Source organism: Puma concolor, chromosome D1, assembly GCF_028749965.1.
Source record: "Puma concolor isolate L17-30 chromosome D1, mPumCon1.1.hap2, whole genome shotgun sequence".
Lineage (NCBI taxonomy): Eukaryota > Metazoa > Chordata > Mammalia > Carnivora > Felidae > Puma > Puma concolor.
Window position 1 is genome coordinate 101,676,152 of NC_141676.1, and position 1,146,715 is coordinate 102,822,866.

At 46.7% G+C, this 1,146,715-nt stretch overlaps 15 protein-coding genes, 5 long non-coding RNA genes, 2 other non-coding genes and 4 pseudogenes across 53 annotated transcripts; 11 read left to right on the forward strand and 15 right to left on the reverse strand.

The window, feature by feature from the left end:
• Positions 1-3,268: 3,268 nt before the first annotated feature.
• Positions 3,269-69,090, reverse strand: CEP164 (centrosomal protein 164). Of its 9 annotated transcripts, none has more exons than XM_086679022.1 (34): positions 68,979-69,090; positions 63,524-63,636; positions 58,852-58,963; positions 49,662-49,866; positions 45,793-47,436; positions 42,778-42,933; positions 42,234-42,368; positions 41,534-41,611; positions 32,254-32,658; positions 31,201-31,281; positions 28,990-29,082; positions 24,172-24,257; positions 23,069-23,236; positions 22,091-22,204; positions 20,430-20,567; positions 17,616-17,816; positions 14,125-14,256; positions 13,827-14,043; positions 12,746-12,823; positions 12,380-12,511; positions 11,928-12,050; positions 10,811-10,954; positions 10,281-10,364; positions 10,067-10,135; positions 9,551-9,726; positions 9,041-9,167; positions 8,706-8,773; positions 8,046-8,253; positions 7,083-7,190; positions 6,388-6,502; positions 5,568-5,909; positions 4,674-4,740; positions 3,725-3,847; positions 3,269-3,565 (listed from the first exon to the last, which is right to left on the reverse strand). In XM_086679022.1, the coding sequence occupies exons 2-34, from the start codon at positions 63,603-63,605 to the stop codon at positions 3,469-3,471; spliced, it is 6,108 nt and encodes a 2,035-aa protein (XP_086535148.1). In that variant the 5' UTR covers positions 63,606-63,636; positions 68,979-69,090; the 3' UTR covers positions 3,269-3,468. The 9 variants fall into 9 exon arrangements, with proteins under 9 accessions (XP_086535148.1, XP_086535150.1, XP_086535151.1 ...); XM_086679024.1 differs by lacking the exon at positions 68,979-69,090 and adding an exon at positions 67,314-68,777 and having other exon boundaries at positions 42,234-42,359; positions 63,524-63,633; XM_086679025.1 differs by lacking the exon at positions 68,979-69,090 and adding an exon at positions 67,314-68,777 and having other exon boundaries at positions 8,706-8,737; positions 63,524-63,633.
• Positions 69,091-74,192: 5,102 nt separating this feature from the next.
• On the reverse strand, positions 74,193-74,920 carry LOC112865857 (small nuclear ribonucleoprotein-associated protein N pseudogene; annotated as a pseudogene).
• Positions 74,921-75,126: 206 nt separating this feature from the next.
• On the reverse strand, positions 75,127-75,352 carry LOC112865858 (SNRPN upstream reading frame protein pseudogene; annotated as a pseudogene).
• Positions 75,353-76,395: 1,043 nt separating this feature from the next.
• BACE1 (beta-secretase 1) lies at positions 76,396-98,442 on the forward strand. The gene is made up of 9 exons (XM_025927902.2): positions 76,396-77,166; positions 90,298-90,386; positions 91,883-92,099; positions 92,594-92,731; positions 93,451-93,585; positions 94,554-94,655; positions 95,017-95,166; positions 95,417-95,588; positions 96,258-98,442. The coding sequence occupies exons 1-9, from the start codon at positions 76,906-76,908 to the stop codon at positions 96,497-96,499; spliced, it is 1,506 nt and encodes a 501-aa protein (XP_025783687.1). The 5' UTR covers positions 76,396-76,905; the 3' UTR covers positions 96,500-98,442.
• A 1,941-nt stretch (positions 98,443-100,383) lies between these two features.
• RNF214 (ring finger protein 214) lies at positions 100,384-148,619 on the reverse strand. 4 transcript variants are annotated; one of them, XM_086679033.1, is made up of 15 exons: positions 148,064-148,619; positions 146,396-146,520; positions 143,684-144,194; positions 142,930-142,989; positions 137,393-137,533; positions 134,659-134,798; positions 105,092-105,188; positions 104,464-104,552; positions 103,777-103,867; positions 103,478-103,576; positions 102,882-103,258; positions 102,620-102,752; positions 102,301-102,405; positions 101,917-102,012; positions 100,384-101,017 (listed from the first exon to the last, which is right to left on the reverse strand). In XM_086679033.1, the coding sequence occupies exons 1-15, from the start codon at positions 148,448-148,450 to the stop codon at positions 100,952-100,954; spliced, it is 2,517 nt and encodes an 838-aa protein (XP_086535159.1). In that variant the 5' UTR covers positions 148,451-148,619; the 3' UTR covers positions 100,384-100,951. The 4 variants fall into 4 exon arrangements, with proteins under 4 accessions (XP_086535159.1, XP_086535160.1, XP_086535161.1 ...); XM_086679034.1 differs by having other exon boundaries at positions 148,112-148,617; XM_086679035.1 differs by having other exon boundaries at positions 144,149-144,194; positions 148,064-148,612.
• Positions 148,459-174,102, forward strand: PCSK7 (proprotein convertase subtilisin/kexin type 7). Of its 2 annotated transcripts, none has more exons than XM_086679036.1 (17): positions 148,459-148,821; positions 150,327-150,446; positions 150,911-151,375; positions 152,290-152,424; positions 153,026-153,191; positions 154,360-154,450; positions 155,387-155,441; positions 155,915-156,053; positions 156,947-157,047; positions 159,617-159,784; positions 160,561-160,668; positions 161,091-161,193; positions 170,351-170,507; positions 171,048-171,142; positions 171,967-172,060; positions 172,286-172,403; positions 172,677-174,102. In XM_086679036.1, exons 3-17 carry the CDS (start codon positions 150,923-150,925, stop codon positions 173,058-173,060), a joined length of 2,367 nt encoding a protein of 788 aa, XP_086535162.1. In that variant the 5' UTR covers positions 148,459-148,821; positions 150,327-150,446; positions 150,911-150,922; the 3' UTR covers positions 173,061-174,102. The 2 variants fall into 2 exon arrangements, with proteins under 2 accessions (XP_086535162.1, XP_086535163.1); XM_086679037.1 differs by having other exon boundaries at positions 172,695-174,102.
• A 272-nt stretch (positions 174,103-174,374) lies between these two features.
• TAGLN (transgelin) lies at positions 174,375-179,760 on the reverse strand. The gene is made up of 5 exons (XM_086679039.1): positions 179,605-179,760; positions 175,967-176,158; positions 175,694-175,871; positions 175,298-175,400; positions 174,375-174,959 (listed from the first exon to the last, which is right to left on the reverse strand). Exons 2-5 carry the CDS (start codon positions 176,144-176,146, stop codon positions 174,815-174,817), a joined length of 606 nt encoding a protein of 201 aa, XP_086535165.1. The 5' UTR covers positions 176,147-176,158; positions 179,605-179,760; the 3' UTR covers positions 174,375-174,814.
• Positions 179,761-181,773: 2,013 nt separating this feature from the next.
• SIDT2 (SID1 transmembrane family member 2) lies at positions 181,774-198,003 on the reverse strand. 4 transcript variants are annotated; one of them, XM_086679030.1, is made up of 28 exons: positions 197,255-198,003; positions 195,449-195,570; positions 194,985-195,149; positions 194,841-194,886; positions 194,331-194,432; positions 194,139-194,222; positions 193,335-193,434; positions 193,102-193,167; positions 192,014-192,107; positions 191,626-191,678; positions 191,262-191,273; positions 190,814-190,885; positions 190,591-190,662; positions 190,338-190,400; positions 189,393-189,511; positions 188,779-188,852; positions 188,606-188,672; positions 187,937-188,010; positions 187,695-187,818; positions 187,366-187,483; positions 186,752-186,888; positions 186,396-186,504; positions 186,057-186,133; positions 185,826-185,872; positions 185,447-185,552; positions 184,668-184,778; positions 183,291-183,404; positions 181,774-183,207 (listed from the first exon to the last, which is right to left on the reverse strand). In XM_086679030.1, the coding sequence occupies exons 1-28, from the start codon at positions 197,435-197,437 to the stop codon at positions 183,145-183,147; spliced, it is 2,574 nt and encodes an 857-aa protein (XP_086535156.1). In that variant the 5' UTR covers positions 197,438-198,003; the 3' UTR covers positions 181,774-183,144. The 4 variants fall into 4 exon arrangements, with proteins under 4 accessions (XP_086535156.1, XP_086535157.1, XP_086535158.1 ...); XM_086679031.1 differs by lacking the exon at positions 191,262-191,273 and having other exon boundaries at positions 197,255-198,002; XM_086679032.1 differs by lacking the exon at positions 190,338-190,400 and having other exon boundaries at positions 197,255-198,001.
• Positions 188,183-192,649, forward strand: LOC147576945 (uncharacterized). The gene is made up of 4 exons (XR_015241329.1): positions 188,183-190,169; positions 190,498-191,066; positions 191,233-191,349; positions 192,418-192,649. It is a non-coding gene; the product is annotated as an uncharacterized LOC147576945 (long non-coding RNA).
• A 7,522-nt stretch (positions 198,004-205,525) lies between the features above and the next one.
• On the reverse strand, positions 205,526-232,822 carry PAFAH1B2 (platelet activating factor acetylhydrolase 1b catalytic subunit 2). Of its 2 annotated transcripts, XM_025927884.2 has the most exons (6): positions 232,668-232,822; positions 225,932-226,019; positions 215,203-215,292; positions 214,221-214,337; positions 212,600-212,722; positions 205,526-208,889 (listed from the first exon to the last, which is right to left on the reverse strand). In XM_025927884.2, exons 2-6 carry the CDS (start codon positions 226,010-226,012, stop codon positions 208,611-208,613), a joined length of 690 nt encoding a protein of 229 aa, XP_025783669.1. In that variant the 5' UTR covers positions 226,013-226,019; positions 232,668-232,822; the 3' UTR covers positions 205,526-208,610. The 2 variants fall into 2 exon arrangements, with proteins under 2 accessions (XP_025783669.1, XP_025783670.1); XM_025927885.2 differs by lacking the exon at positions 232,668-232,822 and having other exon boundaries at positions 225,922-225,960.
• Positions 232,823-269,023: 36,201 nt separating this feature from the next.
• LOC112866264 (U4 spliceosomal RNA) lies at positions 269,024-269,184 on the reverse strand (annotated as a pseudogene).
• Positions 269,185-276,344: 7,160 nt separating this feature from the next.
• On the forward strand, positions 276,345-526,493 carry SIK3 (SIK family kinase 3). Of its 8 annotated transcripts, none has more exons than XM_086679042.1 (25): positions 276,345-276,654; positions 401,610-401,726; positions 405,547-405,610; positions 445,737-445,898; positions 472,276-472,400; positions 472,953-473,076; positions 490,924-491,042; positions 491,591-491,701; positions 491,942-492,085; positions 492,521-492,598; positions 493,038-493,147; positions 494,464-494,617; positions 494,881-495,036; positions 498,397-498,467; positions 500,729-500,872; positions 504,624-504,774; positions 505,521-505,646; positions 505,895-505,980; positions 506,479-506,588; positions 507,553-507,892; positions 508,488-509,383; positions 518,801-518,964; positions 519,820-519,952; positions 520,831-521,001; positions 526,407-526,493. In XM_086679042.1, the coding sequence occupies exons 1-24, from the start codon at positions 276,382-276,384 to the stop codon at positions 520,986-520,988; spliced, it is 4,116 nt and encodes a 1,371-aa protein (XP_086535168.1). In that variant the 5' UTR covers positions 276,345-276,381; the 3' UTR covers positions 520,989-521,001; positions 526,407-526,493. The 8 variants fall into 8 exon arrangements, with proteins under 8 accessions (XP_086535168.1, XP_086535166.1, XP_086535167.1 ...); XM_086679040.1 differs by lacking the exon at positions 526,407-526,493 and adding an exon at positions 521,734-523,862; XM_086679041.1 differs by lacking the exon at positions 526,407-526,493 and adding an exon at positions 522,131-523,862.
• LOC112866196 (U6 spliceosomal RNA) lies at positions 309,031-309,135 on the reverse strand. The gene has a single exon (XR_003224059.1). It is a non-coding gene; the product is annotated as a U6 spliceosomal RNA (small nuclear RNA).
• LOC112866192 (U6 spliceosomal RNA) lies at positions 448,153-448,261 on the reverse strand. Its single transcript, XR_003224056.1, has one exon. It is a non-coding gene; the product is annotated as a U6 spliceosomal RNA (small nuclear RNA).
• Positions 523,793-525,631, reverse strand: LOC147576946 (uncharacterized). Its single transcript, XR_015241330.1, has 2 exons — positions 525,211-525,631; positions 523,793-524,829 (listed from the first exon to the last, which is right to left on the reverse strand). It is a non-coding gene; the product is annotated as an uncharacterized LOC147576946 (long non-coding RNA).
• Positions 526,494-528,767: 2,274 nt separating the features above from the next.
• Positions 528,768-530,792, forward strand: APOA1 (apolipoprotein A1). Its single transcript, XM_025929031.2, has 4 exons — positions 528,768-528,852; positions 529,038-529,100; positions 529,296-529,449; positions 530,107-530,792. Exons 2-4 carry the CDS (start codon positions 529,058-529,060, stop codon positions 530,708-530,710), a joined length of 801 nt encoding a protein of 266 aa, XP_025784816.1. The 5' UTR covers positions 528,768-528,852; positions 529,038-529,057; the 3' UTR covers positions 530,711-530,792.
• Positions 530,793-531,426: 634 nt separating this feature from the next.
• APOA4 (apolipoprotein A4) lies at positions 531,427-543,548 on the forward strand. Of its 2 annotated transcripts, XM_086679049.1 has the most exons (4): positions 531,427-531,581; positions 541,065-541,147; positions 541,513-541,639; positions 542,419-543,548. In XM_086679049.1, exons 2-4 carry the CDS (start codon positions 541,099-541,101, stop codon positions 543,389-543,391), a joined length of 1,149 nt encoding a protein of 382 aa, XP_086535175.1. In that variant the 5' UTR covers positions 531,427-531,581; positions 541,065-541,098; the 3' UTR covers positions 543,392-543,548. The 2 variants fall into 2 exon arrangements, with proteins under 2 accessions (XP_086535175.1, XP_025784833.1); XM_025929048.2 differs by lacking the exon at positions 531,427-531,581 and having other exon boundaries at positions 540,978-541,147.
• Positions 533,177-535,653, reverse strand: APOC3 (apolipoprotein C3). 4 transcript variants are annotated; one of them, XM_025929109.2, is made up of 4 exons: positions 535,563-535,653; positions 534,882-534,948; positions 534,592-534,715; positions 533,177-533,466 (listed from the first exon to the last, which is right to left on the reverse strand). In XM_025929109.2, the coding sequence occupies exons 2-4, from the start codon at positions 534,934-534,936 to the stop codon at positions 533,343-533,345; spliced, it is 303 nt and encodes a 100-aa protein (XP_025784894.1). In that variant the 5' UTR covers positions 534,937-534,948; positions 535,563-535,653; the 3' UTR covers positions 533,177-533,342. The 4 variants fall into 4 exon arrangements, with proteins under 4 accessions (XP_025784894.1, XP_086535177.1, XP_086535176.1 ...); XM_086679051.1 differs by having other exon boundaries at positions 534,882-534,943; positions 535,563-535,634; XM_086679050.1 differs by lacking the exon at positions 535,563-535,653 and adding an exon at positions 535,171-535,300.
• Positions 543,549-547,600: 4,052 nt separating the features above from the next.
• On the forward strand, positions 547,601-548,628 carry LOC147576947 (uncharacterized). The gene is made up of 2 exons (XR_015240587.1): positions 547,601-547,860; positions 548,397-548,628. It is a non-coding gene; the product is annotated as an uncharacterized LOC147576947 (long non-coding RNA).
• Positions 548,629-558,464: 9,836 nt separating this feature from the next.
• Positions 558,465-566,466, forward strand: APOA5 (apolipoprotein A5). Of its 3 annotated transcripts, none has more exons than XM_086679057.1 (5): positions 563,119-563,167; positions 563,694-563,745; positions 563,859-563,970; positions 564,499-565,760; positions 566,006-566,466. In XM_086679057.1, the coding sequence occupies exons 2-4, from the start codon at positions 563,697-563,699 to the stop codon at positions 565,448-565,450; spliced, it is 1,113 nt and encodes a 370-aa protein (XP_086535183.1). In that variant the 5' UTR covers positions 563,119-563,167; positions 563,694-563,696; the 3' UTR covers positions 565,451-565,760; positions 566,006-566,466. The 3 variants fall into 3 exon arrangements, with proteins under 3 accessions (XP_086535185.1, XP_086535183.1, XP_086535184.1); XM_086679058.1 differs by lacking the exon at positions 563,119-563,167 and adding an exon at positions 563,197-563,351; XM_086679059.1 differs by lacking the exons at positions 563,119-563,167; positions 563,694-563,745 and adding an exon at positions 558,465-558,574.
• Positions 566,467-567,725: 1,259 nt separating this feature from the next.
• On the forward strand, positions 567,726-576,316 carry ZPR1 (ZPR1 zinc finger). 2 transcript variants are annotated; one of them, XM_086679054.1, is made up of 14 exons: positions 567,727-567,945; positions 568,122-568,283; positions 568,674-568,764; positions 569,142-569,212; positions 569,914-570,000; positions 570,144-570,266; positions 570,876-570,923; positions 571,088-571,154; positions 571,570-571,640; positions 572,381-572,470; positions 572,970-573,080; positions 573,724-573,810; positions 574,920-574,978; positions 575,713-576,316. In XM_086679054.1, exons 1-14 carry the CDS (start codon positions 567,775-567,777, stop codon positions 575,852-575,854), a joined length of 1,380 nt encoding a protein of 459 aa, XP_086535180.1. In that variant the 5' UTR covers positions 567,727-567,774; the 3' UTR covers positions 575,855-576,316. The 2 variants fall into 2 exon arrangements, with proteins under 2 accessions (XP_086535182.1, XP_086535180.1); XM_086679056.1 differs by lacking the exon at positions 572,970-573,080 and having other exon boundaries at positions 567,726-567,945.
• A 1,727-nt stretch (positions 576,317-578,043) lies between these two features.
• BUD13 (BUD13 spliceosome associated protein) lies at positions 578,044-852,957 on the forward strand. 2 transcript variants are annotated; one of them, XR_015241331.1, is made up of 12 exons: positions 578,044-578,226; positions 580,580-580,673; positions 584,704-584,788; positions 587,485-588,396; positions 590,069-590,373; positions 591,928-592,033; positions 592,363-592,501; positions 592,815-592,999; positions 593,241-593,322; positions 637,525-637,595; positions 732,136-732,213; positions 852,815-852,957. XR_015241331.1 is itself a non-coding variant. In XM_086679053.1 (10 exons), the coding sequence occupies exons 1-10, from the start codon at positions 578,084-578,086 to the stop codon at positions 604,147-604,149; spliced, it is 2,145 nt and encodes a 714-aa protein (XP_086535179.1). In that variant the 5' UTR covers positions 578,045-578,083; the 3' UTR covers positions 604,150-604,453. The 2 variants fall into 2 exon arrangements, 1 of the variants encoding a protein (XP_086535179.1); XM_086679053.1 differs by lacking the exons at positions 637,525-637,595; positions 732,136-732,213; positions 852,815-852,957 and adding an exon at positions 604,056-604,453 and having other exon boundaries at positions 578,045-578,226.
• On the reverse strand, positions 594,103-601,726 carry LOC147576949 (uncharacterized). Its single transcript, XR_015241332.1, has 3 exons — positions 601,203-601,726; positions 594,988-595,067; positions 594,103-594,372 (listed from the first exon to the last, which is right to left on the reverse strand). It is a non-coding gene; the product is annotated as an uncharacterized LOC147576949 (long non-coding RNA).
• LOC147576950 (uncharacterized) lies at positions 609,666-617,915 on the reverse strand. The gene is given in 12 exon segments (XM_086679309.1): positions 609,666-610,392; positions 610,530-610,686; positions 611,011-611,199; positions 611,530-611,677; positions 613,161-613,374; positions 613,964-614,174; positions 614,531-614,587; positions 614,589-614,665; positions 615,970-616,031; positions 616,291-616,340; positions 616,342-616,368; positions 617,802-617,915. Coding segments are annotated over 12 exon segments (1,410 nt in total). The 3' UTR covers positions 609,666-610,288.
• Positions 851,963-852,318, reverse strand: LOC112865862 (small ribosomal subunit protein uS9 pseudogene; annotated as a pseudogene).
• A 95,136-nt stretch (positions 852,958-948,093) lies between the features above and the next one.
• Positions 948,094-1,110,544, forward strand: LOC147576951 (uncharacterized). Its single transcript, XR_015240588.1, has 5 exons — positions 948,094-948,319; positions 1,098,248-1,098,355; positions 1,100,316-1,100,483; positions 1,101,366-1,101,485; positions 1,110,443-1,110,544. It is a non-coding gene; the product is annotated as an uncharacterized LOC147576951 (long non-coding RNA).
• Positions 1,110,545-1,146,715: the final 36,171 nt, after the last annotated feature.

Below are 1,146,715 nucleotides of genomic sequence, written 5' to 3' on the forward strand. Positions count from 1 at the left end.
CAGATTCCCTTGCAATCCCCTTGGGGTGAAACCACGGTAGGGGCTCCCACAAAGCGACCCACGATGCTGGCAGTGGTGCTGGATGTCTACTCTGAACTCTTGTCCCTCAGGAGGAACCGCAGGCTTAAGGGGACCTCTCTGTGGGGCTCTACTGGCCCGGGGAAAGGCAAGGCCAAGTCAGCACAGAGCTGCTTCTCTCACTCTTCCAATGCAATCTGCGGATAGGTACTACTATTCATCCCATTCTACAGACGTGACAATTGAGGCACAGAGAGGACAACACGGGAACCCTTATCTGACTCACGTCCCGTCTGCTTTTGATCGTGACAGTGGAACTCCTCACACTGTCCCTCTGCTTCCTACCTCCCAAGAGCAGGCATCCCTCTCCTCCATCACGGCAGACAGTTTGTGTAACATTTCTGCTAGAGATGGCAAATTCAGTGGAGGAGGTAGGAGATGCAAGGGGAAAGGAGGAACAAAGGGACTTTCCGATTCTTCGGACACTGGTGATAGCAGGACTCCATTTGTTAATCACCACTTCCCCAGGACCTCCCCGCCAAAAAAAGCTGGTGGTGGGACTGGAAACCCACATCAGTCCCCTTCCCCACCAGAGCCTACCTTGGGCCACTGGGGGCTTTCCAGCCTCCCTCTGGATGAGAGCAGCTCCCCCACCCGAGGAGGTCACCCTGCTGCTTCCCTAAAATGTGGGTTTAGGCTTTGAGCTTTTAACCAGGGGAGACACAGGCCTAGAAAGGACTTTTTCAGGTCGCATGGCTTGCAGGTGTCAGAGCCCAGGGCGAACCCAGGGGTCCTGAGGCCAGGGTTCTTTCTCCACTCCAGGGGCTGCCATTCTGTGTGAAGTCTCCTCACAGCAGGAGGGCTACCCTTCCCAACGCTGCTCCCTTAAGAAAACAGTCCATGAACATCTCACAAAAGAGCTTTAGGAGAGTGTCTGATCCCAGGTTAGGAATGACCTTTACCCCACCAGTTAAAGGAAGAAAACCAAAACACTGTCCCTTCTTTTCTTGTATTTGCATACAATGTCCAGAAGGAACTTCCAAGGACAAGACTGGCCCAAGGGTGGACTGACATTCACCTCTTTTGAATACTGAGCCACGTGAACTTAGAGCCTATTCAAAATACAGATCCCTTTAAAAACACTCTTTCCTGAAGCCCCAGGCTGGGAGTCAGGACTCAGGTTCTGGTCCCGCCTCTCCCACACACTGACTGTAACTTTGGGTAACTCACACATAGTCATCTACAAGGTTCCATTTAGTTATAAAGGTCTATCGTTTGAGACTCCTCAGCTAGATTCTCTAAGGGGAGAGATGGGACAGTTTTGGAGTCTTCTCAAAAAGTCCTTTTGTAATCCTTGGCCCGGGGGCATTTGCCCCACCCAGCTAGACGCCACTCCCTCCCTGGGACTCAGGTCTTCAGACCAAGCGGACCAGGACTGTTGTGTGAGTCAGGAGGACAGAAGGTGCTGATTTAAGGGAGCAGATTGAACACACCTCAGCTTTTGGAGACGTGTCTATCTAGGTTCAAATCCTGACCTTGAGCGGTAGTCATTTAAACTCTGAGCCCAAAGTTCCTCATCTATAAAATAATATCAACTTCGTGGGTTAAGAGGGTTGCATGAGATAATATTTGAAAAGCACCTGCACATAGAAGGTAGTTAACAAATGTTACCATCTTTTCTCGGTCCCTTCATCAGAGCAGCAAGAACACTGGGACACAGAGGAGGCTGTTTTGTCTTTCGGTTGGTTTTCTTATGCAAATCCATGAAACACAGACTTCTCAATTGGTTCTCCTAGCAATTTTGTTGCTACACACCCAAAACTATGTAGGCTGCTCACACCACTGGAGCAGAAAACAAAACCCACCCGACTTTGCCAGCTTAGGACTTCAGGAGGCTTAGTTTTCATTTGTCTGCATGGAGAAAACAATGCCAAGTGGCCTCTGGGAAATGGCACAATGAGTCTCCAGCTGGGAGGGGGCAGAGTAGGGAGAGATGGAGAACGTCAGCACTTCCTGAGGCTTCCCAATGCAGCAGGACTGGGAGCTCGGGGCGTGAGGGCTCTCTGCCATTTCATGGAGGACCTTGGGCTCCTCCAGGTCTCTGAGCCTTTGGTTAAACCATTACACCCACATTACAGGTTTGCCGTGATTAGATTAGACACCTCGGAAGTGGTCTGTGAATGTTAATTTTTCCTTCCTTCATTCTTTAAGAGCAAGGAGGCAAAGGCCTTCAAAGAGGAGACATTCACACAACTGCCTTGTAGCAAATGGGCCTGCAGAGATTTAATTGACGTAGAAAATACAGGCTTGTCACCAGAGTTGGTTATAACACGTGAGCTAGCCCCGAAGCACACAGAATGAGCTAAACAACAAAACAGACTTTTTCCCCCATGGCAGACTGATGCCTACAAAGCACGTGGGAGGAGTAAACAGTTTCTTAGTCCCTGACAAATGCACGGAGGGCTGGCAGAAATTTGGTGTCTATATAGGAGAGAGGCAAGGGCTACCCCATAGCTTTCGAGACAAACAGGGGGGCATTTTATTTAACAGTGGGACAGATGTCAGAGTACATCCCCTCTGTTGGGAAGCGGGGTCTGCAGGGAGCTCAGAATCCTCACTGCCAATGCCAGGTGCAGCCTCCCAGCTCCGAGGAAGGGTGGCGGGGGTAGAAACAAGAAGAGAAAACCAAGATGAGGACCAGAAGCCATCCCAGACTTTTTGTATGGCTTGATGGCTTCTTGAAAGTTGTGTGCTTGCGACCCTGAGACTCTAGCAGGGAGGGCTCTGGGGAGGAGCCGGAGGGAAGGGAGCCCTCCTGAGGACAGTCAGTCCCAGGAGAGAGAGGATGAGCAGCAGAGCTTCCAGGGGCTGGGGGTGGAGGAGGGACAGCTTCCAGCAACCTCTGCCAGGGCTCTGGGCCCGATCCTGAGATAGTCGAAAGGAGAGACCAAGTGCTCAAGAAAGGAGACATTTAAAAAAAGAGAGAGGTCTGATCTCTATGACGCTGAGGTATTAGAGCCTGGTCCAAAGGTACAGACATGCGGGGGGTGGGGAAGCTTTGTTCTGGTAAATTAAGGACCATACACACAGAACCACGGGGGTCCCAGCACTGAGTGCCCTGCGGGTCCAAGGGATCAACTCCGCTCCCAAGGGAGGCCCTTGGCCTTGGAAGGCAACTCCTTTAATCCCTCCTCCTCCCCTGGAGGGGCCCTTGGGGCCGATGACCCCCCCACCAGTGTTCCTCGTCCACACTTTGCAGCCTGAGAGACATGGTCTCAGGGGGGCAGCTCACAGTTTCGGGCCCCACCATCCTTTCCATCCAGCCCCGGCCCCCGTGGCTCCTCTGAGTGGGGAAGCTGGCAAACGGGGGAGGACGATGCTTTCTCAGAAGGAAGAAAGCACAGGCAGCTCCTCAGGCACTTGGTCTGGGTGCAGGAGAGGCTCAGGGCCTCAGTAGTGATACACCTTCAGCCTATTGTTCTCATCCAGGCCCAGCTGCAGGAAGTCAGAAGAGGCTGGCAGCCTGGGCCCTGAAGAGAAGAGACGTCTGGCGGCGAGGTGAAGGAAAACTCCGCGGTCAGTTAAGTGCGTCCAGCGAAGGGCCAGAGGCCAAACGGGGCCATCCTTGGACCCCCGGGGCCCAGCTCAGCCATCCTAGCAGCTACAGCAGGAACGGAGCAAGGCTCAGGGACCAGTCAAAGGATACGACTTGGGGTCATTCTTGTAACGCTGTAGCCACTTTCGGTTAGCCTCGATCAGGCCCTGGACGTCGGTGCTGCCCACCTCGGACACCTGGGGATGGGCCCGCTGCAGGAGCCGCAGCTGCTCGCTGGGAAGGAGGAGCACAGCGTGGGGAGGGGAGGAAGGGGCTGTGTGGAACAGCCCACAGGCCAGCACTTCTCCCTCCTCCCCTCTACACGCCAGCCTCTGCCTGCTTTAGCAGCTCAAAGCTTCCTCTGCTGGGGAGAATGCCCCTCGGGGAGGGCGAGCATCAGGTCCCCAGAGAGGCGGTGGTGAGCCCCTCCTCTGGTGAACACTCCCGACGTCAGCCTGGTCCCGGTCACTCTCAGCAGCCAAAGCTTTCCCCTCTCTTGACTCAAATACCCACCCAGCCTCAGCTCCCAAGCGGGCCAAAGGGTAAATGACAGTGCTTAGGGTTGGGGGCCTGTGGGGTGGGGACGCAGAGGACAACTTGGCAAGGCAGAAGATGAATGGGAAGTTAACAACAGGTTTAAATAATTGCCCATCTGTCCTTCCCACTGGGTGCCCCTCTTGTGCCAGATGTTGCTCAGCAGGGCTGAGGGAAGAAAGGAGCCCATGAAGCAGACAACGAGCTTGATGGCAAAGACAAAAGCCACACTCAAGGGCAGGAGGGGCCTGGGGAAGGAGCAGGGTCCCAACAGGGGCTGATTTCTCCCTGCAGAGATGCTACCAGGCAGCTTCTTCACAGAGCCAAGCCAGGTGAGGACAGCTGCCACGGGACCCCAGTGTTTTGGCCTTTTCTCTCAGCGTGGAGAGGCACCTCAGACCCGGGCAACTGCATGACTTGGAGGCCCGTCCAGGCTCGCTCTCCATGACCAGAGTTCTCCCCTGGCCGGAGGCACAGCAAAGCAGCAGGGCTGTGTGGTTCACCCTGAGCCCAGAGGGACGCTTACCTGGCCGACACATAACCCAGCCTGTTCTCCAGGGGGGCAGGGCCAGTGCTGAGGAACGGTACTCCAGCTGCAAAAGTGGGGGCAAATCGTTCAGAAACGGGCACTGGAAAGCAGCCCCAGCAGGCTGCCTCCCGGCTCATCGGCACCTCCTGCCTCGCACAAACACACCAAAACAGGGCCAGTTTCAGTGGTTGCAGGGGAGAGACAGATGATAGGAATTGTCCTATTATTTCTAAAACTTAATCTGCTTTTCCCATTCTTCAGCAGGACTGAGAGACCAGGTGAGCACTGCCCGCCCCCCCCCACCCCGGCCCAGAAGCACTGGGAAGCTGGATGGCCAAGCGGTAAGGAGCAGAATCTTGAAGTCGGAGAAACATGGGGTCAAGACCCAGTGTGTTACTTACTCCCCAGGTACCCTGAAGCATCTCCCTTAACCTGAGTTAGGACTCCTGCCGGCCCATCATACAGTGTACAAGATGGCATCTAGTGAGGAGGAGGAGGAGCTCTGAGGGTCTGCTGAGCTCTGGATCCCATCAGAAAGGCTCCAATCAGAGGCGCCTGGGTGGCTCGGTCAGTTAAGCGTCTGACTTCAGCTCTGGTCATGATCTCTCAGTTTGTGAGCTCGAGCCTTGCATCAGGCTCTGTGCTGACAGCTCAAAGACTAGAGCCTGCCTCGGATTCTGTGTCTTCCTCTTTCTCTCTGCCCCTCCCCCACTCACCTGTGTGTGTGTCTCTCGAAAATCAACATTAAAAAAAAATTTTTAAAAGGCTCCAGTAAATCATCATGACCCGCAGAGCCTGTGGCCGCAAGGTGACCCACGGCCGTAATCAACAGACCATGCCAAAGCTGGGGGTGGCAAGGGGCAGGCAGAGGAGGAAGGGAGGGAGGCTTACCTGGAAAATATTTGCGCCACTTCTCCACCAGGAAGTCATCCACTGTTTGAGCCGCAGAGGAGGAGAGCCTGGGGCCCAGCCCCGGGTCCCAGGCCCACTGGGTGGATGAGGGTGTAGCCAGCGGCGAGGGTGAGAGCCGGGAGGGGCAGGCAGGAATGGAGGTGCTCCCAGCGGCCCGGGGCGGGACGTGCGCTGGCGTGGAAGTGAAGAGAGGCAGTGGCGGCTGCGGGTTGAGGCTGCCCAGCATGCTGAGGACACCATTCAGCTGGCTGCTGATGCGCTGCAGCGAGCTGCTCAAGTAGTAGATCTTGTTGGGGAAGGTGGCACTTGTGGTCAGGTTGACTGAAAGGCAGGGACTCGACCTCAGCGCCCAGAACGGCCCCTCCTCACCCCGTACGCCCCGTCTGCCAGACCACAGCCCCTCGGCTCATGGGGAACAAGGGGGACAGCAGGGCTTCCGTGGTCCAGAAGGTGCAGAGCGGAAGCTGGCCAGGGGAAAAAGCCTTCCAGGGTGTGGGCAAGGAAGGAACAGGAGACGGTCCTCTGCCCCTTTGCAGACCAGAGCAGCAGAGAGAACCCCTCCCAGAAGGTGGCACTGGAAGGTCTCTGCACAGTCAGGGGGCCCCTGATTCTTTCTGCCCTGGGTGCTGGCAAACCCCGACGGGGTCCCTCCTCCTGACCAACCCTGAGTACCTGCCCCAGACCCTGGCTCCCAGAGGCCTGCGCACACCGAGCTGAAGGAGGGAGGCTGCCCCTCAGGCCCCCAAGCCCCTCCCTCTCCATGGATACTGTGGTCCCCCTCTGGGCTGCCACCACTCACGGTGAGGCAGAGGGCAGGATTCAGAACTTGCGCTGCTCATGTCTTCAGTGTCGCTGAGATCAAAAGTCACCACCTTCTTGGGGGGGGCGCCTCTCAGAATGTCCTCATCTGGGACCTGAGAGATACAAGCAATAGTTAGTGCTGACCCCTGCCCTGTGCGTTCTGCCCACCGCTCTTGCGCTGTGTTGAGGTTTGGGGGCTCTCTGGGACCCCAGGTTCTGGCACAGGCTGTCTTGCATCACAGGGGGAGGGAGGTGGAGGCTAAAAGGTTACAACGGCCTGAAACACAGGCAGCTGGGACCACAGCCCCTTCTCCCTGGCAAACTCCCCCTACAGGGTCTGTTCACCCAGGCTTCCCTCCTGCCTCACCCACACCTCTGGCATCCGGGGGAAAGTCGACCAGGCCACTAAGTACGTCCATTCCTTACACGAGGGGCACACTTTTCCTCAGGAACCATGGCGGGGGAGGGCAGGGGAGGGGCCAGTCCCTCTCTCAAGAACCTGCAGCAAGAGGCTCTGGGTCTGCTCGGGACCCCCCCCCCCCACCCCAGCACAGATCTGTTCAACAAATGCAAAGTCGAAGCCGCTGCCCTTTTCACCAGCTCGGGAGCCCCAAAGGCCCAGCACCCCGCAGCAAGAGACCAAAGAACCCAACCACATCCCAGGAACGGCAGGAGGCGGCCATGGGGCAGCACCTCTTCCAGAAGAGAGGACTCCAGCTGATTCAGCTTCTCCTCTTTCTTCTTCAGCAGGTCGTGGCCCTTCCGCATGGCCGACTTCATCTCATCCAGGTGCCGGGTCTCCTGCAGGCAGAGAGAAGGGGGAGGACGCAAATGGGGCTACGCGCGGATGCGGGAGGCCCACCTACAAATTCACCTGAGAAATACTAGTTTTCATGAGGTCGTGAGAATGAAACGAGACAGTGCGTGTTACGTGCTTAGTGCTGTGCCTGCACCTGACACACTCTCAAGGGGTCCCTGCCATGCTCCAACTCCCCTATCAGCACTGAGCAGAGCAAGGACAGGGCCGGGGGCTGCATGCAGACGCCCCAGGAAGCCTGCCCCTCGCCAGCTCTGAGCACCCACACAACGCTAAGGGAGCTTCTGCCAAGACCCCTCTTGATGGCCCAGAGATCTGTGATCCTAACACAGAGTAACAATGAAGTTTCTCTCTTTTCATTGGAAAGTAGGGCATCAGAGAAGCAGTTCAGTCTTCTGCCCAGGGTGCTCCAAAGACTCACTTAGGAACCGAGTCTTTAATGTGATGGAATGGACAAGCAAAGCACTGGCTGTGAAGTTTTAAAAACCTGACTTGTACTTCTCATCTAGAAAATGAGAGTAACCACTACTTTGCGCATCATCTACGGTCACATGAAGAGCAAATGGCCACTGGAGAAAGCATTCTGCACGTGCATATCGACATGCAAACGTAAGGTGCTTCCATCGTCGTGGAGATAGACAACCTGCATCACCTGCCCCATCTCCCTAAAAGACTCATCCGGTGACCCCAGGGCCTGCGTGGCCACTGTTGTGGAATCCCCAGAATCCACCAAATCCACCAAAGGTGGATGTTGCCCCGCGTCCCCCAGCACCCCCGCCAGCCCCTCCCCACCGCCCCCCCCCCCCCAGGACTGGCAGGGTCCCCTCGAAGCTCCTGACCTCCTCCAAGTCCTTGCGCACGTCTTCCAGGGCCTTGGTGCCCGGTGGATCTTGGGTGGCTTCCTGAGCACCGGCCAGCTCCTGGCGCCAGTGCTGCTGGGCGGCTTTCAGAGCCGTCTGCCGCCTCCGCATGGAGCGCGTCTGCCGCACCAGGAACTCCTTGGCACTGCGGAGGGCTAGCCCCTCGGCAGAGAGGTAGTGTCGGACGCTGTGGGAGGCCAGGGCAGAGGGGTTGGAGAGGGAAGCGAACGCTCCGAGAACCCCCTGCTGTGGGTCACTAGACGACTTCCCCAGCAGAGGCTCGAGGGGAGCACAGACTATGCCGGGCTGGGCAGTGAGTGGATGCCGCCATTAGATACCTACAGTGTGCAGCATGCTGCAGAGTCGTCCTGCCCTGTCTCTGAAAGGGAGGGGGCCAGGGGCCTCCAAACAGATGGCCAGACACTCCCATCAGCCTGACCCTCAACCAGAAAGCAGCGGATGCCAGCAGGCGGTATCAATGGCCCCAAGGGCACCTTCTGGGCTGGCCAAAGGGATTCCCTTGGTCCCTGGACCCAAGCCCCACCGGTGACCACAGCCACCTCATTTCAGTTAGCCCCAGATCTGTGAAGGCACCCCTTCAGCAAATGCTGGACCCAAACTAAGGCTATCAGGACTCACCTGTCCAAGGATAAGTCGGTCTCCTCCTTGCTCTGGGGGAGAGAAGAGGATACCTCTTTGGTCTGGTTCTAAGGACACACAGTAGAAAAGACCCACTGAATATTAGACACACTGCCAGCTCAAGGGACCCCCGAGCCCCTCCCAAGGGCCCGAACACAGAAATGGCTCCGTCAGCTGCTTCGCACTGCCCGCTTACAGTTACCATCGGACCGACGGGGATGGGGGACTAGGAACAACAAGGCCCGGAGACCGAGGATGCATATAGAGCGGAGCCAGACCCCCTCCTGGAGCCCCGGCCTGGCCACCCTGTCCCTTGCAAGGCACAGAGAACTCACTGTCCCAAGGGATTTCCTCAGGTCCTCAATGTGGAGATCTGGCTCAACACGTGAGGAGGCATTGCTCTCCTTAGCTGCCAGCTCATTCAACACCTCCTGCTTCCTCTGAGTTTCAGCCTCCAGGTCACTGTGATGGGAAAGGGGATTGGGGGTGGGGGAGAGGCAGGCTCCCATGATGGAACAGGATAGGTGGCACACTGTCAGGACTGCTAGTGTGGGCGTCAAGCCCCCATCTCAGGGAGACAGCAGAACCGTCTCCATCCCTTCACTTCCATCAAAGGCCCGGAGGCAGGGCTGGGCCATGACCAGTAGACCAGGGACCGCCACCCACCACCCCCCCCCCCAACAACAGCTGTTCACAGCCTCTGAGCCCCCACTCCCTACAAAATGCAGCAAAAGCCCCTCTGCCAGGCTCCACCCCTGCCACTCAACTGAGCAGACAGGGCCCAGGAGCATCAGAGGGCAGGCAAGAGGCAGCAGGAGTGGCCAAGTGCAGGGTGCCCACCCCACCTGACTTGTTTCTGCAGCTTCCGCCTCTGGGTCTGCAGCACATCCACCTGGGACTCTAGCTCCAACTTGTGGGCCCGAAGCTCATCAAGAATTCTTCGGAGCTGTTGGTTTGTCTCCAACAGATGGGTGTGCTCCTTCTTTGCCTCCTCCAGGTGATGATGGTTGGCTGTGGCTTCCTGGGGGCAGAAGAAAAGCTAGAAGCACCTAGAGCCACGTGGGGCAAAGGCAGGGAGCAAGAGGACAGGGAAACTCGAGGAGCACAGCGGGGAGAGGGTGGTCGCTGTGCCCACTGTCAGGAGCCGTGCAGGCTCCATCCACCCTCCACAGCCCCACCCCTGGGGTCCGCTCAGGACCCCACACGGCCGGGCTATCTGCGGGATGCTGCCACCATAGTTGGGGACCCTAATGACCTGGACAGATCAGGTGAGCACAAGGTGGGATGTGGGGCAAGAGGGAGAGAAGGGAAGGGAGAAGGAATGGGGGAGAGAGGAGGGAGGACAAGACAGGTGGACACACCTCGCTCTCCAGCGCCACCTGCCTCTGCACTTCAAGGAGCTGCTGCCTCTCCACTCGGGCAGTCTCCTCCTGTGGGGGAGGGAAGGACATGGGACCCTTGGCCATCCCCAGGCCCCAGGTCTAAGGGGCAGGAGGACCCATGCTCTCCTATGGGAGCTATGACTCCACGGTCAAGGGCACCTGGAGATCCTGTCCTCAACTCCCGCTCTCTCACCTGGATGTCCAGCTGAGCCAATCGGGCCTTGACATCTTTGGTTCTGGTTTCCAGTTCCACCTCTAAATTTTGGAGTTTCCTTTCCTGCACAGAAATAGGTGGAGTGAAAGATGTAAGTGTAGAAAGAGTGCAAGGCATTAGCTGGGGGTGCAGGAGGGAGTCCCAGAGCCAGATTCCACAGCACGCCCTCCAAGCTGGGCTCGGGCCTCCTCCCATTTGCCCTTGCAGGCTCCCGGGAAAGCGCCACACCTTGTTTCTTCCTACGGGGGGCAAGGAGAGGCAAAGGTGCCAACCCCAAACCCCCAGGGGGGGCTGACCTCCTCTAACCCTGGGGATGGGCCCTGGCCTGGAAGACGAAGGCACTAACATGCCCTGGCTTGGGGATCGCCATGAGACCCCCACTCCAGAAGCTGTCAAGGCTCAGATCCGCTGCTGCCACAGATGCCTGCCTCCAGCACTCCTCCTCCTGCACAGAGGTATCAGAGTGGGTTCACCCTCCCCAGTCCCCAGTGGCAGCCCAGAGCCCCTACCTGCTCCCGGTGCCGCCGCCGTAAGTCCTCCAGCTGCCTATCCTGCGTCTGCCTCACGGCCTCTAGTTCACGCTCGTGCGACCTTCGAAGGCGCTCCAGCTCACAGGTCAGGTGTCCCAGGAGTTCAGCCCGCTGCTTCCTCTCCTGCCCAGAAAGTGAGGCTGTGGGCGGGGAAACTGCAGCGTCCCCCCCCCACCCCCACAGCCTCGGGTCAGCAAGGTCAGGGACCCCATCAGCTCCCTGGGGTTGGCTCTTCAAGGAGAACACTGCTCTCGTCCCCCAGAAAGCCCGCACCACTCTCTGCCGCGGATGCCATTAGGAGGACCCCCGCCCCATCCGCGGAGTCTGCCTCTCCTGCTGTCCCTCCATGTGCAGCTTCCTTCCTTAAGGGAAGAGAGGCCACTGCTCTTGAGCAAGTTCAGAATTGGTCTGGGGAGGGAATCAACTACATTTTATCACAGGCTGGTCATTCCTCTGTGGAAAAGACTGTACAGAAGAGCTGGGATATGAGTTCCGGTCAGTGGGGTAGTGGCCTAAAAGTCCTGGGGCAGAGGCCCTGTGGCCCCTGCTCACCCCTAGTGTGAGCAAGCCGAGCTGGCTGGGTCCACTCTCTCACCCAAGGGCAAAGGCTGAGGATGGGCAGAGATCGAAGTATTATTTGGCTCTTGCTAGACTACTTCTTAGTGTCCCGGGATTGCAATTAACCCTGATGGCCTGGTGTCGTCAGGGTAGCAAAAGTTGAAGGCTCTGGAGTCAGACAGCTGGGCTTGAATCTTAGCTCCTTGACTTATTGGCCTGGAACACTTGGGAAAGATGCTTACACTTCTGTCTCCTCGGTTCTAAACTGGAGGTCACAATAGTCCCCACCTCCTTGGGGGTGCTGGGGGTGCTAAATGAGTCTGCACACATCAAGGGGCTGAGACCAGCGGCGGCAGGGGTAGGAGTTCCGAATCTGTGAGCCGCTACCCCTCCGGGAGGGGATGCAGCCTGCCCGCTGCGGGGCGAACAGGCAGGACGGGGCCGCGATGCCACCTCTGCAGGGCGCAAGCCGCCGGCTGCCGAGGACGCGCGGTGCGTGTGAGTGCGTGCGCCGCGCATGCGCGCCGGGGAAATTCACCTCGGCTTCGTACTGCTCTCTGGCCTCAGCCAGCACCTGCTGGTGCTCCTCCTTCATCCTGTCCATCTTCCTCTCGTGTTCCCTCTCCACCTGCTGGCGCTTCTCTCGCAGGAGGTCGCTGAGCTGTGGGGCAGGCAGCAGGGATGCAACTCGCAGGCCCGAGGGTGGGCCGGCACGTGGTATACACAAACACAACCTCCGCGCACGCATGACACATGACGTGCACACGCCCCGCCCCCGCGCCCCTTCCCCACTCGTGTACGGGGGGGGGGGTGGGGGGTGGGGGGTGCGGGGGTGGGGAAGTGCCCAGCCTCCAGGGAACTGAGGCACAGAGGTAGAACCAGACGTTCTAGCCCCAGCCGAGCCATCCAAGGCAAAGCAGGGCCCCTGGGGCCGGGATGGAGTGCCCGTGACAGGGATACACGAAGTCGAAGGAGCAGACCAGCATTTACCTCTTGCTCGTACTGGAACACTTGGTGAGCCTTCAGATGAGCCCTCTGCTCTGCCCGACCAAGGCTCTCCTGCAGCTGGGCCTCCTCCCTCTGCTGGGCCTCCTCCATCTTCTTCTGGAGGCTGGAGACAACCTGAGGAGGTCCCAGCCCAGGGGACATGACACTCAGCACTGCAGAGCGACTTCAGGGACTCGCTTGCCAGGGGCCCAGCAGCCAGCCCCACTGGGGTGGGGGGGGTTTCAGGCGGAGGGAGACTCCCACCCTAGCGACAGGCACGGGGTGGAGTTCGCAAAGGGGCCCTGAGGCTCACGCTCAGGGACCAGGATGGCCACTCCACCTTGCAGGCCAAGGCCAGCTGCCTCTCACCTCTCTGTGCTTGGCCGCCAGCGAGGAAGAGAGCCGCTCCAGCTCAGCTCGGTGCTCACTCTCCAGTGCTGCCACTGCCTGAGGAGCAACAAGGGGCCTGTGAGGGACGCAGGGTGGGGAAGGCGGACCAGGCACTGACCCCGGAGGGAGGAAGGAATAGCCAGGAGAACCGTGCCTGACTCCCGTCAAGCCAAAGAGCCAAGGGGAACCACAGGCACAGCTTTGCTGCCCCAAAATAACACAGTCCCTAAAGTCTGCGACTAGCAAATGAACAGGAACATGAAGGCCAGAGTGGAGGGGCATTTCGGTAAGCCTCGGGTCACTGCTTCCATCCCCCAGCCCCTGGGCTAGGCCACAGGTACACAGGTGACACTTGTGCCTGTGAACAAGGGCCCAAGGCGGTGAGGGCTGGAGGTCCAGCACTAGCTGCCTGAGCACCCAGAGGACAGTACAGTGACATCCTCCCCCACCTTGTGTGGCTGCTCCTGGTCTAAGAGCTGAAGCTCACCGTCGCCCAAAGAAAGAAGGTCGACGTGGCCTGGCTGTGCCCTACTTCCGCCTCTCATCTAGAGACGGACCCTCAGGAGACAGAGGATTGGAGGCCCAGGGAGTAAGGGCAAAGGAGAAAATCCTCCTCTACATGTGCCAACCTCGCGAAGGAGAGACCAAAGTTCATCACAGCTGCCCCTCGGGGACAGGGCCCCTTTGTCTCAGAACCTCTGGTCTGGCCCGGGTTCTTTCGGTCATGAAATCTGCCCAAATCCAGGGGCCATTTCCCCTCAAGCTTCTTCACTGTGACTGACAGCGCCCGGCTACTGCTGGCCCCAGATGGAGCCCTGGATACCTGCTCTTTCCCCTCCTGCACCAGGCAGACCCGGGCTAGCACCTGCCCCGAGACGGCCGGGTCCACACGGGGCAGTGGGCCCGGACAGCCCACCTGCCGTCTACCACCTCCCGTGCCGGGTGTGTGGACACCTCCTCTGTGCCCGGTCCCCCACCCCACACGCCCAGCCCGGCGCCCAGCCCCTTCCCAGGCAGCGCCAGGGGCACGTCAGACGGGAGCCCCACGCCGCTGGCTCACTTCTTTCCTCTCGCCCTCCAGCTGTTCCCTGAGCTGCTGCAGAGCCCTCTCCTTCTCGGCCTTCAGGGAAGCCCGCTCTCTCTCCTCCGAGGCCTCCATCTCTTCCTTGAGCTGCTCCAGCATCTGTCTGTTCCTCTGCTCCAAGCTGGCCCTCTCGGCCTTCTGGAGAGACTCCGACTCTTCTCTCAGCCTCTGCAGGGAAGCCTCCTGCTCGGCCCTGTGCAGACAGACGGAATGGGCCAGGCCCGGGCACTCGGGGGGCACCGCGTGGGGCAGGAGGCTCACGGCGCACCCTCACCTGATCTGGCTCTCATCTGCTTCCACATGGGACTGCACCTGGGCCAGGAGCTGGGACAGCCGCCGGCTTTCCTCCTCTCTCATCCGAGTCTCCTCTTCTTCGGTGGCTTTCCGCAGCTGCGCCTTCAGGGAACTGGGAAGGAAAAGAAAGGCAAGTTTGTTGGAGGAACCGCTCTTCTAGTCATCAGCCCTGACTCCCGGCCTCCACAAGCCTGCAGGTTGCCTGCGAAGTTTCCTAAATCTGGGTCCTGCTGCCTCCCTGTAATACATCCCATATAAAGAGGGGGGCGTGAACTCTATCCACTCTTTGCTGCAGCAAGCAGAGGGACAGGCTGCTTGATCCCAGGACAGGATTTCTGCCAGAGGTTTCCCCTTGCCTGTAAATGCACCTCGGCGCAGCATTCGCTCCAGGACAGACGCAGTCTGACCCCAGCCCCGGGGTGGGTCACATCCCCTCACTGCCCCCGATCCACTGTTGCAGCCACATCAGAGGAGACACCGCCTCTCAACTCCACCACGATCCTCCTCGCCTCCGGGCCTTTGTTCATGTGGGCGCCTCTCCCCAGAATCCCCTCTTCTACCTGACAAACCCATAGTTGCCACTCAACGCCCGGCTCCCTCCTCTCCGAGAAGCCTTTGCAAGTTCATCGACTAGCCTTTCTGTTCCCATCGCCCTGTATATGAAAGACCTTCCTTATCCCACGCATCACAATTCATCTTTTGTAGGTCTGCTTTCCTGACAAGTCTGGGAGCTGTTCCAGGCAGAATCAGGTCTTCCACTTGGTTATATCCGAGGTGTTGAACAACAGTAGCTAACATGAAGCAGGTGCTCCGTACATGTCTGTCAAATTTGAACAGCATCGCCCAGCCCCAAACTCAGAAGCAAGTGCTGATGACCCATGAGGGATGCCTTATTTACAGCCAAACGACAGTAAGCATTTCATCCCAGGCAGACATCCCCCTGCCCACGCAGCCCCTACGTGACCAGGGGCTGTGTGCTGTGCACTCAGGGAATTCAAGCCTAAGAGAAATACGATTCAGAAGACAATTTCTTAGAAAAGCTTCCTAGTGGATTCCAAAGGTCATCTTCAATTTCAAGTTATCTACACCACTGCTCTCTTCCATCCTGATAGAAAATTTGAGTTAAATAAAAATCCTCCCTTCTAGATCCCCCCAGAAACCCTTTCTCTCTGTCCCATGGCTCCATTTCACACGTAGCACCACAGAATGTTAGAGCCGGAAGGGTCTTGGCAGGTGAAGGCCTTCATTTTATAACTGTCTCTCTTCATCTCACAACTAAATTCAATCTCTTCATTTTATGACTAAAGAAACTAAGGGTCAGACTGCCTGTCTTCCTGCCTGCCTTCTGATTCAAGAACTATTTGCTACAAGGTCAGCTATGGCTTCCAGAAATTTATACCAACTGAAGTTTCCCAGCAGAGGCGGCCCCACCCCTCAGAAAGGCTCATGCGTGAGCAGAAACCGGGTTCTCGCAATCAACTATTTCATAGTGAGTCTGACAAGGCGCTGCCTACAGAAAAATCACTTCGTGGAGGCCATGGCCATCACTGATTTCAACTGAAAATCAAGAGCTGCCATTTACTGAGCAACTACTGTGTTTCGGGCCCTGAGTCAGATACTTTTGGCACGTGGAGTCTTCACCACGACCTGAGAGGGCTCTCGGATGCCCCTCTGGAGCTGGGGGTTTGGTGAGGGACGGAAAGCACAGTCAGCCAGGCCCAGGGTGGCCAGGAAGAGAGGAGAAGCTTAGACGGCTGGCAGGGAAACACAGCCAGGATTTCATCCAAGGCTCTGCCTGTCAACATCAGCTAAGTCTTACCCTGTTTGGGCAGGCTCCTGCCCGAATTTTCATTTGGCTGGAAGAGGAGGATGCTGCCTGGCAGGGGACACAGAAGGGGTGATAGAAGGATGGAACCTGGGTCAGCAGGTCCTGTGTTGGGCTAATGAGAGGGTTGTCCCCAACCCCTGGGTGGCTGGGGGTTGGTTTTCTATTAGTTTCTCTGAGCATAAGCATTTTCTACACTCTTTGCTATGTATGCTATAAAAGTAAGTCTACCACTTTGGGATGTTCTGTCCAAGAGGAAAAGATTTAGCCTTCAGTTACATGGTTGAGTAAGTGCAGAGTCTGTTAACACCTTTTTGTCGTACCTGTCCCCTCCTGGGCCTATGGCAGATTGCTGATCACCTTGTCGGTGGCCCTTCTCCCATGCTCCCTTCCTAAAGGGGCCCTGATTTTATTCCATCAGGTAAAGAGGCCCAGCTGAAGGAGGACATTTCCCAGTTTCCTTTGCAGCCAGAAGTAACCAATGAGATGTGAGTGGAAATTATTGAGTAAAATTTCCAGGAAAACTCCTTACAAGAATAAGCAGAAGTTATTAGGTGAAGTTTCTAAGAAAGAGCCTTAAAAGGGACCGAATGAGCTAGAAGTTACCAGTTTTGTACTCTATCCCTATTCTCCCTGCTGGCAGCACAGACACGATGACTGGGGATTCAGCAGGACAAAGAGGCCCTGAGAGTAACCAGCACTCAAGTGCAGAGAGATTAAAGGACCACCAGGGACCTGGTGACTCTGAAGCCGCTGTGCCAGCCCTGGACAGCCTTTTCTTATGAAAGTAACCTCCAGCTTATTTATGAAGTATACACACAATCTCATCCACACAGGCCCGGCCCAGCCTTCAGTGTCTTGCTTGTTGAGGTCCTCCCAGCCAACACCACAAAGAGTAGGAACCCAAATGAAACTTCTGGATCCTGGGAAATAGCACCTCACACCATATTATGTGGTCCCTACCAATCTCGCTGGGTCCCAACAGGGCCCTGACTACCAAGAAAGAGGGCAATGACTACCAAGAATGGGCCCCAGGGACAAAGTGCCTGGGTTCTTCTGGCTCTGCTGCATTTTTTTAATTTATTTTCTTATTTACGTGAGAGAGACAGCATGAACAGGGGAGAGGGGCAGAGGGAGAGAAACAATCTTAAGCAGGCTCCACGTTCAGCATGGAGCTCGACATGAGGCTCAACCCCACGACGCTGGGATCGTGACCTGAGCAGAAATCAAGGGTCGGATGCTCAACTGACTGAGCTGCCCAGGCGCCCCCGGCTCTGCTTATTAACTTCAATACCTTGGACATGTTAAATAACCATTCTGTGCCTCAGTTTCTTCATCTGTCTGGTAGATCCTTTAACATGATAGGGTTGCTAGCAACACCTCATGGGACCCACTCTCAGGACGAAACCAATTAGCAGCTATGAGGCACGTGGACCCGTGTAATCTCTCAAAAACTGTCAGCTGGTCCCGCTGTTATCACGCCTCCCAACTCCCTCCCAAAGAGAGGAACCAGGAAGCCCATTCCTCCACAGAGGCCACCGAGGAGGAGTGTTGGTGGGGCCATGAGTGTCCGGGGTGGGAGGAGGGCTTCCCTTCCTCCCCATGTCACCTCGAGACCCAGGCAGCTTGCAGGGGAGGGACAGGACCTGAGAGACTTCTCTTTCTGCTGGTGAAGCTGGAGGACCTCCTCTTCCTCCTCCTGCCACAGCTTCTCCCGGAGCTGCTGAATCTTCTCTCGTTTCGATTCCAGAAGCCGCCTCTGGTCTTGCTCCAGGTCGTGGGCCACGGCCTCCTCCACGGCCCTCAGGGAAGCCTGCTTTGGGGGAGTTGCAGGCTCCGCAGCTCGCCTGCCAAGGGAGGAACAACACTCACTAGCTTTACTATCCCACCTTTTACACACACACAGAACAGCACACACGCAATCCTAATGGGGGGAGGGCCCAGGGTCAGGAATCACATATGCAAATCAGCTCACGCAAGGGGCAGGCAGGAAGGCTACCCCCTCAAGGATCCAGGCAGTATTTGTTCACAGGGCAAGCCTCACTGTGGCGGTCCAGGAAGAAGGGCGGCCCATACTGGGCTCTCAGTGGACCTGGTAGGTTGTAGCCCGAAGTACAAACCTGAAGATGTGGCTCAAGAGCTGACAGCGATAGGGAAAGACTGAAGCTCTGTCCCCAGTGGGTTCTTCCCCAGGACGGTTCACGGCCGTTTCCGTCTCCCCACTAGGGCTCTGCCTGCTCCTTGAGGCTCACGCCAGCACCTTGGGACACCCCCAGGGGCTACTCTCTGCCTCCCAAACTGAACACAGGCCAATGCTCATGAGCCAGCAGGAGAAGCCGCAGCATGTCTCCGAGCCCTGAGACCCCCAACAGTCCATGGAGGTCCAGGAACAGGAAATCTCCTCCCACGCTGCCTCAACAGCCAGGCAGGAGACTGCTCCCTAAGCCAAAGAGTGTAGCAAGAGTGCACCAAGAATGCCACGCTCCCATCTCCTTGATGACGCCACGTTTGCATCTGCTTGGAGTTAACTCAATATTTGGAAACGGGTAACAGAAATTCAGAGCCGACGTGGATGCACAAGGTGGGTGGTGAGATGAGGAATAAAGGTTAAAAAGATGTCTGTGTGAAGGTTGCTATATTGCTTGTATTCTGGTTCTTGAAGGAAATGCCCAGAGAAACCCAAGAACATTCAAGGCCATGAAAGCATCAGGGGCTAAAAGTACTGCACACCCCAGAGCAGCTTCGTCCTAAAGGCCAGTGCGAGTTTGCAGCCCCCGCTCCCTCAACCTGACTGGTCTCGCCTCACAACCACCACCCCCCACCCGCCCCGATGGTGCACGGGCGGCAGGCCAGGCACGCTGGCCCCATCAGCCTCAGCAGCGTGTGGACACGGTCCACTGGGGAGCAGTGGGGCAGGGGCTGCAGAGGGGAACCGGCCCCCGACTGGGGACGCGGGACCCCCTTTCCCCTCGCTGCGGCAGATGGAAGGCAGCAGGCGGGATCAGATTAGAACGGCAGAAGAAAACGCGGGCTTTGGAATTCCATCTCAGCCCCTCGAGACCAGAGAGAGAAGGAAGACATAAAAGGCTACTGACGTCTCTGAAATACCAAAAAGCTCTTTCCTCCCCCCTTTCCTAAAATCATAACTCAGCCTGGAAATGGCCTTGAGCCGTGCCTTCGACTGTCTTCTCTCAACGCCGCCCCGGCCCCCCTTCTAGTTCCGGGCTCTCCTCCAGACCCCCTGACATAGCCCAACCGATGCAGATGTGAGAGATGTGGCCGCCACCTCCTCTGAGAGTCCTGCTCTCGGAAAGGATCTCCCCCCGCCAGCTCTCCGCCTCATCAACCCTCCAACTCATTTCCAGCCTTGGCTGAAAACATCTTTTCTCCCTGAGACGGTACCTTTTAATGTCTCTCTCCCCTGTGGGCTGCGGAGCTATGTGGAGCCCCAGGGATAGATGCTGTGGAAAGATGCGGCCTCAGACGGCGTGGCAGCACGTGCCCGGGCCACACGCCCCGGCGAGCACGCCTGCACACCTGGCACGCGGGCCTCTTCTGCGTGTCCCCATTTTAAAGCTCTACGATCCCAAACGCCCAGCTTAGGTCCAAGGCAGTCAACGATGCCCTGAATGATTGAGGAGACAACTGGGAAGATGAAGCCTCCAGAGGAAGAGGCAGGTCTGATTTCTAGGCCGCTCCTCGGGTGTCAGCATCAGTGAGACCCAGTTTCCGACAGTCGGTGGCCAAGAGGGAGGCTCTGTGCGGGCATAATCACCTCAGGCCGGCCACCAAGTCATTGCGAGACAAGAAAGAGAAGAAGCAAGGAGGGCAGGCAGTGGGGAGGAGGGAGGCTGTGGCACCCAGGACATTCGGAAATGGCTGTGCCACCACTACAACCGCGAAGAGATCCTGTCCCCTCTCGTGCTCGACCCAGGGGTTTTCATTCATTCACCCCCCCGGGCCCCCTTTCTACAAGCACCTCAGGAAAGACGCCGGGATCACCAAGGGGAGGCAATCCCTGTGTCCCAGACCCAGGCCTTCTGGCCTCACAGCGCTTGCTGGCCAGCCCTCTGCCCCTAACTCCTCCTGAGTGGCTTGACAACATCTGTGAAAGGTGACGGATTCTATGAATCATGGTTTTTTATTTGGTGTTATTTTATGATGATGATGTTTTGACATCTTTAAAAGTTTGCTGGCAGAGAGACTGGCCCTCCAAGGATTAGCCAACTCTATGTGAAAGAACATGTCTTTCATGTATATGAAAATATATATATGTATATGAAATATGTATATGAAAGAACATGTCTTTCATATGCAAACCAACCAATCCCCCAGGGAGGCTAGACCACAAGCATCTCCTTACATAACTCACACCAGGCAACTGGAGGGCCACCCCCATAGCCCAAAGCCCACCAAAATCATTCATACTGTCAAATCCTACACTCACTCAAGGTACTTACCCTGCCTCGCCTATTCCTTCCCAGGGAAACCCCAACAAAGGCTCTAGGCTGTGCTCTCCCTTCTCGCCTCTTCTGCCTCCTGACACACCCTGGTCATCCCCCAGGTGGCCTGGCATGGTGTGGCAGGCCCTCTTCTCTCTGGAAGCGTAAGTAATAAATTCTTCCTTAATGGCACCGGCCTGTTGTTGTCACTCAGTCACCTCCATAAATCAGAACCCCGCAGGTACAAACAAATGAAACACAGACACAGGGCCACTCCTCACAAAACACAGACACGTAGCTGTGAACATGAATGACAAGGACGTTATGGGGCCTGAAAAGACCCTGCAAAGGAACAGAAGATACTTCCTAAGGGTTCTGTGTAAACTGTGTGGTCAAGGAATGTCTCTCTGAGACCCAGAAGGGGCGGCCTTGTTGGTTTGGGAGGAGAAACACAAAGCAAGGGGACTCATCAGCAAGACAGGGGGGAGGAGCCTCACTGCCCAGCTTCCCTCCCAGAGGCGCCAGGAAGACGCCTTCTGACCTCTGCCCAGAGGGTCCTGTCTCTGAACCACACTCGCCTCCTGTCCTCGTAGAAAACGCCCTGACCTGCTGTGCACAGCCCCCAAGGAGACTTGGGAAAGCCAGGTCATTCCTCAGGGTCAGAGCTGTCACCACCTGAAAAGTGGGGCTGTCCCTTCCCTACAGCACTCTGCAGTGCTGTGGTGAGGACAAAAGTCATGAGCTCACGTGCACTGCCAGCTCTCGGCGGCACTGCCTGTGAGTAACCAGTGCGTGAACCCGTCTCTAGTCAACGGCCCGAGTCCCGAGAGCTCATGATCCTTTTGTACCGCTCGGTTCACAGATGGGAAAATTTGCATAACCCTGGCTCCTCTCTGTCCCTGTAGAGAAAAGGAGCCGTGGCTGCACTCTGAGTCGGAAGTCTAGGGCTCCAGGGACCAGAGCCTCGTCCTAGTTATGCAACCGACCGGCAACGTGACATTGGGCAGATCCCTTCACGTGAGCCTCAGTCTCCTCATCTGTAAAAGGGGTGGGAGGGGAAAGGGAAATGGGAGGAGGAGAGCTCACTGATCTCCAAGTCTTAGAAGTGCTGGTGAGCTTTGAACCCAGGCCCAAAACACATATACCGGATACTGCATAACTCCGTCTACGTCCCGTTGGAGAACGGGAAAAACGAATCTACAGGACAGAAGCCAGAAGAGCGGTGTCCTGGGGTGGCGGATTGAGAGGAAAGGGGCGTGAGGAAATTTCCTGAAGGGACGGGAATGTTCCACATCTGATCTGCGTGTAAATGTGCATTGACTTGTACAGTTCAGATTTATGTGCTTTCATGTATGTAAACACCTCAATAAAATGTTTTTAAGAAAGCGAAAAATAGTGCGAGGTGGAGGGGAAAACAGGAAAAACTGCTACGCCGGGAGGTGCCCCCGCCCCTCCACCTCCATACCTCAGGCCCTGACCAGGAGCCCCGGGGACCTGGCCAACCCCACACTCAGATCGGTGACCACGGCTGCACACGATGAGGGGCACACGCAATCTTCCCCCGCCGCTCCCCCTGGGCAGGGGCCACAGCATCCCCTCCCAACCACCCAGGAGTGGTGGGCACTCACACCACACAGACACAAAGGAGGACGGGGACAGACACGAACACCGGCCCTTACACCTCTGGAGAGGCTGGTGCGGCAGGGCTGGCCGCCCCCTCCTCAGGCTCCTCGGCCCCGGAGCGCTGCTCCCTGCCCCTCGCGGGGGCGGCAGGTGGGCTTGGGGTCTCTTCCCTTGAGAGCATTGAGGAAGCAACGGTGTTAAAAGCAGTAGGAAGGCGAGAGGCCCCCAGTGCACCCATCTGGGGTCAGAGAGCTGTGATGAGGACAAGGGAAGTAGCCCCAGCTGAGTTTCCTGATCTCAGGCCTCACTCTCCCCCACCTGCCTCTTCCCAGGCCGTTTACACTGAAGACCAGAGGCCCGTCCACGTGGGCCGTGCACGGTTACGGCTCCGAAGGAGCCGCTCTGCACACAGCGGGGTAGGCAGCGGATGCTGTTGACTGAACATCGCTCTGCTTGGCTTCTCTCAGTGACTCATCCCAGCTGGATGTGCTCTAAAACCAGCTCTGACACCAGCATCTTCCTCTCACCGGGGGAACAGAAGATCTGGCCGATGTACGCCAGGCTCTGGGCCAGGCTGGGGCACGAAGGCCCTCTTGGCTGGCCTCAGGGAAGCCTAGGACTCTGCACCTCCCTCCCCCAGGGGCCCAGCATACAACGGGGCCCTACTTGGGTTTGCTGAAGGACCGCCGGGAGGGGTGAGGAGCACTGGCAGGTGGGGACTGGGCGTAGGCACAGCACAGCTCAGGTGGGGGACAGTCTCTGACCCAGGCCCCCGGCAGGAAGACAGCTGGATCAGAAGAGATGCTTCCTGGTTCAGGAGTTTCCAGGCTCCCCTAACTGGAGGGGGCACCCCAATTTTAGCTGTAGACTGAGGACTAGGAAGAAGCACATTTCCTCATTTTCCAGCTCACGGGGGACACTAAGTGGAAACCTGAGGTTGCTGCTTAGGCTGCAAACCGTCCCCGGCTTCTCACTTCCCCAGGCACCCCCGCACACACAACTACACACCTGGAAGACTTCCAGGTCCCCCTTACCTCCTCAGGGAACCGGCAGGGATGGAGCTGCCTGCAGAGTCCTCCCCGGGCTCCTCTGCCCGCTTCTGCTCAGGCTGCCCCTCAGAGGCCTCCGGAGGCCCTTCTTCGGTGGCCTGGCTCTGAAGGGGACTCTGGAGCCGCCTCCCAGGCACAAGTGGGGGAGAGGACCTGGTCAGAGCAGCCAGAGCAGCAGAGTCAGGCCCTACCATTTGGAGAGCAGGGAGAGAACTGGCGAGTGTGGTACGTGGACCTGGGTCCACTCCTCCTTCCAGGCAGGGCTCCGGTCCTGGCCCTACATCCATGGAGAGCCACGGAGGGCAAGGCAGCCAGAGAAGCAAGAGGGGGAGACTCCCCACTGAGCTCTCCCTTTGCCTGGACTAGACTCAGCCCTCCCGGGTCCCTGCACTGCATCCGCTTGGCCCAGGGGCGAGAGCTGGGCCCCCTCATGGGTGCATCCGCTCCCAGCGTTCACCATCACTGAGGCCAGGCAGGGATGCAAGAGCCGAGCGGAAAGTAGGGAGAAAAAGAGGAACCAGACTCGAATGGTCAGACTGCAGAAAATGCACAAAGGCAAGAAGGAATGCGGACAGCTCTTCAAGGTCCAAGAAGCAGGAGCACTGCCCCGCCTCCTCTTCCAGGGTAGCAGCCCTTCCCTCTCTCATTTCAGGCTCCAGCCTCAGAAGCGGGAAACCTTGGTCTCTCCCTCCTAGTCTCTCCGCTCTCCCTCCTAGTCTGTCTGTCACTCTCTGTCTCCAAATCACCTGTAGCTGTAGTACTGACCCTCTAGAAAGTTCCTCCAGCCCTGGCCCATGACCAGGCACACACACAGCTTAACCCATTCCAGTGAAGAGCACAGAGCCTTGGCCCACAGCGGTGTACAAAGTCCCACCACATGCACCCACACTCCTGTCTCGGTGCAGAGTCAGAGGGCATGCTCACGTACACACGCGTGCACACACGCACAGACTTTGCGAGGCCATCCAGTCCGCTCACCGTCTGCCCGCAGGCAGGAGCACAATGAGCCACGCACACCAAACCCAGGGGTTCTGCCCCGGTCCACACCATCCCAACAGCCCCTGAGGGCGGCCTCCCACGTACCGTACCTCTCCGAGCCTTTGCACCGCTTGCTCTGTGGCTCATCTTGGCTGGACTGGCTGCCCTCCTTGTCTTCTCTTCCCAACCTCTGGGCCTGTGGGCAAGCAGCAGTGGCAAGTGCCTACTGAAGAGGTCTGCATATGGGTCCCTCAACCGTCCAACCAACTCTCGGGCCTAGGAGGACATACTGAGAGGTGGCTCTTGAGTGGATGAGGACCACTCGGGACACAGAAGAGGAGGCCCATCTACTTAGCTCTGGCTAAGCCCCCAGGCTCGCAGCTGCTTCCAGGGCCGGCCTTGCTGGCCTAGGGACGATGAGCCAGATGCCACAGTCACTGCGTGCAGAGCCAGAAGCTAAAGGCGAACACGTACAAGAAAGAAAACCCTTCCTCCCGTCACTGGAAGCCTTCACTGACAGTTGCCAAGAGAAGGCCGAGACATCCGTGAACACCCCGAATCCACGGAGGCCTGGACCTCCAGTATCGGTGATGTACAGGGACGGCAAAGTCAAGCGGGCAGAAGTGGGGCAGCGGCCAAGCACATTAACAAGGAAGGACCCTGGAGAGATGGGGACGTGCTGAAACGAGACAGAAAGAGCACCATTTGGGCATCCGAAGGGAGGAAGACAGGGTGCTCCTCTGCCCCATTCTGGGCTCCCCGAAGCACCCAGGTCCCATCAATAGACGATGATGCCCCCTTCACAGTCAGGGACTGATTACTCCACCCATCCAAAAAATAAAACCCAAAATCTCATTTTAAAGCTGGGAATCTGGGCCAATTTAGCAAGTGGGTGAAAAAGAGGGCTGTTCTTTGTAAGTTCAATCATTTTCCGCGAGGGGGGGGCCCCAGGGGGCTAACAGTGTAGTCGGCCTGGACTCAAGCTCTTGTTTTTCCACTTCACTTATCCAGTGGCACCTTTGAAGTAAGTCCAGTTTATCAAATGTCCACTGCATCTCGATAAAGCTGCCCAAGGAGTGCTGGGGGGGGGCTCCATCGGTTCCCAGCTGGGGAGTCTATCTCCTCCACTCTAAAATGGGTCACCCAGTCGGTCGAGCATCCGTCCCTTGATTTCAACTCAGGTCATGATCTCATGCTGTGTGGGATCGAGCACTACACCGGGCTCTGTGCTGACAGAGCAGAGCCTGCCTGGGATTCTCTCTTCCCACCTCTCTCTGCTGCTCCCCTGCTCATGCTCTCTCTCTCCCTCTCCAAATACATAAACAAACATTTTTAAAAAGCAAATACATAAAACGGGACAGTAAAGCTCAGCTCACGGGGCTCGAGGTGACGATTAAATTCGATCATGTACATAAAGCCTGACTCGTGGCCCAGGGAAGGCGTGCCACAAATGCCAGCGCCTGTGTCCCCGCTCCACCCCTCTCCCCAGCCTAAGGCATAAAACCTCAGCTCTGCCGGTGCCCGTCTCCATTCGAGGGCCCGTACCCCTTCTGTCACGATGACAGGCGCCCTGTCGGTTCCGGGACGTGAGGGTTAACGGGAGAGGCAGGGCAGGAGACAACTCACTCTGTCTTCCCCAGTGGGGTTCCGGCCGGGCTGGCGCACTGCCGTGTCCCCAGCCCCGTGCACACGGCCTCCCACGCCTCTCCGCTGGCAGCCGGAGCCCCAGCAGCTGTGGCCGACTCTACCATCTGGATGGGCGAGGAAGGGCAGGGCCTGAGCTAGGAGCCAGCTCCCCCAAATTACATTAAAAATAGAGATGCTGCCTGTGAGTACCTGCCGGTGCCTGCAGCACGAGGCTGCCTGCCAGCACTGCCACTTTGCATCACGTCAGCCTGGCCAGAGCCTGCAGATAATGGCCCCGCCCCGCCCGTCCCTTCCAGCCTTCTTCCCCCACGGATCACACCGAGCTCGGCAGACGGCTCCCTCTGTCACTTGCAAGGAAAAAAAAAAAAAAATCACACAGGACACTCTACGGGACATGGACCCCAATGGGACATGGACAGCAAAGTGGGGTGATCGTGATAAAAATGGGGGGCTTGAGCCGTGGGTCGGAAAGAATGAGCTACCAAGTCTGTCTGCTTCCTACTTGTTTCATCTCTATTGCTGCCGGAAACACACGAGCCCCTCTGCCGGACAGAAGGGGCCACCTTGGGAAAGCGCCCGGACAGAGGGCCTTGGAGTAGAGCAGCAGTTGATCCCCAGACCCTTTTGCCCCAGAAAAGAACTCTTCAGAAAGGGGACACGGCCAGCACACCCGACACCTCTGGCCCAACTGTGCTCAAGACACCGCTTGCCCACCCTTAACTCGGCTCCAGGGTTTTGTGTTCATGACCTGGTCCCCAGCTAAATAAATCCCGGTACATTCAGAAAGCACACTGCTACACGACTAGTAAGGAGAGTGAGGGAGATCTGAAATTACTGAGAAATAAGTCAAGGGCCTATTCCCTAGCTGCTCTCTAAGTTAAAGAGCACATCGCCAAGCACTTTTTGTGACACAGTCCCAATGTCTGTGGGGAGGGAAAAGATAAACAGAAAACAGACACAGACTTACATGTACACTGAAACCTTTCTGGAAAGGCACACGAAAGTGTTCATAGAAACCGTTAATAGTCCCCACCTGTGGCAGTAAGCCTGCAGGAAGTGGAAGGCTTTGACCTTCTGGATTATTTGAAACAACTTCATGGTCACTTTTGTAATTTAGTATAAAACTCATGTTCCTAATTCATTATAATCATTATCTTGACTACGGTGATGGTTTGAAAGGCACACACATATGGTAAAACTTATCCAGTGGCACATGTGAAGTAAGTCCAGTTTATCATATGTCCACGGCATCTGGATAAAGCTGCGTCAGGGGCGCCTGGGGGGCTCAATCGGTTAAGCATCCAACTTCAACTGAGGTCATGATCTCGCAGTTCGTGAGTTTCAAGCCCTGCATTGGGCTCTGGGTTGACAGCTTGGAGCCTGGAGCCTGCTTCGGATTCTGTGTCTCCCTCTCTCTCTGTCCCTCCCCCACTCATGCTCTTTCTGTCTCAAAAACAAATAAACATTAAAAAAATTATAGGGGCACCTGGGTGGGTCAGTCAGTTAAGCATCTGACTTCAACTCAGGCCATGATCTCGCAGTTCATGAGTTCAAGCCCTGCGTCGGGCTCTGTGCTGACAGCTCAGAGCCTGGGGCCTGCTTCGGATCCTGTGTCTCCCTCTCTCTCTGCCCCTCCCCTTTTCATGCTCTGTCTGTCTCTCTCTCAAACATAAATAAACATTAAAAAAAAAAGCTGCATAAAAATTTTTATGAACTTTTCATGAAATTTTTAGAACTTCAGTTCAGTTCTAAGCCGCTGCCTTGGCCCTGGCCGGAGGAGCCGAAGACAAAGGGGACCACACCTGTGGTGCTGTCAGAGCCACAAAGGGCTGCCCCTGTCTCCTCAGCTCTACCTCCTGGCTCAACCCTCTGCATGGCCTGAAGACAGGAGACAGCTGGAGTAACTAAGGCCCACGAGGGGCTCTGTGTGGTCAGCCCACCTGAGTGCCTGGCGCTGCTCGGTGCCCCAACACCCTGGTCATGAGGTCCAGCTTAGGACTTCCTGTGCCGGGGCTGTCGGCCTCAGAGAGTGCCTCGTGAGAACCGGATCCAGGCCAGGCCCTGCTACTCCTACATGCCAACCGGCATATCCCAAAAAAGGGCTGCTGGCCTCATTGGGTCTTAGGCAGGACCTAGAAATCTTTCTTTTTTAAAGCCTCCAAGGATTCGGATATTGGCTAGAGTTTGGAGCCAGAGCTATGCAAATCCATCCTGCCCACCGACTTTCCCACTTACCTACTGCCAAAAGGGCCTACCAACTCCCTGCTCCCAACCCTTCCTCACTAATCCCGCCCTGTGTGTGCCTTTACACCCTTCGTCCAGTGCTACAAACAGGTGTGACCAAGGTCCGGCCTCGATCTGCTGGCTGGGCAGTAGCACGGCAAGGCTTACCAGCCAGAGCTGAGAGGAGCACGTGACCTCAAGTGCCACTGGCCTAAAAGCTCTACCCCGACTCAGCACTTAGTCCTCCAAGGGCTCCCAGACCTGATTCACATCGGACACCTTGTTTGTTCCACCCGGCAAACTTCCATTCACCCAAGCCAAATGCTCCCTTCAACCTACAGACACCATGTGCCAAAATCTTCTCTTAAACAAGCCCACGGAGGGGGAAAAAAAATGACTTTCTTGTCTTCAAGCTCCTTAAGGACAGGACGTGTGTCTGAGTCATCTATCTATTCCTACCCTTCTGTGGGGCAGACATTTCCCACGCCCACACAGAGCTTATATCCAGGAGGGAGACAGACCCAAGACCTGTCAACCAAAAGGAGCAGCACTAAGGGTAGCAAAAGGACAGAACAATTCACCCTGCCTGGAGGAGGTGGTGTCAGAGGTGGGCCTCCAAGACCAAGAAGGGGCTCGGAACAAAAGGGGAAACCAAACGGCAGGCAGGGCAGTGAAGGAGGTGGATCGTGTGCCCCGGGAACGGCGAGTGCTCGGTGGGCACGGCCGGTGTGTGGCGGGTGCTCTGAGGATGAGGCTGCAAGAGGCTGAGTGGGCCAGGTTGGCAAGTGCCTTGAAACACACAGTCTACACAGAGCTTTGCACATGAGCAAATGGGTCAACCTTTGACCAATTGGTCAAATTGGTCGTTGCTAAATAAACGAATGAACAGATAAATGTCTGTTGCAGGCGGCAGGGAGGATGACTCAATTCAGAGCAGCAAAGAGCAGAAACGATTGGGAGGCCTTCACAGACACAGCCCGGGCCATGCCTTACTGAGTTAGAAGCAAGGGGACTCCCAGAAACACAGCCCGGGACAAGCAGGGCTCAGCTCGGGTTACCCAGCATCCAGAGAGACTCCCCTCCCGGCGGACTGGGGAAAGCACGTCAACATCCATCAGGTGCTCTGAGATCCGGCTGCGAAAACCGAAGTCCTAGAGGGAGTGGAGGGGGAGGTCAGTGCTGCCCCTGTCACGGTCGGCATCGTCCATGTCACGGCCTCTCCTCCACCCCCCACCTTCCAGAAAGGGGCCCACTACGGGTCAGGCACCGCGCTAAAGGTTTTCACATCTACCGATTATTCTCATCTTCAAAATCACACTGTGACTAATCTGGAAAGACATGTGATACAGCAAGTATGGTAAAATGTTCACTGAAGACCCTAGGTGGTGAGTGTGTGTGTATTCACTCTAAAATCCTTTTACTTTTTCTGTATATTTGAAATTTTCCAGGGCACCTAGGTGGCTCAGTGGGTTAAGCGTCCAACTTCAGCTCAGGTCATGATCTCACAGTTCGTGGGTTTGAGCCCCGGGTTGGCCTCTGGGCTGACAGCTCAGAGCCTGGAACCTGCTTCGGATTCTGTGTCTCCCTCTCTCTCTCTGCTCCTCCCCCACCCACACAGTCTCTGTCTCTCAAATATTTAAAAAAAACTTTTTTTTTTTCCATAATAAAACCATGGAGGGAAAAATAACCGTGAGACTGACACCCTTATCTCCATCTCACAGATAAGGAAGCAGGTTTAGGGGACGTGTAATTCACCCAAGCCCAAGTAGCTGATAAACAACGGGGCTGGTTGGTGGTCAGATGTGCCCTGGGCTGACTCCAAAGTCCAAGCTCTTTGCCAATCATGTCACTTTCCAGTCGTCTCTCCCTCCTGGTGCCCAACCAGGGCACCAGTTGGGCACCAGGAGAGAGCCAACCAGGGTACCAGGAGAGAGGTCAAAGTGCCCACAAGACCTGTGGGCAGCACTGAAACGAGGCATGATGGCCGTTCTCAGCTTTCTCTTTCCCTTCCCCCACTGCCCTTCTGGACAATGGGGCTTAATTAGCAGTGCTCTGTCCACAGGCTTCTCTTTGGGACAGGCGGCAAGTACCCACACAGGTGCCAGCTCCCCGTCACCCTTTGGCTGCCACAGGACCCTGATCCTGCCCCCTCCAAGCCCAAGAGCCCTGCTGAACCCAGTGAAGGATTGCTACCTGACAGCACGCTAATAGGGACAGTTCTGTCATCAGCCCTGATACATGGCAGGATGCCCAGCCGAGGTCTGGTCCTGCTGTCCATGGCTTCCTCCACCCACTCCCATAGAGGAGAAAAACATTCATGGGCACATTTGTCCACACAGTGACTCCCTCAGAAGGGATGGAGCCCTGGCTTCCAAGAATCCTGAGACGTGCCTGTTCTTCACGATGGTTTTTGCCAACAACGACTTTCTGCCTTCCCTTCCTAGCTTAGGGGCTTTCTTTTTTGGTGACATTTTCCTTTCGGTTCGAGTTCTACTCCACTTAATGCAGCTGCCATCTGCCTCCTAAGCCCGTGGCTCAGCGAGGGGCTAGAGCACGCAGCCCCCTAATTCCTCTGCACCCCTCCTATCATTACCGCTCATCCCTGACCCTCTCCCGCTAATCCCTTCCCTTTGATCCGCCTCCTCCAAACAGATGGAGCACACTTTCCAGAGGTGATGCGCTGCCAAAAAGCACCCTCGACTACTCCCTGTAGGTACAGACCTGGCAGAGGGGGCCAGGATACAGCAGGCTGCGTGGAAGGCCCGGGACAAAGCAACCACGCCCGGTGACATTCCAGGACGACGTCTTCTCTTTGGAACAGTAATTGCAGCAGCCCTCCTAGCCTGAGGACCGGGCCGTGCCACTGCTCAGTGGTCCCACAAATACAAATACACACCCACACACACAACCAGTCTCTAACCTCCTAGATTCATGCAATGTCTCTGCTACAGCCCAGAGGCTCTAGATCACCTATCTCCCAGACAATTCCCACTGCAGAAACAAGAAACAGTAATAACAGCTTATAGTTATTTGATGTTTATAGGCTAACGTTTTACATTCTTTGCCTCACCTTCTTCTCATAGCAAACCTGTGAAGTAGGTAGCGTTTACTCTTAGCTAATGGGCTGAGAGACCAGAGTTAGACAAGATCCAGGTTTGAGTCCTGACTTCCCATCTACAAGCTGTGTGATGCCAGGCAAAACAAACCGCAGGGGCTCACAAAGCCACGGGCTTTACCCCACGCTGCTGCCCCACCCCCCTCAGACTCACCAGTTCCAGGAAGGACTTAGGGTCAGAGGCCGCGGAGTCTGACAGCTGCAGCTCCTTCACCTGCTCGCTGATCTCCAACTCCTGGGGAAACAGACCCATAGAGATGTCACCCAGAGCGGAGCAGAGAGGGCTGGGATCACTTCCCAGGGAATTCCGTTCAGGCCAAGGTGCCAACGCAGCTCGAGACCTAACCAAAACCCACCTCTTCCAGAAAACCTGAAAGGGGGCTGTGGACCCTCCCCTTCTTTCTGGACACACGCAGCAGTGCCCACCCCACTCAGGCTGAACAGCCCAGCCCAGCTATGTAGGGACAGCTACTCTCTGACTCGGGTCAACAAGGGTTTACACCTGGAAGGAAAGCCAAGTGAAGTGGAGAGGAGACGGTTGGAAAGCGGGCAGCAGGGAGGCTTCTTGCTGTCCTAGAAAACAGAACGGGACTGTCTTCTCCAAGAAGTAGCTTAACACCCTTTAAATGAACCCCCTCCCCATTTGGCTGGAAGAGGAGCAGGACTAAGGGTCGGACGACCGAAGATGCCTCAGGCACCGGGAACTACTTCCGTGTCACTGCCTGGTCTTGCCAAAGCAAGACCGCCGGGCCATCAACGACAGGAGCCTCTGGTAGCCCGACTGACCGATCCTGGGGCAAAATGCTCCCAATGGTTGCCACCCTCACCCATATCCTCCCCTCTCTACTGAAACACAGACAGCAGCGACCCTTGACTGGTGTCGAGAAGTACAAGGAGGAGGCAGAAAGAGCAAGTAGGTAGAACAGAAGAACACAAACGTCCCGGGAGGGTGCCAACGGAAAGGCCAATTTCTACCCTGAATTTCTAACGCCAGCAGGTTTGGAGTTTCATTCAGGATCTGGCTGCCTGCTGGGTCTGGGCAAATCTGTCACAATGAAGGGTTCTAGCCACGTTGACAGCCCGCTGCAGGGACTGCAAATGAAGCTCCCCATCTCAGTAATGAAGATGTGGGGATGGGGATCTGCACGGGGCTTAAGAGAGCAGCTCAGGGAAGGAGGGGCAACTTCCCAGGGGACAGGGGCTTTACCTCGCTGGCGTCCGATCTGCTCTCTTTCTGGACAGAGGCTTCCTCCTTGGGCTCCTCCTTCCGCCTCCTTCCTCCTTCGGCGCCTCCTTCCACCTCTCCCTTCCCGGAACCCTCCTCTCCTACATCCGCTGGGGCCTCTGGGGCTTCCTTTTTGTTGGCTTTGGCAGGCTGACTGCCCCCAGGGTCCACCCCACTCCTGGGTATTCCTGAATCACTCTTCTCGTCCTTTTCTTTCTCCAGGAGCCACGCACTCGCCCCTCTTCCCTGCTGCCCTGTGCCATCGGCACTGCTCAGACTGCTGTCTGCATCCTGGCTGAAGAGCTTGCCGGGAGTGGGGGGCCCGGCAGCCTCTGAATCCAGAGAAGCATCCTTCTTCTCCTCTGGCTGGCTTGTTCTTGGAGACTCCTGGGTGGCAGCAGACCATGTCAGACAAGGAGGCATCAGAATTAATCAAATGATTTCAGAGACTTGCAACAAGATGGAACTGTCATTCCTTGACCCGTACGGGCCAGCGCTCCCGTTATCAAACACCCTAACAGCTATTTAAAACAGAGATTCCCTGTTCCACTCCAGATCTACTGAATCTAAAAGTCTATGGTGATTTGCATACACCCAACCGGACCCGACGACTGACAGGCTCAGAAACCAGTGCACTGAACTCCATCACCAGCTATTATGTTCTCAAGGAAGAAATGCCTCGTCCCAGCCCCATTAGCCAAATCATAAGACTGCAGACTCAGAAGTCAATATTTATTTTTTAAAAAGTCAATATGTATTTATGGTGATGATGATGGAAAATCACATGGGAGAAAAAAAGTACCAAAGTGTACAATTCCGATGTGTTCATTTTTAAAAAGCAGCAGGGAAAAAAAACAGACCTTCCTCAATAGCAATGAGGGTGGCTCTCTTCCTAAAGCCTCCCCTGTACAAGCAAGTCTGGGGCACTGTCAACTGCACTCTCTGAGAAGCAGAAAGAAGCCAAGGTAAGATTTACCGGGGGAAGTGGCTATGAAGGATAAAGGGGTCGGGAGACCTTCAGAACACAGGTCTGACCTATGACGGGGAGAGTAGGACACGGGCCGGAATAGGCGTGGCCTCAGGAAGGGCCCAGTTCTGAGAAAGTCTTGGCCTGTGCAGCAGTCCCACATCTGGCAGAAAAGGTCCTGCTCTGGGGTCTGTTGCTCTCCATCAACAAGCATGGCCTTGGCATGAGCCAGGGTGGATCAAAGTGCTGTAGCTGGAGGCTGTCATTGCTGTGGTGCCCTTAGCAGGGTCTCTCAAAAGGAGCACCCTCTCCAGCTGCCACACCCTGTTTCTCACACGCAAACCTCACTTTAAAGACTAGGAAAAACCAGGACGCCTGGGTAACTCAGTCGGTTAAGCAACTGATTCAGCTCAGGTCATGATCTCACGGTTCGTGAGTTCGAGCCCCACATTGGGCTCTGTGCTGACAGCTCGGAGCCCGGAGCCTGCTTCGGATTCTGTGTCTCCCTTTCCCTCTGCTCCTCCCGTGCTCGCACTCTGCGTCTCGCTCTCTCTCAGAAATAAACAAACGTTAAAAAAAATATTTTTTCGGAAGACTAGAAAAAACCTTTCAAGCCAGCCAACATAGAAAAAGCAAATCCTTCCTTGAAATACAGAAAAGCCTTCCTCCCAGAAAACATCACTGGAATGCCAGGGTGAGTAACTTCTGAGCAGGGATTTTTGAGACTTCCCGTTTCCTCAACCTGGAAACTCAAACAAGGGACCTGACGACTAGAATTCAGTGGTCCCCGGAGAAGCCCTAAGCGCAGCATTCAGATGCTGTCTGTCTGTCAAAGCATCTACTGAACACAAAGACACAACCATCCGCCGGCAGGTCTAGCAGCCTAAGGACAAGTCAACCCAAACTTTCCAAGGATGACTGAGAGGCAGGAAAGCAGGGCGGTTCAGAGCTCAGCTTTGGAGACGGACTACTTAGGTTCAAATCCTGGCCCCACACTTACAGTGACCTTAGACAAATGATTTAACTTCCCTGTGCCTCAGTTTCTTCCTCTAAAATATGGAGACGCAAGAGGGCCTATCTCACTGGGTTTGGGGAATGTTAATTGAGTTAACACTAAGTGAGCTCAAGAACTGAGAACGGTGCCTGGAAGACTCTCGGTGTTCCATAAATGTTAAGTAATGTTTTACTGTGAGATGCACACAGTCATTCACACAGTGCTCCCAGACACTGCCCGGGGACCCACACATTAACAAGACATAGATCCTGCCCTCAAGGAATTCAGCTGAGAATGGAGAAAAGGGCAATGTCCCAGAGAGCCCTGGTTTTGAGCCTCTGCTGCCCAAAGCGAGGGACCGGGGACACAGTGGTGATACTGTCATCAGCCCCAGGCCCGTCCCAGGGAGAAAAGCAGAAGGTGAAAGGGAGGAGGGGGCGGCTTCCCTCAGGCCTGGGCAGGGCACCCTCTGGTGCTGCCCGTCCTCCCGACATCCGTAGCCTCGCCAAGGTCTCCGGGCTAAGAGAAAGGGCCAAGAGGAACAGCTCCCCTTCAAGAGAAACGCGTGCAGAGCGGGGCCAGGTCTCCCCCTCCCGATACCGCAACTGCGGCCGACACTCAGCAGGAGTTCGGTGCCCAGTCTGAGGGGCCTCCACGGACTCCCAGCAGGTGGGAGTTCCTGAGGATGAGAGAGGGGTGTCTGGCCAGCCACACTCTACCACAAGCAAGCAGAGCCAATCCACCCTGGCCGCGGTCATCTCGTGAAGAAAAAAAGGCAACAGGCCTCGGATTAGGGGACAAAGGAGGGTCAGACCACAGCAGCACCCGTGGCCTTCGGGATAAAGTCCGCATCTCCCCACATGGCCCACGGCTCTTCGCCCAGCCCCTGCCCGCTTCTCACAGGGCACAGGCAGCCACACCCTGCAGGCGTCCTCTCCTCCTATGGATAAACACTGTGCCACTTTCCTCTTTGCCATGCACCTTTTTTTTTTTTAAGTTGGTTACTTCACTTCATTTAGCAAACGGTCAACCCTCTGAGCCCCACCAAGTTGCTTCCCCTGCCTCCCTCGAGGGCCTGCCGCGGGAAGAAGCTCAAAGGGCAATCAGGACGGCCCCAATCAGCCTCCTCTTCCACCAACACCCTCTGCACAGCACAGGACAAGGTCACTGCTTGCATCCTCGGCACCCACCCCAATGTGGCTGGGGGGCCCCCCAGTGTTCAAGAGCCACCTGCCAGGGCCCAGCTCCAGGAAGACCCCTCCCTGCTCCTGAGATGCCATGCACATTCCACACACACACACACGCGCGCGCGCGCGCGCGATCTACCCTAACAAACTCCCTCTGGTCCTCACGGTATCACATCTTCCAGGAAGCCCTCCTTGATCCCTGGGGCAGCTGTCCTGAGATGAGCCTTTCCGTCCTGTCACAACATCTACCGTATCGTCACTGCTGACTTCCTATGGGTTTCCCTCACCAGATCAGCTCCGTGCTATCCTCAGGGCCTAGTATCTGGCACGTAATAAGTGCGCAGTGAATACCTGTTGACCGGATTTTTCAAAATGGGGGTGTCATGCAGATACAGGAGTTCCTACTCTGTAAAAGTCAGATGTACAATTTATTTTACAAGGTTACGCAGGGATTAGACTCTATTTAATACAGTGCTTATTAAACGGAAAATAGCTAAACAATGTTAACTATGAATATTCAAGATGATGGAAAAACAAGTAGCCTATCCAAAATCCGAGGACACCTGGCACAGACGGAGACTCCCATTTGTATACATGAGAGAATGTAGTCAGGCCGCAAGGCTGTGACGTCCAGTCTATGCCCTTCTCAAGCTCAAATTCTTCAAAAGACTTTCCCATCAAGGGGTATATGCTATCCTGTCTACCTAAACAGTAAGATACCGTTTTAGGGTTGCCTGGGTGGCTCAGTTGGTTAAGCATCCGACTTTGTGTTCAGGTCATGATCTCATGGTTTGTGGGTTTAAGCCCCACATTGGGCTTTGTGATGACAGCTCGGAGCCCGGAGCCTGCTTGGGATTCTGTGTCTTACTCTCTCTCTGCCCCTCCCCTGCTCACACACTGTCTGTCTGTCTCTCTCTCAAAAGTAAATAAACATTTAAAAACTTAAAAGATTTTTTTAAAGTTTATTTTTATGTATTTTTTAATGTTTATTTTTGAGAGAGAGAGACAGAAAGACAGAGTACGAGTGGGGGGAAGGGCAGAGAGAGAGGGAGATACAAAATCTGAATGAGGCTCCAGGCTCCAAGATGCCAGCAGAGTCCGACACAGGTCTTGAACCCACAGACCGAGAGATCATGACCTGAGCCAAAGTCAGATGCTTAACCAACTGAGCCACCCAGGGGTCCCTAACGTTTATTTATTTATTTTTGAGAGAGAGAGAGCACATGCACACACGCACATATGGGGGAGGGGGTGTGGGGGGAGGGGCAGAGAGAGAGGCAGAGAGAGAGAAAATTCCAAGCAGGCTCCACACTGCCAGTGCAGAGGCCCTGAATATTAAGATATTAAAACCTGGCTAATACTAAAATAAAGGAGCTCGCATCCCCTGAGCCCGTGTCAACCAAGTGCAGCAATTCAACAGTCAGAGGTAACGTCCAAGGGAGACTGGACACTGGTTGCAGATTACACGCAGTGCATGACAGAGTGCTGGGAAAATCCACCTGACTCCAGACCCCTCACCCTTCACAGCCCTGCTCGTCGCCACCCCGTGGGCCGAGACCTGCCCAGGACGCACATTCCAGGCCCCGGCGTACTGCCTCCCACATCGGGGTTCTGTGGGGTACACAGACCAGGGCGAGTGCTGCCCCCTCAGCATCGCTTTGCTCTGAGCTGATCTGTGCTCTGCCTCCTCCTGTCACAGCCCCAGGCCCCTGAGTATCTCAAGGCAAATATCTGCTGCCTTTTCAAAAACAACCTTGTCATCTGCATGAGGAAGGCAGTGCCAGAGATTTCATGAATATTTAACATACCCCCCAAAAGGCAGGGGCTACTATAATCCACATGGCTTGGGAGGGAGAGAGTGGGGGCCGGGGGAGCTGAACCTCCTAAGCCAACCATCAGTTAGGTTATTTGCCACGTCTCATTCCCACCCAGCTGGTCTCAAGTCTTCGCATTGTCCCCCACCCCATGTTGTTAGCACTTCCCAATCACACTGACATCATCCTGTTATTTCTAAGCCCAGCTCCCTCCCTCTCCTTTGATCCAATGATGGGTTCTTACCAGCCCCACGAGGCCACACGCTGCCTGCTCACCCACCCCTCTGCCTCCCCTCCTCACTCTCACCCATTCTCAGAGTCTGTTCCATGAACCTATCCCCTTTGATTCTGTAATAGACTAGAAATGGGTTTACACTGAAAGCAGGAGAGGAGGGGGAAGGAGAGAGAGAGAGAAGCAGACATTCTCGCCATCCTACTGCCCTCTCATGGAATCACGAGCAAAGTGACTGTTGATGGCACAGAGACAGGGGAGCACAAAGCTTGGCAGGACACTTCCACCCAGGGCTGTCTGGGGTGCTGCCCAAGAGCGGGAAGAAAGGGGCAGCTCAGAGGATCCAGGGTCTATAAACTGGGACAAACGCCATTTTCAAAGGGTGTGGTCCAAACAGAGGCAGCTTTGTCTCTCCTGAAACCCCTGTTCATCCTCAGCCCTGCCCTTCTTTCTCTGCCTGGAAAAGCCCTACCTCCTCCCAGGGTTAGACCACAGGAACCCAACACTCCATGTGACAAAAGAAGGAAATCTGCTGAGATGCTAGAGACACTTCCCCTGCTGAGTTGTCTATTTCTATTAAAGAGGTCATAAAAAATATGTTTAAAGGCTCCCACTCCCCCCAAAGGAGCATATAATCATCAGAAGGAAGCTTTTGGAAATCCAGGACATGTCAAAGATCCCCTTTTTGTTGACATTTAGGAAGCAAAAATCAGCCCAAAGTCTAAGTGCACCATGACGGATCCACAGTGGGATCTTCAATCCACCCGCTGACAGCAGGAGTATCCACTCTGGTCAGGACCTGGGACAGCCAAGGGAAGAAAAAAGCACCATACAACCTGAAGGGATCCCCTCCTTGTTCTGACAGGGCTCACTCTCATTCATTAACCTATTCATTCTCTCAACCACTCAGCAAAACATACCCACATGCTTCCTAGGTTCCAAGCAGTGGGCCAGAGCCGGCCATGTACACATGAATAGGGCAGAGTCTCTACTCCCAATGTGCTCAGTCTCCTGGAGACTTTCTTCTACTTCCTCCAAAAGCCAGTAGGTCCCCCTGATGCCCCTCTTCAGTTCATGGTCATCCTTCTAGGCTCCACACGTGAGCTACTGCTCACATCAGCAGTGTAAGGTCTTAGTGGCAGGCAAGAGGAAACAAAGTTGTCATTTCAGGGAATCAAACACACCGAGAAGGCTTTGGATGCAGTGCAAACAGACCAGGCCCCACTCACAGGGAACAGTTTCAAAGTAAACACAGATCAGGTTGATGATAAAGATGGGGGGTGGGCAGGAGGGAAGTGTCACATTTCACAGAAAGTGTTAAAGTCACCATCAAAACCTATCTGAGGGGCACTTGGGTGGTTCAGTCAGTTGAGCAACTGACTTCGGCTCAGGTCATGATCTAACAGCTGGGGTTTGAGCCCCACATCAGGCTTTGTGCTGACAGCCTGCTTTGGATCCTTTGTGTGTGTCTCTCTCTCTCTCTCTCTCTCTCTCTCTCTCTCAAAAATAAATCAAAAAAAATTTTTTAGGGGTGCCTGGGTAGCTCGGTTGCTTAAGCGTCCGACTTTGGCTCAGATCATGATCTCATGGTTTGTGAGTTCGAGCCCTGTGTCAGGCTCTGTGCTGACGGCTCGGAGCCTGGAGCCTGCTTTGGATTCTGTGTCTCCCTCTCTCTCTGCCCCTGTCCACTTGCACTCTGTCTCTGTTTCTCAAAAATAAACATTAAAAAAAAAATTTTTTTTTAAAAACCTATCTGTGCATAGCCAAAAATCTGGACAGTTTCTGGGGGTAATAGAGGACCAATAAAAACAGGGTCTGCCCAATGGCTAGAGCTGGACCACCCGGGGAAGGCCTCCCTACAACCCAGGGCCTGTCAGCCAGCATCTGCAATCTCCGCCCACCAAGACATTAACTCTGGTTCTTGAGGTGAGCTGAAGATCAAGAAGCAAGAGTCAGAAACAATAAGAGTTATGATAAAGGATGATGAGGACATAGTAAGAGATAATAAGAAAACAAACTTAAATCTATGATACAGGCACTGCTGCTTTACCGGTCAGCTTTGGGATCATTCTAGCAAAATGTGAGTGGTCAGTGTCTTAAAAGTGTTTCAAGTATGTCAAAGAGTTTTTGGTTTTTTTTTTTGTTTTTTGGGTTTTTTTTTTAACGTTTATTTATTTTTGAGACAGAGGGAGACAGAGTGCGAGTGGGGGAGGGGCAGAGAGAGAGGGAGACACAGAATCTGAAACAGGCTCCAGGCTCTGAGCTGTCTGCACAGAGCCCAACGTGGGGCTCGAACTCACGGACCGTGAGATCGTGACCTGAGCCGAAGTCGGATGCTTAACTGACTGAGCTACCCAGCCACCCGTTTTTACTTTTTTTTTTTTTTTTTAATTAAAGTTCATTTCTGAGAGAGAGAGACAGAGCACGAGCAGGGGAGGGGCAGAGACAGAGGAAGACACAGAATCCGAAGCAGGCTCCAGGCCCTGAGCACAGAGCCTGACACAGGGCTCCAACCCATGAACTGTGAGATCATGACCTGAGTCGAAGTTGGACGCTTACCCGAATGAGCCACCCAGGCACCCCTGTCAAAGAGTTTTATATGTTAGACTTGTGAACAGCGTAATTCAGCCTGCTATCAGTATTTAAAAGTTTGGGGAAATCTGAGCTGTTGACTTGATCATTTACTGGCTGTGTGAATGCCTAGGGAATATGGGGAGAAATCCTAACTGTTTAAAAACTAATAAATATTAGTTATTAGACAAAGGGTATCCAGTAGGGAATGTTCCTTTTCAAGTAGAAAAACACAATGGGGGGTTGTAAGTATTACAACACCATGCTGAGTTTTGGGTTTTGTTTGTTTTAAAGAACATTCTGGTGGCAACAGAGGACAGACCAGGGGACAGAGATCAGAAGCGACAGGACTACTGTGGGGAGAGTCTGGAAGCTATTCCCGTCCACAGTCTGCATTTCCCAGGCCCCGCGCCTTTGCTCAAGCTGTTCACTTGCCTAAAATATCCCTTACACCCCCATGTCTAAAACCTACCTACTCTTCAAGAGCCAGGTTAAATGTCATCTATTCAAGTTTTTCCTGATCTCCAGACAAGTAACTTCTTCCCCCGCAGAGCTCCCCCCAAGCAGGCACCTGCACCCAAGCCCTTTGCACATACTGCCCTGCTTTACAGTTGCCTGGGACAGTCATTTACTCAACTCTGAGCACTCACTAAACACCAAGTACCAAGTGTTCTTTCTCTCTCCAGCTGCAAACTCCGCGAGGCCAGCCCAAACCCATCTTACCGACACCTGTATCTCCACCGGGCCCAGTACAGTGGCCGACATTCAACCACTGTCAAGACTCTGGACGAAACGCCTCTGTTACAAAACCTCTGCTGGCCCCCAGTGCCTGGGTAACCCCATTCAAACTCCCCAGGTGGCGTTCAGGTCCCCCGTGACCCAGCCCAAGCTACCTCCATGGGCCACCTCTTACGTGCGCTCTGTACGCCAGCCGAAAGAGACGCCTTCACCTTCCCCAAACTCACCCTGCACCCTCCGCCTGTGCAGTGTCCTGCGTGTGGGCTTCTCCCTCCCCACTCACCTCTGCCTGGCCAGCCTTGTGCGTCGTCCTCCCCCCGGCACACCTCACAGGTCAGTTTCCCAACAGAGCCTTTTCCTGGTTGATCCATGTGCCTTGGAGACCCTCAAGTCCCCTCTCACCTTCCTTACAGCCTCACTGCACGCTATTCTGTTTTCCAATAATTTAAGTCTCTCTTCTGTGAGGCTGTAAACCCTTAGAGGGCAGTAATTACATCTAACTTAGGCCTGCGTGACCTACGGCGCCCAGCAAAGTGCCTCATGCGGAAACATTCAACCAGTGGTGGTTACCTGACAAACGAGTGAACAGATTAATTCCTTTCCCCCTTTGTGCTTCCCCAAACCCCAGAAATCCCATCCAGACAGCTTTGGGGCAAGATGGTTCTCCTTCTAAATCCACATCCCACAAGGAGAAAGGCTTAAGAAGGAAGGAGGAGCATACCAGGCTGAGGCATTGTCTACAGGGCTTCAGGCTCTTACCTCATCCTCAAAATCACCCCCCAGCGCCCCAATGTCCAGGTGCAGGTTCTTAAGAAGCTCACTTGAGCTGCGGACACTCTGAAAACAAACACAATTACAGGGGGTAAGTCAAGGAAGCTGGTCAGCCCAGGATGCAGGCCAAGAAGCTCCTTGTTTGTTGCTTTCTGGGTCAGACCTAGGAGGTACATAGTTTGGGCAAGAAATGAAGCTGTGGGCTAGAAAACCACTTGACTTATTTTTAAAGCAGCAGAGGTCAGCCAAAAGGTGGAAACAACCCAAGCGTCTATCAACAGATGAATGGATTAACAAAATGTGGCACATTCAGACAACGAATTACCCAGCCATATGTGCTACATGACGATCCCTGAAAACATGCTATGTAAAAGACGGGCAGACATAAAGTGGCAAATATTGTATGATTCCACTTAAATGAGATACCCAGAATAGGCAAATTAAAGACAAAACATAGACGAGAGGAGACCGGACGCTGAGGAGTTACGGTTCAATGCGTAGAGAGTTGCAGTTCGGGATTTTGAGCGAGTCCTGGAGATGGAGAGTGGTGATGTATCACCCTGAATTGCACGCTTAAAAGCGATCACAATGGTAACTTTCATGTTATATATATTTGACCACAATAAAAAAAAAAACTTTTCTAAACAGGACAAAGGGTTCCCAGGCCAGGAAGAGGATTCATCATTACCTGGTTGTCACTCTCTGCCTCATCCTCCTCGTTGGTCTCCTCCCCTAAAGCCAAGAGGCTGAGGGCTTTCTTGTCCTCATGGATGGAGCCCAAGAGACCCTTTGTGTAAGCAGAAGTCTTGAGACCCTGTGGAGGCTCCAAAGCAGAGAAGAAAAGTCAAGGGACACACCAGAAAGACCTGCAGAATGCCTGCCCGACTCTCTTTCGGTTTGGTTGTCTCCCAGCACGAGTCTGCCACGGCCAGGAAGCCGACCCCGGCAAACCCAGCTCACACAGATCCCTCCTTTTTCCAACTCCTACCACCCCGGCTACCAGGATGGGAAAGTTAGCACTGCAGTCCCCATGGCGTGGGCCTGTCCTCTGCAGCCCAGAGTCCACGTTCAGCATCACACAAGTGTGATTTGCCCTCCCAACTTGATTATGAACCTTGAGGGCTCAGCCCATGCCCTCTCTTTATCATCCGTGGGCCACAGATCCTAGCATGACACACGAAGGCCCCACAGGAACTAAATACACTGAACACACACACAAAAAAACCATTTACCAGCGTGAGTTCTCCAAGCTGACCAGATTCCGCTGAGCTCCCCAGGCTCACGCTTTGTGATCCACGAAGAGCAGAGGCCGGGGCATCCACAAGGCCTCTTAAGGGAGCCAGGCCCCCAAGAGGGACGTGGACTGGGGCTAATGAGGAGCCCGGGGCCTGGGCAACACAAAAAATCTTGTTACAAACCCAAGAAACCATGTGGCCCTCGGAGTGTCAGAAGCAGATATAAAAATAAAACATCTAAATCCTGCCCGCTCGAATTTAAACCACCTCCGTTCAGAGGCTGCTAATGAAACACAACATCCAGAAATTACCATTGTGCCAACTGTGTGAGAAATCACAGGCTGGCTTGCTGATTCCCCTAACTTTGCTGCTAGTGCACAGCTAACGGTCGTCTCACATCTGGCAGATGCCGCGGAGGGTTCTGCTCCCCTTTCAGAAGCCACGTAGGAAGTGGGGGGGCAGAGGGAGGGCAGAGACAAAAGCCTCATCTACCAGAGGGAGAAGTCTCAATAGATGAAGTTTAAAACTGATGAACCAAGCAAAAGCAGTCGAAGCGTATTATTTACAAATATGGAAGTACGCACGAGAAGAGAGCAGTTGTCTCTGGGGAGGGGTATGTGCGCCCAGAGAACTGCTGGGTTTCGTTACCCACCTTTTGGTACTACTTGACTTTGTTTGATATGGGCATGTATTACTTTGATTAAAATAAACAGCAACTATGAAAAAAATACATTAATGGCAAAAGAAGAACTTTCTTGCCCTGCTCCACTGATGAGGAAGGTGGCTAAAAGGAGCCTGGCCCCCAGTTTCCCTGTTCTCATGCTGGCCAAACGAAGGCTTCGGGCTAACGAGGACAGGGAAAGAAACCAGGCTGGGAGTCAGAACTGGCAAGGCCTCAGCGCACTCACAGACTCCTGAATTCTCAATTTACTCATCTGCAAGATGGAGATGATGAGTGCCTTGCCGCTTAAAAAGCAAGGTGTGCTGGGAAGTTCAAAAGGGCTCATGAATGTGAGGAGCACATGTGAGGGGGCCGGGGCTACACCGATGTTGTGAAAGGGCTGTTATTAGAGGGACTCACATAGGACTCACGCAGCTGGAGCCCGGGCTTAGGAGAAGGGGCAAGGAGAGCATTCTGGGGACAACTTACAAAGACCTCTTTAAAATTCATTACTCAAACTTAAGACGCATCAAACAACACGAAACCATTCCTCTCTAACCCCAAGGAGACCAAGGTGAGAAAGGGGAGGCCAGAAGAGGTCAGGCTGAGGAAGCACAAGTGGCCCACCGTCTCTCATCCACAGCGTCGGCTCAAAGAGCCAGACCACCGGGCAGGGTCTCAGCGGGGCCCCTTTCTGTGTGGGAAGGGGATCGGACACTCCTCCGAAAGGGGGGTGAAGTCCCGAACCTTTGAACACCCGAACCATTGCCCAACCACCTGGCCTGCTGCAGAGTACTTCCGTTAGGCAGAGAAGGAACGCATAACGCTCAGGCTGGCCCACATAAGCCAGCATCAGGTACCGGGCTAAGCCCCTTCTGCGCCACCTCTCATTCTGCTCTCACAACAACCCGAGGTCACAGTCCCCACAAATGGAGATTGGGGAGATGGAGAGCCCTGCCCAAAGTCACAGGGCCAGCAAGGGGGGCGCAGATATGGGACTGAGCCCAGGGCTGTCTCTAAGCTGCTATTTTACGCCACCGTCTGGCTGTGGCAGGGAAGAGCCCAGAAAGGCTTCTCTAAGGTAAACTGGGGGCAAACTGGGCCCGCTCGTCCTGACTTCAGCCCTCCCAACCAGCCCCAGCAGATCAGCAACCAAAGTTCCTCCCACACTGTATTTATGGAAAAGTACAGACTCCCACCATGGCTAATTTGCTAACGTGCTGGGGGCTGGAGGGAGGGAGACAGGCATGCTGAGGGCTTTGTTCTCCCAGGCCTTTACCAAATCAGTGGTTAGCAGGGAAATTACACATTCCTGGCTCCTAGCTGATCATCTTCTATAGCTGGCCATTAACTCTGACTATGGGCTGTACGTGGCGTTGTCCTTCGGAGCGGATAAACTTGCTGCCGTTGGGCTAATTAAAACTTTCAGGATCATCTGCAGCTTATCCGATATTTATAGTGCTACAGTAGTTATTAAAGCTAACAGAGAACCAGGGCACGCCAGCAATTAGAAACCAGAGGGAACAACTGGGTAAAGCCACAGCTGGGCAACAGCAAAAGAATAGCTGGGGAAATTCAGAGCGACCCCTGTGGTCTCTGATCCAACTTGACTTCTTCTGAATGAAGAATATGGTGTGACTCTTTAAAGGGACAAAGGGGTCGGGATGATAGGGACAGCACCGTCCTTTGGCAAATCCCAGCAGCGGAGGAAGTGACGGTACCAACGAGGTCTGTACAAGCCTGACACAGGTTGTTCACATGGCTTCTGGGAGCCCTGGGAAGCCAGGAGCAACAGCAGCTCGCGGGATGGTACGGAGATGCTGGGTTTCAGCCCCTCATGACTGGATTCACACTCCAGTTCCGTGGGATTCCCACAAGGGACTAAATTCAGAGCTTAGGGGTGCGGTGTCCACTTGGGAAGCCTCTGTCCATAATCACCCGAAGAGAAAGTCTTCCCAAATCCTGGGAAGGTACGTAGATCCTGCGTGAGTGCCAAGATCAGGGCCACCTTACCCTCAAAACTGATCATCTGCAAAGCCTATGACCCATCTGTGAAATACAGTTAGCTCCAGGGAAGGGAAGTCTAGATACCCCGAGCCGCTGTCTCGCAGGTGATGGGTACAAGAAACATGAAATACACGTCACCCCACAAGATGGCCAGCCTGGGTAGTTCAGGGATCAGTAGTTACGAGGGGAGAGCAAATAACAGGAAAGCAGGCCTGATGGCCGGGTCAACCCAACCTGCTGCCTCCCTGCCAAGTTCACCGAGTTCAAGTCCAACGTCAACTCGACGGGCTCCCTCCCTGCCAAGTTCACTGAGGCCCACGGGCCATGCTTGCTAAGAAGCCTACCTGGTTGAGAAGCTGCGTCGTGCCTGACTCTGCAGCAAGCCCTCTGTTGGAACTCAGCTCGACTAGCCCCTGCCTGAGGGGGCTGCTGCTTGGCTGGAAACCGGCTTGCTGACGGGCCTCCTGCCCAGCAGGGGCAAGAGCCGCCTCCAGAGGACACGCCAGCACCTCCGGGCCACAAGTCAGAAAACTCGCGTCCCTCTCCATGGTTCTGATGGCCTCGTGCTCACCCTCACTAGATATCGTGGAAGACTCAGCTGCCATGCAACAGACCCTGCTGGCAATGTCTTTACGTGGCATCTCCTGCGTGCTCTCGGGCAGCCCCAGGCCCTCCAGCTGCCTGGAGATCTTGACCATATGCAGGATGTGCTGGTAGAACCTCTGATCCTCAAAGTAGTCTTCGCTCTCAGAACACTCATCAGTAGACCCCTGCATGGGGGACACCTGGAACGCTAGAAAGGGGCTGGAGTGCTGATCTCTCAGGCCGGGACCCGCCTGACCCATGCCCCGCCCAGATCCCTGAGAGCTCTGCAGGTCCCAAAGGAGGTTATGCACCTCACCCAGGATCTGAGAGCCAAGGTGAGAAGCCAGGCTGCTGCTCTCCAAGTCAGGCTCAGACCCACTAGGCTTCCTGTCTTCTTCGAGGGGGTCTGTTGACCCTGGGGGTTGTCTCTTCTCACTGGTAGGGTACCCTCCAGGGGAACTCCCTGAAGGGGCACTCTGGGCCGGCTCTAATGCCAGCCGATCAGGTGGCAATAGGAAGAGTTCCCGAGGTGGATCTTTAGCTGAGGCCCCTGGAGCCTCAGGGTCACTGGGTTCTGTCTCCTTGCAGCTGCCGGGGGTATCCTTGTCGACAAGCTTGGACACCTGTCCCATCCACAGTCCTGGGGGCTCTTTTCTCCTCCTCCCCCTGTCCCTACTCCCACCTTCTCCAGAGACTCCCTGCCAGCTCAGGCCTTCAGCTGGGCCATGATCTAACAAGAGCAGCGGGCTCTTCCTGGTAGGCAGCATGTGGTCAGAGGAACAGGGGGACCCGGAGGGCTCCTCCTCAGGGGATGGTGAGCGAACGGGGCTCTGGCTCTTGTCCCCACCGGGGCCAGTGGAGCCCCGTTTGGCCATGTGGCCCAAACCTCTGATGGTTTCAGAAAGCTCTGAGTGGACAGAGGCCTGGCACCTGCTCTCCAGCACATCCTGCCCATTCTGGAGGGGCCGGGTATTCTCAGGGCCCAGAGCACTGGGCTTCTGCTGTCTGGTCCTCAGTTCCAGATCTTCTATTTCAGGGTCTGAAAACCCCAGGTAGATTTTCTCTGTCGGCTTCTGGGGTTTCCCCAGACCCTGCTGATCACCCAATTCTGTTCTGCACTGGGCTCGGGCCCTGCCTAAGATTTTCTCCACGCCGGCAAAGATGTGGTGGGTTCGGGAAGCTTGGCCCTTGGAGAGTGGCTGAAGCTTGCTGGGCAGGGTGCCCATGAGAGGCGAGGGGATGTCACCCAGCATGCATGGGCTCTTCCCTTTCTTAAAGGAGCCCTCGCTTCTAGCCTGCATCTCTTGGTCTAGGTCCAGATCAGCAAGGCCAGGTGCTGGGAGAGGGGATGGGCCGCAGAGAAAGGAAGGAGGCGGCAGAAGTCCCTGCTCAGGCTGTGTCTCCTAGATGGGTATATAAACATGCAAGAAAAACTGAGACAGAGCACTTCTGACTTACACTTGCTACCTCAGCCCTCGGCAAGCCCTTAGCAGAAACCCACCCTCTAATTAAAGTAAAACACAAACCAGGAGGGGGAAAAGAAGCCAGAAACCCCCTCTGACTTCTTTGTTTTCTGGGCCCTAGTTTCCTTATCTATAAAGGGGAGGCTGGACCAGATCAGTGGCTTACAAACCTTGCTTCATGGAAACTGCAGGTTCGTTGCACATGGTGCCCTGGAGGCCACAAGAGTGTACATGTCACGGGGAACGGGCATCACTAAGACCTACACCCCCAGGTTCAGCTGGGGTAGCTCCACTTCTGGACATGCTGGACCTCCATAGAGGAATGATTGGAAGACAGGGCTTCACTACTAACAACTGTCAGAATCACCAACCAGATTATCTCTAAAGGATCATCAAGCTCTCAGTTCTGTGACTGGTTAAGTTTATAAAACCCACCAGCCTTACCAAGGACTACCAGAAATTGTCTAAGAAGGGAAAGAAGAAGGGAAACAGCCAAAGAGGGGAGCCCTGGGGATTCCGTCAAGGTCTTCTGGCAAAGACACGAACTGGCACTGCTTAAGAGAGGTCCACAAAGACAGAAAACCTTGAGTCTAGAAGAAACTCTGAACGATAAACCTCACCCTGCAAACACTCACAGTAGGCTCCAGCTGGCCTGTGCACGCATACCTCCGGAGAGCCCAAGCCACCTGTGCCCAGGTCACCCACCTGGCTCAGGCCTGCCCTCTGGACAAACCCAGGTCTGAGGCACTGTCCTGAGCCTGAGAGCCAGACTGGCAGCCCAGGACTTCCCAATCGTCCTCAGCTCCACAGAAGGAATCCTTTTTAACAGGGAGTTCCACGCGCTCAGTCACACACCCAGAACTCTGTCACCTGACCCTCCACCCCGGAACCCTTGCTTGGTCCCCTCTCTCACCGTTACTCATGCCAGAGCCTGCCCAGACACTAGGTAGTCCTGGGTTAGTGAAAAGCCCGTTATCCACCTTCTGCCTTTGAAACACATAACATCAGAAAATTCAACCGATTTGGAAATGACTTGTTCTCTTTATCTGGAGGGACGGGCTTGTTATCTTATTTCTTGGAATCATGAGTAGTGATAGGTGGGGGAGGGCAGGGGAGGGAAGAGTATCTGTGGAGCTTGGAAGTGTTGAAAAAGATTAATTCATCACCAACCATCCGATGCCAGACTTGACACCCTGAGAAGGAAGGAAGAAAGGGAGATGGAAATCTTCACTGAAACACAGGCACTGGTGGGAAACAGACTGCAGACAGAGAGCAAATCAACTGGACAAGTGAGAGGGTTGAAAAGATATTCTCATGCCCCCCACCTGGCTGGTCTGAGCTCCTACGTGCCTCCCTCTCCTCAACATGCCCCACCTGCGCCCCACCTTGGTGAAGGATCCCCTGCACCGGCAGAGCACTCTGGGAGAGCCTGGCCCTCACATCAGCATGGCTCCAAGTCTTAGCTTCTCTACCTATAAACCCAGGGCAATAACTCTGCTTCTTAAGTTCAGACATACTGGAAGGACAAATAAAAATAAGGGGAAAGAGCACTTTCAACTCAGAGTGAAAAAGCTACCTGAGACCAAGATGCTCACGCTGCAATCAGATTGCAGTTACGCACCCCTACCAAAGGACGATGGCAAAAAAGAACAATCCACAAAAGTGGATAAAGCCCAAAGCTTTTGTTTTTCGACTTTGAAGGCACTGGCTTTCTGACAACTGAATTATGGCTACACCTGACATCTATGAATTTGCACCACACTTGGAAGGCCTGGCTCTGAAAGAAGAAAGACACTCCACTCATCTAGGTTCTCTGTCAATTGCCCCCCTGTCCCCCACTCTCCAGAGGGGTAGACGGTATCCCTTCTCAGACTGCTGCAAAGCAACATCCTCAGGGAAGTGCGCTTTCTCGATAATCCTCCTACATAATATGTGCTTCCCAGGGGGAGGGGGGAGGAGAAAAGAATTTTCCAGAGACAATAAGAACTTCCAGAAGCTAAAGGAAAATCTGCCAGAAGACAGGCATAACTGAGATGATGTAGTATCAAGCAATCAATGTGTTATTGGTGTTGTTCTGAACTTCCCAGCTGTAAACACCTAGGGGTTCCCAATATCCCCTGAGGTTTCAGCCCCGGCTCTCTGGGGGCTGGCATCCATGGACTCACCAGCAGACTTTTGGAGGTCTCTTTATCCTTCTTGTCTTTCTTTTCCTTCTTCTTTTTCTTGTCTTTCTTGTTAACGGCTCCTGGAGCTGACAGCTTCCTCCGCTCTTGGATCACCAAGTTCCGATAGTGCTCGTCACAGGGATGGTCCCACGTGGACTGCCCATTGGCAAAGTTGAAATAGTAAATATCACCTGTGATGTCCTGGCTGTAGAGAGTGGAGGTCAGAAGTGAGTCCCTGCTCAGGTCCAAAGCTACTTAGGAAAAAAAGGAAGAGAATAAAAGTGGCCAGGAGACAGAAAAGAAGGAAGAACTGGGTGAGAGGGACAGAAGGAGAGAGAAGACACGGGGGACGCAGGAGAGGATTAACACAGAAGGAAAGGGTACCTTCTGGCTAATATAGGAGTTAACTTAGATAGGAACAAAGGACTGGGATAGCTAAGGACTTCTCTAGAAGAAAATGTACAATCATTGGGGTTCCTAGGAATAAACTTGGTTTGAGATGGATAAGTACAGATGCTATGGGATCTTAAAGATAAATTCTAGGATTGACCTTCCTTAATATTTTCATAAATGGTCCAAGGAAGAAAGAGGCATTGTGATAGCTCTGGTCTTACACAAGACTCCGATCTCCTAAGAAATAACGATCCAAGCCAGTGGAGATCAACAAAAGAAACTAATGTAAAGGTGCATTTCATGAACCTGTCTTTCAACATGGACAAGTCCAAAATAAGCCATGCATTCCAGCCACCATTATCAAAAATTCATTGGGACAGCTACAGAAAACAAACAAACAAAATTCACCATAGCAATACAAAAAAACACGATACCCAGGAATAAATCCAACGTGTACAAAATCTTTATAAAGCTTCACTGAAAAGTCAGGAAAAAGAAAAAAAGAAAAAGCTGTTGGAGAGACAGCCCATGTTCCTCAATAGAAAGACTCAAGTCTGGCAGCACCTGGTTGGCTCAGTCAGTGGAACATGCAACTCTTGATCTTGGGGTCGTGAGTTCAAGCTCAATCTCAATTCTAATAAAAGAGAAAACATGCAGAAGTAAGCAGGAAAAATATTAGGGATGAAAGACAGAAAGATAATAAATGACAGATAAGTGCATGAGAAGATGCCCAGTATCACTAAACATCAGGGAAAGTGAAATTTACAACCACAGGGAGATATCACTTCCCACCCACTAGCACGGCTATTACCAAACAAGCAGAAATAACAAGTGCTGGGGAGGATGTGGGGAAATTGGACATCTCAAGCACTGTCGGTGGGGATGGAAAAGGGTGTGGCCGCTGTGAGAAACACTAGTTTCCTAAAAATTAAAAACAGAGAGACCATACAGCACAGCAATTCCACCGCTGGATATATACCAAAAAGGAAAGCAGGGATTCAAGCAGATTATTTGTCCACCCATGTTCACAGCAGCATTACTCATAAAAGTCAAAGGGTGCAAACAGCCCAAATGTCCATTGACAAATTAATGAATAAACAAAAGGTAGTACATACATACACTAGAACTGTATTCAGTCTTGGCAACGAATGAACTACTGACACCTGCTACAACATGAATGAAACTCGCAGACATTATATCAAGTAAAATAAGCCACACACAAAAGGCTGAATATCATGGGCCCACTGATTTGACCTTGAATAGGTTAATTAACAGAGATGGAAAGTAGATTCGATGTTACCAGGAGCTGGGGGGGACGGGCAGAATGGAGACAGACTTTCTGTTTGGGAAGATGAAAAAGTTCTGGAAATGGGTGGTGGTGATGCTTGCACAACACTGTGAATTTACTTCACGCCACTGAGCTGTATATCTAAAACTGGCTGAAACGGTACATTTTACATTATGTATGTTTCACCTGGGAAAAAAAAGTACAAAAAAATGTATAATTTCAGTGTGAAAAAAGAAAGCGCAAAGAAAATTAAAAGACAGGAGGTGGGGAGAAAATAGTAGAAACAGTAGTATAAGATTAATACACAGAAAAATCTGGCACAAGAACAGACACTCAGATCAATGGAACAGAATAGAGAACCCGGAAAGGGACCCACAAATGTATGACCAACTAATCTTTGACAAAGCAGGAAAGAATATCCAATGTAATAAAGACAGCCTCTTCAGCAAGTGGTGCTGGGAAAACTGGACAGCGACATGCAGAGAAATGAACCCGGACCACTTTCTTACACCACACACAAAAATAAACTGAAAATGGATGAAAGACCTCAATGTAAGACAGAAAGCCATCAAAATCCTCGAGGAGAAAGCAGGCAAAAATCTCTTGGATCCCGGCCGCAGCAACTTCTTACTCAACACGTCTCCAGAGGCAAGGGAAACAAAAGCAAAAATGTACTGGGACCTCACCAAGATAAAAAGCTTCTGCACAGCAAGGAAACAATCAGCAAAACTAAAAGACAACTGATGGAATGGGAGAAGATATTTGCAAATGACATATCAGATAAAGAGCTAGTATCCAAAATCTATAAAGAACTTATCAAACTCAACACCCAAAAAAAAACAATCCAGGGAAGAAATGGGCAAAAGACATGAATAGACACTTCTCCAAAGAAGACATCCAGATGCCAACCGACACAGGAAAAAATGCTCCACATCACTCATCCTCAGGGAAATACAAATCAAACCCACAATGAGATACCACCTCACACCCGTCAGAATGGCTAACATGAACAACTCAGGCAACAACAGATGTTGGCGAGGATGCAGAGAAAGAGGATCTCTTTTGCTGCTGGTGGGACTGCAAGCTGGTGCAGCCACTCTGGAAAACAGTATGGAGGTTCCTCAAAAAATTAAAAAAATAGAACTATCCTACGAACCAGCAATTGCACTACTAGGTATTTATCCAAGGGATACAGGTGTGCTGTTTCGAAGGGACACATGCACCCCCATGTTTATAGCAGCACCATCAACAATAGCCAAAGTATGGAAAGTATGGAAATAGCCAAATGTCCATCGATGGATGAATGGATAAAGAAGATGTGGTACATATATACAATGGAGTATTACTTGGCAATCAAAAAGAACGAAATCTTGCCATTTGCAATTACGTGGATGGAACTAGAGGGTATTATGCTAAGCGAAATTAGAGAAAGACAAATATCATGTGACTTCACTCATATGAGGACTTTAAAACACAGAATAGATGAACATAAGGGACGGGAAGCAAAAATAATATAAATACAAAACATAAGAGACTCTTAAATATGGAGAACAGAGGGTTACTGAAGGGGTTGTGGGAGGGGGGATGGGCTAAATGGGTAAGGGGCATTAAGGAATCTACCCCTGAAATCATTGTTGCACCATATGCTAACTAACTTGGATGTAAATTAAAAAAAAATGCTTTGGGGCACCTGGGTGGCTCAGTCGGTTTAGAATCCGACTTCGGCTCAGGTCATGATCTCGCAGTTCGTGAGTTTGAGCCCTGCGTCGGGCTCTGTGTGACAGCTCAGAGCCTGGAGCCTGCTTCAGATTCTGTGTTCCCCGCCCCACCCACCCCGCCGTCCCACCCCTGCTTGTGCTCTGTCTCTGTCTTTCAAAAACAAATAAACATTAAAAAAAAATTTTTTTAATGCTTAAATGAAAATAAAACCCACAGAAAAATCACTTTTACCTTCTCAACAAAAATAATAATAAGCAACCCAACAGACAAAACGGCAAAGAATATAAATAAGCAAATGGCCAACAGATGGCCAGCTCAACTCTATGAATGATTTGAGAAATGCAAATTTAAATGATCAGGCATAATTTCCTGTCCTTGGATCAACAATTTTTTTGTACTCATCATTTTGGAGGAATCGACAATTTTTTAATTGATAATTTTTTTTAAAAAGGCTTCAAACCCAACGCAGGGCTTGAACTCACAACCTTGAGATCAAGACCTAAGTTGAGATCGAGTCAGATGCCTAACCAAATGAGCCATCCAGGCACCCCTAATTGATAATATTATTAAATGAACAAACATATGTACCATTATTGGAGGAATTATTAAACTATAAAGGAAGGTAATGTATGATTAACAATATTTAAATTCTGTACATCTTTTAACACACCACTGCAAATCCTAGAAATTTTTTCTAAAGACACACATACAGGGATGCCTGGGTAGCTTAGTCAGTTGAGCATCAGATTTTTTTTTTAATATAACTTATCGTCAAGTTGGCTAACATACAATGTATACAGTGTGCTCTTGGTTTTGGGGGTAGATTCCCGTGATGCATCACTTACATACAACACCCAGTGCTCACCCCAACAAGTGCCCTCCTCAATGCCCATCACCCATTTCCCCCTCTTCCCCAGAGCCCCCCATCAACCCTCAGTTTGTTCCCTGTATTTAAGAGTCTCTTACGTCTTGCCTCCCTGTTTGCAACTATTTTCCCCTTCCCTTCCCCCATGGTCTTCTGTTAAGTTTCTCAAGTTCCACATATGAGTGAAAACATGATATCTGTCTTTCTCTGACTGACTTATTTCACTCAGCATAATACCCTCCAGTTCCATCCACATGAGCATCAGATTCTTGATTTTGGATCATGTCATGATCTCACGGTTCATGGGTTTGAGACCCACATCAGGCTCTGCTGACAGCGTGTAGCCTGCTGGGATTCTCTCCCCCTCTTTCTCTGCCCCTCCCTCTCTCTCTCTCTCAAAATAAATAAATAAACATTAAAAAATAAATAAAGACACACATACGAAACCTCAGGCAACATGTTTACCCAAACTGAAGAAGACATCTGACTTCTCCTCACCTAGTGCCAAATTCTCAGATGCCAGAAACAGAAAGAAAATGTGAAATCTGAATAACAAGGATGTGAACTGATAGGTCAAGGCTGGTGTCTGACCTGGACAGAGACCCTCAAAAGCTGTTTGTTTATTTATTTATTTATTTATTTATTTATTTATTTATTTATTTATTTGTTTGTTTTGCTTTGTTTTGAGAGAGAGACAGACAGAAACAGAGAGACAGAGAGAATCTTAAGCAGGCTCCACACTCAGCACAGAGCCTGACATGGGGCTCGATCCCATGAACCTGGGATCATGACCTGAGCTGAAATCAAGAGTCCAATACTCAACCGACTGAGCCACCCAGGCTCCCCAAAACCCGAGTTTTAATGCCGGTTGAAAGGCACAAAATACGGCCTTAGACCTTCATGAATTGGGAAACCAGGGGCAAGACCCTTGCGTATCACTGGGCCCTTAAGGCTGCTGGCTCCATGAATAGAAGAACCTAGCAGGCAAAGAAGCAATCCAGGTCTAGGCAGGCGAAATCAACTTTCACAAAAAATTAAAACTCCAAGATACATGTAGACATAGAATCCAAACTGTGGTAAGGAAATCCCAAGTCAGAAAATTAATGTAAAAATTTAGTACTAAACCCACTGAAAAATCCGTGGCACAAGCTATCATAAAGTCACTCAACAACCCAGGAATGAGACACAGAAAATAACTCTACAGAAGATAGATTCACAAAACTCACGATAAATAATTAAACCCCATGGGGAGACAGTTCACCGCGAAAGGAAATCAGTGCCAGTAAAGAGAAACATTGGCACGCAAGGAAATCTGGCATAGTACAATAATCAAAAGAAGACTAAAATTAACTACATCTAAAATTACTGTAGGGACAAAAAGAGTAGAATCCATAATGAAAGAACAGAACTCTAAAAAAAAGAAAAGAAAAGAAAACAGACATATTGAAAAGAGCAGAACTTGTAGGAATCGGTAGAATCATTAAATTAGGGACGGAAAGGGGGAAACAAAAATAAATCCAAACGTGGCACAGCAGTGAAATTACAAAACACCAAAGATGAAAACAAAATAATAAAAACATCCAGTTTGGGGAGGGGGGAGAGGGGGGAATTTTACTACCCACAAAGAAATAACTGATGAGACCAAGAAAACATGTCTTTTTAGCAAAACCAGAAGTCAGAAGATAAGGGTGCATAATATTGTCCAAGGGCTGTTCGTACTCAACATACAATTCTGTACTCAACTAAACTGTTATTCAGAGTTAGACCAGACAAAAGGGACCGGGACACAGAAGACATAAACACATCTATATATGAAAACACATTGATATAAAGGACATTTACAGAACCCTATATCCAAAAATGAGACACTACATTCTTATCGAGCATCCCTAGAACATTTACATAAACAGGATCACTTACTGAGCCAGAAACGAGGTCTCAACTTGTAACACAAAATAGAATGAATAAATAAAATTGGAAATCAGGAATAATAAAATGCCCAAACTCTATCTACCTCATCCCCTTCAAACTATTTTTTTAGAACAAAGATACTTAACACAATTTTACAAAATCAAATCCGATAGTATATAATCATGACCAAGTGGACTTTATCCAAGGAATGTAAGGTCAGATTACCATTTGAAAATCAATCAATACAACTGACCCTAGTAAGACCGAAATAGAAAAAAAAATCACATGATCCTATTAATAGGTACAGAAAAACATTTGGCAAAATCCAATATCCTTTCTGATTTAGACCCTCAGCAAGCCAGGAATAGAAGGGAACTTCCTCATCCTGACAAAAGGCATTTACAAAAACCTACAGCTCCCATCATACTCAATTCCTTAAGATGAGGAGAAAAGCAAAAATGTCCACTGTCACCACTTCTATTGTTAGAGGGTCTAGTCAGTGCAGTAAGGAAAGACATAAAAATAAAAGGTATTCAGATTGGAAAGGAAGAAGTAAAAATGTCTTTTTCACAGAAGATGTGATCATGCATGTAGGAAATCCTATGGAATCTACAAAATTATTAGAACTGACGGAAATGAGTTTAGCAAGGTTGCCAGCTATGAGATCAATATACAAAAACGAATTTTATTTCTATACAAAAGCAACAAGCAATAGGAAATTTTTACATATACGATTTAAAAGAGACCACTTAGTAAATCTAACAAAATATGGGTAATGCACGTACCCTAAAAACTACAAAACGTTTCTTAGAGGAAAAAACCACCCAAAAAACCACCCAAATAAATGGAGACAGACCCTTGCTCAGGGGTTGGAAGACTCCATAAAGTTCTAGAGGTCAATTCTTCCTAAAGTGATTTCTAGATTTGGTGCAATTCCGATCAAAATCTCCACAGGATTTTTTTTTTTTGTAGAAAATGACAAGCTGATTCTAAAATTCATATGGAAGCGCAGAGGACCTACAATACTACTTTGCGAATGGACAACAAAGTGGGAGGATTTACCCTACGTGATTTCAACGTCTATAATAAAGCTACAGTTATCAAGACAATATGTGCAGTATTGGTATTAAGACAGACAAACAGATCAATGGAAGAGAGCAGAGAATCCAGAAATAACCCGTCCATAGACCTAATAGTCAATTTGGAAAAGAAGTGCTGACCACCCCTAGCAGGGACATGAAGGTGGTAGGTGTGACCCTGGCACATGGCTGGCTCAATAACCAATGACAGTTTCCCACCTTCCACTCACCATTTTATTTTTTACAAACACTGAAGCCATTTATTTATTGAGTATGTGTACATTAAGAGGTTACTATACTGATTCTATTTCTCATGTGTTTTTTTTTTTAATAAGAACTTCATTTTTTAATGTTTAATTTTCGAGAGAGAGAGAGAGAGAGAGAGAGAGAGAGAGAGACAGAGCGTGAGTGGGGGAGGGGCAGAGAGGGAAGGAGACACAGAATCTGAAACAGGCTCCAGGCTCTGAGCACAGAGCCCAAGGCGGGGCTTGAACTCATGAACCGTGAGATCATGACCTGAGCCGAAGTCGGACGCTTAACAGACTGGGCCACCCAGGCGCCCCTCTCATGTGGTTTCTAATGAGAAAATGTATCCAAAAGCAAACAGCACACATATATACAAACTTAAAAACGAAGGCAAAGAAGATAGAGATGATTAGATAAGGCAAATGTGGGCATCGGGGTGGACAGGAGAAACAGAACAGAAACCGCTATCCTACAAACTTATCCTACAAACACAACCACGAGTGCTCAGCACCTGGAAGAGTGTAGAGCGCGGACGGATTACAAGAGGTGTCACGAAACTGGAGGAGATCCAAGGAAAACGCTGCTACAGAGATCAGGAGAGCGGGGAGCCCGCCATGTGAGAAGCTGAAAGGATAACTTACGATTCTTCAGCACAGACGAGTGAGGCCACACTTGCGGTCATTTTGAAGCATGGCCAACGCATTAAATGGCGTGGGTAAGAACGGAATATTATACCTTGCGTGCAAAACTGTACAACAGCAGCAAAAGGGAGGACTCTGGAGACCGTGGGGACTAACTGGGGACTTCGCGCCAGAGCGGGAAGTAAACTTCTGGCACTCACTTTAGGGAGCCGAGCTGGAGCCAGCGTGCACAACAGCGAACACGCACCCCCGCCCCCGAGGGTGGGAGAGGATGCCGAGACCCCGTCAGCCTCCTCCCCATCAGCCTCTGTTTCACTGAGACAACCCCAGCCAGTCCGCTCCGTACGTGCAGAGAGCTCAAAGCGACACTGCACAGGTGACCGAATCCACAGACGGGAACCTATTCATGAGCACGGGACTCAAATTCAGGATGGGTTGCCAAGAGGGACGAAACCCTCTGCCAGTCTATGTAGCCTCACCACAAACCTCTTTAGCACCAGCATCCATTTTGGACCCACTGAGGGGTTTCAATATCGTCACTCTCGGTATCAGTCGGCAAAGGGCAACAGTGACACTTCCCCACCAGGCCCAAAGCAGATGCTGGTGCTGCAAGACCTGACACGAGGCAGCAGCTCCCAGGACCCTGGATATTGGTGCTGAACCCCTCACAGGGACCGTCAAGTTGGCCTGGGCTCAGGCCCAAAGAGTCAGGCAGCACAGCAGAGGAATGGCCCATAGCTGTCCCCAACTCTGCGCAGGACAAATCAGGGTGCCTGGGTGGCTCAGTTGGTTAAGGATCCGACTTTGGCTCAGGTCATGATCTCACGGGTCCTGAGTTCGAGCCCCACATCGGGCTCTGTGCTGACAGCTCGGAGCCTGGAGCCTGCTTCGGATTCTGTGTCTCCCTCTCTCTCTGCCCCTCCCCTGCTTGGGCTCTGTATCTCCCTCTCAAAAATAAACATTAAAAAAAATTTTTTTTAAATAACAAAGGTGGCAAATTAAAGCTGACTTCCAGTGCCAGGCGCGGGCTACATCCATGCTGACTTACCAGGGCTTCCACTCCACAGGCAGTGGGGCCACAATGCCCTCCCGGGCCAGCCACATCAGTTCCGGCTCCTTGACGGGATCAATACCAATCTCTCTGGCAAATTCAAGAATTTCTGCAGGAAGAGGCGGGATGATGAGAAAGTAACAAAGTGGGGGATGTGGATGGAAAAGAGAAAAAGAATCACAGTCAACCTTGTGAAATAATAAGAAATACAAGTGTCGGTCTCCGCCCCCAGTTCCTGTTACTATTTGGTCTTTGACCCGAGGTGCTGACACAGAGCTCCTAAAACCCTCGGAATTTCCTGAGTAACAGAAGCCTCTTTTCTTCCAATCAGGTGACTCTGGGTGGGCTCCTGGATGGGGGCTGGTCACCAGAAAACCCGAGCCGTGATTAGAAGCTTGGAACTTGCAGTTTCACCCCGATTCTCTGGAGAGGGGAGAGGGGCTGGAAAAGTGAGTTGACGATCGATCATGACTTGGTGAAAAAGGCTCTATAAAAATCCCTAGACTACAGGGCTCAGAGAGCTTCTGGGATGGTGAATACATCCACGTGACCTCACCCTACGTATGTCTTCATCTGGCTCTTCAGCTCTATCCCTTATCGTATCCTTTACTGTATGATAAACTGCTCAACTTAAGTGTTTCCCTGAGTTCTGGGACCTGTCCTAGCAAATTATCAAACCCAAGGAGGGGGACAGGGACTCTGGTGTATAGATCGTTGGTCAGAAGTACCAGGGACAACCTGGGACTTGCAACTGATGTCTGAAGTTGGGGACAGTCTTCAGACTATGACCAAGCCCCTAACCTGTGGGATCTGATGCTCTGTCCAGGAACTGAAGTGGAATTGTAGGACACACAGCTAGTGTCAGAAACACACACACACACACACACACACACACACACACCTGGTGCCAGCATTTTGAGTGTGAGAATAAAGGAAAAACAGGTTTTTTTCCTAGACAACTTTTTTTCTCCTTCACCTTTACTTTCCAAGTTTCCTTAAGTGAGCAGGTGTTATGTCTCTAAATATAAATAATAAACATAAATAATTCTGTCTTCTTAAATTACAAACGACACACCCGAATCCAGGCATGCTATTGCCGTACTCCAAGAATGTAATGCGAAGTGGAGTATGACAAAGGCAAAACAATAGGACCAAGACGTCCGTGTGGCAGGGGCCTCAGGAAGACCCCCCAAGGCCGCAGCCAGAAGCATCCTGAATGAGGGCAGCCTTACCGGGACACAAGCTCCAAAACCCTGGTGCAAAAGTGCCCGTCACTCAGTCAACAAGCATGGACTGAACAACCAGAGAAGACTAAGCCCCTCGGGGACCTTACCAACACATGAACAGAGTACAAACCGAGGGATATGTGCTTTTAATGGAGATGTGCACTGTGCGCCCCGGGAGCAGAGGGAAAGCGCCCGAGGCGAGGGGAGAGCTGAGCTGAGAAAGTGAGATGATACTCGATCAGCCTTGTTCTCCACTCTCTGAAGACTCTTACTCCATGAAGGGATTTGTTTCTTTTCCACTTCTGTGACATCCTATGGACTCTAATACTCTCTGGGAACCAAGCATAGAAAGCTCTTTCGCCAGAGATCTGGAGGAACAGGGGAGAGATACATACTGAGCTAAGAGCGACCTCCCCTACAGGGGAAAAGGCAGATGAGCTAACTGCTGGAATAGGTCACCAGAGCCACCAGGAATAATGAAATAAATACCCCAGGGACATCAATGCTCCAGCTGATAATACCCCTGGCCAGAAAGGCAAAACCAGTATGGGTTCTCTCAATAGAGAATGTGGAGGCTGGCATACCTGGGGACTAGAAAAGAAAAAGCACTTTTTCAAAGGACCAGCTGAAATTTGGCTAGCCAGAGACTTATTCACTGATTTCACAAATAGTTCTTGAGTGCTTCCTATGTGCCGTGAGTAAGAGAAATGGTCTCTTCTAGTAGAACAACCAGTAAAGAAGTAAACAGGGCACCTGTAAACGGTTAAGCGTCTGACTCTTGATTTTGGCTCAGGTCATGATCTCAAGGTGGTGAGATCAAGCCCTGCATCAGGCTCTGTGCTGGGCATGGAGCCTGCTTGAGATTCCCTCTCTCCCTCTCCCCCATACTCTCTTGCTCGCTCTCTCTCAAAAAAAAAAAAAAAAAAAAAAAAAAAAAAAGAACAGATAAATATACAAAAAATGATAGCTTCTGATAAAGGCAATAAAGGAAGTAAATGACATATGAGAGAGAGAACCTCAAGGTGAAGGGGGCACTCGTTTAGAAAGGGTCAAGGGAAAACTCTCAGAACGGAACACAACTGAAACCTGTAGGAGACAAGGGATCTGGCCATGCAGAGCACTGAGGAAAGAGCACTGAGGCAGAAAAGCAGGTGCAAAGGGCCTGTGGCAAGCAGCAGCTTGGCCCATCTGGGGACTGTCAGAAACGCCATGGGACTGGCAGCGAGGAAGGGAGAGTGGCACCACGTGAACCTGGCCAGGTGACAGGGCAGAGTCACGCAGAGCCCTGCACACCCCATTAAGAGTGTTATGCTGAGTATAACGAATACTACTAAAAGCAGAGTCCTGATGTGATCTGCTTTACGCTGTAAGAACAACACTCCGGTGCGAGATGGAGCACCCCTGCGAAGGGCAAGGGTGTACACAGGGAGGCTAATAGGAAGCTACTGACAGTCTCAGGAGAGAGATGGTGGCTTGAGCTTAGACCGTCTAACCCTGAACTGAGCAGAAGAGAGTTTTTCTAAACATCCTTAGATCATTAGGTCCCCATTCACAAGAGAAAACAAAAAAAAATACTTAAGAAATACACTGAGGAAGAAATGTGTAAAAACCTGCGTGAAGAAAACTTTAAGTCACTCCTGAAAAACACAAACAAAACACAAATGGGAAGGAATACCATGTTCTTGGGCAGGGGGAGACTTCATAAAGATGCCAATCCTCCCTAGGTTCTTTCATAAACTGAACACAATTTTCTCCAAAATGCCAACCGTTCTCCCACACAGAGCCCTCCCCAGAACCAGACAAGGTGATTCGCAAGTTCCCAGGGAGGTAAGACAAGATAAGCACGAAAACTTGGGTAGGAGGTGTGGGGAAAGCCACGAGGGCATATCAGCCCTCCTGAAAAAGAGAATTTATTACCGAGCCTCAGTAATTAAGAGTATGGTGCTGGCGTGTGAACGGACAGTCCTATGGGAGATAAGTAGGCAAAATACACACGCTGGCACCTACTCAGTGGGGGAAAGATGGCCGAACCGTGCATGGTGTGGGGACAAACCCAGAGGAAAACATGAGAGAAGTATTTATCCGTGCAGTAGCGAAGGAAGGCTTTTCTGACTATGATACAACATTCCGAGGTCATGTGAGAATGGACTGATACATTTAATGTAAAAATGTTGAATTTTCATACAGCAAACAAATAAAAATCCTATGCTTTATGCAAAGTGCGGGGGCTCTGGGAGTGCAAGATTCCTTCCCTCTCTCTAACAGGCCTGCAAACCTCCTGAATTATGTGCCCAGGTCCCTGACACATGACAATTTCAGAGGAATCTTCACCCCTCAACACAGCACAGAGCTTCAAAGTGCAGGCCCTTTTGTCAGGATACCTAGGTGTGGGTCCCAGCTGTGCCACTCAGTACACCTGTGACTGGAGGAAAATGATTTAACCTTTCTGTGCCTCAGTTTCCTCATCTGTAGAACGGGAATGATAATAGTACCTAACTCATGGAGTCGCTGTGAGGGTTGAAAAGGAAATACAGGTGAAGTTCTTAGCACAGAGACTGGCACGTAGGAGCACTCAATAAATTCCGTTATTATTGTTAATAAAGTTATTGTTGTTGTTTAAAAAAAACACTGCTTTAGGTATTTTTTCTTAAGAAACTGGGTTACCCCTGGCCTCAGGACACAATGTATTTCATGGTATCTTCTAACATATTTTCGTGTATATTTTTTAAAGACGGACCTTTTTTTAAGATTTTATTTCTGAGTCATCTCTATACCTAACATGGAGCTCGAACTCACAACCCTGAGATCAAGAGTCACACGCTCCACCAACTGAGCCAGCCTGAAGCCGCTATATTTTCATTTAAAGTTAATCATCGGGGTGCCTGGGTGGCTCAGTCAGTTAAGCATCTGTCTCTTGATTTCAGCTCAGGTCACAATCTCACAGTTCGTGGGATTAAGCCCCATGTCCGGCTCTGCACTGACAGTGAGGAGCCTGCTTGGAATTCTCTCTCTCCCTCTCTCTGTCCCTCCCGCATGCACACACACGCGCTCTCTCTTTCTCTCTCTCAACATAGATAAACATTTAAAAATAATCACTGATCTAACCCAAGGCCAGCAAGCTTTCTCCGTAAAGGGCCGGACAGTAAATATTTTAGGCTTTGTGGGTGATACGGTTTCTCTCACAACTACTCAGCACTGCCCTTGTACCACGAAAGCGGCCACAGACAATACATAAGCAAATAAGCATGGCTATTTTCCAATCAAACCTTATTTACAAGAAGGCAACAGGCCAGGGGAGGCCCATGAGTTAGTTTCCCAACCCCTGATCCAACCAAATATACCAAACAGCCCTGTACATGTACCAGATTCGTATCAGAACAAAATTAAATCAGAGACCATTCCTGCCCTCAAAGAACTATTATAGTACACCCCAGGCCTCTTACCTTGCTCACTGGGGATGTAGGTCTCATCATAATCCTCCTCCAGAACCAGCTGGTCTCCTATGCGGATGGGTCTCCCGGCCATGACTGGTATGGGCTCGAACACCTACGTCCTGGAGACCCCCATCCAAAGAGACAATCAATGACCCACCTTAAAAGGAGAAAAACTGGAGCCCGGTCCTGGAGCCCCTGGGTCAGACCAGACCCTGCAAGCCAACTTAGCAAATCTTCCAGACTCCAGGGACAGCGCAGGGTGGAACAATGGCTCAGAACTCAGGCCTCACAGACTCTGCGCCTCGTAAAGTTCCCTGAGACGCATCTCCCAAACGCTTGCTGAGTACTCAGCGTGTCACAAAAGAGCTGGAAACCCAGGTCTCTCTCTCAAGAGTGTGACCTCATATCCCGCCCCCCACCCCCTAACTCACAGTATAGGACCCCCAGCAAGAAAACCCTAGGGACACCAAAAGGGCGGCACACCCTCATCCCCCCTGATGGCAACGTATCCCAGTGCAGCCACACTACCTTCAACACACATCCCTATTTACACCCAATGATGCCCTCAAGGAGCTTACAGTCTAGGGGAAGTAGCACACACAACTTCAACAGCAGAAGGCAGAAGGGGAAAAATAACCATCCTGCTCCAGAAGTACTAAGAGAGAAGGAATATATTCCCGCTGAAGGGGGAAGGAAGGCTTTGTACGGAGCTGGGTACCAAAGGCAGACAAGAGTCACGTTGGTGGAGAGAGCGAAGCTGGCAGAGGGGATGTCGGGTGCAGACAAGGTGCTCTGGAGTACGGGATACAGAACGCGGGGCAGGGGCTGGCGTGGAAAGCTAGGTCACGGAGAGCCTTGTAGACCGTGTGAAAGAGTCTCCACTCTCCCCTGCGGCAAAGGGGAGCCACTGAGGGCTTTGGTGAGAGAAAGTGGCACACGGCGGCCTTTTTTCAGGATGTGAACTCTGGCAGGGACGGATGTCAGGACTGGAGAAGTAAGACTGGTGTCACGAAAACCACGGAGGCAGCTGCCATCCAGGTGAAAGACGATGAGGGCTTAAACTAGGGCAGAAGCAGAGAGAATGGAGAAGGGGCAGATGCTGTGATGGCAGGGTTAATAGGAGCGGGATGGGATGCAGGGTGGAAAAGAGTCCAACTTGAGTCCAAGGTTTCTAGCTCCGGGGATGGGACAGCGTCGAATTCAAATTCTTCAACTGACAAGCTCATGCCGTTCCCTGCTCCTCCCTCCCAGGTCACAACTCTCCCGTTCTGGCACCTCCCACACTGAGGCTCCCAGTGACGCAGAGGCAGGTCCCCCTGTAAAGTGGCTGCTGGAGTGCGTCCCCCACCTGAGAAGGCATCACCTCGCTGGTATGACTGACGGGAGTCTAGAGAAACAAGCCTGACCTCTTCAGAAGCTGTCACTGTTCCACCTGGAACAGCAAGCGAAATACAGCCCTCTTACAGCAGGGGAAGTGAACAGAAAGACCCTGTCATCAAAAAAGGAGGTTGGGGGGGGAGGGTGCCTGGGTGGCTCAGTTGGGTTGGCGGCCGACTTCCACTCAGGTCATGATCTCGCGGTCCCTGAGTTCGAGCTCCGTGTTGGGCTCTGTGCTGACAGCTCAGAGCCTGGAGCCTGCTTCGGATTCTGTCTCCCTCTCTCTCTGCCCCTCCCCTGCTCAGGCTCTGTCTATCTCTCAAAAAAATAAATAAACGTTGAAAAAAAAATTTTGTTAAAGGAAGTTGGGATGTGTCCTGTAATGAGTGCTCAGGAAATGGCCAGGTCTGGTGGCTCTGAATCTGTTCCAAGATTGCTGTTTCCTGATAAACAGCAAAGGATATATGAGGGATCGTTCCTGGGGCCCTCTCTGTACCCTGAGAGTTGACAGATGGGCCAGGAAGGTATCTTGCCTTACGACTCACAAGGAACGGCTCCCTCTGTCAGTCCAACGGAGCCAAGGGAGTGAGGCTATGCCCCCTCTCATTCCCACCATGACACCTCCAAGCAGCAACTTCATGCCTTAAGAAGAAAGGCTAATGGAAGAAGCATTCTCCTCTACGGTGCGTAAACCCAAGTGGGGATCTGTGCCCTACCCTAAAAACCCCTAACACCCTAGGAGCCCATAATGTTTCCTCCACACACACAGAGATAAGCAGGGCCACAGACTCTTAAAAAGCAGAGCAGAGAAGCACCAGGAACCAGGGCAGCTGATGTGGCTTAATGAGCCACAGGAATCTTGAATTCTCTAAGTTAGGGAGGAGAGGGAAGGAGAAAGGGAAAGAATCCCTGGGGAAGGAGGAATCCCTAGCGGCCTGAACACCGGGGCTAGCCGATGTTCAGTCCAACAGGCTGCGACCTGTCACAAGGCACTGTAGCAACCATCTCGGAGCATTCGTGAAATGTTTCACATCCCTAGATACACCCCATCTCCGGAAAGCATCGGGCAGGTGAAATCTCTCTGTGGCAGGATGCCCACTTAGCTATATCGAAATGTCAGGAAGAATCTGGAAAACCCAGAATCATGGGTCACTCGAATTTCACACAAATCTTCCACCGAAAAAGATCTTCTGTGGGTAAGGACAGGACCAAAAGGGCAGGAACCACAGGAAGGAGGAGGTGGTGGGAAGAGAAATCATTTGCATTTAGTGGCTACTAGAGATCATTTATTCATTCGAGAAATGTTTATTGAGCACCTAAGTTTACCTTTTTTCAAATGTTCATTTATTTTGAGAGAGGCTCGTGCTGACAGCAGCGAGCCTGATGTTGGGCTTGAACTCACGAACCACAAGATCACGACCTGAGCCGAAGTCTGACACTCAACCAACTGAGCCACCCAGATGCCTCTAAGTGTACCTTTGGCTGGGCACTAGGGATGCAATGAAGAGTAAAAACACCTGCACACTAGCAGAGCACACATACATGCACATTTGCACAATTAGGGTTCCCTGTATAATTACTGCTTCCAGTCTGCCTCAACAGTTATAAAGAAAGTATAAAGGAAAGAAAAGATTTCCTGGAGATGGCACTGGGGAGAAGGTGGAAGACACTGTAAGTGATTAGGTAGTGGGAACTGAGCATAGGTTTGGGAACATTACTGGCTTTGAATCCCAGCTCTGCCACTTACCGGCTGGGCAAGGCACCTCAGTTTTCTCACCTGTAAAACGGAGAGAATGATGTCTACCGCCATTGACAGGAGAATTAAATTATCCAGTATATGTAAAATACTTAAAACACAGTATAATCTCAATAAATGTGAGTTGCTGTTGTTATTACTATTTACATACATGAAAGGCTTATTCTACATTGTTCCAGAGGACAGATCTAATACCAGGGAACATAAATGAAAGCCATTCGGACATTCAATGACCACTTACTGAACACCTACCATGGGCTGGCACTGTGCTATTAGGGGCTACAGACGTGATTACACAAGGTCCTGAACTCCAGCTGACCCTAGCTGAGAAGCCGAACATGATTATATAATGTGTTAAGCACATTAAGGGAAGTAACAGGGAATACAACGGGAAACTAAGGTAAGGATTGCAAATGTTACTTTGGAAGATCAGGGAAAGCATCACAGAGTCCAGGACCAACGAGATGGCTCTTAAAGAATAAGCAGGAGCTCACCAAGACGAGGGAATAAGGGAATATAAGGCAGAAGAAACAGCCTGGACAAAGGCAAAGAGGCAGGAAAGAATATGGTGGGTGCAGAGAATTCATTTTGCAACAAAAGCTTAGATTCACTGAACACTTCCTACGTTCCAAGAACTGTACTAATACACCACATACATCATCTCACCTCCTCCTCTCAAATAGGTAGAAATTGTTTTCCCAGGGGCGCCTCGGTGGCTCAGTCAGTTAAGCGTCCGACTCGTTTCGGCTCAGGTCGTGATCCGCGGTGTCTGAGTTCAAGCCCCTCATCGGGCTCCGTGCTGGCAGGTCAGAGCCTGCTTGAGATTCTCTCCCTCTCTCAAAATGAACTTTTTTTAAAAAAAAGTTTAAAAATAAAAAAAGGAAATTATTTTCCCCATTTTCAAATAAGGAAAGTGAAGCTCTGCAAGGTTAAATAAAAAAGAACTTGGCAAGTTTCCAAAGGTTAAAGGCACAGCAGAACATGCATGCGCCCGCGTCTGTGGGACCCCAAAGCGTGAGCTCTTAACCACTCGGACGTGACCAGAACACAAGGGGCAAAGGGAGGAGCGGCAGGAGAGAGATCTACAGTGGAAGGCAAGCAGCACAGTCTAAAGGGCTGGGAAGGACTGAGGTTGTATCCTGCACATGGTGAGAAGCCATCACAGGACTTCACAAAGGAGACTGGCATGGTCAGATCTGCAGTTTAGAAAGATACTCTGACCGCTGCATAGGAACTACTTTGAGGAGGGCAAGAATAGAAGCGGAGGGAACAGTTAGGGAGCTTTCCTGAAAGCACAGGCAAGAAATTATGAACGAAGCCAGCGGCTGTGAGAATGGAAAGGAAGGACCAGACGCTCAGGGTATTAGGAGGCGGAATTAGAGGACCTGAAGTCTGCAGCAAGTGAAGGGCAGGGAGGAGGGAAATCAGGGCACTTCCGCCGGTCTGATTATCTGCACTCTTCCATGCCTTGCCCAACAGCCCCACCTAGCATGCTCCCTAGAATATAGGAAATGCCCATCAAATGTCTGCTGCCTATAGCAGCTGAATGAATTCCAGGTGCAGACCTGGCTGAGTGAACAGGGGAGTCCTTCACTGACACAGGAATACAAGGAGGAGGCACAGATCAGGGGCGCCAGGACGGTGGGGGAGGCATGTAGGTGGAGATGGTCAGTAGGCAGGCCTGAGCTCAGGAAAGAGATCTGGACTTGAGCCCACTCTAGTTAAATGAACGTCTGGGCGAAATCACCCAGAGATGGGCTACGGTGAGTAGAAAGGGGAGAGGCCTGCACAGACAGCTCAGTTAGGAGACCCAGGAGCGAGGAGTCGTGGAAGCCAAGTGAGGGCTGCGGTTCCAAGTGGAGGAGGTAGATTTTTCAATCAATGCAAGGAAAGGAAAAAACAAAACCCCAAAACTTCCTGACTTCCCCAGCTGACCCAAAGACGTCAGAAGGTCGGGCTAGCCCTGGATTCGGACACCGGGGAAGCCTCCCCAGAAGAGAGATATCCGAGCGGGCTTCGGAGGCCGGGCCTCACACTCCAACCACAGACAGGACAAGTAAAGGGGCGCCCCGGCCAGCTGACAGGCGTAGCCCGGCGCCCGCTGTCACTTGCGCTCGCCCCTCGCCCGCACCCCAGCCCAGCCCGGCGTCCCCTCCGCCACTCGGGGAGATTCTGGATGGATGCACTCTAGTCCGGCCGCTCCTTCTTCACTTCTCCCTCCAGTTCCCGCCCACACTCGTGCTCATCCCGCTCGCGGGCACACGAGTGTGCCCCAACTCTCCGGCTTCCCTCTTTCCCCTGCCCCCTCCCTCGAGGAGGTCCTCACCTGCCCCCCCCCGCCCCGGGAGGCACTGGACGACCGCTCCCGGGTCCGCGCAGCTTCCGCAGTACCACCCCGGCTCCCCGCTTCCAGGGACGCCGGGGTGTTGCTCTGCAGCAGCCAACAACCACTTCCGGAAAGAGTACCAACCTAGCAACTAAGAGTCCCGCCTCTACACAGAGCCAATAGGTCGCTGAACAAGGGCTGTGACACTGGATTGGTTAGAGTTCCCGTTGGGTAACGGAGGAGTGCAGCACGTTTCCCGTTGCACGATGGGAGATGTAGTCCAAGATAGTTGATAGAGGGGCCACAAGGGGTCATAAGAGAGCTCTGAATTTGGTTATGAGGGGAATTTCTTCCTGGGCAGGAAAGGGGCATTCACAGTATTAATAGTAAGGTGAATTAACTAAGGCAATCTATCCCTCATCATTTTTTAACATAGGCTCCACGCCCACGTGGGGCTTGAACTCCCCACCCTGAGATCAAGAGTCGGATGGTACACCCACCGAGCCAGCCAGGCACCCTGCCACCTTGTCATCACTTTTTTTTTTTTTTTTTTTTTTTTGAGAGAGAGAGCAAAAGGGGGAGGGGCAGAGAGAGGGGAACAGAGGATCAGAAGCAGGCTCTGCACCGCTCAGCAGTGAGCAGTGGGGCTCAAATTCATGAACCGTGAGATCATGACCTGAGCTAAAGTCAATGCTCAACTGACTGAGCCACCCAGGTGCTCCCCCCACAACCCGTCATCATTTTTTAAGTAGTGTGATTAATGGCAGGTGAATAATACATTGATCATCAGTAACCCATTAAGGCTTTAATAAACAAAAGAAACGTGAATGTAAGGGGAGAGGAGACCACCCCACCCCCACCCCTTGCAAAAGAACTGGCTTTCCCGTGCTATGATTAAATAGCGCCTGACCAGGACTTAAGAACCCTGGTTTCCGTTGTTTGTCTTTTCAACCAGAGCACAGGGCTCAGTTTGCAACATCGGTGAGGATAACATCTGTCATACCTGTTTCAAAGAGTCTGTTTAAGAAGAAACAAGTGATGCAATGTAGAGCCGTTCTACAAGCTCTGTCTGGCAGAAAGGTTGCTACTAATATAATTCCAAAGAGCTTCATTTTGCTTACGTGGAAGGCAAATCTTCTTTTCTCTCAAGTGTCCTCAACCTCAGGGCCATTTTACATCCTTGCGGAACTGGGGGACTGAAAAGTGAACTTAGGGGTTGAAGACATTGAGTCCCCTGAAGCAGCTGCTGACTGGTTCTGTTGTAGAGGTGGATCTGGCTCCTACCATCTCCCAAAACGAGTACCAGTGCCCCCGATCGCAGAATGCAAAACTCAGATTGTTGTCTCTGTAGATCCAAACCAGATAGCCAGAATGTATTCCTCTTGTTTAAGTCCGGCTCTTTCTGCAGCAGCTCTGCCTGTACTTCCTTTATTCTGCCTGCAGACGACCCAACCGTGCTCCCCCTTCCTCCTCACACTCCTTAAAAGTCTCACTGAGGGGTCAGGGGGACAGACTGGGATGGGACTCCAAGGGTTCACAAGCTCATCCTCCACAGACCTCATACAAAACAATATTCAAAAAACTATTGGCAGACTTGGTCTCTGTGTCCAAGAACTTGTAATCAATCTGGTTGACTTCGATTGCCGTCAAAATTCTTAACTTTCATTCCTTAGCATGAATCCCTTTCTGTCTCGTGGGGAGAGCTAATAAAATCAGGGTCACCAAGGGACTAATGGGATTACCCCGCACAGATAAACAATTTGCATTTTATCAGGTTTCCCTGTTGGTTTGTTCTTCAAAGTGCAAACCAATTTATAAAATACCCTTAGGCAAACATAATTAAGAAAACAAATCTTTGGGGGGAAATAACAAAAATGACACACCAATTGATATGCCAGTAATATACCCAGTGAATAAGGAAGAGAGATTGAGAAGTTCATACGCATATGTTATCTTCTGCACTCAAAGATGTGGGAGGAATAAAGCTAAATTGGCCCCAAATTTATGCCATACCCCCAAGTCAGAAATTTCAGTTAGAACTTTTTCTTCTCTTTTCATACTGTTTACTTGTAATATACAGAAAATCACCCACATAATAAGAAGTAACAACATCTGTTAATCCTACCATTTTTTAAGTATATAAAGATGTGAAATGTTCCCTCTACTCTTTGAATCCACCATATTTTTTTAAAAATGTTTATTTATTTATTTTGAGAGAGAGAGAAAGCATGAGCGGGGGAGAGAGAGAGAGAATCTCAAGCAGGTTTCAAGCTATAAGCACAGAGCCCAACATGGGGCTCCATCTCAAGAAACTGCAAGGTCATGACCCTAGCAGAAACCAAGAGTCAGACATTTAACCAACTGAGCCACCCAGGAGCCCCTTAATCCACCATATTTAAAATTGCAAACTTCCCTTCTTTCTCCCTTCTCTGCTTTACCTTCCCCCATAGTATATATCACCATCTGTAATACTGTATATTTTATTTCTTTACCATCATTCTCCCTGTATAGAATGTAAAGTGCATGAGGACAGGGATTTTGTCCATTTTAGCATTGCTGTATCCACAGTGCCTAAAACAGTGCTTAACATGTAGTAAGTTCTCAATACACATTTGCTGAATGAATAAATAAGCTGAATGAAGGAGGGAATTTCACACTTTGGAGGAAACCACTGTTGACATTTGGGTTCCTACCTTCCAGACTTTTTAATGTTTATGCAGATGTAATTGTATATGCATACATATATATGCACATGTGCATACTTTTTAATTTTTGCATAAATGAGATCATAATGTATATGTTATTCTACAATGTGCTTTTTTCACTTAACATCTTTCAAGGTGAGTTCATAATGAGTTACTTCATTCTTTATAAAGGTTCAGTAGGAGTCCATTAAATGAGTGTCTCCTTCCCCTACTGATAATCGTTTATTTTTGTTTCCAAAGTGTTTGTGTTGGACACATGCTGAAATACAGTTACATTTGTTGGATAGGATCCTAGAAGTGACATTGCCCAAAGAGTTTACATTTTTTACATTTTAATAGAAATTGCCAAATTTCTCTCTAAAATAGAATAATTTTAATCCAACCAACACTTTCACCAACACCAAATATTTCCAATGTGAGGCAAAAAAAAAAAAAAAAAAAAAAAAGGTGATGGTATCTAAATATTGCTGTGACTGCATTCTTTCACTGTTAATGAAGTTGAACTTTTTTCCACGTGTTCACCGGCCATTGAATTTCTTCTCTTAGTTATCTATTCACATTCTTTGTTCATTTTTCTACTAGGTTGACTGGGGGATTTATTGACTTGTAGAAACTCTTTGTGTATTATAGACATTAAGCCTTTGTTTCTTTATTATGTGACAAATGTTGTTTCCTAGTCTGTAACTTATGTTTTAACTTTATAAATGTTATTTTTAATTTTGTAAATGGTGTAGTGATAACACTAATAGCTAGGCTTTATTAAGCATATACAATATACCAGATGCCATTCTAAGTGCTTTATGTGAATTATCTCATTGAAATCTCACACTATAGGGGTGCCTGGGTGGCTCAGCCGGTTGAGCGGCCGACTTTGGCTCAGGTCATGATCTCACGGTCCGTGAGTTCAAGCCCCGCGTCGGGCTCTGTGCTGACCGCTCGGAGCCTGGAGCCTGTTTCGGATTCTGTGTCTCCCTCTCTCTGACCCTCCCCCGTTCACGCTCTGTCTCTCTCTGTCTCAAAAATAAATAAAAATGTTTAAAAAAAAAATTTAAAAAAATAAATAAATAAATCTCACACTGTAAGGGCCCTTGGCTGGCTCAGTCAGCAGAGCAAGTGACTCTTGATTCCAGGGTTGTGAGTTCAAGCCCCATGTTAGGTATGGAGAATACTTAAAAATAAAATATTTTATTACCTTTTAATGTTTATTCATTTTAAGAGAGAGACGGACAGAGTACAAGTGGGGAGGGGCAGAGAGAGGGAGACACAGAATCCAAAGCAGGCTCCAGGCTCTGAGCTGTCCGCACCGTGAGATCATGACTTGAGCCAAAGTCAAACGCTCAACCAACTGAGCCACCCAGGGGCCCTTAAAAATAAAATATCTTAAAATAAATAAATAAATAAATCTTACATCACAAGGAATATACTACTGCTATCCCCATTTTACAAATGAGAAAACTGACGACTAGAAAGGATAAGTAACTAACCTGGAGTCTCCCAGTTTCTAAGCGGAAGAACCACACTTGAAATACCACAAGTCTGACTCTGTAGAAGATTTAAAACTTTAAGCAGTCAAGGGTCGCCTGGGCGGTTCAGTCAGCGAAGCATCTGACTTCAGCTCGAGCCATGATCTCGTGGTTCGTGAGTTCAAGCCCCACGTTGGGCTCTGTACTGACAGTGCAGAGCCTGGCCCCTGCTTCAGGTTCTGTGTCTCCCTCTCCCTCTTCCCCTCTACTACTAGTTCTCATTGTCTCCCTCTCTCTCTCTTTCAAAAATAAACACGAAAAAAACAAATTTAAGTAGCCAAGCCTGCCCATTAAAATAAAACAAAACTGAGTTTTGTTACACCTTTGCTAACATAAAATTATTAAATACTCCTCTATTTTTTTCTGTAGTTTTATTTTTCATGTTAAGCCATTTGATCTATCTGAAGTTTATTTTTACATGAGATAGAGATTTAGTTTTCTTTCCTTCTAAATGGATAGCCAATTGTCCCCCAAACAGTTATTGAATAACAGATCTATCTCCTTTTGAGATGAATGTCATCTTTATCATATACAGAATTCCCACACATGCATTGATCTCCTGATTTTTAAATGATTTTTATTTACTTATTTTTTAATAGTTGTTTATTTTTGATAGTGGGGGAGGGGGAGGGAGAGGGGGCAGAGGATCTGAAGCAGGCTCGGCGCTGACAGCAGTGAGTCTGAGGTGGGTTCGAATTCACAAACAGGGAGATCGTGGTTTGAGCTGAAGTCAAACACTCAACCTAACCGACTGAGGCATTCAGATGCCCCTAAATTGACTTTTCTTTTCAAACATGCGTCCAATGACCCTGTTGGTTAGGATTCCCTGTTCATATCATATAATCTGCAAACAAACATTCCTTTGCTTTCCTATATGTTTTTAAATTGCTCTGTGATTTTATTAACCAATATTAATGCAGCAACAAGGGAACGAAAGCTCCCAAAACACTGTACACTGTTTCACAAGACGAACTGCAGGGAGAAAAGTGACTTAAGAAGGGTCAACGGCATCCCAGGATCTTGGCGGATACATTCCTCGGGGGGGGGGTGCACCTCTAATTTCTGGTAGAGGGGGGTCTCCTTCCTGGACAAGGCATGCCTGTTGGCAACCTTCAAGCGGGGGAGAGACCCAACCGGTGGGCCCACAGGTGGCGTCACACCAGGAGGAGGAGCCTCAATACGTGGAGGGGGTGGTGTTCAGCCCACACGCGTGGGTGGGATCCCTCATCTTGGTGGGCATGGAGTTGAGGCTCCAGCAATGCTGGCAGCAGCAGCAACTGTAGAAGCTGCCACAGCGCCTCTTCCCTGTGGGGCCATTTCCTGTTGGGATGGCCCCCAACCCCTCAGACAGCACCTGCTAATCCAGCAGGAGCCCCGGGGAATTGGAACACCAGCTGGCACTCTTCTGCCCGCTGCCCTGCCAGCCCCAGGGCCTCCTGCAAGTCCAGCAAGTGGTACCCGAGCAGGGCCAGTATCTTCGGGTCTTTCCCCAGTCATGGAAACCAAGTTCTCCCCCTGGAGCAAAACTGGACCCCAAACCCGCTTGTCTTCATGGTCTGGCTGCCTCACATTCCTTGGCTTGATCTTCCCGAATTCATCACAATCACAGAGGATCAAGTTCATATGCTCGTCAAAAGCCTTACAGGTGCCAGTGAGGATTTGGCCACCTTGCAGGATACGTCTCGTTCCGTAGTCAATGTGCTGCAGCATCTTGCTGCTCTTCCCCTCAGTCGTGGCTGCTGTTCCACCAAATCCAATGTCTGTGGTAGCGTTTCAGGATCCTTAAGACCTAAAGGAAGGCTACGGATCAAGGTGTGATGCAGGTCCTCTTACAAACAACGCAAGCTTGGGGCGGAAGCTTCAAACAGTAGATGGAGCCTGGCTTTTCACTTGGAAATCAGCTCCCTGGATTTTCCAGCACTGGTTTAACCACCTCTTGGTGTCTCGGCTAAGAATGCCAGTCTCGGTTCCCCCTGGAAAACCATCACAGGGACTTGCTGCTGCTGAGATCGCCTTGGACACAGCTGACTCTTGGTTGCTCAGTAAGGCTGTCCTTCTACGTTCGACTTGGACTTCCAAGTCGGGTACCTGCTGTTCTGCAGTCCATCCCAGGTGTAAGCTGTCCCTGGCACACTCGATCAAACAGACCATCAGGCGTCTCCGGGGACTGCTGCACCCTGCCTGCTTTCTAATATTTACAGAATGTGTTTCATTTTCTCATCTTATTCAATTAGCTAGGCTGATCTAAAACTATGTGGGAGAAGAATAGTGATAGGGACCTTCCCTTTGCTACACCTGCCTTTGACGCGGATAGTTTCAGCCCGTCCCTCTCATGTTTTCTACGATTTTCTGTCATCGTGTTTAAGAAGTTCCACCTTCGCTTTTATCAGAACTACTGAATTTTAACAACAGCTTTCCACACTTGTTAAATAATATGTTGATGTAATCACATAGCTTTTCTCCATGAAGCTATCAGGGCTATGAAGATTTTTGTTTTCGGCTCTGACCAGTCAGTATACAGACACCCCTTGGAGCGGTAACACTTGGAAGCTGACAGTGGCCATTTACCCTGAGTCTGACTGACAGCACAGAAATGAGGAGGATCTTGGGGATTCACAGCCTCTGGGGTGGAGGTGAGGGCAGGTAGAGTATGAAAGGCACAACAAGATTCAGGTGAGAGAAGACCACAGACTGCAGGCTCCAGTGGGGACAAAGTGCCCCTGGGCTTTCCCCTTTGGACCTTGTTTATGCAGCTGGCTGCCTAGAATATCCGTCTGCCCCCCTTCCTCTTTCTCCCGCAATATCTGCCTGTGGAAATCCCACCCGTTCTTTACAGTGCGAATCAAACTCCACCTCCTCCCACTGAGTCACCCAGATCCCCCAGAGGTACCCCCCAAATCCCTATTCATTAATGCCACATCAGTTTGTATGGTGCACGTGCATTTTATTTCTCTGTGTAGCCCCAGTGCCTGGAAGAACGTCTGGCATGCAGTGGGCGCTCAATAAATTCAGAATGAAGGACTGACGGACTGCGAAGTCTGCCGCCGCTCTCGCTCTCTCGAGATGGCCCGGCCCGCCTTGCCAGGGTCCTGCAGGGTGGACTCCATCTCGGCAGAGGGCATCCCAGACCCCTCACCAACCCCGGAAGCTGGGCTGCCAGCCATGGGAAGACTACACTTCCCAGCGGTCCCAGGGAAGAATGAAAACCCTTTGGCTTTGACAGCCGCCGCCACAAGTCTTTCCGCCTCCCCGGGCTGCCTGGGAGCTGAGAGCCGGATTATGGTGGCCTGAGCAGCACACGCAGCTGCGGGCGCCCCCGGAGCCCCCTGAGCCTTGCCCCGCCGCCCACCCAGGGGGAGGACCGAGAAGCCAGGGGCCGCCGACCTGCCATGCCCGCCCCTCCCCGCCTCCCGCCGAGCCTGAGCCGTCCTCTCCCAGACCTCTGCTGAGGCTGGGCGCCGCTGGCCAGATGTAGCCGGCTTCGGATCCGTCTCCTCCTCTCTCCGTCTGCGGATTTCTCCTGCCCGATCCCCCCACACACGGCACCGGGGGGGCCGGCCGAGGGGCCTGCAGGCTCTGGAGCCCCGATGCCTCGCAGCTCACTCTCCTGAGCAGCCACCACCAGCACCCAGAGTTGGGGGCAGGCAACAGAGCCGGACGTGGTCCCAGGGTGAGCCCAGAGGGCCCCAAAGGCCAGGCCCACCATGGCCCAAACACTGCCCTGGCTCCTGCTGTGGATGAGCTCGGGAATGCTGCCTGCCCACTGCACCCAGCCTGGCATCCGGCTGCCCCTGCGAAGCGGGCTAGGGGGGGCCCCCCTGGGGCTGCGGCTGCCCCGGGAGACCGACGAGGAACAAGAGGAGCCGGGCCGGAGGGGCAGCTTTGTGGAGATGGTGGACAACCTGAGGGGCAAGTCCGGTCAGGGCTACTACGTGGAGATGACCGTGGGCAGCCCCCCACAGACGGTAAGGTCTCCAGGCCAGCCCTCCCCTCCTCCCTGCAGGAGCAGAGGGGAGAGAGGGGGGTGCAGCATGCCGGCCCCGCTAAAATGGGCCGGATGGTGTGGGCAGGAGGGACCTCCCCCCAGATATTCCCTCTGGGATCCTATTGGCAGCAGTCACCCCGAAGTTCCCCTTTCCCACCTCCCTTCCCCTCACAGGCTTCCCCGGGCTCCCTCATCTGACTGTCTTCCCCTCGCCCCCAATCCCACATGCACACCCCTCAGTAAGGATTTGGGGCAAGAGAAAGACTCGGGGGCGGGGAGGGGGGGCTGGCCCGGGGAAGGGTCCAGGCAATAGGGACGCTGTGAACAGGTGTCAGCCCTGCCAAGCCTGAGTCTCCCCACCCCAGCACTCTGGATCTTGGTCACCCAACCCTCTCCCCTCCTCTGGTATTCTGGGAACCTGGGGTTCTGATCATGATTCCCAGCACCTTGAGGACCCAAGAACCCTGACACGAGCTGAATAAACCCCTTGCTCCCAAAGTCTGGGCAGCCACAGGGACAGCAAAGCGGGGTTTCCCAGCTCCTCCTGACTGCCACTCCAGCTCAGAAACCCCAGACAGACTCTGGCTTCCCCGGGCCCTCCCTCCCCTTCCCCCTGTGCTTCCTGCACTCCGGTCCCTCCTCCTCCCCCTAAAGCCACGCGGGCGCGCGCGCAGCACAGGCCAGAGGGGACTGAACCGAGCCAGGGGAAAGGACAAACCTCAGCCCTGGAGCCAGAGCCCCCTTCTAAGAATGACACTCCTTCCACAAGCTGATAGGCGCGGGAGGAGGGGTGAAGGCAGCCTGGTGGCGGTGGAGAAAACACTGCCAGCTCTCCCCATCCTTCCAGTCCTTTCGCGGCACCTCCAAGGTGGCTGGGGGAGGTTGCACCCTCTGTGCCTGTGTGGGTGGGGTGTCGTGGCTGCTGCCCTCTGTGCACATTTGCCTCCTCCGGGGGTGGGCCTGGGCACGGGTGGCGGGATGGTTCTGCATGTGCTGGTGTGTGTCACCTTGAATCCGAGCCTGCACATTTCTGTGAGGCAACCCCCCCCCCCCCCCCCCCCCCGCCACAGATCTGTGGGATCCGTTGTCGGGAGGCCTGTCCTTGGGAGGGTCCGTGAAGGTGGGAGTGTGTTTAGAGGGAACAGCCACACTTCTCTTGAACTTCTCAGACAGCTCTTACACTGGATCTGGGAGAGACGCAAACCTCTGCCCCCCAGTTACCTGATGGAAGCAATTCTTCCTAGGTCCCTGCCACCCAGGCCTACCTCCTACCTCCCCAGCTCATCCAAGGCTCCGGTCTCCCCTACGGACCCCTTCTCTTTCCGGTGCATGATAACTTCCCCAGAAACAGTCTCAAATCCGTGTGAGGATAGGCCCCTAGCAGCCTGGGCAGGTACTCTCAGGTAGCAGGGGGGGTGTAGAGACCTGCAACCCACTCCCTGATCTGCTACTGATACGCTGTGCAAGCCCTGTTACAGCCTGGGGCTTGGACACACGACGGAGGGGGCTTTGGATCCACCAGACAGACCAGGAATTCCAGCTGTACAGCCTGCAGCCTTTCCTTTTCTCAGCTGTGTGTCCTGGGGCAAATTAAGCAACCTCTCTGAGGCTATTACCTTGTTCTTCAAAACAGGTGAAAGGAGATCCCCTTTGCAAGGGTTAAATGGGACCTTGTAGGGGAAATCACCCTGGACAATGCACGCAGACCCAGGTGACCTCCAGTAAATAGAAGTCACTTTCTGCTAACTTCTCTGGCCACATCTCTCTCTTCTGTGCCATGCAAGGAAGCACAAGAACTTGGGAGCTCTGGGCCACCATATTTTACACACATAGGACTGAGGGACCAGTTACTGTACTTCCCCGGCCCCCTGAGATAGTGTGTACATCCCCCAGTCCAGAAATTGGCAGAGAGTAATTGCCCGACGAATGTCAGTTCCTTCCCGCTCCTTCCTAGAAAGGGAAGGTGGGCCTACAGTTGAACACCGGCCCAAGGAACCATTGCCGGAGAGCCCACAGTTAGAGAGACTCTGGGTTGCCCTATGGCTGTGAACACGAGCCAATGCCAGCCGGTCTGTGCTCTGTGGTGACTTTGATTCCCTCCCCGGCAGTTTCGAGAAGGAGGCCCTTTCCCCTCGCCTGGTGGGGCTGTTGTGAGCAGATGAGAATGTGGTTGGCGGGGTGCTCTGAACAAGGAGAAGTGGGACTTGGGGAGCACTTTCCGTATGCCAGGTGATTAGGTGGGGGGTTGAGAGCTGATCCTCAGGGAGACAGGGGATAGGTTTGCTGCCCACGAGGAGTATAGAGCGTAAAAGCGTAAGTGCCAGTACAAGGTAATTCAAAGCAGCACTGACACCTTTGCCACCAGAGCCTATTACAAACATAACTTCTCGGGTCCCACCCCAGACTTACTGAGTTGGAATTTCAGGGGCCCTGGCTCAAGCTCGAGAAGCACTGATCCGCAGCAGTTCGAAGAGTGAGTGCTTTAGGTGTTCAGGAGGTAAAATCAAGGAAAGCCTCCTGGAGGAGGTGTGCTGTGAGCATGGTCTTGAAGGATGGCTAGGAGAGGGGAAGCTGTTCCCGGTGGGGAAATGGTACCTGTCCCACACAACTGTAACTGCACTTAACTTGAATGTCCACTTCTTCCCATCCTTAGCCTGGGTCCCTGAGACCAGAAGAAGCCGCAACGAATGAGAAAATGAGACGTGTGTCTGGGCTCATGCATGTTTGTTCAGGAGGCAGTGAGAAAGCCAGTCTGGTTAATGCTACAGGTTTGGGTAAACAGGATAGAGCCGAATTGCCAAAAGCCTTCAACATGAAGCTATAAGGTTCAGACTTCAGTCTGCAGATATAGGGGGAAGCTTGAGTTTATTTGTACAGGGGAATGACATAGAAAAAGCAATCTTTTAGGAAGAGACATCTGAATTTTAGGAAGAATAGAACTGAGAGGTACAAGGGCAGGAGGCTCTGTCACAACAGTCTGGGTGTGAGGCACTGTGGCAAGGGCAGCATGTGGCCATGATAAGGTGGAAAGGGAAGAGAAGACCAGGATGCAGGGACATTCCAGGACAGCCGGACAGGACTTGGTGACACTGGCATGAAGGGTGAGGAAGAAGACATCAGGGGTGATTTCAGGATTCTGATCTGGGAGGATACGAGACCATTTGAGGGACCAGGAAGGTGGGCAGGAGGGGCTGGTTTATTCAGTAATGGTGGACAAATGTACACTTGTCTTTATGGTTGTAGTTTATGTAAAGTTTTCAAATATATTCTGTATAGGTTATTTTCTTCTTGACAGTCCTTCCGGCAATATATAAAAATGGTCCTATCACTCACAGGTTCCAGCAAAAGAAATGGGGACTGAAAATTTAAACAATTGGCCAGAAGACAGGCCAGTAAGCTGAGACCCTCTCTCACCTGGATCTTTCTACTCTGCCATACCACCTGGCCGGGTATCCTGGGGGAGAAGAGAGGGCTTAGCACAACCATTTCTTTTCATTCTGCCGGGACACCCTCTCCTGTCTCCCTCGTTACACTTATAAGAACATATTATGGCGTTTTTGTGTTTGTTTCCCTCTTAGAACATCAAGCTCTTGAGGACAAGGTCTTCTGGAAAAAAAAAATTTTTTTTGCAATGTCTTATTTCTCTTATCTAATATCTATGATAGTGCCAGATTCAGAACACGCACCTAAAAAACATTGAGTGAGTGAATAAAGTGTAGGACAGACTAATAGAACTCTTGATGGGTGCTTATAAGTGCAGAACAGGAGCCTGTGGAGAAAGAAGCCCATTCATCCTTTTCGCTTAAGTGAAAGGATATCATCTCATTACAATGGGATGAGCATCAGTGTCCAAGCCCAGGATAATACTTGTGAGGACTGAGATCTGGTGGTAGTCAGTGCAGTTTAACAAATGTTTCTTGAGCACCTACTGTGAGCAGAAGAGAAAAATAATGTCATGGTCTTAGCCCTTGGAGAACTTGCAATCCAGTGTGAGACACAGACATATAAACAGCTAAACAGCATACGAGACTGAACGCATTTGGTACAAAGAGAAGAACAGGGAGGCATAGAAGGTGCAAAGGAAGAAGCGGCTACTACTGACAGGGTGTTGGGAAAGGCTTGCTGGAAAAGGGAGCATTTGAGTATGGCCTAGAAAGATGAGAAAGCTTTGCTATTTGGAGATGGGGTGGCGGGGGGTGGGTGGGGGGGACGCTTCATGGAGAGAGGCGATGAGCTGGGCCGAGAAGCTGAAAGTTGTATGGCAGGGGTGCTGTGAGGCTGAGTGGAGGTTGGGTGGTGCTTTGCAGGCAGTCGGGAGTCCTTCTGAGTATATGAGAAGGGGAGTGGTCCAGTGTGGTGTGGGTTCTAGGAAAACAGCTCCAGTGTGGAGCATAGCGGGATAGTCTAGAGCCTGAGGCAAGGCCCTCAGTCAGACACGAGGGCCTGAAAGACGCCGGTGGCAGCAAGGATAGAAAGAAGTCCTGAGAGATCCAGCATGCACGTGTCAGTTCAAGCAGGTGTTCTCTGCTCCCGGGGAGGGAGAGGGAAGAGACGAGATTCCCTTCCCTGTGACCTCTCTGTGGCATCAGGGAACACAGCAAAAGGAGCAAACTTTAAAGCACAATATAGTTCATCAAAATTCCACGTTTATGATCCTGCTTTAATTGCAAGGGAGAAGTACTAGCATGTCCATTTGGGGGGTGAGGAAACTAAGGCTCAGACAGACTAAGTGGTTTGTCCAAAGAGACTCCGCTAAGGAAAACAGAGCCAAGTTTCAAATCCAGGTCTTTGGACTCCAAGTCCAAATCCTGGGTTCTTTCCAGTGTTCTCCAGTCTAAGACGTGTGGTTGCCTCCGAGATGCCGGTAGACCATTCTTATTGATGAATCTAGCAACCAGCTGAGCATGGGGATCTGGAAACCGGGTGAGGGGTTATGACCGGACGGGTAGACTCAGGAGTCACCTGCAGAGAGGTGGTCTGGAAGCCAAGTTAGCAAACTTGTTCTTTGAGACAACGGAGGGAAAAGGGGGGAGGGAAACGACTAGGACAAGACTATTGAACGTAGACTGGGGCTCGAGGGAGCAATAGAAATAGAGATCAGAGAAGTAGAAAACTATGAGGGTTCAGGGTCTCAGAAACCAAGAAGGGTCAAATGGTTTTCCACCTCCCCTCCCTAAAATGGTTTTCAAACTGTGATTTGTGAGATTCTATAAAGGGACTCAAGGATGAAGGAGAAGGTTAGGAGAAAGGTAAGAGGTAAAGACTTTGGAACTTTCACCCCTCCCATCACCAAACCCTCCCCCCTTCTCCCTGCTCCTAAATGAGCTTTTCTTGGTTTTATACAGTGGAATTCCAGAACAATCCTTCCCTTCCTCCTTCCTCCATCTTCCTTCCTTCCTTCCTTCCTTCCTTCCTTCCTTCCTTTCTTCCTTCCTTCCTTCCAGTACTAAAAAGGTTGAAAAACATTGGTCTCAAAGAACCACCATCCAAATTAGACAAGGCAAGATTAGACAAGATCCTACTTCTAAGTTTCCACCCAGTCCCTGAGACCACAACTGGCTTCAGGTTGCATAAGAGGGCTTTGCTAGGACCCTCACACTCATTTCACACACTTCTCCTCCTCTGCCTCCCCAGGTCAGGAAAGAAAGAGTTTAGCTGCAGGTGGGGGGTAGGGGAAAGACTGTCAGGAACCCTTCTTGGGTGCCTCCAAAAAAGATCTAAGCAGAAAATTCTGGTTGCAAATCCAGGAAGAGAAACATGTCTCAGGGAAGCTCCCCTACCAGACAACTATCTTCTCTGCTGGGAACATGTCTCTTGGGGGCCTGGGCAGTGGAGAATTCTAGGCGGGAGCCAGACCATTTTCCTGGTCCTAGAACTGCCCTGAGCCGCCTCTGGCAGGATGGGCCCAGAGGGCTGGGAAACATTCACTGATGCCCTTCTGCCACATCCTCAGGTGCTGCAGCCAGCGGTTCCTGAGAGGGCGGAGGTGCTCCCTCTAGGGGAATGGTGAATCAGTAGTCTTAAGGGCTGACATGGGGGAGCTAGGACTCCTTGGTCTTTTTCCCCACAGACTCTGACAAAGCCACGGAGCTCCCTGCCCCTGCCACCCCAGCCTGTCCTCTTTCACCAGGTCTCCTGGACTGTACCAACCTGTGGCTACTCTCTCTACTGCCCGCTGTAACCCCCGTGTCCAGACCGCATTGGCCTCTCGGGGCTGGTGAACCCCACCAATTCTTTCCCAGTGCCTGTGGAGCTCTTGCCAAATAGCTCAAGGCGTGAACCACAGCATCTCCCAATGGCTCAAACAAACAAGCCTGTACTGAGCATGACCCAGGTGCCCTGGAGCAAAGTGGGCTTATGCCAGAGATCAGCTGTATTTTCAACTGAGGACAGACCAAGAGAAGATGAAAGCAACTGTCACCTGTGGGCAGGCCATGATTAGACGGTAGGAAGGACTTACTGTCTGCCAATGAAAAGCAGGTAGCCAATAGCTGCTATGATCCCTCCCAGACCAGCGGGTTTCCAGGTGGGTTCTGTGGATGCTGGAGGTGTTCAAGAGCTGCTTCAAGAGCCACCACAGGAGGTGAGAGGGACAAAGGAAGTAAACCTCTCCCTCCCAAAGAACAATTCTTATTTTTTTTTATTTGGCATATTGAGATCCTGCATAAAGTTGGAAAAGAGTTCCGCTGCTTAAAAAAAAAAAAAAAAAAAAAAAGTTTGAAAAACCATTGTCTTAGATCTGTTCTTTAAGAACAGACATGTACATTTTTTGACCGTTCACATCCATCATCTCGCTGAATAGGAAGCCTTGATAAATATTAGTTGAGTTGGGTTTGACCCTGGGGGAAATGGAACATCCTGTCTAAAGGGAGAAAGGTGCACTAGATAAGGTTTGGGGTGACCCAGCCATCTTTGGATTCCTTTAAAAAAAAAAACAAAAAACAAAAAAACAGCCCAAGGTAGGGTAAGTGGTACCAGGCAGGCTGCTTGCTCCCAGGTATCGATTATCAGCTTTAGCCTGGAGAGAGAAATGGAAAGCAAGGGTATGTCTAGGGAAAGAATTTCCAGTGGATCAGCTGATTTGGTCAAGGCAGAGGGAACCTGGACAGGATCCAATCGCTGGACTCGGTTGGGGGCAGGAACTGTGCGCTCTGTTGGCCCTCGGCCACTGCCAGCTGCTGACGTTAGGCTCCTCTTGTCCTTCCTTGCCCCCTTTTCTCAGCCTTGGGCAAGCTCGGGTCTGGGAATGTCCCCTCAGGAAAGCAGACGAAGCTGACTCAAAGGTCTAGGACCGAGTCCTGAAGTCACTACCATTGCTCTAAGAACCTGGGTAGATAATCTAGTCAATTTCATGGATATAGTGGGCATCCACTGTCACTGTCACCATACATGGTACCAGGCTGAAATCACCCCTGCAAGGACCCCGGGGCTGAGAATTAATAGCAAGAGTCTGTAGGGTCACAGAGAACTACAGGAAATGAGGCAATTACTGTCATTGTGGAAAAAAGTCATTATGGAGCACCTGCTGAGAGCTAGGGAAGAATATGATAATAAGGATACAGAAGTGGTCCCCACCCTTGTGCAGAGCTCATAGTGGGAGGCAGACATGAGATAAGATGAGTGATATACAAGTAAGCACCGGTGTTACTGAGGACCTGCAAGAGAAGGAGCCTTACCTTGGCTGAGGGCATCACGGCAAGACCTTTGGGAGAAAGGATATTTACACTGTGCCTTGAAAGACAGACAGAAGTTAGACAAAACATGGAGAGAATGTTCTAGGCCTAGGAAACAGGATATGCGAAAGTGCAGAGGTCATCATGCATCTGAGATCATGATGCGTTTGAGAAGCATGGTGGCGGGGGGGGGGGGGGGCAGGTGACAAGAAATGTTCATCGGGGTTGACCTATGGTTGGTGAGATGCCCCCGAGGACGGGGTTTTCGGGATTTAATTCAGATAGTGGATCTGTTATCTGATGTGGTGTAACAAACTACTCCAAAACATGGTGGCTGAAAACAAGAGCCATTTTGTTTTTCAGGATTCCATGGGTTCGCTAGTGGCTCTTCTCCAGGTTTTACCTGGACTCACGTGGCTGCGTTCAGCAGGTGGGTCAGCGGGGGGCCGGACAAAGCTGGGCCTGCTGGACCCCCCTCTCCATGAAGTCTTTCATCTTCAAGGAGACAAGACGGAGCTTCTCCACATACAATATCAGGGAGGCATTCCAAGAGGCCGGTGCACATTCCCCAGTGCACAGGCCCTTATCGAGCCTCTGCTTTCCCCCCTTACTGATGCTCCACTGGTTACAGCAATCCCATGGCCAAGCCTCGAGTCGATGTCGGAGGGGATCACACAAAGACATGGGTACAGGAAAGCGTGATTGATCAGTGTAGCAATGTACCATCTACTTCCTCTCCAAATGAAAGACGGGAAGGTCAAGAAATGAAACACCAGACGTGGAGTTGGTCAGAACCAACGGGTTGTTGTCTAGCTTTGTGGCTTATTGTGTTAGATGGGTCAAATTGCCCACTCACTCCAGGTGCCCGTTTCCTTCTCTGTAAAATGGGAGAAAGCCTTCCAATCCCAGCTTTTGCTAAAAGGCTTATTAGACAAGAGTAGAGGCCCACACACACAAGGAAAGAGACTTCCTCTTTGATAGGAGGAATTCGAGTTAAAGCCCCCTCCTAGGGCCCCGGGATAGACTACCAGACCAGGTTGTAGATCTTAGTAACCAGAGACCTTTCAGAGTTGGCCTTTCAGAATCTCTCTAGGCTGATGGACAGATGACCTCCGAAGGCTCTTTTCATCCAGAAGAATCTAAGCTATCCCTGTCTGCTGAGGGCTGGGGCCAAGACAGGTGAGATTTGGAGAACAAAGAATTCACCGGCTTTACCCAGAACTCACCAACCCACCGGCTCCTCCGTATCTATCTCATCACCCAAGATCTTTTGCTGAAAACTCCTCTTGGGGAGCCGGGCCTGCAGAGTGAAATGGGCAGGTGTGCCTCTCCCTGTGGGGCTTGTTAGCACTTCCATGAAGCTGCCTTCCCTCAGAGGCCCCGGTGATGGGGTGGGGGAGCATTTGTTTGTTAAGTGATTGGCAGTGACCTAGCCCTGACCCCAGGCTGTGATCTCCTGGGAATCTAAAACATAATAGCTACAGAGACTCCTGGGTCAGCCTGTCCCAAGGGTTGGGGAAGGAGATGGCTCCAGGACCCCAGGCTACTACCACTTGTGTCCCAAGTCAAACCTGGGGGCCGGTGAGAGGAAGACGGGTCTGAGCTCAAGCTACACCTACAAACACCCACAGCTGGGGAGCCACTGAGGGCTCTCTCCTTCATCCAAAAAACAGGACAGAGGAGCTCTTTCCCCTTTTCTTTCCTTTAACGTTAACTCAAGAACTACTTATTGCCAGGTACCGTGATACCCATTAGGGACACGATGGGGATTTTTTGAAAAACTAGATACAAGGGAGGTGAGATTCAATGTGACGTGACAGAGTGACACGTTCTAGGGAGGCATTTTAATAAGAGACAATGACCTGGTCTTTCCCCGCGAGGAGGTAGTCCCTTTGAGCTCGGACTGCGGGATGACAGATGACTAGACAGACTTGCCAGCAAGAAGGAAGATGTCTGGGCACAGTGAAGGACCTTCGCGTCTGTCTTCGAGGGGAGGACCATGGCTGGTTGGAGGACCTCCAATGAGCTAGCGGGCCAGGGGCTGGGAAGTACAGGACAAACGAGGCTGGCTGTGCAGGCAGGGCCGGACAAGGAAGGGCCCTGCAGGAAATGTGAAAGCTTACATTTTTAATTTTCATAGCAGAGGGAATCGATTGACATGGGAGGGCCACATAGTCAAATCTGCACTTGGAAAAGACCACCCTAGCCATAGTGCAGAGACAGGTTGGAGAGGTCCAGGGCAAATGTGCCAAAACCAGTTGAGAAGCTATTGTGATATTCCAGAATGAGGTGATGAAAGCTTGGCCCAAGGGTGGCAAGGGAGGTGGCGAGAAATGAGTAAATTCCAGAGACTTTTGAGAAGGTTAATTGGACAGGACTCGATGCATCGGATGGAGATGTGAAGAAGAGGAAGGTGTTAGGATGTCCCCCCCCCAGTTGCTGACTTAGGGAGAGAACAGATGGATGGTGACGCCATCCACTGACACGGGGAAGGCTGAGGAGAGACAAACGGGTGGGACCGTGGAAGGTCAGTTTTAGACATCCTGAACTCGAGGTGACTTTGAGGACGTTGCTTATGTGCTTCTGGAGCTCAAAGGGGAGGAAAGGGCTTCAGGCTATCAGCTCGGGGGCAGAGGTGATACTTGGAGCTGTGGCCACAGGGGAGATGGCAGAGGGAGGGTAGGGCCTGAGAGGAAGAGGGCCGGAGCCCGAGCCTTGAGAAGTGAGCCTGCCGAGCGGACCAGAGGAGATGTGGTCAGAGATGGGGAGGACAGTCACGGGATGGGGTGGCAGGGAAGAGTGTGTCTAGGAGGGAGAAGCAAGTCCTCACAGTCAGATGGGAACGGATGTGAAACACGTCTTTTGTATTTGAAACCTTTGCCGGCTGTAGTAAGGGCTGTTCTGTAGTGGAGGGAGGGGCAGAGGAGGACCCGTTTTAGGATGGGTTGAGGAACGAGTGGGAGGTGAAGAAAGAAGACAGCTTGGCTGCAAACTTGGGTTGTGAGGGAGGGGATGGTGGCTGGAGGTGGATGTGAGATTGAGGAAGGTTTTTTTTTTTTTTTTAATGGAGAGACTCCAGCAGTTGTAAATGCCAATGGGAAGAACTCAGACTGGGGTTGGGGCGGTTGTACGAGGGCGAACGTACCTGAGGGAGAGGCAGGGAGCCGGGCAGGGGCAGCCGAGGGGAAGGACAGGTGGGCGCAGCGGCGGGCAGGTGGCGGTGGCTGGCTGTGGGGGCCAGGGAGGTCTCATCTGCCGGCCCCGGCCTCTGTTCCCGGGCAGTAAGAGGCTAGGCCTCGCTCTGGAGGTGTGACCGCTGGAAACCCCTTCGCTCCAACCCGCCTCTTCCAGGCTGCCCTTACCTGCCCTGTTGCGTCCCGGGTGGTGGCTTTGCTGCCTGAAGCGCCTGCCCCATGAGAGCCCTCCACAGGGAGCAGGAAAGAGAGAGAGCCTGCTCTGGGGCTCGAGTGAGAAATGTTGGGAGGGCGGGACCAAGAACCGCTTCTCTCAGAAGCCAGGAGCACTTGGCAAAGAGCAGATAGTTGGACGTTTGCTCAGGAGGGAATCTCGGCCATTTATGCTGGTTTCCCATTTTTTGTGGCGGATGGAGAGCAGGTGGCGGACGGGGCTGTGGTGGCCCGAATTCCTAGTGTGGGAGTGGGTGGGGGTCATCGGGCTCTGGGCTTGACCCCCTTTGAGGTGGAAGGGAGGGGCCTTCCTCAGATGGGGAGATAAGGCTGGGCCCAGAAGGACAAGAGTGACTGGGCCTCCTGGTTAGGGAGGGAGAGGTTCTCAGGAGGGGAGAGTAGAGGGGGAAGCCTGGACCAGCTGGGACCTCAGGAAGAAAAGCCCAGGTGGCCGTTTTCCTAGAGCCAGCCAGGCACACATTCCAGGGAGCCCTGTCTTGCACAGCTATGGGGACCCTTCTTTGGGGCCCAGTGATAATAGGGATCCCTAAGAATGAGGCCAACCCTAGTGCCTGGGAGCAGAGTCCTGGCGGGTGGGGGAGGGGCTCCAGGGAGTAGGTGGGAGAAGCCTTTTTAATCATTAACCTGGTTGACTGAAATCGGAACTGCTGTGCCTCCAGCTCTATTGATTCTGAAAGCACAGCATCTGGAGGCCGTGGCGGCTGCCCGGAGACCCTGGAGAGGGCCGGGGGAGAGGTGGGGGAGGAAGGGCAGGGGTGGGAAATGGGAACCAGGGGGGAGAAGGGGCTGGGAAGGAGGGCGGAGGCAGGGTCAGAGGGCGTTGGGGGGTGGGGGGGGACAGACAGCCCTAGAGAAGGGTCTTTGGGGACACGGGGAGGCCAGGAGGCCTAAGCAGGTGCTGGGGAGGTGCAGTCAGCGGAGCCACAAGGACCACTGAGAGCAGGAAGGAGCCAGAGGATCTGGCAGAGGAGGACTCTGAAGCCTAGAGGAGCACGGGGACTTGCCCAAGGTGACAAGGTCAGAGCCTGCACCACAACTGAGGTCAGCTGACTTCACCGCACTGAGGAGAGAGGACACGGGAATGACAGAGCCCTGAGGTCAGGGGAGAAGAGGAGATGGGCATGAAAAGTCAGCAAAAGAGGGTCAGTTCTTGGGGAACCGTGCTTCTGAGGACAGAGGCGTGGCCTCTCTTTGCCTGTGAGGATACAGTTAAGATATTCAAGATGTGGCTCTGGACTGACTGAGGGACGGATCAGGCCGCCAAAGGAGAAAGGAGGGTTGAGAATAGTAGAAACACTAGAAGGAGCTGCACACCAAGAAGACACCTGTCTGTATTCATTTAGCCAAAACCCAGGGCCCTGACAAGATGGGTTTTTACCGGGACGTCGGCGTGGGCTCCTGGCTCCCTACTATTTCTGATAGCAGGACTCCTAGCCCTGTGTCACCTCGGAGACAGAAGGGGAGCCCTTCTTGGGGAGCCACATTCTGGCAGGCAGGGTCAGAAACATGTGGGCACCAACACGCCGTCCTGGTCCCCGCAGCTTCCCTCGCCCGTGCCAGCTCCTAGAATAGCATTTCTGGGCTGCACGGGGATGTGAGCCCAGCCGGCCTGCTGGGTGATCTGCTCCCTAGGAGGACTGGAAAAGGAGGGAAGGGGCAAGCTCTGCAGACACGACCAGATAGGAACACGAAGTGGGTAAGGGCAGTCTGACAGTAGAGACCAAGAGGAATGAAAACCAGAGATAATGTGGCTCTGGCAACACAGAAAATGTTAGGATGCCGCGGAGGAGGCAGGAGCAGACACGAGGCCATGCCGAGAATGGCACAGGAGGCCATATTCCGTCTGTGGTCATGGTGGTAGCAGGGGCCAGGCTGTTCTGTCCCCCATGGTAGAAGTTTCACCGGGACCTGCCAAAGGGAGAGTCTATTGCCGGTGGGGTGAAGGACAAAGGAGGTGGCGAGCCCAGAGCCTCGTGTGGATGACATCTTTCTCTCCCCTTTCTCTGACAGCTCAACATCCTGGTGGACACGGGCAGCAGTAACTTTGCAGTGGGGGCTTCCCCCCACCCTTTCCTGCACCGCTACTACCAGAGGCAGCTGTGAGTCCTGGGGAGAGCTAGAGAGAGCCCTTCCCAACGATCCAGGGCCCAGAAGGGTCAGGGGAGGGCTTTGGGGAGAAAGATGAGCTCCTCGGAACCTTTCCAAGAGAGAGGAGTGGAGAGGGGGGATGTGAGGGGGTTTACTCTGGGAAAAGGGAGGTCGAGGGACCACCAAGAAGTGCTTCAGTACAGAGACAAAGGCAGCCTCCTTGGGGAGGGAAGCAGGAAGCAGAGGAGCCCCCCAGTTCCCAACCCAAGAGTCTTCTTCTCTCTGCCTGAATTGGGAGACGTGGAGACGTCATCCCAGCCTGCCCAACCCCGGTCCCTTCAGTGGCTCTCAGGTTTCTGGCAACACCGACTCACTCAGTCCAGGCTGAGCAGGCTGCAGTGACAGCTCCCTTCACTGTGCTCCCCCCTGGGGGCTACTCCTGGTGGTACTGCACGGTTCAAGGGAGGGAAGGAAGAACCTTCCATAAGCCCCACTGCCCAGACCCATATCAGGGACTGAAAGCCATAATAATGTCTCCCTGCACCGTCCAGAGTTCCAGCGGCTGGACGTAGCTAGCTGGTGGCAGGGAGGGTCGATGTGGGTTTTTAAGGTGAGAGGCAGAGAAGGATGATGTGGGAGCCTCCTTAGCACAAAAGCAAGAAGCGGCGAGAGGCCGTCTAATGTCTGAGGCATCTCTGTGTGTGTAAATCTGTAAGCAGAGCCTTTAATCCTATTCTCGGACTTCTAGGCAGATGCCAAAGCCACCTTTGGCATCTTCTGCCTTCTTAGGCTCCTTCACCTTTAACCTCCCTGTCTGAAGACAGCAGTCAGTGACAGGGCGTGGTCAGGATCCACAAAAGGGAATTCATTCCCGCTCCTTGTCCCAGTCCCATCACTGCCCTCCAGCACGTACACAAGGCTGGGGTAGTGGCGTGATGAAACACAGGGGGAGGTGTCACGTGCTCATGAACACGTTCCACACAAGTGGTGTGTAATACTCACTTACCTGCTCTGCTGAGGGCTGTGCCGATTCTTTCTTTGGAAGAACTTGCCGGAGAGGTTCCACATTCACCCCGCCTGGCACGTTCTCTACCACTCAGATGGTACCACCGGGTCCCAAGGCCGCAAGAGTCAAAGGCTCCTTTTCTCTGGGAGCTTGATGGAGCTGGGGGCTGGGGGAAGAGATGCCCACTAGCTGTCCCTCAGCAGCACCGGGCACAATGCACAAAGCCTAGGCTTGTTCCTCACAGGGCCTGAGCTCAAGATCTAGGGGTATGAGCTATGGAGACAGGAGAGTGAGCCCCAGTCATAGCTCCCGTCATCTGTTTGCAAGGTTACTTTCCATTCTGATCTGGGTGATTGATCTGGGATGGTCTGCTGAGCAGTCTGAAAGTACCTTATGTACGATGCCTTGGACGTAAGGGGAGGCATCTGGGAGTAGGGGAGATGCTGGATCCCTATGCCACTTGTGGTCATGCCTCCACAGATCTCTGCCTCCTTTCCACAGGTCCAGCACGTACCGGGACCTCCGGAAGGGTGTGTATGTGCCCTACACCCAGGGCAAGTGGGAGGGAGAGCTGGGCACCGACCTGGTGAGCATCCCCCACGGCCCCAACGTCACTGTGCGTGCCAACATCGCTGCCATCACTGAATCAGACAAGTTCTTCATCAATGGCTCCAACTGGGAGGGCATCCTGGGGCTGGCCTATGCTGAAATTGCCAGGGTGAGAGGAACAAAGCCTACCCCTGGGTACTGTGTCTGTGTGTCACTCCCTGCATGCCACAGAGGGACGGGTTTGGAGAGCAGAGGAAAGGACGGAGGGAGGGAAACAAATCAGCTGGAAGGATTACTTAACACAGGGATGGGGTGGCCATCTGAATCTTGTCCCTGTAGAGGGCAGAACTATAGCGAGGGATACTGTGACAGGTCCAAGAGTAGGCTCTGGTTTCTACCGACTCCCAAGATCTTAGGAATAAGACAGCGCCCCGCCCCATAAATCTGAAACGGGTTAAGCACGTGGGGATCAAAGATTCTGTAGATCTCTCCTGTTTGTACTGCCAGTGTCTCTTGCTAACCCTCTCTCTGCCAAATCTCAGTACTTCAAGACAGTCTTTCCCAAGGAACATCCCCCAAGTTTTTGCTTTGGCCTTCCAGTTTAGGAAGCTGGCCTCTTTCCATTAGGGCCTCTGTGTGAGGATTCACTCCTTGTCTCCACAGCCCGATGACTCCCTGGAGCCGTTCTTTGACTCCCTGGTAAAGCAGACCCACGTTCCCAACCTCTTCTCCCTGCAGCTCTGTGGTGCCGGCTTTCCCCTCAACCAGTCAGAAGTGCTGGCCTCAGTTGGAGGGAGCATGGTGAGTAGATCCTCGGAGAGGGGCAGTCTGGCACTGGGCAGAGGGGTGGGCACCGCCTGCCTCCCCTCCCTCTAAGGCTCCACCACACTCTTGGGCTCCACTACTCAGAACCAAGAGAAGCCTCTTTGTATTCCCCACCTCCGTTTTTCTTTTTCCATCCTTTTCTTCCTTGCGTTAGTCCAGAAATGATTCCAGGTGCCTATGGTAAACTTGGAAAGGATGAGATGGTTAGGGAACTTGAAAGGAAATGAAAATGAGACCTCTCAAATTAAGTTTATTTAGTCTGATGATCAGAAGGCAGAGATGTGAGGAGTCTAAAAGTCTATTAATTAGGACAACTGGTGAATGGTTCTCCATCTCCAACAAGCAGAGAAAATAAAACTTGTAAGAGAAGCAAATAATCATTCATTTAACATTTATTGTGCCAGTTTAGGTTTAAATAACTTTATATTGAGGGCTGCGAGATTCTGAAACAAATAATTTAAAGTCCTGTAACATCTTCCCCTGACACATTCTTAACACATTTAAGAAACTACAAATCACTTTGGGACATGAATTGATGAGAAGCAGGAAGGTGAGAAAGGTGGCCTGTAAAGGGCCTTGCCACCACCCCCCCCCCCCCCCCCCCCCAGGGAATCTCTGCTCCCGTTGCTTTGTCTCTGGGTAACTCCCTGTCCCTCTGTGCCGGGACACGAGTACCTGCCTCCTTGTCTCCCTAGATCATTGGGGGCATCGACCACTCACTGTACACGGGCAGCCTCTGGTACACACCCATCCGGCGGGAGTGGTACTACGAGGTGATCATTGTGCGGGTGGAGATCAACGGGCAGGATCTGAAGATGGACTGCAAGGAGGTAACGACACCAGGGGGACCAGGGAGAGGTAAGGGGGAGGCAACATAGCATGAGGTCAGACCCTGAGTTAGGAGGTTGGGAGGACGGAGCAGGGGTACAGGGGACCTGCAGAAAGGGTTGGGGGCCGAGCCTACAACCGTCGCGAGCTTAACGGTAACACGACAGGACCTGAAGTTTGGGGCTAGGGACTGGCAGGGCACTTTCACAGGGACCATGTGGATTATGGTCTAAGAAGGGAAAGAGCATGTCTGGACTCTAGTCACCGCCTTGCTTGATGGCCTTGGGCAAGTTGTAGGTGAGGCAGCTTCATATGATGTAAGTGGAAGAGTCCAGCTTTGGAGTTGGAAAAACCTGGGTCTCTAGCTTTGCCTTTTACGAGCCATGTGCCCTCAGGCAAGTTACTATTTTGCGTTTCAGTCCCCTCATCTGCAAAACAGAGGGAAAAACAGCTTTGCAAAGACTGGTGAAGACAGAGAAAAATGGATAAATTGTTTCTCCCAGGGCCCGGCACATAGCAGTACTCAGTAAATAACAGCTAAACCATTTGGGTCTTCCTTATCTAGATCCTTAATGATGTTAAATTAGAGCAGATATAAAAGTACTACGAAAAGTTAAAAGCACTATACAAGACATTTTTATTTTCAAGATCTGGAGAACGTCTGCCCCACCCAAGATAACAAGAGTTAGTATTTACTGGATACTTCCTATGTGCCGGGCACAATTCTAAGCGCTTCAAATGTGTTAATTTAATCCTTAAAATAACTCTTTGAGGTAGGTACTATTATTATCCTCATTTTAAAGATGAGGAAACTGAGGCACAGAGGCTAAACAACTCGCCTACGGATCTACTCCTAAGAAGTACGAAGCCAGGCTGTCCCCCCAGCAGTCAGATTCACCCTTCCAATTCTGTCCAGGGCCTGGCATCAAGAAAGGCTTTTGACTCTTCCAACCCTCTCTCCCCGTCCTAGTACAACTACGACAAGAGCATCGTGGACAGTGGCACCACCAACCTTCGTTTGCCCAAGAAGGTGTTTGAAGCCGCCGTTAAATCCATCAAGGCAGCCTCCTCGGTCAGTGGGACTAAGGGCAGGGGTACGAGAGATGACGTGGTGTCAGAGGAAGTCCGTGGAGGTCACAGGTCTCAACAAGAGCCAAGTCGTCTACCTTTAGATCCTTGTACTTAAATGCCTTCAAAGCGAGTCTCTTTCCCGGGTCTCGGTTGGCTCATCACACGGTCCCCCTGGTGCAAAGCGTTGGCTTCGCCCTCCCTCCGTCTTCCCCTGATTCTTGGGTTTCAGCATGCCTTCCCCCAGCTCGGGTATTCCACAGAAAAGCAAATCTAGGGCCCGGGAAGTGTCACGTGAAAGCGGGAGAAGCGAGGTGCTGGAAGAAGGCAGTTTCCCCATCACTATCCCTTTCTCGCCCACATAGACGGAGAAGTTTCCGGACGGGTTTTGGCTGGGGGAACAGCTGGTGTGCTGGCAAGCAGGCACCACCCCTTGGAACATTTTCCCAGTCATCTCCCTCTACCTAATGGGTGAGGTCACCAATCAGTCCTTCCGCATCACCATCCTTCCACAGGTATGTCCCCCAGCCCAGGAAGTGGTCACGGTACAGCCGGGGAGATAGGGACCAGGCATGGCCTCTCGCAAGTGGAAGAACAAGTAGAGGAGCGTCCCATGGAAGAGGGCTCTTGCAGAAACGGAGCACGCAGAGCTCAGGGATGGCAGAGGGAGGAGCAGCCTGAGGGCACAGATACCTGGAAGGCAGAGGCTGGGAGAGGGCTGGAGTGAGGAAGACAGCCTCTCCCTCTTTGCTTGCTTGTCCCCAGCAATACCTGCGGCCAGTGGAAGACGTGGCCACGTCCCAAGATGACTGCTACAAGTTCGCCATCTCACAGTCCTCCACGGGCACGGTTATGGGAGCTGTGATCATGGAGGGCTTCTACGTGGTCTTTGATCGGGCCCGGAAACGAATTGGCTTTGCTGTCAGTGCTTGTCACGGTAAGAGCCAGGCAGGAGGGTGGGGTCAGTCTGTCCGTGTTCTCGCTGTCCAGCAGTTAGGATACCTGGGCCCCTGTCAGCCTGGGAGGTAGTAACAGTTGCCTCAAGGCAGAGCCAACACGTTGGGCAAAAGCTAGCGTGCTTGTGCTTTTTCTGTGCTGCCCGGCACAGTGAGCCCTGCTTGGGTCGGTGACCTCTGCTGCAGACCGCAACAGCAAGGGCTGCCTCGGGCCCTTGGGAAGCTCTCGCTCCAAGGGCAGCAGGCTGAGCCTACAGTGACCTGGTCAGCTGCTACATGATGAGCTTGAATGCCGGCTACTTGAGGATCGGTGGCCAGGTCTTTCAAGTGGGTATCGGCCAAAGAGGTGAGTCTACCAGGTATACGTGGGGCTGGCCTTTTGGTCAACTCACAAGACTGACTTTTAGGTGCCATTCCTACCGCATGCTTATACAGGAAAGGGCTGTTGCTCCCACTGGCCTGGGGGGAGGAGAGGCGTGCCTCTCCCTAGCAAGGGCTTTCGGTCTTGCCCCTAAATACCTCCAGGCAAGGAGATGCTAGCGCCTTCTCAGGGGCTAATTTCAAGGCCTGTCGGGAAGTTCTTTTTGTTGTATAAGCTAAACTGCTCTGTGACGACGAGAGCCGCCCACTGACGTGTGCCCTTTCTCCAGTGCATGATGAGTTCAGGACAGCAGCAGTGGAAGGCCCTTTCGTCACCCCAGACATGGAAGACTGTGGCTACAACATCCCACAGACAGATGAATCAACCCTCATGACCATAGCCTACGTCATGGCTGCCATCTGCGCCCTCTTCATGCTGCCACTGTGCCTCATGGTGTGCCAGTGGCGCTGCCTCCGCTGCCTGCGCCATCAACATGATGACTTTGCGGACGACATCTCCCTGTTGAAGTGAGGAGGCCCACGGGCGGAAGACAAGAGATTCCCCTGGACCACATCTGGTGGTTCACTTTGGTCACAAGCAGGAGACGCAGATGGCACCGGTGGCCAGAACACCTCAAGACCCTCCCCTGCCCACCAAATGCCTCTGCCTTGACAGAGGAGGGAAAGCTGGCAAGGTGGGTTACAGGGATTGCACCTGCAGGAAACAGGAGAGGGAAGAAAGCAGTACTCTGGTGGCGGGATCATTCTCGGTCACCTCGAGCCCGAGTTGGGAAATTCTGCTGCTTGACACTTCAGCCTTGAACCTCTGCCCACCATTCCTCTGGATTCTCCAACCCAAAGTATTCTTCTTTTCTTAGTTCCAGAAGTAGTGGCATCACAGCCGAGTCGCCCCAGTGTGTGTCTGTCTGCGGTGCCCTGGCAGAGAAAGGGCCACTCTTGCTTCCCTGCTGGCCAAAGTCAGTAGGAACGGATGCACAGTCTGCTATTTGCTTTAGTGATAGGGACTGTATAAACGAGCCTCACATTGGTACAAAGATTGCCTCTTGAATTAAACAAAAATGTAATTAGACTGAGTATTTGTACAAACGGGGGCGGGTGGAAGAGGAGACGAGGGGAGCGCAAAAGACAGGGAGCAGCTGGGATCAGAGCTAGAAAAGGCAGAACCACGGCCGCTCGCCAGTCCCAGCTTCAGACTGCATCTCCAAGACAGAAGGCCATCTTGCAAGATGGGTGTTGCTACCCAACGTTTTCCTTTCTGTGGTTGTAGCCTGACCAGAAGCGAGTTGGGAAGAAGGGCTCACCTAGCCGAAAAGCTCTTTTTAACGCTCTGAAATGAAAAGTGCCCACTAAGAAGTCCCATCTAACAAATGAATTTCTACCTTATTCATTCCACTCGTCTCTACCTGAACCCTCTACTCCACATGTGACGGGTACCACTCACCTTTCCCAGCCCCCCTCAGGCCCAGGTGCCCTACAAGACAGCAATTGGAACACAGCAAACATAGCAGGGCCGGGCTTCGTCTTCCCCCTCCATGTTCGCTCCCTCCCCAGACCCCTACCCCTCTGGAGCTCTGCAACTGAGGTGCCGAGAGGGATGGGCAGGAGACCTCTCTTCACCCTTGAAAGCAGAACCCTCGAGATTCATTCAACAGGTACAGGGTGGACGCCCTACGCCTCTGCCTGGACTTCTTCCGTTCAGCTGTAAAGTAGTAGTAAGAGCTCCACGTGATACAGAGCAGTTTCGTTGCCTTGTCTCCCTCTCTGGTGTCCCCTCCGTGAACCTGGCTGAGGCGGCCGACAGTGGCACTAGCATTATATACCTGGTGTCACAAACACAGAGCTGTCTGGCTCTAGCATTACTGCCTTCAGTAACAAGGCTGCTGGGAAAAGGCTGGCAGCCTCCAGGCTTCCTCACTTCCTTCACCCCCGGAGCCGCTCCCGGAGGCCATCCTCCGCCCCTATCCTCCTCTCTATGCCCCCACTCCTAATAATAGCACTTGGGGACCCAGGCTGGTTCTTGGGCTAGGTAGTGGGGACCGAGTTCATTTCCTATCAGTTCTAACACAGTCGACTATGATACCAGTGTTAATGGGAAGACCTGAGTTCCCCTGGTTCACCCACTGGGTCCTACTGCTGTCTTGTCGACACACTGCTTCCAGGTGTGGGACCCGCCGAGTGTGGAATTACCTGATGAGGGAAAGGGAAACACAAGGAGGGCCTCTGGAGATCCTGGCCTCGGCCAGCTGCCCACAAGCCATAAACCAATAAAACAAGAATACTGAATCACAGTTCTTTATCTGGGTTCTCTTCATTCCCCTTGCACTTGGTGCTGCTTTGGCTGACTGGGAACACCCCCTCACCACAAAGACGGTCAGGAAGACTGGAGACTGTCCGTTTCCAGCTCGGAACTTACTGTGTAAATAAACTTCCAGAACTGCTACCGTGTAATGAAAATGCCACATTCTGTTTTGTAATTTCTTCCCATGTTGGGGAAAACTGGCCTTTTCCCAGCTCTTTCCAGGGCATAAAACTCAACCCCTCCATTACGAGGTCCCAATGTCCTATTTTTTTTTAACTTGTACTTACTTTTCTTTTTATAGCTACTTCCTTTCTACCCTGAAACTATTAACTCTAAATGTGGGGAAAAAAAAATCTTGACAACAGCTTCTTGCTTGTAAAAAATATGTATTATATAGCTCTATTTTTAAAGTCAACTCCTGAAAAGCGACTGTCCCAGCTCTACTCACTGTATTCGAGGCCTTTCCCGTTGGTCTGCATGGCCTCTATCCCTGCAGGCCAGTGGGCAGAGGGAAAAGGGAGAACGAGGATGACCAAAACTTAAATGTTGCTTTCTGATTGATTCTGAACAAGACAGAGAAAAGAGCAACAATGAGGCCCCAACTCCCACACACAGCTCCCCAAAACATTTGTCATCCTGCTATAGTTGGCTTTCAAGGGGCTTTTACTAGGAAGCAGGTAAGCCCCCACCCCTGCCCCCACCACTTCCTCCTTTCTTCTCGCTATATTCCTTTGGCTTCAAAGATTTGTGGAAAAGAGAATAGCTTTTATACTCATTTCTAATTTCTAGATTTTTAGGGGATACTGAAAAATATTGCTGGTGGACTAAAGGGCACTGCAACGTTGATGAGAGAGAAAATTTTTGATTACAAGATAAAAAATGAATCGCCCAAATGAAAATAACAAAGGAACTGGTCTTCCATTTTGCCACACTTCTGTTGGTGAAAGCTACCAACCTGCAGACATGAACGTTTCATTAACCAAAGAAAGTGGGTCACCTGACCTCTACAGAGGGGAGTACTTGGGCCATTTCAATCACCCTACAAGATGCCAGGAGGTCCTGGGAAGTCCAGCTCCTTAAAATGATGACAGTCAACAAGCCTGAGCAAGTAAGGCAAGAGAAGAGAAGGTCTACGGCCAAGAGACTGCTAGGCAGGAACGAAGGACAAAGAAGGAAAAGAACAAAACAGAGGGGAGAGAATTTAACTGGAGCTGAAAGGAAAAGTCTTTGCTACCTTGATGGTGTTACTAGTGCCAGTAAGCATGTCCAGGTCCCAGAATGGGAAAAATTTAGCTGTTGATAATATAATGATGTCCTTCCCCTGCAGTTAATTTCTTTTAGTTAACACTTAGTTTTTTCTCGTTCAGTTCCGAAAGAGAAGGAAGCTGAAGCCATTTCCTATAGGAGTAAAGATAAAAGGATAGGAAAAGATTCAAAGCTCTAATAGATTCACAGCTTTCACAGGCATATGAACCTAAAAACCAGACGTGCTCAATAAGCAAAGGTGGAAAAATGATCTAGTTCTAGATAGCTATCTATAGAAAAATGACTTCTAAACTTGAAATCCAACCTCCTTTCATATCACTCTGGCCTCCATTTTTCCCAGGACAGGAAACGTGTCCCCCATAACTCTCTTGCTTCAGAAATTAAAATCCAGCATCCCAAGATCATTCTGCAAGCAATTTTGCACAGACATCTCCTCACCCCAGTGCCTGCCTGGAGCTCACCCAAGGTCACCAAACAACTTGGTTGTTAACCAACTGCCTTAACCTTCAGGGGGGAGGGGGGCTGGCTGACTAGAGACCAGAAGTGAAGGGGAAGAGATGAGGGCTTCACAAGGTTGCTCTGTCAGCTTGATCAGAAGCCAAGGCAGTGGCAGCAAGGGATGGCTTGGCCCAGGAAAGACCTGTGGGCTGTGCTAGTTTCTAAAGAGATGACTATCCAGGAAGTCAGATGGACAGAAGTTCACGGGGGGCAGGGGTGAAATGGGACCCACTTATGTTGTTATTCTTGGACTGTGAATTTTGCTGATGTAAAACAGAATATTCTGTAAACCTAATGTCTATGTGCAAATAATGAGCGTTAACACAGTAAAATAGTCAATGAAAATTCAAACTATTAGGGTTACATTTTTTTTTCCTCAATCAGTCTCATTTTATCCATTTGGAGTAGAGTGGCTAGAACAACACTGAGGCTTCCGGAGGCTTTCAGTAAGCAAGGCATCTGGTCGGACAGCGGGTGAGCACCAGGGTTCAAATCTGCATACATGAGCCTTAAGAAAATTAACTAGAGGCTGAGCCAAATCAAAGCAGGATGGCCTTAGAGCAACAGCAGCTTCCTAGATGGTTTTTATAATGTACTTGAAAACAGCCCTAGGCAAGAATATTATAATTTCAAGGGCAAACTAAACATCACCTTACCTACAATCTGCATCCCCCAAAGGAATTGCAAGGTGGGGGGGGGGGGGCAACCATTTCTGCATAATATACATACTTTCATTTACGAACATTTGAATACAGACTTTCTATACACACATTACCTATATAATAAAAATGTACATGGCATGAGTATAGGTCACTGTATAAATATAGAGTTTTAGAAATCTTGAACCCGCGCTTCCTGTTCACATCAGTTTCTCCTCTTCTTCCTCCCCAGTCAGGTCCGTCATTTAAGAGTTGGACAAAAGGGACAAGTGTCATTTGTGTTGGTCTGGGCCCAGAATTTGATACACTGGAAAGGAAGAAAGACATATCTCAGGTTTATCTGGAAAGACGGAGGGAAGGAGGGGAGAGAGCACCACTGAGGTCCACTAGGTCTAAGGAACGCATACTAAGTCAGAAGAGCTCTTACTGTGGGGGACCAGATGGGCTATTTCATTGGCTCTTACTCCCCCAAAGAATCTTCAGAGTAGGGGAAACTGTACTTTTTACAGGGAACATTAACAATCAGCTAAGAATAGTGTAAAGCTGCTTTTTGTTGAATACTTGGTGTGGCCTTCTCCTCTCATGATCCATTCAGGTGGAGATGTGCTCCAATCTCCAAATACCCACTACCCTCAAATCTTATTCAGGATTTTCCCTTACTAAGAATTTAGATATAAATCCAGTTCCTACCTCTTGGAAATCAAAGTGAACAAAACAAAATAGTAAAGAAGCAATCATCCCTGCTGCTAAGAGGCTTAACTCTGCCTGGTAACATACTACGAGATAGGAATAACCTGTCAGTTTGCGAAGATAATCTCTAATAGGCAGGTCTCCAAGCTATTTTGTTAATGGATTTCCTAATCTCATATTCAGGTTCCCTATTCCCTTCTTCTCATCTAAGCAAAGTCTCCTGACAATGCTATATTTGAAACAGTGCTTAGAAATGTATGTCTTATTGTCGGCGTTCCAAGACAGTAAGTAATCTGTGTTCTAGGATGAACTGCTTATCCAGTCCCCTAAAGCGAATAGGGTAACAGGAAGCTGGGAGATCCTAGCTGCCAGTATTCTGAATCCTGCTGATCATTTAAGCCACAATTTACTGAAAACCTCATGCTGAGATATTAATGATGACCATCAACACAGCAACACGTTCATGAAAAATTCAGAAAAGGAACAGTAGAAACGAAGAAGGTCTATAGCACCCACCTCCTTGTGCAGCACATGGGAACACGCCATTGGATGCAGCTCATTGGGCTGGACAAGTTTCTGGCACATGAGACACAGCTTACAGGCGGCTGGAGCCTGCAGAACAGAGGAGGGACGGCCAAAGAGTGAGGAACCTCTGGGTCTCCTTGCCTTTTATGCCCATGATTCCGTTCTACTATTTCGATGTCGCAAAAAGATTTCACACCAAAAGAAGGAAAAGTTCAAAGACAGATTGTTGCCAGAGTACTTGCATTTTCTCAGCAGGGGCTGCCAATGACCCAGCTACTGAGATTATGGTTTTTTCCCGCACTCCACCTGTGAACCTGTTCCCTCCTCACCCCCGAGCTCCTCCACATCCCGGTTTTCAAAGAAAAAGAGCCTTACATGTGAAGACCTTCCAGGATACGAAACTTGGGCAGAAGGCAAGAACATTGGGGTACTGATTTGGGTCAATGGAGCAGGGAACAAGGCCCGGATCCGACCAAGTGGCTGTGGGCAGAAACATCGTCAGAGTAAGGAGAGGGAGTCTGAGCAACCCAGCAGGTAACAAAAAGAAATCATTTATTTCCCAGTCCAACAAAGGAAGAAACCAGAGTAGATAATCCTGGCTGCAGTGCTGTCGGCCACCCCCAATTTCCCTGAAATCTGTCCTTTCCCTAACATCTCAGCAGGTCTGAGTTCTCCCCCAAGTAGCCCTTCTTACCTGAGTACTGGCTGCCACCCGCTCATGTTCTGCCAGTCGTGCAGCTACCAACTGGATCAGTTCCTCCATGGTCAGGCCTGCCATGGTGGTCCGTGCTGTCTTGATTTGCTGAAGGATGTTGGTCATCTGGGCCCTAAGAAACCAAATGTCGAGGGAGAGAAATTCTATGCTATACTCGTGGGAAATATCCATGAAACCTCTCCTATTTTAACCCACAGACATTTCTCTTACAAATTTTTAATCAGTCCTGAAAGACACTTACTTATTGCATTGTGGGAAGCGAGTCAGTAGCTTCTCCAGGATCTTCTCCAGTTTGTCTACTGGTTGGGGCCGGGGAGTTTCAGTAGAAGCCTTAACACCGCCCAAGCCTGGGGGAGGTGGGATGGAGGCAGCAGGGGGCATGTGTGGACCGTGGGGGCCAACGAGGGAACCCAAGCCAGGGCTATTTCTCCCATGGGAGCCAGGAAGGGGCGGGGAAGGCTGGCTGGGCTGGGAGAGGGCAGGGTTTAGGATTGGGAAAGACAAGGAGCGGGGATCTGCGCTGGGCATAACCATGGGCACTGTGACCTGCCCAATGGAGAAGGGCATCCGAGGAGCCAGAGAAGGATTGGGTTGAAACACCTGAAGCATAAAGTCTGTCTGTAGAGCGGCAGAGGTAGAGGACGAGAGAGAAAAGAAGAAAATAAAAGTTTAGGAAACTGGAGATGTCAGTGAGCAATTCTTATGCCAAATAATACCGATAATAACAACAACGTTATGATACCAGTAATGAAACCAATTTCCTCATAAAAGGAACAAGTGAAGGCTGGCTGTGCTGGCAGCACAGAAAGGTAGCCTCCCCCACGCTGGCCCTCTCACCTCTGATGGGGGTGGGGGCAAAGTAGGAGTCGGGATTTGAGGAAGGCTGCTCAGCTTGGCTCCGTTCCTCACCAACTGGATATGACTATTAAACTGGTCCTGGAAAAGAGAGAAAGGAAAGGATTATCCTTTCTGCTGACTCGAGTAGGCTCTAGAGAGAGAACACCAACCAGTATCAGAAGAGCAAAGGCAAGGGCAGAGCCGACCCTAAGTGACAACGTACAAGGTCCGTCCCTATCACCAGGGTATCAGCACAGACTGAACTCCCTCGCTCAACCATCACCCATTACAACACTTACCCGAACATTCTTTTTCATCATCCGAACTCCATTCAGCCTTGTCTCCCACTCCTGTTTGGAACGAACGGTCTCTAGTGTTGGGGGGGTTGACCTTTCAAGAAACCAACAGGAATTTACAGAATTGAAGAAAGCCCTGCTCCCGACTCTCTGAGATAGCAGGACAGTGTCAGGCTAACAGGCCTGGCGAGGTCAGACCAGGTGCAGGAGGCGGCCAGGGCCCTAAGTCATCTGCTTCATTCTAAGCATTTTTTAAGCCAATTATTAAAGAAAGAGGACCCACCACAGAGGGTTTTTGGTCTGCCTGGAAATGCCACAAGGGCCCTCCAGATTCCACGGCAGAAAGAGAAATGACTGCGCGAGAAACAAGTCTCCAAAGATATCCGTTATGCTTTGACACCATAAAGAAATACTGTTTATCCAACCGGAACCAATACAATAAAAAATACAAAGCTATAAAATACGGTAAGAGAAATCACTGAACAATGACTAGTGTGCAGACAAGGATGGCCTTGAAATTCCTGCGAAGACAGACCAAATGCCAGATGAGCTGGCCTAGGGTTTGAAAAACCTAACAAAACAACTCCCCCTCCACCCCCCTACCCCGCCCCTGCGCCCCGCTCAACATACACACACATACACAAAACACAAAACTGCAGGACCTTGACTCTAGAATGGGAAGGTACTTACTTGAGGTAAGTGAGGTGCAGTTCTGCTTCTTTTTCTGCTTCTTCTAGTTTCAATACCAGCAACTCTTTCCGACTCTCTAGTGATAAGATCTGAGGAAACCACACACATACACACACAGATACTTTGTTAATTTTATAGACCTGAAGCTAAACACGAAGTTAAAACAAATGCTTAGGGGCGCCTGGGTGGCTCAGTCGGTTGAGCATCCGACTCGGCTCAGGTCATGATCTCAGTTTGTGAGTTCGAGCCCTACATCAGGCTCTGTGCTGACCGCTTGCTCAGAGCCTGGAGGCTGCTTCAGATTCTGTGTCTCCTTTTCTCTCTGCCCCTCCCCCACTCATGCTTTGTCTCACTCTGTTTCTCAAAAATAAATAAATGTAAAAAAAAATTTTTTTTTTAAGAAACCAAATGCTTACATAGTGGCTATATGGTAGAACACTTGTATGGCTTAGTGGTAGAATACTACACTATGCTATATATAATAGTACAACACCATATGACACTAAAATATACTATATTATATATATAGTATACTATGTTATATAAGGTACTATAGTGTACTCTAAGACAACAGGTTCTATTATCTGGAAGCTTCATATCAAGGCTTTCCACACAGAACTCTTCTCACCTCTGCTTTCCAGGCCCGTTCTGTCTCTTCCATAATGTTCCGATTTATTTCGCCATCCTGATTCTTGAGTCTATCTAGTTCCATTTCCCACACTTCTCTGTAAGGTAAGAAACCAAGAACAAGAGTAAGGAGAGAAAGACAAGATTGCTAAGGGACATCAAGGCAAAAGTAAACCTGAAATTGATCTAGCAGGTATGTTACAGGAAGTCTTACTGTAAGTATTAATATAGATCTAGGAGCAGAATGTTTAAAGTGGTCTGTAACTGCATAAAGGCCCCATATTTGAAAACACAAATGTTCATGTCTCCATTTGCTAAAAAAAAAACATTACCAAGAGCAGGAAAAAGTGCCCGAGGACAAAACCCAATGAACGCAGAATGCTCTATGTTCGAGGAGGGCTCGGAACCATATCGCATTCCTCTTCTTTCTCAACTTGTCTTTTAGTACGCGTATGAAGAATGCAGGACCAAACACGGGTCCCGCTTAATACCCACTTCTAATGCAGCAAGCACTGAATCACTTCTAGGCATACAGATACCGGCTTACCGATTATCCTATTTTCTTAGCCATAGTAAACATTCTTCAGAAGGAAAAAATGCTCTCTTCACATCTCAGGGTTTCATATTTCCATCAGTTTCCTCCCTTCTTACATCGCCCTCCCAGCCCCATCCCTAGAATGTAATATACCCACTCAGGGTCAGGTGACCAACTGCCCCGTGTGCCTGTTCTGAGGGGTTTTGCAGAATGTGGAGGGTCAAGCACCCTACTCAGGACCACAGGAACAGAGCCAGCAGGAGGAGCTCCTTACATGACACTGGACTATAGTTAAGTTTTGTGGCTGAAAGGCAAAGGAGTATCCAGATCAGTGGGAAAGAATATGGGAATGTTGAAATTTTTTCACTGTATTTTTAGAAGTTGAGAAGAAGAAGAAGAAAAGGTCAGGAAGAGTTACATCTTAAGAAAAATGTTCACACTTTTCTTCAGTAAAATAAATAATTTTAGTCCTCTTCTGTTTTTTTGGTAGCTTCACACATAGGAAAGGGAGTGATCCACTTACCAAGTTTTTGAGGTGCCTTCTCCTTACATCTGACCCTTCACAGAGCCCTGCTCCCCATTTCACAGACAAAGGGTGGGTGTGTATGTGTGTGACACATACAACCATTCACTGATTCACAAACAGTAGTCTGTCCCTCTACTGACAAGGTCAGATAGATAGAAATGACCAGGTAGGGATTTTCTTCTTAATCTCTATGTGTCGTCCTTCCCAAACTAACATCCTGCCAAAAGAGGAATTCTCTACTACTTCTTTAGACAGAAGTTCATAGGCAGTTGTGTTTTCCTGCTACAACACATACTCCTCAAGTAAAATACACAAGAGGAGTCAGAATTCTCTAACCGTAAGAACACGTGAACTATGCCACGGGGTCAATCAATGATCCATTTAGCTTTTCTGGTCACTCCCTGACAATGGGATAACATGTAGAAAAACATGACAGCTGCCTTCTGTGATTGATGGTATTCTTGAAGATTACAGATGGTCACTGAGTGTCTCTTTCATTAAACACATTTATCAAACACAGGTACACATTTATATAAGAAAAATCCTTCTACCAAGTCCATGCAGACATTCCACAGATTCACACACAAAAATCTTCTGTGGGGCAATGGCCACATCTACCTCACCAGGATCCAACAAGACAAAAGGAACTGCTAACCATCACCACAAAAATGGTCAAAGAATTTTTAAACAGTCAAAAGTGCTCAACTTCATCAAATGGTAACTAGCCTCTAACATATGCAGCAGATCTGTAATCCACCCTAGAAAAAGAATCCGTTCCCCATAGTAGATGGTCATAAAAATCCTTGGTACAAGAGAAACCAGTGAGTCTATTTTAACTTTTCTAATTCCTGGTCTAATTTCTTTCTAGTCCCATACTTCTGTTATTTTGCATAGCTAGTTCAGGGAATCAATGGTTCAAATAAGTAAATAGCAGACTGTGTAAGTCTGACTTGTAGTTCCCAATTTTTGCATACTTTTTAAAATTAACTTTATTTTTGATCATGCAAATAATACAAATTATAAAAACTTTAGAAAATATAAAAGAGTCTCATATAGAGGCTCCAACTCCTTTAGTTATTGGTTGTATGACCCTAGACAAGTAACTTAATTGTCCTAGGATTCAGTTTCGTCATCTGAAAAATGAGTAATACCTACATCATGGGACTGATGGGAGAATTTACTGAGAAAACACACATGAAGAATTTAATATGCTACCCAGCACACGTGAAGTATCCAAAAAATGTTATTTTTTTTTTTTAAGTTCATTCATTTATTTGAGAGAAACAAAGACAGGACGAGTAGGGAAGGGGCACAGAGAGGGAGACAGAAAACCCCAAGCAGGCTTTGCTGCCAGCAGAGCCTGATGCAGGGCTCGAACCCATGAAACTGTGAGATCATGGCCCGAGTCAAATCCAAGAATCGGACACTTAACCAACTGAGCCACCCAGGCACCCCCCAAAACAAATGTTATTTTTAAAGTTTTTTTTGGGGGGACGGTACCTGGGTGGCTCAGTCGGTTGAGCATCCGACTTTGGCTCAGGTCATGATCTCGCGCTTTGTGGGTTCGAGCCCCACGTCAGGCTCTGTGCTGACAGCTCAGAGCCTGGAGCCTGCTTTGGATTCTGTGTCTCCCTCCTGCTTGTGCTCTGTCTCTCTCTCTCTCCAAGAATAAATAAACATTAAAAAAAGTTTTTTTAATAAAGTTTTCTTTAAGTTTATTTATTTAATCTCTACTGTGGGGCTCAAACTCATGACCCCAAGATCAAGAGCTGCATGCTCTTCTGACTGAGCCAGCCAGGCACCCCTAAAGTATTTTTTTAATTCAATTTCTCACAATTACAATACTCACAAAAAAATCATTATTATACTTCTCTCCAGTCTTTTAAATATTTGTATATTTATGTATACATATGTAACATATAAATCCATTATGTGTACTTTCAAACAGAAACTGTGACCTTTGTCTTACTTTTTTAACCTATAGTATTTTTACATATCATTAAGTATTCTTCAAAAATGTGAATTTTTATTTTTTTTAATTTTTTTTTTTAACATTTATTTATTTTTGAGACAGAGAGAGACAGAGCATGAATGGGGGAGGGTCAGAGAGAGGGAGACACAGAATCTGAAACAGGCTCCAGGCTCTGAGCTGTCAGCACAGAGCCCGACGCAGGGCTTGAACTCACGGACCACGAGATCATGACCTGAACTGAAGTCGGCCGCTTAACCGACTGAGCCACCCAGGCGCCCCTGAATTTTTATTTTTATTAAAAAAATTTTTTTAGGGCGCCTGGGTGGCGCAGTCGGTTAAGCGTCCGACTTCAGCCAGGTCACGATCTCGCGGTCCGTGAGTTCGAGCCCCGTGTCAGGCTCTGGGCTGATGGCTCGGAGCCTGGAGCCTGTTTCCAATTCTGTGTCTCCCTCTCTCTCTGCCCCTCCCCCGTTCATGCTGTGTCTCTCTCTGTCCCAAAAATAAATAAAACGTTGAAAAAAAAAATTTAAAAAAAAAAAAAAAAAAAATTTTTTTAGTGTTTATTTATTTTTGAGAGAGAGAGACAGAGTGTGAGCGGGGGCAGGGTCAGAGAAAGAGGGAGACATAGAATCCAAAGCAGGCTCCAGGCTCTGAGCTGTCAGCACAGAGCCTGACGCGGGGCTTGAACCCACAGACTGTGAGATCATGACCTGAGCTGAAGTAGGACACTTAACTGACTGAGCCACCCAGGCGCCCCCAAAATGTGAATTTTTAAATAACTATCCACTGTACATACATACCATTATCTATTTAGGTATTAAGTTATTTTCAATTTGACAATTATAAATACTATTGTAAGCATCTGTGCATGTATACTAACAAAGGTTAATGATAAAAATAATGTACCTAGATTGAAGAGGAAGCTACTCAGAGTAGTTAAAAGCATGGCCTCTGGAGCCAAAAACTAAGCTCTGAGTTCAAATCCAGGCCCTATTACTATCTATGCGACCCTCTGGCAAGTTACTTACCCTAACAAAATGGGGATATCGAGAGTCTACCTCTCACAGAGCTGTTATGTATATTATGAGTTAACATATGTAAAACACATAGAACAGTCTCTGGCATATAGGAAGAACTTAATGTTAGTTATCTCATTTGGATGGTAGAACGTCCTCCTTCAGAGAAACGAAAATATATGCATATGAATTTTCCACCACAAGGCGTGGTGGAATTCAGTGATTTTAATGGAGAGAAACAGATGATAAGTGTCTTGTGAAATCCTCTCAACAGTCAGACACAGAGCTAAAAATTAAGATGGGTCCTCAGCCCAAATGTCTTCCTTTCAGAATATATTATACTCGAGGCAAGGCAAAAGGAAACAAAACAAAAACTGTTGAATGAAGGGGTTGGCTCTCCTGAAGTGGGGGTAGAGGTTATAAAATCTAAAATCTTTTACTCCGAAATGGACACTAACACTAACCAATATAGAATGGATGAGATCAGACATAAGCAGCAATATTTACCCCAGGCTTCAATTGCGAATGTACTGTTTATGAGACTAGAATTCTTCCTTGATTCAACAAAATTCAAGAAATCTACTGAGCAGCACAGTGTGCTAGGCACCATGCTAAACCCTGGGAATATAAAGATGCCCAGTTCCTGCCCCAAGAAACTCGCAATCCAAGAGTCTGCCAGGTGAACAAAAGGAGCAAAGAAATTCTGGCCAGAACAAACAGTATGTGCAAAGGCCAAAGAGTAAGAGAGCATTCAGCTGAGAAGTGGTCCAGAAAGTTGCAGGCAGTGGATGCAGGAGTCTAACGTTCAGGGGTGTAGTCTGGGCAAGGGGTACAGATCAAGGTCACGACCATAAAGACAGTAGCGGAAGCCCTAGATATAGAAGAAATAATCTAGAACAGCAGTTTGCAAAACATAGTCCCCAGTCCCCAAAACCTTTGAGGGCCTGGTCTATGAAGCAAAAACGAATTTCAGAGTAACACTAAAATTACTTGCCTTTGTCAGTCTCATCCCCTCATGAGTCTACAATGGATTTTCCTGACCTAGGCTACACAACACATGACAGTATCATCACTGATGGCTAATGGAATATATGCTTCTGTATTCTTATGTTTTCTAACATGTCTTAAAATAGTAGGTTGAAGGCATAATTTAAGCTCTCAATTTTTTTTCCCTTCTCAGTACTTCTGTTGTGCTTTTATAGCTATCTCTATACTTGCTATAATCTTTATAATCTCATTATTGTCCAATAAATAATCACTGTAAAATTTCCAAGTTCTCCAGGCATCTAGGTAGAAACAAGAACTTATCATTTTGTTTACAATAATTTCTTTTAATTTTTAAATTTTTTTTTTTCCAACGTTTATTTATTTTTGGGACAGAGAGAGACAGAGCATGAACGGGGGAGGGGCAGAGAGAGAGGGAGACACAGAATCGGAAACAGGCTCCAGGCTCTGAGCCATCAGCCCAGAGCCTGACGCGGGGCTCGAACTCACGCACTGCGAGATCGTGACCTGGCTGAAGTCGGACGCTCAACCGACTGCGCCACCCAGGCGCCCTAATTTTTAAAAAATTTCTCATTAAATGAAAAAAATTTTTCTTAATGTTTATTTTTGAGAGAGAGAGAGAGCATGTATGCGACTGGGAGAGGGGCAGAGAGAGCGAGGGAAACACAGAATCTGAAGCAGACTCCAGGCTCTGAGCTGTCAGCACAGAGCCAATGCAGGTCTCGAACCCACAAACCACGAGATCGTGACCTGAGCTGAAGTCAGACGCTTAACTGACTCAGCCACCCAGATGTCCTGAAAATGTTCTCATTTTTAAGTTCTATCTAAAATGTATTACTTTACAATTTAACTTTTTCTAAAATAAATGGAAATTTATCTGTACTTTCCTCTTACATTGAAAAATGAATCACTGGCTCAAAAAAGGGAGACGAGAAGACTCATTTTCTCAACCCATAGCTGCAATGTATACATCTCACAGATCCTAAAAAGGATGCAGTGACCTACAGTTTTCTGACTCATGGAAAGAATCTACTCCAAAGAAATTGGGCAAAATTATAAATAAGAAACCAAAGTACGACAAAAGCCATCTTTCCCTTGACTTTATAGACGCTCACAATTTACTTTACTGTATCTTAAGCCACAGAACATTTTCTAATTATATTGTGCCAGTTAAGTTATAGTGACATTTTGAGATCATTCAGACTTTAAAGAAAAAGGAACTATTTTAAAAGCAGATGTGATGAAGTCTTTAAAATTCATAAAAATCTCATTAAAGGCTTTCAAACCAGAAATGAAAAAGCCACCGAAGCATCTAAGCCAGGGAAACTACTGTACTGCATTAACCAGAGAAGCACAGCCTTGTCCAGCTGACATTGCTACATGCCTGCTGGATGAAAAGTCAGCAAAATAAACGATGGCAATGTCACTTTTTGATGATACAGTAACTCATCAAATTAAAGATTCTGCTGCAAATTTGAGACTTAGTTAAGATCTCATCTGAAGAATTGTAATTTTGCTTTACAAACCGACAAATCTACAGACGCAATTAGACTTGCTATTTTTTTATTCGTCTAGTACGGGCCAACTAAGCATCAAAGATAATGTTGTATGTGAATTCTTGGCAACAAACATAAGTTATGCTCCCATAATCTAAGCTGAATGACTTTTTATTTTCATGGTTTAAGCTTTACTTAACGATGTTGTGATGAAGCCATAGAGTGTGATAATTTTATTAAATCTCAACCTCTAAAAATAAACATTTCTAAAATACTGTTTGATAAAATGCTACAGACCAAAGTATATGGCTGTCTCATGGAAAAGCACTCGTGAGACCATTTGACTTGTGAGTTGAACTAGCCTCTTTTTTCATGAAATACCATTTTTACTTATAAGAACCACTGAGAGACAAACCATGGTTATTTGAACTTGAGTGTCTGGCAGACATGTCCTTGAAAATGAGTGGCGTACTCCTGCTATTTCAAAGGAAACAACTGACAATATTTATCACCGACAACCAATTTTGAGCTTTCGGGCAAAAATTAGTACTTTGGAAAATGTGTACCAGCCACTGGGAGCTTGCGAGATTCCCACTAGGTAAAGACTATTGTGACGAAATCGATGGTGACATCAACAAATGAGGTTCTTCATATGCTATACGGTAAACTGTGCCAACACTTAGAAGGTCTGAATAATTCTAAACCAATAGTTTCCAAATTATCAACGCACTGTGCTACCAAATCAACTATGGAACCCAGTCAGAACCTCAGAGCTGGCATAAAAATTATTCGAAGCTGAAGACATCTGAGGTTCAAGAGATGCAGAAAAAAAAAACCTTCTGGGAGCTTCCCTTATCTTCCTAAAAGCAGCAACTTCTGGGAAATAAGGATGTCATAAATTCTTCTTCAGAGCAGACTTACTCCCAGGAGAGAGAACATGAATAAAAACTACCCTAAATCCCTTCTCCAAGAGAGTTTTATGGCCCTGAAGAAGAAAGAAACCACTCATACCTACAGACAAATATTATCACGAACTTTTGTTATCATAAGCTTAAGTTTGTTTTCCTGAAAAGCCACTTATCTTTCCAAAAAGTCCCATAAATGTCTTTTCTCCCCACCCTCCTAAGAAGTCCCTTGTTTTCCCGTAAGTACCTCTCTCCCTGTCCCCCTCACCTATTAAGATGGTAGATAAGCCCGAACTCTAACCACCCTTTTCAGCTACTCATCACTGAGCTCTTCCACATGTGTATGCATGTTGTACTTATGGGTTGTTTTCTTACTCCTGTTAATCTCTGTCAATTAAATGGGCCTCAGACATTAAACCCAACAGGGTAGAAGGAAGGGTTTGTCCTCCCCTACACAACACAGTTAAAATTCCATTCAAAGTGCAACTTAAGCCAACAGATTCAACTAACCTTTAAGATACCAGTCAAGTTTTGGGGTACTATCAAAAATATCCACAATTATCTTTAAAAAAGGCTATTAAAACACCCTTCCCTTTTCCAACTATCTGTGTATCACCAGATTTTCTTCACATATTTCAATCAAAACAACATACTGCAGGGGCGCCTGGAGAACTCTGTCAGTTAAGGTCGGACTCTGGATCTGGGCTCAGGTCATGATCTCACAGTTTGTGAGATCGAGCCCTGAGACAGGCTCCATGCTGACAATGTGGAGCCTGCTTGCAATTCTCTCTCTCTCTGCCCTTCCCCCCACTCAAAATAAATAACAACTAAACTTAAAAAAAAAAAAAAACCACAACGTACTGCAAAAGATTAAATGTAGAAGTAGATAGGAGAATTAAGCTTCTTCCACTAAAGAGACTTACAAGAATGTAAACAACTGTAATTCTTCTAATTAAATGTACTTTTGCTTTGGGTTAAGATTTCTTCGGACACAAAATGCATGAGCCACGAAAGAAAAAACCTAGTAAACTGGAAAACTGGATTTCATCAAAACTTAAATTTCTGCATTTCAAGAGACACTGTTATAAAATGCAAAGGCAAATCACAGAATAGGAGAAAATATCTGCAAAACACACATCTGATAATGAACTAGCATCTAATGGGGCACCTGGGTGGCTCTGTTGGTTAAACATCTGACTTCAGTCCAGGTCATGGTCTCACAGAAGAGATTCACCAGTCACAGCTAAATAAATTTAACAGAGACCACAGCTGCTGCACATCAAACAAGGGTATGATGTTTAAGTCTAGCTAAGGAAATAGCTCAATAAGACAAATGTTTTTGTTTTTTTTTTTAAATCAAGACTTTTTGGGGAATGCAAGCTGGTGCAGCCACTCTGGAAAACAGTATGGAGGTTCCTCAAAAAACTAACAACAGAACTGCCCTACGACCCAGCAATTGCACTACTAGGCATTTATCCAAGGGATACAGGTGTGTTGTTTCAAAGGGACACATGCACCCCCATGTTTATAGCAGCACCATCAACAATAGCCAAAATATGGAAAGAGCCCAAATGTCCATCGATGGATGAGTGGATAAAGAAGATGTGGTGTGTACACACACACACACACACACACACACACACACACACACACACACACAATGGAGTATTACTCGGCAATCAAAAAGAATGAAATCTTTCCATTTGCGACGACGTGGATGGAACTGGAGGGTATTACACTAATTAGTCAGAGAAAGACAAAAATCATATGACTTCACTTATATGAGGACTTGAAGAGACAAAACAGATGAACATGAGGGAAGGGAAACAAAAATAATATAAAAACAGGGAGGGGGACAAAACAGAAGAGACTCATAAATATAGAGAACAAACTGAGGGTTACGGGAGGGGTTGTGGGAGAGGGATGGGTTAAATGGGTAAAGGGCATTAAGGAATCTACTTCTGAAATCACTGTTGCACTATATGCTAACTACTTTGGATGTAAATTTAAAAAAAATAAAAAATGAAACAAGTTAAAAAAATAATAATGACTTAAAAATGGAAAAAAAAAATCAAGACTTTTTGGAGAAATATATCAAAATCCAGAGTCTCTACAATATACTATTCACAATACTCAGGATTTAACCATAAATTACCAACATACAAAGAAACAGGAAATATGATCCACAGTCAAGAGCAGGAGTTGGTAAACTATGGCCTGTGGGTCAAATTCAGGCTGCCAGCTATTTTTATAAACCAAGTTTTGGGGGGTAACATAGTCATGCTCATTTTATTTACATATTGTCCATGGCTGCTTTCATGCTACAACAACAGAGTTGAGTAGATGCAACAGAGACTATATGGTCTGCACACCCTGAACACGATATGGCAATCAATCTCTTCCCTCTACCCTGACCCACTGACAATAACTGATCTACTTTCTCTCACTATTGGTTTGTCATTCCTAGAAGTTCATGTAAATAGAATCATAAAGTGTGTAACTTTTATGCTGGTTTTTTATTTAGGACAATTTTTCTGATTCCAACTCCTGGTTGACAAAAAAGAAAACTCAATGAACAGAAACTTCAGGGTCACCAAGATGCTGTAATTAGCAGGCAAGAATTTTATTTTACTTCATTTTTTAAAGTTATTTTATTTATATTATGAGAGACACAGAGAGCAAGTCAGGGAGGGGCAGAGAGAAAGACAGAATACCAATTAGGCTCTGCACTGACAGTGCAGTGGACATGGAGCTTGAACCCATGAACCATGAGATCAGAACCTGAGCTGAAATCAAGAGTCGGACGCGTAACCAACTGAGCCACCCAGGTGCCCCAGCAGGCAAGAGTTTCAAAGCATCTACTTTAACCATGAAAAAGGACATAAAAAATATGCTCTCAAGGAGTGAACAAATAAGAATTTTCAGCAGAGAAACAGAAACTATAAAAAAGAGATAAACTGAAATGACAGAACTCTGAAAAATACAATACTGGAAATATGAAATTCACTGCCTGGGCTTAACAACAGAATGGAAATGATACAAGAAAGAATAAATGAACTTAAAGATATATCAATATGAGGAACAGAGTGAAAAAGATTGGAAAGAAAAGAACAGAGCCTCCATGAGCGGTAGGACATATGTTTAACATATGTGAAAGCAGAGTCCCAGAAAGAAAGGAGGGAATGGGACAGAAAAAATATATACAAATTATATCAGAAAATTTCACAGAATTTGGTAAAAGACATAACTTTACAGATTAAGAAGCTCAAAAAAAACCCTAAACAGGAAAAATATGAAGAAAATTACACCCGGGCAGATCAAAGTCACACTGCTGAAAACCAAAGAGAAAAACTTGAAAGAAGCTATAGAAAAAAATGAGACAATACACCGAAGGAAACAACACTTGAACAGTCACTGACTTCTCACCAGAAAGAAGGGCAGCCAGTTTATATTAGAACTGCACAGACAAAATTGTATAACATTCACACAGTAGGGGCACCTGGGTGGCTCAGTCGGTTAAGCGTCTGACTTCAGCTCAGGTCATGATCTCACGGTCCATGAGTCCGAGCCCCACATCAGGCTTTGTGCTGACAGCTCAGAGCCTGGAGCCTGCTTCAGATTCTGTGTCTCCCTTTCTCTCTGTCCCTCCCCTGTTCACACTCTATCTCTCTCACTGTCAAAAATGAATAAATACTTAAAAAAATTGTTTTTAATATTCACACAATGGACCACAACTCAACATTAAAAAGGAATATCTATTAAAGAGTCAATAATTAATAACCTTCCAAAACAAAAAGCACCAGGCCCAAAGGGATCACTGGTAAATACTAGCAAACATTTAAGAAAAACCATACAGGGGCGCCTGGCTGGCTTGGTCGGTGGAGCATGCAACTCTTGATCTCAGGGTTGTGAGTTTAGCCTATGGTGAGTGTAGAGTTTACTGAAGAGAAAACAAAACGGAACGGAACGGAACGGAACGGAAAGGAAAGGAAAGGAAAGGAAAGGAAAGGAAAGGAAAGGAAAGGAAAGGAAAGGAAAGGAAAAAACCTGTACTAATTCCCTATAATCTCCTTGAAAAGACAGAAAAGAGAGAATACTTCCCAGCTCGTTCTATGAGGCCAATATTATCCTAATACCAAAATCACACAAAGACAGGAGAAGGAAAGAAAACTACATGGGGCACCTGGGTGGCTCAGTCGGTGGAGCATCTGACTTCGGTTCAGGTCATGCTCTGATAGTTCGTGAGTCTGAGCCCGCATCAGGGTTGCTGCTGTCAGCGGCAGAGCCCACTTCAGATCCTCTGTCTCCCTCTCTCTCTCTGCCCCTCCCCCACTTGCGCTCTCTCTCAAAAATAAAGAAACATTAAAAAAACTTTTTGTAGAAAAACTTTTCTACAAAAGAAAAACTTTTTCTACAAAAACTTTTTGTAGAAAACTACAAACCAGTATCTCTCATGAACATAAGATGCAAAAATCCTCAACAAAATTATAGCAGATCAGATCTAAACAAATATAAAAAGAATTTACACCATGACCTAGTGGAATTTATCCTGTGTATACAAAACTAGTTCAACATTCAAAAGCCGGTTAATGTAATCCATCACATCAAAAGACTAAAAAAGAAAAATTACAGATCCTATCAAAAAAAAGCATTTGACAAAATCCAACATTCATGAAAAAACCTCTCAGTAGGGGCGCCTGGGTGGCTCAGTTGGTTAAGCGTCTGACTACAGCTTGGGTCATGATCCCACATCTCATGAGTTCAAGCCCCACGTCAGGCTTTGTGCTCACAGTTCAGAACCTGGAGCCTGCTTCGGATTCTGCATCTCCCTCTCTCTCTGATCTTCCCCAACTTGCACTCTGTTTCTCTCTCTCAAAAATAAATATTTAAAAAATACATATTAAAAAAACTCTCAGTAAACTAGAAATAGAGGGGAACTTTCTCAACTTGATAGACTACCTACAAAAAACCTATAGCTAACATCATACTTAATGGTAAGAAATTTGAAGCTTTCCCACTAAGATCAGGATGTCCTTCTTACCACTCATCAATATCATACTGGAAGAATGCAATAAGGAAAGAAAAGGAAATCAAAGGTATACAGATTGGAAAGGAAAACAAAAATATCTTTCTTTGCAGATGACATGAATACCTATGGAGAATATTGGAAAGAAGCAATAAAAAAACCCTCCTTGAATGAATAAGAGTTTAAGTAAGGTTGAAGGATACAAGGCCAATTACTTTCCTATATACCAACAATGAGTAAGTAGAATTTTAAATTAAAAACAGAATACCATTTCATTAGCACCCCTCAAAATGACATACTTAGGTGTAAATCCAACAAAATATATATAAGATCTGTATGAGGAAAACTATAAAACTCTGATGAATGAAATGGAAAATGAACTGAACAAATGGAGAGCTATTCCACGTTCATAAATAGGAAGACTCAACATTGTCAAGATGTCCGTTCTTCTCAACCTGATCTATAAATCCAATACAATCTCAATCCAAATCCCAGCAATTTATTTTATGGATGTCAACAAACTGATTCTAAAGTTTATATGGAAGGCAAAAGACTCAGATTAGCCATCACAGTACTGAAAGAAAAGAACAAAGTTGGAGGACTGATGATACTGTACTTATAAAGCTACAGTAAACAAAACAGTGTGGTTGTGGCAAAAGAACAAACAGATCAATAAAACAGAATAAAGAGCCTATTTCAGACCCTCATAAATATAGCCAACTAGTCTTTAACAAAGGAGTGAAGGCAATAAAATAAAGCAAAGAGATTCTTCAACAAATAGTGCTAGAACAACTCGATATGCATGTGCAAAAAAAAAGAATCTAAACACAGACCTTACACTTTTAACAGAAATTAACTCAAAATAGATCAGAGACCTACATGTAAAATACAAAACTATAAAACTTCTAGACGATAACATGAAAGAAACTCTAGCTGAACTTAGGTATGGTGATGCCTTTTTAGATACAAAACAGACATAATTCATGAAAGAAATAACTGATAAAGTGACTTCATTAAAATTGAAAACTTCTATTCTGTAAAGGATAGTATCAAAAGGATTAGAAGACAAACCACAGACTGGGAGAATATGCACATCTGATTAAGGACTGTTGAACACACAAAGGACTCTTAAAACTCAACAACAACCAACAACCTGATTTTAAAAAATCAGCCCAAGTCCTCAACTGACACCTCACCGAAGAAGACACACAGGGGAAATAAGCATATGAAAAGGTGCTTCACATCAGTTGTCATCAGAAAAACGCAAATTAAAACAGCAATGAGCTATCAACACAGACCTATTAGAATGGTCCAAACTGACAGCACCAAATGCTGACAAGGACGTGAGCTAACCCTCACACACTGCTGATGGGAATGCAAAATGGTGCAGTCACTTGGGAAGACAGTTTGGCGGTATCTTACAAAACTAATCATTCTCTTCCTATATGATCCAACAACTGCACTCCCTGATATTTACAGAAAGAAGTTGAAAACTTAGGTCTACATAAAAACCACACATGGATGTTTATAGCAGCATGATTATGTTTACTCATAACTGCCAAAAACTGGAAGCAATCAACATGGCCATCAGAAGATGAATGGATCAAAAAGCTGTGGAACATCCTGACAATGGAATAGTACTCAGCACCAAAAAGAAAAGAGCTATCAATCAAGTCATGAAAGATATGGAGGAACCTCAAATACATAACACTAAGTGAAATAAGCCAATCTTAACTACATACTGTATGATTCCAACTATATAACATTCTGGAAAAGGCAAAATTATGGAGACAGTAAAAAGATCAGTGGTTGTTGGTGGGGGAGGTGTGAGAAAAGAGATGACTAAATAGAGCAAGAGGATTTTTAGGGCAGTGAAAAATACTCTGTGCGATATTATAATGATGGATATATGTCATTATACATTTGTCTAAACCCACTGAATGTGCAACACCAAGAATGTACAACACCAAGAGTGAACCCTCAAGTGAACTATGGAATTTGGATAGGTTCACCCTTGGTAAAAAAAAAAAAAAAAAAAAAAAAAAAATGTCCCATTCTGGTGAAGGATGTTGATAATGGGAGGCTATGCATGTGTGGGGGCAGGGGGCACATGGAAAATCTCCATCCTTCCCTCTCAATTTTGTTGTAAACCTAAAACTGCTTTCAAAAAGAAAATCTTAAAAAAAAAAAAAAGGAATAAACTATTGACATACTTCACATCCATGACAATATCATGGATAAATCCTTAAAATATGCTGAGTGAAAGAAGTTAGATACAAATCTCTAGAAAAAATAAGTGTAATCTACAGTGACAGAAGGCAGATCAGTGTTTACCTGGGAACTGAGGGGAAGTAAGGACAGTCATTGAGAAGGAACACAGAACATTTTAGGGTAATGGGTATGTGCTATACTTTGATCATGTTAGTGTTTACATGTGTGATTAATTTGTAAAAATTCATCTATGTGCAATTTAAAGTGCCTTTTATTAACGTATATTATATCTAAAATATTTTAATTACTTAAAAATCTAAGGGACAAAAATTCTAAGTTTCTACAATTAAGACTCTGAAAATTTTTCAAATACCTTATCCGAGAAAAATACAAGTCTTTCTAATACAACATAAGTAGCAGGTATGTAGTTTTTCTTTATAATGAATACTGCCAGTGAATAATGTAACAGATGTGTATTTGGGAAAGGAAAGGCCAAATTAAAATCAAACTCTAAAGAATACTCAAGAATTAATATTCGATTTACATAGTAAAAGAGTAGACCTAAATTCAACCATATCAATAATTACATTAAATATAAACGGACTAAAGCCTTTATTTAAAAGGCAGCTTGTCAGAAGAGATCAAAAAGAAAGATTCAATTATATGCTGTCTACAGGACATTTAAAAATGTAGATAAGCTAAAGATGAATGATGGAAAAATATACACCATATAAAACATAAACATGAGACTGTAGTATTTATATCACATAAAGTAAACTTTAACATAAAGAATATGACAAAGAGAAACATTTCATAATGATAACATGGCCAATTTGTCAAGAATATATAATAACCATAAATGTATATGTATCTAACAATATAGCCTCAAAGGATAAGAAAACTTCACAGAATTAAAAGGAAAAAGAGGGAAGTCTATAACCATAAACATTTTAACTTTACTCCCTCAGCAATCAATGTAACTAAATTTTTAAAAATCAAAATAATATAGATCAATGTTCTTCAGTAAGTATAGACACAAATATCCCTAAAAAATAATAGCAAGTCAAATCCAGCAATATATAAAAACAAAAATGTATCTTGTCCAAGTGAATTTATGCCAAGGATGATGACTGGTTTAACACTTGAAAAAAAAAAATCAATGTAATTCACCTTATTAACAGAATAAAGGGGAAAAACTATTTGATAATTTTAATAGATGCAGAAAAACTATTTGACAAAACTAAGCATCCAACCATGTTAAGAACTCTCAGAAAATCAGAAACAGAAGAGAACTTCCCCACTATGATAAAGAGCATCCACAAAAAAGCTATAGCTATCATCAAGCTTAATGGTAAAATAGTAAACATTTCCTCCTAAGAGCAGGAACTACTCTACTCTACCACTTCTATTCAACACTATACTGGAGGTCCTAGCCAGTGCTATAATGTTTACCAGAAATAAAAGGCTTAAGATTTCAAAGGAAGAAATAAAACTGTATGTTCACAGAAGCTATAATTGTTTACATAGAAAATCTTAAAGAATCTACAAAACTACTAAGACATTCATGTGTAAATTTAGCAAAGTAGGAGGTACAAGATTAATATATAAAATAAATTGTATTTTTACAAACTAGCAAGAAATGGTTGGAACCTTTTTTGAAAATTTACTTCTGGGGTGCCTGGGAAGCTCAGTAGGTTAAACATCCAACTCTTGTTCTCAGTTCAGGTTTTTTGTTTTTTTTTTTAAATTTTTTTTTCAACGTTTTTATTTATTTTTGGGACAGAGAGAGACAGAGCATGAACGGGGGAGGGGCAGAGAGAGAGGGAGACACAGAATCGGAAACAGGCTCCAGGCTCTGAGCCATCAGCCCAGAGCCCGACGCGGGGCTCGAACTCACGGACCGCGAGATCGTGACCTGGCTGAAGTCGGACGCTTAACCGACTGCGCCACCCAGGCGCCCCTCAGTTCAGGTTTTGATCTCAGGGTCGTGAATTCAAACTCCACATTGGGACTACTTAAAAAAAATTAAATAAATAAATAAAAATTTAAAAATTTAATTCTACTTGAATAGTATCAAAGAATATGAAATAGAAAAAATTTCTTTTGAAATCTAAAAAAAGATGTGTAAGACCTGTACACTGGAAATTACAAAATGTTGGTAACACAAAGACCTAAATAACCAACAGACACATTTTTATGGATTGGAAGGCTCAATATTATTAGGATGTCAATTTTCCCCAAATTGATGTACAGATTCAAGGCAACTGTGTCTCACCAGTTTTGTTTTTGCTTTTGTAGACACTGGCAAGCTGTTTCTCAAACATATATGGTAGTGTAAAGGACCCAAAGGTAGTGCAAAGGTTCAAGGCAACCTTAAAAAAAAAAACAGAACACCTTATATTCTCTGACCACAACTTACTATAAAGCCATACTAATCACAACAGTATGATATGGCATAAAGATAGACAAATATACCAATGCAATAGAATAGGACTCACAGGGGTGCCTGGGTGGCTCGGTCAGTTAAGCGTCTAATTCTTGATTTCGGCTCAGGTCACGATCTCAGGTTCGTGGGTTCGAGCCCCACAACGGGCTCTGCGATGACACTGCGGAGCCTGCTTGGGATTCTCTCTTTCCCTCTGCCCCTCCCCAAGTCATGTTCGCTCTTTCTCCCTCTCAAAATAAATAAACATTTTTAAAAAATAGTACTCAGAAATAGGCCTACTATTTATACAAATGACTCATATTGTCATTTGGTTTTTGGCAAAGGTGTAAAGTAACCCAATGGAGAGAAAGGAAAGTCTTTCCAACACATAGTGCTAGAAGAACTGAATAGGTACATAGGAAAAAATGAACCTCAACCCCTACTTCTCACCATGCAGAAAAATTACCTTGAGATGCATCATAAAGATGAAAGCTATTAGCACCACGCTCTCACCAACTGAACTAACCAACCTAGATGGATCATAAAGATAAAAGCTAAAATGATAAAGCTTCCATAAGAAAACAGAGAACATCTTTGCTACTTCAGGGTAGGTAAAGGTTTCTTAGGACAAAGAATGCAAAAACTATAAAAGAGAACTTGATAAATTAGACATCCTTAAAATTAAAACTTCTGTTCATCAAAAGATACAATTAAAAAATGAACAGCTAAGTCAGAGAGTGGAAGAAAATTTCAGAGAATATATAACTGACAAAGGGCATTATATTTGGAATATGCAAAGAACTTCTAAAAACTCGACCAAAAAAAAAGGGAGGGGGGCAAAAATCTGAGTGGACAGTTCACAAAAACAAATATATGCATGATCAATAAGCAGGTGGAAAAAGTGATATCACTAATAATGAGGGAAATGCAGAATAAAACCACAATGAAATACAACCACCTGAGTGGCAAGGATATGAAGCAACCAGAATTCTCATACCTTGTAGGCAGAGTGTAAAATCGTATATCCACTTGGGAAATTTATCTGTCAGTTTCTTATAAAACTAAACATATACCTAGCCTACTACCTGATGATTCTACCCCTAGAAATTTACCTAAGAGAAATAAAAGCATATGTTCACACAAAGACTTGTATTTGACTGTTCACAGCAGCTTTATTCATAATAATCAAAATCTGGAAATCATTACATGCCCCTCAAAGGAGAACGGACAAACAGTGGTATATTAACAAAAGGAATATTACTGGACAATAAAGGGACATGAATGAATGTCAGAAAACATTATGCTGAATGAAAGAAGTCCTACACGAAAGAGTACACATTCTATGATTTCATTTATGTGACACTCTAGAACCTGCTAAATTAATTTCTGATTAAAAAAATCAGAAATCAGCAGTTGCTTTTGGAAGAAGGGACAAGAAATGACTGGGAAAGTATTCCCTATCAAAATAACACTACCATTCTTCACAGAGCTAGAACAAACAATCCTAAAATTCGTATGGAACCAGAAAAGACCCCGAATAGCCAAAGCAATCTTGAAAAAGAAAACCAAAGCTGGAGGCATCACAATTCCAGACTTTGAGCTGTATTATAAACAAACCTGTAATAATCATCAGAACAGAATGGAACTAGGACAATAACAGACACATAGATCAATGGAACAGAATAGAGAACCCAGAAAGGGACCCACAAATGTATGACCAACTAATCTTTGACAAAGCAAGAAAGAATATCCAATGGAATAAAGACAGTCTCTTCAGCAAGTGGTGCTGGGAAAACTGAACAGCGACATGCAGAGAAATGAACCTGGACCACTTTCTTACACCATACACAAAAATAAACTGAAAATGGATGAAAGACCTCAATGTAAGACAGAAAGCCATCAAAATCCTCGAGGAGAAAGCAGGCAAAAACCTCTTGGATCCTGGCCGCAGCAACTTCTTACTCAACACGTCTCCAGAGGCAAGGGAAACAAAAGCAAAAACATATTGGGACCTCGTCAAAATAAAAAACTTCTGCATAGCAAAGGAAACAATCAGCAAAACTAAAAGGCAACCAACAGAATAGGAGAAGATATTTGTAAACGACATATCAGATAAAGAGATAGTATACAAAATCTGAAAAGAACTTATCACACTCAACACCCAAAAAAACAAATAATCCAGTGAAGAAATGGACAAAAGACTCAAATAGACACTTCACCAAAGAAGACATCCAGATGGCCAACCGACAGGAAAAAATGCTCCACATCACTCATCATCAGGGAAATACAAATCGAAACCACAATGAGATACCACCTCACACCTGTCAGAATGGCTAACATGAACAACTCAGGCAACAACAGATGTTGGCGAGGATGCAGAGAAAGAGGATCTCTTTTGTACTGCTGGTGGGAACGCAAGCGAGAGTGGTGCAGCCACTCTCGAAAACAGTATGGAGGTTCCTGAAAAAATTAAAAAAACAGAACTACCCCATGACTCAACAATTGCACTACTAGGCATTTATCCACGGGATACAGGTGTGCTGTTTTGAAGGGACATATGCACCCCTATGTTTGTAGCAGCACTATCCACAATAGCCGAAGTATGGAAAGAGCCCAAATGTCCATCGATGAATGAATGGATAAAGAAGATGTGGTACACACATACACACACACACACACACACACACACACACACACACACACACACACAATGGAGTATACTCAGCAATCAAAAAGAATGAAATCTTGCCATTTGCAACTACATGGATGGAACTGGAGGGTATTATGCTAAGCGAAATTAGTCAGAGACAGACAAATATCATATGACTTCACTCATATGAGGACTTTAAGAGACAAAACAGATGAACATAAGAGAAGGGAAACAAAAATAATATAAAAACAGGGAGGGGACAAAACATAAAAGATGCTTAAATATGGAGAACAGGGTTGGGGGGGGATGGGCTAAATGGGTAAGGGACATTAAGGTATCTACTCCTGAAATCATTGTTGCACTATATGTTAACTAATTTGGATATAGATTTAAAAAAATAAAATTAAAAAAAAAGAAATACAAAATCTGTAAAATTGAAAATTAAAAAAAAAATGGATGAAAGAACTAAATGTAAGACAGAAGGCATCAAAATCCTAGAGGAGAAGACAGGCAGCCAATCTCTTTGACCTCAACTGCAGCAATTTTTTATTAGACATGTCTCAGGAGGCAAGGGAAACAAAAGCAAAAATGAACTATTGGGACCTCACGAAGATAAAGAGCTTCTACACAGCGAAGGAAACAATCAGCAAAACTAAAAGGCAACTGACAGAATGGGAGAAGATATTTCCAAATGACATATCAGATAAAGGGTTTGTACCCAAAAACTATAAAGAACTTACCACACTCAACACCCAAAAAACAAATAATCCAATGAAGAAATGGGAAAAAGACATGAAGAGACACTTTTCCAAAGAAGACATCTAGACGGCTAACAGACACATGAAAATATGCACAACATCACTCATCATCAGGGAAATACAAATCAAAACCACAATCAGATACCACCTCACGCCTGTCAGAATGGCTAAAATTAACAACTCAGGAAACAACAGATGTTGACAAGGACACGGAGAAAGAGGATCTCTTTGGCACTACTGGTGGGAAGGCAAACTGGTGCAGCCAATCTGGAAAACAGTATGGAGATTCCTCAAAAAATTAAAAATAGAACTACCTTGTGACCCAGCAACTTCACTACTAGGTATTTATCTAAAGGACACAAAAATGCTGATTCGAAAGGGTACATGCACCCCAATGTTTATAGCAGCACTATCGACAAAAGCCAAATTTTGGAAAGAGCCCAAATGTCCATCAACTGACAAACGGATAAAGATGTGGTGCATATATACAATGAAATATTACTCAGCAATCAAAAATAATGAAATCTTGCCATTTGCCACAATGTGGATGGAACTACAGTGCATTATATTATGCTAAGTGAAATAAGTCAGTCAGAGAAAGACAAATATCCTAAGAGTTCAGTCATACATGGAATTTAGAAAAACAACAGATAAACATAGGAGAAGGGAAGGAAAAATAAGAAAAACCAGAGAGAGAGACAAACCATAAGAGACTCTTAAATACAGAGAACAAACTGAGGGGTTGTTGGAGAGATAGATATTGGTTGGGGGTTCGGCCAAATGGGAGATGGGCACTAAGGAGGGCACTTGTTGGGATGCACACTGGGTGTTGTACGTCTAAATTCCATTCCTGAAATCATTATTGCACTATATGTTAACTAACTTGGATTTACATTAAAAACGATAAAGAAAAGAAATGCCTGGGAAAGTGTATGAGGGAACCATTTGGCCTAATGGTAGCATTCGCTATACTTGATGGGGTCTGAATACACAGGCGCATACATGTGTCACAACTCATGGAACGGTGCACTTAAGACTTACGTATTTAACTGCATATACATATTATTACCAAAAAAATAAAAAACACAAATAATAACATTTACCTCTAATTAATGATATATATGTTCACGGATTTAAAGGTGAAGTTACTGATGACTACAAATTGCCCTGATATGCATCGAAAAAAAAAAGAGGACTGATGAATGGATAGAGGGATGGAAAGATATTGCTAAAACCTATTTAGCAGAATGTTAATTGTTGAATCTAGGTGGTGAGTGTTAATGTACAATACTCCCAGCTTCTCCTAGTGTTTAAAAATTTTTCATAATAAAATATTGGGGTAAAAATAAATCCAATCATTTAATTCTTCTGCCTAAAAACTTTCCCGCCGGTTACACTCAGTAATTACCAATGGCCTTTATTCAGACCTGGTTCTTACTTACTTGTCTGAAATTTCTGACATTGTTAGGCACTTCTCCCTTTGAAACCCTAAACTATTATAAGCTGTTTCCCTTCCTTTCTGCCTTCGCTTCCTCTTTATGCTCCCAAACTGCAGGTGTACCTCAGGGTTCAGAGGTAAGCCCTACTCTATACTTTTTCCCATGAAAAACTCAATTCTAGTATCGTAACTATCACCTCTACACAGTCAACTCTTCGAGTCTAGTGTCCCACTTCCAAAGGCCAACTTAGTATTTTAACTTGTATGTCTCATATCACCAAATTACTTCTTTACCCTCAAAACATAGAACTTGAATTCCATTTCCCAATTACTACCACGTAGCACATAACTACTAACCAGGGTCAATACACGGAAGTTAGTTTTGACACCTTCCCCAGTCTTAATCTCTAAAATAATCCAGCATCAATTCCTCCTGAATCCATTTCTTCTCTTTCATTCCACCATCACTACTACTCTTATAAGGATCCTTGGAAACTCAGTTTATTGTAAGGGCTTCTCCTGGTTGATGTCCCAGCCTCTGTCTCTCTCCAAAATTCTTCCTGCATGTTTCTAAAACATCTCTAATTATGTATCTATCTGCATAACTTCTATGATTCCCCATATTTAAAAGATACTAATCTATGCTAAGCAGAAAAAATTAAATAAGACGTGTTACTTGCTGTAGTAGCAGATTTCCAGATATGGACCCTTCCCAATGTACCAGGCCTCCTGGTGTCCGTGCTCTTCACAGTCCCCTCCAATGCTAAATCTGAGCTGGCCCTGTGACTCATTTTAACCAAAAGAATACCACAGAAGTAGCACTACACCAGTTCCAAGGCTATGGCTTAGGAAAGCCGAGAAATTTCCACTTTTGCACTCTTGGGAGCTCTGAGCCACCAAGTAGAAAATCTGCCCCTGTGTTGGAAAGACCACCTAGAGAGGAAAAAGCCCTGAGATAATATGGAGAGAGAGAGTCAGAAAAGGCCTAGACCTCTTGGAGTCCCAGGTGAGCCCAGCCTTCCAGGTGTCCCTGCCAAGGTGTCAGAAATATTAATGACACCATCATGGATGTTCAAGACCCAGTCACCATCTGACCACAGCTACAGGAATGGCTCTAAAGGAGACTAGCAGAACCGTCCATCTGAGACTCAGTCAACCCAAAGAGTTGTGAGAGGAATAGAAATTACTATTGTTGTAAGATACTAAGTTTTACAATTGCTTTTTTACACAGCAGTAGATAAATCAAAACACTTACCCTCAAGAAGCTAACTATATGATGGAGGAGGCATTCACGTTAACAAAAAGACCATCAGAGATATGGGTTAAGACAGAGGTACACACAGCGTGCTAGTGAGTACAGAGGAGGGTCATCTAAATTAAATGTTCACAATGTGTGAAGGGGAGGATGTGGGAAAGCTTTCTAGAGCAAATAATACAGGCTGAGTTTTAAGTGAGTTCATGTTGTAGTATGTATAAACCAGCATGGCTGTTGGGGTGCCTGGGTGCCTCAGTTGGTTAAGCGTCAGACTTTGGTTTAGGTCATGGTCTCACAGTTTGTGAGTTTGAGCACCACATAGGGCTTGCTGATGTCAGCTCAGAGTCCACTCCAGATCCTCTGTTTCCCTTTCTCTGCCCCTCCCCCGCTCGTGCTCTCTCTCAAAAATAAAGAAACATTAAAAAGCAGAAGAAGAAGAAGAAGAAGAAGAAGAAGAAGAAGAAGAAGAAGAAGAAGAAGGAGGAGGAGGAGGAGAGGAGAGGAGAGGAGGAGGAGGAGGAGGAGGAGGAAGAAGAAGAATGTACAGAACTTGGTCAAAGTCTATGAGACAAGAATTTAGGATGAGTCTCAGTGTTTCAGCTTAGGTGTGGTTGGAGGGGCACAGTGCTGCCACGTATGGAGAAATGGTAGAAGCGAGAGTGAACTGAATTCACATCCAGGTAGAAACGTTCAACTCAGATACTGGGACAGGAGGAAGGGATGGATGTGTGTGCCAATAGCTGGGAAACTGAAGGAAGTTTCACTTGATGGCCTCTATTTCTTCAGTGAAATAAAAAGCGAGATCATCTGCTAAGACGAAGGAGAGAAATGGGGGAGAGAGAAAGTTCAGAATGGGAGGTAAAAGTTTGGGACAGCTCTCAGAGGAAGAGGGAGCCCTGAAGATCCAGGTGGTGTTAGAAGTCATACATTTATTCAGACCCAAAACACTCCGTCATATGACTGTCTCCAGCAGCTCTCAGCAGCCCAGGGGTAAGATGACAGGCCAGGTGGCGGACCTGACCCAGGACTGGAGGACTACAGAAAAATGCAGGGGAAGAGAACGGAGAGGAACACTAAGGGAGTAATTCAAGCAGTGGACCACACGTCTAGGCTGGGTATGGAAAGACATGCATCCAGGGAGCTGAAAGACTGGTGGCAAAGGAGCGAGGTCACCAAAAGAGAAAGGGGACCTGAAGTGGTCCAAGTGTAGACTTACTGGGAACAAGTCGACTGCCGGGAGGACTGAAGGCTGTGGTTAAATACAGGATGTTGTGACAGCCTGGCTCACAGTTGCACACCCAAGAAACACTCACCAGATTGACTGATTACTAGGCAAGCTACCAGGGCTTCCATGCGTACCTGTTAAATAAACTACCATTTGGTGAGAGAATTCCAAAATGAATCTTCATGCACCCTATTAATTTCAATTTAGCACAGACTCTTGTGACATATCTAAAGAAATGCTTCCAACACTAAGTACCTTGATCTACTACTTACCTATCACTCTATCATGTGAATTCATTAGGCAAGCTCAGAACATCTTTTAAAAAAGAAGAATCGGGCTTAATATTGCAGCTTTCCTGCTATTTGTCCCAAGATACTTCTACGAGTTGATTGATGAAGCCCTTTAAAGCACAAGCTCACCATCTTTAATGGAGGAAGGGCTCTACTTGCTGCCATTCCCCATGAGTCACAGTTAAAGGCAGGAATCTTAAAAAGAAGTTCTGCCCTGGAACAACATGCACACTGAGCCCTCACCTTCCCCAAGCCAGCAATAATCTTGGAGGATATAAGCAGAGAATTAGGAAGTGTCCCACGAAAGCAAGACAACGTCCGTGACAAAGCAACCAAGTATCCAGGAGAAAAAAATCAAATAAACTGATTATCCGGTACTCTCTCTCAAAATAAATAAACTTTAAAAAATAAATAAATAAAATACATAGTGACTACCTCAAAAAGTACAAAGCACTTAGCAGATTTCTATTAAATTCACCTTCACATAACATCAGTGAAAAATTCTTTTTTTCATTTTTTTTTTAATATTTATTTATTTTTGAGAGAGAGAGAATATAAGCAGGGAAGGGACAGAGAGAGAGACACAGAATGTGAAGCAGACTCCAGACTCTGAGCTGTCAGCACAGAACCCAAGGCGGGGCTCGAACCCACAAACTGTGAGATCATGACCTGAGCCGAAGTCAGATGTTCAACCAACTGAGCCACCCAGGGGCCCCTAAAATTCTTTTTTGAAAAAATTATTTATTTTGAAAGAGAGAGAGAGAGAGAGAGAGAGAACAGGGGAGGGGTAGAGAAAGAGGGGAGAGAGAATCCCAATCAGGCTCCGCAGTGTCAGAGTGGAGCCAGACACGGGGCTTGAACTCATGAACCATGAGTTCATGACCTGAGCTGAAACCAAGAGTCAGATGCTGAACTGACTGAGCCACCCAGGCGCCCCAATGTGAAATTCTCTTAATTTGCTATCCAGTGATTCAACAAATACTTGTCAAATAATTACCAGTTATATAGCAATGAACTGAGTACTGGAAAAGAATATGAGAATGAATTTTTTTTAATTACCTATACACAGAGAGAATCTAGTATTTATCCTCAAGAGGCTTACAATGTAAGTGAGCAGCTGAGACATACACAGGTGGGAAAAAAATGTAGGGTGCAATATAAAAATAAGCACTAAATGGTCAGAATGCTGTATAGATGTTCTGAGGAGGGAGAAATCAGAAATTAGTTCAGGAAGAAGTGGATAAGGAAGATGTCACAAAGTAGGCAGAATTAAGTTGAAACTTGTAAGATAAAATGGCTAAGACACCTTACAAAAGAACCCCATTACTTCCCCCATTTTCAGAGCCAGAAATATGGGAATTACACCAGCTCCTCCCTGTCACCTCCCAGTGCTCCTGACAAATGCGTTCCCTTCTCTCCTCCCCGCTGGCGCCAGAATGACACAGGCTCTGACAGAGACATCTCCTAAGTGGCCCTGCAAGCTACTCCACCTGCTTTCCACCTGCCAAAGTCATTTATCTAAAATGCAAAGCTCATCCTTTGATACCTCTCCTCCCTTAAAATTTTTCAATATCTCTATCAGGGAAAAACCCAAACTCCTGAACACAACATAGGAATCTTTCGTGACCAGCTTCCCACTACTTCACTGGCCTCATTCCGCCCCAGCTAACAGCTCAGTGTGGCTCTCTCATCTGTAGGCCTCCTGCCTGCAAGGTCTTTGCCCTATTCTTTGCCCCATTAATTCCTCCTGGTATCTACCCCCACCCTATAACTCTACCTTTGAACATTTCAATCCAAAAGAAAAATCAAGAGAATAGTATAATAAACACGTGCCCTTCATCTAGCTTCATCAGTTGTTACCCTTACTTGCCACATTCGTTTTGTCTCTCTCGGAACCATCTGAAAGTTACAGACATCCTTACACCTAGCCCCTAAAACTCCAGCAAGTATCTCTTAAAAAACAAGAACAATCTTCTACATAAACATTCAACAGCATAACCCACAGTATCCCAAATATTTAATATCAACACACTATCTAATATGTAATCCAGGGGCGCCTGGGTGGCGCAGTCGGTTAAGCGTCCGACTTCAGCCAGGTCACGATCTCGCGGTCTGTGAGTTCGAGCCCCGCGTCAGGCTCTGGGCTGATGGCTCAGAGCCTGGAGCCTGTTTCCCTCCGATTCTGTGTCTCCCTCTCTCTCTGACCCTCCCCCGTTCATGCTCTGTCTCTCTCTGTCCCAAAAATAAATAAAGGTTGAAAAAAAAAATTTTAATATGTAATCCATATTCAAATTTTCCCATTTATTCCAAAACGTCTTTTACAGTTTATTTGTTTAATCCAGGATCAAACCAAGGATCATCCATTGCATTTGGTGTTCACGTTCCCCTTTATCTTTCGGGATTTATTTCTGGAATCGCTTTCTCCGGGAAGCCCTCTTTGCCTCCTCCTACCCAGTCCGGACCTCACACCACCACTATATGGTATCATTATACTATCATTTCCCTTATTAAACAATAAGCTCCTTGAGGACTTTTTTTTTTTTTAACGTTTTTTAATTTTTGAGAGAGAGAGCGCAAGCAGGGGAGGAGCAGAGAGAGAGGGAGACACAGAATCCGAAGCAGACTCCAGGCTCTGAGCTGTTAGCACAAAGCTCAATGCAGGGCTTGAACTCACTGACCGTGAGATCATGACCTGAGCGGAAGTTGACGGCTTAACGGACTGAGCCACCCAGGTGCCCCCCTTGAGGACTTTTTATTCTCTAGGCCCATATTGTCTGGCTCACAGAAGACACTCCATAAACACTGACTGACTGAACGAAAGAGCTACAAACAGGAAATATGACTGTTATGGACTGAAATGTGTCCCAAAATTCCTGTGTTGAAACTCTAACCAGCAGTGTGACTGTATTTGGAGAGAAGGCCTTTAAGGAAGTAACTGAAGTTAAATGAGGGCATAAGGATGGGGATCTAATCCGGGAGGACTGGTGTCCTTATAGGAAGAGGAAAGAAAGCAGGAGTGTGCACACCCAGAGGAGAAAGGCCACGTGAGGACAGAGCAAGCCAAGACGGCAGCTTCACCAGAAACCAACCCTGCTGGCATCTTAACCTTGGACTTCCAGCCTCTGGAACTGTGAGACGATACACTTCTGTGTTGCTGTTGTTGTTGCTCTTGTTTTTATTGCTCATCCTGATTCTAATTATTATCCTTTCTTTTTCTTTTTCTTTTTCTTTTATTTTTACATTTCTGTTAAGTCACCCAGTCTGTGGTACTCTGTTACGGCAGCCTGAGCAGACTAGCACAATGAGCAAAAGCTCTGTGCCCACAGTTACTATGGATGACGGGATGCGAAACAAAACCTCTATCACTGCCTGAACAAAGATACACACAGAAGACTTCTTCCTCCTGCTTCTGGAAAAGTGAACCCCACACGCCACAAAACAAATGACAGAAAGCACCATTCTGACATTCACAACACACGTAAAAACACCCAAATGGATCTTCAAGAGCACAAGCAGCAAACTGTTAGTATCAACCACTCCGGGGCTATCCAATCAGAAGGTAAAGAAAGCGGTCAGAAATATGTTAAGAGCGTAGAGTACACAGCAAAAGGAAATCTTTCACAGAGCCTAGAATATAATTACAGACTCCCCTTCCTAGCTTTTGCTAAGACGTCTGCTGCTGAGTTGCTCGCATCACATGTGTTTCACCTCCTCCCCCTTGCAGACCGTGAAGACGATGACAAAGGCCATGCTGTCAACAGGTAGTGGCAGCGGTTTGGATCACTAACAACACCAGGTATGGCGTTATGGTCCCAGCACACTCTTCATAACTGCTGGCACATGGATCAGCACGGACAACCGACCCAACTTGTAACCATCCATCATTCGAGTGTCAACAAAACAGACTGATCCTTAGGCTCTTTCCCAAATGTGCTTTTTCATGTTGACCTTTCACGGTTACCATCTTTCATGCTTGGAAAAATGATTCAACCGATGAGCTTGCTACTTTTCACTCACCAGCAAGCCAAGATTTTAGTGACAAATAAAAGCGCATTTTACAATTTAAATAAAATCATCAGTGTTCGCAGTTATTTTTATTTCAACATTAAGAAAGTTGGAAAACTGAAAATCCGACCAAATTCTACACCTACTTTGTTCTTACTACAATGCCCAGAAGAGAACATAGATCCACTAAATAATTCTCTCCAAACAGCTTACTTACGATGTTACTGTTTGAAATCTGTTTTAGTGAATAACATAATGAGAGTACTTCCATACCCTGAACTTCTGAAGAACCAGGTTCAAAACAAGCGAAGTGGTTGTTAGATGCATTTCAAAATCTTGATCATACTTAGGACCCAACAAGCAGCTGCTATTATTTTAAGGTATTATTGAATCTGAAATTTTTTTTTTTATTGAATCTAAAACAAGGTGCTGAAAACGCTGAAGTCATTACAGGATTTTATTTGTGCACTTGTTTTTCAAATAAGAATTAGACCGGGGCGCCTGGGTGGCGCAGTCAGTTAAGCGTCCGACTTCAGCCAGGTCATGATCTCGCGGTCCGTGAGTTCGAGCCCCGCGTCGGGCTCTGGGCTGATGGCTCAGAGCCTGGAGCCTGTTTCCGATTCTGTGTCTCCCTCTCTCTCTGCCCCTCCCCCGTTCATGCTCTGTCTCTCTCTGTCCCAAAAATAAATAAACGTTGAAAAAAAAATTTTTTTAAAAAACAAATAAGAATTAGACCAAAAGAAAAGGAAATAGGAACATAAACACAACTGGCTACTTATGCACAAATATATACATACGTGCAGGGTTCTACTCTAAACAGCATCATTTACCTTCTGCCCTTCTCACAGAGCTTCTCAATTTCAGCTTTCAGATCCTGCTCCTTCTGCAAAAACTCCTTCTTTTCTTTCTCTATCTTCTTTTTTGTTTCTTCTCGCTTTATTGTTACATCCTGGATAGCCTTCAATATCTCCTGAGTCCCCCATAATTACAGCCACACACAAATAAAGAAGGAAACAAATCAGTTCTTTTGGTCTGAAGGTTATTCTTAACTAACACAAATTAACACATTGACTTTAGTAAATTCAACTTGAACTGAAGGAATCTGGTTCATGAGTGGCTCAGAAAGCCAGTATTTAGATGTAAGAAAGTTACAATAAAGTAGATTTCAACTCAGTAGGACAAAGAATTTCTAACAATCCCTACTGTTCAAAAATGGAATTTACTGCCTTCTGAGGGAATAACCTCTCCATTACTCGTGTTTGGGTAAAGGCTGAATGAACACCTGAAAAGAATGCCTGTACATGTACACATACATACATACATACATGTATGTATACATTTGTAGTAAGAAATCAAATAATAAAAAAGTGATAGGTCACTCCCTGTCCACCCCAATTCCACCCATAAGCAACATGATGTTGGAGCAGGCTTTCACATCTCTCTCTGTTCTTACACAAACACATGTATACTTAAATATGTATTTCTTTGCTTTTGTGTTTTTTCCAAATGAGAGGATTTTATACATGTTATTTGCCATCCTTTTTTCCACTTGATGTAAACACAATGTCAATATAGATTTAACTTAAAAATAGCTGCATAAGACATAATATGTATATATCCAATTTATCCAACCATCTAAGAGTCCATTAAGTTGATTCCAGTTTTTTTGGTAACTACACACCATACTGCAATAAATACTCTATGTCTACGTTTTCATATAAAAACGTTTATTTCTGTAGAACAGACTTAATAATACGATCGCTAGGTCAAAGAACATTTAAGTTTTAACTGATAATTTTTTTTAATTAAAAAAAAATTTTTTAATGTTTATTTTTAAGAGAGAGAAACAGAGTGTGAAAACGGAAAGGCAGAGAGAGAGGGAGACACAGAATCCAAGCAGGCTCCAGGCTCAGACCTGTCAGCACAGAGCCCGACACGGGGCTCGAACCCACAAGCTACTGAGATCATGACCTGAGCTAAGTCGGGTGCCGAACCGACTGAGCCATCTAGGTGCCCCCTAACTGATGATTCTTAACAACTTTTCCAAAAAGGCTGTAACAATGCATACATCTACAAATGTCTGAAAAGAGTTCATTTTTCCTCACCCTGACAATTTATTTCATTTTTACCAATCTCTTGAGGGGAGAGAGAGGAATGGTATCTAATAATTTTAGGGAGCATTTTCCTAACTCCCATCCTTTACTGTTTTTAATGTCTGCTTCCTCCAACTCAAAGAAGCATTCAATGCAGAGACTATGTTTTCTTTACCATTAAATCTGCAGAGCTCAGATCAGGAACTCAGAAAATGCTGAGTGAATGAATGAATGAATGAATGAATACCAGTGAGGTTGGGCTTCTTTTCATATGTTTATTATCCACTTGCTTTTTCTCTTCTGTGAATTGCCATTTATAATTGCTGTAGGCAAAATAATAGCCCACCCCCCCCCCCCAAAATATGTCCACATGGTCATCTAATCAAATCTAACCTAATCCCTGGGACCTGCAAATATGCTACCTTCCATGGGAACAGACACTATGCAGGTGTGACTAAGGTAAAGACCTGGATATGGGGAGATAATCCTGGGTCATCTGGATACAGCCAACCTAATCATGCAGGTCTTTAAAAGTGGAAAACCCTTCCCAGGTGTGATCAGATGAATATGTGACTAGGGAAGAATGGTCAGAGATGGAAATCTGCTGACTTGGAGGATGGAGAATGGCGCCACAAGTCAAGGAACGCAAGCAGCCTCTAGAAGCTAGAAATGCAGAGAGAGGTACTCTCCCCAAGTCCCCAGAAAGGGATACAACCCTGCCAATACTTGGATTTTAGCCCAGTGACACCCAGGTTGGACTTCTGGCCTATAGTACTGTGAGGTAATAAATGTGGGTCATGTTCAGCTGCCAAATTCACGGTAATTTGTCACAGGAGCAATAGGAAGCTATACAATAACCTTTCCTGATTTTTCTCTAGATTATCTGACTTTTACCATGAATGTGTAAGAGTCTCAGAACACAGATATGGATATTAAACTGTTCATCAGGTGTGCCACAAACATTTTCCCAGTCTGACATTGATCTTCTGACTGGTTTTTGTATCATGTGCCCTATCAAAAGTTTTAAATTACATATAATACAGTTGGTTCATTTTCTTATGGCTTCTGGGTTTTCTGCCTGGCTTAAAATGACCTCTTGCAACTTGAGGTTTCATAAATATGCTCCTAAACTTTCTTCTAATTTATATTTTTTCCAGTTTTCACACATAGAGTTTTAATCTACCTAGAATTGTATGTTTTAATGTAACATAAGAGTCTAATCACGTGGTTTTCCAGGTAAACAGTCAACTGTGTCATCAAAATATGTTAAGTAAATAACTTTTTTCTCTGAACTAAAATACTAGTGGGAGCTTGAACAAGATGCCTTCAGAAATTCTTTTGATCCCTAAAATTCTAAGACAACCGTTAAAAGATAAATACTGCCCTTCTATTTCTATTAATTCAGAAACAAAATTAAAGTTTGATTAGGAAGTATAGCTTTACTTACTGACAATTTTAATAAACAGAATACCTGGTGATTCTTCATTTCTTCTTCCCTCCTTTGCTGAAGTTGTTTTAACTGCACTTGGAGCTGATTCTCCACTTGCCTCTGCTTGTCCAGGACCTCCTGGTAACGTTCCTTCAACAGGGTTCTCTCCGTCATCATTTTGTCCTATTTGTAACAAGAGAAGGAAAGTGTAATTCCCTGATCTAACTGCAAAAAAACATTCACCAGATGCCCGTTCAAGGCATTGTGCAGAGCCCTAGGATGTGCAATCCAATATTCTAACTGCTGGCTGGCCACGTGTGGCTTTATAAATTAAAATCATTTAAGATAAGAGAATTTAAAAATACGGCCCCTCAGTAACCTAGCCACCCACATTCCAAGTACTGGGTAGCCACAAATAACAAAAGGCTACCATACTAGATGGCACAAGATACAAGACATTTCCATCATTACAGGACATTCTATCGCACAACACTTCGCTAAGGCAGGGTCTGGCAATGTATGGCCTGTGGGCCAAATGCAGCCACTGTCTGCTTTTATAAATAAGTTTTATAGGAACTACCCACATGGCTTACAAGTTGCTTTTATACTACAATGAATGGAATGGTTACAACAGAACCCATAGAGCCCCCAAAACTAAGACATTTACCATCAGACATTTTACAGAAAAGTTTGGCAATCGCTGCTCTAGGGAATAAGAGGAAGCAGGCATTTTATCAGAGCAAGAAGAAATGAATGGGCAAAGACCAAAAAACAGATCACCTACTCAAGAATGCATCCAGAAAATAGGATTCCTTACTGGTCACTAGTGCTAAAAATGGACAGATCCACTAAAGGGGTCTGAGGAACACGGTATTCAGATTGGGCCAATCAATAAACTCTCACGTAATGGAGTAGAAGTTAAGGCTTCTGAGAACTGCAGTGTTCTGCCTCCCCACACCCATAAATCAAGAAAAGTGATGGTGACCTTTCAAAGGGACACTAAAACTTAAAAGACGGTCAATTTAAAACAGATTTGGTGTAAGGCAGCCCATGTAAAATTTAAACTAAGAGGATTCAACTGAACTTGTTCATTAAAACATAACTCTTTTTGGGCACTGGGTAGCTCAATCAGTTAAGCATCTGACTTCAGCTCAGGGCATGATCTTGTGGAGGTTCATGGGTTGAGCCCTGCATCAGGCTCTCTGCCGTCAGCACAGAGTCTGCTACAGATCCTCTGCCCGCCCCCACCCCACCCCTTCCCCACTTGCGCACGCACTCTCTCTCTCTCCTTCTGTCTCTCAAAAATAAACCTTACGGGGCGCCTGGGTGGCTCAGTCGGTTAAGCATCCACTTCATCTCAGGTCATGATCTCACGGCTCGTGAGTTTGAGCCCCACGTCGGGCTCTGTGCTGACAGCTCAGAGCCTGGACCCTGCTTCGGATTCTGTGTCTCCCTCTCTCTCTGCCCTTCCCCCATTCACACTCTGTCTCTCTGTGTCTCTCAAAAACAAATGTTAAAAAAAATTTTTTTTAAATAAAATAAATGGTAAAAAAATTAAAAAGAAAAAGATAATTATTTTCAAAGAAAAGACAGGTTTTAGAAGTGAATGAAGGAGGGGCGTCTGGGTGGCTCAGTCGGTTAAGCGCCTGACTTCGGCTCAGGTCATGATCTCATGGTTTGTGAGTTCGAGCCCCACGCCAGGCTCTGTGCTGACAGCTCAGGGCCTGGAGCCTGCTTCAGATTCTGTGTGTGTGTGTGTGTGTGTGTGTGTGTCTCTCTCTCTCTCTCTCTCTCTCTCTCTCTGCCCCTCCCCCACTTGCACTCTGTCTCTCCCCCAAAAATAAATAAAACATTTTAAAAAATTTAAAAAAAAAGAAGGGAATGAAGGAAAACGTATCACATTGTGATAATAAAAAATAAGCCCTCAAGATGGAACTTTAGCTTTGTGATGAGCTAGTCCTTAGTCCAGGTGCTGAAACATGACTAAGGCTCCTCAGATGACGCCTCACTGTCACACAGTTACAGGGATTCTGAACCGGAGGTCTATGGCTGGGCCTCAGGGATCTCTGAACTCCCTGAAGTTGGGGTGGGGGAGGGAGATACATTTTTCTGAGATGAGAATTAATGTCTTCAAAATATTTTGGGGGCACCTGGGTGGCTCCGTTCGTTAAGCATCTGACTTTGGCTCAGGTCATAATGTTTGTGAGTTCAAGCTCCATACTGGGTGAGCCCAAGCCCCATCTCAGGTGAGCCCCGATCCTCTCTTTCTCTCTCTGCCCCTAGTGGGACTCTCTCTCTGCCCCTCACTCACCTGCACCCTCTCTCTCAAAAACAAATAAACAAAAAAAACCAACTACATTCTGGAAGAGGACTTTAACCCAAGAAAAGTTAAAGAAAGGTTAAGGACCAATATGCAACTGGTAGATAAGAGGAATCTTTTCTTTTTTAACCACAGCTCTTTCCCTTTATTTCTTTGTGGTACCTTCTCTGTCCACAATGCATATTTAGAACAACTCAGGATGGCAAAAAACCCCACCAGTTTCATGGCAAGAAGGCTGAAGGTACATACTATTTATGCACCCAGAGAGCTGAAAGGTACATAGTAAACTACTCGATCCGAATCATCTTTGTAAGAGGCCAAAGTTACTTTGCTTCATCGGTGGCTAATTGGTTCCAAGGATCAGAAGTTACAATTCCAAGTGCAGGCAGTGGGACATTACCATAAATGCACAAAAAGGGAAACAAAACAGGAGCCAAGTTTCTTGTATTGCCACCAAGGTTAACACCTGCCTAGCTCCACTGTCTTTTAAAAATAGTTTTATATTAATTTCAACATGCATTAAAAATGTAACTAACACAACATCACTATTACTTAAGACGCAACCAGGTAAAAAGAGAGATCACATTTAAAGTCAATTCCGAGAACATCATTAAGGAAAGCAGAATAATGGGGCGCCTGGGTGGCTCAGTCGGTTGAGCATACGACTTGCACTCAGGTCACGATCTCACAGTTGGCAAGTTCGAGTCCTGCCATCGGGCTGGGCTGTCTTCTGTCAGCACAGAGCCCATTTGGGATCCTGTCTCCCTCTCTCTCTGCCCCTCCCCTGCTCGTACTCTCTTTCTCTCTCTTTTTCAAAAATAATATGAAAGAACTTTTTTTTTGCAATAAAAAGATAAACAGGATAAAAACACAGGTAGCCATGACAAATATCACAACGGTTTACACCAGTGACTGAGGCTGGGAAACGTGAGGGGGTGGAGGGAGGTCCTCGACAGCACTTGCACTGGCCGCTCCGTAGACAACACAGAATGAACAGATGCACCTCCGCTTCTACCCCTTTCCAGCTCCCCACACTTTGATCTCCTGATTTGTTTAATGTTTACCAATAGAAGAGTCTCCTGCTGTGACCTCTCTCTTTCCAGGAAGACACTATCTGTATGAGGCCATTTGCAGGCATATTTTTCCATGGTTATTGTTGTTATCATGTAGATGGTTTGCATTTGCTTTAATTCATTCAGTATTATATCAGAACTATTTTCCGCGTTGCATATAGTTCATTTTCAAGGGTTGGTTGTTTCCATTAAAAACAAAAACAAAAAAAAATGAATACCATTGGCTACACAGCTCTTGCCTTCTACTGAACTTTTAGTTATTTGGGGAGAATAAATTCAAATAAGTGGGATAAATGGGTCAAAGCATATAAATTTTTCATCATTCCTTAATTGTGAACAACCACTAAGCTTGAGGCTTTTTGGCCCAGAGAAAATAATGGTCGCCTTTTTTCTTTTCTTTTCTTTTAACGTATTTATTTAAATTCAAGTTAGTTAACATACAGTGCAGTACTGGCTTCAGGAGTAGAACCCAGTGATTCATCACTTACATAAAATACCCAGCGTTCATCCCAACAAGTGCCCTCCTTAATGCCTAGCTCCACTGCCTTTTTAAAAGCACATGGGCCACACCACCACCCGAAAGAACACAGCCATGCAAAATGTAACTCCCAGCCTCTTATGGCCCAATGGCTTCATGGTTTCTGCTCCTGCTTCAGACTGATGCTAAAGCTTCTGTATAACTTAGCTGGTCCCTTGGATTGCTATAGACATCGGAACTGTTGTATAGTGGGGACAAAATAAATACTCTGGATGAAAGTGCTTAGAATAAGTGCTCAAGAAACGGCGAACTCTACCCGCTTTCCCTGGAGCCTCTCTTCTAGCTCAGTTTTCCCCCAGGACGCCTCCATCAGCTTGCTCATCTGTAGGGTCTCCTTACCCGCCTCTTATGAATAATGCCTAAGTTGCTACTCTCTATCTGAAAACTCTACTCGCTTCATCTGGTTAATGTGCTCCCATAACTTCCTTCCTTCCATCTGCCCTTCAGTTTCTTCAGCTTGACTAAATATCCACTTTCTTATCTAGTTGGTTGCTGCAAGCACTTTTCCTCTTTCTTCCCCACTCAGCTAACACGTATCACCCTAAGACCTCTTCCCATGCTAGGGCGCCTTTCCCAGCCTCACCCTTCCTCTTGAAAAATGCATATTTTGATATCCGTACACTTGTACGGAAGGGAAGTTTTTGCCACAAAATGCCAGGGATAGTTCAAAGAGACCATTTTCCCAACGATTCACGGGCAGCTCTTGAGGTTTTAAAAAACCAATTACCAGGAATAAAAAGGGAAGATATGACTCAATAATACACCAGAAAAAGACCTGACAGATGTTTTATGGAAAGCTCAAAAGGTGAGGAGACTGCCACAGGTAAGCTTAAGAAATCGCGTCTGGCACGAAAGAGAACGAGAATCCCACTGTGCTGTGAATTACTTCTTCTGTATTTGGATTATTGCATTTAGCTCTTAGGGATCACATTTTCAAAGCATTTATAAGATGGAACATGTCCCTGTGGAAAAGTAAGCAGGGTGACGGAAGGGCTAGAAAATGTATCCCACGAAGAAAAGAAGAACGTTAAAAATGTCTGGAGATGGTTTTTTCTGGAAAGATTCAGACTTGAGAGGGGAGGGGAAGAGGCATAAAAAACACTTCAAGTATACATAGAGCAAACGAGCAAAGGGGAGTTTGGATTTACTCTACAGAGCTCAAGAGAACACTCTAACAAGCAGTGTTAGAGGGTCTGTCCTCACCTCAGAACAGACCCTGACAATCAGAGGAGCGCTGGGGCTGGTTCGGTCACTTAAACGTCTGACCCTCCATTTCAGCTCAGGTCATGATTTCACGGTTTGTGAGATCAAGCCCCGCATCAGGCTCTGTGCTGACAGCGCAGAGACAGCTTGAGATCCCCTCTCTCCCTCTTTCTCTGCCCCTCCCCTGCTCGCTCGCTCGCTCTCTCTCTCAAAATAAATAAATAAACAACAACAAAACAGAGCTATTTCTCAAATACGATAATACAATCAGCTGCTTTATGAGTAATGTATCCCATCTCTGAAAATGATCAAATAGAAGTTAGCTAACCATCCATCAGGGATTTTAAAAGGAGATTCCTGTACCATTTCTAACTGAGATGATAGGACTCCAGATAGTCTGAGTTAATGGTCTCATATATTTACAGTGACTGTTTTAAGTACTTACCAGATTCTTTTCAATATCTTGATCTGTGTTCACCTCTGAATCGGCTGTCTTAAAGTCAGTCTATAAAGAAAGAAAGAATCACATTCAGAAATACTCAGAGACATTTTAAAAGGCAGAATTACTCTTTAGTAATTTTACCTAGAAATCTGCCACAAGTAACTAAGAAGCTAATCTTTTTTGCTTTCCCCTTATCGGCTTCCTAACGAGAAAACCGCAGGTCTGGCAAGGAGACATTGGCCTCTATACTGCATTGAACATCCATCCCACAGAATAACCTGAACAAAACCCAAGAACTGACAGACAGCCTCGAGTGTGACATAAGAATTTTGCCCCCTAAACTTATTGTGCCCATCCTTCCTCCTACAACAAAGACAGCAATCACTAGGAGGCAGGATGCAATGTTCTTAAGATGGAGGTCAGAGAATTCACGAGGATTCCTCCTGTAAGGACAAAGATGGGAAATATGAACGCTAATGACCTACTGTGATCAATTAATCAGCGGAAGAGATTATATGTAGGTCACAAAGTTCCTAGTTGCCATGATTAGATACTGGCTCCTGGCTTTATTATTTATTGAACACCGGAAGGATGTCCTCACAGGGCACTGTGTGAAAATCGTACGATAGCTGCCGATAAAAAAACGAGACGGAATAGTTCTCCGCCACCTATGAAGAAATGTCTCTTACCCTCGATAAATATGTAAACAAATAAAGAGCCCAAATTCCATTTTAGTAATAGAAACTTGATACTTGACCTGTACAGCAATGTTTTGAGAAAGCTTCAGGGAAGCGCTATCCTGATCATCATCCTGATCCACTCTGACTCCTTCAACCCCATTTGCTGGAGGCACTACAGGTCGGAAATCCAAGCCTGTGTCCCTGCTACCTTCCTTTAGGATGGAGGCTTGTGGGGATCTGTCTTCAGAACAACTCCCGGAGGCAAGCTGCTTTGTATGGCACCCTGCCTTAAGAGACCGAGTGACAGGATGGAGGCTCTCCCGGAGGCACGTGTCCCCCTCCTCTCCTGCTGTGTTGGCCACGTCCTTCAAATCAGACTGAGACCCACCGCCAGAAAGACAAAGGGCTGTGGCTAGCAAGTTTTCTCCTAAAACCGCCCGGTGCGCTGCTGAAGTGTCACCTGCTGATGAACCAGGATTCTGCTCTGGGTGTTCCAAATGGACATTTCTGTTATTCTCCTTGGTTATCGTTTGGCTACTTACACTCGACAGAGGTGAGTTCTTGTGCTTCTGTGCAGGGTCTTTGGGGCTATCAAAGACATAAGACAAAAAGTTTCTCTCTTCACCCAACCTTAAGGAGGATTAAATACATAATACCTTTAACATAACGACGAGAAGAACAAAGCTAGGCTACACAAGCCCCCCAAAATCATCAGAAAGAAATGGAACTTAGTCTTTGTCCAGCAATTTTCATCCTGGTTAGATAGGTGGTTAAGAACCTGGGCTGTGGAGACAGACCTTTACCGTCCAGTGATAGTCAATAAACACACATAAATGACTCTGAAGATCCAAAAATTTGAGATCCCATTTGAATAACTTCAGGGAACGTCGATAAAACAGCCTAATGCTCGTCATTATTTCATTCAGTTACATGTACAAACTTAGTTACACGTGATGTTCTAATAAATAAAATACTAACTTAATATTCCACTCTCACATGTCCCAAAAACAATTTTCAAATTCCTTATATAGATCTTTGACTAGAACCACTTCTTAGGTTCTTCGAGAATTTTCCAGAACATAGCGTCTTCACTTCAAGTTGTCTGGGGCAGAGACAATTTTGAATCCCATACTGAAGCTGTCAGTAGAAATTTTACCCCAGACAAGTACACACGCATACAACACTGGGATAGTTGTTTTATTGTTTGTCGTGGCCATTTAATGCATTGCTTTTTGAAGAGATCTTTAAAACGGATTTATGATGACATCTCACATTCAGAACAGTAAGTCTCTCACCAAGGAATGATGACATCTATGCTAAATTTCCTTGCCCCTTCTTTTTTAAAAAACTGATTCTGTCAACTGACGCCTGTAAGTACCCCAAGCCAGCATCGACTGAGGCTTTAGGTCACAGTGCCTTCCTTTCTCAATAGGTACAGGCTGTTCAAAATAAAACTGAGAGATCTTGGGATATGAAAACCTTTATAAACACTTCTGGCTGATTCCTTCCTGAGAGTTACCTGAGGGAGTGGAGGAGGGGGGAAGACACTTAGTTATTAATTTGGGCATATAGTCCAGTATATCTTGGGTGTAAATCCTGACTCTGCTATTTACTGGTTGTTTGACTCTGGGCAAGTTACTTCAATTCATTTGTAAACCAGAAATCTTACCCTCCTAATAGGATTATTGTGAGGATGGCAGGCAATCATGCGTGTGAAAGTATTGAGTACAGAGCCTGGCACAGTAAATATTCAATAAACCTCAGCTGCTAGTATTACTCCTAGTAGTATGTGGCTGATTCTACTTATAAAATGAAGGTCCAAGTTTACAGTTAGGCTTACTTAGCAGTTGCCCCCACTACCCCTTCGCTAACAAATCTCTCTTCACGTAAACCAGTATTTATTAAGTACTATGGAGTCAGACGGGCCTGGGTTCAAACCCTGACTCCTTGTTGGCGACCCTGGGCAAGTTACCTCTCTGTGTCTCAGTTTCCTCACCTGTAAGTGGGAATAATAATATCAGCACCTCCTGCTGGGAGGATTAACTGTGTTAATACATATAAAACTGTTAGTACAGTATTATCCATTGTATTAGGTCCTAGGTATGCTTAAAAAATTAGAGTTGAGGTGAAATATACAATTTAGTACAACACCGTGCGTAACTATGCGTTAAGCGCTCTAAGATGCTAGGTTGCAATCATAGCTCCAGCCCTCAAGAGTTTAGATGGAAGGCAGAATATCTACGCACAGCAGTAAGCCACACTGACAAAGCAATCTATTTATCTGTAGATGATATACGTATACGTCTATTTGTGCGTGTATGGATATATACGTGCCTTATGTATGTATACGTGTACATATCTATATCTCTATGTAAGACAGAAAACATATACAAATATACTGGTATGATACATGATAACATGATAATATATACAACTATAACAAAACATATAGGTATAAGAGGTAGATATACACATAGGTATGATATATATCACACACACATAATTAAATGAACATAAAGTCCACGTAAAGTAGGGTGGTGAAAAATTTGCATTTTCGGAAAAGTCTGATCCCCTGTATTCTAACCTATCTGCTCAACAAATATTCAGCATGCCTGCCGAGGGCCACCAGGTGCTGTGTTAGGTACCCTAAATACACATATGGATGTGCTTAATCTAGTGCAGGGCCACTGGAGCCAAAAAGAGGAAAGCCCAGCTCTGCTTCTCTAAGAAGCCATCTCAGAAGCCCTTCTCCCAAATGCAACCTTCCCAGTCAGGTATGCACACATTACCTTAGACCGTCTGGGAGACCTTCGTCTGATTTGGAAGCACATAAACTAGAAGAGGATTCTGGAGGATTGGGGGCGTTGGACACCACACCAGCTACCTCAGACGCCGCCGCCATCATGCTCTGTACCTTCAGAAACAAATTACAGGCTACAAGTTTCCAAACTGTTAAAACAAGTGTATCTCCCCCCCCCAACCCCCCACCCCCTGCAGAACATCCATACAACAGAGTCCCAGGAAAAGAAACACAAAGAAAAAGTTGGGTCCCAGAAGAAAATAAGGCTTCAGAGTTTTCTGTAGCAGGGTTTTAAAAGATCCTTTTGGCCACAATAGGCCCCCGTGGACATCAATCCTCGGCAATCACCACATTTATATAAACAGGAGTCTGTACAAAGCTTTTTCACTTTTGGCAGAAATACGGTGATTTAAAAACAGCCTAGTCTGTGAGAATTTTCCAAATGGTCCACATGCCTACCTTAACATATTATTTACAAAGAACGTACTTGGGGGCCTAACAATCGATAACATCTTCCACTTTTTAAGTCATTAAAAGCATTCTTCATTAATTTAAGTGAAGTTTTTTGGAGGTGTTGAGTGTGCGAGGAAAAACAGCAATACTGTATCGGGCAATCGGAGCGGCTTTTACTGTCAGCGTGCTCCCCACAGATGGGAAATGTTTCAGAACCACTCACTGAGAAAAATACAGACTCTTGAAAGTTACTACAAGGGTACAAAAAAGTACAAGAATCTTGGTTAGTCTACCCAGGAAAAGAGAAGCTGGAAAACAGGGTAATCCAAGTCAGAGAACCAGGACTGATGCCCTTTTTGGATCAAAAGGTCATCCTTTGTGAGGCAGGACAAACTCGTGGCCCTCTAGAGTGAAGACAAAGGTGGCGGGGGCGGGGTAGGAGAATGTAAGGGGGGCGGCTAGGGGGTGTAACATAGGGTTAGTTTAAATTCCTGTTTTTATCTTAATAGCATCACAGGTATCCCCCCCCCCCCCCCCCGCGGCACTTTCAAGCGCGCACAGGGCAAGTATGGAGACTGGGCTTTATCAACACTTGAGTCACAGGCCAGGAACCCTGTGTGCCTCAGTTTCCCCCATTATACAAAGCTCCTAGGCGAGAACGGGCCCAAATCGCCATTACTGCACCCTCGGGTGCAAACAGCCTGCCCCAACAGAGCCCGGGGTCGCGGGTCCTCGGTGCCCGGTAAACGAGAGCGCAGGGCACGGGTCCTCCGGGCAACTCCGCGGCCGGAGCCCAAGCGGGAGCGGGGCAGGTACCGCGCGCTGCAAGCTGCAGCGCGGGGTGGGAAGTCGAACGTGTCAAGGGAATCCTGCGGCGGCCGCCAGTGAGACGGCAACGCCGGGAGCCAGGGGGGCTCGGGGGAGGACGGGGCACGGCCGCGAAGGGGACAATGGGGGAAGCGGCGCCGGGCGACCACGGCCGCTTCAACCGGAGACCGCTAAGCCCACTGCTTCCTGGAGCCGGAGACCCCCCGCACCTCTGGCTCGGGCCCCCCACCGCGAGCCCAGCGCCGGCCCCCTCCTAAGGCCGGGACCCCGGGCCCCGTCCGCTCGGCCCCCTCCACGCCCCCCGCCTCGACCCCCCGCCCCTGCCCGGGCCCCCGGCGTCGCAGCCCCCCTCCCCGCCTGCCCGTCCCGCACACACCTCCCGCGCCGCGCCCCCGGGAGGCAAGGGGGGAGGGACGGGACGCACCTGAGCGGGCGGAGCGGGGGGAGGGGGCGGCCGAGCCTCGGGGGGAGGGGTCGAGCGCCGGCCCGCGCGCGGCACCTCCCACTTCCGGCGGCGCGAGCGGAGCGGGCGAGGCCCGGCCCGGAGAGGAGCGGCTGCGGCGGCACCGCGCCGCCCCCGACGGCGCCCCCTAGCGGCCAGCGCTGGCGCCGTGCGAGCGCCGCGGACTCCGCGGAAGCCCCCTAAGGTACAAGTGGACTCTCCCGGGGCGCGGGGAGGAAGAGTGAGGCGACCGCGAGAAGGAAGGAGACCCAGCGGAGGGAAGAGCCCCTCTGGAAAGGTCCCAGAGAGAGTCGGGGCCATGGCGATCAGAGAGAGAAGAGGAACGAGGTGTTTGTAAAGGTCAAAACCGAGATTCCCTTTCCAGAGGACGCCATGAAGGGCAAGACGGTCCCTCCGGGCAGTGCCCCTGTGGAGGACGCCCCGACAGCTCGGGGCGGTGGGGCCAGGCGAGCTGAGCCCACCGCGCCCACACGCTCCTCTCCTGGCGGAGGATGCCCGGAGCGGCCGGCCCCCTAGCGCCGGTTGCTCCGGGCCGCTCGGCCGGGCCGGGGCCTCGCCGCTGATTGGCTGCACCGCCGGGCGGAAGTGATGCTACTGTCACTGGCTCCCCGGGCTCCCGGGAAGCCGCGAGTTTCCGCAGGCGGGCGGCGGCAGCAGCTGCGGCCGAGCCGGTGAGTTGGGCACTCGGTGGGGGCGGGGCCTGGCAAGTCCGGGCGGCCCAGAGCTGGGAGGGCGCCGCCCGCGTCCGAGGACGAGGGGGCTGCACCGAGGGCGTCCTCAGTCCCTGCTTGGGACAGCGCCGGGAGACGGGGCGGTAGGGTCCCGATTCCAGGGTAGTACGGGTCCCTCTGAGGAGGGGGACACATTGCACGGGGCAGAGGGAAGTCAGTGAAACTGACCGTAGACGCAGCCTGATTTCTAGGAAGCGGGTGTAGAGGCACGAGGAGGAGGACAGCCTCTTGGGACAGACTCTTTCCTGGACTCTGGGCTGCCCGTGTTCTTTCTTTTCACCCTTGGCACCCAAGAGCTGTAAAGATGCACAAAGCAGTTGGGTGAGGTTGTGCTCTGCTTTCAGGGGGGTATTTAAGGTTCCTTTCCCAGAAACCTGGGGTGGAAGTAGGAGATGGTACTGCTCTGCCAGAAAGAAGGAGGAAGTGGTGGCCAGGTTTCTCTTCTCTTCCGGAAATCAATGGGATCTAGGAGACTGAAGGGGCCTACCTAAGTGGGGCATAATCTGGCTATCTGGCAAGACTTTGTTTTACTTAGTCATGTGTAGGAAAGGCATCTGATTATGTTGGGACAGTGGAGGCTGCCGCAGGGCTAGGAGGAATGGAATGTGGAATGCAGGTTTTTGGAGGGAAAAGTTCGGTGGCGTTAAGTTCCCTTCTTCCTTTCCAAAGAGACTTCAGTAAAATACCTATTTTCCTGTAATGTTTTGAGTTGGATCCATTTGGGTATGTGTGTGGGTACTAAGCCCTGCCTCGGGGTGACACGAGTACAGAGCAGATGATTCTGAAGGAGCCCAGTCACCCGTGGGCATGCACATGTTCTGCTGCCCACCCACCTGTGCCTGTCCCCACAGTTGCCCACCAGTTCTAAATTCGGCCCTTCTGAAATCAAACCATGGGTGCCAGCCCCGGGTTTGGTGTTCAGCCCTCACTTCCAAGCCAACCTGCCGAGCTAGTCCGTAAGGGTATAGCCCCTTAGTGCTACTTTCCAATCATTTCTTCCTGCCCGGTTGCCCGGTTGCCCACTTGCTTTTTTCGCTCACACTGTCCAGTTTTCCCCATCTCCACTGCTTCCTGCCTACTCTTACTTCCCCTGGCCTCTGTCAGAGATACAGAAATCAGGAAGTTAGCCACCACCTAGACTACTAGGAAGCAGTACTCCCTGCTTCTCGATGAGGGTGTTTTGGCAATAGTTCAAGCCCTCTTCTAGGCCTCTGGGGGCCAAAGAAAAGAGGGTGGCATGATGGTTAGGACAAGAAGTAGGGTTTCTGGGTTCTGTACTGACTTGGCCAGTTCTTTGCCAGTCTGCAGCCAACTTGAGATCCCTGAAAATGATACTCGATCATTGGCCAGTTCCCTTGGTCACAGGTCCTGGAGTTCATGGCTAGCCTCTGCTTGCTCCCCTGGGTTTGGGAGGACACCGTTTCTTCTTTTCTTGGGGCCCACAGGTCTGCAGTCTGTGCTCAGAGCCAGCACCACTCAGTGAAAGTGATGCCTTTTCTCCATTTGCACAAAATGAGTGTGAGGTGGTCAGCCAGACCAGGAGCTCACCCTCACATAGAGTCCAGGTAGGATTGGGGCACCATTGTGGGGAGTCGGCCCTGAGGACAACCGGATGAGATGTCAGCTGGGGGAAGATTTATGTCCCCTCTAAAGGGAGGAAGGTCTCTTCTAAGAGCAGTCATGATCCTGCCAGTAACCTATGGGAACGATATGACTTCTAAGCCCTTTTCACAGCAACAGGGGCAAAGAGCAGTGCGTTGCCCGTTAGCAATTGGACATTCGATTTGATTATCTGGTGAGATGGCGATTGGCCCATCATGCCGTGGAGGTATCCCCTGGGGTTGGCACTGGCCCACCCCCCCCCCCCCAGGGCTTATCCCTGTTGCTCAGGAATAAGTGTGAATAAAACAAGAGGATCAAGTATTTAAAAAAGGAGTGGATTGGGGATTTCTAGGTGTAATACATTGATGGCTTGGCCTGCCTGCAGATTCCTGCAGGTGTCTCTGATGTCCTTTCTGTTTGTTTGCAGCCTTCTGCTCTGATGCCGAAGGGGAGGCAGAAAGTGCCACACTTGGATGCCCCCCCGGGCCTGCCCATCTGCCTCTGGCTGGAGTTAGCCGGGCTCTTCTTCCTGGTTCCCTGGGTCATGGGCCTGGCAGGGGCCGATGGGCCTAGAGCCCAGGGTCTGGGGGGGCTAAGCTGGGCCGTGCATCTGGACAGCCTGGGAGGGGAGGAAGAGACCCTGGAGCAGCAGGCAGACGCCTTGGCCCAGGCGGCGGGACTGCTGAATGCTGGGCGCGTCGGGGAGCTCCGCGGCTACTACCTCTTCGTCCAGCCAGCTGGGCAGCAGCAGGCGGAGGCCGCCCGGCAGCAGGCGGAAACCGTGTTATCCGGGCACGAAGCTGTGCGCTGGCACTCGGAGCAGAGGCTGCTCAAGCGGGCCAAGCGCAGTGTCCACTTCAATGACCCCAAGTACCCACAGCAGTGGCACCTGGTGAGTCCAGCCCTGCCGTTTTCGGCTTTCCGGTGGATATGTTCTGGGTGTTCCGTTCGTTAGTGGGCTTTTGACTGTGTTACTCTTCGGTTGCCCCCCATCCTTTGCCTGAGGAGACACAGCTGTGGGCTTCGCCTTCCCTGCACTCACTTCTGGGGAGCCAGTGGGCTGCAGAGGTGAGGGTGTGGGTTCTGGGACCAGGCTGCCTGGAGTCTAATCCAGCTCCGCCACTCACCTACACACGCCTTTGAGCAAGCTGCTTAAACCGCTCTCTGCCTCAGTTTCCCCCTCTGTAAAGTGGACACTCTAACAGTACCTACCTTGTGGAGTTATGGTTAGGATAAGTGAATTAATATATGTGTGTCAGACACATGACAAGTACTTCGTAGCATGTTATGTAATGTTAATAAAATGGTATATATATGTATATATATTTTTTAAGTTTAATTATTTAGAGAGAGTGTGAGCGGGGGAGGGACAGAGAGAGAGAGGGAGAGAGAGAATCCCAAGCGCTGTCAGCGCAGAGCCCGACATGGGGCCCAAACTCGCGGACAGTGAGATCGTGACCTGAGCTGGCATCAAGAGTCGGACGCCGAAGCGACTGAGTTGTGCAGGCGCCCAGGAAAATACATATTGTATGGCATAATAATTGTATCGTCCAACCCTTAACCTTGCCACATTTCACTTCTACCACCCGTGAATGACGCCAGGCTTTCCCAGGGAGCTAGGCTGTGGCAAAGCCCTCCCTTGTCCATCTATCCTCACTAGACCTATCGGTCTACAACCTCTGTCTGGCTCTTTGAGGGTGGCCAAGCGTGAAAAGGGGCTGCTAGCCTGCTTGTCTGTGAGCTATGCTGTGTGTCACTGGCCTCCCAAGGCTCTGAGAATAGCTCCTGACCCTGTGTCTCCTACAGAATAACCGGCGGAGCCCCGGCAGGGACATCAACGTGACAGGTGTGTGGGAACGCAATGTAACCGGGCGAGGGGTCACTGTGGTGGTCGTGGATGACGGAGTGGAGCACACCATCCAGGACATCGCACCCAACTATGTGAGTGGCCCTGGGACAACCCCTCCGACCCCCGTGTCTTACCTCCTTCTTGATGTTGCCTTCGTCTGGTTCCCTTTCTTCCAGGTCACTGGGCCACACAAAAGGGCCCGGGAGATGGGACAGCTGAGCTTCCCCTTGCCCCCAGCCGGCATTCCAGTCTGGCAATTAAGACACAGGGACAGGACTCTGGGTGGCACTTCCTGGTTCCGCTTGCTGCTCCCTGCCCTGGGGAGTAAGGAGCGGTCCCTGTTGGCAACTTCCCTCTCCACACGAGTTCTGAGCACCTTCCTCTCTAGCCTGGTCTTCAGGTAGCCCTAGATCTCTTTTACCTGGGTTTCCCAAGCCGTGAAGCAGTCTCCCAGACCCATTTCCACCACGGATGAGAAGGAAGTTCCCTGAGCCCTGTGGCACTTTCAGTCTTGCCCCGCGTGTCCTATCTCATGCCTATAGCCTGGGTGGTTTGCAGAGAGAGACAGACAGGCTTGTTGTGCTGGCCCGGAGCCCCAAAGTCCCAGTTTCCCCAGGTCTCCTCTCTCCTTGAGTTCCAGGGCCTGACCCCTGAAAGCCTGTGAATGACCATGTCGCCCCTGCCATGTTTCAGAGCCCCGAGGGCAGCTATGATCTCAACTCCAACGACCCTGACCCTATGCCACACCCAGACGTGGAGAACGGCAATCACCACGGCACGAGGTGTGCGGGCGAGATCGCCGCAGTGCCCAACAACAGCTTCTGTGCCGTGGGAGTGGCGTATGGGAGCCGCATAGCAGGTACCTGCCACTCCAGCCTCAGGGGCCTCTCCCGCGGGACCGTCTTCATCCCCTGCCCGCCCCTCCCCCAGATTCTGAACCACGTTGGTCCCACTGTTGACACACATAGCGTAGGGCAAAGGGAAGCTTATGATATGTGTCTGTGGGACACATGAGTTCATTGGGTTTTGTCAGTGCCGTGGTGTCTCAGACATGCTGTTAGCCACAAACCCTTTCATCTACAACAGATAAAAGTGAGAGTGGTCTCAATGTGGGATGGAGACTTCGAGCCCCAGCCACTCTATGGCCTGCCCCCTTTTCCTGTTTGTGGTTATGTCCCATCAAATGACCCGACTCACTGTAATGGTAACTCCTTTTCCTTATCTGGGTTATATTTCTATCTTCATAATTTCCCAAGTACGCTTTTACCTGCCCTTCCTCCTTGACCCTTAATGTCTGTGGAGGCTCCTCTGCTATCGCCCAGCTCTCCAACTGTCATCCCTTCTGATGGTCGCTGTCTGCTCTCCCTCCTTTCAAGAGAGCGGAGCAGCACTGGCCCCCACTGGGGATCGTTCTAAGGCTCCTCCTCTCAGCCTTTGTCCATCAGAGCAGAACGCAAAGGGTGTACACGGGGAAGCCCTCCCCATGACTCCTCCTCGTAAATGCTTGGAAACTACACACTGAATAGAGTGACTGTTTTCCTCTTACACGCCAGCAGAGGTCAGCAACTCTCTCCCTAAATGAGGCGACAGAGCGAGCCAGAAACTTCAGGGACCAAGTCCCTTCTGAAAGCTCCATTTTCCTTACATGGTCGCCGGGATGTGACCCACCCCATTTGAGAGGGTGAAATTAGGCATCCACGGAGTAGTAATGGTAGTGAGTACCTTTTCTTGAACACCTTCTATGTGTCAAGCATCGCACTGCCGTTTTACATGATTAAGAACGCAAGTAAGGGAACTTAGCTACCTACATTCTGGCCCAGGCTCTTCCTGCCAGACCCCATGATCCTTAAAATCTAAGATGTAGCATTATGTTAAAAACCACCATGGTCCATATACATGGTATAAAAATTCAGAGATGCAGGAGCGCTCAGAGGGAAAAGTAAGTCTCCACGTGTGGCTCCCACCATGCTGCTCCCCGTCTAGGGGGCCAACAAGACTGAGGAGCTGATGTGGCCTTCGCTGCCTAGGTATCCGGGTGCTGGATGGACCCCTCACAGACAGCATGGAGGCTGTGGCGTTCAACAAACACTATCAGATCAACGACATCTACAGCTGCAGGTAAGCCAGGAACACGGTGAGGGCGCGAGGCTTCAGCACCTGGCACGGATCCTCCAACAAAAGAACAGCAAGATGGGCTAGCTCGGCCAGGTCGCAGCCAGGGGCCTCTTACTGGGTTTGACCCAGAAGTCCATCACTCAGATTTCTCCAGATCCCTGGCCACTGGGTCCTTCCTCAGTCCTAAGCCCCGTGTCTCCCCAGGAATCCGGTTGCCATATGAGGAGTGCTGCAGTCTGGCCCATGTTCATTATGTTTAATAAGCTCATGAGGCCTCCTCTCCAACCACAGCCGAGCCAAATGCCTGGCATCAGCCCCGCTGCCCTACGCACGTAAATGCACGTCCAGCTTCAGGTTATGGTTATGGTTGCGGAGGGGGCAGGGGCTGAGTTCCCGCCTAAGGGGGAACTGAAGTTGGGCTGCCCTCATGGCAATGACAGCACCTGTTCCCCCTCCCAGTACCTCCCTTAAATGTATGACATCATCCTCAGCGTACATTTCTCTTAGAGAAGGAATCGAGAACTCCTCAGACCCAAGAACCCACACAGATTGAGTACTTCCTTTGTGGGTGCTCTCCCGTCAAGCCTGGTATTAGAGCTCTACGTCAGGAGATGGGTGGCCCCCGTCCCCCACTACTAATATGTGTTGTGTCCTGCTCCTGAGGACCTGAGAAAGGATTTTCAGGGGCAGGTTAAAGCAGTCCTAAACTGAGAAAGTTTCCAAGGGAAAAAAGAGACTTATTGCATACTTCTGTTTTCCACCTTGGAGTGAGGGCTGAATCCTTGAACCCTGTGTCCTGTGATCATGGCAGTCCTGGCCTGGAGCACTTGGGAGGAGATGAAGAGGCCAGGCCGGGGGGGGGGTGGGTGGGGTCAGTTAAGACCTGGGTGGGCAGCCGTGGTGTGGCTCTGGCTCTCCCCTCTGGGTATTTCTCAACAGCTGGGGACCAGATGATGATGGGAAGACAGTGGATGGCCCCCATCAGCTTGGAAAGGTAAGTGAAGTGCATGAAGATAGACCTAGGACACCCTCTCTACTCAGGTCCTAGAACTACTACGGGTCGCCCCCTTTCCCACCCCACTCCCGTGTGTGGTGCCAGACTCACATCACCCAGCCCTCCCACCTCCTTTTGGGAGAACACTCCTAACCTGGAGGTGGGGGTGCTTGGGGGACCCTGGTTCTTAGAGAAGTGGAACAGGGCTTTGAGTTGTTTCCCTGTGATTTGGGGCTCAGCGCCCCACTTCCGGCCCCGCCCTATCTGACAAACAGTGTATATCCTTCAGACCGTCGTTCAGCTAACGTCTTCCTCCCCTTCTCGTAACCCTCTTTAAATCTCCTTCTCCCATGCCCCAGTGCCTTTGGGCTTTTTTCGCATTTCTTTCTAGGAGGGGAGGAAGCAATTGGTATGGAGGGTAGAGGTCTTCCTAGGAGTTCCTCAGCTGATCCCAGCATGGTTTTACTCCTCAGGCTGCCTTGCAACATGGGGTGATTGCTGGCCGCCGGGGCTTTGGGAGCATCTTTGTGGTAGCCAGCGGGAACGGTGGCCAGCACAACGACAACTGCAACTATGATGGCTATGCCAACTCTATCTACACCGTCACCATAGGTAGCGGCCTGGTGGTTATGCGTGCATGTGTGTGAGTGCGTGTGTGTGTGTGTGTCGCTCGGTGGGGAGGGGACTCCATTTCAGTGTGTGTGGGACTCCGTGGTGAGGAGATTGTGCATTTTGGCGTGTGTATCAGTCAGTGGTGAGGGAATTGTGTATTTTTTGGGGCGTGTGCCTCAGTGGTGAGGGGGTTGTGTGTTTTGGAATGTGCGTATCCCTCAGTGGTGAGCGGGTTGTGTGTTTTGGGGCGCCCTGGCTTCTGTGTGTCTGTCTAACTGTCCAAGTACAATCTTCTCTTCAGGCTCACATAGTTAGGAGGGACTATCCCTATTCTCACAGGACCTCAGGACGTCCTTAGTAGACACCATACTCCGGGACGCTTTCAGCCCATCATCTGGTTAGGCCTCTGCTCCAGCCTCTCTTCCCATGAGCCACTTGCCTCCTGCTTGAAGCCTTCCCTGACCCCCTCTAGTCTGGATTAAATGCCTCGTACCTGTGCTTCCCACCATAGCATCTGCTGTCCCGTTGTATTTATTTACTTACCTGACTTCTTCCCTGACTTCAGGCTCCTTGAGATCAAGACTGTGACTTTTCCCTTGTGGCCCCAGTGCCCCTCACAGCATGTGACCTGCAGTAGATAATTAATAAGCATTGAGGAAAATGAGTGTGTGAACGGATGAGTCCGTATAGAGGTGGCACTCCCCCCGTTTTACCCCGGAACCTATGGAAAGAAGGGTCTTAGGGCACAGAATACCCTCTGCCGCTTGAGGTTGCCTCTTCAGATGACGAGCGTGGGCACTCTGAGGCACTTGGGCCACTGAGATCATTTCTGAAACTCAGGACAGCCTCCCAGATGATAACTCAGCTCCCGCTCCCCCTCCTCTCTTCCCCAGGTGCCGTGGACGAGGAGGGCCGGATGCCTTTCTACGCGGAAGAGTGTGCCTCCATGCTGGCGGTCACCTTCAGTGGTGGGGACAAGATGCTCCGGAGCATCGTGAGTGCCTCCTGGGCCCGCGCTCCCCACCCCCGTCCCACGACACTTCCCTCGGGCAGCACAGCCAGGTCTCCTCGTGTCCCTGCTTCCCTGCCCTGTCCCTTACGTTCCTCCTCTTAGCAGATACAGATCTCAGAGGGCATGCCACTGTCGGAAAAATCAGAGCCGAAGACTCTAAACAGATCTGTAAATGGCCTTTATCTTTAAAAGTTTAACTTACGAATATATATTTTGTTATAGGAACGACTAAGCATCACACTGATTAAAGAACTCATGTGCGGTGTCTTCCTTTGGTAGAATTTGGGCTTTGGCTAATTTCTCTGGGCTTAGGAAAAAACCCTTCGTTCCATTACTCTTCAGCCCTTGTGTAAATACTGTGAGTTCTGGTCACATTCCTCATCAGGAGTAAAGCTAGCAGTTGTCTTGACGGGATGAGCAGGAAAACGAGGCCGGGCAACGTCTCAGTCAGCCCAAGAAACAGTTCTTTCCTTAGAGCTAGGATTGGAGCCGTATCACACAAGAGATTGGAGCCGGGCAGTGGAGATTCTCAGGCTATGGGAAGCTTTTAAAGAATTCAGAGTCTGATGCCTGCTTCCCACTGGCTTAGCTCCATCCCAGCAGGTTGGGGTCAGCTCTCTGGATTGTGACCCTACAGCTCTCTGCCTGTCCCCGCTGCCCAGAATAGAGCCGTATGGGGATGGGGAAGAGCTGGGCTGGAGCCCGGGGGTATCACATTTCTCCAGCGGCCCAGGTACAGAGGTCTCTCTGGGGCCACTGGGAATTGGGCTGCTTTGTCTTCCTGCTGGGTCAGGTTCGTTTTCCAAAACTGAAATTTTGTTTTGCCAGTAAGTGACTTCTGGTCAACACATGGTTCCAAGGCCCTGTGCCAGGGGACCTCAGCTTCCCACCCCCGCCCAGGGAGGAAGGTGGAGGGAATGGGTTGAAATGAAAACCTAAGAGATCCTTTGCCCAGCAGGCAGGGGTCTGGGTTCAGAGGGCACTCCGGCCAGGCCAGGCTGGGAGAGGAGGAAGAGGAAGAGGGAACCCTGGTGGAACTCTGGGGAACCCGTTCCCAAGGAGGCGTCACCAGCATGGGTGCCATTCTTGCTTTGCTGCTCTGGCCGTTCCCTAACTTAGCTCCACTTCTTACCCCCACCCCCACCTTCCATCCGAACTGTGATTTGTCCAGAGGTGAAAAGAGAGTTTGCTTATCCAAGTTCCCAGCTTTTGGATGTCCTTCCTTGGAAACCCCGCGTTGCCAGTTTCTGTTCAGTGACCAGCTCAGAGGAGCGGTCTTCCTGAGGACAGAGCACGGGGCATGCACTGCCCACCCTATGGCTGGCCGGGGTGCGTCCCTGGACTTTCCTATGGCTTCCCAGGGCTCCCGCCAACCTAGGCCCGTTCACAGCGCTCCCAGCTACAACGAGACTGTCCCGGTGACGCCTTTTCCTTAACAGGGAAAAAAAATCAGTCTGCTCCCTGGCACAGACCAGCCTTCCCCATCTCATTGAGACCACAGCTTGGAGGGTTTTTTCCTTTTTCTCCTGGGAGCGCACAGTGTCTGAGTGAAAATCACATCTCTTGGCAGCTGCTGTAGCAGCTGGGAGGGAAGCAGTGAGTACAATGGAGAAAGGGTAGCTCTTGGCAGAAGTTACCTCCCTGGTGTCTGACCCAGAGAGAAGCCTGGAAGAAAAAAAACTCTCAAGTCTTAACATCAGCACCATGTGCCACATCCAAAGTGCCACATAGTGGAGCAGGTTTAGGCAAACCCGTTGTGGTTCCAGGGTTGATAGGAGCATGAAAAGAACTGGATGCCATCTCTCCCCGCCAGGCAACTCTCCTTCCCGTCCCCCACTGTCACCTCCCCCTGAGAACCACAGGTAGAGTGGGGGGGGGGGGGACTCATGGGAACCATACTGAGGCACCAGGCCCAGAGCAGCAGGGCGGGCAGGCAGTGTAGACACTAAGCCCTTGCTGAGCTCACAGGGTGGGCGAGGGCACAGTTCCCTCTCCCTGGGAACACATTCCCTTTGTTCGCACTGATGTCACTCCAACCCCTATCGCCGGGCTGCCAAGTTGGATTTCCTTGAATGGTGCCGTCACTGCTGTCCCAGCTCCAGCTGGGGCCCAGGAGCCTGCCCGCCCCCCCCCCCATCCCCCCGGGCCACTTCCTCTGTCTAGCTTGGTTGAGGGGGTTGGAGGGCCAGGCTGGGGAATTCGGGACACAGTTATTAGAGGAGCAGGAATCAGGAAACCGTCCGCTGCACATAAGGCCTCTCCCACACCTCCGGCTCCTCTCTGCCCACAGCCGGACCCTCCCGAGTAGCCCTGTAAACTGCCTTCTTTTCTCAGCTCTCCAGAGCTTGTCCCGCGGGGCCTAGGGTGATGAGGGATTTTCCTTTATCCTGACCCGCTAGTGGGCCTCCCTCTGGTCAAAGACTCAGCTCTCACAAAGCCAGGGCCGACCTGAGAGCCTTCCTCCGAGGCCCCGTCCCCTACCCCTCTCTCCACAGCACCTATGAACTCCGTGTCTAACCCAGTCCCCCCCACCCCCCAATCCACTTCCCAGGTGACCACTGACTGGGACCTTCAGAAGGGCACAGGCTGCACCGAGGGCCACACAGGGACCTCGGCCGCAGCCCCTCTGGCAGCAGGCATGATAGCCCTGATGCTACAGGTACGGCCCTGTCTCACCTGGCGTGACGTCCAGCACATCGTTGTCTTCACAGCCACCCAGGTGAGACCCTAGCAGCCGGAGCCATGGCCCGGCCCAGCCTTCCCCAGGGTTCTGCTTCCAAGGACTTGCAGGGATCAGGAGGCTTCAGACTCTAAATGTCCCACAAGTGAGGTGCCCGGTGCTTTTCAGAGTTGCCTGTGTCTAGAACAGGCGTGGGGACCCCATCAAGATCCTAGGCCTCAACTCATCCGTACCTATTCTGCCTGTGCTGTTTCACCTGCACAGGAGCACTCTGGCTGTGCTCCCTTATTCCAGGGCCGGTGACTCCTGGCTCCCTCTAGAAGCAAGCTATGGAGGTGGTGACATCATGGGGCTCTGACCTTTTGTCCCAGCCTTCCTTGGGGAATCCATTCCTAGTAGCCCTGGTGGGAGAGTCTGGACCGGGTCAGCCAGCAGGGCGAGCAAGGAAACCAGAATTAGGTTGTTGACATTATAGTTGACCCTTGAACAGCATGGGTCTGAATGTGTGGATCCACAGTAAATGTATTTTCTCCTCCTTGTGGTTTTCTTGATAACATTTTCTCTTCTCCGGCTGACTTTACTGTACGAATACAATACATAATACATATATGAAATGTGCTAACCAACTGTTTGTGTTGTTGGTAAAGCATCCAGTCAATAGTAGGCTCTTAGGACTTAAGTTTTAGGGAGTCAAAAGTTATATGTGGATTTTCGACTTTGGGGGGCAGGGGGCAGTACCCCAACCCTTGAATTGCCCAAGGGTCAGCTGCACTTTGGAAGTCCCAGAGACTAACCAGGATCTCTGTTTCTCTCAGTATGAGGATCGCCGTGCAGATTGGGTCACCAACGAGGCAGGCTTCAGCCACAGCCACCAGCATGGATTCGGCCTGCTCAATGCTTGGAGACTCGTTAATGCAGCCAAGGTGAATGGGTGTTGGCAGGGCAGGGACCCCTGCATGGAGCGACCGAGGGAGGGGGCTAAACGCCTAAAACATTGCCTGGCGCATCGTGGGTACTCAGTGTTCTTTGTTTCATCTATCCTAGATGACCCATTTTTCAAATGAAGAGGCAGGCTCAACATTGTCATTGAGGCTTCCAAACTATTGGTAGAGAGTATAGCTGGGGGCTCTCAGGGTGCTGTGGTTCTCATCTTCCACCCTGGACACAGCCATGGCCTCTGGTTCCATAGGGAGCACTCCCAGGGGTCAGCAGGAGCCTTGGGAGTGAAAGAAGGTGATGAGGAGAGGGAAAATAAGAGCGGGGCCCTAAGGATCAAGTTGATGTGTGTGTGCGTGCGTGTGTGGTCGGTCTTGTTCATTCACCACCACCCCCTTTCCTTTAATAGATCTGGACCTCGGTCCCTTACTTAGCTTCCTATGTCAGCCCTGTGTTAAAAGAGAACAAGGCTATCCCGCTGGCCCCCCGCACACTGGAGGTCCTATGGAATGGTAAGTAGTCAGCAGAAAGGGGGTTAATCTGGGGATTGAGGTTTGGGGCGGGGTAACGGGGGAAGTCAAACTCCTCATCCCTGCCCGATTCTAGCCCCTTCCTTTAGGAGCTGAGCTGCAGCCAGACCTGTGGCGTTTTCTTTGACCATTTTAGGACATGTTGCTGCTTCTGACTTGGCTGGCCCCCTGGCTGCTTAAATAAGACCTTTCTCCTGAGTCACTCGTAGTGGAGACGAACTGCTGAGCAACCGGTCAGAATAGCTGGGGGAGGGGCGCCGCTGGGACTTGGGCAGACAAGGCAGGAGTTGGAAGATGCTCCTTTGACTTGCATGCCAGGAACTTGCCAGGCAGTTCTCTTCAGCCCAGTGGCCTTTGGATGAAGTAGATGAGTTTCTTCCTTTGATTATCCAGCTTGTCTAATACACAGATAGTTGGATGGGGTGTGTCGGGAGTGGGATGGGAGGACGCAGATGTCACCCTGGGGTGCAGCCACCCGTCCCTCACACCTGGGGTCAGTGGGATTTTCTGAGGGTCTGCAAATCGGAGATGTGGTTTGTGAGGAGCACCGAGGTTGACCCCGTGCCCAGAGACGAGGGAAGCCGGATGGGGGTGCTTGTGCATCTGCGGGGAAGATTGCCCTGAGGCCCCATGTGAGCACTGGCGGGGGGGGGGGGGGGGGGGGGCGGTCCCTTGAAGAATTTTGACAGGCAGGGTTATTTGCTGTTTTTGTGTGAAGACTGAAGCATGCCACGCTCTGTGTGCAAATTAGAACTCCGTCCTCACTTCTTCCGGTTTGATCCTAGAAAGTGATCAGACCAGAGTAATAGCAAGAGGAAGAGTAGCCAAAGAAGGGACAGGCAGGGGCGGCCTCTTGGGGCGGAGGTTTCCCTGACAGGGGTTCCGCCGTCTCTCTCCCTAACCACGTCCAGCACTCGCCCAGCTTCCCTCTACGTGGAAGAAGATCCACGGGCCCCGTTCATTGTGTTTTCCGTAAAAGGAATGCTATCTTGGAAAGGGCATCAGCCAAGGCAGAGAAGTGCAGGAACATTCCTGGGAATGAAGGGCCCCGGGCTCTGCCCTCATGAGTCTTGGAGATAGTGTGCCTTTTGTACCTCCCCCCACGGCTCCCTCTCCCAAGCCCCTTGTCCTTTAAGTGACAAAGTAACCCATAACCGCACCTGTCCCATAGAAGTTGACTTAGAAGAGGGTTGGGGCCTTTCCAGTCTCGTCATCCTCTGCTTCCTCCTGTCTGACCGGGGGACATCGCCCCAGCCTGTGTGGCAAACCTCCCTACGTACAGAGGTGCATGGCCACCGCTTGTCTGTCACTGGGCAACACAAAAAGAAGGACAACTTGTCCTGGGCTGGGGACAGTGGGACTCGAATGGTGGGAAGAGGATGAAGCAAAGGGAGGCACAGACCCAGAGTTTTGCTAGTGTTGAGGGCAGCAGGCAGGACTGCTGTGAACTTCTGCAGTCAGAAAAGGTGTCTTCCCCTCTGTCGTGACTCCATTTGCCCCCCGAGCAGACAGGACAGAAAGTGCAAGCTTGTGGGGATGCTTGGAGGTTGAAGGGACTCTAATTAACAAAAGATCAGGGCAACTCAGTCCTAGACAGTCTAGAGACCTGCTCCCATAGCCAACCTGTAGTCTTTTCCCCCCAAGACCTGGGATAGTCGGTGTCTGAGGGCTCAAAATGGACCTTTTATAAGGTGGAGGGAGCTGAACATTGCTGAGATGGGAGAAGAGGCAAAATACCACGAAGACTCTAGAACCTTCCACAATGATAGAAATGTTCTCTATCTGTGCTGCTCAATTCAGTGGCCACTGGCCATTTGAGGCTATTCAACACTTAAATGTGGCTTGTGTGAGGAGCTGAGTTTTAATTTTATTATATTTAAATTTAATCACAAGTGGCTAGTGGCTGTCATATTGGGCAGCACGAGAGCGAGACAGAGGTTATGGACGAAAAGGGATTGGAGGCCCTTCGTTCCTTTACATCTGACTCTGGGTCTGAAATCTCCACCAGAGGGTGGGAGGGACAGTGGCGTTTGGGAGGAGTGTCTAAAACACAAGAGACTCTGTATTTACAGAAATTTCCTGAAACCCCTTGCGCTTATCTTACCCTATTTACAGTCTGAGTATAACGGGCTCACCTCTGCCTACAGGATGAGTCCTGTTCCTTCCCTGCTCCACACCTTACCTGTCCGACCCAGTCTTTCCCTCTCCACCAACTCTTCCTTTTGCCTTCAAGTGTCCTCCGTTCACCTATTAGGAAACAAAACAAAGTCCCTGCTGTCCTTTAATCTGTAACCCTTTCAAGTGAATTAACTAAAGCCATGGCTCACTTTTATCACCTGCGCTCTCTGCCACTGAAGACTCGGTTCCTTGCTCACAGCGCCCCTTTCCCGGCCAGGCCCAGGGGGCTGGTTCCGACTTCATCCTTCTCCACCGGCCTGCTGCTCTGACCCTACGAATGGGGCCCTGGCAGCAGCCTCCCTCCTGTCCAGCTTCCGGGACCTCCTCTGCTCCAGAGCCCTCTTCCAGCTTCTCTGCCCGAGGTCCTCGTGTCCTTTGTTCGCTCTGTCACTACTCCCAGACCATGAGTGCCTCTTTAGACTCATCCCACAGTTCTCTCTCCTCCCTCTGGTTTCTCGAACTGTGCAGCAGTTTTCGTGACTTTGACTACCAGCTCTCCACAAACGATTCCTGGATCGAAATCTTTTATTGTGATCCCTTACCAGGGGGAGGACAGAGATCGTCATGGCTTCCGCAAGGCTGTGAACAAAGAAAGCCCTCTGGCCACAGGGAGAGGCATGAAAAAGACCCCAACTTACCAAAGGCCAAACAATAATAATAATATGATCATCATCAACTATGACTTGAATGCTTTTTATGTGCCAGGCACTATTCTAAGTATCCACTCATTTAAGGTATTAGCTGCCTTAATTCTAGTGTCCACACACGCACGGCCACCTATGTCTCTAACACACCAGTAAGAAAGGCAGGTAGCATGCCACCGTGTATACATCTGAATGCAGACGGGCCCTCATGGGGCTCTTTCTGGATTCCATTCTGTTCCATGATGTTCTCGAACGTGTCATTTACTCTCTGTAAGCCCTTTCTCTGCCGTGTTAATGCTCTCCTCCAACTATGCTGCCAGTATTTCCCTTCATCTTCCTATCCCAGGTCACATGTGCTGTTGGGTATTTGCCAGCACGCTGCATTTCACGTACACAAAATTTAACATTTCATTGTCACCCTCAAAAGCCAGCTTGCTTTCCAGGTTTCCTCTGTTTCTGTCAGAGCCATTGCCGTTCCCTAGGCTCCCACACGTGAAGCTGTGGCATGGTCAGCCCGGCCGTACCCCTTGCTTCTGCCCCGGTCTTCCCCTGTCCATTCCACTGCAGTGTACCGTTTCGCTTATTTCTGGGACATGTCTCTTAATTGATTCACTCTTTCATTCTGCGAACGCGAGACCCACCTCATTCCAGGCACTGTATTAAGTTCTGAGGATTCAGAGTTAGACAGGATTCCTGCCCTCTGGAGCTCACAGTCTGGTAGGGGGAAGGTGCCCCGTCTGCAGTGGAGATGACACAGGTGTCCAGGGAAGACAGGAGGGCTCTCAGAGAAGCCAGGACTGGCCTTTCAGCAGGTAGCTGGCCAGGGGAAGAGGGGAGGAGAAGGACATCCGGGCAGCAGGGGCAACAGGTGCAGAGGCAACAGAGCTTCAGGGGGCCACGAGCCATGTGTGGCTGGAGCAGGGGTCTGGGGGCAGGACCAGCTAGAACTCCATGTGCCACGGTAAGGAGTTTGGACTTGACCTTGAAATCTGTGTGAGGAGCCTTCAAGATAAGCTCTCACCAACTGATGGTAGGGAAGGGTGAAGGAGAGCAGTCTCTTTAAAAAAAATTTTTTTAATGTTTATTTTTGAGAAAGAGAGAGAGAGAGAGAGAGAGAGAGCGAGCAGGGGTTGGGGGGGGGGGCAGAGATAGAGGGACACACAGAATCTGAAACAGGCTCCAGGCTCCAACCTGTCAGCACAGAACCCAATGCGGGGCTTGAACCCATGAGTGGTGAGATCATGACCTGAGATGAGGTTGGATGCTTAACCGGCTAAGGCACCCAGGCGCCCCGCAGTCTCTTATCTTTTAGAGATACATACACAGTCTCTCCTGATGAAATTACTTGGTGCCTAGGGATGCCATCAAAAGACTCTGGGAAGAGGAAGAAGTGAGGATCATTGGTGAAACAAGATTGGCCATATATTGATAATTATGGGAGTTAGGTGTTGAGGACATCTGTTCTATTTTTTTAGGTATGCTTGGAATTTTCCATAAAGTGTATGTGTGTGTGTGTATATATATATATACACACACACACATATGTATATAAATGTACATATAAATGTTTATATGTACATTTATACACTTATATAAATCAGTATTGCATATTTATTAATATATAAAAAGATTTCTTAGTCATTTAGCTTGAGCAACATCTAGATAGTGATGCCATCAAATGAGATTAAGAACCCAGGTGGGAAAACAGATCTGGGCAAGGACTACAGAGTATGAAGATTGAGGCTGAGAATTTGACTCTGCTGTGTTTCAGGCTTTTGGGCAACATCTAGAGGTTATATCCAGAAAGCGGTTGAAGAAATAAGTTCAAAGGTCTAGACTGATGGCAATGGTTTGGGAGTCACCAGCGTAGGAATGGAAGAAAAGGTCTGGGGAAGAATGCATCACCGGGGTTGGCGGGCAGACAAAGGATAAAAGAGGACCCGGGACATTAAAGGAGTGAACAGAGGAAATATGCCTCTGAAGAAAAATGAGGAGAGAGGAGATGGGCTTGAGGGGTAGGAGGAAATCCAGAGGACAGCATCACGAGATTTCATGGCAGTTTCGGTGAGAGGGCAAGTACACAAGGGCAGAAGGGCGTCCCTGGGTTTGCCACCCAGGCCATTGGTGACCTTGAGTATTGTTTCAGTGTAGTCACAGGGGCAAAGCTGGATTGCACTTTGTTAAGTAATTAATGAGGACAGGAGAAGACTTCTGGTTAAAGATGGCAAATTGAACATGTTCTTTTATTTCTGCTTTTCTTCCCAAACGTCACCAAAATGAGAATAAAGGAGTAAAAATGGTATAAGCCTAAAGACAAAGAGAATGGGAGAGACCAGCAAATGAGAGATCTCATCACAGTTTTGGAAGCTGGAAAATGAATGGAGAAGTGAGCAGGGCTGAGAAAATTGCATAGCAAATACCTACAAGGGTGATACTAAGAAACAAGCCCCTTCGTGCCACAGAATCCCAAAAGGCTCAGGACTTAGAGGCCCCATGTGCTCCGGGAGATGCACGGAGACGCACAGACTTGAGGTATGAGGCAAAAAATAGGGATCAGTGGAAAGGTAGACTCCTGGGCACCTTCTCCTGTTCTTGGCAGCCAGGTGATTCCCCATCCTTATCCTGGCAGGAGTTGGGAGGTTTGTTCTCCAGAGACAGAGAGTGTACTGGGAGAGATCCCAAGGCCCTGGAGCCAGGTGACTGGAAGGCTTCTCTCTGGAACAATGGAAGGACCCCTCATCAAAAGACTCGGAGATACTCATATGGAGGGCTCCTCCACGAACTGGTCAGGTCCCAGGCCATCTAATTTTAGGGAAGCCTGCCGTACAAAGCTCCACTCATGCTTAGAGCTTCCAACTGGCTTTTGAAGCTAATAAGGATCACTGGCCATTTGAAAAAGGAAACCTCCAAATCCTGAGGACAGCTATTTTCAAGGCCGAAAGTCAGCCTAATTATCATGCGGGAGGGTGGGATATGGATACTTTCAGGCATGCAAGTCTTATTCATGCTTTCATGTGTCAGAAACTGCTGGACGATACAGTGCCTCCACAAGGAAGGAAACACCAAGAGAGAAAAGGGTGGGGAAGAGAGAAAGGGAGTACAGACAGACAGGAAGCAGAAACCCCAAGGGAGAAGGAAAGGAAGGTCCCAACCCAACGGCAGTGCAGCAGATAGGAGCGGGAGACAAGAAGGCAGAGGGTGAGTCTCCCAGGGACAGTGGCACTGAGGGAGCTTCAAATCTATTCATTTGAAGAAATAGTATTCAGAGAGCTCGTGTGGTTCTTCTGTGCAGCTGGGGAAGAGTCAGTGATGGGGACATGAATTTAAGTAAAGCAAAAGGAGGGCGATTATTAACTCCAGAGGGGAAGTCAGCAAGTTGTTCAGAAAATGAAATATGATCATTATGTACCACTTGGCTAAATTCCATTTAGAGAAGATGGAGGGGAGGGCAAGGTAGGGAGAAGATGTGGGCGTGGTATTAAATCTTTATCTGCTGTAATCAAAAGTTGATAAATAATGCCAAAAATTGATAAACCATGAAATAGTCATACGTAGTTATTATTTGGAAACATGAAGGTAGATCCCAGAAGAAAACAATCAAAAGCAAGAAAAAGTGTTTGCTCCTGGGGAGTGGCTCACGAAGGTGGTGAGGGATGGGGTGGGAAATTGTTCTTTTACGTACTGAGCCCTTCTGGGCCAATTTGCTTTTAAAACCACTTATGCTATCTTGACAGGAAAAAATGTTAAGAATGAATGAGGGGGTAAGAAGTAGAGAGAGCGAATGTAGACATCTTTTCCAAGAAGTTCAACAGTAAAGAAAAATAATATCCGCTACTTACGTGGTCCTAATACTTGGTGCTTGTTCTAAGTACTGTATATATATGAACTATTATAATCCTCCTAGCAACACTATGAAGCAGGTACTGTTACTATCCACCTTTTACACATAAGGAAACAAATTTGATTCTCACAACTAGGACAGGGCTGAGCTGGGATTTGCACCCAGGCTGGATGGCTCCAGAGCCCCTGTTCTTTTTTTTTTTTTTTTTTTAATTTTTTTTTCAATGTTTATTTATTTTTGAGAGACAGAGGGAGACACAGAATCCAAAGCAGCCTCCAGGCTTTGAGCTGTCAGCACAGAGCCCGACACGGGGCTCGAACCCACAGACCGTGAGATCATGACCTAGGCGGAAGTCGGACACCCAACCGACTGGGCCACCCGGATGCCCCAACAGAGCCCCTGTTCTTAACACTGGTGGGTAGAAGGAAGCGAAGAGTTGAGAAAGGGTTTATTTGTTTTTGTTTTTCATCTGCAGTAGGAAAGACATAAGCAAGAAGATGGATAAGGGGGCTGGTCCCTCGTTAAACCCTTGCCAGCCAGTAGCTGTGAAGGGAAAAGAAAGCAGAGGGGTTTGAGAGCGTAAACAAGAGAGTGTTGGGGAGCTGAGCTGTGGGATCTGAGCCATTAGGAAAGGGCAGCTGGATGGATCACAAGGAAGCGAAGGAAGGGGTCAGGAAAGGAGTGAGGGAAGTGGAGGGACAGGATGGCTTCGTTTCCAGAAGAGGGAGGACATTGGCTTTGAAGACTTGCCAGATGGACTTGAAGACCACGTGCACGTGCACACGCGTGCCCAAAGGGAGCTCGAGATGGGTATTCACCCACGTGTTACTAACGCTTGCCGGGGCCTCTTTCTTTTCAGTTTTGTTCAACTACATTTCTGATATGTCTTTGATTAATCTGATGAAACCCGCCATGAGAGTTTCAGGAGCCAGGCCGTCCCAGATAATGAGCAGGCCCAGGGTGTGGTCATGGAAGTGGGATGGAAAGGAAGTTTGGAGCTAAGGAGAGAAAGCAGGTGAAGTCACGACGGGGCGGGGCGGGGGGGGGGGGCAGTCCTGGGAGCCCTTGTGGATGAGGGTCCAGCGCCTCCCAGAACACAGTGGGAGGGGGCCGCGTAGGCGGCCAGTGGGCACAGGTCCCGGGAAGACAGGAAGCGGTGCCACAGACTCCAGCCTTTCCTTTCCTCCTCGTCCTTCAATCCTCGCCGTCCACACTCTCAGTGTGAAGTGCAAGTGCTGGGCTCTGCCTTGCCTGTTGGAATGAATAAGTGAAGGAAGAAGTGCTTTAGAGAGATTTTTTTTCTCATTGCCACCTGATTTTTTAACATTCCCCAACTGAATCTTCTACTTCAGTCATTTGTGATTCTCTTAAACTTTGTTTCAAAATAACTGTAGATTCACTGCGTCGCGAAGACATATTCAGGGGGATTTCACGCACCTTCTTCCCCGTGTTAATATCTGAAATAATCACAGTATAGTATCAAGACCAAGACAATGGCATTGCTACAGTCTCTAAAGCATATTCAGATTTTGCCAGTCAGATGTGCACTCGTGTGTGTGTGTGTGTGTGTGTGTGTGTGTGTGTGTGTGTGTGTGTCTCAGGGTAGGGAGGAGGCTCTGTGCGTTTGTACCACATATGTGGCCTTGTGTGTCCACCACCACAATCAAGATCCAGAACCCGACATCCTCGCAGGACTTTCTCATCACCCCTTTGTGGTTGTCCCCTCAGCCCTATTGTGAGCGCCCAGCAGCCACTAATCTGGCGTCTGTCTCCACACTTAACGTGATTCATGACTATCACACAAAGCAAATCGTGCACCATGCATTCTTTTAATAGTGAATTTTTTTCATTCAGCATAATTTCATCGAAGTGTACTTATTTCAGTAGTTGTTTTTAGAGATTTGTATCGCCTTCGGTAAGAGACCTGCCCACCTCCACCTCTACCTCTGTGCCATTTCCCCTCCTGGATGGCACGGCTACCTACCAAAACCCTCTAGCAGTCTGTATTCATCTCCTTCTTCGGCGGGTCTCCCTGCCGTGCGCCTGAACCCACCTGACTCCTCTCTGTTCTAGCATCAGTTATGTATTCCTCACACCGTATCATTCTCCACTTTCAGGTAGAAGGTAGAGGTCACGTCCAACTTCCCTTTCTATCCCCAGCGTCTAGTACGTGCCTGAAACGTAGGAGGGACTCACGAAGTTACTTTTTGGCTGAATGAATGACGTTGCTGTTTGATTCTTACCCTGTGTCTTGAGTATGTTTTCACCCCAGTGAGAGTCTAAACTAGATTGTAAATCCCTTGATAGCAGCCTCCGCGTTCCGTTTACTCGTGTATGCTATAGGTCCTGGTTAGGACTGCCTTAGGTGTTTGTACGTGGCCTCGATGAGTATGTGCCTTTGTGTGTGCGGGGATGGACGGAGGGCGTAAGTGCTTATGGGGCTGGTTTCCCAGCTGCCCAGCCTGACTTCCCACAGTCAGCAGGATGGACCTGGAGATGTCGGGGCTGAGGACCCTAGAGCACGTGGCCGTGACCGTCTCCATCAGTCATCCACGACGCGGCAGCTTGGAACTCAAACTGTTTTGCCCCAGTGGCATGATGTCCCTCATCGGCGCCCCCCGCAGCATGGACTCGTACGTACACCTGTCTGTCCCTTCTGAGCTCTTTTTGCAACAAGGGTCTTTGCGGGGAAGAGATACGGGAAAAGTGGACTCTGGCACCGGCCTGAGCTATCATGGCACCGGCTGACTGTGGCAGCTGGAAGCCATTTCTGACCTGCTTTGTACAAGTCACTTACAATGTGCTAAGCGCCGCACTTGACAGATATTTTCTCTAATCCTTTGTAAGCTGCCTTTACAAATGCGGAAACAAGTCACAGAGTAGGAAGTGCCTGAAGAAGTAACGGGAAGCCTAGATCTGTGGAGCTCCCGCAGCCTGTGGTCTTGCCACCTTTACTTTTCCCATGAGGACACATCGATGCGAGTCCTCTGTCCCATTCCCAGGGGACGGAGGCAGCACTGGAGGACCCCTCAGGGCACGCTCCCTAGTGACTGTAGCTCAGGCAACAACTGCTACATTTTCATGGCTGCTCCAGGGAGGAAATCACGTCTGTGGGCCGAGGGTCAGTTCCCTGCCCCGCGCCTACCAGGTTTTCCACTCTGTTTTTCCCCCAGAGATCCCAATGGCTTCAATGACTGGACCTTCTCCACTGTGCGATGCTGGGGGGAGAGAGCGAAGGGGACTTACAGACTTGTTATCAGGGATGTGGGTAAGCCTGCCTGCCCTTCCATCTGGTCCCTCTGGAGCTCAGAGTCCCCGCAGAAACCGTCCCACGGGGAATACGTAGGGTCGCCATTGGACCAACAGGGTAGATGCCAAGAAGTACGCCCCATCTAGAATATGGGCACCGAAATCTGAACTTGTTCGTTGGTACTCCCTCTCATATTCCTTGGAGAAGTGACTGATCCATTTTTCCTCAGGATAGCAACAAAAATTCCTTGTTGAAACCACATTTCAAGTCCTTTCACATATAACCGTCCTTCGGCCAGCCCTGGTAGGCAGGTAAGGGCAGGACTAATTTTCACCGTTTTTTGGTTTTGTTTTTTGTTGTTTTGGTTTTTTGGTTTTTTCTTTTTTTTTTTTTTTTTTGAAAAACCGAGGTACACCCAGAGGTCTGATGTGGCCGGTGCAAGGTCATACAGTATTCCAGCGAGGAGACTGGAAACTGAGCCCAGCTCTCCCGGCTTCCAGTCAAGCTAGGTATTCCCTAGACCAGTGGTTTTCAAACTTTCCTTTAATTTAGTAGAAGGACATTTTATTTCCTCCCCCAAGCAAAATCCCAGCTGAAACCTGAAAATATGAAAGAGCTAAAGGCCAAGCCTCCTTGCTTCGGAGTCCCACCTCCCAGCCTCCCCGTGTCCATCCCTGAGGGCACCCGTGAGGCGCATCTGCAGAAGCCCCCAGCCAGTGGGACACGCACAGCCTCAGCTGACCGTGGGGTCAAGCCCCCAGGTTGGGGGGGCGGGCAGGGCCTCTGCTGCTCACACGGCCAGCACAGGGGCAGGGCTCACGGTGCTTCTCTTGCCCCTCTAGGAGACGAGACGCCCCAGGCCGGCACCCTCCAACAGTGGCAGCTGACCCTGTATGGCTCTGTGTGGAGTCCAGTAGACATCAGGGACAGACAGCGGTAGGTGCCAGACTCATGTGCCAGAGGGACGGCAACTCCGGGGGCTGGGAGAGGCCACTGAGGGCCCCCTCCTCCCTGGGAACCCACACTACACCACCACCACCACCCCCCCCTTGCTGCCCTGGGACTTCCCTCTCCTCGGCGATAAGGTGGGAGGACGGGTGAGGGCAGGAGGCAGAGGAACCAAGTTCCAGAGCGGGTTCTCATCCGTTGTCTTCTCCACAGACTGTTAGAAAGTGCCATGAGTGGAAAATACCTGCATGATGGCTTCACTCTGCCCTGTCCTCCTGGGCTGAAAATCCCTGAGGAAGATGGTTACACCATCACCCCTAACACCCTCAAGGTACGAGGGCCGAGCCTCCAGCTCCAGGTGGGCAGGAGGGGGCTGGGGGGGGGGGGCGGTCGGTCCTTGCTGGGGTGCTCCAAGTGACCTGAGAAGTGAGGGGTGGGGAAGACCTGGGTCCCCACTCTACTAGCCAGCTCGAAGAGGGCACTGTTCAGTGGGGTCAAGTGCTTTGAGGTGGGGCAGCAGTCCCTGGGAGGTGAGAGACTTTCTGAGCTCATCGTTCTGGGCTGAGGAAAGCCACAGGGCTTTGGGAAACCATCCGTAACTCAGGTGCTTGACCTTTCCCAGACTCTGGTGCTGGTAGGCAGTTTTACCATCTTCTGGACCGTTTACTACATGCTGGAAATATACCTGAGCCAGAGGAATGTGGCCTCCCACCGCGTTTGTAGGAGCGGACCCTGCCACTGGCCCCAACGAAGCCAAAAAGCCAGGGAGGAGGGGACAGAACTGGAATCAGTGCCACTCTGCAACAGCAAAGATCCAGATGGAGTGGAGACAGAAAGTGAGCGCCCTGCCACCACCTCTGGTCCCCTTGTCCCGGACCTGTTGGATCAAGGGGACTGGGGCCTGTCCCAGGACAGGAGGGCCCTGGACCACCCTCATCATCAGCTACCCCCAGACCTGTTGCAGGGGAAAGAGGAGCAGATTTGCTGACCCAGGGCCCAGCAGACTCAACATGGGCCAGGCTCTTCCTTCCCCGAGCCAGGGAAGCTGGGAAAGCTGCTCCGAAGTCCCAGGAACTCTGGGGAGAAGGCGGCCCTGATGCTAACATGGGGAATCCACAGGCCTCAAGAGCTCCCTGTGACTACATTCAGGGAGGGCGAGGGACTTCTCAAGGTGCAGTGACAGAGGAATGGTGCCAGAGGACATTGTGGCCATAGCCTCCAGATCTTCCTCCTCCTGAAAGCTTTTGGTGAGAAGGTCTTGGACAAAGGCTCGGCCCCTCCCATTTGTCAGGCCTGCTTCCTCATTTCTCCTGGGCAGGCCGGTGATGTGGGTCACAGGGACCCTCACCCATGTGGTAGGGCGGTGCCCACCAGGCCAGAAGAGCCTCTCAGTGGAAACATCACTGGGGTCACTTAGGAAGAGGGCTCAGGGTGAAGGCTGGGAAGAGCCCCTGCATATATGCCTGTCCTTTTGATGACCCAGGACCTAGAAACCACAGTCCCCTCCTCTCCCTTCCTCACCTTCCTGCCTACGCCTGGAACTTAGGACATACAGGTATGGCAGTCAGCCCTCAGCCCAGCCACACTCGCCCTGAAAGCAGCTGCCTCCATTAGCCCTGATCAGAAGCCAACCTTGAACATACCCCTGACTCCTTCACCACCCCCCCCCACCCTCCGTCCTGAGGGATCGGTACGATGCTCCTGGCACGGCTCCCCATGGCCCGCGCTGCCTCACTACGGTAGTCTGCAGCAGGACTATGACGGGGCTCGGCCACTGCCACTCCAGCCCTGCGACCGCCCTGTCTTCCTCTGCAAAGTGCTCAGGGAAATGGCCTTACCCGCTGGAGGCCCGCCGTCTGCCTGACAGGCTGTGAGTCCTCCCACCATTACTGGCCTCCTCCCCTCTTCTGAGCTAGTTTGGTTGATCTAAATTTTTTTTAACGCTTAAGATTTGGGTTTGTCTTTTCACAGCAACATTTGGTTGAATGTTTTTCTGCACAGCTTTTCCAAAATAAAAACCTTCCACGCAACTCTGCCCTCCCCAGCTCCTTTCATCTGCCTCCCAGAGCTAATGCAAGTTGCCAGGTTGCTCTCCTTGGCCTTTGGTTCCCGGTCCCCGAGATCCACTCTGCTCCTCCGCGTGGCCCTCTGAAGGAAACTGGCCCCCCTTGAGGTCCTAGAATTTGAGAGGTCCTTCGGAGCTGGCCTTCAGGAACCCACATAAATGTTGCCTGCCTCTTCCCTGCTCATGTTTCCTAGAATCAGAAGTGACCAGGGCAAATCAAACTCTGCCAGCCAGGCCTGAGAAAAGATTGATGTATATATTTGTTTCCTTTCTGAATTTCAACCCCCAAAATATTCCAGAAAAAAAATAAATGGAGGGAGGTTGGGCAGGATTACCTTCAATAGGCGTCTGTTGCCAAGGAGGCTAGTGGACTTGCCCCCCGCCCAGGCTACCCCCAGCCCACGTCCCCCCTGCCCGGCCCAGGATGGGGTGAGACGGTGGGAGACGGCGGGGGAGCTGGGAGGAGGGTCAGGGGAGTGGTGCTTGGGGATAAGAAATTGGGCTGAGGCTGAGGGGTGGGGGAGAGCTGCCCAAGTGCGGTCACCTTTGCTCAGTGACGGAGCCTCGAAGCTTGGCCGGGGCTGAGGAACTACACGGGTGCGGGTGAGGCGGGCTAGGCAGGATGGCTGCAGCCGACGAGCCGGGGAAGGACAGGGCTGGGGGCTGGCCCTCTCCCTCTAACTGATGATCTGCCGAGGTCGTCCGTAGCCTGTCATGCCGGCCTGGGAGGCCCCCCTGTTGCTGCCCATCTGTAGGCCAATGACATGTTTTCCCTCCTGCAGTTGGCTCTCTGTGAACTCCCTCTTATGCTCCTGGGCTTTCCTGGAAGAGGGGAAACCAGGATAAAGACTCATCAGGACTGCACATTTCATCCCCCCTCCCCCCCTCCCGTGCTCTGTTTCCTCTGTCGCTTCCTAGACCGGTCCCATGTTCCCCCCCCCCCATCTCACTTCTTTGTTTCCTTAACCTGGCTCACCCCGTGGACCAGGGAGGATGGCAAGTACCAGGGACCCATTTCCTACCCAGCCTAGACCTTCACTTTGGACCTTCCAGCTATCTGCTTCCCCTCCCCGCTGGGCCTGACAGTCAGCCCAGGCCACCTCCCATCTCCCTGCAAAGACACAGGTTCGGAGCACAAGGAACCCCGGGTGGCCGCGTACTTCATAAACCAGTTGGGATCTCCACGGTAGTGCCCGTCATTCTTGGTCACTGCCAAGCTGCCCAGAGCCATCAGGGTTCTCTGCACCGCTGCCAGGTCTTTGCCTGTGAGAAGAAAGGAGGGATGGGGGTGAACTTCAGGGCCATGTACACGGGACTCCAGGGCAGGGCCTGCCCCACCTCTCAGAAAAATGGCCAACCCAGGGGCAAAAGTTGTCCCAGGATCAAAGGAGGCTCCAGGAGATCCTACGATGCCCTCGAGAGCCTGGCTGGTACCCTTCCGGCACATCCTGTTCCTACTATGCAGACCTGTTGTGTGGCATGTTTTGATCATCCTTCGTCCCCTCTGCCTCAGCTTCCTGTCCTGCACCCACCTTCTCCACCCCTTTTCTCTGTACCTTCGAAGAGGTCAACAGTCTGAAACATGTCAGTCTTGGTGACCCCATAGTCCTCAGCCGCCTTCAGGAACTGAGCCACCTGCTCCATTTGCTTGAAGACCATGGATGGAGGGTTCTCGGGCACCTTCACCGGCTTGGAGCCGTCAGGATACAGGCTGTTCACCAGCTTGCTCAGAATCTGCCAGGCACAGAACGCAGCTCGGCACTCAGCTCGGGGCGCCTGCCTCACAACTCCAGCAGAGCCCCAGCCCCCCTTCCCAGGGGACCACTCACCACGCCGTTCTTCAGCCAGACCTGGAAGCCCAGGCGCCCACGGTCCGGGCGCCCCACGTCTGCGCCACACTGCACTATGATCCACTCCACCAGCCGCTCCTCCAGCTCCTCGTCATACTTCTTCTCAATTTTGGATTGCACTTCGCGGCTCATGCCATAGGAAGGACCCTTGTTGGCCATGTTGAGGGAGAGCTAAAGCAGCACAGGCCAGAGAAGGGAGAAGGTCAGAGGATCGGAGAACAACTCTGCTTTCACTCGTGCTAGGCGGGCCTTCCGGTTTCTAGGAGGACGGGGGGGGGGGGGGGGGGGGGGGGGGAGGGGGGGGCGGTGTGTGGGGGATGCCATCCATCCTAGATGTTTACCTCCCCGTTCCCTCATTTTGTTTTCACGGCACTTCCCGTCTGGGCCAGGCTCATCCCCTCAGTCCGGGGAGCCTCTGAACTTGGAGGCCAGAGAAACGGGAGACCAGATCTTTGGAAGTCTAGAGCAAGGGTCAGTAAACTTCTTTTTGTAAGCAACCAGACAGTAAGTATTTTAGGCTTTGCAGGACATGAGGTTTCTGCCATTGTAGCAGGAAAGCAGCCTGAGACGATACATGAACAAGTAAGCAGGCTTTGATCCAATAAAACTTTATTTACACAAACAGCAGGCTGCATTTAGCCTATGAGCTGTAGTTTGACAATGGCTGGACTAGAGCTTTCTCTCTTTGCCAAGATTGACCGGAGGCACTGGAGACACCTTCCAGAAGAGGCCACACGACCCTTCCAAAATAAAGCAGCGGGTTTCTTTGTCCAGCTAGGCGTGAGGTGGTCCTGCCCTACTTCTCCCTCTGCTTTATCCCCCCAGCCCCAAAGCTGGAGCTCCAAAACTCCAGCTCTTTGCCAGGTCAGCTCAGCCTCTGGCCCACAGCTGCTGAAGAGGCTCAAACTTATCCACCCCTGGAAAGGTCTAGGAAGCCAGCAAAACCCAAGAGGTTTTGGTCAAAAAGCTGTACTTCCTCAGGTGAGCCGAGAGAGAGAGAGAGAGAGAGAGAGAGAGAGAGAGAGAACACTTATAGACCCATAGACTTTCCCTCGTGCCCTCAGGCTCCCACCACTGTAGTAGCTGAGTAACCCAGGAGCCAGAGCCCTCCAAGGGTATCCCAGAGCCAAGAATCTGCCAGCGAGAGCGTGGGGAGCCCCTCTCCGTGCACAGCAGCAGCAGCTGTTGCCCTGAAGGTCTGGGGCTGGCACTGCTCTGGAGAGCCCCGAGATGTAGGGGGAAGGCTATAGCAGCAGGGCGGGCGAGGTAGGCCTCTGGGCAGATGTGGCTGGTCAAGAGGAACCTGACCTGGCCCCAGCTATCACCCAGAGCTCCTCGGAAGAGCCCTCCGAGAGAGGTGCCAGATGAAGCCAGACCCATCACCTGGCCTCAGAGAGGTCAGAGGTTGGGAGGGAGAGAATGGTCTGAGGATGGGGGTAGTCATTGTGCTCCCCCGACTCCCTTTCTTGCCAATATCAGACCGTCTCTCCTGTACCACCGTGGGGAGCTTGTCACGGTCTCGGGTCAGCTGCCCAACCCTTCCTTCGCCCATAGCTGACAACTTTCCTGCATTCAAGTTCCCCATCTGTGCACCGAGGATGATGTCATCTCCCTCAGAGAGCTGTGCCTTCTCCCAGGCACTGTCTGTGACTCCCTCCCAGAGTCGCCTCCTGGTGGTGACCTGGGAGAGCCAGCCCCTGACCCAGGGACAAACACTGTTTCTTCCCACTCTGGCCTCCACTCCTTTTCCATTCATCCCCTGAGAGGACAACAAAGTTTGAGAGAAAGAACACGGCAGATGAACTCATTTGATTCCAGCCACTGGGCAACTCACTTCTCTCCGGTTTGAAAAGCCCGAGGGCTGGGCCACCTCTGAGCACCGGCACCCTCACCTGGCCAGTGATGCCAGAGAATCCAAAAGCAGAGTCTCTGTTTCCCTACAGACAGCCCAACGCCTCCCTTCCCCACCCCTGCTTCCCAACCGCCCAAAGGCGAAGACGAGGGGTCCAAACCCACGCGTCAGCTGGGTCCAAGTGCCCTCAGCCCATCCGTCATCCTGGGCCCCGCTCAGCCTTCACCCCACCAGCCCAGGCAGGCAGCGCACACCCCACCTTCCCCGCCCTGCCCTCCTCGTCCTCCCCACCCACCTACCCTCCCAGACCCTGCGCCAGCAGGTGAGGAGCAGGACGGAAGCGGAGTGCCGTCACCCCCAGCTTGCAGTCTAAGAGATTCGGAGCAGATAGTTAAGGTATCGAGGCTCACAGTGAGAAGTACACAAAGCTGCAGCCCCTAGATCTAGAGACAATATTTGATTTTTATCAGAACAGGGAAGGGGATGAAATGCACCCCACCCATCCCAACCCCACCCTCTGCCTCCGCATGAGGAGTCCGGAAGTGGAGAATTCCAAGAAATCTCATTAAGTCCTCTGACCAAGACCTCCCCAGTCCCACCTTGGAGCTGTAGGAAGAGGAGAGGGAAACGGTTGCCAGGCAGCCCACCCAGAGGCCTTTCTAGACAAAGCCTCCTGGAGCAGGCCAGGCCGGCCAGCTGGACTCCGCTTTGACCCTCTGGCCCCGTGGCTCCTGTCAGCTTCCCCTCCCCTGAGAGAAAGAACAAGGGCCAGCTGCAAAGGGGTGGCATGCACCTGTTACCGGCAGGAACCAGGGGTCTCTCCAGGACCACCGGGCCCCTGGCTCTTCAAAATAGAACACAGCCAATAAGAGCAGGCACACGTGGATCTCTGAGAAGGCAAGAGGGACGGCTCCTCTAAATTCTGGAAGCAGAGAAGAGCAGCCCTATTCACTGCTGCCCTTTGGAGAGCAACCATTGAGGGTACCAGCTAGACCCTTCGGGAAAGGCCCAGGGTCCCAGGCCCGCCCAGCCCTGTGTGAGCCATCCAGGACAACACTGCAAAGCCCCTGGGGGTGCCCAGCCCTCACCCCTCTGCCTGCCGTGCAGTCATCTCCCATTTCAGAGGATGGAAGGAGCCATGTGTCTAGAAAACGCAGCTCTCGCAGGTCCCTGCACCGGGCCACCCTGGCTGTTCCAGGGTACAGGAGTCTGGTGGTCCTTTCCACTGCCTCAGTGGCTCCCAGGGCTTCTGTGCTGCTCAGACCCGAGTGCCCGCCAGCAGGACACTGCTCTCCAGCACTGCTGTGCTCGCACACCTCCTCACCTCCTTGGATGTCCTCTTACATGGACGACAGACAGAGCCTTGGGTCTAACCCAATACCTTGAGCCCATCACACACTCTGTCGGTATGACCATGGCCAAAAACGTGGGGAGCCTCCCTGTCACCTCAGACCTCAGGTCTCCACCATCAGTCCCTCTGACCGGCCAAGCCATCTTGAGATCAGCCTGGGGCTGCCTGGTCCAAGGACTCCAAGTACGAGATTCCAGCAATCTCACCCCCCCCCCCCCCCACACACACACCACCCCCCCACCCTCATCGAGCTAAGGCCACCTCCCCATCTGGAGATGAGGAATGCACGAGGAGAGGACGTGCTTCCCCCCCATGGGGTTGCAGGCCAGGGCCCGTGAGAGCCCCTCTGCAATATCCCCGTGGTCCCTAAGCCCTAGCCCACCTCCCCTCCAACCCGGGGATGCCTGCACTTACAGGAGTTCCTCGAGACTCGCAGGCGGGAATGAGCTCTCCGTGTCTGAACTTGGACAGACAGGATGGGGCGCCGGCTGGGTGGGGGGTTTAAAGGGCCGCTGCCGCGGTGATGTCAGCCTCCCCCGCTGGCTCACCCCTGGGCCCCCTCCCTGCCAGAGGAACCCGTCCCGTTCCCCACCCCCCGCCCCCCCAGTGACTCCACACAGACTCCATATTTGGGGAAAGACACCAAGTTGGAGCAGTCTGCCGGGGGCTGCCCGGGACATTCTCTGCGTGCTTTGGAGATGGAGCCGGCGGGGCGGAGCCGCGCTGCCGGCTGGGAAGCAGCCGGGAAAAGCCTTTTATGGACAGGACCACGAAGCCCTGCCCTGCTGTCTGGCCCTAGGGCTGCTCCTTCTGCACTGCTCCCTGCCCCCGTGTGTGACTTGACGGGAGGGGGCAATTCAAGAGGGTCTGGCCAGGGAGAGGGGGAAAGAGCTGGGGGACAGATCCCTGAGGTCCGTGGTAGAGTAACCCACCACCCTGTCCTCCTGAGGGTTCGGCTCTAGGAACTTCCTTTACTGAGGACCTGCCGCAAATGCTCTCATTTAATCTCCACGGCTACCTGGTGGGATAATCACTAACCTCGCGTTACACGTGAAGAAACAGGCTCAGGGTGCATGTCACCCGAGGCCACGTGGGAGGCCATGAGTGGCAGAAGCCGGACGTCCCCAGAGGCCCCCGTGTGGGAGCTGAGAGTCTGTCGGGTGTAACCACCCTGCTCAGGTTGGGCGCTTCCAGTTGGGGTGGGTCTTGAGTTAGATGCTTTAGCTGGGGCGGAATCTGAGGGCTGGGCAGCAGCTCAGTGGACCCTGGCCCTCATCCAGGGCGTCTCTAAGGCCTGGCAGGGCTGAGACACCAAGGCTGGGTTGGAGGCTCAGAGGCCGCTCTCCTCCCTCCCTCCCTTTGGAACAGTCTGTGCCTCCCCTAAAGAACAGACTGGGCTCCATCCCTCCAGGAAGGAGACTCACTCCTATGTGGCTTGCACCCGGGCCTCAGGGGTCTGGCGAAGGGGCAGGAGGCGAGACTTGCTGCGGGGTCTCTGGGCTGCCAGCTGTGGCACCACCCCACCCCTTTTCCCAGGACGGCTTGGCAGGGAGGGGCTGACACTCCCCACCACACACTGGACACCGGCACACCCGGCACCTCCGGGAGGGGTCAGCCAGGCCTGGCCTTGGTGGGAGGCCCGCCCACCACAGCCTGCCTCCCCTGGCCAGAGCCCAGTGGCACAGAGCTAGGGTGCCCTCCAGTGGCGTTTGCTGGGAAGGGCAGGGAGAGGGGCGGGGAATCAGCTAGAGGGCGGCAGTCCTCTGGTGAGTTGTGAATTCACCAGCTTTCTGCCACCGCCCCGATCTTGCTATCCTAGGCCCGCTGGAACCTAAATCAACTTTCTAGGGTCATTTCAAATGCCCGCTTCTGGGAGCCTGCCTGCCGCCCACGCGCAGTAACCCACCATATACCAGCAGCTTGTGTTCCCCCAAGAACCTTCCCGGCCTCCGCCTGCATTCTCTATTCAAGTCGTGTCAGGGGCGGTGCCTGGGTGGCTCAGTGGGTTAAGCATCCAATTCCTGATTTGGGCTCAGTCATGACCTCACGGTTTGTGGGTTGGAGCCTGCTTCAGGTTCTGTCTCCCTCTCTCTCTGCCCCTCCCCCACTTTCTCTCTCGCTCACCAAAAAAAAAAAAAAAAAAAAAAGAGTCATGTCAGGAAGTACTGCCTGCACACACAGCCTGCCCAGCCGGGAGAGGCTAGGGTCAGAAGTGAAACCGGCCCGACTTGGGCGGGGCAGGGGGGGCAGGTGGGCCAGAAGCTGCTGCCATTTGCCAGGTAAGGGGTGGGGGTCGCAGAGGAGAGATGGTGCTGCTAAGGCTTATTCACCACACTCTCCTCTCCGCTCAGCACAGTACCCGGAACGGCCCCTGGTAAGTGTTTCCTGGATTGATGCTATTGCTCAAAGGACAGGAATAACCTTGGGGACCGAGGACGCGAGGACACGTGGGGGAGACAAAGGGGAATCTCTTGTTGAGAGAGAAAGGTAGACCAGGAGAACCGGAAAATGTAGGACTGCTGCCCCGCCCTTCATTCTCAACATCTCCACCCAGAAAGGAGGAGCAAACAGGGGCCCAAGAGCTGCGTCCGGTTGTTTCTTTAATTGAATGCAGACCCATTCATAGAAAACAGAAATGCAACCATAGCATGGCAACAGACATTAAACGGAGTTCTGAAAACGGATCCAGATCCACCTCCTCTCCCCAGCCCAAGGGAGAGCTGTAAAAACAAGTTGGGCAGAATAAGACACACTCCCATCCCCAAGGCAGAGGCCTGACCTGCCCTCCCCCAGTCTTGGCATCTGGAATGGACCGGGTAGGGGAAGGGGTTCGAAGGACAGAGCAGCCAGGGGGCCCAGAGCTGGGGCGGCTCAGTGTAAACTTCAAGGTTTCATACATGTATATGTGTGTGACTAACACAAAACTTGGCCAAAGACAGGACGGAAACACCGAAGCCAGCCCCAGGTCCTAGAGTGAGGCTGGACTGGGGACATTGAGAGGAAGATCATGTCCCTTCCTGAGCCCCCTTCTAAGATAGGCACTGGGGCTCCCGCGGCTATGAGGAGACAAGAGGAGCTAGGCACCTTGTGTCCCACTCCTCTGCCCCTGGACACTCTTGGGCAGTGTCAATGGCACTGAAAGGCCCCCAGTGGGGGCTTGGCAGGACAGAGGGCCTGGAAAGAAAAAGAAGGAAAGGGGTGAACTGATCTTTCCCTCTGATCCTGGTGCCAACATCAGTCCGGGGGCTGACGACATAGGCAGGTGACCTCTGAATTCAGTCCCTCAGCTCAAAGGCGACTCTCACACATGAGCTGACCCTTATTACTACAGAACCGGCTCCAAGCACAGGTCAAAGGGAGGAGGCGGCACTGCCTGAAGCCCCTCTTAGGCCATAGCACCAAAAGCGTGGCACCAGCTGGCCAGCCTCCAAAATCCTACAGCCCATTCATCCTGGCTGGAATGGGCAGTGATGGCAGTCAGGTATGGCCCCAAAGCGCTATGGGGCCCTGGTGCAGGACAGAGAATCAGGCCCAACCGGGCCCTGGACTGGAACTCAGGGAGAAGAAAGGGCTCGCAGTCATAGGCTCGTGGGGAGGGGAGGGACGGGCAGAACGCAAGGCATGAACTGGGCAGGGCAACACTTTCCTCCTTCCTCCTGCAGAGGAACAGACGGAGAGCCAACGGACAGGGCCCCTGAGAGGCCCTCAACACTGAGAAGCAGCAACTAGTGGCCAACATCTGGGGTCTTGCGGGAGGAGGCCTCCTTCTCAGCAGAGGGCAGCCGCCAGGCCCACCGCTGTGACTGTCCCGGGCCAAGCTTGGGCCTCGCTGTCCCGCCACTACCCACACTGGGCTGCAGGGCGGGGATGCACGCCCCCAGAGCTGCCGGGGCTCTGGGCAGGGAGACAGAGGAGCTCAGGGCCCCCTGAGCAAAGCGAGGGGCCTGGCTCCCACTAGAAGACATAGATCTTGTCCCGCTGCACGGTGTCCAGGTCATCGTCCAGTGTCAGCAACACCTGGGGGGTGGACACTGAGTCAAGCACAGGCAAGGGGCCGGCCTCGGCCTCTCCCCATGCTTGGGCAGAAGAGTCTCACGTACCAGGAACGACCCGAACATGGCAATGGAGGAGAGGAAGTGCCAGATGTCGTGGTCGTCAAAGAAGTCCAGAAGGATGCAGTCTCGGTTGTGTTCCCGAGACTCTGCGGGGGTTTTCTGGGGAGGAACAGGGAGAGCCGCCTGCGGACGCTGCCCACCAAGGCTGGGGCCAGACCTGCTGCCGGCTCCCTCGGGCTGCCCTGCTCCCGGCTCCAGGCAGGAGAGCACCCTCCTCTGACTCGCCCTTGCCTCGTCTCCCACACCTAAGAACTGGCTGTTACACGCTTCTCCCCGAGGACGCTGGCTTCTGTCCTTCCCTTTCCTTTCACTTTTACCCTCAGATTCTTCTGCCCTTTATGTAAGAGAGCACAGGGCTGAGATCACCTGGAGACACTAGAAGGCTTCAAAAGCCTCCTAACTTGGTTCCCTGCCTCGGACTCTGCCCCCTGCTCTAATCAGTGACTCCAGGATCACTTTTTCTCCAAAGTATTATTGGTTGGTCACACAGCCCTGCTCGAGGACAACAGGAGCTATGACCTGTGGGCCATGACCTAAGGCACTCGTGGTCCTCCATGCTCACCCATAACCCTATCCAGCAAACCCTGCCCGGACATTACTGTGTCTGGGGACTGTCTGTGCCCCACGCTGAGGCCACCGAGAAGACCAGAACTGCCTTGCCCTCAGGAGCTCAGTCTTTCACTCAGCTCCCAAATTAGTGCATTCACGACTCCAAATCTGCCTCGTCTAGTTCTGCCTCTGTAACGTTACTCAGGTCACAGCATCTGTGGGCCACAGGGTGCTTTCTCATCACCCAAGGCCTATAAGGCCACGAGCACAGTCTGCCTCCTCCAGGAAGCTTTCCTGGATCTCCTCTGTCCTCTGCCCTCGTGTCCATTCCTCCTTCCTGTCTTGCCCATACCTTCACCTCCTATATCATATTGCAAAGAGCAGTCCAGGAATTGTTCATCTCTCTCTCTCTCTCTCTCTCTCTCTCTCTCTCACTAGATTTTAAGTACTTCAAAGGAAGAGACCGTGCTAGACTTAGTTCTGATCACAGAATTGAAGCCTGATTCATGGCGGGTGCCTGTGAGGCAAAAGGGAGAACCTGGCATTTCTGGCTTCAAACCCCAGATGTCCCACTCACTGGCTGTGTGACCTTGGGCAGGTCACTTGGCCTCTCTGAACCTCAGCTGCCTCATGAGTAAAATGGGGATACCTCCATGCTGGTGTACTGAAAGTTGGGAAGATTAAATGAGAAAGCAGCTGTGACAGAGTTCAGCAGGTGCTCACAAATGGTGTTTGAAAAGAGAACTGGCCATTTGTTGGCTCACAACAAGCCTGTGGGCGACTCCCCACCTTCTCCGCAGGATGACTACTCACCTGCCAGGTGCTGAGTCCCTGGAAGAAGAAGAAGAGGGCAAAGCCCCACACCACCGAGGTGCAGACAATGCAGAGGAGGGGGATGAGCTTGATCCGTTCCCCGCTGCGGAGCTGGGGGACAGGGGGGTGGGGGGGAGAGCAGCCTGAGGGCCAGGCCCCGGCCCGGCCCGTTCGCCAGCCTGCCCTTGATGCCACTTCCCAGCGCACAGGATGGATCCTTTAGGGAGCCATCGCGGATTCACACCATCACCTGACACAGCTATACAGCTCAGTACGCCCCATACCAGCAGCCCGGCATCCTCACCCCTGACACTCACCCTGGCCAGGCCTCCGTATGTCCAGAGCCCTGCGCTGGCAGGGTGGACCGGCCAGGGGGCTCTCCTTGCGCTGGATGGCACAAGGGTCCCCGGGAAGCACCTGGCCCTCGGAGGCCCCAGCCTGTGCGGACATAGTGAGCCCCACCCCCACCCCCTCTGCCCTGTGGGGGGGGGCGAGGGGGAGGGCGAGGGGGGGGCGGAGGGAGGCTCTGCCCAACTACAGCCTGCGGTGCTACCGGTTTCATGTGCCCTTCTTAGAACATGGAAGGGGCTCAGTAAATGGGTCTTTGGACACAGCTGGAGTACATGCAAGAGACCCGAGCCTTTCCCCTCCCCAAACTGGCGAAGACTGGAACGAAAAATGCCCGATCCCTCTCAGTGCTACTCGGAGACGGGCTGCGCCCATCTCCCTCCTACAAAAGCAGGGCAGCCGGCAGAGGAGGCCGAGCCATCCGCACTCACCTTCATGATGATGTAAAAGGCAAAGTAGAGGAGCAGGTTGCAGATGCCAATGGCCAACAAGTAGGAGGCGAAGTCATTGGGGCGCATGATGAGCCCATAGGCAGCTCTGGCAAGGGAGGAAGAGCCGGTGAAGCAGGGGAGGTCCAAGAGCGAGGAAAGGGCTCTCCCTCACTCCTACCCCACGTTTTATTATGATGTGAGGCTGGGTTCAGAGGCCCGCAGAAATTCTAGAACCCCACGTGCCGACAGCGGTCTCCTCAGCCCCCATTTCTCATGCCCAAAGTGTAGAATTTGTCCGTGGCCCCCAAGGCAGCCAGTGGCTGGCCACGTCCCCAGTCGTCCGCCCAGCCAGGCTACCACGGACAATGGCCAGACTCACAGTGACCAGTTGATAATGTTGCCCATAACCAGCAGCACCATGCGGTCCTGGAGGGAAGCAGAGACACGGGGACTGAGAGAGGGGAAGAGAGACAGGGAGAAAAGTGGAAGAAGGCCCAAGTCAGCCGGTCCCCCCCCTCCCCCGGGCTCTAGGTTGCACCCAGGTCCCCCCACCTCCCGCCAGAGGGAAGAGAGTAGATGGAGGAGGAGGGCTGGGGGGCCGGGCCGGTACCACGTAGAGAGGCCCGCTGCACTGGCGGATGCAATCTGTGTAGAGCACGTGGAGGATGCGGCGGCAGATGCCCGAGTCTGCAAGAAGGGAAAGTGCTCGAGGGCTCCCCTCTTTCCTGGTCACCCTGGCCCGTGCCGTGTGAGAGGACCCCGGGCCTTCAGAGGGCACAGCCACGCCAACCCTCATCAAATTCCTCACTCAGTGATTCTTCCAGGGCCGCCAGCAAGAGGGCAGAACCCAAAGTGTGCTGTGAATCCAGGTCCCTGAGGCCACCAACCCCTCATTCCACGGGGCCCAGCTGGCCCCCTCTCACGCGCTCCGCCCCGGGCAGGCCCTCACCCAGCTTCCAGCGGCCCATGTAATAGAGCTGTGTGCTGAGGAGCAGGGTGGCGATGATGTGAATGACCGAGAAGACAATCCAGAACGCTGTGTTCCCTTTGCCGAAGACCTGGGGTGGGGGGCGGCGGGCACGGCGGGCAGGGCTGAGGAGGCGCTGAGGAGGCCGCTCCCGCAGCCCACCCTTCCTCCCGGGGAGCAGCGCTCGCTGCCAGGCCAGATGCGGCTCTCCGAGGAGCCCAGGGAAGGCACCTCAGGGAAGCAGCAGGGATCTCTCCTGCGGGAGGTGGAGAGGGTGTGTGTGCGCGCACACGTGTGTACGTTCCCTACGGGACGAGCACAGCGGGTCAGGGCCTCACCACGCCCAGCACGGAGAAGAAGATGACGATGGCCAAGCAGGCATAGGCGCTGTAGGCACTGGCGTTGATGTCCGGGTGTCGCTTCTGGTAGAGCTTCAGCATGCACAGCCCGGCAATCATGTACATGAACGACGTGTCTGCGTTGGGGGATGTGAATGTGAGCTCAAACACACGCACTCAGCACAGACCTCCCAGCCCAGACAGTCGGGGTGGCAAAGAGAGCCCCTCCACCTCATCGGGGCCGCAGAGCGAGCTGGCGGTGGGCGGACTCCAGTCCCTTAACTGTCCCTCTGACATCACACTACCACCCCACCGGCTGCCACCCAGTCTGACTCCCCCTGACAACAAGGACAACTTAGTCTGAGCGCCCTGAGATCAGGGACCACATCTTAATTATGTTCATTTTCTCCGTTTTATACACGCCTTTCTGTAGAAAACAATCAACACATGAAGGAAATAGCACCCAGCTGCCTCTCTTCCGTAAGCGAGAATGTGTGTGCACACAGGCAGCCCAGCTCTGGAGTGCCTTGCAGAGCTGGGTCTGGGGGATCCCTGTGGGGGATGTGGGGATGCCGGAGGACGGTTCAGCCAGGGAAGAGGGAGGCCCCACTCACCGAACTGGAAGTTGGTATAGTTGGGGCAGACGTGATAGCAGGCACTAAGCAGCCCCTCCATCATCAGGGCTGTGCCCATGGCATAGAACAGGCCAAAGTGTTTCGGGATCCCACATTCCTATTGGGGAGAAGGAAGGAAAAGAGAAGGTGAGGTGGGAGGAGAGGTGGGAGGGAGGGAGGCAGGCAGGCAGGGACCCAGACAGGGAGAGCGGGAGAGAGGAATGGAGTGGGATGTGGGCTGGGCAGGGCAGGCAGGGCAGGGCAGGGCTGGGCCGTGCCTGCTAGAAAGGGTCTGAAGCCGAGCCCTCAGTGGGCAGATGCTCTCTCACCAGGGCATAGAGGTCATTCCGCAGCAGGGCCCGGTTGTGGTTGATCTCCCGCTGCAGGATGATGAGTAGGAATAAGAGCCCCAGCAGGATGTACCCCAGGTTGCTCAGGATGTTGTTGAAGGCGCTGGAAGGGGCGACACAGGGTGCGTTGCTTTGGCCCCGTCTTCCGGCCTCCTCCCTACCTGGGACGTGCATTGGCAGAGCCCCTGCCCCCACCCTGGCTGGCTCAAGACCATCCCCACCTGAGGTTGCCCAGCGGGTGGGCACAGAGGAAGTTGTAGTAGCAGATGTCCTGATTCCCTGTGACATTCACCACCTGCAGCAGGGCATGGGAGCACCGAGGGGCCGCTAAAGCACCTGACTCAGCCCAGAGCCCAGGTGAGAGGGAGCCAGGCCTGAGCCCATGCCACACCACCCGGCCCCATTCGAAGGGACAGGGAAGTGCCACACAACCAGCACGTGTGCATCCGGAGACCAGGCCAGCCCTCTTTCGCACGGTCGCTGTCCCTCCTCAGCAGGTGGGGCTAAAAATCATGGGGCGTGACCATGACACAATTTCTTGCCCCATAGTACAGAGAAAAGGGAAGGGAAACCGAGACTTACAAAGTCTCATGACTCTTGTTGCATTAACCCTGCAACAAGCTGGGGAAGTTGCCATCATTGAGATCATGCTGCCCCATTTTGCAGATGAAGAAACTGATGCTCTGGGAGCTTAAGTGACTTGCTCAAGATCACCCAGCTGGTGAGGCAGAGTTAGGATCTGGAACCTGAGTCCCGTGACCTGACTCGCTCCAGTGGCCCAGGCTGGGACACTCTGCACTTCAGGCCACGTCCCAGACTGTGGCGAGGGCGAGCACGCGGCCCCATGAGGGCATGCCGCCCGGGCCCAGGGAGTCAGCCCTGCCGCTCACCGTCTGGTAGGTGATCACCAGCTGCACCACGGGAAGCGCGTAGAAGACAGCGATGGTGGCGATGTTCCTGAGGAGTGAGACGAGGGGCGGCAGTGAGGAGGCAGGCCAGGCCCCGAGACACCGCCACACCACCCTGCCAATAACAGGAAGGCCTGGCCGTGCCGCCCACTCACCAGAAGTAGATCTGGTACTTTTTCCGAAGGACGCGTTTATCCTTGCGTGCCAGGTCGGCCACATAGAGGTATTGCTGGGGAGAAGCTGGAGTGAGACCCGGGAGAAGTCCCCCGTGCCCAGGGGAGAGAGGGGGACAGGAGGAGCCCCCTCACACAGGCAGCAGTTCTGCCGGGCGGGGGCTCCAGGCCATCCTGTTGCTGCTGGCAGATCAGCCCGGAAGCGCTGGGGGTGGAGTCGGTTTCCCCTGAATCTATCCTGCCCCAGCTGAGCTCCTTCCCTTTGTTTCTCTCAGATGTCACCCCAGAGAGGGATGCCTGGGTGGCTCAGTCAGTTAAACGTCCAACTTTGGCTTAGGTCATGATCTCGCAGCTTGTGGGTTCGAGCCCCTGTGCTGACAGCTCGGAGCCTGGAGCCTGCTTCGGATTCTGTGTCTCCCTTTCTCTCTGCCCCTCCCCTGCTCGCCCTCTGTCTGTCTCTCAAAACAACAACAACAACAACAACAACAACAACACGTTAAGATGTCACCCCAGAGGGAGATGTGCTAGGGCCCGAACACAGAATCTCCTTTCCTTGGGAAACCCATGACCCAGGGCCAGGCCGCATAGCACCAGACCTTGGTGCGAATGACATTCTTGTCTGAATCAATGTCGGTCAATGTGTCATAGTCGTCCTCCTCCACGGAGCTCATGGAGTCCAGGCGTGGCCGAGCGCCCACAGGGTCAAGGGATCGATCTGGGGTGGGCAGGAGGGAAGAGTTACCTGGGAGGCACAGAACCCAAGGTCTGTCCCCACCCACCTGGGGCAATTGTCACAATTACTAGGCAATGGGAAGAGGCAGATTGTGGACTGAGAGCAGGCATGGAGGTGGGCTCAGGCCCTGGGAGGAGGGACAGGGTACTCCTAAGTCCTTGAGGGAAACAAGGGTGGGCCACCCTCGAACGGGCCACCAGACAGGTACCGCTCCACCCTTGCTCCCCTCACCGAACTAGGACTTCGAGGCCAGGACACTGAGCAGATCCTGGGTCCCGGACAGAAGCAGCAGGACTGAATTCAGCAGAAGTCATGCTGATTAGGTGCCCAGCCATGTGGGTTCTGAGAGGACACTGCCTTGGCCCCCGCTGGAAAAAGACCCAGTGGGTTCTGGGGTGCAGGCAAGGGTGACAGGCTGCTTCTAGGAAGAGCACTTGCTCCTTCATCCTGACCTTTTCTCGTGCCTTCAGAAGCTTCCTCCTGTGACCTTGCCTGACCAAAGCCCCCGGAGGCCAGGACACGACACCCCTGCCCGTGAGCCCTACCCCGGCAGGCCAGGGAGTGAGGTGCTGGCAAACATGAGAGCGAACCAGAACATCTGGCCTGGGGGTAGCTGGGGTGCCAGCCCACCAGCATCGAGGTCAGTGCCCACTTATCTCAAAAGGCACAAAAGCGGGCAATTATTGGCATTAGATGGGGAGGCCATGCACAAAAGCGTCTCTCCGGCCCTGGAGCCTACCGGCCCGGTCAACTGCCCCGGCAGGAGCTGATTGGCAGAGCAGCGCCCCCCCCCCGCCCCCACATCTACCCATGGCAATGCACAGCTGCCGCATCTGGCCAAAGGGGAGGCGCCGCTTGAACCACTCGTGCCCTTCAAAGGAAAGGGAAAGTTACCAGGAAGTAGGGCCAAGGGAGAAAGAACGAGCAAGGAAAGGGGCAGGAAGACAGCAGCCCTTCCCCGGTTCCAGCGCCCGGCAGAAGAGGCACCCGCCCTTCACCACGTCTCACGCCGCCAGCTCCGGCCCCACGCTTCGCGGCTCTGCCCGGCAGGGCTCACTCACCCTGGTAGCTGTAGGAGAGGTCTCCAGTGCCTGAGCTGTCGACCAGCCCGTCGGTGGATCCGGAACTGTTCTCTGCGGGGAACAGTGAGCGGTGAGGCAGGTGGGAGGAGATGGGGAGGCGGGGGTCGGAAGGGGCCGGCTGCCACTGTGCCACGTTGGAGGTGGAAGCCTAAGGAGGCCTGGCTGTGAGTGGGTGAGCACAGCCTTTGGTGTGGACACGTACCAAAGGAACCGTAGTTATAACCTTCATACGGGGAGCTGCCGGGGAAGGCATCGGCCAGGACCCGGGGGTTACCTGCAAAGAGAGGTCAAGGGCCCCCTTAGCTCTGGAAACAGCCCGAAGCCAAAAGCCAAGAGAGAGAAGGAAGAATCCAGAGAAGAGAGACACAGAGAGGCCACGGTGGCAGCAGAGAGAACGCATCTATCCTGGCAAACACAGCTCACTGCCGCCACTAACAGCTGCCCCAGCCTCCCAGGTGTGTTCCAGTAGAAACACTCGCCATCATCCGTCCTCGCTAAGGACAGAGAAAGGTCTAGGAATCGATGCATCTACATTAGCAGCTAGGACAGCGAGCCTCGGCCTGCCCAGGGCCCACCCAGACACCCCTGCGTGTCCCTTCCCTCCCCCGCTCTGGATTTCAGCTCCTCTGCCCACGGCACCTGGCGCTTACCAAGGAGAGAAGCTGAGAGAGAAGGTCCCAAACAGGAGGGAGGACAGACAGAGAGGGCGAAATGGAAGAAAAGGAGAGAGAATGAAAGGTTAGTAACCCCCCAGACTGTGAGCTACATCATCTGAGGCAGACAGCATAGCTCTAGGCCCAGAGGAAGAACCAAGGGGCAGCCATGAAGACAGCCATGTTAGGGTCACAGGTAGGGCACAATAGCCCAGCCCCACTTCCATCTGCAGAGTGTTCTTTCTCAGTCTGGACATCCAGAAGCCCCCAGCCAGCCCTTCCTCCTCCAGCCCCCGAAGGGAACCGTCCACCAAAACACAAAGCAAACTCGGCCCTCCCTGCCCAGGCCCTCTGGAGGTACCGCTTTCTGGGCAGGCTCGGTCCATGGCCACCAGAAGCGTCTTCTTCCTCTGCCTGTAGGGACAGAATCCAGAGGCAAACCAGAGGGATGGGGCGAGGATCCCTCCTTTGCTGAGCTGGCCTGCCTTCCACCCTCTCCACCCCATAACCCTGTCCTCCATCTGTGATCTGAAGGTTCCTCCCAGGCTGGGAAACAATGTGGGGTTTCCCTGCTTGGGAGGAAGGTTGAGGGGAGGGGTTGGTTTCCAGAGCAGAGGCCTCGTGAACCACGAACCCTCAAAGGGGCCTGCCTTCCTATGCCCCGCAATGGCGTGGGGCACTATCCTGGGTTGGCTCGCATCCTGCTCAACCCACCCCAGAACAGGGGGGCACCCAGCAGCCCGCTTTACCTCCAGTTCTCCCAGCAGGCCAGGAGGATGGTCAGCAGGTAGAAGGAGAGAAATATGCCCAGGCAAAAGAGCATACCACCAACATAGGCCTCGGCTGTGGGGAGGGAGGCAGGAGGGTGAGCACACCGAAGCCTTCCGACGCTGCCCGCCATGGCACACAAGGGCCCGGCCCAAGCTCTCCCCGCATCTCCCCTCAAATGTAGTGACCCAGAGGGGTGAGCAGTAGGCAGCTTCCCAAACATGCCAAGCTCTGACACGATTCCTGCCTTTGCTCATGTTGCTCTTCCTCAAGAACTCTACCCTGTCTTCAAACACTTTCCTTCCAAATACAGCTCGAGGACTATGTCCTCTGGGAAGGCTTCTCTGCCTTGTGTTCCCTGTGACCTGTCCTTTGCCCATCACAGGCCATCGGCACCCTGCACAGCAACAGATTCCTGTCCGCCAAACAGGAGCTCCCTGAGGACTGTAGCCAGAACGCAGCACCGGGCACATAGAAGGTGCTAGATAAATATTTGCTGAATAAAGAATCTGTAAAGAAGAGACAGTTTCTTTCCCCTCCCATCACAATCCCTTATTTTTATCTTATACTTATTTTATCTTATATTTATACTTACAAAAATCTATATTTTTATCTCATACTTATATTTTATCTTATATCTTTATACTCAGATATAGCCCAGTTTACAAAGGGCTCCATTCGATCACTCAGTAAATACTTAGTGAGTCTGACTAAGGGGCCTGGTACTTTCCTGCTAATTTTGTGCTAAACCTCACAACTTGGTGAGACTACAGGACAGATCTTATTACCTATTAGAGAGACAGAGAGACTGAGGCTCAGTGAGATTACAGGGCTCATAAGGGGCGGAGAGAGAACCAGAACTCAGTACTTCAAAAGTCAGCCACAGACTCTCAGTAGCACATCACACCAGGACCCCCACCTCCTGACCCTCCCCTTGTGAAGACTGCCAAGAATTCTCCGTCCTCCTACCCCATCAGTCCGCTGAGTAGGTGAGCATCACCCTTCCCATTCAGAGAACACTTCCTCCCCCAGGTCTGAGAGGAAGAGCCACTCAGCCACCCACACTCACACGTGATTGCTCGAGATACCACCACTGACAGGGTTTTTTGGCGGTGACCTTGATCAACCGGTTCATCTGGAAGCAAAATGTCAAACAAGTGGCTGCGTGGAGCTTGGTTAAAGTTTGTGGGCCCAAACCCCACATCTCATCAGCTCCACCAACCAGCCACAGAGGTTCTTCTACCTCCCAGGGAGTGACCCTGCCCTCCCCACCCTGAGCCAGGCCCAGGACACAAAAGGTACCTTCTACAAAGGGGTAGAAAGGCAAGGAACCCCCACAGGCCTGGTCTTCAGTCTTCACCACGACCACCACGTAAAAGCTATTGCTGGGGAAGTCTTTGCGCTGCAGGATGATGATGACGATGTGATGATGATGTTTTATCATCATCATCATCAAAATAATCAGTCATCAAAATCAATACATATGTGTGTATGTACACAAATGTTTTTGCTTGGCCCTCACAAAGACCCCTATGAGGTAAGGACTATCATCATCCCTGCTGAACAGGGATCACACTGCCTGTACGTGGTAGAGCCGAGGTTATCTGGCTTCAGAGCCCAAAACCATGACCCTCCACTATAGCCAGGTGAGCAAATATGTGTATGACCCACCATCATGGAACCCGCGGGTGCCCTTTTGCGGTCTGGGCATCAGCCGGAGAAAAGGTGGAGGGGTCCCGCTGCCTCCTACAGTTGCAAGGCTGGATGTTGTGAGGTAAACACATGTCTTCACTCTCCCTTCACCCAGCATAGGTTTTTAGCCTTTGCCAAGAGCAACACTCAGCATCAGCCAGGAGGACCCTTTTTCCTCTCTTAGCTATCATTACCGTGAATGAAGCAGATAGGACAGCCAGAATGGATACTCTGCTCTTTCCTGCCCCCAAAGGTGATCAGGATTATGAATCAACATTCACACATATGAGAGGGCCCCAAACCTCAGGGACTGGCAGGCCAAGACTAGGGTAGAAATGGGACAGGGATGAAGGAGCAAGGGTTTGGTAAGCTCATCACCTGGCCAACGTTCCACAGGGCCCATCCATTTCCTACCTGCACAGTGATGGCTGCCTTCTTGGTCATAGTCTGGTACATGCCGATGAAAGCTACGTTGTTGTCCAGGTCGTAGACAGGGCACTACGTGGGGAGGGAGGGAGAGGCAAATGGGCAGGGACCTGGGCCCCGGGCCCCCTCTTTATCAGCTCTGCTACCTGCTGGCAGAGAGTAAAAGGGCAGACAGCTTACCAGGACATCCTGGATGGAGATGACTGAGCAGGGGAAGGCCTTGTTGGAGGTCACCTTGACAATCACCGAGTCCACTCCCTCTGGGAACTCGTACTTGAAGTACTGAGGGCATAGGAAGGGCAGGGAGAGCCCCATCTCATGAGGATGCTCTCTCTGGCCCTCTAGAAGGGAGAAGTGTGAATCTTCTCAGAGTTGGGTGGTAAAGGCTCTCTGGGGAGAAAGGCCCTGCCCACAAGCAGCCCTATATTCTTGCATCACTCCCCTCAACCTCAGCTGGGCACTCGGGATAGCACCCCAAGAGGCAAGTAGGCAACGTGGCAGCCAGATCCCATGCCTCTGCACTTCCCCGGCTGCCTGTCCCTTACCGCCTGAGGACCAGAGCTCCCGTTTCCAGACAGTGCCGCCACGGTGTGTACAGCCAACAGGAGACTCTCGGCAGAGCCTGCCGACCGCTCCCCCTCCCACGTGCCCAAGTCTCCTCCTGAGGGCTGGTCGACAGGGAGATCTTACCTGGGGCTGGGCTGCTGTGGTATTGAAGCTAAACTGCTCCCCGGTCCTGGAAAGAGAAGAATCCCCCCACCCCCCTGCCACGGTCACTCCCAGAGCTCGGGAAGGAGGTCAGTCCCGTGGTCCCCTTGCATCTCCCCTGCAGACCTGAGCACGAAGTCGTCCATTCGGCTGACCCGGAGCTGGTATGTGGTGTTGACTGGTGACAGGGTGGAGACATCCACGTAGAAGAACTGGACCTCAGACTCATTCTTGGTGGGGGGCTGACACAACGTTCGCTCCACCTTTTGGTAGAGGTACTTTCGCTGATACCTACAGCCCAAAGCAGAAAGTCAGGATGCTATTACTGCCCCAGCCAGCAAACCTCTCCAAGAGAGCAAGGCCCCAGTTCCTCCACTCTGGTTTCCAACTTCTCCCTACTCCTACCCCAACCAGGCTGGCAAGCTCCAGGCTGGCTGGCTTGGCCACTGACCAGCCCCTGGCTGGGAATGGGGAGGAGAAACAGAGGAACTCCTGGGTGGTCTGAGGCCCTGGACAAGGCCCTGGGTGAGGCTTTGGGCCTGGCCTGGCCTAGGCCTACCCCCCCTCCCTGATCCCCGGGTCCTACTCACAGCCCTCGCAGGATTAGGGGCACCTGGAAGGACACCACAGCCTCCTTCTGGCGGACCACAAACAGCAAAGGAGCCCCCTTCTGCTTGTTCAGGACATTCACAGACACACGCACGCCTTCCGTCTGCAGAATGACATGGAAACACCCCTCAGTCAAGCCCATGATGTCTCCATGGCTCCAGAGACTGTGAGCCCTGCCCTACGTCATGCCAACTGCTTTGCTCTTTCCCTATCCTGGTCAGGCTGGGGAGCTACAGCTATGCCCTTTCTTCTCCCAGAGCAGCCCCAGGCTCCAGGAGGGATTGTCACTGAGTTAGAGGACAGGGTCTTAGAAGAGGCCTGGTCCTGGATGGCAGGGATGTGCAGGGACAACAGGAATCACGAAACTTCAGGGCCTCACTTCCCAACAGGAAACTCAATGGAGACCTCGGGCACCCCCAGGATACCCCATACCTATCCATGTTCGTGGGATACACATGCCTGCACACACGTGTGCATGCGCACACAGGGACACAGGAGAGCAAGAAGTGCTCCTCAATTTTCTTCTGTGTGAGCCAGGAAGCTCCCATTCAACAACTAATCTGGAGGCCGGAGCCAGTGGGGAGGTGGGGAAACAGACTGTTGAAAAGCTAAGAGAGCCAAGCTCTATCCCTAGCTCTGACCAAAGGCTAGAGCGGTGGAGAAGTCACTTCACACCTCCGAGACTCAATTTCCCCCTCTGTAAAACGGAGACATTCTTGCTCTTGGCACATGGAGGAAAGTACCTAGAACAGTGGGAGCTTAAAGAAAAACAATAAAACTAAATAAATCCTGGCAACGCTTGTCCCTGGGCTGCTGAGACCCAAGCCCTAGGGCAGCATTTCCCAGAGGGGTAGAGATCACAACTCTCAGGATGACCCCAGAAAGAAAGGACTCTAAGCAGGAGGAGATCAAACTTCAGAGAAACAGGCACTGAAGGCAGATCCTGGCCTGCCACAGAAAGCAAATCCCTCCCTATTCTGAGAAATAGCCAGACTCCCACTCTCAGTTCTACTGCTTCTAGTAAACCCAATCATGGGAGAGAGCTGGACAGGAGACCATAGAGCCAGGCTGCAAGAATTCTCCAAATCTCAGCCCTGCCCCCGGGGTCTAGACTTCCCAGATCTAGCTACAACCATATTTAACTCATAGCTGGGGAAAAAATGAAACAGAAAGTCAGAGTGAGGTAGATTCCCTACTAGAGACAAACTCCCTCTCTCCTCCCATCCAACTTGGAGTTGACCTTATCTCCACCACCTTCAATTTACAAGGCCATCTGGCTTTCTAAGGCAGAAAGAGGGCTGAGAGGGTCCCAGCTTTACAGCAGCCTGAGAAGTCCCACATTTGTCTTCCTGGGGAATCTCAGCTATAACTTGCCTGAGCAGAGCCTTTCAGAAGGCCTGTCTCATCTCCTTAGGGTTTCCTGGGCCAAGCCCAGTAGTTAGCCTGCTTCCCCCTGCACCCAGCCCAGCCCTGAATGGGCTGTCCCATTCTGGGTGTTGGGTAGGGTACAGGCCAGTACTGCTCAGACCACAGCTGGTGGAAAGGGGGGGCGGGGAGTCAACGAGAAGATGGGAAGAAGACAACTTTAGAAACTGTCCAGTGGGAGCTTCAGAGAGACTGGTGGCAAAGCAAGGAGGACTGGTCCAGAGAGTCCAGTGCCTTTCTGGGAAAAGGAAACCCAGTGGGGCGGCACGCTCATGGGCCTCCTTAAAGAGCATGGACTGACTCTCAGAGCCCTGGTCTGCTCAACCACTCACCACCAGCCCCCAGCCCAGCCCGGCCCTCACCCGGTTTCGGGTCACAGTGTGGTTGAAGGTATAGATGTTGACCAGCTCGCTGTTGACCTCGTCCACGTAGGTGCGCTCAAACTCGGCATCTTTCTGCGAGACGTTCTTGGGCCCCAGAACCCACAGATGGCTCTCGACCGAGGCCACCAAGAACGCCAAGAAGGGCAAGCCCAGAACGAACATGGCCCCGGCAAGGCGGCGGTGGCGGCGGCAGCGGTGGTGGCGGGGGCGGCGACAGGCGACAGGACACCTCCGGGACGGGTTGCGGCTCCGGCCGCAGCTTCCAGCATCGCACCAGGACCAGAACTTTAACCCCGGCCTGAGATTAGGAAACGTCCCCTCCCCAGAGCCGCAGAGACGCTCCCAGGGGGCCCGACAGGGAGGGGCGGCGGGAGAGGGGGTGGGGGTGTGGGGTACGGGTCAGCTCGCGTGGGGCTGAGCGCGGCCCGGAGACCTTGCGGCGGCCAGCCAGGGCCGCGAGAGCCAGGGGGCGGCTGGTTGCTGGGAGCTTGGAGACGCCGGGAAAGGGGAGGGAGGAAGGGAGGGAATCCGGCGGCGGGGGCAGCCGGGAAGGGAGGAGTGTCTGAGGGTGAGGAGCGTGACAGGCGGCAGCGACCGGACGCCGGGAGGCGCGGCGAGTTTTCTGGGGCGCGGGCCCTTTAAGGGCGGGCGGCCTTGGCGGCCCCGGTGCTCGCAACTCGGGAGAGTGTGCGGCGCCGCGAGGCGGTAAACAGCAGGGTAGCCGGCCCGCTTGCTGACGTCAGGGGAAACTGACACAGATTTAAAGGGCCGAGTCCCGGATTGGGCCTTAAAGGCGCCGCAGCTCTCCAGCTGGAAGGCGCCACCAACTCCTCCTCTTTCGTAATCCTGCCCGTCTGTGAAAGATCACTTTGGTTGGAATGTACGGATGTTTCCGTGAAGGATCTCCGAGTGTTGGATTCTTGTTGACAAAGTCTTCTTTGTGCTCAAACCTAAGGATCCACCTCCACCCTCACTGCCTTTACTACCAACATGCTCCATCCCTGGGCCATTTTTTTCTTCTGGGGAGTTAAGAAAGGAAGACCTCAAAGAATTAGGAGACCAGACGGGCGCCTTCCCGGTGAGGGACGGCTGAGGCAGAACTACCGAAGTACCCCTGTGTACTCTCACCTTGCATTGCAGCGTCTGGGAAGCTTGCAAGGCTGTTTCTCCTCTTCTCTGCAGAGGCGGCTAAAAAGCTAATTGAAAGATAGTGACTTTCAGTATAAACTGATGAAAACTTCTCTACAAAATATTTTGGCACTGCGTTTCAAGTTTAAAGAGCTTTATACTCTTTGACAGAGTAATTCCACTTCTGGGACTCTATCCTAAGGAAATAAAAAATGCAGATTAAAAATTTGTAGGCAGTAATGCTTATCATTGTGATACTTGTAATATCAAGCATAAAGGAGACAGCCTAAATGTCCATAAGGAGGGGGTGGTTAAAGAAAGGTACTATTATCATAAAGCCATCTAAAATGATGCTTAAGACTTTAAGGAACATGTAGGCAGAGAATTCACAATATGACACTATATCAACAGTCTGGTTTCCAAATGCGTTAGACATGCGTAGAAAAGCACTGAAAAAATCTTTGAATTACAGATGTTTTTAAAAATAGCATGTACCATTTTCCTCTAATTCCGAAAGTACAGAAAAGTACCAAAAAGAAAAGAAAAATCACTGGGCTGTGGTTTCAAAATGTTTTTCTACCTTTTAAAATTTGATAAATTTTCTGTGATGTACATAAATTCCTTTTATAAGACAGATATGTTTAAAGGAAAAGAAATGTAGCATGGCTGCCTGTGAAATTATCAGATTTCCGCCACGAAGCTGGCTGGGCCAGTGGCTTGTGAGAATTCTCTTGCTCAAGAGATTCCAACAAACTCAGCTCCTGCCTCTGCTTTACTCTCTGGGCTTTGTTCCAATAGGGACTATTTTATCTCATGACCAATTATAGATAGTTCTTCATTCTTGCAACAAATATTTAATGAGCACCTACTATGTGTAGGCACTACTCTATACTAGGTAAATGGTCTGTGAGAGAATCAGACCTGGCCCCTGCACAAGCATTCATATATGAGGAAGAAGAAGAAAGGAGCAAAGCCGCAGGGGGTGGAGAACCCTAACAAGTCAGACCAGGGGGAACCTCAGCAGTCTCCTGGACCAACCGCTCATTTTACAGTTAGGTAGAGTGAAATCCAGAAAAGGGCAGCTCATGAGTAGTTTACTGAACTCCACATGGCTTGACCACCCGAATGGGAAGATCCTCAGGATAACAAGAAGAATTTCCATTATAAGCCTGTGCAGTCAGCAGCCCAGTTTGGACAGTCGATACAGGATATCCATGTTCCAAGTGAACTTCACTTTCTCTCTCATGGTGACCCCCTCTTTATCTTGCCAGTCAGTCTGGAACTCTAAGAAATTCTCCCACTCTGAGCTTGAGCTCCCCACTTAGCCTGATGTAATCTAGCATCTCAGGAACTATCCTTGGTGCCTTGAGAACCACAAGTTTACGATGATAGAGTCCCAGCTACAGGGCTAGTTGGTTCTGTGGCTGCATTGAATAAGCCCCAACTGGGGGCATTCCAACTCTGCCTCATAGGCTCTGGGGTAAAATGTGATCCTAGGACTGTTTATAATGCATATCCGGACACTACCTACAGTTATTGAATTGCAGTCTCTGGAGGTGCAGCCCAGGAATCTGGATTTTTTTAAGTTTATTTTTGAGGGAGACAGAGACAGAATGTGAGCAGGGGAAGGGCAGACACAGAAGGAGACACAGAATCCAAAGCAGGCTCCAGGCTCTGAGCTGTCATCAACACAGAGCCTGATGGGGGGCTCAAAACCATGAACTGTGAGATCATGACCTGAACTGAAGTCGGACACTTAACCGACTGAGCCACCCAGGCACTCCAGGAATCTGCATTTTAACAAGCACTCCAGAAGCTTGATAGGCACAATAAATTTTGAGAACCACTGTTCTGGGGCCAGACACCTAGGACTACTGGTATTTCTGTTTGCTCCCTCTCTCCTAGCAGTATCTTAGGAGAAATCTATTCAAATAAACCCAGAAGGGACCCTTCCCTCTTGCAAGGTCTCATGGATTTAACCTTTGAATCCTCAGTATCCGGAATGTTCAAACAGCGTAGGAGGGCAGCAGCCCCAGACTTCCTCAGGTCTGCAGAACTTTCCTCAGTCCTTCTGGCCCACCCCCCAGGGAGGGAACAACACAACCCAGTTATGAATAGGTCCTTTCTGAGGTCTGGCAGCCCTGAGAGGAGAGAGGGCCTTTTTGTTGGCTACAGCAGTTAGTGTAAAAGAAGGGCAGTGCTGGGTCTCAAAGCCAGACTTGTGAGAGCCAAGCAAATGTCAAGGTCTCAGGGCAGCCCCCTTGGCCTTCTGCACGGGGCCAGCTACTGCACTGTCTGCCATGTTATATAAAAAGCCCAACCCCAGCCCTGGCAATGAGAGCAGGGTGGGGTCACAAGGCTCAGATGACTTCCTTCTATTTCCCTGTGGGCCATCCTTCCGAGCCTGAGTGCAGAAAAGGCCTATGGAATAGGACCATTAACCAGCTGACAAGGCTCCCAGCTTTCCATAGGTCCAGTTCCATTTTAAGTGACAGGATTTTTGAGGTTTGGAACAAGAGGACAGGAAGGAAGCTTCAGCTGGTCAGGTGTATTGTTAAAATGCCCTTAAGATGGCACCAAGAGCAGGCACATTAGAAGCACATTAGACGGATTAGGTGAATCCAATCAAATACTTTAGGAACCTGGTGTTGGGGAGGGGTGGGTAGAGAGTGGCCGTGCCTGTGGGTGGGTGGCAGAATCAAGACAGACTTCAGAACTAAGTTACTTTAACCCAGAAAAAAAAAAAAAAAAGCTACAAAGCCAAGCCCTCTGAAGGAAATGGACTTGAAGTTCCCTGTTTTCATCATGACCATAAAAGGGTCTCAGTGTATCTGTGCGGAGCTCGAATAGACTTGTCCAGGACATACGTAGCCCCAGCAGCAAGAGCAATGTACAGCACTCCTTTCTTGCAAGTTCTCTCCTTTCTCAGGGCTGCCCTTGTGTCTGGTTATCCCTCCAAGGACTGTGAAAACGAGATGCATTGAAGATTAGGAGTTGGAGTATTTACTCTGTCATTCTGGGGCTAAGGTCCCAGAGCTGTCACATGGCTTCTTGGTACTATGGAAAAAGCAAGGAATTTGAGGTCAGCAAGTTCTGTTTAAGCCCCTGCATTGTGCATCTTAGGCAATGAGGAGTCGTGTCTTAGCTCTATTTATCTCCTCAATGCAGCACAGCAGAGCTGGGCTGTATTCATCATCTTGAACTACTGTCTAAAGAGTAGAAGGGGAGTCGAGGGAGAGTGATTTTGACTGAGTGGGCAAACTTTCTGCCATAGATAGATCAGCCACTTTCCATTTCCTGGGCTTTCACCATTCAGACTGGGAAATGTGAACAATAATACACGCAGGCCTTGCTTCTTGTTCCCTGTGGCCATGTGATAGAATCCACATTGGAGCTTTCCAGGAAATGAAGCTGGTCTTCAGTCAGGCTGCTGAAAACAAGGAGATAAAAAATTGATTAATTCAAATCTGTCTCCAAAGATCACTGATAAAAATGAGCCAGCCATCCTCCTATCTGAAGCAAGCTTGGGTCTCCAGCTACGAAATCAAAAGATGCAACTCAAGAACCTTTCCTCCTCTCTGGCTGTTATCTAATGATAACATGTGCAGCTACTCAGTCCTTATTCCATGTTGCTCTCAATAATAGAAAGGGTCCCCTCGCTTTACACTCTGGCTCACATACAGGCCAGCGCCCACAGCTTCTTGTGTTACCTCATGGGCCTCAGAGCCTTCACAAAGGCAGTTCTCTCATTCACAATACCTTTGTTCCCCTGAACCAGTCTAGCTTTTTCTTCGATAGCTTCACTTTTCCTATAAAAACTACCTTAATAATTCCATTTGGTTTCAATGAAATAATTCTAGAAAACGTTTCAAAAACTTTTCTAATAAGTATGTGTGGCATCTTTTTTTTTTTTTTTTCAAGTTTATTTACTTCTTTGAGAGAGAGGGAGCATCAGCAGGAGAGGGGAAGACAGAGGGAGAAAGGATCCCAAGCAGGCTCCACGCGGTCAGCGCAGAGCCTGACACAGGGCTCAAACCCACAAACCAGGAGATCATGACCTGAGCCAAAACCAAGAGGCAGAGGCCCAACCCAGGTGTCCTGGTTTTTGTTAAGTGAATTTTGTTTGCCCTTATTTATCCCGAGCAAGAATAACATGCATTGTTTCTCACAAGCAGCAGCACGGTACCATTGAAAGAACAGGAAGTGAGGTCAAAAGATTTGTATTCCAATTTCAATATTCACAGTTACCACCTAGATGACTGTGAACAAATCACTCAATCTCCTATTCATTCATTCTTTCATTTATTCAATGCCCAGTTTGTACTAGTCACTAAGCTAGGTGCTGGGAACACGGATACTTTTCATAATCTAACAGTGTAGGCAATGAGGTAAGCATTTAATACAGAGTAAGTGCAATGATAAAAGATTTACACAAGGTATTATGGGAACTCAGAGAGACCTAGTACAATGCAAACCAGAGCTGGCAATCAGGGAAATCAGAAAACAACCCAGGAGGTGTCCCTGAGGGGGTTCTTAAAAGATGAGTAGGAGCTAGCCCAGCAAAGGCATAGGAACAAATTCCAGACAAGGAGTCTCAACTTGAAGCAAAGTCATAGACTCAAAGTTCAATGCTATTGGCATGAAGGTTCAAAGTAAGGGGTGGGAGGATATGGACTGAAGAGGGTCAGGTCATGGGTAGCATTGGATACTAGATTTCATGGCTTGGACGATCAGCAGTTACTGACGAACATGCTGCAGTACTGATGTGTCACGAAGGTCAAAGCTTGATCAGAATGTAAAATGTTTTTTGAGATCATAAAATAGCACAAAATCAGGCCAGAGTGGAAGACAGACTGTATGTTTATCAAAACATTGAGGATCTTTGCTTCATGGCAGTGTAAAAATATGCAGCTAAGATTTCACCCCTGCTGTGGCGGGAGAAAAGTAGACGGACTCTTCTTGCTGGTTTTGGCCAGTGTTTCCCCAAGTGCCTGCTGGTAAAGGAACCTTCCCTTCTACTCACTGCCGTCTCTTCCACTTGTCCTGGGCCACTGAAGAGGTTCACACAGAAGCCTCAGGACCTAGGCTGCCTTTACTGCTGCTCTGTGATCTAAGGGGAACCAGTGAGCAGCTGATAAAGGCAAAGACGGGTGGGGGCGGGGAGGACGGTCAAAGAGAGGAACTTGGTGTGATTAGATATGGGAGCAAAGGCAACTAGAAAAAAATATCTCCGTTAGTGTTCCATATTCTCTTCTCTTACAGGGGTAAACCATTTTAATCCAAGAGCATCACCGTGATTAAGAGTGATCAAATAAATGATACAGAAACCATAGCAGCTTTGTACTGGCATATCAATTTGCCGTAATTACTGCTGGTGTGGTCTGTGGCCAGTCATCAGGTTAGCCCCTGATGAGCTGGTGGCATAACTGACCTTTGCTCTAGTCTCATAGCTATAAAGAGGTCGTCCTTGGATCAGGCTTCTTTAGCCTGGGGAGGCAAAGGTGCTACATGAGAGTTGTGTCTACACTCCAGGCTCCTGTTGTGAATTCTGTGGTCACATCGTGTCCTAGTGAGATTCATGCCACTCATCTGGTTCAGCTGAGGTGTGCAGCATACAACCAGACCAACCCACTTGCAGAAACAAACATTCCAGACTCCTGGGTAAGCGTGGACTGCAAAGGAGGCAGTGGTGCTTCCGGCAGGTCTGGTATGAATGAACCCTCGTTCAATGTTTTCATCTACAATTGTGGTCCCCACCCCCACTCCTCAGCATATGGAAGCTAGTAACTTCCTCTTTCAGTTACCCTCTGCCATTTGTACTTACTTTCCTGTTTCCTTTAGATCTTAAATTTCATTTACCTGAGTGTCTTCCTATCAGTCTGAACTTACATGTCTTAATAAGCCAGGCAATCTTCAAATCCCTTCATGTGTACTACCAAAAACTCTTGCTCTATAAACACTATTTCATTCTACTGCTGGTTTTAAGGTGGAAAGCAAGATGGCCAGGTAATGCACTTTAGTTTTAATGTTTATTCATTTATTTTTGAGAGTGTGTGTGACTGGGGTGGGGGAAGGAAAGAGACACAAAATCCAAAGCAGGCTCTACGCTCTGAGCTGTCAGCACAGAGCCCGATGTGGGGCTCAAACTCACAAACCACGAGATCACGACCTGAGCCCAAGTTGGACGCTTAACCAACTGAGCTACCCAGGTGCCCTGGTAATTAACTTTAAATAAATTCTAGTAATTGTGTGACCATGTGGAAGATGGAACTGAAGAGGATTATACTGGCTGCGGGAAAGACTGAAGGAAGCTGCTGTCACTTAATTGCCAGGACCTTCAACTGGAAGGCAACTAGGGATGTATCTGTCATGAACCCAGTGAATCAGAATCTATAGCTCAAAAGATACCCCAGACTGAATGAGTAATGGCAAAGGCAAGGACTCTGAAATCAGATAAAGCTGGATTCAAATCCCAGCTCAACCAATGAAATTACAGGACTCCTCAAATGGATATCATACATACCTCCCTGGGCCTCTCCATCAACAGTAAAATGGGTTGGATACACCCTACGTATTAGATGTAGGATATAAATATTATCCTGAGGACCTTCTCCCTAGATGGCACAGGAGCTCAGAATGGTCCAATTAACCTGAAGCACTCAAGTTCATGCTGGGGGCAGTAGTGGAAAGAGATATTCTAAAGTGTAAACAAGAAAACTGAGGATTATTAGTATGAGGAATAGAGAGACAGTGGAAATTAGAAGTTTAATGTGAATAAATTCTAAAGATTGAAATTAGGAGAAAAGACCAAAAGGTCAGTGTAACGGTGTAAGAATCAATTCTTTTTTAACTGCCAGATACTCATAACCAATCGGAGACACTTCCTTTGACAATTTTCCCATGTATCTACTTAGAATTCCTCCTATCTGCTCAGCCCACCTTACCCTCCCTCAGCCCCGAGATGTGATGATGGTCAGCTCAGTACATTCAGTTCCCCAGAAAAGCAGCAGATGATCTAAGTATCCAATGTGCTTGTGATAAGGTAGGGGGAAAAAGGGATGCCTTTTTTCCCCTCCATTGGAATCCAAACTTTGATAAAGGAGACAGAAAGACATGAGCAAGTTTGAGTGAAATGTTTACATTTATATTGAAATATGCACTAAAACAGAATGAGTTCTACTAGTCAATGAAACTTCGCCAAAGCAGAGTCACAAACTTCTGTTGGGGAGGCCCAGTCAGCTAGCAGCAGTGATCCCCAAGCAGGAACACCAAGGAGAAGCGGGAGACCCACTCCAAAAAGCCTCCTTTCCAGAGACCCCAACTCACTTCTCCCACATGCACCCACACGGATTTCGGAGCGTGGACATGCTCCTCATTTTCATATATTTTTAGTTTCTTCTTCACTGCAATAAATATAAAATTGGCAATGCTCATACACCACAGCACAGACAGTATTTCAGGCTTTTAGCATACAACTGTAAACAGTGACTAGGTTAAAAAAAAGTTTAAAAAAAAAAGTTGTGTTTTGTTTTGTTTTGAACCAACAAGAGACAGAATTATTAAGAGCAGGGCATGAGCTACTCAAGATTTGTTGTGTCGGATTAAGGTTTTTCACAGAAGATTCAGGTTTAGACAGATGCCCCCAACAGTCCAAAAAGACCCAAAGTGGGAGCTACACCACTGCCCATGGCAGCCCAGAAGACGTAGGCAGCAAAACAACATGCCTCAGGTCAGTGTTGGCAGTACATCCTCCACCTGCCACATTCACAATGTGACCGCAGAATCTACAATGCCATCACCGGCTGCCGGCTAGGATATCGGGAATGGGCGGGCAAAGGAATTAAAATTTGCTGGGGGGAGGATCAGAACACCTCTGCTAGCTGTCTGGAAAGCTGGCCCCTTAATCACAATGACAACTAAGACATTTCACTTGGACAGTGCATTAAGTTTACATATACATGAAAAGTGAGCAAGAAATCCAAAGGGTAAGCATTAAGTTCTGTCATTGTAGCAAACAGGGATGTCAAAGAAAAACAGATGAACACTTCCTGCCTAAAGCAGTGCAAAGAAAGCTGGCAAGAAATGAAAGTGGACTCAGTATCTGCACATTAGCAACGGGGCAGACTTTTATTTAAAAGGCTAGTGGTTCAAATACTATTGCTCGAATAGCTCTGGTAGGTATAAAATGTAGTAACACCCGAGGTTTACACACATAAGCAAAGGAGCTGAAGACCAGCTCACAAAGGGATATTTGATTCTTAGTCAAGAGGGAAACTAAAAGCGCATGCTGCAGGAATCACCTAAGGGATTTGTTTGGACGACACTCCCGCCCTCTGACAAACGGAAAAAGACCTGAAGAAATGGTCTTTTTACAGACAAACTTCTGGCTTTATTAAATCTCCTCCTTAGAACAATGCCTAACAATGCCTACCTAAGAAAGAACCTGTCCTGAAAAACTCAAGAATCCGGGCTACTCAAAACAGAAGAGGGAACTTTAATGTGGGAAACGAGTCTAGTAAACATCACATGTACTTTCTGTCATTAGTGAAGACATGATACATTCAGAAATGTATTAAAAAAAAAAAAAAAAGACTAAAAATAAGACGGAAAAAATATTCCTAGAAAGAGGCTTCACAAGAAAACATCAGCCCAAGTTCTCTATCCTTCTCAATCACAAGTGGCTCCATGCTCAAATCGGCAACCCCCTCCAACTCACAAAAGCATTTGCCTTGCAAGCAGATCGAGCTTCAGCCTTAGTCACTGAACTTGAACGTTAAGCAGAATCTGTGCAGAGCACGTGTTAAAAGGTTACTCCAGTACCCACCTGGTCCAGTTTAAAGTATTTGTTTGTAGATCCAGTTTGTACATATTCCATAGGTATACCAAACAATAAACCATGTATCATCCCATTATTTTTTAAATGGCAGTTATTGTAGCTCAAGCAAACCAACAGGATTATAAAGAGCTCTCTTGGAAGAAATTTTCAGGTGAAAATACTCTAAGGAGAAAACCTGAAAGTTAAACAAACCTAGTTCTTTTTCACTAAAATGGTGGGATCAAGGCAGAAATGTCTGTTCTGAAAAGCAGCTCCGTTTGTTTGCCCATAAGGAAAGGCCAAATTTTTCTGGACTGATTATAATTTAAAAACTAAGCCAATAAAAAAATAAAATATACATCTTAAGATACTATAAAACTTGAAATAATGTCAAGGCTTATGGAATGGAAAACAGAGTTCTGATTTTTTTTTTCCAAAAAAGGAAACTGTAACATATTTTACAGGAAAAAAACAAACAAACAAACAGAACTCTGCACATGGATAGCATGACACAGACTCTATGCACAGAACACCTCACAAGGACGAGTTGCACATCAGTAACATCATGAGAGTGACTGACTGGGGACTTACACTTCCAGCAACAGAGCTCCTAGGTCGAAAATGTGTTAAAAGCTTGTAATGTCAACAAGGGCTCCCCCCTCCAAAAAAAAAAGAGGGGATGAGGGGAAATAGGGAGGAAAGGCTGCATGCATGGGTCTATTATAGACATGATATTCAGCAGCATAAAAATAATACCCTCCGCAGAGTCCCCCAAATGGGGCAAAACCTATCTTCCACTGCTAAACACGGGAAAGATTAACAGAGTGGAACAAATTCACTTGTAACCATAGCATCTCCCATATTTGAGTGACAAACACGTTCAATCTGATGCTGTAAGTTAAAAAAAAATGTGGCAAAAACATATGAGTAAAACAAACTAAAAACAAAAGGCTAAATTATGAACCTCAAAAACTGGAAAAAACATCTGTTTTAAAGCCAAGTAGGTGTGATCCTGATCATTAGTATATATGACATAATCCATAGAAAGAAAGGCCAAGAAAAAAATCTTCATTTTGTTCAGTACTTAGGCTTGATGTTGTCCTAGGAAAAACAGTGATAACTGAATGAAAATGTCACACATACAACTAAAAAGTCCCCTTCTGGTTTCAAACGAATTTAAACAACAATCTTCCTTGGCTAATTTTTCTCCTGTGTCAAACAAACCTTCTATGTACAGGACCAGTTTAAATCCCTCCTCCCTTCAAACACTAGATATGAACATCCAGGAACATTCTACAATGCAAAGTGCCTTAAGAAAGAGAAGGATTCTGTAGTGCCAGTGATATAACTGATCTGAGGAAGCTGGGTGCTATTAACACTGATGGGAGCCAGTCAGGCAATGGTGGTTTGTTTCTCCTCAGGTGTTTCCTCCAATAACTGCATGATCAGTTCATGCAGGGGTTTGCAGATCTTTGCGTAGCCCCCTCCCGTGAGATGCAGAAAATCAAACATGTCGTGGCAGGAGATGGCACCGTCCGAGTGCACGAAGCCCCCATCTGTATCCAGGAGCTGAACATTGGCAAGCTTCGGCAGGGAAACCTTGAGGAGTTGGTTCACCTTGGCATTCTTTTGCCTCAAAGGGTTGGGCTTCTCACCTCGAGGTAACAAACCCTGGGGCAAAGCAGAGAAGAACAGAAGATGAGAAGAGTCACTGGTTTTTCCCTTCTTATTTATCTGTGATTTCAGTTACTCCTAGAAGAACTGTTCCATTTGGCACCTTTTGACACTCTGAGTTCTCAAACACTGGACTAGACTGGTTCTGGTGGAAGTTCTCTGACCATTCCGTCTCAGTTTTTTCACAAGTTCCTCTTCCTCCTCCTGTCCCTTAACTGTTGGTAGTCTTCAGGTCAGGGTCTTGTCCTTGGCCCACTACGAACACTCTAGCTCAAAACCGAACTTAAGCATTCCTGAGGCACTCCCAACTTGACATGTCCGAAGGCAATTCATCATCGTCTCCCCACAATATGCTCCTACTACATCCTCTGTATCAACTGTCATTCTAACATCCCTGAGTCTCTCATTCCACATACCTTCCCTATTTATCATTAAATTACTTAGCTTTTGCCTTCTCAATATTTTCAATTTTTTTTTTCTCCATTCTGATTATACATGCTGCTATGGCTAGGAAAGTTACCACTATTCACTCAGTTAACGTAAAGTCTCCTGACTGGTCTTCCCTTCAATTCATTTTCCCTACAGTCATCAGAATAATCTAGCTCAAATACACATGTATTTATTAACGTTACATGGAACCCATACTACTGTACATGAGAAACAGAGATGGGACAAATGTGGTCTTAAAAAATCAAAGCCACTTCATGTTTGCTAGAATAAAACAGATGTTTTCTAAATTCAGTTTTAACTTATGTGAATCATCTAACTTTTAGATAAATCACATGTCTGTCCTCCCATGGTCCATGAAAGTCTAAGCTTATACCGCAAGAGCAAGGTTTTATCATCACAAACTAAGAATGTCCTTTTATAGAAATTGATCCTATTATAAAATTATTGTCAGACAACCTTTTATTGGTTTATAGCTAATGATACCACACAGCAAGTTTTTGTTATTTAGGCAAAAAATTTTCCACCCATTTCTCCTAAGAGGTATTATTTCACAAAAATAGATTTTCTGTGGGTATTCTACTAAAGGAAAAAAAAAAAAACCCGCTTCATGCTAAAGTAAGTACTTGTTCATGTCTGCTTTAATTTTTTTCACCAAATGTTGGCGCCGTGGTTACCAATTTACTGTGACTATACAGTTCCCTTGTTAAGCGCCTCAAAAATTTCACAGATGAAGTCAAGCCTAAACCCTAGTTTACAGAACTGTTAAAGTACAAGGCTTTGCGTCTGACAGTTAACAAAAAAAGAACTACCCTCAATGCTCACAATGAGCCAAATCTGGCTGAGATATGAGCAACCAAGAAGGAAGGCCAGTGAACAGCAAATACATACTTTGTTCTGTCATTCGAAGAATATCATGGCAGTCAAAGCCGTAAGAAATGATTAAACCTTAAGAACAGGGACCATACCTATTGGGATTTTCAAGCCAGGATGAGAAAAGCAGCTTATGTATTTGCATAGCATTTTCCTTAATATGAGAGTATCAGAGGTATGCCACGTGATTTTTTTCCCCCTGTAATAATTAATAATTGCTACAATACTGGGGCACCTAGGCGGCTCAGTTGGTTAAGTGTCTGACTCTTGATTCTGGCTCAGGTCACAATCTCACGATTCAGGAGTTTGAGGCCCAAGTCGGGCTCTGCGCTGACAGTGTGGAGCCTGCTTGGGATTCTTTCTCTTTCTTTTTCTCTCTTTCAAAATAAATAAATAAAAATTAAAAAAAATTTTTTTTTAACTGCCAAAACATTATGTTAGAAGAAACAAAAAAGAAAAATATGCTCCCAATCTCTTCACCATGTGACAACTATAGCAGATCATGGAACAACAAGTTTGAAGTGCACGAGTCCACTTATTCACAAATTTTTTCTGATAGAGTATAGTACTGGAAATGTATTTTCTCTTAGGGTTTTCTTAGTAACATTTTCTTTTCACTAGCTTTCTTGTAAGCATACAGTATGTAATACACATAACATATGAATACGTGTTAAATGACTGCTTATCAGCAAGGCTTCTGATCAACAGACTGTTAGTAGTTAAGTTTTGAAGGAATCCAAAGTTACATGCGGATTTTGAACCGTATGGGGGTCAATGCTCCTAGCCCCCATGTTGTTCAAGGGTAAACCGTATTTTAAGTAACTCTAAATATAATGCACATATGGTTTAGCATTTGGAATTTTCACTTAAATACATCATAAATCCAATCTCCACACAGTTCTCTCAACTGTCACAGGATTAGTGCTATTACATTCAATGGCTTACTCAATTATGGGCCCATTCAGTTATTCAGAGTATGGCCAATGTTTTAGTGTTGTAGACAACACCAGCGTACATCCAATTTAAAAGTCTGGCTGCAACAAAGACTTTTTATTTATGGAGAATTCATTCAGCAACACTCACGCAACTAATACATCTTGAGCAACTATTATGTAGCAGCCCGTGTACTTCAGAGGTGGACTCTTTAACCACAATGCAATCCTTTCTGGACTAGAGCAAGGATATAAAAAAGAATGTGATAAAAAAATAAAATAAGACATGGCTCCCCAGCACCAGGAAGATAAAATCTACACTCTTATCTAGCCATACAAATCACTACATGACCTGGCTGTGGCCTCTTTCCTCTCACCAACCCAGCCTTAAACTTTAATCGAAGACAGCCCAAAATTTTTGAAGCACCCTCCTTCACTCACCCAACAAACACACACCTAGGTATATATGCCTTCCATCCTTTTTCCCCCGACCTGTAATGCCTTTTCTTTCCTTTCCCCATTTGTCTGGAGACGAATGAATTCTTTAAAACTAAAGTCAGATTTCAGCTTTTGTGTCTAGAATACATCTGTTCTCCCCTTAGCATACAGTGTACCAATTCTCTCTTCATATTGCTACGTCCATCTACCACTAGACCAGACTGACAGCTCCCTGACAGGAACAAGGTCTTATTTATTTTTGTAGGCTCAAGACCCAGAACAGTGCCTTGTACATAGTGATCTTCACGTTTGTTGGATAAATATCTTAACATCATCTCATTAAAAAACTGAATACCTATCAGATTCCATAAAAACATACATTTTTAGTTTTGCTATTTTTTTTTTTTATTTATATATGAAATTTATTGTCAAAGTTTTGCTATTTTTAGTGTTGCTAAGAGTATCTACAGGTAAACTTTTGCACTGAAATAGACAGCTGTTTATCTCTGAGACCACGAAGATTTAATGCTTTTAATCTCCACAAAGTGTAGCACTTTCTGATAGGGTAAGACTATAAAGTACCCATCTTCTTGCTAACAGAATCGCTGATGTTTTAGAGACGTCAGAGATTTTAATAAATACACCACATTTAACATATAAAGGAATGGAACAACACACCTAAACTAATCCAAACCCAAGTCTAACAAAAACAGATTTAGGACTAGGACTAGTTTCATATGCAATTTTAAACACTATCAGAATGTTGCTACCTGAGGCAACAAAGACGATTTCCACATCTAAACGAGGATGAGCAGGTAAGAGATGACCCCCACAGCTGGTCTGGGAAATGATGAAACTGGTAAGACAATGGGACATATCAAAGAAGAGCCCCCTCAGGACTATCATAAACTGCTTCCACCTAAACAATCTCTATTTCACGAGTGATCATATATCTAAAAACATTCCTCACCTGACTTAATGACATCAAAGACTCTACCCACCAAAGAGACTACATACCAATACAATGATCTTGGCCTGTGGCTGCCTTGTGTTGATAAGTTGTACAATGGCCTCGATTCCACCTGCTACTTCTTCTGCGGTATTTTCATGGTTGTTTGTTCCTACCCACACAACGATGACCTATAATTAAGGGGGAAAAAAGGGGGGAGGAGGGCAGGGATAAATAGCCAGGAATAAAGGAATGTTTAGATAAAAACCTAATATTTTGATAAAAATATTTATCAATATGTAGATAAAAATCTTATTTCAAAAATCAAAGGAAGGAAAGATGAACTTGTCAAATGGTAGTGGAGAACTTCAACTGAGCAGCCACCCTCAAATACTGATTTAAGGCCTCATATATCTCAGGATAAATTCCAAGCAGATCAATTCTGAAGCAGTACAACTGTACTAAGAAGAAATGAGAGAATTCTTTCATCATTGTGGAGTTGAGAGCTAACCTCTTAAAATCCAGAAACTATACAAAAAAAGATAACAAATTCAACTGTATAAAAACTCTGCATGTCTTAAAAAAATACTAAAATAAAGTGAAATCTAAGAAAGTCAGGGGAAAATATCTGTAACTCCTACCATACTAGAAGTATCCTCCAGAAAAAAAAAACAAAAGTACCTAAGGGAGTGTAACTGGTAGTAGAAGTAAATACACAGTTGTACTCAAGGAAAAAGAGTTGCTGGGCTGGAAGCTGGATGCAGTTTCAAGTTTTTCCTCTTTATTTAAAAAAAAAAAAAAGCTCAGGTCATGATCTCATCGTTCATGGGTTCAAGCTCCAGGTCGGGCTCTGTGCTGACACTTCAGAGCCTGGAGCCTGGAGCTTGCTTCAGATTCTGTGTCTCCCTCTCTCTCTAACCCACCCCTGCTTGTGCTCTGTCCTCTCTCTCTTTCTCAAAAATAAATATTAAAAAAAACAAAAATTTACAAAGTGGCTATCACCTAGAGACATATATTTTACTATATGACCCAACGTAACTTTCCACCCTGTCACAAAAGACAGGAACATGGAGGAGTTTTTCTATTAGAAAGGCAAAAAGTAAAATATTTTCAACAAAGGCAACTGTCCTCAGTTTTGAGTATTTTTTCTTTGTTTAGGACTGAAAAAAATTATATGCAGTGTGCCAACTCAGGACATTTATAATGTGTTAAGTTACTGGGAACATGTTTATGGTGAACATTTGTTCACATGTGCTTCAGATTTTCTTCAGAAAAACTTGGGAGGCCTCGATTACACATGTAATGTATTTACATGGATAAACCAGATCCAAAATTCCTTCCTGAAGTGAATGGTGGCACTGCGGCCTTGGCCCCCTTCTGGGAAGTCTCCCACACACACTGCTTTCAGGTCTACAGGAAAGCATTAAATCCCTTCCTACTGCTGAAAAAGGGCATTATTAACAATTACCAATATAACCTAAGCAAGCAACGCCCCAATTTCTTAGTAGGCATTTGGCACATTCTTAAACAATGACAATATTATTTATCTAAATGGGCACAAAGCAAAGACAATAGCAAAATAATGCTTTAAAAAAAAAGTAATTTGTTTTTACTAGCAGTTTCAATTTAACTCATCTTGGGAAAAGACCCAAGATTAAAAGATAGTCTAAAAATTAAGTTTCACTTCACCTTAGGTTTAATGTTCTCCAGTTCTCCATTCTTGAGTCTCCACAAAACATGTCTGGTTGTATCTCCCCCAATTCCAAAATTCAGTGCATGAAGTGGGGAAAAAAGCTCTCGCCATATCTAAAAAGAGAAAAACTGGCTTTATTTCAACTGAGTGGGAAATAAAATCCCTCAACTACAATGTGTCGCGAGGTACCTAAAAGAACAATTTCCCTCTTGTGTGTTCAAATGTTATGTGTTCAAACTTGTGTTCGCAGGGCACCGCATCACTCACTTCTCGGGCAGCCTGCCACCTTGGCCAGAGAACTGAGTCCCAGTGCCACCCGGTGCCCTTTAGGAGGTACCAGCATTATGACCAAGGTGCCAGCTCAGTTAGCTCTCCCTTCCCTTTACTCAAGTATCTAAAGGAACAGGGTGAAGTAGAAATACGGGAGGAAGAAATTTAGAGTGCTGGAGCCAGAAGGAAATTAAGCTATCTTTTCCTTTCAACTGCCCTTGGAAGAGTGAAAACCTTAAAAAAAAAGATGTGGAACAGCTCCCCACAAAAACACAACAAAATAAGGAAATGGTAAAACAAAAATCTTAACAACTGAGAATCACAACCAGGACAAATATAAATAAAAAAATAAATAAAAAATAAATAAAATAAAATAATAAAATAAAATAAAATAAAATAAAATAATAAAATAAAATAAAATAAAATAAAATAAAATAAAATAAAATAAAATAAAATAAAATAGAGAAGGTTCTCGGAAGCCAAGGCAAAAACGAGAGCGGAGTTACAAACAATGCTAAATTTTGTCTCCTCACGCTTGGTGGCACAAAGAATCCCATTATGTAGGACTGACCTCCCTCATACTCCGAATTGGAGCTTTTCTAAACTGTCACGAAGAAGCCTTTCAGGTTCGGCTCAGAATGAAAGTTTGCTAGCAATGAACAGATTTACCTTCGTAGCCAAGATGCACCCTTGCCACGTCGGCCTTACCTCGTACTGCTGCATTAACTGCACCATGGAGTCCCCCACAAACAGCACATCAGGTTCCTTGTCTTTACAGTCCAGGACAAATCTGTTGTGCTGGTTCAACAAAGAGAGAAATTAGAAACTGGCATCTTCTCTGTGAGATGTCTTTGCCTAGACAAAACAGTTGTCCATCAAGTTACTGTGTTGTTAAACATTCTATTTAGCCTGTCTGTGATTAACTAACTACTGGAACTTTCTTCCCACCCTTACCACACTGATTATTCTAATATGCTCAAGAAAACTGCAATTCTACTCAAGCCAGACTAAAAAAAATACATTTAACATGTTGTTTATAAGTTTATCTTTTCCTCAAACTTAAAATTAAAAAAAAAAAATATTTAAAGAGAGATGACAGACAGATACAGCATGAACAGGGGAGGGGCAGAGAGAGAGGGAGACACAGAATCCAAAGCAGGCTCCAGTCCCTGAGCTGACAGCACAGAGCCTGACACGGGGCTTGAACTCAAGAACCATGCGCCAAAGTGGGACACTTAACCGACTGAGCCACCCTGGCGCCCCGCCTCAAACTTTTTAAGACAGTTTCAAATATACAGAAAAGCCACAGTACAATAAACACCTGTACATCCTCCACCTCTATTTGACAATAACATTTTTACTTTATCTGTTTGTTTGCTGAACCATCTGAAGGTAAGCTGCAAATGCTGTGATTCTTCACCTTTAAACATTTCAGCACGAGTAAGGAAAGTCTCCTATAAATCCACAAAAGTATTATCACCTCTAAGCAAATGAACAATAATCCCGTAACATCTAATATTCAGTCCATACTCAATCCTTCCAATTGTTCCAAGACTTGGATAAAGTATTACATCTCTTTTATTGAACTAGGACCCAATCAAGAATCATGTGTTTTATTGGGATTTTTTTTTAAGGGGGGTGGGGAGAGAATGTTAAACAGCCTCCACACTCAACACAAGAGCCTGACACAGGGCTCAGCCCCACAACCATGAGCTCATGACCTGAGCCGAAATCGACAGTTAGATCTTAACCGACTGAGCCACCTAGAAGACCCTATTTGCATGTTTGTAATGTGCCCTTTGAAAATGTCTGTTAACCTCCAAATATGAGACAATGGCAAAGTGGGACTCAAGCCTTTCTCAGTCTGATCCAAGCCTGTAAGTAGTGGTGACTGTGGACCTAGTCTACTTCTCTCTGTTGCCAAGGCACAAGACACTTTTATTTATTTATTTTTAATTAAAAAAAAATTTTTTTTAACGTTTATTTTTGAGAGACAGAGCGTGAGCAGGAGAGGGACAGAGAGAGAGGGAGACACAGAATCCAAAGCGGGTTCCAGGATGTGAGCTATCAGCACAGAGCCCGACAGGGGACTCGAATCCATGAACTGTGAAATTGTGACCTGAGTTAAGGTCAGATGCTTAACCGACTAAGCCACCCAGGTGCCCCTGACAAGACACTTTTAAAATGGATTTTACTCATTGATGCTAAAGGACATAGTCTAAGTTTCTATATTCATCCCCAAAACAAATTTACATGATGCTTTAGGCAACAGAAAGGTCTGAATGCTGCCCCTTTTTTTTCAAGCTCTACGTTCAACATGCTTCCCTTAGTAATTAAGGTACAGTTATGTTGAAGTATTTCTGCTAATATCAGAACAGACAACAATGCAGTGAATCAGAGATACTCATCTGCTCTGGGTGAAAATACAAAAATACTTCTGGAAATAATTTTAACAATTTATTAAAGAGTTGCTCCTTAGGTTGATAGGATTTGAGACCGATTTTCCTTTTTTTGCATCCACGTCTTTGTACACAATTTTGGGGGGGCACCCAGGGGCTCAGTTGGTTTAGCGTCTGACTTCAGGTCATGATCTCGAGGTTCACAAGTTTGAGCCCTACATGGTGCTCTCTGCTGTCAGCACGGAGCCCACTTGGGGTCCTCTGTTCCCCTGTCTCTCTGCCCCTCCCCCGCTTGTGTGCACTCTCATTCTCTCAAAAATAAACATTTTAAAAAATTAAAAAAGCTTTTTAAATTACTGTTGTTTCAATATTTTTTAGTTAAAAAAAAATTTTTTTTAAATGTTTGAGACAGAGAGACAGAGCATGAGCAGGGGAGGGGCAGAGATGGAGACCCAGAATCTGAAGCAGGCTCCAGGCTCTGAGCTGTCAGCACAGAGCCCGACGTGGAGATCAAACCCACGACTATGACATCACAACCTAGCTGAAATCGGACGCTTAACCAACTGAGCCAACCAGGCACCCCTCAGCAAGTCGTTTTAAACTGAAGGGATAAGATGGGCAAGAATAAAACTTCAGCTGGTGAGCAGGTACACTTCCACAACACATCACCTCTCTACTGAGGTACTACAGTACTAACTACCTCTCAATACCAATAAAATAGTTCATGCTTCTAGAAGGTCATGGAATTTAAGCTCTGTTGTTCTAAAGGTTCCGGTACTCTATATTTTCTTTTTAAGTATAAAAGTAGCTACAGTAAGTTTGGAAAAATAGAAAGATCAAAACACTTCGAATTCTATCATCTTAACCCATAACTATTACTGTTTCGGGGTATTTTATTCTTGCTACTAAGAAAAATTATTTTATTTATTTTTTAAAATAGGCTCCACACCCAATATGGGGCTCGAACCCACGACTCCAGGATCAAGAGTCACACGCCCCACTGACTGAGCCAGCTAGGCACCCCTCTTCTTGCCATTTTCCACGTGCCTCTAACACCTCTTTTTTTTTTTTAAGTTTTGTATGTATTATGTATACCTCCTTCTGGCACAATAGCTTTGGAGACAGAACAGGATATGTTCAAATTCTACTTGTCTACTTTCTAGCCCAAAAAGCAATATAACCTGACACTTGTTTTCCACATATGCTCATCTGCTGGTAACTTTTTTTTTTTTTTAATTAAAAAATAAAAAAGCCTCCATGCTCAATATGGGCCTCAAACTCATGACCCTGAGATCAAGAGTCTCACGTTTTACTGACTGAACCAGCCAGGCATCCCACACCTGTTGTAGAGGTATGGAGAGGAAAGTTTTAGGGAAGAGAGCCAGCTTTTGGCTGACACCCAGTAGGTACTCCATCAACAGTGGCCACTGTAACTGCAGTTAACACTGCACTAGAAGCATTTTTCTATGTAGCTATGTGAGTTTCATAACCATAATTTTTAACAGCCACATAACATCCTACTGAACAAATCCACTGACACACCCATTTTTTAAAGTTTTCCTACTGATAGACTTGCCAGTAGTGTCCTATTTCCTGTGATGAGGAAATTTACACATACTCAATTTTGTACATGTTGGGAATTCCTAGGTGAAAGGAGATGAGCACGTTTGTGGATCCCAGATATATTTCCAGGTTGTTAACAAAAAGGGCTGTATCTGTACTGACTCTAGCACTTCATCAGAACTAATTTTATCATCTTGCACCAACATTGGATATTAGTATTTCTCCCTCCCTCTCCCTCCTTTCTCTTCTCATTATTTTAATCTGTACTTTTTGGGAACAAAAAGTGAAACACTTCCTGTCATGTATTGAGATACTTATCTAGTGGTACTTTGAGGATATTTTTGCTGATAATATAAGAAAAAATATCAATGTTTCTTCTGCATTACTTACTACAAATATTTTCCTCAGTCTGCTCCTGAGCCTTTTTCTGGTTAACATGTTTTGATACAATTTGTATTAAATTTGTCTACAGTCAAGTCTTTCAGTATCACCCTTAAATAAATCTTATTATGAAAAATATCAAACATCCACAAAAGCTGAGAAAATAATATAACAAGCCTCCATGTATTCATCACCAGCTACAGCAATCATCACATGGCCACTATTATTTCAGTCATCCCCTAAACTACTGACTCCTACCCTCAGATTATTTTAAGCAAACTCAGTATACAGCATTCTATATTTATTCTATTTATATTTAGTATACCATTTATATTACTAGTATAAATATTTCATTACATAACCCTTTTTTTTAAAGTTTATTCAAGTCATCTCTACACCCAGCATGGGGCTCGAACTCACGATCCCAAGATCAAGAGTCGCATACTCTTCCAACTGAGCCCGCCAGGACCCCCTAGTGTCACTATGCAACTCTTAAAAAAGTTTTTTTGGGGGGGGTGATGCCTGGATTGCTCTGCCAGAAGCCTGCTTAAGATTCTTCCTCCCTCTGCCTCTCTCCCGCTCATGCATGCACACTCTCTCTCAAATAAAATGGAACAAAAAAAAAAAAGTTTTTTGAGAGAGCGTGTACACAAGCAGGGAGGGGAGGGCAATGAGGAGGGAGGATTTAAGCAGGATCCACTCTCAGTGCAGGGCTTGATCTGTTGAACCATGAGATCATGACCTGAGCCAAAATCAAAGAGTCAGACACTCAACCAACAAAGCCACTAAGGTGCCCCCGAGTTTTAAAAAATAACCTCAATACCAATACTACTCTCCCAAATTAACAGCAGTGTCTTTAATATCAACAAATAACCAGTGTTCAAATTCAAGTCATAAAAAAATTTTAGTTTTTTTAAAAGTCAGGATCCAACTTGTCTCTTAAATCTTTTAATCTACAGGTTTCCCACTCCCCCTGCTACTACCTCCCAAATTTACTTTTATTTTTTAACTTTTTTAATGTTTGTTTATTTTTGAGACAGGGAGGGGGGGAACAGGGAGAGAGGAAGGGGGAGAGAGAGAGAGAGAGACAGACAGACAGACAGAGAGACAGACACAGAATCTCAAGCAGGCTCCAGGCTCCAAGCTGTCAGCACAGAGCCTGATGCAGGGCTTGAACTCATGAACTGTGACATCATGACCTGAGCCAAAGTCGGATGCTTAACCAACTCAGCCGCCCAGGCGCCCAAATTTATTTTTTAAATATTTTAAGAAATATGATCATTTGATCTATAACATCTCCCATAGTCTGGATTTTATTGACTGTATTCCTGGGAACATGTTCATCTGTTCCAGGTATTTCCTGATATGTGGTACACTAGTTTGGCAATACCTCACAGGAAGTACTGGGTATCACATCAATACTTGTTTTAATCATGATTTTTTTTTTTTTTTAGAAAGAGTGTGAAAGCACGTGCAGGCAGGGGAGGTGGCAGGGGGAGGTGGGGAGAGAATGAGAAAAAGAGGATCTTAAGCAGGTTCCACACTCAGTGCAGAGCCCAGCATGTAGCTCAATCTCACGACCCTTAGATCATGACCTGGGCCAAAATCAAGAGTCAGACACTTAACCAACTGAGCCACCCAGGTGCCCCTTGTTTTTTTTTTTTCTTTTAATGTTTTGCTTTGAAACAATTTTAGATCTACAGAAGAGTTGCAAAGATAGTACAATATCCACTCAGCTTCTTCCAATGTTAACATCTTACCTAAGTATGGTACACTGGTCAGAACTAAGAGATTAACATTGGTAAATGGTATCAGCCAGAATAGTTTTACTCAGGGGCACCTGGCTGTCTCAGTCAGTAGAGTACCTGACTCTCCATCTCGGGGTTATGAGTTTGAGCCCTGCACTGGGTATAGAGATTACCTAAAAAAAAAAAAGTTTACTCAGATTTCACCAATTTTTCCACTAATGTCCTTTTTCTGTTCCCAGGACCAATTCAGGATATCACATGGCATTTACTATATAGGTCTTCTTGGTGTCTTCCAAGATGGGACACCTTCTGGTCTTCCCATGTATTTCATGTCCTTGGCCTGTTTAGTATCAGGTGTTTTATAGAATGTCCCTCAATCAAGGTCTGATATTTTCTCATGAATAGAAGGCGATGGGTTATTCTGGAAGACTACCACAGAGGTGATGAGCCCTTGTATCGTATCAGAAGGGAGTACACAATATCAACACGACTTATTAACTGGTGATGTTAACATTAATCATTTGGTTAAGGTGGTGGTTGCCAGATTTCTCCACTATACATTTATTATTTTTCCTTTCCATACTGTATTTGTGAGAAACAAGACATTAATCCGGCTCTTCAATGAGGAAATTGAGCTCTACCTTCTGGAGGGAGGGGATATCAAAAAATATGCAGTCAAATGTTAAAAACACCAAAGTAATTTCCAGGGAGATACTTCTGAAGCTAGGCAAATACACTGTTTCCCCTGGAAGTTGTACCTACTAGTATTCATTGATGGACCTTCCCTGTAGTAATTACTACTGCGGTTGTAATGAGATATATCTTTTCCCTTTCTCCTTCCCTCTTTATTTATAAAACATTTTATTTAAAAAAATTTAAGTTTATTTATTTATTTGAGAGAGACACAGAGCACAAGCACAGGAGGGGCAGAGAGAGAGGGAGAGAGAGAATCCCAAGCAGGCTCTGCACTGCCAGCACAAAGCCTGACATAGGGCTCGAACTCAGAAACCATGAGATCATGACCTCAGCTGAAACCAAGAGTCGGACACTTAACCGACTGAGCCACCAAGGCGCCCCTAAAAGATTTTATTTTTAAGTAACCTCTATACTCAACTTGGGGCTCAAACTCTTCAACAGTCACATGCTCTATTGGATGAGCCAGCCAGGAGCCCCCACGTTTATGAACTCAAGTTATTTTCTAAGGAAGATGTGTCCCTTATTTCCTATTTATCTAATCACTTATTTATGGCAAAATGGACTCATACGTATTTTATCCTTGAGTTACAAACCAATAACACTATGTTGCTCAAGTTGTCCAACTTTGCACTGAACGCTCTTTCAGGTGGCCTCAAGTGGTCAAAGTGACTATATCATTAAAACAGACCAGTATAGGGCGCCTGGATGGCTCAGTCGGCTAAGCGTCCGACTTTGGCTCAGGTCATGATCTAGAGGTTCGTGGGTTTGAGCCCTGTGTCGGACTCTGTGCTCAGAGCCTGAAGCCTGCTTTGGATTGTGTGTCTTCCTCTCTCTCTGCCTCTACCCCACTCACACTGTCTCTCTCTCAAAAATAAATAAACATTAAAAAAATTTAAAAAACAAACAAAACAGACCAGTATCACAGGTCTTCCATGAGACATGCTGAGGACATGTCACTGCAGTGATATTCTTGCCACACATCTTTTTCCCCCCCTCCTTTTCTGAATACTTGCTTTCTTGCACTACAAGACACTCCTGGTTCATCTTTCATTTTCTTTGCTCTGGCTGTAGAAGCAATCATTTCTCCAAGGAGCTCTGGCTCCTTTCATTGGAGAATTAGAAACCAAGATCTGGGTGTGTGTCTGTGTGTGTATATTACATACATATATATTTCTTTAAGTCTATTTATTTTGAGAGAGAGAGAGAGAGAGAGAGAGAGAGAGAGAGAGAGAGAGAGAAAAGGAAGGAGGGAGAGAGGGAGACAGGGAGAGGGAAAGAATCCCAAGCAGGCTCTGAGCTGTCAGCACACAGCCCGACACAGGGCTTGATCCTACAAACCATGAGATCATGACCTGAACCAAAACTCAGAGTCAGACACTTAAACCGACTGAGCCACCCAGGCACCCCTGGGGATATATTTTAATATTTAGTAAAGTCATCCTTCTATACTATGTAAGCTTTTTTTAAAGTTTATTAGTTTGAGACAGTGTCCCTAGTTACTACCTTTAATAAAGTTATAAATAACCTAAAAATACCTGAATGGTATTTTCATATATAGCAATGAAATACTACTTAAAGAAAGGAAAAACTACAGCTCCACTTTTAACATGCATGATATACTGTAGAAAAATACATTAAAAAACATAAAAAGCTTAAAAATATGCAAAAATTCTATACACATATAATTAGAAATTTTATATATACACCATGTAAACGCATGAAAAAACCCCACCAAATTTAGGATACTGGTTTGGGGATGGGAGGTGGGAAAAAGATAAAAAAATGATCACTGAGGGGTATACAAAGAACATCAACTCTATTAGCAATATTTTATTTTTTTAGGGTGACTGATAAACACACAGCCGGTCATAATACTGTTTTTAAATTTTTTTTTTTTCTTTTTCAACGTTTTTATTTATTTTTGGGACAGAGAGAGACAGAGCATGAACGGGGGAGGGGCAGAGAGAGAGGGAGACACAGAATCGGAAACAGGCTCCAGGCTCCGAGCCATCAGCCCAGAGCCTGACGCGGGGCTCGAACTCACGGACCGCGAGATCGTGACCTGGCTGAAGTCGGACGCTTAACCGACTGCGCCACCCAGGCGCCCCCATAATACTGTTTTTAAAGACACAAACGAACTAGAAAAATTAAGAAAGAATAACCAAGCAATTGATCTATGTAAGAACAGTTGAAAAATACTAACTACCAATCAAAATAAACTGGTTGACAGACTGATTTTTATGTCTAGGAAGACAAAAACATAAGAATACTATATAATAATCAAGAGTGTAAAAAGAATCATTAAATACTAAAATGTAAAACTTTGGGTACTTGAAATCATAATAGAACTTGTTATTTCAAAGAGGAAATATGGCTGCAAACCAGTAAGTGAAGATTAAATCTAGTTAAGGCTAAGTGGTGACAGTCTATTAGAAGTTAAGAATATGAAGATACAGTGCTAAAAAACAATGAAGGAGCACCTGGGTGGCTCAGTTGGTTGAGTGTCTGACTTTGGCTCAGGTCGTGACCTCAGGTTCGTGGGCCTGAGCCCCATGTGGGGCTTTGCACTCGTAGTGTCTGTCTCCTTCTCTCTGACACTCCCCTGCTCACATGCTTGCACACACACACTCTCTCTCAAAAATAAATAAACATTAAAAAACAATGGAAAACATCAAGAAGACTCAGGAGTCAGCCTGATAGGATTCCCACTTGCTTTACCTGGGACAATGTGAGCTTCAAAACTGCACTGAAAAGAAGACCCAAGAGTCCATTCCATAATACATTCGGTTTAGGCCAACAATCTTAACCAACCAAGTGATCAAAGTCAGCATCACCAATGAAACAAACGAACGTCATGTACCTTCCATGTGATGCACCAAGGACACCACTTCACTGATAACCCTGCCAAAGATGCAAAACCTGAATCTTAATTATGAGGAAAATGACAAATCCAAATTGAGGGATGCTCCACAAAATAAATGGCTGATGTTCCAAACTGTCAATGTCATGAAAAACGCAGGCTGAGAAATATTTCAGATTAAAGGAGAATAGAGAGGACAACTGAATACAATGTGTGATCCCAGACTGAGAAGAAAACCGACATAGAAACAGTGAGACAAATGGAGAAATGTGAATATGGTGTAATACCAATATCACATTTCCTGACTTTAATAACTATATGTAGTTACGTAAGAAAATGTCCTTATTCTTAGAAAATACACTGAAATATTTAGGGGAGAACAGGCACGAAGACTGCAACATCTTCCCACACGGTTCAGAAGACACCGTACGTTGGTGTATACACATACAAATACAAATACAGACAGAACAGTTAGGCAGATGTGGCAAAATGATAACTGGCAGGTCCGGATGAAGGATATAAGAAATTCTTTCTAAAATTTTTGTGGTATTTGTATAATTTTGAAATTAGTTCAAAATAAAAAAAAAGCTTAAAAGAAAAGAATGCTGTGGAGACACCACTATCTTTCAAAATCAACAGAAAGCAGTTACTATGCTTTCAAAATACTCCTCTGTACCAACATCAGACTGGTGATTACATAGGACATTAGCATCAAATCAGATATTCGTTTAAAATAAGAATCCTTGGGGCACCCAGCGCTTTCAAAATACTCCTCCGTTCCAACATCAGACTGGTGACTACGTATGACATTAGCATAACATCAGATTTTCGTTTAAAATAATAATTCTTGGGGCACCTGGGTAGCTCAGTAGGTTAAGCATCCAACGTCAGCTTAGGTCATGATCTCACGGTTCCTGGATTCAAGCCCCACGTCGGGCTCTGTGCTGACAGATCAGAGCCTGGAACCTGCTTCATACTCTGTATCCCTCTCTCTCTGTGCCTCCCCCGTTCGCACACTGTCTCTCTCAAAAATAAATAAACATTAAAAAATTTTTTTAAATAATAATTCTTGAACACCTGGATGGCTCAGTCAGTTAAGCATCTGACTTAGACTCAGGTCATGATTTCACAGTTCATGGGTTTGAGCTCACCGTCAGTGCAAAGCTCGCTTTGGATCCTCTGCCCTCTTCTTTCTCTGCCCCTTCTCAACTTGTGCTCACACATGCGTGCGCACACACTCGCTTGCTCCCTCCCTCCCTCAGGTCATGATCTCATGGCTAGTGAGTTCAAGCCCCACAAAGGGCTCTGTGCTGGCAGCTTGGAGCCTGGAGCCTGCTTTGGATTCTGTGTCTCCCTCTTTCTCTGTTCTTTTCCCGCTCATGCTCTGACTCTCTCTCAAAAATAAACATTTTTTTAAAAAATTAAAAATAAATAAATAAACATTAAAAAAATTTTTTTACATAATAATTCTCGGGGCGCCTGGGTGACTCAGTCAGTTAAGTGTCTGACTTCAGCTCCGGTCATGATCTCATGGTTCAAGAGTTCTAACCCAACATCTGGCTCTGTGCTGACAGCTCAGAGCCTGGAGCCTGCTTCACATTCTGTGTCGCCCTCTTCTATTCCCCTCCTCCCACTTGAACTCTGTCTCTCTCTCAAAATTAAATAAATCTTTAAAAATTTTTAAATAATTCTTACTGACCATAAAAAATGCCCCTTTGCTGCTTTGGTCAAAAGACTTGGAAAAACTGAAAAGACTCATCTTGGGTGAATACATACGCACTTCCTTTTACCTGAGACATCCATCTGTCATCTCCTTGGATATCTTCTGCTGCATGTGGAATAGCTGCTGGGTTTGAGTCTCCTTGGCTCATTCTACACCTGAGGGGGAAAATGTCTGTGTCATGTTTCATTCATTAACAGGAGTGTTTATTTGTTACCACTTAAATATTACATGTCAGGTTTGAAATAATAATTTAAGTCTCACTGTGGTTTTGCCGAAAACAACTGGAGATTATTTTCAGCAGAGAGGAATTCAAGGACACGACTGCTTAAGTCCCATAAATATCTAGCATCATTAAACTTCTAGACAGGTTTGAATATCATTGAGGAACAGTGCATTAAGTGCATTACATAGAAAAAAATCTGCTGCAAGTATACACTTTACATCTACATTAATTTTTCATGATTACATGTTAATGTAAGTACCAAATGACACAAGGAATTAGACACTTAAGAGTTCAATGAAACCTGCATTAGAACCTTTTAGGCTGCTCAAGTTAGACACCTGAGAATTACTACAGCCATGATTAGAATCCACTACTAAACATCACAGGTAACTACTACAGATGGTGACAAAACTAGTCATAGGATTTGGTAGTGGTTTTTGACAATGTTTACAAGGTTTTTTATGTTTGTCAGGTCTCCACTAGGAAAATGTTATTAATGACTAACCCAAATACGGCATCTGATAGTGGAAAAGAAGCAATGAGTGAAATTTAGGAAAACTAGAAGTGCTAATCTTTCTAGAAAGACAAAAACACCCGACTGTTTTCAATCAACTCTAAAGTATACATACTAGAGACATCAGGCTCCAGAAATCACTTGGCGCATGCAAAGGATGTGAAAGAAAAAACTGGGGTTTTGTAGCTTACAGAAAAGGGGGCCATTCTCTTTTTCTTTCCCTTGCCATCATCAAATACAGCTAAGCTTTCTCTGAAAGAAGATGGAGATATATTCATTCAGTAAGTACTTACTCAGTAAACACACATGCTGGATTGCCAAAGCAGCAATTTTTGAGAATTAGAAAGTAACAAACCTCTAAACATAAAAACATACCTTCATTCATGAAAAATACATTACAGAAGCAAACCAATTTTTTAGCACTATGCAAATAAATTAGCTCCACTCTAAATAACACTAGGTCTAAAAAAATTAGGCTCAGGGTTAAGCCCATATCTAATTGAAAATGTAAAATACCATCCACACCCTGTGTACAGATGTTCCTCAACTTACAATGGGATTATAACTGGATAAATCCATTGTAAGTTGAAAATATCCTAAGTCACAAATGCATTTGATACACCTAACCTACCAAGTACCACAACCTAGCATACCTGAAAGGTGCTCAAAACACTTACACTGGCCTACAGTTGGGCAATATCATGTAACACAAAACCTATTTTACAACAGAGTGCTGAATATCTCATGTAACTTATTGAATACTATACTGAATGTGACGAACAGAATGGCTGCATAGGTACAGAATGGTTGTTAGTGTATGGGATGTTGACCCTCGGGGTCATGGGGCTGACTGGGAGCTTTGGATCACTGCCACTGCCCAGTCACTGCCCAGCAGCATAAGAGGATCTTACTTACTGCATATCGCTAGCACGGGGAAAGATCAAACTTCAAAACTGGAAGTACAGTTCTACTGAATGCATACCGCATTCACACCATTGTAAAGTCAAAAATCCTAAATAGAGTCATTATTGTATCAGGGACCATCTGTATGTACTTCTTTACTAAAATTTGCAACTATCAGAAAACAGCTATCTATGAAAAATTATATATGCCATGTTTTATATATACCACCTCCAACCCTTGCAAAATGAGATTTATGAGTAGGTAATTTAGGTAATTTGTGCAGGGAGCAAATGAAATTAGGTTTGCTTGACCCCAATAATGTCACATCTGGCCCACTAATCACAAACCAGTTCATGCTGACTCCCTAAAGAGGGCCTTATATCTATCTAACGATTTCACCCAAAAAACAGAATACTTGGAGCTAAAAACATCAATGTAAAATACAAGAATTAGATAGAACTGCCAGATGAATTTGTAAAGCTCCAGTCAGATTATGGTATCTGTTTGAGGTTTCATTGTCCAAGATAAAGTATGGAAAAATTAAAAGATGCACAAAAGAAAAAGAAAAAATGACTAAGGGGGTTAAAACAAATAGTCACATAGAAACATTTAATGGGGGCGGGTTGCTTTTGTTTTTAAGCTAATAAAACATTCTATACCTTCTATACAAAAGTGTTTTTGGGTCTAAATTCAAGTCTAGATTGAACTTTGGCTACACAGGTTAAAATCTGACATGGTGCTTAACAGTAGTTTTAATTTTAAAAATACCTTTCCTGGGGTGCCTGCTTAAGTGTCCGACTTCGGCTCAGGTCATGATCTCACAGTTCGTGAGTTTGAGCCCCGCATCGGGCTCTGTGCTGACAGCACAGAGCCTGGAGCCCACTTTGAGTTCTGTCTCTCCCTCTCTCTCTGCCCCTCCCCCGGCCCTGCTCACACTCTCTCTCTCTCAAAAATAAATAAACATTAAAAAAATTTTTTTTAAAAACAACAACAAACTTTTCTCCCCTGCTGATCAAACAGCTCTACTGGCCTTTAGACAGATAAGGTGCAATCAAGTTTTTGCATCTTATGGATTTCAAAATTACATATATAATGTAAAGTACCACAACAAACAGCTTCATTTTCCACTAATCCAAAAAAACTATTTCCTAAGTTTTTAAATAGATCTTTAAAAACCCAACTATTTCATTAGTTTGTGCTCATTTACTTTCCCACCTGGAGAGACACTTAATATGTTAGGTATTTTGTGAGACAAAAGTTAACAGACACAGAATTAACTGAGAGACCACTACTAAAACGGAGAAAAATAATCTGTCCTACTTTCACTATATGATTATATAACTGAAACTATTGTTCCTGGGATTGCTTAAAGAACAAGGGTGACAAGCTGCTAATACAGGGTGACCACTTAAAAGACAAAATGAAGGCACTTCAACTTCATTTCAGTTCTTGGGATACCATGTTCAGATCTTGAAAAGCTTCACGAATTTTGACAAACTGGCGGGTGTCTAGAGGAAAGGCGCCAAGACGGTGAGAAATTTAAAAGCGTGTCATATTAGAAATAGTTGAAAGGAATAGCTATGTTTATAACGTGTAGAAAAACTCAATCGGGAAGAGGAAAGCACAGGACACACATAACTATCAAAGTATTTGAAGATTCCGAGGAGGTATTAAGCTTAATTTGTATGTCCCCAAATAGGAACACAGGGCCAGTGGATAGACTGTACAGTTAGACAAATTTCTAAAAAATATGATACAAAATGACATGGCCTGCCTCTAAGTAGACTCCTCCAATAAAGATTCAAAGAGAGGCAAGCTGAGCACCTAACAAAAAAAGCATAAAGTGAATTAAAGCATATGAGTAAAGATTGGTCCAGATTCATGGGGCCCAAACATTTTTAATATTTTAGAATCTTTTTGAAATGTGCCCTGACATATGTACATTTATAAATTAAACGTGAGTGGTTAATCTGTATATGAAATATTAATAGTCTATTTTCCCCCTTTCTACATAAAAAAATAAATGTAAAAAGAAGTTCTAAATTGTTTCCTGTATTCCAATGGATCATCTTCTGCAATCCTCAGGAGTGCACGTACTCTACATTCAAGACCAATGGTTTATTTAAGATATAAAACCTTTCGGTGACTCAGTCGATTGAGCAACCGACTTTGGCTCAGGGCATGATTTCACGGTTTTTGAGTTCAAGCCCCGTGTCGGGCTCTGTACTGACAGCTCAGGGCCTGATGCCTGCTTCAGATTCTGTGTCTCCCTCTCTCTCTGCCCCTCTCCCTCTCATGCTCTTTCTCTGTCTCAGAAATAAAAAAACATTAAAAAAATTTTTTAAATGTTACAAAATCTTTCTAGATTTGATTTAATTTACTAACATGGATTTTCAGAATTCCTCCAACAGGTAAACAACTGATGATGAAGAACTTACTATTTGCAACTCACTGTGCTAGGAGCTTTGTTATTTAAATAAAACTGAAGCTCAGTGAGATTTCAGGAACCTGCTCCACGGCAGGGAGAGCTGGGATTGGAACTCAGGGTGACGTACCTCCAAAGCCTATTTATTATTCTTGAGCAAAGGACTTTTGGCTCTATATAGAAAAGATATGATAAATTCTCATTTACTAATTCAACTCACTTATATACCCTATTACTACTACCCAAATTTAGTGGCATCCTGATACTGTAAGCAAAATACTTTCATCTTGGTCCTCAATTTCTTCTTGGGCAAAATGAAGAAACAGAGACAGAAACTGAAGGGGGTAAAATGTCACTTATCTGAGGCTACCAGGCAGGCAGACCTGAGAGAAGACTGCAAAATATTCCCAATTAGCAGTCTTTTTTTCCCCCCTTTAACTATGAATACAAGGTCATCCTTCCTACTCTACAAGGGCAAAGTATCTGAGCAAAAAAATTGTTTCTTTGTGCTTTCACTCGGATTTTGAATTGTTTTGCAAAATCAAATTCTCACAGTGCAGAGTAGCTTTCCGTTTTATTGATGCCTATGGCTTAATAACCTCTTTAAAGAGCAGGTGAAGAAAAACTGAGCCAAAACCCCATGCAATCTCCTTTTTAAGAACCAGGTTGGAAATGTATAATCTAGGGGACTATGCATTTAGAAGATTTAAATAATTTGGGAGTCTGATAAAATAAGGTGTTGTTTTCTTTATAAGAGAAATGAAGAATGAATCAGGAACTATTCAGAACAGCCTATGGTAGGACACAAAAATTGAATGATTTTCGGTTTCCTGCCTCAGGTAGAGCAATACTGTAACACAGCAGTATTCAGAATGGGACGCTGTACTCAGTAACCCAACAAAAAAAGTACCAACAGGGAGGGGGATCTGACTCCCATCTCACCTTCCTGATTAATAATAATCCCACTGGGGGGAATTATAAGTCACTAACTTCTAATCAGAAACAGCAGGTTCAGTTAGAAAAACAAAGCAGAATGGAGATAATGATCCCAAGAATGAAAGTTTTGTTAATTCAGACTCTATTCTGAATCTCTGATAGTCCATTAAAATGAGCTCTTTGGAAAAATGAAGAGTAAGCACAGCATTTCCGTTTTCTCTTCTTTCTACCTTAACTTGGACTATGACAGTGAACAGAATTTCCAGGTACAATACTTCTACCGGTACGTAGTGTAGCACGTTTAATCAGAAAGCAGTTCCAACAACAAAGAAATATAAATTCTCTAGCTGAGCTGGATCTTTAGTTTAACCAAGAAAGACAGGGAGGAGAAAAGTTGCACTAAGAATTAAAAGATTTAGAATGTTTCCACTCTGACCTCAGACTCTTCATTTTGTTTCAGAGGGAATTAGCAGGGTTATTCTGAAAGGGAAGGAAAGCCTCATCCGGAATACCCTGCCTCAGTGGGCAGGTGGGTGGGTCCCAGGGTTCCAGCACATCCATAATTTATTATCAAATGCCCGCCCAAGCCAACAAATTAAAGCACAATGATTTCCTCCTCCTCCCCTGCTCCCCCACAAGGAGGCAACCTTTCCATCAGAACAATGTGCCCAGGACAAGCTAAAGACAAGCGTTTGGGAGGCCAAGGCATATGCAAATGCTCAGGAGAGACAATCCTCTGGACTTCCTCTTCCTCCACACCTTTATCTCCCCCAATTTAAAGCTGTGCAAAATGAAATCCTAGAGCGGGTGCAGATGGTCCTCCCTTTCTCTGCGGACACGCTCTTAAAAAGAGACCAAAGCTTCAAGTGTTGCTTTTCTTAAGGTTTGTACATAAATCAAGAAAGGCAACGCTGGCCTGAGAGCCACCGAAAACAGAACAGTGAGTCACCGTGCAACGGGTACATCACAAACCTGGCCAGAGGTCCTGGTCGGGTAAATGGACACGGATGGACCAAGTAAAAAGCACCTGAGAAAATCTGTCCACTGGCATTTTAAGCAGCTGGTTGACCTTGGGCTGGGCCTCCTCTCTAAAACGAGGTGGGCTACATAGCCTTTGGAGTCCTGACAGCCTGCGGGTTTCTGAATACATTGGAGACAACCGAGAAGTTTGAAAAGAGTTGAAATTTTTCAACAAAAGGGAGAGGAAAAAGTGCTCGGTCAACATGCAACCGAGTAACGGGTCTGGGCCCGCGTTAAAGGCCTCTCCGACAGGAGGAAAGGGAAGGGAGGGTCTGAGGTTCGAACGCGGGGATGGAGGGAAGAGGCCAACAGCTGAGGCCTGAGGCAGCAGAGTTGCTACAAATGGGGCTTGCGGCGGTTCCCCTCCGGCCCCAGAGAACTGAGGTGCCGGGAGGCCTGCGCCAGGCAGGGGGTGGGCCAGGGAGGGGCGGCCGCCCCGCCACCTTGTCCCCCCGCCCCATCCCGGGAAAGGCGGGTGGAGACGGCGGCCAGCGGCCTAGCCGAGTCGGCACATTTGGGGGTGGGGTGAGGGCGGGAGGCCCTCAGGGGGGCGGCGAGCGGTCCGAGGGTAGCGCGGGCGAGTAGGGTAGCCACGCCGAGCCGGAGAGAAGGCGCGCGCGCGCGCGAGGCCCCCCGAGGGGCGGCGGGGGAGGTAGTGGCGCGGGGGGGAGGGGCCCAGAGTGGGGGAGGGGAGGTCGCGAGCCTCTCACAATAACACATCGCCGGCCCTTCCGACCCCCGCCTCTAGGCCACCGGTTCCCCGCGACCCTGGCTGCACTCACTCAGGCAGAGGGTCCGTGCGGGCCCCAAGCGGCTGCGGCGTCGGCGGGTGGCGCGTCTGTCGCTCGCTCAGTCCCGGCGGCCCCGCTCCGGCGCGTCCCTCCTCGGGCCCCAGCACCAGCAGCAGCGCCCCCACTTCCGGTTCCCCTGCCACTCAAGCAAATGGATTCCGGAAGTCCCGCCTCAGCCTGCGCGGGCCCGGCGTGGCTCCCTGGTCCTCGCTTTCACTCCCTGCGGGCGTTCGCTGCTGGCGCCCAGGTGTCCTGCCACACCCCGCGAGGTTCCCCGCAGTGTTTTCCGTCCTGCCGTCTTTTTGCTCGTAGTCTGCACGAGGTGGGCCTGTATCTTTCGTCCAGCTGCATCCCTCCATCCTGCGTTAACGTAGCCTCGGAGTGGAGATGGCATTCGGGACAATGTGGCGTGACCTCACACTGACGCCATTCCTTTCCCACCCTGCCAGCCTGGCTTCTTTCTCCACCCCGTGGAATAAACCAGATTGTTGCAAGTGACAGGGAAATAGGGCCCCAAGGTTAATGAGAGAGTCTGCTACATTATGAGTGGAATTTCTATTTCTGTGCTGAATGTACGGATCTGGGGCGACGGCCTCTTAAGGTGATACCATAGGGGGATGGCGAGTTACAGCCTTTAGCTAAACAATCCCTCCAGTTTGGGGAAGACACACATATACAAAGTCAACACTGAAAAGAATATATGCTAAATGCTATATAAATGCGGGATCTGTAAGAGTAGAGAGGGCGAAAGGTGTACGCAGGCTTATGGCAGGGAAGTGTTTGGTAGAGGAGAGCCCTGAGCTGGCCCTTTAAGGATGGAGAGGCTCCATTCAGACCTATGCCAGGTAGTAGGTAGAGCCTTGCAGCGCTCTGAAAAGATAGGGGCGGGGTGGGTAATTTTGCTAGACAAAATTGGGGGCCTGAAGTCTCAAGATAAATCAAGTTGTTTTTCAGATCACAGTGGTTTCAAATGGTTTCAGTGGTTTCAAATGATAGTAAAAATATCAGGCATGTATAATACAAAATAATTTTGTACTTGTACAGAAGGATTCTTACATTGCTAATTTATCTTTCTTGCGGATGTTCACGTACTGTATGGCACACCAGTAGGTATTCAGTAAACGTTTGTTGTTTTAAATGTTTTATTGAAAAGAATTCATGTTTGGAGAACTCACGAGGCAGCCCAGAAATATATTTATAACAGAAGAGAAACAGCTTGAATTTTTCCCCAGGGATAAATCCATAGAATCTGACATTTCCCCAGTTGTAACACTCAACACACTTGAATGTAATTACTACTGTGATACTCTGTCTTCACCTGTAGTGTAAGCTCTGAGGGTGCAGGGACTGTGTTCTGTGGATTCCCAGCACCTGGCATAGTGCCTTATCCATATCAGACTTTAAATACTGCTGAATGAGGAATGAATGATCAAGGATTGAATTTGAGCCCGTGTGGAACCCATGGCCTATCTTTCTACTTTTTTGTTTTCAACTTTTTAATTAAGAAACATAAACAAGGGAGGTGTACCCCTAGGAAATACCAGACCTAGTTTAAACTAGCTTCTGCAAATATTTAAATACCTTTATGGCTCAGGCAGTTTTTAGTCTTGATAAAAATCTCACTGTCATTGGAACCCTGAAATCTATGAAGAGTTTGTCTCTTGCATTTGTCTGTGTTAGCTTTCTAAATAAATAATTTTCTTTTCTTTTTTTTTTTTTTTAACATTTGTTTATTTTTGAGAGACAGAAACAGAGCACAAGCCAGGGAGGGGCAGAGAGAGAGGAAGGCACAGAATCCAAAGCAGGCTCCAGGCTCTGAGCTGTCAGCACAGCCCAAGGCAGGGCTCCAACCCACTAACCATGAAATCATGACCTGAGCTGAAGTAGGACAGTCAACCGACTGAGCCACCCAGGTGCCCCTCTAAATAAATCATTTTCAAAAATAGACGGGGGTATAGTAGAAAGGACCATGAACTAGGCTTCATGCTACTTCTTGCTCCTGGCTACTGCTATTTTACTTCTTTAAGCCTTTGTTTCTTAGTCCGTAAGATAAAAAATATGGAGTAGATGATTGCTAAGTTCCTTTCTAGCTCTAAATTTCCATCCTCCTCCCAGTTACGTGGAGGAACATAATTCTGGTGACATACACATCCTATCTCACTCCTCCTCACTTCCCACAAACAACCTCCCCTTCCCCCGGGGTCCCATTCAGAATCTGTGTTTTCCACACTGTCCCAGTTGGTGACAGGTAAAAACAACTTTTCTGACTATGAGACAAACTGACTGAAAACCATGAGGAGAGCTTGCACTTCGAGTTGTTTTTCCATTGATGATTTTGGGTTTTATGAATCCATCCAGATTGTTTTTTTTTTTTTTTTTTTTTAGAGAGAGACAGAGAGTACACAAATGTGGGAGAGGAGCAGAGGGAGAGGGAGAGAGAATCCCATGCAGGCTCCATGCAAAGCTCAGAGCCAGACACAGAGCTCAATCTCATGACTGTGCTTTCTGGACCTGAGCTGAAATCGAGTGGAACGCTCAACCCACTGAGCTACCCAGGCTCCCCCATTCAGATTCTTTGGTTTCCCTCGTGATTAAATGCCACCCTAAAGGGAGAAAATCTATAAATCCTGACAAAATGTCTGTGGACTGACTGGAGTCCTCAAGTGGGCAAAACTAAAAGTGATCTAACATAAACCTAGGACTTCAAGACTGGGAAGTGTTAAGATACTACCCAAGTGGCCTGGAATTTAGGAGACTGCTTGGCATTTCAGCACTTACAGTAATGAAACTGGGAGGTTTCAGAGGACCTGGCATTTCAGACGTAGAAAGAGGACAGAAAAGCCATGCGGACTGAATGGACACGTGGTATGAATTCAGGGAATTTCTGTGGATTTACCCCAGATTAGATGGTTTATAAAAGAGTTTCAAAGTGTTGTTTATTGTTGACAACATTAAGAAATGTTTTGACAGAAGAAAACAAGTTCACTTACATCCTCACAAATAAACACAATCTCATTTGCCTCGATAACCATGTATTTAATAAATATTTCATAATTTTAAAATCTCTGAGGTCAAGCCAAATGTTGTTAGAAATACAGTACAGAACATATAATATTATAACATTTCTGTTTCCACCACCGACAATTGTTTGTCATAGGCTTATTTTTGTAAACGATGTGTGTATGTATGTATGTTTTAATATCGTTACAAACTCATGGATTGAAACACATTTGATGTGCAATTCCATTGCAATTATTAAGCTTATTGGTAACTAGATTTGTCCAGTCTTTAGGAGGTAGGATCCTATTCAAGTTGCCCGAGTCATTTTGACATGACCAAATGTTGATTTGCTTCCTGTCACTTTAGTTTTTGCCTTTTCTACAGGTTCATAGAAGTAGAATCATACAGTAGGCACTGGTTTGTTTCTGGCTTCTTCTGTTTAACATGATATTTTTGAGATTCATCCATGTTGCTCTGTGTATCAGTAGTTCATTCCTTTTTATTGCCAAATGGTATTTCATTGCGTGGATATTCCACAATTTGTTTATCTAGTTAATTGCTAAGGAACATTTGGTTTCTATTTTTGCTAACTATGAATAAAACTAATATGAAAGTACATATAGAAGTCTTTGTATGGATATGTGTTTTCACTTTTTTTGGGGTAAACATCTAGGAGCGGAATTACTAGTTATATGGCAAACGCATGTTTCCCATTTTAATAAACTGCCCAACTGCTTTGCAGGGTGGTTTACCAGAGTGCCTGGTTGGCTGAGCTGGTGGAGCATGTGACCCTTGACTCCTGGGGTTGTGAGTTTGAGCCCTATGTTGGGTATAGAAATTAGCAATAAATAAACTTAAAAAAAAGTGGTTTATCATTTTATACCCCCACAAACACTGTAAGAGAGTTCCAGTTGCTGTACATCCTTGACAATACACGGTATGGTCAAATTTTTTTTTTTCCCAACATTTATTTATTTTTGGGACAGAGAGAGAGCATGAACGGGGGAGGGGCAGAGAGAGAGGGAGGCACAGAATCAGAAACAGGCTCCAGGCTCTGAGCCATCAGCCCAGAGCCCGACGCGGGGCTCGAACTCACGGACCGCAAGATCGTGACCTGGCTGAAGTCGGACGCTTAACCGACTGCGCCACCTAGGCGCCCCTGGTCAAATTTTTTTAATGTTCATTTATTTTTGAGAGCATGCCTGCACAGGCAAGCGGGGGAGGGGCAGAGAGGGAGACAGAAGCAGGCTCTGTGCGGAGAGCAGACAGCCTCATATGGGACTCAGGGGCTCAAACTCCCAAATTCCCAGATCATGACCTGAGCTGAAGTCGGACACTTAACTGACTGAGCTACCCAAGTGCGCCGGTATTGTCGATCTTTTTGTTTGTTTGTTTGATTGTTTGTTTGTTTTTTGTCTCCCAGGCTTGGCCTCAGTATCTTCTGGAGGATGGAGAATCCTGGCCTCCAGAGAGGGAGACACAGAATCAGAAACAAGCTCCAGGATCTGAGTTGTCAGCACAGAGCCCGACGTGGGGCTCGAACTCACTGACGGCGAAATCATGACCTGAGCTGAAGTCAGACCCTTAACCGACTGAGCCACCCAGGCGCCCCTATTGTCGATCTTTTTAATGTTAGCCATCCTGGTGAGTATGTTATGATATCTCATTGTGATTTTAATTTGTGTTTCCCTATTAACTATATTAAACATCTTTTCATATTCTTTTTGGCCATTTATATTTTTTCTTTTGCACAGTGTTCATTCAACTCTTTTGCTCATTAAAAAAAATTAAGATGTCTTATTACTGAGCTGTACGAGTTCTTTTATGTTCTGAATACTGGTTCTTTGTCAAACATATCTATTTCAAACATTTTTCTCCCAATCTGGGGCTTGAGTTTTCTTTTCCATTATTATTGTTTATGTTAATTTCAGTATAGTTAACAGGCAGTGTTGTATTAGTTTCAGGTGTGCAATACGGTGATTCAACAATTCTGTACATTTCTCAGTGCTCATCAAGGTAAGTGTAGAGTTTTCATTTTTTTTTAACTTATTTATTTATTTATTCATTCATTCATTTATTTCTGAGAGAGAGGGAGAGTGCAGGAGAAACAGAAGAAGAGGGAGTGAGAGAGAATCCAAAACAGACTCTATTCTGTCAGCCCAGAGCCTGAGATGTGGGGCTCAAACTCACAAACTGTGAGATCATGACCTGAGCCGAAGTCTGATACTTAACTGGCTGAGCTACCCAGGTGCCCCTAGAGTTTTCATTTTTTTAATAGTATATTTCAAAGAACAAAGGTTTTTAACTTTAATAAAATACAATTTATCTTTTTTTTATTTACGGTTTCTGCTTTTTGTGTTTTATTTAAGAAATCTTTGCCTACCATTGGATACAATGAATTTTTTCTGTTTTCTTCTAGAAATTTTATAACTTTTACATTTCAGATAGTAACCCTTTTAAGGGTAATTTTTGGGGGTCCCTGGGTAGCTTTTGGTTGGGCATTGAGCTCTGTGCTGACAGCTCTGAGCCTGGAGCCTGCTTCTGATTCTGTCTCCATCTCTCTCTGCCCCTCCCCTGTTCACAGTCTCTCTCTCGAATATAAACATTAAAAAAAAAATAGAAGTAATTTTTGTGTGTGGTATGAAGTGAAGGACAAAACTGTTTTGCATATGGATGTGCCATTGTTCCAGCCCTATTTGTTGAAAAGACTTTTCTCCAATGAATTGTCTTGGCCCCTTGTTGAAAGACAATTGACTATATATGTGTGGGTCAGTTTCAAACTGTATATTCTGTTCCATTGATCTCTGTATCTACTGTTACACCAATACCAAACTGTCTTAATTACTGTAACTATATGGTAACTCCTGAAATCAATAGTGTTCAGTCCTCCAACTATCTTCTTTTTCAAAATTGTTTTGACTGTTCTAGGTCTTTTGCATATCCATATGTATATACACGTATATATGTGTGTGTGTGTGTGTGTGTGTGTGTGTGTATATATATATATATATATATTTTTTTTTTTTTTTAAGTAGGCTCCATGCCCAACACAGGGCTCAAACTCACAACCTTGATATCAAGACCCCAGCTGAGATCATGAGTAGGACACTTGACAGACTGAACTACCCAGGTACCCAGGGGTCCATATACATTTTAGAATGAGATCATTGATTTCTACAAAAGGTCTTTTGAAATTCTGATGGAGATGAATTGAATCTGTACATCAGTTTGGGGAGAATTCATTCCTTGACAACAATGGGCCTTATGATTGATGAATTTCTTTTTAAAGTTTATTTATTTATTTTGAGACAAAGAAAAAGAGTATGAGTCGGGGAGGAGCAGAGGGAGAGAGAGAGAGAGAGAGAGAGAGAGAGAGAAAGAGAATCCCAAGCAGGCTCCGCACTGTCAGCGCAGAGCCTGATGCGGGGCTCAAATTCACGAACTGTGAGATCATGACCTGAGCCAAAGTCAGATGCTTAACCAACTGAACCACCCAGGTGTCCCGATGAATTTTTTTTTTTAATTTTATTTTTAAGTAGTCTCTACACCCAACATGGGTCTTGAACTCACAACCCTGAGATCAAGAGTTGCATGCTCCACCGACAGAGTCAGCCAGGTGCCCCTGATTGATGAATATTGTTTACTTTGCCATTATTTTAGATCTTCTTAAATTTCTCTCAGCAATAATTTGTAGCTTGTATGGTGCAGGTTCACATAGTTGATAATTTTACCCTTAAATATATAAAATATATCCTTGGCATTCCTGAGAAAATTTTCTTGGTCTTTGAGAACTCTCCATTTTTGAGAACCCCATAATAGCATATAATTTTCTGATGAAGTGTTCTTGAAGGTTTTTTCTAAGTTCTTATTTATTTATTTATTTATTTTGAGAGAGGGAAAAGAAGAGCATGAGCAAGGGATGGGCAGAGAGAGAAGGGGGGGGAGAGAGAGAAAGAGAGAGAGAGAGAGAGAGAGAGAGAGAGAGACCCAAGCAGAGTCCTGACATGAGCCAAAACCAAGAGTCAGATGCTCAACCTACTGAGCCACCCAAGTGCCCCTCTTGAAGATTTTAAGCAATCACCTAATCTCTGTAGTGACTATGACAATATACTTAAGGAGGTGTAAGGGATCCCAATGCCAGGCTGAAATGCACACCGTATCAAGGCATCTGGACCCAGATTTCCGGCTAGGTGTTTTGTTTCATTGCTCACCAACCTTGAAGATAGCTCCATTCAAATATCCACCTTAGTAAAATTACAAATCCTTATATCATGGATTTTCCACCTCTCTCCCAAGATAAAAGCCCAAATTCTGAATGCCAAGAGAACATGGATATTTCTACTGTAGTGTGCATCTCCCTCTTTCAACCCTTTGTTTACAAGCCTCTTTCCTTAATTCAATACGAGTTCTAGGGCAGGAGCCTTGTCGCATTTCTCCTTGTAACCCCAGTGCCAGGAAGTGCCTGGCAGAATAAATATTTTTTGGTAAATGATGAATGAATAGAGCCAAGGTGGATTTTCAGGCCTCAAGAAAAGAGAGCATAAAAGCTGAGGGGAGCAAATGCAGGAATCAGTCAGGAATAGGACTCAGCAAGAGGAATCCTAAAAGACAGGCAATGCAGTGGGAAGTTGAAACTCAGGAGTTAAGCTGGCATAACCCAGCTTAATTCTGGAGGACAGTTTCTTGCATCTTCTCATATGCTTTAAAAGCTGGATACTCTTATGGGTGCCTGAGTGGCTCAGTTGGTTGAGTGTCCGACTCTTGATTTTGACTCAGGTCATGATCCCAGGATCGTGGGATTGGGCTCCAGGTTGAGTGTGGAGCCTGCTTAAGATTCACTCTCTGTCTCAATCTCTCTCTTTCTCCCCCTCTGCCCCTCTCCCCCACTCACTCTCTCTCTCTCCCTCTCTCAAAAAAAAAAATTTTTTTTTAAAGCGGGATACTTTTGTTTGTTTTTGAGAGAGCATGCAAGTGAATGAAGGCCAGAGAGAGAGAGAGAGAAAGAGAAAGAGAGAAAAGAGAGGCTCATTCAAAGCGGAGCTCATGTTTTTCCCAAAGCGAAGCTTGAGCTCACCCCATGTGGAACTCCAACTCAGGAACCGTGCGATGATGAGTCGAGCCTAAGTCAGATGCTTAACGACTGAGCCCCTCAAGTGCCCCAAAAGCTGGATACTCTTTCTTTGTTTTGGTTTTTTGTTTTAATTTATTTATTGTTTAATTTACATCCAAGTTAGCATATAGTGCAACAATGATTTCAGGAGTAGATTCCTTAATGCCCCTTACCCGTTTAACCCATCTCCCCTGCCACAATCCCTCCAGCAACCCTCTGTTTGTTCTCCATATTTAAGAGTCTTTGATGTTTTGTCCCTCTCCCTGGTTTTATATTATTTTTGCTTCTCTTCTGTTGTGTTCATCTGTTTTGTATCTTAAATTCCTCATTATGAGTGAAGTCATATGATATCTGTCTTTCTCTGACTAATTTCACTTAGCATAATACCCTTTAGTTCCACCCACGTAGTTGCAAATGGCAAGATTTCATTCTTTTTGATTGCCGAGTAATACTCCATTGTATATATATACCATGTCTTCTTTATCCATTCTTCCATCAATGGACATTTGGGCTCTTTTCATCCTTTGGCTATTGTTGATAGTGCTGCTATAAACATGGGGGTGCGTGTGTCCCTTTGAAACAGCACACCTGTATCCCTTGGATAAATACCTAGTAGTGCAATTGCTGGGTCATAGGGTAGTTCTATTTTTAATTTTTTCAGGAACCTCCATACTGTCTTCCAGATTGGCTGTACCAGTTCGCATTCACAGCATCAGTGCAGAAGGGTTCTCTTTTGCCTCATCCTCGCCAACATCTGTTGTTGTCTGAGTTGTTAATGTTAGCCATTCTGACAGGTGTTAGGTGGTATCTCATTGTGGTTTTGATTTGTATTTCCCTGATGATGAGTGATGTTGAGCATTTTTTTCCTGTGTCCGTTGGCCATCTAGATGTCTTCTTTGGAGAAATGTCTATTCATGCCTTTTGCCCATTTCTTCACTGGATTATTTGGTTTTTGGGTGTTGAGTTTGATAAGTTCTTTATAGATTTTGAATACTAATCCTTTATCTGATATGTCGTTTCCAAATACCTTCTTCCATTCTGTTGTTTGCCTTTTAGTTTTGCTGACTGTTTCCTTTGCTGTGCCGAAGCTTTCTTTTTGATGAGGTCCCAATAGTTCATTTTTGCTGTTGTTTCCCTTGCCTCTGGAAATGTTTTGAGTAAGAAGTTGCTGCTGCCAAGGTCAAAGAGGTTTTTGACTGCTTTCTCCTCAAGGATTTTGATGGCTTCCTGTCTTACATTGAGGTCTTTTATCCATTTTGAGTTTATTTTTGTGTATGGTGTAAGAAAGTGGTCCAGGTTCATTTCTCTGCATGTTGCTGTCCAGTTTTCCCAGCACCATTTGCTGAAGAGACTGTCTTTATTCCATTGGATGTTCTTTCCTGCTTTGTCAAAGATTAGTTTGCCATATGTTTGTGGGTCCATATCTGGGCTCTCTATTCTATTCCATTGACCTGAGGGTCTGTTTTTGTGCCAGTACCATACTGTTTTCATGGTTACAGCTTTGTAATATATTTTAAAGTCCAGGATTCTGATGCCTCCAGCTTTGGTTTTCTTTTTCAGGATTGCTTTGGCTATTCGGGGTTGTTTCAGGTTCCATACAAATTTTAGGATTGTTTGTTCTAGCTCTGTGAAGAATGCTTGAATTGTTTTGATAGGAATTGCCAAAAGCTGGATACTCTTAAAGGCAATGTCCAAGTAACTGACATTAAATTTCTTTTCATTTCAGGTTATATATTTATTGAATTCTTACTATGTGCCAGGCACTCTACTAAACCATGGGGAGAAAAGATGAGTAAGGTAATATCCCTTCTCTGAAGGAACTCACAGTTTAGTCATAGATACAGATATGAGGATAAGTGATTCTAATATAATACGCAATAGTAGAGGAGAGCATTGAATACTCTGAGAAATGAAAAGGAGGAGTATTTGCCCAACCTGGAGGTGAAGTAGTTAAAAAAAAAAAAAAGAGAGACTTCTAGGAGAAAGTGAGGCCTGAACTGAATCTTTTTTTTTTTTTTAAGAGTAGTGTTAGTTTTACAGCAAAATTGAGATGGGGGAAACTACAGAGATTTCCCATGTACCTCCTGCTCCTACACATGCATAGCTTCCCCCATTACCAACACCCCCCACCAGAATGCTACATTTGTGACAATTGATGAAGCTACACTGACACATCATCATCACTCAAAGTCCATAGTTTACATTAGGGTTCACTGATGGGGTTGAACATTGACAAATGTGTAGTATGTATCTATCATTACAGTATCGTAGAGTATTTTCACTGCCCTCAAAATCCTCCGTGCTCCTCCTATTCATCCTTCCCTCCATCCCCAAACCCTGGCAACCACTGATTTTTTTACTGCCTCCATAGTTATGCATTTTCCAAATGTCATATCGTTGGGATCATACAGTATGTAGCCTTCCCAGATTAGCTTCTTTCACTTAGTTTTGTGCATCTAAGTTTTCTCCAAGTTTTCATGGCTTAATAGCTCATTTCTTTTTAGTGCTGAATAACATTCCATTGTCCGGGTGGACCACGGTTTTTTTTATCCATTCACATACCAAAGGACATCTTGGTTGCTTGCAGGTTTTGGCAATGATGAATAAAGCTGCTATAAACATCCATGTGCAGGTCTGCATGTGCACATAAGTTTTCAACTCATTTGGGTAAATATTAAAGAATGCAATGTATCCTGAGGTTTTGTGAAACAAAACCAAGTGTATGAACGCCCAAAACAAAAAAGACAACAAAAAACCCATCAAAGTGTCTTCCAACATGGCTGTACCATTTTGTGTTTCCACGAGCAACGGATGAGAGTTTCTGTTGTCCACATCCTTGCCAGCATGTGGCATTTGGCGATGTCTATGTTCTGGATTTTTATTCTAATAGGTGTGTGGTAAAAGGTCATTGTTTTCATTTGCATTTCTCTGATGGCATATGACGGACCATTTTTCATATGCCTGTTTGCCTTCTGTTTCATGCCTCTGGTGTTGTACCTAATAAGTCATCGACATGCTCAAAGTCATCTGGGTTTGTTTCATATGTTACCTTCTAGCTTTATAGCTTTGCATTTTTCTTTTTCTTTCTTTTTTTATTTATTTTGAGACAGAGAGAGTGAACAAGCAGGGGAAGGACAAAGAGAGAGGGAGAGAGAGAATCCCAGTAAGACTCTGCACTGTCAACGCAGAGCCCGATGCAGGACTTGATCTCACAAATCAAGAAATTATGACCTGAGCCAAAATCAAGAGCTGGATGCTTAACTGACTGAGCCACCCAGGCACTCCTAGCTTTGCATTTTTCTTTACCTCTGATTTTCTATAGTTTGAAATTAATATGCCTAGATGTAGTTTTTTTGGCATTTATCCTGCTTGCTGCTTTCCGAGTTTTTTGGATTTGTGGTTTGATGTCTGACACTAATTTGGAGAAATTCTCAGTCATTATTGTTTTAAACGTTTCTTCTGTTCCTTTGTCTTTCTTCTCCTTGTGATACATTATGCATGTATTACACCTTTTGTAGTTGTCCCACAGACCTGGGGTATCCTGTTTTATTTTTTGTTTTCATTCTTTGTCCTCTTGCATTTTGGTTTTGGAGGTTATCAGTCAAAAAATCCTCAAGCTCAGAGAGTCTTTCCTTCGTTGTGTTCAGTCTATTAATAAGCCCATTGAAAGTAGTCTTCATTTTTGTTAAAGTGTTTTTGATCTCTAGTATTTCTTTTTGATTCTTTCTTAGGATTTCCATCTCTCTGCTTACATTACCTGTCCGTTCTAGCACGGTGTTTACTTTATCCATTTGAGCCCTCAGCCTATGCTTGGGCTGTCTCTTGAAATTGTTTTTTGCCTTTCAGTATGCTTTGTGTCTTCTTGATAGCTGAACATGATGCGCTGAATAAAAGGACTAGTGTCAGTAGGGCTTTAGTTATGTGATGGTAAGGCGTGGGGGAGGGAAGAAGGAAGCATTCTCCATCTGAACTGAATATTAAAGAATGAAAAGGAGTTACCAAGTGTGAAGCAGGCCAGGTAAAGGGGAGAGGTAGGGAGTGTGCTACAATTAAAGGCTCGAGCAGAGAAGGCAGCAGGAGAAAAATCTCCCTTGCTTAAGATGTCTTAAGACTGGAATATTTTTGTAATGACCTCACAGTAGCTGACTCCGTCGCCAGATTGGGATCATGCCCAAATCAGCCTTACTTTCTTCACGTTGTCTACCCCAGAGCATGAGTTCTCTACACAAGTGTTGTAAAACTAATCAGTAATCATATCCCAATGACATGGGACCTCTCTGCTATCAGAGAGAATCACTCTGGACAAGCATCAGTTGGGCCCGAGTCACCTAAGACCAGCCTCACTCTTACACTAAAGCTGAAAGGAGGCAGGTCAGTTACCCAACACCAGGCCACATAGTGGTGGAACTGGAATTCAGAGCCAGTTCTGTCTTAATTCAAAACCCATGTTATTTGAACTTCAAACTACCAAAGCGGAAGAGGCATGACCTCTGTGTGGGATGAGAAAAGCCTTTCAAAAGTACTGAGGGGGGGGGGGGCGGGGAAGAGTGCCATCAAACTAAGCAGAGGTTTGAAAAGAAGAAGGAAAGTGGGTTACTCAGGTAGGTAACCAGAAGCCTCTGTAGGTTCTCAAGTGGAAGCAATAACACCATCATTATCAGGGAACTTTAGAGTTGGAGGGAATCTCAGCTTAGAAGTAATGTAGAAATCTATTTACAGCCTGCTTACAGATACTCAGATTCTGATTTAAGTGACCACTCGACTGGGAGCTCACTTCTCAGGCAGCACGATCCATTATTGGCCAGCCCTGGTTACCGATTGCGCTTTAGTGAGCACACTTTGTTATTTCTTCAACCAAGAGAACAAAACAGCTGAGGGACCAAGGTCAGAGCTTTGTATTTCACTCCTGGAGATCTTCTAGGTTAACAGGAAGCCAAGAATCCATACCTTTTCATCCACTCCTTTCAGAGATGCTTAGTGAATGCTCCCATATGTGCCCAGTCACTTTCTAGGGCCTTGGGCTACAAGGATCCCTGCCGTTTTGGAGCTTACGTTCTAGTCGGGAGACTTAATAAACGTTAAGCATCATCAGCATCAAAACTAAATCAAGTTCCGCAGAAATACAAGAGAGCTATAAAGTGGTAGGTGGTGCTGGGAGAAGTGGGCTGGTGGAGCTGGTAGAGTTCCATTTGTTCAGGCAAAGCACCATTTGAGAAGGCAACATTGAGAGAAGACGGGAAGGAAGTGAGTTATCTGAACTGATTTCTGGTGGAAGAACGTTTAGGGCAGAAGGAATAGCAGCTGACAAGGCCTTGAGGAAGGGTGCAGGTCTGCATATCTGATGAGTGGCAAGGAGGCTGGGGTGTCTGGAGTAGGAGGGGTATGGGAGGCATGGTTGGAAACAGGAACAGGAAGTGATGGATCCAGAACACATGAAGGCTCTTGTAGACCAAGAGCAGGACTTTGAGACTGAGGACGTTGGGGAGCCATCGTACGGTTTGGAGGAGAAGCATGAGCCTAGTTTAATTTAATTTATTATTTATTTATTTTTAAATTTCCATCCAAGTTAGTTAGCATATAGTGCGATAATGATTTCAGGAATAGATTCCAATGATTCATCCCCTATGTGTAGTGTAACACCCAGTGCTCATCCCAACAAGTGTCTTCCTTAATGCCCTTTACCCATTTAGCCCACACCCCCACCCATATCCTCTCCAGCAACCCTCAGTTTGTTCTCTGTATTTAAGAGTCTCTTATGTTTTGTCCCCCTTGTTTTTATATTATTTTTGCTTTCCTTCCCTTATGTTCATCTGTTTTGTATCTTAAATTCCTCCTATGAGTGAAGTCATATGTTTGTCTTTTTCTGACTAATTTCACCTAACATAATACCCTTTAGTTCCATCCACATAGTTGCAAGTGGCAAGATTTCATTCTTTCTGATTGCCGAGTAATACCCCATTGTGTATGTGTATGTGTATGTGTGTGTGTATGTATGTATATATATATATATATATATATATATATATATATATATATATACCACATCTTCTTTATCCATCCATCCATCGATGGACATTTGAGCTCTTTCCATACTTTGAGCCTACTTTAATTTTATTTTTTATTAAAAAAATTTTTTTTTTTTCAACGTTTTTATTTATTTTTGGGACAGAGAGAGACAGAGCATGAACGCGGGAGGGGCAGAGAGAGAGGGAGACACAGAATCGGAAACAGGCTCCAGGCTCTGAGCCATCAGCCCAGAACCCGACGCGGGGCTCGAACTCACGGACCGCGAGATCGTGACCTGGCTGAAGTCGGACGCTTAACCGACTGCGCCACCCAGGCGCCCCTAGCCTACTTTAATTTTAAAAGGATTCCTCAGGGAGCACCTGAGTGGCTCAGTTGGTTAGGCATCTGACTTTAGCTCAGGTCATGATGTCCTGGTTCATGAGTTTGAGCCCCATGTCAGGCTCTGTGCTGACAGCTCAGAGCCTGGAGCCTGCTTCGGATTCTCTGTCTCCCTTTCACCCCCCCTCTCTCAAATAAAGAAACATTAAAAAATTTTTTTTTAATTAAAATAAATAAGTAAATAAATAACTGAAAGGATTCTTCAAGCTTCTGGGCTGAGAGGTGACTGTGTGGGAGAGCAAGGGTGGGAACAGAGAGACCAGTCAGGGGGAGGGGAAGGTTATTGCTGAGGCCCAGGTGAGAGACGAGGAGGCTCAGACCAGGCTGGTGGCAATTTGAGGTTGTTTGTAGTTTGTTGCAATCTGCATCTCCCTGCATCAGCCCGAGCCAACACATCCAGAACGCGTTTTTGCATGTGGAACTTTGCCCACCACCGGTCACTCTCTCCTCGGGTTTATTTCCTCTCCCCAGACTCTGGAGGTGAACATGGTCAACCTGACTTTCCTTCCCTGTCACTTCCCAAGACAAGCCACAAGATCTTTCCACTGTATAGATGTCACTGCAAAACCGCTACCAGAAAACTGACAGGTAACAAAAACTAACATGGATGAAGAGGTTACAGAGATTAATTTCGTAGTTTGTGTATTAGCAGTGCCTGGTCTATAGTTTCTGACTGCCTCTATGATGGTTTGGGGAACTTCAAAGCCTTCTGCCTTTGCTTTTATTCTTTTTTTAAAAATTTTAAAAAATATTATTTATTTATTCTTGGGATGCCTGGGTGGCTCAGTGAGTTAAGTGTCCAACTTCAGCTCAGGTTATGATTTCATGTTTCACGAGTTCAAACTCCACGTCTGGCTCTGTGCTGATAGCTCAGAGGCTACAGCCTGTCAGATTGTGTCTCCCTCTCTCTGCCTCTCCCTCTCCCTCTCTCTCTCTCTCTCCCTTGCTCAAAAATAAATAAACATTTAAAAAATTATTTATTTGTTCTTGAGAGAGAGATAGAGCAGAGAGGGAGAGAGAGAATCCCAAGCAGGCTCCGCTCTGTCTGCGAGGACCCTGATGCGGGGCTTGAACCCACGAACCGTGAGATCATGATCTTAGCTGAAATCAAGAGTTGGATGCTTAACCAACTGATCCACCCAGGTGCCCCCATGTCTTTGCTTTTATTCTTGAAGAATGGGTCTCCCTAACATTGACTGTGACCTCTGCCTCCTATAGTATTTATCCTTTTGGGTGTGGCTTTTTCACTCAGCATAATATTTTTGAGGTTCATTTATGTTGTAGCAAGTGTCAGAATTTCCTTCATTTCAAGGCTGAGTAATGTTCTATTGTATGTATATACCACGCCACCCTCCTTATTTTGTCTGTCCATTAATGAATGAATTTGTTGTTTCCATCTTTTGACTATTGTGAATAATGCTGCTAGGAATGTACAAATATCCATTCAAGTTCCTGTTTTCAATTCTTTTGAATATATACCCAGAAGTGGAATTGATCACATGGCAATTCTTTAATTTGGGGGAAACTACCACAGTGTTTTCCAAAATGGCTTCATCATTTTACGTTCCCACCTGCAATGCACGAGGGTTCCAATTTCTCAGCATCTTTGCCAACACGGAGAGACCCAGGGAGACAAAGAATCCGAAGCAGGCTCCAGGCTCTGAGCTGTCAGCACAGAGCCTGACATGGGGTTCGAACTTACAGACTGGCGAGATCATGACTTGAGCCGATGTCGGATGCCTAACCAACTGAGCCACTGAGGCACCCCTCTTTTGATAATCATTCTAGTGAATGTGAAATGGTATCTCATAGAGGATGGCAGGCACAGTGAAACAGGAGGATGGAGTGACCGTTCACATACTGAATGCTAAACGCACAGACCTCCTACCCCTTTTTCCCACTTGGTTCCCTTTATTGTCCATGCAGGCAACTGAAAGAGATTTCTCTGGGGAATCTTGTTCCCAGCAAGTGACCAATGCAGGTCACCCCTGTTGTGAGGCCCAAAGCCAACAAGCTCCACGGATGTGCTCAGAGATTTCAACAGCTCTTTAGTCCCCCACTCTTTTTTTTTTTTTTTAAGGTTTATTTATTTTGAGAGAGAGAGAGAGAAAGAGCATGAGCAGGGGAGGGGAAGAGAGAGGGAGAGAGAATCCCAAGCTGGCTCTGTGCTGTTAGCCCAGAGCCCAGTACGGGGCTTGATCCCATGAACTGTGAGATCATGACCTGAGCCAAAACCAAGAGTCAGATGCTTAACCGAGTGAGCCACCCAGGCACCCTTAGTTCCCCCCTCTTAACCAAGAGCAGAGCAGACAGCCAATATTATCAGATATTTGAGAAAAGCCTCGAATCCTGAAGGCAGAGAACAAAACAAGAAAACATCTTTTCATGGGAAAAATGTGAATTTCGTGATACCTGAAAAATAATATCATGAAGGGAAGAAGAGAATATATAAGTTAAAGACAATCAAGTACTGGGTGTCCTCACTGCTACTAGTGAGTGTCACTGCCTGGAAGCCTCTCAAAGGACAGAGCTAGGAAATAAACCTATCTATACTAACGTGTATACACACATAGGATAATTATCTCTCCATGTTCTATCAGTATCTGTATTAAGCTAAACATAAGTTCACATGGATATTTCCTGCTGTAACCCGGCACCATATGGTACACTTTCTTAGTGTTTATTGAGATTTCACAGTGCCGGGTTCTATTCTTTCTTATTTTTTTTAAAGTTTATTTATTTATTTGGGAGGGGGGCAAAGAGAGAGGGAGAGAGAGAATCCCAAGCAAGCCCCACCCTGGCAGCGCAGAGCCCAATGCAGGACTCAAATGCATGAACTGTGAGATCATGACCTGAGCTGAAATCAAGAGTCAGATACTTAAGTGATTGAGCCACCCAGGCGCTCCCGTATGGTATGTTCTAGTTTGCTCTCCTTTCTTCTCTGTAGCCGCACACCAGCAGTGAGAAAACTGGCTCCCACCCTCTGCTAGCCACACACTTACCTGCTCGTTCCCAGTATGCTTATAGAGCAGTTTTAGAATTTAGAGTAGTGCAAAGCTTATGTCTAGTTCCTTTCGTCTTTAGTCTTATGGTCTAGAGTCCTGAAAGTGGCTTCAGTCATCACCTCTTTTTCCACACCCCGTTCAGTGAAGTTATGTCACTTATAATGCAGTTAGAGTCTTTTGTCACAGCCTGCATGTCATCCCAGGATCTTCCATCCAACTAGTTAATTTTTCTTTTAATTTGCATACATTAAGATGCACTGTTTGTGTTATAAAGTCCTTTTGGTTTTGACAAGTGGATAGTGTCGTGAGCGATATGTTTCTTCACACGTAAACAGTGTGAGAAAATGTAAGATGAGAGAGGACAAGGAAAGAAGACAAGGAAGAAGCAAATAGATGTAAATTTTTGGCAAAGTTCCACTTTCTAAGTTAGGCAGTAAGTTCACTTATGTAAATAATAAATAAACAAATAAATAATAGATAAGACCCTACATGGACCAATGTTAGTAGTACATACGTACCAAGGATTGTGAGTTACTCTTATGGTCAAATTGTATGGACTTTCTGTCTCTATTAGGGTGGAAAAGGGGCCATCTGGCTACCACAGAATTTTTTTTTAATGTTTTATTTTTTAGAGAAAGAGACAGAGCAGGAGCAGGAGAGGGGCAGAGAGAGAGGGAGACACAAAATCCGAAGCAGGCTCCAGGCTCTTAGCTGTCAGCACAGAGCCTGACGTGGGCCTCTCGAACCATGAGATCGTGACTTGATCCGAAGTCGGACGTTTCAACTACTGAGCCACCCAGGCATCCCCCCCCCTTTTTTTTATGCTATTTGAATTCATTGGAGAAAGGTAGTTTATTTAACAAATGGTGCTGGAACAATGGACTCCCCATCTCAAGAGAGAAGCCTTATTACCTCACGTATGCAAAAAATTCATTGAAAGTGATGAACAACTTCAGTGTGAACAACAATAAAAATCATACGCTTGGATCTTAGTCGAAAGGCCAAGAAGTGGGCACCTGGGTGGCTCAGTCATGATCCGACTTTGGCTCAGGTCATGGTCTCATGGTTCATGGGTTCGAGCCCCATGTCAGGTGCTGACAGCTCAGAGCCTGGAGCCTGCTTCAGATTCTGTGTCTCCCTCTCTCTCTGCCCCTCCCCTGCTCATGCTGTCTCTCTCAAAAATAAATAAACATTAAAAATTTTTTTTAAAAAAAGGCCAACAAGTGATCGCAACAATAATAATTATAGAAGAAAATGTAGGCACCTATATATTTATTTAAAAATGTTTTTGTGTGAAAAGATTTCATAAACAAAGCCAACAGGCTATTAATATGTTGAGAAAAGTTTTCACAATGCAAAGGGCATATAGGGACTAAGAACTATAAAATGTAAAGAGCTTTAAAAGTTTGTAACAAAAAGACGAACATGGGGCGCCTGGGTGGCGCAGTCAGTTAAGCGTCCGACTTCAGCTCAGGTCACGATCTCGCGGTCCCTGAGTTCGAGCCCCGCGTCGGGCTCTGGGCTGATGGCTCAGAGCCTGGAGCCTGCTTCCGATTCTGTGTCTCCCTCTCTCTCTGCCCCTCCCCCGTTCATGCTCTGTCTCTCTCTGTCTCAAAAATAAATAAACGTTAAAAAAAATTAAAAAAAAAAAACAAAAAAACCCAAAAAGACGAACAACACATAGAAAGTGGACAGAAGGTATGAATGGACGATTCACAGAAGAAGAAATACAACTGACAAGAAAGCATATGAACAGACGCTCATCTTCCCAGCAGTCAAAAAAACACAGATCAAAGTACAATGCTATCATTTACGCCTATGAAATGGGCAAGAATTAAAAAGAATAATCATGCCTACTGCTGACAGTGACGTGGAAAAGAAGGACTCTCATGCTGGTGGAAATATGAACCTTGTTGACCTTTTGGAAGGCAATCTAGGAACATCTGTTAAAATTCAAAATGCACATACCCTTCACCCAGGCAATCCCACTGCTGGGAATCTATCTCATAATAATAAAGGGTAACAATTATGGAGTACATATTTTGTGCCAGGCTTTGTTCCACGCACAATAAGATATTATCTCATTTAATCCTTGCAGTGACCCTGTGAGGTAAGAACTATTATTATCCTTATTTTATAGCAAGTAATGAGAAACCCCTGGCACAGAGAGATCAAGTGATTACAGATCACAGAGAATAAGTGAGGAACTGGATTTCAAATCTAGGCCGTCTGAATCCAGGGTTTGTACTCCTAACCACCAACTGAACCCTCTTTTCTTTTTTGTGTTGTATTTTTATTTCAATTTTAGAAGCCTCCTTTCATAATAGAAATAAAAGACCAGTGTGTGAGACTAAAGCAGCAGGACATGCACTGCAACAGTGTTGGCAATGGCACAAGCCAGATGCCAGGAGAATGACCAGCCACAGGAAATGTTTGAATAAACCATGGACCATTCATGCTATGAAATATTATACAACTATGAAAAGCAATGTGTAAGATCCATACCAGTTGATTTGGAGGGATTTCCACAATGCACTAAGAAAAGCAAGGTAGAAAGAAACATGCATAATCTAATCAAGTTTTTTTTTAAGGCAAAAACAAACCCCTTTAGCAATATGAAAACAAACAACCCAATTAAAAAAATGGGCAGGGGGCGCCTGGGTGGCTCAGTCGATTAAGCATCCAGCTCTTGACTTCGGCTCAGGTCATGGTCTCACGGTTCATGAGCTTGAGCCCCGCATTGGGCTCTGTGCAGATAGCACGGAGCCTGCTTGGGATTCTGTCTCCCTCTCTTCTCTGCCCCTTTCTGTGCACTCTTTCTCTCTCTCTCAAAATATATTTAAAAAAAAAAAAAAAACAAACTTAAAAAAAATGGGCAGGCACCTCTCCAAAGAAAATATACAGATGGCAGATATGCATATGAAAACATGGTCCACATTGTACGTCCTTAGGAAATTGCAAGTTCAAACAGCGAGCTACCAGCACACGCCTATTAGAGTGGTCAAAATCCCAAATACAGACAATGCCAAATGCTGTCAAGGACGCCCAGCAACAGGAACTCCCACTCATTGCTGGTAGAAATGCAAAACCGTACAGCCACTTTGGAAGACAGTTTGGTGGGTTCTTACAAAATGAAACATACTGTTAAAAATCAAAACCGGAGCGCCTGGGTGGCTCAGTTGGTTAAGTGTCCGACTCTTGGTTTTGGCTCAGGTCATGATCTCCTGGTTGGTGGGATCGAGCCCCACATCGGCTCTGTGCTGACTGTGTGGGACCTGCTTGGGATTCTCTCTCTCCTTCTCTGCCCCGCTTCCACTCTTGCGTGCTATCTCTCAAAATAAATGAACTAACATTAAAAAAAAAAAAACAGTGGATACAGGTCATTAAACATTTGTTCAAACTCATAGAATGTACATCATCAAGGGGGAACTCAGGATGCCTGGGCGGCTCAGTCAGTAAGTGTCTGACTTCAGCTCAGGTCATGATCTCACGGTTCATGAGTTCGAGCCCCACATCATGCTCTGCTGTCAGTGCAAAGCCCACTGCAGATCCTCTGTCCCTTTCTCTCTGCCCCTCCCCTGCTCATGCGCGCTCTTTCTCTCTCTCAAAAATAAATAAACATTAAAAAAAAAGAGTGAGGGGCGCCTGGGTGGCGCAGTCGGTTAAGCGTCTGACTTCAGCCAGGTCACGATCTCGCGGTCTGTGAGTTCGAGCCCCGCGTCAGGCTCTGGGCTGATGGCTCAGAGCCTGGAGCCTGTTTCCGAATCTGTGTCTCCCTCTCTCTCTGCCCCTCCCCCGTTCATGCTCTGTCTCTCTCTGTCCCAAAAATAAATAAACGTTGAAAAAAAAATTTAAAAAAAAAAAAAAAAAAAAAAAAAAAAAGAGTGAACCCTAATATAAGCTATGGACCATACATACATGGGCTTTAGTTAATAGTGCATCAATATAGGTTCATCAATTGCAACAAATGTACAGTAATGCAAGATGTTAATAATAGGGGGAACGTAGGGGTGAGAGTCGTATGGGTTATATGGGAACTGTGTACTTTCTGATCAATTTTTCTGTAAACCTGACTGCTCCAAAATATAAAGTCTATTAATTTAAAAACAAATCCCCTGATATGTGTCTTTCTGTGTGTTTATGTATGATAGCATTGTGCATTTTCTCTTTTTAAAGTTTATTTATTTATTTTGAGAGAGAGAGTGCGTGCGAGAGAGTACAAGTGGGGGAAGGGCGAGAGAGAAGGGGACAGAGGAACCTTAGCAGTCGCTGTGCTGAGAGTAGAGAGAGCCTGATGTGGGGCTTGAACTCATGAACCATGAAATCTTGACCTGAGCTGAGTTCAGATGCTTAACAGGTGCTCCACATTGTGCATTTTCTTAGAAAGCTAGGACAATGTGCCCTGGTTTGGGTGATGGGTGATGGTGGGGACAGGAGGAGCGTGGAAACAGACTGAGCAAATGCACAAACATAACATTCAGGATCCTGAGTCAAGAAAACATCCCAGCTAAACAGGGTGAAAACAAGGCCAGAATGGTCATGCAGACAAGCTGGCACTGTATCCAAACTGGTTCATAAACCACACTGGTTAAGGGTTATCAGCAGTTTCTAAACTTGTAAATGATATGGAGTTTGCACTAAAAACAAAGCAACAACCACCCAAACAAAAGGATGGCCATTAAGAAATGCCCTGTTTGGGGCACCTGGCTGTCTCAGTGGGTTAGGCATCCAACTTCGACTTAGGTCATGATCTCATAGTTCGTGAGTTTGAACCCTGCACCTGGCTCTGCACTGACAACCCAGAGCCTGCTTGGGATTCTTTCTGCCTCTCTCTCTATTCCTCCCCACTCGCTATCTCTCTCTCTTTCGAAATAAATAAGCTTAAGAAAAAAATGCCCTGTTCTGATCTCCCCTATGTGTCCGTGCCCTGCCCATATTTCAAGACCCAGTTGAAATTCTGGTTTCCACAAAGCTCTGATTCTATCAGCTGAAAGAAAACTGTCTCCTTCCTTTGAGCTTTCATAATACTTCACCCCTATCTTCTGTGGGTATCTTATATTGTACATATCTGTACATATGTCTACTATATGGTGCACACTCTGACCAAAATTAGCCTCCTTAAAGGCATATTTAATAAGGATGTATTGAGAATGAACTGACATCATGAAATGAGAGATACATTTTGCCACAGGGTTAACTTGAACAAAATTGCTTTCTTTTTTTTATTATTTTTTATTTTTTTAAAATTTACATCCAAGTTAGTTAGCATATAGTGCAATAATGATTTCAGGAGTAGATTCCAGTGATTCATCCCCCAGGTATAACACCCAGTGCTCATCCCAGCAAGTGTCTTCCTTAATGCCCCTTACTTTCTAAGCCCATCCCACTTAGCCCATCCCCCCACCTACAACCCCTCCAGTAACCCTCAGTGTGTTCTCTATATTTAAGAGCCTCTTATGTTTTGTCCCCCTCCTTGTTTTTATATTATTTTTGCTTCCCTTCCCTTATGTTCATCTGTTTTGTATCTTAAAGTCCATATATGAGTGAAGTCATATGGTATTTGTCTTTCTCTGGCTAATTTTGTTTAGCATAATACACTCTAGTTCCATCCATCTTGTTGCAAATGACAAGCTTTCATTCTTTTTGACTGCCAAGTAATGCTCCATTGTATCTGTATACCACATCTTCTTTATCCCTTCATCCATAGATGGACATTTGGGTTCTTTCCATACTTTGGCTATTGTCAATAGGGCTGCTATAAACATGGGGGTGCCTGTGTCCCTTCGAAACAGCACGCTTGTATCCCGTGGATAAATACCTGGTAGTGCAATTGCTGGGTCGTAGGGTAGTTCTATTTTTAGTTTTTTCAGGAACCTCCATACTGTTTTCCGGAGTGGCTGCACCAGTTTGCATTCACAGCATCAGTGCAAAAGGGTTCTCTTTTGCCTCATCCTCGCCAACATCTGTTGTTGTCTGAGTTGTTAATGTTAGCCATTCTGACAGGTGTGAGGTGGTATCTCGTTGTGGTTTTGATTTGTATTTCCCTGATGATGAGTGATGTTAGCATTTTTTCATGTGCCAGTTGGCCATCTGGATGTCTTCTTTGGAGAAGTGTCTATTCATGTCTTTTGCCCATTTCTTCACTGGATTATTTGGTTTTTGGGTGTTGAGTTTGGTAAGTTCTCTATAGATTTTGGATGCTAACCCTTTATCTGATATGTCATTTGCAAATATCTTCTCCCATTCTGTTGGTTGCCTTTTAGTTTTGCTGATTGTTTCCTTGGCTGTGCAGAAGCTTTTAATAAATTTTTTAAATGTTTATTTATTTTGAGAGAGTGACAGAGTGTGAGTGGGGGAGGGGCAGAGAGAGGGAGGCACAGAATCCAAAGCAGGCTCATGAGCTGTGAGATCATGACCTGAGCCAAAGTCAAACGAGAAGCTTTTTATCTTGATGAGGTCCCAATAGTTCCTTTCTGCTTTTGTTTCCCTTGCCTCTGGAGACATGTTGAGTAAGAAGTTGCTGTGGCCAAGGTCCAAGAGGTTTTTGCCTGCTTTCTCCTCTAGGATTTTGATGGCTTCCTGTCTTATATTTATCACTTTCATCCATTTTGAGTTTATTTTTGTATGTGGTGTAAGAAAGCGATTCAGGTTCAATCTTTTGCATGTTGCTGTTCAGTTTTCTCAACATCATTTGCTGAAGAGACTGTCTTTATTCCATTGGATATTTTTTCCTGCTTTGTCAAAGATTAGTTGGCCGTAAGTTTGTGGGTCCATTTCTGGTTTCTCTATTTGGTTCCATTGATCTGAGTGTCTGTTTTTGTGCCAGTACCATACTGTCTTGATGATTACAGCTTTTTAACACATCTTGAAGTCTGGGAGTGTGATGCCTCCAGCTTTGGTTTTCTTTTTCATGATTGGCTATTTGGGGTCTTTTCTGGTTCCATACGAATTTTAGGATTGTTCGTTCTAGCTCTATGAAGAATGCTGGTGTTATTTTGATAGGGATTGCATTGAATATGTAGATTGCTTTGGGTAGTATTGACATTTTAACAATATCTGTTTTTCCTATCCAGGAGCATGGAATCTTTTTCCATTTTTGTGTGTGTCTTCTTCAATTTCTTTCATAAGCTTTCTATAGTTTTCAGTGTATAGATTTTTCACCTCTGGTTATATTTATTCCTAGGTATTTTATGGGTTTTGGTGCAATTGTAATGGGGTCAATTCCTTGATTTCTCTTTTTGTTGCTTCATTGTTGGTGTATAGGAATGCAACAGATTTCTGTGCATTGATTTTATATCTTGCCACTTTGCTGAATTTGTGGATTGGTTCTTGCAGTTTTTTTGGTGGAATCTTTTGGGTTTTCCATATAGAGTATCATGTCCTATGTGAAGAGTGGAAGTTTAACTTTCTCCTGCCTATTTGGATGCCTTTTATTTTGCTGTGTTGTCTGATTGTTGAAGCTAAGACTTCCAGTACTATGTTGAATAACACTGGTGATAGTGGACATCCCTGTCATGTTCCTGACCTTAGGGGGAAAGCCCTCAGTTTTTCTCCATTGAGGATGATATTAGCGGTGGGTCTTTCATATGTGGCTTTTATGAGCTTGAGGTATGCTCCTGCTATCCCTACTTCCTTGAGGGTTTTTATCAAGAAAGGATGCTGTATTTGTCAAATGCTTTCTCTGCATCTATTGAGAGGATCATATGGTTCTTGTCCTTTCTTTTATTGATGTGATGAATCATGTTAATTGTTTTGTGGATATTGAATCAGCCCTGCATCCCAGGTATAAATCCCACTTGGTCGTGGTGAATAATTCTTTTAATGTATTGTTGGATCCAGTTGGCTAATATCTTGTGGAGAATTTTTGCATCCATGTTCATCAGGGAAATTGGCCTAGTTCTCCTTTTTAGCGGGGGCTTTGTCTGGTTTTGGAATCAAGGTAATGCTGGCTTCATAGAATGAGTTTGGAAGTTGGACAAAATTGGTTTCAACATATTAAAAGCTAGTTCAAAGTAAGTTCTTATAAGTAATTTGTAATTTTTTCTTCCTCCTGGCTTAAAGACTTCTGGTCTCCTCTGCCTATCTCTTCTTCCTGGTTCTCCTGCTTCACTTCCTCTCTGCCCCTGCTATGCCTGTCCTATCCATTCTGGGCTAGGAAGTGACTTCTTTTATCAGGGTCCTTGTTATGACTGAGTAGTTCAGCTCCCCATCTGTAGCTGCCCAACACTCCTTTTAAATACCCAATTGCTAGCCACCTTCTATCGGAAGAGCTTGGCACACATTGACATTTTTTCATGAAACACCTATTTTCCAGGGAATGGGTTCTCCTTCCATTTGTCTGACCCTGCAGCTTTGTGTTCTTATCTCTTATCTGAGCCCTTTCTGTTCTGGCCAGGTGCCTCATGGAGATGAGCAGAATAAGAGTCTTTACCTGTGGTAGGAGGAGTAAGTCCTTGATTAGAGTCTGGTTGTGCTCCATTTCCTAGATACTTGTGTGAGAGCAGTCAGCGTAACTTTGACTTGGCAGGTTCTGAACTCCCTGGGGGCAGGAGCTAGTTCTCATTTATCTTGGTGTTTCCTGCAACAGCCTGCATGGTAGCACAGTGCCATCCGCATGGTGGGTTAATTTAGCAACAATTTATTAAGTGCCCATGAGCCAGGCATCTTACCTGATGCTAGGGATATTAAACAAATAACAGTTTCTGCCTTCATAGAAACTACTTGTCTTCTGTTGGAGGTTGGGATCCATGGAAAAACAATGGCAGAGGGTTGATAATTGAGTTGGGTGATAGGCAAATAGAGGATCACTGTATTATGTTCTCTTCATATTTTCGTGTTTGATATTTTTCATGATAAAAAGCCTAAAAAGGTATAGAATGGGGGGAAATGTCCTGGGCCGAATGGGACTCTGATAATTTTTTTTTTTCTTAAATATGGATGGGGTGCCTGGGTGGCTCAGTTGGTTGAACGTTGGACTCAATATCAGCTCAGGCTTGATCTCACAGTTCTTGAGTTCAAGCCCCAAACTGGGCTCCACGCTGATAGTGTGGAGCCTGCTTGGAATTCTCTCTCTCCCTCTCTCTCTCTCTCTCTCTCTCTCTCTCTCTGCCTCTCCCCTGCTCCTGCTCTCTCAAAAATAAATACACTTTGATAAAACAATGGATAAAGCAATCAACCCATATTATGGACTGAATGTATCTCCCCAGTATTCATATGTTGAAGCCCTAAGCCCCAAAAGTGGTAGTATTTGGAAATTGGGCCTTTGGGAGGTAATTAGGTTTAGATGAGGTCATGAGGATGGGGACCACGATTGGATTAGTGTACAGCCTCTAGAAGCCTGTAATTGACTTTATAGGCTTAGAAGAGGATTGGTACCTGGAGCCCAGATGGGACTCTATTTTTCTCTTCTTCACCATTTCTAGAATCTCTAGTCCAGAGTGTAGCTTTACCAGGACAAGAGGAAGGATGCACTGGTAAAATCCTGCCAAGAGGTGCTTGTTCTAGAGATATTCAAGACTTGCCCCAATCTCAAAAGTGGTGGATGAGGGTGGCATCTTGGGATGGGGAAGGAGTTTATCAGTGAAAGGATCAGGGTCCAAGGAGGAAATCAAATCTTCAGGTTTCTTTGTTTTATGAATATCTTAGCTTTCTCTCAATCATTTCATCAAGTCCAGTGAAGGCTCAAAAGTTTTAGTTGAATAAGTTCCTTGCGAACTCTTGACAGTGTTAGAAAATAAAGCTGCTCTTGCCTTTGCCACAACCCAGACTTAATGAATTAGAATTTACTGGGGCAAATTCCCCAGGTGATTATTATAGACACTAAAGATTAAGAACCACTGATATACACCCTTTTCTCTGGTTACATTTAGGCAGCAATCTTAAAAACCTAGAAACTTTTATTTTCATTATGTTTTATTTGATTTGCTTGTCACTTACCTAGATTGCTAGTTATTGTCTCTCTCCCCAAATGTAAGACTGAAATCCTTTCCACCTTGGGAAATCCTAAAGGAAATCCAGCTTCTACTTCAGTGAGGAGTCATTTTTAAAATGAATTCAGAATTAGGAATAGTCAATTTTTCTCGCTACCATCATAACTTCATCCCCAATGTATTAAGGATGCAAAGAGAGCACCTGTCTCTTGTTTTCAGGGAAGATAGAATGTTGCCTATGGCAACCACCAGACCACTTGAGATTTACTGCCAGAGGTTCCCTAAGCAACCCTGGCAACCATCTTTGCAGGGACTTTTCAGGGGGCAAGGGCTATAGATAATCTCGATCTATTGCCTCCCCAGCTACCACCCATTTCTGACTTTTCTTGGGAGGCGTTAAGATTCAGAAAACCTATTCACCAGGGAAAGAGCTAAGGATTCTCTGGCTCCTTTGGGTCCCTGGGGGCAAAGAGAGGCTTTTTTTTTTTTTTTTTTTTTTTTTTTTTTTTTTGGAAAAAGCAGAGACAGCAGCTGCTCTGAGTGAGTATAGGCAAATGGCAAGAATTACCTCCTAGGGAGACTGACTTCCCAGCTCTTAGTCTGGCACAGTGGCATTAAAAAGTCTCTTTTCAAACTCACAGTGGCATTTTGGGGTGTTGCAGAATCAATAGTTGAATGTTTGCTCTCTGACTTATGGAGTAAGAGGCACCTTTCAATCTGTTTTTTAAAAAAAATTTTTTTAAGGTTTATTTATTTTTGAAGGAGAGAGAGAGACAGAGTGTGAGTGGGGGAGGGGCAGAGAGAGAGAGAGAGAGAGAGAGAGAGAGAGAGAGACACAGAATCTGAAGCAGGTTCCAGGCTCTGAGCTGTCAGCACAGAGCCTGACGGCGGGGCTCGAACTCACAAACTGTGAGATCATGATCTGAGCCGAAGTCGGATGCTCAACCCACTGAGCCACCCAGGTGCCCCTCAATCTGTTTTTTAAAAGATTTAATTTTTTAAAGCAATTTCTACACCCAATGTGGGGCTCAAACTCACAACTCCAAGGTCAAGAGTCGCATGCATTACCATCAGAGCCAGCCAGGTGCTCCACCTTTCAATATTTAAACATGCATGGTGAGCAACTTCAAGGTCCAGTGGACACTTCCTCTGGGATGTCAGTGATTCCAGTCTACTAACTTTTTAGTTATCTGAAATGACTCTGTATTACGTGAATCTTCACTGGCTTTTTAGGGCTTACCCGCTAACATAGGGGTCCCAGTTCTCTGCAAATCCCCCTCCCTCAATGTTCCTGACAGATCCATTGACTATCTAAATTGTCTCTCCTTTTTTAATTTTTTAAAGTTTATTTATTTATTTTAAGAGAAAGAGCACAAGCTGGGGAAGGCAGACAGAGAGGAAGAGAGAGAATCCCAAGTAGGTTCCACGCTGCCAGCATGGAGCCCAGTGTGGGGCTCGAAGTCACAAACTGCAAGATCATGACCTGAGCTGAAATCAAGAGTTGGATGCTTAACGACTGAGCCACCCAGGCACTCCTAAAAACTTTTTTCTTAATGTTTTACTTTTTGAGAGACAGAGAGTGAGCAGGGGAGGGACAGAGAGAGAAGGAGACAGAATCCAAAGAGCAGGCTCCAGCCTCCAAGCTGTCAGCACGGAGCCCGATGCAGGGCTCAAACCCAGGAACCGTGAGATCACGACTTGAGCCGAAGTTGGACGCTTAACTGACTGAGCCACCCAGGCATCCCCTAAATCCTTCATTTCCAAAATATCCACAGTGCTCTGGCAAGAGTTGCTACTGCTCTGAACTGATCCATTAACACTGCCTCCCACTATGCTGCCTGGCACGGCAGTTTCTGCTAGGGATTGTCACTGCTGTGTTGGAAACAATGCACACTGCTGTCTGCGCTGGAAATTGATGCCTCTGCAGGCTGGCACTGCCATGACTCTGCTCTTTCTCCTGGGTGACCTGGGTCTTTCCCATGGGGTTCCTCCTGGGTATCAAAGGAGCACCTACTGATTGGTAGCAGAGTAGGGAGTAATTTCTCTCTCTGTATTATACACTTGGTGGGGGGGGGGGAGGGGGTGGAATGTCTCAGAACAAGTTGTTTGAGCTCCAAGGTATTATAGAGCTAGGAAAATCCTTCTTTAAATGTCTGTATAAGACTTGTCTCCCCGGACGCCTGGGTGGCTCAGTCGGTTGAGCGTCTGACTTCGGCTCAGGTCATGCATGGTCTCACAGCTCGTGAGTTCGAGCCCTGTGTCGGGCTCTGTGCTGACAGCTCAGAGCCTGGACCCTGCTTTGGATTCTGTGTCTCCCTCTCTCTCTGCCCTTAACCCACTCGCATTCTGTTTCTGTCTCTCTCAAAAATAAATAAATGTCAAAAAAAATTAAAAAAAAAAAAAAGACTTGTCTTTCCTTTGAGGCCTGGATCTTCAGCTAAGGAGCTGTGGTAGGGTGTTTAACAAGATCAGACTTCATTCTGATGAACAAGGCACTGACTCTTGGTGAACCTATCATGCCTGGCTCTCTATTCCCCTAGGAGGAGGTCTCTCAAATGAAGGTTTCTTGCAAATGAACTCCCTTAATGCCACCCTACCAGCTAGCCAGGCACACCCAGCCATATCTGAGCCATTGGCAATGGGCAAGATGAGATCCCTGACCAACCTTGTGTGGCCGTGTGCTAGCCTAAAGGCTTTTCATGTTTGCAAGCCTTATTTAATCTCATAGGATCTCATAGGAACTTGAGATCAGGGACTATGATTTCCACTTCTCTTGTGTTTGTAACATTAGCCTGGCCCCAGAACAACTAACAGGAAGCAAAACAAATGTACATGACCCTTTATAATTTACAAAGTACTTTTGTAAACATTATCTCCTTTATTTTTTTATTTATTAAAAAAAATGTTAATGTTTATTTTTGAGGGGGAGAGAGAAGAGAGAGAGACAGACAGAGCACAAGCAGGGGAGGAGCGGAGAGAGGGGGAGACACAGAGTCCGAAGCAGGCTCCAGGCTCTGAGCTGTCAGTACAGAGCTCAATGCGGGACTCAAAGGCACGAACCGTGAACCGTGAGATCATGACCTGAGCTGAAGCCGGATGCTTAATCGACTGAGCTACCCATGTGCCCCAACATTATCTCCTTTAGTTTTTACAGCAAGCCTGTAGTTAGGTTATTACTATCCTCATTTTGCAGACGAGATATCCCAAACTGACCAAGGTCACCAAGATACTCAGTGGCAGAGCCGAGCCTTGAACTATTAACTGCCTCGAGCAGAGGTCTCTGTTCCTCCACTGGAGCACATCGGGGAGCAGCTACAGAGCTTACACCTCAATCTATCTGCAACCTTCCCTCCATTTTAACCCCTCCTTATCCCCCAAACCTCAGCAGGAGGCGTGAAAGAGGACTGAGGACAAACCATTTGTATCCCATCCTTTTTCTTTCCTTTTTCAACTTGCCCTCCTATATTTGGGATCCTCCTTGAACCTCTGAGGCCTTGTTATGGACTGAATATGTCCCCCCAAAATTCAGATGTCCAAGTCCCAACCCCCATTGTGATGGTATTTGGAGGTGGGGGCTTTGGGAAGTAATTCGGTTCAGATGAGGTCATGAGAGGGAGCCCCCAGGATGGGATCAGTGCCCTTAGAAAGAGAAAGATAGACTAGAGCTCTGATACTCTCTTTCTGAGAGGTGAGGACACCACAGGATGGCAACTGTCTGCAAGCCAGGAAGAACCCTTCTTCCTGGAACCAAATCAGAAACCTTGATTTCACACTTCTCAGCCTCCAGAGCTGCAAGAAGTAAATTCCCGTTGTTTAAGCCACTCAGTGCATGTATTTTGTTAGGGCAGCCTGAGCTAATACGAACGTCATTGCCTAGTCTTTCTGTCTTTGTTTTTCGTTTCTTTAAAAAAGTTTTTAAAAATGTTTTATTTATTTGAGAAAGACAGAGAGAGACAGAAAGAAACAGAGCATGAACAAGGGAGGGGTAGAGAGAGAAGGAGACATGGAATCCAAAGCAGCCTCCATGCTCCAAGCTGTGTGCACGGAGCCCGATGTAGGGCTCGAACTCACACAGCCTCGAGATCGTGACCTGAGCCAAAGTTGGACGCTAAACCGTCTGAGCCACCCAGGTGCCCCATATTCTTTCCGTCTTTGACTTCCAATTCTCTGGTCTGTCATAATCGTGGAAAGCAGAGTATTCTTTGCTGCTGCTTTGATCTTTTTGTTTCTTGGCTTTTCTTCACTTATTCCTGGGAAGAGAGAATATGAAGGCATGAGTGCTGGCTTCATAAGGAAAGAATCAGAAAATGTAGCTTCAGATTCCAAATCTGCTACTACCTGTGTGAACTCAGACAAGTCCATTAATATCTTCAGTGCTCAGACAGGTGGCTTCATCTCTCTGAGGCTCAATTTTCTTATCTGTACCATGAGAAGATTGAAAAATAAGATCCAGGATTCTTTCTGGTATAGAACGTTCTGATTTTAGTCTATTTGAATTAACATCCTAGGTTCTTCCTCTGTTGCTTTCAGTCCCTTGACAACCTAGCCTTCTTTTTTTCATCAACCCACCAATTCAGACATTCAGTCTGTCCCTCTTTCTAAGTCCTGATCACATATTTAATGTTATCAGATGCAATGCTAGGCACCCTCAAATACACCCAAGCTATTTCCCTGGGAAAGGGATTTTTTTGCCACAGAATCAGCTATAGCATAGTATGGTCTATATAAGCTGTTAATTTTCTAAGACCAGCTTATTCAAGACAAGGAATGTGTTTCAGTGAATCTAGTTCACGTACACAATGAGGAGGTGTTTGGGGCTTGTTGGTTTATATAACTTAAGGTCAAGTGGTCTGGTTTGTTTTATTTTGTTCTAGATCATTCCTTTATCCCACTGCTTTTGGTGCTCTTTGTTCAGTCATGCTGTGCTGTCTTCTATGGAAACCCCACCAATCTCTTTCCATTATTTTTCTAGCTTGGCTTGGCTCTACTAGGGGTGAGGAAGTTAAGCAAAATAATGTCACTGTAGTTCTTTCCCCAACTCATACTTCAAATCCCATTCTGGAGGAGATGTAATTCATCATCTCCCCTTAGATCTGTTAGATACTCTGAACAGCTGATCTCATAGCTGCAACACTGATGCCGTGAAACAGCAGCTTTAGCCTCTGCATATTCAACTCTTTTCCAAGTCAACAGTGTTGGTTTGCAAATTGGCTCCCTTACATGGAGGGCAAGGAGAGACCAGAGAAAGAGGCAGACCACTCCAGATCGATAAACAAGGAGACTTATTTATGAGGTTTGTCTTGGGAGGCCACGAGATGAGGAGATATCCACACTCACCGGCCAGAATTGTAAAAGTTCATAAAGAAGTCTTAGCTGGGTTCAGTAGCACGTACCATCCAGATGGCCTCAACAAAACCTTACCCTCTCAAGGCTATGTCCTTGGAACAGCTCCCACCGTGGAACAGTGGGACAGCAGGCAGAGCATACGTGCCAAGGACAGGGGAAGGGATGAGGAGCCTCTGATTGCCAGGGTCCAGCTTGAGTGCCAACCGGTGGTCATGTCCATTTGATTAACTCCTCCAACAAACAGAGTACTAAGTAAACACTGAAAATAATTCTGCCCCTGAGACGACCTCCAGAATGAGACTATAAATGACAGCCCTTGAGGTCTATCAACAAGGGATAGACAGGAAATAAGCAGACATTGCTACTGCCACAGAGCCAGCTGAGCTTTTTATAACTATGAGGGATTCTTCAGGAACCCCAGGGCAAGGTTGCTGCCTTTCCCAGGAATCAGTGGGATTGGCTCTATGGTCTATTTAAGTCACTGCATACAAAGCGGAGTTTGTTTCTTGTTCAGTGAAACTGATGAACGTAAATGGGGAGAATTTTATTCTTTCCTCCTGTGAAAGGCTCCCTTCCAGAGATGTTTCTCATACACTCTCCCTTCCCTGTAGTATGTATTCTCTATAGAAAGAAAACTGATTTTGATCCTGGATTCTAGTCAAAAGTAGTGCAGACGTTAACCCTTCCCACTGTCTTCCCTGAAAGTGTTTCTTGTTACAAAGACCTTTAGTGCTTGGATGAAACACCTGATAATATGGTTTTTGCCCCTTTGTTATGGAACCCCTTCAACTGAGTCTCCATTGGTAGAGAATTTCTTCCTAATGAATTTTTCTTTAATTACAAAAAACCTAACACCTTTATTGAGATACAGTTTTCATAGCATAAAAAGCAACCCGTTTAAAGTGTACAACGCAATGATTTTGGTATATTCCCACACTTGTGCGATCATCACTACAATCTAAATTTCAAATATGTTCATCATCCTAAAGGGAAATGCTTTATCCATTAGTAATGACACCTCATTCTTTCCTACTGCCCAACCCTGCCAGCCTTAAGCAACCATGAGTTTCCTTTCCATTTCTATGGATTTGCTCATTCTGGACATTTCATATATATGGAATCCTACGATTTGTGACTTTCGTGTCTGGCTTCTTTCACTAAGCATACTATTTTGAAGAATCCTAAGCAGGCTCCAGGCTCTGAGCTGTCAACACAGAGCCCAACGCGGGGCTCGAACTCGTGAACTGCGAGATCATGACCTGAGCCGAAGGCGGACGCTCAACCGACTGAGCCACCCAGGTTCTCCAATACTTCATTTGTTTTTATTGCTGCATAATAATCCACTGTATGGGTGTCACATCTTATTTATCCACTTATCAGTTGAATCACATTTGGGTTGTTTTTGCTTTTTCGGCTATTATGAATAATGTGTCTGAACATTCATGTACAAATTTTTGTATGGACATGTTTTCAATTCTCTTGGATATACCTTGGAGTGGAATTGCCAGGTCATATGGTAACTTTATGTTTGATTTTTTGAGAAGCTGCTAAACCATTTTTCCAAAGTGACTATACCATTTTACACTTTTTTAAATTAGTTTATTATTATTATTTTTTAAATGTGTATTTATTTTCGAGAGACAGAGACACAGACCGCAAGCAGGGGAGGGGCAGAGAGAGAGGGAGACACAGAATCCGAAGCGGGCTCCAGGCTCCGAGCTGTCCGCACAGAGCCCGACGCAGGGCTCGAACCCACGAGCCTTGAGGTCATGACCTGAACCAAAGTTGGACGCTTAACTGACTGAGCCACGCAGGCACCCCACCATTTTAATTTCTACCAGCAATCTATGGAGTTTCCAATTCCTCCACATGCTCACCAACTCTTGTCACTGGCTGTCTTTTTTATTTTTGCCATCCTAGTCGGTGTGAAGCAGTATGTCACTGTGGTTTTGATTTGCATTTCCTTAATGACTAATGGTGTTGAGGATATTTTCATGAGTTAACTGGCCATTTGTACACCTTCTTTGATGAAATATCTGTTCAGATCCTTTGCCTTCCTATAACTGGAGTGTCCATTTGTTACAAATTGGATACAGATCCTTATCACATACATGATTTTTACTTTCTTGATGGTACCATTTGCAGCATAAAACTATTTATTATTTATACTCTTAATTTTGATGTGGTCCCATTTATTTATTATTAATTTGATCTGTTGTGCTTTTGGTATTGTAGCTACAAAACCATTGCCCAACCCAAAGTCATGAAGATTTGCTCATGTATTTTCTTCTGAGTTTTATAGTTTTAGCTTAAAAATTTTTGTTTTAATGTTTTTATTTATTTTTGAGACAGAGAGCATGAGCAGGGGAGGGGCAGAGAGAGAGGGAGACACAGGATCTGAAGCAGGCTCCGGGCTCTGAGTTGTCAGCACAGAGCCTGATGCGGGGCTCGAACTCACGGACCGTGAGATCATGACCTGAGCTGAAGTTGGATGCCCAACCGACTGAGCCACCCAGGCGCCCTGTTCTAGCTTTTACATACAGGCCTATAGTCCATTTTGATTTAATTTTTTTTTTTTAACGTTTATTTATTTTTGAGACAGAGACAGAGCATGAACGGGGGAGGGGCAGAGAGAGAGGGAGACACAGAATCGGAAGCAGGCTCCAGGCTCTGGGCCATCAGCCCAGAGCCCGACGCGGGGCTCGAACTCATGAACCGCAAGATCGTGACCTGAGCCGAAGTCGGACGCTCAACCGACTGAGCCACCCAGGCGCCCCTGATTTAATTTTTGTGTACGGTGTGAGGTAGGAGCCCAGCTTTATTCTTTTGCATGTGGATATCCCGTGTCCTAGTACCATTTGTTGAAAAGACTATTATTTCCCCCATTGAATTGGTGTGAAGGAAATCACAATTTAATGAGAAGACATTCATTTATTTAAGAAATATTTGCTATGTCCCAGGCACAATGTTAAGTGTTGGATGTGGGGTAATGAATTAAACAGATATGGCTCCTGCCTATTTGGGGATTACAATCTAATTAGACAGAGAGCCATAAATGTAATATAACATAAGTTAGACTGTTAAACATGCTACAATGGATTTATAATCATCATAATAATTTTAACAATCATTTCTAGAGCACCAATTATGTGCCAGGCACTATCGTTAGTAGTTTATTTCTTTATTTTTAATATTTCTTTATTTTTGGGAGAGCATAAGCGGGGGAGGGACAGCGAGAGGGGGACCAAGGATCTAAAGCAGGTTCTGCATGACAGGCTGATAGCAAACCCTGAGATCATGACCTGACAAAGTCAGAGGCTCAACCGACTGAGCCACCCAGGTGCCCCGTTAGTACTTTATATGTAGTAATTTCTTCAACTTCCAGACACTCCTATGAAATAGGTGTTATTATTATCCCTGTTTTACAGTTGAAGAACTGAGGCCCAGAGACGCTCATTAATTTTTTAAAGACCACCCAGCTAGTAAGTTGTGAAGTCATTGTTTGAACCCAGTCCATCTGGCTCCGAAGCCTGTGCCCTGAATAGACAAAATGCTCGGGAGACCCAGACAAAAACTGTGACTGGTTTTTACAAGGACTGTGAAGATGCAGAGCTGAGCTGTGCTTAAATTAAAGGGAGTAGTAGAATTTCAATTAGCAATAATCGCGCCTCGGATAAACCTCATTGGCTACGATACTGCCACTGCGCAAAGCTAGAATTTCAAATAACAGTTGTGTGAGCTTCAAGAGTATTCCAAACACGGGGATAAATAAGCAGGAGCAGAGGTTAAGGAGAAAATGAAGAATGTGTTTTGATGGTAAGGGAGCCTGTAGTGGTTCTGGGTGGGGAAGAATAGAGTGGGAAAATACTTGACATTTCAAAAGCTGAAAAAGAGGTTGGGACCAGGTTGTAAAGGCATCCGAGGATGCTGCTCTGAGAGTCTGAACTTTACCAATGAATCCATAAATATTTGATGCTTGGAAGTCACAGGAAAAAAAAAATCTCTAGAGAAATCAAAGCTCCTATTAGAGCTTGTGTGAAATGGAAGGGGAGAGTATTTGACACCTGCTTTGGTTTCCACAATCAGCTTTTATCGGAATGCGAATGCGGCTCAACTTGGAGTTTGGAGTTGGGGCTAGGACTCTCAGAGCTCAAACCCTAATACCTCATCATATCCTGCGCCAATTTTTACCTTATTTTTGAACTCAGTGTAATAATCTTCATTAAGAGTAAAAAGAAATTAGGGCATTTAAACTTTATTTGGAAAAATAGACTTAAAAGTCACACATGGGTATTTGGAGTTTCTAAAAAGTAGATTATTGCAGAAAATAAAAACAATGGCATGAATATAATTCGTAATGTTTTACATTTATGATTTTAAATGAATTTTTAAAATTTAAATGTTTTTATTTAGTTTTGAGAGAGAGAGAGACAGAGAGACAGAGAGACAGAGCGCCAGCAGGGGAGGGACAGAGAGGGAGACACAGAACCCCAAGCAGGCTCCAGGCCCTGAGCTGTCAGCACAGAGCCCGATGCGGGGCTCAAATACACGAACTGTGAGATCATGACCTGAGCCGAAGTTGGACGCTAAACTGTCGGAGCCACCCAGGCACCCTGGGAATGCACACAATTTCTTAAGCAGATTGTTGCATAGCAGCGATAGAAATATTTTAGTATTTTCCTTACACATCTACTTTAAATACATTTTAGAAGAAAAAAACCACTGGTATTATTATTATCTTTTTTAACAGACCACAGACACTGCTGTACTGTAAAGTTCAGAAAGACAACAAGCTTTGGAGATCGAAAGCCTGGATTTGCTTCTCAGAGTCGCTGCTTCCTGGCTGTGTGAGTCAGTCATCAGACGGGTCAAATAACCTGACCATCTGTAAGTGGGGGGAATAACTACTTTATGAGGTTATGAGAGCAGGAGGGATTTTACTGGACATCTATGTTTGTATCATGAACCCAAATCCATCCAACTTCCAAAGACTGAGAGATATGTGTTTAGTAAACCAAACTAAAACAGTTACAAGTATCGTTTTCCCCCTCTGACTCTGAAGTGAATGCATTTTCACAGCCCTAATCGTATTCTCCATCATTCCTCATCTTTTCAAGGTGACTTGAGTGATACGTCCTTGTTTACATGCTTTTAGAGGAAGGAAATTAATCCTTGAGTGTGTACTGTGTGCCAGACTTTAATATAAGCCCCTGTACGTCTTTATAACAGCCAATTCTCCTCACAAGCCCATGAGGTAGGAGTGATTTTCCAGAAAAAGAAACCGAGGCTCAGAGAGGGCCTCGTAAATGGAAAAGCCCACTACAAAGTCTAGGCCTAACTGTCAAACCCTTGTTCTTTTTGCTTGTGCGCCGGGCTGCCCTTTAAATGTGTTAAAAGGAGGAAATTACTTTTTTTGATAAAAGTAAGTGGCAATTAATTTCATCCTTAATAATTCTTTTTAAAATGCTGCGAGAACTCTGGGGATAAACGGAGACATCCTTGGGTGGCACAAAGCCATGGCCACAGACTGTTACCTAAGTCAAAAGTATGGCTGTAACTTCAGCTCAACCGTGCTTTCTGTTTAGCCATACAGACATCCAGCTTCCTGGAGCCGGCTTCCATTTAGATTCCAGCTTTCTGGCTCCTGATGTGGGTTTGTGGTTTCCAACTGCCTGGAGTTTAAACAGAAATGGAGAACAAACAGAGGGTTGCTGGAGGGGTTGTGGGAAGGGGGATGGGCTAAACGGGTAAGTGGAATTAAGGAATCTACTCCTGAAATCACTGTTGCACTATGTGCTAACTAACTTGGATGTAAATTTAAAAATAAATAAATAAATTATTAAAAAAAATAATAAACAGAAAGGACTAGAGGGGCCTTGACAGAATGGAAAAAGGAGGGCAGCGAGGCATCCTGCAGTTTAGAACTTTGACCAGCAGGTGTCTCTGCAGACAAGGGAGAGGGCTCCTTTTCGCCTCAGAGGGGCGAGATGGATCTTCTAGTTTAACTGAGCAAAATTGTGGTGGAAATGAGGCAAACAAAGGTAGGTCGGCTACGTACAGAAGTCAATCCCAACTGCATAAATTTGTCTTAGCCAACAGCTGGAGAGGCTGGTAGCAAATCTAAGCAAACCCCAATCTTAAGGTAAGAAAGCCGCTGTAAAGGCAGAGTCCCTATACTGTCTTCCGAACGTACAAGGCTGTTTGAAGGTGAGCACTTAAAACTCAGAGGCAATTCCCAAGGCAGGTGAGGCAGGGAAGATGGCTGTTTCGTCAGGAGAGATGTGAAGATGAAGGAAAGAGGGGAAAGATGGTTCTGGAGTTTCAGAGCCAGTGAAATAAAGAGCTTCTGTTAGAGGTACACCTTTGGAGTGCACCTTGATTTTCTGTGAAATATTGTGAATTCTCAGAATTTTAGGTACACTTATATATAAGAGAAAGTAAAGGACCCAAACATACCAAAATTTTAATTAATATTTGTTCAGTACCACTGTTTTCATTTAGGAGAAAGAAGCCAAGAAAAAAACTTTAATTGGTATAAATATTAAGGAGTTGATCACAGGGTAACTAAGTGTACCTTTCCTTAAGGAGCAGAACCTTTTGTGAAAAAAAGTTGTTCTGAGTGGATTTTCTTCTGTAGCAAATGTATTTTTCCATATAAAACCAAAGGTGTATCTACCCATGGAAAACACTGATCCTAAAAGATAATAGATACAGTCACATCTAAGAGTGCAGAAAATCTTAAAAAAAAAAAAAAAATCATCCTAAAGATCTTTTGGATGATCTAAAGGGTAATTAATCTAAAAATGCTTAAACCATATCCTAGAACATATGGAAAGTAATAAGGATAATGTTTTTAAGTTTTGGGTCGTGGCTTGAATGGCCCTGTTAAGAAGAAAACTGTGAGCAAGCTGAACAGAAAATCCTTGACTGAAAGCTTATTCACCTTTTCTTAAGCCCCCTCCCCAAGATGTTTTATAGGAGGAGACTATGTACTTACTTTGGCTGCCTACACCTGTTTCTAGACACCCAGGGGGAGCATTTGGACACGACTAGGTTGACCTGGGATAGGAAGGGGAAAGGCAACGGGCTCCTGGCGAGGTGGTAACGCAGAACACACAGTCCTTGTGAAGAGAAGGCGCACATTCAGCTCATCCCAAGAACCAGGGCACGCTGAGTGTTTGGACAATGTGATCAAACAGTGCCCTGATTTCTACGTGAGGGCGGAATTTATAACTGGCTGATAATTCCCTCGTTTGGGAATATGGGACATGTAAATACGATATTGCCTTTGGCATACAAATTTTTTTTTAAGTTACTTACAATGAATTTTATGAACTTTTAAAGTTTATTTATTTTGGGGAGAGAGAGCGAGCAAGCACACAAGCAGGGAAGGGGCAGAGAGAGAGGGGGGACACAGAATCCGAAGCAGGCTCCAGGCTCTGAGTTGTCAGCACAGAGCCCGACGCGGGGCCTGAACTCAGGGACTGCAAGGTCATGACCTGAGCCGAAGTCGGATGCTTAACTGACTGAGCCACCCAGGCATTCCAACGTATGAAATTTCTGAATAATGCCTCTGTGTCAACTGAATGTTCATTTAATGTTGGCTTTTTTTTTTTTTTTTTTTTTTTGCCAGAACAGTAATAAGTTGGGCCAACATAAAGTGAGGGTTGGACTGTCTTCAAGGCCCCGATGGCTCTGAGAATCTGTGGAGCTATGTTGTGAGGCTATAGTTTTCTTTCAGGTTGCTGGTAAACTGCCCTGCAGACTGGCTAAGAGAGCCTTTAAAATCGTAAAAGAATTAATGTATTACCTCCTACTGCTTATATCACTTGCTGGTCAGACCTTAGCTCAGAACTTTCACATCATTTCTAGAAGTGTCTAAGGGCCTCTCGTATCCATCAGGAACGCCTTGGTTTGCCCTTTGCAAATTCTAGAAACAAGACACAATGACATTAAGGTAGGAAATGTCTCATTTTCATCTCTTCATCTATCTTTGCTTTTCTAGAAAAGAGTGACTGACTGGGAGCTGGGTGGGGGCTAGGTCTCGTCCTCCTAGCTGGACTGCAGGGGGCTCTGAGAACTCAGCCCCCAGGCCACTCCTCTGAGTTGACAGCAGGGTAGGAACACACCTACCTACCTGTTTTCTAAAGTCAGCAGAAGCACGTAATAAATAGTAAGGCTCTTTGTGGGGCTACTTACAAGTGAAGCAATCCTGGAGACTTCAGTCAGTTTGGTAGTGTGCTGTTTGTTGATGTACTTTGGTGCCAGCTCTCTCGTGCTCTCAAGAACTCAAGTCCTCTTCCCTGGGTCTCTGCTGAGCTCAGTCACCTTGGGTTTCTGGAGAAACCATTTTTCTTACCAGCTCCTACCTTGACAGGGCTTGTAATCCAGTCGGGGAAGAACTCAGGTTCCAAAGGTACACTGCCTGGGTGTGAATTCTAGTTCTACCACTTTCTCGTTCTGTGGCCATGGCCAATTCCCTTAATCTCGCAGTGCCTCACTTCCCCTATTTGCAAAATGGGGATAGTAATATCTGTCTCATAAGGTTGTTTTGGGTTAGGTGAGTTCACTTACGTAAACTGCTTAGCATAGCGTCTGACAAATTGTTATTATTGACTGTGATTTTCTCCCCAAACCTACCTCAGTCTTAGTACTCAACAAATCCTTATTAAATGCATATGTCTAAACAGTTTTCCTTGTTTCTGATGATTTTTGTTGTTCACTGCCCTCCCCAACTTTCCATGTCCTTCTCACCAAAGAGGGTTCTTCAGGGAGCTTTCTAGCCGGGCTTTGTCCAAGTCTCAACAGGACACACACCATCTACTGGCTTCCATCCATATAGGCAGGGAGCATAAAAGATCTAACACACAGCATACACATTATGGTCATTATTAGGGACAAGCACAATCTGCCTTTTTCTCTTCGGAAATTATACCCGTGCTCCACTTGCTAGTTTTTCCTCAGAGGCTTCTGGTTTTTGACACCCTCCAGAGATCACCAGAAGTTGTGGTGCTTGATATTACAATGATGTCTGTGAGTGGAGAAGAGGCTGTAAGGACACTAGTGAGCATGGTTTCGGTGCTGCTCCTGCAGCCTCCAGAATAAGAGCTCCTTTTCCCCTTGCCTTACCAGCTTGCTAAGGTTTCTGTTGCAACCCCCCCTCCCCAGAGAGATGGTGAAACTTCGACTCTGGGACCCAGCACTGAAGTTAATGTATAGCCCCTTATGGAGGCTGGTGAGTGAGGTCCTGAAGAGATAAGAGAGGCTGGCCACACTCCATCATTTATCTGCAATTGAATGAGCTCAACCCAGGAAAGGGCTTAACTAGGGCAAGAAACTGAGGACCATTCCATCCTTATCCTTATGTGCTAATCAAGGAACCAATTACTGTTAATGGTGTTGGCAATTTGGAACCAGGGAACTGGTGCAAGACCATTGTGGGATGACCTCTCTGTCCCATCCCATCCCAGCCATTACTCACGATCAGACGGGGAACCATAGTGCTAGTAAACATCTACTGGTCAGAGAGAGCAAATATGTGCTCTCCTTCTCACACATTCAGGGTGCCCTGGGTGTCTGTGTTCAATACTGTACATGCAGTGACCTGATGACACAGTTCTGCCACATAGAGAGACACAGAGGTGGCTAGATCAGGACCGCACTGAAGGAACACATTTAACTTTGGAGTGTTCAGTCTTGTCTCTTCCTCCCCTCCCCGCCCCCCCCCCCCCCCCAAGCCTGCCAAAGACCGTCTTGTTTTCCATGGCCCAGAAGCCTATCCCTCCCATCCCCACCTAAAGCAGTTAAGTTAATCTACTTAATAAAAGCACTGGGACCAAGAAGGAAGGGAAACCTGGGAGCGAGTGAGGTGCCTTGGAGGATGTGGAACGCCAGATAACAGAGGGAGGAAGAAAAAAGAATATGAGATTTATTGCCGGAATTATAAATTTGATCACCTTTAATGTCCTTGGAGAGTCACTGGAAGGATGGAATTTTTATTTTACTATTTACTTATTTATTTTGCCTAACAGACGGTTTTGTCTTTACCCATGACGTGGCTCACTGGCCAACGTGCGCCTCTGCTCCATCAGGGTTATACAAGTGACAGAAATAGGACGCAGGCATCGGGACAGTCATCGAGCTATAGAATTGTTCAGAGACGGGGTGGGAGGAAGGAAAATGACGTAGCTTCTCTGGCCCTCACCCACTCAGTGACTGGAATGCATGTTTGGGCTGGTTTCTCCACCCTTGAACACTCAAATCCTCGTTTCCCCATTCCCCTCTACTGGGTGACAATTAGACGAGGTGGGTTTCGTTGGCAGAAGGAATTTTACTGAAGAATTCCCCTGCCTCGCTCCCAGCTTGGTTACAGTTTCTTCAGTGCTGTAGCTATTCCTGCCTTTGTGGCCTCCAGGGCTAAAGTGGGACAAGGCCGGTATTTTTGGTGATGAGGAAATATTTTGTTTTAAGGGACGCTGGGTGACTGCTGAACTGGGACAAAGGTCAGAGCAGGGGTCAGGTTAGCCGTTCCAGGGGCGACCGGGGGCTGGCCTCGGGCCCGGGCTCCCGAGCGCTGCGGCGGCGGCTAGGAACCGGCGGGCGCGCTCGCGGTGCCCACTGGCTCATCCCCGGAGGGGGGCACCCGGGAGCCGGCGCCAGAGGAGCGGGGCCCACGCGGGAAGGTCGAGCTCGCCGGTGAGGTCACGGTTGCCATGGCTGCGGGCAGTGACGCGCGTCGGCACGTGACGCGCGGTTGCCATGGCGCCGGGCCCCGGCGGCGCGGGCGCCCCGCCTCCCTGAGTGACGTCCGCCAGGCCCCCCCTCTTTTTCCCGCCCCCCTGCCCCCTCTCCCCCCGCCCCCCCTCCCCGCCGGCTCCCCGCGGGCCCGGGAGGTTTCACTGCACAACAAGATGGCGGCGGCGGCGGCGAGCGGAGCTGGCGGGGCTGCCGGGGCCGCAGCGGGGGGAGCCGGGCCGGCGGGCCGCCTGCTGCCTCCACCCGCCCCGGGGCCCCCGGCCGCCCCAGCTGCCGTGCCCCCGGCGGCTGGCCCGCCGCGTCCCCCAGCCCCGGCCTCCCGCGGGCCGGTGCCTGCCCGCATCGGCTACTACGAGATCGACCGCACCATCGGCAAGGGCAACTTCGCTGTGGTCAAGCGGGCCACGCACCTCGTCACCAAGGCCAAGGTAGTGGCGCGGCGGGAGCGGGCGGCTGCGGGGCTGCGCGGCCCGGGACCGTGGGTCCGAGAGTGGCGGGGGCAGGAGCGACCCCGCGACAGGGAGGCTCAGGGGTCGGCGCGGCGAGCGGGGCTCGGGGTGGTGGTGGGGAGCGTTGGGGATCGGGGAGACGGACGCGGAGGGGAGTGAGGAGGGGGGGAGCCGACAGAGGGAAACTCCGCGGCCGAGGGGGTCGTGGGGCGGGGGGGAGACTTGAGCGCGGAGACCCTGGGGACCGAGAAGCCGGGGATGGGGAGGGGGTGCCCAGGGCTTTGCGGAGGGTAGTGGAAGGGGCGATTGGAAGGAAGAGGTTTGGAACTCTCACGGAGCCAGAGACTGTGAGCTGAGACGACTCTGGAAGCAGCAATTAGGAAATCCTAAGGGAATGAGGGCGGGGGGGGGGGGGGGGGATAGGAAATGTGGACAGGAGGATGGGGGGAAGACGGGGGTAAACTGGCAGCCGGGGGAGTTAGGAGGGGAACAAGGACATGGACTAGGGGTGTGTGGTGGGTGCAGGGTGCTGGGAGATACGAGGGACCTGAGACCTTATGACAGATGCCAATCGGCGTTTGATCGTCTGAGACTGATGGGTTGGTAGCAATGGGAGCCCGAGGACAGACCACATTATCCGAGGAGGCGATGAAGAAAATGGGGAAATAAGGAGGAAAAAAAATTACTTTGCTTTTCCGCAGGAAGGGGCTCAGGGAACAGAGGCCTAGGGCGCCCCAGGTTCATGGTTGGCACTAGGTAATCAGGGGTTAAACAATTTGGGAGAACGGGGTTGCTGGTTATTTTTAGTTGCTGGAGGGTCTGGAATCATGGGCTTTATAGAGCCCAGGGTGGGCTCTCAGTGGTGGGGGGGAAAGCCTGGTGGGCGACTGAGGAGGTGTATGAGAAACCCAGACCCTGGCGGATTCCACTGGGCCCTTTGGTTCTCAAGGGATTTGTGGAGCTGTAGTAATGAAATTGGCCAAGGTCAATTAGGAAGCCATACAAGTATACATACACAGTTTTACATAGAAGATTTTTTTTTTTTTTTTTTTTTTTTGAGGAAACGGGTAGCACTTTCTTTCCTGTAGCTTTCTTCATTGGAAATACTGGAATCGAAGTCATCAGGAGAAATCTTTGGGTTTTGATAGGACCCACAAAGCCTATTTGTACTCCAGATTGCTTTCTTTGCTCAACCTCTCACTTGAATGAATACTTTCAGTGTAGTCATTCATTATATTTAAAACTGCACTTTGTGTTTCCCCTCAACCCGGGCTAATGAAGAACCCTTACAGCTGCTGCTGCTTCCTACCAAAGCCACATCAATTCCTCACCTTCTCAGCCTAGCCCCTGCTTATCGTCACCTACGTGGTTGTTGCTTTTATGGCAATTGCTTGTTTTTAGAAGCCAGTAGCTCATCTAGGCCTTCTCTCCTGCTCACTTACACCCTGAAGTTCCTTTTTCCCTCCTTTCTGTCAAAGCCTGCAGGGGGCCTTTTTTTTTTTTTTTTAAACCAGGGTGGCAGGGTAGGTGGCTGTGGAAAATTGATTGGTCAGTTTCACTTCCTCTGGGGGGCCCCCTTCAGCTTTTTTGTCAGTTTTTATCAGAGGGCCTCAAGTCTGCAGGTCTGGGCTGAATGAGGTACCAAAGTCCAGGGTTCTCTGATGTCCCTGTCAGACCCTGAGGGGGACTAGACTCAGCCAAGCTTGGGTGCATCTCTGTCCAGCCCCCTCTCCCCGCCAGGTGCTTACAGTTCTGTTGACTGTTGGCTAAGCCAAAGTTGTGTTTATAAACAGCCCTAGTCGTTCCAGAGCTTTGTTCCTTGTTTCAGGATTTCCTTTTTTGATTTCATTTTTCTCCCTTTCCCCTCTCTTCTCAGTAATCACATTGAGGTCCTGTGATTATTTTGCTCTGACCTCTAGGGGATGGACTCCATGAATTTAATTGGTTGCCTGGTTTATGGTATCTGTGATTTAAAGAATTTTGTGTCCTCCAGCCCTTGGATACACCAAAATATTGATAAAATAGCCTGCGACAGACAGGGTTGTATGTTTTTGTAAACGTAATTGCAAACAGTTGATTCTTGGCTTTATGTATAAAAGAGACGTTTCTGTCTTCAGTAGTCAGCAAAGCCAGTGGCTAATTATGGCTGATCTGCTCGCTTTCTAATTTTCCTGTGTGTGTGTGTTTCTTGGTTTTTCTCTGAGGCCTTGGTATCCTTTAGGACTGCAGCATCTTAAACATTAGCTTGTTTATAAATGGGTGTCACTGTTTATGTTGGTTTTCATCTTTGATCATTTGTGGTATGCAGTTATGTAATTCGTATGTATGGAAATATTCGAAATCCTGAATGAGGCTGAATTGGCTTGGACAATGAGTTGCATGTGTGAGGGGACCACACCAGCACTCATTTGTGTTTCTGTAGCAGTGTGCAATTTCCTAGTTACAGTTACAAGCGCCCTATCTTTTGCTGCTTAAATTACTCTGACGAAGTGAGTGAAGCTTAATTCACAAGGAGTTGTCATGTGCTCTGGGTGAGCGATGAGCATATTTTGGCCTGCTCCATGGTTATCTGAATCCACTTTGGAAGGGATTCTTAAATGCTGACAGCTTAGATGTGCCTAACAGCTGTTGACATACAGTGCGATGGCCTAGTAAGGCCATGATTTGGTTATATAATGGCGAGGAAGGTGCCTAGGTACTGGTAAATGCAGGAGCTGCTGTTTCAGTAACTCAGAGAAACAGATTTTTCTCTCCCCGTGCACTGCAGCGTTTATCTTACTCCTGCAGTAAGGTCACTTGGGGCCCAAGAGAGCTATTTTTTTTTTTTTCATGTCTTTCTAGAATCTATAATTTTCTTCTTTCATCTTTTAGAGGTGCATGATTTTTTTTTTTTAATTCTTTCTCCTTTTCCCCCTGTAGGCCACTGGATGGTCTGGGTTTTACATAAAACCATCTTGAACAATTAGACTCTGGTAATTCAGAAGGTATCTGTGTTGGTTGAAGGAGGGTAGGTCATACATGCTTTCTGAACTTCAGGGAAGTATTTATGATCTATGTTTTCTTCCACACACTGCCCATTCCAAGGACTAAGAGGCTAAAAAGTAAACTTCATTTATTGACTAAGCTGCCCTCCGCGCAACAATAAGTGGTAAAGCTGGCTCTTTCCCAGGTTCTCTTAACTCTCAAACCTCCTGGAGTAGGACCCCGGGCTGAATAAAATCAGTAGAGAAAAGGAGATGTTTTCCTGTTATGTTGTGGGTGACTTACGCAGCCCAGCAGTGGTGAGCTCAGACCGAGTTACTGTTAGCACTGCGGTGCTTGGGGCATCACTGCGGTGCAGTTACCAGGAGAGAACGTTCATCTGTGACATACTTTGGTCAGCAGCTCACCCTGGCTGTCTTTGTCCTATCTTCTTTTTTGTTTTCTTTTGGAGAAAGAAAATTTTTTTTTTTCTTTTGTTGAAGGCTTGGTCTGAGATTCTCTGGCTCTCTTCTTTTGGTAGGACACCGTAAAGTATTAAAGACATTAAAAAAAGATTCTCTGCTTCCAATTTGCTTATAGGCTGTTCCCGGTGCCTGATTATACCTTCACTCGTTGGATGAGTGGGGACAAAGAGTAGATCTGTGTTGTGTTTTAAAAATGTACACGTGACTATAAAAGTCATTGGTCAAATACTTATAAAATGTCCTTTCAGCAAATGTGTATCACTTGCTTGTTACTGGTTTGTAGTTAAGAGGTTGGGCTTTGGATAAGGCTGCCTGGGCTTGAATCCTCTTCTCCTTAGCATGATCTTGGGTAAATTGGTTAACCTCTCTGTGCTTGGATTTGCTCACCTGTAAAAATGAGATGATGGTAGTACGTGCCTCACAGGTTGGGGTTAAATTAGATAATATATGGGATGTGGAGATTAAATAAGATAATATATGGGATGCTATTGGAATATGCCTGGCATGCAGTAGGGATACGGGAACTATCATCGGCAGCTGTGGTAACAGATGCGTGGGGCATAGCCCCTCTTCTTCTGCCTTTTGCCCATTTGGAACAGTTCATGAATGCACATGCCGTTCGTGCAGGTAGATGCCACCTTCATGATACGCTTTCAGGGCAAAACAGGTTGCTGTTATTTCAGATGCCACTTTGTGATACTGGGGTTGAGCTCCTGTGTACTGTGGGCTAATTTCATGAGATTGACATTTTAAAACACGATTTTCCATTAGTTTCCATTTTTTTAAACTAATCTCTATGCCCACTGTGGGGCTTGAACTCACAACCCCGAGATCAAGAGTCGCACACTCCGCTGACTTGAGCCAGCCAGGCGCCCCTAAACTTTTTTTCTTTTAAAGCAATTGTGAGACTTGTCTGCCGAAAACTGACACTGGCTTTTGCTTTGGGCCGCCCTGGATTTTCAGTGTGTTTGTGTAACGACTCCTAGTTACATTGGTGATGGAACAGAGTTTCTTTGAGTATACTTTCCTCTCAGAGATTCACTTAAATTTGGTGGAGGATATGAAGAAGTGGTCCTGCAAGCTGAAGGATGCATTCGCATTTGGGTACAGAGGGTGCTACTTAGAAGACCAAGGTCAGGATTCTTCACTTTAGATATTACACAGAGAAAACATTTTGCCCCATGACCCCATTCCAAATGCTGAGCAGCCGTGACACATCTGTGTGCTGTGTGGTTTAGTGCAAACTCATTTCCATGAAAAGAGCAACTCAGAGTGGGAAGTGGTATTATTTTCGCTTCTAAGGAGGAGTGTGATGAAGCAGGGTAGATGATGCTCACGCTCATTAGATGGCCAAAAGCAAGACTCATTGGTAAATAGAAAAGAGAATCGTATCAAGAAGGAAATGAAAGCAAGGTTGCATTAGATGCCTTTGAGGAGGACAGTTCCATCTTTAGATAATCTAAAGATGACTATTGAAAGATGACTGACTTCATTTTGACGCAGTTGTGATGGGGTTACTGACTTTGCTGAAATCTTGTGAAGAGCTAAGATTGATTTGGACTGGTTTCTCCAGAGTCAAAATACCAGTGTTCCACTTTCAACATCAAAGCTGTTTATTTTAACATTCTGACTTTGGTGCCAGCTCCCTAGAAAGTCATAGATCTGGCTCAAGCCAGAGGTGCCCAGACTAGTTATTTCTGTGCCAGAAGTGCTGTTTTCATTTTCCAAGCATCAATCTGGCGAATGTTTTCTAGTTCACGGCATAAGAGAGAACAAAATGGATGCTTTGAAGAGAAAAAGAAATGCTCTCTGCTCACCAGAACCTCTATAATTCTAAAAAACGTCAAAAACATCTTTGCACAGGGATGGAGCCTTTGCCTTATCCATCCATTCACTTGACACATAATTGCTGAATCCGAATGTGGGGTCAGGTTCTATCCTAGGCTCTTGAGTACACCAATAACAAGAAAGAGAAAAAGCCCCTTGCCTTCTTGAAGCTTACTTTCTAATGCAAGGAAACAGACAAGAAAGATGGAAACACACAACTTCATACAGTGATGAATACAGTGAGGAATTGTGCTGCCTCAGGTGGAGTTCTCAAGGAAGGCCTTTCCAAGGTGATGATATTTGAGCTGACCAACCTGAATGATGAGAAAAAGCCAGCCTAGGAAGGTTTAGGAGACAGAATTTTCAGTGCAGAAGGAATGGCAAGGGCAACAGTCTTAGGATGGAAATGAACTTGGTTTATCCAAAGATTAGACCCAAGGTCGTGGTGACGAGAGCCTAGTGAACAAGGAGGAGGGTGGCTGTTTTATGGAATTGGATATGAAATGGGATTGGCATCAGAGGATATCAGAGTAGAGCTCTGGTATCATCTGATTAATGATTTTAAAAATCCATGCTGGTTATTTTATGGTTAAGGGTAAAAATGCTTTTTCTAATGCATTTCTTCAGATGGGGGCAGCGTTCAGTTTTAACAGCTTACATTCTTTCACACCTATAAGAGAATGACATACATTTTGCATATAAACTAAACATGATCAGCCAATAATACTTGCTGATTTGGGGGGGGGGGTGGCACACATACAAAATCTTAGACATGTTTCAACTCTTTCTTTTCCAGAGTCTAGAAAGGTGGACAGCATGAAATTTAGAATCTTAGGCTTTTAGGGACTATTAACTAGTTCAGACCAATTATCTATTAGAATCTTGTCTTTCTGTGGTATCTTCTATCCCCCCACCGCACCATTTGCCCAGAATCTGACAGCTAGTTAATGGTGGAGTTGGAATTAGAATCCAGGCATCCCTATTCCTAGTTAACTCTACTCTGATTCACCCAATCATAGAAAACATTGTCTTTGCCCTCTTGATCTTTTATTAAGGGAATAAGATGTACCTACTGACTAAAGTCTAAGACATTTATCATTTCTAGTACAAAAATGAGATACCATGATAAGAGGAAAAATTTCCAAGTAGGGAGGAAGGGTAAGTATACCAACACTGTATTTCACCTGTCCTTTGGCATTATTTCACTCTGTGACTTCTGCCATGCACCAGTAGTCCTCCATGGGACCATTGCTTTGCCTTTGAATCCTACTGAGATACCACTTGGTGCCCCCTTGACTTGACTGAGGCATCAAAAAAGCCTTTCAGAAAAACCAAACCAAAACAAAACCCCCCCCAAAAACCCTTTCCAAATACTAAGGAAGTAAAAAAGGAAAGCAGTGAACACAGAAAAGGCAATGACCATAAACACAGTCTGCCTTATATAGTTTTCTTTCACCACTATATCTAGCTTACTCCGAGGGAATATGAGTAATTATACTTCTGCTCTGTTGGTCTGGGCTGGTCTGGTCTGGTCTGTTTTTGAAAGTACCTTTCTGAGATGGACTCCTTCCTTACCAGATCATTACCAATTTCTAGGGCATGGTGCCATCTTTTAACTCAGTAAGAGAACTGGTCACCAAGATACATACCCTTGATGACACAGGTGAGGGCCAAGAGAACCAGTTATCTAGGGCTTCTCTTACGTGGTTCTACTCTCTGGTCCACATGCTATGCCTGTTCCCTAGGTGAATCACCTCAAGCATCAAATGAGTCCCTGACCCCTCTAATAGTGAGTACCTTGGTCCCTTTTGGCATAGAACAGTTATCCTGTCTCAGACCGATGACATCCAGAGAATGAAAATGATATACATCCTCATGCACTTTTGTCCTAATGTAATAAATAAATGTTAAATAACTGACCCAGGCAATGTCTTTGAGAAGCCTCAGCAGTCTTGGATGAATTAGCTTGAAAGGGCTTGTTTTGGATATGTTCAGAATAAAATTCCTTCAGCTACTACCAAACTGTTGGATGAGCTATGGTGAAATTACGTTTAGGAATATACTTCTGTTTATGAGGTGTGTGATCCATTGAAGACAAGAAGTTTCTGGCTGCTACATATTTCATGTGAGAATTTGGTTTGTCAGAAAGGTAGGAATCAGATTATGAATACTCAGCTTCATTTCCTAGAAACTGAAAAGGAGTGAGAAATATACCCATTGCCTGTTTAAGCTTGTCCGTGTGGGCTGTGCTCACTCACTTGGATACTTTTGGTTCTTATCTTAAACTATATTTAGGTTCTGATTAGAAAGTTCTGAGAAATTTTCAAATTTCTGCTTAGTTTCAGGTCTAGTATTTCAGCTTTATTTGCCAGCAGTGTGCCTAACTTATTGCTCCCTACAGAAGAATTGGATGTGAAAATTGAGGTTAGCTAATCACATTTCTTTTTTTTTTTTAGTTTATTTACTTTGAGAGAGAGCTGGACTGAGCTGGGGAGGGGCAGAGAGAGAGAGAGAGAGAGAGAGAGAGAGAGAGGGAGAGAGAGAAAATCCCATGCAGGGTTCAAACTCATGGACCTCGAGATCATGACCTGGGCCGAAATTAAGAGTTGGATGCTTAACTTACTGAGCCACCCAGGTGCCCCAGCTAATCACATTTGTTGAGACTGAATTTTTTGGGGAACAAATTTTTCCTTCCATCCATCCATCCTGCGAACTTTTGAAAAATTAATTGTCAAAAACCAGGAATGGATGATACATGGCACAAAATTCGAAAAGTACAAATTTATATATGATGAAGTTAAGTCTGCCTGCCACCCCAGTACTCAGCCACACAGTTTTTTAGTATTGTTTCAGAAATCTTCATTAAGCACTTCTCTGTATCAGTCCAAATGCTGGATGCTGTTTGTGACATGCTCGAAATTTCTAAAAATAAATTTACTTAAAAAAAAAAAAGAAAATATCTAACTTTTAATGCATGTTAGGAGGCACAGTGTGATCATGTAAGCTCACAAGGGAAGGGATTTTAATCTGTTTGTTGCTATATTCTCAGTGTCTGCTGCAATGCCCGTAAATACTCATGTAGTGAATGGGTATCAGGATTAAAAAAATGGAAGCTGAGTTTGTTTTATACTCATAACACTTTTTAGAGTACATCTTAGAATTTTACTACTGACATTTTCCATCTCCAGTTAAGATGTTAAAGGAAAGTAATTGTCTATTTTGTTGTTTTTTTTTTTTCTTCACAAATATCTGAGTGAGGAGATTTCACAAGCTTTGTGGGCAAGTAATTATTTTTGGCATATCTCAAACTTTCATTATTAGTATATCTAAAATCAATCCTGCAATTTAAGTTCCAGTCCTTTCCTTTAAAGGGAACGTTCTTTTATATGCAGGCTCCCAATGGGTTATTTCCTTGAGAAGGCTCCATGGTGGTACATTCAGTGCAGTATAGTCAGCCAGGGCCTTGTTTTCTCTCTTCTGCCTCAGAGCAGACTCACCACACTGTCTTGGGCTGTTAGCACTTTCTGACATAACTTTCAAGTATTTGTTGTTCTTTTTTTTTTTTTTTTTTTTATCCTAAGTGATCTGATTGAAAAACAAAACAAAACTTTTCTGTCACTGGCTTTTAACTTGAATGGGTTAACTTTTAACGGCCCTTTCCTTTCATGGACTAATTCAACTAGTATTTGTTGTGTCACCTGTATGCAAAAAGTAGCAGCTCCCGGTACTGGAAGACAAGAGGATAAATTCTATTCCGGTCAGGGTAGACTGTAGGTGAAGTTAAAGGAGCAATTCAATGCTTACAGCCCAAACCTGATAGGGGAGGAAGAGGTGTCAAGCATAGATTCTCTTACTGCAGCCCAATTGCTTATTATTATTACTGGGCTTTCTTCTATCACTTGGCCCTGTTCCCCCCCTCCCCCCCCCCCCCCGATTATAAAAGTAATTGTATCCATGGAAGACATTTGGGGGGGAAAACTCAGGAAATTATAAAGAAGCAAAGGGAAAAAGATCACCCTAATCCTGTCACCTAGAGGCAGTAGTCATTAATATTTTAAGATATGTAATTGGGATCATATTGCTGTACTATTTTATTCCTTTTCTCATCATTAGAAACTGTAAACATCAATTTTAATGCGTGTATACTTCTCCATTATCAGACTACTGTCATTTTTTGAAATTTTTTCATAATTGAAGGTCCTTCCCAGTTTTTCGCTACCAAATTTGCTGTGATGCCCATTTTTGCCCACGAGTCTGATGCATTTCACATTTTTTGCTCAGGATACATTGTTGGAAGTGAAATGTCTGAGTCAGAGGGTACACATGTTTTCAAGACGCTTGATACCTGTGTTGCCACATTGCTTTCTCGAAAGGTTGTGCCAGGCTTAGTCTCCCCAGCATGTATGAGGAGGCCTTCTTTCTTTATCTTGTTTTTAATGTTTATTTACTTATTATGAGAGAGAGAGAGTGCAAGTGGGGGAGGGACAGAGAGAGGGAGAGACAGAATTCCAAGCAGGCTCTGCACTGGTGTGGAGCCCACCGTGGGGCCCAGTCCCACAAACTGTGAGATCGTGACCTGAGCCGAAATCAAGAGTCGGACGCTTAACCGACTGAGCCACCCAGGGGCCTCTGTAATTTTAGTATTTTAATTTAAGATATATATAGACATTCACTAATCTTTTTAAAAGTGTTTATTCTGGAAAATTTCAAACATAAACAAAAGTCGAGAGACTAGTATAATGAACCCCCGTGGACTCATCACCCAGCTTATGCTGTTACCACATCATGGCCAATCTTTCATCTGTACCCCTTCCCAATTCTTTCTAGTTTATTTTGAAACAAATTATAGAATCCTATAATTTTATCTGTAAATATTGGCATGTATCTGTAAATGAGGATTCTTTTTCAAAAAAAATAACCTCAAGACCACTATCCTACCTAAAACAACAGTAATTCCTTAGTGTCATTAAATATCAAGTTAGTGTTAAGATTTCCCTGGTTGTCACATATACATATTTTTTTTTCCTTTTTTTTAACTAGTTATTTGTTTGAATCAGGGTCTCCATGAGGTCCATACATTGTAATTGATGTCCCTTAAGTTTTTGTTTTTGTTTTTAATTTGTTTGTTTTACTCTATAGGTTTCCTCTCCTTCTCTTTCTCTTCGCAATTTAAGAAACGCATTCACTAGCTAATCTTTTGATGTAGGGCCAAGGCCTTTCTTGGTGTATTGATGTCTTGATTGGAGTTCCTTCATCTTGTTTGCATTAAACATACCCAGAGTTTATCATCTTTGATTTCCAGTTTGTTTTGCTTTTTTAAAGCAGAGCATGAATTTAAAGGCATTTGTGAAGCAGTATGAGCAGAGGATCCCTCTTGAGTTTTATGATTCCCTCCCCCCGCCAGTCTTTTACATCTGTTTCATCTACATCTAATTTGACTTTACCAAGTCTCTTTAAGCATTCAACTTAGTTTTCATAGAAACATGCCTTTCTTTCCTCCCTGATTTCACATGACTAGTAACAAGAGCACCTGGTATAAATAGGTTTGGGGGAAGACACAACTCTTAGTAAGCATGCATCTCCATGGGTGGAAGCAGAAAGATGGAGAGGTAGAGTGGCTATTCATTGGGGCCAGTTTGCATGCTGGGGTACCAGTGGCTTCCCAGAGTGAAGGGGAAGCATTGGTTACTGGGGCAGGTTGGTTGAGTGGAGGTGGGTTAAGAGAGCTTCTGCACTAACATAAAATTATAAATAAGGGGAGGTTGTTAGCAATTTGGGGACAAGACATTTTATAGAATCTTTTATTCAAAGCGTATACTTCAGGGTGGTATTTTTGTCCACTTCTGTTAGAGTTTGCGTGAACTGAATTGAATTTGATCATGGGCCAGCGATGTTAAAATTTTGGTGAGGAAACAGCCAGACTCCCTAGTTTAAAAGGTTTATCTGTGTTCACTGCCAGTGTAGTGTTCCATGGAACAAGTTGACATTTTCATGTAGTAAGTTGTTTTCTGTTCCTGGCAAAAGAAATCTTGGTTCATATGCCACAAGAAACAGAATTGTTTTTATTGTGAAAGGCAGGAGCAGAGATGTGTGTTTCTTATTTGGATTAGATGGGCACCTGCAGGATTTCTTCTTTCTTTCTGCTTCCTGCCTCCTGTTGTCCTTCCTTCTGTCAAAATGTTCATTAGAATGTTGCATAAAGCAGCGTTCGGACAACAGATGAGTTTTTTTTAGTAGCTCATTTTTCCAAATCCTCAAAATAATGTTTTTAGTGATTGCATGTTCTTGGCTTACTTTGCATTTCTACATCAACAGTGATATTGTTATTCTAGTCAAATGGGACAGTTGTATTCCGGCAATGATCTCTGTGTGTAAGTCAGCTGCAGAGACACCACGTTCATATATTAGACCTAAATATTTTATCTGTATAGAGTAGTTCTGGTACATAATCGAATTTGAGCGTGGTTCTTTCGGATCTCCTTAAAGGGTTTTACATCCCTTGAGAATAAAGTAACTAGTTTGAAGCGTGTCGCTCGTTGGCCCCTTGGACACATGCAGAAGGGTGGCCAGTGATTTCAGCCTGCTGCCTCTTCTGATCTCATTTTTCTTCTTCCTTTTCAGTCAGCAGCTGCATCCAGTGCCCTGATCTAATTGAGCTCTTAGTAAAAGGGGTACTGTTATACTGAGTCACAACGTCTTATATCAAGGGCGGGGGGGGGGGTTAGATGTTTTCTTTTTTAGGTCAGGACTCCATCTTGGAGTTACATTAAATTTTAAGACCATATTTCAGTTGTGTTACCTAAATTTCTCTTCCTTTTCTTATGCTAGTACTTGTGTTTTCTGCTTTTTCAGCTCTTTGGGGAACCTTATTGGCCCATCAAAATTGCCTGAGGCAGTCTTTAGCAATGAATTGAGCATTAGTGTGGAAGTCCAGGCACATGTTGGCAGATTTAATTTTTAATAGCTAGCAATTTTCTTTGGCCAAATCACTTAACCTCATGGAGCTTCCAGTTTTGTTTTGTTTTGTTTTTTTGTATATATATATATTTTAAGAGCTTTACTGAGATATAATTCACATGCTATACAATTCACTCAATTCAGTGTTTTTAGTATACTCACAGAGTTGTGCAGCCATCAGCACAATTTTAGAACGTTTTCATTCCCCTTAAAAAAAATGGCATATACCAGTTAGCAGTCATTACCTGTTTCCTCAGCCCTAAGCAACCACTAATCAGTTTTCTAGATTTGTCTCTTCTGGACATTTCATAGAAATAGAATCATACAAAATATGGCCTTTTGTGTCTGGCTTCTTTCACTTAGCATAGTGTCTTCAAGGTTCATATATGTGCTAGCAGAGATGAATGTCAGAATTCAGAATTTCATTACTTTTTATGGCCAAATAATATTTTTCTGCATGGCTAGACTGCTCTTGGTTTATCCGTTCGTGAACTGATGGGCATTTGCATTGTTTCTACTCTTTGCCTGTTGTGAGCAATGCTGTTATGAACACTCACATACAAGTTTTCGTGTGGACAAATGTTTTTATTTCTCTGGGGTGTATATACTCAAGAGTGAAATTGCCCGATCATGTAGCTCCATCTGCAACTTTTTGAGGAATTGCCAAACTGTTTTCCAAAATGGCTGTTCCCATTTTACATTCCCACCAGCAATCAGTGAGGGTTGCAGTTTTTCTACATCCTCACCAGAACTTTTAATCCGGCCATCCTAGTGGATATGAAGTGGTATTTCATTGTGGTTTTGATTTGCATTTTCCTAATGACTGTTGGTGTTGAGCATCTTTTCATGCACTGATTGCCGATTTGTAGATCTTTGGAGAAGTGTCTATTTAGATTTTTGCCTGTATTTTTGTTGGGTTATTTGTCTTTTTGTTGTTGAGTTGTAAGAATTCTTTACGTATTCCGGATACAAGTTCTTTATCAGATGATTTGCAAATATTTTCTCCCGTTTTTTGGGTTGTCTTTTCACTTCCTTGATGGTTTTGTTAGTAGCACAAAAGTTTTTAATTTTGATGCGCTTGTTTCTTTCTTTTTTAATTTTTAAAAATGTTTTTATTTATTTTTGAGAGACAGAGAGAGAGTGAGCATGGGGGAGGGGCAGAGAGAGATGGAGACATGGAATCCAAAGCAGGGTCCAAGCTCTGAGCTGTCAGCGCAGAGTCTGACACGTGGCTCGAACTCATGAACCATGAGATCATGGCCTGAGCTGAAATCGGACACTGAACTGACTGAGCCACCCAGGCGCCCCTGATGCACTCGTTTCTTTATTTGTAAGGTTATTCTAACTCTGAAATTATATGCTCTGTTGTGAATATTTTCTTCTATTTTTTCTCATTCTCTTCCTTTCTCCTACTTTCAAATAGTTCTCCCTTTTCCAGGACATTTTGTAGCCTCAAAGACTGTTTAAAAACATCCGTGTATCTATCTGATACATGTGTCTTATGAAATAAGCAAACTTTACAAGTATATGACATAGGAAGTAGTAGTTCCCTTTCTTCAGAGAAAATAGAGAGAGAGAGAGAGAGGGAGAGCAAGCAGTGGAGAGGGGCAGAGGGACAGAGGGGGAAAGAGAGAATCTTAAACAGGCTCCATGCCTACCTAGCGTGGAGCCTGATGTGGAGCTCGATCCCAAGACCCTGGGATCATGACCTGAGCTGGAATCAAGAGTCAGATGCTCAACTGACTGGACCACCCAGGAGCCCCATTGTTAACATTTTATAACCAGATTTTCCTATTCACGTGTTAACATTTTATGTTTTCTTTTTTATTAAAAAGGGATCATACCACACATCCAGTTTGTTACTTATTTTTTAATTTGAATAATATATCTCTGATATTCTCCCATGTTAGTACATTTTGCTCTAGTTTCAGTCTTTTTAATGGCTGCCGAGTATTCCATTTTATGGATACACTACAATTTATTTGTTATACCCTATTGATAGATTTAATGTTGTTCCCAGCTTTTATTATTTTTTATTACAAATTATAACTGTTAGCCTCTCTGCACATGTATATTTGCACACTTATGCTAGTATTTCTATTTCATTTATTGCTTTGCATTATTTAATACTCAAAAGACTCAGACTTAATTTTTAAAAATAAAAATGTTAAATGCATTTTTATCGGGTCCAGCTTAGAGTAGAGGTCCCAAAAGTTATGTTTTCTTTTCCATTCTGATACATACGGTGCTAGGATCTCCTTTTGAAACTAGGTTCTTCATTCTCGCAGTAATTTAATACAGTAATTCACTAGAAGAGGGATGCCTGCTTCGAAGTATGAATGCTTCAGGTTTTAAACGTTGCCAAACTGCCCTCCAAGAAAGGCCAAGCTAATTCACTGCACTCAAGAGTGTACCACAGTGCTCTCTCTGTTCTCTTTAACACTGGCAACCAGCCACCTTTTTAGAGAGCCAATCTGACAGGTAAAAAAATATTATTTTAGTTTATACTTATTTATTAGCAAATTATTTAATTTGCTGCTTGGCCATTTGTATTTTCTTATTGGAATTGTTTGTGTCCTTTGTCTACTTTTCTTTTCTTTGTTAAATGTTTATTTATTTTTGAGAGAGAGAGGGAGACTGAGAATCTGAAGCAGCCCAAGGCTTAAGCCTGAGGTGGGGCTTGAACTCATGATCCCTCAAACTCACAATCTGTGAGATCATGACCTGAACTGAAGTTGGATGCTTCACTGACTGAGCCACCTAGTTGCCCCTTTTGCCTACTTTTCTATTGGGCTTTATGGCCTTTCCTCAGTATTGTGCAATAGCTTTTTGAATATTAGGGAAATTAGTTATCTCTTAAAATTTTACAGATTATGTTTTTGGGTTTGTCTTTTGGATTTATGTGTGTAGTCAGGTTTTCCTGTTTTTTTGCTTTATGGCTTCTCATACAGTTTCCGTTCTCATTCTAATGAAAAAAAATTTTTTACCCATTTTTTCATCGAGTACTTTGATGGCTTTATTTTATTTATTTATTTATTTTTTTAATTTTAATTTTAATTTTTTTTTCAATATATGAAATTTATTGTCAAATTGGTTTCCATACAACACCCAGTGCTCATCCCAAAAGGTGCCCTCCTCAATACCCATCACCCACCCTCCCCTCCCTCCCACCCCCCATCAACCCTCAGTTTGTTCTCAGGATGGCTTTATTTTTAAATTTAGATCTTTGCTTAACATGGAATGTATTTTGGTGTGAACCGAATGAGAAGGGATCAGGGAATTTGCTGGAGTTGTGATTTTACATTTATTTTTGTGGTTATTAATAGCTTTCTTCTCTTGCTGGACTGTAAGCTCCTTGAGGGCAATGATTGTATAGTTTTTTTTCTCCTCCCTTGTTCTTATTTTCAGTGTTGAGCACAGTGCCTGCCTCATGCCAGGCCTTCCATTTACTGAATGAATGAACCTTTTTCTCCAGATACCTAGCTTATTGTCTCATCACAGTTTCTTGAGTAATTATTTCTTTCCTGATGTCTTTCCTTTATCTATAAAATCTCCACATGCTGGTTATGTTTCTAAGCTCTTTTATTTTTTTATTTCTTATTTTTAAGTTCTTTACTTATTTATAGAGAGAGTGTGCATGTGTGGGGGCAGGGCAGAGAGAGAAGGAGAGAGAGAACACCAAGCAGGCTCCGTACTGTCAGCGTGGACCCCGACACGGGGTCCCATGAACCGTGAGAATCATGATCTGAGCTGAAATCAAGAATCAGATCCCCAACCAGCTGAGCCACCCAGGCACCCCTTTAAGCCTCTTTTAAGTCTTTACTTGCTTTGATACCGGGTAGCTTTAATTATTATAGCTTTATACGACTTAAAGCGTATTTGGAAGGTCAGGCTCAAATATTCTTAAATATACCAGTTTGGGAAGCACCATAATCTCCGTTGCTAGCCCTTAGAAAACATTCACTTAAATTACTGATTTAAATGTTCCATCGCTTCCAAGAGGCAGCCTGCAAAGTAGAATTGGTTTGGGGGTGTTACTTATTGGAGTTTTTCTAGGATATGACATCTTTAGCTCTGACTTGACATCCTAAGTGCTTTTTAGAAACTCATTTTATAATCTTGGGTATCTCTAAAAAAAAAAATAACATTTTTCTCACAATCTTTTAATGCAGAATATACAGGGAGAGGGTAGGTGGCAGAAAAGGCATCAAGAAATTGCGTTGGCACCCAGCTGACAGCAAAGCAGATAGTGGAAAAATTATTACTTACAAGTGGTGTACAGAATTCAGTTCAGTGACCTTGGTTTTCTCACCTCGTGCACGACGCATGTCTTTCCTGTGGCATGCAATATTAGATCAATTCATTGCATATGACTTGGGTGAAGTTCAGGTAACACTGCTCACGAGCCACTTTCTGTTTCTTTGGTGACTCTCCTTTTTTCTGTAAAACATTAGAAATTCTTACAGTCTGAAATAGAATATTCTCTTGGGATTTTCTGTCCCGTCGTCCTTATGCAGGAACCAACATGAGGGTCTTCTGAGTATTACAGAAGTTTAACGTCTGGGGAGTGGAGCTAATGGAACAGAGCGTACCTATTGCAAAAGAATCCTTGCTTACTTTTCTGTTGGAACATTATTCTAGAGCGCTTTGACGAAACTCTTGATTCTAAATAATTGCTAATTTACAAGTGTATTTTAGGCGATTACCCATATTCTTTGAAAAATAGAATAGTGGTTTTGTTACGCTTAGACTTTTCCTTAATAAGCCTAACCATGGATTCTAGAAGTATTAAAGCAGAAAAATAAAGTAGGTTTGTTTGGGACCCTTAGTCTCCACCCTAGAATTAAACACCACTGAAAATAACCCTGGAATGAAGGGTTTTTGTGTGGCAGGACTAGTTGACTTACACAATTCTTCCTTTTGCAAGTTTCTGTTGGTGGAAAATGGGCTTACTCTTCTTTTAGTTGTATTCCTGACTTTTCTCAATGCCAGTCTTAACTGCGAGATTTTTAGGCAGTTAACTGTTCCAGCACACCAGTGAGCAGCTTGTTAGTAGATGTTATCTCAGGTTGATTAGGTACTCTTGAGATTTACTGTGCTTGCAAAACACCTGTCTGTGTTTGAGCTTTGCTAGGTTGTTGGCTTTTGTGTTTGACTGAAGATTTGCTCCAAAGAAAGCAAATAGCTGTTGGAAAAAGCGAGAAGGGAAAAGGAGTCAGCAATTTTCTATATGCTTTCATTGAAGAGATTTCCCAGTGAGAAAGCTCTTGTAGGCTTGACCTTTTTGCGCTGAAGTAACCCGGCATTTCATTATGTATTCCGTTGAGGTTTTGGAGCTCTGTGCCAGAAAGTGCAAACCAAGGTTGGATGTGAAAGGAATATTCAGAGGGTGAAGCTCATAGTCAACAAAGTGCTATTTCATAGGCCAGGTCCAAAAATAACCTGCTTGCCATAGGAGAGCAGCACGGAGGTAGTGCTTTTGCTGTTCTGAGCAGTGTTTTAGGTCCAGTTATGTCATCCCAGCACCATTCAAGTCAGGTTTAAGGCCATACCATTTAAGACTTAGGTTTGGGAGAATGTTGTCGGTCACTCTTACCCCATGGAAGAGTTATTTTGCAAGGTTTAGAAGGAGTGCTTTTCTGCCACGTTGGAAGATATTAACATGATTTACTCTTCTCTAAATAGGGGGATGGTCTACATCATAGCCTTCTAATCGTTGAGACTCAGATTAATGGTTTGCATGGATCCTGTGGTCGATCTGGAGTAAGTAAGAGACAGAATTTAGTCTTTGGTTCAGAAAAGCGGGCATCGGAATGGATCCCTGACCAACCCTGAAGGTTAGGAAATGTTACGGTCCAGAGGTCCCTTCTGGGGGCTTGCAGTAGGACTCTAAAGACAGTAAGTTTTTGGAATTTATAAATAATTTTGAGTGTGGAAATGCACAGCACACAGACTTAAGCAGGTCAGGAAGTTTGATGAGAAGGAATAAATGAACTCTAGTCACTTGATGGAATGAGACTGTGGAAGAGAACAGTCTGTTAGGTGGTGGTAATTGTGAAGTTGAGGCTGACCCCGGAAATGAGTTGTCAGGTGCGCTGTCACCCTCATTAATGGTTCATATTATTGCTCAGGTTTATAGTTGTGTGAAGAGAGGACTTTCCAACCCCATCCGGGGCACTAGAGGTTCAAAAATTTAAAAGCTACAGAAGAGTGAAATACAGAGAAAAGTTTCCTGCCCACACATACCCTATAACCATCCAGACCCCTTTCCCATAGGCAGTTGGTGTTATCAGTGTCTTACGCATCCTGAGATATTTTATGTGTATACAAGTAAATGTGTATCTCTATTTACTGTACCCCTCTTTAAAAACAAATTGTAGTGAATTCTACACACTAGCCTGTGTCTTTTTTCACTATTGTATCTTGAGCGTTGTTACACGTAACTATATGAGGAGCTTTCTAATTAAAAAGAAATGCTTTACGGTATTCCCGTGAAAGAATGTATCTTTTTTTTTTTTTTTTTTTTTAAGTTGGTCTCCTTGTGGATGACTGTTTTTGTTTTTTTTTTTAATCTTGCTAATGTAAATAATACTTGAGGGGTGCCTGGGTGGCTCAATTGGTTAAGCATCCAACTCTTGATTTCAGCTCAGGTGGTGATCCTAGGATTGTGGGACCGAGCCCTGCATTGGGCTCCATGGTAAATGTAAAGCCTGCTTGAGATTCATTCTTCCTCTTCCTCTCCCTCCCCTCCCCCTGCCCCTCCCCTCCCCCTCTCCCTCTTCCTTTTCTTCTCCCTCTCCCCCATTCATTTGCTCCTTGTCTCTCTCTCTCTCTCTCTCTCTTCCTCAAAACAACCCCCCAAAATTAGTGGTTTTAAAGAAATATGTTAGGGTTTTATATTCAAAAGTAAATGTTTTAAGTCATAGTAGAAACTTGTTATAGTTATAATAATATCTCAGATCTGTATAACGTGTTTACAGATGTCATATTTGAGTCTTAACGCAATTCTGTGAGGTAAGGCCACGATTTTATCCACGAGGAAGGGGCGCCTGGGTGGCTCAGTCGGTTGGGTGGCCGATTTCGGCTCAGGTCATGATCTCCCGGTCCATGAGTTCGAGCCCTGCATCGGGCTCTGTGCCGACAGCTCAGAGCCTGGAGCCTGTTTCGGATTCTGTGTCTCCCTCTCTCTGACCCTCCCCCGTTCATGCTCTGTCTCTCTCTGTCTCAAAAATAAATAAACGTTTAAAAAAAAAAAAAAATTATCCATGAGGAAGTAGATATCCCTTCCGAACAGTTTTGAGCGGCAGAGGTAGCGGTAGAAGAACCAAGGTCTTCGAACTCCCATTGGTACCTTGTCACTTTACCCAAAATGGGGATGTTCCCGTGGGGATGTAGGGAAGTGGTGGCAAGAGAATAATACGAAATAAACCTGGATGAGGCAAGCTTGAGAGAGAGAGAGAGAGAGATGGAGAGAGGAAGAGAGAGAGATGGAGATGTATCTGTCATTCTAAAATCAGGATCCTGTTTGCCAGGGCAGAGAGGAGCTGGGTCCGCCTCTGACAGAGACATAAAGGCGTTTAGGCACTGGCAGAACATCACGGGTTGACTGCCATCTTGGAGTGTGTTAGGAAGGTCAGCCGAAGTATGGTGGTTCTTGAGAAACTGGAGGCTTTCGGAGTTCCCTAGGATAGACTGGGGAAAAAACATTGTTCAGTATCTGTTAAGGGAGTGCATTTGGGGTAGGTCATAAAACAGAAATAGGTGATAATGAAAACAGAAGATTTTCTCCAGACCTTAGAGTCAGGGAGGGGATGATAGTGTGCTAATGGCAAGGAGATGGCTGTAAATGTTAGTCGTTTTTGGCCTCAAGACTGAGTACTGGGAGAGGGCCTTCTTCCAGAGATTAGATGAAAATACAGGAGGGCAGCTTAAGTCAGCCCACAACTGGACTAGAGAGAGTGAGAATCATGGAGGACAAAATCAGCATGATATATGTTATTATTGTATAGTTAATAGTATTTGGAAATGTGAGCGTAGGCCTGGGTATCAGCCTCCCGTCATAATTTCCATGTGCTAAGTACTTTCCGTGTTCTTCATGCTTCATGTCATACAGGCTGACTTCTCAACAACTTTGCAAAGTGTCTGTTGTTACACCTAGTTGAGGAAACTGAGGTACAGTTAGGCAACTTGTCCACGGTCACATATCTTTTCTGTGGTAGAGCTAAAATTTCTAAGTAGGTCAGTAGGACTCCAAGACTTTTGTTCTTTCTGCCATACCAGGTGGCACTAGGCACCAAAACTGAACAATGGAATTCTAAATAACCAGAATTCTATCACTGTCATTGTAACTGTTAATATGTAACCAGACACCTTGGCTGTTACAGATGATTTAGGCTGAAAGAGTAGAAGGAATGCCAAGGAAAAATGACCATTGGAGAGGCTAAGAACTGGCCAGACTCACTCTGAACAAGCATATAATTTAAATTGAAGTCATGCTCTTGCCGTGCATTACGTAGCTTTAAAATTCTCCAGTGTCCCCTCCCCCATTACATTGCTCTTTCTGAAGTCCTTCTCTACAGAGATGATATAGCTGCCACTGGAGACCATAGCTGGTGGTAGCCAGGACCTAGAACTTCTTGGGGTGAAAAGTCTAGGGAATCCATATACAATAATGTAATTATGAATTCTCCTATTGCGAAGTTTGAGAGAGTAAGAGTCTTCTTGACTTGACGGATTTTGAATGCTTATAAACTTTGGACTCAACTAGATTTTATTCCCCTCAAACCTTTAACATTATCCTGCAGAATATTGGAGAATACTTTCGATTTACTTGCGGCCACCATTGTAGGGGAGTGTTGGTTAATATGGGAGGTCGACAGTTTGGTGAAATAATCACCTGGAAGCTATGCTTCAGCATCAGTCACTGGCTTTTCTGCTAGGTCACCCCCCCCCCCCCCCGAGTCTTTTGCCTTAATCGTGGTGCATCTCAGGCCTTTTTGATTGCACAACTATCAAAGAAACTGACCTTAGTGATAACCCAGGCACATTTTCAGATAGTAAAAATATTTGGGGAGAGAAATCATTCATCTGCATTAGCTAGTGGTATTAGTTCTCTGGAGAAGTGTTAGTACATTTTCCAGATTATGTCCTAGAACATCACCAAGATTAGTGATCATCTTAAGGAAAATGGCCATTTGTACTGCTAGTGTTCTTAAAAAGCGGAAGCACGACAGAATGTGCTTTCTGGATATGTTCATTTTAGTATTTAATATGGGATCAGTTTTATATCTCTCTTGACTGACTTTTAAAACCATGGGTGATTTGGGTTCATTCCACCTGTTTTACTTAATTTCTCACCATCCTGTGATTCTTCCCTGTTTCATGAAATCGCCACGTTTAATCTTTCATTTAAAAAAATATTTTTTTCTGGAATGCCTATTCTTTGTTTCCTCCCTTCTTTCCTTTCTTCTATTTGTTCTTCTAATCATCTACCAGTATTTGAGTGGCTCCTGTGTTCCGGACACTGTAGCAGGCTTTGGGATGGAGTTGTGGACACGAGGAAGACATGGTCTCTGTCCACATGAGCTTACAGTCTGTCCTGGTGTTACACCTGCCCTGCCTTCTGGGTTGTTGTTTCTTCTTCTTCTTCTGCTGCTGCTGCTGCTGCTTCTTCTTCTTCTTCTTCTTCCTTAAAAAAAACCCTTGTTTTTTAAAAATGTTTGTTCATTTTTGAGAGAGAGAGAGAGAGCATTAGTGGGGGAGTGGCAGAGAGAGAGGGAGACACAGAGTCTGAAGCAGGCTCCATCCAGGCTCCAAGCTGTTGGCACAGAGCCCGACGTGGGGCTCGAACCCATGAACCGTGAGATCATGACCTGAGCAGAAATCAAGAGTCAGACGCTTAACCAATGGAATCACCCAGGCGCCCCTCTTCTGAGCTTTCTGTAACCCTCTTGGACGTCTTTAGCCCTTGCTGACCCGACTCTTCTGTGAGCTACACTACTTTAAATCTGATTCATGCAGTGGAGTGCTTAGTGACATCTCATACTGTGGGCTAATTGCTGAAGTGTGTTAGTCTCGTCTTACCAGCTAGAGTGTAAGTTCCTTAAAGGCAGAGCCTGTCACGTTCTTTTTTGTCGTCTACAATGCTGAGCCCAAGTCAGCAGGTGATAAAAGTGTTTTGATTCCCCCTGCCCTGCTGAATGTCCAAGTTATATTAGAGGTCATTGTGAAGATTATGCTTTAAAAAAAATTTTTTTTTTTAATTCTTCCCAGTTGTTTGCCTAAATTTGCTGTTTATCTTAATCGTGCTGCAAATGAATGAAGATGGCTCCACTGATTCACTGTGTGCATTTATATTGTTTACCAGTAGAGAGTTTGTATTTGAGCTGATTATTGCACACCTTCTTGTCTGGCTCCCCTTGTGCTTAATGAGGGATGAAATTCATGGCTAAGGAATGGAGCTAACCTATTGTTGATCTCTTAGCACTGTGCCTGTGATCTGTTAGGCTTAAATGTCCTACCAACTATTAACTCACTTAAAATGGGAAGCTGACCATGTAGTAACTTAAAATTTAAAATTGAGCTCCTCCAAAAGTTTAATAGGAATGGAAAGTAATCTTTTAATGGGGGCCTACAAAACTTACATTTATATGATATTAGAGCTCAAAACTTCCTGAGTAGTAAGTGAAATATGGCAACGTAACTGTGAAGGAAGGTGGCTGGACCACTGAATTAGAAGCTTTTTTCTGAATGTGTCAAAAGCGCTGAGGTAATGGCACTTCAGTGCTGGGAATGAGAAGGAATATTTTCTTATAGAGCGGGAGAGCAGAGGGTACTGGGAAAGGGAAATGCTCGTCTACCTACACCTAAAAATGAAGAAGATGAGTGTATTAAATTGGAGGACCATGGAGCTGGAGAAAAGGAAACACTTTTACTCTTGAAGTAATCGTGGTTCCTGACTTGAACAAACCGCTGATAAAAGAATCACGTGACAGTAGGGAGATTTGAACACTGACCAGATATTTGATGTCAAGGAATTAGGATCTTTTCAGGTGAGATGAGGATTATCGTGGTTTTATCGTGGTTCTCCCCATGGGTGCAAGCTCAGGGAATTCCTAAACTTATTCCCCACACTCCCCTTTTAGAAATATATGTGGAAGTACAAAAGGATGAGATAATAATATAATATCTGGGGTCTGCTGGGGAGAGGAAGAAGTGGTCAGGAGTCTAGATTCCAGTGGCTTTTTATTTATAATTGTTGTGGCTAGCTGATGGGTCCAGCAGGATCATTATCCTGTTTCTCTCTACTTAAGAGTTTCCATAATAAAAACAAAGAAAAAAGAACTCCACAAAAAACCAAAACACCTAGCAATTTAGAGGTAGAAGCATCAGACACAGCCCTCTGCCTTCTTCCAGCTGGACTCCCCAGATTCCTGCCAGTGCTGCCTGAATGGGGTGCAGTGCAGATTTCTGCCGTCTCACATGTGAGCCCGTCTGTAATGCAGCACCACTGAGAGAGTGGCAAGTGTGGCGTGTTACGACAGAAGCCATTCTGTCCATGAGGCTCATCGCTTTTTATAGGGGAAGGTACATATAAGGCTCCAAAAGCAAAATCTAATTAGAGAATAGGAAAATGTGGAGTAAAATCGAATGCTGTATTTTATAGTGCTGAGTGGGCACTGGAAATTCAGAGAATGGAAACGTACACTGGATTAAGGAGAAGCACATTTTTTTTTAAAGGACAAGCAAAGTTTGTATTAGGCCAGTGGACTTTGGGATCACCTTTAAACAAAGTACAAGAGTTGGATTGCCTCCAGGAGTATGGAGGCAGCATGTCCAAGGAAGGAACATACTATGTTCGGGGAGAGTAGATGAATTTGGATTGGTATATTTAATTAATTAATTAATTAATTTGAAAAATATTTATTTCTTTAAGCAATGTCTACTCCCAGTGTGGGGTTTGAACTCATAACCTTGAGATCAAGAGTCACATGCTCTTGTGACTGAGCCAGCCAGGTGTCCCTTATTTTATTTTATTTTGTTTTGTTTTGTTTTGTTTTGTTTTATTTTGTTTTATTATTTATTTATCTTTTTAAGTTTATTTATTTATTTTTGAGATAGAGAGAGAGAGAGAGAGAGAGTACAAGCTGGGGAGAGACAGAGAGAGAGGGAGACAAAGAATCCGAAACGGGCTCCAGGCTCTGAGCTGTCAGCACAGGGCCCGATGTGGGGCTTGAACCCACAAACCACGAGATCACGACCAGAGCTGAAGTCAGATGCTTAACCGACTGAGCACCCAGGCACCGTTATTTTTATTTTTTAAATAAATTTCTACACCCAATGTGGGGCTCGAACTTACAACCCCAAGGTCAAGAGTCACATGTTCTACTGACTGAGGCAGCCAGGCACCCCTGGATTGGTATATTTTAGATAAATGGGATGGGGTGGGTTCATAAAGGACATGATTTTTTAGCTGAGGCGTTTGGACTTGGTCTTATAGGCTATTTGGAGCCATTTGTGGGCTGGGGAGCCATTTTTAACTCTTAAGGTTAAAATTATTTATTATTATTTGATTTGATGATAATGTAGTGTATTCTAAGCCACATGCTTTTGCACAGAGAGTATAACTTGACTGTATAATTTAAAAATTCTTTTTCACAAAAGTTCTCTATTTTTGTAGTGCCCCAAAGGGCCATTCAGGGACCAGAATTAATATTTTTATTTTTAAAAAGGGAGGGACATTGAGGCTCTCAGAGTTAGTGACCTTCATAAAGTGTGAGTGAGTCAATAACAGATTTGGGTTCAGATATGGTATATTGGGTTCTGAGCTCCTTCTGTGTGCTTTACTTGTATTAAAGTAATTGTTTTCCATATGACTAAAGCCAGTCATGTTAGAAATGTTTTAATTTGAGATGTGTGGTACATATAGGTAATGTTGACTTTAGGCATTTCCTGCCTTTTCTTAACTACCTTCTTCCTGGGAATTTATATATTTTTTGGCTCTTTATTTTTTTATGTGGCTCAGCCAGTTTTTTCCAGCAGATCAAGACCCAGCACTTCATTTATCCCGTCCTGCCAGTTTGTCAGGTGGTAGTTTGATGGCCATTGATAAATCTGCTCTGTGTAATGTTCTGCTCTGAACTCATGCTTCTAATTGCTTCTACTGTATAGCCTGCTTCCCCTCCACCCTGTAGTTTATAAAATGGGATAATAATCCCAGCCTTTTTTGAGATTCTTTGTAAGAGTATCAGAGATTTGAAACTAATCTACCAGAAGGTACTATAAACATCTTAAGAAACAGTGTATTTCATGGATTTTCCCCCCGAAATAATGTTTTAATATTTGTAATCAACTTGGTTAAGACATAATTTGCATACAAGGGAATTAACCATTTTAAGTATTCAATTTGCCTTTTGGCCAGCCATGTAATGCCCACACCATCAGCATGTAGAAGTTCTCCGTTATCCCCAAAAGTTCTTTTAGTGCCCTTTGCATTCATTCCCGCCTCCTCTAACCCCAGAAAACCCCTAATTTGCTGTCAGCATAGGTTGTCTTTGCCTATTGTGGAATTTCATGTAAGTGACTTTAACCAGGACATATCAGCATCCTGTGTTTAAGATTCATTCACTGCACATATCAGATAAAGGGTTAGTATCCAAAATATATAAAGAATTTATCAAACTCAACACCCAAAAACCAAATAATCCAGTGAAGAAATGGGCAAAAGACATGAATAGACACTTCGCCAAAGAAGACATCCAGATGGCCAACCGACACATGAAAAAATGCTCCACATCACTCATCATCAGGGAAATACAAATCAAAACCACAATGAGATATCACCTTACACCTGTCAGAATGGCTAACATTAACAACTCAAGCAACAACAGATGTTGGTGAGGATGTGGAGAGAGAGGATCTCTTTTGCACTGCTGGTGGGAATGCAAGCTGGTGCAGCCACTCTGGAAAACTATCTGGAGGTTCCTCAAAAAACTAAAAATAGAACTACCTTATGACCCAGCAATTGCACTACTAGGCATTTATCCAAGGGATATAGGTGTGCTGTTTCGAAGGGACACATGCACCCCCATGTTTATAGGAGCACTATCAACAATAGCCAAAGGATGGAAAGAGCCCAAATGTCCATCGATGGAGGAATGGATAAAGATGATGTGGTATATATATATACAATGGAGTATTACTCAGCAATCAAAAAGGGTGAAATCTTGCCATATGCAACTACGTGGATGGAACTGGAGGGTATTATGCTAAGGGAAATTAGAGAAAGATAAAAATCCTATGACTTCACTCACATGAGGACTTTAAGAGACAAAACAGATGAACATAAGGGAAGGGAAACAAAAATAATATAAAACCAGGGAGGGGGACAAAACAGAAGAGACTCATAAATATGGAGAACAAACTGAGGGTTGCTGAAGGGAGTGGGGAGGGGGGATGGGCTAAATGGGTAAGGGGCACTAAGGAGTCTACTCCTGAAATCATTGTTTCACTATATGCTAACTAATTTCGATGTAAATTAAAAAAGAAAAAAAGATTCATTCACTGTTGTCCGTACATCTGTATGGTAGTTTGTTACTTTTCATTGCTGAGTGGTGTATCTGAGTAGTGTTACATTGTGTGGGCATAAGAGGATTAGGTTATGTATTTTTCTGTTGATGAACACGTGAATTGTTTCTAGTTTTTGGCCATTATGAATAAAGCTGCTGGAAACTTGATGTGGAACTTTGGGTAGACTTAGGTTTTCATTTCTCTTGGGTAAACACCTTGGAGCAGGACCACTGGGTCATATAACCATGTTATATGACCATAACCATATGATAGGTGTGTGTTTAGCATTTTAAGAAACTGCCAAATTATCTTCCAAAGTGGCTGTATAATGTTACGTTCTGTCTGGCAGTATCTGAGGGTTCTAGTTGTTCCATATCCTCACCAGTGCTAGGATGAGAAAATGTTAGCCATTCTCATAGGTGTATATGCTGTCTTGTGCTTTAAATTTACATTTTCCCAATGACTAAGGATACTGACATCTTTTCATGTGCTTGTCAGCTGTGTATCTTTGGTGAAGTGCTTGTTCAAATCTTTTGGTTTTTTTAAGCTTACTTATTTTTTGAGAGAGAGAGAGAGAGAGAGCAAGCAGGGGAAGGGCAGAGGGAGAGGGACAGAGAGAATCCTAAGTAGGCTCCATGCTGCCAGTACAGAGCCTGACATGGGACTTGAACCCAGGAACCACGAGAGCATGACCTGAGCCAAAATTAAGAGTCGGGCACTTAACTGACTGAGCCACACAGGTGCCCCACTAGTTCAAATCTTTTGCCTGTTTTTAAAAATTGGGTTGTTTGGGGGCGCCTGGGTGGTGCAGTCGGTTAAGCGTCCGACTTCAGCCAGGTCACGATCTCATGGTCCGTGAGTTCGAGCCCCACGTCAGGCTCTGGGCTGATGGCTCAGAGCCTGGAGCCTGTTTTCCGATTCTGTGTCTCCCTCTCTCTCTGCCCCTCCCCCGTTCATGCTCTGTCTCTGTCTGTCCCATAAATAAATAAAAAAAAAGTTGAAGAAAAAAAAATTTAAAAAAAAAATTGGGTTGTTTGTTTTTTTAATGTTGAGTTTTGAGACTTCTTTATTCTGGACACACATCATTTATCAGATACATGCTTTGCAAAGATTTGCTTCCATTCTGTGGCTTATCTTTCCATCCCCTCAACAGTGTCTTGTATTTATTTCTGAAATGCTTTATTTATTTTTGAGAGTGAGAGAGTGTGAGTAGGGGAGGGGCAGAGAGAGGGGGACAGAGGGTCCAAAGTGGGCTCTATGCCGACAGCCACAAGCCCAGCGTGGGCTTCGAAGTCAACTGACTGAGCCACCCAGGCACCCCAACAGTGTCTTTTAAAAGCGAGAGTTTTTATTTTGAATTCCAGTTGATCCATTTGTTCTTTTATGAATTGTGTTTTTGGAATTTAGTCCTTATCCTATCTTTTCATTTTTTAAAGTAATAAAGTCATTTGTCAGAGCAAGGCAAGAAGTCAAACCATATTTCATTTTTATGTCGGGTAAGAATCACTAGAGACAAATTATTTTCTGTGGGATCGATTTTTCAATTTTCTCTAGAACAAGATTTCTAGCAATTAAAAGTCAAATGCAGTTCAGATGCGTTACTTCATAATAGTTTGAGTGCTTCCAAGGAACTCAGTTTGTAAGCTGTTTAGTTACTAATTACCCATCCTTTTCTGTGGAAAGAACTTAAGTTCTATTTTAAGGTGACCTTTTTTTCTGAAGGGGCTGTTGTTGGTAGAAGATGTGGGTTGTAGCTAATGATCATAAAGTTCGTTGTGAGAACTTCCTCAATCATATTGTTAATCCTAATTTGTGGCAGTGTTTATCAGTAAAAAGAAATGTAAGCTATTGTTAAATTCTGAACTACTACTGAGGGTAAAGTGCCTTGTAGCTAAATTTCTTCAAGAGTGAAGAAAAGGGAGTTAAGATCAGGACACAATAAATAGTATGCTGTTTCCATTTAAAATACTTCAAGAGATAATTACAAAGGTATTGGGGTCTATGATTTTTGGTCTCTCTCTGATGATAATGAAGTGTGTTATAGATTGGATAAAGCAAGCCCTCGGAGCTGTTTAAAAAATGTTTTTGGTAGTTACTGACAAATTACAAGAGGAAGGTTGCATCTCAGCGCAGAGGTGATTTCAACATTAAAAATAATAAAGGACTTTGACCTTAGTTTTGAGTCTGCTTTCTCTTGACCTGTTTCTCTACGAATTAAAAAAATTTTTTTTAACGTTTATTTATGTTTGAGACAGAGTATGAGCAGGGGAGGGGCAGAGAGAGAGGGAGACAGAATCCGAAGCAGGCTTCAGGCTCCGAGCTGTCAGCACAGAGCCTGACGCGGGACGCAAACTCAGTAGCCACGAGACCAAGACCTGAGCCAACGTCAGAAGCTCAACCGGCTGAGCCACCCAGGCGCCCCTCTTTCCATGAATTCTTAACGCTGCACTCTTATCGCACACTTTTCCTGGACCTTCGTGTTACCATGCTCACTGGCAAAGTTATCAGTGCACCTGAAGAGGTGTTTTTGTTTTTGTTTTGGCTGAATACAAGACACTGAGTGTGCAATTTCTGACATTACTGACAAGGCCTTTCTCTTAAAAGGTGAGGAATCTTAAGAACCTTAAGAATTTAAGATCTGGGTATGCTGTCCTCCTGAATATTTCTTTCTTGCTTGCTTTTTTTTTTTTTTAACTTTATTTATTTTGAGAGAGGAAGAGAGAGAGGGAGAGAAAATGGGGCAGAGAGAGACAGAGAATCCCAAGCAGGCTCTGTGCTGTCAGCACAGAGCCCAAATGTGGGGCTCGAACTCACAAACCGTGAGATCACGACCTGAGCCGAAACCAAGAGTCAGACGCTTAACTGACTGAGCCACCCAGGTGCCTCCTGGTCATTTCTCTTTACTCACATCTTTATTAGTAAATCAGGCCAGAGGGATCGTTTACCTTTTGAAAAAAAGAAACTAGATGCCGCAGTTTGTTCTGGTTGCAAGTATCTGGACAGCTGAATTTCGATTGAGCAGCGATGCTGCCCTGAGTGGGTGCTCTAGAAACTGAGAGACCTTGCCTGCTACCTGTGTGGTGGGAGATAATGAATCTCTTCTTGCCTTTGTGGGGAATGCCACCCCTCACTCGCTTATGGTTTCATTGTAGTTACATTCAGATCTTCTGAGATACGGCTACTGATGGTTTTAGCTTAAACATGTTTGAGTGACAGTTTTAGGGAAAGGGGAGTGTGTTCTGTTCCAAGGACGGGCAGTTTTACTCTATGACTTTAATAAATTCATGTCCAATGATGTGAAGAATAGTACTGGGGAGACTCACATATAATACATTTTGTTAAGTATAAGTAGTAAAAACAAACAAAAAAACCCCAAAACCCTCTGAGTCGTGGTTCATTATAGCAGCTGAAAATTTTAAATACGTTGTAAGAAACCAGTGAAGCTAGTTTCTGATTCATCCAGAGTGAAATAATTTAATATTCTAACTTTAGCAAAGGCAACTAAAAAGCAAACTTGAACCACTTTATGTGCTTTCGATATGTAGGAATGTTTTTTTCATCTTTTCTCATATGTTTTACTTCTTAGTCATTTACTTCCAGTAGTTTCAAATTGGTTGAGGGAATTAAGGTGGTAACCGAGTCCCTACAGTACAAGATTTTCCTGCTGTGTACGTGAACCACTTTTTCTGGAAAAACCCTTCCACTGGCCGTCTTCTCAAGGGCATTTACTTCTCTACCCTTAGTGATTTGAGGGCTGAAGCCTGTGTTTAGTCAGAGATGACAAATGGCTCAATTTTTTTTTTTTCCTGAATTCTGAAATGATTCAGAATTGAAACTGAAGTGAATATGGAGTTACTTGCAGTTACCCTTAAACAGTTGCTGTCTGTTACTATTAGGCGTATTTTGGACATGTGGTTTCCATTTCGATATTCTGTGTTACGTTGCTAAATTTCTTGCCTGGTTTAGACACTTTGCTTTTGAAATTAGGTTGGACGTAGCTTTGAACAGAGGGCCACTGGAAATTGAACATTGTGGTCCATTTGGGGAGGAGAAGTTGGCATAGTTTTACCTCAAGGATTCTTAGGAAACTTTTGATAACAAAAATATATTTTCCAAATGTTACAAGCTTAGGGAGTTAAGTACTTATTGAGAAAACCAGGAAGCTTGTGATTCCTATGAAAATATTGGCCTTTTAAGCTAAGACTATCACTCACTACTTTTTCCTTTCATAATTGAACGAAGGTAAGTTTAAAAAAGAGCAGGTTCTTTGTTTGGAATGCAGTTTACAGCAATTTATTTATTTATAAAAATTTTTAATGTTTATTTTTGAGAGAGAGAGAGAGCACAAGTGGGGAGGGGCGGAGAGAGAGGGAGACACAGAATCCGAAGCAGGCTCCAGGCTCTGAGCTGTCAGCACAGAGCCCGACACGGGGCTCGAACCCACGAACTGTGAGTTCATGACCTGAGCTGAAGTCAGACACTTAACTACTGAGCCACCCAGGCACCCCAGTTTATAGCAATTTATAAAGAAAAAAGCAAAGTGCTTTTTCCATTCCTGATTTTACACTCTAGAGATAAGCACTAGTATCAGTTTAGCATATGTTTTGTATCTTTGGCTGTGCACATGCAAATATTTATAGGTAGATTTTAGGGGTTTATTTTATTTTTAAAGCATATTGATTGACTGACTGATCGATTGATTGATTGAATGAGAGAGAGTGCACAAGAGAGGGGCAGAGGGAAAGAGAGAGTCCCAGGCAGGCTCCACACTCAGCACAGAGCCCAACATGAAGCTCGATTCCACAACCCTGGGATCATGACCTGAGCCGAAATCGAGAGTGGGCACTCAACAGACTGAGCCACAGGCGCCCCTTTAGGGATTTATTTTATTTTGTGCTATTGCAGCTTTTGTAATTTAGTCTTTTTACGTATGAGTCTATAAAATCTATTTTATTTCCCCACCTCCACTTTTCTGTTAGCTTTTTCTTTTTAATGTTTATTTTTTGAGGGGGTGGGGAGGGTAAGAGAGCATGGGAGAGAGGCAATCCCAAGCAGGCTCTGCGTTGTCAATGTGGGGCTCGATCCTGTGAATCGTGAGATCATGGCCTGAGCCAAAATCAGGAGTCAGACAGATGGTTAACGGATCGAGCCACACCAACGCCCCTCTCTTAGTTTTTTTGGAAGATTATTATTTATTTTCTTCTTCATGCGTCAGACCTTTGAAAAGTCATAAGGTGGAGCACGTGGGTGGCTCAGTTGTTTGAGCATCCAGCGCTCGATTTCGGCTCAGATCATGATTCCAGGGTCATGGGATCGAGCTCTGAGTAGGGCTCTTGCTGAGCTTGGAGCCTGCTGAAGATTTTCTCTCCCTCTCTCTCCCTTTGCCCCTCACCACTCACTCTCTCTCTCTCAAAACACAAAAAGAAAAAGAAAAAAGTCCTATAAGGTTATTAATGCTTTGCTCAGTATTTTCTTTCATAGCATTTGTATTAACTTTTAACTTTTGTGCTTTTTCTTGTTATTTAAAAGATTTTATTTATTATTACATGTCTTTATAAAAAATGCAGATTGCTTCATGAATTTGTGTGTCCCCCGCATGCAGGGGCCGTGCTCATCCTCTGAATTGTTTCAGTTTTGGTATATGTGCTGCTGAGGTGAGCACTAAAAGGTTTTGTTTTTTTTTTTTTAAACTGTAGTTTCAGTATGACTTCTGGGTTTTATAGTATCCTCAGGAGAGGTATACTTAGGAGTTTTATGGTATCCTATTTGAACATTAAAAATACTCTAGGGGCGCCTGGGTGGCTCAGTCAGTTAAGAGTCTGCTTTCAGCTCAGGTCATGATCTCATGGTTTGTGAGTTTGAGCCCCGTATCGGGCTGTCTGCTCCCAGCGTAGAGCCTGCCTTAGGCCCTCTGTCCCCCTCTCTCTGCTCCTCCCCCACTTGCACTCTCTCTCTGTCTCTCTCAAAATAGATAAACTTAAAAAATATATTCCATATTTTCTCTTAGTGCTTTGTAAATTTATTTTTAATATTTAGGTTTTTAATCCACTTGGAATATATTTTCAGTATAATGTGAGATAAGGATCTGGATTTTCAAAAAAAATATTGGTAGCCAGTTGTCCTAATAATTTGTTACTTATATACTTACTTGAAACTCTCTTGTTAACATATACCCTTTCTTATTTATTTAATTTATTTAAAAAGATTTTATTTGCAAGTAATCGCTATACCAGACATGGGGCTTGAACTCACATCCCTGAGATCAAGAGTCACATGCTCCACTGACTGAGCTAACCAGGCACCTCTCAACATATATTCTTGATAAAGAGTACTTATCTGTGTATGTGTACTGCATGTTTTAATTACTGTGACTTTAGAGAATGTTTCAAAATTTTCTTTTACAGTTGATTCTCCCTCTCTTCTTAAAGGTAGACTAATCATAATCATCAGCGAATAATAATTTGAACTCTCCCAATGTTTATGCTCTTTTTTTAGTGACAACGTTGAAGAATAGTTATGATGATAATAATACCACCTAATATAGTGCTTCTCAATTTTATATGCATAGAAGTTACCTGAGGGATCTTATTAAAATGCATATTTAAGCAATTGCGCTACTAGGTGTTTACCGAAGAATACCAATTCAAAGGGATACATGCACCCTGATGTTTATTGTAGCATTATCTACAATAGTCAAATTATGCAAACAGCCCAAGTGTCCATTGACTGATAAATGGATAAAGAAGATGTGGCACACACACATGCACAGATGGTCTCTCACACACACACACACACACACACACACAAACACACACACAAAATGGAATATTACTCGGGCATAAAAAAAGAACGACATCTTACCATTTGCAATGACATGGATGGAGCTAGAGAGTATGATGCTAAGTGAAATAAGTCAGAGAAAGACAACTACCATACGATTTCACTCATGTGGAATTTAAGAAGCAAAACAAACAAACAAAGGGGAAAAAGAAAGAGGGAGGGTGGCAAAGCAAGAAACAGACTCTTAACTATAGAGAACAAATTGCTGGTTACCGGAAGGGAGGTGGGTGGGCAGGATGGGTGAAATAGTGATGGGGATTAAGGAGTGTGCTGTCATGATGCGTCCTGGGTCTTGTCTGCAATTGTTGGATCACTATGGTGTATGCCTGAAATGAATATTACACTGTATGTTGACTGGAACTTCAATAAAAACTGAAAAAAAAGATGTCAAAAAATGCAGACTTGGTAGTTCTGTCCTTTTTATCACTGGATATTATCCTATTATCTGGATGTACCCTAGTTTATCCATTTACCTACTGGAGGACATCTTGGTTGCTTCCAAGTTTTGGCAAATGTAAATAAAGCTACTCTGAACATTCACGTGTGGGTTTTCCTGTAGACCTAGGTTTTCAACTCATTCGGGTAAATATAAAGAGTGTGATTATTGGATCATATGGTAAGAGTAGATGCTTAGTTGTGTAAGAAACCACCAAAGTGGTTTTCCAAAGTGGTTGCACGGTTTTGCATTCTCACCAGCGATGAATGAGAGTTCCTGTTGCCATGTGTCCTTGCCAGTGTTCGGTGTTTTCATTGTTTTGGATTTTTGCCGTGCTAATAGGGATATACCCATATTTCATTTTTTTAATTTGCAGTTCCCCAGTGACAGAAGAGGTGGGCATCTTTTCATATGCTCATTTGCTATTTGTGTGTATCTTCTTTGGTGAGGTTCAGATCTTTTGCCCATTTTTTAATTGCCTTCTGTTGTTTGTTTTTTTGTTGTTGCATTTTAAGAGTTCTTAGTGTATTGTGGATACCTGTCCTTAAGTCAGATGGATGTTTCGTAGATTTTCTCCCAGGTTTTGGGTTGTGTATGTCTTTAGTTTTTTCCATTATTGATGCTTGCCCTTGAGTTGTGACACATAATCATCAAGTTGAGAAAGTTTCCTTCCCTTTTTGTCTTTCTGAGAGCTTTTTTTCAGGAATGGTTTTCGGGGAATCTTTGAAAATTTTCTGGCTAAATGAATAGATGAAGCTTTGTTATTAGCAAGGAATCCCTATTTTATTGTGGATACTTAAAAACACATTCCTTATGGTATTGTAGTTAAGAACGTAACTGAATATTTAATTCCTAATCTTTGTAAGTAGTTTACTTTTACTCCTTCCATGGTCTCTTGTCTCTTTAATGTTTATGTTGATTGCTTGTCCAACATTCTAATCTCGTTCTGGCTTGATCTTTGTGGCTATCTGTTCCTCTGCTTGTCTGTAGCAATCTATTCCTGCAGCAGGTCAGACTTCCACCTCTGAAATCACATATTTGGAAATTTTGCTCTCTGGACACAATTTCCTGTCTTTTTAGTTCTGCCGTTTGCTAAACTCAATTCTCTGATTTCACTGAGGCCTCCAGCCCCTTAAATCCTGCCGGTCTCCAAATTCGTGACATTCTTCCTGGCATCCCTTTTGTTCACGTGGACACAGTTGGTCACTTTCAGTGAGTCAGAAGTATCCTCAGTCCTGCACCTTTGTTCTTCTCTCCCATCTGCCACGCACATCTCCAGCTGTGGATTAACAATACTGCCCGTTTTTGGGTTCCTGCTTTAGGGCCTGAAGAAATGATTGAATCGTGTTTATTTGTGCTATTGCTAATTCATGACTTCTACCCTCATCTGTGTTTGTGATTCTCTTTAGTAGTCTTCTTGTCTGTAGTTGATTTCTTTTCTCTTTCACCAGAATTACTGTTCTTTCTAAATCTTTACCCATTTTTGGTAAGCTCATGTTTACGTCCCTCTATCACAGATGACTCCATAGTCCAGTAAAGTGATCTTAAAAGAAAAAAGAAAAGAGAAGAAAAGAAAAACCAACAAATTTCTTTTATAATACCTTCTGTTATTCAGATAAAGATAAAATTCCTAAGTTTAACATGCCCTTTCTGGTTGTCCAGCCTCTCACCTCTCTCTCTCCTTTCTCCTCTCTGAGCCCCAGCTCCCAGCTTCATTGGCCTTTTGTCAAATTCTTCACGTGCCAGACTCCTTCTTAGCATAGGGTCTTTGTGTATGTTTTTCCCTGTGCCAGAGAGTTTTTCTCTTGTGCTGTTTCACTCCTATTCATCTTTGGAAATTCATTTATATGTTGCTTCCTCAAGGAAGCTTTTCCTGACCTTCCATTTGCCTGAAGATAGGCATAGACTCCCCCTGAAATAATAGTGGTGAGACTAACCACAATGATAATAGCAAACACATGATGTTTATTGTGTGCCGGGAACTGTTTTAGGCACTTTATATATACAGACTTTTTTTTTAAGTCTTCATAGCAACCCTATGGGTTAGATGGGTAAATAAACAGGACCTATAATTGTCCCCATTTTATAGGTGAGGAAACTGAAGTGCAGAGCGTTACATCACTTGTCCAAAGTCACGTGACTGTTTGGCAGTGGAGCTGGGATTTGCACGTGGGCAGTCAGGCCTCGGAGCCCGTGTTCTAAACTGTGCTGTACTGTAATGATTATTATGATTGTGTCATTTTGATTAATGTCCACCTTTCTCAGTGGCCTCTCAGTTCCTGAGTTCAGAGACTGCCCCTGTCTGGTTAAATTTTGATTTTCCAGTGCCTAGAACAGAGCCCGGCAGTGAGCAGTCTGTGACAGAACGAATCCCCCTGACTTTCTGCTGACTTGAGTAAATAGAGGCTTTGGTGCGAGCATCTTCAGTTTTCGTCCCTTCTCCTTCCACGCACCAAACCCCCTGGATCGAAAGAATAGGTGCTCCCACTTATTTCAAAATTGAATCCCGCCACCTGTTTACTTCCTGTGTCCTGAAAGTAATATTTGCACTTTGTAATTAAGAACGATCGTAAATATCCATAAAGTGTGCTGCCTTTTTTCCCTCTCGCACCTTTCTCACTTTCCAGAGGTGGTGAAATGATTATCTTTTCTTGAACATGCACAAACTGTATGGTCACTTAAAATACACAAAAGGGAGTGCATGTAATATGCACATTAGTCTATGTTTGTTTTTCTATTAAAAATTAACTTGCAGTATCGAACCGTAGTTTTGCAAGCAGTCACCATTGAGGGCAACCAGGGAGAGGGTACGTGGGATCTCTCTGTATTCCTTTTTATGCTTGCAGGCGACTCTCCAATGATCTGAAAATAAAAGAAGAAAATTTAGGAAACTAGAGAGACCTTTCTACATCAGCATATTTATCTCTTTCTTCCAAACGACCACATTCGACAGGTCACAGGTATGCAGATGTGCACCTTTTGGCCACCGACGGACCGTTACTTCATTTTTTCCTTTTACCAGCACTGCTGTAGGGGAACACTTGCATTCGTAGCTTCATCCTCGCTCGGGTGGATATTATATGCACAGCCAAGTTTTAGAAAAGGAGAAGAGAAGGGATCCGAAGACGTGCGCACGTGACAGTTGGCAGGCTGTTCCCCGAACCAGTTTACCCTTTCAGCTGCGGTTAGGATACGGAGCCTGTTCTCTGTGCGCTCACCTGTAGTGTCCTGATCCTGTCCCTCCGCTTCTTCTGTGGGACTTGAACAAAATTGATTAGTCCTTTTCCATTTGATATCCCCCCTTCTCTCTCGGCTCTCTCCTGTCTGCCCATCCTCTGGCAAGTCCTTCACATCAATAAGACTTTTCTTAGCAACGGAGTGCTTGATTTGGATTTACTTCTCCTTGTGACACCCTCAGACATAGCTCCTGTGGTTGTCCCCATTTCACAGGTAAGGACACTGAGACACAGAGAAGCTAAGGGACCTGCCCAAGGTCACCCGGAGAGTGAGGGCTGGATAGTGATGCGGTCAGTCTGACTGCAGAGTCTTCGGTGCTAACCACCACCCCCTGAGAAGGAGTCAGGAAACTACTGCCAGCTGCTCAAGCCTGTCCTGCGGCCCGTTTTCTGTGTAACTCAGCTAACACGCTTATTATGTTTTTAAAACGTAGTTAAAAAAAAAAAAAAAAGAAAAAAGAAAATATGGGACAGTGTGTGACCCACAGGCCTAGAGAAAAAGTCGACTGATCTTATTACCATTAAATGAGATCGTTCTTGTAAAAGTATTTAGCATAGCGCTGCTATGTAATAATAGCTTAAGAAATATTAGAGGCATTATTACTTTTATTATCAGAACCTCTCTTTTACCACTAAGCTTCTACGTCATCTCTTTTTCCTCTGTGCCTACTGCAAGCTTAGGGCCGGCCCAGAGCTTTCCCGTAACTGCTCTGGGAAGGGTTTTCAGTGCCTTGTCACTAATTCTATAACCCAACTTAAACTCGACTTCTGAGTTCTGTGTCTCATTTGACACTAACTACTCTATTCCCTTACAGATTTCCTATTTGTTTTTGAAACAGGAATATTTTCTGTGTTTGCTTTTTCTTCACTGGTGTACTGCTATTAAAAAAAAAAAAAAAGTTTTTTTATTCGCGGGCATGAGCTGGGGGTGGGGAGGGGGCGGAGAGGGAGAGAATCCCAAGCAGGCTCCCCACTGTCGTCACAGAGCGGGGCGCGGGGCTCGAACTCACCAACTGTGAGATCATGACCTGAGCCGGAGTCGAGAGTTGAACACTTAACCAACCCAGGCGCCCCTGGCAAACTATTACTTCTTAAACCCCTTTCCTACTCTGCTCCTCTGCCTGGTTTGTAAGGGATTGTATTCTGAATTCAGTCCTTGGCACACCCTCCCTACCTGGCTTCTGCCCCACTTCTCTGCCCTCTTCTGAATCACAAAGACCTGCATTTGAGTGTGAGTTCATTATCTTCTGTCTGAGCAACCTGCATGGTTTATTTCCTTTCTTGGTTTCTTTTTCTGTAAGAACAAGAGTAGTGGGACCCACTTTAGGATTATGTGGATTAGATGAAACCATGTATGTAAAACATCCAACAGTGTCTCATTTACAGCAAGGGCTTAATAAATAATAGCAATAGGAGTAATGACAGTAGTGTAGTCGTGTTGCCATTGTAACTCTACCTCTAGCCCTCCCCCTTTCCTCAAGTCCACATATTTGGTGGCCTGCTAGAGGTCCACCATTGGATACTTCTCCAGATGCTTTAAACTCTGAGTGCAAATCTTTGTCTGGCTTCAGTACTTAGTGACTGTGGCCTCAAATAAATCACTTACTTTTTTCCAGTCTCAGTTTCTCCATTTTTGAAAGAACGTACCTTATTCACATTGAATGAGCTCGTTCTTGTACAAATGTTTAGCAAAGCGCTGGTACATGATAATAGCTTAAGAAGTGTTAGGGAGATTCACCTGGCTGGCTAACTTGGTAGAGCAGGAGACTCTTGATCTTGGGGTCACGAGTTCGAGCCCCACTTCGGGGCTGGAGTTTACTTGAAAAACAAACAAACAAACCAAAAAGAAATACTAGAGCCATTATTACTGTTATTATCCATGTTATTATTCTTCCTCTTAAAATTCAGTCTTCCTTTCGCTCAGAACGAGAGCCTCTGCTTTGCCTTCTCTTCTTGATCCTCCACACAGTTAGTCACCAAGTACTGTTGAGTCCACTTCAGAGGCATCTGCTCACATTCATCCACTCCTTATCGTTTCTTGACAGAGTTATTGTGTAACCTCCTAATTGGTCTCCTGGCCTCTGGGCCACCTTCCACCTTTCATCCAGATTTATCTTTATCGAACGCAGATCTGCTCACACCACTCAGTGGTAAAGGCCTGAGACAGGCTCCTCTTACCTGAGATAGAAAGCCTGCAAGGCCCATAACACCTCAGTCTTCTACGGTCTCATCACTTGATCCTGGAAGCCAGGCGTCCTCCAGGAGAAGATTATGCTTCTGACTCTTCTTTGACTGCACCATATACTCTAGAATCTTATGCCTGACCCCTCCTGTTATGGCTCCTCCTTCATTCTTGGTGCTCAGAGTGCTGTCTCCCCAGCCACTTCCTGCAAATAAACAACCCTCTCCCCCAAACGCCTTGTCCGTCTGGTGGATGCTTGGTTGCCCTTCAGTGGTGGGTCTCAAAGATGCCATCTACTGTCTTCTGCTCTCTCTTGTCTGAACTGCCCTTCCAGGCAACAGTAATTAGTCCTTCATCAGGAAGCAGTATAGTGGGGTGGGTAGTTTGATCCTTGAGTTACAGGAGCCAGACTGGCTTGGTTAATAATGTGGCTGCAGAGAACTGAGATGCAGTTGTTCAGCCTATCTGTGCTTCAGTTTTCCAATCTGTAAAAAATGGATAATATTAGTCTTGTTGTGAGGATAGTGAATTAATATAGGAAAAATGTTCTGAATAGGGCCTGTACATACTAAGTACTTCATAAATATTGGCTGTTGTTTTATTATCATCATCACCAAAGCGTCGCTTCCATGCCTCTGTAATGGCATTAACTGCTCTGTATTACATTGACTTTTTTATGTATGTTTCCCAGTAGACTGTTGCTTCTTTGAAGGCAGGACTGTTGCAATCATCTGGGTCATCAGTATCCAGTCCGCAGCGGGCCCTCAGTAAACACTCAATCAGGTGTGCTGTTTGCTCAGCCGATAATAAAACCCTGGATCCTCCTGGATTTCAGCAGTCAGTACCTCACATCTCTGGAAGTGATTGCTCTCTGAAACTATGGCATTAGAGACACAAAACTGTTAGTATAGGACCTCACTGGGCTCTTCAACCAGAAATTTACTATTACAGCGAAGCTTCCCACTGAAAGTGGGCAGAATGCAGCTGATAGCGTGCTGTCATTGGAGGAAGTTTCTCCCCAAGTAGAAGAGGGCCTCTAATGTCATTTGCTTAAAGGGACACAGTCCAAGGTTAGAAAGTCCACTTGCTATCAGACCTGATTTGTTTTGTTTTGTTTTGTTTTGTTTTGTTTTGTTTTGTTTTGTTTTGTGTTTTTGGTTATGGGTAGAGCTGTTTCTTTATTCTTACAAACCTGCTGAAGAATGAAATGTTAAGGGGCGCCTGGGTGGCGCAGTCGGTTAAGCGTCCGACTTCAGCCAGGTCACGATCTCGCGGTCCGTGAGTTCGAGCCCCGCATCAGGCTCTGGGCTGATGGCTCGGAGCCTGGAGCCTGTTTCCGATTCTGTGTCTCCCTCTCTCTCTGCCCCTCCCCCGTTCATGCTCTGTCTCTCTCTGTCCCAAAAATAAATAAAAAACGTTGAAAAAAAAAAAAAATTTAAAAAAAAAAAAAAAAAAAGAATGAAATGTTAAAACTTTTCCCTTTTAGTGATTCAGAGAAAGATTTTTTTATTGTAAGCATGATCTAAATGAATGCCAGATATGGAATCTTTTATTAAATTTTTTCTTAAATGTTTACTTATTTTTGAGAGAGAGAGAGAGAGAGACAGACAGAGTGTGAGTGAGGAAGGGGCAGAGAGAGAAGGAGACACCGAATCCAAAGCAGGCTCCATGCTGTCAGCACAGAGCCCAACATGGGGCTCGAACTCGTGAACCATGAGATCATGACCTGAGTTGAAGTCGGATGCTTAACCGACTGAGCCACCCACGTGCCCAGGTCTTCTTCTTTTTTTTTTTTTTTTTAATGTTCATTATTTTGAGAAAGAGTGCTTGTGAGAGCATCTGAGGGGGCGGAGAGAGAGGGAGACAGAGGATCTGAAGTGGGCTCTGCCCTGACAGCAGAGAGCCCAGTGGGGGCTTGAACTCCCAAACTGTGAGATCATGATCTGAGCTGAAGTCAGACGTTTAACCGACTGAGCCGCCCAGGTGCCCCCACAGATGAATCTTTATGGACAAGTCCAGAGCATCAAGTCATTAAGCTCCATATGGTCTGGTTCCACTGCCAACCCCTAGCACCTTGCCATGCCTGGGCTTTTGTAACGGTAACTGATCTTTCTGCCTTTGGGCTCTTCCCTCCAGTCTGTCCTCTCCACTGCTGCCATATTAATCTGGCAAAAGCCCTACTTTTATTTTTCTCATGCATTATGAAAAATCCTCCAAGAGTCCCTCGTTGTATACCCGGTAACTTCCAAACTGTAGTTTGACATCCAGGATGCTCTATGGTCTGACTCCTGTTACCTTTTCTACCTTCTCTTACACTGTGCCCTAGAATGCACTTTGTGGCTTATCTGGGCTAGTGGTGATTCCTGTAATACGAATTGCGTTTTCTTTTCTTACCCCGTTTGGAGTAGTTTCCATTGTGTTCCATTCCCTTCCATGTTCCTTTTGAAATCTTGCCTCTCTTTTCAGATCTGTATTTTAAAAACTTTTTATTTTTAAATAATTACAGACTCACGGGAAATTGTGGAACAGTACATGGTGTTCTGTGTTCCTTTCCCTCAGCTTACCCCAGTGATGATATCTTGTGTAATTGTACTATAAGAAACATTTTAAAATTCCATTTTGAGTAATATTTTCAGTGGTAAGGAAAAAAAAACCGTGTTTGTTCGTTCCTTTTTTTTTTTTTTTTTTTTTAAGGCTGGATTGGATTTGTGGAAGTGGTCAGGAATCATTTGGACTCAGGTCTGTAAAACAAATTAGGTGGGTGATCAAGCTGAGTAGTATGGTGTCTGATCCTTAAAAGGAAAAGGGTATGGCCATATGGTGTCAGAAGACCGATTTTATCTGCCTTTATGAACTGGCCTTGGAAGTAATTTCAAAAGAGACACTTCCAAAAGTAGAATGGGTATATAATCGTAGTATTCACTTATGGGATGTGAACATTCTAGTGTGTTGGTTAAGTTTCAGTATTTTATAACCATGCCATTTGTATTCTCTTTTAATGCTCATGTTCTTCCTAGAGATCATGTTTTATAAAACAGGCTAGTTGTTGAAACACACATTGGAATGTGAAATAAAGAAGTTTATTTTCCTCATATGCTCATTTTTTAAAGGAAGGCAGAAGGTTTGTAAAGGAAGATATTTTGGAAAATATATCCAGTTTCCAAACTGGAACTCTCATACGCTGCTGGTCAGAATATAAAATGGCCACTTTGGAAAAACAGTTTGGCTGTTCCTCACGAAGTCAAACACAGAGTCACCATATGACCCAGCTATTCTACTCCTAGGTATATGCCCAAGAAATCAAAAACATACGTTCACACAGAAACATGTATACAAATGTTCATAGTGGCGTTATTCATAACAGTCAAAAAGTGGAAACAACCTCAATGCCCATCAGCCAATGAACAGATAAACAAAATGTGGTATTTTTGTACAGTGGAATATATTTCAGCCATTAAAAGGAGTGAAGTACTGATAATGCAGCAATGCGGATGAACCTTGAAAACAGCATGCTAAATGAAAGAAGCCAGACACAAAGGGCCACACGTTGTATGATTCCATTTAGGTGAAATGTGTGGAATTGACACACTGGCACACCGTAGGGACAGAAAGTGGATTCGTGGTTGCCAGGGGCTACAGGGAATTGAGAGGGGAGGGGAGGGAGGAGGGTGACTGCTAACGGGTATAGCATTTCTTTTTGGGGTGATGAAAATATTCTGTAATTAGACAGTGGTGGCGATGCGCAGTCTTCTGAATATACTAAGAACCATTCAACTGTACGTTTTCAAAGGGTAAATTTTATAGTATGTGAATTACATTTCAAAAACGTTTATTCTCCAGTTGCCAGTATCGGGTTGTGGTTTGAGGTGGTACCTGTTTGCCTGGTGTGGTAGAACGTGTATTTGAGGTTTCCTATGTTTTGAGCTCCAAGTGAGGCAAGAGATTTTCGGGGAAAGGGCATAACTCTGCTAGACTTAGGACTGGTAACTGCTCAGTGCCCTATAACCCTAGTGGGCAGAGTAAAGGTAGAAGCAGATCAGATAAGGAAGGAATAAACTTCTCTTCAATTCCATGCAAATTTGTTAACACACAGAGAACTCAAGAAGTATTTTAAACAAAGCAGGTTCTGACCTGTTAAGTATGATTGGCTGAAGTTCTTGCCATTCCGTCTTGGATGTGAACCTCCCGGATCTTTTTTCATAGATACTGGGAGAGAGAAGTCTTGTCTCATTAATGAATTAAAAGGAAAATTTCAATAGGCTTTTTTTTACCTGTGGAATTAAAGGTATTTTTGTTAATTTTTATTTTTTTAGTTTTTAAATTTTTATGTTATTTTTAATTTTTTTACATTTATTTATTGTTGATATAGAGAGACAGAGCACAGGTGGGGGAGGGGCAGAGAGAGGAGACACCGAATCCAAAGCAGGCTCCAGGCTCCGAGCTGTCAGCACAGAGCCTGACATGGGACTCGAAGTCACAAACCGCGAGATCATGACCCGAGCCGAAGTCGGACCTTAACTGACTGAGCTACTCAGGTGCCCCTGTTTTTGTTAATTTTTAAAAGGTAAATTCAATCTGGTTTTTCATCTAGGTGTCAAATATGTTTTTCACCATTGCCATACTTATTTTTGCCATGTTTGCATAAAAAACCTTTTGGTTTTTTCTCAAATTAATCTGTATGTGGTGTAAAAGTCATGATATATATATATAGAAATGGGTACCAAGATTAGATGGTAGCTGTCCTGAACCATTATTCTTTGGCAGACTGAGCTATATGTACGTTTTAAAAATAAATCATACTGCCATATCTGAATAAGACTTTAATCTTACTTAAATAAAGGTATGACAGATGGGGAAAAAGTAATACAATTTGTCTAATGGTAGGTAACATCCATTGAGTCTTACTATCTGCCAGGCATTGTTGTCAGTGTCTTGCATTCATTATCTCACCTAATCCTCTGGGCCAACTTAATCATTTGACTTAAAAAAAAGAAAAAAAAAAAAAGAAAATCAGTACAACATAGATGTTCTTAGTGGCTGACATTTTTTCATTTTTTTTTCCTCCCACTCCCTGACTATTTTTTCTTAAACTATTTTTTTTAATTTTTTAATATGAAATTTATTGTCAAATTGGTTTCCATACAACACCCAGTGCTCCTCCCAACAGGTGCCCTCCTCAATGCCCATCACCCACTTTCCCCTCCCTCCCACCCCCATCTGCCCTCAGTTTATTCTCAGTTTTTAAAAGTCTCTTATGCTTTGACTCTCTCCCTTTCTAACTTTTTTTTCCCCCTTCCCCTCCCCCATGGTCTTCTGTTAAGTTTCTCAGGGTCCACATAAGAGTGAAAACATATGGTATCTGTCTTTCTCTGTATGACTTATTTCACTTAGCATCACACTCTCCAGTTCCATCCACGTTGCTACAAAAGGCCAGATTTTGTTCTTTCTCATTGCCAAGTAGTATTCCATTGTGTATATAAACCGCAATTTCTTTATCCATTCATCAATTGATGGACATTAAGGCTCTTTCCATAATTTGGCTATTGTTGAAAGTGCTGCTATAAACGTTGGGGTACAAGTGCCCCTATGCATCAGCACTCCTGTATTCCTTGGGTAAATTCCTAGCAGTGCTATTTCTGGGTCATAGGGTAGGTCTATTTTTAATTTTTTGAGGAACCTCCACACTGTTTTCCAGAGCGGCTGCCCCAGTTTGCATTCCCACCAACAGTGCAAGAGGGTTCCCGTTTCTCCACATCCCCTCCAGCATCTATAGTCTCCTGATTTGTTCATTTTAGCCACTCTGACTGGCATGAGGTGGTATCTCAGTGTGGTTTTGATTTGTATTTCCCTGATGAGGAGTGATATTGAGCATCTTTTCATGTGCCTGTTGGCCATCTGGATATCTTCTTTGGAGAAGTGTCTATTCATGTTTTCTGCCCATTTCTTCACTGGGTTATTTGTTTTTCGGGTGTGGAGTTTGGTGAGCTCTTTATAGATTTTGGATACTAGCCCTTTGTCTGATATGTCATTTGCAAATATCTTTTCCCATTCTGTTGGTTGCCTTTTAGTTTTGTTGATTGTTTCCTTTGTAGTGCAGAAGCTTTTTATCTTCATGTGGTCCCAGTAGTTCATTTTTGCTTTTCATTCCCTTGCCTTTGGAGATGTGTCAAGTAAGAAATTGCTGCGGCTGAGGTCAGAGAGGTTTTTTCCTGCTTTCTCCTCTAGGGTTTTGATGGTTTCCTGTCTCACATTCAGGTCCTTTATCCATTTTGAGTTTATGTTTGTGAATGGTGTAAGAAAGTGGTCTAGTTTCATTCTTCTGCATGTTGCTGTCCAGTTCTCCCAGCACCATTTGTTAAAGAGACTGTTTTTTTCCCACTGGATATTCTTCCCTGCTTTGTCAAAGATTAGTTTGCCATACTTTTGTGGGTCCAATTCTGGAGTCTCTTTTCTGTTCCCTTGGTCTATTTCTTAAACTATTTTGATGCAACAAACATGTACTGAGTTCCAATAAATGAACCCAGCAGTGTGCTTTAGAGCCCTGGTCTTCAAACTGCAGCGCATGTCAAGAGGTATCAAGGCTGGATCGTTTTAAGAGAATCAATTTTCTGGTTCTTAACATACACTTATGCTCTTTCCTGAAATTGATCTGTCTGAAGTCAACACTCACATCATCTTCCTTCTTTCCTACCCTCCCTTTAGTTGTGGCCCTTCTTCCAGTTGACAAGAGAAAAAGCCCTAGTTTTCTTTCATCTTGAATCTCACCATTGTATGTTTCTCTGAGGTATAAAATCCTCCAGGGTTCCCACAAAGGGATCGTGAGAACACTGGCGTGAAGCGCGAAGCTTCCTTCTATCAAGGTGTAGACCTTCTTTCCTATGTCTTGTTAAGACCTGCGACTCCAAAAAGGGGAGTTACTTTTTATATTTTTATGTCTACTTACCAGAATTTGTAGCATAGTTGCATTGTTTTCATCAGTTGTGTACTACTAATAACACTGACAGAATGTCAACCTAAAGGAAATACGTTAAGTAAATAAAAAATAATTAATTTGCGTATTTTTGTTACAGGATTCCTAAGTATGATAAAAGAAATTATGTTAAAAATATTGTGGAAGAAAAATAGAAATATAATTCAAGGAGAAAAAAGTAATATAACGTTTCACATAAGAAAGGAAGATGCTGGCAGACTCTATCATACCCTAGCGCAGAGCCTGACGTGGGGCTCAATCTCACAACCATGAGATCATGGCCTGAGCTGAAATCGAGAGTCGGATGCTTAACTGACTGAGCCACCCAGGTGCCCCAATTTCATTGGATGCATTTAGTGACATAATTGTTTTATTTTTTAGATCTCAGTTTTCAGATTGGCATATATTAATCTATAAGGGAAAGTGCAGCCTCTGTAATGATTTGAAGTTTTAATGAAAAATTTTATGTACCAACTTAAACAATATTCAGGGAAGTGCTCCTCCTGCCCCCCAGTTTGGTTTTAGGGAGTGTTTGAGCAAAACTTTTTGAAGAATAGTACTTCATAGGATATAGAGATCCAGAAGAAACCATTTCTGCCGTCAAGTGGCATCGTAGTTGAACGATGGAGTGGGGACATATATACATAATTTGGCTTAAATAAAGCCTCTATTGGGTCATATTTTGCTGCTTATTTAACATGGGCATTGTGCCTCAGTATTGCATCATGCTTATTAAAATGACCTTTGAATAGTGATTTAGCTCATATGTGCTCTGTTTCTACATAGGCTATTGTGTAGAACAGAGAGGAATTGTTTCTTTTAAAAGACAGAGGGATAGGAGAAGTGCCTGCTGCACTTACCACTGATGAATAGTAGGGCTTTCTGTTGTTGAGTTCCTGTGGTCGTGAAGAAGAACATGAGACTGGGAACCAGGAGACCCTAGTTGTTGTCCTGACTCTACCACAGGCCGTGTGACCTTGCCCAAATCACTCAACATATTTGAACTCTAGTTTCCTCGTATAAAAAGCATTTAAACCAGATAAGCTATAGCTCCAAAATTTAGAAACCGTCAGTTGATTTTATATATTTTGACACAGTGCGTTAGTTTTACGAGTGATAGCCGTAGCAAACTTCAAGAAAGAGCTGGCAAAATAACGTAGCCGATGGCTTGCTCGTTGTAAGTAATGCTGTGAAGAAGAATAGGGAGTTTCTATCTGAGGTGTGAAGACAGCCTGTCGGATAGCCCATCAGAAGCGTAGTGGTCTCACCACTGGCCTTCCTATTTACCATTTTAAACGGGGAGAATTTTCCTGCCTTTTTGGGAATGAGAACACATTCGACACAGGATTAGTCACCGAGAATCCCAGTTTTAGCTTCATGCCAGTGCCTTTAGTGAAAGTCACATTTTTGTACTGTTCTAGCAGAATGTGAAACTGGATTATAGATTATAGACAGCTCCAGGCTTCGCTCTTTATAGGTCAGAGGCGTAAACCAATACAGCAATTACTGTTCTGTCTTGTCATGGATGGGGGCCTCCTAGGTTCTTTGTGGAGCTAAAGTGAGCTTCTCTGGAACAGTTCCACTCGAATGGCTTTCCTGGGGGCTTATGAGGCTTACATTCTGAAACTGATACTCTTGTAGTACAAGAATAACTACAAACCGATGTGGAATTAGGAGGCCATGGAGGGGAGATGCCATATGTAGCTTTCATTCTCGAAAGTCCCTTGGCTGGTGAACAGAGATTTTTCCCGTCAGTAAGCAGATATTTGGTTATATATTGACAGATCCTCTCTAAACAACGTTTAGAATAGAAGACTCTGTTTCTGTTTTGTGCCTTTGGAGGCTAAGAAGAATATTGAAGTGTGCCGAATTAGCCGGTTGGACAGATACAAATATTATCTGTTGAAGTCCTGTCTGTAGTCTTAAATCTGTTTGTTCTTGAACATGATCTCCATTGCTTGCATCCAGGAGAGATAACTGAATCAGTGCTTAGTGACTGATTTGCAGGTGTTGTTATCCTTTATTTATTATCCTCAATATTAGATAGTTTGACTGGTTTGCCTTGTTTAGGTGGAGATTTAGATTGGACCCTAAACTGTTTTAACTTTTATTTTTTTTGGGGGGGGGCAGTACAAAATGTGGGGTGAAGAGGCAGGTCTGTCCTTAAAGTGACCAGGCCTGTGCCTTTTGATGCTGAATTGGGAAACCCTGTTTCCTGGTAGAGTTTATTGTGTTTGTAGCATCACATCTCTAAGTCAGCAGTTTACTTTTTGTCTAGTAGTATGTCTTGGCTTGTCTGAATGAGTCATAATTAAACCATAGTCACTGGGACTCATAATCTTGTCTAAACAGGAATTATAGTACAGAGATACTATGCCTTGCCTTGTGTAGAATGAGGGTATTACAGATCTGCTATGATCACTGAGATAGGTTTTTATAAATATTAAACTCCTTTGGAAGAACTTAATAGGTTTCTTTATCACCTACCAAAACAACAACAACAACAACAACAACAACAACAAAGAGTAGAAAGTGAAAATGAACAGAAAAGTACGTAAAAATAATAGTTACTATAATTGAATTCTGAAAGTCTCTTTCACCTCCTTGAGTTTTTGTATTGTGTAAAAATGAAATGATTGTTTTGGTTTCCTTGAAAAGATTCAAGGAATCAAACAGTTTTAAAATCAGTTTTGGCATTCCTTTTTTCATTGACAAAAACATTGTCAGGAGTGACAGCTCAGGGCCTGTGGCTCATGATCCACATCCATGATTGGTATTGCTAAGGTTTGCCGTGGTCATTCGACAGAAGTATTTTATTGAGCGAGAGTGGCACTGGGACAGTAGCCTTAAAGCCAATAAACCTGAATTAGGAACTAAATGCAAAGGATACAAATGTGAATAAACATCATTTATATACTGTGTTGCGTTCCACGAAGGATTTGAAGTGGCTGACAGGAAGTTAATGTAATAATATTGTAAATTATAACTAAAGTTCAAAACCAGGGAAAAGTAGAAATTAGATTTGGAGGCCAGGATGTGGTCAGATAAGAAGCCATGGGCCCCGTGGCTGAGCAGGTCAGCTGAATGTCCGTCCTCGTGGTGCCATGGTGCAGAGGCTGACCATGCCATGTTCCAGCCATGGTGAGGCACGGTTGATACATTGAGCAGGATTATGAAGAGTGCAGGAGTTTTTTGGGAACTCCCACGAAAATGTCACCTAGAGTTGGTTTTGTGAGTGGTAGTACTTTTGTTGGGTAGTGTAATATGAGTTGAGTATCACTTGGATTTCAGTATTATTTTTAAATTTTATTTAAATCTCGCTGTGTTGTGTGTGTGGGGGGGGTGGTGGATGGAGACAATCTAGGTATCTGGCTGAGGAGCAGAGGACTGAGGTTTCACTTTATATGGTAATAGCTTTTGTTGACATGATAAACACAGATTTAATGTTGAGGTGGAAAAAGTGGAAGCGAATGGACGTTTGAAAATTGTTCTATTTCCCTTCTTTCTGTTTTTCTTTTAGTTACTAAGTGTTCTCTTTCCTTAGTTTCTAGACTGGTTTCGCGGCATCTTGGTGGGACGAGAGCAGGGTGTAATTTTTGCTGAGTCAAAATTGTGTTTCTCCAATTGCGCAGGCTAGGGAAACTCTGATCAAGTACGTAATTTGTAATTTGAATATAGAGGGTGTTTTGGGGACTCTTGTGGGCATATCGTGGTTTTAAAAGGGAAAAATACACTGTTCTAAGGGGCTATATAACCACCACTTTATGACAGTAGCTTTAGATTTTATTGGTTCAACAAATAGCATTGTTGCACAATACGTCATCTTCCAGTGTGGTAGCTAATGAGATACAAAACTGCATAATTACACCAACAGTTATTTTCCTTATAGAGTTTGGCGGCTACTAACTAAACAATTTTTTTTACTTATCTTAATTAGCTTCGTTATATGCCATCACGGGAGGAGTCTTCTATTTTCCTTCATGTTGTTGCGCTCCACATTTTTAGTTGAACAGAGAAAGATATTAATTATTTTAAAAGAGGGCTTACTCTTACAGTGTTTTAGTCCACTGGTTGTCCTTAATTAGGATGGTTACTCATATTTAGATGAAATCCAACTCAGAAAGAAATCACGATGAAATACTGACAATATTCAGGTAGCCCGTATGGAAGAAAGCCTTTTAGAAATGTAAAATATTTCAAGGCCGTTTTAAAGTTTATTCTCATTGTTTTTATTCTTCCTTCCATGCGGTAACTGTACGAAGGTTCCTGGTTGTGGGACTGATATTTTGGTGGCGGTCTGTGTTGTGTCTCAAGAGCTTTTGATGCGGGTTCTGACTGAAAAACCAGACACATGTAGATGTGCAACAGGGACACCACTCCAGCCTTCTGTGTTTCTTTTTTAACTCGTAAGTTAACGAACCATCTGTCTTTCTTTTTTAACTCCTAAATTGTGTTTGCTAGTGTATTTCACATTTCAGCCAATAGAATCTAAAGAACGCAAACGGGAGCATCCAGAACCTGTCTGGAAATAGGTTTTACTTTCAGGAGATTAGAAGACACTGTTCAGAGTGCGGTGTATTAGTGGGGAGGAGCGCTTCGGTGGCTGGTGGTATCTACCCTGTGTGTCGTCCCTCGTGTCACTTACTAGCAGTAGAGCATGTTTTCTGGTCATCTTGAAAGTCCACAGGTGCAAGAGAGTGATTTGAGCATGGAGCTGGGAAAATAGAGAGGACAGAGGCACCCGGGATGAAAGTGGGCCCATCAAGAGAAAAGCACATATGGATGGAAGAATAGAGAATGAATGGTACATTAGAAAAAGATTGAGGGGGCGCCTGGGTGGCTCAGTCGGTTGGGCGTCCGACTTTGGCTCAGGTCATGATCTCACGGTCCGTGGGTTCGAGCCCCGCGTCGGGCTCTGTGCTGACAGCTCGGGGCCTGGAGCCTGCTTCGGATTCTGTGTCTCCCTCTCTCTCTGCCCCTCTCCCGCTCAAGCTCTGTCTCTTTCTCTCTCAAAAATAAATAAACATTAAAAAAAAAAAAGAAAAAGATTGAAAAGACTTGAAAAAAAGAGTGAGAATAAACAGGCTCTACCTCTTGTCTTTTTTGGATTAGGAAAGGAAAATACATTTGTAATTCCTAGGCCATTTGGGGCAAGGGAATTAAATGTTAATTCAAGCTGTATTGTGGTCAGAGTACAGTCTTAAAATTTTTGTTATTCTCAAGGTAGAAAACAAAGTATGATATTCACTCTTGACACTCCTCAATTGGGTGTTTTATTTTTGGGTTTTTTTTTTTTTTTCATTTTGCCACTTTGGATAAAACAAAATAAGGGAGACTTCCAGAGTAGCATGGGTTCTTGGAAAAGCCTTTCTGAAAAATGATCATAGGGCTATAAGGTATCTCCTCTCTCTTATGTGAGATCACACCCATCTTTTCAGATATTTTAGGATCAAAGTTTCCCAGAATGAGTTCTCTAGAACACTAGTGCCCTTTAATGTTTAAATATATGTTGTAGGAGGAAAGGGACACATTAAGTAAGTTTGGGAACTGACAGGATTCCAAAACAAAAAACAAAATGGTAAACACAATTAGTTTCTGTAGATGTCTGTACAACATCTGAGCTCTAAAATACAAGTGTGCCTTGTGAATCCCTGACAAAGTCAGTGGGGGTGGAGCATGTAGCTTTTCTGATTTAGTTGCCCACCATATGGTTTGAGAAAAACTGGTATATCTGAGTTACCTGTAAACCTGGCTTTCTGTAAGAATTCTGATTTGCTTTGCTGTTTTTTTTTCCCTTACTTTACTTTTCTTCCCCACGCCCTCCCAAATGGGGGGATTCTCTGCTTTCTCATTTCTATATGTATATTTCATTTGGGGAAACTGTTAATACTAGTTTACAGTTATCTAGCCGTGTAATAAATTCTAGCTGACTAAGGCCAGTTAGCGAGGGCTCAGGTGGGTGGTGGGAGTGCTAGAGATGAGCGTGTGGAGAGATGCAGGATGTTGTGTGTGGTCACAGAGGTTCCTTGCTGTGCTGGAAACCGCCGACTTCCTTGTTGAGGGAATGATGGGGGGTCCAAGCCTTGGAGACCTGATAGGTCTCTGAAGGCCTGGAGAGGAGTTTCAGCTTCCTCCCGTATTAGTAGTCTGGGCAAGTTTCTTAACTGTTCCACATCACTGTTTTCCCTTCCATAAAACAGTAATAGCTACTTCATTGGTACCTTTCGGAGGATTAAGTCAGGTAATCACACGAGGCACTTAGCATAGTCCCTAGTACATAGTAAGTGCTTAACAAACGTTACTAATGTAAGCTTAGTAGTCCAACATGCAGTTTATTCTCTATTTCATGGCAGGTATGTGAGCACTAGACTAGGAGCTCAAAGCACTAGGTTCCAACATTCTTCTTATTCAGTCCATTCGCTTTCTATAGGTGATGTTGGCTGTGTTACTCAGCTTGTGGCTGTAGTCACTGATCAGAGATTTGTAGTGTTTTTTTTTTTTTTTAAATGTTTATTTTTGAGGAGAGAGAGAGTGTGTGCGTGTGTGCGTGTGTGCATGAGCGGGGGAGGTGTAGGAAGAGAGGGAGACAGAGATTCCGAAGCAGACTCTAGACTGTCAGCGCAGACCCCACACAGGGATCAAACTCACAACCTGAGCTGAAATCCCATGCTTAACCGACCGAGCCTCCCAGGCGTCCCTTTTGCCTCTTTTGATAAATGAAAAAATCTCATGCTTTAATGCCTTTTGTAGTATTTTGAAATAATTACAAAATTGCTTTCTTTTTTTAAATGAAAATATAATCTTAAAAAAAAATTTTTTTTTAACGTTTATTTATTTTTGAAAGAGAAAGAGCATGAGTGGGGGAAGGGGCAGAGAGAGAGGGAGACAGAATCCGAAGCAGGCTCCAGGCTCCGAGCTGTCAGCACAGAGCCTGGCATGGAGGTTGAACTCACGGACCGCGAGATCATGACCTGAGCCGAAGTCAGATGCTTAACCGACTGAGCCACCCAGGCGCCCTGAAAATATTATCTTTAAATACAAAGCGATCTGAATAAAACTGTTACCTGAGGAGAAGAGAAAACATCTGTGTTTATGATAGGCCCTACGAATTGTGGTGTGTGTCCCACAAATATGCACCACAAACATCGTCTCTTAATAGCTGGGCTGTCATGAACCAAGTTTGTTCTGGGTGTTTTCTCTTTCTTGAGCTTTACTTGTGGTGCTGGAATATGAAGACAGTGGGCGTCTATTTATTTATCAAATAAGGTTTGTTACTTACGCTTTTTCCTTTGAACTGTACCCTCAAGAAGCGGATTCCGACCTTCCTGTGCCGAGATCCCTGTAGTCTTGGTGGAGAGAGCTAAGGTGATTCTGATCTGGGAGGACCCCCAGATGGATGCGGTGAATGTGTGATTTCCAAGAATTTCAGCCTTGATTCATCTATAGGAAAGACGTACGAGATTATTAGCAAAGGTAAAAGGAGTGGGGAGTCATTGCAGATAAGTAATTTTGTAGTAATTTATTCTAGACTGGAGCCAGGGGTGTGTTGATTTGGGTATAAATTACTAAAGTTGGTGTTCTGTGAAGTTTTCTTTGAGTGCTGCTTTGTTTGGTCACGCAGGTTCAGACGAGGCTGAGAAAACAGGAAGATTGTGTTTGGGAGAGGAGAAAGTTGTCTTCGGGCCAGGACAGGTCAATAATCTTATAAGAAGCATCCCCAGACAGGATGTTTCTGCTTTTAAAAATACTGTCTGATATGTAAATTCACACATCTGGTACAGAGTATTCTGGCCAAAGTTTCTGTTTTCTTTTGATTCAGAAATAAGACCAAATAGACCTCTACCTCCGAACACATAACAAAAAGGAGAAATCGCGAAACTTTTCAGACCTTCTGAAGTGATAGGATTTCGGGATCCGTTCAGCATTTGAAAAGCCATGAGAGAACAGAGGAAAGGTGTTTGGCATAGGAATTGACTTGTTTCTTGGCAAGGCGGCCGGGCGGTATTTGAATTCCTGGCTCTGTGGTGGTTCTGTTGTTTTCTGTGCCTGTGTTTTTTGTGTTTTGTTTTGTTTTGTTTTGTTCTTTCTTCTTCTTGATTGTCATCTCTTTTACAGTTTCTGCCTTGGATGATGTCTCCTTATCTAGGACAATTACCCTGGTGACACAGGAGGCGAATTCAAAGCAAGCAGTTGTTTTGTTTAACCAGAACTTGGATTTACAGCTGGTCCTAAGCTGAGCCATTGACGTTTTGTTTTACCCAGGTTAGGTCTTGATGCCTGCTTGCTTGCTTGCTTGTTTGGGAGTGACAGGAACCTTCTTGTTCGTATTAGCAGCTTAATGCTGATAAAAGGGGTCAGATGCATGTCGTCCTTCCAATGTCACCTCCTTCAACAGATTCAGGGCTGAGCGGACAGGACCATAGGTGTGGGGCCAGAGTGCCCTTCCTTACCCCTCTACCATGCATCCCTAACAGCTCAGCTTCCCTCAGCTGCTTCCCAGCCTCAGGGAAGCTTTCTCAGTTTATTCTGGCCCAGGTGATCATTCCCTCCATTGAACTCAGCCTGATTGTTTCTGAGTCTCGTGGTGGGTAATCTTGTGCTTTGTGGTGTCTCTTGTTAATTGACTTATATTGTCAATGTGAAGCTGCTTGAGAATCAAGGCTGTTGTTAATTTATCATTCCTTATACATTTGACATTGACTACAGATTTTTAATCCCTCCCCCCCCACCCCCCCCACCCCGATTTACCTTGGAAAGTTTTCTTCTCAAATGGCAAGAGGACCCTTTAGAACTTGTCACAAAAACAGTCTTCACAGGCCGTGCTGTGTTTGTCTGTGGCCTTCCTAACAGACACAGCCAAGATTTCGGGTAAAGAGCGGGCACCACGGTCTTCCTAGATTAATACAACTTTGAGTAGTTTTTTTGCAGAGAAAAGAACAGTATCCTTTTAATTTTCACTACCAAATATTTTAAAGATAGAAGCAGATGATGCACAATACTTAGTTATTGGGGGCAGGTAAACAGGCTTAAATTTAAAACTAAGATCTTGCATGACTAGTAAATACTGTATAAAACACGTTCTAATTTTGCCACAGCCACTCTGTAACTTTACAGATTAGTGACTTGATTGACACGGTGCTCACAATTTTCCTTTACGGGATTTCTTTCTTCATGAATCAGGGGCTTCAAATTTAAAAGGAATTTACATATTTTTATGTAATATCCCAATTTTCATCAGAGTTATTTTATGGTTTTCATGGCCCTGTGGGAAGCCCTAATTATATAGTATATATATAATATTTATAATATATAAATATAATGAGTATATAAATATATATAAATATATGAACATATATATATAATATAATATATTTTACACAGTGATGGGGCTTGGTGGCCTTTAACAATAATTCTGAAGGAACTAGTGATACCTTATTACAAGTTACCTGTGATGGAATAATGACAATAATAATGTCAGTTTGAGGGGAAAAAGTCTAAAATTCTACTTCGAAGGAGCTGCTCTGAGCTATTGAGAGGACAGATTTAGAATTTTTTTTTTCCCCTCTAACACATTGTGGGTTATTTCCTAAAATATTTCCCATGATGATTACTATGTTAGGTCTTAAGGCATCTTTCTTCAGGAGTTCTGATTCTTCTACATGTATGTATAGTTGGCATGCTGGCCTTTCTTTAAGTAGAGTCAGAGTGGGCATCCAAAGCTTTGTATGAGTCTGTTAAATAACAAAAATTCAATGAAGTAAATTTTTAAAATCAATTTGGCTTGATTGGACGATTCACAAATCAAGTAGCACCCTGTCTAGCAAGTAGAAAGAAGCTCCAAGGAGCTGAACAAATCCTGCTATACATAGAAAAGTCCTTGTAAACTGTAACAATTTCTTGAAACATCTTGCCTTTACACAACAGCGGTAATAAAGGCATCTAACATTTTTGGGCACTTAAGCACTAGACTCTTGATAAGATAAGAGCTTTTGTGTTATTTACACAACAACCCAGTAATGTAGGTAAGTTACTTTGATCTCTGTTTCACAAATGAAAGAATTGAGGCATAGTGAATTAAGATAAAACAATTTATAGATCGTAGGTGGCAGAGGCGGGCTCAGATTTGGTGCTGTTAACCGCTGTGCTGTATCTGTATTGCTCTGAAAACATGTCAGCGAATCTGATCTAGAAGTTTAAAAAAATTTTTTTTTCAACGTTTTTAATTTATTTTTGGGACAGAGAGAGACAGAGCATGAACGGGGGAGGGGCAGAGAGAGAGGGAGACACAGAATCGGAAACAGGCTCCAGGCTCCGAGCCATCAGCCCAGAGCCTGACGCGGGGCTCGAACTCATGGACCGCGAGATCGTGACCTGGCTGAAGTCAGACACTTAACTGACTGCGCCACCCAGGCGCCCCTGATCTAGAAGTTTTAAAATGGTGTTGCAGGAAATTCTAGTTCACAAATAGAATCACTAAATATTGCTTGATTCACACGCGTTCAATTTGTAGTGATTGTTGAGTAACTTTCTCAGCTAATTTAAATCTTCATTGTGTGTTTGAAAATATTATCAGTGTCATTAAAAAAATCCCCATTGCCTGTCTTTGTCTTTTATTCAAAAAATTTTTAAAACAGATAAACACATTTTGTTTTATATGTACAGTTGAAATTTTGTTTTAATTTTATCATTGACATCATTTCAGTCGTATGGTGTGCTAGCGTTACAACCTTGCATTGCAAAATTGTTCAGAATATTGGCGGGATTCAGCAGCTGGTGCAGCTGTGTTACAGTTGAGAGATACTAAAGGAGTTTCTTGGGAACCAAAAGTAAAAAAAAAGTCAAGTTTTTGTTGTTGTTTTATTTGTTTTTTTTTTTTAAATTTTTTTTTTTCAACGTTTATTTATTTTTGGGACAGAGAGAGACAGAGCATGAACGGGGGAGGGGCAGAGAGAGAGGGAGACACAGAATCGGAAACAGGCTCCAGGCTCTGAGCCATCAGCCCAGAGCCTGACGCGGGGCTCGAACTCACGGACCGCGAGATCGTGACCTGGCTGAAGTCGGACGCTTAACCAACTGTGCCACCCAGGCGCCCCTGTTGTTGTTTTATTTGAACTGTTTATAATGGAACTTGCCTTTAGAGAGTCAACACATTTAACAAATGACAGAGCAGATTCTGGGACTTACATAATTACAAATAACTCTGTGAAGTCTGAAATTTAAATACCGTGCCTTAATCAGAGTGATAATTTGGATCATGCTGGCCTCTTCTTAACAGCTTGTGCTTGTCTGTGGAGCATGTCGTGCTTACTTAAACTACATTTGGGTAATAGCTATTCTAAAAGCTCTACTTCTACGGTTTCTCCTACCCTTTTTTTATTACCACCCATACAGGTCTCATTGTGTTTTGGCCCACTTATTTGAGGGCATACCAAAAATCAATCTAAATATTACTCAATTTTTTCCATCCTAGTGTACATGGTGTTTGTTAAATAAACTTGCCTTATCTTGCATGAACATATCATTAAAAATATTTTGTGATTTCCAGCCTTCGTGCCTTTGCCTTGTTGAAGTTTAAAGGTTTCACATAATTTTAGCCTTTGAATTGTTCTCTGGTCTCTGTTTTCAAATAATGGTTCTAATTTTACTTAAGCAGTAGTGTGTTCATCCAGTAGACTTGTTCACAATGTACTAGAATAGGATTTAATAGAAGCCTTTCCTCCAGGGTATACACTAGTCCTGAATGTTCTGTGTAATAACATACCTTGAACAATGCTATGTTATTTTTATTGTCAGATTTAAATTTTGTTTGAACACTTTTCCCTGGTCCCCCTTAACATTTTACTTTCTTTTTATGCTTCCCAGTTTGTTATTTTTCCCCAAAAGCTCATGTAACTTGACAGGGATCATAAATCTATTTTTGTGAGATTTAACTTCATTAAACACATCTGAGAGTTGAGATATATTTGTTTCTCTCTATAAAAGGTGACCTCCAGTGATGAAATGGCTGTTACTTTATTTATATGTGATTCTTTCATTTCACATACTATTGTCAGTGCGTTTACTATCGGTTGAGGAGTTGGTTGGCGTTGGTTTCTAATACTAATTGTTAATTGCCTTGAGTCTGACCAGTCTTGTTATATCCATTTTAATATACTTTTGCCTAAGTCTCAGAATTTTAATCCTATTTTGCTATGGTTCACGGAGGGTAATCATTTTACCTTACAGACTTGTAAGGTATTGAAGAACTATTAAAAGCTTATGAGAATGCCATCATAAATATAAAAGTAGGGCAAGAAGGACCCAGATCTTCATATTACAGGCTCACTAACTTTGTGACAGTCATGCTGGGTCACCTGTACGTGTGCTGAGGCAGTTGCCTGACACTGATGGGGTGCAGCATGTGTGTGTGCTTTTGCCATTTTTTTTTTTTTTTTTGTGAATGGGATATATCTAGTCCTGAGTAAGAAGAAGAAACGCTAGTGTCCAGCTATAGTCTTCCTAATCAAGGACGCATTTTAAAGAATTTCACGCACAGCAGATGGACAGGGAAGGCTTATTTTGAGTCCTGCACAAAAGTACATTCTCCTAGTGGGTGTAACTGCCTGGAACTTGTCTCCATTTTATGAAAACTGGCATGTAACTCACATCCATGTGCATTGGTGTTATTGAAGCCTTAAAAAATAGTTACAGTTTATTTAAAAAGATGACAGTAACACAAGTGTTTGCAAATGCCCTGATGCTTTTTGGACATTAGTTTGAAAACCAGCATCTTCAGATAACTAGTTGCGAGCCCACTCGTGTAAATTCAGGAGGATAAATTCAGGATGTCTAAATTCAGGGAGGATGGAGTCCTCGCTAATGAGGCAGAATCTCTGCCCTGAGTTGGCTTGATTTACAGTGTATTTGTCTTGAGAGAAGTTGCACTATCATTATCAGCCAGAGCGTGGATTTTGGCAACACAGGTTTGTTAATTAATTAAGAATAACTAAAAAGTTGGGTGCCTCGGTGGCTCAGTCGGTTAAGTGTCTGACTTCGGCTCAGGTCATGATCTCAAGGTCTGTGAGTTTGAGCCCTGAGTCGGGCTCTGTGCTGACAGCTCAGCGCCTGGAGCCTGTTTCATATTCTGTGTCTCCCTCTCTCTGCCCATCCCCTGCTTGTACTCTGTCTCTCTCTCCCTCACAATAAATAAACATTAAAAAAAAAAAAAAAGAATAACTAGAAAGAGGGGCGACTGGGTGGCTCAGTTGGTTGAGCTTGAGTGTCCGACTTTGACTCAGGTCATGATCTTGCAGTTCGTGGCTTCAAGCGCTGCATTGGGCTCTCTGTTGTCAGTGTAGAGCCCACTTCGGGTCCTCTGTCTCCCTCTGTCTCGATGCCCCTCCCCTGTTGTGCTGTCTCTCTCTCATAATATTGGAATTTTATCTTCTGCAGAAATAAAAATATTCATCAGGTATAATAAAAGATTGTTTTATGAGTAAATGAAATCTCAATTAGATATTTATTGGTATGTGAAGATGGAATATTTAATCATTAAGAGGCCTTCACTAGGCTTTGAAATATCAACATTTTATATTATGGTAAGATATTCTCTATTGGGAAGAGTACTGATAAATGAGTCTTAATGATATACCCTGTTGTTTAAAAAAAATGTTTGTGGATTATAGCTCCAAACTGGAAACAGCCAGCAGATAAATAATTGGTGGTATAGGCATACAGTGAAATACTATTCAAATAAAAAAGGATGAACTTGAAATGAATCTCAAAAACATCATGTTGAAAAAAAGCCAGACGCAAAAGGATATATGCTATATGATTCCATTTATATGAATAATAGAACAGGTGAAACTAAGTGATGGTGATGGAAATCAGAACAATGCTTTTTTTCTGGGTAGAAGGATGGAATTGACTAGAAATGAGTAGGAGGGAACTTCCTGGTGGAAGTGACCTGTACCTGGACTAGAGTGATAGTTAACATGAGTACACACATTTGCCAAAATTCATTAAATGGTACCCTGATATGTATGTTTTATTATATATGTTATTTATCGAGGTATACACTTTACACTATACTACATTTTATACTAGTAATAGAAATGACTAATAATTATTGATCTCTTGTGTACCAGACAACAAACCAATGAAGTAGGTTTTATTAGTGGCATTTACATATAAGGAGATTGGGTCTTAGCGAATATAAGTAACTTGTACAAGGACACAGAGCCACATATCTCTATTAAGCCAGTGAGCTTAATAGTGACCCTTTGCTGGGTCTATGTATTTAACGTGTTCAGTATTTTCTTGTCTTCTTAAATAGAACATATGAGTATAATTCAAATTTATTGTAAGGCTTAGGGTCATTATGATGAACAGTATTTTTGTTCTGAAATGTATAGGATTCTTTCCCATGAATTTAATGAACTAAATGTTTTGTTGATTCTTTTCTAATACTTAATGCCTCTTCCCTTACTGCTACTCTACGAATTTTTTCTCCCATGGTTCCCCTTTCCAATTTTTTCCCTTTTTAATATGCTGTGGCTGGAAATGAAACTTACTAGTGATTTTTATGTAAAATAAGATTGTAGTAAGGACCCAAGGGGCCCTTCTCTTCAATGTCATGCTCGAACCTTTTGATTGATTTATGTTGGCTGCTCAAGAGCCATGAGGCCCATCCCCCCGTCCGTCTTTCCCCCTTTTAATTTACCTTCTGGTTTTTGGTTGTGTTTTAGTTAGATAATGAAATTAGAGACGTAAATAGCATTTTTTTTTTTTTTTGTGATGACTAACAACTAGTACTTACACAGTAGGCCCATTGTTTATTTATTTATTTATTTATTTATTTATTTATTTATTTATTTTTGCCCATTGTTTATTTAGCAAATTAGTGTAGGTCAACTGGTTTTAGGCTTAAAAGAAATCAAACTAGAAGTAAATGCTTACCAAATATTGATGCTGAGCTGGGAACTTGCAACTTCCATTCTGCTTGAGATGACAGTTTTTTTTTTTTTTAAATTTATTTATCTATTTTTATTTTAATTCCAGTGTAGTTAACATACAGTGTTATATTAGTTTCAAGTGTATGAGGTGACCTTTGGGTATAGTGACATAGAGGATGGGTGCTTTTTATATAAGGAAACATTTCTAAGTTAGTAGCTTGAAAATAAAATCTTTGAAAAATGTTTTAATTTGTGGTTTAGCCTGACTTACGGAATAAATAATGGCTCTACAGAGTTTTGCAAGGAAGACCTGACTGTGTGTGTACTATATCTATATCTTTACTGAGCGGAGGCCACTCTGCTCATTTTGAACTTTACCCACCTGACTTTTTGGTAGCCATGGGAGAGAGACTATTTTAAATGTTCAGACTATTAATAGAATCTTAGTCAATGGAAAGATTCTAGAAGGACTCTACAAAAACCAGACAAGTAATTTTTATTATTTTTTATTATTTTATTATTTATATATTAGATGTTATAATTTGAAATCCCTCCTTTCATTTAGTCTTCTCCTACCTCATGTGAAAAAAAGAAGCCCATTTTTATTATTTGGATGAGGTATTTGAAAAGTGGGGAAAAAACTGTTTTTGGTTGTAAATATTCATCATACTTAAATGTTGACGTAGTCTATTCTAATTCGTACTCAAGGGATTGAAACTTCTGGCCTTTCCTTTTTTAAAAACCTGGTGGCACCTGGGTGGCTCAGTCGGTTAAGTGTCGGACTTTGGCTCAGGTCATGATCTCACGGTTTGTGGGTTTGAGCCCTGTATCGGGCTCTGTGCTGACAGCTCAGAGCCTGGAGCCTGCTTCGGAGTCTGTGTCTCCCTCTCTCTCTGCCCCTCCCCAGCTTGTGCTCTGTCTCTCTGTTTCTCAAAAATAAATAAACATTTAAAAAAAAGTTAAAAAAACAAACAAACTGTGTAATGATTCCATAAAATAATGACTTAAATTAATAGTTTTATTTGTTACTTGCTGTGCTCAAGGCACAGTACTGAGGAGTATAAACAATGTGTGGCATAGTCTCTGTCATTACTGTATTCAGTAACCTAATTGCCCAGGTTAAACTGGGTTACCAGTTTAAAACAAAGTTATTGTCTTATCTTTATGACCAAGTTATTCTGGTAGGAAATGACTGATAGGAAATATCATGGCTGAATTAACATTGTTAGAGAGTCGTGTAGATAGCTTACCATAGAGCAAACTGCTTAATAAGACAGTATATGTTTTGCTTTGTGAGGTTTTGCCATGTGAGAAAGTGACAGTGAGAAACAGGTAATTGCTTTTCCGTTTGTGATACATAATCTTAGAAGGTCTCAACCGTTTTGAGCATAACTTCCCCAACTTGGTAAAGAGCATCTACAAAAACTCTACAGCTAACATTACGTTTAATGTTGAAAAACTGAATACTTTACTTTTTTTTTAATTTTTAAACGTTCTTTTATTTATTTATTTACTTTAATGTTTTTTTTTTTTTTTTTTAATTTATTTTTGAGACAGGGAGAGACAGAGCATGAACAGGGGAGGGTCAGAAAGAGGGAGACACAGAATCTGAACCAGGCTCCAGGCTCTGAACTGTCAGCACAGAGCCCGACATGGGGCTCAAACTCACGGACCGAGAGATCATGACCTGAGCCGAAGTCGGACGCTCAACCGACTGAGCCACCCAGGCGCCCCAAATGTTCTTTTATTTTTGAGAGAGAGTGCATGTGGGGGGAAGGGCAGAGAGGGAGGGAGACACAGAATCCTAAGCAGCCTCCAGACTCTGAGCTGTCAGCACAGAGCCTGACGTGGGGCTCGAACCCACAAACCATGAGATCATGACCTGAGCTGAAGTTGGATATTTAACTGATTGAGCCAACCAGGTGCTTCCTGAATGCTTTACTTTTAAGTTTGGGAATAAAGTGAACATAGTGCTGGAAGTTCTAGCTAGTGCAATAAGGCAAGAAAAAAAAAGGCATATAGATCAGAAAGGAAGAAACAAAATTTCCCCTTTTACAGATGAGATAATTGTCAATATAGGAAGGAATCTACAGATAAACTCTTAGAAGTAATAATGTGTGTTAGAGAGGTTGCAGAATATAGGATGAACATACAAAAATTAAATATATTTCGGTATACTAACAACACATGGAAATAAATGCAAGTATCATTTACAATCACTGAAATAAAAAGTGATGTTTAAGTGTATATCTAAGAAAACATGTGTAGGACTTATGCTGAAAACTACAAAATGTTGACAGAAGAAGTCAAGGTTAAAATCAGTGGAGAGACATATTGTGCTTATGGATTGGAAGACTCAGCATAGTAAAAAAAGTCAGTTCATCTTAAATTGAAATACAAGTTTAGTGCAAATCCTATAAAAATTCCAGCAGGATTTTTTTTTTTTTTACACACAGACAAGTTATAAAATATATGTGGAAATAAAAAGTACCTAGAATAACTAAATATAAGAAAAGTCGGAGGACTCATTCTCCCTGACTTCAAGAATTATATAGCTATGGTAATTAAGATTGTGTGATATTGGTGTAGGAATAGACACATAGATCAATGGAACAGAATAGAGAACCCAGAATAACAGAATAGAGACCTACACAGATATCCCCAGTGGGTTTTTTCTTTTTGTGTGTGTGTTACAATTCATAAACCATAAAATTTACCCTGTAGGTTCAGTGGTGTTTAGTATATTCACACAGTCGTTCACCACTGTCTTAATTCCAAAACATTTTCTCTCACCTAAAACAGAAATGCCATACTCATTACCCATTGTTCAGTTGATGTTTGACCGAGGTGTAAAAGCCACTCAGTAGAGGAAGAGTAGCCTTTTCAGTAATCGTGCTGGAGCAGTTGGACGTCCATAGGCAAAAAAATTAACTTTGACCTCAACTTCACATATTATACAAAAATTAACTCAGAATGGATCACAGCCTTACATGCAAAACATCAAACTATAAAACTTTTAGAAAAAAATAAAAAAAATTTTGGAATCTAGAGCTAGGCAAAGAATTTTCAGACTTATCACCAACTACATGATCCATAAAAGGAAAAAATGATAAATTGGATTTCATAAAAACAAAAAACTTTTGCTCTGCCAAAGATTATATTAAAAGGATGAAAGACCAACTACAGACTGGGAGAAGATATTCAACAAATACTAGTGTCTAGAATATATAAAGAACTCAGTAGTAAAAAAACAAATCACATAGTTAGAAGATCGCAAAAGACATGAAGACACATTTCACCAGATGCCACATACGTATGTGAAGGGATGTTCAAGGTCATTAGCCGTTAGAAATTACAAATTAAAACAACAATGAGATATCTCAAAATAAAAAGTCTAATTAAAAAAAAAAAAAAAGGGAAAAGACACCTGTCTGGCTCAGGTTGTAGAGCATATGACTCTTGATCTCAGGGTTGAAAGTTCAAGCCCCACTTTGGGTGTGGAACCTACTAATAAATAAGTAGATAAATAGTAAATATTAAAAAAGGAAAAAATAAGCCACGAACATGATTAAGTTTGGTAAATGCAAATGAGGCTAAAGAAGAAAACAAGAACAAGTAATTTCACTACCTGTATAAACTTCCACCAACATTCTCTTGTGTCTTATACTTTTTTTTTTTTTACTCTATGCATTTTTATTTTACACAGTTAACTGAACATGTGTGGTTGTATCCCCCTCTTTTCAGTAAGCACTACCATGAGTATTTTTCCATATCACTTAATATTATCCACGAGTATAATTATTAGATGGTTTATCATATTCATTGTATGGATGTACTATAATTTATTCAACCACTCCTCTTTTATACATTGAAAGTATTTCCATCTTGTTGCTATTGCAAATCATACTGTGATGAACATTTTTGAATATAAACCACAGTCAGGATTTCTGATTGCTTTCTGAGAATAGATTCTTCGATGTGGATTACTGTCATTGGGTGTGGGCATCTTAGAAGCCTTTGGAAACTACACATTGCCAAAATGCCAGATTGTTTACAGAAATACCATTTCAGTTTATGTCCTTTTATACTCCTCTCTTAAAAAAAAAAAAAAAGTATTTTTTTATTGTGCTAACCCCCTGCTCTTGAATTTCTTTTAGGTTTCCACACTTTATCTTGGCTTTCCTCCAACAACTCCATTCTCTTCTCAGCTTTCTGACATTGTTTGTCTCTGTCCCTTAAAAATTTGGCTTCCCTAAGCTTCTGTTCTCAATCTCTTCGCCCTCTATAGTTTTCTTGGGCTAACTAGAACCAGGCCCATGTCTTTCCCTACAGCTTACACCCTGATGACTTACACCGCATGTCCCTTCTGAGTTTCAGGGCTCAGTTTCTAACTGCACAGTGGATTTCTTTCCCTGATGCCACAGTGTATTATCACAAACGTACCTCAGTGTCTAAAACTGAAGTCATTATTTATCTCAGCCAAACACCTTTTACATCTTCACCTTGTAGCAGAAGCCAGAGGTCTGAGAGTTGTCCTAGATGACTCCTTAAACCTTGTTTGCCACTTAGTGTCCGTCACTGAGTTTTAAGGTTCTGCTTCCAAAAGAACTCCCCCATTTGTTGCCTCCCCTCCGTGCTTTTTCTCACTGCCTGAACTTAGGCGCTCATTTTTCTTATCCTGCTTCAGTAGATCTTAACTGATAGGCCTATTTTGGGCCTTGTATCTGCCGGTTACATCCTTCATACTAAAACGAGTTTGATCTTTTTAAACCTAAATTTCAGCATGTTACCACCTTAACTGTCTTCTGTCTTCTGTAGAACAAAGCCCATATTCCTTCGCATGGCATGAGTGAGCCTGGTCTTGATTGCCAAGGCCCCTGCCTGTTTTCCAGCTTTATCTCTCACCATGCCTGATATGGCTCCCTGTCATGCCTAGCTAGTTTCCTCAGTATATTACATATATATATATATATATATATATATATATATATATATATATATATATATAAATTTTTTTTCCTGGCCTTTATGCCTTTGCCTATCTTGTTTTTTCTTCCTGACATGTTTCCTTCCTGTCCTGTCCACTTGCTAGATTTTTTTTTTTTCATGTTCCAAGATTCAGATAATACTATACCTCCTATGGGAAGCTTTCTTGCCTTCCACAGGAAGAGTTAAGGGCTTCCTCATCTTTGTTCCTGTTGTGCCACATACCCATTTCTGTTTGCCACTTCCTACATTGTTGTTGTTGTTGTTGTTGTTGTTGTTAATCTGCTCTTGGACGTTCTACTGGATTGCAGTATACCCTCTCTACTACTTAAAGCAGGAGTTGTGTGCTTTTTTGTTTCCTCAACATGAGAGAACAGTGACCGACATATAGTAGGTGTTTAATAGATACTTTTTGAGTAGATAAAGGAAGGAAGGAAGGAATGAAAGGTTCCATGAATGAAGTGTTTCATGCTGACGGATGCCCAAAAGTTTTAGGTTGAAGGAAAATTACAGAATTTGAGGTCCTAGGGATTTTGAGTTCTCCCATCATCCTGGAGTATCCGTAATCTCAGGCCAACCATTTCCTTTCTCTGAGCTTCGGTTCTTTTGCAAACTGGAGGCAGTAGCAGTAGTAATAGTAATAATAATAGTTACAATAATACAAATGCTTTTTAAACAGTAAATACACTAAATTTTAGGTAATATTGTTATCAGTAATAAAAAGTATCCTGTATGTTCCGCCTGGCACACGGGTAATGTACTGTCTTCATTGAAGTGAGTGAACAACTACAACTTTGGGTAGACATACCCCCAGTTACAAGATCAGTTGGCCTGGGTTTGCTATAATTTGGTTGCCTGATAGAAAACAATCTTGACTAAAAGTAGTCTGTGATGCTTTTGGTCTATGATGTGAAATTTCCAGGTTGATGAAGTGTGTAGCTGTGAACAGAGTTCCACGCTACTTTCTAATGTGGTTTGACTTTTCTAACTGTTGTTAGTGACAAACTTGTGTACCATTAGTCTGCCCTGTTTTCCGTGTTTTCTATACAGAGATGTATAGTTAGTGCAGTGATGAGTAATATGTTTTCAAGAAAAGCTATCCTGTAACCTTTAAGTCTAGATGGGTAGATTGAGCATTTAAAGCTGGAGCTTTTTCACTGCTTCTGCATGACTGTATGTTCTTACCAAATGAATCACTTTATGAATATGCATGAGCTTATAAATGCTGCTTTTTAAAAGAAGTTTTTGTGTTCTGAAATAAAATTGGTAGTATTTTCCAAGTTTTCTGTGAGAAGGTTTCCATTAGTCTTAGAAATTCTTTGAAAAAAAAAAAATGTGTGTGTGTCTGTATTTCCCCTTCCCTACTCATGCTACATTTTGTGATATCTCTGGCATTTTTTCCTCCATTCTTTTTTCCATCAAGTTTCTTTTCTTTTTTCTTTCTTTTTTTTTTTTTTTTAACATTTATTCATTTTTGAGAGACAGAGAGAGACAGAGCACAAGCAGGGGAGGGACAGAGAGAGAGGGAGACACAGAATCCAAAGCAGCCTCCAGGCTCTGAGCTGTCAGCACAGAGCCCGATGTGGGGCTTGAACTCAGTAACTGTGAGATCACAACCTGAGTCGGAGTTGGACGCTCAACCCACTGAGCCACCCAGGTGCCCCTCCATCAAGTTTCTTAATTTCACTGTTTCCTCCTTATCCTTTAGGCAGGTGAAATGGTAACAAGTCATTTTAGACTTTTGAGTTTGGGAGATCTGGTAGACACTGGAGCACCCTCTCTTTATTGTCCTTTCTTTATTGTCCACGTGGGGCTTGTGGCAGAGATAAGCCCATTCAGGTTTTCACTGATGTATGACTTGTAGGTTAGAGCACATCATCAGAGTGTATTTACATTTGACCTGGAAGTTCAACCCAGTATTGCTTTGGGAAAGTTTTTTTTTTTTTTAAGTTTATTTTAGAGAGAGAGCAAGTGAGCATGTGAGAGTGTACTGTACGCGTGTGAGCAGGTGAGGGGCAGAGAGAGAGGGAGAGAGAGAATCCCAAGTAGGCTCTATGATGTCAGCACAGACCTGATGTGGGGCTTGATCCCACGAACCATGAGATCATGACCTGAGCCAAAATCAAGAGTTAGACACTTCACTGACTGAGCCACTCAGGCGCCCTGGGAAATTTTTGATTGTCAAAAATCACCATTGGCAGGGGCACCCGGGTGGCTCATTTGGTTGAGCCAACTTTGGCTCAGGTCATAATCTCACAGTTTGTGAGGTTGAGCCCCGGTTGGGCTTGCTATCAACCTGCTTTTGGATTCTCTGTCTCCACTGTGTCTCTGCCCTTATGCTTGCGCTTTCTTTCTCAAACATAAATAAACATAAAAAAAAATCAGCGTTGGGTTGTGATCATTGTGTACACCCTCAAGTTACTACTCAGCCACGTTATGGGCTTTTCTCTTAACTTCAGTCCGTAACAGCAGACTGCAGCTCAAAAAAGTCACAATGGTTTCATTCGTGCCTTAACAGGTATTCACAGTGTATCTTCTTGTAGAATGCCAACATATCCTTTATCTACAGTTCCCTCTTTTGGCTTGCATCGATTGAAAATTCCTTGCATTTACTTTTAGTTCATGTAATGTTACAGATTTTGTTTCTTTTGCATGACACCATTTTGTTTTCCTTGATAAAAAGTTATTATAAAATCCAGATTTGAGGAGTCGATAGGAAGGGCTTAGCACTGATGAACACAAGTGTTGTGTGAAATAGTGGAAACAGCCTTGGAGGGGCAGTCAGGAAACTCGAGTTCCAGGTCTGGCTGTGCACTGAACTCACCCTTAGTCATCTTGGCTAATAATAACTGAACAATAAAAATAATAGCACCTTATGCAGTGCCCTGCGTCTGCAAAGCACTTTTATAGAAAGTATGTTGGGCAGAGAGATGATTATTCCCATTTTATGATGAGGATACTAAACCTCAAAGAGTAAGAGATTTTCTCAAGGTCACATACCAGGCAAGGGCTAGAACCACGATTGACTTTATTCCACTGTGTCCTTTTCAGTTACTCCATGCTGCCTCTCATTTTGCTTTTAATTGAGAAGTGAGGGGTTGGAGCGCATCAGTGATTTTCAAGTCACTTTCACCCAGAGCCCTAGCATTCTGCAGGCTAGCTTCCTGGTTTGCTTGTGAATAAGGAGAGAAACATAGGGAAAGAGGTTTAAAGTGGGCACCAGCGTGACATGTTGGGGTACAGTGGTGGTTGTGCATTTCCAAATGACCTGCAGGTCTTTTTCAGTCTCTTTTATTATTGATGGATGGTTTTATGTCCTTTCAGTGTGAGGGGGGCAAAAGGAGGTGGAAAGGCATCTGGTGTTAACTTTTCTTTTTAATTTTATTTTTAAGTAATCTCTAAACCAAACATGGGGCTTGAACTGACTGAGCCATCCAGGTACCCCATAAACTTTTTTTTTTTTTTTAATTTTTTTTTCAACGTTTATTTATTTTTTGGGACAGAGAGAGACAGAGCATGAATGGGGGAGGGGCAGAGAGAGAGGGAGACACAGAATCAGAAACAGGCTCCAGGCTCTGAGCCATCAGCCCAGAGCCTGACGCGGGGCTCGAACTCACGGACCGCGAGATCGTGACCTGGCTGAAGTCGGACGCTTAACCGACTGCGCCACCCAGGCGCCCCAAAACTTTTTTTTTTTTTAAAGGGTGAAGGGATTTCACAGTTCTGAACAAAAGTTTGAAAATGACTACATTAGATGATTTTGAAGGCCATGTTTTAGCCTAGGAGTCTGAAAAATATTGCATCCTTAGTTAGGTAGCATTACCAGATGGGCCCACGACGACTTTACAGACATTGCAAACTTACATCAGTTTCATGTTGTGGGGCACTGTTGAAGCCCTGTTTATCCTCCAAAGATAGGCAATTATGATCAAGCCTCTGTCTTTAGGGAAGAGGCAAAATGTCTGAAATGAGTATGGGTAATTATGTACAAACAAAGAGCCAGATTTGGTAATGCGTTTTTTAAAAGACTGATAGTGAGAATCAATGACTTTGGAGTTGCACTGGGGTTGTTTTAAAAAATGAACATGTTGGGGCAACTGGATGACTCAGTTAAGTGTCCGACTATGGCTCCGGTCATGATCTCGCGGTTCCTGGGTTCGAGCCCCGCGTCGGGCTCTGTGCTGACAGCTCAGAGCCTAGGGCGGGCTTCCGATTCTGTGTCCCCCTCTCTCTCTGCCCCTCCTCTGCTTGTGCTCTCTCTCTCTCTCTCTCACTCTGTCAAAAATGAATAGACGTTAAAAAATTAAAAATAAAAAAAGAACATGTCTGTTAACTTGGGTGTCGTGTGTTTTCTACAGCCTGTGAATGGTTAAACCTGGCATTTCTATCAAGAAGGAGCTACCGCTGTTTTCTTTATTTGCTTCAGGAGTAAAGGTGTTTTTATTAACCCTTGAAACAGATAACCACTTCCATATTCATTTCTGTGTTTGAACAAAATAGACCTGGCCTTTTGGCTAAAATATTCTTTTAGCTCCTTAGCGATGAAAGTGGTAATTTCCATTTGTAATACTGATTATTTACATTTGTACCCTTTTGCATTCCTCACCTGTCCTCTACAGTCCAATAAGGATTGCACTGACAGGTATGACAGACTAATTTGGGCCCTGGAGTTATTAATGAAATTTCAATTCATTTCTTCTCAGTCTGCCTCAGAGGAGAGGTCTATGAAATATCCATGACTTTTTTGATGATACCTTTGACATAAGGGTGGTTTTTGTTACTTTGGCTGATGTATGAAGCAACTCTAGTTGATGTGTTTCTGAGCTTATAGGCACATGCAAATGTCTCCACTGCCCTGAGACCCTCTTCTTTCTACTTACGCGAGGCTGTGAAAGCCCATGGCTTTTTGATTCTTTAAGAATTAATTAGTGCACGGAAGTTGGAAATACAGGCTGAAGGAAAAGAGAGCAAGTTTTTTTCCAGCTGGGATTTTTGTCTTACTGTGGAGTGATGTGGGGCTTCCTCTTTGGTGATTCCTTACTCAGTCAAGCATTTGGCTATTATTAAATAATTACCTTTGCTTATATTTTTTTATGTGAAATTTGCCTGCTGGGAAATGCACAGATCTCAAATGTATATGGTTTAATGAGGTTTGATAAATCCTATAACTCACGCCTGAATCAAGATAGAGAAAATTTCTATCACCCATGCTGTTCTCTTATGTTTTCTTTATAGATGATCCCCAGACACATTCACTTGTGTGATAAAAGGATTCTGACATGCCCCAGTAGGAAACCATCACACCTTTTGTTCTATAGCAACTGGTAGTCTAAGTAATGAAAGGAAAACTTACTCAAGACGAATTTATTTTCTTTTCGTATTGGCAGAAGGTGCTCAAAAGCTACTTCCTTAACTAATTAACAGACTTTTTGAGAATAATTGACAAAGACCGTGATAAGCAGAGCAGCTCTGCTACCTTTGGTATAGAATGTATGTCTTAAAACATAGTCTTATATGTGTGAAACTGAGAGCAGCTTTCTCTAGTCAAGTGGTAAACAGAGACCTCAAGCAGCTTTTTTGAGTAGTACGTAAACCAAAGCAAAGGCAGAGGGGGCCAGGACCTGACTTTTTTTTTTTTTTTTTTTTTTTGGTATCCCCAGGATACATTCTCCCTGTTTGTAAAACATTAATTACCTCAAGGCTGCCATGGGCATCGGTTATTATCTGGAAAGTTCTGGGTAAAGAGTGAGGTTGTGTCCATGTTGTCTTACCAAAGACAGCGAACAAATTTGTACACGGCGATTGCCCTCTGATAAGCACCACAGCCTCCCATCCCAACTTCTGATTCCATTTTCCTTTTGCACAAACAATTCTGGTGGTTTAGTGTTTAGTTTTCCACTGCACACGCAGCCTGCTTGCCCTTGTGTGGAAACTGTCCCAATGACCGTGGATGACCCAGGCTCCTCTCAAGGGTGTGTGCTCATGGGAACTGGCCAAGTTGGCTGTTACACTTACTTTTTCTGAACCAACAAATATATAGTTTCATCTGGCTCATGTAGTCAGACCTCTGGTCTGGGAGGTGGTTGTTTCTTTTTGTGTATTTGTTGGTTTTGTTTTAGGTAGTAGTAATTGATGTGGTAGAGGTGGAGCTTCTGGGGGGGGCGCGGGGGGAGGGTAGCACTTTGAACTCCCTTCCCTTTCCAGTAGACGTAATATAGCCTCTTACGGCTCCGTCGTATCAGTGAGTACTTATTTTAGATCCTTTTCTTTTACTAAGGAAAATACAGGGGCAGAAAAGGATTTTGTTTTGTGGCCCTGATGTCAATTAACAGTGATTTCTGGAGATACCTCTTTTTCTGATATTGAACATAGTGTTTATTAGTGTTATTTGTCTACATTTTTAATTTTTTAAAAATAATATCTACATCCAATGTGGGGCTGGAACTCAACCCCAAGATCAAGGTCACATGCTCTACTGACTGAGGCAAACAAGTACCCCAGTTATCTGTGTACATTTTGGAAAAATGACTTCAGTTTCATGCAAAGGAAGGAAATGTATCAGCTCTCCATTCTGCTAAGCCTAAAGTTCTATTAGCAGATTAGGTGTCTGGGGCTGGTGATATATGTCTCTGGAGAGCAAGGTCATAGCAAAATGATACAAATGAATGAGTACTGAGGAGTGGAAATGTGATATGAAATTCCTTCAGGCTTCCTAATCCACCCCCACTTTGTTTCGGGGGAGGGGTGGAATTTATGTCACTGTGCCTCATATAAGGCCACCAGTCTTTAGTGTCCCTATTCCTGAAATTGTGTGGGGCATTATGAGGCTTCCGTTTAATTGGTTCAACATTTGTCCCTTAGAAAACTCTATGCCACTTAGATTCAGAGTAGCAAATTTCCCTTTATTCTTTGAAGAGATTATTAAAGGAACAAAACATTCTTTAAAATGTTGTTCCAATGATTTGTTTTTAAAATTTTTGTTTTAACCTACTCTCTTTGTTGAGTCATGTTTATGTGGGACCTAAGTGTTACTTTGTGACCCTTAATGCTTATTTATTATTCACAGTTGCTTAAAGATTTTGGATTTGTCCAGACCTACAATGTAAATTTAGTCCATGTCAGTCATTTTTATAGTTTTAAGAAAAGTTGATAGACAATTTACCTATAATTTCCCCATTAAATTAGCTTCTTTCTTCCCTCCATTTGATCACCTGTTGTCAGATTCCTGATATAATCTCCATTTTGAACCTCAGTGACTAAAGCACCAGATTCTTTATTTGGAAAAATGTCACTTCTAGTCTCTATCATTATTGTTTAGACACCTTTGTCACTGTGGGATTTGCTGTTCACTTGCCCGAGGTCAAAGATTATTGCTTATAGTGAAACAAAACAGAATTCAAGATAATTTGACCTTACAGGGGCTGAAGTCTACATATTTCAATCTATTAAGGAAGGATTGACTCTTAAATTTAAATGTTGGGAGGGAAGGAAGAGAGGAGGAACTTTTAGTTTCTAATGAACTTTGTTAATTGTGAATGAGTCCTAACTGTTTACTGGGGACTTAGTTTTGAATTCACTTTGTGATCATCTGCTAGTAAAATTGACCCTTACTCAGTCTGACCTTCACTAGGTCAGTTCTACAATTTGGGCATCACTGGTTTTTGTTCTGTTTTGTTTCTCTTTTTTTTAATTAAAAAAATTTTTTTTTAAGTTTGCTTATTTATTTTGAAAGAGACAGAGACAGTGAGAGCAGTGGCGGGGTAGAGAGAGAAAGAGAGAGAGCGAATCTCTGCCAGCGCAGAGCCCGACTCGGGGCTGGAACACGCGAAACTGTGAGGTCATGACCTGAGCGGAAACTGAGTCAGATGCTTAATCGACTGAGCCACCCAGGTACCCCCATTTCTCTCTGTTTTAATAGACTTTATTTTTTAGAGCAGTATTTATTAGAGCAGTATTTCACAGCAAAATTGAGCAGAAGGGACTACAGAGATTTCCCCAAAACCTCCTATCCCCACTCATGCACAGCCTCCCCCATTATCAACATCTACCACCAGAGTGGGACAGTTTTTACAACTGAGGAACCTACATTGACACATCATTATCACCAAAAATCTGTGGTTTACTTTAGGGATCATTCTTGGTGTTGTACCTTCTATGGATTTGGGTAAATGTATAATGGCAAGTATTCACCATTGTAGATAGTATCAGACAGTAGTTTCATTCACCTGACAGTTCTCTGAGATCAGCCTATTCGTTGCTCTGTTCCCCAACCCCCTAGCAACTGTTGATGATTTTACTGTTCCCCAACCCCCTAGCAACTGTTGATGATTTTACTGTTTTCATTGTTTTACCATTTCCAGAACGACATGTAGTTAGAATCTTACACAGCATAGCCTTTTCAGACTGGCTTCTTTCACTTAGCGCTATGCCCTTAAGTTTCTTCCGTGTCTTTTCATGGATCGATAGCGCATTTCTTTGTAGTGTTGAATACTATTCCATTGTCCGGATGGACCACGGTTTATTTGTCTATCCACCCACTGACATTTTGGTTGATTTCAAGTTTTGGCAATTATTAATAAAGCTGCTGTAAACATCGATGTGCAGATTTTTGTGTGGACCTAAGTTTTCAATAGTTGAGTAAGTACCAAAAAGCACAATTGCTACATCATATAAGAGAATGTTTAGTTTTGTAAGAAACCGAACTGTGTTCCAGAGTGGCTGTGTGGTTCTGCCTTCCCACCAGCAGTGAATGAGAGTTCCCGTTGTTTCACATCCTTGCCAGCAGTCGGTGTGGTCAGTGTTCTGGATTTTTGGTGCCTGATAGGTGTGTTGTGGCATTTCATTGTTGCTTTAATTTGCGTGTCCCTGATGACACGTAGAGCATCTTTTCACGTGCTTATTGCCGTCTATAGATCTTCTTTGGTAAGGTGTCTGTTATGGTGTTTGGCCTATTTTTAAATTGGGTGTTTTTTTCTTACTGTTGATTTTTTAAAGAGTTCTTTGTATAGTTTGGATAACAGTCTTTTTATCAGCTGTGCCTTTGTGAATATTTTCGCCCTGTCTGTGGCTTGTCTTCTCATTCTCTTGAGGCTTCGTATTTTTTTCATTTGTAACATTAGGACTTGTATTATGATGTTTAGTATCCATTCCATTTTGGAAATTCTGTGACCTACCCATTTCCTTTACGATGCTACAATAATTCAGCCTTTTACATATTCAGAATTGCTGTTCTTTGATATGGTCATAGCGTTTCTCCTTATGGCCTTCACGGCAACATTTTCCTACTTGCAAAGGATTGGAGTTGATTGAAGGGGCAGGGTGCTCTTTCCTTCCTGTTTTTCCATTTATGTTACACCTAAAGCTCCTTCTAAAGATGATTATGATCATTTCCTACCATCGAAGACAATACGATTTAGGACTAGGTCAGTGGTAGTTAATGAGTAGTGTGCCCTTTTGGAACCGTCCTTTGGTCAGAGTTAGCAAATGCTGTTGTATCAGCTGCAGGTTTTCCCCTAAGGCACTTTTCAGTTTTCATATTCTCTTGAATTCCATCCTTTCTCCTCTTGCCCTCTCAGATTGTATGCCAATTTAGGGGCGTCATCTCCTCCTAGACCCAAAGTGAAAGTCAAAGTATGAAGTATTTGTATTTTCATGTTCCGTGGTATTTACTCTCTATGTTTGATTTACCTAAAATAATATGGCGCAGTAGTTTAATAATACCGTACATTTGGTGCTTTACCATGCACGATGTGCTTTTACAACCATTGTTTTATTTGAACCTCATGATAAGCTGTATAGATAGATGGTATTTTCTTAGTTTGACGGATGAGAGAACAGAGATTTGGAGAGATTAAGTAGTTTGCTCAAGGCCAAGTCACTAACATTGAAACAAACCCACGTTGCCTGCTTCCAAGAACAGTGTGCTTTCATATACAGGACACGAGAGACACTACTATCTCCTTTCGCTGTAAAAGAGCTAGTCAACCAGTTTATTTTTTTACTAGGTTATGACATACTCAGTCAGGAAACAAACAACTTTTGCTTCATATGTGACTGCTTCATACTCACAAGTACTTTGTCCCAAAATAGATCACATCAATTCAGTAGTGTCTTGCCTTTAAAAACCAAAACCAAAACAAAACAAAAGAACAAAAAAACCCCACTTATGCTATGTTTTCTTGAGTGATAACTACATACTGCGCCTGTGCTTAGCATTTTAAAAACGTACTTTGTTAAGAACTTATCAGACTCAACACCCAAAAACCAAATAATCCAGTGAAGAAATGGGCAAAAGACATGAATAGACACTTCTCCAAAGAAGACATCCAGATGGCCAACCGACACATGAAAAAATGCTCCACATCACTCATCATCAGGGAAATACAAATCAAAACCACAATGAGATATCACCCCACACCTGTCAGAATGTCTCACATTAACAACTCAGGCAACAACAGATGTTGGCGAGGATGCGGAGAAAGAGGATTTCTTTTGCACTGCTGGTGGGAATGCAAGCTGGTGCAGCCACTCTGGAAAACAGTATGGAGGTTCCTCAAAAAAATAAAAATAGAACTACCCTACCATCCAGCAATTGCACTACTAGGCATTTATCCAAAGGATACAGGTGTGCTGTTTCAAAGGGACACATGCACCCCCATGTTTATAGCAGCACTATCAACAAGAGCCAAAGTATAGAAAGAGCCCACATGTCCATCGATGGAGGAATGGATAAAGAAGATGTGGAGTGTGTGTGTGTGTGTGTGTGTGTGTGTGTGTGTGTGTGTGTATTGGAGTATTACTCGGCAATCAAAAAGAATGAAATCTTGCCATTTGCAACTACGTGGATGGAACTGGAGGGTATTATGCTAAGGGAAATTAGTCAGAGAAAGACAAAAATCCTATGACTTCACTCACATGAGGACTTTAAGAGACAAAACAGATGAATATAAGGGAAGGGAAACAAAAATAATATAAAACCAGGGAGGGGGACAAAACAGAAGAGACTCATAAATATGGAGAACAAACTGAGGGTTACGGGAGGGGTTGTGGGAGGAGGGATGGGGTAAATGGGTAAAGGGCACTAAGGAATCTACTCCTGAAATCGTTGCACTATATGCTAACTAATTTGGATATAAACTTTAAAAAATTAAAAATAAAATTAAAAAAAAAACCGTTTTTTGGGGGAAAAGAATAGACATAATGAAAAGCACATAATAAAATAATACACAGCTTAATGAATTGTCATAATATAAATACTCAAGTGCATAACATGCAGATCAAGAAATAAAACAATATTTCCAGCACACCCAGAAGCCAAGTTCTTGTGTACTGCCTCAAGTCAACATATTAACTTAAAAAATTTTTTTTTAGTGTTTATTTCTTTTTGAGGGTGAGAGAGATAGAGCTTAAGCAGGGGAGGGGCAGAGAGAGAGAGGGAGATACAGAATCCAAAGCAGGCTCCAGTCTCTGAGCTGTCAGCACAGAACCCGATGCGGGGGCTCGAACTCATGGACTATGAGATCATGACCTGAGCCGAAGTCAGGCACTTAACCAACTGAGCCACCCAGGCTTCCCCAACATGTTAACTTTTTGATACTCATTTCTTTGCTTTTCTTTATGGTTTTTCCTCCTAAATATGCAACTTTAAACAATATAGTTTGTCTAGTGTTTGGCCTTATGTAATTGGAATTACACAATATGTATACTTTTTTCACCCAGTTTTGGGTTTTGTCCTATTGTTATGTATAGCTACATAGTATTTTCATTGATATATAGTATTCCATTGCATGAATATACCACAATGTATTCATTCTACTATTAGTGGACATTTGAGGTTGTTTACAGTGGATAGCTATTATGCATTTGCCTGTATGAACACTCCTATATTTGTATTCTGGTACGTATCAGCGATAGTTTCTTTTGGGTATATACCCTCAGAAATGGAATTATTAGTAGGTTGTGGGATTTGTTCATTTTCAATTTTACTAAATACTGCCCAGCAGTATCCCTGAGGTAGTGGTAACAGCTTATATTCTCACCAACAGTGTAGGAATGTTCTCATTGCTCCCCTGTCTTTAACACTTGTTATTGTCAAACTTTAACATTTTTGGCCAGTGTAGTAGGAGTGTAGCAGTATGTCATTGCGTTTTAGTTTGCATTTCCCTAGTTAATAATGGGAACTTGGGGTGCCTGGGTGGCTCAGTTGATTAAGTGTCTGACTCTTGATTTCAGCTCAGGTCTTAATCTCAGCTCATGAATTCAAGCCCCGCGTCGGGCTCTGCGCTGGGCACGAAGCCTACTTTAAAAAAAAAAAAAAAAAATGGGAACACTTCTAAATGAGTTTATGGGCCATCTGTGATGCCCGGGTCTCTTGCAGATTTTTCGATTGTGTTGTCTTTTTTTTACTGACTTGTGATAGTTCTTTAGTATTTTGGATATGAGCCCTTCTTTTTTTGTGCTTGTTACAGAGGTTTTTTTGTGACTTGCCGTTTCACTCTTGATGGTGTCTTTTGACACTATTTTGATAAACAAGTTCTTAATTTTAATGTAATGACATTTTATAGCATTTTTCAGTATGATTAGTGCTTTCTGTGTCTTGTTTATGACATAAAATCATGACGATAGCCTCTGATATTATCTTCTAAAATTTTTATTGCTTTCCCTTTAAAACATTTTACATTTAGATTTCTTAAGAGCAGAAATTAATTAGGTCACTTACTATTAGTTGATTAAGTGTAATTAGTGAATGAGTATTTACTGTAACTTCAGCTGTGTTGAAGAGCCAGTGGAAAGTATAAAGAGATTAAGGCATGGCCCTTGCCCTAAAATAGTCTGCCTTCTACCTGTGTAGGTGAGGCCCTTAGCAATCGGCATTATATGTAACAACATTTGACTGAGAATCTAGAGACTTCTATTCCGTTCCAGAAGCCTGGCTGTGACATTACCTTTGTGACTTTAGATAAACTCTTTTCCCTCTTGAGGTCTAAACTTTAACTTACCTGTAAAGTAAGGGGCGTGGCCTAAGTCAGTGGTTCCTGATTTTGGTTCTTCAGATTTTGCTAAAGGTCTGGTGAAAAATAGCAAATGGAAGCTTTATTTTTAAAGGTGAGAGAAATTATGCAGTTTTAGCCATGACGAGGCTGCACAGGTTAACCAAAATACCAAGTGTCTTTGTGGGTTTTTTTGTTTGTTTGTCTGTTTGTTTGTGTTTTTTGCTTCTTCAAGTATCTTCTTTGTTTTTAACTGGCGTCGGATATGTTTCTGTTTGAGAATTGCATTGAACTGAAAGAAGCTCTGATCGACAACAAAAGTCTTTATTTTTTTTTAAATAATGTTTATTGGTAATTATAGTTTAGTAGATAGTTTTTATTTTTTTGTTTATTTATTTATTTTTGAGAGAGAGAGAGCATGAGCACCGGGGGGGGGGGGGGCAGAGAGAAGAGGGGCCAGAGGATCCGAAGCACACTCCAACAGCAGAGAGCCGGATTTCACAAACCGTGAGATTATGCCCTGAGCTGAAGTCAGATGCCCAACCAACTGAGCCACTCAGGCGCCCCTGTAGGCAGTTTTCAAAATGTGGCCTTCAGCTGTCAACCAAGAGGCCAAAGAGCAGGGGTAGGGGGGAGGTGTTAATAACTAATGAAAAGTGTCCTTAGCGTTGAAAAAGTTGGGTACCTACTAGTCTATAATGACTTTTAAGGACCTTTCTAATTCCAAAATACTATGAATCAGTGAAAAGATGTTATTTACAGCTTTGCATCATGAGGTGTCCAGTTAATCTGGACAGCCACCATAACAGAGTGTGTGAAGAGGGACAGAGAACCTGTGGCTGACTGGGATAGTCAGGGGAGGAGGGCTTCCCGGACGAGCTACGATTGAGCCGTGTGATTCTTTTATAAGTAGGGAGAGGCATGGAGAGGGAACTCTAGACGGAGCGATGAAAGACGGGACAGTACAAGTCATTGCTGGGCACAGAGAATGAATCAGTTTTGCATTGAAAGGTGATGAAAAGGTAGTTTGAGGTTAGGGCACCGAAGGCCTTCAAACATAAGGCTAAGCACAGACAGCTTTGGAACAATTAACCATTACAAGTATGATTGTGGCAGGAGGATTCTATTCTGGCTTTTCTAGAACTGGAGGCTTGTGGATATAGGCCAATGACTTTAGGATGTCCTCCATGCTTTAGTATATGGTGCTGGCTGGCCCTGAACAACATTAAAAAAACATTTTTTTAAGTAGCTGAGAGGTAACCAGGTAGCGTGGCATTATATTGACAGCTGAACTACAAAGCAGGAAAGCTTATTTTATGGTAGCTGTCCATCTGTATCTTTCTGAATTTATGTGTAGAATGAATCCCCGGTAAATCCCAAGATGCTTCTCTCTATGCTAAAAAGTGGCTCATAAATGGTGTTGAATTCTTTGTAAAACTCACCAATCTCAACAGAATTTCTGGTTCTGGAAAAGAAGGATCTTCTCTGTTTATTTTCTGTAGAAAACAACCACTTAGGAATAGTCCACTCTCTATTATGTGTAACAATAGAAAGACATTCTTCTCTGGATGGTATAAAACAATGACTCATCCCAAGCCATCTCTTGGAATTAAGAATGTAATCATAATACACCCATAAATGCCCAGGTATACATGCTTAGGCAGTCCCATTCTGCCTTCCTTTTTATTACTCCCTCTTACCCCATTGTGGTTTAGCCTGACTAACCTATTTGCAGCACATTAACATTCTTAGTACAAAACTTTTGCAGCCTCTGTTTGAGAGGAAAAAAAAGAGGTGTGGAGATGTCAGATTTCATCTCTGACACTGTTTCTTAAACTATATTAGAGATGTATTTTTTAAAAAAATAGTAACCATTTTCGGTTGACTCGTCTAACGTAATTTAATGAAGGGAGGTTATCTGCCTTGGGCTTCTTCCATAGAAACAGCATTTAAACACTTAAAGGAAAAATTAAAGAGCGCAGTGGCCTTGGGGACAGCGAGTGGGAGCATGGACAGCATAGGATTTAATAAGCTGACAGAGGAGAGAGGAATCCCACGCTAAGTGGAGACAGCCCTGGTGATGTCATAGGCAAGGACTGGGAAGAGGGGGGTGTAGGCGGAGGAAAGAGAAAAGTAATAGGTCTTGCATACCTCACCCTCAATATCCCTGGGAACATGACAGGCAAGCCCTCTTGTCTCGGGTTTATCAGCTCTCTCCTCGTAGGGGTTCCTCTCACACAGCTTTTATCCCAGGACTGGAAAAATTAGGCCATATGGGCTTCAGAGGTAAAGTTTTGTGGGATTGGTCAATGCTGATCTGGAAGTTGAGCAGCAAACGAAAATGGTACCGTATCAACATTAAAACAAAATCGCTGAAGTAAGTGTTCTTGATGAGTAATTGAACACCCGGTTGGATGAAGATTTAGATCCAAAGAGAAAATATTTAGGATGATGAGCAAATTATTGTTATCTTGAAAAGTTTTAATGTTTATTTTTGAGAGAGAGAGAGAGAGCATGAGTTAGGGAGGGGCAGAGAGAGAGGGAGACAGAGAATCCAAAGAGGGCTCTGTCAGAACAGAGTCCGATGTGGGGCTCGAACTCACAAACCATGAGATTATGACCTGTGCTGAAGTCGGACGCTCAACTGACTGAGCCACCCAGGTGCTCCAGGAGTAAATTATTAAGTGGGAATTTCTAAAAGATTTTGGTACAGATGTTAGAGCATGCTAAAAAGTATACTTAGATTGACAGCCTGTAGAGCAACTGGGACTATTATCGTAATTATGAAATGGTACATTTTAAATAATAAATCTCGTCTTTGTACACCATAGGTTCTTAAAAATACCAGTTGATATCTTTGTCTTCCTACCTTTATTCCGTCTAATTTTGGAATAATTTATTTCTGGGTTGCTTTCTGTGGTCTTGGTAGAATTGTAGATTTTACAACATGTTTCAGGAAAGTAATTTCAACAAATGTAAGATTATCTGCAATTTAGTTTTCTGATTCAGCAGCCATAACTATTTGCCAGATTTTTGTTGTTGTTTGTTTATTTAACCCTTACCAACAAGATTTTGAGTAATTCTGGAATTTGAGATTAACATATTTGTAGTAAAGAAACCAGTGTCACTTTCTGCAGGAAGAGTGTTTTTTTTTTTTTTAATGTATGTAAATATACATATGTGTATTTAACTGAAAACAAGGTTTTTTGACTTCTCTCCATAGAGAACTTGAGTTGATTTTTTTATAGTTTTGCCTTTCTTTCCTTCCTCCTTTGTTTCTGTATTAGCAGATTTAGAGTTTGCAAGGATCTAATAGAAAAAGCAAAGAATTTGGAGTCAGAAAGTACGAGGCTCAGGATTCTGGCCTGATGGTAGCTGGGCAAGTTACTTAGCCTTTCTGAGCCTCAGAATCCTCACCTGTAAAATAGGATAGTATCACTCATCTCTTGGGGGTTTTTGTATGGATTAAACCAGGGGGAGAAAAGTGCTTAGCAATAAAGGTTAGTTTGTTTCCCTTTCGCAGTCTTTTAAGCTTAAGGGTCCAATTTTCCACTTGTTTTAGAATAAATTAGAATTTTATGGTTATATTTCCATATTTTTCTTCAAAGTCAGGCTTTTTTATGTGCCTTCCTCCCAATTTTTAAAGCTGGGTTTTCTGTCTGCCACTCTGTTTCTTTCTAACTTAGGTTTTCTGTAAGGTATGTATTAGTTATTGAAGTATCTTTGAAAGAAAAATGGTGTGCACTTTTTAGTGGGGACCATTGAACAACTTAACAAAATGGTTAACTCACATTCTAAACTCTTAGAGTGTGCCTAATGTCAAATTTCTTAAAAAAAAGTTCTCTAAATCTATTTATTGTGATAAACCATATTGTGATATGTGATTATCATTATTGTGATACACCATAACATAATTGTGAGACGTGGTGGGGGGTGCTGTAAAGATACAACTTTGTTTAGGATCCTTACCACACAAGAGCCTGTGATTGAATGTACATTGGCATGGGCACCAATGGACATTCCCCCCCCCCCCCCCCCATATTCAGTATAGATCTGTTGGTTTGAATTGATGAGGAACAGGAGAAGGATTTTGGTGATGAGAAAGCAAATGGGCTTCTATTAAAATCTAAGGTTTTTTTTTTTTTAATGTTTGTTTATTTTTGAGAGAGAGTGTGAGCAGAGAAGGGGCAGAGAGAGGGAGAACAGAATCAAAAGCAGGCTGCAGGCTCTGAGCTGTCAGCATAGAGCCCGACGCAGGTCTCCAATTTATGAACCATGAGATCATGACCTGAGCCGAAGTCGGACCTTAACCGACTGAGCCACCCAGACACCCCTAAATTCTCAGGTTTATCATAGATACTTAATTCACCAAATTATTATTTTTCATCCCTTTGCTTTCAGTAGGAAGCTATTGCTGTGATAGAGCATGGGCCAGAGGGAAATACTATGGCATTGATGGCATTCTAGTGAATTGTGGATGAGCTCAAATTCTAGAGTTAGACTGAGCTCAAATTCTAGATCCATCATTTACTAGCTGTGTGACTTTGGGTGAGTTATTTAACCTCTGTCTACCTAAATTTCCTTATCTGTAAAAGGAGGCTAATAAATTGCACCCACCTTTGGGGTTGTTAAGAGGATTAAAGGAGATAATGCACTTAAGTGCTTAATAGAGTGCTTGGCACATAAGCTTTCAGTAAGTGTTAGCTATTAGTATTTTTTTATTTGTTCCCAGTGCTTCATCCTTTGTCTTATATTCTGGATATTATATAGTAAAAAAGGAGAGGAAGTCATTGTACAATCTTCTGAAAACTGATCTCAGCGATGTAGTAGGAAAGATGTTGGATTGCGATCTAAGAGTTTTGGGTTCCATTCCTGGCTTTAATGGTAACTGGTTGCGTGAGACTTGGGCAACTCTTTGAGTTTCTTTACCAGTGAAATTGTGATAGCTATCCTGTATGTTTCTAACGTGCCTTCCAACGCCCAAGCCTTAGGACATTAAGTTTAATTAGAAGTCTTTGGTTTGGGACCTCTTCATTATCTCATAGCCTGCGACCTTGTTTCCCTTCTCATTGTTCAGTAGGAATTGGACCAGAGTTGGTGGAAGGTGGGATGAGGAGAGGAGCTAAGAGTTTCACTGGTTGGAATGTTATTGCCAGGCGGGAAGAAGTGCTCTTGTGACTTTTAAGATTAGAAGGAAACAATTGAGTCAGGTCTTAATTAATAGTATTATTCTGTCATTTCCACCTTCCACCATTTTATTATTATATTTTGTCAGAATTGATTAGCAAAATGCATTTACCCAGGGGTTGTCAGGGTTCCTGTTTGTAAGGTCCAAACAACATTGCTAGTTACTTCAATCAACGAATGCCCCTAAGGGTAGATTCATCGAGTTTACCTGTCAAAGCTTAATTAAGGACAAGCTCCAGGTTGAGTTCAGGCTACTCAAATTCAGGGTTACATTCTGTCCATTTTGCTTCTAATCAGTGGGTGGTAGGATGTCATTTGGAGAGGATTTTGAATATTTGCAATTTCTGAGGTAGCATTTTGCTGCTTAATAAGTACCTTAGTGTGATTTCTTACTTCGTTTGGTTTTCTTTCTCCACAATTTCTCCAGATGCCCAGATGAAGGCAATAGCACCTGGATAATCAGAGCATATCCTTTGGAGCATTTGTTGCTAACGTGTAGGTTTTGAGCAATGCTTGGCAACTGAAATGGGAATCTTGTATTCGTCTTTTATAGATGAGTCTGTTAATAAGTAGGTTGCTCTGCCTTTCAATTCTCAGCTTGAGTTGTTTCTTTTTTGTATGTGGAATTCGTAACCCTCTTTGATGTCGACCTTCTGTAAAGCAAACAATAGCTGCAGGAGCAAAATCCAAGTAACAGTAATAATTGTGTTCATAATGTGCTCACCGTGTACCTGGCATTGTGTTGAATATACTATTTTATGAAATCCCAAGAACAACCCTGTGAGCTAGGTACTTCTGTCGTCTCTATATTACGTGAAGGAAATTGTGATTGAAGATGTTAAACAAATTGTGCAAAGTGCAGGACTGGTAGTCAGTCGTGGAGCTTGATCTCCAAGCCAGATCTGCCTGAGCCAAGGCTTTCTTTTATGTTGTCCTTCACTAAAGACTCACTGAACAGAAATGAATGAGTGCTGGGCACATGCCACACGGTTAATTCTATATAAATCTGGTCAGATTCTGAATAGTGTCGACCTGGTAGAGTCAATGTGAATTTCTCATCATAACAAGAGGCTTGGTGTGGCAAAAATCAATATCCTAAGAAAGGAGATGTTAATGTGCTGTGCAGACTGCCCTTTTTGGGGGGAGGGTTGTTGTTGTTGGTTATTGCTCTAGCAACTACCACAAAGGCAGCATTTACTTGACAAGCCACGTATACTTAAGGCAGAACACTGACTGCTTTTCATGCTGGCAGATCTGTACTTTACCAGCACTGGCTACCTGTGAGGAATGTGAGCAAGTTGGATTTTAGGACAGGAAAAACACAACTTCCACCTCATTTCACAGTAGGGTTCATTTAGGGATACAGACTTTTGGTGGCAGCAACTGTTACCTTCTGCTTGTTATTTCTGATACTTGCAGAATGCTTACCTGGTGGATATTGTCAGGTGACAGGCCTTCCTCCTACATGTTCTTCATGACAGAACTGCTAGTGACAAGCGTTTTATTATATTAGAATTCTACTTAATGCCGCTTTAGCTTAGAGTGTATTTATTGCGAAGTCAAGATCGTGACACGTTCTTTTTTCCTCTTGTTCTTCCTGAGTCTGGTGTTCTTTCCCTCAGTAATGGACTAAGATGCAAGCGTGTTGTGGAGAAGGGGAATTTCTTGCCCAGATGGACCCCAGTGAAAGTAACTTACGTAACTAGACTCCGCTTCTGTTTGGGAAAATGATCTAAGATGTGCGCGGTACTTTTTTCTTTGGAGACGAATACTTTATCCTAATATTTGGCCACTTACGATCAGTCTGTAGCAGAATCAGGAAGTGTTCTATATGTTACCATGAAGTTCAAACCATAGCCTTTGAACACTGGGAAAGGGAATTGAGGGTAGATGCAAAGACGGGTTTGGAAAAGGCATGGTAAGTTCAGGAAAGTGTAAATGGTTTCATCCGGCCAAAGCACAGTAGCAGTGTGAGGAAGTGGTAGGAGGTGAGAAAGGATAGGTTGTGGGGACCAGACAACAGAGGAGCTTTGTATTTTATGCTAAGGAGTTTGGATTTTTTCCGGTAGATAGTGGGGAAACTTATAATACCTTTTTTATTTTTTATTTTTTGAGAGAGAGAGAAAAAGAGGGTTTAAGTGAGCAAGGGGCAGAGAGAGAGAGAATCCCATGAGGGGCAGAGAGAGAGAGAGAGAGAGAAAGTGGGGCTTCTGAAGCAGGGCCTGTGCTCACCCGATGTGGGGCCCGTGCTCACCTGGAGTGGGGCTCGTGCTTATCCAATGCTTACCCATGCGGGACTCAAACTCCCGAATTGTGAGATCATGACCTGAGCTGAAGTCAGTTGCTTAATGACTGAGTCACCCAGGTGCCCTCTCATACCTTTTAAGAAGGGGACACATGGAATCAAGTTTGCATTTATGGATTCGTGTGGCAATATGGAGTGTGGATTGAAGGTAGAGAGACTGTTTGTTCGTCAGGAGAAACACTCATTATTAGGAGACTCTTCTAGTATTCAAGCAGGAAATAATGACCTGAATTAGGAAACTGTTCTAGGCAGGCAGAAAAGGGTGCCCTTTATTCATTCAGTGTTTGAGAAATGTTTATTAAGTTCCTGTTCTATGTCTGACACAGGATTAGTTATATATTGGGTTAACAAGGTGAACAAGGTACAGTTACTACCTCCAGGGAACTTATCATCTGGTGGGAGATTGGACAAGCAACAAAAACTGCAGTTACAAAGGCCAAGTGCTGCACGAGGGCATTTATGACAGCATGTAGACCCTAACCCAGTTCTGCGGGGTGGGAAGGCCTTTTTAGGAGACAGCCAAGTGAAGTTGTACAGCTTCCCACTTAGGGGTGGGGTTAGGGGTGTTGGAAAGAGCTGAGCTGCTTCACTTGAGGAAATAATATCTGAAAATGGCTAGAGCAGATGAGAGAAAAACCCTGGTCCTTTTAGGGCCCTGCACGTCAGTTAGTGTGGCAGGATTGTGTAGAGCAGGGAAGTGTGGAGACAAATGAGGCCAGGGGAATTAAACGGTCACCTGGCAACCCCCATGAAAAGAGTTTGTCTAAAAACACATGAACTGTTTTAAGCCAGAGAGTGTCATGACCAAATTAGACCTTTAACAAATATCCTTCTGGCTGCTGTGGGGAGGATGGGAAGGGAGGGGGAGGAATAGGGTCAATAATAAAAGAGGTACCAGAGAGGTAGGGGAGGGTTTGTTGGGAGCAGAAGGAAGAGTTGAAAGAAGGGAGTGGTCAGTTCTGGAAAATATTGCTGGGAAGTCATTAAGATGGAGACTGGGAAGTATCTATCAGTAGGTCAGTTGGTGACCTTAGTGGGACGAGTTTCACTAGAGTCATAGGGTGGGAGGCCAATACTAGGGGATTGAGGAGTGTTAGGTAAATAGGTAACACTAGTGATTAAAGACTACTTGTCATAGAAACTTGGTCGTGATAAGATAAGGAGCAATTTCAAGAAAAGGGAAGGAGAAGGGGTCAAGTGATGGAAGGTTCTAATGACGTTAAAGAGTGTTTGTTGATGTGGTTCTATAAGGCAATGAGAACAATGACAATAGACTAATCTATTGGGGGGGGTGGGGATTAACATTATCTTGAATCCTTGTTAGTTGTTTCTTATAATTTTGCAGGACAAGTATTATGAATGTTGGAAATTGGAAAAAAATCTGTCTAGCTGATGCAGATATAGTACTTTAGGATTTCAAGACTGGACTAGCTATGGATTATGACTAATCTAGGAGAGGAGACAAAGGTCCTTGGCAGTAACATCTCAATAATGGGAGGTTGGCTAGAAGGATGGTTGTAACTAGGATGGAGAAGACTGAGCCAGTGCCAAATTATTCTCGTACTTTGAAAGGTGGGCTGGAGATGAATTAGAACATTGACTTAGAGAGTCATATGGTTGAGTGGCATGAACTTCTGAGGAGAGGAAGTTTTCCCCACTCACAGAAGGTGGGAGAACTTTGGGGAGAGAGATCAATGATCCCAGATTCTAGTTCCATGTATGAGGAGAATTTGCCAAGAAATCTGGTAGACTTTTTTAGCTGAGCTTATTTGCCGAGGGATCAGTGAGTACTGTTGTATGAATAGGTTCAGTCTGATTTTCTGTGGAGAAGATTACTGTCAGTTTTCTTCATATGAATGCATTTGGAAAACTGCTGCTAAGCAACCTGTTGTCTTTTTGAATGTTACTATAATCTGGTGTCAACGACTAATGATCTCATTGGGCCAGTTTTCTCCCCTCCAGCTATGCTGGCATAAGTAAGTACATTAATAGTCTTTAAGAAATGCATTCATCACAAACCAGGTAATCACTCTGGAGCTGGCCTTGGCAGTGTCTGAATGAGTTGGACAAGTTAGAGAAAATGTTGAGCCCAAAAGCTACTTAAGTCTTTTAGGTTTGTTCGGGCAAAGTAACAACGAATGAATCAGCTGTAATTTAATGGGGTCTGATATTACTTTTTAAGATAGATCACTTTAATATGATGCTTTGTCATTAATGTTTTAGTAATCTGACAGCATTAAAGAGAGTTGATAGTCCCTGTTTCATTATTTCTTGGCTCCATGACAGAACTATGCATTAAAATGCACTTAAGATTTTAAAAGGGATGTCTAGGAAAGTAGTTAACAAACAAACCAATCCCAAGTGGGTTGATCTGACTTATAAATTCCAAACAATGTGTAGCTAATTGCAGATAGACTTTATTCCTCCAGGTGTTGTATCAGGTCTCCTGTGTATACCTTTTGTATCAGAGCCCAAGTAGCGGAGATGTTTTCTTGCCAACATTAGCTTTGAGGAAGTAGTTTCCAGGACAGGAGTATCAGGATAGTTTTATTTTATGGTGTATTTCTCTTTTTTTTTATAAGCCTGCTAAAATTCAGAGGTTGAGCAAGAGGCTTTTGAGCTAAAAATGAGCTGATAGAAATTTTTAGCAGCAATGAAAAAAACATACAATTATCCAATGTACATATCTAATATTAGATATACCTTATGTGTGTGTGTGTGTGTGTGTGTGTGTGTATATATATATATATATATACATATATATATATATATATATACACCACCCAGTGTCAGTTATGTAATGTCAATTATGATGTAATTCTTTTTTACTTGCCCAAACGGTGAGGTTTTATTTGGAAAAAAAAAACAAACCCATACTCAGTGTTGCTGTGGGGTGAGGGACTAGGTAGGTACAATTTGAGGAGTATCTTAAAAAGTGTATATTTGTTGGGGTGCCTGCGTGGCTCAGTCAGTTGAGCGTCTGACTTCGGCTCGGGTCATGATCCCGCAGTTCATGAGTTCGAGCCCCGCGTCAGGCTCTGTACTGATAGCTCAGAGCCTGGAGCCTGCTTCTGCTTCTGTGTCTCCCTCTCTCTCTCTCAAAAACAAATAAAAAAAAAAATTAAGAAAAAAAAGACAGTGTATATTCGTTGACTTAGCAGTTTTGGTTTTAGGAGTTTGTCTTGTAGAAATAAGCATAGGTCACAAGAATGTAGCCATAAGAATATTTACCACGACATTGTTGAGATTAATTGCATATGATCTGAGGATAACAATGAAAATGATTGTTTATTTTACTCATTTTGTACTCTTAGCATGGTCAATTGATGGGATTATTTTGGAAAGACTTTAAAGCCAAGTATAGAGAGATGATTTTTATTTATTTTCAACTTTTTATTTTTATTTTTTATTTTTGGGACAGAGAGAGACAGAGCATGAACGGGGGAGGGGCAGAGAGAGGGAGACACAGAATCGGAAACAGGCTCCAGGTTCTGAGCCATCAGCCCAGAGCCTGACGCGGGGCTCGAACTCACGGACCGCGAGATCGTGACCTGGCTGAAGTCGGACGCTTAACCGACTGCGCCACCCAGGCACCCTGAGATGATTTTTATTTAAAGTCACATTGCTAGATTGTGGAAAACTGAAGCATTTTACTGAATTGCTTCTTCAGATGAAGAATATTTTTCAATTAAAGGTCTTCTTACAGATCCGCCCCCCTCCTGTGTCTCACAAGATTATACTCCTACTGGTATCATAAGCACACAAATATGCTGAACTTAAAGCTGATGTGAAGCCAGCGTTCATCTGGATCGACTAGACAGCAGTTAGCATCATGAGTTGTTTGTCATTGCTGATCTACCCTGAGCTTAGAGGAATCACAGATTTTAAAGAATTTTAAAGGAATTGAAGTTACAGCTTTGGAGAAGTCATAGACATTTAAGTTTCCAAACTGTAACTAGAGTGCAAACATCTGTCTCTGGCTTAATTATCACACACTTGCCCTGTTGTTAACAGCTTGGGGTAAAGAAGTGAAGAACCTACAGGTAAACCATATCTGCCAATAAAAACATAAAAATGCTTTACACTTGGGCGCACCTGGGTGGCTCAGTCGGTGAAGTGTTCAACTTCAGCTCAGGTCATGATCTTGTGGTTCATGACTTTGAGCCCTGTATCGGGCTCTGTGCTGACAGCTCGGAGCCTGGAGCCTGCTTTGGATTCTGTGTCTCCCTCTCTCTCTCCCCCTCCCCTGCTTGTGCTCTGTCTCTCTCTCTTAAAAAAATAAATAAACATTTTAAAAGTTAAAAAAAAAAATGCTTTACACTTGGGACTTAAACCAGTTATTCCGGAACTGTTCTAATATTTTAAATTCTATGGCCAAACTCTAGGCATGTTTGGTTCCCCTATATTTGTAAAAATGTATTTTGTTCGTAAGTCTTTTGAACTAAAAGCCAAGAAATATCATGGCTTGCATAAACCTGGAGTCTGGTTTGAAATGTGCCTTTATTTCATATACCTTTGTTCTTGGGGGTTGCATACCTATAGTTGTCAATTTTCTCTTCGATTTGTTCAAAATGGATCACTTAGTAAAATTAGTTCTCTAGCTATACGCTTTTAGTGTAATTAAAAACAAGTTCTTTGGACTGGTTTGGGATTATGGCTAACTTTTCATTTTTTGTATGGCTGATAATTTATACTTTTACTGTATTAAGTGAAAAGCTCATGTAACTACACACTTAAAAATCGTGATTCTGTGAAAAACTTAAGTGATCTCGGAGGTGTGGGAAGAGTGCAAAGCACTAGATGAGATGAGACCTTTCTGTGCCAGGTGGGGGCTTCCCGAGGCATATGGTGCTCAGGTTTGGTGAGGAAATGGTGAAAGCCACAGCCTTGTCCTGCCGGTTCTCCATTTCGTTTCTTTACCTGTGAGATCACGGTCAAAGTCCCTGGCTATCATGGTGGGAATTGAGATTTTAAACATTTATTTCTGTTTACATCCCAAATCCACCTTATAAAGAGGAAGGAGAATTACAAGTATTTTTTGAACTACAGTTGTCAGTCTGTTACTTACTTTCCTTTCTTTGAGCCCCTGAGCATTAATGGAAGTGCCACTATCTCAACTTACTCTATGTTTTCTAGGCATTTCTAAAACTGGTAAAAAGGGAAACACTAATAATTAACTTCAGAGGCTAGTAGAACCATGAAAATAATTGGGTTGTTAAATGGATCCAAGAGACCTTTATTAAGCACCTACTATGTGCTTGATATGTTGCTCTAGGCATTGGTTGTTACCAAGATCGTGAAAGACCTGGGAGGGAGTAAAGAGATACACGAAGTACTAAAGGATGTAGATGAAGAGATGATCAAACCTGTTCATGTGTTTTCTAGAAGAACTTCTTACACACTTTTTTTTTTTTTGAGCAACAGTATTCAATTTTGTCATTTAAAAAAGGAATCAACCTTCTTTGTCAACAATAGCCCTGTTGTGCTTTTTTGAGTCCCAGCCTTCCCTGATTGTCCTGATTGGCTGAGATCTGTTGTTCCTCCAAATTCATAGTATTCTGTTTTCTATACACTGTACATTCGTCGCTCTCTGGAAAAATGTTAAAGATCCCATTGTTCTCATTTTAGTACACTAACAACTTTTTAAAATCTTGTATTCCTAATCTCATTTTCTCTTTTTCTTTCTTCATTTTATATTTAACCAGTGTGTATTTATGTAAGTATACGTATCTAAACATTTCCTGAATCAATGTGAAATACAAATATATTAACAGTAAATGCTGCATTTGCCTTTTTAGTGGTGTATGTCTTACACCTTTTATTAAAAATGCAAGCCACCATGGAATGAGTCTTTGTTTAAGTAAAATACCGAACAAAATGCCTTGCATATATAGTATAGGGTGCATAGATGTAGATTTACATTTAGTGCCTTGTATGTTTGTTGAATGAATAATTGATACCCATGTGAGATACTCTGCTCCTTGGGGTCTTTTGTTTGTCCACGTCTCATTTGCCTCTGTAGCAGACTGCCTGCCCTGTTAGATCCAGATGAATTGGCTGAGTAAATAAGCAGTATTTTGCTCAGCACATCTCTGTTCATGTGCATGGATTTATGTCCATCCTCAGACTAGTTGCTATGGAGTCAACTGCCTGGCAAAACAAAGGAAGACTGGCAGTGAAAGCATCTCAAGATGGGTAATCTAATAATAATGGCCAGCGGTTCCTCTGAATCTTGTTTCCTCCAGTTGTTAACTTCAGAGAGATGTAAAATTGCTTGTGTTAGAATAGACACGGGTGTTGTTTTTTGACAATGGAATAAAGTGGAAAGGTCCTGATATTGTTGTGGATGAATGTGATACTGGTCAGAAAACACGAGCCTGCCCATGTGAAGTCTGCATGATCCCGTTAACAACTTAAGAATGGTAGACAGCTACCTGTTGTTTATTTATTTATTTTTTTTGTATCGAGGATAGAGAAATGCCATATTTTTCATTCTGTTGGATCTGCCCCTCCTCGTGTGACTGAATTTGGGCAAGTTTATGTGTTGATATTTTTCTGGTCATAAAATTATGGCTACATTTAAGAGAATATTATTTACAGCCTCCTGACATAGTCAAAGCTATAATATGGAATGAAAGATTTATCATTCATTGTGTTTATTGAATAAAATTTTGTTCCTTGTTTTTAGTTGTACAAACAAGTGAGTGGAGAGCTTATTACAGTGCACAGCATTTTGCTGGAAACCGTGGATGATGTTTAGGGAAGATCTTTAGGAGACGAGTACTTTGTGGAGTTTGAACTAACAGACACGATTAGACAGCAGTGTACGTTATCCTCTGCAGCTAGGTTCTTGAGAGGATTAGGGGCAGTCACCAGGGGATCAAAATATCGGCAGCTTCTCAAAGAATCCGGACTGTTTTCTGGAAGTGTGGATAACAGTCGCACAGGCAGAAGGTAGGGGTGAGAGGAGCCTGGAAAGCGGGCCTTTTAAAAAGAGTGTACTTGCTGCAGAGGCAGATACAAAAGAGGTGTGTGAAGGTAAGTGATAAGCAGTAGCAGGACAAAAAGTGATTCTCCGGGGGCAGATGTGTATGGAAGTTGTGTGGGGACGGGTTTTAGAGGATCGTGAAAGCCGGACCCATAGTCTGAGTTTGGTATGAGCAAACACAGGTTCTTGATGTACTACGGAAGGAAGTGTTTTAGGGAATTGAGGCTGGCGGTGATATCACAGGAGGATAGTATATATATAACAGTGGTCAAGATGAAGAGATTAATTAGGTAATGTCAAAGGGATTTTATGGTCATTTATTGAATCCTGAACAAGCACTGTTTGTCCTAAGTCGTTTAATCGTGATTTCGTTTAAACCTCACAACTACCCTGTGAATTAAGTATATTATTGTCTTCACCTTAACAGATGAGGAAGCTGAAGCGCACAGCAAGGGCAAGCAGCCTTCTTGAAGTCACACAGCTCAGAAAGAGTAGAGCAATCAGTCTGGCTTTGGAAGCTGAGGTCTTACCCTGTGTTCTGTTTCCCAGAGGAAATAAAACTAGCATTCTTTCCTTCTATGTGATTTTTTTTCTGTATTAATTCCCCCTCTCCTTAACTACAACATGGTTTATTGGCCTTCCAACAAAGGTTTGGCTTTGGGATTTCAAGTAGTTTTGCTCATTTTGAACTCTTCAAAATCAGTGACTACTGGTTACTTATAAATGATACTTTGTAATTTCACTTTTCCCCTCTAAACTGAGACAAATCAAAACAACTTTAGACTGGACTTTAAGGTTGGAGGGCCAGAGGTTAGCTAATGTCATAAGTGTTTCCAGTTTGCTGAGTTTACCTAGGTGATATTGTAAACAGTAATGGTTTTTGTATTTATATCTGTTTAAAAATACAATTTACAACTATTAAAAATTTTTTTAAATGTTTATTTTTGAGACAGAGTGTGAGTAGGGGAGGGGCAGAGAGAGGAGACAGAATCCAAAGCAGGCTCCAGACTCTGAGCTGTCAGCACAGAGCCCAATGTGGGGCTTGACCCCACGAACCATGAGATCATAACCTGAGGCTCAGTCAGATGCTTAACCAACTGAGCCACCCAGGCGCCCTACACCTACTTAAATGCTATAGCTGACAGGAGCTCTTTTTTAAAAATAGCGTGTGCGCGCGCACACACACACACACACACACACACAATTTTGGGTTTCAGCAGGTCACAAGATTCATCACAGATTCCTATTTCATCCGTGGCCGCTCTGATATAGACGTACTGCGCAATTTAGAAAAGGCAGATGCTTGGCTGTTGGTATGCTCTGGGATCCCTATGTCATTTGTGACCATTGGTCTCTTTGCTGCGGGTCTTTTAGGACAAGGGATTAACCTCCTACAAAGGCATTTCAGAGATTTTCCAACTAATGATTTTTCCTCTTAGACTTTACTGTTTGGTTTCTTTGGCAACCAGACCTCCCTCAGCATCCTACGGCCCCTCTTCCTCTCCACTGCTTCTCCCGTTACTTGAGGGTGTTTTTCCCTTGCTCCTTTAGCACTGTACTAGAAGAATATGCATGTTTTCTTAAATCTCTGTTTCTCTTTGCTTCTGAGAATAATTAGAAGGATAGAGAAAGGAATCCCTTTTAGAAGCTAAATAACTTGTATTTTTGGGTTTTAGGGTTCCAGCCATAAAAAGCTAAGTTTATTCTGTTACTGCATTTTCCTTCCTCCCTCCCTCCCTTCCTTCCTTCCTTCCTTCCTTCCCTTCCCTTCCCTTCCCTTCCCTTCCCTTCCCTTCCCTTCCCTTCCCTGCCTCCCTCCTTCCTTCCCTCCCTCCCTCCCTCTTTTTGTTAAACAGTAATAAAGAAAATATTTTCCAATTAAACCAAACATTTTACAATCAGAATATTTTAGGATGTAGGGTGTAGAGAGAAAAACAATCTGAAAATGACATGTAGTTTGATTATATAGAGTTATGCTGTGATTTGTCTATTTTAAAAATCAACTGTGGGGGTGCCTGGGTGGCTCAGTCAGTTAAGCATCTGCCTTCAGCTCAGGTCATGATCTCACGGTTTGTGGGTTCGAGCCCCACATCGGGCTCTGTGCTGACAGCTCCCTCTCTCTCTGTGTCTCCCTCTCTCCCTGCCCCTCCCCTACTCATGCTCTGTGTCTCTCTGTCTCTCAATAATAAATAAATGTTAAAAAAAATTTTTTTTTTAAATAAAAATCAGTCGTGTCTATGGAAAGCACTTTTGTTACTTTGGGGTTCAGGGGAGGAAATAAAAATCTATCCCATTGTTCGTTCACATTTGGTCCTTAAATGATACTTTAAAATTTTTTTTAAGTTTATTTATTTGGGAGAGACAGAGATAGCGTGAGCAGGGGAGGGGCAGAGAGAGAGGGAGAGAGTGAGAATCCTAAGCAGGCTCTGCACTGTCAGCACAGAGCCCAATGTGGGGCTTGAATGCACAAACCGTGAGATCATGACCTGAGCCATAATCAAGAGTCAGATGCTCAACCGCCTGAGCCGCCCAGGCGCCCCTTAAGTGAATGTTTTGAATCCCAATTCCTTGACCCTGTTTGTAGGAGCTTCACTCTTCTGGGCAGAGGCGGCCGTTTCTACTACCTAGAGCACAGTGACAAGCCCTCCTTCTTTAAGTGTAAATGAGGCCATTTGTACAGTACCATTGTACAATATATATTGGGTACCACATGGTTGATCCTCACTAGAGTCTTAGTAACCATGTCATTTACTTTGACATTTGGAAATACTCCCTTTGGCATACACTCACTGTATTTATTTTTTTTAACATGCCGTGGCGTGAATATGGTGTAGAGAAGGAGTGGGTAAGGGAACAGAAAGAGGAAAGATTGCTGCACACGTCTTCCCCTACAGGTACACAAATATATGGGGTTTCAGTATGTGTGTCCCCATATTTGAAAAGATAAGATGACTCCCTTTTCGGGATCTGTAATAAGTTTGATGATGTATGTATGAGTGTAATGTATATGTCTGTAGATATGTTTGCTGTAAGGTAGGAATGAATGAAAAGCCTGTTAATCGAAGCAAGAAGAAGGAGGAATTAATTCTGGCTGGAGAAGTCAGGGAGAGCTACATTGAAGAAATTGACCACAGACCTGGCCTTGAGGAGAGTGAATGAGAATTACTAGTTGCCACAGTGGTTAGCATCAAAAAGTGTGGATGAGGGGCGCCTGGGTGGCGCAGTCGGTTAAGCGTCCGACTTCAGCCAGGTCACGATCTCGCGGTCCGTGAGTTCGAGCCCCGCGTCAGGCTCTGGGCTGATGGCTCAGAGCCTGGAGCCTGTTTCCGATTCTGTGTCTCCCTCTCTCTCTGCCCCTCCCCCGTTCATGCTCTGTCTCTCTCTATCCCAAAAATAAATAAACGTTGAAAAAAAATTAAAAAAAAAAAAAGTGTGGATGGGGTGAAGGGGACTGTCACTGGGAATATGGGAAGATAACAGGTGAGAGGTAGGGTTGGAGCCAGATTGTGAAATACTCTTTGTCTTTATCATTTAAGACAATGGACAAGCACCAAAATATGTTTTTGGTTTGGTCTTTTAGATCACTAGATTTGTGTTTTGAGAGTACCTCTAAGTATAACATTATCTGGAGTCTGTGGCTAGAACTGCACAGTAAATAATGAATTTGTAACTTAGCTATTGCAGTAATCAGATGATACCTGGTTTTTCCCTTCCCTCAGTCTTTAGAAAAGTGTTCTGTATAATGAGGCAGTTTCGTATAGTGGTTAAGAGGTGGTATCTGACATTGAACTCCCAGTCTCCCATTTACTAGCTATCTTCTTAACTTTGGATAAGCCTTAAGCTTGGTTTAATTCATCTGTGAAACAGGCATAATAATGCCTACCCCAAAGAATTGCTCTAAGATTGGATTGAATGAGATCATGTATGTAAAGCCCAGCACTTAACACAGAAAACATACCTAATAAATAGTAGCGATTATTATTTTGTGGCACTGCTTTCATTATAGAAGAAATATTTTGGAATTTGAGGGATTAATGGTTTGGGGGAGTGGGAGGAGGAGACCTTTGGTAAGTAGATTAATTAGGAAGTAGACTAATTATTGTTTTATCCCAACAGTGCTTTTAGGTGACAGGGGAATTCAAGGTAGAAGAGGAGGTTTGGCCAGAGAAGAGAAAATGTAATCATTTTAATTATGGATGGGCTGACTGTCGGGTAATGGAGTATATGAGGGTGATGTCCAGGAGGTGATGGTCAGAAATATTTGAGCCTGCAGGCACAGATGTGGAAGTAATCACTGTCTGCTGGGAGGTACCTGGGTCAGGAAAGAGTGATCGAGTGAGTAGCAGTAAAGAAAACCGATGGTTAGACTTGGGAGCCTGACAGAGATTGTCCCTATTTGACTCTAGGGGTATAGTGCACTAGTCTTTCGTCTTACATTCTTGAAAAAACTAGGGACCAAGAGAAATTAATGATTTCTTTTTCTTAATGTACTGCCAATAAAATAATATCTACCATTATACTGAGGCTTTAGACTATATATTTAAATGGCCTGTGCGTTCAGATTTGCTGCTTTACTCATTCGTGTGTACAGGATGGACCCAGCTTTGGTTAGCCTTCCGACCGTTGGGCCTCCCTCACGACATCGTCTCCCCTTCTCCCTCAAAGTGGGGGAAAAGTTACTTCTTTGAACTGGGGAAGCTGTCTGATGTTGGCAGGTGTCCTCCTTCCCAAATCTAGACACTTGGCCTCTGTAGTCGCTTTTTATTCGGGAAAGTTCCCACCTCTGAAGTGAGGACTTCGTGTAGCTTTGCTGGAAATGGGCTAGTCGTGATCACTATGGGGATTGGTATGGGGAGGTACCATGTTCCGTTGCTTCCAAGAAGCTGGCACAGTTAATGCGTTCAGTCACAGCCTTCTCTTTACGTGACCGCAACATTAAAAGACGCATTGTCTTACTGCCTTCTCACGGGATGTCTGCTGTTTCTAGTTAATTTTGTTTTTTTTTTCTGAGTGAGAAGTCTTTTGCCATTGTCTTCAAACTGAAATTTAAATTTCAGCAGCTTTTGATCTGATACAATAAAATATTAAGAGACTCAGAAATTATTCTATTAGAACTTAACTCCTGAAACCAGCACTATGTATGTTAGCTAACTTGAATTTAAATAAATTCAAGTTAAAAAAAAAAAAGTTTGAAATGTTTATTTCCCAGTTGATAATAGGATTTAAACCTTAACCCCGAGGTGTGTTTTTAGTTACCTTTTTGAATTAAATTGTCAGACACTCTCTTGCTTGGGTTGAAGATTTATGGCTGTTAATTGTCCTGCCTTATCCAACTTCATGTACCAAAATCTAGCGATGGGGTTATAATTGGAAGTCCACATTAATAGGAAGTTAACAATTCCACAGGGTCAAGTCTAATTTTTCATTTTAAATTACTCCATCCTTTCTTTACTTCTGGGGTACTAACTGAAAATAACTTGGGTTGCCTTTAGTTTTAATTTATAACTTTTTTAGGGCCTCACAGGGCTGACCTTGTTCTTGATTTTTAGGGACTTAGGATAGTTTGTATTCGTGTTGAACTAGCAACATCCTGCCTGTTTTCAAGAAGCATAGTGGATGAATACTGAGGTGCAAGTTTGTGCAGACTTTAAATAAGTGTATGGTGAGCTATAAAGTTACAGTGTTAAATTAGCTTCTGGCCTGCCTACTTTGTTTCCAGAGTTCACTTTGCATTTTAAGAGCCCTTCCTGATTTTAAAAGCAGATACAAAGAATTGCATGGAAATACAGATAGATCATCATCTGAGGGACTTTTGAAGTTGGAAAAATAGTGAATGTAGCAAAAGCGAGGGTGCTGTTGGCTGGGCATTATGGACTAGAAACCTGCATTTAAAGTTTAAACCGTTTGGGTAAGACGACACATTTTCCCTGGTTTATACTCAGATTTTTCCCTCCTTCTCCCCTTACCACTGTCACTCACAACACAGAAAAATATTATTTACTGTGGTCTTATTTGGAAGAGAGACTAGAGTGTGGATTATTTAGGGGCAAAGAGGGAGCATCGAGGTCTTTTCAATATGAGGCATTTGTCTATGGACATAGCACAGGGCTTAGGTCCTTCACAAACGTTTTATAGTTTTCTCTGTAAAGTTCTCACATATTTTTGGAATGTTTTTTCCAAGGCTTCTGATAGTCTGTGGCTATTGTGAATGTGTTCTTTGAAAAATTATCATCATCATCATCATCATCATCATCGCATCTTCTTACAAATCGATGTTAGTGTGTTAAAAAGTTACTGCATTTTCATATGCTGGGATCTCATCATTTATTTCATACTTAGGTTTTATTTATCCCCTCAATACTTCATTTTCATCATCTGTCCATCCAAGGGGTTGGGTTAGAAAGATATTTCCAAGGATCTTTCTGGCGTCAACATTACGTGCATCTGTGATGAGCTAACATCCTTTACGTACTTTATGAGGTGAGTGGGAGTTGTACCAGCCAAACTGCAGATACGTTCTGTGAATGCAGCCAAACTTAGCTTTGTTCATATATGTTTGCATGTGTTTAACACTCTTTGTATAATGACTCTTAAACATATTGAGGCAAAGAGTAAATACTTAGCATTTTAAAAACAAACCTCAGAAGTACAGTTTCTTTTCTGCTTAAAATGGTTTACTGTTCTCACCCCGCACTTTTGTTTGTTGCTGTGTTAGTTGTACTGCATATATTTTTTCTCCTAAAAATACGTGATCTTTAAACCATAGTTTTTATAAACATTTGCATCTCAAGTCAGATTTTTTCCTAGAACATGGATTTCATTTGGTGGGTTTCATTAGAACAGGTTATGTTAAGAGCGCTTTCTCGTACATGTTTATTCTCTTCCATACCTCTGTTCCAAGGATCCTGTGTGCAGACGTCAGAAGATTCCATCGGGAGGGTGGGTGGTGTTCTTGAAGAACTATTTATTTATTTATTTATTTATTTATTTATTTCAACGTTTATTTATTTTTGGGACAGAGAGAGACAGAGCATGAACGGGGGAGGGGCAGAGAGAGAGGGAGACACAGAATCGGAAACAGGCTCCAGGCTCTGAGCCATCAGCCCAGAGCCTGACGCGGGGCTCGAACTCACGGACCGCGAGATCGTGACCTGGCTGAAGTCGGACGCTTAACCGACTGCGCCACCCAGGCGCCCCTTGAAGAACTATTTTTAATATAATATTTATTTCTGCTGGGTGGAGGGAAGCAGAAGCTGTGCTTGTCATCTCTGAGAGTATTCAATCCTGACCCCAAGTGTAAGTCAGCAACAGGCCATTTTTTTATACCTTTCAGAAAGACATAGGCTGTATAAGTTTCTGTCTAGATGGTAGCCAGGAACTTGAACAAATTGAAATGGCTAACTAAATTTAAGTCATGGTTTGAGGAGGGTTCCCCAAAATGAATTCAGGGCAAAGGTTGCTGAGGTCGTAGTGAGGTGGTACTGACTAGTACCAATATGCATGTAGGTACATATGTATGTTTATATTTAAATTGTGCTAAAATTAGCATGTAACATAAAACTTACTATCTTTACCATTTTTAAATATACAGTTAAGAATAGTGTGAAGTACACTTACATTGTTGTGCAACCAGTCTCGAAAACTCTTTTCATCTTGCAAAACTGAAACTCTATACCCATTAAATTAAATTGGACTAAATTAAATTAAAAAATAATTTTTCATTTTGTATACTTTTTTAAAAAAAGTAACCTCTCCGTGCAGTGTGGGACTTGAACTCACGATCCCAAGATCAAGAGTCACGTACTCTACCAACTGAGCCAGCCAGCCAAGTGCCCGTCTATATCCATTTCTAGAACTCTGTATTTTCCCCATCCCCCTGCCCTTGGCTACATTCTGTTTCTATGAGTTTGAACTGGTAGTTATTTTTTGGAGAACTCGTCCTCCTTTATGCCAGCTAAATGGATTTTGAGGGTAAAGAGTAGAGTAATCTAGTAAAATCAGTAGCCATTCTCCATAATCACATGAATGTTGGTAGTTGGCAGCCCTGAAATTAGAGCATCAGTAAGGCTTCTGCAACACAGAGTTTAGAAATTGCTACCACTTTTGTTTGTTTGAGGAGGAGGAAGAGGAGGAGCATAGCTGGTGACTCTTTTGGGTACTTGTTACTTGCCTGAGGTTGGAGGAGAGACCTACTTCTTCTGGGATGAAACAAACAGGACAAGTTTGGGTGCATGCAGATGCATAGAGACATAAAAGAAATCGAAGGAATTTTTCATGTGCCTTTTCCATGTCAAGTATAAGATCCCATCATCTGTTGAAAGTTAGGGGTCTACAGTTGGTTAGAAGACTGTTAGGAAGTGACAAAGTTGGGGTTCCTAGGCAAGGGAGTAGAGACCTGGTCGAGGATAAGTAGAGTGATTGTAATTGTAACAACAACAACAACAACAAGAATAGCCAATACCTACTAGTTTCCTGTTCTGGGCCAGCTCTCGTTCCAGGTGGTTCTGTGCTTTAGCCTTTGTAGCAGCTTTATACAAGCAGTTGTTCTACAGGTAAGAAAGTAAGTGGTGAGAGTTAGGATTCCAATGGCATTTGCTTGCCCCAAGCCCAGGCTCATTTCTCTCTCTGCACTGTTAATGACATTGGGAGTGTCTGTGTGGCGTTGAGAGCCAGAAGTTTAGGGTGGAACTTAAAAGGTTGTTCTTCAGAGAAATCGGGAGAAGGGCGGACTGAAAAAAATGGATCTGTCCAAAATAGAACAAACATATTGATGCCTTTTTCAAGGCACCGAATGATCGGTGCCCATGATGGGCCACTTCACTGTCCGGAGTGAGCTGCCACACTCTTTTTCACTTTGTAGAGAAGAACTTGAATTTATCTGTGGATCCGGTTATGTGACTTCACAGAAATACCTGAAATTGCAGACTCATTTTCTCTTTAAAGCCCGTATGTCTGAAATACGGAGTTGAAGTTACTGCTAGTAAATGCTTTCATTTCTGTCTAGGGGGAAATGAGGGCCTTTTCATTTGTAATTGTTACAATTATTGAACAGGAGTTAGTTGTACTCCTCTTTTCTATTAAGAGACTGTGTTGCAAAGTATAAAACACAGTATGCTGGGTTTTTTTTAAACAGTAGTATCCCTTTATGCATGTTCATTATTACTCTAAATAAGTTGTCAAATTTATAAAAAGAAAACCCCCATTTTTCTTAGAATCATGAATTTAAGCTTAAGTTTCTTGTTTGTTTTTTATGTGACATATGTGCAGGTAATTCCAAACAGCGAAAAGAACAAATGGAGGCCAGAAGAGTCTGTGGTCCAGGAGGCCAAAATGAATTAAGTCATAACTGAGCTTCTGTACCCACTTTACTGTCCACATGGACAGGCAGGCTCTTACTAATTTATGAGGGTAAACTCATCTGGTAAGATCAATTAATTTCTAGGCTATAGCAAATTTATATGAATATACCCTTAGTACTCACATGGGAAAATTCGTTACTGTTATGATTAGATTTACATTGTCTAAACCTGGGGAATGTAATTTCACATGCGCCCCCCCCCCCCGCCCCCGCCCCCGCCATTGCATATGTCAATTTACTTGCAATTCAGACTGAGGATTTACCCCCTTCCAGGTTTAACCCTTTTAAACATAGTAATACCTCCTAGGCTTGATGTATTCTGTGTACTATCTACCCTGGTAAGAAGACTCTTTGATTTTGACGTTAGGAGAAAAGCTAGCAAGAAGGTATGAGATGAAATGTAACATAGACGGATTCTGTCAACTTGGTAAACACACTGCTCTACAATAGGGGTTTGTTGCAGACTTTTTTCATAAGTAGAAAACTCTTCCAAAAGGCATTTTTGAAGTTTTGCTGTGAAGAAAGATTGCTAGTGAATGAAAAGAACCTTTTGTAGACCCCTCTATCTGAGAGCTTGGTAACTGGCACTTTTGGATTCTGTACACAGAGATCCATGGCTGGGAGAATATCTCAGGGTAAAGCTATCTGAGTTTTGAATCCAAAGCCATTAATTTCTTCAATTATGAGAAGAAACCACAGATTGCGTAATGGCCTTGGTATTTTGTTGGTATGGAGAGGGTGATCGCAGAGGGCTTGTAAGCCTGTGTTGGGATGTGTGTGACACGTGCCTTTTTTCTGATTTTTAAATTTCACCAGTCTTCGACACATTTTTGAAACTGTGGATATCCTAAGTTAGCAAATCCAAATCAGTGCACAAAGCAACCATTTTTGCCAGTGCCAAATGCATACTTTGCGGAGTTTTCTAATCTGGGCTCCAGAGTTTATACATAGCAAATTCTCACATCTGCCAAGTTCTGTTATGACCCAGAGGGGAGGAGAGCAACGTGGGACGAAGAATCTGGAAACGCATACTGCCCATAGGGGAAATGGCATTTTGGAATTTGTTTCCATGTGGATTTTCTCCTCCTAGACCACTGTGATGCTTAGCAGGCTGAGCTGGAAAGTTCATGTTGCACAAGATGAAGAACAATAACTGGTCTGTTCGGTGGCTTGCTGTTAAGTCTCCTGCCAGTGCCGACTAATAGTTGTGATAGCCATTTCTTCCCTGGGATGTAAGAGTTTGGCTGTCATCTTCTGGGGAATATGGTAATTTGTTGCCATTGCTTTCAGCATGGTGGAGAGATCTAACATTTAAAGGCTCTTATCCCAGTGGCTTACAGCTTTTCCCCCTCCCCCCCCCCCCCCCCCCCCCCATAAACTGCTGCTGCTTCTTTTGAGCCTTGACTGTAACTTAAAAAATATAGTAAGGGCATCTGTTTCATAAAATGCACATGAATATTAAATCTGCTTGCATATGAATATTAAATCTAATTGATTCATTTTCATTTTGCCAAAGAGAACTTGAATTTATCTCTTACAAGACATTGGCCTCATCTTTTTTTTTTTAACCTTAAGACATTGACACTAGAAATTGTTTGTTTGTTTTCTTTGCTTTTCTTTTAAATCAGTAAAATGTCCTTTTTCTTGGGTTATGGTGCAGTTTTAAATCATGTTTAAAATATGCATAGGGGCACAGACCCCAATAGGGTTTAAAAGACATGAAAAATCTGGGATAGAAGTTAGTATGTCTAATAAATTTAAGGTCCATCAGATGGCTTTATAGGAAGTGTATTAATACTTTCCAAAGCGTTTCCATTCAAGTGCTAGATTTTACATAGCTGCCTTTTAAAAATATAAATGTATTCCTGAAATTATTTATCAATTAAAACAATTTTTTTAATGTTTATTTTTGAGAGAGAGACGGAGGCAGAGAGACAGAACATGAGCAGGGGAGGGGCACAGAGAAGGAGACCCAGAATCCAAAGCAGGCTTCAGGCTCCAGGCTTCAAGGCGTCAGCACAGAGCCCAACGTGGGGCTTGAACCCACAAACTGTGAGATCATGACCTGAGCTGAAGTCGGATACTTAACCTACTGAGCCACCCAGGTGCCCCATTTATCAATTTTTAATAAGTAAAATAACTTAAAATGAGTGATGAGTAATTTCTTTTGCAGTAATACAATAGATTAGATGTACAGAGAAGCCCCTTCTGGTCAGAACATTTTAATTTTTTTTTTTTAACATTTTTTCATTTTTGAGACAGAGAGAGACAGAGCATGAACGGGGGAAGGTCAGAGAGAGAGGGAGACACAGAATCCGAAACAGGCTCCAGGCTTTGAGCTGTCAGCACAGAGCCCGACGCGGGGCTCGAACTCACTGACCGCGAGATCATGACCTGAGCCGAAGTCGGACGCCCAACCGACTGAGCCACCCAGGCGCCCCTGGTCAGAACATTTTAAAAAGAAGCTGGGGAAAGGAAAAAATATGTGAACACATATATATGTAAAATGCTGGAGCTTGTGTACAACAAAACAATAGAATGTCTCAAAAGGGCTAAAAAGCATGATTTCATAAGGTAAAGTAAGACCTGAAGATGGTGTTTATGCTGAGGGTTTCTTACAGGATTAGAGTAAAAGAGACGAGAAGAGAAAAAGAATAGTGTCCAAGCAGAGTAGTGGGAGGTCATACTGGAGACTGCCTGTCGAAAAATGGGACCTCAGAAAGGTGACGTCCTCAGTGGATAAAAGGTGCTCTGCACGCAGAGACTTGCTTTCTAATGTCTTGGATCTGGAGGGCGGGGGGAGAGAGTCTTTAATGAAACTGCCTAAACAGAAGCTCACACTCACGTGGATTCGCAGCCAGATTTCATACTATCCATGAGGCTTGAAAATCCCATAAAGTGATAACTGAGTTGAAAGTACTCCCAGTTGCTGGGTCACCTGGGCGGCTCAGTCGGTTAAGCATCCGACTCTCCATTTCTGCTCAGGTCGTTATCTCGCGGTTTCGTGAGTTCAAGCCCCACATCGTGCTGTGCACTGATGGTGCAGAGCCTGCTTGGGATTCTCTGTCTCTCTGTCTCTCTGCCCTTCCCCTACTCACGCTATCTCTGTCTCTTTCAAAATAAATAAATAAATAAACACAATAAAAAACTAAAAAGGAAAATACTTGCAGCTGGTTATGATTCCCAAGTGTCTGAGAGAATAAAATTCAGATCCAACATGGGAGCACCCAAATATATAAAATAATAATAAAGATAAAGGAACTAATTGATAACAATACAGTAATAGTAGGGTACTTTAACACCCCACTTACATCAATGGGCAGATCATCTATGCAGAAAATTAACAAGGAAACAATGGCTTTAAATGATACACTGGACCAGATGAACTTAACAGATATATTCAGAACATTCCATCCTAAAACGGCAGAATACACAAGTGCACATGGAACATTTCCAGAATAGAATACATATTAGGTCACAAATACAAAAAGATTGAAATCGTACCATGCATCGTTTCTGAACGTAACAAACACTGTGAAGCTAGAAGTCAACCACAAGAAAAAATTTGGAAAGACCACAAACGCAAACACTGGAGGCTAAAAATGTGCTATGAAACAATGAGTAGGTCAACCAGGAAATCGAAGAAGAGATGAAAAAATATATGTGGGAAAAAAATGAAAATGAAAACACAATGGTCCAAAACCTTCAGGATGCAGGAAAAGTGGTCCTAAGAGGGAAGTATATAGCAGTAGAGGCCTACCTTGAGAAGCAAGAAAAATCTCAACTAAACAACCTAACCTTACACCTGAAGGAGCTGGAAAGAGAACAACCAGTGAAACCTAGAGCCAGGAGAAAGAAGGAAATAATAAAGATGAGAGCAGAAATAAATTACCTAGAAACTAAAAAAACAGTAGAACAGATCTTGGTAGAAACACATTTTATAGAGTGGCCTCAACAAAGTTTTATAAATAAAAAGGCAAGAAGTGTGAGCTTGCACAAGAAAACAAGCAACTATGAGTTAGATTATTGTTTCCAAAGAGGCCTCAACAATATTTCCTGACCAATGTCATGTGCTGTTCTAGAACCTTGCTATTCTACCATCAAGAACTAGTCTGCTCCTTTCCATTAAACCTGGGCAGGCTTTTGTGACTGCTTTTTTTTTTTTTTCTCCAGAAGAATCTGACAGAGCTGATATTATGTGATTTCTGAGGGTAAGCCATAAAAATGCCACACATTTGTTCCTTATTCTCTTGGGATATACATTTTAGGAACACATCCGCATGCTGTGAAGAAGCCCATGCAGTCCACGGGGAAACCCATATGAACAGGAACTAAGGAACTAAGGCCTCGGGCCCATGACCCCGGCTCAGCTCCCATCTGACAGCCAGCATTAACTTGCCAGCCTTATAAGTAAACGTGTTGAAAGTGGATTCCCAGCCTCTGTCACGCTGCTTTAGGTGATGCCACATAGAGCAGGGACAAGTTGTCCTTTCTGAGCCCTGGACAGATTGCAAATTTGTGAGCAAAAGAAATGATTATTGTTTTGATCCCCTGAGCTCTGGGATGGTTTGTTGCACAGTGACAGGTAAAACTAGAACATCAGTAGTAACCATCAGTCTCACAGACTGTAGACTTTTGAAGAAATAAAAGAGGGAATTAAAAATATGATATCATGAAGAGACTCAAAATTGATGAGAAAGATACGAAAGAAGAGCTCAGTCTCAGTAGAACTTCTTAAAAATGAAAAACACAATGGAAAGATGATACAGTTTGGGTAAATTTGAAAAGTGAACTGGAAGATAGATAGATCTGAAGATTTCCAGAACTGTATGAAGAGAGGAGCTGGGGCACATGACGTTTAGTGACAGAAGGATGAGAAGATACCACATATGTCTGACTAAGTGGTTCTCAAACGTTTTGATCTTAGGACCTTGTCCATTCATAAAAGTTATTGAGAACCCCAGCTTGCTTTTGTGTATGTACGTACACTTATAATTTGTTCACGTTTCTGTATATACATTATGGTTCAATAAAAAACTTACTTTAAAAAAAAGACAACATAGGGGCACCTGGGTGGCTCAGTCGGTTGAGCGTCTGACTTTGGCTCAGGTCATGATCTCACGGCTCGTGGGTTCAGGCCCTGCGTCGGGCTCTGTGCTGATAGCTCAGAGGCCTGGAGCCTGTTTCCGATTCTGTGTCTCCCTCTCTCTCTGCTCCTCCCCCACTCATTCTCTGTCTTTCTCTGTCTCTCAAAAATAAATAAAATGTAAAAAAACAAAAAAAAGGACAACATGAAGAGTAAAAAAGTAAGGCACAGACTGAGAGAAGATGTACTGATAAGGTTATTCAGAATATATAATATAATATAATATAATATAATATAATATAATATAATATAATATAAGTAATGTATATATACAGAATATAATATATATAACATGTTATAATTGTAGCATATATATGATATAATATATAAAATATATATACAGAATATAATAGAATATATTCTGTTATTCAGAATATAAAAGAACTCCTCAAATTAAAAAGAATAAGATAGGGAAGAAAAGGAAATAGGAAAGTCCTGAATAAGTTGATTTCACTGGAGCAGGAACAAATGGTCTATGAATGTATGAAAAGATCCTCCATTCTCTTAGTAATCAAGGAAATGCAAATTAAAACAGCAAGGAACTCTTTGCCTCCTTATGCTCCATCAGACTGGGAAAAATTAAAAAATAGTAGTTGTTGCAGATGATAGAAAGCAGTGGGAACACTTAACACTGTTGGATACAACCATTTTGGAAAACAATTTGGCTTTACTTAGTGATTCCTAAGCATACACCCTAATGAAACTCTTACACTCATGGCCCAGGAGACACGTATAAGAATATTTAAAGTACTGTTCATAATAACTAAAAATACAAACAACTCAAATGTCTAGCATCTGTAAAGCAATACATAAAGTTGGTGTATTCATAAAAGGATGACTGTTTAGCACAAAGTGAATTAGATACCTCTTCCTGCATTTCTCGGAGCAATTTTCTAAATATAATCAGTTTTATAAATTTAATCGGGATCAAAAAAGGTAGTAAAAAATAAGAAGTATCATTCTATATACATAAAGTTTAAAAACAGACATATCTAAGTAAATAGTATGTTCAGTGATACGTATATGGTGAAATCGTAAAGAAAAGCAAAAGAATGATAGCATAAGTTTTAAGACAGTGGTTATTCTGGGGTAGGGATGGAAATGGAAAAGCACATAAAACACCAAGGTTTGTATATGACCCATCTTGCGGTTAAAATTTCTATGAGTGTGTTGTTGAAAGGAACCCCGCGGTGATTCTTTTTCTAAGGGAGGAATTTTGGTAATGCAAACACTAGTTCTTAATTTCTTTGTAGGTGTTCTTGATTATAAAAGCCTCCAATAAATACATTTTGATTTTTTTTTTTCACAGTTGATGCCAACCTTGCTAAGTAGGGAGTGTGCCCAGGAAGAAGATGAAACTGGGAGGATTTATCCACAAGTTCAAGTTTAGTTGTTGTCTTAGAATGAGAAACTAGGCCTCGTTTCCTACCTGTCTGAAAATCGGCTTACCATTATTAAAAACGAGAGACTACTTCCCAGTTTATTATTATTATTACGATTATTATTATTATTATTATTATTAGCAGCACCAGCAGCAGCAGAGGTACTCTTTTGCCTCTACCCCTAGCTTGAGTCTGCTGTTTGTTAAAAATCTCCATGCATTGACATCTCTTCCTTTTTCTAAAGGAATGTGAAACCCAGTAATTACACACAGACCTGACCTAGTTTGGAGGAACCAGAGGACAAAGAAACCCTAGTTTTCTTCGTCCTTTTTTTGGTTAAAAAGCAGAGATTTGGGGAGGTGAGGGCCAGAACATTTTCTATCTATGCTTTGAAGAGTCTGACACATTTTGTCCCTGCTCCATATATTAGAAGTTTCCCCTTGTGTACATTGTTTATAGACTCACGGACTTGATGGTGTTGAGTTCTTTGCATGTCCGCTGACCTGGAGATGTTCGGCCATTTCCCAAGGAGACAGTGGCTGAAAGAATCTATTGATTTGTTTTTATTTTTGATTTTCTTATTTTATAGATTTGATTTTGTAAGCACTTCATCGGTCCCTTTTTGTTTGTTTGCTTTTGTTTTTGTGTTTTATAAAGAAGTAGTTGGCATCTAAACATACACGCTTGTGTGAACGAATGAATGAATTGAAATAATAGCTTGGACTAGGCACCCCATTTAAGCATCACTGTGGTTGCCTAGTGACTGTTACTCCACTTCTTACTTTATTTGTTATTTTGCTAAGTTGGTAGGCGATCTTTATCCCAACTTTTAATATTTGCTTTCTCAATTGATTTTTTCAGTAATAAAATCTGAGTTCCCCTTAAGCCATAGGCAAAAATGTTTTTGGTTTGGTTCTTTAACATTTGCTAAATTACAACTGGGTTCTGGTCCTCCTAGGTCCTATATCGGGTGCTTGATACTTTATTAAGCCCATTGTTTTGTTTCCTAAGTAAGGTAAATGTGAATATCTGGAACATCAAGAACTAGGAGGCAAGACAGTGTGCACAAGGATAGACATACAGATCATTGGAGTAGATTCGATAGTCTAGAAATAACCCTTGTATTTATGGTCATTGGACTTTTGACCTAGAGTGCCAGGACAGTTAAATGGAGAAAGAATAGTTTTTTCAAGAAACGGTTCTGGGACACTGGATATCCACTTGCGAAGTGATACTACCTTTGCAGGTGACAAAAGTAGGCATGCTTACTTTTTCCAGTGAAGAATTTACCTGTGTTTTTATGGAAAGGGTTTGCCAGGATTCCTGTAAGTAGGGCCAGAGCTTTTGTCATGAAAGAGCTTTAGTTCTCTTTTTATGCTTGAATTCTTTTTGAAGCTCCTAGATTTCTATACCATAAATTATGGAAGAGATTTCCTTGGCCTAGAATTTCTTAGAGATGAGAGTTATGTACATCATAAAGGACCGTGGTGTATTAGTTTTCCTTTGTTGTGTAACAACTTACCCAAAACTTAACAGCTTAAGAGAGCACACATCGATTATCCCCTGGTTTCTGTGGATCAGGAGGCCCGGCACAGCTCAGCCTAGTCCTCCACTCAGGGTCTCATAAAGTTGCAATCAAGTTACTGGGTAGATTGTGTTCTCATCTGGAAGCTCAAATAGGAAAGAACTCCCTTCTGAGATTGTTCAGGCTCTTGGTAGAACTGATTTCCTTGTGACTTTATGAGTGACTTTTTGCTGGCTGTTGGCTGGAGGCCACTGTCAGGTTCTAAGGATGTTGCCTATAGTTCTTTGAGATCACCCGCAGTTGCTTTTCCTATGGTCTTCTCAAACATGGCCACTTACTTCAAGACCTCCAACTCGAGTTGGATGTGAGGGAAGAGATGACACAAAGGTGTGAATCTGTGTATCATTGTATATGTGGAATCAGTGGAGTTTGGCCACCCTAGGGTCCCTTTGCTACATATTATATGACTTCTGTAGAGAATATTTAATTTTGAGTCTTACCCAGTGAGTCACAGATGACAGTCACAGATACCTTCTAAACAAATACCAGTTTGTCATGGTAGAGCTGGTTGTAGTGAAGAGAATAAACCTTAGAGTAACTGGCATTATGTTAAGTGGAGGAAAGTTGAGGTGTTCATGAAGCATACCCACAGAAGTTGAAGAAAGCAGTCGGAGAAGAGGTGAGGTACTGGAATAGATTTTCTCTGTTACAACTTTTGCTGACTTCTTTTTTAAAAAAATTATTCATTCATTCATTCATTCATTCATTCATTTATTTATTTAGAGAGTATGCAAACAGGGGAGGGGGCAGAGAGCAAGGGCGAGAGGGGGGCGGGGGGAAAGAATCCCAAGCAGGCTACTTGGTGTCAGCACAGAGCCCATCGTGGGACTTGGTCTCACAGACCATGAGATCATGACCTGAGCCGACATCAAGAGTCAGATGCTTAACCATCTGAGCCATGTAGGCGCCCCTAAACCTGACTTCTGATGTTGTCTGTCATTAATTCCTTTATGAGCCAGTTTTCCTTGTTTATTTTCAAGAATAAAATAAACAAAATCTAGTTTTCAGAGGCAGGAAAACATAGTAGTTAAGGGCTTGGGTCTAAAGCTCCACTGCTTGGGTTCAAATCCCACCTCCACTGTCTAGTATTGTATTATCTGGGCAAATGACTTCACTGGTGTGTGCATTAGTGTTTTATGGGAATAATCGTAGTACTTCATAGGGTTGTTGTGAGGAAGAAGAGCTAATGCCTGTAATTATTCATTTTTTTCCAGTGCAATGATGGTTCCATGGTTATATTTTTTAAAAGAGTGTGAATCCTTTTAGAGATACATACTGAAATATTTCCAAATGAAATATGGTGATGAGGTCTTGGGTGAGACTGGTGGAGGTAGAGAGCAGACAGAATTGGCGATGAGTTAAGAATTATTGAAGCTGATTGAAGCTAATTACGTTACTCTGTCTACTTTTATGAACATTTGATGTTTTCCATAATAAAAAGTAAAAAGAAAGGAACAATACCATGGCACACATTAAGTGCTCAATATATGTTGTCTATTCTTATTATGTTTATGTTTAATATATTGGAATTGTCTAAAACACAAAGAAAAATGTAAAACAAACTAAACTGGACACTTTAGTTTTTTAATTTCTAAGACTTTTGCTATAGATGGAAACTTTATCAAATTTGGATAGCATGTCCAAGATCTTAGACTTGGATTTTTGTTTTTGCTATTTGCTTCTTCCTAGTTAAGTTGTATTTTACGGTTTACTTAGTTTGACCTAATTGTGGCTGGTATCACACTTCATTTATAAAGTCTACTGTGGTTTCTGTAAGTGGGATTGAAATTAATACCAGTATTATTGATTATTTAGTGTAATTAGTACCAATGGTAGGAGACATTGACTTCACCATTAGTGAAAATATTAGTAGCAAATGCCAGGGTTTTCCTCGGCAAACAGTGGTGTAACGCTTTTTGTTTAGTGTAATGGCTGCTTAATTTAAGTGAGAAAGGTAATACTCTTTAAGGACTAATTCGCTGAGGTTATCTTAGCTGTAGTAAATGAAGCTTTTTTAATATGGTCTTACATCATAAATTATAAAAGTGGCTTGAAATATTTTTATTTTTTAATAAAGAATTAAAAAAAATTTTAGAATTTACATCCAAGTTAGTTAGGATATAGTGCAACAATGATTTCAGGAGTAGATTCCTTAGTGCCCCTTACCCATTTAGCCCATCCCCCCTCCCACAACCCCTCCAGTAACCCTCTGTTTGTTCTCCATATTTAAGAGTCTCTTATGTTTTGGCTCCCTCCCTGTTTTTATATTATTTTTGCTTCCTTTCCAATAAAGGAGAATTTTTTAAAAAATTATTTATTTTGAGAAAGAGCAAGCAGGGAGGGGCAGAGAGAGAGTGGAAGAGAGAGAATCTCAAGAAGGCTCTGCACTGACAGTGCAGAGCCCAACTCAGGGCTTGATCCCATGAACTGTGAGATCATGACCTGAGCCGAAATCAGAGTCAGACAGTTCACCAACTGAGCCACCCAGGGGCCCCTTGAATATTTTAATCATTCAAGGTTGAGAGTTATCTAACTAGTGATTCTGATTTATTTTATATGAATGAAACTTAGAACTTAAAAAAATTTTTTTGAAAGAAGTGAATTTGAAAGAAGAAGAAATGTTGGAGTTCTAATTAGGAACTGGCACAGCGAGAGCCTTTGTGTTGATAGCTCTGCTTTCACGTGCATGCAGGCACACACTTATGTAATTGACAAGTATGTCGAGGACTACAGAGTTGGTGACTTGCCCGAGGTTTGCCACAAACATTTTTAGTGACAGAGTTGGGAATTGAACTCTACATCCCAGCTCTCCATCCAACGCTCTTTGGCCATCCCATCTCCAGATTGTTGTCTAGAACCCAAGGGTTCTAAAAAGTTTTGTCTGTTTCTGAACCTTTTACCCAAAGTTAACCACAGTAGTTGTTTTCTTTTTTCTTTCTTTCTTACGTATTAGGGTTTCTTTTCTAATAGCAAGATTTTGTTCAAAGGGGAAAAGATTCTGCTACTGTGTATTTTAGTTTTGATGTCTTTCCTGCCCTGAGCTCTTTATTCTGTACCATCTTCTACTCAGAAAAGTACATTTGATTTATTGGCGGGGTTTTGTTGGACTTTGTTTCAAAGAATGCCATTGTGTCCTCCATAGAAATCTGTGACCCAAAGACCTCTGGAAAATTCAAAAGGACTTTTAAACATGGAGGGATAATTATTTTTAGTCTGAAATTATTATCAATGAACGTTTTATTTCTTTCCAGTTCTCTACATTCTCCCTTTGTTTTCTCATCTCCTAAATCTCAGCCCTTGTGATTTTCTGGATGGTGTTTCTCATGAGCTATTGTTTTTAAAGAAGATATTTATGCACATATATCTATTTTAAATGAAACTATTTCTGATGTCTGGAGGTTTTTTTGGGTCTCTTTGATAGTAAGTTAGGGTCATATCAATTTGCTTAAAAATAGTCTTGTCAAGACCAAAAGAGGGCCCAAAAGATAGTGTAATGGGTTGGGCTTTGCTTAAATTGTGGATACTTTTAATGATTAAATAAGCCCCTCACTGTTATTAACTGTACTCAGTGTTTGAGTCAATTAGTACACAATTACGATTACTTAAAATCCTTGATGATACTTTAGAAACTTGTCAGAATTCTAGACTTGTACCATAATGTCAGATTAGGACTGTCATAGAAGGTCAGAATTGAGGATGCATGTCGTCCTGCTAAGGGAAAGGATAAGCAATCTTATTATATGTCAAGTCTGTTATTTCCGGTACATGCTTCATGTAGTTGTGTTTTTACATTTAATGCGGATATAAAGATATTAACATATATGGGATATATATATATAATAACAATACATATGATAATGCATTACATTTTAATAGAACATTTTTTCCTATTTTTCTCTGGCAGTGTTAGCAGTAGCCTTCTTCCTACCTTTACATGTCAGAAATTTGAGAATTAATTAATGTTTACCATTAGGCTTTCCAGAGGAGTGATTTAAGTTACTTTACTGTTCAGCACATGACATACAAACATTAATTTTGGAAATGTAAGATCTATCGGTTTGAACATGTGATGACCATTAAATGCAAGGAGCTCGTTGAAGCCAGAAGCAGTGCGGAACGCCATCACACGAAATATTCCCATTTTGATGGAATCCCAGGGGGGCATTTTTCTGCCAGCACTAAGGGCGAGCTGTGAAGGAGGCCCGTCAGAAGGTACTTGGTGCCGTGTTCCTAACGAGCACCAGGAAGCTGGCTCTTGAATTCTGGGCTGCTGCAGGGAGGAGAGCGCGGCGTCATCAGTATTCAGGTTAGGAAGCGTGGTTGGACACAGGTGTACATCGTGACAGCTAGCTCACAGTACTGGCACGCAAGGACGCAGGACCAGTAAGTTTCAGAATCGGAGGATAAGCTAGATGCTGTCTGGTGATGGAGATGGCTTCCCGTGTCCCCTTCGTCTCCATTACCAAATAATCAGGCGTAAGAGATGAGGAATTTCGGGTAGTTTTCCGGCTGTTATTGTGTTCCCTTGGTTCGCTCAACCTTTTGCTACCACAGGCTATCTTACTAGGCCTTGGAGGCATATTAATATAGTTTAAAACAACTTAAAATATGAACTGTTGCTGACTTTGTTCACCAGGAACAACACCACCATTGTAAGGTTAGCAGGATGTTCAGTGTAATAAATCTCCATTGGGGAAGTTTAAGAAAGTTACGCCGTGCCAGTTGAATTCAACTTTCTTTCCAGCTGGTGCTTTAAAAAGCTCTGAGTGTTCTAGGTGCTACATCTAAATGTGCTTAACAGTACACAGGCTCCTTGACAAATGCCGTTCTTGGGAAGAGCACAATCCTTCTATGAGTGTGTGTTATTTTTACCTATGAGCTGGCACTCCAGGAAAGAGTGGCGTGTACTTCATTAAGAAGATGCATCTTGAAATTCATTCAGCTTTCTGCCTCCTTCTAACCTCACAGTTGAGGTCATTGCCAAGTTTCACCCACATGTCTCATCTTTCTTCTCTGGGACTAAAATTCCATCCTTCATAGCTTCATTCTCCACCATAGCTTTACGTTTTCCCTTGGACTACCCGCTGTTCCTTGTTTGTCTTTTATTTTAGGACATTCCTGTAACAATTCATATTTTTTCATAATACCATTTTCTTAGATCTTGTTCTTTGGTGGCCACTTTAAATCATCGGAAGTTGCTTATTAAACCACTGAGCTCTTACCCTTTTCTTCTTCATCTCTTGAATGCTTTTTTGCTCAATCCTTCTATGTTCAGAGCATCTTCTCTTTGCCCTGCATTCTTCAGCCCCACTCCCTCTTTCCCCTCCTGCCCTTTCTCATCCTTGTAAAATAGCTCCCTAACCTTGGAATGAAGCCATCAATCCCATTCTGAATCTCTCTTTTAAACTTCGAAGCCATGGTCAACTGAAAATAGATACCCGAACATGGACACGGCACTGATATTTGTAAAGAATTCTTCATTGCTGTGATCAGCTTCTCCTCTTCTCCACTCCTTTTTTCTTTGAATATCTTTTTATTCAGTTCATTTAAATGGGAAACTTAAAGACCAGAAGTTGATTTAATGCTCTAGAAAGCATACAAAACGTTGGCACTGTGTAAACGTTGAAATGACAACAGTGATGGTAATGCCAGTGTGGCCGAGAGAGTTGCCATTACATTAGAGATAGTCTGAGGGCTTCTGCCCTCCAAGAGGGTAAATGTTAACCAGATGGGAATTATTGCAACTGAGAAATCATTTTCTTTTTGTCTGAAAAATTTCCCTTCTACTCCTTGAATTCCAAGTAATCACCAGAAAATTTCCATTGATCAATTATGCACAATATAGCCATGTTCCACCTTAGGAATTTTTCCAAGAAGAATGCGTGTTTCATGGTAGATTTTCTCGCTTTGCTAAGCTCGCAATTCTCTATCCTCCAGACATTGTAAATGCACAAACGATTTCATTGTCACCATTTAGTACAGCCCAAACTGAGAAGTAGAGAAAAATAAGTCACCTAAAGACCTGTTAGATACTGCGAACTATTTCCTCAGGGGTTCATTGAAAGCTGATTTACCCTCACTTTTGGTGGTCATGTGGCGGCCTCCTGTGTGGAGTTGGCTGGGATCCTAGCATCTCAGTGATTCTTTAGGCTTCACAGCTTTGTATTTTTCCAGAAACAGTTGTGATTGGTATGTAAAATGGATAGAATAATCAGTTCCTCCCAAATATATGTCTTTGCTTTGCCCCTTTGAACTTGATTTGACTATTTGTTACAAAATAAAATATGTAGTCCTTCTTGATTGGTTCCGGGTCAGAGGTCAGGATTTCCCAAGAATATGGCCAGCCTGCATCCTGACAACTGCCACATGGCACATCATTAATCATGGCCAGTTAGTGCCTGGCAGGTTTAGCTTTATAGTCCAGCTTGTATATCTTGTGATGGTTTGGAGTTTCATTAAACCTGTTTCCTGATGACAGTTCTATTTTCCAGTATCTTAAAAGAAAGAAGTTTGTGTGTGTATGTTTAAATCAAGGCTGATTGCAAAAGGCATTCACATTCCTTTTCTGGAAGCTGTTCGTAACTGGGAATGCATCAAGTCCTACAGAAAACAATTTGAGTGACTATATTTTCACCTTTCCCAAAGATATACGATTTAAGATAATAGTAAAGAAGTTAATTGATCACATACAATGATGCCTCATGGCAGTTGTTCTCAAAGTTTGATCCAGAGACCCCCAAAAAAGAGTCTCCAGAATTGTTCCAGTGAGTCTCAGAGGTCAAAATTGTTTTCCTAAATATTTAAACATTATTCTCATTTTTCACCCTCCTTCTCTCACAGTTATACAGTGGTGATTTCAAGAGATTATACATGATAGATGAGGTAATTACTCTGATGGCTGGTCAAATGTGTGCTGTGTGTTCTAGTGTTCTAAAATTTTCTGTTTTCATTTCTGATTTTAACCAATTTCTAAGTAAATCTTGATAGATATTACTTATGTAAACAAAACTTCTTTGAAGGTCTCAAAAATTTTTATTTAAAAATTTTTTAATGTTTATTTTTGAGAGAGAGAGAGAGACAGAGTGTGAGCAGGGGAGGGGCAGAGAAAGAGAGAGAGGGATACACAAAATCTGTAGCAGGCTCCAGGCTCCAAGCTGTCAGCACAGAGCCCGATGCAGGGCTTGAACTCCCAGACCATGAGATCATGACCTGAACCGAAGTTGGAACCTTAACCGATTGAGCCACCCAGGCATGCTTGGTCTCAATAATTTTTAAGAGAAGGAGTCCTGAGACCCAAAGTTTTGTGAACTGCTAGCTTAATAGTGGAAAACGTAATTCTCTCTCAGAACCCTGCTGAGAGTAGCCTCCAGCCGGCTGCACCAGGGCGCTGCCTTAAGCCAGACAGTTGTTCAATAAACAGTTTTTAATGGAATTAAATTGAGTTCTTGGAATGTAACTTTTCAGACCTGATTTAAGATTCTCTCCCAAGGCAGCGTTTGAGCATTGAGTGCATTGCACCCTGCCAAGTTTCTTCGAGATCAGTAACTGGCAATCCTCAACATTGAGTCAAGTATTTCAGAAGTCATTGTCATGTAATACCTGCTTTAACTGGCATCTTACTGGCATCGTCTAACATGTGGGCCACATATATGATTTTAAATTTCCTAGCAGTCATATTTAAAAAAGTAAAAAGAAACAGGTGAAACTCATTTTTTTTTCCAGCTTCAATGAGGTATAATTGACAAAATTGTAAGATAGCTAAAGTGTACAATGTGTTGTTTTGATATGCTTGTACATTGTGTAGGATCCCCACCCCCCACCTCCCCATTGAGTTAATTAACATGTTCATCCTCACATATTTGCTATTTCTTTTCTGTTGGTTGTTTTTTTGTTTGTTTTTGGTGAGAACATTTAAGTTCTAGCCTCTTGGCAAATTTCAATAATACAATAGTGTTATCAGCTATAATCACCATGTTTTATATTAGATCCTCAGACCTTATTCATCTTTTAAATGAAAGTTTGTATCCTTTTACCAACTTGTCCATATTTCTTCCACCATCCCCCAAGCCCCTGGCACCCACTTTTCTACTTTCTATTTCTGTGAGTTTGAATTTTTCTTTTTCTTTCTTTTTTTTTTTTTAGATTCCACATATAGGTAATACCACGTGTATTGTGGTATTGTGGTTGTCTTTGTGTCTGTCTTATTTCACTTGGCATACTGCCCTCCAGGTTCATCCGTGCTGTTCCAAATGACAGGCTTTCCTTCTTTTTTAAGGCTGGATAATATTTCATTGTATATATGTATGCTGCATTTTCTTTATCCATTCATCTGTTGACAGACACTTAGATTGTTTCCATACCTTGGCTATTGTGAATAATTCTGCTTATGAATACGGAAGTACAGATATTTTTTGAGATCATGATTTCACTTCCTTTGAGTATACACCCAGAAGTGGGATTGCTGGGTCATACAGTAGTTCTGTTTGCAATTTAAGGAACCTCCATATTGTTTTCCATAGTGATTGCACCAATTTATATTCCCACCAGTAGTGCACAAGGCTTCCCTTTTCTCCACACCCTCACCAGCATCTTTGGTAATAGACACCCTAACAGGCATGAGGTGGTATCTCATTGTGGTTTTTTCATTTGCAGTTTCCTGATAAATTATAATGTTTTGGCCATTTGTATGTTTTCTTTGGGAAAATGCCTACTTAGGTCCTTTGTCCATCTTTGAATTGGGTTATTTGTGTTTTTTCTGTTGAGTTTTGTCAGTTCCTAGTTTATTTTGGTTAGTAACTTCTTATCAGATATGTTGTGGTCTGAAAATATTTTCTCCCATTCTATAGGTTTCAGTGAAATTAGTTTTAATAATATATTTTATTTAGCCTGGTATATCTAAAATGTTATTTCTTCATGTAAGCAATATAAATTTATCAATGAGATCATTTATATTCTCATTTTAATATTCAGGCTTTGAGATCTGTATATATTTGACATTCATAGCACATCAATTTGCACTGGACACATTAGTAAGAACTAAAAGGAGCAAATAGCTATTCCTCTCCCCCCCCCCCCACCCCGCTTCTAGAATGAATAATGAACTGTGACTTTAAATTTGGCATGATCTGAGTTTAATTTTTTGTCATACCACATGCCAATGAAAAAAGGAGAGTTTGTTGAATGGAAATCTCTTGGGTAGAGACTCCCAGCAAGCTGTATCTGTTCAGCAACATATTTGATACAGTGCCATGTTTAATTAATATTAGTGTCAGTTCATAAAATCCTGCTCCTTGTAAGAGAAAAGAATTCTATATAGAACAAGAAACTTTAAGAAATCTATGGTCCTTGGTAGTGTGTTGGAAGTTTCCTTTTTTCACTTGTTACGCTTTTTATATGTAAGTACAGGGATGTGATTCATAGATTTTTCAGCACCAAGATTTTTTTTTTTAATGTTTATTTTATTTTTTTGAGAGAGAGAGACAGAACATGAGCAGGGGAGGGCAGAGAGAGAGGGAGACACAGAATCCGAAGCAGGCTCCAAGGTCTGAGCTGTCAGCACAGAGCCCGATGCGGGGCCCAAACTCATGAAACGCGAGATCATGACCTGAGCCGAAGTCGGCCGCTCAACCGACTGAGCCACGCAGGTGCCCCATAGCACCAAAATTTAAACACATTCTTTGAGAGTTTATCTTCTGTTTACCTAGCAGTTAACCTTTTGTTGTGGATGCATTTCATTTTTTAAGCAACTGGGGCGGAGTAGGGGAATGCGTGGGTGACTCAATCAGTTGAGCATCCGACTTCAGCTCAGGTCGTGATCTCACGGTTCATGAGTTCGAGCTCCGCGTCAGGCTTTCTGCTGTCAGTGCAGAGCCTGCTTTGGGTCCTCTGTCTCCCTCTCCCTCTGCCCCTACCCCACTCACACGCTCTCTCTGTCTCTCTCTCTCAAATAGAAATTGAAAAAAAAAAATTCAAGCAAGTGGGATGTAGTTTAAAACGTTTATTATGTAGTCACCAGTAATCTGTAGCCATGAAAATTCATGATCATTGATCTCTTCAGGTATTCTTAAAATAATCATACCTGCTTGCCAGCTCCTTGCTCTCTGACTTGGTAGCTTCTCTGTTTCATCGGTATTTTTCCATTTTCTCAAATCTCCACTTTTCAGTTTGCAGCTAAAATTGGAGCCAAGTAACATGTGTGTCCTCCTCTCTGGTGTTAGTACTTAGTGTGGAGGGCGGGGAGCCCGGCCTGCCATGAAGAAGCAGAGCTTGTTGTCCCCGGCCCAGCCCTCAGGATCAGGTCTTGCTGTGGGTTCCATCTTATGGCTTGGTGTGACTTTCCCAAATGGAATGCATTTCCCCCCCTAGCTACATTCCTTCCATGTTCTTCCCACATCAGCTGGAAGTAACCAGTTGGTTCTGGATGCTGCCCACAAATTCTTAGCTCTTTTGCTTCTTGGTCCCCTCAACTTGCCCCTCGATTTAAGGGACTGATGTTTTTGAGATCCAGGATTATGTTGTTGAGTAAAGCAAATCTCATTTTTTCCGAGGAATGCCTGAAGTTTAAGGCTTGATTCCGGAAAACAAATCACGACAGCAGTACCTATAATTAATGTGTATTGCGTGTTTACCACATGCCAGGCATTGTACTAAGCAGGTTGCATCCATTAGCTTAGTACATCCCCGGCAACCCTTAAAGCAGGTTCAATAGTTGCCCACAGTTTTTAGGTAAGGGAACATAGAAAAATTAAATAGTTTGCTCCAAGTTATACATTAAAGGGCAGCTCCAAGATTTCGAACCCAGGAGCTTGACACCAGAGTCCTTCCTCTTGACACTGTATTCAGCTGGTAGGCAAAGCTTTGCCTGTGTCTTGTTGAATCTTGAGTCTCATTGAAGAGTAGACGGGAATTTGATGCTTTAACGTATTAAAACCTCTCTGCTTCCGCCTTCTAAGAACAGATTATACTTAATGCAATTTTCCCTGAAAAGACAGGGATACATTTCAGTACGTAGGACCATATTCCCTTTATGTGAAGTCAGATTGCTTGTTATGAAATGTGAAACTACATCCATGCTATACCGTTATCTTTATTAAATTAAAAATATTTATTAGGTGCACAGAATATAAGATCTTAAAGCCAGTTTGTTCTCATAGGTGATTAGGTTTGGTTTTCTCTTTCCCTTGATGAAAATCTTACTGCCTCAGAGAGCAAATGAAAATCAGAATGAGTTCACGTGAATTAGGAGGCCCTACTATATGACTCCCCCAATTACAGTGTGACTCAGTATTCTCTTGGGTGTGAAGAAGTACAAAAATATGGTTAAATGCATTAGAAGCCCTCATTAACTGTCTTCATCCTCGCCCCCCATTACTTTTTCAGTGCCATCCATTGGTAGGCATAGGCAGGTTAGGGGATTTGAGGCCCAGTCCTTGGACAGTTGGTGATCAGCAAAACTAGTATTGCTTCCCAACTTTTTGTGTGTTGTGGCATACGCAGAAAATGATCATATTTTCTCTGGGGTAGACAGATGAGGTTTCTTGAGGCCGGAGGTGATCACTGCCCCGACCCATGGCCTTGGGTACACTTGTAATCCATTTCTAGCATACCAGTTGGAAAGCTCTGCCACGGCATATGGCTGCAAGTTTATAAGCATGTCACGTATATGAAAGTAATCTGTAAAGTATAATGTGCTATTTTATTAATAATTAATTAAGACTGAGATATTTGTTATATAAAAAGACATTGTAAACTGTGATTTTTTTTTCCCCCAGTTGTTTTGGGAGCCGTTCTTAGAGAAGCAGGTGCAAATGCCAGACTAATTGCTGGAGTTAAGGTCCTGTGTGTGATATATGGCACAGTAATGAGGAGAAGTAGAAACGCTAACAGTCCAGGGTGATAGGCAGTCAGATGTTCTACCACTGAGCTATCCCCGCTAATCTGGGGTGATTTGGTGCAAGGCTTCTTATAGGAGATCAGACAGCCGGTGAGATTTGTTAACGGTTTTACTATTTCTCCTGTAAGATTTCCTACCCTCTTTTCTGCCTGTCCCACTTCTTTCTTTTCTCAAGTTCTGCTTTGTTGGTAAAGTCTTTCTGTAGGTCAGCTTCTCCCGCAGGTGAAGGTCACACTCGATCCTCTGTTCCACCGTCATAACTTGTACGTAGCTTTGCCGATTGTGTTTCCAACGTTGTATTGTTGTCTGTTTCACACATGTCTTTCCCCAACTAGATTGTGAGTCCCTTGAAGTTAAGGCTGCATCTGATTTAATTATTGTAGGCTGAGCTACATCCAGCTCACTTTATTACTTTCCATCATTAGGCAGGGCTTAAATGTTCTTTGAATTGAGCTGAAATTTGTCTCCCTGGGCCTTTCTCCCATTAGTCTTCATTCTAACATCTGAAACAACTGCAGAGTTACTTTTATGTTAGTCATTCTTACATTTGAATCATCTCTCATGTATGGTTCTTTATCGTCTTTATTGCTCTGGACTGAACATTTTTATTGTTGAAATTTTGCTTCTCTGGTTTTTCTTCTCTTTTTCTTACTAGTAAACTTCCTTTCCCTCTCTCAGTGTGGGGAATCACAGAATTTTAGTATTGAAAGGAGCTAGAATTTACCTTGTCGTGGTCCTTCATCAAACTAATATTCTTTGCTTACTTGCTGATTGACTGAGATGGAGGTACAGATATTTTGGGGCAACACAATATTTTGAGTATTTAATTCACTAGGAATAATGACGAAGTTTAGATACAATGGAGTATAAACGTTCTTCATCTTTCATTCTGTTTTAAAATGTACCTGCTGCTGGATGTCTTAAGAATGATGAGCAAAATAGGTGTTTGATGCTGAAGGAGTGTATCTGCGGTACAGAAAGAGCTTCAGATTTTTATAGCATTACCGTTAAGAATTTGACTCTAAAGTCAACCTACCTGGGCTTTAATCCTGGATCTACCACATGCCAGTTTACATTACTTAATCTTGAGTAAATTACTTAATCTGCGTATGTCTCAGTTTCCGTATTTGTAAGATAAGGTTAATAATAACGTAGGGTATTGTGAGGTTTAAATGATTTAGTGCTCGGAAAGCACGAAAAGCAATGCTTGGCGCCCAGCAGATGTTCAGTGTGTAGTGACCTCTGCCTGTTCCACCCCCAGGACTGTGGAGTTACGCACGCATCTGGTGAGATGTGGGATGCATCCGTGTAATTTCTGGTCCAGTCTTACCGACTTATCATGTACTTGTGATATAAGCCTCTTATCTTAATAAGAGGCCCAACATCTCATGGCCTGCATCAAAGCATGATTTTCCCAGAATGAGACCACATCTGTGGAGCACTGAAGTATTTTGTTTGCCATAAGGTTTTACTGTAGGAGTGGTTTAAGAAATGGCAGAAACACCCATTAGCTTTTGGAGTCTGTTCCTTTGAAACCAACTTGCTAGGAATACATTTCCTGACTTTTTAAAAAGTAAATTCATTTTCTTCATTGACAGTCTGTAAACACAATAGTGGCAACTTATATTTTGTGGAATATAATGTGTTCAAGTGGATTTAATTTTCCTTAGTAAACTGCTTTTAATAATGCATCAGAGTAAATTTTTTCCTCTGTTCTCAGGTTGCTATCAAGATCATAGACAAGACCCAGCTGGATGAAGAAAACTTGAAGAAGATTTTCCGGGAAGTTCAAATTATGAAAATGCTTTGCCACCCCCACATCATCAGGCTCTACCAGGTAGGTTCCCTAGTGGGGTAGCGTATGGCAGCGAAGAATCCAGGATGGTCATTTTATGTGTATAGGTGCCTTTGAGGAAAGGGTGTCTGGGTGAACATCTCCAGCTTTTCTTGGTTTCTGTGTTCACATGTTTATCCTCCTGTTTTCCCCACCCTTTTATCTCCACATTTAGCACTCATGTTTTACCTGGCTCTTTACTAGTAAGCTCTACCTTACCCATGTAGGCCTTTCACATTTGTTCTTTAAAGCTTGGGGACCATTCTTTGTGAGAATTACACAAAAAGATTATTCAGAAGATGACAAGAACTTATTTATGTAGGTCCAAATCCTAAAACAGAATGGGAAAGCCAGAAGGAACGGAGAATTCTTAGGGATGAAAAGCTAGAGGTGAATATAACATTATCTTTTTCTAACATCACTTAAATGCTCATTTCTCTGATCCTGGTATGACGTATGATGGAAAAGGATATTTTAACTATGGCCCCTTTGGTCAGTCAGAACCCACCTCTTTTCTAGTAGGGTCCTAGATTACGTTTTCTGAGGTAGCATTTGATTATTTTGGTAACCGTGAGATTGATTTTGTGTAATGGAAGAGATTTCCCTTCTAGTTCTCTTACCTTCCCGAGAAGCATGCATATTTCATGCCACCCTCAACAATTCCCTTGCTTTACTGCAAAAGCAATAAGTCTAATGGCTGGAATTTCAAGCCAGATAGGAAGAGAGGACCTTGCCTTAGCAGGCTGGTGGAAGAGATATTTTGGGAGAGGTGGGGCTTTGGGGTGCTTCTCAAGTTGCAGTGTGTTGGCAGTCACAAGCTCTGCCTCTGCATGAGGCCAGCCCTGCTTGCTGCTTTCTACCAGAACAGCCATCACCTAGTTGTTCAGGAAGTGGCCACCCACTCGGTTCATTTGCTGTTGTTACTCTGCAGTAAAGGTTACTGGCCCAGACATGGCACCATGTGTAAGGGTGGAGGCACAATGGGCAGGCTTTCAGAGTCTATTAACTTTATGGAAAGGAAAGCATGTTGTGATGTTAGTGTGTGTGGTTAAGGCTACAGCTTTAGGGCTCTTTTCTGGCATCAGCTGTTCACATAATGAAATGAATTAGATCAGCAGGAGCAGACTTGTTGAAATTTATCAGACCAAATTCTGTTGAGCCACACCTACGTTGTGCCCCAGAAGCAAACTTGTGAAAGCTTCTTGGTGTTGCCTGAAGACTTAACGTCTGCAAACTTGGAGGTGTCTAACCTCTGTTTCCTTCCTATCCTGATCAACTGAGTAAACTTCTTGACCTCACTTTTTAAAATAAATCATCTTTAAATAATTGAAGGGTTATTAGGCCAACTTTCCTCAAGAGGTTAACTTGGAGGTATTAACCTTACAACTGAATTCTCCAAGTTTATCTTTCTTACCCAAGATTTCATTAGCTTATAAGAAGTCTCAGTTTCAGGCATGGCTTTGAACAATGCCCTCTTTTAAGCTTTAATTTTGCTCTCTGGCAGCTAGTATTGTTAATAGGGGATTCTGAGCTGCCAGGGTGAATGGCTGTCAAATTGTCTTTATAAATAGCATCAAGGTAGTTTTCAGGTCATTTGCCAAATCGTCAATTTGTAGAGGAAGCCAAATATAGGTAACTGTATAGGAAAGTTTTTGAACTACTGAAAAATATAAGAGTAAAAGAACATTTGCAGTCAATAAAAGACCTGGGGGTACAAAGGAGATATACGATTTTTTTTTTTAATGTTTATTTATTTTTGAGACAGAGAGAGACAGAGCATGAATGGGGGAGGGGCAGAGAGAGAGGGAGACACAGAATTGGAAGCAGGCTCCAGGCTCTGAGCCATCAGACCAGAGCCCGACACGGGGCTCGAACTCACGGACTGTGAGATCGTGACCTGAGCTGAAGTCGGACACTTAGCCCACTGAGCCACCCAGGCGCCCCAGGAAATATGCGATTTTTTAAAATTTTCTTTTTTTTTTTACTCAACACCTGCATATATGTAGAGCATTGACGTTTTGTTGTGTTAATCAACATACAGGAAGATCTTGGAAGCAATGCATGTAACAAACAGTGAGCTAATACCACCAGTATATGGTTTTTAAAAATTAAAGAGAAAAAAAGTACAATACAGTTACTAAATTGAAAAAGTAACGTGCACTCATGTGACAGATTACCATGAAACCATACCAAAGAAGAGAAGAGATTTACTATTATAACACATAATGCTGTTACATGATATTGATGTGTAAAGATATCAAAGGTCAAGTAACTGGGAAATAATTGAGCAAAATAATTACCAATGAATTATGGTGAAAGTCTAAAGCTGTATTGCCCGGTATGATAGCCACTGGCCACACATGGCTATTGAGTATCAAAATGTAGCTACAGCAAATGAGGAACTGAAATGATAATGTTTTGGACTACTGGGATAAATAAAATACTAAGTTTTAAAAATACTTTTTAAAAACTTATTAATATGGCTGTTAGAAAAGTTAAAAATTATATATGTGGCCTACATTGTATTCTGTTGATTAGCATTGCTCTAGAATGATACGGAATAAATGACTTATGGACAGTGTTTCCTTTGGGGGAATAGGATGAGGGGGCTGGGAAGAGGAAAATCTTTGGCCTTTTGTTCATATACCGGCATTTAAAAAATTTATCATGAGCATATATACTCATACGTTACCTTAAAAAATATTTAGTGATAAAGGTAAAAAAGGAAGAAAGGACTGCCAACACAATAAAACTAAATAAAAAAGGCAAAATAGGGACCAAAACAAAATGTAGATGAGTAATTTATATTGCAGTGTTGAATATTTACATGATTCTTCCCAATTTTGAAGAAATGGATGGCAGGGAAGAAAGTTGTCCTGTCCCTTAAAAAAAACATATCCATATGTGATTTCTATGCAGTTCTTAAGTGATTCCCACCATTTTCCCTAGGCTTTTTTGTTTTGATTGGGTCTTGGGGGAAACATTTTTGAACTTGGAAGTGATCAGTGTCGAATGTGAATTTTCTGGTTTTTGGCAGCTTCTTTGCTTCTCAGTTTTGTGGAGCTTATGAGATTGCAGAGGTCTCATGAAACAACAAAACGTCCGTCTCAAGTAGTAAATCCTTCCTACGTTTAAGAACGTGAAGGGGGGGCACCTGGGTGGCTCAGTCGGTTAAGCGTCCGACTTCGGCTCAGGTCATGATCTTGCGGTCTGTGAGTTCAAGCCCCGCGTCGGGCTCTGTGCTGACTGCTCAGAGCCTGGAGCCTGTTTCAGATTCTGTGTCTCCCTCTCTCTCTGACCCTCCCCCGTTCATGCTCTGTCTCTCTCTGTCTCAAAAATAAATAAACGTTAAAAAAAAATTAAAAAAAAAAATAAGAACGTGAAGGGATCCCTATTTCCCCCCTTTCTTCTTTTTATTTATTTATTTATTTTTTTTTCATTTTTTTTTTCAACGTTTATTTATTTTTGGGACAGAGAGAGACAGAGCATGAACAGGGGAGGGGCAGAGAGAGAGGGAGACACAGAATCGGAAACAGGCTCCAGGCTCTGAGCCATCAGCCCAGAGCCCGACGCAGGGCTCGAACTCACGGACCGCGAGATCGTGACCTGGCTGAAGTCGGACGCTTAACCGACTGCGCCACCCAGGCGCCCCCTTCTTTATAGCATTTATGTGTGTCTCCCCTCCAGTGTTTTAAGTTTCCTGTAAGCAGTAATGGTTATTAATATTTCAGACAACAAAAGAGGATTCCTTAGTTTCTCTTCCTGTCAGTTTATCAGCCTGTCATTTGTGTCACTATCTGTTGCTTTCCTGCCTTTGTACCAGGTTATGGAGACAGAACGGATGATTTATCTGGTGACAGAATATGCTAGTGGAGGGGAAATATTTGGTAAGTACCTCTATTGCATTCTTTAAAAAGCTATTGAGCACACTATTGCAAACCTAAAATAGCCATTCAATGCCTTTGTCACTTGAGTGGCTGTCACTTGATGCTGTCCTTTTCAATCAAGAATTTTCATTTATTTTGGTTTACCTGTTTAAGTCCCTTCACCCTCTTTGTTTCCGCAGCAGAGGTGTTCTGTTTATTTCCATCAGGTGGTAACAGTTGGGATTAAAGATCTGCAAAAACAAACCTCCCTACTGAACATACAGCAGGTGCCTGCAGCCGAGGGTCTTTGCTATTGCTACATCTGCCTGGGGTCACCGTGTGTGGCAGAACCCCTGCAGTGGATGGGCCTCTGTTTTGTGTGAAGGCGCCCCTTGGAGCCAACAGTCTCATTCTAATGCTTTCTTTAAATTTTGTTTACATATTACATGTAACTGTATTCCTTACTGCGTGTTCCCAGCTCCCTTGACGATTCTTATAGTTTGGGAGGTTCTGTCTGCAGTAACTTTTTTTTTTTTCTTAAACACTTAGCACAACATCAGAATTAAACAGTGGGATTTGTTGCCAGGAAATCAGACTTTTTGAGGTGGTAAAAACGGGCCAAAAAAAAAAATTTTTTTTTTTTTTTTTTTGGTAACAGTGATAAATGGAGCCAAGTAGAGGTAAAGGCTAAACTTTTCACATTTAGATTCACATGTCTTGTTATTTTTAATTTGTTTGTTTGGTAAGTAACTACAGAGAAATGTTTCTTCTTTAGGTTCATGTAGATTATTTATTTTTTGGATTATGTTTTAGTTTACATTGTGGTCCAATTTTTTTTTTTAAGTTTTTAAGTGTATCTAAAAGTATGAGATAACTTTGAAAGTAGAATCTTCTTTTTTTTTTTTTTAATGTTTATTTTCGAGAGAGAGACAGCACGCAGGCAAGTGGGGGAGGGGCAGAGAGAGAGGGAGACAAAGAATCTGAAGCAGCTCCAGGCTCTGAACTGTCAGCACAGAGCCCGATGCTTCAATGACTGAGCCACCCAGGGGCCCCTAAAGTAGAATCTTTTTATTAGTGACTGGTCATTTGTGACTGTATGGATTTTGCGTCTGTGTGTGTTAAAAGCTTTCCTTGAAATCTTACAATTTGGGCCTAAAAGTCTTCAGAGTGTTTTTTCAAGGCTGTATTTTCATTTCCTAATAATATTTTTAATTGACTTTGTGTATGTGCTTGTGTACAATAGTAGTCTTGGGAGAAAAGAGGCCTTGTCATCTTAATATTTATAATAATCAAAGACTCCAATCCATTGCATATCAGATCTACCTTGCTCTTCAGAAAAACAGTTTTTAAAAGTACAGAAAAGATAATAATGCCCTGGTTAGAGATTCTATGTGGAAATGTAGCTTAAGGCATGAACAAACAGAATAGTACTTCTCTTGGTATTATTATAAAAGACCTACATGAGAAAGAAAATGATGCATTACCTAAATAAATCATTGTGACTGCACAGGGATATGACTACTGCATGAGCTCAGGTTTTTAAAAGGATGGAAAGGCTCATAAAAGATGAAAAGATGGGCATGATCAAGAACATGAACTTTGGAGGCAGTTCGACCTGGTTTTGAGTCAGCTACTTGCCCCCTATTTGCTGTTTTGATTGGAGCAAGTTATCAAATGCTTCTGGGACTCAGTTTCATGGTCTGTAAAAGTGAGGTCTTTAATATCTGCCTCACAGTTGTGAAGATTAAACGATATCACACAAATAGATCCCTAGCACTTTGCTTCCTTCACTTCCATGTTAAAGAGCAACTGGGCAGTTGACATCTGTCATGACAGGATGAGGATCTCCGCTGACCCGCTTCCCAGTGAAACGTGGAAAGTGCTGAAAACCCCCAAAACCATGGTTCTAAGTGTGAACAGCAAATGAAGACATTTATTCAAGAGCATCTATGAAAATTTGGTAAGAAATGAGGCTGTGGTTTTTAAACCATTACTGCTCCCTCCTTGTCAACTCAGTGAGGGGGAGATTCCAGTTCAGACTACAGGACCCTCCAACTCTAACCTAGACTAATGGCTCCTAGAGGAACAGGACATCAGCATTCTCTTCCAGTCCCCAGCTGCCTGTTACCACTAAGTCTTGGGTGAATGTAGTTTAGGAGCAGGGACTCCCTTCTTCTGCCTAGCCTCTAGTTGTAGAGTTTGGTCGCAGCACACAGAGAATATTGGAGCCCAGACTGTTCTTGCCTCAGATTGTAAGTTGGTAGTTCCATCGCACGAGAGAAAAACTGAGAGGACCCCAGACTGTGCCCCTCTCCTTCCAGTGAGCTCTCTGCTCCTATAGTGGGAGTGCCACTCGGAGGGAACTTTGCCTTTGTACCCCACAGCTGACTTCAGACCCCTGGCTCAGAGATTTGCCTAAAGAGAGGCACAGACCTTAAGACATAGCTCCTAATTTGTTCACAAAGGAACTGACTTCATTTGCAGCAGAGTATGAGGAAGTTCAAGGCTAAAAGCATTCATAAGAACAGTGGAGGTTGTGGTAAAGGCATTTGAGAGGAGATTCAAGGTACAAGCTACCCCATAGGAGATCCAGGGAATAAAACGTCGAACGAGCCTTCCAGAGGTCAGAACAAAAGTCAGACACTGATCTCAGAAACTATTCCTTCAAAGGAATCAGAATTTGATTGTTTAAAGACCAATTTATTCCCCAGGGCATTGTTGAAAACAATAGAGCAACCAGCCAGCAATTATTGGAGTTTAACAGCTGGGTGTGGTTAAGGAAAGACAGGAAGAGAGCACCCCCCCAACCATGGTGATCCCGTGAGCTGAGGGTAACTGTGGATATACCAAATCTGTGCTTCCCTGTGGAACAACAACAGAAGCTGAACACTATGGGAGAATAAACTTCACTGACACAGTCCATTAGTCACGAAACAAATAAACAAGCAGATAACAGTAACATGTGCTGGAAGGGGAGAAGTGTACCAGTACCCAGAGGTGCTATGATACATTATCTGAAATGTGTAGTTTCCAACAACAAAAAAATATGAACCATGCAAAGAAACAGGAAAGTATGACCCATGCACTGGAAAAAAAGCAAGCCAAGAAACTGTCGGAGACACCAGACAGTTTCTTTAAGGTAGCCGTTATAGACATGTTCACAGAAATAAAGGAACTCACGATTGAAGTGGTAAAGGAAGATATGGTGACAATGTCACATCAAATTAGAGTTTCAATAAAGAAATAGAAGTCATGTTTTAAAAAATGAACCAAATGGAAATCATGGAATAGGAAGGTAAAATGACTGAAAGAAAGAATTTATTAGAGAGGCTTAACTGTAGATTTGAACTGGCAGAAGACGAAGCAAATGTGTAGTGTAGATAGATTGATGGAGAATATGTAATTTCAAGAAGAGGGAGAAAAACGAGGAACAGAACTTAAGAGAAACGTGGGCACTATGAAGTGCAACTACATAAGCCTAATGGGAGTACCAGAAGGTTGAGAGAGAAAGGAAAAGAAAAAATATGAGAGGAAATGATGGCTGTGAACTTCACAAATTATAGAAAAATAATAACCTAAATATGCAGAAAGCTAAACAAAATCCAAGTAGTATTTTTAAAAATATTTTTATTTATTTTTGAGAGAGAGCACAAGGGGGGAGGGGCAGAGAGATTGGGAGACACAGAATCAGAAGCAGGCTCTAGGCTCTGAGCTGTCAGCACAGAGTCCAACGCGGGGCTCGAACTCATGAACTGCGAGATCATGACCTGAGCCTTAGTCGGGTGTGTAACCGACTGAGCCACCCAGGTGCCCCAAAATCCAAGTAGTATTAAACACAGAGATCTTGAAACAGTTACATAGTGAAAGAATAGTGAAAGTCAAAGACAAGGAGGAAATACTGAAAGCAATGAGAGATAAATGACATGTCACTTATAGGGAACCCCATTAGGTTAGCGATGACTTTTTAGCGCAAACAATGCAGGGCAGAAGGCAATAGGATAACATTTTCAAAGTGCTCAAAGGAAAAAAAAAAACAAACAAACTATGAACCATAATCTTACAGACACCCAGTAGAGGTGTCTTTCAAAAACGAAGGCAAAATAAATACATTCCCCGATAATCAAAACCTGGGATATGGGGTGCCTGGGTGGCTCAATTGGTTGAACATCCAGCTTGGGCTCAGGTCATAATCTTAGGGTTCATAGGTTCGAACCCCGCCTGTGTCAGGCTCTGTGCTGTCAGTACAGAGCCTGCTTCAGGTTTCTCTCTCCCCCTCCCCAATTTGCGTGCATGTGTTCTCTCTCCCTCTGTCTCTGTCTCTCTCTTCCTCTCTCTCTCTCAAAAGTAAAAAACTGGGAGAATTCCCAGATAATCAAAAACTGAGGGCTCCACTTTACAAGAAATACTAAAGGAAGTTCTTCAGGGTAGAAGCAGGTAACCCCATATGGTAGTTTGAGTCTACATAAAAAAATAAAAAGCACCAGTAAAGGTAATTATGTAATTGTAAAAGACAGGAGATGCATACTTTTCTCCTTTCTTCTCTTAACATATTTAAAAAGCAGTTTTATGAAATAACGTATATAAAAAAATGCATTCCCTATAATGCAATATATATATAATATATTTGCCAGTAACAGCCCAAAGGAGGTGTGTGATAAAAACTACACTGGGCTAAGGAACTCACTACAGACGGTAAAGAAAAATTATAACAATGTATTGTTGGATCTGTACCATTAATTGATGTCATGTTTATTGAACAATTATTACAAAAGGGAGTAAAAGGAATACGGCTATAAAGAAGTAATAGTTCCATATAGTCACTGCAAAATTAAGATAATATAAGCTAGAAGCCATTTGGATAAGATGAAATATATAGGGTAAGCACTAGAGCATTCACTAAAAAAATGTTTTTTAAATGATAAAAAATTATTAAAGAAATTGAAACACTTCATTAGAAAATATTCACCAAATGGGGTGCCTGGGTGGCTCAGTCGGCTTAGCTTTTGACTTCAACTTAGATCATGATCTTGCAGGTCGTGAGTTTGAGCCCCGCATGGGGCTCTTGGCTGACAGCGCAGATCCTGGAGCCTGCTTCAGATTCATATTCTCTCTCTCTCTCTCTCTCTCTCTCTCTCTCTCTCTCTCTCTCTTCCCCTCCCCTGCTTATACTCTGTCTCTCTCTGTGTCTCAAAAATAAACGTTAAAAAATTAAAAAATGTTAAAATTAAAGAAAGAAAATATTCATTAAACGCAAAAGAAAGCAGTAATTGAGGAATAGAACAACAAAAATTACATGAAATACAAAGAAAATAAAAAATAAAACGGCAGGCATAAATCTGACTAGGGTTGACCCTTGAGGGTGAGGGACTGTGGACCCCCTTCCTCACCCCCACATGCAGTCGAAAATACACGTTTAACTTTTGATTTCTGAAAACTTAACTACTAATAGCCTACTGTTGACTTTACTGATAACCTAAACAGTTGAATACATACTTTGTATGATTGTATGTATCATATACTGTATTACTATATTATTACAATAAAGTCAGCTAAAGAAAATTTTACTAAAATTGTAAGAAAAAATACATTTACAGTACTGTATTGTATTCATTAAAAAAAAAAATTCACCTATAAGTAGATCTATGCAGTTCAAACCCATGTTTTTCAAGGTCAACTATGCATTGGTAATTACATTAAGAGTAATGGATTGAATAATCCAATGGAGAAGCAGTGATTGTTAATAAATAAATAAAGAGAGTTAAAAACATATGATCTGAGGCACCTGGGTGGCTTAGTTGGTTAAGCATTTGACTCTTGGTTTCAACTCTGGTCATGATCTCAATTTCATGAGTTTGAGCCCCGTGTTGGGCTCTGTGCTGGCAATGAGGAGCCTGCGTGGGCTTTCCCTCATTCTGCCCCTCCCCCACTCACGCTGTCTCTGTCTCTCTCAAAATAAATAAATAAACTTAAAAAAAAAAACACATGATCCAACTGCGTGCTATTTACAGGAGACATACTTTAGATTAAAGAATACAAATAGAGTGGAAGTAAAAGGATGGAAAAAGACATATTATGCAAACAGCAACAACAAGAATGCTGGTTATGTTGATATAGACAAATTAGACTTGAAAACAAAAAAGACTTTATCTTTGCTTACTAGAGGTAAAGAGGAACATTCTATACTAATAGAAGGATCAACACATGAGGAAAACATAATGAGTTATAAACATCATATGTCCGATAAGGCTACCAAAATACAGGGAACAAAATCCGACAGAAATGACAAGAGAAATAGACAATGAGGGTAGTTGGAGGTTTCAATACTCTGTTAGCTAGAGCTAGCACATCTTTAGAACAGGCCACCTAACAACAACAGGACGCATTCTTCACAGGTGAACACAGAACGTTCTCAAGGATTGGTCATATGCTTAGCCATAAAACAAACCTGAGTGAATTTAAAGAGTTAGCAATAATACGGTGTGTGTTTTCCAACAACAGTGGAATGAAACTAGAAATGAAGAGTGGGAAAACATTTGTGGATATCACAAATATGTGAAAATTAATATAATTTGAAGTAAACAGAGTCAATGAAATCAAAAGCGAATTCAGAAAAAAATACTGTGGAGATGAATGAAAATGAAGATACAAGATAGTAAAGCCTATGGGATGCAGCTAAAGCAGTGCTTAGAGGATGCTTATAGCTGTAAAATGCCTGTAATAGCAAAGATTTAAATCAGTAACTTAGTCTTCTACCTTAAGATATTGCAAAAGGAAGAACATACCAAGCCTAAACCAAGCTGAAGGAAGGAGACAATAAGTATTACAGCAGAAATTAATTAAATAGGGAAAATTCCTAGAAAGCCCCAAACTACTGAAACTGATTCAAGAAAAAATAGACAATATGAATAGATACATCAAGTAAAGAGATTGAAGCAGTAATCAAAAAACTACATGTAAAGAAAAGTCCAGGACCAGATGGCATCACTGGTGAATTCTACCAGGCATTTAAAGAAGAATTAGTAGCAATTCTTTACAAACTTTCCTAGAAGAAAAGAATAGGAATGGACACTTCCCAACACATTCTGTGAGGTCAGTCTGTATTACCCTGATACCAATACCAGACAAAGACATCACAAGAAGACTACCGGGCAATATCTCTTATGACTATGGATGCAAAAATCCTCAACAAAATAGTTAACATATAAAAGGAATTACACACTATGACCAAGTGGAACTTATCCCAGGAATGCAAGGTTGGTTAACCGTAAAAAATCCATTAATGTAATGCATCCTATCAAGAAAGAAAAAACAAACATGGCACAATCATATATGATGCAGAAAAAGCACTCGACAGAATCCAACATCTTTTCATGATAAAAACACTATCCTCAACAAATTAGAAATAGAAGGGAACTAACTTTTTGTTTTTTCATGTTATTTTTTCATGTTTATTTATTTTGAGAGAGAGCACATGTATGAGCAGGGAACGGGCAGGGAGAGAGAGAATCCCAAGCAGGCTCTGTGCTACCAGCACAGAGCCCGGTGTGGGGCTCAGTCCCATGAACTGTGAGATCATAACCAGAGCTAAGATCAAGATTCAGATGTTCAACCAACTGAGCCACCCAGCCGCCCCTCCCCCCCCCCCAAGGGAACTTTCCTAATTTGTTAAGAGATCTACAAAACCCATAGCTAACATTATACTTAATGGTGAACAACTAGATGTTTTCCCCCGGCAGTCAAGAATAACACAAAGATTTCATCTCTCTCCACTTCTGTTTAAACATTGTGCTGGAGATTCTAGTCACAGCAATTAGATACGAAAGACCTATAAAAGGCATCTAGATTGGAAAGGAAGAAATAAAGCTAATTCTACTCACAGATGACATGATCTTGTATATAGAAGGTCCTAAAAAAATCCACTGAAAAACTATCAGAACTATATAAAAGTTCAGCACGGTTGCAGGATATAAGAGCAGTATATCAATCGTATTTCTGTATTCTTACAATGAGTGATCTGAAAATGAAGAAATAAAACCATTCAGTTTACAGTAGCATCAATAAGAATAAAGTACTTAGGAATAAATTTAACAAAAGAGATGCAAATATTATAGTCTAAAAAGTACAAAACAGTGTTGAAGGAAACTTAAGAAGATCTTAATGATTGGAAAAACATCCCACATTCATGGATTTTTAACATCGTTAAGATGGCAGCAGCGCTCAGACTGATGTGTAGGTTAAGTACAATCGCCATCAGAATCGGAGCTGGCATTTTTGTAGAGATTGACGAGCAGATTATAAAATTTGTGTGGAATTATAAGGGACCCAGAATAGTCAAAGCAGTCTTGAAAAAGACCCAAGTAGATCAGAATTATGCAGCCACAAGTCGAGAAAAGCTGACAGCCACCCGAAGCTAGAAGAGGCATAGAAAAGATTCTCCCCTAAAGCCTCTAGATGGAGTGAAGCCCTGGTGATACCTCAGGTTTGGACTTCTTGCTTCCAAAACTGTGAGTGAATAAATTATAATTCTTCAGTGTTATCTACCTGTGGTAATTTGTTTCAGCACCCTGGGAAACTCATCCTGAAGACCGGATTTGGGCATAATTTCACAATATCTCCTCATAAAATACCAGTCATCTATAAAGGAGAAAATCAATTACTAGGTGTAGTTGGTGATTAATATTAGCATCATGTGTGATGAAGGTATTAAAGAAGTAATGCGAGAACTGCCCCTTCTGATTCTTGCTGGAACCAAGTAAGGGGAATAAGGTGTTTCAGAAATGCTGTAGCCCGTTCAGAAGATTTCAAGATGAGAGAAAGCATGGCATATTTCATACTCTTTAAGTTGTTGAGTATGGTTTAAATATAGGCCGTATCTGAGAAAATGCCCGGAAATGAGGCTGGTAAGATAGGAAAGGCTCAATAAATAATGAAGGGCTTTGAATGACATTTCTGACTTGGCCAGTTTCCCTATCGCACCTTCTCATTGCACTGTATCCTTTCTTAGTAGTACTTATATCACTTGTGGTTTTACATTTATTTTTGTAATTATTTAATGGTTTTTCTCTCTCTACCAGACACCGAACTCCAGAAAATCAGGAGTCCTGTCTGTTTTTGCTCACCATTGTATCTATCCCCATGTCTCTTCTTGCTCTCCAGTTCTTACTGATGGACTCAAATATTTACTGAGGGAAATGATCAATCATTGTTTATTGAATGAATGAGTAAATGAGTGAATGGACCAAGAGTGTAAAACAGTTGAACTTTACCTCGAATTATTGCCATGTGAGGAAGAATTGGGATGGTAGTGCCAGTTAGGAAGGTATACATTAATATCTGAGAATGATGAGGGATTGAAGTAAGATAGTGACTTCATGTCTTTTATTTTAATCTTGAAATACAGGTATTTTTATCATCATTTCACAAAGAAACTGAGATTCAAGGAGGCTAAATAATTTGGCTAAGGTGTAACTAATTGCTAATACAGCTGAGATTTAACCCAAGGACTATCTGACTCCAGAGTACATGTTTTTCCCCATTTACCAGGCTGAAGAATCTGTTCTTCCATATAAAAAGACTTCAATTAAGTATTCTGGGAAGAATCTTTTATTACAAATACAAACCAAATTTCTGTTTTGAAAATTTGGGTCATGGACATAGCAGCAATAAATATGAAGTATTTTTTTACTCTCTTGTTATTAAATCCCCATTGAAAGAGAGGGTGAGACAGGTTTTTTTTTTTTTTTTTTTTTTTTGATGAGTATTATTATTGAGATTTAGACTCAGGCAGTGGCTCATTTACAGAGCTAGTATTTATAAAGTAGCAGTCTCTCCTCTCCTTCCTTGCATAATAACAACTCCATCTGCCCTTTTTAAGGCATTTGTTTTATCATTGTTAATATAAAAAAAAGTGGCCAGTATTCTAAATTTTACATTAATTAAACATATCAGGGGTTTACTAAATCTTTTGAAAATGACATTGTTAAAGGAGAAAATGAGTGAGAGTGTATTAAGATGTTTAGATTTCTTACTGTGCTAGTGTGTGAATGGTAGTGTCATTTAGTAAGAGGATACAAGAATGAAAAATAGATTGGATGAACTGTGCTACTTCAGACATGGAGTTTGAGGCACCAGTCAGTGGAAGTTGTGCATCAAGTCATTGGATACCACAGTCTGGAAATCAGGGATAAGATGGAGCCTAGGATATCGGTTCGTTACCAGAGAGATAGTAGTTGTCCACTGATGTGGAATCATGCAGAAAAGAATAGGTTTAAAGGGCGCCTGGGTGGCTCAGTTGGTTAAGTATCTGACTTCGGCTCGGGTCATGTCATGGTCTCACAGCTCGTGAGTTTGAGTCCCATGTCGGACCCTGTGCTGACAGCTTAGAGCCTGGAGCCTGCTTCAGATTCTGTGTCTCCCTGTCTCTCTGCCCCTCCCCTGCTTGCTCGTGGGTGCACATGCGCGCGCACACTCTCTCCTCTCTCTCTCTCTCTCTCTCTCTCTCTCTCTAACATTTAAACGTTAAAAAAAAAAAATAGGTTTAAGGATAAGACCCTTAGTACCATCAGTATTTAAGTTGAAGGTAAGGCCATGAAGTACATGAAAAAATTGCTGTTGATGAAATAAGATTGAGGTATTATAAAAGACAAGGGGAATAGGAATTTCAAAAAGGAGCATTACTGAATGGTGTAAAAGGTAAATTATGATAAGGACTGAGAGATAGCCTCTGGCTTTGTGATAGACATGTTCTCAGTGCTCTCTTTTTTTTTAATTAATAATTTATTTATTTTTAATTTATATCCAAGTTAGTTAGCATATGGTGCAAAAATGATTTCTGGAGTAGATTCCTTAATGCCCCTTACCCATTTAGCCGATCTCCCCTCCCACAAACCCTCCAGCAACCCTGTTTGTTCTCTATATTTAAGAGTCTCTTATGTTTTGTCCCCCTTCCTGTTTTTATGTTATTTTTGCTTCCCTTCCCTTATGTTCATTTGGTTTGTATTTTAAAGTCCTCATATGAATGAAGTCATATATTTGTCTTTCTCCAACTAATTTTGCTTTGCATAATACCCTCTAGTTCCATGCAGGTACTTGCAAATAGCAAGATTTCATTCTTGATTGTTGAGTAATACTCTGTTGTGTATATATATACCATATCTTTTTTATCCATTCATCTGTTGATGGACATTTGGGCTCTTTCCATACTTTGACTATTGTCGATAGTGCTGCTATAAACATTGGGGTGCATGTCCCCCTTCGAAACAGCATACCTGTATCCCTTGGATAAATACCTACTAGTGCAATTGCTGGTTCGTAGGGTAGTTCTATTTTTAATTTTTTGAGGAACCTCCATACTGTTTTCCAGAGAGGCTGCACCAGCTTGCATTCTCAACAGCAGTGCAAAAGAGCTCCTCTTTCTCTGTATCCTTGCAAACATGTGTTGTTGCCTGAGTTGTTGATGTTAGTCATTCTGACAGGTGTGAGGTGGTATCTCAGTGTGGGTTTGATTTGTATTTCCCTGATGATGAGTGATGTGGAGAATTTTTTCCTGTGTCGGTTGGCCATCTGGATGTCTTCTTTGGAGAAGTGTCTATTCATGTCTTTTGCCCATTTCTTCCCTGGATTATTTCTTCACTGGATTATTCTCTTTTGGGTATTGAGTTTGATAAGTTCTCTCTAGACTTTGGATACTAACCCTTTATGTGATATGTCGTTTGCGAAGTCTTCTCCCATTCCGTCAGTTGCCTTTTTGTTTTGCTGATTGTTTCCTTTGCTGTGCAGAAGGTTTGTTTTTTGATGAAGTCCCAGTAATTCACTTTTGCTTTGGTTTCCCCTCCGTGCTCTTAAAGAGAGCTGTTGCACTAGTGAAGTAAGAATAGAAATCAAAATGTTATGGGCTGCAGTGTGAGTGCATAGTGAGGAAGGGGAAACTGAGAGTTTTTAAGAATGTTTTCTAAAGTTGATCATGTAACCTATTAATAACACCATTTAAATTGTGTACTGTAACTTATTCAAATATATGTATGTAAACATAAATGTCATATAATACATTAACTGTAACCTAAAGTATATACAGATTAGACATTGAAAATGATGAGATAAATAGAAATCACAGGACTTCAGGCAATGACAGAGTGAAAACGTTGGCAAATATTCCATCTAAGGAACAAATACAAAAGTGGCAGGATTGTCAAAAATAATTGTTAAGGCTCGGGGCTCCTGGGTGGCTCAGTCGGTAAGCGTCCGACTTCGCCTCAGGTCGTGATCTCGCCGGTTCGTGAGTTTGATCCCCACGTCGGGCTCTGTGCTGACAGCTCACAGCCTGAAGCCTGCTTCGGATTCTGTGTCTCCCTCTCTCTCTGCTCCTCCCCCACTCACACTCTGTCTCTCTCTCAAAAATAAATAAACATTAAAAAAAGTTAAAAAAATTGTTAGGGCTCTGAAAATGAATCAGTGGCAAACATTACATTGAGAAGCTTTAATTCATGAAAATCTTTTGAATTTGTGATGAGAATAGTGGGTGTCTTTGGCTTTGTTGCCTGAGCCCCTATATCCTTTCTCTTCCCTCCCCAGCTGGTCTGGCCTTAAAACGAGCAGCTTTGTTCTGATTTGATTTGGAAAAGAAGACAAAAACAAAAAATCAAAACCCACTCATGCCCAGTCGTGTTGTCAGTAAAAACAGGAAGTGTGGGACTTGCTAGCTAGCAGTTGTGATCTTTCTGGGGGCAGGCCACAGAATGGTCAACTAACCAGAAATTAAGTTGGGAGATCTTGTTAATGAGAGAGCCACAACGGGATAAGATAAATTCTTCATTCACATCTGGCTTACTGGGGGACTGGCATCTTCTGGGAAGTCCTGAGAAAGCCCAGCAAAGAGTAAAAGCTGAGGCTGATGTTGAAGCTTTCTGAACTTTCAAATGCACTGCTGAACTCAACAGTAGGTTTGTGGTGGAAGGTGGTTTGATCACTAATCAGTGTAGACATAGGGATGACGTCAAGGAAGCCATGCTAAAGAATAGAAATAAGGGAGGGAGGGTGCCTGGGTGTCTCAGTTGGTTAAGTGTGCAACTCTTGATTTCGGCTCAGGTCATGAGTTCATGGTTTGTGAGATAGGGCCCCATGTCGGGCTCCATGCTGACAGTGCAGAACCTACTTGGGATTCTCTCACTCCCTTTTTCTCTCAAAATAAAGAAATAAACATTTAAAAAATAAACACGAGATATATATATTTTTTAATTTAGCAGGAGGAATCAATGGCTACGTACCACAGGGAGACAGATTCTCAAATTACTTCCAACAAGGTTACTAAAAAAATAAAAACGAGTAAAACAAAAGCAGCAACAAAAACAACAGTCCTCAAGAGGAAGAATCATAATCCAGAATTGGCTAAACGTATTAACTATAATATACAGTTATTAGAAAACACTGTAGATGTTGACCTGGGTGGCTTAGTCTGTTAAGTGTCCGATTTCGGCTCAGGTCACAATCTTAGAGTTCATGGATTTGAACCCCGCATCGGGCTCTGTGCTGACAGCTCAGAGCCTGGAGCCTGCTTCAGATTCTTTGTCCCACTCTCTCTTTGCCCCTCCCGTGGTCACACTCTGTCTCTCTCTCTCAAAAATAAATAAACATAAAAAAAAACAACCCACTGTAGATGTTAAAGAAAGAAACGTCAAACATGTGATCTGTACTCAGGAAGAAAAGTAGCCAGTAGAAAATTTCTCCAAGTAGGTCTAGATGTTATTTTTAGCAAAAACTTAATTATTATAAATTTGTTCAGACAATTAAAAGAAACCATGTCTAAATGGAAAATATGATGACAATGACTCAACAAATAGGAAATCTCAGTAAGGAAACAGAAACTATAAAAACGAACAATATGAAAATCCTAGAGTTGTAAGTGTAGTAACTGAAATGAAAATGCACTAGATATGTTTTGTAGCGGATTTGAAGTGGGAGAAGAACCAGCAAAATTGAAATACCAATAGAAAAAAAATCTAGTCTGAAGAACAGAGAGAAAAATCATTGAAGAGAAATAATCAGAGCCTCGGAGACTGGTGGGACAAGATTAAGTATACGAACATATTTGTAATGGGAATTCCGGAAAGAGATGAGAAAGAAAAAGGGACAGGAAAAAATACTTGAAGAAGTGATGACCAAGAACTTCCAAAACGTATAATAAAACATTAATTTACAGTTTGAAGAAGCTCAGTGAATCTCAGGTGGGATAAACCCAAAAGGCATCCACGTCTAGACACATATTGTCAATTTGCTGAAAGACAGAGAATCTTGAAGGCAGCAAGAGAAAAATGACTCATCACATACAGGGAAGCAACATGATTTACAGCTGAGTTCTTACCAGAAAAAAAAAAAAGAGGCTAAAGGCAATGGATTGACATATTTAAAAGGCTGAAATAAAAAAACCCCAAAACCTATGAACCATAAATGCTATATCTAGCAAAACTGTCCTTCAGAATGTAGGCAAAATAAACACATTCCCAAGTAACCAGGGCCTGAGAGACCTGCTGTACAAGGCATTCTAAGGAAGTGCTCAAGTTGAAAGGAAATGACACCAAATGGCAACTTATATCCATAGGAGGAACTAAAGAAAATCAGAAGAGATGAATATATAGGAAATAAAAGATTACATAAATATATTCTTTCCCCGTTTCTTCTCCTAATTCTTTAAAAGACAGAAAAGGGCTTAAAGAAGTATTTGTAACACTTTATTTCTGGATTTTGAAGATATATTGCTGTAATACAAGTACCTAAAGGAAGGTTGAGGAAATGGAGCCATCTTGGAATAAAGTTGCTATATTTTACCAGAATCAAGTCAGTATTAGTTGGAAGTAGATGCATAGTTATAATCCCTAGAGCAACCACTAAGATAATATCAGCACCCTAACTTTGAAGGACAGTGGTATAAATGACTCTTGAGAGAGTTGACTATGATGGGAAGTAAAGAGAGAGCATTGGTGACTAAAAGGGCCATTGGTTGAATATGTGTTGTCTTTTTATTATGTATTTGGTTTACATCTGTAGTTAATTTGAGGGGGGAAGAACCAGTAGAACCAGAGGGAATGTAGATATAAGGGAGAGAGTGAGATTTAATGAAGCATTCCTCAAGGAGGAGTTGAAAGCTGGTGAGTTTGTAGAAGTATTTGTTTGAGATTGATGTTTGGGGGACTAAAGTTTAGAGTCTGACTTCCTAATACTAGTGTTTGAAAAGTAGGAAAAGAGTTTGTACGCTGAGATGAGATCACAGAATAGCATCTAAAGGAAATGAAAGAAGTAGATGATAAGGGGACAAGCTGAAGGACTCATAGGCAGCATTGATAGGTTAGCAATTGTTGGGGATCTTAATTTTGTTGGGACTCCACTTGTGGCTTTTTTAATGGGTTGTTTGTTAGCAGTAGTTGGCAGCTTAGGTATAGGATTGAAGAACATAGTTGGTTGGTTTGATCCAGAGTTTTTGCAAGGTTGCTTGAGGTGATGAATCATGGTGCTTGGAAGTTTCTGCTCTAGGTGTAAAGATTATTAGCTGGGAACTTCATCCTGATGTTATTAGCAGATTATGACACCAGACTGTTTGGGACAGTAGTTGGCTGTTTGATTCCCACTCAGTTTCACATTTGCTGAAAGAGTTGTAGTGCCTTTCCCCTTTGTGGCAGTCATACTGTATCTAAAATATTATCTTCCATTGTGAGTATCGTATTGCACGAGGGACACCAACCATAGGAATGTGATAAAGATAGCAGTGTTTGCAATGGTTGGCATAAGGAGAGGGTTAGAAAAGTCTATGGAAGAAGTGATGGTTGAACAGAGTTTTCAAGTATGAGAAGTTTGCTGAGTGGAAATCAGCTTTCTGGACGAGTAATACAGTAAAGACTTGAAGGCATGAAACGACTTGGTATACTTAGGGAATTAGAACTAGTTTTTTAGAGGATTAAGTGATATGCTGGTGGTTTTTGAATTATTCCAGAAGTTCTAAAGGTTCTTTGGAAATGTCTAAGATGCCTTCTCTGAGATGGTAGGTATTTAAGGCACAGTTTACAGGTCATGCTTTCCTCCAAATACGTTCAGCCACCTCCCATTTTTCCTTCCTGTTCAACAAAAGCATAGTATCTCCCCTTTAAAACCTAATATGCTTACTGGATTTCCACGTAATATTTTTAAATAAATGAATCTTTGGCCACTATAATTTTGTCTACTCTTAGATGATAGCCATGGAAGGACTTTAAGCAAGGGTCAAGACACGGTCCAGCTTCTGTTTTGGAAAGGGTACATTGGTGCCAAAATAAGGGTGTATTTGAGGGCGATGAGATTAGTGTCTGGGAGAGCACTTAGGCTATTGGCAATGAAATTGATGAGAGCTGCAGATTATCTGATAAGTAGTGGCGTTGGGGATAGAGAAGACGGATTAGAAGTAGAGTTAAACAGAGCAGCATGGTTAGTGGGTAAGAACATGGATAGAGTCAGACTGCTGTGATTCAAATCCTGATTCTTCCATTTAAAGCCTTTGTGAGCTTGGGCAAGTTTTTAAACCCCATTGCCTTAATGTCTTCCTCTTTAAGATGAAAATAAGGATGCTGCTGCTGATGGTACCATTTATCTTAGAGGTTGTTGTAAGGATTGTGTGTGTGTGTGTGTGTGTGTGTGTGTGTGTGTGTGTTAAAGTTTATTTAATTTGAGAGAGAAGGAGACCATGTGAGTGGGGGAGGGACAGAGAAAGAATCCCAAGCAGGTTCTATGCTGTCAGCACAGACCCTGATGCAGGGCTTGAACTTAGGAATCACGAGATCATGACCTGAGCCGAAACCTTGGGTCGGATACTTAACTGACTGAGCCACCCAGGCACCCTAGGATTGTGTGTTTTTAAAGTGCCTCATCTGTGCAAAGACTTGTACAGCATGTGCATACAGCATTATTTTTTTTAAATAAAAAAAATTTTTTTTACATTTATTTTTGAGAGAGAGTCAGAGCACAAGTGGGGGAGAGGCAGAGAGAGAAGGAGACACAGAATCTGAAGCAGGCTCCAGGCTCTGAGCTGTCAGCACAGAGCCTGACTCAGGGCTTGAACTCACAAACCACAAGATCATGACTTGAGCCAAAGTCGGACACTCAACTGACTGAACCACCCAGGTGCCCCTGCATGGCAGCATTATTTATAATAGCTACAAAGTTGAAGTAAGTCACATTTCCATCAACTGATGAATGGATAAATAAAAGTGGTATACCCATACAATGGAATATCCTTCTGTGGTAAAAAGGATCAAGTACTGATATAAGCTACAGCATGGATAAACCTAGAAGACCTTGTTCCGTTAAAGAACCCAGACACTAAAGACCACATGTTGTGTGAGTCCATTTATATGAAATGTCCAGAAAAGGCACATCTGTAGAGACAGAAAGTAGATTCGTGGTTACCATGGAACAGGGGTGTGGAGAAGTAGGACTCACTGCTTGTTGGTAGAGGGTTTCTGTTTGGGCTAATGGAAATATTCTAGAATTAGATAGTAGTGATGATTGCCCAACATAGTGAATATATTGAAACCACCAAAGTGTACACTTTGTTTGCTTGTTTGTTTGTTTGTTTGGTTATTTTAGAGGGGGGCAGAGAGAGAGAGAGAGAGAGAGAATCCAAAGCAGTATCTGCACTCTAAGTGCAGAGCCCAACGTGGGTCTCAAACTCACGAACTGTGAGATCATGACCTGAGCCAAAACCAAGAGTCAGACACTTGACTGAGCCATCCAGGTGCCTCCAAATTGTACACTTTTTAAAGTAGTTAATTTTATGTCATACTAATTATATTTCAATTTCTAAGAAGTATTTTAAAAAATAAAAAGATTCTTACAGGGACCTGGGTGGCTTAGTTAGTTAAGTGTCTGACTTCGGCTCAGGTCATATCTCATGACTTGTGAGTTCGAGCCCCACATCAGGCTCTGTGCAGGCAGCTCAGAGCCTGCAGCCTGCTTTGGATTCTGTGTCTCCCTCTCTCTCTGCTCTTCCCCTGCTTGTGTTCTGTCTCTCCCTCTTAAAAATAAATAAATAAACAAACAAACAAATAAATAAATAAATAATATTCTTAAACTATCACCTGGTACATAGTAAGCTCTCACTGGCAGATGTTATCGTTGAAGAATTGTAATGTTACAGGTTCCTGTCTTGAATGCACCCAGCTGAATGTGTAGATGTCCCCTGGTCTCCATCCATCACTCTGTGGGAGTTAGGATTGGGATAACTGAGGCAAATATGTTGATGCTTATGCTGCTTGCTCTGCCCTATATACCAAAGTCCTTTGTCTCTGACCTAGAGGGTCTCATGTCTTCTGCCAGCGTTCATGCAGCCGTGGCATATTAACTTGTTAAATTCTGGTGAAATCTTAGATCCTCTCACTACTCGACAAAGTGCAAGGGGGAGTTTTGTTTTGTTTAAATACAAGACTTGATCTTAGGGTGGAGTTAAGGAGACAGTAGTGAGCAGGATGAGTTTGAGTATAATCAATGTGGAAAAGATAACCTGCACAATTAGGTCCATGAGTAATAGAAGGAGCTTGAGCTGTGAACACGGGGATTGGCCCTGCTCAGAGACGGTGGAAGAAGGTAAAGGGCATATGTGGCTGTAGGTGGTTTTGTAGGTAGAAGAATGTGAAGTAAGGTATACCTCCCACCTTCTGTCTAATTTTCTGCCTCAAGTAGGAGGCCAGATCAGCACCTGATGGTTAAGGGTGAAAGGATAGGAACCTGGATGCCTGTGGAGGAGGTGAAATTAGCTGCTCCTGGGAGTGACAGAAGGATGTGATCAAGGACAGCTAGGAGTTGATGAGAGGCCCTGGCAATGGGAAACCATGCACTTGGTGTTCCATTATACAGGATTGAATGATTTTTATCCTCAGCAGTACTCAACAGCCTGTGGGTAAAGGGGGTAAGAAAGACATTTGGATCGATCCAGTATTGGTGGTTTATAGAACATGTGCAGAAGAAGAGAGACATTTGGCAGAAGAGCTGAGGCCACTGACAATAAAGTAATTAATGTCTGGGTCATTGGGTGTGGGGTGAAAGGGGGATGAAGGCACCTGACATCAGGATGAATGATCTTAAATAGTAGGAACTGAAAAAAGCTAGAGGTTTAGATGAAATGGAGAAGGAAGTGTGTTGGGCATAAGAGGATCAGAGGGCTCACAGTCTGAAATTGCATTGCTTGATGCAGTAACCACTGGCCACATGTTGCTTTGGGCGTTTGAAATGTAGGTAGTACTACTGACGAACCGAATTTTGAATCTGACTTACTGTACATGTAAAACTAAAAAACTAAGGCAGTGTGCCAAGAGTTTTAGGCCAGCTGAGAGAGTTAGCTAATTACAAAGTTAGAGCACAGTCTCCGAGACCACCCTCACTTCTGACACCAACTGCAAGTTTGGAAATTTCCCCAAACCACCCTTACCTTTGATAATTTGCTATAAAGACTGATGGAATTCACTGAAAGCCATTATAGTCACAGTTGCAGTCTATTACAGGGAAAGGATACAAATTAAAATCAGCTAAGGGAAGAAGCACAGAGTCCGGTACTACATGAGCAGTCCCAAACACAGAACTTTTATTTTCTTCTCCCTGTAGAATCAGGATGTGTAGTGTCAGTGTCCTGACATTGTTGTGCAACAGTATGCACTGAGGACTGCCTGTAAGGAAGCTGACCTGAGCCTCTGTGTTCAGAGTTTCGTAGGCATGATTGATTGATTGATTGCCCATATGCTTCATCTCTGCTTCAGGTCGCCTGTTATTGCGTGACCCAAAACTCACACCCTCCATTACATTGTTGGTCTTCCTAGTGTGGTCAGCCTCTACCCTAAGACTAGATGAATATGACCACTTCCACGTTAAGTCATGTTGTAAGATTGGCATGAACCAAGCCCCCTAGGTAAACACAGATGCTCCTGTCACTCACATAACATTCTAGGGGCTCAGAGATGACCTCTCGGAAGCCAAGGGACAAGGCCAGATCTTCACTGGGGGCAGGACCTATTTCTTTATTACACACAGTGTAAAATACCTTTTCATTAAACACAACTCTTTTTTTGACAAAATTATATCTCACCTAGATTGTAGACAATTTAGTGTCTGAAATGTGATAGGAATTTGAAGTAGCATCTCATTGCTAATATTTATGATTGGGTTGGGATTGATGTATTGGGTTGAATAAAATATAAAACTTTCAATATGAGTGATACTTTTTGCTTTTAAATTAAAAAAAAATTTTTTAATGTTTATTTTTGCGAGACAGAGACATGAAATGAGTGGGGGAAGGGCAGAGAGAGAGAGAGGGAGACACAGAATCTGAAGCAGGCTCCAGGCTCTGAGCTGTCAGCACAGAGCCTGACGCGGGGCTCGAACTCACAAACTGTGAGATCATGACCCGAGCCGAAGTCGGACGCTCAGCCAACTGAGCCACCCAGGCGTCCCAGATACTTTTTGCTTTTAAATGTGACTACTAGAAAATCTTAAATTATATTAAAATGGCTCACATTATATTTCTATTCAACATTGCTGACCTAGAAGGTTATGTTAAGAGAGAGGGAAGTATACTATTGAAATTTAAAATTTCAAAGGTAGAAAAATATTAAGCAAAGGCAAGTTCAGGATGTGGCCAGAGGAACAGTTGCTGAACTTTGAGGGAGTTATATGTCACTGGAGATGAAGAAGATTCAAGGAGTCATGAGGCTAAATTATCAAATAGATTATCCTCATGGCTGTTGACATTTCCTAGGTAACTGGCAGGATCTGGGTGGAGCAGTAGACTGTGATGTAGGTTTCTGTGTCTTTGATACATGTGAAGGCAAGAGAAGCAGAAAGGGGTTTACCAGATATCCTAGCATATACCTTGGTAGTGTGAAGGTAGTGGGGAGTTAGAAAACTTCCTGATTACTTGCTTCTTAATTCCTCGTGGAATATTGTCCTTTCTTTCCTCGGGAAGCCTATAAAGGAATCTGTGGTCTCAGAACAATTGGTTCTGGTTGAACCAGTTCAATTCAACAATTGGTTGAAAGGCGATTTCAGTACGAAGTGTGAGAACACAAGATACCAAAGCCCAGCTATTCTCCTTTGCCCTTTAGTTGCTACTCAGCTTTCATGACCCTTCTCAAACGTTATACTTTCTGTGAACTCTGCCCTGATTTTGCTAGAGAGTTAATTGCCTATTTCCTTCTTCCTTTGAACATACCTCCACTATAAAACTGTTTGTAGTAAGTTTTTCTTTCTTTCTCCCTGTGTGTGTGTGTGTGTTTCTGTGTCTCTCACTTGCTGTAGGTAGTATCACTGAGGTGCTGACACTAGATTCGGTAATTTAAACAATGGTCTCTTAATTTATCACCTTTCTTGTGGTGGTTCTTTTGCCAGATCCTACTCATTTTCCTGATATCTAAATTTTGGAATACTCCTTGGCTCAGTCCGTGGACCTCTTTTCTTTTCTGTGCCCATCTACTCACTAGTTAATTTTGTATGACCCATTAAACTTCTGGCTCCTGAATTTTAAATCTCCTGCTCTATCCTCTGAACTCTAGATTTATGTATCCAAGTGTTTACTTGACATCTAGATGTCTGATAGGCCTCTCAGCCTTAACCTGTGCAAACTGATGTCCATTTACCAACTTTCTCTTCTCAGCGGTCTTCCCCATCTCCATAATGGCAACTCCATTCATCCAGTTGCTCACATCAAAAACTTCTAGAAAGTCACACTTAATTTTTCCTTGCTCACACTTCACGCCAAAACTATCAGTAAATCTCGGTGACTCAACCTTCAGAATGTATGCCGAATTCAATCACCATTGCCACCAATACCAGCCTGGTCTAGGTCACAGTCCTAGGCTGCTAGGATTACTGTAGCAGCCTTCAACCAGTGTTCCCTGAATCTGCCCTGATCCCACTATTTCAGTGAGGGTGATTCTTTAAAACTGAAAGTGAAATCTTACCACTCAGCTACTTCTGTTGTCTTTCCCATCTGTTTGGAAGAAATGCATAGTCCTTTCTGTGGTTTATGAAACTATATCATCTGGTCTCCGGCTACCTCTCTGACGTCAGGCCCTAGTACTCTCCCTCTTTTTGCACTGGCATGTCCTTTTTGTTCCTTAAACTCTCCAGTATGTTCTCACTTTATCCTTCATATATTCCATTCCTTCTTCCTGAGATACTCTTTTCCCAGATAGCTGCATAGCTCGCTCTTCTATTTCCTTCAGATATCTTATCAAATGTTACCTTATTAGAGAGATCTCTGCTAGCCATGCTGTCTACAGTCTCACTTTTTCTGCTGGCCCACCGCTCTGTATCTCTTTCCTTCATTTTCCTTCTTGGTTCTTATCAACAACTGACATATATGAGAGTAAAGACTCTACAGTTTTGAGCCTTGCTAGATCTCTAGCACTTAGAACAGTGTCTGCAGAGAACACATGCCCAGTAAATATTTATTGATCAGCTGGATGAAAGACTAAGTGAATGAGAGAATGTCACTAGACTGCAGAGCGTGGCATTTGAATTGTATGCGCGCGTGTCACTGTTTGATGCGGGCTCTAACGTGTAGTAAGTAAAATTATTTCATTGTGTTGCAGTGAAATATAACCAAGTCAGGCATGCAATTTTCATGTTGTTCCACAACAGGTATTTTAGTTAATGAGTTTGATGTGGGGGAAAACACCTTTTTGTTTTCCGGATAGCTGCAGAGAAAGATATTGAAGGTTATAAATTCTGAACAACTTAATAGGCTTCAATAAATGGTTATTGAATGAACATTTATGACTCATCCATTTGATTTGTTGAAATGAGGATTGCGTACTATTCAGAACCATATTACAAAGGGGCAGCCATGACAATGTGTGTCTGTTTGATTTTACAAACAAAATTGAGAAACTGGTTAGTTTGGCAAACCACTACGCTCATAATTTAAAACTTCCCCAGTATGATTTCTTTAGATATATATCCCCAAACTTCCTATCTGAGACCATGAAGTCATAAATCCAGCATTTTATCAAGAAAAGTTTCCTGAAGACCAGGCAGAACTCGTGGGCATTTATAATAAATTATTAACAGCAGTTTGTTGAAGTGTGCATGATTTATCATAGACATTCTCGATGCTTTAAAAATAACATTTCCTAATGGTGCCAGCATGTATGGAACCTGGAACTTCTCATAAAGCCATTCATTTATGCTACTGACCAGTTGGGCACAGAGTGGGAAAGCCTGAATTGCACAACCATGAATAGCAGATAATGTGATAAGTGTTTCATCTGGAACCTTGTGTTTGTTTGAAAACGCTACCACATTTATTTGGACAAACTGCTACATACCAGGTTTGTGATTTGTTTGTAACATGCTTTTCCTATTTAATCCTTATAACCTTTGGTATATCTTTACAACTAAAACACTATTTTCCCACTAAATTATTTACTCCCTTTGGCTATAAAAGCTAGCTGTTTTCTCAGGCTTTACTGACAGAAGCAAATAACTGTATCACTGAGCTTCATTTTATCACTCTGAAATAAGACAGTTTCCTTCTGTCTCTTCCCCAATTAATTTCCCATTCATTAGTCTTCATTTTTTTGTTTTATTTTCTTCATATCAGCTATGACTGTAGCATTTATGCTTGCAACCTGCCTAGGATATGTGAGGAAGCCACCTGTGTTTCGTGCTTAAAAACTTAGTTTGATGACCTTACTTTACTGCTAAACACCCATTCACACAACTGGCAGTTGTGTGATCACACTGCCAGTTCTACCATTATATGAAAATAAATGCCCCAGAGAATTATCAAAATATTTTTACTGCATTTAATATATACAGGTCCCTTGAATGTGAGACAGGAAACCATCAAAACCTTAGAGGAGAAAGCAGGAAAAGACCTCTCTGACCTCAGCCGTAGCAATCTCTTACTCGACACATCCCCAAAGGCAAGGGAATTAAAAGCAAAAGTGAATTACTGGGACCTTATGAAGATAAAAAGCTTCTGCACAGCAAAGGAAACAACCAACAAAACTAAAAGGCAACCAACGGAATGGGAAAAGATATTTGCAAATGACATATCGGACAAAGGGCTAGTATCCAAAATCTATAAAGAGCTCACCAAACTCCACACCCGAAAAGCAAATAACCCAGTGAAGAAATGGGCAGAAAACATGAATAGACACTTCTCTAAAGAAGACATCCGGATGGCCAACAGGCACATGAAAAGATGTTCAGCGTCGCTCCTTATCAGGGAAATACAAATCAAAACCACACTCAGGTATCACCTCACGCCAGTCAGAGTGGCCAAAATGAACAAATCAGGAGACTATAGATGCTGGAGAGGATGTGGAGAAACCGGAACCCTCTTGCACTGTTGGTGGGTATGCAAATTGGTGCAGCCGCTCTGGAAAGCAGTGTGGAGGTTCCTCAGAAAATTAAAAATAGACCTACCCTATGACCCAGCAATAGCACTGTTAGGAATTTATCCAAGGGACACAGGAGTACTGATGCATAGGGGCACTTGTACCCCAATGTTCATAGCAGCACTCTCAACAATAGCCAAATTATGGAAAGAGCCTAAATGTCCATCAACTGATGAATGGATAAAGAAATTGTGGTTTATATACACTATGGAATACTACGTGGCAATGAGAAAAAATGAAATATGGCCTTTTGTAGCAACGTGGATGGAACTGGAGAGTGTGATGCTAAGTGAAATAAGCCATACAGAGAAAGACAGATACCATATGGTTTCACTCTTATGTGGATCCTGAGAAACTTAACAGGAACCCATGGGGGAGGGGAAGGAAAAAAAAGAGGTTAGAGTGGGAGAGAGCCAAAGCATAAGAGACTGTTGAGAACTGAGAGCAAACTGAGGGTTGATGGGGGGTGGGAGGGAGGAGAGGGTGGGTGATGGGTATTGAGGAGGGCACCTTTTGGGATGAGCACTGGGTGTTGTATGGAAACCAATTTGACAATAAATTTCATATATAAATAAAAAAAAAACAAAAAAAACAAAAACAAAAAAAAATAATAATATATACAGGTCCCAAGGGAATATGTTTGCCTGGCTTCTGTATTAATATTTTTCCTGAGGGTTCTCTGAACTGTTTTCTCCCCCTTAACCTTCTTTGGAAAATGTAGTTTCTCTGACAAAGCAAAACTGTTAGAAAAAAATAAGGATATTTTAATCATAATACTTAGAAAGTTGACTTTATATAAAGAGATTTTTATGACATATTTGGAATTAGTGCTTTCAAACTTTGATGTTTTTCAAAGATATTTTCTGGGCTGGTGTGTGTGTGTGTGTGTGTGTGTGTGTGTGTGTGTGTGTGTGTGTATGAATGAAAGAAAGACTGAGATCGATCTCATTTTATCTTCTTTTTATTTCAAGTTTTATGTAAATTCTAGTTATTTAACGTATATGGCAAATTTGGTTACAGATGTAGAACCCACTGATTCATGACTTACATATAACACCCACTGTTCATCCTAACAAGTGCCCTCCTTCAATACCCATCACCCATTTAGCCCATCCCCAACCCACCAACCCCTCCAGCAACCCTCAATTTGTTCTCTATAGTTAAGAGTCTCTTATTATTTGCTTCCCTCTCTTTTTTCCCCCTTCCCCTATGTTCATCTGATTTGTTTCTTAACTTCCACATATGAGTGAAATTGTATGGTATTTGCCTTTCTCTGACTGACTTATTTCACTTAGCATAGTGTACTCTAGCTCCATCCGCATCATTGCAAATGGCAAGATTTCATCACCCTTTTTTGATGGCTGAGTAATATTCCAGTATGTGCGCACACACGTGCACACACACACACAACATATTGGCTATTGATAAAAGCTGCTATAAACATTGGGGTACACATGCCCCTTTGAATCAGTATTTTTGTATTCTTTGGGTAAATACCTCGTAGTGCATTTGCTGGGTCGTAGGGTAGTTCTATTTTTAACTTTTTGAGGAACCTCCATACTGTTTTTCAGAGTGGCTGCACCAGTTTACATCTCTACCAACAGCGCAAGAGGGTTCCCCCTTCTCCACATCCTCACCAACATCTTTTGTTTCCTATAGTGTTAATTATAGCCATTCTGACTGGTGTGAGGTGGTATCTCATTGTGGTTTTGATTTGTATTTCCCTGATGATGAGTGATGTTGAATGCCTTTTCATGTGTCTGTTAGCCATCTGTATGTCTTCTTTGGAAAAAATGTTCATGTCTTCTACCCATTTCTTAATTGGATTATTTGTTGTTTTGGTGTTGACTTTGCTAAGTTCTTTATAGATTTTGGATACTAACCCTTTATCAGATATGTCATTTGCAAATATCTTCTCCCATTCTGTAGATTGTCTTTTAGTTTTGTTGATTATTTCCTTCACTGTGCAGAGGCCTATAATACCAGCAAAGAAATTGAATCAGTAATCAAATATCTCCCAACAAACCAAAGTCCAGGGCCAGGTGGCTTCCCAGGGGAATTCTACCAGACATTTAAAGAAATGTTAATGCCTGTTCTTCTTACACCATTCCAAAAAATAGATATGGAAGGAAAACTTACAAACTCATTCTACGAGGACAGCATTACCTTGATTCCAAAACCAGACAGAGACCCTACTAAAAAGAACCACAGACCAGTATTCCTTATGAACGTGGATGTAGAAATTCTCAGTAAGATACTAGCAGATCAAATCCAACAGTGCATTAAAAAATTATTTACCACGATCAAGTGGTATTTATTCCTGGGCTGCAGGGTAGTTCAATATTCACAAATCTATCAGCGTGATATGCCACATTAATAGAAGGAAGGATAAGAACCATATGATGGTTTCAATAGATGCAGAAAAAGCATTTGACAAAATACAGCATCCATTCTTGATAAAAACCCTCAACAAAGTAGGGATAGATGGAACATACCTCAACATCCTAAAAGCCATTTACAAAAGATCAGCTAATATCATCCTCAGTGGGGAAAAACTGAACTTTTCCTCTGTAGCAAGGATGTCCACTCTGACCGTTGTTATTTAATGTAGTACTGGAAGGCCTAGCCTCGGCAGTCAGAACACAAAAAGAAATAAAAGGCATCCAGATCAGCAAGGAAGAAGTGAACCTTTCACTATTTGCAGACAATAGAAAAACCAAAAGATTCCACCAAAAAAATACTAGAACTGATAAATGAATTAAACAAAGTTGCAGGATATAAAATCAGTGTACAGAAATCTGTTGCTCCTCTATACACCAATAATGAAGCAGGAGAAAGAGAAATCAAGGAATTGATGCCATTTACAATTGTCCCAAAACCCATAAAATACGTAGGAATATACTTAAACCAAAGAGGTAAAGGATCTGTACTCTCAAAACTATAGAACACTTAGGAAAGAAGCGGACACAAATGGAAAAACATTCCATGCTCATGGATTGAAAGAACAAATATTGTTAAAATGTCTATAGTACCCAAAGCAATCTACGCATTTAATGTAATCCCTATCGTATTTTTCAGAGGCTAGAACAAACAATCCTAAAATTTATATGGAACCACAAAAGACCTCAAATAGCCAAAGCAGTCTTGGAAAAAAAGAAAAAAAGCAAAGCTGGTGGCACCCAATTCTGGACTTCAAGCTATATTACAAAGCCGTCATCAAAACAGTGTGATACACAAAAACAGACACATAGATCAATGGAACAGAGTAGAAAACCCAGAAATGGACTCACAGCTATGTGGTCAACTCATCTTCAACAAGGCAGGAAAGAATATCCCGTGGGAAAAAGACAGTGTCTTCAACAAGTGGTGTTGGAAAAACTGTACAGTGCAACAGGCAGAAGAATGAACCTGGATCGCTTTCCTACACCATACACAAAAATAAACTCGAAATGGATGCAAGACCTAAATGTGAGACAGGAAACCATCAAAATCCTGGAGGCAGCAACCTCTTTGACCTCAGCCATAGCAGCTTCTTACTAGACATGTTTCTGGAGGCAAGGGAAACAAAAGCAAAAATGAACTATTGAGAATTCAGCAAGATAAAAAGCTTCTGCATAGCGAAGGAAACAATCGACAAAACTGAGATCATTGGTCCCATTTTATTTAAAAAAATTTTTTTTATCCTGTTAGCAAAGAGTTTTTTTTTATTTTATTTTTTATTTTTTTTAATTTACATCCAAATTAGTTAGCATATAGTGCAACAATGATTTCAGGAGTAGATTCCTTAGTGCCCTTACCCTTTTAGCCCATCCCCCCTCCTACAACCCCTCCAGTAACCTTCAGTTTGTTCTCCATATTTATGAGTCTCCTCTGTTTTGTCCCCCTCCCTGGTTTTATATTATTTTTGTTTCCCTTCCCTTATATTCATCTGTTTTGTCTCTTAAAGTCCTCATATGAGTGAAGTCATAGGATTTTTGTCTTTCTCTGACTAATTTCACTTAGCATAATACCCTCCAGTTCCATCCACATAGTTTCAAATGGCAAGATTTCATTCTTTTTGATTTCCAAGTAATACTCCATTGTGTGTGTGTATGTATGTGTGTGTGTATGTATGTGTGTGTGTATGTATGTGTGTGTGTATGTATGTGTGTGTATATATATATATATACACACACACACACACCACATCTTCTTTATCCATTCCTCCATTGATGGAAAGAGACATTTGGGCTCTTTCCATACCTTGGGTATTGTTGATAGTGCTGCTATAAACATGGGTGTGTGTCCCTTCGAAACAGCACACTGTATCCCGTGGATAAATGTCTAGTATTGCAATTGCTGGGTCGTAGGGTAGTTCTGTTTTGTTTTTTGAGGAACCTCCATACTGTTTTCCAGAGTGGCTGCACCAGCTTGCATTCCCATGGTCCCATTTTAAAAGCCATTGTGTTAAAAGACACATCGCATACAGTTTTACCTTTATAACCATTTTAAGTAGATAGTTTGGCATTAGTTATATTCATGTTATTGTGCTACCATCACCAGTGTCCATTTACAGAACTCTTTTTGTCTTGCAAAACTCAAAGTCTGTGCCCATTAATCACTAACTTCACATTTACTTGTTTCCTATCCCTTGGCAGCCCCATTCTACATTGTCTCTATGAACTTGACTATTCTAGTTACCACTTAACAGTAGAATCATAGTATTTGTCCTTCTGTGACTGGCTTGTTGTACTTTGCATAATGTCCTTAAGGCTCCTCCACGTTGTATGTATCAAACTTTCCTTCCTCTTTAAGGCTGAATAATATTCCGTTGTGTGTACAGACCACTTTTTGTTTATTTATCCACAGATGGATACATGGGTTGTTTCTACCTTTTGGCTGTTGGACAGAATGATGTTATGAACATAGGTATACAGATGTTAGATTCCATTTTTAAAAGCTTTTTAATATAAGCATTTTCAAATATATGTAAAAGGGAAGAGAATAGTATAATAAACTCTCATATGCTCATCATCCAGTTTTGACAGTTACCAGCATTTTGCTGTTTTTGTTTCACCCTTTATCCCAACTTTTTTTTGGTTAAAGTATTTTAAAGCAAATTTGAGAAATCATATAATCTCACTCATTAATATTCATTTACTCACTCATAAATATTTAACATTTTCATATATATATTAATATATATATTTTCATATGTACATATATATATGGAGAGAGAGCGAGAGACTTTATTTTTTTTTTAATTTTTTTTTTTTAACGTTTATTTATTTTTGAGACAGAGAGAGACAGAGCATGAACAGGGGAGGGGCAGAGAGAGAGGGAGACACAGAATCCGAAACAGGCTCCAGGCTCCGAGCTGTCAGCACAGAGCCCGACGTGGGGCTTGAACTCACGGACCATGAGATCATGACCTGAGCTGAAGTCGGACGCCCAACCGACCAAGCCACCCAGGTGCCCCGAGAGCGAGAGACTTTAAAAAACTTCACCATAATACCTAACTCAAGGTCACCAATACTGTCTTTTTCTTTGTTAGCTCTTAAAACCTATGCAATAAATTCTCAATTTCAAATGTTTTGCCATTTTAGAATATATGATTATAGATTATTTGTATTTAAATTTTTTTAATGTTTCTTTATTTTTTGAAGGAGAGAGACACAGAGTGAGAGCGGGGGAGGGGCAGAGGAGAGAAAGGGAGACACAGAATTCGAAGCAGGCTCCAGGTTCTGAGCTGTCAGTACAGAGCCCGACACGGGGCTTGATCTCACGAGCCATGAGATTATGACCTAAGCCAAAGTAAGATGCTCAACCAACTGAGCCACCCAGGCACCCCACGATTATATATATTTTAGATTCTGGTTCTCCCTTGACATATTCTGTCTTTTCATCTATTTTGTATATCTTGTCCTGTGTTTTCTTTAACATAATAATTGTCATTTTGAAGTCCTTGCCTGCTAACTCTGAGTCATCTTTGGTTTTGCTTTAATCTCTTGACTCTTGACTTCATTCTCTTGACTATTGGTCACTTTTCCTGCTTCTTCCCATGTTTAGTTATTTTTTGTTGTTTGCTAGATATTAAGGGTGACATGTTGTAGAGACTCTGGATTATGTTATCTTCTGTGGTGTTGAGTTTGTTCAGGCAGGAAGTTAAATTACATATGGATCAACTTGATCATGCTGAGGGTTGGTTTTAGGCTTTGTTAGGGTGGTTTTATGAGTTTTACTTACTATTCCTTTGGCACAGTCCTTACTCGTAGGGCTTTGTCTAATGAGGCCTCAACTGAGTGCCTAGAATATTCACAGAGGTCTCTCCTTATAAGCTAAATCTGAACTCCAGCATCTCCTGAATGCTATGTGACATCTAAAAATTTCTCTTTAGCTTTCATTCTCCCATCAGTTTTTTTCTGCTAGGCCTTCCATTGTCTTGCTTTGCATATGTGCAGTTTGGGAGTTGGCCAAGTACCTGAGTGGAATTTCTATGCTAACTGTTGGTGTTCCTTTTCTGCTATCCCACCACCCAAATTCTAGCTCTGTTACTAGCCCCTAACTCTGATCTCTTTCCTCTACCCTAACCTACTTCTCTTTGCTTGACCTCTGTCTCCCTAGGTTGTGGTTTGGGGTGAATATGGGGTTTACCTCTTATGCTTTCTGTGAAGAATCATAGTCTTTTGCTGGTTATTGTCTGTTGTCTGCAAATAGTCCAACTTTTATAGATGGTTAAATATCAGCTACTCTTTCATAATCAAAACTAAAGTCTACAATACCATTCTTATACCCAACAAAATTAACAGTGTTTTCTTCTAATAAATAAAACAGGGCATGTTTAGCTCTCTCTACTTGTCCCAAAACGTCTTATTATAGTTTGCTCAAATCACGATGTAGCAAAGCCCATACATGCATTAAGTTGACAAGTGTCTCAAATTTTTTATCATTTGTAACAACCCTAACCCTCTCCGGCAGACGTCTACACACTTATTTCTATGCCATTTGTTGAAGAAACTGGATCATCTTGTACAATTTCCTGCATTATGGATTTGAATCCTTATCGTGTCAGTCCACGTGTTCCTCTAGGTCGCGATTTTGTGTAAAGTGGTTTGGTTAAATACAGGCCAACATGGGGGCGATGGGGACAAGACCACTTCATCGTCTTCCTCTTGCATCATCTCAGGAGTCGTGTAATGTCTGGTTTCCCCACTTTTCGTGATGTATAAAGTTTTATAAAGTTCTTATAAAGTTTCCCATCAGACCTTGACGTAATGGTTTAGCTACCCTTCTAATTTAGTTGCTTAGACACATATTTCATTAGAAATTGCAAAATTGTCATTTTGTGATTCTCTCATTCCTTCTGTGTATTTGTGAATTCTAATTCTTTTGTGGAGAACTTTGCCTATAAACTGTTTAGAAAGTGTAGTAAAGGCAAAATAAGTGCTTGATTCTTTTCCTTTATGTATTAAATTTCAGAATAATGAATTGGTACCCTACCAATCTCCAGTGGTGACCAGAAAAGTTGATTTTATTTGTAATATCAGTGTGAATTTATGAATCTTAATACATTTGATGTGTGTCAGTCCCTTGAGTCGTTGGTCTTTTGATGTTTAAAGTTTTCCACTTGGCCAGCAGGAGCCTCTTTCAGTTGACACCTGTGTCCTTTTGACATGTCCCCATGTCCTTTTGATAACTTCCTTGCTTGTAACTAAGCTATCCCAGGCCTACCCTGAATATTTCTCATCTCAGACCTGGAATCAAACCTGTCTTCTAGGGACTGTGGTCCTTTCAAGTGGAAAATAGCACGTAGAGACCAGAATCTGTGCCCTAGGGATGCTTATTACTGCTACCGGTCTGTCATTGCTTAGAGGCCTTTTCAGAGCACAGAGGTAGGAGATCTGTATCGTTTATATAGAGAAAAGTAAAACACGGGTTTGTACTAACATCCCAATTGAAATGTAAGATTTCAGTCTTTTTAACTTCTTGAATATTGTATATTTATATCTTGTTTTTCTTACGCTGAAAATTGTGGTTCCAAATGACTTTGCGTATTACCTATTTGATATGAGTGAATGAGGGCAATATTGATTCAAAACAATCCCAGTATTATTACAAATACTAAGGAGACTGGTTCCTTTTTTCCTTAGGTTATATCCCATTAAGGCAAAATACTGTGTTTGTCACTAAAAAAAATTACTCTCTGATTGGTTATGTCACAATTTAACTTACAACTAGGTCCATTTTTTTCCCAGTTAGGTTTCAGGTGTCAGAAATTACTTTTTCTTCTGTTTGAGTAAACTGTGAATTGTTTGATTTATTTAAAACATTACGTGTTTCCAAGGTTAAAGCTATAAAACAGAGTACATTCAGGAAAGTCAAGTTTCCATCCCTTTTTCATCCCCCTATAAGTAACCATTTTTAGAAATTTTTTACTTGACATTACTTCTTTTAGAAAACATATACACACGTATACACATGCACATTTGTATTTTCTCTTCCTTCTTGCAAACAGAGGCACACCATACATATTTTCTAACACCTTGCAGGGATTCAAGGATAGAAACTCATCGATGGACCATGAAACCTTAGTCTAAAAGGGAAGACACACATGTTAAGAAATAATTGTAACACAGCTGTTCACTAATATTATAGAAATATCTAGAATAAAGGTCATTAGACACAGATTTTCTAATTTGTGCATTTTCTTCTAGGGTAGGTGAGTAGGTTAGGGAAAGCTTCAGATAAATGACCTTTCAGCTGGCTTCTAAAGAATGAGCTTGATTTGGAGCCTGTGAATTATAAGAACCAGGGAATAGCCTCATTATTACAAAGTTAGCCAACCCACATTTGCTAGTATATTAGTGTAGCAAGTGAAACATTTGCATTACGTAAGAAATGTCTGAAGAGCATTCTTTTTTTTAAAAATTTTTTAATGTTTATTTATTTTTGAGAGAGAGAGAAAGAGAGCACGCAGGGGAGGGGCAGAGAGAGAGGGAGATACAGAATCCAAAGTGGGCTCCAGCCTCTGAGCTGTCAGCACAGAGCCCAATGTGGGGCTCGAACCCACAAACTGTGAGATCATGACCTGAGCCAAAGTCAGACACTTAACTGACTGAGCCACCCAGGGACCCCTGTGTGAATAGCATTCTTGAAAGGCCTTTCGGAATATATGAGTTTCTGTTTCATAGGCTGCCTGGGCTTGACGCTTAGTCTAGAAGTATTTTTTTAAGGAGCTACAAGAAAACAAATCCTCCTTTATACATTAATGTGAAAGAACTTCATATCAAAAGAATAGCCTGTTTTTGTTTTAAAGACTTAACATAAATAGTACTTAGTTTACAAACTTTGTTTAGTGGCACAATGAAGAATTAAGGAAATATGTCTTTATAAGTTTATAGACTTTTCTCTCATTGATATTTCTTGAGGTAATCTGTAGTTATGAAGCACCGATCATCTGCAGAGCATTTTTTTTAATGTGTATTTATTTTTGAGAGAGAGAGAGAGAGAGAGAGAGAAAGAGAGAAAGTGCAAGCACAAACGGGGGAGGGGCAAAGAGAGGAAACAGAATCCAAAGCGTGTTCCAGGCTCTGAGCTGTCAGTGCAGAGCCAGACGCAGGGCTCGAACTCATGAACCTCAAGATCATGACCTGAGCCAAACCTGGACGCGTAACCAACTGAGCCACCCAGGCACCCTTGCAGAACATTATTTTGTATATAGTAAGGAGGCAGAGGGAAAGATAGAAACAGTTCTAGGCATATCTTATGAGTGTCTCACAAAGAAATTGTGTTTCCTCAAGACCTTTAAGGAAGAAGTTTAATTTACTTGGGATAGACCGAAGAAAACATATAATAATAATTCTGTATCCCAAATAATTCTATATCCCAGTTGCAGTGGTAGTTCCATGAATGTACAGGTGTGACAAAATGAGATAGGGCTCTACTCACATTGTACCCGTGTCAGATTCTGGGTTTTTTCTATAATTATGTAAGATTTACCCACTGGAGGAAAGTGGGTGAAGGGTACATCGGACCTGTCCGTACTGTCTTTGCAACTTCCTGTGAATCTGTGATTATTTCAAAGTAAAAAGTTTTTTAAAAGCGTATTACTCTGGCAGTTGTTTTGAGAGTAGATCGCAGGGGGCCAAGCACTGAATCAGGGACACTCTTTAGGACCAATGTGACGAGCGATTACAGTGATCCAGGAGGGAGATAGTGGCTGTTGGCTAGGTTGCTGACACAAGGGTGGGGTGGAGGTGGCATGAGGGATTGTTGAATTCTGGGTATATTTTGAAGGTAGAGCTAATAAAATCTGCTGATGGATTGGATGTGGGGGTGGGAGAAAGAGAAGGGGGTGACAGCAAGGTTTTTGGCCTGGAAGCCTGGGAGCATGAAGAAAAGAGATAGCAGCTAGGAGTACTGGGGTAGCTCGGTCTGTTAAGCGTACGACTCTTGATTTCAGCTCAGATCGTGATCTCAAGTTCATGAGTTTGAGCCCTGTGTCAGACTCTGTGCTCACGGTCTGGAGCCTTCTTGAGATTTTCATTCCCCCCTCCCCCTTTCCCCTTTCTCTTTCTCTCTCTTTCTCTCTCCCTCCCCCGCTTGTGCTCTCTGTCTCAAAATAAATAAATAACCTGAAAAAAAAAAATGATTGCAACTAGATGTAGGAGTAAGTAAAGCAGGCTGGTGTAAGGTAGTTGGATTCTTGGCAAGGAAAACAAAGTACCAAACCTCTGTCCCCCAGTCCTCGGCAGCTTGGGGCCTGCAAGAGTTAGGGACCTGTGATATTACAGTGAGTGCACTCTTGTTAACCTGCTCCCCAGCAGCTGAGTTCTCTTGGCCTGGCCCTCCCTGGCTCTTCTGGAAAGGAGCATTTGTTTGATAAACAGGAAGTCGTTTCCATGGGTGTCGAAAGAAGAAATGATAGAGCTGAGTGGCAGAGCAAAGAACGGGCAGCTGTGGTTAGCTTGGAATTGGCAGAGACGTTCTCAGGTAGCCACCTAAGCTTAGCACACGGGCCCCTTTCCCCCCCGTTCTAGACGGGGTTCTCTCTTTATCATGAAAAGTGAAAAGTTTCTGCCCTGTTGTTTGACCTGCTGTCAGGGTACAGTCATTTTCAGCTAGTGTTTTGGGTCAGTCAGAGTCATAGGCTTAGCAGACAGATGGAGACGCTCTCTGTTTATAGTGGAAAAGTGACTTATTTTAAGAAATGTTGGCTCCCCACCACCATCCCATTAGTGGCCTGCCTCTGATACTGCAGTGAGGCTGAGCAAGGGAAGTCAAGACCGCCTCGTGTGTATTTTTGCTCTTTGAAAGGTTAGAATCTAAATGCACCACAAGATATTTCTTCCTGAGTCAGATTAGGACAAAATTACAAGCAGTGAATTCTGAAGCAGACTTTCTATGCGCGCCTGCTCTCATACCTTGAAACTTCGGAATTCATTCCCTCCACTTCTAAGAATTGTGCTCCTCGCGACGTGTGCGTGTCACCCGGTGTCACTAACGTCTTCCCAGTTTGTGAGGAAGAGCAGATAAAAACAACGAAAGAAGCCCAGTGCCGCGTGTGATTTGTGGTGATTTACACTCCTGCCTTTTGATAAAAGCTTGAAACAGGAGGCCCGTTTTCTCCTTTTAGCTGAGAGTCCCCTCATCCTTGTCTCCGCTGCCGTGGTTGGAATGAAGCTGTGATAGACACGAAACTTGAAATTGGCCCCGGAGGTGGAGTGGCAGCTGAGTAGACAAGTAGCGAATTGTCAGCGAAGGACCCACGGTGTGGCAGGGCTGGAGCGTGGCCCGGCTCGGGGCCGGGGGCCGGGGAGCCAGGGGCATGGCTGTCGTGTGGGGAGTTGGGGACTGAGGGTGAGGTTGAGGGTGAGGTTGTGTGTCGCCCAGTGTTTAGGAGAAGCAGCTCCCTGAACCGCCTGGAAGAAGCAGAACGATTCCTTAGCGCTCCTTGCCCCTGGGGTGTATCCCCACACAATTCAGAATGTGTTTTACTTTGAATACTGAGTGGTTCGGGAGCCACGTGGTTTCTTTTGCATTCTGAGGTCACCCCAGTATTCATTCAAATGCTGTGACTTTGTGGCAAGTCCAGGCTGGGCCGCGGCTCTGGGTTTCTTTGCTGGAAGTTAAACATCACACGTGAGCTTGCAGCATTTTCACTGCCTGCCTGTAGGGCACACGCCGACGTGAAGCAGCCATTTGCCCCCTGGCAGCCGAGAGGCGGTTTCAGCAGGGGCTGGAAACCACGGCAGGCTGCTGGCTTCCTGGCACACCCACCAGCTCCCGTGGCTTTGCTCTGAAAGCAGACTAACAGGGATGGGAGGGGGGGTGGCCGTGGTGGTGGCAGCAAGATGGGCCAAAATGAAAGCGGAGGCTGGAGTCTGAACGGTATAGAGCCGTTAAGATGATCCTGGATGGCGGAAGAGCCCAGTGCTCCCAAAGCTGAGAAAACCTGAACGTCAGACACAGCAGCTAGGGAAAAAAAAACATCCGATGCTCGCAGCCTGCACTGTAGAAAGTGATTTGTTGATCTTTGTATTCGTAGCTGTAGGGATACCGTAGGTGTCTTTGGGAAAATACTATATAGTTGAAGCTCTTTCATCCAGCCTGCTGTCAAAAATACCTTTTAACCAGAAACACGTAACAGTGACGATTGATGTATATCAATGCCTTTAAGCTCTGCAGAATCCCGACCCCCCCGCCCCCCGAAGAAGCAAATGCTTAAATAGTCTTTGTATGGTACTGAGTGGACCTTCTTAAAAACAGCTTTTTAAATGTCCTTGGAAGTTAGAGTTATATCATATATGGTGACTCTCAATCATAGTACCAGTTTATTCCCAAACACGCTGTCCTTTCTTTGGCCATAGCATGTAACAGGGTTTATTTCCGTTCAGCAGATCAAGAGGTGGAGATATTGGCAGCATAACTGATTTGTCCAAGGACAACCAGCGTGTCATTGTGGAGATAAAATAGGACTAGGCTGCATTCCACCAGCTCCTGGCCTGTGTAGCAATTTTGAGAACTTTCCAATCGTTTTAGGAAAACAAAGTACTTAGCAAATATAAAGAGTCTTTTTTTTTTTAATAAAAGAAAATCACTTATTTTGGAAATCACGAAATTAATCATTCTGTTGTATTTAAGAAGCTCTTTGATGTGTTCTGGTAATTAGTATTTACTGCCAGACGAATGTCTCTTGGGCATTTTAATTAATGGGTGGCTTGGCCAAATGAGCTTCTGATGGTAAACCTTCATAAGGGTTTATTTTTATGTTTCTCAAGAATAGCTGTCTCTTCAAAGCCCTTTAATTAGACAAAGTTTAGCAGCTAAAACATATTATTAGAATAATTAGGCCTTGGGTTAAGAGGAACAGGGGGTCAAAGGAGCAGGTACTGTTAGAGAAGGGCGTCTTAAAATAAAACCTAGCGTTTCACATGTGATGGATGTCCAGTTCTTTAACAGCTTATATTAAGTGACTCTCCCTAGTTAGGGACTTTGTGTTGTTTCAAGTTCATTTGACAGATCTCACCTGAAGTGTGAATACACCAGAGTGCACACTCGTTTATCACTACCTCTGAACTCCTGGAGAAAGTGGTGGTCTAGACCTTAACCCTCTAAGCTAAAGGCTTCCTGTTTTCTTTCTTGTTTTCTACTACCTTGGTCATCTTGGCTATAAAAAGTGATTGCTTTTTGAGGAAAACGCTTCAAAGAACTGGTGTAGGAGCCACTTGATAATACTAACAATTATGATAATTCCATTGAAGGGTCTTTCTTAATAATTTAAGTGATCCTCTAAGATGCTGTTCTTTTTTTTTTTTTTAACGTTTATTTATTTTTTTATATATATATATATATTTTTTTTAATTTTTTTTTCAACATTTATTTATTTTTGGGACAGAGAGAGACAGAGCATGAATGGGGGAGGGGCAGAGAGAGAGGGAGACACAGAATCGGAAACAGGCTCCAGGCTCTGAGCCATCAGCCCAGAGCCTGACGCGGGGCTCGAACTCACGGACCGCGAGATCGTGACCTGGCTGAAGTCGGACGCTTAACCGACTGTGCCACCCAGGCGCCCCATAACGTTTATTTATTTTTGAGACAGAGAGAGACAGAGCATGAACGGGGGAGGGTCAGAGAGAGGGAGACACAGAATCCGAAACAGGCTCCAGGCTCCGATCTGTCAGCACAGAGCCCGACGCGGGGCTCGAACTCACGGACCGCGAGATCGTGACCTGAACTGAAGTTGGCTGCTCAACCGACTGCGCCACCCAGGCGCCCCTAAGACGCTGTTCTTAAAATTACTGTAGTATTTGATCTCCAATATTTTGTGCTCTTTGTGGTCAGAATGCTCTTTGAATTATTTGAAAGTCTGCTCTGTGGATGGATTGTCATTTGGCTCCCCTTCTTCACGCTCTACCCCATTCCTTGTCCTAAGCCCTCCATCTTATCTTGGTAAGCACTACGAGGGCGTATGTTTTATCTCAGACTTCCTCTTTGTGATGAAGAAAAGATCTATCCGACTGGTCCTGTGGGTGATCAAGATGGTGCCAAAGACAGTTGGGTACGAAGACTGAAACTACTACCATTGATGAGCAGACAATAATACACTTGTTTATATCGTCTGATTTTTTACTTTCCCAGTATCTCAGGATGCTTACGATGGCAAATGTGTCCTTCTCCCACCTAGATTGGTTAGTTTAAGGATAGTGCCAATGAGACTATTGGAGATTTTAGGTAGAGCAAGCTGTCTTGCCAGTGTTTCTAATCTCATCAGCTGTTATGATCTGGGTATGTTGTTAGATGAAGAAATGGGTTGAGGATTCACTGGTTCAGAATAAACCTGCCACTATTAGAAAAAAAGTACTTACTTTTCTGGTACTGGTAATTAGTACTGGTACTAATTGGTATTGGTACTGGTAATTAGCAATTCATGGTATTGGCTATGGGTCAACCAGTTCATTTTTAAATATAGAAGATAGTTTGATTTATAGTATTACAAAGTTTATCACATGTAAAATCTTTTGCTATACCTTAGTTAGCCACATAGCCAATGAAATAATTTCACTGAGGTGGTAAAAGCCTCCTTTATTTTCAGTTGATGTTGTCTGTAAAAACTAACAGCGTTTTAAAAAATACTTGAAAAGCACAATAAATGCAGACGGAAAGATACCGACATATTCCAGTATGATGCATTCCAGAGTATAGTCACCAAATAAGTACATTTTTATGTTAAACTATAAAACTTTGAGAAAGTGGAAGAGATATTAGCATCGATGGGCTCCTATATAAAGCTGTTTTCCCCCTTAGCAGTGACTAACTTCTGTCTACTCTTCCCCCAAATGATTGATTATCGTGATTCTGCTTTTTGAGTCACGCGTTAGCACAGGAAATATTGCTGATTCTTATCTTCATGTATATGTTTGCTGTGTGTATGTAATCTTTTGCAATGGAGATAAGAAAAAGGAGGTGTTGAATGTTACGATTTTCCAAAAATACCATTAAAAGCCTCAGAACTTTTTTTTTCCTTCTTACAGTAGAGCATATGTATTCTTATGCATAGTTATGTATACTTAAAACGGTTTGGATACTGCTTGCCGATGGGTTTTTATAGATACAAACTAGAGCCACAAATGTTGCCATTTGTTTGTTTCACTTCTTCAACTGTTCATCTGGTAGGCCCCCTTGCATCCCTCCTGGAGTCTACCTTTTGAAATGATACCAGGGTGCAAAATGAGAACTGACTGTGCTCTTTTTCACCACAGACCACCTGGTGGCCCATGGCAGAATGGCAGAGAAGGAGGCCCGTCGGAAGTTCAAACAGATTGTGGCAGCTGTCTATTTTTGTCACTGTCGGAATATTGTTCATCGTGATCTAAAAGCTGAAAATTTGCTTCTGGATGCCAATCTGAATATTAAAATAGCAGGTGAGAAGTGTGTTGAGGATGTGAAATAGGAACAAAAGAACTTTTCCTTCAAGGTTCTTAAGCCAGGGATTGTCTATTTCCATCTATTCAGAAAGAAGTAATGTGAAAATACAAGATTTGTGTGTTGGGGAGGGCTTGAAAATTGATAAGCTCTAAAAATACATTTATGTTATTTTTCATGCAGTATTAGATGGAACTAGGCCGGGGAGCAAGAAGGAAAAGAGTGATGTTTAAAGTTCTCTTATTTTGGGGGCGTCTGGGTGGCTCAGTCGGTTAAGCATCCGACTTCAGCTCAGGTCATGGTCTCTTGGCTCGTGAGTCCGAGCCCCGCATCGGGCTCTGTGCTGACAGCTCGGAGCCTGGAGCCTGCTTTGGATTCTGTGTCTCCCAATCTCTCTCTTTGCCCCTCCCCCGCTTGCACTCTGTCTCTCTCTCTTAAAAATAAATACACATTGGGGCACCCGGGTGACTCAGTCAGTTAAATGTCCAACTTTGGCTCAGGTCATGATCTCACGGTTCATGGGTTTGAGCCCCGCATCGGGCTCTGTGCTGACAGCTCAGAGCCTGGAGCTTGCTTTGGATTCTGTGTCTCCCTCTCTCTCTGCTCCTCTCCCCCCCCCCCCCCCCACACACACTCTCTCTCTCTCTCTCTCTCCTTCAAAAATAAATAAACATTAAAAAAAAGTACACTTAAAATTCTCTTATTTTGGTTGACAGTCGTTTTTGAATAATAAGGAATAAAGTGTAGAATAAAGCAGTGAGAACAAGTGTTAAACTTGTATACTCCATCAGCTTTACTTGAAGAGGTGGATTTATGGCCCTGCTGGTATAGAGCATGCTTATTGTGCAGACTGCAGTTTTATGATAACTTAGGAAAAACAGATCTTCTGTTGGTTTAAAGGCAGTCAGTCTCTTTGTGTGCTCACATTTCACTCATCTGTTCATCTGAAGGTGCCTAAAAAGTACTTTTCACTGCCTCGATCTGCTCCTACTTCTGTTTTAATGAACGATCAGCATTTGCCTAGCCAATACAAGCTCACCACCTATTGATAAAAGAAAGTGGCTGCAGTCTAGACAGAAACTACAAACATGAGTAGAAACCAGTTTTTTTTTTCCTGACAGTTTTCAGTATTGCGTTGGGTGTCCCTCATCTCACGGGTCAAAAGGGAGGTGGCGGAGAGGGGGGGGGGTGTCTCATATACAAAATGGTACAGCTAGAATGTAATTGCCCTGGAAGCCAAAGTAAAAAGCAGTTCTAGAGACTTCCCTCCTTAAAAGGGTGGGAGTGGAGAGTTGAGACAGTGTTCTATTACAGGTTAAAGTACCTGCCTTGTACCCTTTCAGGTTGGTGACTCTACAGACTGTTTTGTGTAGATGAGTCTGTCCTCTTTCCAGGCTCTACTTCCACATCCTTGGAATGTCACCTAACTTTTTATTTAGCTATGTTATGCTGATAGATGCACAGTTGGTTAGTACTTTCACATGGTTGTAAGCTCTTGGAGTCCTGCATTTGCCTGGTACGTAGTAGACAAGAAAGAGATGCTTTCTTTATCTTCTGTAAAATTGCATTTTTCCTTTGTCCTTATGTCTGTTTTCTGTTCTCCAAAGCTCTCTAGACTCTAGCAGTTCCCACAGAAGTGGGTAGTATGGAAAGCCCTGGCAACTTCAAACCCTCTTTTGTAATTTTTCACTGGAGCTTCAATTAAATTAATGGTAACAACATCTACTAAGCGTCACAATCCTTAGAAGTATAATAAAATGTTGTGTTAGTTTCCTATTGTTGCTGTAATAAATGACCACAAACACAGTGGCTTGAAACAATATAAATTTATTATCTTACAGTTCTAGAGGTCAGAAATTGGAAATGAGTCTTTTTTTCTTTTTTAAAAATGTTACTCCATTTTTTTATTTTAATTTCAGTATAGTTTTTTTTTAATGTATGTATGTATGTATGTATATATGTATGTATTTATTTATTTATTTATTTGAGAGAAAGAGAGCACGCAAGCAGAGGGGCAGAGGGGCGGGGGGAGACAGAGGACCCAAAGTGGGCTCTGTGCTGACAGCAGTGAGCCCGACGTGGGGCTCAAACTCACGAAATGTGAAATCATGACCTGAGCCAGAGTGAGACACTTAACCGACTGAGCCACACAGGCGCCCCTTAATTCCAGGCTAGTTCATATACAGTGTATATTTAGTTTCAGGTGTGCCCTGCAGTGATTCAACAATTCTGTACATTACTCGGTGCTCATGAGAACACATGGCACGCTTCACGAATTGGCGTCTGTCATCCTTGTGCAGAGGCTGTGCTAGTCTTCTCCGTATCGTTCCGCTTTTAGTCTGTGTGCTGCTGAAATCAGCACCTGAAATGAGTCTTACGGGACTAAAATTATGGCGTTGGTAGGACCGATTTCATCTGGCGTCTCTGGAGAGTCCATCTCCTTGCTTTTTTTAGCTTCTAGAGGTCCCTGTGCCCTTTGGTTCTGGAAGTTTCCCCACAGCACTCGTGCTCCCATTGTCACATCTCCCACTCCTGCCCCGATCCTCTGCTTCCTCTGAACAGGACCCTTGTGGTTACAGTGAGCCCTCCTGGGTAACCCAGGATGATCTCCCCATCACCTGTTCACATCAGCGGAGGCCCCTTTTTGCCGTAGGTAGCACACTCACAGATTCAGCAGAGTAGGATGTGGCTGGCTTTTGAGGGGTTTTATTTAGCCTGCCACAGATGGGATGGTAGTGTTTTTTGGATCATTGATTTGGGTAGTGAGCTAAAGGAAGGCCCTCTTTTTCTTCTCCAGTTGTATTCTACCTTCACTGAACAGAGGTTGAAGAATTTTTATGCTTCCTTGGTTCTTGATTTTGACTTTAGAACTATTTTGATTTAGTTACGGGAGATTAGCATGGCTCTTTGTTTTTGTTTGAGAAACCGAGTGTAAAAGCAGGGGTCAGTGATAACTGAAATTAGAAACTCCACGGACAAATACTTGGGTAGGAAGATTTTTAAATGCTTTTCTTTGTTAATAGTTCCAACAAATCCGCGTAGTCACCATCAGAGTCTCTACCTGCTGGTGTATAATTACAGACTCCTAGGAATGCTGGCAGCCAGCCGTGTGCTCTCTGTGTTAGCACATACGGTGAGAGTTTTAAGTTTATTTAACCAGAGTCTGCATTTTTATTATTTGTTTCGCCCAGAATGCTGAGCTCCACTAGTTTTGTGCCCTGCTACAGTATCTAACGTTGTCTTTGCTCGTCATGCCATCATTACATAGTCGCTTGCCTCCCCATCCACGGTTTTGCCTTCTCTGGTTGCACTTACCCACGGTCACCTGTGGTCCAGAAGCAGATGGTCTTCCTCATATGTCAGGTATGGTCAGAAGGTCGGTAGCAGCCCGGCACTACGTCACGATGCCTCGCTTCACTTCACGCCATTCACCTCACTTCGTCTCGTCACGTAGGCATTTTATCATCTCATATCATCATGAGAAGAGGAAGGGTGAGTGCAGTACCAGAGGATATTTTGAGAGAGACCAAATCACATAACTTTTAGTACAGTATATTGTTATAATTGTCCTATTTTATCGTTAGTGATTGTTGCTCTCTTACTGTGCCTGATTCATCAATTAAACTCTATCATAGGTATGTGTGTATAGGGAAGAACATAGCATATAGGGTTCAGTGCTATCCACAGTTTCAGGCGTGCACTGGGGGGTCTTGTGTCCCCTGTGGATAAGGGGGACTATTGTCCTCAGTTTCTCAATCATTGCTTGAACTCCCTTTCTTATACAGCAATTAGTAGAAATTCTGCTTCTCCTCTGCTAGGTCGTCTCTGCTGTTAGTGGGCCAGTGGGAGAGACGCTTCTAGTTGAAGCTTACTACAGCATGACGAATTTTGGAGAGGTAGATTGGGTGATTGTGACAGGTTAAGATCGGAGAAATAATGAAATCAATTCTAAATAGGATTATTTTCTTTAATTAATTAAAAAAATCTTCAGAGCGCATGCGAGTGGGGGTGAGAGGCAGAGGGAAAGAGAGTATCTTTGTTTTTTTTTTTTAAGTTCATTTTATTTTGAGAGAGGGAGAGACAGAGAGAAACCCAAGTGGGGGAGGGGCAGAAGAGAGGGAGAGAATCCCAAGCAGGCTCCATGCTCAGTGCGAGATCACGACCTGAGCCAACATCAGGAGTTGGCCGCTCAACCGACCGAGCCACCCAGGTGCTCCTCCTTCTGGGGTTTTAGAATTAAAAAATTCTTCTTAATGACAGTAGCAAACCTGTCTTGTATAGAATTATTTAAAAGATGTTTCTGTAATTAGCAATCCGGAATAAACATTGGTGGTTTTCAGAACAAAGAATTTTATTTCTGAAAGGCAAAGTCACCAAGTGTAGAACTACAAATGTGTAGTGGTCCTCTGAACACATACCTATTGTTAAAGGTTCTTTGTTCAGGTGTCATGGGCAGCAAATGCTTAGACCTCTGGAAAGTTAAATAAACCCAAATTACATTTATATATGTGTGTTTCATGTATATGTGTACATATGTACCATGTTATATGTGTATGTATGTATACAGCACTTTACAAAGCATTTTCACGTGTATTATTTAATTTTGTCATATTTGGCACGCAAATACAGCTTATTTAGAAAACATTAGAGTCTCCAAAAGATATACCTTTAACTTTCCAAAATTTTGAATTTCCTGTAAAGAGCACTCGTGCAAATGTCTTTCATGTAGAGGGTCCAGCACTGGGAAAGAATGGGATTCTTGGCCTCTGCCTTCCACTTCTCGTGTTGCGGACACGTGAGGATCCACAGAGGAGCCAATTAAATGGGGCGGGGGGAGCACAACACCTCTCTCAGCCTATGGCCTGCATTGCTGAGTGACAGTGTGTTCACCAGCTACCAAATTATAGTCTGATACAATAGAAGCGATGTCACAAGGCACGCCATGATTCATTGTCCCATTAATTGTACAGTCTAATTACCACAGAAGTTCAGAGGATGAAGAAACCACTTTAGTTTGTAAAGTTCCATTAGACTCTCAGTGCCACAGGGACTGTAACCACATCCTGTGTATTGCCCCCCCCCCACCAGCCCCCCGTGGACTAGCGTATGCCTGTCCTATAGTAGGTACTCAAAACTTTGTTGACCTGAACTTTAGACTGGTGACAAGGACATAAATGTCCTATTGAGGATATAACATTTGAGGTGAATGTGAAGGATGAATAGAACTCTTTAAGTGTAGGTGTAGAGGAGAGAATTCTAGTAGGATTAGTCAGTCCGCAAATGTTAATAAAGCACCTGCTATGTGCAGGCCCTGATCTGCGCACTGGGGATACAGCTGCAGAGTAGCTGTATAGAGTAGTCCCTTGGAACTAACATTCTGCTGGCGGGGGGGGGGGGGGGGGGTAGGCAGTGAACACATAAACAAATAAGCCCTCATAAGGACTATGAAAATGATGAAATCAACAGTGCGCTAGAATGACTTTGTGCGAGAGAGAATGCTTTTAACCAGGATAGTCCGAGCCTTCCAAGCAGAAGGAAGAGCAGTGCAAAGGCCCCAGAGAGGTGAATTTAAGTTTGACAGGGTAGGAGAAAAGCTGATGTGGCTGGAGATGATCTCTAAGCGGGGTGTGGAAGGAGGCGGGATAAGAGAGCTGGCAGGGGCCAGTCCATGTGGAGCTTTACACTCGTGCTGAGGATTGGGGCTCATACTTGGTTACGGTGGGAAGCGGAGCCGGAGAAGCACGGGCAGCAGTAGAATGGACGGGGCGTATTTGCAAGAAAGGTAAAGCAGCTTGGCTGGAGGGAAGGTTTAAGCAGGGGAGTCCTGCCTGAGAAGGCGGGAGAGAGGCCAGACTGTCAAACTGTTTGAACACCAGGCTCAGTAAGTCAGATTCAGGACGGATAAGGAAAAAAAAGGCGGGAGCAGGGTCAAAGGACAGGGAGAGCAAATGGGAAGATCCGTTAAGAGGCTATGAAATGGTGAAATCCTGTACCGAGGTGGTGATAGCGGACATGAAAAGGAAGACGACACACCAAATACAAGAGTGAGCAAACGAAGAATTTCTGTGGATGGTTGACGACTCACGTATCTGGGCCAGGAAGAGGGAACTTCCAGTCAAAGACGTGTGTAGAAATGGAGAAATCACATTTCCTATTGACGGAGTATATTAAGCTATCAAGGGAAAATGGTGTTGTCTTATATTTAATGCTATTTGAAAGCAATTTTAATACTTGTCCCCAAAGATTAAGTAGAGAAATATCTATATTTATAAGAAATTGCCTAAGAAAAGACCTAAATGTGGCTGGCTTACTCCCTGAAGCAAAATTATTTGAAATACTCAGGCGTTTTGAGAATGTTTTGAAAATTGTGGAAACTTTTTTTTTTTTTTTTAACCTAAGGAAGTTGGAAACTTTTCTCTTGAAATGTCGACTCCTAGAATGGTCTCCATGAGATAGTTTCCACTCGGGTGTTATTGTTTTAGTTGGCAGTCAGTAGACAGCAGAGATGCGAAGCACAACTACAGCAAAGCCAGTGTTTTGGAAAGAATTTCCAGAGTGCACGGATTTAAGGTACTGTGGAAATTTTTGACCTTAATGCGGTTGAGATCTAGACTGTTTTATCTTTTAAAAGTGAGAAACTATAACACTCCATGAATCCACTGAGTCTTCCCCTTAAGTATGAATTTGCTGAGATACAATCACATAGGGAACACAGGTTGTGAGCCTCGGGTTTCTGAGAACCCTTCCCCAGTGTGGTGGTTGGTGTCTCACAGCCCATGGAAAGTCGTTCCGGATATTCACCACAGCCGTCACAGAGTTTGTATCATGGTCGTAACACCTTTATTTAGGGAATCTCTCAGTGCACCTCCCTGGCTACCGAGTAATAACTGGAGACCTCGAGAGGCCCTGTGACTTTCCTGAATTCCCGTCACAATAGGACCTGGGCGTCGCAATGCCTCAGAGTCTGCCCTCCCTCTGAAATGATGTGTGACCCTCAACTAGAAGGTGCTAACGACTTTCATGTATGTTGACCCTTGGGAATACAGTTTGAAAAATGATCTCTTCTGGTTCCTGTTCCTGAGACTGGAGCTTACAAAAACGAAAAATTGACACGCTCTCATTCGGAAGGCATTTTAGGGACACGCACGGTTGATTTATTTTGTATGAAAAAATTCTGAAGTGAAAATTCAAATGAACAGATTTTTGTTGGTCATGGTTCCAGGTTACAAGTGAGGTCTTAATGATCTTGAAAAGTGACTGCGTCCTGCTAAGATCAAGCACGTTTTCTGTTTACAGGGCCTAGCTCACAAATAGCTATGCTACCAGTAGAGAAGCATTGCTTCTCAGATTCTTCCACTGTGGTTTCCCTAACATGGAGGGGAATGAACTCACACAGGGTGGGGGTCAAGTGTGGGATTGATGACCTACCTAGCCTGGAATGGCTCACTTTTTAAATCACATGCTTTATTTTAAATTCATGCACGTTTTGTTTTGACCTCAATGTCCTACAACATTTGTTTTAATATTAAAATTATTCAACTTTATTTAACATAGAAAAAATTAATATTCCAGGAAGATGTGTTTTATTTAGCCTATGGTTTCACGTAACTCTTGGCACACTGCAGCGTTATCCGTGGGGGTATATAAACATACACGAGTTCAAGAAACCTGAGGATAAAGATTTTCTTCCCCCAACTACAAATTCCTCTTACACAGACTTTTGCACTTGCAAATCATTTGGGGGATAATTAGAAGTCCGTAAATCAAGTAATGATTTAGGCCTCCTCACCCTCCTTCAATGGAATAGTTTGAGAGCCTCTGAGGGTAAATCAGGCAGGTCTACCTGCTAGAGGGGAGCAAATGAGCACACTTACCACTCAGTCGGTCCCTTTACTGCTTAGGTGAAGCCGTTGGCTACCATGGTAGTTTTGACTAGGATGCAGTTTTTTATCATATTTTATTAAATTTACCTCCGTAACGGACCATTGGACAATACAAAGCATAAGGGACACGGATGTCAAAATTCAGTTAATGGAAATAAGAGTAGTAATTCAGCAGTGCTTCGAGACAAACTTTACCAAATGAATGGTCTTCATTTGATCACTGTTCTCTACAGCGCATCACGGTCTTTGTCGGACCTCAAAAACCACAATTTGATACACACACGCAAATATACATACACGTGCACAACACGATATCCAGTTTGCTTTATTGGGAAGAGAGACTATCCCAATATAGAGATTATCCCAATATAGAGAGACTATCATAATGTATTATTTGCACGGAGGTACTAAACTTGCTTACCCATTTTACCACTTGCAACCAAAACACGAAAGTGACTCAGACAGGTTTGTTCTTTAGGTTCAAAATGTAAGCATTTCAAATACCAGGGCATGAAAAGTTCTTGGCTGTTTCAGACGTTATAATCTCAATATGTATGTGGCTTCCCGACTAAATATGAGATAACAATTTTAAATTAATATAGTGAGTCACTTTTAAAATGGGAAACATTTCTCTTGTTATAGTGACTTTTAAAAAAATAGAGGTATGCTTGACATAGAACATTATATTAGTTTCAGGTATACAACATAATGATTCAGTATTTATATATATAGTGAAATGATCCCCACAATAAGTCTAGCTAATGTCCATCTTTACATAGTTACAAAATAATTTTTTTCTTGCGATGACGACTTTTAAGATCTACTTTGTCGCAACTTTCAAATATACAGTACAGTATTACTATAGTCACCATGCTGTCTGTATATTATATCCTCATGATTTATTTTATAACTGCAGGTTTGTACCTTTTGACCCCTGTCACCCATTTCACGCAACCCCACCCCCCTCCCCCCTGCTTCTGGTGACCACCAGTCTCTTCTCTATATCTATAAGCTTGTTGGTTTTTTTAAGATTCCACATATAAGTGAAATCATAAGATATTTGTCTTTCTCTGTCTGAGACTTACGTCACTTAGCACAATACTTTCCAGGTCCATCCATCTTGTTTTGAATGGCAAGATTTCATTCTTTGTTATGGCTGAGTAATATTCCGTTGTGTGTGTGTGTGTGTGTGCATGCCCTGCATACATATACATACATGCATACACACACACACACACACACACATACACACACATATTCTTTATTCATCCATTGACAAGACAGGTTATTTCCTTGGCTATTGAAAATAATGCTGCAGTGAACACAAGGGTGTGTATATCTGTTTGAATTAATGTTTGCATTTTTTTTCAGGTAAATACCCAGAAGTGGACTAGCTGTGGACCATATAGTATTTCTGTTTTTAATTTTTCGAGGAACCTCCGTACTGTTTTCCATGGTGGCTGCACCAATTTACATTCCCCCCAGCAGTGTACTGGGGTTCCCTTTTCTCCATATCCTCGCCAACACCTGTTATTTCTTGTCTTTTTGCTACTAGCCATTCTAACAAGTGTGAAGTGATATCTCATTGTGGTTTTGATTTGCAGTTTCCTGACGATTGGTGATGTTGAGCATCTGTTGGCTATCTGTATGTCTTCTTTGGAAAAATGTCTATTGAGATCTTCTCATTTTTTTACTCTATTGTTTTTTTTGTTGGATTTACTCAAGTTCTAGGAGTTCTTTATCTATTTTAGATAAATATCATATATATTATCAGATATATGACTTGAAATATTTTCTCCCATTTAGTCGGTTACCATTTCCTTTTGTTGATGTTTTTTAATAAATATAAATATTACTTAGAATGAACTTTTAAATCCAATTTTAATAATATACTAATATAAAATAAAATATCTTGATTAAACTTCTTTCCTTGTCATAAATCATGCAAAAATGAGAAAATTATTTTTTAAATGTCTTTCCTGGGATGTTTTTAAGATAACATATTCCTTTGAAGGGAGTTTGTGAGTCAAAAAGTTGGAAAATACCGGATACCTATATAGTGAAATAGGTTACAGTTTTCTTTACATTGTAGTTCACATGTAACTTATTGGGGTTTGGGGATCAAATTGAGAGATTCTGTGAACTCTTGATAGACTCTTCTTCAGGAAGGCCTCTATTGTTTACCACTTGCCCCTGAATTTTCCGCTAAAACTCGTTCTTTGCTTACAATTATATGGTTAGATGTGTAATTGTGTTATGTGTGCCTCCCCGCAGGACCGACTGCTCCAAGAGGGCGATGGCCACGTATTTTGTTCACCTTGTGCCAAGAACTCATTAGTGGTTCTTCACAAACTTGGGGAGTACCCTATTCCTGTTACATATTTGTACATTACCCTTTAGGCAGGTTATTTATATTTCCATTTGGTGCCTTTAGTTTCTGTTGAGTATTTAAGGGGACTTTGATTCATCATGGGCCATAAAAGGCACACCAAAATTTTGTATAGAATGCTCACCTGTCAGTGTTGGAAACTTACCTGATTGAATGATTGGACTTTCATTGTTCTGATAGAATTTAGAATTAGGACTATGTATGTATAGTATGTATTTAATGTATTCAGGAATTCCAATGAATATTGTTTGCAGGTCTTAGAGACTAAGTATCTTATTACAGCCTTTCCCTTTATATATCTACTCAATACTGAGTGATGAAAAGATCCTGTGTTGGGGAGAGGTTTTGTTTGTTTGTTTGTTTTTTGTTTTTATGAGACGGGTTGGGGTAGTGTTATCTATAACAGAGTGGGGAGGATTGGTTTATTATCTCACTTAAAAATAGCTGAGTTCAGTGATTCTAACTGCTAAGGTATTTTAAAGCTTTGGGGGAAAATTCATAAGTCATTCATTGAAAATGCCAGTGTAATGCTGGTCCAGCCTTTTTGTTTTTAAACTTTCATCTTCCACAGAGATAGTGTTGTGCTATATAAATATATAGTGCTAAGAGTAGGGGAGGGTCAGAAGATCGGTCAGATCAAGTGGCAGATACATACGGAGCAGTCCCATATGTGACATAATAGCGGCACCAACAACAAAAGGGGACCGTACTGCTTCTGTAATACGTTTTCAATCCCATGAATATTATCCTCTCCCGTCCTCTGATTCTGACCTTCCCTGGTCTCTTAAACTAAACGAAATATCCCCCTCCCACCACCAAAAAAAGCTGATTCCTTGATTTCTTTTTCCCCCTTAAAGGAATTTCTCTTGTGTATAAAATGCTCAGGCTGTGAGTCAGTAGTTTTTGGCATCATTGCTCTGCTAGCTCCTAGTCAGGAAGTTCAGCCAGGGGTTGGAGTGATTGCTAAACACTGAGGACTTCCCAAGACCCGTTTTTAAGACTGAACTAATAATGTGACTCCTGGGAACTTCGAAACTCATCCTTCCTCACTACTGTAATTCTGAGATTCACACAGTTGGCTTTTGTTTTGCGCAATTCCAAAGAACGCTTTTGGGTCACATGATTTCTAGGCTAGTAGTGTTGCATAGGAGAAGCAAGATCAGTTCCTTATCTGTGCTGTGTTCCATTTTCACAGTCCATATAACAGTCTAAATGTTGTTGATACAGTGTTCTTACTGTGGTGTTGATCTTCGGTCCTTTGAGTCATTTCTAGCGAGAATAAATATCTGACAGCTGTCTCCTCCACCCCTCCCCTCCCCTCAGTCCACTGGGAAATTAATCAAGGGCCAAAATAATTTCTCTTCTTGGTCTTTGTAATTCCACGTGGGGGATTAGGATTACGAGTCCTCAGCTTTCATATGTTACAACATGAAGAATTTTGTGTTTTCTGGTGAGGGTGTTTATTGAGGATCAATAAGTATTTTCCCATTTTACTTTGTCCCTCTCCCCCCTACTTCTGAGCAGTTTACTTACAACGGCAAGGAAGTGAAGCACAAGTTACGCTTGGAGGGGTTGCCTGTCCGTTTTCGCTTCGCTGTGTTACCTTAGCCGACATTGTGAACATTGGAAGTGGCTGCAGGCTAATCTGTTTACATCTGTTTTGAATTGCTCCTTGGTCAGCCAAAAAAGAAGTGGAGGGTATTGCTCTGAAGTGGTGGACCAAATAAGAAAATTTCCTGTTGCAGTTGTCCTGATTTTTAAATTAGTGCCACTCATTCTTTCCTGTTTCCCCCCTTACCACATAGACATACCGCGTCGATGATCTGCTTGCTTTTAGGGATACACTATCACCACCCTGTGTAGCCTCAGGCCCCCGATCTCGCCTAGAAAAAAGAATTTCAAGTCTCAAAATTGATAGTAAAGCTCTGGTATTTAAACCATCTCTACAAGACAGACATATGGTTCAGATTAAAGTCTGCTGCTCTGTATTAAGAGAAAGGGATATGAGATACCATTTCAGCCTGCAGACAAATGCTGACCGACCAGGGTGTTGGGGGTTGGAAAGAGACTTAACAGATTACGTTAGGAGCCACTTGTGAGTGGAGAAATAAATGACCACAGGCCACATGAAGAGAGCAACTCCACCCATATGGCTTCTGTTGTGTGGGTGTGCGTATCCATCTTAACCAGTTTCTGCTGCTGTTTTCTTCGGTAACTCTTGAGACTATTCATCATTTTAATGTCGAATCTGTAGATCATGGGGCTTTCCTGTTGCCAATAAACGATCGGGGACATAAAGTATCGTTACGGGCATTTTTGTACCAGAGAATTTTCTGAAACAGTTACAGAATGGTCACCGCCATATGCATGGTTACCATGTGATCATTCATACAAAGTTGTAACATCATTGACTGTATTCCTTACAGTGTACTTTTCATCTCTGTGGCTGACTTATTTTATGTTTGGACGTTGGTGCCTCTTAATCCTCTTCGCCTATTTCGCCTGTCCCTCCGCCCTCTTCCCCTCTGGCAACCACCAGTTCTCTGCACTTACCTGTGTGTTTCTGTTTTTATTGTTGTTGTCTGTTCATTTGTTTGTGTTGTTTTTTAGATTCCACATGTGAGTGAAATCACAGGGTATTTGTATTTTTCTGGCCGACTTATTTCACTTAGCACAATACCCTCTAGATCCGTCCATGTTGTCACAAGTGGCAAGGTTTTGTTCTTTTTTTATGGCTGAGTAATACTCCATTGTATTTATATACCACATTTTCTTTCATTCATCTATTGATGGACACTTACAGTTGCTTCCATATCTTGGCTATTGTAAATAATGCTGCAGTAAACATGGGGGTGCGTATATCTTTTTGAGTCGTGTTTTTGTTTTCTTTATGTAAATACCCAGAAGTGGAATTGCTGGACTGCATGGTATTTCTGTTTTTAGTTTTTTGAGGAACCTCCATGCTGTTTTCCAGATTTGGCTCTCCTGGTTTACATTCTCACAAACAGTGCATAAGGATTCCCTTTATTCTACATCCTGGTTAACACTTGTTGTATCTGACTGGTGTAAGGTGATACCTCATTGTGGTTTTGATTTGTATTTCCCTGGTGATTAGTGATGTTGATTATCCTTTCCTGTGTCTGTTGGCCATGCACATGTCTCTTCTTTGGAGAGTGTCTATTCAGGTCCTCTGCCCATTTTTAACGGCAGGAAAATCTTACAAAGGCTGTTGCCCTTGAGGTTAGTGTCTATGTTTTCTTTTAGGAGTTTTATGGTTTCGGGTCTCACATGTAGCTCTTTAATCCACTTTGAGTTTATTTTTGTGTATGGTGTAAAAAAGTGGTCTAGTTTCATTCTTTTGTATGTAGCAGTTCCCATTGTGTGTTCTTGCTTTCTTTGTCATAGATTAATTGACCATATAAGTATGGGTTTATTTCTGGGCTCTGTTCTGTCCCATTGAGCTATGTGTCTATTTTTGTACTAGTACCATATTGTTTGATTACCGTAGCTTTGTAATATAGTTTAATATCTGGGATTATGATACCTCTAGCTTTTCCCTTCTTTTTCGAGATTGCTTTGGCTGTTCAGGGTCTTTTGTGGTTCCATACAAATCTTAGGATTTTTGTTCTAGTTCGGTAAAAAATACTGTTGGCATTTTTACAGGGATTGCGCTGAATCTGTAGATTGCCTTGGATACTATGGGCATTTTAATAATAGTAATTCTTTCAATCCATGAGCATGATATATCTCTCCATTTATTTCTGTCCTTTTCCATTTCTCTCATTAATGTCTTACAGTTTTCAGAGTATACAAATTTCCGCTCCTTGGTTAAATTTATTCCTAGGCATTTTGTTCTTTTTTGATGTAATTGTATATGGGATTGTTTTCTTAATTTCTCTTTCTGCTATTTTCTCATTAGTGTATAGAAACACAGTAGACTTCTCTATATTGATTTTGTATAGTGCAGCTTTACTAAATTCATTTATTAGTTCAAATAGTTTTTTGGTGGAGTCTTTTAGGGTTTTCTATATGCGGTATCGTGTCATCTGCAAATAGTGCCAGTTTTACTTGTCTGATTGTGACTAAGCTTTTCAGTACTTTGCTGAATAAAAGTGGTGAGAGCGTACATCCTTGTCTTGCTCTGACCTTAGAGGAAAAGCAAAGTTAGCTGTGGATTTGTCATAGATGGACTTTATTATGTTGAGATATGCTCCTTCTGTGCCCTCTTTGTTGCGTTTTTATAATGTATGGATGTTGAATTTTATCAAATTATTTTTCTGCATCTATTGAGATGATCATATGATTAAAAAATTTTTTTTAATGTTTATTATTGAGAGAGAGAGAGAGAGAGAGAGAGAGCGTGAGCAGGGGAGGAGCAGAGAGAGAGGGAGACACAGAATCTGAAGCGGGCTCCAGGCTCCAAGCTGTCAACACAGAGCCCAGTGTGGGGCTCAAACCCACGAACCATGTGATCATGACCTGAGCCGAAGTCGGATGCTTAACCGACTGAGCCACCCAGGTAGGTGCCCCAAGATGACCATATGATTTTTTACCTGCATTTTGTTAATGTGGTATATCGTGTTGGTTGATGAGTATATATTAAACCATCCTTGCATCCCTAAGATGAATCCCACTTGATCGTAGTGAATGATCCTTTTAATGAATTTTTCAATTCAGTTTGCTAATATTTTGTTGAGGATTTTTGCCTCTGTGTTCATCAGGGACCTTGATATGTAGTTTTCTTATTTTGTAGTGTCATTGTCTGGTTTTGGTATCAGGGTAATGCTGGCCTCTGAAGTGTTCCAAAACATTCTGAAGCATTCCTTCCTCTGCTATTTTATGGAATAGTTTGGTATTAATTGGTAATAATAGGTATTAACTTTTCTTTAAATGTTTTGTAGAATTCATCTGTGAAGCCATGTGGTCCTAGACTTTTGTTTGTGGGGAATTTTTGATTACTGATTCAATTTAATTACTAGTAGTTGATCTGTTCACATTTTTCATTTCTTCCTGACTCATTCTTAGAAGATTCTATGTTACTAGTAATGTATTCATTCGTTATACCTTGTCTAATTTGTTCAGCAGGTAATTTTTCATAGTAGTCTTTTATAATCCTTTATATATTTGTGGTGTTGGTTGTTACTTCTCTTTCATTTCTGATATTATTTATTTGAGCCCTCTCTTTTTCTTGATTAGTCCGTCTAAAGGTTCATCAATTATATTTTTGTCTCTATTTCATTTACGTCTGCTGTGATCTTTGTTATTTCTTTCCTTGTACTAAATTTGGGCTTCATTCTTCTTTGCCTGGTTCTTGTAGGTGTGAAGTTAGATCGTTTACTTGAGATTTTTCTCGATTCTTGAGTGAGACCTGTGTTGCTATAAAATTTCCTTTCAGAAGTGCTTTTGCTGCATCCCAAAGATTTTGATCCCATGTGTTTCCACTTCCGTTTGTCTCCAGGTATCATTTTATTTCCCCTTTGATCTCTTGGTCGGCCCCTTGGTTGCTCAGTAGCATGCTTTTCTTATAATTGATTTCTTCTTCCGTAGCGTTGTGATGGGAAAAGATGTTTGATAGGACTTCAGTCTTCTTCAGTTTTTTGTGACTTGTTTTGTGATCTGCCCTGGACAGTGTTTCGCCTGCACTTAAAAAATACTGAGCACAGAAACTCTTTCTAGGGCTTCAGTTCAAAACTACAAAGAATCTACAGTTAATTTTTTGAATATACGTTGACTCTATTCCCTTCTTTGCCATCAGTTTCTGTTATTTTGTTGTTGCTATTCTTGCATTTTACTTACATTGAAGTTGCCTCTCTTCAGTTTTTCCAGTGTCTGGTCTAACAGCATTCTTCTTCCTGAGCCTTGTGAACCACACTTTAGCTTATGATGGTGTAGCTGATTTTACTTGTGCCCCCTAACTAGGATGGTCCACGGTTGACGTGAGCTGAGGAGACTGGGTATTCTGGTATATTCTCTAGGATGATGTAGTTCTAGAAAGCAAAGAAAAAAGATAGTTATTGAATACAAAGTGACTGTGATTTTAAAGAAATAGTTAGGCTCTGTCCATTCTCTGGCTTGTTACCTATGGGATTTGAATCATTAAAGGTGATAATCAGAAAATAAAATACATTCCACACTTAGGGGAGAGTGAAGATTAATTATCTGAAAGATTTGCCAAAATTATGTCAACTCTCAGTTGTCCAGTTTTGTCTGTTTGTTTCAACTGTTTTTTTTTTTTTTTTTTCTTTTTTCCCTCCTCTTCTGGTCATCCACGTTTTTTTGACTTGCTAGTATATCAAGTCTGTTTACCTTAGGTTGGACATATTGAAGGAAAGGAAGGGAGATCTAAATCTCCTTACTGGTGTTGTTCTTTGTTAGTAACTCTTGTTAAATTAGGAGGAAAGGTAGCATTATAGGTAAAATGAATTTTTAAGTTAAAAGATGTGTCTTAGTCCCTTCTGGCTGCAGTAACAAAATACCACAGCCTGGTTAGCATATAAATAACAGAAATTTATTGCTCACAGTTCTGAAGAGATTATATAGATCCTTCAAATATTTACTCCGTTTAAATTGTATTTGAGTACACTGTAAACTTTATGGTTGTATGTAAATTCTTCATAGTTTGTAGGATTATGGTTGTCTTCAAGAAAAACATCAGTGCAATCTCTGTTTTAACAAGTCGCTCCCAGGTCCTGTCCTCTTACCTGTTCACAAAGAGCTGCTTGGAGTCCTTACGCATTTATGTCCCTTTTTATGCTTATCTCTGTTTGCCTCTTTTTCTCCCTCCCTCTCTGTCCTTGGTTGATGAGTGAATCATTTGTAAAATATTTATTGAGTGCCTTGTCTTCTGCCAGGCACTGTTCTAGGTGGTGTAAGAAATCAGTGGTGAGAAAAACAGCCTGATCTCTGCTCTTCTGAGCCCTGATGACAGTGGAGCTTAGATCCCAATGAAATTGTCCTGCATGGCAAGAAATAGAAGTGGGGAAGAAAGAGGATCCTATTCTTTTCTCCATTTTCCTTTTCATTATGGAATACTACACATATAGACAGAAATGTCAATTAACCATATATATATACTTTAACGAACCACTATAAAAGCAAAGCCCTATGCAATTACCGCTTAGATCAAGAAATGAATAATTTCATCAGCCTAGACTGTACCTTCCCATCCCGACTTCATCCTTGCTTCCAAGAGGTAATCACTGTGTCAATTTTTGTGTTTTACCACCTGTGTAATGCATCCCTCAGGAGTTTTGCTCCACGAAGTGCCATATTTATTGGATATAATGTGGAGTGGGCTCATTCGTCATGCATTTTGCTTGTTCTTGAACTACGTATGAATGGAATCATACTGAATGTATTGCTTTGTGTCTTACTTCACTCGACACAATGTTTGTGAGATTTATCTGCGCTTGTATAGCTGAGATTTATTCACTTGTATTTCTTTATAGTGTACCATGATATGAATATACCAGAAGTCATGTTTTCATCATATCTTTTGATGCATATTTGGATTGTTTTCAGTTTGGACATTCTTAAGCATTTTTCCTTGTGCACTCTTAAACATTCATGTGCATTCTTAAACATTTAAGAGTCTAAACCAAAGAGTAATGTTGCTGGGTCATACAGTGTGTCCATCTCCAGCTTTTGCTTGTGATGCCAGCTGGTGTCGCGTGTGCACGTGTGCTTCCACTCGTGTGTGTCCTCATCACTCCTGGGTGTTACTACACATCGTAAGTTTTGCAGTCTGGTGAGTATGTGAGTGAGTGTGTAATCTCATGTGGTTTTAGTTTTTTAATTTTTCTCTCCAATAATGAGACTGGACTCTTTTCCATGTCTTTTGGCCTTTCTTTTGTCATGTGTCTGCCTCAGTAAGTCTTTTGCCTGTTTTTCTAGCGGGTTTTCTTTGTTACTGAGTTATAGGAGTTTTTGTTTCAATAGTAAGTATATGAGTCTTTGTTGTTTGTGTTACAAATATTTTCTTTCATTTTGTGGTATCTCATTTTACTCTTTTTAAAATGTCTTTCAGTGAGTTGACATTTTAGTGTAATTTTAATGTAACCAAATTTGCCATTTTTTCCTTTGTGATTAGTGCTTTTTGTTTCTTGTTTAAGAAATCTTTCCATCCCTCGAAGCTTTAAAGATCTTCACTTTTATTATTTCGTAAAAATCTTGTAGTTTTACCTTTTGCATTGAGTCTGTGATCCACCGGGAAGTGATTTAAGGATATAGTGTGAGGAAGGTGTCCTATTTAATTTTTTTTTTTTTTTTTTTTTTTTACATATGGAAAATCAGTTGTTCTTATGCCATTTATTGAAAAATTCAGTCTCAGGGCGCCGGGGTGGCTCAGTTGGTTAAGCATCCAACTCTTGATTTCAGCTCAGATCATGATCTCACGGTTTATAGCCCCGCATCGGGCTCTGCTCTCACAGGGCAGAGCCTGCTTGGGATTCTCTCTCATGCACTCTCTTTCGCTCTCTTAAAATAAATAAATAAACTTAAAAAAAAAAAGAAAATTCAACCTATATCTCAATGGTATATAGTGCCTACCATTCTTTTCAATGTACTGTTTTTAATTTTTTTTTTTTTTTACATTTATTTATTTTTGAGAGACGGAGTGAGACAGAGCATGAGTGGAGGAGGGGCAGAGAGAGAAGGAGGCACAGAATCTGAAGCAGGCTCCAGGCTCTGAGCAAGCGTTCAGCACAGCCCCATGCAGGGCTCGAACCCACCAACCATGGAACCATGACCTGAGCCGAAGTCCCTCAACTGACTGAACCACCCAGGCTCCCCTCAATGCACTGTTCTTAATGAAACATGCAGTTTGTATGCCTCAAGCCACTAGGTGACTTTGGGAATTACATACACAGAGCAAAGGGTTGATAGTCAAGAATAACATGCAAAACAGAATATAATAAATAAGGAATTTGGAATAGTTATGGGATGTACATTTACCTCAACATAAACATACATAAAATGATGAAAATGCAGTGGGGGTATGGCCTTTAAGGGCGTGTAGACTGGCATTGTTGGCTCCGCCTTGTTCTTAGGAATTTTTTTTTTTTTTTTGAACTTTAAATGTGGGCATGTTGCTTAACAAACCTCGCTTTCCCAGACATAAAACAAAACTTACGCTCATCTTAATGAGGTAATGGATACATGGTAGTATATCACACAGCACTTGACGGAGTGTCCTTTACAGAATGTCTCCTGACTTTATTCTGTGTAATTGAGAGTGCTGCAGGGATGGGAAGGGTGCCGCTGTGACAGAGACCGGGCCGGTCTGGTTCTAGGTCTCCCCAGGCGCCCGGCTCCCTCCAGGGTTCGCACCGCCCAGCTGCGTGGCCGGGTGGCTCATTTCCAAGTACCCTGAGTGAATTTCCTAGTAGTTCAGAGCGATTATTTATTGGTTGTGATCAAACTTGGTAAGAAATGCCTTATTTTGTTCACCGTGTAACATCTGGTGATTCAGAATGAATCTGCATTGTGTCCGTAGTCCAGTTCTATGACTTAGCATTTGATTAAGACAAACTTAACAAATAGAAATCCCCAGGGGAACTGCTCCCATTTCTGATCAAGAGTAATTATGTCCCCATACTTTTCCCCCAGGCACAGGTTGCAGACTACCGGGATGATGTTGTATGACTGCTGCAGGCCCCCCTTTTCCTTCTTTGAAAGGCTTTGCTCCTGTCTCAGCTTCCTTGTAATGATGTTTTTCTGGTTTTTGCGACATTCTGTCTCTTCCTGCACCTATAGTGTAGGAAGTACTTAGGGGTGTGTTCTAAGCCTTAACTCCCAGCCTTCCCTTTTACTTCACTTACTCTATCAAAAGATTCTTATTCATTCAATCCTACGGCTCGGTTCCTCAGAACATCTCAACTTGAATTTCTTCTCACCTCCTTTAATTCCAGGCATAGCAAAAAAAAATTTTTTTTTTCCTTCCCAAACCAACCACTACTGATGAGGTCTTACCCACCCAGATGTGCGTGGTCCTACTCTCTACTTTCTCCTCCTTCTTGTCACATGTGTTTGTCCAGAGTCTGCCCTCAAGTCCGGTCCGGTCTTTTCTCAAAGTAGTCTTTGAATTGTCTTTCTCATTTCCATTACTTCTACTTCATCATAGGCCTTCCTCTTCACCGCACATCTAATCTAGTCTTGCTTTTGGGTTAATTTTACTGCATCACCTGTCTGCTCTAAAAGTTCCAGTGACTTCTCATTGCCAGTAAGAGTGGTCCTCAAACTCCTTCAGAAAGAATTTTGTTTTGTTCCTTTGCTTACATTCAGATGTCTAAATTATTTCCAGGAGATTGAGTAGGGCTGAGGTAAGGTTTGTGGATCACTCTACATTTCTAAAAGTGCATTGGTGATTCTGATGTACAGATAGGATGAAAATCAGTGGTTGGGAGAAGACAAGGGGATGGAATGGGTGGTGCGTGTCATTGGATGTAAGTAATTATCAAGATAAAATTTTTTTAGTTGTGTGGTAGATTCATGGCTGCTTGTTGCATTACTAAAAATAACTATTTCTAGAAGAAAACACAGCGATGAATCTTTGCGACCTTGAGTTAGGCAGTGATTTCTTAGATATGACACCAAAAGCTTTAAGTGACCTTAGAAAATCTCAGTAGATTGAACTTCATCAAAATTAAAAACTTGTATGCATCAAAGGACATCATCAAGAAAGTGGGAGAAAATTCTTGCAAATCGTATCAATGGACTTAACATCCAGAGAATATAAATAACTCTTACAACTCAATAATAAAAAGACAACCCAATTTAAAAATGGGCAGAGGACTTGGATGGACATTTGTCCAAAGAAGGTATGCCGATGGTCAAAAGCATGTGAAACAGTGTTCAACATTATTAGCCATCAGGGAGATGCAAACCAAAATCATCGTGAGAATACCACATACCGCAGTAGAGTGGCTGTAATTAAAAAAAAAAAAAAAATGACAGTAATAAGTATTGGCAAGGATATGGAGAACCTGGAGCCCTTGTACATGTGAATTGTGGAAGCCACTTTGGATAAAAGTTTGGTCAATTCCTCAAAAGTTTAAAACCATACCAGTGATTCTATTTCTAGATATATACCCAAGAGAAATGAAAATATACATTCTTCTTTTATATGTATGAAGTTTATTTTATTTATGTTGAAAAGGAGAGAGTGAGAGCAGGGGAGGGGCCCAAGAGAGAGAATCCCAAGCAGGCTCCACGCTGTCTGCACAGAGCCAGTTTAGGGCTCCATCTCACGAATCCAGAGGTCATGACCTGAGCTGAAGTCAAGAGTCGGACACTTAACCGATGAGCCACCCGGGCGCCCCAAAAACATACATACGCAAAAAACGTTCAAGAAGGCTCATAGCAGCATTATTCATAATACTGAAAAGTGGAAATAACCTAAATGTACATCATCTGATGGGTGGATACATAAAATGTGGTGTAACCGTATCATGGAATATTGTTCAGTGGTAAAGAAAGGACCAGAGTACTGATTGATAGACGCTACAACATGGAGGAACCTTGAAAACATTATGCTAACGAAAAGAAGCCAGACACGAAATCTGTATATTGTGTGGTTCCTTTTATTGGAAATGTTCAGAATAGGCAAATTCAGAGAGACAGAAAGTTGGTTAGTGATGGCCTGGGGTTGGGGTCATTGATGGGAGAGTTGGGGGGAAGTGGGGAGTGACTGCTGCTGGTATTGGGTTTCTCTTTAGCATGGTGCAGATGTTCTAAAATTGAGGTAGGGGTTTTACAACTCCATGAATATACTCAAAGCCACTGAACAGTATACTTTAAATGGGCAAATTTTATGGGATATGACGTTTATGTCAGTAAGGCTGTGGAACAAAAATCTGAGTGGAAAACAGGCCATGTGTGTCCCCACCTGCCCCATGCGGCCTGCACACCCCAGCAGCGGGGAGTTACTTACCAAAACCCCCAGCAGCACCCGAAATACACTGGTTTGAGTTTTAACTGCTTTTATTTTTCCCCTCCGGTCTTCTTAAAGTGTGTAGCAAAATGCCCCCAGAGGTAAGCAGCTGAGAGAATAAGGAGGAGGTTCTTTCCCTTCCCGTTCATCAGTCCCTGGAGTATAGGTTAGAAGGAACTAAACTTCCACAGTAAGTTCCAGATTTAGTATGTTAATGCCTCGCGGCTTCTCCCAGATCAGCAACTGAAATTTTCAGAAAATCTGTTGTAGCCGAAATGGACAGTGAACTAGCCAGAACTGTAACTTCCCAGCTGCACAGCAGTATTGAAGATGCCTGTGAAGTACTTGTGGGGAAGATCAGACAGCGGTGTGCGTTCAGCGAAGCTGTGAATTTATAGTCATGTGTGTATTGAAGAGGGAGGGTGGGTCACACTCGGTTAGGTTCGGTACATTAAAGAATGAATTGGGATACCTCGGGATCATTCACTAGAGGACTCTGGCTTTAGTGGGAAGAAAGAACGTGTCCCAGCAGGCACGGAGAGGTAGATTTTGCTTAAATGTGCAGTTAGGAGTGGGAACAGTACGTGGAATGGTTACAGGAGACCCCTTGACAGGTTTGCGGGACGAGAGGATTTTTGCCTGGTGTGGAATAGGAGGTGAGGGCAAGCAGATGGGGGGTTCATTGTTGCATCGTACTGAAGTCTTGCTGTCGGTCATTGGGTCCAGTTGTCACAGCCAGCCATCTGGTAGTAACATGCCATCGAAGCAGGTGCTTCTCCAGGTGTGGATCCCCGTGGTTGTCAGGCCCCGATCAGGTCGCTGGTTCTTGCGTGCTCGCTTCTCCCGTCAGTGCCTCCTGGCAATCCTGGCTGAAGCCACTGTTGAAGATGGTTCCCTTGGAGAGTGTTTCCTTTGTAAAGATTTCCAGTTTGATAGAATTAACAAGCTCATGCCGTGAAGTCTGTGCTTTCCCCTCCCCAGCAGTGTAAATCGGTAAAAATGTTATTAATTTTAGGTAGAGCATTCATGGTTCAAAATGTGAAACATCCTATGTTTTGAGCTGCTTTTTAGGAAAAATTTAAACCTACTGCTTTTAATTAATTGCTTGGCGTGTTGCATTTTGCATTCAAAATACAAAATACTCCATGATTCTGTCTTCTGGACTTTGCTGACCAGTCAGACCAACATCAGAGCACACTGGTTATTACAGACTCCATCTGCATCGTTCTTCCACATGGTACAGAGGAAGGCCGGTCGTGGAAAAGGACCCGATGAAGGTGTATGGAAGCCAGTTGACAACAAGAACAATGGAGGGTCCTTTTTCTAGATGATTCCCAAAGACACCTGTTTGCTGAATCTCGTTTGTTAGGATTTTTAACAACGTATCCTCATGCTTGCAAAAAAAAAAAAAAAAAAAAAAATCTTAATAGAGTTTAGCACATGTAGGCTTTAACGAGTAAATTAAAACTTATTGGGTGTCAGAAGTTGTAGTTTAGTTGGTAGAGCTTTAAATGCAGTTGCGTTCATAGTCAACATTTCTTAAGTACCTATTGTGTTTAAACACTGTTATATGAGGTAATTTGAGAGAGTCTGAGATGAATAAGTTTTTGAAAGGAACTAGAAAGAGAGGGTGTTTTTCAGGAGCTAGAAGAATAGGGTCTATATATATGACAATAACCCAAATAAGGGAGAAATAGAAAGTAATAGGGGAGTACAGAGAAGGTAGAAGGTATTTCTTATAGGAGATCCAGGAATGCTTGGCAGTAGAGGCATTTATTTTCCATTGATGAGTGAGAATATTGGATTTCTTATACCAGAAGTTGTAAATGTTTCTACTGAAGCCCCTAGTGATCATTAAGTTAATTTTAGAACTGTAGACAGGATGCCTAGGAGGTAGAGGCTCTAGTGGCTGGCCAGCTGCCATTGTAAGGATGAGAAGGCTCCGGGAGCCAGAAAGTGACGGGAGGATTGGCCTAGTGATTTTATTGCCAGTTCATTCAGTGACCCTTTCTCGAGTCCCTGCTATGTAGGAAAGCACCGTGTGGAAATGGTTAAGTAAAGCTGTATCCCTCCCATCCACTCACTGGCAGAGGGCGTAAACACATAATGCAACTAAGTATGATATAAGCAGAGTAATTGGGATGTAGAGGCACAACTCAAGGGCTATGGAAGCACAGAGGAGGAAGCCATTGACCTTGTCTTTTGTGGAGGAAATCAGTTAAGGCTTCATACAGGAAGTAATATTTGTCTGGGCCTTGGAAATAAGTGATATTTCGAATGTGGAAAAGAAAGGAAAAGTCATGGCACAGAGAGGAAATAGCCAAAGGAAGGCACGTAGACACAGGATGTGAGTTGTCTAGCAACGCTAGAATGGCCGGGAGAAGTTGGGAGGGTGGGTGGGGCCGGGGGCAGTGCTAAGAGGGATAGACTATTCTGTGAGCGGATGGGAACCACCAGTGTTTTCGAGTGAGGAGTGATCTGGGTGACCACCACTGTGCTACGAATGGGTGGCCTAGAGGGAAATGAAATAGAGGTGGTAAGCTGTGCATGAGTCTCGGTCAGAGAGAATAGGGATATGAACTAAGGTGCCAGGAATGGAAATACAAGAGAATGGATTCAGGCCACGCTTTATTACCAGTTTGAAATGGGAAACGAGAGGGAGAATGGGGGCTCCAGTGCTCTTTGTAGCTGGGCTGGTAATGCTGTTAACAAACACTAACGGGAACATGACTGGAAGAACAGATTTGATTTCAGAAAATGGCCAGTTTGAGCCGTTTCTTCCCAGATAAGTATTAGAAGCTCATGTCAGGACCTTGAGAGTGGGTACCAGGACCAGAGATGTAAATTTGTGGAGTATTATTACCAAACAAATGATAACAGAAGCTGTGAGACCAGGAGAGTCAACCTTACAGCAAGGAATAAGAGACAAAAATCAGTGCATGCCTTGTAAGAAAACACCTGCCCAGGTGGGAGGAAGAAAGGAGCAAAGCAGATAGCAAATGGAGACAGAGTTGTCAAGGGAAGTAAAACCACGGAGGGGGGAGCAGGGGGTGCTCCGCATTTTCAGGTGCCGTGACGGTAGGGAGTGTGGCCGGCCCTGGGCGGGCAGTGTTCTCGGCTGGCTCCATACAACTTGCTTCCTAAACGCGCACACGAGAAAGTGTCTGGACTGAACGGCTGTCTATCCTTTGGCCTGCCATCCTTGCCCATTTTCTCCAGTCCCCCTCCGCCCCCCATCTCTCTCATCTGCTCTCTCTTAAAACAGTGGGACGGGAAGAAGAGCAGGGGGCAGTTGAAGCACAAAGGGGCTTGGAGTTGAATTGTAAGCATTCCTGTTTCAGTTTGTAAATAAGTTGCCTACTCTTTCTTTTGAATAAGCCACCTTAACGATAATGACGTCACTTTGTCTAAGTTTTCAAGTCAATGTGTCTCTAGTGGTCATAAATGTGTTTGTCCTAAGAAGTAAAAATAACATGAAGATTCTGGGTCCAGGTGAGTGGGCTTACATGTAGTTACGGGTTCTGATGCAGTCTTAACACCAGTCGCTACCCAGTGTTGTTTTTGTTCTTAAAGCAACAGGTGTGCTTGCTTCACTCAGCATGGGTTATGAAAGGAACAGTGTTGGTTTTGCTGACATAAACCCGTCATGTTTACTTGTAGTTAGCCAGATATCTCTCGCATTCCAGCTCATCCGTATCTCCCTTTCACTGTGATTCATGTTAAGTTCAAGTGACTGGTTGTATAATTTCTCTTTTATTTTATTATTTTTTAATTTAAATCCAAGTTAGTTAACACATGGTTGTGTAATTTCTAAGAGTCCTCTTTTCTTTAAAAAAAAATTTTTTTTTTAAATTTAATGTGTGTTTATTTTGAGAAAGAGAGAGAGAGAGAGCATGAGCAGAGGAGGGGCAGAGAGAGAGGGAGACACAGAATCCCAAGCAGGCTCCGGGCTCCGAGATGTCAGCACAGACCCCGACGTGGGGCTCGAACCCACGCGCCGTGAGATCATGACCTGAGCTGGAGTCAGACGCTTAACAGACTGAGCCACCGAGGCGCCCCTCTCAGGATCCTCTTTTCACATTTGATTCTCAAATTTCATGATCCAGAGCCTTTATTCAGTGACCAGAAGCTGGTATGTTCAGGGCTGAGATAACATGAGCTATTTGTCTTTGTAGATTTCGGCTTCAGTAACCTGTTCACTCCTGGGCAGCTGCTGAAGACCTGGTGTGGAAGCCCTCCCTATGCTGCGCCCGAGCTCTTTGAAGGAAAGGAATATGATGGGCCCAAAGTGGACATCTGGGTATGTACTGTCTTCTCTTAGACCCCATGGTGGTCCTCACCCTCGCTTGCTAACAGCTGTCTTCCCTCCGGGTGACCCCTAATGCCACATGCGAATTGAGATCTTGACCCCTATTCTTTGAATTCCCGGTTCTTGGTGCAGACTCTTTCCTCCAGCTCTTGTGTGGTGGACCCAGCCACAGAAAAAAGCTCTGCCTTTTGCATCTGCAAAAAAAAAAAGCCCAAGAGCAAGCTCGGATGGGTGCCCTCGCTAGTAACAGACAAGAGATCAAGGCTCTGTTGGTGCCACTTGCCTTCTCCCCAGAGGTTGAGTACCGAGAGAAATTCTCATTGTGTTACCCCAAATTAATGTCTGGAAGCGAGGAAGAGCATTAGCTATCCTGAAGGTGATTGGCCTGGCCAATGCCCATATTATTTCTCACACAGACGGGGGGGAAAAGGTGGCTCCATCATCTTGTGCACGACTCGCCGTCATCCTCACACACGGGCCGTAATGGCCTCTTCTGTCTCCTCTGATGCGATTAACTGTGTGTCCTCTCTGTTTGGGATGCAGAGCCTTGGAGTCGTCCTGTATGTGCTTGTGTGCGGTGCCCTGCCGTTTGATGGGAGCACACTGCAGAATCTGCGGGCCCGGGTGTTGAGTGGAAAGTTCCGCATCCCATTTTTTATGTCCACAGGTAAGGGAGTGAGCGGCACACAGCAGTGACTGGGTTCACGGAAAGTTACACGTGCTGAGTTACGCAGGAATTGAGGGATAGACTACACATGGCCCGTCTGGCAACCTTTCTTCGCTCCAGTTGGCTGAACTGGCGTCTCCAGAAGCGAGGTTCTCTAACAACACAGTGTATAGACTGTGGCATCAGAGGGCCCTGCCCGAGTTGGCCTGAGTTTGGCTCCGGGCTCCGCATGTAGCTGCCAGTGTTGTGTGGCCGATTGCTAAATCCGCCTGAGTTTTGGTTTCCTCATCTGTACGTGGCTGGCAGGTTCGTGAGGGCGTTACTGCGAAGACCAAGTTAAGTGACTTATGGAAAGAGTCAGTGGGCCCATCACATAGTTGCGAGGCAGTAAATACTCCCGTTTCACCCCTGTCCTTTTCTCCCCCTCTCCCACCCTTTTTCAGGATATTTCCATTTCCTGGGGCCCCATAGAGATGTGGCAGTAAGGGACAAGGATAGAGCAGGCTTTTCGTTTCGGCCTTGCTGCTGCTGCATTTCCTACTCGCGTGACAGTTATCCACCAGACTCAAATAAAAAAGTATTTTTTAAATGAGTGGGCAGTAGGGTAAGTAGTTTTTGGAAAGATGTAACACTTTGAAAACAGACACCACACACCCAGAATGTGCAGTGTTTTATCACCATTTATATGCACATGAGAACAGTTTAGAAACAGTGCAGTCAACAACCTAGTTCGTTTTACTTCGTCATGTTTTCACTGTAAGCAACAGCATACACAGTGGGTGGCCCGTGGTTGGTGACGCAGTAGAAGCACATGGGAATTGCATTTTTGAATAAACAGGAAACTTTTTCTAGATTTCACTTTAAGTCTCCTTAGAATTAATGGCCTAATATTCTGTCTGATAATGAGAAGTGCTGTGAGAAAAGGAAAATAGAGAAGGCTCAGGGCTGGTGGGGAGGGGAGGTTATTTGAAAAGGTACACCCAGGGGGCCCCGTCACTGAGAAAGTGACATTTCAGCACAGACTTAAAGAAGGTGGGGGAGTGAGCTCTGCAGTCTGAAGTTGAGCTTTCCAGCTGGGGGAGCCAGCCCGGAGGCCGCTGGTGCAGAGGCCGCCCGGAGGGAGCATGCTGGTGTTTATGGAGCGGAGAGGGGTGGGGGGTCTGTGCTTGGAAGGAGTGACAGGGACAAGAGAGAGATGAGGTCAGAGAGGCAAGGGGAGCTTACTTTGAGGGCCCAGTCACTTAGTGCAAAGACCTGAGTTTTTACTTAGAGTGAAATGCAGAGAATCAAAGCGTTTTAACAGCAGACTGATCTGATCTGATCTGATCTGACTTGTGTTTTTCCTAACTTTGATTATCAAAATTTTCAAAGACAAAAAAATGTCAAAAGCTTTTGAGTGTGATACTGTTTTAAGAAAATCACTTTGACTGCTCTGCCTGGTTAAAAGGCTTAGGGGCTGAAGGCGGGAGACTTTTGCAATAATCCAAATGAGAGACACTGGTGGCTAGTTCCCAGACAGGGTGTGGAGGTGGAGATGGTAAGAAGCGGTCAGATTCAAGAGATAGTACATATTGTGGCAGGCACCAGCCAGAGCATTTTACAAACACTGACTCATTTCATTATTATACCAACGAGATACGTAAGACCATCACCTCCATTTTACAAGTGATAAAACGGAAGCCAGGACACGTTTAGCAGTTTTGCAAAGATAACCCAGCTGCGAAGCGGTTGGACTAGAATTTGAACCTAGGCAAGTCCAGTTCCAACAACACTTGTGTCGGATTTGACGTGAGGGAAAGAATAATTAAAGGTAACTCCAGGGGTTTCGGCTTGAGCAGCTGCCAAGGTTGGATTTACTGCCAACAGAGGTGAGGATGGCTAGGGAAGAATACTTACTGTTTGGAGAAATGTTTTAGATGAGTTCTTTTGAAATGCCTGTTACCCACCTCGGCTCAGATACTGTGTAAGCTGTTGGGGTATAAGGCTGCAGGTTGGTTGAGAGGCACGGGCTAGGGATGTCCGTTTGGGAACCATCAGTGTAGAGATAACATTCAGAGCTAGAGATGAGATCGCTTTATAGGCAGTGATGTAGAGAAGAGGCCCAGGGATTGATCTCTGGAACGCACTAACAGAGATCAGGAAGATGAAGGATTGGCACGGGGATCGCTAGCGGAGGCAAGCCAGAGGGTCCGCGGTCCTGGAAAAGAAGTAAGAAAATGTTTCAGGGAGGACAGAGTGAAGAATTGTGTGGGGTGCTGCTGACAGGTCAGAACAGATGAGTGAGAGCTCATTGGATTTAGGAACGTGGAGCTTAATCGATGACGTTGACATACAGTGTTGGCGGAGGGACAGGAGCAAGAACTGAATTCGTGTGGCTACAACAGAAAAGGAGTGGGAGGGAAATAGCAAGAAGAAATGGACACAGCTATTCCCAATTTTACTATAAAAGGAAGCAGGGATGAGGTCCAGTAGACGGCTCTGGCCGGCCACCAGTGATCATGCCGTCATCCACTGGATGTCCTCCGTCTTTATCTTAATGACTGGCCAGCAGTAGTTAGCACTTAACCCTTCCTCACTTTCTTTCTTTTTTACACATAAACTGTATTATGTTCACATAGTATTAGGTTCACAGCAGAAGTGAACACAAAGCGTGGCCAGTTGCCATCCACCCTCGTCCCCTCACACTCACGGCCTTCCCCACCTTCAGCGTCTACACCGGGGAAGAGTATCTGTTACAGTCCATCAGCCTGCATTGACACGACACCAGATGATCCTCCCAAATCCATAGTTTACATCAGGGCTCACCCTTGGTTTGCGTCCTGTAAATTGGGACAAATACGTGGTGACGTGTATCTACCGTTGTGCTGTCATACAGAGCAGTTCCACTGCCCTAAAGCTCCTCGGTGCCTGTTTACCCCTCCCCCCAACCTCTGGTAGCCACTGATCATTTTACTGTCTCCATCGTTAACTTGAGCCTTTTCTAGAATGTCACACATAGTAGTTGGAACCCCCAGTACTATGTATGTAAGGTTCCTCTCTGTCTTTTCATGGCCCGATCGCTCATTTCTTTTTAATGCCGAATAACATTCCATCGTGTGGCTATACCCCAGTTTATCTGTTTACCCAGTGGACGACTTGGTTGCTTCCAAGTTTGGGCAGTTGTGAATAAAGCTGCTCTAAACATCTTGGGCAGGTTTTGGTGTGGACACAAGTTTTCAACCCTTTGGGCAAATACGAGGAAGTGTGATTGCTGGACAAAATGGAAGAATATGTTTGGTTTTGTAAGAAACCGCCAAACTGTCTGTTAAGGCGGCTGCGCCCTTCTGCCTTCCTCCCAGCAATGAGCGAGAGTTCCTGTTGCTGTACATCCTCCCCAGCAGTTTGTGTTGTCAGGGCTTGAGGTTTTGACAGGCTCATAGATAGATGAGTGGTGGTTTCTCGTTACTTTAATTTGCAATTCCCTCATGATGTATGACGAGGAGCACCTTTTCATATGGGTGTCTGCCATCAGTCTGTCTTCTTTGGTGACTTGTCTGTCCAAGTGTTTTGCCCATTTTTAAATCAGGTTGTGTATTTTCTTATAGGTGAGTCACTCCTTACTTTGTCAAATACTTTTTTCTCCCTGCTTCTCGGATGCCATGCCCTCCAGTGTTCCTCCTGTCTCTCTGGATGCACCTTCTTTGTCATCTCCCCCAGTTTTCTCTTTCTCTGTTCATCCTTTCAGGCTTTCTTCTTTTCCACCATCATTCTGAGCCATCTTATTTACCGCCATGGCTTCGGTGATGACCGTGACTCTCAGTCCCCAGTTAATGCTCCATGAACCCTCTGGCCCAGACCTCTCCTCTGGGACGAAGGGTGACCTAACCAGCCTGTAGCCACTGATCAACTTCACTTTTATGTCTTGAATTCACATCAATAGAAACATTTTCAAAACCGACCTTAAGTCTCCCCCTCCCTATCCTTCGTTCCCTATCTCAGTGAATGGCATCACCTTCTGAAGAAGGCAGGAACCAGCCTCATTCCCCCTCCTCTCTCACCATTGCCACAGCTGATCAGTTACCAGATCCTGTCCATTCAACCCTCCATACCTATCTTCTGCAGTGGCTCTTGCCTGGATTAAAAAATAGCCAACTAGGGGCGCCTGGGTGGCTCAGTCGGTTGAGCGTCCGACTTCAGCCCAGGTCATGATCTCGCAGTCCGTGAGTTCGAGCCCCGCGTCGGGCTCTGTGCTGACAGCTTGGAGCCCAGAGCCTGTTTCAGATTCTGTGTCTCCCTCTCTCTCTGACCCTCCCCTGTTCATGCTCTGTCTCTCTCTGTCTCAAAAATAAATAAACATTAAAAAAAAATAAAAAAAAATAGCCAACTAAATGGATTGCTGGCTCCAGTCTCGCCCCTCCCTAATCCATTCTCCACACTGCTACAGGAGCACATGTATAGAAACAAGCAGTGAACACATACACGTACACAAGTCTGATCAATCCATTTTCCAGCTTAAACTTTCCAGTGGCTTGCCTCTAGGCTAAAGTTCACTGGTTAACGTGGCACGAGCATTGACTTTCAAACACTTTGACCATGACCATAGTAAATAATGTGTTATACTGTGACCTGGAACACACAGATATCCATACTACTGAACAGAGGTTGTTTTTTTTTTTTAAAAAAAAAAAAACAACAACACATGCCCTTACTATGATGTGCAGTACACCCCAGTATATTTTACATTAAAAAATGCCGATTATAACTTCCTAGATTGATCTCGTGACTGCTGTTTGAAAAACAGCGGCCTAGAAATACCTTATGACCCAGTGCCTGCCTGTCTTTTCGATCCCAACTTCCTTTCTATACCTAATCAGCCTGACTTCCTTCTAGTTCCCAGGACAAATGATGTGCTTTAGAACAGTTCCCTCTGCCCAGAATGCTTCCTCCTGCCCTAGCCCGACTCCACCCACTCCTCTGTTCTAGAATAAGAAATTAGATGTGCTAGAAAAAGAAATGAGGTAATTTCTACCAGTCTTCGGGATCTGGGTTTTTGTTTTTTTTGTTTTTTTCTTTTATCATGGGACTTACTAAACTTTATTGTAATTACTTCTTTCATTGTACATCTTCCACACCAGACCAAGCTTAGAGAAAATAAAGATGAAGTGTCTTCTTTTCACAGTTGTCTACATCCTCCCATAGTACCTGGCATGTAACAGGACTTAGTAAATAGGAAGTAGTTAGTAAATGGAGTCCTGTTTAAAATCCTCCCCTGGCCTGCATTTGCACTTAGAATAAAGTTCAAAAAACCATTATCATGATGGCCAACAAGGTACAGCCGTGATTGGCCCTCCTCTTTAATCTTATTTCCTGCTACTGGTCACCATGGGTTCTGAGCGCCAGTCACTGAGGCATCCTTGCTGTTTGTCACACTCGCCAAGCACGAACATCCCAGTTCCTTCAAATATTCACGCAGGCTTGCTTCCTCATTTCACGTGAGGGTTCTGCTTAAAAGTCCCTTCTGAGAGGTGCTTTTTGACTACCCCTCATCATTCTCTTTCCAGAACTCTTCTTCATTTTTTTTTTAAATTCATTTTTTGATAGAGACAGAGCATGCGTGGGGGAAGGGCAGAGAGAGAGGGAGACACAGAATCCAAAGCAGGCAGGCTCCAGGCTCCGTGCTGTCAGCACAGAGCCCAACACGGGGCTCGAACGCACGGACCATGAGTTCATGACCTGAGCCGAAGTCGGACGCCCAACCGACTGAGCCACCCAGGCGCCCCTCTGCTTCATTTTTTTTTTACACGGCAAGGACCACTGCCTGACCTCACTTGTTCGTTGTGTCCCTATCCCCACTGCCTCTTGACTGCAATAAAATTTTATTTACTGCTGTATTCCTAGGGCTTAGGACAATGCCTGGGTCCTAGTAGGCACTCAGTAGATATTTGTTAAATGAATGGATACCTACCTAGGTTCGTTAAAATGCTAACTATCACAACTCCTCCAGCATGTACACTTGAATTCAAATAATAATAATAGCAGTAATAGTGATTTACATTTCTTTAGGGCTTTTGAGTTTACAAAATACTTCTTATACTTGATCTGATTTGGGCTATATAACTTTGCTCTGGAATTGGTATTGATACATACTCTTTTAGCATTTTGCCAGTGAAGTTTGAAGGCAGGGCTTGACTTGCCTGGAGTCACACAGGTAGTAAATGACTAACTTGGTCCTGTATTCAGTATTTGTTTGACCGCGCCACACTGTTGCAAAGAAAGGGCAAGGTAAACAAACCGCTTCCTCTGCTCTTCCAATGTCCCCGGTATTTCCTGCGAGCAACTTGGATTCTCTCTGCCCTCCACCCCCACCCCCTTGCGTCAGAGCAGAAGATTTTTACTCCAGCCTCACCGGAGCTGGCTTCGGATAGTGGAGCTGGTAAAACTGACCATGCTGTCAACCACATTGTCTATTAGTGCTTAGAAATAAACTGTAGAGTATTTTAACGACTTAGAAAGAACTAATATTTGTAATATAGGTTAACATGAAAGTGTAAAGGCTCAGAGGATGTCAATATTATTATCCTAAAGGTGGCCGCTTTTTAATTCTGAACAAGTAATTCCCTAAGTAGGAGTAAACATTTTCATACAATTAAAAACAGAAAATGAAAAACAACCCAGCCTAGGAAATGAGGAGACAATTGCTGTGTTACCAGGATGAGCTCTCCTGCCCTCAGGGACGTACATGTGCTTGGCCTTGCCTAATAGCATGGGCCGGAATCCCACGGCCCAGCAGACAACGCTGTCAAAAGGACAAGGCATAGGAGAAAATGAACTCATAGGCCGTTTAGTCTTTTCGTAGCTCAGACACGCTGGTGCCGTAAAATTCCAAGATCACCTGAAGGAAGCTCAGCGTCTGTTCCCGAGCCCCGTTTCTGCTTACACCCCTAGGTTCTGGGTGCAGGGACACGTCACCACAGAGCCGGAGCTAACTTTTTGTCTAAGGCTGGAGCCAGCTACTTTCCAGCCTGTCAGCTCGGCTCTTACCGTGCCACAGAAGATACCGTGGTCGAGGAAAGTCCTAAAGAGCCAGATCCTTTCTTTTCTCAGGCTGTTGTCATAGGCTTGAGCTGAGTTGATCCACTTTTCTGCCTGAAGGATTTGGATGCTCCGGCAGAGCCGCGATTGGTTTCTAAATTAGCACTTGGGAGGCCAAGTGGGTAAGGCCGCACCATCTAGCTTCTTCTAGCTAAGTCGAATTCCAGAATATCTGCAGCTGTGTGGTGTCCATGCTCTACAGATGGACGCAGTTAAGTTCAGGAATTCTAAGCGTCTCTTTATTGTCAGTAATGTGTGGAATGAAGTGTCCTCACAATTAGTGGATATTTCTATGCCTGGTCTTATATGTTGGATACAGGCTTCCTTCCATGGTCATCCCAGGATCCACTGAAGACGTGCTTCCAAGTTGGAGCATAGCCGTATAAATTTAAAAGAGGGTTTATTTGAGGCTGAACAATTTTGTACCACCTCGTTTTACAATTATATGTATGTCCTTTTCCCCTCTCCCCTAGAATATAAGCTTCTTTATATCAGAACGGTGTTCCACGCGTCATCATCTCCCATAAAACCTGTCAGCACCTTGTAGTGTATAAACATTTAGTAAATATTTCTTAGTGAAAAACCGAATGATCACCACTTACCAGTAGAATCTTACACCAGACTCTTGGGTTTTATTATTAAACAGGTAATTCACTGATGACCCAAATCATTCACTGGTCTTACGTGCTTTTGTTATATAGGTTATTACATGAATGACCAAGGCAAGCGACTTCTACTTTTAAAAATGTTTTGATCTATTACAGGGTTGGCTTCCTAGGTCTCAAGTGAAATAAGTTTAGTCTAGACCAGTGTTTCTGGATTAAAGTTTTCAGAGCTTCCTGGAGAGTGGTCAGGGAAAAACCTTGAGCCGAAATTATGGAAGGATTAAAAGTTGAAACTTGCTGCTTCTCGAGCTGTCGCAGAAGATGAGCCGTTGCCTGGCCACATGTGTTGGCAGCTTCTCTGACACTCCCTCCCAACTGAGGGAAAGCCAGCAACTTAAATATTTCGAGCACCAAACTCATTAAGTGCCAGTGTATTTTTTTAAACCATCAGAGGCCTACTTCCTCAAGCCTAGTTTGTCTTATTCACCAGTCATGCTACCTGCTAGCACATATTGTAAGATCAGTCATTTATTTAACTGAAGGAAAATTACTTTGCAGTGGAAAACCTGCCGCGACAGCAAGCGCAGAGAGAGATCTCTTGTGGACAATATTTTTGAGTCCTTATTGATTAGACTTCATTGTGCCGTAATTAATTGTAATACTGCATAAGCATTTTATCACTGGGAACACAAGACCCAGGCTTACATAATGCTTCTGATGGAGACTGTTTTGTACAGCCCCTGCCAAAAAGCTTGCACTTCAACGCAGCAGCTCTGCCCTGATTGGCTCCCTCATCAACATCCGCACAGCATCGTGCTTGGCTAAAAGCACTTTGCTTAGAGGGACCGGGCCAGGAGATTAAAGTCGCTCACCCGCCAGTCTCCATATCCGAAGGGGCTCAGCATCCTCAAGGCGGCTCTCATACATTTTGGGGTATATTCCACTGCCAGTGAGAAAATCCGTGTAGCGCTTTCGTGTTCGTGAAAGCAGAAATCACAAATGGTGTCAGGGAGGAGGCTGGATCTACTCCAGAGTTAAGCAGGCGTCCCCTAATTTTACCTATCATAATGGGAAACCATGGGTACATAGAGGTGCTGCCTTATTTATCATTATCACTTTCAGGCAAACCGTCTCTGAGCTTATGTCAACCCCTTGGAGGAAAATAGAGAAAGGGAGGAAGTTCTAAGTGGAAGGACTCCAGAGGTTTAGGTAATACCTAACATTCATTGAACGCTTTCTTTGGACCAGGTGCTGTTGCATTAACTCGTTTTATATTCAGAACTACCCCCGTGAAGTAGGCTGACTACTGTCATTTGATAAGCAGGAAAATTGAAGCATGGTAAGGTTGAGTAACATACCCCCAATCACACAGCTGGTAAGCGGCAGAGCCGAGATTTGAACACTCGCAGTCTGGCTTCGGAAACCGCCTGACTGTCTTTGATGGTATTTGAATTCTCAAGAAATACGCATCTGCCGAGTTATTCCAGGTATCAAGAGAGTCCTGGGGTGGATACCTTTGTCCATCTACATCTGGATTATGTATTGAAAAAAGAGTTAGTATCATGTACTCTACATTGAACTCTGGAGTAAAACTAAGGCAGAATTTTGCTCTACTCTAAGGATTGACATTAGTACTCAAAAACCTATTTGAATAATGATATGACAGTACAAGCAACAAAAACTTGTTTTACTGTGAACCTCAAACAGGACAGCCTCTAGTGAGACCCTCTAGCCAGCGGGGTGTCTCCCAGGTCGGGGCTGGAGATGATTGTCGGCCTCTCCAGCCTGTAAGCCAAAACCCCCTGATCTCTGAAGCTTCATTCTGCAGCATCCCAGCCACCTAGGAAAACTAGCACCCAGGGAAAGTTCAAGAAAGAGATGGTGGTTTTCTAATGAATGGAGATATATGGGCCACCCACTTGTTTTCCCATCAGTCTGGAAACACTGCTGAAACCAAAGAGAAAAGTTTCTCCTCCTAAGCTTGTTCATTCCCTACAAGAAGATTTTCTGACCAGCCCCATCTCTATTTGCTCACTTGTGCCAGGCTACCCTCCTTGGGCCTCTGTGTTCAGCCACAGAAAGTGTCTCACAGGGTTTAGTTATAAGGAACTTAGCATTTATTCCAGGACATTCTGATAACAATTTGCAGAAACTGGTGGTGCTGGGATCTGTATTCAGATCCAGCACTCTCCATTTTCTTGTCTGATCTCGTACTGTTGGACTGTTCTCCGAGGAATTTTACTGAATACTTCAGTCCTGGGACTCCCAGTTTTCTTTCCCCAAAAGAATGGAAAGCAAATGATTTCAAAACAAGACATTTTTTTTTTCCCTCAATGCCATTCTAACACAAGAGGAGCTGATCTCAATGCTTGTTTTTTATGAGTCATCTAATTACAGCCAACACTGTTGTAGATTGGGTTCCATTACAGTTAATTTCAAGAACATGTATTTTCTTTGGTTATGTAAAACTGTGGTATTGCCTATTTCTTTAAATAAGCCCCCTTAACTAATTTGCAGGTTGGGGATGTTTATATCTTTCTGTTGTGACGGTAATGTTTCACAGTTGAATTTGTGGAATAAAAAGCCTTCCGATCCCTACAGCACCATTGTTCCAGCAATAGGCAGTATAACAAAATTTCACGGCAACAACACCAAAAACATGTGTTTTGTATGATTGTGTTTAACATTTATGCAGTCTCTCAATGCATCTATGGGGTAGCATATTCAGTGTATTTACACATAGAAATAAATGTCTTATTTCAAGACCACTTGTCTACTGTGTTTAGATTTTAAAATAGTCACCATATAAAGCAGGTTTGACCTTAGCTGACAGCTGACAATGACAGGGTTTCCTTGGGTGTATTTAAAAAATGTCACTTCTAGGTCTTTGTCTTTGGGCAGAGCGAGGGTCCCTAACTCAGGCCAGCTTCTTAACCAAAAGAAGATGTCTTGGCAAAAACACCTCTGATTTCTTTTTGATTTACTTTTTAATTATTTCTATAGGCTCATAGTGTTATAAGACAGACACACTATTTTAGCTGTGATTAAGAGACAGGACTAGGACATGATGACAGACTCTATTTTCTTTTCATTATGAAGAACAGTATGTTTTGTGCATGGTTTTCCTTTTGGGGAAAGGCAGATAGCATTAAAGAGGAGCTTGTGAGGCGCAAACATGTGTCAGTCCAGAATATGTACAGTAAGGGCTCTGGTCAAAGCCATATGGCTCCATCCAGAGACTGTCCTTGTGGACCATTCATCTGTCTTGTCCAATTTGTCTGCTATCATAGTATCTTTTCTCCCCCAGACTGGTACCCAAGCTAGGCAAGGCAAATGGCTAACAGAATCTGACAGTATATGACATAGTGTCCTTCTTCCGAAAAGCGTTAAGACTTTAGTGCCATTTAATTAAAAAAAAAAAAGTACAAGGTTATTCATTTTCCAGGCAGCAGACGTCTTAGAGATTTTAGTAGCCAATTTATTTGTGTTTCCATTCCGGATTTTGAGATTTGAGAAAAATAGAGCCCTCTTTGCAATTGGAATTGTGCTGGGGAATTAAACATTTTATTAAGAACTTTGTTACAATTATTGAAGATAAAGAACTCTCGGGCTGAGTGCTTTGGAATTACCTTTGAACACACCTGGTCTCGACCAGAATGTCCTCAACGTGAGATGCCTTCTCGTGTCCCCTTCTTCCAAACACCTGGAAGAAACAGGAATTTCCTGAGTAATTGCTTCTTCCTTGCATTCTTCCCATGCCTCCTGGCACACAGATGTCTTCTGTTCCCCCGGCTCAAAGCATTTTTATGTGGTCAGAAAGAATCTATGACTCAATTTCTTTCAGACCACTCCTCTGCCCTCAGAGCTGAAAGTGATTGCCTTGCCCTGTCCCATACTTTGGCATCACATGAAGGGCTTTGGCGATGGTCGGCATTCCCTCCATCTGTAGGATCGGCCTGAAGATTCTGATGATTCAGTTCCGCAGATCCCTGCCCACCCCTTCTCCTTGTCTGTGGCGCCTGGGTTGAGGAACCCTATTGTTTCTGGCTTTCCAGCAGGCTCCATCAGCACCAGCAAGAGTGTGTGCACGGAGTTCGCTCTTGGCTGGAGCAGTGAAATCGTCACCATCCAACTCGCCATTCTCCCTCGATGTTGTTTGCCAGTTAGTTTGTAGCCTCCTGACCATGAATGTTTTATGAACTTGGCTTGTAGGTGGCTCTATCATGATGGAACCCGTGGTGATTACATGGCATTTGATGATCAGAAAAGGAAAATTGATTTGCTTTGCTTTTTTTAAGGATATGCTAGCTACTAAGTAGAACATCAAGCATCAATTTATTTTAGGTGCTATATGGGTTACAAACTCTGGCCTTGGAGTAAGACTGACCAGAATTTGTATCCTGGCTTTGCCTGTTATATTCAGGTCAAGTTTCTTAACTTCTGTGATTTTTAATTTCTTTATCTGTAAATGGGTATGATGGTAATAGGCGTTTGTGAATTAAATGCTTAATTAACTTCAAGTGTTTCTTACTCTGCCTAGCCTCTAAGTGCTCAGTAAATGTTAGTAATTATTATTAAATAGTATTTTTGAAGGAATTGGTCTATTAATCTTGCATTCTCTCTCTCCCTATGGTGGTTTTGACTCTTTTCTCTCACCCTCACCCTGTTAACGTGCAAAAGATACAGTGTTAATTCTTGCAGGCACATCCACGGGGTTTATGGAAAAGACTTAGCTGCTAGGTGTTGTTTTATTTCATTGCAACAGAACCTGGATGCTGAGGCCCCACCTGCACACAGATGTCTACTCGAGCGCCCGTCTGATTCACAGGTTATATTCTCAGAGAACATCAGTGAGTTAGGGACCCTGTAACTCAACTTTGTGTGAGACAAAGGACCCTAAAGCTGCAGGGGAAAGCCTTGGAAACCGTCTGACCTAGGCTTTTGCCCCCAAACACTGCCACATCTCAGTCTGCTACAAAATGACAGTTGTCTGCTCTTTGTGGTGTGAAGCGTGGAGAAGGCCCGTTCTGTTGCGGTTTCTCAGAATCCGATGAGGAAGGTTGTTTGAAGGAGCGGTGGCCGGCTCGTCTAGCATCTCGTAGTCCAGTATCGATCGTGTCGGCATTCTGGGGGGCGTGTTCCGTGTCGGGTGTGGTAGGCGCTGTGGCCGCACAGCTCAGGCAGACCCTGGCTCTGTCCTCGCATAATGCTGGGAGCCCTTCTGATGACATCTCAGGTACCGGCCTCTGATTAAACATGTCTGGTGATAATGATGCTATTTCACAGGACGCGGATCATTCCCTTTTCACAGTTACATGGTTTTCGGGCCTGGAGGGGGACTGAGGAGTTCATCCTACCTGGTTGCTTCTGGACTTAACTTTGCAAGCGAACTCCTACTCAGAACACTAACCTGACCGGCGGATATAACATCAGCCGTACTGCACGTGTGGCCCTGCTCACCTGACGGCCCTTCTCGCTCCCCTGAGAGGCCCCCTCCTCAGATCCCTAAGACCCTGGCCCAGGAGTTTGGATCAAGTCTCACAATTAGAAAGATGTGTCCCAAAGTGAACTTGCTACTTCCTGATTATCTCGATCCAGGCCCCTGGAGCAGCATGGTATCAATCCACTTTGTTTTCTTTATAAAAGCCCTTCCCATACTTGAAGGACACCCTGTACACCCCTGGCTGCTGCACATACACCTTCTCTTCTCCAGGGTAGATCAACCCCGTAGCCTTTCACCTGTCTTCAGGGGCCATGTTCTCAGACTTTGAGTCCAGAAATTGAGTTTTCATTTCTTCTCCTGGCCTCGAAACTTCCTTTAACTCTCTTTGGTGAATTTGACCTTGGTTTTTAATTCCCCTTCCCCATCCTTTACTTTAGCACCCCCACCCCTCCACACCCCAGGCCAAATACTTTCCACCCCTTAGAGAAAACTGTTTATTATCAAGTTTCAAAAAGAAGGAAGGTGTTTGAGACCCGGTCCTCTCAGATGGAATTGCGCTGGCAGTCTCCACTAATTCCCATTTGAGGACCCAGCCCATCCAGCAGCTCTCTCTCCAGAGAGTCATCCAAACACCCGTCAGCGCCGCAGGGTAGGGCCTGAGCGGAGCATCCCTGTTAGCATTCTGTGGGCAGATCGAGTTTCAGGGCCCGTGGCCATTCACACTGTCGGTGTCGGGGTCGGAATCGTGCTTGGGGCAGATTGAGGCGGCGGCTGCAGGGACCCCTCACTGGGCTGGCGCACACCAACACTAAGAAGCGCTTCGGTCTCCTTGCCTGTCCAAGGGAGGGATCCAGGGATGGGGCCGTTTTTGACATTAAACTAGAGCACTTTGGCAGCTGGAAAAGTTGACGTGTGTGCCCTTTGATCTGAGGCCCTGTCTTCTTTCCACTCATTTGAATCGACTGTCCCGTGGTTTATTGTGGAAGTAGGTTTGGGGCATTGATTGCCTTTGTCTTCACCCTCTGTCCATATTTTCTGTAGAATGGTCTGTTCAAATCTAGCTTGAATTGAATTTCACGAGCTGTGTAGGAAGTAGGAGTTGATGATAATATCTGGCTTTCTGCATTTTGTCATGTTTTACCATCTGTGCAACACATGGAAAGTGAGATTTCTGTTCCTTTGCACGCTGGATATTCTGGAGGGCACACGTGATAAAAACTCTGGTCTCTTAGGTATTTTCACTGTCACCAAGAAGCCTTAACCTGGGACCCGTAGACGTCAGAGAAACCCGTGGTATGATTTGGGGGCTCCTTGAACAGATCGAAATTACGTGCAATTTTTGTGTGTGTATAAATTCTTGTTTGCATTTTTCCGGGGAATTTCCAAGGCATCTGAAATCAAATAGTGATGAAGGATGGCTGAATACAGGTTTCAGGATCCCGAATTGAGCTAGCTACATCTTCAAAGCAAGGCTGATTATATTGGTGTTGATTTCTTTTGTTTTTAAGGAAACTACCTTGGAAATCCTGTCTTAAAGCAAGCCTGTAACTGAACGTCTTTCTGACTCGGTCATCTGGTAGAGGACTCACCTTTCATGCACCACACACTGTGTGGAAACTGAAAGAAGACGGAAGAGTGCCATCTAGAGGCCCTAACCATAACTTCACCGCTTTCGAATCCGGCACAGGCCTCCCCACTACCTGGGGGTCTTTACTTGTAGTAACTTTTTAAATTAAGAACTTGTTTTCCCTCCCAGGTGGTAGCAGATCATAAAGGTGTGTGTCAAAGATATTTATAATCTGTACCATTGCTGCACTTGTGGGGTATAGCCTGGCTCCCCTGGAAACGTAATTTTAATACAAGTGTGATGTGGATGGCGTGTACTCTATTTCCTAGGTTCTTTCCTAAACCTACAGGTTTTAGGGTCTACGCTGCATTTGACTATATTTTTAATTATAAGGCAAGAACAAGTTGGTGCCTGCTCTAAAATCATTTTGATATAGGGACTTTCCTTTTTGTATTTTCTTTCAAAGTTAGAGTAAATTTAAAATGGAATAAATTGTCTTAATTATTCTCTATTCCTTTTAAGATTTAGAACAGTGTTTGCCAAATGGTGCAGAAACTGTGGGGCTGCAGAGTTGAATTCACTCCGGAAAAATAGATCAAACAGAATTAATATCCACACGAAGGGTGGTCGAGAGCATATCTGTTTAGTCCCAGCCCCGCCGTTACTCTGCAGTGTTGAGCACGTTCCCGTGTTTCCTCTTTTATAAAGGGGGCTAATAATAGAAGCTAATTTAGGGCTGTTGTGAAGATTCAATGAAATAAAGTTGGTAAGCACAGTGACTTGTATCACTTTTAAAAAGTGATATCTTTTAAAAGAAAGTCTTTTAAAATCAGCACCGATTTGTCCTTGCTCTTACCACAGGCCAGTTTTATCTTCGGGACCGCTGTAATGAAATGGAAACAGACAGTTTTGAGACCTATATCTTACAGGGAATTTCACAGGTTTTTTTTTTTTTTAAGTATCTTTTTTGTAATTGAAGTGTCACTAACATATAATACTGTAGTAGTTTCAGGAGTACAACATAGTGATTCAGCATTTGTGTGCATTACCAGTGACCACAAGAAATCTAGCTGCCTACCATCTGTGACCCTGTGAAGTTGCTACGCTGTGTTTTTGAAGTTTTAATTTATTTAAGTAATCTTCACACCCAGCGTGGGGCTCGAACTCCCAACCCTGAGATTAAGAGTCGCTCGCTCTTCTGACTGAGCCAGCCAGGTGCCCCTAAAGTTGTAACACTATCATTACCTATACTCCCAATGCTGCATATTGCTTCTTTGCTTCCTACTTATTTTATAACTGGAAATTTGTGCCTTTTATCCCCCTTCCTCTATTTCATCCACCTCCTCACTCCCCTCCCCAGAACTATAGTTTTAAAAAGCATTTTCACAAACATAACCTTGTTTGATTAGGATTTCCATAAATATTCATATACTCCATAGCTATTGATTCAGCTCCTTTTAGGTATAAAAACCATCTCTGCTATTGGGGGTTTGATACTGGAAACATCGCTAAGAAAGACCTGGGCCTCACACTGTGGTCGGGGTAGCTGGACAACAAAGAAGTAAATAAGGTGGTTTCAGAAGAAGTCATTTGTGTGGAGGGAATTCGTGTGGTGGACTGGAGTGACCGGAGGCCCACTTTAGACTGAGTTGGTGGCCAGGGAAGAACTCTCTGAGCAAGTGGCATTTAAGTTCTCTCCTGAGTGGCAAGGAGCCAGCGGTGTGAAGGTCCAAGGAAGCAGCAAGTGCAAAGGCTACCGTGGGGAGTGTGCTAAGCACAGGCACGGCCCAGAGAGATTGCCGGTGCCGCTGGAGCTCCGTGAGCAGAGGGAGTGTGGCAGAATGTGAGGCCAGGGGCAGAGATGGTGGCCTCTGGGTCCAGGACTTTGGACTTCATTCTCTGGTTGTGGGAAGAGACTGGAAAGTTGTAGGCGAGGTCATGCTAGCTCAGATTTACGTCTTAGACACAGGCCCTTTGCTTCTCCCTGGAGACCAAATTGTCAGGGAGCAAGGGTGGAAGTGGAAAGACCAGCTAGGAGACTTTTGCAGGAGTCTAAGCAAGAGATGGTGGTAGCCTGGACGAGGATGTTCAATGAATGGCTCAGGAGCTGGGGTCCCGTCCACAGCCATGCGCAGTCCAGAGGCAGCATGGCGCGTGGTTAAAGGGCGCCAGCCGAAGCATCAGACTCTCAGCTTTGGGATCTGACTCACTGTGATCTTGGCCACGTGTCTTGACTTCTCCGTGCCTGTGTTTTACCATCTCTAAAACAGCAGTGACGATAGTGCCTTCCTGCTTAGGTCTGCTGTGGGGATGAGGTGAGAGGAGAGGAGTTGTTCCAGGCTCCAGAGACCGTGTGTTAGTACTGCTCTTCTTATCACCGCCGCCGTCTTCGACACAGGCACTACTCCCGCGTCATCCTCGATACCCCCAGCTTGCGGATGACAAAACTTAGAGGGTGGTTTTGAAATCAGAATACAGGTTCCTTGATTGTGAGTCCGTTGCACTTTCTGTAACATAATATGTAGTATGAGCCATCCAAGAAAATACTCACCTGAATCTCCATAGTTCCGAGCCCAGTTGTGTGCCCTTGTGAGTGTTTAAGTAAACATCGAGAAGATGATAAGTAAGGCAAGCAACAGAGTCCCTGTGTGGGGTAGGGAGCGTCCTGTGCCTCTCCTCCGACACCTTGGACCACTGGAAATTTAGAGTTTGAGGTTGGAAGAGCGCTCTGGACACCACGCCAGAAGCATTAGTATGCACGTAGTAATATATATAGGAAGGTAGAACTAAATGTTTTGAGAGCTTTGTAAGATACTGTATCTCTTTAGAGGACACTCCATTATTCATTAATTGTGTCAAGTGGGGCTGTACATCATATAAACAAATGAAACTCATGGATTATCCCTAGACTGTCTGGGCAGACTTTTAACGAAGGTATTAACCCCACTGCCTCTTTCCTCCGCCTCTTCCTGCCTTTGCCCAGTCCCTTGTGGAGTAAGTGGTGACGTAAGGAGCAAGAGAGACAAATTGGAAGCAAGGAGCTGGAAAGTCCGTCTGCTTGCCTTGCCTTGCCCCGAGCTCCTCGGCTGCATGGGTACCTCCCTTGTTGAGACTGAGCAAGGGACTGAACAAGAGACTGAGGCTCTTCTTGTCTGTTGCAGAGTGTGAGCACCTGATCCGCCACATGCTGGTGTTAGACCCCAGTAAACGCCTCTCGATGGAGCAGATCTGCAAGCACAAGTGGATGAAGCTAGGGGACGCCGACCCCAACTTTGACAGGGTGAGCTGGGTGCCGCTTGCCTCAGGAAGCTCCTCTCAGAGCCCCAGCCGTCCCTCTTGCCCGGGATCGTCATCAGGCCAGGACCCAAAAAGATGGGTGCTGGGAACAGACTACTGTGTGCTACTCAAGCAGCAAGGGATGCATGCCAGCAAGAGGGAATTTTTAACCAGCTGAGTTGTTGGAGAAGAGTGATACCAGTCCCTCCTGCTTGTCCCCAAATCATAGTCCCTCCTTGGCTGTCGAAACAGCGCACATTTCTGGCTGCTCCTCTACCATGGGGTATCTCCTTCCTCTTGTCTGTGTGTTCGGTTCGGTGGCTTCTGTGGCATACCTTTATTTAAACCGTTATGGCCATCCCAAAGGACCTCAGGAAAATGGAGATCTTGTCTGCCTACAGCTGAGTATCTAGGACTTGCTTGCTCAGGGTTGTCTGAGGCCAAAAATATCCCAAGCTAGGGGGCATGGAACAGCCTGTTTATTATATACGGTATGCCATCTTGACATGGTGAGTTGGGGCTTTGATAGCTTGCCTTTTTTTAATGTTACAGTTAATAGCTGAATGCCAGCAATTAAAGGAAGAGAGACAGATTGATCCCCTGAATGAGGAAGTCCTCTTGGCCATGGAGGACATGGGACTGGACAAAGAGCGGACACTACAGGTATCTCTAAAGGAGTGGAGAACAAAGTAAAGTGTAGCCGCTTTCCCTCTGTCCTGCCCTTTCCACGTTTTCTCCTCCCTGGGAACTTTAGTCTGTTTGTTTTCTTCCTGTTCTTCCTCTGCCCCTCAGTGAGCCTTGACCAGGAGATGCTTGGTCTTCTCCTGTACCATTGAAAGGGTTTTGGTTACTGACATGCCATTTCACCAGGGTTTTCTACTCTTTTCCCTTCTCTCTTGTTAGTCATTAAGATCGGATGCCTACGATCACTATAGTGCAATCTACAGCCTGCTATGTGATCGACATAAGAGACACAAAACCCTGCGTGTCGGAGCGCCTCCTAGCTTGCCCCGTGCCATGGCCTTTCAAGCACCAGTCAATGTCCAGGTGGGCAATAGCTTCAGTGACCTGATTCAGGACAAGTAACACAGGGGAGGAGGGATGGGTACCCACTGCTCACTAAGTCTAAGAGAGTTACCTGTTCTTCCTTACCTCCATCCCCTCCCGTCTGTCATCTCTTCCTTGTCAAGCGGAGGTCAGAACCTTTCTTTGACAGAGAGGATGGAAAGATATTCCAGTACTCAGGATGGACAACAAGAGTTACTTTTTTTTTTTTTTTTTTTTTTTTTTAAGAAACAGTCAATCATTGAGAGAGACTATTTTCTCTAAAGAATGCTTCCTTGTTGTAGCTCCTAAGGGCAGAAGAGCCAAAGACTCAGAGGTAGAAACATAGACTTTAGCAATCAAGAATCCTTTGAAAGACCATTGTTGTTTCCCTCTAGCACTTGAGGTAAGGGTATATACATATGTACCACTTTCCAGGCGGAGCAGGCCGGTGCCACCATGAACATCAGCGTTCCCCAGGTGCAGCTAATCAACCCTGAGAACCAGATTGTGGAGGCGAGTAGTGACCTCTGATGGGTGTCAGCCCAAACCATTTTCTTCCCCATATTTTTGCTGCTTTTCCTGGCTTCTTATTTAGAATTACCTTTCATTTCTTTTTTTTCTTTTTTTTTTTAATTAAAAAAATTTGGGGGGGGGGGGTGCGGTGCGCGTGGGTGGCTCAGTTGGTTAAGCATCTGACTCTTGGTTTTGGCTCAGGTCACAATCTCACAGCCCCACATCGGGCTCCACACTGACAGCGCAGAACCTATTTGGGATTCTCTCTCTCCCTTTCTTTGCCCCTCCCTGCATGCTCGCTCGCTCTCTCTCTCTCTCTCTCTCTGTCCCTCCCTCCCTCCCTCAAAATAAATAAATAAGCTTAAAAATCTTTTTTAATTAATTATTTGTTTTGACTTACTTTTGATTTCTGATTTGATTGTATTTCTTTCCACCACAGCCGGATGGGACATTGAACTTGGACAGTGATGAGGGTGAAGAGCCCTCCCCTGAAGCGTTGGTCCGCTATTTGTCAATGAGGAGGCACACAGTGGGTGTGGCTGACCCACGGTGAGTATCTGGCCAACAGCCCTGACTCTGAGTTCCTATCATGGTTCCTTTTTCCTGCTTCATTGTGTTTCCCAGATGAGATCGAATCCAGTGGCCAAGACATGTATGTACCCAGTTCAGTGTCCCTGGTAGATACGTGGTAGGCCGATGGCCGTCATCACGTCAATTGATCACAATACTTTGGTGAAGAGCATGGTAGCATCTTGGCTCACAGATGGCTGTGAGTCATCACAGTCATCACATTGACTTGGCTCTAAGTCAAATAAAAGTACCCCTTAAAATTCATCTGAGTTTGACGTCTTTCAGAGATGTTGTTTACTACATGTTCTAATGTAAAACTCAACTAGGAAGGGATGACTAATGATACGGCGTAATTTATGTAAGTTAAGAATTAAACTAAGTGAACAAGAATCCAAAACCATACCAAATAAGTACCAGTTTCCCAAAACATTTTCCCCAAACAGTCCTTTAACATGATGCCCTCACAAGGGGAAATGTACCGAAGGCTGGCTCTGTCTGTGTTTGTTCTGCATTTGAAGACTTTCAACGTTAAAAATAGCCTTACCTCTTTTCTGGATATTTCCTCTACTCTGTTGGGAAGGGGAGGTTAGAGCAAGAGTTCTCTTGAGAGTTCAATTAGGGGCAAAGCTAGTGTTCTTATGAATTCCTTTTTCCTCTGAGCGATTTCCAAAAAAGCCTCCCGAGGCCTGCTGATTGCTTGCTTTACGTTTCTCATTCTCGGCCTGTGATCAAACAGGCAACAGGGGAACATTCTGGCTACGAAGACTGTCAGCTGCAGAGGGGTGGAGTCCTGTGTCACTCTGTCAGTGGAAAGATCTCTTATTTGAAAGCATGCTGTAAACCTCACTGTTGGAGCATGAGAGCCCTGCACATCCACTACTTATCTGTCCCATCAGGCACTGACAGGAGTAATTACATTCTTTCCCTGGTGAATCAGTTGCTACTTCGGGAAGCCATTGTTTCAGTGGATGGTCTGTGTCCTCCAGAAACTTGCTGTTCACCTCCAGGCTTTGAAAACCCGAACTGGACCGGTGCCACTATTTCCTCTTGGCTCAAAGCTATTGGTTGTACATGAGAGGTCAATGAAGAATAGCAAGCCCCAGTCCCTAACAGTAGAATGGCAGAGAGCCAGATTCCATACACTAGGCTTCTCCTTGCTTTGGGGCCTTAGAAGTACAAATTGAGGAGGAAAGGAGAGAAGTAAAATATGTTGTGCTGAACTTAGTAGTGTCATCAGTTTGGGGATCCGAGTAAGAGCATTAACCCACCTCCTCTGTCATCCTGTTTCCTTCCAGCACGGAAGTTATGGAAGACCTGCAGAAGCTCCTGCCTGGTTTTCCTGGAGTCAACCCTCAGGCCCCATTCCTGCAGGTGGCCACTAACATGAACTTCATGCACAACCTGCTGCCCATACAAAACTTGCAACCAACTGGACAGCTTGAGTACAAGGTACCTGGATGTGGGAGAGGACTTGCCCCGTGGAGAAACACATTTGAGCTTCCTCTGAGAGCCTTTGAGGGACCTCGCCCAGGATTTAAGGGTATCCTTATAGCGAAGGCTGATTTCTCTTGCACAGCAGCTTGGGTGACAGGGAGGATCAGTCTGTACGTACTTGAAGGATCCCCTCATTTCAGTGGGCCAGAGTACTGGTCTTTTCTCCCTCCCCCTTTCCCCTCTCACCGCTCTGTCCTGCCCACTTGTACTTGCGACAGGAGCAGTCCCTCTTACAGCCTCCCACCCTACAGCTGCTGAATGGAATGGGCCCCCTCGGCCGGAGGGCATCGGATGGAGGAGCCAACATCCAACTACATGCCCAGCAGCTGCTGAAGCGCCCACGGGGACCCTCCCCGCTTGTCACCATGACACCAGTGAGTAGCGGCACAGGGCCCGACCGACTTTCTCAGAGACTTTTGATAAAGAAGTTGCGGGCCTACGGCTGGGAACCCAAGGTCACCAACCTAAATATTGGAATGTCCTCTTCCTCTAACGTCTGATGCTCAGCGTATTCCCATTCTCTTCAGGCTTGTAGGATTTTCCAGACTTAACGTGTGGCGAACTCCTTTACTTAACCAAAGAGTTACTACGCTGAAGCCTGTTTCCTCAGTGGGCCACTTACAGGCCCCCCCACCCACCCACCTTGAGTGCTGCCACAGCCTCGCAGGCCACAGTGAGTCGCAGTGGCCTGACTTACACAGCCCTCGCCCCGTGACTCCTCCCTGCCAGAGGGCGGCGCCTAACCGTTTTCTCTAGAATGCACTGCCCTTTACCCTGGCTTGCAAGATTATCTTGTCACCAGCCCTCTCTCCTTGATTAACACTACTTCACATTTTCGGTACGACCTGGGTTAGTCAATTATTTGGCTTCCATAAACTCTAACCTAGTCAGTTGGTATCTCTCAGCCCCATCTTTTTTATTTTATATGTATATAGAGAGACGCACGCACGCACACATAATGGTAACCTTCAAAGATTCTTTTCCTTCCCTGGGTTCTGGTTATTTTCCTGTCGTAGGTAAACTCATTCTTTCATTCATCCGTTCAGTCCTACAGCACCCCATGATTGGGTGCTAATTACATCCATAGCCCTTACTAGGTTTTTAGGGCTGTGCTTCTCAACATAACTCTTGCTGAGGACCTTTTTCCCCCTTCAATCCATCATGGGATTAATACCTTTGTAAAATACAAAGAAGTGAATGATCAGAGAAATAACAATTTTAAAACATACACCATACAAGGCTAGATTGTCAACAGACAGAATTGCTCTGTTAAATTGCTCTAAAGGTTTCTAAAAGCTTACTCTTTATTTCTGTACTAACTTTACCATGGATTGGTAACAAAACACTTTGTGGACCCACACGGGTCCGTGGGCCACACTTCCAGTAACAGGGCTATCGGGAAAAGGAAGGATCAACATATGTGAAGTGTCGGAATAATAGTAAAAAGCCATGTGTGATTAAGTGCCAGAGTGAGTGTTGTGGACTAGGCTGTGGCAGAGGCATTCAGGGAAGGACAAGAACAATGTAGGTTATGAAGGATCGGGAACAGCTCTGTGGGAGGTAGAGTGACATACTCTGTCCACTGTAACTTTTTGCCAAGGTCACTAACAAACTTTTGTTGATAGATCTGGTGGGCATTTTTAATCTTTATCTTTTTGGATCTTCCAACCGTATTAGTCACCGCTGACCATTTTTTTCTCTTTAAAATACTGTCTTCTTTTGGCTTCTGTGATACTACATTCTCATTTTCTTCCTGCCTCTCCTTTTCTGGTTCCTTTTTCTGCTTGTTCCTTAAAGTCCGTGAAACCCACATTTTATCTTAGGCCCTCTTTCCATCTCATTTTACACACTCTCTCTGGATGATCTTGTCCACTCGCATAATCTCAGTTACCGAGTGATTCTTCAGCTCAGAACCCTCTTCTCTTCTGCATTGTCCACTTCGCACAGCTGACTGCCTCCGGCAGAGATTTAGTTGGTTATCCCAGAAGTCCTCACAATTTTAATTCGACATGTCCTCAAATGACTGCGTGTAACCTGTTTCTCCTCCTGGGTGACAGTGACTGGCACTGTTGTTCTCCTGGTTACACAAGCTAGAAATGTGGGATCTGTCTTAACTCTTCCCTCTCCCTCATCCCTGTATCAAGTCAATTATCCAGTGCCTTACTTCCGTCCTCCACCGCTCCTTCCGGAAGTCGCTGTCTTCCTTTGCCGAGATTGACACAGTGGCCTCCTAACTAGCTTCCTTGCCTCCGGTCTTGTCCCCTAATCCCCACCACCAGCCCTTCTCACAATGCAACTCGAGCAAGCTAGCTTTCTAGAGTACAAATTTTATTAACATCATGTCCCTGCCTGAAATCCTTTAGTGATTCGCCGCTGCCGCTCCTCAAAATATACTTCTTAATGTGGTATTCCAGGCCATTTATAACTGGCCACCGTATCCCTCTCCTGCCTCATCCATGGCCACTTCCTGCCTAACCCTGTTCACTCCAGCCTCAAGGAACTATAGTAAGGGATCTGAACACCCTAGCAGTATTTAAACATTGGAATTACTCCCAAAGTTTTTGTTTTGTTTTGTTGTGATCGTCCATTAAGGAAAAAAAAAAAAAAAGGCTCTTTTGTGATAATGGAAGTATGACATTTTGCTCTAGTGCCTCAAGTATGGTGATTATGAGAGTCACCAGGCTGTGAGGAGCTATGAAGGATGTTCAGCACTCCCATCCTCATGTAGATGAGGACGTCACAATAATGCGTGCATCGTGGTGGTTCTCAATGCACGTGTGTGTTTGGGTGGGTGGCAGCTGTTTTCAAGCATTGAATCGCAACTGCACAATTATATGTGTACTAAAATGTGCTGTTAAAAAACCATCACGCTTGGGGCGCCTGGGTGGCGCAGTCGGTTAAGCGTCCGACTTCAGCCAGGTCACGATCTCGCGGTCCATGAGTTCGAGCCCCGCGTCGGGCTCTGGGCTGATGGCTCAGAGCCTGGAGCCTGTTTCCGATTCTGTGTCTCCCTCTCTCTCTCTGCCCCTCCCCCGTTCATGCTCTGTCTCTCTCTGTCCCAAAAATAAATAAACATTGAAAAAAAAAAAATTTAAAAAAAAAAAAAAAAACCATCACGCTTTTCTGGCACTAGAGACATCTGAACACTGGTGATAACATTAATATGAAACAACAGGTCAGTGCCTAGACATTCCAGGTAAACAAGCTTCTACTGTATTTTCAGGTCCTCAGACACCTGCAGGCCTGCTCTTTTCTCTCAGCCTAGAAACCCCGAAGGCTGTGACCCTTTTCCTCCATGCGCGGCCAGCTCCTGTCTACCCTTCGGGTCTCAGATGAAGTGTTACATTCCCCCGAGATGCCGTTAGAGGACTTGGGCATGCTGATCTGTAATTATCTGTTTACTTGTCTCTGTCCTCCACTGGACTGTAAAATGAGGGCAAGAACTGTATTTGTGAATTCACATTTTATCCTGGAACATAGTAGGCATTCAGCTCTTTGTTGGATGAATAAATGAATGAATGAAGATGACTCAGAGGAAGAAATTAAAACCACCCGAGCGAGGTAAAAATGGAACGCTAGAAGGGCCTGTGAAAGTCCTGTATAACCCAGGGGTCCTGGGAAAGTTTCGTAAATAAGAAAATGAACAGAAAGGCCTGTCCCACGTCCGGTTTCTAGAATAAGAGCTCCTACGGAAGAAGCGCCACCTTGAGCTTTTCCTTCCTGTCTCTCTCCAGGCAGCGCCGGCAGTTACCCCTGTGGACGAGGAGAGCTCAGATGGGGAGCCAGACCAGGAAGCTGTGCAGAGGTAATGTGACATCTGGCAGTGCTCGCAGAGCGTCCTTGGGCAGGCTCCCCCTGCAACCAACGAAAGGTCACCTCTGCCCAAGGAGGTGGTACAGTTCAGCTTCAACATTTGTGTGGTCTCTTTGCTCAAGCCAGATGGCATGTTCCTCCCCTCATGGAAGTAACAGAAGACTACCCAGAAAATGTCATTTCTGTAAGCACCACTGGAAGTCCCCTAAGTGACAGCAATAACCATAAGAACTTTTTCTCTCCTCCCTCCTTCCTTACTTGCCCCCTGCCTTCATATTTGCAACTCTGATAGTATTCACCAGGCGCAAAGCCTGCTCCTACCTGCCAAGAACTGTTTACTGAAAAGGAATTGGCGATCTGGGATGACAGTGATCCTAGCTAGTGTGGCCATGGACCTCTGGCATGGACTCTTCCTTTCCAGGAGAATGAATGCCTCTCGTACTGTTTGCCGTGTGCTTCTTCCATCCCCTTGTACCAACAAAGAGATCATGAAAAAAGAATATGGGATTCGGGCCAGGGACAGATGCAGATATCCATTGTTTGCAGAACCTTGTTGAGAGATGCCTAACTCGCAGAGAGTGGCAGTGACCATCAGGCGTGCTGTACTGTTCACTTTACCTCAGCCCCCGTTAGCCGTGGTCTGCAGCCCCGTGCATGCCCCCCCACCCCGCCGTGGGAATTGTCTTTCTTATTTCCCGGGAAGGGCCGGGGCGGGGGTGGGGGCGGTTTGGACCAGAATCCAGCATGTATTCTCCCAGAAACACAGGTGTCCTTCAAGATTATACGTTTTTCCCTTGAGGGAAGTTGAAATAAAATGGTTTTCACGGGCTCTCGGGGAAACTTTGGGTGTCTTTATCAAATGGGTATGAAACCGCTGATGGCTTTGTCTTGGGCCAGTTGACATACCACCAATCACTCTATAGTCCGTTAACTGTTTTTAGCTTAAATGGGCAAAGTAGTTAAGAAGGAAGCAAGACCACTTTTTAAGAACCCGACAGTTGCCAGTACTCTGTTCTTACCCCCAGCAGCTCTGTATGTGAGAGCTGCTGTTCAAAAAGAAGCTGGTCCCATTTGGAAAGAAGAGTGGAGAACAGGGTGTTGGCAGGCAGGTCAGCCAATAGAAGAAAAACTGTGGTAACCTTTTTTTTTCTTTTCTTTTTTCCCCTCTTGATGCTGTCGTTTCTATAGTTTGCTGATGGGCCCTGCTGGTGTCCTGGAAAACAAACAAACAAACAAACAAACTAGGAAACTTCCTGCCTTTCTACGTAATTAATTAGATAGTTGCGTATCACTTTATCTTCTTTGTCTTGGATTTTACTTCCTCTGGCTCCACCTTCTTTTTTCTCGAGACCAACATTTAAAGGGTATTTAGATGGGGTACATCAGCCCATCAGTGCTGATGTAATGGGGAGGGATAATGCTTCTGTGCACACCCAGGAAGAGCATCAGTGACAGGAGGAAGCCGTCAGCTAGATGAAGGGGGGCCCATAGCTTATGTTTGCTATTGACTAAGTAGTGCATCCAATAGATCATTAGAATAAAAGTCATTAGCTTGTCAATTCCTAAGCTTTTGAAACTTGAGTTTTTCTTGCCTTGCCTTTTTTTCCCCTAAAACCAATTCTGAACATTTCATGTGGTTTCATTTCTTCATCCTCTAGAGAATGTGGTTCCCTCGGGACGATGTCCGTTTCTTCTCTGATGATTGACTTACAGTCATGGGGCAGGAGGGAAGGGGGGTTTTGAAAGCGCTCAGCCACAGTTGGAAGGACTTACAAGTGAGGACAGTCTCAAAACCCAGGGGCCATTGGGATCTAAAGACTCCATGGAGCCCTTCTGAATATCTCTCTTGGCTCATCTCTAGGAATAACTCTTAGGGCTCATTTCCTCCGACTTGGATTTTGGAAATTTGGAGGGCAAAGAGGAATAAAATTAACAAGTGGGAAGCAAATTCTTCTTTCAAATGGCACGCAGTAAGGAAAATCGATCTTCTTTGTGAGCTCCCATCTGTTTTCTCTCTTCTCTCGGTGGCTGCTCTCAGGTCCCGAATCCAGCCGCTGCAGCGGTAAGCCAGCTTTTGTTGGCCAGCTGAACGTGTCTCACTTCCATCCAGCCAGGGATCTGTTTGCCGCTGAGCCCTTTCTGAGCTCTGGCACGATTTCATTCTGAGTGCTTTGGATGAACTTCTGATGCTTCTTGCTGAGGAACATTCCTGTCTGTCTTTTTTACTATGAAATGTGTTCCTGCCTGTTGCAGGTACTTGGCAAATAGGTCCAAAAGGCACACACTGGCCATGACCAACCCTACAGCTGAGATCCCACCGGACCTACAGCGGCAGCTAGGACAGCAGCCTTTCCGTTCCCGGGTCTGGCCTCCTCACCTGGTACCTGATCAGCATCGGTGAGTAGCCACATGAGCTACATGAGCTCCTCGAGGCTCATCGGGCAGGCACCCTCCTTGCTGTGCTTCCAGTGACGGTGACCCGCATCGAGGCTTTAAACAGCCTCCTGAGCTCACATCTTCTCAGCTCCTTTCACTAAGCAGTGCGCAGGGCAGTACGAGATTCTTCTTTCCCTTTCCCTTGTAGACATGTTTATGGTCTGCAGTTGGTTCTCGTGATTCTAGGTGTTGACTCAGAGATGAGATTGAACCTGAAACCTGCAAGGAGGCCAGCTGGAAATGGGAGGATTTGTAGCCATATCGATAGACTGGGCCCTTAGTAACCCGTCACCTTCCAAAGCCTGAGCATTTCTTACCATGTCACCACTGAACAGTGAGCTTGGACATGGAGGAAGGACCATCCCTTTGTGAATGGTGGAGCAGAGATACTGCATTCTCTTGAGTGTTGTGCTCAAGAAGTCATTCTTGCAATAATATTCTGAAGGCTGAAATCTTTTACTAGGTCTCTGTTACATTTGTAATTCATCCTCTTGAAGAAATAACAAGCTTAAGCTTCCTGGCCAAGGAAACGTCATAAAACTGAGTACAAGTAAGCCTGGGAGCACAGGGGAGTGACCCCTGCCTCTGGCTTAAGAAGGTGACTACCTTCTGCAGACACTTCGACGACTACAGTTCTTAGCTGTGTCCACCCCAGAGCTGTCCCCCGTCTCATGGGCCACACTTCCCAGGCCGCCATCGATTGCTAGAGCTCATTTTATTTCCATCTCGTTGGGAGGATGGTGAAAGCAGCCTCACTTGGGAAAGTTGAAAAGCAGTCGGGTTCCAAGGAAAGGAAGTTTGTGGATGCGTTGTTATTAAATCTGGTCGCCAGCTCACACTGGCGAGCTTGACAACAGTGTTTTTATTGTGACTAGCTCCCCGTCAGGCGTCCACACAATCAGCAGGGACAGGTGGACTCTGTGCAGACCGAGACATAATCAGTGCTGCGTTGGCAACTCTGAGAGAAGGCAGATAAGCTCTTCTAGACGACCGTGAATAACCGTAAAAATGGTCTGGTAGGGACTAGCAGGAATGGCGGCTCTCAAATAGAATGGTGTCCCTGGCCCGGAGAGACAGTGTTGTTCCGAGGAGGATCTCTCAGGACCTGCGCTGTGAGGGCACTGCACGGAAAGGTCCTCGGAGTAGTTATTGGAGGGCTGCCCCTCCCCACCCCACCCCAACCCCCGCCATAAATTTTCTGTGATTTCTCAACAGCTCTGAGCTCTCCACTGTTACCTAACAGAACCTCTGTCTCTTTGTTCCTCCTTGTTTCTGTCCTCCCTGCCTCCACAGCCTGACAGTTTTTTAGCCTCTGTCAGGGTCTGCAGTTGAGCTGAAGTCCGTCGGGTGTCCCGACTTGATTGAACGCGCTCCTCAGGAGATAGTCTTCGTGGGGAAACGTGAAGGTCGGCACCTGCCCCACAGTCAGCCTTTATCGCGGAGTCTCGGGCCTGTTTACGCTTGTTTAGTGAGGAAGGCCACGGTGGCAACAGCCCCGTTTGTGTCATGGCTCCCTGTCAGGGCCTGGCCCACTGAAAAATCTGTCCGCCGTCTGCTTTCGTGTGGACGCTCTCGGTAGAGTGTTTCAAGGGTTTCCTGTGGTCAAGCGAGTTTGAATTGGAATGAACGTTCGATGAGTGGCACCTTGTGTGAGGTGGGGCACTGATACAAACTGGTGTGTGCGGAGGGGGTTACTGTAAAAATATGGCAACACCAGAGACCGAAATCGGTCTTCAGAGGAAAAGAGAAACTTTGCAAAGCCGTAAAACACTGGACTTGAGCGGCTGAGACAGATTATTGAGTCCCTCTCATTTTCTGGAGGAAATGGCTTAAAAACAGCATAGACATCTGTTCTTCCGGGGTATAATTCATGAAGTCCAGTGTGGGGACAGAAGAGGGGTCTCCTCAACCTTTTCAATCCTGAAAGTATAATTTAAAATTAAAAAAAAACAACAACAACTTATTTTAAGTGTAATTTAAAAAACGAACACAGAATGGATTTTTTTTTGAGGTGGGGAACCAAGTTCCTGTTTGAAAAGTGTAGTGGGAATATCAGCCTCATAGGAGGCTGTCCCGAGCTCGAACGTGATTGCTGATAAAAGTAAAACACAAATCGGTCTCGTCAGTGCTTCCGAAATGAGCAACTGCATCGGAACCGTCCCTCTCGAGTTTCTGTGCCGGACTGACCTGGGTCGGTCCTGAGCTTCTGGAAAAGTCATGAAACACCTGGGCCTGGGAGTTGCCACTCTGACAGAAGAGAGTGGGTTTTGTGCAGTCAGGTCGTATTCACCACCTGAAGAGCACAGCTTTCTGAGGGAATCCGAAACGGGTCCAGTGTCAGAAAATATTGAAAGCCTGAGGCTCTGATTTTAGGAGAAAACAGTATTATTTGCCTGCTTTGACTCCAGACCCTCGAAGTAGAAACAAGACTAGGAAGTACTGAGATGTTCCTGGAAAGAGGCTTTCGTGATTGCTGCCTCTGGAGTGTGTCTGCCAAAGTCACGTGTCTTGTGTTACACCTGTGTGTCCGTGCTCACGTCCTGCGCGCACCTCCGTGCCGAGCTTCGGGTGGAGCCTGACCCCAAAGTCCTCCTTCGCGAAGGCAGGGCAGAGGGCTTTCCCCCGCGGCCAGGACCCCTGACTGCTCTGCACGCAGCCATCGGAGCCTCCGAGGCCCTCCCCATCTGCATTGTATTTGAGCTCGCTGCTCACCCTGCTTCCTTAGCCTTGTTCTGCTTTAGTCCAGAGCGAGCAGCTAGCCAGGCGGTACAGCATTTCACCCATGGTTCAGTGTGATACCATCTCCGCCCTGGACATGAAACCCTGATCCTCTCCATCAGCTGCTGGAATGCTGCCTGGGCAGTCTTTTATCTGCTTACCTCAACCCATAAACATCTCGTTCTGATTAGGTGACAAAGGTGTTAGCTTCTGACTCTGATGCTGTCATTCTTTCTCTCTGTGAGATACTGGCTGTGCTCTGACTGAGCAGTGGGGTTTTGTAGGCAGTCCACACGATTCCTCTGTTGTTAGGGGGCTGGGGGGAGGCATGCCGCTCTGGGCAGTGAATTTTCACAGCGGGCAACCTTATTCGCGTTGACCGGTTTCGTGTGCAGGATCTTGAGGCCCACATTCCTTAAGAATGTGCTGTCTCCATCTGGGGATCAGAAGCCCCCCCCTCAACTTTCCTCCCACATGAACCTCCACCCTCCACTTTCTGGCACAGAACCTATGACTTCCAAGCCAGGCCTTTGCCACAAAGCTGACTGTAGTTTCCTTCGGGTCATGCGGAGAGTACTGCTCAGGGAAAACCGGGTCAGACGGTGAATTTTAGGTTTCGAAAGATGCTAGAGAGTCCCGAGTATGAAAACAAGAGCCCCCATACAGCTTGGCCTGAGGGCTACGGAGAGGCTCTTCTCTCTGACCTAGTGTATCTGTAAGAACTGGATGTATTTGATTCCAGGACCTCACCGGGCTTGGAAATTAAGCCAGCTCAAGGTAAGTGGAAATGGAAGACGTGCAGCTGGAGTTCTGCAAAGGGCAGCAGGCTAGGGAAATGGCTGGCCTCTGGAGATGGCCCGGAAATGGCGTAATACACAGACAGGGCTGCACGTGCAGCCAGCCATCTTTGCGTTCCTCTGGAACAGCAGTCCCTGGGTGATGTGGTCAAAGGCCCTGAGTCCTCGCCCCTGACCTTCTCTTCCCATGTATTTAGCTCTACCTACAAGGACTCCAACACCCTGCACCTCCCCACGGAGCGTTTCTCCCCCGTGCGCCGGTTCTCAGATGGGGCTGCAAGCATCCAGGCCTTTAAAGCTCACTTGGAAAAGCTGGCCAACAGCAGCAGCATCAAACAGCTGCAGCAGGTAATGGGAGAGACGGCAGGCACCTCTGGAGAAGCGTGGGGAACGCAGAGCAATAGCGTGGAGGACCGGGGTGGCAAACCTCGGCCCTGTTCGTGTCAAGGTTCAGATCCGTGTAGCTTCCCAACGCTCTTTGCTTACTCCCTGGTATGTACAGCTTTCCCCAGGATCAAACTTGCTCAGCCCACGAGGGTCTGGGTTTTTCTCCTGTCAGTGTAATATTTAGAGAAGGACTTCCGGGCTTGGGTTTCAGTGGGAAGCCCCAGGGAAGATACCTCTAAGCAAGCTTGGCATTCTGCTCCTGACTTCTGGGCACTGGCCGTTGCTAGAACCTGCTCAGTGCTGTTACCGCCCAGCACACCCTCCAGTGGGGAGGGAGTGGCGCTCCCAAAGGAAGGAAGTGTACCTCCAGGCTTGTGTGAAGGGCCACCGTCCTTCCTGCCTCTCTGATGACCAGGCTCCAGGCGACGTGTGCTTCGTATACGGATTGCACACCGGATGCTCTCTCTCACACACGGGCCCCCTTGGCCTTTTCTGTTCACTCACCCAACACGGAAGGTGAATATATTGAGTACACGAATACCCGCATACGTGCGTTAGTTGCTCTCTGAGGACCCCGGTCCTCTCTCGGGGCTTTTTCTGCCCACAGGACCTCGGGGGGCAGGTCTGCATCTGCCGACGTAGCTGCATGCGGGGGCGGGGTGGGGGGCCGGTTGCAGCCCACCTGTATGAGCTGCCTTTCCCTTCAGGAGTGTGAGCAGCTGCAGAAGATGTACGGGGGGCAGGTTGACGAAAGAGCCCTGGAGAAGACCCAGCAGCAGCACGTGCTGTACCAGCAGGAGCAGCACCACCAGATCCTCCAGCAGCAGATCCAGGTGGGCCTCCACTCTCTGCTCTCTCCGGCTTGTGTGGGGCGTGAGGGTTTTGGAGGAGGCCACGCAGGGCAGAGCGGACCTGTGTTTGTGGTTGACGCGTGTGAGGAGAGGTAACCAGACTTTCCGATGAACCGCCAGAGCATGAACCTCAGTCACAGACCGCTGTTTCTGTTTCTGGCCTTCCTGGGAACAGCTCCGATTCATCTTCAGGCTCATGGTCCTTCTTCTCCTTTCCCCCATATGTTTAGGATTCTATCTGTCCTCCTCAGCCTTCTCCACCTCTCCAGGCTGCATGTGAAAATCAGCCAGCCCTCCTCACCCACCAGCTCCAGAGGTAACGAAGCACTTGTTTCACGCCCAGGCCGCTGTCTCTATGGCTCGCCGTCCTTGGCCCGACTCGTATGGGAGACTTGGACTGGCTGTAGCGTTCGTCTCGGAAGAACATATGTGAAAAGTGGAGAGGTCGACTTAAACGTTAGCTGCCTCCCTGAAATCCTGACTTTATTTGGTCCTTGTGCCACTTCATTTTCTTAGCCCCACAGGCAGCAAGACAGGCCCGGACACAGGCCCACTGTGACCTGTGCCTCCCTTTGCAAAGTCTGGGAAGATAAGACGTGGGTGGGTCCTAAATACACTGTGGTAGGTGGTTTATGGATATTTTTCTAGCCCTGAGTCTTATCAAAACTAAAAAAAAAAAAAAAAAAAAAAAGTTTCTGCTTATGTGTATCCTGTGACTGAAAGTAACATCAGGGGTTATATTGTCAGCTCAGGAAATTTACTTATTTATCTGGTTTTGTCTTTTGCTTTTGTTTTGTTTTGTTTTGTTTTTAAGGTTACGGATCCAGCCTTCAAGCCCACCCCCCAGCCACCCCAACAACCATCTCTTCAGACCACCCAGTAATAGTCCTCCCCCCATGAGCGGCGCCATGATCCAGTCTCACGGTGAGTTCAGGGGCTTAGACTGAGCCATGAAAAGCCACCTGGAGAAAATCAGTCCTAGTGTTGAGCGCAATAGGATTTAAGGGTATATATAGGCTCTGGAGTCAGACTGCCTTGGTTTGAATCCTGGTCCCAGCACCTCCTTAGCTGTGCAGCCTCAGATAGGTTACTTAACTTCTGCATGCCTGCACTTTTCCAAATGTAAAAGAGCGAAAATAATAGTATTTAATGAATAAATCTGAAAAGCACTTAGAAGTCTTTGGCACAAGATAGTTCTCGATAAAGGTTAACTGTTATTAATATTTTCGATAAAACCCCCTCCAACCCTACCGAATAAAAAGCTGCTACCAGAACCTTCCCCATTGTCGTGCCTCCATTTGGTTCTCTGTTGCACGTGTGGGATCCTCTCTTGTGGGTGTTTAGGAGGAGGGAAAGATGAGTGTTCCCTAACTGGTATGGGTCTTCAGAGACCGGCGATCTGAGGATTTAGTATTGCCCAAACTGATAGTCTCTTAAGTAACGCCACACGGTGTAGATCCCCTGAGGAGTCTGAATTGGTCTCTGGGCCCTGCCTACTCAATGTGGGGTCCCCCGACCAACAATACCAGCAGGAAAAGTAGAGTCTCAGGTCCCATCTCGAGCCTGCTCAATCACAGTCTGCATTTTAGCAAGATCGCTGGGCCATTTGCATGTATGTGTGAGTTTGATAAGCACTGCCCTAGATCAGAGCTACTCAAAGAATAGTCTGGGACCAGCTCTCAGACAACTTACTTGCAAATACAGATTCTGGGGGTAGGACCCAGGAATCTGTGTTTTACCCAGCCCTCCAGATGAGTCTTCCACACGCTGAAGTTTGTGAAGCACCGATCTAGATGGCATCTGGTTTGAGTGTCCTCATTGGCTCCTGCTGCCTCCAGCTGGCACGCAGCCCAGGCGTTTGGTGACTCTAAGGTTCCTCTCTCTCCAGGTGCTGCGTCGCCCTCCCAGTTTCCGGGCTTACCGTCCCGCAGTGCTGTCTACCAGCAGCAGCCTGAGAACTGCTCCCCCCCTCCCAGCATGGCCCTCACCTGCCTGGGCATACAGCAGCCCGCCCAGTCACAGCAGGTGACCATCCAAGTACAGGAGCCTGTTGACATGCTCGGAGGCATGCCGGGGGCCACTGCGGGCTCTGCCGGGCGGGGCATGTCCATCAGCCCCAGTGCCAGTCAGATTCAGATGCAGCACCGTACCAACCTGATGGCCGCCTTCAGCTATGGGCACCGCCCCCTGTCCAAGCAGCTGAGTGCCGACAGCGCGGAGGCCCACAGGTGAGGCTGCCTGAAGTCACCAGCCATCTGTCTAGGTGGTCCGGGTGGGAGGAAGCCCCTTAGCAGGGTGAGAGGGGAGAAGGGGAGGAGAACTCATCTGGCTGGGCTGTGCCCGTCTCCCCCTTTCTAACGTCAGGGCGGGTGGCTAGGGGGTGAACCTGAAACCTGTTTATTGACAGAGGAGGAAAATGACAAAGCTGCCTTCCTCTGTGTCTGCAAAGAAGAGAATGGCCCTATTAGAGGAATTTCTTAAAATGCCAGTTGTCCCTTGTCTGTCTCCTTAGGCTTCTTTCCCTCCCTGCCACTCTTACTCTAAGAGATTGGTGCTTTAGTCGCTCCGATAATGCTGTACAATAGGCCAAGTTGCCGTCTTCAAGCGGGAGCTGGATCTGTTCCGCACACAGCACCCCGTGTCCCTTGACGTTCCCGGAGAAGCGAATGAGCGGGGGTGGGGCCTGCACGCCCACCTCCCCTGCCGCACCCCAGTTCTCTGTGCCGGGGGCTCCCTGCTGAGGAAGAGTGGTAGCTGGCCCCGGGGGAGTCTAGCGCTCTCGCGACGTGGATGCCTGGTACTCACTCCCTTTTGTGTCTGCAGCTTGAACGTGAATCGGTTCTCCCCTGCTAACTACGACCAGGCGCATTTACACCCCCATCTGTTTTCGGACCAGTCCCGGGGTTCCCCCAGCAGCTACAGCCCTTCAACAGGAGTGGGGTTCCCTCCAACCCAAGCCCTGAAAGTCCCTCCACTTGACCAATCGCCCACCTTCCCTCCCAGCGCACATCAGCAGCCACCGCACTATACTACGTCGGCGCTGCAGCAAGCCCTGCTGTCCCCCACGCCGCCAGACTATACCCGACACCAGCAGGTACCCCACATCCTCCAAGGACTGCTCTCCCCCCGGCACTCACTCACCGGCCACTCGGACATTCGGCTGCCCCCGGCAGAGTTTGCACAGCTCGTTAAAAGGCAGCGGCAGCAGCAGCAGCAGCAGCAGCAGCAGCAGCAGCAGCAGCAGGAGTACCAGGAGCTGTTCAGGCACATGAGCCAGGGGGACGCTGGGAGTCTGGCTCCCGGTCTCGGGGGACAGAATATGACAGAGCGCCAGGCTTTATCGTATCAGAATGCTGACTCGTATCACCACCACCACACCAGCCCCCAGCACCTTCTCCAAATCAGGGCACAGGAACGCATGGCTCAGGCTTCCTCCCCCAGCCCGGCCCATGGGTACGCTCACCAGCCAGTGCTCACGCACTCGGAGAGCATGGAAGAGGAGGACCCCTGTGAGGCGGCCAAGGATGGCTTTCCAGACAGGACGAGCCCCAATACAGCGACCAGAGGTTGCCGTGACAGCACCCTACTCTTGAGTACTGGCGGACCCGGGGACCCCGAATCTTTACTGGGAACTGTGAGCCACGCACAGGAATTGGGGGTACATCCCTACCGGCATCAGCCACCTGCTGCATTCGGTAGAAACAAGGTGTCCAGCCGAGGTAAGAGTCCCTTCGATGTAAAAGTCCCAGGCCTGTCTGTCCTCATTCACTTAACTCAGTGATGGTATCTTTTCCCAGCCAGGGCTCTGTGTTCCTAGGAGGAAAAGAATTCCTGAGAAGTCCTTCGGGACCTTCCAGGGGAGAAATATACAGGGCACGGGTACCGTTTGGTAAGGCGTCTGCTTTCAGAATGAAGAGGTAGCGATAGAAAACTAACACTTAGATAGCACAGCCGGTGGGAATAGTTCCCGTTTCCCCTAGTCACACCATGGCTCCTAGGAATCCAGAATTTCCTGTCTTCAGGAACACAGTCAGCCAGCGCTAGGGGAAGTATGACTTCGTGTAAGTCGTGTTGGACCAAGAGTCAAAAGAGCACCTCCGTTCTGGACTCACCTCTATCACAAAGGCGATAACTTGTCGCTTAATCCCTTGGGTTCATATTTTTCTCACCTGTGAAAAATGGGCAGGAGGAATAATGGCGCACGAGAGAAGCGCGTGCTGCTCCGAAACATGATGTAAACGCGAGGCGTTGTTACTACTCTGCTCAGCTCATTCGTGAGCAGAATACAGAATATCACAGCATCGTAAGGGGCCCCATGTGCATCATCCTACGTCGCTTTATATAATGGATGAGTGCGTTCGTTCGTTTCCATCCTGAAGGAGATCAGGATAACCAGCCACCGGTCATACTTGGAAAATCTGGTTCCGTTGGCATCCTAGAAACAATCTGCCCTGATTCCGTCCCCTCCACACAGATCATGGGACATGAGTTAATCCAGGAAAGGTAGAGCCTTGAAACCGAGCGGATCCCCCATCCTTCCCCTCTCGGAGCTACCTGCGTCTTCTGTCCTGTCCTTTAAGGTCAATGCACAAACTCCTAGGGGAATTAGGTTCCATGGCACAGAGTTGGACAGAAGGCCTGGCTCTGAATCCGTTTATGAAGAGGACTTGGCACTTCCCGGCTGTGCTTATTGATGCACCGATAGGGGTGGCCATGTGGTTGCATAGGACAGTTTAAAAATCCTGGGCTTTGGAACAAATGGGTGCCATCTAGCTTAGAGGCCTGCATCAGGCAGGCATACTGTATTCACTTGTGGCTGCTGTGTTTGTAGGTGGACAAAGGATTGTGGGAGATTCCGGAACCAGGTCCTATGTGGAATGGCTAACAGACCTGGTGGGGATGTTTAAGCTTAGGGGAAAAAAGAGTAAGGAGAACCATCGTATGTATCAGAGGGAAGGAGGGATTAGACTCTTTGGGTCCATATCACGGGCCAGGACCAAGAACAGGATAGAAGTTGCAATAAGTGTCAACTCCTGGGGAAGACTGTAATAAGAACTTTCCAGAATAAGCCACCCTAGCGCCTCGGAGCCTCTTGTCACTGGGAGTGTTCCAGCAGAGGCAGGGTGATAGTATCAGGAATAGTGTGGAAAGGCTTCCTGTGTGAAGGAAAGCTTTCACCAGATTAGCATCCTATATTTGGCATAAAAAAGAGAATGGCCAACATCTCTACGGTGTCGTCCATGTGCCAGACACCCACTGCTATTCGTACGGAAATTCACTTAATCCTCATAACAACCCCATGAGGCAGTAGCTCTTCCTGTCCCCATTTTACCAGTGAGACAAATGAGGCACAGGTTATGTAATTCGCCCCCAAGGTCAACTGCTGTTAAGTGGCACCGAACCCAAGAGTTACTCTCAGCTCACTGCAGCAGGTGCTGACCCAGCATGTCCTGGTGTGCAAGGCAATGAGGAAGGAGCGAAGCTGGAGCAAATAGTGTAAACCCCCTGCTCCCCCCAGCCTGCGTTGCCATGTATGAAAACACCTTTGGAAATGTTTTTCTTCAAAGATGCTAACTTCTCTTCGGTTTTCCCTCCTGTGTGACTCCTGTGTACAGAAAGGCCAGGGGGGCTTAACACCTGTATCCCATCATTGTCAGAGTATCGCCCCCCCTTGCCAGGGGTGCTGGTCTACTGGGTACCTAAAGCGAGGCAGAATGTAGCTGGCTGGTACGAGAGCTTTGGGAACACCAGATGGGGGACAGAAGGTTCTCAGTCAGAGGAGTGGGGTTTCCAGCATTAAGTGCTCTTTGAGTTGGGTCTTGGTGGATGGAGAGGAATTTCCCATTTGGCTGGAGCGGAGACGCAGGGGGTGGGACCAGTGGGTGGGAAGGTCTCTGTGAGGTTTGCGGTGGGGGGGGGGGGGGGGGGAAGCAAGCAGGCTTGACAAGTTGGTGGTGTAGTGCACATCAGCGAAATCGTAGAAGCTAAGGGCAGGAATTTTCTTTTTTTTTTTTTTTTTTTTTTTTTCACTTTTAAAATGCTGATTTATTATTTTTTAATTTTTTAAATTATTATTTTTAATGTTTGTTTGTTTTTGAGGGAGAGAAAGAGCATGAGCAGGGGAGGGGCAGAGAGCGAGGGAGACACAGAATCCGAAGCAGGCTCCAGGCTCTGAGCGGTCAGCACAGAGCCCCACTCAGGGCTCGAACTCATGAACGGCAAGATCATGACCTGAGTCACAGTCGGACACTTAACCGACTAAGCCACCTACGTGCCTGTAAAATGTTAACTTATTAAAGTTTAAGACAATTACATATGGTATAATAGTATACAGTGTGTTCTTTTTTTTTTTTTAACATTTATTTTATTTTTGAGAGAGAGCGCACAGGGGAGGGAGGATCCAAAGCAGGCTCCGCGCTGACAGCAGAGAGCCCAACATGGGGCTTGAACCTGAGATCATGGCCTGAACTGAATTAATAAGTCAGACGCTTAACCGACTGAGCCACCCAGGGTGCCCCTACTGTGTGTTATTTATGCAGACACAAAGGGAAACTGGCTAGTAAGTGAAAACAGAAATTGTGTCCGATAATAAATAGAACCAAAGTTCACAGCACCAGTGAACATTAATTTGTCTTTAATACCACTTTACAAATTGTTTGTATCTGGGCAGAGGTTTTCTAAAATCCAGAGCATGATCTAGATCCAGCAACAGGTGCCTTCCCTTCCGGCCAGAGCTTCATGGTTGTGATTCCTGGGACGGATCTCCCCTACCTCCTCTCCTGACTGAGCGATCATCGTCCCTTGTCTGCTCCCTCTTCCTTCTCCCTACCTTCTCCCATCCACCACCATCACCATTCTCCCCTACAGCCCTCTCTTCCGCTCTCTGGAGGAATCTGGCCAGAAACATATGCCTCAGGCTCTTAGCTCAAGACTCCCCTGTACCTGTTGCCTCATTATCAGTCTTGCCAGCATCTTCCCCCCCCAAGTCCTCTTTTTTCTTAAATGTGACCTTTGATGTGAGCTTTTCTGGAAGCTGTAATAGCTCTTGCCCTGCTTGCTAGTACATTGTGGAGATTATTCTCCCTTGTGTCTACCCAGTTGGCTCTAAACTTAACTCTTTAACTCAGCTACAAGGTATGCCCGTTCTGGCTTGAGTGCCATTCACTTTGCCTCTAACATCTGTTCTTGTTTTGTGACTTTTGAAGCCACACGTACAGTTATCTTTAACAAATGAAGCTGCCGGTTTATTACTGTGATTTTATAATCCAGTGCGGTGAGGCTAACGTGACAGGGAAACGCATAGCCTCGGAGAGGCCTGATGCTGCTCAAGAGTTAAAATCCCCATTGGGAATGTACACCTGTGTGTTTAAAATGGTGTCTCATCCTGAGGTGGCCCCATTGTCCTTACCTTAGCCCGAGCTGCCTCTGTGGGCCTGCCCTATAACCTCTCCTCCCTGTCTCTCCCTGCGTAATGAAGCTCATGCCCCCTGAGGGAAGAATGGAGTTCCCATTTGTTGTAGCACTTCTGCCCCGTGCTCGAGGCTCAGGCTCGCAGCTCACAGCCACCCTGGAATATACAGGTCACGACCCCTTTTACAGTAGAAACTGTGCCCCCACCATCTTTTGCTGCTTTAAGCTGCCATGATTCTATAATTTTAAGAACTTGAGAGCTTGGAGTATTACATTACCAAAGAACCATCAGATAATTTGCTGTCGCTTTTGCCAAGAAAGGTCATAATGCTATTCTCCCAGCTCACTCCAGGCCAGAGGGGGAGGCTCAAGCTTGTTTATCTCTCTGGACAGAGAGGAATGCCTGCTATTTCCTTTGATGACCCTTCCATCTCTGTGTAGTTACATGCTAGTTCCCAAGCACTTCATCGGTTATTTCCACAACAACAGATCCAATCAAGTTCCCTGAATGACAAGGTTGCACCAGACAGGATTGTAGGTGCTGTGGGGAGTGAGTGCAGGGATGAAAAGATAAAGACCCTGCCCTCAGGAAGCCTTTACTCTTCCGGGGGAAGGAAGGCAGGCTCATAAACAGCGTTACCCTGAAGGGGTACAGGATAAGCGCCGTAAGAGGCATAATTATTAAAGAATAGAGCTAGAGCGACCTTCTGAAAATTTCTTCAGGGTAGAGGAACAGTGATCACTGGTGTTAGTCAAGGAAAATTGAATGCCACAGATCAGCGTCCACGGTCACCTCTTTCCTTTATGGCTGCTTCTACCCGTCATCGTGGGGCCAGGCCCTGCTGGGGCACTGAGCAGGCAACGTGCCCAAGGTGTTTCCAGCGTGCCTTCCAGGGCTTTCCATGTACCCTGCTGCCTGTCCTCTCCCTGCCTGTCACTCTAGAAGGAGAAATAAGCTTTGTCTTCCCTCTGTGATATTACATACACTTCATTTTTCCACCTGGCAAATGAGTAAGTACAACAGCATGACCGGTTTACACAGTGAGATTGCCAGCTGGACTAGCAAAGAACCACATCCTCTCCCCCGAGCCTCGTCGGCTTCAGCAGTTTATCTGCGGACTCAGGCCCCACAGAGGGTGAAACAATGACAGACTGGGCCGGGTTCACCCCTCAGAACCTTTAAGAGGAATCTGTACCCAAGTCATTTCTCTCCTTTTCTCTTAAAGCCCAGTAAATGAGTAAGGGTGAGTCAACATTGACAGATTCAATAGAGTGTTGTGCAAGCCGCCCCGAAGTTCCCGGGCAGTGGGTGGTGCGCACCGCGTCCCTCTGTGTATTTGGCCCTTTGTGTGATCGGGTGCCCCCCCCCCCCCCCGCCCCCGGACACTCTCGGCTTCGACCCTGGTCAGCACCTGAGGACGCTGCTCCCGGCAGTCCTCTTTCCACCAGTATTGGTGTATCCTTCGGTGAGCTTGACCATGCCCCTAGCTGCTGAACTGGCACAAGGCACCGAAGACTCGAGCCTGGGTCTCCTGTCCCTCGGTCACTAGGCTACTGGCCTTCCCTGCCCTGCACACACCCCCCTCCCACTGGTCAGTAGAGTGCTATGGAGGGTCACAAAGGACTAGAGACTCAGGACTCAACATTCTTTTTTTTTTTTTCAAAAAATTTGTAATGTTTTTATTTTTGAGAGAGAGAGACAGACAGAGAGAGAGACAGAGCACAAGCGGAGGAGGGCCAGAGAAAGAGGGAGACACAGAATCCGAAGCAGGCTCCAGGCTTCCAGCTGTCAGCACAGATCCCGACGCGGAGCTCGAACTCACGGACCGCGAGATCATGACCTGAGCTGAAGTCGGACGCTTAACCAACTGAGCCACCCAGGCGCCCCATAGGACTCGACATTCTTCTTAAAAATAATACTTTACTCATGCAGTCCTTTACAATTTAAGAAAGGGCTTTTGGCCCTTGGTGTCTTCTGAGCCCCCTGACAACCCTCATTTTTCAGATCGGGAAATAGGTTAGATGGCATGTGTTAGCCAGGTTTATACACTGTCGGTGATGGGGTTGGACCCTGACTCCGAGTGTTCGGATTCTACCATGTTACGTTCTCCCGTTTATGCCTCCTCCCCTCTCCTTTGGCACCTGGCATGCTCTCTCCCAAGCCAAAGAGGCCAGCCTTTCCGGATCTCTGGCATGTGGATCAGACCGAAACTTTGTCGCCTAACTCCTATTAATCCGCTTTGTTTTCATCTAATTTTAAACTTACATTAGTAAGTTTTCCTCCTAAAAAGAGGAAATTAAACCAAACTCGTAAACCAAACTCTGGAAATTAGAGTGTCAGTAACTCATTTGTTAGCTCACGTCTGGGTAAATTGTGCCCACAATTCTGGACGCAGGGTATCCTCGTTTGTTTTCGTCAGCTGGCTTGGCACACCCTGTGCACTCAGAACCGACACCTCTGAAATGAGTGTAAATGACCCCAGGGTTTGCTGGGCTCTTTGAGCGCACCAAGCACTTTCACGCCTTTGGGTAAGTCCTGTTTTCCCGATAGACTGAGACCCAGTGAAGTCAGGGGGCTTGCCCGAGCCCCCACTCCTCAGGAGTCCTGCGGAAGCCGGGATTCCAGCCTGGGCCTCTCTGACCCCAAAACATGTGCTCCTGAGCTCTAGGCTGGGGAGTCAGGAAGGCTCACGGAGGGATTTCTCGAGCACTTTCTGGCTCTGTGTGCCGGTGCTTGTCAGGCATGCTGGGCCCAAACTTGAGGGCCAGGAGGAGAGCAGACAAGGAGGGCAGGATCCAGGCGACCTTCCCCACAGCAGGAAGACGAGGGTGGGTGTTTGGGTTTGGAGAAGCCTCATTCTCAGAAATAAAAATAAACTCAAAAAAAGAGAGAGAAAGGAGACTTAGCCTACTTAACCAATAAACTCTGGAGGAGGCCTCTAGAAGAGGTGGGAAGGAGCCGGATATCAAGAACCAGAACATGTACATTTTGTTAGCTTTGCCGTTTCCTCATGTTTGAGGAAATCTTTAAACAGCAGAGCTCTTGTGTCGTCTTTGGCAGAGCAGGGAGGGGGGGTGCAACCAGCTGTGTTATCCGGAAGGAAAGAACCCCAGGGAACTGGGTGTTTGGTGTTAGCTCTCAGAGAAGAGAAGACAGGCATTGGAAATGCTCTGAAAAAGTAAGCAGCAGCTGTTTGTGTGGCTTCTTGGCGAAGCGGACCACAGAGCCAGTGTCGCACCACTTCCTGCCCATGGGTTCTGTGGGCCCAGGGCGAGCACGTGAGCTGTGCCCACCGAGAGGAGGCGGGCCGCGTGGGGAAGAGGAGTGAGGACTTGCCCACTCGGCAAGTCCTGCTGTTGGCTTTCCTTTCTCTTCCTGTCTCTTCTGGCTTTTAGCTTTCGATAGCAGAAGAATTCGCTTCTTTTCTTTGGCCTCTTTGCTCAGAGAACTTCCAAAAGATTTCTCACTCGCCGTCACCTTTGGCATCTGGGAAGCTTCCCTCCTCTCCTTTTCCTCCAGATGCGTCGCATTACCAGCAGTGTGCACATCAGTTGGTTCCACTCCCGTCCCCACCCACCGTAGCCCCTGAGCCAGGCCTAACCTTGACTGTTGTAGGAGGCCATTTGAATCTGGAGACCTGAAACCCTGTACCCAACACTCACACGGCACATTTTACTTCCATTATTCAAATAGATATTGGAAGGGCACGGTTAGCATTAGGGCCGTGTTTCCTATTAACAACTTTTTTAAAACCTGGTCTCGCCAAGGGGGAGTTCCTCAGAAGATAAGCCCAATAGTTGCCAAGGAGCTTTGACCAGAAAAGATCAAGCAAGCAAACCACACATATATTCAGGTGCCAGGCTCTTAAGGACCAGAGCCAAAAGTGTGACCAGGAGTATCCGATCAACTTAGCAGTGGCCCTGGTATTCTTCTTGACCACCTTTGGTCAAGAGGAAATATTCAGTCCTCTTGAATGCTTTTCTCTCCAATATCTAGTCCGGAGGGTGCATGACTCTGGCAGGATAGTAACCCATATTAAGAGAGTATATATTAATACCAGTTAAAGAGCTAACTATTACATAACTCCTGGATATAGGACACTGTTCTGGAATACTAAAGGCTCACACGTGCATAAGGTACACTTCTTGTTCTCAGAGAACTTACGGGCTAATAAGAACAACCAAGACAAATACACAATTGAAAATGATGTCAGGAATAATGTTAGAGTAATAAGAGTCCTTTAAAATTTTCTGACATCTAAAGGAAGCAAAGTTCTTCATCTGCTTGAAGAGAGAGTTTCATAAAGATGTTAACATTTGAGGGGCGCCTGGGTGGCTCAGTCGGATAAGCATCCGACTTCAGCTCAGGTCACGATCTTGTGGTTCATGAGTTCCATCCCCGCATCAGGCTCTATGCTGACAGCTTGGAGCCTGGAGCCTGACCTGCTTTGGATTCTCTCACTCTCTCTCTTTCTCAAAAATAAATAAACATTAAAAAAAGATGGTAACATTTGAGATGGACCTAAGAAGATGAGTTGATTTAGATTGGCTGGAATGGAAGAAGCAGCGAGCCATTTCCAGAGAGAGGAACAGTGAGGGCACCTGCATGGAACCAAGAGTGGGTGGGGAAGAGTTAAGTGCTCCCATTTGCACATTTACACATGGGGGAACGTGGTGTGTAGTACTCACTGGAAGGTAGGCTGGGACAGCGTTGTGACAAGGAGCCGTTTGGGCTACCCTACTTAAGAATTCATCTTTATAGAGTAGCGGTAGAGGGATGGTTGGCGGGGGGATGATTGGTAATCCAGGCAAGAGGTGGTGGGGCTTCGGCGGAAGCAGTGAGATTGGAAAGAGAGGGACTGAAGTGACCAACATTGCACAGGTAGATTCTTCAGGCTTAAGGTGATGTGGAACCAGGAGTACGGAACCGACAGGCACCCTGCGAGCTCACACCCGGAAGGTTAGGAAAACAGGGAAACAAGGTTGTCTGAGACACGGCCTGGGGTCAGGGTGTTGATGAGTTTGGAACCGGGCGTGGTAAGTGTTAGGTGTCTGTTATTTCTCCAGGGTAAGGTTAATAGTTGGAATTATGTATCTGGAGCTTATTAAAAAAGCATTTCAGTAATTCTTTATCTAGAGGCAATATAGTTGAAGCCCTGAAAATAGATGATATTACCAAAGTAAGTGTGAGGAGAGAGAAGAGGTCAGGGTGGAAATGTAAAGAGTGGAGGGGCCATGGAAGCAGTCGGGGACAGCAGTTCAAAAAGTAGAAGAGGAGACTGGGCCGATCCACTGAGGTGGAAGCCAAGGAAGGAGAGACAAGACATCCACAGGATGGAGGCCATCCTTCCAGGCTAGAGGTTCCCGAGAGCTCCACGAAAGATTCTTATGTGCACATAGGTTTGGGAAATAATACTGCCAGGCCAACAGAGGAGTGAAAAAAAGAAAGTTTCAGTGTGACCCAGTCACCTGCCGTTGTGTGGGCTTTTTCTCGTGAGGATTTGTGATCCCTCCATAAAGAGGCTCCTATTTGCTGTGGGACTTGGGGCTGGCAGGCTGGTCCAGCCTCCTCTAAGTACCCTGAGCAGCCAGCTGAGGGTTAGCAGATGGTGTACACATGGTCCTCACCACTGCTGATTGTCTCTGGCAAGACAGTTCTTTGATGGGAGTGACAGTATCGGGAGAAACTCTAGGTCCGCTGACCCTGTTTCGCTGTGTCTCCTCAGAGTCTGTGATAGGGAACTGCATGGATAGAAGTTCTCCAGGACAAGCAATGGAGCTGCCGGATCACAATGGACTTGGGTACCCAACACGCCCCTCTGTCAATGAGCACCACAGGCCCCGGACCCTCCAGAGACACCACACGATCCAGAACAGTGATGATGCTTATGTATGTTGGCCTCTCCTACTTCTCAGAAGTGGGATCCTACTGGTCCCAACCTTGCCAGCAGTCCTGTGGGGTCACCTCTGCCCTTCCATTCTTCCCAGCCAGAGTCCAGCCTCTCTGGGAACGATGCAAGCATGGCTTTGAATCAACTTCAGAGACCAGTAGAATCTGTGCTCTAAACTTCAGACCAAGGAATCAAGAGTAGTTGCTATCTGTCCCTTCTGGTCTGAGTTATTGAACTTCTCCCCAGACAGTCTAAACTCCAGCCCAAGCAAGCGAACCCATAGACTTTTGGTTAGTTTTCCAACAGTTCTATTGAATGATTCAGATAAAGGGACCTAACCCAGATCAACCGAACTTTGCTTCCTCCCGTAGCAACTAGCCACATGTAGCCATTCAAACTTAAATGTATTTAAAATGAAATAAAAAATTTAGTTCCTCAGTCACGCTAGTCCCATTTCAAGTACTCAGCCACTTGAGGCTCGTGGCTCTGTGCCGGACAGGACAGATGTAACATGCCGCTGTGCTCGCGGAGAGCACTATTGGACCGTCCAGTCCTCAGACCCAGGTCCTCTTGGTGAAGGGGACAGGTCAGAAACCTGGTTTTGGAAGACCGTGTGGTTGTCAAGGGCATGTGACCATCTGCTGAGGTTCACCATGCATCCCTCACCCCACCCACCCCACGGGGAAGGTGGGACAGCTTCCTGCACTGTGACTGCCGGATGGCACAGCTCGGGAGCAGTGCCTGAGGCTGCCCTGTGCCTGGGCTCTTTTAGAGGGAACGGCTGTCACTAAGGGTCACCTGAGAGTGGCACGTTCTCTGGTATCCTGACTTCTTTTCCTAATTGTTTTCTGTAGGTGCAGCTGGATAACTTGCCGGGAATGAGTCTCGTGGCTGGAAAAGCACTTAGTTCCGCCCGGATGTCAGATGCGGTTCTCAGTCAGTCCTCGCTCATGGGGAGCCAGCAGTTTCAAGATGGGGAAAATGAGGGTGAGGGGCCTTATGCATGGGGCACCCTGGGGAAGTTTCTGGAGGCACCCCCCCTGCCATCTTCACTAGTGACTGTTCTCCTCTTCTGTATATAGGGTTCAGGGGAAGATGGGAAGCCATAGCTTCCCCGAGGGGTCTGGACACAAAAGCCTTCCCCACTTGTCTCCATCGAGAATGGGTATACAAAGAAGCAGGCCTTCTGGTTGAGGGCAGGGGTATCACATTTGTCTTTGTAAAGCTTTGATAAGATACTGCTTTAACAACTATCTTTCTACCTCTGATTAGAGGGCATTGTATCCTAAGGGACTATGTCTGCCTCTTCTTAGAACCAGTAAAGGAAGGTATCATAACAGATAGAAGCGTAGGCTTTGGAATGGACAGATCAGCAGTAAATCCTGGCTTTGCCCTTTACAGGTTCCACGGACAAGGCGCTTAACCTTTCGGAGCCTCAGGGTCCTCCTCTCTAAAGTGGCAGAAACAGTAGAGCCTATATCCTAGATTGTGCTGTGTGCTTAACGAGTTTACGGTGCTCAGAAGAATGCCTGGAGCACCAAGAGTGCCCAGTGACCCGTGCCTGCTAGCACTAAAATGGTCTCCTCCCTTGGAGAGCTAAGTCTTTCTGAGGGCACTGCGTGCTGTCTTCGTCCACACTGGAGTAGTGATAGCACTTGAGGTGGGAGACAGAAAGGGAATGGGGCCGAGTGGAGCCCTTGGTACGGGAAGAATCCTGGCCCAGCCCACAGCCTAGGACCTGCTGTGAGCTAGAATTCAGGGTGGGAGCCCCGCTCCAGGGTGCTCAGACTTCTCTCCCTGCCGCCCCCCTCCCCTGCCCTGCCCCAGCTCTCTGCTAAGCTCGCATGTTCTTTCTGGTCTTGCAGAATGCAGGGAGAATCTAGTTGGTCACGAGCATCCGGACCTGGCTGACGGCAGCCAGCATTTAAATTCCTCTTGCTATCCATCCACGTGCATCACAGACATTCTGCTCAGCTACAAGCACCCCGAGGTCTCCTTCAGCATGGAGCAGGCAGGCGTGTAACAGGAAACAGAGAGTGAGTATCTCCCTGGCCAGGGCCAACCCAGCCCTTGGGCCGAGGGCCAGCCCCCGATCCTTCTGTGTGTGGTGGCCCCTGAACTAGGCCACCACTCCCCTCTCCGTCTTTGCATCTTCGTGTTCTGTCACAAAGCGCTGTGCTGGTTGTTCCGGGGGGGGGGGGGGGGGGATGGAGGGGGCAGGAAGGGAGCATACAGGAGAAATGCTGGCCATAGTCTCTTGGTTTACTTACGGGGGTAAGACGCGTGTGGTAGGTGCCGCGTAGCCTGCCCAGAGACAGGAAGTGAGCTGCGGCTTCAGAGGATGGGGCGCCTCTGGCCAGGGTAGTAGGGGAAGGACAGTCCTGAACTCGGTCCCGAGGCAGGAACCCCGGCAAGAAAACCTGTCTAGCCATAAGTTTTCAAGGCCATACTGCAAGCGGAAGAATATTCCAGACAGCGGAGCTGTGTGATCAGAGGCCAGTGGCAGAAAACGGGTAAACTGAGCAGCTGGGCTGGAGTAATGCCTACGTGTACATAGGTAGTATTGCTTTTGTCTTGGAAAACTCGGACAGAAAACAGTGATGAAGGTTAAGCCGTCTGGCAAACCCACCTTCGAGCCTCAGTATGGCAGACCTCTTAAAATACCTGAGGTAAAGGGAGCCAGTTGCGTTTCGCGAAAGTGTCCAAACGAATGTTTGAGCCTCTTGCTCCGAGCTGACTCTCCTGTGTGTGTGTCTGCTCTGTTGCAGGTTTGTGTACAGCTCGGGAATGAAATGACTTTACACCAACAGTATCTAGCAGCATCGCGCCAAATTGCCCTTGTGTTTCTGTCCACCTAGAGCGTCACGGCTCCTTTCCTCACTTTGGTTCATCAGTGTGCGGTTCTTTCGGGTTCTGAGGGGGTTTTGCCACATTTGCTCGTATGACCGAGTCACCAAGGAAATAAACAGGATATTCGTGTTCGCCACCTTTTGTGAAAGTGTATTTGGTATATTTGAGTCGGAGGTTTGGTTTCGTTTGTTTTTTTTTTGTTTTTGTTTTTGTTTTTTTTTGATATATTTTCTTTTGGAGGTGATTTTCTTTCTTTTTTATTTGTTTCTCTCTTTTTCTTGTTTTTTTCTTTTTTCCTTTCCTTTGCTGAGACAGAAGAACAAAGCAGTTAAAATTATAGAGGCCAGGAGACCCAGAGCCACTCCCCTGCCCTGCGTCCCCCCACAGAGCACCTCCGTTTCTCCATTTCCCTGCATTGCTTGTCCACAGGAGCAACTACTCACAGATAACATCCTCTGGATTCTTAGTGGCTGGGGAAAGGGAGAGAGGAAGGGGTGATGGCTCCTGGCGCTTTGGAAAACAGGAAGAGAGCAAAAACCAACAAAAAAGAACCGCCGAGTCTGGAACCTAGGAAGGTCTTGACCGCCCGGATCCCATGAAAAGCTTGTCTGGCCTGGCCAAGAGCGTATCGGAGCGTTAGTGTGGGGGCCGAGAGCGGCCTGGCCTGGAGGGGATGCCAGTTAGAGCATCTCCCTCCGTGTGAGCCTTCTCGCTGCGTAACTCAGCTCCCCTCTGACAACCTGGAAAGTTGGCTGCCTTTCCCGTCCTGCTGGTTCCACCCACAGACTGAACACCCAACAGTGGTTCACTGTGCTTTTTGTGTCCCCTTTGCTTCTCACTTTATATTGTGCTGTACAAGGATTGTTTCTTCACACGCACACACGCTTTTCCCCTTCAGCCTCTGACACAGACAAAGAAGAACAGGAGGTTGCCTTCGGCCCCGCCTCTCTCCTAACCCTCTCCTCCTCCCTGGGCATCCTCAGCCCCTATTTTAATTCTTGATCATGTAGGAATTGTTTTGGGTAAATGTTGATATTATTGTTATTATTATTATTATTATTATTAATAAGTAAAAACAAAAGGAATTTTTGTTTAAAAGAGACATGTTTAACCAGATTCTGTTCTATTTGAATTGTGACTTGCACCTTTTGTTCAGAGTGTTTTCTGTAGACCTTGTAATCGTGAACAGCGCTCACTTGTGCCAGTGACAGGTGTAGTGGTCTCCTTCCCTCCCCCGGGGAGCGGTGCATATGCAGTAGCTGCCGTCTGTCATTCTCTCTGTGTTTCCTCACTGTTAGAAACCAAAGTCTTCTCTGCTGGCTGGGGGCTGACAGAGGATCTGATCTTCAAACCAAGAAAGACATGTCAAATGTTTTGACTCTTGATCCTTTTTCCTGGGAAAGGAGAATGAAGGGTCCCCAGGCCCCTCCCAGTCTTTCACCCTGAATTTGCACAGAAGAAAGCGGGTGCCCCGCATGGCCGTCCTGATGTTGCTGACAGGATTCCCGTGCGGCTCGTCCGTCTCACTGATACCGGCAGCTCAGCTCCTGGACCCGATGCCCCTCGAGTGGACTTCCGCACTGCGAGAGAGAGCCTTTCTTGGGATCTGTCCCGTGTTTGCACGGTCCCCAGTCTCCCCTCCGCTTGGTGAGGCCACTGACTCCTCGCCAGAAGGAGGCTGCCGAGAAGACCCGAACAGCCGCCGTTGGACTTCTCTGGGCTCGTTCCAGCTCCCATGCCCCCAGCCGCCCCCTCACACACGTGCTCGGCCTGTTGTGTTTACATGGGACTGTGCCGATGGAAGAGTAGGCTGCCGTCCTCCAGCAGCCGGCCGGGTGAAAGCCAGTGAGCCTATTAACCGTGCCATCCCGCGAACTACACTTGTAAAAGATCATTGCTTTGTATTGTAGTAACCAATAAGCGCAGTCTATGTTGAATGTATATGAACATAATTTCCTATTTCTGCTCTTTGAAAATGTCAGAAGTATTTTTTTCTTTCTCATTTATGTTGGACTAAAAATGGATTAAAAAGATCTCCAGACCCAAATTGTGGCAGTAAGACTTTTAGTCCTTTTTGTGGCGGTGGTGACGGTGGTGGTGACGGTGGTCGTGGGCAGCATACAGACTTATAACTTAATACCTCAGTTGGACAGTAGGGGATTGTGAAAATAAAAACCTGTTCATAATCTTCTGTTGCTAATGCTACTTGCCTTGTGGTTCAGAGTCTAGCTGAGAGAAGCATCCAGGCGGGTGGAAGCTGGAACCCGGGAGGCTGAGGAAGCCTACAGAGCGCTGGGCGGAGCTTTGAGCAATCCATGATCTCACCCTGCCTTGTAAAGCTAGCATTCTCTAGAAGCCTGGACTCAGCCCACACTGTGTCCCCACTTGGACCCTGTCCCGTCAGAAGGGAGCATTTGAGTTTGCTGAGTCAGATGGAAAACCGATTCCTTGAGAGGGTGCTTTTAAGGCAGTGGAAGGAGGTTCTCAAAGACCTGGGGCCTTTCTGAGGTGACCCCAACCGGCCCAGTGATGTGACTGCCCGGTAGGTGTTAGGACACAAAGGGGACTTTTCCTATAGCTTTCCTCTTTTTTCACACCTGGATTCCAGAGGGCAGGGTGGAATTTCCAGCCTGGTCCCAGGCATGGCAAAGAGCTAGCTGGTTGAGGTTCTTCTGTGAGGAAAGATCACTGAAGCTGGAAATACGAAGCTTGTAGAAAGAAGAGTAGGAAGGGGGCATTTACGAAAGCTTTTGCACCCACAGTGCACCAGAAAGTCACTGTGGGACTGTTGGGAATGGAAAGAGCCTTCCAAGAAGGATCTTCTAGAAATCCTCTGAGTGTGTACACACGTGTGGAAGGCTTGAGGGAGGGTATCTGGAAGCACTCGGTGACCCACCCGGATGCCTTCCACATCTTGTAATGACCTTTGCAGTTGCGTCCCCGCCATGAAATCACCAGGGTGCCTTTGGGCCAGAGGTGCGATGAGCTTCCGGACGAAGTGGGCTGCTGCCCTCCTGGATAAAGACCAGAGATCTGAGCTCTAGAAAGCAGGAGCCGTGCCCACAGACCCTTGCTGGACTCTCCTTCTGACTTTGCGCCGTGCCCCACCCCACCCTAACCATGAGGCAGGTGTTCGGAGGGCTGGTATGCCTGCCCCAGTGCCAGACCTCGGCCCCAGCCGTTCGTACGTGAGCCACCTGCACCTTGGTCTCCTCCTGAGTAGGAGGGCAGGAAAGAATCGTGTGTGGGGGGTGACGGTGCCCTGCCCCGGGGTCTGGGTTGGGGCTCCGTCACCAGGAGCTGCGACAGAATTGCCAAAAAGGAATTACGGGCATGGGGGCTCCCTCCCCCCCGCTCGGTCTGAACCATCCCGATCCCAAGTCTCTGGTCCTGACCTGCAGCACCATCCTCTCCGTTCGAGCACAGGGCTGGATGCTCGGAAGTTACTCCTGCATTTCCTCCCAAGGCCCGCTCCTTCAGATGCCCCTTTACCATCCCGGGGACCCTTTACTGTGCCTGCTGTCACGCATCGAGTAAATGTTTGTTGAGTGTCTGTTATGTGCCAAGTCTAGCAGGGGACAGAGTCCTCCCAGTTCAGAGTGACCAGTACGACGTTGGGACACAAATTGTGAAATGAGTCGCTAATCATTCTGAGCAAAATCCACTCATGCAGCGAGTTAGCAGCACTCCCGGCTGGCCCCTTGGCGACACACTCCACAAATGGTCACTCTGGAGGTGCCTGAGATCAAGGAAAAAGCACGCTGGGACTAAGGGGCTACATGGGTGGACCTTTACTACACAGCTAGTGCAACCCGTGGGCACCTGATGCCTCCAGCAGGGACTGGCTGGACCCCTGTCTGACGCTGAGATGCAGAGGACTTGCTTCCTCTCCAGACTATGAGTAATGAGGGGCTTGGACTAGTTTGAGGCAAACCTCTTGCAATGAAATGGGGCAGACACACTAGTGAGCAAGGGCAGTAGAAAAGAAAACGTCCCGCCTGTTAGGATGCCATCACCAGCACTCCCTAGCCCGACGCCTTGCGATCCCCGAGCTGGGAAACCGAGAAGCCCCTGATCAGAACACGAGGTGGCCAGCCAGGCCTCCTGAGTCCTGCTCCTGATGGCACCAGACACCAATGGCTGGAAGCCACGGGCAGCTCTGAGCTGCCATCTACTGCTAGGCGAGACAACAGCGAAAATATCTGACTGCCCAGCCTTCCAGGGATGATTGTGAAGGTGCTTTGGCCACGGGCGAACTACACAAATGTTGGAATTCGGGTTAGCCATCATGAGCACTTAAGTAATAAACCAAAGAGAAGGGTAGAACAGTGGCAGGTAGCTTGAAGTCCAGCCCGTAAGCTTCTGATTCCCCCACATGCTGGCTGGGGCGAGCTGCACGCCCAAAAAGAAAGGAGCCTCTCTTGGCCTGAGACACCAGGAACTGCCCCCAGGAGGGGACTAGCCTCCCCCCACCCACCCACCCCCCCCCCCCCCCCCCCCCCCCGTGATCTTTAAGCCTCGGGCAGAAAGCTGAGCTGGCCAAGTGGCAGCCCAGGCCAGCTGCTCAGTGAGACTACCTCCCTCTCTGCAGGGCCCCATGGATCCCTGGGGCAGGGTCAGCGCAGGAACAGAGGCCCCACATCTCGGCACCCGCAGGTCAGAACCACACAGAGAAAATGTGAGTACTTGCCACTTCTGCTTCTGGAAGCCGAGGTCTTAGCTCCGGCCTGACCGTGCAAGTTGTGTTCTGTGGGAGCCAGGGGATAGAATGCCAGAAACTGGGATTCTGGGACACAGAACTGTTACTGAATGCCAGCTACCTTTCAGTTTTGCCATGGATGTTCCGATGTGGTGCTTAAAACAACACACATTTATTACCTGAGTACAGTTCTAGAGGTCAAAAGTCCCAAGTGGGTCAGACCAAGTTAAACTCCTGGTGTCAGCAAAGGCTGTAAGGGAAAATATGTTTCTTCTTCCAGCTTCTGGAGGCCACCCACATTCCTTGGCTTGCAGTCCCCTTCCAGCAGTCACATCGCTCTGACTTGCGCTTCTGTCCTCTCTTCTGACTGCTTCTCCTACCTCCCTCCTGTATATTTAAGGACGCTTTTACTGATATTGGGCACACCTGGATAATCCAGGAAAACCACCCACCTCAAGGTCCTTATAATCACATCTACACGGCCCCTTTTACCATGTAAGAGTTACAGGCTCCAGGGATGAGGACCTGAACATCATTGGCTGGGGGGGGGAGGGTTGGGGAGCATTATCCTGCCTGCCAGACATACTCCGCATACTGTGACTCCAGGAGATGGCATGTCCCATCGTTTTCTTCATTCAGCAGATAAGGGACTGAGGTGTGCCGAGGTTGTATAAGTTGCCCGGGGTCACACAGCTAACTCATGGCAGAGCTGGGACTCCAACCTAGGGCTGTCCAGCTCCAAGCCGCCTTGTCTGAGGTGAAGGGCAGGAGACCCGCTACAGTGGCAGAGGCTTGGGGGCCCCGAAGCTCCGGGACCTGGCCAACAGCAGCACCAGGCAGGTGTTTAGAGTTTAGGGAATTTCCTGGGTAGATGGTGCAGGGCACATTTCCATCCTGGGTCTACATCCAGAGAGAGCTGGGTGCAAAGTCCAGTCCTGCCTCTAATTTGCTGAGAGACCAGATACCTAGGGCAAATTCATTCTACTCTCTCCAACTTCCTCATGTGTGAGATGGCAGGGAGGAGAGCCTGGAGGGGTTGATCCCAGTGTCCCTCTCAGCTTGGGTCCCGCACAGGCTCTATGACTCAGGGCCCATCGTCGGTGACCTGGTGTTGGAGGTCCCGGGCCTCCCGAGAGGACCCGTGGAGGACACTGCTGCCAACGCCAGTGAGCACACAGTTTGCGTTCACAGGACTCCCCCGGGGTCCTCCGACGACCCCAGCCATTTCTGTCTCCATTTTACTGAGAGGAAACCAAGGCTCAGAGAGATTACATAACTGGCTTGCGATCCTTCTCCAGGATTTTGCAAGTTGGAGGACGAAGGAAGTGAGAAACCAGGTCTCCTGCCGCCTCCTACTCCAGAGGTCTTTCCCCCTGCACCGGTGACCCCTGAAGGCTGGTATCCATTCTCACCGTGTGTGATAGAACATAAGCTCGAACAAGGCAAAGATATATATGGATTCAATTTAAGAGACTGTCCTTGGTTCTGACATTATGCCCTTTTGTGGGCTGTTAAAAAAAAAAATCATTTCTTTTTTGCAGAGCTGGTCCTGGTAGACGGGGTCTGGGTGAGTGGCTAGGGCCGTGGGTAACGTTTTTACATGACAGAAATCAAGAGCTGGCAATTCGCAGTTGGTCTCTAGAATTCATTTTGAAATGCCAGGTCTTCAAAATCTCAGTCTGGGAGCCACTGAGCCCTCCCTCTACACTCTCCCCAGGCCACTCCCTGGCTCCACGGGTCCCCTTAGGCTAAGGGTTTGGGAGGTCTGGAAGAGCCTGGAGAGAGGTATGCTGACCTGCTGGGACAAAATAGAAAACAGGGTGTTGGTGGGAAGACCGTCTGCTGCCTTTGCAGGGGAAGGGCAGGGCGGGTGCTAAATAATCTCCTTGGAATGCAAGGAGACAGTGGGGAGGGCATCTCCTGAGTGGAGGAGTCCCGGCCATCCCTGGCCAGCTGGTGTCTCTTGCCTCCTTCCCTCCTCTCCCCGGCTGCACTGGCACGACAGACACTGGAGGGCACATATCCCCCTCCCCCTCAGGAGAAGGGATGGGTCCAGATGACCCCGACCCTGAGGACCTGCGAGCCTGCAACCACCCCGTGGCCCCCGCCTGAACCCTTGATCCCTGGCCCTGCAGCCCCCACAGCTTCCTGTTTGCCCACTCTATTTGTCCGGCCCCAGGGACAGAGCTGATCCTTGAACTCTAAGTTCCACATCGCCAGGACCAGTGAGCAGCAGCAAGGCTTGGGCTGGGCTTATCAGCCTCCCAGCCCAGCCCCTGCCTGGAGACATAAATAGGCTAGGAGAGCTGGCAGCTCAGAGACGGCTGGAGCCCTTGAGGTAAGTGCTGCCATCTGAGGCTCGGGGGTCCTGGCTCCAGACTGTCCCCATGCTGGGACTCTGGGTTCTGAGACCCTCTCCCACTCTGTCCTGCCCCCACCCCTGGCTAAAATGAGCGGGAGAACACTGGGCTCCTCCACGCTAGAGGCCTGCCCCGCTCAGCCCGGGACCCTCTTCTCCTCCAGGTCACCCACGTCCCTTCAGGATGAAAGCCGTGGTGCTGACCTTGGCTGTGCTCTTCCTCACGGGTAGGTACCCCGTGCCCCCCAACTTAGGAAGCCAGCCTTTGGCAGAGGGCCCTTCTCCCTAAGTCCCTGTGGGCCACCCTCCTGGGGACAGGGAGCAGGATTTCTCACCCCCTCTTCCCTGCCTCCAAGCCTGGCATTTCAGCGCCGATCCTGGTCCAGAGCAGGCCTGATCTGGGTCTCCCCTCTCACCCGCAGGGAGCCAGGCTCGGCATTTCTGGCAGCAAGATGACCCCCAGTCACCTTGGGATCGAGTCAAGGATTTAGTTACCGTGTACGTGGATGCAGTCAAAGACGGCGGCAGAGAGTATGTGGCCCAGTTTGAAGCCTCCGCCTTGGGAAAACAGCTGAAGTAAGGACCCAGCCTGGGGCCATGGGCAGGGGCAGGGGTTGCGCTTTCTGGGGGACAGAGAGGCCTGTGGGAAGATGTAGCCACAATGGCCGGATCACCTATTTCATGGGCCCCATAGAAGGCCTGGAACACAGGAATGGGATCCCCCAAATGCCCATCATCTCAGAACTCATTTTAGGGAGAATAATATGTGGTAGTGCCGTAGCAAGGGGCAGATCTGTGCTGCCGGCTCAGCAATCACAGCGCCTTTTGCCTGCAAGTGTAACCCAGCCCCTTCCCGTTCTTAGCTACCTGCCCCGCTCCTGCCCAGCAACAGGGGTGGCCGTCTTCAGAGACGACGACGGCCTGGGAGTGGGGAGACGAGGTCCTTGAGGCCCAGCTTTGGGGCCAGGCAAGACTGGGCAGCAAGCCCAGCTTCGTCTCTTACTAACTCCTCAGTCCGTCAGTACAACGGGACGCGGCGGCGATGGGAGCACGGCGGGCTGCCCTGGCGGGGACCGTGTGTAGGGCAAGCTAGGCTGGGCTCTGGCCCCCGGGCTGCGGCACGTCGACAGGTGCCGCTCGGGGCTCACCGCAGGCGGCCCCGGGGCTGGCCCGGGGTGCCCCGGCAGGGAGGCCACCCCTGAGCCCCTCGCTCTCCCCGCCCCACCCCTTCAGCCTGAAACTCCTAGACAACTGGGACACCTTGGGCAGCACGGTCACCAAGCTGCGCGAGCAGATCGGCCCGGTCACCCAGGAGTTCTGGGATAACCTGGAGAAGGAGACGGAGGTGCTGAGGCAGGAGATGAGCAAGGATCTGGAGGAGGTGAAGCAGAAGGTGCAGCCCTACCTGGACGACTTCCAGAAAAAGTTGCAAGAGGAGGTGGAGCTGTACCGCCAGAAGGTGGCGCCGCTGGGCACGGAGCTGCGCGAGGGCGCGCGCCAGAAGCTGCAGGAGCTGCACGAGAAGCTGAGCCCGCTGGGCGAGGAGCTGCGCGACCGCGCGCGCACCCACGTGGACGCGCTGCGCGCGCAGCTGGCCCCCTACAGCGACGAGCTGCGCGAGCGCCTGGCCGCGCGGCTGCAGGCGCTCAAGGAGAGCGGCGGCGCCAGCCTGGCCGAGTACCACGCCAAGGCCAGCGAGCACCTGAGCACGCTCAGCGAGAAGGCCAAGCCCGCGCTGGAGGACCTCCGCCAGGGCCTGCTGCCCGTGCTGGAGAGCTTCAAGGTCGGCTTAATGGCCATCGTCGACGAGGCCACCAAGAAGCTGAACGCTCAGTGACGCGCCGGGGACCAGAGGGGGGCCGCCTCGGGCTCCCCTGGCCTTCGATCGAGTTCTTAGAATAAACGTTTTCAAAGCGGGACGCCCGTGTTGGGCTGCATTGTTTTGTTTTGTTTTTGTGTTTGTTGAGGCTTCAGTTGTGATTTTTAAACAATAAAATGTGCTCCAAAAAACTATAAATTCTTTTTTGGGGGGGAGAATGGGAACGGGGTGCGGGCGGCGGAGGGGACGTCACCGCGCCAGGGCCTCTGACCAGGGGACAGGGAGCCGGAGCCCATCAGCTCGGAACCTGGGCCCCTCAGGGTCCTCATGCGAGGACCCGGCCGCTAGGAGTGAGGTAGTGGATGGAGTCCCCTTCCCGAGGAGGCCCAAACAGAGAAGAAATCATAGAGGACCAGGCAAGGTGACAGACAATCCAACGCCGAGTAACCTGAAAACTCCTCATGTGAGAAGAACCGCAGCCCTGTGAGGGTCAGGAAACAAGGCTGGCTTTGCTGGGAGAAGTGGGCTCCATCCGGGTGGGGAGTGTCACCCCCCCCTCCCCCCCCCCCACAGGCCAGGCCAGGAGCCCCACCAGCACTCTGGCTCTAGGTGGGCTGGGGTGGGCCTCAAGGAGCCCCTGGGGGTGGAAGGATTAGGGACGAGCTCAAACGAAGAGCTTAGCCTTTGCTCCTTCCTTCTTGATGAATTCCAAAAACGAGAAAACAGACGCTTCCCTTTTCTTTTTTTCACAAGGGCAGCATGCCACTCCTCAGGGTCCCGCCCTTTCCAGAAGCAGCGGATGTTTCCTCCAGCCCAGCTGTGTAAACCAGCCCTCCCCCCCGCGGGGCTCCAAGCCTGAGTCAGAACAATAACCCCCACCTGATTACAGGTAATTAGCCCACTTTTATTTCTAAGATGCATTCATATCCGTCATCTCACTGCATCCTCCCCCAAATCCTGGGTAGACCGCCGCTACATCCATGATACTGATGACAAAGCTGAACCCGGAAGTCACAGGCCAGGGCTGAAGAGCTGGATGGGTTCGGTAGCCCTTTTCAGACGCATTCTGGGTCGTTTTTTAAAAAAGCGTGTGGTCAGGCACTCGAGTTCACACGGCTGTGCACAGGCGCATGCACGTTCTCAAGCGCACACTCCTATGTGCAGCCGGCCCCCTCTTCACACTCAGGTACTTACCCCCATGTGCGTGCCCAGATTCACAGATCAGAGATCTGGGCAGTGCCCTGATGGAACTTTCCCTGCCGTCTCCCCACGGGGCCTTTTGCCCCCTGCCTCTCCCCCCATCTCCAGCGTGTCTTGCAAACTTCTGGGTAAAGCAGTGGGCTTTTTAGTTCCTAGCCATCAAGAGCCGTAATAGGTGTCAAGCCCAGATCTGGGTGAGAACACTTTCCAGGTGTGGGTGCTGGGATCCCTGGCCCGGTTGGGCCAGAAGAAAAGCCCAGGTGGATTTCCAAAGGGAGAGCAGATGTCTCCACATGGGGCCGGAGGTGCTGATGTCAGCCAGATGTGCCAAGGAGCCCCCTGACACCCAGCGTAGGAGTAACGAAGTGTTTTTCTGTGTCAGCTGAGCAGAATATGAGCAGCTGATCTGAGCTTCAGGTCCAGCTCCGCCATTTGCTGATTCTGTGACATTGGGCAAATGCCTTCACCTTTCTGAACCTCGGTTTTTTCCTTGGAAGAGCGAGGGCCTGCCCAAGTAGTCTGTGGTTCTGGGACTCCCTGACGTGAACATCTGTTGGGGGTTGGGGACACAAGGGAAACAGCCTCTGTTGGGTAACTTTGGGTTCCTTCTTAGTTCCTGAGACGCCGGATTCCCCCCGGCTCCAATTCTGGTCCCAAGGGGAAATCAGCTCAGCCTAGAGCAACAAGGATGACCATTTACAAGGTACTTTGATGTGCCAGGTGCTCTGCACAGCCTCATTCATTCATTCAACCAATCTACAGTGGCGGTGGCATTGTTGCACCCACTTAACAGATAAGAAACTAAGGCTGATATAAAATGATGGCCCCCAAACCACAGCCTAGTTGTATCTTATTCCAGCCACTCCCCATCAGCCTCCTTCCCTCAATGTGGCTGAGAGGGCCAGGCGGCCTGGTAGCGTGAGTCAGCTCCACAGAGCTCCACGGACAGCAGTGACAGCTCTGATGATGGATGGCACAAAGATGCCAGGCACGGTGCCTGGCACAGATCACACACTCAAGTCATGTTGTACAGCATCTGACAGTTTATCAAAGTGTTGTCGGACCCCTTACCCCATCTTCTCCTCCACACAAGCCTGTGGAAGCAGAGTTCTCCTGCCTCCGTGTGATGAGGAAACTTGGGCCCAGACACCACCCGACTGCTAACGGGCGCGTAGGGCACTGGCCCCAGGCCGGCTGAGTGGGACGCAGCCCAGCGCCCACCCACAGAAGAGCCCTGGCCCATTTCCACGCCCGAACACACATGGCATGCGTGGGACGTCCCACTCGCGGCAGCTTCTCATCCCGTTTTATTGGCAGGGCAGGAGGCTTGGGGGTGGGCCAGGTCTGGGGTGGGGCGGAAGGTGAGAATGCCGTCACTTTCAAGCGACTTTTGGGATGGCCCAAGGAGCCAGCGGGCTGGATGAGCAGGAAGACGTGGTGCGTCAAGGTCTCACTTGGCTTCAGAGGCTGGCGTCGGTGTGACGGCAAAGGTCGAATCCCAGAACCCGGAGAATTTGCCTGTAAGCGTGCTCCAGTAGTCTTTCAGGGAGGTGAAGCGACCAGTCACCCAGTCCCTGAGGGTTAAATCAGTAAGGGGAAGCAATGGAAGTGGGGGTAAGAGCTCACGTGAAGGCGGCGGGGCCCCTGCCGTATCCCCACTGCCTCTCCACCCTCCCTCTCAACCTCCTCCAGCAACGCCCCTGACACCTCAGGCCAAGACCCCTTCTGCTGTCACCTCAGGCAGAAGAGATGCTGGAGGGGGTGATGGGACCCTAGCACAAGTCCAGCTTGTTTCTCCGGGGTGGGGCAGACCTCTGGTTACCATGGGTCTGCGGCCAGCTGGAGGGGAGTGGTTGAGTGGGAGATTTGTAAAGCCTGGGCTGTCATTCTGTTTGAGGCAAATGATGCCTGCCAGGGTTGCACAACCTGGTGCCTCTGAGTGGTGTGGGGCAGAGGGAAGCAGTCTCTCTTTTGGAAAATCCTCAGAGGATGAATTAGCTGTGTGATCTGGGCGGCGGGGGGGGGGGGGGGGGGGTGGCGGAGGGGGGGTTCCCTTAACCTCTCTGAGCCTCCATTTTCTCATGTGCAAAATGGCACAAACAATACCCACTCCACCGCCGGTTCTGAGGACTGTGAAATTCTGTGAGCGCCTCAGCTATGTGAATGCTGGCCAATTCGCAGTGGAGGTGCGGAAGGGAGCAGGGGAGAAGAGAGGACTAGAAGGCAGGGCAGGATGGGAGAGGAAGCACAGACTTCTGTTCACACGGGCCCCAAGTCTTGGCACAAGGCAGAAAGACACACACACACACACACACACACACACACACACACACACACACCAGGCTGAAAATTGGATTGGGTGGGACCTCCCAGCCAACCTCCACCAGAAAAAGGGAGTGGGAGCAAGAGCTAACAGGGCCTTCCTTAGAGCCGTGCAGAGAGCCTGGAGAAGGGAGGGCCCACAAAGGGAGAAGAGGCCAGGAGGAGATGAGGGGAAGGAAGGCTACAGCCCGCCTCCATCTCTCCAGCCCGAGAAAGCCCCGTGAGGGCCCCGTTCCATAGACCAGAGCATGGAGGCTCCGAGAGGCACAGGTCCCGGTGGGTGTGAGCAAGCCACAGCCCCACTGCCCGGGCTCTGCTGAGTCAGGGGCGGGAGGGAGCCCAGAGCCGGCACCGAGCACCGAGACGTGAGGGTGTACCTGGCCTGCTGGGCCACCGGGAACTCCCGCACGGTGGTCAGCGTGTCCTGGGCGGTCTTGGTGGCATGCTGGACGTAACCGTGCATAAGGCCCAGAAGGGAGGGGTCCTCCCCCTCTGTAGCTCCTGCCGGGAGAGCGGGGTGGAGTGAGATAGACTGGCCTCTGGGGAGCCCTTCGCCTCCGCCCAGCCACCGGCCAGGGTGTGGGATCCTCAAGCCATTCCCAGGTCCTCCAGGCAGACGGCTGCCCGCCCCTCCCTATCCCTAGCCCTGTCCCCACGAGCTGCTTACGGGCAGAGGCCAGGAGCACCAGGAGGGCAGTGACGAGAAGGACCCGGGACTGCATGGCACCTCTGTCCTGCGGGGAAGTGTCTTGAGAGGGGTACCCCAAGCCCCCCATCTCTGGTCCTCCCTGGGATGGTGGTGTGGCCTCTGCCGTGGATCCCGAGCTGGGTCAAGCCAGGAGGAGAGAGGGCCTGCTGCCAGCTAACACGGCAGGTGAAGGGCTTTCAGCCAGGGGCCTCGGGCAGAGCCAGGCTGGGAGAGAGCGCCGGGCCGAGGGCCGGAGCAGAAAACCCACCAGACCAGGAATCAAGGCACCCGGGTTCTGGCCTGGTTCCTGCCACTAACACGTTGTGTGACTTGGGGTAGATTCCTGTCCCTCTCTGGGCCTTGGTTTTTCTGTCTGGGGTCTAAGTCTTCTTCCAGTCCTAAACACAGAGTGAGGGAAAGTGCATGGATTTGGAGCCAGTTCCGGTCCTGCTGTGAGCAAGTGCCCTGCCTTCCATGAGCCTCGGTTTCCCCCAGTGTGCAACTGGAGGTGCTGGCCGCTTCTCTAGCCCCGGGGCTTCCTTGGCTCCAGTAAGCTCTTCTCCAGTCTGTGCTGGCTGCTCTGGGCAGGGACCGTCCTCTGCCCCTCACCATCCTGCCTCTCCTTTCTCCCTCACCCTCCTCCTCCCCAGGGGGCATTACCTGGAGCAGCGGTTTCTTGGGATGAACTGAGCAGGCAGACCCGAGGGTTCTGACCTGGTTTATATTGTCTCCAGGACAGCAGGCACAGAGGGCCCAGTGAGCTGGGCAAAGGTCACCTGCTGATCAGTCTAGACCAGGGCCCGAGGCAGGGTGCCCAGACGCAGCCAGGCTTGCTGGGAGAGTTGGGAAATCTCTAGGTGCCGTGGTGACCACACTGGTCTCCTGCCACCCCTGCGGCCCAGAGGGGCTCAGGGACTAGGCATACCCCATTTCCTCCAAGCGGCCTGGCTCCCCAGGGAGAGGTAGGGGAAAGGCATTAGGGGAGAAGCCAGGGGTCTCTGGGCCACCGCAGCCCTTCACACATGCCTTTCAGGTCCCTCCCCGCACCCCGCCCCCTGGGCCCTGGAAACAGCCTGGAAGGGGTGGGGGCTGGATTGAGAAGGTGATGGGCTTCTTCAGGCTTGAGAACAACTCAGTATTGGGGTGGGGTGTCGGGAGTGAAGTCACCCAAGACCTATGGGCAGAGGCTTGTGTGGGGAGGGGAGACACAGTTGACTCCACACAGCCCCGTCCCCTGCATTGACGTCTCTTCTCCAGGAGCCTCTCCAGCTGAGCCCAGGGCAGGGGGTGGTGGGAGAACAGCACAGACTGCTCTGAGCCCAAGGCCTTTCCCCCCTCCTCCTCCCCTTGCCCTCTGGACCCACTGATAACATTTCCTGGGGCAGGAGCTGGGGTTCCAGGGTTGGGCCTTCCCCAGACAGCGACAACTGGGACTGATTGCCAGCGCTGAGCACCTCTCACCTCGGGCCTTGGTTTCCTCAGCTTTGCAATGGCAGCCCTCAGAGCCCCCTGGCTGGGAGGGGAGCTGGAACGAACCGAGGTTGTGGTGAGGCCAGTCCGGTGGGGAGAGGGGACAGAGGAGCTCTGCAGGGGCTGTCCAGGAGAGGACTCGGCCTTACCTTCCTCGGGGTAAGGTGGCCCTGGGCCCGCAACAGGAGCCATAACCTGGATCAGGGAGGCTAATAAGACTTTGAAGCCAAGAAATCCCAGGTTCAAACGATGCCTGTGACTCTTAAGTCATATGACCCAGGAACAGAGACCTAATACCTCAGAGCCTCGATTTGCTCCTCTTATAAAAGGGGATAGAATGCTGATATGCCAAAAGTTGTGGTACAAAGTAAATGAGCCATGTACAAAGCAACTGGTTCATGGAACAGGCTTGATAAATCTCTTTCTTCCTCCCAAACACCTTGTCTATCCCTAGACAGCATAGTCTGAAGGCAGGAGGAAATAGGGCTTTTGAAAGCAGGCAGCCATCTTCTCAGGAAGAAGCAACTAACTCCATGGTGTGAAATCAGAGGCCTGAGAAAGAGGCCTGGCTCCACCCTCAGAATTCTTTGTTTGCTAAGACTTGACGTTTCTCCATTAGAAGTTCATTCCTTTGACTTAGATCTTGTATTCTGTTAAAATGCAAATAGATTTCTATGAAGTAGATATTAACGATCCCATTTGGTAGATGAGAGACCTGAGGCTCAAAGGGGTAGAGATGTCCCCGAGTACATACAGCACATCACTGGTAGAGCTGGAAACCAGAATCCAGGTCTTCAAATACCAATACTGGTGCTAGGCAGCTTGGAGCGATGAGACCCTTGGAGATTTATCATTCACTCAGACCTTAGAGTAAATCAGTTTCAGATCTCTTCCTGAGCACAGATTTTGGTGATGGGGTGGGGAGGAAAGGAAGCTGATCAGGTCGCTGAAGGATCTGCGCACCGGGGAGGGTAGACAGCAACTTGTGCCCATGTCACTCTTCTGTTCTGGCCTGTCCCTCGGCCCCGGAGGTGAAGGCCACAGAGGGAATCCAGGTTCCAGGCTGGGTCAGAGTACAAAGTCCTCGGTCCCTGCGCCTGCTAGAATGGGCTGGCTGGATCCCTTGGCCCTGGACCCTCCAACTCTCTTTCCCTGTGTGTGGAGGGTCTGGAGGAACCTGTCCTCTCTCTCACATGTAGCAATGGGCCCCCTGAGGCCAGGGAGGTCAGAAGATGGGGGCAGAGAGACCCAGCAGGGTCGTGCTGAGCTGGGCAGAGAACCCAGGTGTGTGGGCCCATGCAGCAGAGTTGTGGCATGCCATGAGTCCTGGGACTTTTCCTCTTTCAAAGGGCTTGGCACAATTGAGTGCCCCTCCTGACAGCTCTGGCTTGGGTCTCAGTAGGGCTATCTCGGGAGGGGCCCTCTCAGGGGCCAGCCTAAGCTGCCTCTCTCTCCTTTCTCTCTCTCTCTCCATCCCACGCTGGCTCCCCTGGGATGAGGTGGCTGCTCTGGGCCTGGCCCACAGACTGGCTGTAAGGAGTCACCAGTGGTGGTAAGGAGGGGGTGGGAGGGAGGCTTGAGCAGCTGGGGCCAAAACTGGTCCTCTAGGGCTAGGCTGATTCCTCACTAGCTTCCTTGCGTCTGGGCGAGGCTTAGCACACAAGCCTCTGTGATCCATGCCCCTGCCATTAGGCTGGATGGGGAGCCCCGATTCAGCCCTGCCAGCCAGAGGATCTGGTTCCCCATGCCTCTCCATGCTGGAAGTTCCTCCTATTATCCCACCCAGATCCTTCCTGTAACAACAACAGGAGCTACCCCTCTTTAATTCTGCCCTGTGGGGAGGGCCAGAGCGGAGCATCTGTGGGGAATATGTCCATGTGACTTGCCTGTCTCTGGCTGGTCTTGAGCTCTCCCCTCCTGACTCTGAGCTCTGGGCTGACCCCTGGTTTTGTCCCTGTGGGGTGGACAGGAGGGTGGCTGTAATGCTGGACTTTCAACCTCATTGTGTTACCAACCATTAGGGCCGTCTATTGCACACACAAGGAGAGCGAGGCTCAGAGAGGCACATGATGTGCCCAGCATCACATGGGCCCCCTGTGTCCACCCATGGGGCCGTCTCTTGTCTCATAGGGTCAGGTCCTGCAGGAGAGGCCAGCATCTGTGCCCAAAGAGAACCAGAGGCCCAGCCGGAGGCCGAGCCCGTGGCGCGAACGCTGTAAGACTGGACCCTCGTTCTTCCCCTGTTCCCGGTGCAAATCTGTTTACAGACTGATGCAAAACATGCCCACTGACTTGGGGAAACATACGCATTCAGTAATGGCATCCACCCACGACATGTCAGGAAGCAGCACACCCCCCTCGTGGTTGTGGCTGTCGCACAGGCCGGCACCGGTCCCTTAGCGAGATGCCTTAGCTTTGTGCCCACAGACAGCTGAAGTGTTTGCACACTTATGTGAATCTGTGCACGTCCTGGCAGATGCTCTCAGACATGCTCAGCGGGGTACAGACACTCCCAGTGTGTGTACGCCCAGGCAAGTGAGACAGGACCTGTCACATGCTGGTGGCACCTGTTGTTCACAGTCCAAGTCCAAGAGGTCAGGCTGCAGCTGAGATGTTCTTGGTGACTCATTGCTCTTTTCATCTCTGGCCCCGGGGGAAGGGATGGGGGCACTGAGCACTGACCTTTGCACCCACCCGAGACTGGACTGTGCCTGACTGGGGAGCAGGAACAGGAGCGATAGGCCAGTGTGGCAGGGAGGTAAGGCTTGCAGGGTGAAATGTGGCTAGTGCTGTTCCTAGACACTGTTCCCAGCGTGACACACTGTCTCACTGATTCCTCATTATTCTATGCCCAGCTGAGGCAGCTGAGACTCAGAGAGATTAGGAGATTTTCCCGAGGTCACGTGGACAGTAAGTGGGAAGCCCGGACGCAAACCCATGGAGTCCGACTCCAGAATCAGCCCTTCACAACTACCGCAAGAGAGGGACAGCTGTCCAGGAAGGCGGGGCTCCCTGAGACTGGAGGCGACCGCGGGCAGTATGGGGACACGGCAGGGCGCAAGAAGCTGAAGGCCTTAGCTGTCTTTAATCCCATGAGACATCAAGCCACTTCTGGAGTATGAAAAATGGAGGCCCGATAAATCAGGGTTAACACAACTGTGGGCTGTCGTGATGGCGGGTGGCCAGGAGTCCACCCGCGTGTCGGGCCCCGTGCTCTCGGATCAGAGCCAACAGTGCAGTGGGAATGAGTTTCCTCTCAGAGTCACTGCAGGTGGCATGGTCTAGCAGAGGGGCCCATGCAGAGCAGGCCGCATTGTCTTCTTGGTGGATGGCTTTCTGTAATCGTGTGTATGACCTCATTGTGGAGAACAATAGAAGTCTCCTAGAAGACCTCCTGCCCCCATCCCCCGGCCCCCAGTGAGAAGTCCCCTAAGAGGCTCAGGTCCTGAGATTCAGCACAGGCTGACTGCTCCCACCCAGGGAGTGTGGCTAAGCTTGGGAGCCATTTCCCCTGCATCGTACCCCACCTTGGTGACCCCTAGAGGGCTGGGCCTGACTCTGCCCTCTCTCTGGAGGGATGAGCATTCTACTGGACCCCCTGCCAGGGCCCCAATCAGGAAAACAAGGTTATTATTAATAACAACAACGACTGTGTAGTGCTTATTCTGAGCCAGGCGCTACACCCATTGCACGAGCAACAGCTCATTTATTATGCCCAGCAACCCCGTGTTCAAAGGAGAAACTGAGGCTCAGAATTTGGCCAAGTTGAGTCACTAGGCCAAGGTGGCACAGCTGGGCAGCAGCGGGACATGAAGCACACTTAAAATCAACCCCTTCAAGGGGTGCCTGGGTGGCTCAGTTGGTTGGGTGTCTGACTTCAGCTTAGGTCATGACCTCGCGGTTTGTGAGTTTGAGCCCTGCATTGGGCTCTGTGCTGACAGCTCAGAGCCTGGAGCCTGCTTCAGCTTCTGTGTGTCCCTCTCTCTCTGCCCTTCCCCTGTTCGTGTTCTCTCTCTCTCTCTCTCTCTCTCTCTCTCTCTCTCTCCCTCAAAAATGAATTTAAAAAAATTTTTTTTTAATTAACCCTTTCAATACAGGGTTCTGCCACACCACCGACCTGCCCACTCGCCCTCCTCCTGGGCACCTTGACCAGAGCTCTGGATCTTAGCTTGCTGTCCCTGTGACCCTGGATGTCCTAGTCCAGTGTCTGGTGCTCTGAGATGGAGTCAGTTTGGGAAATGTGTGGGGCGGGGGGACTCTTTCCCCTGAGGCAGACAGAGGAGGTGTGAACTTTACTCCCCAAACCTGGCTAAGATCCAGAATTGTCAGCAGGGCCCCTGGGGCATCAGTCCCTCCCTGGCTCGGGGGTTCCCTGGCCTCTTGCCTCCCACAGCTCATGGCTCCCCACCCTCCCTTCATACTGGGTGGGGCATGAGCACAGAACAGCTTCTTCTGACTGCTGCCCAAGCCTCAGTCCACTGTCAGCTTCCACGTTGTCTTAGAGTCACAAAAGTCCAAGAGGCTTCCTGGGAATGTGTCATCTTCCAGCGTGGAGTCACACGGGGGAGGGAGGCGGGGAGGGCAGGCTGGTGGGAGTTTAAATGGCTGGCTGGCTCTGAGCTTTGGTCAGTTTGGACAGCAGCACAGGTGGAGCTGCCTGAGAGCCTCTCCCGTTGCGCCGTCTGATTCCAGAAAGGATCCAGTGCAGCCCGGTGAGAAGCCCAGGATGTTCCTGAGGGCTGTGGTCCTGACCCTGGCCCTAGTGGCTGTCACCGGTGAGTAGGAGCTTCCTCTGGATGGGGCCCTTGGGCAGGACCCTCTGCCGCATCGAGTGGGCAGGATGGAGAGTCGGAGGCCCAGGCAACAGGACGGTTCCAAATGCCTGTCATCCCCCAGTTGGACACAGAAGGCTGCCCACTTGCCACTCGGTTCACAGGAGGGCTGGCCTATTGAGAATGTTCTGCCCGCTGGCGTGAGTGCCAGCCCAGTTTCTAACTTCCCAGCTTCTAACTAGGGAAGCACAGAGGAGGAGATCAGCGGTCAGGCTCCCCCACCATCAGCTGGTCTGCAGCTCAGGGCTGGCGCAGAGGGGCAAGGAAGGAGATAGGTCCTCATGAATCACTTTCTGCTTCCTGCCCAGGTGCCCGGGCTGAGGTCAGTCCCGACCAGGTGGCCACCGTGGTGTGGGACTACTTCAGTCAGCTGAGCAACAATGCCAAGGAAGCCGTGGAACATCTCCAGCAGTCTGAGCTCACCCAGCAGCTCAAGTAAGAAAGACACGACTTGTGGGGTGGGGCTTCTTAAAGGCCATGCAATGCGGCAGCCAAAGGCTGAGCTCAGAGGCAGGAGACCTGGGCTTAGGATGCCCACTGCCCTGCCACTAACTCACCCAGTGGCCCTGAGATCTCTGGATCTGGGATCCACATGCAGACAGGGGGTTGGACTGATAATCCCTAAGGAATCTTCTGCTTTAACCTTCTAGACTGTGCCAAATGGCCACGTCTTAGCATTGAGATGCATGGAAGAAAGGGACGGAGGGGGATGTCACGGGAGCTGGGTCCTAACACATTCCAGAAAGACGGGCCCCTGGGACATCATGGGAAGGGACGTGGGGATATCTGGGGAGCCTGTGAGGACAGGCACGTACAGGGAAACCAGTATTTTGAATCTGTAAAAGACACTGGAAAGGGTCCAGAGCCTAACATCCTATCAATGAATGTGACCTATGTCATAGTGCACCTGTGCTGGGAAGGACTTCAAAGTCTGCCCTTTCTACTTCACAGATAGGGAGGGGAAAGCAAACCCCTGGAGGTCACATGATAGGTGACTCAAGGTCAGGGGGAGACTCAGAGATAAAAGGTAATAACTTGGTCTATTGCATCCACCCTCTCAAACCATGGTCTGCCGCAGGGAAGGCCACAGAGCCGAGCTGGGTGAACTCAGTACCCTTGAACACTCACCTGTCTTAGGCAGGTATATAAGGAGACAAGGTCCTGGCACGGAATGCCAAGTGTAACAGTGGCCCTCTTGTGTCCTTCCTCTGTAGTGCCCTCTTCCAGGACAAGCTTGGGCAAGTGAACACCTATGCGGATAACCTGCAGAAGAAGCTCGTGCCCTTCGCCACTGAGCTGCACGAACGCCTGACCAAAGACTCGGAGAAGCTGAAGGAGGAGATTCGGAAGGAGCTGGAGGAGCTGCGGGCACGGCTGCTGCCCCACGCCAATGAGGTGAGCCAGAAAATCGGGGACAATGTGCGCGAGCTGCAGCAGCGCCTGGGGCCATACGCGGATGAGCTGCGCACCCAGGTCAACACTCACGCTGAGCACCTGCGGCGCCACCTGACGTCCCACGCGCAGCGCATGGAGGCCGTGCTGCGCGAGAACGTGGACAACCTGCAGTCCTCACTGACGCCCTACGCAGATGAGTTCAAGGCCAAGATCGACCAGAACATAGAAGAGCTCAAGGGGCATCTCACGCCCTACGCCGATGAGCTCAAGGTCAAGATCGACCAGAACGTGGAAGAGCTGCGTCGCAGCCTGGCTCCCTACGCGCAGGACGTCCAGGAGAAGCTCAACCACCAGCTCGAGGGGCTGGCCTTCCAGATGAAGAAGAATGCCGAGGAGCTGAAGGCCAAGATCACGGCCAATGCCGACAAGCTGCGGCAGAGGCTGGCGCCGGTGGCCGAGGACGTGCGCGGCAAGCTGAGGGACAACGCCAAGGGACTGCAGGAGTCGCTGGCCCAGCTCAACAGCCACCTGGACCGGCAGGTGGAGGAGTTCCGCCGCAACCTGGGGCCCTACGGCGACACCTTCAACAGAGCCCTGGTGCAGCAGGTGGAGGAGCTCAGGCAGAAGCTGGGCCCCTACGCAGGCGGGATGGAAGACCACCTGAGCTTCCTGGAGAAGGATCTGAGAGACAAGGTCAACTCTTTCTTCAGCACCCTCAAGGAGAAGGAGAACCAGGACATGCCTCTGGCCCTCCCCGAGCAGGAGCAGGCGCCAGGCCCTTTGGAGAGCTGAACTGTCCCTGGTGCTCCCACGCGACCAGGAACACCTGCCCTGCCCGGCCACCGGTCTGTCTGTCTGTCCCAAGGCAGTTCTTGTACAAGCTTGAGGACACATGTCCAGTGGAAAGAGACACTACCTCTCGCTACTCAATAAAGCTGCTGAGAAACTAGTCCAGTCTGGTCGCAGCGTGTCTTCTCGGCGTTGGTGGGCCTGAGCTGGGCGAAAATCATGGCTTGGCAAAGCTTGGCAGGGGCCGGCAGGGGATACTTTGAGGGACACCAAGGGCTGGGGGGATGAGCTTGCAGGAGGGGTGAGGGCAGGGAGTGCTGAGAGGGCTTTCGAGGGTGCTCTAAGGAGAGGTGGAAAAAGATGTCACACGTTATCCAAAGACGAAATATCCACTTAGCCAGCTCTACCCACCCTTTTCATACATGTTCTGACGACGGGGCTCACTCTCTCGTGAGTTCCCAAGTACAAGAAGAATGCTCTGATTTGGTTTGGGGAATCCATCTCTTTATGAGAGGATGTCCAAGATATTTTAAGCAAACGAAAGCCAGGTTCTGGATGTTATGCATTATACAACCCCGTTCAGAAACATATGTATATTTGTATGTGAATGTGTAAGGAGGTAAAAAAAAAAAAAAAAGTCCGTTAATTCAACAGCTAGACCTAAAATTCTTCTCAGAGAGAGAATTGTATTTGGTACTCCATGTTGGCTGCTAAAGAGGAAACGTTAAGGAATAGGCTGGAAAGAAATGGATTCTGTGCATGCCCCGTACAGGCATTTGAGGCAGTGGTAAATAGTAGGAAAGGAAGGGAGGTTACAGAAGAGAAAATAGGGAATGAGGAATGTCCAGTGGCAGAAAGTTATAATACAGGCATTGCAATAAAGCTGATACTCTGTGCTCCCTAGTGCTAGGTGCTTTTATAAAACACAGTAGAGGGGTGCCTGGGTGGCTCAGTCAGTTAAGCATCTGACTTCAGCTCAGGTCATGATCTCACGGCTTGTCAGTTCAAGTCCCATGTTGGGCTCTGTGCGGACAGCTCAGAGCCTGGAACCTGTTTCAGATTCTGTCTCTCTCTGCCCCTTCCCCACTTGTGCACGCTCCCGCCCGTTCCCGCTCAAAAATAAATAAATATCAAAAAACAAAAACAGGGGCACCTGGGTGGCTCAGTTGGCTAAGCATCTGACTGTGGCTCAGGTCATGATCTTGCGGTTCATGAGTTCAAGCCCCACGTCGGGCTCTGTGCTGACAACTCAGAGCCTGGAGCCTGTTTCCGATTCTGTGTCTCCCACTCTCTGCTCCTCCTCCACTCACGTTCTGTCTGTCTGTATGTCTGTCTCTCTCTCTCAAAAATAAACATTGAAACAAAACAACAATAACAACAACAAAATCCCCCAGCCCCCCATGGTATATGTACATTGACTCATATACTCCTCCCAACAAACTGTAACATTGAAGATACAGCAGATAAGGAAAAGGCAGTTCAGAATGGTAAGGTACATTAGGTAACAAGTGGTGGAACGGAGTTTCAAACCCAAGCAAGCCGTCCAGCCCCCCAGAACCCCATAGAGCAGGGGCGATGCCCACCACACAAGGGGCAGATGGGTTCTGCTGGATCATATTCGATTCTTGATATCTGACTTCCATGGGAGAAAGGAAACTGAAAGCTTAGGTGGTAAATTCATCAGGGTTCATCTCAGAAAGGTGAGATATTGCTTTCCCCTTTATATATTTTATATAGTATTGGGATTTTAAGATACTATTTAGTATTACCTTTTTATTGTGGTAAACACACACACACACACACACACACACACACACACACACACATATATATATATATAACATAAAATTTACCATTTTAACCATTATATAATTCAGAGACATTAATTACATTCACAATGTTGTACAGCCATCACTGCTATCTCCAAAATTTCTTTTTTTATTAAAAAATTTGTTTATGTTTTATTTATTTTTGAGAGAGAAAGAGAGAGACAGAGTGTGAGTGAGGGAGGGCCACAGAGAGAGGGAGACACAGAATCCGAAGCAGGCTCCAGGCTCTGAACTGCCAGCACAGAGCCTCATGCGGGGCTCAAACTCACGAACCATGAGATCATGACCTGAGCCGAAGTCAGGTACTTAACCGACTGAGCCACCCAGGTGCCCCTTTCCAAAATTTCTTTATCATCCCAAACAGGAAACTCTGTATCCATTAAGGAATTCCACACTATCACCCCCCACGCCAGCTTCTGGTAACCTCTGCTCTACTTTCTGTCTCTAGGAGTTGACCTGTTCTAGAGAATATGCATAAGGGAATCATACAATATTTGTCCTTTTGTGCCTGGCTTCTTTCACCTTTCACTTACCGTAATGTTTTCCAGGTTCATCCATGTGGTAGCATGGACCAGAATATCTTCCTCCTCCTCCTCCTCCTCCTCCTCCTTCTTTTTCTTCTTCTTCTTCTACTTCTTTTTTTTTTTAAAGGCAGAATACTATTCCATTGTATGTATAGACCACATTCTGTTTAGGCACTCACCATTGATGGACTCCTGGGTTGTTTCTACCCTTTGGCTATTGTGAATAATGCTATTATGCTATTTTCAAGTCTCTGCTTTCAATTCTTCTGTGTATATATCCAGGATCAGAATTGCTGCATCTTGTGGTAATTCTATGTTTAATTCTTTTTGAGGAAACGCCATATTTTCATGCAAATGTTTTACATTACCGTCAACAGGGAACCGAGGCTCTTTTCTCCTTACCCTCTCCAACACTTGTTATTTTCTATTGTTGTTTTAATAATAGCCATCCTAATAGTATTACTTTCAAAACTATAAACAAACAAACAAACAAATAAATTAATAAATATTCACCAGAGCTACTCCGGGATCCAGGCTTGACCACGTAGCAAGACTGAAACACTTAAACCCAGAAGAACCATGTACTTAGAGTCCCCTGCAAGTGCCGGGTAGGGGGTGTTTCCTGGACTTCTGCACAGCCCACATCAATATCGCCCAGTGCAGTTTGTCCAGAGCCCAGCACAATCTCAGGCCTGAAGCTCCCCCAGCCCCCGTGGCCCCTCAGGTGACCCGGATGTGATGGACTCCTCTACAGGCATGGGCTAGTGCCCCCAAAGGAGTGTCAGCCAGCCCTGGTGTGGGCTGGGCTGAGACGCTAGCCACACACCTGCACCCATCCCCAAAGCTCAAAGGTCAGAGGTCATTTGAGAACGTCAGAGAGGTCACTACCCCTGAGGTGTCTGGTGATGGAACGGCCTTGATTAGGGAGAGGACAGCACAAGGCAAAGGAAGGGTGTGGGGCCTGCTCTCCTCCTGAACCCACAGGGCCTTACTGCTGTTGAGGGATTGTTCCAGCCCAGTCAAAAACAGCGGGGATGCTGTGTTCTTTTGGTGTTATCATAGGACACCCCGTGATCCCAGGATGGGGCACACAGGTGATGGCATGCTCTGGGGAGAGAAACCACAAGTGTGGGGTCATCTGGGGACTTCTCTGTCTGAAAGTATGGAGGACAGAACCATGGTTATCTCACCGTGTGAAATTAGCAGCTAATAATGGAGGGAAATAGTTAGAGACCCCAGCATTGCCCACGTCAGAAGACTGAGAATTTGAGGGGCACCTGCGGGGCTCAGTTGGTTGAGCATCTGACATCAACTCAGGTCACGATCTCACGGTTTGTGAGTTTGAGCCCGGCATCGGGCTTGCTGCTGTCAGCATGAAGTCTGCTTCGGATCTTCCATTCCCCTCTCTCTGTGTCCCTCCTCCCACTCCTGCTCACGCTCTCACTCTCAAAAATAAATAAAACATTGAAAAAAAAAGAGGATTTGAGCAGCTGGCTCTGAGACGGTAGGCAAGTGATGCAGTAACTGAAAAACTAGGTCCTATGCACAAAATCATAGGACTTGAGGTTTGGAGGGAATCGCCTTGTCTCTCGGGCCAATTCCTTGACACTGTTTCTAGCAAATGAACACAACTCTACACAGACAGGTACCCCATTCCTCCACCGTTGTGTGTACAGACTGTGGTGGCAGGCTGCCACATGGCTCCGAGATTGATGCTCCTCTCTGGCTCACGCCCTGTGTGGTCTCTCTCATGGGTGGAGGGCTGACCTATGTGATCAATAGGCTATTATGGAAGTCACGGTGTATGACTCCTGAGGCTAGGTCAAAAGGGCCTTGTGGCTCGCACCTTGCTCTCCTTTGGATCACTGACTCTGAGGGAAGACAGCTACTCTGTTGGGAGGACACTCAAGTAGCTCTGGGGAGGGGGCCACACGGAGAGGAACAGCAGCCCCTGTTCAACAGCCAGCACCAACTTGCCAGGCACGTGAGTGAGCCACCTTGGAAACAGATGTGTGGTCAAGCCTTCGGATGACTGTGGCCCCAGCCAACATCTTGCCTGCAACCTCATGACATATCCTAGACCAGAACTGCACAGCCTAGCCACAGACCCACAGCAATTGTGAGAGATCATACGATGTTAAGTTTTGGGGTGATTTGTTATGCAGAATAGCTGACTAATACACATGCCTCACACAGTGCCTGGCACACAGTCACCGCTCGGTTGAGTGAATCAATCCTGTTTAGCGTCGAACACCTCCACTGACAGCCAACTTGCCATCTGCCCAGACGATTGGTTTTATGTTTGAACAACTCTGTTAAAGATTATTTTCTTAAGTTTATTTTTATTTATTTTTGAGAGAGAGAAAGAGAGAAAGCAGGAGTGGGGCAGAGAGAGACGGAGACAGAATCCCAAGAAGGCTTCACATTGTCAGCACAGAGCCCGACGTGGGGCTCAGACTCACCAACTGTGAGATCATGGCCTGAGCTGAAGTCAAGAGTTGGATGCTAAACCAACTGAGCCACCCAGGCACCCCCTCTGTTAAAGATTATTAGATTTAAACTTGTTCTTTCTCAATACAGCATTGGTGGTACTTTTGCTTCTCTTCTGAGCCACAGAATAATTATAATCCCCTTATATATATGTTCTGTCCACAGGAAACCTACCAAGACACTCCTCTCATGGAGCCCCAAACCTTGTAGACAAAATTGAGCCAGAGATGTGCCATACTTCACCTCTGCCTTGGGATGAACAATTTCAGTTGGTTTCTGAGAAGGGAGAGGTCTCGCCCATCTTGTTTATTCTCATATGATCAGTGCTTCGCACAAAGACTAGAACCTAGCAGGTGCACAATAGATATTTGTTGAATAAATTAACAAATTTAATGAATCTTTGTCTCATGCTCAGTGGTACAATACGTGTGTATTCATCTTTACCAGGTCATGCTGAATTGTTTTACAAGCTGATTGTACCACTTTTTCTTTATCTCTTCCAATACTAGGAAAGTTCTGGACAAGCCGTCTAATTTCCTTACTTTTTTTCTGATGTCTTCCTTCTCTGTATGCTCTCCTTTCTGGTGGACTTCCTTACCCTCTATTCAGGTTTTCGTTTCTGCATCCTTCTTTTTAATTTGCAAGATCTTTTTAAAAAAATCTGTGAATGTTCTTTTATAATACCCTACTCCTATTTCATCGATGTGATATATTTAACTCTCTGATGATATTCATGGTATTGTTTTTTTAAGTAAGCTCCATGCCCAATGCGGGGCCAACACAGGCCCAACATGGGTCTTGAAATCACAACCCTGAGATCAAGACCCAAGCTGAGATCAAGAGTTGGACTCTTAACTGACTGAGCCACCCAGCTACCCCAATATTCATGGTATTTTTATGTGTTCTTTCTGTATAGCTTTGGTTTTCTTCAAGGTCTTTTTGAAATGTTTGTTTTGGGTCTCTATCTTTCACATTAGGATCTGTCCTCAAACAACTGGTAATGTTTGCTTGTCTGCTTAAATTTAAGAGTCAGGATTTTAAAGCTGGTTTGAAGCTCCAAGTACATGAGTGGCACTCATTGGCTGTGAGCCTCACTGTTGGATGATCCTCTGGAATGTTCAGTTGGGGAACTCCTAATGTAGAAATATTTAGGTATTTCCTTTTGAGTTGGTCATGTGTCCTTAGGAAGTTTCTCTTACTTTCCTGCCTGGAGGGTAAAGGCCTGGATACCAGTGTTCTTGGGGCTCAGTGGAAGAAGCAGGATGGGGCTCAGCATTCAGAGGGCATCCTTTGATTTAATCCCTTTATTTCTAGCATAGCATCCCTGTTCTCAACTCTGCTTGGCTTTCTTTTTTAGTTTTTCCCTTTTTAGAAAATAAACCTCCAGTCTTTGCTAAGGTGAGATAAAGGAGCTAAAGTTTTACCTGCTCTTTAAATAATTTCAACCAATCTTTCCCAATTTACAACAGCCTCTTCATTCACCTCTAGTGGTAACTGGTGCCTTGCGTTCAGGGTTGTTATGTATGTCTGTACAAGCTGTGCACTGCCCAATTCTGAGGACACCTTTCTCACACTGTGGACATTATTGAATTGTGTATTAATTATGACAAGTTTCTGGCAGATGGCAGTAGTGTGTCTTGAGAATGAGGAGGTTAGTTCTAATTCACACACAGGTGCAACGTAGGCTAGCTGCAGATCTACTATAATTCCTTAAGCCTTTTGTTAATTCAGTGCGATAAAAAAAAGGTGGGAACTCACCTTTCCCCACTGCCAACTTATGATCCGCTCTCTCAGGACTGCTGAATCAATTACAAAGGGTCTGCCTATTTTCTACCTTTACTATCTTGCTGGCACCTTTTCGTCTATCCTTCCTGGTCCTATGGGTCTAAGTCTTTTCTTAAAAAAAAATCTCTTTACCATAGTTTGAGGGAGGTTTCAGAAAAAAGTGAAATTAGATACATGCATTCATTTTTCCATGTTTCTCTGGAAGTCCAGAAAAGTAGCATAGATGGAAGATCATTGAGAGCTTTGTGGTGCATCTATGCCTCTGAGGTCTAAGCCACTGGTTCCAACCTACCTGGGAGGTCTTCAGAATTGTTGCAAAGGGTTTGCGAATAGGAATGTATCTGTTCAGAAAATGTTCTCCTATTTAAAAATTATGTTAAGGCAATCACCATGGAATGCATGCATTTAGCTATAAAGATGTCCATTGCAGTGCTGTTTTAAAAATCAAAAACAAAACAATGTAGAAGAGGGGATTGTTAAATTATTGGTATGTCCGTATTCACCTCCACTGAAAATCATATTGTGAGTGAACATGTATTGACATGGATGTATAAGTATGATATGCTCTTGAAAAGGTAAGTCAGGTTACTGAACAGCTTGATACTATAAAAGTGAATTGTCAAAAATGAATGTAAATATATGCCTAGATAAAAAAAATATGGAAGAATATACAAGAGCCAATGGTGGAGTTATGGGTGATTATATATAATTGTGCTTCCCTGTATTTTATACTTTTCTACATTGTACTAGTCTTAGACATATTAACAAAATAAAAAACTAGTAATGTTAATATTTTAATAGACAGGACCTCCCACTTCAACTTGCCAAGGCGCTCTTGGTTCCAGCCATAGATCTTGTCAGGCTACCAGAAGCTTAGATACTTGGGCAACCTCACCTTGATCTTACGCAAAATTGCCAATGACCAGGGACCTTTTGCTACAATTCTAAGGTCCCTGTATATAAAGTCCCACGGGGATATTTAGTTAGCTATTCTGTGTTTGGAAAAGCTTTTTTTTCTGTTTGAGTCTGGTGCGCTTCCTTCTTCTGAGTATGACAATAATGTAACTGATTGAATTTCTCGCTTCATGGGCTTCCAGAAAACCCAAACCAATATGAAGTCAACAATTACAGCTTTCTCATACCTAATCGCCTCTGTGATTGTCTTTTAGATCTTGTGTCTTATCAGATTATGGTTTTGTGTTATTATTTTTATTTTCACTGGTCCTGTCACCACCACCACCACCACCACCACCATCATCATCATCTCAATTTTGACTGCCAGTAGCCTCAGGTCTTTGGAGATGGAAAAGGGTATGTGTGAACAAAACCCAAACAAATAAACAATGAAAACCCTTATCTCGGTTGGCACACCAGCACTTTGTTGACTCAGAATGTGCCCAGTACATTTCGTGGTATTAGAGTTCACGTCACTGGCCCCACCAAGCTGTTACATCACCAGCAGGTGGAAATCTCTCAGACATGATAGATCATGGACTGTGGAGGGTAAACAGGTCACAGTGACAAGGCTAAAGCCGTAAGGACTTGTTGTTCTGGCCGTAGCTAGAGCTGGTTCTATCTCTGCGAGGACAGGCAGGAGAGGAGGAGAACAGAGGGGGGCATGTTAAGTATGGGATAGGATAAGGAGGGAGAGGTGGACTCCACTCCCCGTGGTAACTTGACAGGTGTCCCTGGGCTTGGCTGTCCTTCCCCTGGCTGGCCCTGAGCCGCTGTTCCTGTGTCTACATCAGCTTACACACAGACCCTGGCTTCCCCGTGTTTCAACAGCCCTCTTTGTCCCAAATTGTAAACCCCTTGGGATGAAGGGGCAGGATCTGGCTTTCTACTGAGCACAGTGGGTTCCTGGCTTCTCCCAGCAAGGAGTGTAGAGGCTGTTGTGATTCCAGTCCCAGGAGCAGGGTTCTCTCATCCTGAGCGTGAGGTGGTGCATTGAGCATGGACTCCAAAGTCAGACAGACCTGGGATTGGTGCAGGGCAAGACCCTGAGCAAGTGACCGAATCTTTCTGAGCCTCAGTTTCTCTGTAAGTAAAATGAGGATAACAATACCTACTTTGGAGCGTTACAGGTAGTAAAGGTAAATGTTGGGCACATGGCAGGCGCTCAATAGAGGAGTCACTGTGATCAAGTTTTTCAAATCCTATTGGGCTCAGAGGGCAGGGACACTTGCAGGTGTTTCGTAGGCTTTCTTCCCAGGCTGTTCCGCTGCTGAGTGCTGGCCAGACTGAGCCCTCCCTCATTCCCCGCCCCCCCCCCCCCCCCATGCTACAATGGCATGGCTTCCTGCCTCCAAGCCTTTACCCCTGCCATGCATATTGCTTCTTCCTTTCTTCACCCTCTGGAACAAACCCCTTTGTCTTCAGCCTCCACTTCTTGGCCTTTGCTGGAAGCTGGTCTTTGCTCAGGACACCTGGTTTCCCTGTAGGCTTCCTTTGTGTTCTTCAGGCCTGGTTGCTGTTTCCAGACCCCTAAATCTTTGAGGCTGGTTCTATCTGGCTACACTCCCTACTTGCGCTGAGTGCTGATTTCCACATGCATGGAGACTGTGTGCTTGGCTCCTAGTTGAGCATCTATCTCTTCTCCTGGGAGCTTGCCTTCGTGTAAGGGATATCAAATCCATGTGGAAAATGCAGCCAAATGCTCCCCTCTCAGCACCTTGACCTCAATTTTGGCATCCTTTTCCTCCATCTCATTTCAGGTGACCAAACACTTGAACTGCTCTGCCTCTAGCACGTTTCTCTCCAGCATCCCCCTTGCCGGGCACATTACCAGCCCTCTGTTTTCTTGCTGCCTCCCTCACCCTCTTCCTGGGCTCTGGCCTCACCCTCCACCCTGCCCAGTGCTTCAAGTCTCTTGCTGAGATTCCCTGAGATCCCCTGTCTTTCTCTCATTCCTCCAGCAAAACCTCATCCAGAATCAAGCCGGCTTCTGCTTTTCCAGCTTCACTTTGTGGAGCCCCGTTAGAGAAAATCCTCCTCCAATTTATACCATTGTGAAGTCAAGGCCTCCAGCTCTCAGTGGGCCCGTGGCTAGGGTCTGGTCAGCCTTCTGTGAGTTCCTGCTCAAGTCTCTGTCCCCTTCCCCAAAGCAGCTACCCCAGGGACGCTCAGGTCCCTTCCTTTCTTCCTTTCTGCTCAGGTCTCCACGGCCTGGCGCTTCTGCATCCACCGGCCCACCGCCTCTGCTTCTGCTGGGCTCACGGGAGCCTCTCATGTACAAAACCCAGGGATTCGCCTCACTCAGCCTTTACCTTCCTTTCTCTCTCCAGCCATTTGACGCGGAGGACTTCTTGCTTCTCTTTAAAATCTCCTAATGAACTATTTCAAGCACACATAAAAGTACACAGGATAGTTTGACTAATGCCCACGCCCTCTTTACCAAGATTTGACAAGCACTAATGTTTTTGTCTTTAGAATTTTTTTTTTTTAAGAAACAAAATGTGGCAGATAGAGCAAAAGTCCCTGTTGTTCCTCCCCCCATCCATTTCCGTTCCCTCAGAGCTCTCAAGAGCCTGAGGCTGGTGAGTCTCCCTTCCATCCACGGTTTTATTCTTTCATACATAAGTATGTATGTACAAATCATGAGCAGTGCTGTTTCACATGCTATAAGAATTTATGTAAACAATATAAAATTGTTTGTATCGTCTTGCAATTAGCTTTCTTTCACTTTACATTGTTTTGGGGATATATCCCTGTCTCTGTCTATATAATGTATTCATTGTTACCAGCGAATATAGTACTCCATTCTGTGAATATACCAGAATTTATCCATCCGTCTACTGATGGACATTTAGGTTGTTTTTCTTTCCTTTTAAAAAAATTTTTAAATTTATTATGTCTTATTAAATTATTATTATTATTTATTATATTATTATTATTTTCCTATTAAAAACAATACTTGGATTTCCCTTGAGGCCTAGTGTGTACGCAGTTATGGTAAGGATTCTGTATTTCCTGAGGTACAGGGTTCTTTCCACATCAAGTTTGTTGCCTGTTTTTCACATTTCTTATTTTTCTGTGATTCTATCCATTTTGAGAAAATGGTACTAAAATCTCTCAGCAAATGTGTTGAGTTCTCTTTGAGCCTCGGCAGTGTTTTGGTTTATGTTTTTTGAGGGTATGATGTTAAGTTTTATGGTCCTGGTAAATGTTTTATCCTTGATAAATTTTTTCTTTCTGTTAATCCTCTTTGCCCCCAAGCTTACATGTTCTGTTATTATATTGTTATATATTCATTCTTTTCATTATTTTTGTCTGGTATGTCTTTAAAAAAAATTTTTTTTTTAACATTTATTTATTGTTGAGCAACAGAGACAGAGCGTGAGCGGGGAGGGGCAGAGACAGAGGGAGACAGAATCTGAAGCAGGCTCCAGGCACAGAACCTGAAGCGGGGCTCGAACCCACCAACTGCGAGATCATGACCTAAGCCGAAGCAGGATGCTCAACTGACTGAGCAACCCAGGTGCCCCATTGTCTCGTATGTCTTTTTAAAGTCCCTCTCCTCTGCCATATTTTTAGTTTTTCTTTGATGTTATAGTTTCATTATGCCCCTTTAAGTAGTAAATGACTGGAATTTTTTAACATCTAATTTTTATAAATCTAATTGTTACCAATAACAAGAGTAAACTCTTATGCAGCAATTACTATGTGCCAAGCTTTGCTCTCAGTATTTTTATTTCATTTGTTAATATATTAAAGTGCTTATTTCTCACAGAACCTATGTGGGAAGTACTATAATTATTCCCAGTTTGCTAATAAGGAAACTGAAGCACAGAGAAGTTAAGTAATTTGCCTAAGGTCACAGAGCTAATCCATATCAGCATTGTTACCCACACAATGTAGTTCCAGAGCTGATACTCTATGGACTGGTTTAATCTATCCCCTTCTATTGTGATTACTGATTTGTTTCTATCATATTATTTTGTATCTTCTATTTACCATGGGTTTTTTTTTTTTTTGCACCTTTTAGCTTTCTGCTTGCACTTCTACTGCTTTTGTTATGTTCCTTTAAAAAATAATTGTATGCACTTTTATTTTTTTTATTTTTGTTTTTTTTTAATTTTTTTTTAACGTTTATTTATTTTTGAGACAGAGCATGAACGGGGGAGGGGCAGAGAGAGAGGGAGACACAGAACTGGAAGCAGGCTCCAGGCTCGGAGCCATCAGCCCAGAGCCCAACGCGGGGCTCGAACTCACAGACCGTGAGATCGTGACCTGAGCTGAAGTCAGCCGCTTAACCAACTGAGCCACCCAGGCGCCCCAATTGTATGCACTTTTAAATTTAGTTTTTATTATATCAAACTACACAGTTTAAAGAATCAGACAATTCTCCAAGTTGGGATAAAAAAGTAAAAAATCCTGAAGCTCATCCCCGTTTTCCACTCTGCAAAAACCTCTTTTGGATCTTAGCAAATTCTATGTTATTACTCTCTGATTTTCCAGTTTTAGGTGTATCTTATCTTTAGGCTTATGATTGTCCACTATGGCCAAAGAAAATGGGGTTCTCTTTCACATATACACACCTTACAAACAACACACACACACACACACACACACACACACACACCACTTCCTGTCCCCTGCCTTCCAATTTTTTATATCATAGGTCTTTTTTTTTTTTTTTTTTTTTTTTTTTTATGTAGGTTCCACACTGGGCAGGACTTAAACTCACGACCCTGAGATCAAGACCTGAGTTGAGATCAAAACCTGAGCTGAGATCAAGAGTCAGATACTTAAACCACTGATCAACCCAGTTGCCTTTATTATACCATAGGTCTTATTCAAACTACAATATCATAGCCAGTATTTATATTATCATGATTATGTATATGCTATTCATATGTGGTTTATAATGGTAATTTTTCCAGTAATTTTTTTCTACTTGCAGTTAACAATTGTCTTTTGTTGTGGTTTATTTGATTTTCTATACGTTTCAGTAATTTACCCCCAGATTCTTACCCCAGTTGTGTAAATTTGGAATATAGGGAAGCAGGCTAGGGAGCAGAAATCAAGCATACATATGAAATATATATATATAGAGAGAGGAAGCAAACATAGCAAAATATTAATTACTATATTATTAATATGCAATTAATAAACTCACCTAGGTGGTGAGTTTAAGGATGGTCACTGTACTTTCAACTCTTCTGTATGGTTGAAAATTTTCATAGTAAAATAGAAGAAAAAAAATGAAGGTGATATGAACCCTTGCATCCATGAGTCACATTAGGATGGACCGTCTTGACCACAAAGAACCCCCCAAAGTGTTTCTTTTTGCCTATTTTCTTGGTGTAGTCATATTTTTTCAGGAGAATGTTTTAGTCTCCTTCCTGGAGGATAAGGTCTAACTGACCAACATTTTGGCCAAAGAGAAAGGTGATGTGAAGGGAGGCATTTCATAATTTAGTATATAAAGTTTTACTTAAATCCTCTTTTTTGGGGGTATAAGAATGTTGGCCCCAATAATACCTTGTTTTCTCCAGGCCAGAGACCCCTCTTACCCTCTCTGGGAATAAACATCTGGTTTCCTGCTGCTTCGGGGGAAGGCCAGTAATCCAGCTGAGTGAAGTTGGGGAGGACATCTGCTTTTCAGACAGACTTGCAGCCACTTGCCATATCTTTAGCTCCATTGTCATCCATGTTTCTAGAAAGACCTATCACCTCTTATGTCTGAACTTTTCAGTGGTACAAATCAGGGGGTTTCTTGGGTTTCTCCAATGCTGCTGTAAAACTCATCTTTTTAGGTGTATCTAAAAAGATGCCCATTTGAGCACATGGAAGCTTTCCAACTTCCAAAATATCCTGTCTCCTATTCTCTTTGTGAATTTATGCATTTTTTAAAGTGCCCTATAATGCGGCTTTATTGGGATTTCAAGAAAAGACTGCAGGCTAATGCATGCAATCAATCCACCATCGTTTTCTAAAAGTCAATCTGATGTTCTTTAGTCTTATTCCCATATACTAGTTTGAAAGCTATACATCCTTTGTATTCTTTTAATGGGTTATCCTTAAAATTTTAATATTCCTGCTTGACCTAACAAAGTCTAAAAGATAATCAATATCCCTATCTTCTTGCTGAATAATGCAAAGACTGTAGAATGCTTTAACTTTGATCTCTGTTTTCAGATTTTCTAGGCTTCTTTGGTCTGATATTTGAGATCCTCGTTGTTTATATCACTTCCTCCAAAGTAATCCCTTCAGCAATACATATTTATTGAGGCCCCCTGCCATGTGACAAGCGATGTTCTAAGCACCGGAAACACAGCAGGGAATAAGACTAAACTACATTTAAAGGTATTTTATGTTAGGTTGGACTATATGAAGTTGCCAATACTGGACCAAATTTTAGTTGCAAAGAAGTAATTTTAAGTGTATGTATGTTTAAATAGATAACACGCATTTATAGAAAGTCATTTAAAATCACGAACACATTTTCAATTTACCTAAACATTTAGTAATTTCATTCCTTCCTCTGTGTCTATTTGTACCCCCACTCCTCTCTGAGTTTTCTTTCATTTTTAGTGAGGATTTGTGAGTGATCAATGCTCTAGGCTCTTCTCGGAAGTTAACTTGTTACATTTAAATAATAATAGTTCACTTGAGTATAATTCTTGGTTGGCCATTAATTTACCTTTGGTTTTTTTGAAGATATATTACTGACAGATCAGCTGTCGGTTTGGCCACTTTCATTTGTAGTCCTTTCTCTTTGGTTGATTTTAAGCTACTTGGTCTTTGATGTTCTTCACACTCATGACAATGTGCTTTGGTCTGGATTTTGATTTCATTTATCCTACTCAAGACTCAAGGATGCTTCCTGCAGCTGAGAATTCAGGTCATATCTTTCTTCAATTTTGAAAATTTCTCAGCTGTCTTTTTTGGAATATTGCCTCTACCAAAGTCTCTCTATTGTCATTGTAGAAATCCTGGTAGGCATGTATTGGACCTTCTCATTCTGTCTTCCATGTCTCTTACCTTCCATTTCATATTTTCCTTCTCTTTATGGTTCTTTCCGGGTGATTTTTCTCACGTCAACCTTCTAGTGTACTAATTCTTTCTCCAACTGTAGACACATGATTTTCTTTTCATTTTAATGACTATATTTTTCCACTTCTAGATGGCCTATTTAATTACTTTTCTTTTTGACAAATAATGCAAAGACATCTTTCAAGACAAAGAAAAAAAAGATTGCACAGGTCACTACTAAACATGCTTGGCTATTTCAATGCCATGTTAAATACCTTTTGGGGTTTTTTTTTAGTGCATGTGAGGTATATACTTGCTATTGCTTTTTAAACAGACTTCCATTTAGGCCTGGTGAGAGCACTATAAACCACATAAAATGGATCCATCATGAATGCTTACTCTGTTTTACCCCATCCCTGGTGTGTTCTGAGACGGAACCTGGGAACTGCGGTCACACTGAGTAACAACTGCTTCATCTCAGTTTACACCTGAGTTATTGGAAGACAAGACTGAAGGAGGACAGTTTGCAACAAGTTTGACTTACCACAACCATTTTCAGTTTGGGATGCGTTTATTAAGAGGTAACTCCATAAGTCTGGAAATTCTGTATTTAGAGTAAGGAGTCACTAATGTCCCTTTAAATGACAGGTCACATGAGGAAGACTGCCTAAGAAATCTTCTCATTTGGTGCATGTTGAGATTTTATTTGAAATCCATATACTTGTGTATTTCATGTGTTCATAGCAAAACTGCTAATACAGAACATTAAAGAATAAGGTACCTTTTAATCTTTACAAATATACATTTTAAAATTATTTTTACTTGATATCCAGATTATGTTGGCAATTCCTGGATTAAAAAAAAAAAAAAAAACCCAAATGGGTAATTCTCTTCTAAAAATTCAGCTGAGAACATCAGATACTAAGCAACAAAGAAACATGAAGAAAAAGGAAATGCAAACAAGTTCATGTGGAAATTATCTGATTTAAAATATTTCATAGCTGGGCCCTTCTCATTTCACCACATCTGGGGGTACAAAACGTTAGGTTTTCCCGCTATTTGGTGACGCTAAGTTTGATCACTTGGTTAAAATGATCCACCAGGGGCGCCTGGGTGGCGCAGTCGGTTAAGCATCCGACTTCAGCCAGGTCACGATCTCGCGGTCTGTGAGTTCGAGCCCCGCGTCAGGCTCTGGGCTGATGGCTCGGAGCCTGGAGCCTGTTTCCGATTCTGTGTCTGCCTCTCTCTCTGCCCCTCTCCCGTTCATGCTCTGTCTCTCTCTGTCCCCAAAATAAATAAACGTTGAAAAAAAAATTAAAATAAATAAATAAATAAATAAAATGATCCACCAGATTTCTTCATTGTAAAAGCACATCTTAGTAATTGGTGAGTCATCCATCTGTGGAGTGATACTTTGAAGGCATGTGAGCATCCCTTTGCCCAATAATTTTTCGCCTTATGGTTTTACCAGTCATTGATGATCCTTGCTTGAATCAATTATCTGAGGACGGCAAAAACCGTAATTTTTAAAAAAGATTATATCCCATCTACATGTAGTAGCTGATTTCTTCTGTAAGAAAGGGCTTGTAGGAAACTTGTTTTCACATCCAAAGATGCAAAACAAAAAATGTTTAACCTGAATGTAATGATAAGGAAACAGTCAAATCCAGAACATTTAATAAGACATCTCCCCTGGACTCTTTGAAAGAAGTGAATGTCAAGGGTTAGGGAGTATTGTTCTAAATGAAAAAAGACCATAGGGGCATGATAATCTGATATGATGTTCTGGATCCTGAATTTAAAAAGAAAAATAAAAAAGGAAAAAATAGATACAAATGGCATTTTGGGAGAATTGGGAAAATTTGAATATTCAGTATATGTTAGGTGACACTAAAGAATTATGTTAATTGTCATGGTGTGATAATAGTATTTATGTAAAATTGTCTTTATTCTTGGGGCGCCTGGGTGGTTCAGTCAGTTAAGCCTCTGACTTCGGCTCAGGTCATGATCTCGCGGTGGTTCATGAGTTCGAGCCCCACGTTGGGCTCGGTGCTGACAGCCCAGAGCCTGGAACCTGCTTTGGATTCTGTGTCTCCCTCTCTTTCTGCCCTCCCCTGCTTGCGTTCTGTCACTCTCTCTCAAAAATAAATAAACATTAAAAAATTTTAAAAATAAGGATAACATCTTAAAAAAAAAAAGAATTGTCTTTATTCTTAGGAGTTGTTTGCTGTCTACCATTATTTCAAATGGTTCCACACACAAAGCTTGTAACATATACACATGTGCAAAGACCGCCAACCAACCCAAATGTTACAGAAACTAAAACCATACGATGGTAGCAAATAGGGAAGCACGAGTGTGTCTTGTATCCACCTATTGTATTAATGTAGATTCAGTCAGAAAAAACAGAAGCGACTCTATGTATTTCAAGCATGAAAGGCTTTCATACAGAGAATTAAAGGTTGAGGGGCGCCTGGGTGGCTCAGTCGGTTAAGCGTCCGACTTCAGCTCAGGTCACGATCTTGCGGTCCGTGGGTTCGAGCCCCGCGTCAGGCTCTGGGCTGATGGCTCAGAGCCTGGAGGCTGCTTCTGATTCTGTGTCTCCGTCTCTCTCTGCCCCTCCCCCGTTCATGCTCTGTCTCTCTCTGTCTCAAAAATAAATAAACGTTAAAAAAAAATTAAAAAAAAAAAAGGTTGATAAAGCTGTTGGAAGTGCTGGAGGAGTGACTGTCTCAGCTTGTGCTTGAAGGAGAGACACTCAAAAAAGTTCACCTGTTAGTAGCTACAAATGAGAAGCTCACCTAATTGTCTTAGTCTGTGAAACCAATGGGTGTGCTTCTTAACAAGGTCATCCCGAAGGCGTTTTAAAACCCGTCTGTCTGCCTATGCATCTTCCTGCAACTACCAGTGAAGAGTAACAGTCTCTCCCATGGGGCGCCTGGGTGGCGCAGTCGGTTAAGCGTCCGACTTCAGCCAGGTCACGATCTCGCGGTCCGTGAGTTTGAGCCCCGCGTCAGGCTCTGGGCTGATGGCTCGGAGCCTGGAGCCTGTTTCCGATTCTGTGTCTCCCTCTCTCTCTGCCCCTCCCCCGTTCATGCTCTGTCTCTCTCTGTCCCAAAAATAAATAAAAAAAAAAACGTTGAAAAGAAAAAAAAAAACAGTCTCTCCTCTTGCCTCTCACACTGACTCTAACCTAGGCCTATGGGAGAAAGGGGATTCTGGGAAATATGGTTCCAGGTGTCTCTTCTGCATTACGGACAAGACCTTGGAAGGGGTGGTGATGATACTAACTTGCAAACAGAAACTATAGTGCAGCTATGTTTTATATCATAGCCTCTCCGAAAACCAATAGAGTACGAAAAATGCTTTTTCAAAAAATATATGGGAAGATATGCATAACATGAAAATCATCATTAAAAAAATGTTTATTTATTTTTGAGAATGGGGAAGGGAAGAGAGAGGGAGAGAGAATCCTAAGCAGGCTCCACGCTCAGCACAGAACCCTACACAGGGCTCCATCCCATGGCCATGAGCTCATGAACTGAGCCAAAAGCAAGAGTCGGATGCTTAACCGACTGAGCCACCCAGCCACCCTGAAAGTTATCATTTTTAAGTGCACAACTATTCAATGGTATTAAGTACATTCACATTGTTGTACAACGACCACCAGTAACTTTGGCATCTTCCCGAACAGAAGCTCTATGCCATTAAACAATTTATCTCTTTGTCCTCCCTCTCCCAGCCCCTGGTCACCTCTAATCTACTTTCGGCCTCTGCCTATTTTAAGTACACCATTTAAGTGGACGCATACAAGATTTGTCCTTTTATGTCTCGTTTATTACACTTAGTGTAATGTCATCAAGATTCATCCATGTTATAACATATATCAGAATTTCCTTCCCTTTTAAGGTTACATAATGCTCCATTGTGTATCTATACCGCGTTTTGCATATCCACTGATCTGCCAATGGACAGTTGGGGCTGTTTCCACCTTTTGACTGTTGTGAATACTGCTGCTATGAACATGGGCATACAGACATCTGCTCTAATTCCTGCTTTCAACTCTTTTGGGTGTATACCCAAAAGTGGGATTGTAATTCTAACTAATCCTAACTCATACAAACTAAGTCTGGAAAAAAAAAGAGAGAGAGAGAGAGAGAGAGAGAGAGAGAGAACATAAGTTCACCAAGGGATAGGAAATTTCAAACTGAGGGAACAGCATGTATGAAGGCTGAGGGTCCTGAAAGAGGCCGTGTGCTTGGAGAATGCCAAGGGTGTTGTGTGGTAGGAGATGAGACCAGAGTGGGTTGGGATGAGCCACAGCAGAGAATACACTGAGTAGGTAGGACTTTGGCAGAGAGACTTGTCTGAGGCTATGGATGTGATCGAGGTGAGAGGCAAGAGGGGCTGTGATGTGACTGGTAGTAGAAATGGAGGAGAGGGGGCCGATTCAAGGTACATTTAGGATCAAAAAATCAGGAGTTCAGGAATGTGTGGCTAAGTCTATGGAGTGGGAGTGACGTCAGACAAAGGTCTGGGCTCTCTGGCTTCCCCTCCTCCGAAGCCCTGTGGGTGGAGTATTCCTGTGGGGAGAATCCTCCTCTTGCTCTAATTCTTTGGCCCCAGGGGCCTCTAACCATCTCATCTTCCCCCTGTCACATCTGACTTCCCAGCAGTTCCAGGATTGTTTCATGGAGGATGGGAGTGTCCTTAACTCTATAAATCTGGCTCTCGCCAGGCTGCTTGAGTAGCCAGTGATGGAGCCGGCCAGAGCTGCTCAGGTTCTGCCGGGCCCCTGGACATCGTCCCTGTCTAGCTGGGGCACAGGGCCTCGGGCAGTTGAGTAAGAGCAGGGCCCTTAGCAGAGAGGCTCTTCTCTGTTGGTGGGCCAGCTGGCTGGTCAGTGGGACGGTTGAAGGTCACAGGGCTTGGGGGGAACTGGGTGAGGAGTTCGGCCTTACTCCTCACTCTTCTCCTGGAGAGCCCCCCTGATACCGGGGCACTCATTAACCCTCTGGGTGCCAGGGAAGGGCAGGAGGTGAGTGCTGGGAGGCAGCTGAGGTCATCCTTCTTTGAACCTCCACGTGGTATTTACTCAGGGCAACTGTTGCCAGAGGCCCAGGCCCCTGGAGTATAAAGCTGAATGTCTGCTCTCTGTGCCCAGAACCGAGCAGGTGAGCAGAGGCTGGGTGGAGGGATGTGGGTCAGAGTCCCAAGGGAGGGGACTGCAGGGGTCTCAGCAGAGAGCTGGGGGCAGAAAGTAAGGACCAGGGGCATCCTCTCGGAGCACTCTGGCAGGATTGCTTCTTCCCCTGTGGGGTACTCCATAAAGTGTACCATACGGTGGGAGGCAGGAAGGTGGGTGAGCAAGGGGGTGGGCGGTGGCAGAAGTGGCTGCTCCTGGGGGCTTGGGGGGTGGGGTGGGGCTTTACAAAGCAGTTAGAGCTCCACACTCCATGCTGTGTGGCCCAGGTGATAAAGAAGTCCTCCTCCCCGAACCCCCCTTTCCTCTCCCAGCCATGCTCACCTAGATCAGCCCTCGTCAGCCCCAACAGCCTTGTGCTCCACACACCCCAGGGAAGGGTTAACAGATGGGGCAGGTTGCCCCTGGAGTAGGGTCCCCTGGTGCAAATCTGGGAGATGTCCCTTCCTTGGCTTCTTTACCCTAACTAGGCCTCCTTTCATCCTCCTTCTGAGTAGATAATGGCCAGCATGACTGCACTTCTGACCTGGGCTTTGGCTCTGCTCCCAGGTGGGTCTCGGCCCGACTTCGATGCGGAGCGGTGGGTGGAGGCTGGACTGATGGTCCCCCATCCTCCCTGGGGAAGGAAACACAGCCCCTAACTACCACATCCCTGTCCACAGCGCTTGCAAGTGCCCAGACACAGAAAGGCTTCTGGGACTACTTCAGCCAGAGCAGCGGGGACAAAGGCAAGGCCGAGCAGGTCCAGCGGCAGAAGCTGGCATGGGAACCCACGTGAGTGGCTAGTAGGACAAGGGGTGTGGGTGCAGGGAGGAGACAGCTGAGCTGTGGTGTGCCGCCTCTGATTCCTCAACCTCCTTAGCCCTCACTGGCACAGAGGAACCGAATTGTGCTAGTTTTATCCCGTCCAGACTTCCTGGGTTGTGCAGCCCCCTCTGCCAGCGGCAGCGCCCCCACGTCCGCCTTGCTCTCACTGATGGCTGCTGCCCCTGTCCGCCGAGGGGTGGGGCCCGGGAGCAGCAAAGAGCCCCCCCCCCCCCCCCCCCCGTGTTCCCAGAATGAAAGGAATACGCGAGAGTCCGGGTGCCTCTGTGTTTCCGGGCGCAGTTTTGGTCTGGATGTGTACGTGCCGTGTGTGTTCGTACTTCCGTGCGAGGGGTTGTGTGGTTGGCCCGCAGGTAGGACTAGAGCCACCGCCCTGCATCCTCGGTTTCCGCAGATGATCAGTGAGTGATGTGTCCGCAGCAAAGGCGATGATGGGGCTAGAAGTCTGACGACTTGCGTGTCTGTCCCCTTCCCCAGGAGCCTGAAAGACAGCCTTGAGCAAGACCTCAGCAATATAGACAAGTTCCTGGAAAAGCTGGGCCCTCTCAGTGGGCAGGCGAGGGAGCCTCCTGCGCTCCCCCAGGACCCGGCGGACATGCGGCGGCAGCTGCAGGAGGAGCTGGTGGAGGTGAGGGCACGCCTGGAGCCCTACATGGCAGAGGCGCACGAGCAAGTGGGCTGGAACCTGGAGAGCTTGCGGCGGCAGCTGAAGCCCTACACCGCGGAGCTGATGGAGCAGGTGGCGCTGCGCGTACAGGAGCTGCAGGAACAGTTGCGCGTGGTCGGAGAGGGCACCAAGGCCCAGCTGCTGGGCGGCGTGGACGAGGCGCGGGGCCTGCTGCGGGAGCTGCAGAACCTCGTGGCGCACCACACGGGCCGCGTCCAGGCGCTCTTCCACCCCTACGCCCAGCGCCTGGTGAGCGGCATCGGGCGCCACGTGCAGGAGCTGCACCGCAGCGTGGCCCCGCACGCCGTCGCCAGTCCCGCGCGCCTCAGCCGCTGCGTGCAGACGCTCTCGCGCAAACTCACGCTCAAGGCCAAGGCGCTGCACGCGCGCATCCAGCAGAACCTGGACCAGCTGCGGGAAGAGCTCAGCGCCTTTGCCGGCGCCCGCGCTGATGGCGCGGTTGAAGGGACCAGCCAGGACCCCCAGGTGCTGTCCCAGGAGGTGCGTCAGCGACTCCAGGCCTTCCGCCACGACACCTTCCTGCAGATCGCCGACTTCACCCGTGCCATTGACCGGGAGACCGAGGAGGTCCAGCTGCAGCTGGCGCCGCCCCCTCCAGGTCACAGTGCCTTCGCCCCAGAGTTTCTCCAAGCGGACAGTGGCAAGGCCCTGAGCAAGCTGCAGGCCCGTCTCGAAGACCTGTGGGAAGACATCAACTACAGCCTTCACGACCATGGTCTCGGCCATCAAGAGGAGCCCTGATTGTCTACTTGTCCAGGCCCACTTCCAGGCTTCTTCTCGGAGCTCAGGATCTGAGCCCCCACCAGGTGTGGCTCAGTCCTTGACAGTGGCCTGTTGGGCAGAGGGTGGAGGGCCCTGCACAGGATAGGCGTGGCCACCAAAGGGACTGTTGTTCCTGGAATATTCAGCCTCTTGGCGATTCCCCCATCCGGATGCATTATACTCACCAGGCTTTGCAAACCCAGCTTCCCGTGTTCATTTGGGAATCCTCATAAGTTGCTCCATTCCAGTATGGTGGGAGTGGGGAGGGAGAGAGGCATTCTGTGTGCAGGTAATTTTTTTTTTTAATTTTTTTTTTTCCAAACGTTTTTTATTTATTTTTGGGACAGAGAGAGACAGAGCATGAACGGGGGAGGGGCAGAGAGAGAGGGAGACACAGAATCGGAAACAGGCTCCAGGCTCTGAGCCATCAGCCCAGAGCCCGACGCGGGGCTCGAACTCACGGACCGCGAGATCGTGACCTGGCTGAAGTCGGACGCTTAACCGACTGCGCCACCCAGGCGCCCCTGTGTGCAGGTAATTTTGTGCAAGCCTGTTGCCATGGTGCTGGAAGCCTGTGCCTCTTCTTCCTGGGACTTGACTCCCATCACTTCTGGCCGCCTGGTGGCCGCTGCTACAGCTGGTCTACAGAGAGGAGCTCTTTTCTCGCCAGGGCTGCCATGACAGCTTCTGTTGGGGAATGGAAAGGGAAAAGGGAGAAAATATGTAAGAGCATATGAAGGTGTGTCTATACCCCTGCTGGCTCTGATGCCGGTGGGTACAGGTGCTGGGGGCTGTGATGAGAGGGAGCAGAGCCTGTATTTCCTTATATAGCTCTACATGGAAACAGCTGACCAAACCCTCCAGACTCTGTGGGCTTCTTTAACCCACAGGGAAGCCTACTCTGTGTCGTCTCCATCTGGGGCCCCTCACTTCTGACTCCCAGGCTGAAGCCTAGACTTCTGATTCAAATGAAATAGAGGTGTATGGTGGATGCATATTTGTCTGGTGTGACTCTTATTTGGGCTGTGTCTGAAAGCAGTGGCCTCGCACCCATCACTCATTCAAGTCTCTCAATGCTCTGTCTCATGGACCCCCTCCCAGTCCAGGTCTGTCAGAGGGTTCTGGCTTTAGCTAGGCCTGCCTTAGATGACTGCTGTCTGTCATGCCTGGGTGTCAGCCTGGGTTACAGACCCTTCCTCTGCACCTGCATTGTTTGCCAACCTTATCACAGGATAGTGTGCATGAATTTCAGGCTCCTGAGGTGGCCTGTCTCCCTTGCTTCTGCTGTTCGAGATTTTGAATGGCTTTTTTATGATGGACCCTTTTCTTGGGACTTCCAAATCTTAAGCCCCCGTTCCCCATGTACACATTCACTCAGGGACAACAAATGTCCTCATAGATCCTTCTGGGAACTTGAAATTGGGGATGGGTGAAGTGGGGGGAAGAGGAAAGGGTAAATACACCCCGTCTGGCACCTTTGGGAATGTCCTGTCCAACACCTTTTCCTCCCCATGCAGCCTGCCTGGCACAGGGTTCTCAGTACCCCATATGAATTTGGCCTAATCATACCCACAGGCTGGACCTCTTCCCTGACACCCTAGATTTAGCAACAGAACTGGAGGAGAGGTGCCCAGGGAGAGGAGATACCAGAAAGGAAAGTTTACCAAAAAAAGAGTTGTTTTGTTGTTAATTAGGAAACTAGGAGGGGTGAGTCAGCCGGGGTTTGATGTGTTGGGGATGAGGGGGCGGGAGTAAAAATGAGGGCTGTGTATTTGAGGTTGGAATTTGGGCAGGTGTTATAAGGACAGAAATAGGGAGTGAGAACAGAAAGGGAGAGAGGGATTGAGGGACTGAGGGAGGGGGATCTATAGCCAAAGCAAATGTCTGGCCCAACAATGGAGTGGAGCCAGAGCCCAGGTTGGACCGCACCTCCTTGTGGGTACGGAGGGACAAGCCAAGCCTCTTGCCATCAAGGCTCTTGTATTTACGGACAATAATTAGAACCCTGTAGGATGGAGCTATTGCGAAGGAGCCAAACAGTGCCCTGGGTCTGAGAGGACGTCCTGCGGGGAAGCAACGCCTGAACTGAGGTGGAGGCAAAGCCTGAATCCGGCTGGCTTTGGAAGTCTGGACCATAGAATCCCAGCAGGGAGAAACCTTGCCAGACACCGTTCCCTAGGGTCCCAAATCTGCGGCCTCTTTAAGAAAAGACGGGGGCGACAGCTAGCGGAAGTGACGGAAGGGGGTGGGGCCACGAAAAGAGCGGAAGGCGGAAGTGGGGGCGTGAGCTGCGCGTGGTGGCGATGGCGGCTAGCGGGGCTGTGGAGCCTGGGGCCGCGGCGGCTACTGCAGCCCCCTCACCCGCTCCGGCCCAGGCTCCAGCCCCCGAGCACTTGTTCCGGCCCATCAGCGCCGAGGATGAGGAGCAGCAGCCCACTGAGATCGAGTCGCTGTGCATGAACTGTTACCGCAACGTGAGGCGGGGGCGCGGCCCCGGGCGGCGGGAGGTTGAGCTGAAGCGGGGAAGGGCGGTGGGGTCGGCGACCCAGGTAGGCCCAGTTGGAGACCCGGAGGCGAGGCACGCCCGCGGGTCGGTAGACGGGGAACTGGAGCTTCGTTGGTTCTTTCTAGCTGCTTTCTGCTTTCTCAGGGCACGACGCGCCTCCTGCTCACCAAGGTCCCCTTCTTCAGAGAAATAATCGTGAGCTCCTTTTCCTGTGAGCACTGTGGCTGGAACAACACGGAGATCCACTCGGCAGGCAGGATCCAGGATCAGGGAGTGCGCTACGCTTTGACCGTCAGGACCCAGGAGGTGAGAGGAGCCTAGAGCAGGTAGCCTAGTGTCCAAGAGAGGGCTTGGGGACTGGAGTCACAGCTCTGGTCTAGGCGGCGCGGCCACGAATGAATACCTCTAGGTGCCCAAGCCTGAGTTTCCTCCTTGGTAAAATGATGTTGGTGCTGTCAGATGTTCGGGTCAGATAAGGCTTGTGAAAGTGCTTTGTCATTTTGTCTTGTCAGAGGGAATGAAATGAGTAGTAGTTGTTATGAATAGTACTCTCAGCATTTGGGCAGCTGGGCTCATGCATGGCCTATTTGGTGGGAGTCGTCCGGACCCCCTGCTATGGACAGAGGAAGAAACTGCTGGGTATTTCCCGAGAAGCTGTACTGTTGACCTCTCTGGACTGAAAATTTTTCTGCCCAGGACATGAACAGAGAAGTGGTGAAAACGGACTCTGCCACCACAAGCATCCCAGAGCTGGATTTTGAAATTCCTGCCTTCACTCAGAAGGGAGGTAGGTATAAGATCAGGGTGGTTGGACTGTTCATTGTTCATGCCTGGCTACAATCTTGCTTTCTTGCAAGAACCCTAGTGCTGGGCCTGGTGGCTAGTATATGGGTTTGGGTGTGGTATTGCTGTGGTCTTCATTGGTTCAACATAAACTGAAAGCTAAGATAAAACAACTTGAGACAGTAGAGTGTGATAGACTGTAATGTGCATATTACAGAATGTTAGCGTCACTGTTGTTACAAATGAATAGAACCTTGTTCCAGGCCTCCTCATCTTACAGTTGAAATCAAAGCCCAGAGAGTTCAAGTGAATTGCTCAGAGTCATACAGGCATTTGATAGCATAGTCAAGACTCTCTTTGTCTTTTTTTCTTATTCACTAGCCCTGACCACCGTTGAAGGGTTGATCAGCCGTGCTATCTCTGGCCTGGAGCAGGATCAGCCCACACGAAGGGTAAGCTGGGGCTTTCTGATTGCAGCAACTCAAGCAGTAACGACATGTATACATATATATACGTATATACGTACGTATATATATGTATATATATATGTGTGTATACGTACATTTATGTATCCAAAGTGTTCAGCTTCCCATGTAGCTGAACTGTCTCTGATTAAATGTTGGAGAACTTTTGGGGGAAGCACACGGTGATGCCGTAGCTGCCAGGATGTTGTCTATTTTGCATCTACTATCTTTTCTACTTCCCTTTTCCCAGTGTAGATTCAGACTTCATCTCAGACAGGTAGGATGATACTACCTCTGAAGAGCCTTTCCTAATCCCCTTGGGTTCATCTCTACTTCCTGAGCGTTCCACTGTACCTTATATTTATTGTAAAGGAAGTAATATAATTGCATATTTAGTCATGTGTCTTCCTAACTGGCTGCGGAGCCCCATGAGAGGACTCTGGTTTATTTACTGTTGTATTTCTAAACTGGCGTGAGAGCCTGGGCTCTATACATGGTTGAATGAGTGAGAAATTGGATCTTGTTTGGCACAACCAAACTTACATGCTGTATCTTCTTGTGAAGTCTGAGTCTCTCTGTTCCCACTTATACTAAGACAGGTGGTGACTTCCTGATGGAGGTGGTGTGGGATTGACAGGGAGTGGGGTCTATCAGCAGGGCCAATGCTTTTTACCATCTGTTCATGTCAGGCAAACGAAGAAGCCGTAGCTGAAAGAATTGATGAGTTCATTGTCAGACTGAAAGAGCTAAAGCGAGTGGCCTCTCCTTTCACTCTGGTGAGTACTGAGGAACTCTGGGTTCCCTAGATTTAGGGGACGAGAGACCCTTAAGACTGGGATTTTTCCACTGGTGCCGGAGAGGTCTGATGGTAGGTGGAAGAGCATATGTGATTTCTTGTTGTAATGACTCCCTCCATCAGATCATTGATGATCCCTCAGGAAACAGCTTTGTGGAAAACCCACATGCTCCCCAGAAAGATCATGCCCTGGTGATCACACACTATAACCGGACTGTACAACAGGAAGAGATGCTGGGGCTCCAGGTAAGTAGACAGAAGAAGCCGGCAGAATGCTCTGGCATTATCTTGCTCTCTGGATTGCTTGGAATCAGTGGAATCTTCCTTTGTCATTGCTGCCCTGCGTACCCTATCTCCGCATGTCTGTGCGTCTCTTAGCTCATGTCAAGACTTAGGATAAACTAGGGGTGCCTGGGTGGCTCAGTCGGTTAAGCGTCCGACTTCGGCTCAGGTCATGATCTCCAAATTCATGAGTTTGAGCCCCGCATCAGGCTCTGTGCTGACAGCTCAGAGCCTGGAGCCTGCTTTGGATTCTGTGTCTCCCTCTCTCCCTGCCCTTCCCCACTTGTGTTCTTATCTCTCTCTGTCTCTCAAAAATAAATAAATGCAAAAAAAAAAAAAATTTTTTTTTTAAAAAGACTTAGGATAAACTGTACAACAAAGGTTGCTGGTGACTGTGATCCTATCTTAAGCTCTGTTCTTCCGTGGACTGGGGCTTTGCTTCCTGGTTTCTCTGTTAAATGCATATGGCCAGCCGACATACACAGGCCAGAATATTTTCTCTCACTCCGAGGCAGGGTGTTGGGAAGCTGGGGTGTATGCGCCAGCGTGTGATTTGTATCTCTGCTGCGCTAGGCTGAGGCACCAGAGGAGAAGCCAGAAGAGGAAGATCTCAGAAACGAAGTGAGTGCCATGGGCTGCTGCGGAGGAGGGAGCACGGCTGTGGGCGGAGGCTGGTGCTGCTCAGTCCCTCACCACCAACGTGGGTGGCGACTGCGTGCTCGTTCACCTACTGCGTGGTTTTAGCCGGAGCTGGGCTCACTCTCCGTCCCCATGTTGTGTTCCAGGTGCTGCAGTTCAACACAAACTGTCCAGAATGCAATGCTCCGGCTCAGACCAACATGAAACTAGTTCGTATCTTTTGTCAGGCAGTTGGGCTGCTCCTCCTGTAACTCGGGCACGAAGAGCGTATGCAGGCTGGGGAGGAGTCCTCCCTTCAGGGAAAGCATGTGTTTTATTCCAAGCGATGAGGAAGGTGTTGCCTTTGATGAGACTGTGCACCGTGGCTTTTGGGTTCAAAGAGAGAATGAGGCCATGGTTTTAGGGTCCTGTGTTTGACCTGAGTCCTATCTTCAATTATTTGTGAACAAGGATTGCTGTGGGTTGCAACGTTACCTTCTTCTGTAGAACTGCCTGAGTTAGGCTACTGCTTGTGACCTATTTCCTACAGTCCTAGGACTAGCAACTGTGTTGAAGGTTTGGATTTGTTCTTCCCCAGAAGGTGCTCTTGCTATCCTGGAAGCAGACTTCCTTAACTCCCGTCTTCCAGAAATCCCCCACTTTAAGGAGGTTATCATCATGGCTACCAATTGTGACAGCTGTGGCCATCGGACCAATGAGGTAACTCCTGTTTAACTTTGATCTGTCCTAAATCTGCTTTGGGATGAAGTGGGAGGAAGCTGGGTCTTTCTCTTGGATTTAAGGCAGGGTGAGGAGTCCTTGAAGGAACTGGGAATTAAGAAAAAAAGTTAGACTATAACTCATTAAAGACATTCAAGATCGGTTATATGGAAGAGAGAGGTGTGCTCGCTCTTTTTTTTTTTTGAGAGACCCTTTTTTTGACCCACCTCTTAAAGGATTGGAAGTGCAGGGATTGGAAGTGCAGGGAAACAGATTTTGACTCAATAATAAAAAACTTTCTAGCTCTTTCTGAAAATAGAATTGGCTGCCTTGGAGGGTTGTACATTACCTTTCCCTGAGTGTACCCAAGCGAAAGCTGGTTAAATTCTTACTGTTTTTAAAGCTATTTAAATTCTGAACCCAGAATATTATAAGGTGCATCCACATGTTACATGCGGTTGAAAGTCCCTTTCAACCTGAAGAGTCAGTTTTTTTTTTCAAAGGCAAATTCAGAGTTTGGTGGCAATTTGGGGTAAGTTTTGGCAGGCTCCCGGCCAGCTCTTGGTGGCTTCGGTTTGGGTGACTGCCACCCCTGCTAGTTTACAAGGCTCTGTCCTTGGTAGCTGTTAGTGGGCCTGATTGGAGGTCAACCCCCCCCCCCCCGCTTCTGAGGTCTCCCAGGCCCTAGGGGAGGATCCCATCTTCTCTGCTGCTGTTCCTGACCACTGTTGTCTGTGCAGGTGAAATCTGGAGGTGCAGTAGAACCCTTGGGCACCAGGATCACCTTCCACATCACACATCCCTCAGATTTGACGAGAGACGTGCTCAAGGTAACATCCTGCTTGGAAAAGTGTCTGTCTGCCTCGCATAGCTGTCTCTATCTAGGGGAAATTGCCTTTTTAAAATTACATCTTGGGATCGTGTGGTACCACCTAACTTCCCTGGGTTTCAGGATCCCTGAGTTTCAGGATCCCTGAGTAGAGTTAATCCATGCTAGGCAGTACAGATTCAGAAGGTGACCCATAAACTCTCTCTGATGACTTGGCAGCTTTATGCTTCCAGTGTCTGTAAGGGCTCTTGTCTCTGGTCTTTAATGACAGGATACTTGGCAACTTGGAGCCATGACTCAGAATGTCGCTTTATTAGGGTGGTTCCATTTCTGTGGTTTACACGGAGAGGCATGAGCCTGGCTTTAACTGGAGAGTCGGAGAGAACGGGGCAGGTTTCTCCCCAGACTGTCACTGGCAGTATTAATTTGGCAGGAGGACTCTGGTTAGCTTTTTCTAAGAGGCTTCTGTTCTCAAGCCTAATTTGACTCTCATCTCCCAGTCTGAGACGTGTAGTGTGGAAATCCCAGAGCTGGAATTTGAACTGGGAATGGCCGTCCTCGGGGGCAAGTTCACCACACTGGAGGGGCTACTGAAAGACATCCGGGAACTGGTGAGTTGCCTGAGTATAGCGCAAGGCCGCTTCAGCAGTGTGGCTGTGAGGAGGGGGCTAGAAGGCTTCACACGCCCTGGTTTTTGGAGCTCTTAACTGGGGGTTTCTTTGCCTTAAAGCTGATTTTGAGAGACTTAAATATTAGTTTGGGTTGTGAAGATAAGTTGACGGGAAATTCTGAATGGAAACTCTCAGGCTTACCTCTAGAACAATGTAGGCATTTTGTAGTTTTGGGTAAGTCACTCATTTCACTGTAAAATGTGGGGAGGAGGGTCCTTCCAGAACCTGAAACTCCCCAACATGTATAGGCATGTATGTTGATTTAGCCCATATATTTATTCTCTTGAGTCATTTCACTTACCTGATTCTCAGTCGTCAGGCATTTTGTCTTTATAAATTATACTTTGCATTTCTTTTTCAAACTGGAACGAGAGTTTGTGCCGTCAGGACATTTTATAGTTTGTGTTTCATATTGCCAGTTGTCATCTTGGCAGGTTAATCTCTGTATTCTTAGCAGTGGCCGCCTAGGTCAGGATGGTGGTGTGGAAACCTAGGCTTCCCCGACTGGGCCCCGTCCTGCCATTCCCCACGAGCTTAATGGTCAAACCTGGTATTCTAGCAGTTTGGATGCCGATTATTGCAGGTGACCAAGAACCCCTTCACACTGGGTGACAGTTCCAATCCTGGCCAGATGGAGAAACTGCGGGAGTTCAGCCAGAAGTTAGACCAGGTGAGTTGATTCTGGCCCTTCGGTGCGTGTGTTCCTGGGGTGCCAGTGGGCAAGAGGCCACATACCCTGTCCTGCCACCTTCTAAACACCTAACCAACTTGTTGGGGATTCTCGTGGTTTCCGATAGGCCGTGTCCTCTTCTTTCTTGGTTTTCTCCCTTGTTTTGTTGGAGCGCTTTATTAGTAGCTGCAGTTGGGTTTTTCATGTTTTTCATTTATACTACTTTTCCAAGAGTTTTTTTTTCTTTTTTTTTTTTTTTTTTTTTTCGGGTTTTGGAATACTCTCCCTCCTCCCTCCCTTTTCCAAGTAATATCCTGTTGTTTTAAGGATGTAGTGTTTTTTTTCTCATGAGAATGTTGATGTTGGTTTGTATTTTTTTGATGTTTTATTTTCCTTGCATAGTTTCCATTTCCTTTTAAGTTGTTTTTTTTTTTTTTTTTTTTCCATTTAACTTTCTGTCTTTCAAAGGTTGGGGCTTTGCTCGGGTAGCTGATAGTCCTTGTCAACTTAAAAGCAGAGGGCTGAAACACCAGCGTGGAGGTGAATCTCACTCACGTCGGGCTCCTTGTAGGGGGAGTTACCTTAGCCCTTTGTTGAGCTATAAAACCCCAGTGCCAGTGTCATGAGGTTTTCCCTCTTGGGCTTCTCACCCCATCAGTGGGTATTCCATTTCCTGGCCTGAGGAGGACTACTTGGCTGGCAGTGTTCTGAGAGCTGAGTGTGGGAATAGGGCTGGGTATGTACGTCTGTTTCTAATAACAACACGTTCTTAACCTCCCGGTCTTGCTTCCTGTCCCTCCATCCTTCAACTAGGCTGGCGCCCCCTAGGCCATAGTGTGAATCCTGCAGTTTTCTGATGGGGTGGAGGGAGAAGGGGCCTATGTGGAATGGGAGATGAGATCCAGGATGTCACATTGCTTCTTAAGTAACTTCCATACAGCCTTTATTTTAGGTCTTCTCTGCTCCACTTTGAGAGGTACCTCATTTCAGCAGTTTCTAAAACTTTTGGGGATTCTGCCACGTAAATTGGGTTGGTTCTTGTCTGGTAGACCAGCCCCTTCCTACTAGGAGGGATGTAAAATTTATGTGCTGTATTCTCTTTCGTTTAGATCCTTGAGGGTAACATGAAGGCCCACTTTATTATGAATGATCCAGCAGGAAACAGCTACTTGCAGGTACAGTCGACCTTCCCTAATAGTTAACAGAGAACTATTTTCTGACCTTCCTTGAATATGTATTATTTCTCTAGAAGCTGGAGACGTGATTCTAAATGAACTGCTCTTTATCACTGAACCTCTTATATATTAGAATTTGAGACCTCTTAGAATTTGAGACCTAAGGAAGTGAGGGCAGGCAGGAGAGACTGTAAGTGTGTGTCAAGAGGGGGGGAAAAAAAGCTACTCCTAGGCTCCTTCTTTCTCTAGTTTAGCTCTTGTCCCTAGCAATGGAGTTGTCATTTTGCAATCTAATTGTGGAGTGAGGAGAAATGGTGCCTTGTCCAGAGGCTGAAATAGGACACCGGAGAGGCTTTAAACTGACTGGAGAGATATTCTGGTGATTTATAATAACTTTAACATTTATTGAGCAGTTTTTGTTGGTCAGGCAGAACTGTTTAAGGTCTCTCTATGATTAAGACTGTTGCTATACTCTTCATAAGAAGGTGCAGATAGAAAGTTTTTTAGACAGACTGTTACCTAATTCTGTCTAGGGCTGGAGGGTCCCATTCTTGGGACTCTGTTGGGTTCTGTTGCTGCTCGCTAGTTGAGACTAGCTATGGGGAATTGGAGGCCTTTAGAATAAAAAAACTCATTAAGTTTTTGGGAAGGTGGGAGTTGGAAGCCACCTGGTGGGGTGAGGGGGCAGATAGCTGGGTGGCACAGGCACTGATTGTCTGTCCTTGACCTTGCAGAATGTGTATGCACCTGAAGATGATCCTGAGATGAAGGTGGAGCATTATAAGCGCACGTTTGACCAAAACGAGGAGCTAGGGCTCAATGACATGAAGACAGAGGGCTATGAGACAGGCCTGGCCCCACAGCGGTAGTAGTGGATGGTTCCCGAGCCCGCCTCCAGTGCTGCTCAGACCAAGGGGCTGTTTATTAGTATTGGGAAAGGCTGGGGGTGTCCTCCCCACCAGGCCTTGCCCATGTTGCGGGGAGGACACCTGGTCTGAGTCAGAGATGTGGGCACAGTCTGTGAACAGTTTGTCACAGAAGTGCAAGCCTGTTGGACCGTATTTTGGATGTTTTGAATTGGCCTGGGAAGAAACCCAGAAATGAACCATGGGGCATGTCATCATCGCTTTTTTTCCTGTCGAGTATTTACCCTCCCTCCACATAATGCTTTTGCTAGGGTTGGAACTCTGCAGATGGAAAACAGCGATATCTGGAGTTTGGGAGTTGGTTGGGGAATAGAAAATACTGGCTTTCAACAGGAAAAGAGTCTTTTGAGGGGAGGGAGTCAGCACAGGAGAAGTTCTCATTAAAATGATGGCTTTCCAACAGGATTGGCCTCCGAATTCACTCTGTCCTTGTTTGATACTATGCTGGTAGAATTCAATTTCCTGAGGAAAATTTTTCCCCAGGGTAGCCAATTTGGGGATTGGAGATGACATTTCATTCATTCCTTCAGTAGATGTTTGAGTGCTTCCTTTGGGCCAGGCATACCACAGAACTGAACAAAATAAAGCCCTCCAGCCATGGGGCTTAAAGTGGATTTTTGAGGTCAAGTCCATAATTCCTGCATTTGCTTTACCAGATGCAGCTAATAAACTAGAGGGCAAAGCTCAGACAGTGCCACTGGGCATAAATTTAATCCTGCTCAACTGCCCTTTGGGGTAGCTAGGGTTGGGGTCTGAGCTTGGGACTTGTCAGGCCAAAGTGAGTAGGAAGGGAGTGGTAGAACTGGAGACATGGGCAGGAGATGGGTTGATGGGGCGGAGAGGGTGATACTGGTAATGCTTGTTGGAGCAGAAGGAGGAAGCATTCAGATGCCTGCTGACAGCAGGGCAGAGGCAGGGCTCTGCTGTTCAGTTAGATCCACCGAAGTGGACTAGAAGCCAACACAGGGCTGTGTCTGGAGGGGGACCCATGGGGCCCTCCAGCTAATGAAGCCCTATATCAGTCCAGTATCCCTCTCCCACAAGCCCTCAGAGACATAGTCTGCCTTCCTTCCTGGGCCTGAGCTGGACCTCTCAGGATAAGCCAGTGGCTAAAAGTTTATGCATGCACCTATTTTAATACATGTATTTTTTGAACATGTAGCCTGAATTCTGAGTACTTACAAAGTATAACAAGCCTTCTTGACTAATATACTGTCACAGATTGACAAAAATTTATCATGAGATAAGGAAAATGAGCTAATATTTTATTTCAAAAACTTTGGATTTACCTCTTGCACCTCACTTTGCTCGCCTCTTAGCTCTGTTCCCAAGGGTCATGTTTTGGCTGTGTGAAGTTAGGGCAACTTCCTTAACCTCACCAGGCTTCTGTTTTCTCATTTGTGAAACATACTTGAGAATGAGAATTCAACCTCTCTAGCTTCCCTGGTTTGCTATGCTGAAAGTAGAAACAAGTCCTTTTCATTGGAAAGATTCTAGGCAAGCGATAGGGGCCACCTATGATATCAAACACGGGGAAGTTCGGGGGTTGGAAACCATGTTTTTTCACAGTAATTACACTGGGTTTGGAATTCCTGACTTCCTCTTGAGTCGTTCTTAGAAGCCTATTAGAGCTAAACTCCCCCACCTAAACCTATACTAATACAAATAACTGGTAATATGTACTGGGCGCTAGACACTTTTCTAAGCACTTCACGCAGTAATAGTATCTCGTTCCTCCCAACCACGCAGTTAGGTGCCATTCTCCCCATTTTGTTAAATGACTTGCCCAAGGTCCTACAGCTAGGAAGTCAACGGAGCCCCGACTCCATACTCTGCCCCTCCAGGGCCCCTGTCCTTGACACTGGTGCTTCTGAAGTTGCCTTGGGCAGAGATCTTGTTCCGGTCGTGGTGGTGGCCTCGTGCTGGTGCACCACCTGTTGAAAAAGCAGATGGATAGACGCACGCAAAACCATCGTTGCGTTGGCGGAGGGACGCCGGACGTGGCTGCGCCCCTCGTCACCCCGCGGACGCGCTCTCGTGTCATCCCAGGCCGTTCTCACAGCTCTTCACCACTTCCGGTCCCGGCCCCGCCTCCTCAAGGCCTCTCCGTGCGTTTTGCGTTCAAGAATTTTGTCCCCAGCGCCGCGCCGTCTCTCCGCCCCCGTCGCTGCCATGGCGGCAGCTCCGCCGGTCTCCAAGGCCGAGTACCTGAAGCGTTATTTGTCTGGGGCAGGTGCCGGCGTCGATGGGGCTTCTGAGTCGGGTCGCAGGCGTCGCAGAAAGCGGCCGAAGCCTGGCGGGGCCGGCGGCAAGGGGTGAGTTGGCTCTGGCGGGGCGGGGCCTGAGGCGACTCGCCGCCCCTCTCCCCAACTCCGCCCTCGGCCGGCGCTTCCCCATCTCCGGGCCGCCCGCCCCGCTCCTCGCCGGGCTCGTCCGGCCGGAGCCCGGAGCCCCGCTCTGGCGCCCTGCGCACCCCTCGCGCCCCTGGGCGGTATCTTCGACGTCTCCAGCCCGGCTGTAACTTTCCTCTTTTCCCGCCCTCGTAGCGTTCCTTCCACTCCAGTAGAGAATGAGTATCTTGCCTTGAGAATAATGGTGGAGCTCATCCAAAGCCTCCGTGTTTGGGTATTTAGGGCCCAGAACCTGTCTGTGGGGTTCAGCAATCCCAGGGACTCCGGTTCTGAGTGAGAGACCTAGGCTTACTTCCTGTTGGTCTTCATAGTGTTGCTATTAACAGTTCTTGTCATGCACCAGATGCTGGTCTAAGTACTTTAGACGTAGATGAATTTATTTAAGCTTTATGATACTACCACGAAGTTGGTATTCTTAATATCCCCATTGTTCAAATGAGAAAACTTTGTAGCCCGCTGTACTGGGTTGAATAGTGCCCTTCCCTCGTTCATGTCCCCTCAGAGCCTCAGAATGTGATATTCTTTGGAAATAGTGCCTTTACAGATGTAATTGGTTAAGATGTGGTCCTAGTGGATTACGACGGGTGCTAAATCCAGTATGACTGTGTCCTTTTAAGAAGAGGGAAACTTGGGCGTGGGGGGAGGCATAGGGAGAACACAGCCTTGTGAAGATGGAGGCTGAGATTGGACTGGGTGTAGGCTGCCACTAGCTAGGGTATGCCTGGGGCTATCCGAAGTCAAGGAAATGTCCTCCCTTAGAGCCTTCCCAGTGGGCATTACCTTGCGGACGCCTTGGCTTTAGACTTCAGGCCTCCAGAACTGTGAGGGAATAGTTTCTGTTGTTTTGAGCCACCCACCTTGTGGTACTTTGTTAGGTAGCCCTAGGGAACCAATATGCCCAGTTCCAAAGAACAAATCCATTTCCTTTCCTGATTTGATTCTTGCCTATTCTCGCTTTCTGTCTTCCTGCCCTCCTGACTTGGGTGGATTCTTTGGAGACAGTGCCGTGCAGTGAAACTAGCTTGAGCTTTGGAGTAACACCACAGTTTGAGTCCGAGCTGTGCCACTTTGTGAGCTGTGTGGCTGTGGGCCGGACACGTCGTCTCTCTACGCCTGTTTCCTCATCTTTAAAATAGAGTAATAATTGGAGCGTCTGGGTGGCTCAGCCGATTGAGCGTCCGACTTCAGCTCAGGTTGTGATCTCATGGTTCGTGGGTTTGAGCTCCACATCAGGCTCGCCGTTGTCAGCCTGTCCGCACAGAGCCCACTTCAGATCCTCTGTCTTCCTCTCTCTGCCCCTCCCCCGCTGTGCTACCCCATAATAAATAAAAGAGAGTAATAATGATAGCATTTTATGGTTATGATTAGAGGTGTATAAAGTAGAGGTGCCTGGATGTGTCAAGCGTCTGATTGTGGCTCAGGTCATGATCTCACAGTCGTGAGTTCGACCCCTGTCTTGGGCTCTGTGTTGACACCTCAGAGCCTGGAGCCTGTTTCAGCTTCTGTGTGTCTCTCTTTCTCTGCCCGTCCTCTGCTGGCACTCTGTCTCTCTCTCTCTCAAAAATAAATAAACATCAAACAAGATTTAGAGGTGTATAAAGTGATACTGGCTTTTCAAACAGAACTGTTCACATTATGGCAGTCATTGTTATTTATTTGGACTCATCCATGGTTTGTGTGACAGACGTTTATTCAGTATGCACTTCCTATGCCAGTTACTTCAGGGCGTTGAGGCTATCCCTGTGAATGAGAAGGCCTAGTCCCCATTCTGGCGGACCTTATTGTTTAATGGGGATACAGGCTTTAAACGTCTAATTACACAACGAATTGATTTATTTTCTTTGCATTAATGCAATGAAAGTATTCCAAGGATGTGTAACATAGGTTCTTAGTTGAGGGAAATAAGGGGAGAAGTTAAGGAAGACATGCTCCGGGAAGTTAAATGTATGCTAGGATCTTAAGAATGAGTAAGAATTTTCCAGTAAAGAACGAGAAGAGTAGGTCAGACAGAGGGAAGGAACTGCTTATGTGAAAACTGATGTGGTAAGGAATTTGGTTCATTCCAGGCACCAAAAGTGAGGTAGTGAACTGGTGGAGGCAGGGGTACCAGATGAAGTGGGCCATATAGGCAAAGACTGGACCTTGCAGAATCTTGTAGGATTTTGACCTCTATGCTACAATCTGTAGTGTTTGTAGGCTGTTATCCAAGATTGATTCTTCTTCTTCTTCTTTTTTTTTTTTTTTTTTTAACATTTAGAATGCGGATCGTGGATGATGATGTGAGCTGGACATCTATTTCCACCACTAAACCGGAAAAGGAGGAAGAGGAAGATGATGGAGATTTGCCTGTGGTATGTATCTTTTGAGTCTGTGATGAGGACTTTGAAATGCAAGCCTGTCTCTCAGTCTCCATTCCCAGTACAGGGTAGATTTATAAGGGGGAACGTTGAGGGCAGAAAAGGGGTGACACTTTTCAAAGAGCTATTTTTATTTATTTTTTTTATTTTTTTATTTTGAGAAAGTGAGAGAACACAGGAGGGGCAGAGAGAGAGGGATAGAGAGAGAATCCCACACAGGCTCTGCACTGTCAGCCTGGAGCCTGATGCAGGGCTCGAACCCATGAACCGTGAGATCATGAGCTGAGCTGAAGTCAAGAGTCAGACACTTAACTGACTGAGCCACCTAGATGCCTGTCAAAGATGCTTTAAAGTAGTCTTCTTTGATGATGCCTGTGCACTGTTTTCTTTGTTTATGGAGGGCCCTGTTAGCCTGGGAATGGGAACTAATCCCAGAGTGGCAAAATTTCTCAACATCAGCAATAGAATATGTTTACGATTAGCCATAGTTCAGTTTATTGGAATGTACCTTGCAAACAGTGTTCAGGTTCAGTTACAGGAAACTTATTTGCTCCTTGTTTTTCATTGATTCAACGAAGTTTAAAATGGTATACTTTTGTCGAAGTATTGTGGATACGTAGGTTAATAAAACCTAGTGTCTGTACTTTAGAGATGATACCCTAGATGGGAGACAGAATTTCAAATAATTTCAACAATGTGATAAATGGTGGAGAGACATTTCACATATGTACCAAGTGCTATTAGAGCACAGGGAAAGTGGCACATTTTTTTATTCTCCTGGGAGATTCTATCAAGGAAGTAAATAAATATCCAAACTGAGTTTTGAAGGATGAGTAAGAACCAAGTGGACAAACGGATAGGCAAATAATCTTGAATTAGTACCGTCATGGAAACTTTGCTGAGAAACGAGGTGAAAAGGAGAGCTGTTCTTGGGCTGTATTGCACTAAAGTTGTAAAAATGAATTCCTGATGAGTATATTGAGTGTTGATGTCCAGCATATTCTGTAGTACATCATCTAAGAGAAAATTTATCAGTAATTAGAAGGGAAATAGTGGGGTGCCTGGCTGGCTCAGCCAGTAGAGCGAGTGGCTTTTGATCTTAGGGTTTTGAGTTTGAGCCCCATGTTGGGTGTAGAGATTACTTTAAAAACAAAAGAAAAGGAAGAAGGGAAGTAGTGATCATAAGTGACCAATTAAGTTTCAGTCAGAACCAGTCAATTAATGTTTACAAAATTTTTTTTATGTTATAAAAGCAATACATAATTTTTTAAATGTTTATTTTTATTTTTAAGTAATCTCTACACCCAGTGTGAGGCTCAAACTCACAACCCCCAGATCAAGAGTCACGTGTTCTACTGACGGAGCCACCTAGGCACTCCAAAAGCAATACATATTAATTGTAGAATATTTGGAAATTATAAGAAAGTTTACAATTCTGAAAATAATACAATAATCACTTATACTGTGACTATCCAGAGATGGCAACTGCTCCCATTTGGATGCCCGTCTCTTTAATCCATAGATAATACAGACTTCTGTTTTATTTATTTATTTATTTATTTATTTATTTATTTATTTATTTAAAATTTTTTTTTTCAACGTTTTTATTTATTTTTGGGACAGAGAGAGACAGAGCATGAATGGGGGAGGGGCAGAGAGAGAGGGAGACACAGAATCGGAAACAGGCTCCAGGCTCCGAGCCATCAGCCCAGAGCCCGACGCGGGGCTCGAACTCCCGGACCGCGAGATCGTGACCTGGCTGAAGTCGGACGCTTAACCGACTGCGCCACCCAGGCGCCCCTATTTTTTAAGATATAATTGAGATCATACTGAATTATGGTTTTGGAGCTTGCTCTTTCATTTAATAATATGTTGTGAATACTTTAGTGAGACTTTAAAATATTCTTTGAGAATGTGATTTTTAGTGGTTTCAGTGGTAGTTCATTGTATACATTAATTTAACCTGTTCTCTTACTGGATGTATGGATTGTTTTCTGTTTTGAAATATAGCGCTTTGAGAAACCTCTTGTGCATAAATCATTGTAGAAATCTGTTTATTTCTTTATCCCCACAAAGTGGAAATAATAGGTTAGAAAGTATGGTCCTTTTGAGCTGTATTCTCGTATTGTTTTCCAAACGGTGGTACCAGTTTCTTCTTCCCCTACAGTTGTTTGAGAATGCCATTTTCCCCATTTCTTCATCAATACTGGAGCATTATTTACAACAACAGAAATAATAGTGAACTTATGCCAGTTTGCAGGTGAACAATGGTATTGTTTCTTAGAAAAATAGTGAATAATTTTTTTCCTATGTTTATAGGGCATTCGTATTTTATGAATTTTTTGGTATTTTTTCCATTGTTTAGAAAATTGGACTTAAAATTTTCTTTCATTGATTTGGTATTTATGTAATACAATATATTACCTGTCTTACCTGTTATAGATATATTTTATTATTTGTTTTTTCATTTATAGTAGTTTTGACATTTAAAAATTTTAATTTCTATAGTCAAGTCTGTTAATTTTCCTTTACGATACTGTCTTTTGCTCTTATGATTGCCTTAAAACCTGAACGAGGAAGGCTTTAGCTCCACTCCTCTCTACTCTGGTTAAAACAGGTCTTGATTATTGAATTCATTTTTGTTACTGCAAGACCATCGCCACCACTAGTAACAATGGCAAAATAATTAGGACAAGTACGATAGCAGTGGGAGCACAAGAATAATACGTGTAATTTATTGAGCATTTACCATGTCCCAAGCTGCTTAGCTTACATGAATTAGCTCACTGAATCCTCATAGCAATCCTTTGAGTCCTTTCACAAATGAGGAAATCGAGGCTTAGAGAAAATAACTTGCCAAAGGCTGCACACATTTTCAGTGGCAGAGCTGGTGATTAGATCTCAATTCATCTTGCTTGAATTCAAGCCTGTGCTTTTATTACCTGGTAAGATATCTCAAAACCAGGTTACTTGAGGAGTGATGCAGAGAAATAGAGGTGAATTATGACCTGGGTTTGGAGTTCAGTTCTGCCACTTGCTGGCTTGTGACATTGAGAAATTTACTTAACTTCTCTGAGTCTTAGTTTGTTCTTTATTAGTGTGGAACCTTTCTTTGCAGGCCTGTTGTGAGGATTGAGTGAGATAATATAAGTAAACCCCAAACACAGTACCTGGCACATGGTTGCTACTCTTTAACTAGAATTTATTACACCAGCCATCTTTGACAGTCTGTTTTGTGGAAAGGTGCATCAGTTGCATCAGGGTCAGAACTAGGGTTACTGGAAAGACGTTACAGGAAAGTCGGTACAGGTCCAATAAAACTAAGGACTTTCTAGCACTGCCCCCAAATACAATGCACTATCTTGTAATATAATGAGTTCCCTGTCTGTAAATTAATTGGGTCCCTGTCAGGGAGGGACTGGGTGAGTGATCATTTGTCGAGGATACAAGAATATTCCAGATTTGTTTGGGAATTTCGATGATCTGAAATGTTTTTATCCCTTAAAGATTCTGTGATTCTGTGTACTTCTTAATGATTTCTTTTGGTTGGATTTAAGAAGATCTGTCATTGTGACTACCTCTGACAACAAAGGTTTCATAAGGAGCCTGAAGCCCTTGATGAGCGATAGGAGTGCCAGGGAGCCGGCCTGTATTGTCACTCTGGACATAACATAAAAGTAGAAAGGTGAAAGGAATTTAGCTTTTAGCTTCCCTGGGGCAGTTGTGCACCTGACAGGTTGATAAAGAAGGTTTGTAATGAAAAAGTTCACATTTGGAGGAAAATTGATTAGTCAGAGAAAGATGTATAATTAAACTATCCAGTGACAATCAGATAAACATCTCAGGACAAACATAACTGAGGACCACTACATATTTCCACATGTTTCTTCATGGCTGTTTTGGACTCGTGTGTGCCGTGTGCATTGAGAATGGGAATGGTGATAGCTTTAGGTTCCTGAAACAGTAGTGCTCCTTGACTGGATCCTGTGGATTTTCTCAACGTAAGTTGTCCTAACTCTGACAGGTGGCTGAGTTTGTGGATGAGCGGCCAGAAGAGGTCAAGCAGATGGAAGCCTTTCGTTCCAGTGCCAAATGGAAGCTTCTAGGAGGTTAGTTTCAACAGTAGATAAATCTAAATTTCCCATTTATAGGGGAAGCCTTTTTTTTTTTTTTCTCTACACTTTTTTTTTTAGAGGCATATATAGGTTGTTTTAGTGTGTCCTTAATCCTGAAAAATACAGTGCGAAAAAGAATTCAGAATTTCTTGGGAGGTAGCAAGACATGGGAACTGAGAGACCAGGTGTCCCATTTTCTCTTCTATTTCGGCATTAGTTAGGGTTACTAACTTAGGTTACACATAAGTCAGAAAGTGACTTATGTGGGGGCCTTGCAGTAACCACTGACCTCTGGCCCAAATAGGAGAGCACTTAGTATATAGTTAAGTCTTTCTTCGTTCTTCCTTTAAACATGGGTATTTTGCAGTGCATTATCCTCCACTTGCCCACTGTGTACCCTCTCCCTAGGCTAATAATTTAACTCCCTATTTAAAAAGTTTTTGAGTTCTTTGAGAATGGACAAATGATATTTGTTTGTCATGTCTGAGTGGAGACAAGACCTGTTCTTTTTAAAAAAAATTTTTTTTTAATGTTTATTTTTATTTTTGAGAGAGAGAGACAGAGAGACAGAATGCAAGCAGGGGAGGGACAGAGAAAGAGGGAGACACAGAATCCGAAACAGGCTCCAGGCTCTGAGCTGTCAGCACAGAACCTGATGTGGGGCTCGGACTCACGAACCGTGGGATCATGACCTGGGCTAAAGTCCGCCGCTTAACCGACTGAGCCACCCAGGTGCCCTGACAAGACCTGTTCGTAATTGGTTTGGTCTTTCTCCCACCTAGCATAATCAGGAATCTTGCTTCTGTATAGCCATTTAACTCCAGTTTACTCTCGACACTTGTTCCTTTTTCATACATGCAGAGTAGTAGATGAATTAACTGCTAAACAAGATTTGTTCTTTCTGTTTTATATTTTGTGCTTATGTTAATTATCCTACAATTCTGATAAGAAAAACATGCATAACAAAAGTGACTGTTGGTTATAGGTTAGTGATCACTATTGCCTCAGTTACTTTTCAGTATATTATTATTATGTTCTGTGAATTAAAAGTTTATTATCAGTATGTATTCTTTTATCCGAATCTTGTTCACTCTTACTATTTTGTTTTTCTCTGTGGGTGTGTTTCTAATCTTTTCCATAATCCTTTTTTCTTTTTTCTTTGTTGTTATTTATTGTTTTTTCCACAGTCCTTTTTTCAGAGAGAATCTTTAGGTCTCCATATTTATAGGTCTAGGAAGAGATACCGAACCCCCACCCCATCACCCTTGAATAGTTGTTTTTCTTCTACTTAACTCTCACTGCTCCATCCCCATTTGTCACTGGAAATATCCTCTTTGGTCTCTGATTCTTACTTCCTTTTTGTAAATATCATGGAATTTATCAACGCCATGGATTAGATTTGCTGTCAGGTGTCCCACAGATATCAGTACTTTTCTCTGAGTGGTGATTGCCATCAGATAGGACTATTTCCCAAAGTAAAGGAGTTGACTTGGTTTAATTCATCCACTTAGCAAGTATTTATTGGGTCCTACCGAGCATTTATTTGAATTTGGGATGTGGAGCTCAATGACAAGAAATACTGGATTTTGGAAATGTCCTGAGTTGCTGTAAACATTTCATTCTCTTATACCTTTGAAAACTGGAAGTTTCAAACTCTTTCCTCAGCTACCTAGTTTAAAAGATTGCACATGGACTCTACAGTCAAACAGATCTGGAATGGATCCTCTATCACTTATTAGCAGTGTGACTTTGGCAGTAGGACTTAGTGTTTCTGAGTATCAACTTCTTCATCTATAAAATGGGATAACAGTATTTATCTTTCAGGCTTGTGAGAATTCATTGAGGGAATCCATATAAACCATGGACTTGTAATACGTGATCAGGAAATGCTGATCCCTCTTATTTTCTGGTGCTCTCCCCCCAGTAAAGAGCACAGTGACATTGATCAAATAGTTAATTACATTTCATTTTGATGCGGCACAGGCTTAGTCAGTCTGCATTTTGAAAGAAGAGTGAGTATAAACTGTGTGTTACCTAGTCTAAATATCAGTAGGAGCCTCTGACTGGGAGCTCTGCACAGGCACAGTTTTGGGAAGAGCATTGGATTGAGAGAGGATCAGGGTGTTAGCCTATCTCTTCGTCTTAGTGGCTGTGACCTTTGGTAAGAAATCACTCAGCTCCTTGGAGCCTCTGTTTCACATGTCTGTGAAACAAGGATACCTGCCCAGTGTACCTTAAAAGGTATAATATGAAAAATGCATTTAAATGGCTCGTTAGGCAGATAGGAGAGGTTATTTATTTTTTTCTTTAAAACATTTTTTTAAATGTTTATTTTTGAGACAGAGACAGAGCATGAGTGGGGGAGGGGCAGAGAGAGAGGGAGACACAGAATCTGAAGCAGGCTCCAGGCTTGGAACTGTCAGCACAGAGCCTGATGTGGGGCTTGAACTCCACGAACTGCGAGATCGTGACCTGAGCCGAAGCCGGACACTTAACCGACTGAGCCACCCAGGCACCCCTAGGAGAGGTTATTTTTAAGGTATTCATGAGTGAATGCTGCTTTATTGCCCCTAAGCAGAAGATTTCTGAGTAGTTTTGAGATGTTTGCTCCTGGGCCATCTTTTGAAACTTTGCATATCAAGGGTGAATAGGGCATTTGTGGGGATCTTACGTTTGCTATTTGTGTTTAGGTCACAGTGAAGATCTGCCCTCACACAGACACTTCCGTCGTGACTCCCTGGATTCATCTCCCCCAAGGAGGGTCCGTCACAACACCCCGGACCCATCTCCCCCGAGGAGGGTCCGTCACGACACCCCGGACCCATCTCCCCCGAGGAGGGTCCGTCACGACACCCCGGACCCATCTCCCCCGAGGAGGGTCCGTCACGACACCCCGGACCCATCTCCCCCGAGGAGGGTCCGTCACGACACCCCGGACCCATCTCCCCCCAGGAGGGTCCGTCACGACACCCCGGACCCATCTCCCCCCAGGAGGGTCCGTCACGACACCCCGGACCCATCTCCCCCCAGGAGGGTCCGTCACGACACCCCGGACCCATCTCCCCCCAGGAGGGTCCGTCACGACACCCCGGACCCATCTCCCCCCAGGAGGGTCCGTCACGACACCCCGGACCCATCTCCCCCCAGGAGGGTCCGTCATACTTCTCCGGATCCTTCTCCCCTCAGGAAGCCTCATCGTCATTCTTCAGGCATGTCTCCTAGGAGAACCCATCATGACACACCAGATTCATCTCTTCCTAGGAGGGCCTGTCACAATTCCTCAGATAGCTCTGTTCCCAGAAGGGCTCAAAATAGCTCACCTGACACATCTCAACCTAGAAGGACTCATGACTCCTTGGACACATCGCAGCTCAGGAGGGCCCATCATAACTCCCCTGATTTGGCTGCTAGTGTCCCTCATTCACTGCCCAGACCCAAAAGCAGTAAAGGCCCAGAGGGAGCTTCTAGGAAAACTTCTCCACATTCGAAGGGGCCGGGACCATCTCACACATCAATCCCAAAGAACAGCAAATATGAGTATGACTCGGACCGCTCTCCTCCACGAAAAAAGCGAGCAAAATCCCATAAGCATGATTCTAAAGGTAAGCATTTGATTGTCCATAGAGGGACTTATTCTGAGTGCTTTCTTTTGGACCTTTTACTTCTTGCGGTCTTTAGAAATGAGAATGGCATTTCTTTGGAGAAGTTTTAAAAACTGTAGGGAAATGAGGAGAGGTTGGGCTGAGGAGAGTTAAAATTTACAGTGGCAAGGGGGACCTTTTTTTTTTTTTTAGTTTATTTTGATTTTAAGGGGGAAAGGGGCAGAGAGAAAGAGCGCATGTGCGAGAATCCCAAACAGGCTCCATGCTGTTAGCACAGAGCCTGACATGGGACTTGAACTCACGAACCTTGAGGTCATGACCTGAGCCAAAACCGAGTGGGACGCTTAACCAACTGAGTCACTCAGGCACCCCAAGGAAGACATTTTTATATATTTTTTTGTTTTTTCTCCCTACCCCATGTGAAAATACAACATGTTTGATGTAGAAACCTCAGAGTGTATAGAAACGTACAAAGAAGCAGAAGAAAGGTACAAAATTCATTGAAAGCCATTTGCTCTTAGTGTTGTGGCCAATGTTTTTTAAAGCCTTTTTCTATTCATTTTTTTATATAGTTGAGCCCTTTCTATGTAGTATATACATATTATATGTGTAATCTTGCCTGGTTTATTCACTTAATGTTACCTTTGCCGTGTCATAAATTAACGTGGTCTTTATTGGTGTTCTGTTACATAAATGTACTTAACCATTTCCCTAATAGTGCATATTTTAGGTTATTTATAAATTTTGTTTTTATAATTTTAAAATGAACATCCTTGTAGATAAATCATTGCTCCATTCTGGATTATTTCCTTATCTACTTTTAGATAGATTTCCTGGAAATTTAAGTACTTCTAGATATGTTTCCTGGGAAACAAAGTAGAAATTGATTTGTTGGTTAAGGGGCATGTATGGTTTTAAGACTGTGGATACCCATTGCTTCTTTGGGAGGTGATTTGTGATGTTTCTGTCTACAACTCAGGCCTGTGCAGTGAGATTTGTTTACTCACTAGGTACTGTTTTCATTCATTGTTTTTAATAGTTTTTACTGTTTTATTTATTCTTGAGAGTGAGAGAGAGAGAGAGAGAGAGAGAGAGAGAGAGAGAGAGAGAGACAGCATGAGTGAGGGAGGGGCAGAGTGAGAAAGGGACACAGAATCCAAAGCAGTCTCCAGGCTCTGAGCTGTCAGCAGAGAGCCCGACGTGGGGCTTGAACTCACGAGCCGTGAGATCTGACCTGAGCCGAAGTTGGACGCTCAACCGACTGAGACACCCAGGCGCCCCTGTTTTCATTCTTAAATAAAGTATATTGTTATCTTTTAGTCTCTGACATCACAGTGTATTCTAGGCAGTTGTAACTTTTGCCACAGCCCTGAGATCTGAGTGTGAGTTGTTTCTCCCATTCTGTGCTCAGATAAATATGACATAGGTGAGTATGTTGAGACCTCACATGCTCGTCACAGTCACTAGTAACTTGGGAATAGAACCCCACATCCTGCCTATTGGTTGTAAAAGTTGTGTCTGACTCTGCTCTTTTCCCATGTCATCTGTACTTGTGTTTAGGATAGTGATAGCTGTTTAGAGGAGGACCAAATGAATATTGGACATTAGCTTGATAAGTTCCGTTTTTAAGATTCCACCAATGGGATTAAAGACTTTATTTTTTAATTTCTAGACTCTTCCCCCAGCCATAGGAAATTTCATACAAACTCTTCGCCTAGGAGATATCAGAGTCACATGTTGGACTCTTCCTCCTACCCAGATGATAGTCGGAAAGCTTCTGATTCAGATCTTTCTCCTCCACGGCAAAAGCAGAGTTCAGGGCACAAAAATTCTGATTCAGATCTGTCACCTCCACGGAATAGACCTACATACCGGAGCTCTGATTCTGACCTGTCTCCACCAAGGAGGAAACAGAGGGCCAAATCTTCTGATTCCGATCTGTCTCCACCTCGAAGGAGTCAGCCTCTAGGAAAGAAGGTAGGAATTTTCAGGAGCCATACCTTCTTTTAGAGTGACTGCTCTTTTCTATTTCTGTACAAGTTTCAGAGATATAAACCAGAGAGGGAGGGGGTGGCTCCTGGTAGTAGAGTAAATCTATTGCAGAGTTACCTCTGGAGCTCTTTGCTCCTTCTGAAGGCAGGACTGCCTATGACCCAGCCCGGATGAACTTGCAAATACCAGTACCTAAGTAGCTTCTGACTTTATATCCTCTTTATTCCACAAATGTCATTTTTTAATGGGTCCGGAAAAACTTCCTATTTTCTCATGAATAAACTGAGAACTGTAGTTTACAGAGTAGAGTTTGGAGCACGAACTTTGTGTTAATCGGATGACATTCAAATCCTCCTGCTTCTGCTTACTGTCTATGAGATTTGAGCAAGATATGTGAGATCTCTAAGCCCCAGCTTCTTCATCTGTAAAATGGGGATAATAGTAGTATATACTTCATGAGGTTATTGTGAGAATTAAATTAGCTTGTATAAGTAAAACTCTTACCACAGTGCCCAGAAAAAGTCAGACTTTAGTGTAAGCAATTGATTATTATAAATTGGACGACCAGTCTCCATTTGCAGATCTTAAGAGACATTTAGAATATAAAATTACTTTTACGAATCATACCACCTGGGAAGTCTGTGTTTTATTTTAAATCTGTGATGAAGCATGAATTGCCCAGAACATCTGCATGAACTTGGAGCAGTTGTTTTGTAAAGCACCCCAGTGCTAGGAAAAGAATCTTATTCCAGTGAGTTGGTTAAGAAACAGAATAATAGAGCCTGTAGTATGCACATTTACCTCCAACCCAGACTTTTCAGGCAAGTCTCCTCTGTAGCCCACATGGTCCTGGCAGCCTGTCCCTGGCCCAGGAAGTAGGGTTCTTCTTTCCTGGGAAACAGAGTGAGGTCTGTGTTGCAGCTGGACCCCTTGACATTTTAGGTATCTGTTTACTTCATGGATAGTTTCATATTAAATTAAGCACATTGCTTAAGGACACCACAATACACTGTATACTCCGTTTATGCATTGGTTGGTTATCTTGCTATGAAATAGGGTTTAGTAAGAAGGTTTGATTTGGTCACAACTTGTCATTATCCTGAAATATATCCACAACTGAGGGACCTTAGACTTGCTTGAGTTTGTAGTTTAAATGGAATATTTTATTAGTGTGGGTCTTCACTGAAGGGCTTAGAGCTTGATACAGGCTTCTGATCAGGTGACCTGAGAATGTGTCTTCATGTATGCAGTTTATACACTGAAAAGTCAGAACTATTTAGATGCTTAGCTTTTTCTTTAGTATTTTGTTAGTCTGTGTTTGTGTTTATTCTTCAAATTTGGTAGTACTATTAATTTGCCATGAAGTTCAATTTTATTTCTTTTTTATTTTGTGAATCTTGTGGTCGATAATGAGGATACAAAGTTGGAGTCGTTTGGTTTGGTTATTGCTCATCGTCGGGCAAAAATGCACCTGTCTACCCTGGAGCCTGCTGCTACATCGTCTCATTAATGTTGGATGCTCCCTTTTCCATTGCATAGGCTGCTCACATGTATTCTGGGGCAAGAACTGGGTTGGTGTTAACTGACATACAGCGAGAGCAGCAAGAGCTCAAGAAACGGGACCAAGAAACTACGGCGTTTGAAGGTAAAAGTGAAAATGCAGAGACCAGTCGAGGCTCATGTAGATTTGATTTTATTTTTTTAACGTAACTTATTGTATCTGATATTTTAAACTTTTAATTGAGATCAAATTTCAGCTCTGGTTTTATGCATTATTTTAACTTCTTAGTGGTCCCAAGTGGTTCTTTTCTTTCTTGACAAAGGTTAGTTAGACATTGGTAGGAACTACTTGTAGTCTGGCTGCAAAAATTTTTATTCAGCATCAGAATCCCACGTTGATTTCAACTGTTAGACTATTATTCCCAATTCTGATACCTGGGTGTTTATCTTTAAAAGTATAATTTTCCTTTGCAGCTGAATTCCAATATGCTGAAACTGTATTTCGAGATAAGTCTGGTCGTAAGAGGAATTTGAAACTGGAACGTTTAGAGCAAAGGAGAAAAGCAGAGAAGGACTCGGAGAGAGAGGAGCTGTACGCTCAGTGGGGAAAAGGGTAAGAGAACCACTGAAACGGAGAACAAGACTGTGCTGACTGGAGGAGGTCATTCTCTACTTTTCTGACCAGTGAGTTAGTTTGTTGTGCCTTCACAGCTGTTTCAGGAATGGAAGGTTCAGTGTGCTCGGTCTCCCTCCTAAGATACTGGGGTACTCCACACTTGGCATTGGTATTCTAGTTTTGCTCTTTTCAATATTTGGCCAACGCTGCTGGGAAAAGGAAGTTCCCCAAATGTAGCAGTATGGTCCGCTCAGTGTGAGAGTGCAAATGTTAAACGGGACAGCATACACTCTTGGTTCTTTTTGCCCAGGCTTGCCCAGAGCCGGCAGCAGCAACAAAATGTGGAGGATGCAGTGAAGGAAATGCAAAAGCCTCTGGCGCGCTACATTGATGATGAAGATCTGGATCGGATGCTGCGAGAACAGGAAAGAGAGGGGGACCCCATGGCCAACTTTATCAAGAAGAATAAGGCTAAGGAGAACAAGAATAAGAAAGGTGAGCCTTCTGGGATTCGTCAGAGATGAAGGTGACTTGTGTAAAGAGAGATAGTCTTTAGCTTGATGATACATAGTCAGGTGCAGAGAAGGCTCTCCCATACAGTTTTTTAGGTTCCTTGTATTTGGAAATTTGCGTTCAGCTCACTAGAGATTTCTGTATAAAATTTTTGTTCCCACTGCCACCCGACTCTGGATTGAGTTATATAGGTAACTAACTTCTCCCTCTCTCCTCTCACCAGTGAGACCTCGCTACAGTGGTCCTGCCCCTCCTCCCAACAGATTCAATATCTGGCCTGGATATCGCTGGGATGGAGTTGACAGGTAAGCCTGAGTATTTCCTACATTTTTGTTTTGTTTTCCATCTGACCCTAACCTTTCCTAGCCGTTCTTACATCGCTCTACACTCTGCCTCATTTTCTGTTCTAACCACAAAGTTAATAATATGCAGTTTGCTTGCTTCTGTTTCTGAGGTCCCCAAATCCCATTTCCCATGCTTAAAATATTCTTCCTCCTTCTCCGTTTTTCCTTTTCAAAGTGTTTTTTTAAAGCTCTGGACAAACAGCTCTGCTGCTTCCGATGGGATACCCTTTGTTGTTGACGTTGGTCACTTCTAGAGATATTTTCTAAGGCTTTGTGGGGATGAGTGATGGGCGGTAGTCTGGAGTCTTTCGTATGTTGTATCTTTAAAAATGTAGCCCTTGAACCTTCTCTTCACTGACTTAGGAATGAGTTACTTACGATATCTCCCTGACCCCTACGGCCAGCATCTGTACCCATTTACTCTAACTTACTGTCTGTTGTGTGCTTCTGTTCAAAGTCCGCTCCTCTGTTTACATGGTAGATCCCATCTCCTCTTGCCTACGGAAGGACATTGTTCTAGCGTTTACCATAGTGGTTCTCAAACTTTTTGATCTCAAGACCCCTTTATACTTGAGAACCCCAAACAGCTTTTGTTTATGTGGTTTCTATGTATTAATATTTACCTTATTAGAAATTAAACTGAGAAGTTTAAAAAGTGTTTATTAATTAGTTCACTAAAAACATAATAAAGCCATTATGTTAATATAATTGCCATATTTTTTAAGAAAAAGAACTGTTTTCCAAACAAAGAAAGTAGAAGAATGGCATTGATTTACATTTTTGCAAATCTTATTAATGTTTGGCTTAATAGTCGATAGCAGGATTCTGCATTGAGTCTGTTGCAGTTTGTTTAGTTGGAGTATTGAAAGAAAGTTTAGCCTTAGAAAATTCAGCTGTGGGGCACCTGGGTGGCTCAGTCGGTTAAGCGTCTGACTCTTGATCTCAGCTCAGGTCATGATCTCAGGGTAATGAGCACAAGGCCTGCATTGGGCTCCGGGCTGGGCATGAAGCCTACTTAAAAAAAAAAAAAAAAAAAAAAAAATCAGCCTTATACATAGGTTGTTAGAAAAGGAAGGTGTATTATATTTTGTACTACACAGAAATTCAACAGGTGATAGTTTCTTAAAGGTGATTTATAACATGGAGTCTGAAACCATATCAAAGAACTTTTAATACTGTTACATTAAAATTGTTTTTTTGTTTTTGTTTTTGTTTTTGTTTTTTACTTTGTAGGGATCTTTTCCCAGTGCGTGAACATCATGTGCTGGTCATTTGGAAAATAGTGGTTTGCTGAGTTTTTCAGACCTGCCAAATGTTGACATTTTTCGTTATACAACATCAGTGATTTGTATTTGTTAACGTTACCTCTGATCTCATCACCAAAGTCTTAATAGGAAGCTAAAGTTCATGGTGGCGGATCCAAGTGTATTCAAATTCTAATTTATGCTTAAAGTCTTAAATTTTATCATTGGTGACAAGTATCAGTTGTTACTGAAGTTAAAGCTTTTTGTACAATAACTTTTTTGTAGAATCCATCAGATTTTGTACCTAGAGGATCAGGTCCTCTGTGAATATAGTTTTACTTCTTCCTTTCCAATCCAAATGCCCTTTGTTTCTTTTTCTTACCTTAATTGTAGTAACTAGAGCTTCAGTGCAGATGTTGAATAGAAGTAGTAAGAACAGACATCTTTGCCTTCTTCCTAAATCTTAGGAGAACAACAGTCAGTGTTTTACCATTAAATATGTTATAAGCTATAGGTGTTTTTGTAGATTCCCTCCGCTGAGTTGAGAAGGTTCCTTTCTATTCCTAGTTTGTTGACAGTTTTTTTTTTTTTTTTTTTTCCCGGAATGTGTGTTGGATTTTGGTTCATTCTTTGATCTATTAGTTAGTTATTTAGGAATGCATTAATTCCAAACATTTAGACTTCTGTAGTATCTCACCATTATTGATTTCCAGTTTAATTCTGATGAGGTCAGAGAATATACTCCATAATATTTTGATCTTTTGAAATGTATTAAGATGTGTTTTATGGCCCAGTATATGGTTGACCTTGGTGAATAGTCCATTTGCATATGAGGATAATATGTATCCTGCAGTTGTTTGGGGGAGTGTTTTGAAAATTAATTTTTGTATTTTTTTAAACATAAACTTTTTGTTTTGGAATAATTTTAGATTTATAGAAAATTTGCAGATAGTATAAAGAATTCCTATACACTCCTCATCCAATTTTATTATCATTCATTGCATTACCATGGTACATTTATTTATCAGAACAACATTGGTATGTTGCTATTAATGTACCAGATTTTATTTGGATTTTACTAGTTTTTTCCACTAAAATCCTTTTCTGTTCAGGATCCCACATTGCACTTAGTTGTCATTTCTCCTTAGTCTTCTCTGGTCTGTGACAGTTTCTCAGTCTTTCTTTGCTGTTTGTCACCATGACAATTTTTTGGAATATGGTCAGTTATTTTGTAGAATGTCCCTCAAAGTGGGTTCATTTGATGTTTTTCTCATGGTTAGACTGGGGTTATGGGTTTTTGGAAAGAATGCCACAGTGGTGGCATGCCCTTCTCATCACATCATTTAACCGGTACCTGGTAACAACAGGACATCCCTAGTGTTAACCTCAGTCACTCGGTTCAGCTGTAGTGAGTGTTTGCCAGGTATCTCCATTTTAGTTATTCTTTTCCCCCTTCCGTACATACTTAGTTCTCTAGAAATGAGTCACTGAGTTTAGCTTGTACTCAAAAGGTGACCTGTAGGTGGCATAGCTACATTTATTATTTGGGCTTTTTCTTTTTTTTTTTTTTTTTTCAACATTTATTTATTTTTGGGACAGAGAGAGACAGAGCATGAACGGGGGAGGGGCAGAGAGAGAGGGAGACACAGAATCGGAAACAGGCTCCAGGCTCTGAGCCATCAGCCCAGAGCCCGACACGGGGCTCGAACTCACGGACCGCGAGATCGTGACCTGGCTGAAGTCGGACGCTTAACCGACTGCGCCACCCAGGCGCCCCATTTGGGCTTTTTCTATAGGGATTTGTTTTGTCACCCCATTTGCTTAGTCAGTTACTTATTTATATCAGTAATGATTCATCCAATTTTATACTGGATTGTAATCCAGTAGTATGTTATTTATTTTGTTATTTATTTAAATAAATTGTTCTGTTCTTTAGCTACTGGGAATTCTTTAAGGTGTCCCTTTTGCATGCCCTGTCCTTTTATTTTTTGAGTACTCTCTGACTTTCTGATACTGCAAGATGCTCCAGGCTCATCTTCTATGTTCCTTGTCCCAGCCCTAGAATCAGCCATTTCTCCAAGCAGCCCTGGCTGCTTTTAATGGATAATGGTATTTAGAAACCAAGATCTGACTGCTAGAAGTACTTGTTACTGGGGTGTCATTGTTTCTAGGCTATGCCAGCAGACAGAGCTAGGTAGTACATGTCTAGTAATTCATGTACACACACATATTTGTTATTTCTGTACCTACTTATCTATATGTATGTGTCTGTATATGTACATGTTTATGTATACAGATACGTAAATATGAGTTCATACTAATGTTGACTCTAGTGGAGTATTACCTTTTATTCTAGCTTGTCTGTAACTTCCCTCTCCAGCATTGAGAAACCTAGCACCCCTATGTACCGTCCATTTTGCTCATCTCTGTATACATGTAAAACAGTTTCAGAATTGAGAGTCAGGAGTAAGAAACAGATTTCCAACAAAAACATAGTGTAGTTACTTTTGTTACTACCCTTATAATTTCTAGTGAAAGAACCATTTTCCAACTGCCCTGCCCCAGTACTGTTATGTCATACATTTGTAATATAGATTCATTTGTCATAGTCCCCGTCTATCCTGGGATCTCCTGACATCCTGGGTGATTTTTCCTTTTTATAGTTTGCTTCTGTTAGTGTTTATTTTTTATTGTGTATAGTTCTGTGGGGTTTGACAAATGCATGGAGTCATTTATTCACCACCCTACTACTGTATGGAACAGCTACATCATCCAAAAATTTCCCCTGTAAGTCCTGTTTTAGTCAGTTACGCTTTGTCCACCAAACCCTTGTGATGAGTGCTCTGCTTTCTGTTCCTATGTTTTGCCTTTTTCAGAGTGTCACAGGAATGGAATCATACAATATGGAGCCTTTTGAGTCTGACTTCTTGCACTTAGCAAAATGCATGTAAGGTTTATCCATGTTCTGGCATGAATATCCCATTATGTGGCTGTATCAGTTTGTTTATTCCCCAGTTGAAGGACATCTTCAGTTTTTAGCAACTATGAATAAAGCCACAGTAAACATTTGTGTATAGATTTTTATGTGGACATAGTTTTCAGTTCATTTGGGTAGATACCCAGTGATTGCTGGAATATATGGTGAGACGATGTTGAACTTGATAAGAAACTGCCAGTTGTTTTCTAATGTGGCTATACCATTTTTTGTTACACCAGAGAATGAGGATTCCTGTTGCTCCATACCCTTGCCAGCCTTTGGTATTGTCAGTGTTTTGGATTTTAGGTGTGTACATTTAGTATTGAATTTTAATTGCTCCGTTATCTGTTTAGCTAAACCTCTCTGCAGTTTTCTTTTTTAGTGTTTGCTCTAAGGATTACAGTATGTATCTTTAACTCATCACAGCCTACTGGGAGTTTATAACTGTACTGTTTCACATAAAATACACAAACCTTGTATGTAACGCTGAGGTTCCACTTGCCCTCTGTTCTATGTGCTATTGTTGTCATATATATTACATAAATGGTATAGACCCCACAATATAGTGTTCTAATTTTTTTAAAAAGTTTATTTATTTTGAGAGACAGAGAAAGCATGGGTACGGGTGGGTAGAGAAGGAGAGAGCGAATCCCAAGTAGGCTGTGCATTGTCAGTGCAGAGTCTGATGTGGGGCTTGAACTCACAAACCGTAAGATCATAATTTGAGCCCAAGTTAGATGCTTAACCGACTGAGCCACCCAGGCACCCCTCCAGTGTTCTAATTTTTTATTTACAGTTATTTAAAAAGAAAACTGAAAAAACAACAAAATATATAAGTGTTAATATTTAATATTTAACTCATGTATTTACCGTTTCTGGTGCTCTTTTTTTTTTTTTTTCTTTAAACAACTTTTATTATTACTTTAGTGTAGGATTATTGGTGACAAATTCTCTGTTTTTGTTGATGTGAAGATGTCTTTATTTCACCTTTAATTTTTAAAAACTTTAATTTTGAAATAATTTTAGATAAGAACTTGAAAAATTAGTACAGTGTGTTACAGCGTACCCTTTACCCAGCTTCCCCCAATGATAATCTAACATAACCATAGTACATTACCAAAATAAGGAAATTGACATTGGCACAATTCTATTAAATTAAAGACATTTTTCTCACCTTCATTTCTCAAGGATAGTTTTACTGATGTATTGTTGGAGGAGGTCATCAAGATGACATTACCACTGGTTGACCCAGAAGCTGGACCCAGGCAATCAGAGGCCTCTTACCCGCTCCCTTGTCCTTGGAATGTGTGTCCTGCCTACCCTCTTCAAGGATGTAGCCTTGAAAGAGTAAGGTGTTATTGAGACCACCTGGGCCAAATATGTGGCTGAATCCACTTAAGGCCTCTGTATAAGTTTTTGAGATTCGCCAGGTGGCTGCCCAAGAGAGGCTTCATATGTAAGTTCCCTTGCCTATTAAACTTGCCCCCTATCAATGTGGAGTGGCCTGCCTCTTTTTTTTTTTTTTTTTGTTCTCTCCTTGCCCTCCACGTACTGGGGCCAATTTCAGACTTCCCCCAGGAAGCTCACAAGGTTGTGAACCAACACATAGAACTCTGGATTGATAGTATCAGAATTCTGTGACAGTTTTGTCAACCCTTTAAGAAAGTTTCATCATTTTCTGGCCTCCACTGTTTCTAATTAGAAGTAAATCCTTAGTCCTCATTTATTTTATTGTTACTCCCTGCCCCACATTGTAATATATTGTTTTTCTCTGGCAGATTTTTCTTCTTGTTTTAGGTTTTTAGCCAGTTTATCATGTACCTCAGTGTGGTTTTCTTTGTATTTATCCTGCTTTGGGTTTGTTATGCTCTCTGGATCTTTAAGTTCATGTTATTCACCATTGGGAAGTATTTGGCTATTTTTTCATCAGTTATTTTTTCTGAACTACTGTTTCTTCTTCTCCAGTTACGTTATTTTCCACCACTTAATATTATTCCGCAGAGCCCTCAAGTCCTGTTCATTTTTCTAGCATCATTTTTTCTGTTTGTTCTTAAGGTCAGATAGTTTCTGTTGATCTGTTTTCCACTTCATTGACTTTCTGCCATCTCCAATCTATTAAGCCCACACAGTGAATTTTTTGTTTCAGCTAGTTTATTGTATTTTTCAATTCTAGAATTTCCATTTGATAGTTTGTATTTCTCTGCTGAGATTTTCCATCTGCTCATTCATTATGAGACATTTCCCTCTTCCTTGAGAATATTTATAATTGGTGCTTTGAAGTCCTGTTTGCTCATTGTAACATTTGGGTCACCTCAGGATTGGTTTCTATTAATAGCCTTTTCTTGAGTTTGATTACATTTTACTATTCCTTGACATATCTGGTCATTTTTTAACATATATTGGATACTGTAAGTGATACATTGTCAGAACTTGGAATTCTGTTATATTCCTCTGAAGTATGTTGATGTTTATGTCCAGTAGACTGTTAAGTGGGTGCATTTGAGCTCCCAATGCTGTCTCCTTTGCAGTGGGCAGCAGCTACAATTTCTGCTCAGTTCTTTCAATTTCTAGCTGCTGCTTTTTCACTGGACCCAGTGTGGTTCCCCTGTGCAAGCACAGTTTAGCAGTTAGCCAAGGATTTAGGTGCTGTTTGTGTGTACATTGCAGGGTTCATCTGTTTTGTAGCTTCCTCCCCTTCAGAGTTTCCTTCCTGATTTTCCAGCTGCTCTGGCTTCTTTGCACTGATACCTCAAGCTAATAAGCCTGTGACTTTCTGCCTCCATGAGCTGTGCAGACCGGGAAGTGCCCTCTGGCAAAAAGCTCACAAATCTTTTTACAAATGGACTCATCCAGGTTCTGCCTGCTTTTGGTCACTTTCCCATGCCTTCAAAGAATTTGAGATACTTGCACTTTCATATTTTGTCCAGATTTTATAATTGCTGTCTGAGAATAGAGTAGTCTGCTCAAGTTCCTCTGCTGTGACTGAAATCCATTGCCCCACCTCCTATGGACCTGAGGCATTGTCTTCTGTCCCCCAAGCTGCTATCAAAATCTGAGGCTCTAGTTCCTGATACTGGGTATCCTCAGGGTGGCTGTGGTTTCAGGCTAGCTTACTACTTTGGTTTGCAGTTCACTGGATATAGGCTCTTTGTTTGGTAGCAGGACATTTTTCAGAATGCTGATTTGTCTTATAGCCAGAAGTGGATCTTTTTATAGCCACAACCCTAGAGATTTTCTCTGCTACACTGAGGCCATCCTTTTTTTTTTTTCTATTTAAAAAAAAAAAAAAATTCTGGACCCACACTCAGAACTCTCCCTGACCTAGTATTTTCTTGATATCTGATTTGTCTCCAGCTCTCCCAGGAGTTTTCTTCCACTTAGCATATTTTCTGACATCGTTCCTTTTAGTTCCCTTTCTCATTTTTGTTTTCTTTCTCATTATTCACTCTTTCGTCACCTCTTTTAGTTTGTCTGGTTTTGGCCCATTGCAAGTGAACATTTCTAGAACATATCTGTAGTTGGAAAAACTCATAAGGTCAATTAATCTAATCCCATTATTATTTAAAAGACAAGCAAGGCCCAGATAAATTTAACTGCTTACCTCGAGTTATTTAGCTCACCTGAAAAAGCTGGAATTAGAATCCTGGGCTCCTGGTGCGCCTGGATGGCTCAGTCGGTGAAGTGTCCGATTTCGGCTCAGGTCATGATCTCACGGTTCGTGAGTTAGAGCCCCGCATCGGGCTGTGTGCTGACAGCTCAGAGCCTGGAGCCTACTTCAGATACTGTGTCTCCCCCTCTCTCTGCCCCTCCCCTGCTCGCACTCTGTCTCTCTCTCTCAAAAATAAGTAAAAACATTAAAAAAAAATTAAAAATCATGGGCTCCTGATTCTATAGTCCAAGGCTTTTCTACTGTGCGTTCTCTTGTGGTTTGTTTTTTGATTCTGTGGGGTTTGGTTTGTTATTCATATGTCGTTCGTCTGTATGATCATATTAGTGTTGGTTCTCTTAAGTACTTATTCCCCAGGGCAAAAAACAGTGGTTTCCTTGGTGCTCTAGAATACCCTGCATGCTTTTGAGGTTAGAGATGGAGCTGTTTGTAGTAAGCTTCCCTTCCTAAAACACTCTGTTATTCATCCTACTCATCCCTTAGGGAGGGTGTTAGGCAAGAGGGAAGGAAGCCTGTTCTCTCCATCAGTTCAGTAACACTTAGCAAAGATGTGATTACTTGAGGCAGCTGTGTACCAGCTGCTGGGCTCTCACAGGTAGTGATAGTCCCTAAGCTTAGGAACTTACTTTCCATCTAGAGCAGAAAGACAAGTAAATAATTTCAATACTACTTGCTAGTATTACTTATAGAGGATTTTCAGGGTGCTTGGGAGCACAAAGGTAGAGTAAATTCAGCCTTGGGAGAGTGCGGTTAGGGGAAGCTTTCTAGAATATACATGAGCTTTGTCTTAAGGGATATCAGTCGCCAGCCAACATAAGAAGAGGAAGGAGGTTGAAGTGCGAAGTCATAAGGGTATGGGACATCATAGTGTTATGGGGGGGCAGTCATAAGCAGTTTGTTACTGTTGGAGAGCATGAGGTGTGACGTGGAGTGTATGTGATAGATTGGAAAGGTAAGCAGGGGCCTGGTCACAGTAGGCTTTAGAAGCATTTGTGATGAGTGTGGTCTTCACCCTGAAGGCAAAGGAGGGCCCTTGAAGGAATAACAACAGCTTTGTATATTAGATAGATGAATCACTAAGGCAGTAATGGGAAGCATTTGAAAGGCACACATCTGGAAGTGGAGAGACAAGGTAAAAGGCTATTGCAGTAGGTCAGGGTAAAGGAGGTGGAGTTCTGAACTGTAGGGAAGTGTTCAGGGATGAGGTGTCAGGACCTGGTGGCTGACTTGGGCAGAAGGAGAAATCACTGGATTTGACAATAGGGAAGGTCACTGGCGGCCTGAAAGAGAGCTAACTGTGGCATGGTGAGACAAAAGCTGGGTTCCAATGTGTTAAGGAGTGAATGAAAAGTGAGGAGGTGTAGACAGTGAATACAAGCTCTTTTAAGAAGTTCAATTTAAAGTCCCCAGCTGCATTAGCCCTTTAGCAAGAGAGTCGGCCTGTCCTCTGAAGCTTTGAATCCAGGCATTGACTTCCCGTCTGTAGCTATGAAAGTCCTAGGTGGCATCTTCTTCCAGTAGGGGGCCATTTCATCTATATTGAAAATCTGTTTAGTGTAACCACCTTCACTGACTGTCTTAGGTAGCTAGATCTGTTACATAACTTGCTGCAGCTTTACACTGGCACTTGCTGTTTCACTCAAACTTTTATGTTATGGAGACAACTTCTTTGCTTAAATCTCACGAACCAACCTCTGCCAGCTTCACACTTTTCTTCTGCAGCTTCCCCACCTCTCTTAGTCTTCACAGAATTGAAGAGACTCAGGGCCTTGCTCTGGATTAAGCTTTGCCTCAAAGGAATGTTATAGCTGGTTTGATCCCCTATCGAGACCACTCAGACTTCCTCCATATCAGCAGTAAGGCTGTTTTGCTTCCTTATCATTTGTGTTTGTTGGAGTAGCACTTTTAATTTTCTTCAGTAACTTTTCCTTTGCATTTACAAGTTGACTGACTGGCGCAAGAGGCGTAGCTTTTAGCCCACCTTGGCTTGCAACTTGCCTTCTTCACTGAACTTAGTCTTTTTTCTAGCTTTTGACTTAAAGCGAGACGTGTGATTCTTTCTTTTACTTGAACCCTTACAGGCCAATGTAGGGTCATTAATTGGCTTAATTTCAATTTTGCTGTGTCTCAGAGAATAGGCTGGAGGAGAGGGAGAGAGATGGGGGAGTGGCCGGTCAGTGGAGCAGTCAGAACACACACAACATTTATCAACTGAGTTTGCTGTCTTATATGGATGCATTCGTGGCACCCCAAAACAGTTGACAATAGTTTCGTTAAAGATCACTGGTTAAAGATCACCATAACAAATAATGAAAAAATGTGAAATATTGCAAGAGTTACCAAAGTGTGACCCAGAGGCATGAAGTGAGCAAATGCTGTTGGAAAGTGGCACCAATAGACTTAATTGATGCATGGTTGTCACAGATCTTCAGTTGGTAAAAAATACATTCTGCGAAGTGTCATAAAGTGAAGTGCAATTAGAGAGGTGCCTGTAATAAGAATTCACTAAATGTTGTGTAATGAATGGATAAATTATAAGATGTAGACGTCAGCTGAGAGGGAGTTGGGCCTGTAGAGTAGTAAATGTTTGAAACAGTTGTCAAAAGAGTGGCAGAAGGGTCTGAATAAGAACTAATAAAAGGATGAATGATGTATTTTCGCTTTTTGATTCTATTGCATATGCCTTACATATTTTCACATGACTGCCTTACTTTCCTCCTTATCTATTAGGTTGTGAACTCTTCTCTTTTTTCAAAAATGAATGTCCAGTTCAGGATTCTGGCTGATCAGTGTCTCTTGATTGCAGATCCAATGGATTTGAACAGAAGCGCTTTGCCAGGCTTGCCAGCAAGAAGGCGGTGGAGGAACTTGCCTACAAGTGGAGTGTTGAGGATATGTAACTTTTCTGAGGCTGTGGGGCGGCTGTGGGTTGTGGTAGTGGACATAGGGCAGCCAGACATCCAGCTGTAACAGCTGTCTATGCTAGTAATCAGGGTCCACACAGACCAGCAACCTGAATGCCAGTTTTGACTACAGAAGAATATTTTGAGACCTGATATTTGGACTGAGGCACCTGTACTTCTCAGGTGTTCCAACACTGGCGATTGCTGGCCTTCAGAGGAAGCATTGCATTTTCAGTGTCCCAGAGTTTGTTCTTGGTTAGGGTTTTTCTTTTTTAATAAACATACATTTATTTTTTCACAATCATGCTCTTAACTGGGTATTCTGTTTTTGGGAAGAACACAAGCTAATGTTGAACCTCCATGGATCTTGGAGGGTGATGGTTGGATTTTTCATTAATCTAGAAAGCAGTGGGAATAAAAACTTTGGCAGTGATAGTTCCTTCCTCTTAGAAAATATGAATTAGTGCTAAACTAGACTTAGGAATAGAAGTAGCTGTTTGGAGGCATGGTGTATGTCAAAGGTAGTGTCACAAATTAGTGGAGAAGAAACAGATAATGGCGTTTAGAAAATTGACTTCTATATGGACAACAATAAAGTTGGATCCCTACCTCACACCATATAAGACAAAGACATCCCAAAGTGATGAAAGACCTAAATGAAAGGTAAAATGTTAAAACCAGTAGGAAAAATCAGAGACTGTCTTTGCGACTTTGGGGTGAGGATAGATTTCTTAAATGAGATCCCCAAAGCACTATCCATGAGATTTGATACCTTTGACTACTTCGTAACTAAAGATTTCTGGTCAACAAAGCATCTCATAGTCAAAGATGTGTACAGATTAGGAAAAAATATTTGCAATGTTTAAAACTGACAAGGGATTGCATATATAAAAGACTGAATATAGAAAGTACTACTGCAAATCAGGAAGAGAAACAAAACACAAGATAAAAATGGGCAAAGAATATAAATAGGTAAAATCTAAAGGGAAAACCAGAATGACTAATAAGTATATTACCCCCATTGGTAATTAGAGAAACGCAAATTAAAATGTTAATGTGTTTCTACTTTATATCTATTGGTTTGGCAAAAATAGGAGACTGAGCTCTCATGGGGAATGAAAACTCATGAGGAGTTTCAACTGGTACATCCATTCCGGAGACAAATGGGCAACACTTCACTGGAATGAAATAATACCTGGCATGCAGTATTACATAGTTTTTAAGAATGTGGTTCTGGAGCTATACTGCCTGAGTTTGAATCCCAGCTGTGTCTTTTACTAATAGTGTGACCTTGGTAAGCCACTTAACTTTTTCGTGAAATGGAGATAGTAATACCTACTTTGTAGGTTTATTGTGAGCTTAGAACAGTGCTTGGCACATGGTATGTGTCACAAAATTGTTAGCTATTATTATTATTGTCTTCCTAATCATCAGGTGTTGATAGCCAGCTTCCAAGATTGCCCCCGATGATCCTTGACCCCTGGTATTCAAGCCCTTTGTAGTCCCCTCCCATAATGAATAGGGCTGTCCTGTGTAACCAGTAGGATGTACCGGAAATGTGTTACTTCTGAAGCTAGGTCATAAAAGACATTGAAACCTCTGCCTTGTACTTCCTTGGATCCCTTGCTGTGGAAGAAGCCAACTGCTATGTCATGAGGACACGCAGGCAGCCCTCTGGAGAGGTCCATGTGGAAAGGAACTAAGACCTCTCACCAGTAGATGGCACCAAGTTACCCATCCCCGTGAGCAACCTTGGAAGTGGATATTGTAGCTCCATTCAGACCTTTAGATGAATGTGGCCCTGATCGACATGTGACCACAGCCTCATGAGAGATCCTGAGCTAGAGTCACCTACCTCCGAATTTTTGACCCAAAGAAACAGTGAGGTAATAGGTGTTCACTTTTTAAAAAGCTTTATTGAGTTATAACACACGTAGTATACACTTAACTCATTTCCCATGAGGTACACTTAAGTGGTTTTTAGGTATCACAGAGTTGTGTACCTATCACCACAGTTTTTAAAACATTTTGATCACTCTGGATATAAGAACTTTGAATCCATTAGCGGTCACTCCTCACTTGTCCCCAGTTCTCCCATCCCCTGGCCACTACTGATCCACTCTCTGTCTGTTTGGATCTGCCTATTAGAGACATTTCCTGTAGTATGTGAATGGGACTGTCCTACAACATGTGGCCTTTTGTGTCTAGCTCTTTTCACTGAGCGTATTGTTTTTAAGTTTCATCTGTGTTGTAGTACATCTCAGTCCTTCATTCCTTTTTATGGCTGAATAATATTCCCTTGTATGGATAGCACATTTTATTCATGCATTAGCTGATAGACATTTGAGTCATTTCTACTTTCTGTCTGTTATGAATGGTGCTGTTGTGAATATTTATGTACAAGTTTTTGTACGGACATACACTTTCATTTCTCTTGGGGTAGGTTTCCTAGGTCATAAAGTCCATGTTTAACTTTTTGAGGAACTGCCAAACTTCCAAAGCAGTGTATGACACTTCCAGTTTCTCCACATCTTTGCCAACACCTATTAACTATCTGCCGTGATTCTAGCCATGTTGGTGGGTGTGAAGCGGTATCTCACTGTGGTTTTGATCTGCATTTTCCTAATGCCTAATGTTGTGTAACATTTGTATATATCTTCTTTGGAGAAATGTTCATTCAAATCCTTTGCCCATTTTTCAGTTGGGTTGTGTGTCACACATATGTGCATGCACACGCGCGCGGGCGCACACACACACACACACACACTCTAATGTAGAGTTCTTTATTCTGGTTGCAAGTCTCTTATCAGATACATGATTTACCAACGTGTTCTCTCATTCTGTGGGTGTTATTGTTTTAAGCTGCTAAGTTTTGAGGTAATTTGTTATACAGCAATAGGTAACTAATGCATTAAGTATGTATATACTCTACATCAAAGCAGCTCTACTTCTGGCTGTATCCTTCAGTGAAACTTGCAGATAGATCCACAAGGAGTTACATAAAAGGATGTTTATCTGTGTATAGTTTGGGTAGCAAGAAGCTAGAAGCAACTTAGATGTCTATCCCTGAGGGAATTGATAAGTAAAATGTGGTATGTGCATAGGAGAGAATATCATAAAAGCAGTCAGACGCAAGCAGTTAGGAACTGCTGTGACATGACAGACTCCAGGTGAGGAAAATAAAGAAGAATTCGATTTACAGCAAAAACCAGCTAAGTAAATTAAAACACACTAAGCAGCATTTTTTCTAAGGAGGATCTATACACCTTAACACCCTGGAATAGTCTGTAGGAGGGAACAGAATGGGACCGGGATGGTGAAGGATGGGAGGGAAAGGGAAACAAAAGCGAGGCCTTACGTGGATGAATGTGATCGTGTGTCCCGGGCTCTGACAGGTGGTCACCTCAGTCCTGTGCCCCTGAGGCCCTGAGCACAGATCCAGAAGCAAGGTCTTGCTCTACCAGAATTGACATTTTGCATTGTGTTAGGCCAAACTGCCATGACAGCCACCGAATGGGCTAGCTTACCACAATAGAAGTTTTTTCTCCTTCCTCACTCATGTAATGTGCAGGGTAGTTTGAGATTGGCGTAGTGGGAGGAGCATTCTCTGTTTGGGGGCCATTTAGGGACCAAGCTGATGCTGATGCTAACACAGCCTCCAAGCTTGCTTTGGGTATTGTCATTTTAGTGAGTTGAGCAGAGCTTGGGAGATCGCTTGGGAGATGCAACAGGGCAGCTCTAGAAGCGGCACAAACTTCGACTCCTATTCTGACGGCTAGAACTTACTTACATGGTGCTCCTTAATGCAAGAGAGACCCAGAAATGCAGTGCATACCCAGGAAGAAGGGGAGAATGGATTTTGTTGGACAGCTGTAGTGTGCACGTCTCAGGCCCCAAAAGAAAGGCTGTCCGTCCTCCAGCCATTTGATACATATGTGGATTTTGAAGCAGTGTTGAAATCTAAAAATCCCAAAGGGACTCCATCCCTTCTCTTAGCTGGAGAGCCTGAGCTGGAATCACTGCCAAGTTGGAGAGGTCTGTTCCCCAGCTGTAGCCAGTGGCTGTCAGAGAGATGCGTAGGCAGAGAGGTGGAGGTATGTTAAATAGGAAACAAGCTCAGAAAACAAGTTCTACAGTTAGCATGATGCATAGTTGGGACTTGAACCCAGAGTCCTACTGGGTTGCGCTCTGCCTTGCTGGTCCTTTGGCTCCTTGATGTAAACATTTTGTGAAAAAGCCCAAGGTTAGAACGTTAGTGGTGAAACTGGTGAAATCTGAATAGAGTCCAGAATTTAGTTCCTACAAAGGCGTGCAATGTTCATCTCTCAGTCTTGACAAATGTACTGTAGTCACGTAAGAGGTTTAACAGTCGAGAAATTGGGGTGAAGAGTAACAAAACAAAACTCTACATTATCTTTACAGTTTGCTAGAAGTTTAAATTTTTTCCAAAATAGAAACCTTATTTTACAAAAAGTCCTCAGTGAATATAGGCCCCAGATCCTATTCTAACTTACTACTTCAGAGTTTATGCTTTTGTAAGCTGTTTTGTGAGCCATCCCCTTTCCTTGGCCAGAAGTGGCAGTGAGTACGTTCAACTCCTAGCCGTTTGTCACAACTCTTATACACAGCTGGGTTTTATTTCCGTATGGGCCCAGGTTTTAACTTCATTTTAATGGGGCCCCACACTCTCTTAGGAACACCTTGCTTTAAGAGGCTGTTGTGGACTGAATGTTGTATCCCCCGCCCCCCCCCCATTCCCATGTTGAAATCCTAGCCCCAGTGTGATGATACTAGGAAGTAGGAATTTTAAGAGGTGATAAGGTCCTGAGGGTGGAGCCTCATGAATGAGATTAGTGCCCTTGTAAAAGAAGCCCCAGAGAGCTCCCTTGTTTTCTTTCTGCCATGTGAGGACACAGCGAGAAGCTAGCCTCTGAACCAGGAAGAACCTCATCAGATACCAAATCAATCTGCTAATGTCTTGATCTTGGACCCCCAGGCCTCCAGAACTGTGAGAAATAAATGCATGTTGTTTAAGCCCCCCAGTATAGGGTATTTTTGTTACAGCATTTTGTTTTGAATGGACTAAGACAGGCTCAGATGTTTTAGAAACCTTAAGCCACATTGTTTTTTCCTTAACAAAGGAATCTATCTGTTTTCAAGCAGAGACTTAGGTGGAGGGGAAGTAGATAGATTTTATTGTAGGTAAGCTCTGTGTTTGGTAGGCACTGGTGAAAATTTACAAATTTCTTCTCCCTCCGATTTTTCTGCTTTAGTGTGTGTGAGCACAGCACATCCTCCAGGGCAGAGACCTCCAAGTCTGTTCAGCAGGTGGCTGGCTGTCATTCCCTAGGCTGACTACTAGAGGGCAGTGTGATATGCCTTTTCCTGACTGGGGAAAGGAGGCCTCTGGGTCTTATCCGTGTTTTAGCATCTCTCAAGGATATAGGTGGCTAAATTCAGTTGCCTATTCCATTTCTTACCCTCTTTTAAAACAAGAAACGTAATCCTGTTTTCAAAATGGTAAGTATTTTTAAGAGAGAGACCTGGTGTTTAGACTTTGATGAGATTCTCCCTTAGGCTTTGGATACTTTCTCTACGTGGAAGATTTTGTTTGTTTGTTTTAATCAATCCAGACCCTCATGTTCTCCTTCCTTTCCTGTGCCACTTTCTCCACTCTGAAGTTTAGACTTAAGCGGCAGTGAGCAATACTCAAACCCACTGGATTATACACTTTAAAAGGGTAAATTTTATGGTATGTGAATTATAATCTCAGAGAATGTAAAGGGAAAAAAAGCAGCAGTGAGCAGACGCTGTAGCTCAAATAGAATGTCATTAATTGATGGCGCTGACAAGAAAAGTTTTGATGCTTTGCCATTCATTCGTTAGGGGGAAATAGTCTGACCTCTTTTTCCCTCAGGAGTCCTGGAACACACTGACCTTCTAAGACTCACAGTGCATCCTTCCTTTCTAAAAAGGTTACTCACCCTTGCTCAGTTAGTTTCAAAGAGTTGTATTAGGGTCAGGGTGTGACTGGGAAATCCCAGCGGGAAAACTGAGTCTGTTCTATGAGGTAGTTACGGTGGGACCTCAGTTTTAAGGTTCGATATGGGTGCCCGACTGTGCATTTTTGCATAGGTTATTTGGGTGGTTTCTTTCTCCCGATTATTATTATATTTTGGGGATTTTGAGTCCTCTTGTCAAAAGTACTTCTGGAGCCGGCTTTCAGGCAGCTGGACTGGTCTCTAAAAATAGGCAGAGAGATTATGGGGCCAGGCTGGAGCTGAATTATGTCTGCTCCACGACGCTGGCTTTTTTTTTTTTTTTTTTTGGCCGTATGCAAACATTATTGTATCTGGGAAGACAAATTTCCTTTGTACCTGAATGTTTTCCTTTGCTCAGTAGAGAAATTTTGTTTGGCTCCCATTTGCTGCTGTTGACCTTGGGCTTACAGAGGTTCAATCTTTCAGAAAACAAGGGCATGTAGGAGGTCCTGGTGGTAGTTTGATCCTGAGGTGGTGCCTGCGAACCCACACTCTTGAGGGGACAGAGAGCAGTCAGCTGAAAAAGGAGTGTACCTTACCCTCCCTGCATGTTATGCTCAGAAGGAGTCACGGATAGAAATGCAATGTCTAGTGCCTAGTAATCAAGGTTTGTTTTCTTTTCCTTTTGGCAGAGGAGAAAACATTTGTGCAGAGAGGTTAACTTGCTCAGAATTGCTCTAGGTTGGGAAAGATCCAGGGTTTAAACATCAGACTCCACTCCCTACAGTTCTCCCCCCCACCCACCCTCACCCTGATAGCAAGGTGACAGGTGAAGGGGTAGTCCAGAGGTCTGTCCTCTGCCCACAACAGTTCTTACCAGGGGCTTCTCATAGCCTCTGTGATGAAGGTCTCCGTAGCATACCTGGGGCTGAGTTCTACAGTCCTGGAAGAATTGCTTGCTGGTAGTTTCAGTTTGTAACTTGGCTTTGAAGACCCTGAGTGTGCTAGAGGGGCACTTACCCTTGACTCTTTTTACCAGGGATTTGGGAGGAGGTAGATAAGACATCTGGGAAGAGAGGAATGCATGTCTGGGGAAATAATAATAATGATGATTTTAATTGCTATCTTTTGTTAAGTACTTACCACGTGGCCAGCATATGTTAAGTGCGTACGTACCTCACCTCTTTGGTCAGGGACAAATATCAGAGTCCATAAGTGGCTGCAGATTCAGGAAAGTAAAATTTCTGGATTTCTTAAGACAAGTGGGGTTGGGGTGTCCTGGTCGGGTAAACGTTTTCCTTTGTTCCCTGTCTACCCCCATTCTCCTCCTTGGGTTGAGGGAGTAGTTAGGACCCTCATGCTGATTACCTCTAGACAGAGAGCTTGGGCACTTTACCCTGGTCACTGTGCCTCCGTCAAACTTGACAGTGCTCTTCCTACCCAGGATGGTCATCTCCTGCTTCACCCATCTCGGCTTCGGATGCTGATGCATAGTGGGCTGCCAGCCAGAGGCATTGTCTTTCTGCACAGTCTGGGTGTATTTGCTGTAAGGGGTAAACACATTTCTAGAAGTCAGGACCTATACCTGGGAACCAATCCCGGCATGCCAAATAGAGGGGCACCGGGCCATCTACGTGGTTTTTTTGCTTTTCATATGTGTGTCTGCCTAAACTGTACAGAGTGTTTTCAGGTAATTTCAAATACACATTTATTTCTCCTCCGAAAATAAAATTTTAATTAATTTTATCTCTGTTTCTTTTTCACACTCCCTAGTTATCATGCTAAGACCCAGCAGAGACGATGCGACACCTGCAGCCAAAGGATAGGGTGATGGAAAGCATTCTAGAACGCCCTGCTAGGCAGCTAGAGACTTGGCTTAGAGAATGTGGTCTTGGGAAGTGAGCTTGGAGGTATGTTTGTTGGGGAAGGGGGAAAAGAGCTTTCTTACTTGCTAGGCTCACATCCCTGTTCACTTCCCAGTGAAGGTTATCCTTTCCTCTACCACTGTGGAATAGGACATTTCTGTAACATTTGTGTGGCACTGTGCGCATATGCCTGGCTCTGCGTTGGAGCTGGGCCTTCTAATCTTTCAGGGATGAGTCAGAGGGAAGTAGAGGGCCATGCTGGGCCCCCAAGGGAAGCAGGCTCTAATAGGGGAGAAGCCAGGACAAGGATGGGCAAGGGGAATGCCCGAATCTCTGTAATTTCATGAGTACCAGATAAGCCTGGCTGCTTTACCTCCTGGCTTGCAGTTTGAGCTCCTGTCTCTCAGAGATGCACGGGGGAAGAGACTTACCCCCAGTTATGAACAGCAGGCAGTTTGTCCTTGCCCAAAACTTATGTGAGGTGAGGACGAAATAAATCTGAACTAGTTGAAGATCCAGGATTCTAAAACAATTACTCGTTTGCTTTGTTGCCTTCTATAGCCATGTCTCTGAATTGGACAGAAGACTGAGTTCTAAATTATTACAGATCTTGCTTGACTTATAATGGGGATACATCTACATAAACCTGTTGTAAGTCGGAAATATCTTAAATGGAAAATGCATTTAATGCATCTGAAATACTGAACATCATAGCTTAGCCTAGCCTACCTTAAATGTGCTCAGAACCCTTACGTTAGCCCGTAGTTGGGCAACAAAGCCTATTTTATGAGAAAGTGTTTATGTCACGTATTGAATACTGTACTGAAAGTGAAAACCAGAATGGCTGCATGGGTGCAGAAATGTCAGGGGACCCTCGTGATCGCGGGGCTGACTGGGAGCTGAGGGTCGCTGCCACCCCTCAGCGTCACCAGAGAGGATCGTACTGTGTCACACTAGTGTGGGGAAAGATCCAGATTCAAAATTTGAAGTACGGTTTCTACTGAATGTGCATCACTTTTGCACTGTCAGAAAGTCGAAAAATTGTAAATGAAACCATCATAAGTTGGGGACCATCAGTACCTTTCTCTTGGGCAATAGAGCCCTCCTCTGGCCCCTTGCCCCACAGCAACCCTGTAGCTTGCCAACAGTTCTGGTTACTCACTTGATCCCCTGGCTTCTTTTGTCTGGGTCAGTTTTGAGGACTTGATTCCACCCTGAGGCTTGGAAGTCACTCTGGTATTGGCTGGTGTACTCCATATGGCCTGGACACACTATTGGTCCTATTTTTCTGCCCTGAATATGAACTGGGAACGTGGACTGACCAAGAAGAGGGCTCTGCAAGGAAATCTGATGAGTAGTGGTCATATAGTCATCACCTGAAGGGAGCAAGAAAGTGTGCAGAGGCCCTCTTCTGTGTGGGAAAGTCTTGAGAGGGAAGATCTTGACAGTAGGACCTGGACCCCAGGCTTGGCTCCTGCACGGCTCATTCTATTTAAGCAAACCTTTCATAAGGGGAATAATAGACCCAATGTAAGAGCATTGCCTCTTCCTCCAATCTGACCTTTAGGGTTGTCTCCCCAAGACCAGAACTAAAGAATCCTTAGTGTGGAATCCAGAGTATTCTCCCACCCCTTTTTGGGTCACCAGAGCTTTGAAAACCTGGACTACAGAGCTGCCCACTGGTCTAGCCTAAATAGGGAGGAAGGTAGGCTAGGATGGGGTGGTTGGTGTGGTCTCCTCCCAGAGTGCTCCTAGCTGGCCTCATAGTCAAATATTGCCTGAATGGCTCTTGAAGAGACAGGGCTGGGGTCCTTACTGCTTACTGTATTCTCCTGGGCTTTTGTTCCCACCCCTGGGATCAGCCTGGGAGATAGGAGTGCCCCGGGGGAAGGGTGAGGTAGGTGGATTTATACTTAGTGCCACTCATCTATCCTGTTACCCTTTTGCCATCAAGCTAAGTCTCACCTGAATGGGAGGGGTTCTCCCCATGGTAAGTCACAGGCTGTATCCTCCCGGGCTTATAACATTCTCCATAGGTTGTACTGAAGGGGAGCCACTGAGGCTTGCTGTGCTGGTTGGAGTAGCTTGGGGGTTGCGTCTGGAGTGGAGCCTTGGGAAGGGGCTCCAGGTGGTATTTAATATCTCCCGGGGCTATTTCCTCCTGGGCTTCTGACTCCTGCAAAGCAACCCCCCTGCTGCTGCTTTCCCAGAGTAGGGTCCTTCTTATCTCTCCATCTTAATTGTGGAAGTCATTGGGGGATGGGTCTCTTACAGTGAGAGGTCATCAAAGACAGGCATGTGCTACTTTCCAGCAAGTTCCAGCCACAATTTACCTATTTGTAAACTCACTTCCTGGGTTATTGGAGAAGATCTGAGATAAAGTATCCAGCATGGTGCCTGGCATGTAGGAGGCGCTTCATAAGTAATACCTTGTCTTAAAATGTGAACACTAAAATATTTCCAAGAGCGTTTCTGCTGTATCAGTGGCACATGCCCTTGTTGGGTCCACTCTCATCTCACTCCCCACCTTACCTGAACACTAGGATGGCTGTCCCCTGGCTGGGTTTGGAGAGCCAGCCTGTCTTGCTTGGGTGCGGTTGAGGGTGGTGCTATTTGAAGAAGGCTGGTCAAGTGGGCTGGGTCTTCTGTTTCCAGGAGAGGGGGTATCTAGAGCAGGGGTAGGAGTAGTGATAGACCTATTCCAGTGAGTTTTCCCCATTTACCTCATGGCAGCCTTCCCTTACCCGTTACCCCTACCCCACCCCCCTGAGGGCAGAGCTGGGATGTTGCTGGTGGCCATGGTGTTCAGATAGGACCCAAACTGAGTTTATTTGAGGCCCCAGCAGTAAGAACTGGGCAGGATGGGTGTGTGTGTGTGTGTGTGTGTGAAAGCATGTGCAGTGCTTTCTTTGCATTTAAGGGCATATGACATTTCAACAGCAGTTATTTTAAATGAGAATTTCAGGTCTTTTTTTCTTTTCCTTTTTTTGGCCTTGAAAGTAGTGGTGGTTGCAGGAGAGGTGGCTTATGATGACATTGGTTACTGGTGGACTCACTGGCTGATGGGCCAAACTCTGGATAGGGGGGTGCCCTACCCTAGGGCTTGGTACAGTTGCTGTGTCTATGTTTCCTAAGAGGCAGAGGAAAGAGTAGTCTCCAGGAGCATAAGAGGTTTAGACCTGAGTCAGGGGTTTGTTCCCTTGCTTGCTTCGAAGCCGTAAGGATGTACCCCACGGGACCTGTAGAAGCCTCTCCACAGGGATTTGCCAGCAGCTGCCACTCTTTCAGGGAGAGAGAGGCAGGGTGGCCCTCTGCACGGGCTGCACTTAGACTCAGCATTTTTGGTTAAAGCGTGGGAGATTGGGAGAGAAGGGGTTGCTGCCCTTTTAGAAGCAGCTTTTCGGCAGGCGAGGAAAGAACCATTTTGGACTGGCCAATGTGAAGTGGAGAAAGCAGGGTAGGGTGTGTGGTGATCTGCAGGATGGAGAAAGGACCTGCCAAAGAGCCATTTTACCGATGGTTGATGTTGGGAGGCTACAGCTGTAGTGGGGAGCAGGTAAAAAGAACTCTGTGGGGAGGTCTGCCCTTGAGCCATTAAGGTATAAGCCGCCCTGGGTGAAAGCAGTACCCAGGACAGGAAGTGTCCTGTGTCTTCTGCCTGCCAACTCTGTGTTAGAGAAACAGAGAACAGGAGCTTTGGGGACAGGTAGGGGAGTGAGAAGGGGGATGCTGGGTAGGGGGTGACCAGAGGACACTCAGCCACAGTCAGAGAGCTCACAGATATGGCTGAAGGTGGACACTGTGGCCTTCTGGCTTTCGGGGTTGTGATTGCAGTAACATCCTTGCTTAGCCCTGCCGTCTGTCCCCAGCTCCTGAGTGAGTGCCCATACTTTGGCAGATTGGCATTGGTTCTGAGGTTTGGTGTCTTAGGTTGCCAGGGTCCTCCTCATTGAATATGAAAGCCACCCTACTGGCTTTGGGAGGGGAGGTGGAAGTGGCTGTTTCCCTAACAACAGACTCCTGGGACCAGCAGCTAGGGGAGGGGGCGATTATGGAATTGGTCAGGTCTCAAGATTGTTGGATCTTATCTCTGCTACCATTTCTCAAGTCCAATTCTGGATCTCCACTGTGTGGGAGATGTGTGTGTGCATGTGCATGTGCCCTTCAGAAAACGTCTGTGGTTTCCTGCCCTCATGTCCGCTATGCGCGCGCGCGCACACGCACACACACACACACACACACACACACACGCATACACATACACATACACATGCACATATATTCATACTCACCAGATGTCCTGAGACAGAAGGTTGACCTGCATCTTGTCAGCTGTATGGATTTGCCAGTAGCTGACACTCTTTCAGAACCTGGAATCATAAAACAGGAATGTCAGAGGTGGAGGATAACATAAAGGACTTCTATTCATGACACTTTCCCCACACCAATTAATTTAAAAGTATTTTCCATCAGTTTACTAGTTCAACTGCTATCCCAACCTTTGGTCCTATGGAAATACACTGCTAATTATATGAATCCTAGAATCAAAGTTAGGGTCTTAAAGAGACCTGATTCTCCCATCCACTCTACTGCTGGAGTCCCCTGGCAAGTCACATTTCAGGAAGTGCCACTCCTACCCATGTTTGAACACTTTCTCCCCTGTCACCACTTCCGGGGACATATGTAGCCCATTCTTGGACAACTCTAGCAGTTATGTTAACCCTGTGGCTTCACCATTTGCCTGAATTTTCCATCTTGGGGCTTACAAAAACAGATTGGTAGCCCCTGTTCTACCTGACAGCATTTTAAATGTGTTGAAATAAGTTTTTCCTTCTCTTCCTAGGGTCATAAATTTAAGGTAATAGGAGGAGAGTTTTGTACTGAAACTTACATCAGAAAGGAAACAGACAATTTTTGCATAAAAGGTAGTAGGAAATTAATCTTTATACGTAGGGTCTACTTGTGTCTGTACACTTCACATAGGGCCTCTTCCCTCCCCTCCATCCCCAATCCAGCAACAGAACGAAGCATCACAATTCAGCCAGAGGCTGACACAAGAGTGGGGGCGGGAGGAAAAGGATGAAGGGCCATAGGGAAGGACTGAGGTGGTCAGTCCAGATGGTATGGAGGCATGTTCACTGTGAACCTTTGAGGGTGGCCTGAAGGTGGGTCCTAGAGTCATAAATGAAGCCCAGGGACAGACTAGAGAAACTATTCTTGAACGTGCCATCCCACAGGTGCTGTGTGGGTTGGGGAATATCACATGAACCTGAAGCAGGGACTGAGGGAGGAATCTCTGGAATTTATTGTGTTTGAGTAGCTGACAGTAAGACATTTTCCCCTTTAACTGTGGCACCTCCTTTATGATCGGGAAGTAATATCACAGTTATGTTGACATTGTAGGAAAGCTGCTGGGCCCATCTTACTTTTGTCTAGTTTCTTCAACTGTGACTTTGAGTCCCATACTATCTTCTCTGAAGTCACTCTGGTTTGCTGCCCCTTTTAAAGCACAGCACCTGGCTTGGGTCCTAAGGCGCAGGGTATTCTGATCAGAGGACTGATCATAAGACTGTTACTTCCCTGCATCTGGATATTATATTATAATCAATGTATTTAAGGTTGAATTAGTTTCCATAGTGATCACATCCCACCATTGATTCCTACTGAGAAAACCATCGTCAGAAGTTCCCACTGCTCCTTTACACGTGTTGTGAGAGGAGATGGAGCCACGTTACCCCCTTTGCCTACTTGGGCAGTTGGCATTTTGGGCCACTATAGTTAACTCCAGCTCTAGAAATCCCACTGTCTTGCTCTTTGACACTTTCTCATCATGTAAGGTAATGGGATGGTGGACCTTGTCCTGGTTTTTCTTGGTGCAGGAGAGGAGGAGGCTGGAATGGGGCTTATCTGGGCCCATTCCTTCTCCTAAGGTTCAGCCAACATGGTCTCATGCTGGAGAGGACTTAACTTCTGAGTTACAAATTAGAAAGTCTTTCACTGTGGAGTTTAGAGAAACTTTTGACAAAGACAAACTCAAGCAACCACTTGAGGTGCTGGGAGACCTCTAGGGGATATGGCAGGGGCTAGAAGGGCCTTGTCTTGCCCGGTTCTGCTTAGGGACTCAAAATGCAAACTTGTGCTGCTGCTGTAAGTGCAGGGTCAGCTTACCAAGTCAGCCTTTTTTCTGAGTTTTCATGGCATTTTGTAGTCAACATTCATCATGCTGTTTTGTGGATCATGAGGTCCTCTGGCCAGGACTCTTAGTCATTTTCTTATTTTTATTCATATTCTTATTTTCTTAGGCATTTTGCTCATTTTCAAATCCCAAGCTCCTAGACTAAGGAATTATACCTTAGAACTAATAGCTGTCCTTTATTTAGTGCTGCTATGGGCCAGGTACTCTCCTCTATACATTAATTTCATAAAAACAATAAATTTGATGCTAATGTTTCCATTTTGTAGACAAGGAAGCTGAGGCTACAGACCACAGAGCTTCTAAAGTCTATGCTATTTGTCTCAATGACTGAATGAGTAAGTCTTGTGGTTACTCTGGGTAAGAGTAGGCCAAAGTTGGTTCATTGCCTTCTGGTTGCTCCCCAAAACTTCTTAGTGGAGGTTTCTAATTAGCAGAGCTAATAATTGATTGTCATGTATGCAGCATTAGATGAATGTTTAATTAGTACATGGACCTCCTGTCAGATATTCATGGAGTGGCTCTGCCAACCAACCCAGTACCAGTGACAGGGAGTTTGTAGCTTTCATGGGAACAGGGTAAGGGAAGCATGATTATCCCAGTATTGATGGAGAGAATGAGGATAGGAATGCCTCCAGGGTCATGTGGGAGGCAAATTGAGGAGGAAGCCTTTATCTACAACATGTGTTGAGTCTGCTCAGCATTCTGTCAAAGTCCTTTGTGACCTGACCTATCAAGCCTTTCCCTGGAATTTCTGAACTTCTCACTTGCCTGATCAAACACCACTGGTTCCAATCTCTGTGTTTTTCCAAGCTGCTTCTGCTATTCTGTTGTTTTCTCCCCATAGCAGAACCTTACTCATCCCAGATCAAGTGTCTCCTTTATGGAGTTTTCCCTGGCTTCCTTGCTATGGGCAGAATGGCTGAATTAAGTGCTTCCTATTTATGTTATATTTGTAAATATTTATACACTCAACATAGGATCACCTAAATCAATAAACAAATATTAAGAGACCCAAAGGGAGAAATAGACGGCAATACAATAATAGTGGGGTCCTTTAATACCCCATTTACACCAATGGATAGATCATCCAGACAGAAAATCAATAAGGAGGGGTGCCTGGGTGGCTCGGTTGAGCATCTGACTTCGGCCAGGTCATGACCTCATGGTTCATGAGTTCGAGTCCTGCGTCAGGCTCTGTGCTGACAGCTCAGAGCCTGGAGCCTGCTTCAGATTCTGCGTCTCCCTCTCTCTCTGCGCCTCTCTCACTCACACTCTGTTTCTCTCTCTCTCTCTCTGTCTCTCTCTCAAAAAATGAATAAACACTAAAAAAAATCAATAAGGCCTTAAATGACACATTAGACCAGATGGATTTAATAGTTATGTATACAGAACATCCCATCCAAAAGCAGCAGAATACACATTTTTCTCAAGGGCACATGGAACATTCTTCAGGATAAATCATATGTTAGGCCACCAAACAAGTCTTAATAAATTTAAGAAGACTGAAATAATATCAAGGATCTTTTCTAACCATTATGGTATGAAACTAGAAACTAATTACAAGAAGAAACTGGAGAAAAGAAAACAAGAACACAAATATGGAGAGATTAAACAACATGCTACTGAACCAGTGGGTCAACAAAGAAGTCAAAGGAGAAATAAAAACTTACCTTGAGTCAAATGAAAATGGAAAAATACAACATACCAAAATTTATGGGATGCAGCAAAAGCAGTTCTAAGAGGAAAATTCATAGTGATACATGCCTACCTCAGGAAACAAAAATCTCAAACAATCTAACTTTACACTTTAAGGAACTAGAGAAAGAACAAATGAAGCCCAAAGTTAGTAGAAGGAAGGAAATAACAGATCAGGGTGGAAATAAATGAAATAGAGACTAAGAAGATCATACAAAAGATCAGTGAAACTAAGAGTTGGTTCTTTGAAAGGAAACAAAATTGATAAACTTTTAGCTAGGCTCACCAAGAAAAAAAAAAGAGGGCTCAAATAAATAAAATTAGAAATGAAAGAGGAGACATTGCAACTGATACCACAAATACAAAGCATCATAAGAGCCTACTGTGAACAATTGAACATCAACAAACTGGACAACCTAGAAGAAGTGGATAAGTTCTAGAAATATACAAAATTCCAAGAGTAAATCATGAAGAAATAGAAAATATGAATTGATTGAAGAGGAGGGAGCACCTCCAAACTCATTTTATAAGGCTAGCATTGCTCTGATACCAAACACTGACAAGGGCACACCAAGAAAAGAAACTTACAGGTCATTATCTCTGGTGAACATAGATGAAAAAAAAAATCCTCAACAAAATACTACCAAACTGAATTCAACAATACATTAAAAAAATTACACACAGTGTCCAAGTGGGATTTATTCCATCATTGCAAGATGGTTTGACATCTACAAATCAACATGGTGCACAGTAACAAAATGAAGGATAAAAATCATATGATCATCTTAATAGAAACAGAAAAAGCATTTGACAAAATTCAACCTCCATTCATGATTAAAAACTCAACAAAGTGGGTATAGATAGATGCCATGTACCTTGACATAATAAGGCCACACATGACAAGTCCACAGCCAACACCATATGCAATGATGAAAAGCTGAAAGCTTTTCCTCTAAGATGAGGTACAAGACAAGGAGGTCCAGTCTCACCATTTTTATTAAACTAGTATTGGAAGTCTTAGCCAGAGCAGTTAGGGAAGAAAAAGAAATAAAAAGGTTTCCAAATTGGTAAGGAAGAAGTAAAACTGTCACTATTTGAGGATGACGTGATTTTGTAAAACCCTAAAGACTATACCAAAATAGTGTTAGAACTAGTAGATAAATTCAGTAAAGTCACAGGATACAAAAATCAATTTATAAAAATCTGTTGGATTTCTATACACTAACAACAAGCTAGCAGAAAGAGATGTTAAGAAAATATATATTGCATCAGAGAGAATAAAGCACCCAGGAATAAGTTTAACCAAGGAGGTGAAAGACCTGTACAGTGAAAACTGTAAGACATTGATGAAAGAAAGTGAAGAGGATACCAATAAATGGAAAGATATTCAGTGCTCATGTTAGAAGAATTAATATTGTCATAATGTTCATCCTACCCCAATCTAAAGATTCAGTGCAATCCCTATCAAAATTCCAATGGCATTTTTCACAGAAACAGAACAAACTCATAAAATTTGTATGGAACCACAAAAGACTCCAAATAGCCAAAGCAATACTGAGAGAGAAAATCATCACATTCCCTGATTTCAAACTGTATCACAAAGCTATAGTAATCAAAACAGTATGGTATTGACATAAAAAGAGACTCATAGGTCAATGGAACAGAATAGAGAGCCCAGAAATAAACCCACACATATATGGCCAATTGATTTATAATAAAGGGGGTAAGAATATACAATGAGGAAAAGACGGTCTGTTCGATAACTAGTGTTGGGAAAATTGGACAGCCACATACAAAAGAATGAAACTAGACTACTACCTTATACCATTCACAAAATTTAACTCAAAAGGGATTAAAGACTTGAATGTGAGACCTAAAACCATAAATCTGGAGAAAACACGGGGAGTAAGCTCCTTGACTTAGGTCTTGGTGATGATTTTTTGATTTACCTCCAAAAGCAAAGGCAACCAAAGCAAAAATAAACAAGTGGGACTACATCAAACTAGCATCTGTCCAGCAAAGGAAACCATCAACAAGGTGAAAAGGCCACCTACCTTTGCAAACCTTATATCTGAGAAAGGGTTAATATTCAAAATATATAAAGGACTCCTACAACTCAATAGGAAAAAAAACCCAATGAAGTAGTGGGCAGAAGATCTGAATAGCCTTTTTTCCAAGGAAGGCATACAGATGGCCAACAGACACATAAAAAATGCTCAATATCACTAATGATCAGGGAAATGCAAATGAAAACACAATGAGAAATGGAGTGGGGACTGTTGCTGCTGAGTCCCCAGAATGCATAACTACTGGTTCCTGATGTAGATAGTATGCATTTGTATATTACTTTGCAGCTAATTTACATTAACTTCGCTGGATGATAGGACATAGAAATTCCCCAATATCTGTAACCCCATTCCCATCCTACAAAGAAACACAGTGGTCTCTATACTTCTGAACTTAGGAATCCCAACTCAGATAGGTGGAGAGAAGGGGGATCCCTAAGAGCCTTGCATCAATCAGGTAACAGCACAAAAGGAAGGGATCCAAGCGTCCTGCTACCCTGGGGCTGACTGCTCCGATTTCTCTTCCTCATCTCTTAGGTTGGGGATGGGAGCTTGTGAAATGTCTGTATTGATTTTGCAACTCAGGCTAAGGAGTCATCTTGGGGAAAGCGGGTAAAGGAGAGAGGCTTTGCAATCTATGTGGGCCTTTCGGAAGGGCAAGAGGACACACGCCAGGGCAGCACGAGGCAGCCAGCTGGATGGGGCTGTCCCGCTGCAACGTGGACGGGCCGAGGCACGCTGCTCCCTGTTGCCATTTGCTGGACACATGTAAAGATAGCATCTTACTCCCCTCAGGCTTCTACCTTTTTGCTGAGCTGGCTCTTCTGTCTTCCTTTTTACTGTTCCTTTTGTCAGGTGTCTCCCCGCGCCTTGGGAAAGACCCGCATCCCTTCTGTCCCCAGGCTAGACTGTTGACATTCTGGTGCTCTGGCCCAGGACAGGGGCTCTCACTTTCGCTCTTGGTGCTGACTGAAAGGGCGTAGCTTCACCTCTGCTTGGGGACTGAGAGAAGGTTGCTTGTCTCTATGCTCAGAGCATCTCCACTTTCTCCCCAGGCTCTCTGGGACCCTGTACTGGCCTGTGATTAGAGAAGCCATTTATTTTCTTGTCCAAACTAGGACACTTCTGAGAGTGAATGGTGTGTTTGTGTGTATGAGCACACATGTACTATTAATAATTATGCCGAGAAAACACGTGTAAATCAGGACTGTCCCCGGTAAACTGGAATTCATGGTGAGCATGGTTCTGAGGGTCTGCTGGCCTTCCTCTCATCCCTAGGGGAGGTGTGGAAGGTGAAGGCAGCCAGCAGAGGCTACTGCGGCACCAGCTCCGTGTACAGGTCTCTGAGCTTGGAGAGCTCCCTTTGCCACTGACGGGTTGCGGGAAGGAAAGGCTGGGGAGCAGAGGCTGGGTGTGGTGGGTGAAGCTGGTTGTGGTAAAGGGTGCATCCCCTGCTGATGAGGTAGGAGACAGTGAAGTCTGGGCTCATCTAGGCCTGATTTACAAACTAATAAGAAGGCTGTGTGTTCCTTCTAGTGGAGCTGGGGACAAAGCCCAAGCCCCTGCGGGCCTGGTTTCTCAAAAGCTCCCTGTAATTCCTGGATCGGACCGTGCCTCTCCTGAATCCCGGCAGTTTTTTTCCTGCCCCTTCAGACGATGACTGGGCAAGTGGGTTTGCGGCACTACCAGCTCCCGAGGCTGGCACCTGCCTAGGTGAATCAGCAAGAGGGCTCATGGGGTCAGCCCAGGGACATCCTGTGTCAGAGGGGACTGTAGGAATACCTAGAATCTTCCCTGCCTGACTTGCAGATGGAGAATGCAGACCAGCCATGGAGTCCTATGAAGGAGAAGGGCTCTCCTGGAAACTTCTAGCCCTCTCTCCTCATCTAGTTTTTAACTCTGGCAGCAAGACTCCATTTCTGTCTCCCTGTCCCCCCCCCCCCCCTGTCTCCACCCCCCCACCCAACCCGCCCCGCCAGGAGGACTTCCCTCCCTTGACTCCTAAGTGCACAGTTGGGAGACCTTGTTGCTTGTGGGAGGAACGGATCTCTGTAGGCTGAGGTCCTTCCTCTACTCTGGCCTGGGGAAAGCCTTGGTGGCTGAATGGAGTCTGATCCCCCGCTCCCCAGTCTGTGATGTCCTGTACTGGCTCACACCAGCTCCCGTGTCCCATCTCCTCTCCCTACTCACCTTAAGGGAAAAGTAGTATCTGACTTTGCAGACCATGTGTTGGTGATCATACCCTAGCTCCTCAACCTTTGGCCTCAGTGATGGTAAAAGGGGAGGTGTTCTAAGCAGGCTGTGGGTAGAGCTGCTCTGCCTAAGCAGAGAATTCTGGAGCCGCAATGGGTATCCAGGGTAGCCACAGGGATTACCATGGCAACACGAAAGGCAAGCCTAGTGGTGAGGAGGTGGGGCTGGAGCAGGATTCCTGGGGTGGTCAGAGTGGGGCTTGAGGGTAAGAGAGATGAACCCACCCCTGCCCCTGACAGAGGCCAGTGTGCCCCCTCCTGTTGCCCCAGGTCAGCCGTAACCCCGCCCTCTCTTGCATGCTTCTGTGAAGTGCCCAGCCTGGGCAGAGGGTCTGCTGGTGTGTGGAGAGCTGGTGGCTCTAGAGGGGGGAGGGGAGCCCAACTCAACTGCAGAGATTTGTTTTCTCAGTCCGTCCAAAGAATGGCAATGGGTTTTGGACTGTTCCAGCTGCTTCTCTACCTGGGGGACCTTGAGCCATCAAAGTTAACCTAGACTAGTAACCAGGGATCAATTACTGGCCTGTAATGTGCTTTCCAACTTCCCTTGCAAAAAGCAGCCTGTTTGGACAGAAAATGAAAGTGCTTTTCTTGCTCTCTGGCGCCACTGAGACAGTCTGACGCCTGCTCTCCCCACTGCCCGCTGCCCACTCCTCACTCATTGCCTCCCTCCATTAGGCAAGGCTGAGTTAACCCCTTGGGCACCAGGTTTGGGGTGCCGGTGGGTTGCTGTTGCCCTCTCCAGACCTGCCCCTCCCTCAGCTCAGTTCTCAGGAGCGAGGAGCAGGCCAAGTCCAGTGCCTGCCAGCCTCCTCCCCACCCTCCCTCTGGCTGCCAAATCTGACTTTGATTAGCATGTGAGGGGGGAAGAAAGCAGGAAAATAGAATATTAAAATCTTAATTCAATTTAAAACACTGTCATTCACAGGCATGCCAAACAGTGAGATGACTAATTATTATGCAAATGAGGCAGATAGAAAAGTGATTAATAATTGCACAAATTAAAAATTATTGTAAACATCCTGTGACGAGCGATAAGTCCGATGGAGAGGCGAGGGCGGTGGGCCGGGGAGGCCGCGGCGGAGCCGGCTCCTGCATCCTTATTTCCTCATTAGGGGGATTTAATTAGTGCCTGATGATGGGGCTCAGTGCTGCCAGCGGTGGAGGAGTGGGCGGCCGGCACCGGGGCTGGCCGCGCTGGTGCTCAGTCCCTTTCCTGCTCCTCCTCACCGCCCTGTGGCCAGGCAGGAGCTGGCTGAGCATGAGGAAGGGCCGGGGTGGGGTGGGGTGGGGCGGTGGGGAGGCAGGCTGGCCACCCTGAAGGACCGGTGCAGTGCAAAGTTTCTCTGCTGCTTTCTGCTGGCCCGTACCAGCCGCTGCCTCCCATCTGGGCCAGGGGCAAGGGTGAGGAGGATTATCCTGGTTCAGCCATGCAGATTCCTGAGGTCCAGTGAAGGGACACATGGAGCATCACTACAGTGCTGAGAGTGAGGGGCAGTCAGGTGCATGAGGTTGCCTGGGGGCTTGTGCTTAGTCTGGGTTTGTTTTCCTGACTCTGGGGGGCACACAGGGACCAAGTCGGGGCCCTGGGCTCAGTGACCTGCCTTCTCCATGTCCAGCCTGCATGCAAGCTTCCTCCAGATCGGGCACGCTTAGCAGCTGCTTTGGCTCCGGTTGACTTTGTTGCTCTAGGCTGGGGGCAGAAGTGTCTGAGCTCCTCTGTCCCAACAGTGCCACTGGTGCTTTTCAGGGCACGGGCCATCCTGGGCCCCATCCACTGAGGTAGGGCGACAGCTGATGCATTCTCCTTAACAAAACCTACCTGCTAGCTAGAGCACAGCTGCCTCCTGCCAGGCCCTGAGCCCTTAGCAGGAGCAGGGGGAGCTGGGGCCAGGCCTAAGGTGAGGTGGCTGATGTGGCCCGCTGCTCTGCCCCAATCACCATGGGCCTTAGGGAGAAGGCCTTCCATGTCCAGAGAAGACCACAGATCAAGGCAGAGGTCAAGGCCTGCTGAAGAGCTATTGCCATTCAAAGGAGCAGGGTCTGCTGGACATGGGGAAAGCTTCTGGGGAGGACTAGGATGGGGAGCTGGTCTTTGAAGGATAGGGAGGACTCAGAAAAGCGGGTAGGAGATGGGGAACAGGGGAGTAGGTTATCCAAGCCTTTATTTTTTTCCCCAAGGAGTCCAGATTTCCTAATAGCTGTTGCCATCCAGGGCTAAGAAACTGAGGTTTTCATAAGTCAAAGGTCCAGCCTGTGTGTCCCCAGATTTCTCTTCCTGAGAGTGGGAACCAATTATATGCTGGGAGCCTTTGTTGTTGACAAGGTGCCTACTTAGCCCCTCCGAGTCTTACTGCCTCAGTCCTGCCTCCCCTGTGCCCCAGATGTCCCTTCGCCTTGGGGGTAGATGTGGGGCCTGGGGCCTGAGTTTGAGGGGACTGATGCCAGGCAGGGAGTTGCTCCCCTCTTTAGGGGTGATTTTCCAAACCAGGCTGCACGTTCCCCTGAGGCAGCCCCCACACCGGGAAAGCACAATTTGGTGGTTGCTGCTCAAAGAGTTGCTTACCCCCTCTTCCAGGGCAGGGTAGTCTTGCTGCGGCTCCCCTGGGGCAGGCTGCATCCCTACCCACCCATGCTCCTTTTCTTTTTTTTTTCTTTTTTTTTTTTTTATAAATTTTTTTTTCAACATTTATTTATTTTTGGGACAGAGAGAGACAGAGCCCCATGCTCCTTTTCAAGAGAAGGGCAGCCTAGACTGTAGCACTTAGTGGAACCCATGCATGCCCCACAGGGAATGCCTAGTCATCTCCAAAGGTCCTTAGTTGGCATGATGCCCTCTGAAATCCCCGTGTGCCTAGGAATGCCCATGTGGCCTTTGCTCCCTGGGACACCCCAGAGTTTCCCAGTAACTTTCCAGTATGTCCCCAGCAACTCCTATTGCTTTCTTATCATGCCCCAGTATCTTTCTGATAGAATCCCTGTAAGGCCCCAGCACTCATGAAATCCCAGAACACTCTAGTATCAACATCCCAGTGTTCTTCAGGATTTCCAATAGAGTTCATCAGTTCCCAAAGTGCCCCTCCTCCCCACCACTGCCAGCTGGGAACAGTGGAAGGGGATCTGCTGCCCTCCACTCCCTGGGCCCTGCCACCAGGAAGGGAGAGAGGTTCTTTGCCCCCAGCCTCTGCAAGACACCTGGGCTTCCCTCCAGTGGGAAGTGGCAGGAAGGGGAAGGGAGAGGAAACTAACATCTGTTGAGTGCCAACTATGTCATATGCATTTCATTTAGAGAAGTGAACTGATTTTTCCCAGTCATTAGGTGGCAGGAAGAGACCTGAGGGCAGCTCTCTGGCCTCCTTCCTTCCCCCTGCTAGTTGTTTTAGTTGTTTTCTCGGTTCCCAGGAAAGGAAGGAAAGGGGTTATGACTGGTTAGGCTTCTTTTGGAATGAAGCTCTGGTTCCTGGGAACGTTGTGGCTCTCAAGTGGCTGCAGGTGTCAGATCACACCCCTCTTCAGGTGTCAGGTGCTCTATCCGCAGCCCACCAGACCCACAGACTGGTCCAGATATACCCAGTTCCAGGGACAGTCTGAGGTTCTGGGCTCACCCCTGGCCCTTCCCTCAGCCCTGGCCATAGCCCCGGACGCCAGGCTCCAGGTTAGCGTCAGCCTCCCCTACCCCTCCCTCATGCTAGCTGTAGATATGCTGCCCATGTCAGCCGCCCATCTGCTTCTCTTCCCCTGGCTGCCTTCCCGGGCATGGGAGACACTTGCAAGGTGACTTTGAACAGTGCAGACTCAGCGGGAAGGGGGATGGGAGCAGCTCTGCAGGTGGGGAAATGTGAACTAGACGGGTGGGGGCCTTTCCCTCCCCTGCCCTAGCTATGTCCCTCTACTCTGAGCATGGATGGAAGGGCAGAGAGGGCAGGGAGCACTGGATGAGGGAGTCTGTGCTGGTGGGCTGGCTTCACCCCACCAAGCACTCGGACGCCCTGCTCCCACCTGGGGGTGCAGAAGAGAGGAGGAGTGACTCTGGTCCAGGGTTGGGCAGCAGCTGTCCTACCCATTCAGGGTGGGGAGAAGAATGTTTTAGTATATCTTGGCTCCCCAGTCATCTCCTCCCCACCCCACTCCCACTTTGGTGGAATCTTTGAAAAACATGTACTGGAAGGTTTAGGATTTAGGCAGTTTAGAGACAGACAGACTGCCTAGGTTCATATTCTTCTCCATCATATAATAGCTGTGTGATCTTGGACATATTACTTAGGGTCTCTGAACCTCAGTTTCTCTCTTCATAAAATGTGGTTAATACTGTTACTTACCTGTCACATAGTAAATGCTCAATTAAAACATTTAATGATATATGCACTTTTCTGTGTGCATATGTGCATATCATATGTGAAGTATATCATACTTCATATAATTATACTTGCACACATATGTGATCACGTATGGGTTTTGTGTGTGCTCTGTTGTTCCCCACTTTGCTCTTTGTTGTTGCCTCCAGAAGGTTGGGTGGGGGGTCAGGGGTCTGCTCCTGACCACTCTGGCTACTACTCAGGAGGCTGAATTCTGCTCGGGAAAAGTCGGGTCCAGAGGGGAGAGGGCTTAGCCTAGGGCAGGGGAGCTGGAGCTTTGCTGAGGGAAGGGAAGGTGGCCTGGGGTGTGTGTCAGGAGTCCCAGGCTGTCTCAGGGCAGCAGAGGCTTGAAGCAGTTGGGAGGATATCTTTCGCTCGAGCTCACCCCTCCATCCCGTTAGTGCCCACACCACGTTCTCCATATCAGAATCCACGGTGCCTCTGCCAATGCCCTGGCCAGTGAGGAGAGCCACTGGCGCTTGCTGCTTGTGCCTGGGGGAGGTCTTTTGGAGGTCAAGAGGGATTTTTAGCTCACAGGTTGGCTCCTTCTACTGGTTTACCCTAAAGTGGGAACAATTTGGTGAGATTGGGGGTCTCCCATAGGCGGAGACTTCATGGAGTCTGTGGTCTGGGGCTCCTTCTATGAGGCCTGAGCGATGGGATGGCTTCTGGTGAGTTTTCTGCAGGAGATGGTCTGTCTGATAAGAACTGCAGGGTATGGGGTCTTCGCCTGAGGATCTAGTGAGTAGGTGCTGACGTCAGCATGAGGGAGGAGGCTTTGCCTTCTGTGTCCTCTTTATGCCCCTACTGCTCCGGGAAGCCTTTAGCCCTGGCAGGGGCTGGTGGAGGTGGGGAGGAAGGAAAAGGAGCTGATCCCTGACATAGTGGTGTCTCTGGTGACAGTGAATTTGGGACTAAAAATCGATAATGCCGATGTATGCCAGCCGTGCTTAATTGCAGAATCACTGAGGACAATCTGAGATAAAAATCACTAAAAATATCGACTCCAGGCATCAGGTTTGTGCCTCCTTCCTGAACACCCCCAATGTAAAATAAATCTCTCTGCATCTTTATGGCTATGGCTGAGCGTTTCTCAGAATCGTCGGTGAGGTGTAGGTCAGGTAGACAGTCTACCCTCCTTGAGTCTGGTTTCCCCTGCCAGATATCCCAGTGAAAACAGGTGGGAACGCACGGAGGGATACTGTGAGCAAGAAAAGTCAATGGTCTGTACACCCGGCATAGGGGACATTGTGGTTGTCCCCCTCACCCCAGCCATAGTGACAGTGAGGAGGGAGAACGGGCAGCTGGAATGTTTATGAACCTCTTTTCTCTCTTTTTCTTTTCAATTACAATGATACCTCAGGTAATTAACTGCTAATAACCTTGTCAATTTAAAATGGATCCTCTCCCTTCTGGCCATCACAGGGAAGACTCGAGTCACAAACCGTCAACAAGTTTGGAGGAAAGGGGACGGGAGTGAGCAGAAGAGAGGGGGAACGCATCTGGGTGGGCAGGCAGAGCTGTGGCCGTTTGGTCCCACCTGGTTACCAGCAGTGCTTTGGAGCTGTAGGAAAAGTTCCTCGCAAGTAGAGGGCACTCCGATGGGCCCTGTGGCCATGGGGACGTAGGAGCAATGCAATCCCTTGCAGCCCCAGCGCATTCCCACACAACACCCCTTGTCACACCGCATCACTCAGCTTAGGAAGAGAGCTCTGGTTCCCCACACTAGGCTTTTACTGTGGCCTGGCCTTCAGCCTATGGTATCTGCCGTTCAGGAACTGTTGCTTATCCTTGGGCTCATGATCCTGGGAGCCCTGCATGCTGAGTGAAGGGCACTTCTCCCATCTTCACCCCTTCCCAATCTCAGGGATTTGGGATAAGCTCAGGAAGAAAATGAACTTGAGCTGGATGATTTAGACGTTTGCCTTGAGTCGGTGTGTAGACGAGGTATCTGTGATCTTTCCCAGTTCATGAAACTCATTCAACTGACAAATTTTAAAGTGCAGCTGAGGTCTTTGTGCCACAAAGGTGAAGAAAGATGTGGTCTTTGTCCTCAAGGACCTTATTGTTTCATGGCCTGTCCGGTGAACAGATAATTGCAACACAAATTATGTAGAGCACAGGGAAGAAGATACCTCATCTGGTAGAGTATGGGAGCCAGGGAAGACTTTACAGAGGAGGGGACATTTGAAGTGGGCATTGACAGATAAAGAGGAGTTCTCTAGGCAGGCAGCATGGAAAGTAGAAGGCCGTTCGCAAAGAGGAAACGGCATGGAAGTATGAGAGGCCGTGGCTGCTGGGGAAATGGAAAGTACCTTGTATGGATGGAACACAGGCTGAATACAGGGACAAGAAGGTAGCTGGCAAACAGAGCCAGATCTTGAGGAGTTGGTAAGATTTCTTCTGAGGGTTGACCTCCCTGGCCCAGGACAACCAGGGGCCACGCTCCACAGCTGGGTGCCTAGGGAGGCTCCAGCCTTGCGGCATTAGCTCCCAAAAGGCTTGACAAGGAGCTCCCCATTCCCTTGCCTTTCTCTTTCCATTTTTGAGTAACAGAAGAGGTGTTGGGGCATGGGAAAGGGGTAGGTGGAGATTTAGGGATCAGTAGGGCCCCAGGTTCAGATTCTCCAAGTGGCTGCTTCTTTCTGTCCCACAACTGCTTTGAGACCATTTAAGAGGCTTTGAGCTTTGAGTCCAGGGTGTGTATAGGGCATCTGTTCTCTCCCCTGGGAAGTCCCTGCTCCCAAGCTGGAAATCTATTCCCAGTAACCACCTTACTCTACTGCCCTGGGATGGTGCCTGAGCTCAGCCTGGAGGTGGCCCCCTTCCTTCCCCAAACTTTGGCTTCTGGAAGAGGCCTGAGTGGAGGTGCTTGGTGTGGTTCTTGGTGGGCTGACAGCTGGAGGGGCACTATCCCTGTCCGGGAGGGATATGATTACTTCCAGGGAGCCCATCAGCCTCCTCTCCTAGCAGATCTGTTCACCATCCCCAGACCCTTGGCCTCCCCTAGTGGGCAGAGTCATTAGTTTCTGAGTTGGGCATAAACAGTCCAAGCCTCCCTTCTCCCTTCTCCTTCCTGCTGTTTCAGTATTTTTTTTTCCCCCAAGACAAACAGCCACAAACCTCCATCTCTTAATGAAACTGTTTGATGATGATTAATTGTGCAGCCGCTTCATTTGCATGCACAGGCTGTGGCTTCCCGGCTTCTCTCCCACCCTCCTCCACCAGGAACCCTCTGTGTGCCTCCGGAAAAACAGAGACCTGGTAACTCCAGTGTCTGCCCACACTCAGGCCGCCCTGCCAGCCACTTGCCACTTCTCCAGTGGGGCACAGGGGCTGGCCTGTGCAGCCACATTTGGGGCTATGGGACAGGGGCATGTATCATGAACTCTGGACCCAACCCAAGAAGACAGGGTGCTTGGGTCTTACCTAGTTTTTCTCCTCTACTTGCCAACTGTTTGGTCTTAGATGAGCCATGAACCCCTCTGGCTCCAGTCACCTCTTCCAAAAAATGGGAATTGCACAAATATCATGTCAGTGGGCTGTGTCCGTCTGTCCATCTCCAGTGTTGAGTATGGCGAAGGTGCTACTGAAGTAGTTTTTTGAATGACTGTTTGCATCAAATGGCCTCTTAGGATCTCTTAAGATGTTAACTCCAAGATTCTATGGGATTCTTACTTTTGCCAAGGTTCTAGTTCCGCGTGCTGTCATGAAGCACCCACTAACCTCTCATGTAGCACCCACCGTGTGTATATCCTGTCCTCATCATGGAGACCCCCGGAGCCTTGCAGGCCTCACACCAGAAAGCTCTGTTTTGGAGGGGGCTAGGGTGGTGGCTGCCTGAGGCTTGCACTTTCAGCCCCTGGTGGCACAAGGGGGCCAGGGCCAGGGGGAGGAGCCCAAAGTCTGTGGTGTTGATGTGCTTTCAGTGTCAAAGCCCAATGTCCCTGAAGTTCACGTAGGTGTCAGACCAGGCAGGAGGAATGTTATCGAGTGGGTTTTGAAAGGGCAAAGTTCACACCGAGTTACAAAGCACTGACCCTGAGCTATCTGTCATGCGTAGGGTAGAAGGGAAAATGGGACTTCCAGGCAATGAATCTTGAGTTTTCTGGGTCAGGGAATTCTCTAGCTGAGGACACTTTTCCTAGAAAATGAGCATATGTTCCTACTGACCCAAAAGTGTACTGAGGACCTTTTTAAGGTTCCTGGACCTGAGGTGAAGGACCCCTGTCTGGTCTGGGAGTTTTAGGAAGCCAGAGGCGTGTAGGGGTCAGCAGGTACCGTGGGAACCAAATGGCCTCCCCAGGGTCTATGAGGGAAGTCTGAGGGTGGCCTCCTGGGAAGGGACAGAACTCCCTGTGGGGAGAACTTTTACCTGGAGACTAAGAAGTGACCCTGGAACTAGAAGGCAAGTAGGCTCTGAAGCGAAGCACAGGAGCTGAAGGATAAAGGGCCTTGATTTGACCTTGGAGCAGAAGTAGGGATGGAGCCAGTGCGAAGGCAGGTGGCAGATCCTTAGGACAGCAGGTGAGGTCTGAGGTGGAGAGATGAGGCCGCAGTGAGAAGACCTCTAGATTGGGGTGTGGAGGAGCTAGAGAGGAGTGTGTGTTGACGCTGGGGCTTGGGGGTTCCTGAGGGGAGAGGAGGCAGGGGACTGTGACAGGGTGGGGCTTCACCTTATCAGTGGTTCAACTTTCAGAGTCATATGTGTGATAGGTGTTGCCCAGGAGACAGGCTTGGAGAGCTTAGAAGTCATGTTCATTGAGATTGAGAGGAGGGAGGGCATCACAGTGGGGGAGCAGATGCTTGCGGAAGGATGGGAGCTGGGATTTTAATGGTCTCTGTGACTCCCAGCCCTGCACTGTGCACCTTACACCATGGGTTCTCGGTTCCTCTGCAGGGGCTCATGCTCTGGATGCCCCTGTCTACCTTTCCCCCACTAGTTGCTTCAGTCAGGTTTTTCCAGAACCATGACCAGAGAGAGGCTCCCTGTCTCTAGTCCATGGTCAGTGGGCTTTGGGGGATCCTGCTCTTTGTGGAGCTGAGTTGGCAGTAGCGTGGCTTGTGACAAACTGCGAGAGGAAGGATTGGAATCAGAGCTTCAGAAGGGTGGCCTTTCTTGGCTGAGTATCTTCAAGAAACCAATGAAGAGAGAGCACTTTGGAGTGTTGGGAAGCGCGCTGGCTGAGGAGGCCAGTGCACTGGGGGCTTGGTGCTGATTGGCTGCTAGCAGTCAGATTGGTCTTGGGTAAGTCACGTTTTCCCTCTCTGTTCCTCAGTTTCTTTATTCATAAAACGGTTGATTTATCATCCATTCATCCATCTGTATGTGTGTCCATCCATTATCCCATCCATCCTTCCATCCAGCAATTATTTATTAGATGCCAATTCCATGCTGGGCGCTGGGATGCACAGCAGTGATGAGGTTGACATGATCCCTTCCCTTGGGGACCTCAGAGTGGACCAAAGAACAAAGACATTACAAAAAATAATACCTGTCTTCCAGGGTTGTTTGGAGACTAAACTAATGAGACACTGTGGGAAAGGGCTTTGTACTACAAAGGAGGCTCAGTCAGAGGAGGAGCTAGGGAGACCTTCAGCTTGTCCAGCCTAATGACTCAATGTTTGGTTCCCAAACCCCTCCATTCCCTCCCTATTATCTGCCTCAGTCATCCCCCCAGAGCTGCTCCTTCCTTCTTTCTGCCCCCTGCCTCTGCCACCTGCTGTGCCTTCCCTGCAGGAGGGAAAGGAAGCCTCGGCATCTGGCAGGGGTGGGGCTGGGAGAGCTGAGCTGATTGCTGCTAATTAGCAGCACTGAACCTTGGCCAAGCTGGAGAGGCAGATAAGGGGAAGTGCAGGTGGTGAGGCAGACCATGGACGGTCCTGCTGAGGGTGTCACAGATTCTCCAGGGATAGGTCCCGAGGTCACCCCTCTCCCTTGCCACCCCTTGGCAGTGTCTAGGCACTGTCACCCATGACTGCACAGTGGAGAGGGTTGGGCTGCCGTAGAAGAAGAAGCAGATGGTCTAGAACGGAGGACCCTTCCAGTGGGGCCTTCTCCAGATCCAGAGGAGGGAGCCTACCCACTCTTGGTATTCTTGTTTCCACACCTCTGCTCGGACCGTCCCTGCTGCAGAAAATGCTCTGCCTTCCTCACTGCATGTCATCTGTCCTTCCAGATCAGAGTAGACATCTTCTCCTCTACCTGATCTGACCTCCCACCCCGTCCTCTTAAACGCCCATAGCCCTTGAGTCATCCCTGTCTCATGTTGTGTGCGTTCTTCTCCTTTGACTCACACATGGAGGACATGTATCTCTTCTCCCAGCATTCTCCCCTCCCAGAATGAAGTCCTGTCTTCATGCTCAGCACATCACACATTGCCTGACACTGAGTAAATGCCCAACACAGTTTACCAAAAGGTGCCAGAATGTCTCGGGGCTGTCTGGGTGCTCAAGGACCATTTCCGAAGGTGCATTTTACAGATGAAGAAACTAGGTATCAGACAGGCCAAAGAATTTTGCTTAAAGCCAAACAGCCAGTAAGAAGTGTTTCTACTTCAAAGTTTGGTCTGTTTTAGGGCAGTTTATTATTATGAGGGACTTCTGGGGGCAACAGGTTCAAAGAGCTAAATAATAAATGATAAAAATAACCAAACAAACCAGAGTATGTCGTGATCATACTTCTGATCAACTAATTGGACAATCCATAGGTATGCTGAGTGTGGGGCTCAGGGAAAACCATTTTGCCTAGGAGCCAGACATCCTGCAAGTGTGTTTAAGCTGAGCTGACTGGGTTTCCATGAAATCTTTGGGCCCTGCAGAGTTCCTTCTGTAGAGAAATTGCCGCCTGCTGACTTGTCTTTTAAGAGACAAGTTTTTTTATGAAAGAGCAAGCGAGCGTGAGAGCATGCATACATGTGCAGCAGGAGGCAGAGAGAGAATCCCAAGCAGGCTCTGTGCTGTCAGCATAGAACCTGACACGGGGCTTGAACTCTTGATCCGTCAAACCATGAGATCATGACCTGAGCTGAAATCAAGAGTCGACTGAGCCACCCAGGCCCCCCACTGCCTGCTGACTTTACACTCATAGCTCTGTGGCTGTGGGAACTTTCTAGACTTACACCTTGGTTTTCAGTGCAGAATACCTGAAGTGGGCTGGAGGAGTTGCCAATATGTCCTATGTCACAGATAGGCTTTCTGATATTCTTAAAGTGGTCTCTTTACGAGTCAGGTTGCTAAGAGCCTACATTAGCACCTTGCCACTATGGTTAACGTAATGGAACTCTCTTCTGTGATTGACAGGGCCAAAGTGGTCTTTTGACATTTTCTGGTGGCTCAGTATTTGACTCTGTAGTTCCCGAGACTGTCAGAAAAACTTCTGCAGTGCGGGTGGAGGACCAGATGTAGCAGATGTCTGTTTTCTCTGTCTGCATAGCACCCCTTGCCCAACTTTTTCAGTTACTGTATCCCTACTTCCTTTAGGGTATCGGCTATTCCCCTGTTCTGTGAGGCAACAGGATAGTACTATTAACTGGTCCTCAGGAGTAATCCCATGACTCAGGCCTGGCCATCGCTGGCCACAGTGATTGGCCTTAGAATATATACGTATCTGGCCCACAGTGGGACAGTCACAGAGTCCGGACCTGGATTTCACATGTCGGGGCAGGGGGAGCATGAAGATCTCTTCGTCTGAGATCCTACGCGAGGATAACACAAACCCAGAGGTCATTCCTCCTATGACCTCAACCCAGGGAGGAAGTTCAGATTTGGTAAGGGAGAAAAGGGCAATGCAAAGAGAGATGAAGAAAGAGAGACCCGACAGTGCCATCTGACCTTCTGGTTTTACCCCCGCTCTTCCAAGTTAACACGAGCCAGTGCATCTCCAGTTTTGCAATGTCATTTTAAATCCCTCCTTCGCAATGGAAAGAGTCCCGAGTAAGTGCTGAGCAAGGTTTTATAGATACCCTGTGCGTATTGCACGCACACACGTATATACGTGAAACCACAAACAAAATAGGAAGGACAACTTCAGAATTAAACTCAGTCCACTTAGTTTTATGAAAAACTATATTACCCTCCTTTTTGCCAGGGGAACCTTCATCAAGGGGCAGCAGCTGACTGTGTGCCTGTGTCTGGGGACCACAGGTATAGCCAACCCTTTCTGGAGAATAGGTTCTGAGGGGCAAAGGGCTCCAGAGAAAACTGGGATGGACTTGGACCCCAGGGGCAAACTCAGCTTTATGCTTCATTTCTGGAGGGCCATCTCTGCCCTAGTGATTACACTGCAGGGTGTGTGTGTGTGTGTGTGTGTGTGTGTGTGTGTGTGTGTGTGTATGTGTGTGAAATCCAGTGTCTCCCCTCCTCAGGCCAGGTGCTCCTGCCATCTCCCCTCCAGTGTTTGGCTCCTTCCAGGGGTTAGACCTCTGGATCCCTGGGGCCGCCCTGGGGAGGCCCCTCTCTGGACAGTGGGAGCAGGGAACCGGCAGTGGGTTCCCCAGGCTTGGCCTGGTGTGAGCCATGGGGGCTTTATCTTGCCATTAATGGTTTTCTAAATTGGTGGCAGTGGAGCAAAAAACCCAATTTGCGCCTGGAGCACGCATGATTACTATTGTAATAACCTCAGCTAATAAGAATATGATGTGGGGCTAGGCCGGGAGAGAAAACACATTTCTCATTAGCTTTTGATTAATTACTCTACATAATTTCTTAGTTGTGGTGGCCAAGGTGGGGGGGAGGGTTGGGTGTTTCCATCTCCTTACCTCACCTTAACCCTAGCGGGCTAGGGATATTCTGGGGATCGTGGCATTTCTCCAAGAGCCACTGAGGGACAAATGCCCACCTCTCCTACCACTTGTCTCTCTCCTCCTCCCATCCTTTCCCTGTTTTCTCTCCCCCTTCCCTCTCCAGCCCTTCCTCTCCTTGCCCTCTTAATCTTTTCTCTTTTCTCTTTCTCCTCTCTTTTCAGCCTCTCCGGAGCCTTCCTGGATGTCTGATTGGCACTTGGTGACAGCCCATGCAGTCCCATCACACTGCCAGGTAGGTAGGTAATGACTGGTTTGCAGGTCCCGGCTGATCTGCCCTGAATCCTGAGCCCAGCTGCCCTTTTGGCTCACCTGCTCCTGACACATGATCATTTCTGGCCTGGCTTGAGAGTGGCCCGCCCTGCCTGCCCCACCCCGGTTCTGGGCCATCTCAGGACTCTGTGTGGTTTGGAATTGTTCTTGCCCTCTCACCACCTCACCATATGCCCTCTCTCCTGGTCCCTGGCAGCCAGGTCCAGGCTGGACGTTCCCTCTGTTCCTCACATCTGGGATCCAGTGCTCGATAGGACAGTGCCTGGAGACACTTTCATTTCATCTGTAACTCAGCAGGTTTCTGTTGACTCCTACTGTGTACCCTGAACTGTGCTGGACACAGTGGGAGATAGAAGGGAAATGATAGATGTGGGTCTTGCCGTCACTTGGGAAGGTTGTTGACGAGGGACAGAACCTAACATGAGACAGCATATACTGAGCCCCCAGTGGGTGAGGCAGAGAGAGCAGGGCAGAGAGGCTTCTCAGGCTGGAGGTTCAGGGAGTCTTCGCGGAGGGGGAGAACTCAGGTTCGGGTGGGCAGAAGGAGGGAACAGGAGAGACAATTCCAGATGAGGACATAGTGTGAGTAAAGACCCAGAGGTGGGAATGCTCAGAGCACTTTTGGAGGACGTGAAGGTGGCCACTGTGTTGTAAGTAGGGGGCTTTCTGTGGGATACGAGCTATAAAGGTAAGTTGAGGGCTCTTTCAGATGTCATGCTGAAGGTTTGGGACATACGTGCCGTCTGGTTGGGGGTTCTGAAAGGTGTGGGGGTGCAGGGATGATCTTATAGCAGTGATTTGCTAGGTGGACAATGGTGGGCTGTGTTAGTTTCCATTGCTACTGTAACAGATTACCACAAAATTAGTGGCTTAAAAGAACACAGATTTATTATCTCACAGTTCTGCAGGCCAGAAATGCAGGTTGATTTGACGATTTTCTCTGCTCTGGGTTTATACAAGACTGAAATCAAGATGTTGGCTGGTTGAACTCCTCTGGGGAGGCTGTGGGAAGGATCCACTTCCAGGCTCATTCAGGTGGTTGGCAGAATGCTATTCCTTGTGGTTGTAGGACCGAGACCCCCGTTCCATTGCTGGCTGTAAACTGGGGCTGCCCTTTTCTCCTAGGAGCTGCTCCCCAGTTCTTGCACACAGGCCCCTATCTCAGGGCCGGTGACAGTGTAGGAAATCCTTTTTTGCTCTTGGAAGCTCTCTGACCTCCCTTTCTGCTGCACCTCTCCCACGATTTTCTCTGCATCTCTCTGACCTCAGCTAGAGAAAGTTCTCTGCTTCTAAGGGCTCATTCGATTAGATGGGAGTCACCTGGGTAATCCAAGATACTATATTTTAAGGTCCATATCTTTAATTTTAAACATCTGCAGGGGCGCCTGGGTGGTGCAGTCGGTTAAGCGTCCGACTTCAGCCAGGTCACGATCTCGCGGTCCGTGGGTTCGAGCCCCGCGTCGGGCTCTGGGCTGATGGCTCAGAGCCTGGAGCCTGTTTCCGATTCTGTGCCTCCCTCTCTCTCTGCCCCTCCCCCGTTCATGCTCTGTCTCTCTCTGTCCCAAAAATAAATAAATGTTGAAAAAAAAAATTTAAACATCTGCAGTCCCATGTTCAACATATTCCCAGGCTCCAGGGATTAGGGCAGGGATATTCTGGGGGAGAGGCATTCTTCTGCCTACTATACAGGACCAGATATGTTAGGTGGTTCCTACAACAGTCCTGGTGAGCGGAAACGAGGGCAAGAACTTGAGATAAGAGCACCAAAAGGCTGGGCAGGTGCCAAGTCATTTCAAGGGCAGTGACCGGATACTTGATGATTGGTTGCATGTGTGTGGCTTTGAGGGTGTGGTTAAGGAGAGGGGAGGATTAATCTTGGATCCAGCCTCGGAAACAAGAGAAAGATGGTCACTCTCGGAGGAGGTGCTGGTTGTGGAGGGCAGATGAAGCACTTGTTTTGGGCAGGATGACTAACGGGTGATGGCAGAATTCTCACCAGCCCGAAACTGACTTCTGAGTGGTTGGGAACCCTCAACAGAAAAGTCAGATCTGGTCGTACTAACCTGTGAGCTATTCACGTGGAAGCAGTGGTTGAAGGCTTGGGGCGGGGATGGGGAGTGGGGTGTGGATCGCTGTGAACAGGGGAGGTAGGGCAGAAAGGGAATTGGGCTAGAACCTCCGCGGCTGACCAAAGAAGAGGTGGGAGGAGGAAGAAGAGCTAGAGAGAGTGGAAGAGCAAGCACAACCAGGCAACTGGAAAGGAAGGAGGGGAGCTAGGAGAGGTCCCATTTGTGAGGCCAGGCAACACCTGTGGGCAGGGTCAGGAAGGACGGAGGTCTGGTGCCGGAGTGGGACAGAAGCCACCAGGGGGTGATGGCATGGCCACGGGTGATGGGGACCTGCGTTTCCAAGTGAGGAGTCTGAGGAGAGACAGGGCAGCGTGGTGGGAGGGAGCGGGAACACACAATGGGCTCAGTAGGGCCCACAGGTGCTGTGTGTCGGTATGCGGGGAGGGATGGGAAAGGCCAGCGTGCTTGGAAACAGAGCAGGGGAGTAGACTGGTACTGCTGGGAGGAGGGGGAGGAATATGACTCGGGAGCAAGGGCCCCCAGGTGGCAGGGGCTCATGAGGGTGAGAATGGAACTGGAAGCTTTCAGGAGGAGAGGCCACAGGTGGGTCCATCAACACGTGTGGGTAGGGCAGAGCTCACCTGGGGCCCACTGGCCCCACTGTGTGCTGGGGGTCTGCACGCAGGACAGAGGGGAGGCCAGGGCCTGGTACCTGCTAGGACTGGCGGGGCAGGGGCCCATGGCCCTCTTAGAACAGAAGCCTTCGGGGTGGATGCTGGGTCTGCGGGAGGGGACAGAGGACAGGACCAGGCAGAGCAGCAGATGTAGCCACAGGTTCTTCCTATCCCACACCTATTTGCTATATCCTGCTTATCGTGGGGGGCCCGGGGCTTTGCAGCACAAAAGGTCCTGGCTGAAAGGAGTTAATTTACTCAAGGAGGTTTGGGAAGAGGGAGGCACAAAGATGTCTCTCCTGCAAAAGGCCCTTTGGGAGCAGGAGAGCACTGTTTCCAGGGCTCTGGCTCTATCAGTGTGTGGTCAACTACATGGCCTTCCATGTGCCCAATGTTCTTGTGAGTCCAGCCTCCCTGCTACTTCTGACATTTCACAGGCCTTTGTCTGAGGCCTAATTGCCTGCCACAGCGCACTGCCCCAAGACCCCGCCAGCCATTTTGCCGGCTGGTCTGCCGGGCTGCTCAGAGCCGCCGGAAGCCGTCTGGCATCGACAGGCAGGCCCAGAATAAAGCTGCATCCACAGGTGAGCGCAGCCCATCTCTGTGGGGGCTCGGTGGGGGCCCTCGACGTGTGTGTGTCCCTGTGTGGTCAGGTTGTACAAACACGTGGACATGGTGGGGGGCTTTAGCCTTGGGGGATCATGAAGCTGGTGGGCAGAGGGGCACCGAGGGGCCAGTGCAGTGACAGAGACTTGGAGAGGACCAGGACTGGATGCCTGGGGATGGAGGAAGGCCTGAGGAGCCCAGGGCTCGGCACGGGCACTGTTGTTCTCTGCCTGAGCTGTGGCCTCCCTGGGCCAGCCCCTGGGTCTACCCTGTCCGGTTGTGCAGCGCCCCCATCCCCAGGCTACGGCCACTCCCTGCCCTCTGGCTCCCTCCACCAACTCCCACCCTGAGAAGGAAGAGGAAATCTTGCTAGAGATCCATGTAAAAATAGATGTATTTCTGGATAAGCAGCGAGCCTGAAAAACAGCTGAGCCGGAGTCTGCTCCGCTGACAGAAGATCTATGTACCAAACTCCTCTTCAAAATCTATTTCTCCAGAGATTTATTCTTGCAGGGCTCTGCCGAGCTGGGGGAGGTTCGTGGCACTGAGCGACTAGGGTCCACCGCTCCACCCTTTCCCGAGTGACTGTTGCCCAGCGTGAGCCGTGGTCAGGTTAGGTGGCATGGGCCAGAGCAGAACAAGAGGGATTTGAATGGCAAAAAGGTCCTTCTCATGCATTAGCCTGGCTGGGTCGGAAGCCAGCGTGATGCATCGTGACACCGTCCTGGCGGCTGAGAGAGGAAGTGATGGCTATATTTATGTTTCCATCTAAATGCATGGATCAAAGCAGACACTTTAATCTATTCAACAACAGCCCGAGGATTAAAAAGTTGCAGGCAAATCACACTCTTAAATTGGTAATATATTTTTGCTTGTCACTTGACAAATCATTTTAGAGAGCAACTCCAGCCCGGGTGGAGACCTGGAGACTTGAACCTGGTTCCATCCTGGAGAAGGCCCCAGCGATATAGGAGTGGCCTGAATCCCCCCACTGCTGCAGCTCCCGGGAGGCTGGCTGCACTGGGTCTCCTGGTGGGGACAGTGGAGGCTAACGCAGAATCTCAGGCCTCGGGGCACATCTCTAAATCTGTTCCCATCTCCATAAAAGCCTAGCAGGTGGATCCCCATGTTACAGACCAGGTGACCCAGAGAGATGGCTGGCCCGGGTGGCACAGTAATACGTGGGAGAGTGGGATGCAAAGCCCAGTGCCCTTGTCTCTCTGCCAGAGCTCCTGGGTAAGATGACTGCTCTCCTTCGGGGGCCATTAGGCAGCAGGGAGGGTCAGAGACTGTGTAGCTCTTGCCATGGTCCTTCTCTTCCCAGTTTCCTCATCTGCCAAATGGGGACAATAATCGCATCTACCTCCTGGGGCTGTTGTCGGGAATAAATGAGACAGCACATGGAATGAGCTTCACACTGTGTCTGCCACGTGATGAGAACACCTGTTTGTGCTGAGCGCTGAAGGACAGGACCCAACGAGAGTGTGTCTGGAGGCTGAGAGAGGAGCTTAGGCCTTCCAAGGGATGGTTGAAGGAACTGGGGCCTTAGAGTCAGGAAGACAGAAGGGTGTCTCCTAATCTCGTCTGGGCTGTGAAAGAAAGAGAGATTTGATCTCTTGTGGTCCCACCAGGGATCATTAGATCTGTAAGGAGACTCATGGACTTCAGCTGAAGAGAAGCAAGAACTCTCTAATCACTAGAATTGGGGACAGAGGAAAGGATGAGCTGAGGGCTTGGGGAGGTGTGGGAGTTAAGGCTGGATGAGCACTTGGTGATGATGTTGCACCCACAGATATGCCTGCCCAGGGGTGGCATTTAGACCAGATCTCTTTAAAGGCTCTTTCCAAGCAGCAGGATCTAAAATTCTCTTGTAGTAGAATCAGCTCCCAATCATTTCCAGTAACCGAGGACAAGAACATTTGGGAACACATCATCTATTTTTCTTAAAAAGACATTCTTTTGCGTGACTTAATCCGTTTACCGTTGCTTGGCTCAGATCCCCACTAACCTTTAGGTCTGTGGGGTGGCAGCGTGAGGATGGCCAAGTGGCTGGGCTGAGAGAGGCAAAGCTGGCTTTGGGTGGCAAAAGAATTCCTGTCCGTCACCCAGTGGTGGCCAAAGTGGTCTGTGGAACCAGAGCAGTACCAGCCCATGGAAGAACAGTGGGTTGGAGTTGAGACTTGGATTTCCGCTGGCTCCGTTTCTCAGTATCTGTGTGTCTAGCCGAAAGTCACCTGATCTCTCTGAGCCTCAGTTTCTCTGTGTGAGAAGCAGGGAGCAGATACCTTCTCCCCTCACCTGTCAGAGAGGATTTGAGAATCTCAGCGCGGCCTTGCTGCTCCCTTGGCCTTGGGAGAGGGGCTCAGTTTGTAGAAGGGAAGTGGTGCCTGGGGTGCGCCATGGTCTTGCTGCGGTGGCGCTCAGCCCACATCTTCTTCTTCGGTGGCTGTTCCTGTGCCCTGCGGCCCCTCCCCGCCGCATCTGTCCCGCTGTATCTATCGCAGGGTGGTGGAGAGACGCGGGCAGGATTGTCCCTGGGCGGAGCTGACCCACTGGCATGTGGCCAGATTGCACCATCTGCCTGTGCGGAAATGGAGCGCAGGTGTCGGGTTTGGGGCGCAGGTAATTGCTAACGGCTGAGCCAGCTCTCCCTGCATATGGTCCCGGAGCAAGGCAGGCCCCCCAGCACAGGCCGCAGGGGCCCACGTGTTCCCTGGCTTGGGCCGGTGCTCTGCACCTTCAGTCCATACCCTCTTGTGAGTCTCCCAACAGCTAAGCCAGGGAGGTCAGGGCATTATCGGATTCATTTTACCAGCGTGGAAATCGAGAACCGGAGAGGTTAAATCTCCGGCTTGGGGTCCCGGAGTTAGTCAATAGTGGGCCTGAACCAGCCCTCTGGGTCACCGGACTCTTAATTCCATTTTCCTCGCGTGACCTGGCCACGGCGTGCAGTTCGGCAAACATTTATGGAGGGCCTGTTACGGGTCAGGCACCGAGCTACGTGCAGGCCTGCCGGCTGGGGCTTCAGCTCTGTTCATGACAGGGTGCAATTTCAACTGGGGTGTTCTGCCCCAAGACTTCCACATTCCCATCCCCTACCCCACATCCCCATGACCAGCACCCAGCTACCTGCAGTGGTTCTCCCCAGCACAGGTCTGACCCATTCATGCCTCTGATGATACCCTAGGGCCAAACTCCTTGGCTTGCCTTGTGAGGCCTTTTTGCATCTGGCTTGTCTTTGCTGCTCTCTTGTCCCCCACTCCTGCCCTCATGCTGCCCCTAGCTACACAGGTCGACCATCCACACGTTTCTGTCTGTGTCGTGCCTGGGAATCCAGTGCCCCTTTCAGGATTTGGCTTGCCTGAACCTACTTGTGCATTCGGCCCCAGCTCAATGTGACTTACTCCCTGCAGCTTTCTTTGATTCTCCACCCCTTCCTGATTCTTCCCCATCGGTGAATGGCTCCCTTCCCTGTGCAGAATGCCTTTTGCATTGGCCTTTGTGATAACAAGAGGCTAGGTATTACACATTTCCGGTGCTGCGCCCCCACCCCCTCCTGGCTAGATCTTGGGCTCTTCAAGGCCTGGGTCAGGGTCTTACTAATCTGTGACCACCCCCGTTCCCCCTAGCACGGTGCCTGGCACACAGAAGGGGCTAGAGATACAATGAGATGGTATACGTGAAAGTGTTTTGTAAAGTCTCACCCGATGCAAATACTGCTGTTGCTAAAGTTGGAAAGGGTTTTACCTAATTAAAATCCTATAGAGTAAGGAGGTTCACTTCAACAACTCCCCATTTGTAAGGACTAGATTCTTTTCATTATCAATCTAAAATCACAATAATAACATTAGCTTAACATTTATCGACTTTCTGTGCCCAGTATTAGCTGTTATTGTTATTATAATAAGAATATACACATGTACATACATTTTTCAATTTCTACACATTGATTAGGTGATCAATAGGACAGTATTGAAATAATGTCATAAATCTTCAAATGTGCTTTGAGAGATTCTCAACAAAATGCCCCCGCCATCCCCACCAAGACTTTACTGCTGTGACCTCTGACTTTCAAGGGTCTGGGAGAATGGAATCTGTGGTCACCAGGTGTTCCCACCCGGTCAGGAGCTAACCCCTCAAGTTACTCCCTGCTCTGTGAATTTGTCCCTCCAGCAGGCTTCCCCTGCTTTTAGGGGGAAACTGGGCAGAGAACTTCCCAAGCATACCCAGGCACAGGCCAGCCTCCGTATGGAATGGGACACACACGGGTGTCTTAAAAGAGTGTGCATCTCTGTGAGTCTACGCTCAAAATTTTATTTCAAGTCTGAGCGACACAAGATGGTTTGGTTTCTGTCCTTGGGGCATTTATGGAGGACACAAAAAAGAACTGCTCTGAGTAAATAGAGAAGATGAAAGACCTTCCTTGACGGTGGGCATTGTTGATGAGGCAGCAGGCCAGGAGGGTGGTTTCTGGGATTTTGTGATGCTGCTACAGCACTGTGTGGAACCACATCTCATTTCCGAGTCCTTTCAGAAAGCTTGGGCTCCTCAGTGTCTGAGTTTTAGCTTTCGTATGTTCCGATCTGTGTCTGCGTGTATGTGTGTGGCAGTGTCCCTGTGAGTACACGAGTGAGTGTGGGCCTGTAGTTCTCCCTGTAACGTGGGTCTGTGTGTCTCTGAGGTGAGAGTATTGTGTGCAGTGTCTGTGAGCAAGGGGGTGTGTATAGAGGACTTGGGGTGAGCGGGGATGCTTCTGGGTCCACATCTTGCATATTACATATGAATGTGCAAGGGTCTGTATTTTTGACTGTGAAAATGGGCCAGGACGTAAAACTGGAGTGTGTTTGCCATGAACACGTATCTGAGTTTGTGAGTGTGGGTCTTGTGTGTTCACGGTGGGGCATGTGTGTGCGTTTCTCTGCATGTGCCTCTGCCTGGGTGGGTGGGTGAAAGAGGGTTGTGGGTGAGTGTGGGTGCGTGAGTGTGCCCCCACATATGTGCAAGCTGTGCAGACAGGTCCCTGCAGGCTTTGTATGCCCAGCTCTTGTGGCTCCTCCTGGCTTGGTTGCTGCCTCTGGTCCCTGGTGGTTCTGCCTTGCTGGTCCGCAGAGAGATCAACACCCTTTAAACCAGCTGCCTCGTTGGCTGCGGCTCACTCGGTTGGCCTCCCGATGCCTGCAGTTGCCATGGAAACCAAAGTAGGTCTGTTTCTGTCTGCCACTGGGTCCCTGGGCTAGGGCAGCTGTGGGCCAAAGCCACCGTGGTGAGGGCTGGCCCGAGGGAAGAGAGGAGGGGGCTGGGGAACCCTCCAAATCTGCTTCTCCTCATACCCTCCTGGGGCTTCTTTTCTGCCTGTAAACACGAGGGCAGGTCCCTGCTGTCAGACAACTGGGATCAAAACAGCCCTGTTAGACAAGGGCCTGAGCAGTTGACTTTTTCACACACATACAAAATCCTTTCCTGAAAAAAAACTATCAAGACATATGCTAATTCCACATTACTGTGCATGTCATTTGTACACCATTAATTCAGTGCCTAAAATAAAGTGGCTTTTAGGAGAGAGCTGGTGCTGTCTGATGGGAGAACTCTGTACATGCTTTTGTGGCCTGGTTTTATAATAGGCATCTGCTCAGAGTTCACTGCATTGGGAAAACTTGAACATAACAGTGTTATGCATTGAAGAGATCACAGATCCTATTTAGTTTTGAAAAACTGAGTAGCAAGCATAAACCTAGCTGTGTAAGCAAAGGGTAACACATGGTTACAGAGATGCATAAAAGAGGCACAACCACAAAGCAAAGCAAGGGGATGATTAATACGAGTGTTAGGATAGTGGTTAACGCCACTGGTTAATAGGGGAGTGTCGCAGTGGGGGAGGGGGCACTGGGGCACTAACAGTGTATGTCTTTTTATTTTTTTTATTTTTGAGAGAGAGAGAGCGAGCGAGAGAGCACACAAGCAGGGGAGGGGCAGAGAGAGAGGGAGACACGGAATCTGAAGCAGGTTCCAGGCTCTGAGCTGTCAACCCAAGGCTTCACCTGGAGCTCGAACTCACCAGCAGTGAGATCATGACCTGAGGCCAAAGTCGAACACTTAACCGACCGAGCCATCCAGGCACCCCACATTAACACCGTATGTCTTAATCTAGGTGCTGGACACTCAGACTGGTGACTGTTTTTTTTACTGCACAGACAGATTATACTCTTCTGTATGAGTAATAGAAAAGGCAATACTAGAATCATCCATCCTGAGCCTGTGACACCTGGCTTGATTCAGGGGCTAAGAGGCAGTTTGGGTCAGGGAAAGAGGACAGGGCTGGGGCTCACCTTTTGCTGGGTTCTGGAGCTGCCTCTAGTACTCAACAGCTGTGGCCTTGAGGAGGCTACTCAACTCCTCCTGGCCGCCGTTTCCTTATCCGTAACACGTTGAGTATGGTGGACGTCTTCATTCAGTTAAGAATTCATTTTGGGATTTCTTTGTGCCGGGTGCTGTGCTAGAAAAACATCATGTGCAGCTGTCACCGCAGCACATGATGGAATATTGTGAGCTCACTGGAAAGGGCAGGGATGGGGGGGGGGGACTCTGGGGAGGTCAGAGCTGGGGGAGAGTATCCCAGCAGAGGTGGCAGAGGAGGCGAGATTTGAGTTGGGTCTGAAAAGATGGGACAGGTTTCAAGTGGCTGAGAGAGGGAGGGAGGGAGTAAGGGCTCAGTGCTGTCAAGGATGAGGGGTAGCGGGAGGAGAACACAATCCCTTGTTCCTGGAAGACTTGAAGGAGGGTATGGCTTCATTATTGGAAGGTTCCTTTCAACACTGAAAGGAAAAACTTCCCCAGTGTGGGCTGGAGAGGAAAACAATGGGCCCAGTGGGGGGCACAGGCAGGGGAGAGGGAGAGGGAAGGTCTCATGTACTGTTGCTGGTGCCCCCATCCTGGGTGCTGGTGATGACTTGGTCCCTAGGACCCTGGTGCTCAAGACCGTGGGTCCCCTTGAGACAGTCTGGGTGCTCCACCCCCAACTTCTACATTGGCCAGGCTGCGAGAAGGGACCCTTGCTTTAGCTGAAGACCCTGAGGCCCCCATGCACATCCAGATGAATCCCATGGTAGCTTCCAGAATGGGTGTGTGTGGATGCAGCACGGGGGGCTAGGACGACATTGGCTACAATGTCTTGCCTGGCCATGAGGCCTGGCCTCACCCTGTCCTGCCCCCAGCATCAGCACTGACCTGTTCCCTGTAATTTTGGGTGCATGGTAATAAGGGAGGCATGGATTTTGGACCAGAGAAGCTGAGTCCACATCCTGACTCCATGGGACAAGTGTCCTGCCTTCTCCAACAGGGCTCAGGTGTCCTTGTTTCTAAAACAGGGTGGACTGGTAATGACATGGAACCCTTCGTGTAGAATCTTTTGCCCTTTCCAGGTGCAATGACTTGTTTGTCTCTGACCTTCACCTGCTGGGCATTTTTCTTAGGAAACCATGCTGCTCTGTCCTGGTGGGGATGGTGTCTCACTGATGAAGTGTGCAAGGTGTTGCAGGAGTGTGTAGCATCATGGCTCCAGAACCCCTCCCTGGGGAATGGGTGCCTGAGTGAGGACTCATCAGAGAGCACCCTGGGGAAGCACAGGTAGCCATGCCTGATTGTTCTTGGAGCACAGGACCTGTTGGGCAGTTGAGTTCTGTGAGCAAGCCAGGAGCTGCAGGCCGCCTTAGGTGGGGGCCTGGAAGTTCAGATGAGAGGGGTTTCCCCAGACTGTCTGATGCTCAGAATCCAGCACTGGAAGGGCTCCAGTGAGGGGTCACGCACCCTGGGCAAGGTGGTGCCCATCTCAAGGACCATGACAACTCAAGGGGAAGGGTCTGATGCCCATCATTCATGTGTCCACTGAACACATAGTAGGTTCATCAGCATGGAATGAGTTCCTTTGGGGTCAAGTTCATTGTCACTGATACTTTTGAGTCTGGTGATTGGTGAAGGTCTCAGGAGGTAGCCTGGCAGTGTCAGAGGTTCCCCGTCACTACTTTCAGTGGCAGAGAGCATGAGTTTTGGAAACACCACTTGTGTGATGCTGGGCCTCTCTAATCCTCAGTTTCTTCATTGCTTCAGGTACAGTGTTAGTACCTGTGTACAGCAAGGGTGAGTCGTGTAAGCCCCTGGCCTCTCCTTCCTCCTAGCTGAGAGGGATCTTCCAGGCTGGCGTAAGGATCACGGGTGAGGTGGGTAGTGCCTCCAGCACCTGGCAAAGGATTTAACAGATGGCTGGATTCGGTGGCGTTTTCTTATCTTTTTGGAAAAAAGGCAGAGTACGCAGACCTTATTTTCAATGTAGCTATTAAAAAGACCACCTCCTCCATGAAGCCTCCCAGGCCGCCAGAGCCCTACTCCTCCACCCTTCCCAGCTCTTTGCTGCTCTGTAGGCCCCAGGCCTTGGTGGTATCTTCCTGGGAGGCCAACTCCTTCGTGTGTATGGAGGCAGGGACTAGAGGTGGGGAGCATCTGTGACCTTGCCTCCCAGTTGTGGGGCACTTATGGAATGTGGAGAATAGTTGCTGATTGGTGGGCTGCCTGGAGGTGGGGGTAGGGGAAGTGTGAGGATTGGTCTGGTGACCTTGGCCGCCAGGATCATATCCAGGCTGGCTGCCAGGCAGGGAATGAGGAGGGGCTGGCAGCCATCTTTCTGACTTGGACCCCCCCATCTCCATTTGGAGGCTCACATCCCCTCCTGCCTGACCTTGTTTCTCGTTGGCTCAGCCCTGTCCTGCTAACGAGCTGAGCCAGCCGCTTGGCCCCCGCCCCTCCAATGTGCTGACTCAGTCCTGTGGCTCCCGCTTCCTCTGCCCTTGTTTGAAAATGCCAAGTTAATTGCTCTCCAGCTTCAGGCTGCACTGGTAGGGGGCATGGCCCCCCTTTTCTTCTCCTCTTGCACATGCCCTGGGAAGGGGACAGGACAGTGTTCTTAAGCCCTGGGCCTGCTGTCTATGGACAGGGCAGTGTGGGGTGGGGGGACTGGGGAGAAGGGCAGGGGATCAGAGAGAAGAATGGGCTATCGCTGACCAGTAGAGAGAAATGGGGGAGGGGGAGGTACTCTCAGAGCCTGGTCTCCATATATCCTGGTCCTCAGGATCCAGAAGATGCCAGACACTGTCAGGATGGCCCTGGGTGGGAGGAAGGGGGGCTGTGAGCACCGGTGGGTAGCTTCTCAGATCTGTGCCCAGAGCTGAGGGCTAGGAGAGGGAGCCCCTAGGCCTCAAACAAGTGGGTAGGAAGGAAAGAAGAGAGGGAATGAGGGAAGGAAGGGAAGAAGGAAGGAGGGAAGGAAAGATGAAAGGAAGGAAGGGAGGAAGGAAGGAAGGAGGGAGAGAGGGAGAGAGAATCCAAGGGTGATCCTTGCACAGAGAAGCTCTCATTTACTCCCCTCAGGATGATGCACTCTCCAGGGGCGAGAGACATCATATTTAACAGCCATGTAGCACCTGTCCTTACTAACCAGGACAGATGCCTGGCCAGTTGCTGGAAAGGGTCCTGCAGGTCCCTGCACTGTGCCGAAAGTTAACTGTGTGGTTGGTGGGTCATGGGGAGGTAGGGGAGGGCAGAGTGGGGTGGTGGTACACGTTCGCCACCTGGAGTGGACTTTTTTTTTTTTTTAATTTTTTTTAATATATGAAATTTATTGTCAAATTGGTTTCCATACAACACCCAGTGCTCATCCCAAAAGGTGCCCTCCTCAATACCCATCACCCACCCTCCCCTCCCTCCCACCCCCCATCAACCCTCAGTTTGTTCTCAGTTTTGAACAGTCTCTTATGCTTTGGCTCTCTCTGGAGTGGACTGTTTCCATATTAACAGCGTAGGCTCCACAGCAGCGTGGCTCATCATCTGTTTTGCTCACCGATGAGTCCCCAGTGCCAAGAAGCAGACTCGTGTACTGCAGGGTTGTTAGCCTTTGTTGAATTAACGGGAAGAGGTGGAGGGTGAATCTCAGCCTGGAGCTACCAGCTGAGGGGGTTGACACCTCCGTGGAAAGTGGTGGAAAGCAGGCCTGGGGACAGTGAGTCAGGTGCCACATGACACCTGACAGGGAGTCAGGGACGATGCCTCATTAGGGACAGAGGGTGTGTGAGGTCTGGAGGTGGGCAGTCCTAGGGCGGGCATGTTGGGGACCCTTCCTTTGAGACTTGGAGTTTTGGGGTTCCCTCCTGGAGATTGGTCCTTGGTTGCTCCCAGGCTGGCTCAGAATGCAGGGACAGGCAGGCCTCCAGAGAACCACTGGGGAAGGCCTGGGTTGATGCACACTAATTCAATTTTTTAAATTACTACAACAAAGAGAGAGGAGGAAGGAAGAGCCGGGATTTGAAAGGAAGCTCTAATCCCCTGGTGACTGCCAGGCGTACACAGATGAAAGAATGTTTTTCCTGTGAGGAGGTAGAGCCCCCTGGGGTAGTGCCATGTGTTTCCAGGTGGGGTTTCTGGCCTCAGGTCCTTGAAATGACCTGGTTAAGGGGGATGGGCCCTCTCGTTTTCTTTCTCTTTCCCTCCTTCTGCAGGGCCTAGGAAGACTGGGGCTGCATGGGAGTGTGTGGGACAGGGAGGGATGGGGGAAGAGAGGGACACACAGTGTGTGGAACAGGGGACCCAGGTAAGACCCACCCTCTTAGCTTTTAGCTCCTTGCTTTGTTCTACCAGGAGAGCAGATTCTGTTTATCTTCTCCTCTCCAAAAGGGGAGATGTTTTCTGATCATCTTCCAACTTCTCGAATCAGAAGCTTTACACAGTCTTCACAGCAGGAAGGAAGGAAGAAAGAAAGAAAGAAAGAAAGACAAAGAAAGAAAGAGAGAAAGAGAGAAGGAACACATAAGAGAGCAGTGTGCTTCCCAAGTATGTGGGACATCTGTGGATTACAGATCCCAAAATGCACCTGGGGATCTGCGTTAGGGATCTGGGGGACCCCAGCGGACCGGACCGGTTTTAGTGTTTTCCGGGGCTCTGGCGTGGGTCCAGCCTGAGAGGCCTATACTCCCCTCCCCACCCCAGCTGATTTGGGGCCTGCCCTGTCACGTGCTCCTTTTCTCTTCCCTTCTTGGGTCTCCAGCCAGCCCGCTGGCTTGATGAATTAGCCCCATAGATATTCCGTCGGGAAAGCAAACACATATCATATATATCTTTGACAAGTTATTATTCTCCCTTATCAGGATTCGGGTGCCTCCCGCGCCCGCCATTACTCACACTGCACACCCACCCCGCCTGGGACTGGGCACCGAGCCCGCTCCACGGCAGTACCCGGCCAGGCGCTGCCCTGTGTCTGGGTTGTGATGTGTGTCTGTACGTGTGTGAGTGTGTGTGGAGAGCTCCCACCGTCTCCTGGGCAGGAGACATCGTGGCCCCTTTTTGGCCAATGGCCCGACTGGCCGTCGTTCCCCTGGCAGGGGCTGGGTGCAGCCCGAGATGAACCTGGCAGCTTTCTGAGCCTTCCTTCGGTTTTCTCGCCAGTAACAGAGGCAGAACTTTTGTCCCAGTGAATGTTTTGGTTTGGGCCTCACCCATGTCCAACTTCGTGGGGCTGCGCCGGGTGGGGTGGGGGTGTGTGTGCCCTCTCTCCCTTCGCCTTCGCTGCTGGGCCCTCCGCGGCCCTGCTGGCAGGACAGAGGCCTCTGCCACCTCCCGACAACCCCACAGCTTCTTGGAGCCCTGCGGCCTCCAGAGCTGACCCCGGCGGCCCCTGAGATGGCTGAGACCCAGTGGCTGGCAAGGCCTGGAGAGACAGTGGACCTGATGAATGAGATGTAAGTGGATATTACTGATCTCAGTCTGGCCATCGGTGGCGATCTGTCATCTTTCACCCAGCGCCTTCCCGTTCCCCCAGAGGCAGGCTCCATATTAACAAGTCCTCTGCTTAGGAATATAAATGGGGCATTTGGAATTGCTCCTGACAGCCTGAAGGCCGCTAATGCACTCAGGCCTTGTTGGGGGTGGGGGCTGGGGGTTGGGGGGTGGGAGGGAGGGACTGGGTGTCAGGCTGCCCTTGGCCAGCCAGGGAGGCCCCACACCCTGGGTGTCAGCCTGCTTCTGAGGTAGGATGGCCCCTGCTACCTTCACCAGGGCTCAGCGGGGGCTGGGTGGCTCTCAGACTTCCACCCCACACCTCTCCGAGCTGAAGGGGAATGTGAGGGGACTGTCCCCTCCTCTTTGAGGCACAGCCCCCACCGTCTCAGTACAGAAAGAAGGTCAACAGAGGCTGTGGCTGCTGTCACCTGAGAGCTAGCCCTTCCTTCGTAGACGCTGCAGCGTCTGTTTCTTGTCCACCTTTACATTGTACATTCTTGGACACCTTCCCTTCTCTCCCTTGGGGCCAACTGCCTTGGCCCTTCGGGGCACACTGGACTGTGCAGAGGGTAGCAGAGGAAGGAAGGAGCCTTGCCCAGTGCAGATGTGACTCTGGCCCCTGTCGGATGCCTAGGGCTGAGTATTCAGGTGAACTTGGGGGCCAACAGAGCGGGATCTGGTGCCTAGACTCTGGCCCTGGGTGGGACTCCAGGTCTAGTAGGGGGATGCCTGGGGAAGGAGACAGATGGGTGGTCCTGAAACATATTCTGGGCCCGTGGAAAGGTATCTGTGGTATTCACTGCAGCAGATGAGGGTGGGAGAGAGCACAGCTGCAGGGTGCAGAGGAGGGAGGCTCAGAGAAGGCTCCCTGAAGAGAGTGCATGGGTGGGCAGGGTTGGGGGAGGCTGTGGATCTTCACTCAGGGCTGCATCATGGCCCCAGGGCAGCCTTGCTCGGGACTTTGAATGCCCCATCAGCCAGGGTGGCATGAGAGGCAGATGAGGTAAAAAGGGTGAATGGGTGTCTGGTGTGGTTTGGACTTTTGGGGCCGCAGAGCCCTGGCCTCCAAGCTACGGTACTGGGTAGACTCTCAGGGGCCTGGTGCTGCCACCATGGGTGGGTCCATCATGGGGAGGTTCCTCCTTCACTGCTTAGTGCTCTGCCCCGGGCCTGGGTGGGTGTGAAATGTGTCAGTTGCAGTTAACTTTATGGCCACTAGAGGGCAGTCCCAGCCCACGTTTCCCTCCATCCTCAAGCCGAGGGCCCCTGGGAGGGACGGGCAATGGGGGGGGGGGGGGTGCCGGTGCTGGTGCCAGGCTGACCTTCCTTGTGTCTGGAGTGCAGGCATCTGTTCTGCCACCTCTACTATGCCTGAGCTCTTCTTCTCAAGTTAGGGGAGAAAAATCTCTGGAAAATTTGAAGAAACAGGTTACAATCATTTCATGTAAACATCTTAGTGTCTATGATACTTACCTTAGTGCCTTTTACAAAAAAGGGTTATGAACGTTAAAAGCCTTTGTAGACCATCACGCAGCTGGTGGTCAATGTCTTGGGTTTTGGCAGTAGACCCCTAGTTGGAAGCCTAGCCCCACCACCTGATTGCTGGGCGACCTTGGGTGGGCGAGATAACATCTCAGTTGCCCCATCTGTAAAATGGGGACTGTGATTCCTCCTTCACAGGGTTATTGTTTTTTACATTTTTTTTTTTTTTACATTTTTTTTTTTATTTATTTTTGGGACAGAGAGAGACAGAGCATGAACGGGGGGGGGGGGGGGGGGGGGGCAGAGAGAGAGGGAGACACAGAATCGGAATCGGAAACAGGCTCCAGGCTCTGAGCCATCAGCCCAGAGCCCGATGCGGGGCTCGAACTCACGGACCGCGAGATCGTGACCTGGCTGAAGTCGGACGCTTAACCGACTGCGCCACCCAGGCGCCCTTTCACAGGGTTATTGTGAGAACAGACTCCGTGAGGGGCACCTAGGACTGCCCAGCGTACAGGAAGGGCCCCAGTGCAACTGCTTTGTTTTCATGATAAGCACTTACTTTTGATTTACCCGGAAGAGCATAGGCCCCAAATTAAGGCAAAACCACTATTTTTCCTTGCATTAATATTTTAAAGGACCCCTTCCCCCCACACCCAATAAAGTAAAAGAACTAAAAACTTCCCCGGAACCCTGGCACTTTCTAGGCCTTTCTACAAATGAGTGAGCACTGATTTGCAGCTTCATTTATACCTTACATTTCCCGAGGACTAACTGCCTGCTGGGCACCCCCAGCACCCCTCTGGGATGGGGTGGGGGCACTTAGGCTCCCATCCCCCTTGCTGCATCATAGGTTGCCGGCACCGTGATGCTTCTGCACCCTGGCTGCATGGTAGAAATCACAGCAATTTGCTGGAAAAACTGTATCTGATCCCCACCCCCCAGAGGTTCCCACTTGCTTGGTCTGGGGTGGGGCCCAGGCATCAGGCTGCTGAAAAGGTGCCCAGGCAGTTCCCCAGTACACGCAGGGGAGGGGGCCACCACCAAATAGGTCTTCCCTGACGCCCCTGGTCCACAACCCCATGGCCTCATGGGCTTCTGTACAAATTTAGGAAGAGAAGTTGGGCTTGGTGTGGGAAAGTCCTCTGGGTTGTTTAGTGGGGAAGATTCGGTCCTAGCGCTGGCTTTGGTGGTTAACGGAGCGTGGGCTTTTTGGTAAGCCCCCTGCCTCTGGGCCTCTGTTTCCTCATCTGTCAGATGGCCTGAGTGACAAAGGAGTCATCTGATCTGACGCCACAATGAGAGTGAATGTGCTTGGAAAGAGTGACCTCAGATACCTACAAGCCGTTTTCTTTCTTTTTTTATTCTTTTTAAAGTAAGATCTATGCCCAACGTGGGGCTGCACAAGCAGTTTTCTGTCGCCTCTCTTTCAGGGACGGGGAGTGTATTCCTTTGCTGGGTAACAAAGTGCCATAGGCAGTGGGGCTCAAACAGCAGAAATTGGCTGCCTCACATTTCTGGAGGCTGGACGTCCAAGACCAAGGTATCGGTAGGGCTTCCTCTGAGGGAAGGGTCTGTCCCAGGCCTCTCTCCTTGGCCTGTAGATGACCATCTTCTCCTGTGCCTTCACACCATCTTCCCTCAATAGGTGTCTGTCTCAGCGTTCAAATCTCCCCCCTTTTATAAGGACACTGGACACACCGAATTAGGGCCCACCCTCATGATCTCATTTTAACTTGATTACTCTTGGAAAGAACTTATCTTCAAACACCATCCTCGTCTGAGGTACTGGGGGCTGGATTTTATGTAGCACTTCTAGGCGACACAGGTCAGGCCATCACAGGGAACCAGAGGGTGTGATTGCGTGAATTAAAAATAGCAGCTGGAACAATAAACCAAAAACACTGTAATAGGACAGAGTGGGGGGCGGAGACCAGGTTCAGCTCCTGTCCCTGAGCAGCCCTCCACACATACCCTTACCTTGTGTCCCCTCACCTGGGGACTGATCTGCCTTCCTGGTCATGGGGTGTGTGGCTGTGGCAGGAGGGAAGGGGACAAAGTGTGGCCCAGCTCCAGGGGGCACCAGGCACATTGCCATCCATGTGGGTGACACCCCTTGAGTAGAGACCTTGCACAGTGAATGGGTCTTAAGGGGGGGAAATAAGAGAGGAGAAAGGGGTCTGTATAGTGATGCCTTTCAGTTGCAAAGCAGGTGGGATGCTGGGGGCTTGGCAAGCTCCCCCTCCTGCCTTCACGTGGGTTGGGGAGAGAGGGAGGAGCAGGAATATTGGGCCTCGTGTAGTATTTAGGCCAGGTGGTGTCCAGGGCCTTGTTCCTGTAAATGACAAATACACCCGTCGCCTCCCTCCCCCCCCTCCCTCCCTTCTCTGACTGTGCTCAGGGATTCACGAGCAGAGGGTAGGGGTGTGTGTGGTGTGCAGGCCTGCTGCTGGCCAGGTGTGCATCCATATTTATGAAGGGTGAATCCTTGGGAAGGAGCCAGATGCTGAGCATGCTGGGCGATCTGTTTGGGTCAGCTGCTCCTCTCCTGGCCAGCCACTGGAAGGAGGAGATTCTGGAATGTCAGCCCAAACAGTGGTACCCTGATTTGTAGTGTTTGGTGTAGATACTCCCACCAGGCTGATTTTACGCTACCAACATGAAGTCATTGGGCTCCCTTTGGCCCAGTCCCCTTGGTATTAAAAAGAAACTGAGGCCCAGAGGTGTAATAGCCTGTTGTCACATAGCAAGTTGATTAGGGGCTCAGCTGGACAGTGTGGCCAGACTGTGTTGGAGTATGTCTATTCATACTGGGTCCCGTTGATAATGGGTCCTCTGAGACAGTGGGGGCAGGGAGATAGGGGTGGACTTGCCGTCCAGAGAGGTAGCTGTGGGAGCTCTGCTGCCCAGCCTGTGCCAATAATAACACTCAACGTCAGAGTGCACTTTAACATTTGCCAAGTGCCTTTTCACCTATTATCTGTAAATTTAATTTCCATAGCAACCCAATATATGAACCCATAATATATTGATATTATGTTTTCCATCTGAGGAAACTGAGGCTCAGAGGGAGTGATTGTATGATTTCTAGGTCATGTGACTGGTAGGTGGCTGTGCATTCACCCAAACCTAGGTCTTCTGAGATGTCCCAGTTTCTCCTCCTCCCCAGGATGTCTTCCCATTAATGCAACCTCTCCAGGGGCCCAACAGCCCTCTTCCTACAGGAGGCTTAGAGCCAAGCACAAGTGGGAGCCCCTGTGCCTTCCACTTGGTATCAGCCTAGAACATCAGGACCCTCTATAACTGCCTGCTGTGGGCTGGACAGTGGGCAGGGTGCTAACTTTTACCCTTTACTACTCCCTAAGGACGGTGCCCTTTGGTGCCTGGGTGCTGCCCATGCCCATCCCATAGGTTTTCTTCTTGTCCAGGACTGGGACTTCCAGTGTGCTTCACCTGAGGCCTTTCCTGGGTCCTCCCCACCTCCCAGCCTCAGCTTCTCCACACCACCACTTCCCACCACACACAACATCCCAGGTGTTTCTTCCAAGGCCTTGCCTGGGACATGTGAGGAAGATGTTCACGTGTGTGAGTCTGTGGGTATATTGTGTACCTTTGCTGGAACAAGTTCCAAGTTCTCTTCCTGATCCAGGGCAAAATACAGATGGAAGTCTCGGTCCCAGCCCCATCTGAGTCTCTCGGACCAGGCCCAGCATATTGAAGGGGACTGAAACTTGTTTGGGAGTTAGACCGATCAACAGGGGGAGGAAAAGAAAGTCACTGAGACAGGGGCACATGGGTGGCTCAGAGAGTTGAGTGTCCGACTCTTGATTGGGCTCAGGTCATGATCCCAGGGATGTAGGATCAGGTCCCACATCAGGCTCCACACTGAGCATGGTGCCTGCTTAACATTCTGTCTCTTTCTCTCTTTCTCTCTCTCTCTTTCTCTCTCTCTCTTTCTCTCTCCCTCCCTTTCTCCCTCCCTTCATCCCTCCATCCCTCCTTCTGTCTCTCTCCCCTGCTTGTGTGCTCTCTCTCTCTCAAAAAATATTTTAAAAAATATTAAAGGCACTGAGGAAGAGAGTCATAAAGATAATATGTATTAGACCAACAGTGAATAGGAGATAACTAATTGATATGTGCCAGGCACTGTGTAGAGTCCTTATAATGACCTTCTGAGTGATCCCCATCTGAGAGTTGAGGAACCAGGGGCTCAGAGAGGTTAAGTGCTTGGCCCAAGATCACACATCCAATGAATTTAATTCAAACCCATTGTGTCTGTTCTCACCCATTACACTATGAAGCATTCTGGTTAAGGAGTGGGAGACCAGAGTGAGTGACACAAGGAGACTGAAAGGTGAGAGAGTGAGAGACAGAGGCTGGTTGTTGAACCTAGCACCCTTATATCACTGGGTGGAGGGTAGCTTGTGGTGCCACAGTGGAGAAGCAGTGCACTGTACCAAGGGAAAAGAGCACCTGATGAGGAGTCAGGATAGCCTTTGCTCCAATGGTGTTGCCTTGGGAAAATCACCAATCTCTCTGGGCCTTGGTTCTTCATCTGCAAAAGAAAATAGCAATTCTGCCCTCTTTGCCTCTCAGGGTGGTCCTGACAGTAATGAAAAATAATGGATGTAGAGAGGATTCTGGGAAGATGGCATAGTAGGAAACACCAGGAATCTGTTTAGAAAACTATTGCACTGGCAGAATCTGTGTGATGGAACTATTTTGGAATTCTAGTCTATTGAAGGCTTGAAACTTACAGGAGAAAACTTGGAATGTAAATGGTGGCTAATTTTGGTCAGTTTCAGCTCTTAATACAGCAGTGGCTACCTGTTGTGTGCCCCACCCCTCAAGTCCCTTGGGTGGCAGATGTGCACATGTTCCTGGAGCAGGTTGTACACAGCCTGCTGGAGCCAGGGTGGGCTCGAAGGACCCTGTCCTTCAAATAACAGGGATCTCTGTTCCCATTGCTAATTGCTGCTTCTGATCACAGAGGTGCATACAAAAAGTTGTTACACCTGCGGTTGTTACAAGTCCCATCCACTATGGCTAAAGTGACTTCCAGGGCATTTAAAGGGCAAGCACACTTCCCTTCCACTCTTCATTTTTTTTTTTCTTTTCCCCTTTTTGTGAGACAGGCATTAAAAACTATGACATTCAAAGGCAACTTTATATATAGGGAAAATTAGAAAATGACCATACAACACCAGGGAAACTCTACAAAAAGACCAGAGAAGACATTAAGTTTACACCTGAGGCTGATCCTCAGTAGAGACAGACTACAACAATTAAAAAACCAAACAAAACAATAACAAAAACCCAGAAAACTCAGGGGTGGGACAAGAATCTGATTTCCAGATTTGCCACATTATTTGTTTCAAATGTCCAATGTTCAACAACAATAAAAAATCACAAGGCATACAAAGAAACAGAAAAGTATGATCCATTCAAAGGGAAAGATAAATCCACAGGAACTGTCCCTAAAAAAAGACTTGACGGTAAATATACCAAACAAATACTTTAAAGTAATTGTCTTAAAGATGCTCAAAGAGCTAAAAGAAATGTGGAGCAAGTGCAGAAAATAATGTGTGAATGAAGTGCAAATATAAATAAAGGGATAAAAAACCTAAAAAGAAACCAAAAGAAAATTATGGAGCTGAAAGTTACAATAATTAAAATGAAAAATTCACCAGAGGGAATCAAAGATAGATTTGAACAGGCAGAAGAATCACTGAACATGCAGAGAGGACAATGGAAATTATTGAGTCTGAGGCACAGAAAGTAAAAATATTGAAGAAAAGTAAACTCTTTAAATTAAAAAAAAATGTTTATTTATTTTTGAGAGACAGAGTGCAAGCAGGGGAGGGGCAGAGAGAGAGGGAGACAGAATCTGAAGTGGGCTCCAGGCTCTGAGCTGTCAGCACATAGCCCAACATGGAGCTTGAACCCATGAACTGTGAGATCATGACCTGAGCTAAGTCGGATGCTTAACTGATTGAGCCATCCAGGTGCCTTGAAAAGTAGACACTTTTAAGGAATCTGTGGGACATCATCAAGCAGACCAACATATTCATTGTGGAAATCCTAGAAGGAGAGGAGGGAGAGAAAGGGTCACAGAAAATAGTTAAAGAAATGATGGATGAAAAGTTTCCAAATTTAATGAAAGACATAAATATAAACATCCAAGATCAATTCATTCCAAGTAAGATGAACTCAAAGAGACCCACACTGGGATACATTATAAACAGACTTCCAAAAGACAAAGAGAATATTAAAAGCAGCAAGAAAGAAGCCAATTGCTACATACAAGGGATCTTTAATAAGATTATCAGCAGATTTCTCATCAGAAACTTTGGAGGCCAGAGGCAGTGGGCTAGTTAATACATTCAAAGTGCTATCCTCTTTGAGGTTTCAAAGAGAAACCCTCCTTAACCAAGAATCCTGTATCTGATCAAACAGTCCTTCAAAACTGAGGGAGAAATTAAGACATCCCAGATGAGCAAAAGTGAGGGAATTCACAACCACTAGACCTTCACTACAAGAAACGCTCAAGGGAATCTTGCAAGATGAAATGAAAGGCCACTAAACAGTAACTCAAAGCCATATAGAGAAATGAAGGTCTCAATAGATGCAACGACATTGACAGTTACAAAAACTGGCATTATTGTAACAATGGTTTGTAACTGCACTTTTTGTTTTCTGCTTGATTTAAGAGACTGATGTATTTAAAAGCATGATTGGTTTGTATTTTGGGGCACACAGCATATGAAAGATGTAATTGAGAACACCAGCAACTGAAAGGTGGGTAAAGAGCAGTAAAGGAGCAGAGTTTTTGTTGTTATTGAAGTTATGCTGGTGTAAATTCAAATTAGAGTGTTAAAACTTTAGGATGTTAAACGTAATCCCTAGAATAGCCACAAAGAAAATAGCTATAGAATATACACAAAAGGAAATGAGAAAGGAATTTAAACATTTCATTACAAAAAACCAACTAAACACAAAAGAAGACAGTAGTACAGGAAATGAAGGACAAAAAAATGCTATAAAGCATATAAAAAACAAATAGCAAAAAGACAGAGGAAATCCCTCCATATCAGTAATTACTTTCACTGTGAGTTGATTGAACTCACCAACCGAAAGACAGAGATTTGCAGAATGGATAAAAAAACCCCACATGATCCAATTATATGCTGTCTACAAGAGACTCACTTTACATCCAAAGACACAGGCAGCTTGAAAGTGAAAGGATGGAAAATGATATTCTATGCAAATAGTAACCAAAAGAGAGGCAGGGGTGGCTATACTATTATCAGACAAAATGGACTTTAAATAAAAAAAGGGTATAAGAAACAAGGACATTATATATTAATAAAAGTGTTTTTAATGTTTATTTATATTTGAGAGAGAGAAAGCGTGCAATCAGGGGAAGGTCAGAGAGAGAGAGAGAGAGAGAGAGAGAGAGAGAGAGACAGAATCCAAAGCAGGCTCCAGGCTCCAGCTGTCAGCACAGAGCCTGACATGAGGCTTGAACTCACAAACTGCAAGATCATGACCTGAGCCGAGGTTGGATGCTCAACTGACTGAGCCACTCAGGTGCCCCTTAATAAAAGTTTTATTACAGTAAGAAAATGTGAGAGTTACAAACATTTACTCACCTAATGACAGATCATCAAAATATATGAAGCAAACTGACAAGATTGAAGTGAGAAATACACAGGTACACATGAATAGCTGGAGACTTCAAAACCTTACAATAATAGATAGAACAACTAGACAGAAGATAAGTAAGGAAACAGAGGGCTTAACACAATGAAACACTATCTTTAACAGATAAATACAGTTTACCCAATGATAGCATACACATTCTTCCAAGGGCACGTGGGACATTTTCCAAGATAGGTAATATGGTAAGCCACAAATTAAGCCTCAATAGATTTTAAACGATAGATATTACACAAAGTATCTTCTCTGACCACAGTGAGGTGAAGTTAGAATCAATAACAGAGGGAGAACTGGAAATCAAAGAATAAATCACAAGGGAAATTAGAAAATGCTTACAGATTAATGAAAACAAAAAGACAATGCACCCAAACTTATGGGACACAGCAAAAGGAATGCTAAGGGGGAAATTTATAGCTATAAATGCTTACATTAAAAAAATCTCAAATCAACAACCTAACTTTACAACTTAAGGAACTAGAAAAAGAAGAACAAACCAAATCCAAAGTGCAGAAGGAAGGAAATAATAAAGATTAGAACAGAAATAAAATAGGGAAGAGAAAAACAATAGAGAAAATCAATAAAACCAAAGGTTGGTTCTTTGATCAAAGTCAATGAAAATTGACAAACTTTTAGCTAGGTGGACTAAGAAAAAAGAAAGAAGACTCAAATTCCTAAAATAGAAATGAAAGTGGGGATTACTGGAGAGTACAATGAACAATTGCACACCAACATTGGATAGCCTAGATGAAATGGAAAAAGTACTAGAAGCACAAAGCCTACCAAGACTAAATCACAAAGAAATAGAAAATCTGAATATACTTATAACTAGTAAGGAGATTGAACTAGTAATAAAAAATTCCCCGACAAAAGCCTGTACTCAATGGCTTCACTGGTGCAGTCTACCAAACATGTGGAGAAGAACTAATGCCAATCCTTCTCAAACTTTTTAAAAACAAATTCAAGAGGAAGGAACACTTTGTAACTCATTCTATGAGCCCCACATTAACCTGATACCAAAGCCACAGAAAGAAAGTACAAGAAAGCTACAGGCTATCCTTTATGAACATGTAAAAATCCTCAAAAAAAAAAAAATGAAAGCAAATCAAATTCAGCAGCATATTAAAATGATTATACATCATGGACAAGTGGGACTTATGGAATGCAAGGATGGCTCAACATACAAAAATCAATCAATGTAATACAGCACATTAACATAATGAAGGAGAAAAACCCACAAGATTATTTCAATTGATGCAGAAAAGGCATTTAACAAAATTTAACACCTTTTTATGATAAAAACACTAAAAAAATCTAGGAATACAAGGAAAACTAGTTCAACATAATAAAAATGATACATGAACCCCCCCCTCCCCCACCCCAGTAAGCATTATATTCAACTCTGAAAGTCTTTCCTCTAAGATTGGGAACAATACAAGAATGCCTGCTTTCAATACTGCTGTTCAACATAGTATTTGAAATTCTAGCCAGAGCAATTGGGTAAGAAAAAGAATAAAAGCCATCCAAATTGGAAAAGAAGTAAAATGATCTCTGTTTGTAGATTATATGATCTTATTTGTAGAACACCCTAAAGATTCCACGAAATCACTGTTAGAAATAATAAATGAATTTAGCAAAGTAGCAATACAAATTCAACATCAAAAATAAATTGGGGGCATGTGGCTGACTCAGTCGATGGAACATGCAACTCTTGATCTTAGGGTCATGAGTTCAAGCTCCACGTTGGGTGAGGAGCCTACTTAAAAAAATGTTTCTATCCACTAACAATGAACAGTCTGGAAAAGAAAATCACAAAAACAATTCCATTTACAATAACATTAAAAATAATAAAATACTTAACAAAGGAGGTGCAAGACTTGTACAATTAAAATTATAAAACATTGCTGAAAAATTAAAGAAGATATATAGACATATATAAATATAAAGAAGATATAAATTAAAGAAGATAACACATCCCATGTTCATGGCTTGGAAGACTTAATATTGTTAAAATGTTGATACTACCCAAAGTGATCTACAGATTCAATGCAATCTCTATCAAAGTTCCAATGATGTTTTTGTAGAAATAAAATTCATATGCAAACTCCAGGGACCCTGTATAGTTAAAACAATCCTGAAAAAGAAGAACAAAATGGGAGGACTCACGTTTCCTGATTTCATAAGTTACTACAAAGCTAGAGTGCAATCTACATTATCAAAACAGCGTGGTATTGGCATAAAGACAGACATATAAACTAGTAGAATGGAATATAGAGTGCAGAAATAAACCTTTGAATATATGGTCAAATTATTTTTGTTAAGGGTGACGAGACCATTCAATTGGGAAAGGACAGTCTTTTCAACAAACGGTTCTGGGAGAACCAGATATCCACAGGCAAAATAAGTCCAAATAATGCCATATGCAAAAGTTAACTCAAACGTACATAATGCCATATACAAAAGTATACACAATGGAATACTATTCAGCTTTAAAAAGGAAGGAGATTCTGTGATATGCTACAACATGGGTGAAATTTGGAGTCATTATGCTATGTAAAACAAGCCAGTCACAAAAAGACAAATAGTGTATGATTTCACTTATATGAGATACTTAGAGCTGCCAAAATCATGGAGACCGTAGAATGGTGGTTGCCAGGGGCTGGAGAAAATGGAGCGTTAGTGTTTAATGGATATTAGAGTTTCAGTTTTACAAGATAAAAGGAGTTATGGAGATAGATGGTCATAAATAATGATTGTATTTACTACCACTGAACTGTGCACTTAAAAATGGTTAAGATGGTTAAATTTTGTATCAGGTGTATTTTATTGTGGTAAAAATATTGAAAAAAAAAGGACACAATCACACAGTTTCTCACCCAGTAAAATATACTGATCATCTACTATCTTCCAGGCACTGGGAAGAATAATGAGCAATTCAGACACCATCCCAGTTCTCATGGGGCTTCCAATCTAGAGGCCATTACAATAGAGAGGGGTAAGTGCTAAGCTTAGGCAGTGATGAGAATCAAAGGAGAAGCCCTTGACCCAGTTTATGATGTCAGGAAACTCTTCCCGGAGCAAGTGGGAGTGAGGTGAGACAAGACAACAGTTAAGAATTGGTTATGCTAAGAATTTGGATTGGGGAGGGAAAGTGTTCCAAGACAGAGTACGGAGGGACTGATATATTAAGACTACATTGTATAAAGAAACACTTTGCTTAATTTGTCTAAAGCATGCGTTGGTCAAATTTTAAAGTTGTCCTTGAGCACTAGTATTTAGATTTTGTGTCCTAAGAACTATTTGTCTAAGCTGATGTGGAAATGATTTTTTTTTCTATGTCTTCCAGAATTTTACAGATTTAGTTCTATATTTAAGTCTATGGTTCATTTCAAGTAAACTGCTTTATTTGGTGTAAGATCTATGTTGAGGTCCTTCCTTTGTTCATTCCCCTCCCCCCCCTTTTTTTTTTTTGCCTCTTTGCCTCCCTCCCTCTCTCTGTTTCTCCTCAGCCTCCCACCTCAATATCCAATTGTTGAGCACAATTTGTGGAAAAGACTTTCCTTTTCCCACTGAATTACCTTGTTAGCTTTGTCACAATCAGTTGATCATATGTTGGATGTATTTCTGGACTCTTCTATTCCACTGATCTATATGTCTATGCTTACCCCAGTGCCCTCTCCATTCTAGATCTTTTGCATTTCTTTTAGAGTTAGATCATCAATTCCTTAAAAAGAAAACAACCTAGTGGACTTTTGATTAGGTATGTATTGAGAATCTATAGGTCATTTTGGGGACAATTAACATCTTAATAGTATTGAATATTCTGATCCACAGACATGTTGCATCTTTCTATTTTGGGGGGCTCACTTTATTTCTCTCAGCTATGTCACATAGTTTTCAGTGTATAAATATTACATATATTTTGCTCAATTTATATCTGAAGATTGTTTTTAGTATACTATTTTCAATTTCATTTTCCAAATGTTTGTTGCTAATGTATAGATACACAATTGTTTTAAAAGTATATTGGCCTTCTCTTGTGTTTTTGTTAATCTCATTTATTAGCTCTAGAAGCTCTTTTGGAGATTCTTTTAAATTTTTCCACAGAGACCATTTTGCTCTATGATAAAGATAGTTTTACCATTCATTAAAAATCTGAGTGCCTTTTATTCCTTTTTATTGTCTTATTGCATTGGCTAGAACTGTCTGTATGATGTTGAATAGAAGTGTTGAGAGCTGACATCCTTGCTTTGTTCCTGATCATAATGGGAAATCATTCCATCTTTCACCACTAAGTTTGATGTTAGCTGCAGGAATTTTAAGGTGCCCTTTATTGGATTAAGGAAGTTTTCTTGTATTCTTAATTTGTGGAGAGTTTTAAAGAAAATAACAGTCAGGTGTTAAATTTTGTCAAATGACTTTTTTGCATCTGTTGAGATTACTTTTGTTTTTACTTTGTTAATATGGTGAATTACATTGATAGATAGATGTTTTTGCTTCATATATTTTGATGTTCTGTTATTAGGTGCACACATACTTAGGATTGTTATGTTCTCTGGGTAATTAACCTCTCTATTGTTATGAAATGTCCCTCTTTATTCTGGTGGTATTCCTTGTTCTGAAAACGACTTTGTCTGATATTAATAGAGCCACTTCAGCTTTCTTTTGAATAGAGTTTACATGGTATACACTTTCCCATCCTTTTCATTTAATCTAGCTGTGTTTTTATGTTTTAAGTATTGGCTCTTGCGTTTTAATTTAGTTTGATGATCTCTGTCTTTTAATTTGGGTGTATAAACCATTAACATTTACTATAATTATCAACATTGTTGGGTTTAAATTTATCTCTTTCCAATTTTGTTTTCAATATATGTCATTTGTTCCTGCTTTTCTGTCTTTTTTTGGATTGAGTTTTTAAAATATAATTAATTTTATCTGTACTATTGAAAGCCAGTGCTTTTAATTACTGTAATACCCTCTCTCTCACAAGGACCTTCCAACAGAGCTCCAGGGGATAGAGTGGGAACCTAGGTATATGATAAGGGAAATAATGCTTTCAAGATAGGTCTTGCATATTGAGATAAACAGCTACTCTCTGGACCCAAAAGCCTGGTATAGCTCATAAGGCTCTTTTGCCCAGCTTCCTGTCTTTTTTTTTTTATGTTTATTTATTTACTTTTGAGGGAGAGAGAGAGAGAGAGAGGAGTGAGAGTGAGAGGAGAGAGAGATGCAGAGAAAGGGGGAGAGAGAGAATCCCAAACAGGCTCCACACTGTCAGTGTAGAGCCTGACACGGGGCTTGATCCCATGAACAATGAGATCATGATATGAGCCAAAATCAAGAGTCAGATGGTCAACCAACTGAGCCACCAAGGTGCCCCCCAGCTTCCTGTCATCTGAGGCATCTCAGCACCCCAACTTCTGGGAGTCTTCAGGATGGCATAAGCTGTGCCATCACTCAAAGCCAGAGGAGGAGACCTAAATATAAAATTCCTGGAGCTTCTAAACCCTTTCCTCCATTCCCAGGGGTGAGTATCTTCCAAGTGATTTCCAAGGCAGTGGGTCCCAGCACAATGAATAGTCTCACCCTCTTAATATCCATTTAGTGCTGGAGGATTGAGACACATTCTTTACGTCCCTAACTATTTACCTCCCTGGAAATGGATTGGGAAAGTACAGTTTCACAATCCCTCTGTACTTTTACCATGCAATATCCCTAACTTATATACCCTGGGAATTAGAGCTGTAAAGAAGCAGGATGGACAGGTAATGAATGATCCAGGTAGTGGAGATAGTCAAGTCAGAGTTGGACAACTACTTAGCAGGGATTGTTGCAGAGTTTTCAGTGTGGATGGGACAGTGTGTTGTCCTCATGGTTTCTAAATTTGCCTGAGTATCAGAATCACCTAGGAAGTTTTGTGTTTTTTTGCTTTAATTTTTATTTTCTTGAAGGTAGTGTATGCAGGTAGTCAAATGACACCATCAGGCTTTTAATAAAGTACAGTGGTTTCCTTTCTCAGCCCTCTCCATTCTCCCCAGTCTCCTTCCCCAGACACATTATCTTTGTTTTAACTCTTTCTTCTACTATATGTACAAATCTTTATTACTATAAATAACAAATAAATAGTAATACAAAAGATATCCTTTAATTCATCATTTAAAAAATATAATTTTTTGTCAGGTTAGCTAATATACAGTGCATACAGCATACTCTTGGCTTCGGGAGTAGATTCCCGTGATTCATCACTTACATACAACACCTAGTGCTCATCCCAGCAAGTGCCCTCCTCAATGCCCATCACCCATTTTCCTCGCCCCCCCATCCCATCAACCCTCAATTTGTTCTCTGTATTTAAGAGTCTCTTAAATGGTTTGCCTCCCTCTCTATAACTATTGTTTTCCTTCCCTCCCCTCCATGGTCTTCTGTTAAGTTTCTCAAATTCCACACGAGTGAAAACATATGATATCTGCCTTTCTCTGACTGACTTATTTTACTTAGCATAATACCCTCCAGTTCCATCCATGTTGTTGCAAAAGGAAAGGTTTCATTTTTTTTCATCGCCAAGTAGTAGTCCATTGTGTGTGTGTGTGTGTGTGTGTGTGTGTGTGTGTGTGTATATATATATACACACACACACCACATCTTCTTTATCCATTCATTAGTTGATGGATATTTGGGCTCTTCCCATAATTTGACTATTGTTGATAGCGCTGCTGTAAACATTGGGGTACATGTGCCTCTATGAATCAGCACTCCTGTATTCTTTGGATAAATTCCTAGTATTACTTTTTTTTTTTTTTTTTAACGTTTATTTATTTTTTTGGGACAGAGAGAGACAGAGCATGAACGGGGGAGGGACAGAGAGAGAGGGAGACACAGAATCAGAAACAGGCTCCAGGCTCTGAGCCATCAGCCCAGAGCCCGACGCGGGGCTCGAACTCACGGACTGCGAGATCGTGACCTGGCTGAAGTCGGACGCTTAACCGACTGCGCCACCCAGGCGCCCCCCTAGTATTACTTTTAAACATCCATTGATTTCTTTTTATTATAGGTGAGGATTTAGTTATCTGCCCAATATAGCTATGTTATTTTAAACATACCAATATTTAATATTTATATTGCATGCATGCAAATATTTATGACTGAATATTATAAATATTATGGGTTATAATTGAATATTATATTATAAAGTACACTTTATTTTCTTCCTTTTCATTTCCCCTGAAGTTCATAATTGCCTTTATTTTTAATTAGCTTAGTTTTATGTGTATCCATTGACAACTCTTCCTACACCTCCTAACAGCCTCATCTGTTAGGCTAGATGACATCCCTTCTGAAGGCCTTCATTTTTCTTCTTCCTCGGCTGATCACTTTCAAGGCTTGCTGCATCCCTGTTATCCTGGGTCTTTCCATTGCTGCCATTCTTGATTTACTTTGCCTCTCTCCTAAGCTAGGTTGCTTTGTTGCTAAATCTTGTCTTTTTCTATCTTGCTTTTCTTCCTTGTTTTGGTAAAGAACATCTTCAAGTAGTCTAATCAGATTGATGGTGCAAATGGAAACATATGGTTAGAACACTCATGTTAATTTATAGTTCTCAAGTCTATACTGATTGTTTTCTATGTGTTGTGAACAGTTGTCATTCTAAGATCTCTCTTCATCTCCATCTAGGAAATGCCTTTGTTTCTGTCTGTGCCTTCCCCTTCCTTTGCCTACTCTCTTGTTTTGGTGGAAGACATGCTCTGCAGCCTTATGAAAAAATATAGAACAGAGATGAACTTTGTGAGAGTTTGAAAAATTGAAATTTCTAATTATTGTACTTCATACCAGATGATAGTTTGGCTGGGTATAGCATTTATGGTGGCCTTTAATGTCATTTACCAATATTTCTAGTTCTCCCTTTTCTAGCCACAAGATAGGATTATATAACTTCGTCTCTTGATGTTAGCATTGTGATGTGACTTGTTTTAGACAACAAAATGTGATTAGAGGTAGAACGTATTCCTTGGACAGAAGACTCTAAGAGAAGGTGTGTAACTCACCATGTTTTCTCTCTGCTACTCTGACTGACATATTTGAGATGTTGGAGGCTCTGTGAGTCTAGGTCCCTGAATGAGAATGACTTGGGACATATGTTTCCCTACCATGTAGCTGGGCAAGAAATAAAACTTTCATTGATTTAAACTACTGAAATTTAGGCATTGTTTGTTGTCATACATCATAATCTAGCTCATTCTAACTGAGATCAGGATAGATTACTAGAAATGGGATATTAATAAAACAAAAAGGCTATTGTAGGTGGCCTAGCCTAGGGCTGTTTAGTGAACTGGAAGAAAAGTTTATTAGAAGTTGTAAAGATGGTAATTTACATTATGCAGTGGGAAATATTTAATAAAATAGTCTGGGAATCAGAACACATTCTTAAAGATATTTAAACTCAAGATGAAAATATGGAAAAAGAGTATGTTAGCATATGTTTGGTTATTATTTTTATTTTAGACAGCATGTGAGCAGGGGAGAGGGGCAAAGGGGCAGATGGAGGGAGGGAGGGAGGGAGATAGAAAAAGAGAGAGAGAGAATCTTAAGCAGAAACCACACTCAGCATGAAGCCTGATGTGGGGCTTGATCCCGTGATCCTGGGATCATGACCTGAGCCAAAATCAAGAGTTGGATGCTCAACTGACTGAACCACCCGGGCACTTCCTGTTTGGTTATTATTGACTGTACTTGCCAAAATTGTAAGAAAGAGTATGCTCACAAAAGAATTGGTGACTATGCAAACAGAAATAAAAGTGAATAGAGATTTTTCCAAAATTCAGAGCCTTGAAATATTTGGAAAAGCCACTTAATTTTAGACTCCAAATAGTAGGAGATAAAATTGAGAGAAAATCTGAGTGGCAAAGACTACTTAAAATTTATTTTTGTGGCATGGCCTTCACTCCCACTGTTAAAAACTGACTAGGTTAAGATGCTTCAGATAAAGATCCTTTGAGGATGTGGCACCTCGTTATTCTTTTCATAAGACAAATGTTTGAAGGAAGGAGAAGAAACTAAGGCTGTTGCTCTCCCACATACTCTCCTGATAAGCCCAAGGTACACTGATCTTTAGATGGAGAAGATATGGATATGAGAAATCAAAGACATAACTGTGGGAACTATGTCTCTAAAAGAAATGTGGGCTGGATTTTATTGCTGACAGAATCAAATAGGTAAGGAGAGAAGATATTGAGAGAGTTGTATAGCCAAAAGAGCCATCAGTCTGGATTGAGAAAGATTATTCAAAAACCTAAAATGACCCTATCTGTCAGTAGCAAGTGATCTGATAAAGAGGCTCAGCCCTCAATGATAGCATATTCCTTTACATTTACTTCAGATATGGCTAAGGAGAATAATAGAAAGAGCCAAGGGGAATGGAATATAATGGACAAAGGAACTACTCCCAGAGAACATAACGAGAGCCTAATCTAGTAACATCCCTTTTCAGGAATGAGAATCTAAAAATGTCTGCCCAGCAGGATTTCAGAATTGCTATGGACCAGTGTCTTCTGTCTATTTTCATTCTTTTTCTTTCTGAATGGGACTGGCTTTTGTGGTTATCCTAACCATTCCACCACTGTATATTAGGTGTGTGGAGCAGAAAACATATTTTTATTTTATATGTCTCCAGATTAAGAACATCCAGATTATTCTGGATCTAATGGAGACACTATGAAACATAATCCAGGGATATTGTACTTTGTGTTTGTTGCTATGACTAGATGGAACTTTTGGGTTCTTGCCTTTAGGGAGAGGATGTGTATGTTGCTTGGTGAGGAGAGTAAACCAAATGTTTAGTGACTAAAGGATGGATTGGTAATTATATATATCTAGGTCTCTCTGGGTACATGGTAAGTTTGCACTTCTTTGACTATTTGAAGTTAAGCAAGTCCTTGTAACTAACTATGGTCAAGGAGATGTGAGCAGAAGTGATGTGTATCACTTTCTGATAGCATTTTTTAAAGAGCTGCTAATTCACTTGTCATATTCCCTTTTCTACCATGGAAACAGGTGGAGACTTTAACAGCCGAGGTACCTGCTGAACTGAGTTACACAGGTAGCATCTAAGATTTTGGAGTTGTCTGTTAGTGCAGCATAATCAAGCCTATCTTGACTGATACAGAATTCTAAATTCTAAATTGTTTTCTTTCATAACGTTAAACACAATGCTTCCTTGCCTTCTTGAATTTAGTATTGCTGTTGAAAGGTCTTAAGAGTATTCCAATTTCTGATATATTGATTGTGACTTATCCTTTTTTTTCTTTTTGAATTTTCTCTTTAAAAAATATTTATTTTGAGAGAGAGGGAGAGAGAGAGAGAGAGAGAGGGAGGGAGGGAGGGAGGGAGGTATCAGGGGAGGGGCAGAGAGAGTGGGAGAAAGAGAATCCCAAGTAGGCTCTGCACTGTCAGCACAAAGCTCCACATGGGGCTCAATCTCACAAACTTGATATCATGATCTGAGCCAAAATCAAGAGTTGGATGCTTAACTGTCTGAGCCACGCTTGAATTTTCTTTTTTGTTTTAGTGTTCTGTAATTTCATAATATGTGTCTTAGTGTGAATTTATTTTCATCACTTGTTCTTTGGCACATGGTGTGCCCTTTCAATCTGGAAATTCATGCTCTGATTTTGGGAAAATTTCATAAACTATTTTATCAAAGATTTCTTTTTCTGTTTTTTTCCTTGATCTCTTATAATTTGAGATCAAATCTCCTAAACTGGTGTCCTAATTTCCTTATTTTTTTCTCTTCTATTTTCCACTTATTTTGCTTTACTTTGAGATATTTATTTAAATTTATCTTTCATATTTTCTATTGAGTTTTTCATTTTTGTTATTAGAAATGTCAAAAATTTCATTTTTGTTCTTATATTCTTTTCTTATATCATCCTATTCTTATTTTGTGGATGCAGTATCTTCTTTTATCTCTGAGGATATTAAAGATGCTTTTTCTTTTAGAAGTTTTCTTCCTCTAGATAGTTTGTTTCCTCCCAGTTATGTTTTCTTTGTTTGATTTGGCCTCTCTCTTTTGTAGTAGAGGCTTTTCCCCCCTCAAATATCTGAGAATCGTTGACCATCAGCTAGTGACTCGAGTAGCAAATGAAAGAGGTGATTAGAAACTTTGAGCTTAAGGGAGGTACTTGTCAACTTCTGTGGGATGTTTGATCAACAATGTCAGTGTCTTAGGTCTCTCCTCTTGGGCTGGTCATATTCCCCAGGTGGTCCTACCAAGCTCCTTCCTGAAGGATAAAGGTCTTGTTTCCAGCCTTCTAGAACCAAGTCGGTGATCAGGTCTGGAAGTCTCAGGATCCCATAGTTAGTATTACACAATAAGTGATTTCCATTGTTTGTGATCTGGTACTCATCCCTTCAATTGTGCTGGTTGACATGTAGTTCAGAGACCTGTGTTCTGCCCTTTCTAGAGGGTAAACCACCAGTCTTTTGCCACAGGTAGGGGAAGGGCAGTTTCTCAGCAGCCATGGATGGGAGAGGGAAGAATCAGGAAAGGGGTCTGAGAAGGAGTGACCTATGAAAGTGAAGGACAACCAGGAGAGTAGCCCTGAAGCAAGTGAAGAAGAGGTTTTAGAGAAGAGTGAGTGGTCATTTCTGTCAAAGAGTCTGATGAAAAAGATGAGGATACAGAACTAGCTGTTGGATCTGGCAATGCAGAAGTCACTGGTGACCTGGATGAGAGATGTCTCCTAGAGCTGTGTGGACAAAAGCCTGTTGGAGTGAGTTCTAGAGAGAATGGTAGAAGAGGAAGTGGTGTCAATGAGTGTGGACAATTCTTTCCATTTGATTTAACTCCTTTTCAAAACAATCATGTGAGATAGGCCACCATCCCCATTTTCTAGATTTGTAGTTGAGGAAATTAGTCCCAGAGAAGTTTAAGTGACTGTGCTCATGGCCTCAAGCTTCTCAGAACAGCTTTTGTCTAAGTTTTCTTATTTTATGTCCTTCCCACCCTGCCCTAGTTTCCAGAGATATCTGGTGCTGTCAGTACCTGAGTCTTTTATGGATTTTTGCTGTATATATTGCAGTGGGTTGATTCTCAGCTTTTCCTGTTGCTAGCTGGGGATTCAACATTCCTGGGTCCACTAAGTCAGTCATCACTTGTCTTGTCTTTCTCAGCTTCCAAAATGTGATTGTTGTCTGAGCTACCAAGAGGATTTAAGGCTCTAGTGAACCTCTTCTGGACCTCTGAATGCCTCTTCTCATCTTCCTTGCTGATTCTTCCTTATCTCTCCAAAGTTTAGGGCTCAGTCCTTGGACATCTTCTCTTCTCTGTCTTCCTAGGTGATTTCATTCAGTTTTCTGGCTTTAAATGCCATCTTCATGGCAGTGATTCCCACATTTATCTTTATTTTTCTAGCCTGAGTCTGCTTTGAGCTCTGGGTTCCTATGTCCCATTGCTTACTGAACATCTCTGCTTGGATATCTACTAGGCATTGCTAATGTGACATGTCCATACCTCCACTTCTAGTTTTCTCCCCCAAACCTTCTCATTCCACAGTCTTCCCACTTCAGCAAAAAGCAGCTCCCAGGAAGAACCCTGAAGTCATCTTTGATTCCTCTCTTCTTCTCACACAACATACCCCATATATCAGCAATTCCTGTCAACTCAGTTTTCAAAATACACCCATGCCAACTTGAGTTGGAATCTTTACTCCCCCATAAACTGTGTGTGACTGTATTAGTTTTCTGTGGCTGCTATAACAAATTACTACCAATTTAGCAGCTCACATAACACAAGTTTATTATCTTATGGTTCTGTATGTCAGAAATCTGACACAAGTCTCATTGTGCTCAACATAATCAAAGTATTGGCAAGGCTGTATTCCTTTCTGTAGGATCTGGATAGGACCTGCTTCCTTGCATTTTTGAGTTTCTAGAGGCCACACACATTCCTTGGCTTGTGGCCTCTTCTTACATCTTCAAAAGCAGCAAAAGAAAGTTGAATCCTTCTCATATGGAATCATTCTGACTTCTTCTGCTTGCCTATTCTACTTTTAAAGATTCTTGTCATTACATTGGGCCAAATAATCCAGAATGATCTCCCCATCTGAAGGTCCTTAACTTAATCAAATGTATGATGTTGTTTTTGCTGGGTAAGGTAACATATTTGCAGAGTTTGTGATTAGCATGTGGACATCTCAGATGTGGGGGACATTATATGGCCTACTACAATGACCTTAGGGTCTTTTTAATCATTCTGATCCCCAGTTTCTTTACCTCAAGAATGGAGATAATCATATTTCCCTTTAATTCAACCCATAATAGATACTTAAACAGAAGTTAACAAATCCCTTCTTAGTTTCCCACCTAACTTTGATCCCTGAGCTGGGGCTGAGGTGTCCCTCTTGATGTCTCAAGGTAAGTTAAGAAAGAGAGCAGGAACCCAATCCAGGCACCTTACCGCACCCAAGGGGTCCTTAGTGTAACAAGCCTTCACACCTCAGCCAGGCCCTCTGTGTAGACTCCTCTAGAATACTTGGGTGTGATTGTGGTTGTTTCACCTGTTCTGATGTACACAGATGAAAAAGTGGCCATAATGTGGAGGGAGAGAGGGTGAACAGAGCCCAGGGGTCTTCAAACCTAACACCTCTGGACTGAAGTTTCTCTACATTTATTTTGGTTCTCACTTAGGTATGCCAGGCACTGGCCAAGTGTTTACGAATATAATTGCATTTAATTTTCAAAACAACCCTGTAAGGAAGGTTCTATTTTACCTCCCTTTTATAGATGAGAACACTGTAACTCCAGAGATTGTCCTTTGCCTGGGGTAACACAGTCAGTGAGTGGCACCAGCCAGGCAACTGGTCCAAATCTGTGGGCCCTCAAAGTTTCTGCTTCTCACTGCCCTGCAGTACTGCTCTGAGGCTGGCAAGGTCCTTCTCCTGTGCTGCTGGTCCTGGAAAATGTTTGCCAAGGTCAGGCTACAAAACAGGCCGCCTGGGGCACCTTGGTGGCTCAGTCAGTTGAGTGTCTGACTCTTGACTTTGGTTCCAGTCATGATACCACAGTTGTGAGATTGAGGCTCTTGTTTGGCTCTACACTGAGTGTGGAGCCTGCTTAAGATTCTCTCCCTCTCCCTCTGCCCCTCCCCTGCTCTCTATTTCTCTCTCTCTCTCTCTCTCTCTCAAAAAAAAAAAAAAAGTAAATGAAATAGACCATCTGTCCTCCCTCCCATTTCTGCTTCAGCCAACTTAGTCTCTCCCCTTCTGTTTCCTCAGAGCCAGGAAGGATGAGAATGTGCACTGAGGGACTGTTGTCCACATGTCCCCAGGGGCCCACTCTGATCCCCTCCCTGGTAATATCTTCACACTCAAGTCCTGAACCTGCATGTGCATGCTCTTGAGTACTTAATGCACCTGCCTTGCAGGTGTCTATAGGCTGCACTTGACCCTCCCCTCTGGGGGCCAGAACCACACAGAATGTTCCTGCGTGTCCCCATCTTTCTCCCTCGAGCTCCTTGGATCCTTGCCCTCCTATATATCTGATGGCAGGCATCGATCCTCTCCCCCAGAAAAGTGTTTGTATGTGTGTGAACTTGTTTCATATTTAATTTCCAAGAGTTCAAGGACTTTCTGCAACCCTTTCATGGACCCTCCTAGTGATCCACAGGTCTCTGATTAAGAACCCCTGAGCCAAGTGTGAGAGAAGCCTGGAGGGTGAGCGTGTCTGCTCTTTTCTCAGTGCCACTCTGGAGGCAGGAGCTGTAGTCAGGACACGTGTATCCTGAGCCTGCCACACGGTGGGTGTTACTCTCGCACTGTGGGTACAGTAGTGGAGTGGCAGAGTCCGGGCCTGCAGTGGGCTTGCCTTCTCACGGGGAGACAAGCAAGTGAAAATGTAACTTTGTTACAGTGTCAGGAGAGCCTAGAGGTGGGCAGCGGCCAGATCGCTTGGGAACTTGTAGATGGTGGGAAAGGGCTTCTGACTTTGTCCAGACTGATAGGAAGCCACTGCGCAGAAAGCGGTAAGATCAGATTCTAGAAGACCATTTTGGCTTCCATATACAGAAATGACCGTGGAGAGGACACAGTGGAAATAGTAAATATACAGAGTTTAGGCCATTCACCTGGGCTCAAAGGCTGGGCACCCCCAGGAAGAGGGTATCTCACCCAGGTGAGGGGCGTCCCCACTCTTTCTAGTTCCCAGGGTTCCTCCCACCTTCTCTCCTCTTACCGGCCTCCTCACTCCTCAGGCAGATGGCACCAGGTACCCAGGCTGGCCTTCTGCCCCTCTCCTTCTTGTCCTTCCCTTGCTGCCCTGACATGGGGCTGCACTCTGTTTCCCCTGGACCTAGCTCTGTGCCAGGGGTGCAACCAGGGCCTGGTCTGTGCTTCTTGGTGGGATGGTGGGCACAAGGAGTAATGTGAGCTGAGGATGATGGTGTTTGCTCCATGACAGGTGCGTATCTGCCTCTGTGCATGTTGCCTATACATGTGGTGGGGGTGTGTGCCCGTGTCTTGGAGTCAGTGTGCATGGGTGTGTGTGTGGCGGGGGATATGGAGGGTGATGCCCGTACCTGTTTGGCTCTTGTGGGTTCACCCTGGTGGATCCCCGAGCCCCAGGTTGGGTAGGGGCATGCCCTCCAGCCCCCTGGCCGGGTGCCGGCTCTGGGCACCCTGGGCTGGGGAGGCAGTCTGGCAGCACTGTGGTGGTGGTGAGTCTGGCTTCCAAGTTCAGGCTGCTGCCGCACGCGGGAGTGACATTCCTGGAAGCCGGTGGCGTGGCGATCGTTGCGAGATTCCGATAAGCAGTTCTGAGAGAGGGCATGGATCAGGAGATGAAGGGGAAGGATTTCCTTTGTTTGTTGCCAGCCCCGTCTTGCTCTCTCCTCCCAGGAGGAGGAAGGGAGTGTGGGCCGCCTGCCCCTCTGCTGCCTCATCAGCATGCAGGGCCCGCTGCTGCAGAGAGGGTCCTTGCCGGCTTTGTGCCTTCAAGGTTATGGCCAAGGCGGCTTCAGCAGAGGAGCAAAGAGGGGTGTTGGCCAGGTTCCGCGAGGCCCCAATGCAGAAGAGGGTCTGGCAGGAAACCTGGCCTTCCAGTGCCTCCTGGTACGTCCGTGTCTCCCTGGTGCACCCTGGCCCGAGTAGGAGAGTGAGGGGGACTTAATTCCTTCCAGAAGCTTCCTGTACCCTTGTAAGTGCCAGCCCTTGTGCTTGGCCCCCAGGAGCTCCCCGCCCAGTGGGGTGCTTGGGGGATTAGACCAGAAACACAGGAGTGTAACAGTGTGGTGAGAGAGGCTGCAGGTTAGAAAAGAGTACTGGGAACCCCAGGGGTGGGGGTTCTTATTCCATTAGGGTGTGGGAGGGATCCTGCTCAGGGAAGATGTGTGGAATTGTCCAGGTAGAAAGGAGACACACACAGAGACCCAAGGGTGTGAGCACAGGCATGGGGCTTGGGTGGGCCTAGTGGGCAGGGGAAGCCGTGCCAGAGGCCACCCGGAGAGGACGGGGAGGAGCAGATGGAGGTAAGTGGGAATGGAGAGGGCGGAGGGTGCCCAGAAGGTGGCAGGCATTCTTGCGGGACTAAGGAGTTTGGTCTTGCCCCGAGGGCCCCACACCTTGCATGTTGGGAAGGAGTGGCTTGGTAAGAGTTGTGTTTTTAGAGAGAGCCCTTTGGCTTCTTTGAAGAGAATAGGTTGGAGTGGGAAGACTGGCAGGAAGGAGACCGGGCAGGAGTCTCTTGGGTGGTCTGGAGAGTGGAGGACAAGGGCCTGAGGAAAACAGTGCCCAGAGGCACCAAGAGCTAGACCTGGGAGGGACCAGACAGCGGATGCTAGGAGCACCTGCAGGATTTTCCCTGTGCACTGGTGTGGATGGTGGGCCCATCAACCAGGAGAGGCAGGATGGAGGATTCCAGGAAGATTGGCAGTGAGCCCAGCTTTGCACATGACAAGTCAGAACATGTAGGCACGTGTGACCAGCAGGCAGTGGGAAATGTAGGTCCAGATTTTAGGAGAGAGGTCTGGCCAGACACATGGGTTTGGTGAAAGGCGGTGCCTGAGGTGGGATGCAAGTGAGCTCACCAGGGGAGGAGCCAGGGAGGGGGAGAAGGAAGGAAGAGAGGGTGGAAGTTGCTACCTGGGAACACTGTCATTTGAGGAGTAAGGAGAGGGGGCCCAGCGAGAGGCAGAGTTGAAGTCAGAGAAGCAGAAAGACAGGCTGGGGAGCACAGGCCATGCAGCCAAGAGAGAGTTTTAGAAGGTGCCGCTGGGGCCCAACACTAAGTGAGAAAGACTGCAAGAAAGTCATCGTTTCTGGCAGTGTTGTGGTCTTTGAGACCTCCAGGATTTCTAAGTGTTTGGGTTGTGAGGGACTGAGGGGTACATTCTATTTGATCCTCAACTGGGTTTTGAGAGCCCCCTGTGTTCCCAGGATTCTCAGTGTTGCCCTGCCCTTGGCTACTCACTCCCACTAGGACGAGTATGTGGGTCCTAGAGGAAATGGAGAAACTCTGGACAGCAATGGGGTGTGAGTCTGCACTGCTGGGATGCCCCCAAGAGGGTCACCCAGAAAGTGGGGACCAAGGAGGGACAGAGCCCGCTGTTGGTCACCAGTCCTTGGCCACTCCTCCCTGGGCTGCACATGGCTGGACTGCATTTCCCAGCCTCCCTTGCCATTAGATGTGGCTCCTTTCATTCCTGGGCTAATGAGTTATGAGCAGAGGTGATGAGCACTTCCAACCACAGCCCTTTAGAACCTCTTCTTGTGCAAACCTCACCCCCCTCCTCCACTTACCATGGACAGGAGAGGACTCTGGGGTCCTAGGGGTAGGTAGAGCCACACATGGAAAGAGACTCTGTATATGGATGACTACGGGGAGCTGACTTCCCATTGGGCTGTACTGTGGGCAAGAGATAAACTTTGATTGTATCCAGTCAATGAGATTTAGGTGCTTATCTGTACAGCAGCTAGTGTCACCTTAACAAATGCAGAGATTTTCCCCCCTTGCTGCCTGCTGCCCGCTGCCCTGCAGGTGTGGCTTCTCAAAGCTTGAGGGCAGTGCTGGCCCTGGAAGAGGTGGAGGGGAGCAGTGCAGGCTCCCCAGTGAGGAAGCAGACTGGAGGAGGCTTGGTGCCACCTGGCGGAGGGGGTAGTGTGGGGTGGAGGCCCTGCGGCAGCTGACTACACCTGTTCTTTGTACTCGAGCTCACGTTGCATGCTTCTGGGGATGGCCAGAGGACTGTTGTCCTCTAGGGATGGCCCTGCAGTTACGGTGGGGCAGAAACGCAGGTTCCTACCTAGTACCACGCCTTTGCATTAAGTGTGGAATAGAATCGTGCCCGGCATCCAGCGCAGGCCTCTTCCGCTTAGAGACTCCCAGCTCTGGGGCTGAGGGGACCGTGACCAGGGTAGCCAAGCACCGCATGATACAGTTGTGCCCAGGCTGTGGCTTCTAGTGTCCCGCCCCTCTTCCTCTCGCTGTGTGTGCAGCACAGGGTGCACTGTAGAGCTCGAAAGTGGAATCGGGGTTTCTCTCACACCGTATGCACATCAGGAAATCTACACAGCATCATGTTCACGACTCCAGAGCCAGCTTTCAGTTAGGTCAGGAGCTGGCATTATACTAAGTTTCTGTTAGTATCACAACGAGTCACAACCCAGGAGTCCAGACTCCCCAGCCAGGGGTCTCAAAATGAGAAAATTAATAAAATACTGATTATAAGAAAAGAAACAAAAGAGAGCTATCACTTATATTGCCAATACTTAGACAACTATTGGTTTTAGTCTGTAGCCTTCCAGCCTTTTCCTCTTACGTGTGCACACCCACACATACTACATACCTCGAGTAATATACATACAATGTATTTATACTACACATAGGATATATTACATACATAAGAAACTAAAAGGAATGAATTCATGCTGGACATATTGCCATGTAACTTGCTTTTTCCACTAAAATCACAAGATTATTTTCTATGTATTAAATAGTACTCTGTAATATTTTGCACGGCTATGCCTACCGTTGCTTATTTAACCAATTCCTTACTGTCGAGCAACAGATTGTTCCCAGTTTTTGCTGTTATAAATAGCTCTGAGGTAAACGTTTACCTAATGTATATATTAATGATTATTTTCTTTTGGGTAGCGTCCTACATGTGGGATTTTTGGATCCCAAAGTAAGAACTCTAAAGCGTTTGTTATGCACAGACAAACTGGTCTCCAGAAAGCCTGTGCTAATGTATGCTTCTGTCAGTGCTGGAGGAGAGACCCGTTTACTCACATCCTTACTAGGACTGGGTGATGTCATTTTTGCTGGGGTTCCTTTCATTTCTGGGCTGTACCATGGGGAGGAAAGCAAGGCTTGTCCTGGGCCCCCAGGTGTGTTCTTCCCTGGGAACAGCTGAGCTTTGGTGAGCTGGGCCAAGCTGAGGTGGGAGCATTGGCAGCGGGAGTGAGTGGCTGGGAGGTGGCAGTGCTCCAAAGACACAGGGCTGCGAGCTCTCACCTGAGCACCTGACCATCCTGGCCGTGGAGCCCGGGAGGTGTGGGCCCATGAGCCCTGTTGTGGGCATATGTGTTTGGCCAAAAGAGTGCCTGAGAGATGGGTCTCAGTGACAAAGTGGATGAGGGTGGAGCAAAGGTGGACACCACCAGTCATTGGCTCCAGGAGCTGTAACAAAAGCAAATATTTGGGGGCTGGGATTGCTTAGCCTTCTCCTTGGAATCAGCAGACTCTCGGAGGCTGGGATTAATTTGAAGAAATTTACTAGCAGAGTTTGTGGCAGATAAAACAGTTTGCTTATTTCACACTTGTATGGCCACCTGCTAGGAACTGTTTGTTCAGTTTCGGATTCTTTAATTAAAATCAACATAAAACAGATTGAAAACATCCCAAGAAGGGGATGCTTGATTTGCTGGAGGATATTGCAGAAAGATGGAGCAAAGTGGTTCAAAAAGCGTTTCGTCACCAAGCAAGCAGGCGGGCGGGAACGTGCAGCCTGGGTACTCGCGAAGTTCGAGTATGCGCATGCGCGTGTGCAACTGGACGTCAGGAGGTATGGAGAGCTCACTTAAGTCTTCTTCCCACTTGGGGCGTTTTCTCTGATGGTGGTGGGCTGGGGTGGAAAAGGGAGGAGTCCTCCTTGCTTCCATCACTCGGGAAAGGTCAACTCCTTTCCCTCTAACAAATAGTCCCTGAAACCCTCTGTGTCAGAAGGTGTGAATAACATGCCATCTCTGGCCTCAGGAAGCTCCAAGTCCTGTGGGGGAGACGGGACAATGAAATAGAACCCAGTGTGTGCTACGTGCTGCCCAAATGCTGGGTGCTAGGGGGGGCTAGAGAGGGAACACTCACTCAGAACTGTGTAAGTGGTGAGGGACTTGAGTCAGACTCCTGAGAAGAAACGACATCAACCTCAGCTGAGGACTGATGAATGGCTAGAAACGATTCAGGCTAAAATGATATATCCATCAGCTATTACTATAATACACTATAATGTCTCAGTGGCACAGAACCACGACGGCTGACTCAGTTCATGTTTCTGCGAGTTGCCTGAAGGCTGGCTGATCTCCGCTGGGCTTGGCTGGGTGGCTCTCCTGATCCAGCCTTTTTCCTCTTGTTGCCCCTGGGGGTCAGCTGGGCCTGATCAGGCAGCTCTGCCCCGTGAATCTTTTCTCCTCCTCCTGGGGCGGGCAGGTCTCTAACGGTGACTGGAAGAGCATGAGAGAGTAAGCCTAAGCACAGAAGCACTTTTCAAACCTTTAGTTATGACCTTCCCACCAAAGTTCCATGCGCCAAAGCAACTGGAATGTCCGAACACAAGGTAAGAGGTAGGTGAAGGTATTCTACCTGTTTAGTGGAGTCCTATCCTCCACCTTTTCAGAATGGTGGCCACAGTGCAATTTACCACACATGGGGGGATGCATGGTAGAGGTGGGATGTTACAGGATAAGGGAACAGCAGGCACAGGATGGGGCTTGGCACACGGGGAGCTGTCTGGTAGGGACATTGAATATGCAAGACTGGAGGTTCCTGGAAAGGCCTGCAGCAGGACATAAGGAAGGGTCTGATCTGCCAGCAAAACCTTTGCATTTTATCCCCAGGACGGTGAGGAAGCATTGATGGGTTCTGAGCAAGAGAGTGACATGGTTATGTTGTACCTGAGGGTTATCACTCTGGCTTCAGAGCAGAGAACAGAATGGAGGGAATGGAGTGGGAAGGACAGGGGACAGTTAGGAGACTTTGAGTCACCCACTTTGAGCTTCCCTGGGAGTCGATCTTTCATAATCAGAACACTCAGGTCAGTAGCCTTCTCTTGTTTTTATAAGAGTTTTTCTAAATGCTCACCCATCGTAACTCTCGGCATGCAAAAAGCCCTGGCTGCTGTCAAGGCAGATGGAGTCGGCTGAGCTGGTTAAACAAGTAAGGAGGCTTGTGGGTCCTGATGCATCCCACCCACCTTGGTCTTGATTCAGTGCAGGTGGCCCGCTGATCTTCGTCATCGTCTTTCAGCAGATCCCACTCACTCGGGGGAAGGCAGAAGCTCGAGGTCACTACCCTTGTAGCAATCACTCAGCTCATCTTGACGTGGTCTGCCTGCACCTCCTCCTTTCCTTTGGGGGCCAAGTGTCCCTGACACTCTGCAGACACAGCTGGGCACAGGTCCTGCCTGCTGGAGATTTTGAGCCCCAGGGCACTGTGGGCCGGCCAACCATGTAGGCTCAGCCCGGTGCCCATTTACCCCCCTGGTGTTAAGTCCTGGTTTTACCTAGCCACTTTGTATTTTGCACCCCATACCTAATTGCCTTGGAGTAGCGGGAAGAGTACTGTACTCAGGGTCCAGAGATCTGGGTTTGTATCCCATTTCACTCCCAGCGAGGCCTGTGATCTTGAACAAGTCACTGGAGCTCTCTGGACCTGGGTATCTTCTTTGTTGGTTTCTCCCAGTGCGTGAAGTTATAAACTGAGGTCACGTGAAGGTGCAGAAGGTCCTGGTAAACCACTTACCTCCCAGTTCCTTCTCCAGCATACTCCTAACCTTAAACATCCTTGAAGTGGCAACTGAAAAGCTGACTCCTCTTCTCGGGGGCTCAGGCAGACCTCTGTTAAAGCTCTCTCTGCCTTACTCAAACATGGCTCTGCCTGGTGTGGACGCCTCTTGTCAATTCACCTTCATCTCTGAGCCCCAGACCCTGGCACGGAACTGGCAGATGCTAGGTAAGTAGTGTTGATGGAATGAACGTTAATTCTTGCTAGCTTGATCCGGCCTGGCAAGTTCAACTGCTCTCCTTGTTCTTGCTCCTCTGAAGATACTCCCAGCTCCCAGACCATCTCTCCCTTCTCTTCTAGCCTCTCTCCTCCCTGCCACTGTCTCTGTAGGTCTGTAGCTGTCCAGTGGCTGTAGATCTCTAGCCTCCCCTCCAAGGACCCCGAGGGTGAGGACTGTCATCACTTCTGTCCCTAGGACCAGGTGTCATATCCAGAGTGCGTGAATTGTGCTTTTGATGGCCCTGCATCAATAGCTTGGGCTCGTCGGCTTGGATTGTCACAACAAAATACCACAGATTGGGCAGGAGTAGGGCGGCGTGCTTAAACAACAGACGTTTGTTCCTCATGGTTCTGGAGGCTGGAAGTCTGAGATCAGTGTGCCCACAGATTTGGGGTCTCTTCTTCTACGGGTACCAATCCCATCACGAAGCTCCCACCCTCATGACCACACCTGAGCCTAGTCACCTCCTGAAGGCCCACCTCCCCATTGGGGTGGGGGGGGGTAGGGCTTCCCCATATGAATTTAAGGAGGGGGGAGGACACAATTTAGTCCGTAGCACCCAGGCAGCCCCATGTTTGGATTTCTCCTCCCTCCCTCCCACGTCAGACCTGATCAGCAGTGGCCTTTCCAAAGCCCTGGGTGACAGGAGCACAGCCGACTGGTCATGGGTTTGTGGCTGAAGCGTCTAATAAAGGCATCCCGACACTGGCCATCACTGGCCGTATGGCTTGGGGACTCATGGACATCCTCAGAGTTCAGTTTCTGTACCTGGAAAATGGGGATTATTTCACTACTGCTGCTAAGTACGCCTTTTCAGGCAGCTCTTGTGTGGAAGACACTGGACATACCCGGTGTAAAAACATCACATCGTTCTGGATGCTGGGGCTGCCGGTCCTTGAGGGCTTGTCATGGTCCAGACAGGGTTGACTCTTTATGGATGTTACCTCATTAACCCGCACACATTCCTGCAAGGCCTGTCTTCTTGTTTCTAGGTACCTCCTAGCTGCTTTGGAGGCTGCTGTGAGGAGCAAAGGAAATGATGCATGTGTGTGTCTGGATGTTAATCATTACTAGGGTTAGTGGAGGGCAGGCAGGAAGGTAGGGAGGAAGGGCTGGCTGGGCCCTCCCACCTCATTTTAGGAGAAGCAGCTCAGACAAGAGGAAGCTGCTTGGATTCTGGATTTGAAGACGGGAGGTTTGAATCCCAACCCTGCCTCTTTCTACTGTGAGGTTTTGGGCAAGATACTTAGCTTCTCCGAGCCTCAGTTTCCTCACCTGAGAAATGGGGTAAGATTCCCCACCTTGAAGATTAAACAAGATAAGCAATCTCAATAAATAATAATTTTCAATAAATAATAACTACAAAGCGGTCAGCAGAGCGCATCCTATGCCATATAGATTATAAAATGGCAGGTACCCTGGCTCACCGGATGCCCTCAAAACATGAAACTTGCTTTCCTGGATTTTATTTTTATTCGATCATCATCAAATGGGTTTTCAGGGTAGGTCACAAGGGTTCTCATCATCCAGAGGTTGAGGCTCCAAAATGTCAAGTGACTTGCCCAAGGCCACACACTGAGCAAATCACAAGGCGGCTTGTCTGACCCTGGGCTCTGCTCACCTCCAGCATCAGTGGCCTACCTGACCTAGCTGCTTGCTTCCCTGATGACTTTGGGCCTGACTCTGGGCCTGGGCAGTGACTGGGACTCTGGTGTCTGGTGGCTGGCCTGAGCCCTCTGTCCTATCCCCTGCCCCCCATCATTGGCTCCCCAGAGTCCGGTCCTCGGCTGAGGGGCCCACTGCAGTGAATCAGCCTCCTTTGTGGCGTTGATTAGAGGCCTCCTCCTACAAACATCAAAGCTTCAATTAACATGGGCCGCTTGCAACCCTCTTGCAAAACTCTGATAAGAATAGAATTTTCTCTTGGAAAATGGATTTTTATTTAGTTGTGTGTACTGTTGGTTAAATGACCTACTCTATACACTGGCGCTGAGATTCCGGGGACAATTAGGGGGCTCGTCAGGAACTGGTTATCTGAAGGAAACAGGCGCTGGGCTGTTTAGCTGTCTAATATCCTGACAGGGGGCGGGGGGCAGAGGCAAATTAAAAAAAGTCTTCTCTCCTTCTCTAGACAGGGGGTGCTGAGGGTGGTTTGCGGAGTTGGGGCTTGGTTGGGGAGGCGGAGAAGCCCTAGCTCATACTCTCCGGGGTGTGTGGCCCCCAGCCTTGTCACTGGACGGCTGTGTGTCTGTGTGTGTACATGTGCACAGGAGTTTCTGGATGCTGCTGAGAGCACAGCCTGGCCTCTTTTGGGGAGGACGGGGAGGCTGGCTGGCTGGGTACGGAGGGGTCAGGGCCTCAGGACCTCAGCAAGGCTGAGGGCACCCAATCTGGGGAGAATACGAGGAAGGTTGATGGGCCCCTGACTTTTTCAATGACCACTCCTCCTATTAAACTTGGCCTTCTCCAAGAGAAGAGGGACAACTTTGGGGAGATGCCATCTCCTTAACCTCATTGCCTCTGGGAGAGGAAAAGAAACACTTTTCCCCCAGCCCGGGATATACATGCCTCCCTCACTGGCCGAGACAAGGGTCACTGGGAGGTCATTGGGTCCATACCTCTGACTTAAGCCACCATCGTGCCAGGATCTTTTTGGTTCTGAAGACCTTTTGGAAAAGGATGTCCTCTTTTCTCTCCAACCCTTCTTGAGCTGCCATCCACCGCAAGAAAAGTTCTTCCTACTGTCTAACCACATCTCTCTACCTGTGGTCCAAGTTTCTCTTGAATCAGGTAGATAAATTGGATGGAGTCGGGGACTTACCATTGGGAGAGTGGCCTGGTTAGGAGAGGGAGTGTTTGGATGGGGGTGGGGGGTTGGCTGGGGACAGCAGAGGACAAGAATATGAACAGCTTGCCAACCAGCATCTCTTCTTTGAGTCAGGGAGGTCTGGCGTAGCATGACTGTATTGATTCAATTATTCCCTACAATGTAATACTCTGCATCTGTGTGATAGCAACAAACAGAGTTGAAAGACATACAAAAATAAATGATCTGAAAGTTAATATGGCTGAATGGGCATCTATGAATTCGGGGAGAGAGGTTTTGTTTTACATTGTAAAATCAATAGTGTGCAGAACAATGTCCTAACTTCCCCCGGGGACCCTAGCAAACCCGCCTGTATCGATCGCCATGCAAATTAATTGAATTCATGAAATCCACATTGCTGGGTAATTGATGCTTCTTATAATTACCTCCGAGTTATGAGCTTTTAGGGGATTGCATTGATTCCTGGGCAGCGGGGAGGGTAGGACAGGGCAGCGAAGAAGCTGAGTTCCTGGAACTGTCGGCAGAGGCTGCCCAGGTGGGTATGGGCAGGTGGGGGGTGGTCAAAGCTTAGGAGAGGGGTGTTTTTCTGGTGGTGGTGAGATCCTTAGCCCCCAGAATTTACTGACCCAGCCCATGAGAGGCTGGGAGTTGGGGAACACCTGAGCAGCTACACTCGGACATTTGAGGAAACCCCCATAGGATGGCTGCCCTGGTACCAGGAGCTCCTGGGAAGCTGAGAGTATTATTCAGGGAGTGATAATAATAATAATGATAATAACAACAGAAAACTGTCATTTAGTGTTTATTATGTGCCAGGCATTGTCTCAAGTATTTTATACATCTAGAACTCGTTAAATCCTCAAAACAACCTATGAGGTATGTACTATTATTTTCCCCTTTGATTATTGAAGAAATAGGGCACAGAGAGGTTAAGTAAGTTGCCCAGGGTCACACAGTGGCAGAACCGGAATCCTTGACCACCGGCTAATCCATGGATGGACTTCACAAGTGAAGTACCTTAGGTCACATGAGAAGTCTGCATGTCTGTGCCTAGGAGTATTTTTCAGAAGGAGGGTCTGTAACTTGGTTCAGATTACCACTGAGATATTCTGTAAGTATCCGTTATAGAAATATCATTTATGTTATTTGTACAATGATGAATGCTTGGATCCATTCTAGCACAATATCCTCTGTGACCTTGGAGAAGTCCCCTAACTTATCTGAGCCTCTTCTACAACTGCGAAGCCAGGAGAGCATCTCTCATGGACATGGAGCAGTTACTCGTGTGGGCTTTCCAAGAACCTCTGAGCTGAGAGGGATCCCAGGCAGACATTGTGCCCATTTTGTAGACCAGGAAACAGACCCAGAAGGGCTAGGTCTTTTATGGAAGATCATGTGGCAGGTTAGTGGCAGGGACATGATGAAGAGGGGTGAACCAGTCTCCTTACCAGGCTTGCCTCAGGCCACCATCTGTCATCTGCCTAGAGACCCTCCTGTATGGATCAGTGGAACCCATGGCCAGTCTAATTCTGGGTCCTGCAGCCTGCACCTCGGTCCTCTTCCTTAGCTGCATGCCAGCTTGGCCCCAAAGGTCCCTTCTTCCCACTGCTGCTCCTTCCTGGGCTCAGCCCTTTCTCTGTACACGAGCAGACTTTGGAAGCTGTGGCTGGAGCCAGGCAAGGGGTGTTCTTGGCCACGGGATGGGAAGGCTGCATCAGAGCCCAGAGGAGTATCCTAACAAATACTGTCTCCACACTTCCCAGAAGGGATGTGGGTGATGCCAGCCCCTTCTGTTCCTTCTCTGGGCTTCACCAGAGAAGGTGAGGCTGAGGTTCAGAGAGACCCCTCTCCTGATTGGTGGACTCTGGCCTGGTGGAGCTGAAGCACCATGACGTGCCATCCATGCTGGCGACCTGGCCTGGCTCCACACCCTTGCCAGGGCTGTCTGGGCTGACCAGGTGGCACTCGCGGCGGGGAGAAAGGGGCTCAGAGTTCAAGTTGGTGACTGGGGCAGCATGGCACCTTGGCCTTCCCTGTGGCTGGAGCTTCTGCTTGGCTGTCGAGGACTAGGTGGGGGAAAACATGTCTAGGAGCTCCTCGTCAGACATGAGGCTGTGGTTCAGCTCTCCACCTCCCAGGGGTTTAGGGATGGGGGGGGCACCGCTGCCCACAGGGCAGCTGCCTCTGTCAAGAAGACGGCGTGGGTAGCATGTTTGGGAGCTCCTGTCACTGCCACAGCCTTCTTGCCAGCCCCCCCCCCCCGCCATCCCATCCCCTTCCCTGCTGGTTTGGGGGCTCCAGGCTCTGCTTCAGTGCCCGTCCCGGCACTGGCCACGGACTTGGAGAAGGGACCCGGGAGGCTGACTCATCCAGGCCCCCAGGCAGCTAGCCTGTAGGGGGAGCTCCCAGCTTCTTCCTAGTGTCCAGATCATGTGCTCCTGAGAGACCTTGAAGCTTCCCTCCTGGACTCATGAGTCTTGAGAGATGGGAGAGATGTTATGGTATTCAGTTCAACCTCCTCACCAGAATGAGGCTCCAAGAGGTCACGTGACTTCCCCAAGGCCTCCTAGCCAGTGGGCGCGCATGCACGTGTGTGTGTGTGTGTGTGTGTGTGTGTGTGTGTGTGTGTGTGTGTGCGTGCATGTGTCTTTGGAGTCTTCAGTCCAAGACCTTTGACTCTTAAGTCCAGGCTCTTTTCATGACACCAAAAGTCTTCTGGCCGCTAGCCAGCCTCATCTCCTCTCCTGGTGATTTCTGGACATCTCCGTGGTGGTAGGGAGCATCTAGTGAGGAGTCTCTGCCCCCCTCCCTTCCCCCTGCCCTTACGGCAGAGAATCCGAAGACTTCAGAGAGACCGAGGACATAGGAGAGGCCTCCTTTCTTGCTGCCTGTGTCCCCCCGGGGTACCATGAAGGGCACAGACCCCCTTATCCCTCTCTTTCGGGTGTCCGGGGTTGGGAGAGAACAGCCCTGCTTCCCTCAGCACACCCTAGGGCAGAGTAGGGCTCTAGGACAGCCTAATTAGGTGACAGTGATGAACTCATTAAGAATGTGTGTAATTAAGATGAAGAATGAATTGTGGGATGGTCTCCTCTGTTCGTGCACGAGAGGAATTTTCTGTGTCCACCCTGAGCCTCAAGACAGGCCTAGGGTACGGTCTGGCATGAAGGACACCCTCAAATCACCCTTAGGTCTGTCTGACCATCTGTCCATCCATCTTCCCACACACCCACCCATCCATGGATACGTCCTTACCCAGCCATGTGCGGGCACTGTGGCAGGAGGTACCCTCACGGGTGCAGAGACGAATGAGTGCTAGACAGAGTGGGGCGCTAGGCATGTAGCCAGGAGGACAGATTCTCACCCGGGTCAGAATCTCAAGGGGTTCCCAGCACTAATTACTTGAGGAGGAGGCCTCAGAAGAATGTACCTCTGTCTATACAGGCAGTCGGGGCCCTGAGTTGTTTCATTTTGGTGCTGCAAGAACCTGGCCTTGATCAACATGGCAGGTGCTGGTGAGAGTGTCTTCATGGTCACGGCCATCCTGAACACTTAGTGGGGGGCCTGCCAGGCCTGCGCCCCTGGAACCTCATGTACTTCTTACTACAGTGCCATGGACCTGATGCTGTTTTTGTCCCCATTTCACAGATGAGGAGACTGAGGCTCTTAGAGGTTAGCAGAGCAGGGGAGCCTCAGTGAATAGCCCGGGGGCTGTGAGGGGGATGACGTGAGGTCCAGGCCATGAGGTGCTCTGCAAACAAGTTTTCAATGAGCTGAAGAGAGTGTTATGGGGCAGAAATGACCAGTGTCCTCTTTCCCCCCGCCGCCCTAAGCTTTCCTTTTAAGATCCCCCTGCAAATTAATTCAGACCCTAAAGTAAATGGGCAACGCGAGGATCCAAAGGTGATGGAAAACAGGAAATCCTCCCCCAGACATGCTCTCCTGGCTGTAGGGAGCAGGTGCTCCAAAATTCACGGAGCTTCAGTTTTGTCCTTGATGGTGTATATTTTTTCTCATTTGATTCTCACATACAAGGCTTTCTGACACCCCATGAGGATAATACCCTGCAAAGCAGACTTATTGCCGCCATTTTGCAAATGAGGAACTGAGGCAGAGTCAGGGTCCCTTGTGCAAGATAACCCAGATAGGAAGTGATGGACTGAGGGTTGGGACTAGCTGAGTGGGTACCACCTTGTTCTCACTTCTTTCCCGGTCCACCTGCTGGCCCAGGCCAGCCACCCACAGCTGTGTGAGTGTGGGAGGAGCCAGGGAAGGTGAGGACCTAACCTATCCTCTGCCCTTCCTGGGAATGCAGGACATTCCAGACCCTGCCCACGCCCTCCACAGCTAGCCTGACCTGGGTGTCATTCAGAGGTCCATCTGTAGCCTACCCTGCTGATATCCTACCTTGGTGCCTCTGTATACCCCCCTCAGCTTCCATGCGGTGGGCACTGACTGAGCCCAGCTGTTTATAACCCAGGCCCAAGGGGCTCTAGACCCAACCACAGGTCCCTGTATCAGCTATCCACTGCTGTGTAACAAATCACCACGTAATTAAGTTGCTTAAACCAATACTGAAGTTTTATTATCTCATGCAGTTTCTCTGGGTCAGGAATTCAGGAGTGGCTTAGCTGGATGTGTTGGCTTGAGGTCTGTCCTGAGGTTTCAGTCAAGATGTCAGCTGGGGCTGCATCATCTGGAGGCTTGACTGTGACTGGAAGAGCCATTACTAAGATGGTACACTTATGCGGCTCACAAGCTAGTTGGCCTGAGGCCTTGGTGCCTTGCCATGTGGACCTTGCCGTAGGACTATTTGAGTGTCTTCTCACAACATGACTACCCTCAGAGGGAGCCATCCAAGAGAGAGCAAAGGGGAAGCTGCAACATCTCTTATGGCCTAGTATCGCAGGTTACATGGTCATTTCTGCTTCATTTTATATTGTTGATAGAAGCAAGTCACTATGTCTGGCCACACTCAGGTAGAGGGAGAGTTAGCTTCATTTTTTGAAGGTCAGAGTGTCAGAAAGGATTGTGGACATATTTTAAAATCACCATACTCTGAACTGCTCTTTTTTGCCAGTAAAGATAAACCACCCAGCTCTTTATCAGGTAACAACCAGGGCCTCACCCATTGCTCTTTGGGGGAAGCTCCCTCACCTACTGTTCACAGCTTCTTCTGAGGGCTGGCTGGGTCTGCAGCCCCATCCTCTCTATCAACCTAGTCTCCTCATTCCTGGCATTCAAGGCCTCTGTGCCATGGCTTAACCCTGCCTTTCTAGCCCATCTCTACCCACTTGTTTGGATTCTGGCTCCATGTTTTTTTTTCTTACGTCTTTACGACGATACTAGGCTGCGCTTTATTGACCACCTACTTTGTGTCGGGCACTGTACAGATAGTGTCTATAATTCTTAAACAGTTCTGCCAGATGGGGAAAGAGAGGCTCAGGGAGGTTAGGTCACTTGCCCAAGAACACACAGCTAGTCAGTAGCAGGCCCAGGACTCAAGCCAGGCTTGCCTTTCCTTCCTCCTGCTGGGGGTCCTGCACTGTCCACCTGACAAGCCCTTCCTTCCCCTCCATTTCAGCCCTTCCCAGCCTTCTGAGCCTGGCTCAAGCCTAACTTCCAGGGGAGGCTTTCTTTGATGCCTCCAGCTGGCAGTGAGTGATGAGTCCCTCCACGTCACTGTCATCTTGTTATTTGTGCACACACCTTATTTTCTCTATAAGCCTATGTGTGGCTTCAAGCCATTGTTTAATGCTTCCTGTGTCCCCCAAGGCACTTGGCCCATAGTAGGAGCTCAGCAAGAATTGGGGACATGAGTGAATGCACTGGTCCCACAGCCAGCTGGGACTCAGAGACTCTGTCGCTGGCAAGACTACCCCACCAGTAGTGCAGGGAAAGGGTCAGAAACCAGAGCCCTTTTGCCCCTCCGCTTGGTGCCAACATCCCACCCCTCCTTGTTACAGCTGGACATCTGGGCTGGCTCCTTCCTCCTGGCCTCAGCTCCGCCCTTTCCTGTTATCTTTGCATCTCCAAACCCCCTGCTCTTTCTTCCCTAAATTGATTCTCAGTCAAACCTCTTTCTTTCTTCGACGTCTCAGTCCTCTTTAGGTTTGTTTGGGAATCTTTTGTGCCCCCTCCCCTAGCTCATCCGAGTCACAGTCCTTGGCCCCTCTCCCCGGCCCCCACCCCCTCCCCCAGAACGGACCTGTTGCTGGTCTCTAGCCCACCTGCCCTCCCTGCTTCCCTTCCTCTCCTCCTCCCTCCCTCCTGTGGGGCCCCTCCCTGCGCCCATCTCCCCCCCACCCCCTCGTCTCCAAGGTTACCTGGTGACTTTGCCTGTCTCTGCTTCCTCTTCCCGACTCCCATTTCTTAGCTATTCCTGCAGGGAGGGTGGGAGCAGGTTGGGGGCTGCCTGGAGAGATGGCACCATCCCCCTTCTCCCTGGTCCTTCCACTGGGGGTCTGTCCCTTTGTCTCCTTCTTTCCTTCCTTCCTCTGCCTTGCAAGCTTTGCTTTCCCTTCTGCTTTCTCATCTTCTCTCCTGTTCCTCCATTTCTTTGTCTCTCTCCTTTTTTTCTACCTCTTTGTTTCTCCATCTTTCTTTTTCTCTCTCTCACTTTCTATTGAATTCAGAAACACTGAAGAATTCTCCCAGGCCCCAGTTTCCCAAAGGGGCCCTCACTGGTACCCCCTCTCTAGGGTTTGGTACTAAGGGGCTTTGTGGGAGGAAATTTAAGTCCGGCCAAGAGTGGGCTGGGCTGTCTTCAGGGCAGGTCAGGAGGTGCTTAGGAGAGGGGAGTGGGCAAGACCCCGGGGTAGCATGTGCACCCTGCTTTCCGAATCCGCGCTGGGTGTAAGGACAGACCAGCGCCCCTCCCACCCCTCCCTGTGGCTGGGACCGGCCTGGCAGAAGCAGAGGCGAAGGCTGAGGGAGGGACCCTGCCTCCCATGTGTTGGGCAAATGCTGTCAGTGTAGCCGAGGGTTGCTGCCTGTGCCTGTGATCTACAGGTTGCTGCTCCGTGTTTATCACACACACACAGGCACGTACACGATGAGCCTAGCACAGTGCCTGGTGCACAGCAGGTCTCATTTAGCGTGTGTCTCTTTTCTGAGGAGAGGCTTGCACACAGCCACTCACCCCTGGTCAGATCAGCATTATGTAACATTTTAGGAGAAATAAAACTTTTTCCAAGAACTGGGCAGGGGGACTTTTCCAGAAAACTTAGAAGAAGGATTTTTTTCCTTTGGGAAATGTCCATTTCCTTCTGTTAAGAATTTCCCATTTTTTTTTCTCAGACTTTGATATCTGCACGGAAACACAGTAAATGGCTTCTATATTTCAACATGATCATTACATCTTAATGCATTTTATGTTCCTAGACTAATAGTGATATTATAAGGGGCCCTAAAAACAAGACCTTGCATAAATTTGGACCCCTTCATGTTTTCCCCTTGGCCTCAGCATTTCTGGACCCCTCCCCCCACCCCAGCCAATATGTCTCCAGACAAGAGTCCTGGGAGATCAGGCTGAAGTGACAGGTGCTAGGCACTGTTAAATACAGGAGCAGGGAGAAGGCAGCCAGCTCTGCCAGGCTCAGCCAGGCCCACCCACCCAGACTTGGCCAGACCTTGTCCAGTACGATCAGGTCATCCAGGTCCAGCCAGATGCCCTCAGACATAGCTAGACTATACAGAGGCTTCAGTTGTCAGTGGGTCCTCCTGGTCCCAGAGAGGTGCCCTGTCTGGCTTCTGTCCCAGATTCCCAGGATGAGCAAAGAAATCGTAGCTCAGGCACATATATGTGTGGGGTTGGGTGTGCAACCCATGCTAATCTCCCTTCTCCCACAAGTATTTGGGAACACCTAGTTACTGTGCACCAGTTCTAGGACATCCTCCAACTCCTGGGATGCTTCCTGTCTTCTTTGTTGATCTTCTACCATTGCCTTTTCAAAAATGTACCTATAACTCACCTCCTTCTGGAAGCCTTCCCTGATCAACTCCATTCATTCATCCAACACGTATTTATGGGATGTCTGCTACATGCCAGGCACTATAATGGACCCTGGGAATACCTTACTGAACAACACGGGTGAGGTTCCTGCCCCCATGGAGCTGACATGGGAGAGAGAGACTGTGAGCAGAAGGAGAGGCGACTAGGGGATGCTACCCTGGCTAGAGGGTCAGGGAAGCCCAGCCCACTCTCAGAGGGGAAACTCCTGTCTGGACAGGGATGTTCTAGTTCATCCCTTCACTCACTGGTGGCTGTGACCTTGGGCAGGTCACCAATCTCTGGGCCCGTTTTCTTCATCCATGAAAGAAGAGTTTGGAGAAAGGTCCCTTTCTGCTCTAGAATTATTGCATCTTTACCGAAAAGCAAATTTACTTTCAGATAAATTCATAAACATATTACATATTTCTTGAGTCTTAGTCATTGTAGAAAAAAAAATGTAAAATTCCAATTAAGCATAAAGAAAAAAAGAAAAAACACAACAAAACAAATAGGAGAAGAAACTAACAAAACGTACCACCCACAGCCCTCTCGGGGATAAGGCTCCTGGCACTTTGGGAATCTAGGCTCAGGCTGAAGCTGGCAGTGCACCCCTACCGGGTCGGGGAGGGGCGCTACCCCCCACTCACCCCTCCCTTGTCCCTGCCTTGTGTTGCCAACGCTGGGCCAGGCTGGAGGAAGGTAGGGGCAACCTTGGGGCAGCTGGCCCTCTGCAAGGTCAAGGCGCCTCTCTCTGGCTGCCAGGGCTGGTCTGGAGTCTTGGGCCGTGTCCACTGATGAGAGGCTGGGCAGGACACGCTGGCTGCGGCTTCCCCCCAGGGTTGAGGCTGAGGCTCCGGGGCTCACCCCACTGTGTGGATGAGGATGCAGTGCAGCATGTGGCCAAAAGATGGCAGCACTACACTGCCTCAGTCGGGCACTGCAGAGGGGCAGCGGGAGGAGGCAGGCAGGCTTGGTGTGCTGGGTCTGGGAAAAGGGGCTTATCCTTCGCCCTCCAGGTCTCTAGGTGGGGACGACCGCTTTGGCTGGGCTTCATGGAAGCTGTGGTTCACGTGGCTTCCACCCAGTGTGACAAGGAGGATCATTGCATTCTGGAGACCTTGGCCCTGGCCTCCATCCCTGAATTGCTCCCTAAACCTCTAGGGTCATTGCAGTTTCGGTACCGAACAATGAGGGGGTAGGACCTCAAGACCCTGGATAACTGTAGCCTGGCCCCCCCTGCTCCCCCACCTTCACAGCATGTCTTCCCTGTAGATACCAGGCCTGGGAAGGGACAGGAGAGGAGGAGTGGGGGCGTGGGGAGGGGCAAGGATGGTTAAGATCTCAATTGCAGTCTCACTGCCTAGCCTTTGAGCCCAGTCCCACCATTTGCTTGCTCGATTACCTTTGGTAAGGAACTTAACCTCTCTGAGGTTTCGTATCTCTAAAAGGGGGACAAGAAAAATGTTAGGTTTTATTATTATTAGCTATTTTAATCACAGCTCTAAAAATCCGGACCTCCTCTCCCCAATACTTCAGGCCAATTCAGAAGCATTTCCCAGTGGTCTTATTTCCTAATAGTCCCTGTGCTCGTCCCTGTCTCCCCCTCAGGACCCCTAATCTCTATATTTCCCCTCAGTAATAGTCCATCCATACCTGCCATTTATTGTAGACACCATGTTGGACACTATGCGTACATTTCAATTAATCCTTGTAAGAAGCCTTTGAGGCACCACCTCAGACATGTGGGAAAACTGGGGCTCAGAAAGATGAAGTAACTTACTCAAGGTCACACAGCAGAGCCAGGATCCCAACCTAGGCATCCCAGTCCTGGACTGTCTTTCTTCAGACCCTTCGGCTTCACTCTCCCAAGCCAGGCTGTTAGCTGCTGTTCAGACACCAGTCGGGTTCCAGAGCCCCTTTCTCTGGGGTTCTTGCCTTGCTCCCAACCCTGGGTGTTGTTGGTGCATCTGCTGAGCTCTTGAAAGCATGGGTGGAGGGGTGTGGGGAGGGCAAGACAGGCTGCCCTTGGGTGGCTGTCCTCTACACGGGGCAGGCAGGGGACGGAATAACTCCTGGAGGCTAGCACCCAACCCCGCCTGGTGCCCCCTCCTAGTGCTGACTTGTTAGGCCAAGGAAGCTGACACCCTAACAACACTTGTCAGACTCCAATGAGTTGATGATGTGGAAACTGGTTATTAAGTGTAATAACAGTGGTTTGGTTTTTCCACGGTTCTGCCTGTAAGTGCCTAAGTGACAGCTGGCTTGTGCCACGGTGCTGCATTCTAAATGGGGCACTGGGGAGGGGATGGGGGGCCCTCTTGAAGCTTTGGATGGAGGGAGGTCAGAAGGTGCTGCCTGTGCCTCTTCTGTGGGCCCAGCCTTCCAGCTCAGGTGGGAGGATGGACCTTGACTTCCGGGCCAGGGCTTGGCGAGGTGGAGCATGTGGATTCAGGACATCAAACCATGTAGTGATGTGTCTCCATACCTACTGGGTCCTCATGTGCAGACATTCCTTCTTGACCTGATCCCTGGGTCAACAGTTTGAGAACTGGATTAGAAATCCGGAGGCTTGGGGTCTAAGCTTTGCCCCTAAGTGTTTGTGACCTCAGGAACATGGCTTCACTCTTTGTGTTGCCCCATCTTCATGATGAAGTGTTTGAACAGAGTTACTTTATTCGTTTAACTATGAGTGTCACACTGATGGACAATGGTGAGAAACTTACTGTTAGATATATTCTGTTGGGCCCACGCAGCGCTTTAAATTTAAATGCCAACATTTAAAATTCTAGACTTTCCAACGGAGATCCAGATTTCTGGCTTTTCTTCAAAAATTGGCAGATTTGGTAACACTGGGCCTGCATGCCCACATGGCAACAGTTGGCCGCAGTGATCCCTCCCTCCGTCCCTCCCTCCCCTACCACAGAGACAGGGTTTATATTCTCCATCTTACCACACAGTCCCCGCTGCTCTCTGTCCGTTCCCAACACTGAAGCTGAGTGCCAACAGAGGTTTGACATGTTACACCTGATCTACCTTACTCGTCCTCACTCAGTGACTGACCTGCATTGGAATTCACTGGGTCCACTTTGTGCATGGCATCACGCCTCTCGTTTTAGAAATTATAATGATATGGGGCTCCTGGGTGGCTCAGTCGGTTAAGCATCCAGCTTTGGCTCAGGTCATGATCTCACGGTTCATGGGTTCGAGCCCTGCGTTGGGCTCTGTGCTGACAGCTTGGAGCCTGGAGCCTGCTTCGGATTCTGTGTCTCCCTCTCTCTCTGACCCTCCCCTGCTCACGCTCTGTCTCTGTCTCCTTCAAAAATAAATAAACATTAAAAAAAAAAAAAGAAATTATGGGGCACCTGGGTGGCTTAGTTGGTTAAGCACCAACTTCAGCTCAGGTCATGATCTCACAGTTTGTGAGCTCGAGCCCCGTGTCAGACTCTGTGCTGACAGCTTGGAGCCTAGAGCCTGCTTCAGATTCTGCCTCCCTCTGTGTCTGCCCCTCCCCAGCTCATCCTCTGTATCTTTCTCTCAAAAATAAACATTGAAAAATCTTTTAAAAAATTAAATAAATTACAATGATAAACCAAAGAGTTTAGAATAGGGAACTGAGACCTGTATCAGTCTTAATATAAATCCTAATATAAAGAAATGGTAGACATCCCCATCATCCTCTCCAGCTTAGGATCCTAGGATTCTGTAATACCATGTTTCTCGGATTCTCTCTCCCTGAACTAGCATGATGAAACATTTCACTCAGGGTAATTTCCACCTCCATGCTAATCGGGAAGGGAGACTATCCTCTTCTCCTGGTTCCCATCATGCCTCACCCTGACCCTTCAAATAACATAGCCCCCCTGAGTATGTGTGTGGGGCTGTCATAATCTAGCCATGTACTCTCTGCCTCAGTTTCCTCATCTGCAAAACAGGCCATCGAGTTGTGGAAATTCTTTGAGTTTTGTGGTTGAGTGTTTCAGGCTACCTAGCCACGAGTGACCTTGGTGGACAGGTCATTACACCTCTCTGAGTCTCCTCTTCCGCAAAATGGGGACACATCCTGGCATTCTTGTATAAGCAAGCATGCTCTGGAAACTGGAAAGTGGTGTTAAAATTCACAATTATTATTATTAATTTTGTAAGTATGAGCAGCACAAGATATTCCCCGCGCCTGGTATCAAGGGGACAGCAGGAGAATAATGTGAGGTGATATGCATGGTGGTACTTTGGAAGGGAAACTGTTCCAGTCCACAAGGGATTCTTGTATCGTGGTTATTAATATAGTCTCACCAAATGGTCTTGGCTGGAAGCCCGAAGGGGTAGCAGCTGCTGAGACTTGGAGCTCTCCACCATTGTGGTTCCTGTCTTCCTTCTCAAGATGACATCCATCTTTCCTTCTTCTCCGGGCCAGCTTTGTTCTGTTCCCCTAGGACTCATCCCAGTGGCCCTCCTAACCCAGCTCTGTCTGTACCCTACCCCACCTCGCCCTTGCTTGACAGATGTCAAGGCCATTGAGTGCCCATATCAGAGAGGTTTTAGTGAGGACTGATTGATTCTTTCAATGGACAGAGCCCCTACCAGGTGCCAGGTACATGTGGCAAATACAGAACAGGTACTGTTCTGGAAGTTGGTGTTCAAGTGATGAAATGGCAGGCAAAATCTTTGGTTTGCGGAGCTCACGCTGGGATAGAGATAATACACAAGCAGACAAATGGGTGCAAATGTAGAGATAATTTAGATAGTGATAAGTCCTCTGAAGAAGAAAAAGCAGAGAAAATAGCGTGGTCCAGAGTGGGTGGTCAGGAGACCTTGTGGAGGGGAATGAAAGATGGAATGAAGCCTTCATGGGAAAAGTGAAGGGGGATGCTTTCCAGGCAGAGAGAATGATGTAGGCTTGTCCAGACTCCTTAATTCACGGATAAAGAACAGAGAGGGGCAGTGTCTTGCATAAGGTAGCACAGCCACTCAACAGCACCAGAGCAGGACTAAAATCCCATTCTGCAGACTCTCAGGCCAGTGCATTGCCAATGTAGCCCTTATTATTATTATTATTGTTATTATTATTATTTACTGAAATACCAACTTGTCAAGGGCAAGGCTGGGCCTTCTCTGAGCTCCCCGCCTGTCAATCATTTCTCTGCACCCCAGCCAGGGTCCTCCTGCGCATGGCTCTGCACCCAGGGCAGCCCCAATCCTGCTCCACCCATGCCCTCTGGAGGTAAAAGGGACAAGGCCAGAGCAGAGAGAAAGCAGAGTGGCCGAGTGGTTCCTGTCATTAATTGTTAAGCGCAATAAACCCAGTGGAATCCCAGCCTTATAATGGCCTCGTTTAATTAATGCTAAATGACTGTGGGACCCGTATGGATTTATACATTAGATCCACATTAACACCAAATCGTTTGATCACGAATAACTGTTAAAATAATGAACACAGCCGCTTTACAAACCAGATGAGAGGGATGTGATTCAGCCTCCTGCCCAGCCTGGGTGAGGGGGAGGGCAAAGCCCTCTTCTCAGGGTTCTGCCTCCTGGCCTCCCTTCCCTCCCTCTTTCTTTCTAAGTTGGTGTTTCCAAGAGGCATTTATTGAGCTGTCCACGTGCCAGGCACTGTGCTCGTTGTGCTGGCACTGTGTGTGTGTGTGTGTGTGTGTGTGTGTAATAAAACTTCACTTCTGGAGCTCACAACTTCGATGAGGTGTGTGCTTGAAAATGAAGCATATTGTAAAAGAAAAAAAAAAACATTTATCAAGCACCTAGTAAGTTCTGGGCTTAACAAATATCTTATTTAATCCTGTCAGCATTGGGAGGTAGGTACTATGATCACTTCTCACTCAGCAGATGAGAAAATTGTGCTTGTTAAGGATGAGTGAGTGCCTTGCCGAAGGTCACCCACCAAGCTGAGGCAGAATAATTGGAAATCAAACACAGATGCAGCCTCCCCAAGCCCTTGGTAATTCCATTGCACGGTCCCGCTTCCTGAGACAGCGGTCTAGAGGTAGTGGTCCTCAACCTTGCTTGCACTTTAGGCACTTGGAGCCATCAGGGAGGGCTCCATGGAGGAGGGGGGCTTTGAAGGGTGCCTGTAGGTGTGCATTGGGGGTGAAGAGCTGGTGAGTAGATTTCCCAGACAGGGAGAGAAAAGGTACTTTTTGCCTCTGGCCTCCCTCATCTATCCCTGTGTGTCTGTCTTGTTCTTTGTGCTCACACATCGCCTGCATGGAGTCTCCACGTTCTCCTCCCAAATAACTTCCCTGAATCCGGAATCAGGTGATTTGAATCACTCACCGGGAAGGGGATGAGTTGAGTGTGGGTGTGCCCTGTCCCACGGCCTCAGGAGGCATTGCCTTTACTTTCTATCATTTACTTCATCACACACCCCTCCCTGGGCTTAACCAATGAGAGAAGACAGGAGGGGGCCCATGAGTGAGTTGAGGATGATGAGCTCCCCAGGAAGTAGGCTGTGCAGGACGGCTCGCTGGCCATTTTCATGGGAGAGGAATTTGGTGGTCCCAGCTCATTCATGCTCTCGTTCCAGGACCTCTAGTCTCTAGAAATCTTACCTCCCTACTGCTTCACCTACTGCGATTTTCCCTGAGTGGGTCCACCCTGGACAGGGGATGTTAGGGATGTCCCCGAGAGAGGGACAGTTGTCCCTAGGGAGCTCCTGGAGCAAATTGTAAATGCCATCTGGTTGGGGAAGACAGAGAAAAGATTGCTGCCCGCAACCTGCCTCAAGCCTGCGAAATGAGGTCATGGTCCAGAGGACACACGGGCTGGCTCCCAGGGTTTTGAGCTCCATCCAATGCTTGGTACTGAGTTCAGTCCTACTTACATCCCTTGGCACAAGCGTCCCCTCCTCTTTCTGTTCTGCCGGGCCAGCTCTCCTCTTTTAAGACCCACCCTACTTACCTCCCCTAAGAAGCCGGCAATGCTTCACTGTGGAGAATTAGCCACCTCTGCTCTGTGTTTTCCTGGCACTCTGCCCAAGCAGAGTACACATCTCCTTGTATTACATTTCGATGTACCTGCCTTCTGGGTAGCTGCACGGAGGTGCTCGCCCAGAAGAGAGAAGGATAGGAGCGGGCTGGGTTATCACTCACCAGAGAGTCCTGACTGTACTAGCTCAGGCTGAGCCCAGCCATCGCCATGTTGGGTGAAAAGATGCTGGAAAAGAGGAAAAAAGAGATACAGGGAGATACTAGGGAGATTTCCCAGTCAGTGAGTCATGCCCTACTGGGCCCGTGTGTGTGTGTGTGTGTGTGTGTGTGTGTGTGTGTGTGTGAGAGAGAGAGAGAGAGAGAGAGAGAGAGAGAGAGCGCGCGCGTGCAAGCTTTGGTTTCAGAAAGCCCTGTGGACCAGTCCTGGGGGCCTCCAAGAGGCCCTGGACTGACAATTCTGGGGGCTCCCAGGCTGGGCTTTGTCCTCTGAGCTTAGCTGCCAAATCCAGCGGTCTCTAGCAGGCACAAAGGAGCCGCGAGGACCAAGCCAGTCAGTGGGCGAGAGATGATCCTGTGAAACCATCCACGGCTCAGACAAATGGGCACAATATTTTGGGTTCCTTTTCACTTAGCCAGAACATAGATCAGTTCTCTGTAGGGAGTTCAGAACAATCTTTTGGAATTGGGTTTTGGACATGGAGATGAGCCCAGGAGGTACCCAAGGGCTGACCACCTCAAAGGGGACTCTGCCCAGGGAAAGCCCTGAGAGTCATGTGGCCACATCTCAGAGTGGTGCTGTTGTCTCAGTTCATGTCAGCTTACTTTATCCTGAAACCCAGCTGAACATCTCAGACTGTATTCCCAAGAGGATGGGACCATTATGGATGATATGATTGGATTATGGAGGGCCTGGAATGCCAGGATAAAGAATTCGGCTTTAGTTACTTAAGGCAAATGCCTGGTATGTGTTTCAAGGCTGCCCTCTCTCTCGCCCATGGAAGGATTAGTAACTGATCATAGCATCTTTCTCCAATGAATCTGAACTTGTCCTCAGTACCTTTCTCTACTCACTGCTCAAGATAACTATTACAACTGATTGGAGCTGGTACTGAAAGTAAATCTATTCGCCACCTCTGGGTCCAGTCTCCCCACTATATACATTGAAAACACAAAACAAAACAAAACAAAATACCGAGGCTAAGGGAGATGGTATGACCTGCCCGGGGCCATCTTTAATTTGGTAGGCAGAGGGGACAATGTTAGGTCCTTGGGCAGGGGAGGGACATGATGAGAGTAGGAAGATTAACCCAGCATCATGGAGCAGGCAAGATAGGTGCCTGGATGCAGAATTTAAGAAAATATCACTCTGAGCTGGTCAACTCCATGCTTACAGGACCCTGACAGTGATGCCTTCTTAAAGTTTGCCCCCAGGTGCTCACTGGCCTCACCCTTGTCCCTGCCCTGGCTGGGAACTAGTTAGAAGCTAACTTTTGCCAAGTCCAGGCATCAAGTGGAGCTGTGACAAGAAGAACACAGGAAACTGATAGAAACTGGCAGATATTATAAAGAAAGAACCAGCATGAGTTGGTGGCAGACTGGTCACAAGGGTAAGAGAAAGGGACATACTTGTGTGACAAAGTGGCCGTGAGGTTGGTGGAGCCCTGACGGGAACAGGGAACAGGTTTAGAGCTTAGCAGTCGGCTTGTGATTTTGTCTTCCTGGTTGGTGTTGTTTAGCAAAGGCCTGCTCTTGTGTTTCTCAGTAAATTTTTTTTTTTTTATATTTTAAAAAAAAAATTTTTTTTTTTAACGTTTATTTATTTTTGAGACAGAGAGAGACAGAGCATGAACGGGGGAGGGGCAGAGAGAGAGGGAGACACAGAATCCGAAAAATTTTTTTTTTATCACAGTATAACATAGAGAAAAATGTACATATTGTATGTAATGAACTCTCAAAAAGTCAGCCAAGCCATATCATAACTATCATCGAGGTCAAGACACAAAACTTCACTAGCACCCCAGAAACCCTTGTGATGCCCTTTCCAGTCTCCACTCCTACCCCCGAGGAGCCACTGTCCTGACTTCTAACACCATAAATTCATTTGGCTTGGTTTCGTACTGTACATAAATGCAGTCTCACAGTCTGCACTCTTTCGTGTCTGGCTTCTTTCATTCAATATTATGTTTGTGAGATTCATTCATGTTGTGAGTAATTGTAGATTATTGGGTCTCCTTGCTGTATAATATTCTATTGGGTGAATCTACCAGGATTTATTTACCTATTTGACTGTTGACAGGCATTTGGGCAGTTTTGAGCTATTAGCAAGGGTGCTGCTGGGTCCACTAGGGTGCGTGTCTTTTGGTGACCATATGTGTGCACTTCTGTTGAGTGTGGTATTTGCGAGTTATGTGTGAATTGCTAGGTCACGGGGCATGTGCATGTTCAGCTGTAAGAGGTACTGTGCTGGCCAACTGCTGATGGTCCCCGTGAGTGTGTTAGATTAAGACCTTGAGGAGGCAGAAGCCAAGATGGGCTTAGAGGGTGCAACAGCTTTGTTGGGGGAAAGCTGGTGAAGCACAAAGGGGAAGAAGCAGGAGCAGGCAGGGATAGGCTTCAGACCTCAGTATCAGTCTGACTCTGTGAAAGAAGACGGGGAATGATGGGGGATCGGATAGGGAGAATCTGGGGCCTAGCACAGGTCCGAGAAGGCAATGGCCAGGCTGATGGAGAGTCTCCAGGCAAAGTTACTGTTAGAAGAAGTCTGCACCAGTACCAGCTGCCCTTAGTCATTGACTGGGAGCATCTGGGGAAGTGTGGCCTCGGTAATGACGTGGTTTTGGATCCAGAGGAATGACAGCTGTGTTCTCTGCAGCAGGCTATCTGAGCCGTGTGTGTTCATGGCCTCCACCGGAGAGTTAGGAACTCTGTGGGTGATTGGGAGTGCTTGAGAGCCTGGGTTTAAAAATTTTCTTTAATATTTATTTATTTTTGAGAGAGAGACAGAATGTGAGTGGGTTGGGGCAGAGAGAGAGGGAGGCACAGAGTCTGAAGCAGGTTCCAGACTCCAAGCTGTCAGCACAGAGCCTGACGCGGGGCTTGGACTCATGAGCTGTGAGATCATGACCTGAGCTGAGGTCGGATGCTCAACTGACTGAGCCACCCAGGCGCCCTGAGAACCTGGGTTTTAGGAGCAACCCGGCCAGGCTCAAGCCCCAGCTCAATCATTTGCTGGCTGTGTGATCTCCCATAGGCTGGCTAACCCTCTGAGCCTCAGTCTGCAAGTCAGTAAAATGGAAGCAACAACAACTAACTCATGGTTGTCGTAAGCACTAAATAAGATAATTCAATGAAAGCACTTAATACATAGTAGTCACTCAATAAATATTAGGATTTCATTGTTAATCCAACACATTTATTGAGCACCTAATATGCCAGGCACTCTTTTAGCCTTGGGGGATGCAGCAGTGAGCAAAACTGAGTATACATTCTAGTAGAGGGACATAGCTAGTAAATAGACAAACCAGTAAAACATAAAGCACATGAAAGAGTTCTAACTGTGGAAGAGAAAAATAAAGCAAGAAAAAGAGAAGGCTCTGTCCTGTGTTACCAGAGTAGTCAAGGAAGTCTCTCCCAAAAGATGAAATTTAACAGGGACTTCAAAAAATGAGGGACCAAGCTATTCTAGTGAATGGGGTAAGCATACCTCAGGCAGAAGAAACACGTGCCAAGGCCCTGGGGTCTAAATGTGCTTGACCTGTTAGAGGAACAGCATGGAGGCTGCTTGGTGAGAGCAGAGAGAGGGAAGCAGAGGGTGGTTGGAGATGACATCAGAGAAGTAGTTGGACTGGGAAACACAGCACCCTGTGGGCTTTTCACAGAGCAAGATAGGAAATCAATATAGATTATGTAGGGTGCCCATTTCCCCATATTCTTCCAACACTTGATATTACCTAACTTAATTTTTCATGTCAGTATTATGGGCATAAGGTAAAATTTCCTTGTTTTAACTTGGATTTCTCATATTATGAGAAATGAGGCTGAATAGCACTATATGAAAGTTTTATTCATTTGGGTTTCTGCTTCTATGAATCACCTATTCATATCCTTTGCCTTTTTTCCGTAGGATTTTCTGTCTTATTGATTTGCAGTTTTTAGACATGTTACAGATAGTAATCTTTAATGATTTTAGACTTTAACATATTTTCTATCAGTTGTCCCTTGTTTGTTAATTTTGTCCATAGCATCTGTAGTCTGTTGAATAGTGTTTTTCAAGGATTCGTGTCTATTTGGAACCTCAGAACGTGACCTTGTTGGGAAATAAGGTCTTTGCAGACGTAATTAGTTAAGGACCTCAGGATGAAATAACCCTGGATTTTGTACAAGCGGTAAATCTGATGACTGGAGAGGATGTAAATGAGGAGACAGAGGAAGGGATTGGCATTATGTTGCCGTAAGCCAAGGAATGCCTGGAGCCTTCAGAAGCTCGAAAAGGCCAGGGAGAATTCCTTTCTAGAAGCTTCAGAGGGAGCAGGGAGCTACGGAAACCTTGACTTCAGGCTTCCAGCCTACAAAACTGGGAGGGAATAGATGTGTGTTGTTTAAAGCCTCCGAGTTTGTGTAACTATGTTATGACAGGCCTAGGAAAGTAGTGCAGACTTTGGTACTGGGTAATGGTATGCTGTTGTAACAAATACCCCAGAATGTGGAAATGGCTTTGGAATTGGGTAATGGACAGTGGCTGGAAGAATTTTGAAGTTTATTATAGAAAAAGCCTACACTGCATCGAGGAAGGAAGTTGTTGACAGAAATATCAATGTTAAAGGCAATTCTAGTGAGTGCTGCCATGGAAGGGAGATGCACAGTTGAGAAAGCTTCTTTGTTTCTTTGTTTCTTAGAGAGAGAGAGACAGACAGGGAGTGGGGGAGTAGCAGATAGGGAGAGAGAATCCCACGCAGGCTCCATGCTCTGCGTGGAGTCAGATGTGGGGCTCGATCCCAGGACCCTAGGGTCATGACCTGAGCCCATATCAAGAGTCGGATGCTCAACCGACTGAGCCACTCAGGCACCCCGAGAGAGCTTCTCTCCTGAACAGAACGCACTAGAGATGCGAACATTAAAGCTACTGCTCATGAGGCCTCAGAAGGAAATGAGGAACATGTTATTGGAAATGAAAGCAAAGGCAATTTTTCTTATAAAGTGGCAGAGAACTTGGCTGAGTTATGTCCTAGTGTTAGGTGAAACACAGAACTTGACCTGGATATTTAGCTGGGGAGATTTCTAAGCAAAGTGGGGCAAGGTGTGGCCTGTTTTCCCTTTACTGCTCATAGTAAAGTCCAAGAGGAAAGAGATGATTTGAGGAAGAAGTTGTCAAACATAAAGGAGCCAGCACTTGATGATTTGGAAGGTTCTTGGCTTATCTGGATTGCTGCAAGAAGGAAATTCTGCATTCAGGAGGAAGTATGAAGACTGGGGCTGGATAACATTTTGCAGAAGAGATTTGATAGGTGACAAATGCATCCAGCTAACCATCTGAGCAGAAGCCAGGGATAGAGGGGGGGTCATCCAAAAAACATCTGTGGATAACACTCATATCGAATGGCATAGATCCCCATGACACACACAGGAGACGCACAAGGTTTGTGAGAATGTTACACCAGCAGAAACACTGCTAGTTTGGACAGAAAGGGACAGAGGCTAGACAAAATGAAGGCAGGCTGGCAGATGTCTGGGATTCTGCAGGCAGGAAACTAGCCGGCAGGGATACTCCGCTAGAAATGTGTGCTACCCTTCTCGGAAAAAATGAATGAGTCTGAGGCAGACCTACAAACACAGAGGCAGAGGTCCGAAAGCCTGGGGACAGGCCATAAAGCCACAGAGGGGCATTCTCAGCCCTTGAAATTCATAGGATCTGGGGGCTTCTGACTTGCTTGGGAATGGTGGCCCTTTTCTTCCTTCCAACCTTTCTCTTCTGGAAAGGGAATGTCCCGTGCCTGTCCCATCATTGTATTTGGAAGAAGAGAACTTGTCTTCTAGTGGTCCACAGATGGAGACGAATTTTGCCCCAGAATAGATTATACCCAGAGTCTCACGTACACCTGATTTACAGTTGCAGGTGATTGGATTTGGGACTTTTGAGTTGATTATATTTAGGTAAGATTTTAGACCTAGAATCATTTCTAAAACCAGCAAAGAGTTCTGTGAATGTTGGAATGGGGGTGAATGTATTTGCAGGATGTGAATGTCAGGGAAGCTAGACCACAGACTGCAGTGGTGTCCCTCAAGACTATCTGCTGAAGTCCTCACCCTCGGTACCTGTGAATGTGACCTTATTTGGAAATGGGGTCTGTGTAGATGTAATCAAGTAATAAATGGAGTCTTCAGAGTGGACCCTAGTCCAACATGACTGGTGTTCTTTTAAGAAGAGGAAGATACCACGTGAAAGGAGAGACACACAGGGGGAAGACGCTCACGCGATGATAGAAGCAGAGCTTGGGGTGACATGAGGCAGGCCAAGTTATGCTAAGGATTGTTGGCAAACACCAGAAGCCAGAAGGAGCAAGGAAGGATTCTCCCCTGCAGTTTTTGGAGGAACAGCCCTGCTGTCCTCGTGGCTCTAGACCCTCCAGAGGTCTCAGGGGAGCACGCCCTCGACATCCTGACTTTACATTTTTAGCTTCTAGAACTCTGAGACAGTACATTTCTATTATTTTGAGTTACCCAGTTGAACAGATACAGCATCCTTTCAATTAACAGAAATCTTAAAGTTTTTTTTTGCAGTGTCACATAGCATTTATTTATGTATTTATTTATATTTTTTAAAAACCAAGGTTATAATGGACATGTAACGTATTAGTTTCAGGGATACAACATATCATTTCAGTGTTTGTATACGCTGCAACATGATCACCATGTGAGTCTAGTTAACATCTGTCACCTTTCATAGTTACCAAAATATTTTGTTTTCTTGTGATAAGAACTTGCAAGATTTACTCTCTTAGCAACTCTCAAATATACACTTAATAAGTATAGTGTCCAGGGTATACATTATATCCCCATGACTTACTTATTTTATAACTGGAAGTTTGTACATTTTGGTTCCCTTTACCCCTTTTTCCCAACCTCCCCACCCCTGACTCAGGCAAACACCAATCTCTTGTTTGTATCTGTGAGCTTTTGTTGTTGCGGTTTGTTTAGATTCTACGTATAAGTGGGATCATATGTTATTTGTCTTTGACTCATTTCACTTGGCATAATGCTTTAGAGGTCCATTCATGGTATTGCAAATGGCAAGAGAAATCTTTAATTTTGATGCAGTCAAATTCATCATTTTTTGCCTTGTAGTTTTGCTAGTTGGTTTTTGTTTATGAAGTTCTGTCCCTGCCCAAGATCACAGGAGAGTTTTATTTATTTTTATTCTATAAGATCTATTATTCCACCTATCAAGTTTAGGTCTTTAATCTATTTGGAATTCACCATCTTTTGTGGTATGATAGAGATTTTTTTGATGAACCACCAACCACGTCCTTTCCCACTTACTTTCAGTGCTGCTTTTATCATAGATCAAGTTTCTTTATACACACAGAGGTCTGTTTATGTAGTCTCTCCTCTGTTCCATTGAGTTTATGTGTCTGTTCTTGAGTTAGAACCAAACTTCATAAAGTTACATGGCTCTGGACTGTGTCATAATACCTGATATTGCAAATCACTGTGCTTTCTTCTTTTTAAAACACCGACTTAGTTATTTGTGGATTTTGAAACTTCATTTTTTCTACATATTAATTCTGGAATCAATTAGTTAACTTTCTAAAAAAAAAGATCTGCTAGAATTTTGATTGAACTTTGATTGAATTTAGAGACAATTGAATTTTCATAGAATTTCCTGCAAATTTGCAGTTGGATCTAGAGCATTGATCAAATTCAAATAGAATCACCTTTTTTGTCAGTATTGTCTGTCAATATTGAGAGATGTAGATGTACATTTTTTTTTTTTTTTTTGCATGACTACCTCATAAGTGGGTTTTGCTCTTTAAGAGGAACATGATGACAATGTCTGGTTGACTCTGCTTTATTGGTTTTAGTCACCATTAATAATCAATAGCTGGATCAGTTAATTCATTAGTTCCAATAGGGTGATATTTTAATTTAATGCATTTCTTCTTGAATTTACTGATTTCTATCCCTTTTCTCTTTTATTATTTTTTGGGTTTACTCGATAATCTTCCCCCCACCCAATTCCTGAGTCAAATACTTAGCTCCTTTTTTCCATCTTTCTTGTTTTCTGATAAATGTAGTTAAAGCCATTAATTTTCGTTAAGTCTTGCTTTAGTTGTGTCCCACAAATTTTGACATGTGGTGTTTTTATTGTCATTCAGTTCTAAGTATTTTGTAATTTCCCCTATGATTTCCTCTTTAACACAAGTGTTATTAAGTAGCTTGGTTTTCAGTTTCTGTACCTTTGGGATTAATAAGTACCTGTCTTTTTGTTATTGATTCTTATTTTTATTACAGTCTTTGGAAATGGTTGAATCATCATGCTTTGTAGCCTAGTTTGTGGTACCTTTTTTTATTGTTCTAAGTGAGCTAAATAATAATATACACTCCTCATGTTTGGGGTGTAAAGTTTTTCATTGTATCTCATTTCAAGGTTATCAACTGTATTATTCAAATCTATTTGCTCATTTTTGCCTTCTGATCTGTTAGTGTCTGAGAAGAGTATGTTAAATTCCTTAACTACAGGTTTTTTTTTTTAATGTTTCTCTATTGCCTTCTAGTATATCAGCTGTTGCTTTATAGACTTTGAGGCCCATATTCTTAACAGACAGACATATTCACAATCCTTGTATCTTCCTGATTTTTTTTTTTTTACACTTTATAACTTCCTTCTTTGTCTCTTATTTTCTTTTTGGCTTGGAATTCTTTTGGCCTAAAAATAAAACTGTGGTTTATTTTTCCATGGAGTATCTTTTCTATTTGTATGAGTTAAGTTTGGATTCAACTGTAGTCAAAGAAAACCCAAAATATCAGAGTCCCAAAAAAGATAGAAGTTTATTATATCAAACTCCAGAAGAAGTCTAGGCTTGGTATTCCTTAAATATGATACTTATTTCTTCTTAATTCAACATAGGCAGACAATAGCTGTTATGGTACCCCCCCCCCCATAAATTCCTTAGGGACCTAGGATTTTTCCCCTATCCTTCCACAATGCACAGATTATATCCCTTGTCCTCATGATTTGGTAAGAAGGAAAGAAGAAGGAGAAGGAGAAGAACATGCCTCCTTTCTTTAAGAACACTGCCCAGAAATTGTATCTATCATTACCACTTACATTGCATGGTTAGAATGTTACCGTAGGCCATTCCTAGCTCCAAGGGAGGTTGAGAAATGCAGTCTTTATTCCAGGGAACCAGCTATGTTATATTAAATGGAAGAAGAGGGAAATGAATATAATCGACAATTATCTGTCTCTGCCTTGCCATCTCTTTATTTTTCAACTTTCTGTAGATTTTGTCTTTTTTTTTTTTTTAAATTGAACAATTTTTTTGAGATAATTGTTGATTCACATGCATTGTAAGCAGAAATCATATGGAGAGGTCCCACGTACATTTTTCACCAGTTTCACCTAATGGTAACATTTTTGTAGAATTATAATATAATATCATAGTCAAGATATTGATGTCAATACCATCCACCAATACTATTCCTTATTCACATTTTCTCACTTCTACTTGTACTCATTTGTGTGTGTGCATGTAGTTGGTTTTAACTAATGGCTTTAACTACATGTACTCGTTTGTGTGTGTGCATGCGTACAGTTGGTTCTTTGTGCGCCCACATTTAGTTCTTTACAATTCCATCCCATGTATAGGTTTGAGTGTCTACCGCCACGGCTAAGGGCCTGAACAACCCCGTTACCGTAAAAATCCTTGTAGTCCTTTTGTGGCCACACCCACCTCCATGCTCCCTCTCCTACCTCCCTTCATCCCTGGCAACCACTACTCTGTCATTGAAAAAAATGTTCTATAAGTGGAATCATACAGTCTATAACATTTCGGGATTTTTTTTCCACTCAGCATCATTCCTCAGAGATTTATTCAAGTTGTTGCATGTATCGACAGTTCATTCTTTTTTGTTGCTGAGTCCTATTCCATGTGTGTGTACATTACAGTTTAACTGTTCATCTCTTGAAGGATATCTGAACTGATTCCAGTGTTTGGGCTGTTATAAACAAAGCTGCTATGGACATTCATGTACAGTTTTTGTGTGTGTGTGAACATAAGTTTTAATGTCTCTGGGATAAATGCCCGAGAGTAGAATTGCTGGGTTGTATGGTAATAGTATATGTTAGTTGTACAAGAAACTATCTTCCAGAGTAGCTGTACCACTTTACCTTCCTACCAGCAGTGTATGAGTGATCCAGCTTCTCCACATCTTCACCAGCATTTGGAGTTGTTTTTTATTTGAGCCATTATGAGAGGTGTATAGTGATATCTCATTGTGCTTTTAATTTGCATTTCTGTGATGGCTAATGATGTTGACCATCTCTTTGTGTGTTTATTTACCATCTGTTTGTCCTCATTGGTGAAATGTTTGCTCATGTTCTAATTGTGTTTATAAATATATTCCCCTTCATATATATTTTTACAGTTTTGAGAGTTATTTATATGTTCTAGATACTAGTCATTTGTTGGATGTGTGGTTTGCAACTATTCCTCCCAGTCTGTAGCTTGCTTTCTCATAATCTTCACATGTACTTTCACAGAGCACAAGTTTTAAATATTTATGAAGGCCACTTTATCAAGTTTTCCTTTTTTGGATTGGGATTTTGATATCAAATAGGAGACTTCTTAAGACTACTTTACCCAGCCCCAGAACCAAAAGATTTCCTCCTACTTTTATTTTATTTTTTTTAAAGAAGTTTTTTAGTTTTACACTATACAGTTAATGTTTCATTTTGGGTTAATTTTTATAAACGTGTGAGGTTTAAGTCAAGATTCAGTTTTTGCTTATGTCCACTTACTCCAGGATCATTTGGTAAGAAGGCTATTCTATCCCCATTGAGTTACTTTTGTATTTTTGTCAAATATCAGTTGGACTTATTTGTGTTGGTCTATTTCTGGGTTGTCTCTTCTATTCCATTGGTCTATGTGTTTATCCCTCTGACGACACCACATTGTCTTGATTGCTAGAACTATATGTAAGCTGTAGTATCAGGCAGAGCAATTTTTCCCACTTTATTCATCTTTGCCAAATTTGTTGTAGCTGTTTAAGTGTCTGAGCCTCCATATAAATTTTAGAATAAACTTGTCTATTGTGATGGTTCATTTTATGCATCAACTTGACTGTGTGACAGGGTGCCCAGATATTTGGTTAAACATTTTCTGGGTGTGTCTGTTTGAGTCTGTGGGTGTTTCAGATGAGATTAACATTTAAATTCCTAGACGGAGTAAAGCAGATTGCTCTCACCCAATGTGAGTTGACTTCATCCAATCCATCAACCCTGAATAGAACAAAAAGACTCAATAAGTGAGGATTTGCTCTTTCTCTGCCTGACTTTCTTCAAGCTGGGATATCAGTCTTCTCCTGTCTTTGGACTTTGACTCGGGCTGGAGCTATACCGTTGAGTTTCCAGCTTGCCAACTGCATATCTTGGGACTGCTCAGTGTCCATTATCATGTGAGCCTGTTTTTCATAATCTCTCTCTCTCTCTCTCTTTCCATATGTATACTTAGGGATAACTGACATTTTTACTGTGTTAAATCTTCCAGTCTCTGAACTGGTATGTCTCTCCTCTTCTTTATATCTTCTTTTACTTATTTCATCAGCATTTTGTAAGTTTCAGGTACAGATCTTGAACATGTTTTGTTAAGTTTATACCTAAATATTTAATTTTGGGGGGAGGGATTGCGAATAGTATTGTGCTTCTGATTTCTGTTTCTGTGTGCTCATTGTTAGTTCATAGAAATGTGATAGATTTTGTGTGTTTTATCTTTTATCCCTGCAACCTTGCTGCTAAGAATCTTTCTTTTGTAGATTTCTTGGGATTTTCTACATAGACAATCATGTCATTGGAAATAGAAGCAGCATTATTTATTTATTTATTTATTTATTTATTTATTTATTTTAAATCTATATGCTTTTTATTTCTCTTGTCTAATGGCAGTGGCTAGAACATGCAGTATTATGCTGAATAAGAGTGATGATAGTGGACATCATTGCCTCATTCCTTCTCTTAAGGGGAAAGTGTTCAGTCATTATCCATTAAGTGTGATGTTAGCTGAAGGTTTTTTGTAGATGCTTATTATCAAATTGAGGAATTGCCCTCTATTTCTAACTCACTGAGATTTTTTAAATAATAAATGGGTGTTGGATTTTGTCAAATACTTTTTCTGTATCAACTGATATGATAAAATGATTTTTCTTCTTTAGCTTATTGATATGGTGGAACCCATAGATTTTTGAATGTTGAATCAGCCTGGAATAAATCCCATTCCATCATCACGTATGATTATTTTTTATATATTGTTGGATTCAGCTTTCCATTTCATTGAGGACTTTTTCATCTAAGTTTATGAGAAAGACTGGTGTGTAGTTTTCCTCTTTTTTTTTTTTTTTTTGTACTGTCTTGTCTGGTTTTCTTATCAGGGTAATGCTGGCCTCATAAAATGAGTTAGGAAAATTTCCCCTCCTTTTCCGTTTTTGGAAGAGACTTTGTAAAAGTGTTAATTATTTTTAAATGTTTGGATGAATTCTCCAAATTTCAGGAGATAGAGTAGCAGATAGTGTTATACTTTTTGTTTTAATCATCGAATATAGTTTCTAAAACTCATGAGGAAAGAATGGTCTTTGGCATGTACCACAATTTCTATTTTTCCATTGTTCTTCCTTCCTTCCTGATGCTCCAAGATTATTTCTTTTATCATTTTCCTTCTTGTTGGGAGACTTTACTTTAGTCAGTCTATAAGTGTAGGTCTGGTCTTTTTGGAAAAAAGTCCTGCCTGAAAAAATATATATTTTTCTCTTCATTCCTGCTGGGAACTTTTTCACTGGATATAGAACTTACAGTTGAGAAATCATTTCTTCACTTCTTGAAGAACACATCCTTCTGGCCCCCATAGTTTCAGATGAGAAATCTGCTGTCATTTGAATTGATGTTTCCCTATAGATGATGTGTTGTTTCTCTCTGGCTGCTTTTAAGATTTTAAGTTTGTCTTTGGTTTTCAGTGGTATAATTATGATACTTCTTGGCATGGATTTCTTTGAGTTTATTCTGTGTGGGGTCTGCTTAGCTTCTTGAGTCTCTAGGGTTGTGTCTTCGGCCACATTTGAGCTCTTATTTCTTTGAATACCTTTTAAGCCCCAATCTCTTCATCCTCTCATCCTGGATCTCTGATGATGTAAATGTTAGGGTTTTTCTTATTATCTCCCAGATCCCTGAGGCTCTGTTCATTTTTTTTTTCAAATTATTTTCTCTCTGGCTTTTATATTGGGTGAAATCTATTTGTCTTCATGTTCACTGATTTTATCCTCTGTCATCTCTATTACTGACCATATCCAATGAGATATTTTAAAAACCTGTTATTGTATTTTTAAATTCTATAATGCCCATTGGTTCTCTTTATTTTTATGGCTTCAATCTTTGCTAAAATTTTCCATTTTTCATTCATTTCAACAGTTTGTAATTGGTTGTTGAAGCACTTTTATGATAGCTTCTTTTAAAAAATGATCTTTTCAGATAATTGCAACATCTGATTCATCTCCATGTTGGTGTAGTTGATTGCCTTTTCTTATTTTAATGGTGGTTTTTCTTAATTCTTGGTATGACAGGTAGTTTTAAAATTGTTCCCTGGACATTTTATATTTTATCTTATGAGACTCAGGATCGTATTTAATTTTTTTTTTTAATTTTAGCAGGCAGTCACCTTGTTTATATTTAGCACAGTTCCTGGCCTACACTTGTGGGTAGTTATTCCAATGACAGTAAGGTTTTCAGAGCCTTTCTGGTGTTATTTTGGTCTGCTTGGCATATCTGGTGCTGCTGGGGATCCCCGTGGTCCATGCTTATGCTGCCTGAGTGGGAAGAAGGGGCTTCCCCAGGCTGGATGCAGGATGTCTGTCTCTCAGTGGGGGAGGGGTCTGAGGCTAGCAGGGAAGGATAATACTTTCCCTGGCTGCTTACTGTTGGTGTGGTGCCCCATCAATCACCCTTGCCAGTGGTGTTGGGCTTTGCTGATGTTGTCAGAGGAACTCTTGTTTGATTTGGGGAAAGAATGAGCCTCCTGGGCTGCCTTCTCATGCTAGGTTGGGGTTTAGGAAATGGTGGGCCTAGTTGCCTTCTTCTGTTGGATAAGAGGATATAAAATGCCCTGCTGCTTACTATTTTTCTGGTGCAAGGGCCACAACCCAGTTTATTTACCACATTTCAGAGTTCTCCTTTGGTTGTTTCTGGCATTATTTCCAGGGTTTATAGTTGAACTTAGTGGGGGAGGAGCAGGGAAATGGGTCTACACTATCTTACCCAGACTGGAAAGCCAAATTTTGTTTTTAAATATATCTTTTGTAGAAAACCTATTACTGGGTTTTGCTTTTTAAGAAAATTCAGTGCATATATGATTCCCTATCATTGTTAGAATTTTTTATTTTAGTACTCCTTTATGCTATATTATGTCACATCTTACATACTTTTCCACCCCCCCTTTCCTTTTTACATCTTTCATTAATTAGACTGAGTTTTCCTTTCCTGGTTTTAAAGATATTTCCGTGCTCCACACAAGAGGATTATACATTCCTGCCTCTTGTGATGTGAGTTATAGCATTTCCCTGAGTTGATTTTACTTTTCTACCCTGTTAGTATCATGCATGGTTTGAAATTTATTTAACAAATAGAATGAGTCAAAAAGATCTGCCCACGTTTTCTGAACAGAGACTTTCAGTATCGTCATGTAGTGCCTCTATTGTGCTTTTCCCTCTGCCATGAGGTTGAGAGAAGACCTGCTCCTTTGGCTGGGTCCTGGACTGAGGGAATGAACAGATGCCTGGAACACACCTGCAGCAGCTGGCCTGCAGCCAACACCTGAGAGAGAAATAAACCCTTGTTGTTGCAAAAGCCACTGAGATGGGGTCGTTTGTTACTGTAGCATAATCTTGTGCAAGCTGACTGATCAAAAGTAATTCATTCTATTAAAAAAATTTTTTTTAATGTTTATTTATTTTTGAGAGAGAAAGCGAGATGGAGAGGGGCAGAGAGAGAGCGAGACACAGAATCTGAAGCAGGCTCCAGGCTCTGAGCTGTCAGCACAGAGCCCGATGTGGGGCTTAGACTGGTGAACCGGGAGATCATGACCTGAGCTAAAGTCAGACACTTTACCAACTGAGCCACCCAGGTGCCCCAATTCATTCTATTTTCTAATTCTTCTGGAGTACTAAAATTTTAATTGTCCTAATAAGAGCTCTAATGATGGTTTCCTCCCTTAAGTTCTGAAATACATCAGTGTTTTTCTCTTCCCCTGAATGTGTACCTCTCACTTTCATGAAGATCCTCCCCTTGTTCTACCATTTTGGGCTTGTTTAAAATCTTAGTTCTTGTTTGTTGTGGATACACTCTTGTTTTTGACTCCTTTTTTTTCTTATTTATCTATACATTTCCCAGCATATTCCTTTATTTATTTTTTGTCTTGCCAGAGTACTTCCTCTAAGAGTTTTCCAAAGAGAATATTCTGAGGTCTCACCTGCCTGTTATTATCCTTTATTTTGATCTTATATTTAAATAAAGGTCACTTGGATATAAAAACCTAGGTTGAAAGATTTTTTTCCCTGCAACACTGAAAATATTTCTGTATTACATTTTTTTTTTTTTAATTCAGGATCACTGTTGAGAAATCTGAGTTTGACTGGACTCTTGTTCATATGCAGTTTATCTGCTTTTTAAAAAATTTTTTATACGTTTATTTATTTTTGGTAGAGACAGAGTGCAAGTGGGGCAGGGGCAGAGAGAGAGGGAGACACAGAATGCAAAGTAGGCTCCAGGCTCTGAGCTGTCAGCACAGAGCCTGATGTGGGGCTTGAACTCACAAACCGTGAGATCATGACCTGAGCCAAGGTTGGATGCTTAACCGACTGAGCCACCCAGCTTTTTTTAAAAGCCCCTCTGCTTTTTTTATTTTTGGAAGTTTTTAAATTTTTCTCTTAGCTTTTGATTGTAACTTACTTTCTAAGGAGTCAAGTTGTTTTTTTTCTCTCCAAATCCATCCTATTTGACATTCACTATATGAGCCTTTTCAATTGGAGAACTTTCAGCTTTCTTTAATTTTAAGAAGTTCTCAATCATTATTCATTGAAATATTTCCTTCTCTTTGTTCATTGTTCTCTCCTTATAGGACTCCTGTTAAACATATATTGATAATTCTACTTTTATGCATCATATCTCTTAAGTTTTAAAAAATATTTTACAACTCTTTATCCCTTTATGATACTGTTTAGCATCAATCTGATCTTCCAGTTCACCTGTTTGTTCCTTAGCTGAATCCGTGCTGCTATTCAACCCACCTACGAACTTCTTTATTTCAACTAAGATGCTTTTCATACTGGAAATTCCAAGCGCCTCTTCTTTGTAACTGTGTGTTCTCACTTCATGTCACTAATCTTCTCCCCTATCTCTTAGAGAACCATTATTATAAAGATATTTTAAATTCTTAGTCTGGTCTTTTAATTCCATTTTTGTCTGCGATAGTTTCTTATCTTTTTTATTTTTTTAAAATAAGGGGTGCACTCCTCAGATATTTCATTCTTTCCGTCTGTGAATTCCTATTCCCCAGAGGCATAGGCCATCCTGACTCTTGCACATATGTCACATACTGACTCATACAGATGAATCCTGGGCCCCAGCTTGTACCCCTCCAGGTGAGTTTAGTGAGTGGGGGTGGATGCACCTCAACATGCAACCCTGGGAGTATAGCCAGTGCTCAGTCATTGCCCATGGCCATCACTGTCCCTTTGCCCTACTGCATGACCCTGGCCTATAGGGAACCTGCCTTAAGTTTTAATCCTAGTCTTTATAGGGTGTGTGTGTGTGTATGTGTGTGTGTGTGTGTGTGTGTGTGAGAGAGAGAGAGAGAGAGAGAGAGAGAGAGTGAGTGAGTGGTGGGGGGCTCTCAAGCTCTACCTGGATGTAACTCTGTGGATGGCCCACCGTGGGCTTATGCTGCTGTTTTCTGACCCATGGTGATGACAGGGTGAGCAGAGATCTCTTTCCCAAGGCAATGTGGGGCTTTCCTCTATACATCTCATGTCCTCTGTCTTACATTCTTACCTGCATTGCTTCCTCTTGCTTCTGTAATGTTCTCAGGGTTGGGTTTGGAGGAGGGAGCCATTGGTCCTTGATCATTCACTACCTTTCTGAAAATGAGAAGTTGGCACTGTGACTTTACTTTCCATCCCCTCTAAGTTTTGATTTTTAAGTAATTTTTTGCCTCAAGTGGGATTTCCTTTCACAGGTATGGGCAAATCTGGGAGTGGGGCACTCTGTTTCTGAGCCCAGGGTACCCAAGTAGAAGTGGGGGCAGCCAAAGCAGGAACAGGATTACTTTAAAGTCAGCCAGGCTAAAGAGCTTCTGAGGGCCAGTGCAAATGCATTGAGCAGGATCTTTGTCCCTTTGTGTCTGTGGTGACTCAGCCCTGAGTGAGGGGGACTTAGGGAGCACTGGTAAGTGAGGCAAGGGAGAAAGTGGTCAAGAGAGGCTGAGGTTTAGGAGATGGATGTGGCTTCAGGGATGCACCCACTAGGCTCCCACCCACCCAAGCTCAGCAATCAGTACTGAGAGGGTCATACAGGCAGCCTTAGACCAAGGAAACAAGAGTGTAAGAAGGAGCCTCCAAGGCCCTAAAGATAGGTGACATGCAAAATGAGGTGGTTTAGACCTTCATTTCACTCATCCATTCACTCATCTGCTTCTTCAATAAGGATTTCTTGAGCATCTACTAGGCACTGTTTTGGATGCTGGGGATGCTGTCATGAATGGGACACTTTAAGATCCTGCCTGATAGAGCTGACAGTCTAGTGGTGGGAGTGGGGCACAGAATCATGAAAGGTTGGGGGGCCCCAGGGACAGACTTCTGTTCCTCAGGGAGGAACTGGCCAGAGTCTTGGTGGGGAACTGAAGTACTGGGAAGAGAAACCCCTTGAACTCTAGGCTCAAGGCTCTTGAATGGTAGACAGGTGTACATGTGGCCTGTCAGTCAGCCCTTTGCATTGTGACAGGTGTTTACAGACCTACTGACTGAGTGATGAAACCCTGAGACAGAAGCTTGTTGGCTCAGATTGAAAGACCAGAGGAGCCACTGACTTGGTGGGCACAGGGAGGCCCAGGGCTCTGGCTCATTAGATTCACCAGGCCTATCAAGATAAGGCTGCTTCTAGATCTCAGTACCTCCCTGACTTGGTCTGCATCTATCCAAAGCCTTCAGGCAGAGGGTATCAGGGCTTCTGATCTGGAGCAGAGGGAGCCCCAAGAAGACATAGCCTAACTCCGAACCCTTACCCACCACGAGAGAGAGTCCAGTTTGAGCTCCATCCCTACCCAATGGTTCACATGCTAACAGCCACTGTGTGACTGCCACAGACTGAATATTTGTGGTCCTCCCCCCTCCCCAAGATTCTAAGCGCCTACCCCCAATGTGATGGGACTAGAGCACAGGGCCTTTGGGAGGTGGTTGGGTCATGAAGGGGCAGCCCTCATGAATGGGATTAGTGTCCTTACATAAGAGACCCCAGAGAACTCTCTTGCCCCCTCTGTCATGTGAGGAACCAGGCAGTGGGCTCTCACCAGTTGCTGAGTCTGCTGGTGTCTTGATCTTGGACTTCCCAGCCTCCAGAACTGTGAGAAATAAATGCCAGCCACTGAGTCAGGACAGTTTGTCATAGTAGCCCGAATGGACAGAGACATTGACCTTGGGCAAGTCCCTTCACCACTTTATCCCGCCAGTTTCTTCTTAAGCCTCAAACTAGATGGCCTCTATTGGCGCCGCTCTAGCCCTGAGGTCCCTCATCTTCACCTTCCTCCTCCACATGTCCCCATCTTAGGAGCTCCAGATGGAGCCCTCATTGCACCTTTGGTATGACATGTGATTGAAAAGTAAAGTCTGAAGCCTCAGTTCCCCATGCACCCTTCTCGCTTTTGATTTGCAGCTCAGGGTAGTTGACTGCCAAGTCAAGTAATCAGGAGGTAATAGCCTGGTAGCGGATGAATCCCCGGAGCTGGCAGCTGAGTCTGGAAAACTCCATCCCCAGGCCTCTGCACCATTTATGACCAGGAAAATAATTGTGTAAAGCAGGCTGGCTCGGATCAAACCCAGCCTGACATAGCGCAGTGTAAGAATTGCCGGCGCCCTGGTCTGATGTGGTTATTAGTACCTTGCTTGGGGGCAAGGCTACCCAGAGCGGCAGGCGTGCTGTGATTCATTTGCCCATGCAGATCGGACATTGTTCCTGAACCCGCAGGGACATCTCTATCGCAGCCTCCTTGCCTAGCCCCCCCTGGTTTTTCCCTCATTCTCCTCCATCGCCTGCTCAGGCTGCCTCTTGCCTTCCTCCGTCCGTCCATCGTTGCTGAAATTCTCGCAAAGTGCTGATTTTATTGAGTGCGACAAGTGGCAGTTCATTAAAAAGTGGGAGCAGATGGGGAACGGATTGTGGAAGAAGATTAATGATGCACACAGACCACTAAATAGGGCCAGGTTTGGGAGTAAACACAATCACTCGGCTCCCTCCGAGTGGGTAATCCTGCTCTGTCAGATCCGTTCTCGTTAGGTGGCTAACGTCGGAGGGCCCGGGAGAGTTAACAAGGAGCATGCCAGCCTGCCCAGTGGAGGGTGAGGCTGTGCTCTTGGCTAGGACACAGGTGGGGGAGGGTGAGGTGCAGAGGAGTGCCACAAGGGTGAGACGCTGTCCTCTTCAAGGGAGAGTTGGGGAAAAACCTGTGACCTCTTTGAACAGCCCTGCCAGGCTGGATCTGAGCAAAGGAGTTGGTTTAACCCTAGGGTTTTTTTTTTTTCTTTTTTCTTTTTTCTTCTTTTTCTTTTGTTTTTGTTTTTGTTCTGTTTTTCTTTTCTTTTCTTTCTTTCTTTCTTTCTTTTTTTTTTTTTTTTTTTTGGTGAACCTTCATGATTTGGACTCCTGAGAGTTCTCTGACTCCATGTCAAATTCAGGGAACAGAGACTTACCATGTCCTATACCCACCCTTTCTGGCCTCAGGTGTCCTCCATACTGGCATGGAATTCTAGGCCAGTAGATCAGAGCCTTCACTGCAGGGAGAAAATCTCTCAGAGAGACAAATGTGAGCTGTCTACCAAGAATCCTGCATTTATAGTCCAATAAATCCTTCTAGAGATCACTCTCCTAGACACCTGCCTATAGTTTAAGACGGAACAATATGTGATCATTCCAGGCCCAGGTTGGGGGAGGTAGTTACAGAGACAAAGGATGACACTTCCTTTGAATGACCCCCTGGAGCTCAGGCATTAATTTAATAAACATTTATTAAATATTAAATATTATGTGCTAAACCAGGAATGGCAATTAGCCGGCGTTGTTCCAGTCTCCTTCCCTGCTTTCCCATGGCAGACGTCAAAATTGATTATAGAGTTTTTTCCCCCTTGAGCCAAGAAGAGTCCTTAGAATCCTTCTCAACACAGCATTCTAGATAGCCACTAACAATTTGTTGGCACTGGCTGGTAAAGTGACAGTTTCCCATCTCCCTGTGTTAGACATTTTGGGAAACCCAAAGATTTCTGTTGTAAGACAAACCACTGAGGTGAACAGAAAGATTTCAAGATGAGACCACATTTGGAAAAAGAAATGGCTGGTCCAAAAGAGAACTGAGGAAGGGGTGATGTTCATCACACTCACTTGTACACAAAGAGCCCACTCTTGCCAGAATTGACCTGTGGCATTCAACCCACCTCCTTTGCTGGAGTGAAGGAGGGGAGAAGAGATTGCAAGCAGCTACCCAGACCTCCCCTCTCCCCACAGGGGTGGTGCATGGGCTGGGACCAAGACCAGGAGCCAAGCCCTGGAAGGTCTGCCTGGTATCCTGGGACAGGGGAATTTATTCAGCTGGTTCTACGGGCTCCTTGTCAGGCAGAGGAGCACCTCATGTTGTAGCTCTGTCTAGAGAAAGCTTTCTGGAGGCAGCCCCCCATTCCATGTGCTGTGTTTGCTTCTATTCATGGCTCTGGCTCCAGGGTCCTGTTAGCCTGGTTCCTCCTGTTGCCAAGTAGCTCTTGACAAGTGGTGTCAGACTCCCTGCCCCCATCCCCCCCAGCTCTGGCCAAAGGATTCTGGTCTCCCAGGTCCTCATTCCTGGTACACTCACCCACTGAAGGCAAGGCCTATCCCTAAGGCTGGACCCCAAGAAAGGTGGGGAGGCTGGTGGGAGTCCCTGGCTGCTAGTGAGGTAGGGAGCCCGGCAGCAGATGTCTTTTCTCTTTTCCCTGGCATCAGAACCAGGTTTTCCCTTCACTCCCAAGCCTCCTCTTACTTCAGACTCCCCTGCTTTTGCTTCTGGACTCATCACTTCCCAGGACCCTGCACTCACAGCCTCAGAGGTATTGCTCATTACCTGGGCCAGAGACCTGGGCCAGAGGTTGTCCTCTAATAGTCATCCCCCCTTTTCTCCATAGTGACAAATCCTGAATGTATTCAGGCCTCAGTAGATCCGCCCAGAAGATTCCATTTCCTACTTTCCTTTGCAGCTAGCATTGGCCATGTGCCCAAATTTGGGTCAAGGAGATGTAAGAGGAAGCGTTGTAAGAAAAATGTTGGGAGCTGACTCAGAGGGAGATTGTTGCCTTCTCCCCCTGCTTACCTCCTGCTGCCTGAAATGTAGAAATGATGGCAGAAGCTCCAGCAGCTATTTTGGTCCGTGAAGTGACCTTGAGAATGGCAGCCATATGTTAGGGTGTTAGATTAGAAAGAGAGGAAGCCTGGATCCACGATGTGTCTGGAGCCACCATCTCAACCCTATACTTGCTTCCTCCAGACTTCTTGTAGGTATAAACACTTTATCTTGGGTTTCTGTTCTCTTCTGCCATACCTAATCCTAACCGATTCTCTCTCTGCTCCCTGCCTAGGGAGTAATGAAGTTCAGTGGACTCTTTCTCCAATGTACCTCTCATAGTCTCCTGGCTATTCCCAGAGTTTTGATCACATCATTGCCCAAATCAGAGACCTTTAATAGACCCCATTATCTTCTAAATAAAGAGGAAATTCCTTCCCCTGGCATACAAGACCTTCCATCACTGGGTCTCTACTGAGTTGTCTGGTTCTCCCTCTTGTGTCCTGCGGTTCAGCCAAGCTGATTTCCTGGAATCCCCAGATACCCCCTGCTTTTCTGCCTCTCTTCTTTGGCTCCAGTGGTTCTCTTGACTGTCAAAACCCCACCCATCATTCAGGCTCATCTCCAGGTTGCTTCTTCTATGAAGCACTCTCGCTGCCTCTGAGTCAGGAGTGATGGGACTGACTCTGTCCTCTGTACTCATATAGTAAATTGTTTGTAGCTGTCAAGGTCCACCTGATATTATTGCCATCTCAGACTTTTACCAGACTAGAGGTCTTGTAGGACTGGGTGGCATCTTATTTGTTCTCAAATTCCCCAAATGGCCTGGCAGGGCCCCACATAGTAGCTCCTTGGTAATTGTTGGCTTATCAAGGTGACGCCCAGTCCCTATCTCTGGCCTCAGCCATGGAACTGAGCAGAAGTTCTTTCCTGAGGTGACTGAACCCCTGATTTCACTCTTCTCAGCTCTCCCTGTCACGGTCACTTAGCCAACTCTTTTGCACTGGCTGCCAGGGAGGGGGAGGGGTGGAGGTAGGGCCTGGGCTAGCAGATGGACGGGTGCTGCTGCCTGGGGAAACAGAGATGTCAGGGTTGACATGGGGAGCTGGGCTCCTCATTAGATCTGCTGAATGGCTGTCACAGGCTCACTCCCCTGTGGTGACAAGGCTCGCCTCTCCCCACCTAGGCCCCCTGCATGCTCACCGCCCCCACCCTCTCTCCTGACAGCACTGACCTATCTGGGCGATGCTCTCACTCACTCACCCAAGGACCACTGAGCATCAGGGCCTTCTCCACGGAACACAAGGCCATTTGTCTTTCAGGAGGGATGGTCCGTCTCTTGGGGGGACTGCTTGCAGCTTTCTGTCATTCTGTGGCTATAAGTCAGAGGAGCCAGGAGAGAGAGAGCTGGCTTGGACCAATCTTGGCCTTGGATGCGGGCAGTTTGGAACCCTTGTGCTTGTGGCAGTGAGTTCTACCTAAGTGAAGTCTCAATTAAAACAATAAATCATTACCAGGATAAAGTGTAGTGGGGCCACAGAGGGTTGAATCCAAATTTGAATATGATAGGCCTATAAATTACGGCAGTTGCACGATGCTGTTCGTCAAGGCCCCAGGGACTGATGAACCTGCACACAATCAGCTTAGGGGGCAGTTAGTTTGCATGGGCACGTTTGGGAGGATATATGTTCTTTGGAACTTTTTCCACACTAAGGGAATGTAGTAACGGTAAGTTAAACTGCCAGGGTTCAAATCCCAGCTCAGCTAAGCGGGGACTGAATATGGGCATGTTTAACTTTTCTGGATCTCAGTTTCCTTATCCATAAAATGAGCATTCACAAACCTCTTGTGCAGATTATACAAGATAATACAGGTAAAGCAGAGTTTCTAGCACCTAGTAAATGCCAAGGTTATCTACTAGAATGCAAGTTTCCAGAAGACATGGATCTTATCCATACTGACCACTGAGCATCTGTGGTGGAATCTCAGCGCATGTTTACAGAATGCATACATGTGCGTCAGGAGAGTAAGCCTCATGAGGACGGGCAATGTGTTTTTCTTCTTCTATTGCCAGTTATATCTGCTAGATCGCCCTGCTTGAAATAGGTGCTTAACAATTAATAATAAATTTAAGTACAAAGTGTCCTTGCAGTTTTGGGATGCATTTTATATGTAATAAAGAGTACTTAAAAGATCTCAACCAAATAATGCCCACATTTGGAAGATTTCTCAATCTTGCAGAATCTCTCCTGGGTCTTGGGCTAAGCCACCTCCTCCAGAACTCAGCAGCTTGACCCAACATAAGGTGTTGTGGGAAGGGTCCAGGACTGGATGTTGGGAGACCTGGTCTTATTCCCGGATCTTTAATGGTTTCACCATTTGACCCTGGGTAAGTCACTCCCAAAATCTGAACCTCAGTTTCCACATCAGTAATGTAAGGGGGTTAGTCCAGGTGCTTTTCCAGATTCTTCTTAGTTTGATCCTTAGAGCATTCTGGCTTGAAGGTGCCAGGTTCCTGGCAGGACCTAACTCAAGGCCCACGTGTGATTCTGCAAGCCCTTGCTCTGGAACAGGGACCCGGGGCGTTCTTCCACTCTGTGTCCTCAGGACAGACCCACGTGAAAGGGGGCAGGAGATGCTTTGGAGGGGAAGCCTCACCCCCCCTGAGCTGCATCTGGGAGCAGGGCAGAAGGCACTGCTGAAGCCCACTGTGGTCCTGGCTGGAGCAGCACTGAGCAAGATTCCCAGTTTTGGAATGACTCCAGCCTAATCCCTGGGGCAGCAGTGCAGGAAATACAGAGCCAGTCCTGAAGAAGCCCGGGCCAGAGCATGGAGCGTGGGCACTGCAGAAGGATAGGATGGGGGGCTCTCATCTGTCTCAGCCATCTGCTTCCGGGGGACCATCTTCTGTGCAGGAAATCTCACCAGAAAGCCTGCTGGAAAAGCCTCACCCGTGCCGACATGGCCTGCTGCCCCTTGCCACTTCGGTACTGTCCTTTAGCCAGCTGTGACCATACCCTTCTACTAGAGTCTGGAAAACCAAGGATGCCCTTCCTGTGGAATCCAGGGCCTTGCTGTAATCAAACCCTACAGAAAGGATATCTAGTTTTCTCAAGTCTCATGGAGTTACTGCCCAAACTCTCAGTTATGCATGTCTAAGGATCGGTCTGGTGTTGAGCTCTCTGCTCTCCCTGCTCCTTGGGGAGCTCTGTGTTCCATGTGATGGGGCAGCTGCGAGCCCGGAAGGGCGGCAAGCGATGGGGAACTCCCTGAATGCCCAGGATAAGGTGAGCCTCTGCTGGGTGACTTTGGGTCACCTCTGTCTAAGCCTCAGTTATATTATTGATAAAATAGGGTTAGTGATAGACTTTATAGTGTCCTGTTAAGAGCAAATGGGATAAAGGGGATGGGAGGCATGTTGCAAGCTGTAAAGTGCTGGGCCTAAGTAAGAGGCAGCCTGTGGCTTGACCCTGAAGGAATAGTCCAGCCTCCTGAGGGTTGGTCAGCCCCCTTTGGAGCAATGGGCTCTTCCCCACAGAACTTATTGCCTTCTCCAAGCAGCTCCCTGCCCCCCCTTCTCCAAGAGCTCTCTGTTACAGATTAATCCACCTAATTGGAAGACTGCTGGATCAGGCAAGGAATTTATCAAAGGGAAGTAGAAGAGAGCTTGGTGCCTGTGGCTCCCTGTGCATTTGTCCTTTCAAATCCTTATAGATAATTCCATTTCTGCATGAGGAGCAAGACTGGGATTTAGTGTAAGAATGAGGGACAGGAGGAGGGAAGGGGGAGAGAAAGGGATGAGGCCAGGGCTAGGGGAGAGCTGAGACTATCCAGGCCTGGTGTGGGCTGGTCAGGGGCTCTCTTGGGCAAGAGAGACCATGCCAGTGGCAGGGAGCAGCTGGGACAGAGGAGGTGAGGTTGGAGGGGGACACTGCCTGGCCAAGAGGGGGCTTGCTGAGCGGGCAGGGGAGGTGACACCCAGGGATCATGGCTCCTCTGCCTCCCAGGGACAGGGAGGCTCAGACAGCTCTGGAGCCAGCTTTCTAACATGCCCTTCCCATGTTGTAGGAGGGGTAGGCAGGGATGTGGTAGAGACCTGACCTCTTCTGTGAGGATCCAGCCCAGTGTGACACAGGGAGTCTGGGGACTGCAGGCACTAGGAGAGGTACAGGGTAGAGGGGAAATGCACGGGGTGAAAAGCTTGCTCACCACTGCAAGCTGAGTGGGGCACTTGGAGGTGGGGAGAGATGGGCTGTTGTACACAAAGAATGAACACTGTGGGACTGGACACACGCGTTCGCTGTTTGTGCGCCTGGCAGCATGGACCTGCCCGGGAATGAGGCACAGACCCACCCTCGAGGGCCTGGCGGTTCAGAGGGGGAGGCAGAGGAGTGAGCGAGCACACAGGTTAATGTACTACAGCGTGGAGGGTTAGTGCTGGGAGGGAGGTGTGCGCGGTGCACTGTGGGAATCTTCGGGGACGCTATTGATTAGTTTCCCCAGACCATGGGACACGTGCCAGAAAAGCTTCACCGAGGAGGTGGCATTGCTCCTGTACAGAGCTGAGAGATTGGTTTCCAGGGCGTTGGTGTAGCTGAGCTATCCTCCAGAAGAAAGGAGGGGAGGTCTGCCCTGTGTTTGAGCACGTGATCACATCTCATTTTAGTGTGAGTCGTTCTTCCCTGAGGAAAGACACATGTTGCCTGTCCCATGGCGACCCGCTGTCTGAGAAGGCTCCGTGGTAATGGGCCCTCTTTGCTGAGAGGGCACTGGTTATGCACAAAGGGGCTGTGGCCACCAAGAAAAACATCAGCACCTTGTTTAGGGCCCTGGGGCTGGGGCTGGGGCTGCAAGACTAAGATGAAGTGATGGAATGTAGACCATGGCCAGGGACCCATGGGCTGGGCACTGTTATTTCTAAGCTATGTCTTTTGGGGTTCCAATAAACCTCAGCTCACAGACCACCGTGTTGGTCTGGGTTTGCAGGTAGATGTGTTGAAGCAGAGGGGATTAATAAATGTGTTCCTGAGGGGCTGTGGGGCATTTTGTCCCTATCCTCCCAAAGACGTAGTACCTTCGAGAGAAAGCTTGAAAGACCCTATAAAATACAAATATATTATCTGAGAGGAGACATAGCACAGGTCAGGTACATCTTGGAGGGGAAATTGTGAGGTCTGGAACAAGGCCACTGCCTGGGGAGAGTGGGCTAGGGGCGTGCCAAAGGAAGGGGCCCTGTGGCACCTGAAACACAGCACAGGAGGGTCAGGAGCCGGTGGGGAGGGCTCCCTAAAGACGGCACCGTAATTTTGCCTCTTCCAGAAGCTGTGTTGGAGTCAGGGTGGGATGGAAACCTTGGGCAGTGAATTCCCCATTCCCGACAAATCTGTAAATGAGGAGAATTACACAGAGACACACGCATGCAAAGAGACGCCAGGAGAGAGAGGGAGGTACACGTGCCTACGTATCACTAGTGTGCACGGAAACGTGTAAAGGGCCTACTTGCATGGTTGTCCGCACACATACTGTCGGCTGGTCATCACAGGGCGGTATTGAGGGCCAAGAATGATGATGGCCCAATAATGATAAGTCTTGCATACTATCTCTTTGTTTTGTTCTGTTTTTAATTTTAACGTTTATTCGTTTTTGAGGGACAGAGACAGAGCGTGAGAGGGGGAGGGGCAGAGAGAGAGGGAGACACAGAATCTGAAGCAGGCTCCAGGCTCTGAGCTGTTGGCACAGAGCCTGACACGGGGCTCAAACTCACAGACCACGAGATCATGACCTGAGCCGAAGTCGGACACTTAACCAACTGAGCCACCCAGTCACCCTGCATACAATGTCTTTGGATCGCTCCTAAAAATCCTGCTAGGTAGAAAATATTCTTTCCATTTTTCAGATGAGAAAACCGAGGCATGAGCTGGGTCAAACAACTTGCCCGAGGGACTTGAGTCCAGTTCTCCCAATTCCAGGTCAAGAGCCACTTTACTGCCCCTCTGATGAAGTCAGCAGTCCCAGCAGCCTGTCCCCGTTGCCCAGAACTTGTAGGGGCACGTGGAGACTCAGGCCAATGGGAGTTTGGCCAATGCATTTGGGAGGGTTTGTCTAAAGATCACAGGCACTGGAGAAAGTAGACTCGGGTCTGAACATTGGCACCTCTTCTCAGAGCTGTGTGGTCCTGGGCAAATTCATCAGCTTCTCTGAGCCAACATTTCCTCCGCTTCAAAATGGGAATAACAAAATGGGCCCCACTGATTATATGAAATAAGAGGAAACGTAAGAAGGGCCTAACAGATGCACAGAATTACAGAGGATTCTGTTTACCATAACCGTCCAGGACCTGTTCCTATTCCGTGAGCGGGGAACTCCACCAGGCAGGTAGTGGTGAGGGGCAGCGGAGTAATGCCAGGGCAGGAGAGGTGACAAGGGGCTTTGGAGGGGCTCTCCTGACCTGGGAGCTTGATTTCTTTTTGACCTGGGGCACCTTAGCCAGTGGAGATACAAAGCAGGACTCCAAGGAGATAGCCCACCCAGGCTGAGGCCAGCCCCTGCAGGCAGCGACCAGGTCTGCTGGGGTTTTGCGTCTGGAACCCCACGGTAGTAGAAGAGACCCCCCAGGTTCCACTTGGGGCTCTGCCTGCAGTTTCCTGCTGTCAGCAGGCATGACATAGGGCCGCGGCATGGGCACCAGTGCATGTGAGGTGATTACCCCTTCAATGTTTAATGTGCTGAAAAACCATTAGACCCCGAAATGGACAAGTTCTCAGTTGGTAACTTTAATTATTGTTAAGACTCAGTCACGCCTGCTTATTAGCAATTATGCATGGCATCTCCCAGGGTGCTGTGGGCCTTCCCCTCTCCTCCCTTCTGAGGAGAGCAGCTTTGCAGACTGCTGCCACACAGGTAGTTCCTGCTGCTCCCCTCCGTAGCCTGGCCTTGCTTAGGGCCAGAGAAGGCTGTCTGCTTCTTTTCAAAGGGCAGGAGAGGGAAGGGCCTTGCGGTGCAGATGGGGAGCATCTGAGGGGGGCTGACTGCACAGCACGATATCTTTTACAAGGTACTTTCCTCCCATCACTCATTTCCTCCTCTCACCACCCCCATTTTATAGATAATCCAATTGAGCCTTAGAAGGTGAAGTAATAGGGGCACCTGGGTGGCTCAGTCGGTTAAGCGTCAGACTCTTGGTTTTGGCTCAAGTTATGATCTCACAGTTTGGGAGTTTGAGCCCCACATTGGGGTCTATGCTGACACTGTGGAGCCTGGTTGGGATTCTCTCTCTGTCTGTCTGTGCCCCACCCCTGCTCGCATCTCTCTCCCTCCTCTCTCTCTCTCTCTCTCTCTCTCTCTCTCAAAATAAATAAACTTAAAAAAAAACAAAAAAAGGCGAAGTAATAGCAGTCACCTCCTAGAGCAGTCTGGGCCTGCAGATTCCTGGCCTCTCCGGGGCTCTGTCCTGGAAATGGAGGGTTGAGACATGGTCAGGCAGATGCTGGACATGGGAGGTGATGGATGACCAGGAACCTGGGTGGCCCAGTTTGAATTAAATGCAAACATATACATCATATACAAAGAAAGCCTGTGTCTGGGGAGAGACACTAGAAACAGATTCATAGAGGCAGACGAAGCAGGGCAGGGGAGGTGAGGGAAAGAGGGAGGGGGAGAGAGAGAGAGAGAGAGAAGCCAAAGAGAATCACAGAAATCACCCGTGGTTCTTTACTCTCCAGGGTAAAGACCTGGCTGGTTGTACTTCCTACCCTCTGGCTCCAAGAGATAGCCTTATATCCTTCCAATAAACTCCACTCTCCTGCTCAAGATAGCTCCCTATCCCAAGTCCCTTAGTGAGCTCAGACATAACCATTTTGAGGCCAGCCCTGGGGTCCTCCGGAGAGGGAGGAGCTCTAGCAAGCCTTCTGACTTAGGGGCCAGGGGGGCTCCTGCAGGACAGCAGGCACGATTTTGATTTCAGGAGGAAGGGGCAGAGAGAAGGCAGCCCCTCACCACAGACCACCAGCAAGGCCCATCATCCCCTGGAGAGTCTTCCTGATGGGCCACCTCTCTCTCCTACCACCCCCTGCCTGACCCAGGAAACCCTAACCCTGGGCTATTCTCAGGTGAATGGCAGAGCGATGCCGTGTGCTGGCGGCCCCGCCTCTGGCCCTGATTTTTAAGAAGGGGAGGGGAAAAAATAACAGAAGGGAAAAAGTGAACATGAGTAATGGGCCTGGAATGAGGCATACGAGATAACACTGAATAATAATGCGTCAAAAACTACAAGATGTATTTTTTTTTATTTCCCAGTGGAGTTTCCATTGCGCTAATCCATCACTGTGGAGCAGGCAAGATTATGCTTCCCCAAAAAAACTCTGGGAGATAAATGTGAGTAAATTAGGGTTTATTATATTATTTGGGGTGATATAATTTCCAAGCAGGCCCTTATTAAATTACTTCCTCTGGTGCTGACACCTCGTGCCTGGGTTTCTGCACCTTCCCTTCACTCCCCCGTCTGAAGCTGCTTTGTATTTTAATGCTTCTCATCGTCTCTTTTGTGGGGGCGGGGTGCCAGTGGAGAGAGCTGGAAGGAGTGCTGAGTCACTGTTGTCAGGCTGACTTTCTTCCTTGCCAGACTTCCCATCACTGTAGAACCACAAACGCCTGTAACATCGATGCTGGAAAAAAATATAGGGATACCCAGTCTACACCCGCATTTTATAGAGGGAGAAACTGAGGCCCAAGTAAGAAAAGTGAGCTGCTTGGGTCAAATGGGTAGGGACACAGTTGGGACTGGCACACCATGTGCTGACTCCCAGCCCAGTGCTCATTCTTTGTGTGGGGTCTTTATGTGCCCATCAGTCTTTTTGGTGAAGGACAGCTGTAAGCCCAACAAGAGAAGCACGTGGACTTTAAGAGTCTTGGTTGTCCACTGTTGAATCCTCCCAGTGACCCAAAGGAGATCTGAGAGAGGACCTGTGATCTAGTCCTGGGTGACCACAAAAAGGCTGTGTGAGCTTAGGCAAGTGACTTCACCTCTCTGAGCTTTTATAGTAAGTATACCATCTTTATACGAAAAGGCGTGGAAGAGCTTAGTGGTTTTCAGACTACGTTTTCAGCAGTGGAATTCTGTTTTGGAAGCGTATTTGGAACTCTAACATATAAAACATTAAATGCAGAATTACTCTGACTGAAGAAGCAGCCTGGGCTTGGATGACCCTCCCCTCAGGTTGCTTCCATCTTTCCCCTACCTGGTCTGACACTGCTGGGCCCAGCTTCAGCATCTTACCCTGATTTTGCCCCATAGCGCTCTCCTGCCACTCTCACCAAGTCCTGCCCAATCTCCAAAGATGCACGCCAGTGTCCCTTGCGGCCTTGAGGGTCTCTGATCAAACTCCACAAGACCCATCCACAAAGCCTGAGCGCGTGGTGCCAACACACGATTCTGCGGAAATGAGCCTTGGGGCTATGCCATTTATTAGCTGTATCACCTGGAGCAAGTTATTACTTTTGATCTGAGTCTATCTCATCATCTTTGAAATGGGCTAATAAAATAATCTTGACCTCAGAAGGCAGTGAGGTTTAAATGAGAAAATACATGTAAGAGACTTAGCATGGTTCCTGGCATGCTGTAAATTATAGCGATCGTTATTTTCATTATAAATACTACCACTGTGGTGTTTTTGTTTTATATTCTTTTTTGGTGAGGCATATGCAGGGGCTTATTACAGTACACAATAGATGCTTAACAAAAGGATAAATGGTACCTGTCATTAAAATTTTTTTTTAATGTTTATTTTTGAGAGACAGAGACAGTGGGAGCAGGAGAGGGGCAGAGAGAGACGGAGACACAGAATCTGAAGCAGTCTCCAGGCTCCAAGCTGTCAGCACAGAGCCCGATGCAGGCTCGAACCCACAAACTGTGAGATCATGACCTGAGCTGAAGTCCCACGTTTAATTGATTGAGCCACCCAGGCACCCCAGTAACTGTCATTTTTATTAGCTATCATGATAGCAGGCACCATGGGGAACCTAATGGTAGATACCCTCTTGTCTCCACTCTCACGGGACTCCCAAGTTCTGCTCGTCCACCTGGATAGGAGCGTTAATGCTGCCCTGGCGGGGGCCTGGGCTTCAGGAGACGTCACTGGGGAGCCTGGAGGAGCACATCATAAGCACCAGCAGAGGGGATCGGCAAAGGCTTCTGAGGGAAGGACCGATCTTCTTGAGACACAGCACATCACGCAAACAGGGTCATTTAGAGCGACACCTGCGAACTGACAGACACAGGGAGTAATGGTGGCTGCCTGGGACTGTGGGGAGCGGGGGTGGGGAAGTAGGGTTCCATAGGTACAGAGCTGTTTTGCAAGATAAAACCTGTTCTGGAGATTGGTAACACAGCAACACACATGTATTTGACACCACTGACCTGTACATTAAACACAGTTAAGATGGTAAATTTCATGTTATGTGGGTTTAACCACCATTAAAAATTAAAAAAAGAAAATCATGGGGGGGGTGGGTAAAAACCCAACAAGAACGCCTACAACACCGATTTCTGACTTCCCGGTCCCGTAGGCCAGAAGTCTGGTGTGGCTCAGAGGCTCCATAAGTGTGACCTCAAGGTATTGGCCAGGCTGTGTTCTCGTCTGGATTTCTCGGAAAAATCCGCTTCTGAGCTCATTCAGGTTGTTGGCAGCGGTGGGCCGAGGCCCCGTTTTCTTGCCGGCTGCTGGCTGGTGGTCACTTTCAGCACCCCCAGGCTGCTCTCACGTGCTATATGCGGGGTCCCCCTCCACCTTCAGGCCAGCAGTAGCGTGTTGCATTGTCATGCTTCTGCTCTCTCTGGCATCCCTTCTGTGACCAGCGGGAGAAGCTCTCTTTTGAAAGGGCACGGCGATTAGGTCAGGCCACCTGAATAATCTCTGTGTCTTAAGGACAGTGATTTGGGACTTTAAATGTATCTGTGAGATTCCTGACAACAATACCTCGCTTAGTGTTCGAATTATCTGCGGAGGGGAACTTGGGAGTGATTTTAGAATTTTGCCCACCTTGGCAGGCATCTTCCAAATGGGGATGGAAGGAGAGACAGGATTTCCGAGGGTGAAGAGGGGCGTTCTGGGGGGAGGGCTCCAGAACAAGGAGGGTGAGGAGGAACCCTTGGGGCTGGACTGTGTCTGTAGGGTGGGAGAGGCAGGGCTGGCGGGTGTGTGGTGCCCAGACCCTCCCGTGAACTGTGGGCTCTGTGGACCAGAGTCGCCTGGGAAGTAGAAGAGATGTTCCTCTTTGCTTGGTTCCTTTCTCCTTTCATTCTGTTGTTCTTCACCTGTTTTGTAAGTATCACGGAGTACCTACTGCGTGCCAGGCCTGTGCTGGATTCTGAGGACACAGCGGTGCGCAAAGTGGGCATGCCCCTCCCCGCTATGTGCTCTCCAGAGAGGAGAGACAAGCCAAGAGGGGCTTCCCATGCAGAGGGGAGTGTAGCGTCAGGGGAGGCATTGGAAGGCCCCTCGCCCCATGGCCCAGTTTAGAGCGGATGGAGCAGGAGCTGCTTGCCTGCATCGGAAGCTGGAGGAGTGACGGAGACCCCGTGAAGAGCCATCTCGGGGTGCTTGCCCAGGACCCTTCTGCCTTTTGCCAGAAGAAGGGCTGCACTGGCCCTGTGAGGACCCCCACATGGGTCTGAGACACACCGTTCTGGGGGAAGGAGGACGCGGAAGGAAGTGCAAAACTGTTTGATCAGAGTCTGGCCCCTGGGAAAGAGCTAAGTGTCTTTTTGCTGGCAGCTGCAGCAAAAGGTGCAATCACTGGAAGGTGGCATTTCGCATTCAAATTGTTCCCATCAGCCAGTGACATTTTCTTGTTCCTTCTGGTCGGGAGGCCTTTCAGTGCCACAGACTCAAATGACTCAGGAGTCAGAATTTCTTTCCCTCTGGGGGAGAAACCAGTGCAGTCACCCTGGGGTGGACATACACATTAGCAGAGGTTACAAAAGCAGATGAACGAGTGACGCAGCCAGGACCAAGGGGTGTGTGTGAGGACACGGGAGAAAGCAAAGTGCACGTCCGTGTCCTGTGCGTCCGAACCATTTGGCGTCTGTGAGCATGGCGTGTCCCCTCAAGTGCACTCATTGCCACGGACAGAAAGGCGCACAGTTGGGTCTGTGTGTGAGTGTGCACGCCGAGGAAAGAGGCGAGCGGGTGTGCATGAGAGCGTGTACGTGCGTGGGTGCAGATAAGCCCCTGTCGGTGCCCGGGCGTGTGTGTGGCTGTGCAGTTTATGGCAGGCTATGGCGTGGTCGGTTTCAGGGGTGGCTGGCAGCTGACCTGCCCCCTTGACTCAACCCTCCCCTACCCACAGTCTTCCCATCTTGGTGAGGGGCCCCACCGCACGCCCTGCTGCCAAGCCCCAAGCCTGGGGGTCCTTGTCTCCCTTGCTTTCCTCTCAAGTTCAAATTTCTCTTCTTGAGATAGACCTTTTGTGACCAGTTCAGCCAAAATAGCTCCTTTGGGTCCTCTGCAGGTATCGTCCATTGCAGCACACGCTCCTTTCCTTTATGGCATTAACTTACTTTGCTGTGTTTGTTTACATGATGGTGCCCTTCCATCCTTCCACAATGCAGTTCCCCAGGAGCAGGGGTCAGCTTTCATGTTCACTTCTGTGTACGCAGTAGGCACGCAGTAAATGCTCTGTAGAATGAGTGATGAATGACTTGTTTCCTTGTGTTGCCCCAGGGCTGATGTGGGCCTTAGAGGCATTGTTTCAGTGCAAAGACAGTGTGACACAGAACAAATTGGCATTCAAGGGAGTGAGTTCCTTGTCCCTGGAAGCATTCCAGTAGAGCCTGAGTGAATGCTGTTAGCTTTCCACACCCACAGATTACCACCTAAGTGCCATGTTGTGGGACACAAGGGTCGTCAAGAACTGGTCATGTTTTTTTTTTTTAATTTTTTTTTTTTAACGTTTATTTATTTTTGAGACAGAGACAGAGCATGAATAGGGGAGGTTCAGAGAGAGAGGGAGACACAGAATCTGAAACAGGCTCCAGGCTCTGAGCTGTCAGCACAGAGCCCGACGTGGGACTCGAACTCACGGACCGTGAGATAATGACCTGAGCCGAAGTCAGACGCTTAACTGACCAAGCCACACGCCCCGAACTGGTCATGTTTTTAAAAATCTATTTATTTTGAGAGAGAGAGGGGGAGAGTACAAGCAGGGGAGGGATAGAGAGAGGGAGAGAGAGAATCCCAAGCAGACCCTGCGCAGTGTGGAGCCCAAAGCAGGGCTCCATTTCATGAACTGTGAGATCGTAACCTGAGCTGAAATCAAGAGTCAGTTGCTAACCCGAGCCACCCAGGTGCCCCAAGAACTGGTCACATTTTACCTCCCCAGCCTCACACCTCCTGTCTGCACATGTTGTTATCATGGCCCAGAAGGCCCTTCCTTTCTTCCTTGATGGAAACTCATTCTCATCCTTGTAGCCTGCGCTTGAGTATTCCTGCTCTATGCAGTTGTCTTTGACTCTCCAGACAGAACCAAGTCTCTGATGCTTTGTCCCTGCTCCTGGGGCCCTTCTGCATGGGCCTCCTAGCCTGACCCCTTTGGTGTGTTTGCTTTGCACCCCTGCAGTAGACCCAAACTTCTCACAGGCTTATAGCTTGGCATCCCTAGGGCCCATAGTGGGAGGTCTGGCAGGAAAGTGAAAGGTGCAGGTGCAATAAATGTATCTTCTATTCTCTGCTCACTCCCTGCGGTCCCTCTGATTTTGTGGACACCAGAGGTTGGTCCTTTCTCATAACTCCTGGGCTCAGCTTGAGAGCCTCTGATGCCCGCAAGAGAAGTCAGTAACCAGATGACTATCCAGACCCCGGGAGAGCCAGTGACAGGTGGGGTACCTTCCCCAAGCCTGGGTCCCTGGGCAGAGGGACTTGAACTCAGGTCACCAAGGAAGCTCACAAAGCTCCTCCCTAATAGGGCCTGAATGGATTGTTCTGGGGAGACCCCGGGAAGAGACAACACTTTCTGAGAGGCCAGGGCTGGGTGAGGATGGAAAACTCGAGCTCCGCAGATCCCTCTCTCAGTGTGCATTCCACCAGAGATGCAGAGAGCATAGGAACAGTGGCAGAGGGCCAGGCCAGCTTGGGCTGGTCTGTGCTGAGCCTCTGCAGCAGCCTGGGCCACCTGAGGCAGGATGCCAGTCTCGGAGCAGGCTGGGCTTGTGGGTGTGCAGGGGCAGCAGAGAGCCCTGGGGAGGCACCGAGGGGCAACGCCTTGAACCTGAAGTTGGAAGCTCGGGGTCCATTCTGGCTGTACGGCTTCCTAAGCACACAGCCTAGGACCCATCCTAGCCTCGGCTTTCTCATCTGCAACGTGTTGTGCATCGTCTCATTTAATCTTCACAGCATCTCTCTGCGGTAAGCACTCTTACATTTCCTATTTTACAGAGGAGGAAACCGAGGCTTATGCCAAATAATTGGCACCTAGCCATGTTGTTAGGCAGTGCTGGGGTTCAAAGCTGTGCCCTGGCTAGCTGTGCAGCACAAGTCCTCAGCCACTATGTCACCCCGCCTTACGGTTTCTGCCACACCTCGCTCCTAGGATGAGGGTGAACATCTGGCAGTGTGGGAGGCTCATGTGTGAGCAGGTTCACGTGTAGGACCATGGCTGTGTGGCCTGGGCTCAGGGCAGCCCCTTTTCCCGGACACGGCTCCCTTCCCCCACTCGGCTCTCACTTGTCCACCCCTGGGGGGCAGGTGCAGGCTGGTGCCCTCTCTGCCTGCTTCGGCTGCTGCTAAACTTTACACTGGGCTCTGTCATTAGCCCAACAACAAGCTCCCTGTTTGACTAGCCCTGTCCAAATTTGCTCGGCGCGAGCAGGAGCCCATGGTAAGTAAACGGTTTTCTGTTGATATTTGAGCACTAATGAAGAGGCAGCGAGCGGGCCCATTAATAACTGAGGAGATGATTGTGTTTGCAGAAGGCCTGTATACAGCGTGTCCGCCTGCCCAGACAGGGCCCGCCTCCTTATTGATTTCCCAATAAGCCGCAGTGTTCTTGTTCTCAGCACAGGCAGGAGGCATACCCTGTGCGGTCCCAGGGTTGGATCTCCTGTGCCTGGGTGCTGCGACCCCACAGAGGCTCCTGGCCTGGCTCTCAGGTGAGGGTGGGGGCTTCATTGATTCCCCATTCATTCATTAACCATGCATGGATCAAGCATCTTTTATGCACAGCTCACTCTGCCAGTAGTCAAGTGCCTACCCACACCTGGAAACAGAGCCTGCCCTTGACCTTACTGGAGGGCTTGGTCCCTGATCCCTTTGGACAGACATACGGGTAAAAGCTGATTCTCTGTGGACCTCTGATCATGCACCTTATCACCATATGCTGCCCATCAGAGCCCTCTACCCTCATCTTGAACTGTCCAGTTGCCTGATCTGTGAGGGAAGATGTCCCTCTGGCTGGCCTTGGAGTGGTGTCTTTCCTCCACATGTTTTCCTTTAGCACTGAGATCCAACAGGCTCAGCTTGGGAATTTCTAGTTTCAGATAGGATAGTTAGTTATGGAGAAGGGCTATAGGGCATGGCTGGAGGCCTGCTCATCCTCCCTGCTGGGAACCTTCCAGATTCTGACCTCTCCAGGGAATTTCCAGGGCCAGGACTTGAAGAGGGTCTCCCTGTCCTCCAGCCTGCGCCTGCTTTGGGGCAATTTATGGCCTGTCTTGAAGGCGACAACAAGATGACCAAGGCAGTATCCTATCTGATGAGCTCAGTCTGGTAGATGAGGCTGACCTATAAACAAATACTTGGAGAAAAAAATTATACTATACTGAGAGCATATACTGAGGGCCATAGGAGCAGAAAGGAGGGTGCTAGAAGGCAAGGAGGACTTCTCAGAGGAGGTGACATTTAAGCAGTTTCCTTGAGGCTGGGGAGGGCTTAGAGAAGCCACAGTGACTGCTTCCGTGGGTGAGGAAGGAAAAGCATGGGATCTGCCAGATCCAGATTTGTGTCCCCTGACCAGGATGGATTTTTGGTGGAAGGATTTTGTCGGGCAGGTCCTTGAGTTGGAATTGGGGTGTTGGGTTGGGCTTGGAGTGAGATACCCCTGGAAAAACATCCTCCCAGACTGGGTGTTAGCTTCCACAGCTTTCCCCCCCATTAGAATATTCGTGAGAGAAGATGAAGTAAGGTGTGGGCGTGGGAGTCAGGCCGCTCACACTCTCCTCTTAGCCTGGCCATTAACTGGGAGAAGTTACTTCACCTCTTGGAGTCTTCGTTTCCTGCAATGTCAAACAGAGCGGATAATACATGCCTCCCCAAAAGGGGAGAATCGCTTGGGGTAAGAGAATAAAAAGTGCTGTAGAGAAAAGCAGCACAGTGCTGGGAGGCCTCAGTAAACCAAGAAACACCACCAAAGCACCTGTGTTTAACTTGGTCCCTAGGTGAGGCACATATCTTATGCACTACACGCCATATCAGTCTTCTCTTGTTGTGGCCCAGCATTGAGGGGTGGTGGGTAGGTGTAAAGCCCATCAACAGACACCAACAAAAAAATGATACTGGCAGGATCCCAGGGCCAGACTATGATGCCCGGGACCAGGGATGTGAACCAGAAGGACTGAGGAGGATGCCTGAACTTGTCCTAAGGAAGCCAGCCTTGCACTGTGTCCCCTCTCCCAAGGACACAGAGGCCCCTGGCAGGCTGCTGGCTTGAGTGCTTTCTACCAGAGGGACCCGAGCGCCTGGTCAATGGGGGCAATTCAGAGTCCCCTTAGGGGTCTGGAAGAGTTCTGAGGAGTGAGATTCCAGCCTACTGGACCTGCTCCCTCAGCCTTTCATTCTGGTCCTGAACTGCCTCCCTTTTCCACTCTCATCTTTGCGATCTGCATGATCCTGGGGCCGCAGAGGGGCAGCCCATCTGCTGGCTGGGATCTCCAGATTAGTGGGTGTCTTTGACCAGGTTCTAATGGGGAGAGACAAGATACTGGCAATAGCGATCTCATTTCTGCCCCCCTCACTGCCACACTGCCGTGTACTACTTATTGTTGCTCACTGAGAGCTGGAAAGAACGAACCCCAGCTCCCCTGTCAACTCCTGGCAGGGTTAGCACAGCTGGCTGAAATGGCAGGTACCCCCATGTGCGGCCAAACCCCTGGGGTCCTGGCTGCCGATGTGGGACTGGATATTGGGATGAGTCAGCTCTGGAATCTCTGGTCCTAACCACCTTCTTCTGGAAACTGGAGAGGAGTGCTAGAATGAAGGGAAGGATCTGAGTCATGGCTGGAATCTTCACCCAGGTGGCACGGGGTGGCCAAGCTTGCATGTAGGCGACGGTGCTGCCTCTCACAGGGGAGCTGTTTGTGGACGCGGAACCATGAATTCTGCGAGTCTTGCAGCTCTGGCTCACTGCCCTGGAACGAGCATATGGCCACACGGGAGGAATTGTTTCTCCCTCCCTCCACATCTTGCTGTGTCCCCCTATATGGAGCCGCAGCTCCCTGGCGGCAGTCACAAGAGTTGCTTCTGTTCTTACTCTGTGCTTGCAGTCCCTTCCTGTCTCTACGTGAGTTGATGGGATGGGAAGAGGGGCCCGCACCAGAGTGGCCTGGGCAACCTTCCTGTCTCTCCCCCCAGGGCTGCCCTGTCTGCAAGGCGCCTGCATTCCTCTTGTGCTTGTCGGGGTGGAGGCTGCCCTGGGGGGAAAGGACCTGCAGGTCTGAGTGCAAAGTCCAGTTCCAAGCAAAAGTATGAAGAGCCCAACTGTGGATGTAGATCCAAGCTTTGCTCGCCAACCCAGCCTTCCTGGCAATTTTCTGTCCCTGTGGAGGGGACTGCTATTTGAGCCAGGCAGCAGAGGAGGGACAAGCTGGACTGGGGGACAGAGCACCATGGGGGCAGAAGGTGGCATGGGCAAAGTGGCCCAGAGAAAGAGCACTAGACAACAAGCCAGTAGGAGAGGATGGAGGCAGACTCTGGATGCCTCGGATGCCAAGCTGAAGACTTTGAACTTTCTCAGACAGATGTAGGGGTGGGGGGTGCGCACAAAGTTTATGTCAAGGCATTACAAATCCCAGAATTGTAGGGATCTGGAAACATGGCTACAGATTTAGTGGGGAGAGTAAGGTGTCACGAGGAACCTGAGGAACCCGAGGGTTTCAAATTCCATTGCGGGGGAGGTGTGGACGGCATGCTGAGAAGTGAGGAGCTGGGAAGGAAAGAGGAGGGGTTGTCTGGGGACAGAAGAACAAGGACGCCAGGAGAAAAGGTGTGGTGAGAGAGCAGGACTGGAGATACAGCCAATGAGGACACTTCCACATGCTCCTCGAGGGCAGAAAGAAGAGGCAGGAAGCAGCAAGCGGGAAATGCCCAGAAGGATGGGAGCCTCAGAAAGCAGACAGTAGTCCCAGTGAAATTGAGGACTGGACGTGCTTTGCATGGAGCAAGGGAGGGGGCACCCAGAATTGAACTTAAGCAGAAAGAGGTCCTTCCAAAGTGAGAAACGCCACTCAGAAGTCAGAGAGGATAAGGACCAAGGACAGCTCCTAGACGTGGTCATTGGGGGGTGGAGACAAAGGGTTAGTTTGACAGGGATGCACTCCAGCTCACTCCCTGCTAGACTGGGGTGAACTCACATTGCCTGGTAAATTTGCATCTGGTTCCCATGGTGAAGCTCAAGTTCCTTACGGCGGCGGGTTTGAATCTGTCATGTCCTGCATGTCTTGTGGCACTCCAGTCCAGCCGGGCATCTCCTTGTCTTTTCCATATCTTGCTACGCTTTTGCGTAGCGTATTCCAGTGTCTGGAATAACCTCCTGCCTCTTCTCCCATTGATAACTCCTGCCCATTGTTAAAGACCCCACTCGTAGGTCACCTCCTCTAGAAAGCTTTCCAGGGTGTCCACTCTTTCCTCGGGCAGCATATTGTGGACTTTGTTGGTAGTTTACCCATGAAAATTCACGGACAGATTCTCATTTTGTTTGGGCACTCACCACTCTCCCCAGTGGCTTTAGGGGAAGCTGACTCCCTGTGAGTCTCAGGCCTCAGGGATGAGTCTGTTTTGTTTTTTTTTTTTTTTTTTTTTTGTTGTTGTTGTTCAGTTCATTCATTTTGAGGGAGATAGAGACAGCATGAGTGGGGGAGGGGCAGAGAGAGAGAGAGAATCCCAAGAAGGCTCTCCACTGCCAGCTCAGAGCCCGATGCAGGGCTCAAACCCACGAAGCTGCGAGATCATGTCCTGAGCCGAAACCAAGAGTTAGACACTTAACTGACTGAGCCATCCAGGTACCCAGTACGATTGGTCTTAAATAAACCTAGTCCTTTTGTTAGTGACTGGTTCAGGTACATTGGGAATGTACCCCACATTTGGACCAATAAGACACACAAAAAGAAGTAGATGAAGGAGCTTCTGGAAAGTCTTCTTGCTTCTAGAAGAAAGCCACAGAAGAGAAAAGTCTCCCATTTCTTGTGTGCTGCACACTCTCAGATCTGGAAGGAGTGCCCTGAACTGCCTGGTCCTGTCACCAGACTAAAGATGAGACCAAGACCAGGGAGAGCACAGAGGACAGGCAGGGCAGAGGGAAGCCAGGTGCATAGTCGCACCATTGAGCCCTTGTGTGAGCCAGTTCTGGATCCTGCCTTAGCCCTCGACTTTATGCTGCAGAAAATAATACCCTTTCCTTATTATTTAAGTTATCTTGAATAAGTTTTTTTTGTGACTTGCAGCCCAAAATGTGCTAACAGATGCAGTTCCAATAGCACTTTTGGCCCCTCCATGATATCATATCGTGTTCCAGGCTGGGAGATTCTCACCAACAGGCTGCCATAGTCATAGCTCTGTCCCTGTTCCTTAGCACTGTGCCTCAGAATACCAGTCCAGAGGTGGATTGAGTAAGTGAATGGATGAACCCTAGGCTCATTGGACATACTCCTTAGGGTATCCTGCCTCAAAGTAGGCTTTATTTTCAGTTCCCTCCCTCCCAAAAAAGTGCCAGCTCCGTCACAAGCATTCTGTCCCCACTCCCTTCTTGGTATGGTTGACACGGAACAGAATAAACTTAAGCTCTGGGTACTCGTCTGATGCCATGCCGTGGGCTGGTATCAGAGCAGCAGCCACAGATCAGGACTCCTGGCTTTGAGGCTGGCACTTAACTCTGTGCCAGGAACCATGCTAAGGATGTAGAGTTAAGTGACAGACAGTCCTTTAGTCTCCAGACAGATAAAGGAGGAAACACAGGTGTAGGATCTATATAATCACAACTGGTATGAACTGCTGCATACTTGGGGCACAACGCACACCCACAATTTAAGGTCTGGTTGCCCAAGTGCGCACCTTCCTGATTAGCAATTAGTCTGAGATCTCTTGAAGTTCCCCCAAGCTCCTTGAATTTTTCAGTAACCCTGGGGGCTTCCTTGTTTTGGAAAGGGTGGTGCCCCTCCAAATGCCAGGCACGGAGAGAGCTGCAGCTGAGGGCCCAGCGCTACTGTGACTGACTGTGGCTTCTCATAGCTGATGAGAAGGGCCCACAGGCTCTTGTCCTCCAATCCTAAGGCCCCTGCCAGACCACAGTGGGGCTCCAAACTTGGTCTTCAAACCTTCAGCACCCACACAGTCAGCCATTGTTACCAAAAGTATAAACACTGCCCAAGGATCTCTGGGTCTGGAGGAACCACACGCATGGTTGGCCCAGACCAGCCCTCTCCTGTGCACTTTTGGGTCCTTGACTTGGGCCCTGGTCACTCACCGGGACACCCTCTTTCCTTAGGATAATTGTATTTTAGGGGTCTGGATTTTCCAGGCTGTTTGGTCCAGACACAGATCTCCCTGACCCATTTGGACTATTTCCAGTTTGGGGCTATTATGAATTGTGCTGCTGTGAACCTTCCTATACAAGCCTTTGTGTGGATACATGTTTTCTTTATAAGGTTTTGAAGTTTAAATAGGAGCTGACTAGGTTGTTAAAGCCAGAGGGAAACATTCCTGGCTGGGTACACATGTGAAAAAGCTCAGAAGATCAAAGTGCCTGCTGTATGCAGGTTAGTAGTTCAGTCTTGTAGGGGAGGAGAAAAATCTCTTTTCCTCTTTCCATCTTGGGTTCATTTCCTGAGGCCCTGAAAATTAGAATGACAAAAGGAGACAGACTAACAAGAGAAAAACTGGGGCGCTTGGTTTCATCTCAGGTCATGATCTCGTGGTTCGTTAGTTCAGGTCCTACATTGGGCTCTGTGCTGACAGTATGGAGTCTGCTTGGGATTCTCTGTCTCCTTCTCTCTCTGTCCCTCCCTCCCTCTCTCTTTCTCTCAAAAATAAATAAACATTAAAAAAAAAAGAAAAACAGAGTTTATTAACACATGTGTTTTGCATTACACGAGAGAACTCAGTGATGAATAACTCAAATGGGTAGTTAGAACTTGGGCTTATATAGCATCTTAACAAAGAACAATAAATTTGTAGAGAAGTGACAAGACAAAAAAACAGGGGTTTAGGCTGTTACTGGTGGCAGGCTGTGGGAAGGTAAATAATGTGGGGGAAACTAATGGAATATAAGGTGGTTTTAGCAAGATTTCTTATGTAGATTTCTCTGGTGCCTTCCTGTGCTGAAAAGAGTCTAGCGTTGTCATCATTGATTAACAGTCATCCTGCCCTTCCTAGTATAGAGGAGACCAAAAAGTTTGCCCTGTGTTTGCTTTTTAAAAATTGCCTTTAGTCCACGAGCATCTGGGTGGCTCAGTCGGTTAAGCATCCGACTTCGGCTCAGATCATGATCTCACAGTTCATGAGTGAGTTCAAGCCCTTTGTCAGCCTCTGTGCTGACAGCTCAGAGCCTGGAGCCTGCTTCAGATTCTGTGTCTCCCTCTCTCTCTACCCCTCCCCTGATCATGCTCTGTGTGTCTCTCTCAAAAACAAACATTAAAAAAATAATAAAATAAATTGCTTTCAGTCTAAAACAATCCTTCTGCCAGAGTGGCATGTTTTGAGGTAGCATCCTCTGAACCTTTCATATCTCAGGGGATTGGGATAGAGAGGTAGCAGGGGCTGGACCACTAAGACACTGTGAATGGGGGAGAAGTGTGTTGAGTTGCATCTTAAAGGCTGTAAGGAAACCAAGAGCATTCTATAGGAATCAGCATATGGTCAGATGTGCTTTGTGGAAAGATCACAGGCTTGTAGCACAGAGAATGGGCCAGCTAGAAAGGTGTTATAACTGACAGGTGAGAGATAAAAAAGTTCTAAACCTGGTCCTGGCTAGCGGTGGGGGTGGTTGGAGGGCGGATTGGATAGATTGAGGCTCTGTGTCTGCGTGTCCATGGGGAGGGCAGGATGTGGGGGCTGAGGGGGTAGCCTAGTGATTCAACCTTGCCTGCAGCCCCACGAACACCCCTTTCCCAGTGGGGAGGCAGCCCCCAGCTCTCTTCTCACGCACTCGTGTATGGCTCTCAAGGTTAGCACTATGGGGGTCAGCGCTGTCTAAATGTTGATTACAGAGACGGTGGGAGCTGCTCAGATTTCTAATTAAGATTAAAGAATGTACCTGGCTTATAAATGGTTCTCAGGAATGTATAATTTGATTAGCCTGTTTTCTCTGGGCGCTTTAATTTCTGGATTAGTGAACCTGGCCTCTGACGCCAGGTGGGGCCACTTGCTCACCATACACAAAGTTTGGGACCCTGCCGGCTATTAGGATGGGAGGTAGGTAGTTGGGGCAAGAGGCAGAGCAGAGCAAGCCTTGGGCAGAGGGGCACTTCTTCTCTTTCTTCTCATCTTCCTCCCTCTCTGCTTCTGGACAAGAAGGACGAATGCCCAGCTCGGGATCAAAAAGTGCCCAAATGTTGACTATAAAATAAATGTGCTCGCTTGGACCTCATTTACATTCATTTATTTCTCTCCAAAGGTGCCTGAGGCTGGGCCCTCCCACTCCTGAATCCGGTTCCTCTTCCCTCCCCCTTCCCGTTTTGAGCCCAGCCAGCTAATCCCCAGCAGGGCCCCCAGCAGGGCTGAGGTCTCTTTAGGGAGCATTGCCCCAGTGTCAGCCATAATCACCCGGCAGCTTTAGGGCTGTGTCAAAGGCCACCTCTTTCCACTGGGCCCTGGGCACTGCCAGTGAGGGGCCAGGCCGACTGTAGGAATCTGGCGGACAGGGGAAGTCATATCTCCCCTGCGGGAAGCATCCGAGGCTCCGGGGAAGTCACTCTTCCTTCACCCTCCTCATCATCCTGCCCCAGACTGCCTTATGACTTGTGACCCCTAGGCACTTTCCCTTCTGTGGATCTCTTCCACCATTAAAAATAAGTAAATAACTCTATTTTGTGACCACGTTGATATAAAGACAAATAAATTGATATTATATGTTAAAATTCTTTCTCTGGAAGCTCATTTGTTTTGTTGTGATTTTAAAAGAAATTAAAACACTTCTGATGGGCCTCAGATAAGGCAGCCCCCCAAAGCTCCCAGATGGCAGCATACCTCCCACCCACTGACCTAGTGACAAGTGGCAGGACTTGGGGCTCTGGCAAACCAGGTCTGCTCCATCCAGCAGAGGTCCTCAGGGGAAGCCTGTGTTCGTTCTGCCCTCAGGCCATCCCTAGCCTCTCCCTAGCCCCTCTGCACCCTGCTTCTGAAACCCAAGACACTCCTGTAGATGGCACCAAAGCTTTCCCAGCCCCCAACCAGGCCTGCCCCGGATGGCTCTCCTTTCCTGGGCCTCATTGTTTTCTGTCTGAGTGTCTGCCTTGCTCTTGGACTTGCACATGACTGACCTCTGGGGGTCTTGGTGCAATGCTCAGCTCCTGGGGGGTAGGCGTTCTGAGAGTGGCTTAGGGGGTGGGGAGTCTGTGGGGTGTTTAAAGAAGATTCTAGGGGCTCTCACCTAGACTTCTACATCAGACGGTCAGGTTGGAGTGGGGAATCTGCCCTGTAAGGGCCTCCTCAGGTCATTCCCTCCCCATGCACATGAATGTTGGAGGGCCCTGGTGTCAGGAAAGGGCATGAACTCTCCTTGCTCCTCCTTCCTTTTCCCAGGCCTCAGGCTGCTTGCGTCTGTTTCACCCCTGCACAGAATTCAACCAATGTCGTCAACCACAGTTGACGACAACCAATGTCGCCAACCACAGATAGGAATGATGGAGGAGGAAGGGAGAGGTGTAGTCCAATCGGTGCTTCGTGGAAATTAGAGTCTTCTTTCCAAGAGGGTAGGGATTGCCCTCTATCTGCCACTCCCACCCCCACCCATACAAGAGGCTTGTCTTTTCAGGCTTTTGTGGAAGAGGTCTAGAGGCTCAGATCCACCCACCAGCTTCTGAAGTTAACAGGAAACATCTCTGACAAAAATGCTTATTGATAGAAAAATGCTCAGTTTTAGGAAAGCAGCATAAGAAACAGTGAAGGCAAGAATTGCATGCATTTTTTTTAAAGATTTTATTTTTAAGGAATCTCTACACCCAATGTAGGGCTCAAACTCAAAACCCTGAGATTGAGGGTCACATGCTCTCCCGACTGAGCCAGCCAGGCCCCCCAGAATTGGATGCGTTTGAAGAAATGATTCTAGTTTCTCTAAGAAGGTGTGCTGGAAGGTAACTGCCCAGGATCTGGGGAGGGCACCCATGGGCTCCTTCCTCAGCATGGCCACTAACCAGTTAGGGTGTGATCTAGACCAAATCCCTTGATGCCCCTGTGGCTCCTCAGGACCTACTAAAAAAACAATGTGTGTTTCAGCATTTTGAAAATGATAGTGAACTCTGCACATCATTATTATTTTTCCAAGTATTTTGGTGGTTATTTTAAGGGGAACAATGTAGAAGAAACTGAGCCCTAGAGAAGTTTGGAGACTGGAGTTTGGCTCTGCTCCCAGCTGGCTGTGTGATATGGAGACCCTTCACTGGTCTGGTCCTTATAATCATCATTCCATAAAGGGAGGAAGGACTGGTTGGGTTTTAGGACTTCCTGGGGCAGTCTAACTCGGATTCCAAGAGTGGGTTCTGCCAGAATTTCTGCTTGGTGTATCCAGAACCCCCTTGAGTTCAGTTTGGGCTTCCCTGACCTCCGAAGCCCTGGCCTGACCTTATAGGAGGTGGAGATTGGGCAGCAGGATCTCTGGTCAAGGGGGGCGTCGCTCTGGAGGCAGCCAGGGACAAATCCTGCAAGATTTGGGATGACAAATTGCTTAGGTCTCTGCAGCTTCAGTACTAGGAGGCCACCTTGTCCCATTTCCTGGGCAGACTCCTATGCGTCCAAAACATAAGGCTTCTCCCTCAGCGATGCCTTCCTGGGATGGATATATCTGCAGTTAGTTGTGCCTTGTACCCCGCTCTTTTTCCTTCCCCCGTCTCTGTCCTCGCCTCTTGGGGGCCTGGGAAAGGGATCGAGAACCAGGAGGGGTGGGGTGGAGTGTGGGGGCGGGTGGGGCGTAAGGACTGGCGGTCTTCCCCGCGCTTGGGGTCTCCGAGTCCCTCCCGGCCGCTGCCGAGCAGGCTGGCAAGGGGGATGCTCTAGGCTTCCCGCGCTGTGTGTTCGGGGAAGCGTGTTGGGACGGGGCTAATGATAATTAACACTTGGGGCGCGTTTTGTCTTCGAAGTGCTTTACAAACACGACCTAATTAGTCCGCGGGGAAGAGCGGCGCCACCGAAACGCTTGCTTGCTTTATTATTCATTTCTATACCGGCTGGAGGACGCAGCTCCGCTCGAGTGTTGGCGCAACACTCGATGCATTGGCTAACAGGCTTGGCCTCCCAGACCCTTCCCCCAGACCCAGACCCAGCTCTTAGGGTAGGGTGGGGTGGGGTTGGGGCGGGGGCGCCGCAAGGCCAAGTGCGACTCCGCCCAGTTCAGCCTCTTTTCACGCATCTCCTTTAATCTCTGCCGCACTCTGGAAAAATTTGTAGGCTCTGGGGCTCAGGAGGTTAAGCGACTTGTCCAAGACCACACAGCCCATAGCAAGGCACTGAAACTCAAACCCAGCCCCGGAATCCCATGGCTCCAGGTCTTCTCCACCTCCCAGGGCGCCTCAAAGGCCCAGCGCAGCTAGGTTCCGGGCATCCCGCGGGGGATCGCAGCCTCTGGGCGCAGTGGCGAAGGCGGGCGAAGGCTGGTGGCTGGCGGCGGTGCGCGCGCACTTCCCGGGCCGGCCGAAACTGTTGCCAGAGCAAAGCTCCTTGCTACACCTGAGCGGGGGACAGATGTGCATCAATATTTATTCGGAACTCCCAGGAAACCTGGATGAAGTGTAATTATCTCAGCTCAATCAGCTCGGATTAGCATAACATCAAGTCACCCAGCAGACGAAGGGTTTGATTTCGGGGATCAAAGCGCCGCGCTGTAGCCGCTGATTAATCGGGGAGAAGAGAGCGGCGAGAAGAAAGCTGTGCGGGCTCCGCGAGTCGCAGCTGCACCGCTTTGATGCGCGGATTGTGCCAAGTTAACTTTCCCGACTTTCCCGGCCGGCTCGGCACTCGCCCCTGCCGCTTCCCAGACCCGTTGCGCCCGCCGGGGCTCCGGGCTTCAGCGCCACCTCTCGGGCAGCAGGTCACGAGCTCCAACGCCAACCGCGACCCCTGCCCACCCTGAGGCGTGCTGTGAAGCGGGGTGCTTATCCGTGGATTTTCTGCTCGGAGGTGCAGGGCGCTACCGGGCTCTTTCCGCGGGGACTCTGGCCGGACTCGTGCAACGACCGCCACGTTCTCTTCGGGGAGCGCAGCACTGAACATTCTTCCGGCTGAGTGTCGGAGGGAAATGCCGGCCTTCAAGGCCTTCCCAGGCCGGCCCCAGCCAACCTTTCCCGCCCCACCTGCCAGGTGTCCACCCGCCACATAAAAAGTGCTCAGATTTTTTTAAAAAAAATTTTTTTAACGTTTATTTATTTTTGAGAGAGAGACAGAGCATGAACGGGGGAGGGTCAGAGAGAGAGGGAGACACAGAATCTGAAACAGGCTCCAGGTTCTGAGCTGTCAGCACAGAGCACGTCATGGGTCTCGAACTCACGGACCGTGAGATCATGACCTGAGCCAAAGATGGCCGCCTAACCGACCGAGCCACCCAGGCGCCCCAAAAAGTGCTCAGATTTTCTTAACTCGCCCCATTTTCTTGATGCTGTACCTTTGCACAATCTATTTCCCTTACCCGGATACCCTTCTGCCCCGTTTCCCTAACAGACTCTGACATCTTGAACACTCAGCCCAAACGCATCTTGCCTGACGCTTCCAGTCACTTCCTGAGCGAGGGCAGCCTCTGAGGTGGTGCAGTGGCATTGTGTCGTCACCACTATCTGGGTGGCCCTCCTTCCCCACCCACTGCATCACTGCTTGGCACGGAGCGCCGGAAGGGCCTGGAGAAAACCATTTTCTGGAGGACAGGATGCACAGCAGGGTTAGATTTCACCGATAATCTGTATCTCTAGGCTGCCAACTTCAAGACTCCCCCTTCTAATTTGCACTGTCTCCCCTTCTCCCCCATCAGCGGTGCTGAGGGCAGGAACTCTGTCATGCCCATGTTTGTGTCCTGTAGGATACAGTCCTTGGCCCCAGACAGATGTGTATTTTACTCTTGCCCTTTGCCAGTTCTGTTGACGTAACCAAGTCACTTGACCTCCTGGCGAACTCAGACTGCCTGGCAGCAGAGGTCTTTGTGACCGTGATGTTCTGTGTTCTGTGGTCTTCCTTCATAAACCCTGTTCAGTGAAGCCACTCTCAGGGGCCAGTGGCCCAGTGGGTGTCAGAGAATCTTAGAATCTTAAGGTTGAAGGGAAGCTCACAGACCCCTTCCTCATCCTCTTGACAACCAGCCTACATCCTTTACTAGAGAGAATGGGGGAGTGGAACAGGGGTCCTGAGGGTCTGCCCTCGACTCACATGAGAGCTTGCTCAGCATGGTGGGGGCAGGGAAACTGGAGGACCCAAACGGCTACTCTTCAAGGCTCTCTCTGGCTGATAGGATGAAGGCATCTGCCATGGCATCATCCAGAATGTCTGGACACCAGGATTCTTCCCACTGGAAGCACCTGGAGAGCAGGGGAGATCCAGAGGGTCCCAAAGCTGACACATGTGTGTATGCATTGGGGTCCTTCTCTGGAGTCTATACTCCTTGAGGGCAGGGACTGTCTCTGAGTTATTTCCCACTGTGCCCTAGAATCAAATCTCGGTTCCTGGCACATAGGGACTCAACAAGTAGATGTAGAATAAATTAAAGAAGAAATGAACGCAAAAGGGAGGCAGGAAAGAAAGAAGGAAGGGAAGAAGGAGGGGAGGGTTAAAAGATTACCTGTCCTGGCAGGGGGGCTGAGTCTTGAGAGTGGGTGGGCATGTGCCCAACACGCTGGCAGAAAGATGATTTATCTCCATTTCAAATCTCTGCCATGCAACATCGTGGATTTTTCTCTCCCCTTTAATTAAGAACTAAATATAGATCTTAATTAAGACACTGATGAATTTAATTTAGAGTGGCATTAGGGCCTTCACTTGCAGAGCTCAGTGCCGTGTTTGTATAATGTGGGATATGCGCTAAATGAGTGCTTGCTTGTTACCACCATAAATAATTCCCTTGCAAATCCCTTTTGAAGCGTTACTAACACTAATCTGCCCCCATGTAGAGGATGCTCTTGGACGCCCACTGCCTAGCCCCCTCTTTGTTTGTCTACCTCACAAGAAGGTCCCATCTCGTCCCCCCTGCTCTGACCAAGCTGGAATCCTCCCCTTTCCCCACTTCGGCTGCCTTGCTCACTTCTGTCTTTGTTCACACAAGTCCCTCTGCTGGGAACGCCTTGTCCTCAGTTCTCCCTCCCAGTCTGTCAGGAGAACTCCTCCCCTCCCGTCAAGTTCAGCGCAAGTGCGTGGGGTCGATGAAGCCCTTTCTGCTCTGTCTCTCCTTCTCCTGATCTCTAAGCACATGAGCTGTGAGCTCCAAACTCCCAGAGGGTCCTGTTGATTCCAACACTGGTTCAGCCACATGCTGTTATAATTTCATCACTTATGTTATCTCCGTCGCCCCAACCGGGTTTGTGAGTGACAAGCATGGGGCCTGTGCACAGTAGGAGGAAGTCGTGACTGTGGTTTTCATCCATGGAGCTCAAGCAGCTAACGCTCCCATCTCAATCCTGGACGCCAGGCACAGTGCTGGGACCTGGGAGACGCTCACAATTTCTGCAGTGCATCAGGGCACAGCAAGGGCCGGCAAGTCCACTTGTGTTGTGTGGACGGGGAGAGCATCACCTGGGCCCATTTCATTCATTGTTCAGGCTCTGGTCTGATGCCAAGAGGGTCAACGTGGTGATTTAGAGCTGTGCCCTGGAGTCTGGCAGTCCGATCTAGGCTCTGTTACTTTATCTGTACATTAGGGTTGTCACGAGGCTAAGTGAAATGTTGCTTTCAGTGCCGTGGATGACGCATAGTAAGTGCCCAGGAAAGGGTAGTGGTGTGGATGATGGTGTTTGGTTGACACGCTAACTTAGTTGGAGATTGGGCAACTCGCACTGAAATGAAGGAGCAGAACGTATCGTTCATACTTGGTTTACAGGGAAATAGGGGTACAGGGAGTGACTGGGATACATGGAGTTCCTGCCTCTTCCGGAACTCTGTGCTTTTTGTCCACACTGCCTGTGGCCCTGGGCTCTTCCCTGTGACATGAAGGAACAGGATAGAGCGATTTCACACAGTCCACACCCCCACCCCTGCCTTGTTGTGTTGGGTGACTTAGCCCCCTGGCTTCTCCTCTCTCTCTCTCTCCCTCACGTTGGTGCAATTGCATCGCAAGTGTCTTAGAGAGTGGGGACTTTGATTTTCAAGCATGCGCCCTGCAGTGCCAGGCACACTGCTCTTTCATGTGGCAAGTGGTATCTCTCTGTGATTTGAAGCACTGAATAATTTCCCCGAGCCTACTATCCTGCTCCGGGACAGCTCTTCTGGGCTCTGAACAAAAAAAGGTTTGCCTTTTGAAATTTGTGGCTTCAGTTCCCTTCTTTCTCTCATTGCTAGCACAGATTGAACACAATCTGTGTGTGTCTAGACCCGCATTTCTCAACCTCCCTACTACTACTAACATTTTGGGCCAGATTATTCTTTGTGGTGGTGGTGGCGGGGGTGCTGTCCTGTGCGCTGTAGGGTGTTTAACAGCAGCCCTGATCTCTACCCAATGACAACAGTAGCAAGTCCTCTCTCCCAGTTGTGACAACCCAGATGTCTCCAGACATTGCCAAATGTTCCCTGGGGGGCAAATTGTCCCCAACCCATAGCTTTATCCTAAGCACAGGCCATATGCATTATCTTATTTACCTAGTTGCCAAACTTGTCATATAGATACTATCGTAATTCTCACTGTACAGATGAAGAAACAGACTGAGTAGGGATTCTGGAATCAGGCACAGTGTCAGTTGGAAGCTGGGCACACTCATTAATCTTTAGCCTGAGTTTCTCACCTATAACATGTAGACAATCATACTTTGCTCTCAGTGTTATTGTCAAGTTCTTAGCACAGTGCTTGACATCTGGTAAGTGTTCAATAGACATTACCAAATATTCTCTTGTAGATGCACATTCAGAATCAACAAATATATTTAATGCCTACTATGTGCCAGCACTAGTAACAATATTTATTGAATAGTCATTATATGGAGACACTGTTTAAATGTATTAGCTCATTTGACCCTCATAGCAATCCTCCATGGTAAGTGTTATTCTTATGACGAACAGAAGCACAGAGAGTTAAGCAACTGGCTAGTAACATGTGAGGCGGAGGTTCAAACCCAAGACAGTGTTGCTCCAGAGCCCATGCTCTTTATTACCGCACCATGCGGTGGCACCAAGTTCTCAACGGCAACGTCCATGTTCATTTTGCTTATGAGCTCCATCTCCAGAGACACTAGATCCGCAGCGTCCAGTTTGGTAGCCATCAGCCATGTGTGGCTATTTAAATTAAAATGAATTAAAATGGGGGCACCTGGGTGGCTGACTTTTGGTTTCGGCTCCGGTCACGATCTCACGGTTTGTGAGTTTGAGCCCCGCATTGGATTCTGCACTGAGGGTGTGCAGCCTGCTTGTGACTCTCTCTCATTCTCTCTCTCTCTGCCCCTTCCTCAAAATAAATAAACCTTTAAAAAATCTTATTTAAAAAAGATAAAAATATAAAATGAATTAAAATGTAAAATTTAGGGGCTCATGGGTGGCTCAGTCAGTTGAGCATCTGACTTTGGCCCAGGTCATGGTCTTGCGGTTCATGGGTTCAAGCCTCACATCAGGCTCTGTGCTGACAGCTCAGAGCCTGGAGCCTGCTTCAGATTCTGTGTCTCCTTCTCTCTCTTCCCCTCCCCCTTTCATGCTCTGTTTCTCAAAAGTAAATAAATGTAAAAAAATTTTTTTAATGTAAAATTTAGTTTCTCCGTCATACTAGCCACATTTCAAGTGCTCAGTGCTCCCCCGCCCCCCACCCTTTATTTAGTAGCTAGGGCATCCCAGATATTGAACACCCACATCATCACAGACAGCTGTATTGGACAGCACTATTCTAGGACTGTGGAAATGAATTGCTTTAAGAGTTTTTTAGTGTCCCTTTAGATAATTGGTGTCGATTAACTATTCTGTTTCCAGAATTGTACAGCCACCAGAGTAATTTGTTCGCTTTTTATTTTAATGGTGAGGTAGGGGGGAGGGGCAGAGAGAGAGGGAGAGAGAGAATCCTGAGCAGGCTCTGCGCTGACAGCAGTGAGCCCAATACAGGGTTCGAACTCATGAACTGTGAGATCATGACCAGAGCTGAAGTCGCACACTCAACCAACTGAGCCACGCAGGCGCCCCAGTATTCTGTTCACTTAATGTTGATGAAGTCCCTACTGTGTGTCTGGAACAGTATTTGGGACTGAAAAATGGAAAGATAAATAAATAAATATGGTCCCTGCCGATAAGTGTAGTTTGTAATAGCATTAGGTTGTTAACATGCAGAGCTCAGTGCAGTGCTTGTGTTATGTATCTGGGAGCTAAATGAACCTGAGCGGGGCTTGCTTTGTGTAAGAGCCAAATGTCATGGAGCAGGTGCAGGGGCAAATAACTCAGAGTTGGGTTAGTGGTTTCCTAGATGAGGGACCTGGGGACCTTCCTTGAAGGACACTTGGTCATTCCTTAGGCCGAGACTGGTCAATGTTCTCTGGGTCTTGGAGATGCTCAAACTCCCTTTGGCTGCAATTTCTGCTGTTGAAACTTGCAGCGAAGAGGGTCTAGCTATTAGGGCAGATTGGTATTATTTAAAGGAGATTTTGTCAATTGGTAAAGAAGTTACATTCCAGGTGAATCCATAGTTGAGCATGATGAGTGGGTTTGGAAGAGAAGAGACAGAAAATATTAGGGTGTCACCTCTCCTTGCACCTCTGGAGATCCAGTGTCCTTCTTTACTGATTGTGAGCTGAGCCTGTCTCCCACCTCCCTGGAGCTCTCAACCTCCAATCCCCACTGTGTCAGCTGACCCTGACCAATTGCCCATCTTCCTGCTCCCATTCAACACTCCCCTAGCTCAGAAATTGCTTGGTGATATTGGGAACAATGAGGCCTGACTCTGTTAGTTCAGAGCAAAATGCTTTTTTTTTTTTTTTTAAGGGTATTGCATTCCTGGTGATGTATGGATAAGTCAGGAGAGCAGAAGGAAAGTAGGGACAGGAGGAGAAGGTGAGGAGTTGGGACTCCAGAGAGGCTAGAGCCTTGAGGGACAGGAAGGTGGCTGCTACTGCTGGTACATGGGCTCATGGTCCTGCAGGGCCAGGCCCTGGCTCAGTCCCACCAGAGGAGAAACCCTGGGTGCTTGGCAGGGAGGGGAGAAGCCATCAGGGATGCCAGTGAGCGAGGGTCTGTGGAGAGCTTATCATTCTTGGGGACAAGAGAGGAATTAAATTTGGTTTCACTTCATCCTTGCTGTCTTAGACAAGAGTGAGGCAGTGAGAGGGGCTTGAGGGAGAAGGTCCACTTGGGGTCACACTGGGGCCCAGACCCTGCAATGGTCATACAGCAGATGAGTGGCTCCATCACTAGAACTGAGGATGTGTGTGTATGTGCGTGTGCGTGTGCGTGTGTGTGTGTGTGTGTATCAGTTTTTCATTCCTTTAGCTGCCTAGTGGTGTTCCCTGATGTGCACGTAACTATCACAGGTGGTTTAACCATTCACCCCCTTTGGGTTGTTTCCACTTTGGCTATTATTATTTTGTAATTAATAGACTTAATTTTTTAGATCAGTTTTAGGTTTACAGAGAGATTGAGTTGAAAATACAGACAGTTCCCATATATCTCCTCCACCCTCCCCCTCACAGTTGTATTATTAACATCCTGCATTAGTGTGGCACATTGGTTACAGTTGAACCTGTATAGATATGTAATTATTTTTATTTTACTTATTAAAAATTATTTTTTTATGTTTATTTGTATTTTTGAGAGAGAGAGCATGAGTGGGGTAGGGACAGAGAGAGAAGGAGGCACAGAATCTGAAGCATGCTCTAGGCTCTGAGCTTTCAGCACAGAGCCCAGTGTGGGACTTGAACTTATGGACCACGAGATTATGACCCAACCTTAAGTTGGAGGCTTAACTGGCTGGGCCACCCGGGCACACCAATTTTATTTTTTTAACCTTTATTTTTATTTTTGGGAGAGCATGAGCTGGAGAGGGGCAGAGAGAGAGAGAGAGGGAGACACAGAATCCAAAGCAGGCTGTACGCTCTGAGCTGTTAGCACAGAGCCTGATGTGAGGTTCAAACCCACAAATTGTGAGATCATGACCCGAGCCGAAGTTGGCCACTTAACTGACTGAGCCACCCAGGCACCCCTTGATACATTATTATTAATGAAAGTTCATAGATTACGTTAGAGTTTATTCTTGACTTTGTACGTTCTGTGGGTTTTGATAAATGTATGATGTTGTGCATCTATCATTATAGTATTACACACAGTAATTTCACTGCCCTAAAAATCCTCTGTGTTCCACCTACTTATTCCTCCCTCCCCCTGGCACGCACTGATCTTTTTACAATCTCCACAGTTATTTCCATGGCTTTTTTTTTTTTTTAAATCTTCATTTTGGAATTTTCTAGAAGTCTGCCCTGTTGGATCTCTAGACTCGACCATGCCTAGCCATAGAGCCTTTTTGGTGCTCAGGCACCATAGGATGCTGGTTCAGGAGTGTGTGAGCAGCCTGCACATGAATTTGAATTGCTTTCTTTTAAAGCCCAGCTATTGCTGGGACTGGCTGATCTAGCCCCAGTCCATTGGTTGAGCTGTGGCCTCAAGAGGGCTTGGAGCTCCAGGCCCCGTTTGGGGGTGAGGGAGAGCAGGGCAGGGGAGGGAGTGGCTTCATCAACTGAGAGTTCAGCTCTGGGGTCTTTTCCAGCCCCGAGGCCCTTGGAGACCCCAAGCATTCAGCTCCCTTACAACTGAACTTAGAAGCCAGCTGCCTGGGCCTTCTCCCTCCCAGTGCCGCTGGCTCAGCCTGGGGCTGCCTCCTGGCTTGTGGGCTCCCCCACTAAGTCCCACTTTCATTTATAAACAGACAGTAAAATAAGCAATTGATTTTTGGATATTACATAAGCTGAGTGAGGGAAAGTTTAATAAGGAAAAGAGCAGAGGGAGGGGTCTGAATATCTTAAACTGAAAACTACAAAAAGCCTACCATTTCCAACCTAAACTGAAACAGCTTCAAACCTGCTATGATCAGAGAGAGTGCAGGTGGCCCCAGGCCCTTAAGAGAAGGCTGGCCCAGCCAACCAGGGCTCTGCCATGTCCCACTGGAGGCTGAGCTAGGCAAGTCTTTTCTCTTTCCTCCCATTACACCTCCCGGGGTCACTCCTTATGTTCTCCAGGCCATTCGCACCTCCACAGTGTTTCATGTGGTTCCCAAACTACTTTGAGGCAGGCTGGGACTTCAGGCAGGGGACACACAGGATGTGAGGGTGGGAAGAGACCACAGTGACTGAAGTCAGTGCCTCTCATTGTACAGATAAAGGACCCGAGGTTGAGATGGTGCTGTTAGCATATAACAGGGACCGTAGCTCAGAGGTCCCAGTTCCCGGCCAGGGCCCATCTCTTGTCGTCAGATGAGATGATTAATGCATAGTGCTTTGCAGGGAGCCAACGATCAATACTGTTGTCAATACTATTGATGTTATATACACTCTTCATGAGGAAACTGGGCTTTGGCAAAGTGGCTCTCCCTTGCCCAGGCCTCTGGATTCCTGGTTTGCTGTTCTTGACTGTTCCATGATTTCTTTATGGTCCTGCTCATCTAACTCATTTCAGGTTGGGTGGGCTGTCCAGACCACGTTATTCATCGTGTGTATGTATGTGTGTGTGTGTATGTGTGAGCATGCACGGGTGCATGTGTGTGTGTGTGTGTGTGTGTGTGTGTGTGTGTGTGTATGTGTAGGGTGGGGCAGTAATGGTATGGAAGGGTAGCTAACATTTGGCAGGAGGAGGGTGGAGGGTTAGTAAGGGTCTTGTAGTAAGGCCTCCCAAGCTGGGCAGATTCTCCTTTAGAACATATGGCCCTGAGAAGTCATGTGGGCACTAGTATAGCCTCTGTGCCCCCTTCTCTTAGACCGTCTCAGCTCTAGAGTCCAGAGAATGCTGGTGGACAGGCTATGAATCCCATGTCCTCCTCAAACCCCGAGTCCCATGAATGGGATCCCCAGAGACTGTAAAGGCTAGATGGGTGACCCTCATTTTATGGTCTGTTGCTGGCCTGCTTTGATGTCCTTGCTTGGGTTGGGTTTTAGAGCCAGCAACTGAAAGGTACCACCTCCTGCTGGCCGGAGCCAGGGGGATATTCATCCTGCATCTGGTGGTGGTATACTTTACATAGTAGCTAAATCCTTCCCTGGAGTCTTGGGTTCTCTTTAAGAAAAGATTTGGAAGTGTGAGAAAGCACGAAAGTCTTGGTGACCTTACACTGGGTTGTGGAGATGGCAGGATGGCTCTTGTCCCGGCTGTTTGCACCCACATAGGACGATAAACAAGTGCTCAGTGATGCTCTGTGATGAGTAGTGGAGCCTGATTAAACACCCCAAGGGAGAGGGGCACGGACTGGCCTGAGCCCAGAGGCTGGGGTTGCTGGAAAGGCCCAGGCGAGGGTGTCAGCCTTTGCTCCATGGAAGACTCCAGATCTCTAGGCCCCGCACAAAGTCTTGGCCAGGTTGGGTTCTGGCCAGTTTAGAGCTCATCCCATCCTCCACGCTAAAGCTGGTGCACTTCCCAGGAACTATAGCAGGGAGTGCAGGGAAGGAAGGCAGGCCTGGGGCTGGGTTTTAAAAAGCAACCTGGGGGTGCCTGGAGGGCTCAGTCGGTTAAGCGGCTGACTTCAGCTCAGGTCATGATCTCACTGGTTCGTGAGTTTGAGCCCTGTGTCGGGCTGTGTGCTGACAGCTCGGAGCCTGGAGCCTGCTTTGGATTCTATGTCTTCCTCTCTCTCTGCCCCTCCCCCATTCACACAGTCTCTCTCAAAAATAAATAAACATTTTTAAAAATTAAGAAAAAAAAAAAGCAACCTCGTTGTAGGAGTCAATGAAAAAGCCATACTTTTGAGAGCTTGTCTGTTCCCTTACCAGGTCCTGATTTTCTGAGTGCTCAACAGGGATCCTCAGATTTTTATAAAGAAACCTACACTTTGGAGCCTGTGAGGGGCAGCTCTCCCTGACTTCCTTCCTTCCCTCCCTCTCTGCCTCCGGTGGTCTCACGGGGAGACTTTTCCTTTGAGGTCCCCTTTCCTTGTTTCTGAAATGGGGCTTTGTGGAGGGGAAAGACCAAGAGCAACTTCACCATACAAACAGGCACAGGGGCAGGAGAGAGGAAACCATCCCTTCTGGGTGCCCCCCACCACTTTGTTCTCTGTCTGAGGCATTGGCGGGGCCTTCCTGTTAACACTCCCCTGCTAGTTGGGGGCCATGCTGGCTCCCGCTCCTTTGGCTGGCCTAGGGATCCAAGCCGAGACTCAGGGAAGCCGCAGATGTGTATAGAAGATTCCAGGTTTGATCCTGGGTGGGGTGGGTGGGTCAAAACTGTCCGCGAGATGGATCCAGAATAGGCAAAGTGATAAGAAATATTTAGGACCGGGCAATTTGACCCTGTATCTCTCTCTCTTCCTCCAACCCTTGCATTTATTCAAGTAATTGAAGGCTAACTTGTTGCTTGGTGTACCCTCGAAGGGAAATGTGGGAAAAGAGGAACCTGCAGCTGGAGAGGGGAGGAGCAGAGCAACGTCACCTTCCTGCATGTACATCACAGGCCCGTGATAGAGGGTGAGAGAGACCCCTGCCCTCCCCACCCACCTCCCACACAACCAAAGCAGCACCGGGCACCACTGCTGGCTTTATATTTAGCAGGTATCTTGGCACCACTTCAGGAGGGGTCTTTCTCCTTCTGCCCAGGGGTGGCCCAGGCTTCTGTGCCACCTTCAGCCCAAAGCTCACTGTCAGCTGACCCGAGGGCTGTTACAAAGCTGTCAAGTCTTCCCACTTGGCTGCTTGTAAAGAGCGCCCCCCTGGATCAAATCCCAGCTCTGTCCGGTTGTGGCTCCCCAGGGTGGGGGTGAAAGCCCCCATGGAGTAACCCCAGGGGAGGGCCGCGAGAGGACGCGGTCCTAGAGCATAAAGCGTGAGGACGCCCCCAGACCCAGGCTTGAGTTTTGTCCACATCCTGAACCGCAGCCTGGCGCATCTGCATTCTCTGTGTACCCTGGGAGATGAAAGAGCACGCACACTGCCAGCCCTCTGGCCTCTGGGCCTCTGAACTGAGGAAATGGCTGAATAATGAATGAGACCGGAGCACATCAGAGCGGTGGCCCTGGGGACAGTGCGGGCAGAAGGAGGGGCACGGACAGGTGGGGGGTGGCCTGGCACAGGAAGAGACGCCAGGAGGCTTCATGAGGGCCGTGGCCGCAGGTGTGGCCATGGCCGTGGCTTCCGTTACAGGTCAGAGCTTTTGACTCACACAGAGGAAAGTGGCCACAAGAGCTTGTATGTGGATCATGTTGAGGACCCTGGGCCTGTCACACATCTTACCTCCTGGTGCTGTCCCTCATGTCCCCCAGCCTTGAACCTCCTAGCAAAGAGTTTGGACTTTGTGGAGCTGATTCAGCTCCTTTTTGAGATGAAGACCGCAGCGCAGGAGATGTCTGAGGGGACATTTAGAGAGGGGCCAGATTCGCCAGGAGAGTGGTTGTGGGACACGTGACTCCTGGCAGGTGCTGGATAAGGGCAACTTGCGTGGAAGCCCCAGAAGGGACCAAGGGTCCTCAGGGGCATCCCTGCCAGATTCTTGATTGCTTCTGGTGATGAGACCCTCTCTTCTCTTGAGGCTGCGCCTTTCATTCAGCAGTTCAGTTTCGCAGGCATCCAAGTGTGTGACCTGGGAGTGCCCTGCCTCTCATTTTCCCTGTCAACTCAATACTGTCCTTACACTTTCTGCACAGCCTAGAAGGAGCAGCAGTGTCCAAAACGCAGCCTGCAGAAATAAGGGGGCACACCTTTGTTGGGCACTTGCTGTGTGTCTGACCCTTTTTCTCGTTGAGCCCACATGCCAGTTCAGATATGTGAGTATGGGCATCTCCCCTTTAAAGAGAAGTGACTGAGGGACAGAGACACTGAGTAACTGGGCTCAAAGTATACCACCAGTAATTAATGGGTGAGTTGGGGTCTGAACGTATGTGGTTGTGCTGGGCTTGGAACTGGAGGGGCTTCTGGTCCTTTTGTTGGCTTTTCAGGGCCTTCTAGCCAGGTAGCTTGGCAGGTGCTGCCCACTGCCCAGTCCCCCAGCTGTCTTAAGCCCCCTTGGCATAAAGCAACTCCTAGGGCATGGGTTGGGCCAGGGAACCTGCCTGGTCCTGGATCTCATTCCTGGGAATTCCCCCCACCCCCACTTCTTTGCAAAGTCTGGTGGAAACAGGTGGATGTCCCATATTTGTCAAGTGGGCAGGACCCACATGATAGCCCTTGTCCCTGGTCTTGCTGCAGGGGCGTTTTGCCTAGGCTTTCTCTCTCTGCCAACAGAGCCCCCAAAGCATGCAGGGGGCCCTCCTCTCAGCTCAGAGCAGTTGGCCTATGCCCACCCTTTCACCCCATCTTTCAGGCGGGAGACAGCCTCTCTGGTCTCTGATTGCCCAGGGGCCTTCCTCTCCCCCAGGTCCTCCTCTGTGCTGGGTCCTTCCAGGCCTGCCCTGGCTGTTTGCCACAAATATCGGCCCCAGTCGGAGCCCAGCCGAAGCCTCTTTGCTTCAGGACAAAGCTGGGCATGGTGCCTCCCAGTCCCCCCAGCTTCTGCATACCTGACTTGGAGAGCTGGATTCAGGAGCCCCAGCTCTGGTCTTGGGAAAGAGGGTTCGGCAGAGCAGTTTTCAGCTTTGGTGGGAGCCAGCTGGGATCGCCAGACAGCTGGGAATGTCTTAGAACGTTCTTTGTACATACGACATACACAGGCCAGGAGGTGGGGGAGGCAGGGAGCAGACAGCCAGGCACCCCGCCTCCTTGGGCGGTGGGGCTGGCTCTGAACTGGCCTCAACAGACTGGACAGAGGCAGGACCACGTGGGTGCAAGCCTCCATGCCTGGAGATTCCCTCAACCCAAGTGCCTGTGTCACTACACCTCACAACAAATTTCACTGTCGTTCATGTTTTATTAGTATAAGTGCCTTAAAAGCAGATCAGAGATTCAACTAATTTGCTCATTAGTAAAAGGAAATTAGCCATTTGAGATCTGTTCTAATAAAATTAGCTTGGTGACAAACGCTTTGTTGCCATGTTTATTAGATTACCATACTTCCTGCATTTTAAAGGCCAGAGCAGTCCTCTGCAACTCTTCAGGGTATTCTCAGAGCTCCTCTCTGCCTTGTTTTTGTTCTTCCTTTCAGGCCTGTGGAGAATATTTTTTCCCCCTTTCAAGGCTAATTGGGAAGGCCTGACCCAAATCTATGTTCTATTCACACATTCCACAAGCCCTCACTTGGAGCATGAGGTCTCTCTCCGGGCCCCTCTGCTGCTTCTTCCCAGCCTCTTGGCTTGGCCCTGTCCCACCCAGGCCCCCACATGCCTGGCCCCTTAAGTTTCTATGTTGCTCTTCCTCAAATGGAGCCAGCATCTCTGTCACCCATTCCCCACCGAATTCAGCCACAGGCTGGCCGCAGAAGCAGTGCCCGCCCTCACCAACGCCCCCCCCTTGCCAAACTCATTCCTCAGACTGCCAGGTGGGCCTTTTCACCGTGCCTTGCTTGGTCTCCCATCCTATGGAGCCTTCTCTCTTATACTCCAGCTTAGGACCACCCTGGCTTCATCCAATCCCCTGGAAGTGACCCACCCCCATTAGTGTGGTCAACGTACCTGTTGGCTTCCATCCTGCATGTGCTTGGCTGTCTGGTGCTCTATTGGCATGCACGGAAGACCCCTTGAAGCATCCCATTATACTGTGAGCTGCCTGGAGGACCCCACACGTGTCTGAGGCCAAGGGAAGGTGGTGGGGCGTTGCATGGGGAGCTCCTGTTTGACCAGGATTTCATGATTTGGGAGCAAGCGCTCCCCAGCATTGCCACAGCACTCTGTTGCCCCCCCCCCCTTTTATCAGCATCTCATCCTACCCCATGTATCACTTTCATGACCGTCGTAAGCATTATTTACTCTGCACCAGGCACTGGGGGTGGTCGGTGCTTATGATGCATTCTTTCATTTTAATCTTCTGGATGACATTAGGAGGTAGACCACATGGTTATTCTGACTGTCAGGATACAGGGTCTGGTGTTGGAATGTTTCCTATAGCTGCCCTGCTGGTGAGCCTCAGAGTGAGAATGTGAACCCGGTCTTGGGTGTCTCCAAAGCACCTGACTCTAAGCGCCGGGCCACACGGTGCGCTTGGGTAAGTGTTGCCCACCCATCCTGCAGAGTGGGTGTGAGCTTCCTGAAGCTGGGGTCTGGGACCTTCACAGTCCCTGGCACAGATGGAATGTGGTGGGTGCTCAGAAGCATTTATTGACTGTGCCGGTAGATGTTGGGAGAATGATTAGACAACCCTACCTACTCCAGGTCAGATGCCTGTTAGAGGGGGCAGGGTGCCTAGGCCAGCCCAGGAGACCCCGAACGCTTTTCCTCCTCACCCTTTCCTGCCAGCAACCCCAGGCCCAGCCTCTGCCTGCCCCTCCCGGCTCCCTCCTCTTCTGGCACAAATCATTGGCTCAGACAGCAGCGATGGGTTTATCCCACAGGATGTGACTCTGAATATTAGAATGTCAGAAGCAGCAGCCTTCGCAATAAGTTGCTGTCAGAGAGGAAATAAAAGGGGGGTTGCAGTTCTTTATTTAATTTGGAGTGCACGGGCAACAGGCTGGGCCTGAGGACTGGCTGCTGTGTGCTCAGCAGCCTGGGGCACTGAACCCCAGGGGACTCAGCCCTTGCTGCCTACCCGCCCTCCCCTCGGCCCTCTGGTCACACCTTCCTCCAGCCCCGCCCTCCCAAGCCCTGCCCCCTTGAAGTCCTCAGCCAGCCCTGTGGCTCCCTCCTTCCCTCTCCCCTCCTGCCCTGCCCAGCCCCCACTGCTCCTGCCTCCCCTGCTCCTAGTGTTATTAATAGTTGTCCTTATTATGTCCTTATCCTCACTACCCTACCACTCCACTGTGGTAGACATGATTTCTCCTATTTTATTTTATTTTATTTTATTTTATTTTATTTTATTTTTTTAAGTTTATTTATTTTGAGAGAGGGGGTGGGGAGAGAGAATACTAAGCAGTCTCCGTGCTGTCAGCACAGAGCCCAACACAGGGCTCGGTCTCATGAACTGTGAGATCATGACCTGAACCGAAATCAAGAGTTGGACACTTAATTGACTGAGCCCCCCAGGCAGCCCAATTCCTTCTGTTTTAAAGAAGGAAGGAAATTAAGGCTCAGAATGGCTGACCATCTTGGCCTTCTGACTGACATAAACGAAGACACAAAAGGAGGCCAGTAATGGTGGTTCAGCAGTCCTTACTGAGCGCCTTCCACGGCCCCACTCCGGAAATACTGATGTCAAGAGACGCACCACTTGTGCCCTTGGAGTGGTTGAGAAGTGTGCCTGCTGAGCTCTTGTCCACAGGGGAGGGAGGTCCTGGGCAGGGGCTGGGGACCAGCCAGAGGACCCTGTGAGTGGGGCCCACGTGAGTGGTAAATATGTGGATCCGAATCTCTGTGTTTCTCATGGCAGTTAAATCTCCTTTTTTTGGCTGTGGCTCTGGATGGAGGCTGCAGGTGGGCAAAGGGCCCTGACAGGGACATTGTCCCTGTGTCCAGTGTGGGGCTTTTGCACCCTGCTGGTCCCAGCCCCCTTGGGAGAGGAGTTTGGAGTAAGGTCCCCAGGGATATAGAGAGAGGATCAGGGGTTCGGAGTCAGCCTTATGAGGGTGCAAATCCAGGCCCATCAGCTGTGTGATGTCAGGCAAATTGTGTAACCTGCCAGGGCCTCAGAGTGCTCATATGGCCCCCACTTTTCAGGAGAGTTGTCATGATGAATGGAAGCATGAGTGGAGCTGAGAGGGAGGGATTTGGAGAGTGACGCTGACCCCCCAAAGGCAAGGCCCAGCCTGACTGCTAGCCAAACACGGGAAGGAGGCTGCTGGGCCTGAGCTTGGGAATCCTGTCTAGCCCTAGTCCCCTGCCTGGTGAATCAACCCCCTGCAGGGAGAGCAGGGCTCCCTGCAGGGTGGGACGGCCCTTCCTGGCTAGAGGCCCACTTCCCTGTGGAAGGAGGAGAAGATCCTCTAGGTTCCTAGACACTTCTGTGATCTCCCCCATTTCCTGGTCTGCTTCGTCCTGAGCCAACCCTCATTAGTGCCGTTCTCGGCCTGGAGTCATGCCAGCCCTTCCCCCAACTGCTGAGTCTACAGGGCACGGCACTGTGAGAGGAGGGGCATCAGGGTGCAGAGGGGAAGGTGTGAAGAAGAGGGAAGCTTTGTGAGCTGGGCAGTTCTTTACCTCTCTGAGCTTTTTCTGCATCTGGGGATTGTGGCTGCAAAGCCACTCCCACCTGGCGAGGCCCAGTGGCCTGATGTAAGGGTGAGTGTGGTGCCCAGCACATGGTGGGCACAGTTTCTCCTCCTTGAGAAGCAGCTCAGAGCTGAGGCTTTCAGGGCTCCCTCCACACCCCCGGAGCCCTCTGACCTTCCTTACACTGTTCCCCCAAATCGAAAACAGAGTGGTGACGAGCCTTCAAAATTGGACATTGTTTTGATTCTGCCCCTTTCTCCCACTCCCCTCATCTGGGCCTCCCATTACAGCTTTGTTGGTACAGTTCATGTTTCCCCACAGGTGTCTGAGGCTCTGTTCATTCTTCAGTAATTTTTTCTCTTTGTTCTTCAGATTGGATAGTGTCTATTGACTTATCTTTAAGTTCATAGATTCTTTCTTCTAACGTCTCAAATCTGCTATTGAGCTCATACAGCGAATTCTTATTTTTGATACTGTATTTTCAATTCTACAGTTTCCATTAGGTTCTTTTTCATAGTTTCCATTTCCTTATTGAGATTCCTACTTGGTAAGTCATTGTCATCATGCATTTCTTTAATTCCTTACATGCAGTTATAAGAATTGCTTAGAAGGCTTTGCCAAATCCAATATCTATACCTGCTTGGAGTTGGTTTCTATTGACTGTGTGTGTGTGTGTGTGTGTGTGTGTGTGTGTGTGTTTTCTTTTCTGAGTATAAGCTGCTTCCCGGTTTCTTTCCATGTCATAATTTTTTTGTTGAAAACTGGAAATTTTAGGTGATATGTTTTACAAACTTTTTTTTTTACTTGAGAGGGTTATTTTTATGGATTTTTTAAAGTAACTTATTTAGACTTAATCTGGGGAATCTGTCTCCCCAGTGGTACATGCTACTGATAACTCTACTCAGTTTTTAAAAAGACATTTTTATTTTTAACCTGGCTTCTAAGGGTTGTCTCCGTATCTGCATAGCTTGGTGGTCAGCCAATAATTGGTCTGAGGTGTGTGCCAAAGTCTTGAGCCAGAAAGGCATCCTCTATACAGTCTGGGAAGCCACATTCAAAGTACAGGTGGAAGGGCACCTGGGTGACTTCGTGGGTTCACTGTCCGACTTTGGCTCAGGTCATGATCTTTACAGTTCATGGTTTTGAACCCCATGTTGGGCTCTGTGCTGACTGCTCAGAGCCTGGAGCCTGCTTCAGATTCTGTCCCCATGTCTCTCTGCCTCTCCCCTGCTTGCACTCTGTCTCTCTCTCTCTCAAAAATAAATAAATATTGAAAATAAAATAAACAAAGTACAGGTGGTTTTCAGGTCTTCCTGTTTTTACCTTCTGAGGGCATCTTGCTCTCATCTGCTAAGTGTGCAACTTCCAGAGATTCCAGACATCACTCCTGTCTGGAGTCCACTTTTCCAGCCCCTCTGTGGCTTTCTTGGTTCTGGATGCTTCCTGTTTGGTTTCTGGCTGATTTGCTGCTCTGTTGATTGCTGTTCTGTTGGTTGTTGGGACTACAACCTCAGTCTGGCAGAGCTGTGGGCCTTGCCCATTTGCTTCCCCACCAAGCAGGCATTTTTACTGCTAACTGCTGGACATGGGCTCCTTACCTTCTGTTCCAAACCTGCAGTGGCGGTTGTTGTTTTTAATGGTCAGCCCCACCCAGGAAGAACCACACCTGGGGGGTGAGGATGGGAGCAATCCCAGGCCGGACTCTCACTTTTCATACTAAGAGTTCAGCTTTTCATGAGCAGAGGCTTCTCAATTTGTTGTTTTGCCTTTGGTTGATTTTCAGAGCCCTAAATGGTTGTTTTGTTTTTGACTATTTTGTCTGAGATTTTGGGAAGAGAATTTATTGGCCTCTTCATTCCACCATCACTGGAAATCTGCCTAGGTTTATCAACGTGTAACTTAAATATTAATTGCAAGTGACGAGGGGCGCCTGGGTGGCGCAGTCGGTTAAGCGTCCGGCTTCAGCCAGGTCACGATCTCGCGGTCCGTGAGTTCGAGCCCCGCGTCGGGCTCTGGGCTGATGGCTCAGAGCCTGGAGCCTGTTTCCGATTCTGTGTCTCCCTCTCTCTCAGCCCCTCCCCCGTTCATGCTCTGTCTCTCTCTGTCCCAAAAATAAATAAAAACGTTGAAAAAAAATTTTTAATTGCAAGTGACGAAGAACCCTCTATCTGTTCTGTGTTGTGAGCTTCTTGAGGCCTTGATGACCTTGTTTTTTCTCACGACCAAACTGATCTGGAGATGTGTATGCCCGTCCTGAGCCCTGGCTGCTCCCCCAGAGTCCTTCTCTACATTGTCCATTCCAAGGGGGAGGGCCAGGCCCTGCACCAGCCAAGCTATTCCAAGACCTCGAACCGCTTCCCTCTGAGGGTCTGCCCATCAGCCTTACCCGAAGCATACCACTGATGAAAATGGAAGGGGTGGTTTCCATCGAGGACCCCTGAAATTGTGACCCGATGTCTTTATGGGGCTTGTTTCATGAGCACTCTCTTTGAAGGAGAACATCTGACCTATATTTCCCTGGTGGAGGGATGCCACTCCCAGAGGATTCCTTGGTCCTCACAGCCTCCAGGATCTCATGGTCTTCAGAGAAGCAGGTTTTGTTCTCCCCATACATCTCTCTAAAACACAACTGACTTAAAACGTTCTTGTTTAAAGCCTTATTGGCTTGACACTTGCTGTTAGATAACATCTAAACCTTCTAGCCTGGCATTCAAAGTCCTTCATGATGTGGCCTCAGCTTACCCTTCTAGCCTTCACTCCTGTCAGGGTCCTTCACACTCTGTGCTTCACTCGAGGGAATTATTTGCTTGCTCTTTGGACACCTGCACCTTTACATATGCTGTTCCCTCTGGCTGGAATGCCTTTATCCCTTCTCTGTCTGGCAGGCACCGCCCTTTATGACCCATGTCGGTGGTCACCTTGTCTGTTAACCCCTCTCTGATTCCTCCTGGCAGGGGCTCTGTCCCTCCTCTGTCCTTCTCTAGTGCTCTGTTTTTGCCTGGGCTAGCCCACCATACTTGCCTACCAAATCCAGTATCTTCTTCCCCCATGTTTGCTTCTCCTCTATAGCCTGTGAGTACGTAGAGGGCAGGGGTAGTCTCCTGCTCATTGCTATATCCCAGTGTCTGGCACAGTGCTTGGCCCATGGTAGCTTCCTTATAAATGTTTGTTGAATGTGAGAATGACCTTTCCTGCTGGAAGTGAAGTCTCTTGATGGCACACTGTAGGTTTTCAAGTCTTTGGAGTATAATTTACAGTCTGATTATATTTGAATAGATCTACATGACAACATTCAATTAAATTTGATTTTTTATTATTTTGGGTGATTTTAACTTATTTAATATTTATTGTCAGTAGCATTGGGAGACTGTCTTCCCCAAACTCTATATTCAGGCTCTAGAATTGCTTAATTAATTTTTGTCCATCTGTGGTAAATAGTTGTCTTTGAAGCCTAAAGAAACATCCTCCTGTGCCCTCACCCCCACCAACCCCACCTTTGCCCATTGAGATCAGGGGTCCTGGTGTCCCTTGCAGCCAGCATAGGCTTTTCTGTGACAGCTGGTGTGTGTGTGTGTCTGTGTGTGTGTGTGTGTGTGTGTGTGTGAGCATTTGTGTTTGGGAGGAGGGAACCTCATCCAGTGGTATGGGATCAGCTTGTTATTTTATTATTTCTTCTTTTAATAACCAAATTACTGATGCTGGCAAGTATTAAAGATTAATCCTGTAAATTCCTCTCTGAGCTGCAGTGATCCCTCAAACAGGCCCCTTCCTTGATGGAATACATTCCAGGAGGGAGGCTTTGGAATGAATCCCATCCTTGTGAGGAGAATCGGTGATTTTGGACTCCTGAGCTGACACCTGCCCTATCTGGGAGCTGAGGGAGCCGTGGGATATTCTCTGAGGCCCTGCTCCCTGCCCCCTCCTCTAAGCCAGTGACCCTCTGGGAGAAATGGTGAAGCTACTGGTTATCATACTTACCACTCAGAGGAAATGAAGCCAAGGGCAAGGTCAAGCGCTTTGAGAGGCTTGGTGCCTTGGGCTGGGACTCCCAGGGTTTTGGCTGTGTGAGGGCTCAGATATATCATCCCAGTCATTCTCCAGCTTCTACAGAGGTCCAAATCCAAACAGCCCCTAATAGAGAAAATTTGTCTCCAGGCATATTGATGGATTGGATAAAAGACACCCATCTGGAGTCCAGTTCTTGGAAAGAGGTGGACAGGGCTCACTCTGCCCTGTGATGTCCCTTCTCACAGCACCTTCAGGACTCTGTGTCCCTAATTCTATATGCTTATCTGATTCCCACCAGAGTGTGAGCCCCTTGGAGTGGGAACTGTGTCTAATTTATTTTTATAATTCAGTACCTAACGCTGTGCCTACATTGTTGATTGGGCTCACTAAAGATTTATTGAATGAGAGAAAGAATGGGTGGGTTGGGGGACACGGTTCGGTTGGAGAAGGGGAGCAGGCGAGAGATCCTTGACTCTGTAAGTTAGGTAGGCATTGGCTCCTATGTCTGTCTGGTGACCCTCTTTGTTGCTTGTCCTTCCCAGGGTGCCTCATATACTCTGCTGCCCACTGTGCTCCTCTGGTTCTCACGGCAGCTTAGAGCTGAGGACAGGGTCCCTGACTGGTCTAAACTGAGGAGTGGGTCAGGTCAGGGTTCCAGTGGGGCATGGAACCAACACCTGGGCCTGAGAGGCAGCTGTAGCTATAGAGGCAGCTGTAGCTGCAGGAGCTGGGTCTTAGGTAGAGCCTACCAGGGAGGCAGCCACGAGTAGATAGCCCAACCACTCTTTCCTTCTACCTTCCAGCCCCTTCCCAGTGTTTCCTCTGGTGAATGAGGGAGTTTAGAGGGGTACAGTCCATGGAGGTGAGCCTCTTGGGTCACATGTGGTGGGAATAAGGAGGCTCTAGGATCAGGGAGGGAATTGGTGATGTCCAACACAGGGTACAGGGTGAGTTGAGAGTGTCCAGCTTGGGGAGATGTGTGGGTCCGCTGGCCTCACCTCATATGCTGGCTGGGCTAGGCTGGAGCTGGGCACGTGTGGCCCTTGAGACCCTGTCCCAGGAGTGCAGAACTGTAACCCAAATCATCCAGCTCCCAGCCCACCCCTCACTTGGCCTTCCCGGTCTCTGACTCCATGACTCAGCAGAGTTTTTCTCTCTCTGTCTTATTAAAGGCCGTCTACCCCAGGCGAGAGAGACAGCTGCCTGTCGATAAAACACCAATAGCCTCGTACTCTTCTAATCAATACTGGAGTGGAGAGGGAAACCGTTAGTGGCTTTTTATCTTCCAAGGAGTGGGCTGTCTTTTGTGCAGGGCAGAGGTGGAAGGCACCTGGCTGGGGACAATCATAAGTCAAAAGCAAGTGACTTCTAGGTCTTGTGACATTGATGGATGTATGGAGAGTTGGTATCTGGGTGTGCTTGGGGGTCGGGATTGGGAGGGGAGGGAAACTGAGACCCTTGTCCTAAGGGAGTGAGTTTAAGAATTGAGGGAGGGAGACAGGCCTCAGGTTGCAGGGACTGATGGCTTTTCTTGGCCCACCCCAGGCTTGGCTGTGAGTTCCTCAGTCACAGAGGGCAGGACTTTAGAGTGTGAAGAGACTTAGCAATCTATGGACAAAATCCCTCATTTTACAGGGGGAGACACGGGGGCTTCCTGAAAGCAATGACTTTCCCAAGGTCACACAGGGTGTCCACAGCAATGCCACAACACTATCTCATGAACTCCTCTTCATAAGCCTATCAAGTGGGCTCTATTCAACCTGTTTTATGTCTGTGGAGGTAGAGGCTCAGAGAAGCCAAGTCACCATTTCAAGGTCACACAGCCAGTAAGCAGAGAAGCCCAGGATTGTCTGGCTTTGCAGTCCCTGGCCTCCCACCAGATGTATTGAGACAGTCTTGCCAGGCCACCCTGGGGCCATCTCGTCATCTCACGCTCTGTGAGCAGCGCATGGATCTTTATTTTGACAACATCACTAATTGCTACTGTCTGTCTGAGGTGGCCCCGCTCTGTGTTTGGGATAATGCATGAGGGCCGGCCTAGGGATAATTAATGGGCTCTATCCTCCTCTCTTCTGCTCAACTGAACTCAATTGGGGTGATTTTCATTAGTCCATCTGGAGGCCTTATCCCACACAGGGCTGGGAGGCAAATGGGATGGTCGTATCCCAGGGTCACCTGGGTCTCCCACGGCGCGGCGAGTGACCGACACAGGTCACCATGGTGAGGGGCTGGCCGACGTAGAAATCTTCTGCTCTCTGAGGAGCAAGAAGACGTTGACCTGCTCTGGGCCAGTGCATGTGTCTGGAGCAGCTGTGCCTCGCCCTCCGGCCCTCCCGGAGGCCTAGAGCCCGGAGGCTCTGAGCTGAAAGCGTTGAACTTGCTTTCTAATGTTCAGACCCTTTCTGCAGCACCCTTTCTCCCCCAGGCCCTCAGCTGGTCTTTCCTTGCACACCTCCAGGGATAGGAAGCTCACTACTGCTACAGCAGAACTTTCCCATCAGTGTGTTTGTGAGTTCTGCCCCTGCCACGGGGCTGCCATGAGGGTGGTCAGAGTCCCATTGCCGGTTTCCTACTTGGGCAACCTCATCCATTCCTTTCCCCCTGTGGGTGGTACAGGTATGTGCAGTTTCTAGGTGAGTCACGATGTGAACAAAAAACACTGCTGTGTGACATGTTTGTCAGCCCCAACTTCTGGGCCCTCACCTGGGGCCAAAAACATCTTTTTTTCCCTACAGTTCTCAACAACAGAATGAATTCCACACGTTTTGGGTCAAACGGTCAAGTCCATTCTCTAACAGCTCTTTAAATATTGGATACTTTGTCCTTGTGACTCTTCTATAGGTAAATGCACCCAATTCCTTCAATCCCTCTCTACCATCATTTGAAGCCCGTCTGCATCCTGGTCACCCTCCCCTGTCTAGATCTCTCTAGAGCACTCACCACTGAACCCAGTTCCCAGGGGAGGGCTTTCTCTTCAGAGACTGGGCTCTGCAGAGCTCTAGGCTCTAGTGACACTGCAAGTAAACAGCAGTCATCAGAGTCGATTTAACATTGATATTTTTATCACATATCATCTCCCTCATTTTGGACCTTGTGTCTCCATGCAGGCAGCCCACATCCGCTAGCTTGGCTGGCGACCCCTTCACAATGCTGACTCTGTGCTATCTGGAAGTCCTCTCTACAAGGAGTAGGTGAGACCTTCTTCTAGGACCATTATCCTTGAGATGCCCACAGAGGCCGTTACCACCCTCCACTCTGTGCCCTTAGTAAAGAAAACCTACCCAGCAAACATCTTCTGTGCAGTTGCTATGGGCTCACCCTTTTGCTAATTCAGAAAAAAAAGGAAGCAGCATGGCTTCTGCTCCCATGAAGAGAGACCCACGAGAGTGATGTTGGTCATGTGAGTGTCCTGTGATGGCAGAGGTCTCTCTGCCTTGGGTTCCTGCTCAGATTCTGTCCTTCCTTCTTCCTGCTGTCCTTGGTGTTCTGCCTCTTACTCCCTGGAGTTCTGTACTCTCTCTTTTCTCTGTCACATTGCCCATGCATCATGGCTTAGCCCTGGGGGTGATGCACGGGGGAAGAACAGGGAAGGTGCAAAGGTCTAACCAACTCTTGTCCAACATCCTCAAGGCAGGTCGTCATCCATTCATCCATCCCCCCCCCCCCCCCCCACCATCCAGGTAGGTTGAAGTAGTTCAAATTAAGTTGGTGGTCACATGCTGGGGAGAGGGGTCTGTCCTACTGGCCTTCAGAGGATGGTCGTCTGTTGGTCCATGACCCACACTGGATTCTGATCGCTGCACACTGGATGCCCGCTGCCAGGGCACAGGGCTTGTGCGGGTCCTAACCCAGGCTCTAGGCTTGTTAGCTGTGTGCCCTCAGGAAAGCTACTTGACATCTCCCAGCCTCAGCGTCAAAGTCCGGAATACAGGGGTGTGATGTCCCTCCGCCACAACTGACTTGAAACTTTAAGAAGATACCATGTGATCTGCTCACATAGTGCCGGATGTGTTCCAAAGCCACAACTGGGTTTTTATTGGCTTTTTGCTACTAGTGGTGAAATGAACACTTTCCAGGGGGAGAAGCTTGGGCAACGTGGCAAGGACTGGGGGGAGGGTGGTCACTGCACGGTGTCTATCCCCAGGGGCTGCCCCTTTCGCGGCTGTCCTTCCTGGTTTTTGTTGCAGCCTGGCCTGCCGGGGGGGCGAGAGCTGGAGACTCTTCGGAGCTGCTGCTGCTGCTGCTGGCACCTCAGGTCCTGCAGGGAGCTGTCGACTCTGCCCCCAGCTCTAGGCTCTAGTGACACTGCAAGTAAACAGCAGTTGTCAGAGTCGATTTAACGTTGATATTTTTATCACATATCAGGGCCTGGCGCCATGGCAAGGAATGACAGAAGCAGAATGCTAAATAATTTCTCTAAATAATGTAGGCTCCCTGGGCTGCCTGCAGGGAGGAGGAGCTGGGGGAGAGAGTGGGGACGCTGGTTTGGTTTTAGTTCCTCATCCCCCGGGCTTGCCGCTGACAGCCTCCTGCGGGGGCCTCCCGGGTGAGTGGACCGGACCACAGGGCAGCAGACGTGGGTGGGAATAGAGGCCGAGGGGAGACAGAGTCAGGGGAGGGGAGAGAGCAAGAGGGTCAGACTCCATAAATACTTGTTGATTTGATTTGAAAAAGGGAGGAAAGGAAGGACAGAGAGGTGGAGGCAGAGCCTGAGAGAGTTAGAGACTGCGGAGGGGACGAGAGGAGGAGGTACAGATGGAGAGAGACCGAGGGAGCAGGGGAAGGCAGGGAGAGGGCAATGGAAAAGACAGACATGGATGCGAGAGACGGTGACCCGAGCTGGAGTTGCTAGGGGAGCAGGGGGCTTGGTGAGGGGGCCAGGGAGGGAGGGAGGGGCAGAGACAGGGCATGGGGGCCAGCCGGACACCCCAGAGGGCCACAGCAACAGTGCTAGACAGGCCAGGGCCCCAGAGGGTGAGACCTTCTTATTTGCACACCTCAGTCCTTCTAATCCCCTTGTCTCCCGACTGCCTGCTTCCTTCTGAGGGCACAGAGTTTTTCCTCTGGGCTTTGGGGGAGGCAGGGAGGTCAGGGCTGTGTGGGTTCAAAGTCATCCCACACTGCCCGAGCCGTCTGTGGGGGAAGCCACACATCCACACAGCCCAGCAGCCGGGCTGAGGAAGTCCTGCTGGGGAGGGACTGGAGTGGAGGACTCGTCCCCTGGGATGGGCTGGCCCCCTTGTCCCCCTGGCTGCTGACAGTTCCAGGAAGGACTTCCAAGGGCATCTTGTTTCACAACAATGCTTTCAGTCTCCAGCCTCCCTCTGGAGAGCTGACAGGGAGTATTGTGCTCCTTTCTCCAATTCCAGTCCCTGCTGAAGCGCTGGAATGTATTAGGGGGTCGATGCATTGTTCCAGAATGAACGAAGGAGTAAAGGAACCATCTCAGTGAAGGAGACATCAGAGATGTCGAGAGGTTAAATGACCCTGCCCACAGCACGTTTGTGACAGACCCGGGACCCCAGGCCCTGCTCCTCAGTAACAATGTCTGGAGCCTGGAGGACACTTTAGACTACACCCCTGTTTACAAGCGGGTAGGTGAGGGTGGAGCCCTGATCAGTCTAGGCTGTGGCTGCGTCCTTCTAGAAAAGTCTGTCTTCCTCCCTCCCCACTTTCTCTTTCTTCCTCAGCCATCTTCCTCTCCTGTGCCAATCCAATCTGCCAGAGAAACATTGTGACGAATTCTGACGGAGACTGACGGAGACCGAGTGGCCAGCCATACCCCGCCAAAGCTCTCGTTCACGCCATCCTTGGCTGCCACCTGGGAGTGGTAATGCTGCAGTAGCAATAGCCCCCCAATCCCAGCGGCCTGTCACAGTAATGGTGACTGTCCCTCCTGCATGGAACAGGTGGCATCTGCCTCCATCTTCGTCCTCATGCCGAGGGCTCCCCGGTTGCTGGGACCGTCAGTGCCCACACAGGAGAATCCTTCAAACTCCTGGCCTCTCCTTCCTCACATCTCTGCACAAATATATTGGCCTTTATCTTTGCTCCACTTTTGGCAGTCACCCCCATAGTGACGTCTGGATCTCATTGCCCAGAATTGCCCCCTACCCTGAAATCCTACGTCGTACATCTGTGCTTTGACCACAACTTCCCATCAACTGAGTTCTCTCTTGTGCTCTCTCTTTTTTTTTTTCACAGTGTTTTTGTTTTGTTTTATTTTGTTTTATTCACTCTTTGAGAGTCCCTTGATTTCTTTAACTTCCCTGCCCTCATTTCCTTTCCTATCCAGCTTAAATTCTCTGGCCCACTATTTAACCACTGTATTAGGGTTCTGCAGAGGAACAGACCTGATGGGACTCTGTATCTGTATATCTATATCCATATTTATGTAAGAGATTTATAAGGAATTGGCTTATGCAATTACGGAGGCTGAGAAATCCCCAAATCTGCAGTCAGTAGGCTGGAGACCCAGGAGAGATGATGGTATAGTTGTAGCCTGAAAGCCAACAGGCTCAAGACCGAGGGAGAGCTGACGCTTAAGTTCCAGTCTGAAAGCAGGAAAGAACCATAGCCCTGCCTTGAAGATCGTCAGGTAGGTGTTTTCCTCTACTCTTGGGAGGGTCAGTCTTTATGTTCCATTCAGGCCTTCAACTGATTGGACGAGGCCCACCCTCATTGAGGGGGGCAACCTGCTTTACTCACACTGCTCATGCAAATGTTAATCTCATCTACAAACACCCTTGTGGGCACACCCAGAATAATGTTTAGCCAAATGTCAGGGCACTCTGTGACCCAGTCAATTTTACATGTAGAATTAAACAACTCGACCACCCTTTTGCAATATCCTCAGATCCTTTGCTCCATTGTTTCTGTCTCATGACCTGGAAAAACTCTAAACCCTGGATCAATCCAATGGTCTCCTTTCTCCATTCCTCAGTCTGGGGTGACAAGTGCCCCTGGTCACATGCACACACGCACACATGCACACGCATGTGCACACACGTGTACACACACACACACACATGTTGCTGAGCACACTGGCACTTCACCTTGGCTGTCTCTGGTTCTCTCAGCAGTCTTCCTCTGATTCCTCAGGTAGCCCTCTTTCCATTTCTCCAAGAAGCTGTCTCCAGCTTCCTTCACTGCCCTTGAACTTCCCCAACACCACATCCTCTTTTCCCTTCCCATCCCACCTCTGGTGCCACTGAGACAGCAGCAGCCCCTCCCTCCCCTGTGGTGCCTTCAACAAACTTCTCCCTCTCCTATCCCGGCGTCGTCCATCTGTATCTGAGCTTTTCCTGGGTCTTTCTGTCCCTGCAGACTGGGGACCAACTTTTCTATCTCCTGCCAGGACTCTATCTTGCCATCAGTGAGCAACTTTCTCTGCTAAAACTACAAGCACCCTGTCCCTGTCTGGATCTATCATGTATCATTTAAGTTCTTTTTGTTGTTGTTGTTGGAAAGTACCATATTCATACTTTTATTTTTTAACTTATTTATTTTTGAGAGAGACAGAGTGTGAACAGGGGAGGGGCAGAGAGAGAGGGAGACAGAATCCGAAGCAGGCTCCAGGCTCCGAGCTGTCAGCACAGAGCCCGACGCGGGGCCCAAACTCACGAAACGCGAGATCATGACCTGAGCCGAAGTCAGAAGCTCAACCGACTGAGCCACCCAGACGCCCCATCCCAAGCAGCATTTAAGCATATACATCTCTCATACACAAACAAACATAGCGCCCTCTCTGACTTCGCCCACCTCCCTGTTTGTTGCCCATCTCTCCCTTCTCCTATGGAGCCAGACTTTTTGAAACACTGTCATGATTTTCTATTTGTATTCCGTTCACTGTGTTGGCATCAATTTCCTCCATCAGTCCTCTGAGGCCACCTGTGACCTGCTCGCGTCACTAAATGCGACGGGCAGGTTTAGCTCTTGCTCTGCTTGACTTGTCTCCATCATCCCACCTAGTTGGCCACACCTTCTGGAAATGCTCTCTTTCCCGTGGCGCAATTTTCTTCGATTCCCTTTCTACCGCTCTGACTGCCTGCTTCTTCGTGGTCCGAGTTGTAAACTCCTCTTCCTGCTTGTTTCCTTACATTTTGCTATTTCTCAATGTTGAGTTTTCTGCCTCCTTCACTTTTACTTGATAAGTTCTCTCTGGGTGCTTGAGGCCCATCCCCAGGCTTCCACTTTGGTCTATCAGCTGGTGGCTCTGGCACCTTCTACCCTGGTCCCTGTGCGTCGGACTCTGTAGCTGATCTTCCAGACTTAACTCACCATCCCGCCTCCCTTCCCAACAAACACGCTCCCCTCCTGAATCCCTCACCTGGTGAATCCGTTCATTCAGCACGTACTTTCTGCATGCCTGCCGTGTGCCAGGCAGCGCTCTAGGCTCTGGGCACCCTCTCCCCTGCTGCCCGTGCCAGAAACCCTGAAGTCAGCTTTCACTGCATCCCCTAAAACACTGGATCCTGCCAAATCTACATCTGCAGACACTCATCAGTGCTTGCTTTCCCTCCATCCCTGCTGCCTCCTGGATTGCTACCTTAGCTCCCAAATCTGTATGCCGGTTTCCAGTCCTGCCCACTCCAAGGCTCTGCCTCTGTTAAGCCTAGAGAATTCTTGGCACTCCATTGCTCCAAACCCTGTAGTAGATTCCCTTTGCTCTCAGGCTCCCAGGCACCTGAATGCTCACCTGCCTTGGTGTGGTATGGCCTCTGTTGGTTTCTGCAACCTCATCTCTTGTGGTTTGCCCTACCCTGGTCTGTACTGCATCCGCCATGAAATGCATGTGGCCCCAGTCATGCCACGCTGTCCCCTCTTCCTGGAATGCCCTGTCTCCCCATCTTTGTCTGTGAACCTTCATAGCTCAGGTAATACGTTTGGAGGTCCCTTTTCTCAAAAAGCTCCTGGGAGCACCACAGCAGGGAGGGGGCGGCCTGGACTCAGCTGCTGCCTGGGAGCAGACACCTACCTGGGTCCCTTGGAAGGAGGACTTGGCCCAAGGTGACTGGGGAGCAGGCCAGCCAGGCCTCGGTGGCAGGTCCTACCCCTCTGAGCCCGGCAGGCTCTCACATTCCCCCCCCCCCCCCCCCCAGCACTGCTTCTTCCTGGAGCCACACCTGTCTTCCCTTGATCCTGTACCCAGGCCCCAAGGAGACCACCTCTGAGCCTCAAACGGTGCTTGAGTGGGGGCCGAGAGGCAGCTGGGTATGATGGGAAGGCTGTGAAGAAGAGGCTTGTCCCGACGTTGCCACCTGCCAACTCTTGACAGTTGCTTCTGGGCCTTTCATGCTTCCCAAGAAACCCGCCACATGGGCTGCTGTGGGGGCCAGTGGGGTAAAAGCTGCAAAACTGCTTACCCTGTGGGTTATACATGCAACGCAAGTAGTAAGGATGGTAAGAGAGGCCAGGCTTCGTGAAAGCCTCTGTGGAGCTAGTGCACTGGTCAAAAGGTGAGTCCTGGTCAGACCTGTGTACCGTCAGCAGGTACATGTGGTGGGGGTTGGTGAGAGAGTATCCCCCAAAAGGGAATTTTTCCCCTCTTGTGTCCTTCAGTGTTGGGACTTTTTGGATGTGCCTGTGAGGGACGAGGGGCCACTGGCTAGTTTCAGGAGGGAGGGAGAGAAGGGAAGGGAGTCCAGGAAAAGGCGACTATGATTTGGAGAGCCCTGGGTAGGGGGACACAGAGGATGGAGACCTGTGAAGCCGGCCAAGCTGATGCCAGGACTCAGCTGTGCCAGAGTTTTAAACTGGTGGCTTATAGTCGAGTGTTTAAAGCAGTTTATTTGTGGTGCCAGCTCCTCTTGGATGATTTTCCCTAAATGTTTTATGTTTTGTACTTGTGCCCAGAGGCGGTTTTATGTGGTAGGGGCACTTCTGTCAATATGTCACCGTGAATGATTAGAGGAAGCAGGGAGGAGAGGGAGGGAGCAGATCGAGAGGAGGAGGAGCCTGCATCCTCCTGAGGGAGGTCTGTGCACTGCCCGCCAGTCAGGCAGATTGTCTGGCGGTCAGTCCCCCCGCTGGACTCAGAGCTCTTAAGCTCCCTGAATACAGCTGGATGGGGGTGCCTGAAGAAGAGTGGTTGGTGATTTTGCCTTCGGGGTGTTTAGGATTGAATGACAGGTCTCGCTCTCTCTGACACACACACACACACACACACACACACACACACACACACACACACACACACAAGGCTTAGGTGCAAGCTAGCCTTACCAGCCAGTGGTTTTCCTACAGGGCACCACTTCAGACATTTCCAGAAGATTCTCCATCATGGCACCTCGCCTCTATCTTATTACCTGGAATTCCTTTTCCTGTAAGCAGTGACTTTCCTCAGATCTTAGGTCAGCTCCTTAGAGGCCATGGCAAGCACTGAAAGGGCACACTGCCCAATCTGGGAGGAGGGCAGGCCTCTGGCCCTGGGCTCCTCTCTCTTTGGTTCATGACTTAAGTGCTTTGGTGCTGAGTGGCAGCCCCTCCAAGCTAGGAGCCAGCTCAGTACAGCTTCTAGATCACTCAGAGGGCTGCATCCAAAGGTCAGAACATAAGCTCCTGGAGGCACAGGCTTGTATCTGGTGAGTTTAGTGCCCAGAATCATGCCTGGCATATCGTCAGCAGAGAGTAAATATTTGTTGGATGACTGAGGGAATGAAGCCCTTTCAGGATTCCAGAGTTGAGGTTTCACTTTGTGAACAGGCTCTTTTATTTATTTATTTTTTTAATGTTTCTATTTATTTTTAAGAGAAACAGTGTGTGAGTGGGGGAGGGTCAGAGAGAGAGAGAGAGAGAGAGAGAGAGGGAGAGAGAGAGGGAACCCAAAGCAGGCTCCAGGCTCCAAGCTGTCAACACAGAGCCCAGTGTGGGGCTTGAACCCACAGACTGTGAGATCATGACCTGAGTGGAAGTCGGATGCTTAATAACTGACTGAGCCCCCCAGGCGCCCCTGTGAACAGGCTCTTTTAAAATGCAGATACTCAAGTGAGGGGCAGGGCACTGAGTCATGGAGAGTGGCCAGATGGATCCTGGTGAGAATCTCAGTTTTGCCAAAGACTGTGTGTGCCTCAGTCTCCTCACCTATAAAATGGCGTCCCAGACTACTGGTATAGATTCAAACAAGTCAGTTGGGAGAGAGAAGGAGGCACATGAGAAACGTAAACAGAGTTGGGACTGGGCGGAAGGAAGCTTAATCTCAGTAAATGCTTGCGGCTAGCTGGGCTGGACTTTCCACCCCTGGCTGGCTTGGGGGGCCAAAGCCAGTTCTGAGGTCTCAGTCATGCAATAGTGGGGGGTCTGGTTTTCACCAGTGACCCCTTAATGGGGACTGTTTCCTCTTCCCTGTTATTAGATCTCCCTGCCCGTTCAGGAGTTTGCAAGAGCATCCTTGCCTTTCTGACTGGGGACGGGAGTTTTCATGAAGTGTCCAGGAGAAAGGAGGATTACGTGGTGGAGTAGAGATGACCTGCGAGGAGCTTACACAGGGTACCACAAGCCTGGGGAAATGCACAGATCACTGAAGACCCATCTTACCCCAGACACACTTGCTTGAGCTAGAAATCTCTGAGAGATTTCCATGGAAGATACTACTTTCCCATTTTGCAGCTGATAAAATTGAAGACCAGAGCAGGGAAGGAGATGTGTAAGTTTGATGCCCTCCGGTCCCTGGGAAATGTGTTTCCCAGCTGAAGGGACCATAAAGCTAAAAAACCAAATGGCCGTTTGGGAGCTGTGGTCACCAAGAGGCCAGTCCTTCTAGATCAGTTAGATAGACTGTGAACAGTAGGGACAGGGAGACGGGTTCAGGCTCACCCTGAACTCTGGCAGCCACAGTAGGGGGAGCAACAGATTGCTGTGGGGCAGGGGCAGGATCCTAGGAGACGCTGAGCAGGGCTGGAGCCAGATGCTGTTAGGACCGTCACCAGGTTCACCTGTCCCCAAATCCAGAATGGCCTCATGACTGTGTCCCCAGCAATGCAGTAGGAGTCATCCCGACCCAGGGGTCCAAGATCTGGGAAACAGTGTATACTCTCTGCCTGTTGGGTGTGGGGCTTTGGGCTCACGCATCTGGGTCCCCGTTTGCAGGATGCCAGGATCTGTGGGAGAGGGTCCCTGTCAGGAAGGGAGTCTGGACAGGCGGAAAAGGCAGGACTGGAAAGGGCTTCTTTCGACCAGAGGTCTGGCCGAACAGCCCAGAGTGGGCAGTGTGTCTGAGAAGTACAAAATGCAGTCCTGGTGGAATTAAAGTGTATCCTCGACAGGACCAGCTACATCATCTGTGGGATCCCTCGGTGTAAAATGAACATGTGGAGCCGCTTGTTCAAAAAATGATTGAGAATTTCAACACGGTGACAGCAGACGAGTCAAAAAAGCATGGGACCCTGTGAGCGTGGGGGCTCCGTGTGAGTCACCGTCAACCATCCAGCACCGGTCTCCAGCCGAGGCCAGAAGGATAGGGGGGTGTTGGGTGACACTCCTTGGAGCTGAGGAGGGGTCCCCTCTTTTCTTGAGGGGCTTCGATTTGCCCTGCAAGTCCTTAGTTTGTCTGGGGGCTAGGAAACACTTTGCTTACAGACCTACCTCCCCAAAGGGGCTGGGGGCCTGGAGTGGGGACGGAGGAATGAATATGGGTGTCGGTGAGGGGAGGGGGCTGCTTCCTTACTGAGCAGATGCTGAGGGAAGTCTCCCCACCTCCACTCAGCACTGCTCCCTCCCCACCCCAAAGGCAGCACAAGGTAATAGTTTTCGACACATTTCATTGAAATATAATAAAATATTTGCATGGCGTTATTAGATAAATAAGGGTTGACTTGAGGCAGTGCTTATTGGGAAATGTGATATGAAAATTCATTTAATATGAAAGAACGTGGAAGCTTAAGTTTATGGTAATGGATTGATTGCAGATAGTATCTAATAACTCCATACAAATATATTTCAATCACAATATCCGCTGGGGTGGTCCTCGGCTCCAGAGGCGGACGGGGCAATTGTACGCCCGACCTCTTTTCCGGGCCAGATTAGAATTAATTAACTGCTAATATTGTGACATTACTTTTGTAATTAAGAAGCCCCATAATTTTCAGTGGCGGTGAGGATGAGAAGCGTTTATTATTGTCTCAAATGAGGCTGGAGAAGGTAGAGAAGCAGAAAAAGTTAATAGCAGAGAGCGAAATCCAGAGAGGGAGCATGTATTATTTCATCCGCCGCGTCCTGGGGTTTTGTCTTGCCTACGGAGTGGAGAGCCCCAGATAAGAGGTAGGGTCCCATGGCCGGTGGGGCAGAGGCTCTGGCAGGCACCGAACAGCACAGAAGATGGAGGGTGACATCTCTCTCAGCCTTGCTGATCCCCGGAGGCAGGGCCTGGGAGCCAGCCCAGTGAGGAAGCTCTGGCCAGGGAGCTGTGGCTGAGACCAGGCAGGAAAGCAGGGACCAAAGGTGGGTCACGGTTGATGAGTCTGTGACACGCCCCTTCCTCCCTTGATAAACTGTGAAATCCATTTGTCCTTGGCTGGGATGAACTCAGCGAGGCGATGGCTGTCACTTCTGGGTGTCCGCAGAGGGGCCGGAGGAGAAGGAGGTGGGGGCGCCTGTCTAAGGTCCATATGCTGGCCTGTCTCCCAACACACGACCCTGGGAGTTTGCTTGTCTTTCTGCCTTTTCCTTTCCTAGGGAGAAAATGGAAATAATTTCCTTTGAAACGTGACATTTCCTAATCCGGCGCCCGGCCTGGCTGACAGCAGGATTAGTGTGCGCGGCTGCCAGGCCCGCCTGGCCATATGCAGGCGTCTCCCGAGGGGCTGCGGCGGCCAGTGCCAGCCCCCTCCCCTGGCGCTTCTCCCATCCCAATCTCACCTCAGCTCCCTCCTCCCTCTGCATGTTGGGACTGGTGTGCTGGAAGGCTACTCAAGCCCTTTCTGGCCCCGGCTGCTGTGTGCATGTGTGTGGGGGTGAGGGGGGGGAGGGGGAAGGGGTTTCACAGACCAGAAGCTGTTAGTCTTGTCATCCAAGACGAGAGGAAACCAGGACCTGGACAGGTGGCTTCAGGTCTTGGCTCTGTGTGGATCAGCTCTGTGACCTACAGTTGGCTATTTGTGCCCCTATCTGGACTTTAGACTTCTTATCTTCGAATTGAAAGTGTGAGAAGAGTATTGGGGTGCCTGAGTGTCTCGGTTGAGCATCCCACTTCAGCTCAGGCCATGATCTTGTGGTCTGTGAGTTCGAGCCCCGCGTCGGGCTCTGTGCTGACAGCTCAGAGCCTGGAGCCTGTTTCAGATTCTGTGTCTCCCTCTCTCTCTGCCCCTCCCCAGCTCATGCTCTTTCTCTCTCTCAAAAATAAATAAATGTTAAAAAAAATTAAAAGAAAAAGGAAAATATCAGGAAACTATTAGATGATTTCTACCTCTTCTGCTTTCCAGCAGTGTCTGATTCCCCACTCGTTGCCCAGCTCTTTTGTTAACAAGGACCACCACAATAATGAGCAGTCCGTGGTAGTTGTTATGAGACATTCTTCAAGGGCGGGAGCTGGCCTTCCTCTCCCACTCTCTTTCTGCCTCTCAAGGTGCCCAGGACTAGTGTGGTAGCTTTGCTGTTGGGCCTTTCCAACTAGGTGCCTGGAAGAATGTCCCTCAAACCTTGTTACCACCTCAGGCCGGTCGTAATGCATGATGTCAAAGCCTCATGGTAATCTGATAGGTGGATAGTCTTTACAGAGGAAGAAATGGGGGATCAGAGAGGTTAGGTGACTTGCTCAAGTGATTAATTCAAGCAGATTTGATCCCAGATGGCCCAACTCCAAAACCCCTGCCTCTCAGGCCATCCTCTGTACCCTGCACCCCCTGCCACCCCCATGAGCTTCGGGAATTGGGCTCCAGCCCCAGACTACCTGGGCTGTGTATGATTGTTATTTTTCTGCAGTAGGGACTGGGGTGCCTCCTGAGCGGCGGGTTCCAGTGTATGCCCCTGCCCCACATTCTGGATCAGCCACTGTGGTCTCCAAGACAGGGACCATCGGAGGTGTTCCCGGGCCAGAATGCCTGGTTCCCAGACTGTGTCCCCAGATCCAGTCGAGAACCAAACACTCAGATTAGACAACCTGACAAAGCCTGCGAGGAGGTGTGAGGTAGCCGTTTCCTGAGCAGGTTTCTGGGGATCTCCCTTCCAGTCCTTGAGGCCAGGAGAGGAGGCAGAGGGAGGCCAGGCTTTGGGCAGCGTGTTGGCAAGGGAAGGTGGGAGGCGGTGAGATGAGGCCTCCGGAGCTCTAACTCGAGGATCTGGCTGCCTCCGGGATGGATTTCCTCCCTCCCCTAGCTCTCAGTTGCACATCAGGGAATGAGAGATTGGCTTGGGTCTGAGATTCTAGCATCTCCCTGAAGCACTTTGAAGCCAGTGGCAGAGAGAGAAAGATGTTCTGCAAATACAGCTTCCCCTTCCTCCCCACTCCTCATCTCCTCCATGTGCTGTGAAAAGTCTGAGAGCACTTTATTTAGGAGGCTGGGGTGTTTGTGTGGAAACTAGGGAGGGGAGTTGAAGGGTAATTGTTGCCGGAAAGGCAAGAGGGAAGAAGTGTGACAGCTATGCTCAGCTCAGCCCTCCGTTGCCCGTTTCCGATGCAAACAGCCCACGATCAAGCTTCTTCGTTAAAGTTCAGAATTACAGATGGGAGAAAACACCTCCAGTGCAGGACCCAGGGGTGGAAGGAAGACAGCTTGGTCCTAGTGTGCTCTTCTTGCAAACAGTTGTGGGGTTTTTTTGTTTTGTTTTGAGATTGGAGTAGCAATGCTCTACCTGAACTACAAACCTGAACACCATGGGCTGGGAGAGCTGGGCTGACCTGCATGAGCGAGGTGTGGTCCACTAGGAATACCCATCTCCACACCTGCCGTGGATACTTACCTGCTTCTTTTGAGTCCGGTGGTCCTTGTCCCACTCCACACTCTTTCTTTCTTTGTCTCCCTGCTTGTCCTTTCTTCTTTGCGTTTTCGGTGTCTCTTTCTGGGTGTCTCTGCCCCTCCCAGTTTTTTCTCTCCTGCTCTCCCTCCCCATCGATCTCCCGACCTCTGCATTAGCATTCACAACCTCCGGCACCAGCCACTTAGGCCAGAAAGACAGCTCCTTGGAAACACAATTGAAATATTTTTATAAATGACCAGCGGAGTTTGAGTGACATGCCCTTCTTAGGCTAAATAAAATTAAAGTTAAACCTTCTAAAAAATACATGAGCCAAACATCCTCTGCACATTTCATTATGCAAATGCAGCTGTCCGGCTCTGCACAAATTAGCCCTCCTTTTGAAATTCACTGCTGCTTCTTCTCTTCCCTCCGCTTTCCTCTCTTTTTTTTTTCCTCTGGATTTTGAGCGAAAAGGCTTTGTGATTTTAGGCCGACAGCTGGGAGTCTGGGGGAGAGGGGGAGGCTGGAGGGTGGGAGGGCCAACTTACTCCTTCTGATTTCCTCTTTGTCCCCTTTCTTCCCTCTCTTTGGGGGGAAGGTGGTAAGAAAACAATGAACACATGGATGACTCCTCATCCTTTCTCTTTTCCAAGCTGCTTGGCAGGGTCTGGCCAGGAGAGGTCAGTCTGGGGTTGGGAACGGGCCTCCCTGGCGGGGTGCTCAAGCAATCTCAGCCTGGGGGCTGTGGGAGCCAGCAGCCTCAGGGATGGGCTAGCTGATGGGCCACAGACCTACTCCCATCCCAGGTCCAGACCCTGCTTCCCCAGCGCCTCGGGCATAATAAAGGATGTCTTTTCCCTATGGCCCGAATCCTAGGTGATGATTGGAAAATTTGAACAATGTTCTAGATGTGCTATCTCCTCTGTGCCCAGCTCCCAGGGTCTGGGAGAGTCTGGGCTTCATACAGGTGGAAGGAAGTCACTTCGAATTGGGCAGACAGGAGAGCCGCCCTCCCACGGCCAGCTCACCAAGTCACATCGGAAGACTGTGTCTTGTAATCTTCCCTGCACATGCGTTGTGCCAGAGTGAAATATCACCATTAAAATCACTTATTTCCCCAGTCCCCTTAGGGGAAAAAAAACACTAGGGAAGAGGAACAAAACAAATCATACGAAGGTGTCAATAACGTTCTAGAATCTCAGCATTTAATTGTGTCTTAGAGAGTTCACGCTTCTCACTGCAGTATGGGGACTGTGATCAAAGCCGATGTGTTGACTTGGCCATAGAACAGGCTTCCGCTTCAGTGCTGTTCTCCAAGCAGAAGCACGGAGGGCAGGGCTCAGAAAGAAGAGAAGGGGGCACGAGGGCAGAAAGAGCCACCGAGCTCCTCCTCCCCAGATACCGGTCTTGCCCTGACCCTTTGGGGGAGGGGTGGCAGGTGGCCTTGCATCCAGACAACGGGATGTTCATCCGTAGCTGTACCTGATTAATCCACTCTGGACTTGCAGGACTAGATTCCTGCCCCCTCTCCCAGCTCCCAGCCATTTCAGGATGGTCCCTGGGGTCCAAGTTGCTCTTGCCCCTGCTGTCCTCTCTGACTTTAGCTGGAGGAGAGGGTGTGGGGGGAGGGAGGAGGGAGGCAGGGGGAAGGATCAGATGAAAGAAACTTAGTTGTTCAGGCAGTTGGCAGCAGGTGGAGGCCCTCAGGAGACTTCCTTTCCATTCCAGCCTCCCTAGTCTACAGTTGGGTCTGCTGACACTTACCTTACTCCCACTCTGAGCCACTCTTCCCCAGTTGCTGGTGAGATCCCTATTCTGACTCTTGCTGGCCATTTTTGTGCTCAGAAATTTTAAATGTCCAGTGTAGAATCAACAGGCATTTATTGAGTTTCTGCTATGTGCCAGGCATTGAGCTGGGTGTGAGGGGTTGGGGGAAGGGGACACAGCCAGGCATGACCGCTGCCCTCACAGAGCTTATGGTATAGCCGGGAAGCCCCTGTGTGGAAGGAGCCAGCGAGCGAGACGTGCAGGTGCTCCAGAAGCCTGGCTGAAAGTGAGGGTGTGACCATGTGGGAGACACTGGCCATCTGTTTACTAGACCACTTTCCTGTCCTTCCTGGGGCAGAGTTAGACTACATTTCCCAGTCTCCCAGGCAGGAGGGATGGTTTTCTGACTCCTTGCTGGTCAGCATATGGTTCCTTGGACAGCAGCACCAGTATCACACGGGAGCTGGCAGGGAACACAGACCCTCAGGCCCCACATCAGGCCTGGGAGCCAAGCCCAGGGATCTGCAGGTGAAGGCATGAGAAGCCATTCCAACCCACGGAGTAGGAGTGGAAGCAGCACTGCCGGCCAGCGCGGTAATTCCGAGTGGCTGCTTTCTCCTTCCTTCCATTTACCGGATCAGAGACGCATGGGACTGAGTTCATCGTATTCTGCAGTACATGGCACCCATCATCATTCGTCTGTGAAAGGCCCCTATTTTGTTTTGCTTCATTATTTCTTTGCATCTCACCCCCATCCTTACTTCCCTATCTCTGCCGTGTCTCATACACAGATAGATTTTAGTCTGTTCCTTACTTTTTCTGTTCGCGTCTGTTTTTCACATTAGTTCATGCTGCTGTAAATACATCTGTTCCACTGCTTCTGGATGGTGCGTAGTATTTCGCCTATGCACCCACTGAAAGTTGCTTTGATTTCCTAGTGACAGACACCCAGGCTGCGTCAGTTCCTTTCCGTGACAGACAGTGTCAAGCACGTCCTCTTGTGGGTCTCTGTGGGAGTTTGTGGGTCTCTGTGCAGCACACCCCCAGGAGAGGGCTTGGCTGGCCACAGTTGCTTCCACCCAGAACTGCCAGATGGCTGGCGCTGATGGCGATCAGCGCTCTCAGCAGACCTCTGGCAGTGCCACTGGTGCCCAGTTTTCCCACATCTTTTCCAACACTTAGTGTCATCTGCTTTTCTAATTGTCCCCAGGTTTTACAGGGATGCTCCGCTGGTTCTTGAGTTTCCCTGATCACCATGCATTTGCATGCCTCCCAGTGTACCTGTGGCAGTGAGGGACTTCACCGATTTCACCATATGTGAATTGCCTGGTCATATTTTTTCCCTTCTTAGTTGTGTCTGTTTTTTGTTCTTGTTGATTTGATTCGAAGGAGTTCGAATATATGATGTTTGCTAGATATATGCTAGGTATTTGCTGGATATTTGCTAGATACATGCTAGAGATATGCATGTTCTTCATTTTGGTTGTTGCAATGTCTTCTCCTGGCCGGCCACCTGCCTGGTAACTGTGATGTTTGGTTTTGTCAGGGGACAGAAAGCCTCAATTTTATTCTGGTCAAATGCATCATTTCTTTTTTGCCTGATGGTTTGAGCCTTTTGGGGTCTTATTAAAGAAATCTTCCCTCACCAAGGTCACAGAGATATTCTTTTCATCTACTCTCCGCTAGTGTTATAGTTTTGCAGGTCACATTTAGGGGCCTAATTTCCTGGAGTACAAGTTTTCATATAGTAGAAGAGGTTTAAACTCGGTTTTCATCTGTATGGTGAGCTGAACCCACTAAACAAGCCACCTTTCCCCCGGTCTTTATGATTTCACTTGTGTCATATGCCCGATCTAATAGACACACACACACACACACACACACACACACACACACACACACACACGTTTTTTGGTGTGTTCTCTCTTCTGTTTTATTTATTTGTTAGTCCTTGCATTATTCCCTCCGGTTTTCTTTTTAAAAAAATGATTGTCGGGGCGCCTGGGTGGCGCAGTCGGTTAAGCGTCCGACTTCAACCAGGTCACGATCTCGCGGTCCGTGAGTTCGAGCCCCGCGTCGGGCTCTGGGCTGACGGCTCAGAGCCTGGAGCCTGTTTCCGATTCTGTGTCTCCCTCTCTCTCTGCCCCTCCTCTGTTCATGCTCTGTCTCTCTCTGTCCCAAAAAATAAGTAAACGTTGAAAAAAAAAATTAAAAAAAAAAAAATGATTGTCATTGTCGTTAGCACTAGTCACAAATAGTGTAGCTCTCCTGTCTTTCAGGAAAATGGTAGGGTGGCACTTTCCTGTCCACTTGGAGGTTGCTGTGGCTCTATGACTTGATTTGGACAATGGAATATGAGCAGAAGTGACACATGTCACTTCTGGAAGGAAGCTTTCGAGCCAGTGTGTAATTCCCCACGCTCCCTTCCCCCTGCCGTGACAAACTGTAATGCTCCAGTCAGGTAGACGCTGTCAGCCTGGATGAGACAGAGCAGATCCTCCAGATGACCTTCGATGGACATGTAACGTAAGTGAGGAACAGACCTTGGCTGTTTTAAGTGATTGCACCAGGAGGTTTTTGTTTCTGCAGCAAAATCTTGCCCGTCCTGACTGAAACAGTTACCATGGGTGGACTATTTCCAGTGGCTGATAAGGCGTGTCCCTCCTCTTTGTTCTTTTAGAAAACTACATAGCTCTTTGTTCTTCCATTTAGGATTTGTCAATCTACTAGGGGATTCCAGCTGGAAAAATTCACCCACACAAGGAGTCTTGAGCCTGAGGGTGTGTAAGAGGGAGGGTTTGTACTGCTGAAATACAAGGAGATTCCATTTCCCCAACAAGCATCAGCTTCTAAAGTGCAAATATGGCTGCCTCATCTTCAATATGCTTCACTGACCCTGGCTCACTGCATCTTGCCCATCTTCCAGCACGTTTTTCACCACCTTCCCTGTGTGTTTTTCCTTCCCTTTCATCTCTCTTTTATGTGAATAATCATGAAGTCCTTCTGAATCTCATTCAGAGTGGCTTTCTCCCTTATCCAAAGTTTTGGTGCCGCTGTCCCCTTGGACCTTGAAAGGGCTCACCTTTTATTCCACATTTATCAAGAGAACCTTCTAAACAGTGAGTGTTGTCCCTGAAGAGGAAGTCTGATGCCAGGTGTTAAGATAACACAAAATTATCCACTTTGTTGCAAACAAAAGATGCTGGGAAAAATTATACAGCCAGTGGGGGTGACGAGAGGAAGACAGACAGACATTCAGATGCATAGTTTATATCATCATAGGATATATTTCATATGGATAAAGAGGCTAACAGTGGGGGGGGCATGGGACAAATGGGTGGAAGGTGCCAAAAGTACAAACTTTCAGTTGTAAAATAAGTAAGTCATGGCGATTTAATGTATGACGGGGGCAAGTATAGTTACTACTACTCTATTGCATATTTGAAAGTTGCTAGGAGAGTAGATCTTAAAAGTTCTCAGCATAGGAAAAAACTTTGTAATTGTGTATGGTGACAGATGTTAACAGGTGATCATTTTGCAATATATACACTTAAGAAATCATTATGTTGTACACCTGAAACTAACCTAACGCTAGATGTCAATTATATCTCAATTTTTAAGTCATTTTTTAATGTTTATGTATTTATTTTGAGAGAGAGAGAGAGCGAGCATGAGCAGGGGAGAGGCAGAGAGAGAGGGAGAGAGAGAATCTCAAGCAGGTTCCACACTGTCAGGGCAGAGCCCTACGTGGGGCTCGAACCCATGAATCGTGAGATCATGACTTGAGCTGAAATCAAGAGTCAGACACTTAACCACCTGAGCCACCCAGGCGCCCCTATCTTCATTTTTTTTTTAAAGAAGTTAACTATAAAAGTTAAATGAAAAAAAAAAAAACCTAGAATAAATATCTGATTTCTGTGTCTAACCTTAAAACTAATGGAAGAAATCATATACACACCAGCAGACTTAACCACATAAAAATGTAAAACTCCTGATGTCCAAACAGGGTAAGCAGAATTTAAGGGCAATCAACACACTTGGAGGCATTTTCTATAAACATGACAGGAAAATATTTGTCATTTTAGTAGAGTGTTCATTCAATCAAGAAAACCCAGTAAAGTAACACCCTTAAGAAAGAAGGTGATCATAGAAACAGGTAATTCCCTAAAGAGGAAATGAAATATCAAAGAACTGACATACAGAAAAGATATTCATGTTCATTCATAACGAACTAAAAACAAATATTTAGTAAGCCTGCCAGAATTTTATTCAGAATTGTATTGAGTGTATGAATTACTTTGGGGATAATGTTCTCCTCTTACTTTTTAGAATTTTCTGTTTTACCCTTTAATAAGTTTTTTTAAAGTTTATTTTATTTGTTTTGAGAGAGAGGGGTGAGAGACACGGAGAGAGAGAATCCCAAGCAGGCTCTGTACTGCCATTGCAGAGCCTGACACGGGGCTCTAACTCACCAACTGAGATCATGACCTGAGCTGAAGTCAAGAGTTGGACTCTTACCTGACTGGGCCACCCTAGTGCCCCACCCTATAATAGTTTTACAACTTTTCTTTGTAAAAGCCCCTTGAATGTTCAGGTAGATTAATTTCCAAATACTTTATATTTTTGGTTGGTGCTGTAACAGCTCCTGATTGCTAGCTGAATATTGAGGGCAGCGGGTCCAACTGACTGTCCTGGAGAAGATGGGTTGGGCTTCTTTTCCTTTTCAGTTGGCTCTGTCCCAGTTGCCAGCTGCTGTTCCTGCCCCCTCAGGTATTGGGAGGCCAGGACGGAGGCGGAGGAAGGGAGAAAGCTCTGACCTGAATGACGCTGTCAGAGGGTGGCTGTGGTGGTTTTGTGCTAGGCGACATAACTCAACTGTAACGAAGTGTCCCAGCATCCCCTTCCCTGAATGATTCTGGATTAGGATTGACCACAAGAGAGGCGGGAGGAAAGCCCGCAGCTGTGAAGGTTGGTGCAGGGACCCATGTACCAGTGTAGTTCCTACATGTGACCAATGGTCTCCAGGCTCACCTCCGCGAGGTCACCACAGACATCTCCCACCGCATCTTCCCCGGCACCGCTCTGAGTCCTGGGCCAGGCACTCGTGCAGCTCTACGGCCAGAGGCCCCTACTCCTGCTGCAGCCCGTCGAGGTTGGGGCAGTAGAGGCAGGATCTCCCCTGCTTCCTGATCTATCGTGACGTCAGGCCCACCGTCACACAGAGGCGGCAGCCCTCGCGGACCCCTGCAGCAGCTCACACAACTGTGTAACGTCTGACTGCTGTACTAAGTCCCTATTTCTTGTCGCCAGTAGCCGTTCCGCTTTCCTGATGAAGCCGTCAACAGACGCAATGGCTCTGTGCTGTCTGGACCTAGCAGATGTTTGAAGCCGACTCATTCTCTTGTGCCGTTTCTCAAAGGCTCCTCTCTGACTGCGGCTCCCTTCCATGGGTCACCCTCCAGCTGCACACCCTCCCCCCGCCCCAGAGCTTCCCCTTTGCATCCAGTGGGTGTTTATTCTTTGCATGAGTCCCTTAGCCCAACCAGGTGCGCCTCTCGTGGAGGATACAAAATGGCTTCCTGATGGCTCCCTCCCTCCCACTTACGGTTCAAGGAAATGCAGAAGCATCTTGTGTCCCTGACAGATCCTGGTGGTGCAGGGCTTTCTACCCCAGGAGTGGTTCTTCCTCTGCCATGAAAGCTAAGCCTGGGCCTGGCTCTCTTGCTCTTTAGATATCCTGGCAAAAGCTAGACACCAGGCCCTGGGGCTCTTCAAGGTGCAAGGGACCTTTATCAAGCTCTTGGAGTCATATTTGGAAGCCCCCCAGATTGGGTGCCTCTCTTCACTGCTCCTGCCTGGGGAAGAATCGGGACCACTTAGCGCAGTTCTCCCCCGTGCTGAGATAAAACTACTTTCCAGACGCATCTCTTCATTCCTACTTTCTCCAACCTTTGCCCCCTCTCTGTGGATCACAGAGCCTTCCAAATGGTTCTTGAACATCTACTTTGCCATTTCTACTACTAGACAGGCATTTGTTGTGTCATGGTGGAAGCATTTCCATGTAATACCCTGTTATGGATGGATGAAGGCCTCCTCCTAGATGGAGATGCTTGCAGAGGAAGAGGTCCATCCCCCTAACCAGGCCTTGCAAGAGCAGTCTTGTTGGTCTCCAGGCTGGCTCTTGGGGAGATCCCAGAGCCACACAATGACAGAGCTGGAAGGTGGTGCAGGGCTTGCCGGTCCTACTCCTTCATTTTATAATGAGGAAGCTGAGCCCAGAGAAGGGAAGCAATCTGGTCATAGAGATATTGTGAGTTTCCAGCCAAGGCTGGAAGAGATTCCAGGTACATGCCTCCTGTCTCTGGTACCAGCAGACTCTTAATTCAAGTAGACGCCAGCTTTCCTACCCCCAGCAGAGTGTGTGCTGGAGGGTTGGGAGGGCCATGGGGAGGCTGGCCTCCAGCAGCTGGTTGCCATGGCATCCAACTGCACTTCCCTTCATTCCCTCGCTTGGGAGGAAGCCACAGAGTTCAGTCAACCCTTGGCATATGGGGCTGGTGGTGGGGCTAGAACTGAGCATTTGGGGATGCTCACTGAGAGGGCGTCAGCAGCCTCAAAATACAGTCTTGAGGGCTGTGCTGCCCCAGGCTTTGTATGCATGCCCATTGCCTGTGGCTCTCAGGCCCAAGTCTCTAAGCTGTTCTTCTCTACCCTAGCAGCTGGCCAGATTGGGCTGAGGCTTGCTCTGGAGGCAAACGCGGGGCTCCCAGGATTGCGGGCTTGACCTCTGCCCTTTCTCAGGCACAGCTGGGCATCTGGGATATACCAGTTCCCTCCTCTAGCTCTGGGAGGAGGACCCCTTCCCCCCCAAAGAGCGGAGCCTCTGAACAAGCTAAGCTGTGGAAAGAATATTCACTTCGAGTCAACGGGGGCAGAGGGTGTAGCCTGAGCAAGCTGTGAGGTACCAGTATCTCTATGGAGTGCTGTGCTGGCATCCGTATGCTGTGCCTTCTCATCCTGAAAGTCCTAAGAGGTGGTGCTATTGAGGCTCAAGGTATGAAACTTGCTTAGGGTCAAAGATCTCGCTAGGAACAACCTCATCTAGGCTATATCAAATTACACTTCTACCAGCAAAAAACAAAAAACAAAGCCACGAAAAGCCAACTGTGTCTTTACACCCTTTCTTACAAAGGGGTTTTGAAATTTTTTTCACCTTTGGCCATCTAGTAGGTAAAAAAAGGTGTCACAGTGTTAACATTTCTCCTATTACAGGTGAGGGCAAGAATCTTTTCTTGTGTTTGGGACCATCCCCTTTTATTTTATTTGTTTATTTATTAAAAATTCTATTTATTTTTGAGAGGGAGAGGGAGACAGAGCATGAGTGGAGGAGGGGCAGAGAGGGAGACACAGAATCTGAAGCAGACTCCAGGTTCTGAGCTGTCAGCACAGAGTCTGACGCAGGGTGTGAACCCATGAACTGTGAGATCATGACCTGAGCCAAAGTCAGACGTTCAACCGACTGAGCCACCCAGGTGCCCCGAGCCATCCCCTTTTAGATGAACATTAGTTTGTATCATTTGCCCAGTTTTGCATTGATTTATAAGATGTTACTTCTCTTTTCAGAAAATTAACTGTAATATGGTTTTCACGATTTTTTTTCCATTTTATCATTTGTTTCCTGGCTTTGTTTTTGCTTCTTCCCACCTCACCAGCCCCCAAACTTGGTGAATTTGATTTCTATAAGGTCAAGTGAAACAACTTTATGAAATGGGGTCTGGGTTTTGGGTCATATTTAGAGTGATCTACCCTAATCTAAGATTATATTTGTAAGATTGTTCCTTTTTTTTTTCTAGAATTTTTTGGTTTTATTTGGTAAAAATGTAAATATATGATTCTTCTTGAGTTAATGTTGGTGTGAGATGTGAGATAGGAATCCAACTTTAGGGGCACCTGGCTGGCTCAGTCAGTGGAACACACAACTCTTGCTTCTGGGGTTGTGAGTCTGAGCCTCACATTGGGTCTAGAGATGACTTAAAGATTTTAAGAAAAGAAAAAAGGAACCCAAGTTTACTTTTTAATGTTTCTCTCCAATGGCTAAATGCCATTAATTAATTAATTAATTATTGATTGATTGATAGAGAGAAAGCTGGACAGAGGGGCAGAACGAGAGAGAGAGAGAAAGAGAGAGGATCTTAAGCAGGCTGAACACTGAGCCTGGAGCCCAACACGGGGCTCCGTCTCATGACTATGAGATCATGACCTGAGCCAAAATCAAGACTCAGCCACTTAACTGACTGAGTCACCCAGGTGCCCCCAAATGCTTTTTATTTAAAAAAAAACCCTCTATCTTCCTCCCTTTTAAAAGATGTCTTTGGGCTTCTTCTGTTCATTAATTTGTCCACGTGTTCATGTTCATACTATGGTGTTTTAATTATTATAGCTTTGTTGCTTTGTAATTTGTTTTAATACCTGGTAAGGCTAGTTAGTCCTCTTCTTCCACCCACTACCCCTTAAAAAATATTTTTTCTAGCAATTCTCTCTTACTTGTTTCTGGAAGTCATTATTTATTTCAGAATCATCTTTTGAGTTCTACCCCCCAAAGCCCAAGCAAACAAAAACAAAGAAACAAAATTTAAAAAATAAATCCCAACTCTGTTGATATTTGGGGGAGCAGGATCATATTGAATCTGTATCTTAACATAAAGGGAGGTTTCATATTTTTGACGTTAAGTCTTCACCTGCAAGTCATACGTGTTTTCCAGGTTTGTTTTCCTTCTTGATCTTCCATATATCCTGGTTTTGTTTTGTGTATCTGATTTTCTTCTGTCTCTTCTAGATGTTTTTTTTTTTCTTCTATATTGTCTAACTGGTGCTTTCACATATATATATTTTCTGTTGTCTAATGTTTTATATAACTTATTTTGTTATGATATTCATAAGTGACAGTGGGCTATAGTTTCTTTTTGTGTATTTTGTCAGATTTTGATGTCAGTGTTATACCATTTCCAAAAAAAATTGTATGCACTTGTATGTGGGGAAGGAATTTACAGAGCATCAGAATGATCCATTTCTTGCAGGTTGGTTAGAATTCTTCAGTGACAGTCCCCGGGCTTGGTGCTCTTTTGGCGGCGGGGGGAGGAGGGACAGCTTTGACATTTGTCTCTGGTTTTCTGTAACAATTGATCCCTTAGATTATGTCACTTGACTACAGTTAACAATTTATATTTTCCTGTAAACTTATCCTTTTCTCCGTATTCTCAAATTATTTTGCAATACGATGAGCAAAATAGTGTCATTATGTTTTAAATTTTATCAGTTTCTATGGTTATTTTCCCATTATAATTATTTATTTTGGGTATTTCTGTTTTCTCCCTTTGGCTTGATAATGTTAGCTAATGGCTTATCTCTTTTATGAGCTTTTTTTTAATAAAAATTTCCTCTTGGAGATATATATATTAATTCTACAGTTCTTTAATTTCATGCATTGTATTCTGCTTTTACATAACTAATGTCTTCTTTCTGCTTTCCTTAGGTTGAATTTGTTGTCTGTGTTTTAACTTCTTGAGTTGCATGCCTAATTAATTTATTTTCATTTTTACCTATGAACATGCTTTTAGCACAGTTCTGACATAACATATTCATTAGGATCATTTAAAAGTATTTTCCAATTTCAGCTTTGACTTCCTCTTTGTCCCAAGTGCTCTTTAAGAGAAAGAATAAAAATTTCAGAGTGGTAAGAATTTTATTTAAAAACTTCTAATTTTATTTCATTATAATCCCGGCATATGGTATGAATGGTTTCTATTTTGGCGAGTATATTGAGGTTGTCTTTGAAGCCTAAGGTTTTCAGTTTTTAAATTTTCTGTTTTCAGGGTATAGAAGGTATTATGTTCAGGGTATCAGGATAACTTTAGTACTTTGATTATTTTCTCCCCTGTATCCTGTTAGTTTTTGGTTACTTCCTCTGGCATGGGCTGGGTGGCCAAGTGTCATCTCTGACTCCTAAAATGCTCTTAGTTCTTCTTGTGTATCGCGTAGTTTTACTTAAAGAAGGATGACGTGGTGATGTTTGAAATATAAGTATTCATAACTGTTCAGTCATCACTGGGGATGGTGGTCTTTATTGTTAGAACGTTTCCGTCTTTTTAGTTTAATGTCCCTCTGTGTCTTACTCCACGTCCCCAACTTCAATCTAATCAGCCCCTAAAATTGTGCTCCTTTCTTCCTTTTAGTTTGTGCTTGCGTGTTCTATATTCACCCCTTTGTTTTCAACCTCTCTAGGCAATCGCATAATCGCATGTTGTTGTTTTTTTTAATGTTTAGACAGAGCATGAGTCGGGGGTGGGGGGGGCCGAGAACGAGGGAGGCACAGAATCCGAAGCAGGCTCCAGGCTCCGAGCTGTCAGCACAGAGCCTGATGCGGGGCTCGAACCCACGAACCATGAGATCATGACCTGACCTGAAGTCAGATGGTTCACCGACTGAGCCACCCAGGTGCCCCTAGGCAATCGTGCTTTAAGAGACTTAAGAAATTTGGACCTCACTTTTGTGATCCAGTCTGAGAATAAAAATATTTTAATAGGTAAAATGATCGCATTCACATAAATTAATGTAACAGACATGTTTGCTTTTAGGTTTTTTTTTCCTTTTAAAAGTTTTTTAATGTTTATTTATTTGTGAGGGAGAGAGAGAGCATGAGTAGGGGAGGGGTAGAGAGGGAGGGAGACACAGGATCTGAAGCAGGCTCCAGGCTCTGAGCTGTCAGCACAGAGCCCGATGCAGGGCTCAAACCCACAAGCTGTAAGATCATGACCTGAGCTGAAGTCAGACTTGCAACTGACTGAGCCACCCAGGTGCCCTTTTTTTCCCCTTTTAAATCATGTTTTATGTTCTACTTTCTGGTTTTATTGCTGCTTCATTTATTTTTTGAATCCTTTACTCCATATTGTGTTTTGCTTGTTTTTTTATGTGTATATTTCTTCTAATAATTTGAAAGGCTTTTATTTCCCCCCAAGTGGTTACCTTTTGTATGTGTGTGTGTGTGTGTGTGTGTGTGTGTGTGTGTGTGTATTCCCTAGTATTTATTGAATGCTTTCTCAAGAATGATAAAATTGCTGTATTTCCACTAAATCCTATGTCCCCCCACCACTTTAGTTGATCATATTATTACTGTTTTTCTGAATGTTTCCCTCTTATACCATGTAAATATTCGGATTAAATATTCATACATGTCTATTATTTTATTAGCTTTAATGATATCTTTGGTAGCCAGTTGTAAGCAAAATGTTACCAACATATTTACACTATTTTCTACCTTCTCTTCCTTTCCCTGAGCCAGGTTTTGTTGGTTATACAATTTCTATATTATCAGGGTTTAAGACCTTTATCCTTGGTTCTAGAACCACAACTGGCACATTGCTTTAGTGTTGGTCTTAGTCTCAGTTACATGGATTTCATGTCACTTCAGTTCTGCTGCTGTGCTTTCTGTTTTCTTCCACTCATCTTTTCCACATTTTTATTTATTTATTTTTTTTGGGACAGAGAGAGACAGAGCATGAACAGGGGAGGGGCAGAGAGAGAGGGAGACACAGAATCGGAAACAGGCTCCAGGCTCTGAGCCATCAGCCCAGAGCCTGACTCGGGGCTCGAACTCACGGACCGCGAGATCATGACCTGGTTGAAGTCGGACGCTTAGCTGACTGCGCCACCCAGGCGCCCCTCCACTCATCTTTTGATTGGCTTGAGATTTCCCTCTTGTGGATTCCTCAAGCTCATGAGATTGATGTTCTTGTGTTCTTGCATGTTTGTAAATGTTGTTTGTTTGTTTTTTTAATTTTTAAATTTTTTTTTTTTTTTTTTTGAGACAGAGAGAGACAGAGCATGAGCAGGGGAGGAGCAGAGAGAGAGGGAGACACAGAATCCAAAGCAGGCTCCAGGCTCCAGGCTCCATGCTGTCAGCACAGAGCCTGATGCCGGGCTCGAACTCACGGACTGTGAGATCATGACCTGAGCCGAAGTCGGACACCCAACTGACTGAGCCACCCAGGCGCCCCAGCATGTTTGTAATGTTACCTTTACACTTGATTGATAGCTTGCTTGGATATAGCATCTTCAGTTATTCTGTTATTTCTTTGTTTGAATAATGTTGTGGAGATGTCTGAGGTTACCCTGGTTGTTTTCCTTCACCCTTAAAAGCAACTCGATCTTTTGGGCTGAATGTTCCAAAGGAGTATTTATCTTTGAAGTCCAGAATAAAATTTATTAGATTTGATCATTCTTTGCTGGTATTTTCCTGGGACATAAGAGAACTTTTTAATTGGTAGATTTACTTCTATCTTTTTTGGAAAATTCTTATAAATATCTTTAAATATATGTTCTATTCATAATGATATGAATTATATATATGTTTGTCTACCTTTCAGACCTACCATTTATCTGTGATCTTTTTTAAGCCTCTTATAACTTTCTACTGATTTTTCTTTTTTTCAATTCTGTCCTCCATATCACTTTCCTATGCTTTCAGCAGTGACTGTAATTGGCTTTACATTGTCTTCTACTTTTTTCTGAGCTCTACCATCTCATGACTTACGTCCTTTGCTTGCCTTGCCATACTTTTTCCCCTAAACATTTGTATCTCTTCTTTGTGTTCTTGGTTTGTAGAAGTAATTGCTTCATTGAGTTTTAAAAATTCCTATCGTAATATGTTCATTTTTCTGGTGAGAGTTTTTTGTCTACTGTTTAATTTTCCTCTCTTCTCTACTTTTGTGTTATAATATCTTTACATTATAAATTCTATGGTAGTTTCTTTCTGGTTATTAATTCCTCTTTTAATGAAGTAACTTTTTCCTGGACCAGCTGTTTGCATCAGCTTCTGGAGTGGAGGAGGGGGAGCATGGCCATGTTGTAGGCTACCAGCACTTTCCTACAGGGACATGAGTATAAGATCTTTTAAGCTTTCCTTCTGTCTAGCCAACTGGCAATGACAGCTACAGATATGCTCATAATGTGGAGCCTCTCTCCTCTAACCCACCTCACTAAGAGACTGCTTTCTGCAAATATGACCTTTCTGTATGGTTCATCATTGACTCCACCTTTGCTTGTGAAAATAGGTTCAAGAAAGCTCCCACTGTTCAGCCCACATACCTGTCCTTATTATTACTAACAAGAGAGTTAGTAATAATAAAGTAAATAGTAAAGAAAGAGACCTTCCTTCCTTCCTTCCCTCCCCTGGAGAGTGGCACTTACCTTGGAGGGTATGTTTGGCCAGCTTTACCTGAGCACTGTGCCACACTGTTTTCTCTTAGCATCTTTCTGCATCCCAGTTATGTGTTGTGTCTATATTAATAGGTCTCTGCTAGCTTTGTCAAAGAGAGTTCATTTCTTATTCTTCTTGTTGCTTTTAGGTGATTTTCAAGAGAAGTGTTTTGTTTTTTTTTTCAAGGAAGAAACAGCAACCAGACGTTCCATACCATTCTTTATTTTGGTGGTCTAATTAGCATATAGCTTCTATTTGCTCGTAGTCTCTGCTTACTCAAAACACATTAATAACTCTATTGCCTTAATGCCTTTTTCTATGTCTTTTCAGTTTTTACTTTTGCTACCAGTTGACTGATGCTCTCACTATAGTTTCCTATTCAAACTTCTGAGACAATTTGGTTAGTCCAGCCAATAACCATTGTCCTTATTTGGATAGAACTTTTTTCTCTTTATGAAACCTTGGATCAGTTCCTTTCACTTGTCAAGTAGCTATGGTTGAAGGCTCTTCAATAACACACTAGAGTATTTACAATCTTGGACTGTTTCCTTCACAGGGGACTGTGGGCATGAGGGTTTATATGGGCAAGCATAACCTAGGCAATGACTTGTGGTTGGGGCTGAGTTTGTAGAGCTTGGGGGGAAGCCCCTAAACCACGCCTGGATGGAGTGGGGCATGCTGAGGAATAGTACCACACAAGACTGGATATGCAGAGTGGGGGGCAGTTGCACTTGGTCCCCCACCCTTCTCCCTTTCCTTTCCCCACTGACCTGGGAAGCCCCCCACAGAGCAGTGGCTCTTATTGGCTCAGGACCTGGGTGGCATTCACATGAGTCAGCACCTGGGCAGGCCCTAGGAGGGATGGGGCTTGGTAGTAAGAATATGCAAGAAGCACCAAGGGAAGTGAGGCTGGAGGAAGAACCCAGTTAGGAGGCTCTTGCCTCTCAACATGAGGGAGCAAGTCCTGGGAACTGAGAACAAACTGGAACAATTGTGCACCTGGAAAATTCCAAGACCGGGGTAGTGTTGGAAGGGAAGAAAGAGGAGGGATAGAGCAAAGATCCTCTGCTGAGACAGAGCCATAGAACTCAGGAGCTAACTGGTAATGTGGGCAAGATGGAGGGCGGTCAAAGATGGAACCACTGACTGAAACCAGGAAGTGGGAGGGAGACGTGGAGCAAGAGGGCGATATGGAGTCTGGGGTCAGGGGGAGAGGGTCGGGGAGTACTTTTAGGGTCATCAACATTGAAGTAGTTTAGGTTATAAAGCATTTTGGTTTGTTGTACCAGTGTTTACTCATTACAATTAATATTTTCTCTTAAGTGACTGGTAGAAACACTCATTCCAGGCTAAGGTGGCACTGATTTGGCTTGGCCTTTGGATCTGAGCATATGAAGACTGTCCCTGAAGTGTGGTCAGTGTGATGAGTGGGGGGCTTGCTCCTTCTTTCCCACTTTGCCCTATTCTTCTGGCCTCTCTTTACTCCTGTGACTCATTCCCACTCTGCTCCTTCTACAATAATAAGCTGCAAGGTCAGTAAGTTTAATAATAAGATGCAAGGTTAACTTAAAAGACAATCTAGTTCAACCCTTTCCTTTTACAGAGGAGAAAACTGAGTCCCCAACAGAAATGACTTTCTTAAAGAGAATGGGTCCCAGAACCCAGGCCTCCTGACTTTTGGTCTAGGGTCCTGTCCACAGAGTAGGCCACCTCTCTAACCAGCATGTAATAGTTTTCTCAGTATCAATGGTTTGCACTGAGTGTAGGTTTGCTTTGCAAATTTGCACACCATATTGTCCCAAGGAGTCCTGAAAATGGACATCTTAGAGAGACTTCTCTGGAGCAGGTGGCCCCATGACATAGCCTCTAACCCGATGAGCATCTGCAACTTTAAGGGAGTCCTTCCATCTGGTTACCACACAGCCTATTTATTTTCTCTCTACACCATAGTTCCCCCCTCTTGCTTTGGGGGATTCAGGCCTCACCCCTCCTTGTCCTGTTTGTGTCAACAGGCTCCCATTGGTCTAGTTATCTCTTGTCTCTCTATTACGAACCAAATTGTGTTTCCCCAAGATTTATTTGTTGAAGTCTTAACCTCCAGTGCTTCAGAATGTGACCTTATCTGGAGACAGGGTCTTTAAAGTGGCAATTAAGTAAAAATGAGGTCATGTGGGTGGACCCTAATCCAATATGACCAATCTCCTTATGAGAAGAAGATATTAGGACATAGACATGCACAGAGGGAAGACCGCATGAGGACACAGGGAAACAAACTGAAACTGAGGAGGGAGGCCTCAGAAGAAGCCAACCCCTGCTGACACCTTGATCTTGGACTTCTAGCCTCCAGGAAATAAGTCTTTGTTGTTTAAGCCACCCAGTTTGTGGTTCTTTGTTGTGGAAGCCCTGGCAAACTAATATGCCACCTTTCCCCTCCAGCCAGAGGGAGCCTTCTGCCATGCAATGCTGACCCCTCACACCTACTGGATAAAGTCTAGTGTGGCCTACAGCCCTTTCATCATCTGGTTCTTCCTCTCCAGCCTCATCTCTCCGTGATACTCCACACCCAACCTCAGGCATTAAGGCCAGAGACGTCAAGCAGATTCTCACTCCTCCAACAGACCATGGCCATTCACATCTCTGTGTTTCTGTCTGGAGATCCCTTTGGCTTTTTTGTCTGCCTGGCTAACTCCTGGCCAGCTGTAAAGCCGGCTCAGACATCACCTCCCCTGGGAAGCCTTTTTCAACTGCCCCCCCCTCCCCTGTGCACTCGGCACCTCATTCATCTGTTCTGCACAGATCACATGGATACAATCGTCCCTTTTCCTTTCCCTCTTCCAGAGAGTGAGTGAGTGGAAAGTCTACTCTTCTTTCTATCTCTGGGTGTAGGCAAGAGGTCTTCAATAAACATTTGTTGAATTGAGTTGAATTTTGGATCTACAGGGGTCATGGGCTTGTGCTCTAAGAAAATAAAAGAGAGGGGACTGGTTACAATCTGGCTCCAGCTAAGCCTGGCATTAGCAGGTGTGTCTCCTAAGAGTGTTTGGTTTGCTGCTCAGGACCGGGTATTTGTTGACTGCATACATAGCACAGCTGGTCGGATGAATGTCTGTCTCCAAGTTTACATGTAGACTGACTTGGGCAAGGACGTTTCTGGTTCCCAGTCATATCTGTCAGGGGAGCCAGCACAGTTTGGGGAAAGCACCAAACAGGTTTAAAGGACGCTTCAGGGGCAGAGAGTAGGGATTGAGAGTATTGTGTCTTACCTCAGACAGGTATAGCTTTGAATCTCAGCTCTACCACTTAGTAGGTATGTGACTTTAGGGTAAGTTACTTCATCTCCCTAAGTCCTATTTTTTTCTCATCCATCAAATAGGGATAGTAACACCTACCCCCTAGTGTGTTTAGAGGATTAAATGCAATAACCTGTCTCTATCGTTTACCTACCTACCAGTCTGCTCTACTTACCAACATCTATCAGTCCATTTACCCATTCATCCATCCATCTCTTGATCCATTGACCCAACTCTCTGTCTAGTGCTTTGTCCGGTTCCTGGCACATACCAGTGCACAGTAGATGTTAGTTCCATAAGACGAGAAGGGACATTTTCCTCAGCTTCAATGACAGGGTTTGGAGAGAGAGGGGACTTTCCTAAGACTGTTCAGATGTTTGACCTTTGCCATTACATCAACCACAAGCCCAGAGGAATAATAATGGTGATGATGATGATGACGATGATGACGACAGCAATTGCACAGTCTGTGGAGCACCTGGTAGCTCACAGATGATATGCACCAAGCCATTATGTGATAGGCACCAAGAAATGCACTCAGTTCCACGGCAGGAAAACCCTCGCATCTGAATGAGAGAAGATGATGAGAGCAGTTGGGGCAGCAGTTTTGCATACCGGGCCCAGCTGTGGTTCCTCTTGTCTGTCACATTGGACTGTTTTCCTTGCCTGGAGGCCTGAACAGACAAAGCTCTTTCATAGGTCAGTTGAGCTTTCCTGGGTGTTTGACCTTGAGGTCTTTTTCCACGGCTCGGAGAGAAAGTGGAGATGTCTGGGACCCGGGCGCCCTCTCCCCACCAGCCTGCGACGATACCTGCCATCTTTGCAGAGGTCGGCTCTCCCTGGCAGCCATCCCAGGCAGCTGGCCCCTCCCGCGCGCCATCCCAGAGGGCCATGTCCTCGTTCACGGACCATTGGGTGCAGGCTGCCGCTCTCTCCTGCCTAATTGCCGTTGTCCTTGTTAACACCCTCCCTCTGCCTTCATGCCTCACACCCACCCACCGCTCTGGCTCCCCCCAACCAGTGCCTCCTACTTGATGAACAAGATGTAAGTATACAAGTTATTAATCTTCCTAGCGAGGCAATTACAGCCCGCAAAGTTCCTCCTCGGACACATTGGCTCTTCTATGACAACCTTATCAGGTTAGCAATTTCAGATCTGCATTAAGTGTTCAGAAATCAATTTTCAGCTTATTTTGTGTTGCAAAGTTTCTCATGCCTGAAACCGCACTGCTAATTGAACAAGAGCAATTGATGTTTTAGCAGTAATTAAAGATGGTAATTATGACCAAATCTCCCCCATGGCCCTGCCGTGTTTGCTTTTGGACCTGTCAGAATGGTGGGCAGGCCAAATCAATCTTAATGAAGTTGGCACTTCAGAAGTGTCCCCAGAAATGGTGTCACCTTCAGGGTGGGGATGATGGAGTCATGGGGAGCAAGGGGGACAGCATATTTGGGACTGTGGAGTGACCAGTTAGCTGGTCAGGCAGTCATCAAGTGTAACCACTTTGACCCTCTGAGTGGTCTTCGAGGGAAGGAATGGACAAGGTCGGGTGAGCAAGCTTGGCCTTGGCTAGTTTGAATAGTTTCAGTGGGCTCTGGGGCATAGGGGTGTTCCTAGTTGTCTGATACCTGGCCTTGGGGTTATTAGGGCAGAGTGATAGTGGCCTGCAGTGTAAGAGCCCTGTGAGGGCCCGATAAAGGAGGCAGTTGGGGTCTGGGCTCTGGATTAGTTTGTTTGCATATGACAGGTGCCCTCTATGTGTTTGCTGTTTCTAGGAATTAGCTTGTCTCAGGAGGGGCAGTCCCTCCAGTGTTAACAAGGCAATAAGAATCAGATGTCAAAGCATCAGAATAAAAAAAACATGCTTAATACATGCTTGGGCTGGGCATGCTAGATGCATATGGGTTGTGCTCTAGGAGAGGACTGCCATGCATTGCTGTTGTTCTACTGTTTTTTTTTTTTTTTTTTTTTTTTAAATTTTTTTTTTTCAACGTTTATTTATTTTTGGGACAGAAAGAGACAGAGCATGAACAGGGGAGGGGCAGAGAGAGAGGAAGACACAGAATCGGAAACAGTCTCCAGGCTCTGAGCCATCAGCCCAGAGCCTGACGCGGGGCTCGAACTCACGGACCGCGAGATCGTGACCTGGCTGAAGTCGGACGCTTAACCGACTGCGCCACCCAGGCGCCCCTGTTCTACTGTTTTATAGGAAGAAATTGAGAGCAACTTTGCAAAACAATCTAAGCATGGTGCCATCTGCTCTTAAGGGAATGCATACCAGAGGCTGGGCATGCCAGCTGCCCAGCATTATAGCTTCTGGAAGCCATGAGGAGCCCCCAACCTCAACCAGCTCATTGCAAGGCCATCTAGAGAGAGCCATCAGGTCATTCAGTGGGCATTCCTACCTGCATCTCCACAATGACTAGGATGCAGTCCCTGCCTCAGGATCTTTATAGACCAGCAGGGAAGAAAAAGTGGTAAGCAGATAATAAGGAAGTATAGCACAGTGTTATAACATAGCCATGCTGACTTACAGGAACACCGAAGAAGAGCCTGGATGGGTGAGCGAGGGGTTCCTGCAAGCTGCTCTTTAAGGCTGAGTAGATGTTGAACAAGTTGAAGTTGGAAGGGTCCCACTCAGGCAGAGGGGCTCAGTGTGAGCAACGTCATGGACGTGTGAAGCATTGTGGCATGTTTTGGGGGCCACTGGAGTGTAGAGGAGGTGCGAGAGAAGAGTTTGGAGAGGGAGACATCACATCAGGGTGTTTGGGTCATGCAAAGCAACCTGGAGGTGGGGAGTGGAAAGCCATGGAAGGGGTACCATGGAAGATGTCAAGTTGGCTTTTGAGAGAGCTCGTTCTAACAGTTGTGTGTGGGTGGCACGGTGGAGCCTGGTGTGGCCCTGAGGGCTCAGAGACACACTGCCTGGCACCTTTTAGAATGATTCCTGGATCTTTCTGGAAAGGCCGGAGGGATTCCTTGGACACTTGCTGTCCCCACTCTTGTGTTTGGTCACATGTAGCAGGTCACTGGCAGTTGAGCAGAGTCTGGTCTGTGGCCAAATGATCCCCACAGATCCGTACTCAAAACTGCCTTATTCCAAGCCTCTGCTTCTGTGGGTTTGGGAAAAACCAGGCACAGGTTGGTGACAGCCTGCCTGGTACCAGTGTCGGGCAGCACTGTGAAGTGGACTGTCCTGGAGAAGAGAGCAGGATAAGCAAGAAATGTCCACCAGTCCCTGCCTACCCTGCAGCCTGTCTTGACCACAGGGATATTTTGAAAGCATGGCTCTTAAGCACCGTTCGCACATGCAGACCGCTGAAAGGTACACACGTGTGAATGGAATGAACATGTATGTAACAAACACACATGCCTGCCTGAATGTGAGCACACTGAGCAACATGTATAGGCACAGCAATATATGCAGATATGCCCGAAGTCACGCATCTGTGCTCACTGAAACACCACCCACGTGTATGCCATTTGCATACATAGCCGGGCACTCAGGGTGGATATGTGTGCACACTCTCAGCCCTAATGGGAATGTTTGCCCTCTGGTTCAGGTGGCATCAGTTTAAAAAACGAGGTAATTTGGGAGCCAGACAGGTCTTCAATCAGAGGGCTTACCTCTTCCAGGGGAGGCAGTGGGGGTGGGGTAGGGAGCGAGTACAGAGTAAGGGGTGGGCGAGAAGCTGCGCAGGGTTCTTTAGGTTCCTCTGGGGGTGTACATCACTCTTCCCATATCCTGGTCACTTGGCGGGAGGTAGGCATATTTTGGCCCTTCAGACGGGTCCACCCTGGTCTTCAGACCCCAGATTGTCAGTCCCTTCCCTGTCTGGGTCAGGCCAGTCTTCACTGATGGTCGCAAAGGTCTGGCAGCTGTAATGGGAGGATACTGGTTCCACCTCCACAGCGATGGGGAAATCGGGTCAGAGAGTTTTTGAGTTTCGAGTTCATTTTGCTCAGCTCTTACACTGTTTAGATGAGTGGACAGAGGCCCAGAGGGGACAAGTGACTTGCCCAAGGTCACACCGAAGCTACATGAGGGTGTACCTCCCCATAAGTCTGAGATGCTCTCTTTAGTAAACCCCACACCATGGGCTGGGAGGGGCTCTATAGGGTTTATCCAGCCAAGGTTTGGAGATGCACGCCAGCTCAAGCTCAGATCTTATTGGCCAGAAGGATGCCTCTGATAACACACCTTTGTACAAGCGGAGGCTCTGTGACTATGTGACCAGGCCCTTGCCACCAGACACCCCTGCCTTGCTCATCAGCTACAGTGTGTATTTGGGTTCCTGCTTTAAAAGCTCTTTACTCGTAGGCATCTTCTCTGTCCCCTCAATACTGTCCCTTGTGTCCTGTTTACTTTCCTTAGGCAGGACCCTCTCCTGGGGGGCAGCAACCCTCTCTCCCTAACTACTCAAGCTTCTTGTTACAGCTAAGCTCCTCTCTTTTTGGTGGCATCTCAGGAAAAGAACAGCTGGTCATTTTTTCCTGATGTCTTCTGATGCTAATCTCCTAGGCTGGTCCTCTTTACAGACATAAGCCTTGCGAGAACTTTCTAATCTTTGACTTCCTAGGAAACAGCATCAATGGGGAAGATACTGGGGGTGGTGGGGGTTTTTCAGTCATCCCCGGAGCTGATTTTTTTCTTTATCTTGATGGGATCCTATCTTTTTTGGTGGGGCTGCTGTGCCACACCCTGTGGGGCCCCATTTAGGCAGAGTTGGGAGGGTGGGAAGCCAGCCCAGGGCCCCAGGCCCGTAATTTCCAGGCTCGTTGACCACTGAATATCCTCTATCACCTTGGACCCCACATTCTCTCCAACTCCTCTCTCAGCCGGCCTGTGTTCCTGAAGCTCCTTCCCTGGATGGGTGATTGATTAATTGATTTACATATTTATTAAAATGTATTTTAGTAGCGTCTTTGCCTTTGATGCCAAATCTCATTTCCTATTGTGGGGCTGCTGACAGCCGGCATTGTAAATGCAAAGACACTTTACAAAACAATTTAAATAGCAATTGCCACCAGCTTAAAAATGAGCAAAACAGACAAATAAAATACTGATGAGGAAATTGGCAGCTTCAGGACAAGGAGGGCCAGGGGTTTCTAAGCAGCCAGCAGCCCTGGGTGCTGGGATGGTAAAGGCTGTGTAATTGTGTCTTTGGAATGGCCCAGATTCTAGGTGTGGATGAAGGGAGGTTAACAGTCGTTGCTCTGGGAGCAAAAGTCCCTAGCCCTTAAAGGCAGCCCATCTTTGGGGAACTTTGCTGAGCAGAGGGGATATATAGAGGCAGGGTGCAGTGAGGGCTTGAGCCTCCGATCTTTGCCCTGCAGTCTCAACTTTCGAGGTTGTGTCTGCTTGCTCTAGGGAGCACTGTGGGCCCGAAGGCTGGCCTGAAGATCTGGGAGACCAGCAGGCAGCTTGTGGAGTGGGAAGTGTGTGGACAGGAAATTCAGTCTCTGGATTCTCGTACAGCCTAGCCCAGCTGTGAATCTTAGGCAGGCTGTGTTCTCCCCCTGGGTTTCTGCTTCCTCTGTAGGGTGCACTGTGCCAGAAATCCAGGGGCACTAACCTGGGACCCTGGAGGCCTGGTGTCTGGTCCTGCTGGCCACTTCCTAGCTGTGTGACTTCAAGCAGGTTACATTCCCTCTCTGGGCCTCATCTGTGGCATGAGAGCAAAGGATGTGATGTTTTGTGAATGCCTTTGTTTTCTTTCCTTTTTATCTATGATTTGGTGGGGACCCATGATACTCTGTGGTCCCCACTGATGGTCTGATTGGAAAGAGGGTGAGAGGGGAAGGTGAGTGCGTGTGTGGTGGGAGGGGACAACCTTCAGAAGGCGGCCGGAACCAAGCCAGAATTCAGAGCAGGACATGATTGTATTGCCCCTGAGAAAAGACAGAGATGAAAGCTGTCAGAAAAAAGGCCCAAATCTCCAAAGGCAAGTCAGATAGCACTCAACCTTCTTGTCCTTTTATCCATTACTGTTCTCTGGTTGCTTTATCTCCCTGGTTTTGCCTCCTCTGTCTCCATCCTTGGGGCTGTCCCCCCAAGGGTTCCCCCCGCCTCACCATGCTGCCTTTTCCTGCTGCTAGATTTACTTCCTGCATGAGCTCATTTTGCAGCTATCCTCTCTTTTTCCAAGATGCTCAGATTTTCATTTCCAGTCTTGACCTCTTCCCAGAACTCTAGTCTCATAAATCCAGCAGCCTGTAGGACATCTCTCCTTAAATGTCTTCCTGTCACCACAAAATGTCCAAAACCACATTCCGCATCTTTTCTAACAAACCACTGCTTCCCCTGTGACCCTGGCCGCCGCCCCTGCTCCCTCCTCCTCCTCCACCTCCTTTCCTCCCCCTTCCCCCATCCTCTTCTTCCTCTTCCCCTTTCTTCTTCTTCTTCTTCTTCTTCTTCTTCTTCTTCTTCTTCTTCTTCTTCTTCTTCTTCTTCTTCTCCTCCTCCTCCTCCTCCTCCTCCTCCTCCTCCTCCTCCTCCTCCTCCTCCTCCTCTGCATTCTCCTCACTGTGGTTTCCTATATCCAGGCAGTTATCAGAAGAAACCTTTGTGTGGAGTTCACAGTTTTTAAGGCACCTTTCTGTGCATGGTTATATTTCTTACAGCATTATCTGCCAGGCGCAGGATAAAGGAATGAGCAAAGCAGGCACGGCTCCCTCCCCTCATGAGACTTAAGTTCCAGTGGTTTCTCTTCGCCCCAGGCCTCTGACTGGGTGGCTTGTTCATGGGCACAGAAACCATGCTTTGCTTGTCTTGGGAAGCTTCCAGAGACTTCAAGCACAGATTTTGGTTCAAGGCACATGATACAGGTATACATACATATATATATTATATATATATATATATAATGTATAATATATATAATGTATAATATATAATGTATATTATCTATATTATACATACATATATATAACATATATATTATACATACATATATAATATATATAATATATATATATTATATATACATTTTTTTTTTTTTTGGTCAAAATATGGGAGGCATTTTGTCTAAGCATACCACTGTACTAATTGCTGAGGGTGTGAAAATAGGGTCCCAGTCCTTAGGGAACTTGCAAACTGGAGGAACAATGTATCCACAGAGACGAAAGAAACAAACCAAAACAGGGACATCTGGGTGGCTCAGTTCATTAAGCATCCACCTCTTGATTTTGGCTCAGGTCATGGTCTCACAGTTCGAGCCCTGCGTCGAATTCTGCACAGAGGGTGTGGAGGCTGCTTAGGATTCTCTCTCTCCATCTCTGCACCTCCCCTGCTCCTATGCATGCTTGCTCTCTCTCTCTCAAAATAAATAAACTTTTTTTTTAAAGAAGCAAACCAAAACAATATGTAGGATATTCACAAGAGAGTGTTCTATTCATTCAGGGGTCCATCCATTCATTTAACAGATAATTATTAAAGACCCAAAATGGGACACCAGGGTGGCTCAGTCATCTGAGCCTCAGACTCTTGATTTCGGCTCAGGTCATGGTCATGATCCCTGCGTCAAGCTCATGCTGAGTGTGGAGCCTGCTTATGATTCTCTCTCTCTCCCTCTCTCTCCCTCTCTCTCTCTTTCTCTCTTCTTTCTAGCTCTCATTCTGTCCCTCTTCCCCTGCCTAAAAAAAAGACTGTAAATGTTCCAGGCACTGTGCTGATTGTAGTGAATGAAAAGAAAAAAGAAATAGTCCAGGGGTGCCTGGGTGTCTCAGTTGGTTAAGCGGCTGACTCCAGCTCAGGTCATGATCACACGGTTCATGGATTTGAGCCCCACGTCAGGCTCTGTGAGGATAGCTCAGAGCCTGGAGCCTGCATTGGATTCTGTCTCCCTCTCTGTCTGCCCCTCCCCCACTCATGCTCTGTCTCTCAAAAATAAACATTAAAAAAAATTAAAGAAAAGAAATAGTCCCTGCCCTCAAGGAGCCCATGCTCTGGTGGAGGGGAAAAATGCATAAACAAGGATCAGTGCAGAGAGGGGCGATGGAGGCAAGAAGCATGAGACGTGCGGGGGGGTGGGTGGCATTGATGAGGGGCCAAGGTTAGGGAGGGCTTCCTGGAGAAGGGGATGGCTGCTCTGGCCTCAGGACAGGCACACAGGATCAACAAGCAGGAGCCGGTGGTCGGTGGGGCAGGGAGGGCACTTCAGAGGGAACAGCACATGTGTAATGAGCATTGGTGACTGAGCAGCTCAGCACGGCTGGTACTTAGGAAGGCTTAAATGTCAAGCAAGTGGTAGTGAGTGTAAGGGCAGGTTCATTCAGCTCTCCAGAGAGCTCTCCTGGAGAGATCAGCGAAGGCTTTCTGGAGGAAGTGTGCCTTCAAAGGCACACTGAAGGGGCAAGGAGGATTTGCACTATGGGGATGAAAGAGAAAGGCACTGAGCTTTCAGGGGCTCCCGTTGCACTGTGGTAGGCAAACCCTTCACATTCTGGTCCCAGCCAACCTCTGGCTTTCTTTCCCAGTGCCCCACTGCTCATACTGGGCCCTGGGCAAACGGGATGGCCTGCAACTCCCAGGCTTTCCAGCAGCATCTTGGAAGAGCCTTCTCTGTGTTTCTGAATGTCAAGATCATAACCATCCTTCAAGATTGGGGATTCACAGGCCTCTTCTTCCACAAAGACTTACCCCTCCCTCTCAACAGACGGTCTCTCTCTTTCCCCTGCGTGTCCCCAGCACTTTTCCCTGATAGCTGGGGTTCTTCTCTGCATCTCCTCCATATTACCTATATCATGGTGCTTTAGAGCTTAACTCACCTCTTCTGCTGCACTGCAGGGCAGGTCTTTTGCCAGTCATCCCTGTGGCTCTCTGGGCTTGGCATGAAGTCCGTGGGTAGCCCGTGGTGGTTGAAAGAGAGAGAGGACGCCTGACGCTGGAAGCCACATTGAGCCACAGTGTGGAGATGGGAACTGAGCCTGGCATGGGGGGATGTGGTGGGTCTGAATGTTTTGGCTCAGATCCAGAGAGGGAGGTAACCATGGATTAACTGTTACAAACGTGTATGTACTCTCATATGCATGGTGTAGTTAATGTATGGAGAAGATACTACACTGGGCAGCTCTGGCGAGCAAAGCCACCTTTGAGTGTGGGGAAACAGGGTCTCATGGGATAGGTGAGGGCTTTCTTTGTGCGCAAGTCAGTACCTGCCATCCAACCGGAGTAGGTACAGTGGTGGCCTCTTAGACTGGAATCTGGCACCAAGTGGATCGCCCCAGCCTTGTAGGAAACTTAATCTGTGCCTCTTGATTTTGTCTAATGAGCAAACAAGCTCTTCATTCATTCATTCATTCATTCACTCATCCATCTAACCATTGATTAATGATAATGCATGCACAGATGCTCAGGGACAGTGGGAAATCTGGTGGTACTTGTCACTTATATTTGCTGTGCCCTGCCTCAGCTGTGTCATGAGGAAGGGATGTGTGTCCAAGCTTTGGCTGGAGTTTTACAAGCACGGAGGCAGGGGAATCCCAGTGAGGCAGGGCACGGCGGGGCGAGGGGGGGGCCCTTAGAAGGGGCGAGGTGAACTACTTTGTTAGCCTACCCTCTAGTCCAAGATGCTGCTTCTTGAGCTCTTCTCTGCCAACCCCTGGGCACTTTGGGTTTGTTTTTAATAAGGGGTCCTTTCTTTTCACGAGACAGTGTTGTGCAGTGGTTGAAATACAGGCTCTGAGTGGGGCACATGGGTGGCTCAGTTGGTTAAGCATCCAATTCTTGATTTTGGCTCAGGTCATGATCTCATGGTTTGTGGGTTCAAGCCCCACATTGGGCTCTACACTGACAGTTTAGAGCCTGCTTGGGATTCTCTCTCTCTCTCTCTCTCTCTCTCTCAAAATAAACCAAAAAAAAAAAAATTAAAAAAAAAACCCTTACAGGCTCTGAGGTTTGCCTCTACCCATTAGCCAATTACTTAAGCTCTCTTAGATGGCATCTCCCTCAGGGGACAGGTGGAAGAATGACAAAGATTGTGTGTGACCTGCTAGGGCCCAGTGCATACCATAGTGAGTCTTTAATGAGTGATAGCTGTCATTATAATTACACAGAGATGCAAAAGACATGGGGTTCTCTGTTGTCAAGAAGGAGAGATAAGTACACAAGCGAAAGGAAAGGTGCTGTTATTCATATAGCGCAGGTGGATTTGCATACTGTCTGCTGTACTCTTCTTGGCCCATCCTCCAGTGGCCTTTGTCACACACAGCTTAGTCAGGGTGAGAAATTCACACTGGGGCCCTGAGCACAATGAAGGAGCTAAGTGGCCAATGGGAAATCGAACCCACAACCTTGGCTTTGTTAGAATCGTGGCACACAGAGCTGGGACGCAGCCCTGACACCATCCAGCCACACGGGCCCCCCTGAGTATGAGGCCCCTCATAAGGGGTATGTGGGAGGTGGCTGAAGTCTCACAGATGACCCCCTACCCTCCAAAGAGGCCTCCTCATTCTCCTCTCTCCAGAGTCCCAGGGTGATGCTCCCTCCTGCTCCCTTCCGAAGGAACACTATCCATGGCTGTCCCCATGGCAACTGCCATGGGGACCCAGTTGGGGGGGGGCTAAGAGAGGGATGAAGGAGAATCATCAAGAAGTATTTGTTTGGGAAAAGCAAAAAGGAGTGGAGAGGGAGAGTGGGAGGGAGAAAAGACAGGACGACAAGTAGAGACAGAGGAGAGAGAAGCAGCAGAGAGAGAGAAGGAGAGGGAGAGAGAAGAGAGTCTTTTCTTTGGGGAAAAATGGAAATTTAATCAGATCAGTTTTTATAGTGCAAATAGAAAATCAGTTTTAATAAAGCCAAAAGGAAATGCAAAACAGCCGCTTGAGATGGAGATTGTGTTAAACAGATAGCTCTTTAGGAGTAGCCGAGTCTGGGATGTTTATTGTGCACAGACAGAGCAAGGAGGGGGATTTCTGGCTGAATTTCAAATAGGCATTCGATTTGGCTTTGGGGGTTGGTGATGAACCCCTCCCTGGTCCCCTCCTCCCTGCACTTAGGCCCATCTGTCCAGGGAAGGAGCTCTCCCAAAATGAGAGAGAGAAAGAAGGGGAGGGCGGGGACATCAGGGGCACCATCCTGACCCGGAGCAAGAGGAGTCACCCTCCCCTTCCCGTGGGGTCTGGCGCATTCCTCCCGAACACTGGACTCGGCCCTCCATGGACACACCCACTGTTTTCAGCTCCTGATTCTTAATTATAGTTCTGGCCCAGCTCTTGGTTTTATTGCTTTCATTTATTATAAAAAGACCAGTGTCTGTTTTTTTTTGAAACGGCTATCTGGTCAAATCACGGTTGATAAGCAACACTGAGCTGTCTTTTAAAGACAGGCCAAATTTATCACACTTAAAAAAAAAAAAGGCAAGCCTTCGATGGCCCTATTAGAAAATTTCCCCCCCTTTTCCCAGAGTGACATTTTAGTAAAAGGCTTTATTTTTCCCCTCAGCTTTCACAAAGCCATCGCCTTGAAAAAGAGAGGGGGGTGGGGAGGGAGAACGAGCTGCAGAGCACTTTTGAGGCTGTTCCATAAAATATATGGAGAGGGCACAGAAGATAACAGGATCTGTCCTAATGGGGCTGTTAGCTCAGGAGGAAAAGAGGGGGCCTTTGGCACGTGTTTGTCAGCTGTTATTTTTGTAATTAGAAGAGAAACTGCACTTTACATTTCAGAAACGCAGCTATTTGAGGCTGCAAGGAAGATACAGGGTCTGGGCCAGAAAGAAAGGGGGGGAGGAGTGGGGGATGGGCAAGATGGGGGCGGGGCCAGGCTGGTGGTTCCTGGGGTTAATGAGCTCATCTGTCACCTGTGAAGCTCGCTCACAACCAGAGAGGAGTCCCATCCTTCCTTAGGCTCCCCTGTCCCTGCCACCAGCTGCCACCAGCCCGTATTCGCCGAAGCGGGTGAAGTTGAGCAGTGGGTCTGCCAGGCTGCTATGGGCAGGGGCATGGTCCGGGCAGCAGTCTTCCGTGGAAGCCTCTGACCATCCGCTGGGACTAGGACGGGAGCTGCGGAAAGGCCATTCTGTGGGCCCAGCCCGAAGCAAAACGTTCATCCCTTGCTGCTTGCACAGTGGCTATAGAAAGACAAGACCCCGGAGAGATGAGGGCGGGTCCCTGCTCCTCGAGGGGGTGGGGGCTTCTTCGGGGAGCCGGTCTGTGTCTGACTCATGCAGACATGCAGCATCCACGGTGGCTGTGGAAGAGATGCTGGATGGAGGAGATGAGCAGGCATTGGAGGCTCACCTCCTGGAGGCCTTGACCTTTGCCCCTCCATGACGCCATCCAATCCTCCGTCAAGGCTGCTCTGTTCCTCCTTGGCCTCTTTCTTCTGTGTTTTTCTCCCTGGCGGTATTTCTCGACATGTCATTTTGAACAAAGACGGCTTTAATTGTTCAATAGCTACCTCCCTTTGTCCTGGCCCTGAGGTCAGGGTTTCAGAGGAGTGCTGCTCCTTCATGCTCTGCTGCGCCCCGTCTCTTTCCTCGGGTGGGTGTCCTCAGCCATGTACGGCTCACGGTCTCCGGTTCTCCCTGGCGCTGAGCACTTGACCCAGCAGCAGTGGCAGACCTGACATCCGCCTCCTTGAGATCCAGAGAAAGTTAGATTTGGAGGGGCCTGGACCACAGACACCAGGGGCTGGGGGATGGAGCGGAAGGCGTTTGGGCTTTGGTGCCAGAGAAAGCTGGTTGGAGACCCAGCACTGCCATTGTTAGGTGGGTGAGCTTTGGAAACTTCTGTGACCTCTCCAGGTTTCAGTTTTCTCATCTGTGAAATGGCAGGGCCTTGTCGGGATGATTAAATAAAATGTTGAATGTAAATCTTGTGCCCCAGAGCCCAGGACTCAGTAGGTGCCAGCCCGCATCTCCCTGCCTGGGGTAGGAGACGTCTAGAACGTGCTGTGTTTCAGAGGCAAAGGCATGCATTCAGCAGGGCAGCCCGTGTGCCGGCAGAGCCAGGACTAGAAGGTCTAGGACTCCCAGTCCGGTGTCACTTTTGTTACCCCACAGTGTCTCTCAGTCCTCCTGGGCAAACTGGGAGGAATTGGGCACCCCAGCACAGGGCTCCAGTTGGATTCTATCCTTGTGAGTTGGTGCCCTACTCTGGGCAAGGCACAAGGATGCAGTAATGACAGAAACAATCCTTCCTTTGGGGGTGCTCAAAGCACAGAGGAGAAGCAGCGTAACGGACAAATTAATTGCCCTACAGTGTGTGAGAAGCCTGTGCAGGACCCAGGAGGCCTGAAGAAGGGGAGGCCAACTCTGGGTTGGTGGTGATGGGGGGGCGAGTCAGGAAGTCTTCCCAGAGGAGGTAGTAGTTGAAACTTTTGAAAACTGAAGGGACGTTTACCAGGCAGGGTAGAGGGAGGGCTGAGGTTGGAGCACAAGAGGCAGAGCTCAGAGAGATATAAAGGGACCCAGTTCAACTTGGGAGCAAAACGGTGTGTGGTGGCTGTGGTGGGACAGGAGGCTACAGAACTGAAAGGTACACTTTCCCTTCCCTTGCCGCATGGGGGTGAGATGGGATGTGGCTTGGAAGGAAGTGCTCAGAACCAGGGAAAGGTTGGGATGCTCTCTCCACTTCAGGATGGAGACGTAATTTCTAACGAGCGTCCTGGTTCCATCCCAGCCTTCCAAGGCCTAGGAGAATGTTACCGAGCTCTCCATGGCAGCGCTGCTTGGCTCCCTGGCATGGCTGGGTGCCTGGCCCGTGGCTGGAGGCCAGTGGCCCAGAGCCCGGGGAAGCCAGCTGGTGACAGGATAGAGTTGTCCTGGCTTTGGCCAAGCAGACTGCTGGGCTCTGACCCAGGCTGTGATCCCTGCAGGACCTCCTCTTAGAGATATTTAGCTCTGCAAAGAAGCAAAGACACTGTTTTAAAAGTGTCCCCCTTGCTCTGTCTCCCTTGTGTCAGTCACCAACAGGGAATCTGGGGACCTGGCCTCTTTTGGGGGGCTGAGCTAAGCCATCTGGCCAAGGCTAATTCCACTCCCTCTGCCCCGGCAGTCAGGGCACCTGGATGATTAAGAAGCCGTGGACCAGAGTCAGATGGTGAGCACTAGACCTCCATCTGAAGATGAAACCTGGGGATGGGATAGTTAAGTGAATACATCAGTGACTCCCAGACAGCCACACTCACACCTTTCACCCCTCTGGGAGAGAATGCATTGTCCTGGTCCACCTCAGATCCTTTTTGGAATGAAACAGAGTACTACAACCAACCAACCGTCAGCCAACCAATCAATCTACCATGAAAAGTTGACCAGAAGCTTCCACACAGCACCTCACAGGAAGGAAGCCCAGGAGTCAGGTGCCCAGTGAGGACCAGGACCTGGCTCCATTCACAGCCCTCATCTCTCCGGGCTGTGGAGTACACTTGGCCTTGAGACATTTGGGGTCAGAGGCTTCCAGCTGTTTTCTCCCGACCCACAATTGTTTACCAATGAGGATTATTTGGGGGGACCAAGACTAGAAATAGATTTATATGGGTACTTAAAAACAGTGGACCAGATGAAGACAGTCGTGACAATATAAACGTGTGTGTGTGTGTGTGTGTGTGTGTGTGTGTGTGTGGTGTGTTGGTGGAAAGTACATACTTGGGACTTCGTGCAGCAGGTCTGAGGCTCACCCTGGCCCTGTTACTCAGCTGAGTGTCCCCTCCTCCCTGTGCAGGGGACACTTGGCCTCCTAGGCCTTATAATTTTCTGTTCACTTAGTAGGACTCCCCAGTAGACCCTGAATTCCTTGAGAAAGGAGGCCTCCTTTTTTCCTGCCTTTGTATCCCCAGGGTCTGGCACAAAGTAGAAACTCAATAAATGTTAGTTGAATGAATGAATCAACGTTTGAATAACAGAAATACCTGCTCTACCGACCTCTCTCAGGATTATTGGGAGGATCAAATGAGATAATGCACATGAAAGCACTTTGTAAATTGCAGAGCTCTATACAAATGCAAATAATTCGCAGCTTTGGTGGAAATTATTATTCAAATTATTATTATTATTTTCACTGTAAAGGAGGACGGGAAGGAGAGGGCAATAGAATCAGTCCCCAGTGGTGGGAGCCCAGGCTCTGCAGCCCAGCACAGGGGCAGCACTCCCAAGCCTGCCTGGGAGCCCCTTTAAATCCTCCCTAAGCACGGGCTACCTCCTCCTTCCAGGGGTGGGCCTGACAGCAGCTGCCTGGGCTGGGGCAGAAGTCGCTGTTGGAATCCTGCCCAGTGTGGGGACTGAAGCTACAAGTACATCTTACCCTGAACAAAATGATTTAAATGCCGAGCTCTAAATGAAAAAGGTTTTCTCTTCTCTACTGTTTTCTTTTCTTTTCTTTGTTTAAAGTGGAAAAGGTGGTGCACTAGAAATGGGGTGATAGGGAGGGAGACATGGGGCACCCCAAAACTGGGAATTCACCCGGTTTCCAGGCTGAGCTCATAATTCCAAAGCTATTATATCCCGCCTCTTCAACCCCTGGCCTATGGGAGGGAGGACTAGGCGGCTGGGCGGCCAAGAGACTCAGAGCAAAGGCGTGATTGATAATTGGCGACTGTAATTCTATAATTCATCTCCCTGCACCGCAGTGAAATTAAAAGAGTTTAGGTTCCCAAGCATAATGATCATCAATTAAACGCCGGGGAGATTTAGTGTCCTCATTTGAATTTTGTTTTATTTATTTAAATGTCTCTTTTGGGGGGAGAGGAGAATGTCGGGAGTGGGGAGCTGGTGAGCCTGGGGCTGGAGACAGGGCCGGAGGCAGGTGCCTGGCAGGGGGGACTCTGAGGCCCCGACGGACCTGGCTGGCAGGGGGGGTGGGGGCGCGGAGGTCTGAGCACGGCCCGAGGGGCAGCGGGCTTAGCGAGACAGGGGATCCATCATCCCGGGCCTAATCAGTTAATACTGATAAACTGCCAGCAATAACTGCCAATTGTGCTGCCGTTTTGGAACTGCCGGTTCATTCATTCAGGGAGCGCGGCAGCACGTCGGGGGGAAGATCTCCCTGCCTGCGTCTTTTCTGCGTGTCCATGTCCGTGTTCCCCACGGTGACGGTGCATCTGGCACAGGCGGAGGGCCACCACCGACCTTTGCCGGCAAGGGAAAGCGAGCACCTGTGGGCCTGAGGGAGCGGAATCCGGCCTGGGCTGGCCCAGTGGGCCAGGGGAGGCCGCTCTGGCTGTCCCACCCGCGCTGGCACGCGGATGGCACCCGCTTTGAGGATGAGTCTGAGATGGAAACGTTTCCTGGCCAAGCAGTGGGATCTCCTTGTGCAGGGCCAAGAGAGGGAAGCCTCTGAATCAGGCTGCTTCTTGAGGCCCTGCCCTGCCCAGCTGTGTGACTCAGTTTCCATCTCTGAAGAGGAGGGGGCTGGGCTGGCAGCCTCTAGGGGGCCTTCTGGCTCTGTGGCTTTTCTGAAGCTACCTTTCCATGCTGGTCTGGAGGAGGGGTGTATCACACACCCTCTGCCCTCCTTTCCAACCCAAAATCTGAGATTCGCTGCTGCCCAGATGCCCCTTTGCCACCTCTGCCCTGAGCCCCTCCTCCCTCCCCAGTTGCTGTCCATTTTTCCGGGTTGGTTACTGCGGCAATTTCCCTGGCACACTCTGATTCTGACTTCTCACTTGCAATCAAGAAACTAAAAATAGAGCATAAAGGAGCTCTCCAAAGGGGGTGGAGGGGGGGTGTGGGCAGAGGACGAGGAAAATGCTTGGTTCCTCCTGGGAATGAGACCTCATCAGCTGTACATAGGGAGTTAGAAATCCAATCCAGACCATTGGCAGGGGCGGGGTGTGGGATGGGGAGCCTTTGTGATCACCAAGTGGGGAGCTTGAGAGAAAATTGAGTGTGGGGGGGCATGCTGGGAAGTGGGGGTTGAGGAGAAAGAGGGTGGGCCTTTTAGATCCTTGGGGATGAGGCCCATAGCATGCCTTGAACAGTGGCTCCCCACCCCTGGGTTGAGTGAGAACTGAAATCCACAGACCCTAGCAGCTCACTTGGGCACCAGAGGCCTTGTGTTTAATTCGTTTGCCGAGAGGGGGGAGCCCTATTCTAATCTTAACAAAGGCATTGTGTGTAAACTGAGGCTCTGAGAAGGCTTGTGGTGAGTGGTTGTACAGTTGTCTTATCTGGCATGTAGACAAACAGGACCCCCATCAGAGATTTCCCTCTCAGTAATGGTGTCTTTTGGCTTGTAAGGAATGGCTGTGTTCAAACTTGACATGATAAGACTGGAAACTTTGCAGGTGACCGGACAATGCTAGGAGTCAGCCCACAAAAGTGAGGGCTGAGGGGGTGTCTGGACTCTCAGACAGCTGGTCCCAGAACACCGGCAACCCCTCTCCCTGGTAGACCCCCCTGGAGCTCAGAAAGGCAAATGGATGTGTGTAAATTACTTAGCAGGTACTGGGGGAGACACATGTGATTCTGGATCCAGAGCTCTAGGCTGCAGTCCTCGTTGCGCCACTCCATGCCCTTGGGCATGCTGCTTTTTCCTCTGAGTCTCAGTTTCCCCTCCTGCCTAATAGGATGTATTGCACAAAGGCTCTGAGGATGGAGAAATGCTCTATCAATCAAAGGATCATAGTTACAACTTTCATCTCTCATGCATAAAAACAGGCAGCAGCCCAGCCTTATCTTCCAAAGGGCAGTGCAGAGGGAGGACTTTATCTGCACCCCTGTCTGGTGCTGCCACACAGACCCCTTTCTGTCACAGGGCTATCTTTAGGACCCATGATGCTTCCCCTCCTGGGGGAGGAAGGGAAAATGGGTGATATTAGAATCCAGAGACCAGCCATTTTTTGGTACCACTGATTCAAATCAAGATACTGTCTTTCAGTCTCCCCTCCGTCTGGCTGAACTCATTCCGGTTTCCCTTACCAAGTCCATCTGGATGGAGAGAGAGTTGGTCCTTGAAAATGTGATTTCTCTGGTCAGGGAGGGCCAAGCAGTGGAGAGCTGGGCCTTGTTGGGGGCAGCCCTGTACACCCCGCTGAGGCCTTCCTGGCTCCCTGCAGAGGGATGCTGTCCTCTGGTTTCTAAAAGAGCCCTGTTGTCTCCTCTTCCTTCAGGAAGGCTGAGGGTGTTCTGGGGTGATCTGAGGAGAGATGAGCCCTATTCCCAGGGAATGTCCGCTTCCCTTTATAGACCCATCATGTTTCATCCACGCCCGGGGCCATCCACCACGCCGTGCCTTCTCTCCCCTGACTGGTCTGGCAACATGGGCGGTTCCGCAGTACCTCAGGAAATGTCCTCAGCCCTTTGGGAGGACCAGCAGATGCATTTGGGGTGAGGAGCTCCAAAGGGCAAAGACTACAATTCTCTGTGTGGAATCTGTAAGAGCACCAAGCCCAAGTGGGCCCGAAGGCCAACAGAGGCTTTTTAAAATCACCATGTGCTGTCCTTTCTCTGATTACAAAAGTAATACATATTCATGGTCAAAAATTTGGAAAATACAGAAAAGCACAAAGAAAAAAAATTCATCCATATTCTACTACCCTAGAAGCAACCACTATTAATATTTGCGGTGTATCACCTCAGTGTCCTTTTCTTTCTCTCTGACTCTTTCTCTCTGTCTTTCAATAGGAATCTCACACAGCAATACTTCTTCTGTCTCCCACTTCATAACAGCCTGTGGGGGGCAGTTGCCCACACAACAGACGCTCCACAAAAAGTGTAGCCAGGCGTTTGGTCTGGGAAGCATGGGACGGTGGGCTGTCAGAGGGGATCTCGGCACTGACAGGTAGGGCTCTCTCCTGCTTCCAGTGAAGGCAGAGGACCACATGATCCACTGGCTGGAGGGGTAGCCCAAGAGGAAGGGCAGGATGCAGCCCAGTGTCCTAGGGTGGTGTCTCAGGCGTGTGCCAGGCTGATCCCGTTGCCCTGCTGGACGTCCCTGCCACAGCCTCAGCTTCTTTCCTCTGTGGGTTCTTGATCCAGCCCAGCAGGCCAGTGGGAGGAAGGGAGAGGGCCCAGGTGCCAGTCACTTGGAAGCTCAAAATAGCACTAGATATGGAAGGCACTGGGAGTGAGGGCGGAGTTGAGAACCCCCTTCCCAGAGAGCCATGCTGCAGAAATCACAGTAACAAGGAAGCCGGTCCCATTGAACTACAGAGCTTTCCTTTAGTTAACAGAGTGTGTGTGCATGGTCCTCAGGTCCTCCAGATACCCGGCAAGTTGCTTCGGGATCTTGGTCTGGAGACTCGGTGCACACCCATTGCCCATCTGGTCGGCACACGACACCATCTCCACCTTCCTTAAAGCTTTCTGCCTGGGCCATCTGACTCCTGACTTGACAGAAGCCTGCCTCCTCGCTGCATGCCCATGTTAGAGAACCAGGCTGGAATGCTGGCGGAGAAACCAAGCAGCACTTGGAGATCTTGGTGGATCGGAGATTTATTTAACACCGGCGGGCTCAGAGGAGACCGTTTCTCCAAAGATCTGAGCTCCGAATGAAAGGGGGAAGGGTAATTTATAGCTGTCAACTTCCACATCTGTGGGGGTTTTCAGAGCGCGGCAAACAGGGCAAGAAGAACCCGGAAGAGGGGTCTCTAAGCTAGAGACCAGAGCTGGTTTTAGTCCCGTGGGCCATCTTTGGCGCAGTACTGTATTCACTTCTCCAACACCCGGACATTATTCTCTCTTCAGACTCCACTCAAGACATTCTTCCTCTAACAACAACAAAAAAGCCCTAAATAACCTGATTGAAAAATGGGCAAAATACTTGAATAGATGACCTACAGATGGCCAAGAGACACATGAAAAGATGCTCACCATTGCTAATTATTAAAGAGATGCAAATCAAAACCATGATGAGATATGACCTCACACCCATTAGGATGGCCACTGTTAACAAAGCAGAAAATGACACGTGTTGAGGAGGACTTGGAGAATTTGAAAGCCTCATGTACTTTTCGTGGGACTGAAAAACGGCACAGCCAGTGTGGAAAATGGTTTGGTGGTTCCAAGATAGACAGACAGATAGACAGGTAGATAGATAGCTAGATAGATAGCTAAATACATAAATAAAATAAAATAAAATAAAATAAAATAAAATAAAATAAAATAAAATAAAGCTGCCATATGATCCAGCAATTTCACTTCTGGATGTGTGTCCAAAAGAAAACCGGGTCTCAGAGATATTTGCATATCCATGTTGATAGCAGTATTATCCGGCATATCCAAGGGGAGAAGGAAGCCAAATATCGATTGATGGATGAATAGATAAACCAAATGAGGTTACTCCATACAATAGAATATTATTCAGCCTTGAAAAGGAAGGAAATTCTGATACATGCCATAACTTGGATGAACCTTGAGAACGTTGTGCTCAGCAAAATAAGCCAGTCACAAAAAGACAAGCACTGTGTGATTCCATTTTTGTAAGGTATCTAAAGTAGTCAATTTCCTGGAGACAACAGTGGGACGGGGGTTACCAGGAGCTGGGGAGAGAGAGAAATGGAGAGCTGTTGCTTAACGGCTATGAGGCTTGTTTTGCAGGATGAGGAGTTTTGGAGATGTGTTGCACAGCTGTGTAAATGTACTCAACTACTGAATTATACACTTAAAAATGTTTGAGATGGTGAATTTTATGTTGTGTATGTGTGTGTGTGTGTTTTAACCATCATTAAAAATATATATATTTTCTTTCTGCCTTCTCTGGTCAGCCTAGCAAGGAAGGAGCTGCCCCTTTTCAGAGCCTCTAATGAGCTTTGCACTTTCTATGGCTAGGCCCCTAAAGTGACCTGCTACCTTTTTCTGTGTCACTGAACTTCCTTTCTTTATTTTCCCTGTGACACCTAACACAGTGCCTCCAACATAATAGCGGTTTAATTAATGTTTGCAGACTGAATCATCACTTCCCTTCATAAGCTCTGCACTGGGGGCTGGAGGGTGATAGGGGAGGCAGGAGAAGACAGTGCCCGGGATAGGAGTGGGGTTTCCACACCTGCCTTTTTAGGCAGCTGCTTTCTACTCGTGGTTCAGCTCACACGTACTCACCCATATGTTTTACTGCGTGCGCAGACAGTGACGTTGGGGGAGTGGAGAGACCATGGGTCCCCAGTCTTGAGTTAGGGTTCCACTGTGGAAATGGAGTTTTGGACTCTCCCAGGGGTTTTAGACTAGAATAAAGTTGGAAGGCATTAACCCAAACCACCCGGGACATGTACGTAATTTTAGTTTTCTTTGGAATTCCTAGAGAAGCAGATTCACAACTGTCTCCAGGAACACAGATCGGTGTCTTAAAACCCTTCTGCCGGGGAAGTTTTTCCTGACCTTTCACCTCCATCCCTCTGGCCACCATGTAAACTTCTCCTCTGATGAAACAGAGAATGTTCCTTGGCACCATATCCCGTGTCGGCAGTCTTAGAAACTGCGCTTGAACAGAATGGAGATCCCTTACATTAGGTATCTGCAATTTTCTCTTTGTAGGGCGGTTCCTCTGCTAAATTAATTGTCTGGTTCTCTTGAAAAGCAATCTTGTCCCCCAGTTCATGTTTCATTCTCGACCTAACATGGCCATGCTTGGCCTTGAGCATGGGATTTGCTTCTAGTGGGGAATTAAGTTTCCATAGCGACGCTGGCAGCCATCTTTGGAGTACTGTCCCCCAGCCCTGGGGCAGTACAGTGCCACCACAGTGTGGTGGTTTGCTTGGTTATGAGTCATGTGTGTGTTTATACTCCTTGTAGTCAAGGTGGACCACAGCAGCAGTGACTCAAACTACTAAGGGGAGAGACAGAAGATACATGAAGGAGTCTGCCTGGTTTTAGTTCCTGGGGACCCTGTGCTCCTGAGGAAACGGCTGTTTACTTTTCAGCTTCACAGCATATATATATATTTTTTTTAACCTGGGGATTGGAGGTTTTCATCTTGTTTCTGAATCCACTGGGCCTTTTTCTCTAAGCGAGGCACCCTGCTAAGCTCCAAACAGGAGAAAGGCCGAATCCTAGCTTTGGGGATTTGTCTGTTTGTTTAAAGTTTATTATTTATGGCTGTTTTTAAGTAAACCATAGGAAGTGTGAGGGTTTCTTCCCTCCCCACCCCCTGCCCCCAAACGTAATGCTCACCTCCCCTTCAGTTACTCTGTATGGATCTTTGTTGTTTGTGGAATCACTTCTAAACTCAAGAATAGCATGACACTCAAGGCCCCCAATTCATTGGCCTCAACCTGCTTCCCTGGTCTTAACTCCCTCACCCCTGATGAGGGAGCATAAGCCAAGCTGACAGGCTGCAAACACTCCCTCCCCACTGCCCGCCCCCCCCCCCCCCAGATGGGATTAGTGTGATATTCCTCAGACACTCCTGGCTGCCCAAAAACAAAGGAAAGGGGGAAAACAAGTGGTTAACTGATAGAGATCATAGTTCTGCAGGACCTAAGTTTCCATCACCCTTCCATAGTGCTGTGGAAAACAAAGTCAGAAGGAAATGGCAGATAGAAACAAATTTCCTTATAACCTGCAGCCCATTGACAACTACTTGAGGCTGGCAGAGTAGACTGTTTCTCCAGGAACTCCCTACTGTCTTAATATTAATGCTTTGCTAGAGGGAAAAACAACCTTAGCTTGACAATAGCTAGGCCTCCACTTGCCTGTGAGTCTTCTTTAGCCTATGAAAATCTCACTGGAAACTTCCCCTGGACTTTATCTCACCCCCCACCCCATAGTATAAAACCAGTCTCTCCTCATGGTCCTGGGGCAGCTCTTCCTGCCTATGGGTCCTGTCACGGTCCTTCAATAAAATCACCTTTTTGCACCAAAGATGTGTTCAAGAATTCTTTAGGTCGTTGGCTCCGGACCCCACGAACCCCACTCTCACCCTCACAAAAAACCTCATCAACCCCCACTTGGGTTTCTACCCTTCTGCCAACAGGATATTAGCATGCTGTCTGAACACCCCAGCACTTCATTCCTCTCAGCCCTGTGCCCATGAACTTGCAAACACCTTTTCTCCCAACCCAGTTGCTAAAGTTCTGTTCCTTCTTTAAGGCAGGTCTTCCCAACTCATGGACTGTGAGGTATTCATTCTCCTCAGCCCTGAGGGCAGCCAGATGGGGCTGGAGTCACCAGAAGCCCTCCTGGCCAGCATTCCCATCCACGGGCAGCAATCATCGTCCCTTTGTCCCAGTGAATCAGTCGGCTGCTACCACTTTCTGTGTGTGCCACGTTGTGAAAAGATTGGGAAGCACTGCTTTAAGGCCCAGCTCACTGCTGCCTCCCCCACAAAGCCTCTTCCTGACCCCACAGCCAGAAGTTTCCCTGCCTCCCTTGGATGCTTCCCCTAGTCCTTCTGGAATAGTCTGCTTTGTATCATGAGTATTTATTGCTTTTCTATAGGCATCTTTCCCGCTTCCCTCCCCCAAAGGATTGGAAGGTCTTTGAGAGTTTTGTTCTTGTTCAGTCAGATGCAGTGTCTAGAACTTGTCTTACATGTACTTTGGCCCCCTTAGTTGTTGATTTGAAATCTAGAGCTTCTGTAACCATAGATTGTCCCCCAAGTGTACTCTCCCCCCCCCCCCCCGCCCCACTTGATAATATTGCTCTTGTTCCAATGACCCAACTGCTGTTCAAAATATTTCAGAATTCCTTTTCTGGAATTACTTTCAGAGAAGGTTTATAAGCCAAAGAATAAACCTAGTCTCTTTTCTTAAGAATCAAACAACTTGTATTTAATTTTCATTTTGTTGTCATTGCTAGTCAACACATATTTATTGAGCCCCAGGCACATAGCTGGGTTTTTTTTTTTAATATAAACTACTTGTCTACCTTATTGGCAAGATTTGGCTCCAAATAAGTTTGGTCTTTTTCCAGAAATCGAATCTACCCTCAAAACATTAAAGGTTTACTGTCTTGGAGCAGATTCACAACAATGAAAGGAAAGCATATAAAACTGCAAAAAACAAAACTTAAACAAACAAAAACAGTGAGTGGCAACATCACTGGAATAAATGCAGAGCTTCCCAAAGTACTGCCTTGCAAGGGCCAACATTAACTTGGATGTGTAAACTCTGGAGTGTTTGTTTAAAGGAAGCAGTCTCCCTGGCTTATGTCACACCTTGTACAGGAATGTGTCATTCAGAGAACAATGAGTCCACACTGTATGTGGTTAGATTATGGCATCTGAAGCCAAAGGACAGAGTCTATGTCTCTGCCATGTCACCGATCAGCTGGGCTACCTTGGGTTGTCATTAAATATTTCTGGTAGTTACTCCCCTTGATGATGAGTGGGTGTGGTGGCTGTGGTATCTACTTGATAGGGAAAGATGAGTGTTGGCTGTGGCATCCAGATGTTCTGGTTTCGAAGAAAATACCTACCAACATTTTGGATTATTATTTCTCCTTCCCCCAGAGAACAAAAGGGGTAAGGAATAAATTGCTGTCTTCACACTTACTTTTAGAGACTTAGATTACAGACTGGGATTTACAGTACTCTCTGATTCCTCTGAAGAAAACTGTAGAAGTCCTGGCATTTGGTAGAAAGCCAAAGTTCGGAGCCCATGCCGAACTTCCCCTAATATGGTTAGGCAGAGGGATGGGCAAATAAAGAAGACCAAGAAATCATTTATTAAGAAGCAGGATCCTAGCTTGGCCGAGTACATCAGAGTAATTGCGGATGTCTTCCAGCAGAGTAGCTATTTGGAAGACAGTTGGGACCTTCTGCTGAGCTGTGGGCTCTGCTCCATGTAAGCCAGCTGCTCTCCTTCTCCAGGCAGAGGGCTCGAGAGCCTGCTGGTCAGAGCTCAACCTTTCTAGAAGGCCTTCCCAGATGATTGTGCCAGTAGATATGGTGCGTTTCTATGTGCTGGGCATTTCACACAAACCCACTAACTTAACTCAAAGAGGTAGGTAGCATCATGGTCGCTGTTTTATGGGTGAGGAAGCAAAGGCCTTGAGAGGGTAGCAGACTGACCGTGGTCACATAGCTAGTCAGGGGCAGAGCCAGGATTCGAGCTTTCTTGACATTCCAGCATCCACGTCACTCTTTGACGCTATCTAGCTGAAGAATTTGTAGATTTGTTTAAATGAATTAATTACTTCTTTATCACATTTATTGTTTGTCCTCCTGGTGTTTAGGCTCTGTGGGGTCAAGGATTTTTGTCTTTCTTATTAACTTCTGAATCCCTAGTGCCTAGAACAAGTGGAAGCACACATCAGGGATGCTTAATAGATATTTGTTGAATAAATGAACTTCTTAATACATTTGCAATAGATTGCTTTTTTTAAACCTGTCCTCTCCCCACCTGCCCTCCCTGCCGCTGCCCTCCCCCTCCGCCCCACCTTTTTTAAGCACATTGCTCTTTAGGAATTCTGAACTGTGCATCCCTACGCCTTCTGAGAGCTCTGTATGGTACAGGTGGATTTCAATCAGTGTTATTAATCAGTGTACCAACTCTATTTCAGGGAAAGCATATTCCCAGTCTAAAGGCTGTTTTCTGTGGGCACTTTTCTACTTTAGAGGCAATCATAAGCCTCGAAAATCAACTTGTCTCTGTGTCGTCATGATAAATAAGGCCTGCAGACCCAATGTTCTGCTGTTTAATTCTTACATTCTTCTCTTTGCCACAGTCCCCTACGCCTGTTGTTTAAACGCACAGCTGTTCAGTTATCCACTTTGCCTCCTGGTGCCCATGTGGGGTTACATGATTCCAGTCGAACCCCCTTGTATTACAGCGGAGGAAACCGAGGCCTGAGATTGTTTCCTTGCTCATGGTCACACAGCTGGAAGAGCCTGGAATCAAGTGCCAATCTGCCTCCCAGATCAGAGTGCTTTCTCTGTGACCATGTGCCCTGGGCGGGAATGCCTTGTAAGAACAGGGACGGAAACAGATGTCACTGATCCCAGGGATGGTGAATTCGGGGTGAAGGGATGACAGAGAGAGGCTGAAGGGTGACAGGCACCTCTCCTTGCTCTTGGCCACTACAGGGCCACCCTGCTCATCGGCAACCCCTTCCAATGATGGCATTTTCAGCAAATGGAGGGGAAGTGGGTCTTTCCACCACCCCCCATTGTAATTAGTTGTCAAAAAATTTTAGATGGAAGGGGGAACACTCAGGTCTTGATGAGATGATACAGCAAAGATTTCATTTCATCTTGAATTTGACATTAAACTTTAATAGTCTCAAGGACAAGAAGCCAAGAGATATCAGATGTAATGAGATAAAGCAAAGTTTCTCTGACAGCAAATTTGATCACAAATGGGCTCCGAGATTGCTTCTTTGATATAAATGAAACATAATTCATCTTCCAGCGCCCCGAATGGGCTTTCAGGCCGGGGATGAGGCCAGCATCTCTCTTGCCTGGCTCTGACAAGTGGCAGCACAGGGAGGAGGTAGCGGCTTGGCTGGACCCTGCCTGGGCAGTCCAGCCACTCTGTCGGGGCAGACGGGGCAGGCAGCTACAGGAGCTGAAGAGCACCGGGCTGTTCCTGCCAGCGGCTGGAGACACCTTCTGCTCAGAGCTGGGTTTTGACTTGGGGGATTCTTCTCCGGGTCAGAATGGCAAAGAGGGTGTCAAGCTGGATAGGACCCTCCCTTACACATCTGGACTCTGTGGGAAACTGCTCTTTGATAATTTCCTGGTTTGGACATAAGAGGGGCACAGCAGTTTATTTTGAACGCCCCATTCATCCCCTTCTGAAATATTTCCTTGAAACCATTCCTTTCTTTCCACACTTCTGTGGCTGCCCAAATGCAGACAGCAGCTGTGCTGGGTGGGGGCAGGGTGGAGGAGCTGGCCAAGGTCTCCAGCCTCCCAGTCTCCATTAGCTCCCCACTGGTTTTCCTAATCTTGCATAAATTACCATGCTAATGACTGTAGGACCTGCCCACCACCTTTCAGGGTTGCTGCCTCTGAGTACTGCAGGTGCTGCTGGGTCAGGTCCTCGGGATCTGGGCAGGGCCCCAGCCACAGTCTCCTACTCAGCCTCCCAGCCTCCAGCCTTTGCCCCCTCACATCCTTTCTTCTTGGGTCACAAACCTGCAGATACTTGAGGACAGGTGTCTGACTCTGATGCCCAGGCCCTCCACAACCCAGTGGCCCTTGCTCTCATGTCGCTCCCCAGCTGTCCTCCATTGCTTGCCCGGGGCATCTCCGTCATGGCAAGCAATGGAGGACAGTGGGTGCAAGCACTCCAGAGCAAACCATACCCTTCTCATGCTTTTGCTCTGGAAGTCCACTCAGGAAGTTCTTGCCCTGGTCAAACAGTACTTACCCTTCTTGGGTCTCTGAGGTCACATCTTCTCAGAAACCTTCCCTTTGCAGCTCTGCCAGAAGACAGCTCCCCTCCTCTGGGCTCCCAGACCACCAAATGACTCAGGGTCTATCTTCCCTGACTTACTGCTATTCCTGCACATTCTTTTTCCAGACCAAGAGCTTCTCAAGCCATGTCTCGTTGATCTTCATATATCTTTGGGCAGATACTCAGTGAGGACACATTGGATGAAATCAAATCCTGGCCCATAGAATGGTCTTCTGGGACATGCCAGGCTGAGTTTGACCAGTAACCCATCCCGGGGGTTGGGACGGTCAGAATGCACACACTTATCTGATTTCCCTGGGTGGAAGGAATACACCAAATATAGTAGTTCAACCTAAATAATGTTGTCCAAATTCTCCTTGAGTGAGAGTTTGGGATTGTGACATTGAGACAAACTAAAGACAGAAGGTCTGCTGACATCATCTTCCCCTCTTTCTTAGAGGCCCAGAGGGAGGGTTCAGGTTAAGGTGTCTTTACCTCCCTCAGCTGAAGACAGCCTGACCACCTGATGGGGAGAGAGTACTCCATGGAGTGGGGGTGAGGCAGAACAGAGCCGGGAAGGGAAGAAAGGGCTGCCATTCATTCTAGGGGGAGGTGGCTCTGAGAGCTCTAGGTCCAGTCAGAAATGTAGATTTAGCCCAGATGTCCGTCAACACACAAACAGGTAAACAAATTGTGGTACAATACGATGGACTATTATTTGGCCACAATAAGGAACGGACTATTGATACGTGGTGCCCTGGGATGAACCTCAAAAACATGATGCCAAGTGAAAGAGTCAGGCATAGGGCTCCTCTATTGTATGATTCTATTTGTATGAAGTGTCCAGAGTAGGTAAGTATGTAGAGACAGGAAGTAGATTAGTGGTTGCCAGAGGCTGGGAGGAGGGAGTCGAGGTATGGGGTTTCCTTTTGGGGTGATGAAAATACTTTGGAACTAGACAGAGGTAGTGGTTGTACAACACTGTGAGTGTATTAAATTGTCTACTTTATGTGAATTTCATCTCAATAAAAATAATTGAAAACAAGCACACACAAAGGGGATATAGATTTCATCCTGGGGGATCTGGGGAAATTCTACTGGACATCTTTCCTGTCACCCTGAGTTGTCTCATGAAGCTGCCTGTGCAGATGTGTGGGTGTCTACCAGAGCTGTCACTCTACGCAAGGCCAGGGGACAAAGCTGACAGGATGGTCCATGCAGAGCAGATGGAGCTGTGTCCTCCCTGGAGTGTCATGGGACCTCTGGCCAAAAGGGGGGGATGGCAGAGGCTCTCGGCCAGCCTCCTTCATCCGTGTCTTTTAAAAAAATCTTTCTTTTAAGTTTCACTTATTTATTTATTTTTGAGAGAGAGAGAGAGAGAGAGAGGGGGACAGAAGATCTAAAGCGGGCCCTGTATGGACAGCAGATAGCCTGATGTGGGGCTCAAATTCATGAACTGTGAGATTATGACCTGAACTGAAGGCAGACGCTTAACTGACTGAGCCACCCAGGAGCCCCTTCATCCGTGTCTTTTGATTACATGATGTGATTTCTTTTCCGCCCTGTAGCTGCCAATCAAAGGACTGACCACTGATTATTGGGAGGTGGTGGGTAGAGAGAGGGTTTGCTCCTCTGGATTGCCATCCCTGCCATCCTGCCTGTCTCCCCACACAGTGGTCATTGCCAGCACTCTCAAGCTACAGTGGCGAGGGAGCGGAGGGAAAGACCCTAGGTGATGACAGTAGAGACCCAAAGTCATTATTTTAATGGAGTCTTGGCTGTGCTTCCACATCTCCTTATCAATGTCATTAGAATTAATTTGATTGCACATTCTCCCTCTTCTCTCTTTCTCTCTCCTTTGTCATCACAATGACTTTCCTGGAGGATATGTTACCCTAGGGCATGACAAGTTTGCTCCTGTTGGGACCTTTGAGGCCATGATGGCAGCATAGGAGAGCTCTTGCTCACTCAGAGCTGCAGAGGTCTCTTCCTTCTGGACACCAGCTTCTCTTGCTCTTGGGGCCCTGGGGTTGGAGAGGATCACAAAAGGCTTCTAGCCTTCTGTTTGGTTGTATCTCCCTACAGAACTAAGAAATCCAGTGTCCTATTCCCATCAGCCACAACACAATTTAGGGGCAATAGCTCAAAGAATTTTGTTCTGCTCCTCAATGCAGAGTTCTTAAACCACGTGGAATTCTCCATCCTGATAGTGGACTCCCTGCCCACCCAGTCCAGGCTTTGTAGACCAGAGGCTGGTGAGGCAGGTTGATAAGGGCCACGGGGTAACCTGCATACCATGGAGGGGTAGAAGTGGGTGTCAGGATGTTGGAAACCTCAGACACCCTACCAGTGGCCTTGCTTCAGAGGGAAGGATCTGTAGGTGAGGGTACATGTCGTGAGGACAACATGAGGCTTGTTGTCATGTCTCTGTACTAACAGTATTGGCTACTGGGTGAGCCCCTAGTGGTCCTTTGTCACTGTCTCTTCAGAGCTGGCCTCACTTAGGCTACAAGGTAGAAGGGGAGCTTTCTGGATTCTGGATTCCTACTTCTCCCCACAAGCAGACTTCCTTGGGCAGCCTGAGAAGCCTGCCATGTGTAGTCCTTCTGGAAAGACCCCACGGGAAGATCTTTGGTGTGTTTGCTAACCACCAGTTTGGATTTCAGTAGGGTCAGAAACAACAGAGTATGTGGCAGGTGCCAGTGACACTCATATTTAGTGCCGATAGCCCCCCATTTTAGCACTTTGGCTTCTGCCCTGCGGGAACTTGCCTGGCCTGATGGTCTGTGCAAAATTGATTGATTCTGAAGTCTGTGTGTTGGACATTGAGTGACTATACCCTTCTGTTTTCTGCATCTGGAAAATGCTTTAGAGAGGGCACCTGATCTGCATTTCTAGAGGGCTTGGGGTCATGCTTTGTAGAGATGAAGGGTGAGAATTAGACTATGTGGCAGTGTGGTGGCAATGTGGGGGGTGACCTCAGGCAAGTCGTGTTCCTTTATGGACTATATTAGTTGGCTTGGGCTGCTATAATAAAGTTCCACAAACTGGGTGGCTTAGCGCAGTAGAAACTTCTTGTTTCACGACTAGAGACTAGAAGTCTGAAATCAAGGTATTGGCAGGGCCATTCGCCCTCTAAACCTGTAGGAGAGGATCCTTCCTTGCTTCACCCAGATCCTGGTAGCTCCAGATGTTCCTTGGCTGTAACAACATAGCTCCAATCTTCGCATGGCGTTTTCCTGTGTCTCTTCCACCCTTTCCTCTGTGCATGTCTGTCTCTGTGTCCACATTTCTCCTTCTCATAAGGACACCTGTTCTATGGATGAGGACCCACCTTCAAGCCCTCATTTTAACTTGATTGCCTCTGTAAAGACTCAATTTGCAAATAACGTCACCTTCTGAGGCACCAGGGGGTGACAACTTCTGCAAATCTCTGCTGAGGGGAACAAATGAACCCCTAACGTGGGCCTTGGTTCCCTTACCTGCACAGTGGAAGTGGGACCAGAGTCCCTCCACCATGGACCTCCTATAATCCTGTTCCACTTGCTGGAAACCTCCCCCTTTTCTTCCCCCTCCCTTTCCTTTTTTTTTTTTTTTTTTTAATTTTTAAGTTCATTTATTATTGAGACAGAACAGAAGCTGGGAAGAGGCAGAGAGAGAGGGAGACACAGAATCCAAAGCAGGCTCCAGGCTCTGAGCTGTCAGCACAGAGCCCGACGCGGGGCTCGAACCCACCCACCGGCTGTGAGATCATGACCTGAGCCGAAGTCGGATGCTTAACTGACTGAGCCACCCAGGTGCCCCTGTTCCTTCTTTTCTATTACCACTGTAAATGATGGAAAATCTAAGTTCCCAAGCAGAGGAAAAGAAAGGTTTTGTATCAGCAGTTGTCAAATTCTGAGACCCCCAGTGGGGAGGTGCACAAGTGAAAGTGGCAACGTTCTGCATTCTGATCCCACTGCCAGAGATTCTGACCCAGTGGGATTGGCTCGGGTTCGATCTGAGTTTTCTAGATTGCATTTTTATAGGATCCCCAGGACTCTGATGCTGGTGGTCCTCAGACCACAGTTTAAATTCTGTTTTTCACAATGTATACATGTATCAAAGTATCGAGTCAGACGCTTTAAATATATACAATCTGAATGTGTTGATTATACCTCGGTAAAGATGGGGGGAAGAAAAGAAACGCCACTTTGCCTCTTGGTCCAGCCTCAGGTACTGTCCCCACCTAAGAGATGCACATAGACTCTGGGAGGGTGGGGGCAGGGGGGGAAGAGCAAGCTGAAGGTAGCCCTCGGCACCTTGGACCCACTGCCCAGGTCTTAGTTGCAATGACATCCAGAGAGACCCATGGCAGGGGAGGCTCTGCACTATACATGCTCCCCGGGTCTTCTCACAGGTCCTGGGGAGACAATTATGGCTGCGTGAAGGAGGCAGGGGCTGTAGGGACAGGCAGGCAGCTCCCATCACCTCAAAGCCTGTGACAAACACCTTTCATTTTCGCTGAGAGGAGTCAGTCACGTTTTGTGGTCCCAGATATCTTTCCTTAATTGGTGAGACGGGCCTGATTTATCTGTTAATTAACAGATGGAGGTACATGCAATAATGTGGTTTGCTTTATTTATACTTGACAGTGGTGGGTTTCTGGAGAAGCGCCTGGAGATTTGGGAACTGCCTGGACTGGGGGGACGGCTGGGTTAACGGGCATGAGGGAAGATGAGTCATCTTGGACGGGGACGCTAGTGGCAACTTCCCTTTCCCCAGGTTGTGTCCTGCACTCCTCTCCTGACCAGGAAACCAGTGTCAGTGCCCCCACGGGGTTGGCAAATTTGTTTGGTCTGGTGAAAACCAAAGGTATTACTTATTAAAAGGCTCAGTTTTTCCTCCTCTCCTTTGTTATTTCTTTATTCCCTCCTTCCACGGATGCTGAAAGTCTGGGCACTGTGACAGGAACTGGGGAGCCAGCAGCGAATGCCATAGATCCCACCCTGGCCTTCAGAGAGTAGTGGCTGTCTTCTATGCAGTGAGGTAGCCCTAAAAGGGCAGCTTTGTTTAGCCTGTTCCTGCATGCTCAGTGGAGGAAACCAGATTATTTCTGCAGGGTGTTTTGTAGCAACTTGACTCCAGGGCAGACCCAACCATGCTGCCTGCTTGATAGATGCCTCCTCTGTATCAGCAGACCTTGTTGGGGAGAGTGAGTGAATCATTCCCAGTACAATCCCAGAATGATTGGGAGGCTTTCCCTCAAGGAGCTCGCATGGGGCAGGAGTCTGGGCTTGCCTGCGCCAAATGGTGGTTGCAGGCTTCTAACCTGGGATACGGTCAATCCTGGATGTGCCTCACCTCCCAGGCCCATGCCTTTTAATTCCAAAGGTGGGGACCATGCTTCCAAGGTGTCCTTTCTGTTTGATCCACAGCCCAAATTCTCCTTAAAAGATGCTGGCAAGGGGCGCCTGGGTGGCTCAGTCGGTTGAGCATCCAACTTCAGCTCAGGTCATGATCTCACAGTTTGTGAGGTTGAGCCCTACGTGGGGCTCTGTGCTGACAGCTCAGAGCCCAGAGCCTGCTTTGGATTTTGTGTCTCCCTCTCTCTCTCTCCGCTCCTCCCTCAGTCACGTTCTGTCTCTCTCTCAAAAATAAAGAAACATTAAAAAAAAAAAAAAAAAAAAAAAACCCTGGCAAGTGGACAGCCTTGTCTGGGCTGAGTATAAGAAGTTAGCCACACCTCTACAGACTTTGTAATTCACGGTATTTTGAGGTTTTCTTATGACATTGCGCGCGAGCACATTTAATCTCCATAACAAGCCTGCGAGATGGGTGCTACCATTGTCTCCATTTTATGGATGAGAAAACTGGGGTGTGAAGAAGTAAAGGTCTCCCAGCTGGTGAAGGGCAGAGTGAGGCTTCAGTTCTGGAGCTGGTGCTCTTGACCACTTCCACTGCCTTCCTCCTGAGATAAGGTAAGCCTTGTCCATGGCCGGTGCACCTCTGCACCCTTACCTAATCTCCCTTCTCTTTTTCTCCCTATCTGCACATGCTCACGCCTAAATGAGTAGCAGGACACAGTCTGGACCTGTACGGATACACTGTGGTGGGGATCCTGATTGACCCCGCACAGGGCTGGTTGTCCTTTACACTCTCCCTCGCTAGTTGCCCTTCTCTGTGGACTGAGGGCCATGTTAACAACACTCCACATGGGCCAAAAGAACACTGGCCTCCAGAAAGAAAGCAGTTGTAGGCAGGTAGCCTTATGGCTGTGAGCTTAGGCTCTGAAGCCATCCTTGATGTGTTCATAGTCCTGCTGTGCCATGTGCTGGCCGTGGGACCTCCAGCAAGTTACGTCGGCTCTCCAGGCCTCAGGTTCTCCCTGGTTAGATAGAGATAGGGGTAGTCCCTGTCCCAGACAGTTAATTGTGGAGATTAAGGTGGGTAATGCATGCAAAGTGCCTGGCGCAGATGCAGGCAGAATAATGATGAACAAGCAGTGGTAAGGGTGATGATGATGAAGAAGAAGAGGGGAAGGAGGAGGAGGAACAGGAGAAGGAAGAGGAGGAAGAGGAGGTGGAGAGGGAGGAGGAGGAGGAGAGGGGGGAGAAGGAGGAGAGTGAGGAGGAGGAGGAGGAAAAGAAGGAGGAGGAGGAAGGGGGGAGGAGGAGGAAGAGGAGGAGTAGGAAGAGGAAGAGGAGGAGGGAGGAAGAAGGAGGAGGAGGAAATGGGAGAAGAAGTGGAGAAGGAGGAAGAAGAGGAAGGGGAAGAGGAGGAAGAAGAGGAAGTAGAGGAGGGGGAGGAGGAAGAAGAGGAGAAGGAGGAGGAGGAAGGAGAGGAGGAGGAGGAGGAAGGAGAAGAGAGGGAGGAAGAGGAAAAAGAGGAGGAAGTAGAGGAGGGAGAGGAGGAAGAAGAGGAGGAGGAGGAAGGAGAAGAGGGGGAGGAGGAAGAAGAGGAGGAGAAGGAGGAGGAAGGAGAGGAGGGGGAGGAGGAGGAAGAAGAGAAGGAGGAAGAGGAAGGAGAGGAGGGGGAGGAGGAAGGAGAGGAGGGAGAGGAGGAGGAAGAAGAGGGGGAGGAGGAAGAGAAGGAGGAGGAGGAAGGAGAGGGGGAGGAGGAAGGAGAGGAGGGGGAGGAGGAGGAAGGAGGGGGGGAGGAAGGAGAGGAGGGGGAGGAGGAGGAGGAGGAAGGAGAAGAGAGGGAGGAAGAGGAAAAAGAGGAGGAGGAAGTAGAGGAGGGAGAGGAGGAAGAAGAGGAGGAGGAGGAAGGAGAAGAGGGGGAGGAGGAAGAAGAGGAGGAGGAGGAGGAGGAAGGAGAGGCGGGGGAGGAGGAGGAAGAAGAGGAGGAGAAGTAGGAGGAGGAAGGAGAGGAGGGGGAGGAGGAAGAAGAGGAGGAGGAAGGAGAGGAGGGAGAGGAGGAGGAAGAAGAGGGGGAGGAGGAAGAGAAGGAGGAGGAGGAAGGAGAGGGGGAGGAGGAAGGAGAGGAGGGGGAGGAAGAGGAAGGAGAGGAGGGGAGGAAGAAGGAGAGGAGGGGGAGGAGGAGGAAGGAGAGGAGGGGGAGGAGGAGGAAGGAGAGGAGGGGGAGGAGGAGGAAGAGGAGGAAAAGAGGTCAGGCCTGTTTTGAGGAGCCCTGGGAATGTCCTCAGGGCCGGCTTTGGGGACAATATGCTCATCTCTCTGGCCCAGAAGAGCCTTCCTGACAGCCACGGGGCGAGCATCCCTTAGCGGATGTGCAAGGCTAGGAGCAGTTTCTGTATTCCCCCCGTGGGGGTCACCGCGTGTGCCCACGCACACCCACCCGCCTCCACTCTGGGGAGCACCTTGACAGTGAGTCAGGCAGAGCTGCCAGCTTCCGGCTCTGTCAATTCAAGGCTGCAGAGCCCTTCGCCGCCGTCTCTGGAAACAGATGGTGTAAGCAATTAGAAAGCCAAACAGCTTTGCTAAGACCCCCAAGAAGGGAACTGTGTTTGCCGAGATTGTAACAGCTACCACTGGGCCCCGGCTAGGGGGGAGGCCCTCCACCCAATAGTCAAAGTGACCCCATCAAAGGGCAAATCAGACCGTGTCCCTCTGATGCTCAAAAAGGGTCCCGTATCACTAAATGTAAGAAAAGAAAAAAGCCAAAGCCATACTGTGTCCCATAATGTCCTAGGGGATCTGACCCCGCCTTGGACTTCATCTCTTGTTACTCTTCCCCTCTCTCCTTCCCGCTCCAGCCACACCGGATGTCTCTGTACCACGAACATGCCAGGCACACTCCCGCCTCAGGGCCTTGACCTTGGCTGTTTCCTGTGCCTGGAATGCTCTCCCCTAGATGTCCCCGTGGCTCCCTCCCTCACTCGTTTGAGTCATTGCTCAAGTGTTCCCATCTCTGTGAGGACCGCCCTGACCATTTGAAGTTAAATTGCAAACCTTTTCCCACCACCTTACTCTGCTCTACGTTCCCCATAAAAACACCTTCCAATATACCAGATAATTGTCTAATGTATTGTGTTTTGCCTGCTTTCCCAATTGGAATATAAACTCTATGAAGGCAGAGATTTTTATCTGTTTTGCTTAATAGTCCCCGTTCTTACACCAGTGCCTGGCACATGGTAGGAGCTCCAGAAACATGTGGATGGATAAGTGCTTTATGTGTATTCTCTTACTTAATACTTACAACAAACTTACAAGATAGGTACTATCGTTATCCTTATGTTACAGTTAAAGAAACTGATGCCCAGAGAGATTAAGCAGGTTTTTCAAGGCCGCACAACTAAATGATGGCAGAGCCGATTTTGGAAACTAGTATCAATTTAGAGCCGACACTCTGGTCAATTAAGCTATGCCACTTCATCCAGCCATCTTGCCATCATGTATCCATACATTCCCTCCCTCCCTCTCTCTCATCGTCTCTCAGGCAAAATCCACTCTGTGGGCCAGGCACCATGATGGTCTTATGGATGCAGAGGAAAAAAAATGACACATAAATAAATGATCATTGCCTTCAAGGGGTACACAGTACAGCAAGACAGACCTCCAAGGGGCCACGTTCAACTTTGTAGGAAAGGAAGCTGGTTCCAAGCATGACTAAGCTGGAAAATTTGGGATGGTTTTCTTTGTGATCCGGCTTCTAGTGATAGTAATCTGTTTTCATGTTGGCTGTATACCATGATAGCCACAGACTCTGCAAAAAATCTCTATATTGGAAGGCAGAAGTCTTATGCAAATATTTTATTTGGTGTCTGACACTGTGTTGGTCCCCTGAAAGCTCTTGGTAGAAATGACAGGAGGTGGGGGATGCTCAGAGCAGATTATCATTCTATTGCTGCTTTATTTAAAGATCGCCCTGGCTGAAAATCACAAGGGAGGAAAATAATCAAATTGTTCTTCTATTTATGCGCAATCCCAAAGGCTGAAGGTTAGGTTTTTTTTTTTAAAAAGTCTTGATCAGTGAAGTGTCCATATAAGAGGATAATTGAACCTAGTTTCTTGGTAAGAGATGGAAGTTTTGTGAAATTCTTTCCTACTAGTGAATTGTCAACACAATTCCATTTGCTATTATTACTTGCGGGAATAATAGTTAACTTATGTGGGATGTCGACACTGTCCCAGGCGTGTGCTAAGGACTGACGTTATTTAATGACTACGACCCCCACCACCATAGGTAATGACATTAGTTCTTTACACAGAAGGAAACAGACCTAGAGAGGTCTGTAAGGTAAGGTGTTCAATGTAGCCCAGTGCCAGGGATATAGTGGGTGTTCAAACAATGTCAATGGTCCCCTTCTGGGCCACTCTCCTTAATAGTCCACTCTGGTTGTAGAAACCTTGAACGTGCCTACATGCACCTGGAGTCCGTTAGTATTTGCCATCTGTACCACCTCTGGGGTTAATGAGTTTTATAAGCTGACAGCCAGCTGTGCCAGGTAGCTGTCCTCCCTTTCGGTTGTTCTAAACTACCTATTTCCGGCTTCAAGTGGTGCCTCTGTAGATGCCGTGATTCGGGAGCTGATGAGCACATTCATGCTCATCTTTGATAGTCTTTAATCTTGCAGCTATTTATTGTGCACCTGCTATGTGCCAGGCCCTGTGTTGCTCTCTGTGGGGACACAGAAGAAATCTTCCCTGACCTTAAGGGGGCTCTTACTCAAAAGACTGATGACTGAACTCTATAATATAGTTGTGAGGAGATGGAGTTTGGAGCCAAATGAGCAGTGGCTACGTTTGAACACAGAGGTTGGGCACTGCACAACTCCAGGTCGTGTCATCTGCATCGGAGGCAATTATGCTCTGTGGAGATGTGCAGTGCACGACCTGCACAACTATGCGTGGTGACCTTGTAGTGGCTGGGGGTAGTGGGGGAAGTGGGGATGGAAGGTGGCATAAGCAACTTACTAATTTTCTTTCAAGTTCTATTTCCTTATCTATAATATGGTAATCCCACTACCTTCCTCACAGAGTCGCCTTGAGGATTAAAGGAGATCATGCATGCTGAGTGAAGATTATAGTGTCTGGCACACAGGGGCTGCTGAGTAAATAGGAACCTCTATCATCTTGTCTTTGCAGAGTCAAGAGTGTGCTTTGCTGTGGAGTGAGCTCTAAATGGGTCTGATCTTATCTGGGAAGGCTCAGGCCTAAAGTCTTACCTGAGAACATGCACGTGCCTTATTGAGTCCTTGGCACTAATCAATAGAAATAGTGTTCTCAACTGCTGCTGGAAGGTTAGAAACCTCATCTGAGGTCCTGGTGATGAAGTGGCTTCATGGAATCCTCCCCATCTCTTTCTTGAAAGCTTAGACAAAATAATAATAAAAATTACTACTATCGTTGTTATCTAATAAATGCCTGACATTTTTGGTTGCCAGAATCTTTGAGCACCCTCCTTAGATTTGGGTACTTCACATAAATTTTGACAATTCTTCCTAGGGTAGAGGCCACGAGACTTGCACTGTCCGCTTTCCTTCTGGGTGAGGCCCGGTTCATGGCTGAGTTTGAGCCAATGAGACTCGTCCATGGACACACGCTTTGAGAGCCGATGGCTGGTGGGGGCAGGTGGCCTGGCACAGGGGGATTGGTTTACAGGCTCATGTGTTGTTTGTTTGTCTGAGGATGGCTTCTGGCATCAGATAGAGGCAAAGGGAGGGGGTGGTTTCCCAGGAGACCACCCACAGTGAGGTTAGGCGTCTGTCCTGACCTCATGGCTTTGGACACTTTCAACCTCACTGAAGCCTCCTCACCTTTGGCTCTGCCCTCCATTGGGCTCTGCACACCTCCTCTTCTGCCTGAATTTCCTCTTCCTCCCCAGCCTCACTACTGCCCTCTGGGACTCACAGGCAGCCATCAGCAATCCTGCTTTTCTCAGTCTCTTTGAAATTCCCTGCTTCTACCCCAAGGACACCATTTTCTGGAGAGCTGGGCCTGAAGGTGACCTGGGACCCTTCCTTGCTTCACACTGCTGCTTTCATGCTATTGTCAACCCCCTCTCTAAGAACCCCCAGAGTGGGGACTCATGTTCTCCGGAGTTGTGGTTACCTTATGACTCTTGGTGGCTTGCTCTAATTTCTTCTGGATTTTAGCTCCTCGCTTACCGTCACTCCCCAATACCACCTCTCTGAAAAATCTTAGTGGGCTCAATATATATGAGCCTTCTAGTACCTTGGCTTTCCAGTCTTTTGACCTCCTCATCCAGTGTTCTTGTTGTCCACCCTATGCTAGCCGCCTTCTCCCTTGGCCTTACCCTACACCTCGTCAATGCCAGTCATGGCCACGCCTCCAAGATATGCATGTTGAGGAGCCCCCATTTTTATTCCCTGACCCCCACTATTCTAGCACACAAGCTCTACCACTCTGACTCTAACACTCCTTCCCCTATTGGAACATACAATCCCTTGATCCAAACACCCTTTGGGATTCCTGCCCTTCTCAGGTCCTTCCTTTCATCCCTATCCAGCTTAAATTCCAGACTCCATCTTTACAGTCCCTCTTTGACATACCGCTCAGGTCCTTTGCTCCTTCTCTCTTTGCATTTGAGGAGCAAACTCCCAGCTCTGATGAAGTCCAACTCTCTGCTGACTTTGAGCTTATGTGTGGGCAGCTGCACGTGGCGGGAGAAGAAACCTATCCTCATGTGACTGATGTTACTCCCTGGTCACCAACCAGACCTCAGATGGCCCTGCCTGCTGCCGACAACCTCACTGTATCTTCCTACCTCTCGGTCTTCCACTGTACCCCATGACTGTTCATCCTTTCCCCCTCCTCGCTCTCAACTGACTTTACCTTCTACGTCGCCACCACCGTTTTGACCCACCCACGCACCTGCCCATAAACCTGCCTCTCTCCTGTTTGGGGTGTATCCCCCATGCTCCTGGTCAAGTGCATACTTTCTCCCACCCCCACCAGATTTCCAGGGACGTTACCCTGCAGTTCTTCCTGTTGTCTTCTGTCTTATCAATACCCGCCTCTCTGCAGCATCACTTCTGTCAGCATGAGAAGTACTGTTACCTCTCCTCCTACCTTGAAAAAACTTCTGTCTTGACCCTATGTCTCCCCTTAGCAAACCCCTCAAAGAGTTGTCTATGCCTATGCCTCCAATTTCTCTCCTCCAGTTTTCTCTTCAACCCATTCCAATTAGGCTTCACTACATCTCTGAAACTGCCCTTGTCAAGGTCACAAATGAGCTTCGAGTGGCTATATCCAATGGTCACTTCTTTGTATTCATCAAATTTGGCTCATTGCCGACATTTGACAGAGCTGTTGACTTTCCCTTCCCCAAATATTTCCTTCTTTTGCCTTTCAGGACATCACCTCTCCTGATTCTCTTCTACTTGTCAACTGCCTTTTACCTCCCTGTCCTCTCACTGGTGGAGTGTCCCAGAGCTCAGTCCTCGCACCCCTTCTCTATCTGCCCTACGCAATCACAGCCAGTGCCCTAGCTGCAAGTTCTTAGCAGGGAAGATGACTCTCAAATGTATGTGTCCAGTTCAGTCCTCACCCTTGAACTCCAGACTCCTACCTAGCTGCCTATTCCACATCTCCGCTTGGCCTGCTGGCCCTGCCCTCCAAACCTGCCATAACAAAGTATGGCAAACTGTCTGGCAGTCCTGGAGGCTGGAAGTCTGAATCAATGTGCTGTCAGGGCCCCGGTCCCTCTGAGGAATTAGGGAAGGATCTGGTCCATGTCTCTGTCCTAGGTGTCGGCAGTTCCTTGGCTTATTGGCAGTGTGGCTCCAACCTTCATGCCAACTCCAACCTGTGTTTGTGAATCCATGTCCAAATTTTCCATTTTTATAAGGATGCCAGTCTTATTAGAACCTAGTCTAATGACCTTATCTCAACTTGACTACCTCTGCAAAGACCCTATTTCCAAATAAGACCATATTCTTAGGTATTAAGGGTTGGGGCTTGAACACATTTCTTGTGAGGGACACAATGCAAACCATAACACCTGCACCTCCTGCTGTACCCCATTTTGCTAAGAGGCAACTCCATTGTTCCATCTTCTCAGGTGGGAAATCTTGGAGTCATTGGTGACTTCTTGCTTTCTTACATACTGACCATCAGCATGTCTGGTTGGTTCTACCTTCAAATATATTCAGAATCCAAATGCATCTCCTCACCTCCACTGCTACCTCCTGGTCCAAGCCACTATCTTTTGTCACGTAGGTTAGTGGCACCAGCCTCCTAACTGGACTCCCTGCTTCTGTCCCTGCCCTCCTGTGATAGCCACACTGACCCTTTAAAAATGTTAGATTATCTCACTGCTCTGCTCAAACTCTCCCACGCACTCGTGCATTGCCTAGCACGTAGAGTCAGAGCCTGCAGAGCTTTACATGGCCCATCGCCTCCGGACTCATCTCTTACTCTTCCTCCTCCCTCCCTCTGCCCTCAACTCTGGCCTCCTTACTCCTTCAGCCTCAGAGTCTTTGCACTTGCTGTTTCCACTGCTTGGAATGCTCTTTCTCTGATAGCTGCCTGTTTTGCTCCCCACATTCCCTTTGACCTTTGTCCAAATGACACCTGTTATGTGACGTCTTCCTGACCAACCTAAAATTGCAGCCCTCCTACTGTCACTCCTTAGACCCCCTCTCCAACTTAATTTTCTCTATAGTAGTAAGCCGCATCTATTATGTACTTTACTTGTGTTTTGTCAGTTTTCCCCACTTGAATGCCTCCTCGGAGACAGGGATATTTATCTGTTTTGATCACTGCCGTATTCCTGGACCTAGAGCAAGGCTGGCACATAGTAGGTGGTCAGGAAATATTTGTGCAAGGAATTAACTAATTGAATTCACAATAATTATAATAATGGTGAAGTGATGGTGATTTGCAGCTTTCAAAGGATGGTCACCACTTAATTCATCTTCCATGATGAGGTAAATCTTATTATCCTCATGGTGCAGATGAGGAAACTGAGGCTTGCCGTGATCATGTGACAGGTCCCAGGTCGTGCTACTGGCAACAAAGCAAGAACTTGACCTTGGAACCAGACTATCCAGGTTCAAATGTTCGTTCTGACTCTTTAGGTGCATCCTTAAGCATTCATCTCTTGAAGCCTCAATTTCTTTTTAAATAAAATGGGAGTAATAATTCTCATTCCGTAGAGGTATTGAGAAAATTCATTGAGCTAATTCTAGGGAAGTGACTGGTACATAGAAAGCACTTGATAAATGTTAGTTTTTATTGTTGTTATTTGCTCCCCCCATTTGTTACTGTTATTGTACCTCCTGGTGAAGCAAAGAATAAAAATTGTGGGTAAGGGATTCTCTTTCAGTGCTTATTTATTTATTTATTTATTTATTTATTTATTTAAATATTTATTAATTATTGAGAGAGTGAGTGAGCAGGGGAGGGGCAGAGAGAGAGGGAGAGAGACAGAGAATCCCAAGTAGGCTCCATGCTGTCAGTGCAGAGCCTGACTCAGGGCTCGAACTCAAAACCATGAGATTATGACCTGAGCCAAAATCAAGCTGAGCCACCCAGGCACCCCTCTTTCAGCACCTTTATGTTCTTTTGGCATCAGCTCAGGACCCAGCTCCCACATTCTCCGGAGGCCTGGAAATCAAGAATTAAAAAAAAAAAAAAAAAAAAAAAAAAGAAGCAGAAGCAGGTCCCGTCTAGCCTCTGCCTCAACAACCGCATGTTAGTGTGAGTGTTAGCATTAGTGTGTATGCAGGCGAGTGTGTTGCTTGTGCCTGTGTGTCTTTATTTTCCATTTACCTAGAAAATTGATAGATTTCCAATTTAGAGCAAGGGGGGACTGGGAGGGAGAAGGAAAATGGAGCTGCCCATCAAAATTAGCAGGGAAGTGGGGAAAGGTCATTTGATCACAGCCTGGCTGCGCTCTGAATTAACCTGCATCACAGAGACTTGTTGAGCGCGCAGCTCTTTAAGGCGCATATTAACACCAGGAGGGAGGCAAGGAGATGCCCGGAGAGAAGGTCAATTTGTGCTTGCTCAGATCAGCAGGGCTCCCGCGCACACACTTGGCTGCAGAAGACAGCTCTGGGCCGCTGGGGTGAGGAGCAGGGGAGGAAAGCCTGGCATTGGGAGGAGGTCCTGGTGCCTCTCCCAGGGCTGTCTCTGGAATCTGGCTGGGCCTGGGAGAGCCCTGGCACGGGGAGCTGGGGAGGGGCTTCCCCCGGTGCAGGAGCAGCAGCAGAAAGAATTAGGGAAGTGAGCCTGCCATCCCGTTGTGGCAATTGCAGATTCATTAATCGTCCGCAGGGAGAAGAATGGAGGCATTTATATGATAAAGATGCTGGGAAATTAGAGGGAGCAGCAGTGCTGTTTACTGTTTTTATTTTATTTTTATTATCATTAAATTGCTTCAAGTCACCTGTAATTTTCCTAGGCTGTCACAATTACAAATCTTTGAGGATTACACAAGTCACGCACGTTCAGAAAGGTATAATTTAAACTTTCAGAGGTCTGAGGGCCTCAGCTCTTTTTCATTACCTCCCTGGCAGTTGGCCCTGGTGGGTTGAATTAGGTAACCCTTCCCTCCCCTATCACAGGGCAGGTTCCAGCCCCTAAGCTTTGTGATTCTACCTCCAACTTGGGGGCATGGTAGCCCATGAGCCAGCTGTGCCCTGGAGAGAAGAAGCATGTCCCGGGGCCAGGGACCTATATGCATATTCCCACTTTGCTCCAGAATGGCTGTTTGCCTGTGGGTAAGTCACTTTCCCTCCCTGTGTCTCCATTTCCACATATGTAACATGAGGATCTTTATGTGTAACTTGCAAGATTATGGTTTGGCTTACATGAGACTATGGTTCCTTTGTTTTGACACCAATTCTCTGACACCAACTGAGTTTCCTGCAATTCAACTTTATTTTGGTAATACCCAGAATTAGGGTCAGATCCCAACGTGAAGGCCAAGGTCCCCAACAAGACTGCCCTGATTTCAGCCACAAATGGGGTCCCTGTCCTACCTGCACTCCTGTCTGATGTGGCTACAAATCCAGGGGTTCACCACCTCCCTTTGGGTTTGATGATTTGTTTGAACTCTCTGAAAACACTATACTTATAATTACAGTTTTATTATAAAGGTTACACCTCAGAAATAGCCCAATGGCCTCAGGGTGGGGAGCGGCACAGACTTTCCATTCTCTCTCCTTGTGAAATCAGGTCAGATCACCCTTAGCACGTCAATATGCTCACCAACAGGAAGGTCCACTGAGCTTCAGTATCTGGAGGTTTGAGGAGTTTCATTATGTAGACATGGTTGATTAAATCAATGGCCATATGATGGAATTCAATCTCCAATCCCTCTGCCCTCCACAGAGGTTGTAGGGTGGGACTGAAAGTCCAGTTCTTGGCCACTCTGGCTTGGCCAGCCCTTCCCTTAGAACTATTTAAGGGTCTGCTATTAGCACAAACTCAGGTACGAATAGAAGGAGCTTGTTATGAATAACGACAGACACTCCTATCTGGGAAATTCCAAGGGTTTTTGAAGCTCTGTGCGAGGAACTAGGGACAGAGATCAAACATTTTGTTTTGCTGTATCTCCAGTTGTCAAGTTACAGTTTTATTCAGAATCACCCCAGAGCATATTAAAAGTTCAGCTTCCAGGGTCCTGGCTCTCCAGGTGATGGATAACAATAGGTCTGGACAGAGACCTACAACTTTGCATTTCTCACATGCTCCCAGGTAATGTTGACGCTGGTGGTCTATGGGTCATACTTGGAGGAAAGCTGATATAATATAATGTACAGTAATATGCATGAAATTGCTCTGAAAGCTGTAACATTCACCCCAAACATTAGGCATTATCATGAGGATGGTCTCCTCCTCTGAACAGATCTGATTGCTGGATGTGTTAAATACAATTGTAATTAAATATCAGAGCCGAAGGAATCGCCTTAGGGTGTCTAGTTCCCTGGAACTCCTGGAAGGTGTTTCAGGGATTGGGAAGAGTTGGAAGGTGAGATCAGAAACAGGAGTGTGCCAGGCCTCATGGGGATTAGAGCTGGACTGTTTGCAATGCTCCCTTAGTGATTCCCTTCCCCAGCTCTTCCCTCCCCATTTATGCCAGTGATAGTGAGCCCCACATACTGCCTCCCCCAAATTCCTAGGCTGAATGTAAAGTGCAGCCTTGGTCCTCTACACATCTGGGACCTCAGCCAAGACCCCAAAACTTCCACAAACTTTCTAATTCAGCCTCTCCTACTATGGTCTCCCAAAGAACCACCTGCAGAATGATGCTGAGCTGGTACTCTTTGGGGGTTGGGCCAAAGAAGTAGCATTTTTAGTAAGTTCCCAAGGACCCTGAACCCTTCCCCTTAGCAGATGGCCTTGCCTCTACCTTGCTGGGGAGCCTAATGCAGGCTCAGAAGGGTCGTCTTTCTGATTGGCAGGTAGTAGGCCCTCCGTGGATGTTTATGAATGAATGAGAATATCCATGAGTAGATTCGCCTTTCCTTCTCCCCAGCTTAAAGTTCTTTTGTGTCTTCCTTTGTCTTCCCACTCCCCACCGTGTATCCTGACCAAGGGTCTCTGGAGGGCTTCTCGCCTCATGCAGGACCTTCCTCCCCCCTTGCTCTATCTCGTGTGTCTTCGGTGCCTTTCTTTCCACAGCTCCTTCTACATTCCCAGCTTGCCCCAGCCCTCCTTTCAAGGTAACCTCCTGGTCTTTCTTTCTCCATGTCTCTTGCCAACTTTTGCTACTCTTCACTTGGATTCATGGCATCTCCACTTCTCACTTCCTCCCATCCTCCCTCTCCCTCACTTCTGCATCCAGTCTGTGGCTCAGTCCTCTTTCTTTTACCTCTGATCATTGTCTTAGAGCCATTTTTATCTTTCCTTCTTCGCATGACTGCCTATGCCAGACCTTCATTTGCTCAAGTTGGGTCCACTAAAATAGCTTCTACTCTAATGTCTGCCCTCCAAATTATGCTGGACACTTGGCCCAGTTGTTCATTTTAAGTCTTAGCTCTTTTCCTACCATTACCCTATTCGAAATGTTTTTCTGACTCCACACGGTCAGCAGAATGAGATCTGCAATTTTTAGCCTCCACAAATTGACCCCTACTTACTTTTCCAGATTTACCTTCACTATCCTAAGCTTTCAGTGTTCCCAAAATTCTAGATCCCTATGCTCTTGGAGCTGAACACTTGGGGCATTCTCTTGCTTCCTCATCCTTATCTTTGCTCTTATCTCAACATTACTGCTGCCCCTTAAAGTGTCCAACACCTTCAACTACAATGACACCTGTTCCAGGAAGCCTTCCATCATCCCCAGACTTAAGGGCACCCTTGGAATCTCCATGGCCCACCTCTGGTCTCTTCTCTGCTTTGCTTTGTGGTTATCTATATGCATGTCTTAACTTCTGAGATTATCAGCTCCTTGAAGGCTGTCAGTAACAGAATGTTCAATGACAGGAACTGCTATAATTGACTGAGCACCTACTATGAGTAAGAGGTCCTTCACGTACAATGACTTTAAAACTTATCACCATACTCTGATTTGCTTATCACCTCTATTTTAGAGATATGAGAACAGAGGCTTAGAGAGGTAAAGACCAAAAAGGTGGCAAGTGGCTGGGATGAGGTTCAAACCCAGACTAAGTCTAAACCCATTTTCTCTCTATTCTACAATCCAGCTCCCGAGACAAAGAAGAGAGCCCACCTTATTGAGCAACTACTATGTGCTCATGCTGGCAGGAGTCCAAAACTGAACAGGCCAATCCCATGAAAGAAAATACATGAAAGTGACTAGCACAGTGTCTGGCACACAATAGGTGCTCAGTATAAATCTCACTGAGTAATGGATCGACTCAGGGTCTACTTCTGCACCAGTGTTTGCTTCCAGAGTAGTGGCTGTGTGTGACCCCAGGGAGCTGTGGAAGGAGGCTTCAGCTAAATGCAGTTATGATGTCCTTGAGCAAATCTCTCAGCCTCTCCAATCCCATTTCCTCACAGTGAAATGAAAAAACCAGATGATGTTTTTTTCTAAGGTCTTTCTGATTTTAAGAGGTGGGGGGTCAATGAGTGGTAAACAGCAAAGCAAATAAAACTGGGAGGGTTTTTTTTCTTCCCTCCTTCTTTCCTTCCCCTTCCTTCCTTCCTTCTTTCCTTCCTTTCCTTTCCTTTCCTTTCCTTTCCTTTCCTTTCCTTTCCTTTCCTTTCCTTTCCTTTCCTTTCCTTTCCTTTCCTTTCCTTTCCTCTTTCCTTTTCTCTTTCTCTTTTCTTTTCTTTTCTTTTCTTTTTCTTATCCCATGGCAATTGTTCATTATAAAGGTGAACACTGCTCCTTAACAGTAGGAGAACAGGCACCAGGACCACCAAACTTTTTGGATTTGCAGCGCAGGGGATCAGCTACCAGCAAGGTCAGGTTGTGCTGGATGAGCATGTCTTTGAGCTCCTTCTTGGAAGCCTCATCCATGTATTTCTGATAATAGGCCACCGGGGCTCTGGAGAGGGACTAGCAGATTGCCTAAATCTGGGCCACATGACCACTACACGGACTTGGACGTCCACCCAGGCAAATCGCTCCTTGTCCGGAAGCAGAACAGGTTGCCGTAGCTTGTGCTACAGTGTGTGTGGCTCGATCGTCTCCAGGGGCCACCCATTCACCTTGATGAGACTGTTCCCCCTTTGCTGTGCACCACAGTCATGGCCGTCTTCTTGCGTCCAAAGACCTGCATGGACCATGGAGGAGCCTTGTACAGCATGGCTGTGAACGTTGATTATTTTCATACTTTAGATCCTTCCCTCAGCAAGGGCATTTCTCTGGTTTTTAGGAAGACAAGATAATTCCCTTCTTGGAGGCTGGGATTCTGGGGCCAAAGTCCCCAGCTCTCCCCGGCTGGCAGGGAATGCAGGGTCAGAGGACAAACAGCCACTCCTTCCCGATGCATGGAGGGGCACTACTTGGGGGACTGAATTCTGTGGGATCTGGCCATGGTTGGTAGAGAGTTAATTAATGTCTGCAGGGCGAGTTAGCAGAAATAACAACTGTTTGATTAAGGGAGAGAGAGGGCTATGAGCTTTGATTTCAGCAAAATGGACAAAGCTGGGATAGCAAATCATCCACTGGGTTTTCTTTGCTGGGCGCACTGTCCTGGCTTTCGTCTGTCCTGACTGCTGACCCCTCTGGGTTCCCCTAGGAAATGAGTCCCCCTGCCCTGTTGTACATTACGAAGACCCTGGGTTTTGTTATTGTTGCAGATGAGAGGATCAGTACTGCTGTGGGCTCTGTGAGTGTGGATTTGGAGAGGGACCCAAGATGCCTGGGGAGAGGCAACGACGGCAGAGCCGATGAAGCTCCTGCAGTCAGGAGAGAGACACGCGACATACCTCGGGCACTTAGTGTGGCTCACCCTCCAGACAGAGGTAAGTGTGTTCCCTGCGTCTTCTCATTTACTCTGCTCACCTATTCTAGGAGGAAGGGTGAATGCAGGAGGATGGAAAATATTGAGAAAAGAAGAAGAAAGAGGGAACTACAAATGGTGGGTTTGAGAGGGGAAAGGTTTGAGTCCAGTGGTCCTCAAACTTGTGGAGACTGGCCGTTGGAGGCCTCTGATGCCAACATGTATTGAGCCCTACTAAGTGGGAGACGTGGTGCTGAGGAGCACTGAATGTGCCAGTTGGCGGGAACGTCCTGGTAATTGCACATGGCGGGAGGTTTTCTCATAGGAAGCGACTGAAGCCCGGAGAGGATACATTCTTTACCCAAGTCACACTGCTGGTGAGAACTGCCACACTTTGAACACAGTTCTGTCCCGCACCTAACTTTCATGCTGGTTCCACACACCAGCACTGCCTCTCTCTTTGTAGAACATCGCCAAATGCTGATACGTCCAACCTTGGTATAAAGCACACTTCTAACCCCCAAGGGCAGGGGAGGAGGACGGGGAAAGGGTGGGTGAAGGAGTGGGAGATAGGGTACTTGCTGAGTACTTCAAAGCGCCTGCCACTTGGGTAGGCACTCCATGTGTATTTAATTTCATTTAGTGTTTATAAAACCCGGGTGGGAAAGACATAATTGCCCACATTTTGCAGATGAGTGTACTGAGGCCCAGAAATGGCAATTGATTTGCTGAAGGTCACAGAGTTAGTACGTGGTAGACCAAGGATTCCGATCCAGATGGGCCCAACTTCAAAGCCCGGGCTAATTAAAAATATAATTTTGTACTAAATCAAGTAGCATCGCATACAAGATTCTATTAAAGGCAAGCTGTAGCAGAGGCCAACATTTAAAAATAAATTTGTAGTTGAAAAATTTATAATTAAGGCAATCCTCAATTAACTTATTTTTCTGGGAATAGAGAAAGGTTTGCGGTTACTGAATCATAGCTGCCGAGGAATCTGGAGCCTCATCTAAGAACCGTGGAGTGTGTTCAGTAAAGCAGGAGTTAGAGAGGGAAGCTCAGGGAAGCTGACCCAGGCTGCATGCCCAGAAAGGGGCCTTGTTCAAGAGCTTTCTGGGCATGAGAGCAGGCGGGAAGCACAGCCAGGGTAGCCGCTGCCTGGGAGAGTAGTTTTGGCTTCAGTCTAGGCTGTACATAGTATCTGCCAGAAAGAATCATATGATCTCAGAAAACAGGGACTGGGAACAAACTAATTTGATCATTTGTCTTCCCTGCTCAATAACCTTCAACGGCTCCCCATTGTGTCCCAAATAAACCCACAAGCCTTACCTTGACACTCAAAACTCAGCATAATCTCGTCCCAATTTACATTCCCAAATCTATCTCCCACTTATCACCCCACATAAACCTCATGCTCAAGTTAAACTGGCCCACTTTTCATTCCATTAACCCAGTTCGGAGTCTTTCTCCTTTTCCCGCTTTTCCCTCCAAATCTACCTAGTACAGTCCTGCTCGTTCCTCAACTGCCTCTCCCGGGAGACTCCTACAGGATGTCTCCTCTGATTGCCCACCAAGAAGCAAATGCTCCCTTTCTCATTTATACTGTACATGTGGCACTGATCACACGATGCCTTGAATTGAGATTATTTATGTACGTGTCTCATCTTTCCTACCAGGCCCAACCTCCTTGTGGGCAGAGGCAATATTTCACAACTGGGAGGGTATGGATAAGCCAGTAATTCGTGAGCTAAAAGGTTCATGTCTTATCTGTGACATCATTGTAGCTAAGTAACGGTCAACACTTAAATTTTAACCATTTAAAAGGACTTAAAGATGCTTAAAAGGGTGCTAGAGACTTTTGAAATGTTTTGAGAACTAGATTTCTTGGGGAGCTTACAAATGATAAATATTCACTCATTAATTCAACTTTCTCAGTGTGGAATAATGTTTTTTTCTTTTGAAAACCTTGTTTGAGAGTTTGAGGGTATAAGTCCCCCACTGAGATTGGATCAATTAGGAACCACAGATGCCATAGGTCCTTAGTGCTGTTAGGACTGCTGGGGTATGTGTCTGCATGTGCACACGTGTCCTGTTTGCTGAGTCCCTTCGATTGCCAGTCAACGGACGAAGGTCTTGATGTGCATGGTTCCATTTACAGCTGTAGAGAGTGGCTTTCTGAGCAAGATTCATGGCTTGCCAGGCATCCGTCTCCTCCTGTGGTTAGGTCAAGCCACGGGAGACAAATTGAAGGATGCTGCTATTAAAAATACTTGGTAACAGGCCAAGTAATTTCCCCTGCTTTCAACTTCCACACTGCACTCTCTTCATGACTGGGAGGGATGGACATTCCTAACCAAGGAAAACCTCTTGTGAGTCTGCACGTCAGCAGCACTGGCACCCACCTTGTCTCTAGTACAATTGTAAGTTTGCAAAATTAAGTCAGCAATGTCCCAACTTGGATCAGTCACAGTCAGTGGAAAGACAACCACACGGACTGGCCAAAAGCCAAGTGTTGCTCAGCTTTGTCATTCTCTGCACAAACCTGGACTTACCTGAATGGGAAAAAAAAAACCAAAACAAAAACAAAAAAGAAAACCATATCGTTCTTTTTGGCTCTCTTCCTTTTTGGAAAGTTGGAGAATGATCTCATTTGGAGTAGAAACCAAGATGACTTTTGCTCTGCTTGCTGCATCCAGAGGCAGATTACACAGTGGTCAGGAACACGGGGCTTTCGGCATCAGTGCAAATCTCAGCAGCCCCTTTAGGTTTTCGGATTTTCTCTTGTGGGGACGCGGTGGTGGAGGGTGGTCAAATGTCATGACCTGGCTGTGCCTTTGCTTCCTCATCTGTAAAGGAAGACTAATCCTTGTACTTCTTGGTTGTTGGCAGAATTTGATGAGCCTAGCATAGCGTCAGACAAGGAAGTGTACTCAGTGAGGGTCACTTATTGGAATCAGAACTGCCAGTGGTGATGTTGCAGGCCCAGCTCACCTGCTGTAACCACCTTACCCCAAAGATATTAGCCTCCTTTCTTTGCTTCTTTTCCCCAAAGAATCCCTCAATCCAAACTCAAACCTAAACGTGAAATTTTTAGTTCTATGCCATTTCTTTCCAGCGAGGTGCTGTGCTGAGACTCTGGTGAAAAGATAGTAGAGACACCATCCTTGCCTTCAGGGGACGTGTAGTCTGGTTGGACTAAAAGAAAGATCTCTGGGGCAACTTGTTGGTTCAGTCGGTAGAACTTGTGGCCCTTGATGTCAGGGTTGTGAGTTCAAGCCCCACACTGGGTGTGGAGATTACTTTTAAAAAGATAAAATCTAAACAAAACAATCTTTTAAAAAGATAAAATCTAAACAAAAATAATAAAAGAAAGGTGCTCCACTTCTATAAAACACCCCCAGGTGTGAACGCTGTTGAGAACGAGAAACAAACCCAACGACTGGCACTAAACCATGTCACTGTCCTGCCTTATTTTAATTACAGTTTCCCTTCTCTGCTGACACCAAATTAAAAACTTCTTGACATGGTCGTCTAGCAACATTGTTATATTGTCACTCTGCAAATTATGTGGAAAGAACAAATTGTTTTCAGGGAAAGTTTCAAGCAAATTTATGAGCTTATGGACAAATTGCCCATTATTGCTTTCAAAAAAAAAAATTTAAACACTGTCAACGGACTAATTTTCAACCTTAAAAAAAAAAAAAAAAAAAAGCAAACAAAAAACAACCAGAACACCATCTCATGTGTTTCTGGAGCTTTAAGATTTATAAGTCTTGTTCCTGTGCCTTTTCTCTCTAAATGCTGTGACCATGCTGATGGTGCTGAGAGACACCGTCTCAGGTAGCAATGGGGACAGAGGCTCTGAAAGGTCTGGGCTCTTGCCGGTGTTCACGTGCTGAGGAACTGGGAAGGTTTTGGAACCCAGGACCCCTGACTTTAAATCCAGTGTTCTTTTTGCTACATTACTCTGTAGTCAACTAGTTATGCATCATTTCACTAACATTTAATTAGCTGAAGGGGGAAACAGATAACCTTGAAATTAATTCAAGTTAGTGCTAAATGTTGCTAACTTTTTATTAGTTGAATGTTTCCATTAACTTTTCCAGTGGCTGCTTCTTTGTACCCCCTCACAGCAGTGAACAAAATTGAGTAAGTGCTCAATAAGTATTTATTGGGTGAACAAAATAGTTTGGCTGGCCGGGTTTGGCTGCAGGGTGGGGTTAGAAAGTTGAATCACTGAAGACAAAGTTGAGCATTTAATTCACTGTTTCATTTGGCAAGTATTTATTATGTCTCTGTTCTAGGTACCGCGCTCCATGGAGTAGAGCATTGCCCGCGTGTGGCCCTTGGCGAGTTATTTAGCCTGTCTGAGCCTCAGTTGCCCTAGCTTTAAAAACTGTGGGATAATCACAATACCTAACTCGCTATTGGATTGCTATTAGGATCAAGTAAGATAATGTATCTAAAGAGCTTGGTAGAGAGGCTAACACTGGCTGGTAGGCACTCAGTAAATGGTGAGGATAGTCATTGTCAATCTCTGTGCCGTATACTTTATTGGCCCATACCCCACGGTTCCAGAGGCTCAGTGATGTACTTGGCTGCACAGAATATGTCACAAGTGATTTGTTTCAGAGTAGAGCAGGAGAACAGAGGCTGTGGAAGCAGAACTGGCTTCTCGTGGACCCCACAGGAGAAAGGGCCTTCTCCCTTAATGTTAGATGACAATGAGGGAGAGGACCCAGGGTAGCTTGGGTGTTTGTCACACGCTACATGCCACCTGGGGCCTCCACTGAGCATCCTTTGGGAATTCCGGTCCCTGGGCCCCTTGACCAACTGGATCAGATGTGTGCAGGGATGCAGAGATTGGGCTTGTAATACATGCACCATGGCGGGGTTCATGCTACAGAAAAACAAAGCTGGCAAAGCAGGGCACAGAGAGTTGGACCTCCTTCTGCAATCCTATATCCCCTCTCTTCGGTGGAAGGAGACAGTCCTCCTGCCTGGGACCCTGAAGTGCTCCTGCCTCAGCCCTCCTCTTGAATAGGACTCCCTTGAAGTGGGGGAAATGGTCAGAGTGCTACCAGGCAGAGAATGGGGGAGTGTAGGCCCAGAGACCCTCCATTTTGACTCATCCCAGCCCGGCCTGCTGCCCGGGCCTAAAGCACTGCATTGAGTTGCTCTAATGAATGGAGCTGCTGGCCAGCTCATTTACAGTCTGACATTCTTGCTGACCCTGCCAGCAGCCGCCTCCTACCCTAAGTGGGAGGAAGCCACTTAGGAAGACAGCAAAGCAACCTGCCACCAATTCATCAGCAATTGGCTTCCATTAGGGATAGGACAGCCTGTAAGGTGGGAGAAGGGCAGGCTGGGAGGGAATAAAGGGAGCAAAGACAGCTCTATTTGTTTAATCTCATCAGGTTTCCAGATCCCAAAGGGATTCTAGGGGGAGCCTTGGTAGACAGGGCAATGGCTGATTGTCTCTTTCAAGGTGGCAGCTGGGTTCAAAGGTGTCTTTACTTCTCTCTCTCATTAAAGAAAATAAAATGCCAGTTGGCTGATTGTATCAATCTGCAAGAGTATGTGAGGTTTATAGTAAATTGTCCGGGCTGCCCCCCCCTCCCCGACTGTTTATCTGTCCCCATTTCTGTCTGATCTGTGGTGTCTATCTATTCCCAGGTCCATGTCTCCCAGTTGGATGACCCTTCATGTCTGGCTCCATGTGTTTCTTCCCAACTTGTAGTTTGAGCAGTGGTTCCAACTAGGAGGCTGTATTGCACACTGGAGAGGCAATGCTTAGAACTGCGGGGAAGGGGGACTTTGGTTGTGTCCATGCCCAAGGCAGCTGTTGGGTCTCTGTCAGTGGTTCGGCACCAGGGATGCTAAATATCCTGCAGTGAGCAGGACAGTCCCATACAACCTCATCCCACCGCAAATGCCAGTGGTGGCCCTGTGAAAGGTGTAGGGCCACAAGGGCAAGGGTGCTCGGAGGCAGTTGGGCTCAGGGGAATTGATTCTTGCTAATGCACAAGAGATTGAGGGAGGAGAATTACAGTGGGGTGATTTACAGAGGGCCTGTTCCTTTCTGTGGACAGGGACTTCTGTCTGCTTTTGGAGCTTCTCCTTGTACTAGAACAATAGGGAAATGACCCAGCAGCCGAAAGGAATATGGATTGAGGGCTTGTGGAAGCCTGTGAACAGTGAGGCCCCAATGAACTAATGACCCCTCATCACTGTTGGTGGGTCTGTGTCTCTCCCTTTTAGCCAGGGCTGCGTAAACCCCAACAAACGCTTGTTCTACAGGCTGCTATCTTTGCAGACCTAGGTAACAAAGCCCTTGCCCTGAGCTTGTGCTTCAGAGAGCCTCCCCCTGGCCCTCCCCGCAACTGGGACCTTGAAATTCCCTGTCCAAACAGCCCCACGCTGGCTCCCAGGGCCTCTACTCCAGGCCCATTGCCAGCATGTGCATCCTGAGGGAGAGGATGGCTGAGGAGCGGCTGTTTTCCAAGGGGCAGGGAGACAGAGCTTGGACATGTAACCTGGGCACAAGCGTAGAGCTGGGCAGGAAGAGAACGGGCAGGGCCTACTTTGGCGTCCTTTTCCGGGATCCAAGCCTGGCACCTTCTGCAATTATTACAGCCTTTCCCCTCAGGGATTCCCAGGCCTCACTATAAGCACATCCAATCCTGGGAAAATGCTTGTGTTGCCTTAAGTGGATTTGGGACCATTCACTCTTCACTCACGCAGATCCTTGGTTTCTCTGCAGTGAGTTCTCAGAAGCTTAATTCCATGCATTTTGTTGGCTCTTACAAGTAGGCACATCCCCTCTGAGATTCTTTGGGGCAGGTGAGGGGTAGGACGTGACTGGGTCACTTCAGCTTCCCATGGTTACAATGGCTAACCCCGTGGGGTCAGCTGCCTGGTTACTCCAGCTCTGTTTTTATGTCTGTTCCTATGTCTGTTGGCCCCAGTGTTTGTTTATTCTGTTTTCTTGAAAATTGTACCTTTTGGGGACTGGGGCACAGGACCATAAACTTATCTCATCAAATAGGAAATTTGCATGGTTGGCATAATTGTGATATAAACATTAGAGGTTTTGGTGTTTCAGGTTGCAGTTCTAGTAGTCTCTTTGATCTTTTACTGACCATTAAATTATTTATTGGGTCTGTCATAAAGATAAACCAAAGCCTATCAGCTATATTGATAGTATCACAGAAATCTCCCCTCCTACCTGGCATCTTCAGAGGTAGACTGTGACCCTGATGATCATGAGGCATCCAGGGCTGGAGCTCTTTTTCTACCTTTTCTTTCTTTTCCCTTGCGCTGATTGTCTTCTGTCCACGGTTTGGCTGTGTTTTCCCTTCCCGTTTGGGAGGTCCAGAGCGGAGATTTTTCTGAGGGTGGGTGTTAAGATTCCATTGGCGCTCCCTAGCCTCTGGGAGGTCACACCCCTTCTCAGCCTGAATCCCAGGTCAGTCTCAGCAACTCCCTGCCGAAAGGAACATTCCCCAGCCCCCAGCCCCCCTGTGCCGGGCCCAGTGGCTGATTCCTTCCTGTGCAATCCATCTGCCCTGAAGCCTGGAACACCTGTCAACCCCTGGGAAAATGAACTGTGCCCAATCAGTGGCCAGTTCCAACTGACTTTGGGTTGTTGGGAGCATTTATTGCAGAGAGTGTGTGGAGATGTGCGCGTGTGATTGTGTGTGCATGGGAGCAGATGCCTGCCAGCCGTTAAGCACCTCCTTTCGTTTTATTTTTCCTTTGGCTTTTAACTAGCACCTTCCTCAATTAAAGTGGCAAGGCAGAGCAGACAAGGAAATCAGTGGATCTCTTCCCGAACATCAATAAAACAAATTCCTCTCCGGGATACCTATTTGTTATTTGGCTATCAGACTGACTGTAATCTGTTTCCATTTTCCTTTCACGTGTCCCCCGCCAGAAGCTAGAGGCTCAGCCATGGATATCCTGCTGTTTCCATTTGGCTGAACGAGGGGATAGATTAGATTCCTATTTGCTATGCGGACGCTCCCATCTGATATCCATTAGATGTGTCAGGGGAGAGCCGGGAAAATGTGTCTCCCCTATTTATTTTGGGTGTGGTGGACTGGGATAGTGGTGGTGATGGTGGGGGCTCTGGAAGATGTCACCAGCTGCCTCAAAGGTACTGACATGGCTTGCTTTCTCCTTCTGCTTGGTAATAAATCATGGCCCACATTATTTCTATTCTGAGAGATAGGGGTACCAGGGACTGTTTCCTGCCACTCTAGGAGGATGAGAAACTAGACACCGGTTGAAAGGTGGGGCCAGGGCCTTTGGTGCAGCACCCTAGAGAGCGAGCCCGGGGTACAAGGTGCCCTGTTGTATGTGTGAGGAAACTGCGGCCCAGAGAATTCAAATAGATTGTTTCCATGGAATCACCTAGCTCCCTGGTCTTTTCTGCTGCCAACTCTCCCGAGGGGCGCCTTCCAACAGGCCACTCCCTGCCCACCCATTCCTCATGAAATACGTTGATAAATGCATTTGCAGCCAATCTGGAAGGCAGGGCCGTGTCTAATATTTTTCTGTGCCCTACAAGTTGCCTTGCATGGTGTTACACATAAGGTGAGCCCACGGTACAATCTGGTCAATTGCTCGGGCCCTGAGAGTCACCTTGGAGGTGACTGTCCTCTATAGCAATTGCTTATGGAGCCCTTAGTATGTGCGGGTCTATGCATATCATCTGGCCCCGGGAGCACCCAGGTCTTGTGGGCCTCATCCGGGCATTTCTGAAGGCCCATTCTTTCTGCCTTAGCTAACCTGCTGTGACCAGGACAGCCTTCTGCCATTTGCATGATCCTGCTCCTGCCCCAAGCCCCACCACCAGCTGCTGCTTTCTGGGTTCCCTGGAAATCTTCAGGGGGATGGCTCCTTTTTAAAGAGAGTATTGTTTCCTATGACACTGACAATCCTTCAGAATTGACAAGACCTGTCTCTGCATCTTTCAGTCTGCCACAGGCTCTCAACCTGGGGCCTAAGTGACTTGTCATCTTCTCTTGGCTGTCTCCAGCTCCTCTCTCCCCAGTGGAGCCATAATCCTCTCCCTTTGATATCACAATTGTCTCCATAGCACTAGCAGCCCTCACGGCTCCGCGGGGCTCTCAGGCCTCAGAAAAAGATGGAAATTACAGCAACAAAGACCCTCTTAAGAATAGTGCCATCTTCACCCTCCCCTCCCTGTCTCTTCCCCCTGCCCAGAAAAACATTTCTAGTAGAGAGGATACCCAGGAACTGGAAGAAGGGCAGAAGGGTCGTCAAACAGAAGGCTTTGTTTGCCACTGCTGTTCCAAGTGGGATTATCTATTCTCCTACTTAAGCAGCACGCCCAGGAGAGCTGGCTCCTGGCCTTGGTGTGTGGGGGGGTGGGGGGCAGGGTGTCTAACAGCAGGACAGGTCGAGTTTCCAGAAGCTGGGTCTCTGGGAGGCCCCATAAGTACACTCCCATAGTTTGCCATAGGACTCAGATCTGGGAGGCAGGGAGTGGGGAGGGATGGGAAAATAGTGCAGATTTTGGAATTCCCAGCGATCTCCATATGGTGCTAATGGCCTGGCATGGCATGTGCCCACACCTACCCAAGTCAGGCCCCAGTGTTTAGTATGTTGTCGGGGTTCTGCTTGATTCCCCCAGACCTCAAGCAGGGTGGTTTCTGAGGTCTCTTTTCTCAGCCTGCCATGCCGAGGGCATTGGGCTAGCCCTCAGAGCCTTGGGGGTCCTCTCCTGGCACGGCCATTTGCTCCTTCTGTGCCGAGTTGGAAATAGGGTGTAAAGATGCACGGGTCTGTGCCGTCACTCGCTGGGGGTGAGCGCCGGGCAACTGGCCCAATCCTAGATCATCCATAATCTGTGTTACAACATAATATTAGGAAAATAGAAAGCTCTCCATACAACTGTATTTATTATGCAGCTTTGGACAAGTCGTTTTACCTCACGGACCTCAGTTTCCTCATCTGTAGTGTAGAGGGTGATCTTACCTGCCACCTTATTATGGAATCACATGAGGAGGGGTTCCTGGGTGGCTTAGTCGGTTAAGTGTCTGACTCTTGATTTCCACTCAGGTCACGATCTCACATTCGTGAGACTAAACCCTGTGTCAGGCTCTGTGCTGATAGCATGGAGCCTGCTTGGGATTCTCTCTCTCTGCCCCTCTCCTGTTCACTTGATCACTCTAAACAAACAAACAAACAAACAAACAAACTTCTTAAAAAAAGGTAAAAAAAAAAAAAAGAGTCACACGGGGAGATGGACATGAAAATCCTTTCTGAAGTATGGAGTGTAAGGGATGGTTGTGTGTAACCTTCTTTTATACCCAAATGTATGTATCACATAAGGAAGGAATGGGATCCAATTTGCCATGTACGCTCAGAAATGGTTTATAGGCCTCCAGAATCACTTATCCCTAACTTGCCTTGGCCTCCAATATCCAATATCCCTTCCCCCCAACCCTGCCGTTGCTCCCTATTGACACCACACCCCCCTGGAAGTGCAGGCTCCATGCCTGGCTGACAAAGGAGGCTCTTGGGGACCTGGCTCCCCCGCCCTCCTGTCTGGCCGTTCTCCCCTTCACAAATCCTACCAGTCTGAATTTTGACTTGTTAGAAAGTGTGGTGCCTGCTCTGGTCTCCTGGCAGTGTCCCCTGCCTGCTAACTCCTATCCCTGTCCCTCAAGTCCTGGCTTAATTGCTACTTCCTGCAGGAATCTTTTGGATCAGGTTGGGTGCCCTTGATCTGGCACCTGGCAGTGCATTTAACTTCTTGTTTATATTTCCCACGTGACCACAAGTGCCATGAGACGGGGGCCCATGTCTGTTTGTTCTTTGGTATGTTCCACACCCAGCACAGTGCCTGATGTATGGCAGGTGCCCCATAAACACTTGCTACTGGAAGGAACAGTAGGCTGGCTGGTCCAGGACAAAAGAATGAGTTCGGTTCCACCCTAGCAATTTTGCCTGTAGCCTTTCGGTTCACTGAGTGTCTGCGGAGTACCTCTGTGAGCCAGGCTGTCCCCTGCGCCTGGGCTGCTCCTGGGCTGCAGATCTGCCTGCAGCCCTGCGCGCACTGTGTGGGCAGGCATCGCGTCAGGCAGAGCAGGATGGAGCCCTCTGCACCGGAGGCCTGACCCAGGGTCCCCCAGCCTTTCTCCCTAAACCCCGCCAGCTGCCTGGCCCAAGGCCAGTCTGCCCTTGGCAATCCCCAGTGGAGGTGTTTCGGCCCCAGCCCAGACTTTTGCCTGATCGCTATTTCTGCCCGGTCCATGTGGATTTCTAATGCTGAGCAGCAGCGGTGTGTGGGGGGTGAGGGGGGGGGGGGCAGGGAGGGAGGAAGGCAGGACCACACCCAGCTAGCCAGCCCAGGGTTCCAGCCTGGCTCTGGGAAGGCCTGCTGGAAGATTAACATTCTGAGGAGGAAGCCAGTGATTACATTTTAGACTTGCAAATGGGTTTGGTAAATAGGCTTTGCTGAGAGGTGGGACAGACAGCTGGACTGAGTGAGCAGTAACAGTGAGCAGCACGTGGTGATTAAGGAAGAGATTTGCTCCCCCAGAAAGGGGACTCTCTAGGGGCTGCTTCCTGGTGAGAGATCTTTTAAGTGAATTCACTTTGGCAGCTTCTGCCTTCCTTCAGATAAGTCCCTGGGCATTGCTTTTGCTGTCTCTCTCTAAGGACTGGCGAAGTAAATGCACCAAATGATAGGAGAGTACATACTCACCCATGCATTCCGCAGGTATCTGTTGAAGAATTCATTCGTTCATTCATCCATTCCCTGGACTAACTTGTATTGTGCACCCTTTCTGTGTCAGGCAATATGCTGGGTTCTGGGGACAGAGCAGTGAGGAAGTCATTTATTCCCCGCTCTTTCCTCCACACCAGGATGTAGTCAGGAACCAGGATGGAGGTTAGAACACTCTCGGCTACTCAGTTGCTAACAGTCCAGGCCACTTTTCTATCTCAAATCGAGGCCAGGACAGTGGGCATGTCACATGGATGCAGGTTGGGATGGCGTGGCCTTCTGGCCGTTTTTGTATTCCCGGTACCATTTCTCTAAAGAAAAGAAGTCAAGGTCAAGTAGGTGAACCACACACTCTGGGTATTGCAGCATGGCCCCTAGCTTATGCGGGGCTTGGTGCAAATTATACATAAGGGCTCCTTCCTTAAGACACATCACTGCCATCTGCTGGAAGACTGTCACAATGAATATGCAACTCTGCAGGAGCACAACGTGAACGGTGCCCCCTAGATTTGTTCAGTACATCATCACCTGCCTATCCGTGTGGTCTTGCTCTGTGTTTACTGTATACAGCTCTGTGGGTCTGCTGGGCACTGGCTACTGTCTGATACCCCAAGAGAAAGATGCTGCTCTCTGTCCAGTCCCAAACACCTGAGATGCCCAAATCCACCTTTGTTTGCTATTAGCATATACTTCTAAAGTTCTATTAAGTGAAGGATGATTAAGGGTGGAAATTGCCATGATTCCAAACTACTTGAGAGAATCTGACTAATGAGGAGATAGACAGTTATCTAAGAGGGTCAAATTTTCTTCTCCTTCTTCCTTATCCCTTCCTTGTTCCTACTCCACGCTGTGGACAGATAGCATCACCGCTCAGGCCTATGCCAAAAACTTGGCAAGAATAATTCCCAATTCCTTGGCTCTCAATACTCACACATTCTTTGGAGGAATTCCTGAAGTATTTTTGTTTAAGATCCATTGCCTTATTGTTTAACTTAATGGTTAAATCTCTGGCCTCAAACCCCTTTGTCCACAGAAGAGGTAGATAAGCAAAGATTTAATCAACAAGAGATGGAAACCAAGGAAGAATACTGAGGGCCTCTGTTTCCAACCCCATGGGGGCTTCAACACACACACACACACACACACACCCCACACACCCCCCGCCCCCCCCCCCCCCCCCACACACACACACACTTGTCTGCACCTGTGTATGCTGTCATTGGGAGTAGGTGAGCCAGTATCTGACTCGGGGCCATTTGCCCACTGTGTCCATAAATGGTGGTTGACAAAAATGATGGTGGTACCACTAATGAATGGAGCTTTCCTGTCCTTGAACTTTGGGTTCAGTAGGTAATGTAGAATAAAGGTGTTAGCTCCATGTAGTCTTAATTTATTAGGGATACTGTAACAAAGATATCATAGACTGAGGGACTTAGACAACATTTATTTCTCACAGTGCTGGAGGCTGGGAAGCCCAGGGTCAAGGTACTGGCTGATTTGGTGTCTGGTGAGAGACACTTCCTGCTTCATAGATGGCTATTTTCCTGCTGTGTCCTCACTTGGCCGAAGGGGAGAGGGAGCTCTCTGGGGCTTCTTTTACCAGGACACTAATTCCATTCAATAGGCTCCATCCGCATGACCTAAGCACGTCCCAAAGACCCCACCTAACACATCACATTGAGGGTTAGGATTTCAATATATGAATTTTGCAGGGGACACAAACATTTAGTCTGTAGCATTGTGGCGTTATTTCCTACTCTGACCCCAGTGGTTTTGAGAACTATTTTGGGTGAGGGGCCAGGGGTATATTCCTGGGGAGCTGGTGGTTCTAGCTGCAAAGGCCCTAACCAGGCCCCAAATGGCAGGAAAGGGCTGACCCAGGAGGTTGAATCAGTCAGAGACAACACATTCTCAAATTGAGCATCCTTGCCCTGCTTTTCCCAGCTAAGTGGGTACAGGGACTAGAGCCCATCAGCCTTGAATGCCCCACCTGCTTTCTGCCTCAAATTCTCCATCCCTTCCCTTATTTATGCCATCTGTTCATTAGAGCACAAGCTCCAAGTTAAAACAGCTCTGAGCAAACTCGCTGAGCTTGGCCATAGGTGTTAGGTCTGGGGCAGTGCCGCTGTCTTGGCAGTGAGGTGCACCAGGCCCTGGGCTGGAGGGGCCTTGGAGAGGACCAGTGCATTCTGGGGCAGAGGATGCTTTACCTGGGTCCTGGCTTGTGTCCATCCATTGATCTATTCAGGTGCTGAATAAACACCCAGTAAGCCCCCTCGTGTACAGGGGTCTGTTTGGTAGGCTGTGGGGGCTACACAGATAAATGAGATACGATTCTTGCCTAAAGAGCTTACACAAACTGCCCCGGTAGAAAGCTACACGTGGTACCCAAATGCAGTAGAGGCAGTGGGGAGCTGAGGGTACCCCCAACTTAGAGGGTTTCACAGGGAAACCTTGGAAAGGCTTCACAGGGAACTGACATTTGAGCTGGCACTCAGAGGAGGGCTAGGATTTCAGCAGGTCTTGATGAGGACAAGAGGGAGGTGTAGCTGAGGGCGGTCACCCAGGAGGAAGGTGAGAAGTGTTCAGCATTGCAGGTACCTTGCAGGTTGTGAGTCCTGGCTGCCGTGCTAATTGTGGGGGGGAGTATGGGAAAAGGATGGGGAAGGGTGACTGGGGACTCATTAGCAAAGGCCTCTCATCTTGACTGAAGGAGTCATATCAGCCAGGGTCAGTGTCGTAGACAACAACGGCCCCCAAAGACAGTCCCCAGGAGCTATAAATGTTCCATATGTGGTAGAAAGGATTTTACAGCTGTGATTAAATCAAGCATTTGAGATGGGGAGGTTACCCTGGATTATGCAGCTGGGCTCAGTGTAATCACAAGGGTCTTCATAAGAGGGAGGCAGGCGAGTCTAAAGGAGATGGGGAAGGATTCAGCCACAAGCCAAGGAATGTGAGCAGTTTCCAGAAGCTTAAAGCAGCAATGGACAGATTTCCCCCTGAAGCCTCCAGAAAGAACACAGCCCTGCCAACATCTTGATTTTAGCCCCACAAGACTCGTATCAGCTTTCTGACCTCAGAACTATGAAAGAATAAATCTGTGGTGTTCTAAGTCACTAAATCCGTGGTAGCTATGGCAATAATAGCAAACTACTTACAGTTGGAAACGCCTCCCTCTCTTGGGGTTTCTAACCTCAGACAAGCTATTTAAATTTTCTATCAGGCACCAGCCTTCTGTCTTTTAAGGGGTTTAATTGCAGTGTTCACCTCATGGGTTTTAAGGATGAACTGAGATAACCCATGTTCAGCACCTGCTCATGGACAGCATGTAATAAATTGTCGCCATTAGGATTATTCTTCCTGCTAGCTTTGTGGGGCTCATCACCCCGTTCTTGCCTTCCCCTCTTCTCCCCATCCTGCCCCCTTCTCAGTCTTCCTTGCTCTCCCCTCCTCTGGCCCAGTGACTTGGGGCTCTGTGTTTCAGGTGAAGATACTCTTCCTCATCGACTGCCATTTCCCACAGCACACCCCCATCCCTCCCCACCTCTTGCCCAACCTCCTCTCCTGCCCTCACCCACTCAGACTGCAGATCGTTGAAAACATAGTATGAAGGACTAAGTGTCTACTGATGTACTTGCCACAACATTCACAGACTTTAATAGTTACTGAAACTGTATTAACATTTCTTGTGAGCACCAACTTAAAAATGTTCATTTTATGCATAACATTGAATGAGGTCAACCAGCGAATCTGAGAGATCTATGTGTAGTTGTATGTAACTTAGCTCAGGTTTTGGAAGGTACGTATGGATTGTGTTAGAAGCCCATCCCTGTGACAGACCCAGAGACACACACTGTTTTCATAAACATATCTTTTTAACAGCTTTATTGAGGTATAATTGATGTGTAAGATACTGTACATATTTAAAACGTACAGTTTCAGTTTTGACGTGTCTCCTGTACCTGTGAAATCATCACCATAATTCAAATGCTAAACACATCCATCACTGCCCCGGCCCCCCCACACACGGAATTTCTTCTTGTCTCTTTATAATCTCTCCTGCCCCTGGCTCTCCCCCTTCCCTTCTTGCATGATCTCCCCACAGGCAACCACACATCTGCTTTCTGTTACTACAAATCAGTTTGCATTTTGATAATTTTATGTACATGGAATCACATAGCATGTATATTCTCTTTTATCTAGCATAAGAGATTTATTCATGGTATCAATGGGATCAATAGTCCATTCCTTTTTATTACTGAGTACAATTCCATTGTGTGGATGGACCACGGTTTATGAAGTTCCCCACGGGATGAGCATCTGGATTGTTTCCTCTTTTGGGGCTATTACAAATAAAGCGCTGTGAACATTTGTATAAAAGTCTTTGTATAGGTATAGGCTTTCGTTTCTCTTGGGCAAACACCTAAGGGAGAAATGGCGAGGCCACGGGGTAGGCGCGTGTTTAACTTTTTAAGAAACTACTGTGCTCTTTTCCAAAGTGGTTGTACCATTCCACATTCCCACTGGCAGGGGACGAGAGCTCCCTATCCACACCTCATGAGCCTTTTTCAAGTAGGTCCGTCCACTAAGTGTGAAGTGTCATGTCCTTGTGCTTTTAATTTGCACTCTCATAATGACTAAGGATGTTGCACATCTTTTCATGTCTTTAAATTTTTTGCTCGTTAAAAAAAATTGCGTGCGGGCGCCTTGGTGGCTCAGTGGGTTAAGTGTCAGACTGTGGCTCAGGTCATGATTTCATGGTTCGTGAGTTCGAGCTCCACATCGGGCTTTACACTGACAGTGCTTGGGATCCTCTCTGCCCTTACGCCACTTGTGCTCTCTGTCTCAAATAAATAAAAAAAAAGAAATAAGGAAATTGTGTGGTTTGTTTTATTTATTGAATCTTAAAACCTTTTTGTTTATATTGGATCCAAGGCTTTTGTCAGATATATTCCAAGATTTTCTCTCTGTCTGTGGGTGTGTTCGATTCAACAGCATCTTTCAAAGAGCAGAGATTTAATTGTGATGAGTTCAATTGACAGATATCTTTTTTTTTTTTGATCATATTTTTGATGCTACTGTTTTTGATTTCTTATTTGATAAAAAGCCTTTGCCTAATCTAAGATCACAAAGATTTACTCTTATGCTTTCTTCTGGAAGTCTTATGGTGTCAGGTTTTACGTTTAGGATTATGATTCGAGTTCATATTTGTATATGGTGGGACACATGGCTAAAAGTTAATATTTTAAAATATGGACGTCCAGTTGTCGCAGCCCCACTTGTTAAAAAGATCATCCTTTATTAGCTGGCTTGCCTCTGTACCTTGTCAAAAATTGTCCAGATATTTGTGGATTCTTATATTTTTATATACTCTTTCATGTATAAAATAAGTATGTATTTAAAGTTGCACATTGTAGAAACTCCAAGATTGTTTTCAAAAAGTTTTAGGTGACAAATGCTTGTAAATGAACCTAATAAACTTATCTGTCAACTATTGGTGTCAACATTTATTGTTCATTTTTATTAGTACTTTGACTGGAATGAGTCAGGAAAACCACACCTAGCAAAGCCTTGGGGAGACACATCTCAGCATTTTATAAATGCCTCGCAGTCAAATTTTGATGTTAAACTAGGAGTCTTTCCCATTCCTTTAACCCTTTCACTCCTGACTCTACCCTGTGCTTTCTGGCAGGGCTTTCTCTGGCAGGGCCCTGAGGGTAGGGACCATACAGAGAGAACAAAGAGTCCCTTTCCTGGCTTTTGAGCGCTTAAGTAGCCTTTTGTAAATCTATTGTAGAGGCAATGGTATTGAGAGCCATGGATTTCAATTCTAAGGGCAAGGTGCTTGAGAGAAAAAAGGGTATTTTTGAATTTCTAAAGCTTGGCTTTAAATATCAAAAGCCAAAGCCAGAGGGCTCAGTGCACAGATTTTATATCATGAACCAGACTGTGGAGAATAACAGTCTCTTTCTCAGCCCAAAAAGAGATAAGATTTCCACCAGCGGCTGAGGTGGAGTGGAGGAGGGAGAATTGGAAGGAACTTGATTTATCAAGTTTAAACCTGTGGGTCCCTGGCAAGGGCCTTGTACTTCATCCTGCTGGGCCCAGGCTGCAGCGTTGGCCAGAGCCCAGACCAGACTGAGGGGGTCCTCAAGGACGGGGGCGATTTCCTGGCCACCCAGAGTGTAGCCTCACGTCCCTGGGACCACACTTAAGCGGTGCTAGAAGGGAGGTTGAAGCTGTGTAGATCTGGAGGGGCCCCGCCTCTCAGAATCCTTATACTCCAGCATGGGGTGGGTACTCCCACAAAGGGTCTGCAGTGCCTGTGGTCCCCAGGGACCCGGGGGAATGACTCTGGGTGCAATGAGAAGAGTGCAGAGTCTGTCGCCGACAAGGGACGCCCCAGCGGGACCCCTGGCACAAACCTTGCATTCCAGAGGCAGCAGCATCCTGCCGGAGGGGAGGACGCTTGACCGCAAGTCAAATGGAGAGTTGTGAGAGCTGCCACACATTCTGATTTCTGAATTGAGATTGTGTTTACAGCTTCAAGAGCTGATAGGACTTTCTGTGTACAGAGCTTCCTGATAGGTGGGGCTAGATACTTGATGCCCTCAACTCTCCGAGTGGCAGACTGGGGCGTGGGTGTCAGAGCCCCCAGCCTGGGTGGCTTCAACCATTTATCTCACTGTGCTATATAAATACTATTTTTTCTTTGTGCTTGGATAGAAAGAATGCCCGGAAGCTGTGTTACTGCAGTTGACCCTTGAACCACGTGGGGGTGGGGTGGGGGTATGGGCGGGTTGGGACACCAATTTCCTGCATAGTTGAAAATCCACATAAAAATTCTGACATCCCTAAAACATAATTCTGATTGCCTACTCTTGACCGGAAGCCTCACCAGTAACATAAACAATCAATTAACCCATGTTTTGTATGTTACATATATATTATATAGTGTATTCTCCCAATGAAGTCAGCTAGGAAAAAGAAAATGTTACTAAGAAAATCATAAGAAAGAGAAAATACATCTGCAACACTGTACTGCATTTATTGAAAAAAAAAACCTGCATTTAAGTGGGCCTGTGCAATGCAAACCCATGTTGTTCAAGAGTCAGCTGTATTTTCCTACTGGTGTGTAACACATTACCACAAACTCAGCGGCTGAAAACCATAACCATTTAGTATCTCATGGTTCCCATAGGCTAGGAATTGGCACGGGTTGGCTGGGTTTTCTGCTCAGTGTCTCACAAGGCATCAAAATTAAGGTATCTGCTGGGCTGTGTTCTCATCTGAAGCTTGGGGACCTCTTGCAAACTACTGACAGAATTTAGTTCCTTGAGGTTGTAGGACTGAGGCCCCCATTTCATGACTAGCCATTGGCCTGGGGTCCTCAGCTGCTCCTAGGAGAATCTCCATCCAGTCTCCTATGAAGGAGTCTTATGTAGTGTAACGTCCTCAAGGGAGTGACTATCTTAGTGTTGCAGGATTTTTTACCTCAATACCTGGAGTTCGTTGTCTCACTGCTTTGAAGAATGAAGGGGCGGACACAAAATGAGCATCAGGCAAAAGTTTATTAGAGTATAAGATCAGAAAGGAAGAATAGTACAGAAGCTCTCTTTACAGAGAGGGGGCATTCCAAAGTGAATATCGCCAACTATAGGCAAGGGACTTCTGTCTTATAGGGTTTTGGTTGCTCCCCCACCCCCATCTTCCCTTTTCCCTCGTTCCTTCTCAGGTCCTGCCATTATTGGTCAGATAACTCTAGGTGCTGGGTTGCCCATTCCTGATTGGCTCGATTCCTCTGTGTGAGGAGTCAGACTATGGTCATACCATCCCTCCTATAACATAAGTTTTATGGGTTACTTATCTTAGTTAGGTATTTTGATTGTCAAATTCCTCAAGGGAACCTGAGATGGAGTAGGTGGTGGCTGTTACATTCTTTTTTTTAAAAATTTTTTAATGTCTATTTTTTGAGAGACAGAGACAGAGCATGAGTGAGGGAGGGGCAGAGAGAGAGGGAGTCACAGATTCCGAAGCAGGCTCCAAGCTGTCAGCACAGAGCCCGACACGGGGCTCGAACTCACGAACCACGACATCATGACCTGAGCTGAAGTCATATGCTTAACTGACTGAGTCACCCAGGTGGCCCGTGTCTGTTACATTCTTAAGAGGAAACTTAGGCCCGAGGGAGTTTGCTCTGTGCTCCCAGCATTGTTTCAAAATCTGTGTTTTTCCCCCACCTCAGGACCTCAGGTCCTAACCTTTCCATCTCTGCCTATTTTATCCCATCTTTCTCTATCATACTAGTATATTTACAGGTCCTGCCTATCCTTGATGGGAGGGGATACAGGATGTTTGCACCAGGGGATGGCACTGGGACGTCATCTTAGAAATCTGCCCATTGTAGCCATCAATCTGTGGAACGTGCCCAGCACCACGATTATACCATGGACAAAGGGAAAACTTCCCCTGTTGAATAAATCATTAAACAAAAATAAGTTCTGATACATCCCGTGAATTATTCTTGGGTAGTGATCCAGTTACGTGCAAATGAAACACTTTTCATTTGGGCTTGGTTTTCAAGAGATTGCTCAAGCCAGTGAATCACAAGTATCCAAAGATCCTGTGAAAACAGTGGGGGTTCCAGAATTCCTGTATTGAATGCACTTCACGGAAGTAATTTGGTTGAAGAGAATGGACAGGGAACCTTTCCTAAGTTGCAAACGTTTTTATTTAGAATTCATGCTTATTTAAGGGGCAGATGTTAAAGATACTCCCATCAGTGAATGTATCATTTCACTGGAACTTCGGAGAGATAGATATGCCTAACCCTTTTGGATGCTTAGATCGAGTTCTGAGTATCCTGGAATGTGACATCACTGAGGTTGACACAAGAGCATAGTGCAAATTTTAGAAGTGCATCAGAATCACGAGCCTTGGCTTCTAGTACCAGATCTGTCAGCCTAGCTGGCTGTGTGACTTTAAGCAAATCACTCTCCCTCTCTGAGTCTCTGTAAAATAAGGGGTTATGACAAAAGGTTCTCCAAGGCCTGGCTTGTGAGACTCTTCCCTTTGTCCTTGGTATCACGGGCATCCTGAATCTCCCAAAGATCTGGAACACTCAGGAGTAAGAGATCTCTCAGGCCTTCGGGCCATGCTGAGGACGATGGTCTCCAGACAAGTCAACATTCACCCTGATCTAGGCAGACTGGGCTCTTTCTTGTTTACAAATGTCTCTACAAACAGGTGCCATGGCCTCTTCTTCTAATCTATTTGCGTGTTCACCCCACTCCCACCCCTAGTATGATTTCTCATTATCCCCCTGATGCCACCTGGCCATATATCATACTGTGATGGGATGCAGGTTGTACCAATATTTCAATTAGTAGCTGGAAATGCACTCAGATTGGCAGCTGCCCAAGGGGGTTGGCAGGTTAGGAACAGGAGAGAATATTTACTCAACAAAGACAAAAATCTTCCAAGCAATATTCTCTGATGAAGCATCCTATACAAGGATCACTGGGTTAGGCAGTGCCAGATGCAAATATAAATATAAAATCCTAGCCTTTATTCTTAAGGAGCCACTAATCTCAGAGAACAGTAGACAAGAGCAGCAGCAGCAGCAGCTTTGTGGGCTCCTTAGACCCCTTTAAGTCCACAGAGAGGACCGTCCTCAAAATTGTCATCCATTCCGAGGTGTCCAGGAGCTTGCGGTTAGCAGGCTGGGGAGGGAAGAGGACTGCGGCCTTAGTGAACCACCTTACATGTGTGGTGGTCTCCTTGACATGTCAATGTGCTTAGGCTGCGGTCCCCACATATTCCATTGAACACTCATCTAGCTGTTGCTGTGAAGATAGTTTGTAGATGTGATTAAAATCCAGTCAGGTGACTTTAAATAGGGGAGGTTATCCTAAATCATCCCGGTAGGCTTGATCCTGTTGAAAGATCTGGAAGGCAGGGCTGAGCCCTCCCTGAGAGAAGAGGAAATTTTGCTCATGCTTAGCACGTCAAGTCCATATCCTAGAGTCACAGCCTGCCCTGCAAGTTCCAGACTTGCCTAGCCGACCCCCACAACGATGTAAGCACATTTCTTACAATTCATCTCAATATACACCTCCTGCTGGTTCTGCTTCTCTGGTTGAACACTGGCTAATATAGCTTGTATCAGAAGTAGTGTGAATGCATCTGTATTTTGCTTGTAGGATGGACTTGTATCTTTGGGGATCGGAGACGTAAGAGAATAATGTCCACCCACCCCCAAAGATATCCATGTTCTAACCCCTGGACCCCGTGATTATGTTACTTTACATGGCAAAGGGGAATTAAGGCTGCTAATCAGCTGACCTTAAAGTAGGGAGGCCACCTTGGGTTGTTCCAGTGGACCCAATGTAATCACAAAGGCCTTTAAAGGTGGAGGAAGGAGGCAGAAGAAGGAGACCCAGAGAGATGGCAGATGAGGACTCAGCCCAGTGTTGTTTGCTTCGAAGACAGGGGAGATGAGGAAACAGTACAGCTTCTAGGAGCTTCAAAAGGTCAGGGAATGGATCCTCCCCTAGCACTTCCAGAAGGGAATGCAGCCCTGCTGATACCCTGATTTTAGCCCCATGAGACCCTTTCTGAGCTGACCTCCAGAACTGAAAGATAATAAATTGTGTTTTAAGCCAGTAATTTGTGGCCATTTGCTACAGCAGCAATCGGAAGCTGCAGTCCCTGTGTCTCCCACCAGCGGATAGTCGACTGCTACATTACCAATGTTGGGATGGGAGGGTTGTTCTTGCCCTGCAGGTCGGCAGGTTGGCAGGTCCACCACCTAGCCTCTGCTTTACCCCTGTCCCCCAGCTGCCCTCCCAGGGCCCTCAGTGCAGCCTCAGCTATTTGACCCAGCCCACCCCCACCCCACAGTCTGGATAACCCTAGAAAGGTCCAGAGCCTGCAGCCTGTGAATGGCACCCTAGTCTTTGCTTCCCCCCTCCCCAAGACAGCTCCCACACCAGATGCACTGTCTATTTATAGGCTATTGGTGCCCAGAAGACACTTAAGAGAAATTATGTGATGCTGCCTCTCATTTTTTTTTAAAAAGTATTTTATTCTCTCTCCCAGCTTATGAGACCATAGGGAGACTCTTGCTTTATAAGCTCATATTATTTTGTCAGTTGGTGGCCTGAAGGAGATGTTTCTTCAGCCTCACTCACTTCTTCCAGGAGAGTGCTCCAAGCACACACTTACAGCATTCTCCGGAAGAAATCCTCTCTTCCTGTGTCCAAAGCCTAAAAAAAACCCTGGTAACTGTCTAGAAGGAGATCAAAGGGAAGCAAAAGTCACTTCCATCTTATTCTTTCTTTTTCTCCTTCCTTCCTGTCTCCCTCCCTCCCTCCCTCCCTCCCTCCCTCCCTCCCTCCCTCCCTTCCTTCCTTCCTTCCTTCCTTCCTTCCTTCCTTCCTTCCTTCCTTCCTCCTCCTGTCTTCCTTCCTTCCCTCTTCCTTCCTTCCTTCCTCCCTCCCTCCCTCCCTCCCTCCCTCCCTCCCTCCCTCCCTCCTCCTCCTCCCTCCCTCCCTCCCTCCCTCCCTCCCTCCCTCCTTCCTTCCTTCCTTCCTCCACTCCATCCACAAATATTGATGAAGTTCCCACTCTGCTTCTGACACTGTTGTAAGAGCTGGTACTTGCATCAGTTCCTTAAGGCTGCCGAAATAAAGTACCGCAAACGAGGTAGCTGAAAATGACAGAAATTTATGTTCTCACAGTTCTGCAGCCCAGAAGTCTGAAATGAAGGTGTCAGCAGGGCCATGCTCCCTCTGAGACCCTGGGAATCCTTCCTTACCTCTTAAAGCTTCCGCTGGTGGCTGGCCACCTTAGTGACCTTGGCCTGCTGCTGCATCTCTCCAGTCTCTGCCTCCATCGTCACATGGCTGTCTCCCTATGTGTACGTGTATCTTCACATTGTCTTCCCTCTGTGCGTGCTTGTGTCCAAATTTCTCTCTTCTTGTTCTAAAAATTTTTTTAAATGTTTATCTTCTTTTTTGAGACAGAGAGAGACAGAGCTTGAGCGGGGGAGAGGCAGAGAGAGAGAGGGAGACACAGAATTGGAAGCAGGCTCCAGGCTCCAAACTGTCAGCACAGAGCCCAACGTGGGGCTCAAACTCATCAACTGAGAGATCATGGCCTGAGCTGAAGTCAGACGCTCAACCGACTGAGCCACCCAGGCACCCCTCTCTCTTCTTGTAAGGATGGAAGTCATATTGGATTAGGCACCCACTGCTTTCCTCCTATATGACCTCATCTTAACCAATCACATCAGCAATGATGCCATTTCCAACTAAGGTCACATTCTAAGGTATTGGGGGTTAGGACTTAAACATATTTGAAGCAGGACGGGGTGAGGGGGGACACAATTCAACCCATAACAGTACTCAAAGGTGAATCAACTCACTCCTGCGTCTAGTTAGGAAGGGAAAAGGAAATGTAAACTGACGGTGACAACACAGCCTGCTAGTTGCTAGAACAGGGGTTATCACAGGGACACTGGGGGCAGGTTGTAGGGGAGCCGTTTAGTTAGTAGAGTGCTGGCTGCTGTAGCAAACAAATTCATGCTAGGATTTATTGCCTGAACACATAACAGCCCCACATGCCTATGTGGTAGTTGAGGGACTCAAGGCTCCTCCTATCCTGTGACCCTGCCATCCTCTAGGGACTTGTCGTCTGCCTCTGGCCAATGGAAAGAAACAGGAGGCCTGAAAAAGGCACATTTGGGGAAATGTCAGTAATAATGATACAACGATATTTATGTGGCACTTTACAGATTAATCTGGGCACCAGTTCTTTACATATATGAACTCCTTTTGTTTGCAAAGCAATCGTATGGTATAGATACTTTGCAGATGAGGAAGTTGAAGACAGGAAGGTTCAATGACTTGCCCAGAAGGTTGAGAATAGATTGTAGGCATGGTGGGGTTAAGAGGGCCCAGGAGAGAGAGAAATAAAAGGATGCAGGGTTGTAGAGGAGGCAGGGGCTGGATCAGGAAGGGCATTGAAGGGCATGCTAAGTAACTGGACTTGAAATTGATGCCAAGGAGAAGCCATGGAAAGGCTGCCATGGCCAGATTTGCCACCAGAGCTCTATAGTGTGCGGTCGTGGAGAAGGATTTGAGAGTTGACACCGGGAGTGGGCAGCCGTATCAGTCAGGATGCTGCAAGTCCTAGGGAACCCAGACGAAACTAGTTAGATAGTGAGAACCTCTTATCTCAAATGGCGAGAGGCATGGCGGCAGCAAGTGTCTAGGATTGGTTTATTGGGCAGCTGCGTGATGCCATGAGAACCCAGGGTCTTCCCATATTTCTGCTCTGCAGTCTTCAGCATGTGGGCCATGACTCCTCACATGCAAGGTACTTCCCGTGCAGACAGGATACCCTTCATTGGAGGAAGAGGAGCTATGTCTCTCCATCAGTATGAAAAACCTTCCCTGAAGCCCTCCAGCAGATTTGCTTACCCTTCTTCAGCCAGGGTTGGGTTCCCTGCCCCTTCCCAAATGAATCACCGACAAGGAGAATGAATTTGTCATGATTGGCTTTGATGAATCCACTTACCGTTGCACCATGTGGAAGAGAGGTGGACCCCTGGGTAGGTGGCCAACAGTATGTCTATGGAAGGTGGCTCCACAGAAGGCAGCCCTTCTGGGAAGTCAGCCTAGAAACATGGTGGCCTGGATGAAGAGGTTCAGAGCAAGGCAGCCGGGAGAAAGAGAAGTGGATGGGTTCTAAACTAAGAAGGAGATGGCATGACCTGAGCTTGGTGATTAATTAGGTGCATAGGTAAGAGAGAAGAAAAGTCAAGGGTGACCAGGTCTTAGTGTGGACGATAGGGCAGGAAGCCAAGGCAGGCAGCCTCTCTCTTCCCTCTTCATTCTCACACTCAACAAATATTGCTAATTGTGTCTCATGAGCCAGGCACTTCCACTTGAGTATTTTTAGAGATGAGTATTTTTAGATGAGGAAATGGAGGTTTAACAAAATGAAACAGTCTATCCAAGGTCACACGGCTGGTGGGTATGCGGTGGGCCTGGATGGGAATCCAGGTCTTTCTGTCTGACTCCAAAACCCGTTTTATTGCCACAAGTCCATCCAGCCTCTGCTAAATCACAGTCCTTGCTCTATAAAGAACGTGAGAGGTTAGCATGCAAGTAAATACACTAAATGGCAGAATGTGATAAGGACCAAAAAGGACTTAGAAGAAATGAATGCTTTTGAACAACTACTGTGCTTCAAGCACAATACTAAACACATTACATGGGTTCTTCTCGTTTAATTTTTGGGATGACCCTAGGCAGTGCTTTTACTGTCCTCTCTCCACATGACAGTTACTAATCAGGCACTGGGTGCCTGTGTATCTCATAATTACCCATGAAGTATGTGCCCACCTAGTTTGAGGGGCTAAGAATGCTCCTGGGGGCACACAACTGAAGTCCATCCTGGAACCCTTCACTCCCCATCACTTACAGGATGAAGGCCAATCTCCTTGCACTGAGCACAGGCCTTCAGGACCTACCTCTAAATCTTGCCTTGCTGCTCACTAGCCACTGATTTGAATCTCATGCTCCAGCAACACTGAACCATTTGTGGTTCTTCAGGGCTGGAACCAGGGTGAGGCAAGTGAAGTCCCTAGGGCACAAAATTTAAGGAGGCGTCACTCTCCATTGCCTCACTGGGCAAAAGTAGGATGCTAAGCATGTCCTGCTATGTGGCTGTGTATCAACACACTTTGGGTCTTGTTTCTTCTCTCAGGAGTATCCTCTTTTCTCCCTCTCCCCAACTTCAATTTGGCTTATGTTCATCCTTAACAGGCAGCTAAGATATCACCTCCTCCAGGAAGCCTTCCCTGACCACCTCCCACTCCTTAGGCTAGGACAGGTGGCCCTTCTTGGCCCTCCTACTGGGTTGATACATTTCTCATTGCACTTCCACCAAATGGTCATCTGTTCCTGTACCTATTTTCCCCCACTGGATTGTGATCCATTTGAGGCCAGTCTTATTTATTTATGTGTTCCCATCACTTGGCACAGTGCCTGTTCTGAAGTAGGTAGTTATTAAAGGTTTATTGAACTGTTATGAGCTGAGTTGTGTGTGCACAAATCCCTATGATGAAGCCCTAACCCCCAATGCCTCAGAATGTGAATATATTTGGAAATAGGACTGTTAAAGAGGAAATGAAGGCAAAATGAGGCCACTAGGAAAGGGCTTAGTCCAACACGACTGGTGTCCTTTCAAGAAGAGGAGATTGGGACACAGGTACAAACAGAGGGAAGACCCTGTGAAGATGGGAGGAACAGGTGGCCACTTAGTAGCCAAGAAAGAGAAGCCCAGAAGAAACTAACTTTGATGGCACCTTGACACAGGTGGGGACTCAGCCCCTGGTGGTTCATGTAGTTGTTGCTCAAGAACTGCCTCCAACGTCTGTGTTGTTCAGGAGTGGGGATAATTCTCACTTGCTCAGTGGGATAGCCTGCCAGCCTCATTTGATGAAAACTGAGCCAGGCTGTGAGAGGCCATGCCCTGCGAGTCTCTGGAAGCCCTGACCGTGAGTCTGCTTGGACTCTCCCGTCCTATATACCCAAGGTGTCGGAAGGAGAGCAAGGGGGGCCCCGCAGACCCCAGACTCAACACTGCCCCCTGGCAGTGCAGATAGACCTGTCACCGTGCGAGACTGTCATGTTTTGGGACTTCACAGATCACTCATCATTTATGGATTCAGATGTATTTACCTTGAGCCTATTATGTGCCAAACAGCGACCCAGGCACTAGGGCTACTGTGGTGAAGGAGACAGATCAGAATGCCTTCCCTTGAGAAGCTCACTTTCTAGCACCATCAAGATCTTTCCCAGAATCAATCTTCTGATACTGCACACAACTCATGTTTTTGTGTTTCAGAGTTTACAAAGCATGTTGTTGCTCATCATAGCTTGATCCTCCTCAGCCTTGTGCAGAATGATCATATTCCACAAATTTTCACATGGGTATTTCCTCCCATCTCAACATCTGTGACATCAGGATGTGCCTTACAGGATGGCATATCATAGTTTAATTGGCAATAAATTCTTTCTTAGTGGTAAATAACAGAATGGTGGGTATTTTAATCAGTGGTATCCCAGATTTAATAAAATATGGAATTATCCCTGTTTCACAGATAATGAGGCTGAAGTTCAGAGTTGGTGGCTTTTCAAGGTCATACGGCTATGTTGTCTATGCAGGTGGGGGGAGCCTTGGAAATGTTAGTGCTGTGCGGGAAGCCACTGTACCCTTGGCCAGAGCATCATCTCTGCTCTCGGGGGATTTGATTTCCAAGCACATCATAGCTTGCTGCTCTCATTTTTCTACAGGGAAAGGAAGCTCTCTGCCCAGTCTCAGGATGAGCTTCAAAGGGAGCCTGTCCCCTCCTCACTCCACCCCACCAGGGGAGCAGCAGGAGTGTGGCTAAGGCCAGAGTGAAGCACGTCTGGGATCAAAAGAGCCCCCATCCCTCCAGAGCACCCAGGGGGTTTGACTGAGCTCCCTCTCTGGTCTGCTGAGTGATCAGTTGACAAAATACATCTGGGCAAGGAGGAGGCCTCTGTGATCACCTGTCATCTCCCCTAAACACCCCTGATGCATTTCTCTCTTCATTACACACAAGGTGTCAACCCTTCTGTGGTGATCTACAGTCTGACACACCCACTTCTCTGTGGCTGGAAGGCAGTCACCCTGCAGGGGGGAGCAGGGAGAAGCCAGGAACGCATCCTATATGGAGACCAAGAGAAAAGGAAGAGGAGGGAAAGGAGGAGAAGGCTTTTGGAGGGGAAAGTGGGAATGGGCATTTGATGTTGCCTTGTCTTTATCCCATGGCTAATCCCAAAGCTGAGCCCCAGACCCAAAGCCAGGTGTGGGTTGGCCCCAGAGAGCACACTGTAAGCATGGTTCTGCTTCTCCACACTTTGTCCTACACTCCCCCCTGCCTCCACCCCCCCCCCCCCCCACACACACACATAATCATAGCCTGGGTCAATCTCTTTCCTTCCTAACTGGAACTGTCAACCTGGTCAGCAGCTGCAATGAGAGGGTTTCCTACTCTCTCCTTGGATTTTCCATGGAAGATGTGAGACCCCAAGAGGCCACTTTCTCTATATGCATTCCTTCACCTCCACCCTATATATATCCTTTCGCTGGTTCTAAAGTACCTCCAGAAGAATTCCCAATATTCAACTCTCCTTAGGATCTAGCCCCAATCTGTATTCCCAAATGTGATAAGCACTAGTCTTTGTTCTAAACTCCGGTAGAACACATTTTTCGGACTGAACGGGAAGCATGCCATAAAAAACCCACCTCTATATCTTTTCTCACTTCAGTGATGCTCTCCCCTCTATTTTCATCCTTTAGCACTCAACTGATGTCCCACCTGTTCTGGGAAGACCTTACTCAGGCCCAGCTTCTAGCAGGTCCTGCCCACAGCTGGCCTGCTGGTCCTTCATATAAAGGGGAGCCATGTTCTGCACCTGGAGCCAGAGTGAATCAGTGAGCGAGGAGGATTGTTCCAGAAGGATCCGGATGAGGACCCCTGCCTCCTCTTTGTTGTCCCCACCTCGATGCCATGTGCTGGTTCTGATGACTTTGGCTGTGCACCTGAATTCTTGTTCTGGCAGCGGGCTCAAAGCCCTGTCCTGTGTGCCCACCAATCTCCATTCTGGGATTCAGTCAAATTCCAGTCCTTAAACGTGAGCCTTCCAAGGATTACTCTAAGTCTTCTTGGAACTCACCCCAGACTGAGACTGGAGAGAGTGGTGTCCCCTGGTACATGCTTGTTCACCAGACTGAGCCTCAAAAGTCATTGCCCTCAGCCGGGTCAGTTCCTGCAGCACCTAGGCCACCCCAGGGGCAGGTAAGTGCTGACCCCCAGTCCCTTCCTACCTTCCCCCTCCTGCTCTCAGGGATTCACACTACTCTGCAAATCCTGACAGCTGCTGAGGCCTGACTGCTGTCCCTAGGGCTTCCTCCGTGGCATCCTTTTGCTTCTCAAGTGATGAGTACAGGAAGCCAAGTTATCCTTGACATAGATGTCCTCATCCCTCAACTTTCGCACATTGTTCCTTGGGATCAGAGACCCTTGTGTGTGTGAGTTCCCTGCCTCATGCCCAGCGGGCACAAAACAAACATGTTCCAGCAGCGCAAATGCTGAAATCCTCGGAGGTCCTCGCTGATGTCTTACCTAAACTTGTCCTGTTGTGACGATTCATGCCACTCTCTACCTTCACCTCCCACCTGTCCTTTTCTTTCTTTCTTGGGGGTTCCTCTTCCCTTCCCTGCAGTCATTCCCAGTGAAATGTTTGTGGGTTAGATGTAGAATTCTGTGCGGGCAGGGGTGGTGGTTTGTTCATGTCTGTGTCCCAACGTCTGCGTGGAAGCTGTCATACAGTAGGTAAGGTAGCCAGAAAATAGTTGACCTCCATAACCATGTCTTGAGCCCCTACTGTGTGCAAAGCATGTACCTAAGTAGTTTGGTTCCAGAAAGAAAATAAAACCAAACAGGGTATCTGACCTTCAGGAACCCGGGCCAGGCAAAGGCACTAGTTTCGCATTAACTGCAAATGAGTGCCACAGGAGTTGAAGATTCAGTCTGGATAAGGGGTTATCAAATGGCAAGATAGAGATGGTAGTCTTAGAAGAAGATGGGATTCACCATGAGCACATAGATGCCATTTTTGGAATACACCCATCCTCTGCTTCTACCTTGGTGAAGTGCAAGGTCTTCAATGTGGTGGTTAGTAGGACAGGGTTAGAGAAAGGCCAGGAGCCATGAGCCATGGAGGATTCTAGCCCGTGTTGGCCCCGGAAGGCCTGAGCTCCCAGCCCTCCCTCTTCCTTCAGGTGAAGAGTGAGGGTTCTGATGGGGAAAGACAGCCAGGCAGTGGCTGCCTGAGTGGCAGCAGGCAGTCTTGTCAGCCATTACCCTGCCGGAGTAATCCTCGAACCCGCGCGCCTCTCCATTTGATCTGCCTGAGACCGCAGGAGATAGTCAAATGCTTTTGGCTAATATCGTATGCATGCATAATTAGATGGCAGCAATTACCATCTGGGTTCCTAGCACTTGTTCCAACATTCAGGCCCTGGGCAAGGAGCTGGTGGGAGTGAGGAAGGGAGGCCTCCCCCCAGCCCTGCCCGTCCTCTGTCAGCCTCCCAGAGAGCAGATTGGAAGCCTGGAGCCTGGGAGCGCAGCCCTGTGGAAGGCCAACGATGCTCAGTGAAGAGTGACAACAGGCAGGTGGCAGAGGGAATCGAGCTGTGGTGGTGTTTCTGCCAGCTCATGGGTTGGCATGGCATTGCAGGCTGGCTGGGTTGCCATGAGCATGGGTGATGAGGGCTCGTGGGCAGCCCTTGTTTCAGAGAGTTGGCCAAGAGTGGGTTTGAGGGTTCTCAGAGCAGTGACGAGGCTGACGAGATGCCATCTGCCCCGCCCCTGGCACCGGGTTCTTCCACCTTCCGACTGTTGGAGCTCCCTGCGGGTGCCAATGACACAGACATATGCTTGGCTAGGCCTGGCTGACATTTTCCTGAGGCTGGTGCTCAGACTTCCTGGCTGGGGAGGGGAGGTGGGCATGATGGGAGTCAAGGCAGCCTGGGCAGACGGTCTTCTGATGCAGAGGAGGCTAAAGAGCTTGAGCAGGCATGCACCCCAAGCCCTCACACGTTTCATTATTTCGTACCCTCTGACTTGGGCAGGGTCCCGGTGGGTCTGGCACCAGCCCTTGCAGCGCTCGCTACCTGCTGGGCCACGGTTTAATCAATCAGTGGGTTCAGGTGGACCTCCGGCAGCTTCTGCCCAGAGGCGGTGAGGCGTCTAGTTGTGGAAGGAGCATTCATGGGCTGAGGAGGCGCGGGACTGGGTTGAATCCCAGCTCTGCATTTCCCAGTGGAATGACCCAGGTCAAGTGACTGAACCAATCTGTGACTCCTTCAGCAAAATGCAGCTGTGAGGCCTGAAGGGGTGCCTGGCACATAGGAGATACTCAGAAAATGTTAGCTTGATTTTTCCTTCCCTTTCCTGTAGGGTGGAGGCTACACTTTTTGTTCTCTCCTTGCCGGCAGAGGGGTAAAGTGGGGGGCGGGAAAAGTCATTCCCTAGGGGGCCTCTTGGCTCAGCTCTTTGACATCAGGAGACTGTGTGTGGTCCATTGTGTCCAAAGAAGGTGCATTTCCAAAGCCTCATTCTCTGCTGCTTGCCCCAAGACAGAACCTGGACTCCCCTTGTGCTGTCCCATAGCTCCGTAGATGCTTGTCTGCCAGGGCACCCTGCACTTGGCCATTGTTTGTGTTGTACTTGTGTTTGAATCCTCAATCTCCTGCACAATTCCTGGCAAATGGTAAGATTCTGAGAAATGTTTGTTGAGTGACTGACTGTGGCCTAACTCAGGCGATATCACTATTGCTCCATACTGGGCCTTCAGGAGCAGATGGAAAGAGACAATGGCGGGAGACTGAGATGAACATGGAAGGGAACCAGGAGACTTCTGGAGTCCAACATATCCTAGAGGAGAGCATGGCTTTTGGATTCCATTGGCCAGGCTAGCAATCCTGGCTCAGCCATGCAATAGTTGTGTGATTTGGGGGAAGTTACTTGATCACTTTGAACCTCGGTTTCCTCATCACTAAGTTGGGGATAATACCTAACAGGGTTATTATGAGGATTGAAAAAATGTGCAAAATTTACCACATGTTTGGTGCTCAGTAAAATGGTGGCTATAATGATGCTACTCTCAGATATGAGCTGGGCCCTCTTGGTATCTAAAGAGCTATTAAACTTGACTGGAACATCAGCAGTTCTGTGTCCTGTGATGTGAACCTGTGATTTCCTGAGATCTTTCACTGATTTTTACCCTGTGTGTGATGCTCCATTGTCAGGCTTGTCTATATCTTCTCCTTTACTGGTTTCCATATTCCCTCTAGTCACCTTCCAGAATTTGCTGAGTTTCTGTGGTCTTGTTGAAGATTCAGGCAGGCAGGAATTGAAGGGACGGTTCAGGGCACTTGGTGGGACACAACCTTTGGTGAGCTTGCCAGCTCTTTCTCTTTCTCCTTTCTTGTCTCTTCCCTCTTCAAAGTATCAAGCAAATCCTAACCCTCACTTCATGTAGAACAGTTCTGTTCACTTCTGGATCTCTTGGGGGATTCCTGTTCTTTTGTAGAAATTTATAGGATGCTCTTTCTTACGAGAACTCTGGAGAATGAAGAGTTTTCTGTCTGGTTGCCTCTTGATTATCACTCACTCAGCAGTGTGGCTGGCTGCTGGTGAAGGCCACTAAGATTCTCCTTTCATAGTTTCTAGGAAGATGTAGGATGACCCTAGGCTTCACTGGGGTTGGTGTCAATGGCTATGCTGAGCTGGGGTGGGGAGCAGTAGGAGTTGTTAGTACTGGAAATCAGGTAGGGATAGCCGATATGGATGGTTCATCTGGTTAGTGTAGGGACTCTGCCAGGAAATATGAGTTCTAGAGAAGTGCCTCCGGAGCTCTGCACAGGGCAGGGATTTGGCAAGAGGGAGCCAGGTGCATTAGGACTCCAGCCAAGCAGGGCGGGCTTTGTCTCCGTAGAGAACTGTGACGGGCAGGAAACCCATGCTGAGGACTGAGTGTTCATCAAGTGGGCTAGGCCCACTTAGACCGGCAGAATAACCCTTTGCTTTTAAATGTATGTGTTTCTTGTCCCTCTGTGAGGCTCTGGGGCTGCATTCCTATATGCTTGTGGTGCCGAGGCCTGCAAGGTCAGGTGTGTAGATATGCTCCCTCCTGGAGCTGTTTCCTGGATAGTCTCTGCCTTAATTATCCAAGCAAGATGTGGGTTTTGGGACAGAACTCAGAAAGCAGGTCCTCGGTAGGTTGGAGGGTAAATCCCATCCTACTTACTCAGATATAGACCTCCAGGATCCGGTATGAGCAGGGGAAAGATGGCCTCTGGCAAGGGGCCAAGCCAGGGGTCCATCCTGGTGGTGAGTAACCTTACAAAGGCTCCAGGTCAAACACGAACCGGACGTACGTCTTGAACCAGATGATCGGGTTTTGTATTCTTCTGTGTTTTTTCCCTTGTGTTTCTCCAGAGCCTTTGGTAAAATTTGACTTTAACCATCCCAGCTTGATCTGAGCTATACTGTAGAGAGCAAATGAAACGTTCATGTGTCCACCTGGGATTACTAGGTAAAGCAGGGGGCGTCCTGAACCCTCGGGCTTGGTCACCAACACCGAGGTCTTGGTGATCCAGGGCACCATGAGATCCAGCTTCCTTTATCGCTAAGAGTTTTCCCCATTGCAGACCTTGGGGGATCAGAGTTTTAGTTTGCTAAGGAACATGGCTATTTCTTGGTGGTTGGCAGTGGTGAGGCTGTGGCTGACAGTATCCAGGCTTCTCGAACATAATATGTATCGAGTCTGTAGCTGCTCAACCCACCCCTTTGTGGACTGAGGCCCTGAAAAAGCTCTCCATGCCCTGATGAGGTTCATCACCGTAACCTGGGGGAAGGGGTGTTGCTGGGCAGGGCTGAGTTTGGAGGGGGCACTGATTTCACCTTCCATCTTCTCCCTGGCTCCCAAATTGAGTTCCCAGCACGGACTGGCAGTCTGCCCTTCTCTGAGTTCTGGGTCCATGCTCCCTGCCTGTGCCAAGGGGCCTCAGAAAGGTCCTTCTCTTATCTTGCTGCCAGTGATGCACCCCAGAGGCCCACGCCAGCCCAGCTGGAGCTGGCCCTGAGTGTCAGGGGGCCGAGGCAGCGGCCTCCATTGCACGGAGCCCTTTTCCAGAGAATTCATCACGAGTCCACATTCAATTAGGGAGAGCAGGCTGGATGAGACTAACGGTCCATACCCCTTGTTAAGTAACAGTCCTAATTGATGACAGGGATGGTACAGTGGGTTGGAAGCCAGCTCAGATTGTGTTTTTAAAATTCTCCTTTCTCCTGGGCTGCGTGCCAGAACTCCATGGCATGGCTCTTCAGGAGAACAAAGGAGGCTTTGAAAATCTTTCTCCCCCTCCTTCAAATGCTTATCTGAAAGGACATCTTTTCCCCCTTAGTTGCCGCAATCATAAAAGCACAGGTGATAAACTGCTTCTTTGTAATCATCAGTCGTGAAGGTTCCCTCCCCAAAAAGCAGGAATTGTGGCAGCAGCATCAGCAAGGTGGGGAGGAGCGTCTTGGTGCCCACACTGATGCCTATCAAGCCTCCAGAAAGGAGAGGGAAGGGGGACATGAACTTTGTTCAGTGACAACTTTTATCTCCGGGTCTCTGGCTGTTGAAATGTCAAGCTGGGGCTAGATGGGCTTTCCTGCCCGTGCTGCGCAGAGGCTGCTTTCCGGCTCTGGGGGACAGAAGGCTGCGGGGGTGGCAGGAGGGACGGCCATGTGAACAGATCACATCTTGAATTCTCGAAGCTAGAGCTCGGGCCTCCGTGGCTATCTTTTGGAGAGCAAGGCTGCAGGGAGGAACGTCAGATCCCGTGTTTGCAATGACCTTGAGAAGCTGTCTCGGAAAGGACAGTGCTTAAGCCATTTGAGAGCAGACTCTGTCTGGTTTTCAAGCTCCCGAGACAGTGTAGAGGGAAGGGTAGTTAGGCTTGGGGGTGAGACTGGATTCGGAATCCTGGGTCCCTCCCCAAGTCAGCTCCTGCCCTGGTCCTCTACTTAGTTTACAGTCTGTCTGCTGCCCCCCACCCTGTGATGCACAGGCCACCCCTGGGCAATGTGGAGGGGACTCCATGGCAAGGATCATTTACGGCTAAGAGCTTAATTCGGTAACATTCCAGATTATTCAAGTTGGAGGAGATGATATCTGAGTTGGGTGTTTTATTATTATTATTTTAATGTTTATTTATTTATTTTCAGAGGGGGGAGATAGAGAGAGGGAGAGAATCCCAAGCAGGCTCCATGCTGTTGGGACCCTGAAATCAAGATTTGATTGCTTAATCAAAGCATCTGAGCCACCCAGATGCACCTTGGTTGTTGTATTAAAAAAAAATTCATAGAGGACTTACTATGTAGTAGATATGGGCCCAAGTGCATCATGCTTATTAACACATTTTATCCTCATGCTAATCCTGTGAAACAGAGGAGGAGGTTGAGATACAGAGAGGTTAAGTGCTTTGCCTCATATCACACAATGATTGGCAGAATCAGAATTCAAACTCAGGAGCAATAGGTTAAAAGCTTGTACTCTTTACTACTCTGTCCTTCTTGCTTTCATGCTGCTATGCTGGGCCTTGAAGGTTGAGTAGGAGTTTGTCAGGTAGACAACAGGAAGGAGAGACTATTTGGCAGGGGTGAAGGCATAAAGCTGTAAGCCAGTTTGGAAATTAAAAAAAAAAAAAAAAAAAAAAGGAAACTAATGTCTGTTGAGTACCTACCTTGTGCTAGGCACCGTGCAAAGCATTTCATACATTTATTGTCCAATTTATTTTCTGATTAACTCTCTAGGTAACCTCCTTTTAGAAGTGAAGAAATTGAAGCTCAGAGAGGTGAAATAAATTGCTCAAAGTCACATACCTACTAAGTGCTGATCTTCCATATTGAATGGATTTGAAATAAAAATAGAGCCAGTCAGGACTCCCTTAGACAAGGCATGGCCTTGGCATTTCCTGATTGTTCCCACATCACCAGCGTTTTCCTTGTTTAGAATGTGACTTGATCTTATAACTGATGTTCAATATTTACAGTGCTCTGAAAGCTCCGTGAGGGCAGGATCACTGTGTTGATCACCAACATTTCTCCAGTAGCCAGGATTATGCTGGGTACACTGTAGACTTGTAAATATCTACCAAATTAATGAATGGAAAATGTAAACTATGTTGTGAATGGCAGCCCAGTTCTCTATTATGCCCCTGTCCACCATCTATTTTTCTAAACAGGGTTCCAAGTCTCATGTCACATTCCTATGGATGAAGCCACCAGATGAGGCCACAGGGGTCACAATTGTCGATGCTCAGGGAATTCACAGATGATCTGCCAGAGAGCAAGGCCATGGAATAGCCACGGTCAGGATGGCCACTGTTCCCATTTGCTCAGGACAGTTCAGGTTTGCACCTGCTGTCCTGGTGAATTATTAATAGCACTCCCTTTCAGCCTTGGGAGATCCCCAGTTTGGATGAAAACAATCTGTGGTGACCCTGGGCCAGTGACTGCCCACAAGGAGGCTTCTCCTCTTCCCAGCACTGACAGAAGTCTGCTGAGAAAGAGCAGAACCAAGGTGGAGCTTGGGGAATAGGAGCACATGGAAAATTGGATAATTCCAGCGATTATCCCTTTCCTCTTCCCCAAAGCCCCACTTTCTCCCCTCTGGCTGGTCCTCTTTGGGGTGGGGATAATCACATCCCCCTACTGGAAGGTTGGTGTCTTAGAAGACCCCACCATTGGCCTTGTCATCTGGGGTTCAGATTGTCTATCTGAATCTGAAGATAAAAGGAGTGGAGTTTGTAGCCTGTCATTTGTATTCAGTATGACTCCCTCTGTCCCAAGGGGAGAGGCTAAAGGAGTGGGTGAGACCCTGGCCACAGAGTCAGATGACTGGACCATCGGGAAGGTAGCATCTGATGCCTGTGTTCTCAGAACCTTCCTGGAGGTCAGGATTGAGGCTCGCCGTTTAGTAGGGCCCTGTAGAGGTCAGAAAATGTGCCCATCATTAGAGCCCGTGTGCCCCTCCTCCCTAGCCATGGATCTAGAATTTGGGGCTCCCTGGGTGGCCAGACTGGGTTGGAAGAATGGCTCTGTTTGGTGACGACATGGCCTGGGGAGGGGGTAAGAATTCACTGGCTGGAAGGTCTTCAGCAATAATGAATTAGCCAGGCAATTCTCATATTCATTTATCAGCTGCATCAGGGGCCCAGCCCTGAACTAAAAGGGTCCCTGTCTGAGAGTGCTTCTGAGTGCATGAGTGTCAGAGCTCGATGCCTCATTATCCCCAGCCTCATGTCTGGCCTGTGCTCACTTGGGGGGCCTGCATTCTGGGGTTAGGGCTGACTATAGGGAGGGGCTGGGCAGGATAGCTGAGTGAGGGTGGGAAGGTGGGCTCCAAAGCCTTCCAAGGGTGGGGGGACATGAATAAAGCATTAACTCTTCCTCTGATGCCTGGCATTTTGTGGTCTGGGGAGCCCCTCCAGAGGAACAGGCTGCAGATTGTGCTGGACTCTTCTACCAAGTGGCGCCATGCCCCCTTCCTCCACCCGCCTCTCTCCCAGACTGCCAGTCTTCCGGGGGCTCAGCCAGCAAACTCTTTGCCCTCTGGAGCTCCCTTCTGGCATCTCAAGCCCCTAAAAACTCTGGGAAGCCCCAGAGCAAACTCAGTTTGCCCCAAGTGACATTCTTCTCTGCCTTTCTCTCTCTTCTTTGCCATTTGATCACTTTCTTCTTTTGGCTTTCCCAGCCTCCAGCTGCAGACCCCAGAGGGTCCCTGGGAGGGGGTGTGTGAACACCCCAGCTCCAGGGATGTCTGTGTGGGATCTGGGTTGGGAAATGGTGGGGGAAAGCAGGAGGCATTGTTGGTGGGGGTCCATGGAGATCTGGGACCCTTCAGAACTGTGTGGAGTCTGGGTGGGAGAGCTGCCCTTGTGTCCGTCCACTTCTGGGCCCCAGAGTGCGGGCCGGAATTGGCTGAAGTTCCAGACGTGAGACGCAGGTGATATTTCTCTTAGATGCCGTCAGGCCATCTTTCCTATGCGTAGTTGCCCCTTTCACAGGCCTCCAAAGGGCAGTTCTGATCAGAGAACGTAAGAGCAGGGAGGTCAGGGTAACATGGTGACCAGGAGCAGGAGCGGGTTGGGTCTCGGAGCCCTGGGTGCCAGGCCCAGCTCTGCCACAGAACTGCTGTGGGGCCTTGGTTAGTCTCTCACGTGTGAAATGGGAAAAGTATGATGCCCAGGACTGACCCTTCACTGGACTTGTATGGTGCCGTGAATCCCAGATCTGGGGGTGCAATTTCGCCCCTTGCCCCTTTGGGTTGTTGGGGAACAAAGAAAGAGAAGTTGTTGGCAGATACTCTCTGGGGAGCACAGAGCACATGGGCAGGTGGTTCCTGGGCAGCCCTGGTGGGCAGGGAGGGACCTGGCTCTGGGTGGCTCAGGGAGCTCCTGAATGCAGTAGAGAGTCCTGGAGGAGAGGTCACTCTGGATGTCTCTAGCTGCAGAGAGATTAACAGCTATTCTCTTAGCCAAACTGCTGGTGCTTCTTTTCAAAAGTACTAGAGGCTCATTTGCATGTCATTTGCATCTCATTTAAACACCGACTCATTTAATGCTCAGAAACCTCCGAGATTTCTTCCCAGCCCCTGCTTCTTGCTGTCCCCAGGTTGTTTCTCTCTCTCCCTCCCCTTCCCGCATCCTGCTGTGTCCAGCTGGACAGGCCCAGCCAACTGGGGCTCGGCTACATTGGGCCCAGCCTGGTCTGAAGAGCCCACCCATGGGGCTGTGGGAGGAGAGAAACCAGTGGGGAGGTGGGCGGCTGACTGGTCTGCAGCCTCGTCTGGGAGGGGTGGGGCTCTTTCCCTCCAGCCCCCTGACCCTTCCCAGGCCTTGGTTTCTCCAGAGCTTTCCCTTATCTGCCTGAGTCATGCTGCCCGCCCCATGGGAGAGAGTGGGAGGGGTGGGAAGGGGGCAGCAGGTCCAGGAGTTAACTGAGAATGGGTTTACTGTGTGCTGGGGAAGAAAAAGAATACAATTAAAGAATTGATAGTTTTGTTTCATTTTGCCACCCTCGGGCTCCTGGGGAAATCCCGTGTGGGAGCTGGGGAGACAGCTTCTCTTCCAGGGGACCCAAAGCACGGTAGGAGCCACTGGGCAAATCAACATTATATTAGTGCAAGAAGGAAGCTTTCCCTGCCTCTCCCTGCCTCCTTGCTCAGTCCCAGAGAAGATGGGGCCACCGTGTTCTTCTTCCACCTCCACAGTTCAAAGAGCAACCTAACACCCAGGGCCTTGGAAATGGCAGTTGGCAAGAGTGGGGCACCTGGAGGCCGAGTGGCTCGCCCAAAGGCACGCCGCTGGTCAGAAGTCTGCTGGGACAGGGACCCACCTCTCCTGACCCCACCCTCGAGGCTTTAGGAAACCACATTTCTGAGAACTCAGAGACCTGATTCCAAGTCTGGCTTGCCCCTTCCCCCTTGCCTCTCCTGAGTAGGGCAGGAGCTCATGAAAGAGAGAGGACATTAATGACCCGGCTGGCCCGCCTCAAGCCAGAGCGGGCAGCATCGGCACCATCAAGAGTGACTCCCCTGCTGTGCTCCTGCCGCCAGCTAATGCCTGTATCTGTGTCCTGCCTCTCCTCTGAAGCCTGGTGTAGCTCCCATCTCCCTGCAGCTGCCACTCAGGTCTGGCCCTCCCTGACAGTTTGGCCCTTCAAGGTACACCTCCTGAGATGCTGTTCCCTCTCTGTCTCTCTCTCTCACACACACATACACACACACTCACACCACACACACACACACGCACACAGCAGTGCCTTACACACAGGGGTCCAGACAAGTCCTTTAGACTTGTCCTTTAGAGCTCCTGTATGATGAGCCAAGTTGCCTCAGTTTCCAGGTGTGTGAGAGGAGGGGATGTGAGGACACACAGCTCTTGTAACTGTCCATTTCCATGGGGAGCCAAGCCTCCCACTTGACACTGGCTTGGTTTCCAGGGCCTGTTCAGCAAGAGGGAGGCTGGGGCCGGGAGGGAGGCTGGCGCGGCCCCAGACCTGCAGCCGCGGAGATGCCTCCTGTGGGCTCCCCGCACCGCGGTACCTGTGTGAGCTGTGTGAGCAGCTGTCGGGCAGAGCTCATTATGGGGGATAATGTGAGCCGAGTGACATGGAATATCTGTTCTCTCCCCACTATTACACTTGTCGCTCGCTCTCTTCCTCTGGCAGGTGAGCTAAGGGGTTTGATTGCCTGTGTGTCGGATCTCTCCATAACAACCAGGCAAACGAGACAATCGGCGGTGCTGAGCGCCTTGGCTGGAAGCCGCTTCCCAGCACCCCACAGGAGCGGGCAGGGGCCAGGTCCTGGTGGACCCTGCCCCTCCCCATCGAGGCTGCGTGATGGAAAGGACACTTCCCTTTATCCCAGAGAACAAGGAGGCTGCCATTACACTCAGGCAGCCTTGTTGCGAGACAGAGCAGACACTGGAAATGACTTAAAATACTCTGGAGAGCAAGGTGGCAGAATGCCCTTGCCTCTTCCTCAAGAGGTGTTTGTGTCCAGCTGAATGAAGGGCCGCATAGAGAGAGGCTGTGAGTCGTCTGATTTGTTTGTGGCCTGCAGGTTTCAAAGCATAGGAGGTTAGATCTAGAAGGGCCGGGGCTCCCCAGTTGGCTGGCCACCCGGGATTGCCTGTGGGGCTCCCTAGTAATACAGAGCCTAGAGCCAATGCCGAGCTTCAAATCTCTGCTCCATGACTGGGACCCAGAAGTCTGTGTTTCTACTAATTCCACAGGTGACTCTGGTGCATAGCCAGAACTGGGGACTACTGATCGTGCTTTGTCACTGGCCCCATGTTATGGTGCGGAAGCAGGAGAGGGAAGACTGAGAACTATGTAGCAGGATGCTGACAATACAGAGGGCACCCAGCCTGGGGGACCGTGGGGACTCAGAAATGTGATTCAGAAGGCTCCCAAGTGGAAGGCCGACCTGGAGGGGCTGGTCCGGGACCATGTAAGATGTGGCTTGGGACACAGGACGCAGGTGGGATGGGAGTGTGCGTTGGGAACAGAGGCCCTAGAACAATATCCACTGTCAAGAGATGGGGGTCTTGGATCCATGAAGCATTACTGTGAGGCTTCCTCCATGGCTAAGGAAGCAGAGGAGAGGCACCTAAGTCAGAGCTTGGGCTGTGGCCACAGAGGAGTCATGAGGTTTTGAACAGAAGCCAGCAGAGGAGAGGAAGGAGGTAGCTAATTAGCAAAAGGCTTCCCCCCTCCAGATGGGAAGGGGCGCTGACAAGGTGGTTTAGCCTGTGCTGGGAAGGAGGAATTGGAAAACCAGGGAAAGGGAATGCAGCCAGGGGGCAAACGCACATCTGCCTTCCAAGGCACACAGTTCTGGGTGACATACACTGGATCAGCACAACTCCCCAGTCTCCGGAGGAAGCTGGGGACAGTGCATATTGGGCTAGCAATATGCCTTTGTGATGACCATCCCCCCTTGAATTGAATGAAATGCACAGTTCCCCAGAGGGCAGATAGACAGGGCCTTACAGAGAATCCTCGTTACCTTTTCCTAAGCCAACTGCCCCCCAACATCCTCCGTGTGGTAGGCAGAATTCTAAGGATGACCCCCAATATTCCTCACTCTTCCTTATGAACATGAACATGACCTCACTCCTGTGATTACGTTATGACACAGTTGACCTTGAGATAGGGTGATTATTGGGGTGGGCTTAATATAATCAAATGTGCCCTTTGAAAGAAGAGTTTTTTCAGAGAGAGGCCTGAGGATTATGTGAGTCATGCTCCCTTGAAGCTGGAGTGGCCCACGGGGTAAGGAATGTGGGCAGCCTGGAGGAGAGGGTGAGGGGAGGGTGTCCCCCAGCTGACAGTCAGCAAGGGAAGTGGGACCTCAGTCCTACAGCCACAGGAACTGAATTTGGCCAACAACCCAAAGGATCTTGGATGTGGACTGTTCCCCAGAGCCTCCAGGTAAAGGGACCAGGCTGGCCAACATCTTGATTTTGGCTTTGTGAGACCTGACCAGAGAACTCAATTGAGTCTGCCCAAACTTCTGATGCACAGACCAAGAGATTAGTAAGTGGGTGTTGCTTTAAGCAGCTAAATTTGTGGCAATTTGCTACACAGCAGTAGAAAACAACACACTGCATCTTATATCCAGTCGCTTGGCCTGGAATCCATCCTTCCTAATTTCTGGCCTAATGTGGCCGGTAAGATCTGGTTCCCTATCAGTGGGGGGTAAGTCAGCATGGAGCCCATGCTCTTCAAGTCTTCAGGCCCCAGAGACTTTCTACCCCTTGGGGGAGTTCTGACCTGTGGGCCGAGGGTCAGTTACTGCTAGTTCCCATTAGAGAGCAGTGGTGATAGGTATATCTCAGGATTCAGCTGGCCTAGACTTTCCCAGTTTTTCACCTTCCCTCTCATAGTAGTGATTATAATATTAAGAGCTGGCATTTAAGGCGTGCCTCCTATGTGCCCGACAATGAGCTAAGAACCGTCTCTATAGGATCTTATTTAATTCTCAAAAGAACACTAGGAGATGGATACTATTCTGACTCCCATTTTGTAGATAAAGAAACTGAAGCTTAAAGAGTTAAGAGACTGGTACAACTTACTGTAGGTTGTTGAGCCAGGATTCAAATCTGAGTGTCTGGCTCTAGAGTCTGACTCCTTAACAGTCACGTAATCTCTCCCTCCCTCTGCACCAAGCACCCCGTATTTTTAAACATTTTTGTCTACCAAACAAACTGCATTTATCAAGTAATAATTTGTTTTCCCATTTTTTATTAATCAAAGGCATGTATGACTGCCAATCAGGGGTTCAGATCAGTGTGAGATTAGCCGTGTTATCACACTGAGTTGATATAATTCCAGCCACAAGCAAAGAAATGATGTCTCAGTTAGCAGTCTCTGCAGCCTTATCTTTGGTAAGTGTGTCGTTTCTGCCAGGCATACAGCAATATTAAAAATAGTTCCTGGGCCCCCATTACTACCTGTGGGAACCAGTAGGAGTTTGAGGACCACAGATTGGGTCCACCGGTCTAGATCTTCCAGACCCTTCTTATCTGTTCTGCTCAGGCCTCCACATCTCTGTGACCTACCTGTTCAGGTACCTTTCCTTCACAGAGGCGGCTGCAGAATACCCCTTTGCCCCCGGCCACCACCGCTGCCAGGGACAGAGTGAACAGTGCGATGCCTGCTCCGGTCCTTCCCCAGTGCACGCACACACACACACACACACACACACGCACACATACACATGTGCACACACTCATGTACACACTCACTATGCCATCAGGATGTGGTCATCTTAAATAGTCTCCTGCCCCAAATCTTTCCCTACTCACCCCTGCAGACACAGCTCTTCCTTTCTCTCTCCCCCCCACCCCGTCTCACACACACACACACACACACACACACACACACACACACACACACACCATGAGTGCCATCATCTTCTTCTCCAGTAGAGGGTAATTCAGTCTTAGACTAAAACATACAACTTTCCAGTCTCACATCACCACGAATGTACAGAAGTGTTAGTTGGGACATTCTTTCCTTCCTGACTATATAGTCTGAATTCTGTGTCTCTAATTTTAATCCAATGAGCCCCTAAGTGTATTCATTCATTCGAAATGTATTTAATACCTCGTATGTGCCAGGCACTGCTAGGTACTACAGATTTATCATAAATGAAGGCCAGGCCAGCACTGGCAAAAAGGATGCCCCCTGACAGACCAGAAGCCAAGCTGAGTCCCAGAGCCTGTGGTAAGGCAGGAGAGTCTGGGACCACCCCAGAATGAAGGAAGAACCACTGGGGCTCTGGGCAAGTGTCAGCATCAGGAGATGCAGGGGAGAAGGACCTTGTAGAAACACCTGTGAGCTGTTCCCTGGCTTCTTCCCCTTTATTGTCCCCTGAGCACCCCCAGGTAACCAAAGCTCTAGTGGTCTCATTGGTGGTAGTTCTCACCTGGGGATTACACTTGGCCGGTCTGTGTACCAGGGCATGGTTGTCTTGGGCCATTGGTGGAAGGGCCATGTCAGGAATGCTAACAGTGCAGTAGGGGCCACACTCTGTGAGCCATCCCAGTTTGGATGGGAAAGGTTCTCGATCTGCTCTTAACGTTTATTTATTTTTGAGAAGAGAGAGACAGAGCATGAGCAGGGGAAGAGAGAGAAAGAAGGAGACACAGAATCTGAAGCAGGCTCCAGGCTCTGAGCTGTCGGCACAGAGCCTGACATGGGGCTTGAACTCACGGACCGTGAGATCATGACCTGAGCCGAAGTCGGATGCTTAACCGACTGAGCCACCCAGATGCCCCTCGATCTGCTCTTAACTGTGGATAGGCGCCCTGATGTGTGAAGGCATGAAGGATGTGGAAAAAACAAGTTCTCCTTCTGTGTCTTCACGATGAAAATAGACACTATTGGCTGCATGCATGGCCCTCTTTAGAGGTGATAAGATATCTCATAGACTGGTTCTAACGCAAACCTCTCAACAAGCAGATTGGACAGGCATCAATGTTCCCGTCTCACAGATGTGGCTCAGAGAAGGTAAGCAGTTCACTTAAGGACACACAGCTAATGAGTGTAAAGAGGAAATGGATCTAGCTCTGTTCTCTTTCCAGCGCCCCCAGTTATGTTAGTTAATATGAGACAGAGCTGTTCCTGATGGCTGAGGGGACACACGTCACCCAGGAGATTAGCCAGAGTCTGAGAGCTGCTGGAACAGATGACCACAAGCTGGGTGGCTTAAAACAACAGACATTTATTCACTCATAGTTCTGGAGGCCACAAGTCCAACCTCTAGGTTTTAGAAGGTTGGCTACGTCTAGAGGCTCTGAGGGAGAATCCGTATGATGCCTGTGTTCCAGCTTCTGGAAGGTGCTGGCAGTCCTTGTTCCTGGGCCTGTGGCCTCATCCCTCTGATCTCTGCTTCCATGGGCAAGTGGCCTTTTTCTTGTGTGTCTGTGTCTAAATTTCCCTCCTACAATAAAGACACAAGTGATGGTCTTTGGGCAGGTCTACTCTATCTCACCCAGTATGACTCGTAATCGGCCAAGACCACATTTGCACGTAAGGCTGTATTCATGAAGTGGGTACGAGTTGTGGGAGGACACTAACCCAGTGTAGGGCTTATTAGGGCTGGCCTTGTGGGAGGGGGATTTGGCCAATTAGGAGCAGGATGATGGCATGGCATTGAAGTGGACTGAGGGGGTTGAGGCTTGATTTGGCTACTAGGGTTCCTGCTTCTCTGCCTCAAGAGGACTGGAAGAGAGAAGAAAGTTGCCCTCCCTCACTTCCAACATCTCACTCCTCCCCAGCTCTGTCCTGTCCCTTGCTGCCTTCTTGACAGTCCTGACTTCCATCCACAAACAAGGATGTGTTAGGATAGTTGATAATGTAATTTCTATCGAACAATTATGATTTATTGAGCCCTCGCTATGTGCCAGGTAACATACAAACAGCTTTATATGCATTATTTCAGAAAACGTTCATAATAACTCTGAAATAAGACCTGTTCCTATCCTCATTTGACACTTGAGGAAATGGAGGCTTTGGAAGGCCAGGTCATGTGTCTGAGGTCACAGAGGTAGGAACACTGGTGTGAATGGGATTCCACTCCAGCTCATGTTAGAACTGGGGGCCCAAGTCACTAGATACTCCTGACTGCCCCCATCTATCCCTGCCCTATTCCCTGAGGAGTGAGGCATGATCTGGGAGAACTATGGGGACCTCCAGGTGAGGAAAGCTCTAAGGGGCATAAAAGGGGAATGGGGAGGAGAGATTTTCCATGCCAAACGACTTTGAGCTATTCCCAGCCAACCAAACTGATGTCTTCTTTCTCCCTTCCCTCCGGGGTTGGTGGGAACAAGTGACGGGAGGAAATGAGGCCTCTACCTTCGTGCTGTTTCTGTGGGGCCTGGAGTGATTCCCCACCCTATTTTCAAGACCATAAATAATCGAGATGTATTACTCAGGGATTGCCATGGTAACATCTTCAGGTTACCAGGGAGGCAAGATCCAAACAAAAGTATTCGATTAAATGTTTCTGGCCACTAGAGGAATCCAGCCATGTAACGTTGGGATGCGGGGAAGGGGAAGGGCAAGGAGGCCTTATTGCTTCTTTCTTCTTTCTGTCTTCAGCTTCCTCCTCAGAGAATTGCACCTCTGCCAGGAGGGCCCTACTGTTCCTGGGCTCTTTCCCTGCTCTTGAGATATAGGGTTCCCACCTACAACCCATATCTCTAACATTCAACCAGCATCCTGATTCACCTCTGAAAGAGAGGCCCCAGGCTCTCTCAATAAACACACCCTCTTGTAATTGGTTTAGGATTGAATTGGATATCCAACTAAAAATCGTTCCCACATACATCATCCTTTTAAATGGAATCTGCAGGCCTGTGAGTTGGTTTTCCCCAGATGCCAGGAGCATGATATAGGCATGGAATTATGGCAGTTGCAGAGAGAAGAAATCAGGGAGCCATTGGTCTGGGGTGGGGTACCCTCTTCCTGGCCGCGGAGAGGGCTGCTCAGTGGGGATGGTCTTCCCTTGAGGCCTGGCCTGGCAGAGAATTCATCCCTATTCCGGAAGTCTCACAACCACCATAAATATGTTCTTAATAACCAAGTGCTGTTTGTTTAACATAAACTTGCTCTGCCCTCTGAGGTAACCCGAGAAAGTGCCGAGTTAAGCAGAGTTTAGGAGGTGTAATTTAAAGTCGTGCTGGCAGGACTCCGTGTGCGGCTGGGGTGAGGATAAATCTCTCTGGGCAGCCCGGTGGCCTTCTCCGTAGCTCCACCTGTAAGTGGTCGAGCGGGGAGACGCGTCAGAAATCATCTGATCTAGTTCAAGGTCTTCATTTCAGGGAAGGGCACTGAGCTGGGAGGTCAGGTGACTCAGCCCAAATCACCCAGTCTGTAAGTGGCCACTCTTTCTAAAACCCAATTTCCTGATGCAATGCCTCTTCCCCTATCTAGGGCCCCCTGCCCTGGATGGGACTGTGGGTAGGGAGGGGGGAGGGTCTGTACACAGCCTGAGAAATCCGGAGAAAGGAGGAGGGCTGGAGAGCAGAGACGCTGAGGCAGCCTCTAGGCCTGTTGGTGATCCAACTCAGCCCACGTAGGCTGGGGGAAGCCTGGAGCCTCACCCCAGCGCTGTCAGCCTTGCAAACCAAGTCCTTCTCTCAGATATCTCCAGCGATCAATATGTATTCTTTGAGCAGCCTGGGCCATGTAGACTACTGATGAGCTGTTCCTCTCCAAGAGCAAGATTTCTCTCATCTAGGGCCATTGTCCCACCCAAGTGCAAGCAGCTTGGCCACAGGCGGGGTGGGTTAGTGGAGCCTGGCCTGGGGCCAGACTGATGGCTACCTCCTCAACCACCTGTGTGCTCCCACCCAGCCCCCCATTAGTAGCTCATACATTGTTTATGAAGCCTTTGTCTGGGCTCAAGGTGAACCAGGAATCAGTGAGACAATTAAATAAATAATTCTAAGCAGCATGGAGTGCAGGGGCCATGGGGGAGGGTGGCAAGGGGTTGTTTACCTTGGGGGCTTGCATATTTTATCACTGTGCAATCTCCTGACCCCTCTCCCCTCCCCTCCCCTCTCTCCTGATGCTGCTGTGATGAGAGTTTATATTATCCAGCACCCTCGTTGGTAAGTCTATTTACAACCCAGGCGTCGTGGGTTTGCCTGTGAGAGAGATGCCCATCCCCAGATTAGTTAAATTGGAAATAAATTGGTTGTTAAATAAAAGCCCTCTGTGGGATGTGACAGTGATGAATGAGGGATGGATACGCCTGGGGAAGGGAGTGGTGGCTTTGTGGATTGAGACTGCACAGCCAAACTGCCCCTAGAAGCTTGGGTGACACCGAGCAGGGGTGAAGTGCAAAGGTGAGGGGGGGGGGGTGGGCGCCAGCCTGTATCTATGGAGGGAAACCAAGGCTGGAGGACTTGAGCACCCTGTAGAACTGGCTTTGATTCTCTTATGCATATAAAGTGCTTTTATATCCGCTATGTTTTTGATTTTACAACTTTGTGGTGTGTTTTTCTTACTTGACAGATGTGGAAACTCTAGTAAAATGACTTGCCCGTGGTCATTATCAAATAAAAAACAAATCCAAGGGTAGGAAGGAGAGATTGTATTCAAAAGAATCCTTTGCAGGCAGGGGAAGAGGGACTACAGGTACCCTTGCTTTCCGGAAGCTCAAGTTAGGCCACTTCGCTTTTACAAAAGACCTACTTTAGTACCTGTTTTCACGAACCGAAAGAAATCTAAAGAGGATTTTTGCTTTTACGAGAAAAGGCAGAAGAAGTCAAAATATCGTTCAACATTTGTTTTGCAGGGAGCCACTATAGACTTGGCACACCCTGTGCCTCCCCAGGAACTACCCTCAGCATCCAACCGCCAGAGCTTTGAATGATGTGTCCTAAAGTATCAGAAAAGCCCAAGAGAGGTTATTTTTGGGGTCTGGGAATGCTCAAAAAATTTTCAATGAAAATTAGTGGTAATTGTTTCTTCACTTTGCATTATTTCAGCTTAGAAAAGGTTTCATAGGAACGCTTCACTCTTAGATGGTGGGGGCTACGTGTATTGCATTCAGGAGGATGATCTGACCCTAAGAGCTGCATGTAGCCAGTGAGTGGGACAAACAGGGGTTTTCTTTTCTAGAGAGGAGTAAACAAGCTAGGAAGAGGCAGGGGTGGGGACATGGGGGAAAAGGTGGTGTGATTGGGCAGTAGACCAGAGAATGGTTTACTTGAGGTTGGCCTGTCCTCAGGAGGGCTGTCTGCTGGCTCAGGATGAAGGTGGGCTGAAGTTCAGAGGTCTGGAAGGAGGAGAAACAAAACCAAAGTTTGGTTAGCAAGCATTTTGTCCCAGTTGATCGGTGGGAACAAGCAGTCTGGCTCCTCATTGATGAGGCCAAGAAAGGGAATTTTGAGGGTCTGTGTCTGGACTTGTCATAGGGAAACAAGGGGGGCATCTGTGAGTCTCTCCTAAGTCACATGGGGAAGCGGGGTTTTTTGCAGGAAGTTGTTTTATGGAGTCACAAGGATGGGGGACAGCTTAACCTTTGTAGATCTCTAGGCTCACAGGCTCAGGCAAAGTCCAATGCTGTCTTCATACAGTTAAATCTGCAGAGGTAGGACTGGCATTCAGGACTCGGGATTTCCACTCCACCGACATCACTCCATTTTTCTCTGTTCTCTCATCTCTTTCATCTCTGAGTAGCATTAATTTGTTCGTTCCATCCTCCTCCTATTAAACCTGTGGTACAGAATGAAGAAGCCAGTGGCTGCTTAAACTGTAACCCCTCCCAGGGATGTTTGTGTCTGACTAAGGATGGGGACTTTTAGTTTTGGAATCTGAAGAGGGGAGTCCTTTCCAGGATTAACCTGTCTGGATTTCTCTTTTCTTTCATCAAAATCACAGGGTCACTTCTGCCTGGACCTGGGAGGGATAATGGATCAGGGTGGAAGATGACGGATGATAAGCAGTTGGTTGATAACAGGCCATTGACTCAGAGACTGTCAGTGGGAAAGGACCTTAGACAATCTGGCACAACCCCCCTTATACAGATGGGAAATTCAAGTGGGAGAAGGGACAGTAGCTAGCCTTGCTAATAAATAAGGGTCTCCCTACCTGTTGGTGTTCTGGAGAGAATGAGGGGACCCTACCATCCTTCCTGGGCTCTTCCCCATCAGCACCAAATTTTCCTCTTCCAGAAACCCTGCTCCACTGTACAGGGTTAGGAATGGACAGTGGTGATCAAACTTCAGTATGAGTAACAGTCTCTAGGTAATGCTAAATGCAGAAGGCTGCAATCTGTTCCTCCCCTGGATTGTATAGGCATGGAGCCCAGGCATCTATCAAGATTTCGATGAAGATTCTGATAAGCATGAGAAGCAGACATTTGGGAAATATTGGTAGGGGCCATGACAGGAGTCTAGAAGGAGTCTAGAATGACCCCCAGGAGGCACTGCTGGCTCAAGCCATCGGTGATTCAGCTGAGACAGTTAAGCAGGTTTGGAGGTAGGGTAGGGATGAGGAGTTACCTTCATTTCTCACCTCTGGGAGTTGTCCATGGGAAAGGAAGCCTTCTTTCCCACCCCCCGCCCCTCTGATTTCCTCCTCAGCCCTCATAGAGACAGAGCTTGGGGGAGGGGAGGTGTTCTTCAGGGGAATTAAAGACTTTCCCTGAAAGATAACAAATTCCTCACTAATTATGCAATTATTTTATTATGCAGCCTTAATGAAAAAAAATACACACACCACTCAAAGCCTAAAAGGAAGGCTGTAGCCAGGACTTATCCAATTTAATAAATCCTCTCCATCCCTGAATTATTTCCCTGATTTTTTAAATACAAGTCTGCGGGTGGGTGGGGGTGGTGGTCTCTGCTTGTCTTCCTCATCCTATGCCCACCCAACCAGCCGCCCTCTCCAAGTGGGTGCCAAGTTATATACCTACCTCACATTCCTTCATCCTGTCATGTTTCTAAGAGAAGGGGTGTGAGAGGGAGGCATCGGGGAGGACTAGGGGCCAGAGGGGAGGAGAAGGCCAGGCTAGATCATGGCTCCTTTAGTTGAACTTTGGCTTGGGTGCTTTGCCCCTAGCAATACCCAGCTTCCACCTGTGAACCTGCCCTCCCCTAACACGTGCCCCATATCCTCAGCCTTCTTCCCCACCAGCAGCCAAAACTCCATTTCTCAGAGGGTTAGATGGTAAAACGTGGCTGTGTTACCCCTTCAAAGTCACACAGATTTTGAGTCCAGTGGGTCTGGGCTCAGTCAGGCTGAGCTAAGCACTGGGGTGTGCTCAACCTCTGAGTCTCAGTTTCTTTATCTGTAAAATGGAGATACCAACACCTTCCTCATTAGGAATATTGTGAGATCAAAGGAGACCATGGACTTCCAAGATGTAGCACAATGCTTGACACAGGCTGGTGTCCATCAACCCATGCCCTGCCCCCTCTCTCACCTCCTCAAAGCCTTACAATGAATATCCTCTGGTGGCATTTATAATGGTGGGAGAGATATTGGGGGGCAGTGGCGACTCTCTTGGCTCCCCTGAATTTCCCTCACTTATTTTGTCCCCCTCCCCATAGTCTTGTGATGGTGCCACTATAAGGAGGGCTTGGTCTCTGGAGGGGAGGGGTGGTTTGAAGCTGGGGAATCAAGAAGTGTCTGGAGAATCTTATTTCTCTGTCTCTAGCAGAAGGGCAGGGCTGGGCTGGGAAGAGCTCATTGGTTGATGCTTCTCCATCACTATCGCCATAGCGACTGGCTGCAGCCTGAATCCCTTAGTATCCTGGCTGAGGCAAAACCACCCATGCAGGGTGCTGCCACATCTGGGTGCTGCTGGCCCTGTATCCTTCCTGCCATGGGTGGGGGCTCAGTGTGAGAAAGCTGCTACCCCCTAGCTGAAGGACCACCGCAGCCCCTGAACCTCTGTCTGCCTTTCTATATTCATTCTGTGACTGCATACTGACCCAGGAGTGCACCCTAGTAGACATTGCCTTGCCATGGGGTTCTAGCCAGGCAGCCTGGACTTTGAAGTCAGCTGGACCCCATGGGAAGGCTATTTCTCGTATTCACTAGTGATGTCATCTTGGGTTAGGGTTATATCAACTCCCCAAATCTCAGTTTCTCTACCTATAAAACAGGTATACTAATAGAACGTACCTCATGGAGTTGTTGTGAGGCTTATGTAAGGTGTGTAAAGTAGGAAAGAATGTTGTTAAACCAAAAGCACTGAACAAATTTTTGAGGTGGGTGGGACCAAGACTAGCACTATTTGAAGATCTATCACATGCCTGTTATGGTTTTAAACCCTGAACACATACAATTTCATTGAATTCAAAATATGAGGTAGGGCTCAATTATTTATTTATTGTATTTTTGATAGAAGTATAGTTGACATATTATATTAGTTTCAGGTGTGTAACAGTGATCTGACAATTATATACATTATGAAGTGCTCATCATGATAAGTGTGGTTACCCTCTGTTGCATACAAAATGATTACAATGTTATTGACTGTATTCCCTATGCTGTACTTTTCATCCCTGTGACTTATTTCTTTTATAACTGGAGGTTTGTGCCTCTTAATCCCCTTCACATATTTCATCTGACCCCCCCCACTCCCTCCCCTCTTCCAACCACCAATTTGTTTTCTGTATTTATGAGTCTGTTTTGTTTTGTTTATTTATTTGTCAATTTTTTCATTGCACCCATGAGGAAATAGAGATGCAGAGAAGCTATGTTGAGGTCACCTAGCATAAAAGATCTGGAAACTGAACTGTTATCACCTCCTTCTCTGTGAGAACCCATAAGAGATCACTGTTCTTACCAATACAGATTTACGAAGAAATTTTTTTACTGAGCATTTACTTATGAGGGGGCTCTAGGGTACACAGTGTCAAGGCACTTATATTCCCTTTGTGGCAATGGGACATGAAAAGTGAGCCAGCCTTAGAGAGGGGAGCCCATGACAAAAGCCATGTATGGAGAGGGGCAACATGAGTTCTTAAGGTCAGGAGATGGCTGCTTCTCCTGGGCTAGAGTCTTGAGAAAGGCTCTATGAAGGGTGGGAGACTTGGGGCAGCCTTTAAGAGAATGAGTGGGGTTTGAAGAGGCAGAGAATGTGGGTGGGCAAATCTGGTGGGGACTTGGGCCATCTGGAGAGAGCCCTAGAAATGTGGGGGAGGGCCATGGATTATTTTCCATGTGGATCTGCAGAGAGTCGGCTATTACTTGCATGAATCAATTCAGTAGCAGATGCAAATATGTACCACAGGGTGTACTTAGGCATGGGCTCCTAGAGCCCCTTCTTTTCTTTGGATGCCTGCAACAGAGCAGGCACAACTGGCTTCCTACCCTGCTTCTTCCCTCTGAAGCAACCTATCCAATGGCTCCCAACCTGGCCCTCTCATTCTTCAGATGTTAGGCTCAGCTTGATCAAACTTGATGTCCCCCAACAATGGGGTCACAGGAGGTGGCTTTATGCTGCTGGGTCCTGGCCCAGTGAAGCTGGGGTCCTGAGGGTTCTCAGAGTGGGCATAGGGCCTGGCCTCTTCCCTGCCATCTGAAGCCCGATGGTGGGGAAGAGCAGAGTCAGGCTTAGATTTTGCTGCTGAAATAGAATGGATTTGGATAATTTCAGGACCAGGATGGGGTTGAAGGTGAAGATAATATGGGCAAACTGTGGGTAGCTAAGAGTGGAATGGGGATGGGTGCGTGCTGGAGAAGACCAGGAGGTCAGAGAGTAGGTCCTCAGTCCCTCTGCTCTTTCCTTTGATCCCATGTCTGTGTTGGGCCAAGGATCCCTATGGGCAACTTCTACCTACTCACATGAATACTCAGTCCTATCTCCTAGCAGGGCATCCGTGCATCCCAAGCTAGGTCCATCAGCTGTGTGTAAGGAAATCCTGGGTGTAGAATATGTAGTTGGCATGTGGTCACTTACTTTTGTTTGACTCAGATGACCACATTTTAAGGCTGGCTGATTGATTCCTCATGCCTTGAACTTTGGACTACTTGGTCCCCATTCCCTTCTAGGCTCTTGAATAAATACCCCTTCAAAGCACTCTCTTTTCTTTGGGCATCTCCCTGAAATCTGGCTTTTGATGGTCCTGTTTTCCATTCCAGGCTCTCCAGGCAAGTGCCCAGGCCCACTGTGGCCCCCATACTCTAGTATTACTGCCCCCACTTCCTCTCCCACTTTTGTATTTAGTGTCTCTGTCTTGGGTGAGGGAATGTTCCCTCTTTCTCCTCCCTCCACCACCTTCTTAAACCTATGCCCCTTTCTTTTCTTCTCTTGTCTAGCCCTTCTCCTTCTTCCTTTTGGTGGCTCAGCCAAGCCTTTCCTCTTCCTCTAGACTCTGAAATGTTTTCTAGGGCTATCTTACTCTTTAACCCCCCACCCAGTTTTCTTTATCTGGAGTCTTCTTCCAGAAGAGTGCTCCTCTTGGAGATTGCTAGATTGAGAAACTCACCCCTACTGTAAGATGAATATGTTATACCAGCGGTAACATACTTGTAATTTGGCATGGCCCTTCTGAAATTGTGTTAACCCAATGAAATGGTGAGGAATCCAGGCAGAATTTTACTTAAAGCCATAGATTGAGGTTCTTGGGGAGGACATCTTCTGAAACTCCTTATATTGTAGGGGGTCTTCATCTCAGAGAGGGTTCCAGATTTGGCCTACCATCTTAATCACTCTCTCTTTCTTCTTTTGTCTGCCTTTGCCCTTCACTTGGCCTTTACACTTTGGACTAGAAGCTAAGGTGTGGCATACAGGAGCAAGAGGCATGGCCTACATCGTTCATACCCACCTTCCCATAGGAGGCGGGTGGTGAGGAGTAGCCTGAACTCTGGGCACATCTAGCTGTTCTTTACTTTCCTTTCTCTTCACCAGTCACCTTCTTGGATATTCCTGACAGGGAGAAGGGATGGCTCTTTATTCTTTAGGTCATCAAACATCTAGGATTGGATTCATATGCCTTAGACCCCTCTGGACTTCAAGGTTACAGTGGTTCTCAAGCTTTTCTTTCTGTGCTCTTATCCATCACTCTGTGGTCCCCACCATGATAGAAACCAAAGCCCTCCCCCCATCCCCCGCTTTTCCGAGAAGGCCATTTGTCTGTTTACAAGCATTCTGTTATTATAGTTATCACTTCCAGTAAATTTTAAAGATGTAAAAAACTTCAAGAGTATTGTTGGGAGCCTATTTTATTGCTATGGCTTTAAAACAAACAAAAATAGTAATTCCATTTAGTCAAAAATCATAGGAGTACTGTTTTTTTGTTGAGTATAAATTTTACTGCTACGGTAACTCTGTGCCACAAAGATAATAAACACAATTGAAGAGCAATTATTGGCAGGCCCAGTAGACAGTAGACAACACATCACACATGCAGGGCCAGCTAGGAACTGAGGTGGAACTTTTTTTAGTGTTCTGAGAACTAGGTACAGTAGTTTCCCCTTATCCATGGGGGATATGTTCCAGGAGCCCCAGTGGATGCCTGAAACCATGGATTGCACCGAACCCTACATAGGCTATGATTTTCTTTACATATACACACCTATGATAAAGTTTACTTTGTGAATTAGGCACAGTAAGACATTAACAACGATAACTAATAATATAGTAGAACAACTACAACAGTATACTGTCGCAAAAATTATGCGAATGTGGTCTCTCTCTCCTCTCAAAATATCTTATTGTACTGTACGCAGCCTTCCTATTCTTGTGCTGACGTGAGGTGATAAAATGCCTATGTGATAAGATGAAGTGAGGTGAATGACATAGGTGTTGTGACGCAGCCTTAGTTTTCTGTTGCTCTTCTGATGAAATACGTCAGAAGGAGAATCATCTGCTTCAGGACTGTGTTTGATCACAGGCAACAACTCAGAAACTAAATGGCAGATAAAGGGGGACTACTGTATTGCTTCCTTTAAATGTTTATTTATTTTTGGGGTGGGGGGGCTGAGGGAGAGAGAGAAAGAGAATCCCAAGCAGTTTCCGTGCCATGGGGGTCGAACTTATGAGCAGTGAGATCATGACCTGAGCCAAAACCAAGGGTTGGACACTTAATCAACAGCCAGTCAGGTGCAACCTGTATGCTTCCTTGCATGCAGAGAGTGATGTGGAGTGAAGATGGTAGAAAGAGCGCTATAACCAGACAGATCTGGACTGAAGTCCCGGCTCTGCCCACTTCTAACTGTGGGAAGTAGAGCAGTTCACGTAACCTCATCAATCAAATGAGGATAATTCTACCAGGTTGCAAAGGTTAAATGTAAAGCGTCTTGTAATTGCTCAACTCTAAATCCCACGAAGACAGGACCCTGTCCGTCTTGTTCCCTTTATCCCCCATGCTACCTCTATGCCTAGCTTGTAAGAGGTTTGTGAATGTACCTATCATTGTAATATTTTTGTTGTTGTTGTTATAATTTCTTTTATTTTAGATCACTGGTAGGTAATCAAAAGTCTTTGATGTAGTTAATCCCCTGCTTCCTCTTCTTCCTCAACCTGTAACCCATCTTCTAAGTCCAGTTGAGAACTCCAGTTGGGAAATCGAAAGAAGGCTTGAATTATAAAGAAAAACCAAAAGGGCTTTCCCGCCAGCCCATGAGATTGACGAGCTCCAAATATGTATATTTTAACCTTTTGGCAAAACATTTCTGAAGCAAATTACAATGCTTGATTTAATAGCAAGACTCCTAGACACAAAATGTGTCTCAGATAGGCCTGGGATTTTGTTGCTTGATTTATAGGAAATAGTTTTGGTGTAAATGTTTATTACAGTCAAGTTCTCTTTAAAGGTGATATATGGCATTATTACACATTAGCATGAAAAGTGGTGTCTCTGGATCTCTCAGATTGCATCAGGTCAGAACCTCACGTCTTCCGTAGCTGGGAACACTGCTCTCCATCATCCCACCCAGCAGTGCTTTGTCAACTTTATGTCTCAATTGTCACACCTGTACAGCTCCTGTCAAGTATCAAAAGTTCTCGGTTTGCACCTTTTGGCATTGTAGATGACCTTCTGCTTTTGGGGTTGTTAATTCTCTTTCTTGGAGCGAGCTGAGCAAATGTAGCCAGTCAGGGAACCACCATTTCCATACCTGTAAAATGAGGAAGGAGGATAGTGTGCTTCCTGTCACTACTTGGCCCTTTAAAACAGGTTCCCTGTTCTTTTCCCCTTCTATCTCCAGTGCTATGCATAGTACCTGACACTTGGTGAATGAGTGAATGATACTGTCTATGGGAGATTTGGGGTAAATGAAGACCTCTATAATTTGTTTTTTAGACATTCAGAGAAGAGTGTTCTATTAAATATCAGTAAAACTCTCTCTTTCTTTCTTTTACTTGGCCCCTGTGTCTTCAGATATGCCTGATTTAGCTTCTAAACCCTGCCAGTGCTGTGAATTTCAAGCTCCAGCCCCATACCTCCACCAGGCTGCCCCTCATTGTCTGCTTTTGAGCCCCATCCCTTGTGGATGGAGTTGGCAAACACTATATAATTATATTGGAAATCACAGGTTCCCAGAGACTGGGGAATAATTATGCTTAATAGGAATAAAATGAATTCCCAGTTGCCCTCTTCGGGGTAGATGACAGTCCGACCCTGTATTTACCTTGTAATGATATGGCAATTACCATCTAATAATTACCCTACTGGCTGGCACCTGCCCAGCCATTAATTGGTTAATGGCCGTCATGCCATGCAGGGAATTGAGGAATATGCCTGCTCCTTAATTTCCATAACTTAAAAATCTCCAGCAGAATGGAGGAGGCTTAGAAGACAGTCATGTGGGGGAGCTGGAAGGGATAGTGTCACCTGCAAAAGGATTGGGGTTCTTGGCTGAGGGTCTTTTCCCCAGGAAGGCAAATCCAGCCTTCCTAGGAGCGGCAGCATGTGGTGAATACAGAGAGGAGAAGCCCACTGAGGTTAGAATGACTCTCCTCACTTTCATCTTTATGGCAATGGAAGGACCAGAGATGTTGGGGCAAGTCATAATTAAAGACCAAATTAAAGGGGCGCCTGGGTGGCTCAGTCGGTTAAGCGGCCGACTTCGGCTCAGGTCATGATCTTACGGTCCGTGAGTTCGAGCCCCGCGTCGAGCTCTGGGCTGACTGCTCAGAGCCTGGAGCCTGTTTCAGATTCTGTGTCTCCCTCTCTCTGACCCTCCCCCATTCATGCTCTGTCTCCCTCTGTCTCAAAAATAAATAAACGTTAAAAAAAAATAAAAAAAAAAAAAGACCAAATTAAAACGCTCTGCACCCCTTCAACATTAATTAAATCATTTATTCATTTAGTCTGCTTATTGACCACACACATAAAGTGGTGCACTTCCAGCCTCCTTAGTGCACATTATTTTGCACTATTTTTGGAACCTCTCCTTAGAGTGTTTACTTACTAAGCCTGCCTTATGTATTCTTGTTGCCGGGGTCTCAGTCTTGCCGTAAAAGCAGATTGGGAGTGTTCTAAGGGCAACATTTGTATACACCATCTTTTATATTCTCTTTATGACACGGCCAGAGCAGGCACTTAGGATACATGTTAAATGAATAATATTTAGCAAGACAGGAGTACAGAGGAAAAAAATGCATGAACTCTGGGGCCAGCTAGACCTAGGTTCAAATCCAAGCTTTGTCCCTAATTAGTTGTGGGACCCTGGACAAATCCCTTACCTTCTCTAAGATCTAAAAATGGGAATAATAATAGCTAGTACATATTGCTTGTCACACAATACATAGTTGGCACCAAAATGGTTTCTAATATTATAGTATGTATTTTGTATTATATTTGCATATTAATGCATATCATATATGTATATTAAAAATACCTATTTGGAAATGTGTATGTATGTATACATATGTGTGTGTATATATATATATATATATGTATGTTATATATATGCATGGAGATACATATACGCATATATATACACACATATAACAGGGTACACATTTTGTTCTTGTTTTCATAGGAGCAGAGGTAATGGGGGTTGGAGTCCTGGGTAGCGGTGAATATATTTTGTGGTTAAGTTTTCTCTGACCTGTGAGTCGATCCAGAGAATCATTGGAGATCATTCATATCCCACTGGGGAAAAATTACATTGAAAGCACTGTCCAATACAACTTTCACACATGTTATTTCATTGAATCCTCATATTAACTCTGCAAGGGGAAAAATATTGTGGAAGTCAGAATGCACTGGGCTATAAGGAGATGATTTTATTACGACGATTTGCAATGGGAAGAATGCTCATTAATGAGGATTGTCTCAAAGAAAAGGAAGGGGGTGTATAATTTTATAGAGGTGGGTAAACAAGGGAAGCAGAAGTGACTATTATGACAGTCATGAGGAAGGATGGAGGTGGGTCTTAAACTAAAAATATTAGGAGAGGTTAGGTCCCTTGTCCAACACCTCACTACCAGTTTGAAGTGGAAATGCCTCAGAATCCCAGCTTGTCTGGCTCCAAAGCTACCATCTTGTTTCAGTTTCAAGGGCCTTTTCTTGATTCATGGACTTACTCAACAAATAATGATACGCTGCTATGCGCCAGGAACTGTTCTGGGTGCTGGGAAACATTCACCGAAGAGATTGCAAGACAGCAAGAACTAACTTCACGAACGTTAGTTACCTTAGAGTAGGATAGGACATTGAACAACTTGAGTAAAAGAAGAAGACGATGGGTTTCAGTTGGAGATAGGGATTAAGTGCTACCAAGGAGATAAAACAGGGCAATGTGAGGGAGAGTGACTTGAAGTGGGGGAGGCTTCTCTGGAGGGTGATGGTTGAGAAGGAGCTGTGCACACAGCTCAGGGGTGCGCATGTGAAGGAAGAATGTTCTAAGAAGAGGGACAATCAAGTAAAAGTCCCTGCGGGAATGAGCTTGGCTTGTTTGGATACTACTCAAAACACAATGGAGGAAGCCATCAGCAAAGCAGCAGGAATCATTGGATGGTGTTAGGAGAACTTTGAGATTGTGAGCATTCGTGCAAGGCCAGGAAAAGGTGTTCTTGCAGTTGAGCTAGCCTGCAGGAGCTATGTGCTCTCCCTGCCCCTGGGCATGCACCCTGCTGACTATGAGGGTGGAAAACACAGTTATCCTTTTGTCCTCAAACTGGGAACTGATGGTCAGCCTCCTATGGCTGGCCTTTGCCAGCTTTGCTAACCAGCTGACTTCTGTATTGCACTGAAATGTCAAAGTGTGCTTACCTCTACCATTTATCCTCATGTTGCCTTCTGCAGTGGATAGAGCAGAGAATATGACCCATCTCTGACCTTAGAGATGAGGACTCACAGGGCTCCAAGATCTCAAAGCTAGTTAATGAAGGAATGTCATCTGGAAACCAGGTTTTGTGATTACTGGGCTGAGAATCCCCCATTCCACCTGCCCCCACCCTGGGGGCAGTTACAGGGACTTCAGGGCGGGCTGACGTGAGGGTGTCCCAGTGAGTCCTAAAGCCATTTAGAATAATAGATGGAGCTAGATGATGTTCGGTATTTAGTGGGTCTGTCAGGCCACTACCTATGAGCTATCAGCCTTGATCTACAGCCAACCACTATTATCTGCTATTAGCACTGCCCTCTATTAGCAACTATTATCACTTACCAGCTATTAGCCACCATTAGCTACTATTATCACCTAGCTCCTATTATCCATTATTATATACTCTTATCAACTATCCACTATTATCCACTATCAGCTTCTATTATCTTCAACCATTATCCAGTATCTTCCATTTGTTATCTGTGATCTACTATCAGCTACTATCTATTACCTGCTGTGTGCTACAATCTATCAGCTACTTTTTATTCTCTACTATCTATAGTTACCTACCATCCAGCCACTATCTATTATTTAACATCCATCAGCTATCATCCAGCTATCATTCTCCATCTGTCCTTTCTACCTAAGTTCATCACAGTAATTAATATCCATTAGAAATCTCAACCCAGAACTTTGCTTATAGATGTCCCTCTGGGGTGAGAGCCTCTTGTCCACTATATAAGTTTTGAGTGGCACTATCCATAGTGGATCCTATGTGTTCACAACCAGGAGGCTATAGACCCTTTCTTTTCTGCCTAGCATTCCTAGCTTGTGCACCCATCAGACTCCTGACTATCCCATCACAGTTTCAGGGGGGGTCTTTGACTGGAGGAGTCAAAGGTTCATTTATGGGACTAGAATAGAGACCAAACTTTAATGACACACATTCAGTTTGACCAGTTAAAGTCTGCATGAGGTAGAATGTCTGCTCCCATGGGACTAAGAATTCAGAACCATGCCAATGGAGAAGACAGATCAAAATGTTCTAACTTACCTGTCTCTCATCCCCAAGCACATGCATGGCCCACATGTACTCAAATAGACATCAGAGACAGGCTTGGGAGCACATGCTGAGAGGCGACATAAAGGTGAGGAATGCTGGGTGCAGAAGAGCAAGAACAGCTCTGCTTTTTTGAGGAAGCCAACAGCTTGGAGGCAAGTGTGGTGGAGGACTTTTTCCTGGGAGGCCTGGGCACCACCTGACCACAGGGTCCCTGTCTCAGCAGGCGGATGGTGGCATGGAAGGCCCTGGACATGTGGTCAGGTTGTTTGGGTTAAAGTCCTTGCTCCAGCTACTAGTGATGTGACCTTGAGCAAGTCATTTCGTGTTGGGGGGTTCATGAAGAAGACATGCACACATGTGAAACCGGTTGGCAGGAGAACCATTCTTGGGGACAGAGAGGCAATGGCAGGTTAGAGCTTATCAGCCCAGAAGGAACCCCTCTGGAGGCAGAGGGGGCTAGGTAAACATTCATCAAGTGTCGCAGCTGGGATAGTTGTTAGAATGCAGAGTGGGCTCTTCCAAATTGGGGGTTATGACCCTTTAAGGGAGTGAAATCAAATTAATTAATGGGCTGTGACCTGCATTAAAAAAATAGAATAAGATAGAAAAATGGTAAAGTATATCACGTATAGTATGGATAAGCTGTGTTTTGTGAAAAGATAATATTTACATGTGAACCGGGTCATAAGAGAAAATATATTTGGGGCCCCTGGATGGCTCAGTCGGTTAAGCATCTGACTCTGGCTCAGGTCATGATCTTGCAGTCTGTGAGTTCGAGCCCCACGTTAGGCTCTGTGCCACCCTCCAAGAAGCTTTGAGGTTGGGCAACAGGAAGGCCCAATTTGGAATGCCTGGTGTCCCTCTTCCCTCCCTCCTCAACTTGGCTTGTACTAAAACCACTGGTCAGGCCTATCCACCTCCTTTCTTGTCCCATGGACCTAAGATGAATTTAGCCGGGAGGCCCATTAATGAGAAACATGATCTAAACCGGGAAGGGCTTGAATGCTCTGGGGAAAAATATTGTTTTTTCCACATTTTAAAAAAGTGCTTCTATTATCTCCCTCAAGATAAATTCTAGCTATTTACTCACAGTTTTCTCCATGAAAAAAAGCATATGCATTCCCTGGGGGCGTCTTTCTTGCTTGATAACCTCATAACCAGGTTGTAGACGCATATATATCAAGATGCTTGTTACAAGTTACCTTCTCTCTCTCAGGTGTGAAGATAGATAGATGAGGATGAGCTTCATGTATTCAGAAGGTAGGCGGCCCAGGTCCTTGCTTTTCTTTTCTTTTCTTTTTTTTTAATATATATAATTTATTATCAAGTTAGCTAACATACAGTATATACAGTGTATTCTTGGTTTGGGGGTAGATTCCCGTGATTATCGCTTACATACAACACCCAGTGCTCATCCCAACAAGTGCCCTCCTCAATGTCCATCACCCATTACCCCCCCTCCCCATTGCCCCCGCCCATCAACCCTGTTTGTTCTCCACATTCAAGAGTGTCTTACGGTTTGCGTCCCTCTCTATTTGGAAACATTTTTTCTTCTTCCCTTCTCCCATGGTCCTTTGTTAAGTTTCTCAAGATCCACATATGAATGAGAACATATGATATCTGTCTTTCTCTGACTGACATATTTCACTTAGCATAATACCCTCCAGTTCCATCCATGCTGTTGCAAATGGCAGGATTTCATTCTTTCTCATTGCCAAGCAGTATTCCATTGGACCATTCCCTACATGGGTTCCATGCCTTTTTGGATGATGCCATTCTTTCCACAGTGACCGCAACCCCATGTGCTGACTGGAGGGCCTAGCCCTTGAAGAACCAGGCCAGCCACAAGCCCAGGATTGTCCTCCTTGCACCCACACAGACAGGCTGCAAGGCTGAGATTAATGTGCCTTTAAGGGGGCCTGGGGGTCTTCTAGGTGGGCATGACTTTTGTATAATTTGTCCCATTGTCCTTCAGATACATTTGCATTTGCCTTGTTTTCTGGTTGGAAATCGTGGGCACTATAGCTAATCTTTCCTCTTGCCATATTCACTTCCCAGTCTCATCCCCACCCCCAGACCCCCTCCCCCTGCTCAGTGAGGCACTCTCCAGAAGAGATCCCTTTCTCGGGGAAGTTCTGACCAATCCTGTCCAATGCTGTAGGCTACTGAAATAAGATCAAATTCCACATTTAATCTGTACAATGAGGAGCCCAGCTAGTTCTCCATGGATGTGAATTCTCAAGGCACACTTTCCCGATGTTGACGATCCAGCCCTCTCGGTGGGGTATGATAGAGTCCTGTTCTTTCTTCCCCTCCTCCTTAGCTTTTTTGGGTATAATTTGCATACTATAAAATTCACTCGTTTGAGTGTACAATTCAATGATTTTTAGTATATTTACAGAGAGGCACTGCCACTTTACAATCTAATTTTAGAGCATTTATGTTACCCCATAAAAGAAACCCTGTCCTCGTAGCCCTCACCTTCCCACCTCCCCTGCTCCTGGCTCCATGCAATCATTAATCTGCTTTCTGCTGTTACAGATTTGCCTCTTCTGGAAATTTTGTTTAAACAGAATCATACAATAGGTGGCCCTTTGTGACTGGCATCTTTGACTCAGCATAATATTTTTGAGCTTCATCCATTTGTAGCGTGTATTAGTACTTTGTTCCATGTTATTTATTGTTATTATCTTTATTTATTTGTTTACCCATATACCAGTTGATGAATGTTTGAGTTATTTCTACTTTCTGGCTATTAAGAATAATGCTACTTCCTCAAAAACTTAAAAATAGAACTACCCTATGACCCAGCAATTGCACTAGTAGGTATTTATCCAAGGGATTACAGGTATGCTGTTTCGAAGGGGCACACGCACCCCATTGTTTATAGCAGCACTATCAACAATAGCCAAAGTATGGAAAGATTCCAAGTGTGCATCAATGGATGAATGGTTAAAGAAGATGTGGTATATATATACGATGGAGTACTACGCGGCAATCAAAAAGAATGAAATCTTGCCATTTGCAACTACGTGGATGGAACTAGAGGGTATTATGCTAAGTGAAATTAGAGAAAGACAAATATATGACTTCACTGGTATGTGGAATTCAAGATAAAAAACAGATGAACATAAGGGAAGCAAAAATAATACAAAAACAGGGAGGGGGACAAAACATAAGAGACTCTTAAATACAGAAAACAAACAGAGGGTTGCTGGATGGGTTGTGGGAGGGGGGATGGGCTAAATGGGTAAGGGGCATTAAGGAAGACACTTGTTGGGATGAGCACTGGGTGTTCTACATAGGGAATGAATCACTGGAATCTACTCCTGAAAACATTATTGCACTATATGCTAACTAACTTGGATGTAAACTAAAAAAAAAAAAAAGTGGCTGCATTTCCAAAGTGGCTGCATTATTATACATTCCCATCAGCATGTGTGGGCTTTCCAGTTTCTCCATATCCTCACCAAAGCTTGTTACTGTATGTCTTTTCGATTATAGTCATCTTAGTGGGTGTAAAGTTGTATGTCATTGTAGTATTGATTTGTGTTTTCCTAATTGCTAAAGGTGTTGAGCATCCTTTCTTGTACTTATTGAGTATGCATGTATCTTCTTTGGTGAAATGTTAATTCAAAATTTTGCCCATTAAAAAAAAGTTTATTTTTGAGAGAGAGAGAGAGGCAGAGAGGGAGGGAGAGAGAGAAAAGTCCAGGCAGGTTTTGTGCTGTCAGCTCACAACCTGATGTAGGACTCCCTCCCATGAGCCATGAGATCATGGCCTGAGCTGGAATCAAGAGTCAGACGCTCAACTGATTGAGCCACTCACATTGCCCCGAAAACTTTTGACCATTTTTATTTTGGATTATTTGTCTTACTATTGAGTTTGAAGATTTCTTTGTATATTTTGGTGTATTTGTTTTATATTGCTGCTGTAACAAATTACCACAAATGTATCATTTTATACTTCTGTAGGTCACAAGTTTGACACTGGATTCATTGAGCTAAAAGCAGAGGGCTGGCAGACTCCAGGGGAGAATCTATTTCCTTACTTTTTCCAGCTTCTAGAGGTTATCTGCATTTCTTGGCTTGTGGTCCCCTTCCTCTGTCTTCAGAGCCAGAAATGTGTCATGTCTTTGACCCCTTTGCCATTGTCACATCTTTTTCTGACCACAACCTAGAAATACACTCGTGTGATTAGATTGAGGTCACCTGCATAATTCAGGATAATCTCCCCACCTCAAGGCCCTTAATCACATCTGCAAAGTTCCTCTGCCATGTAAGGTAATACATACACAGGTTCTAGGAATGTGGGCACGGACATCTTTGCGGGGAGGGGTCATAATTCTGCCTGGCAGATGTGGACATAGGTTCCTTGTCAGTTTTATGATCTGTTAATAATATATTTACATATTTTCTCCAACGAATGGCTAATCTTTTTATTTTCTTGGTGTCTTTTGAAGAGTCTTTAAATTTTGATGAAGTCCAGTTTATCAGTTTTCTTTTATCGTTTGTGCTTTTGGTGTCCTATCTGAGAAATCACAGCCTAACTCAAGGTCACAAAGATTTACTTCTATGATTTCTTCTAAGAGTCTTACAGTTTTTTTTTCTTACATTTAATCTCTGATTGATTTTGACTTAATTTTTTTGGTGTGGTGTAATTTAGGGGTACAGGTTCATTCTTTTACACCTGGATATATCTATTTGTCCTAGCACCATTTGTCAAAGGGACTGTTCTTTCCCCCACTGAATTATCTCAGCACCATTGCCAAGATCAATTGACCATAAGTATGGAGTTTATTTCTGGACTCTCAGTTCTATCCCACATCCATATGCCTATCTTTATGCCTATGCCACACTGTCTTTCTTATTAGCCATGTAGTGAGTTTTAAAATTGATAAGTGTGACTCCTCCAACTTTGTTCTTCTTTTCAAGATTGATTTGGCTACTCTGGGTCCTTTGGATTTCCATATAAATCTGATACATCGTCTCCCTGGTTCCTGTGTCTGTCACCCAGAGAGAACACTTTTGGATGTATCCATCTTGTCCCTCACCCAACACATTAAAGGTTCCCAGGGAATGGGACTGTGTTCTGGTATCCAGTGTAAATCTCCAGAGAAGAGCCTGCAAAGCTCCCGCAGTAGTGTTGGTTGCCTGGCAAAGTCTAGCTCCATCTGAGAGATGAGGAAGAGGCAGCTCAGGCCTAAGAGGTTAAGGCTCAAATCCCTCATTCTGGTTTCCTCTTTCCCAACCCAGATGGAGAGACTCTACTCTCACCATCAATCCCCTTGCTATATTTTGACCTATAAATTCCATATGACATCAGTAGTGCTTGGGCTGGATTCATTCACCCGATGAATCATCATATCGAGATGTTTGCTCAATGCTTGGGATGCACCTTTAATAAGTAAAAGATATTTTGGGGCACCTGGGTGGCTCAGTCGGTTAAGCGTCCAGCTTCAGCTCAGGCTTGTGGGTTGGAGCCCCACGTCGGGCTCTGTGCTGACAGCTCAGAGCCTGGAGCCTGCTTCTTATTCTGTCTCAGTCTCTCTCTCTGCCCCTCCCCTGCTTGTGCACTCTCTCTCTCAAATATGAATAAACATTAAAAAAGAAAAGAAATTTGAAACTACTCTAAATGTACTGTGATTGAGGGATGGCCCAAAGGAAAAAAAATATATTTTGGTGAAGCCAGTATAGTCAGTCTTCTGTAGAGGCAACTAAATTCAATCCTAAGAGGCCCTGTGACCCATGCATATATTTGCTTCAGGCCATGGACTACTAAGCAAGCCTAGAGAATTTGTCTTTGAGGCCAGAACAGGGTCTGCAAACTTCTATCCCCAAGCAAACAGCCCTGACCTCAATGCTATACTTTTCCTGTCCTCAGTTGACTCTACTTTGGGGCAGTTGGAAACCTCAGACTGTGGTGAGAAAGACCCTCTAAATGTTCTGGCTTACAGATAAATTTTAGCCAGGGGAATGATACATACTTTTCTTAGACAGGCAATACTTAACAGGTATACTTGAGAGACACCTGGAGGATTAGGCTTCTCCTGGGTCCTAATCTGTCTTTTGCTGAGTTTCTTACTTCCTACCTCCACCTGCAGGAAATGGAGCTTGAGGTAGAGAATGTGGCTTTTTGGACTCCACAAGGCAAATTATTAATTGCCAGACCCCTGGGGGATGTGTATTGCAGGCTAAAAGCTAAAAAGGGCCTCTCTTAGCAAATCTATATTTTCTTCTGAAGCTATTTTCAGGTGGGGCAGTTTTAAGTCATCCTGAAGTCTTCAAAAAAATAGTCTTCACCCTCGAGTGTCTTAAATTTCTACTAACAAATTCTGGGATACAAAAATCTTTGCAAATACATGGTGTAAGTCTTCAGATTGAAAACTTCATAGCTTTATCAGTGGTTTTGCTACCTGAGAGCAAGAATTACCAACCTGCTGGCCCAGGGTAGCGGGGCCTTCCCCACCCTCCCCTTTTCCTCCTCCGCTCAGTCAGTTGCATACAACACACCACTGCTGGTATCTCATTTTATGTGTCTTGCAAGTAATAGAACAGCTCACACAGTATAGAACATTTATTGCGTGGAGAACTGTGAAGTCCAGATGTTGATGGGGGACTTCAGGCATGGCTCAATCTAGGTGATCAACATGCTTTATTTCTAAAATTTTCCATTTCTCTGATCCACCAGCCATGGCGTTGGCTTCCCCACAAGCCAAGATTCCTATAGGGTCCAAGACGGCTGTAGTTATCTGAAGGTGTCATAGGCCTTGTGCCAGGAGAGCTTTAGAAACTAATGATGCCTGAATCCTATTCCCAGAGATTCGGATTTAATTGGTCTGGGGTGTGCTGCCAAAGTTGAGAATCAAGACTAATCTTAGAAGTGAAAAAAAAAAAAAAAGAAGTGTAAGAAGTGAAATTCTAAAGTAACTCGTATTGAAAGGTAAAGTCAAAACAGTTTGGGACTTACCAAATTTCATAGAATCTAAGAAGCCGTTGACAGAAAGATGCACCATGATTTTATGTACCACTGAGAAAGAGAAAGGGCTGCCACTTAAACTTTGACCCTCCAATTGTCATCCGTGTCCTGATTTCAGAGATAAAATGTGAAAATAAAAGCGTGTCTCTGAATTCATGGAATAAGTTGTGTATCTAAAGGAAGGACTACGTTTTAAAGGAGTCGTCTTGGAAGGAGTGATTTTATACGATTCCTTTGAAGTTACTTCATTCAAAACACCTGTGGAATGTTTTTCCTTTGCCTTCAGAATCCATTTTCTATTTATACAAGAAAATCATAGTGTGTTGGAGCTGACTGAGACATTAGAGGCTATCCTGACCAACCCTTGGATCAATTTAATTATAGTTACACCTTGTTTTAGACTAAAAATGGTATTTCCCAGCTTTAATCTCTCACTCTGTTCACCATTCTTGGCTCTGGATGGCTTTGGGCTGTTTCCAATGAGCACATCCACCTTCCTAGGATAAAGATTTGCCACCAGTGAGGTTATTTAAAGTAACGTGTAATGTGTTCTTCTGGTGGTTTCTAGGATGGGGCCTCAGTAATGGGGTAAGTAATGGAATCACGTGTGGAACAAGCCCCTGATCTCACTTCGATGTTTACAGTATATTATGTCAAGATCAGTCACGTGGCCAAAATGTGTTCCCTAGAGTGAAGACACTAAGGATGGTACTTGAGGTCACCCCAAATGTTGCACGCCCCACGTTCACTGGTTCTTCCTTAAATACAGGATGCCCAATAGTGACTGGCGGGGAAAACCCCCAACAAAGGGCAATCTAGTGGATGTGAGGTAGCCTGCAACACCATCCTCGGGAAACCAGCAAGGATTTCTTTTTCTGTTTTGCAGAGAGAGAGATTAAGGCCCAGAGAGAGAGAGTAGGTGGCTGGGCCAAGGTGATGGTAAATTGAAGTTGAGCCCAAGACAGCACAAGGGCTCTTGCCTTCCCGGCTGGGGCACTCCCACCCAGCCTGCTACCTCCTCTCTTCTTAATGTTTCATAGCATTTGTGCAGCTCAGGGTTTGAAGAGGTGCTGTGGCTAGAAACTAGGCAGCAGGCCGAGGAAACACACCTGCCAACCTGCCCGTGCTGATGGGGACAGCACCAGTACAGACCACCCGTCCAAGGGTCAGAGGTGAATTCAGGCCCTGCCCTGGAGGTTCCAGGCAACCCTTCAAACCACACGTTCTTTTCCACCTGTGGAACTCAGACATGATGGCTTACATGGGTGCTGAGCCAATGATTTATACAAATCTACCACCTGAGGAAAATGGGCTGGGGCAGGGTGGGGGGGGGTCTTTCGCGAAAACCTTTCGTCACAGTGTGGAAAGGCAAGGTGTGGGGAGAAGAACTCTCTGAGAGGAGCAACAGTGGTTGGGCTTCACAGCCTCCTCCTCGTCCCTCTGCACCTGGCACCGAGGCAGCACTGGCTCCAGCTGTATGTCCCCTGTCTCCCTCAACTCCCTCCTCGACCCTCCGCAACTCCACATCATCGACATCGTCACCACCACCCTTTTTTCCATTACATGAGGGCATATTATCTCACTGTGTCATTAGGCACTTTGGTTTGCGTTTCCAGGGCCCCTCACTGGCTCAGTCAGTAGAGCACAGACTCTTGATCTTGGGGTCCTGAGTTCAAGCCCCATGTTGGGCATGAAGCCTACTAAAAATAAGATAAAATAAAAATCTAAACAATAAGCCGTCTTGATTTGCATTTCCAGCCAGCAAGCTGATGCTACTGCTGCCACTCTAGGGACTGTGCTTTGAGTAGTCGTGGTCCAGGACTGTGGTTCTCAAAGCGTAGGCCCCAGAATGGTAGTATCAGCATCACCTGCGAACTTGTTAGAAATGCAGATTCTCAGGCCCCGCCCCCGCAGACCTACTGAGTAATAAATTATCAGGGCAAGGCCCAGGAATGTGTATTTTAATAAGTCCTCTGTTTGGTGTCACTAAGTGGGCACCTGTATTTATTTCTTCAGGCCTGGTTAAACTTTAGAATGACCTGGTGAGTTTAAAAACCTCCTAGTGACGCTCCTGCCACAAATGAACTCCAGATCTCTGGGCTTGTTTGGGCAAATGTGTTTTTTAAATGCTTTCCAAGTGATTTTGATGCAAAATGAAGGTTGAAGCTCAGGGAACTAGCCTGGCAATTTATAGATTAGAAACGGGTTCAGAGAAGGAAAGTGGCTTGTTGGGGTCCCACGGCTGATACGAGCCTGCTTCAGAGCCCCTGGTTCCCTTCCCTGAAGTTGTCATTGTTTCCACGCACATGTAGGGGCTCAGCGGCTCCTAGAATGCACTCCCACATGTGTGTGCACCCCTGTGAGCCCTTGGTCCACCTCTAATGATTTCCTTCAGGGCAGAAAGCCACACTTGTACTTCCTATCAGGTAGTACCTGCCTTTGCTGTCAACACGGGACCTGTATTCTGGACCATGTGTTATTCAGCCATACCTACTTGTATGTGGAAAGCCCCCTGAAGAAGGGGACTGTTCCTCTCTGATGGAGGCTCTGAGGCTGGGGGAGGTCCTCATCTGTCCTCACGATGCTCCAGGTTTCCCAGCCTCACTCTTACCTCACATGGCTATCGCAGCAGACTCCACCGGGACTGAAGCAGGACAGCAGAGGGAAGGGGGGCAGAATTGGGAAATGGGAAATAATGGGTTTCTGGAAAACAACTCTCAAGTGACTGAAGTTAATCTCCAAAGCCAAAGTGCTCCCAAATTGTTTCTGTTCGGATTTAAAATTGTCATAGAATTGTTGGTTATTTCCACCCCCCCCCCGGCCAAACAATAGCTGATTAAGCTTCTTAATTATGTTGAATTTCATCTAATATCAAAATGGGTTCTCTGCACTTGCTCAGGGAGCAGGGATGGTGGTTTTGTGGGCCTGGTAAATGACAGGGAGAAGCCAACACAGGACTCAATGTTTGCTATGGGTCATGCAGCAAATGAGTTAGTTACCCATGGCCTACTCAGTCGATTCTGGGCCTAAATGTGGTGTGTGTGTGTGTGTGTGTGTGTGTGTGTGTGTGTGTGTGTGTGTGCGTGTGGCAGGCCAGGGCACCAGGGGGCAGTTACTTGGTCTGTCCACCTGCCCCTCACTAATGTTTGGTGCCTGTGCCATAAAGGCAGCTGGTTTCCTGGCACCCACTGCCTGGCAGATGGGCCTTGACCTTTGTAGCAACTAGCACGGTGTTAGGTAAACAAGACCCCCTGCCCCTTCCATGCTCCTGCTCCTGCTGCCAGCGAGTTCTATTTTTGACAGGCTTGGGCCAGGGAGGCTGGGAGGGTTCGCAGGCAGGGGCAGAAGAGAGGGCACCTGCTGAACTGGGGCGAGAGGCAGATGGCAGCTAGAAGCATGGCCTCTCACCCCAGCCAGATTTGGTCCATCCACAGGAAGCAAGGAGCCTCCCCAGCCCCCACCAAGCAGTTCTGAGGATGCAGTGTGGTGACTGAGGCCATCAGGAGAAAGGGGCAAGACAGGCAGGTCAGTTGCTTAGCCACATCCTTGATCTTGTGTCTGTGAGGGGTCGGAGCCAGATGTCCCCTGACGACAGGGCCCAGCTACTTGCAGGAGGGCCAGACCTGATCCCAGGCCCCTATTAGTCTGATGGATGATTCTAGTGCTGCTAATGTGGTGAGGGCAGGCTGCAGCCTGGGGGGCTGGGGCCCAGAGACAGGCCAATACAGGTCCCTCTGTAATCACATTTGCCTTACACAGAAGGGGTCCAGATTTCCCACCCAGAAGCCCAGAGGACATTAGTTAAAGTCATTGAGAAATATTTTTTGTATCAAGGTTTTCTTACCTTATTATTATTTTAAACAACCGGTTTACTGCCCAGGGTGCACACAGAAAGGAGCAACTCTAAGAATGGATTGTGGAAGAATAGCCAAAGTAGATCACCTCCCCGAAGCCCGGAGCCTGCAGGGTGGGCCCAGCTCTGCAGGTGGTAGGGGACACCCTGTGCTTTCTGGCTGATAAACCACTGAGATGCTTTCTTCCATTGCTTAAGCTCGAATGGCCACTACTTTTTTTTTTTTTTTAGTACACTTTTCATTTTAGCTAGCTTTAGTTTTGTAAAAATTATGAAAATAGTACAGAGGGCTCATATGCTCTACATGTTGTTTAACCAATTATTAACCAAGTACACTTGTCACTGTTGATGGACCAATACCCATGCATTGTTCTTAACCAAAATCCATACTTTTTTCAGATTTCCTTCGTTTTTACCTAACATCCTTTTTTTTAGGAAGGATCCCCTTCCCCTCAGCCCCCGGCAACCACTAATCTATCTTCTGTCTCTATGGCTTTGCCTGTTCTGGACATTTCAGATAAATGGAATCTTACAGGATGTGGCCTCTTGTGTCTGGCTGAGCTGGCCACTCTTACACATGTATTAACAGCTTTAATTCTCCTCCTTAGACAGAAGTGGGATTTTTAGGGAAAACAAATTCAAGGGATGTAGGCAAGACTTACCTGTGGAATTCTCACTCAAAATCTGGTTGTTTTGACTCTAAAACCTGAGCGTCTTCTGTCTATTATCCATTCAACATTTATTCAGGGGGCTAGGTGCTGGGATACAGAGGAAAATAAACCCTGCCTTGGTCCAAACTGTCATCATTTGACCAGATTATTGTCATATCTTTCTAGCTGATCTTCTTCTGCCCTTGCTGGTCTACAATTTAGACCCACCCTACCAGCCAGGAAGATCAGGTCATGTCTCAACACTCTACTTAGAACTTAGAATCATTCAGTGGTTATTTTGTTTTTTCTAACTTTTACCCAGAGTGTGAACTGTGGCCCTTACAATGGCTGCAAGTCTCCCTGTGACCCCTCTGACTTCATCTCTCACTGTTGTCTCCCTTGCTCACTCTGATTTCGGCCCATTGGCCTCTATACCTTTCTCACATGCTGCCAGGCATACTCCCAATACACAACCTTCCCCACTTTCCGTTCTTTTCTGCCTGGAGCCTTCTTACTGCAAGTATCTGCATGTTCACTCCCTCACCACCTTCACATCTTTGTGCAAATAGCTTCTCAAAAAGGCCTTCCCTGACCAGCTAATTTAAAATAGCAATCTTCCCTCGTGTTCCTTATTCTCCTTCCCTGCTTCATTTTTCTCAGTTGCACTTATCACCATCTGGTATACTGTATGTTTTATTTTTTTGTTTGTTATCTCTCTCTTCCCATTAGAGCATAAACTGTATGAGGGAAAGCCTTTTTTTTTTTTTTTGTCTGTTCTACTTAATGCTGTATCTCCAATACCCATAAATATGTTTAAAACATAATATATGCTCAGCATGGGGCACCTGGGTGGCTCAGTCATTTGGGGGTCTGACTTCAGGTCAGGTCATGATCTCATAATCCGTGAGTTTGAGCCCCACGTCAGGCTCTGTGCTGACAGCTCAGAGCCTGGAGCCTGCTTCGGATTCTGTGTTTCCCCCTCTCTCTGCCCCTCCCCTGCTCGTGCTCTGTCTCTCTCTGTCTCAAAAATAAATAAAAACATTAAAACATATTTTTTAAGAACATAATATTTGCTCGGGAGATATTTGTTACATGAGTTATACATTCTTCACTCTCAATCCCTTACCTCTTCTATTCAGAAATCTCCTAGGTCAGCCCTCTATGACTATGGAATGTGAGGGAATGATACAGGGAGGAGACTTGTGCTCTTGGATCCCCCAAAAGATAGAAATGATACCATTTGGTAGGGAGGAAGTTCAGGATGACAGATACTATCCCCCGTTCATTTGTTCATTTACTCGTTCCTTCGTTATTGAGTTCATCTTTGTTAAGTAAGTACTACATACAGATTCTCAAATAAAATAAAAAACCTACATAGCTTGTTCAACTATCTAGTGAATATTTATTTAATGCCTATTAATTTGCTGCTATCATGGTTGGTATTGAAGATATAGCAGTGAACAAAAAAGATACAGTCTCTGCTTTTATGAAGTTTATGGTGAAGTGTGGGAGACAGACATGGAACAAATTATGACACAAATAACTTTGAAATTATAATCTGTAATATATACTCTGAAGGAATAGAGTACTATGAAAAGCTTATAAATAGGGAAATTGACCTTGTCTGGGAGTTAGGGAAGATAAGGAAGAGCTTTCTTACAATCAGAACTGTCCAAAGTTGAAATAGGCTGCTTGGCAATTGACTTTCCTTTGACTGAGGATTTAAGTGAAGGCTGGAAGACTTTGGATGGGGGTATTGTAAAATGCATTAAGCACTGGGTATGGCAGGGTGAAAAATTCTTATTCCCCAAATCTAGGAAGTCAGTTGAATATTTTTAAAAAATTCAAGAGGGGCGCCTGGGTGGCGCAGTCGGTTAAGCGTCCGACTTCAGCCAGGTCACGATCTCGCGGTCCGTGAGTTCGAGCCCCGCGTCGGGCTCTGGGCTGATGGCTCAGAGCCTGGAGCCTGTTTCCGATTCTGTGTCTCCCTCTCTCTCTGCCCCTCCCCCGTTCATGCTCTGTCTCTCTCTGTCCCAAAAATAAATAAAAAACGTTGGAAAAAAAAAATAAATAAAAAATTCAAGAAAAAATTTTTTTAATGTTTGCTTATTTTTGACAGACAGAGACAGAACATGAGCGGGGTAGAGGCAATGAGAGAGAGAGAGAGAGAGAGAGAGAGAGAGAGAGAGAGAGAGAATCTGAAGCAGGCTCCAGGCTCTGAGCTGTCAGCACAGAGCCTGATGTAGAGCTTGAGCTCATGAACCGTGAGATCATGACCTAAGCCAAAGTCGGAGGCTTAACCAACTGAGCCACCCAGGCACACTTTGAAAAAAAATTTTAATGTTTATTTTTGAGAGAGAGAGAGAGACAGAGAGAGACAGAGTATGATTGGGGGAGGGGCAGAAAGAGAGGGAGACACAGAATCCGAAGCAGGCTCCAGGCTGCGAGATGTCAGCACAGAGCCCAACGCGGGGCTTGAACTCACAAACTGTGAGATCATGACCTGAGCCAAAGTTGGACGTTCAACCTACTGATCCACCCAGGTGCCCCAGTCAGTTGAATTTTTAAAAAAATTTTTTAAATGTTTTGTTATTTATTTTTGAGAGAGAGAGGGGCAGAGCACGAGTGGGGGAGGGGCAGAGAGAGAGGTAGACACAGAATCTGAAGGAGCTCCAGGCTCTGATCTGTCATCACAGAGCCCGACGTGGGGCTTGAACTCATGAACTGCGAGATCATGACCTGAGCTGAAGTTGGACCCTAAACCTACTGAGCCACCCAGGTGTCCCAGTCAGTTGAATTTTTTTGTTGTTGAACATGAAAGAGGCAATAACAAGTTCCCTCTTGGAGGATAATTAATTTTATCAATACTTTTGTGGACCCAAATACTCATCCTTAGCTGTCTGGTGTCCCATCTCAGTTAAGTATACAGGATCCAGGATGGAGATTATGAGTGTACCAAGATGTTGGAGAAACTTATGAATACCAGCCCCTAATTATAATACTCTTTTATCTCTGTGCTGCTGGCTAATTCACTGCTGTGTTCTCCTACCCTTATATAATTTGAAACTAACCCTGATCTTTGTGAACTAGGTTAATCAGAAATTATTATCCAAACTTTATAGAAGAGGAGTCAAGTCTCAGAGAAGGTGAGATGCTGAACTTCATAAACCAAGATCTTCAGATTAAAAAAAAAATTGTGTTTTCTTCCATGTATTACTTAGCTCTTGCCCAAATAATGCTGTGTAACAAATTAACCCCCAGACTTAGTAGCTTAAAACAGTAATAATTCATTATCAGTCATGCTTCTGCAGGCCAGCTGAGATGTGGCTCATCTAGAATGGGCTTGGCTAGATGGCTTCACTTCAGATCTTCAGATTTATGGGTAGCTGGAGCAGCTCTGATGCAGTTTGTGGCAGCTTTGGTAGCTCTGATACACATGGCTTTTATCCTCCTCCTGGTACCATGGCTATCCAGGGCATGTTCTTTTTATCATGAAGTCAGGGGTGCAAAGCCTCTTAAGGCTTAGGCTTAGAACTGGCCCCTGTTACATCTGTCTCACTATATTCCCAAAGAAACTCACATATGTAAACCCAAAGTCAAAGGGAGGGAAAATAGACTTCACTCCTTCAGTGAGAATAATTGCAAAGACACATGGAAAAGTCTGTGTGCATATTGGGAAGGATCAAAGTTTGAGGCAAAAAATACAACCTACCACATTCTGTTTGTCGTTTGTTCATTTGTTTATTAGTGTATTTATTCATTCAGGCCCAAACAATGTGCATTCTGCAAGTTGTTGAATATACAAAGGTGGGTGATACAGTTTTTATAAAGAGACAGTTTCAGTAGAGCATGAGATGTACTATGAGAGGAGCAAACACAGAGAATCTTGGGAAGATAGGCTTTTGAAAACCAAAACCAAAACAAAACCCAAAGACAAAAACAAAACAACATTTGAGGACACTTGAATGGGTTTTATTCCCCAATGAGGAGCCAAGAGACAAAGAGATGAATCAATGAATGAACTGAACCAAAGCTAAAAAAGTCTAGAGTTAGCTCCACTCATATTTCAACCAGTGAAACCAGTTAGTTGTTTTGTTAACTCCTATTTCTCTTTTACTGGTAAAGCAAAAAACCTTCGAAAACTTGCATTCACTCTAAAGCAGTGTTGGGAGAGAGATGAGAGTGGCATCAGTTACGCAAATACCATTTAGCTACGGATTTTAGAGGGAAGAATATGTCTGGGAAGTGGCAGTGAATAAATAGGAGATGTGGGACAGTTCCTGGGGGCTGCAGTATAATAGCATTATAATAATAATACATATCACTGTTTATTGAACTCTTTGTGCCAGGTTTTATGCTAAATGCTTTGCATGTGGTAATTACTGTTAATAACCCCATTTTAGAGATGACAGGAATGAAGTTCAGAGCAGACAGCAAGGTGATCCAATTCCCTGCCTGAATGGGGGGAGTGGAAGACCAGCTGTATAGCCCCCCAGGTCAGCACCGTGGATAGCAGACTTATTGGCAGGCAAAGCCCTGGCTAAGATTCTGCAGGGTGAAATTGCACAAGCCCAGTACCAGAAATGGTTTTGAGTGGGTTACTCGTAACATACCCACCCCTCCCCCTTGAATGGGTTCTAGTAGCCAGGGGACACCTTTTTGCTAAAGACCTCATAGTGTGTATGTGTTGGGTGGAGGGGGGCACTTTGAAATGTTACAGTTTGATAAAAGATCTGGGAAAGGATCACATTCTTTTGCATAATAAAGCAGCAGTGAGGGATTTGTAAGCTAAATTGGATTAAGGAGTGAAAAAGTATGTGGGTAGTCAGAAAGGAGGGGGTCCCAAGTGGGGGCAAGGAAGAGAGAGTGTTGGGGTAAAGAGAACTAGGGGAATGTTAAAACAATTTTCAAAGGGGTGTGTGAAGTAAATCATCATCTTTCCTACCAAGTGTTCAGTTAAGTCCCACACCATTGATTACATGCTGCTGGATTTATTTGAGAGCTTGAAGAGGTGGTGAAAGGGACAGTGAGGTCAGTGTTCCACATATGAACACCTGCAAATTAACATTACTGGCTGGAGAGTTTTTTCTTGGCTGTGGTAGTGGAGAGTTTCTAGGGTTTTGTCTTCTGTGCTTCAGCTTGGTCTCTCTGATCAGCTTATTGTCCTTTGGAGGGCAGGCAAGGTGCCTCCTTTGCCTCCCTCTCTCCTATGGATGGTACATTGGTGGGCACACAGCATACACTCGGGATATGCTGAAGAATTGATTTGTGTCCTCTGGATAAGACCTGTTCAGAAAAGAAGCATGAGTTTTCCTCTGTCTACAGCAATCAGAGTTCTCAGTGTTTCCAGGACCCTTATAATTTTAAACATTCCTTCTCTTTGTCACCACAAGTGTACCTCAGCTGGTTGGACCATGCAGTTCGATTTTAGGCTTAGAAAATATGGTTCTAGAATCCATGCTGCTAGGATCCATACAGGATTGTACTAAGAACCAGAAACGACCTGCTTGTCCTATGTCACAAGAAAACTCCCAACTTACCAGCAATTTGACCTAGCAAGGGCAATATGGGGTACACAGTGGAAGCTTGAATGCTGGTCCCTTCTCTATTCCCATGGGGACAATGGGAATCTTTTATCTTGATTCAGAGTCTTTAGGTAGCAACTGATGGAGAAGCATCTCCTTTACTCAGGCCTGGATGTGTGTTCCAATACTTGGAGGTGAGGGGGTGTGCATGGGATATGTTCTCAGAGTCAGGTGTTGAATTTTAATTGTTGTCCCATGGAAACTACTATGGGCAGTGGCTAGTGGTAGTCAAAAAATGCACTGGCAATTTTGTTGGTAAAATAGATTTTTGTGACTGAGCTAGGAACCTGGCCACCAGTAGTGGTAGGCAATTTAGAAAATTATTGGCTTTGGAGTGTGACATACCTGAGTTTGACTCTTAGCTTCACAGTGTTCTTCCTATGTCATTTGGGCATGTCATGCTACCTGTCTGAGCCTCCATTTTTTCCTTTGTAAATGAGGGCTGTTGATATCCTGGCACTTACTGAATTAGTTAGGGTAGATAAGCTTCACAGAAGCAAAACTCATGAAATCTCAGTGGTCTGACACAATAAAGTTTTATCTCTCGCTCATGTCACAATCCAACATAGGTCAGTAGTGAGGTTTGGCTCCATGCTGTCATTCAGGGACTCTGGATCCTTCCATTCAGTGGATATACTTCCATAGAGCCTGGGAGCCTTTCACTGGATCCTCTGCATCAAGCAGACAGATGAAGGAGGAGACAGCATGAAGGATAGAACAGGAGGCATTTTTTATGGGCCAGATTAGGAGATGGTACACATGATATCCATCTACATTCCATTGTCCCATGGCTGCATCTAATGTAAGGAAAGCCGAGGATTGACTAACTGTGAGCCTAATAGGAAAGGGTTACTGATTTGGTGAACAACAAGCTAGTGTCTGCCACTCGTATCTTGTAAGATTATAATGAAGTGAGGATGTAATGGAAAAAAAAAAATGCAGGTAGAACGCCTCAATCCCATCTAGCACATAGCAGGACTTAATAAATGTTCATTCTAATAACATTGTTTACACAGGAAAATGAATTTTAAATTCCAAACAAGCAACTTAGAAAGCACTTCCAAGTCTCTATACATTTGTTAGATGTGGGCTGCCTTGTCTGTTTGTCCTTGGCTCCCCAGGAATTCTGATTACTAGGCCACCAGGGGTTAACCTACCCTGGCCTCCGCTGCTACTCTACAGCTGGGTACCTTTCCAAGGGCCTTCAGCACTCTCTTTCAGTGCAGTAAATACATCTGGCATTCCCTATTCTGGAAATACAAGCAACTAGTCAATTGAAAAAGGCGTCTGCTGATGGTAGCATGACAAGCAATATCCATAACTGCTTGTAATCTCCTTCAGACATCCGCTCGCTCCCACCCAGCCTCACGGAACACAAAGGGGCTCCTATTATCTCAGCAGCCTTCTGTCGCCAGAAATGCAGATGAACCCTGACCTGATATTCCACTCAACATGCCCTCTGAGCCAAGGGCCTTCTTCAAGTGTTTACCCTGCCAGAATAGCAGATGAGTGGGCCACGGGGAGCAGCTTTCAGGAGGCAGGCAGCTGCAATGCAGAGGAAGAGAGCACAGGTTTTTGCGTTTGGGGATTAGAAGTCTCAGATCTGCAGCACACTAGCTCGGTGGCCTCAGAAGAGTCACTTTGCCTCTCTTGCCTCAGTTTCCTCATTGGTGTAATGAGGCTAGGCATGATGCTTGCTTTATCTATGTCACAGGAGGTTTTGGGGCCCAAAAGATGTATCTGAAATGTGTCTATACCTACATTCCTGATAAAAATTTACCTGATGGGAACATGTTCCTATGTTCCCAGGCAGGTGGGATTGGGATTCAGAGGTGAAAAGACGATTAGCACATCTTAGGGTAAGAGGGTATACCTTAAGAGGCCTCCCCCTGTCTATGGGCAAGTGGCAGGAATGTCTCCATGTCTAAATTCTCCAGCTACAGTCACCAATCCTGGACCCACATCGGGGAGAAGGCAAGAATGCATAGGGTCATGGCCTGATAGGGAGCCGTGCTTCCCTCTCCCAGAACAGGCTCCATGATGGGAAAATTGGGAAGATCACCTACCCATTGCCAGGAGCTCTCAGGGCCCATATCACTGTTATGGTAATGACCATTTGTTACGTTTGTACCATGTTATGGCATTTACAAAGGCCTCTTTGAGCCTAGGTCCCACTCACGGCCCATGGGCACCTTCCAAGCCAGGCATTATGACCTCCATGAAGCTGAACCTCAGAAACGCTGAGTAATTTGGCCAGAAATCTGTCTGGTTCCAAGTTGAACCTCCTCCTACCACACCACAGCTGTTCTGCCTTTCTGTTCCCAGACACGACCAAGAGAAAAGCTTTGTCTTCTACAGACTAGAAATGGACAGATGCGTGTTTGCTAATCCTTTTTGGATTAGAAAATGGGAACACTTCTCTGGTTTTCTATATCCCTAACAGTGCCTGCTATGTGGTAAAGTGCTTCTACATCGTTATAAGATGGACGGTAGAGAGAATGACCTGGCAGGAGGCAGAGAAAGCCTTAGGTGTTGACCAGAGTTCAGAAACGGATGGTTGACTACTGTTGTGCTGAAGGAGGGGAGGTTATGAAAGGGGCAGACAAAAAAAAAGCCAAAATGGATGCGGCTTTCTTACATTCTGTTTAGTATTGAGAAAAATCCAGTGTCCTTGGGCCCTCCTTTCCCCAGGGACAGAGAACCCCAAAAAGGAGAAATTTGGAGGCATTCTCAACAAAGGGGTCTCTCTTCGGGCCACAGGGTAGGATCAGAAACTCTGCTCAAATAGACTTGGGACAGCAGGGATGAGAAAAGAGGCTGCCCCGAACTCTGCTCTTTTTAGAAGGGCTAATCAGACTCTGGCTGAGCTGGGGTGGAGTATCAGAATACTCCTGGAGTATCACTGTATATCTGTTACTCGTGGAGTAACGGAATCCAGGAGTCTTCTGTTGGAGTGTGGGAAACAGGATAGAAGTTCCACATGGGGCAGGTGGAGCATAGACAGGGCAATGTGTTGGGAGAGAAAGCCCAAACCCACTTCTCCTGGGATGGGGAAGAAGTCTGGGTCTGAGAATACAACCAAAGGGGTCAGAGCTGAAGGACCACAAGGCCATTGGTGAATGTGGGTGGCAGCTGTAGAGGCCACCTCCACATAGTGCTGGAGGAATCACAGCTCCACGGCAGGAGGGCCCAGCCCATGCAGGCAGCAGCACTGAGGGCAGCAAGAGTAAAAAGCCTTAAAGAATGAAAAGAGCAGAGGTCTTTTCTGCGGGTGGCTGGATGGCAAGATACATTTGCAGGCAGGGTGTGTGTATGTGTGTGTGTGTGTGTGTGTGTGTGTGTGTGTGTGTGTGTGTGAAAGAGAGAGAGAGAGAGAGAGAGAGAGCGCACGCAAGAGATAGAGACATGGGCTCACCACTGAGCTCACTGCAGGATTGGGCCTTTGAGAGCACCCAACCAAGTGGGGAGTGATCTATCTTCCAAGGAGTAGCAGCCCCATAATTCTGCCAAGGAAGAGAGCATGTAGTGAGGCTCTGTGCAGTGGTTTTCCTGCTTCTCTTCTTCCCTTCGACCCCCTCCTGGCTGGTGGAGGGCAGAGGGTGTTGCAGACAGTGGCCCCTCTGCAGCCATCTCGCCCTGCGAGATTCACAACCCCAGCCCATCCTCCGTGATGAATGTGACCCACCACTGAAACCCCATCAGCTGCCAGGCAGAGGAGGTCAGGCCCAGTGGCTGCAGACAATGGCCTTATCGGCTGCTACTAGTGAGGGTATAAGCAGGGGATTGGATGGTATCATTCTAATTTACACGGGATTTTGTTTCTTTCCAGGTACTTAGCATGTGGATCTAGGTGATATCAAAGGCAGAGCATTATACAATAAGTAGGCTTAACCTCCATCTCACCCCCTCTCATCCTTCTGTCTCTTCATTGAGGCCACGAGGAGCTGCAGCTGGGGTTGCCATAGTGACCAATTAGGATTACTGAGATGTTCTTGCAGAGAAAAAAGGGAGGATCGATTTAGCTTTGACAGTGGGGCATCAGGGGACCAGGGGAGCCCAAGGGTGTTCAGCATTAATAGGGGCAGAATGTGGCACCCTTGTGGCCGACCTGGGATTGTGTTGCTTCGGAGCTGGACTTCATACATGGTGGAGACCAGTGGCAAGCCCCTGCCTGCTCAGAGCTTACTGTCTCCGTGATAGTGCAGAGGGGCATGTGAGGGTATCTGGGGTGAAGCACGAGTGATGCCATCCTCAATAGAATGGCTCTCAAGAGAAGCAGAGTTGCCCAGCTCTGCTAGTGGGAGGCTCAGGCGCCCTGATAGGGTCACCACAGCCATGAGCATCCTTCCTGGTATCACTTAACCAATATTTCCAGTTGCTCTGGTATACTGCCCTGCATACGAGTACATAATGTGGACCTGGACGTTTAGGAGCTTTGAATAGGGCAAACACTTGGTATCATTAATGCAAAATCAGCTTCCTATGATCACTATTCCTTTAGGAACTCTGAAACCAAGAGCATACACGGGGCCAGGGAAACCTTCTGGGTGGAAGGGGTCTCAAGGCTGGCACAGTGAGGGTGTGTAGGTGTGGACAAGCCATAAACAGAACTGAACCTCAGTTTGCCCCTGTGTAAGCAAGGTCTAATAACCATCTACTGAATAGGAAGGTTATGAAGATTGGAGCTTGTGTTGGTGACATGCTTGGTACATTGTGTGTGTAAGAGTCTGGATTGAGAGGAAATGGTACAGAGAACCCGGGACTGGATAAGAAGGAGACAGGATGGAGGATGCAAGTTTGGAGACACCTGGGAGGGATTTAGGGGCTTCTGGATCGAGGAAGGGAGAGGATGAATCGCCCCTGAGCAGAGGAGAGGAGAGAGGCAAGGAGAATGGTTGGGGAGGGCATGCCGGGAGGAGGCTGATAGGCAGCGTCAAGGGGTACAGGAGCCCTGGCTTCACTAGAGGAGACCTGTGTCCTTGTCCTTAGCCCCAAATTCAAAGAAATGGATTCTTCTAAAGTTCCTCAGAAGTAAAAAGGTGGTGAGTGAGAGGGATTCACCAGCAGTCATCTCACCATCAGGGATGTCCTGGGGCTGAGCAAATGTGTCTGGTTCTGTAACTAATGGTGTCCTGGGACCACTATTTCAGAGACCACTGTAATAGGTACCCCACCCTGGCCTTGGGCAGTGAGAAAGCCAGGCTGAGCTAACCAACTTCCTGCCCCACAGGGGTTGTTCTAGACCTCATCCTGCCTCTGCTCCCCACTTGCACCCCACTGGCCAGCCCCAGGGCTCATCATTAGAGCACAGCAGGAAGAGGACCCAGGAAAAATAGCTTCCCCTCGTCCCCATCCCCGGCCTCTGCAGGATTTAATAACTGCCCTCCTTAAAGATCAGGAGACATGATTAATTCTGACTCGAGGATTATTAAAATGCCTCCACCAAGCATCTGGCATTAAAAGTTTTAAATCAATTAATCTGTTGTTTGGAGAAGAGTGTTCTCGTTAGCACAGTTGCAAGAGGCCATTCAAGCTGCTGTGGGGTTGGGAGAGGCCGCCTTAGAAGGGCTCAGCACCCCCCACAAGCTGATGGGCCACTCCTTGGGCTCCTGGGACTTTTGGTTTCTGAGCCTGGGTTCTCTCACTGTGCATCCAATTTCCAAGTGCATCTCTCTCCCATCCCCACAGTGTTGCCAGATAAAATACAGGAGTTAAAGTTGAATTTCAGGCAATGAAAAAAGAATTTTTTTTTTGTCTAAGTATGTCTTATGCAGTATTTGGGACACACTTATATTACAGCATTATTTTACTCATTGTTTAGCTGAAATTCAAATTTAATCGGGCCTTATATATTTTTCTTTGTTGAATCTGACAACCCTGTTCCTCTTATCCTGTTTTAGTAGCCTGACATCATAGCTGAAGCGGGACGACTGGGTTTGAGCCCTGGGCTACTATCTACATGCCAAATGACCTGGGGGCACATTGCTTACCTTTCTAGGTCAAGCAAGAAATAAGCAACCTTGACCTCTGGGGCACCGAAGCATTTATGGGACTCTCACACAGTGGTTTGCAAAATCTCCATTTGACTGATAAAGCATATGGAAAATTATACTCTTGACCAAGAGCACAGGCCTGACATTGTTTTTAGCTTTTGGCCCTGTTGGGTTATCTAACCATGGGCTCTTTGATGGCACAGATGAGTCTAGTCCACACTTGCATCCCCAGCACTTGGCCCAGGGCTAACACTTGGCAGACCCTTAATATAAGTTGATAAAATGAAATCATGAGCAAATGAACCTTCCCTGTGTTCTCACCCAGGCTCCTGAGTAACTAGAGCTGACATTTGTATATTACAAAGGGTTAAGTGTACAGAAATGGCCAGGGTCAGAGCCAGGCATTGGACCAGGGGCTAGGATCGCTAGGCTCATACTCTAGAGGCAGGTCCTAGTTTTTGCTAATATTTTGTGCCTTGGCTAAGTGCTGCCCACCCACCCCTGGTTCTGGTTTTCTCATCTATAAATCAAGGCTGTCATGTATAGGGGTCCATACAGCCCAGGCATTCTGAGACAGCTCCACTGTTGCTGGGATTTGCAGCACAGCTTTGAGTGGATCAGATAGATGTTGAATCCTGGCTCTAATCTGAGTCCCAGTGCCTGGTAAGGCCATGCATGGCAATGCCCCATCTTAGAAGTCCAGGGAAGGCCTGGCTGCTGGGTGTCTACTGGACTGTGTTACTGATATCTGTTTTGGGTTTCAGTTGCCTCTTTGCAAAGGGATGTCAGGCTTTGGCTCTCTTGTCCCCTAAGCAGGTGGAGAGAGGGAGGAAACCCCGCCCTTCCTGACTCTGCATCCCATCCAGTGCTCCTTTGACCCTTGGCCGCACCTCAGATATTTCTTTTCAGCCTCTGCAGTCAGCCTAGATTTATCCTGCCTCGTGTCTCTCATGTAAAATGCATATCCCGACACTTTGCCAGGTTAAATGATTTAACAGCCGAGGCAGAAAGAATTAGGGGTCCTGGAGCAGCAGGCAATGCCTGCTTTTCAGATGAGATTGGAAAGAAGATGGAGATCGGTGGTGATGATAATCTCTTATTTTAATAATATAAAATAACTGTCCCACTGAATCAGAGTGAGCGATGAATTCTGTGGCCTGGGGTTAGAGACAGCCCAGTCAGGAGAAGAGAGCCAGGGGGATGCAGGGACGCCTGTCTTCCTGTCTGTCGCTCCCTTTGTTTTGTCTTTCTCTTTTGAAGATTTATGCCAGCTTCATCCTGTGACCCTCTGGATCTGGTGCCACTGAGAGTGTGGGAAGCCAGAGAGGTTGGATGGGAGCACGGTGGATTTGGGGAGGGTGTGTGTGTGTGTGTATGAGAATAAGAGAGACGAGGGAAAGAGGGAGGGAAGGAAGGAAGGAAAGAAGGGAGGAAGGAAGGGAGGGACGGAGTTGAACTCTGTAGCTCAGTTTTGAGTGGATCAAGTTGACTGTTGAATCCTGGGTCTAATCAGAGTCCCAATGCCTGGTAAGCCCACCCACGCTAATGCCCCACCTTGGAATTTCAGGGAAGATTTCACACAATGGCTACATTGTGTTTACTGGACTTTGTTACTGGTGTCTGTTTTGGGTTTCAGCTGCCTCTCTGCAAAGGGGAATCAGGAATAAGTGAATGAATGAAAGAAAATATAGGGTAACTGATGACCACTTTTCCTTTGTGATTGTCAGTGGGAGATATCCTGATCTGTGACCCCGAAAAAGAAAAGCAGGCTGCCTAAGGCAGGGGTCTAGACAGGATGACCCCTAGGAGATACAGGGATTGCTAACTGGGTCATAAAGTCATAGGATGCTTGGTCCTGGCGCCAGTGAGCCTAGAGGGAATGTCTCACTCTTGGGTCAGTCCCTTGATTGACAAAGTCGTATTGAACACCTATCATGTGCTGGTCTTTCTGAGATTGGCTGGGCCAGACCAGGGAGGTTCCAAAAGGAGCCAGGTGGTGGGGAGCAAACTCTGTGGTACATGTTGGCTCAGCAGGGCTCCCCTTCACAGCGGGTTGCTAATAGCTGAGGAGCTGCAGACCTGTCTCCTTCCCTGGGATTAATTCATTACTCTCGCCCTACTCGGATTCCGTCAGGTTCAAACGTCAGAATTGAATATGCAGCTAATGAGTCAAATGCTCTCTCTATCTTTCCATGTCTGGGGCCTGCTCTTTTCCCTCTTTTTTCTGTAGACAATGGCCCGTGTCAGGGGGTTGTAGTGGTTACAGCAGAGGTTGTGACTGCCTGAGCCCATGAGGGGGGCTTTCCTCCCCTTTCTTAGTGAAGGGCAGGTCTGCTCTATTTACTGTACTTGTTTATTGTGGAGAGTAAAACCCCTCCCACTGGGGCTCCTGAGTTGACACTCATCAGAGCACATGGAGAAGTGGGGAGAACTGGTCCCAGGCAGAGGCCTTATTCCGTGCACTTGCGATTTCTGCTCCTTATCAGTTACCAGCCATTTGTGGCAACTCAGTAGGTGTTAGGTCCATGCTAGACACTAAGGACATAAAGCTGAACAGATTGGTTCATTTTTTAAAATAAATGTTCAGTGACTATCTACAGGGCCAGCGGGGTGTAGTCTTTAGAGGTGAAGGTTCTGGGGCCAGACTTCCTGGATGTGATTCTGGCACTGATAGGTTGTGTTGACTGAGGCAAGTTTGTTGGCCTCTTTGCCTCCGTTTCTTCATCTGCAAAACGGGGGTAACAAAAATAACACCTTCATGTATTTGTTAGGACATTAAGTGGGTTGGTACAACTTCAGCTAGCAAATGCTAAAGAAATGTAGCTATTGTTCCTCTGTAGTAAGACCTTAGAGTCTTAGGGTATAAAATAGACCAAATCAACATTGAATCGCTGCCCACTGTATACCAGGCAATGTGATTTACAGCATTAACTCATTAAATCCTCACCACAACCCTTCTAAGGTAGGTCTCATCATTGCCACCATTTTGTATGGGAGGAAACTGAGACTAAGGTCTGTTCTTGCATAAGGCCACCCAGCTAGTAAATGATGGAGCTAGAATTTGAGCTCTGCCCTGTTAGACTCTGAATCTGGGCTCTTGGCCATAATATATGTCTTGGGGAGACAGAACATACATAGAATTATAGAAATGGCATCATCTTATAACACAGGTCCAAATACAGCACTGTAGGAGCCACAGAGAAAAAATGTGGCTGCCTCTAGATGTCTAGGGAGGCCAAGGAGGGTTCCTGGTGGAGGTAATGTTTGAACTGGAGGTTGAATAGGCATTCTCTAGGTGTACCGGATAGGTTCGGTGCGAGGCAGAGTGATGAGCAAAGTGCAGGTTACATTTAGTAATTTCCAACCCCAAATGCTGGAGGGAATGTGTGTTATGACGTGTGCTAGAGATAAGGCTGGGAAGGCAGGTGAAGAATGCATCATGCAGGGCTCTGTCAGCTATGCCACGAAAGCGGGTTTTACATGAGGACACTGGGAGTCACTGTGAGTCTGAAGCTGGGAAGTGGCACCGACGTGTACTGTAGAATGCTCTTTCCCCAACTGCACCTTGGAACACAGGCTAGAGAGGCGAAGGCTGGAGGCAGGGATGACACTTACAGTGTTGTTGCAGTTGTAACCTGTTGCTCAAGGCTGCCCACACAAGGAGACTGGAGAAGGGGCACAAAAGGAAGGGTGAGGTTTCCAGGCAAAAAAGGACATGGTGTCTGTTTCTGATCCATGGAAAGTGACAGCATGAAGCAGCCAGGGCAAGATGGTGTCAGTTCTGTTGGCTGCCCCTGGAAGCTGATGAGTGTGAGACGTGGGTGAGCAAGGGTGCCAAAGCTGAGCTTCCTTGGGGATAGAATGGGTTTTAACTGGTCCTTGGTGATCAGTCAAGGGGGAGGGAGGGTAAGAGGGCCATTTCAGGCTAAGACAAGAGGGTCTTGATCTACTGGCTCAGTATGGGGAGACCCAGGCTGGGGCTAGGGCAGAGGCAGCATCTCAATAAAAATGGGCTGTATAGAACACAACTTGCATGTTAGAGTGGCAGCTCTGGCCCAGTGAAGGTCACTAGGCTCCCCCTGGTTCAGAGATAACACCTGGGAGCAGGGCCAGTCCTAACCGGCTTGGAGAGAAATCTGAGCATCTCTTAAACATTCAGGGAGGAAAAGGTGAAATGACAAGAAGAAGCAGGGGCCTGGGGGACCTCCCAGGCTGTACCCACTGAGTCAATATTTTGCTAAATGTTCAATTTGCAATCAGAAACAAGAACTCTGCAAACATGTTTCTTTTTATAGTCCTTGGTATTTTTCTTTTGTTTTCCTTGAAAGGTTCTCCTCACCCCGGTCCCACTGTGGGTGTGTTTGCAGACCTAAGAGGGGGAGATATGCTTCAATGGCCAGGTGCGGTATCGACCATGACCTCACAGTCAAGAAGAGCCAAATCAGGAATCTGGAGCATGCAGAGAGATGGAAGCAGGAAGCATGGAGCCAGGCCAGGAAGGGACTTTGAACACGGTCATGGCAGCTGTTCCTTCACAGATGGGTGGCAGAAAGCTCTCAAAGGAATGGTCACATTGGCCAAATAAATGGAGACCTATGATGGCTTTCCAGGTCTTTTTTTTTTTTTGGAAAGAGCCATAGCTGTTTAGCCAGAACTGTTCTAAGAAGCTCTTTGAATATTTATTTATTTATTTATTTATTTATTTATTTATTTATTTATTTATTAAAATTTACATCCAAATTAGCACATGGTGCAACAATGATTTCAGGAGTAGATTCCTTAATGCCCCTTACCCATTTAGCCCATCCCCCCTCCCACAACCCCTCCAGCAACCCTCTGTTTGTTCTCCATATTTAAGAGTCTCTTATGTTTTGTCCCTCTCCCTGTTTTTATATTATTTTTTGCTTCCCTTCCCTTATATTCATCTGTTCTGTGTCTTAAAGTCCTCATATGAGTGAAGTCATATGATATTTGTCTTTCTCTGACTAATTTCGCTTAGCATAATTCCCTCTAGTTCCATCTACGTAGTTGCAAATGGCAAGATTTCATTCTTTTTGATTGCTGAGTAATACTCCATTCTATACATATACCACATCTTCTTTATCCATTCATCCATCGGTGGACATTTGGGCTCTTTCCATACTTTGGCTATTGTTGATGGTGCTGCTATAAACATGGGGGTGCATGTGTCCCTTTGAAACAGCATACCTATATCCCTTGGATAAATACCTAGTAGTACAATAGCTGGGTAGTAGAGTAGTTCTATTTTTAATTTTTTGAGGAACCTCCATACTGTTTTCCAGGGTGGCTGCACCAGCTTGCATTCCCACCAGAATGCAAAAGAGATCCTCTCTCTCCACATCCTCACCAATATCTGTTGTTGCCTGAGTTGTTCATGTTAGCCATTCTGACAGATGTGAGGTGGTATCTCATTGTGGTTTTGATTTGTATTTCCCTGATGATGAGTGATGTGGAGCATTTTTTCATGTGTCGGTTGGCCATCTGGATGTCTTCTTTGGAGAAGTGTCTATTCATGTCTTTTGCCCATTTCTTAACTGGATTATTTGTTCTTTTGGGTGTTGAGTTTGATAAGTTCTTTATAGATGTTGGATACTAACCCTTTATCTGATATGTCATTTGCAAATATCTTCTCACATTCTGTCAGTTGCCTTTTAGTTTTGCTGATTGTTTCCTTCACTGTGCAGAAGCTTTTTATTTTGATGAGGTCCCAGTAGTTCATTTTTGCTTTTGTTTCCCTTGCCTCTGGAGATGTGCTGAGTCAGAAGTTGCTGTGGCCAAGATCAAAGAGGTTTTTGCCTGCTTTCTCCTTGAGGATTTTGATGGCTTCCTGTCTTATATTTACATCTTTCATCAGTTTTGAGTTTATTTTTGTGTATGGGGTAAGAAAATGGTCCAGGTTCATTCTTCTGCATGTCCAGTTTCCCAGCACCACTTGCTGAAGACACTGTCTTTATTCCATTGGGTAGTCTTTTCTGCTTTGTCAAAGATTAGTTGGCCATATGCTTGTGGGTCCATTACTGGGTTCTCTATTCTGTTCCATTGATCTGAGTATCTGTTCTTGTGCCAGTACCATACTGTCTTGATGCTTACAGCTTTGTAGTATAGCTTGAAGTCCAGGATTGTGATGCCTCCTGCTTTTGTTTTCCTTTTCAAGATCGCTTTGGCTATTTGGGGTCTTTTCTGGTTCCATACAAATTTTAGGATTATTTGTTCTAGCTCTGTGAAGAATGCTGGTGTTATTTTCATAGGGATTGCATTGAATATGTAGATTGCTTTGGGTAGTATTGACATTTTAACAATATTTGTTCTTCCTATTCAGGAGCATGGAATCTTTTTCCATTTTTTTTTTTTTTTGTGTCTTCTTCAATTTCTTTCATAAGATTTCTATAGTTTTCAGTGTATAGATTTTTCACCTCTTTGGTTAAATTTATTCCTAGGTGTTTTATGGTTTTTGGTGCAATTGTAAATGGGATCGATTCCTTGAGTTCTCTTTCTGTTGCTTCATTGTTGGTGTATAGGAATGCAACCGATTTTTGTGCATTGATTTTATATCCTGCAACTTTGCTGAATTCATGAATCAGTTCTAGTAGTTTTTTGGTGGAATATTTTGGGTTTTCCATATAGAGTATCATGTCATCTGCAAAGAGTGAAAGTTTGACCTCCTCCTGGCTGATTTGGATGCCTTTCATTTCTTTGTGTTGTCTGATTGCAGAGGCTAAGACTTCCAATACTATGTTGAATAATAGTGGCAAAAGTGGACTTCCCTGTCTTGTTCCTGACCATAGGGGGAAAGCTCTCAGTTTTTCCTCACTGAGGATGATATTAGCATTGGGTCTTTCATATATGGCTTTTATGATCTTGAGGTATGATCCTTTCTTGAGGGTTTTTATCAAGAAAAGATGCTGTATTTCGTCAAATGCTTTCTCTGCATCTATTGAGAGGATCATATGGTTCTTGTCCTTTCTTTTACGGATGTGATGAATCACGTTAATTGTTTTTGCAGATATTGAACCAGCCCTGCATCCCAGGTATAAATCCAACTTGGTGAATAATTTTTTTAATGTATTGTTGGCTCCGGTTGGCTAATATCTTGTTGAGGATTTTTGCATCCATGTTCATCAGAGAAATTTGTCTATAGTTCTCCTTTTTAGTGGGGTCTCTGTATGGTTTTGGAATCCAGATAATGCTGGCTTCATAGAAAGAGCTTGGGAATTTTCCTTCCATTTCCATCTTTTGGAACAGCTTCAAGAGAATCGGTGTTAACTCTTCCTTAAATGTTTGGTGGAATTCCCCTGGAAAGCCATCTGGCCCTGGACTCTTGTTTTTTGGGAGAGTTTTGATTACTTAATTCAATTTATTTACTGGTTATGGGTCTGTTCACATTTTCTATTTCTTCCTGTTTCACTTTTGGTAGTGTATATGTTTCTAGGAATTTGTCCATTTCTTCCAGATTGTCCATTTTGTTGGCATATAATTGTTCAAAATATTCTCTTATTATTGTTTTTATTTCTGCTGTTTTGGTTGTGATCTCTCCTCTTTCATTCTTGATTTTATTTATTTGGGTCCTTTCCTTTTTCTTTTTGATCTAACTGGCTAGTGGTTTATCAATTTTGTTAATTCTTTCAAAGAATCAGCTTCTGGTTTCATTGATCTGTTCTACTGTGTTTTTGGTTTCAATAGCATTGATTTCTGCTCTAATCTTTATTATTTACTATCTTCTGCTGTTTTTGGGTTTTATTTGCTGTTCTTTTTCCAGCTCTTTAAAAGCGTAAGGTTAGGTTGTGTATCTGAGATCTTTCTTCCTTCTTTAGGAAGGCCTGGATTGCTATATACTTTCCTCTTAATGACTGCCATTCCTGCATCCCAGAGGTTTTGGGTTGTGGTGTTATCATTTTAATTGGCTTCCATGAACTTTTTAATTTTCCTCTTTAACTGCTTGGTTAGCCCATTCATTCTTTAGTAGGATGTTCTTTAATCTCCAAGTATTTGTTACCTTTCCAAATTTTTTCTTGTGGTTGATTTCGATTGTGGTCTGAAAATATGCACAGTATGATCTTGATCTTTTTGTACTTGTTGAGGGATGATTTGTGTCCCAGTATGTGGTCTATTCTGGAGAACGTGCCATGTGCACTGGAGAAGAATGTATGTTCTACTGCTTTAGGATGAAATGTTCTGAATATATCTGTTAAGTCCATCTGGTCCGGTATGTCATTCAGAACATTGTTTCCTTGTTGATTTTTTGATTAGATAATCTGTTCCTTGTTGTAAGTGGGGTGTTGAAGTCCTCTACTATTGTATTACTATCAATGAGTTTCTTTATGTTTGTGATTAATTGATTTATATATTTGGGTGCCTCCACATTTGGTACATAAATGTTCAAAATTTTTAGGTCTTCTCAGTGGATAGACCCTTTAATTATGATATAATGCCCTTCTTCATCTCTTGATACAGTCTTTATTTTAAAGTCTAGATTGTCTGATATAAATATGGCTATTCCAGCTTTCTTTTGTTGACCATTAGCATGATAGGGGGTTCTCTATCCCCTTACTTTCAATCTGATGGTGTCTTTAGGTCTAAAGTGGGTCTCTTGTAAACAGCATATAGATGGATCTTTTTTTCTTATTCATTACGTTACCCTATGTCTTTTGATTGGAGCATTTAGTCCATTGACATTTAGCATGAGTACTGAAAGGTATGAATTTATTGCCATTATGTTGCTTGTAGAGTTGGAGTTTCTGGTGGTGTTCTCTTGTCCCTTCTAGTCTTTGTTGCTTTTGGTCTTTATTTATTTGTTTTTTGTTTTTTCATCTTTTCTCCCCTCAGAGAGTCCCCCTTAAAATTTCTTGCAGGGCTGGTTTAGTGGTCACAAACTCCTTTCATTTTTGGAAACTTTTCATCTTTCCTTTTATTTTGAATATCAGCCTTGCTGGATAAAGAATTCTTGGCTGCATATTTTCTGATTCAGCACATTGAATATATCCTGCCACTCCTTTCTGGCCTGCCAAGTTTCTGTGGATATAGGTCTGCTGCAAACCTGGCCTTGTAGGTAAAGGATTTTTTTTCCTTGCTGCTTTCATGATTCTCTCCTTGCCTGAATATTTTGTGAATTTGAGTATGATATGCTTTGTTGATGGTCAGTTTTTGTTGAATCTAATGGGAGTCCTCTGTGCTTCCTGGATTTTGATGTCTGTGTCTTTCCCCAGGTTAGGAAAGTTTTCTGCTATGATTTGTTCACATAACCCTTCTACCCCTGTTTCTCTCTCTTCCTCTTCTGGGACCTCTTTGATTCTGATGTTGCTCCTTTTTAATGAATCAATGATTTCTGTAATTCTTAAATTGTGCCCTTTGACTTAATCTCCCTCTTTTTTTATGCTTCATTATTCTCCATAAGTTTGTCCTCTATATTGCTGATTCTCTGTTCTGCCTCATCCATCCTTGCCACCATGGCCTTCATTTGAAGTTACAGCTCAGTTATAGCATTTTTTATTTCATCCTGACTAGTCTAGCTTTTACTTCTTTTATCTCTGCAAAAAGGTATTCTAATCTATTTTCGACTCCAGCTAGTATTCTTATTATCGTGATTCTAAATTCTGGTTGAGACATCTTACTTGTATCTGTGTTGTTTAAGTCCCTGGCTGTCGTTTCTTCCTGCCTTTTGTTTTGAGGTGAATTCCTTCATTTCGTCATTTTGAAGGGAGAAAAAGAATTAATGAGGAAAAAATTAAAATTAAAAAAATATTAAAATTAAAAAATTGAAAACACACACACACAAAAGGAATCGAATAAATGATGCTAGATTGTAGGTGTGTTTTGGTCTGGGTGTTGAAAGGGGTTTATAGATTAGAGAAAAAAGGGGAGAGAAAAAAGAAATCACTTGAAAATTTGAAAAAATGAATACACTAAAGTAGACTAAAATGAAATGATGGAAATTAAATAGAAATTGACAAATTTTACACAAAAGTAAAAAATATAGTAGAAAAAATTAAAGAAAAATATTTTTAATAAAGATTGAAAATAAAAGCGAATTTTTTCTCTTTCTGTATTCAAGAAGAAGAAAAGCAACAAAAAAGAGAAAAAAGAAAAAAGAAAAAAAGAGAAAATTGAATAGATGGACCGGTGAACAGACTGAAATACAACTGAAATTACTTCGTTTTCTCCTGTAAGTCAAATTATGAATCACTTTATAGTCCATAAACTAAGCAGGCGGAGAGACTTGTGTTCCTGAAGAGCGAGGTTGGCCCAGTTGAGCTTGGCTTAGTGTAATGGCTCCGTTCTCCTCTTGATGGCGCTGCTTAGCTTACTGGGGGTGGATCGCTGCAGCGCTTGTAGGTGCATATGCGCATGCGTGGGACTGGTGAAAATGGTGTCACCCAGCCACCCAGTGCCGAGTATTGGAACTTTGTTCTCCAAGATCAGCAATCGCACAGCCGTCCTTTGTCTTCGGCTTCCATCTACTCTCCACTTTTACACAGTCCGTGACCAAGCCCCAGGCAGTACCTCCCTCCTGAGTTTTGTCTCAGATGCAGCTGTGTTTCCGACCCCTCACTTCTGAGGGACTGCGGCTTTGACCCGTTCTGCCCCTCTGCTGGAGGATCTCACTGAGCAATGGTCGGGTGCCGGCCGCACCCAGGAACATTCGCGGGACCATGCTGCTGCTGCTGCCCAGAGACTGCGGCCGGGTGCCAGCCCCCCCCCCCCAGAAAAAGTTCCCGAGATGGTGTAGCAGCAGCGTTTCCGGGATTTACGGAAAACCACAACACACACCTGGCTCCAGTCTTCACCCTTAACGACCTCGTTCCAGCGCCAGCGAACGTGGTTGTTCTCCCGGGTCCACTGGGGCCTTGCCTTTGGGGGACCCACACAGCCCCTACCTGATGTCCTCCCAGCAGGGGAACTGCCTCTCTCCGTGTGGCCCAAAGAACCCTGGACTCCGCTCTGCTCCTGGGGATTCGTCCTTCCCACCAGAGCACCACCAGGTATGGAGCCGCGCCGTTTCAGCCTCTGCGCTCCCTGTTTTTAGTCCTAGTGGAATTTAAACCCTCTCCTTTCTCCCTTTTTGGTTCAGTCCCTGCGGCTGCTTCCACTTTTCCGCTTTCTCTCCAGCTGCTTTTGGGGAGGGTGCTTTTCCTACACTCTCTCCCCTGTCTCCGTCCTCTCTCCACACACAGAAACAGCTCCCTGCCCTCCGTGGCTTCTGTCTCCCCCAGCTCACCTCTTTGCGCCGCATACCTGCTGAATCCTGTGGTTCAGGTTGTGCAGATTGTCGTGTTAATCCTCAGATCAGTTTTCTAGGTGTGCAGGATGGTTTAGGGTTGGTCTGGCTGTATTTTGGGGACGCAAGACACGCAAAAAACTTCCATGCTGTTCCGCCATCTTGGCTCCTCTCCCTTTCTTTGTTTTTTTTTTTTTTTTTTTTAAATTTTTTTTTTTTCAACGTTTTTATTTTTATTTTTGGGACAGAGAGACAGAGCATGAACAGGGGAGGGGCAGAGAGAGAGGGAGACACAGAATCGGAAACAGGCTCCAGGCTCTGAGCCATCAGCCCAGAGCCCGACGTGGGGCTCGAACTCACGGACCGCGAGATCGTGACCTGGCTGAAGTCGGACGCTTAACTGACTGCGCCACCCAGGCGCCCCTCCTCTCCCTTTCTTTGAATCATTCTTGACCTTATGTTGTCTTTCTTTTTTTTTTTATGCTTATTTATTTATTTTTGAGAGAGAGAGAGAGAGAGAGAGAGAGAGAGAGAGAGAGAGAGAGAGACCACAAGTGGGAGAGGGGCAGAGAGAGAGAGAGAGGGAGACATACAATCTGAAACAAGCTCCAGTCTCTGAGCTGTCAGCACAGAGTCCAATCCAGGTCTTGAACTCATGAACATTGAGATCATGACCTGAGCCAAAGCCAGATGCTTAAAAGACTGAGCCACCCAGGCGCCTCTACCAATGTCATTCTTATATATTGCTTATCTTCTGTATGAACTGCAAGTTTCCTGAAGTCTGTGAACTCAGTGTACCTGCTTCTGCACTCTCCCTAGCACTTAGCACAGCACCTCGCCTGTGGTCGGCAAGAGGCTGAACACTCCTGTGAGTGAATCTGAGGTCACGGGAAAGTCGCTGTTATACTGCTGTTTTCAACACGATGAGTTAGATATAGCAGGGTTGGCATCTTGGTCCAACCAAGGGCGGGTCCTGGGGACAGGGGGCACCAGTTCCCAGGAAGGCTATCCTGGGGTTAAGAAGCACCCCAGAGTCAGATTAGGACTGTGTCATGAGTCAGTCCATTACAATGGGAATCTTAGAAGGGGGCCCAGCATGGAGGCCCAGTTATCTCCCTGGGCACTGTAGGTGAGGCCAGGAGGTGAGCCTGGAGATGGGGAGTAAGGTGGGGGCTGTTTGACAGACTCACATAAGACTAAGATTAGTTTACTGGCCCCTGTCGCAAACCTCCGTGTTGACCACTCCTTGGTCTCTCTCTGCTTCTAGTCTTAGTCAGCTGATTAACCATCACCCTTTATCAGTCTAGTCCAAAGCCTTCAGTGATTCCCTCTGGCCTCAGAGAGGAATCCAAGCTCCAAAGCACCATTCTGCCTTATCTCCCGCCCTCTGCTCCCCCGACCCACACAACATCTACTGCTCAAGACTGGAGCTTCTCTGCCACCCCCCTGCTCCCCATGGTGCACTTTGTAGTTTCCTGCCTGGACACCTTTTCACATTCTGTCAGAATGGGCCTCATTCTGTCTTCCATACACCCACACCTACAACTGCATCCTGAGCCCAATTATCTTCCCTGTTCCAGAAAGACCGTTTAGCTTTCGTGGTCCACATTCCACGTTAGTCTAACATCTGCTCAGTGCGTACCAGGTGCCAAGCGCTCTGTGTGGGTGACTCCAGGCCATTCTACAAGTAGTGCCCTGTCCCTGGCTCTGCTGTTGGTACCAGAGGTGGTCTCTTGCTCAGAGTTCACCGCTATTTGTTCAATAACGGTATTGAACCGAGCACTTTAAAATCCAAAACATTCTTTTTAGTCCTGTCATATACAAAATAATCTGTTGGTCTTTTCTCCTGTTCTGCAAAGAATAAATAGCCTCTCCTCCCCTCTGTGACACCAAAGACGATGGGTACTGTATGAAAATGTGGGATTTAGGGTTTCTAATTTGGAGGCGATGTGATATTTTATAAGGATACTGAACTACGACTCAGGGAACCTGTCTCTTGGCTCCGTTCCTGGGCACATCACTCAGTCTGTCTGAGCTTATTGCTTCCTTTGTTAAAAGCAGAAGAGAACTCCTATGATCTGGGCTTTGGTGAAGGGTAAATTAAATAAAGTTATGCCACCACTCTGTAAACTGCAAAAATAACGTGGAATTATTATTATTGTGCTCATTTTTATTGTTGCTCTCCAAAGATGAATTCTGTCCTGAACAGAATAATAAGCAGTGGACAGAAAGGGTGGAGTCCCGAGTTGTAAACGACACAAGATGAGAGTGGACACTTGGAAAACTCCCCGTAGTCTATTGGTATTGGATAGGCTTAGCCAACCCCAGCAATCAGACCAAGATGCCTCTCCCAGGGAGTCCTAGACAGGGCTGACCGACAGGCTTCGAGGCATCTGCGAAGTTTCTAACATTAGATCATTCTGGGAAGAAGACTGGCTAGATTCATTAGATTCTCAATGGTCCCCAGAAGGAAGAGGAAGTAGTGGCCCTGGAGTCAGGCACAAGTTAGTAGCTGGGAAGAGGATCTTTGGTTCAGAAAGGGAAGTTAGGGATGGGGAAATCCTGCGAGTTACTGGGAATGGAGCCTCTAGTCCAGCTACTTTGGAGCCAACCTGGGAGGGTCCTGGATAAGTTTGCCAGGGGTGGTTCTCACTGGGAGGCAGCCTTGTATCCACATATGATGTCAGATCTGTCCAGGGACGGGGGAGACTCCCCGGAAGCGGCTGAGTCCCCTGTCCTGAGAAGGGCTCAAGTGCTGACGAACCCAGCGCAGGTTTTGTAGAAGGAATTCTGGCGTTAGGTGGGAGGTTGGGCTAAAAGGTCCCTGCACTTCCTGACACCTTTCAACTGTTTGTTTCTCTGATAAATGTGTTAAGCAGTGTCCAGAAGACATGATCACTTTGCTGAGTACTTGTATTGTATCTACCTTGGGCCCCAAACTCCTCAGCCTGTTGTGAATTCAATGGTGTGTTTCTTAGCCGGCTGTGTATGTGATCCTTTCCCAGCTCTCACGGAAGAGATCAATGTAGAAGAGAGCAGAAGGTTGGGGCTGGGTCTCCAAGGCCATGTCTAAGAAGGAGCTGGAGCCCAGAGCAGACTGTGTTCTGTGCAGCAGTGGACAGACTTGAGTATGAAGCGTTTTGACAACAATGGCTTCGCTGTCAGATATGTTTGGGAAATTCTGGATGAAACAAAGTTAGGCAGTTTTTGTTTGTTAGCTTGTTTGTTTTATTTCTTTGAACCTTCTGATTTTCCAAGAAGGGAACACGATGTGTGGCATCTCCCTAATTTTTTTTGAGCACGGCACCTTCTTTTCCCCAGGGAGCAATTCTCGAGGGTGATGTTCCAAAGAATACACTAACATTGCCCAAGACAGCTTTGTCAGATACCCTGTCTTTTCTGCCTCCTGTCTGTCTCTGCTTTCATTTTCTGCAGCCAGGATTCTGTAGGGAGACATGTGGAGCCTTAAGAAGACCCTTCCTCAGCCCACTAGGATTTCTGCAAGTGGTATAGGTTTAGGCGTGTAATGAATTTAGATTTAATTTGCAAGTGAAAAAGCTTGCTTTCTTTTGTAGCTTACACCAAAGCTCAAACGTCTAAGCTTCCAGGGTTTAAGTCTAATTAACTGTATTTCACAGCTTATTTAAAGAAAAGAATGGAGGCATTAAAATTGTAAAATCTAATTTTTGAGTAAATCTTTCAGTGCAAAATTAATGTCGCAGTATTAGAGCCGCCTTGGCAATATATCTCTTGTCTTCAAATTTCAAAATGAGCTTTTGCAAACATGAAATTATTCATTAGACTGTCTGGTAAAGAGATAAATAAGTGTCTCTTCAAATCCTCAATCTCCTCTTCTCTATTTAGCCAAAGACGGAGTTATTTGGTTTCAGGGCAAGTGAGTTGATCAGATTTGTGGATTTCGACAGGTAAGGAGAGCAGGAAAAGGAACAGAAGCTGTGTATGTCGAGGGAGTTGGGGTGGAGATTGAGTCCCTTCTTCGTCCTCCTGGCCTGCTCCTGAGGGATTGGCCCTGGGAACAATGACATGTCTCAGCAGCCACACTGGGGCAGGGTGGAGGGCACGGTTTTGCTGGGCAGCTGCTCTGGCTGAAATGCCCAGATTCTCCAGTACCTCCAGGTGGGCAGTGGTCCATTCATTATCATAACCAAGGGGTCACCATCCCATCTGGCCTGTCATTGAAACATCTTTAAGTTCTGTCTCCTTCTCTCTGACCCCATTGCTGTGGCCCGAATCCGGGGGCTCAGCCATCCATCCTTCCATTCTCCTCTGCCACTGTCCCTCATAGACCCCACATCCTGGGCTCCCTAGATGCGCCCAGCACGGGCAGTGCTCTGAGCTTTCGCACGCACTCCTGCAAAACCCTAGGGCACTTTTCAATCACTCCTGCTCCCCACTAGACCACAGAGAATATATCTGCTTCTCCTTTGTATCCCTACTGTCTAGCACTGTAGCTGGTATACAGTAGGTGCTCATGAAGTGTTGGTGATGACGAAGATGACTGATGGAATTTCAGAACCAAATGTTCAGGAACTTTGGGTTCATGTTTTCCAACCGTTTGTTTTGCTGGTAGCTGTTCCTTTTTACCCACGGTACAAAGTTAGGGGGGCCGAGAGGGGGAAGCTGAGCCCTGGGGCAGCTCAATGAGGAAGGGTCACTCTGAGAGTCTGTGTAGCGTGTAAAGAATATACCTGGGTGAGAATTTAGCTCTGCTTCTTATTTCCCAGGTGAACGTGAGCAAGCTACATCACTTTCTAGTCTGTCTCCTGACCCTCAAAATGGAAATAAAAGCATCTACATGTAGGAGTTTTGTGAGTCTTAGAGATCGCGCAGGGATGGTGTATAAGAAGCGCCTCATACTGTTGCCGGGCGCACAGTAAGCCTTCAGAAATTGGTAGCCACTGTTTTTGAACATTGTGCAATGCAAAGAAGGATGAGGTTTAAGTAAGCTAATGCTTATGTACCGGTATTTGCTTCATTGCTCGGTCTTCCGTTCATTTCCTCACTCATTCAGTACATAGTCATTACGTTTGCGCTGCGTGTCACCAAGTGTGCCAGGCTCTAGGGATGTGTCGTAGGTGATCACACTGTCCTGACCTCTCCTGCTGGTCATCGGAATCCAACTTTACTTCTTGTTCCCCTCACCGGTAACCCAGTGCAAGCCACAATTGTCTCTTGCCTGATATGTTCCCATAGCCTCCTAGTCTGCCTACCTCTGCCTCGCCTCGTGCCAGCCCATTTCCTCTGGAACAGAGAAATATTTTAAAATACAAAACGGCCACATGACCGCCCTGATTAAAGCTTCAGTGGCTCCTGATTGCCCATTGGACGTGGTCCATGAGCTGTCATGTAGCTCAGAAAGCCTGGCAGGGTCCTGGCTACCTCTTCAGCCTCATCTCTGCTTGTGTCCCTACCCCACGCAGACTGTCCTGTCACCTAGAACTAAATGCACATCCTATAGGGTCTTCCCTCTGAGCCTTCCTGAAGCTATTCCTCCTGCCTGGAATGTTCCTTGCGTTTCCTTCTCTCACCACCTTCTTGTGTTGGCCTAGCATGTATTCATCCATTTCTTAGGTTAAAGAATTTCTCCCTGGGGGCATTTCTTTTTTTTTTTTTAATTAAAAATTTTTAATGTTTATTTTTGAGAGCGAGAGAGACAAAGCGTGAGCAGGGGAGGGGCAGAGTGAGAGGGAGACACAGAATCAGAAGCAGTCTCCAGGCTCTGAGCTGTCAACACAGACCCTGACATGGGGCTCGAACTCATGAACCGTGAGATCAGGACCTGAGCTGAAGTTGGACCTTAACTGACCGAACCACCCTGGGGGTCTTTCTTGACTTTGGGAATAGGAGAGGCACTCCTCGCTCCTCTCATGGCACTGACTGTTTCCCTGATACTCTGTCCCCACATCCAGCCCGCGTATTACATTCAAAGAAAGCAGAAGATGGACATCCAAAAAGTATTGAAAAATAATTTTAATCTTTTATGAAGCTGTTTGAAAAATGCCAAAGGGACATTTATTCCTAACACACAGCAGAACTTTAAAAACCCCTCTCTTCTCTCTCTCTGTCTCTCAGGACCCCACACAGGGCCCCAGCATCACAGCGTTCCCTTTGCCCTCCCTCCGCATGTTCCCCGAGCGACGCCGAGCACAGCTCTTGCTTGCTTTTATTTTTTTACTCCCTCCCTCACCTTTCTAGAGTTCCACTCACAAGTAACTTTCTTCACTTTCAGTCTCATTTCTCAGTTAACAAAGGACAACGCACAAATATCCACACGACCCCTGGCGTACCCACACCACATGTTGGAGAGAGATCAGCCTCTGTCACCCGTGCTGGCTGCCTCTGACCTTTCAGATCGGCCCGGCTAGTGGAGGAGATCACAAACTCAGCGGCCAGGCAAAGGTCGTACCCAAGAAGTGGTCTAGGGTGTAGTGGAGCCTGGACGAATCTGAGCCAACACTCCCTGCCTTGCGTGGCCCTGTGAAGTGGTTCTTCTCAAGAGCAGTGACTTCGATTGTTGTGGTCTGCTCAGTGTCCCCAGCACTTGGGAGGGGAACCAGCCCCAGCACTGAAGGAGGAATGAATGAAAGGAAGGAATGTGGGCCCTGTGTTACCAGATCTCCTGAGTTTATCAAGAGGAGCCAGGAATCTGAATCTCAATGAGAAATCTGAGTTTTAGCTGTCAGATACAATTTCAAAGTGTTTTAAAAATTCACTGTGGGCCAGGCTCCTGTGCTGGCAAGCACTGACCTCTGACTTCAGCTTGTTAGGCTCCTTGAATTCCTTCTCTACATTTTACTTGATTGCAACAGTCCGAAGGGCAAGCCCAGGGGCTCCTTATGTTTTAGAAGGTGGGCAGGTGGGGAGGAAGTCTGGACGTTCTGGAGCTATGAGCCTGGAGAGGCAGAGAAGCCTCCCATTTACCCTGGAACCCCAGGCCTCACCCAGGGCCTAGCGCACAGTAGGTAATTGGCGAATATGTGCGGAAGGAATGATGTCCCAGATGTGGGAACCAGAATCTCCTGAGTTCTTGCGCAGGTGGCATTCTGCTTAGAGAGTGGGGTGTGGCCCAGGGGGGCATGGGGCTGTGTGTGGAGTCTAGGGGCTCAGCTCTGCTGATAACTAGCCATGCTGTCTTGTCTCCTCTCAGGCTGTGCGTCTGTGTGGGGGTTAGCCTCATATTACTCGGTGCCTTTCAGCTCAAACGCCTCTGCTTCCAGACAGGGTCAGAGCAGAGGAAATTGGACTGGAGGGGGCCAAGGTGGGAGAGGAAGAAGCCAGAGTTGGGCTGGGGCAGGCTGTGGCTCCCACTGTCCCAGGTCCGTCTCAGCAGCCCCACCTAGAGGCAGGCAGAAGATCCATCTCCAGGCATATAGCTTTCCGGGCAGAGGGAAGCCTGAGCGCTTGCTGTTTGTTTGTTTGTTTGTTTTTCCTGAGAAATCTTGGTCCCATGGGAACTTCTTTGAAGTAATCACTTCTCGGAGCCAATTAGCGTCTAGCCGTGCTGTGTGGAATGGCCCGGGGGAGGCAGCGTGGGCTGTCTCGCTGTGGCAAAGATGGTGTGCGGCAGTGGGGGAGGGAGGGATGCAGCGCTTTGCTGCATCAATAGGGTGGCTCGCCTATGGTTAGGCCACGCCCCTCTCCCCTCCCCGAGCCCTCGTAGGTTTTTTGTTTTTTTTTCTTTCCCCCCAGGATGAGTGGGACTCCAGGACAAGTCTACAGAAGACCACTGGGCCTGCAGGGTGGGGGAAGGCATCAGAAGGCAGGGCAGTTGGGGAGCTAGACCCAAACCCCAGCTCTGCTCCTTATCAGCTGTGATCTGGGCAAGTCACTTCACCTTTCCCAGCCTCCATTTCCTTTTTGCTAAAACGAGAACACCTGGCTGCCTACCTGGAGGTCCTGTTGTCAGGGTGAAGCAAGTGCCAAGACCCTTTGTGAAGGCAACAGGAGGGCAGATTACTTAATCTTCTTAAACTCCAGTTCTCTCTCATCTGGTGAAGGGATTGAGTCCAGGAGGAGAGTGTGTAAATGCTTGACATGTAGTAAGGACTAAAGAGGTACTGGTGTCTGTTATTGTGAACTCTGGCAGTACGTAGACTCTGGCCCCCAAGCAACAAGTTCTGAGTTACCATAGTGAGGGGGAAATGCCACAGGGCATTACAGGTTTCCAGCTGCTTGGGTGTTCTTGGGCCGGGATGTGCTGACAGATGAGAGGAAGCAAGGCCCTTGCAGCATGGGGTCCAGATGACTCTGGCTTGGGGTGGACTGGGGAGGACATGGGTCAGGAAGGAGCCCGCTGTGGAGCCACCTGCTTACAGAGCGATGGGGTCAATTAAAGCAGGGTCTAGAGGCAGCGCAGAGATGACCTTTTTTGAAGATGAGACTCGGCGAAAGTGAAGTGGTTCAGAACTAGCCTCTCCAAAACGTGCCACTTTGGCAGGTGGATTATTTTGAGCTGAAGACAATCAAGGCCCAAAAGACTCAGGAAGGGCTTTTTACCTTCCCCTTCACTGCGTCTAAGAGTTTAGACAGAAGCCCTGATGCAGAAAGAGAGCCGTGAGCACAAATAACTACAAAGACTGGGCCAGGGGTGGTGAGATGGGGGTGTACCGGGCCTGTGTGTGCAGAGTCCTGTCTGGGTCCCATCATCTCGGCATGGCATGACAAACTTTTGTTTACCAAACATTTGCCCTTCTCGTCTTCCTGTAAGTTTTTCCTCCCCTTTGAAGCCCAGACCCCTACACCCTTCTCCTCAGCTCAGGATGGTGAATCAGCCTTAACTGCCTATCTTTGAGCCTCTCATGTCTGTGTGGGGCTCCTCTATGTATGAAGTTAAATTTGTCTTTCTCCTGTTAATCTGTGTTATGTCAATTTAGTTAATAGACTAAAAGAATCTAGAAGGGTAGAGAAAAAAAATTCCTCCCCTGTAAGAGGAAGAAGCTTAGCACCAGGCAAGTGAGAGGCAGACCCAGGCCCAAGTCTTGGATTCCAGCCCCCTGGTCCAGGATTCTGTTCTTAACCCCCACAGAGGGGATGCCCATAGGGGGTCCAGTGGCTGCATCTCACAGCCACTTGTACATTATGATTCTCCCTTTACGTGGAGTTCTTCCACCTCCTCTGTGTACCCTAGAAGGCAGGACTCAAGCCTGGGCTCTCCTCTTCCCCCTTCACTGTCCCAGCAGAGACCCTCCAGGGAGCCATTGTGGCTGTGCTTTTTCTGTGCTGACATGGGATTTGGCCCAGGGCAGACAGGTGCCTTCAGGCATATAGTAGCCTGGAAGAAACATGTAGGGGCATTTGAAACCTCCAAGCTGGTAGGTTTGGGCTTCTGAGAAGCTGGGTAAACAAACCTGGGCCCAAGAGGAAACTCATTCTTTCTTTCCTCTGCCTTTCAAACTCATCAAAGTCAAGTTCTCAAAGCTCTACTGTCTCACAAGTGCCTTCAAATGGGTCTCATTGTTTTATTTATTGTGCTTATCACAAGTACAAGCAGCCTGGAGATTTCCGGGCCAGTCAAGACCTCTGTCAGGGAGGGTTGACATTTCTGGGGGATCTGAATGGTCCTTTGGGGCAGGCCTGATTCAGAGAGGAGGTGCTAATGGAGGTTTCCCAAGTGGGTCATTTCCTGCACGGCTTTCCATGCCTAACAGACCTGGATACACAACTCCATCCATGATCCACTGTCCCAGACAGGTAGGTGTGTGTCCTCCAGCTCAGGAAAATGCTCCAGCATTCTGGCTCTCCCCATGGACCACTAATTAGGGCTCAGCAGCAGCACTGATGAAAGTCGCTGTAACCTTCTGATGAAATAGCATGCAATAAATAGGAACCAAGTGCGTATTGTGTGTGTGTGTGTGTGTGTGTGTGTGCGTGTACACGCATGTGAGTGTATTGGGGGAGATGCAGAAATAAAGGAGGGCTGCCCTGTGGTTCCCTGAGGCCCATAGCCCACTGTAGGGAGAGGGAGGCAAGCCCCAATCACCCTGCCACCTGGTGGGCTGGGCTAAGTGCACCATTGAGGTAGCAAGTGCCGGTGAAGAGGGAGAAGGATTCTGATCTGAACGGGAGGAGGAGGGGAGCATGGTGAAGGTCAACAGAGAGGCTAGGGAGGGGTGTTCAGTGGAGGGGTGAAAGAAAGCAGGCTCAGAGGCAGGGAGTGCATGTGAGTTTGGTGGATGAATGGTGGCCAGCCTACTGCTGCAGAAGAAAAGTCATGGTCAGGGATGGGTCCTGGGAGATTGGGTTGGGCCAGACCATGGGAAGCATAACGTTGTTCTGTGGGCACCTGGGCTCATCTGTCAGTTTTTGAGGAGCATCTCTGGGGTTACTGTGTTCTGGGTGAGCACACAGCTCGACGCTGTGCTAGGGTCACATTTTTGGCAGTTCCTGAAGGTTTGCAGACAGACAAGCCTGGCCGTGGGCTTTGCTGGACATCCAACCCCTCCCGTTCTTCTGGATAACCGATAGAAAGGCCCACCACAGAGAGGTCCTCCGAACATTCGCCTGCTTCTTCTCGAATGGGCTCAAAGTGGGTTCACATGTGCCCTTCAGGCACTGTGGCCAGGCAGCAGGTAAAGCCTGGGCCAGCTGTGGAGTCTTGGCTGACCCCCTACCTCTCTGAGTCTGGTTATCATCTTTGCAGTGTGGATGATGCTACCTTTTTTTGCCAACATGACATAATGTGTATAACAGTGCTTTGAAAGCTGCATTATACAAATGCAAAGTACTATTTTTTTCCTTTCCTTTTATTAACTTCTCATCTATCCTCAGCCTGCCCTGTAATTGGGCCAGGACCAAAGACCTGTCTCCTTCCGTATCACAACGGCTGTGTGTTGTGGAGGGCAGATTGGATCACCTCTATGTTTTAGTGATTCCAGGAAGGCTAGAGGCTGGAGAGGTAAAGAGGCATGGGCTTGGTCAGGCAGAGTGAGCAGAGTGGCTGTGTCTGGGCCCAGGAGAAGATGCTAGAAAGGGACAGGAACATTTTTATTGATGACATTGAAGACTGCCATCCTCTCCTTCTCCTCCTTCATCTTCATAATGTCCTGGACCCCAAGCACCTTCATACCCCTCTTCTCCTTTTGGATTCCTTTATTTCTCATTCTGAATGATTCAGCTTGTGTGTTCTCTCTCCCTGAAGCATTTCCCGTTTTTCCTGGGTGCGTGGTCTCTCATCGTCTGTGGCATCTGTTGGCTTCCCTCTCCATGGTGCTTCTCCACTGCGCTGCGTATCGCGGGCATTTGCGTAGATTTCCTTTCCTTCCTGTTTGCTTTAGGCTCCTCCAGAGAGGGGGCCATATCTTTTGGGCCTCTGTGTCCTCTTGTCAACATTCTTTGTGCCTAAGAAGCCTCCATGAATACTGGAGGGGTTAAGAATCATCTGTCTTCAGAAAGTGTCAGTGAGACCCAGTGCTGGGTTGGATGCTGAGGCATGTCCTCCAGAAGGCAGCTCCATACCTGCTCGGTTCTGTAAAACAGGTGTCCTGCTGAGTCCAAGGGCAGAGGACTGGCAAATCCGGGTCTTTCCTGTCAGCCATTCCTGTAGTCGTGCCCCGAGCCATGGGCTGGTCTGAGTTCCTTTGTGCCTGATCCATTTCATTCCTGTTGCAAGGCTGGAAGTGAGGCCTGCCTGGGCACTCAGAGGCAAGGAAGAGAAAGGGGACAGGAGAGGGTGGGAGGTAGATGTGTTGGGGGGGGGCACGCGGAGGAGGAGACCGGGGCCCTGAGAGAGTCCCAAACTCCCTCTGGATCCATAGAAGTGAAGGAATAATTCCTCCACCCTTCTTGTTCCTGGCCCTTGTAACCCCCTGAGCTCCTTCTTTGTCCTGGTGAAATAATGGCTTGTCAGAGAGACACGATTGTTACTAATTGCTAGATTGCTTTGTGCCTGTTGTTCCCAGACAGGCAAGGCGGGGCCTGTCTCTCTTGGGGGGGGGGGGCCTCTCGGTCACCTCCTCCTGGTAAGGGAGACACCAGTACAAGGAGAGGAGGAAGCGAGGTAGACAGGCCCCCTCCTTGTGTCTCTCCTGGTTTACAGCTAGTGGCCCTTTCAAGGATGACACTAACAGATATAGGCACCCATGAAATCATTCACCCCCACGTGAAAATACCTCTCTCTACATGCTGGTGTTCCATGCCCAGTGATTCACATGAATAAATGCAGGTCCTCGGCGATCAGGGGACACAACCAATAACCACAGCTGGGCAGGCTCCACAGTCCAGCAGTAATGATGGCAAACACCTCCATACCCACGTGTGCAGATATGAGCAAATGTCTGGAGATGTGAGGGCGAGAATTAATTGCACCCCTCTTCCCATCAGTTTCTGAATCAAGTGAAAAGTAGACACAAAAGGCAGACAGTACCAAAATATTCCCGTATTTCATCCCTTTTTAAAGACACATATTTTCACATTTTTGAAATTGGGGTGTGTGTGTAATCAACTGCATCAGTTTGTCGAAATACTAGCTTTATTGCTAGCAGAGTTGATTTAAAGATAGGAGGCCCACTCGGGCTTCCTACCCTTCCCTCCGGCATTGAGGTTGCTGTCACAAACCAATAACCCAGACACCTGCAGGCCACCATGCTTCAGAACGGAGCCTCCGAGGAGGACGGGTGTGCCCATTCTACACTGACCTGGTCCATGTAGACACCATGCCCCAGACTTTTCCTTGTCTTGCCAATTAAGTAAGGGGAGGAGTGGGTCAGAGGAGGGAGGCAGGTAGAGAGGAGAATAGAAATTTTTCCCACTATTTCCTGTAAGGCAGAACTTCCCATTGTATGAGTCAGAGCAGGAACAGAAGACACAGTTTTCCCTCTCGGATGGATATATCTGGGTACCAGTGAATGGGGTGAATGGGTAAAAACCAACAAACACATTTACACACAGCTGATGTACATATTCAAGTGTGCATTACACTAGCAGGTTCATTGGCTGAGGACACACTTGTGAACAGTTACACCTGTGAGGTTTTCCGCATCAGGCGCCTGCGCAGAGACCCAATAAACACGCACGCTCACATGGGGACACACGGTGTGTGGGCCCACTTGGATGCAGGTACTCATACTTTGTGGCACCCTCCTCCTGGATCTTGGCCAGCATTGTCCTGCAAGGAGCCATGAGTCATCTGACAGTGGAAGACAGAGTGTACAGATCTGCTCAGAGGCCACTTTATGGAGTTCCTTAAGCCAGAGGGCTGCTGTGGGCTGAGCGTTGGTAGAGTGACTGGCCTCCAGCCTGTCACTACGGTCATTTCTTCTAGCTCACTGTAGGTCTGGGTCTCCTGTTGTTGGCTCTCAGCTTTCCGGAGGACTCTTGGACAGATGTGCCCGTTCCCAGTTGTCCCAAGGCCTGGGAGAAAGCCCTGTTACCACGCCCTCTCCTTCCCGAGTCCCCCCCTCTGCAGGCTGTGCTAGCATGCCCCCCCTGGAAGGGCTGGACGCCATTGGGTCCACCTCTGCATTGTCACTTGAGGAAGCCCAGTCTTCTTTAAAGGAAGCTCTGGTGCCACCTCTGTCTCCTCAAACCCTGACTGTCTGGATAGCTGCCCTCCTCAGTCATTCACAGATTGGGAGCTCTCTGTGCCTCCCAGTCATTTCCAGGCTGTGCTTGCCCACTTCTCATTAGACTGGAGGCACTCCATGCATGGGGGCCGTGCCTTCTCATTTAATTATAAATGTTTGCCAGCCAGTTTAGAACAGGCATTTAGAGATCTCCTAGTCTGACCCCCCTATCTAACTGATGAGGTTTCTAAAGCCTAAAGAGAGGCAATGAGTTGCCTAGGGTCAACATACATAACCAGGGTTTAAGACAAGCTCCTAGCCTCCTGTGTGTGTGCAAGGTAGATGGCTAAGCATGAGATGCTTCTCTGTGTGGACTCTGTGTATGTCTGTGTATATACCTGTGGTGCTAGTCCCCATGTGGTGGCATTTTGTGTTCCTGGGTGTGTTTCCATCTGTGGAAAACTGTAGGGATATCCATGAGAATGCTGTGCATGTATCAGTGTAAATTCTGTGTGCCAATGACCTTCCATATCCATCTACATGTACCTAATTATGTATCCACCATGGCTTTTGATGTAATATCCAAATGCACCTCTGTGTGTGTCTAAGTGTGTATACCCATCCATGGATAGCTGTGTGTGTAAAAGTCTACTCCTGTTTGCCCTGGGCAGGTCTGCACCAGCTGTGTGTATCCATTTATGTGTACAACCAAACGTGTGCATTTCTGGTGTGTACATGACCTTGGTGTCCATCCATGTAAATGCTCTTTGTGGTTGTTGTTGTATGTGTGTGTTTCTGTATAGCTCTGACATTTCCAGCCTGCATGCAGTGTGCTCACTTTTGTGACTCAGGCAGCATGAGCCCTTCTGCTCAATCGTTGTGGTCCCTGGGGACAGGCCAGCTTCTGGCGCAGTCTGCCTTCTTGGTCACTGGACTAGCAGCCTGCGTCTTTCCACTCAAGAAAATGTTGCTTGGACCCCCGTGTAGGCTCAAATCATGTAACCTTTAATGTTTCCTCTCCTGTGGGGACTGTTCAATTTTTAGCCTCTCTGGGGTCCCATTTGTGTGATGTCAGGTTGAGAGAGAGACTGTGGCCTGGTACAGTCTTCCCAAAGCCACGTGACTCCATGCCCAGGAGGGTGTCTCACTGGGTAGAACTTTGCATGGGCTCAGATCACTAACCTCTTCCTAACTAATAGTACAGCCTCAACTTCAGCCTTACAGTCAAAGCCTGCTGGAAGCTTTGAAGTCCAAGCCTCCCATCTTAGGGATAAGACACTGATGCCTGAGGAGGAAAAGCAACTTACTTTAGGTCATACATTTACTCTTGGGACTCCGGTCCCGTGCTCTTTTCCTTGTTTGCGTCAGGCTTCCTGGGGCAGATGGCTAGCAGCCCACTGAAGATTCATGTTTCCCTTCCGCAGTGTAGAGTCGTCATGGGTTAGTCCCCATGCAGACAGGGATGAAATTCCCATCACCCCTTGCATCTACATGGGCCACGTGACTGAATTCCGAACGTGCAATATGAGTGGAAGTGACTGTTATATGTCAGTTCCAAATCTTATTCATAATACCCTCCCAGACATATATTCTCCTAATCTTCCCCATTTGCTGGCTAGAAGTGAGGGCCCACCACACTGATGGTGGCAAAATTGTTACCAGTATCCTTAAGACTCTGAAATCCTGTCTCACTGACATTGTCTCTAAATGACAGGGTAGCATAGGGGGCGCCTGAGTGGATCAGTTGGTTGGGCATCCGACTTCGGCTCAGGTCATGGTCTTGTGGTCCGTGGGTTCGTGCCCCATGTCGGGCTCTGGAGCCTGGAGCCTGGAGTCTGCTTCAGATTCTGTGTTTCCCTTTCTCTCTCTCTCTCTGTCCCTCCCCCACTCATGCTCTGTCTCTCGCTCTCTCAAAAATAAACATTAAAAAAAAATTTAAATTACAGGATAGCATAGATTGGGGTCCATTTTTGGTCACCCGGAGCAGCCCAGCCCTGTGGCGAAACCTGAGTCACCATGGTGACTGTTCCTGCAGTATATGATAAAATTAATGGTTGCACTCATTATAGCACTTCTGGCTGTCCTTTCAGCAAATTTCACCCTTCAGAAGGATCACTGGCTTTTCTTATGATGCCCCAGAATCATCATTTAAGCTCTACTCACACACCTCAGCCCTTTCAGCCAATGCCTTTGCCCCTTAGAGGACTGATCAACGTGACATTTGGTGATCAATAGCACATGGTTGATTTTCCCTCTGCAAACTCTCTCCTAGCTCAGAACCCCTGGCTCTTCCCAAATGGTCCTGATGAGATTCTTCTCTATGTCAGCCCCATGAGCTGCAGGGAGTAAGTTTTGTTACTATAACCTGGGTCAGTGCTAATGATCTCAGTAAATGATTCTGGGGATTTCCTCCAAGCCAAGCCCTCTGAGTTGGCCATATATGCCATCCTTGGAATTTCAGCCCTGCCAGAGTCAGCAGCAGGGGCAGAGTCTAGGAAATGACATAGTAGTATGAGAAGACCAGGAGTCAGAAGGTCACTGAGCCCTGCTCACTCAGAAGTCCTTAGCCAACAAGTGTGCCACAAGCATGCACAGAAGGCATGCCACACTTCTGCTCACACACCTTCTATTGGTAAGTTAAGTCTTAACTCTTTAGCTTCCCATTCAGGATTTTCATAACCAGGTTCCATTTTATCCCTTGTCATCTCCACCCCCCCCCCCCCCCGCCATCACGTATACCCTCACAGCAGTTTACCTGGGACCACAGCAGCTCCTCAATATGCTTTGACCTTTTATACCTGGGTTCTTATTCATTTTTCCCTCTGCCTCGAATACCTTTCCTCTGTTCTTGGCTTATTAATTTCCTTTTCATTCTTCTAGACCTGGCTCATGGTCACTTCCTCCATGAAGCCCTCTCTGACTTTCAACCCAACCTCCAACATAGTTAGGAACACCCTCCCACTTAGATCATATGCCATGATAGAGTAGTTTTCCATGTTTTATACTCAACATCTGTCTAGACTGAGATAAGATGTTTGAGGCTGGGGAGCATGTCTTAGTTATCCCCGCACCCCCAGCATTGAGCTCAGTGCTTGGCATTTAGCATTTTGTTCCAGAATGGTGTGAGTCCTATTCGCTCATGTTGGTGGGGAAAAGGCTACTCTAATGTGGGCTTGTTTGAAGGTCTCCCGTGTTGCCTCTGGTCCCAGGGCTCTGTTTGGACCGGCTCTTTAGCATGCGAGATGACTGATGGATTGGGAGCAGGACTGTTGTCCTTCCTCTTTTTAGGGGAGTCAGGAATTGCAGAGGAGTCAGTCCTGAAGTCACGTAGCCCCAGAGAAGCAGGGAAGGAACATCAAATCCATGGCGGCGGGGGGGGGGGTGGGGGCGGGAAGAGCTGGAGTTAGTGGATGAACTTTTGTATTTCATCACTTCTACATTTGTTCACGTTTTAGCATCTCTGAAATCAGAATGGATTTTTACCATGGACAGCATGGATAGCATCTCATAGTTTGACAGTATGCTTTTCTTTCTCAGTGATACATAATGTGATGGCACATTTTAGAATTGGTGTCTTAGTCTTGATAGAACAGGTTAAGTTACCTATTAGCAGAAGTCAGGGCTAAGACATGGATACTGAAGAAAGTCAACGCTGGAGTCAGATTTGGACTTCAGGAAGAGGCAGAGCCAGGGCGATGGTGAGGCGAGTGAGGCATCTAAAAGAGGAAATGGGAACCAGAGGTGTCATCTAGCATCTTAGTGCAGCTGTGTTTCTTTTAGAAGGTGGAGGTGGGCCTCCCTGTGGCTGTGAGTGCTGCCCTACCCCCTCCAGAGGTGAACCCCCCTCCGTCTCTTGTCAGTCCCCCAAATGCAAGGACGCCTTATCCTCCATACAAATCTGTCCACAGGCCTACTTTGAATGGGAAGATGCACCAGGAAATAGATGGAGGAGAGAATTAGTGCCAGGGGGTAGGTAGGTGATGGCTCTGTAAAAATGTCAAGTTCAAATCACTGGCTCTCAACCAGCTGCAAAGGTCCATTCCCTGGGAGCTTTTCGAGAATACGTTGCTTGAGTCTTAACCCAGACTGATGAAACTGCTATTATTCCCAACCTAGGGTTGAGAATCACTGGCCTAAAGTATTTCTTAAATATTTAATGCTAATCGTGGAGGGCTGACTTCAAAATGCAAATTATATTGTGAATCCCCGAATTGGAGAAATAAAATAATTTACATATAAGTAGCCCTTCGGTGTGCAAAGCATTTCCACAGCGCGTGATTATATTTGCTTTTCTGAGGTAGGTAAGCATGTCGCTATTATTATGCTCATTTTGCAGAAGAGAATCTAGGATAGGAGGTCAAGGAACCTCGTAAAGGGAGATGATATTCAAGCTGAGTGATGGAGAAGATCCTATGCTTGACCACTTGGCCCTAGAGAAGCTAGTGGTGGGTGTTTGGTAAAAGAGGGGAGAGAAGAAGCCAAGAGTACCAGGTATAAACAGGGAAGAACGGAGATGGCCAGGGGGGCCGGGGGTAGGGGGTTGGCAGCAATGGAAGATAGCAGGACTGATATGCAGGCATGGAGGCAGAGCCTATTAGAATAATTAGCTCAGTAAAGGAAATACAGAATATCCAAGTGGTTTTAGCAGATGGAAAGCCATCTTTAGAATCAGCTGAGGAGACCAGCTTCTATCAGAGACTGGAAAGGTGGGACCGAGGAGAAGTCAAGGTTTTCCCAGAGAATCTATGTTGGTGAGGAAGATGAAATCAAGACCAGAAGCCAAAAGGAATATACCAGAATCCTAAGCAGAAAAGACGTGGCTTTTCCAGGGACCTAATGGAGGGAGAAGTTGGCTGCAGAGTGAGTCAGAAGAGAAGAGGAGCCTCAGAACCACAGGCAGGGCTTGGGGTGAGAGCAGGGTCCAGGGGAGGGAAACACAGCAAAGCTCGCTGAAGGGTGGGAAGCTGGACCAGTGTGGCATACAGTTGGGCATCCATGGTACCCTGCAGCCCCTGTTCTTATCTGGTCTTGGAGTCAGCTGTAGGACCTCACCGCAGGGGATGAGAGAGCAAGGTCAGAGGTGGGGAGCAGATGGGTTCATGGGCTGGAGTGTGGCCCCCTTTAACTGGGAATGTGGCTGCAGTAGGAAACTCCATGGAGCCCACGAGATGGGATCCTCTTCCACAGGTCTGTGCCCCTCTGTAGAGTACACAGACTGTAGGTCCCAGGAAGCAATAGGCCACCTTCTAGTTCCTTGTTAATGCAATAGATATGGTCCTCTTGGTTGGGGGGAGCAGCTCCCAGGCCAGGCTTCGGTCTCCAGTAACGGGAAACTGCAGCAGCACATCCTTGCTCCGCCGCCTTCCTGTCTTGTCTTCTTTTTAACGAATTCTGAATCATAATGAAAATTTTCCTTGGATGTACTGTATGCCTGACAATCAAATCACTACTAAATCAATTCTTTGCAATCAATGTTTTTCTAATGAATTTTGCATTTCTAATGGCAGGACCCGACACTACCTGTTTATTTTGTCTCTTGCCCTTGGTTCCCTCCCCTGCCTCCTTGCTTGAAGCAAATGGCCGCGGAGGCTGCAGGAGCCGAAGGGCAGGCCCACCGCAATGTCTCTTTCTCAGCCCCTCCTCTCTTTCTCCTCGCCCTTTTCCTCAGCAGCCCTCACCGGGAAACTTAATGGGGTGTTTCTGGAATAATTGGAATGATTTAAATACGCTGGTAACAAAGTTTGTCAGGAAAAACCTCACAGCCCACCAGGACTCATCCCTTATATCTATTCCATGCTGAACAAGGAAGGGGTGGACAAGAGATGCTTGGAAAATGGTGGGTATCTCTCCCCCCTCACCCCCATTCTTCTTGCTTCCTCCTGAGAACCTCCCCCCAACACCCTCCCAAAGCACAGAAGTGGTATTGGATTAGACGCAAAATAATTTTTCGTTTCAGACTTCTGCGGGATTTCCGGGCAAAAGAATATATCCACTAAGAAAATAACATTGCAGGAGAGGCAGGAGATGACTGCCAGACGAGGGCTGGTTCCTAAGGCCCAGATTCCTGAATGAATACATGCATGACTGACTGACTGACTGACTGACTGACTGAAGACAATAAGGACCTGTAGACTAACGGTCTAGAGAGGTGGCTTGTGCAGACTATGACCTAGAAATTAGATCCACTGTGGTAGACACAATACCACCACACCCCCACCCCTCTGCCAAGTTCTAGTCCCTGTAACCTGTGACTATGGAATTAATCAACTTGACTTTAGGATGCAGAGAGTAGACTGAATTATCCATATGGGCCCGGTGCAATCACAGGGGCCTCCAAAGTGGAAGAGGGAGGGAGAAGAAGAAATGAGTGTGATGCCATGTGAGAAGCACTCAGCCTGCCTTGCTGGCTGGGACAATGGAGGAAGGGGCCACAAGCCAAGAGATGCAGGAGGCCTCTGGCAGCTGGAAAAGGCAAAATCCAAACTGGTTCTTCCCTAGACTCTGGCAACACATCAGTCCTAGCCAGTAAGACGTGTTTTGGACTTCTGAAATCCAGAACTGTAAGATAGTAAGTCTGAGTTGTCTCAAGCTACTGAGTCTGTAGTGATTTGTTGCGGCAGTTAATAGGAGATGGATATGGAAATGCTTCTAGGTGTCCTGAATCTGGCTGGCATAATGGAGGGAAGGATGAGGTGCATTATAATTGGTCCTAATCGACCATGAAAAGTGCTTTTTTAAAATAAATATATGTGCAAAATACAGGCAGGGCCCAGAAGGGGGTGCCTGGCAGGGGTGGGGAACATCTGAACAACTCACTGATGAATGCATTCATTCGTGGGCCTTGGAGGCAACTAGGCCAGCACTCTCTTCTGGGCCCATCACCACCAGGTAGGGAAAGTGTCCTTCTCCCCTCTCATACCACCCCAGCTCCCGCCTTCCACTCCCTCCTTGGGTTAAGAGCAAAGTCTTTGCAATGAGTCAGGCTGAGGCTTGGGCACTTGGTGTCATCATCTTGAGCTGCATTTCTCCATCTTTACAGGGTATATAATAACTAACCTCTGAGGGTTATGTGAAGATGATGCATGTCAGAAGCTTAGTACATGGTGTGAAGCGAAAGCTCAATAAATACCATATGCCATAGCCCCATATCGTGACGAGGGCATACACGGAGATTTTCCGCGAGTCCCCCTTGCCTGTCCTCTCTCTCAGCTGATGACTGCTCCCTCCTTCACTGAGCAAACTGAAGCCATCAGAAGAGTTCCACATACTTCTCCCGCTGCAACTCCCCCCACACCAGCCTCTGCCCCCTCGGCCCTTCCCATATGCTACCGTGGATGGTGCTAGAATCCCTTTCCCTTTCTCCTCCAGCACTTCTTAACTGTCTTATCCGTTGCCAGTTTTCATCTCTGCGTGGGGCCATTCCCATCTGCATGTGCACACGCTGTCCTCTTTTAAGAGTGTTCCTATCTTGGCTTTTCCTGCAGTGAAGCTCCTCTAAACAGTTGGCTCCACCCAGTTGGGCACCAGTGCACGGCAAGTGCTCTTTGGAAGGTCAGCAAGGACCTCCTTGTGGCTGCGTCCAGGGGACAGCCTTCCTTTTGCCTGACCCATCAGCAGCACTTTGCTTCCGGTGGCTGTGCGCTCCCCTCCCCCCACCGAGTCCCCACATGGGACGATGTCTTGGTTCTTCTGCCTCTCTCTCTGATGCTTCTTTTCTTGTCCCCTTTGCTTTCTCATCTCTTCTCCAAGGCGCCCTGATGTTGGGCTCACTGTGAGCCCAGGGAGTACTTCTCAATACACTCATCCCCTTGGTGACCTCACCTCCTCTTGTGACTTGAAATATTGGCTAGATATTGAAAACTCCAATGGTTACCCCTCTTCCTAAACTTGAGACCTGCAAACCCATGGCCTCAATGAGCCTACTGTGACTTATTTAGACATCAGAATCTTCCCCACACTTCCTTGGATGCTGACGGACTTCTCAGACTCGACAACCCCACATAGAAGGGACCTCCCCTCCTTGCTATTCCACGTCTGCTCCATGAGCAGCCCCTTCTCTATTTCAGCTGATGACAGCTCCAAACTTCTGGGGACTTAGGACAACACATCTGCCAGGAAATGCTCCACTTCGGGCTCCACTTAAAAAGAAATATGGAATCTGACCACTTTCATCCCACCACTGACCTCGCCCTGGTTGGAGGCTACCCTCATGTCACATCTGACAGGTTCCCTGATTCTGCTCTTCCTCCCTCCCCCTGTTCCCTGTATAGAAACCAGAATGATCCTTTCCCAAAGCTGAGAAAGACTGTGACACTCCCCTGCTCAAAACCTTGCAGTGGCTCCCTACTTCTGTAAGAATTGAAACCAAAGTCCCTACCCTGACCCCACCCCGAGCCCCTTATCTTATATTCTATTACTCTCACTGTGCCTTACACTGATCTAGCAACACAGACCTCTCTGCTGCTCCCAAAGTCCTGCCGCGGGGTCTTTGCTCTAGCTGTCTCCTGTATGAAACACTCCTTTTCCAAGTGTCTGCTCGACTGCCTCTCTCATTTCCTTCAAGTTTTTTTTTTTCAAATCTGCCCTATTAATGAGAGCACACAGATGACTTACTTAAGATGGTAAAATCTCCTTGCGTCTGCAATCCCCATGTTGATTTATTCTATCGTATTGATTTATTTACTAAAAAAAAAAAAAAATCATGTCTGCTGTTTATTGTTTGCCTCTCTCTGCCAGGCTGAAAGCCCTATAAAAGGAGAATCATGGTCTCTCCTCTGATGTATGCCCAGTATCTAAACAATGTCCAGGAACATAGTAATTACTTTGTACTTGTTGAATACATTTGCCAGGATGATTCTCTGAGTCTTCCATACAAGTCTTTCCTTTTTATTTTTATTATTTTTTAACTCATTAATAAACTTACTGATTTGCCAGGGGTAGGAGTGATTGGAGATAGTGGGTGCTTACACAGAGTGCTACTCCCAATATTTTTCTTCCCAGGGATCATCCTCCTCTATGGATCAGCAGATACACCTGATTCAAGTTTTTTGTGTCCATTCAGGATGCATTCCTCCCTTAACTGAGTTTCACTGCCTCCAAATTAGGGGGTAACCTTGGCAATTGAAAACATCTTATAACTAGACATCTGATGTCCACCCAGATGAAATAGTCATTGCCTCTGCTTTGCTCACAGCTGAACAGGTCTATGGAACTCCAATGGAAGGCTGGGTCCCTGATGGAAATCTTATTGTCACCACCTGTTTGCACCCCTAACACACTGGGAATTCCTTACAGTCACAGGTGCTGCCTTATCCCAAGCACCTAGCACAGGCCCACATACAATTGGTACACAGTAAGTACTTATTATTGCATGAATGCATGCTTGACTGACTCAGTGAACTTACTCTGGACCTGGTGAGTGGAGGTTGGAAACTTGCCTGACCTTTTGACTTTCAGGCAGTTGATCCATTAATCTATTCTTGAGAGCTTTCTTTCCTTCACGTGATCGGTTACAGTTTGGTCCCACTCAGCCCACCTCAAGCCCAAGTTACACCCAGAGACAGTCAGTCCTGGAAGGAAGTGAGAAAAGACAAGCAGGAGGGTAGGAGTGAGGCTCTGGCTTCCTTATTCTGTAAGGCAGCCTCCATGTCAGGCCCACCCAAGATAAACTCTCTTTTGGTTAATTCATAGTCAATGATCAGTAATCTAATGGCATGAGTGAAGTCCCACACTTGAGGGGAGGGGAACTACAGGATGTATACTTCAGGCATGGGACCCTCGGGAGCTGTTTCAGAATTCGTCATGCCACACCATGGCTCAGAGGACTCCCGGGACTTGTGTAAGTTCCCCTGGCTAGAGGCAGAGGAGCCAGAACTGAACCCTGCTGATAAGAACCCATGGCAACCATGCTACGGCAGGAATGGGGGGTATAAGTGTTGAGATTCAGGAGTGTAGATCTTGAACTCTTCCCTCTTTCAGCTGGTAACTGCAAAGAACCCTTCAGTTACCCCCAGACGGGGCATGGTAGACCACAGAGACATATTCTAGAGACCCAGAGAGGGGCTGCACATCTTTGGCCACATGAAATGATTACTGTAGAAGTTTTGATTATAGAATCATAACCTGTCAGGGCTTACAAGGCACCCAGAAAGTCAGTTAATCCATAGTTTCTGGAGTTGTGTTCTGTGAGATCCTAGTCCCAAAATGTCAATAATCATCCTCTGGAAAAAGAAGTCCATAGTTGAAAAAGTTTGAACCTTGGGTTAAACATAGTAAAAGAACTCATGTCACTACAGGATTTTGGGGTGGGCGGTGGGGGTGGGTGGAGTCTTTCAGATGTTAATAAGCTTTGGGAATCTCTAAGAGGAGGAAAATATATTTGGCTCCAGAACCTTCATTGTGTGTAAGTGGGTACTAACGAGGCATGGACCAAGGTTTGGGAGAGGATGACTAGTCTAGTCCAGACAGTTAGTGGCAGCAGTTGGACTGAGTGATCTCCCAGGGTCTCTTGGGGCCCCAGAAGGGAGGGAGAACGGTGGTTTGGGATGGCAATGGGGTTCTGTTGTGTCATGCTGTTTCCTACTGAGGAAAGGCCAGGTCCCAAGGAGTGTGAATGGTGCCCCTTTTTAAACACAGCCTGGAGGAGGGCTTGCAGCCCTGGGGAAGGAAGAAGCTTGTCTCAACTCTGTTAGTGAGTAAAAGAAAGGGAGCTGGGCCTGTTGGTTTAATGGGAAGACACCTGCTCAGAGATTACCGGGGGATAAGCCACTCTGTGGAGGGTTGGAGAAGCAGAAGCCCCAGATGACCCAGCCAACGGAAATGGCTCAGGGACTGCCTTTTCTTCAGTTTGTTTTGTTTTGTTTTGTTTTGTTTTGTTTTGTTTTGTTTTGTTTTCCTAATCATAAGCTTCTAGGTTTCAGGGGAGTAAACGGTGAGGATTAGGAGGCATCTGAGGCTCCAGGCTCTGGGACTCAGCCCCTGATTACTGGGGACCCGAGGAGGGGCTTGCAGGGGGCAGGGAGCCCCGGCCACAGTCTGCCTGGGGGAGCAGGGGAGCCAGTTCCCACCCTGGTGGGGGTGGTGGTGTTTGTTCCTTCCCAGAAGAGCCCTCAGAAAGGGAAAAGAGAATCAATCTGAATATTCAGTTCCATAAACAATGCCATAAAAATCACATCCATTTGCAGATGGAGGCTCAGCGCTAATGTGCCAAAACAATGATGTGCGCTTACGGCATGAACCCCTGATCAATCTTCTTGCGCGGCCAGGAAGCTGCGTCCTCGGGGAGGATCAATTCCTAGCTGCTGTCTGGGGGGAGCTGGCCCTAACCCCCAGCAGTCTCTGTCCCCTTTATTGCCCCCCACCGAGCTCACTGTGCAATGCCCCCCCACCCCCCGCCGGCTCCCTTGCCAGAGAGGAGGCCCTGTGGGGTTTGGGGTAGGAACATGTGGAGGGGGTGCCCACTGTGGTGTGAGTAGGATGATGGGTGGAGAAGAAAAATGCACCGCGTTTTGAGGGCCAAAAGACTGTGACGTAGGTCTTTCTCTGCCTCCTAGCTCTGTGACTTTGGGTAAGTTGCTCACCCCTCTTAAGGCTTCCTGTTCTGTACACTGTAGGATCTGGCCCATCTACCTCAGTGGGTTGCTGGGGGAGTGAAATAGCCCAAGACTCTGAAGTTTCCTGGCAGACTGTGTTCGAACAGGAAGGGGCATTTGTGGTCAACACGTGCAGACCCTCATTTTGTAGATACAGGAACAGAGGCTCAAAGAGTTGAAGCACCTTGGCTCAAGGTCACCCTGGGAGAAAGTGGTAAAGTCATTATAATGAATTCCAAGCCGAAGCCAGGCCCAAAGCAGAGTGGGATAGGAGGCAGCATTTCCCAGGAGACCTGCAGCACAGCCACCTGGATGTCTGACCCCTCCCACCTGCTTCCTGGTTGTGGGTCAGTAATTCAGTCACACCCGGGGCCCAGGCCAGGCCAACAAGGCCTTTCTGCTCCAATAATGCTGGCAGCTGTCTGCAAGGCTGAGGTGTGAGGAGACCTCCTGAAATGTCACCCTTGGACCTGGCTGTGGAGCCTCTGTTCCCAGGGGAGCTTGGTGGCTCCTGTAATTAAATCTTGTTTCTCTTCCCCTCTGAGTGCCCCAGGCACCTGGCCTTTTCTGGTGCTCACTCACGGCGTGGGGGGCAAGACCTGAGCCTTCTCTGTGGGGCTCAGGTGCTTCACCAGGAAGGCACCCCCTCCCTTCTTGGAGACACCCAGAGCTCAGGCCTGCCTTCTGGGGACTCTGCTGAGGTGAGGCATAGTCTATGTGTCCCAGTGGGGGGTGGGAGCCGTAGGGCTCTGCGGTGGGCCAAGGAGTGTTTGAAGCCCCTCTCTATTGAGTGTGAAATCACACTGATGCTTTGTTTCTTGCCCTTTCTATATGAAAGGGAAAAAAAAACACAAAACTTCTCAGTTCCCTTGAAGGGTAAGGGAGGGGGTACTTCCTGGCATCTCCCAGGATCTTAGAGTTGAGGGGACTTCACGTGGAGTTGTGAGCAGCCTTTCGCCTGTCACAGAGGTCCCATCCACAGTGTCCAGCCTGTAGGACAGGTGCTCCTCACAGGTCTCCCACCCCACATTAGCAGCAGTCGGTTGTCAGAAGTGCTCACCCCATGGAAGTAAGCCCTCTAGTAAATTCTGCTCAATTGTCCTGGTCTGTCTTATGGATTCACAGCACAGTCATAGCATCATTCACCAAGAGTTTACGTTGTGCCTCTTGGAAGAGCTTTGCGTGTGTTAATTCATTTAACCCACAAGTGAAGAACCATCACTCCTATGTTATAGATGAAGAGACTGCAGGGCAAAGTCCAGAAACCTGCCCTGAGTTGCCCACCCGGCAAATGGCAGAGCTGAGTTTTAAACTCAGGCTGGTCTGGCTCCAGAGCCTGCCTTTTTAATTTTATTTATTTATTAAAAAATTTTTTTTAAATGTTTTTTATTTTTGAGAGAGAGAGAGAGAGACAGAGCACCAGCAGGGGAGGGGCAGAGAGAGAGGGAGACACAGAATCTGAAGCAGGCCCCAGGCTCTGGGCTGTCAGCACAGAGCCTGATGGGGGGCTCGAACCCACAAATAGTGAGATCATGACCTGAGCTGAAGTCAGACGCTTAACCGCCTGAACCACCCAGGTGCCCCAAGAGCCTGCCTTTTTAAACCCCTTACACTACTAGGTAAATCTTGATTTCTGTCTCCTCCAAGAAACAGCCTGTCTCATGTTTGAAACTAGCTGTCATTTGTTCTGGATGAAACACTCCCAGGGGCCTTACCGCTGCTCCTAGGCTCTTCGGTCTCTCTCTCTTCATATATATTTATTATATTATATTTATTATATATTTTATATTATATATATTTAAATATATATTTATTTGTGAAAGAGAGCAGGGGAGGGGCAGGGAGAGAAGGAGACAGAGGATCCAAATCGGGCTCTGCACTGTCGGTGGAGAGTTCCGTGAAGGACTCAAACTCATGAACCATGAGATCCTGGTCTGAGATGAAGTCAGATGCGTAACCAGTTGAACCACCCAGGTGTCCCATTTTCTATTCCATTTATTTATTTATCTATCTATCTATCTATCTATCTATTTATTTATTTATTTTTTAATGTTTTTATTTTTGACAGAGAGAGACAGAGCATGAGTGGGGGAGGGGCAGAGAGAGAGGGAGACACAGAATCCGAAGCAGGCTCCAGGCTCTGAGCTGTCAGCCCAGAGCCCGACGCGGGGCTCGAACTCACGGACGGTGAGATCATGACCTGAGCCAAAGTCGGACGCTCAACTGACTGAGCCACCCAGGCGCCCCTTTCTCTTCCTTTTAAAACGAGCTAGTAAAAGTGGAGCCCCGTGGTCCAGATGGGCTCCCCCAGGGTAGATTTACAGAAGGGCTACCCTCTCTCCCTTCTGACTGTGCACCTTTAAGATTTCTTTCCCTTCCTAGCAGCTGCACCACCTCACTGGGCTTGTGGTCTGCTCAAACCCCAGGATCTTTTTCTCATGGGTCCTTGCCAAGCCAAGCGCTCCTTTATCTTATACTTGTCCAATTGATTCTTTGGACCTAAATGCTTGTCCTCACACTTAACGCTCCTGGATTTCATCTGTGTGGTTTTGGCTTGTGTTCTAGCCTACTCACATAGTCAGATTCTCTGTCTGCCGTGCCATTAATTTCTTCAAATTCTGTCATATACAAATTAGGTAATCACCCTTCCTCAAACTCCATTCTTGCCGTCGATAAAAATATTGAATGAGGCAGAAGGTGGGTCTGTGCCTCTTCCCAGGAGACAGATCTCCTACTCAGGAACCCATTATCTTGGAAGAGAGACACTGTGATATTTGATTTTGCAATTTCGTATCAATCCTACATGGAATGCCTACTACACTTCAGGCGAGGTACTAGGCCCTGAAGAAATACGGATGTTCGGGTCAGAATCTGCTTTCACAAAGCCCCTGTGGAGTTGGGGAAATGGGCACATAGACCAATAATAATAACACGTAGGTAGTCTGTCTGGGTGCATGGGGGTGAGAGGCCAGACAACGGGTGCCCCTCACTCAGTTCAGTGACCCTTGAGTTAGGACTTAAAGATGGACACGTCAGGCTTGGCGTGCTGGGAGGGGCTGGAGGTGGATGACGCGAAACAGCATTATCTCGCTGCTCTGGTGCCATCGTCATTGTAACTTAGGCACGCCCGTCACAGTGTGACTCCTTCTCCGACTCTTTCCCCTAAATTTAGCATGATAGCCCCATCTTCATCCGCGGCGAGGGGAGTGCATCCATGTAGGTGTGGAGAGAGCTGGAGATCCGAGTGGAGGGAAGAGAAGGCAAGGAAGGAAGGGTGATGGCTCCTCTTTGGACTGGAGACAACGGGGGCGTCAGATGCAGAGCATGTTGGGGAGAGGGCTTGCACTTTGGAGGAGTTTGGAGGAGCTGAGAGATGCTGCTGCACCCCAGAAGAAGGGGAATGGGGAAACTGAGCTGGAGAAACCAGGGGGCAGGGTGGAGCATAGGAGAGGCCGGATATTTTCGTGCTCAGCCCAACTGAGCTTTTATCCACGGCTTCGTTATCTGATTTGAATATTGTGAAGTCCCGGGTTGTCAGGCACACTCTTCTTTCTAAACACACGGCAAGTCATTCCAAAAACAACAAAGAGGATTTTCGGATCGCTGGGGCCACCTCTCCTTTGACTTCTTTCGGCACTCGCGCCTCCATATCACGTGGGGCTACCGTTACCCCAGGCCACCGCCGGCCACATCTGGGCCGAGAAGGAAACTGGATGGGACCGCTTGGTAGCGCTTCTGCTCCCGGCCCTGAAACCTCAGCTGGGTGTTAGAGCTCGGTAATTCATGCCAAAGGTTGCTCCTTGCAATTTCTCTTTTCCTCCCCCTTCCCCTGCCTCCCTCCCCCAGTGGGAGAGGAAAAGCAGCTATGCTTATAGAAAGATTGATTAGTTAAGCAAGTCAATTATATCTCTTGCCGAGAGCAACTGTATATTAAGTAATGCAGCAAAAATGATTGTCTGCACAGATCCATTTTGTCGAACAGCTGTTCCAGAGGCCCGGAAAGAGAAGACGAAGGTTAAAATCCTGTAATAGTCTTCACTCCCCATCTCACCCCACCCCATCATGCCTGGCCCTCCAGGGGCTCCATTTATTATGAAATGGAATAAGGCTGGGTAATGAGGGTACTGGAGGCCTGTTCCATTTTGCGGGAAAACTCTCCCGCCATGCCGTGGGCCCCTGGGCCTCCACCGGCGCTGGCCCTCCTGCCCTCCTGCCGCACAGGAGTTGACGGCAGCCTGCTCTGAAGCTCGCCTCACCCACCCTACCCAGCCTGGGGGTTCCAACACAGAGGAAGCAGTTCTAGGTAAAGACTCCGGAGATCTGGGTTCAAGTCCACTGATTGAATGTCTGGTCTTGGCTGGCTCTTAACTTTTTGAGCTTCAATTTTCTCGGTAGTAAAATGCAATGACATTTAAATGAGATGATGGGTGTGGATGAAATGTGAGGTCTATAACTGTGTTATAAAAGAATGCACTGCGGCTGGGTGTTGTACTAGAGGAGGAGATGGAGAGGGGGAGGGTCCGTGAACTACTTGCAGTGGGGGGGGGGGGGGGGTGGGGCATGGCCACTAGGTGGTTCGGCCAGAAGCATTAAAAAGCCCGTCCCTCCTCTGCCACGTGCAATCAGCCTGTGCTTCTTTCTTCTTAACCCCTGAAGCCAGTGGGTAGGTGTTCCCCCCTGGTTACACCACTCCTTCTCCCTTGTTTTTTAAACATCCATCCTGCAATTTCGTGCTTAGTGTTTATTTAATCTAGTATCCCTTGCATACCAGGTGTGGTGTGCAGGACCCCCTGCCCAAGCCCTGCTAAAGGCCATGGCATTGGCAGGAAGCAGCCAGCCCCCTTGCCCTCACTAGACCCTGAGACCACAAGACTGACAGTGGGTGAGAGGCACGAAGGTATCTGGGGACACTTGCTTTGGGGTTGTCCTCGAGAGGGTGGGGGCCTGGGCCAATGGCCAACTCCTTCCTCCTTCCTATTTTTGGGAGTGACTTCGGCCAAATAGTGAGGTTCAAGTTTCTATGCTAGGTCACACCTTTCATTTTTGTCAAAGGACATCTTTGGCCAATTTCCTCAAGAGGGTGAACAGACCGGCTTATTCTCTTACCTGAAGTTCTGTCATCGTCTCTTTGTTCCTTGTGATAGACATTTTTCTCCTAAGTTGGGAAAGGAAATACTTCAGCCTTACCATTTGCATGCACCTCACTGTGAACGAGTCTGCCAGATCTCCTGCCAGGGGGATGCTGTGTGGGAAGAGCCCATGGGGTCACATAGGCTAACCCCTTACGGAGAAACTGAGTGGGGATATGTTGCAGATATCCTGGCAGAGCCCATCTCCCGAGTCCCACTTGTATTCTTCCACTGGGCATCCCGGCCTCCTGTCCGAGGGTGGGTTTGGAAAAAGAGGGGGCAAGCTGGCCGTGTGCGGTCCCCGCTGCGCGGAGGGGGTCATGCGCTTTCCCCGCTTTTTGAACACAGCGGTGTTCTAAGTGGAGTCACGCTGGTCACTGGTTTCCAGGGCCAGCAGCCCTTCCCGCAGCCTGATGGGCCCTCAGTGTCCAGGGCCAGGGCTTCGATCCAGGTCAGACCCAGGTGCCCGGGGTTCTTCTCAGCCTTCAGGGCTCAGGGACTCCAGCTTCACTGATCTCTGAGCATTTTTGCAGTTTCATTTTCCAACCCTCAGGCCACATGTGGGCAGTTAGCATAGAAATGGCTGTTTCCCCAGCCTGCCTGCCTCTCCCTCCTCCACAAACAGGGATCTGGAAGTGCATGCATGGGGAGGGTGAGTGGTGGTGGGGGTGGTGGTGAGGCTGACCGTGACCCATATGGGCATCCTGCCTTGGAAACTGGGCCCTCAGACGGCAGGGGCTCTGCACGGTTACAGGCAAAGTGGCCACCACAGCTATTTCAGCAACCCCGATGGCCTGGTCCGGGGGCTGCTTCTCATAGGGCCAGGACCGGAAGGGGCTTTAGCAGTTAGCAAATCTAGCCCCTGTCTGAAGCTTGAATCTCTTTGCCAGCTCTCCTGCCAAGCCCATCTCCAGTTTCCAACAGAAATAGCTACGTGGAGCCCAGTCTAGAGAGAAAGGAAAGTGTGATCCTGGCCTCTCTTTGTCTTCGTATCTTGCCTGGAGTAGCCTCAGGACTGGATGCTGGTTCAGGTTAGGATCTGATTGCGTTTGGGTATCAGGTTCAACCTCTGGCTCTTCCTTTCCCTTCTCTCCATCCTAGACCAGGAGAAAAATACCTACTCGACCTATTAGAGAGATTCTTTTCCTACCGCCCAGTGTCTTGTCCCTCCAGGCATCTCCTGAGTACCTGTGAAGAGAGTCTTTAGGGCATATATCTTCTGAATCCTCTTTTGCTGGTGAGGTTGGGGGCACAGGTCACCAGAGAGAAATGGGGGAGGGGAGGACGACCACCTTTCCTCTCAAGAAGCAAGTGTCCACTGAGGCCCAGAGATCCGTGTAACCAGAGTGTCAGCTAGGAAGTGGGCTTAGAAGCCCCTTGGCTAACAGATAAGCAAACAAGCCAAGGAGGGGAAGAGGCCTTCCCAGGGTCACACAGTGAATCCGTGGTTCTGCAGCAGTGGGATCTATTGGAGGTACTATGCTTGAGTGTGGGCACTGCCCCCCAATCACCTTGGAAGTAGGGAAAAAAGGAACATGGGCGTCTCCTTCTGCTGTCATTTGGTGAGATTCCCAGCTCCAGGAAGAAGTATGGCCTCCTGGGACTCTGAGGAAGCCATTACCTAACCGTGGGACCCAGGCATCTTGGAAGCACCCTATCTTGCTTTCTGAGTTAGAAATACTCCCCCTACCCACCCATGTCCTGATAGACAAGATTCCATCATTTGAATGTTACTCTTTTAGTTTAATGTGTTTGTTCTTCTTCTTCTTCTTTTTTTTAATGTGCATTTATTTTTGAGGGAAAGCAGAGCCTGAGCAGGAGAGGGGCAGAGAGAAAGGGTCACGGAATCCGAAGCACGCTCCAGGATTTGAGCTGTCAGCACAGAGCCTGACTCGGGGCTCGAACTCAGGAACCATGAGATCGTGACCTGAACTGAAGACCAACTGAGCCACCCAGGTGCCCCAATGTGCTTGTTTTTTTTTTTTTACAAGGCAACATATAGGTGTGAATGATCTTATCAGATCACTTCCTAGTGTGTTTCGCTGGAGAATGAGTAGAAGGTGCTTGGAACTGGTGGAGTAAGAGGGACACCTGGGACAGCAGAAAGACAAGTGAAGGGAGATAGTAAGTGAAGAGTGAGGGTCCTCACTTTACAATATTCCCTGGGTCACTGGCCTAGAGCTGGCTGTGCTGGTGGGGCTGGAGGCGGGAGGGAGGGGAGTGCGTGGATCCGAGGGTATCGTCCAAGGGAGAATTTCCCCTGACAGCCCTATCAGGGCCACCATAGTCAGAGTTACTAGAGTAAATGTATTGGCTCCAGTGAAAGATTAGACTTCCCATGTGTGTTCTCCCTGAAGACACCACTTTCTCTACAAGAGTCCCTCCAGCTTTTACCATGTGATTAACTCCCCAGACAGCCCATGCCCTGCTCTGCTGCCTGTCATGTGGTTGAACTTTCTGCCACCAGGGTGTGATGTGTCTCCCAACGTGCTAGAAGGTCTCAGGGACAGGGACAGGTTTTAGATGGCATGTAAAACAAGGAGGACAGGCAGTGGTTCCAGGGACTCTCCCGCCTGTTGAGATGCTCCTGGTGTCCTCCTGCATGCTTCTGCAGAGTTTGCCAGACTGAGGTGATGTCACAGGCAGGGCTAGGGGATGTGTGAAGTTGCTGCTCTTTTTTATCCTTCTCCAGACTCCCATGCAATCGCGTCGGCTAGTTGTGTAACTGTGGAGAGCAGGAGTGATCTACACGTGTGGGTTCAGGTTGGATTTCAAGATGTGCATGTGCTCTCTGTATCTGAGGGAACTTCCCCACATGTGTAAGGTGATGGAATGTCCTGCTACCCCCTTGACTTTGAGCAATGGACAGCTTCTCCAGGTGTCCTCAGATGACTGTCATGAGCCTCAGCATCCCCGGTTGTATTCAGTGCAGGGCACTTTCTCATCCTCTGACCCAAGTCTCCTGTGCTTCACTCATGGTCCCTGTGTCATGCTGTCTCGAGAAAGACAAGAAGTGTCTTTGAAAATAGCAATCCTTCTCAGATCTAGGGGCAGTTGACCGGGAAGTTCTTATCTGCCCTGGATTGTCCCACTGTATTTGGATAAAGGTAATAGAGCAGAGTTGAAGAGGGAGGTTGTCCCACAACTGGTACCCAAAGAGTGGTGGAGGTTTTCTGAGCCTGTGCCAAGTCCCGGCAAATTAACGTTCCTATGTGCGTGTGCCCATCTCCTCTAGCAACTGTTGGCAGCAGATGCCTCCGTGAGATAGTGGTGGAGGTTTGGAGGGATAGCCCCCAGGTGTGCTCCTGAGAGATGTGCTAATAAAGTGGCTGCAAGGGGCCCATGGGAATGCCCGGGGATGAGGCCCCAGGATCTGATCTAACTTTTTCTCTGTGATGAACCTGGGAGAAAAACAGAGATGGAGAGAGACAGGGAGGAAAGAGGAGAGGATTTCAGTGAGGGCTAGCCCCCCTTTACAGTACACTCTCAGAGAGACCTGCGGCTGGAGTGCATTCAATGGAGAGTGATGGATATGGGTGGAAAGTAAAAGCCGTATCTCGTAAGGAATGGTTGAAAGAAATGAAGATGTCTGCTCTATAGGCCAAAAGACCTATAGGAGCATTATAACTGTCTCCCAGGGGCTGTTGTGGGCAAGAGGACACAGTTGTTCTCCACACTCCTAAGGGTAGAGATAGGACGTGTGTAGAAGGCCCAGGAAGATGGCCTTGAGCCCAATTCAAGGAAGGTTTTTCTCCAGCTGGAGCTGACCAAGGGAGGTATTGGCTCCCTGGGAAGGTGGCGAGTTTCTGGTCATTGGAGGAAGGCCATCAAGCAGAGGCTGGGAAGTGTCTTAAGACTGGAGGGAGAGAGAGAGCTATGTTTGGATTCCCTGAAGAGACCATTCCAACTTGAATTGGGGAGTTGGAAAGATGACTTTGAAGTCTCCTTCCAACCAGAAGCTCCTCAGTTGCAAGAAGATTAGGTCACAGATTGTTTAGCTTCCAGGCTGAGCTGGGACTTATCCCAGCTGCTCTGGCTGTGCTCCATAGTGTGAGGGAGGTAGCAGATTCCCAAAAGCTCCCAGATAGATGCAGGGTGAGTCTCAGGGGGACGAATGTTTCTTATGTGTGAGACAGAGCACTGGGGGTAGAATCACGATGGTTGAGGGGTTTAACGGAGCGAGGTTGTCCACAGGGAACAGGGGAATCATGCCAGAACTGCCTCCTCAGTACACCTTCTACTGAATTATTCAGGTACATTCACTTGCTGGGGTCTATGAGGCAAGTACATGTTCATGTAAAGTTTAGAGACTATTTATAGCGAAAACATTAATGAAGAGATTTTATTTCTGATACGGACTCTGCCAAATCCTGCAGGGATGGCTGTGGACAAATCCCTTGTACTCTGAGTGGCTCTCATCTGTGAAATGGGGCTAATCATTTCTATCTCACAGAACTGTGCTGGAGTCTAAATTAGGTAATACATGTGAGGCATAGTGTTTAGACCTAGTAAGATTCAATAAATGGTAGTTCCACCTCCCCCAGGATCTGGGCTTTCTCATCAGCCCTTTTGGTTCTCCCCTCCCAGGTCTCATTCACAGTGATGTTCCTGATGCCTAGTGCGGGGCCTTCTATGTGCTCAATCCTTGGTGATGGTTTGAGCAGCAGGTACCCGCCTGTGCCCACACAGAAATGCAGAGCCCTGAGAGCTATTTCTAACTTATGGCTTGTTGGAGATGGGCAGCAGTCCTGGAGAAGCTCAAGGCCATGGCCTGCCTTCTGTAGATGCGTTGCAAAGGATCACCCTGTGGTGATCAGTGGAGGGGGAGACTAGATGCTGAGAGAGGGAAGGAAGTGGGGGTAGATGGAGGCTCTCACTCGAGAAGCCAAGTTGGGGGGGCAGATAAGAACAAAACCAAAAGGCTGTGCACATCAGCAACCACAATTACTAGACATCCTGAAGTTCCCATGGCACTAATGCACACACACCTGTAGCCTGACAACATGTTCCCCTGCTCTAGACCCCCGCTTCTGCTGATGCAGCAGGTGATAGGCTGTTTAGCTGCAGCTCTCCAGAAATCACTGGCTCGTCATGGCTCTGTGCCCCTGCTCTACCCTGGCAGCTCAGAAGGAGACAGGTGCTCCAAAACAGTGGCAGCAGGGAGATGAGGCAAATAGAGGTGACCCAGAAAGTCGCAAAGAGGGTTTTTGGTGACTGTCTCTGTAGCCGTTATTTCAGTCCTGTAATGTTGAGCTTTCCTGGATTCTACACCTTTAGGTGGTCAGGACATATGCCCACATCTGCTCTCTTTGCCCCCAAGAAATCTTCCCATCCTTTCCTTGAGTGCAGCGTCAGAAGGCAGAAGAACATCGAATAGTTTGGACAAGGCTCAACTCCTGAGCCCAGTGTGTTGCTCTGGAGATTTCATAAGTGAGCAGGACACAAGCAACAAATGCAGAGTCTTGAGCTGTGGAGCTGAGTAGAACCCTTTCTCAGAAAGGACAGGCTCTCTGAGTGGTAGCCACTGCCCTACATTTACTAATACCCCTTTGGATGTTTTATTTTTTAGCATCTGCTATGTATAGGCTGTTGAACAAATATTTATGGATTACAAAAATGACATAATGCATTTTATTTCATTTTATTTTTTCATCTGCAATGGGGGAGGTACTTGCTAGGCACCATGTTTTGCCTCATTTAATCCTAACGACAGCTGAGAAGCAGATGCCATTATCCCAGTTTATAGGTGAGGGAATCAAGGCTTGAGACACCTCCAGGTCACCGTGGCTCCAAAGCCCGAACTTCTTCGTCACACCATCCTGCCCCTTACTCTGAAACTGTAATGAATTTGAATCATGTTATATATTTTACTCTGTATGTATCTTTTTAGAATTTCACTTAGCTCTTCCCATTTTGAAGGCTTTGTTCTGCAAGTTGTGCCTATAGGAATGTGATTATAGTTTCTTCTGGTACTGTGGTAGCCACTGACAGAGGGTCATGTGGTTGGAATCAGTAGGCTTCCAATGACCTTTAAGAAATATTAGAATACCTTTACATTTTAATTATACTTTAAATATGTAAATTATTGAACTTTATTGGAAAAGCCAAGTATCATCATTCAAAAAGAATAAGTAGACGAGGAAGAGTTTGATAACACTTTTACCAATTCCATAATTATTGTAAGTTATTGCTTCTCCTAGCTCCAATTTTATCTAGAGCTTGAATAGAAAACTGGATTCGCCAGGGCTTGGGAATGGCTGGTGCTTTGGGGGCAATAGGAAAGATTATGACTGAGAGCCCAGCTCCTCAGCTGTAATAGTCTTTAGTGGTCACAAGGGGCACTATTCCTTGCTTACTTCTAGAGCTGTGCTTGTCCAATGGTAGACACTAGCCACACGTGGTTATTGAGTGTTTGAAATATGGCTAGTCTGAATTGGTGTGCCCTAGGTATAAAATATATACTGGGTTTCAGAGGTGTAGCACCAAAAAATGTGAAACTATCTTATTAATACTTTTTATGTTTTATGTTATAACATTTTGGAAATACTAGATTTAATAAAACACATTGTTAACTTCACCTGTTTCTTTTATTTGTTTTTAAAGTTGGCTATGAGAAAATTCAAATATAGATGTGGTTCACATTTTTGCCTTGCACTGTATTTCTATTGGGCAGCACTGTTTTAGAGAATGCCTTAGTTTTGGTCTTTGATAAGGCTTCAAGTCTTTAATCGTCTTTAAAATTTTTTTTTAATGTTTATTTATTTTAGAGAGAGAGAGACAGAGCATGAGCAGGGGAGGGGCAGAGAGAGAGAGGGAGACACAGAATCCGAAGCAGACTCCAGGCTCTGAGCTGTCAGCACAGAGCCCGACACGGGGATTGAACCCACAAACTGTAAGATCATGACCTGAGCTGAAGTCGGACACTTAACCGACTGGAGCCACCCAGGCACCCCAAGTTCTTTAATCTTCTAGGTTGCTCTCAGATGAAAATCAGAAGTGAAACATAAATCTTTAATTAATAGCCTAATTCTTCTAATTTTTGTGAAGAAGCATGGCAGTGTTTCCCCCATTTAGAAGATCTCTCAGCTGCCTTACTGACTCTACCCACCTGGTATCCCTCTCCAAAAGAAATTAAGGTCTTCAGACTACTTGAAATTTGTTGAAAATTCAGCTGGTGGGAATTTTATCCATTAACAAAAGAGGTTATAGGAAAACTGTAGCGTCCCAGAATGTCAAGGCCAGATTGGTCAAGAAGACAGATTGAGGCATAGTCATGTCCACATGAAGGCTGATCAGGCTTAGGTGAAGAACAGAAACGAAAGGAAAGTCAGGGCAAGAGGCTACCAGACAATGTCTGATGCAGGATCTGAGATAGCGCCCAAGGGCCTCTAGCTCTGGTTGGAATTCACAACAGCTGCTGCCTTTCCATCTAACACAATTTAGGACTCCTCTTTTCTCTTCCCCACCTCCTCACCAATTCCTGATTCCCTGATACCTTCCTTCTAGGCTGAAAAGACAAGAAATTTCTAAGGTAGGTCATGATTTCCCATGAAAAAAAGTCACTTCCTCATCTCTTCTTTAGAGAAGGCTTAGAGTAAAGGTCAGTTTTGGCGCTCCCTCTTCTAAGTCGCTATGAGCCGCGTCAGGCATGGATCCTCTCCAGGTTGGTAGGAGGTTGGGGTCCTATGAATGGTCTCTTTCCTTTGAAGCAGTGGTTCTATGAGCTGGACTCGTGAACAAGGTGTGGATCCCGGTGGACTTTCAATGGGGTATGAATGCCGTCTCCATGCTAGACTCTATATGGAGTCCAGCCGCCCTCCATCCAAGTATTGAGAAAATCTTCTTTAATAATTTAGCCTCTCTCTGGCTGTATACAGATTATGCATAGCTTTTGCTGTGGGTAATAGCTGTCATGCATAAGTTCTGTGTTTATGGAATAATGTTTGTTTGTTTTTCAACTTTTTATTATTCAGACATAGGTGGAAAGAAGAGTGTAATGAACCCCTGTGGACCATAATTCAGCCTCAACAATTACCAACATACAGCCGTTAAAAAAATCTATACTCCCCACTTCTCCCTGCCCCCTGCTAGACATCATATTATTTCATATGTAAATGCTTCAGTTATGTATTTGTAGGAGATTAGGACTCTTTTCTTCTTTAAACATAACTACAATACCATTTTACCATCTGAAAATTAGAACTTTATTTAAAGCTGTATTATTTTTAGTTTTTATGAAAGTAATACATTCTCACTGAAAATATTCAGACAATACAAGAAGGTATAAAGAAGAAAATGAAAATTACTTATAAGCTGACATCCAGACATAATTACTGTTAGCATTTTGGCATATAGAGTTATACATGTTAAGCACGTATTCTTTATATAGGTTTACATATATAAAATCAAGCTACAAATGATGTTTGCAATCTTGTTTTATTATTTTATTTTTTTGGTAAGCATTAAAGAAAATCGAAGCCAAAAACACATGCAGAGAAATGCACAAGTTGTAAGTATATAGTTCAATGAATTTTCACTGTCATGTAATCAACTGCCATCCGGATCAAGAAACAGACTATTACCTGCATCCCAAAACCTTTTATAACTCTCTTAGTCACTGACCACACCGAACGTAACTACCTTTCTGACTTCCATCACTATAGAGGAGTTTTGTCTGCTTTTGAGTTTTTTGTTTTTAAGTTTATTTTTTTTGAGAGAGAGAGCTCACTCACGTGTGCGCAAGCCAGGGGAGGGGCAGAGAGAGAGAGAGAGAGAGAGAGAGAGAGAGAGAGAGAGAGAGAATCCCTAACAGGCTCCACACTGTCAGTGTAGACCCTGACGCAGGGCTCAATCTCACAAACCATGAGATCATGACCTGATCCGAAATCAAGAGTTAAGACTCTTAACTGACTGAGCCACCCAGGTGCTCCCTGGTTTTGAGTTTTATACAAATAGAATTATATGGTATTTGCTCTCTTATGTGTGGCTTCATTTCACGTTGAATTTTCAAGATGCATTCAAGCTGCTGTATATAGAAATAGTTCATCCATTTTCTTTGCTGCGTAGTATTCCACTGTGTGACTATTTCACAGTTTATTTACACCTTTTACTATTGATGTATACTCCTCCCTCCCCCAACCCCATTGTACTATTAAGAATATTAAGAATATTTTCTAGTATTACATATGTATCCCCTTCTATTAGGTAATTACTTAGGAACAGACCTGGGGTTGTACCAAATTATACTTGTACCGACAGACTGTGAGAGTCCATTTGCTCCACACCTTGCTAACACTTGGTTATTATCAATGTAGTAGTAACTCATTGTGTTTTTAATTTACATTTCCCTAATGACTAATGAAATGGAGTGCCTTTTCATATGCTTATTGGACACACGGATATCTTCTTTTGTGAAATACCTGTTCATCTTTACCCCATTTTTCTATTTGATTTTCTGTGGTTTTCTTATTGATTATAAGAGTCTTTTGTATATTCTAGATATTAATTTTTTGGTCAAACATATTTTGCTAGTATCTTCTCCTACCATGTGTGTTGCCTTTTCAATATTTTAAGGCACTGTTTGATAAATGGAAATTTTAAATTTAATGTAATCCTATTATCACTCTTTTCCTTTATGATTAGCACATTTTGTGCCCTATTTAAGAAATATTTGCCTACTTTAAAGTCATTGATATATTCTTTCATGTTCTAGAAGCTTTATTGTTTTATCTTTGACTTTTTTGTTTAGAACACATCTAGAACTGATTTTTGTGTATGTTTGAGATAGGGATCAAAATTTATTTATTTCCCCATATAAATCCAATTCATTGAGTTCTCAATTTTTTGATTGTTTTCTGTGGGAGGATATAGCTGGTATCTGTTACTTCAAGTGAATATTGAGTGTATTGTTTCTATATACTTTAATTAGTTTAACATAGTTTTAATTAGTTTGGGCTTGTTAAGGGTATATTTCAAATCTTCTGTATCTTTTATGGTATTTTTGTGCTCACTCTAACAGTTACTGGGAAAAATGTAAGAAATGCTTTATTTCTGCTTGCTCCAAATTTTGCTTTTTACATTTTGAAGTCATGTTATGAGCTGCATACAAATTTAGAATTTTTATATCTTCCTGGCAGTTGATCTTTTTGTCATTAGGAACTGTCTGTCCTCATCTCTGGTAATTCTTCTTGCCTTAACGTCTACTTTGTTTGATGTAAGTATAGCCATACTAACTTTGTTTTGGTTAGTGTTTTCATAGAATATATTTTTCTATTCTTTTACATTTACTCTTTCTTTGGTCATATATATAAGATGCATCACTTGTAAGCAACATATAGCTATCTTCTTTTATCATGGTTATTAGAGAGCAATATAAATATTTTCATGTTTCTGCATGGTTCAAGTTTTCTCAGTCTTTCTAAGCAAAGAAAGTTGACATGCTGTAATAATGGAAAATGTCTCTTTTCCCCCCCCCGACACATTTGCTTTTCATATTCTAAGGGTGATAAGCCTGGAGCTGCTTTTATCCTTTAAAATGGAGTCATCTGCTCCCATTCAAAGGGTAAATAAAGTTACTTACCCCAGAGTCAAATACTTGAGTTCTAGAGTGGAAACTTTGCCATTTCTTTTCCCTGAGAAAATTTGTTTGCACTAGAAAGATAAAGCTCCTCTCCTTCTCTCAGGAGGGAAGGAAGACAGCTGTATTACTGTTCCTATATAAACACTCAGATTCATAATTTTGGGATTCCTGTTGCACCAGAACCTTCTTTGCATGTACTAGCCTGACTATCTGGCTCTCATTATACCACCCTTAAGGCAAAGAATTGGGTATAGGGAACCAATGCAGTTACTGCTATAATAATAGTCTTCCCCAATCCAGAAACCCTGTATTTGTTTTCAGAATAATATAAACAAATAATAGTTATCAAAAACGTATCTGACCAGTTAAAAATTTGCCTGACAATTTTTGTTTTCAAGAGGAGAATTAAAAAATTTTTTTTTCAACGTTTATTTATTTGTGAGACAGAGAGAGACAGAGCATGAACGGGGGAGGGGCAGAGAGAGAGGGAGACACAGAATCGGAAACAGGCTCCAGGCTCTGAGCCATCAGCCCAGAGCCCGACGCCGGGCTCGAACTCATGGACCGCGAGATCGTGACCTGGCTGAAGTCGGACGCTTAACCGACTGCGCCACCCAGGCGCCCCTCAAGAGGAGAATTTATTATATTTACCCTTTCGTAATTACTGATATGTTTGGGCTTAAATACACAATGTTTTCTATTTGTATCTTTTCTTATTTGAAATTTTCCCTTTGTCCTCCTTTATTTTCTTCTTTTGAGATAATTAAGTATGTTTACTATTTCTATTATTGTGTTTGTTGTGTACTTTTGTTATTCTTTTAGTGGTTACTCCTGATATTACAACATGCATCTTTGATTTATTACAATAAATGGAAAAAATCATTATTTTTGCTACTTTTATCATTTCTATTAAGAAGTTATCCATGTTTTATTGTTACTCATTTGAAAGTGTTTTTTTTTTTTTTCCTGGCTGCTTTAAATGTTTCTCTTGGTTTTGCGTTTTCAACAGTTTTGCTACGATATGCCTAGATACACATTTATCCTGCTTGAGTTTCTCTGAAAATCTGTGGCTTAATGTCTCTTTCTTCAGTTTTAGAAAATTCACAGCCACTATTCTTCAAATATTGTTAATGCTGCTTTTTTTTTCTTGGACTCCAGTTTCACATATGTTAGATCTTTTCACCATGTCCCATATGTCTCATACTCTTTTCTACATTTTTAGTTTTAAAAAATAGTCTCTTTTGTTATCAGTCTGATTATTGTCTTCCAACCTATCATTCCAACCTATTCCTCCTTTTAACAGTGTCTAATCTCCTGTTAAACCCAAATTATTGATTTTAGGTAGTATATATTTTTACTTCTTGAATTTTATTTTGGTTCTTGTTAAAGATTTCAGATTTCTTTCTTTTCTTTCTTTTCTTTTTCTTTCTTTCTTCCTCTGGTTGAAGATTTCCTTTTGATCCATTTCCTTGAAGATATTCATCATGGATATTTTAAGGTCTATATCTGAGAACAATATTTTGTTCAGATGTGAATCTGTCCTATGATCTGAACTTTTGATTTTTAAGCGTTTTCTGTGTCCTAGAATGCCTAGTCATTTATTTTTATTGCATGCCAGACATGGTTATGAAAATTGTTGTTTCTAGATGATACCTTCTTCCAGTTAAGATTTGCTTAGTCAATTAGAGTAGGGGAAGATCATCTCTATTTGAAGCTGAGTTCCAGTCTCTGTGAAGGTTGCTATATTCCCTACTCACTTTTACTCTTTGGGTTTAGCACTTCATGGGTCCCAGATGGAATCCTGGAATGTGTACCAAGCCTTCTCTTCCTTGGTGATCTTTCATTTTTACTCCCCGGCACTTTAAGACTACAGTGCTGAAAAGCCTATTTAAAAGTATAATTTCCCCTTATTTTTATTTTTCCAGAGCACAGCTTTTCTTCAGTCCTTAAGAACCCAGCTTTCTTGCGTGTGCTTTGGCAAAGGCCATGGGGCAGCGCCGTTAGGTTTAAATTAGGTGGGAGTGTTCAGGCCTCCCAGGCTTCATGAGAATGATCCCCGACCACCTCGCTGTGGATGGCACAATTCACACATAGCGATGTAGTTTTCCACAGTAACGTAGTTTCATACACGGCTTGGGAAGCATGTGGGTGTCAAAGAGTATTGCTTGGAAACATCTTGATGGCTGTGCCTATACTGTTTTGAGTGATGAACTTCTTAATGGCCTGGTCCTTGGGCGCACAGAGGGTACCGTTAGTGCAAAGTAAAGGCTGCACATGGCCGTGGCTCTTTGGAACTGCCATTGTTACTTCTTTTCTTGGTCCACATCAGGCTGAAGATCCTGTCGGGAAGGGTGTGTGACACACTCAGCCTCAGCCCCTTTCAGGCATCTTGGAAGTGAAGACCTGAGAGCTAAAAGCTCTTTCTAATTTCTCAGCTTCATGGCCACGTTTTGGTTCAGCTTCTTAGCCCCTGGGCTGTTGCTTATTGATCACAAATGCCTTGTGGGAAATTGGCATTAAATATTAGGCTCACTTCTTTGATCTGCCCTTCTTTCTAGGATCTCACCCTTTGTATCCTGGATGCTCTGGTGGCTCTGAACTCCAATTTATATCTCCTCAGACTCGTGAGACTGTCAAAGGCTCTGTTAGCTTCACGGTGTCTTAGCTACTAGTCTACGCTTGTCCTCTTAGTCTCTGCTTGTCTTCTCAGCCTCGGAGCTACTGTGTATGAGCCAGTGAATGCCTCCAGGGAAAAGCAGTCATGAAGGCAGAGTGCTTCCCAGTTCATTTCCCTTCTTTTTGGGATTTTGGCTCATAAGTCCTGGCTGCCTTGGTGGCTCTCTGGTGATTTTTAAAGGGTTGGTTTCTGTTTTTGTTTTTAAAAGTTTTTAATAGCAGAATTTGTCCGATACAAGCCACTCTGTCACAGACAAGGACAGAAATCTCGTAACCTGCTTTTATGAAGGACTTTGGTGACTGCTACTTTGTGCTAGACTGGAGATTAAGTAGAAAAGGATTCAAATCAATGTGAGGGAGAAGAGTTACAAACGGATTAAGTTACTTGACATCCAAAAGGCTTAGTGCTGCCACAGTCCACCTTGTTCCTCAGAGTAGTAATTAGATGTTGGTCATGTTGCTGGGTTGGAAGGAACCTGGAGGCTGTTTTCAGCTATCTGAAGGACTGTGCTGTGGCCTTGTTAGTGGCTAGGGGCGGCAGTAGGGAGTGGATCAGGGGAACGAAGGCCAAGGGTACAACTAGAAGCGGAAGAGACAGATTTTTGGCTTGCTTAAGAGGAATTATTTCCAACAAAGATTGGTTGGAATGAGGATCGCTAGGGACTAACACCTTCCCCATCCATGAAGTCTTTAAAACATTGGCCAAAGTGGGATAGGGTACTGTAGAAGGCTTAAAGTACTGGATGTGGGGTGGGCTACATGGCCCACTGTAGTTACACCTGATCACCGTAGGTGATGAACTCAGTAAATGTTGAATGAACACGTGACCTACAAAACCCGAGCCAACGCTGAGATCCCGGGATTTCAGAAGTGAGGAAGTCAGGACGGTGTGGTACAAAGTACACAGGACTGAAACGCTCTGTTCCCAGAGTAGTGCCGGAAGGAAAACGGGGAGAATGCCAGCGTTTCTGTTTCCCCCTCTTACACCCTCAAGCTTCGGCTAGACCCATAAGTTCTTGTTAAACTTCCCACAGTAAGCTGAGCTCCAGTGTGCAGCATCAGGACCTAGAAGAAGTGTGGATGGAGGGAGACGAAGGGAGCTTTGTCTGTGGCAGCTCCCCTGTTTCATGCCCTCCTGGGGGCTGCAGGTGCAGGTTTCACAGACCTTGCTGTCCTGCCTCCTGAGGCAGTCCCTGTCTGCCCTGGGAGTGGTGCCAGCTAGGAGGTCACGTCCTGGCTGGACTTCTCCTTCCTCCTCTCTGCGGCATTTTCTCCGCCTGAGCCGTGCCATCGCCCCTCCCTCACGGCAGGCTGGAGCAGGCTAATCAGTGCCCCTAGCTTGGGGAGCTCAAGTTGGGCACCCTCCCCCACCCCCATCCCCAAGCAGGGCTGAGAGTACTGTTAACGACCAGCCGAGTCCTGCGAATGGTGCTACTAAATATTTCATTCAGGCTTAACAACTCAATCTGTCTGCCATTATCCTGAAGGCCCCCGCAGCCCCCAGCCCCTTTCTGATTAACAAAGTAGCCGGCCGGGAAGATCTGCAGAAGCCGTCATTGAAGGCTGCCTTAGCGGCTGCTCAGGGCAGGCAGGCGGGTGCAGCATTAAGCAGGAAGCATCGATTGCAGCATTAGCTAGCTTTTTACATTCCCAGGCAGACAATGCAAGTACCTTCAATTATCTTCAAAGCAACTGAAGGGAAGGAAATTGGTCTTAGATGTGGTAAATAGACTCCACAAAGTCCGCTGAAGCATGCAAAGATGTGCACACCAGGGACCTGGAGGCCTAGCCTCCGAGCCCGCTCCAAGTTTGTTCAGAATTTAGACAGCCATTGTAGGGGTTCCGTTCCTCTGTCCCCCCAGTGCCTGGGAGAACACGAGGAGTCTGGAGGCTGGGCTCTCAAATGCCAAGGCAGCTGCAGGGAGGTGAGGGGGCAAGACAGCATTGAGCTTGGGATCAGAGAGACTTAGACTTCAATTTTGGCTCTACTGATGTGTGACCTTGATCAAGTAGTCTAACCTCTTGGAGCCTCCTTTCCCTCATTAGTGAAATAGGACTAGTCACATCTAGCTCTGAAGGGTTTGATCCTGACTGCGGGGCTCTATCCTCTGCATGCTGGCCCCCCTTCTGTGCCATCAAAGTGTTTTGTGCTCTTCCTGGTCACAGGGTTTATCACACTGTTGTGATTGTTGGGTTTTGTGTCCGTCCTTCCCATAGACTAGCAGTCATTAACAATTTTTTAAGGAAGGTGTCATGACCCCATGAGGATGCGGTAAAAGCCATGGGGGCCCTCTCCCCTTGAAGGGGCGCCTGGGTGGCTCAGTCGGTTAAGCGTCCAGCTCTTGATTTGGGCTCAGGTCACGATCTCGCAGTTTGTGAGATCAAACTCTGTGTAGGGTTCTGCACTGACGGCACGGAGCCTGCTTGGGATTCTTTCTCTCCTTTCTCTCTGCCCCTTACCCTCTCTCTCTCTCTCTCTGTCTCTCTCTCTCAAAATAAATAAACATAAAAAAAGAAAAGCATGTGAACATAATTTGTCTATAATTTCTAGGAACTCCTAGAAGGCAGGCTAGAATCCCTATGCGGGTGTTTACACAGTGCCTGGCACATGAGTTATAATCAGAATATGAAGTTGACTGCTTGAATCATTTCAAAGATACTTTTCCAGCCCTATAATTCTAGAAGTCCATTCTATCCAAGAAGTATTCATTTGGTGAGCACTTACTCTGTTGCAGGCCCTAGACTGGGTTTTGTGGAGAAAGCAAGGACTTAAGTCCTGCCCGCAGATGGGGAATTAGACATGAACACCTATGTCAGTGACTCCAGGGAGCACAATTTGGCTCATCTGAAAGCTCCCTCACCTACTCAGGCAGACAGTACATGTGCCTGAGACAATTCCTGGGAAGGACTTTGTTCCCTGCCCTCTCAACCCTGACCCTGGAGATCCTACAAGATAGGCTGCTGGGGACAGATTGCTAGGGAAGAGACAGGAGTGTGCACATGATAGAGGCCTGGCGGCAGGTGTGGAAGGTGGTGCAGTGAGAAGGCCATTAGCAGCCTGGTCCAGAAGCAATGTCACCGCTCGGTGCTGGGGCAGAGAGCTAAGGGCCTGGAAGCCAGCACCTGCTTGCTCCTGTCCGGTGCCCCCGCTGGGTTAATCTATTCAGCGAGGACATCATTATGCAAAGGCAATTTGCATAACTCTGCCAAACCTCTGATTGCAGGGCATATGAGGGCCTGTTGGGGAAAGCTGGCAAGAGAGTATCCCTTTGTCCTTTTCAGACTGTGAGGCAGGTGCCGTCCGGGATGCTGGGCCCTGGCTCCAGGAGAGCTGGACCCCAGGTTGAGTTTAGGAGAGGGAACTGGTGCTTCCCACGGCACCAGTTTCAGGGGAGTTAGCTCATTCCCATCCCATAGGCTGTTGCATTATCTCTGTTCCTAACAACTTGATTTTTAAATAAAACCCCTCGTGGATGTTTTCAAGGAGTTAAATAAGTGCCAGTGATGGCTCCTGTTGGGGCTGTTTGGATTTGAGAAGAAAATACTGAGATGCAAAGATATCAATATTTAATTGTCTCTTGAAGCCCAGGTTTTCAAGCAAGCGGCAGGGAGCCAAGAGTCTCCTCTGTGTATGTGTGCGCAAGCATGCATCTGCGTATATGTATGTGTGTGCATGTGAGTGCACTTAACAGAGAATTCTCCAGTAACATTGTCCATGCTCACTCTTCAATTCCATTTTACCTTTGCTCTCCACCACCCAAAGAGATAATAAAGAACAGGACATGAACTCTGTTTTAGTTCAATTTAACTCAACAAGCAAATGCAGAACACTTGTCTGGACTCCACTTGCTTTTAAGGCATTTGCTGTTCAGTAAGGGCATAGGCCCTTTACCCAGATCTCCATGCTACCCATTAGACAGACTGGAATAAATTCCCTAAAGATAGGCAATCACTGGAACTGACCTGCAGGGTGACTGCTCTGTCCTTGGAAGCTGGCTTACGGGAGGGGCTGACCCAGCCAGAGTCCACCTTTGTGTGCCTTCCATAGTTCCCAGAACATGACAGATGCTCAATAAATCTGTGTTGAATGGTTGTTGGATTCCTTAAACATCCCCTCTAGCTCTGTGGTCATTTCTGCCTACACTACCTCCCCCAAATGCTTGGCAGTTTCTAAGAAAAAAATGAACACAACCCAGAGGAAGAAAAGAGACCCAAAGTAGTTAACAGCGCCCTGGGAATTGCAGGATGTTGGAGCAGGAGGCACAGAGTCTAGATGCGGAGTCATTTGCTCTACTTTATATAACACCATCAGTGAGACTTGGAGAAGACGCTAGGGGAAGTTCCTGGTCTTCCAATGAGAGGGGTTGGTGAAGGGTCCACCCCAGAACCCTCTCAGGAAAGGAGAGCTATGGGATTCTCAGAGGCAAGGGCAAGGACAAGTGACCTCTTTATTTCCTCCCATTGTGGGGTCACCCTCTAACGGTCTCATAAGGGCACTGAAAACGACATTGGTCAGGGGCCTCCAGGATTTTCATGTGGCATCAGTGGAGAGCAAAATGACATGAACAATAGACACACAGAAACCCAACAATTGGCTAACCACATCTTCATTGAGCTGGGGCCTTGATTAATGTTTTTCCCTTGGAGGATTCCAGAGACCCCAGGGAGATGTCAGACAGGCCTGGGTTAGAAGAAAGGAGTGGGGTACTACATTGCACCTGAGTCTGGGTTCCAAACACAGAATGATATAAAGTAAAATGCAATTTAGGTGTCCCTCTCCCTCCCCTTGGCATCTACCATGTTCTGGGAACTATGCAAAGCACATGAAAATGGTCTCTGGCTAGGTGGGTCCCTCCGGTAAGCCAGCTTTTAAGGATGGAGCTCTGCCCTGCAGGCCATCAATGTCAAAGCATGCCCAGAGGAGAAGGAAGCAAGGAGTTTCAGGAATGACATAGGAGAGCAACAGGCTACTATAGGATCTCGGATCCTCTAGATTGGATCCTCTAATCTCATAGGGTTAAGACTGAAAGGAGGGCGGGGAGAGGCGGTGAGATGGAAGCAAGACCTCCTCTTTGTCCCAATGCCAGGGAGCACCACCTATGCCATGTGAAGAGCAAGCCCTGCCATTGTGCTGCAAAGGGTTCCACTCACACAGAGCTGAGCAGAGCTTCCCAGGGTTGGGCAACATGGAAGGTTGGAACACCTGTCACAAAGCCATTCATCTCACCTCCTTCAGGGCGAGTCAGCACCCAGACCCCGCGTGTGGCTGACCACCAAGACTTTCCAATGTTTCTCATTGGTGTTGACGCTTCATTTTACAGGGACTCCCGCTTTAGAAAGGTCTCCCTTGCTGTAGTACATAAAAGACACTGGTCCCATCTGCACAGAGATGAAGAGCTACCACTCAGTATCCTTATATCCATGGTTCTCAATTCTTTATCTCTGTTGGTCACAGACTTCTTGGAGAATCTGTCAAAAGCCATGGGTCTTCTTCCCCTTCAAAATGCACATACCCAGACAGACTATTCGGTATGAAAATTTCAGAGCATTTATGGACATCATGGAACCTATCAACGGGTCCCATTAATAAGATACCTGCTGGAGAAGAACACCTCCGAGCTTTTAGGACAATATAATAATGATTTTGAATAGCATTTTGCAATTTGCAAAGCACTTTGACCGTGGGCTGTGTTAATTAATCTTCATGGTAACTCATTGAGGTAAGAGTTATTATATTGTCCTTATTCTACAGATAAAGCAACCAAACCTCACAGGGCTTATGTCACTTTCCCACAGCTAGTAGAAGGTGAAGTCAGAACTGGAATACAGTGCTCCTGCAAACTGTCCCCAGGGTCTTGCACCTTTCTTTGAGCTTCCTCAACTCTTCACGGCTGTGCTAGCCTAAGGCTTCCTTGTGAATCTTGTGACTGTTCTGGTTTTGTGAGATGTATGACAGGCAGAGACTTGAGGGTCTCACTCTGACAATGGCCAGGAACTCCCTGGGACAGGGGAAGACACTAGGAGGGACACTGGTCTTTAGGAGCCAAGGCTATTTTCTGGTTAATGATTGTACCTGACATTATTAAAGCATGTCTGTGACTCCTCATGATGCCAAGGACAAATCCAGGAGGTACAGGATTCTAGTACCTGAGGTGACTCATGAGTTCATTTATCCCGCTGTGGCTCCCAGACCTCCAGATCCATGTGGAAGACGACGTCTCTCCCATCTCCATACCCTCTGCATGTGTGGTCACTATAGCTATGTCCCTAATGACCTTTCAAGCTTCCTTTGAAGGTTAATGGGAGTTCCCCTTGCCTGATTTCTTAAACCTATGGCCTGGCAGACAGTAGTGACATTAGAACAACTTTCTCTTTAATTCCCTTCTATAGATTTCCAGGAGAGTTTTAATAATATCATTTGCTCAATTCAATTCTAATGAATATGGATTAATTTTCTGCATTATAGCTATTGATCTTTGGCCATTGATCTGAGGAGGGAGTGTTCCTGGTTGTAAATCCTTTCATTCTGATTGGGGGTTCCCTGGGGGCAGAGATGGAGAGGTAGAAGTAGCAAAAGATGGAAAGGCTAGGTGTGCCTGGCACACCACCCCTGTTGGGTGTAAGAGGCGCCAGTACTTGTCTCCTTGCTGTACATTTTTTAAATATTTATTTTTGAGAAAGAAAGAGAGAGAGCACACATGCGCACGTGGGGGAGGGGCAGAGACCAGCAGAAAATTAGAAGCAGGCCCTGCCCTGTCAGTGCAGAGCCCCATATGGGGTTCAAACTTAGGAACTGGAGATCATGACCTGAGCCAAAGTCGGAAGTTTATCCGACTGAGCCACCCAGGTGCCCAAATAATCTACCCAAATAATCGTATTTACTCTCCTCCAGCCGCACGCCATGGTTTCCCATTTCTGGGCCTTTGCTTAGGCATACTTGCTGCCTATAAGGCCTTCCTTCTTTCTCCCCCACCTGCTCAAATTCTACCTACGTTTTCAAACCCAGATCCAATGCCATATTTTTCATAAAGCATTTCCTGGTCTCTGGCTAATTGGAATTTCTCAGTCTTTTATGTTCCCACACTGCTTTATCTCTTAGGGCACTTAGCACTTTGTGTTATGTACACCTCTTAGTTTCGGGACTGTAAACCCCATGAAGACACGCACACCATCTGTCTTGTTTGATACCATGAGCCCAGCATCTAGCACAGCATAGACTCATTTAAATAATTGTTGAATGAGAAGTTTGGGACCACAGAGGTTAGGTAGGAGGCTTTTTAAAAATCTCTTCCTTCTGTTCTTCGTGGTCCTTATGTAAGGGAGCCCTAAGCTCTACCTACGTTTTCTCCATAACTAGCCTTTCTTCAGTCCCATCCCACCAGTCACTGTTTTGCAGTAAAATGGTAAATAGATTAAGGACAAGATTTTTGCCTTGGTTCATTTGGGCTGTTAGATAGAACACCACAGACAGAGTGGCTTAGAAACAATAATAGTTTACTTCTTACACATCTGGAGGCTGGCAGTCCAAGATCAGGGTGCTGGCATGGATGGGTACCGATGAGGGACCTCTTCTGGGTTGCACAGTGCCAACTTCTCTCTTGCGTCTTTTGTAAGGGCACCGATTCCATTCCTGAAGCCTCCACCTTCATGACCTAATCACTTCCCACAGACCCCACCGACCTCCTAATACCATCATCTTGAGGGATAGGGTTTTAACGTATGAATTTGGTGGGAGACACAGACATTCAGTCCCTAGAGGTTGTCCTATGAGACTTCTCATTCCCATTAGATTCTCAGCACCAAATTGCCAGTCAAGTTATTCTCAAGTGGAGCATAGCTTTCTGCTGAAACGAGGCCTTGAGTAGTCTCTGCCCTCTTCATTTGGCTCTGCAGTTACTGAAAGGATTCATTATGTTTACTTATTGATGACCATACCCTCTGCTCACGAAGGGTCATCTCTCATTTCTCCTTTTATGAACATCTCTCTTTTCTACCAATTTCTCTCTTCCAACCTCCTCTCCCATCAGGCTCTACCTTCCCCTTTCCCAAACGGCCACCTCTTTTGTGAACCTTCCACTATCCTCTGTTAACCTGCAGAATATAATGGTGGTGGTACTGGTAGTGATCACGAGGGTGAAGGATACCTTGCTGGGTAGCCAAAAAATGCAAGCTTTGCCCTCAGAGGAGAGCTGGTAGGGCAGGGAGAGGAAGGAGGAACTTCTAAGGATTTGAGGATAGCCTTTCCATAGCAAGAATGTTAAGATGGGGAGGGGAAATTTGGGCCTGGAAGAACATTCCGATACAGCTTCCAGATGTACCTCTGGAATAGCTATTTCTATAGAACTCATTGCCAAATCTTTCCAAGTCTGTTTCTCAATAGTGTGAGTAGAGCTCTTTGTGGCTCATTCACAAAGCCTGGCCCAACCCATGCTTCTAGCTCCATGTCTCACTACTCACCTTCGGTCCAAAGAAATGGTCTTGTCATGATTCTGAAAACAGGTAGATAACACAGAAGTGGAAACCATATTATGAATGGGGAGCTCCAGGCAGTTGTGATGTTGCTGGAGCATAACACGTAGAGGAGGCCAGATTCAAAGGTGGGCTTCCATTTGGCCATGTTATTGTAGAGATGCCCCTTGAGAAACATTAGTCAGGGTCTAGTCAGAAGACAGAAGCCATACCAGGTATTTTGAAAATTTTAAACATGAAAATCAACATAAAGAACTGTTAACTAGCTCGGAAGAATTGCCAGCTGAGAGGGCAAAAGGGAACACTAGACAATCATCATGGAAGTAGCTTTTGCAGGAAGCAGTTTCTAGTTTCCCCTAGAAACTGGGGGAACAAAGGGAAGAGGTTAGAACTATTAAAAGCGGGAATCTTAAAGGGTGCCGGGGTGGCTCAGTCAGTTGTGTCTGACTTTGGTTCAGGTCATGATCTCACAGCTTGTAAGTTTGAGTCCCATGTTGGGCTCTGTGCTGACAGCTCAGAGTCCGGAGCCTGTTTCCAATTCTGTGTCTCCCCTCTGCTCCTCCTCAACTCATGCTCTGTCTCTGTCTAAAAAATAAATAAGTAAACAAACATGAACATTTTTTTAAAAAAATAATGAAAGCTAGAATCTTGAAAGAGGGGAACATCCTTTCTGAAAAAGGAAGCTGTTCGGCTGGGACTGGTCACTGAGTTTGGAGGAGGGGCCCTGTGGGGTTAGGACTCAGTCCTTCTAAGACAGGGGTCCAGCTGGCTGGAATCAGTGTCTCTGAGGGGGCACAGTGAGGCTGTATTGGAAAAACTTCAAACCACATTCAACTGCTTCCTTAAAACAAATTGCCACGGCTGGGTCAATGAGTCTGACAGAAATAGGAAGTCGACTGGGCACCAAGCCCTTTTTTTTTATCCCTCCCTTTATCCCTACAGTCTTCCTCCAGTAACACTGGGACAGGGAGCCAGTGGCACAGCAGAAACCCTACTATCACAAATTGGAAAGACAATTGCTTGTGAGTCATTCACAAAGGCTAGTCTACACTGTTGCAGGTTACTCTTTTGGGTCCTCAGTATGCATACACTCCTTTCTACACAGATAAGAACTTCCTGCAACCATAAAAAATTGTCCTTTCACCTAACAAGATGCAAACATCTTTTGCACAAAGGGAGACGTTCTTGCCCTCTCTTCAAGATGAAGAGAAGCAAAGTTTCAACAGTCATCGTATCCCTCTCTGGGAGACAGGTTGTGTTGGCTACTCTCCTCAGACAGTTTCTTCATATGAGTATTTTCTTCCTTAAAGAGTAAATTGCAAAGTTAATCTTCCAACAACCTGTATAACATAATTAGGGAAGTAGGACAGAAAAGGCAATAATATACACACATATACAAAAAGAAGAAAAAATGCATAACTACTATAGTCCTTGTTCATATAACTGCTCATAAAATACATCTATATGTATATGTAAGTTTATATATACACATAGAATCTTCCTTTGTATACTATCTGTTCCATATTTTTGGGTTCTCATTATCCTCATCCAGGATATCCTCTTCTTGGTGTTTTTTACGTGGTGGAGTAGTGGAGTAACCCAAACCTTCATTCCTGAAGAGTCTGAATCCTTAGAGATTCTGTGTATTTTTTTTTTATTTCTGTGATTTTCCATTAACATTTACTATTGGACTCAAAAATAGTAAGGGATCCCCCCTGAGAATCCCCTAGGCTCCAAACATTGTCATCCCTGCAATTAAATATCCTCTTGGTTTTAATCACCCCAACTAGTAGAGTAATTCCTCCCCCCCCCCTTTTATTTTATTTTATTTTATTTTTTGCTTATTGCTTCAGTGACACAAGGACCAGAACAGCCAGGGGAAGTCTCAACTTGTAAAACATTGGAACCATTGGTGTTTATCCTCGTGGAAGATTTTCTCCCTTGGAAACCAAGACCTCTGGATTAGCAGAGCTCAAAGTTGCAGTGGCAGGAAGCAAAAATTCTGTGAGGTGTTAGGTGTCCTGGGGAGAAGAGCCACTCTGGCTTCCAGCGCTTGGTTCTGAAATCTCTGCATCCCAGTTAAGAAAGAAATAGCACCAGTTATTGATCACTGAGTCAAAGGATATATTGCAGTTTGTTAAGACAGGCCCTGGGACCACAGCTGAGACTCCAGTGGCTCGTCCCAGCTTTTAGGTCACTCGTTTCTGGGTGATGAGGTATGTAACAAGAGGAATTCTATGGGGCCTGAGCCCGACGCCACACCTCTTGTGCTGAGAAATGAATTCCTTGATCAGAGGCAATGTTGTGAGCAATACCATGATGGTGAATAAGCTGTGTTATAAGCCCTTAGATGGTGGTAATAGCAGAAGCATTACAAGCAAGGGCAGCACATCCAAACCCAGAATATGTGTCTGTCTCAGTGAAGGACAACTCTCTGCCGCCTTCATGTTGAAAGGGGTCCAGTGTAATCCAGCTGCCGCTGGTCTCCCTGGGAAATGGTGCCATATAGGCGTTTCATTGTCGGTCTCTGTTTCTGCCAGGTTAGGCGCTCAGCAGGAGTGGTGAGCAAGTCAGCTTTGGTGAGAGGAAGTGCATGTTGTCAGTACCATGAGTAGGTTCCATCCATACTACCATAGCCACTTTGTTCCTAGGTCCACTGAGCAAGCACTAGCAGGGCTGGGAAAGAGAGTGGCATCCGAAGAGTGTGAGCAGCTATATGGCACACCAATATCCTTGTAGGTTTACTAGTTTCATGGTTGGCACAAGGGCCACCCCAAATTAAAGGTCACTGCATTGGCAAGGGAAGCCCTCCCCCAACCTCTGCTTCTAAGATAACAAGTATTGGTAAAGCCACGTTCAAGCTCAACAGGACTTCCTTCTGTCCACCTGGCCTTCCTTGGGGAAGTATTTTTGTCCCTCGGGAGCTTTTTGTAGCACTGAGTGACTATGTCTTTGGCACTTAGCTCTGGTTGCCTCGTGTTATTCTTTACTTGAAAATATATGCTTAACGGCAAGTTTAAATTAGTCCTTGAGGGTAGCAGCCATGGTGTATACATCTTTATATCACCAGAGGCTCACTCTGTGGCCCTTACTCAGTAAATAGCAAGATGCAGGGGAAAGTTTGCTTTTTAAGAAGACAAGTTTAGGTTTGAGGCCTCCTCTTCTGCTTCTTCTCTGTGTCACCCTTAAGAGAGTCTTAGCACCCTCCCTATGATGAGCATCACATTTTCTGCCCAAACAACATGCTACTGCTTAATGTTTATTGCTTCCATGATTTGCTTGTGTGGAACCCTCCCCATTTTAATGAAAGAATATGCCTTCTTTCTTACCTGAGGGGAGATACAAGTCCAGTAAGTTATAGGTTCCCTTCAAAGTTAAGGCTAGTCACAATCTCTGAAGAGACTCAAAGCAAATAGTTAGTAAGGCAAGCAAGTGTCCTTTAGTTGGTCCCAAAGTTGTAACTGACATTCATCATTTTTCTCTCTTATCAACCGTTCTAGATTTTCCTAGCATTCTCACTGGTCTTGATAGGGACACCGAACCTTTTATCCACGAGGTGTCTAAGTCCTCAACAGCCCTTGCTGGGCTGTGGTTTCTAGCACTGCATATCAACTATTATCTCTAGCATGAAAGCACCAAGTGACATACCTCCAAACACCCTGGGACCAAATGTACCCCTTACCTGCCCTTATTGTATAGCAGCTACTGTAATTCCTCCTTTTAAAAAAAAGTTTATTTTCAGAGAGAGAGAGAGAGAGAGAGAGAGAGAGAGAGAGAGAGAGAGAGAGAGGGAGAATTTTAGCTGGAACATTAAAGATCAGCCCACCACTTGATTAAACTGGCTTTTTGGGGTGATGCATTACCTGGTTAGATCAGTGTAGCCCATGATCATTTTCATGTGCCCATTGGTGCATCTTCTTTGGCATAAAAAAGGAGTTTTTATCCAAAACAGTGTTGCATGGGAGACCATGTTGGTAGGTTAGCATCCCCTAAGCCCTTGGATGGTGGTGCCAATGGAGGCAATGGAGGTATTGTAGGCAGAGAAAGAAAATTCATATCAAGAGTATCAGTTCTTGTAAGGACAAGTTGATGTCTCCCTCAAGGTGCAAGGGGTCTGATGCAAAAGAGGGTCTCCTTGAAAAACTGCCGTATCAAGGGTTCAAAGTAGGCTCCTGCTGCTGACGTGTCAGGCAGTTATCAGTGGAAATAGCTCAATCAGTCATGATGAGAGGGAGCCTATGCTTTTGGGTCCATGTGTAGTATCCATCCTTGCCACACTGTCACTCCATTCATGAGGTCATTGTATCAGCACCGGCTGGCTGAGGAGGTGGTTTGGCTGATTTCACGAGAAAAGCCTACCAGTTTGTTGAGGGCTGCTTCTACAGTGGGTGACCTCTGCTGACTATGAGGAGATACAAAGATGTGCTTTGTGCTTTGTGCCCACCCCTGTAGGTCTGTTGATGTATCTCTTCACCAGACCTCCTCACCCCTGATCTTCCAATTGTGTTTCTTCCAGGCTCCTTCCAGCCAAGCCATCTGCTACCCAGTTATTCTGTGTATATACAGCTCAGATTTCGTTTTCTCCACCTATAGTAAATGTTGAAGCATAGTGTTCCTGATCTGCCCACTGGGAATATTTACCAGTGAAAAAATTTCCTTTAGTCACTCTTGAGTAGGGCCTTAATGCAACTGCAATTTTTGGCTAGTACTAGCATATTGCACTTTTTACAAACCTGCCTGAGGTCTTTTTTTTTTTTTTTTCTTTTTTGGTTGGTCATAGGAACTCCTCTACTCCATGAGGTAATAAATGTGAGTAGAGGCATCAGTGAATAGACGTAAGATACAAGGGAGTCTGGCTCACCCATTAGTGTAATTTACTTGTATCTTCAGAACCTGCTCTGCCTCCAATGTGCCACTTGCATTGTATGACGGATTACTGTTACGGCCACTCAACCTTACAACTTGAGGGGATCTAATAACACCCACACCGTAATGGACAGTTCCTAATGGTTACATAGTTCCCAGATTTTACATGGTTCAGTTTCTATGAGGGTCCAGTATTGTGTCAGTTGTCTGTCCAGTTGGTGCTTGCAAAGGATTCCATGAAACACCCTTATACACTATGGATACCTCTCTCTGCCTCTGGTTCATATGCCCTGATTGGCAAGGCAGCTTGTACCTGCAGCATACATATGCTGCAGAGGATGGTCTTGTTGAAGGCCTTCACAGTCACCTGATAATGGATCAAAATAGTATTCTCAAGTGCAGCTTATACATCACATATAGGAGGTATGAGATATAAAAACTTGTTTTAGAGAGAATGTCTCAACCTGCCCCAGACCACCAGAATCTTAAAAGTTCCATTATATGGCAGGATCCCTGAATCTTAATGGCATTTCTTATTTGTTGCACCCATTTTTCTTACTAGGGTATCTATAGTAGTGCTACTGAAAGTGTGATTTGTGAACTGTTTGTTCTGCAGTGAGATAAATGCCAAGGTTGAGAGGTAAGCCTTTAGAAGATATTATAGCAATCTGACATTGCTATGACATCTAACTTCATGACTAGTGGATTTATCTTATGCAACCAGGTTAGTCAGTATGGGTGTTACTGAACTCATACAAGCCATTTATAATGATAGTTAAAAGCTAGTTTGTACGATGTAATCCCTGTGTGTAAAGCCATGAACATATTTCTTTTATTAAAAGATAATCCAAATTTAAGTATAATTTTGTGGGATAAACAAAGAACTGAAGAATTGATTTTGAAAATACAGCACACTTGTTTCATTTTAGAGAAAAGTTAAATACCTCAAGCTTGCTTGAAATGATTTTGAAATCTCTTCTTGGGTTCCTGGCCACATCTTTCTATACAACTGGTTTCTTTATTGTAAGTGTTATATAATTAAATAAGTCATAGAAACGGGTTAGATGTACTTACGTCTTGCAAGCATGGTTATCATAAATCCAACCCAATTTATGTAATTTTACAAGCAAGAAGCAAGTATGCTTAAAGGCATTTAATGTAGGGGAATCAATATGTCATCATAACCTCTGTTTAGTTGAAAATGATAAAATGTTTTTAGTGTAATAGTGATTTTATATTAATAATCTAATGTACACTTTCAGTGAACACGTATACAGTTTTTGTTAGCCTCTTCCCTATGATATATATTTTTTGGATTATATTTATCAAAATGTAATTTTATATCTATTGAATCTAACAATTTATGTATTTTGTATGTTTCTATTTTTTATTTCATTTTTATAGTAATTCATTTTTACTGAGGTTTCTACAATTGTTAGTCTGTGATGAATTGGAAAAAAAAAAACTGGCCCTTCACAGATTGTTTGACTATAGTATATTTGGTACTTTAACTCATGGAGTATAATCATCTATAGATCATCAATAGAATAGGCCACTCTGAAGGTCTTCAGAATGTCAAGATGAACAAGGTCCTTGCGCACTACACTATGGCAGAGTTAGTGTAGCCCTTGGGAAATACAGTGCCTGTGTACTGATGCCCTAACCATGTAAATGCAAACTATTTTTAAATCTTTTCTACTTATGGGAAAGAAGACATTTGCCAGATCATTAGCTATATTCCCAACTGGGTTGATCTAATCTTGTATAGATACCATACCTGCTACATCAGCTGCAATTGGGGCTACCACCTGGTTAAGTTTACAGTCCTATGTCATCATCTGTTACAATCAACCAGCTTTTCACAGGGATAAGATAGGTAATTGAAAAGGGATGTGATGTGGAGTATCACTCCCACATATAATTCTTTGATGGTGATGGTAACTTCTGCAATACCTCTGTTGCAGCATCATTTCTGATATACTGTCCTGGCCAGAGGTGAGAGTGGGGAGTTTCAGGAGCTTCCACTTGACTTTTTACCCACCTTTTTGACCTGTACCCCACAGGCCAGGGAATGAATATAAGGATTCTAACAGCTGCCAAAAAATAACCACAGAATGACCTTGATAGGCTCCATAGATTGTGGATGGGCTTGGGACCAAACTCCATTTATTTTTTTTTTTTTTTCAACGTTTATTTATTTTTGGGATAGAGAGAGACAGAGCATGAACGGGGGAGGGGCAGAGAGAGAGGGAGACACAGAATCGGAAACAGGCTCCAGGCTCTGAGCCATCAGCCCAGAGCCCGACGCGGGGCTCGAACTCACGGACCGCGAGATCGTGACCTGGCTGAAGTCGGACGCTTAACCGACTGCGCCACCCAGGCGCCCCACCAAACTCCATTTATTATTTGTCCTTCATAAACCTCTAATCAGAGGCTCATGATGCCATTTTGTGTTTTCTGGTATCAGAGTCAGCTCAAATCCTGTATTTAATGGCCCTTGAAAAGTCAAAGTATTTCCTTTTCTCTAGGACATGATCATTCTGACAAATATCCTCATGTCACTTTGGGGAAGGATTGGGGTAGTACATGCTGCATATACTTATAGTGACATTGTATGATCTTTCCACAATATGACAGATACCACTTCATCTATGGGCTCTGGGTCTTCCCAGTCTGAAAGTTGGGTGAAAGCCTACAAATTTTCTTTGTGGCAGCTGATGACAGGCTTCTGCTTGCCAGCTCTTTTTTTTTTTTTTTTTTTTTAATTATACAAGCAGCATGATGCCACAGGTAGCCGCCTATTTCTCCATATCAATTAGCCAATACTGCAGACCCTGTAGTTCAATCCCCTTTGATTGCAAAGCTCAGGCTTTGCAAACCATTTTGGTAATTACATCCATCTTGCTGCTGATGGTTAAGTGCTGCTACTGTCCTATGTCATTTAAAAACCCATGACCTCCAATTCTGTCAGCTGAAGTTTAGTCAGAGAAGCTGAATAGGTAGGAGATATATACTGAGAGATTTATTATAAGGAATTGGCATAGATGAATATGGGGGCTGGCTAGGCAAGTCTGGAATCCATAGAGGAGACATCAGGAAGGACAGACTGCAGCTCAGGCATAGGCTGAAGCTGTTGTCTACAGGCAGAATTTCTTTGCTTAGGGAACCCTCAGCCCTGCTTTTAAGGCCTTTCAACTGAGCCAGCCCTGCTCAGATTGTCTAGGATAACCTTTCTTACTTAAGGCCAACTGATTCTAGACTTTAATCATATCCACAAAGTTTCTTCCCACCACCATCTAGATTAGTGTTCTGTTGAATAACTGGGGATGGTAGCCTAGCCAAGTTGACACATCCGAAAGACTGTCACGGACCACCCCTTGCCAACTTGGCACCCATACACATCTCCTTAAAATATACATAATATCCAAAAAAGGACAATAACAACTTCTTCTTAACGTGCTGTAAGTATCCTGAGAACAGCCAAAAAGCCACTAACGCTTTCACCAGAAGAGATTGCAAAGTCCTTGGATGGTGTTCACTGTTCTTGGTCTTGTATCTTGAATACTGAGATATAGAGTTAGCTATTATTAATATACCTGATGTTAGATGATAAAAGAGTAAGAGAAGGAAAATATTATATATATGTATATTAACACATTTATATAATAAATATAGATATTCGCTTCTATATTACAAGTCGTAAGTATACATTTATTTATTTATTTATTTATTTATTATTTTTTAATGTTTTATTTATTTTTGAGAGAGAGTGCAAGCCAGGGGGTGGGCAAGGAAAGAGGGGACAGAGGATCTGAAGTGGGCTCTGTGCTAACAGCAGTGAGCCCGACGTGGGGCTTGAACTCACTAACCACAAGATCATCACCTGAGCTCAACCGACTGAGCCACCCAGGCACCCCTGTAAATATATTTATTATAAATACATAATATATTTATATATTATATATTAATATGAAATATTATATAAATAAATATATAGATATTTTTTATAAAAAATAAGAAATACTCATAACTATTATAACCCTCATTTCTAAAAGTAGTCACTTGGGGCGCCTGGGTGGCGCAGTCGGTTAAGCGTCCGACTTCAGCCAGGTCACGATCTCGCAGTCCGTGAGTTCGAGCCCCGCGTCAGGCTCTGGGCTGATGGCTCAGAGCCTGGAGCCTGTTTCCGATTCTGTGTCTCCCTCTCTCTCTGCCCCTCCCCCGTTCATTCTCTGTCTCTCTCTGTCCCAAAAATAAATAAACGTTGAAAAAAAAAAAATTTAAAAGTGGTCACATGGTCAAAGCTGATAGGTATAACTACCATCTTGTTCCCATTCAACATTCCTTTTGTTCTCAACAAGTACCTTAGCTGGCCTTAGTTCTTTGTGTGGTAAAGGCCCCAAACTTCATTCCTAAAGGGTCTGGACCATTAGCAGTCCTGCTTGAATTAAGTTGTTATAGTTTTCCATTGACTTTAATCACAGCACATGGTCTTACTAAGAGAGACCCTAAGAGACCTCTTGCTTTCCAGACATACTTTTTCTTATCTCCACTGTGTAGTGACACCCCAAATTTCCCTTTGTAGTCAGAATCAGTCATCCCAGCTAGTGTAGTAACCCCCTTCCTCACCTATAGACATCTCCTCAGAGACATGAGGAGCCATCTCATGTGGCAGCTGTGCAGTTCCATGGAATTATTGTTGTGTCTCTTCCTGGAAAAATTCTTCTGTTTGTAACTAAGGTCTCTAGATAAGCAAAGCCTAAGGTCACAGGGAGGGGAAGACCTAGTAGTTCTTAGTTAATAATAATAGTTAATGGAGCCACTCCCATTTTTAGTGTTTGATTCCTAGACCCATGAATCTTGCCTATGGGAGAAACAGCACCATATATTGGATGCTGATTTAGATCATATATTGCCTTCTGGAGGACTGTGCTTCAGTCCCACAAGGTATCACCATCCAGCAGGCAGCTTAATTGAGTCTTCAAAAGGCTGTTCCACTATTCTATCAAGTCAGATGCTCCAGGATGATGGAGAACTTGGTAAGACCAGTGAATTCCATGAGCGAGCTCCTTAGAGCACTTAATTTGCTGTGAATTCCTTGATAAGAAACAACGCTGTATAGAATACCATGATGATACATAAGACACTTTATGAATTCATGAATGATGGTTTCGTCAGAAGCATTGGGGGCAGGGAAGGTAAATCTTTATCTGAGTAAGGGTCTGTTCTGGTAGGAACAAAGCATACCCCTTCCACAATGAAAGTGGTTCAATGTAATCAACCTGCCACCGGGTAGGTAGCTGATTATTTTGCTGAATGGGTACCATATCAAGGACTCAGTGTTGGTCTCTGCTGTTGGCAGATTGGACATTCAATAGTGGCTATAGTCAGGTTAACCTTAGCGAGTGGAAGTCCATGTTTCTAAGCTCTGGAACATCCTCTACCTTTGAATAATGACCACTTTGTTCATTAGCCCATTTGACAATGACAGAGAAAGAAGCTGATTGGTATTTTCAGAGTGGTCATCCTATCTGGAAGATTATTAAAACCATCCTCTGCTGACGTCACCTTTTGGTGAGCACTCACATGGGACACAATTATCTTCACATTCTTCCCCAGTTAGAGAGCTGTATTCACATACATCTTTCCCAGATCTCTTTGTCATCAATTTTCCAATTGTGTTCCTTCCAGGTCCCTGATAATGCAGCCAAACAATTGGCCATAGACTATGAATTGGTATGGACTTTATGTCAGACCATTTCTACTTCCAGGCAATATGAACAGTAAGGTACATAGCTCAAAGTTTTGCCCACTGTGAGAGGATTTCTCACCACTGTCCTCTGGGATGTTCCAGAAAGTGTATATAAGTACTGTGCCTGTTCATTTTCAGGTGATTCCTGGACATCATGCAAAACCATTTATAAACTAAGTTGAGGGGCGCCTGGGTGGCGCAGTCGGTTAAGCGTCCGACTTCAGCCAGGTCACGATCTCGCGGTCTGTGAGTTCGAGCCCCGCGTCAGGCTCTGGGCTGATGGCTCAGAGCCTGGAGCCTGTTTCCGATTCTGTGCCTCCCTCTCTCTCTGCCCCTCCCCCGTTCATGCTCTGTCTCTCTCTGTCCCAAAAATAAATAAAAACGTTGAAAAAAAAATTAAAAAAAAAACAAAAAACAACTAAGTTGAGTTCCTCTTGTTCAGTTAGCTAGGCATATAGAACTCCCCATGAGGCCATAGGTGCAGGTCTAGAGAAGGAACGTAATGTAGAAGAAGTAGGGACCATAGGCACTTGAGCTGCATCCTCATGAAACTTACTTGTGCCTTTAGGACCTGCTTGAGCCTTATTTCATATATACCATTTCTATTTGATAATGGGATGCTGGTTTGCATGCCCAACATCATGGTTTGAGGAGTCAGACAATACCCAGTTCATGATGGCCAGCTCAGGTTGCATGCATAGTAACCTAGTGGCCCATGGTTGTTAGGTCTCTACTGAGGCCCAGTAGCAAGCCAAACACTATTTCTCAAAAGGACATTAGTTATTCCCAGAATATGGCAAGGCTTTGCTCTATAACCCTAAGTTTCCTACAGGGGCTCATGAAAGGTTCCAAACATATCTCTGTTTTTTACTGACACATCGAGCACCATTGGATCGACTGGATTATGTGGCCCAATTGGAAGAGCAGCTTGAATGACAGGCTGGACCTGTTGCAGAGCCTTCTCTTGTTCTGGCTCTTACTAAAAACTAGCAGATTTTGGGGTGACTTGGTGTATGAATTGGAGTAACACACCCAAAGGAGGAATACATTGTTTCCAAAATCACAAGAGGCCTCCTAGGTGTTGTGCCTATTTTTAATGGTAGGAGGAGTCAGATGCAACAACTTCTCCTTCACTTTAGAGAACATGTATAGACATGCCCGGTATCACTGAACCCCTTCTGACATGCAAATACCTTAACAATATGTCTAGAGTAGCTGCTACTTCCTGCCCACCAAGTCCAGGCAGCATACTATCATCAATATAATTGACCAGTAGAATGCCCTGTGGAAGGAAAAGGTGAGCAAATTCCCTGTGGACTAAATTATGACATATACCTGGAGAATTGCTATACCCCTGAGGTGGGACAGTTGAAAGGGTATTGCTGACCTTTCCAGCTGAAAGAAAACTGCTTCTGGTGGTCCTTACTAACAGGTATACAGAAAAAAGCCATTGGCATCTCAATAGCTGTTTACTAGGTACCAGGGGATGCATTAATTTGCCGAAGCAACAAAACCACATATGGAACAGCATTGCAATTGGAGTCATCACCTGACTAAGTTTATGATAATCCACTGTCATTCTCAAAGATCCATCTGTTTTCTGCATAGATGAGTTAAATGGGGATGTGGTGGGAATCACCACATCTACATTTTTCACGTTCTTAGTGGTAGCATTAATCTCTGCATTTCCTCCAGGAATGCTGTATTGCTTTTGGTTTACTATTTCTGTAGATAGAGGCAGTACTAGTGGCTTCTATTTAGCCTTTCCCACCATAATAGCCCTTTCTACATAAGACAGGAACCAATGTAGGGCTTCTGCTAGTTGCTGAGTATTTCAGCTATGCATTACAGAGATGGGGAAATAACACAGGATGCGTGGTTAAGGGTCCGCCAGTCCCAATGTGAGAAGGATCTGGACTAAAACTCCATTGATTATCTGCCCTCCATAAGATCCTACTCTGGTGGATCGTAGTGACATTTTGGGTCTCTAGGAAATACTATCAATTCAGAGCCAAGCCAATGTCTACAAATCCCTGAAAGATGCAATTATATTTCTCTTCTCACACCAACCACACCAATCAGTATATCCCTTGGACAAGGGCAGGAGAAGGCTTAACAGTGTATGATTTTTGGCCATGTAGCAAGATCCTTCCTCAAGTGGATCTAGGCTCCCTTTCATACAAAGGGTTGTGAGTCTGTAAAGGGGCTCAAGTCTGGGAATTTATTGAGGGGCTAGGTGTTTTCATCTTTTATATTAGACTTCTGTTCATGAGACCTAGAATTCTCCTGCTTATATATTAAGAATTTGGTAGACTGAACATCTGTTTCTTTTCTAGGGACACCATGGTCAACTAGCCAATGCCATAAGTCTGTGAGAGTCAGACTCTACTGATTACTGCTTTGATTATGCTGTCCCTTATGGTAACCGTGCCCCCTTGCCTTTGGCAATTAAGTGCCACCATTTGGGCCCTGCCACCCAGTATCCCATTATACCCACTGCATTAATAGCTCTCAGTTCAATGGTAGCAGTTTCCCACTGTAATTTCCTACCTATGGAGAAGAGCGACTAATGAACTCTTTAATGATGCTGGCACTTCTCTCATCGTTGGTTTGCAACCTCCTTGGGAGCTCCAGAACTCCTTGGGAGTTTCGGTATAATCCCAAACTGGCCCTCATATGCAGAGAGCAGGGAGAAACTGAAGGAAGAGGCTACTCCAGATGGGTAGGTGGCAGGTTTCATAAGCAAAGGCAGTTACATATGTAGCTTGTCTTGGGAGGCCAAAGATGAGTATATCTCCACACTTGTTCACTGCATCTTAAAAGTTTATATAGAGGCCTCAACTGAGTTTATTCATGTATACCATTCACATGGTCTCAACATTACATCACTATCTCAAGGTTGTGTCCTTATAGCAACCTCTAGGAGCAGGGAAGACAAGTGGAACCTACATTCCAAAGTAGGGGAGGGGATGTGGAACCTCTGATTGCCTGGGTCTAGCTCATGGGCCATCCAGTGTTCATTTTTTTCATGACAACCTCCTTCAATACCCATAAATTTATTTTTCATAGTGGTGGGGAAACGTGTGTCCTCTAGACCCTCCTGGGGTAGGTGAATATGATCTTCATGATAAATTCACCTTAATATTATAATCTCCCTAAGTCTTTGGATACCTTCCTCCCATATTACCATATTACCCCATATTACCAAGGCATCAGGCAAAAATGGGCAAGCCTCCTTAGGCAGGGATAGACTTGCTGCTTCTGCAAAGGAGGCTTAGCAGAATTTAGGGATTTTCAACTTCATTAGGATCTTCTCATGTCTTCTTCCAATTTTGGGTGTCCCATTTCTTCTCAGTCCAGGCCTTAATTACCAGAAGACACCCTGCAAGGTTGGGAATACAATTTGTGTAGTAATTCAGTCGCTCAGGTATCTCACAGGGTACCACTCTGTGTTTGATTTTCAGAAATCTCAGCACTGAGGCCACGAGATAAGGGTTTCTTTCCAGGAAGAGATAGAATATTTCAGGATTTTATTCTAAGCTCAATGGGAACTTTGGAGAGGCTTAGGCAGGGTAGTAACATATATCGATTTATAAGTAAAGAAACTTTCTTTAGCCCCTGTGTTAAAGAGGACTTGAAGGGGGAAATGAAGAGATTATTGTAGTACTCCCAAAAGATGACAGTGGCTTGGACTACAGTTGTAAGCAGTAGATATAAAAATCAGTGGGTCAGCGTGGAATATACTTTGAAGGTAAAGGCAACATGAAGTGCTGATAGATAGTCTGTGGGGCTAACAGAAAGAAACCAAGATATGTTCTAGGTGTTTAGCTTGAGCAACTGGGTGGTGGCATTAACCCCCATGGGAAATATGATAGTTACAGGTTTGGGGGTGGCAGGAATCCATAACTAATAATAACCAATCAATAATTAATGGTAAGAAATCTTGTGGACATCAGTGTGTGATGTCAGGTAGGCAGTTGAATTTTGCCCCTCACTCACGTCCTTATTCCAAATAGGCTTCTGCTCGTCCACAGTCCACAATCAGATTTCACAAAATTATCCCCAGAATGTCCTTTAGAGCAATTCTTCTTCTGACACAAGACCCAATTCAGAATCATGTATTACATTCAGTTGTGAGATCTCTTCAGTGTCTTTAATCTGGCACAGTTCTTCCGCCTTTATTTTTCGTGACCTTGACAGTTTTGAAGAGTGCAGGCCAGTTGTTATGTAGAATGTCCCTTAGTTTGGATATGTATGATGGTTTCTTCATGGCTAATTTCAGATTAAATATTTTTGGCAGGAGTGCTTTGTACATTATTTTGTGTCCTTTTCGGTGCATCACATTGGGAGGCGCACTGTATGGCTTTGTCCCACTCTTGCCCTTGTTTATGTTGATCATCTTGTTAAGTGTTGCTCTCCAAGCTTCTCTACTTGTAAGTTTATCATTTCCCTCTTTGCGATTAATAAGTAATCCATGGGGAGGTACATTGAGATAGTAAATATACTAGTCCCTACCAAATATTCACTCCATAGTTTTAACATCCATTGATGATTCGCGCCTGAATCAATTATCATTTTGATATTTGCAAGACAATGATTTTTAACTGAATAAATCCTCCTGTATCTGTTAGTTGCCATTTCAACCAAAAGGAATAGCTACCAGACAATATTGAAGTGATATAAGTCTCTCTTACTAGACTATGAGCTTCCTGAGAGCAGGCACTATGTATTTAGCTCAAACACCAATGCTGTATGCACAGTAGGTGCTCAATAAATATATATTGAAATAAACTGTACTAAAGTCACCATGAAAATGGGCATGATATGAAAACTACCTACCTAAAATGTTTCTTTGGCACCAAAAATGTGATTTTATACCCGAGGGAGCTTTGTAACCTGTACCGGACTTAGCAGGTCCTTGTTAGGGGCTCGAGCTGTGCCTGTCTCAAGGCACACTATAGTGGAGCCCATGACTCCTCGCTCCAGCAGGAGTTGGGGGGGGGGGGGGAGTTAGTGGAATGATTATGGAAATCAGTGTGTAAGAAAATGGAAGCAGCAGCAGATTCTCCCCAGAGCCTTTACCCACCTCTCTCTCCTTTGAATTCTTCACTCTTTTTTGAGTCTTCAAGAAAGGACTGGGTGCGTGCTACTGCTTTGTTGGTTCCCTCTCCCCCCACCCCTCCCTCTTCCTTCTGCCACACCACTCTGCCTGTCTCTCCCGCTCTCTTTTCTAGAAAAGCAGAAACTTTCCTGCAGCTGTCAGGCTTCTTTCCCTGAAGAATATCTCTAATCGCCCCGCCTGATTGGGTCTCGTTAGCGGGCTGGTGGCATTGATTGTACTCAATCAGCATCCTCCTGCCCAGCTGGGAAAATGTCCCATTTATTCCTCCATTTTATCTACTCTTCCCTCTACAACTATTTTACAGTTTTTTTTCTGGGATTGAAAAAAAAAAAGCAAGCCCAAAGACCCAAATTTTTTGCTGTCCCTGGTTGTGGGATCCTTTATGATTTTACTTTGCATAAATCTTTCCTGCTATGTCTATCCTAGGGAATTTCTGAAAGTTCCTAGTGGGATCTCTGGGGACAACCACACCCTCCTCCCCAACCTCCACTTGTCAACAAGAATGAAGGGGTAATAAGAGTAAGCATTTACACATACAGTTGGCAAAATGTATTTGCATAGATGAGCTCATTTGTGCCTTACAACGATCCTCTAGTACAGATATCATTATCATCATCATCATCATCATCATCATCATCATCATCATCCCTATTTGTGGATGAGAAAACTGAGGTCTGGGAAAGTTAAGGGACTTGCCTAGATCATACATCTAGGAGGTGGCAGAACTGGGACTCAAACCAGGTAATTGGCTGGGAAGTGTGGTCCTATTCCAATACCATAAGCCCAACCCATGGTCCAAGTACTGGCAGCTTCACCCTGTGGCAGAAGTTGTTCTGATTTTGGAAAAGCCAGGGTGGCCTCGTGTTCCCTGGCACCACCAGCAGAGATCACTGTGCCCCCAGGTGGACTAGGCAGCCTTTTGGGAGCCCTGACAGACCTCGGACTCCAAATCTCTCTCTTGCTGATCTGACCTATCCACATCACTCCTCTGAATTAAGGGACATGGAGAAATGTCCTCCAAGATAGTCTAGTTGGAGAGAGGGAAAGGAGGAAAGTTCAGGTCATGATGGGAAATTCCTCTAGGCAGGTCAGACCCAGATGGAGCACAGGGGATCTCACAGGTGTCCTTTCTTGCCTCTGGCACGTGGTAGGAAGAGCAAGCAGACCATGTGCTTGACAAGGCATCAGAACTGACGTCTTAAGACCCTGGGTCGATTTCCAGGTTTCCTGCCTGGTGGTTGTGTCACCTGGGGCCGATCACTTACAGTATTCGTCTCAACTAAAGGTAGTATGGGGGTTGAGGGGGTGGAAGGCAAAGACCATCTTAACATCCCAAAGAAAGATAATCTATAAATGTGAGAAATGCAGTGGATATTGAGATTCAGAATGTAGACTGCACCGCGTGAGAGTGCTAAGTGTTCTGAGGTAATGCGAGAAACTGCAGAATTTCTATCAAGATTGAAAAGAAAAACGTGAGCACTTCAGTATGATTCAACTACTCATGCTTTAATCTAGACATTTCTACGCAGATGGCAAGCTGCTTGTGCTCACACACCAATTCTTTTACCCACGTTCGTGCTTGTGGTACTTCATACGATTTGGTTCTCTCCCGCTTTCCTTCAGTTGTCTGACGTTTTGTTTACAGCTGGTTATAGCTTCTTTATTGGCCACTGTCTTTCAAACTACCATCAAAACAAACCATATTTTCCTCCCCCTGGTAAAACTTGTGTGTTCCACATGACTGTAGCATGACAGAAGGTAGGACTTTTTCCTACCCCCTACCGACTGTGAGCATTTTAGCCACGTTAGGGATAGCTTGCCTCAGTTTCCTCACTAGTAAGATAGACTGATAATGCATCTCATGAGGTTGTTAAGAGACTTCAGTGGACCTACTGGGTGTAAAAGTCATCTTTAAAAATAAAAAGCGCCATTCAGATTTAAGGGATTCTTTGCACTTCTATACATTTCCTCACATTTCATGTTTCCTGTTTGCCTTATCACTCTCACTTACCTGTAAGTAACCGGGGTGGGGAGGGGTGGTAGGGGAGCCTATTGTATTAACATTAATATTTTGAATGGATTGCATATTGTCTGGAACAGGGGCAGGTGCTCAATACGTATTGTGTGGATGTGTGGATGGGTGTGTGCATGGATGGATGCTTGAGGAATAGAGGAGAAGATTGTTGAGCTGAAATAAGGGTGCCAGATTCATTGAACAATTACAGTTATAATTCCCCCCCCCCCTTAGCCTTTGCTACCATCTGTGAGGTAGGTAATATTATTCCCATTTTACAAATGAGGAAAAGCTGAAGCTCCGGAAAGCTCAGGCTAGTAAATAGCGGAGCTGGGATATTCCAGCCAGATTCATTCCCAAACTTAAGACCTCTTTCCTGAAGGCAGAGAAGGACAAAGACTTGCAGAAGAACACAATTTCCCATCAACATCCATTTGAGTCTCTGATACACCTAGCTCCTTACAAATTATGTGAACCAATGCACTGACTGTTCCACTTCTGTTCATTTGATTTGGGACTCTGTCATTTGCAACCAAAAAACCTTGATAAATGCACACCCCCTTACCCACTTCCCCATAGCATGCTTCTTATACTTTATTCTAGCATCAGTGTCTCTGCCTGATAGTACAACTATTTATTCATATGTCTCTTTCCACCAGATGGATCCCCCAGAAAGTATGGGCCATATCTAATTTATTTATTGAACACCACTTATGTGGCACGCTCTTTGCTGAGTATCAGTAGCCTGCCATATAGACGATGTTCAATAAATGTGTGTGTGTTTTAATAATGGTAACGTACAGCTCCTTTATACTAGGGGATTTTTCCTGATGTCCCTGGGCACTAATTAAGCACCTACTATGTGCCAAATCCCCATGTACTAGAGGATTTTACAGAGATATCATATTATCTCTATTTTACCTGTCAACGGTCTCTTGGAACAGGTAACATTTCATGACCTACCACCATCATTTCCTCCTTCTTCCTTTGGGAGGAACAGAAAGTCCCCCTGAAGCAACTCAGCAAATACATAGTCAGAATATGATGAAGATAGTTTGAACCTTTGTTTTAAAACCTTGTTAAATTTTCTGTTTAAAACTGTTTTGTTCACGTAGTGATAGGAGATCTTTTAGAAATCAGTTCTGAAGAGCAGTCTTCCTAAGGCAGTCAGTATTCAAAGCAGTTTGGAGAGAAAGCTGGTTGCTAGGGGCAACACTAACTTCTGAGGGGGAATCTCTGGATGTGGATATAAAACCGATGCCCTGGGGACCCTGTAGGAGTGGGGTCCTCTCACAGAGGAGCCAAGAAATGGAAAGTGGCCGGGGAAGCCTCTGGACTGTGCTGGCTGCCCTCTTTTGGTGACTAGCAGGCGGTAAGAACCACTTGGGTGGGGGATGAGGCCATGACTCGAGCACACGGGGTGGTGGCCTTCCTCCTTCTGACAAGGCCACTAGGAGATCGGAAGGGTCTCAGGTGGAGCTGTGAAGCCCTATTCCACGGAGCAAGATGGTCCAGGCTGGAGCCAGGCGTATTGCCTCTCTGGTTATTCGTTTTTATGGTATTTATTAGAGCTCTGCCCCTTGGCATCCACCCATCTGTTCTCCATCCCCGTAGTTTGGTCTTTTCAAGAGTGCGATATGAATGAAATAATATGGTGCGTAACCTTTTGAGACTACCTCCTTCTGCTCAGTACAACACCTATGAGATTCCTCCGGGTCGTGTCTATCCACAGTTCCTTTTTGTCGCTAAGTAATACTCCATAATGTGCATGTTCAGTCAGCCTTCATTATTTGTGGATTCCGTATTCATAAATTTGCCTACTTGCTAAAATTTGTGACCCCTGAGTTGGTACCCGCGGCGCTTTCATGGTTATTCACAGACACGTGCAGAGTCGTGAAAAATTCGAGTTACGTGATGCACACATAGCCAGCTGAGGTCGAACGAGACGACACTCAGCGTCTTGTTTCGGCTCTCACGCTGTAAACAAGTGTCCTTCCCATGGCCTATTTCATGCCATCCCTTTCTGCGTGTCTTTGTGCTTTTTGTTGGTGGTTTTGCGGTTTCAAATGGCCCCGAGCGTAGTGCTGCATTGCTATTGTTCCTAAGCAAGAAGGCTGTGATGTGCCTCATGGAGAAAAATACACATGTTGTAGGAGCTTTGTTCAGGCAGGAGTTATGGTGCTATTGGCTGTGAATTCAATGTTAATGAATCAACAATATGCATTAAGTAAGTTGTCTTTAAACAGAAACTCACCTAAAACAAGGTTACGTATTGGTCAGTTGATGAAAATGTTGTGACCAACGACTCACAAAACCTAACCCTGTATTCCCCCTAGGGACAAAGGTTCGGTAATTGCTAATTCAGTGTTCGAAGTGACTTTACAGAGCACGACTGCTGTGGATAATCAGAATCGAAGGTAGTGGTGGTATCTATTAAACTCGAGCTCTGGGCTAGTTACAGTGGATCTCAAAACCCAGTCCCTGACCTCACGGTGCTTACAATTAGGTGGTGATGATAGGTCTTTCACAGCAGTATCACTTAAGGAGATTGCCTTTTGGTTAGTTGATTTTAGTTCATTCAGTTTTTGGAAGGTTCAGGGGAGCTGAGATTCTAAGGTACCTGCCCTGTTCTGTGCAGTCCTAAGAGAAGAATGAGCTGGTTTCTCAGGAGGACAAAGAAGCAGACGGGGAGAGAGGACAGGCAGGATCCGGGAAGACTCCTGTCTGCCACGGCTCCTCTCCTGGATGCCTCATGTTCCCAGGAGTGTTTCTATACTCGGGAAATTCTTGCTGCGCATGGGTTTTTTTTGTGGACCCTCCACGGAGGCCCTAAGCTTTATGCCCCGGGCAGGGCAAAGGAGAATGGAGGTAGCTCTTTGGAAGGAGGAGGAAAGACATCAGGGACCAGGAATTAAGTAGCTGTTGGGGGCCTTATGGAAATTGGAGGTGGTTCTGGATCCCCATGGGCTGCAAATTGGCCACTGTGGTCAAGTTTACCTATATTTGGGGAGTGGGTAGGCCTCAGCCAACGTCTGGCCTATGCATAACCCAGTGGTCAAGAGCGAGAGGAACTGTATCATCGACTGCTGGGTTGTGCAGGACGAATTTAGGGGTTGTCTGAGTCAGATGTGGATGGCAGTGGTCTGGGGGAGGTCTTTTACTTCATCCGAGCTCCCGGCTGAGAGTCAAAGCCCTTTCCTCCCTATCTCCATAATCATCATAGTGGCAATAGGTGGTGTCTACCATGTAAATTCTCATTTCTGTTCACAAGGACATTTTGTATATATTATTTCCATGATTCTTCACCTTTTCTTTCCAAGATAGATGGCTTTTAAATTTACACGGATAACTGGGATCGAGGTGACTGGCTGTGTGGGTACCCTGTGGCACTAACCATATCACCCTCCGCTGTCTTAGCCAGGGAAGGACACCGACAGGCAAATGACATGTTAAAAGGGATGATTTTGAGTCCGCTCTCGTTTTTTTGTTTTTTTTTTTCTTTTTAAAATGTTTTTACCTTTATTTATTTTTGAGAAACAGAGTGAGACAAAGCATGAGCGGGGGAGGGGCAGAGAGAGAAGGAGACACAGAATCTGAAGCAGGCTCCAGTCACAGAGCCCGATGCGGGGCTCGAACCCACGAACCGTGAGATCATGACCCAAGCTGAAGTCGGACGCTCAACCGACTGAGCCACCCAGGCGCCCCTAGTCCGCTCTCGTTTATATAACTGGTTTCTCACTGAGAGTAACAAGGCTACTTGCCACAAACTGGTGACTGGCGCGTGGTATTGTGATAGCCAAGGTGGGAATTCTGTGTTCTCTTGTACGATTTTCACAGTGTTGTGATACTGCTTCTCCACCTAGTACTATTACTACTAGAATTCCATAGATGGGTAACAATCATCACCGGAGCAGCGAGGGGTCTTGCACACTGGCATGGACCTAGATCAGTTTAGAAAACAGTGAAAGAAAATACTTTCACCCCACACACCAGGTTTTCTAGGTATTTTCTCACCTCTGGAAGCTCTTGTTCACCAGTCAGAAAAGAAGGTTTCCAGAATCCCCACCATGCACGTCCCCCCCCCCCCCCCCGACGGTGAAGGAGATCGTTTCCCCCAGCACCCGCATCTTCCAAATCTGGGGCGGTGTGCGGGGAGATGAAAGCCGTCTGACGACACAGAAGCAGAGAGGGCTGGCCCTGTCCTCCGCCTCTGAGAACTCTGGAGGTGAGGGTGGGCGCTGCGGGGAGGCCCCCAATGTGGGAGCACGTGCTTCCTGTCAGTCACTCCTCCCACGTGGAGCCACGTGCAGCTCTTGGCTTTGCTCTTTTTCTCTCCTCTCTGTGTCCCAGAGAAGGGAACAGACTTATCCACTCAGTGATCTCAGGAGAATCCATCAGGCATGGGCCTCCATTCAAGGTCGGATTTATGGCAAGAGCCCAAGCTGTCTCCTGCCCATCCATGACACCCGTCACCCTTGGGCAGCCCTCCACCATCACCTCCACGTGCAGAGCCTTCCAGTGTGTGCTGTGTGGTCAGAGCCCCCTGGCTCGGGGGCCCAGGGGGTCCATTTGCCCTCTCACTCGGCCATATCCATCACCTCAGTCTTTGCAGCAACCAAGGTGGCATTTCTATCTCCCAACTCCCATCATTTGTCTTTTTTTTCTTAGTTTTCTTAGAGCATGGAGAAAGTGGGGTGGACACTCCTTTGATGGAGACACAGCAAAGGATTCTTTTCTTCTCTTCCACCAACTAGGTCTGCCCCTCTTTTCCACATCTGGCTCTAAACTCACCTCTCCCAAGCCTTCTCTCCAGATTAGTTGCTAATTTCTGAGCCACTGCTTTCCTCTCTGTAGAATGGAAGGATACGCTGAGAGAGACCTTAGGGATTATTTGGGCTGGCTTCTTGCCAGAAAGCCTTGCAGCTCAGGGAGGGCAGAAGAATGGTGGGCTTCCACTTAGAAGAGCTGATATGATTTGGGAAAGAGTTGCGACCTCTCTGCACATCCGTCTTCTCGCTGGCAAAATGGACCTAAATCGTTTCTGCCTCTCCATGCTGTGGTGAGGGTTGCAGGATGGTGCCTTACCAGGTTTAAAGCCCATGCAAATATGGGTTGTTCATATTGGCAGGGTTTCTGGGTTTTTGGGGTTTTTTTTTGTTGTTGTTTTTTTTTTTTGGTTTAGGGTTTTAGTTGTTTTTTTGTTTTGTTTTGTTTTTTGTTTTTTTTTTCTGTTTGTTTGTTTCTTTTTCAGGTTTTCTGGTGTGCCAGAATTAAAAGGGCCCCAGCTTGGGGAGGCTGAGGGCTTTTCAGGACCCAGAGGAGTGGGGTTAGATAGTAGGAAGTCCTAAAGAAAATACTCTGGACTATGGGTTTTTGGACCTGTCCAAGCTTTAGTGCCTGGGGTGAGGCCTCCAGAGGCCTGTCCACAGAGGGGCTGCTCCCAGCCTCTGCTAGATGTGTGCCTGGAAGGGGCAGGTGGAGTATGGCATCCAGGCCTGTATAAGGAAGGCCTTGAGAAGGAAGTCAGAGAAGGCTGTGTCCCCTCAGGCTCTAGCAGTACTTGCTTCCGAACCCCAGGACCCTGTCATCAGGCTCAGGGAAGCCTCCACCTTGAGACCTCACCCCTGGCAGAAGTTAGTGTAGGTGCGAAATCTTAGCATCCCATCTACTTTTTCATCCCATGACTCACTCCTGCCCCACCCCCGAGCCTGTAGGAACTGCTGTGAAACCCAGTGTCCCCCAAGATCCATCCCTGTTCCCCAGTTAGCCCACCCTTTCCCCAACTTCTGCACTGTCTCCTTGTGACCCTGAAGATCTTATAAAGACCTGGAAAAGATCTCTTTGGAGATGGGTGACAGCGGCAAAACTACTGGTCCCTTCTAGACCTCAGTGTCTCTTTTCTGTAAGTGGAAACAATACTCTTATATAATCCTTGGTGCTTTGGTTCACCAGAATCACTATCAGAAAAATTTTTATTTCTTTTAATTTATTTTCACTTAAATGTTTATTGATGTATTTTGAGAGAGGGTGAGCACAAGCAGGGGAGGGGCAGAGAGAAAGGGAGAGAAAGAATCCCAAGCAGGCTCCGTGCTGTCAATGCAGAGCCCAACATGGGGCTACATCCCATGAACCATGAGATCATGACCTGAGCCGAAACCGAGAGTCGAACACTTAACCCACTGAGCCACCCAGGTGCCTGAGAAAGTTTTTATTAATGCTAATTTATGTCTGGCACTATGCTGGGCATTGTGGCTTCCACTGCCCTGGAGAGAGAATATTTGTGTGTGTGTGTGTGTGTGTGTGTGTGTGTGTGTGTACACACAGGTTTTGCTCACATCAAACAAACTTGTTATATGAACACCTGGGTTTACACTAATGATAAATTAGGGGATGATTATTCACTTTATAAAGATTCATGTTAGGATTCCCCTAGTGCGTTTATAATGTGATTCAATTTATACCGTATTCAGCCACTTCCTATTGTGTGAAGGGAGGCCCTCTCTGCATAAACAAGAGCATGTGTAGGCAGTATTTTGAGCATTATGGAAGGAAAGAATTAGAGATACTGAAGAGGTTTTTATTGCTGCTACAATGAGTAATACTAATGCCCGGGAACAAAGGTGACTGTGGATCACGATTTCTGTAGCCTCCGGAGCACTTCGGTACCCCTGGGGCCCAGCAAGAAGGCCAGCTCCCTGCTCACAGGTCTGACCTGGGATTAACGGGGACCTGTGTGGGGGCTTGGAGTGGTCGGGGCCTGGGAGCCAGAAGCTCTGGCTTTGGTATCAGGTGTAACAAAGGAGAGATGGAGAGGATACAGTTACTTGGTTTATGTTTCTTGAGATCATTAGGTTTGGGGTGCCTGAACTGAGGCCAGTCGGGGAGACTCTTAAGGAGGATAGAGGCCCCAGGGTAGCACAGGGTTCTGGCCAACGCTTAGCCCGTCTTCTACACCCTGTCCCTTACCCCAAGCCCTTTCCCCAGGGTCATGGACAGCGACCCACTTCTGAGTTTTCCTTGTCCATCTTGCTCTCTGGAAGCATTTTGCTGCACCAGCCGAGCAGACGAGGAGCTCCTGTTTTGAGGCTCCCTGGTAGGCAAGCTGCACCCTCTCTCTTCAGCATCTTTTTCTGTCTCTTCAGCTCTCCGGATTCATCACTAGTAGAGGAAGACAATGAAGTCCAGGTTATGGAGCCACACTTTTTCAGGCAGGCAATGGAAAAGCATTAGGAATTTGTGGTCAGGGGAGTGATTTGGTAACAGGTGGGGTTCCTAAAGATCGTCTGACTGAGGCGGGTGTGGAATGCGGATGTGTGGGCCAGGCAGGGCTGTTGGAAGGCCGCTGAGAGGATAAGGTTTTCGGGGTGAGACGGCGGCATATGGAATGGATGTGAGACCCAGTGAAGGATCCAGACCGGCAGGTTATTAGAGTGAGGGGAAGGGATGGGCCTTCAGATGCTGAAAGACCATCCCTGGCCCATTGTGTCTTCAGGAAAAGCATCTCCATTCCCTTTCCCTGGCTCCCAAGCTCACTGGCCTCTCCCTTCATTCTTGGGCATGCCTCTGAGCCCTGGTCTTCTGAGCTGTGCCCAAGTAAGAGTCTGGCTTGCCACCACTGGATTATGACCCCCATTGACAAGTGAGACCTGGAGCAGAAAGGACCGAGTCCACCCTGGAGTTTTCTGGGGCCCACGTCTCTCTGCTCAAATCAAAACCCATGCCTGCCATCAAGGGTCCTGAGGAGGGCTAGACAGCTGGCTCAGACCTGGGGACGCTTACCACTGAGCCCCACTCCCCCACATCGGGCATCTTCAAAGGAATCTTTGGTGTCGCCGACCAAGTCAGCAGGGGCTGGGAGGGAGCCTGGAGCTTTATTAACTAATCTCTGGTACTTGAGTAATTTATTATGTTTAAGCTGGTGCCATCAAGTCTCTCAGCAGTGCCCGCGTGCGCTGGGAAATAAATTAAAGGCTGTCCAGAGATACTTGGATCATCTGTGTGATTGCTGGGCTGGTGAGATGGAGGTTTAAGGCTCTCTCTTCTTGCAAATTGGAAATTAGGAATTAATAAGACAGCAGGCCAAAGAGCTGCTGTGGTTGTGGCTATTTGGCTGCAGGGCAAGGATTGGGGGAGGGAGGACTGCTGCCTGGGAGGGTGGGGTGGACAGGAGCCGAACGGAGTCCGGCTCAGGTTGCCATGTGGTGGGCAATGCAGGGGGGCTTGTGCTGCTGGGAGAGGGGCCCTTCGTTGGCCTGTGCCTGTGGGGGCTTTTCTCTCCAGAGAAAGGCTAAGTGGGTAATGGGGAGAGCCTCAGCCTGGAAGCCGGATGAGTTTCTTGTGGCCCAGCCGGGCCTCTGGCCTGCTGTGTGATGTTGGGCAGACCCCTTCCTCGTCTGGACTTCAGCCTCTCACCTGCCAGATGAGGTTGAACTCAGAGGTGACATATCCACCAGGCACATGATGTTTTAATTTCTCTTAAAGTCAGAAGAAAAACAATGAACTTCTGGGTTGAAGAAACTGCTTTAATCTAGAGTATGAGTACATTCATCCAAAGCGGTTGTAAAAGTGAATTTTTAGTATGAACCTTTTCGTGTGGGGAGGAAGGGGCTCCTGGAACTTCTCACGTAGCCTCTGTTAGACTAGCTGACCCCAAAGGCCCCTCCTGCCCTGACAGCCTCTGGTTTCCAGAACCTTCCAGAGCCATTGTCCGCTTTCGTTCTGGGTTGATCTTGGCTCTAGCTGGTGAGCTCTTTGAGAGCAGGGCTGCATTCGGCCACGTCTGTCATCCCTGCTCCTGCAGCAGGAGCTTTGCATCCAGGGAAAGGGTCACCATCTGAGTGGTGGCTAGTGGTGGAATCAGGAGTGGAATCCAGGCCTGTGGGCTTTCTGCTGCCCGGCGCGGCTGCTTCCTTGCCGCCATCCAGGGAAGAGACAAGTGAGCCGGCCTAGGAGCCAGAACTACCTTCTCTCACGAGCCTCTCCGTGCAGCCTTGCCCACGAGCCCCTGCCTCGGCCCTTGAACCCAACCTCACCCCTGCCTTTTGCTTGTCTGCTCCCACCAACTCTTCCAGAAGGGAGCAGCGCAGGCTTCAGCAGTTGGCGCCGGGGGGCCAGTGGGCACCAGGCTGGGGGGCCCAGAGTGGGTCGGAACCCCCTCAAGAGCCCTGGCCTGTAGTTGGGTGGCCTCACCACCAGGTGGCAGGCTTGCTCTACACAGATGCCTTGGCTGGAGCATTTGCCTGGCAATGACTGGAGGTGTCAGAGGATGCCAAAGGAGCCCGCGGCTGGGGCTGTTGAGGCCAGCGTGGGCGGCTTCAGAAGCAGGGCTGAGGCCTCTCAAGTTGGCACTGGGCTCCCGCTGAGATCCTGGCTCCAAGGGCACCTTGGTCTCCTTGAAAGGGCCTCCAGGCTGCTGTCAGGTAGCTGACCAGAGGGCGCCCCCTGGAGTAGGGAGGGCTGAGTTGCCTCCCTTTAGATCTGTGTACCTGTAAGGGTGGATGGGTGGGTGTGGTGGACAGAAATGCACCTGATATCTTCGGAGGCATTCCAAGGACCGTGGATCTGGAGAGAAAGGAACCTCCCCATCCCAGTACTTAGACTGTCCCTGCTCTGGGCAGGGTGGCCTCAGTGATCCTGCACCTCTGTCCAACCCTCTGCCCAGTGTGGCCCAGACCCTTGGCGCTCCAGCAAACTGGGTTCACCCCAGGGGGTGGCGGGTCCTAGGAGGCAGGGGTCAGAGCACGCTTGGGCCCAGGTTCTCTTTGCACCAGGAGAGAACAGGGAAAGATTCAAGCCTTGGTCTAGGGAGCACTAAGGGGAGGAGGTGAGAGTGAGGGACACAAGTGGGAGGTGGTCCCGGCAGCAGGGAAAGGGGAGCCAGCCTTAGCTTACTGGAGAGATGGGTGAGGGTCCAGGTCCAGGGAAGTGGGGGCACCCAGCCTCTCCTGGCACTGCGTTGTCTCACGGTTCTTCCAGGGCCTGGCGACCTTCTGGGACTCCTGAGTGGCATGCAATTGCTATGCACTGGCACCAGCCAGGCTCTGGTCCTTGCTCAGCTGCAGACTCACACCCTTCTGCCGGTGGCATCTTTGTGCCTGCCATTCAAATCAAAGGCCCAGAAATAAACCCTGGACTTTCCTCCCCTGTCTCCCTCAGCTTGTCCGTGCTCCCCTGTGCTTGGGCCAGGGTCTGGTCCTGCCTCCAGCCCTTACCCTGAATCCCGGTCTCTGCTCCTGCTTCAGAACATGCCATGGCCTCTGTCCCCCCCTCCCCACTAGCATCCATGGTGCTGCAGGTCAGCTGGTCCCTGGACCCTTCCTCTGTGGGTGTTGTGTCTTCTCAGGACAGAAAGTATCAAGTGGGCCTTGATGGGGATGGGGTGTCGGTCATGGTGGGGCACATGTGCTCTGGGGTCCCAGGTCTCTCGCTCTTACCGTTCACAGGGACGACGAGTCTGAGCCAGAGCTTGAGAGAGACCAGGGGGAGGAAAACAGAGGCAGAGAGACAGGGGGCCGGGAGGCAGGCATACTGTGGCCAACAGACAAAAGATACTGGTTTTGGGGGAGATGCAGGGAAAGACAGGAGGAAGGAGAGCAGAGGAGGAGGAGGAGGAGGGGAACGAGAGACAGAACGAGAAAAAAAAGAAGGGACAGAAGAACCAAAAAAAACCCAAAAACCGAGAAGGATGGAAATGAGATACATTGCAAACCAAGGATGGAGGAAAACAAAAGAAAAAAAAGAGAAAACACCCAAAAGACCAAAACGGATAAATACATACATATGCAAATATGTGCGTGTGCATGGGTGTGCGTGCGCGCGCACACACACACACACACACACACACACACACACACACGGACACACAAGCACACTTATTGCTTCTGGCCACTCTCCTGGCCACTGGCTGTTCCTCTCTCTGCGTCTCCATTGCCTTGACCTGCCTCGGGTCCCTGAGGGGGGTGTAGGTCCCGGTGACACCTCTCCCGTGATGGGCCCCCTGCCCATCCCTGAAGACCCCTCCACTGAGGCTAGATGCACAAAGGGGGCCAAAGTCTTCATGCCTCACATGTGTCACCCAAAATTGGATCCAACTGCCTCTCTCTCTTCCTCTCTCTCCCTCCTAGTTTCCTTAGTAACTGACAGCTCCCCAGTGAATTCCAGACCCCGGGTGACAGACTGCTGTCACTGTCACACAAGCGCACTCTCTCTCTCCACTGCCCCTCCCCCCCCCCCACATGGATTCGCAGACTTGGGCGGGGGTGTGAGGATGCCTGGGTAGGCTCAGGGGTAATTAAAACATGTACCATTTATTCCATAACAGGGAGCAGAACTTTAATTACTCACTCTGAGGGTGAGGGCGTGAGTGAGGAGGTGGCTATTGGGGGGTTTGGGGAGGGGGACTGGGGACGTGTCTGCCTTCCTTCTCTCCTTTCCATTTGCCCAACTTGGATGGGAGAGGTGGGAGGTGAGTTCCAGGAAGCAAGGGGGTGCTAAGTGCGTGTGGGGAGGGGAAGCCGAGGGTGAAACCTGATTGTGTTCATTAAGGCAACACAAAACTGGGAGCCGTAATAATAATTAAATTAATTATAAAAGCAATTTGCTTTTGGAAATTTGATTTGACAGCTTACTAGTGGCTGCACTGATCTAGCAGCTCTGGCTTAAAAATAGTCGGAACAAAAAACCAACTAGAAGAACCATCAGCTAATTTTAATTAGATGCCAGGATTGGTAAACAAAATTCCGCACCACCCTTTCATTGTGGCTGACTTCGATTTAAGGAGATGTCGGGATTGATTTTGGGAAAGGCAGGGGAAGGGAAGGTGCCTTTCGGAGAGCGGATGGAGGCTGGGGGTGGGGGGGGGCGAGCAGAGGTCTTCCCAGGGGGATGCTCCCTTCATCCCCACCCATCTGGGAATATTTGCTCAAAGGCCCTTCAGTGGTTCCTCACTGACTCAGAGAGTGACTTGGTGTGTGACCTTGGCAGAAGGCAGAAATGGCTCAGCTGTGTGACTGTGTGTGTGTGTGTGTGTGTGTGTGTGTGTGTGTGCATGCGTGTGTGTCTGTGTGTTGGAGAGGACATCACACTGACAGCGTTCGCTGAGCCTAGAGGAACTGCCAAGAAGGAAGGAGACAGAAGACGTGCAGTGTTGGCTACACTCTCTGCCCCCCTACCTGGGTTCTAGAAAGCCTGAAGGTCTGAGGACGCCGTATTCTGTATTCACTGTCTGGAAGCTTTGATGAAGACAGAGGAAGGGCTGGATTCTGGCACGGCGGGGCTGCTGCATCCTGGGGTTCTAAGGTCTCCAGGAACCACTGTGACCCCTGACCTCCCAAGGCCTACGTAGCCCCTGTCTTGTCTCCCCAGAAGTGCGCACATCCCCTGCCTCGGGAGCGTGTTGTGTTCCTGCCTCACTGTGCTGTCACTGCAGGGTCCCCTGCTCCTCTCCCCTCCGGTGGGGCTTGATTCATCCCTGGGTCCCCCTACCTGGTCAGTGCCCAGCATGAAATGGCATCCAGGAAACCGCTGGAGCAAAGGACTGATTGTGACCTGTCTAGAGACCTTTTCTAGCTAGCATCTGACTGCCCACCCGCCTCTGTCTCCATCCCCTAAACCCGATACTGCCGCCCCCCCACTCGTTCCCCTCTGGTCCTCTGCAGATGAGGCACTCTTGTCGCCCCCTGGGTAATGGCTCTCACAAAGGTCACCGGAGATTTCCTCACTTTTTACCCATGACTCTCTTCCCCATCCTCTTGTTCCCCACTGCACCTGCACATTTGACAACCCCAGGGCAGCTGTCCTCGGGGCCCGGCTCCCGCCCTGACCTCCCTGGGGTCACCTTCAGGGTGACATCATGATGACATCCCCAAATTTCCACTGAGGTGTGCTGGCTCAGGCTCCCAGTGTGGTAGGCACAGGTGGGGGAGAGCTGGTTGGGGCCCCACCCCCTGCGGCTCAGAATTCAGTGCACAAAAGGGTCTTTTCTACCTCCCTCCCGCCCCGCCCCCCCCCCCCCCCCCCCCGCATTTTCCCAGCTGCTCCGTCTGGCCTCTTGTTTCTAACCACCCAACAGGCATTTCCACTTGAAGATCCCTGTGCTATCTCAGAAACAGTGTTTGAAACAAGGTTCTCCACCCTCTCCTGCACACCCCCAGACCTTTCTCCCAACAGCCCTATTCTCTGAGGGTCGCCACATCTTCCCCACCACCCGGCTTTTCCCTAAGCCTTGGTGTTATCTTCTGCAGCTCCCTCTTCTGGTCTCCCAGGTATCATCCGCCTTGGAGGCCCGTGGCCTGTTTTCTTTAAATTCCCCTCCTCTGTGTTCCCTGCACGCCTCGCCCACCCTCTCTCCTGGGCCCAGGGTCCAACCTGCCCTTTTCCTGGCTGAGTGTGGTCCTTGCCCTCTGGACCCGCCCCTGGCCAGCCTGATGATGTGGGAGCCCCTTGCTGTGGCCCGCAGGGGCTGCTCTTGTTTTCCTGCCAAGGGCTCATGCGGCGCCAGGTGTAGCCTACGGGGCTTGATCCCGGCAGTGTCTGGGGAGAGGCAGAGGGAGGGGAGGGTGGAGGAAGGGGAGGCCTCACGCCCCAGCATGCCTAGAAGCCCAGAGCCGGAGTGGCAGAGACGCAGCTGAGAAGGATTTGGACTCACGGTGTAGGGAGAACCGGCACCGTGGAGCAGGTGGGGCGGAGGCCCCCCGAAGAGGCTTCGGGCCTGGGGCTGAGCTGTGAGCAGGGACCTTTGGGGGATGAGGGCAGATTGGGGGGTGAAAAAGGAGGAAGTGGAGACCTGAGAAGACAAGGCACGAAGCCACTGTCTCTAGAGCAAAAAGTGGGACTTGTGCTCTGACAAGTCTCTGACATCCAGGGGGTACCTGGGAGCGAGGGGTGTGTGCTGATGCCGGGGGGGGCCCACCAGTTCTCGAGGCTGGCAGTGTGGGACAGGCCTCCTGTGTGGCTGCAGCCACCACCCCGAGTGTCCTGGCTCCAGGCGGGATATGCCACGTGTGAGTGTGTGAGAGAGTGCATGTGTGTGAGCGTGTGCGTGCTCTTTGAGTGTGTGTGTGTGAGTACACTTGTGTAGGTGTGGGAGTGTGTGTACGACAGTGTGAAGGTGGGTGTATGTATGTGTGTGAACGTGTATGTGTGAGTGCATCTGTGAATGTACGTGTGTGTGTAAGTATGTATAAGACAGTATATGGGAATGTGTGTGTATGTAAGTGTGTGAGTGTGTGTATAAATGTGCATGTTTGAGTATGTGTGCATGTGTGTGAAGTTGTGTGTGAGTATATGTAAGTGCATGTGTATGTGAGAATGTGTATGTATGCGTGTGTGTGAGTGTGTAAATGTGCATCTATGTGTTTATGTGTGTGTATTTTTGCATGAGTCTGTGTACATGTGTAGTTCTGTGCGTGTGCATGTAAGAGTGTATGTTTATGTGTGTGTAACTGTGTGTGAGAGTATAAGTGTGCATACATGTGTAAGTGTGAATATGTAGGTGTGAGGGTATGTACATGTATGTAGGGGAATATGTAAGTGTGTGTACACACGTGCACACAAGTGTGAGTGAATGTGTGTAAGTGCATGTGTGAATGTGTGAGAGTGTGTATGTATGCACATGTGTGCTATGTTTGAGTATCTGTGTAAATATGTGTGTATATATGTGAATGTGTGAGTGTTAGAGAGTGTGTATGTGTGTGGAAGTGTGAGTGTGTATGTGAATGCGTGAGGGTGTGTAAATGTGTGCACGTGTGTGTATGAATGCGTATGTGTATGTGCACATGTAAGTATGAATGTATGGAGGTTTGTCCATATGTGTGGGAATGTGTGCATGTGTGTGCACACAAGTGTAGAAGTGTGCATCCAGGTGCAAGTGTGAATGTGAGGGCGTGAAAGTATGTGTGGGAGTGTGTGTGTGCACACATAAGTGTATAAGTGCACACACGTGTGAATGTATGGGTGTGTAAGCGTGTGTGTATGTGGGAGTGTGTGCACGTGTGTATGTGTGCATATAAGTGTGAGTGTATGGGGGTTGTCTGTATGTGTGGAAATGTGTGCACACAGTGTGTAAGTGTGCATGCACATAAGTGTGAATGTGTGTGTGTGGAAGTGTGTGCACGTGTGTGTGCACACGTGTGTGTAGGAGTGTGAGTGTGTGTGTAGCACACGGGGTGGGAAGGTGAGGGAGAGAAGCTGAACGGTTCCAACCTTACTGGTTTTGAGCTGTATGACTTTGGACAGTCGCTTAATTTCTCTGAGCCTCAGTTGCATCATTTATGAAACGAAGATAATTAGAGTATCTCAAAAACTGTTGTGAGGATCAAGAGAAAGAATTTGTGAGAAGCCCGGAGACAGGTTCCCAGACTTAACCCTTGTTTAAGGAATGTTACATTGTGAGTGTTACTTACGCCAACCTTTCCTGACGTCTACATTTTTCAGTCCTGCTCTTCCCTTCTTCCTAAGTGGCCGAGCCTGGCGTGGCAGGGCTGGAGGGACCTTACAGCTGATCTGGTCCAACCTCCTCACTTCATGGCTGGGGCCACGATGCCCGGATGAGGCAGGAGACTAGCCCAGGGCTTCCCTAGAGTGGGTTCGGAGCTGAGGCTAGACTCGGCCTTGGGACTCCCATACCAGTGCTTTCTCTGTCCATCGGGTCTCAGAGTTTTGAGTTCAGGTTAATACAGGTAGGAGTCCACGAAGCAGAGGCTGCAGTAAGGACCAGCGCGTGGGGCAGAAGCCACGGCACCACCTCCTGGTACCCACGTCCTAGCATTGTCCGGGCAGCCTCCGCCTGGAGGGGTGAGATGCATCGCAGAACCGTGTGAGGCGCTCACAGTCATCTGGCTGAAAACCCTTCGCATGTCTCTGGTGATGCCTGTGAGGGGAGACAAGGGCGCACTCTTGCCTCTTGCCTTGAAATCCCTCAGCGCTCCAGTTTGACTACCAAGGAAACATCGTCCACCCAGACCCTGCCCGGTCTCTGCCAGGAGAGAGGAGCATGGGCTGGGCTCACCTGGAGACAGGTGAGCTCACCATCTGGTGCCTGGATCCTAGCAGAGGGTGAATCCTGTGTGATTTTGTACGGGGCATTTCACCTGTCTGGATGTCACATCCCTCATGTGTAAAAAGAGGAGGAGCAGAAAGTGTCTACTCGTCTGTGATTCTGAGCCCAGCCTGTCCCCTTCCTCAGACCCAACCCTCTCCGCTAGCCCTGGGTGGCATGGTACTCAGGTCGGGAGGACAGGGGGCCAAAAGCTCTGCGTTCATTCCTCTGCAGAGAGCTGTGTTTATGAGTGAGGGTGGATGTGTCAGGGAGAAATGGAGAGCCCGAGCTGAAAGGAAGGGCAAGGACGGAAAAGGGCAAGCCCACGGCCGCTTTACCAAGCAGACACAGGTGGTCTCGGAAGGTCTGAGGCGAGTGGAGAGGACGCACTCTGACCTCTCGGCCCCTTGGTGATCCAGCGTGCTTAGGCATTCCCGTTGCCTCTGTGGAGGAGGATGGAAGTCAAGGCATGGGCTGCAAGTGCACCGTAGGCATTCAGAGAAGCTGCCAGAAAGAATTTTCAAAGACCAAAGGACAAGGGATCGAGGAACGCTCCTTCCCTGAGAGTGTTTGGGAAAATGCAGCTCTACATCCTTCTCCCCCGTTAGGTTTTGAGCGCTGCAAAAACTATGCATTCCTGAACATTCGAACAATTGCAGCTCTAGTGCCCCTGGAGGTAACCACCGTTCCTGTGCCCCGACTTTACAAAGTATATTTGGACGTTAGTTAAATACATCTAGAACTTACCATGGGCCAGACACGGTGCCAGTTTTTTTACATACATTATTTTATTTGAAACTGTGTATCCCCCCCCCCCCCCCACAGATTGTTTTTTAAATACACTGAGTGTATCGTTTTGTGGCTTACTTTTTTACTGACTGTGTCTTCGAGAGCTTTCATGGCAGTCTGTTTTTCCACTTCATTCTTTTTAATGGATATGTAGTATCCCACTGTGTGTCTGTACCACGGTGATTTCATAGATTGCCTCGTTCATGGATATTTACGAGTTTCCATTTTTTATTACTATAAACAATGCCGAATTGAACATCCTTATGCATTTGTCTTTTTGCAGGATAAGTAAGGCTTTTATAGTGTAATCCTTTAAATGGAACTCCGGATCAGAAGGCAGGTGTATTTCTTAGCCTGTGAGATCCCTGCTTCTCTGCCTTGAGCTTTAGGTGCTGGGGTTTGTCTGGGGTTTGTCACGGTCACCAACAGAGCGGTCAAGAGTATTCCCATCAAGGGACCAGGAGGCAGAAGTAGCTTCTTTGCTGGAGGAACTTTTGATAACTGTGTCTGGAGGGCAACCTAAGGACAAGGGATAATCCACAATTAGTTTTGTCTTTGTTTGGAATTCATAAAATGATTAGATTTTCAAAGGAGATTGACCTACCCTTAGATGCTTGAATTTGACTGAGATTAAAAGGGTTTATTTGCATCCCCTGAGAGCATCCCTGAAGTAGTCCCATGCCATGCTGGGGAAGGGGAGGGTTGTGGTGTAGACCAGCCCCACACAGAATGGTGACCCATGTGGGTGCCGTGAGGGCGGAGACATATTTGTGTTTATGGCTGGACCTCCAGTGCCTGGAACAGAGTCTGGCACCACAATGGGTGCTCACTGCATATTTACTGAATACGTTCAAAGGCTTTGGAGGCAATAAAAAGTAACTGAGAACCCAGATTCAGACACAGACCTCACAGACTAGCTGTGCAATTTTTTGAGTTTCTCTCTTAACCTCAGTTGGCATATCTGTGAAATGGGTATAGTAATATTTCCTAATACTACCAGCCTCCAGGGATTGTTAGGATTCTATAAGAAAAGTTATTAATACTATTCACTATTTTAATGATAATGAACACTTAACTTTGCAGTTTTTCCTTCTTAAATCTTTTCTAACCTCTGTCCCAGCTCTTTTCACTTGAACATTGTAACTGTCCTCTACTTTCTTCCGTCTGTTGGGCACCAAGTTCAGAGTGTTGTATTCTTTAGACCAGCGGAGGTATGAAGCCATGGGCAGGGTGCTGGGGTGAGGGAACGCCATCTGCTTTCTGCAGAACATCCTTTGCTCCTCCCCGCCTCACGTCCTTGTCCCTCCTGTCCTGTTCCTTCGTGAGTCCCCTTTGCTCTGATTTCAGACTGCCTGGGGCCTCCTTCAGGCCCAGAACCTATTGACTCTGCTCCTTACTTGATAGGCCCTGATTCTGCTTATGGGTCCTAGAGACCCCAGTTGGCATTGATCAATCCAAGCAATCTGTGAGCAGGACAGGATGACCCCTTAAATTCAGTCTAGAAAACAGGGAGGAGGCGGAGGAGAGAGTCACCATTGCTGAGTACCTACTGTGTGCCAGGCACTGGCCTCGGAGGGTTCACTTGTGACCGTTACAACCTGGTTCACTGTCCGAGGTGTAAACGTGACAAGAAGGGCAGGTCTGTGAGAGTCTAGGTCACAAAACCAAGGTTATGCAGCTGGGAAGTGTCAGAGCCAAGGGTGTTACCAGGTGTTCTGGGGTGCAGGGGTTTGCCCCCTGCGGCTCTGCTCTGTCAGGCACCCCCTCTTTCAGCCTTGGCTGTCTTACTTCGGCAGCCCATCATCCAGAGCTGTGCGTGACCCTGGAAGAAGAGAGGCTGAAATCTTATATAATTACCCAAATCATGGCTCCTAAATGGTCTCTGATTACAGCACTAAAGCCCCTTTCTGCAGTGCAGCCCCAGTTCTCCTGAATAGAGCTGCGGCCACTTTGTGCGGGATTTTTTTCTTTTAAAGTGAAAGAGATGGCTTATCCCCATGCAAAGTAGGTCAGAACCTTAGCAAAGATCTTTTCAAACACTTGGCTTTTTTGAAGTCCCGCTACGAAACTCCTTTTGTTTCTCCTGCCTTTGCCTCTTTCCTCCCACCCTTCTTTTTCCAAAAGCCTCAACGACATCAAATGGCTCTAACCGACAGCGACAGGGAGCGCTGCACGCGATAAGCTCAATTATAAATAATGTCCGGGCCCGGCCAGCCCAGCTGGGCCAAGAGTGCCCACCGCGGCCAGGCTGCCTCGGTCCCACGCCTCCCACACCCAGGCCACCTTTACAACATCGTGGGCACCTGGCTGATCTGCCAGAAAAACATGTGCCCTTGTCCTTGGTCCCACCATCACAGGCGAGACGGGAGTGGACTGGGATCGCACCCAGGCCTGGGAGCCATTGGCTTGAGTCTGTGGTGCTCATTATTAATCCAAACTTGCAAAAGGTTTTTGCTCCAGCGGGAAATCAATGCAGCTGGAACAGTGTGGTGCTTTGCCTAATGGCCTGCTATCTTGGGGGTTATTTCTCTGCCATTTGTTCTTGCCAAGTCCCCCAGGCCCACCCTCAGGAACTGTAGGTAGAACTCAGTTGCATAGGCATTAAGGATGCTTTTCAGCAGGTCCATGTTTACAGAGGTGGCCACACCCAGGAGCACCTGAGAGCCTTACCCGACTCTTGATGGACAGGTTGGGTGAGGAGGCGCTTCTGGCCCCAGAAAACCAGGCTTCCACAGCTGAATGAGATGCTTGTTGGCACTGAAAATTGCAGGGCTCAGGAGTGATGGCTCAGGGGCTGGAGCCCATGTCTGCTGATGTTGAAGCTCTCTCCACTCCTCAAACCTCCGTGACTTTGAAACGGAGGGGTGTGTGTGTGTGTGAGCGAGCGTGTGTGTGTAAACATGCACACCTGTGCGTGTGTCCTGACTGAGGAAGAGACTAATGAGAGAGATGAATTTGCCCCTTGCATGAGATGATGGTGCCTTCTGGAGTTCAGTGGGATGCCCACCCAAGAAATGTCTCCCTGCACCTATATTCTGTCTTCTCTGGACCTGGCAGGAAAGAGTCCTCCCTCATCTGCTCTCCCTGTCACTTCTCTCCTGTCATTCTCAGTCTTTATCCAAAAGACAAGTAATTTTCCCAGAAGGTTGGTGTCTTCAGAGGTACTGACAAGGGGCATTGCTGTAGGCACTGCAGGGGGAGTGTGGCGGGGGGCAGGGGCAGGCTTAGGGACGATTGTCTCATTCAGTGAGTAGTCATTTAGGACCTACCATCTTCCGAGATGCGTCTAGGTGCTAAGAACAAAACAGGTAACCCCCCAGCCTTCATGGTATGTGCATTCAAGTGAGGGACACAGACAGTAAACTACATGAATGGGCAAGTAGAGGTGGTCGTAAAAGCTAAGACAAAGTAAAGCAGGAAGGAGGGGCCGGGAGCGTTGGAGAGGCTGCAGTTTTAGACAGGGTAACCAGGAAGGCTCACTGAGAACATAATGTTGACATACAGGCCTGAGGGAGTGAGGTATGAAGACATCTGAGGAAAGCATTCTGCCCAGAGGAAATAGCAAGTGCAAAGGCCCTGAGGCCCCAAAGCACTGATCTGTATGAGGGGTAAAAAGGAGATGCTGCAACTTGATCAGGGCAAGTGAGAGGCAACGTACCAAGGGATTACAGAAAGGTAATGGGCGGGAGGGGTGTGTTTGTAGATTTTATAGGGCATTGATGTAAGAACTTTGGCTTTTATCATGAGTGAGATGGGAGCCATTGTAAGACCTGAGTAGAGAACTGTCAGGATCTGACTGACACTTTAGTAGCAAGTGCCCCCCCCCCTGCCGCCCCAGTTTACTGCTCTTTGCTCAGGAGCTAGAGGGGGCTGGGCCAGACTGGAGGAGAAGTTGTGTCCTTTTTTGCTGTAGGACAAGGCAAGGAAAGAGGAGGAGTGTTCGGACTGGACAGGGAGACTTTGCCTGTCAAGGAGGCAGAGTCCACTTGCTGCTGCAAGGATTCCGGCAGTCTGGGGACTGGACAGCTCCAGGCTGGACCCCATCTCTCCCAAGATGTTCAAGCGCACGTACATCTGTGTGCAGCCCTTCTCTTCATTTTCCCACCCTTCGGGGTGTCCGGCTTCAATCCTTCCTGTGGGCTCTCTAATGACTGTGAGATGAGGTATTGCACAGAGCAGAGAAGCCAGCAGTGTGGGCAGGTCTGAAGATGCTGGATTTCTCACCTCTCCCGCCTGCTCCCTCTTGGTGCCACCTCTCCCCCTCCCCTCTTCTCACCCCTTTGCAGAAGAGAACGACAATGCATGTGTGAAGATTGCTTGCTGGCTGGAGATGTTCTCGTTCTCCCTTCCCTGCTCAGAAACGACCAGCCGCCTTCCTTTCCACATCCCCAGCCCTGTCTGTTTCAGGGTATCCTGGCACCGCCCTCCCTCTTCTACTGTTTCCCCCTCCACCACTCAGAGGATTCCCGGGCCCTTTTATACTCGGTCAGAATTCCCTGGGCTGCTAAGTGGGGACTAGCTGCTTGGGAGGCTTGATCCGTGATGCACCTGTTGAGTGGGGATGGCGTTGAAAGCCTCCTGGTGTACCCAACTTGCATTATTTACCCCAATGTAAATTGTCTTGAAGACAATTGTAAAGGTTGTTGGCATTTCAGAACTCCAAAGCGAATGAATTCAAAGATACCAACTTACACTCATACGCTTGGCTCTGAGCTGGCCTCTCTATTTGGGTAGGAGAAGGGGGCCGGCCCTAGGTTTCCTGTTGGTCCCTCCATCCCCCTTTCTTTCCTGTGAATGTCCCATTGTAGACCTCCAGGCCCAGGCTTCTCGCTTCTTCTGTCAGGAGGAGGCCAGTCACCATGGAAGGACAGGCTTAGCAGCTTCCTTTCAGGGCAGGGTGGGGTTTGTTTGTCTGTGTAAATTGCCTCTTTCTTTTTGTAAGAGAGCAAGGAGAGAAAATGAAACACTTTTGCCACCTCCTCGTTAGCTCGGAGTCCCAGGTGAGCTGGGGAACTCACAGCTCCTTTTGTGTGGCTGGCGGCCTGGAGCGTCTCCATGGTGATGCCTTGAAGCCTCTCAGAGCTGGGGACCAGCCTCTCTCAGCAGCATCCCCGAGCCGCCAGCATCAGGGAGAGGCAGGGAAGAGGGGCCTGTGGGATCCAGGGAGGACAAGGTTGGGTCTGTCCAGGTCCTGGCAGTGGGTTCCTGCCCCTCTGCTTCTCCAAGGCCAGCCACAGCGTTGGAACCTGGGATCCAATCTAAGAACACAGCCATAGTGTGTGACATCCGTGGTCTTCTAGAACCTGGTTTCATGCTCCCGATCCAGGTTTGTCTCCTGTGGCTCCTCGACACAGAGGTGCTATTTGAGCCCTGCCTGGTCTCTTCACTCCCCACTAAAACAGCATTTACTTCTGCTTCTGTGCATTGGCTCCAGCCATTGCCTCTTGTCTGGGACCTTTCCCTCAGTATTTCTCTGGCTTGGCTCCAGGGCCTCCTTCTCTTAGAAGCCTTCCTTGATTAAGACCTGAGCCCTTGGAGCTCTGCCCCTCTTCTAAAACCAGACACCCACTGCCTCTCTGGGTCTCATTTTCTCCTGCAAACACACAATGTCTCGAGTTATTAATTCACTTGCATGTGAGGGGCAGGTGGTACAGTGGGGAAGGCTGGGTGTCTGTTACTCCTGGCCTTGAATTGTGGTTCTGGCAGTTGGTAATTTGCTCTCATAGGATGAGTACACTTAGCAGTCGTCTCCCAGAGCTGGTGAGGGGCCTGTGAGTCTCAGTTTCTTCATCTGGTAAATGGGAATCCTAGCAATTCCCCACAGAGTTGTGGGGATTAAATCAATTGTTGTAAGTGAAGGTGCAGGTGCTGGCAGGGGGTCTGGTGAGCCGTAGGTACAGCCCCTGCCCGCTGCCTCCCTCCCCACCGCCAGTTTCGATGCTATCCTTTGCTCCCCAGTACCCCGAATTTCCCCCCTTGTAGTCCTTTCTTTGCACATGCCTCTAATTAATGATGTATTGGTTGTACTGATGTACCCGATGTTTCTTTTGGGGGGCTTGCAGGCGATGGGCTTAGTCTGATACGTCCATCACTGTCTCCCTGTGCTTAGCACAGAATCTGGACAAGGAGGTGCTCAAGTAACATTTGCTGACTGACTGACCATCTGAATGTAGATTAGGGCCCCTCCACCATTAGACCTAGAATGCTCTGTTTTTTACTGCTTTGAATCTCCATGGAGCCTTGCATATGGTAGGTGTTCTGTAAGTGGCTCATTAGAGAACAGTCCTTGGCTGAACGTTTTGCCATTCAGGAATGAGTGACCACAGAAAGACTCTCCTGGGTGATTCTAGGAACGGAAGAGGGGCCCCTTCTGTAGAATGGCTGGCGGGGGGGGGGGGGGTGACCTGCGGCTTGAAGGCAGAGGGGCAGACCAAACAAATCCCTCAGTGTCCCTTCTAATCCTGGAGTTTACGGTCTGCAGAAGCCGGAAGCACTTTCTTCCAGAATATATTAGCCCCAGAGAGACCACACCCTTGGGACCAGATAAAGGAGATGGGGCCTTGTGCTCTGGGAGACCTGGGCTAGTAGGCTGATTGGTTAGAGCTAATTCCCATGAGCATTGCCGAAGTTGGGACAAACTCAATTTTAAGTTAAGTGGAAATATTTTTATTTGAGTTAATGTACATTGGATCTGGTAAACACATGGAGTATATTACTACGCACTCTGGAAATGTGCAGTCCGATCAGCAAACAGATTAGTTTTAAGTGAAAAGACACTGGCAGGCGCTTAAATTCATTGACTTGTTGAGAACGTCTAGATTTGGATACAAACGCACTGGAACGCTGCATCAGTTTGGTGTCTCAGCCCATCCGCACGGAGAAGCTATTGATTTTAGTTGATATGCATTGATTCCCAGAAAACAGGACGGCTTTTGAAAATGAACTTCCAGTAATTTCAGGGAGAAGCTGGTGCGTTTGTCTCCACGCGAGGCTGACTTGTTTTGTTAAACGTGTCTCCACGCCTCGAAGGAACAGAGCAGCAGACAAATATCTTCGTATGAATTAAAATGCATTGATTCTTGGAGGGAAACGATGGTCTCTGTTAAAAGCTTTTTTGGAGATGTTAGCCCCCCTTCCTCCCTGCCTTCCGCTCTCCCCGAAACGGCGACAGTGTTCAGAGCCCATCTGAAGTTGGAGGTGGTGGCGGGTGGGTGGGGTGAGGGAAGGGGGCAGGGAGCGTGAGCAGGAAGCTGCTGTTCTCCAGGAAAAGGAGCATCACAAGGGTTCAACGTTGTTGGTCTCGTAAGCAGACAGAGACAGGTGCCCACGTAGGAGCCGAGGGAAGGTGAAACAAGGGTCCCGTTGATGGAGAAAACAGCGATGAAGACGAAGGGGGCCTGGGGTCAGGTGTGGGATGCAGAAATGAGGGTGCGCGTGCGGTTTCCATCTCTTGGTCAATGGCCTCTCTGTGTCAGAGGGGAAACGAGTCGACGATGATCGTGGAAACCACGCGGGAGTGAGTTTTCTCACGTTCCTACCTTCTGAATGAGCTGGACGTGAACCAGAGGTGTAATTTAGGCATTTCTCACCCTCATTAATGAATAGCTCCCATGGGGTGTGCAGACAGCACGGCTGGAAAAATGATTCCAGGAGCCAGGAAGGAAGCAGTTGGCCCGGAACTTATTTTTCATGTGCTATGACTCCCCTGGATCTTTCTGGATCAGAGCCACTTGGGACAAGTTTGAGGGTTGATCATGGACTTAACTCCTCTTTAGCCCCCAGAGACACCTTGGGTGGGTGATTAAATCCATTTGGCAGCTGTGTGTTGGGTGGGGTAGAAAGCGTTGACCAGTTGTCCAGGTAAGTGGCTATGGACCTATGGTCCTTGAGTCTCCCCCTTCACTCTCTTCTACTCCACCTCTTCACTCTCTGCCAGTTGCCCCTCCCCACTCTGCTTTGGAACGGGGATTGCCTAGCCTGGGAAGCAGAGGATCAAAGCGCTGGAAGGGATTTTTAGAATCCTTCAGTCCAACCCCCATCTGAAGCTTTATCTTCTTGCCCCTGCAACATCCTTTGCCAAATTTGGTATTGGCTTAAATGCCTCTGACCATGCACTACACATCATCTCCCATGTGTCTTTTTCAAATAGCTCCAATCAATGCCAAGTGCCCCCAGCCCCTAGCCTGCCAATTCCAACACCAACTTAAATGAGCCTCAGCCTGGTGGCTGGGGTTCTGTCCTCTGGGGTAGCACATTGGCTGTTTTATTCTTTTCCTGCATGAATGTCTTTAGACATTTGAAGATAGTTACAATGTCCCCATCAAAGCTTCCTTTCTCCAAGCAAAATACCCTGGGTTCTTCAACTATTTCTATTATGGCATGATTTTGGGTCTCTCCACCATATGCAGGAACAGCTACATAATGTGTATGAGCCCCCAGTACAAAATGAAAATGCGGAGCCCTTTGTTTGAAAATTATTAGGAATTTCAAGATGACATTAGGACCCTTTTGAGTGACTATACAGGTTGCACACCCATCAGGCAGCCCTGACCATAGGGGACCTCTTTTCCCAGATGTCAGTCTGCAGTGTCCTTCTAAGTGATGTTCCAGGGTTAGCCTGCCCAGAAGCAGAGTGACAGTCATTTTTTTTTCTGAATGTATCCATTAGTGTTATCGAAGCAATTGATGATCACATTAACTTTACTGGCAGTCAGAGCATCCAGGTGAGTCATACTCAGCTTAGCGTCCACTGTAAAGTCTGGGTTTGATTCGTATCCACAGGGGCCGACCTCCCTCCCTCACTTTTGTGCAGTTGGAAGAATCTGCAGCAGTGAACTTTGCTCTGCCCGTAGGACCCATCTTGGTGCTTAACCACATTGTTATCTTTAGGCCATTTCTCACTCATTCAGTCCATAGAGAAACATTTACCAAGCGCCCCCCATGTGCTAGGACAGTGACAGGAGTTAGGATCCAACGTCGAATCAAATCTGACCTTGACCTTAAGGAGCTTTAGTTTAGAAAAGGTATTTAAGCAATAACTACACGAAAATGCACAAATTCCTGCAACAGGGATGTACTGTGGGAGTGGAGAAGATGGGAAGTCATGGAGGGCTTCAAAGAGGCAGCATTTGAGATGGCTCCTGAAGGGTGAGCAGAGGTTTGGCACGTGGGAAGGGGAGGAGGGAAAACCCAGTTCCTTGGCCTGGTTGCCTGCCCAGATGTTCCGCCTCATTTCTTTTGGCCATCCTTCTAAGGCAGCACCAAGGAACTTGGCCCTTGTGGCTTCCCCCACCCCCCCAACCTGGTTGCCACAGCCCGTTCCATCTCTGGGCCTTTCAGGCAGACCCCCTGCCATAGATGAGAAGACATCGCTGAAGTTTTTGCTGCAGTTTTAATTTCTTGACATCATCTGGGTGCGTTGGGAAAAATGAGATCTAATAATGAATGATTACAACTCTCAAGTTAAGTCTAGTTGGTTGACTAATCAATTTGGTTAAGTGAAAATCCATAGCAAATGAGTCGACCGCAGTATGACATTTCTCCATCCAATTTAAATTAAAATCACCAACCATAATAATTTCACAATTACTCAGGGAGGGCACACTGGAGACTTGACCCCCGGAGCAGAGAAATTGCAAATGCCGCAGAGAATGGGCTAAGAGTGGGGTGATGAGGAAGTCACTTGAGCTGAACTCTGCTTGAACTGCTCAGCCTCGTCAGCTCACGGAGGTGGGGGGGGGCCGCAAAGGATGCTGAGCGGCAGTTTTATATTCTTGGGTGCAGCCCTGCTCCTCCTCCCCAGGGAGGTAGGAGTTTGTAGCCTCCTGACTAGAAGGCCCACAGGGAGCTCCTCCAAGAGAGAAGGGTCTCTCTCCTCCAGAGAAGATGGTGGGGAGAGAAGTGGGTGTTGTCTTTTGCATGTTAAATTCTCCCAAATTTAGACTGTAAATTGCTGGACAGTGGATTCCATGTCTGTTTATCTTAAGAGTGCTAAGTGGGTGTAACAGGCAATTAATAGGTTTTTGGTAATGAGGGTGAGGATGACAGAGCAAAGGAAAGGATTAGATTCTATCTAATATGATAAACGTTTATTTGCCGGATGTCCCCTCTGTACCAGGCACGGTATTAGGCACCATGGAGTGAGAGATGTAGCGCTTAAACACGGAGCGCTGCCTTCCAGGAGTTCGTAGCCTCTTGTGTAGCCTGAGAGGTAAACAGCAGATAGGAATACAAGGCGGAATGTCAGTAACATGTAGTAAGAAACTTGAAAGATAAGAATGTTTTGGATCAGGGAACTTCAGGCAAACATTTTTGTCTGCCAGTTACACCATCTGTAAAAGGCATTTATTTTGTAACAGTGCTAGCTCACAAAGTGGTCAAATGAGTGAGGTGGCTGATACTGCCAGCGGTCCCTCAGCTGTTTTTCTCTCCTTCTACGGCATAAAACTTCCAAATGTCGGGTGAACATGTGGCTGCCTGGAGTCAAGACTACATTTCCCAGGACCCTTTGCTCCTGTGGTCACATGATGAGGCCAGGCCAATGGAATGCAAGTTCAGGCAGCTTCTAGGAAGTGCTCTTAAAGGGAGGGATCAGGTTCTCCTCTTGCTCTTACTTCTGTCCTGCTGGCAGGAATCCAGGCAGAGTGGATAGAGCTGGAACGGTCACCCTGGAACATAAAGTGACTTTGGAAGTGGAGGCCACGCAGGCAGAGCCACAAGATAGAAGGAGCCTGGGTTCTAAACACTGTGATGTGCCTAGTAGCCCTGGACAGCTGACCTCGGGAGCAGAAAACAAACGTCTGTCTTACTTAAACCATTCTTATTTTGGGTTAACCGTCACTCCAGGCTGAGCCCAATTCTAATAAATTCAAGTGAATTGGTCCATGTGAAGCCCTCTGCCTCGTGCTTAGCATATAATAAAGGCTTAAGAACCGGTGGCTCATATTAGTGTTTTCGGTCCTTACTCCAAAGAAAACAGGAGACAAGGTGCCCACTGAGCTGCAGGGTGCCTGCCTTATTTCTACATGGGGACTCTTGGCTGAGACGCTCAGCCTTCAGTGTCATGGTCAAGGCCCAGCTCTGCAGCCCCTCCTCCTCCCACAGTCCACTCTTCTTATATTCTCAGCTTACTACCCCCGTCTCCTAACTTAAATCGTGCTGTCACCAGCTCAGCCATTACTTATAGGAGAGGCAATAGCAGCAGCCCAGGAGAAGTATGGGCAGAGAGTCAGGTCCTATGGATCAATTTGTAATTTTTCTTGTGGCGGCGAGAGGAGCGTGAGCGATGTATGCACTAAATCCCCAGCGTGGCAGCAGCGTGGCAGCGCGTCTTGGCTTGAATTATTTATCTTTGCGTGGGTTGGGGGCCCTGGAAGGAGAGGGGAGACGCCAGGTGCATATAAGTGCTCCCCGGCTTAGGCGGTCATGGGGGTGGGGGCAGTGGCGGTCTGGCAAGGACGTGGGTCCTGAACACCTTGCCGTAAGAGAGGGCACGGCAGTTGTCTGTGTAGGTGGGCCAAGATGCTTTCAGTTTCTGGGCAGACAAGAGTCAGCAAGTCACCCTTTTGCATTGCTGGGAAACTTAGTAGAAAAATGGCAAAGCTGTTGGCCCAGAAGTAACAATTGGCTCTTTGCCTGTTATTGGGTGTGTATATTGACAAAGTACAAGTACATATTCTATTCCCTATGGAGAAGGGAGAGGATAAGGGGATGTGGGGGCTCTCCTGTCTGTGGGGGCAGGGTCATAGTTATCAGAAGTCGTGTCACTTAGCAGGAGGTGTGAGTTTGATAGACATTACTCGTGTTCACCAATATTTCAAAATCTCTTCCCTTTCCTGTTCACGTGGAGGGGTTAACCAGTCTTGTGGGGCTAGTTCTGGATAATAGAGTATAGCCAGAAATAATGTGTGATCACTTAAGAGGTGGCATGTATTTCTCTCTCTCTCTCTCTTTCTCCCTCTCCCTCTCCCTCTCCCTCTCCCTCTCCCTCTCCCTCTCCCTCTCCCTCTCCCTCTCCCTCTCCCTCTCCCTCTTTAGAAAGATCAGAGATGGTGACGTCACAGTCTGGTGGAACCAGCAGTCTGGTCCCCAGATGAGTATGTCATAGCCCATACCCAACAGCACTGGGTGTGTGAATGAGTGAGAAGGAAATTGGTTGTCTTAAGTGACTGAGATTTTGGAATTCACGGTAACTGGAGCAGTCTCACTGATCCTGATAAATGATGCTCAAACCAAAGGGGTGGGCGGGTCCTGTAGCTTCAGCAGGAAGCCAAGGTTAGCAAACCAGAAGCTGGAGTCTGGACGGGTCGCTAGATCTTTGTGCACGTGGCTTGGGCAGAGAAAAGGCCAATAATGAGTGCCCATACATGCAACTAGGGATGAGTGGGGCCGGAGTCATATGGATGGTAGCAGGGTCAGTTGGTAAGATCTGAGAATGTACCTGGGACGGATGCCACTGTCACTCTAACGTTCTGCTGCAAAAAGGTCCCAGAGGGCAGGCTATGTTTAAGATCTTCAAACCAGAGGATCAATTCCAGAACCTTCCCCAGACCTTATGGACTGAATTGTGTCCCTTTTCACCAAATTCATATGTTGAAGTCCTAACCCCCCACTGTGACTGTATTTGGAGATAGGACCTTTGGGGAATTAATTAATGTTAAATGACATCATAAGGGTGGGGCCCTAATCTAATAAGACTGATGTCCTTATAAGAAGAGGAAGAGAGACCAGAGATCTCTGTCTCTGCACAGGCACACAGAGAAGAGCTGTGTGAGGACACAGTGAGAAGGCAGCCAGTTGCAAGCCAGGAAGAGAGCTCTCCGTAGCAACTAACCCTAATGGCACCTTGATCTTGGACTCCCAGCATCTAGAACTGTAAGAAAACAAATTTCTGTTTAAGCCACCCAGTCTGTGGTATTTTGTTATGACAGCCCGAGCTGACTAATACAGACCTTGACCTAAGCCTTGTGACCTGATGTCCTCTTCTCCACTCATGCCCTGGCTTTCTTGGGATAAACTTTGTGTGTGGAGTCAGGTATTTTGAGGTGGAGAGGAAAGAGAAGAGAGGGGAATAATAAAAATATTAACATCTCCTTGCAGTTCTAACAACATGCTTTTTTTCCTTTTTTCCATTTATTACACTGGATTTCGATTATAGACCCATAGAATAGGGATACTTATCCCAGGCTTGCCGATTTTATTCATTTGCTCAGCAACATTTTTTGAGCATCTACTAGGCATTGGGGCATGATGCTTAGTTTTGGGGTGCAGAGGTGCATAGGCAACAGCGCCTGCTCTCACGTGGCTGAGTGAACTGAGGCCCCTAGGAAAAGCTGCTAGTTCGGTGGGATGGGGTTAGTGAGGACTCGATTAGCTCTGTGCCTGGGTGTCTGGCAAAGAGAAGCAAAACAGAGAGTTAGGCTGTAAGAGATGCTGATGGACCCTTGCATCCCAGGGAAAGCCGTCTCCTCCTTGTCCCCGGGAAGCCGAGGTTCAGCCTCACAGCAAGGTAGCGTGTCCAGCTCTTGGCAGCCTGCGTCCCAGTAGTCTCCACCTTCTTCTTTGCCGGCAGAACCTTTACTTTGTCTCCATCTCTTGCACCCACGCACCTCAGGGAAAGGTGGCTTCTCCCAGTCCCGAGGGTGTCTCACGTAGGCAAGCCAGGCGATCAATCACACTTGATGTATTCTTCTTGCAATTATAACCAGTGAAACACATTAGAGCCTGCAGGGATTCTTGGATTTCTCACCCTAAAATGAGCACAAAAGAGGGACATTCTGTTCTTTTGAGAGGCATTATTGTGGGAGGCATGATGCTGGGAGCTGCCGCAGCCGCTTTATGACCATGAGGAAACAGGCTGAAAAGTAACTTCCGCTAGGCCGAGTATGGCAGAACGGAGCGGGGGAGAGAACTGGTTCTGGATGCCAATCACCTGAATTACCAGGGCTCCTCGTTATATAAGATAATGAATATTCTCATTGTTTAAGCTCTTGTGGGTTGGGCATTTTATTACATGAGGCCAGAAGCTTCCCAATACACAGGCAGAAATAATCAACCAGCATGTGTATACTTGAGGCCCTGCTGTCTCCACCACGCTGCCTCAGTGTGTGACTTCGGGCAGGTCTCATGAGTTTTCTGGGCCCCGGTTTTCTCCTCTGTAAAATGAGGGTAGGGATAAGGGTGCATTCCGTCTCTACCCCTTCGAATTACACACTGTGCTCAGCACTGGGATCTGTACCCTGGCCGGGGGGAAGGTGCAAAAAAGGATAAGAAGGACTGATTGGAATTAGAGAGAACGCCATCTCATATGTGGCTGGTGGAAGGAAGAGGAAGGAAAGGAAGAGGGGGTCTCCTTTCTCACTGTCTAAAGGAAGTAATATGTGTGGGAGAGAGGATGTATGCACTGGCCGCCGAGCGAAGTGTCTGCGTTATGCACCGTCCCTGCAGCCATTCCAGATAGCCTTCTTTCTGTCCCTTCCCCGACCTTTCTCTGACCCGTGTCATCTTGCACATGGTCCGCTCACAGCCCTTTGGGCCTGGCACCTCTCACTTGGCTGGGTCAGCTTTTCCTGCAGGGGTGGGTATGTGGCAGATGTTGCTGGAGGTGGCTAAAGCCAGAGAGGGGAGGGGCCACGGGAGTCCACGATAGGCCCTGTTTTCTGCCCAGTCTCAGAGCCATCAGAATCAGAACTGCTAGGATCCCCAGGAGAAGCAGATGTGGCTTCCACCCAAGATCTAATGAATCGGCTGTGCTTCGGGCCCTTGGTATGTCCCTGCCCCTTATCATCCTCACTATGATGCTAGAAGGTGAGTGCTTACAGCGGCTGCATTTTACAGAAGAGGAAACCGAGGCTCAGCAAGGTGAGATGCCTTGACCAGGGTCACGCAGCCGGTAAGCCATGAAGTGGAGACCCAAGCTTAGGTCTGTCTGATAGCATTCCCAATCCTGGCCTGGCCTGCCCCTGAGTCTTTGGGTCACCGGGGCCAACTCACTTGTCCAGCGTGTTCGCCTGCCCCTGTCCCATGCTTAAGCAGCCCCCCAGCTCCCAAACTCTCATGCCTCTGCAGGGGCTCTCCTCCTGGCAGGGGGTTTCTTCGGTCATCTCTGCTTCTTTCCATATAGTCACACCTCTGTGCTCCTCCAGGGTTGGCAACACAGCTAGCTTGGTTTCTGTGTCTCCTGTGACATGTACCTTCCCCCTGCTCCCTTCCTCCTCCCCGCTGCCAAACAAAATAATACCCAACAGATAAAATCTCTTTTCGTTATAGTTACAGGTCTTGATACCCATTTTTTTTTCACTCAATATTCATCAGATATAATTGAGCACTTATTATGTGCAGATATTGTTAGGTGCTAGAGATATCAAGAGTGAGTCTAAATGGCTGTGATGCCAGCCCTCGCAGAGTTACGGTCAAGTGCACTTCCCGCTGTCTTTCTCTATCGGCCCCTCAGCGCTGTGTTGCTGGCGATATGAAGGCAGGTTTTAGAGTGGCCGGGACAATGTCTACCATCAGTAGGTGCTGTGTGGAATAAATAAATTAATGAAAAGGGATAAAGGGTCATGAAGGGCAAGGTGAGTACAAGAGGTACGTTTCAAGGAGGTCAGGCGGCCCGCCTTCTGTTGCTGCATCCTCAGAAGATGCTAAATTGTCTAATAAATGGTTGCCCAGCCCAGGGCCCTGGAGAGGGCAGCTGATGAGCCCGAAGGCCCGAGGCCGGCGCCCAGCCCAGGCCCATGTTGGGAGGACGCATTATGAATGCAAGGTGTAGGAAATAGAAATTATTAAACTCGCAGATAGGGACAGAAACGCCTTTGTGTGGCTGCGGAGTTGGGAAATTATGCTGAAGCAATGCATTGCAAATCAGCCCGCACTCGGCAGAGAGGGGCTTTTATTCTCCGGGCCCCGAAGTTCCCTCAGCAGCTTTTGTGTGCAGCCGCGGAGGCCCTTCTGGGAGGAGAGAGAAACCAGTAATTTCGTGGCTGATTGGCAGACTGTCCAGAGCCAATAAAGATACTTGTTTTCTTGCTGAAGTGCTCACCAACCCAAATCTCAGCTCCTCAATTTTATCCTTCTTTCTATTCTTGTGATCCCACCTCTCCCCCCCCCGCCCCGCCCCCCGCTACTTCTTTTCCATTATGGAGAGATGTGAAAGCAGAACTATGTCTCCCTCCACGCACTTGGTTTAGTGTGGACCCAGTGGCGGTGAGGCTCCCATCCTGGTGACCCGCGAGGACAGAAGACAGCTGCCCAGGGCATCTGGACTTTTCTCCAGGCATCCAGTTTGCTGTGGCACAATCTACAGGGATCTCCTGTGCCACTTAGTTACCTTTGGGGAGCTTAATGTGCACACCTCCATGAGTCCACCCCACGTCCCTGCAGTGTTTTGATGTTGTTTGTTCCAATACTAAGGGTGGGAGCGGGTGACTTGTCCAGGGTCTCACAGTTGTAAAGCACAGCACTGTGATTTGAAGTTGGGTTGACTGAAATTCATAGTCTGTGGTCTTGGGTGTCTCGAGCACCCCCGCCCCCCTGCCCCGTGACATCTGACTCTGGTATTCATGGCACCCCTGCTGATTAAAGATGCCCTCTCTGGAACCCTGAGGACTCTCCTGCTGGGTTCTCCAACTGGTCATTCCTAAGTCACAGGGCCATCTTGAAGTTGTAACAGAAGTGTCTGGCTTGGAAATTGAATGGGCTTTTTAAAAGTTTTAGTTGAAATTCCAGTTAGTTAATAGACAAAATAATGTTGGCTTCCGGTGATTCAGTACATATGACACCTGGTGCTCATCACAACAAGTGCAGTCCTTCATCCCCATCACCTATTTCACCCATTCCCTCCCCCTCCCCCCCAGATGGTTCTAGTAACTACCAGCGTGTTCTCTAGAGTTAAGAGTCTGCTTCTTGGTTTGCCTCTTTTTTTCCCCCTTTGCTCATTTGCTTTGTTTCTTAAATTCCACATATGAGTGAAATCATATGGTATTTGTCTTTCTCTGACTGACTTATTTCGCTTGGCATTATACTCTCTAGCTTCATCCGTATCATGGCACACGGCAAGATTTCATTCTTTTTTATGGCTGAGTGATGTTCCACTGTGTGTGGGTGTGTATATAAACCCTCTCTGCCTTATCCATCCATCAGCTGATGTCCACTTGGGCTGCTTCCATAAGTTTGGTGTTGTGAATAATGCTGCTCTGAGTATAGGGGTCCATATGTCCTTTTGAATTAGTATTTTTTGTATTCTTTGGGTAAATACATAGTAGTGCAATTGCTAGATCATAGGACAATTCTATCTGCAACTTTTTTGAGACACCCCCATACTGTTTTCCAGAGGGTCTGCACCAGTTTGCGTTCCCACTAACAGTGCACGAGGGGTCCTTTTTTTCCATGTCCTTGCCAAGACCTGTTGTTTCTTGTGTTGTTGAGTTTAGCTATTCCGACAGGTGTGAGGTGATAGCTCATTGTAGGTTTTTTTTTTTTTTAATGTTTGTTTAGTTTTGAGAGAGAGTGGGGGAGGGGCAGAAAGAGGGGGACAGAGGATCTGAAGCAGGCTCTGCACTGACAGCAGAGAGCCCTATGTGAGGCTTGAACTCACAAACCACGAGGTCATGATCTGAGCCGAAGTCAGATGCTTCACTGACTGAGCCACCCAGGCGCCCCCTTATTATAATTTCGAATTGTAGGAAATTGAATGGACCTTTGAGACTATGCAATTTATTCCCTTTCCCTCATGCACCCATTTTACAGATCACGAAGCTTAGGCCCAGAGAATTTAGGAACTGGCCCAAGGTCACAGCCTACTGGTAGGCCAAGGACAAGAAACCTTACCTTTATTTACCATCCAGTGTTCTGTCTCCTTCATTTGCAATATCAAGTAGGATGAGGTTTGGTTGTAACAGACACCCCCAAGATAGTACCTTTACTCCTTGTTGTAAAATAAGTCAGAAACAAGCAAATCAGATGTAAAAGAAAGCAGAAGAGGGCATGGCAGCTCCACAGGGTTAGGGACCTAGACTCTCTCTGTCGTATCACTTTGCCATGTGTAGCTTTCTTCCCAAGTTCACGTCATGGTCCAAGATGGCTCCTGGAGCTCCAGCCATAACATCCAGCAGCTGGAAGGAGGACGCTCTTCCCTTCCAGAAGACTTTCTGGAAGTTTCACACAATGCTTCTGTCTCACTGGCCAGAATTTAGTCTCTGGCCACACTAGATAAATGGGAGGCTGGAAATTGTCATCTCTTAGCTGGGTGCCTAGTGAAAAGTCAGGGCTTGTGTTCTGTTCTTAAGAAAATTCGAGGGAGTGGCCACTGGGAAGCAGGTAGAACCTTCAGGACAGCTCTTTGGTCTCTAAACTGGCTGCCCACATCACCTTCCCCGTCCGTCCTCTAGGAAATCCTCAGTCGGGAGGGAAGCCGAAGCAGTAGATCTTGCTGGCAGAAAAACAAGTTTTGTTTTGTTTTGTTTTTTTTCCTTCCTCCTTCAGATAAAACTCTGCCTCTGCAAGAGTTTGCATCATGGGACTTTTTTTTTTTTTTTTTTTTAATTTTTTTTTCAACGTTTTTATTTATTTTTTTTGGGACAGAGAGAGACAGAGTATGAACGGAGGAGGGGCAGAGAGAGAGGGAGACACAGAATCGGAAACAGGCTCCAGGCTCCGAGCCATCAGCCCAGAGCCCGACGCGGGGCTCGAACTCACGGACCGCGAGATCGTGACCTGGCTGAAGTCGGACGCTTACCCGACTGCGCCACCCAGGCGCCCCGGGACTTTTTAATATAATGCCACCTAGCATAGATTTTTTTTTTTTTTGTCTTTTTTGTTTGTTTGTTTTTTGTTTTTGTTTTTGGCACTCCTCTATTTTGGTGCAAGCCAAAAACAACATTGGTATAGCTTTGGTCCCTTCCTGGATTTTGTAACACGTGAGGACGTGAGGGTAGAGATTTAGATTGCCAAAGGAAGATGTGATTGATAAGAATGTGTCGGTGTCTGCATGCGTATTTCTAGAAGGGAAGGGGAACCTCCATTCCCATTGCATCCTGGGACGGCTCCAGTCATGTCTCAGACTGAAAAAGCGTGAAACACTGATTTCGCTCATGTGACGATTCTTCAAGTAACAAGGAACCGGGGAACAAGGAACCGGGGCTGCTTCTTTGAACGCCTAGAGGCAGTTAGGGGCTCCGAATGTGAGAAGCAAGAGTGTGAAGCAGCCTAGAGATGGTTGAGTCCAACCACCTGCTTTTATAGAGACAAAAAACCCGAGGCCCAGAGACATTACAGGTTTGCCCAAAACATACAGAGGTGGGTCTGGGATCCCACCCTTCTGACTCCTGGGCGAAGCCTTTTTTTTTTTTTTTTTTTGCCTGTACCTGTTATCTCTCTGAAATATATAGATTTTATATTGTTCTCTAGCCATTTAGTGTGTGTGACTGTTGTTTCCCCAACTAAAAACTCTGAACCTCTCTTCTATTCGAAGCACCAGGTAAATCCTTGGTGTAAGGAGGATACGAAGGTGAGGAAGACACCGGTTTCTCTCCTGAAGAATTTGAAGTCCACAGAGGAATGGAGATGTGTCAACAACTAGCTGGAAGGCAAGACGGGGGCGCCGAGGGGCACAGGGACAAGTATGGGCTGATCCATGTGGCTGGGGTGAGGATCGTGGAAGAGCCCATGGCAAGGGTCCTTGGAGAAGAGAGGGAGGGAAGGAAGAGGTCATCTAGATCAGGTGAAGGTCACAGACGGAGCCCGAGAGTTACAATGCTAGCTAACACCTCCCTGCCCTGGGCACCATTGCTGGAATTTGGAAGGCTCAGGAGTAGGACCCGAACAAGAGAAGGCCAGAAGGGTCTCCTCTGCCTCCAGGGAGCAGTGCTAGTCCTAACTTGTTGGGTCCTTTTCTTGGCCCTTTGTGTGGCCATTAAAATGCCTGAAAGGGACCCGGCACAGCTTGATCTGGCCAAGGCCAGTTGAGCCAGGATCTCTAAGAGTGGCACTGAGGAACGTGTCTACTTAAAGTTCCCTTTGTGATACTGGTGTAAAAGAGGACAGTTTATTTTATTTTTTAAAATGTATTTTGAGAGAGAGTGTGAGAGGAGCAGAGGGAGACAGAGAATCCTAAGCACGTTCCGTGCTATCAGCACAGAGCCTGACGTGGGGCTCAAACCCACAAACCATTGAGATCGGTACCTGAAGTTGAGATCGGTACCTGAGCTGAAGTTGGACGCTTAACCTACTGAGCCACCCAGGCGCGCCAGGCAAGGGGACATTTTAGAACTAAGGAAAGAGGTGAGCGAAGCCTTGGTGCAGGTGGCAGGAAGGAGGTGTGGGGCATAATTGGCTCGACTCCGCGGTGGAGCCTCCAAATGGAGGGGACCCGGTAGGAGAACTGAACCGCTAGGTCTCGGGTTGCCCTGGACTCACTCCTCGTTTTGCAGATGAGGACACAGAGACCCAGGGCAGTGGAGAGCCTTCCGGGGCCGGCCCCGCAGCTGGTTACGGAGCGCCGTGGTCTGCACCCCTCCCAGCCACGTGGTCCAGTGCCACGTTCATTCTGCGTGCCACCTCCCTCTGCCGGTGGCTCAGTCCGCGTCGAAGCCTCTACACGGCAAGTGATGAGAAAGACTCTGTGTGGCTGTGGGCGACGTTCTTCATTTGTGTGCAGGGAGAGGTCCGGCTGTTTTCAAGAGTGTTAATGAGGAAGTTGCCTGGTCCCCATTTTAGCTTGTCTTTCTTCTGGCTTCCGAGGCTGGCACGCAGGGCTGGGCTTCAGAGAAGAACTGGCCGGTTACGGTGGTAATGGTGGGGGCAGAGGTTATCACTCTCCACCCCTGTTTGGTGGTGGGGATGGTGAGGGGGGCAGTGCTCCGTGAGTGAGAGGGCCGGTTGTGATAGGGTTGGCAGGAGGGACTAAGGAAGGGAGCAGTGAGCTCAAGTGGCAAAGGCTGCCCCAGGGTAAAAGGAACAGCCAGCAGCTGCTGCCTGTCTCTAGTCGGTTTCTTGGCGGTGGTGAAAGGCATTGCTTGTTCTTTGTCTTTCCTTGGAGACAGCGGAGTCCAGGCTTGTCCTGTTTCTCTTTTTGTACTCTCCCATGAGCCCCATACTCCTTCTCAGAAATCCTTTTGTCAGGATATCTGCAATAATTTGCTCAGTGTCTGCTTCTTCTGACAAACGGGGGCCTCCCTGAGCGTCTGGCTTGCTCCCCCCATACCCTCAGCGCCTTGCACAGAGCCCAGCACGCAGCAGGCACTAAAAAAACATGTGTAGATGGTGCAGTAGGCTCACCAAAGGGAGAACCAGTCAGTTGGACCTTTGGGATGCAGGTTCTTGCCTGATTCTGTCCCTGATGCTCTGTGGGATCGTGATCAAGTCGCTGTCTCTCCGTGCCTTGTGTTTCTGCAACAACAACAATAAATAAAACTAAATTGCAAAAAGCACCACAGTCTGTCAACATCGGACTCTTATCAGATGGGACAGTTAACTGAGTTTCGGGGTTCCTGATTCTAGGAACTGCCACTTGCTAGTCAGTACTGCCTCAAGGGAGGTGGTGGGGGTCAGTCCTCAGAGCAGAGAAGCCTCAACTGGCCACACCCTTGGATGGTTTTATTTACACAAGGGATGGCAGGGCACCTGGGTGGCTTAGTCAGTTAAGCGTCCCACTTTGGCTCAGGTCATGATCTCACGGTTCGTGGGTTTGAGCCCCGAGTAGGGCTCTGTGCTGACAGCTCCCAGCCTGGGGCCTGCCTTGGATTCTTTGTTTCCCTCTTCCTCTGCCCCTCCCCCACTCGCACTCTGTCTCTCTCTCTCTCTCTCTCTCTCTCTCTCTCAAAAATAAATACATATAAAAAAAAGTTATATACACAAGGGATGGCCCCAATTTGTTTTAACTAAGGACAGAGCAAAAAGTCTATTCAAGAGAGATGTGAGACACCAGTCACAACTCATACAGGTCCATCTGTGTTGCTGGTGAGGAAGGAAATGCCAAGACAGAAAGGAAGCAGGGTGTCTAACTTAGTGGGGGGCTAGATCAGAGCTGGTCTTACCTGGATGGAGGGTCTGGATTACAGGCCTTAGGGGGATTTTGTCTATCATCAGGGCCAATGGCTGGATGGGTTTGGGGACAGATTTCTGCTCCTTTGCTGATTTCCCTGATGCTACGGGCAATGGTGTTGGCGTGGCTACAGATTTGCAGCCAGCACCTGCTGAAAGCCCTTGCCTTGGGAGAAGCTCCGGCAGGATCCAGGAGCTTTGGGGAAAAACCTGCCCGGCTGGCAGCTCGCTTTGCCCCTTTCTGCAGGGCCCCCAGATCCTCACTAACAGGGGGACCAAGGACCCAAGTGTCCCCTCCAGGCCTGCCGGGCCCCCTCCCCTCTGCCAGCTTGGGGCTTATCCCTCTTGGCTCTTCCGTGGCTCGGGAGGGACCCAGCCCGAATCATCTCAGCTCCAAGAGAGAAAAGGAGGAACATCTGTTAACACAAATGCTTTTCTAATTTCTTTTTAAATCTCACTCAGCATCTGCGTTAAACAAGGCTGATCGGCTTGTACAATATTTAATTTTGGAACCATTTCTAAAGGCACTTGTAAGAGGGGAGCCATGGGCAGAGCAACAGATTCCTGAATCTTTCATAGCGTGCTGGTGAGGAGCTTCCGCCAGGCTCTGTCCTAATCACACAGAGGAGAATAAGCAGAGACAGGATTTCTTAATAACAAATACCTTTGCAGCACCTCATTAAATCACTGCATTTCAGAGACACAGCAGGACATTTGGGTGAATAAATACTGCAATCTCCCAGTCTGGAGGATTTTCACATCTGAGTTATTTCTCTTGCATATGATCAGTTCCTTCTCCCTCTCTTTTTAAAAAATTTCCACAAATGATTTTAGCTGATGAGTTCAATTAACGAAGACATTAGAGCAAAGTTGAAAAGCGTCTCTCTCCCTCTCCTCCTTTCCCTTCCCTGGCTTCTCCCCGCCCTACAGCCACAGAGCTGTATTTTGTGTGGTTTTGCAGTTTAACAAATAGCACTGCCAAATGAGAGATGAGAGAAGAGGGGGTGGGGAGGGCGATGCTGCTTGATGGGAAAACAAAGCTTTCCCTTGCCGGCGTTTATGAGGATGGCCATAAATGGAGCCTGGGAAGGAGAGGCAGCCAGGGGCGGGGCTTGGCGGGTGGGGCGGGGCTTGGCGGTGCGTCCAGTCTCCTGACCGCCTGCGGATGTGGGTCCCTTTCTGTGGGGCCACACCCGGTCTCCAGGAGGACTTGCAACAGGACAAGACAACTGAGGAAAACCATCTGTTTTCAGCTGCTCTTAAATGTTACTGTGCATGCACTGTGCGCCAGGCTCTGTACTAGATGCACAGAGTTAATGTTGTTGTGAAAAAAATCTAAGCCAAAGCGGCTCTTTCCCGCATCCTCTCTTACTACAGTTGAATCAATCAGCCCATTGATCAATACATCAAGATTTTAATGAAGAGGTCATAAACTGGCAGTCCATGGACTAGCTCAAAAACAGTGTTTGTTTATCCTAAATACTGTTGGTTGCTTCTTGTTAAAAATAGAATCAATTGCTTCAGTGCAGTGTTTTTAAAACTGTGATTTATGGCCCCTTCGTGGGTCTCAACATCAGTTTAGAAGGGATCCCAAGTTGCCTATCCTTACATTTTGATTTTGGGAAAAATCTATCTCTAACTAAGTTCTTAAGTAGTATATTTTCTGAGTCTTCCAATGCATGGGGGATATTTTCTCTTATTTCCATAAATAAACATCACTCTAGGAATGCAAATGGAGGGGGATAAGGAAGATGGGATAAGATAGAATGGAATGAGATAAAATGGACAGAAACGAGAAGAAATCAGAAAAGAGGAGGGAAAAGTGTCAGCATGGATGGCCCACGGTCGGGTAAATACTGTTGCTAGTTTGTGGTTTGTTTCTGTGATGGTCTGCGATCTAGAATGTACCTCTTCCTCTGGGTCCCAAGCAGCGAAGCTGGGAGCCTCTGCTCCCAGTGGGAATGCCCAATGTGCCCCTTGCATTGGTGAATAGGGCATTTGCCACAGGCAACCTCCATGTTGGAATCCAGTGGCAGCCAGTGATGTGGCCACCAGTGGCCAGTGGCATCAGCGTCCTGTGGTCTGGAAATGGCAGGCTTTGTCTCCCTTGGATCCTACTTTCCATTCTTGTTTCTTAGCTTCTCCTCAGTTCCATGAGCTCATCAAGCTGCTTCTCATAAAGTGTCGTCTACTCACGTTGGCCAAAGTTGGCTTCAATGCTTGCAACCAAGAACCCAGCCGTATTTATAAATTAGGGGATGTCACATAAAAGGTTGAATTTTTAATTTGTTTTGGAAGCAGAAAAAGGGAAGATCTAGGTTTAGGTCTGTGTTTCTCTATGGCAGGCCTGTAGATTTTATATATATATATATATATATATATATATATATATATATATAACTAATATATATATATATACATATATTAGTTTCCTGTGGCTTCTATAGCACATTGCACAAACTGGATGGCCTTAATACCATAAGGAATGTGTTCTATCACAGTTTTGGAGATCAGAACTCCAGAAGGAGTTCGGTGCTTCCTCTGGGGTTCAAGGAGAGCATCTCTGTTCCTTGTTTCTCCTAGCTTCTGGTGGCCGCCCTGTCATTCCCAGGCTGGTGGTCACGTCACTTCAGTCTGCCTCGGTCTTCACGTTCCCTGTTCCCTGTGTCTGTGTTGTCTCTCTTTGCCCGATTCTTGTAAGAACACTTGGGATGGCATTTAGGGAACCACATTCATAATCCAGGATGATCTCTTTATCTCGGGATTCTTGAATTTACCTCTGCAAAGACCCTTTTTCCAAATGAGGTCACATCCAAAGGTCCTGGGGATTATGAGTGGACATGTGTTTTGGGAGATTTTGACTTCCTGATTTAGGGGCTGCCTGCCCCACATCCAGGCACAGTGAGGAGATGCAGAAAGGCAAGACATGGTTTCCACCCTCAATAACCTGTCTCCCAGAGCACAGGTGTCCAGAGGAGGCTGGGGTGGTGGTGAGGGCTTCATGGGGCTGGTGGGTCTTGTATGGGTCTTGTGGGATTTGGATGAGTGGAAGGGGGTGGGGTTGGCAGTTTCCTAGTGTGAACTCCGAGTGCCGCGGAGCTGGTAGCAAATAGAACAAAGTCTGTGCTATTGTGAAACCCAAGAAACAAAGGCGTATGGGCATCAGATAGTATAATTGAGAATCGAAGTGTGAATACCAAAGGAAAGGGCGTGCTGCTATTTTCCTAGGGTGGCCACCTCTGATAAGGTGACATTTGAGTAGAGTCATAAAAGAAGGGAGGGTGAGAGCCACATATGTAGTTCTTGGAATCCAAGCAGGGAGAAAAGTATGTGCAAAGGCCCTGAGACAGCCACATGCTTGGTATGTTCAGGGAGTGGCCAGAAGGCTGATGGTGTGGCCGAACAGGATCTAGCAGGCAAGTGGTGGGAGATGAAGACTGGGAGGGGGCTGTGGTCATGGCGTGGACTTTTCAAGAGTTGAGGATCCAGGGGATGTTTCTTAACAGGCCTTTCCATCCAGGGATCATGAACATAGATGAGGGGAAAAAAAAATTCTTCAATTTTACTAACCTCTAAGTGGAGTTTAGCATTTCCTTTGATTACAAATGTAGGCACCATTGGTAGCATGGAATCCACAGTCACTTAGGCAGTATGTGTGACTTTGTCACCAGTGGAAATCGCAGATATTTTCACATCACATTACAGTTATTACACTTAATCTTTTTTATTTATTTATTTATTTATTTATTTATTTATTTATTTATTTATTTTTTAATTTTTTTTTTTTCAACGTTTATTTATTTTTGGGACAGAGAGAGACAGAGCATGAACGGGGGAGGGGCAGAGAGAGGGAGACACAGAATCGGAAACAGGCTCCAGGCTCTGAGCCATCAGCCCAGAGCCCGACATGGGGCTCGAACTCACGGACCGCGAGATCGTGACCTGGCTGAAGTCGGACGCTTAACCGACTGCGTCACCCAGGCGCCCCTACACTTAATCTTGAAATACTGTTTTCTCCCGGTACTTCTTCAAAATTATGTAATTAGACCTGCCACTAGGACTCATTATTTACTGCATTAATAAAAAGCTCATATATTACTATATCACAAATTAGTTTTTAAAAAATATTTTTATAACTGCACTTCAATCTAATTTATTTCCTATGCAATCCTATGTATTTTATTTTATGCATTTAAAAGACATTATTCTGGGAAGAGGTCCAAAGCCTTCACCAGACCGCCCAGGGGTCCTTGGCACATGAAAAGGTGACGGACCCCTGTCTTCAAGCCGTTCGGATGTAGCCCCCCCCCCCCCCACCTTGGTTTTACCCTTTGGCCTCATTTCTGGCCACCCCTCCCCGCCTGCCCCCGTGACCCTGTGCTTCATCCACACCCAACTACAGACACTCGCTCCAAATGGTGCGCTCTTCGTTGCCTGCAAGCCTTTGCCAGGTGCTGTTCCACACCCGCTCCTTCTGCTTTGAACACTCTTGCCCTTTGCCAACTCCTGCTGGCCCTCGGAGTCTCAGCTTCACTGGCACTTTCTGCAGGACACCTTCCCCGATTCCCCTGCCGCTGGGGGAGTGTCAGCATGCTCGGGAGGACTGTGTCCTGCTCTGTTCTCCCCTGGACCACCTGCTCCCGGAAGGTGAGGGCTCAGGGCAGCTGCCTGCGGGCTCCCCAGCGCTTAGCCCTGTGCCTGGCACGCAGCAGGGCTCAGTGCACACAGAGTTTCCATGGACTCCAAGAATGAATCGTCTCAAGGACTTCTGAGACAATCTTGTGATGTAGTTGGTATTTGCTGCCTTTTGTAAATGAAGAAAGAGGAGAGAGAGGGATTAGCCAGTGAGGGAGAGCAGCCGGAGGAAGAGGCTCGGAGATTTGGGGACAGTACGGAACCTGCTAGAAGCCGGGGCGCCGTGGGGCTGCCGGGGTTAGTGAGGGGAGGTCAGGCCTGTCGCCCCTCCTCCCGTCCTCTGGGGAAGAAGATCGGGAGACTTTGGTCACCGGGTCTGGTAACAGTTCTTGTCATTTCACACCTCAGCCTCTTCTCTGAACTTGGAATTCCTGGCCCTTTTTTGCCTTTACCACCTGACTGATGTCTTGTTTCTTCAGGCAGCGTAAGGGTCACGTCTTGGTTTCGTAAAAGAGTCAAACGAGATAGATTTGACTTTTCCTTTCTAGCGCTCATTAGCTGGGTGACCTTGAGCAAGTTTCTTAGACCCCAAGAGCATCGGTACATGTAGGTTCCACACTAGACTCATGCCCCTGGCAAACCCCCGTTCTGAGTGACACCTGATTTGTTTGTACCCTCCCCGATTTTGCTCGTCTTATGCCCTCTGCCCGTGTGCTGGTGCTGCTCTGGAGACCTTCCAGGCCGGCTTTCTGTGTGTAGAAATCATACCCATCTTTCCAGGCCCAACTCAAATGCCACCTTCTTTTTTGAAATCTGTGATGCTGTGTGGCACCGGGCAGATGACGTAACCATCCTGGCCTCCGTTTCCTCGCCCACCTACAGGGAATCCCTGTGAGGGTGAAATGAGCCAACATCTGCAAGGAGGCTTGCGCACAGTAGGCGCCCACCACAGGCTGGCTTCCTCCTGACCAGGGCGTTGGAAGAAGCCAGCTCCGTGTGCGTGGAGGCTCTGCTCTTGTCTCAGTTAACACGGATGGGCATGCGGTCACCTCTCTAAGACGTGCTGTCTGTCCCCAGGCGCGTGCACTTCCTTGCTCTCCAGCTTGCCTTCCTCTTGCTGTGTCCCATACAGATCTCCTCTATAAATCTTTCAACGCCTACTTCATAAGCAATGAGGCTGCAGCCTGGGTCATATCCACACCAAAGGGCTGCTCTAGGAGCAGGATGGAATTCTCTTCCAGGATAGCTAAGGGACCTCTCCATTGGTCTGTGCCTTGGGAGCAAAGCTTGAGGCTACCTGTCTTTACCTGGGCGGATGCTCTGGGCAAAGAGTACATGCCACCAAGTGGGTTTTTTAACGCCGGTCTGGAAAAGTGGTCAGGGAGGAGACCTGGCATTTACAGAGGGTCCTTTGGGATAGGCATTTGTCAACCTTGTTTTGGACCCTTGTACTTCTCTGTTCTGGAATGGTAGGTATTTTTTGCCCCCATTATATAGACTAGGAAACTGAGGTCCACAGAGATTAGGAATTTTCTCCAGGTTGCACAGCTTGTGAGGGTCACAGCCAGGAATCAAATTTTTGCTGGTCAGCCGCCAAAGCCTAAATTCTTCCCATTCTGCCCGTCTTTCTGTGTACCCTGGCCCCCCACCACCAGTAAACAAGAAGGCTAGGTTGCTACGTCCCCTTGGGGGGGCAGGAGTCTGGCTGGCTCAACCGGGGTAAGGTGCACATAGATGCTGCAGGACTGCACCTGTTCCAACCTGCACAGCACAAATGAGGTAGATTAGGCCGGGAGTTCTGTGAGGTTACCATCTTAAAGGATTGAGAGTGAGGGGAGCATCTGGATTCCTAACCTTGTGGCCTGGGGTCCAGAGAACCTACCAGGGGTGCTGTGGCATCTGGGGGCTGGGGTGCTAACGGGGCCATCGAAGTAATGACGTCATCTGCCCACATGAGCCCTGATCAAGTTGCTCTGGCTACGGGACCCACAAGCCCAGGACGCTACCTGTGTGCTCAGGGAGGGGACCCTGCCACTCAGGGTTGAAAAGGCCTCAGACACATTTAGCTGGACTTCTTTTTTTTTTTTTAATTTTTTTTTTCAACGTTTATTTATTTTTGGGACAGAGAGAGACAGAGCATGAATGGGGGAGGGGCAGAGAGAGAGGGAGACACAGAATCGGAAACAGGCTCCAGGCTCTGAGCCATCAGCCCAGAGCCCGATGCGGGGCTCGAACTCACGGACCGCGAGATCGTGACCTGGCTGAAGTCGGACACTTAACCGACTGCGCCACCCAGGCGCCCCTGGACTTCTGATTACTGGCTCTAATCATTGGGTCCGCTCACTGAGCCTCCTAACTCCTCCTTCTTTATCTTCTCATCCAGTGAAGTGCAGGATGTCTGTGGGGCCCTCTTGTTCATCTTCTTCCCATGGCCACAGTCTGATCTTGGGCCGTATGGGCCATATGTAGTTAAGAGCATGGACTCTGGAGCCAGACCTCTGGCTGATTGCAACCCTACATACTTGCTGTGTGACTTCTGTAACCACTCTGTGCCTCAGTGTCTCCATCTGTCCAATGGGGATAATAATTGTGCCAGCTTCGTCAACTCTCCCCTGTGCCCTCATGTGTATACACTGTGGTCCAGCCACGCTGGACTCTGCCTGCCTCTGCCTTTGATCAGTCTGTGTTCTGCTGGAGCGCCCGCCCCTGACCAGCATCCTCCTTATCCTCTTCTGGAAATGTCTGTGAAAATGCCTCTCTGGGTAATTCTGCCTCCACCCTGAACCTGGTCCGTGAGCGCCATAGCACCCCTGGAAGACGTTGCATTCCTTTCCTGGTCTCATCTTTGAGTTTGAGTATGTGCCTTTGCTATAGCAGGCACTCAATACTCATGTGTTAAATTAAACCAAGGTCCTCTTACAATTTAACTTATTTCTTCTAAGTAAGTGCCCCTCAGTGACAATTCTTTACGGTTGGGTATCATGTTAAGGTGGAGAAAGCTCACTTTCATAGACAGTATCTAATCTGATCCTCAGAGCATCTCTACGAAGGAAGTCATTAGCCCACTTTGCAGATGAGGAAGGGAGTGTCAGGGATGTTACGTATATTGCTCAATGTCACACGGCCAATAGGTGGTGGGCAAGACTTCTGCCTCTGAATCCCAGTGTCCTTCCTCTATCAGACATTCTCTCACCTCTCCCTTTGTTTAGAGGTAAATGTGGTGAGCATCCCATGTTGACCCAAGACATTTTGAAGCGACAGCTCTTGCCCTAGATAACTGATTGGGAAGCTTGAGGTTCACAGGTCTCCTCTTTCCCGCTCCTGAGGGCTGTCTCCTCCTCAGGAACTTGAGCGAAGAACAGAAAGCATAAGTGGCATCTGGGGTCCCGTACCTAGTGGGCAGGACAGTTCAGTGGTTTGGAGCCACACAGATCTGGGATCAAAATCTACTCACTGTGCTTCCTTTCCATCTGTGTGAGACGGTTTAATTTATTTTTTTTTAATGTTTATTTTTGAGAGGAGGGGGAGGGACAGAGAGAGATGGGGACAGAGGATCCGAAGTGGGCTCTGTGCTGACAGCAGTGAGCCCCATGCGGGGCTTGAATTCACTAACCGCGAGATCGTGACCTGAGCCAAAGTTGGACGCTCAACCTACTGAGCCACCCAGGTGCTCCCGAGACGGTTTAATACCGCACGCTTCATACAGTTGTGATGAAGGACAAATGGCATGTTTGGAAGTCCTATAGCACAGTGCCTGGTGCCCCAGGGATGCCCCATAAATAGCTAATAATAACAGTCAACATGGAGGATTTACTTTGTACCGGGTGCTGCGTTATTTCCATGCTTGTCTCATTCATTCCTCCCGACAATCCCTTGCGATAATGTCGTTGCCTCTGTGACTCCTTTTTGGCAGATTAGGAAGCTGAGCCACCACACTTTACATTGCTGCCAAATGCCACACCGTTTTGAAACAATGTCACCAGAGCAAGGCTGCCCATTTGCTCATAGCTGCATCCCTAGCTTTCTGCCTGGTACCAGGCCCACAGTTAGAGTCTATCCATGGAAACTGTGTTACATTATATTACTGTAAACAAATCTGGAGGACTGTGTTGACATGCTTAGCCTGCCAGGGTGGGGTAGGAAGTCTGAGCTCAGGAATGTGCTGCTAGGGATGTGATATGGATGGCAGCGGGGGGCGGGGGACGGGGGGAGGCTGGCGCTGGGCTGTGGCCACTGCAGGACCACAGAACCGGGAAGGGAAGAAGCCGCCTTTCTTCCCCAGGCACTGGGGCTGGAGGCAGAGCCCTGGGCCACTGGCGCCTTTGGTGCCCACCATGACGCCCTGATGGATGGAGTCTGACAGAGTGCCCTCGTTGGTCCCAGCGCCACCTACCACCAGCCAAGCTGGCTGGGGACTGAGTCTAGCTGAGATGCTGGCCTCAGGCAAAGACAGTCGCTTTGTGCAAACAATGCCTTCTCCTTGGGGGCTCTGTGTCCCTGGGCATCCTCTCACAGAAACTGACAGTGTGGAGCAGAGCACCAGCAAGGCCCAGACCCACAGAAGCTGTCTGACCAGGGTTGGCCCTATATCTGTGGCAGGCATGGCCAGTCCTGCTCAGTCCTGCTCAGATCAGGAGGCCTCCGTGGGATCCCTCCCTTCGCCTACCTCTGGAGGGGTGAGGAGACTATCGGAGGTGAAACTGCGTGGTGGTCCGAGTAGGAAACTAATGATACAGAAGGCTGTTCTGGCTTTGGGTCCATGTCCCTGACACCCCATCCCCCATACCAACTGTAATATGTTGGCCCACTTCTTTCAAGGACGTATTGAAGCCTAGGGCTGAGGGGGCTTCAGAGTTCCCTAGAGATCATGCTCATCAGGTACCAAGAGGACCCTCTGTGTGAATTTGACATAGCACTTTCTGTTGGGCACAGCGGGCTTGGGCGATGCGGCCCTATGCCAGGAGGCCAGGCTTGCTGAGTCACCTGGCACCTGCTGAGTTCACTTGACTTCTCACCTCGGCAAGTTCACATCCTCAGCCTGGCCTACACGTGGTCTCATAGTAGCCAGATTTCAGCAACTACCAGTCTCCCCTCCAGCCCATCTTGTGGCCAGGTTGGTTCCTTTTAAAAATATATTTTTTTAAGTTTCTTTATTTTTGAGAGAGAGAGAGAGAGAGAGAGAGAGAGAGACAGAGGGAGGGAGGGAGGGAGGGAGGGAGGGAGGGAGGGAGGAAGAGAGAAAGGAGAGAACGATCCGGGGAGAAACAGAGAGAGGGGGAGACAGAATCCGAAGCAGGCTCCAGGCTCTGAGCTGTCTGCACAGAGCCCGACATGGGGCTCGAACCCACCAAACGTGAGATCATGACCTGAGCTGAAGTCAGACACCTAACCAACTGAGCCACCCAGGTGCCCCGTCGTTGGTTCCTTTTGGTGCTCCCTGCTGCCATAGAGCCTTTTGCTCTCTCTCCCTGGAACATTCTTTCTGTTCTTACCACAGTAACTGTCACTCACCCCATTGGTCTCAGTGGAAATGTAACTTCCTTGGGGTAGCCCTTCCTGACCTCTCAGGTTGGGTCAAGACCCCATTTTACACTCTTGTGACAAATAGCTGGCATTAATGACTTGTGTATCTGCCCCCTTGCCACCCCCCCCCCCCCACTTGCCACTTCAGGAGTGTAGGCTCCATGAGGGTTAGGACTGTTTTGTTTCCTATAGTATCTCCAACTTCAGGAGCAGTGCCTGGCTCATGGTAGGCTCTCAATGAGTAAGTATCCATTGCGTGACTGAAAAGCCTTTCTCTGATTTACTGACCCTATAGGAAGCTTGGGGAGAGCTTCGGTAACAGCACATTCAAAAGGGCAAGGGCCCGCCATGGTGAAATGGCTCATCCAGGCATCTGGGAGCTGATGCGGCTCTTCTGTGCATCCTCTCTGCCCCAAAGGGTGTCCGTATTCAGACTCCAACCATCGGCCTGCACATTCTCACATCTTTCCCATGATTATTTACCCTTTGCTCTCTCCCCAGTGTTCCAGGGAAGGTTCCGGCTGTCTATGCACTGAGCTCAGGGAAACACAGCATCATCACCACCTCATCTTTCACTTTGAGCAGGCAATCGATCTTGCTTCCAGCAGACTTATTTTCAGCATAGGGCTTGTGGGCCAGCACTAATTTGCATGCTTGGCTCTGCCCCTTGGTTGCCAAATGTCCTAGATGATTGTCTTGAGACAAAGGGACCCTCTCTGACCCCCTCTTGTTTCCCTCTTCTAAATACAAAGCCAGAGTTGAGGTGTTGACTGCACAAAGCAGGGTCCCAAGTGAGGAGGAAGAACCTCAGAACCTGGAGAGGAAGGAGGGACGGAGACTACCTCTGCTAGATATGAGGGCCAGGCCTGTAAGCCCAGCTGTCCTCCCCGGGGTCTGGACTTGGCTGTGGAACTACATGCAGCTCTTACCCCCTCTTTTAAATATGTCATAAGCTCCACTTTTTACTACTTTTTTTTTGTACTATATCCTTTTAACTAACATTTGTTGAGCACTTAGTTGGGTAAGTTCATGGTGCTGGAAGCTAGGATTGGGGTAGGATGACAAATGGGCTTTCAAGACATTCGCCAGTCTTTGCCTTGCTTCAACGTCACGATCTGGGGCGAGCAGAAAGATTCCAAGACAAGTATTTATAACTCATGTGCTAAGGACAGAGTAACCAAGGTGGGCGGGGAGAGAACGAGTTAACATGCCTAGAGACTTGTCAGGGAAGGCTTCACAGAGAGCTTGCCATCCACTCTGTGTCTCTGGAAGCCAAGAGCTTGTGCAGAGAGAGATGTTCCAGGCAGAGGGGAACAGCACTTGTGAAGGTATGGAGGACAGAAGGTTGACAATGAACTTGAGAAAGAGCCTCTTTAATGTGGCTAGAAGGTAGAGCTTGTGCTAGCAAGTGGTGAAGGATGGGGTGGGGAAGAAAGGCCATCTGAAAAGCTCATGGTCACTTCTGACTCTTTACATGCTGCCTACCTCTCTAAATAGACTGTAAGGGCCTTGGTTGGGGGGGGGGGCACCTCACCCTCAGACAGGAGGCCCTGTCCTTGCCTCCCAGCTCGAGGCCCTGTGCCTGTGCCCAATAGCCAAAGGAGTTGCCCAAGACTGGCCAGGCTGGGTGGCAGGGCCACCTGGAGCCAGAATGGATCCTCCCACATGAAGTTTGAAAGGAAGCATCTTGCAGCTCTGTCTAATTACAGGGTAAGTGAGCGGGCCTCCCTCATGGTTAATTTGCTATGTGCCTTTATTGCCAGCAGAAGACAGATGATTCACAGAGGGTATTCCATATAGGCCTGCCAGTAATTGTCTTTATGACTTCATGAGCCTTTTATGGCCCCCGCTGGGAAAGGTGCTTTATTTTTCTTCTTTTAATTCACCATTTTGAGTCGGTAAATAACCAACTTTCTGGGAGCAGGAGGAATGTCAAGTTCAGGATCTAGGTGAAACAATCCCGACAAGATAGGCCACGGCCGCCAGAATGGAGGCTGGGGTCAAAGGCCCGGGACAAGGTGACTGATTCTCCCAAAAGTACATGGAGTGGATAATCCCCAACAGTGATTAATATATACATCATCAAAATTTAAAAATGAGTAAATGTTTCTTTTCAGCAGATTTGCTTTCTCAATGATGCTTGGCTTAGATTAATGATAATGTGAGTTTATGTTTCCAAAGTACACACAGATTGCTCTGCTTGGAGGGTTGAGGGGGGTGGGGTGGGGATACATTCATAGGTAGGGAGGGAATTGGTGTTGGCCGCAAACTTGCTGTGTGAGAGAGGATCCACAAGTACATTGTATTTAACATCTAGTCTGCCCATGTGCAAGATGGGCAACAGTCAGGTACTTGAGAATGTGTGGCATTGCACTTCTCTGGTTCTGTCCCCTACTGGCTTGCAAAAGCTACTTGCTAAATTTTTAAGAATTTCGTGAGCTCTTTTAGGTCATGTTGACCGCTTGCAATCAGCCATGGTGGGGTTAGTTACACCTAGGTAGTTGGCAAACCCCTACAAAACAGAGCCCCGCCCCACCCTTGTCTGGTTGTTAAAGTGTTTTAGCAATCCGTACAACTAGAGTGTTCAAGCAGGGGTGAAGGACCACGGGGCAGGATAAAAACCGTATAAGCTAATATTTATTGATCACTTACCATCTGCCTGTCTGAAGCACTTTACATATACATACTGATGAATCTTCTCAACAGACCTCTGTGGCTGGTGCTTGTTGAGCCTAAAACTGTGCCCAGAAAGCTGAGACTTGGGGTTAGAGCTGGAAGAGATTATTTACCCCATCTCTATTCCCTTGTTTTACAGGGGAGGAAATTGACAGCCAGGGAGAGGAAATGTGCTGGCCAAGGTCAGTGGCCAGGTGATGGGTCTGTTGACTTCCCAGCCAGTATCTATTGTCCTGCTCGTACTCTTCCAGCTTGCCACGACATATAGCCTTGCCTAAGTCCAGGCAAGAGCTGAACCCAAAGCCTGGGAGTTCACCAAAGGAGGCCACCCCAAGCGGGAGCCCCTGGAATGAGCCCAGTGGGCTCTGTTTGTGTTGTTCCCCCTGCCTCTGGCGGCTTGACTGGGGATTGTGTGCTCCCTGGTGCCCCAGCTCCATCCAGAGCTACCTCTCCTTCCACTCTGCCATTGTCTGAGGATCCCAGTGGAAGCAATTCAGACTTTAATCTGTCAGCAACAATCACCTGGAAAACCAAGAAAAAATAAATAAAAATTAAAAAACCAACCCAGAGTTTTGCCTTTTAGCTCAAAGTCCTTAGCTGAGGGGAGTGGGGAAAGGAGGGAGGTGGGCTGAAACTCTCATGGCCAAAGTGATCAGCCCTTACAGTTGACTATGAACTGCATAAGGGTTCAAGGTGAGCCCAGTGTGGACTGGGGTTAGCCTCTGCAGCTTGTTTGATGATTGCCGTTGGCACAACAAGGGTGTCCTGAGTCAAGGACAAGAGACTCAAGATGAAAATCCCCTCAATTCTGAAATCTATAGGTATATTCTAATATAGACTGCATTGTAATATGGTAAACATTCCAATGCAGACTACAGGATTAGTTAGTCCCAGAGCTGAAGGGGCCTTCTAGAATGTTCTTTCTGCTTCCAAGCTGGGTAAGCAACTGTCTCCTGGGAAGAATGAGAGTGTGGGTGTTTCTTTTGCAGAGCAGGGCGCTCCCACACAGGGACAACGGAATGCCTTCCTACGTCAGAGGGTGTTGCTGGCAGACAGGGTGCTTTCTGTAGGCTCCAGTGCCAATGCCCAGGCCACCTTCCACAAATAAATTCCCCTTTTTGAGGCTCAGTTTCCTAACCAGTTAAAGTAGAGGTTTCAGACTGTATGGTCCCTTCCAGCTCTTACATCCTAAACAAAAGAGAACATTTCAAAGATGGAATTAAACACACACACACACACACACACACACACACACACACACACACACACACAAATTGACAAATAGGGAAAGCTTTCAAAAATCTCATTCAAATTATTGCTGGATTTGTCTGTTAGTGAGATTTGTTTCTTTGCATGTGCTAATTGGCCTTGGCATTAATTAATCTGATTTCATTATATTTTCTTTAATTTGTCAAGATATCATTTCGTTACTGGGTGACAGAGCACTTTGGAGGATTGTTACAATTGGAATATATTCCCCCCCCCCCCTTTTAAAGTTCCTGGAGAAAAGTCGTTATCAATTAAGTTAATTTGCATACACATTAGGTTAATCGTTTTAGTTTAGCCAAATTTGTGGAAATTTACATAGCAAATTGACCCTCCACATTTCGCTTAAACATATGTAGCACACGGAGTGGTGCATTTTGAGTTGCTAATGAAACTGGGGTTATTTTACACGCTTCTTTTAGTAAAAGAGGTCCAATTAGACCAAGTAATTTTTTATTTCATCCGTAATTGCAAAACAAATAAGCTTCTTGGCATTTTTTTTTCCTAGCGGCAGCATCTCACGGACAGGGACGTTAATAGGGAAGTCATGTTTTCCTAATTAAGCCCGGTTTGATTCCTGCTCACTGTTCCGGCGTCAGCCCTCTGCAGTCTTCTTATAGGTGCTCTTCTGCCTGAGTTGCTAAGCCTCCTGGTATACCTATTAATAGAAGACTCCCCCGCATGGAGCCAACTGAATTAAAAAATGTAACTGGGAAGGCAGGGTGGGAATTTTGACAGATTTGTTTTCAAAAAAATTTTTTTTAATGCCAGAGAAGAGAAAGTTGAATTCAAAAAGGGGTCTTGGTTCTCTCCATCAGGGGAAGAAAAGAGAGGAAAAATAGCTTTTGTTCTCCCCCAGAAAAGAAGTTGGCATAACACATTGGTGGTGTTTCAAGAGTGACTCCAGGGGCTAGCTTGTTCAATGTCGGAGAATTGGCTGTCATCCCCCCTTCCAGGGCTGTGGAGCAGTAGGGAGCTTACAGTTATGTGGGATAGTTGCAAAAAAAAAAAAAAAAAAAAAGAAATCTGGAATCTGAGGCTTTGCTGAGGGGACAGAGGGAGGAATTCCGGCCTCTGTCCTGGAGAGGGTGGGAGTCAGAGATGAGGGGTGTGCTGGGGGGATGCTGGTATAGATAGAGAGAAGCCGGGCTCCTACTCTTTCTCCTGACTCTACACCGAGGACACAGAAGCACTTGACCCACTGTTCTATGCTGAGTTTTTTTCCTTCTAGAACAGATTCTCCTGAATTGCAGAGGAGGAGACTAGAATGGACAGTGGGTAAGATTTGCATGGACTGAATCAGAAGTGGGTGCTATACCTTCAACACAGAGTCAGGAGACTTGAATTCCCATCCTGGCTCAAGATGGCAAAAAACAGTCACAATGCTTCATGCCTCTCTCTGTCCCCACCCTTTGCCATGTGACACTGCAGCTCCTCTCATTAAGATGTGGGGTCTATTGCCATCCCCCTTGAATCCGGGCTGTCCTATGACTTGCTTGGGCCAATAGCATTCAGCAGGAGTGTGGACATGCCGGTTCCGAGCCTAGTCCTCAAAAGGCTTGCCTGCCTCTGTTCACTCTCTTGGAACTCTGCTGTCACCCAGACCGGCCCGCTGGATGAGATGGTGAGAGACACGTGGCCCTGTTGTCTCCCATTGCCCAGTTGACAGTCCCCAGAAGGAGAGCCGCCTCGCTGACCTGCAAGAGGTCCCACCAGCCGAGCCCTGCCTAAATTTCCAGTCCTCAGAATTGTGAGCTAAATAAATGAGTATTGCTTTTAGGCACTAAGTTTCAGGGTGACTTGTTATGAAGTGACAGCCAGTACAATCATTAACCAGTTTGGTGTCCTTCTGCCTCCTAAAGCTGAACCAGAGGAGCCCTAAATTTCCTTCCAGCTTTCTAAAGCACTCGAATACCATCTTGGTAGATCTAAGACAGCCTGGCATTTCACCAGAAGGGGCTCGGTTAGGGAACTCTGGGCTGTGATGGGCCCTAGTCTACCAGGGGAATTTAGTCCATCAGTCTCATTAAGTCTACTTCTCATTAAGTCTACTCTGGACGAGAAGAGGATGTGATGGGTATAAGTGGGAAGGAGAGCACTGCCTGTCTTGGGACAAAGAACAGGAACAGGAAACAGCGTTGGGGCTCTGGAACGCGATGCGCCGATGAGGTGGTGTGTGTGCGTGTGAGGTTTTTGAAGACGAAGTTTATGAACCCGCAGGGGTCAGTGGAGGGAGCATGCTTTGAATGACCGTGAGTTGTTGAGATTTATTATGCAGCAGGTTCCGGGCCTGGACCCTCATCAAGGGGGCTGGAGGCCCATAGCCAGGGGACAATGTGGGCTGGTACAGGAAGTGCCTGGCCAGCCTTTAGAACTAGGTTTCTCAACTGTGTTTCACCATCATACGCACAGATGCTGGGCGCATACAGGACACTTCTGTGGCGTGTCCGAGTGACCGGGTGGTCACTACTTTTTTCCTTTACCGTTCAAGAGTACATTCAGTGGTGCAACAAGTGAGACTGAGAGGTACAGTGCCTAGCTTCTATAATCAGGGCTTAGTATCTGTGAAATGAATGAATGGCCAATGAATAAATGAACGAGTATTCTGTGGACACACATGAACCCACCCTGATTGAATCAAGCAAATGCTTTGCAAAGTTTACTTTTTTTATTGTTTGGAATGCATTACTTCTAAAATATCTTTCAACTGGTAGAGACGTGCTCCTCTAGAAATAGCCCCATTATAGGAAATTCCACCTGCTGGGTTGGGGACCCTGGATATCAGTGCAAGCTCGAGAAAGTTCTGTGCCTTCCCTGCTCTCTTGGATTTCTGAGAACCCCATGGACCCCATGAGTTTTCCGTTGTCCCGGCCACACTGGCTCTGGCTCTTCTTCCTTTCCCACCAGCCCTTGGTACCAAGTCCCAGTATTCCTTGTGTTCAAGCAGGACTGACTCGTGGAAGAATCTGGTAGCTTCCTTCTGAGTTTCCCTTATGCTAAGCCAGAGAGGACAGACACTCAATTGAGCACAGTCGCTGTAGTCAAATGCTCGCGCTGGCAAGGCGAGGCCCTGAATCCTGACATCAGAAGCGCAGGCACATCCAGGTGGGGAGTGGCTGAGTGGCTGGAGCAGGGTCCTAAGCCATCAGGAGTCTTCATGCCTCAGAGGCATCAGAGGAGAAAGTCCTTTTGTTTGGGTGCCTTCCCACCTTCCCCCCTGCACATCCACCCATTTCATCATCTTTGCCCCGCTCCCCTAGGCTGCCATCTTTCCATGGCATCTTTGTACCCACGCCACTGGCTTCTGATATAATTATTGTGTCTGTTTTCTGTGACCGACTACATTGCTGGAGGGAAAGGGCCACACTTAATCATCTTCCTATCCACCCAGTGCCCAACAGACTGCCTTGAACATAGAATTTAATACGTGTTAGCAGCCAGCCATTTCTGAGCGCTGGGGACTATCTAACCTCCTGGAGGTCACACTCCATTGGTGCCCCCCCCCTTTCTCTAGGTGAATGTGGAACTGTCCTTAGGTGGCAGAAAGCTCATGTGAGGGGCAAATTCCAGAGCCAGGCAGGGAATGAGCATGTGTGAATGGATCACTGTAACACAGTAGGGGGTGGGGGTGATGTGGACAACTGGAGAATGTGTGCCGTGCCTCAGACAGCCAGACCCACTTCTTTGAAAACACTTTTGGCCGAGAAGGTACGTCTGAGATTTCTGGTGCCAGACCGCGGCTATAGGGTCAAACAAATGTTAACTCTCCAGTGGGGGTGGGGGGTATGTGACTTTGCCTGCACTTTCCCCAGCAGGTGCATGGACTTGGAGTCAGAGGGTAAGGTATTAGTCTTGACTCTATCATTACTTGCTGTGTTATACCCAGGCCAAGGCTTTCAGATCATCATGCCTCAGTTTCCACTTATGTGCAATGGGTGTACGAACGACAAAATAATATAGGCAACTGCACTTTTGTAAAACGTAAAAACTGCTCTACAAAGGCAAGGTGCTGACCTTCGGGTTCTTGGTAGAATCCTGTACGGCTTCTCTCTGGAGCTGCCCGTGCCCTGACCGCAGCATCATTGGACAAGGATCGGCACGGGTTGGGTGTGCCCACTTCTCACCCCATGGGCCCCACCCCTTGCCCTCTTGCTGATCCAGGAGCAAAGTAGAAAATGGCATTTCTGAATGAGGCTGACAGTTCACGAGGCAGGAAAACCCACCCAGTTGTGACTCAGAGTTTTGGAGGCGCAGATAGAATTAAGGAAATGTTAATGTATTCGCATTGCTTTGCCTCCTGCCTACACAGGCATAAGCAGTAAGAAGGGAGGATGGGGTGGGAGAGGGGACAGGGAGATGGGGGGCTGTGCTGATGGGCTCTATGGGTGGGGGCTGGTGAGGACCGCAGGGTCCCAAGGCTGCCTGGCTGCTACAGCTGGGCCTGAGGTCCCCAGGGGACAGGGAGGGATGTGCTGGCACCTGTGCTCTACCAAGCGAGTCCGCAGCCCGGAATGCAGTATCAGCTCAGGCACAGGGCCAGGGCAGAGGGGCTCTGGGGTGCTTGTGTGTGTCCACGCAGGGGGTGGGGCGGTGGGGGAGGGCGCGCAAGCCGGATAACCCAGAGCTGTCTGCCTTGGTGCCGTGGCTTGTCGATGGCAAACAGCCGTTTAGAATCAATGTCTTTTCCAGACGAGGCCCCTGAATGTCGTATGCTTAATAAGACCTATCTGTCCATCTGTGCGTTTAGGCAGGGAGCTGTTGTTTCCCCAGAGCACAGCAGCCAGTATGCTACCTCAGCGTGGAGCAGTCCCCTGGGAAGCTGCCTCTTTTTCTCCCCCTCCTGCGGGGGGCTCCAGGACCAAACCCCAAGGGGTTGGCATGAGTGGCTGCCAGTTTGATGGGTGTATGTGCAGGTGCCTCGTATCCCTGGCTCTGTTGGTTCACTTTTTATTCCCGAACGCAAGTGTCTGTTGTAGCATTTGCCCAGCACCAATTGGGTGCCAATTGGGGGTGTCAGAAAGGTAAAGGAAGTGTAGTCCCATCTCCTGGGCTCACAGGCTACCTCAAATCTGGGTCCATGATCCCCAAAGAAGCTCTCTCCTCCACTGCCTATCATCTGACTGTGGAAGGTGCCCAGTAAATGCTAAAGATGCTCCCCTTAATATCTAGCCACGTTCAGGAACGGTCACTTTTCCATTCGATCGTGGGGCCTCTAGGGGGACCCCTAGGCACCACTGGGAGCATAAGGTGGCTGGACCTTTGGGGTTCTGAGAATTAATCATGCTCTCCAGTTGGTTCAGGGTGGCTTCTTTGTAGAGCAGGGGGCACCAGCAGATGACTTGGCATGTTTGTGCTGGAGATTTCATCTTGTCCTTCCCTCTACAGTCTCAGCATCAACCAACTGAGCCCTCGGAGGAAGGGCACGGTATAGGGGCGGTGACCCCAAGAAGTAAGACCAGAGGAGTCACTCAGAAGCCCGGGGAGTGGAGGCTAGAGCAGCCGGCAGCCTGCGGCCCGGGCTCTCAACAGTCCCAGGTGGGACTCCTCCCTGCTTGGAGAGGCTGGGAGGCCTTTCAAACATTGCTTTTCAGGAAAAAGTGCTGGTTCTTGCGTTCTCTGCCCTCTCCTCCCCTACTCGGGCCTTGAATGTTTTAAATGGCAGTCTTCATGGTTTGATGGAGAATTTTACACTAATGCAGAGGATTACCTAGTTAATTTGACTAGAATAGACAGTGATTTTACACGGTGAGACTGTTGCCTCCTGAGCTAACAGTTCCATTACCAGGGGTGGGGCAGACCGCTCTCCTAGAATCTGATGAGCTGAGGGCCGGCTGCAGATGGGCTTGCTGGGAGCTCCCCGGGGAGGCTGGACAACAGGAAGGGGGCCAAGGAAAGGCTTGCAATAATTCACTGCTTCCTTTGGTCACTCACTTGCTGATGAGTTCCTTCCTTTACTCAATAACTGACTCATTCGTTATTCCCTAATTAAGTCCATCCATCTCATTTCCTTCCTTCGACAAGCTGGCAGTGTGTGCCTGTGACGCGCCAGGCCCAGTGGTGTGTCCTGGGGGTACAAGATGCCTAAGCCCACTCCTTGCCCATTGGGTACTCACAGACATGCTGGAGAAAACAGTTGCAAACATCTAAGCGCACCACAGTAGACCCAGAGTGAATCCAAACCCCTGTGGGAACCTGGAGGAGAGGCTGGCAGCTTGGGAGGCTGGGGCAGACCCGGCACAGGGCTGAGACCTAACCGGAATCTTCCACTGGCCAAGTGTGTGAGGGGACTGGACCAACAGTGGGGTCAGCAGCTGGGTGCAGAGAAATGGTAAGAGAACCGCATCCTAAAGAGAGACACCGACAGCTGGGGCTTGTTAAGAAGCTGATCGGGCCCTGTCACCCCCTGCCCCACAGCACATTCTAGTATCCAACATCCCAGTGTGTAGAAGAAGGGGGAGGGGCCGGCTGCTGATTTTGTGGAGACTATTTAGAATTCTCTCTCTCCCCCAAGCCAGCTGAGAGTGGCTCTGAGGGAATTATTCAGGGAGGTTGGGAGTGCCTATAGGAGGAGAGATGACACATCACTCCCAGGACAAAGTAGACACTTCCGGGCTTTGACTGGAGATGGGGACAGCGAGGGGTTCTTGCACAGGTTTGACTTGTGTCCTCTGCTTGCGCCTTTCCTGATTTTTCTGAAGCGGGAGCCAGGGAATGGGGAGTGCGGAGCACAGAAGTTGAAGTCCAGAGTGGCTTGGGCCAAGGCCAGAAGGAACCGCAGTGTTGTAAATCTGGGAAGGGAAGGGGAGGGAGGGGGGGGGTCTCCCCTCCATCCTACATGCCTCCAGCTCTCAGAGAGTACCAAAGAAAACCCAGAAGACCTCACTGATGTGGAAGGACAAGGTGTCTGGAGGAGGGGCGGTTGGTATGGGGCTTGTCCGCTGCATGAAGCGATGGCCTTCTCCGGGGGGTAGACCACTGGCACGGGCCTGAGGTAGCCATGGCTGCCCTTCCTGACATGTGCTCAGCACTGGAGGAATAGGTAAAGCCAACACTAATCCAAGACCACCATGTATACCTGCACACAGGCAAAGCCACCAGCAGGGGGTGGGACCAAACTGAACCGTTAGAGACCAAGGCCTTCCCCATGTTGTCAGGCTGCCAGTTCCACACAATGACCCCAGCCATCATTTCTAAACGCCCGCCCCCCTTCCTGGCCTCAGCGCCAAAGGATCCAGATCCGGGAAAGGAACCAGAAAGTTAGGGTATCTGTTAATGAGAGAATCCAAAGAATGTGATAGAAGGGATGGCTTGAAAAAAATATGTTGTATTTATGCCCCACTGAATATAAACTGTTTAATAAACCATTTAATAAACCAGTTAAACAAAGGGAAGGGGAAAAGACACGTGGATGTAACCACAAGAGCAAAGTCACAGAGGGGTGTGAGCACATGGCAGGGAAGTCTGAGTGGTCTGGTGAGACAGCTGGGTGAGTGACAGGACAGGAGAGGATAGGGCTCGGGAGGCTAGCGTGTGCTCTTAGAAGGAAGCTGGACATGATCCTAGAGGTTCTTGCCCCCAGGCGGCATCAGATAGCCTCCCAGCCTCATCCCTTCCAGCTTGAAATTTCCAGCAATACTCTTCTCTGGACAAGGGGAGGATTTCTCCTACACTTTAGAAGCTCCACATACTCTGTAAGCCCCCCCACGCTAATACATCTATTTATAAGAAAACACTTGGGTCCCTCTGTTAGCGGGTTCCAGTGCTCAGTGTTGGTTTGGTGGGACCTGTAACCCTAAACAGCCACTCTCAGGACTGCCATGAATCATGCCCCAGGGAGGTCCTTCTCCTGGTGTTTTGCCCTCTGTTCTTGAAACAAAAGGTGGCTGGGTTAGGTTGCTATGAAGGTGCTCGGTTGTGCTGCTGCCCACATCAGGGAGACAGTGTTTTGGGGTGGATGGTGGGCAAACTAGGATTTAAGCAGTGGAAGTGCTTAGATAGAAGGCCAATTAATTAACTTGTCAAATCCTTCTCAGCACAATGAAATAGATTATTTTATAATGAACTGTCCACAGCGCTGAGCATCCATTTTCTTGTTTTCTTTGTGTTCAAATTCAAATTCATGGAGGTATTCATTAATTAGTGTGGTATTTGCAATAGTTGTATATAAAAAATCAGAAACACTTTGCAGTATTAACTCCCGTTTCTCTTACTTTTGTCCATCTGTAAGTCTAGATGTAACATGCATAAAGTATCATGCAGAACGCCTATGTTACTCTATCCCGTGAGAAACAGGATGAAAATCAACTGTTTTATATCATTTCCTGAAATGATAATTTATCATATGTGGCCATATTATAGTGTTTGAAAATAAGTAAAATTCTCTGCTTATTTCTGAATACATAGATTTGGGGCTTTAAGAATTGTATTGTCATTTCTAATTTATCCTGCCTCTGCAGAGAAGTTTCTTCAAATTGAAATTAACAACAACAACAAGAAAAAAACTATCTAAGAACTACAATACCTCAAGAGATGTTTAAGTTGGCATTAATCTCAACAGAACACAAATTATGTAAACGTCTCGATTATGACAACATAATTAGGGACTCTTTAAATAAAGGCAAGAAAAATAATTTTGGAGTAAATACACAATAGTTTTTGAATTATTTTATCTTTGTTTTATTACTCACCCAAACATTGTCAGCACCCAAACATGTGCAATAATAATTAAATTCATCTATCTTTAAGAGTTGCCAACTTTAAGTCATATAAAAAGAAACTGTGGTTTTACACCTAGATTTTTCAATTTTGTCATCACGAAGATGTATTTGTCAAGGTGGGGGGGGGTAAGCGTAGTTTATCAGTTTGTTATATTCATTGTACCTTTTAAGCATTTAGACCCATGATTTGGGGGCCTTGGTTGCCTTGCCCCCTCCCCCAACACCAGTGTTAGGAGAGGGTCTGCTTGTCCGCTCTGACAATCTTGGTTGCCTTCTCCCAACATCAGCCTTTATCCTGACATCGTAGTTCTTGTGGGCACAGGAAAAGCACAGGACTCAATGATTTTCTTGCCCTATAGTGCCCTTTCCTGGGGAAAGAAATTGAGTCAGAGAGGCAAAGTGTCTTGCCAAGGTCACACAGCTACTGAAGCACTTAGAGACCCTGGAGTAGGGAGCTTCCGTGGAAGGAGAGGGCAGGGGGTGGATGAAGAGGCGTCTGCACAAAACCCTAACCTCAGCAGCCCCCAAGGCTTTAGCACCTCCTGGTTAGTGGTGCTCCACAGAGTTGGTGCAGAGGGAGGAGTGAAAAGCAGGCCTGCTGCCTACGTGCCTCCTTGGTCTCGGTGACGATAAGGGGGAGCAGGGATCTGGGATATGGCCCCGACCCTTGCGCTGACCTACTCTCTCCAGGTCTCAGTTTCCCCCATTGTAAAAGGAGCAGCCGGGCAGGATGATCTCTGAAATGCCTCCCAGGCCTGACATCCTGTGTCTGCATGATTCCCCAGGGACTGCAGGTTTGTGGAACCCTGCGAACTGGATTTGGCCTCAATCCACGTTTCTCCTTCATTTCTAAAACCACGTGCACTTGCTGGAACACTAACTCCATCTGGTCTTGATTCCCTTCCTCCTGATTTCGCTCCCTGCTGGAAAGCGCTGCATCACGCCCAAGGCACCTTAGGGAGCTGCTCTCACCAACTCCCTGGTTTTTCTCCCCTGAGGCTTAGCAAGTCAAGCATTGCCAAGAACTCCCTTCCTTCTGCCCCAGCAGAGAGGAGCAACCACCGTCTGGGTGAGCAGGCTTCTTCTCTTTCCCTTTGGGGAGGCTGGCTAGCTGGGATCACCAGCCTCCCTCCCTCAGGAGCCAGGGGGCCCTCTTGCCCTCTTTGGCCCACGGCTCTGTCTCCAGAAAGTCTGGCCTTTGGCAGCCTTGCTTCCTCGTCACAATTGCATCTCCCGCCTGCCCACCTCTTTCCCAAACTCCTAATAAATTCTGTCCTGTTGCTCTTCTCCTTTCTCAGGCAGTGGAGTGTAGCGGTTAAGACCGTGCCTGAGTTTGCATCCAGCTCCTCTGTTCATGGGCTGCGAGGCTTTCTTTGAAATGATTGTCTTGTCTGTCAGTCGGGCATAGCGATTCCTATGTAACGAGGTGGCTGAGAAGCAGACACCCTGGACGGAGCGACGCGTTGTGTCTGTTAATCTTCCATCTGATGAACATGTGTGAAACACTGTCTCGTGTCCTTCATTCCTTTCTCTAGGTGTCCTCCAGATTTTATTAACATATCTCACCTTTTGCTTAATTTCTAAATAAAGTAATCTGAGTCAACATCCCACACACCTCTGAAGAGTCACTCTGCCCAGCAGTTTTGAGAATTCTCTAGGTGACCTTATGTTCTGCTGGCTCCTTGTGGTTCTGAATTCCTGTCTCTACTCAATTCTGGAGTCCCCTCTTGATGTCTTGCTTTTTGCTATTATTTGCTGCCTGTCCAGATAGGCCCCCTTGTGGTCAAAGGCCTCCTGCCTTCCCTCGGTATCACTAATGCAAGTCACATTATCAGTGACAATTATGTTTATAGGGCTTTTGAGAATAGAAGGGGCTTATGTGTACAAGAAGGAAAAAGAACATTATAATTGGTATGTGCCATTGTTCATGAAGTCACAGAGTTGGCTGTGTAGAAAGAGGGGAAGTGGGACTAGGAGAGGCATTCCAAGCAGAGAGAACATGGAGGGCCAAGATCCTCCATTGCCCGCTATGACCATCTGCTGGCTGCTCACCAAATCTATGGCCTGTGGGGACTCTGCTCTTCCTTTGCAGTTAGGCGTGGCCTGTATTGAGGTCCGGTCATTAGCATGTGAGTAGAAAGTGATTGATCTGTGCTACTCTCAAGCCTGGCCCACAGAAACTTCCCACACACTCCTTGCTCTTTTCCCTTCTGCTGACGTTGATGGTGCCCCCGGGGGAGGACTTGAAGGATTCCTGTTGAAGATGGCAGAGCTGCTGTCATCCTGTCTGTAAGAGAAATGAAGAGCAGAGGAGAGCATCTTTCACCAACCGGGAGTATTGGTGTTGTCCTGCTGAGTGAGTGAAGGATGACGTTCTGAGTTGGAGCCATCATGGGTCTGTTCATCGTAGCAGTTAGCACTGCCCTCACTAATACACACCCAAGCCTCGTCGTCCTCTAGAGTCCTCATGCTTGCAAGGACGCATGTGGTATTGGCCTTCCTTGGTAGACTACAAGCTACAGAAGGACACAGACCACACTTTTCATTCATCTCGTCCCCCACACCTGGTGCAAGGTAGGTGCTGCGTAGAGATGTGTCTCATGGAATGGAGTGGAACCAATGTTCGGAGGAATCATTAGCAGGTGGACTAGCAGTACATTGCTCTCAAGGCTCCACTGTCCCTGCCATGGTGCCCCCTTCCTCCTCCTCAGGCTAGACTGCTGCCCTGGCCCTACGCTATAGCCTTGTTCTGAATTTTAAATGCAGCATGTGCCCTTACACCTGCTGCTTACGTGACTGGAGCCCAAAGGTTTCCCTTCACCTTCAGTGTCCCATGCTGCTGGGCAGTGCATGGGCCTGCTTCCTCTTGCCGTGTCCTAAGCCCAGCCGATACTGGGTGGTGGTCTTTTTTTTTTTAAATATAATTTATTGTCAAATTGGCTTACATACAACACCCAGTGCTCATCCCAACAAGCGCCCTCCTCAATGCCCATCACCCATTTCCCCCTTTCCCCCACCCCCCCCCATCCACCCTCAGTTTGTTCTCTGTATTTAAGAGGCTCTTATGGTTTGCCTCCCTCCCTCTCTGTTTGTAACTATTTTTTCCCTCTTCCCTTCCCCCATGGACTTCTGTTAAGTTTCTTAAGATCCACGTATGAGTGAAAACATATGATATCTGTCCTTCTCTGACTTACTTATTTCACTCAGCATAATACCTTCCAGTTTTTTTTTTTTAAATAAGGGTGATGGTCTTATATGAAACAATAACTGATAACAGGTGTGTAGCAGATAGGATTAAGATGCCAGGGTTTGAATCCTGACTCCACCCATTTATTAGTGGTACAACCCTTGAGAATCGATGTAATCTCTTTTTGCCTTAATGTCCTCATCTGAATAACCAGGATACAAATAGGACCTGTAGGTAGGTGTATTATGAGCACTGGATGGGATAAAGCATGTAAAACGTTTAGAATAGTGCTTGGCACATAGTAAGTGCTCAGTAAATGCTACTGTTACTGTTATTGTTATTGCACTTTCCAGTTCATAAAGCAGCTTCACTGATTCAGTGCATACCCCTCCTACAACCCTGGGAGAGAGAGATCCCCTGCAAGTACACAGGTCCCTCAACACATTCAGATTCAAGCACTATTACTGATAAGTTCAAGGCCGGTTTTTCATAGGCCAGGCTAGTTGGAGAAGCTGGGCCCAGAAAGGTTATAATAGTTTCTGGTACGTGGGAGGATGGGACTCGAACCCAGGTCCTGGGTACGAATCCCACCACAGCCCGCTGGATGTTCTCCCTCTCAGGATGGCAGTACCAAAGGCTTCACAGATGAGGACCTTTGTGTCTAAGGCAGAGTCCTCTTCACGCACACACTCGCTCATGTGCACACACACATACACCAGCGCCTCGGACCTGAGTTCAGGGGACAGGTCTCTCCGTGATACTTCTGTCACTGACCAGTGTCCAGTTCATGTTGCATCAGGACTCTGTCCATCTGGAGGATGTTTCTTTTCAAAGTGGGTTTCTGCCCTTATACCTTGCAACTTCTATTGCTTTCCATTAACTGGTCTGCCTTCCCCAGTTAAAGCCCCAAGTTCTTAGCTTTCTGACTTGTCCTTCTAGGGAAGAGGCCCTCCTATGTCCCTTAGTAGACTCCTCTCACAGACCATAAGTGACTGTGAAACTGACATGATTCCTGCAACTTCCAAGGGGGCAGTAGTGAGTCACCTTGCCATAGGACCTACTGACACTTAGCACCGGTGAGGGCTTCAGGCATGGCTCTGCGTGGGTCGACTAGGACGATGGCCTTAGCAGTGAGCCGTGAAGCTGAGCCTCAGCCCATGCGGTCACAGGACTGGCCTGGCCCGCACTACCACTCACCCTCTAACCCATGCCCCACTTCTCCCGTCGGGGCACCAAGGAACAGACACCTTGTGGCTGTAGATTCAGATCCTGCAGTAGCCTCCCACCTGCTCTTCCCAGACTCCTGCCAGCTCCCCGGCCCGGCCTGGCCTGTGGGGCCTCCTCACAGTCTCCTTGCGAAGACTTCTGGGGAAGGTGCCGCTCCAGCATCGAACAGCTGCTCTGGCTAATCCATTTTCTCTGTGCATTTGCAACATACGTAATTAAGAGTTCTGCTGAGGGGGGAAATAAAGCACACCATTAGATTTGTTTAGCATATTACGCCAGGTCTAGTACCCGCCTGGGCCCCAGTGCCACACAAGACATTAAGGTAAGACTCCAGAAACAGCCCCAAGGTTGCTTGATGGGATCTGTTCCGTGTTAATTCTGAGTAAATGTTTGCTATTTGGGTTTTCATAGCTTTGCCATTGGCGGGGATTTTGAAAGGTGGGCTCCCCCACCAAACCCTTGTTATTTAATTATCAGGCCACTTAAAACCAGAGTTCTTAAGGCTTTCCCCATTTGCCCTTTTATTTGGTCTTGCATTTTGCTTGCGTCCTTTCTTTGTCCTGATCCTGCCTTCTTTCTTGCTGTCATCTTCTCATCCCTCTTGCTCTTATCTGTGTCTTTGATGTCCAGATCTGGGAAGTATGCTCCTGGTGGGAGGGAATGAACAAGGAGTGGACACCAAGAATCCTGGGTTAAGGATGAGGCCAAACTTCGACATCCTCCTTTGAACCTTCTGCAAGAGAGGATCAGGCATGGCCCCTTGGATGCCACCTGAGGGGCTGAAGAGGAGAGGGGCTTGGAAGACTCAAAGGAGAGATGGAAAAGTTTGGAGCTTGAGGGGAGAGAGCAAGTGGAAAAAGGTTGGGGTCCTTTGTGAGAAGGAGGAGGAGGTTCTCAGGATCTTTGAAGAAGCCAGTTGGTATGGAAACTTATTTTCAACTGGTTTAAGTAGGAACCCATGACGACCACAGGAGTGATGGACGCCCTCACAGCACACTGTGACAGGAGCTGCCCATGGCCTACCCAAGGGCCAGGTTGGGAGAGGCCGCCATCCCTTATGTCTGCATAATAGGAGCAGAGGATGCTGGGAAGGGAGAGGGAATATTGGCAAAGCTTAGCTTGATGCATCATCTTGAGAAGCCATGGTGAGCCTTACACTTGGGCACAGACGTCATGTAGGCCAATCCCAAGCACCAGTCCCCTCTACTCATCCCCCAAATGATTCTCCTTCATTAATAATATGGAGTACACAAGCTTTTGTGGTGCAGGGCCCATTGTAGGGCAGTGCTGAGGGTTAAAATCTCCTTGACTCACTAAGACAGAGTCTTCCTGTATTTCCTGTGCTGCTCTGATCCCAGAGCCCACTTGGGAAAGCCCAGAGAGCTTGTCCAGTCCCTTTGCCACATCATTCCCTCACATATTTGAGGTCACCCATCAAAGTATTTCTGAGTTTGTTTTCCTGGCTCCAACACTGCCCACTTTTTGTCTTCTCAGTATTTATCACATTGCTCACTATGCAGTCCTTGTATGAGCTGTGGTTTTTTTTTTTTTTTTTTTAATTTTTTTTTTTTCAACGTTTATTTATTTTTGGGACAGAGAGAGACAGAGCACGAACGGGGGAGGGGCAGAGAGAGAGGGAGACACAGAATCGGAAACAGGCTCCAGGCTCCGAGCCATCAGCCCAGAGCCCGACGCGGGGCTCGAACTCACGGACCGCGAGATCGTGACCTGGCTGAAGTCGGACGCTTAACCGACTGCGCCACCCAGGCGCCCCTATGAGCTGTGGTTTAATGTCCGCTAATAGCCTTGTTTAGTTTAGGGGGACAGGAGCTATGTTCTTTTCACTGCTGTAACCTTGTGCCCAGCAGAGTGTCGGCAGATGGGAGGCACTCCATCGACATCTGATGAGTTAAAGAAGTAATTTGGATCCCTTTCCTTCCTGGTCTTCTCCCTCTGCACTCTGCAGTTTCTCTATTTACCTCTTAAAATGTGCTGTTTTAACCAGAGAAGGCCATAGTAGGACTAGTACCTCCATACTTGATGCCCCTTTGGCTAACACCTTCTGCGAAGGGTCAGATAGTAAATATTTTAGGTTTGACCAGCCATAGTCTCAGTCTCAGACCGAGGCTGAACTCAGTCGTTACAGCCCCAAAGCAACCATAGACAATACTTAAATAAATGTGTGTGACTGCGTCTCAATAAAACTTTATTTACAAAAACAGATGGTGGGCCAGATTTGGTCTATGAGGCATAGTTGTTTGACCTCTGCTTTAGACACTAAAATCCTAGGAATTCAGAATGGAATTGGATTAGCTATAAAAAATAAGCATATCAGAGCTGCTGGAGCCCAAGCAAGGAGGAGTGAGCAGGAATGATCCCTTGGGCTCATCATGGCCACAGCAGCCTCTGTAGAAGGCAAAGAGTGGAGAGGGTAACTTCAAAGCCTGTGGCTCGTCTGAGGTCAGGCTGAGAATGAAGTTGGTCCATTGTTGGAGAGACCACTCCCCACACCCAAGGCTGTGTCAGTGCTGGACTAGGTACTCAGTGAACAGCCAAGAAGAGAGATTCAGTCCAAGCAGTGATGGTGCTCATGAGAGAACATTCTCACCCTAACAGCAGCTTTAGCATGAGAGAGGCGCTTGATGGGTGGCTTTTTAAGCCCCTATGCCTAATTGAAGTGACTGATCATGGTTAAAATCGTGGGGTTTGGGTACAGAGTGGGGATGTGAATGGTGTGTCCATTTGTGCATCTGTATGCATGTAGAATGTTCCTGTAAATCTGGAGCTCCTGAGGGTGTGTGCTTGTGTGCACACCTATTTCCATGACTGAACTAATCAGCTTTTGTTGTAACTGTCTGCTTTCTTGCCCATTTCTCTTCCTAGACTGAGACCTCCCTGAGGGTAAGGTCCCTGCTCTTTTTTTTTTTCTTTTTTTTTTTAAATTCCAAGTTAGTTAACAGGCAGTGTAATAATGGTTTCAGGAGTAGAATTTAGTGATTCATTACTTACATGCAACAGCCAGTGCTCATCGCAACAAGTGCCGTCCTGAATGCTGTCTTTTTCATCTCCCTATTTCCAACACCAAACAGACTCTTCTCCGGGCCCAAGAGTTTAGTTCCGTCTTAATTAAATTGAATTGATGGTGGCATTTGATACAGGCACGGGGTGGTAGAGGGAGCTGTACGTGGTTGCCTTTGCATGTGGCAATGGCAGACTTGAGTGTGTGTGTGTCCATGTACTGGGGTCTGTGTAACCTGTATGCACGCACATGTAGAATAGGGCATTCAGAGGTGTGAGCACACACATTTGAGATGTGCATGAAGACGGGAAGACGTCAGAGTATGAGCAGGGGCAGAATTGGTGTCTTATCTGGGGACATGTAATGTGAACATACAGACAGTAGAATATTATGGGATGTTTACATGGAATATACATACTGATAGGGGTTAAGAGTTCATGTGCCTGGGATATAAGCAAAGGGGATCAAGTATGTATGTGTACATGAGGTGCTTACAAATATATCTGAAATACACATTAAAGTCTGACTTGCAGATAGGCTGGCGGGAGTACCGGTTTCTATGAGGACGTGGCAGACATGGAGGTTTGGGGATATGCCCAGGAAGTGTGTATGTAGGGTGGGCACATGCAGACATGGCCGGCAAACAGCGGATGTGTACGCAGAAGTGCAGCTGGCAGATGTGGGTGGTTGAGGCTGGGTGTATCCGGGGTGAGTGTGTGCAGATGTGGTCTGTTGGAGGTATATGCACATCAGAAGTGTGCACACAGGGTTCAGCTCCTGGTAGTGTATGTAAATAGTTGGGCGCCGTGCATGCAGAAATAGACAGTTTTGAGGGCACCCATGATTAGTATCAGTACTGAAGGTGCATCTTTGCGGGGATATATGTGAATAATGGCCTGTTGATGATGTGGTGTCTGCACACATGAATGTACATGTGGACGGTTGAGGGTGTGGTGACCTCGGCATGTGCGTGCAGACCGAAGCCGTCGAGAGTATATGTGTATGAGGCGTGTACGTGCAGACTGGAGAATGCACCTTGCAGCGTGCGTGTGCGCTCTTTCAAGTGTAGATCCTTAGGAGTACCCATCCGGAATGTGGATTTTCTGAGAATGTTTGTATGGTGGGGTCTGGGCGTGTAGATATGAACTTCTGCGTGCGTGCACGCAGGCGTGGGGTTTTGGAGGTGTGGGTAGGTGGAGGTGCACGCGGTCACCGCCTGCCGGGGACGGTGCTGGCCTTGTGCCTGCCCTGGTGGGCAGCGTGAGCCTGTGTGCTCAGCTGACACTGGTGTCGGGCATCTGGCAAGTGCTCTAAGCCATGCGCCTCATCCTTCGATGGACTGAAACTCTTTCTGGGCTGCCTCTGTCCTTGAACCTGAGTGTCCTGGGAAGGGACAGATAATGAAACATTAACTCGGCAGAGGCATCTGAGCCTTCAAGGCTCAGTCTTCTCAGGAACCGACTGCCCAGGGAAACGATTGAAAATAAATAAATAATAATGTTTCTAGGGACCCTTTAGCTGTTCGGGGAGGGAGGAGGTGCAGGTTGGGAAGAGAGAGACTTTGACAAAAACAGAACAACGACAACAACAAAACCCCAGAAAAACAAACAAAGCAACAACATCACGAGGAGAAGGAGAGGGAGGGAGAGAGCAAGCTGACGAGCAATCCAGTGGAGCCTGAGGCAGGAGAGCATTATGGTGGTGGCAGCAGCCAACAGGCTGACAAGTTGTGTGTGTTTTACGTGCCCGTTAACCCGCTAACTCAATAAAAGATGCACCGTTACCGCCACCCGGACTTGCCGCTGCTGGGGGAGGTGGCCCAAACTGCCTGCCTCTAGCCTGAGGGTCACAGGGACAGCTACCGTGGGCAGCAGGAAGTCAGGAAGTCACCAACCTGTGAATGACAGAAATGAGGCAGAACCCCAACGAAACCAGGCAGCAGCCCTGCGAAGACTCCAGTCAGCTCTGCCTCTCTCGGATTCTTTCATTCGGTGTTAGCTTCTCAAGGGACCCTGTCCTGGGCTGGGGCTGTGCTGTGTGTTTTTGTCTTTTGTTTTTTTAAGAAAGGCCTTTCTAATTTTTTTTAATGTTTATTAATTTTTTTTGAGAGAGACAGACAAAGTGCGAGCGGGGGAGGAGCAGAGAGAGATAGAGGGAAACAGAATCCGAAGCAGGCTCCAGGCTCCGAGCTGTCAGCACAGAGCCCAATGCAGGGCTGGAACTCACGAACCATGAGATCGCGACCTGAGCCGAAGCCTGACGCTTAACAGACTGAGCCACCCAGGCGCCCCTGTGGTGTGTTCTTAGGGGAAGAGGGGTGAAGAGTGGTGGACTTGGTGGAGTAGATAGTGGGGGGCATGGACCTGGGCAGTCATAGCTGGCTGCGGGAGAATTAGTCCGGGCTCGGGCCAGTAATGTTAAGTAGCCTCTTCTGTGAGCTCATTTCCATTCGTGGATGAATGAACCAGAGCCGGTTATCGGGCAAAGGTCGGAAGCGCGTGTCAATGTGTGGTGCTAACTCACCTGCAGAAAGTTAACGTCCGCTTGTTGGCAGGGATGGAGTGAGCACCTCCTTTGTGCACAGACCTGCTCTGGGTGATATGCAGGGTGTACCAGAGATGTGGGCCTTGGTCTCTGGCCTCAGCCAAGGGCCCTCTGGAAGGGGACAGATGAGAAGCAGCATCTGTTAGAGAGAACTCAAGACTGGGGAGTCTTGGATTCTGGTCCTAGCTCTGTGACTTCCTAGCCACGTGCCCATGGAAAAAAGACTTACCCTTTCTGGGTCTCAGTTTCTCCTATTCATTTGCCTTGTATTTTTGTGTCACAGATAAGAGATACATCCAGCTTTCACGATCAAAATAAACACTTGACTCGTCAGCATTCAGGTTAATAATGGCACCGGAGTCCCTTTGGAAGAGTAGCTGTAGAAAATGAACAGGTCCATGGTGGTGTCTCCCCAGAACAAAGGGCTGTCTCTCCATGGTAAAATTCAAGTCACCCTGCTGACAGATGGAGCAGGACATCAATCTTCAGGCAGACAACTCAATCTCTCTGAGCCACGGCTTCATCTGTAAAGTGGAGACAATTGTAGTTCTTAGCTCACAGTCTCGCCGTAAGGCTTAAATGAGGTAATATATGGAAAGCTTTTAGCCAAGGACATAGTAAGCGCCGAATACATATGAGGTGTTATTGTCATGAGCCATTCTAGGATCTCCAGAGTTGTTTCCAGGAATGTTCTTGGATGTGGATGGTCTAAGTCAGAAAGTTTTCAAGGGCTAGATGAGGGCAGGCAAAGAGACACCTGGGTGCACCAACCAGGATGCGTGATTGAGGTGTTCACTCTCTTGGAGGCGGGGGGGCAAAGAGTAAGGGGTTGGATCAGTGGCCCCCACAGGGGCAAGGGGGAGAGGGAGTAGCTGCCTGCCATAGGTACCAGCACGGAGCTACTTGGGCAACTTGAACCCACATGACAGGTGGTAGCTATGTGCCTTCCCTTTTCACCCCAGCAACCACAGATCCCCGGATCGGCAGTATTTGGCTTTCTGTCCTCTCTCTTGGGCACTGTCCTGCCCGCTTGTTACATAGCTGGGTGCTTAGACATCCTCGGTGGCAGGCTACTGGGAGGAGGGGACTGTGTATCCCTACTCCCCTTTCCTTGCAGGCAAGATCATGCTAAAAGTAATTAATAATAATAATAATAATAATAATAATAATAATAATGCTATCAGTGATACCACTACCACATTTATTTCATTTTATTATACACCGGGCACTTTTCTAAGTTCTTTGCATGTATAAAAACATTTCGTCCCTGTCACCACCCTGTAGGTCAGTTTTATTACTATCTCCTTTTTTTTAATTTTAATTTTTTTTCAACATTTATTTATTTCCGAGAGGCAGAGCGCAAGCTGTGGAGGGGCAGGGAGAGAGGGAGATGCAGAATCCGAAGCAGGCTCCAGGCTCTGAGCTGTCAGAGGCTCAGACACAGAGCCTTTGACACAGAAGCCGAAGCAGGGCTCAAACTCATGAACCATGAGATCATGACCTGAGTAGAAGTTGGTCGCTTAACCCACTGAGCTGCCAAGGTGTCCTATATTACTATCTCCTTTTTATAATTGAGAAAATGAAGGCACAAGACTTAGGAAGGAGCCCTGATCACCCAATAAATCATGCTCCAGAATCCCTCCCTCCCCTGCGCAGGGAGCCTCTTGTTGGCAAAAGAGCGTGTGCAGGTCTCTGGTGCAAGGCCGAGGCCAAGCCCGAATTCAACACCTTTAAGGGGAAAAGTGTTAGAAGGCAGTACATTCAAATGTTACCAGTGGCGGAAGCAGGTCATGGCTTCCCTACTTTTTTACATTGTTATTTTCCTTAAGGCTGTTTTCTGTTAAAATGAAAACATTAAACCAAGTTCTATTACAACAGGGAAGGCACCGTGCTGCTCCCCAAGCTTCACACGGCCTTCTGAGACCCTCAGGGCCACGGGGGATCAGGACACCACCACGGAGGCCCCTGGGCCCTGCTGAGCTGCCCCTCAGTGGGCTGGAGCAGCCAGTTGGTTAAATTAAACATCTCGGGCCAGTTTGGGTTGTTTTCTGAAGTGAGAGGCCAAACTCCAGGCTCTGACTCGCTGTCGCCAGAGGGAGTTTGCTGGGAGGTTGGGGCCGAGGCCGCCAGGCACTTTACCCTGCTGTTTCCTGAACAGGTTTGTGCATGAGAGAGGAGGCCTCTGAACTGCCCCGGAGCCAGCGCAGGGCGCCTGCTCAGCTCCCATAAACGCTTTGCAGCCTTGAAGACTGAGCGGTGGATTAGAAATAGAAGGACTAAGGTTTTAGTGGTGTAGACACACCTCATCCGCCTGTGTATCTCCTCACACCAGGGCCCAGACCTCTGGCCCTGCCACCACCTGACTGCCCATCTCCCCCTCCAACTGCCTTTATGAACCTCCACTCTTCTTGTCCACCCCTGTCCGGGGCCTCTAGGGGCATGGAGAGTCCAGGGAAGGGTCCAGGCATGGAGGGAGCAAGAGAGGGGTGGGTAAAGAGCAGGCGTGTGCAAAGTCTGGGCAGGCTGGGTTTGGGGGTGCTGGGAGGGCCAGCACAGAGGCCAAACTCTAGGCCTCTCTGTTCCTTCCCCTGGCTGCTGAGACCCTCACCCCATGCCCAGGGCCTGCACCCCTCCTACCCCCCAGCCAGCCTGAACAAGTTGACTGCCTCTGCCCTCATGGAGCTGCCTTCCTCTGCAGACCATCCTGTGGGAGACAGGAGGTTGTCAGGGGGACTAAGGGGGTCACCCTTGTCTCCCTTAACCTCTAAGCGTGTTGTTGTCGTGAGGTGCGGAGGCTCCCTGGGTCCGGGCATTCTCTGCTTGAGTGTATCGTGTTTATCATGCCTGGTTAAAGATCATTAAAGCCTTTGTTGGGGGAGCTGAGTGACAAGGAGAGTGGATTAATATTAGAACACCCTGTCACAACTGGTGAAAAGGCGGGATTGATTTTATAGGGAGTTTAGTCAGAGCTGCGTGTAAAACCCCTGGGGTCGCTCTGGAGTGTATCCATCTCTTCCATTAGGAAGTCCCTGCGGGAATATTCAGCTGCAGTGTTTATTACAACCGAAGCTGCATATCATAGATAGAGTATTAGCCGCTTTTATTCAGCTTTCTTGCTCTTGATTGCCCTGGCTCCTAGTGGCTCAGTCCTGTGTACCCAGTCAGCTGCCTGGTCAGAGGAGACAGTCATGGGCTGGCCCCAGGAAGGCACGCGAGTGCGTGTGCATGTGTGTGCTCACAGGCATGCTGGGCTGGAGCTGGGGCAGCTCCAGAGCTCCCCCTTCTGGGGGATGGTGGGGAGAAACTTCTACTGTCCCTGCTGTAGAACTGTCCAGCAGGGCTCATAGATTTCCCTAAGAGACCGTTTGCCTAAGAATTCACCGAATGCTCCTTGGACCAGACACAGCAGAGTGATGGTTTAGACTGCGTGCCAGGCCAGGAGGCAGCTCTGGCACTTATTAGCTGTGTGACCTAGGTCAAATCACCTAACATCTCTGGGCTTGGTTTCTTCATTGGTTATGTCAGGATAAGGAAAGAGGTGCCCACCTTACAGATGTGTCCCATGAATTCAAGGGATATTATGAGCAAAGTGCCTGGCATGTAGTGAGGACTCAATGCAAGTTGATGCTGTTGTGTCATTAGCTAATTATTCTAATGTATTCTAAATGGGATTCAGTCTACAAACATTCAGTTTGGACAAAGCTCTTCTGGAACATCTTTCTTTCAGAAAACATGGCCTACTAGAAGCACAGGGGTCACGGAGCAGTTTCCATCAGTTTTTCCCCAGTGGGAGGGCTCATGGAACGTTGGGAAGAAGCTCAGACCCAAGCAGGAAAGCTCTGGGGCACTTGGGCTGCTGCATGTGAGATGGTGTGGGACATGATCTGGGCCTGCCAACCCAGCCAGGTGGACCTGGGGCCGGAGGCCAGCCCAGCAGATGTCAGTCACTCACAGAAGATGCTGAGTCTAAGTTAAGACGATGTTTGACGTTTCATCTGCAGAGATAAAAGCAGAAGGTTGGGTGAGTAAGCAGCAGAGAGGAAGCTGGTTACCTACCTGGGTTCTCACACAGGTCAAGAGTCTGAGAGCCAAAAGAATTCATGACTCACTTTTGCCAAACTCCCGTAGTCTTTCTGTAAATGTCTATTACAACACTTTACAGGTGGCCTCTTTTCTTTCATAGCACACGGTGTTTAGGAGCCAGATTGCCACTCAATTCTCTGTGACCTCGGGGAAGCTATTCTCTATGCCTCAGTTTCCTCCTCTTTAAAACGGACACATTCATCATACTTACTTCACAGGATTATAGCGAGGGTTAAAGGAGATAATACGTGCAAAGCGTCTAGAACAGCACCTGGCAGTCATAGACCTTCAGGGTCAGCTACCATCAGAGTCCCTACGGCTCTCTCAAGTGTAGAGACCTCTACTCATGGTTTCTATGTCCACAAGAACCTGTCCAGGGCTTGAGCACATAAGGAGCACACAGTAGGTTTTTTGAACTGTTGAATCAAGTGGAATAGAGCATTGTCACACCTAGCATGGTAGGGATGACTGGAAACTTCCAGGAAGCAGCAAAGTCCAAGACGCAAGACAGAACAAGGTCAGATGCCAAGTAGGGTATTAGGATAAACAGAGCCAAGGGTAGGCGTGGAGGCGATGGCAGGGATTTCCACGTCTGGTGAGAGCCCTGTGGTCACATCAGAACCTAAGAGACAAGTCTTAGAAAAGGAAGGCAGAGGAAGGTGAGGGGCAAAGATAAAAATTTGGCAGTGTCCCTGCTCAGCCCGGTCAGAAGAATGTGAGCACCATCCTTCCACAGGTGGGGGAGAGGCAGACTTGGGGAGTTTGGTGCAGGTAGGGTCTGAGCATGGCGCTTGTCCACGGGCTTGCATCTACAGAGACACCCCAAAGCTGGCAAGAGACAGCTGGGGTTCTCGAGGAAGGGCAACAGCAGGGTGAGAAAGTTAATATTGCAGATATTGACAGACAAGACACAGAAATCCAGGCTCTCAGTATATTATAAAAGAAAGAAAGAAAATAGCACTTGTGAGCATTCCCTGACAGCAAATATTGCAAAATGCTTTGTGCAAAATGTTCAAATAATACTAAAAATTCAAAGAAGAAATGAACACATGCCGAATCACCCCTCCAAGAGATAATCACTGCTAATATTTTGGTCAATGCCTGGCGGCAGGTGGAGGTGTTCATAATCTCCATCAGTGTCCCTCCCTGCACCCCAAAAGAACATACATTCTAAGAAACACACACACACACACACACACACACACACACACACACACACACACACAACTTGGAGGCTGGTTGGCAAATGCAGTTTCAAAGTGAATCCTCAGTCCTTGCCCCGCCCCACCCCCAGACCAGACTGCCACCTTTAAGCCCTCCCTCCTATCTGAAACCAACAGAGCCTCCGGCATTTCTTTATCTAAGCACACATACAGATTTGTGCATATAAATTTATATAAATGGGCTAAGACTTCGAATGCTGTTCTGTTATCTGATTCTTTTTCACTCCAGAAAATACCCAAGACCTCTTTCCAAGTCAGTACCTATAGAGCTACATCATCATTTTTCAGGGCTGCATACTATCTTTCCATTTGTCGATTTCATCCTGCTCATTCCCCTGTTGATGGACATTTAGGTTGTTGCTAAAATTTTGCTCTTAGAAACCGTGCTTCAGCAAACATCCTTGTACTGCTATCTTTTAATACTTAGGTGGTTACTCCCACAGAGTAAACTCCCAGAAATAGAATTAGTCAGTGAACAATCATACACATTTTTACATCTCGATACAAAAAACTCTTTCCAGGTTTTCCAGCCATGTAAAAGATTGTCCGACTCCCAGCCATGTAAAAGATTGTCCACCTCTTCATCCAGGTTACAAAGTAGATTGTGTCAGCTTAAAAAAAAGAAAAAAAAAAACTATGCTGATCGGATATATAAAAATAACATCTCATTCCTCTTCTTTGATTATTCTTGAGGCAAAGTGTTCTTTTGTATGTTTGTGGCCATTTGTAATTCTTCATCTGCAGTTTTCCTGAATATTAAAAATCACGAGAAAAAAGAACAAACTTAAGAAAAAAAAATTGCAGAAGAATATCCGTGTAAGAGAAAATGTGTACAGTGCATCCCAAAATGATGAAAGGATAGACTGCAGAACATGATTCTAGTATATTTTTACTTAAAGAATATATGGATATGCAAACTCTGAAGACTAAAATGACATTCCAAATGACATTCCAAAGGTTAATAGAAATGATATCTGGGTTGTATTTGAGAAGCAGGTGTTTGTCTGTTTATTTGTTAAATGCTTATTCTTGGTTTTCAAGTTTTCTGCCATTAGAATGATTTATAATTTGAAGGAGATCCCCAGAAGTATTAATAAAAGCAGAAAATATCCTTTGTGTAATCTGCACCACTCTGCTCCTCCTTATGTGTAGTCATAAAATGATTAAATTTTTTTAACGTTTATTTATTTGTGAGAGAGAGAACACGAGCAGGGGAGGGACAGAGAAAGAGGGAGACCCAGAATCCGAAGCAGGCTCCAGACTCTGAGCTGTCAGCACAGAGCACAGAGCCTGACACGGGGCCCGAACTCATGAAATGCGAGATCACGACCTGAGCCGAAGTCAGACGCTTCTAGACTTTTTGACCTAAAAGGACCCCTGCACCTCATTGTAGAAATGAGAAAAGTGCATGCAGTGCGGGCAAGTGAAGTGACCCCGGCCAAGGTGTGCCGGCCGCTGGAGACAGCAGAGAAGTGAGGTAATGCTACGAGACACCAACCAAGAAGGAAAAGACACCCCATCTCCCCACTGCTCCCCTCTTCTAGGGGGCCCCCGCCCGAGTGCAGAACCAGAACCGTGTTGAAAGTTTGAAACCACAGCAGCCCAAGCGTGGGTTAGACCTTAGACGTGAACGCAGAACTGGTAGTGGAATGGGTTGCAGGAATCTGAAATCCGGAGATTTTAAAGACCAGGAGAGTGAGGCTCTGGTGAGGTGTAATCCCCCCGGGGGGAGAGAAAGGACAGGTGATTCTGAGGTCCAGGGATCCAAGGTGCCGGGCGGCAGGGAGAGGTCGGCGCACCCCAGCTCCTCTGGAGGCTGCCCTCATCCTCAGAAAGCCCACAGAACAGAGCCTGCAGGGTGATCCCACAGCCCAGTGTGCTCCCCCACCAACTCCAGATCGTCCCCAGCTCCCTTTCCTACCGTGCTTCTTCGCAGACCTCAGACCCAGGGTTTTGTTTTGCAATTTGTTGCAGGTTGTGTTGTTTTTTTTTTTTTTTTTCCCTTCCCTTTCTTCGCAAAGCCTGTCTGGGATTCTGCCCCACGTGGAGGTTGGAGAGAGCAGCGCGGCTGCCTCTGGAAATCTTGTTTCCCCTGCCACATGACATCAGTGGGTTATATTGCAACTTTCCACATGGCTGCCCAGACACAGACAGTTGTGTTTATGAAAATCCTCTTGATACTGACTTGGAGCCTCCCTGGCGCTCAAGGCTCCTTCTCAGGCTGCGCGCTGTGTGTTCTGCTTAGAGGAGCAGCTGACAAAGGGTGGTTTGGAAAGCCGGCTTCCCTGCAGGTGCTCCATGGGTGTGTGTTGGGGGGGGGGGACGACTCCCCTCCACCCAGAGCAGGAACATCTTTGCCGGCACCGCACTCAGCTCCAGGAGGCCCCAGTTGCCTTGGATCAGAGTGTTCCAGATAGTGGGGAGTCGGGGCGGGCAGGGAGCAGAGCAGCTAACCTTTGGGTCAGAACCCCTGGTTCGGCCGCTTCGGTTGCTGACTTGCAGGGTGGCTTGGGGTAAGCCTCTCGGCAATCTGGGTCTCAGCTCTTACGTTCAGTTCCCTAAAACTGGAAAAGTGATTTCTGTTCCTCTCTACCAGTGGTGAGGACAGAGATTCAGTGACAAGAAATAAAGGGACACATTTGGGAGATAAGCTCAGCTGACTTAGGAAAACCATTTAGACTCTCTGAGTGTTAGCTTCCCGGCTATCAAATCGCTGGTAAAAATGTTCATTCCTCAACCCCCTCTAGTTCTAAGGAAAAAAAAATCATGGCTTTATGACTTTTTCAAATCCCTAGCAGCTAACACTAAAAGATCCTTTGGTTAATACTCAGGGACCAAAGTCACCTAGGAAATCTTAACCATGAGTCAAAGCTTGGGAGGGTCAGCTGAGGGTAAATCCAGTGAGTCGTGGCCTTGCACTCCCTTGCCCCATAAGTGGTCCCTACAGGGCAGGGATGTTTGGGGGTATCTAGACTCTCCCTAACCTCAGCCAACTCATCACTCCTTTCCAGAACTTCTGGTGCTGGTGGCCACCTGGGATCTACCTCTAAGTTCCTGCTGCCAGACTGGCCCATGGAACATTCTCCGTGTGATGGCTGTCCTGGCTGCCCAACTAGAAGGTAAGTACTGTGGAACCTTGGGGTCTTTTCATCCCCCACACTCCCATGCTCACTGATATTCATTCATTCATTCATTCATTCATTCATCCATCCATCCATCCATCCATCCATTCATCCATTCATCCCAGGCCTTGGACACATAGGGAAGACATGGTCTACTGGAAGTGAACATTCAGTGTCGTTCCTGAGCCCCACTACCCCCAGCCACACACCCCAGGAAATACTAACAAACAAAAGGAATAGCAGGTGAAATGTGCCACGGTCTTCTCTGAGAGCTGTATGTAGATAAATCTCACATTGATCCTGAGAGGCGTGTACTCTCGTTATCCTGCAATTAATAGTTAAGGAAACTGAGGCACAGAGAGGTCATGTAATGGTCCAAGGTCACACAGTGAGTGGTGAAATCTTGATTCAAATCTAGACAGTCTGACTTCAGAGCTCGGGGTCTCAGCCACCGTACTATCTTTTTATTTCACTCTAATGCTCAGAGGAAAGAGAGGAGGGAGGGATCGACTGTGGTGAGGAAGAGATGTTACAGCAGAGTTACAAAGCGTGAATGAGTTCCTGGAGTCAGAATGCTGTGCTCTCTGCAAACAGACGTGACCGAGGCCCTCCACCGGCTAACAGCTGGTGCGGCCCAGGCTGCTGGGCGAGGGAGCCAGTAGCAACTCCGCTCCCCATCTTTCTTCACGGCCCCTTCCTCAGAGAACAGGAGGTGAGGCCACAGGAACATCCCAGTGGCTCTCACCCTCACATGCAAGCACTGTCATCCCTGTTCTTTCTATGCCCATCACCACGAGGTTCCCACCCACTACAGCACACTACCTTTTGGGCACCAGCTTCTTGGAGTCCTACAAAAGGAGGAGAAAATTGTTGGACAGACTGAGAAGGGGTGTCCAGGCCACAGCAGCCACAGAAAGGCACAGGAAGGACACTGGGGGCCCTGAGCACAGAGCAGATGTTGGCCAGGCCGAGAGAGTCCCTTCCTTCCGCCCTCCCAGCCGCTGTTTCTGCCTGCCAGCTAGAGGCCTGCTCAGGATGCGGTGACATTCTTCACGGGCGTGATTTAGAAGGGGCTGTGCAGAGCGGTCAACCCTTCCTAATGGGCCTGGGTCATAATTCTCAACAACCATCCTCCTCTTCCCCACTCCTACCCTTCCTGTGGCTACGGCTCAGAGACATTTAGGGCAGATTTAAGATCAAAATCAAATCAGATTCACCAAACAAGGTGTCAGGCCAGGCAGGAGGGGCTGGGGGCTCCGAGTTATAGCTGGAAGGCCTGGCAGTTCCTTGGAGACTATTAAGTGAGCATATTTTATGGCCAGACACAATGCTGAGAGAACCGTCCATAAACCAATTACAGGAAACTTGCCCACATGTCTCGGGGAATGCTGGTGGATGGCCGGCTGGTGACGAGGAAGCACACATTCACACCCATCAGGCATGCGTGGGGGTTCCACTTGCTGTGGCCCACTGGCTGGCTCCACCCTTAGGAACCAGGCAGCCTCATGGGTAGGACTACCTTCCTGAAATGGGTCAGCAAGCGTGCTGTGCATTACAAGCAGCAGATTCTCAAGATGGATGGATCCCATTTTACCAAGGAAAAAGTGGAAACTCAGAGACAGGGAGAGTCCGTGCCCGTGGTCACACAGCTCCTGAGGCCTAGGAATGGGTCTCCAGACCCCGTGTTCGGTGCTTGTTCACGCCACGTATACTCCCAACCTCTCATGGAAAAAGGCAGAAAGCCGATTTCCTCACAGATTGCACCTGCCACACAGCTTTGGAAGTAAATTTCCAAGAATCTTGCTGGTTGGGCTCCTGGCGTGCACTGGGGTGGAGATCACAGCCTCTACTTCTGTCTCGCGTCCTGTGAGGGACGCCCTAGCCCGGGATGCCCTGCATACCTTGCACCCAAGTCCTGGACCATGAGATGTGAAGAATGTCCCCTCCTCCCTCCCAGAACGCAGGTCTATGGGAAGTCAGAGGCTGTGTTTATTCGCCTGGGTCTCATCTCACACGGTGCCAGGCACACGAGGAGTATTGAGTGCCTGTATGCTAAATACATGAGTGCCTCGAAACCACCACCCTCTCGATCACTTTACAGAGGAAGAAGCTGCAGTCCACAGAGGTTCAGTTACTGGGCCAGAGTCACACAGTGAGAGACAGAACCAGGCTGGGACCCAGGTCTTAGTCCCCCCTGCCCTGTGCTCTTTGGGCTACAACTTGTTGCCCTCTAGGCGGGGTCCTCCGGGCTGAATAATTGATGGAGAGTGAATCCTCTGCTCCCCTCCCACTGGGAAAACCCAGAGGTGCCCTCCATTCTGGCTATCGGGCTCCTGCTTTAGAGTGGGTGGGCTCTGGGGGGGAGGGGTTCCTCTTATGCGGCCCTGGGGAGACCCCATGGCGCCCCTCCTCTCTGTAGGCCCCAGCCCTCCATAAGCATCCGCTCCTCCTCCTCCAGCTCTCCTCGCTGGACACCTCTGAGGACCTGGGCAAGGCTCAGGGGAAGCAAAACCCAGGGGACCCAGCTGCCTCCCTGTCAAGTCCAGCTGCCCCGAGCACTGACGGCTTGACAAGTGGCATTAGCATAAAAACCTCAGCAGTAGCAGCTGCCGGCTCTGTGCCAGAGCCCTGGGCGTCCCTGCTCCGTGCCATTCACTGTCACCGGGGGCGGGCACCTGCCAGCCAGAGGTGCATGGCTGTCTCTCACGCCAGGCTCCTGGACTCTGGGCATCTGCTCTCCGGGCTCCGGCTGAAGTTCTTCCAACAAGCCGGCCGTCCACTCAGACCCTTCTGAGTCCCTTTCCCAGGGGTTAGCAGCTTCGCTGCCTCTGTCCCCAGCGTTTCCTTATTCCTAGGAGGGCCCCCAATTCCCCAGTCCCCTCCACTTTCCTGATGGGAAAATTCTGCTCTGGCAGCGTGATTCAGCCTAGTTTCTCCCCCAAGTGCCCTGCACTTTGCTTTTTAAATTCAGCTGCCTCACAGCTAGGATGCCCTGTGTCCACCCCAGCTTCTTCCAATCCAGGCTGAGAAAGGGGCCCGTGAAGTGCTGCTGGGATGAGGACCTGGGTCTCGTTCAAGAGCAAGGGCACACACGTCCCTGGGTCTGCGCCTAACACTACTGCGTATGGTGAGTCTCTGCACTGTGGGAGGACATGTGTGAGGCACCTTTCACCCTGCTTACCAACAAACTGCGGGACCTCCGACATTAAACACGCACAAGAGGGGACCCGAAGGCTCGGGTGGTGCAGGTGGGAGGCTGGGGCCAGATGGAGTGACCTTCCCCCTTGGAGCCCTCACCCCCAAGTGCGCTGGCCAAGGTCTTGTTGCCCCCTCTCCGACCTTTGTAACTCAGGCCTGAAAACCTTCCCTCAGTTTCCATAGCACAGGCATTATAAAAACAGAGCCTAACTGTGGGAAGACAAAAAGGCAGCAATTACAGTTAAGCAAAGAGCCTATGAACCCTCCTCTGCTTTGAGTCCTGCTGGTCACCCCGGGGCTTTCTACCTGGAGCTTGAAAACATGGAGGTGGCCCATTGTCCTCCCCTGCTCCTCCTCCTCCCCTTCTTCCTCCCCCTCCCCTTCTCCTCCCCCTCTTCCCCTGCCTCCTCCCCTTCCTCTTCCCCCTCCCCTTCCTCCTCCCCCTCCCCTTCCTCTTCCCCCTCCCCTTCCTTCTCTCCCTCTTCCTCCTCCTCCCCCTCCCCTTCCTCCTCCCCCTCCCCTTCCTCTTCCCCCTCCCCTTCCTTCTCTCCCTCTTCCTCCTCCTCCCCCTCCCCTTCCTCCTCCCCCTCCCCTTCCTCTTCCCCTCCCCTTCCTTCTCTCCCTCTTCCTCCTCCTCCCCCTCCCCTTCCTCCTCCCCCTCCCCTTCCTCCTCCCCCTCCCCTTCCTCCTCCCCCTCCCCTTCCTCCTCCCCCTCCCCTTCCTCCTCCCCCTCCCCTTCCTCTTCCCCCTCCCCTTCCTCTTCCCCCTCCCCTTCCTTCTCTCCCTCTTCCTCCTCCTCCCCCTCCCCTTCCTCCTCCCCCTCCCCCTCCCCCTCCCCCTCCCCCTCCCCCTCCTCCTCCCCCTCCCCCTCCTCCTCCCCCTCCTCCTCCCCCTCCTCCTCCCCCTCCTCGTCCCCCTCCTCCTCCTCCTCCTCCTCCTTCTCCCTTACACTAAGGATCACTGGCCTTCTTGGGCCTTTGTGATGTTCTTCCCTTTGCCTGAAACCCCACGTCCTGGGGCTCAGAGAGGCCTTCCCCAACTCACAGCCTTGAGGAGTACCCTGCTTCCCTCTCACTGCCGTGGCATCTTGTTCTTGTCTTCCACAAATTATTAAATTGTATACTTTTCTTTTGCAAATACATTTCATATTTTAAAGTACTTATCAGTAAATACGCCCTTCTTTTCCTTTTTTAAATTAGTTTTTTTTTTAAGCCAAAGGAATACATACACAGAATTTAAAAATCAAATTATGTCAAGAGATTTTTCATGGCAGGCAGCTGGCCCTGATCACATCCCTCCCACCCTCCAGAGATAACCACTTTCAACTCTTGGCTGTTTCTCCTTGCCCTTCACCCAAATAACATACCCAGCTTCTACTTTCCCCCCAACATTTTATTACAAAAATTTTCAGATGCATACCAAAGTTGAAATAATTTATAGCAAATACCCATAAACCCACCATCTAGACTCTACCCTTAACATTTTGTTATATTTGTTCTATCACATAACTTTTTAATTTTCCATCCTTCTACCCATCCATCATTCCATCTTACCTTTCCGTGCATTTCCAAGTGAGTTGCAGATGTAAGTACATTTCATCCTTAAACACTCCACCAAGCGTATCATTAGAATTCACTATTTGCTGCTGGTTCCTTTTTTCCCCCTTTTGAAATAGATTTTACGTGCAATGAAATGTGCAGATCTCCGGTGTAGCAATCCATGAGTTCAGACCTAGGCATACAACTATGTAACCAAACCAAACTATGACCCTTAGTCAGACCTTTACGTTCCCCTGGGGAGTTTCCTTACGCACCTTCTTGGTAAGTACTGACTGCTACCCACATAAAGCAGGTGGCTACTGTTCTTTCTTCTTTATTTTTTTCCACTCTCTTTTCTGACAGAACTATTTTTGACCTTGTCTAGCAGTTTCTTATTATGGCACGAGTCTTAGCTCATAACTTTCAGTTCCCATAATATACTTATATCACACTTTAAAAAATTAAATCAATACTCTTCTTACAAAAGAGTAAGTAAAAACGGTTCACTCCCGAGACAGTACTATACTCAATGCTGATTATGTTTCCTTTCTTGTGCAACTTTATGCTTTTCCTCATTTTTGACTTGCTTTTCTATACCTGTCTCATAATTTTTTCTTTATGATTCAACAGAACTGGGAAACCTCTGTTGCTTTTATTTGTCATATGAGCGAGTGTATCAAATAATCTATAACTTACTTTTATTATTTTTTTTTCCAGGGAGACTGCCCTCCAATCTCTTGAGGGTGGCTCCCTGCTGCTCCCTTTCTTGAAGCTTTTAGGAGCCTCTCATCTCTGGTGTCTGAAACGTCACGATCATATGCCTTGGAGCTTTAATGACCCTTCATTCTGGAAACCAACATCTCTCAGTATGGGGAAATTTTCTTCTATTATTTCTTTGATAATTATCCCGTCCATTTTCTCTAAACCTTTCTAGAATTTCCAACGGTCAAATGCGGGACCTTCTGAACTGATCCTTAGTGTTCTCATTTTCTCTCCCATTATCTGTCTTTCTCTTATTCTCTTTCTTTCTGTTCCACTTTGGGGGAAATGTCCTCTATTTTATCTTTCAGACCTCTTATTGAATTCTGAAATTTTGCTATCATTTTTAATAGCCAAGAGCTTTTCTCTGTGCTTTGATTTTATATATGGTATTTGTATATGCTTATAGTTTGTATCTATCTATCTATCTATCTATCCATCCATCCATCTTTCTCCCACTTTATTTCAGGTGAAAGGTCTGCTTTTATCTCTCTGAGAATATTGATTATATATATTTTTGAAGTTTTTTTCTATTTCTGACCGTGTCTGTTTCTTCAGAGTTCCTTTCCTTTTTTTTTTTTTTTTTTTTCTTCCTATTTTCTTGTCTGGTCTTAATTGTGGAGGCTTTCCTAGAATGTCTGGTGATCCTCAGTTGTCCATATTTAAGATTGTAAGTCATTAGAAAACACCTGATCAGCAGCTCTATGGGCATGGCTGGGTCCTGTTTACTGGTGGGATTCACCACAGAGGGAATGAACAGGGCGCTGGCTTTTTCTTCAGGGGACACCCAGTATTGCCCTTTACCCTCTTTGTCCATTCAGTTTTTCCAGAGAAGAATTCTCTTGACTCTGTCAGGGGTGACTCCGGCAGGGGTGAGGGATGGAAGTTCAGGGATATCCAGGCTGTTGCCATTATGAATGCTCAGTTGGGAATGGAGAGTGAGGATCTCACTGTTCAAGATGCAGAATTTAACCTAAACATCCTGTTTTATGCCCAGTGCCAATACTTTACTCTCATCTGTCGATGCACATGGGTCCCTGAGCCCAGTGCTCTCTGGTTCAGTTCCTTCGGAGGATGGCTGGTCCCTCACCTGCTGGCTCCCTGCTCACCGTTGAGGAGAAGGCTGCTTCCCTGACTGCACAGGCAATGGAGGGGATCCTGGAGGTCTAACCAGTGCCCCTGTTTAGCCCCATCCCAGCTTCTGCTGTGCCTCGTGCCCCTGCTTCCTTAGGACTGGGGTGGAGGGCAGTCCCCAGAGGCCACATCTCTTTTTCCAGGGACATTTCCCTGCAGACAGGGTCATTTACATTTCCTCCCTTCTATTAAGTCAGTTGTCACTCTTCCATTTGCTAACACTTGTCCTATGCCTCAGACATCTTTCCCACTTGCCTTTTCCTGGTCGGTTTCCAGTGACTTGAATTTCACGTTAGTGTGATTTCAGGAGGGAACAGTGATAAAAAAAAAATGGTGATCAATCCCCCATGTTTAGCCTGAAGATTTTAGTTAATATCTGCCCCCTCACACAAGATTTCAAGAGCCCCATAGGTAGGGATTCTGCCTGCTTTGTTCAACACTTTTCCCTGCACTTAGAAGCATGCCTAACTCATACTTGGTTCTTAGAAAATACTGACTACATTAAAAGTGTGGAGGATGGGAGGTTTTATATGTTCTCTTATTTAGCGGTATCTATCGCACTGGATGTGGGGAGGAGGTCCTCAGTCTCCTCCTCTGAAAAATGAGGAGCCTGGGTCTGAATGGGGGTTATCAGATGATCAGATGTGGTGGGGAGGGTCATACCTGTGATGGCAGGAAAAAAAAAAAAAACCTCACAGGTGGACAATCTCTTGATTCCACCAACTCGAACGTTGGAGCATTAGGGAGACTGGCTGGATGCCCCCTAGAGAGGGGTGGGCGAGGGGTCCTGGGTGCCTGGCAGCAAAGAGGAAGGATCTGGCTCCAGCCCCAAGCCCTTCCCACTGTCCCCTTACCACACCCCCTTCCCAGAGCAGGCCTTGTGCCTCAGCTGGAGGGAAGGGGATGTCAGTGGGCACCGGAAACCTCTTTCCTACCTCCAGAAGGCCCGGGAGGGCTGCAGACCTCCGCACGGAGCCCAGATGCCGGTTGAGGAGCTAAAAATATAGCCATCGGTATCCCCCCTCCCCCACTGTCTTAATGTGGTTTTAAAATAAGTCAGCCTCTTTCTAGTTCTCACTTTCCACTGTCATTTATTTCAGTTTTTATCTCCACAACAAAAATTCCTTCCGACTTTTTTTCCCCCTCTCTCCCTGTAATGCTCTTCACTTTCAAATGCTAATAATCTCCAGCTGTAAAAGGCTTAGAAGTGGCTCTAGATTGTTTGATCTTTGGCCTGTGATCTGCTTTCATCTCTCTGCTTTCAAATGTTACTTTAGATTTACTTTAACCTATTAACATGCTTGGTATTCACAGACACGCACTCTCCAAACCAGCTTCCCAGCACCCCCACCCCATCATAACTAGACGAGGAAAGTGAACCTGTAGGCTCTGGGGAGGCACGTTTGGCCACGGTGGCAGGAGGCCTGGAAGGCAGGAAAGGCAGAGAGGAGCCCGCAGGGGAAGGCTGGACGGAGGGGAGGCCATATGGAAGGGGAGGGAAGTGAAGAGGGGCAGGGGACCAAGAAGGCCTAAAAGGAAAGGAAGGAAGAAGACAGCGAAGCCAGAGAGCGGGACAGGGACAGGAGGACAAGTCCCCAGCACAGAGCAGGCTGCCTCCCTGCTGGTTAGATGGCTATCTAACTCGGCTCTGGCGGTATGGGTAGTGGGGGGACTGAATTAGTGCTTGAGGTTTCTTGCACCCACTGTTGTGCAGGAATGTCTGCGTGTTCGTTTCCACAGGAAACGCGAGGCATGAATATGGATGAAACTCCTCACTGAGACCACAAGGGTAAGGCTCAATTATTTGCCATATAAAGTAGCACACGAGGACTCTTTGCGCTTGATCATCTCCTCTGTGTAGGGCTGTGCGCGCGCCCGTGTGTGCTGGGGGTGCACGCAGGCGGTTCAGGGAGGCACCGAATCATCCAGGCCCTCACAGCGGTCCTAGCCGCAGCTGGGTGCCTGGAGGGGCACTGCGGAGAGAGACCTCACTGGCCCACGTGCCCCGCCCCCAACACAGGCCCGCATGTAGTGAGGGCTGTGACTCCACAGCCTCTGAAAGGACCAAAGGACAGAAGTCAGAGGAGGATTGGGCATACCAGAGGGCGGGAAAACCCAAAGGGCGGGAGCCTGAGGGCCCAGCTCTTCTGAGGCTGCTCCCTTGTCTGGGGAGAAAGCCTGAGCCACCCCTGCTCTGTGGGAAGGCAGGAAGGAGAGAGAGGCTGTCTGAAGCTGGGCTGAGAGGGACACCAAGGGAGGCCAGGGTCCCCTGTACAGTCTAGCCACAGAGGAGAAGCGGCCAAAGCTGCTGAGGCCAGAGGAGTGCAAGGAACCCTCACTTGACATCAGAGAGTCAAGGGGCACCTGGGTGGCTCATTGGGTTACATAGGACTTTGGCTCAGGTCATGATCTCAGAGTTGGTGAGTTCGAGCCCCACATCTGGCTCTGTGCTGATAGCTCAGAGCCTGGAACCTGCTTCGGATTTTGTGTCTCCCTCTCTCTCTGCCCTTCCTCCACTCATGCTCTCTCTCTCTCAAAAATAAATAAACATTAAAAAAAAGTGGGAGGGGGGCTGGGTGGCTCAGTCAGTTAAGCGTCTGATTTAGGCTCAGGTCATGATCTCTCAGTTAGTGCGTTCGAGCCCCGCGTCGGGCTCTGTGCTGACAGCTCAGAACCTGGAGCCTGCTTCAGATTCTGTGTCTCCCTCTCTCTCTCTGCCCCTCCCCTGCTCATATTCTGTCTCTCTGTCTCTCAAAAATAATAAATAAACTTTAAAAAATAGTCTGGAGTTCAAGTCATGGGCCAGTGACTTAGCCCTTCGGTTTCTCCATCTATGAAATGGACTAACAATGTTCTTACTGCAAAAGGTAGCTGTGGTGGTACAATAATCCCAGAAAGGACTGTATTTATATTTCACTGAGTGCTCATTATGCAGCAGGTACTATTCTAAGTGTGTTATTAATATTAACTCACTTAATCCCCATTAATCCTCATCTAATACACATTTAACCCTATCAGGTGGATACTATGATCAGCCTCATTTTGCAAATAAGGGAACTGAGACACAGAGGGTTTAACGCAATTTGCACAAGGTCACACAGATAGGGCTAGCATGTTTATTTTAGGTGAATTAGGCTCCTGGATTACACGTATGCATCTCTTACCTCCCTGAATCCTGCAACATCCCTCTGGGTTGGTATCAGGGCACCGGCTTTACATAGACCCTGGCAGTACAGCCTAGGTTCTCTGCTGCCCGGGCCCACACTCCTTATCACGCTCTGTTGTGAAGATGCTTTTCAACTGCAAAGCGCTGAAAAATGTCAGTTATTATTATCCACAAATGTTGGGGGGTCTCTGCCAAGGGGAAGACTCATGTTCGGGAGTCGGAGGTCTAGGGTGCTAAGGAAGAGGCGGGGTTCCTATGGGGTGTCCCCTCTCCCAGACCTTCTCTAAGGCAAAGCAGAACCCTTCTGCTATTGCCAGTCAATTGCTTCTGGTCCTGAACAAAGAGGAAAGGGAGGGCAGCAGTTACCCCTGCTCTGTAACTCAACAGAATCAACACAGAGAGGGAGGGGGAGCCAGGGACCCCCCCCCCTTACATCAGGGCACCACCTAGAATGAGCCAAATTCACAGCTGCCATGCCCCAGCTTCCCCCGGTGGAGGTGGTAACCAGGGCAGGGTTTACTGGCTGAGCCCACCTGTGGGCGCTTGTGGGAACTTTCAAGCTCCCCGCCCATCATAGCAAAAGGGAAATGGACCCAATCTGAATACTGTCACGTGCCAGGCATCACGTGAATTATTTCCCCACCTATCAGTGCATTCAAACTCCACACCAGCCCTGTGAGTGAGGCATCCACCCGCATCATCATTTTGCAGGTGCCGAGAGTCTAAGTGACCGAAACATGGTCACACAGCCTCTTCTCTTTCCAGCCCACTGCTTCCCGCAGGGCTCAGCGGATGTAGATGGATGACAAAAATCCAGTAGTGAACGACAGGGGAGCTTCGGCCTAGATACCAGTGCTCCCACAGTCCCACGTAGGTCTTGTTTCACCAGGCACCGGACATGCCTGGGGCAGGACCTGGATCTTCTTGTGACCCGGTAGAACCCAAGCGTAAAGTACTTCTTCTCGTCACTCTCTTTGGGCTCTGTCTCCTCCCGGCAGCTTGCTTGGTCCAGGGGTGGTGAGCCCTGCGTGTCAGTTGCCCACGTGATGAGAAGCCACTCAGCTCTTTCCGCGTATTGACTGTGTGCCCCCAGATAAGTAACTTAAGTAACTTAGCCTCTCTGAGCCAGAGTTTCATCATTTGCCTAAATAGTGAAACAGTGGGGGTGGTCCTAATGAACCAGGGCCCCAGAGGCACGTGGCCCTGGGGCCTCTGTGTCTTCTGCACGGTCTGTGGGGTTCTCCCTTGGGAGGGTTCCATCCGACCGACTCCCTACCTGTAGGGCTGGTGATGAAGGGGGTAAGAACATTTGTATTGTCCACTTTTTGTCTCCAGCAAAGCTCAGTTGCTCTGCCACCCGCCCCACAGGGCAGGCTGTCTTGCACAAGAGAGGCTATTTTCAGAGGCGCCTGCCGGGGGCATCATGAACACTGGAAAACCCAGCTTTGGCTACGAGGCCTCCCCCCTGAGACCCAGTTGACAGCTCTTTGGTTCAGGAGGAATCCTTCTAGGTTGCTGTGGGAGTGGGGGTGACGTCGGGGGTTGATTAGGATGCTTGTTGGAGCAACTCCTTCGCCTCCTCTGGTACCAGCCTCACCAGGAGGCCGGGATCTGGGAGGGGCGGGGGGTACCGAGGAGAAGCCCCCTTCCTTCACACCCACCCACCAGCCCAGAGTCACTGGAAAGAGCAAATGCAAATGGATCCAAAGCACAATACCCAGAATACACTGCCTCGCGTCCTAGGGGCTCACTCTGAGTTAAAGCTGGGCTCCTCCTGGGGGCTGACATTTTCCCTGGTTCAAACAACATCTGTGGCTCGCTGAGCTTGGTGAAAGGTGAAGGAACCAGCCTCTGCCACTGCAGACTCCAGGGAATCAGAAAAACCAGCTTTGCAGGTCCCTCCCACCTGGAGGGGCTCCTGGGCCCACGCCTGCACTCGCACGCCCATACACACACACACACACATACACACACACGTGACCCCACAAGCACACACTCGTGGTAACCCTCACAGCCACTCAAAAGCCCACACGTGTGCATTTCCACATGCGTGCAGACTCACATGTGTGCCCTTTCATAAACACTCACCTCCACCCAAACCCACACACACGTGTGCACACACACATCTGTCCACAGACAACGTGCAGACTTCTATGAACCAGAGGAGAGGGCCCGCCCCCACCCCATCCACACCCCACACCCCAAGATTGGACAGGGGCAGACCCAGGAGAGGCTGCTGAGGATTTGAAATAAATGCATTCTGAAAAGAAGGACTGTCTTCCCCTCCAGGCTCCAGGCCAAATCTCCAAATGAAATCAGGCCGGGGAGAAATGAACAACCGAGATGCACAAAACAATGTGAAGAAGAAACGAATAATAATATAAAAAAAAAAGGTGAGAGTTATTTTTCAGCTCACTGGCTTTCTGAAAAGTAATATAAAGTTGAGCAGCGTCTTCTTGGAATCGACCTTTCTGAGCCGAGACCCAGGCCACACGCACATCTCTTTCCTCTCTTTCTATTACCCGAAATTTGTATGGTTTCATCTCCTCTGATTTTCTTTCCCTTTGTGCGCCTGTGCAAACCCCTTGTGTCAGGGGCTTGTTCCTAACCCTGCAGCCCTGCCATGCCAGAATGTGTCTCCCGGGCTCCCTGCAAGGCTGAGAATTGAGTGCCTCCTCTACAGCTCCCCCACCAAAGTTGAGGCCTTGCCCCCCACCCAGCTCTGTCCTCCTCCCTGCCCAGAAGAGGCTGCAGCCTTCCCCCTCCCCACCTCCCCCACAACGGCCTCCTGGCCTTCTTTGTTCCAGAGACAATTCTCTTGCACACTGTTCTTTGAAGCAGAACTGGAAAGGGAAGGGTGGATGGACCCAGGGGTGCAGGCTCCTGGTGCAGGGAGGGCTGGACGATGCTTGGTGAGTGCACGAGAGAGCAGGTGAATCCTAAGAAGATTCTGTCTTCTTCAGGGCATGGTGGGAAAAAAAAGTGTCCATTCTATTTTTTTTGTTTTAATTTTTTTTTTAACACTTATTTAGTTTTTGAGACAGAGAGAGAGCATGAACAGGGGAGGGTCAGAGAAAGAGGGAGACACAGAATCTGAAACAGACTCCAGGCTCTGAGCTGTCAGCACAGAGCCCGACACGGGGCTCGAACCCACAGACCGTGAGATCATGACCTGAGCTGAAGTCGGACGCTTAATCGACTGAGCCACCAGGCGCCCAAAAGTGTCCATTCTAAAATGCTCAGGGGAAAAGGATACGGAAGGGGAGATCCAGAATTTTCCTAACAATTATGACATTCCCTGTAGTTGCAGTCAATTCTCCACTAGAAGTGATGCTGGAAGAACCTACCTAATGGTGGCCCCTTTGCCTGCCGTCTCTGCCACCTCCCATCCCCAGACACACATACTCACGTACCTGCATATGTAGACAGACACACAAACTCGCATGCACGAGCACCTCAGACACATCCATACAGATGCATGCACACACACACACACACACACACACACACACAGAGCCGTGAAGCAAACATCCGTATGCACTCCTCAAATGCACATGCATGTACACCCTCAAACACATCCACATAGATACACACACATGCACTCCTTACACACACTTGCACAGACAGGGGTACATGCACTTTCATCTGCATGGTTACCTTTTCGAGCTGCACTGGTGCCTTTTCCAGCGAACTGTGTGTCTACTCTCAACTTTCTGCCTTAAGGAGGTGGGGGACCTAATGGCTTTTGCAATAAAACAAATGTGGGGAGAAAGTGCCTGGTGGCATCTTTGCTACAAAGGTGAGTCAGGGGTGTCTGGCTAACCCCCGACTCGGGGTGGAATGGCTTCAGGAGGACCAGTCACACACCTGTCCTTGGTCCACCCAGCAAGATAAGAACACTGATGGATGCGTTTGAGGTGGGGAAATGAGGGCATGGGGATGTAGGGAAGGTAATTGAAGTTTTTCTCTGGAAGAGACTAAGAGGTCTAGTGTAGCTAATTCCGACGTGTATCACCTGATGTGTTCTTGTCCTCACTCAGCCGGTGGTTGAAGCCCAAGATGAGCCGTGGGAGGGGCTCAGGACATGACACGATGTGAGGGGTGGACTGCTGTGTGCCAACAGTGGTGATGATTGACGTGAGTAAATCCTTGGCTTTTTGCCTAAGTGCTTCCTCCTTTGTTATGTCATTTCTATCATCACGCTCACCTTGTCATGTAACTGGAACTGGTATTAGTATGCTTATCTTATAGATGAGGAGTCTGGGGCTCAGGGAAGGTGAGCAGCTTGCCAGGTGAATGAGTCAGGCTGGGCTAATCACTGTCACAAACAGCCCCAAAATCTCAGTGGGTTAGTTCCGTAAAAGTTTTGCAGATATGCCCCTCCTCAATGAGAACTGGAAAGGATGCCCCGCTTGATACAATGTTTCTGAGACCCAGGCTCCTTCTTGGGGCTCTGCTATTCTTGGAGTGCTTGGAGTGTCTTGACTTGGCAGGTGCACTGAAAAATCAAGTGAGGGGTCTACGCATAATGCTTTTTATGGGTGGGGCCTGGGAGTGGCGGCGTCACCTCTGTTCATGTTCCATGGGCTAGAACATTGTCAGTCACCTGCTACGTCTACAGCAGGGAGGCTAGGGAGTGTCATGAAGCTGTGGGTCCGGCAAGAAAAGGAGAATGAGGGTACCAGTGAGTCCTGCCACGCCCAGACTCACACAGCCCACAGCAGTGAAATCAGTCCTCAGACCTAGGTTCTGATCCTGGTACTGTGCTTTTCTCTTCCGGCGCTTTACTTTGAAGAAGTAAGCTTTTTCAGTGGAGTCATGTTCCTGGTCTTTTTCTAGGTCTGGAAGTCCTTACATCGATAAGAATCCAATGATAACGACAACAGTATCTCCCTGTTATATGCACATCTCATTTCTTGTCCCCACCACCCCATAAGTTACATAGGATAACCCTACCTTCTACTTGAGGACAGTGCAGCTCAGGGAGATCAAGGAGCTTCTTTGAGGTTGTGGGAAGGTGACAGTGTGAGTCTAAGCCTTTCTGGCTCCCGTCTTCTGTCTTTCTCCCATGCTGCTATGGCTCCCGCTGGACATGGGATTGGGGTCTGAGTAGGTGGAGAGCCAGCCTTCTTAATCCCGCAGGGCAGACATCCCTGACGATACTTAAGTAGGATGCAAATGCGGTGGGCAAAGTTCTCGCCGCCTTCTGTGCTGGAAAGCATCTGGAGAAATATGAGGGCCTAGGCCATTGTAGCTTAGTTTACTTGGCAGCCATGCACCTGGAGATATTAGCAGGGCTGGGAACCAACTTCCAGTTGTATGATCTTGAGCAAAGCTGGGTTGGGAGTCAAGAGATATTCATGCGGAAACCCAGCCATAGTTAACTGTGCAACTGTGGGCCTCTGAATGGAGGCCCGTGTGGTTCAGTACCGCACCCTCCCCTCCTGCAAATTGGAGATGGTAGTTACCACCCTCGTTCCAGACCCTGCTATGCTGCATAGCCTCCTAATTGGTTTCACCAAGGCCACACCATTTGTCTTTAATCCCTTCCTGCACATCCCACAAAGTAACCTTCTTAACCACACACCCCTTGATCGTGCCTCTCTTCTGCACAACGACGTTCATGACTGCCATAACGTCCAAGCTCCTCAGTTAGCCCGTCATGGTGCTTGATACTCTGCCCCTACATTACCCATCTAGACGGATCCCCCTTGACTCCCCTAAATGTATCAAATGTTATTCTTGCCGTACTTTCTTCTTCCTCCCTCGGACACCCCACTGCCAGGGTGCCCTCATTGCTAGCCTACCTGTTGCTACTTCTAAGATACCGCTCTGGATCACTCAGCACAACCTCCACCCCTTCATCATTGTGATAGTACCCTCATGCCGTGCTTCCCTCCGAGGCACCCTTGATGCCGTGGTCTTCTGAGAATGTTTCTTATCTTTTTCCCCAGCTGTGAGCTTCACCAGGGTGAGAGTTAAGTCTTGTACAATTTGTACCTTTGGATATAACAGCCCTCAGACAATAGTTTACGCATGAAAAAATAATCAGGAGATAGCCAAGACTTTCAGTGATATGCAAATGAAAGATATGGCTTAGGAGCCATCGTTAAAGTCGGTTTGACTGTTTCCTGCCAGCTGGGGGTTGTCAGGCAGTTTCCACATCTTGAAGGGCTGCTAAGCTCCTGGGTTTATCTGCAAGGCTGCATGGGTGGGACCTCCAAGCAGAGACCTGTGGCACTTTGAGCTGTGTATTCTCTGCCCACTGGGGGCTTAGAAGCCCAGGCCCCCAACAGGCTCACCTGTCGGGAAGTAAGCTAGGCAGGTGCATTTGGGGAGCTCCTCAAATTGAGCTCTGTTGGCTCTCTGCCTGCACTCCGCCCCTCCACACCAGGCCAAATTGTAGGCTGGAGCCAGTGGAGAAAGTAATGGATTGGAACCAGGATGCTCAGGTTAAGTGGGCCGCTTTGTGGAACTCATCCATAATCCTGCTGGAGCCCAGAGAACAATACGTTAATTAGAGCCGACAGCACTGCTCCCACCAGCCATCCATCCTGCCTGTGTCTGCAGGGCCTTCCCCATGGACACGCCGGCCCACTCCCTTCTCTGAAAGAGATTTATTCATTATCAATGTTTGTCTGTGAGAGGGACCCGGTGGGGAGGGAACAGGATTCCAAAGGGGACGGGATATGAAAGAGCTGCTGGCAGCTGACGAATGGGTGTGTCTGGGGGCTGGAGATGGGTGTTCCCAATTAGGAGGATGAGGCGAGCCCACTGGATCGGACAGGGGAAGAGGTAAGTCAAATGGAATTAGAAGAAATTCAGTAAACATGTCCAACAAGTGGTCCTTGTGGGAGTTTTAGCTTTGGACCTAGCTCGCTTTAAGCCACAGACGATGGGGAGGGGGGGCGGGTAGAAGACAGAAAACAGATGAAGTCCCTTTATCTATAGTCTACCCTAGTGCTTCTTTGCAGAAGCACTCAAAAAGTGCTTGTTGGGTGAATAAATGTCTTTCATGGCAGCCAGAGGGACTTAGGTCGGACATCATAAGGAACTCTTTGCCAGGGAGCAGAAACTAGGGATGAGAGACCAAAAATGGGTTCTGGGGTTCCTACCCAGCAAGAATCTTTTGAAAGAAAGGCAGACATATTTCATTTGTCCTGGATCCCATTATCTGCATATCACGTGGAATTTTGGAGGAAATGGGAGAGGACCGGCTCTCCTCAAGAAAGCGGGACAGCCTAGGGAGGTAGGTAGTCAACAGGTCAGAGATGGCAAGAGACTAGCAGGCCTGTGGCCCACTGACCAAAGCTCCAAAGGGAGTGAGAGGGGTGAGCAGTGGGCTGCAATGTCCTCACGAACTCATCTCACAAAGGGATATGGAGGACTCTAGCCCCCTCTCAGTAGCCTCTGCTGCCAGGCAGAGAAAAGGGGAAGTGGGAAAGTGAGGGCCAGAGTCCCACCACCAGTGCATGCCAGCATCTCGCTGCTCTATGTGTGAGCCCCGGGGCCAGCCGCATCCCATCCCCCGGGGTCCTGTTTGACATGCAGAATCTTGGGCAGCACCCCAGAACTACCGGATCCAGATCTGCGTTTTAGCGAGATCCTCCTGTGACTTCTGTGCACACCAAAGTTGGGGAAGCAAGTCAGCAGGATCATGTGCCTAGCTCTTAGTGGACCAGATGGTGTTTTGGGGAGAGAACTGTGTGAGTAGTTTGGAAGTTCTTGCCATAACTGTCTATTGACTAGCTGGGTGATTTGGGGCACATCACTTAGGCCCTCTGGGCATTAGTTTATTCATGTCTAATCTGAAAGGACTGTGCCAGATCTGTGTTTCTTAAACTCTGTCAACCATCAGAATCCCCTGAAATGAAAGACAGATTCTTGGGTGCCACTGGCAGCGTTTGTGTAGAGTCTGAGATTTTCTGATTAGTTCCAGATCATGCTAATCACTGCTGGTGGGGGGAGCACACTTTGAGAAGTGCCTGACCAGATGATGTCTAAGGTTCCTTCTGTCTGATTCGGAAGCTCTGTGGGGTTTTATTCCCCAGTTTACGACTCTTCCTTCCCCCAGGGCACCAACCTGTTGCTCTCTGTCTCTGGCTCCGCTTCCTGTGTCAGTGCCATTTTTCCAGCACACCCAGGACTGGAGGGAGCCAAATCTTACAAAATGCATGGAAGTCAATACAGACAAAGTATTAGCCACAAAGATTTAAGAAGAGTCCTATGAAACACAGCAATAAAACCTGGAAATAACTATCCATTTCCTACAACAAAATGTCTCATTTCCGAGTCCATAAACGCTCCCCCTCCAGATCCCCGGACCCATCTGTTTTGTAAGCATGTGTAATTATTAGCACCATAAAGTCACTTTCTATACCTAATCTAATTATAGGGAGCCAAAGTAATATCAGGTAGAGGAGGGGGAGGGAAGAGATGCGCTCACTGCAAACTCAGACTATTTCTTTAAAGAGAGAGAAGTAGTCACATGAGAGTGTAATGATTCTTTATGGTGATATTATACTTCCTATGGAGGCTTTGGGGACAGCTTTGCAAATAAGACTGAGCTGGCTCATCTCAAAGTAAAGAGCAGTTTCCTGCCATGTACGGAGGATTTAGGCCCTACTGGGAGCTAGGAATTAGGATCACCGTGCTTCGTCTGCTCCCAGCCTTCAGATCCTCCGTAGATCTCAAGGACATGGCCTTCCATTCTAGGCACTTCCAAAACCGGTTTACCCTTTCCTTCCTTTTGCACTTCCTCTGGCAGGAAAAAAAAAAAAATTACAAAGCTACTCTGAGATGCGAGCTAACTAGGAACTTGTGGTTCAGAGTGAAGCCTCGATTACTGTTTCCTGTTCTCCCAAAGTGCCTTGGGGAAGCTATCTAGTCACCGGCTAACCGAATAAGTGAGTGAGTCACCGGATGAAGTGGTGAATGAATGGGTAAGGTACAGATGATGACAGGACTGTTCTTAAAGATGAAGGAGAACATATTCCTTCTCTTCATATGTCTTATTTGTGATGGGGTGCGGGACAGAATAAGGACCAACGAGGCATTACCGGCAGGCTGATTTTGCTTTACTTTATGATAAGCACAATAGCATTCTGAGCATGTGAGCCCCTCAGATGGACCGGCCCTCTTTGGTTAGTGGTGAGTTCTCCATCAGTGGAGATTTTCAGACAAGGCACATTTGCCATGAATCTTGTCTAGGGCGTTGGCGTGTTAGGTACGAAGAGAGGGAGCGGGTAATGAGGAGAATGTTTATTGAGCACTTACTATGTGCTTGACTCTTTAGTTGTATAATCTCATTTAATCCATTCACCAAACCCATGGGGTTTACTTTGATCCCTGTTTTAAAAAGAGAGAAGGCAAGCTCAGAGCATCGTGGAACTAGTCCACGCAGCCCAGCTAGTCAGAGGGGAACTGGGATCCAGACCAGGTCTGTCTGCTCCACACTTCATCTGCCTTCTGTGGGGACTTGGAAATACTGTCCTATAGGCTTAAAATTCTTCAGTGCACTTTTCTGGAGCTGCACTTGACACACTTGACTTTCGAAAACACAGGCTGCTGCCGCTGCTGGCGGTGATGTTGGTCTATCTTCTGGATCCATCTTTGAAAATTCAAAGAGGAGATGTTGTGGGAAACAGCTCTCTTGGTTTGTTAAGCTGCCCTGACGTCTCTCCTCATCTGCAGATTTGTCTGTCTATGAGGATCCCAAATAGACGTGATGGTTTAGGGGTTTCACTCCATGGCCTGGAAACCCATGCATGCGGTAGCCCCTTGCTCCCCCTCTTCACCCAGGGCGACGGCTCCTCTCTCCGGCTCTCACGCTGACCCTGTTCAGGGCTGAATGGAGGAGTGTTTTGGCCGGGCAGGGGCAGATAGCTGGGGCTGCAGACCACGACACGGTTGCTAATTTCTTGTGCTGGGCAAATCCCAAAGGTGCTGGTGGTGCAGTCTGGAGAAGACTGAAAGATGGGCTGATGTGTGCTTTCCAAAGCATCTCGGCAGCCTCTGGAGGCAGCTTTGCGTGTGTGTGTGTGTGTGTGTGTGTGTGTGTGTGTGTGTGTGTGTGTGAGTGACTCTCGTCTCTGTCCCTTGTTCTCATGCCAGCCTTTTCTGGATGCCCACCAGATTCCTTCCTGCCTGTGTGCCTCCGTGCCCCGCTTCCCATTTGAAACCACGTGGCAGGACCCCTTTCCCAGCTGCGGGGGGAGCAGCTGATCAAGGGGGATAGGACGCAACTTGTCATTTGGTACCAGGCCACCACCTTTCCTCTCTGAAGTCTACCCCCTTCTCTTTGCCCCTGCTTGCCTTTGCCTCCATTTCCTTCCAATCCAGCTTCATATCATGCTGGGGGAGGCCCGAGCTCGAGGAGGGCACCAGCCAGGCCCCTGGGAGGGCATCTGCTTCTGCTGATAAGTAGCCCTGTCTTTTTCCTACCCATTCGGTGGGGCGGAGATGCCCTCCCACACGAGCCATGGAATTAAAGCAGCGAAGTGGGCTTTGGCAACTGGCCTTCTGCTGGTACCAGACCTGCTCTTGTCTCCATGGATTTTTCTCTCTCAGAGAGTCACTATTGCCCGATTACAAATGATTTCTTCTTGCAAAGCACAAGAGGGTCTTGTGTGGAGCCCACCCCCTGAACGAGATGGAAAATTGGAAATCCAAGGGCCCAGAGCCTTAGGTCTGAGAATCGATTCCCAACCCCTGCCCCGTAGGCTGGGTGGGGGGTTTCAGAGCAGAGGGCTGCACAGAGTGCAAACCTGACCCTACCCAAGTCAGAGCCATGGCGCAACCTGTCTAGCCCATGTATGAGCATGCTAGGGCCTCTGTGAAAATGTACCGCAGACTGGGGGGCCGTAAACAGCAGAAATGTGTCATTTTTCAGGTCTGGAGGCTTGAAGTCCAAGACCAAGGTGTTGGCAGGCTTACTTCCTTCTGATGGCTGTGAGGGCAGGATCCGTTCGGGCCTCTTTCCTCGGCTTGCAGGTGGCTGTTTTGTGCCTGTATCTTTTCACGCTGTCTTCCCTCTCAGTGTCTCTCTGTGTCCAAATTTCTCCTTTTCATTAGGATGCTAGTTGTACTAGTCCACTCGGGCTACCATAACAAAATACCCCAAGACGACATGGTTTAAACAACAGAAACGGCTCTGAACAACAGAAACCAATGGAAAATTTTCTTACAGTTGTGGAGGCGGGAGAGTTCAAGATGAAGGTCTGGCAGGGCTCAGTTTCTGGTGAGAGGTCTCTTGCTGGCTTGCAGACAGCTTCCTTCTGGCTGTATCCTCGTGCTACAGAGGGGAAGGCTCTGGGGTCTCTTCCTCTTCATAAAAGGACACGGGCCTTGTCAAACTAGGGCCCCACCCTTACGAGCTCATTTAACCTTTATCATCTCCCTGTCTCCAAATCCAGTCACGTTAGGGGGTGCAGCATAAACATGAATTTTGGGGGGGAGGGGACACAATTCAGTCAGTAGCGGCAGGCAGGTTGTTGCATTAGGGTCTACCCTAATGATCTCACTTGGTTGTCACTGTAAAGACCTTATAGCCGAGTAAGATCCCATTCTGAGGTCTGGGGAGACCTCACCTCAACAGGTGAATTCACTTCAACAGGTGAATTTCCGGAAACGCAAGTCAACCAGTAAGACTCAAGTCCCACCCAGCTCCACCAGCCCCACACTCCCCTCACCACCACCCCAGAATCCATTACAAAGAGACCGATGGCTCTTCAATCATGTTTCCTTTCCTTGGCACAGTCTGCTTGGTTTTCTGAAGGCAAGGGATGGGAATAGTACCCCCCACACACACACACACTGCAGCTCCCTTTTCTGAGGGGGCCCCCAGGGCACCCCAGGCTCTGCCATGCACCCCCACCTTATGAGTTGTCAGCCCTACTCACAGCTGCCATTTTCCAAGTCATCAGCTTGTTCATTGGGGCCCGGGCCACCCCAGGTGACTTGTCTCTGTTCCAGAAGGGAAGGAACCACAGCATTCAGGTGGCCGTTTGAGGTGTCCTTGGAGTCATCTGGGCCCAAGCCAGCCAGAGAGCATGAGGGGGTGCCTCTGAAGAGGATTGGGGATCGGGTGTGTGGGGAGAGTCAGGCAAGAGGGGGAGAGGAGAAGAGAGAGACTGGGAATTAGTCAAATTCCCCCTCATTCCAAGCTTGCCATCACACAGCCATGGAGAAAGCCTTTTCACCACACTTTTCCCTCATAATAGGATTATTCCGAAAACATTTCAAGCGAGAGAAATGCTGTTTTCTTTTAAATCTTTATTTAAAGGACACAAAGATCAGAATTTTCTTTTCCACATTGAGTAGCCCTTGTATCTTTATCATTCTCCTGTAATTTCCTCCTGGAGATACAGAAGGCAGGCCCTCGCTATTATCAGGAGGCCCTCGAGCCATGCTGTGCTTCTAAGTTCTAGAGCTGGGTGTGGGTCAGGGTGTTGGGACTCCTCTTTGAGGAATCCCACAAAGTCGCATCCTGGCCCCCACGCCTGGTGCATCCCCCCCCGCTGGCTGCAGGGCTTGTCCACCTCCCTCCTCACACCTCCACACATCCATCGCTCAGCATCACAGGGCGTTGGCCTCGGCACAGGGGTGGGAGTCAGACGAACATGTGATCCAAGTGGACAGGGAGGTGGGGGCATGAAGGCTTATGGAGGAGGTAGATTTCATGTGGCTTCCTTTATTCTGCTTGCACCTACCCTGGTCAGCATCTGGGGAGAAGGATGCCTGCTTCCTGTGCTCCCCGTCTCTGCCTTAAAACAAGACTCTGACAGACAGAAGGGTCTTTGGACAGAGCAGAACTCGTCTCCCTCCTGGACGTGTGGATACTGGCCAGGGCCCTGCTTTCATACATCCTGGGGAGGGGAGCACTGTTCCCCATCCCTGAGCTGGGGGGCAGCTCAGGATGTTGGAACATCTTCTCCAGTTTGGGTAGGATCCTTTCCAGAGAAAGAAACCCAGTAGGATGTGTGTGTGTGTGTGTGTGTGTGTGTGTGTGTGTATTTCCATTTATATGTATGTATTTATATATTTCCATATGTGTGTATATATATATTTTTTTTCACATATATATGGAAAGAGATTTTTATTAAAAGGAATTGGCTCATGTGCTTATAGAGGCTAACAAGTCTCAAAACCCACAGAGTGAGTGGGCAAGCTGGAGGGCTGCTGGTGTCGTCCCAGTCTGAAGGCTGGCAGGCTCAAGACCTAAGAAGTTTTGCTGTTGTGGGTTGAATCCAAAGGCAGGAAAAAGCCGACGTCCCATTTCAAATGCAATCAAGCAGGAGAAATTCTCTCTTACTCATGGAAGGGTCGACCTTTTTGCTATAGTTAGGCCTTCACCTGACTGGATGTGGCCCACCCAACACTGGGGAGGGGTCTGCTTTATTCAGTCTACCAATTCAAGTGTTAATCTCATCCAGAAACACCCTCACAAAACACTCAGATGAATATTTAGCCAAATGTCTTTGGCATCCAGTGGCCCCATCAGGTTAATACATAAAAGTAATCACCCCACTTCCTTTCTATCATTCCCCACTTAGTCTGATACATTTCTGAAATACCAGGCTGCTCTGGCCAGAGAGGGCGATACTGAATGGCCTGTACTTGGTTCTGTCTTAGAGAAAATGACTGGCTATCAGGATAAGGAAGCCCATGTCCCTGCTTCTCTCTGCCATGTCCCTCTCTGCTTCTGGGTGAATCATAGGCAGTGGTAGCTGGGCCAATGGGAATCATATCCTGGGATTGATCTTTGAAGAGAAAAAGAAAGCACGTTTCCATCTCTGTTTCCCCCCTACTGGTGGCCTCACAGAGGAAGGAAAAGGGAGCTGCCGACTTAAATGCCAAAGGCTCTCCTTGCATCACATCCTCGAAGCTGCACAAAGACTCAGCAAGGGCAAATCTCCTCTCTGCTGTAACCACAAGGAAACATGCATGGAGTTTACATCACCGGCTCAGAGTCTTACAACTGCCAACTGCTGGAACCAGGATTTGAATCCAGCTTAGGTATACTTTGAAACTTCCTCATCCTGCTCATCTTGGGAAGCTGCATGTCTGTGCAGGCTCTGGAAACTGTATTGCCTCAGGGTGGAGGGGCCACCGTCAGGTTTAACAGCATTCTCACAGCGATGTTGTTCTGCCCAGGTGCCCAGGCAGTAAACCTGTCAGCCAGCAAAGGGAGTCACTGAGGGTTTGATGTCGCCGTGCTATGTCATCTACGGTCAAGAGTAAATGAGGAACCTGGAGAAGATGACCGCTAAGGGTCGTGTTCTCAGGTTCTGGGGTCCTCGGGATGAAAGCTTTTCAACCGCCCTGGAGGATCCCCGGGGCAGGCAGCCTGGAGGCTCCTTCATCTTGGTGGCACTGAGGAAGGGGGTATGTGGAGGAACAAGTGGCCAGAAGCCCAGAACACCTCTTGGTCTATGGTCCCTCGCCACGGTCTGCACACGGGCCTTGCTGGGGGAGGAGGTGTGGGCAGGAGCCTTTGAAAAGGGCACAGCGTGAGTGGAGCCCAGCTTCCTGTTTGTCTGGGACCCTGCCAGCCGTGTTCTGTGGTGACTCAGAAGAAGAGAGCAAACAAGGGGATTTTCAGATGGTCTTTGCATGCTTTCTCCTTTGTTTTCCCTTGGAGGGAGAGGCAGCCACTATGGGTCCTCTAAATCTTGGCCTGGAGGAGCCAGGCGCAGGAAGTGGGGCGGGGGGGATGGCTTATGTGAGATGAGAAGCCGAAGCCGCGCTAAGCCGAGCTGGGGCCAGTTGATATGCACCCTGCTCGGGGAAACTCCGGCTTCTCGGCAGAGAATGGGGGCTGACCTTTCTGGATCCCCTTGCTTCTCTTCCACTGGACTCTTTAACAAAACTGTCACTAATCTGGAGATCTTGGGGCTGGAGGGGCCTGAAGTGAATCGCCCAGATGCTCTGTAAACACCTGCAGAGAAGGGACCTCTGTACCCTGCCAGGACAGCCCGTCTTGTCTTGTGCAGCTAGTGCCCGCAACTCTGTCTGCTCGTAGCTTCGGCTCCCCATCCTGGGGCTGCTGAGCCCTGGCGTTTGCCCCTGCTTGTTTTGTGGCACGCTATGCGTAGGCTGTCCTCTGACCCCACGAGTGCATTGTGCTCCCCTGGGAATGTGGCCTGTGCTCTGAAATTACTTCCTGTGGTAGCTGTTGCATCTCCTCAGCTGGACCGTAAGCTGTCTTCAGCAGGGACCAGATCGTCCCTATATTTTATATCCCACGTACTCACTACTGGAGGGCTGAGCATATGGCAAGCGTTTAATCACTGCATGGTGGAAAGAAGGAAGGAACAGAGGGAGGAAGAGAGGGAGGGAGGGAGGGAATCGGGAAGGAGGGGAGGGAGAAAAAATAGAAAGATTTGTCCGCATCTTTTTTGTCCACTAGACAATGACTCTGCACTCTGGGGAGTGTCCCCTGTGACGAACATTGTCTCCCCTGTCTGGGAGATGCCCTGGTATGGAGAACAGCTCTAGGCTCTGGCCTCGATACCCAGGTTGCAGCACTAGCCTCATATTGGGTTGTGTGGCCATGAAATCAGATCAAGGGTCCTCACCCTGTGTAAACTGAGTTCCCTTAGGCGTGAGAGGCAATGCTCATGTTTATGACATGGAGCACTGTGATTCCAACAATAACAATTTTGTTATTATTTGAATAGTTTCTACTGTGTGCTGACCAATGAAAATTGCTTTATATACACGGTCTGTGTATACAGCTCGTGAGGTGGCCAGTTTTACTGGAAGTTCGGAAAGCTTACGTGACTTGAAAAAGTAGGATCTGCACCCGGATCCCTAATGGCCTCCAGGCCCCAATTCTCTCTACTGCATCAAACTGCTTCCTGTTAAAAACAAATTAGGGTCCATGTGGGGAGGCGGTGGAGGGTGATGTTGGACTGAAAGACTGTAGGAGAGACTCCAAATCTTGTCATTGAATCACTTTCCCAGCTAATAGGGTACGGCAAATACCCAGGCTCGTTCTTTTCCTGAGTTAGTACTTTCCTCGCCGAAGTGTGTCCTTTGCAGTCAGAGTGAGTCTGCCAGCCAGGCGCAACTTACTTTCCAAGGAGCTGGGGATGGCTGCATTAAAGACGTGGGTTTCCGGGAGCACTGTGTGTGTGTGCATGCGTGTGTGTGTGTGTGTGTGTGTGTGTGTGTGGTGAGATCTAGAAATCAGGCGGAACCCCACAAAGAAGATGTGGCTCTGAGGCAGTGACCAGTGGATCATTCGGCAAACTTTACTGAGCACCGACATGTGCCAGGGGCTGTGCTAAACCCCGCAGGGTTGAGGAAACCACGCGCCCGCTCTGATCTCCAGGAGCTAGCGGATTGGTGAGGAAGACAGGATTCAAGGTAGATGGAGGCTCCTTCTGCTTGTGGCCAGACAGGGGAAGGGAGGAGAGGGCAGGGAGGGCGGCGGGAGGGAGGGGGTGTCGGGGAGGGAGGCTGGACCCAGGAGACCGTGGGGGAGGGGGTGGCACACCTGGGTCCCCCTGGAATTCTCCACCCCACCAGCCGCCCTCGGGCCTGGTTCTCAGTTTAAGTCAAATAACTTTGGTCTCCAGTTGCCTCCTGCCTGCCACGTTCCAACTCAATCATTCTTTGAAATTTGGAGCTGTAGCTAAAGTGCCTTTGCCCTGTAACAGGATTTTCACAGTCTCCACAGCAGCGGCTAGCGTGGCTCCTCACCTGCTGTTGTAATCTGCACCGCTAAGCCCGAGGCTCCAGGCGGAAAGCTTAACTCGCCTTGCCCATTGGAGCTCACTCTTCCTGGCATCAGAGCCTCATTTCAGGAAGGGGAGCTAATCCGCTCCCCCCGCCCCCACTCGGCACACAGAGACGTTTCAAAGAAAACACAAACGAAAGAGGGAGTGCGGCCCCTCCTCCAAAGGGGCAGTGAGAACCTGGTGCTCTGCACCTGATGAGCAACAGGAAAGGTGCCAGGCGTCTCTTCTCCTGAAGTGGGTGGGCACCAGAGCCGAAGCCGCTGATTTTCCGGGAGATTTTGTTTCCTGGACAGGCCCAGCCTCAGTGTCTACCTTGTGAACGGGAGTGAGTGGTATGCCTCTGCCCTCGTGCCTGTCAATACCTCGGACCTTTATCTAAAGTCATTAATCAGGGGCGCCTGGGTGGCGCAGTCGGTTAAGCGTCAGACTTCAGCCAGGTCACGATCTCGCGGTCCGTGAGTTCGAGCCCCGCATCGGGCTCTGGGCTGATGGCTCAGAGCCTGGAGCCTGCTTCCGATTCTGTGTCTCCCTCTCTCTCTGCCCCTCCCCCGTTCATGCTCTGTCTCTCTCTGTCCCAAAAATAAATAAAAAACGTTGAAAAAAAAATTAAAAAAAAAAAAAAATAAATAAAGTCATTAATCACTGCTGGTAATTTTTGCCCTCTACCTCCATCTTAACACTTTATACTCTTGAGGGCGAAAGCTCGGTGTCTGACACATAGTAGGAGTTCGGCGACTGCTTGCTCAGTGAATGAGTTCTAGCACTTGAGCTCAGCTTCGTTCCAGGGGCTGTGAAGTAATGCACAGGAACACACGGGGAGCATGGGGAGCTGATCACATAGGCAATAAATGGAAAAGCAAATAGAAACAGGAAGAAGTTGGAAAGTCCTTGGAGGCAGGGGCCATGCATGCAGGCAAGCATTCATTCATTCAAGAGATATTTACCGAGCCTGACATATGCCAGGTGCTCTTCCTGGATGCTGAGAATAGAGCGGTGGAACAAGTTACAGACAAACATTCTTGCCCCTGTTCTAGTGCAAGGTACCAGATCAAGACTGGACATCAAACAGATTTTAACTTTTAACCTAAGAAATAACTTCCTGACAACTAGAATTGCCCAATGATAGAAGGTACTGCTGTGTAGTAAGATCCCTGTCTCTAAAAAAACTTGAGCAGAGGCTACGTGGGCACACACGGGTGGTGTAGAGAGGGCACAGCAGACCCTACGCATCCTTGCCCGTGTCCTCTTTTTCCTATCTCTTCAGTGCACGCTGGCTGAGTTCCAGCTGCCAGCACGTGCATTTCCTTACCTGAGAGCTTTCTCTGGTCGCAGAACCTATTTTGTTGTTCACTGAGCAAGCAGGAAGTTGCCCCCTCATTGCCTACTACCCAACAAGGCCTGGGCACCAGAGGCCCAGGGTTAGCATGATTAAGCCGTATGTCCTGTCGGGGGAAGAGGGAGAGAGACACAGGTTGTTCAGTAGGTGTCGAAGGGGTTCAGAACGAGTTTCTTCAAAATGTGCCACTTTGGCAGGCGAGTCATTTTGAGCTCAAGGCGATCAAGGCCCAAAAGACTCAGAAAGAGCTTTCTACCTCCCCCTTAACCGCCTCTAAGAATTTAGATGGAAGGTGTGGTGCAGGAAGAGAGCCATTGGCAGAGACAATTACAAAGACTCTGGGCCAGGTAGGGGGAGCTGAGGGGGAGCTGGGGCCTGTTTGTGCAAAGTCTTCTTGTGTTCCATTGTCTCTGCTCCAGTGAGCAGCTTTTGTTTATCAAACATTTGCTCTTCCCATATTCCTATGAATTGTCTTCCCCCCCCCCTTGAAGTCTAAACCCCTACCCCCTCTCACTAGCTCAGGATGGCATATAAGCCTCAATTGCCTGGCTTTGAAACTGTCATGTCTCTATGAGGCTCCTGCACGTATGACATTTGTTTTTCTCTTGTTAATCTGTCTTATGTCAATTTAATTAATAGAACGGCCCGAAGAACCTGAAAGCATAGAGGGAAAACATTTCCTCCCCCACAGTGTGGTCGCCCCTGTAGCGTGTCATCCAGATCATCCTTCAGGGAGGACTTGTTGGCCTAACTGCTAGGCAAGTGATCGGCTGGTGGGCTTTGGCAGTCAGCCCCTAGAGAGATCACTTCAGCCACAGAAAGCTTCCTGCCCAAGGTTATCCCCCTTCTGGGCTGGTCCATATCCAGGGACAGGGTGATGTGGGAAAAAGACGGCCTGGCCATCTCCACTGGGTTTGGGACAGCTCTGAAGGGCCATTCCAAGGCTCCAGAGCAAATTGTGGGGTTGGCCAAGGCTGCTCTTGGTCTGCATAAAAGCCAGACTTCTTCCCGCCCCTCACACTTGCTTCCTAGCCTTCTTTTCCACAAGTACAGACTTCATAGACACCCCTTAGTAAGCACCCTACTGGCCAAACTCCATCTCAGGGGCCTCTTCCCAAGGAACCCGCCCTGTCACAGCAGGACCTCATCCCTGCCTGCTCAGCTGAGCCTCTGGAATCTGTCTGCCAAGCCCTGCTCCTTCACCACCTGTCATGTTTATGGAAAGCGCCTCCTACTACCTTATAGAGTGAGTCTCCGGCCAGGCCCAGCACTTGCTCCACGGGGCTTCATCTAGGCTCCCACAGGAAAGAGTTTGTGTGGACAGGCTGGTGGGAGTAGGGTATCTGGTCCTCTGACAGCCGTGCCCCTTTCCGACACCCACCGCCCCCCCCCCCCGCCCCCGCTGCCACAACCATGTTGCGTGTGGATGCCCCAGGCACTGTGCTCCCAGACAAACCTAGTCAGGGAGCCCCCAGGAAGATGAAACGGTCGTGGCCCCAGAGCAGCATCTCTGGATCTGAGGCGCATTCCAGCAGCTGGGACTGCGACGGGAGCTTGCTTTATTAGATCCCATTATATATGGATGATTTGCCATCCCCGAAGATAAATGGGAAACTTAATGCAGAGGTATCCTGTCTGGGGAAACTGGAGAGTTATGGATGTTAGCTTTGTAGCTTTATGAAAGCACTTTCTTATAGAAACTGAAATGACCAAGATTAGATTGAATTAGTATGTACTGGTATGAGCTTTTTCTCCCCCTATCCATCTTGATTTTTCTTTTTTTTAAGGAAAAAGATTTGCCTCCTCCGTGAGCATTTCATGAAAATGCAAATCCCAAGTTTGGGGTTGGTAATTAGCAGGGTTGCCTCCTGGTGCTAATGAGGCAGCTGCCCCAGCTGGAACTGTGTCTGCAGGGGTGGGGAAAGAGGCGCCCTCTGCCGGCTTCCCTCCTGGGTGGTGCCTGCTCCTTCCCGTCCACTCTCCTCCCACTGGTACCAGGTGCCCCCTCACTCTACAGCGTATAGAGACCCTTCCATCCCGGCAGCTGGGCTCCCGGCCGCCCCCCTCTGAGGGATGGGCTCTCCCTCACAGTGTTGTTCCCCAACCTGAACTTTGGGCCCAGGTCCCTGTCGGGTGGCAGGGCTTTCTGCCAGCAATGAATCCATCAGGTAAGTGAGCACTCTGATACCAAGCACAGTGTCAGGCACCGAAAAAACAAAGATGAAGATGCTGAGTCTGTGCCCTTGAGGGGAGAGCAGTGTATCCACTAACCCCATAGGGGCCCCTGGAAATAACTTAAGAGCAGGGCTCTGGAGGGGAAGTAATTTGGGGCTTAATTTTTCAGCTAAGCTTTCTGGAATCTCAGGCCCATCACTTCTGTGATTTGAGCCTCAGTTTCATCTCCTCTAAAATGGGATTATTAAAGCCTGCTCTGCCTCTCTAGGATATTAGGAATAGGAAACGTGGTGTTTATCTGGTCCAGTCTCTCCCCCTCAGTGGAGGAGGGACCACCAGTCTCTCGGCAGGGGTGGGGCAGAATCAGTTGCTGGCATTTTGACCAAGTAAATTATTGCTCGTGTGCTGTGGGGATTGATTATGGGTAAAGAAAGGAAGATCTTTGGTGTCAGAACTGTATCAAAGAGGCTGGGCCTTCCGTAGCCGCCACTCTTAGGAGCCATAGCAGCTGATCGGGACCCAGTGCTGAGGTCTGTCCCACATTTGAAGCTTGAAAGGCTGGCAGGGAAGAGACCTTATTTGTGATATTACTGACCATGCTAGGCCTAGCACACACCCTACACTCCAAATGTGCACCAAACATCGGCACGATAAAGGCATCCCAAGAGTCAGGATGCAGAAGGAGGAAACAGAATAGTGTGTGTGCCACGGGGTGAATGGGGACCCCAGATTTGGGGGGCCCTGAGAGCTTCAGAGCCTCTCAGGCACTTTACTGGGGCTGCAGATTGACCTGGTGAGCATCCCGTCAGATGGTGAATGGGGGTGTCCCAGCATGGCTTCTGGAACTGCCTTTGCACCCAGGAGATTTGCAGAGATGGAGAGGGGGAGCCCAAAAATGAGATCAAAGTGGCCTCCTTGCAATGGACTCAGCCTCTAGGGGGTGTCAGCGCAGAAATGGAATTTGAATGAAGCGTTGAGCGCTGGGCTCGGAGATGAGAGGGGCCAAGAGCAGTTAGTCTCAGGTGGAGTCATTTAAAATTTACAACGCAGATTAAACAGCTTCCTTTGTATGATGATAAGCACTGCGCCTATCCCAGGTCCCAGGGTGCCATCTCCATGAGGGGCTGAGCTCTGTCAGATGGAGGACGCAGGCTACCTCTGCTCACCAGCCAACACCGGACTAAGGCCTGGGGCCCGCTTTTGCCACAGACCCCTCCTTGGCTGCCGCCACTGCCCACTGGGGCCCCAGGGCTGTCTCCATTCCAGGCTCCATCCAGCAAAGCTTTTCACCATGGGAGCTGCTTCTCCTATTACAGAAGCATGAAAAACTTTTTTTTAGTGTTTATTCATTTTTGAGAGACAGAGAAAGAGCATGAGCAGGGAAGGGGCAGAGAGACAGGGAGACACAGAATCCAAAGCAGGCTCCAGGGTCTGAGCTGTCAGCACAGAGCCGATGTGGGGCTCGGACTCCTGACCCGTGAGATCATGACCTGAGCCGAAGAGCTGAAGTCAGACGCTTAACTGACTGAGCCACCCAGGCGTCCCATATGGCAGCGTTTTTTAAGCCTCTTGTCTATAGGCGCCTGGCTTTGGGCCTGGGAAAGGGAGACCTTGCCTCACATGAGGCATGCTTCACCCTCTTTAAGGCCAGCTTTTTCATCTCCTTCTGGCTGAGGCAGGAGCAGAGCTGAAGAACCTTCCATGACTTCAACCATCTCCTTCTCCATCCACATTTGGCAGAGGAGGAACTGAGGCTCCAAGGCCAGAAGACTTTGCCCAAGGTCCCACAGCTAGTCTGGAGTGAGGTTGGAATTGAAATTCACGTCGTCTCTCTAACTCAATGAATCACTCAGTCAGTAGATTTTTAGTAAATACCTAGTATATGCTAAGAGCCGTGCCAGCCAAGGGGATAACAGAGAGCAAGAAGACATGGTCTACCTTCAAGGAGTTTGCCTTGGGGAGGGGGAGAATGAATGTATAATCCCTGTTTTTTGTAAGCATTACAAGGGAGAGTAACCAGGTGGTATGAGAGAGAAAAGCAGAGGAGGGGGTTACTCTCTAGAATGGGTGGCCCGAGAAGTCACAGCTGAAGCTGAAACCATATATAAGCTTACCTCTGCAGGAAGCGTAGGGGGGCAGGCAACGACGGGGAAGAGTCAGAAGCATCTGACTCTTGATCTCCAGGTGGGGGCTACAGCCTGTGCAAAAGCCCCAAAGTAGGGAAGTTTGATGTGCTCAAGGAGACCAACACCAGCAAGCAGAAGGCAGCGTGTTTGGGCAGGGTGAGCGCCAGAGAGACTAGCAGGACAGGACGGTGGGGAAGGAGGCAGGCAAGATCACGCAACAGGCCTTCCTAAGACAAGTTAAAGACAGGTTTCACTCCCATCTCCATCATGCAGATAGAATAGAATAGCTGCGTTTGGGCAGCACCAGGAAAGGTTGAAGCCTGACTGTGGCAACCCGGAAAAGGAGGGACCTGGTGGTGATGAGTACAGGGCTTCAGAAGACACTGTGGGACGCAAGGTAGGAGCTGCTGGAAAAGCTCCACTTGATGCCCAAGAAGGCCCAAGCCAAGAGGCTGGGTCCTGAGGCTGAGGCTGGCATAAGAGGCTGTCAGGGGGCAACCGAGGGGCCAATTTGACCAGAATGGGCTAGGTACTTTCAAGGACTGGGGCCGAGGTGGTGGTCTAGCCAGCCAGGGCCTTAACGGCTCCTGATGGAAGAGGCCAGACTTGGGCCTTAGGCTCTTCTGGTCGAATCTGTGCTAGAGCTGGGTATCTGTGATTCGCTTCTCTGCATGCTGCTGGTCCCCCGAGAGTCCTGGCCAGTGACTCTAACAGGCGGAGCATGTGCAACACTGACACTCCTCTTACCTGAGAGATGGATCGCAAGAGATGTGTGTAGGCAAGGTGGTAGGGCCAAGTTCCAGGGTTGTGCCCGTGGATGCAGCAGGGAGGGAAGGTCGGGAGGGCTGTGGGGTGGAGGGTTTCCGGGTGAAATGGAGCAAGGCCTGTCACCCCTTCCTGGGGGGCTCTCTTCTCTGCCCTGGCTGTGGAGGTCTGAGGCCGTAGGGTCAGCCTGCCTCCTGCTCCAGAGGAGTGTGATGGGCCTACCTCTGGGAATGGACCTTCCCCCCAGCTTTCATTCCCAGTGGCATAACAGCTTGGCTGACAGCGTGCCCTCTCATAGGTCCATCATGGGTCCACCTCCCAGTCCCCAGTGTCTAATGAGAGAAGGCATGGAAAGCACTTAACACCCGCCTGAGATACTCTAGATGCTCCGTCCAGCTACTGTTACCCTCATTATTTATTGGGTCGGGTTTCCTCCATTAATGCTACTTAACTCCCTTGCCCTGGAATGAGCTCCTTGACCTTCTCCCAGGACCTGATGTCCTCCCGTTTTTTAAGAGCGGGCGATACAGTACAGGGACGTTACTTTTCCACTTGCCGCTGGCCCACGTGCGTGGCCTCAGCCAAGCCACTTTTGCTCACCACATCTGTTTTCTCATCCATCACTCGATGAGCTCGTTCTGAACCCCAGCTTCCCTGCAGGCGTGCAGCAGCACACTGGCGAGCCCCAGACAGGTGCCCTGTGTTGAGATGGGGAGTCCCTGGGTGGGCGGGGGCGGTCCCCTGGCTGTGTCTCTTCTCTTGAGAGTAGCCGACGCAGTGCGCTGCAGCGTGCAGAACAAATGTGGCCGTTTCTCTGTGAGCCGTGATGTAAAAACTGTCGAGAAGTCCTGGAAATCATGCCTGAAGTCTCTAGTGGGATAATGTCACCAGTATCCCACGAGTCATCTCCTAGATTCAAAATGGACCTGTTCCGAGAAATCTGTTCCTACATTAAGTTCAATGCCGTTCCTCTGTCATGGTATTCTCAGCATTTATGAGTGGTGTTAGCCTGAAATTAATTAATTTGTACTTCTTAATATGTGGCCTGTGGGTTGTTTCCTGTAACAGATAATATTACTGTGCCACCGTCATTGACTGAGGTGTTTCACCATTCACTCACAACGGGGCTGTGGGGTAGTGTGCACGTGGAGACTCGAGACTTGAGTGGATTGCAATAGTTGCCCAGGGGCGCCCGGGTGGCTCAGTCGGTTAAGCCTCCAGCTTTGGCTCAGGTCATGATCTCACGGCTCGTGAGTTCGAGCCCCATGTCGGGCTCTGTGCTCACAGTTCAGAGTCTGGAACCTGCTTCAGATTCTGTGTCTCCCTCTCTCTCTGCCCCTCCTCCACTCGTGCACCCTCTCTTTCTTTCTTTCCCTCTCTCTTTCTCTCTCTCTTTCAAAATAAATAAACATTAAAGAACATTAAAAAGAAATAGTTGCCCAAATCATAAGTAGCTGAGTCAGGATTTGGACATGAGTCTGTCTGGCTTGATGTAGCCCGTGTTCCTTGTCATTTAAGCATTTTGCTCTTGTGTGTGTGTTCTCCCCGTCTCCCAGTTAGATCAGGGGGTGTCCTGGGAAGAAGCACTGTGTTTTCTATCAGCCTTTCTGTCTCCCCGCAGTTCAGGATTATGCTCGATAGTAAGAGTTCACTGATTATTGTGGGCGTGCCAGACACTTTAGTGAGAACGGACAGTGAGAGCGAGAGCCAGGACGGGCTTCCCCGGGTCACAGACTGAAGGCACGGTTGACCTCTGTCTTTACCCGAGTGTGTGAGATCTTACCTATGCTGTCTCACAGCGGAGCAAGCCCTGTTCAGCCTGGCTTCTGGTGTTTGAGGGTAAGAGAAGTTCTGGAAATGAGGAGTTCACACCAGGTTCCCAGCTGATGAGAACCTGTCTTGAGGCCCCCCCATAGCTTGTCCCACAGGCCTGTCCGGGTCTCTCCGGAGAAGGGAGAAACAAGAGTCAGTGATTAGCATCTGGGACTGGCGGGTAGTAGTTGACGGGAAGGGGTTCACGTCGCTGGCTTGCTCACCCTGGTGGCGCTGGCCTTCAGTGTAAAGCTCACCATGTCACCCAGCAGTGTCCTGGGACTAAGCTCTCTGCTCTTCTCCTCTCTCTCCTTCCTGGGCCTCACGGTCCTCCTGGGCGGTGGGTCAGTCCTTCCCCGGCCTTCTTACTGCTGGGGCTGCCAATTGGGTCCTGTGAAGCATTTACACCCGGACCGTCAGTGAGTTAGCTTCGAGTGCCCCGGGGCAGTCCCCATCTCGCTCATCCTTCACCCTGAACACCAAAACCACCCACATACACGCTGTGTGGTTAAGGGTCAGACCGCCTGAAATTTGATTCTCTATGCTCCAACTCTGGAGGATGTAACCTTGGGCGAGCTTGACAATGTTTGTTCAAGAAATATTTGGTGGGAAAAAATATTTACTGAGCATCTATGAAGTGCCAGGTATGATTTTAGGCAAGACCTGCAGTGGTAAAGGATGTATGCTGATAGAGTATAAGGAATAGGACAGAGAGATACGTGTTCAGGAAGGTGGTCAAGGTTTGACTTGCAACCTGAATGATGATGAAGGAGTAATCTGGAGGGAGAACATTCTATTGAGACAGAGAGAACAGCCAGTGAAAAGGCCCTGAGGCACAAAGACGGCTGACAGGCTCCCTGGGTTTATTGCTGTTGCTCCATGTGGAATGAATTGCAGGGGATCAAGAGCAGAAGTAGGGGGGCACCGGGGTGGCTCTGTTGGTTAAGCATCTGACTCTTGATCTCATGGTTTGTGAGTTCAAGCCCCACTTCGGGCATTGCGATGACAGTGCAGAGACTGCTTGGGATTCTGTATCTCCCTCTCTGTCTCTGCCCCTCTCCCATGCTCTCTCTCTCTCTCTCAAAATAAATAAACATTAAAAAAAAAAAAAAAGAGTGGAAGTAGGGAAACTGGCTAGAAGGCTATTGCAAAGGTCCTGGCCGGCAGTGCTCACGGCTGGGGTGAGTTACATCATTCTCTGAGCCTCAGCTTCCTCACTGACAAAATGAACATAACAGTAGTACTTAACCTACAGGGTGGTTGTGGAGATTAAATGAGTGAATACATGACGTGTATTGTGTAATGAATGGCAATTATTAGCACCGATAGAAAGAGTAATAATCGTTAAGTGTGGGCAGGGGGTGAGGGCTCACGTAGCCAGGCCCTCACAGGAGGTCTGAGCCTTTAACTAAGCGGAGACTTTTCCATTTGGCAGGTCCAGGGGTGCCTCCGGGAAGTTCAGGATAACATGCCAGTTACCCCCGCTGGCTCACCCATCCTGAGCTTGTTGGGTCAGGGAGGGGGAACAGGTGGCCTTGGGAGGCAGGGCAGATTCTCTGCGTGTGAAAGCAAGCAGGCCCAGGACTGAGAAATCCAGAGAACCCCTTGCTCCACTGCTTTCTGGGAAAGGCCTGAGAGAGTCCTCGCCTCCTCCAGGAAGCCTTCCGAGTTGAGACGGGGGCTGGAGAAAGGGACACTCAGGAGGTAGCAGGGGAAGCAGGCGCAGATAAAGAAGGCAAGGAGGCAGGCTCCTCTTATTTCTGACTTTCTGGCCCCCGGGGCAGGGATGTGGGCCAACAGGAGGGAGAGAGAGAGGGCGGGATGAGTGGGGTCCTTCCCTGATCTTACTTCCATCACCTTTGAGATGAGAAACCCCGAAGGGAGTTTGGTGAGATGCTCACAAGGGTGCTGAGACAGCAGCCGGGTGCTGTGGCACCTTTCTGCTCTGACAGACAGGCCCCCTCCCCTGCAGAAATTCTGCTCTTCCAAGTGGAGGCCAGGAGGGTTCTAGTGACCTGTAGCCCGCCCTGCCCTCCCCCGCCCCCCCGGCCTGTGTCTCCTCTGCCATGCTGCCAGAGGGACATTTTATGAGCTCTTCAGTCCTCAGGCCCCATGAGGCTTTTGCCTTGCTTCAAGACCATCTCTGGTACACACATATATCTTAAAAAGGAAAAGAAAGAGAGAGAAAAGCTATTTTATTTCATTGCCAAACTATCCACTTTAAATACCCTTTTTATTACAGTATCTGCATAGTAATACTAATAATAGATCTTGTTGGCAGCTCTAATGAGGCTGGAGAATATAAGGTTTCCAATAAAGTTAATTGTTGCCTTTAATATTCTCATACATTTATACATGGTAAATCTTTAAAGGAGAAAAAACACTCCATTTCATCTCTGTTAAGCAGCCGGTTCTAAACTGGACGGAGATGTGCCGCAGTCTTGATGTGGGCTGGGCGCAGGCTGGACTCTCAGAGAACTTGGATTGGGAGCTCCGAACTTTTTTCCAGCGGTAAGAGCATGAGCTTTGCACCAGGAGGATCTGGGTTTGAATCTGAGCTTTGCACCAGGAGGATCTGGGTTTGCCTTTGTCACTTGCTAGTTTTATAGCTAGGGCAGATCGCTTCCCTCTCCCGGCCTCAGTTTCTTTGATGGCGAGCTGAGATTCGTGGAAAACGCAGATAAAGTGCAAGACAGCACGTGGCGTATTGTCAAGGGCAGCTACTGGCATTATTTTAACCTATTAAATACGATGCTACTGTGTGTATTCACTTACTGTGTGTATCACTAACTGTGAAACAAATGAGGGTTCTACAATCACTGTGCTTGGATTTCACCGCTAGCTAAAATTTCTTTCTGTTACTTGATTTCTCGAGGTTATATTGTAGTAAGTGATAGAGTCGGAACCCAGGATTCTCGGACTCCTGCAACTTCCCGTGGTTATCAGGCAGCCCTCGATCCCCACAATGCCTTCCCACCTCAAGTCTAGAGCATTTTGGCCAACTTTTCCTTCTGCCCATCTCTTAACCAGACTCAAGTCTGCTGTCTGGGATCTAGAGAACCCTGATTTAGATGCTGGGAGGAAGGGAGGGTGACCTCCCCCGGTCTTGGGACAAACACCCATGGCTACTGGCCAACCTCTCCAGCATGATTTTTCTGTGGTTCTTACTTCCTCTTAGAGAAATTTCATGGTCTTTAGAGACACAGAACAAAGAAGCACACGTATTTCGCCATTTATTATATAGCCCGTTCCATGTATTTTTGACAGTTCCTTCACATTTCTGGCATTTATGATGTTTTTTTCCCAGGGTGTGAGTAGAAGGAGATGTTTACCCCCAGACCTCACCCCAAGATCCAGGAAAGGGAAAGACAGACTCGGGATGGCCCGGGTTAGGGACAGCCTATGTGACTTGCCTCTCAACAAATGGATCACCAACCATGCAGCCCCCCACCCCTCCGACCTTCCCCACCCAGCCAGGGTTCTCTACACATCAACGCCTCTCCTGCTGGCAAGTGGTAAGAAATACTATGTGACAGGATGGTTTCCATGGCAACCCTCATTTCCAGTTAAACAACCGGGCACTGATGAAAGGGTCTCGTTTGCTTTGGTTAAAGGTTTTGTGGGGAAGGGTGTGAGGTTCCTTACTTCCTCCCTCTCTCCTTTCCCCTCTCTCACTCCTCACCTTCCTGTCCCCCTTTCCAGGGATGAGGGCCAGGCACTACGGGGCCAGGCTCTGCCTGGGCCCTGGAGGATGGGGATTCCCACTCCAGTCTGGACCAGAGGAGCCAGGATGGGGGACTCAGGTCTGAGAGCCTGTATGCCCTCAGCTGGCAGCCACCGTTTCCTCTCAACCCCGCTGCCTTGCATCCCAGGTCCCCTGCCCTCCCCAAAGAAGGACCCGTTGTGGGAAGAAAGAGGCTGGTGCAGGACCCTGTGTCCCAACAGGTGGTTGGGTAATTAAGTGAGCTTTATGCATACAACACTGTTTTGCCCAATGTAATTGCAGTTTCCATATAAATAATTCACGGGAAATTATTAGAGTGAGGACATCGCCCGCCTCCTCATAATTTGCTTAACCGAAATAGGCTCTTTCATCATCCGCGCTGATTTGCCTTAAGACCATGCACTCAGCATCCTTCATAGGCCGGCTCCTTCGAAACCAAGAATGCAGAATTTAATTAAGTTATGCAAATCGGGTGTCCCCTGCCTGGGGAGAGGCAGGGTGTTTGCCCACATGGCTGTGGGTGGTGCATGGAAGGCGAGGAGGGGCCTCGCTGTGTCCCAGGTGGTAGGCAGCTGTTTGGGGAGGTGCCAGGCAGCGCCCCCCCGTGGCGAACCCAGGAGCTGGACTCCATGGACGGGGCAGAGAGGAGTCAGAGCTAGAACTCCAGGGTCCTGCCTCCAGACTGACTGACTGTGTAATTTGGGGGATAGTACTTGACCCCATTATACCTTTGCTTCCCTCTCTGGCAAATGAGGATAATGAAGCAAGCCATCACAGGGCGTCTGGGTGGCTCAGTCAGTTAAGCGCCTGACTTTGGCTCAGGTCATGATCTCACGGTTTGTGAGTTCCAGCCACTCATCAGTCTCTGTGCTGACAGCTCAGAGCCTGGAGCCTGCTTTGGATTCTGTGTTTCCTTCTCTCTCTGCTCCTCCTCTGCGCACGCTCTGTCTCTCTCTGTCTCTCAAAAATAAATATTAAAAAAATAAAAAAAAAAATAAAAGGAAAGAAAGAAAGCTGTCAGGAATCCTTGTGAAGTACTAAATATGGTCCTGGCCGGAGTGCTTGGCAAATAGCTGTCATCACTGTTACTATTATTGTCGCTGCTGTTAGATATGTCAGACTCGTTGTGGCTTCCACTGCTCTCGAAGAAAGTGTCTGGCTGAGACCAACTGTCCTCCTGCCACAGGGAGTGTCACATTTAAAACTTCCTCTATAAACTGTTGCGTGATTTTTGGGAGGAGCTGTCAAATTAGCCAGCATGTTGGAGGCAGACAGGTCAAGGCTCAAATCCCAGTTCTGCCCCTAACGTACTCAGTGTTAAGTCGTGGGCAGGTCACTTTGCTTTCGTGGGGCCTGAGAACCTCTTGGGTAATATCCCTGCCTCCCGTGGGACCTGTGAGCGAAGCACTGGGCGTGAGTCTGCTCCGTGGTTTATGATCCACAACGGGTGAACGCATCTTCAGGGCTGAGCCAGCATCCTCTCAGAGAGTTCAGGAGCCTCCTCATGCTCCTCTCCCTTCCCTTTGCTTAGTGGTGATGCTCTCACTCCTCCTTCCAAGCACCCTTTCTCCCATGCTTTCTGTCAAAGGATCAAAGCAGCCAGAAACTCATGCACCCTGAGGTGTGAGGGCCTGGGAAGTTTAAACGTTCTACTCTTCTGGAGGAGACTTATTTTCTCAAGGGGACGAACTGCTTAATTTTTCTTAAATCGAAGGTTTGTTGCTCTAACGGAATCAGGCCATAAAGGCGCAGTAAAGCAGAGAGCCGCTCCCGAAATCTCTGCTGGGAATCGATGGCTTCCTCATGAGGGAAGCAGTGGGTCTGGGAATCTGCCCTGGTGGCTGGTGCCTCTCACCAACTCTGTGTCTCTCGCTCAGACTCAAGCTCTGTCACAGAGCAAGCTGCTTCGTTCCTGTAACAAATATTTATTGAGCACCTACTACTATATACCAGGTACTTCAAGAAGCACCGGGTTTATAGTGGGGCGTGAAACAGACACAGGCCTGGTGTCCCAAAGGAGCCCATGCCCCGCTTTAGCCTGCAGCCAGAGGGGCTGGGAAGGATCGTCAACTCAGGGTCGCAAAGGCCAGGCTGTTTTTGGCTCTTCTAATTATTCCTCATCAAATTCACTGCCCCAAGCCTTCGCCTCTCCACCTGTAATGGGTGTGCTGTGTGTTTCCTGCTGGTCCCTGGAGAGCCACCCTCCACCTTTCTAGGCCCTGCTCTGGGCCCTGGGGGCTGGTCTGTGTGCTCTGCACCACCAGGCTCCCTTTCCCTCCAGCTGGGTTGCTGGGAGGTACCAATACAAAGACCCGCAGGCAGGAAAGTTAGGTGAAGATACTGGTTCCCCGGCTCTTGCCTTGCTGGGCCATGGCTACCACTCCCGTCTTCTGTTTCTCTCCTGCAGCTGCTGAACTGAGGCTCTGGTCACTGCCCCTTCCAAGGTGTCCTCGGCCAGGAAGGGCAGTGGCTTCCTGCTGTGGCTAGCCCTGAAGTACTTTACTGTTCTTTGTTGCTTTCCCTAACCCAGCCCACATCTTTGCAAAGGATCCCCTTAGTGGGTGTGATGGTTAATTTTGTGTGTCATTTTGACTGGACCACAGGGTGGTCAGGGTGCCCTGACATTATTTTGGGTGTGTCTGTGAGGGTGTTTCTGAATGAGATTATCATTTGAATCAGAGACTGAGTAAAGCAAATCACCGTCTCTAGTGTGGGTGGGTCCCATCTAATCAGTTGAAGACCTGAGTACAACAAAAATGCTGACCCTTCCCCGAGTAAAGGAAAACTCCTATCTGATGGCCTTCGAGATGGGACCGGGATTCTTTCCTGCCTTCAGGCTGCAACTGAAACATGAACTCTTGCTGGATGTTCAGCCTGCTGGTTTTCAGTCTGGAACTTAGACCTTTGGCTCTCCCATTTCTCCAGTGTGATGTTTGCAGATCTGCATGTGCCCTGCCCACCTCCCAGGGCCATTGGGAGGCTGTCACAAGCCAAGATCTATGAAAGTGCTTTGTAAACTGTGAAGTGCTGTCATGGTGAGACATGACCTATGTTGCACTTTTGTAGTCCCTAGGGCTTGTGTATTCTGTTTGTTCTCTGATGTTGGGCCAGGGACACGACACTCAGGTGTGTGATTTCAGGCCTTGGCACATAGTCCCTCACGATCTCTGGGAACTCTTCTCCAGTACACAGTTGCGAGAGGTGAGCTCAAGCCATGACCCCAGCTCTTCTCTGCACTTTCGCTCATTGGTACAGCAGGAGGCAGAGAGGTCAGGATCACAGGATCGGAGGCCAGAGATCTGGCACCAAATCCCAGTGCATCCTTTTTGGCCCATGTGGCCTTTGGCAGCTCTCTTACCTCTTTGGCCTCAGATTCTCACCTGTCAAACAGGGACACTAACAGGTGATCATATAGTTAATGTCTATATGTACTCCATGATGTTGTCACTAAGATTACCCAAGACTTTGGCCTTGTGCTTTGTGCAGCGTAAATCTTGGGGAAACTAGTTATTACCACCTTGTCGGTGATCCGCTATGTGAACTTGGGCAAGTCATATCACTTTTCTGGGTGTCAGTGATCTTTTCTCTAAATGTGTCTGGGGTGAGTGAATGCATTTGCTTTCTACTGCTGCATAACAGATTTCCACAACATCAGTGCCTAAAACAATACACACTTATTGTCTTTCTGTTCCTATGGGTCAGAAATCCCAGCATGGGTTAGCTGGGTCCTCTGCTGGGGGTCTCATCAGGCTGCCCTCAAGGTGGTGACTGGGCTACATTCTTACCTGGAGCTCAGTGACCTCTTCCAAGTGCATTTAAGTTGTTGGCAGAATTCATTTCCTTGGGATGGTTAGACTGGGGCCATCAGCTCATGGAGGCTGCCCCTCTCCTTAGAGAGCTCACAACATTCCTGTTTGCTTCTCCATCAGGGGAGTGTCCCTTTCAAGAGGAGCCTAGTTCCTCTTGAGGGTTTTACCAGATGCAGTCAGGCCCGCCCAGGATAATCTCTTTTGATTAATTCAAACCAACTAATATGGGATGTTAATTACATCTGAAAAAAATCCCTTTACCTTTGCCATTTAAGTAATATGATCAAGGGAGTGATATCCCATCACATTTGCCAAAATGTATTGGTTGGAAGCAGCCATTGGCTCTGCCCACACTCAAGGGGAAGGTATATATGGGTTATAATAACACCAGGGGGCAGAAATTATGGGGGCCATCCTAGAATTCTGTTGACCACAGTAAATTATCATTAACAATGTTCTTTTTAGGAAACATTTTTTTAATGTTTATTTTTGAGAGAGAGAGAGAGAGAGAGAGAGAGAGAGAGAGAGAGCGAGCATGAGTGGAAGGGGCAGAGAGAGAGGGAGACACAGAATCTGAAACAGGCTCCAGGCTCTGAGCTGTCAGTACAGAGCCCAACGCGGGGCTCGAACTCATGGACTGAGCCAAAGTCAGAGGCTTAACCGACTGAGCCACCTAGGCACCCCTCATTAACAATGTCTTTAGTGTCTGTCTCCATATAGACTGAAAACTCTAATGCTTGTCTGGGTTGCTGCTTTGTTTCCAGTGTATAAAACCCAGCAGGGGTTTGTGATGGTTAAAATTTACATCAACCTGACTGGGTCACGAGGTCCCCAGACATTTCGTCAAATGTTATCCTGGGTGTGACTGTGAAGGTGTTTCTGGCTGAAATTAACAGCTGAACTGTGGACCTGAATAAAAGTAGATTGCCCTCCCTAGGGTGAATGGGTCTCATCCAATCAGTTGAAGACCTCAATAGAACAAAAAGGCTGAAAAGAGGGAACTTTTGCCTGATTGTTCAGGTGAGACATTGTTCTTCTCCTGTTCTCAAACTGAAACTTACACCACTGATTTTCTTGGGTCTCTTGGGACTGCAGATCTTGGGACTTCTCAGCCTCCATAATCACATGATCCAATTCCTTAAAATCAGTCCCCTCTCTTCTCTCTGTATCTATATCCATCCGTACCTGTACTTAGATCTAATCTATATATCTCTTTCTCTCTCTGTATACTCTCTGTATATATACATATACATACACATATACTATTGGTTCTGTGTGTGTGTGTGTGTGTGTGTGTGTGTGTGTGTGTGTGTGTGTGTGTATATAAAACCAATATATACTATTGGTTCTATTTCTCTAACAGTGTTCAGTAAATACTTGTTGACTGTTGAAGGTGACTTTATCATCTCTCTGGTCCCTTCCAACTCTCATATTCATCAATGTGAGAAATAGGCAGTGGCAGGGAGCAGGGCAATGGATAAGAGGTACTGGGGACTAGAAGCTGTCCTACAGCTGCCTTAAGCTCATATGTCCCCTTATCTGTACTCTTTCTATCTTCCTCCATCATCCCCAGGCCTTGACTGGGGAGTTAGGATAAGGGGAAGGCAAGAGGCAAAACAGTAATCTTCCCTACTGCTCCTGTACCTCTTTACAGATCCTTTGATTTTTAAGCGTTATTGAAATATAACTGACACACAATAAACTGAACATACTTAACATGTACAGTATGACGAGTTTTGACATATGTATGTTCAAGATAATGAAAATATCCATCATCCCCAAAAGTTTCTTTGTGCCCCTTTGTAATCTCTCTCTCCTGTGCTCCCCCCAGCCCTAATTCCCAGGCAACCACAGATCTGCTGTCACTATAGATTCATTTGCATTTCCTAGAGTTATATAAATGGAAGCATCCAGTATGCACTCTTTTTTTGTCTGCCTTCTTTCACTCAGCATAATTATTTTGAAATCCATCTGTGTTGTTGTATAGATCAATAGTTCATTCCTTTTCATTTCTGATAGTATTTTATTAAATGACACCACGGTTTGTCTATCTGTTCACCAGTTGATGGACATTTGGGATGTTTCCAAGTTTGGGCTATTACAAATAGCACTGCCGTGAATACTTGTTTGAAAGTCTTGGTATAGACAAACATGTTCGTTTCCCTTGGACAAATATCTAAGAACTGAATGACTGGACCATGTAGTAGGTGGTTGTTTAAATTTTTGAGAAGCCACCATGCTGTTTGCTAAATTAGTTGTGCCATTTTACAGTTTGCCCAGAAGTGTACGAGAATTCCACTTGCCTCACTTCCTTGGCAACGTTTGGTATGGTCAGGCATCTTAATTTTAGATATTCCAATAAATGCACGGTGGTGTCTCATTGTGATTTTAATTTAAATTTCCCCAATGACTAGTGACATAGAGCATCTTCCTACATGCTTCTTTGCTATTTGTATATCTTCTTTGATAAAGTCAAATCCTTTGCCTTTTTTAAATAGGGTTGTTGATGTTCTTATTACTGGATTGTGAGTTATTCACACATCACAGATACAACTCCTTCATCAAATGTATGGCTTGTGTTTTCATTCTCTTAACAGTGGTTTTGAAGGGCAGTTTTTAATTTTGATGAAGTCCAGTTTACCAGTTTGTTTTTGTATGTGACTGTGTCTAAGATATCTTTGCCAGACCCAAGGTCATAAGTTTTCTTTTATGTTTTTTTCTAGAAGTTTTAAAGTTTTATGTCTCTGTTCCCTTTTGAATTAATATTTGTATATAGTGTAAGAAATAGATCAAAGTTCCTATTTTTTCACGTAGATAGCTCATTGTTCTAAGTTCTGTTAGTGGAAAATATCATCCTTTCTCTACTGAATTGCCTTTACAAATTTGCCAAAAATCAGTTATGTGTATATGTTTGGGCCTATTTCTGTGCTCTCTTCTGTTACATTGATTAATTTAGTTTAATTCTTTTTCTTTTTTTCTTTTTTGTTTTTTTGATTTTAGGTTTTACATCAGTAGCACACCATCTTGATTGCTGCAACCTTTAGTTCTTGAAATCAGATGCTGTTAATCCTCCAACTTTGCACTTCTTTTTCAAACTTGTTTTGGGTATCCTGGGTTTTTGGCATTTTCATACAAATATTTGAATCAGTTTCTACCAAAAGGCATGCTAGTATGTTGATTGTGGTTACACTGAATCTGTAGATGAATTTGGGAAGAAGTGATATTTTAAGAACATTGAATTTCTTTTTTTTCATGTTTATTTAAGTTTGTTTTAATTTTTTTTAATATTTATTTTTGAGAGAGAGAGGGAAACAGAGCAAGAATGGGGGAGGGGCAGAGAGAGGGGGAGACACAGAATCCAAAGCAGGCTCCAGGCTCTGAGCTGTCAGCACAGATCCCAACACGGGGCTCGAACCCATGAACTATGAGGTCATGACCTGAGCCAGAATCAGATGCTTAACCGACTGAGCCACTCAGGTGTCCCTATTTATTTATTTTTTTGAAAGAGAGAAAGAGAGCAGGAACAGGAACAGGGGAGGGGCAGAAAGAGAGGGAGAGAGAGGATCTTAAGCAGGCTCCATGCTCAGTGCATAGCCCGTAACCTGACACAGGCTTGATTTGATGACTAAGATCATGACCTGAGCAGAAATCAAGAGTTGGATGCTTAACCTACTGAGCCAAGGCGCCCCAAGAACATTGAATTTCTAACCCATAAACATAGTATATATTTCCATTTATTGAGATATTTAAAAGCTTCTCTCAGTGATGTTTTATGGTTTTTGGCATACCTAGATTTTACAACTTTTGCAAATTTATCCTTATTTTATATTTTTGATACCACTGTAAATCATATTGTGCCTTCTTAATGTCTATATTTGATTTTTCATTGTTAGCATATAAAAACAATTTTTGTGTATTGATATTGTATCCTTTAGCCTTGATAAACTTACTTATTAGTTATAGTAGCTTTTAATGGATTCCTTTGAAATTTTTCATAGGCAATCCTATTGTTTGCAAATAACGACAGCTTTTCTTCCTTTCCAATCTTGATTCCTTTTCTTTCTTTTTCTTTTCTTATTGCACTGGCTCAAACCTCCAGTGCAATGTTGAACAGAAGTGGACATTCTTATGTTGTTCTTGGCTTTGGCATATGTGGGGGGGGGGTGGGCAGGGGGAGGGAGATATTAATCCTTGTCTACCCTTTACCTGGTTGGGGAAGATCCTTTTATTCCACTTTACTGTGAAGTTTTGTCCTGTATGGATGTTAGGTTTTTGTCAAATGCCTTCTCTGCATATATTGAGAAGATCATATGGATTTTCTTTTTTTATGTGTTCCTATGATGAGTTACATTGATGAAATTTCAATGTTAAACCAACCTTGCATTCCTGAGTTAAATCCTACTTAGTCATGATTATTACCTTTTTCATTTATTGTGGAGTCCACTAAGTAAAATTTTGTTTAGAATGTTTTAAATCTATGATATTAATCAGTAATTTTCTTGTATTATCTTTGTGTGATTTTGATATCTGGGTAACGCAGGCCTCATAGAATAAGTTGGGAAACATTGCCTCCTTCTCACTTATCTTGAAGACTTTGTGTGGAGTTAGTATTGTTTTTCTGTAAGTATTGGTAGAATTCACTGCTTAACCTATCTAGGTCTGAGGTTTTATTTGTTAGAAAATTTTAACTTCAAATTTAATTTCTTTAATAGATATAAATCTATTCAAGTTATCTCTTTCCTCTTTAGTGAGAGTTGGTAATTTGTATCTTTCAGTATATTGACTTTATCTAAGTTGGATTTGTTGGCATACACTTATTTATAATATGTTCTTATTACTCATCAATATATGTTGTATCTGTAGAGTTGCCCTGTCTCTCATCATTATATTGGCAATTTGTGTCTTCTCTTTATTTTTACTGAACCATCCAGCTAAAGGCTCATCAATTTTTTTGCTATCCTCAAGTAACCAACTTTTGATTTCATTGATTTTTCTCTATTGTTTTTCTATTTTCTATTTTATTGACTTCTATTCTGATCTTTATTTTAACACTTAACTGATTTTGGGTTTTATTTGCTCTTCGCTTTCAAGCTTCGTAAGGTGGAAGCTTAGGTCTTTGATTTGCTACTTTCTTCTTCTCTACTATAGGCATTTAGTGCTCTCTCTCTTCTTCCCCCCGTTCCACAAGCCCACCACTGCTTTGGTGGCTTCCCATAATTTTAACTAGGTTACATTTTATTTTTACTCAATTCAAAATACTTTCTAATGATCTTTTTTATTTCTTCTGTGATCCATGCATTTTAAAAAAATGTTTATTTATTTATGAGAGAGGGAGGGAGGGGCAGAGACAGAGGAAGAGAGTATCCCAAGCAGACTCCGTGCTGACAATGCAGACACAGGGCTCAAACTCACAAACCGTGAGATCATGACCTGAGCCAAAATCAAGAGTTGGATACTTGACTGAGCCATCCAGGTGCCGTGAGTGACCCATACATTTTTGAAAGTATGTTATTTCATTTTCAAATATTTGGGGATTTCCCAGGGATATTTCTGTTATTAAACCCTAATCGAGAAAACATTTTGTATGACTTGTGCTCTTTACATTGCTTGAGACTTACTTGTGTTGCAAAATATGTTCCATCTTGTGAAATGTTCTTTGTACATTTTAAAAAATTTGTATTCTGTTATTGTTGGATGGATTGTTCTATAGTGTCAAATAGGTCGCTTTGTTTGATAGTGCTCTTCTAATCATCTATATCTTTAATAATTTTTTTGTCTACTTGTTCTGTCAATTACTGAAAAATGAGTATTTTAGCTTCTAACTATAATTATGGATTTGCCCATTTCTCCTTATAGTTCTGTCAGGTTTTACTTCGCGTTTTTGAAGCTCTGTGATTAGGTGCATAAACATTTAGGATTGTTATGTCCTCTTGATGAATTGCCTCCCTTTTCATTATGAAATAAGTTTTAAAAAGTACCTGGTAATATTCTTTGGACTGAAATCTACTTTTTCTGAAGTTAATATAGACACTAAAGCTTTCTTTCCTTTTTACAGCTCTATTGAGATAGA

What these genes read in the sequence shown, in the direction of transcription:
- CEP164 (XM_086679022.1), bottom strand. Translation starts at nt 63,605, where the DNA reads ATGGCCGGGAGACCCATCCGCATAGGAGACCAGCTGGTTCTGGAGGAG. An exon ending in AGACCTCCAAAAGTCTGCTG is followed by an intron (nt 47,437 to 49,661) that starts GTGAGTCCATGG and finishes ATACCCATCTAG; the next exon opens with GAGACACAGCCTGAGCAGGG. An exon ending in AGGTGGCGCTGGAGAGCGAG is followed by an intron (nt 9,727 to 10,066) that starts GTGTGTCCACCT and finishes TTCTGCCCCCAG; the next exon opens with GAAGCCACAGCCAACCATCA.
- BACE1 (XM_025927902.2), top strand. Translation starts at nt 76,906, where the DNA reads ATGGCCCAAACACTGCCCTGGCTCCTGCTGTGGATGAGCTCGGGAATG. An exon ending in CGCTACTACCAGAGGCAGCT is followed by an intron (nt 90,387 to 91,882) that starts GTGAGTCCTGGG and finishes TCCTTTCCACAG; the next exon opens with GTCCAGCACGTACCGGGACC. An exon ending in CCATCAAGGCAGCCTCCTCG is followed by an intron (nt 94,656 to 95,016) that starts GTCAGTGGGACT and finishes TCGCCCACATAG; the next exon opens with ACGGAGAAGTTTCCGGACGG.
- RNF214 (XM_086679033.1), bottom strand. Translation starts at nt 148,450, where the DNA reads ATGGCCCCGACTCTCTCTGGGACCTTTCCAGAGGGGCTCTTCCCTCCG. An exon ending in AAGAAATGAAGAATCACCAG is followed by an intron (nt 134,799 to 137,392) that starts GTATTCTGTTTA and finishes TGGGGGACTCAG; the next exon opens with GAGATATTGAAGGCTATCCA. An exon ending in GGGTGGCAGCCAGTACTCAG is followed by an intron (nt 102,406 to 102,619) that starts GTAAGAAGGGCT and finishes TTCTGCCCACAG; the next exon opens with CCACTTGGTCGGATCCGGGC.
- PCSK7 (XM_086679036.1), top strand. Translation starts at nt 150,923, where the DNA reads ATGCCGAAGGGGAGGCAGAAAGTGCCACACTTGGATGCCCCCCCGGGC. An exon ending in TATCTACACCGTCACCATAG is followed by an intron (nt 156,054 to 156,946) that starts GTAGCGGCCTGG and finishes TCTCTTCCCCAG; the next exon opens with GTGCCGTGGACGAGGAGGGC. An exon ending in ACTTGTTATCAGGGATGTGG is followed by an intron (nt 171,143 to 171,966) that starts GTAAGCCTGCCT and finishes TTGCCCCTCTAG; the next exon opens with GAGACGAGACGCCCCAGGCC.
- TAGLN (XM_086679039.1), bottom strand. Translation starts at nt 176,146, where the DNA reads ATGGCCAACAAGGGTCCTTCCTATGGCATGAGCCGCGAAGTGCAATCC. An exon ending in TCTGGCTGAAGAACGGCGTG is followed by an intron (nt 175,872 to 175,966) that starts GTGAGTGGTCCC and finishes TGTGCCTGGCAG; the next exon opens with ATTCTGAGCAAGCTGGTGAA. An exon ending in GACTGTTGACCTCTTCGAAG is followed by an intron (nt 175,401 to 175,693) that starts GTACAGAGAAAA and finishes TTCTTCTCACAG; the next exon opens with GCAAAGACCTGGCAGCGGTG.
- SIDT2 (XM_086679030.1), bottom strand. Translation starts at nt 197,437, where the DNA reads ATGTTCGTTCTGGGCTTGCCCTTCTTGGCGTTCTTGGTGGCCTCGGTC. An exon ending in CATGGGCCGCTGGAAGCTGG is followed by an intron (nt 186,134 to 186,395) that starts GTGAGGGCCTGC and finishes CCCTTCTTGCAG; the next exon opens with ACTCGGGCATCTGCCGCCGC. An exon ending in CCATGTTCGGGTCGTTCCTG is followed by an intron (nt 183,208 to 183,290) that starts GTACGTGAGACT and finishes TCCACCCCCCAG; the next exon opens with GTGTTGCTGACACTGGACGA.
- PAFAH1B2 (XM_025927884.2), bottom strand. Translation starts at nt 226,012, where the DNA reads ATGAGCCAAGGAGACTCAAACCCAGCAGCTATTCCACATGCAGCAGAA. An exon ending in AGTTAATGCAGCAGTACGAG is followed by an intron (nt 214,338 to 215,202) that starts GTAAGGCCGACG and finishes TTCTCTTTTTAG; the next exon opens with ATATGGCGAGAGCTTTTTTC. An exon ending in TGGAGAACATTAAACCTAAG is followed by an intron (nt 212,723 to 214,220) that starts GTGAAGTGAAAC and finishes CCTTAATTATAG; the next exon opens with GTCATCGTTGTGTGGGTAGG.
- SIK3 (XM_086679042.1), top strand. Translation starts at nt 276,382, where the DNA reads ATGGCGGCGGCGGCGGCGAGCGGAGCTGGCGGGGCTGCCGGGGCCGCA. An exon ending in TAGTGGAGGGGAAATATTTG is followed by an intron (nt 405,611 to 445,736) that starts GTAAGTACCTCT and finishes TTTTCACCACAG; the next exon opens with ACCACCTGGTGGCCCATGGC. An exon ending in TCAAGATGGGGAAAATGAGG is followed by an intron (nt 519,953 to 520,830) that starts GTGAGGGGCCTT and finishes CTGGTCTTGCAG; the next exon opens with AATGCAGGGAGAATCTAGTT.
- APOA1 (XM_025929031.2), top strand. Translation starts at nt 529,058, where the DNA reads ATGAAAGCCGTGGTGCTGACCTTGGCTGTGCTCTTCCTCACGG. An exon ending in GGCTGTGCTCTTCCTCACGG is followed by an intron (nt 529,101 to 529,295) that starts GTAGGTACCCCG and finishes TCTCACCCGCAG; the next exon opens with GGAGCCAGGCTCGGCATTTC. An exon ending in GCCTTGGGAAAACAGCTGAA is followed by an intron (nt 529,450 to 530,106) that starts GTAAGGACCCAG and finishes CCACCCCTTCAG; the next exon opens with CCTGAAACTCCTAGACAACT.
- APOC3 (XM_025929109.2), bottom strand. Translation starts at nt 534,936, where the DNA reads ATGCAGTCCCGGGTCCTTCTCGTCACTGCCCTCCTGGTGCTCCTGGCC. An exon ending in GGTGCTCCTGGCCTCTGCCC is followed by an intron (nt 534,716 to 534,881) that starts GTAAGCAGCTCG and finishes CTCTCCCGGCAG; the next exon opens with GAGCTACAGAGGGGGAGGAC. An exon ending in CCGGTGGCCCAGCAGGCCAG is followed by an intron (nt 533,467 to 534,591) that starts GTACACCCTCAC and finishes TTTAACCCTCAG; the next exon opens with GGACTGGGTGACTGGTCGCT.
- APOA4 (XM_086679049.1), top strand. Translation starts at nt 541,099, where the DNA reads ATGTTCCTGAGGGCTGTGGTCCTGACCCTGGCCCTAGTGGCTGTCACC. An exon ending in GGCCCTAGTGGCTGTCACCG is followed by an intron (nt 541,148 to 541,512) that starts GTGAGTAGGAGC and finishes CTTCCTGCCCAG; the next exon opens with GTGCCCGGGCTGAGGTCAGT. An exon ending in GAGCTCACCCAGCAGCTCAA is followed by an intron (nt 541,640 to 542,418) that starts GTAAGAAAGACA and finishes CTTCCTCTGTAG; the next exon opens with TGCCCTCTTCCAGGACAAGC.
- APOA5 (XM_086679057.1), top strand. Translation starts at nt 563,697, where the DNA reads ATGGCCAGCATGACTGCACTTCTGACCTGGGCTTTGGCTCTGCTCCCA. An exon ending in GGCTTTGGCTCTGCTCCCAG is followed by an intron (nt 563,746 to 563,858) that starts GTGGGTCTCGGC and finishes CCCTGTCCACAG; the next exon opens with CGCTTGCAAGTGCCCAGACA. An exon ending in AAGCTGGCATGGGAACCCAC is followed by an intron (nt 563,971 to 564,498) that starts GTGAGTGGCTAG and finishes CCCCTTCCCCAG; the next exon opens with GAGCCTGAAAGACAGCCTTG.
- ZPR1 (XM_086679054.1), top strand. Translation starts at nt 567,775, where the DNA reads ATGGCGGCTAGCGGGGCTGTGGAGCCTGGGGCCGCGGCGGCTACTGCA. An exon ending in AGGATCAGCCCACACGAAGG is followed by an intron (nt 569,213 to 569,913) that starts GTAAGCTGGGGC and finishes TGTTCATGTCAG; the next exon opens with GCAAACGAAGAAGCCGTAGC. An exon ending in GTGGCCATCGGACCAATGAG is followed by an intron (nt 571,641 to 572,380) that starts GTAACTCCTGTT and finishes TTGTCTGTGCAG; the next exon opens with GTGAAATCTGGAGGTGCAGT.
- BUD13 (XM_086679053.1), top strand. Translation starts at nt 578,084, where the DNA reads ATGGCGGCAGCTCCGCCGGTCTCCAAGGCCGAGTACCTGAAGCGTTAT. An exon ending in AGAAACTACGGCGTTTGAAG is followed by an intron (nt 592,034 to 592,362) that starts GTAAAAGTGAAA and finishes TTTCCTTTGCAG; the next exon opens with CTGAATTCCAATATGCTGAA. An exon ending in GGAGAACAAGAATAAGAAAG is followed by an intron (nt 593,000 to 593,240) that starts GTGAGCCTTCTG and finishes TCCTCTCACCAG; the next exon opens with TGAGACCTCGCTACAGTGGT.